Source organism: Dasypus novemcinctus, chromosome 15, assembly GCF_030445035.2.
Source record: "Dasypus novemcinctus isolate mDasNov1 chromosome 15, mDasNov1.1.hap2, whole genome shotgun sequence".
Classification (NCBI taxonomy): Eukaryota; Metazoa; Chordata; class Mammalia; order Cingulata; family Dasypodidae; genus Dasypus; species Dasypus novemcinctus.
Window position 1 is genome coordinate 6705758 of NC_080687.1, and position 1153433 is coordinate 7859190.

Genomic DNA, 1153433 nt, shown 5'->3' on the forward strand with positions numbered 1-1153433 from the left:
GACCCAAGCATAAACTGCTTGTACAACACATACATTAAACATTTAAACACAAATAGGTTGAAAGTAAAATGACAGAAAAGGTTTTATCATGCAAACAACAGACAAAATAAAGCTGGTGTGGTTATACTAATATCAAACTATTACTACACAGAACAATTATAAAAGTGTTACTTTATCATGAACACATAACAACTCTAAGTTTTATGCATCAAAAAACACAGTTTCAAAATATAAGAAATAACTTCTCATCCAGATCATTTCTACTCTCTATCCCCGTTTATTCACTTCACTTTTCCCAATCTGTGTATTATATATGTAATTATTGTTTACTCATTCCTTTCATTCCCAACAGAATATAAACTTCACAGGGTCAGAGACTTACTCATGTTTATACTTTATCCTCAATATATAGTGGGCACACAGTAAAGGATTCCTGAATGAAGTTTTAAAAAGTCACTAACAACCTATTCTCTTACTTATTTTTTTTAAAAAGTTACTACTACATTTATTTTCTTCAGTTATACAATTCTTTGCATGAGAAATTTAAACCAAAAAGAGAGAGAAAATAAAGAAAAATGTTATTAGGAAATTTATTTCCTCTTCATGTAAGAGGCTTGAAAATTTTAAACCATCAAAATGTGCTTCTCTACATTTAGTAAACATATTTAAATATATACTGATTCACATAAATAAAATAATACAAATTATATTAACTTTCATCTTTATTCATCGTCACAGAAAATCCAAAAATGTGTCTGAAAATTGATTTTCTATCTAAATACCAATTGTTCATTACGGTGACATAATACTATGTGGCAAAGGAGATATGCTTAAGTTAAACAAAATCCTAAATCTTCAAGTGGGCAAAAGGAAACCCTAAAAATCAAACTTGCAAGTTGTAAGAAGATAAAGAAAGTAATTTAACCGTTAATACCTGGAACAAGTTTTACAGCCACATTTGTAATTTACATATACAGTGGAGATCACTGAAAAAGCTTCCTGTTGCACTGCAGCAAGAAATTTTATTATAATGTGGACTAAACAGATTTGCTACTGAGTGCAGCAAGATAACCTCACTGAGGAATCATAAGATTTCATAATGGAACTTGTTACAGTGAGTTAAATATTTCCTTCATGTTATACAGTACAGATTTTAAATGAACATTATTACTGAAGAGTTCGCTAACCAGTATTAGCAATGAATGTTTTGTACATACTTGTTTCTTCTAGCTAAAGTATGTGGCTCTCTAAATGTTAGTACATAAACTGTTTAAACATAATAATAAGATGATCTCCTAAGATGAAGACATAGGACATCTGAATTTTGATCATCATTGTACCTATTTTTCTACAGAATGAAACATTTACATCACAGTCCTCCGAGAAAGTAAGCAGATAAGTTGTAAAATCACAGACTCATTGGCACTATAATATAAACAAAATCTACAATGAACATTTTCAGTGAACTAATGTATAGCATTAGGGTGTAATGAAATTTGGTTAACTATGGTCATGCAAATAGAAATCCTCCATAACCTGTTTCAGGAACATTTTATCGTATGTTTTATAAAATGATTGTAAAGATATATTTCCATAAACATTTCCAGTGCAACTGAGTCAACAACAAAAGTATAAGCTATCCCTTGTTCTTTATTTTTTGGACTTAAAAGCATGCCTTTGTATTGCAGAAATAGAAAGAGCATATTTGGGAGAAGAGAGCTAATGAAACATTTAAAAACCAGTGCACCTCAGTCCAACATTAGCTGCCTAGAAATACAGCAGCTTCCCATAATCACTGATGTCAGGATTGTTGTGAATGAAGAATAGCTGAATATTGAGAGATTAAGATACAATTTTTTAAAAATTAAAAGGCTGTTTCATAAACATGAAGAAAAAAGTCACATCACTTGCAATACACTGGAAAATAGTAAAATGCTATTTTCCAAAATAGTAGCTTCTTTATTATATCCTCCATCTATTATAACCAACCTTGGAAATATACCTTAAGCATAATGGTGTATTGTATGAAAATACTCCATTATTCAATGAGATAAATTTAATAAAGTATGAATTTTTTGCCAATGTCAAAACCACAAAAGCAAAACAAACAATACAAAGAACAGCACCTGAAATACCAAAATGAATTTAGTTAAGCATTAAGCAGTAATCTATGTGTTTTGGTTCAAAATACAGTTTATACAACTGTATAAAGCATACTGCTTTAAGAAGAAATTTGTTTCTATATTTTGTAGATTACAATGAAGATTAAAAAAAAAAAAAGGATCTGCTCTAAATCCAAATAAATTTCCACTTCTCCCAATCTGGACCGAGTGGAATTTCACTCAAAGTTCATAAGATTATAATACCTACAGTAGCTGATAGAGTTGGACATATCACTCTCACCCTGCCCCTCCCAGAAAACAATTTTTGGCTCCAAAATAAAGTACAATAATAAACTCTTGATGAAAAACTATGTTATGAGGCAATCTATCATATACTATGGCTAAATACGAATTTACAGAAAAGAGCACATAGCATTTTCAGCACTTTTTTCATAAACATGCAACTCACTATAAAATACAAAACACTTGGCTTTCAAGAACAGCTTTATAAAGACACACTGCATCAATAAAATTTTTTTTTCTCTGATTAACTTTATACTCTATGGAGAACTGGAACTTTTCAAACATGTATATATCAGATTTTATATTATAGTGTAATTTGCATTTTCTGAACATAATGTTCAAGAGGAAATATCTATACACAATAACATTCTAGACTATTAAAAACTCATTCAAATTACAGAATTTTATTGATACAGTAAGTTAATAAAAACTGAAAAGGGATGATAAAATGGGATAAAGAATTCAGTACATTATTTTATAACACTCTTTAAAATTAAAATATTTTAAATCTCTCTTTTCTTAAAATTTTCTATGCCATGAAAGGCCAGAAAATTCTGGAACCAATACTGAGGTGTAAAATAATTCAAACAACGTAAGGACTATTTCACAATTTGCACGGTGTCCTCCAATCAGGGACATCACTCTGCTGTAATGGCAGACAGGTGAGCACCTCTGCAGTTCAGGGGTGCCCAGGAGCACACGCTAGGTAGGATACATGAACGGGGAAGAGACCATTTCATTCTCCAACAAATAGTGACATGAAGAAAATGACCCCATTTGTCGAAAAAAAATTTTTCACAGTAAAATTGCAGAAAATACAAATACAAATGCTGACAGATTACTGCTTAAGAGCCATCCTGACAAACTCTTATCGAATCAATAGTTCCAATAAACAGTTAGGTACTGCCAGTTTAAAGCCGCAGATAAAAGCTATACAAGCACTTTAGAAGTCAGAAAAATTAAAAAAAAAAAAAAAGGGAGGGGTGGTGGTGGTGGCGGTGGTATTTACAAGCTTTTTCTTTAGTTTATGTCGACACAGCCATCGCACGTTACACTTTCACGAGACCCAGAGTCAATGTTATCACCGTGTGCATGGCTAAAGCGTGTGACCACAAATACGTGAGGTCGTAACAGTAAGGGCCAACTGTCCCGTCTTCAGCAGTCCCGTGGTGTGCGTCAAAAAGCTTTATTCAGGCTCAAGCTTGACAAAAAAAAAAAAAAAAAAGACTTTTTTCAAAGCTTTCACAGAGAAAGTTACTAATTACATCTGTTCATCGCCTTTCCCTTTTAGAGCTTCTCCGCCGTACCTTGAAAGACCGAAAAAAAAAAAGAGACTTCATTAAACCTTAAATAAAACTTTTATTAGACATAGCAGTAATTAGTTTTCTTTTTTAAAACCATCTTTATTTTCACTTGTTCTGGATCCTGAAAGCTTTCTCCTTTTAGCTTTCTGCCTTGGCATCACATATTTAGACATATATAATATTTGAACCCTTAAATAGTGACTTTTTTCCAGAATAGCTAAAGGGAAAACTATTCTGTTTTTCTCTTTAATAATTCTAAAGAGATATGAAAAGAAGTCAATATCCAGAGCAAGAAAATACAATGGGCAATTGGATTAATCTTTCTATTTACATTTTTGCAGTGAAAGAAAACATTGATACTTATAAACTTACAATTGAATCACAGCTATCTTTCTGGGAAGACAGTTACTGAGTTTGGCTCCTAGTAGCTATCAAATATATATAAATAATCTGAACTTGAACTTTAAAAAGATCATTATTAACAACAAAAATATAACTAGGACATGGTTTTAGTTAATTAATTCATTTACTCAGTAGTTTTTCTTTGATGAAGGTATCAGCTCACGCTCATGTAGAGGCTTCGGTCGCACTTCTGTATCCCCCCACAAGGCTTGAAGAAACAAGCACGTCTAGTTTGAGACTATAATTCAGCATATTCTCTCTGGTTTCGCCCCATTCTCATAAGTACCTCCCAGGGCAGAAAGGAAGGCCAAGTCCATTAAATAGGACAGAACCGCACAGACCAACTCGGAACTGACTGCAGAGCTCCAGGTCTCTCAGACATGGTTGGCTGAGCTAACCCAAACATTCAACATTAGTGTATCAAGAGAACAAGTCTTACTGAATTGTCTCAATTACATGTTTTCCTAAGAGAACTATCTGAGGACAACGTGATGACTGGCAAAAACAAAAGTGTCTCTTGGGAAGTACCACATCTCTACTTTTACAAAATAAGTGTCTAATACCAATCTTATGAATTCTCATTCAGCTTGCGCTTCAATTCCAAAGGTTAATTTTAGTTAAAGACATGATTTTAGTCTGTGTGCTTGATGAGTTTCTATTTTCTGTTGTGAAATTCAAATAGAAATATGAAACAGAAAGTAATGAAATGGAAAGGACAGCATACTTAATGGTTACCAGGGCCCTAAAATCAAGACACAACTTAAATGCTTTGTGTGTCAAGCATTTAGTCTAAAGTTGACGGTTAACAATGGCATTGTTTTCCTCTACATTTAGTTTTAAATTTTACTTTATACTTTCACTAGGCTACATCTATTGTTCTCATTCAGTTTCAGGTTTCCATAAAAGATGCTTTGGCAGTTACTCAGTCAGTAGATAAAGTGACACTACAAACTAATAAAGAAAAAACATGTACATACTTAGAACTGTAAAAAGTAGAATGTGCTAAAGGATCTGACCAAATACTTAGCAACTATATTTCTATATCCCATACTACCTACATGGCACTTTAATAAACACCTACATTTACTGTAGAAACCTCCTCTTCCTCTGTTTCTTCCTGTGGCACGTCATCATCGACAGGAGAGCTACTCTGAAACATATCTACTTCTTCACTTGAATCATTTTCTTTAGTAGCTGCTTGCTTGGAACGTCCGACACGGCTAAAGTAAAGCACACAAAAATTTGAATGATTCTTCTCTTCTCTAGGTGATTACTGAACCTTGTCAAAAGGAAATGTTTTAAATATTCCATGAATTCTCATTTATTAGCATTTTTAACCTAAATTACTTTACAAGCTACGAGACATTCTTCTTTGTTCTGACTCACAAACCAGTGTTTAATCCTAGAATTCTAGATATAATGATCTACCAAGGAATAAAAGCATGACTGAGACCGTACCATAAAGGATTTCAAAACATAATTCCAGGAGTGGTTGAGCACCCACCTCACATATACAAGTATGAGGTCCCAGGTTCAATCACCAGTACCTCCTAAAAAAAAAAAAAACAAAAAAAAAAAACAAAGCCTTGGGGAACGGGTGTAACTCAGTGGTTGAGCACCTGCTCCTCATTACGAGGTTTTGGGTTCAATCCCCTGTACCTCCTTAAAACAAAACAAATACCCCACATGTCCTCTTCCTTATATCTTTCCCAACATAGTAAAAGGCACCTATGTTCATCGAGCTGTTCCAAGCAGCACACTTGGGGTCTTTCTTAGTAGTTCACCCCTCTTCACCTGGTCCTGCAGAATCACTGATAGGAAGATCTCAGATACATTCTCCTCTAACTTTACTGCTACCGCCTAACTCCAAACCATACCCATTCTCCTGACCTTTCCACTAAAAATGTAAAAACAGCTGATGTCACATTGCTTTGTAAAGACCCACAATATAGTGCAGACAAGGGACTACTGGTGATCCTTGTTTTCTGATAAATGTTCATTTTTTTAAGAACAAGTAGGAACATAAGCTTATTGCTTCTATAAACAATTCAACATGTATGCTGTTTAATTCAAACTAAGTAATTTTTCACTTGGTTCAGTTTTTCAGGACTAGTTATATGGGAAAAAAATGGTGAAGTGTTTTTCAGTTGCACTGTGGTTACAATAATAAAAACAGACAAATCATAACCTATGTTATTATACCAGCTCTAAGAAAGTTTCCCAGTGAGGGTAAATCCTATGCCAAGACAGGTGACAGAGTCCCTTTCTGTACATATTTTTAAACAAAAATACTTGTTTGATTTAGAACATTCCTGTGAGAACCTGTGTAATTTCAGGAGATGATAAATGCAATCATTTAAGTCCTTACTTTTATGATGCCCAAATATAAACAAAGTAAAATCCTGAGCTTGAAAAATATAATGTTTCCTTGTTATTATTTCCTGGTTATAAAATTAATCACAGGACCTTAATATGCATTAGGAAACCTTTGTGTAGTAACAATGATTTTCCTTGGTTGAATCCAAAATATTTACATCCAAACACAACAACGTACTTACCTTTACTTCCACCTGCGGGAAAGGTTAAATGACAGAGGCCTGGACGAGACGCCTCTCACTGTGGACACCCGGGAACAGGAAAGACGCCAGACACCTGAGTGCTGAGCCAGGGGGGTGTGGGGACACTGCAGAAGTCAAACTTCTGCTGTAATTATGTCACAGGGCCACTTCTGATCAATATGATGAAGATACACTATTTTATTTTCACTTAAATGACTAAGGAAAAAAAAATACTGCCAAATCCACAAATGACAGCACTGGTGGTACTCCTGCCACATTCACTATTCAGGGTAAAACACTGTTTCTCTCTCATAGACATGTGTTTGTGTGGAAATCCTCAACTACTTATCTACCTCCTAGATAGAGTTTGATATGTTAATTACATTAGAAACCGAAACTGAGGCATTGAAATCTTGAAATCAAAGGTGATAATTAATTTCTATGGATCTAATTTAAGAAGAATGATGCCTGTTACTTTCCTACTTACAAAGTTTATAGGAGTAAAAGGAGAAGTGTAAAAGCAATTTCAATTTCTTTTTAAGGAAAAGTTGCTGGGAGGGAGACATGGAAAAAACCTTGTAGCGTGCAGTAAAAAGGCAAACAGGTCAAAGTGCTGTGATTAAAAATACCTTACCATCTCTTTACCATAAAGTCTGCATCTGAAATAGTAAACTATTTAGTATTCACTTGTAAAGATGCATTAAACCTGTGGTCGGGTACGAATGTCCCCAGTGAGTGAGTGGGATATCAGTCACCTAGGTAAGTTCATAAAAATTACATCTTACCTAGGGAAAGGGGCAGGATATATGGCGATTAACTACAGACCTAGCGTTTTCTAGATTTAGGAACTCTTACAAAATAATCTGACACTGTTTGAAATTTAACATTGCTCACGACTTACACATTTTGGGGGGGCTGTGGTGGTGAAGGCGTTTTGGAAGGTCCTCCGCGTCCTTTCTGTGGTGTGGGCTGTGTGGAGTCAACTGCACTAGTTTCGGGAGACTCTGCTCTCCTTGGGGGAAGACCCAAATGTGCACAGCGTCAGGTCAGGCCTTGGCAGGCAGTAACCACACGCATGCAAGGCAGGCGCCCTCCTCACCTCTGCTGCGCTCTCCTCGACGTGCGGTGCTGCTTGCCCTTGGCCTTCGGCCCCGGGTCGCTACCCGGCCTTTCTTCCTCCTCCTCCTCCTCGGCTGCTGGGGGCCCACCTTTTTTTTTGCTTCCTTTTTTAGAAGTTTTTACTGTTGGCTCTTCTTTTGGGGTGCCTCCACCAGGAGGTTTTGGGGGCCGGCCCCGCTTACCCTTTTTCGGGGGGCTATTCTGCTCGTCCTCGTTCTCGGCCATGTCTTCTCTGAGCCTCTTCTCTTCAGGCCACTGCTGCTCGTCCGACTCGGACGCCGGCTGGCCTCTCTTGCGCCCACGCTGGCCACCTTTGGGTTTCTGCTCTTGCACCAGTTTGGTCAGGTCATCCATTCCTAATTTCTCCTCTGAGTCTGTAACAGGTATTTTTTTCCGGCTTCTAGGCTTCTCTAATTCAGACTAGGAATAAAAATTAACCATAATACTAAATTATATTAAACAATTAAAATTATGAGTACATTTTGAAAAATTAAACAAAAAAATCTGTTACCTCCTTGCATCATAAAAATGTACCTAAAATACCATTCTCAAACATAATAGAATCATAATTACTTGCTTTTATTAACACTTTCTGAATTTAAAAAAATTTCTCAGGTAAGTTTTTATTCTTAAAGCTAGAGAGCCTTAAACAGAAGCCTCTCAAGATCAGCGTTTTATTAAATTATAAGTTTTAAGTGAAGAGCTATTTCATGAGAAAGAAAATTCTGATGGTAGTGCTTGGTCCTAATGGGGAACTATTACCAGAGTATAATGGCTCTGTTTTCATGGTCAATTTAAGTAATTTTAATTTTACCACATAATGCATAAGATATATAAAATAAGAACTAGGTATATATAAATATATCATTAATTCTTCATATCACAAGAGCTATTTTAATTTTATAAATGGATATAAATTTTATAAATGGGTTTTATAAATGAATATGAAATTTAAACATTCAACATTTATTAAAAACTCTGAAATCACTTCTGAGTCAGATATACTACTTCTTCCCAATTACAACTAACTGGCAACAAAAACAATTAAAAATCAGTTGAGTTGAAATTTAAAATAAAATCCTAGTCTACATTCAGAGAATTTATGGGTTGGCCAGCATATGGAGACTGAGGAAATTCCCTCCAGTGTCCCCTAGACACTGTTAAAATACTCTATAATTCTAGGGCTCTAAAGCAACCAGTTATATTTTGGCACATCCAATTTTTGATAAACATCTCGGCCTACACATTCTTGGTCTTTAGTTCTGATAGTTTCCTTACAATTAGTTGCAGAAATGGAATTACCTGTGCCTACGTGAATACTTATAATGTTATCCATACACACAAGTGCGCACATACATATCTTACTAAGTTAATTTTCAGAAAGTTTGTGCCAATTTACAACATTAAAAATCCATGAAAACAAAACAGCAAAAACCATTTGACTACCTTGTAACTTTTATGTGTGTAATCATTCATCTGCCTTTCCTGTCTGTGTACTTACTGCCCCTGTACTATCCCTGGTATTAGGTGATTTTTCCACTTGTCTACTGAACTCTGTGTTTTCATCTATGTTCCACCTTCGTGTATGCTGCAGTTTTATTCCCGACTGTATCATGTTTTAGAATAGGATGTGAGATAAACTGTTTTCCCCACCCCACCCTTAAACAGGCATTCTATCTCTCAAGAAGCATTCATTTGCAATGCACTTCCTTTATTTGCATCACATTTTAAAATAAAGAACATTTCTTGGCTATCACTATAAAAGTACTGCAATAGTGCACTTATGAAAACTAAACTGTGTGTGTGTGTGCGCGCCTGATTGGGCTGATCCTGTCCTCATCGCTGCTTTTTCTTACATCTATTTATTCTTCCCTATGCACTTTAAAAACAAAATCACATTGGGATTTTACAATTATATATTCATTTAGAAAGCACTGTTGTCTTCCTAAATCTAAAATGTCACCTCCAATGTTAAAGTGCTACAGTTCTTTTTATTTTTAATTTTTTTAATTAGAGAAGTTGTGGGTTTACAGACCTATAATGTATAAAACACAGGATTCCCATCCAGCCCACCTCCACCACCTTGCACTGGTGTGGAACATGTGTTATAATTGATGATAGCACTGTTTGTAATTGCACTAATTTTTTTTTAACAGTAGTTACTTTTGCAACAATTGATGGAAAGTTATTAAAATAGTACAATTAGCTATTGTCTACAGCTTACATTAGGTGTATTTTTCCCATATATCTATTATTCACACTTCGTATTAGTGTTGCACATTTGTTATAATTCATGAAAGAACATTCTTACACTTGTAATATTAACTATTGTCCATTGTCTTCAATAGGGTTCACTATGTTGTAGTTTTAGGTTTTATCTTTTAAATTTTCCCTTTTAGCCACAATCACCTATATAAATCTATAAATCAGTGCTGTTAATTATACTTAAAATGTTAAAATGCTACAATCTTTTTGATGTCTAAAGAGGTGAGAATTGGCTGAAATCCTTTATGTTGTGGAAAAGGTTGGCAGTAAATAGGAAATGCAAATTCTGCTATCTTGAGAAGAATATCTTAAGATAACGCAATTTCTTAAAACACTACATTCTCTACATCTTTTTTTTTTCCCTTTACACTGCCTTGCTATAAAAACAGAGGTAGTAGAGAACTGAGGGTTAAAGGGCAGGAAACAGGAAAAATAACATTCTTTGTAAAACTAAGTATTTGAATATAAATGTATATGGAGAATAATTTCTTTGCAGTGAAATTTCAATGTGAAGATGGTACGTAATAAGACATGACTTTTTTACTGTAATCGACTGGTCTTTAAATAGAACTTGTATTTCAGAGTGCTCACCTCTTTGAGGGCATTTCAGTGGAAACTACCTTAGAGGACCTGAAAGTACCTTTAGGTAGTTCAGATAATGAATCCAATGCTATGTTCTAATCATGCCACAAGAGAGAGCAAGGGGCCTCTGTTACAATTACAAAGCTCAAGAGCTCAGAAAATTTAAGACTGCTTCCAGAAAGACAGAGGCGTCTTCGTCCTGCTGTGCTCCAAAATCTAAACTTAATGGAATTTATAGGGCAACAAAATATGAACAAGAAATAATCAAAACCATGTTTTCTCATCTTTATCTGGCAAAATGAATCATTTGAGAAATCTAAAACAAAATGAAAATAATTTTAAACTTCCTGGGATCTGTAATTTTGGGCCAGTGGAAGACAAAAAGGGCAGCTATGTTTCAGAGAATGTAAAAGCAATTTATTTTATGATTAGTCCTACCTTTGCCTCCATCCCCATTAACTGGGTAGATTCACACATTAAGTTTTATTTTCATTTTAAAAACAATTTACTGAAGTATACAATTCACACATGAACTTAAATAAATAAGTGTATAGTAAAAACCGTGAACTTACAAAACAGACATGTGTAACATCATACAGGCTCCCATATATCACCCCACCACCACCATCATACTTGCGTTGCTGTGAGACATTTGTAACAGATTATGAAAGCGCATCATCATAGTGTTACTACTAACTATAATACACGTTTCTTACATTTGGTGTATTTTTTCCCCAACCCACCTTATTTTTTTTGTTCATAAACCACACAATTTGTCTAAAATCTAAAATCAATGGCATTCAGTATAATCACCAAGTTGTGTATTCCTCACTTCATCAATATTAGAGCATTTTTATTATTCAAAAAAGAGAAAAAATAAACCATCATACCAATATATTAACATTACTAATTACAAATTCTATATGATGTGCTTTCACCATTTCTATTCATTTCCAAATATTTAAAAGCAACTTTTTACAAATTCTGCACAGATTAAACCTCAGCTTTCCATACTTTAACTACATTCTATTCTCTGGTGACTTACATTCTAATATTAACTCCATTATATTTAGTTCGTAATACCTAAGTCATATAATATTTGTCCTTTGTGCCTATTTGCTTCTTTCAACATAATGTACTCTAGATTCATCCACGTTGTCATATGCTTCACAACTTCATTTCTTCTTACAACTAAATAATATTCCATCATGTGTATATACCACACTTTGTTTATCCATTCATCAATTGGTGGACAACTGTTTCTATCTTTTGACAACTAAATAACGTCGCTATGAACACAGGTATGCAGATATCTGTACTTGTCACTGCTCTTAGTTCTTCTGGGTATATATATACCTACCTAGTAGCAGTACTGACGGGTCACATGGCAAGTCTACATATTTCTTAGGAACCACCTAACAGACTTCCACAGTGGTTGTACAATTCTACATTCCCACCAAAAGTAACTGTTTCTTTCTCTCCACATCCTCTCTAACACTGAAGTTCTCTGTTTTGTTAATAGTGGCCATTCTAGTAGGTGTGAAGTGATATCTCATTGTAGCTTTGATTTGCATTTCCCTAATAGCCAATGATATTGAATATTTTCTCATGTGTTTTTTTTGCCATTTCTATTTCTTCTTTAGAAAAATATCTCTCCAGGTCTTTTACCCATTTTTCAATCAGGACATTTGCCTTTTTTTTTTTTTTTTTTGAGTTGTAGGATCTCTTTATGTATCATGGATATTAGACTCTTGTCAGATGTGTGATTTCCAAACATTTTTCTCCCATAGAGCTCACTGTCTCTCTACCCTCTTCAAAAAGTCCTTTAAGTGCAGACATGTTTAGTTTTTAGAAGGTCCCATTTATCTATTATTTCTTTTGTTGCTCGAGCTTTGGGTGTAAGGTTTAAGATACCCCTACCCACTACAAGGTCTTATAGATGTTTCCCTACTTTATCTTCAAGGACTTCTTTGGCCCTGGCTTTTATGTTTAGGTCTTTGATCCATTTTCATTTGATTCTTGAATAGGGGGAGAGATAGTGGTCCTCTTTCATTTTTTTGGTTATGGATATACAGTTCATTCAGCACCATCTGTTTAAGGGACTGTTCTGTCCCAAAAAAGTGGACTTGGTAGGCTTATCAAAAATCAGTTGACCATAAGAGGTGAGAGACTATTTTTGAACTCTCAATTCAATTCCATTGATCAAGTATCTTTGTCTATGCCAACACCATGCTGGGTGTTTTTTGTTTTTTTTTAAGGAGATACTGGAGACTGAACATGATGGAACCTTGAACATGCAAAGCAGACGCTCAACCACTGAGCTACACCCATGACCCCATGCTGTTTTGAACAATGTGGCTTTATACTACACTTCAAGGTCAGAAAGTGGGAGTCCTCTGACTTTGCTCTTCTTTTCTAAGATGTTTGGGCTACTTGGGGCCCATTTTCCTTCCAAATAAACCTGTTAATTAAATTTTCTATTTAATTAACAGTAGGCTGTTGGAATTTTGATTAGTACTACCCTGAATCTATAAATCAATTTGGGTAGAATTACCACCTTCACAATGTTTAGTCTTCCAATCCATGAACAAGGAATGTCCTTCCATTTGTTTAGGTCTTCTCTGATTTCTTTTGGCAGTGTTTTGTAGGTTTCTGAACACAGATCTTTTACATACCTGGTTAAATTAAGTCCTAGATATATGAGTCTTTTTGTTGCTATTGTAAATGGGAATTTTTTTTTCTTGATTTCCTTCTCAGCTTGCCCATTACTAATGTATAAAAACACTAATTTTTGTGTGTTGATCTTGAATCCTGCCACTTTGCTAAACTCACTTATTGGCTCTAATTGCTTTGTTGTAGATATTTTGGGATTTTCAAAATAGAGGTTCACAACACAAATAGTGAAAGTTTTTACTTCCTCTTTTCCAATTTGGATGCCTTTTTTTGTAGTTCTCTAATTACTCTATCTAGAACTTCTAGCACAATGTTAAATAACAGTGGTGACAGTGGGCATCATTGTCTTGTTCCTGATCTCAGTGTGAAAGCTTTCAACCATCATTGAGCATGATGTTGACTGTGGTTTTTCTTACATGCCCTTTATTATGTTGAGGAACTCCTTCTATACTTATCTTCTGATGTGCTTTTATCAAAAAAGTACGCTGGATTTTGTCAAATGCCTTTTCTGCATTGATCGAGATGATCGTATGTTTTTTTTTTCCCCTTCAATTTGTTAATGTGATGTGTGTTACATTAATTAATTTTCTTATGTTGAACCACCCTATTATACAAGGAATAAAACCTCCTTGATCTTGACATGTGATTGTTTCTATGTGCTGCTAGATTCAATTTGCAAGTGTTGAGAATTTTTGCATCTGTGTTCATTAGAGATTACTTTGTAATTTTCTTATAGTATCTGGCTTTGGTAGTTGGGTGATGTTGGCTTCATAAAATAGTTTTGGGTAATTTTCCCTCCTTTTCAATTCTTTCAAAGAGTTTAAACAGGTCTGGAATGAATTCTTCTCAAAATGTTTTGTAGAATTTACCTGTGAAGCTTCTGATCCTGGACTTTTTGTAGGAAGATTTTTGATGACTGATTCAACCTTTTTACTTGTGATTAGTTTCTTGAGTAACTATATTTCTTGTAAAGTCAATGTAGGTAGTTTGTGCACTTCTAGGTATTTGTCCACTTCATCTAGGTTGTCTAATTTGTTGGCAAACAGATTCTCATAATATCCTTTTTTTAAAGAAAAAAGATTTATTTATTTCTCTCCTCTTCCCCCACGCCAGTTGTCTGCTCTCTGTGTCCATTTGCTGTGTGTTCTTCTGTGTCCACTTACATTCTTGTCAGTGGCACTGGGAATCTGTGTCTCTTTTTGTTGCGTCATCTTGCTGCGTCAGCTCTCCCTGTGTGCAGCACCACTCCTGGGCAGGTTGCACTTTTTTCATGCAGAGCGACTCTCCTTATGGGGTGCACTCCTTGCACATGGGGCTCCCTACACGGGGGACACCCTTAAATGCAGGGCACTCCTTGCATGCATCAGCACTGAATGTGGGCCAGCAGGCCCTGGGTTTGAACCCTGGACCTCCCGTGTGGTAGGCGGATGCTCTATCAGTTGAGCCAAATCTGCTTCCCCATAATATTCTCTTATGAGCCTTTTTATTTCTGTGGAGTCAGTCGTAACGTCCCCCCATTCAAACCTGATTTTAATTATTTGCACCTTCTTTTTTCTTTGCTAGTCTTTTTTTTTTTTTTTTTTTTTGCTAGTCTTTATTTGCACCTTCTCTCTTTTTCCTTTGGTAGTCTTGCTAAGGGTTTGTTGATTTTATTGATTTTCTCAAAGAATCAGCTTTTGAGTTCTGTAGATTTTCTCTTATTAAATTTTTTGTTCTCAATTTCATTTATTTCTGCTCTAATATTCTTTTTTAAGATTTATTCTGCCTCCCCTTGTGTTTGCATTCGTTGTCTGCTCTCTGTGTCCATTCACTGTGTGCTCTTTGTGTCTGCTCATCTTCTCTTTAGGAGGTACCAGGAACCGAACCTAGGGCTTCCCATGTGGAAGAGAGGGGTTCAATCATTTGCACTACTTCTGCTCCCTGTTTTGCTGTCTCTCTCATTGTGTTTCCTCTTTGTGTCTCCTTGTTGCATCATCTCACTGTGCCAGTCCATTGTGTCAGCTTGCTGTCTTGCTAGTCTTCTCAAGGAGGCACTGGGAACCAAACTCGGGACCTCCCATGTGGTGGCGGGCACTCAACTGCTTCAGCCACTTCCCTGTTATTTCTTTCTTTCCACTTGCTTTTCGATTGGTTTGCTGCTCTTTTTCTAGCTTCTCCAGTTGTTCAATGAAATCTTTGATTTTAGCTCTTTATTTAAAAAAAATTTTTATTCAATTTTATTGATACATATTAATAAAACATACAACTCACCACAATTAATGGTATTTGGTAATAATCACATAGTTGTGCATTCATGACTTCAATCACTATTAGAGCATTTTCATTATTTCAATAATATTAATAACAACAACAAACAAAAAACAGACAAACAAGAAAATCCTTCATCTCTCAATCTCTCTTTGCTTCTCCTGTTGTACATGGCTATTTCTGGCTATTCTTGCACATTTATTTATTTATAAGTAGTTATTATTGAGATATACTATATACCACATGATCTATCCAAAGTGTATAATCAATGGCTTTTAGTATGATCTGTGTTTTGCATTCATCACCACAAAAAATCTTAAAACAATTTCATTTCTCCAAAAAGAAAAAACCCTTAACAGTCACCTCTCAATCACACTATCCTTCCCCAGCCCTACATAACCACTAATCTAATTTCATCTTTATAAACTGATTAATATTTACATATTTTATAAATGGAATCATACAATATATAGCACTTTGTCTAGTTTCATTCATTTAGTACAATGTTTGTCTCATATTAATATGTTGTAGCATTAATACACATTTGTTTATTTGTTCAGTTTCAAAGAAAAATGGTCTTATATATGCAATTTTACCCATATTTATATTTCACATGCGGTTTTACTATGCTAAACAGGCCCATGTTACATTTTTTAGCTTTCCTTTTAGTAGCATGAATGACAGTTTTTCCCTTTAAACCACAATCATACCCATATTTATTTTTTTTACTATAAGCATTTAGGGTAATAAATTTCCCTCCCAGTACTGCCTTTGCAGTATACTGTAAGTTTTGATAAGGTTGTTTTCACTCATCTTGAGATATCTACTAATTTCTCTTGCAATTTCTTCTTTAACCCACTGATTATTTAGGTGTGTATTGTTTAGCTTCCATCTATGTGCAAATTTTCCCCTTTCTTGCCTATTATTGATTTCCAGCTTCATTCCATTATGATCAGAGAAGGTACTTGGTATAATTTCAAAATTAAATTTACTGAGAGCTGTGTTGTGGCCCCACATGTGGTCTAACCTGGAGAAAGAACCATGACCACTTGAAAAGAATATGTAATCTGCTGATCTGGGGTGTAATGTTTTGCATATGTCTGTCAGGTCCAGCTCATTTATCATATGGTTCAAGTTCTCTCTTCCCTTGTTGATCTCCTTAGCTGTTCTATCTATTGATCTGAATGGTGTATGGAAGACCCCAACTATTATAAAGAAACGTCTATTTCTCCTTTTGGTTTTGCCAGAGTTTGCCTTATGTATTTTGGGGCACCCTGGTCAAGGGCATAGATATTTATGGCTGTTACTCCTTCCTGGTGAACTGTCCCTGTTATTAACATGTAATGGCCTTCTGTATCTCTCATCACATTTTGCACTTAAAGTCTGTGTTTTCTGGGAGATCAGTATAGCTACCTCTCCTATCTTTTTGTTATTATTTGCATGAAATATCTTTTTCCAACCTTTCACTTTCAGTCTATTTGCATCCTTGGGTCTAAGGTGAATCTCCTGCAGACAGCAAATGCATGGCTCACGTTTTCTTATCCATTCTGTCAGCCTATGTATTTTTCTTTTTTAATGGAAACAAGTCTTTATTAGGTAACTTTTAATAACAGAAAAATAAAACTCTTTTAATTCTTTTTATACCAAATATATAATATCAGTGCTTTGGCCGTCTTAAGTTAAAGGCCCTTTATCATAAAATATATGGTTTTTAAATTTCACTCTAACTGAATTTATAATCCTTACGACTTCCCTACATATACCTAACAAATGACTGTAGCAAATTGGCAAATACTAAACTATATCGATAATTTATCATTCTTTGTGGTTTTCGGGAAGTCTTCTTAATGTTTTTCACTTCTTTAGCCATGTTGTTCTTCAACTCCATGATTTGATTTAGGAGATTTGTATGAACCTCACTGATTAGCTGTTTCAAGTTCCACGTCTCATCTGGAGCTTTGATTTGTTACTATGTCTCAGTCATCTCTTCCTTTATCTTTGCATGGCCTATAATTTTTTGCTGAGTTTATTCCGCTGTTCAGTTTCTCTCTCTTGCCTGGGGATTTACTGTTAAGTAGCTTTGTGCTACCACTGTTATTCGATTCTTGGTTCAACTTGTTCTATATCAGGGGTTCTTAACCTTTTTGTTCCATGGACCCCTTGGCCAGTCAGGTGAAATGAATACTACTGTAATTTATTTATTGCATATATTCGTAAGTGAAGGATATGCTAGATTTCAGTTAAATATCAGAGAAAATAAAGATGACAAGTTGATTTTTTTTCAATTCAAGCTCACAGACCCCCTGAAATTTTTCTGTGGACCCCTGGTTAAGAACTCCTGTTCTAGATAGTTAAGAATACCTGTTTAACTGCTCAAACCAGGGCTAAGGACCCAGTAATGGGGTGCAGGCCAGTTTCCAAGGGCCTTGGAGAGGGTGGCAGTAAAGGCACCTGCTTGCCTCTTTTATTCATTTGCTATTATTTTTCCTGTTTCGTGCACTTTTCTGATCTGGCCAGAGGGCGCTCTTTGGCAGACCTCTGAGCTCAGACCAAGGTGCGTGGTGGAATGCACTCAGTGTAACTTCTCAGGCCAGCGGGCAGTACAGAAGCAGCGTCCCCAGGGCGGCCCAAGCCTCACAAACATTCTCAGAGGCCGTTCTCCACCCTTGGCTGCCACCTCCTCCCCCTCCTGCCTCCTCAGCAACCAGCCTGTGCAAGAGGCAAATTATCTCTAGTTCCCAGCAGGCTCTCAGTGCAAACCATGTGATGGCCCCACCCAGCCTGGAAGTGTGGGACCCCTCCAACGCAGCAGACCAAGTTCATTGGCCGAAGTCTGAATTCGCTGAACCCTTCCCTGAGGAAAAGGAACCCTGCTACCCCCTCAGTCCACAGCCTCTACAGTCCACAGCTGCATTTTTCCTGTGGGTGGGGGAGTGGGCACCAGTTGCTGTGTCTGCAGCTCTGCCCAGAGGACTTTACCAGCCAGCTGAGCCTCCTTTCCTTTGTGCCTCTGTCTTCTGGGTGGGGTCTTGCCATTCCCTAGTCCTGAGCCCCCGAGGAGCCCTCCATACAGTCTCTAGTTATTTTTTCTGGGAGAGAAGTGATCCTCAGCCTCTCTAATCCTCCATCTTCCCAGAAGTCCTCCACATGTTACTCTTTATTTTAAGGAGGCATCGGTGATTGTACCCAAGGCCTCCTACATGGGAAGCAGGTGCTCAACCATGGAGCTACACCTGCTCCCCAATGAGGAGTTAGTTTTTTCATTTGTTTGCTTTTAGGAGGTACCAGGGATCAAACCTGGGACCTTGGACATGGGAAACAGGAGCTCAGCCAACCACTGAGCTACATTGGCTTCCCCACATATAAATTTTTATTATGGTAGCCTTTAATCATGACTATAAAAAATTTTAACAACAAAACAGCAGCAACAATTATTCGTTTGGGCTAATTCGCTGATTCTGATAAATCTTACCAGTTAAGTGACCACATTGTAAAGAAAAGGAAACTGTTTCAAAGAGTTTAATGTTAAGTCATGTTAAGAGTGGAACTGGAGCATCAGGAAGAGTCTAATTTTTTAAGCCATCAGGTTGGGCTGGAATACATAACTGTACTCTATATCTATGCTAAAACTTTCCCAAACTTGTCTTCAAATAACATTTACAAATTGTGTCTATCACACACATAAGTTATCATTGTTATTAACATTTAAAACCTGAACAAAGGACTTTATGAAATCTGTAGCACTTCCCACCTTTACTAGAAGTTTGCTGGGTAAGTAAAAGCTCAAGAAATCTAGAAAATAGAGGAACCTTCAAGGACCTGTACCCCATCTCCCTTTTAAGGCTAATTCCAAAACTTGTGTTAAAAAACACAAGAGCCATTCTGAATATTAAATTGGAATGTCTGATTCCAAAGACCTAAAGAATAAAGATTACTTAGAAATACAGAGATTCAATAAACTTAAATTATATATGGTAGGGAATAATTATGAAATCAAAATTTATGACTAAAACCACTAAAAAAATCTCAAATGTCAAATCTGATAGTAACATTAACTTGTTTCAGTGTGAAAATTATTTATACAGTAAAATTATTATGACTATTAAAATTATCCAAATAAACTCTCACCCTTACAAGATCAGAGTCGTCTCTCTTGTCACTTTTTTTTCCTGGCAAAGGTGAAGACATTGTGTAATCTTCATTTTCACTGTGATCCATTTCAGAACTATCAAGCCTTTTAACAAAGACATTTTAATTATTACAATCAAAGAATCTTAAAACCCCTTTCTGTTCCCTAGTGTAGCTTTATAGCTTTAAGGGGGAAACTTTTATTCTTAAAAAAATATCAGTTTATTCTATCATATTTAGCACCACAGCAACAAAGCAATAAAAGCACATTTATTTTAACATAATAGGGAAACCAAAAGGCACAAGGTTTTATTTCCAAGTCTTTACAAAATCTAAATTCTCTTTTTTGGGGGAACATAAAGCAAATAAAAACATTTTTTAATGCAGTTGGACTGACCCATACGGCAACCCACCCCGGCCACTGCCACTCCTTGTCCCCACTCCCCCTTCTTCTCTCTGGAGTAATTATGCACCGAGTACCTACACCTGCCAGAAAGGAAACATGGACCTTTCATCACTTTTCATGCCCACTTGGACCACAGCCTGGCACAGTACTTGTTAGATGAATGCACAGACATGCTCTCATGCACTGGTATAAAGTCTCGCTCTTCTGTCCTTGGGTGATCTAATCTTCACCTAGTTTTGAAGATCATTTATACACTGGTGACCCTAAATCTCTATCTCGGGCCCAGAAGCTAAGCTGAGCTCTACTCACATATCCAAATACCAACTCAACACCTCACCTGAATTTTTAATAAGCAGCTCTACTTTAACATGGCCAAAACAGCACAGTTGTACGAAATTCTTCTCTTCCTCCCCTCCCCAACACACACATGCAAATATACACACACCTATTCTGTCTCATATGCTTCTACCTCTCAGGAACAGGTACCACAATCTATCCAGTTACACAGGAGAAATCTCAGAACACGTTCTTAAATATTCTTGCTTTTCCTAACTGTTCACAGCAATTGAAATTGATCCAATTGAAATACCTTGAATCCAAAATTCAACTATTTACCATCTTCAGAGTCCTCACCCGCCCTCCCCAAAATTACTAAAGCTGCCTCCTGGCTGGTTTCTCTGCTCCACTCCAGCTCTTCAACAGCCCATTCTCCACACATCAGGGCAACCTTTCAGAGCACAGACTACATCACCAGACCCCACACGGTTTCCCCAGTGCACTTAAAATCCAATCCACCTTCTTCCCACAGCCCTCAAAGGCCAGACACCATCTGGCTACTTCTCATAGGCACCTCTTGCCACTCTTCCCTCATTCCTAATCTTGAAGCAAATTGGTCCCTCAAACACAACTATCTCATTCCTGGGGAAAGAAATGGAATTTGGAGGAACAAACAGCAACATGATTGGTTAAAGGCTGAAAGTATTTTTTTGGTGGTATACTAGGGAAACTAGCAAAGATAGATTATTTTGAATAACATGGAAGATCAGGGCAAAACTATAATTGTCCTGAAAGTGAGACTTTCAAGTTAAGACTCCTTTTTGTGGGCAAAGGGAGCCAATAAAGATTTCTGGCAATGCAGTAAGATGACAACTGTGGCATTTACAAAAGATTATCTAGTAGTGATACAGAGGGAGGAATAAAAAAAGGGAAAACAGACCAAAACCCTAACTAAAGAAAGAGCATGAACTAAATGAGACCTTAGAAAAGTATAAAACTGTCACTGACAAAACTTAGCAACTGAACAAATACAGACAGTGGGAAGAGTCAAAGATGATTTTTTTTTTTTTCTTTCCTTTCTTTCAAAGATGATTCTAAGACTAAGCCTGGAGGACTGGCTAAATTGGATCATCTCTGGTTACAACTGGGAATTCAAGAAGGAAAACCAACAAGTTGATGGAAATGCTTTTGGTTATGTTAAGTATGGGGCCATCCACTAGAAAATACCCAACTGAGGATTATATTACAGCTGAAGGGTCACTTAGCCAATACCAGGCACTAATCCAGGAAACTATGGAACAGACAAGAGCCACAGATATAATTGTTTTCTATGTCTATTCTATTTATCATTAAACAATTTATTCACTATAAAGAAATTGATAATATATTGGGAATGTCTCCTTCATGATTTACTGACTGATTATGGACAATGCCAAAGACAGCAGAGTCTTTCCTAATAAATTAGCAAAACCAATAAAAATAAGTTGTGGCTTAGTTTTATACAATACTCTCTTGCTAACAAATTGATGGTAAAACCAGTGAAAGTGTGAATTTTTTTTCTTTCTTAAAAAAGAAGAATCTAGACAGCATGAGTTTGAAAGTTTTAAAACTATTTTATTTTAAACAAGTTTATATATGTAGACAGTAAGAAATTCAACCTGTACATAAGAGTATAAAATTATTTCCCTCCTACACTAGGTTACCATAAACACTGTAAAGATTTTGTGCAGTCTTCAAACTTTTCTATGCATCAAAAGCCAATGTGAATACAAATCCTTTTTAAAAGAGACAGATACATAACTCTGCTCCATACTTTGCCATTTCCACTCAGTACTGTATCATGAGAACTCTTCCACAGCAGCTCAGACCTCATCCTTCCACATGACTGCTGTCCACCAGTGCATCACAAGTAGGCTGTAATTTAACAGATTGCTGGGCACTTAGGCGGGACCCTACAGTATGTCTTCTAACACCGATTACCACCGCAAACTAGAATATGAAAGGCTAAGACTAAGCACCTACCTAAAATGAACAACCAACTAAATAAGAACTTGTAAAGACTACCACCCTTAAGTGGAAATCTTAAGATATGCATCATTTATTTCCATTCACTTCCATTAAATGTTTTATGCTATGATATAATTTTTTAATGTCATAGCCTTATATACTTACCTCCCTTTTATTCTTCCAGGAGAGCTGGGATTTGAGCTGCTGCTTGCATTGCTTACAGTTTCCATTCGTGAAGATTTTGTCTGAGATTGTTTGCCTGCTGATGAAAGTGGCTTATTAACAGCTCCTAGAACATTGGTTGTTTTAGGCTGAAATGAGAAACACATGTCTCTTTCTATATGATTAAAGACAAAAGAAACTTACATATAAAAGACCATAAATAACATCTCTGTCAAAGTATATATATACAAATGATGAAAAAGGTGCCTATCCTTAAGCAAAACAAAGGATTAAAATTATGTACCAATTGATATAATTAAAATACATATGAAGTTTTATAAATTTGAACTTCTTAGTTATCTGGAGGAAAAGGCTTACATAGAAAATAAGAACAAATAAAATACATAATCAACAATGAAAACAGGTAACTAGACTCTCACTATGGAAGGACATAAGAAGATGCCCTTTTATTTTAAGATTTTGATCTTTATATTAGGATAAGACATCTAAGGATCAAGCGCTCCTGGGCTTTACTGCACGCTAAAAAGTTAGTTCATGCATCTCAGCTTCTCTCTCTACAGTAAATACAATTATTTCTTATTAGAAAATTAGGATATCTAATAATTATTTTTTCTACCTTGAGATACACAAATTTTAAAAGAAATACAGAACAGCATTATTATGGCAGTGATAATACTAACAAAAAATTACCACATAAAAATAAAAATAAAAACATACTTTGCCAGGAGTGAAAAATGATTTCATTTCTGGAGGCAGATAATTTTTGGTGTTACTAAAGTTCTACAAGAAAAGAAAAATAAGTTGTCAATGAATATCAAAAAACTACATCTACAAGGCAGTTCAAAAGCTAACAAGGCATACAGCAACTTTTTTATTTCAAAGCACATAAGAAGTTAAAAAGTACATATTTATTTAAACTAATCAGTTGAAACAGTTTCAGCAACTGATTTTAAGTAATGTAATAAGCTTAAACTAACCTTGTACCAACTCCAATATTAACAAAATGTCAGCTATAACGTAGTATCAGAGCTCTAAAAGCTCATCAGTAAACACACAGTTCTGTAATAACACTCTCCTGGGAACAGATCAGACATACTATGGTTATCTTGTTCACACCAAGTGAATACTTAAAAGCAGTCTCCTCTGGCTACAGCCTACAAGGCTGTTTCAAATCTCTATAATCACTGGTATTTCATAAAGTACATTAGTGCCCTTTAAGATCTTAATTGGTATTTTGCTAAGAGAAAAAAATAAGAGGGTTAGTTGGTAGTGGTATTTTTATAGTAGCCCCAGGGTCGGGTTTCCTCCTACCCCCGTTATAAATCCCAATCAATGGCTTATAACTTCAGATAGTATCTCTATCAGCATCCTCTTTTCCATTTTGGATCAACAGCCCTGGACCCACAAAATCGTAGGCTTTGATCCCATTATTGTCTATGCGATTACACTGGCTTAAAATTTTGAATACAAACCTACACCACCCTAACTAATCTTTGAGCCTTTTTGGGGTCCTTCAGTCTGGGCCATATTCTGGTCTTCAACCACATTTTCAAGACTCACGGCAATGATTCCATTCACTAGTAGTGGACGAGCTCTCGATAGTAGTCTTTCCAGGTCTTCCCACAACCTGCTGCTGAAAACATGCTTAATTTAGCTTACACAAACAAATTATAAAATAACGACCTTGTCAGGCTGGGTGAAAAAGCGTGCTGGTAGGACTGGGTCTTTAGGAGATTCCAAACTGTACGTTGTGCTCTTTGACATGATGATATTCATGGCCACATCACACACAGTGTACAATTTCTGCAACGGCATTAAAAAAAAAAAGTGTGCTCAAGTTGGCATCTTAAATTCTGTGAGGAATACTTCTAGAACATGCATCTGGTATAACTAGTAAACTAGTGAAAACAAGAGTTGATGTAAGTGTCTTATGGATAGAAAAGACTGATTGATATTGTCTATTAATATCACAGAAGTATCATATCCTACAACCAAATGCTTAAATTAACATGGAACCATAATTATTTATAAAGAATTACATACTTCATTCATTTTTGCATCATCTGGTCCTTGGGCATCTTTTGTTTGTTTAATATTTTCTACCATCTTTCTGATAAATGCATGACTGTTATTTTCATTCTTAGCCATTAATATTTCCAAAACAAACCAAAGACATCTAAAAAAAAAAGAAGAAAGGAAATATAGAAGAAAACATATCTTAGTTAAATACAAAGAGAATAATTATAAATATCATTAGGATGAACCCTGATTGTAACTCCAGGGACGGGGTAAAAATTAAACAGAAAGAAACAGCTATAAACCAGCAGGGGAAAAAGATGTGTCACACATACACATGCAACAGGACAACCACAGAGAAGTGAGTTCATAAGAACCCTTTTCAAAGGCACTAATTTTCCCAGATAGGTACATTAAAAAGGAACATAAATGGTGGAAAGCATGAAGTGATTTTGGCCCACAATTATGACATGATGGGAGACTATGAAAGGAAATCACCAGGCCACGTAAAACGTCTGAGACCTCAGATACTCAGGACTGACTGTAGCTCTGACTGGAAGTCTTCCAGAGAACACAGCGACCTTAACTGAATAATCGTCATTGACAAATTAGGGAGTACAAGGTCATGGTTGATAACCACATATAATGTCTCTGCGTCAATAAGGAAAAATCAAAAGAATGTTTCAGTAGCTCAGTTATTACATAAAATTTGATTCAATAAAGTGTTCTGTCTCTCTATTATATAGACAGAAAGGGCCAGAGTTAGAGTTGATACGCAGAGGAGAAAAGAAATGGGGAAAAGAGAGAAATGCAAAGCAAGGTATGACTCTAGTGGGGAAACATAAGCTTTGAAATCTCAGGTCTTTTGGAGTGGCTCTCTGTAGAATGGAAATTACTCATGGCTGTACTGGGATGTTTAGAAACACAGCCAAAAATGTTCAGTATGTTTCAAAGAATATTTTATCTATTTCAAAAATCAATGCTCTCTGATAAGGAGAGGCGGGTAGAATTTCTCAGTAGTTATAATCACTTTTTAGAACTAATTGCTTATTTTAAAAAATTGGAAACTGTTGCAAAAGAGGGTAAAATAAGAGCTTTTTCCTATAACATGAGAAGTTATCAGTAATTTGATTTTATTCTTTCTAAGCAATCTCAACTATTAGTCCACAAAAATATATCTGTAAATTAACAAACCAAGAGTTATTTACCTTTAATAGGAAGCTAATGGAATAAAAAATTAATTTATTCCAAACCACAAAGTTGGTTCTTCATTATAACACAAAAAGGGCCAGGATCTCAAATTTACTTTAAGACCTGTGCTCACCTAATGACAACTTCTCTAAATATCACTGTATCTTCCTATACCACACTCTGGCATACTTTCAGTCTCTCAAAAATAATCTTAAAAGAATTACAACTGTCACAAACTCTTATTAGAGAAGCACCAGTGAGGTGGTGGTAAATAGTTCCCCAGCCTTCCTAGTCATCACCTTGGCCCACTCTCTGTGAAGGAAGAGAGTGACTTCAAAGTACACTGGGCTTCCTCTGTGAGTGAAGGAGAGGACTAACACACCTCCCACAAACACAAAAATCTACACTAAGTCTTAGATGCAGGTGGGAAAAGAAAGGAAGTAGCACAGAAACTTGTAATGGATTTCTTCAATAGAAAAGAAATGCCAGACTGGTAAGGAAATAGAAATAAAGTACAGTAACTGTGCCTGCTAAACTAAGTTTAGAGAAATTACATAAGAAATGCAATGTGAAAAGATGGTATGAAAAAGGAAAAAACAAATAAGAGTGCAAATAGGGGAAAGAACCTTAACTTCTAAGAAATGAATAAATTTAATAAACTAATTATAATTGAAGTGCCACTATCAGCAGAAAGGGGGAAAAACTTTCAGAAAGTATGAAAATGGGATGGAAAAAGTCTTACTCTTTAACATCTTTAAGTTGTTCAATATCCTGTACTTTGACATAATCTGGGTCATGTGCCAAAAGGTGAATTGTATATGGAACAACATACTCTGGTAGAAGAGACAATAATTTTTCTGAAAAAGAAAAAAAAAAATCTGGGTTAGAAAACCAATTCTTGCATGCGCTCTCTCTCTTGCTTTCTCTTTGATACAGCATTTCCTGATTCACAATAGCATACCACAACATGGCCAGAAGAAAACCATGCTGAAGTACATCATAAATGAAACAGCTTATTCATCCATCCATCTACCATGTCCAGTATTGAAATGCTTACTAAATATACCGTGTGCCGAGGCTGCAATGACAAATATTTTAGTTTTCAAATGTACCTGGAAAAAGTGACCCAAACAAGCAATATTCAAGATTGAGTGACAGAGAAGGATTTATTTTTCCTGTTTTATGAGTGACCCCATGTTTAGCCCTCTCTTGTAAGCTGTTAAGCAAAATGAAAAACTGCTAGGAAATCTTTTAGTGTCACTATGGCACAAAAACAGGACGTAAAGGTTGGTACTATTTATAGCAGAAGAACAGAGCTGGATGACTAATTACGGACGTAAAGAGGAGTTTATAGGAGGTTATAAATAACAAAGAAATAGCTTTTTAGCCTAAAAATAAGTACTTTCCCCTCAGACTTGTTCCCCCAAGAGCAGCACAGCCCTTCAGCAAGGTCAGATTGGCCATTCTAACTAACTAGGATAAGGGCTTTCAAAAAGACCAGGACTACTATTCTGAACAATTCCTTTTCTTGTTTCCTATTTTCAAAATGAAGTCTTAAAACAAATGTTCAACCTGAAATATACCCTACGTATCAATAAGGCACTGAGCTTCTTTGTTTCTATCACTGAACTGGAAGATAATAAATAGCTTACAGACCAATACCATTCACTTCACGGCAGGCAGAGATGAGAAAAGGAATGAGGTTCAAATTAAATCCTACCAAATATTTATTGAGTGCTTACTCAGAAACAAACCATGGAAAAGAATAAGACGAGGTAGAGATTCGCACGCCAGCACAAGCAGAGGCAGATGCTGTACTTCAATGGGAAAAGCATGCTAAGGTATGAATAGCTAACACTGCTCAGCTCTTTTTTGGGTCATGAATTACACCAGGTGCTGTATATACGTTATTTTTCTTCAGACCTCACAACAACCATAAGAAATGAGTATAATTATACCCATTTTACAAATAAGGAAACAAAGGCACAGCTTGATTAGGTAACCTGCCCAAACACAGCCAGTCAATGGCTCAAGAGCCCTCCGTTTTCAAAAGTGAGGAAGCAAGAGAAAGGGTCCGGGCAGTGCGAGCACATCAAAATGGTGCTGAGGGACTCCAAAGGCGCACACCACGTGCCTTGGTATTGCTTGCTTGTTTCTTGTGGATGGGGAAATGGGAGAAGCAGCGATTTCCAGATACAGATGACAGCAGAGCAAAAAGATGGCTGCACAAATTTCAAGAAATCCAGAGTACACAGCGCACGGAGCTTACAGTAGGGAGAGGCAAGAGGGAAAGCTTGAAATTCAGGCCAACAGCAAACTAGAAAGGGCCATGCTCAGGAGTTTCAACTTTGTGAGCTGATAAATCAACACAGATTTTAAGCAAAGAAGTGATATGACCCGTTTCCGAGGGATATTTGTGAGAGCAGTTTGGTACAGCTGGGAACGGATCAGAGGCAGGGGTACATTTATGATAGGGAGGCAGCCAGGAGCAAGTGTAATACAATAATTGTAGTGAAATCCACCAGGGTAGGAGAGTAAAGGATAGATGTTCAAAGCATCTGGAGAAAGAATTAACAGCACTTGGGGAATGCAGAGAGGAGAACAAGATATGCAAATGCCTTGACTCCTGACTTGGTGAACTGATGGGTTTTAATGCTGTTAAACAAGTCGCACAAGTCAGAGGCACACTAACAGGGACAGGGAAGTGGGCAGACGAAATGCAGGCACGCAAGCACGGCATTAATGTCAGCCTCAGTGACAGCAATCTACAAAGGTCGAAGACTTGGACTGTATTTTCAACTAAAAGTGCTTAGACAATCTACATAAATACACAAATTTTATTGTTTTTGTTAAAATACTTCTGATATCACTGTTTATTTTCATTGGTCATTTATTCATTTACATAAAGAGATTTGTATTTTTAAAATGACATCTTAAAATAAAAATCTGTTACTGAAAAATGGCAACAACTTCTTATTTAATCAAAATCAATTAGAAAATAGCAAATAAAGGAACCTCACTTTGTATTCTATAAAACTGAAACTGGGAGGCTAGAAAAGCGTACTTTTCATTTTCCTATCCACTTACCACTAACAGCTGCATGCTGCTTCAGATATTCACGTCTTACATTTATATTTTTTACCAGACACTGCCTGGCATGAGCTCTTCTCTCTTTCACGGGATCTTTGGCACAGAGGGCACAGATTGCCATATACTCAAGAGGAAGCCGTAGTCGTGAAAGGCCTTTGTGAAGTTTCTGTGCAAACACTTGTCTCACTTGATAGCATTCATCCTGCAAAGACAAAATTATTCCAGATATTATCCACACAGTGGCAAAGAGTAAAAGTAAGGGACAATTTTCAATAGGAAATCTGCTATGGCAAGTAAACAGAAGGGCAAAGAGCAGAAAGTTTGTGAACAACTAGTGCTTCTGCTCACAAGACTGAGATGATAAGAGGAGTTGATATCAAGGTTGGAAATGTTTGCCTGAACCCTAAAAACTACCAGTTTTGTGTTAGGAACTATTGAATATAACTTGATAGCAGATAAAACTAGCAAATATAAATCTATCTTCATTTAAAAACAAACAAGACATAAAAAAGAAAAAGCTTGAACACCAATTGTTTCAATATAGATTTTTCAGCTTTTTTCATTTATTGAACAAGATAAAACCGTCCCATTTATATATTTTGTTCTATCATTTATAAAGCTTCAGATTAAAACACATAACTACTCTAAAGATAAATTACTAATCAATTTACTTTTAGTTCTAGAAATAAACCATGCTGTTCATGCACTCCTCATCTATTTCCTATCTGAGCCACATCCCTCATCTCCAGGCCAACTCCTGAGGTTCTTGGCAGCAGCTCCACCATCTTCCAGAAGCAGCCCAGACCTGCACCGCACACCTCCGCAGCACACTGAGAACTCCGCTTTAGGGCAGGCCGCGCCTCCACGTCCCACTCCTCTGTGCTGCCGTTACTCACCTTTGTGTCTTAAACTCCTGGCTTAACAACCAAGCTACAGGGGAAAGCCCCAGCTCCTCTATCTGACCTTCAAAACTTCCCGACTACAGCTTGGCCTCCACCAGCGAACACACACTGCAGCATGAGTCCATGCTGATTCATCTACCTGGAATGATCATCTGATTGTTTCAAGACCTAGATTATGCCATCTTGCCCTTCTCTTTCAATCCTTACTTCATTTACTTTAAACATCAGTTTATTAAAATACCAAAAGGTTACTTTTAAAAATGTAGTCTAGGTTTCACAGAAATACTGTTCATTATCTACCCCCACACTCAACAAAACAGTTAAAGTGATTTCATTCCTTCTTAGTATTAACTCCCATGGGAGAGTAGGTCCTTCACTATACACATATTTATCATGAAAACACTCCATTACAAACTGCGTAAGAAAGTAAGAGTCAGATATCACAAATGTATTAACAAAGGAACAGGTCATTTATTAAAATATTAATTCCTATCCAAGACAATTTTTTTTTATCTGTGTCTTATTAATGGCTGAGAATCCAACAATACAAAGTAAATTAATTACAAAGTCAATCTGTGAATCAGGGCTTTAAAAAGTCATTTGAGGTTGGAAAACTGCGAAATCATAGGCAAGGAAACTGACACAATCAAGTAACAACTGAGGAAGAGAAAACTGACAAGAATGAAGACTGGCTAGGTACTACAAGAGAGAAATATTTGAAAACAATAACACACGAAAGAGAACTCTTTTAAAAAAAGAATTAAAAGAGGTGCTACTAATGGAAACTAAGGAAGTCATATGTTCTTGCAAACATGATTATATTTTTGACTTATAAAAGTTAAAAGACACAGTAATACAATTTTATCAGAAAAATTACACTCTCAAAAAAGCAAACACTTGATTCCTTCACAGTTGTACTTATAACCAATAATTAGTTAAATATAAGAGGGAAAAAGATGGTATCTAATACTACAAAGTTTTCTCCCTCAAAGACAAAGTTCCAATCAAAGCATTTCTTCAACTGACTAAAAATTAATTTTGGTGTGCATCTTAAGAAAATTAACTTTTAGTGGCCTTTTCTGGTTCAAACCATCCACAGAACTACTTCCAGCAGTGGGTATCAAACTATATTATTAAGACTTTTCCACATAGCAGTCTATAGTGAATGTTCACTGAACTGAATTCTAATTTTGAAATAACTAAGCAATTACTACATTGTGTGAAGATCCATATCATTGAGTTTCTATTCCTCCAAATTTACTTTGAACTCAAGTACGCGACAAGAGCCTCTGATACATGCTGCTGCTTTTGGAACTTAAACTCAACTAAGAGAAATAAAGCATGTAAACACAAATAACTAAAGCACAAGATGAGGTTTAGTACATACAAGAGAGCTTTAGATAAAAGCTTTAGGGGAATGAAAAGAGAAAGAGATACTTCTAGCTATAAGAATCAGAGAAAGTTTTGTAGAGAGGGTTATGTCTGAGCCTTGATTTGCAAAAATGGTAGGATCTGGATGTGTGGAAATGAAGGGTGAAAAGAAATCAAATACAGCAAAATACAAGGCCCATAAAGAAAAATTGTTCAGCTTGACTGGAATAAGGGTAGGTAAAGGGCAACATGTTAAATAAGATTTTTAAATGTATATTTAGGTCCAAATATTACAGGGGCTTGAATGTCAAGTTAAAAAGGTATGAGCTCCTAAATATTTTTGAACTGGGAAATAAAATTATCAAAGTGGCAATTTAATATGACCCAGCAATTCCACTGCTGAGTATGTACCCAGTAGAACTGAAAACAAGGACATAAACCGATGTATGCACACCAATGTTCATAGCAGCATTGTTCACTATTGCCAAATGTTGGAATCAACCCAAATGCCCATCAATAGATGAATGGATAAATAAAATGTGGTATACACATAAAATGGAATACCACTCAGCTATAAGAAGGAATACAGTACAAACACATGTGATAACATGGATGAATCTTGAGAACTTTATGTTGACTGAAGCAACCCAGGCATTGAAGGACAAATACTACATGACCTCTCTGATAAGAAGTAAACCAAGCTGTCTCAGAGAGCTAGAGACTGGATGATAGGCTTAAAGGAAGTTGAAGGGGAGAGGAAGGTTGTGAGCTGACACCTACATGGGTGAAATCTATGATAAGCTGGAGGTAAGTATTTGTACAGGGAAGGGATAAATGGGGGCAATAGGGATACCTTTGGTGGGGCTTTGCGGGCTTCAGGGGGACTAGGGATGGGCAGATGAGTCAGATGGTCCAAGAAATTGGGGAAGATGGGGGAAACATTTAAACAAAGAAGATTGTCAGGTACGTGGTTGAAACTATAATACTGAGAAAACTCTTTAGAAAATATAATAAAGAAGGTTACCTGTTTAAGAAGCTTAAGGGGGGGGGCATCTGACACAGGGCAGGCTTCTAGGGACTGTGAATGCTCATTTTGTCATAGTGGTTTATATCGTTGGGTGGAGACCCATACAATAAGAGTGAAGGTATACCCACATCCTGGGGAGGACTGATGTTCTCAAACAGGGAATTGTATCTCTCGAGAGAATTGGTGGCTCCCAATGGGTTAGGGCAAGTTGAGTACATCAAGCCCTCAACATTGTTCCTAGTATCTCTGAATATGGTCCTTCAAGTAATGAAGATTCACTGTCACTGTGGGCCCTGAGGGGAGGGGGAAGGGAGGTATTGAATAGATGGAATCAGTGTAACTGTGGGGTAATGGAAGTGTTCCACAAGATCATGCAATGATGGACACAGGACATGTTAAATTACACCAAAAATGTATAAAAATCTGTACGCCAAAATGTAAACTATAATGTAAAACATAAGATAACTCAAAATTTAGAAAATTGTGTAGTCTAAAACATAAACCATAATGTACACCCAAATGAAACCATGTCTGAAAGCTATTGTTTCAATATCTGTACATCAGCTGCAGCAAATATAATATGAACATGTGAAAAGATCATTGCTGGGGAAGGGACAAAGTGTTTGACAATGGATATGTGGGAGTACATACATATATTGTATATGTGAATTACTGTTATCCAAATATAATATGAACATGTGAAAAGATCATTGCTGGGGAAGGGACAAAGTGTTTGACACTGGATATGAGGGAGTACATATATATATTGTATATGTGAATTACTATTATCTAAAATTTCTGTGAAGACAAACTTAATAATTAGAAAAATAAAAAAAGAAAGGATGTAGACATTGAGGAAGAAATGGAAGAAAATTCCTTGCCACTGTACATACAGGGCAACACCTACAGCAGTGATGAAAAGCAAAACATCAAAAACAAATCTTTTTCATTTTTTCATTTTTTGATACCCCAATTTTTTTTTTATTAAATTTTTCTAAATTAGTATGTATTATGTATCTAACCTTTAAACCCATCACTATATTCCATTATACTATTAATGGATCTTGGCAATATATAAGGCTTCATTTTTTAAGAAGTTTTGGACTACAGAGAGGTTCAGCTATGGCAGGGGAGAAACACTGGTGTGGGGTGTTATTGATGAGGGGCACATCGTTGGGAGGGAGTTCTCCAGGGCATGTATACAAGGTACATAAAAATGTTTGGATATTTTCACAGTGGTTACAGTTATAAATGACAACTGAGGGACTGCTGAGTTCCTAGCCAGGGGAGCTTTATCACATTCCCCAATGGAACAGCAACAATCCTCCAAATGCAATGGCAAAGACCAATAAAGAAGGTTGGTCCAACTATGAGCCCTTGATACTGATGACTATGCTTATGACCCTGTGTGTCTAAAATATGAACTAGGCCTAGAGCTGCAGGGTGCCTAAGAGTTACCTCCTGAGAGTCTCCATGTTGCTCAAATTTGGCCACTCTCTAAGCCAAACTCAGCATGTAAATACATTACCTTCCCCCCAGCATGGGACATGACTCCCAGGGATGAGCCTCCCTGGCGCCAAGGGATTACTGTCAAGCACCAGCTGACGATGTAACTAGAAAAAGACCTTGAATAAAAGGGTCAGTTCAGACGAGCAGAATATCTCAGCCTACATGTAATATCAGGTGTTAAAAACTGCTTTTCGACCTTGAAAAAAAGGGGGAAAATGGGAAGGACAAATGAGTTTATATGGCTATGAGTCTACAAAAGAGTTGGGAGGTCATGAGAGGGGTTGCGCTTACACAACCAAAGTAGTTGGACAAAGTAGTAGAGACAGCCAAAGTAGTTACAAGTCCAGGTACTGGTTCTCCTGAGGGCTACAGAGACCCACAGGTTCTATGGTCAAGGCAGATGGTTCTGGAGTTCAGTGCCATGTCAGTTGCACTACTTTGGAGTTTATGTTTCTGAGTATGATGGAGTTGGACTCAGATGTGGCTTTTCTACACATGCCTCTTCTGTTACTTTACCGGACCTGTGGTTGACGCTGGGGTTGGTGTATACTCAGGAGACCTAAATCTCTGGACTGTCCATGTGACAACCAGGCCCTGAGCCTCAGCAGACTTGCAACACCTACCCTCTGTTTATTGGACTTACCCCAGCCAGCTCACAGAGAGGTGAAGAAGGTCAGTCAGCACACCAGGGAGGTAAGAGGGCCTACAACTCCAAGCAGGAAAATTGCATCCATCATCCATGTGGAATCTAAGCCCCCTCTTGATATAGAGGTGGAGTGGACATAATCATCCCAGGGTCCATAGGATGGAGGAATAGAGTATGGATTAGAGTGCACTTACTGATATTCTACCATGGAACTACTGTGATTAGTAATGGAAGAAATTGTAGCATTGATGTGGAGAAAGTGACCACAGTAGCTGCTAAGGGTAGGGAGAGGGAAGAAGAGATATGATGTGGGGGCATTTTCAGGACTCGGAGTAGTCCTGGGTGGTACTGCAGAGACAGATGCTGGACATTGTATGTCCTGCCATGGCCCACTGGGTGGACTGGGGGAGAGTGTAAACGACAATGCAAACCATTATCCATGTGGTGCAGCAGTGCTCCAAAATGTATTCACCAATGCAGTGAATGTCCCACAATGATGAAAGAGGTTGTTGATGTGGGAGGAGTGGGGTGGGGGGTATATGGGGACTTCATTTTTTTTTGTCTTTTATTTTTTTAATATTACATTAAAAAAATATGAGGTCCCCATATACTCCCCACCCCCCTCACCCCACTCCTCCCCACCTAACAACAATCTCCTCCATCACCATGAGACATTCATTGCATTTGGTGAATACATCTCTGAGCATCGCTGCACCTCATGGTCAATGGTCCACATCACAGCCCACACTCTCCCACATTCCACCCAGTGGGCCATCGGAGGACATAAAATGTCCGGTAACTGTCCCTGCAGCACCACCCAGGACAACTCCAAGTCCTGAAAACGCCCCCACAACTCATCTCTTCCTCCCATTCCCCACATTTAAAAAAAAAAAAGAGAGGAAAAAAAAATTTTTTTAAAAAGGTGGCAATTTACCTGGCAATAGAAAAAGCCTTCCAATAGTCTACTAAGAACGACTTAGAGGATATGAAAAGATCTGTATGAGGGGTAATAGGGCAGAGCTATCTGGACTTCTGCAATGATGTGCAAAGACAAGCAAAGAGTCAAATATGAATCATGACTTTAGGGCTAAGAAATTCCATTCATTTATTTAACATTTATTGAGGCTCTAAATGCCACGAAAGAATATATTGGGGAAAGCTGATGAATTTAGTCACGGAGCTTCTGAAAAATCTGAAATTTGTATTTAGCATGTGAAGATGCACCACAGCCCTGAAAATGAGACCATGTTGTGAGCATGGAGACCCTATGGACAAGACGGTCAGAGAGAATGTAGGCCAGGAGCCGTGGTCAAGGACAAAGCCTCAGAGAACACACACATCTCATGGGAAAGAAGAGGAGTCAGGAAATGAAGTCAGACACAAAATCAGGAGAGAGAAGCCAATGAACAGAGTTTCAAGAGTAAAGGAACAATGAGCTGTGTCAGATGATTCAGAAGAGACATGGACAACAAAAAGGTCATCAGACTTTAATAAGGCAGTTTGAGAAAATAGTAAGACCCAAGGCCAAAATATGAGTATTGAGGGTAGGAAAAATGGCGATACTGATTACTCTTTTATTATTATTATTATTATATATTTTAAGGAGGTACCATATATGGGCAAAGCAAGTGCTCAACCACTGAGTTACACCCGTTCTGCCTGATTACTCTTTCTTAAGGTCTGAGGGTTTAAAAAGAAGAGATAGACATGTGGGTGAAAGAAATAGCAGAATTAGGGAAATTTTTATTTAGAATGGGATAAACTGATAAGTTTTTAAGTTGTTGATAGAGGCTTATAATTAAATTAATACATGTTCCACAGTCTCCATAATTCCAAAGCAATCTTAAGACTTAGGCAGTCTGAACTTTCATCTTGGGAATCTGGTGGCTGAAAGAGTATTGTATTCCAAATATTGTTCTAGAAAGCAAAATCCCTAGAAGGCAATACATGTGGTTCTTTTTCACATATGGTACATATTTAAATAATAGCTGGCATATATTACCTATTATACAGTCAGATAATTTTCAAAAAAGCTTACCTTTTAAAATATATTTATATTTCTGTACCTGGTTTATTAAGAATTCTACTTCAAAAATGGTAGCACAAAACACTGACAGTGCAAGACTACAGTACTGCCAATTCATGAAAAAAAAAAAACAAAAAAAAACGAACTATAGAGACCGTTCTTCTTTTAAAGAATTTGACATATACTTTTAAAGCTATTTCATTTTCTTACAAATAGGATTATCCCCAAAATTAAATGGGGAAACTAAACCATAAAGTTACGGGTTCCACAAAATCTCATTTTGAAATGGTTCTGGTCTAATAACTGAACAACAACAACAAAACAAAAACAATTTATAAAAAAGATTTGGAATAGCCGTTTTAAAAACTCAATTTCCAGAAATTGACAAAAATAGATGACTCTGTGCCTAGAGGTTATACCTAAGCAGCAATTTTTCAAATATGCAACAGAAGGAAGAGAAAGACAGAGGGAGGAAAAAAAGAGAGAAGTTACCATAATCCTTGAAAATTCACGTAACTGCCCAAGTCTTACACATAAGACATTTTGGAAAAGACAGAAAGTATAAAATAGCAAAATTATGAATGAAAAACTCATACTGGAGTATCATATTTACACTATATGGACAACCTTTTTAATTTTCTGGTAATGCTAAAAATTCTAAAGCAATGAAGATGAAATGTAATGGTACTCTAACATGAAATCAGTAGATTGGAATATGAGTCACAGTATCGTTAATAATTTGAAAATTTAACAGATTGAGTGATAAAGAATGTTTCTGACCTGAAATCAGTATATACCATGTCATTGTAAAAATGTAAATTTCTTTGTTTTTCATTTTTGAACTAAATACTATGTTTAGCAACACAAAACTCAAGACAGTTTAAGAACTCTGTTTCTTCTGCATAAATTTTTCAATAAGAGACTTAAACCTTTAAGATTTTCATCTATCATAGTGGAGAATGAACCGGGGACCACATATATAGGAAGTTGGCACTCAACCACTGAGCCATATCAGCTCTCCTGAGTTGGTTTTCACTTTCATTTTTGCTCATTGTTTCTTTCCATTTTCCTTAGGAGGCCCCAAGAACTGAGCCTGGGACCTCCCATTTGGGAGCAGATGCTCAACCACTGGAGCCACATCCACTCCCCACAGTGGATTTCTTAAATTCCTAGAAGTGAAAGACAGTATAAAGTCTTTTTCCTTACGTTGATAGCTAATGCGCAGAGCTGATACTGTTCTAATGTGATGATCTCGTGGTAGCAGGGTTCCTGGGCCAGTTTCACAATAGCACTACCAGCAGCAAGTCTCAGACGTGACATATCTGGTTTACTGAAAAGAAAGAATGTGGATTAGATTTTCAAATGTCTGCACAAAAACATTCCTGGGACTACAGAGAGCAGTGATATTCTGACAGTGTTCTTTCATTAATTGTAGCAAATGTGTCACAACAAAGTAAGGTATTGGTGGTAGGGGCAATATACAGGAATCCTGTATGGGATGCATGATTGTTTTGTAAACTCACAACTTCTCAAATATAAACAAATAAATGTAACTGGAGGGAGGGTGGGGGGAATTCCTGCTTTGTGTACACCTAATTTGGTAACATTTCTGCAAAAAAAAGTAGAAAGGAATTTAGTGATACTCAGTCACAAGTTATGCTTACTGTAAGCCATATATTATAATTAGACTAAGTAGACTAAGATGGTATCTAATATTACAAAATTCTTCTCCTAAATATGAGTTTATCCTAGTGTCTTTAAAGTCTTTAACACTCTCACTCTACAAAAAAAGAGCTGTTAGCAAGCCCAGAACAAATCTATTTGTATGTTAGTTGCTAGGTCTTAAGTGTTCCACTATGGAAGGTTTTTAAATATTTGTTTACTTATAGATTAGGCCTAAAAATGCCATAACTTACTCATCAATCACAATTACTACACTAAGCACAAAAGTAGAGTGAAAGGAGGTGTACTTGATAAAACATTACTATTCTAAACTAGAATTCAACATTTCAAATATTAACAAAAGGTTCCTTCTTAAGTTTAAGGAAAGAAAACTTCTGCTGTACGGGATACACTTCAGAGTTCCTGACAGTAAATTCATTTCATCCTACTTAATATTATATGAGCCACAGGGACTTTGGACTAACATAAGGAAGGAAAAGTAATAGCTCCTTAATCAGAAGCCCCTTTGTAAAAGATTATTATTCAGTGTTCATACAACAGATGCATGTCTATCACACATATATACAGCACATATACAGCACTGAGGGGGATTTAAAAGGAAAGACACAGTTCTTAGCCCAAGACCTACTGATCTAGTTGGTTTAAGACCCTTTATCTTTTTAAGGACAATTCAAGAATACTGACTGAACGCATGCCAACCTTGGCTAGGTTCTGCAGTTGCAGGGCACGCCCTAACAGCACGCTTCTGTTCATCAACAGCAGTATCCTAAGGAGCTACCAACAGGTAAATCACAGAACTTGGTTCAGAGTTCAAGCCAGCAGGTGGATGTCTGTACCACAGGTAGGAATAACAGATGCTTCCTATTTATTTGTTTAGTAGTTTCTATCTTGTCAAGTAGGCTTTTGGGTTTCTGTTTAAGCAGAGGAAACTTTCCTTCAAATAAAATTTTACAGGGAAGTTTCAGATATAAACACGTAAAAGCAATCTTCCTATTGAAGCAAGGGACAAAATGCTCCATCTGTTCTACCACAAACCCTTTTAATCCTAACGCCAGAAAAGCCCTAAATGGACCTCAATGTCATAAGGGTTCTATAACACAATTTGAAAATATACCAATGCAAACATTGCCCCAATTAAGCTGGCTACATTGGAGAATAGAATTTTGGAGCCTCCAAAAGTTAATTCCAAATCTTTTCAATAAACTTATTCATTACACACTTTGGTATTTGTCCTCATTTTTTTTTTAAAAGGAGGTACCAGGGATTGAACGCAGGACAAAAGGGGAAGGAGGTGCTCACTTGAGGTACATCTGCTCCTCAAACAGTTGGTTTTTTCACTTTTGTTTTTTTTTTACTCTATTTTGTACATTTAATAATTGGAAATAAAACAATAATTTAAAAAGAAAAAGAAAACAGCTGAATAAAAACATATTTCTCATTTAAATGTACTAGATACATATACATTTTTTTTTTTGAGTCAAACAATATGTTAGACAAAATATTTGTTTCACAGGAATGCAATCATGCAGTACTTGTCCTTTTGCGTCTGGCTTGGTTTACTCAACATAATATCCTCCATGTTCATCCATGTTGCCATATGCAGTTTTTTCAGTGTTTGCTTGTTTTGTTTTTAAGAGGCACCAGAGATTGAACGCAGGACCTCGTAAATGGGAAGCAGGCTCTCAGTCACTTGAGCCACATCCATTCCCCTGTCCTCATTTTTAATCCATCTTTCTTATCTTCTCAATTATACTCAGCCATATAAACTTCTATTAAAGAGGCAATATAGTTTAGAGGTTAAGCGTGTGGAGGCAGAGTGGGGGTAGCTCAGAGGTTGAGTGCCTGCTTCCTGCATCCAAAATCTTGGGTTGAATCCCTGGTACCTCCTCAAAAAAAAAAAAAAAAAAAAAAAAAAGGATATGGACGTAGTTTGATGGTACACTGCCTCGGTTCAAATTCACGTTCCATTATTTATCAGCTGCTTTTTATTTTTTAACCTTTTATTGCAGTATACATGAATGTAACAATAAATATATAGTATAAGTTGTGAACTTACAGAACAAACATGCATGTCATCATACAGGGCTCCCGTACATCACCCCACCACCAGTACCTTGCAAAGTTGATTTATCAGCTACTTTTATTTATCAGCTTGTTATTCGTGACTTCTAGGCATCTAAAATTTCTAATCTGTAAAATGGGGATAACCACAGTACTTTTTACAGGGTTTGGTTAATGAAAGGATTACACTTACTAAAATATGTAAATTAATTGGAACGATCCCTAGCATCTGGTGTCAGGGAAATGTTTATCATCTTTCTGATAAAAATTTGTGCTGAGGACTGAGAGTCCATAAGGAGCTCTATTTGTCTCCCAGAGCCAAGGCCTTGATGCCATAGCTTGAAAGTCTAGGTCCTTTCAGTCCATTCTGACAAACACTTTAGGGTCTCTCTTCTACCACCCTTTCAAAAAGCTCAATCTTATCAATTTCGAGTGCTCTGATCCAATGAAACAAAATATATTTTTAGAAGTCCTCAGAAATAGTTTACAGAAACAAACATTAGAAAGAGGGGCAGCTAACATACTCCTAAAAAGTAGCCAATTATTAAGTGCTTCTCCTAGTTTTCTATCAAAACCTGCTTTAAATTAAGATTCTAAATTTCTAAAATCCAATAAAACTGTGAGTGGTGAAGAGTTGTTTTCTTTTTTAAAGATTTTTTATTTCTTTCTTTCCTGCGCCCTCCACCCAGTTGTCTGCTCTCTGTGCCCATTCACCATGTGTTTTTCTGTGACCACTTCTGTCCTTATCAGCAGCACCAGGTATCTGTGTTTCTTTTTGTTGCGTCATCTTGCTGTGTCAGCTCTCCGTGTGTGCGATGCCATTCTTGGGCAGGCTGCACTTTCTTTCATGCTGGGCGGCTCTCCTTACAGGGCACGCTCCTTGCACGTGGGGCTCCCCGACATGGGGGACACCCCTGGGTGGCACGGCACTCCTTGTGCACATCAGCACTGCACATGGGCCAGCTCCAAACGGGACAAGGAGGCCCTGGGTTTCTCATGTGGTAGGTGGACGCCCTATCCATTGGGCCAAGGCAGCTTCCCAAGAGTTGTTTTTTATGTGTGAAAATGGGAGCAGAGGACTCATTAACTTCAAAGTTCAATTATTTGGGATACTTTTTTTTTAAGGAAGGTCATTTCTCACTCCTGAACATTTTTGCCATGTAACTCCAATACTTTTGATATGGTCTTTTTATGCTGTTGTTCCTAAAGAGTTTCCATCACTTATAGTAAAAAAAATGGACATTACTCTATAACCCAAATAACTTAATATTCCCTATATAAGTGAATAACACATGGTTTAGCAGTTTCACAGTTTGGTTCACATGACAATAGTCTATAAAAGCAAGGAAATATCCTCAGCCACTACTAAAGAAAAGTTTACTTTTCTTTTAAGTCTTATTCTGAATAAAAAGATATAAATAATTATAATCAAATTCTTTACAACTATGTTTTTTCAAGACCAAGTTTGTGTATAAAGCCTTGTTTTAAAATGCAGAACCCACAGAAATTCACATACATTTGCACAATTCAGGTACACATAACTTTATTTTGTTAGAGAATACCATGAATAAAAATAGGCACAATGAAAGATTGTACATAAAATAAAATAATTAATTAATTTAAGAGACAAAATGCACAATGAGGGGAAAAAAACCTTTTCTCTACCAGGTAGAGCTGATCAATACAAAACTGTCTCAAATTCAGTATATAAATGTTAAATCAAAACACACTTATTTGTTGTGTAAACCCTGAACACTGGCAAGTATGAATTATGGAAGTAGTGAAGAAAACGGATTAGCCTAAAAGAAGACAAAGGAAGGTAGACAGAAGAGTTGTACTTGGTGGAATGAACAGTTCACTGAGTTTTCATTTTCACTTGTTTTGAGGAGCACGTGCTAGTGTTAATATTCTAAGCAAAGAAAATGCCATGAGCCAAAACATGTGAATAACAGAAATTAGGACAGAGAGGCAGAAAGCACCTGGCAGACACCTTTTTATATCTTGTCACTGAAGTCTATAAACTAAATATATAAAAAAGGAAAATATTACTCTCACATTTTATAAAACCAATAAGGGGCACTAAAAAAAAATAAACTAAGGGGCACTAAACTTGTGTTTACAATATACAATGCTATAACTTTAAACTTAAGCTAACAACTGCCACAACCCAATTCTTCTAAAGTGAATATTGTGTCCTAGGCACAGCTTCAAATGTCTTAAATACATTAACTTATTTAATTGAAAAAATAGCTAGATGAGGTAGGTATGACTGCTACCTCTATTTCATAGGTGAAGAAATGAGGTACAGCATGGTAAAGGTAACTTGCCCAGAGTCCATATTTCCAATCACTGTATCATACTACAGCTTTCAAACAAAACAAAACAACAAATATGCAAGCAAAGAAGTATATGTGTTTTAAATAATTTATATCAAGTACATTTTAAAAATTTGCAAACACTTATACTTCTGTACACATATTCAAGAGATACCTTCCGCCCAGCCTATTCTTTTGCCATTAGACATTAACAAGAATACCACCAGTTCCTGATTAGTACACTAATACTCTCATATTAGATATTCAAAAGATAAACATCTATTACTTAAAATACATATCATGTATAGCAATAGCCTGCACCAGGTATGTGACTGTTATTTTGAAATAACCACCATAACAAAAGTGTATTATAGAAAAACAATAGGCATACCCACAAAGCCACACTAATTACTTCATTTAAAGAGGAACTGCACCATTCGACAATTATACAAGTAGAGACATAACGTAATCCAAGAACTTTAAATAGTAATTACATACCTAATTTTCCCCTGTTCTGTCAAGTCACCATCACTATGCAATATCGTTGTTAGCAACCTTAAAGTAGAAGTTCCTGATTTACTGTGGTTATTTTTCATTCCAAGTAGCCACCGAACCATCATTTTAATAGCCTGGATCTATATTAAAAAAAAGTTGACAAACACATTGCTACATTTTTTTAAGTTCCTTATCAACCTTAAAAAAAAATCAAGAAAGGTTTTTAATAGATGGTTTTATAAGGAAAAAAGGAATTATTCTTTTCTATATATAATTTTCTTATTTAATGTTTCATCCCTAGGAGTGCAAATGAATGAACTGATGAAAGACTACTTTATTTTTCTGTTTTGCTTCTCACTCTTACCCCCTTTTCCTTTCTACTTTCTTAAATGTTATCCCAACACACACTCTACCCTTTAGAACTTAAGAGTAAAATCAAGCTCATTTCCCTAATAAGAAAAGTTAAGTTCCCAAGCACAAACAATATTCAGGCACAAACCTTTGCGACACTGCCTCACAGGTATACAACCATTCTTATTATGAAGCACCTAGTGCTTTTACGTTCAAAACTACCTTTGATACTCACAACAACCCTTTTCCAAGGGTACATGCTGCATCTTTTCGTGCAGTTGATGCTGTGAGGTGTGGAGCAGAAGCTGGCATGGGGCAGGCACCCTACGACCCCTTTCCCTGGGGCCACTGAGGAAGCAAGGGCTTAGGTGCAGGAAGCCTGCCTGGAGTCCAGTCCTGCTCTCCCTGACACTGAACTGCCTCGAGACCAATGTCGATACACAGGTCTACACTGGAACCCAGAGTACCACAGTATCACTCAACTGGATTACAGAACAGCTGCTCTACGGGTCTGTACAAACAGCAAGTAGTTCAAGATATGAAATATAAACCAATACATATACACCACACACACAAATTGAAAGGATTAAAAGAAATTACAATGAGGAGGAAAACAACACTTGATACATATATGTGTTCCTGGCCTTCACATCACAGGCGGTGGTGATCTCTAGAAAGCAGAGATTATAGATTTCTTTAGTAATTCACTACTCTCCACACTAGCCTTTTAAGTATAACTCCTAACTCAAGGAAAATAAGACATTTACAGGCCATATTAAAATACAATAATAAGAAAAAGTAAAAATTCTATTACATCCCAAGGAAAAGACGAGCGGTCTTAAAACTTGGATAATCTTCTGTACTGGATAAAATAATGTTCATTAGAAAATCACTCTGACTTTTCACCCTGAAAGAGAGATACCTAAGAAAACATGGAGGCTGTTTTCAAAACTTTGTTCTCCAATAAGATGGTGTGCAGCCACCCACAGGCCTCCAGTGGCTCCCTGCTGTCTTGTTACCTCACAGGTCATGGGACAGTGTCAGAAAATAAATATAAATATATGAGTGATTTCAATAGCCACATCATTACGACAGGAATAGAAATCATAATACCTAAAGGAAAACGGTACTAAATTTATTACAGTCAACAGATCTATGCATATTACTCACTTTGACCATTGTCTCAGGAGAAACTTCTTCATCTGGAACCCAAAGTTTAGTAGTCTTTTTTCCTGGAAGCTAAACAAAAAGTAAGGACTTTAAAACAATCAAATTCTCATGCTTGATGACTATTTGGTGAAAGAATGAAATCTTTATTGTCTGACCTGACCATCATTCGCTAGGACTAAGACCTCGCCTGGCCTTTCTTACTGAAGCAGGCTGAAGCGCACAGGCTCTCTAGCATCCAAACAGCATTACAGTGCCCATCAACCCAGCGCCAGCTAGCTCTTTCGAGGTGTGTAGCATGACTGACCTGAGCCACTTACATACACTCCTTTACTGCTTTAAACAGTTATGTGAGGCAGCTGGCAAGGACTAGGGTGCATGACGCAAGAAGAGAAGTTCTTAAGAGGAAAAATATATATGAAAAATCTTGGGCAGGGGAAAAATTAGAAAGGTTTTCAGTTGAAGACAGGTAATAGAACATGTGCATTAATATTTCCCTAACTAAATCCCTCCAAACCAGATTCACACACACATCACGTAGCAGGGCAGGAAAACCAAGAGGGCCCAAACCAAGACCATAACATTCGGACATTTTTGAAGAACATAAAAGATACAAGAAAAAAAAATGAACAGAACTGAAGAGCTTACATTTCCATAAAAGCACAGAAAGAAATACCCTCTGAGAAAGTTAAGTTTTTTTTTTTTCCAGGACAACCACAGAATAACCCTGAGATGAGAAGTTGCAGATACTGGGAGCTGTGGATTTGGAACTACAGCTAGGAGATGAAAGTAAGGAGGCAAAAAAGCTGAACCCAATCTTAAATTGACCAGCAGTGCCCCAGAAAACAGAAACTGGGTAGCACCTGAGGTAATGCCCTGCCAACAGTACAGACATCCAGAAGGCAAACTCCACAAACACCAAAACTAGAGAATCGCCCACAGCCAGGCTCAATTCTTCAGAGGAAAAGTGCCTTCAAAGTATGGAGCAGGAAAAATAAAACTTAAGTCAGAGTAGGCACATCGTGATGAAATTTATTAACTATAAGGATATTGGAAAAGATTCCAAAAGCATCCAAGGGGGAGCCACCAAAAAAAGGAACAAGAATCAAATCAACTTCAGAATTCTCAGCTGCAAGATGCCAAAACACAATTCTCTCCATATTCTGAAGCCAAAGTGGTTTGAAGATAGAACTCCATAGCTGGGTAAATGACTCTAAAAAATGAGGGGGCGGGGAGTCAGGGGACGGAGCCCATGAACTCTAGGAATTTGCAGGTCTATTGCTACAACTACAATGTTGGGAATGTTCTTTAGACAAACATGGCAGGGGAGGGTTAATGGTGTAGGCTTTTGGGTACAGTAAAGGGCACACCTGGGGGGCAGGCTTCTATGAAACATCTAAGTGTTCCTATTATCATAGCATGCTGTATCAGTGGGTGGAGACCAACACAATAAACAAGAAAATTTTAAACTACCATCCTGGAGAGTCTGCTATGTTCTCAATTACAGGGACAAGATTCTCTCTCAAGAACACAGGTAGTGTCTAATAAAGGAAAACAGACCAATATGTCAAGCTCTCAATATTACTGCAAGTAACTATGAATCTTACTCTTAAAAAACTGAAAGACAGAGGTTACCATAGGTTCCAAAAGGAGGGGGAAGGAAGAATAGAATAGATGGAGCATACGGCATTTCTAGGGCATTAGAATTGTTCTGCATGATCTTGCAATAAGAGATACAGACCGTTTTAAAGTACGATAAAACCTATAAATGTGTATGGCCGAAAGTATAAACCATAATGTAAACCACTGACCATGGTTAGTACCAATGTGTCAATATTTGTACATCAATTATAGCAAATGTACCATCAACATGTAAAATTTATAAATAGGGGAGAAGGGAAAAAGAGGAGGGCATTAGGTTATGGGAATTCCCTATATTCTCTATGTGACTTGTCTGTAACTTAAAGCTTCTTTGAAGATAAAATGAAAGGAAAAAACAGACATTGGGGGAATATATGGGAGAAAATGTCACTGTACATACAAGACAACAGATCTTACAGTGATGACACAATGTCTAAAAAACTTTTTATTATCTCAAATTTAAAAAAATTTTTTGTACTGTTATTTATAAAACTATTATTTTATTATTAAATTTATTTGGTTATTTTATTGGCTTCATTTTTGGAGCAGTTTTGGATCACAGAAGGGTCACAACTGTGGCAGGGGAGGATCACTGGAGCAGGGTGTCAGTGATGAGGGGATGCACGGGGAAGGGTTCACCTGGGGCATGCCTCTGCGGCATAGGAGTATGCTCAAGTGCCATGGAGCATTGCCTCAGTGGGTGGAAGTACACACAATAAATGAAAGAATACTGAACTCCCATCCTGGGAAGTTCTGCTACATTTCCTAGTAGGGCAGCAAGAATCCTCGAGTACAAGGGCAGTGCCTAGTTAAGGAAGACAGACCATCACACCAGGCCCTTGATATTGATGATTGTACTTATGAACCTTTACTTTTGAAATTGAAACTTAGCCTAGTATTATATATTGCCTAAGAGTTACTTCCTAAAAGCCTCCTTGTTGCTCTAATGTGGACTTTCTCTAAGTTAAATTCAGCATATAAACATATTACCTTCCCCTCCGGCATGAGACATGACTCCTGGGGATGAGCCTACCTGGCACTGAGGGATTACTACCAAGCACCAATTAGCAATGCATCTGGAAAAAAGACCTTGACCAATAGGGGAAAATGGTAAATACAAATGAGTTTTTACAGATAAGAGACTTCAAAGTGAGTCAGGAAGTCATTTCAGAGGTTACGCCTATGTACATCTCAGCAGGATCTCATAGAATGACACAGTAAACAGTGCCTAAAATAGCAGGTTTCTGAGGGCTCTAGAGACATCTGGACACTATAAGCAAGGCAGACAAGCTCAGGAATTCGGCATTCTGTAAGTGGGCCTTACTTTGGAATTTATGCTCCCTAGTTTAACAGAGTTAGACTCATTTATAGTTTCCCCATACACGGCTCTTCTGCCCCTAAATCCGAACCTATAATTAGCATTATACTTGTTAAATATATGTCCCAGAGACTTAAATCTTTGGTCCATCATGTACCAGGTGAACCCTGAATCTCAGCAGAGTTGCAACATCCAGTTCATTATACTCAGCACAACTAGCAAGGAGATGATGATGGACAATGCCCATCCCAAATGCATGCAAGACAGTTCCATCCATCTTGCCCATGGGATCTAAGACTCCTCTCAATCAGAAACAGACTGGGCATCACCATCTCAAAATCCTCAAGACTGGGGGATGAACATGGACTAATGTAGACTTATTATGATTCTATTATAGACTTACTAGCATTCTAGCAATGGAAGAACTTTTACCATTAATACAAAGGCAGTGGCCACCAGTGGTTCTGAAGGGAAGGAGAGGGAAGAATAGGTAAAATATGGGGGCATTTTCAGGACACTGGAGTTGTTCTCTGCATGACTCTGCAATGACAGATACAGGCCATAAGATATTTTGTCATAACCTACAAAATTGTGCAGGGCAGAGTGTAAACTATAATGTAAACTACAGCTCACAGGTAGTAGCCATTTTTCAATGTGTGTTCATCAATGTAGCAAAAGTACCACACTGATGAAGGATGTTGTTGATGTGGGAAGGTGTGGAAGGGGTAAGGGGTGGGGCATATGGGACTCCCCTACATTTTTTATGTAACATTTATGTAATCTAAAGCTTCTTTAAAATAAAATTCAAAAATTAAAAAAAATTAAGGGGAAAATATTTTCAGAAATTCAAGACAGAGAGAAAACTTTCAAATTACAAGCACCTTTAAGAAGAATTACTCAAAAATATACTTCACTAAAATATTTAATTCACAAGAAAAAATTAAACAGCTGAAATCACAATTAAAAAAACTTAACAAAAAAGTTATCATAAGTAAGACCAACAGAGATTTTTAGATGGATTAAATAAAACCACAACAGAAATAACAAAAACCAAATGAAAAAATCTAAAAATGAGAAGAAGGTGAAAAGTATACTAATAATATGAAAAACAATAAATGGGAGACAGGTATAAATGGGATACTGATGTAAACAGGATACTGATGCACATATTATCTTATACCAGCAATAAGAAATAAAACTCATGAACATGTGTACACCTAACAGCATAATATAAAAAGAAAGATTAAAAAGTATATGAAGGGGGAAAAAAATAATACAAGGAAGGACTGAAAACTCCATCTCCACAACAGGAGACTTGATTCTCTCTCTTAAAGATGGGTAGGTCAAGTTGAAGTGAAAAAGGGAATACATCAGAAATATATGTAGAAATGTAAGGAAATATATAGAAATAAAAGATGCAAGGATTAGAAAATAATCGAAACTGCCACTCTTCATAAATATTATTACAAATGCACAGAAATGTACTGGTATTAAGAGTGTTTATCAAGAAAGAGGGATACAAGATCAAAACTACAAAATAATTCCCCAAATCAACTATAAATGGAAAACTTAATTTTAAAAATTGAGGTACCCAACATAAGATATACAAAAAGATGTTTAAAAAAAGAAAAGAATCCTTACATCATAGCATACAAAAAAGCAAACAAATCAATTCTAGGCGGGTTAATATTTCTGCATGGAAGAAAATCTTAAAAATTTTAAAGGAAAATATGAGAGCCCACTGTTATGGCACTGGAGTAGAGAGGAATTTTCTAAAACCAGATGTCAAAAACATTAAACACAAAAGAAAGGAATGATAAATTTTAGCTACATTAAAATTAATAACTTTTGTTCAAAGACACCATTAAAGGGAATGAAAAGACAAGTCACAAGTGGGGTTTTAAGCATCACATGAAGAAACTGCAACATGCACCTAACAAAGGATTAATGTCTGTGATGAGTCTCTGCAGACAAAAGACATCAAGAGTAATTCCAGAGAGGGCACAACATGACGGGGTCTGGACATACAAACTTCCTTAGTAACCAGGGAAGTACAAATTAAGACTAAAATGAGACGCTGTTTTATATCTATTAAATGAGAAAAATTAAAGAAATCTGACAATAATGAAGGTTACACACTGTTGGAACATAAGTTTTAACAACCATTTCCGAAAAATAATTTGGCAATAAAATGGAAAGCTAAAGGCAAAAATGCGCTGACACCTGTCAAATTTAACTCCTAGAAAAAATCATGCTCCTCCACAGGCAGGAGAAGGACTCTGTAAGAACATTCCTAGCAGCACTGCTCAAAAGGGCAAAGAAAGACATACTGCAGAAGTCTACTAGAGAATATATGATGAGCTATTTCCCACAAAGAAATAGTACAATGAATGAATGAGCCCAGTTAGATTTACCTAACAGGATAACAAACGTGGAGTGATAAAAAGCAAATCACACAAGACTAGATAAGGTATGAAATAATTTCTATAAAGTTCAAGAACAAGCAAAACTAAACAAGTATATTGTTTAAAGATCTATCTGTTGTGACTTTTCCTCCTGAGGGAATAAAAAGCCCAAAATTCAAGAGTGGCAGCACAGAGCAGGAAGAGAACAGGGAGAAAGGACAGGGGAATAATAAAAGCAGTACTGTCAAGAGTTCGTGGCTGTTTATTGTAATACTGTAAACAATATATATATATTCCTTTCTACATATCAAATAAACATGAAACAAAACAAATTAATGGGTTGAAAGAGATATAAGGGAGTTCTGTTTCTGATAGAGTTGACTGTTTTGAACCAATCTTCCCACTGAACAATGGGAAAGGCTGAACAAAATATTTTTTAAATAATCAATTTGAAAGGCAACAGAGCTTTCAAAGCAGTGAGATTTTGCAAGGGAAAGTTTCAAAAGAAGAAGGGAGTCAAGAGATTTGAGTGGCACTGGGGATGCTTTCCTCAAAGAGATGACTGTCAATTCTGAAAGTGAATGAACAGGCTGAGAAGTTTAGCAAAATTTTCATCAGTGTCACAGATGGAAGGACAAAAACTTGGAATTCTGGGCCCAGTAAAGAGGAAAGGCCCTGTTAAACATCCTAGACTTTTGGGCAGATCCCAAACAAATACATCCTAGGCATAAAGGTGACCAGGAAAAAACCTGGCCTGCTCAAAACTAAGCCCAGCCTCCAAGCACTGCTTTCTTCACTGGATGGAGGTGATCTTACAATAGGTCAACTGTCTGCAAGAAGCAAAAGTAAATAAATTTCCTCTAGAAGGATATAAAATCATCTAGGCCCTCAAATTATCTCTACAGTTTTTCATATGCAAAATCTACCACTCAATCAAAATAACATGCATATGAGAAAACACTTCAAGAAAAATTGAGACTATTGAGAGAATAATGGAGATCAAAGAGAGAGAATTCTAGCAGGGAAATAAAAGCTATCTTTAAAAATGGTAAGAACATGGAATGAACAATCTACCTTAGGTGCTATGTGCTGACAACACAGGAGCCCTGACCGCCGCCGCCTGGGCTTGCCAGGCCTCGCGGCCCTCCTCCACTAAGCTCTCTGCTCTTAAAGCGGGGCTGATATTCAGATACAAGCTTGCCACTGTCGCTGGCTTCAGATATTGTCAGTGAAGAGAAATATGGCTTACAACAGAAGCTTCTTTTTTTCTTCTTCTTTATTTTCTTTTAAATGTTACATTCAAAAAATATGAGGTCCCCATATACCCCCCACACCCCTCACCCCACTCTTCCCACATCAACAACCTCTACCATCATCGTGGCACATTGCCTGCACCTGGTGAACACATCTTGGAGCACTGCTGCACCACATGGATAGTGGTCTACATTGTAGTCTACACTCCCTCAGTTCACCCAGTAGGCCACAGCAGGACACACAACATCCAATATCTGTCCCTGCAGCACCACCCAGGACAACTCCAAATCCTGAAAATGCCCCCATATCATATCTCTTCTTCACTCTCCCTACCATCAGCAGCTACCGTGGCTGCTTTCTCCACATCAATGCTACAATTTCTTCCATTATTAATCACAATAGTTCCACAGCAGAACATCAGTAAGTCCACTCTAATCCATACTCTATTCCTCCATCCTGTGGACCCTGGGATGGTTATGTCCAGTCCCCCTCTAGAGGGGGCTTAGATTCCACATGGATGATGGATGCAATTCACCTGCTTGCAGTTGTAGGCATTCTTGGCTCCCTGTTGTGGCGGCTGACCTTCTTCAGAAGCTTCTAATCCCTCCTCTGGCCCCCCCCAAAGGAACTGACTTCATTTGCAACAGAGTTTAGAGAAAGTTCAAGTCTAACGACACTCCCAAGAACAGTGGAGTTCAGTCACAAACTCTTCCAAAAAAATAAAAGATTGGGGAAACTTCAAACTCATTTTATGAGCAAGTTAATTTCTCTGATACCATCCTGTCTTCCAACCCATGAACACAGGATGTTTTCCTACTTATTTAGCTCATTTTTTATTTCTTTCAACAATGCTTTCAGAGTATAAGGTTTGCACTTCTTTTATTAAATTTATTCCTAAATATTTTATTCTTTTTGATGCTTTTGTGAATTTCCTTGCAAGGGGATGGGAATTCAGTTGAGTTTGTTTATTGATCTTAAGTCTTGTAACCTTGCTGAACTTACTAGTTCTAATTGCTTTTTAAGTGGATTTTTTAGGATTTTCTATATACAAGAGCATGTCATCTGTGAACAGAGACAAAAGAATACTAAAACAATCCTGAAAAAGAAGAAATTAGGAGGACTCACAATTCCCGATCTCAAAAGTTACTACAAAGCAACAGTAATTAAAACAGTGTAGTATTGGCCAAGGACAGATATATAGATCAATGGAATAGACAATGCAAAAGTAAAGCTATACATCGATAAAGATGCCAAGATTACAAGGGTAAAAATTACTCTATTCAACAAATAGTGCTGATACAAACTAGATAGGCCAAGAAAAAGATGCATCATTACCTAACATCATACACAGAAACTAACCAAAATGATTCAAAGACCTAAAGGTACAAGTTAAACCAATAAATATCTTAGAAGGAAACATAGGGGTAAATTGCCATTTGGATTTGGTAAAGGATTTTTAGGTCACCAAAGGATGGGCAACAAAAGGAAAAATAACTGAACTTCACTTAAATTAAAACCTGTGCTTCAAAGGACACCATTAAGAAATTGAAAAGATAACCTAAAGAATGGGAGAAAATATTTGCAAATCATATATCTACTAAAGGATTTATATAGAAAATACATAAAGAACTCTCACAACTCAACAACAAAAAGACTTAATACTTTACAGCCATTTCTCCAAAGAAAATACACAAATGGTCAATAACCACATGAAAACATGATCAATATCATAATCATTAGGAAAATGGAAATCAAATCATGAGATAGGACATCACACCCACTAGGATTATTATATTCTAAAAATGAAAAATAACAAATGATGGCAAGGAGATGGAAAAACTGGAACTTGGGTGAATTCCTGTGGGATGTTAAATGATACAGGTGATATATGATGGATCTTCAAAAAGTCATAAAAAAGAATTACCATATGACCCACCACATCTACTCCTGGGTATATATTTAAAATAACTGAAAACAAGTACTTCAAAAAATTACTAATACACAAACATTCATAGCAGCATTATTCACAATAGACAAAAGGTGGAAACCACTCAAATGTCCATCAAAGTCTAAGTGGATAAATTTGTGAAGTATAGATACTATGAACCATTATTCAGCCATAAAAAGGAGTGAAGTTCTAATACATGCTACCTCATGGATGAACCTTGAAGGCATCAAGCTAAGTCAAAGAAGTCAGACACAAAGAAGTCATTTATTAGATGAGTTCATTTCCATGAAATCTCAAGAAAAGGTAAATCCAGAGAGACTACACAGCATGTTTGTGGGTGCCAGTGGCTGGGGACAAGGGAGAACGGGGAATGAGGCTTAGTGGGCACAACGTTTCCTTTTGGAGTGATGAAAATGTTTTGGAACTGGACAGCGGTGGTGGATGCACAACACTGTAAATGTACTAACTGCCACTGAATTCTTGATTTTAAAATGATTTAATTCTGTGTGAATTTCACATTGACTTTAAAAAGCTGTGGATAAAATATATCTATTCAATAAATGGTACTGAATTAAATGAAAATAAAATTGAATAACATCTACTTTATATCATATAAAACATAAATTCCAAATATATTGCAGAACAAATAGCAGAAAAAGTTAAAAACAATAATAAGTGCATGACAGTTGTGTGCAGAGAATCTTCTTGTGGAGGTAGAAGCATTCTACACCTATGAGGACAATACTCAGCCACTAGTCACATGTGGCTACAGAGCACATGAATATGTAGATGAGGAAGTAGATTCTTGATTACATTTCATTTAATTTAAATAGCCACAAGTGGTTAGTATATTAGCATAATATGCTAATTAGCAAAATTAGGACTATGCTCATAAACTTGTGGTAGACAAAAATGAATTAACCATGGTAACTAGTAAACATAAAAAAAAGCTTGATAACTTGGGCTTCGTTAAAATGAAGACCTTCTGTTAATAAAAATACATTAATAACGGGAAGTGGGGGCATATGGGGACCTCATATTTTTTTTAATGTAACATGAAAAAAAATAAAGACAAAAAAAAAGTGATGAAGAAGCAACAGTAAATAAAATTACCATAGCCAAAAAAAAAAAAATAAGACAGTAAAAAGGAACCTTACATAATAGGAAAACAAATTTGTCATATTATCAACAGAATATACAAAGAAACCTTACAAGTCAATAAAAGACTGACAATTTTTTTAAAAATGTACAAGATATTTTTAGTGGGCACATCACAAAAGGGAATATTCAAAATGTCAACATGTATATGAACAAGTGCTCAAGAGCAAACAAAAATTGCTAAAATGAAAAATATTGACACAACTACCATAGATGAGGATATGGCACCACTAGAATTCTCACTTGACACAGGCAGTAATGCTAATTGGAAAAATTATTGGTAAATCATTATCAGCAACTTGGCAAAATTTACTAAAACTGAACGTACATATACCCTAAACACAGCAATTACACGCCAACAGACATGCATATGTTAATCCACAAAAAAAGATAAATAAAAGCAGTAGTGATTATAAACACATGAAACAACCTAAATGTTTATGAACTGTCAGAGATAAAATTGTGGTATGTGCAACCAATGGAATACTACACAGCAGAGAAAATAAACCCAATTACTGCTTTTTGCAACAACAGAGATGAATTTCACCAACATAATACTGAGTGAAGGAAGTAAAATATAAAACTTACTCTGAATGAAACTGCTCTAAAATTTTCTGTGGTCATGAATGCTAACACTGATTACACTAAAAGCCACTGTTTGTACACTTTGGATGGATTGTATGGTATGTGAATAAAACTGCTTTAAAAGAAAAAAAAAGAAGGGGGAAAATATACCTAATGTATGCTATGGCCCATAGCTAGTGGTAATAGTCTGATTATATTCTTTCATAATCTGTTGCAAATGCTTCACAACAATACAAGGTGTCAGTAGAGAGGTGTTGTATGGGATGTAACTTATGGACAATAGTTAACAGAAATATTATATGTATAGCAAGGGCAAAGAGGATATTATATCAATTCTATGAAACAACTCTAGGGGCTATAAGGGGGTATGGGATTTTTTCTTTTGGAGTAATGAAAACACTCTAAAATTAACTAAGGTGATGACAGTACAACTCTGATGAAAATTAGAGCCACTGGATGTGCACTTTGAATGGATTGTGCAAAGCATGGTTCTGTATAAGACAGGGAATCCAGTGGTGGAAGATGACCTGTGATTAAAAGGACAAATATGAGAATGCTTGCTCATGAACTATAACAAATGTATAAGGCTAATACAAGGTATTAATAATCAGGTGGATTGGAGGGGAAAGTACACCAAATATAAGATATGGGTTACATGTAGCAGTAATATTTTGATCCCCAGTACCTCGTTAGAAACAACAACATGACTCAACTATACTGAGTTGAGTATAGAAATTCATCTTAAATTCAAAGACATAAGTGGGTTGAAAGTGAAAGGATGGAAAAAATGCACCATACAACCAGTAACCAAAAAGAAAGCTTGGGGTAGCTATACTAAAATTAAATAAAATGACGTTAACTCAAAATTTGTTATGGGGACGACAAAAAAGTCATTATATACTTATAAGTCAATGCAATAATAAGAACACAATTATAAATATATATGCATTAACAGCAGGGGCCCAAAATATATGAAGCAAATATTGACAGATTTGACTTCAATACACCACTTTCAACGATAGAACATCTACACAGAAGATCAATAAATAAATAAAAGAGTTCAATGATTTTTTTAAAAATTGAGCTAAATGACATACACTGACTACTTTACCCAAGAGCAGTAGAACACATTTTCTTCTCTAGTGTAAACAGGTCATCCTCCAAAAGAGACAATAAGTTAGGTCACAAAACGAATCTCAGTAAATTTAAAAATACTGAAATCATATATATAATGGATCTTTTCTAATCACATTGAGATGAAGGTAAAAAATCAATACAGAGGGAGAAATTCAAAATTCACAAATATGTGGAAATTAATGTACTCTTAACCAGTAAGTTAAAGAAATCACAAGGCAAATAGGCACAATCTTGAAGCAAATGAAGAAGAAAACACTCATACCAAAATTTATGGGATACAGCAAAGGCAGTGCCAAGAGGGAAATACATAGCTATAAATACTTACTTATAGCTATAAGAAAAAAGATCTCAAATAAGAGGCCTAACCACACAACTGGAAGATCTACAAAAAGAATAACAAACTAGACCCAAAGAAGCAGAAGGAAGGAAATTACAAAGATTAGCATGGAGATAAATGGAATAGAGGGAAAAAATTCAATGATCAAAACCAAAGGTTGGTTCTATAAAAAGATCAATAAAATCAACATGCCTTTCTCTACAATGACAAAGAAAAGAGAGAGGATGCAAATAATTAAAATTAGAAATGCAAAGGTGAATATTACCACAGAAAATTTTTTACAAAGGTTTTAAAAGGACATTGTGAAAAACTGTACACCAAGAAATTAGATAACATAGTTAAATTGGACAAATTCCTAGACAGACACAAGCTACCTACGCTGCTGAAGAGTAAAAATATCTCAACAGACCAAAAACCAGTACAGACAGTGATCAGTAATCAAAAACCTCCCAACTTAGACAGTGCCAGGACCAGAAGGCTTCCCTGGAGAAGGTTAACAAACATTCCAAGATGGATAACATCAATCCATAGCAAGCTCTTACAGAAAACTAAAGAGAAGGGAAAAGTCCGTAACTCATCCTATGAAGACAACATCACCATAATAGCAAAGTCGGATACAGACACCACAAGAAAAGGAAACTACAAACCAATATCTATCTCTTATGAATGACATTAAAAAATCCTCAACAAAATACTAGCAAATAAAATCAAACTGCACATTGAAATAATTATACACCATGGCACTGGCACAAGGACAGATACTGAGAGCAATGACAACAAATTGAGAGTTCAGAAATCATCTCTCATATTTAAGGCAAACTGATTTTTTTTTTTTTTTTTTTTTTTTTAGGTACAGCATCAGAGACTGAACTCAGGATCTTAAATGTGGAAAGCCGGCACTCAACCGCTGGGGCAAACTGGCTCCCCTGAGTTGGATTTTTCATTTGCTTATTGTTTGTTTGTTTTTTAAAGAGGCACCAGCAGCCGAACCTGGGACCTCCCATGTGGGAAGCAGGCGCTCAATCGCTTGAGCCACATCCCCAGGCCAACTGATTTTTGACAAGGTGGCAAAGACCTCTCAACTGGGAAAGTCTCAACAAATGGTGCTGGGAAAATTGGAGGTCCATTTACCAAAAAAGGGAGGAGGGGTGGAGAACCCCCTACCTCACACCATATACAAAAATCACCTCAAAATGAATCAACAACCTAAATATATGAACTAGAATCATCAAACTCATAGAAGAAAACATAGGGATGCACCTTTAGGACCATAAATTAGGTAATGGTTTCTCAGACATTACACAGAAAGTGCAAGCAACAAGAGAAAATAAAATAAAGGGGACCTCATCAGAACGAAAACCTTTTGCTCCTCGAAGAACTTTACCATTAAAGTAAAATGACAAACTACACAATGGGAGAAAATATTTGGAAACCACATATCAGATAAAGGTTTAATATCTAGAATATACAAAGAAACCATTCAACTTAACAACAAAAAGACAAACAACCCAATTTTAAAAATGGGTAAAAGATTTCAATAGGCATCTTTCCCAAGAAGAAAAGCAAATGGCCAGAAAGGACATGAAAAGATGTTCAATATCATTAACCATCAGGGAAATGCAAATCAAAACAACAAGGGAGGGAAGTGGATTTGGCCTAACATATAGGGTGTCTGCCTACCACATGGGAGGTCCAAGGTTCAAACCCAGGGCCTCCTGATCCATGTGATGAGCTGGACCATGTGCAGTGCTGATGCGTTCAAGGACTGCCATGCCACGCCCAAGGGTGTCCTCCGCATAGGGGAGCCCCATGTGCAAGGAGTGTGCCCCATAAGGAGAGCTGCCCAGTATGAAAAAAAAAGTGCAGCCTGCCCAGGAACGGTGCCACACACAAGGAGAGCTGACACAGTAAGACGACACAACAAAAAGAGAAAGATTCCAGTGCCACTGACAAGAAAACAGGCAGACTCAGAACACACCACAGAGAATAGACTCAGAGAGCAGACAACTGGGGGGGGTGGGGAGGGTGGGGGGAAAGGGAAGAGAAATAAATTTAAAAACATAAAATAAAATCTTTAAAAAACAAAAACAAGGGAGCGGATGTGACTCAACCAGTTGGGGGCCTGACTACCACAAAGGACGTCCTGGTGCCTCCTAAAGAAAGATGTGCAGGTGCTCGCATGCGCTGCAACAAGCTAGATGCCATACCCACTGAAACAAGCTAGACACCACCCCCGCTACAACAAGCAGATGCCACAGCCCGCAGGGAGTGGATGTGGCTCAGGCCACTGGGCACTTGCCTCCCATGTGGGAGGTCCCAGGTTCCTCGTGCCTCCTGGAGAAGGCAAGCAAACAACGAGCAGATAGATTAGAGAACCATCGGGGGAGGGAGGATAAATGAAAATAAATAAATTTTTTTTAAAAACCACTATGAAATACCATTTCACACCAACTAGAATGGCTATTTAAAAAACAACAACAAAAACAGAAAATAGCAAGTGTTGGAGAAGATCTGGAGAAATAGGAATCCTCATTCATGGCTGGTAGCCATATAAAATGGTACAGCCACTGTGGAAGACAGTTTAGCAGTTCCTCAGAAAGCTAAGTATAAAATTACCATATGACTAGGCAATCCCTCTACTAGGTATATATCCAAAAGAATTGAAAGGGAGTCTTATTGGCACACTGATGTTCACAGTGGTATTATTCACAATTGCCAAAAGATGGACACAACCCAGGTGTCCATCAAATTATGAGTAGATAAACAAAACATAGTATATATGTACAATGGAATATCAGTCAGTTGTAAAAAAAGGAATGAAGTCCTGCATGCAACAACATGGATGAACCTTGAAGACATCATGTTGAGTGAAATAAGCCAGACACAAAAGGACAAATATTATATTATTCTACTGATTCGAAGCAATTAGACTAAGTGACTCACAGAGTCAGAATCTAGGTTTACAGGTTTATCAGCGGAAAGGGTTAGGATAGGGAATGGTAAGTTAAGGCTTAAAATGTACAGGGTTTGGGGAGTAGATGTGGTTCAAGCAGTTAAGTGCCTGTTCTCCACATGGGAGGTACTGGGTTTGACACCTAAAAAACAAACAACAAGCAAACAAATGAAAAAACCAATTCAGGGGGGTTAATGTGACTCAGTGGCTGAGCACCAGCTTCCCACACACGAGATCCCAGGTGTAATCCCCGGTCCCAGCACATTTTAAAAAAAAGTACAGAGTTTCTATTTGGAATAATGGAAATGTTTTGGTAATGGATGCTGGCCTTGGTAGTACAACACTGCGAATGGAATTTAAAATACTGAAATATATATCTGAATATAATTAAAAGGAGAAATATTAGATTGTATGTATGGTAGCAGGATAGAAATTAAAATTTAAAAGTCCATGGAACTGCGAAGTGGCTGTGGCTATCAGTTGGGCTCCTGTCTACCATATGGGAGGCCCTGAGTTCACATCCCGGGGGCCTCCTTCGCCCTGCCCGCAGATGCCATGGCGCACCACCCGGCCCACAAGTGCTGCAGAGAGCTGACTCAGCAAGGTGACGCAACAAAAAAAGGGGGGGGAGACAAGCAAAAACACAGAAGAGCGCACAGTGAATGGACGCAGAGAGCAAGCAAGCTGCAACGGAGGGAGGGCGAATTAAATAAATAAATACAGACACAGAAGAATGCACAGCAAACGGACAGAGAGAGGAGATAGCATGCAAAGAGCCACGAAGTGGGGAGGGGGATAAATTTTTAAAAATCCATGGAATTACACCCAAATAGTGAGCCCTAAATTAAACCATGACTTTAGTTAATTGTACAGTTATACAAATGTGCTATCATCAATTATGACAAATGTTCCACACCAATGTAAGGAAGAGGTGGTGGGGTGATGTCTGGACATCCTGTATTTCATGCATTGTGACTTTTTATGCATTTATGATTTTCTGTAAATCCACAACTTCTCGAAGGAAGAAAAAAAAAGTTGTATATGCACACAACAGAATATATTCAGCCAAAAAATATAATGAAATTCTGATACATGTGACATGGATAAATTTTACAGAAAGCATGGAGAGTGAAATAAGCAGACAGAAAATGACATATACTGTATGATCATACTGATAACAAGTAATTACAATAAGGAACTCAACTGAGTTAGAAATTAGAATATAGGTTATGACGGGTTGCAGTGAGGTTAAGAAATAGGGAGTTAATGCTTGGTTGGTACAGAGTTTCTGCCACAGTGATAAAATGTTTTGGTAACAGCTGGCAGATGGCACCACAACACTGTGATTGTAATTAATACCAATGAATTATATATTTGAATGTAAATTTTAGGTTGTCTATATACCTATATATATAACACAAGAATAAAAATTTTATACAACTATAGGACTATACAACACAGTGTATGCTAATGGAAACTATGGACTATAGTAAATAGTACAATTATAATAACATTCTTTCATCACTGGTAACAAAAGTTACCATATGAATGGAAAGTGTTAATAATACAGATAATAATAATGCATGTATGAGGGGGGTATATGGAAACTATATTTTCTGAAGGATTTTTCTATAAATGTACAACTTCTCTAATAAAAAATAAATTAAGAAATAAAAACAAAAGTCAAAAGTCAGAATAATGGTTTCCTTTAGGCAGTAGGGTGGTGGTAACAACAGGAAAGGAAGGGACACACAGGGCTTTTGGAGGACTGATACCCTATTTCTTGACTTGGGTAGCTTATTAGTTGAAAATACTAACTCTTGGTAATTAAAATACTGTACCCCTATAAAGCTGTGTGCTCTACACTTTTCTGGTATGTTTTCCATCACTGAAATTTTCAGTTAAAAAGAAAAGAGGACATAGAAAATCTGAAAAACATGATTAGCTAACTTTAACCTATATATACAGAGTAGTGTTAACGTAGGGGAAGGAAAAGTAAGAAACATTAATGAAGAAAACAAACAAAAGAACTGGTAGAGAATGGAAATTAACCTGGGCCCTTGGTCTCCGAATCACAGGTCTCTGGTCAGGTAATATCAATAGCCAGAAACCATTAGGAACTTATATTTAAAATATACAATGTTCTTGACTAATAGACAAAATATTTTTCATTAAGCAATTAAAAGTTTTAAAATTTATTAATGGGAAAGAATAATGATGGATATGACACATGGTGATATAAGTAAACATCTTGAAGAATTTTAACTATATCATAAGAGCAGAAATTCTATCTCATATTTCTTTTAATTCTTCAGAGAACCCAGTACAGGACTGAGCATACAGTAGACAGAAAAAATCACTGGTGATATGTGTGCCTATGTGTGCATACAAAAACATGCACAGGCACGTACATAAACTCCATGTGATTCCAAGGGACCAATTCCACCAGACCCAGACAGCCTCCACTCCAATACACACATACTGGAGTCAAACAATGTTCACTAGGGGTCTTTTGATCCTCTACTATGTTGGAAAAGCACAACCATAGTCACAACAACCATCCTGCAAACTGGCATGAGTCTTAAACAAATGTTGTCACAAAAATTGAAAGTGGAAATATGCAGAACCAGGTGATAGTTTGTATTCACTAATCACCATATTTCAATATTATTTCACTTAGGAGATACTGCATATTAAAAAAATACATAGGAAAGCCTAATTCAAAAGTAACCACATGGAAACGTTACCTACATAACTTCAATTCTCTCTTTGTTATATAAAATTTTAGAAGATAACATTATGAAGAATGTAAGTCTAAAATATATAAATTACCCGATCATTCATTAGAAGGTCTTTCACAATGAAAGTAGCCACCAAAGATTTCAAAGGAGCAGCAAACTGATCAGGTGCCAGGAGAGCAATATGCCCAATAGTGACCAATGGTGTTATGAGATGCTCCAGGTTGCTTGGATCTAGGCTCTTATGCAGAGGCTGAAAATAAGGGGAGGAAAAGGTATTCAAATTCATACATATACAACAGTTCACATTTTTCAACTTTAAATTACAAAAACTACAAAAGTTTCAACACATGTACATGGTGAGAGTGGTAACTTAAGCTTTCACTTAGACTTTTATTGGTTACTTATAATATCTAGAAGGTATATTTTAGAGGTAGGAATAGGAGCATTTTGGCATGCAGAATCAGTAAAGAGCAGATATCTGATGACTATGTTAGAGACTGCCAGGTTGTACCAATATCCACTTCACTTCTCCCTGGGCATAAGGATGGATGGCTATGCCTGCTACTTCCTCTGCAGGAAGCTGAGGATGTCTGAATGAGTTCTATCAATGGAATATGAGCAGAAGTGACGCATGTCCCACCTGCATGAAGCAGGTCTGAGCAGTGCGTCTACCCCGCAAACCCTCTCTCTGTATCACTGGCTGGCCTAATGCCAAGAATTCAGAGGGGTTGTAGGGAGGAGAGAGAGGAAAGAAAAGAGTTTTGTGGTCTAAGTCACTAATACCCACCGATGTTTCACAAACAAGAAGGAAGTTTTTATTACATCCAGTCACTTGGATTCTGGAGTCTTTATTATAGCATCAAATATAAAATGCCATAAGACATGAAATCATTTGTATTACTCTGATAGGAAACCCAACCATTAACATGCATTTTGCCATGACAAAAGAATGAAGAAACTCTTCATATATTGATACAGAATAATATCAAAAAAGTATTGTTGAATTTTAAATATATAAAAACCACAGGAACAACTATAGTGTACTATCACTGAAATAAAGGGGCTGGGGAGGTAGGAGGGGATGGGAGGAAAGTATGTCTGTGTGAGATTGTGTTTTTATGTGTCCTTAATTATACATGAATAAAATCTCTCTAGAAAAATATATCAGAAACTGAAAACAATGGTTGCTTGTGGGAAAGAATGATTGGTGGCTGGGGATACAGAAGTGGGTGGGAGAAACTTTTCACTGTATAATGCTTTTGTATCTTGTGTTTTTGAAATAAGTGAATATATTACCTATTTTTCAAATTTTATGATGCAATTTAATGAAAAGTTTGTGCTCTATTTCCCATATTGAACACAAAATTCTAGGCCTAAAAAGCTAATATAATAAAACTGTTCTTTCCCAACATATTATGGCAATAAATATGAGGTTCCATTTATTTTAAAAAATAGTTAAATGTAAAATAGCAGATATTATGTCTAAGAAAAATAGATAAGTACCTTACAAATGCAAGCTATCATTAGTATTCTCATCTTCATCATTGAAAGGTAAAAGGAGATTTAACAAGAAAACCCAAAGCTTCCTATAATCAACATGAATTTGTTGAAGTATCTCATAATCAAAAACATTTCAGAAAATACCTCTATTCTTGTGCACAAAATTTTAAATCAATTATATGCTACCTACAGGATAGATGCTGTTTAGAAGATAAAGAAAAGTACTCTTTCCCTCCTCATTCAGATGATTAAAATAATATGAAAGGGAGGCAATTATACATGAAGATATGACAAAACTAGCATATTCCTTCCGAAAACAGAGATAACGAGTCCCAAAGTATTTATGGGAAGGTGCTTCAGCATAACTAAACTAAACTAATAAACTAATAAATTAAGATTTTACAGATTTTCTGCTTAGCTTTAATTTGCAATTTTAATAAATTACAATCAGATTGCAATTAAATTACAACATTTAGAAGGGTAAAGTTACTGAAAGTGTAGAGAAAATAATATAAACTACTTATTAAAATGATATACTTTATATGACACAAAATTAGGTCAGTCAAAAGGTAGAAACGTATTTACTTTATATTACAATTTAGTGTTGATTTACAACACTATATTATAGTATAATCTCATTAAAAATTCAATTTTTGAACACTATAAACTGACAGTGTTAACTATCAAAAATTATGATTTTTAGATTTAATTACTTGTTAAAAAACTCTCCAATTGCTAAATATATAAAGCAAAGCCAAACAGTATTATACAATTGTATGACTTCTGAATTTGAGCTAATCTGAAATCAACTGAAAACATCTGAATAAACAGACATTTTCATATTTTAACCACTTGTCAATGTTGATTATACACTCAAATTCTGAAAAAGCAATTCACAATGATGTATCACCAAATGTGAACATTCAGTAAAATACCAATATTCAATGCAACATATGAAACAATTGTTTTTATCTTTACCTCAAATATCTGTGCAAACTGGGTCTCTTTACTAGAAAATATTGCATGAATACAATGAATAGCATACTTGGCTTGGCGGGGAGGTCCTTTTTTAGATTTGTGATGTAAAACAGGAAGCAAGGCTCTAGAAAAGAAAGTAAAACAATAAATCAGGAAAATCCATGAGACTTTGGCTAGATACTCTGTAATTTTTAATTAATGAGATCTATTCAGACTCATTTTCAATGGTCTATAATTTTGTTTCATAAATCGCCTATATAAAACTACAATTCAAATGCAAGTATTTTATTTTTATTCCCTTTTCATCCAACAACTATAAATACAAGCAAGGCAGGTGCCCTTTTAGTGCATTCCCATTAGGTCTCTCTCTTACTTTCCACCTATCCCTACAGCCAAGCTCTGTCACCTCACACACTAACTCCTGTGACTAGACCTTATCTTCTCCCTCTCAAATCTCTGCCTCATTCAGTTTACTTTCTGCCAGAAGGTATAAAAGAGAAATCTGATTATTTAGCCAATACATATTGAATGATTACTATTCAAGCACTACAATTCAAGGCCCCAAATTCCTGCCTTCATGCTACCAGCATATTAAAGAATAAAGTAAATGATCACCTATAAATAAGCAAAAAGTGTGGTAACAGTTGTAGAGAGGAAAAGAAAGAAGGGCATGGACAGGGAGGAGGTATGTGCAAGTGGGTAGCACGTTTCAACAGGGTGGTTACATTTGAAGAGAGGTCTGAGGGGGCAGAGTGTGAGCCATGCAGCTACCTAAAATAGTCATGTATCTTATCATTCCACTACTCAAAAATTTTAAAATGTCTACTGAATAAAGCAGAAGTTCTTAGTCAATCATTGCCCATCACCAATGCGGCACTCCAGTCTAAGAATTTAGAGTTCTAACAATTCATTACCATAAGAAGGAAGCCTCACAAAAGATACCAACAGCAAACCACAGCAAAAAGACAAATGACAAATTGAGGAGGAAACATTACAGAGAAAGGATTAATATCCCTAAGATATAAAGACCTTAGAAAAAAAGAAAATGAAGACCATCAAAAGTTGGGATGGTCACAGCAAGGGAAAGAAAGTTCTTCAAAACAAGATCTATAAGTTACCCTGTCACACATAAAAAGATGTTCACATTGACTCAAAATAAAGGAAATAAAAACTAAAACTCAACTGTGAGGGCTTCTGTTTCTGATTACGACGGAATTCCGAGATTAGATTTCCCCTTCAGCCTTAAACAGCCAGAAAACAGGATAATGTTAAACAAAGGTTTCTGGGCAGTGGACAAGAGGCAGCACAGAACTGTGATCCCTAGGAGATGGGAGACAAACGTGTCCTGCCTGGAGGTAGCTTCCAGGCTGTGGTGAGAGAAGTAACCCGAATGGAGACTGAGGGTCTCTCCAGGTTGAGGGAACTTAGTTCCAGAGAAAGGAACTAAGGGAGCCCAAGGCGGCTCACATTTCTAGAGCAGAGGACAAGGGATGATGAAGTTACAGAGAGAAAGAGAGTGTGCCCTGGAGAGCCATAGAGCAGTTTCTGAATCTGGTGGAATAATCATCTGTGCCGTGAGGACAAGAAACTGCGCATGACTAGGAGAGGGTGCCTGGAAAGCAATATGACAAAAAAATCCCTGAGCACAGGAAGGGGAGGTAACAGTTCATGTTCTTACAGCCTGAGCTGAAAGGCCTTTAATATATAACCATGAGAAAAAATAATCAATAAGGACAAACCCAAAAATGACACAAATGAAGTCAGAAAGATTAAAGCAGACAAAAGCACGCTACATATATTCAAGAAGGTAGAGAAAAACATGAATATGATGAAGACAAAGTATATAAAATATGACCCAAATGGAACAAATAAACATGAAAAATATAGTATCTAAAATGAAAAACACACTAGATGAGATGGGGGGAAAAAAAGATTATGTATTGCAGAAGAAAAGATTAGTAAACTTGAAGATATAGCAATAGAAACAACACTAAATAAAATGAGGAAGAGGAAAAAAAAAGGACCAAGTATCAGTGCCCTGTAAGATAATATCAAGTAGAAAAAAATACATGTAATTGCAGTCTCTGGAAAGCAAGGAAACAGGGAGAAGAGAACAGAAAAGAATACTTAAAAGAAATAAATGGCTGAAAAATTTCTATATTTGATATAAATTATAAACCCACAAAGACAAGAAGCTCAATAAAGAAAAAGAGAGCAAGCAATACCAAAGGCATATCACTGTAAATTTGATTTTTTTTTTTTTTTTAAGTGATAAAGAGAAGATCTCAAAAGCAGTCAGAGGGAAGCAGATGTGGCTTGAGCAGCTGGGCACCCACCTACCACATGGGAGGTCCCAGGTTCAGTTTCCAGTGCCTCCAAAAAAACGACGAGCACAAAATGAAAGGACACAGAGTAGATAGCAAACACAAAACGATGGGGAGAGGGGGAATAAATAAATAAAGTAAATCCTTAAAAAGAGAAAAAAAGGAGCCAGAGAAGAAAAACAAATTACACAGAGAGGAACAAAAAAAAAAAAAAAAAAAAGAATACTTCTCATCAGAATCTATGTAATCCAGAAGATAATGGAGTAACATCTTTGAAGTACTAAAAGAACTGTCAACCTAGAATTCTATTCTGAGCAAAAATATCTATCAAGAATGAAAGAAATAAAACAAAGACTTTCAGACAAAGAAAAAATCTATTTTAAGCAGACGTACACTATAGAAAATTTAAAGGAAATTCATCAGGAAGAAGGAAAATGAAACCCTACAGAAATGTGGACATCCAAAAAATGAATGGTAAATATGCAGGTAACTCTAGAATAATCTGTCCATTATTAAGCTGCGATATAAACAGGCTAAAGCTAAGTTAATATTCTAGCATTTATAACATATAGAGACAAATAAAATATCTGACAACAAAAGCCTGGAGGAAGAGGACAAGGAAATATGTCGTTGTAAATTCTTATAATATACATTAAGTGATAGACACATGAGCAATTAGAAATATTCTGAACTAAACAAAAATGAAACATATCAAAAGGTGAATAGCGCATGTAAACCAGTTATTAAAGGAATATTTTAAGGTGAAATTTTTAAGGTTAAAATTTAATAACAGAATAGGTTTCAAATCAATGATTTAAGCATCACCTTAAGAAACCACAAAAAGAAGAACAAACTGAATCTCAGGTAAACACATGGAGGAAACAATGCAGTGTAGAAATCAATGAATTGGTTTAAACCAATGATTGGTTTAAAATCAATGAATTGGTTTATTATTTCATTAAAGATATAATGAAAACAAAATCCAGTTTATTGAACAGGTCAACAAGGTTGACCAACTTTGAGCCAGACCGGACAGGAAAAAAGACATAAATTATTAATATCAGCAGTGACAGCATAACTAGATCCTATAAACAATGGAAAAGGAAAGATCCCTCTCATAATAATATACACAACTGAATCCAGCAATATATAAAATATATAAAGCAATATATAAAATACATATATATGTAGCAACGTATTATATTAAAAGGATCGTACATCATAACCAAGTAGATTTTAACCCAGGAACAAAGGACTGGCTTAACATTCAAATGTCACTACAGTTCTGAAAGGGAGAACAATATGATTACACAATAGATGCTGAAAAACATTGGACCAAGTTCATTACCCATTCATCATAAAAACTCTCAGCAAACTAAGAACAGAAAGACACTTCCCCAAACTGATGACATCTACAAAAAAACCCAGAACTAAATGAGACTGAATGGTTTCCCTCTAAGATGGAAACCAGGCAATGATGTCCACTCATATGGAGTCTACGCAGCATTTTACTGGACGTTCTTAGCCACTGCAATGAAGTTTTTTTAAAAATTCATTTTAAAAAGGCATACAGGCTGGAAAGAAAGATTACTGCCTTTATTCACAAACAATATGATCATTTATGTAAGAAATTCTGAGATATCTACCCAAAAAACTGAATTAAACAAGATCACAAAACACAAGATAACACAAAAAAGGCAATTGTATTTCTATACTATAGCAATAAACAACTGAATATTGAAATTTTAAAATATATCACTTATAACAGCATCAAAAATACCAAATATTTAGAGGTATATTTAACAAAATAAATACAAGGCTATAATACTGAAACCTATAAAACACTGCAGAAAAGACCTGAAACTTACTAAAATGGGAGACATACCAAGTTAATGGATCACAGGACTCAGTTTTATAAATATCGCAATTCTCTCCAAATTAATCTGAGTCAACACAATCCCAATCAAACTCCTATCAGGCTTTTTGAAGACGTAAAGAAGCTGTTTACACAATTTCTGGAAATACAAAGGATCTAGTATGGCCAAAATAACTGCCAAAAAGTTCAAAGTTGGAACACTTATACTATCTGATTTTCAGAGTACTTAGACAAATGTGGGAACGATGTAAAGACAGACATATAAGTGAAAGGAATACAATACTAGAAACAGACCTATAATATATGCCAACTTAATTTCAACAAAGATGCCAAGTTCATTAAATGGGGAAAGGTAATCATTTCAACAAATGGTACAAGAACCACTGAAAAGCTATATGGAAGAAAAAATAAGCCTTGATAAACAATACACAAAAATAAACTAAACATGAATCACATTTAAGAGCTAAAATTATTAAAGAACAAACAAACAAACAAAAAATATATAAAAGAAAGTCTTTGTGATCTTTCATTAGAAAAGATTTGTAAGGATACAGATAGTACAATCCATAAAAGTAAAATATGATAAAATGGACATAAATAATATTAGAAAAAAAATTTTTTTGAGGTACCAGGGCCAGAGATTGAACCCAGGACCTTTTATGTGAGATGCCCGCACTCAACTACTGAGCTTCATCAGCTCCCCTGAGTGTTTTTTTTTTTTTTTCATTTGTTTGCTTGTTGTTTGTTTTTTTTGTTTGTAGGAGGTACTAGGAACCAAACTGGGACCTTGCATGCAGGAAGCAGGTGCTTGGCTCAACCACTTGAGCCACATCTGCTCCCCCAAAATTAAAACATTTTGCTCCTCAAAAGACTTAAGCACGTCCCAGCAGGCTCTCACTGACTGCCACAGTAACAGTGCCTCAAGCAGCAGGGCAGCAGAGGGTCCTGGAGATGTCCAGACACTATAAGCTGCCCAGACACTCTCAGGAATCTGGCATCTGTCAGTAGAACTTCCCTTGGAATTTATGCTCCCCAGTGTTAACAGTTAGACTCATTTATAGTTTCCCTACATGGTTCTTCTGCCCCTTTTATTTGAACCTATAATTAGCATTATACTTGCTAAATATTATATCCCAGAGACTTAAATCTTCAGTCCGTTCAAGGGCCGGTTGAGCCCTGAATCTCACCTACTCTCCAGTTCACTGGGCTCACCCAGGACAGCTAATGAGGGAATGTTGATGGACAATACCCATTCTCAAGGAACAGAAAGTGTCTGCAACTGCGAGCAAGAGAGTTCCATCCATCTGCCCCATGGCATCTAAGCCCCCTCTCAATTAGAAGCAGAGTGGGCATCACCACCCCCAAATCCTCAAGATTGGGGAATGAGCAACGGACTAAAATAGACTTATTACTATTCTATTATAGACTTATTACCCTAGCAATGGAAGAACTTGTACCACTGATATAAGTGGGCACCAGAGGTTCTGAAGAGGAAGGGAAGAATATGTGTAACATGGAGGCATTTTCAGGACACTGAAATTGTCTTGCATGGCATTGCAATGACAGATACAGGCCATTACACATTTTGTCAAAGCCTTTAAAATTTTGCAGAGCAAAGTGTAAACTATCACATAAACTATAGTCCATAGTAGCAGTGCTTCAATATGTGTTCATCAACTGTAACAAATGTACCACAGTAATGAAAGATGTTAATACGGGAATCCCCTATATTTTTTATGTAACATTTATATAATCTATAGCTTCTTTAAAAAAAAACAAAACAGAAAACAGAAAACAAAAAGGACTATTAAGACATAAAAAAGACAAGCCACACACTGGGAAAAAAATATTTGCAAATCACTTGTCTAAGAAAGGAGTGGATCCATAATATATAAAGAACTTTTACAGCTCAGCAAGGCAAACAATCCAAGTTAAAAATGGGCAAAAGACCTAAGTGGACACTTCACCAAAGAAGGTATTCCAATGGCCAATAAGCACATGAAAAGATGGTCACTTTCACAAGTAATTAGGTAAATGCAATGTAAGACCATAATGATATACTACTATTCATCACTACCCACCCATCAGGAAGGCTAAAATTGAGAAGACAATGCCAAGTGTTGGTAAGAATATGGAATGACATTGCTGGTGAGTGCAAAATAGTATTAAGTGCTTTAGAACATAGTCTGGCCATGTCTTTTGAACCTAGATATGTACTTAACATCCATTCCATATCTACGCGCTTATGCAAGAAAAATAATAATATAGATCTACAAAAAGACTTACATGCAAATGTTCATGGAAGCTTTATTCATAATAGCCAAAAACTACAAGCAATCTAAATGTCCATCAGCTGTGAATGGATAAACAGATTGTGCTAATTTTTACTATTCAGCATTTAAAAAACAGCAACAAGTGACACACAGTAATATGCTATGAGAAAGAAGCCTGACACAAAAGATTACATATTGTATAATTCCATTTATAGGAAATTCTAGAAAAGGTAAAAATAAATTGACAGAAAGCAGAATGGTGGTAGACAGGGACTGGGGAGTAGGAGAAGAAGTAAAGGCTGCAAAGGGGCATGAGGGAAACTTGTGCGATATAGATAGGTTCCATATCTTGATTGTGGTACCAGTTATGCAACTTTATATATTTACCAATTTCTTCAAATTGTAGACTTAAAATTGGTGAATTTTATTATCTGTAAATTATACCTTATTAAAGCTGATTTTAAAATGCCATTTCTGACCTGTCAGACAGACAAAAATTCAAAGGCTTAACAATACAGGCTGTTGCTAAGTCTTGGGCAATCAGGCACTGGTGGGGGAACCAAGTGGTGTAACTGTGGAGGGGGGTGCGGCAATATCTAGCAAAATTATACATGCATTGACTCTTCTGCTTCTAGGAATCTCAACCAAAGGTAACTGCCAAAACCCCACAAGGATGTGCAGACAAGGTTATTCCATATGGGACTACCTGTAAACTGGAAACAACCCAAATGTCCCCAACAATAAGGAATTGGTTAAATAAACTTTGATACTTCCACAAAATAAATGAAGGGGTCTCTATATTTAAAGTATGGAATAACTGCCAGTAGATGTAGTTATAGAGGAAAAACCAAGATGAAGAAAAGTATGTATAGATTACTCTATCATCCATCTATTGAAAGGGGTATATGGATACAAGCATAAACATATAGACAGACCATGGGTAGAAGGTCAATTTTTTTTAAGTGTTATCTATGGGGAAAGAGGGACTAGGAAAGAGGATTGAAGGACAGAAGCCAGACTTCTTGGAATATGCCTTGCTTTGTAGATTTATCTTTAAAAACCAATGAATATTTCACATAATTAAGAAATAAAATCAAATTTTAAAAGAGCCTCTAAAAATTAAAATAAAACAAATGAATGAAAGTGTGCATCCATTTGGAGGCATTAACTATGCAAAGAAGAATTATCCCAAGCAATTTTAAAACACTGGAATTTAACTATAAATCCCTAGTGGGGATACAAAAAAGGACTACTTAAAACAAACAAACAAAATGTTTTTAGGAATCATACTGGTGGTGCTACTGCTTTCTGAAACTATTATGGATGTATTGCGGGACAATAAAAATGAATTATTCTGTTATTTTATAGCTTTATCATCATCCTTTGCCACTGAATAGAATTCTTGGCATGGGGAAAAATATAAATGTGAAACAATATAAATTAGATATAAAAATAACGAACTCTGAATTTGAACAGGAAAATATCAGTATAAACACAGGATGCATTTTACTTTTTAAAAAAAAAGCAAAACCTCTAAGTTGTGTCCACTTAATCACCCTAGAAACATGACACATACTGTAGCAATTAACATCCACAGCACTCACATTCTGATTTCTTAATACCACTTCCCATTAAAAGGAACCAAGCTCCTCCTTGAGGAAAGGGCTGACTCCAGTTTTGGGTCAGATAGTACAAGACACGCCTGGGACAACTTATCATACCAGACAGTCAAAAAATCACCAAGGACTACTTGAGGCTGTTTTTCAAAAAAAACTCAGGGACCAATTTGAAAAGGCCCCCAAGATCACAGAAGGGATGCCTGGGATTCAAGAAGAGTAGACTGCAATAGACAGACACCCAGATATGTGTGAATCCATGAGTTGATAATCATTTTTTAAAAAAACAAATAACTCTTAATTACTCACTTTTCTAGGATGCTAGTAAACCCCTTATTATTTGGAAAACTGTTAAATAACATACAACAATCAATCATTTAACTGCCTTTCCTATTCAAGTGTAATATTGGGGAACCAAAGAGTAGATGAGAAATCCTCTTAAAGTATTTAGCTAATAAAAGTGTTTCAGCTAATAAGGTATGACAGTAAAAATATAACTACGAACTGCTGAGTATCAACAGCTGGCTACCATCATAAAGAAATAAGGTGGTGTGAGGCTGAATGGACCCCAGAAAAACATGCTCTTCAATCTAATCCATTCCTGTGGGTGTGAGCCCGTTTCCATGAGGCTACTTCAGTTAAGGTGTGACCTACCTCATTCAGAATGTGTCTTAACCCTTTTATTGGAGTCCTTTATAAATGGAATAAAGAGAGAGAAAGACAGAGACAGAGAGAGCGTGCCAGCCACAGAAGAAAAGAACCTGAAATCGACAAGACCAAGAAGAGAAGGGAGAGCCCAGCAGACACCAGCCATGTGCCTTGCCGTGTGGCAGAGGAGCCAAGAATCGCTGTCAGGAGTCTTCAGAAGAAAGCACTGCTTTGACTACTGTCTGGATTTGGACATTTTCTCGGCTTCAAGCCAGGAGCTTGTAAGCTCATCATACTGGCACTGTTTAAGCAAACCATTAATGGTATTTGCTGGAGCAGCCTAGGAGACTAGAAGGGCATCCACCGCCTTTAAGACAAAAAAGTTCAACCAGAATCCAATCAGACCTCTAGACTTGACCATTAACAAGGAATCTGTTAAATTATGACATAGGGTTAAAATCAAGTCTGTGGGAAATTCTACAAGAGAAACAATCTGGTTTCTTCAACAAACACTGCAAGAAAAGAACAAGCTGGAGAGGAAGCCCAGGTTAAAAGGACTTATGAGGCATATCAATCAATCACACTGGTGTGAACTTTATTTGGATCTTGATTCAAACAAAATGTTAGGGGGAAAAAGCGACTTAAGGAAAGCGGATTTGGCTCAACAGATAGAACATCTACCTACCACATGGGAGGCCCAAGGTTCAAACCCAGGGCCTCCTGGCCTGTGGGATGAGCTGTCCCATGCGCAGTGCTGATGTGCTCAAGGGTGCCATGCCACGCAGGGGTGTCCCCCGCGTAGGGAAGCCCCACGCACAAAGAGTGTGCTCCATAAGGAGAGCCACCCAGGGTGAAAAAAGTGCAGCCTGCCCAGGAGTGGTGCCATAAACACGGAGAGATGACACAGCAAGATGATGCAACAAAAAAAGAGACACAGATTCCCAGTGCCACTGACAAGTATACAAGCGGACACAGAAGAACACACAGCAAATGGACACAGACAGCAGACAACTGGGGCGGGGAAGAGGAGAGAAATAAATAAAAAATAAAAATAAATAAAAATAAATTTTTAAAAAGTGACTTTTTTTAAGAAAATTGACTGGATATTATTATTGTTAAATAACTACTGTTAACTGTGTTTGTAATAAAAGTAATGAAACTTTTTCAAGAGCCCTTATCTTTCAGACACTTACATATACAGATGATATAATACAGAGGCTGAGATTTTCTTTCAAATACAAGGGGAACACAGGAAATAGGTAGAAGTACAGGTGAAACAAAATTGATAAGTTATTCATTGTTAAAGCTGGTTGGTACATAAAAGGGAGTTTGGTATAGCAGTTTATCTACCTCTGTATGCATATGAAATTTTCAATAATAAACTTTTTTAAAAAATTAAGAGTCTCACTAAAATGCTAGCCTTATAGTCTATGGTTTGTGGCTTCTTTTTACTATTTTGTGGTTACCTCAGCAACTAAACTACCCAGATAGGACCTTCCTTATCATAAATCATACTGTACAATACAAACATTCATTATCTCTTAGGAATCAAGACAAAATTTATGGGTCACACACACAAGAAGCACCAATTCTCTTTGGCAGTGTTTAAAGACAGTAGCAAGGGACTTGACCCAGTGGTTAGGGCATCCGTCTACCACATGGGAAGACCGCAGTTCAAAACCCCGGGCCTCTTTGACCCGTGTGGAGCTGGCCCATGCACAGTGTTGATGTGCGCAAGGAGTGCCCTGCCACACAGAGGTGTCCCCCACTTAGGGGAGCCACACGTGCAAGGAGTGCACCCCGTAGGGAAAGCCGCCCGGCGCTAAAGAAAGTGCAGCCTGCCTAAGAATGGCGCCGCCCACACGGAGAGCTGACACAACAAGATGACGCAACAAAAAGAAACACAGATTCCTGTGCCACTGATAACAACAGAAGCAGAAAAAGAAGAAGATGCAGCAAACAGACACAGAGAACAGACATCTGGGGCAGGGGGGAGGGGGAGAGAAATAACTAAAAATAAATCTTTAAAAAAATAAAAATAAAGACAGTAGTAAGAAATTTTAAGCTCATTCTAGGTTTTGCTTATTTATTTTATTTATTTTTTTCTCTCCCCTTCCTCCAACCCCCTTTGTCTGCTCTCTGTGTCCATTCGCTGTATGTTCCTCTGTGACTGCTTCTATCCTTCTCAGCGGCACCGGGAATCTGTGTTTCTTTTTCTTGCATCATCTTACTGTGTCAGCTCTCCATGTGGGCGGTGTCATTCTTGGGCAGGCTGCACTTTCTTTCGCGCTGGGCAGCTCTCCTTACGGGGCACACTCCTTGCGCGTGGGGCTTCCCTATGCGGGGGACACCCCCGCGTGGCAGGGCACTCCTTGCGCACATCATAACTGTGCATGGGCCAGCTCCACACGGGTCAAGGAGGCCCAGGGTTTGAACCGCAGTCCTCCCACGTGGTAGGCAGATGCCCTATTCATTGGGCCAAGTCCGCTTCTTGCTTATTTATTTTAAAAAGTAATCACAGGGGAAGCAGATGTGGCTCAAGCAACTGGGCTCCTTTCTATCATATAGGAGGTCCCAGGTTCAGTTCCCAGGATCTCCTGGTAAAGGCAAGCTGACCTGTTCAGAGAGCTGGCCCACATGTGAGCTGACGTAACAAAAAAGAAACACAGGAAAAGACAATGAAAGATACAACCACCAGGGAGCTTAGGTGGTTCAAGCAATTGAGAGTTTCTCTTCCACATTGGAAGGTCCCAGGATTGGTTCCTGGTGTCTTCTAAAGAGATGATAAGAAGAGAAGACAGGCAGACATAGAAGAACACACAGCAAATGGACAGAGCAGACAGCGAGTGCAAGGGGCAAAGAGGGGGAAGGGGGATAAATAAAAAATAATCACAGAAAACAGAAACAAACTGAAACATAATAAACTTAGTTTGTCTTTTGTGGATCCCAGAAAATTATGTTCCTAAGCTAACCTATACCTGTGCCTATAAATGAAGTATAGATGGCCTTTTGATTAGATTCAGTTTAAGAAGCTTGATCAGATCACTTGATTAGATCACCTTAGAGCCTTTGATTGGAATATCAGTGAAGTGTGACCCAGGGAAGTTACCATTTTGAGCTTGCCAAGTGAGAGAGAGGACCTCAGGAATGGCAGAGATCGGCCACCATCTTGTCTTACCACGCAGCAGGACTCCAGGATCTGCCAGCAGCTGACCTTGCTGAGAAAGCATCTCTGATGGTGCCTTGACTTGGACATTTCATAGCATCAGAACTGTTTAAGCTTGTATCCCCGAAAATTCCCTTTATAAAAGTCAACCCATTTCTGGTATCTTTGTACTGGCACCCTTAACAGACTAAAACAAGGGAGGGGGCAGACTAAATTTCAAGAATTCTGAAGTACTAGATGGAGTCTTCCTGAACTGCCAAGGAAACAGCTCCCACTGTGGTTGCTTTTCATACTAAGAAGTTCCTATTAAAATGATGCTGTCATTCCCTCAGTAAATTGATTCCTTCTTTCAAATTGAAGTTTTTTTCCTTGATGATAATCAGGCACAGGTTGAAAATGCAAACAATACTTAAAAATATATTTAAAATATTAATGAAAAAACTCAAAATCCCACTAACCCGAAGTATTTACTGTTAATGTTTCGGGAATTCTTTTCTAAAGTTTATATACAGGTATATATATATATATATATATATATAATGTGTGTTATTATTAAACAAAAAGGATACATAATACCTACTCTGTTTGGAAACATAGTTTTTCATCCAGCAATATTAGGGAGAACCTATTTCAAATACTGCTAAACATTTTTTTAAATACTTGCACAGCTTTTTAGTATTATGACTATTCCACAACTAACCTGACCAATCTTTGTGATGAACATTTAGATTGTCTTGGTTTTATTCTTTTAACATTTACATTCACATTCTCGGTGCTCATTATTTACCTATTAATCTCTGCGCTTTAAGCCTATCCTTCAATAACCTGCTGAGAGTAAGCAAATCCAGAGATTACATTTTCTAGTATCCCTTGACAGCCAGTTTCTTGTTAGGTCCTTCCACTAAGAAACACTGGAGTTTCTTGAGGCACTGAGCTGTCCCCTTCCCTATCCAACAGCCCAACAGCCCGGCCAACTTCTACGCTGGCTGTCAGTTTGGGCATGTCGACCTCTTGCACCTACCGGGAAGTGCCCCTTATCACCACTTCTTCCCAGTTGTTCTACTAGTCCTAGGGATGGAATTTGCTTCCACTGCTTCATAAACTTTTTGTTCTTTGAGCCTTCAAGTACAGACATTGAATTGTTTTAAATCCGCCTAGGGTTTCTATTTCTATGCCTGGAACCTGACCCAGTTAATCGTTTATGTGGTCACCTTTTCTAATAAGTTCTAGGGTAAGTTCCTAGGGTAATATTTAACAGTATTAAATAGTTGTGTTTCCAACTTACTTAATGTGAGTTTTGCTTTTGTCTAAATACTTGTTCTTCCCCACAAAAATGAAAGGGCAGAGACTTAACTTGTCCTCATTACAACATCCTTATCACTTAAAAGAATACCTGATACACACTGGGAACTCCATAAATATTTTTTTTTAAAATAGACTTTTAAGAAATGAGAATTCCTGGCTTTTTGTAGATTCAAAATACCTTCCTCGAGATGGAACTTTCACTGGTGTTTTTAGTACAGGGTGATTTTCCCAATTTATTTTACAATTATAGTCTATCAGGTTTTTTTCTTTCATCTTCTTGAGCTGATTTTTAAAATTTATACCATACTAAAAAAAAAAAAAAACAACACCATCCAGGTTTTCAAATATATTTGTACAGATGCGTCTATAAAACTTGGATACTGAGAGTCCAATAACAGACAAAGACAAATTTGGTATATGTAAACAAAAATCTGCATCTAGGGGTATAAGCAAAAACTAAATTTGGAAAAGCATACTACTAGGTAGACAGGTGATTTCAACATTAAGGGGTGATTTCCTGAGTACTTATATAAACAAGTCCTTATTTAAACACAACTAATGGGCTAGGGAATTCTTTAGTTATATTTCTTTCATCCATTAAAACATTCTACCTGTTGAACCATTAATTTTGGAAATCTTGTATGACTGAAAAGAAGTCAGCCTCATTGTTTTTCCTTTGCATATGGCCTATTTCTTTTCTTGATGTTTGTAAAATCACTTCTATAACTCCACAAAATTCAGTAAATTCAACCAGGATATTTTCGTGACAAGCCTTCTTGATCTGCAGATTCACTATTTCATTCATTCTAAACAAGTTTACAATTTAAAAATTTATTTTCCTATGATTCTGATGTCTTTTCCAGAGAAGCCAATTGTAGCTTTTCACTGTCTGGCATTCTTTTTGTCTCACTGACTTCATTTCTTTGCCTATTTTCTCCACATTCTATGCACTTCGCACAAGCCCAACCACTAACTTACTGATTCCATTTTCGGTAGCTCGGTAGTTTATTCTGCTCGTTGGTGTTAGTAATAAATTATATTCTATAATGTAAATATGTTTCTGCTCTCTTTATCCTGAGCTCTGCCCCTTCCCATTTCATACATTATCTCATTTTCGTTCTCTTCTTTCGTATCATTTGCTATTTACCTTGCTTGGCAGTTCAGCACATCTGTCTGGAATTTTCTTTTTTCCTAGAAAAATTCAAATATTCCAAACAGTGCTTATCAACTATCTTTTAAATGCTACCATAAGTACACAGGTTTCATATTTGTTATTTTATTTGTATTCTGTTCATTAATTTTTAAACAAAAGAAATCTCTCTGGTTCTGCTGTTTAAACAAAAAAATAAGGTATTGTCTCCCTGATGATTAGACACTGAACTCTTTTAAAAAATGAATATCAAAGTCCTTCTCTTAGAGTAAGTTCACTACTATACACTTATTGTCTACGTATGAGTGCTGTCTGTACTTCAACAAGCTTTTTTTAAAAAGTCCCTAACTTAGGCTACATTTGCTCCATCAGCTGGCTGAACAGCATGGAGGAGGGAGTCATGACTAAAGGCTGTGATTCCTTTCTCTGTGTGTAATTTCTCCCCAAGTTTGCTGAAACCCTTACAAAGTTTAGAACCACTCCACTGGCCTATGGGAAGCTCCTATGCGTTAAAAGGACCCTCAGTGCTGGCACATTTGCCCACTTTGGGGTAAGTCAGACTCCTGACTGACAGGCTAAGTCATAATGAAACTCCATAAGTCACCCTCATTTTTGTTTCGTGGGTTGGTACTGCAGCTAGAGAGCTGGTAATGAGGCAATTGCTTCACAATTCTCTTAGCCTTATCTCACCTTAGCTTTGCTCTTCCTGTTAAGAAAAATAGGTCAGTCTAAAGAAAAATGGACAACCACATAAGCTTCCCTTTAGTCCTGTTTCAGCAGAGATAGGCTTTTCCTTCTTTCTCTCAAAACCTGCCTATACCTCAATCTCTCAGTCCACTAAATTAGCAAATGACAAGACACTTAGTATACACTGCCTTATACACCAGATTCAGGGATATGTGTTTGATGGCCAATGTTCTCAAATTCAATTCAGTCTAAATAGCATTATATCTGGTCCCAATTCTATCTAGTTTGGTAGCTTCCACTTGGATACATTTTTCTTTTGGTTCTTTAGGTAATTTTGGTAAATTCTAGGGAAGATAATTACTTCCACAATTTCTTCTCAAAACCAACTCTCCCAATTAAAAATTCTAAACATAAAATCTGAATTCATATTTTTAACTCCTAGAAGACATATTCTATGAGATACTTCATCTAGAACAGTGTGTGCATACAGTAGGCATTCATTATCAGCTAGGTCAACTTTCCCCAAGAGACATAGGAGATATTCAGCATATAAATCAAATAATTTTAAGTATTCCAGTTCCATATTAAAGCAGAATATGTTTTTAAATGCCCTAGAATGTTCTAAAACATCTATCTTTCTACCGTGTTCTCATAGTTCTCCTACAAATACATTAATGTTCCTTCAAAGAGGGTTCTAGGAAAGAGAGTCTAGAATGCAGATAATTAAAACCTCCAGTGAGTAAATCAAACTAAAACTTGTACAAAGTTCTAATTAAGAAGAGAACTGAACAATAATGGATAGCCAAAGACTAGAGCCAAGCATACCTGAATTCAAATCTTAGTTCCACCAACTGCTACGACTTAGAGCCATTTACCTCTGAACCACAGTTTCCTCATTTGGAAGACTAGGAAAATAAAAGCATGTAACTGTACCGCTATACAGTTTAAATGAGACAGTATCATAAGTGGGCCTTTAATAAACATGGATAGTTAGCAAACTTCCAGAGGTTCTGATACGAATAGTAGAGCCACAGCACCATTCCAAAGGGAAATGTATGCTCTGGACTCACATCGAAATTAAGAAGTTAGTTCTGAGCAATAAGGTTCTATACTCTTGTCAGAGAAAATACTGTTACAAAATTCTGGTGTAGTTCAATTACCATTTAAATAATGCCTCTGTCCTATTTATCAGTAGTTCCAAGAATTGATTAAGGTCACATGAACAGAAAGGGTTAACAAAAGTTGTACCTAATACACCACCAGCTAGCTTTAACCAGTCTCCTTCCAAGGAAAGGGGCCCCGGACGGTTCTTCTGCATGAAGAGGCGAGCTACTCCAGTCACAGCTGACTAGAGTAGCTCCCAACAGAAGCTGAGCCAGAAGCAGCAGGGTGGAGGGGAGATCCAACCATCCATGACTGTGGCCAGAACCCAAGCAGCTCTCAGGTCCTCTCTCCAGGAATAGGCAGGAGAGGTGGATAAAGAGAAGTAAGGGGGCCCACAGAGAATGAAAACTTCATCTCCTGAGCTCTTATAAAACTCCTGTACAGTGATTAAGAACTCTTAAGAGTTCACAGGATAACAGCACAATTTCCTATTCTTGGAAACACTGGAACAATCATACTGCTGACATGATGAGGATCATATGATCCCCACTTCCCTGTGTCAGGTAAAGCAGTCTGAGAAAATTTGCTGTTAATCACAGAGAAAAGTGGAGAATGCAATGGACAGTCCTGCTGAAATTCCTTTGGAATTCTCCCATTATAACTTAAATTAAAGTGAATTGTTTATTCTACGCCATAATATACCAGGGACTGTTTTACTATTAAAATTTGTTTTTGCCAAAATCTTGACATAGTACTGACACTTTAGGAAGATATGCCATGTTTATTTCACATTTTCATGAATCTTCTAAAATACCAAGGCTTTCTCCCAGGAAATGAGAACCAAACTGAACAGTACAAACCCACAATAATCTATTCATTTTTTCCCTCAAAACTTGAAAGATCAGAAGAACTATTATGTAAATCAAGAAACAAGAAATTATAATTCTATTTCCCAAGATAGTTATCAAAATAAATTCAACTCACGATCTGATGTGTGGGAAATCCTCTTCAATTTTGCTTCCTGTGTTTTTGAAAATTTGTAGTGCAGCTTCTGCTACTTTTTCATCATCCATTTTCAGACAAGCCAGGAGAGATTCAAATGTTTCAGCAGAATGAAATGATATGGGATGGGTAAATGAGAGTACCTATAAAATGAGTCATAAAAATTATTTTTAAACCCTTTCCACCTTTATAAATATTTAACTCTAAAATAACACAGATTAGAAATACACAAATCAAGAGTCAATTCAAAAGTATTTATGCTAACGAGAAAATGAGAACAATATAAATAAACTGTGAAACTTACTCAAATCTACTACCAAAAGACAGAAATAAATGTTCCTGTGTAGGAAGACTACATGATATAAAGAAGTTAATTCTTCCAAACTTAAATACATGTTAATACTAGGCAAAATAATTTCAATTTTGATTAACGTTCGTGGATTTCTGGGGAGGCAGGGGTGATGGGGGGGGAATAAGGGTAGGAGGAGGTACACGGAGAGAGAATTTAACAAAATGTCTCTCTTCTTCCAAATAAAGGTTGTTAGAGGAGACTAGCTAAGAACGCTTTTATTAAAAAGCCAGGAAAAGGGATCAAATATTTAACAGGCAGTGTAAAAAGTATTAAAAGGTTAAAATAATCAGTTAGACATGGTACATTAGAAGAATCATGTAATAGGGGAAAAAAAACAATTAATGAACCCTAGAAATAGAAGAATTTATATTATATAGGTTGTAATCGATTATTAAAAAATACAACAGAAAACATATTCTGTATAAAATATAAAATATGAAATTCAAAAACAAGCAAAGTTAGCATTATGTCATTTAGAAATATATACAGTCAGTAATGGTGCAATTATAAAGAAGAGCAAGAGAGTAGTAAATCCAAAATTCAGGATGATTATACCTGGGAGTTATGAGTGGGAAAAACCGCACAAAGAACTTTAATAGTACTGTAAATACATTATTTAGTTTAGGTTAATATTCTATTTAATTTGCACTGGTGTTCATTTTATCACTCTAGTTTATAACTTACATTATATTATTTTTATATCTTAATCTCTAATCAAAGATTCTATGTCATATTTTTACATATTAAATATGTCCTATAACAAAGCAAATGAAAATATGGAAGATTCTGACTACTTAAAATTGCAACTTTTATATACCAAAAGAAACTCAAAAATCAGTGTCGCCCCCGCAAAAAAAAAAAAACAGCAAATCAATAAAAGCAAAACAAATTGTACAAGAGTTAATATCTTTAATGTATAAAAAGTTCAGTTAAAAAAAAGCAAAAGATTGAGATGCTAGTAGATATATGGACAAGGATAAAAAACAATGAATTCATCACAAGGAAAATACAAATGACTGAATTATGGAAGTGGACCTCACTTACAACGGTTATGCAAATTAAAATATTTTGGCTTATAAAATTAGCAAACCTTTAAAAAATTTACAATATTTAATGTCTGTGAAGGTAAGGAAACAGGCACCTTCACACATTATCGATGGGACTGTATGTAGGGGCCACTGCTCAGTAAAGGAATCTGTCAATATACATCCCAAAATTTTGAAAACAGTCCTTCTCAGTAACACCCTTTTCTAGGATTCCAAAGGGAAAAAGACACTGAAAAGAGATCTTACACGGGGATACTATCCTAGCACTGTTTAGAAAAGAAATACTTTTGGAAAAATCTAAATAAGCAACAATACGAAGACAGTTTTAAACACTATATGACTTACCCAAAAAGTGGACTAATCACCGTTCCAAAAAACAATGCTGATTATTATTTTTACTATGGGCTAGGCACTATACTAAGAAATTCATGTTCACGATTTAATTTAATTCTTTGAGGTAAATACTTTTAGTATCTCCATTACAGATGAGCAACCAGAGGAAATTAACTTGCCCAAAAGCACATAGCTAGTAAATGAAGGCCAAAAAGCAGTTCTGTTTCTCTGACACTCTCAAAAACACTGCCTTAAAAAAATTCTGAGAAAAACGTTTACAATTTTATAAGGGAAAATAATTAGAATATAAAATTATATATTCAGTCTGCTCAAGTCCATAAAAATGACATTTTTATACTATTAGAAGGAAGCAAATTTCTTCGTTTTTATGTACGGTATTATTCCAAATGATTTCTTTATGATTTTATATTTTCTAAACTGTTAACAACAAACATACTTTTATTATCAGTAACAAAATAGAAATAAAGAGGACTTTTAGGAAGAATTTGGTTAATTCTATGGTAGGTTACCATATTCTTCCTAATGCTACATTTTAATTACACTACTCCACTATTTTAATATTACTAATATTGAGTTAGATAATACAATTTTAAACCTGAAATTATTCCACTTACATATTAGAACAAACATGCAACTTACTAAATTATGCAAAAACAATTAAGACAATTTAACTTTAGGCTATATAAACTCCAGAAACTAACCTCAAGAATAAAAATATAAATGAGATCTAGAGGTTACCTAATTAGGCACTTACTTTCCAACACATATTTACCTTAAGCAGCTCAAGACCCGCCCTGATGGCCTGGTCAGTAGGAACACCCTCATCTTCATCATCTGCCGTTCCATCTATTGATTTGTTCACTTGCTTAATAAGAGCACTAAAGTATAACAAAAATCAAGTTGTCATTTATGATGTTTAAGAAAAATAATACTAAATATTTTATACACAGACCACAGCCAACTTAATTTTTCTTTAGTAATGCTATTTATATTTTTACTAGTGCCTTTTCCATAGTCACTCTATGCCCAAATGGATAAATGATGGATTTTTTTAAATTACCCAAAATTCATTGCTAGTCCGCTAAGAACAACAATGTATGCAGAAATAAAGGAGAAAGGGCAACACAAAACACTTTCCAACCATTTACCACATATGACCGCATGTCAGGCACTATGGTAAGAAACACAAAGGTACAAAAATATCTATGTAACAGACATATAGCAATCATCACTAGAATATTAGAAAAGGTACTACAAAAGACAAAAAAGGAAATTTTTGAAACTTTCTTCTGAAAAACACAGGCTTATTTTACTTCAATATAAACGTTTCCAAGTCATTGTCAAATACCTAAATACACTGGTATCTGTTCTTTTTACAAAAAAACAAATAGACACTAAGTTACATAAAGACATAATGCATATCAAAATACAAGAAAATTCTATTATTTAATGCTTCCTCAAATGTTTCCTAGATCTATGTTTCTATAAAAATATTAGGTACTCAAATTTGAGGATAAGCTAGGAATCAAATGTATCTGTTCGTTTTTACAGGATCCTCTTCAATTTATCATCCCCTTAAAATTATTACTTCTGAGGGCATTTCTTCTTTTTCTGCCAATTTTCCCTGATCTATTCTAATATCTTCCATTTTCACAAGTAAACATATCCAGCCTGAATCCTCTTCCCAAGATTTTTTACCTAAATGTATGTAGGAATAAAACTACCACATATCCAAAATCAAACTCATTGTTTTCTTTCTCCTCTAATATTTATCCCTGGTTACTGATGTCACCATTCATTCACTTTTTTTTCCATTAGAGACGATGTAGGTTTATAGAAAAAATATGCAGAAGCACAGAGTTCCCATTCATTCACTCTTCCTCAGAAAAGACATCCTCAGGACATGTGTCCCTCACTGCCCCCAGGGCCAGCAAGTTACAAAGTCACAGTCCGCTTTTCCCTGCCACCACTGCCCTGTTTCTAGGTCTCTTTTTTCTTTACACACCTGACCTACTGAAACATTTTTTAATAGTTGGCTACCTAAATTCTGACCCAGTCCTCTTCTATGTCTTCCACATTTTAACAAAGTGTTATTTCTTAAATAAAAAGTTGATCAGGTCAATCTCTTACTCCATAAGCAACATAAACTTGAAATCCCTTTTTAAAGCACTGAGGTTCAACATCTGCCCCAACCTACTTTTTTATCCTCAAGTGTAACAGCCACCACTCTTTCAACATGCTAAATAAAACTGTTCCTATGTGTTAAGGTACCCCTGAGATGCACAAGAAATGCTCACTCAATGGAAGGTTTCCATTCTGCAGGTAGGAGGCAGCATAGTAAGAGAACAGAGTATGAACTTTTAAAATAAAAGATACCTCCTTAACTCTTACTTTGTCCTTGACTCTTAGGCAAGGTTTGTAAACTTTATAAGTCTTACCATCCACGGCAGTTGAGATTATTTTATGAATCCCCAAAAGAGAAGGATTATGTTGCAAACTAATATATTCCTCTGAGTGTGATGCCCTTTGATTGCATTAGATTCAGCTGAGAGGGCTTTGATTAGATTACTTGATAAGAATGCTTTAGGGCTTTTGATGGTACTAAGGCAGTGAGGCGGACTCAGGCTGAGTTTCCGTCCCCTTACTGGGTCTCATATAAATGGGCTCACACTGACAAAGAGAGAGGAAAAAGGAAGCCAGCATATTTGATTCTGCAATGTGAGAGAGAAGACCGCTTAAGGATGAAGACTCCAAGAGGCTGGGACCACAGAGCAACTGAAGAGGATACATGCCAGGCTATATAGCCTGATAGATTAGAGCTGAACCCAGAAAGAGAGCAGAACAGCAGAGACTGATACAAGAGGTCTGGAAAGAGACAAGCCCTATGCCTGGTCGCTCAAAGTTGAGTTCTACGACACAGCAGATTCTGGAGGGGAAGGCAGAGATTGCCTGCCATCTTGCTTCAGTATGTGGCAGCTCACTTGGGTTAGAAAGCACCTCTCATGGCACCCTAAGTTGCACTTTTCACAGCCTTGGAACTGTAAGCTCTTACCCAAAATAAATATCCTTTATAAAAGCCAACACAGGGAAGTAGATGTGGCTTAAGTAATTGGGCTCCCACCTACCATATGGGAGACCCGGGTTCAATCCCTGGGGCCTCCTAGTAAAAAGCGTACCCGTGCGGCAAGCCAAGTGTGCCTGCACAGCGAGCTGAGCACCTGCACAAGCGCCCGCATGGCAAGCCAAGTGCCCATGCAGCAAGCCAGTGCCTGCACAAGTGAGTCACGTAGCAAGATGATGACACAACAAAAGAGAGACAAGGGGAGACTCAAGGCAAGGCGCAACATAAACCAGGAACTGAGGTGACACAAGTGACAGGGAACCTCTCTCCACATCAGAGGTGCCCAGGATCAAATCCTGTTGAATCCTAGAGGAAAAAAACGAGAAGAGAAGACAAAAAAAGAAACAGACACAGAAGATCACACAGCAAATGGACACAGACAGCAAAAAAAAGGGCGGGGGAAAGGGTAGGGGGAAAAAGCCAGCACATTTCTGGTACTCTATATGGGCAGCCCTTTGGCACACTAAAGCACCATCTCCACTGGTAGACAAGGATAACTGCATTACAGAGTTCTTGTATAGACTCAAGATAATACATATAAAACAGAGCAAAGATGCTAACACACTGCTTCAACTCAATATAGATTAGCTCTATAGTTACTATTATAATTCATTAACGTCCAAAGTAAACTCAGAATTCAAAAGTGAGAATGAAACATGGAACTATTACCCTAGTAAAGGCCAAAACTACCAAAATAAATAAATAAAAAGATAATCAGAGAATAAGGACGACAAAGCAGTTAAAGCTGGCCATTATAAGAGGTGAGGTTCTATTACAGTGACAGTAGTGTCAGAAGGCATTTCTGATGTGATTACAATTTAAGATGAAAAGCAGACAAGAGCCAGTCATATTAAAAAAAAAAAAAAAAAGTGGGAAAATCAGCCTAAGCAGAAAGAATACCAAATACAAATCATCTAAAGAAGGAATTTAGCACATGTGAAGAACAGGAATAAGTTCCGTTGGCTAGAAAGAAAGACCATGAGAAGGTAAAAGATGTTTCTGAAAACAGAAGCAAGCGTCAGATTACAAGCACATACTAGATTAAGTACAGAGCACGATTTTACTTTAGACCAATATTTGGAGAGCAGGCTAGCAGAGCAAAAGTAGAAGCAGTGGGACCTGATTTTAAAGCATACTACAAAGCTACAGTGGTCAAAATTGCATGATATTGGCACAAGGACAGACATATTATCTAACAGAAGAGAACTGACAGTTCTGATATAGACCCGCGCATATATGACCAACTGATATCAGACAAGACCACCAAGCCCACTCAACAGGGACAGAATAGCTTCTTCAACAAATGGTGCTTGAGAACTCTAGATATCCATACTCAAAAGAATGAGAGAGGATAAACATCTCACACCCTATGCAAAAATTAACTCAATAAGGATCAAGACCATAAAGCTCCTAAAAGATAATGTAGGGTAGCAGCTACGAAAATCTTGAAGTGGGAAATGGTTTCAAAAACCACTTTACATCCAAAGTGCAAGCATTGAAAGAAAAAACAGATAAATGGGAATTCCTCAAAATTTTTTTTTATTGACTTTGTAATAATATTACATCAAAAATATGTATGTGAGGTCCCATTCAACCCCGCTCCCCCACCCCCCCTCTCCCCCCCCAACAACACTCGTTCCCATCATCATGACACATCCATTGGATTTGGTAAGTACATCTTTGGGCACCTCTGCACCTCATAGTCAATGGAATTCCTCAAAATTAAAAACGTTTGTACTTCAAAGGACTTTGTCAAGAATGTGCAAAGGCAGCCTACTCAATGGGAGGAAATATTTGGGAACCACTTATCCAATAAGGATCTAATATCTGGCATATATAAAGAAATCCTACATCTCGAAAATAAAATGGGAAGAGATTTAAATAGACATATTTTCAAAGAGGAAATACAAATGGCTAAAAAAGTACATGAAAAGATCCTCAATATCACTAGCTATTAGGCAAATGCAGCTCAAACTACAATGGGATATCATCTTACATATATTAGACTGGCTGCTATTTCAAAAAAACAAACAAACAGAACTAAAAGTGTTGGAGAGGATGTGGAGGAATGGAAACATCATCCACTGCTGGTGGGAATACAGAACGGTGTAGCCATTGTGGAGGACAGTTTGGCAGTTCCTCAGGAAGCCAACCAAAGAATTGTCATATGATCCAGCAATTCCACTACTAGGTATATATCCAGAAGAATTGAAAGCAAGAACATGAACAGACATAGGCACATCAATGCTCATAGTGGCATTATTCACTATTGCCAAGAGTTGGAAGCAATCCAAGTGCCCATCAACAGATGAATGGATAAGTAAAATATGTTATATGCATAGAAAGGAATGTTACGCAACTGTAAGAAGGAATGAAACAGTGACATATGCAACAACATGGATGAATCTCAAAGACCTTATGTTGAGTGACGTAAGCCAGTCACTAAAGGCAAATACTGCATGATCTCACTGATATGCCCTAAGCCTACTGAGCAGACTTGCAGAGCTAGAATCTGGAAGATAAGTTACCAGGAGACAGAAAGGGAGTAGAGAGTAGTGAGCCTATGCTCAATCTGGGAAGAACCTCTGATAAGGTAGTCATTGGTGTAAGGTGTCAGTGGTGGGGAAATGTGTAGGAAAGGGTGCACCTGGGGCATGCTTCTACAGAATATGAATGTGTCCATCTTGTCATAGGGGGTTATCTCAGTGGGTGGAGACCCACACTATAAACAATAAAATACTAAACTCCCATCCTGGAGAATCCTGCTATGTTCTCAAGCAGAGGGGGAAGAATCTCTTGAGTACATTAACAGACCAATATGTCAAGCTCTCAATATTAATGCATGTAGCTATGAATCTTATTCTTGTAAAATTGAACTTAGCCTAATACTATTTATTGCCTGAGAGTTACCTCCTGAAAACTTCCTTGTTGCTCAAACGTGGCCTATCTCTAAACCAAACTCAGCAATAAATGCACTACCTTTTCCCCAGTGTTGAACATGACTCTCGGAGATAAGCCTCCCTGGCACCAAGGGATTAATACAAAGCACCAATCAAAGATGCATTTGGAAAAAAGACCTTAATCAAAAGGGTAAGCATCAGGGAAGCAGACTTGGCCCAGTGGATAGGGCGCCCGTCTACCACATGGGAGGTCTGCAGTTCAAACCCTGGGCCTCTTTGACCCATGTGGAGTTGGCCCATGCACAATGCTGATGTGCGCAAGGAGTGCCCTGCCACGCAGGGGTGTCCCCGCACAGGGGAGCCCCATGCACAAGGAGCGCGCCCCGTAAGGATAGCCGCCCAGCGCGAAAGAAAGTGCAGCCTGACCAGGAATGGCGCCGCACACACAGAGAGTTGACGCAGCAAGACGACACAACAAAAAGAGACACAGATTCCCATGCTGCTGACACCAACAGAATCGGACAAGAACACACAGCAAATGGACACAGATAGCACACAACTGGGGTGGGGGGAAGGGGAGAGAAAAAGTTTTAAATCTTAAAAAAAAAAAAAGGGTAAGCATCAAATACAAAAGTGTTTTATGGCTAAGAGATTTCAAAATGAGTTGGGGGGTCATTCCAGAGGCTACACTTTTAAGGCATGTCTCAGGCAGATCTCACTAACTGCCACTTTGAACAAAGCCTTAAAAAGGGGTGTATTTCAACCAGAGTCCTCCACCTCCCCAGAGTTCACCTGTCCTTCCTACATCCCTCCCCCCAGTTTCATGAATAACTCAACCCAACCCCAACCCTACTCACTCTCCTCTCACATTCTAGTACTGTCAATCCTTCTCACATCCCTGCATGATCATCACCCCCATCCACTTTTCTGTAATCTAAAACCTCTTTAAAACTTTTTTCCTATTCTTGTTATAGGTTTTCTTCTAGAATTACACTGAAAAATAGCAGTCCCAACCTACTCCTTCTCCCCAGAGTTACTTACCAACCATAGCCTCCCCCTCTTTTATGATTTTTGAGACTATTTTACAAGTCCTTTTTTTTAAAGTACTGGGGACCAGGGATTGAACCCACGATCATGTATCTGGGAAGGTGGCGCTCAACCACTGAGCCACATTGGCTTCCCTGAGATGGTTTATTCATTTGCTTTGCTTGTTGTCTGTTTTTGTTTTATCAGGAAGCACCAGGAACCAAACCCAGGAACCCATGTGGAAGGCAGGCACTCAACCACTTGAGTCACATCTGCTCCCAACTTCCAATTTAATACTGATAAAAATATCAGTTAATATTTATTATTAAGCAATCATCCAAAGCAATTTACATGCACTTTTATTTACTCCTCACAACCACTACAAAGAAGGTTAATTTTTCTCATTTTGCATATCAGGAAACTAAAGTTACCCTGCTAAAATGGTGGGTCCCTAAAGCACTGGCCCCGGAATCCCCATTCTTTATCTCTACACCACACTGCCAATGCAGAGTTCTTCAACACACAGTATAGGCAGGTGGCCCAATAATGAGCAAGTAAAATACTGCTTACACAGCTGCACCCAGGAATGTACTATGATTGGACTCTTGTTCTGCTTTGTTTTTTCTAGAAGAATCATTTTGCCTTTCTGTGTGTTAAGTTTTCTATGACTATCACAATTGTTCCCAAATTCTCCAGCACAAGAGTGAACCCCCTGAATACTAATTTTACAAGGTCAACATATCTTGAACAGAATCCTCCTATATATATATATCCTCAGAGCAAGAGGATGCAGAGCCATATATATATATATATATGCATCCTCTTGCTCTGAGAAACAGTTTGCTTTCTATATTTGCTGCTGTTAACTGTCATCCCAAGTCTGTCTTCCCTTCCTTCTGTTTTAGAGTCCATTTTCTGAGTCTTCTATCTTCTTCTTCATTGGTTCATTCCTTTGTTTTGTGGGAAGACAACCAGGAATTTTCCTGAGGAGGGTATAGGACCCTCCATCGCCACTCCTGTGCCTTCACACCTGAACCCTCGTTTGGCTGCAGATAGTTCCCCATTAAAGACCACTTTTCCTCAGACGTTCAAGGGCACTGCTCCACTGCCCTACTCATCCTATTGCTGCTGCTGAGAATTCCCAATCTTTTTGGTGTGACTAAGTTATAATTTTCCCCTCTGGAAGATTTTTAAAACTTCCCACTTCATCCCTGTATTCTCAATTTTCTTAGTGTACTATGTTGAGGAAAATATTTTTACATTCATTATGCTGGGGAATTGTAAGCCATTTTAACTTGGAGAGTCATGATCTTCAGTTCTGAGATTTATTTTCATTGAAAATGCCTTTCCCAATCCTTTTTCTGGCCTTTGTGGAAATCCTTTTACTTGAATGTTGACTTCCTGGATGGATTGCTTAGTTTTCATATATTCTCTCTCTTATTTGTCCATCACCATGTTTCTGTTCTACTTTCTGGAAGACTTCCTTAATTTTAACTTTTAATCTATCTAAAACATTTTTATTACTGTTATATTTTAAATTTAAAACATTTTCTTATTCTCTGAATCTCTGAATTTTATACCATTCCATTCTTAGCTTATTGAATATGATGTTTTATCTGTCTTTTTTTTTTCATTTTTAAGTTTTCTTCTGTTCCCTGTATTTCAATTTTCTCAAAGTTCACTTTTCACTAGCTTTACTTTCTGTCTTTCACATTGGAGGCTTTCCTCAAATATTTAGGGATCCCTGGATGCGTGATTATTAAGAGCAAGGTTTTTAGTAAAAGCAGGTATTTAGAAGCTCAGTGTGCACCAGGGAGGAGCTTGTCAGCCGGGACACTCTATTGTTGGATAATAAACTGAAGTCGCTGAGTTTCTCCAGAGAAGCCTCCAATCTCCTACTCAGGAAGCTGCGTGTCTGACTGCCAGCATTCCCTAACCTTGGGATTTTCACAATTCTGCACAATAACATGTTTTTAACTCCTGTTTCCAATTTTACCTGCTCCTGGTTGTCCTCTATGTAGCCTGATGTCTCTGACTCTAAAGTTGCTCTAATCCAATTTCTCCACAGAATAAAATTTTAGACTCTTACTATGGATGCAGAAGGGCATCTCTGTCCTTTCTGCGGACTTCAACCAATGCTCCCCCTTTCGGCCTCAGGACTGGCCTCAGACTTGCTCGCTTTAGTATCCAGCACCTCTAAATCCTCACCTTTCCAATGGCCTGAGATGTCAGCTGACCTCTCATTTTCCAGGGCATGGAATAGGGATTTAGTGATAACTGGCACAGACCTTCTGTTTGCAATGATGATAACGTCTTGGAAATGGGTGCTGGTGCTAGTGATGGTAACACAAGACTGTGAATGTAATTAACACCAAGGAATTTTATATACACACATACTCACAGAATATATATAAAAATATATATATTCTGTCAAGGCACGTCTATCTCATTCAACCCTAAAAACAAATTCAATTGTTTTTCTAATGTTCAGAAAAATACATAAATGAGCACAGACTGGTTAAATGACATGACCACGGTCTTCTTGTTAATGAAGAAAATAAAGAAATTCATATCTCATAAAACTAAACCCTATATCCCTTTTTATTAACCTTTAGCACTGATATAGTACTTTCTTTGCCTTTGCAACAAAAATATTAAAATATTACTATTAACTATAGTCTATAAATTATGATAGTTTCATTTTTCCATATTCTTAATACCTTTTGTAGAAGAATATTCTTGTATTTATATTATTAACCACAATCCTCATCTACCACCAAACTCACTACATTATACTGTTCCTGGATTATCCTCAAGTTGTCTTTCAATTAACATTAATCTCCCTAGACCACCCCTTTCAGCCACAATCACATTTATAAATCAGTAGGGTGTGTTATATAATTTTAAAGGTTATATACACTGAACTTCAAAGCCCAAATGAATAGAAGCACATTTTCTGTCTGCAAAAAACAAGTTATTTTTGCTTTGTTTGATAGTGTTCAATAAATATTTTTTTTCAGATGATTTTTATATTATTTTAGTTTTAACTATGCCATCATTCAGGGAACAGCTGCTCTGATTTTCTGTCAGAGATGTCAAGGGATGTTTTTAACATCTCATTTATGTGTGGAATTTAGAAAAAAATTAAGTTTTATTCATTTCTGACTGACTGATTTGAACAATGAAAAAAGGTATAAAAACTTCAGAAGACAAAGAAAACAAAAAAAAAATCTAAGGAGTATACTCAGATAAGAATTTATGCTATAATAAAAATTTTATCAGCAATTAGAAAGGAATACATTTTTCAATAAATGGAGTAGATCAACTAGCTCTTCCTTAAACCAAAATAAATTCCAGACCAATTAAAGATGTAAATCTAAAAAGAACCACCTAAAATGATACCAAAGACAGAAACAAAAACAAAAACAACTGAAAGATTTAGTTATACGATTTAATATTAATGAATGTTAAGCACAAATTTAAAAGGCAATCTAAGGAAGCAGACTTGACTCAACTGACAGAGCATCCGCCTACCACATGGGAGGTCCAGGGTTCAAAACCAGGGTCTCCTGGCCCGTGTGGTGAGTTGGTCCATGCTCAGTGCTGATGCACGCAAGGAGTGCCATGCCACGCAGGGGTGTCCCCTGCATAGGGGAGCCCCACGCACAAGGAGTGTGCCCCGTAAGGAAAGCCGCCCAGTGCAAAAGAAAGTTCATTCAGCCTCCTCAGTAGTGGTACCGCAAACACGGAGAGCTGATGCAGCAAAATAACACAACAAAAAGAGACACGGATTTCCCAGTGCCGCTGGCAAGAATAGAAGCAGACACAGAAGAACACACAGCAAATGGACACAGAGAGCAGACAAGTGGGGTGGGGGGGGGCGGGAAGGGGAGAGAAATAAATAAAAATAAGTCTTTAAAAAAAAAAAGGCAATCTATCTGGGTTGATAGCTTTATTTTAGAAAGCATTCTTATAATCAATAAGAGTAAGATAATTTCCCAAACCCCACATAGAAAAATAAAAAGCATTAATCAAAGAAATGCAATTAAACCAGGAAGGAAATGGGGGGGGGGGTCAAACTACTAATAAATATTCAACTTTACTAGTTATATGAATTGGGAAAAAAAAAAGATACTGTCATTCATCTATAAAATAGCACTGAAAATGTTAACAGCCACTACTGGAAACAGTAAAATAGGTACTTATCATTACTGGAGGGGACTACCAGGGGAATCTTTTCAGGAGATGAGGAGTAGGCAAGTGGGCTCTAAAGCCAGACCTCCTGGGCATAAATGCTCTTCTCCACTTACCAAGAACGGGACAGTTACTCAGCAGCTGTGTAACTCCTTGCTCCTCATCATTAGCTTTTAAACCCTCAACCTTCTGACTGCTCCTTCCTCTTTTTTTCCCCATGTTTAGTAAAATGACAGACTTTTTAGGCTGTTCTTTAAAAAACCTTCCTCAAATAAGTTCTTTCCACCCCACCACCATCATCCTTAGACAATCACAACAACACATTAGCAGTCTATCTTTTACCCATCATCTCAATCACCTCTCATTCACACAGATCAAAGAGTAAGGAGAAAGCTCCAAAGTTTGATCTTAAAAACCTTCCACAACCTGGTTCCAACTGACTTTTTTTTTTTTTTTTTTTTGCTATTCAGCAGTTTACTGGCAATCATAAGGTAAAATAAGAAAAAGAAATTAAAGACATAAGGATTGGAAAAGAAGAAACAAATCTGTCATTTTAAGATGATATGATTGTCTACACAGAAAACTCCAAAAATCTGAAAATTAACAAATATGCTAACTTAGAAAGGTAGCTGAATATAAGATCAATATATACAAGGAAGTATTTCCACAAGCCACTATGAAAGAATTAGCAAACATGAGTTTTTAAAATACCATTTTTCCACATTTCTACATTCTTAGGACTATTTCATAACACTTGCTACTTCCCCTATACATTAATTCGATAGAAGGCAATCTTTTTCTATATACATTTTGCTCTTTCCTATCCAATTACCTTGCCTTATAGTCATCTCAGTGTTTAGAATACTCTCTCTCCCATCACTGTAGAAGCAAAATTTAACCCATTCTTCTCTCCTAACTCAAATACCACCCCATAGAGAAATCATCTTTCAGTCCTCTAAACTCTAATGGTACTAATCTAAGGAATAAAAACTTTCCACTACTCAACAGAAGTTAGCTGGGAATCACCGAGTATGCTTTGCCAATATCTATATAGACCAATGTCTTGAATAGTGAAGACATGGGATTATTTATTGAATTAATTTCAGACTGATTCTGATTCTTCCTCTTAATAAACCCCCTTTTTTGGGGGGGTTGCAGATTTTGAGGGTAATTTTGGTTTTTTTATAACCAGTGTCTCTTCTTCAAATGAAATTCGAGGCAGAGGAATCCAAAGTAACAAACTAGTATCCAAAGTAGGATCTCCAGAATCAAAAGCTACACCTTATGCTCTAACAGGAGCATTACTAGGTACAGGATGAAAAACATTAATACTATTCCTTTAGATTCTAAAACACAACACCCCTCAACCAAAGCATAGTAGTTTACATATCACTGCTTAATTATATTTTGCGCTCTATATTTTATAAGTACATAATTTTTTTCAACAAGTTGAAAACAATTTAGGATAAATTTTTTTTAAAAAATCATCTCACATTTCACAAAAGAGAGTGCAGACAAAGAGAAATAATTTTCCTAGAGGCCAAAGTCAGGTAGTATCAAAGCTGAAACTTTAATTGAGGGTTGTTTTAAAAATAACACTTCTGAGAGGGGATGTGGCTCAAGCAGTTGGGGGCCTGCCTCCCAAACCCAGGTTTGGTTCCCAGTGCATCCTAAAGACAACGAGCAGATGGCGTAACAATGAGAAGATGAACAGACGCACTGAGCAGACGCCACAACTAGCAGACGCCACAATGAGCAGGGAGTGAATATGGCTCAAGTGGTTGGGTACTTGTCTCCCACATGGGAGGTCCCCGGGTTTGGTTCCAGGTGCTTCCTAAAGAAGACATAGCAGGCAGACAACGAGCAGAGGCAAGGGAGCCATCTCGGTGGGGTAGGGGTTGGGGGTGGGGAATTAAAAAAATGAATTTTTTAAATTTAAAAATAAAAAAATAACACTTCCAGTTCCAATATATGTGTGATAACATACCATGTCACTTTGCAACAGATTCACAGTTTTCTTTTCCTGAGTAAGTATAATTTGTTGGTATTGCTTAGCCTGTACATGCTGGTATATTGGTAAGAGAGAACGCCTAGGGTTCAATTTCTGGCACAACTGAAAGAACACTTATATAATTCACACAGATCACAGGAGAAATAAATAGACACAGACTGAGTATGTTCAGTAGCTAGTTTGGTGACCTGTATATTGCAGGTATTCAATAATGATTGGTTAAATGCATGAACGAATGAACATTAGTGAAAATTTAATGGTTTTATATAAATACCTGATAGATTCAGTATCAATGTGCACAGGTGCTATTCTCTCCAGGAGAAACTTGATCATTTCTAGGAAAGGATTTGTAGGCTGCTTAGGATTACCCAACTTCTTAGTTATTTCACGCTGTAAGGTAGATTTTTAAAATATTACAAAAGTACATTTAAGCAACTCATTAAATTTTAAGAACCTAAAATAATTAAAATATGTAATTCTGGTGCTGGAATAAACAAACCAATAGGAATTGGGACCCATAAAAAAAGATTAGCCTATGAATTTAGCATATGAGTAAGAGAACATTTCAAGTAAACAAAAAAAAAGTTAGATTTGATAAATTATATTGAAAAACATTAGACATTTGGAATAAAAACATACATCCTTATGTCATACTTTATACCAAAAAATGCTTCAAAACTATAAAAACAAATGAAAAACAATAAAACCAAGGAACAGTAAATGCACAGGCTTGAACAAACAAAATTTTAAGGGGAGCTTGTTGAACTACAGATTCCTGGAACTTCACCACAAAGATTTTGAATAAGTCAATCTTGGGCCCCAAATCATCTTTTTTTTTTAAAAAAAGCAGCACAAGGAAGCGGACTTGGCCTAATAGATAGGGCATCTGCCTACCACATGGAAGGTACATGGTTCAAACCCCAGACCTCCTTGACCCATGTGGAGCTGGCCCATGCGCAGTGCTGATGCGCACAAAGTGTGCCGTGCCACGCAGGGGTGTCCCCCACATAGGGGAGCCCCACGTGCAAGGAGTGCACCCCATAAGGAGAGCCGCCCAGCGCGAGAGAAAGTGCAGCCTGCCCAGGAATGGCGCCGCACACGGAAAGCTGATACAACAAGATGACACAACGAAAAGAAACACAGATTCCCGGTGCCGCTGATAAGGATAGAGGCCGTCACAGAGAACATACAGCAAATGGTCACAGACAGCAGACAACGGCAGGGGGGGAAGGAGAGAGAGAAATAAATAAAAAATAAATCTTAAAAAAAAAAAGAGCAGCACAGATCCATGGGCAACAGTTTAAGAAGCATTGCTATTACTAAGTATTTTCATCGATTTACAAAAAAAAAAGAATTTCTAGGCATGGCACCAAAGACAAAACTCCAGAGAAGACAGATAAAAAAAAAAACTATGGTATTTCAAAAAAATCACAGGACAAACTACAGCTGACAAAGTTATATGCACCTTAATTGACAATGTCACATGACAAACTCTAACAAATGAATAAGATAAAGACAGGGCAGTGGACTTGGCCCAGTGGTTAGGGCGCCGTCTACCACGTGGGAGGTCTGCAGTTCAAACTCCAACCTCCTTGACCCGTGTGCGGCTGGCCCACGCGCAGTGCTGATGTGCGCAAGGAGTGCCCTGACACACAAGGGTGTCCCTGTGTAGGGGAGCCCCACACGCAAGGAGTGTGCCCAGTAAGGAGAGCTGCCCAGCGCAAAAGAAAGTGCAGCCTGCCCAGGAATGGCTCCGCACACACGGAGAGCTGACACGACAAGATGATGAAACAAAAAGAAACACAGATTCCCATGCTGCTGACAACAGAAGCGGACAAAGAAGAACACACAGCAAATAGACACAGAGAACAGACAACTGGTGGGGGGAGGGGGAGAGAAATAAATAAATAATTATCTAAAAAAAAAAAGATAAAGACAAATCCCATTTTATAAAAATAGGCAAAGATTATAAACACACAATTCATCAAAGAAATATGAATGGCTAATAAATCCTGGGAGAAAAAAACTGTCAGATAACTGCTAAACAAGCAATATAAATCTTACCAAAATAACTATGTTTTGATTTATTTAGTTGATTTTTGCTTGTTTCCAGCATATATGATGCTGGCCAATATTGTTATGTATGAGTAAATAGTCACTACTCTCATCACTGGTGAGGAGTTTAAAACTACTTGGAATTCCAGAGAGCAATTTGGTAATACTTTAAAGGCCTAAAACCGGGACTTTTAATACATGTAACTGTACCTCGATGAATTTATCCAAAAGAAATAATCAATACTATATACACATATTTAGCTATAACAATATTACAGCGTTCTTTACATTAACAAAAAACTAGAAAAATACCTACTTGTCTAACTCAAGTCAAGTATTCCGTAAATTATGGTATACATATTCAATGGTATGCTATATAGCTATTAAATGTAATACTGTAAAAGACTAAGGAAAATGAAGTAAAATATACAAAAGTAAAGGTACAATATAATCTCATTTTGGAAACACACACTCCATATATCAACAGTGGGAACACAGTTTATCTGTAATATTATTTTCATGATAGTTTCTAAATTTTTCATAATGAATATAAATTATTGATTTAAAAAAAGGATTTTTTAAAAAACATTAGCTCTTAATTTCTGTCCTTACCACACAACCTTCAGCCTGCTTGCAAGAGCATGTTGGACTAACAAGTACTTCTAACTGTTTTCTTATTTTCTCATCATCTTCTAAAACCTGCGTGAACTTCTTCATGAAATCCTGAGCCTTACCAGGATCTGGCAAATTTCCTTAAAATAAATTAAAATTCAATTATAATACAATTTCTAAAATTTCTCAAAATAATAAAAAATAAACATTCTCATTCTTCTACTCCTCTGATTAATAATCCTAACCTACAAATTCAGTTTAGTTTAATGAAACAATAAGTTGTGAAACATCCTCCATCGTCAATGTTTACATGTAAAAATCTGCTTTCTAAAAACCTAAAATGAGACCATTTGAAGGACGTCAATGTTGAAAAGACTGAATTAGCTGTTTCTAAATAACTCCCTATGAAATTTAAGATTACCACACATCAACCTGAACAATACCAATTTCATTACTGACTCCTTGAGCTTGTTATATACATTGTTCTCTTACATAATTTATTTCAAAAGATCAATGAATAAGTTTCACCTTGAAAAAACTCTTATCCTGAGTTGTGTTATTTATTGTTAAATCAACCCAGAGATAATTCATATATATATATTCATGCTATTCAAACACCTAATACTGACTCAAAGCGAGCAACCTGTTCCAGACCTTACTATGCAAGAAAGGATGAGCCTCATTAGAATTAAATGTGATTTTTATGCTACTTTCCTATTTATGTCTATGTATCAAAAAAAAAATCATGACAGCTAATAAAAAATAAAATTTTGATCCTAGTATCTTTGTTTTGGCTACTTAACTTCCATAGAGAACCAGACTAGGATACCTCTAAATAACAGAAATAGTAATACAGAACTTGGGACTATAAAAATAGTATAAATTAACTCTTAAAATATGAATACAGTAAATGCACTCTACGTTCACTACACAACTCTGGAATTCTGTTTTGTAGTATGGCTATAGCAATTGATCGATGAATGCAGCAAGAATCAATTAATCCTTCTAAATACATGACTGTATGACCTTTTCATGTTTCTAAAATATAAAAAGCCTATTGTAAAGAAAGAGGACTACATTGGCCAGGCGAGCATAATCACTTATAAAGGAAAAACTAAATGCTCACATACAAGTAAGCATGAGAATAAGGTAGAAAACTGCTAGTGCAGCACTTTCCAAACTGTTCCAAGGATCACTAGCAGTTTGCTACACCTTTATAGACTTCAAAAAAGGGTACTATTTTCAAGTAATTTTGGAAAACGTTACATTTTACAGGCCCTCTTTGAAATTCCAAAACAGACAGGCATCATTAAAAACTATAATAAGACCTACAGGTTAAGATACAAAAAGGAGAGAGAGAGAGAGGAGGGAGGGAGAGAAGGAAGAAACGCTTTAAGCACTATATAATCTTACAGGACCCTGGAGTCCTTTTTTCTCCCACCAACACTAATACCTACAGGACAGGAGCATCTCTCACAACAGAATATGCAAAACACTAAACTTGCTGGAAGAAAATGGATGGGGGGAAATAAGAGGAAGAGAATAGGAGATGGTCTTCTGCAGGGATAATATCCAGAGCCAAACTACTGCGTAGATAGACATAAAAATGCAATAGCACAAAAACACTAGTTTTAAGTTATTCTAGGGGACTGAAAACAAGTTTTACTTCCTAGGACTAAAAGATATATTTTTGCCTCAAAACCCCATCATGCTACAACTACTATTACTTGATTCAAAACCCAACATGTTAGGTTACTGCTTCTGTTTCGTATCTTAGCTGAACTTCTGCACACATCTTGGAATTTTGGTAACAACTCATAAGGTCTCTCCGTTACTTCCAAGAGGAAATTCAGAAGCAGTATTCCCCCAAGTATTCCCATCCAAAAGCCATCATGGTAACCTCCAAGAAGGGAAGAAAATAACCTGGAAGCAGCTACTTTCCCTACTCCTGCACCAAATAAAGGAAATTTGGCACACGACCCTTTTGTATGTACTATTAAATGTAAGTAAACACTATTTGAAATTGCGTGAAGAAAAAAAGGGTATTAATATTTTTTGAAGAAGCTCTTCTGTAGTTTTGAGGCATATCTTCCACTCTAAATGTTGGCTCAATGTAAAATAAGCTTCAAATAGGCTGACAACAGAAGAGGTGACACTAAAGTACAGATTCTGTTTTAAAAGTAAGCTTAGGTCATGATTTAAATTATTCTCAGAATCTACGTAATAACTCCTTTCTCAGGCTCTTCGTTATAGGAAACACTGAAGAATATTAAAAATTCTGTAAAGTATGCAATATGAATGGAAACTGGAAAACAAGGGAAGCTGAGGATCAGTTGTCTGTTGAAATTCAATAAAAAACACCTTAATCGTTTCCTATATTATCATAGCTTAAACTGGAACTACAGGAAACACTGATCAGAATAAATCCCTTTAATTAAATATCCATGGAATATTCAAAATAACTTACTTGTAATAACCATCACTTTTGAAAATATGGCCTTGACACTGGCATCTGTCTGTAAATCACAAAAAAAAAAAAAAAAAAAATCAAAATTTTAAAATTCCCAGACAAGAATCTAAGATTACACTTTTCAGAAAAGTAGATAAGCATAGCCTATTAATGCTCCAGAGTCTGTCCCCTTACCACTACTGTCCCCAACTTATTTAGTAGTTTTTAAACTCCGGGTGAATGGAACAGGAGGTGGAGAACACCTGTTTCACTGTCATCACTTATTTTTTTAGCACCAAAGGGAAAAAAAACAGATTCCTGCACTAACGTTTTGGGGCAGGCAGATATTTTGTTTTTCTTCAGCACTGAAAAAACAGGGCAACTAAGTTAAAAAACAGAACAAAACATCCAGGAAATGTTGGTTTTCAAGTTTTTTAGCTGTATCTCAAACACAAAGCTGTCGCTAAATGTGCAATCTGGTTGACTTGAGATGCTTCTGTCTTCTTAAATCCTGAGCATTATGAGGCGTAATCATGAAGCTTAGAGGGAGGACACTGGAGAAAGACAAAAAGATGACATCAAGCCACTCTGTGTGAAATGCTGAACTCGGGAAGCACGGGCGTGGAGGGAAACGAATGAGGAATGAACGAATGAATGTGATGTACCTCTGCAGGAGAAGCTTGCTGCAAGGAAGGGAGAGGTAGAGCATAGGAGTATAAGAATCTGGAATTTAAAGTACTTGAGCTCTGTCAGAAACATATAATTTCTGTTTTTTTGTTTTTGGAGAAAGAGGGTGGTGTTGAGCTCCCCAGAAGCTGACCAACATGAAAGAGTCTAAGAAGTAGCACCAAAAAGAGGAAAGCACTAGAAATTACAAAGTCGCCTTTGAGTGACACTGAGCAAATCAATTTAATAAAATGAAGCAGAAAGGCTATGCTTCTGAGCTAAGAATGAAAATTATTTTAATCAGCCAAATAATGAAGAAGATAAAAAAGTATACACTAATTTTTAAGTATCTAAGAGTCTCCCTGGTGAAACAGAAGGAAATATAAAACACAAAAGTTAAACCAAACTTTGTATTTTTTTCTCACTTCAACTCTACAATGTCTACTACAATTCTTGGTATAAAGTGAACGTTATATAATCAGAGAATCAAATAAATCAAATTAATTCTCCTCCAACTAGAATGTCAATTTTGAGTACTATCTTCCTCCACTGTTTTCAATCCCATCATACATGAACAAGAATTCCATTTACTGGGGATAACTTGGCAATTATTTTAAGCCAACCAAAGGAAAAACTCCACAGAGTAGAATGGAAATGAACGTTCTAATTTAATTAATACTCCATTTTGTGGTTTCACTTAAAACTGAGCAGGAAACTCATAAGTTCCTCCCAAGTTTTTATCAAGGCAATAAGCAGCAGCACTCATTAAATACTGAAAGGACAGTGAAAGTCAAAAACAAACTTATATTTGATTACATTGAACACATTATGTTTGATCAACAAAGCACTTATACAATTAATATAACTCCTGGCTGTTATGATGACTACATACAAAAGTGTCTAAAATCAGAAATAATATTATACACATACATATAAGAACATCTCATTTTTGATTAACACTTTTTTTTTTTTGAACCAGAAGAAGTAAATTAAAACATGGCTTCGGGGTGGCAGAGAGGCAACTTATCCAGAGCTTACTGATTGAAACTCATGCAGATAAAGGTTCCTAATCCTAACTGAAGTGGGACTTTCCGATCTCCTCCCTTGGCAGAGAAAGAAAATAGCAGAATCACTAAAATTATTTTAGTATCATTTATTATAAGGAAAATTTATCCTAGCAGGTTCAACATACTCAATAATCATAGAAAAAAAGTGTAGCTGTGTTCAATAAACCATAAGCAAAGAGGTTATTGTCTCCTCATAAAAGGACAGTACTACTCAGTTGTAAGCTTAAGTAAGCAAAAAAGTAGGATGGGATATTTTGTACTTGTCATTCAGATGCTTTAAAAAAACAGCAAGAGGGTCACTATAAATCAGGCGAATGGCCGGCATTGTACTGATTTGTAGGGCAAGCAGCCAGTGCTGCCTAGGGAAAGTCTAAGTCTTCTCTCCTTAGGTAAACATACTCCTCTGTCGACCTCCATCCAGGACGTGGGGTGCCTGTATCAGAGCAGGGTGGGGAACACTATGGACTGAAAAAGATGAGAAGGAGGATGCTACAGGGTTTCCCTGAAATGCGATTTAAAATGACCAAGCAGAGTTCTGGATCACAGAGTGTTTCAACAATGGCAATGGAGGGATACTGGTATGGGATACCAATGACAGGTGATATATGACTGACAGGGAGCTGTACAGATCATATGTCCAGGGTGCATGGTAATGTTTGGATATACTCATAGTGGCCACAATTAAAAACCACAGTAGGGGGGGGTACTGGGTTCCTGGCCAGTGGTGCTCTGTCGTGGTCCCTAGGGGAGCAGCGACAGTCTCCCAGGTACAGTGGTGGGGACCGGGAGGGAGTGAGGGTTCAACAGTGAGCCCCTGATACTAATGACTATGCTTGTGAGCTGATAAACCCAAAATAAGAACAAGGCCTAGAGCAACTTTGTGCCTGGGAATTTCCTTCTGTCAGCCTTCATGTTACTCAAATGTGGCCAGTCTCGAAGCCAAACTCAGCATGTAAATGCAATGCCTTCCCCCCAGCGTGGGACATGACACCCGGGGATGAGCCTCCCTGGCAACGAGGGACCACTATCAACTACCAACTGATGATGCAACTGGAAAATGACCTTATACGGAAGGTTCAATGCGGATCAGCAGAATATCCATGTCTACATAAAATACCATGACTTTAAAATGCTGTTTGACCTAAAGTAAGGGGGAAATGGAAAGGAGAAATGAGTTTATATGGCTACGAGTTTCTAAAAAAGAGTCTGGAGGCTGGCAGAAGGTTTGCCCTCATGCACAACTGAGCAGAGTCAGAGAGACAGATAAAGCAGATACAACCCCCAGATATTGGTTCCTTTGAGGGCTAAAGAGACCCATGGGAGTTATGGTCATGGCCGATGGGGTTAACTACCAGGGCAGATGGCCCCTCTTTGGAAATGGTGTTTATGTGTGATGAATCTGGACTCAGATGGGATCTCCCTTCATAAGACTTCCATGCTAATGTGCTGGAGGTGCAGTTAATGTTGGGGTTTAAGATATATTTAGGGGATTTGAATCTCTGGACTGACAATGTGATAGCCAGATCCTGAGCCTCAACAGACTCCAGCACCTACAATCTGATTTATTGGACTTACCACACTCAGCTAAGATGGAGGTGAAGAAGGACAACCACCACACCATGGAGCCTAGAGTGATTACAACTGAAAATGGGAGGATTGCATCCAGCATCCAGGTGGAATCTGAGCCTCCTCTTGACATAAAGGTGCAATGGACACAACCAATCCAGTGTCCACATAGAAGAGGTGGCATTGGATTGGGAAAAGGGGACATAATGGACAAAGGGTATGGGGAAAGGCAGGAAGAGATGAGAGGTGGAGGCGTCTTCGGGACATGGAGCTGCCCTGGATGGTGCTTCAGAGGTAATCACCGGACATTGTAAATCCTCACAGGGCCTACTTGATGGAATAGAGGAGAGTATGGGCCATGATGTGAACCAATGTATATGAGGTGCAGAGGTGCCCAAAGATGTACTTACCAAATCCAATGGATATGTCATGATGATGGGAACGAGTGTTGTTGGGGGGGGGAGAGGGGGGGGTGGGGGGGTGGGGTTGAATGGGACCTCACATATATATTTTTTTAATGTAATATTATTACAAAGTCAATAAAAAATAAAAAAATTAAAAAAAATAAAAAATAAAAAATAAAATCATAAACTCTAAAAAAAAATAAATAAATAAAATAAAATAAAATAAAATGACCAAGCATTCTGCTTTCTCATCAACTATACCTTTTAAAAATCCACAGAAGGCATTCTCAATGGAAAAAACAAAACAAACCTAGTCTCTTTCTAAATGGCCAAATGATGACTAGCACCAATAAATAAAAATTACGAGCAGTGTAATATTAATTTTAAGTTAAAACAAACAAAAAATAAGCTATAATTATATGATTATTCAAACTTTCTAAATCCACAAGACTATAAAGATGGTAGCATTTTGTTATGTGGCAAGATAAAGTTTAACTTTCTTCCCTGTAATTTCTCTGCTTTCAATAATGCTGTGTTACTGTTTGGTTTTTTTTTTCATTTTAAAGTTATTAAAAAAAACTTTAATTTTGAGTACAAGAAGAACATTTTCTTCCTGTTGATTGTCACCTTTTGTAGATATAGTAAACATCTAAGTTTTTCCTATGTAAAAAGAAACTAAACAGCAGGAAATAGTAAATAAATAATAGACATGTGTTTCACAAAACTTAATATCAAAGTAAAAATTTTCTTTAAAATTTAACTTACTTTGGGTTGCTTAATTAAGTCAAGCAAATCTTTAACTTGATGCCGGAGTAGATTTTGACATTTCCACATTTCATTTAATGCTCTGAAACAAATAAACAGATAAATTTAAATAACGAAGCAGGATGAAAATTCTTCCAGACATTCCAACCATATAATTTAAAGAGAAAGCGGGCTCTGTCGTGCAACAGATAGTGCATTGGACTTCTAAAGAGAGGAAAGCGATGTGGTTCAAGTGATAAGCCTTCTGCCTACTGTATAGGAGGACCCGGGTTCGATCTCTGGAGCCTCCTGGTGGAAAAGAAGAGAAAGCATGCCTGCGTGGCAAGCCAGTGCCCATGTGGTGAGCCAAGTGCCCATGCAAGTGCCCACGTGGTGAGCCAAGTACCTGCGCATCAAGTCAGTGCCCACACAGCCAGCCGAGAGCTGGCGGGGTGAGCCAGTGCCCCTGCAAGTGAGTCATGCAGCAAGATGATGACACAGTAAGAGAGAGGAGAGAAAAAGATGTGGCTCAACCAACTGGGCTCCATGGTTCAGTGTCCAGGGCTTCCTGGTGAGGGCAATGTAGCCCACACAGCAAGCTGGCCCATGTGGAATGCCAGCTCATGCGGGAATGTAATCCCACACAGGAGAGCCTCCCTGCGTGGGAATGCCACCTCACGTGGGAAAAGCTGCCCTGTGCAGAAGTGCTGGCCGACGCCAAGAGCTGGTGCAGCAAGATGACACAGCAAGATGACAAGATGACACAACAAGAGACACAGAGGAGAGAAAATAAGAATGCAGCAGAACAGAGGAGCTGAGGTAGCGCAAGAGAGCAATCGCTCTCTTCTACTCAGGAAGGTCCCAGTATCAGTTCCTGGAGCTGCCTGATGAGAATACAAGCAGACACAGAGGAATACACAAAGAGCAGACAACAGGGGGATCGGGGGAGAAATAAAAATAAATCTTTTAAATAAAAATAAAAAAATAAGAGAGAGACAAAGATGAAGCACAGCAGAGACTAGGAACTGAGGTGGCACAGCTGACAGGAAACCTCTCTCCACATCAGAGGTTCCCAGGATCAAATCCTGGCAAATCCAAGAGGAGAAAAAATGAGAGAAGACAAAAAGGAGAAATAGCTACAGAAGATCACACAGCAAATGGACACAAACAGCAAAAACAGCAGGGCGGGGGGGAAATAAATAAATCTTTAAAAAATAAATAAAACTAGCTCAAATTACAAAAAATTACAGAGATGAGGTGAAACTTACATGACTAAGTGACTGAGGAAGTGTGGAGGGAAAGAGAGGACTCAACTACAACAGATCATACCACTTGAAGACAGGGCAGGAAGCTGTTTTGTTTTGCACAAAAATGGGGAAGACCTGCCACCAACAGGAGCATGGGCATAGGCTACACAGCAGGAATTAACTGGAGAGAGTTACAAACTTGAGAAAGAAAGTAACTGATGGAGTATGGTCCAGTAGTAGGAGGATGAGAAGGAATCTAACACATGAGCAGAAGAAGAGTTAGCCACAAGGGAATGGGGGTGCTTTTCACTAAAGCATAAATTTTATTACATTTAAATGTTAAACTGTCTGGAATTATTTTTGCATGAATGAATGTTCTTTTTATATGACAAAAATCTCAATGGCCTTTTAAAATTGTACTGGTCTCTTGCAGAAATTTAAACATAAGAATTATACAGGTTCTTAAAAACATCTGTAAATCATAGAGAAAAGAGAGCAGTTAATTTTATTAAAATACTGATTTACAGAATATGAGAACCACAAATATTTTTAAGTTTATAAAGGAAATTTTGTAAAACCAAATATTTTTTATTATTTTCTGCAAAAATTAAGATGTCTCATAGTATTTAGGAAGATGTGGAAACTCATACACCACTGACAGGAATATAAACTAGTACAAGCAAGTTGAAGAATTGGGTGGATTCATAGCTGTTATTTTCTTATGCTTCATAGCCTCTGTATATGTAATATCTTTGTATTAAATATTACATAATAAAAATGTAAATGTCTCTGAAGAAAATGACCACAGATACATATAAAGTTAACGCGTAAGTAGTGAAATTTTGTTAAGTACTAGAATTATAATGAGTTAATTCCAAATAGTTAAAAATTATTGTTAAATGATCTATAGAGACAAAATGCAATAAATACATGATTCTAACCTGGATCTAATAATGGAGAAGAAAATGCCTCAAAGGACATTATTAGGTCATATGACAATACTGGAATATAGATCATAGCTTTTTATCAATGTTAAATTTCTTGAACTTGATAACTATGCATAAAGTGGTTACATGGTGAATATGCATGGAAGTATTAAGTGTTCAAAAGACCATAGTGTACACAACATACTCTCAAGTGTTAGAAAATAGACAGAGGGACAGATGGATAGATGGAATAATAGGACAAATTGGCTAAATTTTAAAAGTTGATGGATCTGGGTATCTCAGTGGGGGGTATGTTTAATTATTTTTCCAAATGTCCTATAAGTTAGAAAGTATTTTCAAACTAAAGTTTTTTTTAAAATGACTGGTATATACCTTAAATATTTTAACTTAAAAAAGATAAACATGGATTCTTTCACCAACCAATTTTGTAGAATCAAAGCCTTTTCTTTTGAGCACTGATCATCTATCTAATTTTTTTCACCTTTTTCTTGGCATTAGTTTTCAGTTATCTTTTGAGATGAGCACTTCGTTCTATTTTTTAATTCAATTATATTTGTCATTTATGTGTTGAGTGATATCTGGTGGAACAGTTTGATATTATTGATGAATTCCAAAAAGAAATATTGGATTATGTTTGTAAACTGGTCTTTTCCTCTGGGCATATTATATTATACTGGATTTGAAGATTTACTTGAATAAATAATGATTAAGGCTTTGATCGGGCCACGTCACTAGGACATTGTATCCCTGCCCCCTTGGTGGGCAGGGACTCATAGAGAAAATTACATGGTAGAAGAGAGTTGGAGTTTTTGTTGTTGTTGGAGTTTTGATGTTTGAGTTTTAATGCTGGAGTCTTGAGCTGGGGCCCTGGGAAGTAAACACACAGAGAAGCTTGGTTGTGAAGAAAGAGAAGCAAGCCCATGAAGAGAGGAACCCCTGAGCCCAGAAAGAAGCCAGCCCCAGGAAGAGAGGAACCCTGGAAGCCAACCCTGGCAGACTTAAGCAGCCATCTTGCTCCACCATGTGGCAAAAGACTTTGGTGAGGGGAAGTAACTTATGCTTCATGGCCTGGTAACTGTAATCTCCTACCCCAAGTAAATACCCTTTATAAAAACCAACAATTTCTGGTATTTTGCATCAGCATCCTTTGGCTGGCTAATATATCTGGTATTTGGGGTGGTGGTGGGGTTTTTTTTGGATTTTTTGTTGTTGTCATTTTGGAGTACTGGGGCCAGAGATTAAATCTGGGACCTCGTGTGTGGGAAGCCACTGTTCATTCACTGAGCCACATCAGCTCCCCTGAGTTGGTTTTTCCATTTCTTTGCTTCTTGTTTGTTTTTAGGAGGTACCAGGAATCAAACCCGGGACCTCCCATGTGGGAAGCAGGTACTTAACCACGTGAGCCACATCCCCTCCCCCATGATATTTGGTTTTATCACTACTATTTATATTTTTGTTTCTATTTCTTTTTCTTTTAGGTCTTTTCTGGATTAAAGATTCTCACTAGTTCTTTTTCTAATGGTTTGGAATTTATATATCCCCACCCTATTTTTTTTTAAGGGTGAGTATAATCTTTAACTTGCATACTTGGCATGTACACTCTAATTGACACCTCTGTTCCCACTCTTCAATGATATGTTCATGCTCATAATTTATATGCTATCTTACATGTTGCCATTCTGATAGGTTCCACCCAGAGGTGATTTTCAAAAATGTTTTAAAAAGGCATTGCAGGGAAGCGGACTTGGTCCAACGGATAGGGCATTCTCCTACCACATGGGAGGTCCACGGTTCAAACCCCGGGCCTCCTTGACCCATGTGGAGCTGACCCACACGCAGTGCCATGCAGGGGTGTCTCCCATGTAGGGGACTCCCACGTGTAAGGAGGGTGCCCCATAAGGAGAGCCACCCAGCACAAAAGAAAGTGCAGCCTGATGGGAAACGGACTTTGGCCCAGTGGTTAGGGCGTCCGTCTACCATATGGGAGGTCCGCGGTTCAAGCCCCGGGCCTCCTTGACCCGTGTGGAGCTGGCCCATGCGCAGTGCTGATGCGTGCAAGGAGTGCCTTGCCACGCAAGGGTGTCCCCCACGTGGGAAAGCCCCACGCTCAAGGAGTGCGCCCATGAGGAAAGCCGCCCAGCGTGAAAAGAGAGAGCAGCCTGCCCAGGAATGGCGCCGCCCACACTTCCCGTGCCGCTGACGACAACAGAAGCGGACAAAGAAACAAGACGCAGCAAATAGACACCAAGAACAGACAATCAGGGGAGGGGGGGAAATTAAATAAATAAATAAATCTTTAAAAAAAAAAAAAAAAAAAGAAAGTGCAGCCTGCCCAAGACTGGCGCTGCACACATGGAGAGCTGACACAACAAGCTGATGCAACAAAAAGAAACACAGATTCCTGGTGCTGCTGATAAGGACAGAAGCGGTCACAGAAGAACACATAGCAAATGGACACACAGAGCAGACAACTGGGGGGTGGAAGGGGAGAGAAATAAATAAAATTTTTTTAAAAATAAATAAATAAATAAAAAATAAACAGGCATTGCACCAAGTAATTAGAACAATCAGCAGCAGAACAAGGTCTTGGAGGGTCCTGCTGCACCCAGCATGGAAGCAGGGTCCCGGGGAAAGTCAGAGATCTCAGAGACCTTTGCAGTGGTGCTAAATATCCCCGTTGCTACCTAGTTTCTAATCCACACCCTTTTTTACAGCCCATGAATGTTTAGAATTTGTGTTGTTTCTTGCATCCTATTCCATCCTTCTGGATTCAATTTCCTTTTTTATTAAAAGCAATTATTCTTTTTAGCAATTTTTTCAACAAGGATCTAAGAGTTGTAAACTCTTTTTGCTTAAAGGTGTCTTTACTCTGTTTACTCTTGAATGCTAGTTGAGCTGAGATAGAGGTGCAGACTGACTATGATTTCAAGTAGTTTGCTGGAAACGGTATATAAACACACATGTGCATGTGCACACACACACATACACACACACACCCCGATCTATATACACAGCACCATTACTTCATGTACCATGAGAAAAAAAGCTGTCAATGAAACTATGGCAAACCAACAATTTCAGAATGCATTCCAATTCCAAAGATGTAAACACAAAATGAAATTGTTTTTTCATTAATTAAATATGCTAGTAATGCATTTTACTATACATACAGTGAGAAAAGAATGAGCTTTGAAACCAGGTAGAACTGGGTTCAAATCCTGGCTCTCTTACTTCTTATGCAACTCTGGGCAAGTTAACTTCTGTGGGATTCAGTTCATAATGTGTAAAACAAGAAAAATGCCACTTATGACAGAGGCTGGCCAACTTCTCTGTAAAGGGCCAGAGAGCACACAGTCCAAGCTTAGTGGGCTACATGGCCTCTGCTATAACTACTCAACTCTGCCATTGTAGCACAGACGCATCTAGAGACGATGTTTATTTCAATTCATGGAAAACAGCAGGCCTCAAGAAATGCACACTATTCCCCTCTCCAATCCTTTCCTCAATGTTTCTACTTCCAATCAAACTACATTTAAATCCCAACAGCTGTAAAAAAAATGTTTGCTGGAATATTAACAGTCTGCATTTCCTAAAACCTAGAGCAAATTAATCTCTATGCCTCAAATGCCAAACCTAAATGTGATTCAATTAAAGCAGCAATGTCACTTCCATGTCTAAAATGCCAATTCCCTACTCAGACACAAAATAGTATTTTTTGAAGGAAACATGACCTTTAAAATATATTTGTGGCCACCTGTAGCAGTTTGGTATTACTTATGAATTCCAAAATTAGATATTGGATTATGTTTGTAAATTGGTTTGTTCCTCTAGGTACAACAGATTGTACTGGATTCAGAGGTTTCACTCTTACTTGATTAGATTATGATTAAGGTTTTGATTGGGCCATGTGAGTAGGATGTTGAGGTCCCACCCCGTTGGTGGGCAGGGACTCAACAGAGAAAACTACAAGGCAGATTAAGTTAGTTGGAGTTTTGAGCTGGAACCCCAGGAAGTGAACACACAGGAGAAAACAAAGGAATAGAAAAGGCTCTGTAGATATAGCAGAGGCCATGGGAAGAAAGATGAGCCTAACAGCCTACAGCTGCAGCTGAGTCTGGAGAGAAACAAGCCCTGGCAAGATAGGTAAGCCTTATATCAGCCTACAGCTGAGATTGGAAGGAGCCTTAAGAAGAAGGAGGAGGCAGGCTGGACCCTTGCAGACATGGCTCTCCATCTTGCTCTAACATGTGGCCAATGACTTTGGGTGAGAAAGTACCTCTTATAGTACCCTGAGTTGAACTCTTTAGAGCCTTGTGACTGTAAGCTTCTAACCCAAATAAATACCCTTTATAAAAGCCAACAGATTTCTGGTATTTTGCATCAGCACCCCTTTGGCTGCCTAACACACCACCTATATGTCAAACAGTAATATTATGTTGAGGCTATGCAGTACCCTAATACAGGCCTATGCCACAATTCAAATCTGTACCAGATGAGACTAAGAAAGACCATTTAGGAGTAGCATTTTCACAATACGGACCTTTCCAATATCTTAAAGGAAACAAAACAAGAACAACAGGTATACAGGCAAAATCTCTTGAGGTACCCACAATATGAAAGCTAGGGAGGAAAAAATCAAATTCTAAAAGATTCCATGTCAATCAGCTTGCTCTATTTTTTTTAATTGCTTAAAAAAATATTGCTAATTTTATACTGATGGTAGTACTTTCTGAAAAAATAGCCAAGTAGATCATTTTGTAAACTCACAATTAATCTAATAAAATAAAATTTTAAAAAATAGCCAAGTACTTTTTGTCATCTGACCCTTTAAGCAATGTCTTACAACTAAAACAACAGTTACTTGTGGTTTGTTTTTCATAAAATTCAATACCCTGCAAAAGATGAAAAGAATAAAGAGCCTGACATTTGAAACATACTTCACAGCATTTAAATCCAGTGTGGCATACAAATAATATAAACATTTCATCCGTTCTGTAGTTTCCAAATTGTGGGGAACCATGTACTGAGCAAAGATGCGTTCAACAAGCAATCTACAAGAGAACACAGAGAAGTCACTATAAATGCATGTATTAAATTTGTATGTAAAGTTCCACAATGCATACAGAACACAGATTAAATAAGATCCAGCTTTCTTGAAGAGAAATGATATTTCCAAATCAAAGCCTTCTTTCTATACAAAGACGGACCAAGAAGGGATTTAAAGGAATGGACTGACAGCCCCACCCCAGTTAAGACAGCAACTACCTGTGCAAGGCCCTGGGGAAGTTGTACTGGGAAGGGCAAATTCCTTCTCTGTGTAATGGGAGGCGAAACAACTACACCAGACCTTCCAAGTGCCAAATTCTATATTTCTGCAAATTAAAAACTACAGAGAAATTTTAAGATTCTTTTGAGTTTTCACAGTGATCATCATGAAAAAAGACCTGGTCAAAAGTACTGAAAAAAAAAAAAAACTATCAAATTGTAATGCAAATCTCTGTGCACTGATGCCACACACTCAAAAAAATCTAGAAACTTCAATTTTATAAAAATAATACCTACAAACTTTCTTAGATATTAGCCTAATATAGTTTCCAGTTTCTGGAGCTCCTGAAATTGGAATGACCTATTGTTTCTTAATTTTCTCCCTCTGACTCACTATAGGCAAGATCGTCAGAATCCTACTAACGACTGGTCAAGTTAATTCAGGCTATAAGAATTTACAGCTCTATAAATTACTAAATAAATAAGATCCATAATGAGAAAGGCTAAAAAAAAAATGAGGACACTTACAGCAAAATTTTTGATGAAACAAAATAAAAATTATAGCCATACATATTCCTACTGCCAGATATCACTTTTCAAAAACTGATATGAAAATGAATATGGACACTATACCCATTATGCATTATACTTTATGACTTCAATTTATGGCTTTGATGAGAAAGAACTGATGAGGGTGCTTTATAAAGTTATTAAGAAAATAGTCTGCCCACAAACAAGAGACCAACAGTAATATACCACTCAATATCATCAAATACTTTAAGTGTACTAAACTTACCGATCATCAATACTATTTTGGTAATATATATGTAACAATTTGTCCTTGATCCATGAAATCTGTTTTGCAGCATCTTTTCCAGCTGCTGACTGTAAAGAGTATTTCTTATAAATTTGGGCAAGTCCCATCATGGCTTCTTTGCGTACTCTCCACTTAAAATAAACATAAAAATATTTTCTTATAATTTAAAAATGCTAGCATTATATATAAATTCAGGAAAGTCAAGTTTTCTAGTTTAATATTCCTCTCCTTTACACAATAAATATTCTTCAAGTCTCAGATACTATATATTATTTACAAATACAGTATATGTGAAAAAACACAACTAAAATGTTAATACATCAACCGCATGTATAAAGAATTTTAATGTTTTACCATCTTAAACCCATCAGCTACACTCCCACCAAAAAAAAAAAATCAATCACATTTTACATACTATCACTTAGAATTGAGGAGGAAAAAGCATGCTAGCAAATTCTTAAAGGCAAAGACAGAGTTAAATGGCTAAACTTCAGTCTATCCCTTATAATTTTTTCCAAACTATGGTCTATATTGAGCCAACCTATACCATATCAATGATAATAACAATAATTCAGGTGTATATAAAGTTATATATGATTTTGGCTTTATCAAATACTGACTAAAAGACATATCAGTGGTTTATTCTGTATATCTAGGAATCAAGTTAAGGCAAGGGTTCTTAAGTTTTGTTCCACAGACCCCTTTGCCAGTCAGGTGAAAACTATGGACCCCTTACTAAGTCCACACTATACTGTATATTATTTAATAAATATACCACACCCACACCAACACATCCCCACAACAATATTTTTTTGAATGTCTCTTCAAGCTCACGGACCCCTTGTAAAGAACCTATGAGTTAAGGTATAAGGGAAATGTATTCAGCTATTTTTATACAAATAAATTCATATTGTGTATGTATAATTTATTTATAATGAATTTATAATTCATTGTAATGAATTTATTCTTTAATTTTACCTAAACAACACTATAATCAGTAGGAACTTTGCCAATCTTCATAGATTATTCATTTTTCCTTTGCAGGGTCTCACTCAGAGTATTCCTCTCTTGGCTTTTGTTTGAATTAATTACAGTGTATTAATAATAATTCTTACCTCATTCATCCACCAAACATATATTGAAAGAAAAGATTCCTAATAGTCTTACTCATAAAGTAATGTTTGTAAAACCTTTCTTTAACTCCTGTTTTTATCTCTAATTCCTCAAAGTGCTGCTTTAAGAAGAATTTAAAAATATAGCATATTCTAATATGGAACACGTAGTATTTTTTTTATGGTACTCAATTTTTAATTGAATGCACCAAGCAACCCTATTACAAATATGACATGATGATCAAAAATATTCAAAAACTATTTTGGGGATTCATGATTCTAACAATATATAAAAACTTAGCTCAAATTTCAAGTCTAGTTAAGATGATTACTTGGCTACTTAGAAAGAAAGCCGTTATCCCATGCGTAATATAAATCTCCTTTTCCTTCTTTATGCCTTTTGAATATTTAACATCCCAGGAAGATGTCCAAGAAACATAAGTCTAAATTTACCAGTTAAATTAAATTGTTCCGGATCACTATAGATTTGGAGGGAAAACCATGCATTTCCTGCCTTTTCATCCCCTATCCACAACCAGCACTATCGAGGAGAGAATTAAAAGATGTAGATGGTACAAAGTGTTAAAACATTTACCTGATCAAAGTTATTCACAGCTACCTATAGGCCTCCCACTCTCCAAGTCAACTGACCACTAAATATGTCAAAGAGTCTCATCCTTCACCATAACTACTCCTAATTCCAAGTCAGCCAAACCCATGTCATGAAGGAAGGTGGAGGAAGAGGAGACATCCACGGAGACCTTGACGTGCCTTGCACATTCTGGGCACAAGAACACGAAGGTCAGGCGAGCTCCGCTCCTGGAAGCTCACTGGCTAACGGATGCAGCTAGCGGCAGCAGGTGCTCACTCAAGAAGGGAGCTTTGGGTCATAGAAGATAGGTCCCCAACATGCCGCTCTGTTGGGTTTGCTCTGACAAGCTGAAAACATCTTTTTTTTTCCTATTCTAAGGCAATTCTAATACAACTGACTACTAACGCAGACCCACATAGAACAGCCCTGAGAGTAAAGAGAGAGATCAGGCCAACAACTCAAGAGGTGCTGGGTCAGAAACCTTTACAAAAGTCACTTCTCATCCTAATTGGTGTACAATCAACATCTGACTCTTCTGCCATTAAGAGTCATCTTATTTTTCAGGATACAGACAAATAATCTTAAAAATTAAAAAAAAAAAACTAGGGGAGCAGATGTAGCTCAAGTGGTTGAGCACCTGCTTGCCACATGAGGTCCTGGGTTCAATTTCCAGTGCTTCCTAAAAATAAAACAGGGAAATGGATGTGGCTCAAGCTATTGGGCTCTCATCTACTACATGGGAGGCCCCAGGTTTGATTCCCAGGTGAAGGCAAGCTGACCCACGCTGCAGAGAGCTGGCGGCCTGCACTGTGGAGAGCTGGCACAGCAAGATGATGTAACAAAGGGAGACACAAAGGAGAGACAGTGAGAGACGCAGCAGCCAGGGAGATGAGGCGGCTCAAGCGACTGAGCACCTCTCCCACACCAGAGGTCCCAGGATTGGTGTCCAATGCTGCCTAAAGAGAAGACAAGCAGACACAGAAGAACAAATGGACACAGAGAGTAGACAGTGAGCATAAACAACAAGGGGAGGATTAAATAAATACATAAAAATAAAATAAAAACCATCCTTAAAAAATTTTATTTTAAATTAAAAAAAAAATGAAAAAATGAAAAAATCAACTCAGGGAAGCCAATGTAGCTCAGTGGTTGAGCGCCAGCTTCCCACATACTTAAAGTAACAGAGCAAACTGTGACACAGCTGACACCGTCTTCACCACCAGAGTGTAGATCTGTCATGTGAGCTCTCCCTCCTGTGCAAAATGGCCACTTCAAAGGAAAAACTGATTGCACTGGCTGCAGAAGAGGCAACAGTCCCAAACAATAAGACCACTGTAGTGGGTGTTGGACAAGTTGGTACAGCATATGCCATCGGCATTCTTGGAAAGTTTCTGGCTGATGAACTTGCCCTTGTGGATGTTCTGGAATATAAACTCATGAGAGAAATGACGGACCTACAGCATAGAAGCTTACTTCTTAGGACACCTAAAATTGTGGCAGATAAAGATTACTGCTAATCCTAAGGTTGTGGTAGTACTTGCAGGAGTCCATCAGCAAGAGGGGGAGAATTGCCTCCATCTGGTTCAGAGGAATAGAACAAAGAGTCTGGGTTTTTCACTTTCAACAATGGTGAAGGGATGTATGGCACTGACAACAAAGTTTTTTTGAACCTTCTGTGTAATCTGAAGGCTCAGCGATTAACCAATGTTATCAACCAGAAGCTGAAGGATGTGAAGTTGCTCAGCCCAAGAGGGCGGGGAAGCAGATGCAGCTCTAGCGATTTGGTTCCTGTCTACCATATAGGAGTTTGATTTCCAGGGCCTCCTGGTGAAGGCGAGCTGGCCTGGATGGCAAGCTGGCCCGAGCAGAGAGCTGACCCATGCAGAATGCTCGCACAGAGAACAGGCACAGCAAGATGACACAACAAAAAGAAACACACAGGAAAGACAATAAGAGACATAGCAGACCAGAGGAGCTGAGATAGCACAAGTGACTAAGTGCCTCTCTCCCACTCCGAAAGGTCCCAGGACCGGTTCCTGGTGCCGCCTCAAGAGAAGACAAGCAGATGCAGAAGAACACACAGCAAATGGACACAGAAAGCAGACAGTGAGCACAAAACAACAAGGAGGGGATGGGGAGAAATAAATAAATCTTAAAAAAAAAAAAAAAAGAGGGCAGATACCCTCTGGGACATACAGAAGGATCTAAATGACCTGTGACATCTGAGTTCTATGCTGTAGAAAATTTTAAAACTACGATGCAATTAATCTTGAGCCCTTGGTTATCATCCATGTACATGGATTGCAGTTTGCTGTTATCTTCCTAAATATGTGAATTTGGGCCCACAAAATCCAAGCAAATGCCTGGAGTAATGCTTGCAACATGAGCCCCTGAACAAATAAAATGAACTATTATACTGTGAAATAATTAATTAATTAAAAAGTAAATCCTTGTCAAAAATGTTATTTTCAACAGTAAAATATCTCCCCAAGAAAGTGCTAGTTACATGTAAATCTCAATAGTTTCAAACGAAATACTAAGACTTAAATATTTAAAATGAAAACCTACTATTAATTGTTTATTCCTGCTTACTTACCCGTTTATCTAATGTTCTCTCTCTCACAAAATTAAGTAAGTGGTCATTGACCAGAAGAATATCCTTTTTAGCAGCTGTAACTATCGATACAATGACATCATGTCTAATAGCTTCCTCAGGGTCATGTGATCGTACCTTGAGATACTCTGAAAGATAAGATTTTGATTAAAAAGGAAACATCAATAATTAAAATGTTTAAAAAGACTGTATAAGACCTCTGAAAAAAATCATGATAAAACAAAACCAAAGTAGAAGGTTCCATGTTTCAAGAAAATAAAAAGGAGCCAAGTTCAGGAGGAGGAAAGTTAGAACACAGGAGTTTACATGCAACAGAGTAGAAAACACTCCCTCCCCATTTGGGGGACAGAGTGGTTGATAGAGGAGCTCCTAGCTATATTAATTAAACAAACCTAAGTGGACCAAGAGGTGTATCAATGTTAATTTTTTTTAAAGACTGCTAAAATGCTTAAGTCATACTGGGAGGATTCAAGTTTCTAACCCTTAACTAGGGAAAAATCCTAAGTAAAGTTGTTTGAAGAAATGAAACTGAGATATTAGCCACCATGAAATGGGATTAAAAGGAAGACCATAGGGCAATTCTGCTTAACTGAACTAAGAAAAGCCAAAGGGAAGATTGGAAGGAATGGAACAGATTTAACCGTGAGTGAGAAGGCTCTTAAACTCAAGAACATGGAACTTAGCGCCGAGCAAGGAGGGAGGTGAAAGAGAAGACAATCGAAATCAACTAACTTCAGAAAGGGAATCAGATAAGCAGATTATGAAACATTCATACAATGGAAAACTACGCAATAACCAAAACGAATAAACTAAAACATGTTAAAAGAGAGCAGCCAGACTTTAACCCCCAAACACTGATTATCCACTCTATGATTCAAACACATATGAAGTCCAAAGGTAGGCCAAACAAAATAGTAACACAATCTACAGTAACACAAGTAAACAGGAAGATCCATTGTAAAGGGCACGAGGGTACCTTGGGGGCCATGGAAACCTGTTCTGTCTTACTAAACATAGCAAACTGAACATTTAAGATCTATGCATTTTATTGTAAATTAATTATACCTCAATTGTTTTTAAGTTACATAAAAAAAGTGTGTGTGGGGGGGGGAACACGAGTGAAGAATAGAACAAAGAGTCTGGGTTTTTCACCAAAATACAGACTAATGTGAGTTTAAGGCTTTTAGTAGTCATCCAAATGACCTACCAACTAGCATCTACGGAGCAGTCCATATCCACAGGAGAAAAACCAAGCATTTCAGCTATCTGTGGAGGCATGTTTGTTGTCACTATGTAGTCACATCCAAACATTTACATAGTAAATGTACACTTTTTAATTATAAACTATTTCCCTTTTAATTCTCCTACATATTTCAGTTACAGAGTAATAATGATTTTTAAATTGTATTCAGTGGATTACTCCTATGAAATTCATTTAAGGATGTTTGAGGGAACATTACAAATTATTTGTTCAAAAAGGGAGGCACTGGGTCTCAGGGAGTGGAGAGCCATTTCCACAGAAGGTTCACACGCAGAACAGAGATGACCTAGGACAGAAGAAAGCCCTTTTGGCAGGAACAGGCCCATAGAATTTAAAACGGGACAGAGTATTCTGGGTTCAAAGAAAATCACAAAACTAAAGATCTGAGAGGAAGTGATAAAAATCAAAGCCTGGGGGGTGAGGGGTATATGGGAACCTCTTGTATTTTTTGAATGTAACATTAAAAAATAAATAAATAAAGAGATCCTGGGGGAAAAAAAGAAATCAAAGCCTAACTCTTCCAACAACAGCAGGGATTACTTTATATGCTTCATGTGATTTTTATTTATTTATTTTTCATAATAAATTGGTTTTTTTAAAGATACATTAATCACAAAAAAAGTTACATTAAAAAACGTAACAGGTTCCCACATACCCCACTCCACAACCCCCAACTCCTTCCAAATCAACAACCTCTTCCTTCATGTAGTTTCATCCTTTTCTGCAACAAGGAAAATTTTAGAAGGTCTGCCACCATATTTCAGGTAGGGGAGAAAGAAAACAAATTCTTCAGAGAATGAAATAAACAGGAAGGAAGGAGCTGTCATCTGCAGTAACAGGGAGCGCACTTAAGAACCAAGAACAGGTCCTTTAAAGCCCCTGGGAAGGAGGGAAAAGCAGGTCTACAGAAGGGCTACTCCATAGGAGAGTACCATACTGCCTCTCTCTCCTGCTTTGTGTAAATCCTTTTGACCTGTGTGACCCAAAAGGAAGCAAGTTCAAGAAAGAGCAGCTCTATTCAACCATGTACAAATTAACCTGCACATTACATGTTTTAAAAAAAAAAAAAAGTACTTACTTAGGTCTAGTTTTATTTAAGCAAAAGTAATTATGTAAATAATTCAGTAAGAAAACTCAAAATCCAAAACAGAAGTATAAAATTACAATGAAGTAGATATTAGGGAGCAAGATGGCGGCAGAGTAAGGAGCTCCTAGAATCAGCTCCTGCTACTGGGCAGTTAGCAAACACCCAGAGCTCTCTGGAGCTAGCTGAAGCACCTATTGGGGGGCTTCAGAAAACTAGAAGATCATCTGTAACATACTTGAAGAATTGAAAGGAGGAGACTGCCCATCTGCAGAGAAGACTCGTCAGTGGAAGCTCCACACCCCAGAGGCCAGTGCCATCCTCCACTGGAGGCACGGGCCGTCTCGGGAGCTGTTCCGCGGCTGGAATCAAAAGTTCCATTTCCCCAAAACGGGGGAGGAGACGGTTGGGCGCCAACTTCAGCTACTGATGTGGAAATTCAGCAGCTGCAGGATGATCCTGAGAACAGCTAAGGTTTGAGCCTGTCCAGGTCAGAGAGAGGCCGGGAGCCGCCATCTGAACTCCAGGCCTGGCACGAGGGGAAGTGGGGCGGACTGAGGATCCCAGTGCTGGTGGGGACTGGCTTCTTCCCATCCAGATCAGAGCAGGTCTAGCCTAGGCCCCAGCGCCACCCCCAGCAGGGAGGAAGCTGCGGGGACCCGCGCCAGCCTCTCCCGGAAATTACCAGCCAAGCCATGGAGGCCAGTGATGGCTCTGGCGGCACGAGCCACCCCAGGAGCTGCTCTGTGATGGGAAGTGGAAGCTCATTTCCCAGAAACAGGGGAGAAGGAGACCGTTGGCTGCTGATTTTGGCACAGATTGGGAGACTTGGCTAAGAGATAACCCTAGGAATGGTTGGGGTGAGTACCAGCCCAAGTCAGAAAGAGGCCAGGAGCCGCCATTCTGACTCAGCCCCCAGCCTGAGGGGAAGCCGGGGTGACTGAAACTCTCAGTGTTGGCAGGAACTCTCAGTATCGACAAGAACTCTCAGTATCGGCAGGAACCAGTTTCTTTCACCTGCAGCCCTAGCCTAGGCTTCAGTCCCACCTCTGGCAGGGAGGAGGCCGAGGAGCCCTGCAACAGCCTATCCAGGTAACTGCAGAGAACTTTGGCTGGCATTGACTGAAAATCAGAAGTCTACCAGGGCAACTGCGGTCATCTTGGACCCACACTGCATAGATGGCTGCCCACACCTGCAGCTCCATCCCGACCCCAGGCAGGGGAGAAAGGGATGTGAAGCTTCATCAGTCTCTGGGCAACTACAGTGTAGGCCTGCACATGGATTATTCCACACAGCTGTGGCTCTGTCCCTACCCCTGGCAAAGGAGAAAGTTGGAAGAAACTTCATTGGTCCCTGATGCAATGAGGGCAGCTTGAGCCTCCACAGCTTATAGCACCAACTACATGCTTGGCTCCTACTGCACAACCAGCAAGGGAGAAAGGATAGGAAGCCCTAAACTAAAGAGAAAAACTGCACCCAGAATAAATACTCTAATAAGCCAGATGCAAAAACACCAACGAAAAATTACAATCCACACCAAGAAACAGGAAGCTATGGCCCAGTTAAAGAGACAAGAAAAGCCTCCAGATGACACAAAGGGTTGAGACAACCAATCACAGATGTTCAAACAAATCTCCTCAATAAATTCAATGAGATGGCTAAAAAGATTAAGGATACTAAAAAGACACTGGATGAGCGCAATGAAAAACTGGAAAGCATACATAGGAAAAATAGTAGATCTTATGGGAATGAAAGGTACAATCAATGAAATTTAAAAAACATTGGAATCATATAATAGCAGATTTGAGGAGGCAGAAGAAAGATTGATGAGCTTGAAGAAATGGCCTCTGAAAGTGAACATACAAAAGAACAGATGAAAAAAAGAATGGAAAAAAAATTGAAAAAGGTCTCAGGGAAGTAAATGACAGCAAAAGGCATGCAAACATATGTGTCATGGGTGTCCCAGAAGGAGAAGAGAAGGGAAAAGGGGTAGAAGAAATATCTGAAGAAATAATGGTAGAAAATTTCCCAACCCTATTGAAGGACATAGATATCCCTGTCCAAGAAGCACAACGTACTCCCATCCAAAAATATTCAAATAGACAAACTCCAAGACACATACTCAGAATGTCAAATGCAAAGACAAAGAGAGAATTCTGAGAGCAGCAAGAGAAAAGCAATGCATAACATATAAGGGATATCCAATAAGATTAAGTGCTGATTTCTCACCAGATACCATGGAGGGAAGAAGAGTGGTCTGATATATTTAAGATACTACAAGAGAAAAACTTCTAGCCAAGAATCTTATCCAGCAAAATTGTCTTTCAAAAATGAGGGCAAAATTAGAATATTCACAGACAAACAGAAACAGAGAATTTCTAAGGAAGAGAGTAGATTTTTCAGGAAATACTAAAGGGTATGCTAGAGCCTAAAAAGAAAAGACAGGAGAGAGGGGCCTGGAAGAGAGTCTAGAAAGAAGATTATATCAATAAAAGTAACTGAAAGTGTCAACAGAGTAGTGAAAATAAAATATGACACATAAAACTCAAATAGTCAGGAATAAACTTAACCAATGATGTAAAGCACTTGTATTCAGAAAACTGCAACTCAATGTTAAAAAAAATCAAAAAAGCCCTAAATAAGTGGAAGAACATTCCATGCTTACGGATTAGAAGACTAAATATCATTAAAATGTCAATTCCACTTAAATTGATATACAGATTTAATGCAATCCCAATAAAAATTCCACCAGTATTAGAGAAAAAATTGAAAACATGATCTTTAAATTTATTTGGAAGGGTAAGGAGTCCTGAACAGCCAGAAACATCAAAAAAAGGAAAAGTAAACCCCCATCTCCAGACTTTAAATCATAATACCTACCTATAGTGGTAAAAACAGCATGGTACTAGCCTAAAGATAGACAAAGACCAATGGAACCAAATTTATGGTTCAGAAACAGACCCTCACATATATGATCAAGTGATTTTTGACTAGCCTGTCAAACTCACATAGCTCAGGCAGAACAATCCATTCAACAAATGGTGCTGTAAGAATTGGATATCCATGGCTGAAAGAAGGAAAGAGGACCCCTATCTCATACCTTATCCAAAAATTAACTCAAAATGGATCAAAAAACTAAAAATAAAATCAAGAACCATAAAGCTTCTAGAAGAAATTACAGGAAAATAGCTTCAAGACCTGATGGTAGGTGAAGGATTCTTAAAGGAGATAGGAGGACTAAGATGGACTACTGATGTTTATGTGTGAAGCAGTTTTAATTAGCTTTACTGTAAATGTGTGGAAATATATAGAGTGGACGGAAATACATAGTGAGTAACAGCTAGTTTATAAATGGGGATGTCGATGAAAATGGTGGTCTAGTTATGTAAATGCCAACTGAAAGAATGCTAGAGAATAATCTAGGAATTGGATAGCACAGTAAACAAAGAGATGGATGAGAACTGTGGGTGATGGTACAGATGTAAGAGTGTCCTTTGTTAGCTAGAGCAAATGTATATCACTACTGCAGGGTGTTGAGAATTTGGAGAAACATGGGAAAAATACAGCTGGAGTGACCTATGGACTGTGGTTAGTAATAATAGAATATTCTTGCAACTATGCGAAAGATGTACTGTGTTGATACTGAGGCAGTATGGAAAACATGAGCCAAATGTACACTATGGACATGGTAACAATCAGATGATATTATTTTATCTACAGCAAATGACACACCACATTGTGGTGTACTGATGAAGGGGTGTTGTTTGGGAATTCTGCACATGTATATGATAGTTTTATAAGTTTACAATTTCTGTCATAAAAAATATATTTAAAAAATAATAGGGTGGGTTGGGGCAAAAACACACCAAATGTAAAATAAGGACTATGATTAGTAGTAAGATTTTGACAATATTCTGTCATCATTTGTAACAAATGTCTCATGACAATGCAAGGTGTTGGTGGAGGGTTGCTGTATGGGACCCCTGTATGATGTTATGCATGTTTGCTTTGTAAGTTCACAACTTTTACTATACACTTGTTTATGTATATTCATATATAAATGATATAAAGATAATAATAATAGGATTGGTTGGGGGAAAAATACTTTGTTTAGTAGTAATATTTTGACAGTGCTCTTTAATCATTAGTTAAAAAGGTTTAACAACAACGCAAGTTATTGCTGGAAGGGTGAGTTATCAGAGTTCTGTATGATGTTATGTATGTTTGTTTTGTAACTTCACAGCTATTATTATACTCTTATTGTTTATGTATGTTTATGTATGAGTGATATACTTCAATGAATTAAAATATAATAATAATAATATTAGGGTGGTTTGGGGGGAAAATACACCAAATGTAAGAAAAGGACTATAATTAGTAGTAAGATTTTCACAATACTCTTTCATAATCTGTAACAAATATCTCATGACAGTGCAAGGTGTTGGTGGAGGGTTGCTGTATGGGACCCCTGTATGATGTTATGCATGTTTGGTTTGTAAGTCCACAATTTTTACTATACACTTATTGCTTATGTATGTTCCTATATAAATCATTTAAAGATAGTAATATAATATGATAGGTTGGGGGAAAATACTTAGTTTAGTAATATTTTGACAATGGTCTTTAATCATTAGTTTAAAATGTTCAACAACAATGCAAGGTATTGATGGTAGGGTGAGTTATGAGAGTCCTATATAATGCTACGTATGTTTGTTTTGTAAGTTCACAACTATTACTAAACACTTATTGTTTATGTATGTTTACGTGTGAGTCATATACTTCAATAAATTTTTTAAATGAAAAAAAAATTACAATGAAGTATATGAAATAAGGTAGTATAAATATTATCCTTTAGATCATATTGCTAAAAACATTTTCTATTAAAAAATGACAAAAATTTAAGAGCAATGTGAACAATTGTTCCATGGTGAATTATTTCGAACTGTTCAAGCTTTAAAGATAAGTAATTGCAACTAAAATTATTTTAGGGATACACCATACTTAAATACCTTCAAGAAAAAAACCATAAAAATGGCGTGAATAGGTGAGAGACAACACGGGAACAAACGTGCATTCTGAAAAGCAGGAGTCCCAAGAAAGCAAAATCCTAAACCAGTAGAGGGGAAACAAGCAAACCACCCAGATATATACTACGTATTCTTCAAAGGACACAGGAATTGGCAACAAGTACTTCTGGACCACAAGGCAAGGGAGAGGAGAGAAGCAACCCTGGTGACTGGAGGAGCAGCTCGGAGGCAACAACCCAACCCACACACTCAAGGGCTTTCTAAAGAGCATTTTATTTTGTCCTTGGCTCTTTCATCATGAGCCAACAGTCATGGTTTGTTAAGCATTTAAGGAAAGTCCTAACAGAGAAAATAAAGACAAAAGCTAATAGATGGGAAAAATAGAGTGGGAACAGACATTTTGTAGGAAAAAGAGAACATGCCCTAAAAATAACCATCAAGACTCTCATGGAAAATACTGCAGCTATAACCAAGAAAAGGATGCTACAGAAAAAGAGACACTGGGGGAGGGGGGGGGCGGGTCAGAAGGAGGGAGGGTAGCCCCACGATCAGTGTTACATACTACAGAGGCTCAGGAGCAAGATGTCCAGATACAAGCAGGAAGCACCTCAAAAAAGGATGAAATGGGTAAAATAACCTGCTTTTTAACCCTTACTGACAGGAATCCAACAAAACCGGAAAGCATTACTATGACAAACTATTGTTTAAAATATCACAAAAGGGTATATGTGAGATTTTCTCAGAAGAAACTCAGAAAGTAGTAAGATTTAAGAAACAACAGTGAGCAAAAAAAAAAAAGACTAAATGTCATTAAAAACATACTAAAAGTTGAGAAAGGTTTTAAAAAAGAGTAAATAACTCAACAATAACTAAAACAAGCAGGTGAAAAGATGGGAGAGCAGGGACATTTATTACTCAGAAAGAAGCTAGAGTTCTGATTAATGGTGGACTTGATTAATCATTTAGGCAGTGAAAGTACAAAAAGAGAATGCTAATTTCCAAGTCCATGAAAAAAGGAGAAATGAGAAGAAAGAAAATTAATCTAACAAAAAAGAAAACAGTAAAGGAAAAAAAAAAAGGAGCATGGTAAGCAGAAAACACAAAACACAGCAGTAAACAGAAATTCAACCACACCAGTACAATGCAAATGACATCATTTGAATACAATTTTAAACAATTCATGAACAGATACATATGTGGTATATCTATATAAACACAAACAGGAAGCAGACCAAATTCAGCACAGTGGTTAGCCTCTGTGAGAGTAGGAAAAAAAATAGTAGTGAGGGGCATTTCAACTGGATCTACAATTCTTTATATTTTTTTAATCTCTGAAGCAAATAAGGCAAAATGTTAATATTTATGGGGAAGACACAATGGCTGTTACATTAGACTGTATTTTCCAAATGATTTCATATTTGGAATTATTTTTCAAAATATTTCATAATTTAAAAAAGCTTTACCAGAAGAATAACAGTCAGATACATGATATTCTTGTTACTACAGAACTACAAAGTTCTGAGCTACCTTATACTTACACAGACTTTGGAAAAGTTACTTCCATTTAGCACGGTTAGATTAGTTTGTAAATCATTGGCTCTCACCTAAATTTTTTAAATATTCAAGAATGTTGAAGTCTTATAATCTATTCAAAGTAAAGACCTGTTCAAAATCAAATACCTGAGATATTTTTAGAACTGTCCATAAACTAAGAACTAGTATTGTTCCTGAAAACACTGACTTTCTGTAGATGCCTCCAGCCTCCTAAGTAAATGCAAGGCTGTAAAAATTCTAGCGCCAGAGAATAACCACGAACACTTCATCTGTCACAATTTTTTCCCCCTATAAAACCAATTTTTCCATAAAGACCATCTAGGAATATTGGTTGTTATGTATCCAGAATACCTGTTAAGTCCTTTGCTAAATCAGGGTGGTTCATGAGACAATGGCTAGCAAACTTCACACACTCCAGGCGGATTGGTACATGGATATCATTAAATCTGGTAAGATATAAAAGAACAAAGTGATGTTTAAAGTAAGAGAACCAGATGCGTTTACTCTGCATTTGATTTGCCCTTATTTCACTAATTAAAAAACGATTTATGAGGGAAAACTGAAAGTAGAGAACACCATGACAGCTTTTGATACACCATCTATGGATGGACGCTCTGGAACCTCGCCCTTAAACCAGGGCAATCTCCCAGGAACGCCACGTCACCTTAAGGAGTCTTTAAAAACATGTTCAAACAAAACACATTGGGCTCAAATATGAGAATCAGCATGGCAAAAATGTTTCTATAAATACTATACTACCAATTTCACGTGTATATGGAATGTGAGGGTGTATATCTAGACCTTATACTGTTAGTTTATGTTATACAACTCAAACTGTATCCAATGTATAAATTACTCCTATCCAATTAACTATCACAATCATTGCACTTCCATTAGTATCAAAGCCAATCTTCATATTTCATCTGTAATTAGTTTAATACATATCTCTAAGAACAAAGCATTACTTTTTAAAAATTTAAATTCCTTAACATCAAATATCCAGTCTCAAATGTCAATTTTGTTTAGTGTTTTCTTTTTCAATCACTTTCCAAATAAGAGGAGAACACTGCTATTGGTTGGTAGGTCTGTTCAGTCTCTTTTAACCAACAGGTTTCCCCTCCATCTCCTTTTTTTCCCCCTTGTAATTTCTTTGTTGGAGAACTGCTGTCGTGTGTGCGCGTGCGTGTGTGCGCGTGTGTGCGCGCACATGTGCGTGCGTGTGTGTGGCTGGCTGGGGGGGAGTACCAACTGCATCACTCTGATCTCAATTGGCATGGTCTTCTCTGTCCTACAGCCTGCAACCTGGTAGACTGAAAACCTTGATCAAATTTAGGTTCAATTTTTTTTAGCAAAACTGCTTCATACAAGGCACTGAGTTTGTCTACCAGCAAGCACATGATGTCCAACTGTATCTCAACCACTGATGTTCAAAAGCCTAGACTCAAGTTCACTATTGAATGTAGCATATTGGGTTTTTTTTTTAATCTTTTTAACTGTCAGTAACAACAATAAAGTGAAGCTAGGACTTTCCACTCAACATTTTCATAAGTCTTAATTTTATGAAATTAAAAGGCTCCTTAGCCTTATAGCATTACGAGGAAAAAAGAAAAAAAAAAAGGTCTTCAAAATCAGCACCAAGTTACTCATAGAAGTTTATGATTAGAAAAAACAACTTTGCTCTATGAAGTAGATCCTGCCTCCCTAAAAAAGTTATACTACCTAGCCTATAGTGCCATAGAAAACTTCCTAAATGTTCAGAATTCAGGGACTCAATCTCTGTATATGTTACCATTTCTCACCTAAACATGCACCATATGACAGATAAATATAATGAAAGATGAAAAAAGTATTTTAAAATACTCTCCTTAAAATTGTGATATTGCGTAAGTTTTATGTCATTACTGTTAAAATGAAAAATTATAATGTAATTAAAAGGTGACCTATACATTTAAATTTGGATTTACCCCCTAAAAACCTGAAAGATAAAGTCTGGCTAATCCAAATCCTAATTTAAAAATATATTACTTGGCTATACATCAAAAACGTTTTTGTTTCAACACATTAATTCAAATGAAATTTAAATTTAATTAAACTTATAAAATATTTTGCCCCCTGCCCAAAAACTTTCCATTGTATTTAAGAGAAAAAGTCTACAAATCAAACACAAGATGACAATGAACTATTATTTATTAGCTTAAAGTGCCTCATTAAATATTATTATTGAACAAAGTATCAGCCAGAAAATCATTCAGAATTTAATCACTTGTAATGGCTTACATCTTCATTTAACAAATTAGAGAATGAAACCCAAAGATATTTAAAGACTCATAATCATTAACAGTCTGTAACTAAAATGGAAAGAAAAGTGGTGATACAATATAACTATTTCAAAACAAAGAAAATAGAAAAAGAGTCTACAAATTCTATTTGGCGTGTGCTTGTTTATGATTTAATTGCAATATTTACTATAAAGATAATTTAAGCAAGAAAAAAATCCTTTTACCCTCAGAGTCAAGGTGGGTTCCAACCAGGGCATCTGTAGTATACTTTTATATGTTCAAGGTCAGGGAACCCTTCAGAAATCTGAAGGCCTCTCTTAAACAAAAGTGACATATGCAAATATACTCAAAATAATGCAACCAATTTCCGGAGATTTTTCAATCACTAAAACCACACGAGGAACCCAGGTTATCATCCTTGTAATACTGAGAAATAGAAAAAGAGACAAGGAGGAGGGATATCATTTACCCACCCTCTGAATATCCCTATCCTTTCCATATCCCCAAATAATCCAGCTAAATATTACTACTCATATAGGAGGTTAAGCTCAATAATGTATTTTCAGCTGGAAGTAATCACTGGTTTGCAATAATACATTTAATTTCATGGTTATAATATTACCTGTGATTTTATTTTAAATCATCTCTTAAAAATTGAGGACAAAATAAGATGAAAAGAAAAAGAGAAATTGTAAATATGGTCGATCACTAACAGCATTCAAAAATTTAAATAAATAAAACCCTTCATTTTTATTATTTCAGAGAACATGGCAGAACAAAACTCTCTTACTTGAATGTAGATAATGTTTTTTAAAAATAATATAAGGAGATATATAAGCATGTATTACTTTTAAACAGAAATCAAAAAACATATACCTGCCCAAGTAGCATTGCCAAAGTGGTTTGTTTTGAGATGCCAATTCTGAATCCTTTGCCCCAAACATTTTCGCCAGTAGTTTAACAACTTGCAGGCGTTCCTCATTGTCATTGCTCTAAAACAAAATGCAACCATAGCTTAAAACCACGAGGTAGGTATATTCAGAATTAAGTCTCCAATTCTATAGAAAACCTTTCAGAAACACCAGAAAAATTATACATAAAAAATGTTCTATATACTTTTCACAAAATTAAGTGTTATCTTAAATGCGCTAATCATCTCAAACTATACTAAAACAGTACCTCCTACATGAAAATACATCCCAAAAGTTTGGTTCAATGTTAGAACACACCACCACCTCCCCAGCCACCCCACCTCCAACAACAGAGGCTTATTTTCACTTAGTTGAATTTTTAAACTAGCTCTTATAAAACCTACTAGGACTCTTGGAAAAAATATTCATGGTTTTAAAGAAGAAACACTGACAGAAGCCAGCCCTGCAATAAAGAGGGCTCTGTATGATGGCTATACTTTTAAAACTCTTTGTAGAAATAAATATGGGCTAAAGTCTCCCAGCAGGAGAGTAAGTTCATCTGCACACATTGGATTTATAACAGGAACTCCAAAGCATAACAATGGAGGCTTGCACATTTGAAACCTAAATTTCTGCTTTATATATGCGTATATACTTTGGGCACCTGAGAACAAGGACTCAATTTTATAACTGACACTGGTATCGCCACACAAATGACACAATGGTTAAATGAATGGGCCAGTCACAAACCTAGGCATGAACAAGGAGGAAGGCAAACTGGAATATCAAAAGGCACTGGTGGTCAAGGTGCCATGTACAGCACCATACACATTTTTAGAGTTTTCAACAAATGCTTTGGCCTGGCATTAGAGAGAACTTATAATGTGACCTAAATCAGTTCTATTATTTCTCTCAGTCTTCCTCTAAATAAATATTTCTCAACTATGGCTGCATATTAGAATGCTTCTAATGCTTAAAAAAAAAAAACAAAAAAAAACTGACAACTGAACTCTACTTCCAGAAATTCTAATTCAATTGGTCTGGTTTAAAGCCAATGCTTCTGTTTATTTAAACTCCCAAAGCGAAAATTCTAATGTGCAACCACGGGTGATTTCAACTTGCTTTATGTTACCTTCCAACTATAATTCTTGGTGTTCCACAAATTCACCTGGAACCTTCCTATCTGTATAAGCTCCTTCATGCTGTTTCCTTTGCTTTGATTTCCCCAAATGAAGCAAAAATATGTTGTTTTTGCATTTTTGTCATATCTCTTTTATGACATAATACCTGGCCTCTTATCGAATCTAGATTTATTTTTTGCTTTCCTCTTCCTTCTATACTAAATGTTAAGTTTGCTAAGAAAGCAAGGATGATAATTTCCTTATTTCTGTATTTCTTGTAGTGTGTATGCAAATGCATATAGCAAGCATTTACTCAATATTTTTACTAGGAAAATCAAAAAAACCAACAAGTAATTAAAGGCGTAGCTGCCTCCTGCCTCACCAATCGCATAACACACATTTTAAAAATCTTTTTAAAGAAGCTAGTTTAAAATTTTTGAACGAGGTAAAGCATATGTTCTAGAAAAAAGAAATACAACATGGAACTCATTTAAGAACTTTTCTGGGTATCACATTGGGGGCCCATCAAAGATTAATAATTTTAACCAGCTTTATTTAATCTTCCTGTAATGATTTGGTAAAAGCAATAGAGACATAATACCAAAAAAATTCCACAGGATTATGTGAAAAGTAAATGAACACTCCACATAAGTAAGTATAAAAGACTATGCAAGGAAACGGATATGGCTCAACCAACTGGGCTTCCATCTACCATATAGAAGGTCCAGGGTTCAATGCCCAGGGCCTCCTGGTGATGGCAAGGTGGCCCATGCAGAATGCCAGCCCACTTGGGAATACAGGCCCACGGAGGAGTGCCGCCCTGTGTGAGAATGTCACCCAGCGTGGGAAGGTTGCCCCGCAAGGGAAAGCACCCCAAGCAGCAGTGCCAGCCGATGTGGAGAGCTGGCGCAGTAAGATGATGCAATAAGAGACACAGAGGAGAGAAAATAAGACAACGTAGCAAAACAGGGGAGCTGAGGTGGCACAAGAGAGTAATCGCCTCTCTCCCACTCCAGAAGGTCCCAGGATCGGTTCCTGGAGTCGCCTAATGAGAAGACAAATAGACGCAGAACACACAGCTAATGGACACAGAAAGCAGGCAACAGGGGGAACAAGGTGGGGGAGAAATAAATAAATCTTAAAAAAAAAAAAAAAAAAACTATGCAAAAGGGGAAATTTTCACACTATGTGCATTATGAATCCTAAATTAATTTTATGGCCCAAGAGTACAGAGAACTCCTATGAAACTGTTCCTTGACCATATAAGCTCAAGGTACAGCTATACCTAAATCCCAGAACTTATCTAGCAAATATTTGGAGGAAGATACCCTATGTTCAAGGAAGTGCTGTATATCATTCACTGCTAAAATGCGTGGTAGAACAGCTCAATAATCAAGACTGTATAGTCTTCCAAATAGGAAAATAAAAGCTGAGGAGGAAGATAACCAGAATCCAAAAAGAGAAAAAAACAATTGAGAGTATGTTTAATGGAAATAGATACTACCTCATTCAACTTGGAATGCTGTAACTTTAGGATAAAAATTTTTTTAAAAAATAATGAAACAGGGAAGCAGATGTGGCTCAACCTATTGGGCTCCTGTCTACTATATGGGAGGCCCTGGGTTCGCTTCCCAGGGCCTCCTTGTGAAGGCAGGCTGGCCCATGGTCACGGAGAGCTGACGGCCCACACCCCGCAGAGAACTGGTGCAGCAAGATGATCCAACAAAGTGAGACAAGAAGACACAGAAGAATGCACAGTGAATGGACACAGAGAGCATGCAGCAAGCAAGCAGCAAGGAGCAGATAAATAAAATAAATCTTTTAAAATAATAATAAGACACAGTATAGAGACAAGAAATTTCTGAAACATGCACCCTTAAAGCAAAATATATTATCAAAATGCAAGACCTAAGAAATCTAAATTCATAAATAATCAACCCAAAGATAGGTACTAGAACTATAAGCAGCTATTGTCTGCTAGGCAACATGCCAGCCATGGAACATACAAAGATAGGTAAGGCACAAACATGTAAATGAACAGCAGTAATAAACTACCTCGTGTGTTATATCCGGTTAAAACAACTATAAGAATACATCACAAATAATGTTCTTTGCTAGGCTGACAGAATCATATTATGTATTTATATATATATATATATATTTTTTTTTAAACATTACCTTTAATTTAAATTCAAGCTGGGGTAAAACAGAGAGCAACAAATGACTATCAATATTGTAGAGTTCCAAAATTAAGTCAAAGACATGCTCTGACAAATCGCTGATAGATGTTTTTCCAAGCATCAGAACCTGATTAAAAAACTTTTAAGAAGAAAAAAAAATTATTAATAGAAATACCTAAGATAAACTGGATTTTTTAAAATCTTTATTATTGAATCAAATTGTTATTTTATATGAAGTTAAACCAGGTATATCAAAGCATTTTCTAACAGTAGGTGAAAAAATCACTACTGGTTACAGGAAAAGATAAAACATGAACTTTATCCGTGTACACAACAAAACAGGTAATTTGTATTGACTCAACAATTAGCATAGCAATAAACACCTTACTCTCTAGCTTGTTCCCAGTTAAGGTGCTTACCATATTCTATCCTGTATAAAAGTTATTTGTGTTCATTCCTTAATCTCCTTACTACATCAGCTCCTTAAGGGCAAGAGGTCACAACTGTTCACCTTTGCATAGGGGGGAGACTAGAGCACCTAAGCCAAAATCTCACACACTCATAGTAGGAAACACATGTTTTTAAAATGCACTAATTTTATTTTTTTTAAAACCCACCTCTCTAATCCTTTTGTCTTTTTTCTGATAAACAATGTGTACAAGGTTTACAAAACTAATTAAAATCTAATTAAAAGCACACACAAACACAAGGGAAATCCAAATTTAAACTGTTCGTTTTCTATAAGGCAGCCCACTCTGACTAGTTTCCACATTCAGAGCATTCATTATATTACTAGAGAAACCGGTGAAGATACATAGCATAAAGGCCAGTTCCTTTCTGTTAAACACCTTCCAAATATGTAAAAAAAAACAAAAAACCCAGAGCAGGCAGCACACATTCTCCGCAGCATCCTTTGTTTTCTTGAAGGAGTTATCTTGCACTGATCTCTTCTTTCTGTGACAGTTAACATACAGCTTGGCTTAATTAGGTTTTTGCTCTCTGTATTGAAAAGAAAAAGTCAAGGATTTCACATTTCCCTATCTCTTCAGCTTATTTTTTAATTCTTGGGTTATGTTTAAATGAAGTCCTTTAGGTCTATGAACCTGTACAGAGAACCTATTCATAAATTCTATAAAGAGTTTATAATGAAGGGGAGAAAAGAACAAATTGTATTTTACTATTCTTTCTTTAGTAGTTTAAAAAATAACTTTCAAGGAACAGATGTAGCTCAGTGGTTGAACACCTGCTTCCCATGCACAAGGTCCTGGGTTCGATCCCCAGTGCCTCCTAAAAAACTTAAAAAACCACACACATACAAAACTTGCTTGTCCTCCCTTTATCAATTTTGCAGAGAAAGACTCTCATGATATTGAAGATTAAATTCTCATTCAGGTAGAAAAGAAATGGCTTTTTCTGTTTGTTTCCATTCAATGTTTATTTCCATTCAATGTTTCCACTGAAACACTGTTTCAATCCAACAAATTTTCTCCTGTTTAGAAAATTGTAAAATAAGAACCCTGGGGCTACCCCTCCTGAACGAAAAACAAGAACCCTTTCCAGTCTGGTCACCTTGGTGGTCAAGCCATCACCTTCTCTCCTATCAGTCTGGGAGTGTACTCATTTGAAACTGAAAAACATTTACTCCCTGGTTTAACTTCCCACAAATTCCTTCAAAAGCATTTATTAAACACTTAGCATCTCCATAAAGGCAAGGACCAACGGGGTGCACTCCACGGCATAACAAGCTCCCAGCACAGAGCGGAATGCAGAGCACACACCCGGTACATATTTGGTGAATGACTGAAGAATACGCAGCAAGCACCACCAAACAAGTATGAGTAAAACAAGCCCCGCCTCCATGAGAGCTTACACCTCAGTGGAGGAGGCAGACATGGAATTGATTAAAATACTTTCTTCCAAAAGATACTGGCCTTTCATTTACAAATAGGTAACTATAATTTTCACTCTATAAATTGAATTATTTGATAACAATTGCCTCCTAATGAAAGATGAGTAAGTCACATATCTGTAAAAAATTCTACCTTACATTTACACAATCAATTTTAGTTACAAAAGTACTTTCCCATAAACAACGTATTCTTCTCTACCACTAACCCAAGCATTAACAGCATTTTACAGATTCAAAAACTACAGTTCTGAGAGATTAAGCAAGTAATCAAATTTAGCCTATTTCAAAAAGGATCTGAAATATTTTTTCCATCAGACAAAATGATTTTGTGACATGTCCTGAAAGAAAGTTGCAAATGAAAGATCTGGTGAACAAAAATAATTAACATCACCAAGAAGTGACTGACAAAGGAAATTTTCTGAATTGTTACTATGTACTTTTTTTCTTTTTATTACCTTGTTTTACCTTTTTAAAACTGGGAGTTTCTCTTTTAGGAGTAATGAAATGGTTCTAAAATTTTTTTGTGATAACAAAGGTGTAACACTATGATTATACTAAAAGTCACTGATTATATACTTTAGATAGATGGTATTGTATGTGAATATATCTCAATAAACTTCTTAAAATAAGTAAAGAAATAATTATGCATGAATAGCCAGAAATAACAGCTATATACAGCAGGGAAACAAAGAGAGATTGAGAGATAAAGAATTTTCTTGTATGTTTGTCTGGTTTTTTTTATTACTGAAATTAAAAAAATGCTCTAATAATGATTCAAACGATAAATGCATAACTATGCCATTATAACAAACACCACTGATTGTACACTTTGGATGAATGGTGTGCTTCATTAATATATATGAATAAAATTGGATTGTTAAAAAATGTTTATTTTTTAGTTTCCTGGTTAAGTAATAACAAATTCTATTTTAAAACACCAGCATGGTTATTTCTAAAGTCCCTATATAAATGTAAGAATCACTATCTATAATAAACAAACTTTAATGTATCTCTATGTGTGACAGAGAAAAAGATACAAGTAAAAAAGAGATAGAAGTAGGTTATTATTATCTCATTACCTTACCTATATTTTTGTATTTTTACTTGCTAATTCTCTAGCAGGAAGATAAGTAGATAATGACTATTTCATCTCTAACTTCAAAAAGCTGAGAATGATTTCTAATACTGTACTCATTTTATCCTACTAAAAAACAAGTTCACTATTAAGTACTTGACATGTAATTGTATAGGTCTGAAGTGGAAAAATAAAATGACTTATAAGGGAATTGAAAGGGGAGGACAGTAATTCTTAGTGACTTCTTAGCTAACCCTGAAGACATGGGACAAGGAAATAGGGAAAAATAAGAAAACTATGGAAAAATAACTGGGAATTGAAAATGTGCTCCAATTACTACTATTACCTTGCCCCAATCCTCCCTCCACCTACTCCCCAGCTTCTGATGAAGATAAAACAAAACAACAAAGGGTGGGAAGTGTTTCTACTTCTGTAGGGGAGAATTAACAGTAAGAAATTAACATAATGGATAAGTGATAACGAAATGTTTTTAGCTTGATTTATGGAGGACTGCTAAAAGCATTTCCTTGAGCCTTTTTTCTCTCTTTTAACTTTTATTACAAATATTTTCAAATACACACAAAAGTTGAAAGAATATTATAATAAACCTGGTTATTAGATTCCAACAAATATCATCATTTTATCTTTAGCCTTTTTATTAAATCATCCCAAATAAATATGTATTTTCTCAAATCCCAGAAGAGGTATTAACATGGTATAGTGTTTTCTTCTTATGCCAGAAAAAGACATTAAAAAAAAAAAAAGTATTCCCCCAAAAAACCACCGGCTTGGTAATATCAATTTAATCAATGACCACCAGGAGGAGCTCACCTAGTGGACAGCCACCCTGAGGCCCTTGGAGCAAGGAAAAAGGGAAGAGCTAACAAATGGCAGAAGGTTTAAGTCTACACTCCAAATGGGAGCCAGTCAGTAATGAAAACACTCGATCTAACAAATCTCCAACCAATACCCAAAACTCACACAACAGGAGAAACCAATATTTGGAGTTCCCTGCTAGCTTTGGAGCTAGTAAGACTGATTACAGAATGCTTATCCAACTTTTGAAAGGTCATTTTCCAAAACAATTTCCTTACATATCAAATTTGTCTTTCCAAATAATCATGTGCTTAGAATTTCTTAAGGCCATAAGTCAAAAACATAAAAGTTGGGATTTACCAAAGTACTATTTTATAAAATCGGTTCTTTTTCAAAGTACAGATTTTCATAATGTATTTAATATATGGACTTTATATTTTTGTATATTACAAGAAAAATACTTCTTCAGTAAATAAAATTCAGGATTATTAAGTACATACTACATATAAGAGGCTTTCTTTCTCACTTTTCCCATTAGACATTATTACAGACTTTACATGTTTGGAGGCGAGCTGTAGTGAAAAGTAAGAAAGGACACTGTTAATACTGTGTTCTAGATCTGCTTTCCAAGGGGCCCCATTCACACAGACTACAATGTGAAGGGGCCACCTAGAGTCGTGCAGCTTAGCAGAACTGTGGGCAAAAATAAAGCTTACAATAAGTTTCTATCAGTGAACCTAGCCATCAAAGAGATTTCTCTGCAAAATAAATATAAGATGATCAATAGTAAATAAGTAGATTTGGGATGATATTGAAAGGGTTCATTTCATTGGAAGTTTTCCCCATTTCTCAGAAAAGGTAGATTTACATGGAATCTATCCTAGGGAAAGCAATATGTAAGCAACTTTCACCAAATCACTACTGCCATTCATACTTGCCTTCAATTTCTAGGTCTTGATAATAGTTCAAATCTTCTTCTTGTACAAATCAATTTAATCTCCAAAAAGCTGTAAGCAACTTCTCTGAATAATGAAAAGTTCCATATGTTTTATCTAATTACATTTAACTCTATTTCTAATATTAGAAATAAACAGTTTATCTTGCTAATTAAAATAAAAAGCTCCAGTCCTAGGCAATCTGAAAGCAGCAAATGTAAGAACAAACACAATGAGAGCTAACCTTTCAGAAAATAAAAACCAAGAACAACTTTAAGGAGAAAGAAAATACATTACTTACTGACTAAAGCAACACAAAACTTAAAAAGTGCATACTACTTGCTGAAATTTTGCTTCTAGTGAGTGGTCCTTAAACCTTTGGCTTAATCCTTCTGACAAAACAACTACAAAAGACTTACATTGGTAATATACGGTTCAATTGCTTGAGCTGTCCTCTTCAGTAAAGCCTTTGCTAAATCATATGCTTGCTTGTTTAAATTCTGAAAAACATAAACAAAATTTATATTATATACCTCTAATTATGAAAAGCTTAGTATTATAATGTAGTCAAATAGCAACTCGAGTAAATGGATAGAAAATTTTCTAAGGCTCACTTAGAATAAAAGAGAAGGGCAAAGCCACCTTTCTTCTCTAAGAACTGGCCTAGTAAATCAAAACACCCCTTCTAAGCAGGGACAATTACATTCTCCTCAAATCTCAATTCACAGGATAATGTCAACCACACAAAAATGCTCAATACATGTTGCGGCAGTTTGATATTATTCATGAATTCCGAAAAGAGATATAGATTATGTTTGTAAACTGGTCTGTTCCTCTGGGGCTGATACCCTTTGATTCAGCTGAGACATGTGACAAACTTAGGTTAAGTGTAGGGCTTTGGTTCAACCACATTAGAGTGTGATTCACAGGGTCTCAGCCCCCTTCGTGGGCTGATAAAACAGACTCTCACACAGAGAAGATAGAGGATCTGGGGGGCGGGGAAGAGAGGTGGGCCTGAGCAGCTGAGAAGCCCTGAGAGACAAGCCCTGTGCCAGCCTACAACTGAGATGGAAGAAGCTGGACCCATGGAGCCTGAAGAGGAAGAGGAAGGCTGAACCCTCACAGACGTCACCTGCCATCTTGCATCAACATGTGGCAACAGACTTTGGGTGAGAAAGTACCTCTTATGGTACACCTTGAGTTGGACTCTTTAAGGCCTTGTGACTGTTTTAAGCTTTTACCCCAAATAAATACCCTTTATAAAAGAGAACAGATTTCTGCTACTTTGCATCAGCATCCCTTTGGCTGACTAAGACATGTTTCTTAGGTAGACGGAGAGATAACTGGTCATTCTAAATCCAATCCCAAGGTCAAAAATTTGTTCAGTACAAATCCAGACTGTCTCATTCCAGGCCCATAAAAATCAAACCATCAGAAGAGGACAAGCTGGTTATAATGGGAGAAGGAGTGGGAGACTACAAGAGAGGGAAGGACAACGGATTGGGGGCGCTGTGGGAAAGGTGATTTACGGCAGCGCATCTCAAAGCATGCCTAATCACCTAATCCAAAGATACCACTAGAAGCACAACAAAGCATGAAAAGAAAAAGAGGACACATCTCAAGAAAAAGTTTCTAAGAAATTACGATAATAATAACAGAAGGAATCAAGACCAATCATCTAAACTGGAGTCACTCCTTCAGTTAAAGCTTATGACAGAGAACAGAATTCTGTACATATCCTGAAACTCACATTCTTTACCTCAACACATCTCTATATTTACCTGCATTGATGGCTTAAAATTAAATCATTTTATTCATTTTTAACTGCTGTTTGGTATTTTATTATATAATATACCAAAGCTCATTATCTTTTACTCATTCTCCTCGTCTATTTAAATAGGCATTAAATTCTATTTGTCTTGTGTGCATTTCTTTATACACATGAGAAACAATTTTTCTGTAAATTCTATGTAAATTTTAAATTGTACTGTTCCTTTTTTTCCATATTTACTGTAGGGTTTCTCTACAAATTCTAAATATTAAACATTTGTCAGTGGCATGCACAGCATATCTTAATGTATACTTGTCTTTTCACAATGTTTAAAGTGTCTTAGAATATACAGAAGTTTTTAATGTTAATATAACCAAACATATCAATCCTTTTCTATATGGCTTGTGTTATTCATATCTTAAGAAATTCTTTCTATGATAAGGTTATAAAGATGCTTTATATTTTCAAGTAAAATTTTAAGGATTTGCTTTTCAGTTTTAGGTCTTATTCCACCTATGATTTATTTTTATGTATGGTATGAAGTACAAATCTAACTTTATTATTTCTCAGATATTTAATTGTCCTAAAGTCATTTAACAGTCCATTAATTCCTCCAATACCCACACTCTCAAGTTTCTATATAACCATAAATTCACTTCTAAGTTCTTTTATTTCCATAGTTCTCTTTGTCCATTACAGACTAAGAAAGAGGGACATATGGAAATAATGGTTAACATCAAGTAGAATAATCCCTTACTTTCTTATTCTTCTATAAACTGTTTGACTATTATTGGCTCTTCACTCTTCTATTTGAATTTCTGAATCAGCTTTTCAAATTACATATAAACAGTTTCTATTTTTATTGGATTAACAATTAGTATACAGGAAATTTACATTACTAAGTCTCACATTCCAGAAAGATAACAAATCTTTCACCATACTTAAATCTATTGTTTTTCAGCCAAGAATAATAGTTGATATAAAGATCATGAAAATTTTTGTTAAATATTTAAGCAGCTCAAATCTTTGTTAAAGTTGCAAGTAAATCGTTTCTGAAATTATGCTTTCTAGCAGATTTTTATATATTTTATATATTGATCTTTTTTTTTTTTAAAGATTTCTCTCTCCCCTTACCGGCCCCAAGTCCACTCTCTGTGTGCATTTGCTGTGTGTTCTTCTGTGACCACGTCTATCCTTATCAGTGGCACCAGGAATCTGTGTTTCTTTTTGTTGCGTCATCTTGTTGTGTCAGCTGTGTGTGTGCAGCGCCAGTCTTGAGCAGGCTGCACTTTTTTTCGTGCTGGGCGGCTCTCCTTACAGGGAGCACTCCTTGTGCACATCAGCACTACGCATGGGCCAGCTCCACACAGGTCAAGGAGGCCCAGGGTTTGAACTGCGGACCTCCCATGTGGTAGGCAGACGCCCTATCCACTGGACCAAGTCGGCTTCCCCACATTGATCTTAATATCTAACGACCCTGTGGAATTTTATTTGTCCTCATAACTAATCTGTACATTGTCTCCTGTTTCCACACATATAATCATATAATTTGCACATAATTTCAGATATTTCTTCTTTGTAATCCTGGTATCCTATATGTGTTTCTTTTGTTTTATTGCACTGAAAAAGACCTCCAGCAGTTGATTAGAAACAGCATATTTACCTTTTTCAGTAGAAGCGACACCTTTACAATGTACCTGACCTTCGAGATAATGCTTTAACATTTCAACATTAAGTACAGTATCATACATATCCTGATCAGTTTAAGGAACTAAACCTTTTATCATCATATGAAGTCCTTCTTTATACAATAAAAACTACTTGTATAATATGAATATAAGCAATCACAGTTCTGTTTAAGTTAGTATTTGCCTAGCAAGTCTTCTTCCCATCCTTTTATTTTCAACCTTTCTGTGACAGTATTCTGGTTGGATCTCCTATTAACAATGACCAACTGGATTATTTTTACTCCAGCCTGACAATATGACTTAAGTGGTAAAGTTAGGACATTTACATTTATTGCAATGTCCCTTTTATTAAAATTAATTTATTAAAATTTACATGAATTCCTCACTTAAAGTTCAAAGAATCACGACCTCTATATCCCTGACAATTAGCTCATAGCACTCAACAATTTCATTAAATTAATATATTATTTATATCTAGTGGTTGAGAATCATTTTTTTAAAATGTCGCTGTAATCAGTCATAATGATTATTGCTACTACTGTTGTTCCACATATCCATTGTTTTGGTTTTTTTTTTAAGATTAATTTTTTTACATGCACACCCCTCATTGTTTGCATCCCGTCTGCTCTGGGTCTGTTCATTGTGTGCTCATCTTCTTTTTAGGAGGCACCACGACCTGGTCCCAGGATCTCCCATGTGGGAGGGGAGGCACCCAATGGCTCGAGCCACCTCCATGCTCCACATATTAGTTCTTAAATAGGCATTTCTTTGTTCACCACCATTTCTCACCCCTTCTATATTCCACTCCCTTCATTAAGAATATCACATAGTTCTTACAGGAAGGATCTGTTGACAAGTGAATACTTTTGTCAAACTGGATATGCAATTCTAGGCTGGCAGTTATTTTATCTCAGCACCTTGGAAATATAATGCGATCATCTTCTGGCATCTATCCAAGCTATTGAGAAGTCAGGCACCAGTTTAATATTCATACCTTTGTAAGGTCTATCTATACCTTTTCCCTGAGTGTTTTATAGACTGTATTTTATAGACTGTTTTATAGACTGTACTCAGGGTATTCTGTGATTTCTCCAGGATGTGCCTGGATGGGGATTTCATTTTTACTCTGCTCATTACTCCATACTTAATCCATAAATGCAAGCATTTCATTAATTCCAGAACATTCTAAACTAATTTCTACTTGAGTATCATCTCTTCTCCACTATTCACTGTTCTAGAAATCACTGTTAAACATATTGAAACTTCTCTTTCTTTCATGTCTTATGTCTGTCTTCCATGGTTTCCTTACCTTTATCTCATTGCGCCTGTGTAATTTTCCTCAGATCCATCATTCAATTCTCAAAATACCTTTTATATTTAAGTCTCTCAAGATTTCATTTCAATAACCATTTTTCATTTTCAGTTAGTTTTTTGTTTTTTTTATTGAATTGTATCATTCATATATGAACATACGTAAACAATAAGTACATACTAAAATTTGCTGGGAAGCAGACTTGGCCCAGTGGTTAGGGCATCCATCTACCAGGTAGATGGGAGGTCCGCAGTTCAAACCCCGGGCCTCCTTGACCCGTGTGGAGCTGGTCCATGCACAGTGCTGATGTGCGCAGGAGTGCCGTGCCACGCAGGGGTGTCCCCTGCATAGGGGAGCCCCACACACATGGAGTACACCCCGTAGGGAGAGCCACCCAGTGCGAAAGAACGTGCAGCCTGCCCAGGAATGGCACCGCACACAAGGAAAGTTGATGCAGCAAGATGACGCAACAAAAAGAAACACAGATTCCTGTGCCGCTGACAACAGAAGTGGACAAGGAAGACGCAGCAAACTGACACAGAGAACATACAACTGGGATGGGGGGGATAAATAAATAAATCTTTAAAAATAAATAAATAAATAAATAAAATACAATTTGTGAACTAACAAACATGCAAAGCATCATACACAGGTCCCATACATCACCCCTCCACCAATACCTTGCATTTTGTGATATATTTGTTACAAATTATGCAAGAACACTGTCAAAATATTACTATTAACTATAGCCCATATCTTACATTTGATGTATTTTCCCCCAATCCACAGTTTTTTTAAACAGATCAATTTTATTGATACATATTAATAAAGCATACAATTTATCCAAAGTGTACAATCAATGGTATTTGGTATAATCACATAGTTGTACATTCATCACTTCAATCATTATTAAAGATTTTAATTATTTCAATAATAATAACAAACAAAAAACAGACAAACAAGGAAATTCCTCCCCTCTCAATCTCTGTTTCCCCTATTGTTCATGGCTGCTATTTCTAGCTATTCTTGCACAATTATTCATTTGTTTATTAAGCAGTTTTATTGCAATCTATTCACATACCATATGATCTTTCCAAAGTGTATAATCAATGGCTTTTTTTAGCTGTTAAAAAGACCTTTATTGTAAAATTGTAAAATAAATAGAAAAATAGATTGAAAGAAATTACAAATTTTAAAAGAGAGTGCAAGGCCAGTTTAGATTCAATATAATCAATTACAAGAAATACAGTATAGCAACAAACATTTAAAATGTAATTAATAATTCAAACATAATAGAAATTAATTATAACAATTCTAATTTTTATATTACAACTCTAAATATAATAATCTCTAGGAATGAAATAAATTATTGAGTTATTTATTTAATTTCTACTTAGGGCATAATTCTTTCTGGATAATCACATTCCTATTTGGAAATTCTTCACATCTTACTGGAACGAATTGCTGCAGATAACAATATGCCAACTCATAATTTTATGCAGCAGAAAAACTCAATCTTTTTCAACAGTAATCATGCTAAATCGTTATTGATCTAAGTGGATTATTTTTCTTTTTTAAGATTTTATTTATCTCCTCCCCCCTTGACTGTCTGCACTTGCTGCCTGCAGATGGGTTATTTTAATTAACAAGTATGCATAAGGAAAGGTTAAAGAAAAATCAAGTGTCCAAAAAAATATCTCTTCTCCAATCTTCCTCAATTAAAAGCAAGTGTTTATTTTGTATGCAGAAACTTACAGAATACTGATCACAGGAAAAACTTGCTAGTTGCACTGAGTAATTATTGTTCATACTATAATATTGTTATTTTATATTTATCTGATCTACTCCAGCTCTTTTTTTGGTTACTATTTGCATGGAAAACCTTTTTCTAACCTTTCACTTTTAACCTGGTTGTGTCCTTAGGTCTGAGGTGGGTCTCTTGTAGACAACATATAGACGGCTCATATTTTTTTATCCATTTTATCAGTCTATGTCTTTTGATTGGGGAGTTCAATCCATCTAATTGACTTTTTTTCCTAATCTTTTCCTTCATAGTACCTAGCTATTTTGTTAAATATTATTTTTGTCTTTAATCCCTTTAATTATACTTTGTCTTTAATCCTTTTAAGGGTATTTTATGATTTCTATCTAATAAATACATTATTTACAATCTTGAGGTTTAATTTTGCTATCTGTAGTGCCTGCTGACTTTCATCATTGCTGGACTATTTCAAGAATTTTAAATTTTGAATGATGAGATCATTTTCATTGAGGCAATGTTGTACAGCTGGAGAGTGAGATTTTATCTTGCCAGAAACGTCTTAAATTTGTGCAGGTTTTTATACTAGTGATTCCTCTCTTTATACCCAGGACTATTCTGATCACATCACAGAGCCATTACTTCCAAATGTCGACTGGAAAGCCAGTCATTGTCAAAAAAACAAAACATGCATACAGAAAACAAACAAAAGACTACAAACATACATCTTGATTAGTATTACCCAGGTAGAAAACACGATCATCAATTTCTCCGTTGTCTCAAATTAGTGGAGACTTCCCTTTCAATTTCATCACCAACTCTTTATCTAGAGTTAATGTCTTTTGGTGAAGGCCCAAATTAGTGACAGTGACTTCCCAACAGGTCTCTAAAATCTCCAGCCTCTATTCAATCCAATCCATCTCCCGATTGTGACTAAAATTATCTTTATACAGTACAAATAGGATGGTTTCCTTTCTTGAACTATCTCCGTTTCCTAACAGATAAAACCCAACTGATAAGGGCCTTCATTATCAGTTATATCTTCTGCATCTTTAGTTTTCATTCTCTGTTTAACAGCTGAAGTAACTGCTCATAACTCTTTGAACATGCAATATTTTTTTTTGTAATTCCTTATCTTTGCACATGCTATTCTCTCAACTAGAGTGATCATCCTCTGGTTCCTTTCCTCCATACCACCTGTCTGCCTGGTGCTTTTCTACCCAGCGTTCAGGATTAGATTCAAAAGTTACCATCTCTTTAAAATATTCCCTGACACACTTAGCTTTCGAGTATTTTCATATTTTTTGTTTCTTTTTTCTTTTCTAAATTCAGCTCACATGCAGGTTTTTTAGGGGGCTGGCAGAGTAAGGGATTATTCATGTCTTTATTTCTCATCTCATCTCTCTCTCTTCCCCTTTTTTTGGTTAATTTTTATTTTCTTATACACATACTTTTACATAAATTAATTTGCCTATATATTTCTTTAAATACAGTCTTTTATCTCCCTTATTTAAAATTTTATGTTTGCACTTATTTAAGTATTATTTTACACAAAATAATTTAAGTCAATCCTGGTGGAACCACAAGACATTTTTTGTTTTGTTTTTAAGACAGATCTATGGGTTGTTGTTGTTTTGTTTTTACCATTTTTTATTCTGGTTCCATATATACAACCTAAAGTTTCCTATTTTAACCACTTTGAGATACACGTTTCAGTGGTCTCAATTACAGTCACAATGCTGTGTTACTATCACCAACATTCATTGCCAAAATGTGCCCACTGTCCCAAACAGAACCTCAGAATATGAATGAGCATTAACTCCTCATTCCTTTCTTCTACTCCTGCCCTGGTAACCTGTAGTCTAGTTTCCGATTCTAAGAATTTGCATATAAGACTAATTTCATATAAGTGAATCATACAATATTTGTCTTTTTGGGTCTAGCTTATTTCACCCAACATGTCATCCTCAAGCTTCATCCACATTGTACATGTATCAAAAGGTCTTGCCTTTTTACGGCTGAATAATATTTCATTGTATGCTTGGTGATCTGGAGCTGTATGTATCCCAGAAAAAATTAATCCAATTTAATGGTGTGAACCCATTTTAAGCAGGATGTTTTGATGAGATTACTTCAGTTAACCCATGGTTCATTATTTCAATTGGCATTCCTTACTAGCATCCTGCCCTAGGGAATCTGGACTGTGCCCATCCCCACAGCCATGTGAATCAATTCCTATAAAAAAATCTCACAATATTTACATATCATATATATCCTTTTGGTTTTGCTTCCCTAGAAAACCATGACTAAAATAAATATTTTTGCCACATTTTGTTTATCCATTAATCTGCTGATTGGCACTTAGGTTGCTTCCATTTTCTGGCAGTTGTAAACACAGTATGCAGTTTTGTGTTTTTTTAATCCTTCATAAAGTCCAAAGGCTAGGTAGCAGCATCTAAATAGCTATGAACTCACTCCCTGAAATACAATTATGATACTGATAAAATACAGATATTTCATTACATATAGTAAATCCATTATTTCTTCTTTTCCTTTAATTAGTAACTAAATACATGTTTTGTGTTTTACTAAACATTAAACACAATAAATATTCATTAATTAGTCAATAAAACAAATTCTCCAAAACTAAGGTATAAGGAGGACAAACTGTATTTAGAACCTAAGTATAAATTCCAGACCTTAATGTTGGTGGGCAGTAGATACATTTAGGTATATATTGTTACATACCTTATGTGCAGGCACCAGATTTACCAAAACTGTATCCAAAAGCTCCTGAGATACTGTATCACCTTCACAAATAATAGAGCTCATAAGGTCTACCATGTGCATATGAACTTTCTGGTTGTGACCATTGCTGGAATTCAAACAAGCATTTATTTAAAGTATAATATAACTGATGTCTACAAGGTTCAGTCATAAGATGTACTGATATATATTACACTTTATAAAAAATGAAACCAAAATATTAATTAAATAAAATTCTATATAGTCACTTAAAGCACCTCTTTCCCAAATCTTACAATAGTATCCAAAATATACATTTACTACACTTCCTTGACTACTCTTCCTTAATTTTAACCAGTCTCATAAACAGGTGATTAAATCAAATGCAACTTTTTTATCTTAAATTCAGAAAAGCCAAATGGCTTTGCCAAAGTTAATTATAGTAAGTAATTTTAAACAATATCAATAATGCTCAAAAATTCACATGAATTAAGGAGTCAATGATATGTAAATTAAATAATAGCTAAAATTAACCATGTAATCCAAAAAATATTTTACATTGGCTACAGTGTTTTATGCCACTATTTTGACCAATTATTCCTTACAATACAAAGTTCTACCCTCTTTTTAGGAGGCACTTAGGATCGAACCCAGTATTTTATACATGGTAAGCAGGCACTCAACCACTTTAGCTATATCCACTCCCCTCTATTCACTTTTAGACAACTATAAAAATAATCTTAAATGGCTTAGGTTTACAACTTTTAGCCTCCTAATATTCATCATCACAAAGTTGGCACAGATTCACTTATAAATTCTTTATCTTCATATGTAAATAATATTATATACTTATTAAAATAAACTTACTTTATAACTGAAAATAATGTTCTGTATAGCTGGGTAAAAATTTCATTGCTATCTTCTAACTCAAAGCATATGTTATACGACTTGACCCAAGCAATGTTCTAAAATTAGGAAGTAAAAAACATGAAAGGAAACATTTTAATTAGATAAAATATCTAAGTACAAGAATCAGTTTAAAATGTTATCTCCCCAAAATATAATATACTGCTTACCTCAAGCAAATAAAAATACCTATTGAACTGTGGGCTCTTTGTATCCTCTAGCCCCTTCAACTGCCTTGTTATAAACATAAATATATCCTGACGGAAAGGAAAAAGCAAAGTATTGTTTAGGAAGACTAAGCGAAAATATACACTAAACTCCTAATTTAGCACTTACTTGTATATATCATGATAAACTATAAAGACCAATTTTTTTAAACATTGTATTTGGCTGTATAAGTTTTTAAAAGCACACATTCATATGAAGTACATTAAATATCTTACTATCATTCATAGTAAAACAGTAAATCATTTACTGTGATCTCAAAGTACAGCAAGAAAGACTTCATCTTACAAACAAGTTAAAGAAAGAGTCCTTGGGAAGCAGACTTGGCCCAGGGTTAGGGGGTCCGCCTACCACATGGGAGGTCTGCGGTCCAAACCCCAGGCCTCCTTGACCCGTGTGGAGCTGGCCCATGCACAGTGCTGATGCACGCAAGGAGTGCCGTGCCACGCAGGGGTGTCCCCCGCGTAGGGGAGCCCCATGCACAAGGAGTGCGCCCCGTAAGGAGAGCCACCCAGCGCGAAACAAAGTTCAGCCTGCCCAGGAATGGCACTGCACGCATGGAGAGCTGACACAACAAGATGGCGCAACAAAAAGAAACACAGATTCCCGTGCCACTGACAACAACAGAAGCAGACAAAGAAGAACACACAGCAAAATATGCACACAGAACAGACAACTGGGGCAGGGGGGGAAGGGGAAAGAAATAAATAAAAATAAATAAATCTAATTTTAAAAAAAAGAAGAAATAGTCCTAAAAAGCAAGTCGACTAAAATTTAGGTTATGGAAATAAAAAACACTGAAATGACAGATCTGATGAGATCTGAGCAAACAAGCAGGTTCCTCACTCCATTCAAGAAGCAACTCCTGGAATCAATGAACTATGTCTCTTTAATTCACCACTTTAAATCCAATTCCTGATGCATACCTAACAGTGACATTTGTTAACTAAAAGAAACTAATTTTCTGCCTTTTTTCACTCTGTAGAGTAATAACTTTATTATGGACTCATTTCCTAACCCATAGTTTCCATAATGATGTTTTTTGTTATCTGTTTTTCAATTTCCTTTCTAACCTGCCTTGTAATCACTCATTATCTTTCTGCACAGCTCTAATAATTTCATGCTTTTTATGGCATTTTTTTCCAAATTGATTAATCACACTAGTTCCCTTTTCTCACATTTCAAAGATTTCCTGTCCATATGGCTTTACTTACAACCAGCATGACCAAATACTACATGGTTTCTCTTACCTTTCCATAAAATTTTGTTCATTGTTTATTTCCTCAATAATTCACATCACACCTTCCAGTAAATGAATTAGGATTTATATACTGCAAATTCAGGTTTATACTAGAGTGCTATCTGTTAATGAATGAACACAGTCTTCGATATGGATTTTCAAGAGGGAAAAGGAATTGCCTTTCAAGTAACAGTGAAGGAATCAAAGCTAAAAAAACTATACAAGCTAAAAAGTATAGAATACACATATCCTTAGGATCAGAAATCATTTTTCAAAAGTTCTGAAGAAGCAGTAAACAATGATTGCTGCAGCCACTGACAAAGAATCCAAACAAATTACCTAAATACTTTAACCTGCATTTTAGTTAAAAAGATAAATGAAAGTACCAGTCAATTTTAGCAGTTTTTTTAAACAGTACTTGCCTTTAGTTTATCAGGAGATGTGTAAGGTGCTTCAGGAGCATAAATCCTGAATATATCAGCAAGGCAGCAAGCTACTAATAAGCGAACATCTTTATCAGGATGCTTGAGGAAAAAATCTGAAGCAAGATGTAAAGCTAGATTGAGATAAAGCTCCTTTTCTTCTTCAGAGTCCTGGTCCATATCCATGAATGTTTTTACAACCATCTATAAAAAACAAAATCTCAATCAAATAATGAAATGTTCTATGTAAAAACAGATTCATTTGCAATAAAGGCCATATTAATTGCAAACATTAGCTCTCAATATATATACTCTCATTTCCCCCTGAATGTGCTATTTAAGAGAACAAGTAATTGTAAAAGCCTAGCGTAAACAACTTTTCTTTAAATAACTAAGTAAAACATTTTTGATTAACACATTATCTCTGCTAACTCAATGTTAGAAGTTTAAAATTAGCCTCATACATTGGCCATTTAACCAGAATTCTAACGTTTCTTGATACTTCTCATCTCACTGGTCTAAGTAGACAAAAATGAGAATGCCCTTATTTAAAAAGTAATATCCCTTTTCATAATATTTCTAGTCCTTTCATTAGAAGAAAATGTATACTCTAAAGAAAAATCTAGGGTGGCAATTTAGTTTTCTACCTGAGCCATAAATTTCATCAGCTAAAACAAAATATACATACAGATTTGAGAAGTAAACCCAAGACCCAGCCCTAAACATTAAAAAGCTACCATGAAGTGACTAGCATAACATCCAACCAAGTATTTCTTGTGCCACAGTGAAAGAGAAGATGGTACGGACAGTTCCTTGGTGGGACTCAATAGGATGTATGAGGTAAGGAGAAGTCACAGGAAATAGTTCTCTCTTCAAAAACACTGACATAAAATAGGAGGGATGGAAACAAGAATGGTGAGGAATGGCACACCATGACTTCTGAGTAGCTTCCTCTAATTTCATCACAGTAGTCACAATGGTGACCACTGGACGACAGTAACTGGGTACTACACTCAAACCAAATCGTCAACTCCAATGAAAGGGCAACCACCTAGCATCCACTAGGTGGTGCTGCAACTGGTAGCAACAAGTAGGGCCGGCCACCAGCATCAAGGCCTGCAGTGAGCTAGACATCTGAGTAACCAATAGTCCAATTTCCCACTTAGTTCTCTGAGTAGCCTGGAAAACATTGCTCCTCACAGAGAAGCACCTCAGTTTTATTATGCCAGATGCCAGAACCAAGACTAATCTCTATTATACCAATCTGGCACTTTAACAGTTAATTTAAGGGCACATTGTTCAGGGCAATTCTTCTTAACTTTTAAATTTTATCACTTTTGAGATATGTGCTATGATGGCACTGGTGTATGATATAAGGGGACAGAAAAACAGAGCTTAGGTGTAGGCAACTATTGCTTTCTCTAGAATCTCTTCATCAAACAGTGAGATTATTAAGCATATTCTGAATAAAATGTTACAGGAAAAAACTTAAATATCACCTTATATATTTAAAACTGCTGTAATTTATAAAACTTACACATATATTTGTGCATATCAAAATCCCACATATTATCCTTTTTATATTCTCTAAGAAGGATGGTTAAAAAAAAAAAACAGTGGGAAGTATAAATTATGAAAATAAATTAAGAAGTATATTAAACAGATTATGGCGGCGGACTTGGCCCAGTGGTTAGGGTGTCCATCTACTACCACATGGGAGGTCCGCGGTTCAAATCCAGGGCCTCCTTGACCCGTGTGCAGCTGGCCCACGCGCAGTGCTGATGAGCGCAAGGAGTGCCGTGCCACACAGGGGTGTCCCTGCGTAGGGGAGCCCCACGCACAAGGAGTGCGCCCCATAAGGAGAGCCGCCCAGCGCGAAAGAAAGTGCAGCCTGCCCAGGAATGGCGCCACACACATGGAGAGCTGACACAGCAAGATGACGCAACAAAAAGAAACACAGATTCCCATGCAGCTGACAACAGAGGCAGACAAAGACAACGCAACAAATAGACACAGAGAACAGACAACCGGGATGGGGGGGAGGGGAGAAAATAAATAAATCTTAAAATAAATAAATAAATAAATAAACAGATTACTGCCAGGCATAAATGTCTACAAAGCAGCAAAAGACCACTACAAGCACTGAAGATAAACACGGCAGGGAGCATTCCACCAAGGCAAACAAGAAAGATATTGAAGGCCTGATAATAATACTGAATTTCACAGTCTTCAACTCAAATACTTCTCTAAAACCTCATTGATAACTCATATATGAGTCTCTACATTAAAGATCTGGAGAAAATAACATCTGTAAATGACACTAAATGCTAATCAGCTAATAACAGTGGCTTCTGTCTGCTTTCCAGATTAGTGTCTCAGCAAACAGCAGGGATGTTTACCCATCACTGCTGAAATACAATCAATCTGAGGAAATAAATGTACTAGTTTCTCTAAAAATTCAATAGATCAAGAGAATGTAAAAACATAGAAAACAGAAAATGTCATACATATAAAGAATGGGTTAGTAGCTTGACTATTTTTAATAAAATATAACACAAGTTCCCAACTAGATAAAATATCCCCCTATTGGCAAATTTAATCTGTTCAGAGACAACTTTTACTTTGAATAACAAATATTTGCTATCTGACATTCTAATACTTTATGTACAATACTAAGACTTTAGGTGAAATTTATAATACTGAATTAGGGTCCTTTTCTTCTTATAACAATATACCATATAGCAGTGGCTATAAAATAATACTTTGTTTTAAAGCTCTTGGGCCTTCAGTGATAAATTAAGGAAAGTATTCCAGTCTTGAAATCCAGGTAAATAAGAATATATTATCAACGAACATATATGTCTAGGTAGGTACAAGCTAGAAGGAAAAAAAATGCTCAAAAATAAAGACCAGGGAAACAGACTTGGCCCAGTGGTTAGGGCGTCCGTCTACCACATGGGAGGTCCGCAGTTCAAACCCCGGGACTCCTTGACCTGTGTGGAGCTGGCCCATGTGCAGTGCTGATGAACGCAAGGAATGCTGTGCCACGCAGGGGTGTCCCCACGTAGGGGAGCCCCACGCGCAAGGAGTGTGCCCCATAAGGAGAGCTGCCCAGCGCGAAAGAAAGTGCAGCCTGCCCAGGAATGGCGCTGCACACACAAAAAGCTGACACAAGATGATGCAACAAAAAGAGACACAGATTCCCGTGCTGCTGACAACAACAGAAGCGGACAAAGAAACAAGACGCAGCAAATAGACACAGAGAACAGACAACCAGGGTAGGGGTGGGGGGGAGAGAAATAAATAAATAAATAGATCTTTTAAAAAATAATAATAATGAAAAAATAAAAATAAAGACCATCCAAATCGCTGATAAATCAACTTAACATTCTCTTTGGCCAATATACTCTGTTCATTTCAACAACCAAAGATCATTAGAGCCCTGAAGGAAAAGGTAAAACATTATAAAAAATAGATAAAGAGGGAAACGGACTTTGGCCCAGTGGTTAGGGCGTCCGTCTACCATATGGGAGGTCCGCGGTTCAAACCCCAGGCCTCCTCGACCCGTGTGGAGCTGGCCATGCGCAGTGCTGATGCGCGCAAGGAGTGCCGTGCCACGCAAGGGTGTCCCCCGCGTGGGGGAGCCCCCACGCGCAAGGAGTGCGCCCGTGAGGAGAGCCGCCCAGCGTGAAAGAAAGTGCAGCCTGCCCAGGAATGGCGCCGCCCACACTTCCCGTGCCGCTGACGACAACAGAAGCGGACAAAGAAACAAAAGCAGACAAAGAAACAAGACGCAACAAATAGACACCAAGAACAGACAACCAGGGGAGGGGGGGAAATTAAATAAATAAATAAATCTTTAAAAAAAAAAAAAAAATAGATAAAGAGACTGCAGCCACACAGTGACGGCGTCATCTACGGGAGCTGTCCACCAATCAGAGCCAGGGGGAGAAACTCAAAGTAAACTCTTTCACCTACTTTGAAAATAACTTACTCGAAGTAAAATACAGCCTGAGTACTCAGGACAAAGACTTAAAACTTCCCTTCTCCGAATATAATGGTTCCTCTTAATAAAATAATTGAGATATAGAAGGAGACAACTTTCTACAGACATAAGAGAACAAGAGTACTGTGGATTTGCTATTCGTTATACCATGCAGAGAAGGCTCTAGAAAACCTAACCTTCACACTTTTTTCTTGCTTTCCCATTAACCTAGTCTGTTCCTTATCTACTCTAGTTCCTTCTCTATACTTCCTACCCTAAGTTACTCTAACAACATACTGCACTAAGTGATTTCTACAGGGTATCCTCACTCTGAACAGGTGTCAAAACAATGTAATCCAGTTTTACATACCTTTAACCGTCTCACCATCTCCTCTTTAGATATTTTATCTGAGATTTCCTTGACACCAGGAGGATAAGTAATTTTTCCATCATTGGTCCTGGTCTTCGAATGAGCCATGATGGAATATTTTTACCCCTAAAACAAGAAAACTATTAGATGCATATCAGAAAATACATAAAAAACTACATTGGTAATAAACATAAAAGTAACTTGTTCCCCCCAAAAAATAATTTAAATTACTAATTTAATTTATAGTAATTCACTTATTTAATTAATAAAAAGTCACTTTATGGACCATTACCAAATAAAGGTCTATTTTATTTTCCATTAGTGGCAAACAAGTACTGAAGCATCGTATGCACCCACGTCCCAAGGGCAGCATGGGGCATCATCCATGCCTATGTCCCAAGGACACACGCCAATCATGACATAGCTAGTGGTAGTCTTGGTGGTTTTATAGGGCAAACGGGAGACAAAAAAATCCAAACCTGCCAAGGTAGAAAGCCAAATAAGAGGCCCTCCCAACCTTAATAAGGAACAGTTCCCCCTCCAAAAAAAAAAAAAAAAAGACACCCATGCAAAAGAAATGGTAAATCAGAGATCAGCACATGCCCACCACCCACCACAGGAACAGCAGAGGAGGAGGCCTTGCACTCAGCAGAGAAAGACAGTAAAGGAGACGTGGGAGGAGCAACTGATCAGGGTCTGCAAGTTTGCTAAGGCTCACATGACCTAAGTGTTCTGGAGAAACTCAAGGCACAAATTTCACAACTCCTGGCTAGAGGTGCCCCCAAATGTCTAATGAAGTAAAGGCAAGCCCTGGCTAGAATATTTATAATTTTACAGAAATAAAAGGCACACGTGAAAACACCAGCAAGGGAAAAAACATTATCAAGCGTAAATAAAGAACTGAAATTAAAAACTCAATGGAGGGAAGCGGATTTGACCCAATGGATTGGGCGTCCGCCTACCACATGGGAGGTCCAGGGTTCCTCCTGACCCGTGTGATGAGCTGGCCCACGTGCAGTGCTGATGTGCGCAAGGAGTGCCCTGCCACGCAGGGGTGACCCCGTGTAGGGGAGCCCCACATGCAAGGAATGTGCCCTGTAAGGAGAGTAACCTGGTGTGAAAAAAGTGCAGCCTGCCCAGGAATGGCGCCACACATACGAAGAACTGACGCAGTAAGATGATGCAACAAAATAAGACACAGATTCCAGGTGCCACTGACAAGAATACAAGCAGACACAGAAGAACACACAGTGAATGGACACAGACAGCAGACAACTGGCGGGGCAGGGGCAGGAGGAGGAGAAAAAAAAAAACTCAATGGAGGGAAGCGGCTGTGGCTCTATCAGTTGGGCTCCCGTCTACCATATGGGAGGCCCTGGGTTCGCATCCTGGGGCCTCCTTGTGAAGACAGGCTGGCCCATGCGCCGCAGAGAGCTGACAGCCCATGTGCTACAGAGAGCTGACGGCCTGTGCACCGCAAAGAGCTGATGCAGCAAGATGACCCAACAAAGGGAGATAAGCAGATACAGAAAAAATATGCAGCAACTGGACACAGAAAACAGCAAAAAGAGGTGGGGGGGGGGGGGAGGTACAGTAAATAAATAAACTCAATGGAGACAGTGGATTAGAAAGATATGGAACTTTCTTTTCTTCATAGATATACTATGTAAATATTATGAGTTTTTAAAATAGCAACTGGCTCACATGACTGTGGGGATGGGCAGGTCCAAATTCCCTAGGGCAGGCTGCAAGTTGGGAATGCCGACCAAATAATGGACTCCAGTATGGAATTAAGACTCATATTGTGGGGGAATGCATGGGAGGGAGTTCATTTGGGGCATGCCTCTAAAGCACACGAATGTGTTCAAGTGTTCATGGGGCATTTCATGGACCTGCGCATCCCCACAGTCATGTGAGCCAGTTGCCTTTAGAGTTACCTCTTGAGGGCCTCTTTGTTGCTCTAATGTGGCCTCTCATTAAGCCAAAAGCATATAAATAAACTATATTCCTCTTGGTGTGGGACAAGACTCCCAGGGATGAGCCTCCCTGGCACAGAGGGAGTATTACCAAGTATCAACTAGCAATGTACCTGGGAAAACACCTTGACCATAAAGGGGAAATGGCAAATACAAATGAGTTTTATGGCTAAGAGATTTCAGAGTGAGTCGAGGAGATCATTCCAGAGGTTATGCTTATGCATGTCTCAGCAGGATCTCACTGACTGCCACAGTAAATACTGCCTCAAACAGCGTGGCTTCTGAAGGCTCTGGAGACATCCAGACTCTGTAGGAAGGGCAGACAGCTCAGGAGTTTGGCACCCTGACAGTGGGTCTTACCTTGGAATTTCTGCTCCCCAGTGAGTTGGACTCATTTGTGGTTTCCCTACAAATGAAACCATTTTTCTGCCCCATCTATCTGAACCTATACTTAGTACTATACTTAATAGGTGTACATCCAAGAGATCTAAATCTTCGGTTTGTTTAAGTGCCAGTTGGGTACTGACCTTAATCTCAGCAGAGTTCATTGAACCCAACCAGTACAACACCCATCCCAACAAACAGAGAGAATCTCCAGCTGCAAGCAAGATAGCTCCATCCATCTGCCACGGGATCTAAGCTCCCTTTCAATTAGAGGCAGAGTGGGCGTCACCATCCCAAAATCCTCAGGTTTGGTGGAAAAACAATGGACTAAAGTAAACTTATTATTATTCTACTATAAACTTATTGTTATTCTAGCAATGGAAGAATCTGTATCATTGATATAAAGGCAGTGGCCACCAGAGGCTCTGAGGGGAGGGAGAACGAAAAAGATGTAATATGGGGGCATTTGAGGACATTGGAATTGTCCTATATGACACTGCAATGATATATATAGGCCATTATATATTTTGTCATAACTTACAAAATTGTACAGGACAGAGGATAAACTATAATGTAAACTAAAATTCACAGTTAGTGGCAATGTTTCCATACATCACTGAAACAAATGCACCACACTAATGAAGGATGTTGTTAATGTGGGAAAGGGTGGGAGGGAGAAGGAGTGGGGCATTGGAGATCCCCTATATGTTATTAACATTTATGTAATCTAAAGTTTCTTTAAAATAAATAAATTAAATAAATAAATGACTCATACTGATTAAGGTGGGCCACGGGTTAACTGAAGTAATCTCATCAAAAGATTCTGCTTAAAATGGGTTCATACCTATAAAACTGGATTAAGTTTAAGAAAACGTTTTTCTGGGATACATACAGCTCCCGATCACCAAGCATACAATGAAATATTATTCAGCCATAAAAAGGCAAGACCTCTGACACATGCTACAACGTGGATGACCCTTGAGGACGACATGTTGGGTAAAATAAGCCAGACACAAAAAGAGAAATATTGTATGATTCGCTTATATGAAATAAGTCTAATATGCAAATTCATAGAATCAGAAACTAGACTACAGGTTACCAGAGCTGGGGTGGAGGTAAGGAATGGGGAATTAATGCTCAATTCATATACTGAGGTTCAGTTTGGGACAATGGGCAAATTTTGGTAATAGATGGTGGTGGTGGTAACACAACATTGAATCTAATTGACACCACTGAAACATGTATCTGAAAGTGGTTAAAATAGGAAACTTCAGGTTGTATATATGCAACCAGAATAAAAAATGTTTAAAAAAAAAGCAAACCCATAGAACTGTTTTAAAAACAAAGTCTTGGGTTCCCCCAGGATTGACTTATATTATTTTCCTTAAAATATTACTTAAATAAGTATGAACATAAAATTCCACAAAATTATACTCAAAGCATAAACAACCAAAAAAAAAAATAGATAAACGAACCTCCTCAAAGTTAAACCACTTTGTACCTCACAGAACTTTGTCAAAAGGGTGAAAAGGCAGCCAACTCAGTGGGAGAAAATATTTGGAATTCACATACCTGTTAAGAGTTTAATATACATGATATATAAAAAGATGCTACAACTCAACAATAAAAAGACAAACAACCTGATTAAAAAATTAGCAAAAGACTTTAATAGACATTTGTCCAAAGAAGAAATACAAATGGCAAACAAACAAATGAAAAAATATTGATCACTAGTGATTAGGAAAATGCAAATCTATTAGAAAGGCCACTATTGAAAAGACAGAGGGAAGTGGACTTGGCCCAATGGATAAGGCGTCAGCCTACCACATGGGAGGTCCGCGGTTCAAACCCCGGGCCTCCTTGACCCGTGTGGAGCTGGCCCATGCACAGTGTGCACAAGGAGTGCCCTGCCACGCTGGAGTGTCCCCTGCATAGGGGAGCCCCATGCGCAAGGAGTGCGCCCTGTAAGGAGATCCACCCAGCGTGAAAGAAAGTGCAGCCTGCCCAGGAATGGCACCGCACACACGGAAAGCTGACACAACAAGATTCAACAAAAAGAAACACAGATTCCCGGTGCCACTGATAAGTATAGAAACGGTCACAGAAGAACACACAGCAAATGGACACAAAGAGCAGACAACTGGGGAGGGGAGAAGGGAGGGGAGAGAAATAAATTTAAAAAAAAAAAAAAAAACTAAAAAAGACAAACTACAAGTATTGGAGAGGATGTGGAGAGATAAGAATGTTTGTTTTCTGTTGGTGGGAAGGTAGAATGATACAGCCACTGTGGAGGACTCTTTGACAGTTCCTAAAGAAGTTGAATATAGATTTACCATGTGACCCAGCAATAACACTACTAGGTATATACCCAGAAGAATTAAAAGCAGTGACATGAACAGACATCCGTACACCAACGTTCATAGCGGCATTATTCACAATTGCCCAAAAAAGGAAGTAACCAAGGTATCTATTAACCAAAGAATGCCTAAACAAACTGTGATGTATACACACGATGGAATAGTATGCAGCTATAAGAAGAAATGAAATTGTGAAGAATATGACAACATGGATGAATCTGAAAGATATTATGTTGAGTGAAGCAAGCCAGACACAAAAGGGCAAATACTGCGTGACTGCTCTATTATTAACTATATATATTGTGTAAACTCACAGAGTAAATAACTTAAATATGGGTCACCAAAAAATAGAATGAGGTTAAAGAGTGGAAAGCTGAGGGTTAACTTATGCAGAATTGATAAAAAGGGTTGTTAATCTTTGGAAATAAAAAGGTGAAATCACAAAATAGTGTTTGTAACTAGCAATCTCATATATGTGTACGTCAGTCGTTAAAAGGGAAATTATAAGGTAATGTATATTACTAGAGGGAAAGCTAATAAAATGTAACATGGGACTATATAGCATAGTAAAGCCTCATATGAAATATGAATATGGGTAATATTACATATATAAGACTTTTTCTTTGAAACTGAACAAATATATACTAATACTACAAGATTTTAATATCGGGCAGAAAAATTATGCTAAGTGAAAGAAACCTGACAAAGTACTACATATTGTATGATTCCAAGTATATAAAATATAAATATAAATCAATTTATAAAGATGAAATTAGATTAGTGGCTGGAGAAAGATAGAGGGATTGAGAGGTGACTGCTACGGGATGTGGAGGTTTCCTTTTTGGAGTAATGAAATTGTTCTAAAATTTTTTGTGGTGATCAATACACAACACTGTGATCACAGTAAAAGCCACTGACTGTACACTTTGGATAGACTGTATGGTATGTGAATATATCTCAATAAAACTGCTTTTAAAAAAACTCAGTGGATGGGTTTATTAGCAGATTAGAAAAAGTTGGGCGAATAAGTGAACTGAAAAATGAGTTAGATGAAATTATGCAGACCAAAAACTGAAGAAAAGGTAGAATTAGAGTATTAGGAAGGTTACATGTTCTAAGGCAGAGACTTTTATTTGAAGATTATCATAAAATACCAAACCACAAATTCAAGAAGCCAAACAGAATTAAACTTATTAACATTATCATTCTTATTGTTATTCCAGAAAACAAATAAAACCTTAGAGCAAATGTCCTGCTTTGAAAGGAACAGCATTTAAGGTAAGAGCTGAATTCTCAACAATGTAAGTCAGAAGACAGCCTAATGTCATGTTCAATGCCGGGAAAGAATATCATTGCAATCCTGAAGTTTATATCCAAGGAGTATAATTTTCAAGAATAGGTTGTGATAAGGACACTTTAGCCAAAGATTGAGAAGTACAATAGTTTATAAAGCACTTAGAACATTGTTTGGCATATACTAAGTGCTATAAGTGTATGCGATATATATGATCATACATGTATGATTATACATGTATGAACATAAATGAGCAGGTTAAAAGATCAATATCTTTAAAATGCAATTTTAGAGCCCACAAAAGACATATGAAAACATACAGATAAATGTTGAAAGTAAAAGAATGTAAAAATATAAAATGCAAACCTAAACAAAAGAAAGCATGTAAGTTAAACCAATAATAAAAAGAAAAGTAGACCAAAGGACCCACCACTCCTTGGTATTTACTCAACAGAAACACACTCATGTGTTTGCCAAAAGATATACATGTAAAGATATTCAAAGGAATACTACTCATAGCAACTGTGGTAGATGGAACCATGTACCATGTTCTTTAGACATGTTCTGAATCTTTTCTTGTTACCTTAATGGAAGATTGTTAATATTTCAGTATTGTCCATAGTCTGCTTGGTTATATTTTTGCCTGATATTAACATTTTGTATCATTTATGTATATTTCCTCTGTTTCAAAGAAAAATACTCATATACACAATATTACCCATACTATATTTCACATGAGGTTTCACTATGCTGAGTGGCATGTTACATTTTTTAGCTTTTCCAGTAACATAGACATGTTCCTAATCTTAATTTATATTCCCAAGGGCATGGATCATTGTAAATAGGATCTCTTGAAGACGTAATTTCAAATTAAGGTGTGGTCCAACTGAATGAGGTTGGGAATCTTAACCCAGATTACTGGAGGCCTTGTAAAGATAAAAAAAACAGAAACCAGAGTCAGAAGCAGCCATGAGGAAGATCCAGAGGGCAAAGCCAATGGAACCAGAAAAGCAAGGAAAGGAATCATCACGTTTCATGAGACAAAGAGGCAAGGCCAAGGACCCCAAGGATGCAGGCATGCTGGCACCAGAATGCTACAGACTTAGAGGAAAAAGCTTAACGCCTCAATTTGGGATTTCTCCTAGCCTCAAAACCTTGAACCAATACATTTCCATTGTTTAGGCCAACCTAAAAAATGGTATTCATCATAGCAGCCTGGGAAGCTAGGAGAGTGGCTAAAACCAGAAAACAACACAAATGCCCATCAAAAGTAGGGCAAGTAGTAGCACAACAACAGAATCCAATACAGCCATCCACTGCCACACACAGCAATAATGAATAACATTACAAATAGAGTTGAATGTAAGAAGCTGGGCACAAAACATTACATTTATATACAAATTTGGAAACAGGGAGGGAAGGAGACATGGCTCAAGTGATTGGGCTTCTGTCTACCATATGGGAGGACCCATGTTCGATCCCCAGGGCCTCCTGGTAAAGGTGTGCCCATGCGGCGAGCCAAGTACCCGCACGAAGAGCCACGTGGCAAGATGACAACGCGACAAAAAAGGAGAGACAAACGGGAGAGTCAAGGTGAGGCACAAGAGAAACCAGGAACTGAAGTGGCACAAGTGATAGGGAACCTCTCTCCACATCGGAGGTCTCCAGGATCGAACTCCAGTTAATCCTAGAGGAGAATACGCGACAAGAAGACAAAAAGAAACAGACACAGAAGATGACACAGCGAATGGACACAGACAGCAAAACAGCAGGGCAGGGGTAAAATATAAATTTTTTTTTAAATTTTTTAAAAAACAAAAACAACTCATTACCAAAAAACCAACAAACAGGGAAACCTTTTCTATAATGTTAGAAGACCAGATAGTAAATACCTTAATGAGGAGAAGGTAACTGAAAGGAGTGAGAGGAAGCTTCTCGGGTACAGGCAATGTAGTTCTTAATCTGGGTGCTGGTTACACAAGTATTCTCTCTTGGGGTAGAGTCATAGAGCTGGTCAATTATAATCAGTACACTTTCCTGCATATCTGTTATACTTCAAGATAACAAGAAAATCTCCAAATATTTAAAAATGTAAATGCTCATCTTAATAATAATGATAAATCAAAAGAAAAAAGTACAGGATCAATGAAGTAAAAAATTACAGGCTAATACTAAGTAGTTTATGCCATAATTTTTGAAAATTTAGATATTAAAAATATATACCTTACCAAAACTGACTCAAGAAGTTGAGTTCTATATGTATCACTATACAAGTATTAGAACATGGAAATAAAAAACAATAGTGATAACACCAAATACACCAAAGGAAGCAAAGACACTGGATCTTTCTATACACTGCTGATGGGCATGTAAATGGTACAGCCGCAGTAGAAAATAGATGGCAGTTTCTCATAAAACTTAACATGTACTTACCATACAACCCAGCAATTACACTCTTGGCCATTTATCCCACAGAAATGAAAGCTTATGTACACACAAAAACCTTTACAAGAATGTTTGTTACAGCTTTATTTGTGATATCCCAAAGCTGGAAGCAATCCCAATATCCTTCAACTAGTGAATGGTTAGGTTCTTGACACATCCATACAATGGAACACAACTTAGCAGTGAAAAGGCACGATTACGGATATATGCAATAACTTAGGGCCTCAATGTTTAGAGTCCATAAAATTCCAATCAATTGCAGGTGTTTTTTGTTGTTTGTTTTCTTTTTTAAGAAACTTTTTGATTGTATTTTTAAAATTATATTGGAGGGAGTTGAATATAGCTCAGTGGCTGAGTGCTGGGTTCCCACATACAAGGCCCCAGGTTCAATTCCTGGCACCTCAAAAATATATATATAAAAAAGAAACACAGATTCCCGTGCCACTGACAACAACAGAAGCGGACAAAGAAGATGCAGAAAATAGACACAGAGAACAGACAACCGGGGTGGGGGGGGGAGGGGAGAGAAATAAATAAATCTTTAAAAAAAACATATATATATATATGAAATACAAATAGCCAAGACACTTAAGGAAGATAAAACCCATGAGAGGGGAAACGGACTTTGGCCCAGCGGTTAGGGAGTCCGTCTACCACATGGGAGGTCCGCGGTTCAAGCCCCGGGCCTCCTTGACCCGTGTGGAGCTGGCCCATGCGCAGTGCTGATGCGCGCAAGGAGTGCCGTGCCACGCAGGGGTGTCCCCCGCGTAGGGGAGCCCCACGCGCAAGGAGTGCACCCATAAGGAGAGCCGCCCAGCGCGAAGGAGGGAGCAGCCTGCCGAGGAATGGCGCCGCCCACACTTCCCGTGCCGCTGACGACAACAGAAGCGGACAAAGAAACAAGACGCAGCAAAAAGACACAGAAAACAGACAACCGGGGGAGGGGAGGGGAATTAAATAAATAAAAATAAAATCTAAAAAAAAAAACCCATGAGAGGACTTGTTCGACCAGATAGTAAAACCTGTTATAAAGCTAAAGTAATTCAGACAGTATGGTACTGGCACAGGAAAAAGACAGAACAATGAGACCTAAAAGATGGCCTGGAGAGAGACCCAAACAAACATGAAACTTAATATATGAAAAGAGTGGCAGGGCAGATCAGTAAGGAAAGGAGAGACAACACAATAAATAGTTCTGAGGCATGTGCATATTTGTATGGAAAAGAAAATGACATTGTACTCACACATCACACCATATACATAATGAATTCCAGGTAGATTAATGATCTAAATAAAGAGGGAGAACGTAAAAGCTTTTAGAATATGATACAGGAGGATAACTTCCTAACCTCAGGTTAGGTTAAGATGGATTACACAGGACACCTGCAGCACTAATTAGCTAACAAGAACCAAACTCACAGCTGTGTTCCTTCAACCAGAGAGGAGGCCAGTCCGCAGTGGCCAGTGGCCTAGAACACTTCCAGGGGAAGGCAGCTAAATGGGGCAGGACCCCCAGTGAAGTCTCTTTGCCTTACCTCAACAGAGACAAGAAAAGCCGCTCATCATCCCTAACAGCAGAAACACAATGGTGGCCACAGACTGCAGCTAAAGAATGTTGACAGGGAGCCCTTACGGAATATCCACATCACATCCCTGTCGTCAGAAATTTACTCAGAGACTATAACTTGCAAAACACTTCAGCAGTGACAAGAGGGCCAAATGAGTGAGATGGATCTCAAAACCGACCAAGGGAAACTATTATTCAAAGGGGTGCTGATGCAAAATACCAGAAATTGGTTGGTATTTATTTGGGATAGGAGCTTACAGATACCAGGCCATAAAGCGTAAGTTACTTCCCTCACCAAAGTCTATTTTCACATGTTGCAGCAAGCCGGCTGCTGACGACTGCGATGTTTCAGGCTTCCTGGGTTCCTCTGGGCTCAGGTCCTAGTTTCTCCACAAGGTCAGCTGTAGACTATCAGGCAAATGGCTCTGTCTCTCTCCCTGGGGCTGCAGCTTAAGACCAGCATCAAACTCCAATATCAAAACTCCAACATTAAGAACGCTCCTACTCTGTCCTTCGCCACGCCTTTTATCTGGAAGTCCCCACCCACCAAGGGGCAGGACTCAACGCCCTACTGACACAAGTAATCAGAGTAAACCTCTGAATCCAATATAATCTCATATGCCCAGAAAAAAAGACCCGTTTACAAACATAATCCAATATTTCTTTTTGGAATTTATCAGTAATATTAAACTGCTACAGAAACCAACACCCCCCCTAAATAATTAAACCACAGCAGACTCTGAAATTATCCTAAAGAAAGAAACCACCACCTTGGAAAAAATAAGATTGACAGAAGGCCTGGGCTGGAAGTGGTAGCAATATGCAGAGCAAAAGGACTGAAGACCAATTTGGGTAACTCTCGGAGAAGAGAGTTCAGAATTTGTTAACTGGTCTGAATAAAGTGTGACTGAAGAAAAAAGTGGAAGGAAGAATGCTAAGAGTCAAGAAAGAGGCAGGTTTCTCGGTTTGCACTTTAGTTTTGTAGGCAGTGTTACTGAAGCAGAGGTCTGAAATACCTCTGTGAAAATTCACAGCCTGTTTCCTCGGAGTAAAATATCCTGGCCCTTTCTACTTAGCAAACTCTGTGGACCTTACAGTCTCAACTCAAGTCTACACACTGTGAACCTACCACAATTAAAATTTACCATGTTGTACTGTACTTCTCATTCTATGGCTGGCTCTTCCACTTGACTGTAAGCTCTTTAAGATGAAGATGATAAACCACTTTATGCCAGCAACTATTACAGCCTAGCACATAGTAGGTGCTCAGGAAATACTTCCTGAATGAATAGCCAGAACTACCCTAAGAAACTGTGGCTACAACAGGCACTCTGGACTAGATAGAGAAGAAGTCTGATGAAGTAAAACCAGTTAGGACCTGCAATAGATTCTAAGTATGCCAGGCGATGAGGAGCTGACTGCAAGGAAAGCAAGAGAACGGACTCAAAGATTTATGAATGAGCATGAAAGAGAAGTTGAAGATGATTACAAAGATTCAAAACCTTGCTTCTGGAGCGCGTCAGTTCTTTATAATTATTTACTGTGAATTTACTTGGTATAAAAAACTGTGCTAGGCACTAGCACAAGGCGCTGTGCAATACTGAACAGAATGTAGAAAATCCCTACCCTCATCCTAATAAGAGATGGGGTAAAACCAGAGGGAGATCGAGTCTGAAGAAAAATTAACTTTGGTCTAGAAGACTGGAGATATCAGTTTAGGGTTCTAGAGAAAAGTCAGGGCCAGAAAATACTTTAGAACTGTCTATAGCTTAAGCTTTCTGAGCATACAAGATCAGGAAAAGAAATGTGTATGATGAGCTGAGGTGTCTGTATGGAACCTGGAGGAAATACCTATGTAGATGTGGGGAAATAATCAGAAAGGAGATGCGGGGAAAGTCATGAAAGGTAGAAAAAGAGAAGAACTAAGTGTAGCAAAAATGTTTGAAGATAGAGGGGTAGCTCATAGTGAGAGTTACTTTAGTGAAAACATAAAAACTGACCTCAGCAAATACTTTCCTGGACTTGGAGAACAAGGGAGAGGAAGAAGGGGAATAGTGAGGGAGCAGGGGCAAGAACAAAGGAGGGGTAAAGGAAAGAAGCAGGATCTTCCATTTTTATCATAAATCAATAGGTATTGATACATGGCTGCTCCTCTGAAGCCATCAACAGTTGCATCAATGATGACACAATTCCTTTCATCTTTGGGGAATCTTAATTATTCACACTAGGGTAGGGCAGAGGAACCTAAAATGAGAAAATAATAACTGTACTTAAAAAATAATTTATATAAAACTGACCTGCATGAGAATCCATTTTCCATACTGTTTATACTACATAGCTAAATACTGATTAATCAATTCCTTCCTCCATTTAAGTAAACCACAATAATCCAGAGTTACCCCATGATAATCCAATTTCCCTATTTTTAAAGGGTAATTTGAAAACAAAGTAGTTTCAGAAAGGAAATAACTCCAACAATCATAATATCTATGTTGTTATGTATTTACATTTTCATATCCAGTATGAATAAGGAAAACACAAGAAAATATTCTAATACTGAACTGTAACAACCTTTGAATAAACTGAAATAAAATGGTTGTTTATTAAATGAGACATGTACCAGTAATTTTTTCTAACCATACTCTCAGTCCTAAGAAGAAAAATCAATGAAATCAATCTTCTTTCCTCTGCTAGTGTCAGAGTTCTTAAGAGGAAACTAAATAAGAGATGGCAATAAAAATATTTAAGATCCTTTTAATGAATGGATACAAAAAATAAATAACTGGATTTAAAAGACAGCAATGGCAAAAACAACCATTTTTTTCATTGATCTGGGAAGAAATAAGGTAACTGCCATTTTGGTGATGGTTTATCTTAAAACTCTGCAATGTAAAAATAAGTTTATATTCATAGAACTCAAATCAAATGCTTAGCCTCCCTAGTTGGCCACAGTTTTCAGATCTGCTTTTCCTCCTGGAATTCACCCGGTCTAGGGGTGGAAGAAGGAAAAGCCTCCCACAACTGGTACTCTTCAGAACCAGCAGATGGTGCCCTCCATAAAGACAACCCTCCTGGCAGACAGCAACCAAACCCTCCAAGCTGGGCTTATTTTTGGCAAGGGACAACTAAAGATCTAATGGGTGTTTTTACCTAAGAAAAATAAATAAATTATGCTATTCTCCTCAAAGTACATAACCTTAAGGCCCAGGCTTACATGTTTTCCAACTACTCAAGCCAAAACTTGCTTTTTTCCACATCCAATGTTACCACGAGCACCATTCAGGTTGAACTCATCTTTATTCGGTGTGTTTAATACTTTATTTAGGTGCTCAAAAGTCATCCCAGATGTGTTCTGGTAATATGGAGCATTTTTTAATGCTTTAGGACATTCTCTTAGAAAGTGAACCCATTCTGTGAGTTCCTACTTTTGTTAGCGTTTAGTCATCAATGCCTATGGCCACTCTCTTGCCTTCGTTTTGACGACAGCCAAGGCTACCACTGAGGGGAGGCAGGGGCATGCAACAGGCCCAGAAAGAGTCCCAGGACCTGGAATACCTTTATTGGAACCAGTTTCTAACTAACAGGACACAAGTAAGCTAGTAAAAGTAATAATTTTAGGTTAATCATGGTAAAATCTCATTGAATGAAAGCATGGCATTTCTCTAAGCAGGAGTGGGCTCAGTGAACAATCCCTTCCCACCCGCCCCTTCCCACACTCTCAGCAGACTCCTGGTGCAGAGAAGAGAAGCTCAGCCACACAGAACTTGCTCGGCCCCCAGCACCAAATCCACATGCCCACCTACCTTGACACCCCTTTTCTCCACCTTCCTCCTAGGTCCTCCCCACCCCAAAAACCAGTCCCCTGCACAGGTGCACAAACCCCGTTGATTCCACTAGTTAGCTCCTCTTTCCTCTACATCATCTACTAGACTACTAGATCCTTTTTCTCAGCCTTCAAATATACTCTGTTCTTGGGTAGAAGGAAGACGTGGAGGCAGGAAAGAAAATACAACCCTCCTGTTTACAAGTACTCCTCCAGCTACTGTCTTCTCTCAAGTTACCATCATAGTCAGGTTCTCAAAGTATAACCTATGCTTTCCACCTTCACTTCTTTACTTCCCACTCACTTTTCACTCAAGTCCAATCTGGTTTCCAACCCCACCATCGACAATAATGTTTTTTGATATGGTCTTTGCAGTAGATTGCAAACAATGGCAGAAAATTTTCCCTTCCCTGTATCTGCACCCTTGCAATAGCTTTATACTGCTCTGCCCATCAAGAGGCAGAGTTTTTTCTTCTTCTAACCCTTGAACCTGATCTGGTTTATGGCTTGTTTTGGCCAATGGGACACTGTCAAGATTGCCTATGCTGTTGGGTTTGCAGACTCGCAGCTCTTATGCATGCTGCTCCTGATGTGAGCAAGCCCAGTTGAGGCCGTGGGAGGGTCAAGAAGTACACACAGGGAGATCTCACTTATCCCAGCCAAGGGAATCACAGACCTGCCAGCCCCAGCCAAAGAGGCAGGTAACACAGACACACACCTGCACGTACATGAGTGAGTCTAAATGACATCAGTTCACCCTGACCAAATCAGTGGGACCTCCCAGGTAAGCCAAATTCAAACTGCCAACCTGCTAAATTGGGCGTTAATTAAATAGTCATTATTCTAAGCCATTAAGTTTTAGGATGATTTGTTATGTAGTAAAAGCTCACTAAAAGTCATCATGGACCACTTATGTTGCCAAATCCAACCAACACTTTCTAACCTCTACTTTTGTGACCACAGAAGTAGCCCACAGCCTCCTTGAAATACTCTCCTCCTGTGATTTCTACCACAGTTCACACATTCTTGATTCTTCTCCCACTTCCCTGGTCATTGCTGTCTCCTTTGGTTTCCTCTTCTTTATCCAAATATTGTCAACTCATCAGAAATCAATTCTGGCACCTTTACTCTCTTTATACTCTATATACTTTTCTCCGAAGGTTTTTTCCTCTAAGCTTTCTGTATCAGAGTTCTTCTCTAGAGAAACTTAACCAATAGGGAATCATGTCCCCACTAAGACATGCTCAACCCCTGGGAAGTCATTTGTAAAAGAGATTCTATTAAGATGAGGCCAAACCAGAACAGGGTACACCTTAAACCACTGTGAAGCAAAGGAGAGGTGAATGCGGAAATGGAGCCACAGGAAGAAAGAGCTGATTGCCATGAGATGGCAGCAGAGAATGAGTGCCAAAAGAACTCAATCTGATGACCCAACCCTCATCTCCACCCCCATCCCACCTTAGATCTCTTCCAGGTCTAAAATTCTACAATTCTATTGTTCGGTTTTATCATCCAGTTACCTGTAATTCTTATTCAGCTCTCAAAAGATACTCATTAAAGATGATCAGTAAAGAACAAATCCACTAATGCAATTACTCAATTACTGCCCATTACTCATTTGCAAATTAACTGGATCTCTTTTTCGACATTTTCCTAGGAAAACAAAGTAGGAATGGAAAGAACTTCAATACAGAAAATGATTTTGCTACCTTTCACTATGAAAGAAGGTCCCTTTAAAAGGGACTGGAACTATAATCAAAGAAAATACCAACAGGAAGCAAACTTTAAAATACAGATTGCTTCTGAGATGCAAATAAATAAAAGACTGCTTCACAGAACAGCTTTGTACAAATACCTACAGGCTATTCTATAACGATGGCTCCTTGTTCTCTATGAAACGCAGAGAACATCGACCTGCGTAATCACTGTATCAACTATAAAGCACCACACCTGGGCAGTCAGGCATCTCAGAACACCCTGGCATCACAGCAAATTCCCAAGGTTTTGTGGGATATTTTAGATTTTCAAGGAAAGAAGGGATTCTCAAGATCCTCTGACAAGAGGCAAACTAATAGCTCGAGGCAGCTGACAGTTTCAGCACGAGATCATTCTACATTTCTTTTGAGGTCACTGCATCTTTCAGGACTGGGTTCGGGGCAGTGGTATGACAAAAAGCAAGTAATGCACAGAAATCAATGTGGAATAGGGAATGACGGTGGCAGTGTGTCCAATCTGATTCCAAGAGCTAAGAACCTGTACATGCCCAGCAGACATACACATCCCACTTAGTAAGTAACTTTCACTGTTTAAGAACAAAAAAAATGTTTTGTCATTACCCTTTCTTTACTGGTGGCAGGGCAAAGAATATAAAAAACTGTGAAAACTGAAAACATGCCAATGATGTGTGGGATGATGACAGGCTGCTCACCATCATATTTCATGCTAGAAAAGCAGAAGGTAAAGCTAAAGATTGAGCACAATAATTAAGGAAGAAAAAAACACCAAAATGTTGCCTGTATTATGTTAGTTTCCTTAAGACAAGGGCTAATTCAGTCCCCAAGCCTTGGTTATCTAGCAATGGTTTCCAAACATTTTTTATAGCAGCTGAGTCCGCTTTTCAAAACAATATCTTGGGAAGCGGACTTGGCCCAACGGATAGGGCGCCCGCCTACCACTTGGGAGGTCCGCGGTTCAAACCCCGAGCCTCCTGACCGTGTGGAGCTGGCCCACGCGCAGTGCTGATGCGTGCAAGGAGTGCCCTGCCACGCAGGGGTGTCCCCCGCGTAGGGGAGCTCCACGCGCAAGGAGTGCGCCCCATAAGGAGAGTCGCCCAGCGCGAAAGAAAGTCCAGCCTGCCCAGGAATGGCACCACACACACGGAGAGCTGACACAACAAGATGACGCAACGAAAAGAAACACAGATTCCCGGTGCCGCTGATAAGGATAGAAGTGGTCACAGAAGAACACACAGTGAAAGGACACAGAAAGCAGACAACTGGGCGGGGGGGGGGGGGGGGGAATAAATGAAAAATAAGTAAATCTTAAAAAAAAAAAAAAAATCTTACACCAACCAAATTCTACATTACAAAAATACATGAACTGCTTAGCAGAGGTGCTCTATCTGCAGGTGACAGCTAAGACTGGAGGTCTGGCCCATCTCCTCCAGGCCTGGAGGTTCAGCCCTTCCACAGGCAGCTCCGGGGTTCCCTGCGGAGGGGACAGGGATGCCCCAGACAGTCAATTAGAGCAGCTCAGCCTCACAGCAGGGAGATAAGGGATCCCTCAGGGATCCCTCAGGGAGATAAGGGATTTTACAACCCACAGCCAAAGGCTAGGACAAGAGCTTTCAAACATTTTTTTACCACAACACAACCCAGTGCTTGTGTGTATAATGAAACAAAAGTCTCATCAAGTGATAACCTTATTGTATATAATTCTCAGATTTTCTTTTTTTTTTTTTTTTAAAGATTTTATTTATTTCTCTCCCCTTCCCCTCACCCCCCACTGTCTGCTCTCTGTGTCCATTCGCAGTGTCTTCTGTGTCCACTTGTATTCTTGTCAGCGGCACCCGGAATCTGTGTCTCTTTTTGTTGGGTCATCTTGCTGCAACAGCTCTCAGTGTTTGCGGTGCCACTCTGGGTGGGCTGCGCTTTGTGCACAGGGGGGGCTCTCCTTGTGAGAAGCACGCCTTGCAAGTGGGGCACCCCTATGCGGGGAACACTCCTGCATGGCATGGCACTCCTTGAGCGTGGCAGCACTGCACGTGGGCTAGCTCACCACATGGGTCAGGAGGCCCTGGGTTCGAACCCTGGACCTCCTATATGGTAGGTGGGTGCTCTATTAGTTGAGCCACATCCACTTCCCATAAGATTTTCTACGTTAATTAAAACCCAATTTATAAAGCTCTGGCCTAAGCAATTATCTCAATGACCTCTCAACCTTGTAAAAATAATTTTAAAAGGGAAAAAGGAGGGGAAAAGAAAGAACAAAATTATTTTTTGGAAATAATAAGCAAAAAAAGCAGTAAGATTTCCACCTCAGTGCACACCAAAAATAGAACAAAAACAAAAAGTTGGGGAGTGTAGGGGGTGAAGGTAGGAAGGAGTCTATCTGCATGAATTTAAAAAATAAAATCATCAAAATCTTATCTTTAGTTAAGAAAGTACTTTTCAACCTGAAAATAAGAGAATGAACTTCAAATGAGTCTGTTGTAACTTCTGATTTTAAGATGGTAAACTGCATCAGAGCATTTCTCTCTCCTTCCCCATACCCAAATGGACAAAGAAATGCAAAACTAACGGGAAAATGATGCCAGTGTTAGAAGTGAGAAGATCACCACCCCAATGCAGAAGAACCCCAGGAGAGAAGCAGGGAGTGAGCCCGATGGGAGGACCAAGAACCAGTCAGAAGCAAGAGGAGGCCAAGTGAAGGAGTCAACGGGAAAGTTGTTCTAGTGTTCTAGCAGAGCTGCAACTTGCAATCTCCCACCACCCTCAAGCTCTGCTGCAGGGACCATTTGCGAAGCAGAGGTGATGCTTTGCTTTAAACATCAGGCATGCAGGCTCAGGCAAAGAGCAAAAGAGGAGACTAAAAAAGGAGTTTTTCTCAGTTCTGGGCCACTGCCCCTAACAAACAAGCAAAAACCTTCCAATCCACACTCTTTCTCCAGAGCAGTGTCTTTATTCTAACTCCTGTGGATAACCTGAGCTCAGGAGGCAGCACCCCTGCAAGAGGGTGACTAGAGCAACCAGCAGGCACAAATAGGTTCTGGGAAAGTCCCTCGGAAACTAGAAGAGAACGATGACGGCCAAGGGGTTTGCGCCTGAGCTTTCTTCACTTAGCACAGCCAACAGGCTAAGCCAAAGAGGGTCCCCCAGCCATCGCCGCCTTGTTCACGGGAGGAAACACAAGCCCTGCCAGATGCTTCCAGTCCACGCACCCTGAGAGTAATCCTTTTAAGCCTGTCTCAGCCCATTTAAGATAGCAACACACAAAGAGAACTAGAGCTACCCATTTCCCATCTGCAGGACATGATCCCAACCCACAGGACTGCTAAAGAAGCCAACACCTGCCACCAATGACAAATCTAGAATCCCACTTATAAATAGAACTGCATAAAGAAAAGTCAAGAAGCTTATCAGGAGACTCAGTCTGAAAGAGATTCAGAGGAACCAGGTCAAATAGTTAATGCAGAAAGACACAAAAGAAAATTAATTATAATTAGTATCTTCAATGAAATATGGAGAAGTATTGTACTAAAGTATAAAACTAAAGTAGGCTACTAGTACAGTAGCAGTAATAAGAGAGAATTCTAGGGACTCAAAAGCATAATAGTCCAAATTGGGAGGGAGTAGAAGAGAGGTAACTAAATATCAACAGAAGCAGTGAAGAACACAACAAACACAGTTTTTAAAAAAGCTGAACATCCACGTCCAGAAATATGTATGCAGCCTATGTTACAAAGGGCCCAATAGATGCTGCAGAAAACTGTTACCACAACTGCTGAGCTCATGGGAAATAAGGGAAATCTTAAAGGACCTTCCCACATTCCATCTCCACTCCCACACTCCCTACCTCTCCATCCTCACAACAATCAGGTAAAGTGAAACCTGAATTGAGTAAGCAGTATGCACAATGAGATGCGGGAGGGCAAATGCCCAAATGCCCACATCCTCACTGTGCCCTCGACAAAGGGAGGCTGAACCTGGCATTCATCCTTTAAGGGTCGACCCTAGAAAGGCCTCAAGAAGATAAACACTAGCTCTCAGTAAAAGCAAATGCAGAGCCGACATGCAATAGAAGAAAAACCTCCTTTTAGGCCCTGGGTTTCCCACAGATTAAGCTCAACAAACGAGGTCCTATTCAAGGATCACCAAAAACTTCTAAGGAACCAATTGCCAATAATAAGTGAGACTCATATCCGAATAAATTCAGGCATTGAACTTTCATGGCCAAAATATAAACTACAAATGAAATGTTTAAAGAAATTAAAAACTGTCATCACAAAATATGCCAGAAGAGTTTGTCAAAAATAACCAGAAAGACTGAAAGGAATAAAAAAACTTTTATGAAAGGTAACTGTTGATTTCAAAAACTCAATGCACAGTTTAAACATTAAGCATGGCTAGAAAGTAAGTCATAAAGAGAAAGAAACTATAGGACCAATTAATAATTCCATAATTAATTATGGGAATTAAGAGATAATCGAAGGATAGAGAGAGTACTTTGAAATTCTAGTAAGGTACAAGAAAAAGAAAAAGTTGTAACCATGAAAGCAGAATACGAACACTGTACGTAACAAGTCTAATTTGGAGGATAAAAAGGAAAAAGAACTAAAATGCTGGACAACAGCAACATGGAAATTGGAAGAGGGTGCTGATCAGAGTATAAAGGCATTTCTGTCAATTTTGAAAAGGCTTTGTAACCTATGTACACTACTGAAAAGCAAGGGAGGAAGGAGTAAAGATACAGAAGACTTAAGACAAATAGCAAATGAATAGCTGCTCACTCATAGACCCCTACACTCTTCTCAGGTACATGTATAGCATTTAGAAAAATTTACGACAATCTGGTATACAACAGTGTCAACAACTTCAAAAGAATCCAAATCTCAGCCACCACCATTTCTGACTAAAATAGTTAACTTAGTAAATCATGAAAAGATAAACATTTCCATATGTTAAGAAATATAAAGCACACAAATAATAAAACAATTAGAACCAAACGAGTTACATAATACATATAAAACTAGTGGGAATCAGTGCAAGTTGTGTAATAAGGAAAACTTTGAGCCTTAAATGTTCATACTGAAAAGAAAGGTTTTAAATCAAAAACATCAAACCTGGAAAGAAAATGAGAATAAATCAAGAATGAACCCAAAGAACGGAGAAAGAAGATAAAGACAACAGCAGAAGTTAATTAAATAGGAGAATAGATCTAAATAGCCAAAACTTAGCAAATCTCGGATGAGGTTGATCAAGAATAGAGAAAAAATTAACATTTGGAATAAGTAAGAGAAAAAAGAGATTAAAAGAGACATTAAACGGTGATAGAATACCTGATGCCAAGGATTAGCAAACTCTTTCTTAAGGCCTGCCAAAGAGTGAATGTTTTTGGCTTGTGGCCTTCCCTGTCACAACCATTCAACACCACCTGGTAGCACTAAGGCAACTACAGACAGAAAGGACAGCTGTCTTGCAATAAAATTGGCTTTCAAAATGAGTCAGGTAGCCTGCCGGTCATAGTCTGCTTACTCCTTTATGCCAATAAATTTGAAAACTCAGATGATACACATTACTAGAAAAAAATAAGTAACCAAAACTCATCCAAGAGGAAACAGAAAATCTAAATGGACAAGTAATCATCAAAGAAATTGACTAAGTCAAAAATCTTTCCACAAAGAAACATCATGCTAGATGAGCTTTTCCAAATTTTCAAAGAACAGATATTTTCATCTTATAAAAACTCTTCCAGAGAACAGAAATGAGAATTCCTCCCATTCCTTCTATGAAACTTATGTAACTTTGACATGAAAGTTAGAAAAAAATTACAAAGAGGTTCTACGAGCAAACATATACATATGGATTAGCCAAAAGACTCCAGCAACATATTAAAAAAAGAAGACAGGGAAGCGGATGTGGCTCGGGCAGTTGGGCGCCTGCCTACCACAAGAGGTCCTGGGTTCGGTTTCCAGTGCCTCCTAAAGAAGACAATAAGCTGACATGAGAGGCTGGCAATGGTGCACTGATACAAGATGATGCAACAAGGATACACAATAAGGAGTACAACAAGCAGCAAGTGGATGTGGCTCAAGTGATTGGGCACCTCCCTCCTACATGGGAGATCCCAGGTTCAGTTCCTGGTGCCTCCTAAAAAAGAAGAGAAGCAGACACAGAGAGCACACAACGAACAGTCATAGAGGGCAGACAGCAAGTGCAAACAACATGGGGGGGGCAAATAAATAAAAATAAATAAATTTTTTAAAAAAGAAGACAGATGTATCAGCACAGCACTGTCCAACAGAATTCTCCATGATATTAGAAATGTTCTAAATGTTCTATTAATTTGTGCTGTCCAGTATGAAAGCCACCAGCCATCCAAATCAGCACTTGAAATGAAGCTGGTATGACTGAAGAGTGTGTTTTTTATTTTAATTTTAATTAATTTAAATTTAAATGCCACGTGTGGCTAGTGATTATTATCCTGGACAGTGTAGCTATTATGACTATATTGGGTAATCCTAATAATACAACAATAGTTTTATTACCAGAAAATCTGTCAATATCATTTACCATACCAATAGGCTGGAGGAAGAAAAATATGAAAATAGATGCAGAAAAACATTTGATTACAATACCAGAAAAAAATAGAAAATATGCTCACCTGATAATGGTTATCTACCAAAACCAAAGGCAAACAATTTTTAGTAGAGAAACATATCAAGCATTCCCCCTAAAACCATGAATAATCACAGTCCCTCTATCACTACCACCTTTTAACATTTACCAGAAAATCCTAGCCAGTTCGTTATATCAATCCAATGGTATAAGAATTGGAAAGAAACCTTTAGCTTCATTTGCAGCAGGTGCTATTACTATTTATACAGACAGCCCAAAGAGCAAAGAATTTGGAACCACAACCCTAACACAGAAGACCCCCTGGAGGGAGGCAGGGAGTGAGCCCAATGGGAAGACCCAGAACCAGTCAGAAGCAAGAGGTTAAGTGAAGGAAACAAGGAGACTAATGGAAGACAGTCAAGTCCAGAAACAGACCCCACCAACATGGAAGTGTGATGACAGAGCAGGTTTTGCAGATCAGTGCAGAGCCGCCATCACTAATAAATGAGGGTGAGAAAACTGATTATACGTATGGGTAAAATGGATTTTGATCCTACGCCACCACTGAAAAATAAAAAAAAGCACTCCCAGTGTGCTGAAGAAATGAAAAACAATGCTTTAAAACAAAAGAAACTATTTTTATTACCAAATCTGGAGGGAAGAGTTCTTAAGTCAAACTAAATACGAACATGTATATTTACATATATAAATAAACACATAAACCACAAAAGAAATGATTGATAAACTTCACTACATTAAAACTAGAACGTCTTGGGAAGCGGAATTGGCCCAGTGGTTAGGGCATCCGTCTACCACATGGAGGTCCGTGGTTCAAACCCCGGGTCTCCTTGACCCGTGTGGAGCTGGCCCACGCACTTTGATGATACGCGCAAGGAGTGCCCTGCCATGCAGGGGTGTCCCCCGCATAGGGGAGCCCCCCGCACAAGGAGTGCACCCCATAAGGAGAGCCGCGCAGTGTGAAAGAAAGTGCAGCCTGCCCAGAAATGGAGCCACACACACGGAGAGCTGACACAACAAGATGATGCAACAAAAAAAGAAACACAGATTCCTGTGCCACTGACAACAACAGAAGCGGACAAAGAAGAACACGCAGCAGATAGACACAGAGAACAGACAACTGGGGTGGGGGGGAAAGGAAGAGAAATAAATAAATCTTAAAAAAAAAAAAAAAACTAGAACATCTGGTTTTTACAGGACACCGAAAAAAGGGAAAAAACAAACTTAAATGAGAAAAGGTATTTGCAACTCACAAAACTGATTTTTAAAAAAAGTTAGGCAGAACAGGTATAGCTCAGCAGTTGACTGCCTGCTTCACACGTAAGAGGTCCTAGGTTCAATCTCCAGTACCTCTAAAACAATAAAAACAAAACATAAGCTGGTTTATCTTTTTTAAAACATATATATATATTTTTTAAAGTTAACCACCTAGGAGATAGAAAGTGGATTGAGAAGGGGTAGCTGATGCTTAATGCATGTAGAATAAGGTTAATTGTAAACATGTGGAAATAGAATTGATGGCAACACATTTATAGTGAGTATAACTAACACTGCTGATTTATAAATATAATTGTGGCTGAAAGCAGTTGTCTAGGGACGTAAATGTCAATTGAAAGGAAGTTAGAGGATAATCTAGGGACTGAATAACAGTGATTTCAATGGTGCATGAGTACTGGGGTTAATAGTACAAATACAAAAATGTTCCTCTATTACAAGGTATTAAGAATATGGCAGGAAGAGGACTTGGCCCAATGGACAGGGCGTCCGCCTACCACACAGGAGGTCCACAGTTTAAACCCCAGGCCTCCGTGACCCGTGTGGAGCTGGCCCATGCGCAGTGCTGATGCGCGCAAGGAGTGCCCTGCCACGCAGGGGTGTCCCCGCATAAGAGAGCCCCACGTGCAAGGAGTGCACCCCGTAAGGAGAGCCGCCCAGCGCGAAAGAAAGTGCAGCCTGCCCAAGAATGGTGCTGCACACACAGAAAGCTGACACAGCAAGACGATGCAACAAAAAGAAACACAGATTCCCGTGCCGCTGATAAGGATAGAAGCGGTCACAGAAGAACACACGGTGAATGGACACAGAGAGCAGACAACTGGGGGTTGGGGGGGAGGGGAAATAAAAATTAAAAATAAGAATATGGTGATAGATGGGAAAAGTACAACTAATGTAACTTACAGACTACAGTTCACAGTAATACTATAATATTTTTGCAGCAATGGCAAAGGTACTCTATCGGTGCGAAGGGTCAACAATAGGTGGGTAAGGGAGTATGGGATTTTTCTTTTTGTTGTAACGAAAACATTCTAAAATTGACAGAGGTGATGACAGCACAACTGTGATGAAACAGAGCCACTGAATGTACACTTTGGATGGATCGTACAAAGCGTGGGACTGTGTAATAGAGGGAATCCTGTGGTGGAAGGAGGACTACAGTTACCAGGACAAACATGAGAATGTTCTCTCCTAAACTATAACAAATATACACTACTAATACATGGTGTTGATAATAGGATGGTTTGTGGGGAAAATACACCAAACTTACCATATGGACTACAGTTAGCAGTAATATTTTAATACTATTGTTTCATTATTTGTAACAAATGTTTCACAACAATGCAAGGTGTTGTTGGTGAGATGATGGGAATCCTATATGGTAAGCTTAATTGTTTGGTAAACTAACAACTTCTCTAATAAAAAAAAGAAATAGTAGCCAGAATATATAAACAGTAGCTATATTTAAGGAAAAAGAGAAAGAATCCAATAGGAAAAAAGAACAGCACTACCAGGTTCATCACACAAAAAGAAACATAGTCGATAAACCTTTATTATGTTGACTCTCTTTCCTAATCAGGAAAATACAAACTAAGACCACAATCAGAAAGAATTTTACACTTACTGGACTGGCAAAAATCAAAACAGGTAATAATATCATTTTTAAACCAGTTGTCAGGAAGGGAAATGGAATTGCCGTGGTTGGTTCAGACCAGCCTTATTCAACTCAGGGTTCAGAAGAGACCAGCCTCCTCTGAAGCACACGGTTCCTGAATACATGGAACGAATCTGAGTTCTCTTTGCAAAAGCTGTGAATAAGCAGCCAACAACAATGCCACATTTGGCCTCCTCCTTTTCAATACTTACATGTCTTATTTATTTATCTCAAATTCTTATGTTGCCAAGACATAAAACAACATGACTCTGGCATGTGGCTGCCTTCCCACCGCCGTTACACTCCTCTCTAGGAATGTAGTTAAGGAGGTACTAAGGCCTAGGTCCACCAGCAGGAACTAACTGGTCAAAATGGCCAGGATAATTCCATCCCCGTTCCAGTAAATAATGACTGAGGATAAAACAGATTGGTATACAGCAATTTCCCTAGCCAGAAGTGCTGATTCAGAGATCATCCAACCACAGCCCAGGAACCTGTTTCAGATGAGACAAGTAATATGCACATGATTTCAGTCTTGCTAGTGTGCACACACACTCTTGAACACAGTTCTCTCTGCAAAGACTGTCAGCACCCGGAAATCTATGAATGAATGAATTCTATTATTAGGTAAAAGAAGAAAAAGCATAGGATCACCAAAATTAAATTTAACTGCTTACAATACCTGACATCTAAATTTCTTAGAGAAAATCAGAAAGTAAAGAAAAACTCTAATTAAACAGTACTTTTCAGAAGTAAATAATAAATAGGCAAATATTAAGCATATTTACAAAACACTAAAGCATTTCCACTTAGACAGGTACAAGATAAAGGTGCCCATGATATCCATTACGGTCTCTAAGTATTAATGAACAAAAATTCCCAATCCAACTACCTGCAACAATTAAAAAAAAAAAAAGTTTAATTGCCTAGGGTAACTAAATAATCCCAAAGCAAAGAAAGCTTCAGCATGGTTCCATCAAGGCTTTGAATCCATTTTCTCTAATTCCTTCTCCATATGAGACCAATGGAGAACTGGGCTACGTTTTTTGTATTTGCATGCAGAGATGTTTGTAGTTGCAAAATATTGGAAATTACCTAAAAAAGAAAAGTATTTTTTAGTTTAAGTATATAAAACTAAAGTTGATGAGGCAATTTATATGTGCTGACCCAGATCAAAGTCCAAAAAATATCATTAAATCGAAAAAGCAAAACCATACGTAGAGTCCCACGTGTGTTTCTAAAGCACAAAAAAAAATTCAAAAATTGAGGAAAGGATAGGAAAAATAATTACCACTTCTAGCTAAGTATCTTGACATATTTCTAGAAGCCAAAATATAACTATTTTTCACATTATCAAGGAAATCTTTAGCTTTAAGCAAGTACATTATAAAAATACATTAGTACTTTGAAACATAAGCCTATCTATAGATTGGTAAATTATTTTATCTACCAAAATTAATGAAAACGTAAAACTAATACTCATGCTACCCAACTCTCGAGCAAACCTGGGATACAAGGTGATGTTCGTACTTACAGGTTAAAAGAAGCAACATGTTCTTCTTTTAAAGTCATGACCCTTGTAAAGAGATAAAGGCCATGCTCTCCTTCATTACACCATGATGAACAGAAAAGTTCAATAAATGTCTCTACAGCATATGGGCTGTAAAATGCCATAAAGAACCAAAATTTCCAGGAAAAGCACAATGTAATGAAGGACACTGAGTCCCAGGAGCAGGTAGCGCCTCATAATTATTCACTACACAGGCATTACATAATAAATTAGGGTATACCTCTGTATACCAGGCATCAACCCTACTCACCCTATCAAAATTCTCACCCCCACAAATCTCAGTCCAGTTTTGAACAACATAATTATGTGTTTAATTCAGAGGTGGATTGGGGGAAAAATACACCAAATGAAAGATATGGGCTATGGTTAGTAGTAATACTTTGACTATGCTCTTCATAGTTTGTAACAAATGTTTCACAACAATGCAAGGTGGTGGTGGTAGGAGATGTACGGGACCTTTGCATGATGTTATACATGTTTGTTTTGTAAGTTTACAACTTTTACTATACATTTATTGTTTATATATGTCCATGTATGAATAATATACTGAATAAAATTTTATTTTAAAAAATCACCTGAATTAATAAATGAAAATAACATACAGTAATTTAATAATAAAAGTACCAGGAGCACCTCTGCTTATTCTACTACATGCAAAACTATGGCTGAATCACAAAAACCAAAAACCAAAATGAGTGAAACACAAAACAACTACATAAAGCATAAGCCTATTGACATAAAGTCCAAAAATAGGCAAAACTAACAAAATTCTATTAAAAGTCAGGATAATGGTTGCCATTTGGGGCTGCAGTAACTGGACAGGGCACAAGGAAGGTTTCTGGGGTGTTAATAATGTGTGTTTTTATCTGGAAGCTCAGTACATGGGTGTGTTTAGTTTGTGAAAACTCATATACATACAACAATGACAAGTTAATGAAAGAGAAGAAACTCATTAAACCAACTCAATCTCTACTGGAGAACTTAATGATAATAATAATCACAAAGAAACACAAGACCTCTAACAGGATTCATAGGGGGAGTGACGAGTCACAAGAGCAGCTATAACAGGTAGAACCTATTTGGAGCCAAAAGTAAAAACATTTTAACTTCAGCCACTTATTGTGACCTTAGACAACTCCCTTAGCTATTTTCAATCTTTTCACTCCTGTAAAATAAATTTGGTAATACATAACATCTACTTTGTCCACTGCACTGGACTAATCAATCATTAAATAAGTATTTGAGAGGCAGATAAGTATTAAAATCTACTATGAGGGAAGTGGCTGTGGCTCAATCGATTGGGCCCCCATCTACTATATGGGAGGTCCTGGGTATGCGTCCCGGGCCTCCTTGTGAAGGCAGGCTTGCCCACGCCGCAGAGAGCTGGTGCAGCAAGACGACACAACAAAGGGAGACAAGCAGACACAAAAGAATGAGCAATGAATGGACACAGAAAGCAGACAGCAAGCAAGTGGCAAGGTGGGGGAGATAAATAAAAAATAGGGGGAAGCAGACTTGGCCCAGTGGATAGGGCGTCGCCTACCACATGGGAGGTTCACAGTTCAAACCCAGGGCCTCCTTGACCCGTGTGGAGCTGACCCATGCACAGAGCTGACGCGTGCAAGGAGTGCGGTGCCATGCTGGGGTGTCCCCCACGCAGGGGAGCCCCATGCACAAGGAGTGTGCCCCATAAGGAGAGCTGCCCAGCGCAAAAGAAAGTGCAGCCTGCTCAGGAATGGCGCCGCACACACAGAATGCTGACACAATGGGATGACGCAACAAAAAGAAACACAGATTCCCATGCCACCTGACAACAAGAGAAGCGGACAAAGAAGACGCAGCAAACAGACACAGAGAACAGACAACCGGGGTGGGGGGGAAGGGGAGAGAAATAAATAAATAAATCTTTAAAATAAAAAGAAGTGGTCACAGAAGAACACACAGCAAATGGACACAGAGAGCAGACAACTGGGAGGGGAGGGGAGAGAAACAAATAAAAAATAAGTCTTAAAAAAAAAAAAGAATGGTCTTATCAGCAAATGGTGCTAGAACAGGTTACCTACATGCTAAAAAATAAATCCAGGGAAGCGGAGTTGGCCCAACGGATAGGGCGTCCACCTACCACATGGGAGGTCCAAGGTTCAAACCCAGGGCCTCCTGACCCATGTGATGAGCTGGCCCACGCGCAGTGTTGGGTGAGCGCAAGGAGTTCCGTGCCACACAGGGGTGTCCCCCACATAGGGGAGCCCCACGTGCAAGGAGTGCACCCCATAAGGAGAACCACCCAGAGCGAAAAAAGTGCAGCCTGCCCAGGAATGGCGCCACACACACACAGAGAGCTGACACAGCAAGATGACGCAACAAAAACAAGACACAGATTCCCAGTGCCGCTGACAAGAATACAAGTGGACACAGAAGAACACACAGCAAATGGACACAGAGAGCAGACGACTAGGGGGGGAGGAAGTGGGGAAGGGGAGAGAAATAAATAAAAAATAAATCATAAAAAAAAAAAAAAAGAATCTGCATCACTGTCTCACACCATAAACAAAAATAAACTCAAAATGGTTCAAAACCTAAATATAAGAGTTAAAATTAGAAGACAAAAACATAAACCTTCCTGATCTTAAATTAAGCAATGGTTTCTTAGATATGGCACCAAAAGCATAAATGACAAAAGAAATAAAGTGAATATCAAAATTTAAAACTTTTACGCTTCAAATAACACTATCAAGAAAGTTGAATAGGTAACCCACAAAATGGGAGAAAATATTTGCAAGTCATATATCTAATAAGGGACTGATAACCAGAATAAAGAACTATTACAACAATAGTAAAAAAAAGATAAATAACCCAATTTTTAAAGGGGCAAAGGATTTCATAGGCAGTTTTCCAAAGAAAATATACAAATAGCCAATAAGCACATGAAGAGATGTTTGACATCACTGGCCCTGAGAAAAATACAAATCAAAGCCACAGTGAAATACCACTTCCCACCCACTAGTGTGGGTGTAATCAAAAAGACAGCTGGCTGTAATCAAAAAGACAGATAACAAGGATTGAGGATGTGGAGAAACTGCAATCCTCATACACTGCTGATGGGAACGTAAACCAGTACAGCCGCTCTGAAAACTGTCTGGCAGTTCTTCAAAGATTAAACATAAAGTTACCATATGAAAACAAAGTTAGGAGTAAGTCCACTCCTACCAATATTCATAAGAACACGTAAAATATATGTCCACGCAAAAACTTGTACACGGATGTTTACAGCAGCATTATTCATAAGAGCCAACTGGTGGAAACAACCCAAACGCCCATCAATGACAAAAAGGATAAACAAAATGTGGTATATCCTACAATGGGATATTATTCAGCAATAAAAGGTAATCAAGTATTGATCCATGCTGTACCTTGAAAACATTACGATAGTAAAACATGCTAGTCACAAAAAACCACATATTGTACGATTACATTAATATGAAATGTCCAAAAGAGGCAAATCTATAGAGAAAGAAAGATTAGTGGCTTCTTAGGGATGGGGTAACAGGGAAGGAGTTTGGGAGGTGATGCTTAAGTGTTGCAGGGTTTCTTTTTGGGGTAGTGAAATGTTCTAAAACTGATAGTGGTGATAGATGTAAATATACTAAAAGCCATTGCCCTGTATACTTTAATGGATGAATTGTACGATTTTGTGAATTATTTCTCAATAAAGCTGTTTTAAAGGGGGGGAGGAGGGAGGAATGTGAAAAGCTCTACAATAAAAGAACATACCAGAAGCAGGCAAAGATTCCACAAGTCCGAAAGTAAGTATAATGGGGTGTGATGGTTAGGCTCATGTGTTAACTTGACCAGGTAACAGTGACCAGTTGTTTGGTTAAGCAAACACTGGTCAAATTGTACTATGAAGACATTTTGTGGACTTAAATCATCAGAGAGTTGACTCTATCTATGGCTGGTTATATGCACAGTCAACTAAGAAGAGTACCTCAGCAATGCGAGCCACCTCATCCAATCACTGGACGGCCTTGAGAGAAGTGATTTCAGCAGTCAGAAGAGAGAAGTCCCATCTCTACTGCAGCCAGGCAGCTCCTCCTGGGGAGCTCACTGAGGACCTTCATTAGAGTTCCTGGCTTGCAGCCTGCCCTAGGGAATTTGAACCTGTGCATCCCCACACTCGCATGAGACAATTTTATAAAATCTCCTAATATTTACAGGTATCTTCTGTTTCCCTACAGAACTCTGACTAATACATGAGGTAAGGAAAACTTCCCTGAGAAATTACAATTGAAATCTTTAAAAAGATGCATGGTCTGAAAGTCTGCCAAAAACAAAAAATAAAAGTTAGGACAGAGAATTTTCAATGAAATTAAAAACATGCAAATGCATAGAAGTCCAAGAGTGTATGAGTCTTAAATAATTTCATAAAGCCAGAACTCAAATTCTGCTACAAAGTAACTAAACATTCTGCTGGAGAGAGAAATAGAGGCAGATTCATTACATATCTTAAATAGTGGAACTTATTTTTTCTTACAGGCAAAGGGATTTTTTTTTTTTTTTAAGTTTTAACCAAGGGAGTAAAATGGTCAAATGCCTTGCTTCAACAGTCCCTGGAGGACGGATTTGAAAAAGGTACGACTGGAGTCAGGAGTCCAGTCAGTAGACTACTCAATTAACTTAAGAAAAAAAAATGATAAGGACTTGGACTAAACCAAAAAACATGAAGCTTAAAGGAGAGGAGAATAGATTGAGAGGTATCAGAGAAAGTAAATTCAATGACTAATTGGAGAGAGAAGAAGGAAAAACTCAATGAATGAATGAAAATTAGAAGTAAACTCAAACTCCAAGGGAGGGTAGCCAACAGAGTAGAAGTCATTGGAAATGAATAACATTACGCAGAAAAAGCTTAAAAAGGAAATGAACAAAACACAGACAAAACACTGTACAACAGTTTTTCTCCAAACTGAAATGCCCACATACAGTCAATTCACAAGTAAAATACATAATTGTTATACTATGGAATTAACCATAAAGTTTAATACTGCTTAATTTAAAAAGCTGATATGCCTAAAAAGGAAAAGGTAAAGTTCCAGCCTAATTTAAAGTTTTCAATAAAGAAAGGTTTTTAAAATCTTTGGGTTAAAGGCAGCATGGCATAAAAATAACAGAGGAATAACAACATATTGAGGACTACCCTGTGCTCACTATACTAAATAAGCTTGTAATGTGTACTAACTCGTTTAATTCTCACAAGTCTGTGTGGTAAGCAATCTTCTTTCACAGAAACTGAGGCACAGAAAGTCCACTAATTTGCCCGAGTCTGCATGCTAGAAGGGGGCTGGCAGGGGTGATTCAGTCAGTTTCATTCCAGAGCCCACATTTTTAGCTACTGCACTGGCTAGCTTTTCAAAGGAAAAAAACCTTGGTTCAAATGTTGGGTCTACCACCCATCATGGCACTTTGGTAACCTGAGAGCAAGGCAGCCTTTTTCCTCAGCTATGAGAGAAAATGACAGGACCACAGGTTCATTATAAGGATTTGGTCATAATAACAGCTGACATTTACTGAGCACTCAGTGGCATACTCAGACTAACTACCATAAGCACTTTACATAGGTTATTTTATCTAATCCTCAAAGTCATCTTTCACAAGTTTCATTATTCTCATCATTTTTACAGATTAGGAAACAGATTCAGAGAGATGAAGAAACCTCTGCAAGGCCACACTGTGTGGCAGAATGATTATAAAAATGTCCCTAATAGTCCATCCCTCTCTATATTCATACCCCTTGCCATGTGACACTACATCTCCTCCCATTAAGAGGCAGAGCTAAGCTCCCCGATCTCGAATCCTAACTGTTCTCATGATTTACCTTGGCCAAAAGAATGTGGGGGAAGGGGCCCTGTGTAGCCCAGAATGAGTCCGTGGCCCTATTCTGATAACTTATGTTGGCACTATAAAGACAGAATAAGTTGGACCAAAAATCAAAGAACCAAGCAATGAAACAAAACCACTAGGCAAGAAATAAAAACTAACCATCAGAATAAATTCACCAACATATTCAGATGCCTAGAAATGTGTAAATAATTACAAACCATACTAAGAAAAAGGAATATATGGCCCAGCCAAAGGAACAAATCAAAAATCCTGACAAAACACAGGATTTAAGACAACTAATCAATGATAATCACACAAATCTCCTAAATGAATTCAAGAAGTTGAAAGAAAATATAACTAAAGAGAGAAAGGATATTAAGAAGACACTGGGTGAACATAAAGAACAATTTGAAAGACTGCAAACAGAAGAAACAAAGCTTATGGGAATAAAAGACACCATGGATGAGAAGAAAATACATTAGATGCATACAATAACAGATGTGAATTGATGGAGGACAGAATTAGTGAAATGAGGACAGAATATCTAAATTTGAAAAAAAAAAGAACAGAAAAGAAAAGAAAAGAAAAAATGGAACAGAGTCTCAAGGAATTGAATGACAACATAAAACATACAGACATACATGTTATCAGTGTCCCAGGAGGGGAAGAAAATGCAAAAGGGGAAGAAAGAATATTTGAGGAAATAATGACCAAAAATTTCCTAACCCTTCTGAAAGACATAATTATCAATATCCAAGAAGGATAATGCACCCCAAGCAGAATAAATCCAAACAGACCTATTCCGAGGCACCTACTAGTGAAAATGACAAATAGAGATAAAGAGAGGATTCTGAAAACAGTCAGAGAAAAGCAAACAAGGGAACCTCAATAAGATTAAATGCTGACCTCGAATCAGAAACCATGGAGGGCAAGAAGAAAAGTGGCAAGATTTAAGGTACTGAAAGAGAAAAGTTGCCAGTCAAGAATTCTATATCCATCAAAACTGTCCTTCAAAAATGAGGGTGACGGAAAAGATTGGCTCAGTGACTGAGCACCTGCTTCCCATGTGCAAGGTCCTGGGTTCAATCCCCAGTACCTAACAAAAAAAAATGAAGGTGAGTTTAAAGTCTTCACATATACAAACTGAGACAGTATGTTATCAAAAGACTAGCATCAAGGGAGGGAGTGCTTCAGCCTGAAAGGAAAAAACAAGGGCAAGAGACTTGGGGAAGAGCATAGAAATGAAAGATTATTAAGAAGGACAACTTATAGAGAAAAAAAACAGACAAGAGTAAGATATGACTATGGAAAATAAAAGGATAAAACAAAGTAATGTCTTAACAGTAATAACACTAAACATTAATGGATTGAATTTCTCAATCAAAAGACAAAGACAGGATGGATTAAAAAATATGAGCCATCCAAGAGACTCACCTCAGACACAGGGACACAACTAGGTTAAAAGTGAAAGAGTGAAAAAAGATATTCCACACAAGTAGTAATCAAAAAAAGATCTGGAGGGGAAGCATATGTGGCTCAACAGATAGAGCACCTGCCTAACATATAGGAGGTCCAAGCGTTCAATACCACAGGCCTCCTGACTCGTGTGGTGAGCTGGCCCACGCACAGTGCTGCTGCGCGCAAAGAGTGCTGGCCTATACAGGGATGCCCCCGCATAAGGGTGCCCCCTGCACAAGGAGTGGCCCCCGCGCAGGGAGAGCCGTCCTGCACGAAACCACAGCCCACCCAGGAGTGGTGCCACACACACAGAGAAGCTGACGCAGCAAGACAACACCACAAAAAGAGGCACAGATCCCCAGGGCCGCCTGATGAGAATACATGCGGACACAGAAGAACACACAGCAAAGGGATACAGAGAGCAGAAAACGGGGGTAGGGGAGAGAAATAAATAAATAAGGCTGAGCTGGACTATTAAAAAAAAAAAAAGATCTGGAGTAGCAACAGTAATATCAGACAAAATAGATTTTAAATGCAAAACTGTTTTTTTAAAAAAGGCCATTATATATTAATAAAAGAGGCAATTCACCAAATACAAATAACTATAATATAAATATTTATGCACATAATCTGGGTGCCCCAAAATACATGAGGCACACACTGACAAAGCTGAAGGGAGAAATAGATGTCTCTACGATACGAGCTGGAGACTTCAATACTCCACTCTCGGCACTGGAGAGAACATCTGGACTGAGGATAAATAAGGAAACAGAGAGTTTGAATAATATAATAAATGAACTAGATGAAACAGACATTTACAGGGAATCACAGCCCACAACAGCAGGATATACCTTCTTTCCAAGTATTCATGGATCTTCTTCCAGGATAGACTATATGTGAGGTCACAAGAAAGGTCTCAATGAATTTTAGAAGACTGAAATTATATAAAACACTTTCTCTGATCATAATGGAATGAAGCTGGAAATCAGTAACAGACAGAAAAAGGGAAATTCACAAATAAATGGAGAGTAAACAACATCTTCAAATAATCAGGGAGTCAAAGAAGAAATTGCAAGAGAAATCAGTAAATATTTCAAGATGAATGAAAATGAGAGCACAAAATACAGTAAAGTCAGTGCTAAGAGAGAAATTTATAGCCCTCAATACTTACACTATAAAGGAGCTAAAATTGAAGTCTTAACTATACACCCAGAGAAGCAAGAAAAAGAACAGCAAACCAATCCCAAACCAAGCCAAAGGAAAAAAATAATAAAGATCACAGCAGAAATAAATAAAATTGAGAACAAAAAACAATAGTGAGAATCAACAAATCCACATTTTAGTTCTTAAGGAAGATGAACAATATCAACAAACCCTTAGCAGGAAAAAAAGAGAGAAGATGCAAATAGAATCAGAAATGAAAGGGGAGACATTACCACTGACCCCAGAGAAATGAGACAAGAGGATAATATGGACAACTATATGCCAACAAACTAGACAACACAAACTGGACAAATTCCCAGAAACACACAAACAAGTTACACTGACCCTAAAAGAAACAGAAGACCTCAACAAACCAATCACAATAAAGAGATTGAAAAGTCATCAAAAACCTTCCAAAGATTAAAAGCCCAGTACCAGAGGGCTTCAAAGGAGAATTCTACCAATTATTCAAAGACAACCTAATACCAATCTGACTCAAGCTCTTCAAAAAAACTGAAGAGAAAGGAACACTACCAAACTCATTCTATGAGCTAACATCACCCTAATACCAAACCTAAAGATATCAGGAAGAAAGAATATTACAGAACAATTACTCTAATGAATATAGATCCAAAAATCCTCAACAAAATACTTGCAAACTGAATCCAAAAGCAAATTAAAATAATTATACACCGTGATCAAGTAGGTTTTATCCCAAGTATGCAAGGGTGGTTCAATACAAGAAAATCAATCAATGCAACAAACCATATTAATAAAATTGAAGAAGAGAAATTACATGATCCTCTCAATTAATGCAGAAAAGGCATTTGACAAAATATGGCATGCTTGCTGTTTTTCTTTTTTTTTTTTAAGAGGTTCCGGGGATTGAACCCAGGGCCTCATCATACATGAGAAGCAAGCACTCAACCACTGAGTTACATCCACTCCCCAATGAAAGTTGGTTTTTTCCTTCATTTTTTTTAGGAGGTACTGAGGAGCAAACCTGGGACCTTGTACATGGGAAGCAGGCACTCAACCATTTGAACTACATCCACTCCCAGCTTTCTTGAGAAACTACTCCCAAAGAGGAAGAGAAGGAATTTTTCTCACTATTATTCAATAATGTACTGGAAGTTCTAGCTATAGTAATTAGGCAAGAAAAAGAAATAAAAGGCACCTAAATGGGAAAGGAAAAAATAAAACGGTTGCTATATGCTAATGATATGATTCTATTTAATGTATCTAGGAAATCCTGAAAAACCCATAACAAAGCACTAGAACTGATAAGTTCAGCAAAGTGGCAGGATACAAGATTAATATGCAAAAGTCAGTAGTGTTTCTATACCTACTGATAAACAATCTAAGCAGGTCATCGGGAAAAAAAAATTTCTACTAGTGACACAAAGTAATCAAATAATTAGGAATACACATAACCAAGGACATAAAGGACCTGTATCCAGAAAACTACAAGTTATTGATAAAATAAAGGAGACCTAAATAAATGGAAGGACATTCCATGTTCACAGATTGGAAGAATAAATACTGTTAAGACGTCAATTCTGGGAAACGGATTTGGCTCAACTGATAGAGCATCCGCCTATCACATGGGAGCTCCAGGGTTCGGTACCCAGGGCCTCCTGGCCTGTGTGGTGAACTGGGCCATGCACAGTGCTGATGTGTGTGAGGAGTGTCATGCCACACAAAATGCCCCCCATATAGGGATGCCCCATGTGTGAGGAGTGCGTCCCTCAAGGAGAGCAGCCCCAGAGTGGTGCCGCACAAACGGAGAGCTGACGCAGCAAGATGATGCAACAAAAAGAAACACAGGCTCCCAATGCCACTGACAAGAATGCAAGTGGACAGAGACTAACACACAGTGGGGCAGCGGACTTGGCCCAGTGGTTAGGGCATCTGTCTACCACATGGGAGGTCCGCGGTTCAAATCCCGGGCGGGCCTCCTTGACCCGTGTGGAGCTGGCCCATGCGCAGTGCTGATGCGCGCAAGGAGTGCCGTGCCATGAAGGGGTGTCCCCCACGTAGGGGAGCCCCATGCACAAGGAGTGCACCCCATAAGGAGAGCCGCCCAGCGCGAAAGAAAGTGCAGCCTGCCCAGGAATGGTGCCGCACACAGAGAGAGCTGACACAACAAGATGACGCAACAAAAAGAAACACAGATTCCCGAGCCGCTGACAACAGAAGCGGACAAAGACACAGCAAATAGACACAGAGAACAGACAACCGGGGTGGGGTGGGGGGAAGAGAGAGAAAATAAATAAATCTTTAAAGAATAACACACAGTGAGTGGACACAGAACAGACAACGGGGTGGGGGAAGGGGAAAGAAATAAATAAAATTAATTAACTAAATAAAAATCTCTAAAAAAAAGTCAATTCTACCAAACTGATTTACAAATTCAATATAATCCCAATAAAAATCCCAACAGTCTTTTTTGCAGAAATGGAAAAGCCAATTATCAAATTTATTTGGAAGGGTAAGGGGTCCCAAATAGCCAAAAATGTCTTTCAAAAGAATAAAACTGGAGGATTCTCACTTCCTAACTTTAAAGCATATTACTTAGCTACAGTGGTTAAAATTTAAAAAAAAAAAAACTACCACCAAAAAACCCAGCATGGTACTGGCATAAAGACAGACAGATTGACCAATGGAACCCAATCGAGAACTCAGAAATAAATCCTCGCATCTACAGTAAAGTGATTTTTGACAAGGCTCTTAAGTCCCACCCTGCTGGGCCAGAACAGTCTATTCAATAAATGGTGCTGGGAGAACTGGATATCCATATCCAAAAGAGGATCCCTATCTCATACCTTATACAAAAACTAATTCAAATTGGATCAAGGACCTAAACATAAAAGCTACAGCCATAAAACTTCTAGAATAAAATACAGGAAAACATCTTCAAGATCTTATGGTAAGTGGTAGTTTCTTAAACTTTACAACCAAAGCATGAATAACAAAAGAAAAAATAGATAAATGAGACAGCCTCAAAATAAACACTTAGGAACAGAAGGAATTTTTCTCACTAAAAAGTAGTATGTAAAAAGGCAGCTTGGGAGCAGATGTGGCGCAAGTGGTTGAGTGCCTGCTTCCCACACGGGAGGTTTTGGGTGCAGGTCCAGATGCCTCCTAAAAAAGCAAACAAGCAAACAAAGAAAAAAACCAAGTCGGGGGGGCTGATGTGGCTCAGTGATTGAGTGCCCACTTCCCACATATGAGATCCGGGTTTCAATCCCTGGCCCCAGAACCTAAAAAAAAAACTCCCAACAAAGAAAAGTCCAGGACCAGATGGCTTCACAGGTGAATTCTACAAGCATTTCACAAAGAATTAATACTAATCCTGTTTAAACTTTTCCAAAAAAATTGAAGAGGAGGGAAAATTACCTAACACATTTTATGAAGCCAAGATCATCCTAATACCAAAGCCAGATAAAGACACTACAAGAAAAGAAAATTAAATATCAATCTCTCTAGTGAACATATACAAAAATGCTCAACAAAATAGTTGCAAATTGAATCCAAAAGCATATCAAAAGACTTGTATACAACAATCAAGTGAGATTTATACCTGCTATGCAAGGCTGGTTCAACATAAGAAAATCAATGAACATAATACACCACATTAACAAACTGAAGGGGAAAAAATCACATGATCATCTCAATCGATACAGAAAAGGAATTCAACAAAATTCAGCATCCTTTCTTGATAAAAACACTTTGAAAGATAGGAATAGAAAAAAAATTCTTCAATATAATAAAAGGCATTTATGAAAAACCCACAGCCAACATTGTACTCAATGGGAAAAGATTGAAAGCTTTCCCTCTAAGATCAGGAACAAGACAAGAATGCCACTGTTATTCAACATTGTACTAGAAGTTCTAGCTAGAGCAATTAGACAAGAAAAAAAAATTAAAGGCATCCAAATAGGAAAAGAGGAAGTAAAGCTCTATTTGCAGATGACATGATCCTTTATTTAGAATATTCTGAAATGTCTACAGCAAAGCTATTAGAGCTGATACATGAGTTCAGCAAAGTGGCAGGATACAAGATCAGCATGCAAAAATCAGCGATGTTTTTGTACACTAGTATTGAACAATATGAGGAGGATATCAGAGGAAAAATTCCATTTACAACAGCAACCAAAAGACTCAAATACCTAGGAACCAATTTAACCAAAGAAGTACAGGACCTATATGCAAAAAACTACAAAACAATGTTAAAAGAAATCAATGAAGACCTAATCAAATGGAAAGACATTCTGTGTTCATGGACTGGAAGACTAAATATCGTAAAGATGTCATCCTACCCAAACTGATTTACAGATTCAACACAATACCAATCAAAATCCCAACAGCCTATTTAACAGAAATAGAAAAGGTAATTACCAAATTCATTTGGAAGGGAATGTGCACCCAAATAGTCAAAAGCATTCTAAAAAAGAGGAGCAACATGGGAGGAACTTCACTGCCTGACCTTGAAACATATTATAAAGCTACAGTGGTCAAAACAGCATGGCATGAAGATAGACACATCAATCACTGAAACAGAATTTAGAATCCAGAAATAAACTCTCACCGCCTATGGCCAACTGGTTTTCGACAAACCTATCAAAGCCTATGTTAACAAGATAAAAGCCTCTTCAACAAACAGTGCTGGGAAAACCAGATATCCATAACCAAAAGAATGAAAGAAGACCCCTATCTCACTCCCTGTGTAAGAATCAACTCAAAATGGATCAAAGACCTAAATGTAAAAGTCAGGATCACAGAAATACTAGAAGAAAATATAGGGAAACATCTTAAAGACCTGTGGTAGGTGGTGGTTTCTTGGACCTTACACCCAAAGCATAAGCAACAAAAGAAAAAATAGAAGCTCCTCATAATTAAACACTTTTCTACCTCACAGGACTTTGTCAAAAGGGTGAAAAGGCAGCCAAGTCAATGGGAGAAAATATCTGAAAATCACATATCTGAAAAGGGTTTAATATCCAGGATACATAAAGAGATGCTACAACTCAACAATAAAAAGGCAAACAACCCAATTAAAAACTGGACAAAAGACTTGAATAGACATTTGTCCAAAGAAGAAATACAAATGGCAAAAAACACATGAAAAAATGTTCAACATCATAAGCAATTAGGGAAATGCAAATAAAAACTACAATGAATTATCATTTCACACCTATTAGAATGGCGAGTATTTAAAAAACAAAACTATAAGTGTTGGAGAAGATGTGGAGGATAGGAACACTTATTCACTGTTGGTGGGAATGTAGAATGATACAGCTGCTGTGGAGGACCGTCTGGCAGTTCCTAAAGAAGGTGTAAATAGATGTGCCACGTGACCTAGCAATACCACTACTGGGTATATACTCAGAAGAACTGAGAGCAGTGACACGAACAGACATCTGCACACCAAGGTTCATACAACTGTTACATATCATTGCTGAAAGTTGGAAACAACCCAGGTTTCATCAACTGATCAATGGATAAACTGTGGGACATTCACATGATGGAATATTAAGCAGTTAAGAAAAAATTAAGTCATAAAGCATATGACAACATGGATGAACTTGGACATTACGTTGAGTGAAGGAAGCCAGACACAAATAGAAAAATACTGTATGACTGCACTACCATGAACTAAATATATTGTGTAACTGGAGTTAATAACTTGAATATGAGTCACCAGAAAACAGAATGAGGTTAGAGAATGGAAAGCTGAGGGTGAACTCATGCAGAATTGGCAAAAAGGATGTGTTTTATCTTTGGAAATGAATAGAAAATGTGAAAGCCCAACATAATATTTGTAACTAGCAATACTATTATGTGGGTATTAAAGGGGCTTAAAGGGGCCTAAGATCATGTACATTACTAAAAGGAAAGCTAAAAAATGCAACATGTAACATAGTAAAACGGCAAGTGAAATATGAATACGGGTAAAATTGCATATATAACTGTTTTTCTTTGAAATTGAACAAATGTATGTTAACACTACAAAATGGTATTATCGGACACACCAAAAAAAAAATTATGCTAAGTGAAAGAAACCAAAGTACTACACATTGTATGATTCCATTTATATAAAAGTAAATATAAATCAATTTATAAGGATGAAGTTAGATTGGTTATGTAGGGCTGGAGAAGGACTGCTAAGAGGTATAGAGTTTTTCCTTTTGGAGCAATGAAATTGTTAAAAAAAACTGTAGGAGAACAGATGTGGCTCAAGCAGTAGGGCACCCACCTCCCTCCACCTGGGAGGTCCCAGGTTCGGTTCCTGATGCCTCCTAAAGAAGGCAAGCCGGCACAATGAGCAGACATAATAAGCAGGGAGCAGATGTGGCTCAAGAGTCTGGGCACCCACCTTCCACTTGGGAGGTCCCGGGTTCAGTTCCCAATGCCTCCCTAAGTAAATGAGCAGACACTATGAGTAGACGCAGAGAAACAAGCAGACAGATGAGGGAGCCATCTCAGGGATGGGGGAAAAAATGTAAGAGTGTCTATCTCTGGGGAAAAAAAGAACATATTGAGAATTTCCACAAATCAATAATAAAAAGAGAAACAACCTAACTTTCAAAATGGGAAAAGAACTTGAGTCATTTCACAAAAGAGAACAACAAATGAAAAGGTGCTCAACCTCATTAGTTATCAAGAATATCCAAAATAAAAACACAATTGAAACCATTTCACACCTATCCGAATGGCAAAAATTAAACAGGCATTGGTGAGAATATAGAGCAATTAGAACTCATATTGACAACCGGAGCAGAAAAGGGAAACCACTTTGAAAAATTATATGGCCGTTCTTTATGAAGTTAAACAGACTACCTATAAATCAGCAATTCCATTCCTAAGAATTTTTACCTAAGAGAAATGAAAACATATGTTTAGAAAAGGACCTATATAGCATGTTTATAATAGCATTATTCATAACAGTCAAAAACTGGAAACCCAAATGTCCAATAACAGCAGAAAAGATAAACTGTGAAATATTCATCCAATGAAATACTACTCAGCAATAACAAGAAAACTACTGCTATGTCCAACCCCATAAATGAATCACAAAAATATAGGCTAAGCAAAAGAAGCCAGAAACAAAAGAACACAGATTGTATGAAAACAGAAAAGAACCAACCTGCACTGTTAGATATCAGAGTACTTGGGGGCAAAGGAGATAGAACTCAAAGGGGACACGGAAACTCTCTGGGGTGATGGAAATGCTCTAGATCTTCTTTGGGTTAGGAGTTACATGGGTTAATTGTCACCTCCTCAGAGTGAATATCTAAGATCTGTGCATCTCGTATTTGCCTATACCTAGATAAAATATCTATAAATAAAATAAAAATAAACTGCAAAAATGAATTTGGGAACTTATTACTGCATAAGTTTTCCTCTTTTTTTCCTTTGGTCTTGGGTTGCCACAGGTATACCTGCATGTGTGTGTATAGTTATATGTTCAGTAAATACTTATCACCTACTATGTACCCATATTATGCTAGGCTCCAAAATAATAATAAAGAGTTAGGAGTAGTTCAGTGATTTGGTGGGTTTAAAGAATCTATGAAGATGTCAAAGGAAATGCTAGCAAAGTAGATAAGAACCATGTAAGGTATTCAGATTATTAACCAAGGCAAAAGTTAGAAGGATGCCAGCGGGCAGGGGAAGAAGAGCTGCATTTCTGATGCACTGACTTGGAGGTGCCTGAAATGACATGCAGGTGGAAGTGCCCAATAGAAAAAGAGGGACAATTCAGGAAAGAAGTCAGAGGATATGCCTACCAGAAGAAGCTTTGCAGAAGGAAACAAGGGGGAAATGTGTCAATGGGCCTCACTTGCCCAGGTATTACTTATTCTAAAACCCAATTAACAGGGATGAAACCAAGAGCCAGAGAAAAAACCAAAAGGGCAACTAACTCAAAGTAACAGCGTTAAACCACCTACTAAAACGCATACCCTTTTGACAGAAACATCAGGTTCTCATTGAAACCTTACTTAATACATTTAGTTAGGAATCTAAAATTTTTTATTCCCTGATTTCCAGGTTTGCAACAAGCTAGAAATATCAAAAAAAGGTGTTAGTATAGCTCCCAGAAGGACTCAAATGTCAGCAGCCTGAGGCAAGACCTCGGAGGCCAGCATTCACGCCTGTTCAATCAGGAGTCACAAGGCCCCTAGTTCCACCAGCTAAGGTGGCCAGCATGGCCCCTCCTAGCCAAATATCATCAATCCCCTTGTACCCAAATTCCCAGTTTCAAATATTTTGTTTATGCCTTCCTAAAAGCACTATATTCTGCCTTGTTTTATAATTATTTTTACACCAGTCTTTTTCCTCCTACGTGAATATCCATCTTCTGCTTGAAGGAATATCTTTCATCTTTTATCTACAGCCATCATGAAACACAACTTCCTGGTACAAAAGAGCAGCAAATATCAATATGATGAACATCCTGGCTTTCTCTAAAGCGACGAGAATAGAGTTTGCCACAAAAAGTTTCTCCCTGCCTTAAATTATACTAGTTCTTAGTGAATACTTATATACCTGGCACCAGGTTAAGCATCTGGCCTGTTATCGCGAACACCAATGAGATGGGGGGGCGGGAAGTGAAAGTCATTGGGTCTGAGGTTTCTTTTACCTGGGACACACCTATTCTAAAATTAGATTGTGGTGGTGGCTGTACAAACCTGTGAATATACTAAAAATCAATAAATTATACACTTTAACTGGGTGAAATGTACAGTATACAAATTATATCTCAATAAAGCTGTTTTAGGGAAGCGAACTTGGCTCAACAGATAAAGCATCCACCTACCACATGGGAGGTTCAGGGTTCAAACCCAGGGTCCTCCTGACCTGTGTGGTGAGCTGGCCCACGTGCAGTGCTGATGCGCGCAAGGAGTGCCGTGCCATGCAGGGGTGTCCCCTGTGTAGGGGAGCCCCACACGCAAAGAGTGCGCCCAGTAAGGAGAGCCGCCCCGTGTGATAAAAGTGCAGCCTGCCCAGGAATGGTGCCATACCCAGTGGAGAGCTGACACAAGATGATGCAACAACAACAAAAAGACAGATTCCCGGTGTTACTGACAAAAATACAGTGGACACAGAAGAACACACAGCAAATGGACACAGAGCAGACAACCTGGGGGGTGGGGTGGAGAGAAATAAACAATAAATCTTTAATAAAGCTGTTTTAAATAAGATATCTACTATTTTCCCCACTTTACAGATAAGGAAACTTAGACTGAACAAAATTAGGTAATTCACCCATGGAACCACAGCTAGCTTATGATGGAGACAGAACAAACACCTGAACACCCAAGCACTCTGCACTCTGAGTTCATGCTCTTAACCACGCTTTTCTGCCTTCCTTAGAAAGGGACTTCACTCATCAAGCCTCATATCAAAAGCCTAAAAATATGCTCCCATCGCTTAAATGTTACTGACCTTCCAACCCTCACTGGGACATCAAAGTCTTGACCTAATTATATTACACCATATGTGCAGGAGAGAAGACAAAGTTATAAAAAAAAGAAAACTGAGAAGAAAGCTATCAAAGTGACAGTGGGAAAAACAAAAAAGAGCTCAAGAACTCAATTTGCAGCTTGCCATTTTTAGCATCCGGCTACAGGAAGCACACTACTGCTTGCTTGTCTCACTGCAGTGGGTGGGCAGGCCCGATTCAGCCGAGCTGGGGGTAACTACACCCGGTCCTCACCCAAACATACCTGACCGCTGTCCAGTTCAGCATGCACAGCCCCCAGCGCTTCGGCAGAGGCAGGCTCCAAGGCCCTACTACGCGCTAAACTGTGAAACAGCCCCTAAGGCGGCCAGGCGGAGAGCAGCCCCCTGTGGCGGGCCTGGAGGAAGACCACTCTCCCTTAGAAAATGAGGAGGCCCTCGCCTCTGAAGGGACTGAACCACAGCGCAGGCACCCCCCTGGCCAGGGAAGAGGAGCAGAGCAGATGAGTAGGAGTAGAAAGTAAATGTCAGCTGGGTGGGGCAGCTGGGTGGGGGTGAGAAGGCGCTACCAGACAGTAGGGGTGGAGCTGACCCCTCAGGGCTCTCTTCCTGCGTGCCAGACACTTCTGCCTCTCCCAGTCCAGGGCCGCCACCACCTCGTGCTGACCTGTCTGCTCTAAGCCCAGCACTTGGCCTCTCCATTCAGAGGGCACCACAGGCTCCAAAACTGCATTAGTTAAGGAAAGGGAGGCAGGGAAGGAAGGAAGGAAATCAAGCTGCTCAGACTCAAGTATGTACTGCAAGGAACCTGCCCCCATGAAACCTAGAGGAAAAAATGTTTACTTCATAATCAAAGAAATGAAAATCCAAAACAAGACATAAATTTCACATCTCAAATTGGCAAAAATATTAAAGTTTAATAAACCCCAATGTTGGTGAATCTGTGACAGGCACACCTATACAGTGCTGGCTAGTGTAAATTGGTAAAACCTAAATATCACTCAACAGGAGTCAGATAAAATAAATTATGGTACATCCAGATAAGGAAATACTCTAATCATTTTGTTTGTTTTTTGGGAGGTAGCAGGGATTGAACCTAGGACCTCGTACATGGGAAGCAGGTGCTCAACCACTGAGCTGCATCCACTCCCCAGAGAGACATGTTTTTTTTGTTTTTAGGAGGTACAGGGGGAGCAAACCCGGGGCAGGACCTCTTACATGGGCAGCAAGCGCTCAGCCACTTGATCTGCATCCACTCTGCTCTAGTCATTTTTTTTTTAAAGACTTATTTTTCTCCCCTTCCCCGCCAACCGCCCCCCCACAGTTGTCTGCTCTCTCTGTCCATTCGCTGTGCATTCTTCTGTGTCCACCTGTACTCTTGTCAGCAACACTGGGAATCTGTGCCGCTGACATTTTGTTTTTGTTGCGTCATCTTGCTGTGTCAGCTCTCGATGTGCGCGCCACCCTGGGCAGGCTGCACTTTTTTCACCCTGGGCGGTTCTCCTTTTGGGGCGCACTCCTTGTGTGTGGGTCTCCCTCGGCGGGGGACACCCCTGCGTGGCACAGCACTCCTTGCGTGCATCAGCACTGCGCGTGGGCCAGCTCATCACGTGGGTCAGGAGGCCTGGGGTTTGAACCTTGGACCTCCCTTGTGTTAGGCCTATCCATTGGGCCAAATCCGCTTCCCTCTAGTCATTTTTAATTATGTTGATTTATATGTGCCAATATGAAAATATCTGTCATATTAGGGGAAAATGTATAATGCAGCCAAAAAAGCAAACAAGCGGAACAATATCTGAATGTTCTAAATAAAAGTAAAAATGTATACATTTGGATATATGCATAATAAACTTCCCAGAAACTGTAACTACCAACTGTTAACAATGGGTTACCTTACGAGAGAAGAAAAGTAACTTTATTTTTACTTTCCTGTACTGCTAGAATTATAATTTTTACATATACGTGTGTAACTTTTAACTTAAAATACACAGTTCTTTTTAAGTACTCTACCGGCCCCATCCTTAGCCACCACCCTGACTGCCAACTCTCCACTCCCAACTGCTCTAGTACCTGAAGGCTAACCGCGAGGGTCTACGGAATTCCAGTTAGTAAGGGATATATTTGGGGATATGGGGCTTTTCTTTAAAATCTCATTTCCCCAAAACCACCTCTGAGATCAAGGAAGAGAAAACTCCCTACACTGCCCAGGAAACCACAAGCTCTCCTTTCCTTCCAGGCCCCTCGCCATTCTCTCTGACAGCCAGCCAAGGCTCGTGGTGATATTACCCCTCGTGCCACGAGGCACAGACTGCCTTGGCTAATCTCACATCACACAGACAAGAGCAGCTCCACCTGTCAGTGAGGAAGGACAGTGGACAGCAGGGAGTCTGGCCAGCTGGATTCTCCCAGGGCTCATCAGTCACCCTGGGGTGGGCAGACAACCCCCAGACGCAGAACTTCTCCAGGGCAGGGTTTCAGTCCTGTTTTTTCATCATCCCGTGTACTGTATATATACGGAAGCATAATTACTACTTGTTCATTTTAATTGAACTAGGTCAGAGCATCCAGTCAGAGAAGAGCGAGGCAGGTAAATGGGGTGCTTCCAGGTCACGGCCCTTGACGGATGCCTGGAAACAGCTTCCCGCTTTAACAGCCTCCCTCCGCTCCCCTTCACTGACTTCTAAGTGCTACAGAGCTAAACCAAGTGTTTCCAACTGCTGCCTACTATTAATGTCTAATGTTTAATTAGAACACACATATTATGGATACTTTTAAATATCTCAGATTAATGGTTTTAAGATTAACAACTGAATTTTACTCATCTGAACTTAATCTCCGTGGTTGTCTCACTGTGCATGATCACACACATCCTCTACCCTGCCAACTTAAAAAATTTGTCTCAAGGCAGCAAACATTAATTAACAACAAATTTGTGAGAAAGGGTTATAAAACCTTTTTCAATGATGGGGGAAAATTAGTCTATTCTCCCAGTTCTTAACAGAATAGTGTGAAGAAAGAGCTGATCTCCATGGAGTCCACATTGCAAACCATTAGGCAGCCTCTTCAGCTTAAATAAAAAGTAAATACATTCTCAGAGAAATTACTGGGTTTTTATTTTTAACTCAGTGCTTCTGAATTTTTAATATTCCCAAACAGGAATATGCAAGCCAAATAAAATTTTCTCCAAATAGCTATTGTCATTGGAAGTGATAAATGACTTGTGCAGCAAACGGAGTTTAAAAGGGAAAAATTACACACCACACACACTTACTCACACATACATATATCTAATCACAAAATAAACTTTCATTTTAACTTCTCCAAATTACTCTGACTTAAGCGTTTCTCAAAGAAGAAATAAATGCTATGTCAAATAATATTACACCATGAAAGACAAGCACCTTCTGAGATAGGCACATGCAAAAAGTTATCTTCTGAAACAACCACAGCGGACAGAATCCTGGCTAAAAACTACTGAATCAGACTCTGAAACAGGGGGTTGAAATTTTCTCAGTTGAATGAATGGGAAAAAAGGGAGGGGAAGCAGAATGGGAAACAATATGCTATCTCACAATGATTTTAAATATTGCTTAAGTTCTGAATAAATAATAGGCCATGCAGAAACTTCTAAACTTCCAGAAAATCTAAGGGTTGCCCTAATTCCACATCAATATGATTGTGACCCTGGATAAATCAATTAAATTACAATCTGAACTTACTCTCTCATGTATAAGTGAGCTGGAGATCATTCCTAAGATTTCTCCCAGCCAACACTAACAAAGAAAACACATATTTATTCTTTTTTAATATAAAGTATATACAGTACTTGTCCTCCAAGAACCCAGAAGCCAAATCAGAGTGAGCAGTCCTGTTAAGTTCTAGGCAAAGAGGATCCAAAAAAGTAGCCCTGAGGAAGCCAAAGGACAGCCTCAAATTCTCCAAGAGGGAGAAAGAGAAAGAACACAACTCCCCAAAATAATCTTTTCCTCATGGTTTTGGGTATTTTCTACCATTTCACGCTTCACCAGGGAAAAAACTCTAATACTCACTTTATTTTAAGCACTACTGATAACGCCTAGTTCTCAAAATGTTACTTTTTGTGACTGTTAAAAGTATGTAATAATTTTTAAATAAATTTAAAACTAAAACTGCTTTTATCTTACAGCCAACTTATTACAATTACAAAGTCAAACAAGTTTGGTATAAAACATCTCCTGTCACCCAGAATCACATCATCACCACATAGTTCCTCTAATTCTTGGGAAAAGCAAGGGGGGGGTGGGGAGACATAACCAGAGAGGAATAAAATGGAGAGAAAGAGTTGTGAAAGCTGCCATAAAAGCAAGGTTAGCATAAGAGAAAATCAACCTCAACAGCAAAGGAAAAAATAACAAAGGGCCTGAAAATTCTTGAAAAAAAAGATGACAAATGCAACTTGAAGTAAAACCCAGGTGAATATTTTTTAAATCACCAGAATAAAACCAACAAAAAAGTCAGTACTTCAGGAGTAAAAGCATGTATAAAGTGCACCTTTTCTAGGCGTATTTGTGGACTTACATTATGCACAAATCTTATGTCAACAAAATAATGTTCTGCCTTAGGATGTGTTTTTTCACCAGTTTCTGAGAATTAATTTAGAGAGTCCCAGGTTGAGGCACTCGCCTACACATTGACTACTGAGCTTTAATGAGGTGTGCTGCCATCACATGGGCTCTCAGATTTTGTCCCACAAGCTGGCCTGCACACCCCACAGGGACGTGCATCTCCGCGCCCCTACCGAAGTCAACCACCCCTGACACACGCACCGCATATGGAAGCAGCATCTTCTCAGAGGCAACATACTCGTTTTGAACTATTTACTATCACACGAGTTAAAGATAAGGAAAAGGCTCTATTTTGGAACTACATTGAAATGTATTGAGAACAATGATTCTATTGCCATGCAAATGTTATTAACTATGTATTTACAGTTCACTTCCTATGAGCAAACACACTTGAATTTTTATCAGGCAGACAGGAGTAGATAGATTCCCAACTCTTAAGACTGCAGACTCGCCTAGGAAACTGAAGGCTATGGCCAAAGTTTCTGAAAGCAGTTAACAACAGGCGCGCCACCCCGGACACCACTCCCCGGACACTCCCCAGCCGGCGCGTCCCTGCAGCTCCTCCGTGAGCCCTGGGCAGGGTGGCTTAGGGGGGGTCCAGGCGGCGCAGCGTGGACGGGAGACTGTCCTCTCAAGGGCCAGGGAAGGTATGCGGTTCTCCAGAGCCAGGGCTGAGTTTTGGGATTCATCCTCTAAAGCAACTAGGGCGCTGCTTCGAGGGGCTGAACCCTAGACACCCAAAAGCAACAACAAGCAAGGCTTGTCCCCTGACCAAACCCTTCTCAAGTGTCACGAAGGTGGCCGAGCGCAGCAGGGCTGCCTCCTTGCCGCAAATGCATGGCCCTGCTCAGGGTGGGAGGACCGCGGAGCTTGCTCCGGGAAAGCCCAGCTGCGGGGCAGGAGGCGGGCGCCGGGCCAGCGCGGGCTCTGCTGAGCGGAGCCTCGGGGTCCCCCGTCCAGCCCCAGGAGGCGCGGTCAGGGCGCCGCACCGCCCGCGACTGCCAAGAACAGGAGGAACCTGTCAGCGGAGGAAACCCGTTTCCCTCGCCCGGGGCGAAGGCTGGGCGGCCGCGCAGCGAGGGAGAGCCCGCGGGCCGCGGGAGGGGACGCGCGGAGGGCGGCCGGGGGAGGGGCCCCGGGGGAGGGGGGGCTCTGCCAGGGGGACGCTAAGGAGGGCCCTGGGAGGAGGGGGTCCCGGGTGTGGGGACCCTGGAGGAGGGGACCCCGGAGGAGGGGCCAGGGCGAAGGGCGCCCCGGAGGAGGGGACCCTGGAGGAGGGGACCCCGGAGGAGGGGCCAGGGCGAAGGGCGCCCCGGAGGAGGGGACCCTGGAGGAGGGGACCGGGTGAAGGGGACCCCGAAGGAGGGGACAGGACGAAGGGGACCCTGAAGAAGGAAACTGAAGGAAGAGGACACTGGAGATGGGGACCCCGAAGGAAGGGCCCCGGAGGAGGGGGCCCCGGAGGAGGGGACTGGGCGAAGAGGACACTGAAGGTGGGGACCCCAAAGGAGGGACCCCCGAGGAGGGATCCCGAAGGAGGGGACCCCAGAGGAGGGGACCGGGCGAAGGGGGCCCCGGAGGAGGAACCCCGAAGGAGGGGACCCCGGAGGAGGGGACCGGGCGAAGGGGGCCCCGGAGGAGGGACCCCGGAGGAGGGGACCGGGCGAAGGGCGCCCCGGAGGAGGGACCCCGGAGGAGGGGGCCCCGGAGGGGGCGCGCGCCCAGGCCCGCACGCCGCCCGGGCCGCGCGCAGAGCCGCTCCCCGCCCCTCGCCCGGAAAGGGGAAAGCCCGCCCGCGGGAGGATTCAACAGGAGCCCCGCGCCGCCGCCTGCCGCCCGCGAAGCCGCCGCGGCCCGGGCCAGGGCGACCGGCCGAGTTTCCGGCGGCGGCGCCCGGCGTGCGGAGCAGCGCCCCGGCCCCGGCCCCCGCGCGGCCCGGCCCGCGCCCCCCGCCGCGCCGCCGCGGCCGCAGCCCCGAGCCGGGAGGCGAGCCCCGGCGGGGAGCGGGCGGCGCTCCAGCCCGCAGAGCCCGCGGCGGCGGCCGCTGGGGAACGGAGCGCGCGCCGGGGCCGCGGGCGCCTCTCCCCGCCGAGGCTCGGGCCCTACCTCCGCGCGGCCGCCGCGCTGCTCCCCGCACTCCGCTGCTCGCCGGGCGCCGCCGCCGCCGCATCCACTCGCCTCCTCCCCCTCCCCTCCCGCAGCCAGCCCGGCCGTTCCTCCTCCTCTCCGCTTCAAAATGGCGCCAAGCGCTCCTCGGCGGCTGCTCCAATCGAACCGCCGCGGCCCGCACCCGCGGCAGGCAGGGCGCGGCGTGGGGGCGCAGCGCCCCCTGCCGGCCGCACGGCCCCGCGCGCGCCCGCCGGCCCGCCTCCGCCCCGCCCCGCCCGCCCGCGCCCCGGCCCCACCTCCCTCAGGCCCCGCCCTGCGCGCGCGCCCGCCTCCCAGACGCCACGCCCGCGCGCGCCCGGCCTCCTCCCTCCGCCCAGCGGGGCCCCTGCGCATGCTCCCGCCAGTTCCCCACCGCCCCTCCCGCTCCTGCTCCCGCCTCGCTCAAGCCCCGCCCCGTTCGCGCGCGCCCGCCTCTCTCCGCCCAACCTGGTCCGCGCGCATGCTCCGCCCGGCCCCGTCCCGCGCGCGGCCGCTCCACCCAGCCGGCTTGCGCGCGCTCCGCCGCTCGCACTCGCCGCTGCTCTCGCCGCTGCTCTCGCCGCTGTAGTGGCGGGACGCGCAGCTGTCTGGCCGTTCTGTGCCCCTGCTTTCGTCTTTAACTGCAGCTGAAAACGACTCAGGTTGTTATAGATCTCTAACTTTGGGGGTAAAAGCTGGGAGTTTTTGAAAGCAAATGGAGTACTGATGTGCTAAGTAAATAAAATTGGTAATATTAACTATTTTGCTGCTTGATAACGCTGACGTAGTCATCTCAAAATGGCATAAAGTAGGGGAGTGGATGTAGCTCGCTGGCTGAGCGCCTGCTTCCCATGTACTAGGTTCAATCCCCAGTACCTCCTAAAAAAACAAGTCATGGAATAGTTTTTTCTGTGCTGTGTTGCATCATTCCTAAGTCCCATAGTTTTCCCACTGTGTAAACTTGTTTCGGTGGCAGGAGTGGGGAGGGACACCGTATTTTTTTTTTAATGGGTCATAAAATTTCATCAGGTCAGAACCCCTGTAGGTATTGAAACCTATTCCTTTTCAGTAGTGTTCCCTGGGCAATTCTCCAGTGCCTGCTAGACATGTGTCACTATTCCATTGTCCAGGATTGTCATTGAAAACTGCAGAAGTCTACTCACTTTATACCTTCTTTAAATCTATAATGAGTTCTTTTTTAAATTGTGTCCTTTGAAAATTACCTCATTTATTTTTTAATTATTTCCTTTTTGTTGTTGTTTATTTTGCCTCTTAAAATCTCAATCCTCCAAAGACCGGGGGCAAGAAAGTTTCAAAGGATCAGGACCGGGAAGGAGTGCGGCTCAGTGGCACCTGCAAACAGTAAAATATGGGTGAGAATTCTTGTCTAAACTGTTCACTGCTCCGGTCCCCATCACTTGGCATAGTAGCTGCTCAGTAAATATTTTTGTTGAATGTTAGAATCGTTTAAGAATGTTCTGCTATTTATATGTGGCAGCGAGCCTTGCAATGGTTGAAGGTGTCATGGTGAAAAAACAATTTAACTAGAATTGCCCGTTAACCCCTGCTGGGAAATGACTCATGTCCACACGATGTGTTCAAGTCCTGCCCACTGGTTCGGTGGGTGTGGGCTTGTTTGTAAGTGGGATCTTCAAGGGCCAAACTGAAGCAGGGTGGGCCTTAGTCCATTATGAACCTGATAAGCAGAGGAAATTTGGGCATGGGAGGAGAAGCCACAGAAAGAGACAGATGGCCATGTGACAGAGGCAGAAATTTATTTCCTGCAAGCGACCTCTAGAATACTGCAGACTTTGGAGAAGTTGTGGCCTGCCAGTTCCTTGACTTTGACTTGTCAAACTGTGAGGCATTAAATTCCTGTTGTTTAAGCCAACTGGTATGTGGTATTTGTTACAGCAGACCTGGCAAACTAAGGCACCCCTCTCTATTATAAATCGGCAAGTCATGAGTTCCAATAAGGAAGCCCAGCACACATGTTTTCCACCTTATGCTAATACCACCACAGACCGAACCCAAAAGAAGGGGCAACAATGAGCTATATGGGAAGGGTCAAGGTGGCAATTATCTAGGACAGAGGGAAAATCTTTAATGCCTCAATGGACTATAATTTCCAATGAAAGAGTATGCTTTTTTACACCACCAAATGGATTTACAGAAATTAGTAATTTAAACCTTTATTTAAAGCAGCATTGTTTAGGAAAGCTGCAATTTGAAATTGGTATTAAATCCAAAAATATTTCTATGTTTGGGACTTTTAGAAAGAGCCATATTGTAATTTATCATGAGCAATGTAATTAGATGTGGCGTGACTTAAGACAGTTAAAAATATAAAGCCATTAAAACAGTCGTGGATGCTATCTACCCTGAGAAAAAGAACTTAAGCGTGAATGATATAAAAATGCTGATTTTGGGAAGCCGGCATGGCTCAACTGATAGTGCATTTGCCTACCATATGGAAGGTCCAGGGTTCAAACCCAGGGCATCCTGGCCCATGTGGTGAGCTGGCCCATGTGCGGCAGTACCCCACGCAAGGAGTGCTGTGCCACTCAGGGGTGAAATAAATAAAATAAATCTTGAAAAAAAAATTTTTTTAAATGCTCATTTTACAGGGAAGCGGGCTTGGCCCAATGGCCTACCACATGGGAGGTCCACGGTTCAAACCCGGGGCCTCCTTGACCCATGTGGAGCTGGCCCATGCGCAGTGCTGATGCGTGCAAGGAGTGCCGTGCCATGCAGGGGTGTCCCGTGCATAGGGGAGCCCCACGCGCAAGGACTGCGCCCGGTAAGGAGAGCCGCCCAGTGCGAAAGAAAGTGCAGCCTGCCCAGGAATGGCGCCGCACACACGGAGAACTGGCACAGCAAAATGACACAACGAAAAGAGACACAGATTCCCAGTGCCGCTGGTAAGGATAGAAGCAGTCACAGAAGAACACAGCGAATGGGCACACAGAGCAGATAACTGGGGGGTGGAAGGGGAGAGAAATAAATTTTTTAAAAATTTTAAAAAGCTCACCGGATTAAAAATAAATAAATAAATGCTGATTTTACAGGAATGGTTGGACTTGTCATTGATTATGAAAAACCACAAATCCCGTCCCCACCTGTATTGGTTTCCTATTGCTGCTGTAATGAATTAGTAGAAACAAATTCTAGAAAATTAGCTTTTTATTGCTGATATGCCATTATGAACTTGGTGGCTTAAAACAACACAGACTGGTTATCTCACAACACTGTGGTTCACAAGTCCAACATAAGCCTTAGTGGGCTCAAATGGAGTGTGATCACAGCTGCATTCTTTCCAGCAGCCTTTTCCATCTTCTCCAGGAGGCCAAGTTCCTCCACCCTGGTCCATCCTCCACCTTCCACACCAGGCACACAGCCTGCGCCACGGTCACACCTCTTTCTCTGCGTCTCTTCTCTGACCTCCCTCCTCCACTGTTTTGTTTTTGTTTGTTTGTTTTTCAGTTTAATTGAACTATATTAACTCGAATTTCTGAATTGTCCCAGGCCCCCTCTCGGTTTTAAAAATCTTTCCAGCATGGTGAATGAACTAGGGTTCCATTGTTTGGGATGCAATCTTCTCATCGCACATCGATTTTCTAGTTGGTTTTCATTTCTTGCCTGTGGTCCCAGCACGGTGGGGTGGCCAGATGGGCACGGTCCAGCTCATAGGGCCCGCGCAGGCGCAGCTGCACGTGTCGGAGAACAGGTGCTTCAGGTCCAGGGTACCTGGAGCCTGGACCAGCAATTCGTGCAGGAAGGACGAGAGCGCCCCCTGGTGGTTACCTTGGACGCCGCCCAGATAATTCAGGGTGAACTCCCTGTTTTAAAGTCAACCAAATTGCAACCTTAATCCCCCCTTTGGCAAAATATCTGCCTTTTTTTGTTGTTGTTGTTGCTGGTAAACACGAGCCAAGACAGTTTCCTTCTAACTTCCGTTGTTTTTGAATATTATCTTTTAAGTCTCATCTTGAGTTCATTAATTTCCTTCAAGAGTTCTGCACCATCTTCCTACTTAGATCCAGTAACCAAGAACACATCTGATTTCCTGTGCAAATGCTATGCTGAAATTCTTAACCGTTTTCTCTGAAGAACTCTTTAGGATCTTTGGGGAAATGTGTGTATGTTGTCAAGGACCTTTGGGGAAATGTGCAGGAATCTTCTTAGTTTCCTTGGGGTTAATTAAGTAGCACAGGTCACCCTTGTGATTGAGGCTCTAACTTGCTGGCGGAATGTGCTGAGCAGCTACCACTCACTCCTTCCCAAGTCAGCACTTAAAAGTGTGTGCAATTCGTGATCCACCACTAGATTACTGGAAAGAAATTGCATTTATGCACACTGTAAAGCAGCACCATCCAACAAATATAAACCATGCATGCAATTTAATTTTTTCTAATTTTAAAAGGTAAAAAGAAGCCAGTGAAATTAATTTTAATAATCTTTTTATAGAACCCAAAATATCAAAATATTAACATTTCAACGTGCCATCAGTATAAAACATATTAATGTGATATTTCATATTATTTGCTTTGTACCTGAATTTTATACTTGCAACACATACCAGTCTGAACTAGCCATATCTCAAGCGCTCAGTAAGCACATGTACTACTGGTTCCCTATTGGAGGACACACAGCTATAGACTGGAATCCCTGACCAATATATTATTTTTTTAACAATTTGCAATAAATAATCAACATTGTTTCATCACGTATTCTTTGCAACTATTGAAGCTTGTTAAGAATTATGCTAATGCCAGTTGAAGTAAGTGCATTTAAATATACATGTGTACATAGTATGTATATGTATATAGTTCTCATGTTCGTGTTTTTATTTTGATTTGGAACAATGACTCTAAATTTCATATTTCTATAACTATATTATTGATTCAGATATGTAAGAAAGCAAATGAGAATTAATTTAAGGAATATTATGACTAGCCACTAGACCTAGCCACAGTTCTCAGCAAGCAAACAATAGAAGTATCCTTATTACAGTAATATGTGAGTAATATTTAAATACATTTTGTTTAAAATAAAATGTCTTCATATTTTGTTAGAAATGAGTAATCAGACAGTCTGGCCAGATGACTAAATGAAATAAAATGAGTACTATTTCCCAAACCACTATTTCTGTTTGAGTGTGATGGATTACCTGCCATCCAGAGGAACTTCTGCTACTGCTGAGTAGGTCGGAGGCTGTGTGGAGACTTGGCTCTACCCATTCAACCCGACACCTGGCTCTATTTACTTCTCATCACTCTCACCTTCTGCCCAGCTCCCCAAACTCAAGCTCCTTTGCCACATGACCTCCTTTCCCCATAAGTTAACCTTTCAACCTAACTTCTTTCCTTCTTCATAGTCATAATCATAATGCCTGATCAAGTTGCAACTGTAGAAATTTTTTCTTCACCTATTTAGAAAAGCACAAAACCAAAACTTTCCCCATTATTGTCCAGTATCTTCAGTCCTTCCCCAAATAGGGTGAGAGCTATATTAATTCTATATATGCATGCATGTTTAACAAGTCTATTATTTATGAATTCATTTCAATTCTACCCATTGTAGAGGGGAGGCTTCCTTTTTTTATAGGATCTAACTAGGTGTAATTTCTTACTAAGTCTATAAAATATACCCAACAGTCCTTTAGTTACTTGATAGTGACTTTTCAAAGCTATTATCAGTTTGCATATATGTAGCTTTAGATAGATACATACATACATTGATTGATTGATTGGTTGATTGATTTTTTTAAGAAGGTACCAGAGATTGAACGTAGGACTTTGTTGGGAACCACTGAGCTACATCCACTCCCCTGTAGATATTATTATTATTGTTTTAGAGATGATTGAGAAAGACTTTCAGAGAGATGCATTGAAAGACTTACAGAAATTTAGGGTTGATAGAGTCCAGAAAGGATCACCTCTTTCAATTCTCTCATATTACACAAAGAAAGTGAGACCCAAAAAGCTAAGTGATTTGTCTAAGGGCACACACAGGAAATTTTTTAGCAATACTAACCATCTTCCAATTAATCCTGATGGTAATTTTAAAATCCCATTCTATCTCACAAATATATTTGAATCTCTTTTTAAACTAAGCCCCATGTAAATCATGGTTGACTTGTGAGAAGACAAGAAAAATGGAACCTTAAGTGTAGAGTATGTTTCAGTGAAGCAGTGACTCCGCTGTGTCCCTCAATGCATTTATTTTATAATTATTTTATATAGAGAGAAACCTTATCTTTTAAAAGAGTATAAAAGTTAAATAACTAAGATTGCTACACAAAATATAACCTGTGTTACTATCTAAAGAGAGAATTATGTTTAGGAAATATTTTATCATCAACTCAACTTCAGGGAAAAATACAGAGGTATGAAACCAAGAGCAATTTCACTTGAAAAGTAATGAGAATAATACAGGAGTGTTTAGACTGCAGCTCTGAATATTTGTGCAAAGGCATATAAATTCCTCTAATATGATATATTTCATTTATATCCATATGCAATCACCAAATCAGTGTTTATTTTTGCACAATCAAAAAAAAAAAACCCAGCATTAAAGTGTAAGAAGGACAAAAAAATTCCAAACCAATTCTTCAGTCTAATGTTGCTGTTTTAGACAAGCATACCATTCTTGTGTATAGGGTAGGCGCCCACTCTCTATCAAACCAAGTTTATATTGATCTTCATTCCAGGAAAATTAGCTTGACTCTTGATACTTTCCACGTATCAAAATATATAAGACGCATCCTTTGTTTTAACACGGATTTTTATTTCTTCCTCTGGCTGTAGGGTTTAGTAAAAAGAAAACATGGTAATATTTGGAAATTAGCTTTATTCATCAGCCAGCAGATGGAGCTATTGAAAAATGTTGACATTACTTTAAAAAAAAATTTTTTTTTGTACTTTGCAGAAATAAACCAATTTAGAGCCTACTTTAATTTTTGCTCTCTAAACAATGTGTTTATTGTAGAGAAATATGGAAATATAGTTAAGATTAAAGAGGAAAAAAAATCAGTTCTGATCATGCCACTGGAAGATAATTACTTTTTTTTTTAAGATTTATTGTATTTACCCACCCCCGCCCCGCTCCCCCCGTTGTCTGCTCTCTGTGTCCATTCACTGTGTGCTCTTCTATGTCTGCTTTTCTTCTCATTAGGCGGCTCTGGGAACCGATCCTGGGATCTTCTGGGGTGGAGGAGAGGCAATTACTCTCTTGTGCCACCTCAACTCCCTGTTCTGCTACATCTACTTATTCTCTCTCCTCTGTGTCTCTTGTTGCGTCGTCTTGCTATGCCAGCTCTCCACATTGGCCGGCACTCCTGTGCAGGGTGGCTTTCCCGCACTGGGCAGCATTCCCACACAGGGCAGCCCTCCTGCGCAGAGCGGCATTCCAGCACGGGGCGGCACTCCATATGGGCCAGCTCGCTGTGTGGACCAGCGTGCCCTCACCAGGAGGCCCCGGGCATCGAACCCTGGACCTCCTATATGGTAGACGGGAGCCCAATTGGTTGAGCCACATCCATTTCCCGAGATAATTACTTTAATATTTTAGTTTATTAGTCTAGAATATAGTGTATTCATGTTTGCATTTACATTTTGTTTTACAAAAAGTTACACATATTGTTATATAATCTGCCTTCTACACTTCAAAATATACCTCGTATTCGTTCATATAAGCATAGAAATCTCCAGGGCTAATATTTTAAATACTTGCAGCTGCCCAGAACAGTCAGGACCAATCAGAATAGCTCCTGCCTGTGGCCTGAACACGATTCCACAAGCTCCTTGCAGCGCCAGGCATTAGCCCATTAGTTGCTGGATTGTCTGTGAGGTCTGGGGGGAGGCGGGCGGCAGGGGAAGGGTTGGGTACCCAGGGAATAAGGAGAGCACTCACGGGGCTCAGGGGAGCCAGTATGTACCAAGCTTAGAGAAACACTTCATTATTTTCATAACTGATATTGCCACATCAAGGCAGAGTAGCTGAACTATCAACTCTAGAACCCTGGAAGAATCTACAGGGATACACAAAAGTTGTGGACTCCTAGTAGGGATCTGGGTGGCTTGGGAACAATATTCACTATATTCCTTTTCGTACCATGAGCCTGTATTTAATATTCAAAATGACTTTTTAATAAAATATGAATAGTAAGAGGTGAATTCATGAAACTCTTAGAGGAAAACCTAAGGGGAAATCTTCAGGGCATTGCATTTGGCAGCGGATTCTTAGTTATGACACCGAAAGCCCAAGGAATAGCAGAAACAATAGATGAATTGGACTTCATCACAATTAAAAACTTGTGCGCACCGAAGGCGGTGTGGGTCGAACCATGTCTACCAAAAAGACATGTTCAAGTCCTAACCTGTGAATGCAAACCCATTTGTAAATAGGACCTTTGAAAGTGCTATTAGATAAAATGAGGCCAAACTAGATTAGGGTGGGTCCTAATCCATCACGACTGGTGTCTTTATAAGAAGAGAAGAAACAAACCACCCAGAGACACAGGGGATGGCCACGAGACGGAGGTAGAGGGCCACCGGTCACTGCCGAGCCACCACCAGGCCCTACGACATCAGAGGAAGTACGGCCCTGATGGCACCTTGATTTCAGATGCACAACTTCCAGGACTGTGAGGCAATGAATTCCTTTTGTTCAAGCCAACCAGTCTGTGGCACTGGGTTGCAGCAGTCCTGGCAAACTAAGAGTGAAGGACATTATCGAGAAAATGAAGAGACAACCTACAGAATGGGAGAAAATACTTGCAAAGCATATGACTGATAAGGGTTTAACATCCGGAATGTATGAAAAGCTCTTAAAACTCAACAACAAAAAGAAAAGCAACCTGGCTAGGTTGAATGATGTCCCCCACCAAACACGTGTTCTTACCTTAATCTGTGTCCTGTGGGTGTGAACCCATTGGAAACAGGAACTTTTGAAGACATTATTTTGATTTACATATATTTTTTTTAACCAAAAAAAATGATGTGGTTTATTGGAAAGAGTGGGAGATGAGAGTGAATTAGAGAAGTGTAGAAAACAAGCAAAACCATTATCCCTTGTAAGAAGCCCGTGAATATTATTCAAATTTAAGACAGCAAAAAAGAGCATAGAAATATTATATTCATAAAATCAAATATTAATAAACAGGGAAACGGACTTGGCCCAGTGGTTAGGGCGTCCGTCTACCACATGGGAGGTCCACGGTTCAAGCCCCCGGCCTCCTTGACCCGTGTGCAGCTGGCCCATGCGCAGTGCTGATGCGCGCAAGGAGTGCCGTGCCACGCAGGGGTGTCCCCCGCGTAGGGGAGCCCCACGCGCAAGAAGTGCGCTCTTAAGGAGAGCCGCCCAGCGTGAAAGAAAATGCAGCCTGCCCAGGAATGGCGCCGCCCACACTTCCCGTGCTGCTGACAACAGAAGCGGACAAAGAAACAAGACGCAGCAAATAGACACAGAGAACAGACAACTGCTCCTTTTGTTTTATAAAAAAAAAGGTGTGAGAGAGTAGAGGGATGGGCTGTGGAGGGTGAGAGAAAAAGAGGGCAGGATTGACTGGCGATGGGCAAATGACATATCATTTGGCCAGAATGTATGCATAGCCCTTAGGGTTGGTGCGTGCCGGTGCTAGACGAAATATCTAACATGATGTTGCGCACGCTTTTTTGGGGTGGATAGCGCTGTGGCTGGCTTAACCGCGAAGAATTCTCAGACGTATAGCAATAAAGGGGGGCGGAGGGTGCACCCAAGCCCTTTACGCCGAGGGAAGCGAACCCGTACCGACGGCTAAAGTCAGAGAGCTTCACAGCAAGCAGCTTCACAGGCGGGATGTACAGTGGGAAGGGGGGTGAGGACGTGGTCGAGATTGAGGAATGGAATCAGAGGTAGCAAGACGTTGGTAATGGATTTGAACAAATGAGGAAAATACACTGTCAGCATGATCTTTGGCAAGACGGATGATTCGTCGAATGGCCCAAGGACCAACGGTGAGACCTAGGATGATGAGCAGAACTGGGGTTAGTAACGGGAGGAGATATGGGAGGAGGGGCTGCAGAAAGCTCCAGGAACTAGCAGTTTGGGCTCGTTCAAGTTGGCGTTGGTTGAGACCTTTTTCAAGTTCTTTTAAGCTGGAGTCTACTAAACTGGTATAGTTGGCATAGACACAGCATTCTTTTCCCAGAGCTGCACATAGGCCACCTTCTTTGAGGAGGAGGAGGTCAAGGCCTCGGCGGTTTTGCAGGACAACTTCTGAAAGGGAATTGAGGGAGTCTTTAAGATATTTGACTGCATCTCGGAGGTAGATGATATTAGAGTCTACTGCTTGTCTGAGGTTTTGGAGGGCGGAGGCTTGTGTGGCTAGGGCTGCAACACCAGTGGCAGCTCTAGCTGTAGCTAGGAGGGAAGTGACAGTGAGTACAGCAGTAATAGGTTCGCGTTTGTGGAGGTAAATAGCTTCTTGAGTGTGGTCAAAGGCTTCAAAGAAATGTAGAGGAGTGTGATAGATGACTCGAGGCGTGAGGAGGATGAGAGCACACGTTTCTTTGGTCTTGTTAAGTGTGGCAACAGATAAGCATGGGGTAAGTCCAGTGGAAGAGCAGAGCCATTGGGTGGTGTTTAGGGGAACTAAGTATTTGGCAGAGATGTTTGGGGAGGTATAGTTGGTACAGGCAGTAAGGCTAGGAGTGTGGGAAGAACGGGGGTGAATGCATAAACCTTTGGAAGAGATGTGCGTAAAAGTGAGTGGGACATGAGTAGATTGATTCCAATTGCAGGAAGAGGGGGAATCGTCGGTGGAGGAAGTAAAGAGTGGTGAAGGGATAGCAAGTGGATCATAGAGGGGGAGGCTGCGGGAAAGACACAACCAGCAAGAGCAAGTGAGGTTGGGGTGGGAGGCGTTGAGAGAGGAATAGGAGGCGTTTAGGAGTTTGAAGTAGGGACTAGAGGGGATGAGAGGATGTGGTTGTATACCTGAAGCGGGGGGGGGGAAGTGGGGCTTGTAGAAGGGACGACGGCGGCCGAGGTGGAAGAGATTTTGAGGGGAGTAGATGAGGACGGAAGAAGGTGAACAGTGGGTGAGGGAGGAGGGTTAAGGATGTGGTTGGGACCAATAGCAGAGGGTGGGGTGGAGACAACACGCTTTTGGATTTCAAACAAAGCGCCACGATCATAGTTGCTCATATACAACCGGAGTCCATAGGGGCGAGCGGCCAGCCATGTATCGTCGTTTGGGTTTTTTACTGTCAGCGAAATGAAGTCCCAACGGGAATTGTTGGCTACTTGGAGAGAGAGATACGGGTCTCTGTTGGGGGCGCCGGACCATCCATGGGCCATGGTCACACATCCCCAAGAGGGACAGTAGAAGTGTGATGGGTCATGACAACCTCGAGCACTAGCAGGACAGATGTAAAAACCAGACACAGGGTTAAATTGAGGGCCAAGGAGACGATTGTTTCGAGAAAGCAGGCATGCTGTATTCCCACCTCGACAGGATGAGGAATGGTGGAAGCCTACTTTTGCTTTTTTGATGTTACTCACTTGGCATTCGGGATGGAAGGAAATTCCAGCAAGAGGGCAGATGTGCGTGAAAAAGGAGGGAGTGACACTAGTAACATTATAAGCGAGAACACGTTTTTCTGGAAATGTCTGCAGGGTCCAGTTGAATGGCTGATGGGAGGAGGAGCTTTGGGCAGAGGAGGCTAGAGACAACATGAGAATGAGGAGATGGATGAGGTAGGGGAGGGTAGGGGAACAGGAGGCGGGGGTGTGAACAGAGCGGGCTCGTCGGAGGAGTTGGAGAACTTGGCGTTCGATGGGGTCATCATCTTCAAGGGAAAGACGGCTTAGGCAGCGGGCAAAGAAACGTTGTCGACGTCGTTCGCGGCGAGAAAGAGCTGGTGTGGTTCCCATGGACGACGGTGTCGGAGAGGTAGACTCGGGTGAATTTACCTGGGGGCGTATAGTGGTCATGGGAGAAGGACGAAGAGAGAGGTGAAAGTGCCAATTAAAAGTAGAAAGGCAACAGCGAGGAGGAGGCGTTGACGGAGGTTCCAATCTGTTGGGGCTGTAGCTGCGAGGCAAACAGCTGAGAAGATTGTTAAGAAAATGAAAATTACAAGAAAGAAGCAGAGTAAGAGTGGGTGCGAGGGGAGCTTGAGGAGCATCTGCACTGAGAGTTCTTTTCTGATGAACTATAAAGCACGTTTTGGTGAAGGTCAGGCACTTGTCAACGGCGGCGGGTTGCGGAGGTAGCAAAGGCTTTTCTTGTGGAGTATGCAGAGTTGGGTCCTTTGAGAGATCTGTAATGACAAAAGAAGGAGAAGAGAGCCCTCATAGAGGAGGGGCAATCAGCAGAAAGAAACTCGGAGAGAGCACTTATTTAAATATAAGCATTTCAGGGAGGGGCTGGTTGGTGCTGAATTTGAGCGAATGGGGCGACATCTGGGCCTCCGCTGTCAATGTTGTCTCTCACGGAGGGCATAGGGTACTTATCATTAAGGGGAACCTTGGGGTCGGTGGCAGGCCTGATATAGCGCCCAGGGACCCAGAGTGGTTGTGGCTCAGAGTCTGGGAAGATACAAGCAAAACCTCTCCCCTGTGCTAGCAAGGGAGCCGGGTCTTGCCAAAGATTTGTGGCAGGGTCTTTCCAGTGAACAAGAGGGACTTGCGAGGGTTGCCACATGGGTCCCCAATGTTTGTGGGTTGGGGAAAGTCCCTTGTCATCGAAGGTCAGGAGATTGTGATGAATAAGGCAGGCAGTGATGACGTCAGCAGGGGCTTTATGGGGGGAGGAAGCTCTTTTTTTTTGAATGAGTAGCTTGAGCTGTTGGTGAGTGCGCTCAACAATTCCTTGCCCTTGTGGATTGTAGGGGATGCCAAAATGGTGTGTGATGTGGTACATTTGTACGAAGCTGGCAAAGGTGGCACTGCGATAGGCTGGTCCATTGTCGGTTTTGAGATCTCAGGGAATTCCCATGAATAGAATGGCTTGTCGGAGTGCTTTGATGCAATGTTTAGCGCTCTCTCCTGTGAGGGGCACGGCGTAGCACAGGTGCGAGAAAGTATCAACTGCAACATGAAGATACTTAAGGCGTCTAAAGGCGCTAACGTGTGTGACGTCAAGTTGCCAGCGGGAGTTAGGCCGTAGGCCGCGGGGATTAGCTCCGCGAGGCTGCAAGGGTCCAAGAGGCAGCAAAGGTGCACATGTTTGGCAGGAGCGCACAAGATGTTTGCATGTTTCAATGGGGAGGTCTGGGAAGAGCTTTTGAATGGATCGCGCTGAGAAGTGGAATTGAGAGTGTAGGAGCTTAGCTTGGTTGACAAAGTCTCTCAGTCTTGTTTTGTCAGTGAGGTTTTCTTGAATGGCAACTGGGCATACATGGCGGCCGGATGCTAAAGCGTCGGCGAGGGCATTTCCTTGAGCTAGCGGTCCTGGCAGGCCAGAGTGACTTCTGATATGAGCAATGAACCAGGGTTGTTGCCTTTCTTCAAGCAGTCGCTGTACAAAAGCGAGTGCTTGGTCAATAGTTAAGTCACTGGGTAGGAAAGTAGCAAGCGGGAGGCTGCGACACACTTGTAAACTGTATAAGCTGTCTGTGAAGATGTTAAGAGGCTGGTCCGGGTAGAGATTGAGGACTGCGGCGACAGCTAAAAGTTTACCTGTTTGGACAGAAAAGTCATTAGCAAACACCAATTGTCGTGGCTTAGGTTTTCTTGGCGTATATATGACAGCAGCGAATGCCTTTTTTGAAGCATCGGTGAAAGCAGTGATGGCAAAAGGAATTGGCTTTCTTGCGGGCAGCGGATGGAACGGGTTGGGAAATGCTAATTGAGATACCCCTTGTAGTAGTGGATGATGCGGATAGTGATTGTCAAAAGAGCCACGAAAGAATTCTATTAGGCCTTGCATTTGGGCATTATTCATGATGAGAGAGGTAACTTCTTTTGCATCAAAGGGCCAAACGATGGTGTGTGGCGGGACGCCGTACGTTTGTATGGAGAGAAGTACTAAGTCAGTGGCTAATGTGATCCAAGCCCTTGTAAATGGGCAGATTTTTGGGAGTTTACTTTTTGACGTGTGTAGAAAAAGAAGAGGACCATCTTGCCATAGGAGACCCGTTGGGGTGACTGGTGTTGGCAAAACTAAGGCAAGGATTGGGAGATCGGGAGAGAATCGCTCTAGGCGGCATTGCTGGAGTGCAGCATTTACTTGTTGGATGGCTTCTTTGGCAGCTGGGGTGATGGTGATGGGGCGAACGACTGCAGCGGATGGACTGCACTTAGTCTGCAGGAGCTCGAAAAGGGGTTGCATTTGCGCTGTTGTGATGGGGAGTGCTGATCGAAGCCAATTGATTTGTCCGCAAAGCCGTTGGAGCTCAGTCAGTGTCATGTGATCAGAAACATGGATTTGCGGGCTGGTGGGCCGAATATATTGATGAAAATGAAAGCCTAAGAACTGGAAAGGTGGCTGGGGGTTGACTTTGTCAGGTTGCACTATTAATCCAAGACTTGAGAGGTTTGTCGTAACTGCAGAGAGTAGATCATTGAGAAGTGTTTTAGAACTTGCTGCTAAAAGAAGGTCATCCATATAGTGGATGATGTATGTGTGCTCTGGATGGAACTTAGAGCGTAGCGGCTCAATGGCATGATTGACATAGAGCTGACATATAGTTGGACTGTTCCGCATGCCTTGTGGTAGTACTCGCCATTGGAATCGAAGCGCTGCGCCCTGATTGTTGGTGCGTGGGACTGTAAACGCAAATCGTGGACAGTCTTGCGGGTGAAGAGGGATAGAGAAAAAGCAGTCTTTGATATCGATGGTGGCTGCATGAAAATGCTGAGGGACTGCAGTGGGATGCGGGCAACCAGGCTGAGGTGATCTCATTGGCTTAATATGTTTGTTAATTTCTCGAAGGTCATGAAGGAGGCGGAACTTGCTCGTGTTCTTTTTATTGATGACGAAGACTGGTGAATTGTAGGGACTGGTAGACGGCTCAATATGCCCTGCTTGTAGCTGTTCTTCGACGAGGGCAGAGAGAGCTTGCAGTTTATGAGTTGGCAAGGGCCACTGCTCGACCCAGATGGGCTCCTCTGTGTCCCATTCCAGAGGGATAGGGTCAGGTCTTGAGATGGGAGCAGTGGCCCCTATAAGGGGGGGGGCGGCGCAGCTATGAAGGCTTCTGTGGTGATTCGAGCTTTTAGCTGGCTGAGTACATCTCTTCCCCACAGGATGGTTTGGACTGAAGAAAGGACGAGTGGACGAATCTGGCCTTCGTGACCTTCTCGGTCGCTCCAATGCAGAGGCTGGGAGGTTTTCCAGGAGGTAGCAGCTCCCGTGGCGCCGATGACTTGAGGGCCGGTTTCGAGGGGCCAATGATTGAAGGCGGCGATTTCAAAGGGAATACAAGAGATTTCAGCACCAGAGTCTAAGAGCCCTTCAAGCCATTGTCTGTTTATTTTAAGCTCTAAGGAAGGTTTTTGGTGACGTTTGATAGGCATTGTCCACATTAAGGTTTTGGAGCTCTCTGGAGGGCCTCTTGGGGGAGGGGCTGAGGCCTGCCCCGCTGGAAGTTTAAAGGCTGGGAGATACGTTGCGATGAGCGGCAATCGCGGGCCCAGTGATACCCCTTGCCACAGCGCGGGCATGGTGTGGGGGGGCCTCTTGGTCTGTGCAGTGCTACGGCAGGGCGGGGAGCTGCTTGTTGAGGGCACTCGCGGACAAAATGACCGGGCTGACCGCATCGAAAGCAGGCAGAAGTGGAGGCAGATGACACAGCCATGGCGGAAGCGAAGGCAGCAGTAAGTGCTTTAGTCTGTGGGTCAATATCTCGACAAGCCAATACCCATTCATGTATTGGCTTATCACGGATAGGAAGAATAACGGCCCGGAAGGGTGCAAGGCACCCATCGAGAATGAGTTCTTTTGCTAACACAAACTGAGCATCTTTGTTAGTAATTTTCCGCTGGCATGCTTCTAAAACGCGTGCGACAAATGCTGGAAAGGTTTCTTGCGAGTCTTGAAGCATTTGCGTAAATTTGGTGGACTGCTTGGTAGAAACTAAAGAGAACGATCGCTGGACAAGAGCTTTTACTCGGTGCCAAAACCCTGGATCTATGTTTATATAAGAACGAGGGTCAGCATAGTTGTTAATTCCTGTGTAGGCGTCAGCTGGATCTTGGATACCCGCCTGGACATTTTCTACCACTTGCTTATCAACAGCTACTTGATAGTAAGCACGCCATTCAAGGAACTGGCTTGGCGGAAGGATGGAACGGGCTAGAGAAATCCAGTCATAAGGAAGAGCAAGTTGAACTCCTAACTCTTTTATTAATTGTTGGACATATGGGCTACCTATGCCGTCTTCTTTAACAGCTTTGCGAAGAGTTTTAACTTCTTCGGCTGTGAAGGGAAGCCAAGTCTGAGGGCGTTGCTGCGTGGGCAGCGGGTTGAGCGGGTATAGCTGGGGGGCGGGAGAATGTGCTTCGCTAGAAGCAGGTGGGGAGCTGCTGCCATACGGTGGTGGCGAGGGATGAATGGTAGCGGGAAACAGATGAGAGAATGATGGCTTAGCAGCGTCAAGGCGGCAACAAACTGGCGGCGGGATATTTTTGGGCGCTGGACAAGATGGCGGAGCGGCGACGTCACTTTTAGGCGCCTGCCAAGATGGCGATGTAGTTACGTCATTTTTGGGCGCCGGCCAAGATGGCGGCGAAGTCACGTCATTTCCGGGGGCCGGCCAAGATGGCGGCGACATTATGTCCGGGGCAGGGCCGGAAGATGACGAGACAGGGAGGGGCGGGTAAAGGTGAGAGGAGGCGCCTTTGTTCCCGCCGGCGGGCTCGGACATAGGTGAAGAAGAAGCCGGAAGTGCGCCATTTTGGGCAGAGGTGGAAGAAAAAGGAGAAAGTCCGCTATTTTGAGGAGCTACTGAAGCGGTTTCTGCGGGCCGTGGGGAGCGCGGGCGGGGAGGTTCGCGCTCGAGAGCGGCGGCGAGCTGGTCAGACAGAGAATTTGGGTCGCCAGGATCATCGGGCTCATAGTCATTGGGTTGCTTAACTGATTTGTCTCGGATGGCTTCTGACGGTGCACCAAGGAGACAGGCGCGTATGGCTACTAGAGCAGGCAGCAGGCCGTGCGGAAAAGACCACTTTTCATGCTCTATGGCGGAGGTGACTCGATCTATGAGTCGAGAGTATGTGTCTGGGCTCCAGAGCTGGCAAGTGGCGAGCCACGGATTAAGAGGGAGTAGCAGGTCCCAATATTTTTGGAGCTGTTTTAGGGAAACGCGGACTCCATTGGTATCAAGCAGGGCGGCTAAAAGCCGAACCTGAGGGGTATGGTGTGAGGAGAGAGAGGTGCCCATAGTGGGAGAAGAAAAGACGGCGATGGGGTCCCTACCTGGAGAGCTGAAATGGTCGCCAGTAGACAGCAGCAGCAGCAGCAGAGAGGGGCCGGAGGGCGGTGGAAGGAAAGGATCCCGGACGAGCCCCCTGCTGAGTGTTGCTATTCCAAGTTAGCAACCCCTGCTGTGGGCTGCTACTCTAAGTTAGCAACCTACGAGGACCGGGCGGGCTTCCACGGCTCGGCGGTGAGCCCCTAGGCCAACGCGTAGGCCTAGGTTCTCCAGGCGTGGGGGACGCGCGGTAAAAACCACGGAGACAGCCTGTGAGAATGAGCTAGTCTAATTTTATTGCGGAAATACACTTGATTATATAAGGTTGGGTCAAGGGAGGGGTAGGAATTGGGGCGGGTAAACTACAGGGCGGTAGTGGATAGGCGGAACTGTGCAGGCAGCTATGAAGTAGGCGGTGATTAAGAAAGGGGGCAGATTATGAGTTGGCTAAGTGGACGGGACTGGCGGGAAGGATAGCAACGGCTGGAAAAGGGAGATAACAAAGGCTAGGAGGAGGGGTGAAGGGAGGCAGCAACAGACAACCGGGGGGGGGGCAATTAAATAAACAAAAATAAAATAAATCTTTAAAAATATATATATATCTATATATATATATATAAATAAATAGGCTCCCCCCATATTTTTTTTCCCACTGTAATCCATATTTTATTTCTCCATCCTGAGAACCCTGGGATGGTGATGTCCACTCCACCTCTAAATCAGGAGGGGGCTTAGATCCCACATGGCTGATGGATGGAATTCTGCTTGCAGCTGTAGACTCTCTTGGTTCCCTGGTGTGGTGGTTGACCATCCTCACCTCCTTGTTAGCTGACCTGGGTAAGTCCAACGAACTGGAGAGTAGGTGTTGCAACTCTGCTGAGGCTCAGGGCCCAGCTGGCCCAGCGCCAAGCGCAGGTTCAGTAAAAGTGACAGAAGAAGCATGCATAGAGAGGTCACATCTGAGTCCAACTCCATCACACTCAGGAGCACAACTTCCAAAGTAGGCCCACAGGCAAGGCACTGAACTCCAGAGCCATCTGCCATGACTGCAGGACCTGGGTGTCTGTGTAGCCCTCAGGAGGAGAATATTATATTTGAAGTGAGACCAAATGAAGCAGGGTGGTCCCTACGGATTACTGGAGGCTTATGAAGAGAACCTGGAAATTACAGAAGCAGGAAGGGAGAGGACATTGCCATGTGACAGGCAGTGAAAAATATGTCAGTCAGCCCAGTTCCAGTGGCAGGCAGTACGAGGACACCAGACGCCCAGGAGAAAGCAGAGCCTCACTTATGCCTTGATTTTGAACGTCAAGCTTCTGAAACCAAGAGCCAAGAAATTCCCCTTGCAAGTCAACTAAGGCACAACTCAGTTAAAAAATGGGCAAGAAAGAGAAAAAATTTAAACCAAAAATAAAGTAAAATAAATGTGCAAGGACTTGAATTGACATTTCTCCAAAGAAGATATACAGGGAAGCGGACTTGGCCCAGTGGTTAGGGCGTCCGTCTACCACATGGGAGGTCCGTGGTTCAAACCCCGGGCCTCCCTGACCTGTGTGGAGCTGGCCCTTGCGCAGTGCTGATGCGCGCAAGGAGTGCCCTGCCACACAGGGGTGTCCCCCGCGTAGGGGAGCCCCACGCGTAAGGAGTGCGCCCCATAAGGAGAGTTGCCCAGTGTGAAAGAAAGTGCAGCCTGCCCAGGAGTGGTGCCACACACATGGAGAGCTGATACAACAAGATGATGCAACAACAACAAAAAGGAAACACAGATTCCTGGTGCCACCGATAAGGATAGAAGCGGTCACAGAAGAACACACAGTGAATGGACAGAGAGCGGACAACTGGGGGGGGTGGAGGAGGAGAGAAATAAATAAAAAATAAATCTTTAAAAAAAAAAAAGAAGATATATAGGTGGCCAACAAACCCAAGGAAAGATACTCAACTTAGTCATTAGAGAAATGCAAAATCAAAACCACCAATGAGGGTTGTGGACGTGGCTCAACTGATAGCGCACCCATCTATCATATGGAGGGTCCAGGGTTCCATCCCCAGGACCTCCTGACCCGTGTGGTGAGCTGGCCCGTGCAGTGCTGCCACGTGCAAGGAGTGCCGTGCCACATGGGTGCCTTCGCTTAGGGGTGCCCCACGTGCAGGGAGTGTGCTCCACAAGGAGAGCCACCCCGTGTGAAAAGAGCACAGCCTGCCCAGGAGTGGCACTGCACGCACAGAGAGCTGACACAGCAAGATGATGCAACAACAACAAAAAAGAGACAGCAGTTTCTCAGTGCCACCGGATAATGCAAGCAGACGCAGAAGAACACACAGCGAATGGACACAGACAGCAGACAACAGGGCAGGGTGGGGGGGGAGAGAAATAAATAAATCTTAAAAAAAAAAACCCACAATGAGATACCACATCATATCCACTAGGGTGACTATTATTTTAAAAAACAGAAAATAGCAAGCATTAGCAAGGATGTGGAGAAAGTAGAACCCTTGTCCATTACTGATGGGAATGTAAAATGGTATAACCTGTTGTGGAAAAGAGTGTGGTGGTTCATCAAAATGTTAAACTTAGAATTACCATATGACCCGGCAATTCCACTTGGGTGTATACCCCAAAAAACTGAAGGCAGGGACTCAAACAGGTATTTGTATACCAGTGTTCCAGCAGCATTATTCACAACAGCCAAAAGGAGGAAACAAGCCAAGTGTCTATCAACAGATGAATGGCTAAACAAAATCTGATACATGCGTACAATGGGATAAGTTATTCACCACTAAAAGGAATTAAGTTCTGATATATACTACATCGTGGATGGGCCTGGAAGACATCATGTTGAAGGAAATACAAAAGGACAGATAGTGTATGACTGCATTTTTATAACTGGAATTTACAAATGATTGCATTTATGTGATTTAACTAGAATATACAAACCTACAGGCACAGAAAGTAGAGTACAGGTTCCAGGGGCAAGAGGGGAGGGGAATGGGGAGTTAATGTATAATGGGTGCAGGATTTCTGTTTCAGGTGGTGAAATTTTTGGTAAGGGAGTGTGGTGAGGGTAGCACAACCTTAAGAGGGTGGTTCATCGCTCTATTGTATGCTTGGATGTAGCTGAGATTAGAAAGTTATGTTGTATATGTGTTTCCACTATTTTAAAAAAGAGAGATACTTAGGAGACAATGACAAATACAATACATGATCCCGGACTGGATTTAGGAATGGAAGAGAAAATACCCAAAAGAACGTTATGGGGACAATTGGGATGGGGGGAATAATCTAGACTGTAAGCTTTCTGTCCATGTTCAATTTCTTGAGCTTGATAACTGTACATACTGACGTTACCTAAGGGAATATCCTTGTTTTAGGAAATATACATTGAAGTATTAAGTGTTCAAGGAGGATGATGTATGTACCCCACTCTCAAAAGTTTAGGAAATTAGACAGCTAGTTAGGATAGATAGATGATAGGTGGATAGGCAGATGAAGAAGAATGATATAACTAATGCAGCAAAATGTGCAAAGTTGGTAAATCTAGTAGCTGAGTAGGGATATGTTGGAATTCCCTATATAGGTTTTGTGTTATTTCTGAAATTATTTCAAAATTGATAGGTTTTTTAAACTAAAAATAAAAACATTTAGACACTGTTGGAGGTTATAATGACCCAACTCCTAATTTTGAAACTTGCAAATAAAGGGAAAGAAGCAATCATTTCCCTGCCTGATCGCTACAGACTGTAAAACAAAATAGCCTGAGGACAGAAGTAAGCCAGCTAATAAATGAAGAAAGGTATAATTGGAATACCACCCTTCTGAAAGCCCTAATGCAAATAACAGATCCTGAATCAATATGAACCGGCTGCTAACTGCACCCGGAGGACCCACCAGCAGGACCCACCAGCCCCTGGATGCTCCCTGAGGGAAGAACCCAGCCACACCTGGGCAGAAGTCCTGCCTTAAAAATCTAACCTACATCTGGCCACACCTATAGCGTCAGGTACTAGTTGACAAGAAATAAAGATAAATAAATTCGGGGGGGGGGGGAGGCGGAATTAGAGGCTGAGGGGGAACCAAAGCATTAAAGGAGATGAAGCAATCTATCACTGCCATGTGTGGGCAACTGGGATAGTGAGTCAAGAAAATAAATTGTAAAAGATAATTGTGATATTTATGAGACATTTGGAAATATGAACACTGGATCTTAATGATATCAAAGAAGTATTGTTGAGCACATTTGGCTCAACTGATAGAGCATCCACCTACCACATGGGAGGTCAGGGTTCAAACCTGTGTGATGAGCTGGCCCACGCGCAGTGCTGATGCGCACAAGGAGTACTGTACCACACAGGGGTGTCCCCCACGTAGGGGAGCCCCATGCGCAAGGAGTGTGCCCTGTAAGGAGAGCCGCCCAGCGCGAATAAAGCGTAGCCTGCCTAGGAGTGGCACCACACACACGGAGAGCTGTCACAGCAAGATGATGCCACAAAAAGAAACACAGATTCCTGGTGCCACTGACAAGAATACAAACAGACACAGAAGAACACACAGCAAATGAACACAGAGAGCAGACAACTGGGCGGGGGGGAGGGACAAAGGGGAGAGAAATAAAAAAAATAAATCTTTGAAAAAAAAGTATTGTTAACGTTTAGGTATAATAATGATATGTATAATGGTTATGTTTAAAAATTTCATGGAGACAAAGCATTTTCTTTTTGTTTTTGTAAGATTTATTTTTATTTATTTCATACCTTCCCTCATTGTTTGCGCTCACTGTCTGCTTTCTGTGTCTGTTTGTTGTGTGCTCTGTGTCTGTTTATCTTCTATTAGGAGGCACCAGGAACCAAACCCAGGACCTCCCATGTGGGAGGGAGGCGCCCAATTGCTTGAGCCACATCCACTCCCTGCATGTTGTGTCTCTTCGTTGTGTCAGCTTGTTGCATCAGTTTGCTGCACCAGCCCATTGCATCAGCTCATTGTTTTGCTCATCTTTATTTTTTTTTAAAGATTTATTTTTTATTTATTTTTCTCTCTCTCCGCCCCCCACCCCAGTTGTCTGCTCGCTCTGTCCCTTTGCTGTGTGTTCTTCTGTGATCGCTTCTATCCTTATCAGCGGCACCGGGAATCCGTGTTTCTTTTTTTTGTTGAGTCATCTTGCTGTGTCAGCTCTCCATGCGTGCGGCGCCATTCCTGGGCAGGCTGCACTTTCTTTCACACTGGGCGGCTCTCCTTAGGGGTGCACTCCTTGCACGTGGGGCTCCCTATGCAGGGGACACCCCTGCATGGCATAGCACTGCTTGCGCGCATCAGCACTGCACATGGGCCAGCTCCACACGGGTCAAGGAGGCCCGGGGTTTGAACCTTGGACCTCCCATGTGGTAGACGGACGCCCTATCCATTGGGCCAAGTCCACTTCCCATTGCTCATCTTCTTTAAGAGGCACCAGGAAAAATACAAATAACAGAAACAAGGAAAATATTTTTAAAATAAAAAAAAAAAGTTAAATTAGAACGAGAGAGAGAGAGAGAGGAAAGAAATCGAGAGAAAGAGAGAGAGAGGAAGGGAGGGAGGGAGGAAAGAAGGAAGGAAGGAAACCTGGAACCTCCCACGTGGGAGGCAGGCACCCAACTACTTGAGCTACATCTGCTCCTCAGTATTTGTTTCTTGATCTGTGCACTAGTAACACCTTGTGTTCAGCTTGTGAAAATTGTGAGCAGCACAATTTTATATGTGTGTCGTGTGGCTCAATGTAAATTAAAAAATATAAATGCAATGACATATATAAAAGAAAAAGTGGTTTAGGCTGAGTTGATAATTGTTGCATTAGGGTGATGGAAATATTATTATTATTCTTCTGTCTACTTCTGTATATATTTGGAACATTCGAGAATAACAAGTTGTTTTAAGTGTGTGGCCTTTAAAGTTTTGTTCCATGTCGCCAAACTGCCCACCAGAAAAATTGGCCCAATATTCACATTACCAGCCATGTTAATAAGCCCCCATGTATAACCAAGATTAACATAATTTTATAGAAGCATAATTTAAGATAATGAGTTCAGTGGGTATTTTGTTATAAACCAATTAATTTGAGTTTTGCGAGGTGCAATGTTATAAAGTAAAATTTAAGTGATTAGAAATTATTATACATTCCTTCATTAAAGAATGATTAGTGAATTAAGCCTATTAACTAGAGACGATCTGAAGTAAATTACGAAGAAGCCTAATTAAAAATATGAGTCCGTCCATCTCGTTGAGCAGACCTGCCTTAAAGCACATGACACGTACACACACATCTGGGTATATTAGGAGTGGCTTTTTCACATCCTATGAACCAAGTTAACTTCCCGTTCCTAACGTCATGACCCTTAGGCCAGCAACGCAGCCTTCCAAATGCTCAGTCTAAAGATCTGTAGAATCTAAGCAATACTATTAGCCATATTTCAGAGATGTGGTACTAATTCAAAATATTGTATGAGAAGCCCCAAATTCACTTCTTGGTACATTGTAGTCACTTAATAAATGGGAATTAATATGAAATTCTATAGGTGAATACTTTTAGCTTCTACCAGGTGTCTCTTAATAAACTAAGACTGGCATATTGTTATCATTATTTACCATATTTTGTAAACATGGCAAAGAAGAACTGGTAAACTTTCAAAGATGGCTAGGCGGGGAAGTTGCAGTTCTTTTTTTTTTTTAAGATTTATTTCTCTCCCCTTTCCCCCACCCCCATTGTCTGCTCTCCTTATGGGGTGCACTCCTTGTGCGAGGGACACCCCTGCGGGGCAGGGCACTCCTTGTGCGCATCAGCACCGCACGTGGGCCAGCTCCACACGGGCCAGGAGGCCCTGGGTTTGAACCCTGGACCTCCCCTGTAACAGGCAGATGCTCTATCAGTTGCACCAAATCTGCCTCCCCTGCATTTCTTTTGAATAAAGTGGGGGTAGTCGAGTGGGCCATCCCCAGCCACTGGAGGCACTGTTAGCACTGCAAAGGCATCCCCTTTAAAAAGGCGGAGTATGCAGTAACGGGGATTTGGGGATTCAGAGGCAGAGCCTGCCTTTCACTGGGGGACTTAGTCAACGCATTGCCTGCGTCCGTACATGCCTGTGTCTCCTGCTGGTCCACGCGCTTTTTGAAGATGCGACCCGTAACTCGCTTATCTCTGGATTGACGTCTAGGGCTTGAGAAATACGGCACAAACGGACGCGTGCCAGGGGCATGTTAGAGACACTGCAGCGAAGTCTGTGTCCCCGAGAGCACCAGGCAGCATGCCTCGGTGGCCCACAGAGCGGCACTGGAGATCTGGCTCCAGGCTTAGGAGCAGGCCGCCTTGGGAAACCGCGCCTTTGAGAGCCTGGCATCAGCTTCTGTAAGATGTTCCATGGTCCTCCACCAGGACTTCCAGCACTTCCCTCGCTACACTGAGTGACTGAAACGAAAACCTGGCCGTGGGGCTTCCTGGCTTCCAGCGGCAGCCGGTGGCCCCAGGACAAGCTCCCACCTGGAGTCATGGGGAGAGCCCAAGGGGTCTGGCCCTCTGACCAGGTTGGTCTCGTGCTTTATTTGACTCCCTTTCGCACGGCAGTCCTTCCCCCTAAGCCCCGAAGGGGCCCTGGGGCCTTTGAAAGGCCAGAGCACAGCGAGCCAGCTTGGGGGAGCTCCAGGCCACGCACCGCGTGGGACTTGGCCGCCCGCGCTGGGCGCCCTCGGTGCTTCCCTACCACGCAGCCCGAAGGCCGGTGCCTGGCCCGCCACAGGACACCTCCCCCTACCTTTCCGCTGCCTGCGTGCTGGCCCGAGCCCACCCCTGGGCTGCTCTCCGCTGAGAACAGAGTCCAAGTCTGTTTTACAAAGTTATGCTCAGTCCTCTGGGCCGTACCCGGAGCATTGCGGTCACCTGGTAAATGTATATTGAATCAGTCCACAGCCAGACTTCCTGTTTACAAAACCTTGTCACCTGGAGGAAAACAGGCTATTGAGGGAAAGGACGATCATTTGGTGAGGGGCTCTTCTAGTCATCCAGGAAAGAGGTGGGAAAGGCCCGTGGCCATGGCAACAGAGAGAGGGAACAGAATCAAGAACTATTAAGGGAAGCAGATTTGGCTCAACAGATAGAGCATCCGCCTACCACACGGGAGGTCCAGGGTCCCAGGGCCTCCTAACCCATGTGGAGCTGGCCCATGTGCAAGGAGTGCCGTGCCACACAGGGGTGTCCCCAGTGTAGGGGAGCCCCACATGCAAGGAGTGCGCCCTGTAAGGAGAGCTGCCCAGTGCAAAAAAAGTGTGGCCTGCCCAGGAGTGGCGCCGCACACACGGAGAGCTGACGCCGCAAGACGACACAACAGAAAAAGAGACACAGATTCCGGGTGCCACTGACAAGAATACAAGTGAACACAGAAGAACACACAGTAAATTGACACAGAGCAAACAACTGGGGGTGGGGGGGAGGGAGAAAAATTGAAAAAACAAAAAACACAGATGTTGATTAAAAAAACTATTTAGAAGGCAACAGATTAGATATAGACAGTGAGTAAGCGTTACAGGAAATTATTAGGTGGATGGTGCTATCATTCATTGGAACAGAAAAACTAGCAAGAGGAATGGGCTTGGGCTGGGACAAGTAATGGTGAACTCAGTTTTGCATATGATGCGTTTGGTTTGCCTGGAAAGCCTCAGGGGATCCTGTTGAATAGGCGCATTGGCTGGATTCAGGAGAGGGCCAGAGAGGAAGGGAAGGGCTCGGGCATGTTCAGTGTGGGAGAACTACTTGAGGTCTTGAGCTTGGATGAGCTCACTCAAGGGGAGTAGAAAGACCACAAGAAGAAGGCTGGGGGAAGCGGATTTGGCTCAACTGATAGAGCGTCCGCCTACCACATGGGAGGTCCAGGGTTCAAACCCAGGGCCTCCTGACCCATGCGGGGAGCTGGTCCACGTACAGTGCTGATGTGCGCAAGGAGTGCCCTGCCATGCAGGGGTGTCCCCCACGTAGGGGAGCCCCACGCACAAGGAGCGTGCCTCGTAAAGAGAGCCACCCAGAGCAAAAGAAAGCGCAGCCTGCCCAGGAGTGGCGCTGCACACACGGAGAGCTGACACAGCAAGATGACGCAACAAAAAGAGACACCAATTCCCAGTGCCACTGAGAATGCAAGCGGACACAGAAGAACACACAGCAAATGGACACAGAGAGCAGACAACGGGGGGGGGGGGGGGGGGGTAGAGCAGTCAATAAAAAAAATCTTTAAAAAATAAAAAAAAAAAAAGGCTGGGTGGATCCTCCAGGTCGCTGATCTTGAAGGAAGGGAGAAGGAAGAACCACCTGCAAAAAAAGGAACAATCAGAAAGGGAGGAGGAGAAGGTGCCCAAAAGGAGGCCACCATCAATGGTGTCAAATATCGCAGGGAGAGGACAGAGAGGAGCCAGTCGGGGACCTTCCCGAAAGCAGTTTCGTGGCACAGTGGGGATGGAGGCCAGCTGGCAGCAGGGTGTAACGTGAGTAAGAAGTAAGGATATATTTCCTTTTCTCCTGGCTACGAGACTCTTACGATGCCCGTGATTTATTTAAAATGTTTTGCGTCCGCCATGGGATACAGGGTGTGTCTAAGCTCTCCTCTGGGCCAAGCTGGCCTTCTGGGCAGCCATTCCCTGGGAGGGCAGGTGGGCAGCGGTCAACTGGCCTTCTGTCTGGCCTTTCATGGGAAAGGCTGCGGTGGAGGCAGCTGTCACCTCCCCTTGTGCTAGTCCTAGCTCCATCGACACTACTCTAAGTCGTGTTTTAAATGAGTTTTCACAAGTAGTGGCTTCAAGATCGTGGGGTGAACACTGGAAATGGGTTCTCACTGGTGAAATGAAAGTATTTGAGGTAAAATATTTTAGACACTCCCCCAATTAGGGGGACAAGCAGCAGGAACAGAGGCCTGCGGCCCGCACGCTTGCGCCCTTCAGGACGGTGCTCGGCCCTGGCCAGGAGGGTTCCTGATGGCCTAATGCCACCTCTGAAGTGCCACAGAATTCTGCCTCTAAAATACTAGTGCATCTGTCTCAAAAAGGCTTTTCATGCAAGGTCAGAGCACTAAAAGGACAAAGAACTGGTCATTGGGAAGCAGATTTGGCCCAGTGGTTAGGGCGTCCGTCTACCACATGGGAGGTCCACGGTTCAAACCCCGGGCCTCCTTGACCCGTGTGGAGCTGGCCCATGCACAGTGCTGATGCACACAAGGAGTGCCGAACCACGCAGGGGTGTCCCCCGTGTAGGGGAGCCCCACGCGCAAGGAGTGTGTCCCGTAAGGAGAGCCGCCCAGCGCGAAAGAAAGCACAGCCTGCCCAGGAGTGGAGCCGCCCACACGGAGAGCTGACGCAGCAAGATGACACAACAAAAAGAGACACAGATTCCCAATGCCGCTGACAAGAATACAAGCAGACACAGAAGAACACACAGCAGATGGACACAGAGAGCAGACTGCTGGGGGGGTGGGCAGGAAAAGGAGAGAAATAAATAAAAAAGAAATAAATCTTTTAAAAAAAAAAGAACTGGTCATCAAGCTTACAGAATGCAAGCTTACAAAACTCTTTTGTACCTGCTTGCTAAACAAAAAGATTTGTTTAATATCCATCTGTCTAGGAGGCAGAGCCTTGCTTTCAGGGTTACCCTTACTGACTCTAACCACGGAAGACCACTGTTACCTGTTTAAAAAGAACCTGAGTTGGGTATTATTAAATTTGTTTGGGTCGGTTCACAAACCAAAAAAAAAAAAAAAAGGGGGAAACAGGGTGCCCTAGCAGGAGGGATTTGGGGGCTTTGAGAAGGCTTGCTTTCTCTATGGTACAAACTGCTTGGCCTCATCTCAACTGTCATGTTTCCTAGTCAGCTTAAGCAAATAACGTGAAATGGGTCAGCTTAAATGATGGGAATTCATTCCCTCACAGTTTCAAGGCCAGGAAAAATGTCCAAATCAAAACATAATCAAAGCAATGCTTTCTTCCCCAAGGCCGGCTGCTGGCGATCCGTGGCTCCTCTGCCACGTGGCAAAGCACGTGGCGGCACCTGCTGGCCTCCCCCTTCTCTTCCTGGTTTCCTTGATTTCAGCTTCCTGCTTCCGTGGCTCATCACGAGACCCTACTTACAATGGGTCCACACCACAGGAATGGATTAGCTTGAAGAAGTTTTCCTGGGGTACAGACAGTTCCAAACCACCACATTACCATTCTTAAAGGCATAACTCTTTCAAAGGTCCACAGGAGAAAGATGGTCGAAGGTGTCACTGCTCTGGCAGCGGACTTCATCAAAGTCTGTGACTTAGTCCCCAGGGAAGACATCCCAAGATTTAAAGAGTGATAGCAACAGGGGGACATCTAGTGATAAAACACAATGGATAGGAAGTTCTTTGAAAGAAATTAAATGGAAAAAAAGGAGAGGGTGAGAGTAAACTTTAAAACCGTTTCATCCAAAAGCATCAGAAAACCTGCTTCTCTGAATGAAAGAACCAAGGAGGCTGCCCGGTCTGAGAAGTCCTGGGATTCTGCTGGGTTTGAGGCAGTGACACCATGTGTCTCAGGATGTGCTGCTGAGCCTGGTGGGTCACATAGCCCCCCTACATCCCCTTGCAGTAAAGAAAACATAATGTTTTTAGAGGAGACTTTACCTTGACACACGTGTCAAAAATTACTCCTAAGGATCGAATTTCCACCTTTTCCTTAAAAGTCATATGAATGAGAATTTAAACAGCAAGAAAGTCTCGTCCATCTTTGGTAAAAACGAACGGTACGGTATTATTTGACCAAAAGGCAAGCTAATGAAAGTTCCCTTCTACGTGCCACTGGAGACCCCCAAGCAAGGGGGCTTCATGGACCTGTCCCCTGGGCAGCCACACGGGGCCCTCGCTTGGAAGGGTCTCTCTCTTGGTTTAATGCTTTGCTGTCACCACCTTGAAATTCTTAATACTTTCTTAACATGGAGCCCGGCATCTTCACTTTGCCCTGGGCCCTGCCCACGAGCCTTCTGCATTTAGCCCCCCGACCACTTTGCTGTCCCCTGGCTGCTCCCTGGCTCTCTGGGGACCTGCCTGTGACTGGAGAGCCAGCCAGCGCCAACCAGTCTCATCCATCACTTGGCATCAGATGGGAGATTCTCTAGCCACCCCTTCCTCCCAGGGCAAATACTCAAGTGCCTTTTTACAGATTTTCCTGGTAGGAATTATAGGGGCAACAAGATGTATCAAAGGGACAATGCCCGAGACCCCACAGCTCCGTGAGTCACAGTGGTGGCCCTTGTCATGTTGGTCGGGGTGGCCCTTCTGTGACGGCCACACAATTATCTCAGCCCTGCCAGATTCCCACTCGCAGCCCCAGTGGCCCTTCTCTGCCACGCACGCATCAGGAGAGCAAATCTCCACTGAGCTACAATGCACAAGGCCAGGTGTGTTTCCAGGTATTGAAGGAAGGACAGGGAAAGAGGAAGCTGCAAGAGCATGTGGATGGGGTGATGCCATTTCATGGAAAGAAGGAAGAGAAAGAAGAAACAGGAAGGAAACCCCACGTCTGTGTATTTATTTGTATAAACACAGAGAATAATTTTGAAGGTCACATTCCATGGTGTGAACACTGCCTGAGAGGGATTGGGTAGGTTGAAGGCTTGCGGGGGAAAGAGGGGCGATTAGCTTTTCCTTTATTACAGCTCTGTATTTTTCACCTGTTATAGTGAGTATATCCTCTGTACGTTTTAAAAAGTTCAATAGCATTTTATAGTGATCCAACTTAAAAATTATTATAATTATTTTAACCTGAGCTCATGTAAATCCTCATAAAGTTAAATCGATTCATATATTCTCCACAAGACACACTTCTGCTCTAAGTTTAGTCATAGAGTCATGCTCAAGTGAAGCATGGACGCGAAAGGCAGATTGCCCATCTGCAAACTCCGGCTCTGCCTCTTACTAGCTATATGACTTTGGAGAAGCTACAAAACCCTTCTGAGCCTCAGTTTCCTGGTTTGTAATGTAGGGATGATAATAGCATCTACTTCAGAGCACTGTTGAGGGATGGGATGCGGTCAGGCTAGGGTCTGGAGTCCAGGAAGCACTATGTGTTAGGCACTCTTCAGCTCTCTGGGTTGAGAAAGCATCATTTACTTTAGCAGCTGAGGCCTTTGAAAGAATGCATATTTTTATTGCTACAGTGCTAAAAACTTCGGTAGTAATCTGTCTGTGCAGAGTGCACATAAAACTGTTATGCACTATGAATTTTAAGTAATACATTATCTGTAACAATTATACTAAAAGCTTGAATAATTTTAGGGTGTTTAAATGATAATAGAAGGTTCTCAGGTTATAGCACAGAGATGATAAATAAATAGGGAGTAAAGCAGGCAGCAAGTACATTTTTACCTGAAAATGAAGTTCACCGTGAGGAAACACCAAGAGGTGCTTGAGGACTGTGAAATGCCCGCACGCTCCTGGCCTCCGCAGGAGGCGCCTGGGGGGGCGGAGCTGTGACGTGTGGGTGTGACGAGGGCGGTGGTCCTGGCCGTGCTGCCTTCCTAAGCACGCCACTTCTTCTCCACAACCTCAAGCGCAGAAGCCGAGGTCCCGGGCACCACCAAGTGAAAGACCGCGCTTGTAGACTTTCCTTTCCTCCGCGCAGTTAACATAGTAGTTTTTCTCTTTGCCCTTCCCTTTTTTTTTAAGATTTATTTTTATTTATTTCTCTTCCCTTTCCCCGTGCTCCCCGTTGTCCGCTCTCTGTGTCCATTCACTGTGTGTTCTTCTCTGTCCGCTTGCGCACTCGGCAGCACCGGGAATCTGTGTCTCTTTCTGTTGCGTCATCTTGCTGCGTCAGCTCTCTGTGTGCACAGCGCCCCTCCTGGGCAGGCTGCGCGTTTTTCATGCGGGGCAGTTCTCCGTGCTCATGGGGCTCCCCTACGCGGGGGACACCCCTGTGTGGCAGGGCACTCATTGTGCATATCAGCGCTGCACATGGGCCAGCTCACTGCACGAGTCAGGAGAACCTGGGTTTGAGCCCTGGATCTCCCATGTGGTAGGCGGATGCTCTATCAGTTGAGCCACAGCCGCTTCCCTGCCCCTCCCCTTTTGACAGTGGCCTTTCCTCCCCCTTCCCATGCTCTTGGGTCTGCATCTTCCTTCGCAGTGGGCAGCTGCCCCGGCCCCTGCCTCACGCTCCCTCCTGAGGCTCTCCCCACACTTAACCCCTCTTCCTCGACCCTCCTTGGAGCTACTGCCTCCCCTCACATCTGAAGCATTCACAAGCTTAATCTTTTTTTTTTTATATATGTTTAACTTTTAATTATATACACTCACATTCATATCATTTAAAATTCAAAAGGTACAAAAGGTGAAAATTTCTTCCTTCTCACCCCTAACCCTTCCCTAAAGCAACCAGTGTATTTATATGTGTCCTTCCAAGACATTTTATATATATAGGTGTGTCTATATATTAGATATGTATGTAAATACTTAGAGATGTACATATACAATATGCACGTGTTTCCCCTTTTTTAGCATATAGTAATCTTAAGCATCTTATTTTTCTCAAATAATGTAACTGAAAAATCATCCTGTATCTATACAGAGCAAGCCTCGTTCTTTTTTCCTGATATATAGTATTCTACAGTGAGAATGTATCCTAATTTCTTAGTAAGTCTTCCATTGCTGGGCATTTAAATTGTCTAACAAATAATGTAAAGACTTAGTTCTAGGGAAGCAGATGTGGCTCAATAGATAGAGTGTCTGCCTACCATATAGGACGTCCAAGGGTTCGATACCCAGGGCCTCCTGGCTCATGTGGTGAGCTGACCCATGCGTAGTGCTGCTGCGCACAAGGAGTGCTGGCCCACATGGGGATGCCCCCACGTAAGGGTGCCCCTTGTGCAAGGAGTGGCCCCCATGCAAGGAGAGCCGTCCTGCATGAAACTGCAGCCCACCCAGGAGTGGTGTCACACACACGGAGAAGCTGACGCAGCAAGATGATGCAACAAAAAGAGACACAAATCCCAGTGCCACCTGATGAGAATACAAGCGGACACAGAAGAACACACAGCAAATGGACACAGAGAGCAGACATGGGGTGGGGGTGGAGGGCTGGGGAGAAATAAATAAATAAATCTTTTTTAAAAAAGTCTTAGTTCTAAGCGTCTCCTTTTCCTCAGTCTGTATTTTTCCCTGGTTTGTCTCGTTCAGTATAACTTTACGGTCACTAGGCCGCTGGCGGCCAAGTTATCTCCTGCTCTGCTCTCTGTCCAAAGCTGAAGTTTCCACATTCCCAGCTACTTACCAGGAATTTCCTCTAGAAGAATCCACTCCTTTAAACTAAGCATATATGAAATTAAAAAATACTGCCTCCCCCAGTACTGCTGGTGTTTTTTCACCTGGGATGCATAGCACGTATTGAGAGCCCCTCCCACTTATTCATACACGCACCCCTGCTGCCATGTCGGTGGAGTTCCAAGATGATGTCTTCTTACTTTCAGGTCTTTTAAATTTCTCTCAGCAAGATTCTATAGTCTTTAGGCAGCCAGATCTTACTCATCTTTTGCAAGATTTATCCCAAAGTGATGTGATTTTAAATGGTTTTGTTTATCTCAACCTCTGATTTTGTTGCTAATAGATAGAAATACATTTGATCTTTGTACATCTATTTTTATCCTGTAACTTCATTAAACTAACTTATTAGTTCTACTAGCTTTCTAAAAAAAATTTTATTTCTCCCCTCCCCCCACCTCATTGTGGGGTTTTTTGGTGCTCTGTGTCCCATTCACTGTGTGTTCTTCTGTGTCTGCTTGTCTTCTCTTTAGGCAGCACCAGAAACTGATCCTGGGACCTTCCAGAGTGAGAGAGAGGCTCTCAATCTCTTGTGCTACCTCAGCTTCCCTGGTCTGCTGCATCTCTTATTGTCTTTCCTCTGTCTTTTTTTTTGTTGCATCATCTTGCTGTGCCAGCTCTCCATACGGGCCAGGACTCCTGCGTGAACCAGCATGCTGCATGTGTCAGCACTCTGCATGGACCAGCACTCTGTGTGGTCCAGCTCTTAGCTTGGGCCAGCTCGCTGCACAGGCCAGCTTGCCTTCAACAGAGGCCCCAGGAATTGAACCCTGGAGCTCCTATATGGTAGCTGGGAGCCCACTAGCTTAAGCTACATCCACTTCCCTCTAGTAGCTTTTTGTTTTAGATTCCATAGTACTCTGTACATAGAAAATCACATTGTCTATGAATAAAGATAATTTTAATTCTTTCCTTCCAACTGGATACCTTTTGTTTCTTTCTCTTGCTTCTACAGCACTGGCTAGGACTTCTGGAGAGTCTCTTGCTTAAAGTTATTCAATTTTATTTACTCACAGAGAAATAGCTTTTTCTTTCATTAACTTGCTCTATTGTTTTTCTGTTTCCTTGATGTCTGCTCTAATCTTTATTATTTCATTCTTCTGCATACTTTAAGTTTTATTTGCTCTTCTTTTTCTAGTTTCTTATGTAGAGGCTTTTTTCTTTTCTTAGACTTTAATGCTATAAATTTTCCTCTACTGCATTAGATACGTTCCATGAGTTTTGACATGTTTTAGTCACTTTCTTTCAGTTCAAAATAATTCCTAACTTCCATTTTGATACCTCCTTTTCTAGTGAGTTATTTAAAATGGTGATATTTAATTGTCATACACTTTTCTTCCATGTTATAAAACGCACAATACAGTTATTATTGTTGCTCAGCCCATTATCTTTTAAAGAGATTCAAGTAATAGTGCAAAATGTCTTTTTATTCACTCACAGAGCATTTCCTGTGTGCTCCGTGTCTTTGTGCACATCCAGACTTCCAGCTGGTACCATTCTCTGCCTGAAGGGCTTCCTTTAACATTTCTTGCAGCATGAGTCTGCTGGTGATAAATTTGTTCAGCGTTTGTATGTCTGAAAAAGTTTTTACTTCACCTCTGTTTTGGAAATATATTCTCACATATATGTAGAATTTCAAGTATAGCATCCTCGGTTGAGAATTTTTTCCAGCACTTTAAAGATGCTGTTGCACCACGCCAGGTTTTTATCTTATGTATTTATAAATAGTTCCCTTCTTCCTGACCAGCATGGGGGACCTCAGAGTGAAAGATGCTGTGAGCCACGACCAGAGCAGGGCAGCCCTTCTGTAAACACCTGTGGCCTTGACTCGCACCTCGGGACACCATGACAGAATAACAAAGAAGCACGCCATGAATCAGAAGGTCAGGCAAGGTCTCAGCAGAGAGAGAGAGTGAATGGTGATGGATTATTGTGTGTTTAGACACATGGGAGAGGGCGAGGAATCTGGAAGGTTGTGCTCCAGTCTGGGTCACGATATCTGGAATCTGGTCAGGATCGGTTACATAATTTGCAGTATCCAGCTCAACCCAATATTGCAGGGCCCCTTATTCAAAAAGCAGAAAAAATGGGCTATTAAAGACACAAGAGGAAGCAGATTTGGCTCAATGGATAGAGCATCCGCCTATCACATGGGAGGTCCAGGGTTCAAACCCAGGGCCTCCTGACCCATGTGGAGCTGGCCCTCACACAGTGCTGATGCACACAAGGAGCGCCGTGCCACGCAGGGGTGTCCCCTGTGTAGGGGAGCCCCATGCACAAGGAGTGCACCCTGCAAGGAGAGCTGCCCCTTGCAGAAAAAGCGCAGCCTGCCCAGGAGTGGTGCTGCACACATGGAGAGCTGACGCAGCAAGATGATGCAACGAAAGGAAACACAGATTCCCAGTGCCGCTGACAAGAATACAAGCAGACACATATGAATACACAGTGAATGGACACAGAGAGCAGACAACTGGGGGGCAGAGAAGGGGAGAGAAATAAATATCAAAAAATTATTTAAAAAAAAGACAGAAGGGAAACGGACTTTGGCCCAGTGGTTAGGGCGTCCGTCTACCATATGGGAGGTCCGCGGTTCAAACCCCGGGCCTCCTTGACCCGTGTGGAACTGGCCATGTGCAGTGCTGATGCACGCAAGGAGTGCAGTGCCACGCAAGGGTGTCCCCCGCGTGGGGGAGCCCCACGCGCAAGGAGTGCACCCGTGAGGAAAAGCCGCCCAGCGTGAAATGAAAGAGCAGCCTGCCGAGGAATGGCGCCGCCCACACTTCCCGTGCCGCTGACAACAGAAGCGGACAAAGAAACAAGACGCAGCAAATAGACACCAAGAACAGACAACCAGGGGAGGGGGAGAAATTAAATAAATAAATAAATCTTTAAAAAAATAATAATAAAAAATAAAAAATAAAAAAAAGACAGAAGATATTAAACTTTTTCCTTTCTTGGCATTTTTTATTTGCTATTTGGTATTATGTTCTCTCTGGCACAGAGGTACTTGCAGGCCGAGAGCAGGCACAGGCACCCCAGGTCCTGCTTTCTGATGGCGTGTGGGGTGCTGAGTTCCAGGTTCCCCTCCTGCCACCCGTCGACCAAGCACAGGCCCCAGCTCTGTGTCTGGAGGTCAGTCTCCCTTCCCGAGGGCCCACTGCCCCAAGACTTCCACCCTCAGGGGCGATGAGAGGCTGTCCTGGCTGAGTTACCCACCACATGCGCCCTGGAGCTGCAAGCCCCAGGTGGGCTGCCTGCCACAGTGCCCCACCCCCAGGTGCCCCCGCGAGTGCCCGCTCGACCCTGGCACTCCTATGTCTGTGCCCGGGACCCCCAGAGTCAGGGGGTCGATGGAATGGGAGACTGCCCTCCAGAGGGTGCCGGGCAGAGCAAAGCAGATTCTCAGGGAGTGGGGCGGGGAGGCCAGAAGGTCCCGGGAGGCCAGGGGACAGCCAGGGCACAGCCAGCGGGCAGCCGAGACCACGACGTGGGAGGTGGGACCAGATGCGAGCCAAGCTCCAAGCTTCTGGAGCCGGTCCCACTGTCACATTGGACCTATTATTATGCAAATCATATACAATTACTAAGGATTTCAAGACACCAATCGCAGAGCGCTAACCTCCAGCGCGGGCTCCTGCTAATTGCAGGCCCCGGAGACGGCTCTGCTGGAAACTGGCCTTGAATCTGATTCACCAGTGTCTTAGGTAGCCAGGCTGCTGGAACAAAGGGCTACAGACCAGTTGCCTTGAACAACAGAAATTAATCATCTCACCATTCTGGAGGCTGGAGGTCGAAAATCAAGGTGCGTGCTGGGCAGTGGTTCCCCTGACCGGCAGGTCCTGGCCGGCCTCCTGGCCACCCTGACGTAACTCACCTCTGCCTCTGTCGCAGCCGTCCCTGCTTCTGTGTGGGCTGTTGGCATTTGTCACACTTCCTCCTCTCATAAGGACGCTGGTCATTTGGCCACATCTTAACTATCACTTCTTCAAAGATCCTACTTACACATGAGTTCACATTCACAGAATTTGGGGCTAGGACTCGCTCCTGTCTTTTTGGGACATGCAGTTCCATCCATAGCAGTCGATCGGTGGTAGGACTGAAAGATTTGGTCTGTGACTCCTGTGTTATAATAGGATTCTTTCTCCCTTGGAAACAGTCTAAATTCCCAACATTAGGGAAAAGCTTATGTGTACTATTTCATGTATGTTATGGTTAGTACTATGACTATGAACAGTTTAACCAGATGGAAAATAAATGCTCATTCTACGTGGGTGATTTAAACAAGTAGGATTTTTAAAAATCATATACTGGTTCCATGATCTAAGCTATGTGGAGAAAAGTACATAGAAAAAACCCGAGAGGAAAGATAGCTAAACGTTCAGTTTTCTCTGAAGTTTTCTCTTTAACTTCAAGTTGACACTTTTGTCATCTTTCTAGGAAAATCTTTGGGGGAGGAGTCTGCCCAGTAGCTAATGGTGGGCCCATCTCCTGGGTGGAGAACGCCTGCTGAGGGCCGTCTTGCGTAGTGCTGCAGTGAAAGCAGAGGCACCATTCCCTCTCTGGATTAGTCCGTGTGAGTCAGGTGACCCAGGCTTGCATGATCAGACACTTTCTCCTGGAATTGTGAAACTGGATCTATGGCTATGGGAATGGTCAAGATATACTCCAAGCAAGCAGTGTTCCCCGAGCTGCGATCAGACTTCTGCTGCTATGCGCCTGGCAGCCAGCCAGTCCAGAGCCATCGCGCACAGCGCCTCCTTGCCACTGTGGCCCCTCTCGCGGGTTCTGTATATCCCCGGGTATCCTTCCATCAATTCCTTTCTGCTTCATCTGGTCAGAGTCAGTGTCTGTGGCCGACTCTCAGTAATATAACTTCTCTATCCTTTCTGTAGTTCCACGTTTTCCTTGACAACAACTTTTGGGGATTGAATCATGTCCCCTCAAAAAGACATGTCCAAATCTTAATCTGCTTTCCTGTAGGAATTTAGAGTTCACTGCTTGTGTTGTGCAGTTCCATGAGCTTTAAAAAATTTTTATTCTAGTACCATATATGAAGCTATATATGTGTATTTTTTAAGATTTATTTATCCCCCCTGTCCCCATTGTTTGCACTCGCTGTCTGCTCTCTGTGTCTGTTTATTGTGTGCTTGTTTTCTTTTTAGGAGGCACCAGGAACCAAACCTGGGACCTCCCATGTGGGAGGTGGGCAACCAGATGCTTGAGCCACATCTATTTGCCTGAATATATATATATATATTTTAAAGATTTTTAAAAATTTATTTCTCCCCACCCCTCAATCCCTGTATATTGTCTTCAAGGTATAATTTCAGATGACCTTAGCACTAAAGAGCCAAGAAAGATTAGAAGCAATAAAATGGCTTCATTTATATTAATTTTAAAATGTGGAAACAAATTACATTATTTCAAATAAAACTATAAGATATTTTATCACAGAAGTTAAATCTCTCACCTTCCTCACTTCACCCCGCAACTTCTAGCTTCAGTCCAGAAATTACCAAAGGCAGGCATTCTTTATTAATAAGATAAACATTTATAAGGCTTTGTTAGTATTTTAGTCAGGGTTCTTGACAGAAGCAAAACAGGATATATGAATATTTAGAGATTTATTATAAGGAATTGTGGGGGCTGGCAAGTGGCAGGCGGCAGGCTGGAAATTTCCCTAAAAGTGCTGCTGAAGTTTCGAGTCCAAATTTTTTTTTTTAAGATTTATTTTTTATTTATTTCTCTCCCCTTCTGTATAAAGCAGCTCCAGAATTTGTAAGCTAGTGGCCTACAGGCCATATGGCCAGCGAATTGTTTTATTTGTGACACCCCCACCTCCACACACATACACAGTGTGTTAAAACAATTTGAATGCACTGGCAATACTTAAAAATTGGGAAATTTCACATACATGTATAATTTTTGCCTTCTTTGGACAGTGAAAGCTCTGGCCGCAGTTGGATGCAATCGAGCCGTGGCTGTCTCCTCTACCTGGGCCATGTTTTCCACAGTGCCTGACATGGTCTGCCACGTCACAGCAGGTCTGCTTTGCTCATTTGTGTCCCCTCCCTGCCCTGTGCATACCTCTGAGTATGCATTCCCTGGTCCAGGGTATTCTGAAAACAGCAAGCACGCAATACAGCTAATGCCTAATGTGGGAAGCAAGCCAACTGACCGAAAGCCAGTTCACTGAAACTCAGTGCACCAAATGGCTGGTTCCACTAGTGACCCACTGGCTTACTGATTGTCAGGCAGTCACACAAAACAGGCAAGTCAGAGGCCAGTGTCTGGCTGATTTGACCAGTAAAAGCTCCATAAGGCACTCTTGGATTCAGACAGTTCATGCCTTACACAGATAGTGTAAAGGAAGAATGGGCAACGGGGCCAGTTCCCAGAGGTCCTTGTTCCACAGCCAAAGACAACACCAACACAAAAGGGCTGGACTGGAAACGGACTTTGGCCCAGTGGTTAGGGCGTCCGTCTACCATATGGGAGGTCCGCGGTTCAAACCCCGGGCCTCCTTGACCCGTGTGGAGCTGGCCATGCGCAGTGCTGATGCGCGCAAGGAGTGCCGTGCCACGCAAGGGTGTCCCCCGCGTGGGGGAGCCCCACGCGCAAGGAGTGCGCCCGTGAGGAAAGCCGCCCAGCGTGAAAAGAAAGAGCAGCCTGCCCAGGAATGGCGCCGCCCACACTTCCCGTGCCGCTGAAGACAACAGAAGCGGGTGCCGCTGACGACAACAGAAGCGGACAAAGAAACAAGACGCAGCAAACAGACACCAAGAACAGACAACCAGGGGAGGGGGGGAAATTAAATAAAAAAAAAAAAAAAAAAAAAAAAAAAAGGGCTGGATGACCTGTTGCTGAGGAGACAATTTGAGGCTGAAGCTAAGAGGTTTTACCAGCTGCAGGTGTATTCCCAGGTGGCCTCCATGGCTATGTGCAAGGTTACCAGAACAGGAGAAATGGTGGCTCTTTAAATGATAACTGAAAAAAAAAGAAGAAAAAAAAAAGATAATTGACTGTTCAAGAAAAAGAACAGTGTAGGGTGGAGTAGGTAATACATGGAAAAGTGAAATATGTGAAGCAATAGTACAAAAGGCTGGGAGGAGAGAAATGGAAGTATATTGGAGCCATTCCCCTACTCTTACCATAGAATTTATTAAATACACCATTTGTGCTTTTAGCAACTTAAATGTTTAATAGGTTCAACAGAAATCTTCTAATAGGAAGGTTAAATTATGTTTATTGAAAAGCTATCCTCTTATTAATTAAAGAAAGATGAATATGCTATAGAGAAATTTGTGAGGGAATTCTAAAACTGCCAAAACTTTGGTTAAATAGGAAACATAATTTGAGGTATTTCCATGTAAAATGCTATGTTTCCAATGAAAAATAATCAGCACATTTTAAATTTTGGCTACTTTTCATATATTTCAGACGTTTTGGGAGTAAAATTAATATTATATAAATATAATAAAATAATTCTCTTTTTTCAAATGTGAGGCATTTTTATTATTATTTAATCCAGTGGCCTTTTGGCCTCCATTTCATATTTCTCATACTTAGAAATTTAAATTAAAATATTTAAAATTAAATTAAAATCAATTAAAAATTAAATTAAACTTTATTTTAAATTGGCATTGTACATTTAAATTTCAATACATCTCAAAGCAAAATTAGCCAAAATAATTCAGTCATAAATGAAATGCTGACCTTAGGTTTCTATCAAAAGACAAGTGTTAGGTACTATCTAACAAGTGTCACATTATTGAATTGTGAGCGGTTTACAAAAACATTAGATACTGAAAGATAAAATCACTCAAAGCAACAAAAAGAGAGGCCCAAAAGGAATTATTAAAATGGATCATATGTTTAATATCTAAAACGTGATATGCATTAACCCTAAACATTAAATTGTGCACGAAGATAAATTAGTTAAAACTGCTAAAAGTGCTAAAGATGAATGCTAAAAAGCTGTAAAGTATATTTTTTTTATTAATAACCAATTTTGAACATTCTGATTACAGCAGCTAAATGTTTCTGTTAAAAGTCAACATTTGGGGAGCATATGTGGCTGAAGCAGGCACTGGCTTCCCACATAGGTCCCCAGTGCCTCTTAAAAACAACAACAAGCAAACAAAGGAAGAAACCAACTCAGGAGAGCTGACGTGGCTCAGTGGGTATATGCCAGCTTCCTACATATGAAGTCCTGGGTTCAATCTCTGGCCCTGGTACCTCAAAAAAAAAAAGAAGTCAACATTTTAATATTAAATTTTGTTAATTTGGCAAATTATTTTCATCAAACACCCTAGAAACCATTTCTTTCAAATGAGGAGAGAGGGCTGTGGTGAGAGAGAAAATTAGAAAATCAGTTTTCCTTCCTCTCTGCCTCCCCCCCACCAACTAGGGTGCACATCAGACTCAAGCAGTGGGTAACTTTTTCTAAATACACCACACACTCCTTCTCAGATCGACTTACTCAGCATACCTAAAAAGTGGGACCCAGAGCAGACGTAATTTTCAAAAACTCCCCAGGTAAATCTAATGTATACCTCTGGTTATTGCTGCAGTAGGTGGTGGATATAGCCTTATTTTCCAGGTTAAATTAGTATGAATCTCCCCCCTGAGAACAAGCTGGTAAAAATATGAGTTGTATTGGACACATGTGATTAAGATCAGTAATTAATTAAAGTATCAATGTCTATATGAGGGAGAATTTCTCTTTTTTCTTTTTTTAAGGCTCTGGGGGCCATGGCTGGAGCCTGGGACCTTGAATGTGGGAACACAGTGGTGCTCAACGACTGAGTCACATCTGCTCCCCTGAGTTGGTTTTTTCATTTGTTTTGCTTGCTTGTTTGTTTGTTTTAGGAAGCACCAGGAACTGAACTGGGACCTCCTACGTGGGAATCACGCACTCAACTACTTCAGTCACAGCCGCTCCCGGGGGCCCTATTCTTGATTCTTCCTCAACCTTCTTTCAATAACTTAGATGAAGATATAGAACATATAGATGTATAGAAAATAGAAACGTAACAATATTGGGAGCAATAGCAAACTTTAGATGGCAGAGTCCTTGGGTATCTTAAAAGAATATAAACATTAAGGATCTTATGGTCCTAGCAATTGCTCAAGTTCTGAATGGGGAGGACATGGCTAGCAGCATTCATGAAAACAGTAAAACTGAGGACTGGGTGGAACAATGATGATCTATGGCAATCTAAAACAAGTTTGATGATACAGGAACTTAAAGAGAAAAAAAAAAGAAACACCCAAAAAGCAGGAGACTTTATTACACCACTCTCAGTACAGCAAGGTTCAAGAGGATTAAAATAACGATATATAGAAGATTTAAACAACACAAGAAGGTATATTTTATGAAAATGTGTTTATGAATATATCATTTATATTTATAAATTAAAGGGTTATGGCAATGAAGAGGAGGATACATATCCACAGGAAGATGTTTCTAAATATGACATTTAGCGGTTTCTCTTCCAAGGACAGAAAAGAATTTTGGGGTCGGGGCAGGTTTGGCTTTGAGAAGGTGGGGAGTGACATTAAAGAGACCTGAGCTGAGAATAGGATTGTCAGCCATTCGGCTTGTATTTATTTTTAACTTGACGCTTACATACCACTTATTTGTGACCAGGTGCTCTTCCAATTGCTTTTCTCAAGTTGACTCTTTTAATGGGAAAGCTCAGTGCCTAGTCCTTACTTCCAAAAAATCACAGATATGACACTAAAAGATTTACTCATGAATATTTTTATCTATTATTGAGGCTAGTAAGATCCTTTGAGGTAGCGAATGTCGTTTTCGATAGAACATGATCCTAAAATGCTAGGTAGTTTTTCGCAGAAATGAAAGAAATCCTACTTGGACATACCAAATGCGAGTGTCCTTTCAAAAAAGCCTGCTGATTCCTTCTCCCAGAAAGCCTTAAGCACGTACCAAGAGCAGCTTGCGCATCGATCTGGCGCGCAGACACTCAATGTCTCTCTTGGAAGCGTCAACAGTACAGCAGGTGCCGGCTCTTTCGTCAAAGTTGGTATTTCGAAACCGCTTCCCCGCTCCAGACCCAGGAAGTAGTTCCGGCCCTGGAGGGAGCCAAACGAACGCGTGCGTCACGCAGTGAATTCTGGGAGTCCGAGTCTGCGTACCGTGGAGGTTTACAAGGCATTCACGAACGCGGGACTCCAATTCCCACAATGCCTGACGAGAGCCGGAATCCCTTCTTGGGCCGGCGAGAGGTGGCCGCCATCTTGCGCACGGAGGTGCAGCTAGTCGGGAACCCGAGGGCTGGGTTGCGGGTTCCTTGTGCTCTCGGCTTTGGGGCCGTGTTTCCACGTTTATCTTTCTCTTTCGCAGAGGTTCGTGTCTTCTTTGTAGAAGAAGGTTTTATTGGGAGGTAGAGGTCAATGCAGAACTGTAGAGTAAGGTGAGTGGACACCCCGTTCTAAGTGAGGATGAGGGACGTGGTTTTGGATTTCTCCCTCCTGCCGTTCGCGTCCAGGGTGCTCACTGGCTTGGCAGGGCCCTTTCGGGTAGCGCAAAGGTGGAAGACTCGAGTGAACCATTGAACCTCGAGATCTCCAGAATTCCTAGAGAGAAGCCGGGTGACCGCACTCTTGCTTAGGTCGCGTCTGGAGCTTACCGCAGTCTCCTTGGCTTCTTTGGGATTTTTAGAATTTCGACGGAAGGCGTAGAGGCCGAGAGGTGACTGGGGAGGAGGCTGCGTGCAAGACGGTGGCCTTTAGAGCTGTGGTTCCCTTCGGTCCCTCTGGCCCACCCCCAAGATTCTGTAAATCTAGAGATGAGCTAGAGTCTAGGTCGTCCTTTTGCCTTTGCCTTCTCTCGTGTTGAGCAGGGGCGACGTCAGAATGAAGAGTATTGAGTAAAACAGGCTGTCGGATTGTACTCTATGAAGGGAAGCACAATTTTATCTTCGACAGACAGAAGACGTGTAAAAGATGAGCGCTTTCATTTGGGGGAATTGCCAGATTTTTTTTTCTTTAACGTAATATATTTGCGTCATTCTCAGTGCAACTGAAGCTCTAATCTTTGTTCTTGTTACTAAAGCAGTTCACCCATTTGGAAACCACTTTTACACTCTTCACGGGAGAAGGACCCGTAAGACCGGCATTTCAGTTAACCTAACGTTTGGGTTTTAGGAGATGTGGGTGTCTGAGGTTTGGGAGCTGGACCCTTTCACTCCTAAGGTTGTACTGGTTTTAAACCTGCGTTTATGACCCAGTTTACCACAGCCTGTGTGGATATAAATATCAACGTTGTTGACAGTTTCCCTTCCTAGGGCACCACTGTGTATCTGTGTCATCAAAATATATATTGTTGGTTCAGCTTTCCAGACTTCCTTAAATTAAGTTCTCTAAATTTAGAAATGGATCCTCTAGATTAATGATGGGCTGTTATCCCCCCCCCCTTTTTTTTTTAAGGCTGTCTACCTTTAATCATTTACTTCAATCAATTTGTTATGACAGTGCTTAAATTGTGGTTATAAAAATGACACTTTGACTCTAGTATTTTGGGAAGATTTGAGCCTTATATGCTTATATCACAGATTTAGCCTTTTTCTAATGGCATGTTTCTGAAAAAGTTTTTGTTTTGACTTTTAAACTATTAGCTCTTCATTACCTGATTTATTTGTTCCTCAGATGCCTTATGGTGAAATTGACACTAAGTCTTTGGGACATGGAAAAGAATTAACAAGTGAACCATGCTTTAAAAAACTGAAATCAACCAAAGAAGCTTATGTTTTCTCCCATCACAGAATCCAAGAGAAAACTGGAAATGATAGAGCCCCTGTGACTGTCTTTGATGTCAAAGGAAATGGTCATCCTCAAAAAGACAAAACTAAAACTGTGTTGTTGAAACCTTTGTGTGATGTGATGCCTGGTAATAGACCAGCTGTTGTTGAATCCATTGATTCCCAAATTTCACTGGGTTCAAACTCTATGGTAGTATCCTCAGATGATGGGATATATAGTACTAGTAAAGCATTCATAGGACCTATTTACAAGCCTCCTGAGAAGAAAAAATATAATGAAAGAAGGAATCAGACAGACACTATCAGTGGTATAAATGACAAAGGGGGACTAGAAGAGAAACCGAAATTTAACTCCAAAAAATCAGAGATTGACAATGAATTATTCCAGTTTTACAAAGAAATTGAAGAGCTTGAAAATGAGAAAGATGATGTGGAAGGCACTTGTGAGGAACCTGAACCCTCTCAGGAACAACTTACTCCATATTCTCAAGGCCATCATAATGATTTGGTAAAATCTGGTGAAGAAAAGAAAGATCTTAGTAATGCTCTTCAGTCACATTGTGGTTATCAGCAGTACTTGGGGACTGAGCCAGACAAATATCCCTATAAGGGACAGGTAATACCTACATTTTGTGACGTTTCATTTACTTCCTTCAGGCCTGAGTGGCAATCAGTGCGTTCGTTTATAGTTCCCCATGGTCCTCCTGCCCTTCCCAGTTTTAGCTATCATTCAAATATTCAAAGATTTCATGCTCCTCTAAGTCCACCACCAAATATTTTTCATGCCCAGGGTGACTGTCAGGTGCCAAATGGAAATTCTGTAGATAGATGTCACTTTAACTGGAATTGTTTGACTTCTGCTCAGAACAATAAATATATTGACTGCAGTCGGAATGGCAATAGTGTTCAGCCCTCTAGAAATAGCTACAGTGTGCAAGATGGATATGTGAGTAATGGTTTCTGTGAAACCGGAGAAGAATACTGGGAAGATCCCTTTGTGGACAAGCTTATTGGAACAGACAGATTTATGAACCAACATTGTCAAGAGGAAAAACTGAATAAATTGCAGAAGTTACTTATCCTTTTAAGAGGCCTGCCTGGTTCTGGGAAAACAACGTTGTCTCGGTAAGTAAAGAGTATCATTATGAATACTTAGTAATTCGTTGCTTACAAATCATAAATATTAGTAATCAGTGGCAAATGCTGCCATTTTCTAGTAAAATAAAATGTTATACTTGAGAATGGCCTCTGCAAATGTTTAAAAAGATGTTTTATGATAGTGGGAGAATTGCCATATATTTTAATTCGCTAAGAGCTTTAAAAATAGATGCACCATGTGTAATTATGACAATGATGAAAGCAAATGTTTCTTGAAACTGCTGGCCTTTAAAGTTCGCTATTTGAGAAGAGTTGAACACAGGTTTAGATTTTTTTTCATTTTGTGACCTTGGGTATGTTTTACTATCTATTAATGGAATGAATGATACATGTCTTGCTGGAATTATTATGAGAAGTAAATGAGATAACGCAAGGAAAGAAATATTGAATGGGATAAACACTGTTCTGTGTTCATACTGTTGATTGGTAGAGGTAGCACTTTTTTGGTTTCTTAATATTTAAGGAATTTGAAGTAAGCAAAATCTTAATTGAGTTAGGTGATGTTTTATTCTACAATTTTTTTCAAATTCCTATTTTTGTTTGCACTTTAAAACTAATATTGGTGCACTTTAATACATTTGTGTAATCATGAAAAACAGTGCAAAGAAAAACCATACAGATAACTTGCAGTTTATGTAGGAGGATTCAAGATTTGTGCAAGATAAGGAGAAAAAGAAAATTTATTTGATACCCTTGAGTGGGGATAAAAAAGTCTAATACTTAACCTGGCAGGGACGATACCATGATTACGAAGGCTTTCCCAGGGTAAGGCTTATCCTTTGTGCTCTGGATGTGCTGACCACTGCAATTTCCCCAAATGTGGGAAACTCGACTGCATAATATGTGGTAGTGGGATACTGTGTTTGCGCTCTCCCCCCGAGGAAAAAAGTCCAAGGAACCATTTTGCAAATGTTTTATATTTACTTGCAAGACTGTTCTATATTTCACTTGTTTCTGATTTCTAAACAATCTAAACAAAAGATACTTAAGAAATGAGAAATTAGAGGAAAACTAAATTTGCAAGATGGGCATTTCATGCTATATTATAAACAGTAATCTTTGTGAATAAATTGAAATTTTGGTTTGCATTTGGTTCCTCTTAATTTAGTGAGGATTTTGTAGAGAAGATGAAATTTCAACTCTTTAGAGAAGATAGAAGTTATAGAGTAAGGTTGTCTCATAGTCTACCAGATTTAGGATACAATGTCAGAGAAAATAGTTGAGATTTGAAAATTGGATGAAGGGATCTGCCATCCAGGGCTGCCTGATTAAGAGTGGGTACAGGAAGACATAAGAAAGAAGGGTTAGGTTTGGGACAGAATTTCAAGGAGGCATGATTGTGGTTGGGGATGATAGAGATGACTGTATGTAATATGTCTTTAGCTTTACTTGAGATATAGGTTTATGAGATAAGAATGGAAGTTACATTGGCAACAATTAACATTTGTATCATGATTTTACAGTTTCCTAAGTACTTTGGATACAACAATTTTGTGAAATAAATTGTATTCTTTTCGTTACATTGAAGGAGCAGAGGTTAAAGAGAAGTTCAGGTTCAGTGACTTGGAGGAGATTACAAAGGCTGATGAGACATCAGACTAGGGTTATAAATGATACTAAATGCATTTCTTCCATACTAGTTCTTTTAGGTTGTATTGTATACATAGCCCGGTACCTGACGCCAGACTTCAGGGAGCTTCGTTAAGGAGGCAAGAATAGTTTAGGTCAACTTTTTTTTTTCCCATACCTCCCTCACCTTTTTTTAATGGAGAGTGGTGTTGGTTATTTGGGATTGGGTATAATGTCAGGTACTCTCTAGTATTGCATGACTTCATAAAGGAGTTAGCTTGCAAAATGAGCTTTGAAAACAGGAGTAAATATGTGGTAGATCAGAGTTGAGCTGATTTGGGGCACTAAAAGGACAGCACTGGGTAGTGTTGCTATGTGGTGATGGATTTGGGGGGGTTTGGTAATTTATTCAGGTTCTTTTGGGTAGTGTTCAGGTTTCCCCTTCTCCTTAATAATCCTCACCACCTCTGTCTTCACATCCTTCTACACTTGGGCTTGCATCTGTCTTCTCCAGGAGACCTAGTGGCTTGTCCTTCGTTGTTCTCTAGACTGTGTGCTTATGCAAAGCTTTTCTTAAATGCCTCTACTTTTTGAAACTTAGCTCAGCCATCTAGCCCTTAGTAATCCTCCTTCTAACTCATGCAGTAGTTGCCTTTATCACTCTTTTTGCATTTAGCGTAAGCTATACAAGATTGCTTTATCTTTTTGTTCATTAATAACTGACCTAAGCCAATTTGGACAGGTAACTGCACTTAGGTTTGTTTTTGGCAGATATTAATAGCTACTTTTGGTTATAAGTGGGGGAAAATTAGTTGTTTCTCTACAACTTCACTACCAAGTTTTAATGAAAGCAAGTCTTAGACTAAATGCTAACCCAAATATAGACTTTAAATATTTATGAATAAGCTCATGCAAAACAGCTCATACAACTTTTGTAGGTATGATAAAGTGCTAGATTTTTTATTTTTAGGCAACTTGAGAACATTTTGACGAGTTCATTTGAGACCGAATTCCATAGTATTCTATTCTATTCTATTCTATTCTATTCTATTCTATTCTATTCATTTTTAGGAGGTACCAGGGATCAAACCCTGGACCTTGTACATGGCAAGCAGGTGCTCAACCACTGAGCCACACCTGCTCCCCTCAGTAGTATTGTGGAGGTTCATTGTAGTCAGCCTCAGGCAAACAGAATTCTCTGACCCAGTGGTTGGATACAGGACCATTTAGGGATCAAGTCTTGGGTGTGATTCCCAGATGTGTTGGCTGTAGATTTTGCTAGATTCTTAAACCCTGTTCATGCAAGGATGGGGAATCTAAAACATTTTATCTAGTAAATATTTGTTGTATACTACTGATTTTACCAATGAGAGTTTATTTTTGACACCCTTTAGACTAATAACCAAGCCATTAATTTCATAAATAAGAACCCACTCCTAAGATTTATTATGCTAATTAGAAAAATGTCAGCAGTTGGTCAGAGATAGAGTTGAAATACTTGTAATAGCCTCTCGTAGCCACCTCTGGGGAGTAGCCTTTCTACTTAGCACAACCATGCCGGGATGGGATTTCATGATTAGGGTAACTGAGTTTTTTAAGATAAAGTTTAAATCATATACCACAGATCTCACACTGTCCGTGTGAAAGTTTATATTAGTCAGCCAAAGTGGTGCTGATGCAAAATACCAGAAATCTGTTGGCTTTTATAAAGGATTTTTATTTGGGGTAGAAGCTTACAATGACCAGACCATAAAGTATAAGTTACTTCCCGCAAATAGAAGCTTACAGTTTTCAGGCCATAAAGTGTAAGTTACTTCCCTCACCAGTCTACTGCCATGTGTTGAAGCAAAATGACTGCCAACACCTACCTGTAAGGGCTCAGGCTTCCGGGTTCCTCTCTTCCCAGGGCTAGCCTCTCTCTGGGCTCAGCTGCTCTTTTATCTCCACAAGGCCAGCTGTAGATTATTAGATGACTGGCTTGTTTCTCTTCCCGGACCCTTCTCTCTTTCCTCCTTCCCCCTGACCGAGCTCCTCTGCGCTTACTTCCTGGGGCTCCAGCTTAAGAACTCCCAACTTCCCTTCTCTGCGTTGTAGTTTCTTTGTGAGTCCCCACCCACCAAAGAGCTCAACGTCCTACTGATATGGCCCAATCAAAGCTTTAATAATTATTTAATCAAGTAAAAGTAAAACCTCTGAATTCAGTACATTCTAATATGCCCAGAGGAAGAAGACCAGTTTACAAACATAATTTAATATTTCTTTTTGGAATTCATCAATAATATCAGACTGCTCCAGTATTTCAAGGTAAATTTACAGTCATTATTATATTGAATATACTTCAAGTCTACTCATCTGGGTTATAAATAGACACAACTTTGGCAACTTTATAATTCCTAGTAGCTTGCCCAGTGTCCCTCTTATAATAATAATATCTAAGTTGTTGAGTGCTTATAGTGTAGAGGCACTATCTTCAAGACAGGTAGGTGTTATTATCCCATAGTAAAGATGAGGACATAAAATGGTTCGGTAAATTAATCTCAGGTTACATATTTTGTAAGTGCTAGAACTAGAATTTGAATGCAAAGCCCTCCCCCTATTGTTTCCAATATGGTAAGTGCCCAAGAAATCCTTGATAATGTCGAGAAAGGCAATGACCATAGCATGTTTACAGATGGGAAGACTCAGTAAAGATGTCATATCTCTTCCTAATTAATTTATAAATCCAATGAAACTTTAAATAAAATCCCAAGAAGGGGATTTTTGTATGAATTTTGATAGGGCAATTCTAAAGTTCTTTTGGCATACAAATGTGTGAGAATAACTAGGACAATTTGAAAAATAAAAATATTAAGAGGAGACTTACCATCCCACCAGATATCACATATATTTAAAAGAGCAGATGTGGCTCAAGCAGTTGGGTGCCCACCTCCCACATGGGAGGTCCTGCATTAGGTTTCTGGTGCCTCCTAAAAAAGAAACAGACAATGAGCAAAAACAGCATGCAGACAGTGAGCAAAAAAAAAGAAAAAAGAAAAAACAATGAGCAAACAGGCGAGGGAGCCAAGGGGGGAGAGTGTGTGTTTATATTTGTCAGTCTACCTATCTGTGCACACACATATATTTAAATATGTATGTTTAAAGACTACTAGAATTAAAACTTTGCAGTAATTGGCAAAAAACAAACAGGATTAGAAAATCCAGAATCACATCTTCATTTAAGAGAATTTAGTATATGATGAATTGGCATTTTATGTCTATAGGGGAAAAATACTTCAATAAATGATATTAGGATATTGGGTATAAGTCTGGAATCCAGGAAATAAAAAGTAAAACTGAGAGAAGAGCTTGAGAGAGCAGGGCTTTTAAAGTTGTCTTTTTAATTATTGTGGATATTTTCTGTGGCAGGCTGAATAATGTCTCCCCAAAGATGTCTTCCGTGATAATAGAGACTTTGCAGATGTGATTAAGTTTTAAAGACTTTGAGGTGAAAGAATCCTGGATTATGCAGGTGGACCCAGTGTAATCACAAGGATCCTTTTAATAAGGGAGGGTCCAAAAGGGGACAGGGAGATCAAAGTCAGAAGATTTGAGGGTGGAGCAGAGGCAGGCAGGAGAGAAGATGGAGGGAGGGGCCAGAAGCTAGGTTTAGAGAGAGATTTTTCCTCCTCATTTTTATTTTTAAATGGATTAAACAGAATTTAGTTCTTAGATGTTTTAAATATAAGCCATGAAAATTATTCTCCCATAGTGGGCCCTTTTGGGTTATATGTCAGAGTTCACCTGTTCCTTAAGTGGCAAGTTATAAGCACAGAGTGCATTAGTTATCCATGACTGTGTATGAAGTACTCTACAATGTAGTGGATTAAAACAGCAGTTACTGTCTCACAGTTTCTGTAGGTCTGAAATCTGGTTGAGAGTTTTTAAAACCTCCGAGCTGAAGATTTAAATGGAGAAGAGAGGATCCACTTCAAAGCTCTCTCCTGAGCTTTAAAGGATGCAGTTCCACGTGGGCTGTTCGACTGGGCATCATTGGAGGCCATTGGTTTTGGGGTCAGAGAGACCCTGAATCTTGGCTCTCCCACCCTACCACTGTCAGACTCCAGTGGCTTGACTTCTGTGTTTATTTTCTTTTTTTGGGTTAATATCTATTCAGGATTGTTGTGAGGATTAAATGAGGTTATAGATGTATATAAAATATTTGGTACAGAGTAGGTTCTCAGAAACCTATTAGGTTGTATATAAGCTACCAGAATAAAAAAATTAAAAACAAACATGGAACTGTAGAATGTAGTGAACCCTGATCTAAAGAGTGGACTACAGTTACTAGTATAATAATTACAATATTATTATTACATCAGTTGTAACTGAAGTACCACACCTTGCATTAATTACTTAATGCAAAGTGTTACTACTTGGTAAAACTGTGTGTATGTTGGTGAGGAGAGTAATAGAGGAACTGTACTTTCTGCATAATTTTCCTGTAAACCTACAACTCCTCTAATAAAAATAAATAGGCACACAAGGTAGCTGTTTTGAAAACATACAAATTGAGTGACCACTACACTCAGATCTGATTTTTTAATTACATATTTGACTTATTCAAAGTTCTAAATTTGGACATTCTGAGTATCCATTTTAGTACTGACTTAACTTGAGGGAGGTCTGATAGCATCTGGCTATAAGAATTTTGGGGTGGCAGACTTGGCCCAGTGGTTCGGGCGTCCGTCTACCACATGGGAGGTCCATGGTTCAAACCCCGGGCCTCCTTGACCCATGTGGAGCTGGCCCATGTGCAGTGCTGATGCGCACAAGGCGTGCCATGCCACGCAGGGGTGTCCCCACATAGGGGTGCCCCACGCACAAGGAGTGCACCCCGTAAGGAGAGCCGCCCAGCATGAAAGAAAGTGCAGCCTGCCCAGGAATGGTGCCGCACACACAGAGAGCTGACACAGCAAGATGGCGCAACAAAAAGAAGCACAGATTCCTATGCCAATGACAAGAGAAGCGGACAGAGAAGGAGATGCAGCAAATAGACACAGAGAACAGACAACTGGGGTGGGGGGGAAGGGGAGAGAAATAAATCTTTAAAAAAAGAAATCCAAGTTACTACGTAGCATTTAAAAAAAAAAAGAAAGAAATTTGGAAATGCTCATGTTCCTAAATAATTTATTTTTGAAATAAATGCTTGCTATAACTTCAGATATCTTTAGATTCATTGTTTGTTTGTTTTTTTAAGTACTAGTCACCAAAACAAAGCTTCATAGTTTGAGGTTATTCAGGGAATTTTAAAAAGATACTTGAGCAGCCTGCTCTGTCTGGGAGGAAAAAAAATTCTCTCTAAGCTAAAATTATTTACTATAATTATGCTTTATATATTTTAAGGAGGTGTTCTTTATAGAGGTTTGTTCATGCTTGATGTTGACCTGGCTTAATGACATAAGTTGATTTACTGTTCCCTGCCCCTTTAAATTTTGGAGGGGTTAAACATTTGATACAAAAGTCTCAGAGTATATTATTAGTAACAGCTGAAAAATCATGTGCTTATCTATCAGAACAGAAAAAAAATGACACATAGGGCTTCTTGGAAAGATGGGTATCTTGATACCTAGTCCTGTTGGGTATAATAAGGTAGTACATGTTTGAGTGTGGTCAAAATTGCTTTATATGTGATTGGACATTAGTTTAGAATGCTAGGGAAACGGACTTTGGCCCAGTGGTTAGGGTGTCCGTCTACCATATGGGAGGTCCGCGGTTCAAACCCCGGACCTCCTTGACCCGTGTGGAGCTGGCCATGCGCAGCGCTGATGCACGCAAGGAGTGCCCTGCCAGGCAGGGGTGTCCCCCGCGTGAGGGAGCCCCACGTGCAAGGAGTGCGCCCGTGAGGAAAGCCGCCCAGCGTGAAAAAGAAAGAGCAGCCTGCCCAGGAAAGGCGCCACCCACACTTCCCCGTGCCGCTGACGACAACAGAAGCGGACAAAGAAACAAGACGTAGCAAATAGACACCAAGAACAGACAACCAGGGGAGGGGGGGAAATTAAATAAATAAATAAATAAATCTTTTAAAAAAAAAAAAAAAAAAAAAATAGAATGCTAATATTTTGGCATTTTATTGTCTGTGTTGTCTGTATAAGCAAATGAAATGTCAAATATGTTGGATAGATGTATTTTGGAAAAATTAAATTTGCTTTTTAAAAAAATTCACTTCCACCCCTCCCCTCACAGCAAACAAAAAAACCAATCCGTTAATTTTCATATGGTTTGTTTGAAAGTAATTTCACCTATAATTCTTTAAAGGGAAATTTGTAATTATTTTAATTTTAATATAAACAATTTTATTTTTATTGTAAAATATATAAGATTTTATTGTAAGCTGAGGGAAGGAGAGATGTTTGTCATCTTAATAGTTTAAATCTTTCCTGCTACTTTTTAGTAGGAAGTAAATATTCTTGAATCATCCCAGCATTGTATTCTTTTTTTACTCGCAATCCACTTCCCCCACCCATTCTACTGTCAAATTTTTTTTTTGTTAAAAGATACTCATCTGCCTAATGGTTTGAAGGAAGGAAAGAAACCAAAAAAACATAGTGTTTGTGTGTGTGTGTGTTTTGTCCAAATTATTGGTGCTTTTCCGCCTTCCTCAGCATACCTCTTGAGTGTCTTTCATTAGGCATCAGTTATGAAAATTCTCTGGCACTGAATGAACATTTACTAATCTTTCTGTGCTTGAAGTTATGACATTTTCAAAACAAACCTTCATTATCATTATTTTGATCTGAGAGTTTATTCTTATTTAGTGTTTAATATTAATTTTAGTTAGTAACTTAATCTCTTAAAAATTTTAAAGTTTAATTATACTTTGGTGATTCACAACCTTTAACCTATTTCTCACTTCCACTTGAGAGTCAGATGTGTCTTTGTGCCTTGGAAATGAGTTTATGTAAGCTGTCTTGGTCAGGAGATGGCTCTCCCTAGATGAACTGCTTGCTTAGGCTTACTTTCTTTCTGAATTACCTGTTGCACTAAATTTAGCCTGTTTTAGACACCAAATACAAATTCTATAAAGTTTGAACATGGATAATAGTTGACATAATTTTGGGATTGGGTAAAGAGCATTTTAAAAAGTTGTAATACAGACTGTAGTTGTGTAGATTTAAGTGTAAAGTAGCATTTGAAATCTGAACACTTTTCAGAATTGTTTATCTGTTTGCTGTTCTGTTTGCTGTAAACTCACAGGTAAGAACCAGAAATTCCTTTGCTGTGTGGGTTATTACTGGGGGTAGTGGATTTTCTAAATGGTACCCTTATGATTTCTTCTGTTAACAGTGTTCTGCTTGCTCAGAGTCGTGATGGCATTGTGTTCAGCACTGATGACTATTTTCACCATCAAGACGGGTACAGTTATAATGTTACTCAACTTGGTGATGCCCATGACTGGAACCAGAACAGAGGTTTGTTTGGGGTCAAATCTCCCGCCATTGAATATTTGACTGAAGATCAGAAACCTGAGTTTTTTTCCTTGAATTAGGCTTTTATCAGCTGAATGACTTTGGTAGGCCATTTTACAGCTTGGAGATCCAATATCTCCATCTCTTAGAAGTGATCATTTTGATTGTCCTCTCTCAGAAGGGTTTCTGAAAATCAAATAAGATTTTAGGTTAAGTATTTTGTGAACTGTAAAGTAGCGTACCAAAATGAGCTGGTAAACTAATAGAGGTGTGGGATATTTTGATAGGTTTTATTACATCCCTCATGAATAACTTTTAGCTAACCCTGGTATCATTACTTATTCCCAAAAGCTATTTCTCTGAGAGTAATGTTAATGTATCCTAAGCCTTAAATACCTATGAATACTAAAGGCTTTTCTCATTGATGTTGCTCAATAAGTAGTCTATTTACTGCATTTTTTAGAAGCACGTGGGTCAATTCATCTGAAATAGTGTTTCTTAACTGTGGCTGGACTATTTGAATCACTTGGGGACCTTTTAGAAAAAAATTATGCCTATATGTCAGCCCCGAGAGATTCTGATTTAATTGGTCTGGAGGGGGCCTACGCATTAGTATTTCTTTTAAAGTTCTCCAGATGATTCTAATACACAGGATTGAAAACTATTCCTTTAGAATAATGTTAATTTTTTTTTTTAAATGATGAATGCATTGATGATTAAACAAATTTTTTCTATGGAAAGTTTCGAACCTAGAGAGAGATTACAATGAACCCACATGCACCCATCACGTAGAATTTTCTGTTATCAAGATTTTACAATATTGGCTTTATGTTTTTTGTTTCCATCTTGTTCCCCTTTTAAAAAAATTTATTGAAGTATTTTAAAGCAAATTTTAGACATCATTTTTATGCATTTCATGTTAGCCTTTTTTGTGCTTAACCACATCTTTTTTCTTTAGGAGGTACCAGGGATTGAACCTGGGACCTTGAGGTATACATGCAAAGTAGGTGGTCAGCCACTAAGCTATACCTGCTCCCCAGTTAACCACATCTTATTAACTGCTTTGATCACACCTAAAAGAAAAGAACAATTCTTTGGTATCATGTAGTATCTGGTTCATAATTGAATTTACCCTTTTATCTCTGATATCTTTCAACAATTGTTTTGTTTGAATTAGGATCCAATCAGGGTTCCTTCTCACAGTATGTTTGGTAATTGTGTTATTTTAAAGTATGTTAATCCAGAGCAGTTTCCTCTTTTTTATCCCTCATACCATTAACTTGTTGCAGAAACTAGATCGTTTGTTCTATAGAATGTTCCACGTTCTGTATTTGTCTCTGCCTTCTGGTGGTAATCATTTAATTTGTTCTTCTATCTCTTATTTTTCCCATAAATGAAAGTTAGCTCTAGAGTGGAGGAGAGGCTTGATTAGCTGTAGAGCTGTAACTTCAAAAAAATTTTTTTGGCAAGCAAATGTCTGTTGTCTCGCTTTTAGTGATACTAAGATCGGTAGCTTCAAAGGGACAGCCTCCTCCTTCAATTACCAAGTTCCCTATCAACCTGTGTTTTCTGAATCAGTTATTTAATTAAGGGTTACAAGACAGTGGTTTTCTGCATCTAACCTTTCCTTCCATAGCTGGTAGTGGGAATTAACCTGTAATGAGTCTCTTCTCCGTAGCTAGAGCTACCAACTGGGGTCACCGTAAAGTATAGTATGTATAGGAAAGGTGGGTAAATGTTTTCTAATAATTTCTTAGTAAGAAATTTCACTAAGGAAATTTCTTCTCTTTTTTTAGGAGGTACTGGGGGATGAACCCAGGACCTCGTGTGTAGGAAGCAGGTGCTCAACCACTGAGCTACATCCACTCCTCAGTGAGAGTTGGGTTTTTCGTTTGTTTTGCGGACTTACCAGGATCGAACCTAGGACCTCGAACATAGGAAGCAGGTTCTCAACCACTTGAGCTACATCCACTCCCCTTTTTTTACTTTTAAGTTTCTGTTGACTGTTTATTACCAGTGAAGTTGAATGAGGCTTCAGTGATACTGAAGATATTTTTGAGTAAAAGTTTTAGCTTTTTTATAGTTCATGGTTTCACAGGAAGAGTAAATGTCAAGATTATTTGCAAGAAAATTGTGAGTTTATATCCTGTATTGGTTTTTTGGCACTGTAGGATTTCTATAAAAATATTAGTGGAATAAAGATTTCTATTTTTTTTTCATTTGGTTCTTTTTTTTTTTTTTTTTTTCCAATACTGTTAGCCAAATCATGATCACATTTGCAGTTCCAAAAAAGCTTGGAGTTCAGGAAGCAGGAGTAGGTGGCATGTGGAATGAGTGAACAAGGGCTGTAGAAGAGCCAGTATACGTTTTGGCGAACTGGGGCGTTTGTTCATCTGAGACATCTTTTCTCTGCAGTACTAATCTAGAATATGTAATTAAAGGGCTCATGCTATGCAAATTATACTTGGTGATCTGACTTACGGTATCTGGATAAACTACTGGTTTTGTCACCAGTGTAATAAATAACAGATTTTTTCAAGGTAATTTTTTAAAATCCACACCTATTATTGGTTATTAGACATTTTGAGAATTATAGACATGTCTTATTTTCTTGAGAAAATATTCTTTTCAGCAATTATTTTTTGAGTACCTTTAAAGCCAGGCATCGTTCTAGGCATATCTATCTGCCCTCTCTTACTGCATGTTTCTTATTAGGAGGCTCTAAATTCATTTTAGAATGCTTGTAAATTCAGAACACCTCGGAAGTTGTCTTGCTTCTCCTTTTTGGTTAATTTGTCTAAGAAATAGATTCTTTTTTGGGGGGGTGGGTAAAGTTATTTAAATCTAGTAGGAGCTTGTTTACATAGGACTTCTGTTCCTGTGCAGTGCTCTGGAATGTGATGTTGAATAATTATTATTTATGGACAGAAAATAATCTCCCCAGCCCCACAGATCAGAGGTTTATTTGGTTAATAAGCTTCTCTGTCAGACCTCAACTCCTTGAAGGTATAAGCCTACCTATCAGGCATGAAGGAAAAAGATTTATGTATGTATGTACATACGTACCAGGACTGGGGCTTGAACCTGGGACCTCATATGCAGGAGACAGGTGCTCAGCCACTGAGCTGGGCTCCCGAGTTGGCTCCCTCATCTCTTTGCTCATTGTTTGCTCGATGTTTGTTTTGTTTGTTTTTTGTTTTCTTTAGGAAGCACTGGGAACCAACTCCTGGACTTCCCATGTGGGAGGTGGGCACTCAGCTGCTTGAGCCACATCCACTCCCAGGAAATTATTTTGATTAAAATTTTTAAATGGGGAAACGGACTTTGGCCCAGTGGTTAGGGCGTCCGTCTACCATATGGGAGGTCCGCGGTTCAAACCCCGGGCCTCCTTGACCCGTGTGGAGCTGGCCATGCGCAGCGCTGATGCGCGCAAGGAGTGCCGTGCCACGCAAGGGTGTCCCCCGCGTGGGGGGAGCCCCACGTGCAAGGAGTGCGCCCGTGAGGAAAGCCGCCCAGCGTGAAAAGAAAGAGCAGCCTGCCCAGGAATGGCGCCGCCCACACTTCCCGTACCGCTGACGACAACAGAAGCGGACAAAGAAACAAGACGCAGCAAATAGACACCAAGAACAGACAACCAGGGGAAGGGGGGAAATTAAAATAAATAAATAAATCTTTAAAAAAAAAAAAAAAAAAAAATTTTTAAATGGAAGATTTGATTACTATTTATGATTGGGGATGCAGCAGTGGGAGGTGATTGCTTCTTGGTATCCTAATTATGGCCTGAATTCTAAACTTCTTTGGTGCTTAGAGACATCTTCCCCCCAAATGTGCATCCCACCATAGTCGTTACTGCTTAACCGAACTTTAGAATTCTGTCTGATCTCTAGACATCTCTATAAATGTTTCTGTTATGTAGAACTTAGTGGCTTGAAGTCTCTGTCTCAGAAAAACTTCCATATGACTGTATTTTGCCTTGGCCTTTTTATTTTCAGCAGGCATTCCTAATTATTTTTCTTCTGTGGTACACACACTCGCATCATGAACAGTGGCTCACTGTGACAGTGATTATTCCTCGTGGGAGAAGAGAGAGCACTGGCTTAGGGAGATAGTTTAGAAAGGTCCCTTCCTCCCTCAGCTCCCAATGTGAGGATTATAATCCTAAGAAATATGCATAAAGCCACAGGAACCTTGGTATTTAACCACTCGTTATATCAAGTTTTCTGGTAAGGAATGATAAATGCATAAGATTCTTTAATTTTTTAAAATAGCCTTTCTTATTTGTACATTGTAGAAAATACAGATAAGCATAAGATAGATATTCCTACCACCTACAGGTAAATACATTTAATTAATCTTCCCAGATCTATATATTTTTGCCTAAATGAGATCATACATACCATTTTTTAACTTGCCATTTTCAGTTACTAATCCCTTTCTGTGTTGGTAAGTTTTCATCTCCATCAGTACTCAGCCCATATTCAGATTTTCCTTGTTCCTCTATCTCCTATATTTCCTATAAAATGGAAGTTAACACTAGCTTGGATGCATGATTAGCTGCGGATTTAACTAAATGTTGTCTTCAAGATATCCTATATAGGTAGTTTGTCAAAACCAACACCCATAGAGCAGTTGAGCATGTCAAGCCCTCAACACTGTTGCAAGTATCTCTGAACATGGCTCTTCAAGCAATGAAAATTGACTGTTGGCGGCGGACTTGGCCCAGTGGTTAGGGCGCCCGTCTACCACATGGGAGGGCGTCCGCCTACCACATGGGAGGCCTGCGGTTCAAACCCCGGGCCTCCTTGACCCGTGAGGAGCTGGCCCATGTGCAGTGCTGATGCACACAAGGAATGCCCTGCCACACGGGTGTCCCCCGCCTAGGAGAGCCCCACGCACAAGGAGTGCGCCCCATAAGGAGAGCCGCCCAGTGCGAAAAAAAGCGCAGCCTGCCCAGGAATGGCGCCGCACACACGGAGAGCTGACACAAAAAGATGACGCAACAAAAAGAAACACTGATTCCCGTGCTGCTGACAACAACAGAAGCGGACCAAGAAGATGCAGCAAATAGACACAGAGAACAGACAACCAGGGTGGGAGGGGGAAGGGGAGAGAAATAAATGAATAAATAAATCTTAAAAAAAAAAAAAAGAAAATTGACTGTTACTGTTGGCCCTAAGGGGAGGGGTTAAGAGGTATTGAATAGATGGAACCAATGTAACTGTGTGTGCAATAGAAGTGTTCCACAAGAATATGCAAAAATAGATATAAGACATGTAATATTACACCAAAAATATATAGGGGCTGATAGGCTAAAATGTAAATCATAATGTAAAACATAAGATAACTAAAAATTTAGAAAATTATATAGTCTAAAATATAAACCACAATGTAAACAGAAATGTTACCTTGTTTGAAAGCTGTTGTCTCAATATCTGTACATCAGTTTCAGTAAATATAGTATGAATATGTAAAAAAAAAAACCAACACCCAATTCAGAGAACAAACATTGCCTGTGATTGTGTCTTTAAATTCTCTTTTAATATAGTGGAGTCCTTTTTTCCATGGCACTGATTCAAGAGATTGCAGTTTGGTTTATGTATAGTGAGTAGAAAATTTCTCAACAAACGTTTAGGTTTTATTCTATATATCTGTTTAACCTAATTCTCTATTTTTTTTTTAATTTCAGCAAAACAAGCTATCGCTCAGGGGATATCTCCAGTTATAATAGACAACACTAATACACAAGCTTGGGAAATGAAACCATACGTGGAAATGGTAAATATGAGAGATGAGAGAGTTACTATATTTTATTCTCATCAGTTTTCATAATCTGAATTTTTTTATTACTTAAAAAAAATTTTTTTAATGCTTTTGATTATATAAATGTTACATAAAAAATATAGTGAATTCCCATAGGCCCCACTCCCTCTCCCTCATACTTTCCCACATTAACAGCATCCTTTATTGGTGTGGTACATTTGTTACAATTGATGAACACATATTGGAGCATTGCCACTAAGTGTGGACTGTAGTTTACATTATAGTTTACACTCTCTCCCACACAGTTTTTAAAGTTATGACAAACTATATAATGCCTGTATTCAACATTGCATCATCATTCAAGACAATTGCCATGTCTCAAAAATGTCCCCATATTATACCTTTTTTCCCTGTCCCTCCCCTCAGGACCTTTAGTGGCCACTGCCTCCACATCATTGATAAAAGTTCTTCCATTGCTAGAATACAATAAGCCTAATTTTGATTACTTTGGTCTTTAGTAAACATTTGTTCTTGTTTCTAAAGAGATTTGTTGGTTTGCTTAGGATTTTTTTGTTTTTTATTGGCAGTGGTACTTATTAAGGAATGTGGACACATCCTGTTAGTTTTGACTAGACTTACGAATAGTAATTGAAATCTGTCCAATTAATTGGTCTGAAAATGTATACAAACTATTATTTTATAAAGTAAACTTTCTTGGTTGAGCAACAGAAGTACTGTCTAAATGAAATTTATATGTCTGCCTTCTTTGTACTTTTAAGAAGTATTCTCTGGGTGTTTTTTTTTTCTTCCTTCCTTTTGTATAGGCCATAGGAAAAGGATACAGGGTAGAGTTTCATGAACCTGAAACTTGGTGGAAATTTGATCCTGAAGAATTAGAAAAGTAAGGCATTTGCATTTTTATCTAACCCTTACCTTTTTCTTCCTTTTCACCTCTACGCGGTTGATTTCTTTACTAGCTTTAGCTTGTCCTGTCACTGCTACTTGTGCATAGGACTCCTACAACTACTTACTTTCTGTTTAGAGGAACATGGACTATGAAAGGTGTTTGAGGAGCCTTGTCTCATTAAATTTTAGAAAATTTTCCTTGTTAAATATGTGTTACTTTTTCTTATGTGAATTCCTACATTGTTTCAGTTTCTTGAATGCTAGTGGAGTTCCAGAAAACTTTGAGGGGAATGATAGGACTTTTCCCTCTGGTTTTTAGCTAGGCCAACTCCGCACCATCCTTCCAATTTCATCCCCTTCCCTTTTAAGCCCCATTGCCTTTTTTTTCTGTTAAGTTACCTGGTCACGTCACCTTGATCCGTCTTTTCTTTCCTTCCCTAGTACAGGTCCGTAATCCTATAACCAAGACCCTTGGAATCAATGTGTTTTGGAAGTAGTGTGTTTTAGAATTCAGATTATTTTGGATTTAGGGGAGCATGGGAAACATTTTTGCAGCAAATCACAAGTCATGTTAGGTTAGATAATAAAGGTTCTAAATAATGTCAGTATGGGGTAAGGTTATGCTGCCAAATTATACAGGTCTGGTTAGACTTTGCTGCCACATGAGTCAGCAGACAAAGTCTGTTCTCAGAGTGTTTTAGATTACAGAATTTGTGGTGCAGTTATGGACTTGTGTTTCCCTTCTTCCCCCTCACCTCACTACTTTGCTAGACTCTGGCTCTCTCTTCTTCACATTCACCACCACTTCTTTGGATAACAGCTGTAATTCATATGCCATACGGTTCACCCATTTGAAGTGCAATAGTTTTTATAATTTATATCGTTTTCAATATATTTATATACTTGTACAACCATCCCACACAACCCTTTTTTTAAAACCAGTTTTTTCTCCCAACTCAGTTGGCCCTCTTCCAACTTCAGGCTGTTCTATGTATGAGCTCCACCTAATTTTAGTTCTTTCCTTTTTGCTTTTCATTCTTTCCCTTTCTGATTTGCATGCTGTGTGACTCATATCTGGCATGGATTTGACTGATTTTTTAAAAGAATTCCTGCCTCATCAATCAGTTTTGCTATCTTGAGTATTCAGTCATATCTTGCCAGTGTTTCACCTCAGTTTTTTTTTTTTTTTTTTTTTTTTTTGGTCTTCCATCTTCTTTCTTTTTTTTTCTTCTCATCTGATAGTTTTGAAAATTAAGCTTTTCTCTTATGGCCATTTTCTAGGAAAAAGAATTAGTGTAGAAGTCTAGAATTATGGTATTAAATGTAAAATATATTATTTTGCCCTGTCCAAGTCAGTTTACAAAAAACTATTCGAGTAAGATAAATTTAAAAAATATCTTGGAATATCAAGAATAATTTTAAGCCCCTTTTATCTATCATGTGTGTATACAAACACACATTAAGAAAAGTGCATTAAATATAAATATATAGCTCAATATTTTCTTTTAAAAAAATTCATTTGACCATGGCCCATGTCCTGTACGCCTTACCAGCACCTCAGACGCTCTTCATGCCCCTCTTCCCAGTCACAGCTCTTTGATCCCCAGAAGAAACCACGGTTCTGACTTGGTAGTCACTTTTCTTCATAACATCGCTGTACTGTCTTTTTGTCTTAAACCCCTTTTTAATTTTGTGTTTTTCAAACTTTGTATAAATAGAACCTTATGTTGTATATTTTGTGTCTAATTTCTTTTATTCAACACTTGAAAAATCTTGGGATTTTTTTGTAATTCTGAAATGTCTCTTAATCTTTGATTTTGTTATAAAAAGGGGCAAAATATTCAACAGTTCAGTGAGTAGGTGGTTCTACATGAACGAGATGTAATCAGTTAACATTTTGCTGTGATTTGTGGTATTCTTAAGCCTTTAAAAAAATGATTAAATGTTTTAAGAGCGCCAATATGGATATTTTCCTACAAAATGTAGGTAAATGAAATTTATCTTCTAGATACTTTAGAATCTGTGTTCCATTACTCTAAAATGGTTTAACCTCTAATCCTATACATTCTAAGTAAAGATGTAAAATCCTTTTTTTTTTGATAGGAGGAATAAACATGGTGTGTCTCGAAAGAAGATTGCTCAGATGTTGGATCGTTACGAATATCAAATGTCCATCTCTATTGTAATGAATTCAGTGGAACCACCAAACAAAGGCACACAAAGACCTCCTCCTCCACAGTGGAGACAGAGGTGGGGAGGCTCTCTAGGCTCACTTGATCAAGTCGATGTCACAAGTAGTCACTAAGTTGGCCGTTTTCAGCTAACATATTGGTTGCTTGCCCTTGAAAAATATTGGTGAGCCTGTCTTGCCATATAAATAAAACGACTACATTGCCTCGCAAGGATGTTCCCAGCACGTTGTTTAAATTTTAAAGTGTAAATAAAAATGATATAAAATTGTATTTTAAATGTTTTTATAATTTTTCCTTATAATACCTTCTGTTTTTATGAAAATACCTGAGTGCAGTGGGTAGGAACTAGAATGCTTTTCTACAATTGAATTTTAAACTAATTTTATCTATATGTAGGTAACATTAAGCAGTTTTTTATAATTCATACCTTAATCTACTTTTCAAAAAGCTGTAGTATTTTTCCTTGATTACCTTAAATATGCAAGAAATATTAACATTGTTGATTCCCCTATTTATCATTTTACAGGTTAAATTATGTTTCAGCATTTTCATCTGTGTGACAAAATACTTTTAAGCTATAGTCGACATATATTATCCAGCAAATGCTCTATAGTAAGTGTATCAGTCACCAGGGGAGTTTTTCCATAATGTATGTAAAATCATATAACATAAAACATATCCACATTATTTACATTATTTGTCTCCCTTCTCTGCTCCCCCACCCCCAACACACACAAGGGATGAAGAGGGAAGTAGTTTCACTAAGCACCTCAGCCTTTTTAAGTTATCACTTCTTTCTATTCAATTTAATGCAGTATAATTCTAATATAAAAAATATGTTCTGACACCTGCTTAGCTTTAGTTATAAGATTTGACCTATAGTCTTTTTCCTGTCTTTAATTTTTTCTATAGAGCCAGCTATATTTCATCGGATAGTTTTCTTTTAAATATTTTGTTCCTTCAGTTAAAATTATATGACTGGCGTAATTCACATCAGAGTCTTTGTAATCCATCCCCATTCCTTCAGACAAGGCTTTACCTAGATTTCAGATAATTTTCTCTTTACACAGTGAGGAAAAGAAGCTCTAACCCCTCCTCTTTTATTACCTTTATGCCCAGTTTTACAGGAAATATTTCTTTAATCTTTGCTTTGATTTATTCTTTTATAGGAAAACCCAGCTAATTAAATGCTAGTTAAAAAATTGTGATCCTTCATATCTTACATGATATATTCATGTTCTTTTAAACTTTCTCCTAAATTAGCCCATCGTGAGCTCATAATCTTTCTTTATGTATTGTTTTAAAACCTTTTGCTGTTCTTTTCAACTGTACTTTAAATCTTCTCCCAAATCTTTATATTACTTTTTAAGTTGCACTCAAAACCAACTACACTGCTCTCGAGAAAGTCTTTATTACCTTGCACTTAGGAGATAAGAGTATGGTATTTATTTATTTGTACAATTCAGGGCTGTTTCCATTTGAAAGCGGCATTACCTTGATTTGTCTTGTTGAACATATATGTATGTTTGCATGTTTGTTCATGTTAACTAAGGATGATGTAGGAAGAGGAATATGCTAATTCATGTATTTTATATATATATGTTTATATATACATACACATCTCCTTCATCCACAATTTTCATATATTTTGTTTCAGAGTAATATTTCTTGCTATTTGGGCTTGTGTTTTCCCATTATTTAATTATGTAAATTAGAACATTTTGAAAATACTGCAAAAGGACTTAATCTTGGGACACATGAAACAGCCATTAGATATAATGTATGTCCCTTTCCCTCTGACTATAAAATTTCATTTAGGAATAATAGTACTGTAAGCCCATAGTATTTTGAAAAAGACTCTTAATTCAGCAGAAAGAGAAGATTGCCTTTGGGAAATATAGGACAAACTATGATTAAACACATTCCTGTTAGATATTAAATGTAAAATGTCCAGATTTTATTACAAATTCAACTTCATCTAATATTTCTGTGGTACAGAATAATAAATCATTCAGAAATCATTGATCATTTATAATTTTTTAAGATTGTAAGTTCTTATCAAGGCCGTTCCTTAACATTTTGAAAGACTTTAATATTTTTTGTTTTATTTTAAAGGCAAAAAATTAATAGTTTCTCCAAGCATTTTGCCTATTTTATTTTTTGGAGCAGTAATAGAATGGAGAAATTAATATGCAATGAAAAGATAGTAAAATCACTATTATAAAGTTAACTTAGTGTTAAAAGTCTATAAAAATATGAAATTTATCAACTAAAGATTTTTCATCAAAATTCTTCCTTCTACTGAGCGATATTCTTAATGGAATAGATTCACCTCTATCCCCTATTCTGAGTTGGTCTCGATCACAAAGAATAAGGTAGATATTAGTCATCGTATTTAACTAAGAAAGAATATATCATAGGTAGAGACTACAGTTAGCTTGGTCCTGTAAAATTAAGTTACATTTAGTTGTTTTTCATAGGGTTGATGTATAAATTACTTTCCCTTTTTGATACTCATATGTAGTTCTCTATATGCCATAATCCTGTTAGTAATAATACTTGTGTGATAGTTAAGTTGAAATTTGGTACTGGTTTGTAAATCTTTATTTTCAGTATTTATCTTTCTAAAAGAAAATGTCAGCTTTTTAATATTTTACTTCTGTCTTAAAAGACAGTCGTTTATAAAAGATTGGTTTCTATTTTCTTGTTGGATGATAGAAGTGAATTTAAGTATTTGAGATTTGCTTAGCTCTTGTCTAATTAATATAAACTCTGGGATTTTATAATTTTACATATAGATAAGTTTTGAAAAAGTTTCTCCAAGATATGAAATGTTTGTCTTGACTTCATTTTTTTTTGTTTTTTCGACTGATTTTATGAGACTGGTTTTCTGAGTATTTATAAAGAAAATAATTGTGTTGTGCTCTCTGGAAAATACTGAAGAAATATAGTTGTTAATGTATCAGTGCCTTGACCAGGTAGGTCTGCCAGCCTTTATTGAAGCTTTATGTAGTATTCTGAGTTTTGTGAATGCAATAACTGGCAGTTCATTTATTAGGACTGAAGTTTTCTATATCTGCAACACTCATAATAAAGTAATACTACTGTGCCTAGAATCTTAAAATATTACTTAGTGTTATTACAGTGGTGGGAGGAGAAGGAATAGATTGAGTTGGTGATTTCTTAGAGTATTAGGTTAAAATTTATAAATAAATTTTTTTCCATTAAAAATTTTAGTCTTACTCATGGATATATAATACACCAGAAAGGAGATATTGTATTAAGGGATTCTGTATCCTGTGTGACAGTTTTATTTCTCTTTACAAATTGAATAAGATTGGCATACTAATTATTTAATGTAGCACTAAAACAATTAGTTTTCATGAATATACATATCCATACCAAATTTTCTCCTTAAAATATCTCTAGAATGGTAAGGAGTAATATTAAGTTTGATTCTGAAAGAGGAGGAATTAGTGATTATTTCCAAGTTTTTTTATCCCTTTTTTTATCTTTGCAATGCAGTATTTAAATTGATTCAATTCATTTGATTCAAATTGCCAGATAGTCTAAGAAATTTTCACTTTTCCTGGTTTATAAATTTTAACTGAAACCTTTGAAAAATTTCTAATTATAATTTTCTGCAACTCATTTCAGAAAATCTGTAATTGGATGGTTTACAATTTATATCCAGTCCATACTTAGAATGCAACAAATGGCATAATTTAGTATTAGAATATATATGTGTGTAAGCAGTAATTTTGAGTAAGTTACAGAAATTCTTAATACATTGTCACTGTCAAATTATGCACAGGAACAAGGGGAAGGAACACAAATAGCTTTTTGACTAAAGAGCCACAAGAATAAATACAGAATTACTCTCAATTCCAGAAGTGACGACTGTGTCTGTCGGAAGGTGTAGTTGCCCTTTTTCTTGATACATTTAATGCAAGTTTATTTTAGTCATTTAAATTAGAAATCTTCTACTTTTCCCTTCTAACAAATTTTGGTCTTTGAATGATAACTATATCATATTCCTGGTGTAATAATTGTAACAATTACATACTATAACATTTCTCTGTATAGATTCCATTAACTTCAATAAGCTGTTTAAATTTAACTCTGAATAAAATAGATTATTTTACTGAGCCATAGTCTGATCCTTAATCTTAGATCTAGACAGCTTCACTTTAACCAGTCTTTATACCTACTTTGGTCAGTAACTGAAGCCTTCATCTAGGAATGCTGTTGCAGTTGTTAATATTGCCTCATTTTGGTTTTTTAAAACATTGAAACTTGTAAATCAGTGAGCATAATGAGGTATTTTGAGAGGAGTTACTGGGCTTTTTGCTATTCAGTTTCATTAGTTACTAAAGAAAATAAGACTCTATTCATTCATGGTTAAAATGGCATTCAAGTTTAGTAGAATCCATTGAAATACATTTTTCAAATTGAATTATTAGCTGATTTTGCAGTTTTAAATTTCAGGTGGGAATTATAAAATTAAGGTTTTATTCTTGGGATTAATTGTACAGCTCGTAATAATTATGATAGTCATATAAATTTGTTACTTTGTTTTCATTTGTAATTCTGAACTCTTTGGTTCATCTGAAATTTTTTTAGTGTAAGAAAATTTCATTTGGGAAGGGATTTTGTGTTCTTCCTCTTTTTTCTTTTTCCTTCTTTTTTTCTGTCTTAGTTGTCTTAGAAATCATGTTTCTTGTTTCTCTCTGAGTCTTCCTGTACATCTTTTCTTTCATCTTCTATTCATTTTCTGCACAGCTATCCTCCTAAAAATTTTAATGAAGATGATGGAATGGCAAGGGACTGACAAAACTGGAGGTAATCTCTCTTTCCCTCCTGTGTTCCACTGAACTCCTTGTTACTTATGAACTGTGTGTAATCCAATTAAGTTTAGAGACCAGGGTTGTGGATGTAGCTCCCTAGGTTCAATCTCTGGTATCTCCTTTAAGGAAAAAAAGAAAACTTTTAGAGACCACAACTCTGTAATTTCCTGATCCTGGTTTTTGTTTTGTTTTTTTTTTTGTGAAGGGGGGCAATACTTTGAAGTTGCTTGGAAAGATTTATAAAATTCTGTCAATGTATAACACTTACTGGTTAGGAATTCCATGAACATGGCATAGTACTTGGGTGTGTGGATTTGAGAAAAAACATTTTCTTACCCTGCTTTTAAAGGTTTTAAATTATTGTAACACTCTTGTTTAATACTTAAGTATCATGCTGGTAGATATTAGTTGAAAAGTAGTGATTGGACACTTATCCTTTTTAGAATGCACTGTTACTGATTTCATGGGTAGAGGGCTGCCCTTTTAAAAAGAACAAAGATTTTGAAGGAAAGCTGGTATCTATTTCGAATTAAATTTTTACAGGTGCTTCTTTGTATTCCTCAGTATTACTCGATGTTAATGGCAACATGCATTAAAGAGCTGTCATTTACTTAATGCCTGTTATATGCCAGTCCCTATTAGAAATATTATCATTAGAGTCTAAATTCTCATAACAGTCCTACAAGGATTTTATACAGAGGAAGCAGAAACTTTGAGCAGTTAAACTTAACCAACATAATTTCTCTAGAAGGGATGGAACTGTGATTCAGTTGTAGAATGGACTCTGTCCCATATTTTCTTTTAATTAGTTGTGTATGATACTTGCTGGAGGCGAAGGTCTCCAGACCAGCAAGGAGGAAGGCTCACCCACTTACGGGTGGTGAATCTAATGCCATATGAGAGCCTTTTGCCCTGGATTTTGAACCTCACCAGTAGTCTTTAGATTTGTGAGTTATCATCAAGAAGTTAAATCATAGAATTCATATAAGCAGGGCATTCTTGAATCTTTTGATCATCCATTACTTTTGTCATTTAGCGATTATCTTTCTGGGGTTTTTTTTTTGCCTTAGGACTTTGCAGAATTCCACACAATCTGAGAAAAATACTCTAGGTATTTATCCTACTCTTAAAGTGGTGCAACAAAAATTTCATGTGTTTTTTAGAATGCTTCTTGCAAAAAGTTGTGATTCTTAATGTAGGGGTTTTTGGTTTTTTGAACATTTATATATATATATTTGAAATTAAATGCTTGTATCTTTACAATGTGAGAACATCATTATTGAGCGATGAGAAATAGCTGGTACTAGTGCATATCTTCATGTAATTATTTGCAAATAGAATATATTGAGTTGTTATTTGCCTTCTTGAAGCTGAGTAATCTCAGTTACTTTAACTGTTCTTTCATTATTTTACTGTCCTGCTTAGGGTGTTTTTCAGAATGTTCATAGTATGATTTGAGTGGAAGGAACACTTATTTTAGCCTTGAAAGGCTGTGGTTTTGTTTGCATTTTGATGGTTTCACTTCTTTTTGTTGCTTTCACCTCTTCTACTTTTAATATGCAGTAGGGATGAACAAAGTGAAGGAAACCAACAGACCAGTTGGCTTTTTATACTAGTTAGAAGTTCTGTGAGAGGTCTAGAGGATGAAACTTGATTATCCAGTTATTAAATGTATCAGAGATATTCATATTCTTCATTAGCATGGTTAGTCTGGATTTAACCTGTGGAATAGCTCAAAACAAATTGTGATGATGCATGTGTCTGTCATGAATGCTGGCTCTGGTTTTCAGCTGTTAGACAGTCGGTATGGTCGGATCAAATTGATATTCTTGTGTTGACTGACACGTGGTGGGGTTAGTTCACAGAGCGGTGTATTAGCCCACATGAACCTGTTTCTTTAAATTTAAAAAAAAGGCTGTCTTTTTGTTTTAATGTTAAGCATAATGAAAGTAGTGAGCCTTTTTTCCTTTTTTATTATTTTTTAATTGAAGTTTATAGTGTATAGTATAGAAATAAATTTATGGTAAAATTTGTGAATTTACAAATCAAACATGCATATCATCATACAAAGCTCCCATACATTTTCCCATGACCAATACTTTGCATTGTTGTGAAACATTTGTTACAAACTATGAAAGTGAATCATCAGAATATTACCACTGGAGAGCAGATGCTGCTCAAGCGGTTGAGTGCCTGCTTCCCACATGGGAGGTCCTGAGTTTGGTTCCCAGTGCCTCCTAAAAACAAAAAAACAACAAACAAATGAAAAAGGCATCTCAGGGGAGCCAATGCCACTCAGTGGTTGAACACTGGCTTCCCACATATGAGGTCCTGGGTTCAATTCCTGGTTCCCAGTACCTCAAAAAAAAAAATTACTGCTAACTATAATCCATACCCCTCTCTTGTTAGGGCTTAGGCAAGAATAGAAGATTGGAGTCCGTGTAGGTCAAGGATCGTGTAAAGTGCGTGATTGTAAATTGAAATTGATGCTTAGTGGATTGCCTGAGTAGGCCCAGGAAGAAGTCTGATATTTGGCAGTCAAGAGAAAATGGGAGGTATGAATTAAAACCAAGGCTTCCTCTTTGAATTTTCTTGTGTAGTGGATATCAGAATGCAAAGCCTTTTCTAAGTATATCATGATTATAATCTCAGTAGCCGTGTAGAATTGCTCAGTACAGTAGAGAAGCAATAGGTGGAAGCCAGAGTTAATAGGAATGGCTTGGTGTTTGCTGGTGGGAGGAATGTGGTGGATAAAAATGAACCACTGCTCAGAGAGCTAGTAAAATTGTGTTGTCTATATTAATGGGTAGCAGTGGAGTTACTTTTTGGCTGTTCAAACTAATGTGTTGGTCAGTGAATGGAAGCGGAAGACTGGGTTGAGAGAAGACTTCCTGGAGAACGTGATGCCTAAGCCTAGTGGCTTACCAAGCGGGGAAGAATATGGCAATGCCAACCGAATGATCAGAAGCTCAGGCAGCAAACAGTATTCTATTATTGCATATGTTTTTCCACTCAACAGTATTTATTTAGTGCCTCGTATGCCCCAGGCATTGTTCTAGGTGATAGAGATAAAGCAGTGAACAAAACTGCCAAAGCCTCTGCTCTCTTGGAGTCATCAGTGTCCAGAAGTGCATACTAACCCAGTAAACAAGTATACAGTAGGTCAGATGGTGGTCCGTGCTACTGAGTCAAATAAAGCATTATAAGGGAGATAGGGAGGGGGTTGAGGGAATGGGTGCCATCTTACCTGGGATGATTAGCAATTCTGACTGATAAGGTGACATTTGAGCAGAGAGACTTGAAGAAAGTGAAAGTGGATTAGCAAAGAGGAGTGTTAAAGTTTGAGGGTCCTGCCAGGAAAGGCCGTGATGAAGTGGGACAATGCTTGGTGCCACCACAGAATAGCAAGGAGGTCGGTTTAGCTGGGTCAGCTGAGCAAGGGGCAAAGTGGTAGGAGTGGAGATAACAGAGGAATAGGAAACTAGATAGTAATGTAGGACTTTGGCACTTATTGAACGTGGGAGGCCATTGGAGAGTTTTGAGCAAGGAATGGTAGACTGCCTTGAGAATCTTTTAGAGAGCTGAGGGTGGAAGCTGGGCCTAGTTAGGTGGCTGGTGCAGTAATCCACATGAAAGATGATGGTGACTGCAAGCAGGGGTGGGAGTGGAAGTGATGGGAAGTGACTGAAGCCTGAGCCATCAGAATGGATCCAATAATGGGTATGAGAGAAAGGTGCTCCATCCCAGAAAGGTGGAGTTGAAATTTACTTGACTGCAGGAGGAACCTTTTTGGGAGAGAATATAAGGTGTTAAGTTTTGGACATGCCACATTTTAGATGCTTTCTAGACATCTAAATGGAAGTGTTCAGTATGTAGTTGTGTTTAGACTTCAGGGAGAGATCTGGGCTAGAAATAGAGATTTGGCTAAGTGAAGGAAAGGCAAGCAAGCATTTCATCATTGCTGGATCATGAAATTCGACATGTGATATAGTGGGAGATCACTCTAGGCATCGCATCACTACTTCTTGGCCTTTTTCTCATGCAGACGATAAAATCGAGGACCCTGGAGCAGATGGGCCAGGCTACTCTTTCCAAGGTGGCACCGATGAAGTCTTTGCAATGCACACTGGAAAACTCTGCTCTGAATACAGGGGCCAGAGTGAGGAGAGCCTGCAATTGCCATATTAAGGAACGTATATTGTTAGGTATTAGGGAACCACTGAAGAGATGTCAGCAGAAAGCTGGCAGTCACAGTTGTTTTAGGTATGTGCTTCTGAAACTATTTGTGATGAATGACAAGCTTTTTTTAAAATTTCCAATTCATCATAGTCTGATACTTTGGTAAAGTACAATAAAAAAGTGAATTACTAGAAGAAAAATGTAAAAGCCAAGGCAAATATTAAATTCAACAGACGTGTAAAAGTTACTCTCTCAAATTGCTATAAAAGTTTGAAAAACTTAACTCTGAATTTCTGGACTTCTCTTGTTGCAGGCCAGTAGCAAACAGGTGACAGACTGGCATTAGTTTATAACCCATCCTGAGAGTACTCCTGCTCTAGGGCACACTTGACAGGGAGAGGAGCAATAGAAGGAAACATCTGAGGACATTTTATCAAATGGGAGGCCCCAAACTTTTGGAAGTGTTTGCAAACTCCTTTGTGTGGAGGCAGCTATCATGCAGTGGTTGGGAAAGGCATACAATTTGGGGGAAAGGCATACAATTTTGGAGGGGGCTTAGGAAAATATTTGCCAAATGGTACAGAAGAATTTCAGCATTTTAACAGTCCACGTGGTCCCAAGATTTACTGGCTGAATGTTAGCCCTTTTGAGATCTGAGAGTCATGGACTTTTGAGTATCCATGGCAGTTTGTACATGCATAGGCAGTTGTGCTGTTTCTCCAGGATTCTAGTTTTTTTCTGGGGCAGGTAGAGTCCCAGGGAAACTGAGACAAGAGACAAGAACCTAACATTAGGTGAGTAGCACCTCCCTCACCTCAGCTATTGGCCAGGACCAATTGCTCTCTTCTGGAGGTTAAAATTTACACACTCAATCCCATCTTTCCTGGGTTCAAGAAGTAGAATGCAGTCTCTCACATTTCTAGTTAACGGTAGTGTGTTAACAAATGTCTGCTGGGTTTAGGGACAAGTCTAATAACTTGTGCAGAAGAGGTGGTAGCAGAAGGACCTGGTTGAGGCTTAGTGATAGAGCTTAGGTCTTGGAGACCACAACTAAGGCAGTGCTATGGATCGAATTGTGTCCCCCCAAAACAGATTTGAAGTCCTAACCCCACTACCTGTGCCACTACCTATGAACGGCACCTTATTTGGAGGTATAGTCATTGCAGATGTACTCAACTTCAGGTGATTTAAGGTGGGTCCTAGTCCGATATGACAACTGTCCTTGTAGGAAGAGAAGAGACAGAGAACACTGTGTGAAGATGGAGAAGACGGAGAGAGAGTCTGGAATTACACTGCCCTGAGCCAAGTACACTATGGATTGCCGGTACCAGCAGACACTAGAAAGAGGCCTTCAGAGAAGACATACACTGCCGACACCTTGGTTTTTTATTTCTAGTTTCCAGAACTGTGTGACGGTAAATTTCTGCTGTATGGTACTTTATTACAGCAGCCCTAGAAAACGAAGACAGGCAGGATATTCTGTACAAAGAAGCCAATAGTGGAAAGATGCAGAAGGGACATTGAAGCCAGAATCTTACAGAGTGTGGAAAAAGAAGTTCTTTCACTGAAGTCAGGACCAGGAGCTTGGGAGACCTAGAAGGGAGTGGGAAAGATGGTCAGAGGAAGGTCCACAGCCACCGCAGCAAATAGCACCAAGAAGCCTGGTGTCTTTCAGCCACTGGATGCTTGGTGTATTAGATTAGCTTAAAGGTCCAAGTTCCATGCAGACATTGGTGAATGTAGAGGTGGTGGTAGCAGAGTTTTTTTTGCTGTGTTTGAAATTTATATAGAAAACTAATATGGAGAAAATGGGACAAAGAAACCATACCTGGAACCCTAAGATGTATCCTTAGGAAACAGATAAGAATCATTGATAATTATTCTGATGTAGAACTGAAGGGTAAAGAACATGATGCAGACTTCAAGCATTAAGAAATTGAATAGTGAAAGTTTGCATTAGGGAGCAAAATGGCTTATTGGTGGTGAGAAGGGTTAAAGTGCATTGCTTTTTTTTTTTTTTTTTTTTTTTTTTTTTTTTTAAGATTCAGTTTTTAAATTTATTTCTATTCCCTTCCCCGCCCCCCTAGTTGTCTGCTCTCTGTCCATTCGCTGCGTGTTCTTCTGTGTCTGCTTGTATTCTTGTCAGTGGCACTTGGAATCTGTGTCTCTTTTTGTTGCGCCATCTTGCTGCATCAGCTCTCCATGTGTGTGGCGCCACTCCTGGGCAGACTGCACTGTGCGCTGGGCGGTTCTCCTTACAGGGCGTACTCCTAGCGCGTGGGGCTCCCCTACGCGGCGACACCCCTGTGTGGCACGGCATGCCTTGCGCGCATCAGTACTGCGCGTGCGCCAGCTCATCACATGGGTCAGGAGGCCCTGGGTTTGAACCTTGGACCTCCCATGTGGTAGGTAGATGCCATATCCGTTGGGCCAAATCCACTTCCCCACATTGCTTTCTAAGTTTAAATAATGGCAACAAAGATAGTATAGTGAATAGAATATTGTAGCCACAATCAGGAAATTAGAATCATTGTTCTCATTGCAGTTTTGCGGCCTTTTGCAAATTGCTGTACCAGTTTAACTCAAATACAATTATGATGACTTTTTGTTTTCTCATATGAATACTGGGAATATTAAGGAGATATTTATGTTAGACTAGATTCTGTAAAAAATACTAAACACAGGTTTGTATTTGTTATAAAGTATTTAACATGCTAAAAAAAAAAGAGTGATGGGACTGAAAGGGATTTACAGGTACTCTAGTTCAAATTTCATGTTTTATATATGATGAAATTGAGGTCCAAAGAGGAGAACTAACCACATAGAGCCAGATGAAGGACTAGAACCAGGCTCCGGGACTCCTGCCTTTCAGTCACGTTCCTATCGCAGAAGTCTTCCCAGTAAGTATTATGGTAACATTGACTTGTAGTGTTTTACTAGTCCATCAGTAAGTCTGAATTATTGGTGGTTGCCAAGTTGACTACCCAGAAAAATTCATGGAGATTCTAAGGCAGTTACATGAAGGTGGATTTCCTTCTTCATGTACACGTTAAAACAGTATGAAGCTTGATTAATATAGGCTCTCACTCTTGTTACTTGTTTTTATACCTACATTTAAGATTTTATTAAGAAACCTTAACGAGAGACTGCTGTAATGTGGGGGTGAAAAGGTTAGTCCAACTCAGCAAAACGACATCCTTAGTTTTTCAAGATAGTCATAAAGAAATTAGAAATTATATAATATTGTTGAATAGTTTTGGTTATAAATGACACTACTTGATAAAAGAAGACTGGGGGAAAAAAAGACTCTGAAGTCATGTACCAGTTTAAAATGCAAATATACTGTACATAGTTATATACTTTCATCACTTGCACAACTGAAAGTTGACAATTCTATGTATGTAGCACAGTGATGCTCAGATAGAGGAATGAGAACAAAATCAGTAAAGTCAAGTGGTCTGCTGCCTGGAAGATGGCCAGAAAATGTGGTGTGAAGCATCTCTTTTAAGAAAAAAAATAGAGGCCTAAGGTCAATAGAGGAATGGCATTTTCTGGCCTCCAGGGCCATGGACTTGAACCTACCAGGAACTCCACATTTTAGACAGTGTTACCATTGGAACCTATTATTAGAGAAAACATAGCAGCTGCTGGGGAGGTCCAGGAATGGAGCCAACCTGCACAGAGGTATAGTTCCTGGATCACAACTCCACAGGCAATACATGTGAGTATGCTGCGAACCAGAAAGTGAACAACTGGAAGCAGGAAAGAGAAAACCCTGTAGGTGTGCTCTGAAGCATGACTTGAAACCAGACTGCTTGACTGGTTAGCATGTGGTGCAGCTTTCAAAAGTGGAAGCTGCTCCATCTGAGCATTTCTTGTGGCAAGAAGACAAAGTCAGTTGAGCAACCCTGCCAGGCATGCAGTGATGATGATTCCCCCATTCTCAGTGTGGAAATGGTCTGCTGCTCTTTCCTTGTGTCTTTTGGACACATACAAACCTGGGTGTAAATCACACAAAGAATGTAAACATGAAAATTAATATGGAAGGCTAAGCAAACCCGAAAGCTCTTTCCACTCATGATCTTCACATTCTACTTTGTAGAGGTTAGCCGCTAAGTGTGCACACTCCAGAGTGGGAACATGTACAAGCGTGTAATTGAAGACCTACTAACACGAATACAGGAACAGCTCGGGCATTCAGTAGTTACTTCCTTAGGAACTTTGCAACTTGATTAAAATCTCAAGTGAAAAGGAGGTTTCTGACTTGCTGAAACAGATGACCACCTGCTCTGCACACCCAAGTCCCTCTGCATACCTTTCGAAGCTCTTTTTCTCCCAGACAATTTACATTTCTGTACAAAATTCCACTAAGTTTAGTTTAATGGTGGCAAGTAGCAGTGAAAGATTTCTCTGAGGCAGTTCCAGAGAAGGAGAAATAAATTGAAGCTGAAAGGCTAAAAACATCTGAGGATACAAAAACACTATAAAATGCAGATAAGAGAGCTCAAAAAGTTTGAATATGTGGAGCTATTTGAAATAGAACCAATAAGTAGCTCCCACACAGAAAAATTTTAAATTTGTTACTTTAAAAGCCATCTAGTTTTGAAAAATTTATATTCTTTTAGAGCATGGTATTTTCTTCTTAATCACTTTTTTTTTTTAAGTTTAGAAATGTGGTTGCTAAGTTTATTTTAAAACAACTGTGATTGAAATGTGTCAAACATTCTGAGAACTTGAAAAGTTTTGGTAAATCAGGGCTCATTTAATAGTGCCTGCTATTAGTGGGATTTAGCAAGCAGGTGTAAATTTGCGATATGAAGGGGTATTAATATCTTTTCCAAGCATAGTATACTAATGAACTTTCACTTTAATCATTAATTTCTGGTAAGAAGATATGCTGGGTCTAAAGTTACTTGCTATGTAGGAAAAATGATTGTCTTGAACTTGAGATGTTTAAATCTACATCTTTTGAAAGTGCTAAATCTAAGACAGAAGGGGTGATGGTACAGATGAGATCATGCATGGATATCACATTTCAGGCATAGGACAAGAAAAAAATAAGCTATATTATATACAGTGCTTTTCTTACAGTTGTCAGAAAGTCATTTAGTCCTTGTATTCTGCTTTTCATGTTGTCAGAGATCTTTTGGCGTATGTGAAAAGGTTTTTTTTTTTTTTTACAACTTTTTATAAATATATGCAAAATTCTTAATAAATTACCATTTTAGTTAGGAAGAACTTCTGGTGCAAAATAACACTTTTTGCAGTTTTTTAATTGTTGACTTCAGAACTTTTGAAAATCTTTTTCCTTTTTGATTATTACTTAACTACTGTGCAAATGGAAGATTCTTTGGTATGAATAGTCCATCAAAAGAAATCGTTAATAATTTCAAATTACTAGAGCCTGTTCTGTATCCATGGAGTTTTTTTCCCCTTTTTGTATTTGGTCTCAGCCTAACGGGAGCAGGGTAATGTGGTGATGTTTGGAATCTGTGAACCCTAATAATCCATCCTGCAGGGCCATGATGACTGGGAGACAGTATTGCATAGAGTTTAAGAATGCTAACTCGAGGGAAGCGGACTTGGCCCAGTGGATAGGGCATTCGCCTACCACATGGGAGGTCCACGGTTCAAACCCTGGGCCTCCTTGACCTATGTGGAGCTGGCCCATGCACAGTGCTGATGTGCACAAGGAGTGCCCTGCTGTGCAGGGGTGTCCCCCGCGTAGGGGAACCCCATGCACAAGGAGTGCGCCCCGTAAGGAGAGCCGCCCAGCACAAAAGGAAGTGCAGCCTGCACAAGAATGGCGCCGCCCACACGGAGAGCTGACACAACAAGATGATGCAACAGAAAGAAACAGATTTCCAGGTGCCGCTGATAAGGACAGAAGCGGTCACAGAAGAACACACAGTGGAAGGACACAGAGAGCAGGAAGGACACAGAGGGCAGGGAAGGAGAGAAATAAATGGAAAATAAATCTTAAAAAAGAAAAGAATGCTAACTCCAAACCACATGGACCTCTCCCACCTACCAGGTGTTTGGACAGTTACTGACTCTCCTCAAGTCATCTATGAAGTGGAGTTGATAACAATACCTACCTCAGGGTGGTTGTGAAGATTAATGGAGACGGTATGTGTAAATGTGCACAGCAAGCATGATGAAGAGGACATTGAGATGACTAATGACCGAGGAGGAAGGGTTGTTTGAGACCCAGAGAACAGGGAAAAGGAAGAGAAGCACCGACGCTTTCCACTGAAATCGCCAGCTATGTTCATTTCCTCTGCCTGGGGATGTTCTGTTTTGCTTTTGTTCAAGTTCTGAGTCACTGTCCTAGGGGTGTAAACATCTGATCAAACTTGGGGGCATCAGTAGGTCTCAGTTGAAGTTACTGGAGAAAGTATTTTCCTGCTTTAAGCAGGGTAAAAAGTGAGAACATATTCTAATTAAACTAAGCACTGACCCTTAGCGTTGATAAAGTACCTTTTTTGACATTGGTGCAAAAATGTTATAATCTTGCTGTTAACTATAGTCCATAAAGAACATTAATTGTATTTTTTCCATGCATCACTATATTTTTACCACCTTGTAATAGTGATGGACATTTTTTCTAGTTCATAGAAGAACATTCTTGTGTTTGTATTACTAACTAAAATCTTCATCCACCTCTGGGTTCACTGTTTTTCAGTCTCAGTGAACATGGTGGAAGATGGACTGTGGCTAACAGTACAAATATGAGAGTGATCATGAACTGTAACAAATGTATATTTCTGATGCATAGTGTTAATAATTGGGGTGTATGGAAAAATATACCAAAGTGTACGCTGTGGACCAGAGTTAGTGGTAATAGTCTGATCGTGTTTTTGGTTTTTTTTTTTATGATTTATTTATTTATTTAATTACGCCCCTCCCCTGGTTGTCTGTTCTCTGTGTCTATTTGCTCCGTCTTGTTTCCTTGTCCGCTTCTGTTGTCGTGAGCGGCACGGGAAGTGTGGGGGGGCGCCATTCCTGGGCAGGCTGCTCCCTCCTTCACGCTGGGCGGCTCTCCTTACGGGTGCACTCCTTGTGCGTGGGGCTCCCCTACAAGGGGGACACCCCTGCGTGGCACGGCACTCCTTGTGCGCATCAGCACTGCGCATGGGCCAGCTCCACACGGGTCAAGGAGGCCCGGGGTTTGAACCGCGGACCTCCCATGTGGTAGACGGACGCCCTAACCACTGGGCCAAGTCCGTTTCCCTGATCGTGTTCTTTCATAATTGAACAGATGTTCCACAAAAACATAAGGTGTTGATGGAGGGGTGATGTGTGGGAGTTCTGGACATTACACATGATTGTTTTGTAAGCTCACAACTTCTCTAGTTTTTTAAAAGGCAAAAAAGTAAAACACTAAAGATTGCATTTCTCACCAATTATATGGCACAATAAAATAAGCTCAGATTAAAGCAACAGCTTCCACTGTTAACTAGTAGTAAAGTGGTCATTCCAGGTAACCAGTATATCACAGGTACTGTTCTAGATACTGGCCCAGGTAATGGTTGGTGGGTGGTTGCAATTTTAAGCAAGGGGATTAGAGTGGACCTTACCTGAGAAGGTGATATTTGACCACTTCAGTTGTCCTAATTCTGGATTGAACAGTTATAAAGAATATTTTTGAACAGCAAATTCTAAACCTAAGGTTTTTAGTGTTTATTATATTGCAACATAAAATTAATTTCATTTAGCTGTATATAATTCTAAGTGAGCAGTGGGTATCTGTGAAGCAGTATTGTCAATGTGTACTGTATTATTTCTTAGCAATGAAAATGAGTTGTTGTTTTTTTTAAATAATCAGGGAGAGAGTTAACCAAATGTTGGCAATTAAACTAGATTTATAATTGAATTGGGAAAATGTTGGCTGGAACCAGAGTTACTATGTTAGAATATTGAACTCATGCATCTTGTAAGTTGTGGATTATATGCAAGTAGCAGTGTGATCTTATCAGGAAAAATAAGTCTTTTCTGTATTTGAAGCAGAGAATTTGCTTTAGAAAGTATTAGTAGATTTGGAGATTAATTAGTTCCTTGGGGAATTTAAATTTCAGAAAAATTATTTTTTAAGAATAGATGTTAACTTTGAGGACTTGTTATTACTGCCAATAATAAGCCTTAAAGTAGTAGTATTTAAAAGCGAAATCTAGAGAGCTCACAAAAGAAAAAAACAGGAAAATTAATTCAATATTCCATATTACAGCTCAAATAGAAATAATTCCTCTATAACTGATGAAATTCAGTGAAGTCCCCATAAATAACAAAGGGTTTCTCAGAAGATGGGGACTAGTGATAACCAATGAGTCTTAGTAGCTTGAACTGTATTTGCACACAGGCTGTTTTTGTTGCAGGATATGTCTGTTTATTAATTGATTCACTGTGGATTCTGTAGTAGAGCTTAAATATTGAGAAAACTTCATACATATTTGTATTTTGTTTATTTACTGAAGAAAGTCTTAGGAGTTTATCTATTATAAAAGTATTGAATGCTCAATGTAAAAAATTGTTGATATACAGAAAATCACAAAGAAATCAACCCCCATAATTCAATACCATTAGCATTTTGCATAAAATGCATAAATATGCGTATATGTGTTTAAATATGTAAAAATAGAAATATATAATAAACCTGTATTATAATTGTGGGGCTTATAATTTTGACAGACTGTATAGCATAATGGTTAAGGTCATAAGCTCTGGAGTTAGTCTTGGGTTTAAGTACAGCTGAATAATTTATTAATTATGTGGACTAGGCAAATTTCTGAGCCTCAGTTTCTTTATCTGCTTCATAGGCTGTTGTGAGGATTAAATGAAATTGCAAGTATTTAGAAAGGATTAGCTTTATTGCTGTTTTACATCTTAGTTTGTTTTGTTTTGTTTTAAGCTTCCTTGGGCTGACATTTTCTCCTGATGGCTAATGTAGTGACTGACTCAATATCAGCAATGCTTTTTTCTTTCTTAAAGGGTTTTGTGTGCATACTATATCCTCCTTTTCTCCCTTTTCATAGCTCACATTTTTGTACCTTAAACATTGCCTTTCTCACATGAATCTGAACACTTTTTTTTTTTTAATTTATATTATTTCTTTATCCCCTCCTTCATTTGTGCTTGCTGTCTGCTCTCTGTGTCTGCTCTTCTTCTCCTTAGGAGGCATCAGGAACCGAACCTGAGACACTTCCCATGCGGGAGAGAGGTGCTCAATCACTTGAGCCACCTCAGCTCCCTGGTTTGTTGTGTCTCTCATTGTCTTTCCTCTTTATGTCTCTTTGTTGCATCATCTTGTTGCATCAGCTCGCCACACCGGCCTGTCATGCCAGCTTGCTGTCTTGCTCATCTTCTCCAGGAGGCATCAGGAACCGAACCCTGGACCTCCTGTGTGGTAGGCAGGAGCTCAATCATTTGAGCCACATCCGCTTCCCTGAACACTTTTTTTCAACAGCTTTATTCAGATATAATTCATATGCCATACAATTTAATAGTACAATTCAGTGGTTTTTACTATTTTCAAAAAGTTGTGTAACCATCACCAATAATTCCAAAACATTTTTATTTCCCCCAAAAGAACTTTTATCCTTTAGTAGAAACTCACCATTTTCTCCCCAGCCCACCGCACCTCCACCACTAGTCCCTGGCAACCATGGATCTTCTTTGTGACTACAGATTTTCCTAGTTTGGACATATCATATAAATGTGTGGCCTTCTGTGTCTGACTTCTTTCATTAGCATTTTTTCAAGGTGCATCTGAGTTTCCATATGGATTTTAGAAACAGCTTGCCAATCTCTGCAAAAAAGCAGCTAGGATTTTCTTAGAGATTATGTTGAATAGGTAGATTAATTTAGGAAATATTACTGTCTTAATAGCATTTCTTCTGATTGATGAATATGGAGTGTTTTTCCATTTTAGATCTTTCTTTCAACAATGTTTTGAAGTTTTTAGAGTACAAGTCTTACACTTCGTTAAATTTATTCCTAAGTATTTTATTCTTTTTGATAACGTAAATGGGATTGTGTTCTTAATTTCATTTTAAGATTGTTCATTGCTAGTCTGTAGAGATACAGTTGAGTTTTGTAAGTTGATCTCATATCTTGTACCTTAGCTGAACTAGTTTATTAGATTTAATAGTTTTATTACCTACCTTGGGATTTTGTGTATATAATATATCAACTGCAAATAGAGGTAGTTTTACTTCTCCATTTCCAATCTGGATGCCTTTTATTTATTTTTCTTGCCTAATTGCTCTGGATAGGACCTTCTGTTGAATAGGAATGGTGACATCCTTGTCTTGTTTCTGATCTTAGATGGAAAGCATTCAGCTTTTCACCATGTTAACTGTGGTGTGTTGTAGGATGTTCCTTTCTTCCAGGGACGGAACCCATGACCTCATACATGGGAAGCAGGTGCTCAACCACTGAGCTACACTTGCTTCCCAGGATGTTCCCTTCTGTTCCTAGTTTGTTGAGTGTTTTTATCATAAAGAGTGTTGGATTTTGTCCAAAGCTTTTTCTGCATTTATTGAGATGATCGTATGGGGTTTGGCCTTCAATCTATTGTATGATGTATTACATTAATTGATTTTTAGATGTTAAACCAACCTTGCATTCCTGGGATAAATTCCACTTGTTCTTGGTGGATAGTCATTTTTATATGTTGCTGGATTGGTTTGTTAGTATTTTGTTGAGGATTTTTGCATCTGTTTATAAGAGATTGTGGTGTATAGTTCTCTTGTGCTATCTTTGTCTGGTCTGTGTATCAGGGTAATACTAGCCTTATTGTATGAGTTGGGGAAATGTTCCCTCCTCTTCTAGTTTTTGCAAGAGTGTGAAGAATTGTTATTAATTCCCCTTTGAATGTTTGGTAGAATTCACCAAAAGCCTGGGCTTTTCTTTGTAGGAAGTTCTGAACATCTTTTTTTTTTTTTTTTAAGTACCCGGGCTAGGGACTGAACCAAGGACTGCATATGTGGGAAGCTGACGCTCAACCACTGAGCCACATCTGTTCCCCTGAGTTGTTTTTTTTTTTTTAAAGTTTGTTTGCCTGTTTTTGTTTTTTGTTTTTAGGAGGCACTGAGAACCAAACCCAGGAGCTCCATTTGGGAATCAGGCACTCAACCACTTGAGCCATATCTGCTCCCTGAACATCTTTTTAAAACCTAGTTTACTTTTCTTTTCCAGATGTTGTTCATTATTTACTTCAGGAATACGTTCTCTCTTCTTTTTTTAATTAGTTTTTATTTCACTTTCTCTTGTATATTTTTTTTAAGAGACAAAACTCATCATATTTGACATTAATAGTTATGTCACTTTCAAAATCAAAACAAAAACTAAAAAACCCCAACAACAACAAAAGGAAAGAATGAAGGAGGGAAATCAGGAAGAGAAAGGAAGACAAGCCACATATTTTCAATGAAGTATTTTTGTAGTTAGTCTGTGAATATAATCTTATTTTGTAGCATTGTATCAATAGATCAACTTGCTTTAAAGTCAAAGCTCTCATAGCCATTTTGAAAACAATAATTTTCCAAGTTGAAAATTCCCTGAATCTTAGGTAATCTTTATAATCATTACACATTCTGTTTATTGTTCTTTTAAGTTTATAATGACTGTTCATATTTAGGCAATAGTTTAATTATGAAGTCTAAGTAGAAATCCAACATATTCTACTAATGTTTTATGTATTTAAGAATAAGTTAATTTTAGATTTTCTAATTATTTAAAAATAATTACTACCCATTTTAAAGAAGAAAATGCACTTTATAAAGGATGACAGACCTTCTACCATGAGCAAGTGGAATTTATCCCAGGAATGCAAGTTGGTTTGGGTTGGATGGTAGAGAGAATTTCTTGTTCGCTCTTAGACCAACGGTTAAATCTCTTTAGGGTTCCAAGTTTATAAGGAGATGGAATCCTTATTGGCCTGTTACCTGTGCCTCATAAAGCCCTATGTCTAGGAAAAAAAAAAATTGACGTTCAAGATCATCAGGTTTATCAAATGCCCTCAGGGAAAAGCTAATACAGAGATTAGCTGACCTTTTGGAATTTCTGCCTTTGCTTAGTTCTTTTGCCTGGAAAATCCTTACTTTCTAGAACTCATCATTGTATTTAAGAAGATTTTTTTATTTTTTTTTTAAGTTTAATCTAGGATTTTTAGTTGTTTGACCCTGGTTCCTATGTGCTGTATTCCTGGAAATGTAATTCTCCTCAATACCATCTTAAGGTATCCAGAAGTCCAGAATGGGACATAATATTCTATCTATATCAAGGTGTTTCATTCATTTTGTGTTAGAAATCACATTCCTTCATTCTACCTTTCCTGCTTTATTTTTCTTTTGCCTATTTTTCTCACCTATTTCTAATTTGTTTTATTTTATAGTGTATGTGCCTTTGTAAGCCAGCATAAATCATTTCTTGATTAAGCCAGTGTGCAGATAAAAAATTTTTTAAATCCCCTTTCAGTGTGACCTTGCAAGAACTGAGTGAGGGCATTTACTACTATTTTTGAAGGTGCAGTTGGTTCACAACAGTTTTGAGTATGAGAATCCTTTTTTTTTTTTAGGAGGTACTGGGGATTGGACTCAGGACCTCACACATGGGAAGCAGGATGAGCTACATCCACTCCTTTTTTTTTTTTTAAGATTTATTTATTCACCCCCACCTTGTTGTTTGTACTCACTGTCTGCTCTGTTCTGTTCGTTGTGCGCTTGTCTTCTTTTTAAGAGGCACCAGGAACTGAACCTGGAACCTCCCACTTCCCTGAGAATCCTTTTTAATGACAAAATTTGAGCATTCCTCTATGGTGACAATGTAATTCTGGTATCCACTGATGAAAATAAATACAAAGTAACAAAGTTCCTATGAAGTTTATGACATTTTTAAATGTGTTGATGTTTTATTAACTACAGCATCATCTCTATAGATTAAAAAAAAATATTAGGACATGTATATGTGACAGATATATATTCAGTCTGCAGATATTTTTGGCATACATTTGGGTCACATACAGTAATTCTCTTGTTGGTGCCCCACAGGGGGAAAATAACTCTTCCATGTATTCTACTTCTCTTAATGCTATTTACATTTGGTAGCTATATGGTTTTTACTTTTCCTTAATGAAGTAATACCCTAGATCTCTTAACACATGTGGCTAAAGCACATTTCTATCATTATGGATTTGTATAGTTGGACCTGATTTTTGTGGGTATATTTGGATTTTTCTTAATTTTTATTATGAAAATTTTCAAGTGTACAGAAAAAATTGAAATAAACACTATCCTCAACCTACATTCAAAATTGTTAACATTTTGCAATATTTGATTTTATAGATATATGTATACATCTGTGTATGTGTGTAAATACACACATGCATATTTATTTACTAGCAGAACTATTTGAAAGTAAGTTGCAGATGTTACAACCCTTAAACCCTAATTACTTTACAGGTATCTCCTAAGAGTCAAGGCTCTTTCTTTCATGACCATAATACCATTGTCATACCTAAGCAAGTTAACAAAAATTTCATTATTCAGAATTCCACCACTGTCACTAAAACTATCTGTGGTAGGTAGAACAATGGCTCCCCAAAGTAGTCCATGTCCTTATCTCTGGAATCAGGTGGCCTTAAAATGGGTTGATTATCCTGGATTATTTGGGTGAGCTGAGTGAAAAACAAGGGCCATTAAAAGTGGAAGAGAGAGACATACAGAGAGTCAGAGGGAGATGTGACTATGGAAGAAAGACACAAAGGGATGCAGCACCGTTGGACTTAAAGGTAGAGGAAGGGAGACACAAGCCAAGAAATGTCCATGGTCTCTAAAAGCTGGAAGTGACCAGGAAATGGATTCTCCCCCAGAGCCTCAGAAACACTGCCCTGCCATCTCCTTTAATTTAGACCCATGTTGGACTGTTGACCTACAGAACTGTAAGATAATAGATTTGTCTGTTTGTAAGCCACCAAAACTGGTAGTTTGTTGCAGCAGCAGAACACTAATATACTATCTTTTAAAAAAACAGTTTTATTGATGTATAATTGACATACAATGAATTGCATATGTTAAAAATGTATAATTTGATGAGGCTTGACATATGTATACATCCATGAAACGGTCATCACAATCAACAAAATATTTCCTTCCCCTGCAAAAGTCTCCTTGTAATCTTACCCTCTCGAACCACTCCCTAGGCAACCACTGAGATGCTCTCTGCCACTATAGATTCATTTTCATTTTCTAGAACTTTACATAATGGGATCATACAGTATGTACTCTTATTCCTGGCTTGGTTTGCTCAGCAGCATCATTTTGGGATTTATCCATGTTTTAGTGTGTTTCAGTAGTACCTTTCTTTACTTTTGTCATTCAGGTTATGGATGAAAATGTTCACTTAGAGGATAAATGAATGAGATCAATGCTATTGTTACCTTACGTGGTCTCAGACACAGTAGGCACTCAGTGCATATTTGTTAAAATAATTTTCCACTCCCAGCTTCTTAGTTTGCCAGACAGGATTTTGTTGGTACGTGCTTTCAGAGGCCAAAAGTAGTCTAATGGTATCAGCAAGGCTGTGCTTCCAAAGCCTGGGGTGTTCTGGGCCTGGCCTGCCACAGCCCTTGGGGTTCCCTGACTCACATCTCTGTCTCCCGTCACATGGGGATCTCTTTCTGCTGTCTTCTCTTCTGGTGTCCTCTCCCTTCTGACTTCTTCCTGTGGCTTTCTCTGGCTGGCTGCATCTGAATTTCCTCTCTTTAGGCCTCCAGAATTATGGACTAAGACCCACCCTGACTGAATTTGGCCACACCTTTACTAAGGACAGCATCTTCAAAGGGTCCTATTGCAAAGGTTTACACCCACAGGAACACAGATTAAGATCATCATTTGTTGAGGACATGATTCAATCTAACACGATTTACCTTTCTCTAGAAATTACATTTTCCCTCAGCTTCTAAAATATTCTTCTTTTCATGTTCACTTCTTATCTTCATTTCTCTTTTTTCCCTTTGTCTCTTTTCTGTACCATTAACCTCTTGTTTTAGGCCAAAATTCAGATACCATAAAATGGGTTGGCATTGAACAATGGGAATTTATTAGCTTACAGACTTAACAGTTCCAAGGCTGAGAAAAACATCCAGATCAAGACATCATCAGGCAATGCTTTCTCCCTGAAGACCAGCTGCCAGCGATCCTGGACTTCTCTTGTATGGCAAGGCATATGGCGGCATCTGTTGGTCTCTCCCTTTTCTGGGTTTTGTTGTTGTTTCAGCTTCTTGCTTCCATGGCTCTCTCTACTCTCTGAATTACATTCTCTTATAAAGAATTCTAGTAAGAGGATTAAGATCCACCCTGGGCCATGCCTTAACTGAAGTAATCTAATATAAAGCCCCTTAACTGAAGTAAACAATAGGCTTACACCCACAAGAATGGATTAGCTTGAAGAACACAATTCTATGCATATGGAAAAAATGTATGTTTTGGGGGACCAGCAGGTGGAGAGTGATGGTTTCAAGCTATTTGGATGGCAGGAAGTCGTGTACCAAGTTAATCACCCTACAACCAGAAGAATATAAGATGATGTGTCTATGATGCCTTAAATGTCTTCTTGGCTGTGAACATTATTTCTGAGAAGAAGAAAGATTGGTCTGCATACTGACCCAGCTCAGGAATGTCAGAATTTAAAGGTAGAGAGACAGAGAAAACTTGAAAGAATAAAACAGTCAATAAAATGGCCTCCTAGAATTTGGTTCAGAGAAAGAGTCAAGTGGAGCAGCAAGAGCCAACCAGCCACCTCCCTCTACCTCCGTTACCCATCTCCTATCCGTCGTGCACACCAGCAAGAAGTCAGGGCTGACGGCAGTTATTTCTAGTGAGAGTTTTTGAGTGTTTAATTCCCGCCCCCCCGCCAATGACTTCCTTATCTGCTTGTTTTTACTTCTTTGTGCTTGTCTGCTCTTTTTTTTTCTTTAGGAGGTACATCCACTCCCCAGTGTCTGCTTAATTTTGACAACCTATTTGAAATCTATGATGATAAAGTATTAAAATGAATTGGGAATGGCTTGTGGACCAGAATCAGGAAGCTGGTACCTAAAGCTCTAGAATGTTATGTGGCAGAAATGGTTCAAGGCTCAATCAGTGGGGTATTTTCTCATCATCAGGCTCAACTTCAAATGGCACAAGGCCTTCTGTCAGCGACTTGAGCAGCAGTGCAGATGGAATGCTGGCCACGAGTTCCAGTGGCTCCAGGAGGAGATGCCTGTGTCTTTTGTTGGGAAGATGATGACAGTAACAATGATGACTTTAATGAAAATGACAATGACTGGTTTAAAGGAAGGATATGTTTAGTAGTGCAGTTTTCTGTTTCTTTTTGGCTTACCCCCAAGAAGATACTGGTAAACTATTGAATTTAGATATGCATCTCCAATAAGCAGGCGAATATGTTCTTCATAGATTTTTAAAAATGTGGTGTGGATGTGTGTTTTGATACTAGTGCAGTGCTGATCAGAATCTTTATGTCTTAGTTTTTGTTTTCACTTTTTTTTAAAAGGCAGAGTTCATTTCTGACCCTTAACAATTCTTACTGAGTTTGCTGAAGAAATAGTATTTCATCCACCTCAATGAAAATGAAACCCTATGATTTTGTGGAAACTGGTACACATTCTGTGGCCATTTATTTGCAGTGTGATTTGTATGGTACCACTAGCCAATGGATAGCAAGATTACATAAGGAGTTATTTTGTTATATCATGCAGTGTCCAAAAAACCAAGCAAAATAGCAAAGCTCTACTTTTTTAAACATTAAGTGCCATACATTTTATTATGCCTTTATTTCCTCTTAAATTATATTTACTATTGAGAGTCCATAACATTTATACACTTTTTTTTTTTTTCTCTATTTTGCAGCAAATTACACAAGTTTTGCTTATTTGATAAGAGTTTACTGCCGTGCTGATACAGCTATGTAAATCCCTTTGATGGTTTGGAATGGTTTATTGCTTATGGTAAAACACATCTGATTTCTCAAAGGCAACATTTGGAAACTTTTTATTATGTTGTCATTTATATACTTAGAAGTCTATCATTTAAAGATATGTACTGAAACAAATGTTTTGTTTTATAGCTTACTGCAATCTATTATTAAATTGAGATTAAATATAGAGAACATACCAACAGTTTTTTAACTCAAAATTTGTCAATCATTTTTAATATAATAGTTGTGTTTTTTAAATAAAAAAGAGAATTTCAGGACAGGCAGTAGTCTCTTAAAATTTATTCACAAAACATTTAAAGTACACAGTTGCTGTTAGCCGCCTGTTCTAAAACAATAGGCTTTTTATTGAAACACAAACAAACTTTTCTGTAACATTTCATGGAAGATAAAGAGACTTTAATGGTTTGACTTGTTTAACTTGGCACTGTTAGTTTTTACTAATAAAATGTGCATGGGTATTGTAAGCAAACAAAAAATGTTTGGATGTTGTTTTTTTAAGTTATGATTGGGAAGTGAAAAAAAAACCATTTCTCTGCATCTTACAAAATACTTTTATATGTTTTCTCCTTTAACCTATTAATGTGGTGAATCATGAATTGATATTCTAGTATTAAATCAATCTTGCAAAACCTGAGATAAACCCAGCTATGTCATAATATATCATCTCTTTTATACATTGATGGAGGTGTTTTGCTAATACTTGTTGAGTATGCTTGTGTTTATTTTCAGACTAAGCCTGGCCTAAAGGTTTCCGGTTTTGTGTGCTTTCTGGCTCTCTCAAGCCATGTCAGCCTCGTGAAGAGTTGGCAATTTTCTCTTCCCTGGAAAAGTTTGCATCAGATTGCAGTTATCAGTTCTTGAATATTTGGTAGAAATTTTCTGAAAAACCATCTGAAACTGGAGCTTTCTTGGTGGAAAATTTTTAAATATTTCCAAATACCCAGCTTCTGGCTTTGTTGACACTGCCTATAGTGTGTTTATTTTCTGTTTCCTTAGTTTCTTCTCCAATATTTTAGTTCCTTCCTTCTACTTGGTTGGGGCTTTCTCTGCTTCTTTTTCTCACTTCTTCAATTATGTGTCTAATGCATTAATTTTGTGTCTTTCCTTGTACTGTAAACATGTATGGCAAATATTTTTTGATTACCACTTTATATGTAATCTTTTAGTCATGCAGTTTTATTTCCATTATAATTTCTTCTTCTACTTAAGAGTTCTAGATGTTTTAACAATTTTCAAAAAATGTGGATTTTTTTCCGAATTACTTTTTAGTCACTAATTTCAAAGGTCATTGCATTGTGGTCAGAGAATGTGGCCCATGTCTTAGCAGTTCTCTGAACTCTGGGGAGGCTAGCCTGATGAGCCGTTTAGCTTCCATCAACACCCCTAGCACATGGCAGGTATTTCATAAATGGCAGCCCTTATTATTACTATACATTAACAACAACCAAAGCAATCGCATACATTGCACTAAAACCCCAGGATGCAATTCAAGATGACAACATAACAATGACTAGTCATGATTTGTTCAAAAGGAACAGTGAAGTTAGAAGAACTAGAAAATTCTCGAAAGTGTGATTTATTTAATATAACTGCAAATGACTGTAAGTAGAGAAACGTTTAAATAAAAAAACAACTACCTATATTCTTTTTAGGAGGTACTAGAATGAGATCACTTCTCACTCCTCTATCCCATGATGAATAAATTAACTCCAGAAGACCCAGTTGTGCATGTCTGCCAGTCTTAAGTCATGGGTCACCAGGTTTCATCTCCCCATGGCCCATGTGGGGCCTTGAAATGAGGGCGCAGTAGAGGGAGGGACTCCTGCCCATTCTACCAGCTCTCACCCTGTTTGTTGTTGTTTGACCCAAGGAGAGAGGGGAGAAAAGTCTCAAGACAATATTAGGTTAGTGGCCATAGGAGGCACAGCCCAAGGGTTGCTTTCATGAAAGGACTCATCCTGGCCCACAAGGATCTCTACCTATGCACAGGTGAGAGTCTGAAGATGAGAGGAAGAAGGGAGGAGAGGGCAGAGAGGTTTTTGTTTTGTTTTGTGTTTTCATTCTCTTTAAAAAATGAGAGGCAATTTTTCCTAATGTGTAGGCTCCAGTGCCAGGCATCCTGCTCTGCCACCCGCCCCTGGGCACGGTGACAGCTCCGTGTTTCGGTTGCCTTTCTGAGATGAGGATAAAGCTAGTATTTGTCCTTACCACATATGGTTGTGAAGATTAGGTGAGTTAGTAAATGAAAGCAGTTAAACAGTCGTAAGTGTTCAGTAAATGTTGGTTGGTTTTCAAAAGGCCAGTTTTCAAAAAGGGATTGGAGAACTTAATCTTCCTGACGGGTATAGGGAATTTTGAACAATTTTGTGATGAACCATATTGTTGTTACCCCATTTTTCCTGGATTGGGGCTCTCTTTCCTTGTACAGTTCAGAGGGACGGTGGCTACGCAAGTCATTCCATTCAGTTCCACAGAATCACAGGTCCTTAGTAGATTACCATTTAATCTTCTATGGGAAGCAACAACAAACTCTAGCTGCTCTTTTCCTCCTTGCCCTACAGTAGGATAGTTGTTCCAAGTTGGGTGAGGAAGTGGAATTTGTTTTGAGAACAACTTCCTAGCCTACAATTTAAATTTCACAACTGCTATTACAGCTTAGATTTCAACTAGAGCTTTCACTGGAATCAGAACTGGCCACGAAGGATAGTTATTACCAAAGATGGCATTCTTTACCCAATGTACATTTTATAGGAGCCCCATCACAACTGCTGCTTTTTAAAAAAAATTTATTTATCTTCCCCCCCCCCCCCCCCCCCGGCAGTTGGCCACTCTTTACGCCCATTCGCTGCGTTCTTCTGTGACCGCTTCTATCCTTATCAGCGGCACTGGGAACCTGTGTTTCCTTTTGTTGCTTCATTTTGTTGTGTCAGCTCTCCGTGTGGGCAGCGCCATTCTTGGGCAGGCTGCACTTTCTTTCGCGCTGGGCGGCTCTCCTTATGGGGCACACTCCTTGCACATGGGGCTCCCCTATGCAGGGGACACCTCTGAATGACACGGCACTCCTTGCACGTAGCAGCACTGCACATGGGCCAGCTCCACATGGGTCAAGGAGGCCCGGGGTTTGAACCATGGACCTTCCATGTGGTAGGTGGATGCCCTATCCAATGGGCCAAGTCCACTTCCCACAGCTGCTTCTAAGTAACTTAGTGTTCCTTAGTGTTTTTCCTAAACTCACATCCAGGAGTGTATCAACAAGGGTAAGCAATGAGGTGAAAAAGAACAAGGTCTTCATATCTTCTGCCTGTTGAGAATTGCCCAACAGCATGGAATGGAATAAAACAGAGTCCAGGGGTAGGTTTAAAGTTCATTTGTCCAATGCCCAGTCAATAGATTGACTGTTCTTCTTTCCTGATTATCTTTCTTCTGTTTGCTTGCTTGTCTGATTTTTTTTCCTGTTCCTCTATCCTGAATTTTTTCCTCCTATCTCTTTCCCCTCCTCCACTGCATTTTATTATGTCTCCATCTCTATCTTGCCCCTGACTCTGATTATCCAGGGTAGAAGAGAAGATAACCAGACTTAAATTCTGAATCATAAGGAAGGAATTTCTCAAGTCTTCCTTTTTCCGCTTAGGCTCAAGGCTGCCTTCAATCAAGGGAAGCTGTAAAGTTTTCCTGTGCTAAGTGAGCGGGCCACTGCCCATTAGGGTGGGACAGGTTTTCAGCAGCGGGTGCCAGTCATCAAGACAACAAAAATGCCTACACAGGTTTCCAGGCACCCCAAGAACTTGCCTATCACCCAAATACTGGATTCTGCTACTCATCAACCATAGCTTATAATTCGATGGAACCACTCAATAGCAAATTTCTTTATGCCTAAAAAACCTAGCTATTAAAGCCACTAAAGTTTTGCCATTCTGAGACTAGACTAGCCTCTTTTCACTTTGTAAAATCAAAGATTTGCAAAATACAAGATTTTAATTGGTAGGTTAAAATATATAATTAATAGAATGTAATATAATACAAAACAATATAGTATAAGACAATCATCTTTTAAGGAAAATATTAGATTTTCATAAAGTCATTGGTTTATGAAATGAATACATGAAAACAGATTCTAATGCCCTTGAAGTATATTCATTTCTAATTTACAGGACTGAGAGTCCTCTTTTTAAAAGTGATTTAACAGTATAATACAAAGTACACACTATAGAATCTCTTATACTAATGATTTTTAAATCTGTACCTTAGGATTATGATGTTAAAGTTGGATAATGTTTCACAGGTAAGTTATAAATTTTCTTATTTCTTTTATATTCTAGAGAGAGAGATTTGAAGAAAACGGGACATGGGCTCAGCAAAATCAAACAACAGAGGAACAGAAAAAGAAACAAAAAGCAGACTGGTCTTCATGGAATCATGGAGAAAAACTCACTTGGTACCTTAAGTTGTCTTCCTCCAGGAGCCCAGCATCCATCTCCACGTGAAGACAAGGGTTTGGAAGGGACCAAAAGAGAGTCAAAGCAGTCCCTCCCTGGTGGTCTGGAATATAAATTAAGAGATTTTGTGAATGGCTATAAAGAAGAAAGATGGAAAAACATCAATCATGAAGAAGGTTTCCCAAATATGGTGTCTATAGTTGAGTTGTACAACACGCCAAAGAATTACCTCCTTAAGGGAGGTGATAGCTTGTTTGTAAATTTATCATCGATTCCAAATGAAAGGTCTGCTCCTTGTCAAACAGTGACTCAAAATCTTCTCTGTGCAACAGGTGATGATTGCTCTGCCATAGACAGAGAAAAGCATGTTGAAAATAGGCGTGCCATGGCATTGGACTGCCAGGACAGGTTTGCTGAGGCCCCTTGCTCTTTAATGCAGGGGAGAGAAATGGAGAATGAAAGTGTCCCAAGTGAAACAAAGCTGTGCCATCAGCATGGATCCAAAACATCAGATAAAGTTTCAAGAGAGGAGCAAGGAGCAAATACCACTGAAACCAATTCTTGGGCTTTTTTCTCAATCAATTTATCTGATGAGGAATTACAGCTGGGCTCTGATAGACAACACTATTTTGGTGGCTGGTCTGAGAGACCTCATCAGATTATATGTGAACAGAGACCAAAAAGAGACAGATGGCATAGGCTGACCAGTCCGGGCAAGAGGGGAGGATTGCTTAAATTGATCTCCACATCTGAAGGAGCATCAGTATCAGAAAGCCCAGAAATATTGATAGAGGAGAAGCGATTGATAGAAGATAAAAATTTGTTGTTTCCAACTGAGAATATAGATTCACTCATAGAAATAGAAACAAATATCTTCAGCAACTGCTCACCTCAACTGGATATCCCAAAGAATGCCTTGGTATCCACAGGAAATAGGAAAAGGAGGCAGAGAAGGATTTTTAATCTAGCACCAAACTTCGACTTACCCAGACATACTAATATCAGTGTAAAAGGAAGGGAGGAAGGTGTCCTGTTAATGAAAAGTCATACACTGGAAACTGTTTTGGGAGAAGAAAAAGATAGAATTTCAGTGATAAATAAAGAGGAAGAAAATAAGCAAAAACTTATGGTCTTCGGTTGTCATCCATCATGGTTTTGTCTTGATAGTATCCAAGATCCTCCTCTAAATATTGGTGGACAGTTTAATTCTCATTGCCTGTCATTTAACAAGCTAAGGTGCTCTATGTATTTTTACAACAGTCTTATTCCTTCTCTTGTGCTACAGCATTCACCCAGCTTTTGGAAGGTACCTTTTGCAAGCAAGAAACTGTCTGTGACTTACCAATCTCAGACAAAAGTAGATAATGAACTAAATGACATAGGATTGATTTCTTCAGAAATTTTTAGTAGCCAACCTGATACTTTGTACTCTTTTAAAGTTACTTCTGATCTTCACTTGTTAAATGAAAGGTCTGGTGAAAAACTGAAGAGACGGGAAGAACCTAAGCCATTGCAGTGCTTACAAACTGAAGAGAACCAGGATCCAACAAGTACTAACTTTAATTCCCTTGGACTTCCACTATCAAAAGCGTTTGCCTTTCAACTGGTAAAGCTTTTTGGATCTCCTGGAGTTCCCCTGGGTAATTTGTTTTCGTTTGCTAAACATAAAAGTTCCAGTTTAACATATGTAAGTAATATTTTGAGGCGTTCCTGCCTGATGTTAGTGATTCCGTGTGTCCATTGAGTTCACGGTGCTTTTCAAGAGGGAAGTGCAAGATCCATTGCAAATAGCGCTGCCCCTTCCCTACTGCCTCCTTTTTTGTTTTTTTTTTTTTAAGATTTTTTATTTATTTCTCTCCCCGACCCCCAGTTTTCTGCTCTCTGTGTCCATTCACTGTGTGTTCTTCTGTGTCCACTTGTATTCTTGTCAGTGGCACCCAGAATCTGTGTCTCTTTTTTGTTGCGTCATCTTGCGTCAGTTCTCCGTGTGTGCGGGGCCACTCCTGGGCAGGCTGCACTTTTTTTGCGCTGGGTGGCTCTCCTTACAGGGTGCGCTGCTTATGCATGGGGGTCCCCTATGTGGGGGACACCCCTGCGTGGCACAGCACTCCTTGTGCGCATCAGCACTGTGCGTGGGCCAGCTCATCACATGGGTCAGGAGGCCCTGGGCTTGAACCCTGGACCTCCCGTGTGGTAGGTGGATGCCCTATCTGTTGGACCGAATCTGTTTCCCTGCCATCTTTTTAAATGAATGTCTCTGAGGACGTAGAATATGTGGAATCTCAACACAGGCACTGGGACGAATGAAGTCTGAGGCAGGTAATGGTGCTAATGTAACAAATAGACCTGGCTGCTTGGTTTTGTTTGTTTGTTTTATTTTGCTTTGTTTAATCTTTTTTTCTTCTACATTTCCCCTGTTTGGCATGTGGCCCTTTCCTTTCTCACCATGCTATGGCTCACAGGTATAAGTATGGTAAATTAGTAAAGAGGGGACAGCAAAGATTAAATGATGAGAAAAGTCATTTTTAAGGTTCAACTAGATTACAAAAGGCTATCTGAGAAGGCTACTGAGAAGAAGATTGGGAGGCAGTCTGACTAGTTGACTTGAAAGCTGCTTCAATTTTTCTATTCTCTAAATGCCCCAAAGGCACAAATGAAGTTTTAAAAATTGAAGTCCACTTGCTTTAGGGAATTTTAAAGGATAAATGAAGACATTTTAGGTCAGAGATCTTAGTCCAAAGTCAATATTCTGAAATGGTGTGCAAAAAAAAAAATTTTGTGTCATATTGTGCCATACTTTCTGAGAGGTACATAGATTTTACCAGCTTCTTGGAAGGTCCATGACTAGAAGAGATTAACAATCACTGCCTTAGACAGGCACCAGAACGCCTGTGCTTGAGAAGACATTGAACCTCCTTCCCCCTTGAATGCACAGTGTTGTCACCATCAGTAATGATCAAGCATCTGCTAGTTGAACCTCGAGACAGACCTCATTCAGCAAACAGCTTGCCTACCAAATGAGGGACAAGACTAGCACAGAGCAAAATTACTCCACATAGGAGGTACAAGCAATGCGCGATGCCACCCGTACTAAAGGGATTATTGAAGAAAATGTGGGATTACGTTCACCTGGGATGACTTCCACCTGGAAGTGGCTTATAAGCAGTGTTTATACAAGAGGGAAAAGTGGTTTGAAAGAAAGGCAGTGGGAAGGAACGTCGCAGTTCCAAATGGTGTGTGCTTAAAAAAGGAAAGGAGAAAACTATGTGCAGACTGTGGACCAATTTATTTGACTAGGTTGCACAAGCCACGCTCTGGCATCTGCCTGAGGTCAGTGGTTGGTAAATCAGGCAGTGAACTCAAAGGCTCCTTGTTATCAGGAGCCCTGCGAATATGGTATTTGCTTGCTGAGGCCACGTCCAGCCCCTCAGAATCCAACTACCAGTGTTGCTAGGGATATGTGGGCATAGAAGAAAATGTGTATGTTAATGTTTTGACCAGCTTATGAGGATTTACTTTTACTAGATAATCTTTTTTTTTTTAATTACCAGGGCCAGGGATTGAACCCAGGACCCCGTATGTGGGAAGCCGGTGCTCAACCACTGAGCCACATCATCTCCCAGCTCTTTTCTCGTTTGTTTGTTTTTTGTTTTCTTTTTAGGCAGTAATGGAGATCAAACCTGGGACCTTGTACATGGGAAGCAAGTGCTCAACCATTGAGCTATATCTGCTCCCCACCAGATAATCTTAATTGTCAAATATCCTTATGAGAGTTTTTCTTACCATATAATCATATGTAAAGGAGTGATATCCAAGGAGACTAAACTCCTTTTTATATGTCACAGGAAAGCATAACCACTTAAATTGTCCAATATCAGTTCCACCTGAAGCTATTAGATATGTATATATGTGGAGACATACATATACTGGCATGAGAATATGAACTGTGACACGTTTACACATGTGCATGATAAGCATTTTCATGGAGTCTGGATAGTGTTTATTAATACAAGTGAATTCCTGCTCTAGGCATCACTGAAATATCTTCAAAACCAGGCTTCAGCATCATAGAGGTAAAACGGTGTGGCATTAGAGATGATGTTGTCCCCTCTTCTTTTCAGAGTCTTTGTTGCCTGATGACTATGTGGTTCCCCTTGACTGGAAGACACTAAAGATGATTTATTTGCAGTGGAAGTCGTCGGTACAGGTACTGCTTTATGGCTTTCAAACAGGGCCTTCTGTAACTGCTTTCTTTGAAAAAAACCGCAAATTGGATAGGAGAAAATCTACTCATCAAATTCAACAGCGAAAAAATATTCTACTTGTATTAGTCAGCCAAAGGGGTACTGATACAAAATACCAGAAATTGGTTGGTTTTTATAAAGGGTATTTATTTGGGGTAGGAGCTTACAGATACCAGGCCATGAAGCGTAAGTTAATTCCCTCAACAAAAGTATTTCTACGTGTTGGAGCAAGTATGGCTGCTGACATCTGTGAGGGTTCAGGCTTCCTGGGTTCCTCTGGGCTCAGCTCCTGTTTTCTCCACAAGGTCAGCTGTAGACTATGAGGCTTTCTAAGCTTTGCCTTTCTCTACAAGGTCAGCTGTAGACTGTCAGGTGAACGGCTTTCTCTTTCCCCGGGGGCTCCAGCTTAAGACTTTGGCATCAAACTCCAGCATCAAAACTCCAACATTAAGAACCCTCAACTCTGTCCTTTGCCATGCCTTTTATCTGTGAGTCCCCACCCCTTGATTAGCCCCCACGCCCTAATCATAACTCAATCATGCTCAGGTACAGATCAGATTACAAACATAATCCAATGTTTATTTTTGGAATTCATCAATTATAACAAACTGCTACATTACTGAATACATACTCATTTAGAAAAAGAAGGTACATGGGTGGGTGGACAATACTTGCGTGTTTACTTCCATGTGGGCCCCAAAAGAAGGTTGCATTCATCTCCTGAAATCTGGCTACGGGGAGCCAGGCCCACTGAGGGTGGGGGCGTCCTGTCGAGGGGTCCTTCCCACTTCACTCCCTCTTTTCCCCCACCCAGCCCTCACCCTAGCCAGACAGAAGAACAAGTTCAGGTCACGTTCGCCTGGCTCCGAAGCCCCTCGTTATTGGCGTGGGTCTGGATGCGCAGGCAGCCGCAGCTCCCTGTGACCTTGCCAGCCAGGCAAAGACGGGCTGAGAGTGTTAGGAAGAAAAGATAGGAACTCTCAAAAAGCCGGCCCTCTAGAAATCCACCACCAAGAGGTGACGGGATTCGGTTCACATTAGCCGACTGGTGGTGAATTGTGATTTCTGTGTGCCCAGAGGCAATGCTAGGCATTCATTTGGAAATAAACAGTAAAATTCAGGTTTTGTGAAAAATATAAAATAGTTCAGGACAGTAGTGTTTCTTAACTGTTCATATAAGCAGAGCTGTGGGGAAAGTAAGATTAGTTTGTCCAGTTAGTAAAATAGAATACATTTTTCCAAATAACATATTTCTTTTTGTTCCCCATGGAGACCTTATTATTGTTTTTAAAAAAATAAGTATTTTAAATGTTTTAGTTGACATCTTGGTGATTATGTTCTTTTGTCATTTTGGGAGTATCCCTATATGAGTTAAATGACAGTGCAAACTTAACCCCACTGCCAAATATTAATCTTCATTATATGTATTTTAATTATAATTTCCAGAAAAGACAGAAGAAGATTGGTTAGAGAAATGAGAATTCCTTGAATTGTGAGTACAACTTATTCCAGAGACCTCTATCTACATGATCAGAAGGAAGTAGATGTTGACATTATTTGGCCATAGTGGCCCAAATGTGCAATAACTGAAGATTGAAATATAAAAAATGTAGTTTGTTACCATAGCAACCTTGTCCACTGTTGCACGTGGTGTTTTTATTTTCTAAATTAAAGTGTAGATCTTTTTGTGAAATACAACAAAGCTTAGACATTACTCCCAAATTTATTTTCCAACTTTATTGGTGAGAACACATTTTTGAGAATTCTGCCAGCAGTTTGCAAGGGATTTCCCCCCTGGATTGGCATGTGATGAAGGCTGAGAATTAGGGATGTAGGCTACATTTAAATATTAAAAGAGTCTCCAGGCAAAGAGGTAAATGTGTAGACAAATTCATACTATATTTTAAACTTGACATCAAGCTGACATTAAAATAAACACATTGCACTCTTTTTTCCAAATAACTAAATTCTGAAATAAACACAGCTGCCACTATTTTGGTGTGTGTGTATCTGCATTTGATAAGAATTGAATGCACTGGGCATTTGCCATGTTTTCTCTCTCCATTTGAACTCTTAATTCTAAGCGTATTGTGTTTCCATTTCTCAACTAGAAAAACATGTACACCCAGTCACAACATTTTTGTTTTAAACCTGGTTCTGTTGAAAGAAGGAGAAAAGAGATTAGAGGTCCAGAGGGACCACTGGAAATGTGGGATAATTACAGTATGAAAGGATTAAGACATGTAAGGAATTTCAGAGAAAGGAAGTGAAGACATTCATTTATTCCACAGATATTTGCCGAGTTTCCCCACGTTAGACACTGCTCCACACGCTGCGGCTGCGGCTGTGAAAACGCTCCCGCCCTCGTGGACCGGGCGTTACAGGGACTGATGTGAAGGCGTTTCTCTCCAGGGGACCCAGTGCAGGCAGTGGGCAGCAAGCATGACATATTGGACTGTGGCCAATTCAGGGGTCTTTTCTGTCTGCTAAATTTGGACGTTGTATGTCAAGGCCCCTTTCTCTGACCACACTTCTGACTTTTCCATTGCTCTTCCATGTATATACTCTATGTTCCTGGTCTTACTTGTCACGGTGTACCCGTAATTATCCATCTCTACTGATCGGGGAATTTTATGAACATCGAACTTTGCGCATGTTTTACCAGTATGATGAGAAATGGGCTCCCGCTTTGTATTTGGCTCAAGGTACAGATCAGTGGGCTTCGAGGGGTGAACAGGAATTGAGAATGGGTGCCACCAGCTCTGCCTCTTGGAAAGCTCGCCCTTCTGCTGCCTTGGTGGTAGCTACTGAGTCCCTCACCGTGGAGGCAGGTGGCATGGGAACAGGCTGCACTTCTGCCTCTGCTGGAAGCTGATGGCACGGGAAGGGGCTAGTGGCATGGGAAGGGGCTGGTGGAGGTAGCTGCCAGCTGGCTGTGTGGCCCCGAGCAGATTGCCACCCCCATGCCCCCAGAGCCTCAGGCTCTTCACCAGCTTGTCATGGGGACATTAAATGAGGGTGAAAGGAAATAGCGTGCAAAGTCTTTACTCTTGTGCCTGAAAAATAGTAGGCCCTTAATAAGTGCTCCTTCCCTTCCCCAAATACCTCTTTGGGTGAAAGCATTAACTTTGAAATGCCCTCTGGGAGAATAAAAACTTTGTTATCTACAGGGAACAGATGGCCCTGGCCCAGTCAACCTGTTAAAACATTTAACTTGCTGAAATGTAAATAGCTGGTTCCTGAGGAAGTGGGATATAAAACAGTTTGATTTAGGGGCAGGAGGTTGGGAAAGATCGGGGGTGGGGTGGAGGAGCCAGGCCGGAGGCGCCTGGGGGCACAGTGTGACAGGACTCCATGCCAGGGGAGTGGCAGCAGTAGGGACCCTCAGTGGGCACCTGAAAGTGAACCCCCTTGATGGCCAGATCCTGTCCGGGCTTGTGTTTGTTTGTAGCTGGTGGCCCCCGTCTGGTGGAGCTGTCGAGGCCCCTGGCTGTCCAGAAAAGTCGGAGTGCTTGAAGATGCCTGCAGAAGCCCGGTGCGTAGTGCAGCGGCGCCCCACAGGACTAGTTCCAGGGGGGGACCCACTGGTAACAAGACTGACTCGGGTAACGCGTCCAGCCGTTCTCGATAAGCTATCTGAATAAAAAAAAACCTCAATGGAAAAGGTAACGATTTGATCATTTTATTATCTCACTTTAAAAATGGTTGTCATAACTTTAATTTGTTTTATAGAGGAAATAAGACACAGAAAACGTGATAGCTTATTTTTAAAATTACCCCAGAATTAGAAGTGTAGGTGCTAAATCCAAGTAGAAGCCCCTGATCCCATTTCTAGAATTCTGAAATTCCAAAAGCTCTCAAAATAAGAAAAAAATTAATTTGGTAGCAAACCTGACTCAAAACTAACAGAAAGTTCATTTCACTCCTTGTTTATCACTTAGTGTGACCATGCAGACATTTCACTGCGGAAATAAGCATTGCTTCAGCGTGGGCCCTGCCCAGATCCCAGCTGGAACGGAAGTCCTGTACTGCTGTGTCACCACATGGCGGCAAATGTGCACACATGTTCTCAACCCTGACACATATCAGGCCTCAATCCTTTTGGTAAAGGATTACGGACCTGTACTATCCTACAGGCAATTATTATTGTTAAGTTTTTAGTTTAGTTGTACCAAACCTTAACATGTGAACACTCCTATGGAAAAATGTAAATCACGGGTGATTATTCCCTCACTGTATCTGGCACGTACGCGTTTGCTTCATCCTGTTCTCTGGAGGCCCTGCTGGGGCGGGCACTGCTGCCACGGCCCTGCCACCCTTGCCCCTTAGCTTTGCTCTTCTTACTTCTAGGAAGTCCCAAGCCTAGCTCCTCCGCTGAGGAAGTGGTTCAGCTCAGCACCTCAGTAGTGAGCGCCTTCTGCATGCTCAGGTGAGCCTGGGGTGACAAAAGCATGTCAGCTGCTGTGCCTGCCCTCAAACTCCCCGTCCAGGGGGAGGAGGCAGAGTCCAGGGGGAGGAGGCAGACGGCGTCCAAACCATGCGGGTTGGAGGAATAAATGAGGGCAGCCGCCAGCGCTTGTTGACTCAAAAGTGTGGGGGGTGGGGCAAAGGACAGTGGCGTCCAGGTTGGCTGACCATTTCCCCTCCTTGGAACCTCGCCCCCTTGTGCCATGCCTGCCAGCTGGCCACTCTCTCTGACCTGCTCTGACAGCAGGGCTGGCATCCCAGGCCTGCTCTCCAGAGCCTGCCCCGCCCCCTAGGGCGAGGACTGCCAGCCGCGCTCTCCAGCACAGACCTCTTTCCCAACATCTCCTGGCTCCACAGGCCACAGGTACCTCTGCCTCCCCCAGAGCAGCTTCCTGGCGCCCTCTCCCACCTGCCTGGGACCTCTCCTGTAGGAGGACATGGACTCCTGCAGCAATGGCCAGTAGAAACAATGGGAGCACAGAGCTCAGGAAGATTTTTCTAAAAGCCACTGTTTAAAAAAAAAAAAGAGAGAGAAACAGGTGGAATTAATTTTAATTACAGTGACGCAAAATATTATCACTGTAATACTGTAACAATGTAAGACTTAGTGGTGATCTACTTTACATTCTTTTATTCATACTGAGTCTCTTAAGTCCAGCGTATACCTTTGATCTCGGTTCTGACCAGCCACGTCTCAGGTGCCCGGGAGCCACCAGGGCTGGTGGCTCTGGGTTTGGACAGGACAGCCCTAGAAAGAAAAAGAAGTGGTATCCCAGGCAGGGCCAGCGCCCCTTTCTGTAAGAGTGAGAGTGCACGGAGCTCCAAGCTTTCGGACCGCGGGTAAGTCTGTGTCTTGGGTGATCACCCTAATAGGGGAGCCTTCTGAAACTCCAGTGTTTCTCAGAATCAAGAAAGTACCTTTCCATCCGCCCTTCTTAGGGGACAGGGATTTTCAAGGAGAGCAGCTCTCCCCCCAAGTGCATGCAGAGGGGCGTCCCAAGAGGAAGGTGAATTCTCAGCACAGCCTCCCTGCTTGGAAAGCCCCTTCCTAAAGCTTATTGTGAAACCTCTCGGTTTTGTTCGAAGGAAGGTGCCTTTGGTAATTTTCATTCCCAGCTGCCGGCAACAAAATCTGCTTGCTTCACAAGACGATTTACAGCCAAAGCCGCCATTCAGCTTGGATTTCCAGGAAGGTGTGGATTTCGAATATTCCCTCTTCCAACCCACACATTTGAGTCTTGGTTCAGAAAACGGGATCGCTCGATCACACTTGAGTGTGAAACGAGTCACTGTGGGCGGCCACCAGTTCCTGGAACTTAGAGCTCAGTTCTGGGCACTTCTCTAGAAATGGGCCCCGCGGCCCCTCCGCGGGCTGCTCCCGGGGGGCAGCTGCGGGGTCCGCGGCCGAGACCGCGCCGGCGCCCCTTGGGGACCGCGGCCTGAGTGTTCAAGGGGTGCTTTTCAGAGGAAGAAGAGATTGAAGTTAGGAGCGGGCAAGTTAGTTTTCTAAGAATGTTTCTGGCAGCACATTAAAGAAGGGTCCAAAAAGAAAAGACCCGCATCCTGGGACGCAGGGTCAGGCCTTGGGGCACCAGCCAGGTACTGGCGCTCGCAAACGGGGGGCTGGGGGCCCCAGGCCTTTCCCGTCGCCATTCGAACGCCTCTCACGGCCTTGCGGCGTCAACTGCAATCACTTTACTTCCACGGTCTGGGCCAGGCGACTGCAATGGGGGCGGCCGGGGGGCCCGGGGGCGGCCCAGGAGCTTCCCGGCGCCGTGGGGCGGGGGCGCGGGCCTGCGGGCGGGCGGGGAGGGGCTGGGCCGCAGCGCCCGCCCCTCGCCCATCACATGGCCGCGGAGCCACAAAAACAAGCGCTCCGGCCGGGCCCCAGGCTTGGGCCCAGGCGCCCGGGCCCGCGCGGGCCGCCCCTTCCCCATGGAGAGGCTCCTCGACTCCTTCGGGAGGCTCAGCCTCCAGCCGCCGCCGCCGCCCCCCGCGCCCGGGCCCCCCGCGCGCCGCCACGGCCCCCGGAAGCGCCTGTACCTCCTGCGGGGCCTCCCGGGCTCGGGGAAAACCACGCTGGCCAGGTAATGACCGCGGCCGTGCCCGCCCCAGCCGCCTGCGCGCGCGGCCCGGGGCGCGGGCACCTCCGGCCCGGGGGCTCCGGCCGCGCTGCCCCCGGCGGACGGGCCTCGCGCCGCGCCAGGCCCCGCCGCCCCAGCCGGGGTCGACCGAGCCGGCAGGGTCATCCGCCGCCAAGGCCCGCGGCGACGCAGCACCCTTCTCGGCGCCTGCACAGGCGCTTCCCCCCCCCCCCCCCCCCCCCGAGCGGGGATAGGGGTGGCGCGGGGGCCGGGGCGTGCGGCAGCCTGGAGAGGCGGGGGGTGTCGGGCGCCTCGGGCGCACCCCGGCTGCGGAGGCGCGGGGCGGGGGAGCGGGCCGGCAGCGGCCCCGCAGGGCGCGGGCACAGAGCCCCGCGTGGGCGGCCCCCGGAGCAGGGGAGCGAGGTCCGCGCGCCTCCTCCCGCCTCCCGCCGCTGCCTGCCGCGCGCTTGGCGCTCCAGCTGCGTGGGACGGTGCGGGTCTCCTCGCTCTCGTGGCGCCGCCCCGCCTCCCTCGGCCCGACCGTGCCACCAGCCCCACCAACGGCGTCCGCGCCGCCGGGTCCGCGATCACCTTTGGGACCGCACTTGGCCCGGCACCTGGTTTTGTTGCTCTTCCTGCAAGTTTCTGGAAGGTCGGGCCGTCCGCTGCCCCGCCAGGCACCGGCTGGCACGTGGAGGTTCCCCGCGCACGCCGAGCCCCTGCGCTCCCGCAGCCGCGGACCCGCGCCCCTGCCCGCGCGTCGGCGCAGCCGCACGTGCGCAGCTGGCGCGCAGCCAAACCGGCGCGGAGGCCTCGAGGGTCCGGCAGGCGTGGGGGGGGCGGCCCCCGCAGGGCTTTGGCATTTTGTGATGGGTCGTGACGGAGACGCCCGTTACCAAGCAAGCATCTTCTGGCGTCACTTCGCGGAGCTGACCGCCGCACACGGACAGCAGCGCAGGTGGACGTGCGCGGCGGGGTCGGGGCCTGGCTGCAGGGGCGTGCAAGGTCAAGGCCCAGCGCCCCCCAGCTGCGGGCGAGCGGCTCGGGCTGGCGGTCCTCAGCGCCCCTTCGGCGCCCGCCTCCTCGCGCTCGGGACTTCGGTCCCTGGTCCACGTCTGGCCAAGCAGAGGCCGGTGAGGCCCGCGTCCCAAAGAGCCTCTCCGGGGGCGCCGGCCGGGCGCGGCCTGAGGACGGGGCCTTCTCCAAGCTCCTCGGGCCTTGATTTTCTCTCCGGTGAACAGGGCTAGGCCGGACCCGGTCTTAAAACCTGGAGCTGTTCGTTTCAGTCACCAGGCTGCACAGTGCTTGCCCACCACGGCGAGGTCAAGCGCCGCGACCTCAGAGCCGGCTCCGGCTTCCCACCCAAGCCGCCACTCACCAGCTCTGATCGTCACGCACCCCTGGTGCCTCAGTTTCCCCCTCTTGAGAAATGGGGATACCTGTTCTACCTCACAGGGTTCTGGTGAAGATGAAATGTGTGTGAAAGAACTTTTTAGACTTTAAAGTGCTGCCTCCATTTTAAGAGGTAAAGTTATAAGTTTAGGATGTTGATGGACTGAGGTAAATCCTCCGTGTCACTGGGGAGAAGCCTGGGCTGGAAATTTCTTTCTCAGGTCCGCCTTGAGGCCGGGCATGGGCAGTTCTGGGGAAGAGGAGACGTCAGGGTGCTGGGGTGGGTCGTGCGTTTATGTAAACCTGGGAAGGACTCAAGGAAGCAAGGAGGGAGGCCCACAGTAAAATGAAGTAGTCCCCTGTTGCTGAAGCCACAGGCTGTCGACCATTTTTTGGGGGGAGGGAGGGGGGAGAAGGGAAATGGCAAATCGTTAGGGGAAAAAAAAAAAAAAAATATATATATATATATATATATATATGCTGGTATAGACAATAGTAAACTACAAGGTTACCTCATGTGTCAGAGTCTGGAAAGCTTGTGTTTTCTTTATTTTCTATGTATTTTCTACATTTTCTATAATGGGCATGTATTTATTGAATCAAAAAAATAAAAACTTTCTTTAAAAATTGGAGGCAGTTTGTTTTTATAGTAAGGGTTCATCTCGTTTCTGCTTAACCTTTATTTTTAAATGAATAAAAACATTTTTTTGGGAAATAGGATATCTCTTGTCTTCCAAATCACTGTTAGATTTCTGATTTTCACCTTAATATTTTCATAGTTTGAAGTGACTAGACTGGGGAAAATGTCAATATTTTTGGATTTATTTTTAAAAAAAACAGTTGAAGTTTTATTCTCTCTGGTAAAAAAAAAATTGTGCTAAAAAATAGAATATCCCTTAAATCTGTTTTATCCCCAGGATTTAATAAGTATTTACCATTTGACCTGTAAGTTCTATTTCCAGGAATTCTAAGGGAATAAATAATTGAGTGAGTACATGAAGATAGAGGAATGTTCATCAGAGTTTTTTTATATGATAGAAAAAGCATGAAACAACTTAAATATACAAAATAGAGGATTTTTTAAAAAGATTTATTTCCCCTTCTTTCCCCCCCTCCCCCGCCCCGGTTGTCTGCTCTCTGTGTCTATTTGCTGCGTCTTCTTTGTCCGCTTCTGTTGTTCTCAGCGGCACAGGAATCTGTGTTTCTTTTTGTTGCATCATCTTGCTGTGTCAGCTCTCCGTGTGTGTGGCGCCATTCCTGGGCAGGCTGCACTTTCTTTTGCACTGGGCGGCTCTCCCTACGGGGCGCACTCCTTGCGTGTGGGGCTCCCCTACGCGGGGGACACCCCTGCGTGGCAGGGCACTCCTTGTGCGCATCAGCACTGTGCGTGGGCCAGCTCCACACGGGTCAGGAGGCCCTGGGTTTGAACCCTGGACCTCCCATGTGGTAGGCGGAAGCCCTATCCATTGGGCCACATCCGCTTCCCTCTTTTTTTATATATATAACAAATGTATATTACTTGCTAACTTTTTAAAAGTGAAAATAGACTATTAAGTAAATAGTTTTAATAAGTGACTTGCCTAGACTCAGGTGTGTGACAAAACATTTATTACATAACAAAATGCATGTCATTTTCTATATAAAAAGACTTTCCTAGGTTTATTCTCAGGTGGACATTTGCATGAATCCCTTTTAAAAAATTAAAATTTTACTTATTTTAAATTAGCATATGATCAGCATAACTTAATTCTTCCACACCTCAGTTTCTTTTTTGTTAAAATGGAGCTACTACCCTATTATTAAATCTACTGTGAGATTCAGGATACTGCACTGACTCTGAGAATGCCTGAGTGGGCCGTGGGAAGTGCTGCACACACAGCAGCTGTTAGTTATTACTCACCAACAACGCGTGGTGCTTAGGAGACTGCGAGCGCTCCCTGAGGGCGATACCGGAAAGGCTGAGAAAGGCGCCCACTCAGTCAGTGCCCTCCTGTAGGTAAGTAAGGGCCGCGGTGCCCAGCATCGTGGAGGCCGCTGGTGCGCAGGGCCAGGGCGACGGAGGGCGCTGAGGCGGTCGGGGAGGGCAGGCTCCGCCCTGTGGCGTCCGCTCCTGAGCTGGCCTGGAAGCGGGGAGGATGTGGCTGGACAGAGGAAGGGAAGAGCGGCGTGGAGAGGGAGGTGGAGGCAGGGAGGAGCTGGGGTCCTGGAACGGTGGGCAGAAAGGCTTGACTCGCGTGCAAGGTTCACGGAGGCGTCGGCAGGGAACCCAGGGCCAGATTTTGGGAAACGTCAGAGCTATGGGAAGCTAGACAAAGGCGTGGAGATTTGTTGTCAGAAGCAATGATTCCAAACCCAAGACCCTTGCACTCAGCAGATGATCTAGAAAACTGCATTTCCACAACTGAACTGACAACCACCTGGATCTGCACCTGTCCTTCCCACCTACCTGTGGACGATGTCTGCCTGTGTGCCTGTGATACAGCGTCCTTTTTAAGTGAAATGAAATGGCCGTAGTAGAAGGTAGTCCCTCTTTCCTTCTTTCTTTCATGGCCTTATTTGAAAAATTGGAAGTTTCTACTTTCTGTCAGTCTCTGGAATTCTTCTGGATCTTTACGTATCAGTAAAAGCAAAGTCTGAAAGCCACACTCGAGTACATGGTGCATCCTTCGTAATGTGTTCGTCCCTTTTGGCCCTGTCACAGATGGTTTCTAATGGGGATTCATTAGGTGCAAAGGAGGCTTGCTGACAGCTGTCTTCTCATTTGCATCTCTGGATCATGTGAAATTTTCCATCAAGAGGAAGACTTTTTCATTATTTCTTGGCATCAGAACTTATCGAGGAAGTGAAAGGATGCTGACCTGATGTGATGCAATTTTAAGACAGAGGACAAGGGTATGATTTTCAGCCAAAAGGTCACCAGGCCCTGAGAATAGGCTGGCTGGCGAGGGAGTCACTCAGTGCCAAGGCTCGTGCGCTCACATCCAGCTGGCCCGGGCCACGTGCTTGCGCTGGTGGAGCCTGGGCTCTCAGACAGAAAGGCAACGTCAAAACAGAGTTTGCAATTCTGTGCATATCAGCATGGGATAGAGGCAGGTGACCTCTCAGGTGGTGGGTTAGCTTGGAGAACCACTGGCAGCTTCTTAGATTTTTTTTTTTAAGATTTATTTATTTATTCCCCCCCTCACACATTTGTCTGCTCTGTGTCCATTCCCTGTGTGTTCTTCTGTGACCGCTTCTATCCTTATCAGCGGCACTAGGATTCTGTGTTTCTTTTTGTTGCGTCATCTTGTGTCAGCTCTCTGTGTGGGCGGTGCCATTCCTGGGCAGGCTGCTCCCTCCTTCGCACTGGGCTGCTCTCCTTACGGGGCGCACTCCTTACGCGTGGGGCTCCCCTACGCGGGGGACACCCCTGCGTGGCAGGGCCCTCCTTGCGCGCATCAGCACTGCGCGTGGGCCAGCTCCACATGGGGCAAGGAGGCCCGGGGTTTACACCGTGGACCTCCCGTGGGGTAGGCGGACGCGCTATCTGTTGGGCCAAGTCCGCTTCCCACTTCTTAGATTTTTAATGACTCATCTGTGGCTGCTAAGTCTCCTGTCCCCACCACTGAGAGTCCTTGGAGGCTGGGTGAGGACTGAATGACGTGGTGTGTTTTAACCAAGAGGAGGCAGTCCCAGGGCAGGAGTGTTTGGGGCCCTCCCACGGTCAGGAAAGGTGCCCACCCACGTGGAGAGAGAGCGGGTCCCTGGCGCTCTTGGAATCATGGAAGGGGGCCTCGCTGACCTGGGCACCACTGACCGCGCACATGTGGATGAGGGTCTAGGAAGACGCAGACGTGGATGGAGAGAGGGGAAGAACGTTTTCACAGGCGGAGCTCAGGGGCGAGGCAGGAAGGTCCTTCACGGTCCATCCCGTCCACCCCCAAGGAACTGAGCTCAGAAGTCAGACGTCCCGCTCAGGGTCGCAGGCCCGCATCCTGACTTCTCCTCCAGGGCTTTCTCCAACACCGAAGGCAAGGGGGGTGGCCTGGAGCAAGCTGAGGCGGCCCGGGTCTCTCCTGCGCAGTGGCCAAGGCCTGCGGCCCGGGGCGCCCAGGCTGGCGCAGGGGAGGGACCGGCGCGGTGCTGCTCGGCAGGGCCACCTCCCCAGGGAGTCCGCGCTGAATGCGCACGTGGCCACGAGGCCGCTGAAGGGGACGAGATTTCCTCGATGCTGGCGTGTTCCGGTCACCCTGGTGTTGAGGGGCTGGAGGGGTGGTCAGCAGCAGCTCCCAGTGACCCTCCCGGGCCGCCCATTCCCACTCCACTCGGGCCCAATAAGGAAGTGTTTCTTCCGGCCTCTTGTCTAATAAGACACCCAGGCTCAGCGGGCCTGGGGAGACGGCGTGCTCCGCCGAGCTGGCCCGGCTCCGCGTCCTTCGCGGGGCTCTCCGGGGCCTCCCGCGTTGGGGGGCCTCCGCTGCTCGAGGCAGGAGCCCGGGGAAGCAGGGGGAGCCCAAGGCCACGAGCCCCGTCCCGGCCGCCCCTCGTGGCCCGGCCCTGCGGGCTCCCCGGCTCCTGGCGGTAGCGGCGGCGGCGCCACGGGAGCGGGACGCGAGACGCGCACGGCCGCGCGCCCCTCGTGGCTGCGGGCGGGGCGCGTCCGAGGCGGCCCCCACGCCCGGGCCGGGCTCCCGCCTGCTCGCCTGGGCACGGGGCAGCCGGGCTCGGGGCTGAGCCGCTGCGTCCTGCGCCCGCGGCCTCGGGAGCCGCCTCGGGGGGCCCCGGCCGCGGCCCTGCTGGCGGGGAGGCGCCGCCCGCGCTGCGGGGAGCAGGTGCCCGTCGGCCCGGCCCGGCGGTGGGGAGCGAGCCTGGGCAGGGTCCCCGGCACTGCCCCGGGGGCGTGCGGGCGCGCAGGGAGGCCCCTCGGCTCGGGGAGTCCCCTAAAGGGGCTCAAGGCCTCGGGCGCGGAGGCGCCCCACTTCCGCGGCGGGAGAGGGGGCCAGCGCCGCGCTTCCCTCTGCCCCGCGGCAGCTGCGCACGCGGTTCCCGGCGGCCTGACCTGCCCCGCACGCGCCGCGGGCCTCGGCGAGCCCGGCTGCGCCCCCCGCCCCGCCTCCCTCCCCTCCCCCCGCGGGCTCCCCTCCCCCCGCGGGCTCCCCTCCCCCCGCGGGCTCCCCTCTGCAGCGGCGCACTTGCCGCGTAAAGCTCCCGAGAGTTCTACCAGCACCCCTTCCCAACCCCCTTGGGCGGTAAGCCTGAGATCTGGCCAAAGTTCTCACTGAACGAGGAGGAGAAAAGAGGAACTCCCACACAGCTGGGGCCCCACGAAAAGAGTGTGCAAACTAAGCAAAGCGGCACCTCCGGGGGCGCCTCAGCCCGCCGCCCGGCAGTGATCCGTCATTCCCCAGTCCCGGGTGTTCGCCTAGACGCTTACCGCAGAGCAGCCGACAGGAGGGACGAAAGCCCCTGCCTTCCGGGTATTATCGAAAGGCTGCCCTGGGGCCTGCCCCTGAGCACCCGGAGACAGCAGGTGGTGATGGATGAAACTGATTCATGGTAAGGAAAAGTGCAAACAACCTAACAGGGAAAAGGATAAATAGGTGTGATTTGTACCTTTTACAGCCTAGAGTATAGAGGTTTGGTGTGTGGCCAGCTGTCCCACTCCCTGGCCTCAATTTCCTCATCTGTAAAATGGGGTTGAATAAGTACCTACCTCACAGGTTTATCTGAGCATTCTAGCACAAGTGTCAAACCACCAAAGTCCTGCTTGGCACACAGTAAGCATTCAATAAACGCTAGCTCTTTTTATTATGCTGATGATGCAATACACAGAGGTTAGAGGAATGAATTGAGTCGTATATCAACATGAGAGCTCAAAAATAGAAAGTTCCTTCATGTGTTCATTCAACAAATATTCAAGGGCCTACCTCGTTTCAGGCAGTGTCTATGCACTTGGGATTTATCAGTGAACAAAGCAGAGTAAGACCCTGCCCTCAAGGACCTTAGACGCCAGAGGTGGGGAGACAGGTATACAATATATGTGTGCTTCTATCACATGTAGATTACATGTGACCTTAGGGGGCAAAAAGTACTGCGGAAAAGGGGAGGGAAGAGTAGCACAGGCGCCTTGGAGTGCAGGTTAGCCTTGGAGCTGGTCTGAGAACGTGGCAACAATTATCAGCTTCAGGTGGTGGGAAAGCAGCAGGTGTTTGTTATAGGATTCCTTTTGCCTTTCTATATTTAAAATTTATTTTCTCAAAAACTTCCCTCTGTGATAGGAGAGATGATGAGGTGTCTGAAATATAAAGGGAATTGGCTAAGCAGCGGAAAAATATTAGGAAGGAGTTAGGCAAGAGGTACATTTAAAAGCATGTATTTTGATGGGGAGGGATAGATTTAAGACGACTCTAAACTTAAACTGTGATCTCTTATTTTCCATTTTCATGAACACTTTATCTTTTTTATAGAGCAAAGAAAGATCACATTTTATAAGGCCTTTAGTTAAGTGAGATTCTTACCTTCGTTTTATGCTGTTAGATTATCCTGTAAAGCAACTTGCTCATTACTATTTGAAATTCGATCTCTGCTCAGAGTCCTCTAAATGATGACTGCTCTTTGCACCGTACTCTGTTCTCACCCGTGTCCTCGTTTGGATTGTATTGTTTCTACCTTAAAGGTTGTCACACTCACATGGAGAGGTTTGTTGCCCGGCTCCACGCAGAGGCCACGCGGGTGTGCGGCTCTGAAGGGCTCCTGCGTCTGGAGCTGGGCCCCTGTCACACCCCCGCCCTGCTGGTGGCTGTGCCTGTCCTTGGAGTCGCAGGTTCTCAGCAGAGTTGCAGCGGCATCTCCCACCCTCAGCAGCCCGGGCGGGGGGTTTGCTCCTGGGCAGCCCTGGTGCCAGTCGGAGCCAGGAGGGCGCGGGGCCTCGCTTTGTGCCCCCCCCCCCGGGCCTCTGGCTGTGACAAGGCTTCCCACGTGAAAGTCCCTCACGTTGTCCCCGTCGTGTGCTGTGGCTCCTGTTCTCCCTCTGCAGATCCTGTTGTGTGTTGGCTGAAATGCACGGCTGTGCAGGAGGATGGCGGGGTCGGTTCTTAGAACTTTCTGTTTCGGATTGTTTTATTGAGGTCCAGTATCCAGATTTTTTTTTTTTCATGGTAAAAGATATTTTTACTTTCCAGGCTTTTGATTTAATAAACAATCCCTATAAAAATAGAGAATACTTTTCAAGAACTTTACCTTGAAAACAAAGCTTACCGTTTTTTGTTTCAAGTATGTTTTAAAACTTAGCACATAATATGCAGAATTAATGAATCAATCACAATAAATACGTTTACTCACTAATAAATTAGTTAAGAGATTATACAAGTAAAAAAATCCAAGAATGGAAGGTGAAAGTAATATCTAATGGGTAGATCAGAGCATTGACCTTAAATGTTTGTATCAATAATGAATTTTTTTCCAATTAAAATTATGGGAGAGAAGCCCCAGGTGCTCAAAAAAAAAAAAAGCATCTAACATCTAAAGTAAAGGTTGGAACTTTAAAGTCCATCAGAGATACTGATGAGTAATATCAGAAAAAATCAAATAGTATTAGAAGACAAAAGTGAGAATAAATATAACCAAATATAACCACAGTAAATAACCCAAAGCAACAATTACAGATATAATAAAACATTTCTGAGTTTAAGACCTGAGTATATAAAAGGAAAGATAGTAAGCAAAAGTGATAAAAATAAATAAATAAACCCAGTACCCAGATGTGTTGGTCAGGCTGTTGAAGGAGCGCGCCTGCTGTGACGGGTGTGCCCTGTACCCAGCTCTCCAGCCGTGTTTTCCAGGCCCTTTGCCGGCAGTGCAGCTGCCCCAGCGGGACGCAACGCGGATTGAAGGCTGGAGCTGCAGTGGCGCGCTGCGTCCACTAGGGGCGTGCCACGTGCTAAGATGGTAGAGTCCTGGGTCCCCACTGGGGCTGTAGTTGCAGGAGAAGCCCTCGTTGATGCTTCAGTTACTTGGATAAATACAGACACTCATTTTATTTAAAGCACTGTTATTTGGGTTTTCTGCTAAATGAAGATCCCACTTCTAACTGAAACCAATTTGAACTATAAACGTCTGTGGGAAAAGGTAATCCAGTCGTTCTCGTCCCCAGGCTGCTGCTGTGTGCCGGCAGCGGTGGGGCTTCCTCGGGGCAGAAGCGCGAAATCCCCGTGCCCTGAATCAGCCCAGCAGCGCGATGCTGCAACAGCACAGCCAAGCTGTGTGGACCTGGGCTAGTTGGCTATCCTCGAAGCCCTAGTTTCTTTATAAGTAGGAGAAAATTATTATTTACCCCATACAATTGTTGCAAAGGTTAAGGGGAGATAATGTATGCCAAATGCTTGGCACAGAGCTCAGCTTTCTCAATAAATAAAAAAAGGTAGTTTATTGGAACCACCACTTTAGCCATCGTGAGCATACGCAAAGACAACAGGAAGGGGATATCTTTTTGTTTTACATTTTTAAAAGTGTCTAGTCAACAAAATGAGATAAGAAAAGATATTAAAAGTATAAAGTTTATAAAGAAAATATTCTCAATTATTGTATATAATCAAGAAAATATTAAAAAGAAAGATAATGCAGATCTTATTTAGTAGAACAAAGTAGAAAGCCCAGGAACAGGCCTAATTATTTATTTTTTTAAAGATTTATTTATTTTTATTTATTTCTCCCCCCCCTTCCCCCCCTGCGCCGGTTGTCTGTTCTCTGTGTTGATTTGCTGCGTCTTCTTTGTCTGCTTTTGTTGTTATCAACGGCATGGGAATCTGTGTATCTTTTTGTTGCGTCATCTTGCTGCGTCAGCTCTCCATGTGTGCGGCTCCATTCCTGGGCAGGCTGCACTTTCTTTCGCGCTGGGCGGCTTTCCTTCCAGAGTGCACTCCTTGCGCGTGGGGCTCCCCTATGCGGGGGACACCCCTGCATGGCATGGCACTCCTTGCACGCATCAGCACTGCACATGGGCCAGCTCCACACGGGGCAAGGAGGCCGGACGTTTGAACTGCGGACCTCCCATGTGGTAGACGGACGCCCTAGCCACTGGGCCAAGTCTGCTTCCCAGGCCTAATTATTTATAATCATTTAGTATATAATAAAAGGAATTTAAAAACCATGGAAATGGGTGAATTGATCAATCAGTGGTTTGGGGATAACCCAGATACCTTGTGGGAAAACAAGAGAAATCTTTAACCACATACAAAAATTAAATTTAAGATGGACTGAAGACTAAAATAGAATATAGATGAGTATTTACATAACCTTGGGGTGGGAAAGCCTGTTCTAAATGTATCATCAAGACTGAAAATAGGGAGCCGGTGTGGCTCAGAGATTCGAGTGCCGGCTTGCCACATATGAGGTCCCAGGTTCAATCCCTGGCCCTGGAACTTCCAAAAAAAGACAAAAGCTAAAAGATGGATATGTGTGACTAGACAACATTTTTAAAAATTTATACTTTTATATGTTAAGGATTATTATATGCAAAATTAAAAAGCAGTTGGTGTACTCAATAAATAATTGACATACTCAATATAAAGGAGATAAACCTGCCAAAAGGAGGTTTTATTGCCAGTCAGACGAAGGACATGAACACGTAGTTCATAAAAGAACACTTAAAAGTGGCTAGCACATGCAAGAAGGAAGATTAATCTCGGTGGTTGGTAATCGGAGAAGCGGGACAAACTAAAGCTCACTACAGAGCACTGGTTAAGTACGTCACGGCACACCCCTGTTAATGCACACCTTGTAATCACTAGAAATCCTGTGGCAGTATTTCATGAGGTAGGAAAAAATCTGCGATGAAAAAGTTTGACAAAAACTCAGAATGTGGTACACTGTATTCTTGTTTTTATGTAACAAAACAACAGAGGAAACCAGAAGAAATGGTATATAGGCATAGAAAAAGCTGAGACGGCTAAAGACCAAACGTTAATAATTATTTTTAGATGGGGGAATACAGGAACTTCTCCTTTTTTCAAAATGTTCTGTAGTGAATATGTATTTCTTTGTTAATTAGAAAGGAAAAACAACAATTACAAGGATGATATAAAGGGCTAGAGGAAGAAAGCTCTTCTTCACAAGATACTGCTACCGAGTAAATGTAGAAGAAATTACAGAATTAGAAAGTCGATATAAGAGTAAGTCTACGTAGTGTTTGATTCAGGCGGTTTTTAGCAATGAATGCCAAGGCGATAGAGGGGAAGGGGGTTGGGGGTCAGGGTGATTATTTGGACTCAGTTTCGCCCCATACCTGACTTCATAGCACCAGGAAAGAATGTGCCACTACGACAGAGGTGGCTGACACCAGCTGCTAGCCAGGGACCAAACCTACCCTGATGGGACAAGCTGTCATGTGCAGTCAGAAGTACCCAAGCATCACCTCTGTACTTTTCTCCCCAAAATGTTTAGCTTGGGTCTAATCATGAGGAGACAATCAGACAAACCCACTGAGGCGGACACTTCAGAAAAGGGAAATAGAACAAAGGGTTTGGGGACAGTTGTAGATTAAGAGACTAAAGAGGCATAATAACCAAATGCAATACATGACCCTATAAAAGACACTTTGGGCACCATTAGGGAAATAAAAAATTTAAATTTAAAAATCTATTCCTAGATAATCTGAATTAATATTAATTTTTAAAGGTATGATATGATGGTTATATAGGAGAATATTCTTATTCCTAGGAGATGCTTGACAGAGGATCTAGGATTAAAGTATCATGGTGTCTTCAATTTATTTTGAAATATTTCATCAAAAATATGTGTGTGAGGGGAATGGATGTGGCTCAAGCAGTTGAGCGCCTGCCTCCCACATGGGTGGTACCAGGTTCAGTCCCCTGTGCCTCCTAAAAACAAAACCAAACAACAAGCAAACAAATGAAAAACCAACTCAGGGGAGCCGATGTGGCTCAATGGTTGAGTGCCGGCTTCCCATATATGAGGTCCCGGGTTCAAACCCTGACCCCAGTATCTCAAATATGTGTGTGTGTGTGTGTGTGCGCGCGTGTGCGTGTGACCACAATGCAAGGTATTAGTGATGGGGTGATGTATGGGACCCCTGCATGATGTTATGCATTTTATTTTGTAAGTTAACAACTTTTATTATACTCTTATTTATGTATGTTCATGTATGAATGATATACTTCAATAAAAATATGTATGTGTAAGGGGAGTGGATGTAGCTCAAATGGTTGAGCTTCCCACATATGAGGTCCGGGTTCATTCACCGGCCCTGGTACCAAAAATATGTGTGTGTGTGTGGGGGGGGATAAAATAAATGAGGCAAAATATTCATAGTGACCGTAGAGGAAGGGTTGGCAGTGTTCACTGTACTTTCTTCAAGCCGTTCCCGTGGGGTCGGCTGCTTACGGGCTCTCCTGGACGTGTCTGCTGTGCCGCAGCCCAGCCTGCACCTGCGGCTTCCCAGAATGCCATGGATGAGAGGTCATTTCCAGCAGGTCAGCACACACACCGACACCGCCCTGGGAACTGGACAGGGCCAAACCAGACAAGCAGGGCCTGTGGAAGTTACGGGCGGTTGTGGCTTCTCCCACTCTCAGCCCCTTGCCCTTCGCTCTTGAGATGCTGTAGACGGCACGCCACTGCCCCCTCCTCTAGCCAAGTGGGGACCCCCTTGGGACCAACTGTCTGTCGTGGAAAGGGATTCATGATAGGACATTGATTTGCTCCAGCTGAGTGATGGATGGGCAGTCACCATTCCCATGTCAGCCCCCAGCATGTTTCCTTGCTTTCACTCCCCCTCTCAGACCAGGTCTCTAATATATAGTCCCTTCTTCCTCAGAGAAGCCAAGAATTTGGTGTCCTTGTCTCTGGTACTTCATTGCTGGGGGCAGTCAAGGCCTTGTGCCCACCCATTTAGAAAGAAAGTGCAGAACAAGAGCTTAGCTTAAGTTTTCTTAATTTCCATTATTCTATAAATTGATTCAGATCCAGGGTTTTACCAGAGAGCTCTGTGTAGGCCCAGATGGGAAGAATCTGCTCACAATTGCCCACGGAACTGGGGCTGGGCCAGACGAGAAGCGCAGCTCCCGCGCAGGCGCACCTGCCGTGCCCTGCCGTGCCCTGGTCATTCATGCATTCAGCCGCCCTTCAGGGGTTCCTGGGAGGAGCGCCCGGGGCAGGGCTGCGGAGGGCAAGGGCGTGAAGCAGCCTTGTATGATGCAGCTCCTGCTTTTTGTTAGATGAGCCACAAGTGGGGAAAAAAAGGTTGTGGAAAAGCTCAGGCGGAAATTAAAAGGAGTGGGAAAGTTACAGAATAAATGAGACTTAGGGGATCTAACAACCAAGCGCCACGTGTGGCCCTTGCCTGGCTCCTGATTCAAATAAAGCAGTTGTAGAAGAACGTTTATGACAGTCCAGGAGATTTGAACACTGACTGCTATCTGATGAAGTATGAAATAGGTGAAACAACATTGGCCAGGCACTGCTAACTGTTGACGCTGGGTCATGGGCACATGAGAATCGATTATGTTATTCTGTCTACTTTTGGATATGTTTGAAGTTTTCTATAATAAATTGAGAGCACTTCAAAAATTATATAATAATGTTGGGTTTTCTCAGTGAGTGACTTAATGCGGGTATCTAAATACACATCCATAGTTCTCTATTATTAAAAAAAGCAGTACACAGAAGAATGATAAGTTGTGAAATGAAGGTATGTACCTGAGTTTCTCTCAAAGTAATGATTTTATATGAATTTTGATGGGAATGGAGAAGGTAAAGTTATGGAAGTATTTTTCATTCCATTTTTTTCCCTTTAATTTTCATTCTCTCAATTTCCCTTATGCATGTGGCTCTTGACCACCATAAAGAAAGATAATGCTGGGGCAGTGCAGCTGATGGAGTGGTATTTATTCTTCCACTTAAGATGGAAAGTCTCAAAATTGTCTCTTTAACCAGTACTTTATTTAGCTGGTAGAGCTTTAATTGTTCTGCATATTCAGAGATCACTATGGCTGCCAGTGCTAATTTAATATTCATGTGAAGATGAAATAAGTTTTTAAGAGAAGGTCATTCAGGAAGTTGGTACAGATTTTTAAAAATAATCTGTTAGAGGCTGTATTAGTCATCCAAAGGGGTGCTGATGCAAAATACCAGAAATTGGTTGGTTTTTATAAAGAGTATTTATGTGGGGTAGGAGCCTACAGATACCAGGCCATAAAGCAGACGTTACTTCCCTCACCAAAGTCTATTTTCATGTGCTGGGGCAAGATGGCTGCCGACATCTGCGAGGGGTCAGGCTTCCTGGGCTCCTCCCTTCCAGGGTCTTGCCTCTCCCTGGCAGGGCTCCTCTCTTCCCAGGGCTTGCTTCTTCCTGGGCTCAGCGTTCCTCTCTTCCTGGGGCTTGCTTCTCTTTCCTCTGTGAGCTTACTTCCTGGGGCTCCAGCTTAAGGCTTCAGCATCAAACTCCAGCATCAAAAACCCTCCACTCTGTCCTCTGCCGTGCCTTTTATCTGTGAGTCCCCATCCACATGATGTGGCCCAATCAAAGCCCCACTCATAACTTTGTCACGCCCAGGTACAGACCAGGTGACCAACATAACCCAATATCTATTTTTGGAATTCATAACCATATCAAACTGCTATAGAGGAATAAAGAAAAAGCACTCATGATTTTGCCTGCCTTTGGCCCACAGTCATTTAGGAAAAAACGAGAAGGCGATTTAGTGCCATAGTGGTCCTGAAAAAGTTAACTTTTACTCTAAGGTAAACCTTTAGTAAGAAGGGCAGTGGTGTTCTGTTTTGGTTTGGTTTGGACTTTGCTTGCTTCGGTTTCCCAGAAGGGACCAGGATTCAAATAAAACAAAATGTAAATTGGACACTCATGTCTCAGAGCCTTTTCAAAGGAAACACTGGGAATAGATCACATAAACTGTAAGAGGAAAACAAGAGGGGAGCAGTTGTGGCTCAAGTGGTCAAGTGCCTACTTCCCATATACGAGGTCCTGCGTTCAATCCCTAGTACCTCCTAAAAACAAAGAAACCAACTCTCATTGGGGAGCAGATGTAGCTCAGTGGTTGAGCACCTGCTTCCCATGGATAACGTCTTGGGTTCGGTCCCCGGTATCTCCTAAAACAAAAAATAAGGAAAACAAGAGTAGAGAATGGTATTTATATGAAAAGAAAAACTCAACTCTGAAAATGTTAAAAAACACAATGAAACTAAATCTAAAAGTGGCAGACTTAATAGGAAAACAAATGACACCAGATTTAGAAGGATAATAAGAGAAAACAAAGCAAAACAAGGATTGACTACAAATTGTCAAAGCCCAAAAATATTTATATCTAAATAAAGAAATAAACCTCTCATAAGTAAATAGAAAAACTAGATTCCACTCAGATATCAAGTCTGGAGGCAAAAAGAAAAAAAAATTGGAACCAGTTTTCGTAGTTTCTTAACTTAGTAAACAAAAGATAGGGGAAATAAATGTATTATTAACCCCTGAATATAACTCCTTATGTAGGCAAGATACTATTGATGAAAATAATTTCCAAACTGTAAAAACTTCAAAAAATATAAAATATGCATCCCTGCAAATGCATCTACTGCTGCCCTTAAAGTTTTTAAAAAATATGTTATTTATCTCCCCCTCCCCTTGCCACTTGCTCGCTGTCTGCTCTCGGTCCACTTGCTGCATGTTCTGTGTCTGCTTGTCTCCCCTTGTTGCATCACCTTGCTGCACCAGCTCTCCACGGGCGCCGGCTGCCAGCTCCCAGCTCCCGGGGCGCAGGTGAGCCTGCCTTCCAAGGAGGCCCCGGGACAAGAAGCCAGGGCTCCCACAGGGCAGGCGGGAGCCCAATCCGTTGAGCCACAGCCGCTTCCCAGCGGCCCTTGAATTTTTCTGATGTCTGTAATAATCGATTGCATTGGAGGTCACAGTTTGGACTCCTGATAAGGACTTTTCAGTCTGAGTATCCTCAGATTATTAAAGTCAATGCATAGACATTTGTGTGGAAGCCATGAGAATGTTTCATCGCATCCTTGCGCGTCCCTCCTCCTTCCCGTCACGTGTGTCTGTGGTGGGTTTACAACGGCCTCCCCTCGGGGCAGAGCCATTCCCAGCCTGCTCTGCGGGCGCCCCCGGCCCGGTAGGCCCAGCCCGTCGCCTGCGCCCTCGTCCCCTGCGCCCTCGTCCCCTGCGCCCTCGTCCCCTGCGCCCTTGTCCCTGCGGGACGCCGCCCGGGCCGGCCTCCTGGACAGCCAGCGCGCCCCGGCGGGTGGCGAGGCCCGCGCGACCCCGGCGCGCAGGGCAGGGCGCTGCCCGCGGTGGTCGGCCCCCCTCCGCGCGTGGGGCCTCGCTGGGACTCCGCGACCCCTTCCCGGCCCCGCAGCCCTGTGTCCCGGCCCCCTGCCTCCCACTCCTGGGCCCCGACCCCCTGCACCCCGGCCCCCTGCTCCCCGCCCCTGGGCCCCCGGCCCCCTGCCCCCCCCCGCCCCTGTGCCCCGGTTCCCTGCCCCCCCCGCCCCTGTGCCCCGGCCCCCTGCCCCCCGCCCCTGTGCCCCCGGCCCCCTGCCCCCCGCCCCTGGGCCCCCGGCCCCCTGCCCCCCGCCCCTGGGCCCCCGACCCCCTGCCCCCCCCGCCCCTGTGCCCCGACCCCCTGTCCCCCGCCCCTGGGCCCCCGGCCCCCTGCCCCCCGCCCCTGGGCCCCCGGCCCCCTGCACCCCGGCCCCCTGCCCCCCGCCCCTGGGCCCCCGACCCCCTGCCCCCCGCCCCTGGGCCCCGGTCCCCTGCCCCCCCCGCCCCTGGGCCCCCGGTCCCCTGCCCCCCGCCCCTGGGCCCCCGGCCCCCTGCACCCCGGCCCCCTGCCCCCCGCCCCTGGGCCCCGGCCCCCTGCACCCCGCCCCTGGGCCCCCGGTCCCCTGCCCCCCGCCCCCTGAACCCCGCCCCTGGGCCCCGGTCCCCTGCCCCTATGGCCCGACCCCCTGCTCCCCGCACCCCTGTGCCCCGGCCCCCTGCTCCCCCCCGCCCCTGTGCCCTGCCCCCTGCTCCCCTGCCGGTCCCCGCGGGGCGGCCTTCGCGCCTCGCCCCCTCCCTGGCCTTCCTGGGGCGCCGCACCCCTCTGAGCCGCGGGGCTGGGGGCACCGAGAGCGGTGCCTGCGGGCGCCCCTGCCCTCCCCGCCGCCGTCCCTGCGCCCTCGCCCCCGGGCAGCCGCGTCTCCTCCGCTGCGCTCCGCCTTCCCCGGCAGGAAAAACGGTTTACTAACGGCGGCCCAAACCCGAGCCCCAAAAAGACTTTCAAGTTCCTTCTATGCAGGGTGGGGAGTCAAATGGTGCTTTTATCAAAGAAAACGACTTTCTTTGGTAGTTAAGTCTTTGCCTGAGCGCCAGGTAAGTTTTGAATTAACATATCGCCCACACCTCAGGTGAGCTTGAATTAGCACCTTGCCACATTCTGTCTGGATGCAACCTTGAATCCACATTCAGTCTTCCGTCCTTTCTGAACATTCAAAGCCCATATCACTTAGCTGGATTTCTAGAGACCAGGCACACTTGGATACAGGATTAGATGGTTTTGAATTTATGCACAGGCTATATGACACTTCCCATTCGCGGCCAAGTCCAAGTTCCCGTAAGTTCCAGCATCAGCACATCAGAGCTCCCCTGGACTGACTGGTATGGATATAGAGTTTTTGCTAAATGGCCTCCCGGGCCTGGAGTCGTTGCCGTGGTCACCAGGGGCAGGACTGCAGCCTCTTACCATTCCACACCCACAAGTCAGGACGGACAGCTTAGGTCATCTCCAAAGAGACAAGGAGCTCCCACCCGGGAGCTCCCACCCGGAGCTCCCACCCGGAGCCCCCGGCGCCTTCTCCCGCCCCCGCCCTCCCTCTGCGCCTCCCTGCCCCGAGCAGGCCTCGCGCGCCAGTGCCGGCGGCTGGATTTGCTCTGCAGTCGGGGTTGCGCTGGTGCGCGCCGGGGCAGAGTGCAGGCCGCGCGGGGCGCCCCGGGCGCTGGTGGGTCCCCCTCGCAGGGCGGGCGAGGCGGCGGCTCGGAGACGCGCTCGTGCCCACAGGGGCCCGCGAGGCCTCTCAGGAGCGTCGGCTCTGAAGTTCCGCGCAGCGGCTGCTCCTCCTCGTCCTTTCCTGGGAAGGGCCCTCCCTGCGGCTTCTCCTAAGGCGGCTCCTCGCTCCGGGCAGGGGTGGGGTGGGGGAGGCCCGGGGCGCCCGCCCTCCAGCCGGGCCCCTCCCGCCTGGCTTGGGTCACTGCCGCCCCCGGGGGCCGCACGCACGCCCCTGGCACCCGGCGGGACCCAGCTCCTCCGAGGGGTCCTCCCAGAGCGCGCCGAGGCGACGGCGCAGGGCAGGTGAGAGGGGGCGCCGAGGGCTCGCCTCCCCCGGCGGGGGCCCGGGGGCGCCGGGAGCTCTGCCCGGGTCGCCGCGCCTGAGCGCGGGGGCGGCCCCTGCCAGGGCGGGAAGGCCCCACCGCCGCCCCCCACCCTCTCCTGCCTCCCCCCTCCTCTTGGAGATAATGAGCCTCTCTCTTTAAACAGAATTTCAACAACTGGAAACCCGGTGGCCTCAGAATTCTAAGCTGCTAAACGTTAGAGATGGGAGGAACTCATTTCTATCATGACCATGCAAACAATGAAGTAATTTCCCCCTTATTTCCCCATTTTCCAGACAATTGCAACATGACTTTCCCAAGGCTCTGATTTTCAGCACCGACGATTTTTTCTTCCGGGAAGATGGTGCCTATGAGTTCAATCCTGACCTCCTCGAGGAAGCGCACGAGTGGAATCAGAAAAGAGGTGATGAATCCCTTTCCAAACTCCTGCGCAGCCTCGTGCATCTATAGCTTGGTTGCTGCGGCCTCGTTGTGCATCTTTAGCTTGTAGTTGCTGCGGCCTCGTTGTACATCTATAGCTTGTAGCTGCTGCAGAAGAAATACGTTCCATGGAAGGAACTTAACCGAAGCCCCTCCATTCTTTTTTTGAAGATTTATTTATTTATTTAAATCTCCCCTCCCCCACCCCGGTTGTCTGTTCTCTGTGTCTGTTTGCTGCGTCTTGTTTCTTTGTCCGCTTCTGTTGTTATCAGCGGCAGGGGAAGTGTGGCGCCATTCCTGGGCAGGCTGCACTTTCTTTCACGCTGGGTGGCTCTCTTTATGGGGCGCACTCCTTGCACATGGGGCTCCCCTACGCGGGGGACACCCCTGCATGGCAGGGCACTCCTGGCACGCATCAGCACTGTGCATGGGCCAGCTGCACACGGGTCAAGGAGGCCCGGGGTTTGAACCGCAGACCTCCCATGTGGTAGACAGACGCCCTAACCACTGGGCCAAAGTCCGCTTCCCCCCTCCATTCTTTTCCCTAGGCAGAATGCCAGAGCATAATAACCTCCTTCGATTCCAGGAAAAAGAAAAGTGGCGATGACGGGTTCTGGGGTGGGTGGCATGGCAGTTGCGTGATGAGGCCGTCGTGTGACACATGGGCATCCGCGCCCTGGCCTCACGGCCGTGCACCCCTCTGCAGCCCGCAGGGCCATGAGCGCCGGCGCCAGCCCCGTCATCATCGACAACACCAACCTGCACGCCTGGGAGATGCAGCCCTACGCCGCCATGGTAGGGGGAAGCCTCTTCTCGCCTCGGGTCCTGGGGGTGTGCAGTGGAAACGTTCTTCCTCCCCTCCTCATCCTCCACGGTCTCGTATGTGTTAAGTCGTTCTCCCGGGGAGCAGGTAAAGACGTTTTATTTTAGCGTTTCTCCGCTCTTGAAGGCTGAAAGTGGCTGACTCACCTCAGGGAGCAGTTTTTAAAGGGTCCTTGGTAAATCGTCCTTGGTCTGAAATCTTGAGAGCTTTCCTGTCTTGGTTATTTGCCCAAGTGGAGGCAGGCGAAGTAGCCACTGAACCTCGTGGAGAGAGACCGGGCGCGCAGGCTGCGGGTTGTTTTAACAGGATCCCTCTGCCCCTGGCGAGCTGAGGGTTGCAGTTCCACGTGCTGTCACTGCTTGGGAGTTCCAAAGCAATGGGTTTTTTTAGTTTAAAACAAATTTAGGATTAACACCATGATCTTAAGGTACTATAATACAAACACAAATACACATATAAACATAGCTCAGCTCCCCATTTTCAGAAGTAACGGAGAACAGTAATTTTTTCTTTAATTTTGAAATATGTCTGATCTTTTTATCAGACGTACTTCATCTTTTATGCTAATAAATTGTCATTCACCATTGGACAGAGGGAGGAGAAGAGATCCAGAAGCATGCGTGGGGGCAGGAGTGGAGGGGTGGAGAGGAGAGCAGAAGGGTCTACATTTGTCACACTTAATCCCCAGTTGGTTAATTGTGAAGTGAGTATCTCCAAAACTGGGCTCATGGCAGTCTGTTTCAGTTTTTTTGTTTTGTTTTGTTTTGTTTTTACATTTTGGGCAAAAGAGCACAACTACAGGTGTGCTTTCCTCTAGCTACACTTTCATGTTTTACATGGACCCAGACTGTGGGTCTGTGATGAAAGTAAGAAAGAATGAGGGTCAACTTTGTTATTATTCAGTTTATGGATCGAGAGTCCAAGTTAAAGAGAAAGGAACAGGGACATGAATTGTCCAGTAACTTAAGGCACAGCCCATAACCAGCTGAGACCAGCTTAAGGGAAATCCTTTCACTTTTTATTTTCTGGATATGTACGATCTTTTTCAGCCATACTTAGCTATTAGTTAGCACCCAAAAATTAGGTATTTCCTATGTGTGATATTAGAATCCTTCCCAAAGAAGTGTCTAAGGAATGAAGAAGAAATATTTTTTACTTCATTCTTTTCATTCTGTATTTTATAACACAATAAACAAGAGTGATAACAGAGAGCTCAATTTGAAATGAAAAAGTAGTAGCCAGTTTATGGATGTAATGGATATTTGGGTGTTTATATGACTGTTGTAATAGTTTTCTATACTCACGGGAATGGACTACAGAGCATTGGGCCCAACTGTATTGCCTATGAGGAAGAGGTGCTTTTGGAGGGAAGAGCGCGTAGATGAAGTAGGTGGGAATTACTTTTATCTCGTAAGCTATGTCCCTGCAGCACACTCACTTTCTAACCCAAGCATGAGGAACAGGAGAAGTCACCTCGCAGAAGAAGTAAATCCATGGTAACCACGTAAGGGACTTTGAGAAGCCACTGAGATCCCATTTCTATGGATAGAACATTTAAACAAATTTAGCCATTTATTTAAAAAAAAACAAAGAGCCTTTACAATTTTCCTACATACTAGATAAAACTGACCAAAATTTATCATTGGGAACCATAATGTACACTTAGCTACTCTTTGTGTGGACATGAACCAATTCTATTTAATACATTAAGGCACTGGATTACTGGTGAAAGGAAAGGACTTTTAGGAAAGATTTGTAGTGAATGTTAAATGGCAGCATAGACATTCCCAAACCTACATACCATGTCTTCAATGTTTTATGTGCTTTTGAAAAATCAGGCACTTGAAAATAACTATGAAGTTATATTCCGAGAACCTGACACTCGCTGGAAATTCAACGTTCAAGAGTTAGCAAGGTACTTCTTTGTTTTTCTAGTTGCTCATTATGTATCCTGCTATTTTCAGGTATTTCAGACCGAACAAAAGAATCTTTTCAGGCTGGAAACGGACATGGTAGTTTTCAGGCCAGAAATGGTAATTCTTGGAAATTGATAACTTTGGAATTATTAATGTGAAGACTTTAGTTTTGGGTCAGTTTTCTAATATGCTAAATGCTAAATCTTAAGTCTTGGCTTGACTTGTTCCCTTAAAAGGACACATTTAATATCCAGCTAAATGCTTCTTCTTCATTACTGAACATTGGAAAGCACTTTCCTCTGCATGGGATTGTGCATGTCCGCAGCATTTTGCATTGAGGCTGAATAAATGGAGGTCATCAGATGGTGAACACAGTGTGCGGTGCATTTGTGGCCAAATGCTGCTTCTAATAGAAATGCAGTGAATGTCCCCGCAGCACTAACTTGTTAATTGAAAGCATGGGTGCTGCTAGTCACTGTGCATTTTGATAATGCCAATGATGTAGAGGAACCAGTGAGACAAGAATTTGCTTTTTAGGAATGAGGCTTCTGCATTCTTTTGGTCACAAGCAGACGGTTGCTAAAAGAGGGTCTGTGAACTGTCATCATCAGGACCGCCTTGGGGTGGTTGGTAACATCCTAGTTTGGTGGACCCCATTGCACTGTTGGAATCTCTGGTATTACATTTTTAACCAAAACCCCCCTTGAGTCTTATGCCTACTAGACTTTAAGAAGACTGTTTTAATAAGTATCTAGAAGTATCCAAGACTGATAGAGACTGATGATAGATACATGAATGTTATTAGGCAAAAGTGAGATAAAAAGATCACGTGATGATTTTTTGGCTCTAGACACAGGGAATTGAGATTTCCGGAAATCTTCAGCAACTTGCTTGCCTCAGGGCGGCTGCGGGTGTGCAGGCCAGCAGGGAGACTCGCCGAGCTGGGAAGAGAGCAAGCTCGGCCTCTCCAGGGGTGGGCGGCGAGTAGGGGCGGCAGTGTGTTTGTACTAAGACAGGACCTGCAAGATACGGGCCTGCCATGACTAAGTCTTCGCGTTTTCTCCCATGTAGAAGAAACATTCATGGAGTCCCAAGAGAAAAAATCCTCCGGATGAAAGAGCACTATGAACACGACGTCACCTTCCACAGCGTGCTTCACGCCGAGAAACCCGGCAGGAGGAGCAGAGCCCAGGACAGGGGCCGCCCCGCGCCCGCCCCGGCGCCGGGGCCCTGGAACTCCTACCCCGAGTCGCCACACCCGAGGGGGCCCGGGGGCTTCACACGCCGGAGCCCCTTCCCCAGGCGGGGCCGGTGCCACCATGGCTATTAGGCTTACCTTGCAGTCCTTTGCAGTTTTCCTAAGTCAGTTTTTATGTTCATTTTTGGTATTTATTCTTTGTTCGGTTTTAGTCGGGGCTCTAATTGCAGTGTAAATAATTGAACCCTAAAGTTTTTGAGCAGAAGTCATTCTATTCATTGTTTCCAACAAGCATTTGTTGAAGTGCTCCTTTATGCATGGTCTGATGATGGGAATTCTGCAGATTTGATGAAACAAAGTCCCTTTCTCTAGGGAAGAAATGAATTTGAAATGGAAACCTGAGAATACACCCAGGAACATAATCAATTAGTCACATAGGCTCATAAATGAAAAAAGTGTTTACAGCACATATAAACTTCAGGACCACTTTCTCTGAAGTCACCTATTCCTCTCCTGCCCCCCGCCCCAAGGAAACCCACCCCATCAGGAAAGTTAGAAAGGCAAGGAGGAGTGGTGGAGAAGGAAAAGTTTTAGGGCCATTGCTACTTCAATATCTATGAATCCAGAAATGTGAGATGTGTGACTCTAATGATGAAATTTTCTTTTAAAACCATTATGTCAGAAAGTATACATCTAAGTGAATAGTGTCCTTCAAAGTAGACTCTGGGAAGTTGTTCTTTTATTTTAATGATGTATCATTGTTAAAAATGTCTAACCCTTCATAATAGCTGTAGAAGCTACTGAGGAAAATCAATCTCACTATCTGAAGTCACACCTTCTTTTATTTGGAGGTACCGTGGCCGGGGATTGAACCTGGAACCTCATGTGTGGGAGGCCAGTGCTCAACCACTGAGCCACATTGGCTCCCTACATACACCTGTGCTTTAATTACCGTGTTAGTCATTAGGCTGTTGCTCAAATAGTGTAAATATAACAAGCCTGCTTTCATAAGCACTATTTTTTTAAAAGAAATAATGGATTTTAAAAATGTCTATCAATGTAATTAATTGGCAGCCCAACTGTTTGGGAGTGTGAGGCTTTGAGGATGTCTAGATCAGAGAGGGGACATGGAAGAGCCATGTTTCCTCCAGGATGAGCAGTCATAATGTGGTATTATTTGACAAGAAAGTTCTACCACAATTCTGGAACGCCCCTCTAATACTGCTACTGCATTTATGAATCCAAGTTAGATTCCAGCAGGTTGGAATCAGATTAACTTGGTGTGGCTGTGACAGACAAGACCATGTAGGATGTGTGCTTTATTTCCTGTTGGCCAACACCTTCTTTCTAATGTTCTGTGAAGTGTCATTTTAACTCCCATATAATGGTGCTTTAACGTTATTAAAAAATTGTATATGGTATTGAGTTTATATGGATTTGTTATTGAATCTAAGCTTTTAAAAATTTCAACAATATTAAAGATTTACCTAAATCCCAAAGAATTCTATCTTATTAAAGTTTTTCTATAACAAATTTTACCATCTACTTTAATAAATAGGAGGCTCAAAGGCAAACAGATGAAAGCAGCCATATATTTTACTTGCTAATATAAACTTGACCTGTGCATTTTTTTTCACCCCCCGCCCCACTGTTTTTGCTATGTTCTTCTGCATCTATTTCTCTTTTTGTCTTCTCTTGTCTTTCTCCTCTAGGATTCATCGGGATTCAATCCTGGGGGCCTCTCGTGTGGAGAGGGTTCCTGTCAGTTGCACCACCTCAGTTCCTGGTCTCTGCTGCGCTTCACTGTGACTCTCCCCTTTGTCTCTTTTGCATCATCATCTTGCTGCGTGACTCACTTGTGCGGACACTGGCTCACCACATGGGCACTCACGCGGGCACTCAGCTAGCTGCGCATGCACTTCCTCTTCTTTTTCACCAGGAGACGCCAGGGATCAAACCCGGGTCCTCCCACATGGTAGGCGGAGGCCTTATCACTTGAGCCACATCTGCTTCCCCCTGTGCACCTTTGAGACTTTTACTTGACATTCCATTATCTATAATTTTGGAATCTACCCCAAATCTTAGTGACTACCAGCAATGCAGTTGTAATTTGTTCCTTCATCAACACTACGTAAGTTGGTATCTGAGTAACAAAGCTTGGCTGAGAAAACAAAAAAACCAGTAAACGTGATGCAGTCTAAGGTGTTCTAGTGTTCCCTACACTCTGCACACCCAAGCCCAGCATCTAATCCTTGACCTGGTACTCCTGGGTCTCCTGGCTAGGACGGTGCCACAGAACCAGCTCCCTGAGGATGGGGTGCCCAGTCGAGGTGAGCAGAGGGGAGTGTGGGAGAGCCTCGTCTGGGAAATGCGCTTCCTTTGCCTGCAGAGGAGCCCCAAGGGTCAGCTAGCACCCTCCGATTCACAGCTGGCTCGTGTCCGCCTTGGGCGCCCTGTGCTGAGTGCCCAATCCTGGAGAAGTGGCCCTGGGTCACAGATCCAGAACCTCTACAGAGCTCTGAAGAAAAGTTTCCCGGCCTATTTGCTTTTTCTTTTCCTAGAAGACTGATTTGGAAGCATAAAAACAAATTAATTAAATTAAATGCTGTTGACTTTATTCCAGGTAGAAGTGATCTATTTTTCCTCTCAACTCCTACGGCACGTACAAGTTTTGAACACCCAACATTGACTGATAAATACATTCATGGATTAATGTTTGCATCATTCATAGAGCTGGCACAGTGTTTTATGTATTCAACAGGTTCTCATTAAGTGATTAACTAGATGACACAAATTTTGCATATACTATTTATCCCTTATGTGGTAAACATTGTTGACTTTATAGCCAGTCACTTTTTTGGGGGATTATACCCACATATACTTAAGCTTCATACTTTGTTCACATAGCTTGGATGTATTATTCACAGTTTACAAAATGGAATAAGTGAACTGAATGGTAATGAAGAATGGAGGAGGTCATAGTTTTTCCAGTATTAAAAAAAATTGAAATCCCTATACATATAGTTATTTTTCTTCACCTCACACTCAACTTTATTTTCTATTCTAGACTGGATCAGTGGGACAGTGATTAGGATGTTAGGATCACATTATTTTGTGAACAATCCTTAAATCATAGGACTAACAGAATACATAAGTTAAAAAGGAACAGCGGTGGGAGCAGGATGTGGTTCAAACGGTTATGCACCTGCCCCTGACATGGGAGGCCCTGGGTTTGGTTCCTGGTGCCTCCTAAATAAGATAAACAATGAGCAGACAACAAGCAAAAACAACCAGCAGACAGTGGGCAAAAACAATGAGTAAAACAACGAGCAGACAATGAGCAAAACCAAAATAAGCAGGTAACAGAGTGGCTCAAGCAGCTGGGCGTCCACCTCCCACGTGTTGGGTTTGGCCCCCAGTCACTGCTGAAGAAAAAAGACAGGGAAGCAGATGTGATTCAAGCAATTGGACTCTCATCTCCCATATAGGAAGTCCAGGGTTCGAAGCCCAGGACCTCCTGGTGAAGACACGCTGGCCCATATGGCGAGCTGGGCCACGCAGAGGGCTGGCCCGTGTGGAGTGCTGCTCAGTGCAGGAGTGCTGGCCCAGGTGGAGAGCTGGCACAGCAAGATGACGCAACAAAGAGACACAGAGGAGAGATAACAAGAGATGTAGCAGATCAGGGAGCTGAGATGGTTCAAGAGAATGATCGCCTCTCCACCTCTCCGGATGGTCCCAGGATCAGTTCCCAGTGCTGCCTAATGAGAATACAACAGACACACAAGAACACACAGAGAATGGACACAGAGTGCAGACAATGGAGGGAGGGGGAAGGAAAAAATATCTTAAACAAAACAATGAACAAAAAAACCCCCAAAACCCCACGACAGACAATGAGGGCAAACAACAAGCACAAATGAGCAAAGAGATGAGCGAGCCATCTGGGGAAGGGGGGAAGAGCAGCAGAATAGATGATTATGGTAATAACTTTTAGAAGAGAGAAAAATAAAATCCTAGTTAATCATTTATGAAGGAAACTTATTTTTTTTTCTTTTTTTAAAATTAATTTATTTTTAATATTACCAAATGGATTTTTAAAAGGATCTATTCTTGGCTTTGAACTGTGTTTAGAATTATTTGAAAACCAGATATTATATATAAATTTTAAGACATGTTAAAAAGACCCAAAATAGGAGATTCTCCTTGCTTTTAGCACCTAGTTAGAACCACTTGCTCTCTTCTACTACTAAATACAAAGAAAACACTGAGAATATCATTTTAAACTGAACTATCTTTTCCTTGGTGGTTAGAAAAAACTAGGCTTAAAAGGGAGTGCTTTCTGGGTCCTGCGACACTGTGACAAGAAAACAGACAAAGCCGGGAGAGTAAACACCAACGAGAGCAAGACATTTTTCTGAAGTTGCAGTCCAGATCGCCATTTTGTAAAAACCACCAAAACACACTGCAAAATCTGCTTCTGGCAAAGCATTTGCATTTTTAACTAATTTGATTTCAGAGATCACCTTGAAATCATAAAAAATTACGCTGAGGGTTTTATTTTTCTTGTAGTCATGCTGACTTAAGGATGAAGAGATGGTCAAGAGTGAAGACCACTGTAATATCTTATCTGGCCTGACTTTTGGACGGAGGGGACCACAGCAGAATCAACATATGCATTAAGGAGAGCTGGTTCACAGTGAGTTACTTCTAGAAACATTACCTCCAACAGGAACCAACACTAAAAGGAACTATGTGAGGCAAAATAACCATACTCGGAAACTGAGCTCCATTTAACCAAAATCAACAAGCAAAAGATGTGTTTACTTCATTTGCAAAGTAATACTTGTAGTGATTAAATCCAACCATATAAATTTAAGGGAGTTAAATTCTTCTACTAGTTAACAAATATACAAGCACTTTATTTTTAAAGCCAGAACATTTACTGCATGGCTCATCAGTGACACTCTTAAGAAGAGCTGGCTGCTGCAGCAGCTGCCCACTTGGGGGTTTAGTGTGGCTCCTTCATGGAATCCATGCCTGAATCTGCAGGATACAATTTTTAGGTGCCAGTAAGACCCGGACTGGTGGTATTTTGTATTTTAGCCTTGGCACTCCAGTTAAACTTTCTCTTGTGCTTGGTAAGGTAGCCACATTTGACACAGGTTGACTTCTGAAGGTGGTAGGCCTCAGAGCCACAGTGAAGGCACAAAGTGTGTGTCTCATTGTGATACTTTCTAAATGAGGACATTCCCTTCCTCATCTTGTTTCTGCGGCTGAAACCAAAAAGCCCAGAAGAGGAGGCACTTCTGCTACAGCATGCTCAGAAGCTTCCAACCAGAGCTCAAGCTATACAACTGAAATAAAAGTACAATACAGAAGCAGGCCAGGCGCATCCCTGTACTACAGAAACATTTAGGTAAATCTGAAACGATTTCATTTATTTTCTCATTATGCAAATATTGATGTGCAGTTTGAAATTCTATGTTTTATAGCTGGAAAGGTTAACAGTCAATAACTCATTCAGCCTCATTTTCGTTTCTGTTGCCTTTGCAATCTCTTAGATCTATTTTTTGTTGTATGTATGTCCTGCAGAGAAGTCTCACATTCTTCCGTACTGGTTTGGGGATTCTCTTGTTCCTTGGTCATAGATGTAGCACAATGCCTTTTTTGTCCTAGGTAATCTTTTGAACTAGTGGGTGGAGTCCTAGTGGATCCACTGATAGAAATAAGTTGATTTTCTCTTGCTGAACCAGATAAAAGGATTTGGGTATTTATTAATGCAAGCTCTTCATCAGCTATTGAATCCTTTTCCAAAAGAGAGAGCTCATTAAATTTTTTAGGTGGAGTCATCTGAGGAAAATTCAAGTCTTTTTTCTTTATAGGTGTTTCATATTTGGTGCCACAACTCCGTGGTGGCTGAAATGCTTTCTGCGCAGCTGGAGAAACAAATGTACAAATTGGACTAACAGGTGGAGGTAAAGGGAGTCTACTTAAGAAATCTAAGGCTCTTCTCCTTTTGCAGTTTTTTGGGTCACTGATTTCTTTCTCCTCTTTAGAACAAGACTTTGAAGTCATCTGGGCTGATACAGGTGTAGGAACAGACTTTGCTTTTGGCTTACAAAGTGGTAAAGGACTTTGGTAATTTATCTCATTAATAGGAGAAGACATCTAATAAAAAAACAAATGAAAATGTAGACGATTATACTTAGGTACTATTATATAAAACAAAGTCAAATTAACTTTTCATTAAAAATATTTAAACATACAAATACCACACACATTCTCACTCCCCTCCCTAATGGCCAATAGGTCAGATGACTTCAAAAGACATTAATTTACTACTCCTATTCCAGCAACAAAGAGCTGTTCACAAGAGGATATAGAAATGGTAAACAAAAGAAAAAAGGATGATAAAGACTAATCATAGTAACAGATAAAAAGAAAGTGGCAGGGGACAGAACTTACTCCAATCTTTCATTATTACTAGGTAAAACAAAGACATCTTTAAAACCATTTTAAGAACACAGACTGCCTTGGTATATATAGCTACTCTTCTAGCTTTGTAACTTTCGGCAAACTGCTTAACCTCTCTATGACATGGTTTCCTCATCTGTAAATGGGGATAATAATAGTTCTTACCTCATAGGGTTATGAAGATTAAATGAGTTAATAAGATGAAACACTTAGCAAATGTTAGCTATGTAAGAATGAGTCATTAGCCTATATAACAAAATATAGCTTTATTTTTAATAGATGGAGATATCTATTACGGTTAAAGAGGTAAATCAAGCTGGGCTTAGAGACAACTCTAACTTTATGAAATAATCCTCTTGGCAAAAAAGAAACCAGAAAAAATAAAAGACTTTTTATCCACATGCACTTGGAATGCTAAAAATGAAAGCACCTGTTTGTAAAACCTGACCACCCCCCCAAGTGTTATACTCTTGCTTCAATAAACAAGATGTAATTTCCAGATATCCTATACCTATAGGAGCCAGATATCAATCACACTAATTAAACTGAATTACATTTTGCCAAGTTTATTAGGTATACCTCAGAGTACATTGTTACCTTCATATATAGACTATTCTGTAAATTTACATTAACTTACCAGAAACACATTTCCTGTACCAAGGACTGCTTGAGCAGTGTGTGGCCCTGAAGTATAGTCCTTAGTTGGGGTAGACCACTTGGGATCATTTGCATTAAGTATAAGCATAAGCTTCTTTTCTGCATCATGGCAAAATATATCAATGTTCTAAGAAAACAAATTGGGAAAGCTGTTTTGTAAATTGCAAACCCACACATTTCTTTTAAGAAAATATTTTAAAAATTCAGACCAGAACAAAAGAATGAGACACCCTAAATTTGATATCAATTGTTAAATAATATACCAATACAAAAATGCAAACCAAAATCATACAGGGGAGTTCCCCTATATCAGTTATTGGGGACAAAGAAGAGGGGGCATAAAGGAAAGGGAGTATGGGGGAGAAATAGCGAGAATAAGAATGAATGTGGGATGTGTGGATGTGGGTGAGGAAAGGAAAGAGCTGTAAGTGATCTTCTCAAGCATCTAGTTTACTCAGCAAGGTATCATATGAGACTACACTTGGAGTCGGAAGAGTGGAGCTCAAGTTCTAGCTGTAAATCATCTAATATCAACAGAGTACTCTTTAGGTTAGTACAATAAGATAATTGCCTCAGCTCACTTCACTACAAGAATTAAATATAGACATTAAACCACATGAAACTGTTTCTGAAATCACAATAGGTCAATTAACAGCAAATTTATATGGTTTTACCTCATTCATAAGAGTATTCTGTAAAACTTTAAAGTGCCATGCAAAAAGCAGTTATTCTCTCTTAAACGTGATTAGTGAGAGTTGAATGTAAATGTGAAATAAACCTTCCTTGAGCACTTTCAGAGAAAACCTGGGTTGTAAACTGTTGACCCTGATGTGAGCCAAATAATGCAACATCACACCTGCTCACCAATTTAGAAACTAGATAAAACAGGCTATTTACTATGCAGATTAAGTCCTTAGGTAAAATATTAACACACACTCCCTTCACACAGTTACCCTAATACTTTTTCTTAAAAGAGGTACTGGGGATTAAATCCAGGACCCAGTTTATGGGAAGCAGGTGCTCAACCACTTGAGCTACATCCACTCCTCTACCTAATACTTTTGAAATATAATTATATTTGCATAAAGGTTGACTAATATCCATTTCACTAATGTCCATTTCAGACATTACATTACACAATTAAGAGGCTTATCTTTTGTGGATTCTCCACTAGTTACCAATTTGTGAAATCAACATGGTTCCACCAATGGCTGTGTGACATAGGTCAAATCCCTTAACCTCTTTGTTTCTCACTGAGAAATGGAAAAACAGTTCCCTACCTCATGGGGTTGTTGGGAGAATTAAATGAGACAGGCTTAGAATGTTGCCTGGCACACAGTAAGTACTCAATAAATGTTAGCTCACATTACTATATAATGTATATATAGATTTAAGATATATGATCCAGAGAAAATTATTTAAAATGTTCTCATATTTGGGATTATTTCCAATCAAAGACAAGTACAAGCTACATAAGATACTGGATGTAGAGTTTAAATGTAAACTTGTAGTTTACATATGAATTAGGATTTTAAGGAATTATGACACCAACTGCCAGGAGCTGCAGGTAACTCACATAATCTGTGTTACTAGTTTCCAGTTTGCCTAGTAGGTCTGAACAGTTGTCTCCCACTTCCTCCTAACTCAATTTCCTTTGATTCATTCTTTTTTCCCTGGTAGCTGTCATTATCCATCACCCCACCCCAATCTCTTCAGTTTCATGGTCAGTTAACATATGATGAACCCTCATATGATGTCTTATTTCAACTACTCGATTTTCATAAAAGCTACTTCCTTGATATTTGACTATTGAAATAGGAAAACAGCATTAATGTGTGGTAATAATGAAAAGTAATTTTACCTCAATAGTATTTTTCATTTTGTTGAATGTCTCTTGAAAATGGCCTTCCTTTGGATTGGCAGAAAATATGGAAAAATCTCCAGCAAATAAAGTAGGAATTTCTGATTTGGACTGTGGACGCCACTGGAGGTTACTTGCAGCAATTAACATATAAGGTTTAATAATGTCTTCATTAAGATCTACCCAAAACTTTATTGCTAATAAATTATAGCACTCATCCGACAAATAAACTAAAGGAGCAAGACCTAGAATGAAAACAAAATATTAAAAAGAATGTCCTCATTATACATGTCAGATGTAAAAATGCAAGAAACCCCTGATATGCCATTTTGGTACATGCTAATGTTAAAAACAAATCAAAGTAACCATATTTAGAGAAATTTCAGGATTCCTAAAATGACCTGTTCCTTATGGTGCCACAATTCCAATGCCTATATGACAATACATCTGTTATTGATCGATGGGGGAAGCATATGGGAAGGTATGCTGGTATGTCGGGGGTGGGAATACAAATTGTACAAGCCTTCTGGTGAAACACTTGACAATACCTAACAAAACAACATATGCAATTGCTTTTCCACCCAGCAATTCCACTTCTAGTACTGTACACTCCTCTGGTTAACTTCTAATAATATTAAAATACATATTAATGAGATTCAGGAAAATATCCATGAGTAAGATTATCCAATGAAGCAATATTTGTAACTGCAAAATATTAGCAGTAACCTAAATCGTCCCATACACAGGAGGGTAGCTGGATCCACTATGGCACAGCCATACAGTGGTACATTACACAGCTATAAGGAAAGAATGAGGACCACCTCTCTGGACTTCCATATGGATTTCCAGGACACAGTATTAAGTAAAACAAGAAAAGCACAAAAGAATGGCTAAAGTATGTTACCCTTCATATAAGAAAGAGGGGGATTTCAGAAAATACCTATGTATCTGCTCATTTGTTCAAAGGAAATACAGGAGAGATAAGCCAGAAACTAAAGGCGGACAAGGTATGAGTGAGAAAAAGGGGAGGAACAGGACTGCAGCAGGAGGGTGAGGAAGTGACACTTCTCTGATTGGACCTTTTCATGTAGCTCTGATTCTTAGAACCATAATGTTCCACATGCTCTTCACATACCTCCAGAACAAACCAAGAACCAGATAGGAGAGAAGTGAAAATGGAATACAAACTAGGAGAGGAGTTAATTAATTATGGCACATGCATACACTGTCATATGATGCAGCTGTAAAAAAAGACGGAGGACCATTTCTATGAACTTAACTGGATTACAAATGAATAATACAACCACACTGAAGGGAGTGGGAAGAATAAGTAATTTTGGGAAACAATATAATGACTGAATATTGTAAGGCTAAAGACAACAAGAATTGCACATAAATGTTAGAATCTACAAAATGTGTTTCTTCCAGGGAATATGACTTAGCAATTATTCAACTACTTTATATAAACACCAGAAGTGAACAAATAAATAAATTGTAGATAATGAGAACTGTTGGAAAATGAAGAGAATAAGGAAAGAGGGAGGAAGTAAGGCTAAAATGAACCTTGTGGTGTGAGCTGAACCAGTAGTATCAATTAATACTGATACTCATGATATATAACTCATTACAGATAAATACAGAAATAGAGACATGAGTATATGTGTAGACTGTCAACATATATATCTTTCCTAGCTCTGACTGCTGAGGGGACCTAAAAGCAATGACGGCTCCACAGTAATGAGAGCATTTAGCAACTGGATCTTGGTTTCTAAACACTATTTTCCACCAGAAAAGAAATCAAGGTTCTTTGAGGTTAGGCCTGGGGCAAAGATCATAGAAGATGAACCTGGCATGTCCTGTGATGCCAAAAAATAAGAAAGTGCTCAAAGATGGATGGAGGCTTGTTGAACACAAGAGTCAACCTGAAAAACCTCCTAATGGCCAAAGCTGCAACAATCTGAGCAACAAAATAATGAAAGCACTGAATTTTAGCCCATAGAACATAAAATAAATTATTTCCAAGTCCATATTGACATAAATAATAAAATAAATAAATTGGTATAAAAGGCATAGCTTTTCCTTACATTATAATTTTCACTTAATTGATGTTTAAGGAAAGAGGAAAACGGAAAATCACTACCAGGCAAATATTACAGTAATAATTGTAGCAATCTTAATTTCCTGATTCTAATAATTGTACTATGGTCACGCAATATGTTAACATTAGGGGAAGCTGGGTGAAAGGTATTTGGAAACTCTCTTTTTGCCATGTTTCTAAAGTTCTGAAATCAAAAGTTAAATTCTGATGCTGTAGCAGTTTGATATGGTTAAGAATTCCAAAAATAGATATTGGATTATATTTGTAATCTGGTCTATTACTGGGCATGAATGAGTTATGATTAGGGCGTTGAGCCTCCACCCCTTGGTGGGTGGGGACTCACAGATAAAAGGCATGGTGAAGGACAGAGTTGGGGCTTTTGATGCAAGGGGTTTTTTTGGACAGTAAAAAGAATTTATTGGCAAATGGCTGAAAAGAACAGAGCTTGCTGAGAAATGGGACAGAAGGATAGAAATACACATTGAGATTTGGCACAGACTCCTCTGGACAGAGAACCTGGTTCATTTTTAAAATGGGTTGTTTTGATTTTTATTTTCAAGATGCAGGATTTCTTTATATATATGCTGGATATTACGTCTCTATTGGATAAATGGTTACCAAACATTATCGCCCACTGAATATGCTGCCTACATAGTTTCTCTTTTTAATTTTTCCTTTAATTTTCTTTGAAATGTTACATTAAAAAAATGAGGTCCCCATAAACCCCCAACCCTCCTCACCCCACTCCTCCCACATCAACAACTTCATCCATCATCATGGCAGAAATAAAATCTGCTTAGCCCCAAAGATTCGTCACCAAGATGTTTATTACTTCACAGTGGAGAAACCTGGAGACACCACCCTCACCAACTGGTCAAGGTCAACATTGCCAGGAATAAAATAAGCGTCAAAGGCTCCTTGACATGATGGTTCAAGGAGGACACATCACCATTCCTGTGGTGTGAGTACACTTTGGAGCACTGCTGCACCACATGGACAGTGGTCTACATTGTAGTCTACACTCTCCCCCAGTCCACCCAGTGGGCCATGGCAGGACACACAACGTCCAGCATCTGTCCCTGCAGCACCACCCAGGACAACTCCAAATCCTGAAAATGCCCCCATATCATATCTCTTCTTCCCTCTCCCTACCATCAATAGCTACTGTGGCCACTTTCTCCACATCAAGATGTAAGGGTTTTTGATGTTGGAGTTTGATGCAAGGGTTTTTGATATTGGAGTTTGATGCAAGGGTTTTTGATGTTGGAGTTTGATGCAAGGGTTTTTGATGTTGGAGTTTGATGCTGAAGCTGGAGCCCCAGGGAGAGTGAGTGAGCTGTTTGCCTGATAGTTTACAGCTGACCTTGTGGAGAAAACAGAGCTGAGCCCAAAGGAACCCAGGAAGCCTGAACACTCACAGATGTCAGCAGCCATCTTGCTCCAACATGTGGAAATAGACTTTGGTGAGGGAAGTAACTTATGTTTTATGGCCTGGTATCTATAAGATCCTACCCCAAATAAATACGTTTTATGAAAACCAACCAATTTCTGGTATTTTGCATCAGCATCCCTTTGGCTGACTAATACAGTATCCCACCTCCTCCTCATTAAAAAGTAATACTGCTTATTGAAAAACACTGAGAATATGTAAAAAATAAAAATAACCTTACAGTGCCGTTTTCTCATTTCATTTTTTCATTAAGTAGAGGTTTCCTATCTAGAACAAATTATATGCTCAAAAAGAAACCAAAGCCTTATTTATTTCTCTAATTACTGTACATTTTTTACAAATGGTAATAATTGGAAGAATTTTACATATCTTTTGGAAACTTGGCACTAAATAAATACTCAAGAAAATAAAAGGATATGAAGAAAATTATTTTGTAGCTGGGCCTAATCTGCGCCAAATCTGAATTTATATAGATGTATTTGTACCTTTTTAACTCATTTAAGAAAGTTTCACCAAAATGACAAAGCTGGGAAGTGGATTTGGCCCAATGGATAGGGCATCTGCCTACCACAAGGGAGGTCCAGGGTCAAACCCCGGGCCTCCTGACCCATGTGATGAGCTGGCCCACGCGCAGTGCTGATGCACGCAAGGAGTGCCCTGTCATACAGGGGTGTCCCCCAAATAGGGGAGCCCCATGTGCAAGGAGTGCGCCCTGAAAGGAGAGCCACACACATGGAGAGCTGATGCAGCAAGATGACGCAACAAGAAGAGACACAGATTCTGGGTGCCGCTGACAAGAATACAAGTGGACACAGAAGAACACACAGCGAATGGACACAGACAGCAAACAACGGGGGGGGGGGGCGGTTGGGAGGCAGAGAAATAAAAATAATAAAATAAAATAAACCTTAAAAAAAAATTCAAATGACAAAGCACTGGCAGTTTATGAAACCACTTCTACATATTCTATCTATAGTGGACAGAAGATGCAGATGTAGGTGTCCTGGCTTCCTCAGCAGAAGGGGGCTGTCTCCCCTAAGGTTATGCCCCCCTCCCTGGAGAAAGCAAGCATCCATCGACTAGTCATCGTGGGTGCAAAGGCCTGGGCACTTGCCTAAGTGGGCTCTAAAGGGCTATCCCAGCTGCAGAGTCCCTGTGGACTGGCAGAACTTTGCTGCAAATGCACTGCAGTTGGACCTTTCTCTCTGTCCAGTGCTGCTTCTTTCATTCCCGCATGGGCCTGTTCTCCAGAGTACTTTCCAAGAGATCTCAGCATGAAAATCTGTCTGAGGCTGTTTTCCAGGGAACCCAACCTAAGAAAACATTTAATTTAATTCATTCATTCTCTGTTACCATGTTTCTGGAATACAGTAACAAGACATTAGAATGAAAATATAAAAGTTCCCATTTTAAGCCCAAGTCTCAAAAGTTGAACATGTCAGCATGAAGTGTACAAAAGAACACAAGAGCTTTAGAACCTGAGTGTATGGCTTCAAATCCCTTTATGTAAGTGTGACCTTGGTCAAGTAATCTAACCTCCCTGAGCTCCAGCTTGCTAATCTGTGAAATAGGAATATTATCAACTGAACAGTGTTATTTTGAGGACTATTAAGAGATGCTCCATATCTGAGGTTTTCAATTATTACCCTTTCCTCCCTCATATCAGAAGTGGGATAAGAAAGAAACCAACAGAGAACACCCCTGGTCCTTGAAGCAATCACGGTATTATTAAGGGTTGGGGGAGGAGATTCAGAAATGTAGAGAAAGGACCATGACCACGTGATGAATGCTGCAACGCCAAACACACACGACGCTGCAGAGCTGGGGGAAGGAGGACCTAGCCCAGACTGTGAGCACCTAGGTGGCTAGGTTTGAAATAACAAGCAAGCTGAATGAGGAGTGGGAAGAACTCATGGAGAGGGGCAGGACAAACGGGCATTCAAGCAAAGTCAGGAGCACAGCTAAAGAAGGAAGCACAGTGTGTTCAGGAACATGGAAGTGTACAGGTTAGTTGAGGCAGCTGAGCTGGGGTGGTGGTATAAGACAAGAAGGTAAAGAGTTTTTTAGCTGTAATGCTATAGAGGTTGGGTTTCATTTTCTAAGGGACAGAGAGCCAAGAAGAATTAAACCAGGAAGTTCCATGATTAGATTTGGTTCTTACAAAGATAATAGGACTTCCACGATATTAGGAATATCCTGCTAAAAAATTTAAAAATTGGTTAGTAAAGAAATAGGAGATTGTGAATCAGGCGCAAAAACAAAGGAAGGCTCAACTTCTCCAAGCCAAGCTGGTGAAATGAGAAAATGTTGAGAATTCTACTATCCCTAAATCCACATGAGAAAAACACAGAATGGGTATCCTTATCTTTTTTCCTCTTCTGATCAGGAATAATGGAAAAATGGTTGCAAGAGAAAAACAAGTGACCAAGATTGATTAGAAGAATTCAGTTCCAGGGTTACTGACTGAAATAGGGAAAATGATGCAGAACCGAGTTGCATAAGAACTGTATAAACAATGCTCATACTAAGACACAAGCCTGGTCAAGCAACTGGACTTTAAAGATAAAAAATAAATTTTTTAGGCATCCAGATAGAAAAAGATAATCTAAATGGGAGAAAATCAGGCCAGTCCTCGATTGTTCAATGCCAAAAGAGCAATGTCTACAATGTTCTGAGGGAAGAGAAAAAAGAGTGACCCAGTAACATTATACATAGCCTAGATAGTTTCCATATTAAGGCAACAGGCACACATTTCAAACATACGAGGAACCCATGGAATGTGGCATGTACAAAGCCTTCTTGAAAAAAAGAATTGACAGCAAACCTTAGCCAAAGAAGTGAGGAAGGGAGAAACCATAATAGGGCAGCTGGTAAAAAAGGAATCCATTTATTTACCAAATATTTGGAACCCTATTCTGTTCAGGCACTGTTCTCAGAGTGGGGGATACAGCAATAACAAAGTCCCTGCCCTTACAGAGCTTAAAATTTTGGAGGATAGAGACAAAAGAGATAAATATTTAATGTTAGGTATTGATAAGTGTTATGGAGAAAAATAAAGCAGGGTACAGAGGAGAAAGTGTACTGGGTTGGGAGTGGTGGTAGGGGCTGCTATTCTTACAAAGGGCCGTCAGGGAAGGGTCTCGTGAAGTTCCATTTCCAGAGACTTGAAGGAGTCCAGGGAGCCAGCCTTGCAGGTTTCTGGGAGAGGAAGAAGGGAGGGCAATGGCTTGGAGATGAAAGTGAGCTTGGTGGTCTCAAGAATAAGGAAGGTGCCAATATGGCTGAAATGGAGTGGAGGAAAGAGTGCTGGCAGATGAGACTGAGTGCCTGGCACACAATAATAATCCATAAATGAAAGGTTTTCTGCTGAAGTAGGGGTCTAAGTGGAGCCTTGCATCTGTGCATATTTAAGATAGGGAAAAGAGCATGGATTTCCAAAAAAATGTATGCAATAAGATATGGAAATAGGGAATGTACAAAGCCATATTAAGAAATAAAACATAGGGAAGTGGACTTGGCCCAGTGGTTAGGACGTCCGTCTACCACATAGGATGTCCACAGTTCAAACCCCGGGCCTCCTTGACCCGTGTGGAGCTGGCCCATGCGCAGTGCTGATGCGTGCAAGGAGTGCCCTGCCATGCAGGGGTGTCCCCCGCGTAGGGAAGGAGGAAGGAGTGCACCCCGTAAGGAGAGCCGCCCAGCGCGAAAGAAAGTGCAGCCTGCCTAAGAATGGCGCCGCCCACAAGGATAGCTGACACAACAAGATGACGCAACAACAACCAAAAAGAAACAGAGATTCCTATGCCAACGACAACAACAGAAGCGGACAAAGAAGACAGACGCAGCATATAGACACGGAGAACAGACAACCGGGGCGGGAGGGGTGGGGTGGGGAGGAAGGGGAGAAAAATAAACAAATAAATCTTTAAAAAAAAAAAGAAATAAAATATAAATGCATTTGGCTAAGATGTTGCAGGGAGAAGGGAAGGTCTGAATACTCAGCTAAGAGGCGGATCATGACTGTCTAGTAATCACTAATATGCTAAGAACATTCTGCCTAGAATGTCTTTAAATTAAGTAGCACAGAATGGGAAGGAAGTTTTGTTACATCGAAATAATGTGAAATTGCTTTCATTAAGAATCAAAGGTTAAAACAGGCCTACTTTCAAATCTCTAATTACCAAATTTGCCAACTGGTAGCTCCAACTAATTGAAAGGAAGGCAGGTTTTAAAAGATAATGTTTTTCAAAACTATAATTAAATATATTGTGCATTACCTATTTTTTTCACAACAGAAACTACGAATCCTATTAGGTCCACCTCAGAACAAGCTGGCTGGAAGTCTGGGTCTAATAACTTGGTGAAGTGAAGGGGCTCCCTTGGTTGGTAAACCTGGAATAGGATTTCATCTGAAGTCTGGAGAAAAAAAAATATAACATTTAGTATACGTGTATTATATAAACTAATACGTACTTATCAAAATAAAAAAATTGTAATGGAAAGTTTGTACCGGTAATTGTTGATACTGAGTTTTCTTCGTTGCTGTTAACTGTATGTTAACTCTTTCAGATTTACTTTTAGATTTTGATGTTGCAAGATGATAGATTCTGTATCTCTTTCCCTCTCTTAACAGGGAATATAAATCTGATGATGGACGCCAGATACTTAATATAACTGTTCCAAAAAGATGAAAAAGACACAATGAAGAACTGACCATCACTAAAGTTCTTGTTTCAAACCAGGGATTTTGTATATTTGAGGCAGGAGCTCTTCGACTGAGCTAATATCCTTCTTTGAAATTCTTGTTTCAAAAATAATTAGTGGGAAATGGATGTGGCTCAACCAATTGGGCTCCAATCTACCGTACAGGAGGTCCAGGGTTCGATGCCCAGGGCCTCCTGGTGAGGGCAAGCTGGCCCATGTGGCGAGCTAGCCCATGCAGGAATGTCACCCCATGCAGGAGTGCTGCCCTGCGTGGGAATGCCGCCCTGGGCAGGAGTGCCAGCTGACGTGAAATGCTGGCGTCACAAGATGACGCAACAAGAGACACAGGAGAGAAAAATAAGAAGGCATAGCAGAACAGGGAGGTAAGGTGGTACAAGAGAGTAATTGCCTCTCTCCCACTCTGGAAGCTCCCAGGATTGGTCCCCGGAGCTACCTAATGAGAATTCAAGCAGATACTGAAGAACACACAGTGAATGGACACAGAGAGCAGCCAATGGGGGTGAGGGGAGGAGAAATAAATAAAATAAATATTTAAAAAAGGAAAAAAAAAGAAAATAGTATTTTAAAAAACAATAATTAGTGATTATAACAACAAAGATATAAGGATGATGTTGTCACTTCGTAGGTACTAGTAGCCCATTAGCTCCTCTGATACATACCAACTTTTAAAATTTACGTAGAATTTATAAATCACTTTACTAATAAGAAAGTTAATACTTTTTAAATTTAAAATCAGTAAAAACATTTACATACTGACCTGAATTTTTTTCTTCTGTCTCATAGCTTATAATACGCAACTTCCATACAGTTGTCACATCCCTTGATAAACCTTGTACCCTTTGTTCAGCCGATTCTATGGCCTTCCTAAATTCCAAATGCATCTGTGCTTGCTTCTTATCATTCAATATTTGTCTGTGATTATTCAAGGCTCTTAACTGCTCTTCACTAAAATAACCCTGCAAACATTGAAAATATTAAGGAAGTCAAAATCAGGATAAAAAGCAAACAAAACAAAAGTCACATCTAGATCACTTTAAACAGGGATAAAATATAACAGAATTGAGTTCACTTCAAGGGTGTGACAATAAAAAAATTGAGATTAATGTAGTTTACCACATAATAAATATTCTTATGTGCCTTAAATTGTTAGAAAAATTTCTCTGAGGCAATGTAAACACTTGTCCAGCTGGAGTGGAAGGCCCAGGTCTAGAACTTAGCCCTCCAGCTCTCATTCTGCCTCATTTCCTCCTCGTATTATAATATTGGTAATTCTATAAAAGGAAACCAGACTAATAAACATTTTGTTAAATTTTGTGGATAAAAGAAAAACTACCTTCATTATGATCTTTAGAAAGAATAAGCTTCAACAAATGCAATCAGGTAAGAGATAGAGGCAAACAATTTTCCAGGAAAGTACAATAATGCCTTATCTCACAGACTTGCAGAAATATATGCGAAAAGTTTAACACTGGGATTTACGTCTCACAGACAGAACCCGAGCTGTAACATTTGGGTACAGGAGAGGATTCTATTCAGAACAGCACTGCTCACACTCCTAATGGACTGTTGTTTATTTTGTAGTCCTACTGTATGAGAAACTTAAGAGTAAAATGATAAGAGTAAGTCATCAAGTGAATAAGGTTAACCAATAATGAACCAATAGTTTTCCTAAAATACTCACACTTACCTCCCAATCTAGCAAACTAATTCTAGAATTTGCATTAATTATTTTATTTTAGATACCGAGGTGTCTAAAAATTTAGTTTAGGTGGTAGCTTATCCTAATATATGAAATGTTCTTAAAAATGTAACATTTATATGGAACTGTATAGGTGACATTATACTTTAATATACATTATCTCATTTGATACAAAATAACATATTTTACGCCCATTTTATAATTATTTTATTTGTACAATTTGCTAAGTTAACAGATAATACAGCTGTGATTCTAAAGCCTGTGCTATTTTCTAACACAATTTAGTCTTTCTGAATCTTTTTCATCTAAGCACTCTTAAGGTAGAGGATAACGTAATAATCCTAGTTAGCACCTGAGACAGAGCCAAGACCATGGAAACTAAGACATGCTTTGAGGATACTTGTTTCAGCTTAAGAATATAAAATTTAGACTTTAAACTATTTAATACATAAATAATATTTAATCCTCCCATCCTCCACTTGGTTTAGAATTGAAAATGTACCACATTTGTTTGACAAATCACTGAGGACCTCAGAATAAAACGTTATGTGTCACTGGTTAAGAAACACATTATTTCGACATACATACAGTTCCCATAAGGGCCAGAAGAGTTAACACAGCTAAGAGATGGAGGTCCATAATATGCTCTCTTATACACTCACCTCAAGGTAACCTGGGTCTGGTGCGTTCTTAACGGCTTCATAAAGCTCTGCACCATCCTGCAAAGCTCGGACTTGCTGTCTTGTTAGTACGTGTGATGGTGCACATTGTTTTGTTGCATTTTCTAAAGAAAAAAAAATCACCAATTAGGTAAAAACCACAAAATTAAAAACATGGAGAACTAGAGAACAAGCAAAAAATATCCAAAAGATTAAAAAATAAAAGCTCATTTAATGTTAAAGGTTTTCTAGGAAAACTTTGAACTAGTGTTCACAGTTAAGAAGAGTTTACTGGGCGGCGGACTTGGCCCAGTGGATAGGGAGTCCGTCTACCACATGGGAGGACCACGGTTCAAACCCCGGGCCTCCTTGACCCGTGTGCAGCTGGCCCATGCGCAGCGCTGATGCGTGCAAGGAGTGCTGCCACACAGGGGTGTCCCCTAGTAGGGGATCCCCATGCGCAAGGAGTGCGCCCCGTAAGAAGAGCCGCCCAGTGCAAAAGAAAGTGCAGCCTGCCCAGGAATCGCGCCACACACACAGAGAGCTGACACAACAAAAGAAACACAGATTCCCATGCCGCTGACAACAACAGAAGTGGACAAAGACAACACAGCAAATAGACACAGAGAACTGACAACTGGGGTGGGAGGGTGGGGGGCAGGAAGGGGAGAGAAATAAATAAATAAATAAATAAATCTTAAAAAAAAAAAAAAAAAGCTTACTAGAGTTAAAGGTATGAAAACAGCAGGAGTTAATGATAATTTGAAGCAAATAGCCAGAGTTCAATTTTTCTGTAAACTTGTATCAGTATGAAAATTAGGAGGAAATATAGGAAAAAATAAAATCAGGCAATAAAAAAAGGTGGATTAGAAAAAGTAAATTTCATGTTCTTTCATCATAAAAACACTATGATTTCTATTAAAATTGACGCCACAGGGAAAACAAGTTCTAGCTCCAGGTATAATAACAAATGAAAACCACCACTATTAACAACAACAAAAAATGCAAAGGTTATATAATCTAGATGAGGACATGAGGGAAGAGAGTGACATAATGGCTTAGGGGAAAACTATTTGATGGTTCTCTCTCGTTACTATTTTTTAATAATACTGAAAAGGACAAGGATAGTACAAATACATTAGTACTGAAGCTTAAGAAGAAGTTTTCTTAAGACATCTGAAAAGTGCTATGGATGTGTAATGTCTTCTTACATAAGGCAATCACAAATACTGAAAAGCTTAGTGTGTTGAATAAAAGTGTATTTTGAGCCAGTTCAATGCTTGTCTATATCTAATGTGATTTTTTAAATGTCAGAAAAAATTCATATTCAGAATTAGAAAATAAACTGATTACTCAAAATAACAATTTACCCAATCACAAATATTAAATTAGAAGCCTTGAAAACTTTGTTCTCTTGTAAAAAGTTATAATATTCAAGTCATTTTACCCTCCTGCTCTTCAAATTCCACTTGAATTTTAGTGAATAGGGCTTCTAGTTTCTTTTGTTGGGCCTCTGCATATTTTGCTGCTTCCTTTTCTTCTGCTCTTTCATTGCGAAATATGTATAATCCACATGATGTCTTCTCCATCCACTGTAATGATGATTTTTAAACAAAAATATATGATAGGGAAGAAACACTCAAATTACTTTTCTCAAAAGAAAGAAGTCCACAGTAAGTTTCAGGAATACATCATACCTGTGTCGGGTAGGCTCTTTGAATAACTACATCAACACAAGCAACATTTCCCCCATCACTGAAAAGTGATGACAAGCGTAGAGGAAAAGGTCTAGGATCAGGAAAGAATCCAAGTTTGGCATACCAACAAGCAGGCCGAGTACTGTTAGCAGAAATCTAGATAAGTTGGTAAATAAATCAATTTAGAAGCTAAATATATATTCAATTCAATTACAGATTTCATAACATTTTTCATTCTTCTAGGGCTACATTCAAAATATTCACTTTTAAAAGTCTCATAAAAATAAGTATAAGAGTGATAAGTAGGAAACTTGTACAAAAGTGAAAATATTTTTCAGGAAGTGGATCTGGCTCAACTGATAGAGCGTCTGAATACCACATGGGAGGTCCAGGGTTCAAACCCAGGGTCTCCTGACCTGTGTGGGAGCTGGCCCATGTGCAGTGCTGATGCGCACAAGGAGTGCCGTGCCATGCAGGGTGTCCCCCGTATAGGGGAGCCCCACGCACAAGTAGTGTGCCCCTCAAGGAGAGCCACCCCCCACAAAAAAAGCACAGCCTGCCCAGGAGTGGCACCACACACACGGAGAGCTAATGCAGCAAGATGATACAACAAAAAAGAGATGCAGATTCCTGGTGCCGCTGACAAGAATCCAAGAGGACACAGAAGAACACACAGTGAATGGACAGAGAGAGAAAAAAAACCTTAAAAAAAAAAGTGAAAATATTTTCAAAATATAATATTTCTCAAAAAATAATTTTTATACTGCCATAAAGCTTTAATGTTACTTAATTCTTTTAGAAAATGGATGAGAGACTTCAATTTAAATATGACAGATTAAAATACATTTTATTTATCTAGGCTTTTTCAAAAAAACCTCTAAGGACAGATTTTCTCTGGAGAGAGGACAATAGATATTCAAATTTTGGAAGTTAAAGATTTACTAGACAAATGGTAAACAACTGACAAAGTAATTTGGAGAATGACACTTAATAAAAATAGCAAACATTCATAGCGTGCTTACTTTGTACCTGGCACAGTGCTAAATACTTTACATACATTTAATTTACCTCATGTGTGGGAAGCTGGTGCTCAATCACTGAGCCACACTGACTGCCCTGGTTTGGCTTTGTTTCCTTGTTGTCTGTTCTTTTGTTTCTAAGAGGCACTTGGAATCAAACCTGGGACCTCCCAAGTGAGAAACAGGCACTCAACCACTTGAGCCACATCCGTTCCTCCATATATTAACATTTAATCTTCACAACAACCCTATGCCTTATCACCCCCATTTTATAGATGATAAAACTATTACACAATGTCTCCAAGAATACTTGGCCAGCAAACTTGTAGGAAGCCAACACAGAGCAAAATAATTCAAGGAAAACACTCAGGAATTGCAGTCAACAGTATCTTTTAAGGCAGGAACATGAAGTGCAGCTGAGAATAGGAGAATGGTTAAAATTTTGTGTGAAGATCGCTAGACTCCAGATCTCCTCTTCTATTCCACGTAGGCAGGTGGTTGGCTATCCCTTACTCTAAAAAGAACCCAGGAGACTTTATTTTCTGGAGTGCCACATATCTCCTGGATTCTGGGATACCAGGCAGCTAAAGCTGGGAGTGAGATGCTGTATTAAAAACAAAATGAGGGCAGCAGACTTGGCCCAGTGGTTAGGGCGTCCGTCTACCACATGGGAGGTCTGCGGTTCAAACCCTGGGCCTCCTTGACCCGTGTGGAGCTGGCCCATGTGCAGTGCTGATGCATGCAAGGAGTGCCCTGCCACGCAGGGGTGTCCCCCGTGTAGGGGAGCCCCACGCGCAAGGAGTGCACCCCGTAAGGAGAGCCGCCCAGCGTGAAAGAAAGTGCAGGTTGCCTAGGAATGGTGCCGCACACATGGAGAGCTGACACAACAAGATGACGCAACAAAAAGAAACACAGATTCCCGTGGCTGACGACAACTGAAGCAGACAAAGAAAAAGCAGCAGCAAACAGACACAGAGAACAGACAACCGGGGTGGGGGGAAGGGGAGAGAAATAAATAAATAAAAACACACACACACACACACAAAACAAAATGAGATTAAAGTTGGGGATATCATCAAGATGGCAGCATGAGACATCCTGAGCAAAGTTTCCCTATATAGACAACTAAACAAAAGGGTACATTCCACATATCTGGAAATCTGGAGGATGAAAAAGCCTGGAAAAATTCCACAAATACCAAATCATGAAAAAAAAATTACCAAAAAGATAGGAGATCTGCCACTCAGACCTGTCAGTCCGACCCCTCCCAATACTGGTCTCCACACAATTTGTCACACAGTGGCAACATTCTGGGTGGGGGCCTTCTGCCGTGGTCACAGACCACAGAGTCACTCAGTACAGCCACTTAGAGCCCTTCACACATCCAGGTACAAGGACCCAAAGCCACACAGACCTAGGAAGGGGCCTTAGCAGTCAACGGGTATGCACATTCAAAGCAGCCTCCAGGAAACAGGAAGCAAGAGCAACCAAGGGCAGAAGCACTGGCAAGTGGCACACACCCAATCCAGCCTATCACTGCTGGTGCACCGAACCAGAAAAACTGGTGTATCTGAACGCTGATGGTATCTGGATCCCGGGGGTGGGATACCCTAACACTAAGGCTACTGGAGGCAGAAATCCACATGGGAAAAAAGGGAAAACTGAATGGCTGTAGGGAAGAGCAGAGGACTGAAAGTTGTAGTGAAAAGGCAGCTCTGAGTGTGGGATAATAGTTGAGCATATCATAGCTACTGGAGGGGAAATATTGCAGAAAAACAAACAGAACAGCTCAGGAATCCCAGAAAATGAACAGATGAAAGGAAATCTCCTGGAGGTTAAACAGTCACCCATTAATAGGGTAATCTGAAAAGTTGCAGTGCATGCTCAGAGCAAGAGACAGATGCAGAGGCCATAAGAAAATCTAAACTGCTAGATATGGGCTACTCTAAAGGTTCAGTAGAAGATGAACCAAGAGTTGAAGAGGAGCCTTAACACAGCCAATCCACAATAAAAACCTGGGCAAGATGGAGAAACTGACTTTTAGAGTTAGTACACCAAAATAACCAAAATCCCAAACATCAACGAAAAATCACAAGGCATACAAAGAACAAGAATATAGGGCTCATTCAAGGGAATAAATTAAAATTTCAGAGGAAACACAGACACTGGAACAAACTAATCAAAGAAGTTCAAACAAATCTCCTAAATCAATTCAAGAAGCTGAAGGAAAACATATAGAAAGAAACTAAAGATGGACACAGAGCTAAAGAATATTAAGACAATGAGTGAACAAAAAGAATTAGAAAGTTTAATAGAGTCTATGGGGACAATATACACAATAAGGGAGACTAGAAATGCACTAGAGGCATACAACAGCAGATTAGAACAGGAAGAAGAAAGAAACTAGAAGACAGGACAACTGAAATTTGTCAGAAGAACAGAGAGAGAGAAAAAAAAAGACAAGACAGTAGAGCTTAAGGGACCTGTATAACAGCATGATGCAAACCAAAATATGCACTATGTAGGAGTCCCAAAAGGAGAAGAGCAGGGAAAAGGTGTGGAAAGAATATTTGAGGAAATAATGGCTGAAAATTTCCCAACTCTTATGAAAGACATAAATATACATGTCTAAGAAGTACAATGTATTCCAACAGAACAAATCCTAATAGACTACTCCAAGGCATACACTAATCAAAATGTCAAATACCAAAGATAAAGAGAACATTCTGAAAGCACCAAGAGAAAAATGATTTGTCACATATAGAGGATCCTCAATAAGACTAAGTGCCAATTTCTCATTAGAAACCATAGTGGCGAGAAGGCAGTGGTTTGACATATTTAAGGTATTGAAAGAGAAAAACTGTCAACTGAAAATTCTTTATCTAGCAAAACTGTCCTTCAAGAATGAAGAAGAGTTTAAGACATACATGGATAAACAAAAACGGAGAGAGTTCATCATCAAAAGACCTGCCTTACAAGAATACTAAAGGGAGTTTCTCAGGTTGAATGGAAAAGATAGAAAAGTAGCTTGGAGCAGTGCAAAGAAATGAAGATCTCCAGTAAAGGTAATTATATAGGTAAACGCAAAACTCAATAATACAGTATCCTCAGTATTTAATTCAAAACAAAGATGGGAAATAGATGGATGTGGGAGCAGGGACTGTGTATGTTATTGAAGTTCAGCTGGTATCTTTTTCAAACTACTAAGTTACAGTCTTGGGTTGTTTAATACAAAACCTAGTGTACTCACAAAGAAATTATTTAAAATATATGCGGAAACAGACATGAGAAACAGATTGATTACGTACAAAAGATCAACTATACACAAAAAGAAGAATGAGGAAAGAGCTAAAAAAGATATAAGATGTATAAAAAACAAAGGACAAAATGGCTGAAGTAAGTCCCGCCTTATCAGTAGTCACATTGAATGTAAGTGGATTAAACTCTCTAATCAAAAGCAGATTGGCGGAATGTATTTAAAAAACATGACCCAACTATATGTTGTTTACAAGAGACTCAGACCCAAAGACACAAACAGGCTGAAAGTGAAAGAAAAGAAAAAAATATTCCATGCAAATAGACATCAAAAGAGAGCTGGGGGTAGCACTAATAATTGGCAAAACAGACATTAGATAAAAACTGTTTCAAGAGACAAGGACACTGTATATTAATAAAAGGATCAATACACCAAGAGGAATTCATAATGATAAACATTTATGCACCTAACTGCAATGCCCCAAAATACATGAGGCAAACACTGACAGAAGTGAAGGGAGAAATAGACATCTTTACGTTAATAGCTGGAGACTTTGATAGACCATTTTCATCAATGGATAGAACATCTAGATAGAAGAGCAATAAGGAAACAGAAAACTTGAACAATATAATGAATTAGACCTAACAGACATATGCAAAACATTGCACCCCCATTCCGGGACAAACATTCTTCTCAAGTACACAAAGATCATTCTCCCTGACAGACCACACCCTAGGTCACAAAACCAGTCTTGGTAAATTTAGAAAGACTGAAATTGTACAGAGCATCTTCTCTGGTCACAGTGGAATGAAACTAGAGATCATTAACATTTGGAAAATCCACAAATATTGATGCAAAAACTCCCAACAAAATACTAGCAAAGGGAATCTAACAGCACATTAAAAGAAACACAGGGAAGCAGACTTGGCCCAATGGATAGTGCGTCTGCCTACCACATGGGAGGTCCAGGGTTCAAACCCAGGGCCTCCTTAACCCATGTGGAACTGGCCCATGTGCAGTGCTGATGTGTCCAAGGAGTGCCGTGCCATGCAGGGGTGTCCCCCGCGTAGGGGAGCCCCACATGCAAGAAGTGCGCCCCATAAAGAGAGCCACCCAGCGCGAAAGGAAGTGCAGGCTGCCCAGGAATGGCGCTGCACACACGGAGCGCTGACACAACAAGATGACGAAACAAAGATTCCCATGCCGGTGATAACAACAGAAGTGGACAAAGAAAAACAGGCAGCAAATAGACCCAGAGAACAGACAACTGCGGGGGTGGGACGGCGGGCGGAGAGAAATTAAAAAAAAAAAAAACGAAACCCACAATGAGATACCATTTTATATCTACTAGAATGGCTAATATTAAAAAAAAAAAAAGAAAAAAAGTTAAACAACAAGTGCTGGAGAAGATGTGGAAATATAGGATCACTCATACATAGTTGGCAGGAATGTAAAACGCTGTAGCTGCCATGGAAAACAATAGGGCAATTCCTCAGAAAGTTAAGTACAGAATTACAATATGGCCCAGAATTCCACTTCTGGGTATATACCCAAAAGACCTGAAAGCAGGAATTGAACAGACACTTGCACACTGATGTTCATAGGGGTGTTACTCACAATTGCCAAAGGTGGAAGTAACCCAAGTGTCCATCAACAGATGAATGGATAAACAAAATGTGGTATATAATACAATTGAATATTATTTGGTTGTAAAGAGGAATGAAGTTCTGAAGCATGCTATAACATAGATGAACCTTGAAGACAGCATGTTGAATGAAATACGCCAGACACAAAGGGACAGATACTATACAGGTTCACTTATATGAAATAAACAAAAAAAGTGTATTCATGTAGTCAGAAACTAGAATACAGGTTACCAGAGGCCAAGAGGGGTAGGAAAATGGGGAGTTAATGCTTAAATGGTATGGAGCTTCTGTTTGGGGTGATGGAAAAATTTTGGCGAATGGACAATGGGGATAGAGACACAACTTTGGGTATGTAATTAACACCACAGAATTATACATTCATAAAGGGGAAAAAAGGCAAATTTTTGATAAGTTACCACACACACATCCACATATCCCCACTCACAGAACTGTAAAACATAATATAAAACAGCAGGCTAAAGTTAATAGCTTAATTATAATAATATTGTTTCATGAATTGTAGCAAAGGTACCACACTAATGCAAAATGTTAACAGGGAAAACTGTGTGTTAGAGGGTGGATGGGAACTTTGTACTTCCTACATGATGCATCTGTATATCTACAACTATTCTAATAAAAAATAAATGAAAATCTTCATGCTTAAAATGAGTCTCCCTATTATTTTCCTTATTCTTCTTAGCTCCTAGAACAGCCAATGGTATTTGAAGTTTTCCTCTTGAACAAGTCAAATACCTGCCTTACCATCATGTCAGTTGACAAGCCCTACCTCACAGAGCTTCTAGTCAGCTTAAGAGTGTCCCACATTTGAAGAGGGAAGAACAGCCAAGGATCAGCAGTTGAAGAAAAGACTCCAAGGTAAGAAACCAAAACTAACAGAAGTACTCATGGGGGTGGGGTGGGGGGAAAGGCACAGGGAGCAGAAGAAGACTAAAATAAAACAATCACCTCCTCAGAAAGGGAGCAGATATTGTATCTATGAAACAAGAACTGGGTAAATTAAAAGAAACAATTAAAGAATAATAAAGACTCTTGAAAATTAAAAATTATTCTAGTAGTCTAAAAATATATGTTAAAAAGTCTAAGATAAAGCTAAGAAATATTCCAGAAAATAGGGTGGGAAAAAACAAAAACAAATTGAAAATAAGAGAAAAGGTGAGAAAATTAGAGAAGCAATTGAGGAAATCTATTGTTCAATTATCAGGAGTTCCAGAAAAAGAGAAAAAAAATGGAAGGCAAGAAATTATCAAAGAATCACTTCAAGAACATTTCCCAGAACTCAATGAAGGACATGAGTTTCTAGATTGATTGTCACTGAGACCCAGGACAATGAACAAGAACTGCACTAAATTTAGTAGGAACTATACTGGAAGTTAAGGAGGGAATGATTTTCAACTTAGAATTCAGCAAATCTTACAGTAAGGTTTCAAAAAGCTGCATGCTCCCTTTCTCAAGAAACTGCTGGGAGTTGTGTCCCTTCAAAATTAGGGAGTAAGTCTAGGAAGAAGACATGGACTATAGGTAATAGGGCTTCTAACTTAGGAAAGAGGTGAAAGGATTTTTCAGGATGATAGCTGTACATTACACACAGCAAATCACTCCAGAATAGAGTAGGAGTATGGTGTGATCCAGGATGTCTCCAAGAAAAAGAAATGAAACTGACAGAGGTCTTACAGCATATTGAGAGGACTTTTTCAGCTCCTGTGTGGAAATGAGTTAGTGATAAGGATTCAGAAAATTAAGAAAATAAAAAAGCAGGATAGTTAATGACTCCAGACAAAGCAATAATAAAGGAAATGTAAAGGCATTTTTGGTGCTCCATTGCAAATAATATTTTTCATAGCATTATAATGTAAACATTAATAAACTTTACCAATTATCATTTACCATTACTGGAAAGATGGGAGGAGAGAAAAGACAGCTAAATCCCTATCTTCCACAGTAGCAAGTTAATAGTTTGCACATTATGCAAACTGAAGACAAAAAGAGAGCAGTAAAAACACAAGAAACAGCCAATAGGACTAGAAGGGGCTGGCTGAAGGGAGAATAAATGGGAGGTGGGGAGGGTGCACCAGTGACTATTTTTTCCTTTTTATCTTAAGACTTACAATATTTGAATTCTGAAAATATGTACGTGTTTAAACTAAAACAGAATATGAAAGCCATTAGAACTTGGATATTCTAAGCAACATAAAAGAAAAGCCTATTTCAGCTTGACTGAATCCTTTAAGTAAAAATCAACCAAATGTAGATTTAATGGCAAAATCTCTTTTTACATAAAAAATGTTTGATTTATAAAATGCTTTCCTGAATTAGACTGATTCAGAATGCAAGAGAAGTAAATTCTCTACAAAGACACTGCGTAAGTAAATCTGAAGGTGCAACATTATTAGTAATTACTGGTAGCAATATTGCAGACTATTCAACAAGACAACGTCCTGTTATGTAGGTTAAAATTTACAGAAATGAAAGCAGTATTTTATTACTACATATTCACAAAGTCATGGGATCTAATTCTTTCATCACATTGGAATAGTGATCCTACTGAATAATCTGATCAACTGCATTTTAGTTTAAGAAATATCTTTAACTCTTTCAAAACAGTACAAAAAAACTTAATTACCTAAGGAATTTGTCTCTTTTACTAAGATTACCAGTATGGTTTCAAGAAATGCAGCAGCCTTAACTGCATAAGTGCACTTAACACTTTAGATGTAAAAGCACTCTAGAATTTAACTGAATCAGTGACTGATTTTTCTAAAAGTGTACAATGCTGTAATTTACCTTTAACATAAGAGATTCTGGGGCTTCAAGAGGTGAACAGGCTTCAGGAGAGCCCACCAATTCTGCTCCATGCATGATTATCTTCTGGCCCACGGCCAGCCTACCATTCTTTAACAGTGCTAAAAGGGGAAGGTCTAACTGTGCCTTAAGAGCATACCACCCATCTGTAAGCTCAATATTGGCCACTGTTTTGGGATCCACACTAGCAGCTTTACTGCTAGAAGTTTCAGATATATTTGTGCTCAATGAAATTATTTCAGAAATACAGAGAACAAGTGTTTTTGCAGCTGTGTCATCCCTTTCCATTATCTTTTTTATAGCTGATCTTCTGCTTCTATCAATTTCCATGTCATATCTAAAAATAAACAGAAAAAAATGCATATTTAGGAACTGTGAATCTAGAATTCATTGTGAAAAAAATTCACCAGATAATTGGGAAAAATGAAAATACCCTAATAATAAGGTGATATATGGGAATCCTGCATTTTATGCATGGTTTTTCTGTAAACCCACCACTTCTCGAACAAAAAAAAAGATTAAATATCTTTATCAAATAAATACTAAGAAGGAAATCTAAAATTTAATAGCTAGCAATATATTAAGTCCTATATTGTTAAAATATGAATTAAATAGAAAAACAAGAAAACAGCGAAAATGCTTTACCAGCAACACCCAAATAGTGGACCAATTTGGTAATACATATTCTTCTCATATGCCAAAAGCCTAAGGAAAGCGTGGTCAAAAGGTGTAGAAATGTGTGTCTTCTCTGAAGTGGGGCCTGGGAGGTGACGAGAGAACAGCTATAAAATATAAATAGCTGCACAGGATGGCCACTGTCACTGCCATCTGGCTTGTGGCCATGTGACATGGATAGCACAGGCTGCACGTATATGATCACATAATGTAAAGCTTTAAGCTTACCTGTATTTCAGCTGAAGCAGCACCCTTTCTGGGTTGAGGCATCTACTAGCAAATTCCATAGGAAAGGCAAATTCCATAGCTGCCAGTTTCCATATGATCCATCTGTAGTGATTATAGACCCAAGATCTAGAAATGAGTTTTGGATCCACACCAGGGGTGTCACACAGAGCCCTGAACAAATAAAGGTAGATTAATATAATGAAAAGCACTTAAGATTATATTGACTTCAACTGTAACCAGTCCCTGTACAAAAACCCGTAATATACAAGATTATTCAATAATAAGTTTTTATGACAACATATATCTATAAATAATTTTAGAAAATGATTTAACACTTATCAAAATAGCCTGCTAATAAACTTTAACTTAATATGTTAGTCTATACAAATATTAATATTTCAACTCATACATATTTGTTACTGGAAAATGAAATCCTTCGTTTAAAATATTTTGGATTTTTAAATAAAGATTGTTTCTAGAAATCACTGCTAATAGCTCCCTTCCCTACCTAGCCCTGGTGCTCTCCTTGATATCTTGCCGTCTCCTCTCAAATCTCTCTCTTCTTCCTTTTTCATTCTTACTCTTAGCATTAAGAAAAGAGTGGTAATCAAGGGGACTTCTACAAGCTTCCACCCTCACATCTCCCTACCCACCCAGCATCCTTACACTCTGGCTTTTCTCCTGTTATTAGGGATGAACCCTTCCACTTGCACGCTAGCTCCCTTCCTGACTTCTCAAAAACATCCATCTAGGAATTGCCTCTCCCCTCTCCTGCATCAACTTTACCCTCTCTCTGCTGGATGATTTCCATCAGCACACACAAAAAGTTTTCCTAACTTTTTGTTTGCTCTTTCTTAGTCGCCTTTTCATGTCCTTAAATTCCATTTATATGCTGACGACACTCAAATTAATTTCTTTGGCTTATGCTTTACCTGCAAACTCTAGTCCTGCATATGTAACTGCTTACTCAATATTCCCACCTTTATGTCTAATAATATCTCAAACTTCAAATGTCCAAAACGGACTTCCCTTCCATCTTTGGTTTTGTCAGTTCTCATGCTATCCTTCCAAGTGCTAAAGCTAAAACCTTTGAAGTCTTTCTTCCTCTCCTCTTTACACTCCTAATCCTCAAGCAAATCCTCCTGGTGCCACCTCCAAAACATACCCAGAATCCAAATGCTTTTCACCACCTCCACTGCCACCTCCTTGGTCCAAGCAACCGTTCTCACCTAATACTGCAATAGCATCCTTAGTGGTCTTTCTGCTTATACCCTTGGCCTTTCCTATAGACTAACCTCAACAAGTAGCCAGTAAGGCTTTTACAAATAAAGTCAGATCATACCACACCCCTAATGGTTTCCAACTCAACTGGAGTAAAAGCCAAGATCCTTACAAAGGTCTGTAAGGCCCTCTCTTGCTACTTCATCTCCCACTATATTCTTCCTTGCTATTCCTCAAATACTTCAAGCACGCTCCCACTCTAGTGGGTGACATGCTCTCCCCAAGTCCTAGGCTCACTCCTTCCTCCTCCTTCAGGTCATTGATCAAATGCCACCTACTACTGAAGACTTACTTAATTTAAAAAAACTGCACCTCTCCTCACCCAACTCTTCCTATCCCTCTCCAGCTTTATCTTCACAGTACTTATCACACACTCAAATATGCTATACATTTTATTTATTTTCTGCCCCCCCCCACCTGAATGTATGATTTACTAGGGCAGGGATTATTTTGTTATTGCTCAAGAAAAAATTGTTGAATAAACCAAGAACTAGTAAGAACTTAGTAGTTTCAACATCCAGACCTTACAAAACATGCCCACACAGTTACGGGGTAATTACTTTTTTTTTTGGGGTGGGGGGTGGGGGGTACTGGGGCTGGGGAATGAACCCAGGACTTCATATGTGGGAAGTTGGCACTCAACCACTGAGCTACATTGGCTCCCCTGAGTTGGTTTTTTCATTTGCTTGTTGGTTGTTTTGGGTATTCACTCTTGACCTCTATAATAGGAATCTGCCTAAGTGAAAGAAAATAATACAACTGTTTATTTTTTCTACTAGAATCAATAGCAAATACTTGTTATGTGAAATATCTGCAAGATATAAAAGACATCTAATCTAAGAAAAAAGAGGTCTATCACTTTCCCAAACCTATAAATTTTGGAAAGATATACAGATATTTTTAAAAATGAAGACATTATAAAAAAAGGTTTACCATCTCTTGCCATTGGCATGAGGTAATACATCCCTGATAGCAAATATTTTAAACTACGTTTGTGTAGACCTTTGTGATAGACTGATTTATGTACCCCAGTTTAGACATGTTCTTAAGCTACCATTCTGTAAGTGTGAACCCACTTTAAACAGGACCTCCTGAAAATGTTATTTTTAGTTAAGAGTAATCCAAACTGAATGAGGATGGGTCTTAATCTGGATCACTGGAGACCTTAGAAAGAGAAGGCCCCAAAGAGAAGCCAGAAGTCAAAGGAACCCAGAAGTGAAAGGAGGGGACGATGCCAGGTGATAATGGGAAAGAGAGATACAAGCCAAGGAATGCTAAGGATTGCTGGCAGCCTGCACCAGAATGCCACAGACTTTGGGAAGAAAGCACTGCCTTGCTGACACCTCAAATTTGGACTTCTCCGAGCCTCAAAACTGTGAAACCATAAATTCCCATTGTTTAAGGAACCTATTGTGTGGCATTTGTCTTAGTAGTCGGGGAAATTAAGGAGAATCAGAGTCAGAAGAAGTTACATAGTTGATGATTTACGGCACTGAAAATTTCTAGCTATTTGGTGTGAATGATATTTAAATATTTCAGTTTAACTTACAGCATTTATATTCTTAAAATATACAATGAAAAAAACAATTATGACTAAGTTGAGGGGGAGTCTACCATAAGACTGATTCAAATTCAATGTTTCTTATCAGCTTTATTTTATAAATGCCTAAGAAAAATGGTCCAATTTAAGAAAACATTAATTCAATCCCAGGACAAACCATAATTCACTTTTCACTAGATTTTACCAGAATGCCTCCTGAACCACAACATGTTTAAAATGATACAGTGCATAAAAATTTGGAAAGAGAAGAAAGAGAAACTTGTGGGGAACAGAGGGATGGTGGAATATAACTAGTTACACGAAATCTCTTTTTGCATATAGTACCTGTAAAATTCTTCTTTTCCAGCCTTGCCATCATTGGAGGGTATGAGCCATCCACCATCGGCCAACTGAATTCCCTGTCCAGCCCATAAACCTTCCTTACCAAAATAATCCTGAGCGTGAAACTGAAAAGACTCTGCATTTTTGCTGTTAATTTTTATGCAGTGCTTAGAAACACCATACATATATAGCTGTACAAAATAAAGGAAAGACGTTTGATAATGAATGAAAAGCAACATAACACAAAACGAACATCTCACAGAAGGAAAACGATATAAAAATCAGAAGCTTAACAAAAATTTTCATTTAAATATTAAAATATTCACTACAAAAGTAGTTAATTTATTAGAAGCTAAAAATTTTAATATAAATGATTCCTAAAGAGTCTGTTGTGCCTTTGTCATTTCCCTTTATTGTAAAATGCTTTCTGTCATTTCTGCCATAGGAAGTCATTGTGAGAATTAAAAAAAAACTAATGTTTAAAGAAATCTCTTAAGTTCAAACTGTTAGTAAGGAAAGAACAGTGACAAGTCTAAGTATCTTAGGGAACGTGACCTCTGGCCTGGCCCACTTTCAAGGGGATGACTGTCATTCCAGCCTGCTTAACTCCTCTGCCCAGAGCTTGACTCTGGGGTCAGACTCCTCGCTTTGGAATCCTGGCTCTTCCCCTTACTGGTACCTCGGGGAAGTGACTGAACCCTCTCTGTGCTTCAGTCCTCTCATCTCTACTATAACATAGGAGGTAAGGGTGCTTTCCTTTGGGCGGAGTTAAGGATTAAGTGAGACACACCCAATGGATATAAAGGACTTAGAAGACTGCTGAGCACATAGAAAATACTCAAAAAATGTTATTAATATTATCAATATTATTTTTACCTCTCCATTGCCTAAAACTGGACCTACATAGTACTAGTTAACAAGAATCTTCTTTTAAAACTGTAAGTAGCTCTACAGAAGGTTCAGGGCTATGAGTTACTAGCATACTTTAAATCCAATCTAACTACTTTCCTTTAACACCTAGATGACGGCACTTGCAGCAATAAAGTAAGATTTGATGGTGGAAAAGAAATAATAATTTTGAAGCAGAGATCACTTGAGTAGGTTAAGGAGATGGAGGCTGCCCCTAGAAGCTGATTAGGAAGAACAATTCATCCATCCATTCCTGTATTAAGTTGTTCCTTCTTCAAACAAAACATGGAGACACTAGTTAATGAAATAAAATTACACTTTGCTTTATATAAAAGCCCTGAGCACTGTAGACAAAAGCATACCTGTTTATGAGAATACACAGAGGGAATGTGGCCTCCTACTGCCGCTTTCAGAGAGATTTTAGGCATAGTGGATGTTTTTGCAAGATACAGACTGCCTGGCTGTGGACAAATACGTTGCCTTTGTTTCTTTTTAATTCGCACATCCTGTGTATTTCTGGCATTCTGAAGATTTGTAATAAAATCTATTAAAGAATAAACAATTAGCAAAAAATTATTATAAAATTTAAAAAGCACAACTCCTGTGATAAAAAATTGTTTATGTCGACTTGTTTTAATTTTAAATGCACAGAAAAAGTAGCCCTCTTCTTTTAAATCTTCAGGGATGAAAAAGTTTTAACCTGTAAAGTTTTACGAAGAATAGAAATATATCTCTACTTGTATCTTAAATTTGGAAAAAAATTAGTAATCTGATAAAAATAATCCAGTAGAGAAATACTAAATTTTATGTTTCACAATAGTTATTTTTGAAAAGAAAACAGTAGAACGATATTTGGAATTAGAAAACTCTAAAGTATTAAAAAAAGGTTTTAAAATCATTAATCATCACAGAAAAGGAAAAACCCTCTAACCCAAAGGCAAAAACGTGTCATACAAATTGTCATATACCTAAAGGTTCTTTTCCACATTTTGTGAAAAGTATAGTTGCTGCTTTATTGGAGTTATTTTTGTTAAACAGATGAATTTCACTGTCACTAATACTATTTTCACCATCACCAGAGCCAAGTTCATCAATATTTTTTTGTGTCTGTTTGGTTTCCTCCAAATTTATATTCCTGCTAGCACACCGTTCATCTCTTTCAAAATGTGATTTAGTTTTAAAAGGTGGGACAAAGACTTTGGTTGGTTTGCTTGTAGTAATCGAGTCACTTATTTTTGCATTTCCTGTGGCAGGAACTTTGTAAAATGGCTGCCCTGAAACAGATAACTTGCTTGAAGATTTTTCCAAAGTCGGGGGTATAAAAGGATGAGATTTAGACAGAAGTTCTTGATCAGGTGAGGTAAAAGTTGGATTCTGTATTTCTTGCCATTCTTTAGTTGTGCTACAATGAAAAAAAATTATTTAGGTGTGATTATTCACTAGTAAATGTATGTTTTGGAATACTAATTTTTTGCAGATCCTCAACTGCTACATGGCAATCCTGGTTAACACTGCAAACTATTATCACACTTTTTAAGCCTTTATATTCTCACGGGTTTGATGGTACCACTCACTTTACAGAATAGAACAGTCTTGTCAAATGTGGCCTCTCAGTGTCTGTCCAGTCCAGTTCTATTCCAGGAATCCTTGGCTCTTTTGCCAAAGAAAGAGCAACCCATTTCTAAGCCCAAGCTTTCACCTGTACACTTGACCTAACAATTCAGTCTCCCAGGAACCCCACCTCTCTTCTTTCTCTTTATACTTTTATTTTTATTTATTAATGGTCCTTTCATTTAGCCTGAAAGCCTTGATTTGATATCTTATTGAAATCCCCATTCTTTCTTTTACCAAAGCTTGAATCATGGAACTTAAAGTCAGCCTGGAATTCATTAGTCATCCATTCACCTATCCATAAAATTTACTGAATTCCTACTGTGTGTCAGGTCCGGTTTTGGCTGGGGAATTTAGAGATGAGCAAAACAAAATCATTGAATTTTATCCCCATTCGAGTGGAGAGAAATAGATAAATATGCCATTTGGTATTAAACGCTATGGAGAAAATGAATGGAGGGCAAGGGAGATAGGAACTACCCAGCAGAATTAAGGGGAATGCTATCACAAAGGGTGGTAAGGAAGACATTATTGATAGGTGATATCTGTAGAGAGACCTAAAGGAAGTGAGGGAGAAAGCCACGGGGTACTTGAGGGAAGAATGTTGCATGAAGAGTGAACCTGAGGCCTGGAGCAATGTGAGTCAAGGGGATGTACTGGGTAACTGGAAAGGAGGAAAGGCCATGGAGAAGCTCTATACCAGTTAGGACACTTGGCCTCTACTCTGAGATGGGAAGCCACAGAGTTTTGAGTAAAGAAATGCCTTATGTTTAAAGTTCCATGTGGCATCTTTTTTGAGAAATCACTGTGTAAGGGACAGGAGGATCAAGTCAGGAGCAGGGAGACCAGTTCAACTGAAGTAATCCATGCAAGAGATTATGGTGGCTTGAACCAGGATGTTAGGGGTGGAAGTGGTAAGAAGTGACAGGATTTTTCTTTTTCTCTCCACCCTCCAGTTGTCTGCTGTGTCCATTCCCTGTGTGTTCTTCTGTGACCACTTCTATCCTTATCAGCGGCACTGAGAATCTGTGTTTCTTCTTTTTGTTGCGTCATCTTGTTGTGTCAGCTCTCCATGTATGCGGCGCCATTCCTGGGCAGGCTGCACTTTCTTTCACACTGGGTGGCTCTCCTTACAGGGCGCACTCTTTGCGTGTAGGGCTCCCCTACACGGGGGACACCCCTGTGTAGCATGGCACTCCTTGCACTCATCAGCACTGTGCATGGGCCAGCTCCACACGGGTCACGGAGGCCCAGGGTTTGAACCGTGGACCTCCCATGTGGTAGGTGGACGCCCTACCCATTGGGCCAAGTCTGCTTCCTGTGACTGGATTTTTGATATATTTTGAAAGCAGAGTTGATAAACTTTTATTAAGATGGGGAAGACTAGAGGAAGAACATATTGGGATAAGAGACATCAGCCTTGGAGATACCGAGTTTGAGATGCCTATTAGTCACTAAAATAAAAATGTCAACTAATGTAGCTTAATGAAAAAATACACTGTTCTGGGAAAAGATCTGGACTAAAGATTGGAGTTATCATCAAATAAATGGTATAAAGCTATGAGATGGATGAAATCACTGGAAGGAAGGGTAAGAAGAGAAGATATTTGGAGCTGAATCCTGGAGGAATCTAACACTTAGTGGTAGGAGAAGAACCAGCAAAGGACAAAGAAAGAATAGTCAGTGGAGGAGAAATGAAACAAATGTCCCAGAAAACAGAGTGAAAAAAGTGATAAGAAAGCAGGAGTGACCAGATCAGCTGTGTCAATGCTACTGAATGGTTAGGATGAAGGTCAAGAGCTGACAAGATTTAGCATGCAAAGGTAATTGGCATTCTTGATTAGCATAGTGGTAGGGATAAAAAACTATCTGAAGATGTTTCAGGAATAAATGGGCAAAGATAAAGTAGGGACAGTGTGTAGAGATAATTTGTGTGAGCTGTGCTGTAATGGGTAGCAAAGAAATGGGCTGGTGGGGTTGGAGAGGTCAAAAGACGCTTTTCTTTTTAAGATGGGAGATTTACAGCAACTACTTACACTGATGGGAATAAGCCAACAGGGAGGAAAAAATAATAATGCAGGAGAGGGGACAAATGCCAGACTGATTTCCTTGACCAAGCAAGAGAAGATGAGATCTAAATGTACAAGGACATTACTTTGTGTTTCAGAACTTCTTTTAATTGATCTTTTTTTCACCCTTGCTTTTTAAATATTAAGAATATTATGAAAACAGGAGTTTGCTTTGCAGGTTATGCTCAAAATGTCTATTTGAATCTAAGAGCAGATAAATTGCCACTCTCGATTAATCATGATCTGGCCAAATCTAGTTGAACTTATCTTCCATTCATTCCCTTCTCTGGACTCTACTAGCTCTGCTGGGTTGAGACCTTTACTTCCTTACCAAGCTCTATGCAACAGCTTCTCTCCATTCTTGTCTATTTGTAAGACACAAATCTGGTTACGTTGCTCCCCTCAGAAACTTACAAAGACAACCTAACACACATTCAGGTTCCAACTTGTCAGAAATGACCTACAGGAAGCTTCAAACTTTGTTTCCTCTCAGTCCCAGCCTCCCCACCCCAATCCTTCCATGAAAGTCACACAACTTCTCAGTGTTGCTAGAATCGGGAATGCCCTTTTCAGCAAGCATTCTTTGTATCTTGTCTCAAACGTGTTTCCTGTGAAATTTTTACATAATTAGCTGCCAATTTTACTACACTCGGAAATCAGTATGTTATATCTATTTTAGCATTTATAGTATATTTCTTGTTTTCATTCCTGGCTCCCTGACTAGCAATCTGAGTTAGCCTTATATCCATCAGTACAGTGCATAGTAGATATTTAGAGAAGGTACTGAATAAATGTCTCCTAATGCATAAAACTATTTTCCCATTTTATATGTAAATGTGAACAACATACAGTAAATAAGCACTTCCTTTTTAATATTACAACCTGTTTCTGATAAAAAGAAATGAAAAACAAAAATACCACCTGGCTTTCTATATCCAAAGCAGGTATATTTGTATATTTGCTGAAAAATATGTCTCAGAAATAAAATTCAATAACTTTTAAAATCAATGCCTACCATGTAAACTATAATCCATGCTTAGTGCAATGCTCTAAAACGTGTTTATCAAGCAATGAATGTACCACACTGATGAAAGATGTTGCTAATGTGGCAAAATGTGGGAGGTGTGGAGATATAGGAATCCCCTACATATTCTCTTTATCATTATGTAATTGAAGTACCTTTTAAAAAATAAAAAAGTGGAAAAAAAAAGTAATTATTTTGAAAAGGTAACATTAAAACAATTTAAACAAAATGTTTGGGCTTAAAAATTTACCAGCTAGAAAAGGTTTTGCAATCATTTTCAAAATTTTAGGTGTTACCGTTGATATTTACTTCCAGTATCTCTAAGTAACTTCCTAGTAACAACTTCTTGCCTTTTTCTACTGAAGGATCACCATAGAAAATGATTCAGGTCAATGTCAACAGCATCCCAACTCACTAAACACACATATACACACACTCTCTATCACTCCCATCTCCCCAAGTATTTGATTTGACCAATATTCAGCATTTACATTCTGACTAAACAAATGCCATTTATAGCTGAATATGTACACTTCGTATAAAGTGGAGGTAGTACTAACATATGGCATAAAGAATGACTGCATTTCGTACCTTTACAACTTTTGCTTTCCTTTGAGGTAATAATTATTTTTCAAATTTGTTTTGTTTTCTATGTACCTTTTGTTTACACACAAACACACATATATACATATATATGTCTCTTTTCATTCCATTTATGAATTACAGTGCTTTTAAAAAATTTTTTTTTGGTTACTTTATTTTTGTTTTTCTCATGTCTAGAAATCTTTGGGTACTGTTCATATTTAGTAGGGGACCAAAATGCTGCATGGAAGCATCTTAGTACATAGGTAGAACTTGCCGATCATCTGTTACATTGGAAACTGGGAAGTACCAATAGTGAAAACCTAGCTGTCAGCATTCTAGGAAAGAGGGCTTTCAGGTGAGGGGTTCCCAACATTCATTATATATACATTAATGTATTCTCCTTGCTTTCAGTAATTATTCTTGCCTTCAACTGTGCTAGCATGTTTTATAAAGAAACTTTCTACTATATCCTCTCTGGAAAATAAACCTCTACTCTTCTCGTACGCTCTAGTTGCCCAGCTTCATGAAGAGATGGAGGGGTTTGATCATTTCCTAAACATTTGTTTTATATTTATATTTAAGAAACATAACCTATCTCAACCTATCTTTCTTATTTTGGCTCCCTCCCTCTTCACTACCCAATTCTGCAGATACCAGACACTGCCAATTCCTAAGCTTTTTGAGGCCTATTAATCATAAAATGGTTGGTTGTCATCTCTCTCCACTACCAGTTTCAACTGTTTGCAACTATATGCTTTCAAAAACTTATTTGCTGTGTTTTTTTCTCCCATTCTCCCTGCTCTTGGAGGAGGGTGTATATGGTGTGTGGTGTGGTATATGCATGTATGTGTAATATATGCATTAATAACAAAAGGTAACCATTATTTTTAGAATATTTTTTTAAAAACACACTATATCATGATAATGAAAAATGAATTTAAGCATGTCTTACCAAGAGGGTCCACAGGTAATTGGTTTTAAAGAAATGTGATGCATAAACAATCTTCTATCTTTTACTGTGCCTAGGAAAATTATTTTATATTATGCATTAATGAAAATCTAATGGGGATTTCATTTCCTATGTCCATTAATCATAACTTATTGCAAAATATCTACATGAAAAAGAAACTGAGACAATGATTTTTAAAATCTCAATGTCCATAATGTAGGCTCAGTAAATGACAATAAAACCTTCAATTAGTCCATTAATAGAGAATTCGTTGAATAAATTATGATACATTAATATAGCCACATGATGATGTACTAATGCAATCATAAAAAGTTTTGAGGGAAATCTCTATATACTTACTCATAGGAGCGATCTCCAAATATATTAAGTAAAAACAATAACAAACAAGGTGCAAAATGGTATATATAAACTTTTTGAGTAAGAAAGAGGGATAACGAGAATATATACACACATATTTTGCTTATTTTCACAAAAAGAAACCCTAAAAGAATAAACTGAAAATATTCAAAATGGTTACCTACAGCAAGCAAAAGGTAGGGAATAGTATGGAGTATGGAGGGATAAGGATGGAACCAAAACTTCTTCAAGTTTATCTTTCTAAGCTTTGAGGAATGAACTACGTAAAAGTTTACATAATCAAAAAATAGCATTAAATTAGAAAAAGCAAATCCTAAAATGGAAAATAAATAGAAACAAATGAATCCAAACTAATTATCAAATTGGTAATCACATACAGAAGTTTTTCCTTTTTCTTTTTCTTTTTAAAGGTGGTACTTGGGAGTGAACCCAGGACCTTGTATGTGAGAAGGAAGCACTCAACCTCTGAGCTCCATCTGCTCCCCCAGACATATTTTAAGTGACATTTAAATAAAGTACTTTGTATATCCTTAACGATATATCTTCTAAGGAAAAAACTGCAGAGAATTTTTTAACTAAACTTCTCTTAATAGTTTTATTGTTAGCAGTAACACTGATATTGTAAATTTGAAACTATGACATATATACTGTAAGAAAGTTATTCCCAAAGGGTGATCATGAACTTGTGGCAGGTATCTAAGACTTTTCTAATGGATCCAGGCTGCCCAAGCTCTTTAATATAATACCAAGTTGTTACGTATGTCTCTTCCACCATGTTGACATTTGCACTGCTGGTATACAAATCACTTCTGCTGCATATGTTAGTGTGATGGTTTTCTAAAGGAAATGCACTCATACAACTAAGTTGTGAGCTACAGTAGTTGCATTTTTCAAAGATACCATTATTAATTGAAAGAATAACCAACAATTACAGTTTTCAGACTTCGGTATCTGCATTCATTTCTCAAAAAGGAATAAAATGTCCTTATCACTGCAAGGAAACAAGTGACAGTAATTGTTGGCTATGGTAAAATTCAAGCTTTGAATAAAAAATTAGAATTTTGGAAAGTTTGTATCTGGCTCTGTAAGCTAGAAAGCTTAAAGAATTTCTCATGAGAGCTGCGGTGAAATTAACAATAGCGGCTGTTTGATATTATATAATGAAATGTGTCAACACTTGGAAGATTTGTATAACTCGATGAACTAATATTTTCTAACTAGCCAATACATACATACACACACAAACTAGTATACAATGTCACAAACACTATAAAATTTTCTCAGTTTCAATTATTAATATGATAAGTATCAAAAAATATAATCCACATAAATAAATGCACTTTTACTGGGATCATCAATAATTTTCAGGGGTATAAAGAGGCCAAAAATTCCAAAGGGGGTTCAACTACAGATTTGAGTAGGCAGAAGAAATAATCAGCAAACTTGAAGATAAGACAACTGAAATTTTCCAGTCTGAGATGAAAAACAATGAAGAAAAATAACTGGGACCTGAGAGATCAGTGTAACACCATCAAAGGTACCAACATTGTATCCTGGAAGTCCCAGGAGGAAAAGAGAGAGAGAAAAGGGGGAAAAAAAAATACTTGAAGAAACAATGACTGAAAATTTCACAGATCTGATGAAAGAAATAAATCTACATATCTAACAAGCTCAATAAACTCCAAAGAGGATAAACTCAAAAGTTATCCATGCTAAGACACATTATGATTAAACAGTCAAAAGAGAGATATGAAAAGAGAATCTTGAAAGTGGCAAGAGAATTGACATGCCACATGCAAGGATCTTCAATAAGATTAATAGCTGATTTTTCATCAGAAACCATGAAAGTCAGAAGGCAGTGGGATAGAATATTTAAAGTGCTGAAGGAAAAAAGTCAACCAAAGATTCTATACCCAAAAAAACTATCCCTCAAAAATAGAGGGAAAACTTATTTTAAGACATTTCTAGATAAATAAAAGCTTAGAGTATCTGTTATTAATAGACCTTCTAAGACAAGGGACTCCTTCAGGCTGAAATAAACTCGAAACCATATGAAGAAATAACATACTAGGTAGGCAAATATAAAAAGTCACTATTTTTGCACTCTTGGTTTCTAATTCCTCCTTTTTACTATATGACTTAAAAGCTAAATGATTAACACAATAATCATATATCCATGTTAATAGACACACAATGTACAAAGATATAATCTGTGCCAATACCAACATAAAGGTAGAGGGACAAAAACGTATAGAGCAGGGTTTTTTTAATCACATTGAAACTAATTTGGTATCATTCCAACTAAGTTATAACTTTAAGATGTTAATTATAACACCCAAAGTAACCACTAATAAAATAACTAAAGACTATACAGGAAAGGAAAGAAGGAAATCAAAATGATATACTACAAAAAAATGAACCAAAAAGATGAAAGGGCTATAGTGGAGGGATTCGGGCACAAAAAAACCCACATAAGATATAAAGAAAAGAGATCACTAAACAGTAGAAGTTAAGACCTTCCCTAAATAAATTAAAACGCAGAGATTGGTATAACAGATAAAAAACTAATATGTATTTATATGCAGTCTACAAAAGAATCATTTTAGATACGAAGATGAAAAAGATGAAAGATAAAGGATGAAAAAGATATTCCATTCATAAAGTAACCAAAGTAGAGGTGGGGTGGCTAACAATTAGATGAAATAGATTCCTCCCGACCCTCCCATTTTGCTGTCTGTGTCCATTTGCTGTGTGATCCTCTGTCTTTTTCTTTTTTTGTCTTCTCTTCTTGTTTTCTCCTCTAGGTTTCACCAGGATTCGATTCCAGGGACCCTGTCACTTGCACCACTTCAGTTCCTGGTTTCTCTTGCGTCTCACCTTGATTCTCCCGTGTCTCTCTTTTGTTGCATCATCATCTTGCTGCACTGTTCGCCATGCACAGGCCTGGCTCACCACACAGGCCTGGCATGCCTTTACCAAGAGGCCCTGGGAATTGAACCTGGATGCTCCCACATGGTAGACAGAAGCCCAATCGCTTGAGCCACATCCGCTTCCCCAAAATAGATTTTAAGTAGGAAAAAAAAAAAAGATATGAGAAAGAGGGACATTACATATTGATAAAAGATTCAATCTATCAAGAAGCTATAAAAATGATAACCATATATACACCAAAAAATAGAGCCCCAATATATATGAAGCAAAAGCTGACAGAATTTCAGGGAGAAATAGACACTTCCTACAATAAAAGCTGAAGACTTTGACACCCCACACTCGCTAATGGGTAGAAGAGAGCATTAATATATAGAGGAATATGTGGAAATTAAATAATACACTCTTAACCAATGGTTCCAAGAGAAAAATCACAAGAGAAATTAGAAAATACATTGAAATGGATGAAAATGAAAGTACAACATAACCAAATTTAAGGCATATAGCAAAAGTAGTGCTCAGAGGGAAATTGCGGTAAATGCCTGCATTAAAAATGAAGAAAGATGTCAAATCAATACCCTATCTATAGCCCTTAAGAAACTGGAAAAAGAAGCTCAAACTAAACCCAAAGCTAACAGAAGAATAATAACATAAAGAGAGAAGATAATTGAAGTGGAAAATAGAAAAATAATACTGAGAATAAAATCCAAAACTTGTTCTTTAAAAAAGATCAACAAAAATGGCAAAACTTTAGCTAGATTGGTTAAAAAAATGGGAGAAGCCTTAAATTACTAAGATCAGAAATGAATGAGCTGACATTATTGATTTCACAGAAATAAAAAGTGTTAAAAGAAAATGCTATGAACTGTATGCAAACAAATTAGATAACCTACAAGAAATGGACAAATTTCCAGAAACACAAAAACTATCAAAATTGATTCAAGAAAAACTAGAAAATCTGAATAAACCTAAAACAAGTTAGGAAATTGAATCAATCCTCCCAACAAAGAAAAATCCAGGACTGAATGGTGTTACTCATGAATTTTATGAAACATTTTATTAAAGAGAAATAATCACCAATATTCTCAAAGTCTACCAAAAAACTGAGGAGGAGAGAACACTTTGTATTTCATTCTATGAGGCCACCATTACCCTGATACCAAAACCTGACAAAGACACTGCAAGAAAACTATATATCAATATCTCTTATAAATATAGATGCAAAGATCCTCAACAAATACTAGAAAACCAAATTCTGCAGCATATTAAAATGATTATACACCATGAACAACTGGGATTTATATCAGGAATGCAAAGCTGGTTTAACATGCAAAAATCAATGCAATATACCACATTAACAGGACAAAGGAAAAAAACTCCAAATGGTTATTTTAACTGATGAAGCAAAGCATTTGACAAACTCCAACACACTTTCATGAAAACACCAATAACCTGGGAAAAGAAGGGAACTTTCTCAATTTGATAAAGGACATACATGAAAAACCCAAAGCTAACATCATATGCAAGAGTGAAAGCTCTTCCATTAAGATCAGAAACAACACGTATGCCTCCTATCACCACTTCAATCGAACAATTACTGAAAGTTCTTTATGGGGCAATTAGGCAAGAGAAAGAAACAAAAGGTATTCATGTTAAAAAGGAAGAAGTAAAACTATACTTGCAGATTACCTGACCTTATATATATATATAAAACCCTAAAGAATCCACAACAAAATTGTTAAATGTAATAAACAATTTCAGGAAACATGCACAATACAAAATCAATATGCAAAAATCAGTTTTAGTATTATACACCAGTGTATGCATCAGCCAAAGGGGTGCTGATGCAAAATACCAGAAATTGGTTGGTTTTTATAAAGGGTTTTTATTTGGGGTACAGACACCAGACCATAAGGCACAAGTTACTTCCCTCACCAAAGTCTATCTGCACGTGTTGGAGCAAGATGGCTGCTGACGGCTGCGAGAGTTCACGCTTCCTGAGTTCCTCCCTTCCTGGAGCTGGCTTCTCTTTCCTCTGTGAGTTTACTTCCTGGGGCTCCAGCTTAAGGTTTCAGCATCAAACTCCAACATCAAAAACCCTCAAACTGTGTCCTTTGACATGCCTTTTATCTGTGAGTCCCTACCCTCCAAGGGGCCCAATCAAAGCTCTAATCATAACTTAATCATGCCCAGGTTCAGACCAGTTTACAAACATAATCCAATATCTATTTTTGGAATTCATAACTATGTCAAACTGCTACAACCAGCAATGAACAATCTGAAAAGGAAATTACTTAGGAATAAATTTAACGAAGAAAGCATAAGACTTATACAATGAAAACTACAAAACATTGCTGAAAGAAATTAAAGATGACCTAAATAAATGGAAAGACACCCATGCTCATGGATCAGAAGCACTAATATGTTAAGATGACAATAATGACCAAAATAATATACAGATGTAATGCAATTCCTATCAAAATCCCAATGACATTTTTTACAAAAATGGAAAATCATATCCTAAAATTTATATGCAATTTCAACAGACCCCAAATAGTCAACAATAACAACAAACACCACACATCTGGAAAAGAACAACAAAGTCGGAAGACTCACACTTTCTGATTTAAAAACTTGTTACAAAGCTACAGTACTGGCATAAGGATAGACATAAAAAGACTATGGAATAGAGCCCAGAAATAAACCCTCACATCTATGGTCAACTGATTTTTGAAAAGGTGCCAACATGATTCAGTGGGGAAAAAGACAGTCTCTTTAACAAATGGTATTGGGAAAACTGGATATACACGTGCAAAAGAATGAAGCTGGATGTCTACCTCATACCATATATAAAAAATTAACTCAAAATGGATCAAAGATCTAAATGTAATAGTTAAAATTACAACATAGCATGAGTGTCCATCATTAGATGGAGAAACAAAATGTGGTATACTGAGACAACCAGCAAGATGGCAGTGGAGTAAAATGCTGCTAGAGACAGTTCCTACTACAGGGCAGTTGGGAAATACTCAAGAGTTATCTGAGGCACCTGTTTGGGGGCTCCAGGAGACCAGAAGAGCATCATGAAACATCCCTGAAGGAATGGAAGGAGACTGCCCATCTGCAGAGAAGATTCGTGAGTAGAGTGCAACACACCACGGAGGCCAGTGCCCATCCTCCACTAGAAGTATAAGCTGCCTCAGGAGGTATTCTGAGGCTAGAATTGGAAGTTCCGCTTCCCAAAAACGGGGGAGGAAGAGACAATTGGGCACCAACTTCAGCTACTGATTAGTAAATTCGGTGGGTGAAAGTATTATCCTAAGAAAAGCTAAAGTTTGGACCTGTCCAAGTCAGAAAGAGGCCAGTAGCAGTCATTTTAACTATGCAACTGGCACAAGGGGAAGCAGGGTAACTGAAAATCACAGAGCTGGTAGGAACCAACTTCTTTTCATCCAGGTCAGACTGCAGCTGTAGCAGAAGCCCCAGCCCGAATTCCAGCAGGAAGGAAGCTGGGAGGGATCTGAGCGCCAGCCTCTCCAGGAAATTACAGGTCATGCCATGGAAGCTGGTGATTATCCTACTTTGGCAGCACAAGCCAACCCAGGGGCTATTCTGTGGCTGGAATTTGAAGATCCATTTACCAAAAATGGGAGGAAGAGATGGTTGGCCACTGATTTCAGTTATTGATTAGTATATTTGGCTGGCTAAAATATAACCCGAAGAACAATTAAAGTTTGAACCTGTCCAAGTTGGAAAGAGGCTGGTAGCTGCCATTTTGATTCTGCCCCCAGCATAAGGGGAAGCTGGGCTGACCAAAAATCACAGTTACAGTAGGGATTGGTTTCTTTCACCCAGATCAGCCTGTAGCCCTAGCATAGGCTTCAGTCCCTCCTCTGGCAGGGAGGAAGCTGGCGGGCCCTGTACCAGCCTACCCAAGTAACTGCAAGTACATTTGGCTGGCACACACTGAAGAAATAGAAGTCTACCAGGGTAATTGTGGACATCTTGGACCCGCACTACATAGACTGCTGCCCACACCTGCACCTCCATCTCTGCCCCAGGCAAGGGAAAAAGGGACATGAAGCTTTATCAATTGCGGTCACCCCTTGGGCTGAAGTGTGGTTTGCTGGCCTGGCAGGGGAGCGGCCGCGGTAGGCCTAATTCCGCTGCCCCCATAATAGGGTGGTTGGTCGGGCCCACCGCCACCCCTGAAGGAAGCTCGGCATGGGCGCAGAGTGCCCTCGGGTCTCCCCTTCTCGGCAGCCATGCTTCCGCGGCCACCCCTCCTCCCAGATGGCGCCACCCGATGCCTTGTGGGGCGGCACCCTTCTTCTTCCTTCTCCCTGCGCAGGCGCAGGGCAGAAAATTCCAGTCTGCCCTTTTCCCCTCCCCCGACAGCAGCAACAGCCAGGTGTGGGCGGAAAAATCCAGCCCGCCCTTTTCCCCTCCCCCGACAGCAGCAACAGCCAGGTGTGGGCGGAAAAATCCAGCCCGCCCTTTTCCCCTCCCCCGACAGCAGCAACAGCCAGGCATGGGCGGAAAAATCCAGTCTGCCCTCCACCCCAGCAACAGCAGCCACCAATCCCTAAACCCTGCCCCTTCCCCCAGCAACAGTGACAGCCAATCCCTAACCACCACCCCTCCCCCGTCCGGTACCGCCCACTGACCTTTCGCTGGCAACCAATCAGAACGGGGCGTGGCTTCGACCAATCAGCCTTCCCCAGCCCCTATAAAACTGTTGCCTCTCCCTCAATAAAGTGGACTTGCGTGTTTACCTTGTCTCCGCGGTAGTTCTTCTGCCGTGCGCCCTCCAGTCCTGAGAGCCCCCGACAAGGGCCTGGCCTCCCTTGTCCCCAGTTCGTCGCCGGCTTCTCCGGGCGACCCCTTCGTCGCCGGCTTCTCCGGGCGACCCCTTCGTCGCCGGCTTCGCCGGGCGACCCCGTCAGCCGAACCGCGCAACCCCTTGTGAGACCGATCCCTCGTCTGCTGCCGGACCGACCCCTCGTCCCAAGCGGGACCGACCCCTCGTCCAGAGCTGGACCGACCCCTCGTCCGCAGCCAGACCCCACCTCTACCGACTGTGCAAGCCGCCGCAATCAATCTCTCTGGGCAACTAGAGTCTAGGCCTGCATGACCTGGATTATTCCACACAGCTGTGAATCTGTCTCTACCCAGGCAAAGGAGAAAGTTGGGAGAAGCTTCATCCGTCCCTGGGGCAATGAGGACAGCTTAAGCTTCCACGGTGACAGCACTAAGTACATCCTTGGCTTTTAAGGCACAACCAGCAAGGCAGAAAGGGCAGGAAGCCCTAAACTAAAGGAAAAAACCGCACCCAAAATAAATACTCTATATTAAGCCAGGTGCCAAGACAACAACAAAAAATTACAATCCACACCAAGAAACAGGAAGACGTGGCCCAGTTAAAGGAACAAGATAAGCCTCCAGATGACATAAAGGAGTTGAGACAACTAATCATAGATGTTCAAACAAATCTCCTTAATAAATTCAATGAGATGGCTAAAGAGATTAAGGATATTAAAAAGACATTGGATGAGCACAAAGAATTTGAAAGCATACACAGAAAAATAGCAGATATTATGGGAATGAAAGGCACAATAAATGAAATAAAAAATACACTGGTTTTAGTGTAACATTTTGTGTGATTTACATATTTTTAAAAGATTAAAAAAACACACTGGAATCATAAAACAGCAGATTTGAGGAGGCAGAAGAAGGTATTGATGAGCTTGAAGAAATGGCCTCTGAAAGTGAACATACAAAAGAATAGATGAGGAAAAGATTGGAAAGAACTGAACAAGGCCTCAGGGAACTAAATGACAGCAAAAGATGTGCAAACGTACGTGTCATGGGTATCCCAGAAAAGAAGGGAAAAAAATAATGGTAGAAAAATTTCTGACCCTACTGAAGGACATAGATGTCCATGTCCGAGAAGTACAATATACTCCCACCCGAAAAATCCAAACAGACCAACTCAGAGACATACTAATCAGAATGTTAAATGCCAAAGACAGAGAGAATTCTGAGAACAGCCAAGAGAAAAGCAATGCATAACATATACCAGATACCCAATAAGATTAAGTGCTGATTTCTCATCAGAAACCATGGAGGCAAGAAGACAGTGTTATGATATATTTAAGATACTACAAGAGAAAAACTTCTAGCCAAGAATCTTATATCTGGCAAAAATGAGGGCGAGTTTATAATATTCACAGATAAAGAGAAACTGAGAGAATTTTTAACCAAACGATCAGATTTTCAGGAAATACTAAAGGGTGTGCTAGAGCCTAAAAAGAAGACAGGAAAGAGAGGCCTGGACTAGAGTCTAGAAATGGTGATTATATCAATAAAGGTAACTAAAAGTGTCAAAAGAGTATTGAAAATAAAATATGACAGACAAAACCCAAATTGTCAGGAATCAACTTAACCAATGATGTAAAGCACTTGTATTCAGGAAACTGTAACTCAATGTTAAAAGAAATCATAAAAGGCCTAAATTGGAAGAACATTCTATGCTCATGGACTGGAAGACTAAATATCATTAAGATGTCGATTCTATTCAAATTGATACACACATTCAATGCAATCCTGATAAAAATTCAACAGCATTTTTCTAAAAAATTGAAAACATGATTATCAAATTTATTTGGAAGGGTAAGGAGTCCTGAATAGCCAGAAACATCTTAAAAAGGAAAACCAAACTCTCCTCTCCAGACTTTAAATTATATTACCTAGCTACAATGGTAAAAACAGCATGGTACTGGCATTAAGAGAGATACATAGACCAATGGAACCAAACTGATGGTTCCGAAACAGACCCTCACATGTATGGTCAAGTGATTTTTGACTAGCCTGTCAAACCCACACAGCTCAGGCAGAATAGTCCATTCAACAAATTGTGCTGAAAGAACTCAATATCCATAGCCTTAAAAAGAAAAGAGGACCCTATCTCACACCTTATCCAAAAATGAACTCAAAATGGATAAAAAACCTAAAAATAAAAGCAATAACCACAAAGCTTCTAGAAGAAACTGTAGGAAAATAGCTTCAAGACCTGGTGGTAGGTGGTGGATACTTAAAGGAAAGGAGGTGAGATGGACTACTGATGTTAAATGTATGTCTGTTTTAATTAGCTTTACTGTAAAAGTGTGGAAATGTATAGAGTGGATGGTAACACATAGTGACAGAATGCTAGAGAATAATCTAGGAACCGAATAGCACAGTAAACCCAGAGGTGCATAAGAATTGTGGTTGATGTTACAGATTCAAGAATGTCCTTTGTTAGCTAGAATAAACGTACATTACTATTGCAAAGTGGTGGGAATGTGGAGAAGCATAGGAAATATACAAATGGAATGACCTATGGACTGCGGTTAGCAGTAATAATGTAATATTCTTGCATGTATGCCGAAGATATACTGTGTTGATAATGGGGCAGCATGGAAAATGTGTGCCAAATGTACACTATGGACATGGTAACAACAGGGTGATATTGTCTTATAATCTGTAACAAATGTTCCACCACAGCATGGTGTGTTGATAGAGGGGTGTTGTTTGGGAATTCTGCACATGTGCATGATTGTTTTATAATTTTAGAACTTCTGTCATAAAAATATATTTAAAAAATAATAATAGGGTGGGTTGGGGAAAATACACAAAATGTAAAATAAGGACTATAATTAGTAGTAAGATTTTGACAATATTCTTTTATAATTTGTAACAAATGTCTCATGACAATACAAAGTGTTGGCGGAGGGTTGATGTATGGGACCCCTGTATGATGTTATATATGTTTGCTTTGTAAGTTCATAATTACTAAACACTTATTGTTTATGTATGTTCATATATAAATAATATAAAGATAATAATAATATGGTGGGTTGGGGAAAAAATAAGTTGGTTAGTAGTAATACTTTGACAATACTCTTTAACCATTAGTTAAAATTGTTTAACAACAATGCAAGGTGTGAAAAAGTTCACAACTATTACTATACGCTTACTGTTTATGTATATTTATGCATAAGCGATACACTTCAATAAATTCTTAAAAATGGGAAAAAATGTATATTCATACAATGGGATTTATTCAGTCATAAAAGGGAAAAAAGGGCTGCTAAGACATACTGCAATATGGATGAACCTTATAAACATGCTAGGTAAAATGAGTCAGACATTAAAAAACAATATTGTATGATTTTACTGATATGAAATATCTAGAAAAGGCAAATTCATGGAGAAAGATTACAGGTAATGAGGGGCTGGGGGGAATGGGGTATGGGAAGTTATTGTTTAATGGGTATAGAGTTTCTGTTCGGGGTGATGGAAAAGTTTTGGACACAGAAAGTGGTGATGGTTGTACAACATTGTATGTAATTAATGCCACTGAACTACAGCCTTAAACATGGCTAAAATGGCAAATTCTATGTCATGTATATTTTAACAAAATAAAATTTAATGTGAAAAAATCCAAATATGTCATTTTTTAATAATCATTTTATGCTTCATATTAAGGTTGAGTCTCACAATTATAGAAGGCATTCAAAAAGCTGAATAAGAAACACGGAAAGATGTTAGGTTTAACAGCTAAACCACACTGTAAAATCTTTTCCAAACACATATATACTCAAGAGAACTGAGAAAGATTAACCAAAAATATTATGTACAGTACCTATTCAGGGAGAAGAGATATGGAAAAGCAACATTTACCATCTGGAGTGGTTTTTGAAGCCTTTAAGGTTTTTTCTTGATTTTCTATTATCTTGTCAAATTCATTTAATAAGTTTCTTTTGATTGGGGGTTCTCCTAAAACGAAATTTCCACACATGCTTTTAAAGCAAGTAATAACAATTTTATTTTTCAAAGGTCTGTAGTCCATTTTTTAAAAGCATTGACTCTTACAATATGTTTAGTAAAAAAATACATAATTATAAATAGCAACCATTCTATTTCAAAAAAGAAAATTCATTTTTCAATATGAATTTAATTTCTATTATTTTTGACCATTTAAAATACCACTAATCAACAGGGTCTAGGAATAAACAGATGTTACTAAGTACCACAAATAAATTACTTTTTAATAAATTGGCACTGAATATAACTCAAGGTTTACCAGCAAGAAGGAAAAACAAAATTTCTCTAAAGAAACCTTTTTTTGACATTAACTCAGGGAAGAATTTACTACATAGATTCTTTTTTTCTTTTTAAAGATTTATTAATTTATTTATTTCTCTCCCCTTCCCCCACCCCGCCCCAGTTGTCTGTTCTCTGTGTGTCTATTTGCTGAGTCTTCTTTGTCCGCTTCTGTTGTTGTCAGCGGCACAGAAATCTGTGTTTCTTTCTGTTGCGTCATCTTGTTGTGTCAGCTCTCCGTGTGTGCGGCACCATTCCTGGGCAGGCTGCACTTTCTTTCGCACTGGGTGGCTCTCCTTACGGGGCGCACTCCTTGCGTGTGGGGCTCCCCTATGCAGGGACACCCCTGTGTGGCACGGCACTCCTTGCACACATCAGCACTGCGCATGGGCCAGCTCCACACGGGTCAAGGAGGCCCGGGGTTTGAACTGTGGACATCCTATGATGTAGACGGATGCCCTAACCACTGGGCCAAGTCTGCTGCCCTATATAGATTCTTGAACAGAATAGATTTAATGATCAAATTACATAAAAATATTAGTAAAACTAATATATTTTATTAAAAATTCTATAAAGGCTGAATTACAGTAAGCGATAGCTCAAGTTATGCATTTATGTCATAATGAAGTAATGTGTGATAACAGATACTTTATCATGGGGAATGAGTTTTGAATTTGTAAGATTTAATAAGTAAAAATGTCCATACAAGCCCTTATAAAGTATTATAATATTACAAAGTGATGTAATTATTTTACAAGCATCTATAATGTTCAAATAACCAGAAGCTGATTAAATGATATACTTTTATATAACAGAATTAAGAGAAGTTAAATAGTGATGCTGTTGAGACTATTCTACATTTGGTTGTTTTTTACTAGCAGAAAGTCAGCCCTCATTGGTATAGATTGAAGGGCATGGGTTCCTATAAATAAAACCATTATTTCCCATAAAAGATCTGTGAATATCTTTAAGTATCTGTATTTCTAATAACCCAAACACTCTATGAGTCTACAACTTTTTAGAAAGAGCTAGGTATTTAAGATTCACTTAAAAGTTAGAGATTAATTTTGGCATTTATTTCAATTGTAAATCAACAGACTCAATTATTTCAGGTTATTCCTAGTCAGATACACTAACAGAAAAAATCACTATCTAATTAACCTAAAGGTTGTGCAAAGTTAAGTTGTTAAATACACATTTAAAAGAGAAGTTAGAGAACAGCCCTACTGTTATTAAGACCAGGATACTATTTGCTAAGGATAAGTGACTTCAGAACACTGCCTAGGTGAGAAAAAGAGAAGCAAACAAAAACCTACTGGCTCTTAGTATACTAGTGTCAGGTTCAGTGCTGAGTGCTTTAGATAATGGTAATTATTTTGTCAAAGGTATTATCTGCATTTCATAGATAAGAAAACTACAGCTCAGAGAAACTAAGTAACTTACACCAACCAGTAAGAGATCCAATTGGAAACCAACTTTTAAATTTTCCAAAAGCTAAAGTCTGAACTTGAGTTACATTTAAGAAAATAGGGGAGGCGGATTTGGCTCAATGGACAGAGCGTCCGCCTACCACATGGGAGGTCCAGGATTCAAACCCAGGGCCTCTTGACCCGTGTGGTGAGGTGGCCCACACGCAGTGCTGATGCGTGCAAGCAGTGCCGTGCCACGCAGGGGTACCCCCCACGTAGGGGAACCGCATGCCCAGTGCAAAAAAAAGAGCAGCCTGCCCAGGAGTGGGGCCCCACACACGGAGAGCTGACGCAGCAAGATGACAGCAAGATGACGCAACAAAAAGAGATACAGATTCCCAGTGCCGCTGACAAGAATACAAGCAGACACAGAAACAAACACACAGTGAATGGACACAGAGAGCAGACACGGGGCGGGGGGGGGGATTAAATCTTAAAAAAACAAAAACAGCTAATAAATTGGTATCATGCAGGCTTTGTTAAAATATGAGGGCAAAATTTCAACTTTTTTAAAGAAACTCAAATTTTAACAGCTATTTCTCAATTACAACTCTATAATAATTTATATATATGTAAAATTTATATATCTCCAAAAATACATTAAGAGATCCTCAAAACATGACTTCTTGGTACACAGACAAACATCAAGAGTCAAATCACATTTCCCCAAACTACAGATAAAACTCTGAGAGAATAGAGTTAATTTTTAACACTCTCATCGCTATAATTATAAGCTAGTATACCATGACTATTAAGGACCTCACGGTTTTAAAATACTGATTTGTAAACTAAAAGGGAGAAACAAAAAAAGACACTTACCAACTGAGACAAGTGTATTTCCTCTTTTTTTTCCACTTCTTGGATTTAACAAAACTTTTCCCTCATTTCCTTGGCATGTAAAAAGAGAATGTTTGGCATGACGTGGCCGTTCAGAATCTGTCAGCTCACCATCTTCCATAAAAGCTCTGGCAATCTCTATTGCTTCTGTTTCAAAATAGTTTTCTGCATCTTTTGAGTAAGTAGAACAAACCTCTATATTTGCTTCCACAGGAAGATTAGAAAAAGTTTCAGGTTTACCAATGTCCACTTTTCCATTTATAGGTAAAGTTTCTTCTTTTCCCAAAGGATGAATGGTGTCAAAAAGTGATACTTTGGTTCCTAATATTGACTGTTCTTTGTCTTGCTTATACAGACAGAGAGATGGAGAAGCTTTAACAGGGAAGTTATTTTCTGAAGAACCATTTTCAATATTATAGTTATGTAATAATTTAAATCCTTTATTGTAGGCTATTTTTAGTTTAGAGTTTTCAGAGTGTTTGGGGGTTCTTTTATCAACACAAGTTAGAGGAAGTATTTCTGATACTTCTTGTCTAGATGTAGGTGAGTGCTGAATATTATATTCAGTTCTAATTAAATCAAATTCCTCCAGCATTCCCTTAACTTTGTGTAAGGCACTTTTAGAAATTAACACCTGCTTTCCACTTGCTGTACTAAATTCAGAGTAAGCAGATGATGTTACCACATTACATGAAAAGCCTTTTTGAGATGATGGTAAACTGTTGCTAAGTGTCATATTATTTTCTTCTTTTGTAAATTGGTCTGAATGTTCATTACTTCTAAAGGATACTTTGGAAAAGAACTGCTTGGCACTAATTTCTGTCTCAGAAAATATCTGTCTTGCCTTTTGTAATGAAGTGTCTGATACTTGTACAGATTTTCCACTTGCTGTGCTAAAAATCCCACAAGCATTTGCAGAAGAGAATGACTTGGGAAGCTTCCCTATATTAAACTGACATGTATCAGAAGTTTTCAAATTAGTCCGACATGGTATTTTGGCAATTTTCTCCAATCCAGGTGTACTTTGGTTATGTTGTAAAATTCCTTCACTCTTTATGTCAGCAAAATTCTCATGTGAACGTATACTATGTTCTTTGCAATCTAGAGAGCCAGGAAAAATAACATCCTTCGAGTCCTCCAATGTCTCATAGCAACCTGCCACAATTTTTGTTTGGCAAGTGTCAGATTTACTCTCAGTGTTTTGCTTAATGATCTTACTGTGATTGTCTGTAAAGATCTCTCTCACATTTTTTATTGTTTCATGTGAAACACAGACAATTTTACCACTTGCTGTACTAAATGCAGGGGGCCCTACATCAAAATTATGTGAATCAGATAAGTCTAATTCAAAGGCTGCATTTTTATTTTTGCACGATGAAGAGTTAGAAAAAAGTTTTTTAATACAACTATTTTCATTTACAGTTTGTGGGTGTGTGTTAACTTCTTTTACAGATGGTTCTTCAGAAAAACTCATACTTCTTCTGTCTTTGACATTCTCCACTACTGGGTCAACATTATCAATCTTATTTTTTGAAAGATATTCTGATTTATTATATACCTCATCAGAATGACAAAAATGATATGAACAGGTGTTAGACATGTTACTGTTGCTTGAAAGAATTGAGTCTGCCTTTTCAAAGAAATGGTTTTTATCATCTTCAGTTATGATACTGTTTGAACTATTTCCAAATGAGGGATTTCCTACACAATCCTCATGGTATTCATTTAAACGTATAATCCTGACAGGTTGATCTTCCAATTCTCCTTTTCTAAGCCATTTTTTTGCTTCAAATAGTGAAGTCTGATTTACAGAAATTTTTCTACCATGTCCTGTGTAAAATGCTAAATTTGAATTTTCAATGGCTGAACAAATGGACTGATCTGCGTAACAAGTTGCAGGACTCTTTGTTTCTTTTTCTGTATTTTCATGTGCTTTAACTTTTAAAGAAATACTGTTTGACGCCTCCAAAATTTCAGTTTGCCCACATAAATTATCACTTAAGTGCCTAGGTAGCACTGTAGTCTCAGTAAAAACAAGGTTTTGCTTATTGTCATCTAGAGAATTCTGCATTTCTTCATACTCTGGGAGTGTATTTACCTCAAAGGTCTCACATGCTAATTCAAGCCCTTCTTTACATTCCTCTCTCTCCATCAGAGTCTTTGTCCCTAGATGACCACAGTTGGCAATTTCAGTAATATTATCTTGCATTTGTTCATCAAAAAGATTTCTCACTTTGTCCAAAGATTCCTTTGTAATGTTTACTTTTTTCCCACTAGCTGTGTGAAAACCCAACATGGTAGGTTCTTTGATCTTTTCAAGTTCACATTCAGGTTGTATCTGGAGAGCTGGTAACTGATTTTCAGTTCCAACTGGGATACTTCCTTTATGTATTTTTTTAGCCAAGTTTGATTCCTCATGACTTGAAATGTCCTTTTTGTTATTTATGCCAGAAAGTAATTCAGAATTAAGAGAATCTGAAGATGTTTTCAGTTCTTCTGTACAGTTTTTATCAAAGAAATTTACAACGTTATTTAATGACTCTTTGGACACACTGATATTTTTCCCACTTTCAGTCTGTAAAGGTAAATTGAAAATATCAGAATCTTTCCCATTTTGCCCCATTTTATTAGACGTTAACTGTTCTTCATTTGAAGTATTAACAGTAAATGTTTCTTCAGCTTTCACAACTTCCAAACAAGTTAAATCAGATAAACCTTCTTTAATTTCAGTGTTTCCCTCCTTTATATACTCACTAGATATTTTTACATATAGGTTATGCTGACTTATACATGGCAAGCCATTTTCATCTTTATGAATATAAACTGTATCATTTTCACTTGAATTACCTCCATCAGAGTCTCTTAAGTTATAAGTACTTCTATTGGTATCAGCATATTTGCTTTCTTCATTTTCTGAGTTTCTCTTGTAACTTCCAGTATTTTCTTCAACAAAAATGCCAGGAGTCATTTCAATATCATGTTGAAATGTGAGCTGGCATTTATCATTTCTCTCATTCAAATGTTTATCACTATTAGAATTTTCTTTCTTAAACATTGAAACAACAGAATCATGACATTTACGTGAAGAAAAACTTCCTAGGTCTTCTTCTCCAGAAGTTTCCTTACTAATAGTCTCAATATCACGGAACAGTTTCACAGCAGTTTGCAGAGAATCACTAGAAACACTGATTTTTGTGCCAAGAGCAGAATAAAAGCCTCCAAACTCCACTTCATTTTTATCTGTTAAATGACTAGAAGCACTTCTGTTACAGTTATTTTTCAATGAACATGCAGTCTTCTGTTTATTTCCAACTGTACTTTCCAATTCCTTGCTGCTGTCTACTTGACTGATAGATGGATGATTAATTGTGAGATCAGGATCAGCATCTTTCCATTTCTCAGAAGTGTTACTCACGACAGTCATTTGGTTTTCAGCTACTTCAAATGTATTATTTAGTATGTTATTTGGTTTTCTAAACTGCGTAAATTCAAACTGACTTCCTGATTCTTCTAAAATAGTAGAAAGTTCTGTTATTTCTGCCTTTTGGCTAGGTGTTAAGTTATAGTTTGAATTTAAACCTCGCTTTAAAGATAAATTTTGAGGACTGGTGTTAATATTTTCACTTTTAGAAACAAAACTCTGCACATCTCCAGATACTGTATTAACTGTCTGTGAGTCAAGCGTACGAGGTTTGTTTTGTTTCTTTTGATTATCTAATGGCAAGGTATTTACAATTTCAATCCATGCTAAACTGTCAGGAGACTGCTCTTCAATGTCTTTGAAAAGCATTTTGCTTTTCTTAATGTTGTGCTCAGAGAGTTTTATCTCTTTATTGGAAGCTGTTCTGAAGCCACATCCAAAATTATCATTTGAAATTGGAGTTAAGAGTCCTGCCCATGTGTTTAAATCATCTTTATTTCTATTTGTTTTCATATCTCTTTCCAAGGATATATATGTTTTAAAATCTTGATCTAGAGTTATGTTTAGATGTTGCTTTACATTATTACTGTCCTCTGTAAAATGAGGGACTACATTTAGTGAGTCAAAATCTTTTGTAATCAATGCTTGGGCTGCTTGTCCATTTCCTCTGTCTGCATATACTACTGTGGCAGAGTTCTTGAGAATGGGTTCTTTTACACATCTTAAGTTTGCCTCATGAAGTTCCTTAGTATTTCCTAAAACAGTAATATCCCTTTCATTAGTTATTTGACTGGCAGAATCATTCTCATTCTCTGGGAAAAGTTCTCCAGAGTTTACATTGATAGTTATTTTTGAAATCAGGTCAGTTTCTTCTCCGTCTTTTTGGATTACTGTGAGATTTGTTTTTTGGTTGAATTGTATCTTCATAGAAGGTGATGCTACTTTTACAAATTTTTCAGGTAACAATGACTCAGGTTCTTTAGAGTTTTCATTTAAAACATGTATTTCTTGCTTCTCTTCTGTGGGAATATTTTTAGTTAATTCAAAACTGGCTTCACAATTCTTATCATTTAGTTTCTCTGACATTTTATATGATTCTTTTTCTCTAGAAATCACAACTGGGTTTGATGGAGGATCCTTGGAGCTAGAAGTTAAAATAAGAGTGCAGGCATTACCATGGTCATATAAAAAGCTTTTCTGAGAATTAATGTTAATGTTACTACATTCTTCTGAATGCTGTATTTCAGGGTGACATGCTATAGCCAAGACATTTTCTTTTACATCTGAAACTCTTTGGCTTTTTGGATCTTCACAATGTCCTTCCTGTAGGATTGACTGATGATCAGTTTTTGTGGTTATAAATGATTGGAGTTCTTCCTTACTTATTTTTCCTTCTTTAAAATCAAGATCCTGAGCTACTATTTTATTATGAGAAAAAATGTTTGCACTATTGGAACAGTTTCTCAGAATCCTTCTGGAAGAGCTGGTTAAGGACCAAGTTGGCTTTTCATGATCATTCTGTAAACAGTTTCTTTTGACAGAAGAATGCAATAAACCTAAGGATAAAGAAACAAAGTGACAAAATAAATTTAAGTACCCTCAATCACATTCTGAAAACATTTTTCAGTTAGTTAAAAAGGTAATGAGTAAAATGAGGTTTACATGGAAAGAAGCGAATGTCACTGATTTAAACAGAAAGAACTTAAAATATTCTCTATTTTGAAGGTATTACATTATCCAGCTGAAGATACTAGGACCTAATAGTTTTTGCAAAGTGTATTATCTTAAAGTTAATAGGCAATAGTGTAATAGGAGACAGAAGAATGAGGCAGAAGAAAGGGATCAGAAAAGCATTAATTTCCTTTAGTTAATTCTTTCATGAATATTGGAAAAAATACACAAAATTTTAAAGTTTCTATTTATGAAGTGCCTGAAAGATGACAACATCATTTATAAAGCCAAACAAGTTAAAACATACTATTTAATTTTCTTGACCCACCAAGTTTCCTATGAACAAGTAAAAAATTCTCAGTTTATTTAACCAGTGACTACTACCATGTACCAGCTATTTCATTGGCTTTAATACAATATAACCTCATACATCTTCATTTTTCTCAGATAATTAATGCAAACTTAAAATAGCTCTTCTACACTCCAGTCCCACCAACCATATTATTTATTGTAACACCCATAAAATCTAGTAAGAGGATAAAAATCACTCTTTTTTAACATATAATTTAGCTACTGATAAGTGAATAGTTAAAAAAACAAAAAATAAGTTTCACTGTGTACATTCTGGACACAAAGCCATAGCAGTAACTTTAATCTTTAAATACTTAAAAAGGGACTCGGACTTGGCCAGGTGGTTAGGGCGTCCGTCTACCACATGGGAGGTCCGCGATTCAAATCCCGGGCCTCCTTGACCCGTGTGGAGCTGGCCCATGTGCAGTGCTGATGCACACAAAGAGTGCCCTGCCACACAGGGGTGTCCCCGCATAGGGGAGCCCCACGCGCAAGGAGTGCGCCCCATAAGGGGAGCCGCCCAGAGCGAAAGAAAGTGCAGCCTGCTTAAGAATGGCACCGCCCACATGGAGAGCTGACACAAGATGACGCAACAAAAAGAAACACAGATTCCCGTGCCACTGACAACAACAGAAGCAGACAAAGAAGATGACGCAGCAAACACACAGAGAACAGACAACCGGGGTGGGAGGATAGAGAAATAAATAAATAAATCTTAAAAAAAAAAAAACAAAAAAACTTAAGAAAACTATATAACAAAAAAACCTGCTCCGTTATTTTAAGACTGACTTACATTAAATGTAAGTCTTTTGTTTTTTCACATGCAACAGGGAAAATACATAGTAAACAACACAACATATTTATATTTGCCCAGTTTTCTACCATATATTAATGAACAGTTTTAAAATTAAAGCAAGAATTCAGTAGCCAAGCTTTTGATGTTTGTGAATCACATGTTCTGTCTTAAGAGTGATGGTTATAACTAGGCAAAGTGATCCAACAAGTTTGAATTAACTGATTTTAGACACTGGTAATCAAAGGCCTAAACAACAGTGTTTCCAGACACTGCCTGAGATTGACTACAAAATATATAGATTAAAAAATGAAAACAAAAAAAATTCAGAGAGAAAGCTGACAGGATGTCTTAAAGATCAAAGATTTAAAAGATTTAAAAGTTATATACTAAAAATAGAAAACTTGTCACCATCACTAAACTGATAAACCCAATTTGCAATAAAAAGTGGTACCTGCATCAGCTTTTGTAAACGTAAGTGGTACTTCAAAAGCATTTCCGTCAAGTTGGGCTGAAGAGTTAATAAGTTCTGATTCTTGATCTTTCTGTATTTCTTCTCCTTGATAAGATGTTTTGTCATTTATAGCATAAACAAATTTTTTTGTTTTCTTTTTCAAAGTGGATATTAAACCTGTATGCTTCAAAGTTACAGAAGTTTGTTTGACAGAAGCTGGACTGCTCTCATTATCAACTGAATTTGGACATAAGGAACTCTCTTTCTGGGAGCAAACAGCATATATTTCCAATCTATTTGCAGAGGCTTCAAGTTCTTTTTTAGAGTTTGAATCATTCATATTACCTGAGAAAACTGTACTACTGAAAGGCTCTTCAGGTGATTCTCTTATCCTGAATATAGATTTTTTGATACCCTGCAATGGAGAAGCAATTAGAGAAAATCCAGATATTGTTTGTTCTACTGAAAGACTAGATTCCTTATGAGATTCAAGACACTGCTCTTCGCCTCTTTTATTTACCATTATTTCCTCAGTTGATATCTTCTCTGTTTTTGGTAGACTTAAAATATGTGGTAAAGAATCTTCTGAAGTAACAAAGATGGCACATTCTTTCTCTGTACCTATTAGGTCTTTTCCCAAATTATTGTGGTCACAAGTAGAAATACGGATTAGCGGTATTCTCTCCATCAGGGTTCTATTTAGATTCGAGCTTAGCTGAGACCAGTCAGAGCCTGAGGATGGTAAAACCTCCTCGGAAATTTTGTCACTACTTTTCCCAACGGGCTTCTGATTTGTCATATTTGACTCTAATGGATTGTCATTTGGTTCCACTTCAGGTGCAAATGAATGCCTATTTTCACTCATTTCTTTTTTAGCTTCTTCAAGTGTATCAGTTATTGTTCTACTGAATTTTTGATCCCTAGCCTTGCCAGTTTTAATTTTTTGTATATTTTCTATTTTATACTTGGTAACACATAAAGAAAAACTATCTTCTTCAGAAATATCTACAACTGGTTCACGTACTTCATCTTCTAGGGCATGTGGCACTGAGTTTTCAAAATGGTCTTCACAGATACTCTCTTCCTCAAATGAATTCTCGAAAATTTTCCCCAATTCTGTTAAAATTTTAAAAAAGTATTTTAAGAAAATAACATTTTTAATACAATATGATTAATAGTATTCTCAAACCTTCCTCAAAGAAACAGTGTAAACTAAGTAGCACATAATTTAAAATTTAATATCTAAACGGTTATCTGATACGGGCAATTATAAATCTTGTTAAAATCTACAGAACTGTGTGGGAGAGAGCATACACTACAATTTAAACTTTAATCCATGCTTAGTGGCAATGCTCCAAAATGTGTTCACTAATTGTCATCAAAGTACCTCACTAATGAAGGATTTTGTTAATGTGGGAAAATGTGGGAGGTATGGGGAGTGGGGCATATGGGAATCCCCTATATTTTTTATATGACATTTGTATAATCTAAGTATCTTTTTAAGAATAAAGTAAAATTAACAACAAAAAAGTTAAAAATAAAAAGAAATAAAAAATAAACCTGAGTGCTAGTCATCTTTTTGGTAACTGTTCTCTTATTCTTCTGGTAAAGACTCATTAAGTGTACCTGAAGTCCTTAAATCATATTCCAATAGTTATTAACCCTTTTTTACCAGCTCTACATGGTTAAAATTTATCTCACCTTAATATATACACATTTTTAATAATCTAAGACCTACCAAACTAGATGTTCCAAATCAATTTTGTGGCCCTGTAACAAGTGAGAGTAAAATCTAATATATGTACATACATATGTGTATTTATATGTATACACATATACATACATTAGCACAAAGAGAGCTCTAATCCTATACATATATACAGACATACACACATGCTAAGAAAAATATTCCAATGACCTGACTAGGTCAGAATTTTGTTATATCTACACTCATATTTACTTCCTAATTACAAAATGAAGCATTTGCATTTTGTTAATTATAAGTTTTATTCTTCATCCTGAAGGTTTTGACGAATGACTTGTTTCCCGTCACAAAGGAGTCTTGAATTATTGTTTTAGCATCATGTTTAACCATTTTCATCTAAATCAAGTGAGTTTCTACTTTCAATACCTTAAGATAAAACCACTTGGTAATCAAGAAAGGAGAAGCAATGTGTTTTCTCTTTAAGAAAAGAGAAGCAATACTTCAATGACGTCTATTAAAAACATAAGTTTGGCCTTTCTGGCCCACCCTGATTAAGAAGACAGTAAAGAAATTCCAGGGCTGTCTCCCCACAGAAGCTCTGAACAACCAGCAAAACTGGCTGAAACCTCTGTCTCAAAGCTCCAGAAAATACTTAAAGGACTGCAGTAACAGGGTGTGTGCCAAGTCAAGAAAAAGCCTACTTAAAAGTAGCACCCATGTTGGCCAACTCTTCCACCTCTCCCCAGCTCAGTGTGGAACCCACCTGTGTTCCCAGTGTGGATCCCTGATCCCAGTTCCATATGGAATAACCCTCATGTACATACTGGGAGCATGTATGCCTGTCCTGCCTAGTGGTGGCTTGAGGGTACTCGCTGCCCAGAACTTGCCCTGGGTGAAGGCGGCCATTCACAAAGCTGTCCCACAGAATACTGCTAGAGAGCAGTCAAGTCATGTTGCCTGAAGTAAGAGACTGCTGGCTATAGGACATACAGTCTAGTGTGGAAACTGTTTCCTAGGGATGAGGTGACATTTGGAGTCAAGCAACAAGGGTAATTCCTAGGGCCACATGTACATGCCTGAGATAAGATGTACGTGCAGAAAGGACCAGGGAGGCCCCTATACTTTGGCCTGCATCTAAACTCATTGTATAGATAACTTTACTTTTACTTCCTACAAGATCTAAAAGGCAAATGCATAAAATATAGTGATAAATCAGAGGTTTGTGGTAAGAACTCCATAAAGGTGGGGGGCAGAGGAACATAGTTTGTATACACTATTAAAGTTGGGTTGGTATCAAAACAAAGGAGACTGCTACAGACTTCAAAGGTTAAATTTTAACCTTGTGGTAACTACAAAGAAAATACTGGATATTCAGGAAGCTTAGAGACTGAAATTAAGAGTACAGGTTGCAAAAGCCCGAAGGTCAGGGGAATGGGTAGTTAATGCATAATGAATGTAAGGTTTCTGCTGGGGAGATGGAAAAGTTTCAGAAATGGCAGGTGGTGAGGGCCCGACAATACTTTGACTACCACTGAATGGTATGCTTAGGAGTGGTTGAGATGGGAATGTTTCAGTTGTATATATATTCCCAAAATTTCAGTGGGATGGGATGGGGAAGGGAGGGGGGAAAAAGAAAAAGAAAGCTAAAGAGACAATGGCAATTAAATGCAATATATGATTCTAGATGGGATCTAACAAGGGAGGAGAAAAGACTCAAAGGGACATTAATGGGACATGAAAAATTTGGAATACTGTCAGTTTATTCAATGTTAAATTTCTTGATCTCGATCACTGTACTTAAGGTAGCTACATAAGTGAATATCCTTGTTCTTAGGAAGTGTATCAGTACATGGCAGTAATTAAGTATTCAAGGAACATGGTATGTATAACCTACACTTGAATGTTCAGAAAATGGATTGATAAACAGAATGATATGGGGAAGCAGACTTGGTCCCATGGATAGGGTGTCCACCTACCACACGGGAGGTCCGTGGTTCAAACCCTGGGCCTCCTTAACACATGTGGAGCTGGCCCATGCACAGCGCTGATGCGTGTAAGGAGTGCTGTGCCACGCAGAGGTGTCCCCATGTAGGGGAGCCCCACGCGCAAGGAGTGTGCCCCGTAAGGAGAGCCGCCCAGTGTGAAAGAAAGTGCAGCCTGCCCAGGAATGGTGCCGCACACACGGAGAGCTGACACAAGATGATGCAACAAAAAGAAACACAGATTTCCAGTGCTGCTGATAAGGATAGAAGCGGTCACAGAAGAACACACAGAGCAGACAACTGGGGGTGGGGGAAGAGAAATAAAAAAATAAATCTTAAAAAAAATATGATATGGCAGATGTGGCAAAGTGGATGGATCTGGCTATTGAGGTGGTAGGCAGGGGAATGTTAGAGTTCTCTGTATGGGGTTTGTATTATTTTTGCAACCGTTTTGTAAATTTAAAAGCATTTCAAAATAAAAAGTGAAAAATAAAACAAAAAGCAGAAATTAAACTAAACACAGAGACTTACCAGGACTTAGAGCTTCTCCTTGATTTTTGTTTTTATTGCCTGGCACTGAAGGGATAGGCTTATTTTTATGCAGAATTTCATCTTGGTTAGAAAGATAGCTTTTCAAAATCTGAAAAAGTTTTATTTTAAAATCACTAGTTTAAAACCACAAAGTATTGCAATTAAAAATACATACAGGAAAAATATATTTGTAAAAAAAAATATTTGCAAACTACAAGGTAAAGAAAATGAACATTTCATGGAGTTTGTATTTTGCATATTCAAGGTGAGAATTCAGTTTTAAATAAACTTACATTTCATCTGAAAAAGTATATATATACAAGGTATCAAGGTGCATATTTAAGCAACTTATTCTTAAACAGCGAGACAGCAAAGATTTATGGGAAGTCAGTAAAATCACATATAGGAGCAGATTATAAGATTTTCACAAAGGTTTAATAAATCATAAATTAGAGACTGAAAAATGCAAGATGAATAATTTATCAAGGCATTCTAAAAGTAAAAGTAAATTCAATAGCATAATCAATTTGTCATATTTACTTACAGCAGTAGTATTCTTAGGAGATACAGTTTCAGAAGCTTCTTCATCTCTGACTGTAAAAAAAACATTCAATTTGCTGGTACTGTATTATATATATTATATTTTATAGACAAAAGTTAAGGCAAAAACTTTTACAAAATGGTTAAAATAACTGCATTTTTTTTGGCTCAGACTCAGACGGTAACATTATCCATCATGACTTGAAAATTCAGATGAAGGTGTATGGTTAAAACATAAATGCTAAAGCTTGGAGACTAGCATTTATTTAGACAGTCATGCAGTCTAAAGGCATATCATGTCAAACACTCCTTACTTTTAAAACGCTTTTACCTATAGAATTTCATCTGAACAATTACAACAAAAAGTTAAATTACACTTAGTAAAAGAAGAATAGGAATATATTTTTGCTAGAGTAAACAAAATACTACTACTAAAAAAAATCCTGATTTGAGTAACAATTTAAACTCAAGACTTTAAGTACAACCCACAGTAATACATATATTTTACTTACTATACTTACATACGTACACATATTAAGTAAAACAAAAGTTTCACAAATGTAGGGTTGTCAGATAAAATAAAGGATGCCCAGTTAAGTCTGAATTTCAGATTAAAAATGAATATTTTCAAGTATAAATATGTCCCAAGAAATAATGTACTAGGAGAATTTTCATCATTTAACCGAAATTCAAAAAAGTAACTGGAAGTCCTTTATTTTTATTCACTAACTCTGGCAACCCTAAGTATGTTTAATGAACTTTTATTTTTTCATTCTAATAATTTAATTTTTTGGAAAAAAGTTGCATGACTCACAAAACAAATTTTACATATATTATTGGGCCACAATTCACACTTTGAAAAACAATGATCATGCCCAATAGCTTCTAAAAAAAGAACAATGTTGTTGGTGAATATTTACTTTTTTCTCCATTATCGTTTCCAAATTTTTCGCAGCTCACTTATAAATTATGAAATTTCTCTGGATGAAATTCCAAATACTTAACATTGTATTTAATCATTTTATTTATAGCCATTTTTTAAACTTACATGTTTGTTGAAATCTTGTAAAATTATGAAAGGGTAATGGGAAGCAGATGTGGCTCAAGTGATAGAGCCTACCATATGGGAGGACCTGGATTTGTTCCCTGGGGCCTCCTGGTGAAAAAGAAGAGAAAGTGTGCCCGTGTGGTGAGCCTGTGCCTCTGTGAGTGCCTGCATGGCGAGCCAGTGCCTGTGCAAGTGAGTCATGCAGCAAGATGATGATGCCTCAAAAGAGAGACAAGGGGAGAGTCAAGGTAAATTGCAACAGAGACCAGGAAATGAGGTAGCGCAATCGACAGGGAGCCTCTCCCCACATCAAGGGTCTCCAGGATCAAATCCTAGTGAATTCTAGAGGAGAGAAAATGAGAAGATAACACAGACAGCAAAAACAGGAGGGCGGGAGGAGGGGAAGGGGAAAAATAAATCTTAAAAAAAGAAGGGTGATAGCCTCCTCAAATGCTGTCATGATTTGCTAAATTGCAACTCCTCAAAGATTATTTTTTATAAGGAGGTACCAGGGATTGAACCCAGGACCTCATACATGCAAGGAGGCGTTCAGCGTGTTCAACCACTGAGCTACATCCGCTTCCCATTGAGAGTTGGTGTCTTTTTGTTTTTAGGACATACTGGGGATTGAACCTGGGACCTCGAAAGTAGGAAGCAGGCATTCAACCAGTTGCGCTACATCGACACCCCTCAAGTTGTTTTACATTAGGAAAAATTTTCAGATCTTAGTAAGTTAATGAAATTATTAATTTATTCACTGACCCATTTATCAAACATTCTAAACGTCTAAAATGTTACAGTCTAATATATAACATACACTCATTTGCTTAAAGATTTGTTGAATACAACTATGGGTCCAGAAATCATGGTGAGCCTGCCAGTCTTATGGATGGGACTGATAAACACTTCAGATATTTACGTTGATTATAAATACAATTGTGAAATATAAAACTTCAATTCAGTGCCACTGACAATGTAAACTTATAGAACAGATTCAAGTAGAGGGAAAAATTTTATTTAATGCTAGTCCCCAAAGCATCAAAATGATTTGCAAATATGTCACAATTTCACACCAACTATTGGCTCTTACGTGCTTACACGTATAGGCAAATGAGTATTTGTAAGCACACCATAGACTACTGATGCAATCTAAAACAGAATGCTTGACCCCTACAGTATACCACTTAATGTATTGCGACGTACCCCAGACCTCACTGAACAGAAAAAAATTTTTCTGAAATACACATTTATAAAAAATAGTATCATCTAACATTTCATTTTCAAATTTTACTTTTCTCATATAATATACCTTATCTACCTTTTCTCATATAATATACATTTGCAGTATTACCTATTAGCACAGTAGAACTAAGGGTTGGTGGTGTGGCTAAAGAACTTGACCAAGACATGTCAGGGTCCACCTCAGCTCCTAGACTTTCAGAAATACGTTTTGGTGTTTGGCCCTAGAAATAAAATATTTTATTAAACATATATACGTCTAACATGTTCCCATCAAAGGATTCTAAGTCTGGTGCTTTGTGTCTGTTCTGCTTCCAAATTATCATCTAACTCTCTAAGTCACATACTTTTAAAGCTTTAGTTTTCTTACCTTTAAAATGGACTATATTAGTATCCAATATTTATTTCGTAGAAATGCATAAAATGCACTAATTAAGAATTTTTTTCACTAACTCATGTTTTTAATTTATTGGCTACTGAATACCTAGTTAAGCAATATGCTAGGTACATATCTGTAATTCTCAGAGCATAAGTATGATACTGATGTCAAATTCTCCATTACTCCACCATAAAAATAAACCGGACAACGAACAAGATGGTGGCGAAGTAAGGAGCTCCTAGAATCAGCAACTGCTACAGGGCAGTGAGTAAACACCCAGAGCTCTCTGGAACTAGCTGAAGCACCTGTTGGGGACTCCAGGAAACCAGAAAAGAATCCTTCAACATACTTGAAGGAATGGAAAGAGAAGACTGCCCGTCTGCAGAGAAGACTCGTGAGTAGAGCGCTCCATGCCATGGAGGCCAGTGCTCATTCTCCACTGGAGGCACAAGCTGCCTTGGGAGCTGTTCCGTGGCTGGAATTGAAAGCTCCACTCCCCAAAATGGGGAAGAAAGAGAAGGTTGGACACCAACTTCAGCTACTGATGAGTAATTCAGTGGGCTAAAGTATAATCCTAAGAATAGCCAAACTTTTAACCTGTCCAAGTCATAAAAAGGTCACAGCCACCATCTTAACTCCGCACCTGGCATGAGGCAAAGCTGGGCAGACTGAAAATCACAGTACTGGCAGGGACTGGCTTCTTTCCACCCAGATCAGATTGCAGTTCTAGTATAAGCCCCAGCCCCATCTCCAGCAGGGAGGAAGCTGGGGGGACCTGCGCCAGACTCTCTGGGAAAGTACCAGGCAAGACACAGAGACCAGTGAACATCCTACTTTGTCAGCACAAGCTGCCCTAGGAGCTATTCTGTGGCTGGAATTTGAAGCTCCATTTCCCAAAAATAGGGGATGAGGAGAAGGGTGGCCACCGATTTCAGCTACTGATTGGTGGATTTGGCTGGCTGGAGTATAATCCTAAGAACAGCTAAAGTTTGAACTTGTCCAGGTGGGAAAGAGGATGGTAGCTGCCATTTTGATTCTGCCCCCAGCATGAGGGGAAGCTGGGCTGACCAAAAATCACAGTGACGGTAGGAACCAGTTTCTTTCACCCAGATCAGCCTAGAGTCCCAGCGTAGGCATCAGCCCCACTTCTGGCAGAGGTGGCTGGTGGGCCTTGCACCAGCCTATCCAGGTAACTGCAGGTATCTTTGGCTGGCACAGACTGAGTAATTGGAAGTCTACTGGGGCAACCCCAGTCATACTGGACCTGTACTGTATAGACTGCTGCCCACACCTGCAGCTCCATCCCTGTCCCAGGCAGGGGAGAAAGGGGTGTGACGCTTCATCAGTCTCTCTGGACAACTAGAATCTAGGCCTGCATGACTTGGATTATTCCATACAGTTTTAAATCCGTCCCTACCCCTGGCAAAGGAGAAAGTTGGGAGAAGCTTCACCCATCCCTGGGGTAATGAGGGCAGCTTGAGTGTCTACAGCTTATAGCACCAATTACAACCTTGGTTCCTACTGCACAACCAGTAAGGGAGAAAGGGTAAAAAGCCCTAAACTAAATAGAAAAACTGCACCCAGAATAAATACTGTAGTAAGCCAGGTGCCAAGACACCAACAAAAAATTACAATCCACACCAAGAAACAGGAAGATATGGCCTAGTTAAAGGAACAAGATAAGCCTCCAGATGACATAATAGAGTTGAGACAACTAATCATAGATGTTCAAACAAATCTCCTTAGTAAACTCAACGAGATGGCTACAGAGATTAAGGATATTAAGGAGACACTGGATGAACACAAAGAAGAATTGGAAAGCATACATAGAAAAATAGATCTTACGGGAATGAAAGGCACAATAAATGAAATTTTAAAAACATTGGAATCATATAATAGCAGATCTGAAGAGGCAGAAAAAAGGATTGGTGAGCTTGAAGAAATGGCCTCTGAAAGTGAACATAAAAAAGAAAAGATGAAGAATGGAAAAAATTGAACAAGGTCTCGGGGAACTAAATGACAGCAAAAGATGTGCAAACATACGTGTCATGGGTGTCCCAGAAGGAGAGAGAAGATAAAGGAAAAGGGCAGAAGGAATACTTGAAGAAATGATAGAAAATTTCCCAACCCCACTGAAGGACATAGAGATCCATGTCCAAGAAGCACAACGTACGCCCATCTGAAAAAATCCTAATAGACCAACTCCGAGACACATACCCATCAGAATGTCAAATGCCAAAGACAAAAAGAGAATTTTGAGAACAGCAAGAGAAAAGCAATTCATAATATATAAGGGATACCCAGTAAGATTAAGTGCGGATTTCTCACCAGCAACAATGAATGCAAGAAGACACTGGTGTGATATATTTAAGATAGCACAAGAGAAAAACTTCCAGCCAAGAATCTTATATCCAGCAAGGTTGTCTTTCAAAAATGAGGGTGAGTTTAGAATATTCACACATAAACAGAAACTGAGAGAATTTCTAACCAAGAGACCAGATTTTCAGGAAATTCTTAAGGGTGTGCTACAGCCTGAGAAGAAATGAAAGGAGAGGCCTAAAAGACAGTCTAGAAATGAAGATTATATCAATAAAAGTAACTAAAATGTCAAAAGAGTGGTGTAAATAGTATATGACAGCTAAAACTCAAATAATCAGGAGTAAACTTAACCAAGGATGTAAAGCACTTGTATTCAGAAAACTGCAACTCAATGTTAAAAGATATTAAAAAAGACCTAAACTGGAAGAACATTCCATGCTCACAGATTGGAGGACTAAATATCATTAAGATGTCAATTCTACTCATATTGATAGACAGATTCAATACAATCCCAATAAAAAGTCCAAGAGCATTTTTTAAAAATTGAGAACATGATTATCAAATTTATTTGGAAGGGTAAGGAGTCCTGAATAGCCAGAAACATCTTAAAAAGGAAAACCAAACTCTCCTCTCTAGACTTTAAATCATATTACCTAGCAACAGTGGTAAAAACAATATAGTACTGGCATAAAGACAGACACACAGACAAATGGAACCAAACTGATGGTTCAGAAACAGACCCTCATATGTACGGTCAAGTGATTTTTGACTACTGTCAAACCTACACAGCTCGAGCAAAACTGTCCATTCATCAAATGGTGCTGAAAGAACTGGATATCCACAGCCAAAAGAAGGAAATAGGACCCCTGTCTCACACCTTATCCAAAAATGAACTCAAAATGGATAAAAAACCTAAAAATAAAAGCAATAACCACAAAGCTTCTAGAAGAAATTGTAGGAAAATAGCTTCAAGACTGGGTGGTATGGGAAGTGGACTTGGCCCAGTGGATAGGGCGTCTGTCCACCACATGGGAGGTCCGCAGTTCAAACCCCAGGCCTCCTTGACCCGTGTGGAGCTGGCCCACGTGCAATGCTGATGCGCGCAAGGAGTGCCCTGCCACGCAGGGGTGTCACCTGTGTAGGGGAGCCCCACGCGCAAGAAGTGCGCCCCATAAGGACAGCTGCCCAGCGTGAAAGAAAGTGCAGCCTGCCCAAGAATGGCACCACACACTCAGAGAGCTGACACAACAAGATGTGCAACAAAAAGAAAACACAGATTCCTGGTGCCACTGATAAGGATAGAAGTGGTCACAGAAGAACACACAGCGAATGGACACAGAAAGCAGACAACTGGGGAAGTGGGGGAAAGGGGAGAGAATTAAAAAAAAAAAAGAAAAAAAGACCTGGTGGTAGATGGTGGATTGTTAAAGTAGATAAGAGGAGGACTGAGACGGACTACTGATGTTTTACGTATGTAGCAATTTTAATTAGTTTTACCGCAAAAGTGTGGAAATGTATAGAGTGGATGGTAACACATAGTAACAGCTAGTTTATAAATGGGCATGTGGCTGAAAATGGTAGTCTAGGGATGTAATTGCCAATTGACAGAATGCTAGAGAATATTCTAGGAACAGAATAGCACCGTAAACCAAGAGGTGGATGAGAACTGTGGCTGATGGTACGGATGCAAGAGTGTCCTTTGTTAGCTGGAGAAAATGCACAGGGTGGCGGGAATGTGGAGAAGCATGGGGAAGATACAACTGGAGTAACCTACGGACTGTGGTTAGCAATAATAACATAATTTTCTTGCATCTATGGCAAAGATGTACTATGTTGATAATGGGGCAGTATGGAAATGTGTGCCAAGTGTACACGATGGATGTGGTAACAATCAGATGATATTATTTTATTTGTAATAAATGTTCCCCCACAGTGTGGTGTGTTGATAGAGGGGTGTTGCTTTGGGAATTCCGCACATATGCATGATTGTTTTATAAGTTTACAACTTCTGTCATAAAAAATATACTTAGGGAAATGGACTTGGCCCAGTGGTTAGGGCGTCCATCTACCACATGGGAGGTCTGCGGTTCAAACACCAGACCTCCTTGACCTGTGTAGAGCTGGCCCATGCAAAGTGCTCATGCGCGCCAAGAGTGCCGTGCCACGCAGGGGTGTCCCCCACGTAGGGGAGCCCCACGGTGCAAGGAGTGCACCCCGTAAGGAGAGCCGCCCAGCGTGAAAGAAATTTCAGCCTGCTCAGGAATGGCACTGCACACACAGAGAGCTGACAGAGCAAGATGACGTAACAAAAAGAGACACAGATTCCCGTGCCACTGACAACAACAGAAGCAGACAAAAAGAAGAATACACAGCAAATGGACACAGAGAACAGACCACGGCGGGGGGGGGGGGGGGAGGAGAGGAAGGGGAGGGAGAAATAAATAAATCTTAAAAAAATACACATATATAAGTATTTAAAAAATAATAATAGGGTGGGTTGGGGGGAAATACACCAAAGATAATGTCTATAAATAGTAGTAAGATTTTGACAATATTCTTTCATCATTTGTAACAAGCATCGCACGACAATGTAAGGTATTGGCGGAGCTTTGACGTATAGGATCCCTGTATGATGATATACATGTTTGCTTTATAAGTTCACAAATTTCACTACACACTTGTTCATTTATGTATATATTTATATATGCATGTTCATATATAACTGATATAAAGATAATAATAGTAATGGGGGGTTGGGGGAAAATACTTTGGCTAACAGTAATATTTTGACAATGGTCTTTAATCATTAGTTAAAAAGGTTTAACATCAATTGTAAGGTATTAGTGGTAGGGTGACGTGTGAGAGTCCTGTATTATGTGTTTGTTTTGTAAGTTCACAACTATTACTGTACACTTATTGTTTATGTATATTTATGTATGAGTGATATCCTTCAATAAATTAAAAAAATAATAAAAAGAAAAAAAATAAACCAGGCAGAATGTTTACCTTCATAAACTTTGGTGTATGAAATAAACTTCCACATACCACTGGTGGGAAAAAAGAAAAAAATTATTAAACTTTATATGTAAAACGCACATATGTATTAAAATTCTAGTATATTAAGAATAAAAAGCCGTCTTTTTAATCATACCCGACTTTTCTCTTTGTGGTGTTTCAAGTGTAAATCGAAGACCAGGACTAAAACAAAACAAAACAAATCCCTCAAATTATTCAAAATATAATAGAAATGGCAAAAAGTGACAAAGCACTAGTTAATCTTATTTTAAAAAGGACTCAACCATATCAATTTTTACATTTATACTTTTAAATATTTTTATATTAATTTTAAATTATTTTTAAAAGTAAATATCTCTTGCAGAATTAAGTAACCACTAAGTGATGTTCAAACTGATATTTCAAGGACTTAATGCTTTCCATCAATATTTTTGTTACTAAAAAATTCACAAGAAATAATATACAGAAAACCAGCCAATTTAACACTGAGAAAAACCAAGTAAATGTTTCTAATACAAAAAATTATTTGTTTGAAGGGCTCAACCTAAAAGATTATTTAAGATAAGACCCTCTATTGGGCTCTCAATCAGTGTCTTAACATGAAAGCTAGATGCATTTTTATAAAACAAATATTATAGATGAAAAATGATGCATTAAAATATTTTAATATACTAGCTTCATCATACCTTTCATTAAGGCAAGAATTTAGAGGTGGACTGGTAACATCGTTTGCTTGAAACACGTTAGTCCTCCTTGTGCGATGACTTCTTTGTTTACGGTTGGCAATATCCTTTCCTGAAATACAGTACAAAAACTCATGAGGATGTAAATGCTTTGGATTGTGAATTTTCACTCGTTGTAAGTACTTGAAAAACAAAAGCCTCATCTATATTGGAACAGAGAATGTATAGGAAGTTCAGTCAGTAGGTTTTCAGTTTGCTGATTTCCTCCACAAAAGGGCTGCGTCAAGGCATGTCCCTCCATTCAGTGACTACATTCAACAGATGCCTAAAACCCTTTAGGTGATGCAATTCAAGTTGCAACTTCAACCTTGAGGGGTTCACGATATAGTACAATTCCAGATTTTCAGCCTTGACCACTTGCTATCCTGAAAGAATGTTGTTTCACCTGTAGGCCTTTGTACAAAGTATGTTTGTGTTTCTCTTGGTCTGGAATATCCTCCTCCCTCTTCACTTGGTTCTCTTGGTCCTTAGTTTTCTTTCAGGTTTCCATTTAGACACTATTTTTTCTGAACAACCTTTAGTGGTCCCTCGGGTGAGATTAAGTGTCTGCCTCTCCTATGGGTTTCCCACAGAGTTTATCACATACTGCCTTGTTTCCCCTACTAGACTGCCTCCTTGAGACAGGGGTCTTGCCTTATTTATCACTGTATCCCTATCAACTATGATATGCCTGATATGTAACCCTCACTCCACAAATACTAGCATAATGAATTAGTAAAAATTAGCGAAAGTGGTTATAGATGACAACACATAATACTTCTCTGTTCTCAATAAATATATTTACCTTCTAAGAAAACGTATTTCTACCAAATCTAATTTACAGTTTTCAACATGTCCATTTTCAATATTACAGTATATTTGACTGTCCAGGACATGGAATATTTATGTAGTTCTACTGGCTGATGATGACTACGAATTTGGCACTCAAGGCACTTAATTTGTTATTATTCTTTTTAAAAAAGCTTCTAAAAATAATTTAACTGATCTAGTCCAATAATTCCGAACTTAGAGACGCTTTAGGAAAAATAACCTCTATCAGTATTTTTTTAAAAAAATGAAGACTAACTTAAAACTATTTATACAAGGACATGCAAAATGCCTCATTATATTTTCATTTCTCAAGTAACAAGGAGTAGAAATAATCACTAATAAAACAAATGTACATGCCCTTTTAACTATCTGAGCAGCACCATGGCGGTTGGCAAGAACAAGCACCTTATGAAAGGAGGCAAAAAGGAAGCAAAAAAGAAAGTGGCTAATCCATTTTCTAAGAAAGATTGGTATGATGTGAAAGCATCAGCAATGTTCAAAATAAGAAATATTGGGAAAACACTAGTTACAATCTCAAGGAACCAAAATTGCACCTGATGGTCTTAGGGGTTGTGTTTTTGAAGTGAACCTTGATCATCTGAAGAACAAAGAAATTGCATTTAGAAAATTCAAACTAATTACTGAGGATGTGCAGGGCAAAAACTGCCCAATCTACTTCCATGGCATGGCTCTTATCCATGACAAAATGAGCTCCATGGTCACAAAATGGCAAACCACGATTGAAGTACATGTTGATGTCAAAACTACCGATGATTATTTGCTTTGTCTGTTTTGAGCTGGTTTTACTAAAAACGCAACACTCAGATTCGGAAGACTCATGCCCAGCACCCACAGGTTCACCAAATCTGGAAGACGATGATGGAAATCATGACCTTAGAGGTACAGACAAACGACTTGAAAGAAGAAGTCAATAAATTGATTCCAGTTGGCATTGATAAAAACACAGAAAAGGCTTGCCAATTTATCTATCTTCTCCATGATGTGTTCATTAGAGAAGTAAAAATACTGAAGAAGCCCAACTTTGAACTGGGGAAAACTCGTGGAGCTTCATGGTGAAGGTAACAGTTTTGAAAAAGCAACTGGAGATGAGACAGGTGCTAAAGTCAAACAAGTTAACGGATATGAGCCACCAGTCCAAGAATTTGTTTTAAAATTCTGCCTTTTAAAAAGTGACAAATGTCTGATTTGTGAAAATAACAAAAAAGTACATGTATCTTAAAAACCCCACTTCAACAGAATATTCACCCTCCTCTAATGAGACACTTAGATGATATGAGAAGGCAGTTAAACCAATTTTTTTAAATCTCAACTTTTTCCTGTTCACTTTAATAAATAACCTAATCAAGAGCGTAGTTAAAAAATAAAGCAGGCAAAAAACAAGTTCATTCCCAAATACATGTTTTCCAAATAACTTGAGAATCTCATATATAAACTAAAGAAGGCAGGATGAACTCTTATGATTTCATGTAATAAGGACTATTAAGAAGCAGAAATAGTACTACTGTCTCTAAAGTTTACTCAAGTAACTTGAGGGATATTTCTTCCCAAGAACTAAAAAAAGTAGGCTAAAAACACAGTTCAAGTATATTACTCTTACATTTCAATACTAAATTTAAAGTGAACTTAAAAGCAAAAGGAGGTCTCAAGAGACCTCAAACAAAATTTCCTATGCATTGTACCCAGAAAAAAGTTAACTGTGCTGCAGCATGTCCAGAGTGCACTTTATTCATTAGTTCCTTTTCTTCCCTGGTCCTATAGATAAACCCATTCCAGCAGGCTATAATTAGAGAATAAATCCCTGACTCTAGGTATGTCCTTTACAATTTAGTAGATTCAGTATAACCTGCTTTACAAAGCGGTTTCTGAGCACACTAAAACAGATGACTGCTCTCTTTACTATGATTCCGACACAGCAGTTTGTACACGCTATTATATGTACCACATTAACATATTTATATATTTGTCCTATGTAAGACTGAGTTCCTAGAGGTCAAAGGCCATCTACCTTATTGTTTGTATCCTTACTGTGCCAAGCACAAGGTAAAGTTGCCAGGCACAAAGCAAGCATTAAATATTTGTTAAAAGGAAGGTTTCCTTTGCCAAGTTCATGTCTTCATCTGCTAAATATTTAAGACTCTATGTAACCTAAGCTTCACTGTAATCCATTTTCTCATATGGGATGACTTTTACTGTCCAAACAGATAACCAATTACAACAACTTTTTCTTCCCTGCCTGAACTTTTTCTAATTTCTGCCTCATATTCCCTAAAGCCTGCAGGATATCCAATTGCTCTCTCAAACTGCAGTCCAAAACTCAACTTAATTTTTTCATTCTTTCAACCTTTTCCTCCCGTGCTTTCAATTTCTGTGAATGCCATCACTATGTTTTAACTTCGTCATGCTCTAAACTTGTGATTTGATCTTTTCTTTGAATCCCCCATATCTAGGCTATTGTACAGTCCTAGAATTTCTACCTTCTATATATTTACTTTCACTGCCATTACTTGCCCCTATCACCTGGACCATTGTACATCTCCTAATAGGTCTCTCTACCTCTAGTCTTCCTTTTCCATAGAATATCCCAGAATTACAGTTTACAGTGTAGATTAATGCACTCTATTTTCAGAGATTCTAATTCAATAGATTCAGTATGGGGCCTGGAATCTGCCCTTTTAATCAGCACTCCAGGGCATTCTGATGGTCCAGACATCTCATTTTGAAAAATACATCCACAAAGACTGCTGCTAGATTATTAAGACTTTCTAAAGCAAAATTAATATTCATTTATTCTATAAATACTTACAGAATACTCTCCATGTGTGCCGCTCAGTATCCAGTAACATAGAGGAGTCTCTTTGCCCTTACCTTTATCACTTTGTATAGGCACTTTCTAGTACCATGAATTTCTTCTTTTATAGCATGTATCACATAATAAAATAATTGCTTATGTCTCCCTCAATAAAAGTTCAATGAGAGCAGATAGGGAATATTTCCTAGAAACAGAGCTAGGTAAGTCAAGTGCTGAAAGATAAGTGTAACAAAACAGAGGAAAGTAAGTTCTGAGCAGAGGTAACAATACATGTAAAGAGCTAGAGAGCATGGTGTTATCAATAATCTAAAAGAAATTCAGTATTAGTAAATGACAGACTGGGGTTAGGGAAGGCTGGGGGTGGGCAGGGGAGTATGGCCTATGAGGCAAGAGAGCTAATGAGGGATCAGTTTCCAAAGGCCCTTGTAAGCCATATTAAGGAGTTTGGATTTTGTCAAGAGTGCAAAGGGAAATGATTAAAAGCTTGAAGCAGATAGTAGCACACATACATTTACATGCGACTTTACTGTTCCACAACCTATCAAATAAATTCAATTTCTTTAGTCCGGCATTCAGTACCTGCTTTTAATCTCCTTTCTCAGCCTCAGGTTTTCTATTGGTCCCTTTCAGACTTAAAACATTCCAAACCAATTTCAATGACTTGCTACTATTCCCAGAACAAACCACTTATTCTTCAAGTTGTTCCCTCTGCCTGTATCACCATCACTCCCCTGAATCCTCAAATTTCTTAATCTCATCCATCCTTCCAGGTTCAATTAAAATGAAATCATTCCTTAGCTCCATGTAATACTATTTTCTCTTCTCAACTCTCATTGGTTTTTTGTTTTTTTTTAAGGTACCGGGGCCAGGGATTGAACCAGGACCTTGTATTTGGGAAGTCAGTGCTCAACCACTAAGACACATTGGCTTCCCTGAGTTGGTTTTCTTGTTTGTTCTGCTTGTTTTGCTTTTTAAAGATCTGAACCAAGGGTATTGCATACGGTAGATGGGAGCCCAATTACTTGAGCCACATCTGCTTCCCTCTACTTGTTTTTGTTTGTTTGCTTGCTTTTTCAGGATGCTCTGGGAAACAAACCTGGGACCTCTCATGTGGAAGGTAGACACTCAACTGCTTGAGTCACATCTGCTTCCCTCGCTGCACTTTTTTTTTTTAAAGACTTATTTTTATATTTATTTCTCTCCCTTTCCTGCCCCCCCCACCAAGTTGTCTGCTCTCTGTGTCCATTTGCTGTGTGTTCTTCTGTGACCGCTTCTATCCTTATCAGCTGCACCGGGAATCTGTGTTTCTTTTTGTTGCATCATCTTGTTGTGTCAGCTCTCCGTATGTGTGGTGCCATTCTTGGGCAGGCTACACTTTCTTTCACGCTGGGCGGCTCTCCTTACGGGGTGCACTCTTGTGCGTGGGGCAACCCCTAAGCAGGGGACAGCCCTGCATGGCAGGGCACTCCTTGCGCGCATCAGCGCTGCGCATGGGCCAGCTCCACACGGGTCAAGGAGGCCCAGGGTTTGAACCCTGGACCTCCCATGTGGTAGGCGGATGCCCTATCCATTGAGCCAAGTCTGCTTCCCATCACTGCACTTTTATTACCTTTAGGCACATACCATATTCAATTGTACACTATACTTCACTCATGTACCATTTATTCCTCTTATTAGAGCATAATACTTCAAGGAACGGTAGAGTATGTTACTTACAAGTAGATAACAGATATTTGAACGGAATACTCTTATAACATACCTGCTTAGAAACACCTGGCACCTGCATCAGGGAAAATAATACCAAAAGATACTTATAACAAAGTGATAAAAATAATTTTATCCATCTTTTAGGATAGTCTGCAGAAGTACAATTTAGTTTAATTAACAACAAAACAACTCCTTAGTTTTTTCTGTATAGGAAGACATACTCCAGCAAATCTCAGTAGAAAGGATGTATTAGTCAAAGGAGGGATGAAAAGGAAATTTCTTAAGTATCTACATTATTTCATTTAATCCAAACCTATCAGACATTATCATCATCTCTATTTTTCAGATGGTCACACTGAAGCCAGAGAGGTTGATTTGCCCAACCTGACACAATTAGTTAAAGATAAGAGCTGGGACTTTAAAGCCAGTTTGCCTGAATTCCGACTTCATGCTTTTCCAAGTCTACTACATCGATCGCATCACTTACCTATATCTTGTATGTATTTTTCTGATTCTTTTAAAGGAGACTGGTGTAGTGGCAGAGTTAGATCTTGCTCTTTGAATATTACTGGAGTTGAAGCCAAATGATTATAGAAAGGTTTCCTTTGTGGTGTTTTAAATAGGTTTGGTTCATAACTGCTGATTTTACATCCTGATTCTTCTGCAGGTTCAGAAATATAGGGTGGAGCTTCTGAAGAAAGTTCTTCAAACCAATTAAGGCTTATTGGTCCTAAATCTGTTAATAAAAATAAAAGTCTCATTTTGGTTTTAATCAGTGGCACAGAAATGTTCATGAGCCAGTAACTAAAAAGCATAACAAAGGAAACATTGCTTGAAATGTTAACTGTGGATTATTTTTGTTGAGGCATACTAACTAAAGAAGACCATTAATCCATTCTCTTATGAATCTGCAGTAAGATATACCAAAAGTTCACAAAAGTTACAAAGAAATAACTCCTAGCTATATTAGTCTTTCTACAGTTTATTACAGTTTTCTACAGACAAATGATATTATTTCTACTTGGGTAATCTGGCAGGCATTTACTTGTAAATGAATGAAGTGAACCTGTCAACACAAGGAAAATAAGATGAGTTGTTGTCAATGATAAAATGTGATCTTTCAAAAGGAAACTGAAAGCTTTTTTAAACTTTTTCTGCCCGTGTGAGCTTGACAATTTCCTAATACTAAAAAGACTTTTCTAATGAGCTTAATGGTAAGAATAATGAATGTGTTCTTTTTATACTGTATAATGTGTCAAACATTTGGAACATCTGTGTAATTCAGAACATCAATATTTCCAAATAACCAACAGGATGGTGTTATAAAACCACATGTGGGCAAAAGATTCACTCAAAATGCAAAAAAAAAAAAAAAAAGAATGGATTTTAATGTAATGAATATTAAAAATTCATTCCTATAGTTTTAGATTCCACATTTGCAACAAATCTTTAAGAAATTATTGTAATATCAGAGAAAAATACTGACAATTAAGTGAAGACTGTTAAAATACTCCTTTTTCTGACTATATAGCTATGCGAGTCTGGATTTTCTTCATATACTTCAACAAAAGCAGCATATCACAACAGATGAAAAGCAGACAGAAATCCAACTATCATCTATTCAGCCAGACATTAAAGAGAATTGCAAAACTGTAAAGCAATGCCATTCTATTTTTATTTGAAAATATTTTTTTATAAAAATGTGCTGTTAATAGGTAATGGGGTTATTTTTAAGTGAATTAATCAACATTTTTAAACGTTTTTAGTTTTAATTTTTTATACAAGCTACACAAACAAAGCTCTTTGGGGTCCTCAATCATTTCTAAACTTGTAGAGAGGTACTGAGACCAAAAAGTTTGACAACCTCTGTCATAAAGTAACATTACCAATGCTTCCGATTTAACAGTACTGTTTAAAAACAATTCTTCATACTGCTAATCAAGGGGCCAATCTCCCCTTTAGCCAACAGGTTGGGGTGCTATAGTTGTCATTTGGTTAACTGTAAACAATCATGTTCTTAATTGGATTTTTGATCCCATAAGCAATAAATGAAAGTGTAAACAAAAATGTCAAGTATTTTCATTTCAGCAAGCATGCATTGCTTCCTATTTTTCTGAAAACATTTCTGTGTAATTTATCAAGTTATATAAGACCTGTCAATACCTGCTTTGCTGCACCGCATCTCAAAAATTTCAAAAAAAGTTGGCCTCTTTTTGGATCCAATGGGCATTTTTACCTACAAATATTACTCCAACGCTTGGTAAATACGTCTGCAAAAGAGAACACCAAAATACATTTCGCAGGAATACATAACTTTCTAAGTGACTCAGGTAAATCTGAAGTGCTAGTAAACTTGTCTAAGTTTGTTTACTTCGGTCCTACCTTCTAGCTCAATAACCGAACTTAATGCGATGATGGAAATATTCTTTATTTGTGCTGTCCAGCACGGCAGGCCACAGGAAGCCCAGTGGCTAGCGCGACTCAAGAACAGCATTTTTAACGTTAATTTTAACTAATCCAACCAGTCACAGGTGGTTGTGCTGAAGTTAGTTACAGGGGGATCTTGTTAGAAATAAATACTATCTAACACCTGGAAATCGGTCAGCCTTCGGGATCTGGCCACTCGCCGGGGGTAAGCAAGGCAGAGAGCGGCCAAAAGCTGCAAATCATTTTCTAAAGTAAAAATATTCTGCTAAAAAGCATGCTCGCGGTCCCAGGAAAGGGGCTCCCAGGTCGGGTCTGTGGGGCCCCGAGGTGGGACTCGCGGATCCCTCTCCCCGCCCGCTAGGGGGGTGGCAGCGACGGCCGGAGGCCCCGGGGCTGCGGCGCCGACCCCGGGCTGGGGCGCCGCTGCCGCCTGGGAACCGAGGCCGCGGGGCGCCCCGCTCCCGCCCCGGGCGTCACTAACCGGCTCCGGGGGGCAGCTCCTCGGCGCCGCAAGAGGCCGGCTCACCGCGCGCGGGCGCCCACACCCGACCCCTCAGACTCTTCCCACTGCGAGGCCCGCACCCAAACCCGGCAGCTCCGCCTCCGCCCGCCGCGATTCAGACGCTCGCGCCCAAAGCGCGCCCGCGGCACGTGACGAGTGACGCATGGCGCATGGCGCGTGACGCGATACGCAGCGAGCGCGCCTCCGGAAGTCAGGCTGCCGCTGTCATGGTTCAGGGCCGCCGGGCTGGTTCCTGCTAAGGCGTTTTTGGCGCCAAGTGCCCGTGATCTTCTCCCTGAGCGGTCAGAGACCCAGGCAGCCCAGGAGGGAGCGACCCAGCCCTCGGCTCCTGGTCTTCCCCACCACCCACTTCCGCCTTGGGGCCATGTCGGGGAGCTGCAGTTAAAGACGAAACCTCGCACCAGCCCAGAAAAACTCCTCAAAGACAGGAGAAAAAACAATTACCAGGAAATGGTCCACGTCACAGGCAAGCCGCCAAAGAGATGGCGAAGACACCCAGCCGTTCCGTACGTGTGCTCCAGACAGGGCGACTCGTGAGAGGACTCCATGGCACTGTTTGTCCCCCCTAATTCACCCTAAATTCACCTGATAATTGGGGCAGTCACCTGTGTGCGAATTGCTTTTATCCAAAGGAAGAATAAATTTCCCATATCTTTATGGTAGCAGATATTTTTACTCCTGGTAGCCATGCGCCTGAGGAAGGAAAACTTGTACCCTCCCACAGTAACTGAGAGATGAAGGTAATTCCCTTGATTATGTTTCAAAGAGATGGCTCTCCGGTCCTTAAGAAAAAGTTTCCTGGGTTATAAAGTTGGCAGATGCTCGTCTAGCTTAAAAACAAAAGATTTACTTACATTTCAAGGGAGCAGAAAAATAATTTACAGTAAGTTTTCTAAATAAAAGTGCTCTGAGAAAAAGTAGGGAGTCTCTGCACTAGGGAGAATTCAAAAAAAAATTTTTAAAGACATTGTATTTACAGTTAAGATGCCCTCCTCTCTGAGACAGTGAAATATTAACACTTTAATTTTGTAATTATCCCCATCTCCGTTTCTACCTTTCTCTGCTCAAGTTGCAGCCATCTAAATATCCTGCAAGTCCATAATAAAATACAAAGCAATGATCAGAATTACTATATAGGCGGCGCGGGTGTGGTTGAGGGCCTGCTTGGCCAAGTAGAGGTCCGTTGTTCCTAAAAAAAAAAAAAAAAAAATTACAGTAGCATGAATTTAAAAATTCAGTACAATATTAGCCTTGGGGGAATGCTTTGAAATACATTATACCAATGTGGAATGCTAAACTAGATTTTTTTTTCTTTTTTTTTTCCCCTGTGTTTTTCTTTCTTTATTTTGTTCTTTTTAGCTTTTTTTTTCTTTTGTTTTTCTTTTCTAGGTTGCTTAAAACTAGATTCTGATTTTTTTTTTAAGATTTATTTATTTCTCCCCAACCCTTGTTGTTTGCACTTGCTGTGTCTGTCATCTTTGCTTTTTCTTTGAGGCACCAGGAGCTGAACCCAGAACCTCGATATGGGAGGGAGGCACCTGATTGCTTGAGCAATCCATTCCCTGCTTTTTTGTGTCTCTCATTATGTTTTTCTTCTTGTATGTCTCGTTGCGTCATCCTGTGTCAGCTTGCTGCACCTGCCCATTGCACCAGCCCTGTCTTCTTTAGGAGGCATTGGGAACCCAACCTTGGACCTCCCATGTGGTAGGTAGGAGCCCAATCACTTGAGCCACAGCTGCTTCCCTAAAACTAAATTCTTAATTAGCAATGTGTAAACATTTCCCTTATTCATAGGTTAATTTTATAAATTATTTCTTTATTGCTTGCACTTTTAAATGATTAACTATTTGAATATTATTTTATAGTGTCTTAGGAAGTTTTATCAAACCCAAGCCTGAAGGGTAGATTAATGCTTGAGCCTGATCGTTTAAATTTTTAAATACAAGATTTTTTTGCAAGGCCTAATAAATTTCTCCTGAGTTAGTAACATCACATTTACATGACACTTTAGGCCCTTCAGTAATTGTTCCATCTTCCCAAATAATTTTCCCCATGCGAAGACACTCATGGCCATTATTTAGTCTCAAAGTCAAGGATACAGATTGATCTCCCAGTGCTAATGTACGTGGCTCTTAATTGTTTTAAGTCTTGAGGACAAAATTGTGGCATTTTTGGGGGGCATTTGACCAATTTAATAGTTATTGTTATAGCAATCAGTTAAATCTGTGAACAATAGGCATCCACCTTTCTATACTGGAAATGGAGAGAACTTGTATCCCCAAATTAATTGAGTGACATTAACCTTGTCTTCTACATTTTCTGTCCACAAACACTAGATTGGTGTCTGTTGAGCAGATGCTTTTCTTTTCCATACAAGTCTTCTATCACTTTTGGTGTAGTCATGGTCCCCAGTGCCTAGTTGTTCCTATAAATCTGAACATTCCTGTAATTCTGAACTAATGATGATATCTTGGAATTGTTTCATAGCTAATGGCTGCTGGCCTATACAAATGAGTGTCTCTGCGAGCTTTTGTTATTGTGGTTCCAGCATTAAATCAAGCAGTCTGATTCAAAATTTTAACAAATAACATATTTTCTAGTAATGTGATTTTTTAAATTGAAGTAAGCACTACGTGTGAATAGGACAAGAAGACAATCCATGAGAATAATACTATGTTTGCTAGAATACCTCCTTTCAGTTGAGTTCAGTGCCAATAGCAGTTACTCTGGAAAACTTAAGTTTCAAGTCCTGTGTGGAAACCACATTCTCGTCCTCCTGAGTGCTGGCTTCACATGGGAAGCATGAAGCCAGCTTGGTTTCTCTTTCACTTGGATAGCCGTGTGACTGATAGCAGTCCTTGAACGGGTCCCTCCTAGCAGAATGACACACCTGGTGGGTCCTTCCAGGTCCTTAGGTCTTTGTCTCAGGATTTCTAGGAAGAGAGACTCCCTTGTAAGTATTAAACATGATGATGAGAGAATTCAGTTAAATAGGGCAGGAGACATGCTCACAGATCCAAATTTATTGGCCTGCTAAATTCAAGTTCAAAGGGAGAGATTCTGTGCTTGCTTGCAGGGGCCATTTTTACCTTTAACAAGACTAGTGGTTAAGCCCTAGGCCCTCTTAACTCCCTAGAGTGTAGGAGCTTAGCCAATGAGTTTTTTCAAGTTTGGTTTATCTGCTCTATTAGTCTAGATGGCTGAAACTTGTATGAATTTGAAAATATTTGCATAATTCCTGGATGACAGCAGAAATAAAATGACATGTCTGATTTAAAATGCTCTGGCATTTTCTTTAAAAAGAAAAGTATATTTAAAGAAACATTTATGTAAACTAAGTTTCTTTAAGAAGTTTTTTTAAGTTCATTAAAAAAATAAAATAAAATAAAATGCTCTGGTATCCCAAGAGTGTGAATTATGTGTATGAAGAAAGACTTTATTTCTACCTGAGTATTGGTTGGTGAAGAAGGAAAGGCCATGCAGACATACACACCATAAATAGACAAATTCTCTTAACTTCCACAAGGATTAAGCCTATGAAATCTAATATCTGGTAAAGTTGTTTGGGAAAACTTTCTGCACTTATTTGGGAAGAGTCCTGTAAAGAATTCTGACGACTAGTATGTGTCTTTAATATGTGTTGAATAGTTTCATCTTTCCGATGGCTTAGTAAGAGTCTAGTGCCCTTAAGATCCTTCTTTTACCCAGATGACACAATTCTAACCAAGCAAAAAGGGACTGTGATAGAGGAATTATTTTTTGGGTGAAATTCATAGCTAATCTCTTTAAAGTTCATCTGTTTATTTCCTTTTGTTCAGCATATTTCTGGAAATGAACAAAAACTTCTTGTATCAAAAATGGGGCTTCCCTACAACTCAACAACAAAAAGACAATCCAATTTTTAAAAAATAAGCAGAGGATTGAATAGACAGGTCTCCAAAGAAGACATACAAATGATCAATAAGCACGTGAAAAGATGCTCTGCATCATTAGCCATTAGGGGAATGCAAATCGAAACCACAGTGAGAAGCCATTTCATCCCTACAAGAAAGGCTATTGTTTTAAAGATGTAAAATAACACATAGTAGGGACAAATAGGAACTCCCATTTATTGTTGGTGGGAATATAGATTGGTGCAACTGCTGTGGAAAACAATTTGGCTGTTCCTCAAAAAAGTAAACGTAGAATTATCATGTGATCTGGCATATACCCCCCTCCTCCAAAGAATTAAAAGCAGGGACTCAAACACATACTTGTACACCAATTCACAATAGCCAAAGGTGGAAGCAAGCCAAGTGTCCATCAACAGATGAATGGATAAACAAAATGTGATACATACATACAATGTGATATTAGCTGTAAAAAGAATGAAGTTCTGATACATGTTACAACATGGATGAACCTTGAAGATATCATGTTGAATGAAATAAACCAGATACAAAAAGGCAGCCATTGTATGATTTTACTTACCGAGAATAAGTAGAATATGCACATTCTTAGAAACAAAGTAGATTACAGGTTGGGGGTGGTAGTGGTAGGAGAGTGGGCAGTTAATGCATAATGGCTACAGGGTTTTTGTTTCGATGATGGGAAAGTTTTAGTAACAGGAGGTGGTGATGTTAGCACAACATTGTGAAAGTAAGATGACTGAATTACATACTTGAAAGTGGTAAAAATGAGAAAGTTTGTTTTATGTATGCTACCTACACGCAGAAAGAGGAGATTTCAAGTTTGGATTCTATCACTGTTTAACAGCGGCCTTTGTAGCTCCGTCAGCAAAATCATTGCCTTTAGGAATTTTGTCATTCTGCCCAGTATGAACTCTGCAATTGTTGTGGAATTTAAGAGAAGTTCAATTATTTTAGTATAGAGAGGCCAGGACTCAGTAATGATTTTGAGAAGGAAAAATGGTTTATTGACGGCCGGCCGGACTCGGGAGCTTTCAGTTTGAATCCCGAGCCCGGAACAAGATTTTCAAACGTCTTTTATACAGAGAGGAAAGGCCAAATCGTCCCTTTGTTTCAGTTCTCAATAGGCTTCAATTAGCATATATCTCTTCCACATCTTAGGTAAGCTTTTAGCAAGGACTCCAGACATTTTAGATAAGCCTTGGTTTTTGCATTTCCCCTAAATACTTAAAGTTTATAGCCCTTGCTTTGTTAAACATTTCCTGGGACTGGAGCCTGCTGTCACCGTCCCTAAGGGCAGGACTGCAGCCTCTTACCGTTCCACACCCACAAGTCAAACAACTTAGTTATTTCTGAAGAGACACAAGTCAAACAGCTTAGTTATTTCTGAAGAGACAAAGAGCCTTCCACCCATAGCCCACATCACAATGAATTACTGATATTTGAGCAGGAATTGTAAAGCCTCTAACAAATCAGCTATCACTTTTCCATGAGATATTTTAGCTTCCACCCAAGTGAAGAATCACCTATTTTCCTACATTTGCCCTGTTGCATGAGAGACACAAACACATTTATAATTAATATATTCACTTTAAATTCAGAACCAAGAAATGCGGCTCTAGTAACTACTATTAACTCGGGCTACTTGTCCTGACTTAATTCCAGATAAGACATAAGCTTCCCAAGTTTGATAAGAAGTCACCACCGCCCAGGAAGCCTTAGGACACTTTGGTCCTGAGCACACGACCCACCAGGAAACGTGATCAAAGAGGTGTTAGGAACAGGATAGGCTGTTTTCATTGGCAAATGGTCTGACTCCCAGAATGAAACACTTTGTGGTTTTCAGCTGACAACAGACCTCCTAAATGTACCTCGGTTTGGAATGTAACGGTCTGTGTAGTGAGGCCTTGTGCCCTGTGAAACTAGGAATTGAAATAAAGCTGAGGTATTACCTCTGCATTGCTTTTTGGTTTCTGGGGCTGCCTGCAAATAATCTATGTATTGAAAATTATAGATTCCTCAGGTGGGACAAATTTCTCTAAGATTACCTATAAATGGCTAGAGAAAATAGAAGAGTCCAGAAAGCCTGGAGAAATCCTTTGCCATAAATATGGCCTCACGCTCAAATGCAGACAACAATTTAGACTCATCTGCCAGAGGAACAGAAAGAATGAAAATTAAAAGAGCAGAACATAGATCAACTTCAGAGAAACATGTTGCAGACAACAGCACGGGAGTCGGAATAGTTGTAGAGTTAAGAACTACAGGGTTAATGAAACAGCAAATTTAATTTATTTCTCTAGGACCTTGTACAAATCTATACGGTGGCCGACCGGCTTTATCGAATTTGCCTTCCTTTTTTACTGGAAGCATGGTAATATTACAGGGCGAGTCTTCTCATTATCCCTTGATTTTCTTGTTCTTTGGCTTAATTCTTTTAATTGAGCTATCAGCAAAAGATACCGTTTTGCACTTGGCCAGGGCTTACCCTTTGGGTAAGCTATTTTTATTGGTTCTTTATCTCGAATTAAACGTGGCTTGTCACGCCTGAGGGCCCAGTTCAGCGTGGCTTTCTCTCAGCTCCCGCTGCTTTTCCAGCGCAGTGACACGGCCACCCTCTGCCACTCCGCCTCGGCTCAGCGTGGTGAAAGAGGCCTCCTTTCCGGCTCCACGCGGCCGCGCTTGTCCTCTTCTCCCCCAGGTGCCCTGCCTGAGGGGCCCGCTCTGCTGCCCACTCCCTGTCCCTGTCCACTCCCTGTCCCCATCCACCTGCTCAGTCTCGCCCTGGGGACGTGGCCCTGGACTTGCGGAAGGCCGCAGTTCTCTCTGTCAGGCCTGTCAGGCCTGCCCCCCAAAGCGAGCGGACCTCAGAGACCCCCGGGGCGGCCGGCGGTCCTGGCCGACCCCCTCCGCCGTCCCGAGGTTCTGGAGAGTGGAGGGGCCGAGCGCGCAGGTGGGGGGCGTGCGCTCTGGCCCCGCGCTCCTGGGCAGCGGGTATTAAAGACCCTCTCCGAGCTCGTTTCTGGGTTCGAGCAACTGCAAAGCTCACCTTAACCCGGCCCCGCACATCGGAAGCGCCTCCCCACAGGCCACCAAGTACCAGCTGCGCGCTGGGGCGCCCCTGCGTCCTGCCTGCGCCCCCCAACTGCCCACGAGGTAGGCAGCTTGCCTCGGCTCTGCGCCGTGCCGAGCGCGGCCCTTGGCCTTCCCCGGCATCCAGGGGCGAGTGCCGCCAAGGGGCCCGCCTGCTTCCAGAAGCCTCCCGAGCTGTGGGCGGCAAGCCACCCTGGCCCCAGGAGCTCCTCCGGGTCCTCTGCTGCCCTTAGCTGCAGCAGGAGCCTGTGAGGAGGGAGCAGCTCGCCTCCTGAGGTCCAGATGTCCAGATCGGGTCCCTGCTCTTCCCACCCCCCCAGAACATTCTCTCCCCCAACGATGAGCAGTCCTCAGAAGGCCACTCCCTGCCCTGAGGACAGCAAGCATGGCACTTTGCCACCCGAGGCCTTGGCGCCCCTCTCCAACCACGCCCGGCTCCGCCAGTTCAAAGGGAACTCTCGCCTGGGGGACCCGCCAGGCCGCCACCCTACACGCCTGCCTGGGTCTCGGTCGGCCTCCGCCTCTCTGCTCTGGGATCCTTCTCGGGAGGGCGCTTCCCGAGGGCCTGACGCTGAAGGCCTGGAGAGTGGGCGCTAGGCCTCAACCAGCAGGGCACCTCCCCGCGAGCAGGCACGGGGGCAGGCAGCCTGCTTTGTGCTTCGCAAGCAGTGTCACGCTGAACCTCACGACAACCCTCTAAGCTGGGCCTGGGATACTGAATCAAGTGAAGTCACTGGCCGGACAACAGGCCCGGTCTGAATGTGAGCCCGATTTCCCAGACCCCATGCATGTAACTGTTGTAGAATTTGAGAGAGGTTCAGTTATTTGCGTATAGAGAGGCCAGGACTCAGGAATGATTTTGAGAGGAAAAATGGTTTATTGACAGCCAGCCAGACTCGGGAACTTTCTGTTTCAATCCCGAGCCCCCAACAAGAATTTCAAATTTCTTTTATACAGAGAGGAAAGGCCAAATGGTCCCTTTGTTTCAGTTCTCAATAGGCTTCAATTAGCATATATATCGTCCACATCTTAGGTAAGCTTTTAGCATGGACTCCAGACAGTCTAGATAAGCTTTTAGCATATTTGGTTTGCATTTCCCCTAAATACTTAAAGTTTATAGCCCTTGCTTTGCTAAACTGTTTCCTGGGACTGGAGTCGTTGCCATCGTCCCTAAGGGCAGGACTGCAGCCTCTTACCGTTCCACACCCACAAGTCAGACAGCTCAGGTTATCTCTGAAGAGACAAAGAGCCCCCCACCCATAGCCCACATCATAACCACCCTGCCATTAAATCTGCATTTACGCTCAAAATCAGAACATGTGACTTTTCCTCCTTTTTTGGGGGTGGGGTGGGGTGGGTCTCACCAGGAGGGGCCGGATGCGAGCTGTTGGGGTGCCCCAGGACCCCGGAGCGGGCCCTCTCGCTAGGCACACTGCCCTCTCACTCGATGCCCCTGGCCCCGCGCTCCCGGAACTTTCCATTCCTCGCTCTGCCCCGCAGCCTTCTTTCTCCTACTTGAACTCGGGTGACCACACGCTGCAGCAAGGAGGGTCTCAGGCCGCGGGTCACCGTGGTAGCGTGGAGGGGCTGACGACAGCGTGTGCGCGGCGGGGCAGTCAGAGGGGACAGCCGGGGAGAAGGCCGGGCGCTGAGCCCCAGGGCGGGGAGGCAATCAGGATCCCGCGGCAATTAGCGCCCGCAGCCCCCGCCGCCCGCAATCAGGGTAATGGGCCGCAGCTCCCTCTGAACCGGGAATAAATGGGGAGGCGGGCCGAGCCGGAACCGAATGGGCCGCGAGCCAGGTGGATGCGGGCGGAGGGCACGGCGGGCGCGGCGCAGGGCCCCCAGGGCCCCCAGGGCCGCGGCATGGAGCGCCTGGTGCGCCTGCCCTGCGCCTTCTACCCGGGCTGCCAGCCGGCGCCCCCCGAGGCCCCCCGGCCCGCCTGGAGGCAGAGCCCCGCGCCGCCCGCCTTCCTGGCCCGGCCCGGGCTGCTGCTGCCCGCGCCCGGCCCCGGCCCCGGCCTGGACGGCCAGCGCAGGGCCCAGCTCAAGGCCGTGCTCGCGCACATGAACCCCGGGCTGGGCCTGCGCCCCTGGCGGGTGCCCACGCGGGACGCGGCCGTGCAGGTGAGCCCGCGCCACGACCGGGCGGTGCAGTGCTCGCTGGGGCCGCGCACGCTGCGCAGCCGCTCGCCCCGGGGCCGCGGGGAGCGCCCCGCCGAGCCCGCGCCGCCCCGGCCCGCGCCGCCCCGGCCCCCGCCGCCCGGGGCGGAGCGCGCGGCCCCGGAGCCGCTGCGGGCCCCCGACGCCGCGGGCGGCCCGGCCGGGACCAGCGCGCACCTGCGCCCGACGACCCGCTTCCAGGTGACCTTCCCGCCCTCCGCGCCGCCTTCCCCGGGCAGGGCAGGGCGCGGCCGCCTCTCCCCCTCCCCTGTCGCCCAGGACGCGGCCGCGTGTGCCTTCCGGGCCCAGGAACCCCAACCTGTGCCAACCAGGCCGGGAGCCGTCGCTTCCGGGAAGGGAAGGGTTGAGGCCCATGGGATGGGGGACCGGGCCTCGGGGAGGCTGTGCCGCGGCGCGTGGGGAACCAGTGGGAACGTGAGGACCAGCGGGACACCCAGCGCCCTGCAGGGCGCGGGCAGCCGCAGGGCGGTGGCCCCGGGGACGGCCCGAGCGGGCCCAGGGGGCTGCTGCTTGCCCCTGCCGAGCCATCCCCTCCAATGGCTCGGGGTTTGTTTTTGAGCTGGGGAAAGACCTTCCCCCCTTACTCGCAGTGCTTGGACCCGAAATATGGCTACTTCCACTGCAAAGATTGTAAGACCCGCTGGGAGAGTGCCTACGTGTGGTGCATTTCGGGGACTAACAAGGTAAGCTGGGGTGACCCGGACTTGGGAGCAGGATGGGGCAGGCGCGGAAGTAAGTGGAGGAACGGTCCTTTGTTTCCTGAAGGCCTCGGGGTCCCAGCTGCTCAGTGACCGCTTGAGTGGAGCAGGGTGGGGCCTGGCCACGACCGCTGACCTTACCACGTTGGTAAGCATGGACGGTGATGAGAGTTGGTGGAATGGTCTCAATGAAGACTAGTCAGCAAACTGACATTAAAAATTAATCTGTAAGGCTTTTTTTTTTTAAAAAAAAACCTTTCTAGGGTAGTATGCCTAATATTTCATATCATATCTAGTGTCTTCTATAATGTTCTTTAGCAAATGCACGGTGCATTCACATTTTGTTTCGGGGAGCTAGCTTCGGGAGCACCTTGTGTGTGAACCCTGCTGATCAGTTTTGACAAAGACAGGAACTAACAAGTTGTATGCTCCTAATTGTTCTTCCCCACTGCAAGTATTGCCTCTCAGGCATGAGAAATTCCTACCGGCCAGTCCCGAGGCTCCCAAACCATAGCCTGGAGCGTTGGACAAAATGCCAGGTTGTTTGGATGAACACCTGGTCTTGTCTACTTTGGGACTTTCAAGAGTTTTAAATTTGCTACTTTTTTGAACAGGTATGGGCCTTAGGTCTAGGGAATCTCCTCTCTTTGTCCACAAGAGGGGGCAATAAGAGAAATAATTTATTGCAAAGGTCAATTTTAGCTGATCAGTTTCCTTTATTCCTAATTTGAGTTAGTTGCCAACATATTGAGACTGAGGAAGATTTTTACATTAAATTCTACATTCCTGGAATTTTCTGGAAAACAAACAAACAAAACCATAGGCTCTGGCCATCGTGGACCCTCATTCCAGTATGAGAACTGTTGGCTGGTGCTGAGTGGCTGCTGTGCCCTTTACTGGCATATGCCCTTCATTTTCCAGTTTGCATTTGGCCCGTTTCACCAGCTTCTGCGAACATTTGAATTTGAGTTCCCTGTGCTATTGCATATTTAGATATTTTTCCTGATAAATGACTGTAAAGGGAGAAGGTAAGAAGCAAATGGATATCTGAATGAAGCACTTGACTTTTCAGACTAGTCATTTACTAGACCCTGGAGGCAGATATATTTTTAAACTGAACTTGCCTTCTCTGGCCAGAAGAAAACACAGTGGGTTTAATGCAAACATTCCAAAGCACTAAGATAAAAAGAAGGAGGCATAGAACTCATCCTCGAGACATTCCATCTGATAGGAGTGACCCAGACAAAACACAGCTTGGTGACAGATACAATGGCACCATGCTCCAGAGGTGGCAGTGGTACAGAAATAACACAGGAGGAGGTGATTAACCCTCCTGCGGGACGGCGTTGTGATGGCCAAGCAGGATTTTAAAGGAGGAAGAACATGCCATGCAAACTGCCCAGAAAATGTGCTTGTGAAAATGCACAGAGCTTTCAAGCCAGGTGGTATTGGTGGGCAGCGGGAAGCAATTTAAAGTTCAAGTGGGGAAATATTGAAAAATTCAACAGAATAGTAGCCTGGGACCAAAGGAGAAGAAGGTCAAGGGCTTGGCACGTGATGTGTAAAATTTTAATAGCAGCTACTTCCCATTGCGTATGTACTATGGTACTTGAGGTAAATTGCTGGGGAGTTGTCAGAATTCTAGAAAAAGTACATGATAGTATCCTGATTTTGCTGGTAAAGAAATGAGGTTCAAAGAATAAGGAAAAGTGATAGTGCTAGTAGAGCCCGTAGGGCCAGCAAGGTCCCAGGGGAGGGAACGGGTTACTGAAGAACTGGGAGTCTAGGATACATGTATCTTAATAAGACAAATTTCTCTCCAGGTTTATTTCAAACAACTCTGTCGCAAATGTCAAAAGAGCTTTAACCCTTACAGAGTAGAAGCAATCCAGTGCCAGGTAAGCAGAGAGAAGCCTTCCATTTATCTGTAATGTGCCCTTTTCAACACGAAGCCTCTGGCAAAATGCTAGACTCTGATAGAACTGGATATTGGTATAGGAGTGTTAGCTTTTCTATGTGTTTGGAATTTCACAATAAATATTTAAGAAAAACAGGCATAAATTCCAGTTTGCCTTTTTTTAGGGTGACTGGGCGGGGAGGGGGGGCGGAAATTCACCATTTTAAATTGCTTTATGTGTGTGTGTGAGCATTTATGTGGCATTTGAGAGTTTTTCTCCAAAACACCCTGTGTATAATCAGGATGTATAATAGTTAACCTGTAGTTTTTTTCTATGAGCTGAACCTTGGGCTAAGTGCATCACATATCTTCTCTCCTGTAATCCAACCTATTTAAATTTTTATTTACCCACCCCCCCTCATTGTTTGAGGTCACTGTCTGCTCTCTGTGTCTGCTCATCTTCTCTTTAGGAGGCACTGGGAACTGAACCTGGGACCTCCCGTGTGGAAGAAAGGTGCTCAATCACTTGAGCCACCTCAGCTCACTGGTTTGTTGTGGTTCTCATTGTCTTTCCTCTTTGTGTCTCTTTTGCTGTGTCACCTTGTTGCGTCAGCTCACCGCACCTGCCCACCATGCCAGCTTGCCTTCTCCAGGAGGCACTGGGAACCGAACCTGGGAACTTCCATGTGGTGGTGGAAGCCCAATTGCTTGAGCCACATCTGCTTCCCTGTAATTCAACCTTTGAGGTAGGACTTACTCCCAGTTTACAGATCAGAAAGCTGAATTCAATAAGGTTCAGTAAGTATTAAATATTAGAGCTATGATTGGATTCCACAGTGACTCCAAAGTCCAGAAAACACAGTTCCTGTTAGATCTACCTCTTGAGTTTGGGTGAAAGCCCATTAAAATACTTGGAAGAAAACCTCTGCAAGTTTTTCAGGAAAGTGGGACAGCTCATTATCATAGAAAAGAGATTTTTATAAACCCAGATCCCTCACCTTAGTTGTAAACATTTATTTGTATACTTAGAAATAAATGTTTTAAAAACTTGTCTAATAGTTCATAAATGATTTATCCTCAGATTTTCCAGCCCAACATTCTTGTTTAGTCTGTTTGTTTAAATTGGGTTTAAATATATTTTCTTACTTGTTTTCTATACTTCTTTCTTTTCCTGCCTTCATTTGATTTTTTTTCTTTTCCATGCTCCCCCTCCTTTATTAGCTTTTACTCTCTAACATTCTTCCTATGGTTACCCTAGAGATTGCAACCTGACTTCTTTTTTTTTTTTCAAGATTTCTTTCTTTTCTCCCCTCCCTCCATTGTCTGCTCTCTGTGTCATTTGTTATGTGTTCTTCTGTGTCTGCTTGTATTCTCGTTAGGAAGCCCTGGGAACTGATCCTGGGACCTTCCGGAGTGGGAGAGAGAGGATCATTCTCTTGTGTCTCCTCAGCTCCCAGGTCTGCTGCGTCTCTTATTGTCTTTCTTGTCTCTTTTTGTTGTGTCATCTTGCTGCATCAGCTCTCTGCATTGGTCAGCACTCCTGTGTGGGCCGGCACTCTGCGTGGGCCAGCTCACTGTGCGGGCCAGCTTGCCTTCACCAGGTGGCCCTGAGTATTGAACCCTGGACCTCCTATATAGTAGATGGGAGCCCAATTGCTTGAGCCATGTCCGCTTCCTGCAACCTGATTTCTTGACTTATGGAAGTCTAATATACATTGTTAATTTCACCTCTCCCTGACAGTGACCTTAGCACAAGGCTAACTCCACACAACTTTACCCTATTGTAAATGCTGCTGCTGTTGAATTTTAATTCTACACAGGTTTTAAACTCCACAAGGCGTTAGCATTTTATAAGTCAGTGTTCATTTAGATTTGGCAACTATTTGTCCTTTCTGTTGATCTTCAGTCTTTCTTTGAGCCTCCATCTGGGGTCACTTTTCTTTGACCTAAAGAACATCCTTTTAAATTTCTGACAGTGCAGAAGTGAAAATGGGAATCCCTGGTTTTGTCTGAAAGCCTTTTTAAAGGCTATTTTTGCTGGATATAGAATTTTTAGGTTGGCAGCAACATTTCTTCTGCCCTTGTAGGCTCTGACTTTCATTGCTTCTCCTCTAGTTGGTTGTTAGTCCCATTGCTCTCTCTCTTTTTTTTTAGGAGGTACTGGGGATCAAACCTGGGGCCTTTTGGAAAATTCTCAGTCAATATCTTTTCAACCATTCTCTCTCTTGTCCAATTACTCCGATTAGTCCTTTCTACCATACCCCTTATGTCTGTTATGCTCTTTTTCTTTATTTTTCATGCTTTTCTCTCTCCTTTCTCCAGTCTGGGTATTTCTTATTAAAATAACTTCCTTCTAATTCTCCTCTCAGCTCATTCCAATCTGCTATTAACCTCATCCATTGTGTTATTGATTTCAGTTACTGCATTTTTTTCAGTTCTAGAACTTGTATACTTGGACTTTTTCATACCTTCTAGTTTTCTGCTGAAGATATCAGTCTTATTTCTTAGAATATATCTAGTATACTTCTTTTTAGATCTCTTGCAGATAACTCCCTTAAGATAATTCTGTGAGCATATGTCGCTGTTGTCTTGGTTTTCAAGTTTGCTGCTTTTCATATGGGCTATGGGTGCGGGCTGTGCGTCTCTTCTTGAATTACCTGGGCTGCGTGTGCCAAACAATAAAAACTGCAGCCCCACCTTTCGTAACCATGCCAACCACTCCAGTCCCAGAAAGCCAATTAAGCGATATAGGCTATATAAACTTTCAACATTCAGGGAGGATGCAAACTAAATATGTTAATTCAAGCTTACCTGGAATGTGGGAAATTTGTGTTAACTCAAGCTTATCTAGCACTCAAATAAAGCACCATTTAACTCTTCCCTCCTATATCCTTGGTATAAAAAGAACCCAAAAATCTTATTCGGAGCTCGGGTTTTTGAACAAAGAAGTTCCCGAGCCTGGCCAGTGGTAAGTGGTAAATAAATTTTTCTTTCCCCAAATTATTACTGAGTCCTGGCCTTCCATACATGATTATTGAATCTCTCTGCTTCCACACTTTGGCTCACATCTATTTTTTATTTTATTTATTTTTATTGAATGCTTGGCATTATATATCAAAAATCATGGTGAGAATTTGAGGCTCAGGATAATATCCTCTTCCAGAGGGGGTTTGTTTGCTTCTGGCAGGCGGAGAGGGACAGGGGCAATTTCACATCAGTTTTCCATTAGGGTCGAGCTGTTTTGCCCCTGGGCTGCAGCACCTGTGAAGGCCGGCCTGCTTTTGGCTCATCCTTGCTCTTCGGGTGTTTCTCAGGGTCTGAACACAAAGTCTGAGCTGGCATATTTAAGATCACCCCTTGCGTCATCAACTTGTTAAAATCTTTTTCAGCTTCCTGCTGTCTCTCGCCTCTTCCAGAATTGGCAGATGCTTTTTGGGAGGAAATAACCCCAAATGTCAGGCTCCCCTCTCTTTCTGCGTTTCCTTTTCTAATGCTTCAAACAGATTTGTTTTTTGCCTCTTATTTAGTTATTTAAAGGTCAGCTTTTCTAGATGTCCCAAGCAGGGGGCTTGGTTGAATGTCTTGGTCCATCATCGCCAGAACAAGACAGCTGCCTTTAGAGTCAATTCTTTTTGGGGGGGCCTTTTTCTTCCTTAAAGGGATGTTGTGAGAGAATTAAGTTAATTTATATAAAGTGTTTAGATTGTTTCTAAGCATACAGTAAACACCACGTGTGTATTAGCTATTAGAATTTTCCTATAAAGAGGCATACTCATTGCGGGGAGAATGGAGAATGTGGATGTCATAAAAGGTTTGATGAGCATATTTAAGACTATCTCGTTGAAAAGTAAAAATGCCCATTTTCACAATATAAAACTAAAAACCTTTACTAATTCTGCTTAGCTATGAGAGAGATGCAGAAACTCTTGAAGTCAGTGGTTTAGCCACTGCGGTGGTTGGCAATGTTGGGAGGGTAGACCGGTCCCCGCATGTCACTTTTTTTTTTTTTAATTGTGGCAAAGAATGGGATAATGCTTGAAAAACACTGTTTTAAATTCTAGTAAAGATTGTGTATATCTGGAAAGAAAAGAATGTTTAGCTTCTTCTGAGACATCCCTCATTTCTAGTTGTTACAATCCAAAATATTTCCAGGCATTGCCCAATGTCCACTCGGGAGAAAATCCCTGAATGAGAACCACTTTTTTAGGGCTTTTAAATGTTCCAGTCTAGATAATCAAACCCCTTACCACGAGCCCAGTGTCTCTTAACCCCACCCGGCCACACGTGGAAACCTAGATAGTGAAGATGTGCTACAAAACTCTTTCTCTGAAAACTTTTCTTCTTGATTGGCTCAGCAATATTCTCATCTTCTCCGGTCATACATCTTGAAAAATGTGTGGCATTTAAAGGGATGAGTGATTTTGTACAACTTGGTCTTGGGTTTCCTGTAGGGCTGGAAGGAGAATGAAGATACTGGGGAGAAGTATTTTGCTTTGGGGATTAGATAGGAAACACCAACTTGATGATTTCAACTCTTCCTTGCTTTCTACAGACCTGTTCAAAATCTCATTGTTCCTGCCCTCAAAAGAAAAGGCATGTTGATCTCCGGAGGCCTCACCGCCAGGAGCTATGTGGCCGCTGCAAAGACAAGAGATTCTCCTGTGGCAGCACAGTTTCCAGCTTTAGCTATATCATGTGATGGGGGCATCACTTGCACAGGACACCCAAGCTCCTCCTGTAATTAACTGTGCCATGTGTTTACCTGTTTTGCAACCTGGCTCTGAATTGGTATGGAAAATGAATTAGGCTTTTGTACTTTTTGTAGGTTGTATAATATTGTACAATGTAAATAGGATAAAATAAATGCATGTAAAATAGACGATGAAGGAATATTACTTGGTGATTGTGGGGTAATATCATCAGTATGACAAGGGAAGTGGTAGATATTGTCACTTACATGAATGGAATACCTACCTTTCCAAGCTGGGTATTCTGCCTTCTCAAGCAGTCATAATAATTGCAGTAGACACTCACATGGTACCAGCCATTGCTTGACTCATCAGAGCAGCCATATAAAGTAGGAAATAGTACATCTTTGTTTATAGTTGATGGAGGAAAGAGAGCTCCTATGGAGAGCCAAGACTTAAACCCAGGCTAACTAGGACTAGCTCCATGCTTTAACAACTACATGCATGTACTTTCTCAAATTTAGATGAAGTGCTGTGAAGGAAACAGGCGCAATGGTTGAATAACCCTTGTCCATAGGGTGGTTAGGAAGGGGTCATATGGAAGTGAGACCTGCAGGATGAGGAAGAGGTGGAAGAAGGTGGTTTGGGTCCCAGAGGAGAGGCCTTTTGGGGTGGAGGGGTACACCTGGCTGGCATGGTCCAGGAGGTGTCTAAGTTTGCTAGGCTACTAGGACACAGAACACAAAATTTATTGGCTTCAGGTTTCAGAGGCGCAGCATCAAGGTCTTGGCAAGGCTCGCTTTCTCCCCGAAGCCTCTGGTGCCCTGGGGCTGGCCGGGGATCCCTGGGGTTCCTTGGCCTTCCTGTCCCACTGTGATGGCCTCTCCTTTCTTTTCTGGGTTCGCACTGACTCTGCTTCGGGCTCCTCCCCATGGCTTTCTCCTACTATGTTTGAGCTGCTTCTGCTTATAAACTACCCCAGGAATCCAGATGGAGGCCCAGCCTCCTTCAGTTGGTTGGCATCTTAGCTTAAGTAGCTTCTTTAAGAAAGCTGATTTACAGAGGGCTCCCACCCACAGGACTGAAGATTAAGAATCTGTCTACACTGGGGTACGTAGTCCAGTCTACGCAGTAGGACTTGGTAAAGCAAAGAAGCTCCCAGGGGCTTTCAATGCTTCTGGTCCCTGGACCACACTTTGAGTAGCAAGAATTTAGAGGAAAGAAGAGGTCAAAATGGATAGGAAGAAAAACCAGGACGAATGGTGTGACAGCTTCAAGTTCTTTTATGACTCCCCAAAAGAAAAAGATTGTTTTTGAACTAATCCATTCCTGTGGGTGTGAGATGCTTTTAATTGGACTGTGTCAGAGAAGCGGGAGCCAGCTTGGGTCTCCGCCCTCTGGCTGGGGCTGATAGAAACACACAGAGAGCCACAGGAAAAGCGAGCTCTGCCAGTTTTGACCCTGCAGTGTGAAAGGAGGACCTGAGGATCACTAGCCGCCAAAGCTTAAGTATAAAGCCACCAAGAGGCTGGGCCCACGGAGCAGCTCAAGGCTGAGGAGATGAGCCCTGCCATAGGCCTGATCATCCACACCTGAACCTGGGAAGAAAGCGGAGCAGCTGAGACAGAGAGGAAGCCCCATGAGCAGCTGAGACAGAGAGGAAGCCCCATGAGCAGCTGAGACAGAGAGGAAGCCCCATGAGCAGCTGAGACAGAGAGGAAGCCCCATGAGCAGCTGAGACAGAGAGGAAGCCCCATGAGCAGCTGAGACAGAGAGGAAGCCCCATGAGCAGCTGAGACAGAGAGGAAGCCCCATGAGCAGCTGAGACAGAGAGGAAGCCCCATGCCTGGTTGCCCACGGCTAGCTCCAGGAGACAGTAGCTTCTGGAGGGGAAGGCTGGGACCTCGGCAGAGATGGGTGGCCATCTTGCTTTGACATGTGGCAGGGCCTCTGAGAAAGCATCTCTACAGATGCCTTGATTCACATGTTCTGGGGTCTCAGAACTGCAAGCTTTTACTCTAAATAAAATTCCCATCATCAAAGGCAACCCATATCTGGCACTTTGCAGTGGCAGCCCTATTGCAAACTAAGACAGATGGTATCGCAAAATGCAAGATAGGGCAGTATTTTGAGGAGGAGGGAGTGGCCAGCTGAGTCAAATCCTGTGCAGAGGTTGAAAAAGTGGACACAGACTTGTCCATTGGATTGGGCAATATGGAGGTCATTGGTGATCTTTTTTGTTTTAAAGGTTTATTTTTTTAATTTCTCTGCCTTCCCCCCCATTGTCTGCTCTGTGTGTCCATTCACTGTGTGTTCTTCTGCATCCGCTTGCATTATCAGGCGGCACTGGGAATCTGCGTCTTTTTGTTGCGTCATCTTGCTCCATCAGCTCTCCGTGTGTGAGGCGCCACTCCTGGTCGGGCTGCGCTTTTTACATGTGGGGTGGCTCTCCTTGCAAGGTACACACCTTGCATGTGGGGCACCCCCATGCGGGCAAGGCACTCTTTGCGTGCAGCAGCACTGCACATGGGCCAGCTTATCACATGGGTCAGGAGGCCCTGGGATCGAACCCTGGACCCTCCATATGGTAGATGGATGCTCTATCAGTTGAGCCACGTCTGCTTCCCCATTGGTGATGTTGAAAGAGAAATTTCCATGGAACAGTGGAGATGGAAGCCAGAGGCTTATGGGAGGTAAAGTCAAGACAGTGAATACAGGTAATACGTTATAGAAGTTTTGCTGTTAGAAAGCATAGGAATCTGGTGATAGCTAGAAGGATATTTGGGGAAAGGGAGGTACTGAATATGTTTGTATGTTGATGGGAACCCTTCAGTAGAGTAAAATTGGTGGTACAGCAAGAGAGGGGATGCCCGCAGGAGCCAACCCCTGGAAAGGGGAAATGAGGTTCCAAGCACAGGTGGAGCAAGTAGTCCTCACCAGGAGCAGTCTAGTTCTTTCATGGTAAAATAACAGGTCACCAAGGACATGGTTAGATAAAGGCAGATTTGTCGATTTGGTAGTGAAGGTGAGACTGTCTGACTTGTTTTGTTTACTCAATGAATTTGAAGTAAAGGTATCAGCTGAGGTAGGAAGGGAAATGTCTAGAATACTTATCTCAGGTTGTGGAAATATAAATTAGCCGGGAGGCAAGATTGTATTATAGGATCGTCAGACAGTGTGGAGAGCTCATTTGAGATTTGGGACCATTTGAAATTTGCTGGTGCTACCAGTTGCCTTCTAGTCATGTCACACTCCAGCAGTTCTGGTGTAGGTGTGGAAAAGGTCATAGATCTAACCAAGCTTGGGATGTAGCCAGGTGAGTACACCAGAGGGATAAGATATATGCAAATGTCAGCAAGGGAGTGATCATAATGATCCATGGAATTCCAGCTTGTTCAGCAGTGAGGCAGGGAAAGAGTCTTGCTGTCCCAGGCTGTTGATGGTGGGATGAAGAACTGTCATTGTAAGTTGGGGGAGGGAGTAGAGTAAAAGGCAACTGGAGGAATTCCTCAGAGGGGTACTTGAAGTGAGATTTTGGAAATGGTACACTTACGCTGTGGACAAGGTTTTTTGGAAATAGCCATGACATTTAGGTGGCTAAGGGGTCACAGAACAAAGAGCACTGGAGGTAAGAGTGTAAAACTGGGAGGAAAAAGATTTTCTGTGGGTTTTCCATGAGGGTGCTGACGTCAGTGAGAAAGCAGTCAGAAGCAAGTGTGGAAAGGAAGGCAGCGAGAGGAGTTAAGTTCTCCTCGGAGGATTCGGGGGAGTGGGCAGGAAGGCTTTAGGGCAATGCTTCGCAGCCAGGACTGATCCCAGGGCCTTTACAGATTCCCCTGGCAGGGCCCCACCCTCATTTAACTTAAGGGATAGGTGGTGGGGTCTGGGCCTCAGGATTTTTAAAAGTGCCCGTGGAGCTGCAGCCAATGGGGTTTACAACCACTGCTGCGGAGGAGGCCGTTGGGGTCGAGGGAGGGTGGCCTGTGTAGCTGAGGACGTGAGCTTCAGTCAACGCCCTTTCTGAAAAAGAAAGAGGAGGGCTCCCCACTCCTGCTGGCCCAGGACTTCCTGGAAGTGTGTGGCAGGTGGCCCAAGTTCTTGGGCCCAGAAGTTAGCATGCCATATTAGAGTATGAGTTTGCTGCTAAAAGTAGGGTAGAGGTGAGAGGAGAGGGAGACACAATGGGAAACATCTGCCAGGAAACCGAGCTGTAAGTGGCCTGCCCCTCACTTCCTGTGACATCAGCTACAAAACAAACAGTTACCGTCAGCTCTGGAGTACAATCACTGCCCCGTCTGCGTGGACAGATGATGGAGAGTATGCTGTATAACAGAGAGGAGCGTGCTTCTAGCTCAGGGCCTCTCCACCGGCAGTGACTATTAAAGCGCCAATGTGGGGACCCCACCCCAGGGAATCTGCAGCCTTGAGTTGCTCCTAGGTCTGGAACAACTCAAGCAGTGCCGACCTTGGCAGTGGATTGGAATCACTCAGGGATCTTGAAAAAGTTCTGGCATCTGCTGCTTCAGAGCATTAAAGTGATCCCTGGGCGGGCCTGGGGGCATGTAGATGCAGTGCATTCCCCCCAGCGTGGGACATGACACCCGGGGATGAGCCTCCCTGGCACCGAGGGATCACTACCACATACCAGCTGAAGATGCAACTAGAAAATGACCTTGAATTAAAGGTTCAATACGGATCAGCAGAATATCCCTGTCTACATATAATAACATGACTTCAAAATGCTGTTTGACCTAATGGAAGGGGGAAATGGAAAGGAGAAATGAGATTATAAGGCTATGAGTCTCTAAAAAAGAGTCTGGAGGTTGTCAGAAGGAATGCCCTTATGCACAACTGAGCAGAGTCTAAGAGACAGATAAAGTAGATACAACCCCAGGTATTGGTTCTTTTGAGGGATAAAGAGACCCACGGGTTCTATGGTCATGGCACATGGGGTTCACTGCCATGGCAGATGGCCCTTCTTTGGAGCTGGTGTTTCTGCGTGATGGAATTGGACTCAGAGGGGATCTCTTTTCACAAGACTTGCATGCTACTTTATTGGAATTGTAGTTGGTGCTGGGGTTTAAGATATATTTAGGGGATTTGAATCTCTGGACTGATAATATGACACCCAGGCCCAGAGCCTCAACAGACTTCAGCTCCTACACTTTGATTTATTGGACTTACCCCACTCAGCTAACATGGAGTTGAAGAAGGTCAACCACCACACCATGGAGCCTAGAGTGTCTACAACTGAAAGCAGGAGGAGTGCATCCAGTATCCATGTGGAATCTAAGCCCCCACTTGATATAGATGTGCAATGGACACAACCAATCCAATGTCCACAGAGGAAATGTGGAATGGATGTGGGAAGGGTAGCCATGGTGGCTGCTGGGTTTGGGGAATGGGAGGAAGAGATGAGATGGGGAGGCGTTTTCGGGACGTGGAGTTGTCCTGGGTGTTGCTTCACGGACAATTACAGGACATTGTAGATCCCCCCCCAGGGCCCACTGGATGGAACGTGGGATAGTGTGGGCTATGATGGGGACCATTGACTATGGGGTGCAGTGATGCTCAGAGATGTACTTACCAGGTGCAATGGATGTGTCATGATGATGGGAGAGAGTGTTGCTGTGGGGGGAGTAGGGGGTGGGGGCGGTGGGGTTGAATGGGACCTCATATTTTTTGAATGTAATTTTTAAAAATAAATAAATAATTAAAAAAAAAAAAAAGTCTGCTGAGAGCAGCTCGGGCCTCAAATCCACCCACTGTACTCTGTACTCGCAACAGGCGAGTTCTCCGCCCCGGGGGCTTTAAGTAAAATCCCTGTCTTCAGGTCACACCTCCACCCTCAGCACCACTGGCTCACCCTCTTGCCCAGGGCGTCTGACAGGCATCCCAAAGATGACACGTCTGAAAACAAAGCCCCGAGCATGCGCATCCTCGCCGGCCGGCAGCTCCGGTTGCCCTCTGGGCTGCTGCCGCCCCCCTTCAGCCTCCTCTCTGCCTCTCTGCCCACCTGTCTAGCTCCTCTCCTCTCCCCTCATCTCACTCCAGCCCGGACTTCCGGCTGTGCCTTCAACAAAGGAATCAGGCTCTTGCCTGTCGGTGAGGGCACCTGTCCACGAGGTCCCTTTGCTGGAATGTCTTTTCTCCCAGGTCGCCACGTCGGTCCTTACTTCTCTCTGCGCAGATATCACCTTATTAGAGAGCACTTCTCTGACACCCTCTCTAAAGAAGCACCACTGACTGGTCACTCTCCAATCAGCTTCTGTCTGCCCCTGGGGCTCCTTCTTCTGTGTCCCATTTCCTTTGCTGATAGGGCCTTGAGCCATGTGGGACGAAGGCCCCTGGCCCCTCCGGGTGGATGCACCTTAACGACGACATCTCGGGGGGCTCCTTACAAATGGGCTCACGCCCGCAGGACCCCAGTTGGGACCTGAACATGCCTTTGGTGGGACCTGCCTCAACCCCTAACACCCCCCACTAAAATGTAAGCCTCACGGAGCAGGATCTTCTGTGACAGCGGCAGGACCCCCTAAAGCTCTGCCCAGCCCAGAGTGGATTTAGTATTTGCTGAGGGAGGAATCTCAGCACACGGTAAGTATTCAAATCATAATTGTACCTATGTAAATGCTCACTTTTCTGCATTCTTTCTTCCTTCTGCTCCTTGGACTGGATGATCTCATGTCTTATCTTCAACTGCTCTGATTTTTTCAAGTGCCAATTCCAGTCTGCCTTTGGAACACTTTAGGGAATTTTAGTTTTTCTCTTATGGTAGTCTTCAGTTCTGTTTGGCTCCTTTGTATAATTTCCATCTCTCTGTTGATATTCTCTTTGTGTTCATCTATTGTTTTCCTGATTTCCTTTAGTTCTTTGTCCATGTTTTTCCTTTCCAAGATGAAAATCTCCATTAATCAGAAATCAAATCCTTGGTCAATGTATATTTTTTCTTTTTTCTTTTTTTAGTCTAAAGGAAGTTCTGAACAGAATATCAATCAGGGTTACATCACAAAAACTTTAAATGTATTTACAGAGTGAATAAGTTACAGAGATAGACTTTGAATATGTCTCTGATGTGCAGCAGGTTCACATGCACACATTTAACACTCGGCAGCCTCAGGGTGAAGGAGAGAACTTAAGAGTGGCCTTTTACAAATATATTACAAATCAGATACGACAGTTCTTAAGTGACAAAGGGAGAACTTATATATTATCTTCATGATTCTACTTTCAGCTACCCAAATGGGTATTAAAATACGCATGCGTGACTGGTCAAAGACTTGGGATTCATAATGTGAATGACTTTTTCGCCTACAAAATGGCAAAGTTAATTAAATTTAACATTCATCCTTCTGTAGTATAAATATGCTCATAAAAGCAACCTTCTAGTAAAAAGCAGCCAAGATCCTTAAAAAAAAGTCTATCTAGACCATTTCTGGTATTAGGGTCCTAAACAGACCCCTTGCCAAGAGACCCAGGGGCTCCAGAAACAGTAGCCAAGCAACAGAAGGAAGTACCTCATAGCAGCTCCTTTTAGATACAGTAATGGCATTCAAATTACAGTGTACATTGAATCGTAATCCATTTATACCTCCTTTTGCAAGGATGTAGGCTGTCAGCTTTTGACCACCTTACAGTTTTCAGTGGCCAGCTTCATTCTGCCTGCCCCTTTCTCAGCTCACCAAAATATGGGGTAAAAAAAAAAAAAAAAAAGGAAAAAAGGAAAAAAAAGGGAAAGAATGTACAAGTTTTAGGATATAAAATATTCTTTCAGTGAAGAAAACATTGCACTTTTGCCAATCCAAACTTGTTTCTAGAAAGGAAGGTATTGTCCAGTACGTCGGCTTTGGTATGCAATGGAAGTCACTTCTTCAGTAGCGAGTTGCGTTTGCTCAGTAAAGCGGGAACCTGTGTGTGTCCCACGGCACACCGGGGGAGACTGCCCCAGCGCCTTCCCGGCTGCCTCGTTGTTCTGGGTGGCCTTGGTTGTGGTGGTACTGCTGCATGTTGGGCGTTCTGCCCCACCCCAGAAAAAGTCCTACAGGTCACGAGAGGGAGAACGGCCAAACCTTCGGAAGACAGAGAAGACACTGAGTGACGTCAGCGCAGCATGGCAGCACCCCTGGCACGGAAACCACTTGGGTCGGGCAGCTCCTGTCAGAGGCTGGTGCCCGAGACGCTGGAGTCCGGGAGGAAAGCAGTGAGAACCCGGTAACTCTGCGCCCTGCGGATCATGTCCCGGATCTCCATGTTTAGCTCCATCAGCCGGCTGCAGATTTCCGTCAGGCTCTGGTTGGAGCCCACCAGGGCGTAGGTACCTGTCTGCCCCAGGGTTTGGTGACGGAAATAAATATTAAGCAGTGTCTGGACCTCATCATCAGAGCTGCTTCCAAAGATGTCATTGGGCCACAGGCTTCTGTAGTCAAAAAAGAACAGCGTAGCTTAGAGGCATTACTGGTCACCAAGCTGGGAGGTTATGAGTCTTTGCTGCCATGAGAATATCATTTCATGTTTTTAAAATGGCTTTATGAAGCTGTAATTCACATGCCATACAAGCTGCCTATTTAAAGTACATAGTTCAAGGGTCTTAGTGTATTTACAGAGTTGTGCAAACATAACCATGATCCATTTCAGAACACGGAGTAACAGTGCTTTTGATAAGAATATAAAAAACATAAAGTTATCAGAATGGAATCTGATAATCTAAGACCATTTCTCTTACTTGCTATAGTATCCTGCTTTCACTGAGTATCAATACAGCATCAAAGTGCATGGAAGAAAAGACACAGGAGAAGGATAGTCGGATGGCTTGCAAGTTCTGTGGCTGCACTTTGGGGCATTTCACTATTTGACGGATGACCAGAACTACCATCAATACTTCACACATCTAAAGTCTGGAATCCGAGTGCTTCCAGCAAGGCAACAGTGGATACCGAGAAGGAGACACCAAACATCTAGCTGCTCCTTTGGGAGTGGCTTACTCTCCACCGTAGCAAAGTAGCTGCTAGCCCGCCTCTCTTGACCCCCCCACGAGAGCGAGCAGGTACCTGCACTCCCTGATTTGCTGCAGAGCTTTGCCCAGTTCGTTGTTCTTCAGGCACTCCAGCATGGACTGGATGGCGGCCTCCGTGGAGGTGAAGGTCGGCCCGGCCCAGGTGCCCTCGAGGTAGAGAGGATCAGCTGCGATGGCCGCAGTGGCCTCCTTCAGGTTTTTCTTTAAGTCACTCAGCTCCCTGGACATATTCAGCAGCTGTTAAAATGAAAAAAACAAAAACAAATACGTATTTAGTTGCAGGCTGGATTTTCCACCCCACAAGGAAAGAGAGTTGATCCTCTGGGTCTGGTTAAGCACAGGCTTAAATCTCGGTAAGCCAAACAGGACAGGTGAGGCCGCCCCGTGTGTGGAGGCGGCTCCAGGCACAGGTAAGCTATGGACGACCAGAAGGGATGCTCTGCTTGCTTGAAAACTCTAGCTCTGCTTAACCTGAAGGGCAGAGAGGCCGAGGACAAATGCTCAGGGAGCAGGCTTTGTGGCTTTGCAGGTGGGTAGCTCTGGGTCCAAACCCCACTGCGATGGATGATGAGGCAAGTGAACAGGCTTCCCTGAGCCTCAGCTGTCTCATCTGCAGCCTGAAGGGCCCGCCCGCCTCTTCAGGCTATCTTAAAGACTCGAGATCACGGGTACCAAATGCTTAGTGCAGCCTGGCATCCACGAATGCCACAGTGAACACGGCTCTGCCGTAATGCTAGCCTCCTTTCTCACTGTTTGTTCTAGAAAAGAGTGAAAACGTAATCTTAAAGAGGCACAGGGAAAGTCTCAAAGCAACGTTGGTGTCAATGTTACAGAAGTAAAAGGTATTTTCCTGGAAAATGAGGAACCAAAAGGTCCAAAGTGTTAAAAAGTCTTAAGAAGGGACTTCTGTCACTTTTTAGTGCCCTCCAAAACGTACTATGGAAGACAACTGTTTTGCAATTAGATTTCAAGAGCATTAGAGAAGAAGTCTGACATGAAATCGGAGCACTTTTTTCTCCTTTGTAATGCAAGCTGATGAAGCCCGTTTCCTCTGGAAAGTTGATTTAACCAGTGCCTTTTTCTTTCTTCTTCCTGCCCTGCTTACTCACTGGACGTACTTTAGGACTGCAGGTTAGAAGGTCTGTTTTCTTCACATAAATCCTAGTGATCCTACGTACTCCAGACCTAGGTTCAAAATTTACTGAGGAAATGCTTTTGAATAAGATATTGGAGTATCTTGATTTTCAGTTTGAAAATGCATTTTTCCTGAATTATTTTCAGTCTAGGTAAGTTTTAAACATGGTACCAAAATATGTAAATGCACAGCAGGTCAGACATCATCTACTAAAGTGAAATTTGAATAGCTTTTTCATATGGAAAGCATGCCCTCTATCTCTTGAACAAAGATGCACTCTGAGGATCCTGTTAGTAACAGCCAGAAAAGTATGAAAAATCTTGACAAGGTAGCAAGTAACTATCAGCTGTCTTCTCATTTACTGGATAATCAGTGATTCTAGGGAGGAAAACTGGTCTGTGGCAGAGCTCCTCACAGGCAGAAGTCTGACTCACGCCTCCCTTGAAAGTAGCATTGCAAAAATACACTTCAACGTTCCACAGTACTTTTCCTTTTTCGAAAGTGAGCCATCAGTATCGTAAGTCATTCATTCTCTGTCTCCTGTGGCTCTTCCTGGACTGTCCACCTGTTGGATGAGGGCGCTTCCCAGGGTCTCATTCTGACAACTGCGGGTGTCTTAACCAAGAACCCGTGGTGGGTGGCGACCCCTGCAGCGTCCTCAGCCTGGCTCCCCTGACCACACACCTCCACGTGGCCTGTGCCCAGGACGCCGTGGCCTGTGGCCGATCCCCACCCTTTCTCCTCCCAGCACCATGCCTGTGTCCACGCTGCTCCCTCTTATCGGAACGCTCCTCCTCGCCTCAGCCTGCGTGTCCTCTCCCTACCCCAGCCCAGCCCAGGACCTGCTCGGGCGTGACCTCCAGAAAACTTTCTGAGTTCACCACGCCTGGCCTGGGGTGAAGCAGGGGCTCCTCGGCGCCTCCTCGGTGCCCAGTGTCACCACCGTTTCACACACCACGCTGCAGTCTTAGGACTTCCTCACTGCTAGGAAAAGTGTGGCTCACTCAGGAAGTAGGCTCTTTAAATTATTTTACCTTTTTTTACAGGCTAAGAGCCTTCAAAAAAGAGCCAGGAGGTCATCTCGAGGGGTCATGCTTACACATTCCTCAGGAGGACCCCAGAAAGAGCCTAAGTGGATGCAACCCCAGGTACTGGTTCTCCTGAGGGCTACAGAGACCCACAGGGATATGGTCATGGCAGATGGCTCTGGAGCTCAGTACTGTCAGTGGGCCCTACTTTGGAATTTGTGTCCCTGAGTGGACTCAGATGTGACCTTTCTACACATACCTCTTTTGTCACTTTTATTGAAACTTTGGTTGGTGCTAGCGTTGGTGTATACTCAGGAGACTTGAATCTCTGGACTGTCCATGTGCCAGCTGGGCCCTGAGCCTCAGCAGAGTTGCAACTCCTACTCTCTGGTTCGTTGGACTTAACGCAGGTCAGCTAACAGGGAGGTGAGGATGGTCACTCACCACACCAGGGAACTGAGAGTGCCTATAACTGCAAGCAGGAGAATTGCATCCATCACCCATGTGGAATCTAAGCCCCCTCTCAATATAGAGGTGGAGTGGACATCACCATCCCAGCATCCTCAGGATGGAGGAATAAAATATGGATTAGAGTGGACTTAATGATATTCTACTATAGAACTTCCATGACTACTAATAGAAGAAATTGTACCACTGATGGGGAGGAAGTGGCCACAGTAGTTGCTGAAGGCAGGAAGTGGGAAGAGATGTGATGAGGGGGCATTTTGGGGACTTTGGAGTTGTCCTAAATGATACTACAGGGTCAGATGCTGGACATTATATATCCTGCCATAACCCACTGAATGTACTGGGGGAGAGTGTGAACTACAGAGTAAACTACTATCCACGTGGTGCAGCAGTGCTCCAAAATGTGTTCACCGAGTGCGATGAGTGTGCCACAATGATGGGGGAGGTTGTTGGTGTGGGAGGAGTGGGGTAGGGGGATGGGGAGAATACGGGAATCTCTTATGTTTTCTATAATGTAACCTTTTTGTGATGTATTTATCTTCAAGAAATACAATTTACAAAAATGATGGGGGTGTGGGAGTGGGATGTGGATTATATAGGACCCTCTTATGTTTTTTTAATGTAATGTTCTATGTGATCTATTAACTTTAATTTTAAGTTTTATTAAAAAACAAAACAAAACAAAAAACATTAAATGCCCTGATGCTGGGCAGGGCAGGGAAACTGAAGAGGATCAAAGGTATCGCATATACACTTCCTTCTCATCACAATGTGAGGGCAAGTACAAGAAGCTAAAAGTAGAGAAGGAACAGCACAATGCAAGGGATTTTTTTCCAATCAGGATATCCAGACACAGGGCCAGGACATGGGTGGGGCCAACAGGCTTCCAGGGCCCAGCATCTGAGGTGCCTTCCCCTCGGTGTTTGCCTTGCCCTAGCCCTGGGCATGCACCAGAGAAAATTTTAAAAAATGGGATCAGAAATACACGTAAGGCGTTCATTTAAGGCTTGTGCCTGAGGACAACAATTCTGTGGGAAGGAAATTAACTTTGAACAGCCCAAAAGAATCTAAAGAACAAAAGAAAAGTGGTGATTCTCAAAAGAACAAAAGAAAAGCAGTGGTTCTCAGGCAGCCATGAGGACTTACCTCGGGCATGGAGCTCACTTCATGTACCTGGCCGATGAGTTTACAATAGGACTGAAAAAGCAGCAGCAGCTGGAAGTGCAGTTTATATAATCTCTGACACAGTTCCAATTGCTACAGAGAGAAGTGACATGGGAAGAAATGGTTATTACGCAATCGGCACTACTGGGCTCCTTGTACAACAAGGGGAATCTCAGTGGCGACAGATACATTTTAAAATGAAGAGCAGAAAACAAAACCCAGTCCAACAACAATAAGAAATTCACAGCAGAATACAGAAGAAAATAGCTCCTGGAAGATGACTAATTAGAGAGGACTGATGGTTTTAATGGAACTGAACAAGCTGCCAAATTTCTACTATCCTTGCCAATAAAAGGCCTGCAAATTATAGTTGAGTAGCTGTCTTAATTTTTATAAGGTACGAAGTGTTTTAAAAACAAAGTTTCTTTTTATTAAGAGTGTATCTGGAAGGCAAAACATGAAGCAGCTCTGGCTGTTAAATTTATAAATTCAGCAGAAGCTTGGGCTTGGGTGATGGCGCAGCAACAGTCCCTGCTGTGGTCCGCGGAGCAGACGCTTGTCCTACTGTGTGGGGAGACACAGCCAAGTAATCCTTGGAGTTTGACTCACGGGGCTTCTGCTCAGTGCTCACAAATACTTGTTGGATTAAAGAGATATGAAGAGGTGGCCAAAAATACTTTTAAAAGGAGAAATTATGAAAACAGTCAACATTTTCTGTGGAAAGAGCATTAAAAAGCAGTAAGAGAAACTGGCCCTGGAGCCCCATAGAAACTCTGGAATTTAAAGATTTGTTTGTCATTGTCCAGCTTATGCGCACAATGAGGAAAAAAGCAGCACAGGCAGCCCAGCCCTGAGCCTGGACAGCTCCCTGAGCTGGACCTGGGTGTGTTGTGGCCTCTGAACTTCGCCTGTGCTATTCCCCAAATGGGTCAGCTTCCAGCTGGTGAGTGGGATTCTCGGAAAGGAGAAGAGCTATCCCTAGACAGAATTTCATGGCTCAGCAGTCACCAGAGAAACTGGTGTAAAGTAAACACTTCACTGTTCAGTCTTCAAATGGGGTTAAGGAGGGCTCAACAAGGCCCTTTTCTTTCACTAATGGGTTGGGCGATAAAGACCTTGGCTCATAATCCGGGGGTTCTGCTCTGACTGAAAATTATTCCCCAAACCCATCAAAGGGAGAAATAAGAAGAATCTAAATTTGGGCTTTAGAAAGGATGTTCTATTAATATTATGAACAGGCTTTTAATGCTGATTTTAAAATGTTAACTAAAATGCATGCTAATACTATGCTAAATTAAAATGTTTTTCCTCCTCCCTTGCTTGCCCTGATCCTCAGGGGAAAAGTTTCTACTTAAATGTATTTGAGGGTAAATGTATTTAGTTACTGGCCTAACTAAAAAAAAAAAAAAAAAAAAAGTTTTTGACCTCTCTGTTCTGGTAACTATCCTTGGTTTAAAGAAATAGTTACAGTCACTAATTAACCCAGCCTGGATCTTTGGTTATTTTAGCAAACCATTTTATTTAATGATCATTTGACATACTTTTACTATGCAAACCTTTTAACAAGGATAACTGCCAGAGACATATAGATAAAAAAAAAATATTGCTCAAAAACATAATGGTACCTTCACAATTTATCGTGAAGCCTAGCTATGAATATTCCGACTTATGTAAGTGCCAAATAATGGTAGTTATTATTCAAAATATTCCACTGATAATATCAGAATACATAGCAACATAGGTTTCTACTTTGGGACAAAAGCAGCCCAGAGTGCTACCAATAAACTGCACGTCTTGGTCTACCAAATGAAATCAAATGAAACAAAAGGGAGGACACGCTAAGAGATATAACTGTAACAGTAAAAATAAGGTTTATTTGGGGTCCATGTTTAAATGGACAGAGAGTATGAAAGAACTTTAACTTACTGCAAGAGATTCCATTTGCTACACAGCAAGCATGGCGCAGGAAACAGAGGAAAGGAAAGAAAGTACAGGGTCAGTGGAATGCATGCAACGGAAAGCACAGCCCTCTTCCAAGAGCAGAACCGTCAGCAGTATTAGCATCGCTTGCCCAAACTTGGTCGATGGGGGCAGAAGTTGTACCCATCCACATGCGCAGCGTTCCAGTGAAAAACAAGCGCTCATGGGAAATGTGCCATTGAAAAATAGAGTTTTTAATCTTTTAGGTGCTCTGATTAGTTGGTTTAGATTTTGTCAGTCTTGGAGACCAGAAGTCATGAATGTTTATTGCTTGAAGATTTTCTAGTGTATAATATGAATAAGAGGTGAACATAGTGCAATTGTGAGACCAACAGAGTAATGTAAGACATTTCAAGTAGTACAGCCCCAAATAAATTGTCACATTGCTTGACCTTAGTGACGTCAGTGCCTTGAATATGTTCTGCCTCATAGTTTCATAAACTATGAAGAATAATACCCATATGGTTAACCATCTAAGTGGCGTTTTCTTTACAGAGTCAGATTATGAATATTTTGAGAATATTTTGTAGGATTGCTAGATTTTGTAATTTCAAAGGACTGAACATTGTGAGTCTCAAACATGAGGTAAGTAATTTTCTTGCATTTTATTTCTTGTAATTTTGAAAAATAGACACTTTCTAAAAGTCAGCTAGACCTGTTGACTGGTCTAAAATAACTGACATGTTCCATGTTCAGCGACAGCAGCAAGAGGATCTTCCCCCCACCCCCATGTCATAACCTTAGAATTGGTTTGAGGGAAGTTTGGGTAGGTAGAAAGAGGTGATAACATCTTAGCTCAGAATATTTTTTAAAAAATTGATTTGCTCAGGCCTACTTATGGGCCAATATATCTGAGTTCTGAATTTTCAAAATGTTTAGAGACTTACCTCACTCAGTTTCTAATCCTTAACAACAAAAGCCCATATTTTAAAGCTATTTCAAAAAATTTTCTGGGTTTAACATGTTGTACTTTAACATGAGGCACAGTGTATAAGAACAAATAATTACTTATAGTACTTACAAAACTAAAGGATTATCCCTCATCCCTGCCACTGTCTTCCGACTCCAAGAGCCTCTTCCTCTCTCACCTGCTGCTATTACCACCTGGTTCGGGCACACTGATGACTACTGTGTTATGTTGATTGAGTTAAGACTGGACATGGATTACACAGCTTGAGGTACGTATTATTTTCAAGACAACTTTAAAGCAAGTATGTATAGAGGTTTTATAACCAAACCTTATCCACTGAAATCCAATGTCGCACCAGAAAGGAGTACAGGACAAAGTCTTACGTCTTTGTCTGCAGAATGGAATTCCATTGTGAAGAATTTGAGGAAAGCTTCAAATTTGATCAAAATGTTTACTATGCATGTTAGCAAGGAACTGCTTCTACCATGGAATTTATTTTTCAGAAGTGTTGAATGAAGCAAGTACCGAGTAAATTACATGGTCTTGTGTGAAGAAAACGGCTGTCTTTTCAGTTTTTTCACCATTTTCCGAAAGTGGGTTGTAATCCAAGAAGCTCACCAAATAAGCTAAAGTACAATCTCTGTTCAATTGAGGTAAATGAAACTTTTCAACTCTGGCTCGGCACTAAGGAATTTCCTTGCCAAGGAGTTCCTCCTACTCAGCTCTTAGGGCACTCTGCATTTCTGGGGAGATGGCCAACTCTGATGAACACCAGCTCTCAGAGTGTCCTTCCTGAACTCTCCTTTTTAGGTAGGCTAGTCCCAGCTGCCTTGATGTTTATTATCTCAGAATCCTTTCCTAGTCCACAGGCTGGAGCTGGTTTGCATTTAGAGATCTGAATAAAGAGAGTAAAAAATGCCTTTCCAGGGCACCATTTTATGAAGACTGTTAAAACATTTTCCCCCATGCTAATGTTTTAAAAAAAACCATCCTGCACCCTGGTTTAAAAAAACCATCTTCTTAGAAGCCTTTCTAAACTTTGGTATGTTTTGGTGACTTAAAGTTCTTTTAAAAAACACAGTGGGAAAGCCATTGCTTTATTTGACCTGTTCCTGTGCTCCTGGTCTAGATCAAGAAATCTGATTTAGAGGGATGTTTTCTCAAAGTGAGAAAAAACAAAATCAAGAAGCCAAGGTGCTGACCATGGGCAAGCAGAGCTTAAAAAGCCCAGAACAGTCTAATTCTTGCAGCTGAACACTAGTACAGCTGTTGCTCTATTTTTATATCTACTATATTATTTTGTTTCTTGATTTTCTGCTCTCTGATTGGTCCTATGTTTTTCCATAACTAGTCAGTTAATACCTAAGAAATTTTCAACACGACAGAAGATGAGGCACAGTATTAGCAGTCACTCTTATCACATTTAATCTCTTTAAGTCCCTGGTTTACACGACATGGGTTAAACTGAGATCATCTGGCTTAATGATGAAGCTTCTCTGTTCCATGATACATTTGTGCATTGGCTCTCCTAGGCTGTGAGAACACTGTGTTCTTCAGCAGGCATTTCCTGAGGACGTTTAGGACATAGAAGGAGGACTGAGGGACTCTACTTGAAGGCTGATATGCAATGCATTCCCATGGAGCTAGAGAAAAACCTTGTCTTGTCCAACATTTTTTATCAACTCATATGAGGCAGGCTTCTCATTCACGGGCTATGCAGGGAGAGCAAATACTTAACTGAGTGTTAGGGATCAAAAAGATCTTAATAGTCAGAATAATGGTTTGAATATAGTAAGTTGAAATGTACTATGGCTAAATGTCAATTATTGCACTTGAGTCCAAAAAACGTTAAGTATTCAAGTAGGTGCTAGAAATCTCTTGAATTATAAACGTGTCGACTAAAATCTCTTTTAACAAATGAAGTGGAACCTTCTTCATCTCTCCAAGGTCCAGCTCTGCAGAACAGGGGTGATGAACTGTGTTGACTAGTTCTAGGGCCAAGACTGAAGCCACTGCCTGGAAAACTTGGAGCTGAGCTGTCTAGAGACTTCGCTTGCAGATCTACATTTATGTGAATTTAAACCACCTAGTTGAAGTCACTCCAGAATGGATTCCATGAGAGATAGAGAGAGGACAGTAGAACCCCAAAATCTTAGTTAGCAGTGATGTTTCTAAGCTCTGATGACATTTTCTCTCCTGTGTGGGCAGAGGAACCACCTGTAAAACAGTGTCTACAAATGGACGAGACACAGGCAAGTCATACTCCTTGTTTTATGTCCTATGTCCTCTGCTGTGTCTTATCCTAGGAGAATTGCTGTCATAATCACTAAGCAGCCTAAAGCATTTACCAGTCATCTCTGTCTTTTTTTAAAAAAGCCATTCTCTTCCCAAGTACTGAAACCGCTTCTCTTAGAAACACTGGTTTGTTGTTTCATACAGGCAATGAGAAACACTCCTCCAACATATTCCTCTATCAACAAGCAAAGCAGACAGGTGCTTGCATATCATACACATAGAAAAGTTGCTCACATCTGTAAAGAAAAATACTCCCTTCCACTTGTCTTGAAACATGTGACCCTCTTTCATAGCTTTCATTTCTCATCTTGGAATCTTAGGGCAGAGGCATGTTTTCCTACTCTAAGAAGAACCCAGGCCATCCACCCAAGAGCTGGTACCCAACTCTTGCCTCAAGTGCAGGAAATCAACAGGCAGCAGGGGCCCTGCTGAACGGTTCAAATGCAGCAGCCGGAATTCAGCTCCAGCTAATTGTAGCCACTTAGGAAGGCAGGCCCAATGGTGCTAGATCTTCTCCATCAGAGATGCCAGAAATCCAGTTTTGAGTGTATGTGTGTGTGGGAGAAATTTTAATTTTTAGATGTAGGGTCAATTAAAGAAAAAAAAAACATTGTGCAAGCTTAATAAAAAAACTACCGCACGAGCTTAATAAAAGATGTCCATGAATCGGTCACAGCTTAAAGGCACCGCTATGTAACCTTTTTTCATTATACTGATGTCTACAGCTTCAGGTTGAGGGAGAAGGGAAACTGGAAAATAAATATTCAATACCCAGAAAGGAGTTTGTTCAATGCTCTTCCACAATCAATTCCACAGCAACGCTCACTAGGTCACTTGCTAAGGACATCTGGAAATCGCCATTGGTAAAGGCCAGCGCAATCTGTGCAGGGCTTGGAGGTGGGAAGACTTGCTGTGCCTGCTTGTACCTCTAACTGTTCGAGAGCTTAACTGGCTAGAGTCAGTAAGGTAAGTACAAACCCTTTTAGAAAGAACACACATCTTTCTGAAATAGATACTTCACAATTTACATCCAGACGTAGATTCTGCAAGTTATCAGTTCACTTCCTAGCCCTACTCCACAGATCCCCATGCAAGGGGTGCTCAGAATAACTGGCAACATCAGATTATTCTAGAAGACAGAGGACCTGACTTTAAAAGGTGAGTTGGAGAGGATCACTGGAAGGTGGGCAGTGCTCCAAGGTCAAAGATTAGTTAGGTTTGGCTTTGAGAAAGAGATGGAATGGTAGCTCTAATCAACAGAATAATATCTCCACCAACTCTGGGCAGGAGACTGAGAGCTGATGATTGAGCGACGCCATCATTTCTCCTCCAGGACCACCTCATTATGTAGACTTCCTTTCCAGTTTGCTCTCATAGCCCGTTTTCTGCGTTGGACGAGTATTACCCATTATGGGAAACACACAGTCCTCATTTTCTGCTCTCCACTGGGCCAGACCATGCCTCACGTGAAGCAGAGCTCAGTCAAGCCTGAGAGAATTAGAGGAGTGGAACTGCATGACCAGCAGCCACAGAACTTTCATTTTACCAAATCAGAAGAGAGACTTTAAGCAAGTATACCAATGATTTAAACAGTGGAGTCAACCTTCTCCTTAGAAGGTACACAATTTGCCTTCCAGACGGGCCTGAGAGCCCAGAACTGTCATGTAGGAATGCAAACATCTTCCTCAGGACAGCTATTCTTTGCTTGCATTTCCTGGTCACCAGTGAGTATCAGCTGCTCAGGAAAGTTCTGATACACTGAGCTAATACCAACAATGGGGCCAAAGCCTGGCTGGTTTTGCACCACCACCAGAAATGCCAGGCTGAGAATGTGTCCTTCCATCAATCCTTCCCTAACAAATCCCATCATCGCTCATTATTCCCAAGGGTTTTAGGCAGATTCCTAAAGGCATATTAGTCATTTAGACACGCGCTAGAAGTCATTCTCTAGCTTTTTCCTATGTGCATGTTTTGCCTCCAAAACTAGATTAGAGAAAGTACGGGCATGTCGAAAGAATATGGCCTGTAAGTTTTCTTATGTGCTAAACTGGAGAAGCCCTTATTTCGAAGGATTATTGTAAAGGATCAAATGAGAGTATATATGAACAGTGCTTGAGAAACATTAGTTTTGTCTTTCCACTTCTGTAGTTTCAAGTTTATTATAATGCTAACAAAGTTGTCATGTATAAATAAATAAATGCATGAATAAATGAACTCTATTTTCTTAATCCAAAAGAGATAAGGAAGAACAAGTATTACAAAACAGAAGTAAGGAAAGATAGAAAGAAGAGGATGAGGTGGAAATGAGAAAGAGTAAATAAGTAGGAAGTTAAGAAGTATAGGCAAACAGAAAGCTTGGCTCAGGGAAGATGGAGAAGGATGGGATGGAGAGGGGGAGGAAGCAATAAACAAAGAAAAATAACTCAATAGAAATATACCAAAAGCACAATAGAATCACCCATTTTAAAACTGGAATGTTTGGGAAATAGGCACTTTAACTGGAATTTCTGGTTACCTCAGTTAACCAGGAAGCTATAAACAAATAGATTTGGTTTCAATCCTTATTCCTGAAAATCTGTAATGCACTTTCATTTTTGAATTTTTATTATAGAGCATATAATAGAATTTGATGATTTATGGTGAATATTTAGCTAGATAATTATTTTTCTGTATCACCACACAAATTCAGCATGAACTGGACCAATTTTTCCTAATTTTAAGTCATAACCTGGTAACTGTCTTCTGGACAAAATTTCTGTTGTGAAACTGAACTTCTATAATTTTCCCAAATCTCCTAGAAAGCTAGCAGAGAAAATTAATGAGGAATAGTTGAGCATTTGGTTGAGTAATTAATGACCTGGCTGCAGAATATAGTAGAAAGAGGGATGGGCCTGGAATTGGGAGGGCTGCAGGGGGACCATGAAACCTGAAACAGATGATACTTTACTTTTTAAAATATATTGACCCCCCCTGATTACTTCTTCTGGGGTATGCTAATTGCACAGGTTATTCATTGAAAATCAGATTTTCAAATGATCTGAGGCCCACACAGATGAGGCATATATACAGAGCCTGATGGAAATGTTGGAGATCATTGCAATTTTGAGCTGCACAAGGAACTAAACGCTGTTTAAGAGATAGCAGAGAGTTTCATGTAATGTCATTAAACTATATATAAAATATAATATAAATTATAAATAAGGCAATAAGCCATTTTTTATGGATTTTTGTCTATGTTTCCAGACTTCATGTCAAGCTCTCATTCTCCTTGTCACTTAGCAGCCATGTAGCCTTGGCTAAATTAAGCTTTGTTTTCCTCATCTACAGAATGGGGCTAATATTACCTGCTCTGTCTCCCTCCCGGGAAGGACTAAGTGACATAGAGGACATGAAAGCTCCCTGGAAACCAGAAAGTGAAACATAAATGTGTGTCCTCAAGAAAGGTAATGGTGAGGAAGTGCAAAACTCACTTTAATACCCTAACCTAGATGTTTCTCAGCCTTGCAGTTTGCTTGTTCAGTCTCTGCTCTCTTTACTAAAACTTACTCAGGGGTTCACTGCGTGACTCAACCATAACATGTATAGTTACCCTCAAGACTGCAAACTTCTTCCATGACAGTGACCACACGGGAATTGAACACCACTGTCATTCAGTTGAAAATTTTTACCCCAGACTTAATTTGGTTCTTTCCACGACCTTAAAGCCCTGTCTCTAACCCAGGAAGATGGCTACTGGTCCTCCTGAGGGTGCGCCATCTGAAATGTTTTTCCAGTAGAGATGAAGAAATTCTAAGCAAGCCCACCTCCCACTTCCACTCTGCAGCAGCCTCCTAACCGTCTCTCTTCCCACAGCCACTCCTGCCCACTTCGACCTGCTGCCACAGTAGAGCTGGAGAACACCGACCTAATCACACAGCCTGGGAAAACCTTTCCATTGGTTACCTTCGCTGCTACGTTGAACACTCAAGCCCCGCGTGATCTGGCTTTTGCCAACTTCTTCAGACCCTGCACAAATGTCCTCCATGTTGCTTTCTGCACTTTTTTGAAGAGCACACTCCTCCCTGATAAGATCGTCAGCAACCTCGTCTACTGTTCACTATCGTATCCATCACGTGTCCACTCAGCATGTAACTGTTGAATGAATGATTTTAATCCATTCACACTCTTTGCCCAAATTTCCTTTACAAGTATGGCATACTTTGACAAGTTAGTTACCCCAAGGTGTGTACTTAAAGCAACTTTAAATGAGGAAATCTGCTTTAGAGGGATTGCTGAAAGATCATCAAAGAGTTCCTTCATTGAAGGAAGTAAGTGGTTCAGTGAAGAATTAATGAAATTTGTTTGGTATTCTGAATCAAGAGTATATTTATTAGGAAGTAATTAGTATAGTTAGACAGTGTCCAGCAAATGAAAAGGTTATTTTCATACCTCTACTTTTCCCAAAAGAAGGAAAAAAAGACCCCAAGTTCCATCAATGCACAGGCATGCTTGTCTGGAGTGCCATTCTGTCTTACTGAGCATGGACAGGATGACTCTCTCTGCCACTTGCTTTTTCAAGGTCCAGGCTTCTTGGGTGGGTCAAAATCAACACACAATGTCAGAGCACAGAGGAGATAAATTCTAATAGGCTTTTATTACCTTCTCTTCAGAGTCCCCCGGTTGACAGGTAATTACTCCATCTCTGGATCCTCCTGCAAATGTTGCCTTACAGTTTGCAAGCCACTGTTATCAGAAAGAGAGACACACACATAGGTAAATCCAGTGATGTTCTGAGAACATTTTTAATGACAATTCTGTCACGGAAAATTTTATTAAGCCTTTATTTAAGTAAAATAAAATTTTCCTGTAGTGACAAGAAATTGTTTGGAAGAGGTTTTTTTTTGGTTAAAGATGAACTGTTTGAAATGAAAACATCTGTTTATGTAGGTGCAATGATAGTCATTAAAAAAATATAATTTCAGGGAAACAGATTTGGCTCAACTGATAGAGCGTCTGTCTACCACATGGGAGGTCCAGGGTTTAAACCCAGGGCCTCCTGACCTAAGTGGTAAGCTTGCCCATGTGCAGTGCTGATGCGCGCAAGGAGTGCCGTGCCACTCAGGGGTGTCCCCTGTGTAAGGGAAACCCATGCGCAAGGAGTGTGCTCCACAAGGAGAACTGCCCCGCATGAAAAAAGTGCAGCCTGCCCAGAAGTGGCACCGCACACATGGAGAGCTGATGCAGCAAAATGATGCAACAAAAAGAGACACAGATTCCCGGTGCCGCTGACAAGAATAGAAGTGGACACAGAAGAACACACAGTGAATGGACACAGAGAGCAGACAACTGGGGGGGGGGCGGTATTAAAGGAGAGAAATAAATAAAAAATAAATCTTAAAAAAATATATATATAATTTCAACATTGTAACATACCCTCTGGGGATGGGTTTCTCCAGATCATTCAAAATTTATGTACAAATTAAAAGAAATTCACAAAACACTGCTAAAAAAAATCAAAGTAGACCTAAACAATTGGAAAAAGATTCTGTGTTCATATATTGGAAGACAAAAAACATCATGAAGATGTCAATTCTACCCAAACTGATTTTTAGATTCAAAGCAAACTCAATGAAAATTCCAATAGGTTACTTTACAGAAATAGAAAAGTCAATTAGAAAATAGAAAAGTCAAATAGAAAAGTTTATTTGGAAGGAAAGGGGTCCCAAATAGCCACAAACATCCTAAAAAAGCAGAGTGAAGTCAGAGGACTCATCAAGTGTATTATAAAGCTACAGTGGTCAAAACAGCATGGTATTGGCAAAAATACAGACACATTGATCAATGGACTTGAATTGAAGTTCAGAAATAGACTTGCATCTCTGTGGTCAAGCGATTTTTGATAAGCCTACCAAGTTCAGTTTCCTGGGACAGAACAGTCTCTTCAACAAACAATGCTGAGAGAATTGGATATTCATAGCCAAAAGAATGAAAGAGTACCTCTATCTTACTCCCTATATAAGAATCACTCAAAATGGATCAAAGACCTAAACAGGAAGTTTCTCGAAGATAATGTAGGGAAACATCATCAAGATCTTGTAGTAGAGGGGGTCTCTTAAACCTTATACCCAAAGCATGAGCAATGAAAGAAGAAATTGATAAATGGGACCTCCTCAGAATTAAACACTTTTGCCCTTCAATGGACTTTGTGAAGAGGCTAAAAAAACAGCTGACTCAATGGGAGAAATATTTGGTAATCTAATATTTGATAAGGGTTTAATATCCATGTTATTTAAAGAGATGCTACAACACAACAATAAAAAGACAAATTGCCCAATTAAAAAATGGGCAAAAGACCTAATAGACCATTTTTCTAAAGAAATAATACGCATATGAAAAAAACACATGAAAAAACATTCAATATCATTGGATATTAGGGAAATGCAAATCAAAGTTACAGTGAGATATCACTGAATGGCCTACTAGAATGGCCACTATTAAAAAAACAGGAAACTACAAGTGATGGAGAGGATGTGGAGAGATGGGAATGCTTATTCACTGTTGGTGGGAATGTGGAATGGTACAGTCACTGTGGAAGTCTGTTTGGCAGTTCCTATAGAAGTTAGATATAAATTGGCCACATGACCCGGCAATACCACTACTAGGTATATACCCAGAAGAACTGAAAGCAGGGACATGAATAGGCACCTGCACACTGATGTTCATAGGGGCATTATTCACGATTGGCAAAAGATGGAAACAACTCAGGTTTTCGTGACATGAAAAGACTGGCTTGTTTGTCAACTAGAATGAAAGGATTATTTTACTAGCTGAAGCCTGGGTAGCAGGAACACAGTGACAGGTAAAGAACTACAAAAACAGAAGACAAATGTGTCTTATGGTAGAATGGCCCTGAGAAGACCAATAATGACAGTTGTTAATAAAAATGCCACTGAATTTACAGTGAAAATCTAGTGTTCTATTTTCAAAGCAACATTGTGTTGTGGCTCAGAGTATGACTTTCTTTTTCCTTTCTATTTTTTTATTATTTGAAAAACATATACTTAGATTATATAAATGTCACATAAAAAATATAGGGGATTCACATATGCCCTGCTCCTTACATCTCTCACGTTTTCCCACGTTAACAACGTCCTTCATTAGTGAGGTACATTCACTGCTCTTGATGAACACATTTTGAACTAAGCGTGGATTGCTTTGACTCTCACAGGCCTGGGTTTCACTCCCTCTCCCCCACCTCCTAGCTGGAGAGGATAATAACAGTGAGTCACAGGGTAGTGGTAGGCATGAAGTGGGGTGATGTACATAAAACTCTTAGTGGGTTGAGGGACAGAGAGAACTCAGCAAACCTCAGTGGCTGTGACCCTTATATAACTGTTATATCTCTACAACAATGCTGCAAATTAATTATTATTACCACCACCTTCAGATGGTGAATCTGAGAAGGGAAGTCACTTACCCAAAGTCCTTGACCCCTAAATAACTGGGTTCTAACATGAACCCAAGTCTGCCTGACTTCAAAACCCATGCTCGCTCTAGAGTGTCTGGCATATTACAGGAAATGCTAAAAATATTGCACACAATCACTCCTCTTAGGGAACTGTATGAGCTCTCTGGGTCTCAAACTGTGCTTTGCTGGAAAATGGGGATTTGAATGGAGGCTTCTAGAGCCATTCTGTCTCTAACATTTTATGATTTAGCAAAGAGCAGGAGCCAAGGTCAACCGAGGCCACCAGGACAGGCAGAAACCTGGGTGGTTAAGAGGAGGAGGGAGGTGAGACCCACAATTAGCTTTTGTTGTGGCTAATACTGGAAGGAAGTAATCAACAGTTTCAAACCTCTAAGAAAATAAAAGTGAAAACATTGACAAAGCGACCTGTCCAGCAGATGCCCACTTTTTCTAATATCTTGATTTCTTTTTTTATAGATATCACTTGAATAATCGCTACTCTGAGAGTTCTACCACCATTTGGTTGGAATTTCAATCCCTAACAGAGGAAAAAATGAAGTCTGTCTTCTCCCCAAAGGGCCTGCATGAGGTTGGTCTAAGTACCTCCCAAGACCTCATGGTGGTTGGGTTCATTCAACTTAAACTGAAAGCACAGGAACAGAAACACAAAAGCTTACTGAGAGAGTGGCCTCTTTTCTGTTGTTGTAGGTATCCAAATATTCTTGCAATTCCAAAACACTGAACTTGAGTTTGTCCAGAAGTCCACAAGAAAGGAGCTAAAGACAGGAAAATAATTTGCATTGAAACAAATGTGCACGGGGGATTGAAGAAAGGTAACCCACAGCCCTGCTCTCAAAGTACTAGCTGGATTTGCTCATGAAGTCATGATTGAACAGTAAGCAAAAGGCTATTTTAATCATTCTTTAACACTCATCTTGTTTAGGCTAGACAAATCCAGAGGGCAAAAGGCAATTCTCTTTGGGACTTGGAGATGTGGAAAGGGGACATGTTGCCTCTGGAGACCCAACCGGGTCATAGCCATCAGAGTCGAAGACAAAGTCATCAGGCAAAGTTGCCAAGGACATGGAGGGGGCACAGAGGTGGGCTTTTCCCTTCCATTTCTCTGAGATGCCTTTGCCTTGATCTGGGCTGGCAATGTGCAGAAATTACCCTGCTGGCTCAGGACCCTTCAGGAATCCATCACAACACAGCACTGCTCACGAACACAGAAGATGTGTTCAAAACAAAATGCTGTCAGAGGAGGCCTGGGGATGCTCACCGTTTCAGCATCCACAAAAAGTGTAGGGCATTCCGAGCAGGAGGTGAGCATCTGGGAAGAGCGGACAAACTTGGACCCGATTCCCCGGAGGTTATCTCCAAGGTAGCTGGCTGCATCACAGGTTAGGAAGCAGAACCTTTTCTGAATATTCTGCAAGGCAAAATAATGATCATTCGTAAGGGCCAAGTTTTACCTTACATATTATAAAAAACATGTTCTAATCCCAACTATCCAATGAGCCTGGGGCCTTGGAGGAAGGGGGTGGGGCAGAGTAAGTGAGTGCCCTCAATCAACCCAAGAGTCATCCAGCCTGCACAAGGTTTTTTCTTGAAATGTCTCTTCTCAACTTGTGTGGAGTCTCGCCATTGTTTTAATGAAGGCGATGTATTTTTGCTGATGGTCAGGACTGGTCAGCAGCTTGAGTCATCCTTGGTTGTTCATTAACTGTTGCCTGGGACATCTATAATATCTCTCTTCAGAGCATGTCTGATCAGGGGCTGCTAATGTGCCAAACTCTCCTACAGCTTTACATATATCCACCCATCACTCCTCACAGCAAGATGAAGAAGCAGAGGTTCAGAGAGGTTAAACAGCTTTCGTCAGGTCATCAGCTATAAGCAATAGAGTAAGGACCAGTCTGATGCCAACGTGCACATTCCTTTTCATATCTATAATCTTCCTAAAAGCTTCTGCTCCTCCCTCTCTGTCTGAGATGCAAATTATAATTAGGAAGATTCTGACTCATGGTGACTGTGTTATTGAGAAAATTTTTATCTCAATGAAAATGTTGTCATTGAGAAAGTTTTTAAACTCCCAGTACAACTATCTTTAACAAAAAGAACAAAATAGTTAAACAAAAAATTCCACTTCTAGGCACAGCTTTGTAGAACCTTTGTAGAACATGGCATTAATAAAACTGAATTCATGCGAAATACTACCTACTCTGCTCTGGGAAACGAATATGCCCCTGAAACAACTACAGGTTCCTTTTAAGTTATGTTAGGAAAAAGCCAACCATGTTGCATATGATTTGCTTTTATTTAACAGATTTGAGCATCTTGGTGGAATGAACAACATATACACATCTCTATGGTGCTCAGTTAGTTTTACATGCAATAACTGAAATGCCAAAAAGTGACAGAACGTTGGTGCAGAAAGGAAGCTGACGGGTAGAATGCGGGGTCTGGTTTCCCAAGGCCAAGGGGAGCAGAGCTGGGATGAGGATTCCAGTCTCCCAGTGAGGTGGGGTTTTCACTTCTTACTGAAGATATAGTGAGATATGAGTTTGCTATATGTTGAACCGAGACAGCTAGATCTGCTGTCTGCTTCAGAGCAGGGGATATTTGGGAATATCAGTTCAGTTTTGTTCTCACCAGACTTTCACAGAAACGTGCTTATATAATTCAGTGACATTGTGTGATACAGAGAAGATCTAAGACAAGAGCAGCAGAGCAGCAGGGAAAAGAGAGTGACAGAGACACAAGGAGAGATGTCCATTCAGGACCAATAGAAACACTTTCCTTGTTTTTAAAAACAAATTATTTTGGCAATTATCTCCTCCCTACCCCCCAAAATCCAACCAAACACAAGGAAACATGATGATTATACTTACAAGAAAATGCTGGAAAACAGTACACAGACGTAGTGAGGAAATGACAAAGATTAATAGCAGGTAACCTGCGTGTGTGAAACGTATTTCGTTTCTAGCACATTTTATTAATACCTGTTTTGCTTCCAGTCTTGCTCTCAATTGCACAGCATTTGATGGGGGTTGAGAAAGGTCTTAAAACTAACTGTAGTATTAAAAATCGAAACAGGAGGCACAAAACAGTAGACTAAATGAAATAAACCAGACTCTAAAGGACAAATATTGCATGATTCCGCTGAGATGAAACACCTAGAATAGGCAAATTCATAGAGACAGAAAGGCCAGAGGTTACCGGGCAGGGTTGGCGGTAGGGAGGGAGTACACGGAGTTTTTGCTTAATGGGTGCAGTGTTTCTGTTCAGGTTCATAAAAAAGTTTCGGCAGTGGGTGGTGGTGATAGTATTACAATATTGTGAATGATATTAATGCCACTGAATTGTACACTTAAAATGGTTATATACATGTTACCACCACAACAATTTTAAAACACAAGAAATAAATGTTTATATTGTTGCTGTTGTTATTGCAGATTAGCTCCATAGGAGACTGATCTAATAATGCACCCACCGGGAAAAAATCCAAATCCAAATGCATCCGGCGGCCCCAGGGTCATGCCCGGCCCCACCTCCCAGCTGCATTTTAATTTAATTTAATTCACACTGCTTTCTTCTCGTGTCCACATGCTCTGCTGCCTGGATGCTGTGAGCACTGAACACATTTTCTTGCCCGGGTGGTGAAAACAGCATCCTTGGGAGTGAACTATTGCCTGCCAAACGTCCCATTGGTCCCTCTTGGGGAAAGATGCCATTGGCCCTCAAGACACGGGATGCGATTTCTGAAGTCCTTTCACTCCCTTAAGCAGTGGCACCTTCACTTCCTCTCCTGCATTCTGAGTGCTCCTCCCAGAAATGGTCGAGAGCCCTGAGGCCAGGGGCCAGGCTGCCCAACCATCAGGGGAGCGTGACCCCTTGGCTGTCACCAGAGGAACCTGATGAGGGGTCAGGGCAGTGGGGATGGCCAGTGACCGCGAGGAGGAGGAAGCGAGTCTAACTGGCAGCAGCCTGCACGTGCTGACCACCTGCTAGATGCCTTCTTCTCCATGTGAACTGTCATACTTGGTCCTTAAAAAATTAGAACCCAGAGATATTATTTTTATTCTACTTTTGCAAAGGAGGAAACTTTGTTAAAAAAAAAAAAAACTTTACAAAGGAGAACTTCAGCACTATTCTCAAGTTCACCAGGCCAGAAAGCAGCCAGAACTGGGGTTTGAACCCAAGTAGGGTTAAGTCCAAACATTGCCCAGGTTTCCACCCAGAGACCCCCATCCAATACATCCCTTCTGTGTGGTCAGGGCCCCAGGGAAGACGCACAGGTGGGGCTCGTGCTGCCCTCTTCATACTGGCCGCACGCTTGGGTGAGGTGCTGGGAGTCAGACCGCGTGCTGGCTTTGGCCGCGGACCCCGGCTGGCCAGTCAGTGATAATGGCCTGTTGGTCTACTGGCCTCAAGTTGGAAGTGGTACATCAAGATTTCCATCCATTCTCCCCACATTTACTGAGTACCCAGTCTGTTAGCCAACTGGGCTAGGTGTCAGGGCACCAAGCCATGGAAGACACCGGCACCTGCCCTCTTCAGGGGAAATATACACCTAGACGATGACTTAATACAGTGTGACAAGTGTAACAGATGCAAGAACAATGTGCCATGGGATTCTAGGTGAGAGGGGAAGAAGGAAGGAAAGGCTTCCTTCGCTGATGTGACGTCCAGCCAGGGCTTTGCCTTGGATGGGTGTCAGGAATACTGAGTTGAACCTGAAGAGCCGGAAAGTGCTCAACCGAAATGTGTTATTGCTGAGCTCTGTCTGTATTATGTAGTTTTAATTATGGCTTAAAAATAATTTTTAGAGCTAACGAACCAACTAAATTGCTTTGCTCATGACTCCTCAACATTAAATTTCCCTCAAATAGCAGCCTTCTGGTGGCTGTCTTTTAAATTTCATCTGGGCTTAATGTTAAAGTGTTTCTGCAAGTCTTACCTTTCAGCAGTCAATTATTTCATGTCTTCCTAATGGTCTCCTCACCCTCAGCTCCCAGTTAATTATAGAAATGACCTTAGCTTGCCTGTTTGACATACTAAGAGCTTTCACTAAAAGTCAAGTGAAAAGTTGAGAGACAGTAGCACAAAGAAGACTCCAAGTGAGAAACATAGCTAACTGGATAACTGGCATATAATTCTCCAAAAATGGGTTATAAGAAGGGCCTCCCGGTTGAAGGACTGGGTTTAACTTCATAAGGAATTAAGTCTGTATTCCTGAATTTGAAATTACTTCTGACAGATGATCCCAGGTTTGTCTCTTCCTCTACTTTGTTCTGATAGAGAAGTAAACAAGCTTTGAGATGCAGTCGTTAGACTGTCTGGTTCTTAAGGGCTATTTACTGGGAGGCATTTCCCATATCATGAAAAGAAGTCGACAACGCACAGGAGGCCTGCCCCCCACTGCGCAGGGCAGACTAGAGCTCAGTCCAGGGCCTCTAGCTGTGGAAACGGTGGGCAATCTCTCAAGGTGGTTCTCCCCATGGCATCCTAGTCCCCAGGACCTCTAACCGTCCTGTTTGACAAGGATAGACATTTTTCAATTTTTAGAGAATTCCTTTGTTCTTACCTTTCTCTTCTGCCATTTTGCCCCTCTGGTGATTAGAGGGCCCCTTCCCACAAGTCCCCAAATTATTGTCCCTTCCTCATGATATATTCAAGGGCGCTCAACCACTAAATAAGTGTAACTAGGATTTCAACTTGTCCGTCTGTCCATCCTTCAAGTCTGCTCATTTTTGTCCTTGAGTTGTTAGTGGTATTCTATTTAGTGAGTTGTTAAATATAAGGTTTAGAAAAATACTGAAAGAAAAGCATTTTAACTTTAGGGAAATAGAAACTTGAAAAAAAGCAAGAAGAAAATAAGACACACCCAAAATCTGATTACCCTGGGAAAATTAGGATGGAACTCTGATGTATCATCTTCAATGCATTTACAAAGGGAACTCTACGCGATATATGTTTCTCTAAACCAGTTTTCAGGTAAACTCTAGTGTAACCTTGTTTCCATGTCCATACATCTCCGCCTGACTTTACCTTTGTGCTGAGTGCTTCCAGCTTTGCCACTTCCACAGTCACTACCTGCTTCCGACTCCACACCCAGATCTACTTAACTCCGCAGATGCGTGGAGACCTCTGGGTTCCTCCATGGCAAGGAACACTTCTCTCTTCTCTTGCCACCTCCCAACCTGCCGATCGCTGATGGAATTTGGAGAGTAAAAGTCCAGCACAAGAGGCATAGAGGAACCCACAGGAATTAGCCCGTCCAACAGACAGGCATAGAGTAGAGGATGAGCTCTCCCACCTCACCTATTTCATTCAGAGGTCACCAATCATGTGTTTTAGGGGGGCAACAGGTGAAGGTGAAAGGTGTCCACACAGGAGGCAGCCACAGGGGTTGTGGGCGCAAAATGCCAAGGGTGCCTGCCCTCTGCTGGCCAGGTGAGGTAGCACGCCCTCTGGAGGGAGGGCCACTTGTTTCTGGGATGTGCAGAGGGGCTGTCCCGGGCGCTGTCCACTCAAGAGAAGCAAAGAATGACCTTTACCAGTTTTCTACGCAGAAACAACTAAGGAGAGTAAGCAAGTGTTCACAGGTACTGCTGCAATGTTTAAATAATTCACTGGGGGGTGGGGGGGAGACAGCAGGAGAAGCCAAGAAAATGAAGAGAAGACAGAGTCTGAGGAATGGTCTCAGAGGAAAGATGAGATGGGGATGGACAGGCTTGACAGAAGACCCTGCATTATAAAGGTCCTGAGGTCAAGCTGCCGGGGTTCATGACATCCATGAAAGCAGGTGAGGCACGTCATGGCAGCCTCACTCATTTGAGAGCAGAGTCTTGTCAATGCCACTCTGAGAAAGCTGGGTAAAAGAGAGGAGAGAGTCCGAGGAACTAGGGCATCTGGAGGACAGAGCAACACGCCTCTGACATTAGAAGCTCCCTGACCCCTAAGAGATGAGCTCCTCCGGGCTTAGTGGCACTGCACTGTAAACAAGCTCCTCCAGGCTTAGTGGCACTGCACCTTAAACAAGCTCCTCCAGGCTTAGTGGCACTGCACCTTAAACAAGCTCCTCCGGGCTTAGTGGCACTGCACCTTAAACAAGCTCTTTGGGGCTTAGTGGCACTGCACCTTAAACAAGCTCCTCCGGGCTTAGTGGCACTGCACCTTAAACAAGCTCCTCCGGGCTTAGTGGCACTGCACCTTAAACAAGCTCCTCCGGGCTTAGTGGCACTGCACTTTAAATAAGCTCCTCCGGGCTTAGTGGCACTGCACCTTAAACAAGCTCCTCCGGGCTTAGTGGCACTGCACCTTAAGCAAGTTCCTTTGGGGCTTAGTGGCACTGCACCTTAAACAAGCTCCTTTCGGCTTAGTGGCACCGCACCTTAAGCAAGTTCCTTTGCGCTTAGTGGCACCGCACCTTAAGCAAGTTCCTTTGCGCTTAGTGGCACCGCACCTTAAGCAAGTTCTTTCGGGCTTAGTGGCACTGCACCTTAAGCAAGTTCTTTGGGGCTTAGTGGCACTGCACCTTAAACAAGCTCCTTTCGGCTTAGTGGCACCGCACCTTAAGCAAGTTCCTTTGCGCTTAGTGGCACCGCACCTTAAGCAAGTCCTTTGCGCTTAGTGGCACCGCACCTTAAGCAAGTCCTTTGCGCTTAGTGGCACCGCACCTTAAGCAAGTTCCGTTGGGCTTAGTGGCACCGCACCTTAAACAGGGAGGAGAACACATGGAACGTGTACACAGCACAGGAGCCGTCCGAGTCGCACATGAGCTGGTTGATGTGGCTGCGCCAGGCTTCCTCAGCGTCGTCGCAGGCTGCGGGCTGAAATGCTGCGAGGATGGCTGAGAAGAAGGGTGAAGGTGGCGGTGACACCCCCCTGTCACCTTCTCCAAAGCTGGGGAAAATGAAAGCGACTCTGTCAGGAAATGATGTCCTTCTTTTGAGCCTCCCCCCAGTCCTATTAATTCTAACCCTGGGCAGCATGAGGAGGCATTCTGCCTGCTCTCCCCTTGAGCTTGTTTGGGGTCTTGGCTTTTACTCAGAGGGTTCTGACATTCCCTTTTAAAGAACCTCTTATTTATTTATTAGGAGGTACTGGGGACTGAACCCAGGACCTCGTACATGGGAAGCAGGTGCTCAACCACTGAGCTATATCCACTCCTCTCTGAGATTCTTTTTTGATTCTGGGAGATGGCATTTTCACCTTTAGAATTCTGGCACTTCCTCCATTTCTGACTTCCTTTACACATATGCACAACAGCCTTCAGCAACTGTCTTTCAATTTCCCAGGTGGGCCATTCCCCAAAGTAAACATTAGCTCCTAGACTTTGGCACTTTCTTTCCTTGCCATTTTCATTATGAAAAACTATAATAAAATTTATGAATCTTTAATTTTAATTCTATAGAGGGAGAGTATTAATGAATGCATATGCACGAGTGCCCCAAAGAAAAAAGCAGAGGGAGGAAAGAAGGGAATAAAAAAAGAGAAATGCAGGGTTTGAGAGGCAGAAAGGAAGGAAGGAGAGAGAATGAATAAAAAGGTACAAGTTAAATGTTTTTCTAGGTATTACCTTAATCACCCTTTTCTTTGATGGTCAGATACTGCTCTCCATAACAGAAGGCCTTTGTTTAGCCATATCAGAAGCTTTTACTTAGTTCTTACCTTAAACTTTCAGAACAGTGACTGTGAGGATCTCAACTTTCTTTTCTTCAAGTAAATATGTAGCATTATAATTTGTGATTTCTTCTAGATGTTGCATTAGTTTAGCCAATGGTGTTTTAAATCTATTCTCTCCATGCTTTGTTTTTTTTCCTTTCTATTTATATTCTCTGACTGTGTCTCACTAGTCTCAGAAACAGCGGACTTTCGGCTGGAAGTCACCTCATAAAAGAGGCTTGCCCAATGTTGCTTATCTCCAAGCTTACGAGGTCTGGGCCAGCCCCCACGCCCTTCTTGGGCTTTTTTCTGTTGCACTACGCCTTCCCGAGGTTCTACGTGAGTATCCTTCCCTGGTTCCAGGTAAGGCCCTACACTGGGGGTGGATGATTCCAACCCAACTCTGGACCGCCCAAGGTACAGGGCAATTTGGAATCTTTCAATACGAAGTCCCAGCACTGCAAGCGTGCCATTTAACTCGAGTTAGAATGGCCGCAATGCAATGACACCACCCGTTTCCACCAACCGCTTCCATACCTTGCAAGAGTAAACTGGTCCAGTGCTCGATCGGCCTTGTCTTCTGCGTCAGTCATGTCCAGGCTAAAGCTGTCACTGCATTCAAACGTGGCTGGGAGCTCATTGATAGAACTGGAAAGATCATCCTCATGCACGGTGGCATCCTCCTGCTCGTGTCCAGCTCCAGCCTGGAGGAAGAAAAGAAAATAAATCCCCCCAATAGAGAAGAATCCAGACCGAGAAGTCTGTTCACCTAAAGGCAAAGGCAGACACTGAAATCCTGAGAGTGACAGAAACTAGGGCATTAGTTTTCTAGCATACAATATGATCCGTTTCTATAACTGGAACCAGGAAGACTCCGAAGCACTGTTTATTCTTTATCTTCTTTTTAGTCTTCTCCACAATAGTTTCCAAAGGGGCTCTTGGTAGATTGTGATATTTGGCCCATGCTTAAAGGGTTTAAACTTGGAAAGGACCATAGAGATTCCCCGGCCCAACCTCCTTATTTTATAGATGAGGAAACAGATGCTCCATACAGGAAAGGGGTTCAGCTAATATCAGGCAGATGATGAGTCAGAGCTGGGACTAGAGACCCCACCTTCAGATTCAGAACACTTTCCATTGTGCAACCCAGCCTTGTCTAGCTGGCCTATCCTGAGTTAACTCTCCAATATACCCTTACCAGTGGAAATGAGGCTTTAGAATCATCAGTGTCTGGAATATATAACTGGAATATATATATATTTATATATACATATATATATAAATGACTTTGCCCCTTGATAACAGATGAGTGGCTATACAATTGCTATGGAACGTGGAATGAGCAGCAAAATGAAAGGAATCTAGGGCAGGCAGAACTGGGATCAGTGAGGGACAGGAAGGAGACATAGCAAACAAAATGGAAAAAGAGGCTGGGCTTGAACCTGGGCCAGAGGGAAATCAGCTAGAGAACTGATTGTTCTTTATGAGAGGAAGGAAGGCAACTGGAGTACAGATCAGGAGAGGAGAGGAAGAACATATCCGCACATGTTTCAGCAAGTCATTTTCCTAAACAAAAACCAAATCAGGACAAAAGAGAAATATACATGTTCATGAATTAGAAGATTTTCCTGGGTTAACATCTTGGCACCCATTTTAGCATTTAGCATTTTGAATCTAGGATTCATGGGACAACTAGCAGGAATAAAGGTATGTTAGGGAGATAGGATTTCTGATGTCATTGAAGGACTTGCTTATAAATACTGAGTTTCAGAGGCTTATCCATATCTGCTTCTTCTGCATTTTAAAGGAGGCTGGCCACTGGTGATGGGCAGAGGCTATTGGTGTACACAGATTCCATCTCTTAGGCAAGGGCTGAGCTCTCATGAAAAACGTCCTTTAGTTTCTATTCCTAGCATTACAGAGACATCAAACATTGCAGCTCATGTGAAAAACAGGGATAGCATTTCAGAAATGAAACTCAATCTTTCCTTGATAGAATCAGATAATTCTTGTGTGAGTCCATAAAGTATTATTTCTTTGGGGGTGCTTTCTATGAGAAATCAACATATCTTAGGATTCAAAAGAGAAAAATCGTGAAAATGACCATACCAAGATTGAGAAGCATAAAATACTAATCACTCTATAGTTATTTTATGATGTCTTTTCCATAAAATGTAATTTCTCAATCCCAGGATTCTGGCATTATGACCTCAGACAAGTTCTCTTTCTGGCCTTTATTTGACTAGAAAGAGTGTTCCGCTAACTCCAGGAATTCTGATCACAGTCCCTTAGCAATGGGCCAATAGGTCATTGAAATTTGGTTGCCCTTGCTTTAAAGTAGTACAAAGAGTTTCCAAGATGTTGGATCTGTTCTTAGAGTATTGCAAGAGCACACAGAGTAGTCGGTATCATATTTTTCTCCTTTCAAAGTATAGAAAGAAAATACTTTTCTAAAAATTTTTTTCTATTTTCTCTTTCAGACTTACACAAGTAGAAGCAAACTCATGACAAAGAAAACTTTGCTATCCTACCTACAACAGCTTAATTTGATAGGTCTAAAATAAGAAAATCAAATATAAGGAAAAAGAAAATCTATTGGGAATATATATGAGCATAGCATGGGAGTCTGGACGGTTTTATGGACTGGAGATTTGGATAAAACTAAATTTAAAATAAAATATACCCAGCTAAGGTTTTTTAAAGCCAACATTTTAAAATAAGAAAATTATAGCCATTAGGTGATTTTTCCCCTCAGAATGTGACTAGGACAGTCTTGTGCAGACCTAAGTATAATAATGTGATTGACACTGAAAATTCTAAAAGTGTGCCAAAAAGCAAAAACTGAATCAATGAACAAATTGTGTCATTGGTTCCTACATAGGGAAAACTTTCCCCGGCCCATGAATACACCCACACTTTGCTTAGCACATTGTTTCATGAAAGTCATGACAAAGAGCAGCACTGTCCCAGGCCCACCGTTCCCAGATATTTACCAGTTAGTTTTGCCGTCAATCAAGAGTGTCCACACTCGATAATAAGTGCAAAATGTTTCATCTTAAAAAGATGTTTTCAAATGTCTTGTAAAAAAAATAAAATCTCTTTCAACCAAGAAGAAGATGGCTACTCAAGTATGTGAAGTGTGTGACGGCAAATCAACCTCAAAACAGCTGTACAAACGTCCCCTATTTCAGCGAGTCAGAAAGAGAAAAAAAAGACAGTCCCTCCACTTTTAACTCCCTAAGAAGTTGTGGAAAATCAAGAAACTACAATCAGAATTGCCAAAATCTCTTCACCTTAGAGCCCTCAGAAACCTGCAGATTATTCAGCTCAGGCAGAGAAGCGTCGAAGCTGGTGATTCTTGCACTGAAGGCCTGGGGGTCTGCGCGAGTCAGGTCACAGGCCGCGGGGAGTGACTCCATGTGGTTGCTGTGGTCGGAGGGGGAGAGCGCCATCATCTGTTTAAAAAGCAAAAGAAACAAGACGCAGATGAGCGCCCTTCTTTAAAAGTGCCAGTTGTTCTTTCCATGTGACTACAGACCATTGTCGACTTGCTGTGGGTTGGCACAACTCACCGTGATTGGACCTCAGACACGGGGCTGGCAGCCTCGTCATCTGGTGCAGCTCTCGAGAAAACGAACACCTCGATTTTCACATAACCACATCAAGGTGTCTGTCATATTTCCTAAGTCTTTGGATGTCTGTCTGAGGAATTTACTAAAAGAGTCCAGCCGAATAAAAGTTATTTGGGGAAATCTCTGCCTTCACAGATTTGATAGCTTTCAGAGTTTACAGCAAATGTCCCAGCATTGGTTTACATTTGCAATCTACAGAGAATCGGTGGGTGACCTTTCCGGTTTTAGCTAAGCAGCTGGGGGAGTTTCTTTAGTCAAAACTGGAAACGACATGACTGCCTTCATGAAACAAGGCTGTCTTCCGATTCCTGCGGTGGGCAAGTTACTACTTACAAGGTCCGAGTGCTCCAGGAGCTGGCTGACGGTGAGGTCCTCCTCCTCGGATGACTCATCGGAGTCCTCGCGGTTCATTTTATTTAGGCTGGGGGTGCTTCCTGAGAGCTGGTGCTCCTCCAGCAGCTGCAGGTCACACTTGTCCAGGCTGTCCAGGGAACGTCTGCGCACTCCCCAGTTGAAATTGTCCATACTCTCACCCTGAAACCACACACCCCGTCAGCTGGTCAGACGCGGAAGGCGCCCTGCAGTCACACCTTCACACATTTATTAGGTCATGGCTTAGAAAGAAGTGCTGCTGCCGTGAACTTGCAAGCCCTCATCTACCATGGGACCCAAAACTTGTGCAGAAAAATAAGAAAAGCATGCTATTTTCATGTATGCACACTGAATCCTAGGTAGAAGTGATTACACATTTTTCTTGTATGGTGGGTAATATTATACTAGAGTTTTTAAAGGTTGATTTGGTGAACTCTGTATACAATTTGTTCTGAAAATCTGTAGGGAAGAAACTAGTATTAAAACAATTTCAGAAGATTCTTCCCCCTACCCCCATGAAGCACTATGCTAGCAGCACATTCCATATGCTTTTGGTATTAAGTAGAAGAGCATTAAGTAAACATTCCAGCCTGTTTTTGCCACAGCGGTTTCACAGATAAAATGCAGAGCTTCAGAGTAACAGAGAGCAGCTGGACAATGTCCGATGATGCACGATGCAAAGGCCAAAGCAGCAGGGCTTAGCTTTTGCTTTCTGCTCATCTTTAAATAACTGTTGCAAAATGGACAATAGCTACCCTCTTGGACATGAAGTGACTCGCTTGGCACCAATGCTATTGCTGACTCGTATGTGCTGGTTTACGTAGAACTGGGTAAATGGCAACAAAAGTGTTAAAGCAAGCTTTTAGCTGTACCTCAGACTTTCTCTATAGACCATCAGGTAGTAAACACATCTAGTTACTGACATAAATATTTTTTTCTAGGAATGAATTTGGATTTCATTTTTATCTTTGTTAAGACAGGTAGAAAGGAAGATAAATATATATTATCCAGCCCACCGACAAGCACATTTTAACCTAGACAAATAGACAATCTGAATAAAATCTAACACATAGTACTTTTGTGTTTTGGTAATCTGAAGCACTGTCTGATAGTTCACAATTAAAACATCTTTGATGGTCAAGGCTTTGGTAGTCAAAAAAAAAAAAAAAAGAGTGAGCAATTCCTTTGGAATCTACTGAAATGTCAGATGGGTTGCTGAGAGGCAGTACAGTAGATGCAGCTTAGCTGACCTTGCAGCAATATCTACATAGACAGAGAAAAGAAAAAGAACTTCTTTCTGATGAGAGCTCAATCAATAGCAAAATAATACAAGAGCAGCAAATGAGAGGTAAGATTAGTGAGTAAAAAATTTATTAATTTGCCTCTGGTTTCAGGGTCTACCTGCTCTGGCTCCTAATGAGACAAAGTAGGCAGTTCTCTGCACAGATTTCACATGTAAAAGATACTTAGCCTTTCCACTTGAGCTAACTATGGTAGAAGGCAATAGGTAGGGGCCCTAAATACATTCTGGATATGAGACAGAAATTATCTTTATTTACCCCATTTATTATATTTATGATGGCTTTTAGGGCTGTTTGATGATAAAGGGAAAGCAGGTTCAGAAGATAATTTCCATGAGCTGTATCTGCAGCTGCTGGTCTCTCTTTATCTGTACCTTTTCTCTATATCTGCTGTGATAAATTACCATGAAATAACTTTTTTTCCCCCTGGGGGAAATGGCCAAGTGTTCTGCTGGGATTTTAAAGTAACTGTTGGAGTGGAAAAAATTGAGAGGCAAGAGTACTGGAACAGGAAAATGCAATGTTAAAGAAATAAAAGCGATGAAGAAAAATAAGATTACCATACAGAATAAAAAGAGAAGAATGTGAAAATAACTGGGAGAAATATACAACATAAGTCCACAAGACTGATTCTCTTGTACCCAATCAACGAATGGGTGAACTAACTTGAGCCACAATTCTGGAAGCATCCCACACTGAGTCCGAGAAGGAACCCCGAGTGTGCAGGGCCACCCAGGCGTCTGGGGTGGGAGAAGGCTCCGCGCTGGCACAGCCTGCTGCTGCTGCCGACTGGAGGGCCAGGAGCCTGTTCTTGCAGGAATAAGAGCCTGCTGTTTGGAGAGGATGCAGCGGCGTCACTGGAGTGTGAGGAGCTGAGCTCAAACGCTCCTGCTGGGAGTGGAGGCGCTGGGCGGGAGGGCGCTCTGGCCTGGAGCCTGCGTGATAACCAGCTCCTGGGGCTTTCTCAGCGTGGACCAGGGACACCCCTCCCTGGGGAGCCGCTCTACACGGCCCCCAGAAAGAATGCCAGGTTTGCTCTTTGACCTCAAGACACTCTTTGCGTTTTATGTCCCACGCAAGGTTAAAGGTCAAAATAATGTTTTATTGACAACGACAGATATTCTGTGTGAAGAAAATTTAGGTGATGGCGAGCTGTTCCCAAGGGAAGTTTGTTAGCCCTTGATTTGTTTATCAAACTGGAATAAACCACTCAGGATTTATGCTGAGGTGAGACTATTAGTGATTGAATGTCTTAGAAATGTTAGAAATACTATTCTATGAAATAATATTTTTCACATACAAATATAAATATTTGAACTCCACCAAACTAGTGCTGTTAAGGTAACTTGGGTGCACCATGCTGGAAGCCTGCTCCGTGCTCCATGAGCGCTTGGGCTAAGGCTGAGATGGGACAGACGGTGAGCGCAGGTCCCAGATTGCCCAGCATGCGCCGGCGCAGGCCTGTTGTCTGGGAGAGATTATTATTTGCACCTGCTCTTACTTGCAAATGGGTCCTGATTTGGATGAAATTATAAGTCACCATAGAGAGATGGCTTCTAATTCCTGGAAAGTAACAGGGTTCCATTGGAAGTGTGTATGGCCTATCCTTTCATTGATTTCATTTTTAAGAAAAGAATTTAGCGACAAAAGCAATCCAGGGAAGTGGATGTGGCTCTAGATATGAGGTGCTGGGTTTGATTCCAGGGCCTCCTGGTGAAGGCAAGTGGGCCCACGTGGCAAGCTGGTGTTACCAAGATGATGCAACAACAACAAAAAAGACACAGAGGAAAGACTATAAGGGACACAACAAACCAGGGAGCTGAGGTGGCTCAAGCGATTGAGTGCCTCTCTCCCACGTTGGAAGGTCCTGGGATCAGTTCCCAGTGCCTCTTAACAAGAAAACAAGAAGAAAAGAGAAGCAGACAAGAAGAGCATGCAGCAAATGGACACAGAGAGAAGACAGCAAGCACAAGGGGCTAGGAGGGAGGGAATAAATAAAATAAATCTTAAAAAAAAAAAGCAATCCAGTTGTACAATTGCCTAATCAGAAATTATAGGTTTCCTAAGGATCATGTCTAAAAATCGACTTTCTCTCCAGAGATATAGTCATGCAACTTCTAGAACTAGGCATAAAAATGTTTTTAAAAAATCTTGTATTTAGATGTTAGAAAATATTTCCATTCTAGAGCAGCCAAGAAAAACGCCCTTAAAAATCACACACACCTACATGTGAAAATGCAGGCAAATAGGCATATATATGCTAGAAAGGAGGAAAAAAGCAATTATGTTGTTATAAATCTGCAATAACACCAAACATCTACTAGCGTGTCTGAATTAAAAATAGCATCATCTTACCTGAAGTTCCTGGGGAGCAGATTGAATGGACAGAAAAACAAATAAAAGGTCTATTTAAAATGATTATATTAAAGTTACTCAAGTGCATTTGTCTTAATTTTAACATGACAGCAACTAATGGTATTAATATATACTTCAGTAGAAGTAACTTAAAAAGAAGGAAAAGATACACAAACCCTAAGGAGAAAAATCAGTATCAGATATCAGAAACGCAAAACCTCTTTGTGGTAGATGATGTAGTTGAGGTAACAATAAATGCAATTTCTGAAATAGCTTTCCACTTTACTGACAACTTCAGTGTCCTGAACACCATTTTTTTTGGAATGCCTAAATGTCTATTTGTGGAAAAACTGTTAAATGCCATGAGAAAACAAACAAGGGTCATCAAATGGGAAAAAAAAAAGTGTCATCATCTGATGGTGCTCACAAAGCTAAAAGCATTTGTGACCATGATCTGTTTACTGCTGATGTACAATTAATAGCCCAGATATAGCACCTTTTAAAGATTCTGAGACGTTCAAGGGCAAACAAACCCTGACAGATTTTATTAGACAAACCCCAAGACTACTTAGTGAAAAAGAATAGAAATGACAAAAACAAATAAACTTGTTTTTCTTTTTTGACAACCATGATTTGGTCTGTAAGTCTAAGATGCTTTATTTCCTCTAGATAAGGATATATTAAAATTATCCACCAATGGCAGGAGTACAAGGGAACTAATATTTGGAATGCCGACTCTGCCTGACACTGTTGCTAGAAGCTTTATATAGGTTATCTTATTTAATCCTTACATCAACTCCGTAGGTAGGTACTATTATACCTATTTAATAGATAAGGAAGCAGAAACCAAAAGAAATTGCCTCTATGCTTAAGATCGCCTACTTAGGTAGGCAACAGAGTTGAGATTCAAACTTAGACCTGCCCGACTCAAAGGCCAAACCATTTTCCCTCTACCACTCTGTGAGCTGATCAAAAGACCTCATGATAATCTTATCGAAGAGTGCCAGAACATTCTCAAATGGTTGATCTTATCTGGGTAAAATGTACACTCATTCCTTCAAGTTTCTTATAAAATCTTTATAATATGAGATTAAAAAAAATAGTCACTGACTTTTGTTGTTGTTTTGGGTAGGACAGTAGAAAGAAGACCAAAAGCGAGGTGTAATTATATTTATTATATTTTCCCTGGAACACATTAGCATCATATTTATTTTTAAGTCATGGGTGTAACAGATTTTTCTACCTTTATTTTGCTAGAAATGAAATGTCCTAGTTGCTCTGAAATTGCATCTGATCACTCCACTTTACATCATTCTGCCTGGTCACTTCAAGTATTTATCTTCAGGTGAGACAGGAAAATGAGGCTCCTGTTGCCCCATGGGTTTTTTCTTCCCTAGTTTCAAGTGAGTGCCCATGCTTGAATTCCTGCCCAGGAGCCAAGACTAGGGCAGCGTCAGGGAGTAATATTTGAAATTCCATACAATTCTGGCTCAGAGATATTTTGAAAATGTTCACAAGAGTTTTATTTTGCTTTAGGCTTTTTAAACATTCCTCACCACATTTAGTGTATGCTTTTTCTAGCACCAGTTATGGTTACTGGCCCGCAGACTCTGCAATGCATTTTCTTGGCCGTGGACAACTCAAGATGAGCACTGAGCTGACATTTAATTTAAGGGTACCTTCCAGGTAGTGCCTGTATACTCTTTAAGGAGTGTGTCTGCTAAACTTGTTTTCCAGGGAAAGAACTGGAGAAGAAAACAGTCTTTGTGCGGAGGGCACAAGTCTCCCGTGCTGGCGCAAACACCAGGGGAGGACAGGGGAGAGACTGTGAAGGTTGATGGCACCTTGGCCTCACCTTGACATAAGTGGATTGGTCAGAAACCACATCCTTGGAGGGGAGGCAAATGGCCACTCAAAGCATCATTTCCCACAAGCTTGTAGTTCAGCTAGAAGGGGCCTACCAGCACAGCTATCATAAACTTGAACTGTGGCCACCGTTTTAACTGTGGGACTAGCAGAGTCTGGGTAATACAGTGTGCTTGGTGAAATGGGAGCAGGCCCGCAAGCCAGGCACAGACCAGGCATTTTCATGAATGTTACTTCCACTGAGGCGAATTGCATTTTCATGCCACGAGGCAGAAGGCAACATGCCCATAAGCCACTGAAAAGATGACGGGCGAGACTCCCCTGGCCAATCTCAGTTTTGAAAAACGTGATTCATAACTGAAAGCATCTCATGACACCGATTGCCGTTCAAAACGAGCGAGCCTGCACTGGCCGGGTGAGACCTGCCTTCAGCTGCACTGCGTGTCTGGGATGCCAGCTACTGAGCTGAGCAGAGGAAGCCACCATGTGTTACGTTTCATTTCAAGCACTAAAGATTTCATCCATCAGCACAAAAATGCTGGCGCCCACAGGCTCTGCCCTCCCGTGGCGGCCAGCAAGCTGTGAAGTAACCGAATGAGAGCCATTCCACGGTGAGAACCACAGGCCTGGACTTTTTTCTTCAGGAACTTAAGAGCAGGCTCAGAACAGGGACGTTTAGGTCCTTGCAGTTCTCCTTCGCCCCCCGCCCCCGGCTGCGTGGGGCCCTGCGAACGAGGGTCTCTGCCCCCGAGCAGCGCCCGGGCAGGAAGGGTGTGGCGCCTGCGCGGGAGCAGGGCTGTGCCCTGAACCAGGGGAGTCAAAAGAAACTTTACAGCTGTTACAGCAGCTCCCAAGGCAGCGGGAGAAAGGAGCTGCTTGTCGGGAGGAGGCTCGAGCGGCCTTTTTTTTTACCGTACCTCTCCATCCTCCAGCTCCACGTCGAGGAAATCAAAGTCTCGGAAGACTCGGAACTGCTGCTCGCTGTTGGAGTCTTCCATGTTCTCCTGCTCCCGGGCGCCGTCCTCAGAAGACACCAGGCTCGTCTGGTGCTCAAGCAGGTCCAAGTCCCCGCATGACGAGAAAATCACCTGGGGACCAAAAGAGTCCTCTCCTGAGAAGCCCCTCTCCCTGGAGCTGCTTGTGCTCCGAAAAACTGCAATTGGCTCTTCATAGCACTGCATTTCCAGGACACACCTAATTCCTTAAGTGGGTATTTTTAGAACGTACTTTTATTATTTATGTTGGACAGTTGCCTTCAGATTAAACTTGCTGCAAAGACGTGAGTTCACGCACTAGGAAAACATTCAAGAGTCAAATTGCTGCCTCCTAGTGAAGGCTGGACCACACGTGCACGCGCGTGTGTGAGGGTGAGAGTGTGTGTGAGTGTGTGTGCGTGTGAAACAACAGAACAGGTGCTCACAAGCAAACTGGAGCAGCCAACAACATTTTCCATTGTTTCTGAACTGACTGGGGTTAAAAATTAGAGACGTTCACACACATATACACTTCACATCCATTTAAATAATGTTTTAAGGGATACTGATACTAAGATTCCAGTATCTGAACTGTGAGAGCAAAGAATTTAACCCTTTCAGAGATAAACCAGGAATTGGCCAAGGAATTAGAAAAAGAAGCAGATAAGTACAGTGCTTGTTTGTATGAATTGTGGGAGAGTAGCTGAGCAAACATGCACCTAATTTATACTTGAATTCCTGTCCTGTTGATTGAAACAAAAATATTTACCATTTTTATGTTAAAATCTTTAGTATGCTAATATTTAAAATTTACTTGTGTCAAGTGTTCTTTCCATTGGACCATTTTAACAGAACTTTGTAGAAATAACACACTGCACATGAACCTAAATGTCTTGCAACCCAGCCTTTACTGAACATAGATTGATACTAAATAAGAGTAATGGTACTTTTTATTTATCTAGCCATTTGAAGTCTTGGCATTCCTTGAAAAGTAGGTAATCATTTATAAGATTTTAAATATAACAAACGTCTCTCAAAAGTGAAAAAGGGGAGTGGATTTGAAATGTACTTCTCCAGTGCTAAAGTACAGCCATAGGATGTGCATTATATTCTCATAAAACTGTACATGACACAGTTTCACACAGAGGCTGCAAAGGGGTATATAAGATAAAGAGCACCGAGGGTCAGTCAGCCAGCCGGTGAGAGATGCGAGACTAGAATTCTATTTCCTCAGTGGCAGGTGCCTTTTCTAGGGAGGGTGGCATCTCTCAGCTATGGAGCACTCCTGGGGAGCTTTTCTAGCTGGAGGGGCCACAGTACAGAGGCAGACAGGGTGGGTCTAAAGGAAAAAGGGGCAGCCTCGAGGGCCCTGGCTGCCAGCAGCTGCACGGCAGAGGCAGAGGGCTCTTACTTCTCATCATGGGCCTGGGGGCTCTGTCTGCCCAGGCCTCTGTCACTTGTCCCCTCTGCTATAAATAATGCCACCAGCACAGCAACAAATCCTGGTCAATAATGCTAAAAAGGTCACTTAAATGTAGACAAAGCTTGGCTGATGGCTGGTTGAGGTGCTTCTTTCAAGGCTAAGAAATATCAATTTACACTTCAGTAAGTATATAGGAAACTTTAATATTTCTCCTATTCATGAATGACATTAACGGATACATTTTGGGATTTTAAAAATAGCTCTGCAGAGAACCTTGTTGGATAATTCTTTATTTGGGGTATTATTCAGCTTGCCAGTTCTTATATGGTGAACTCAAGACTCTGAGATTGTTATTGCTTTTTGCTACAATATACTCAAACACACATGTGCAGCTTGAATTTTTTAAATGTTATAAAAGGTTCAGAAGCTTCTAATACTTCAATCTTTCATTCACTCAAAAGGCTAACTGCAGGGAGCAGATATAGCTCAGTGGTTGAGTGCTTGCTTCCCATGTACAAGGTCCTGGGTTCGATCTCTAGTACTTCCTAAAAAAAACCTAACTTCATTAAAAAAAATACAGCATCAGTGGAAGTTTATATGAGAAAAATACATACGATGCTATCTTATCATTTTCATCTTTTTTGTATGTGAGCACACAGTGACATCACAGTAAGGGGTACATGGACAGAGAGCAAAATCACATCCAAAAGGAATGTTTGTCATACACGGCAGTATGGTAGATAGCAACACTTACATTTTAAGGAAGTCTGGGCATATGTATAAAAAACACAATAAGTTTAAAAAATGACAATAGCCGAGTATTACCAGACAAACTGGAGCAAACAGCCAACAATATCTTTCTTTGCTTCTGAACTGAAATTAAAAATCATGGAATGGGGAAAAGTAATCCATGGTTTACATCTGAATGATGGTTCTACTCCCAACACTTAAAATTCATATTTGGATCCTCTAAACTCTATCAGCAAAGGCAAGAAGAGACCAAAGGGGAACAAGACATGATACCCAAATCAACAGGAGAACACACATTTAACTTACCGATGGGTTTTTGCTTAGTCCTACTTCTTGGCCACACAGAGAAAGGACATGCACCAATTTCTCTTTTGTCCTCTTCTGGAAAAGAAACACACAGGCAGGTTTAAATCATGGAATCTTGTGATCTAAATCTGCTCTGTTTAATGCCGTAGCCACTAGCCTACACAAGGGTATGGACACTTGAAATGTGGCCAGTGAGAACTGAGATGCGAAATAAACTCCATACTTTAAAGACTTGATTGGAAGAAAGACTATCAAATATCTCATTAATAATTTTAAAATACTGATCACATGTTGAAATGATAATATTTTGGATAGATTAGGTTACAGAAAATGTTTTTAAAATTAATTTCACCTTTTTCTTTTTCTTTTTTTAAAGGTGACTATTAGAAATTTTTTTTTAAATAGCTTTTTTTTAATTGACTTTGTAATAATATTACATTAAAAATATATATATATGTGAGGTCCCATTCAACCCCACTAGAAAATTTAAAAATGAGGCATACACTATATTTCTATTGGACAGTGCTGATCTAAGTTATTTTAGGATGGTGAAAATCAGAGCTTCTTCAGAGAATATTCTATTACTCTCCTTGATAATCTTTTATTATGTGTTACAACCTTCAGTGTTGGCAAGGCTTTCCTTATACCCAAATTAAATCTATTACGTTACAGTACAAGCCTATTTTCCTCAAATGGGAGAAAAACTTCTCTGCAGAATGAAAACTTCAATTGTTTGAAAGCCATGTTAAATTTTTCTTAATTTATTCTTGCTGAAGTTAAACAGATTCAATTCCTTTTCTTCGTAAACTTTGTTTTCCAGCCCCTTAAGCATGGAGATTCTTCTATAAACCATCACGTTATCCACTGACATAGATAAATAATGTCTCCAAAGGGCTGGTGAACTGAGAATGAAAAGAAAGAGTAAGCAGAGCCTAAAAAATGTTAATGTACTTCAGAACTGTTCTTCAAGCAATCTTCCTAATCTCTTTAGAATGCTGCCTCTCCCTCCTTCAGGACAAGACTGCTAGAGGTCAAGACCATTTGTGGATTTTCCTTCTTACTGCAACTCAGTTCACTGTATTCTTTTTTCCAAATTGTAGAAGGGACACTCTATATGGTATCTTTTTAAGACCAGAGGGCAAGAGGACCTTGATGTTGAGAGGATGGCAGAAGATTAGCTAAATTACTTCAGTTAAGTCTTAGTGGTTGTAGCAGTTTGATATGGTTATGAATTTCAAAAATAGATACTGGATTATGTTTGTAGTCTGGTCTGTACCTGGGCATGACTAAGTTATGACTAGGGCTTTGACATTGGGCCATGTGATTAGATTAAAGACATGGTAAAGAACAGAGCTGAGGGTTTTCTGATGTTGGAGTTTTGATGTTGGAGTTTGATGCTGAAGTCTTATGCTGGAGTCCCAGGAAGTCAGCATGCAGAGGAAAGAGAAGCAAGCCCTAGAGAGGACCTGAGCCAGGAGAACACCACAGAGGAATAGAGATAGCTCCTTAGACATGGCAGAAGCCCTGGGGAGAGAGACAGATAGTCTCATCTGATAGTCTATAGCTGACCTTGTGCAGAAAACAGAGGAGCTGAGTCCAGAGAAACACAGGAAGCCTGAACCCTCACAGACGTCAGCAGCCATCTTGCTCCAACATGTGGAAATAGATTTTGGTGAGGGAAGTAACTTATGCTTTATGGCCTGGTATCTGTAAGCTCCTACCCCAAATAAATACCCTTTATAAAAATCAACCAATATCTGGTATTTTGCATCAACACCACTTTGGCTGACTAATACAGTGGTCATTTTGCAATTCTGGGAAGGAATTAATATAGAGAAACATGGAACTGGACTACAGATTTTCTTCTCTTTTCCAAATCCAGCAAAGTATGGGAGGCTCCCTTACTCAACAACTCAACCCTACACTCACATTATGAGAATCTGCTGTGTACCAGTAGGCACAACTCTATGCATTTTATTCCCCTAAACTTTGGGAGTGAGGGGACACCATCAGGCCAGCAAACAGAGGACTTTTCCTTGCCCAGCACCCTCTAACCTCCTCTGGTCACACAGTCCCTCTTTCTGTGATGGTTAACAGCTCCTTGACGGAGACTTAACTCCTTCACATACTCTTCTAGAGTCCTCTTCATAGGATTGCTACACGTCAGGGGAAGGAAGGTTTCTGTCCTTTTGAGATTATCAGAGCCAAAGCCCAGGTAAATCTGGACATGCCAGAGGTTGTTGGTACCTTGCATGAGGAAAGCCTGCTTGAGAATGAGGTTGACAGCAGGATGCTGTCACAGAAGGAGAGAAGAGAGTCTTAGGGTGTGATAATAGAAGTGCAGGGGAACCTGCAGCCCGCTCTGCTGTCAGGAATACCAGGATTTAAATGCATGTTCGACAGAAGCCAGAGTGGGAACTGATATGAAGCCATGTGCAAATAGTTGAGAAAACCAAGGTTGTATAATCTGGAGAAAAGAAGACCCATTTAACTGAGCAGCAAAGGGTCAAGGTTTTGTTAAATATTTGAAGGGCTGCTGTGCAGGAGAGTTTTTTTTTTTTAAAGATTTTTATTTTATTTATTTCTCCCCCAACCCCCCACCATTGTCTGCTCTCTCTGTCCATTCACTGTGTGTTCTTCTGTGTCTGCTTGCATTATCCGGTGGCACTGGGAAACTGTCTCTTTTTTTTATTGCATCATCTTGCTGCATCAGTTCTGTGTGTATGTGGTGCTACTCCTGGGAGGGCTGCACTTTTTTCACACAGCCCACTCCTTGTGTGTGGGGCACCCCTATGTGGGGGCACCCCTGCATAGCACAGTACTCCTTGCGCACAGCAGCACTGCATGTGGGCCAGCTCATCACACGGGTCAGGAGACCTTGGGCATTGAGCCCTGGACCCTTCGTATGGTAGACAGATGCTCTATCAGTTGAGCCAGAGCCGCTTCCCTGTGCGGAAGAGTTTTAATCTTTAAGACTAGGACTAATGGATAAAGCCATAAGGAGTCAGACTTCAACTCATTAGGACAAGCTGTTTAAAAGATAAAATGGGTTTTCTTGGAAGGCCGTGACTGTCTCATTGTCAGTGACAAAGCCTAGATGGGCAACGTTGGATGATGAGGCGAGGAATCCTGTAACGCACTGGCAAATGGACTCAAGAAGCCCTAAAATCCCTTCCAAAGAGCTTCCTGAGAGGCGAAGATTCTATACCTGAGAATACTGCGGCCTCTTCCAGCTCACGGGAACAAGGACATTGGAGTTGGAACCTGAAGAGGTCGAGGATGCACTTCGGGTCATGGCCATGGCCCTGGGCTTCCCTGTACGCCCTGAAGAATTCTGCAGCTCGTCATACCGCCTCCCGATGATGGGCGTCTTAAGGGAAAGAAAGAGGACAAAAGCACAAGTTCCTGTGCTCATAGTGGGATAGTGTATGGGGCTGCTCTACTAAGAGGCATTCAAGACCTGTGTAATTGATTGAAAATTAGGTTAGAGGAGTTCAGTGTTACAAATAGGCCCATTTTCCTGATGTTTAAAGCTACTTTCTGAATAATTTTGCATCTTCATCATTTTCCCATCCTCTTTAGCAGCTAAATGCAAATCAAACTGTTTAAGAAAACAGGCTTTAGTCTTGAACCCAAACTCAGCATGTAAATGCATTGCCTTTCCCCAAGCATGGGGCATGACTCCCGGGGATGAGCCTCCCTGGCGCCAAGGGATTACTACCAAGTACCGGCTGACGATGTAACTAGAAAATGACCTTGAATAAAAGGGTCAACTCGGACCAGCAGAATATCTCAGTCTACATATAATACCAGGAGTTAAAAACGCTTTTTGACCTGAATCAAGGGGGAAATGGAAAGGACAAATGAGTTTATATGGCTATGAGTCTCAAAAAAAGAGCTGGGAGGTTATCAGAGGGATTGCCCTTATGCACACCTCAGCAGAGTCCCAGAGACAGATAAAGTAGATACAACCCCGGGTATTGGTTCTTCTGAGGGCTACAGAGACCCACAGGTCCTATGGTCATGGCAGATGGAGTTCAGTGCCATGTCAGTTGGCCCTTCTTTGGAGTTTGTGTTTCTGTGTGATGGAGCTGGACTCAGATGTGATCATTTTTCACAAGCCTCTCCTGTTACTTTTACCAGAACTGTAGTTGGTGCTGGGGTTTAATTTATACCCAGGGGATCTGAATTTCTGGACTGACCATATGTTAGCCAGGCTCTGAGCCTCAACAGACTTCCGCTCCTACACTCTGGTTTATCGGACTTACCCCACTCAGCTCACATGGAGTTGAAGAAGGTCAGCCACCACACCATGGAGCCAAAAGTGCCTACAACTGAAAGCAGGATTGCATCCAGCATCCATGTGGAATCTAAGCCCCCTTTTGATATAGATGTGGAGTGGACACAACCATTCCAAGGTCCAGAGGATGGAGGAATAGCATATGGATTAGAGTGGACTTACTGATATTCTATTCATGAACTATTGTGCTTAGTAATTGAAGAAAATGTGGCATTGGTGTGGATAAAGTGGCCAAGGTGGCTGCTGGGTGTGGGGAATGGGAGGAAGAGATGAGATGTGGAGGCATTTTTGGGACTTGGAGTTGTCCAAGGTGATGCTGCAGGGACAGTTACCGGACATTGTATGTCCTCCCATGGCCCACTGGATGGAACGTGGGAGAGTGTGGGCTATAATGTGGACCACTGACCATGAGGTGCAGCAGTGCTCAGAGATGTATTCACCAAATGCAATGAATGTCTCATGATGACGGAGGAGATTGTTGCTATGGGGGGAAGAGAGGGATGACGGGGGTATATAGGGACCTCATCTTTTTAAATGTAATATTAAAAAAAGAAATAAAGACAAAAAAAAAAAAGAAAACAGGCTTTGAAATCACTAATAAAGATTAGAAGCAAAACATTCAAGAAAGCAAATAGAGTTTTCAGAGGTTTAAGCTTAGAAAAAATCTGTTCTAATTATAAGAAGGGACCAAAATTCCTTCCCCTCCTCTCAGTCTTTATTTATTTTTTTAAAGATTTATTTATTTATTTAATTCCCCCCCTCCCCCGGTTGTCTGTTCTCTGTGTCTATTTGCTGCGTCTTGTTTCTTTGTTCACTTCTGTTGTCTTCAGCGGCACGGGAAGTGTGGGCGGCGCCATTCCTCGGCAGGCTGCACTTTCCTTCACGCTGGGCGGCTCTCCATACGGGGTGCACTCCTTGTGCGTGGGGCTCCCCTATGCGGGGGACAACCCTGTGTGGCAGGGCACTCCTTGTGCACATCAGCGCTGCGCATGGGTCAGCTCCACACGGGTCAAGGAGGCCTGGGGTTTGAACCGCAGACCTCCCATGTGGTAGACGGATGCCCTAACCACTGGGCCAAGTCCGTTTTCCTCCTCTCAGTCTTTAATAACCCATCTTCATTTGCTCTCAATTATTTAACCAAGTATGTAAATTATTTATGTACTTTCAATTATCTAAATTAACAAGGTCAGGGCCAGGTGCTTGGGGAGCACTTTAGAAATTTCACTTCTGAGAGTCCTGGAGTTTGGTGAGCGGGTAGGTGGCTCCTCCCAGACCTCAGCCCCAGGGCGGGCCTCGGAGGGGCGGGAACGGGCACGTCTGCACCTGGCTCCCCGGGCCCGGCATTAGGCACCTGTGTGGGTCTCTGGGGCACCCCCTGATGGAAGGCATGCTTTCTTTCCTTCTTGGAACAGAATAAACTCAAGCCAAAGAGCAAACATAACCTTTTTCCCTCTAGCATGTAAAAATGTTAAAAGTCAAAAAGGATTGAATTGATAACTTTACATCAAACATATGCTAAACACAGACACAGGGATCACAATGGCAGCAAAAAATTATCTTGTCCTGAATTCTGAATTGATAAAGGCCAATGAGTACTGTCCAAAGACCGAGCTTGGACAGAACCTATTTCACAGTACAAATAAGCCCCGTAGAGTGGATCGGGCTGGTTCCTTGGTGGGTTTATTCATTCAGTAATGTCTGAAAAACATTTATGAAGACTGCCCATGTGCCAGACACTGTACCTGCTCAGGTTACAAGATGCAGAGTGTGGTTTCTGTTTCAGGGGCCGGGGTCACAGGTAAGAGCCATGAAAGCAAAGACGCTTTACACTGTAGAACAAAATTGTTAAGGGCAGGGCTTCCTAATGTTCACTCACCGACCAGCAGGTACATCTGACCACTTCTTGCCCTCTCTTTTCTTCTCCTACTCCCTCTTCTCGGCTCTCCTCTCCCTCCTGGCAGGTAACTCATGGCTGTACTCATTCAAAATGCAGCGTGGCCTGGGAAACCACTGCAAAGGTGGCCTTGGTATTGGCCTGGTTCCAGGCAGGGGGCAGGGTGTAGGTATAGAGATACGCCCCGACAGTTGCACATACAAAATGAGTGAAGGTCATGCGTTAAAATACTTAAGATCATTTGAGTTTTAAGAATTTTTTTTCCCCCAATTTGTTTTCCTATAACTGAGGTTAGTTTCTATTTTTAAAAGCTACCAATTCAGGGCTCCAGGGAGTGTTATAATCAAAGTATTTTTTAATATGCAGAACCTAAATGGGCCTTAGAAGTCTTCATTTAAATAAAAGGAAAAGGATAAAATCTGACTTCCCAGGCAACCGCTTTGGACCTTTGCTACTAGAAACTCATGTTGAAGTTCATGGAAACAGTTAACATAACTAAGTACCTCTGAAATATCAAAGTGAAAGTCCAGAGTTTTCCCAGGTAATTCCTTGGAGGCACTAGTCCATACTCGATGTATTTCTATTTTTGAAAGATCACTGTGTTGGTAGGAGGGCAAGACGAGGCTGGCTGACCGAGAAACTACCAGCTTCAAGATATTCAAAGCTTCTCTCCAGTGAACACTCTGCAGGGAAGAAAATATTCAAAGGTTAAAACTAATTTCATTTTTTAAAGCTAAAGTACGACTGTCGAAACATCTTACTACCAGCCAGAAGTCACTGATTTAAAACAGGAAATTCCCTAATAAGACAAATAACATGAAAAGACAACTTATATAAGATGAGCTATCTTTCAGGAACAATCCATTCCTGCTCCAGTGCTCAGCCTTCCTCGGTCCTTTCCCAGATCTCTGCCCCCATCTGCTGTTTCTTTCCTGGGCTGTCGGCCCTCTGCTCTTGGCTCGTTTCTCTCCTTGCTCTCTGTCTTCCTCATGGTCTAACCCAGGACCCTGGAGCCATGCTTGACTTTCCTTTCTCTCTCCTTCCTGCTGGCACTGGCTATTTCCCTGGTCTCCCTGTATCCAGGCACTCAGTAAATCCATCATACCCCTTCCAGCTAGTGTGGTCTTTCTAAAACTCCCCACCCAAACTCCTTTGGGGGTTCCCCATTCCAGCCAAGATAGAGCCCACAGACTTTGAGCTTGGCCCATGTGGTAACCTCCCCCGGGCTCCCACTTTGAGTTCCCCTGTCCAGGAGAGGTCTCCCACCCTCTGAGCCTTAGCTCATGGGTGCCCCTCATCCTCTTCTTATCAGCTGATCAAACTCCAACTCTTCCTTTAAGACAGTTTTTTCACCATCTTTGTTTCCTGACACCCCTAGGCAGACTGAGCTCCCACAAAAATAGCAGACACAGATGAAATAACTTGATTGAAGTTATTTATTTATTATCCAGGCTTTGGAGTCAAAGTACTCCAAAGAAAATACATTTCCTTGGCTGTTGAATTCTGCTCAAGGGAGGTCATGGTTTGCCACTGTTAAAGCTAAGAGATGGAGTCCCAGGGGTGGCCCAGAGGTCTAAGACAGAATGGGAAGCCTAATGACACACTGAAGTGATGCCCATGGCGAGTAGCGAGGTGAACGCCGCCCCATCTCCGGGGAGTGCCTGGACACCTGAATGCCCACCATGAGGCACAGCTGTTATTTGAGTAAGGCCACCTGAATAAAACAATGCTTGGAAATCACTTGGGCATTAAATAATTTCTGCAAGTAATCCGATTGAAGATAGAAATGTCTAAAATTTAGGTAGTATGGTACTGTCGATGAGTGTAACCAGAGAAATCCTAGCACCTGCCCTTGACCCCTGCATCTCATCAAGTACACTGCTGAGAAGAAACAGAGGCCCAAACAAGATGCAGGGAAAAGGATGCCTACTTCCTGAGCTTGGTCTTCCTGGCACAACCCAGCAGTGGGCCTGCACTGCTTCCCCAGGTCCTTGGCCTCCTTCCTTCAGCCTTCTTTCACATTGACTTTCAGGCTCCAGAAACTTGTTCTGGTCTGTTTGCACTCTTAAAACTTATTTATTTTTATTTCCTTCTGTTTATTCTTTTCAGGTACTCTCTGGCTTTAAAGGTGTTTACTGATGTTCACCAAGTGGCTGGCTAGGAAAGTTGCCTGGTTACAGTGAAATAAATGCAATCACTTTGGAGCCAGCTCCACCATTTATTAACCAAGACATTGGGGCCAGTTTCTTTTTCCTTTCTCTCTCTCTCTGACCATTTTATTATGAAAACATTCAAATATACACAGAAACAGAGAGATGAATATAATGAAGCCCCAGGTACTCTGCACTTATTCACATTTTGTCATCTTGCTTTATTGATCTCCCCCCCACACTCTTTGTTGGTTGGTTGGACATCTGTGCAAGTTTCTTTTTTCTTTTTTTTTTTAGATTTTATTTATTTCTCTCCCCTTCTCCCTCATTGTCTGCTCTCTGTGTACATTCACTGTGTGTTCTTCCGTGTCCGCTTGCCTTCTTGTCATGCTGCACTGGGAAACTGTTGTTGCTTTTTTTGTTGTTGTTGCGTCATCTTGCTGTGTCAGCTCTCCATGTGTACCACGCCACTCCTGGGTGGGCTGTACTTTTGTCACACAGGGTGGCTCTCCTTGCAGAGCACACTCCTTGCATGTGGGGCACCCCTAGACAAGGGACACTGCTGTGTGGCATGGTACTCCTTGCGTGCGGCAACACTGCGCATGGCCAGCTCACCACACGGGTCAGGAGGCCCTGGGTTTGAACCCTGGATCCTCCATATCGTAGGTGGATGCTTTATCAGTTGAGCCACAGCTGCTTCCCTGTATAAGTTTCTTGAACTTAGTTCCTTCAATTCAATCTCAGAGTGGGGATTTTTTTTTTTTAAGATTTTATTTATTTATTTCTCTCTCCCCCCACCGTTGTCTGCTCTCTGTGTCCATTCACTGTGCGCTCTTCTGTGTCCACTTGCATTCTTGGCAGCACCGGGAATCTGTGTCTCTTTTTGTTGCATCATCTTGCTGCATCAGTTCTTCGTGTGTGTGGCACTACTCCTGGGAGGCTGTACTTTTTTAGTGTGTGGGATGGCTCAATGTGGGGCATACTCCTTGTGTGTGGGGTTCCCCTACATGGGGGATACCCCTGCATGGCACGGCACCCCTTGCATGCAGCAGCACTGCGTGTGGGCCAGTTTACCACATGGGCCAGGAGGCCCTGTGTTCAAACCCTGGTCCTTCCATGTGGTAGACGGACACTATCAGCTGAGCCACGTCCACTCCCCTCAGAGTGGTGATTTTAATCTTCCAATAGCCCTTCGTGTGAGAAACACCTGGCTGAGTGCCTAGAACAGGCAATTTCCTTCTCCTGCCTCTCTTTCTTTGAAATGGGATAATAAATAGAAGACCTTGCTCCAGCCCTCCCAGCAAGGTACGTTCTTTCAGCACTGAGCCTGTGAGCCCAAAAAGGCAAATGTGGCCCTCTGAAGGCTCAGAAGGCCTGGGCTTTGTCTCTTCCTTCCCTTCAGCATCCCATCTATGGTGTGGTCAACGCCCAGGCTGTTGGGGTGGTGAGAGCTTGGCATGGTTGCTGTACCGCTGTGCAGATGTGGAGCCAAGTACAAACGACAAGCAAAGCCTCTCTCTGTGGAATGACCCCTGGAAACATCCTGGCTCATAAGGGAAGGTACTCATATACTCACTTGCACATATTTTTCAATGGTCTTCAGAACTTCCATGTTAAACTGCTTTACAGGAACAACCGAAAGGTCCATGTAGCTGAGCAGGCTGTGGATTTCCTGGAGGAGGCACTGCTGCATACTGGGGAGGCCCTTCTCCAGTAACTACAAGACAGGAAGGTGAGACAGAGGGTGAGTCAGTGCTACCCCGGGTCGTCACAGAGAAGGACCAGCGTTGCTCAGTATCTTATGACTGCACATTTCCATAGGAGGGAAAACAAATTCCTAAGTCCTGAAGAAATGAAGACAGCATCACAGGCAATGTAGGTAGGTCTGAATATATAAGCCAAAAATTCACACCATGAAATACAACAAAATTCATCTCAAAAAGAATCATCAGATGCTGTTAATAATAAAAAATGCAACCTAAAGCAAATGATACAAATTGACAGTTATCATATTGGTGAAGAATGGAAATCTTTTTTAGTACTGGTGAAGAAACGGGTATTCTTACACATTGATGAAAGTGCAAATTAAGCAATTTGGCAGTGGAGATAAAAGTACTAAAAAGGTTCACATCTTATGAAATAATTACACTTTTAGGAACTTTTCCCCAAACCAGTGATAAACACTAAGATTTATGTATGAGATTTCACCATGGCATTATTTATTATGGTAAAAAAAAACACAAAAAAATTCTCTGTGAGGGTGGGGAGAGGGAAGAAGAGATATGATGTAGGGGCATTTTCAGGACTTGGAGTTGTCCTGGGTGGTAATACAGGGACAGATGCTGGACATTGTATGTCCTGCCATGGCCCACTGGGTGGACTGGGGGAGAGTGTAAACTACAAAGTAAACCATTATCCATGTGGTGCAGCAGTGCTTCAAAGTGTGTTTATCAAATGCAATGAATGTGCCACGACGATGAAAGAGGTTGTTGATGTGGGAGGAGTGGGGTGAGGGGGGTAGGGGGTATTTGGGGACCTCATATTTTTTGAATATAACATTTAAAAAAAATAAAGGGAGGAAAAAAAAACCTCTGTGAGTACTTAGGGAAATGTATGATGAGATATTATGTAGTAATAGAAAATGACATTTTTAAAGTTAGTAAAGAGTATCAGATAATATTAAGCTAAAAAGGAAGGGTACACAACTGTCTATATAACAAATGATGCCTGTATGAATGTGAATGGGTGTGTGTTATATAAAAATAAAATTGAAAGGAAATCTAACAAAATGTTACTAGTGTTTCCCTCTGGATAATATAATTTTAAGTGACTTTTCTTTTTCTTTTCTGTAACTTTCAAATTTTCTGTTATGAACATATACTGCTTTTATAATCAGGAAAAATATCAACAATGTTTTTAAAAGGAAAGCAAAACAATGAGAAAATATATGTGACAGACATCACTGATAAAACTTTCCAGTTCAAACTAAAGATGGACAGAAATAATGCAAGTGAATGGCCAAATGCCAAATGGCAAAGGAAACAACTGAATAGTACACACGAGGAAATAAACAATTGCACAAATCTATTGTGTCGAAAAATGAACATCTTCACTAGAAAGGAAATACATACAAAAAATAATTTTAAAGTACCAATCTAAAGTATTAAACTAAAAAAAAAAAAAAAGGAATGATAAAATTCAGTGGGGATGTGAGAAAACAGGACTGTATATACATCGTTTGTAGCATTGTAAATTGGGATGGCCTCTGAGGAGATCATTTCCCAACATGTGGAAGAACTGAATGGCATATCCATGCCCTCTAATGGATAATTCTGCTGTGGGAACTGTGACCAGAAGAAATGATTCATATATAATTTGATTAAAGGTCTGCAAAATACCATCATTTGTAATAGAAAAAACTATGAACATAACAACAAAAGTGGGACAGTTAAGGAAATTGTATTATATCAACATTATAGAATTCTAGTTATTAAAAATGACAATATGTGAGCTCTGCCCATACATGGAAACACATATACACAAAGTTAGCATTAAGTGAACAGAGAAGGTCCAATGGAAATCTTGCTACAGCTCTGTGAAATTGTAAGTATGTGCCTGGGCAAGTCTGTAAGAGAATCTGAGTAATAGAAGTAGGAGCTCAATACATATGACAAACGGTTCTTTTGAGGAAAGAGGAAGTCTTGCATGTGCAAGGAGTGCCATGCCACGCAGGGGTGTCCCCCGTGTAGGGGTGCCCCACATGCAAGGAGTGCATCCCACAAGGAGAGCCATCCCATGTGAGAAAAAAAAAGCACAGGACGCTCAGGAGTGGTGCCGCACACATGGAGAGCTGATGCAGCAAGATGACACAACAAAAAGAGACACAGATTCCTGGTGCTGCCTGACAAGAATGCAAGGCGGACACAGAAGAACATACAGTGAATGGACACAGACAGCAGACAATGGGGGGGGGGGAAGGGAAAGGGAGAGAAATAAATAAAAATAAATCTTAAAAAAATAATCCATTGTGTGGAAACAGGGATATAACATCTTTAAAAAAAGTAAAAGATACATAGATCACACAAAATGTTACATTAAATCTGCCTTCTTTTAAAACAGGTATCCTGTCCCTCTGAAAGCAGGCTGCTTGCCTTGGCTGTCCCGGCACTTCCTGCGTGAAGGTACGTGTGTGCTTGCTCCACAACTCCTGTGGGAACAGGCGTGAGCAAGCGGACTGGCAAGAGCGTCAGAGCGGCACTTGTAAGAAGTTCTTCAAATGCCAGGGGTGGGGTGTGGAAAGAGAAAGCGGGTCCTGGACTGATGACCACCTGAACACCGCCCACACTACAAATCAAAATCCTACTACTCGGAGTGCTGGGGGTGGGTGTCTACCAGCACAGGGGAGACTTTTTCAGAAAGCAGTGGCTTCTGTGGTCTAGCTGGTCCCTGGATTGTGGACTGGTGACATAACTAAAAGAAAAAAATTAGGATGGGCTGTCCTTGTGTCTTCTGGAAAGGCCCTAGTGAGAGGTACAAATGGATATCCCAAAGGAAAAGTAACACTGAAAATGCTGAAACAAGGTATCTCTCTCGAATCAGTCATTTGCCTCATAGATTTTACGACCCTGTATACTGTATTAGACTTGCTGGGGACTGGAGTTGCCAAAGGGAAGAGGTTTCATCATTTGCCCAACATGCTGGGCATTTCGAACACCAATATACACAGAGTGCAGGGTAGGGGTTTGCAAGGGATATGTGAGAGACACATTTGTTTGAGGATAAAAATCCAATTCCAGTTTTAAAAACAAATACAAAAGGCAAAGGTAAATGTTTATTTCAAAATACGTGCTTTGTTAATTAGGGCAGAGCAAACAACCACTAAACATATCAAGCCACATAACTCCTTAAATAATATTTGGACACCAAAGTAATGAGAATAGAATACATTTGCTGACAGAGAGCAGGATTTTAAGCTTTGGAGTCCGCTCTGCCTAGGTTTAATACTTAGGCTGGCTCTGCCTCCTTAAACTTGTGGCAAATAACTACCTGGCTGGGCCTCAGATTCTTTATTAAAATAGTACCAACATCAACAGGTGGTCGTGAGGATTTAAAACGATGCTGCCGTGCAGCATCTATTACAATAGATAATAGGTCCTCACGAAATGGAAGCTAAGGGTCCTATTATCAGTTCCACGAAAACATTTTACCCATGGGAGCTAGAATAAACTGTAGCCGGCATTTAGCAGCTTACCTCTGCCAGGTAGGTAACCATGATCAAGGTGATGTCAGTGTATGCTTCATGAAGGTAGCGGCAGACCACGTTGACCCAGGTGGCACAGTCCCTGGTGTAGCTGTGTGTTTTGTAAAGGGTCATGACATGTGCAAGATTTGAGAGTTTGGGGTTTTTCTCTTCCAAACACACCTTGTAAGATAAGAAAGTCAGTTAGGTATAAAACAATAGCCTGATGAATAGAAGAAATGGTAGCAACTATGCTTTAAGTCTCAGCAGTCAGGAAAGCAGATTTATACTTTTTTTTTTGTAAACTGCAAAAATTATATTATAGCTAATATAATTTTCACAGATTCTTTCCACCTTTTTTTTTCAATAATGAAACCAAAAAGGACAATCTACATCAGATACCCAGAGATGTATATTACCATTGATATCAATATTATTTTCAGGCTTTGTGAAAATCATTGTCCTCTCTGGGCCTGGAAATTTTGTCTGACATCACCCTTCTTGAAGTCCCATCAAGATCTGCCTGAGTACGAAACTGTAACCCATACCTGAGCAATCCTTTCGGCTATCTCCTTACAGAACTGATTGGGATTTTCAAAGTGCTGAATCAGCTGGGGCAGCAGACACAAGACATTCAGTGGAAATCCTAGATTAGAGAAGACAATGGAGATAGCTGCAGACAAGGTGCATTTTAACTGCTAACAGTGGGAAGGGATGCAAAAGGAATCTTTGTGAAGCAGCTTTAACATGGTATAATATAAATTCAGGAAAAATTTATAACCACAATGGCAGCAGCTAAAAAGGAGGCACTGAAGATATTTGTAATTTTAAGACACATGGGAAGCGGATGTGACTCAACAGATAGAGTGCCCACCTACCATATAGGAGGTCCAAGGGTTGGATACCCAGGGCCTCCTGGCTCATGTGGTGAGCTGGCCCACACGCAGTGCTGCTGCGCAAGGAGTGCCGGCCCATGCAGGGATGCCCTGCATTAAGAGTGCCCCCGCGTGAGGAGTGGCCCCTATGCAAGGAGAGCTGCCCCTCGTGAAACCACAGCTTGCCCAGGAGTGGTGCCACACACATGCAGAGCTGACACAGCAAATGACACAACAAAAAGAGACATAGATCCTCAGTGCTGTCTGATGAGAATACAAGTGATACAGGAGAACACACAGCGAGTGGACACAGAGAACAGACAACAGGGCGGGAAATAAATAAATCTTTAAGAAAGAAAAAAAAAGGATACAGTGAGTATCTTGTTAACGACTGTTTGTGAATTAGGGAGAGTGGCACAGAATTTTAAAAGCACTGAAATGAACTGAAGCCCTGGTTTGAATTTTTTTTATCAAATACACATTTTAAGAAAAGTTGGTACGAGAGGAAGTAGGTCAACCAAATTTAGATCTCACCTATGTAATTGAAAAAATTTTCAAATTGTGATGAATGCCTTACCATCACTGTGTTAAATTCTAACTTCATGAAAAGAATTCTGGGACACATGTCATGGTATTAAAAATCCGGTTTGTTGATTTGGCTTAATTCAACACAATAGGGAACTAAGAATTTTTAAGGAGGGAAGGAAGGCAAAAAGAACAGAATTAAGAAATCAGGGGGAAATGCTTATACAAGAGCAATGGATTGAACTGACCATAGCTGCCATTTGCTCTTGAAAGCATGAAGAAATGACTAATATACAAATGACCTCTCCCACATTTATGCTATTGACTTAAAAACATCTTCTATGCTACAAATAGTTGATTGAAACAATACAGAATTTTAAAAGGAATAAAAACTATTCTCAAGGAATCATTTCTAAGCAGAATTGTTAATTACAGTAAGTCCACATTATCTTATTACACTAAACGTGAATGCAACAACCACCGAAACTTGTAAGAGAGCAAGCAATGCTGGCTTTACCAATGGCCTGGGATGAATCCACCATGGATACTTTGGACACTGGTGTCAGCATACTGAAAAGGTGCAGGGTAAGGTCTGTTGTGGTGAGGGATGTGAATCCTTTCAGCAGCAGCTGCTGCAACCCTGAGAAGTCAGCCCACTTGAGCTGTGCCTGGAGTTTTTCAAGTTTTTCTCGGTTCTCAGCTTTGTCAAGTGGCATGTGAGCCAGTAGCCTGTTCAGTAGCCTTAAGGCCATTAGATACTCAAACTCAAAATCAGACTCCATCAAGGCCACAGTGACCCAGAAGATGGTGGCCAGCAGGTTGGTTGGATGGTTTATGTGGGATGGGTCAGTGAGGCTCTCCTTCAAGGATGATGAGCTTCTGGTTTTGGGGGAGAGGCCTTGTTGGGTACAAGCCTGGATTCTGTCCAGCGTAGCACTTCGAGGTGGGTCTGAAGATTGATCGACAACTCCAAACTTCTTGGGTACAGAGAAACTTCTCTGATGCCGGCTACGTTCTGCAGTAGTTATATTGCCACCAGCAGTTCCAGGGTTCACATTCAGTTGTCCTGTGCTCTTTCTGCTTGCTGTTAGTTTTGTGCTAGAGCTTAAATCTGGTGATGATGAGCTGGGTATAAAAATAAATACGTTCTAATTAGAATATTATCATCAGTTATAACAAAGGTACCACACTAAAACAAGGTGTTAATAATAGGGGAGGTATATGGGAAACCTGTATTTTCTGCAAGATTTTTCGTAAACTTACAACTTCTCTAACAAAAAAAATACATATTTTAAAAAAACAAATCACCAAGCTACTGTCAATCAATAAGAAAATAAATAAAGTTCATTAAATGTCAATATGCTCTGGTGGAAAGCTAGTCCTTTCAAGTGTACTGAAAAACAATAAAGGGAGGGAAAGCATTCTTAGGGAATACTGCTTTCTATTAATTTCTTTCTCACCAACAAAAAGCAAAAACAAAACCCAAAACTGACTCCAGTATTTGAAAGTCTGAAGATATCAGCAGTTGGCCTTAAAGTTTGTTGAATTTACATTTACTTTTCGTTTGATTTTTGATAAGGGCAATTAAAATTGGAGCAAGGCCCAATACGGTATAAGAGAACAATTCTAACTCAATTTCAAGCAAGACGAACTCAATTACACAAACAGAATATGGAGTCATGAAATGGGTTATTAAACATTGGGAGGAACAACAAAAAAAGACAGAAAGATCACAGGTAAGTTCTTAAAGTCGACATTTTTTTCAACTTTTTCTAGTGGTGGTGCAAATGAGTTTTATTTTATTTTATTTTTAAATAACAGAAGAGTTTTATACTTGTTCAATGAAAAAACTTTAGTTTGTTTACCGATGTAAAAATGAGATTATTGTATAAAATATGAAAAAATATTTAAGGCTATAAAGGAGGAAATTAAAAATCACTGATACTTATTTAAAGGTAACATTTTGGCATCCATCTTCCTGGTGTTTTAAAATATACATATTATGTGTGTATTTGTACTTTCCCTTTTTTTTACTTGAGAAAATATCAAATATTTTTCATGTCAGGTATAGTCTGCAGAAATTGTTGTCCTTTGGATTTTGCCCAAAGTCCAGGCATTTCCCAAGTATTCAGTAGTGTATACTTGCTTTCAAAATGTCATTAAGCTGATTCTCACCGAGATAAAACAGTTAAGAGATCACTGTTCTTTAAGCAGTCTGACAAGTTATCCACGGCTGCTTCCAAGGTAAGGAGGGCTTCCATTACATAACCCTGCCAAACACACAAAACCAACAGTTTTTTTTACTTCTTAATGTCTGTTAACTTCTTGATGGAGATAAATTTAATTAAAGCAAACTTTACTCAAATATTAGCGCCACTGAAAGCTAGACAGTCATTACTACTTTAATTTACTAAGTCTAAAAAATAATTTGTAAAGGCCATTTAGGAAATTCAAATGGCTTAGGAGTTAGCAGCTACACATAAAGAACCAGCATTTCCCTATGTTCAAGGGAAATACTCAACAGAGCAATCATATTTGAAATACCACAGGGAGAGGGCAAGGTTGAGGGTGGCAAGAATGGCTTCTGCTGAGGGGAATGATGGGCATTTGAAAAAGAGAGCTGAATGCCTAAAAGTCAGAGATTCAGAAATGAAGTATGGGCAGGGCTGTGCCTCAGTGGCTTTTCAATCAGCACCTCCCATAGTCAGAAGGAGGACAAGAAGCTAAGGGTAACAAATGTGCAGGCTTCCTGATACACACAAACATTTTTGATAGAAGAGAAGGGCTGGGTCCAAGCCACAAAGCTTGTAACGCCCTTGACTTTCAACCTACCCAGTTCCCAATCCCTGAATTCTACCTGCAGGGTCTTTCTCGTGCAGTTACTCTCTTTGTTACTTCTTCATCTCTTCTTAGTCTTCTGAAGGCTAACCATAGAGAGAGTGGTAGTGCTTTGCACAGATATGATGGAGATCCCTGTTCTGGGTAGGGGGATTGTACAACTGCATCCTAGATTGGTGGCAAAAATCCCAACCAATACAAAACAGCCACCCTACCCCAAAAAACAAACCCAAACCCCAAAGCCAACAACAAAAATTACAAAGAAGCCACCAAAGAATTTTCAGTTGTTGGCTTGAGTAAAACAGAGTATCGGGTCAATTTCTAGAACAATGCTCCTCGGAGTGATTTTTGTAAATATAAAAGTCAACCTCTTAGAACATTTTATAAATTGTACATATACAAATGGATAGAATAATTGGGATGGGAAAGGAGATTCAAAGAAAACTGTTAGCTCATATCTGAAATGGAGAGAAGGATGCGTTCCTTTGTTTTTCTTCCCATACCTGAATCTCATCTCCATGTTCTCCAATCACCTCTACCAGTCTCGAGAGAAGGTCAGATAGCGCGTGGGCTGACAGAGGTTGCTTGAGGGCTCTAAATATCTGGAAAGACCGCCCAGCATAGTGCCGCGAAGAGCTCGCCAGGGCAGTCTGCAAGGCAACTTCACTCAAGTGTTGCTCTAGATGGAAACCTAGGACAAGAAGAGCCCAGAGAACAGGTCGGCCTCTGAACTATATCAAGCCTGGGGCATCAAAGTTACCTGTGAGTGTAAAACAGACCAACTGGACACAACTGCCTCTGGTGGTACTTATTTAAAAATGAGTCCTTTAAAAATAAAGGAAGAAATTATTTGAATGTGTGCTAGGGAGGCATGGTATAGTATAACGAGCACAAGCTTTGGAGCAAGATGGCCTTGGTTTTGAATTGGGGGTTTTGTAGCTCTGGGAAAGAAATTTATTCTCTTCATGAGTTTGTTTCCTTATCTTCTTCTTTTTTACACTTTGATTTTGAAATAATTTCAAACTGACAAAATGACAAATGTAATTAAAAAATAATGCAGAGAAATACAATATATCCTCTACACAGATACCTGAATTCACCAACATTTAACATTTTGCCACATTTGCTATAGCATTCTATCCATCTCTATCTATCTGCCCCCTCATCTATTTTTTCTAATTTTTGAGAGTAGGTTGCATATATCATGCTCCTTTGCCTTTCAATGCTTCCATGGCTACTTCCTAAGAACAAAGATATACACTCATGTAACCACCTGAAGGACAATGATCAAGTTTAAGAAATTTAACTTTGATAAAAAGCATTATAGGGCGGCAGACCTGTCCCAGTGGTTAGGGCGTCCGTCTACCACTGGGAGGTCCGCGGTTCAAACCCCCGGCCTCCTTGACCCGTGTGGAGCTGGCCCATGCGCAGTGCTGATGTGCGCAAGGAGTGCCGTGCCACGCAGTGGTGTCCCCGCGTAGGGGAGTCCCACGTGCAAGGAGTGCGCCCTGTGAGGAGAGCCGCCCAGCGCGAAAGAAAGTGCAGCCTGCCGAGGAATGGTGCTGCACACACGGGGAGCTGACACAGCAAGACGACGCAACAAAAAGAAACACAGATTCCTATGCCACTGACAACAACTGAAGCAGACAAAGAAGAAGACGCAGCAAATAGACACAGAGAACAGACAACTGGGGTGGGGGAGGAAGGGGAGAGAAATAAATAAATAAATAAGTCTTTTAAAAAAATCATTATAGTCTACATTCCAAATTTTCAATTGTCCCAATAAAATTCTTTTGAACATCTTCTCTTCCATTATTACATCCTAGGCCAGGATCAAGTACTGCCTTTAATTATCATTGTCTATTTAGTTTCTTGCTCCCTCTTTTTAAATTGTGGTAATACATACAACTACTACCAAGCATATAGTTCAGCCGCAGTAATCACATTCACCATGTTCTTTACTCATCTTTAACTTGTAAATAATAGTATCTCTCACACAGAATTGTAAAATTAAACTTCTGACAAATAACGTGCTCAAAATGCATTATTTATTTATACCCAGCTATTTTTCTCTATTATTCTTTGCATAGCTTTTTATATAGAATACGTTGACCACAGTTTGTTAGAAACACATTTTCAGAGTACTTGTGCATGTTGGGGAAAGACACAGGTGGATTTAGTCCACTCCAAACACAACCAAGGCTGTGCCGAGGTCTTTGTCCTTCAGGACAGTCTATAAATATGCAGATAGAGAAATGTAGGTAATGCAGAGAAGGCAACTGGGATTTACAGTTTCTCCTGAATATTTAGTTCTTCCAGTAGCATGAAGGTAAACCTCAGCCATGAGAAAACCATTTGATCAGATAGAAATGAAAATGTACGATAAAGCCCAGGTTGAATTCTGGGTCATTAAGTTGGGCACTTTCTGTGCCTCTCTGCAGGCAGAAAACCAGGCTTTGACAGTCAGGGGGCCTGGTGAGAACAGTGGTTGGTTGGCGCTGGGACATGTCCTTGTCACTTGCAAGTGGGCCAGGTTGGATAATTAGTGTCATTGTTCTTAGAGGCACCTTGCTCTTGGGCCCTAGGCATAAGTGGACTGTACAAGAAAAGTTCCTGCAGAGCAAATAGAGGGTACTGGAAAATGGATTTAGATATTTTCTGAGTGGTAAATATAGGATTAAATCCATAGAGGTAGTTTACAACTTATGAACGGATCATGTTCCTAATCAGTTTTTTACATCTTTCTATTGTTTATCAAAACAGTTTCCTACTTATACTCTTTTTTTTTTTTTTAAAGATTTATTTATTTATTTAATTCCCCCCCTCCCCTGGTTGTCTGTTCTCTGTGTCTATTTGCTGCGTCTTGTTTCTTTGTCCACTTCTGTTGTCGTCAGCGGCACGGGAAGTGTGGGCGGCGCCATTACTGGGCAGGCTGCTCTTTCTTTTCACGCTGGGTGGCTCTCCTCACGGGCGCACTCCTTGCGCGTGGGGCTTCCCCACGCGGGGGACACCCTTGCGTGGCACGGCACCCCTTGCGCGCATCAGCACTGCGCATGGGCCAGCTCCACACAGGTCAAGGAGGCCCGGGGTTTGAACCGCGGACCTCCCATATGGTAGACGGACGCCCTAACCACTGGGCCAAAGTCCGTTTCCCTTTATACTCTTTTAATGTAACAAAATCTTAAGTCACAATGAACCTGAAGTGTAGATGTATACTAAAAAACTCAGAACCTTCCCGCCACTCTGACGAGGATCTTGGGAGTAGCTGTTTGTGAGTCTCCATCACCCAGGCTTCCTTAGGCAGGACACTCCTGAGCTCGGCTCTGGAGAGGAAGTGCTGGATGTCGTTTCCCAGCTGGGCCTGTAAATCCTCCACTCTCTCTCTTTCTCCCTGCCGGCTGGAGGGAGGCCTGTGAGCTCAGGGGACGCAGGGTCCCGAAGCAGGACAGAGGAGGCAGCCTGCCAAACATCATGCTGAACTGCTGCATGAGCCAGAAAAAGCCTTCTACTGGGTTAAGCCTTACAGCAGCTGTGCTTTCCAGACTCATGCAAGTGTTTCTAGGAACACATTTTAATAGAATCAGGCCCCAAACAGTGAATTATAATGGGTAAAAATAGCTTGGTAAGGTATGAAAAGACGTAGGCTCTAAGCTTTCTGAAGTACTCTGAGAACACAGTGCATAAGTTATTCATGTATTTTCCAAGTTTAAAATTATCGTCATACAATCAAGGTTTAAGATGCATTGTTTGCATACATATAGTGAATTTTCCCCTTTGACCTGTGTTCAATTCTCAGGTGATTTTCAAGTGGAGGAAATATCACTATAAGAGGTCTTAATATTTCAAGAAAGTCCAAAGGAGAAACTCAAAATCATGAATGTAATTCTTATGTTTTTTTTTGTTTTTGTTTTTTCTAGTAAATATTCTATAATAGTGAAGAGACATGGCTAATCTGAAATGTTTCAAACTGTGAAATGCGTTAATTATCTGAGTACATGGGAAAGCAGGTGAGTAAGATTTAATATCTCTAGGTCGGTATATAAAAAAAAGTAGAGAGAGCTTTTCCATCATGCTAAGGAACCGAATTTAAAGTTCACACATCAATCAGCCCAGGCTATACTGGATCTAAGAGGAATTCAGGGGAGGGCAAATGCTTAAAAATAACGACACTACTAAATTTAAATAGGAATCAGAATGTGTGCAGAACACTGAATGGCCACTTGCATGCACCTACAGTACAGGCCCTGGAAAGGAGTGGTTAGCAAACACTTTCAAAGCCAAAAGCACAAGTCTTTTTATTTTCCTTTTTTCTTTTTTCAGCCAGTGCATAAGGCTATTTCTCACACTGATGACAGTCCATTAATAAGATTTATTTCTCATGGCCTTCTTTGAATAAAATGAATCTTATGAGCACAATTTAATTCTAGTAAGGTAAATGAAGCAAGGAGAACAAGTGGCCCTGGGGAAATTGTATGGTAGAGCATAAAGTAAAAATACATGGCATTAACTATTACTCAGTTAGGCAGCATATGCAATAAGCTTCAAAAATTCCCCTAATAATATGCTTATGCTGTCACTGCAGAGGGTCAGGACCATTTATACAAGGTGTGTAGTCAGATAGGGAAAGCGAGTTACACTGTGGAAAAATGCTGAAAGTGGGATTTGGGAAATAAGATGAAGTACCTGATTTAGAATCTTTAAATACGGAGACAACATGACGTAGGAAATTAGTGAGCTGTTCAGCACTCTTTGAATTTTGATTTTTGGGTGTGATGTCTTCATGGCACCAAAGTGGACCAAATGCCCTAAAACAAAACACACAAAATGTCAGAAATAAGACTATCATTTTACCTTTTTAAAACTATATAGGCAGCTCTAACTCCAGAAATGTGATGTATTTTAAAACATTTTACTATTGATTTGGGGGTAAATTTAGGTCTTATATGGCTTACCAGCATACTAGTTGACTTACAGAGGCATACTTTACCTTATGTTTCAAAAGGAATTTATTTTTAAATTCAAAAATTTAAATAGTACTTAGCATATAATAGGTGCTTCTGTGTTTGTTTCAATAAAATGATCTTTTTCAATAAAAAATATAGATTTAGCCAGGGACTCAATTTTCACACTTTAGCATTTACAGAGATAATGCTTTTATAAGGGTCTTGTCATGAACTTGTAAATCCTGGGACCAAAGTGAAGAAAGAGCCTCTGCTGTCTACTTGGTTTTCAAGGGTAGGAATGGGCTGGGGCCAGCTTGAGACTTTCGAGCACCACCTTCCTGACACAGGCTGTAGTATCAACAGATGGTGAGTGGTGACAACCTGCCCACTAGTTATTCAGGCCTCTGAAGTGCCCTCTGTGTGTGCAAGGGGAGGTACCACCAGCCCCTGCTTCCTTCTCATTAATTCCCTGATTGAGCCAAGAGCTGTCCAGAGTACCCTGAACCATTAATGGACGAAAGAAAGTGCTCTTGGGGGTAAAAAAGAAATCATGTGAGATACTAGGTAACACATATACAGATAGACTTCTAGGGCTTGACTCACTGAGGGAGGAGAACATGCACCCAGGTCACAGAAAAGCATGACTTTACACGAACACTGGCCATCGAGGTGCTAGAAACAAGCTTTTCAACCCAAACAATTAGAAAAGCCAGACGACCTGCAAAACCAGGATCACTCACAGTTGCTCTTGATTTTGATTTATTATTAGTTTGATTCAATTCCTATGGCACTCCCTATTGTTTCTGGTTTCTGGCTTCTATTTTTATGTGAGTCTTTGGACTTGATGAGCAGACAATGGTCCCTTCAGCAGCAGCTCCTGGGCTGACCATGGATAACATCCTTGGTTTCCAGGGGGATGCTCCTTGCCAGGTCTCACAACTCCCAGGGCCTGGCAGCTCTAATGGATGATGAAAGTCATGCTCACCACAGGGTACTGCCATCTCCTGCCTCCATTTGATGCACTGTGGTAACACACAAAATAACCCTGCCTATCAGCTGTGACATCAGTGGGATCTTGGAGGAATTCCACCAGTGTCTGCCTTTTACGCAGACTCCAGCAGATGCAATTTAGAAGAGAGAAATAGGACTTTGGTCAGACTCTGGGGTCACTCTTCCATCTGTGTGGTTTAAAGCATCGGTGCTTTTCCAGGAGACTGATCTGGAACCAGCAACCTGATTCCTGGCCCCTCGTTACCTGGTCGTCAGAAACTCAATGAGCTTGTTTGCCTTCTCATCCATTTCGGCAGCTGCATCCACGTCGTCTACCTCCTGGGTCATCTGTGGGAGATTCCCACTGCTGCCCCCCAGACTGATGCTGGAGGAGGTGGAACTGGAGCTCAGTCCTGAGTCTGGCACTGGGGAGGACTGGTCCTCTCGCAGGAAGTCAAAACCACCTGGCGGGAGAAGAAGGTCAACGTGGGCACGCCAGGGAGGGTGCTGGTGAGTGAGCTTAATGGGGCCGGGAGTCCAGCCCATGAAGCATGCTGCCCTTGAATTTTTTTTCTGGTAAAAACATTCGATTTTGGCTATGGCCATGGTTAAATGAGACTGCTATCCTTTCCTCATCTCTGGAATAAATTTCCCTGCCATGTAAGCCAGCCTGTATTCTACTCTTCCCTACTCTGCTGTTTTCTATTCTGGTGTTTTAGTTGATGCTTTCCGCAAAAGAAGTGGTGTGTGTGCACGTGTGTGTGTGTGTATGTGTGTATGTGTGAAGGCTTGTGTGCAAATGTGTGCACATGCATGCATGTGTGTGCATTTGACTAAATATTTGTACCTACCCAAGCTGTTTGTAAATTTTTTCTGAGTATTAGACTACTTAAATATGTGAGATGATAATGTCTTTGAGGATATTAGTCACAATGGCCTATCAGTACATTATATATAATTTTTTTGAGTAAACATGCTCAGAAACTTGAATATTATCTCTGTACATCTTATGGTATTCAAGGAAATCTGGTATGGGAAAATACTATGTTTTTTCTTTTGCTATACATTTGGTTGACTCTGGGTATGTCATCAGTTTGAAAATTTATGTACTCAGTATAGAGTTGCAGTGAGTCTGACAGATATATTGAATTAGGAAAGCGGAGTTGTGATTTTGATTATCTTCTCTGCCATCCTACTATGTGACATCAGAGAATTTATATAACTCCAATTTTCTATTATGTAAGATAATTCCTATCAAGCAGATTTTTAGTGTAGAGGTGAATGCAACTATAGTTGAAACGAGGTGCTAAAAATATTTATAGAAGGGAAATTAACACTTCTAATATCCTTTGAACAATTATTCAATGTATGCCATAAATCCAATCATTTTAGCTATTTGTTGTTTGTTTTGCCTATGGAGATAAGTGTGTGTATGTGTGTGTGTGTGTATAAGTCTAAATTACTTATACTACATTGGCAGTATAGTAAATTCAATACTGTTATACTCAGAGATACACAAATTAATGGCCATTATGATTTTCTCAGTCTAAGACCACATACTTAATGGTGCTTATTCTTGGCAGTTGGACCAGCTCTGTTAAACTTTTCAGATTCTTTTAATTAAGCATCTATAGTAATGTGAGAGCCTCTGTGAGAGGCCACTGAAGGGTTATTTTCAATTAAGAGTAGTTTGTTTCAAAACAAAGAGTTTAAACTGAGGTCAGTGGTCCTTAATTCTCAGAGTTGATGACTTCATATTTGCTTTCCAAAGAGACATGTTTGTCAAAAGACAGAACAGTGCTGAGTATAAGTGATGAAGAAAAGGTACCTCCTTTTCAAAGTAATGAAGAAAGTACGTAGTGACCTATGAAATGTCATGTCATATCCAATGCCAAAGGTAATGGATAAAATAAGTAAAAAAGTAGCCCGTGAACTCTGTTAACTAGCAAACTTTATCATCATTTTAAAGTATTTTAAGTATTCTGATTCTAAATGAAAACCACTGGTCAGCCCTTTTAGGAAAGTTCCTATGAATAGCTTGACACTGAAAAGTAATTTCTCTGAATTGGCTAATGCCCTTTGTTCTCATTTCTGAAAAGGAATGTTTGGTTTCAAAACAGCAGTGGCTTTTATTTAGCCCCTTCCCCCCCAACTCCCAATGGTGCCTGCTAGAAAAAAGTCAGTCATTCAAAAAAGTCAAACTTCCTTCATGGAACTAGGATGTACACAAGAGATAAATATGGCACCTTGGCAATGACCTGCTGTCAAGGCAGTGGAGATGCTCATTGCTACTGCATTCTCATCCTTCACTGTTCTAGCTGATACTCTTGGACAACAGGCATTTTAATTTGGGATGCTTTGATATTCAATGGGAACAGAGATTACAATAATAAGGAAAATACATTTTAAAATATTCAATAATGAAGAAGAATTTTGAGAGGCAAGTTGACATTAAACAAAATGGTACATAATTTATTATGCTGTTATTTTATCACTTGGAATGTTGGAAGTAATAGCATTGGCCAAGTTCACATGGGCTCCACTGATATCTTCTGTTTCACTTTTGTGACTCTATCTCAAGTTCTCTGCCACCTTTCCCCCATTACCTGTATAGAGATATTCAGGTTGATAAGCGGGCTGCACTGTTAGAGTCTTAGCATCGCTCATCTCTCGAGTCTGCAGCAGTACGGAGGCAATGGCATGGAAGTTGCTGTTGCAAGACAGGGCAATCAAGAGGTGAAGGAGCAATTTTTTGCTGTGTTCAAAGACTTCAGGCCGGTAATGGTCCAAACCTGGAATGAAAGAGAGGAATCTCTTAGTATAAACATATTTTACATTAGTTTAGATTCCAGGGAAAGTAAAGATTCCAAAACATCCAAGAGGAACATGCTATAAAAATGCTTAGTTTTCTTTATTTTTTGTGTTACCAACATAAAGAAGTTGGGCTTAAGATAAAGAAAATGTTTTATTCCTTAAATCAAAGGTTCTCATGAATTTCTGGTAGATGGGCTTTTCTTGAACTCCCTGCAGCATTTGACATGGCTAGCATTCCTTCTTCAGATGCTTGCTTCCCTGGATTGCCCTGAGACCGAAAGATTCTCATTTTATTCATCCCCCTCTAACTGAACCTTTGAGTCTCTTTGGCTAGATTGTCTTCCCTTATTTTTTCCCTTTTGGTCTACAACTTGGGTATTTTTAAAAACTCAGTCCTTGGCCTTCTATATTCTCTATTTTTTCTTTCCAAGCCCTGACCATGTCCAATGGCTTTAAGTTTATCACCTTTAGCACAAGACCCTTAAAATGGCCCAGCTCATTTAGGGTATCATTACAGATGTATCATCACTGAGGTTCCACTATATTTACACCCTAATAACAGGACAATTTCAAACAACGATGGATCAGCTGAGGTGATGTTACAAAAAGGCAATGAAAAACGGAAAAGGTCAAGTCTTTCAGAAATGAGAAAAGCAAGATGTCAATGTAAAAGGAAATCTCTACGGATTACCTCTGTATGTTTGTGACCCTCCTGGCTAGAATTCCTCTTAGGTCCAGTCTTACCTAAGAAGACAGCATGAAGCAATAATGGTAGATGAAGAGCCCAGTCCTCTCGTACACTGTGATCCACCACCATCTCAGTCATAAAAATTACGGCAATATTGCACCTAATCAAGGAAATGATGAGATCAATGCAATTTCTGCAGAGGATGGAAATACATTGATAGCTCATTAAGTCATCATTAAATACAACTCTTAAACCTTGCTGGAGAATTAGGAAGAATTTTGTAAGGCCCATGTCCAGGGAAATGTAGTTTAACTGCTGATGTCTCTACAAGCATCAGCAGCATTGGCTGAAGCACGCTGAGCATCTACTCGCCACTAGGTAATCCAAGCTGGGGGAGGAAATAGAGATGGAAGATGGGACCCTCTCTGCAAGGTGCTTACACTCTAAACAGCATCACAGCATCAATATCCATCTCAAGACCACATCAAGGAAAGATTCAGGCGGCCACAAGGCAGCTTTGCATCTCGGTTAATTTTCTGCCACACTTGGCCAATATGTGTGGAGCTGGCAGTCAGCCATGGTCGTAACAGCGGATGGGACTTGGAGCAGGTTTCTCTCTTCTCATGGGAAAAGCTAAGGGGTTCTTTCCTCTGTCCATACATGCCGCTCACCTGTGCAGGGGCCCCCGGGGAGCGATGGTTTCCGGGAGGTAGTCGACCAGCGGAGCCCAGCACCCTCCAGTACAGGGCATTGGGAGAGGCTGTGGTTGTTTGGTCTCTGTAATGGTCAACAACCAGCCCATGTAGGGAGAAGGTGGATCATCTGCGGGGTGGGAAAGAAGAGTGTGCTTTATTTTTAGGGAGAGATTTTTACTTCCTCTATTTGGTGTTTTTTAGAAAGCATCTTACAAATTTTTGTTTGTCAAAATAATTTTTTGACCATTCAATTTGGTGACTATAAATTATATGATCAAAGAGGTTTGAATGACTTCGTTAGGTTTTCTTGGCCCCTTACTTTTTTGATAACTAATTTGTGGCCATTGATTCAAGAGCAATTGGAAAATACAGATGAGCCAAAAGAAAAACTTTCAATCAAGTGAATGCCCATCACTATGAAAACTTGTTCTTTCTCCAAATTTCCCTCATTCGGCAAAATGCAACCCCAGCTTGTTCAGGACAAAAGCCCTAGAGTTCACCCCTGTCTTTTCTCTCACACCTTATACCCACCCAGGAACCATGATGATGATTTCAGTAATAATAATAAAAATAATAACATTGAAACTAATACACACAGTGCTTATTGAATGCCAGTCATTGTTCTGAGCATCTCTTGTATCAATTGTCTGATCCTCAGTAACAGTTATCATTCTTATTTTACAGATGGGGAAACTGAGGTTAAGTAACCTGCCATCATCAACATATTCAATGAGCTTCATCTTCAAAAGAAATCTAGAATAGGACCACTTCTCACCATCTTCATCACCATGAGCCTAGTCTAAGTTGAATTGTACCTCCCAAAAGACATGTTCAAGGCCTAGCCCCCAGTCCCATGAAAGTGCCATGATTTAGACATAGGGCTGTGGGTGGAATTAGTTACGATGAGGTCACACTGGAGTAGGGTGGGCCCTAATCCAATGCGGCTGGTGTTCTTTAGAAGAGAAAATTTGGACACAGACATTCAGAGGAGAGAAGGCCATGTGACGACAGAGGCAGAGACTGGAGGGACGCATCTGCCAGTGCAGGAAGGCCGAGGGTGCTGGCCACCACCAGCAGTTGGAAGAGGCCAGGAAGGACTGTCCTGACAGATTTCAGAGGGAGCGTGGCCCTGCTGCCACCTTGGGCATGGCCTTCTGACCTCCAGAACTGCGAGAGAAAACTGTCTGTGGGTTTAAGCACCCAGTCTGTGGTCCTTCGTTACAGAAGCCCTGGAAACTGGGTTATTGCAATACCTACTGACCATCTCCATACTTCTCTCCTTGCTCTTCTCTACCCCATTTTCCACAGAGCAGCCAAAAGCAATCCTTTCAAAACAGAAGTTAGATCGTGCCTCTCCCTCTCTGCTCAACACTGTCCCCTAGATCCCCTTTATGCTCAAAATGAAATCCAAGGCCACATCACGGCCTTCCAGATCTTCCTGCTACTCTCTTGGCTCACCTCCTGCTCACCGCCCCTTGTTCATTCCACTCCAGCTGTCCTGGCTTCCTTGGTGTTCTTGGAAGGCACTGGGCATGGCACAGGCTCGGGGCTGTATGCTGACTGCCCCTCCTGCAGGCAGCCGCAGGAACTGCTCTCTGGCTTCACCCCGGCCTCTGCCAGAGCAGCCCCTTGGCACAAGGGTTTCCTTGACCACTCCATGTAAAATGTCTGCCTCACCCCCCATCACTCTCTATCCCCTCATCTGCTTTAGTTTTCTTCCCTGGCTCTGATCACTAACTCACCAGCACCATCTGCCCCCCTCTCCCAATATAAGCCCCATGAAGGCAGGGGCTTTATTTTATTCAGTTATTTCTCTAGTACCTAGAACAGTGTGTGGCACATAGTGTAGAATTCATTAAGAGTTGCTGAATGAATGAATGAGTGAATGAATTCACTTCATGAATAATATCTTTAAAGTAAGCACAACTTTTATGGAGTTATTTCTTATAACGCCTTCAATATAAGACAATGGCATTCCAGACAAGCAATTCCCTTAGAGGCATATGATACAATGCAGGTACACAGCTTCAGACCTGCTGACTAAATCCTGGGATAGGTTTTAGTGTGTCAAGAGGAAAGCTATAGACCCCATCACCTTTAAGTGATTTTGCACAGATGTACATAGTTTCTCTTGGTTGAGCTTTTGAAAGATAGTGAGAGGGAGTTGGCTCTAAGTACTTTCCCAACATAGAAACAACAACTTTGACAGTTTGCAGAGCATGGAAAGGAGGTGACTTCCTATGGTGAAAAGTTAGGCTCTGGACAAGCTCTGGACAAGGACAGGCACCTGAACGAAGATACCCCACCCCTCCTGGGATGTGAGCTATGGGAGTTTTGGCAGGTCGGATCAGATTCTTCTGAGAAAGCAATTGCTGGTTCTTTCTAACACAGGGACAAAAGTCTGTAATTCTATGTCTTGAAACTTGGCCAGAACAACTTTTAGCCTTGAAAAACTTTAAAGCAGGTGTACTAGTCATTTATCTCAGTCTGTACTATCAGTAAAGTACGTACAGGATGTCTCATTTTCAGAAACTTAAAATTCTTGGATGACTGTCCAGGATAAGCTGGTTGCAAAATGCAGTTTTAAGTAATGAGCTACTTCAATGAAACTTGTAAGAGGAGCAAGAAAGGGAGACTTTTGAAGAATTAAAAAATTCATACTTGTAAGATTTCTGTTAGGAAAGCACATACCATTCTTTGTTTCAGTGATGTTCTCAGAAATGTATCCAATCAGTGAAACTGCTGAGAAGTAGTAAAGTGGCTGAAAACTGGTTTTCTACAGTTAAGCCTAAACCACTATAATTCAGCTGCTATCCAGACTAACTCGTTATTACCATATCATGGGGTCAGATACATTAACATTTGGCCTTTGAAAATAATCCAGATATTTTAAGTAGTTCTGAAAAAAGTTTACATAATAGTAGCACAACGCTACTTCATAGATATAGGTCTAAACCCATTCATGGGTTATTTTTTGGAGGTCGTACTGATTTTAAAAAATGTAATACGTTTAAGAACTGCACACAACTCTCCATAATAGAACAACCCAGACAAGAAGCACTGAGGCATCTGGCTTCTCCTAAAGGACCTAAACCCTAAACACTTCCTCTCCTCCTACTCTGCTGTCCCCCAGGGATACAGGGAGGAGTCATCATCCCATAACACAGAAGGGACCACTGGCTGCAAGTCTCCAGAACTGCACCCGTTACCCTTTGCTCTTCTCATGCTATATTCTATATCCAGAATTGTGTAGCTTGAACTGAAAATAAAGTAGGGAGGCCCAGTTTCCATGGTCTGAGGACATCTGAACATGTTAGATAGGCTGCTTCTTTCAAGACAACCAGAGTCAAGTCCTATTACTTGAACATCCTGGAAAAGGATTTTAGTATATATCTTACGGACATTTGTGAAGAGCATCTGTTTGGGTAGCCTGATTTCATTTTCTTAATAATGAACACATTAAAATACAAGCTCTCAGTGTCAAAGTGCATGCTATGAACTCTGACTTCTCTGGTCAATATAATGGTCAATAATATCAAGGAAAGGATGGCTTGGACACAAGACTCAATGGTGAATGAACTCAAATTCTGTGCCCAAAGCTTCCTCTTCAAATGCTGTTTGTAGCACAGATTTATAAATATATCTAGATAAAAGAGAAGCCATTTGATAACATGAAACTTCTTCTTATGCCTTACCCAAATTCATAATAACCTTTTCTCCCCTTCACAAATATGTCTATTGTCCTATTTTTCTTTTTGTCCCTAATATCAGTGATCTGAGTTTTTATGACATAATTACCTCATTTATTTATAATTATCTCTGAAATTCTTTGTTTCAATGAATGTAAGGGAGGTGAGATTTTAATAGCAGAGGGCTCTAAAGATTTATTTTCTTTCTTTTTTTTAAAGATGTATTTTCAAAATGAGTGTTATTTTATTTATTATACTGTTTCTGCCAAATTCTATGTTTTGTAACCAGAATAAAGAGATACACTTAAAAGGAATCAAGTGGTCAGTCTTCTTAATGTGACATCCATGAAGTGCTATGTTTTATTCTATGATGCAGATCACATTCTGGGGCAGTCAGGATCAGGATGCTTAACCCCTTTGTGACTCAATTTCTCAGTTTTCAGATTTTGGGGTACCAAATCTGATGTTTCTTGAACCAACAACTTTCCATTTCCCAGACACTACTCTCCTCATCCTAGTTAGAAGGAATGTTCTGTGGTCCTGAGATTCAACTGTTCAGTGTTTGGACCATATAATCCCTTGATGGGGCACAGAAAGGTGGGAAAATATATACAGCTTTATTTTACCTCATGGTAACAGTCATACTATGAAGTCTTGCATAGAAGAAGCTAAAACTTAACCTAAGTTAGAGTCTGACAGCTATATATTAAATTTAGACAATCCTGACATTTTGAATGGCAGAGAATTGTCGATCTATACATTAAGAAGTAGGATAAGGGCAGCTGAAATGTGCTGTCATTAGAATGGCTTAGCTCTACCCTACTCGGCACATTTCTCATAAAAACAAAATAATTCAAGACAACAATAATTACAAAGGCCCTATGCAATGATTTGAAAAATGAACTTAACTTCTAAAATATCACCACCTTCATAATTTCCAACAAAATACCACAAGATGGTTTACTGAGTTCTTTAGCATACCTAGATGTCACTGGGAGTGTTCTTTGTTCCAGATTTTCTGCAATTCATAACCAAGACATCCTCAATATCTGCTCAGACTACAATCCAGGGCTCAAACAAAACCAATGAATGCACTGACTTTTTTTAGTTAGAACAAATCTCCAAGGTATGAACAACTTCTTGAAACAAGGCTATCTCCAAGTTCAATGAGGTTTTCACTTGGCTACTAAGGCTGGGTCATTGAGAGAAATGCCAAGAATATGAAAAATGGGAATGGGTAGATAGTTAGTTTTTATAATTTCAATTTGTCCATGGCTTGAATTAAAAGAAAAAATAATTCTGACTCTATGCTCATCTGCATTGTTGGATTAAACAGTTACATAATATTTTTGGGCCCCTTTGGTGTAATTAGAACAAGAATAGTTAAAATATTTATTCTCCATTCTCCAACCATTCACAATTCACCACAGTCTGTTGGTACTTACTTTTATCCTCATCATAGGATCCTCCAGAGCTATTGCTGTATCTTGACTCTAGGCGAGTGTGGGCTCGGATGACATTACTAAACCTTCAAATACAAGAACAGCTGCCATGAAATATTGATATGTGTGGTGTATGTGCTGCTACTCATAAACACTTAATATTATTTAGGATTTATTTTCAGCAGCTAGTTACAGTGGTGCTTTTTCTAATAGGAATGATGTACAAGGTGTGCCCTAAATATTTCTTTGTTCCCTGCTTATAAACACAAGTTCAAACCTTGAAAAGATAATTTTAAGGCTAATATTGTGATCAAATTAGAAAATTTTAACATTTGCTTTGGAGAGAAAATGAACATGCTGTTGAATAATATGAATCCCTTATTCACACAGCCAGGCACATAGTAGATGGTCAATAAATATTTGTTGAATGATTGAATAAATGAAAGAAGATAGAATTAGGAATATAAATTAACAGTTTAACAAAAAATTTTGGGCTTCACCGACCTTAAAGCATCTCTTAAAATGATCTGAGGGTTTTCAAGAGAACGTATTAGTTGTGATATAATATAACTTGCTGTCTGGTCTCTCCTGTGGGTTGTTAAGAAGGAATCCAAAAAGAGAAGCTGATGTATTATAACTTCATATACATTATCTCACTTAACATTGACCACACATCTTTGAGATGAGCATATTTTCTTTATCTTACAAATGTGGAAACTGAGGCTAAGCAAGGCTAAATAACTGTCCCATGTCATAGTAGGTGACATGCAGGTAGGTGGCAATGCAGGGATTTTCAAGGGCCATGCTGCCTCCACATAGTGACCTTAAGTCTGAGCTCTCAGTAGCTCTGTGACCTTGGCCAAGCCATTTAACTCCTTGAGGACGTTTCTTCACCTGCCAAAAGGAAAACTAATATTTGCCAATTATTTCATTTGGGTTGTTGTGGGGATCAAAAGAAGTGATGTGAGAGCATTTTCAAAACTGTGAGGCACCATACAACAATAAAGCATTAGTTATCATACATCTCTTGGATTTCTAGAACACTTTTGTCTCTTCAGAGCACCAAAGGTTTTCATATCAATAGCTCATTTATCATTCAAAGACCTCTAAGATAGGGCAAGAGGATGGCTGAGGGGAAGTGTGAGTGCGATAGTGTGTCTACTGTTATTTCATATAAAATGATACACAAGCTTTTTCTACTGCATATATTTGCAACTGAAGGAGGGGACTAAGGCTATCTAGAAGAACCTAGAAAACTCAATTCAGACTAAGTGTGGCCCCTACATTACTGGGGTGGATTGAATTATATACCTTGATTTAGCATGTTCTTGGTCTTGATTCATATTGTAAATAGGGGTCTTTTGAAGATGTTATGTTCAGGTAAGGTATAGCTCAACTGAATGAGGCTGGATCTTAATCTAGATTATTGGAGGCTTTATGAGCAGAGTGAGAGTCAGAGAGACAGAAGCCACTGGAGCAGCTAGATGCTGGAAGTCAGTGGAACCCAAAAGAGGAAGGAGAAGATGCCGCCATGGGCATTGCCATGTGATGAAAAAGCCAAGGTACCCCAAAGATTTGCTGGCCAGTCAGAATCTACCGAGCCCTGGAGGAAGCCAGCTTCCCAGCCTCTCAATCAGTGAGCCAATAAATTCTTGTTGTTTAAGCCAAAACCAAGTTGTGGTATTTATGAATGGCAAAACTAAGGAAATTACTTACTGGGTATTCTGACCTAATTGGCAACAGAATCAATACTCTATTTCCATCAGGAACACTAGAAGATGCAGGGATATGGCTGTCCTTTGCCAATGTATGGATGAAGAGTAATGTTTCAGGAAAAGTACTGGATGTGCCATGAAGATGCCTGTGTTGTCCCAGGTGCATAACATCAAAACTTTGCATTAGTGATTTGAATTTGTTAAATTATAGAACAGTGACAGAATGTAATGATTGTTTTTATTCCCTTCTTTTGTAGCAGCTTTTTTTTCTCTTGACAATGCCATATTTTCTTCAGTAACTTTGTACTTTAGATACTCTTCTTTGTCATATCTTTTGGACTATATGTTGTGAACTCAGCAAACAAAAAATATCTAGGACATCTGCTTAGTCCTACCAATCAGACCATATAATAGTCTAAATCAGACAGTACTTAGGGCATTAGGAAAGTGACAAATCTATTACGTTCTGAAGAAGTTCTTTAATCATATTTATGCTGATAAGTGCAAACCTATAAATAGCATTTCCTGAGCCCAGACATCATTCAGCAAGGAACAAAAGCTGGGTGATGAAAGAATTCCACATCTGGAGGTTTACATGGGACAGGGTATGGCACAGCTCTACCAGCTACTGATGAACTGTGATATATATCAGGTTTTCAACTGTGCTCCGGGGGGCCTGGGCAGGAAAGAACTACAGAATGGAAGGCAATTCTTCTCTTTTCCTTTCTGAGATAGGTTGAAGGGGTGTGAGTTATGGTATATGAGGCCGGGAAAAGGGGAGGAGCAAACCCTTTCCAGACTGCTCTTCTGGTTCTGAAGAAGAAGGAAGAGAGTGCAGTGAGTGTACACTTGGCAAGGAAAAGTAAAACATGGCTCCCAGGAGTAAAATCTGTCATGTTCCCCATGCTTTCATGTGTTGAAAGAAATCGTGAAAATAGTTCTGATAAGGGAAAACCCAGAAGGGTGCAATGTTTCCCTTCAGGTTTTTCTTGCTGATTTAGCACAGATTAATACTTAGGCAACCGTCTGTAGATTCTCTAGTCTCTATTCCTGTACCAATGCAGATCACTGGAAACTTATACAGCTGAAGTTTATCACTTTAGAGCCCCGTGAAACATCTTCTCGTGGAAATGAAAATGTATAAAATAAGCTTTTATCAAGGTTGCAGTATTAAAAATACTTAGAAATTTTTACTGCATATTTTAGAAAACTGTAAACTATCATTTTTATAAACATATGTTCATTTTGTGGTTTAATTTAAAAAAGTGACATGGTAAATCTTTTTGAGGATTTAGGGCTACTTTCTGTTAGTAGCTTCCAGTGAGTAGTTTAAAAACATTTTTTTAAAACACCTAAAGTTATAAAGTTCATTATATTTCTCTTTTCACTTTGGCTGTTGGGGAACTCAAAGGAAGGTTTGATGTTAGTTTGTAGTAGTTTCCCCTTAGGACTTGGGACACAGCTATCTTACCTCCTCTTAGCTTGACTCTTTTACCCTTGTTTTAATGTCGTTTTTTTTTTTTTTTTTTTTTTTTTTACTATAAGCCCTCAGATTTTGTTTTGGTCAGTATTTTGGTATGGTATTCTTAATTACTGGATTATACCAGCAACTACTAGTATAGTTGAGAAGAATGTGGGGTCAGGGCTGCTGTGTTGTGCAACTCCACAGTGCCCCCTGGAGTCCAATAGCATATTCTGGAGAATGGAATCCCCAGGAATTGGGCAATGCCGCAGACTGGGCAGTGCTCCTGAACAATTTTCTCTCTGTAGACTTTTTGTTACCAGAGTAAATACCTATCTTCTGTAATGGATTAGTGAGAGGGAGGGAGAAACATGAAGCGTATGGCGTTTAGATGGCTTATCCAACTTGTATTCACTTATTTAATAAACATTTCAAAAATGCTGACTACGCACAGTACAGCAGGTGAATCACTGAGGATGGAGAGATGTGGGAGTGGACTCTGTTCAGCAACAGTTAAAATCTAGTGGCTGACACACATCCCATAAACTAATATAAGAGGGACTGCAAGAATGGGGGGGTGATACACAGATTAAAGAGGAAAAAGTTACCGTAGGCTGAGGGCACAGCCTACTTTTGTAGAAATGAGACAATACATTTAGAAAAATAGTGTAGCTGGAGTATAGAATCAGTGGAATCAGTGGAATCCTTTGGGATAGAATAATCATAAGTATTTGTGTGCAAGTATATATAGATGAGCATTATTAATCAATCTCTCTATAGTAGATAGCGTCAGTATAAAAGGAACTGATATGTATGCACGTGTACAAAAAGTGTGGGGAGATGATCGCATCAGGCTTTCCAATGGCCAAGAAAGAAATGGTAGGAGAGGAGAAGAGCAAGGGCTAAATAAGATAGCTTCCTTTAAAGATGTTCTTGTCATTTTGATGCTATAGGGCTAAGTGGCTTCTGGATTTCAAAGGCCACCAGTAAAAACTTAGACAGGATACTCAGAACTCTGGTCCTAAAGAGGCCTTTGTAATGACATGTTGACATAAAGAAATATATTACTTTTCAACCTCAGATAATATTAGGATGGGGAATGCAGACCAGACACAAATGAGCAAGAATGTTACACACCAGTTAGATAGTAGAAATATCTTTAGAGAACTAATATGATTTTACCATGAGGTAGTATTCCAAAGAAGGTACTAGAAAACATGGATTTTAAAAAATAACTTGCTGGGAAGTGGATTTGGGTCAACGAACAGAGCGTCTGCCTACCACATGGGAGGTCCAGAGTTCAAACCCAGGGTTTGACCCATGTGGTGAGCCGGCCCACGCGCAGTGCTGATACGCGCAAGGTGTGCTGTGCCACGCAGGGGTGTCCCCCGCGTAGGGAAGCCCCACGTTCAAGGAGTGTGCCCCATAAGGAGACCCACCCCATAGGAAAAAAGCGCAGCCTGTTCAGGAGTGGTGCCGCACACATGGACAGCTGACGCAGTAAGATGATGCAACAAAATTAGACACAGATTCCGGTTGCTGCTGACAAGAATGCAAGCGGACACAGAAGAACACATAGCAAATGGACACAGAAAGCAGACAACTGGGGGGAGGCAGGGAAGGGGAGAGAAATCAATCAATAAATCAATAATTAAACCTTTAAAACAAAACATGCTAATTAATAATTTTGTACTCTCACTGATGTATGGATTATGAAGATCTTTATCAATTTCTGAGAAAGGAAGAGAGGTCTTTATTAGAGAACCATAAGGATAAGGCTTATAATTTCTGACCCATGGGATTTGGGCTTTGAAGGAAAGCCACAGCAATGGAGACCATCTGCCTCCAGGTGCTGTAGCCACCCCATAATGCATCAAGGACTTTTGAAAATGCCTGCATGAGGGGAGGGATCTCCAAACTCCAGAGGCATCAGCCCTCTGCCAGATAGCCTCCTGGGAGCCCTGCTGCATTCTAGTGCATGTGCGGAAATCCTCAGGCCTGGTGGTGGGATCCTGGGCATTTGGGGCTTAGTGACTTATTTTCATTATTTGATCCATTAAATTTTCTGCACTATGAATTTGTGAGCGTCTCTTCCTTGTTACTAATTTCTTAGTGTAAGGGCTCCTCTTAGTTTTCACTAAAAAATGCTCAACCTAAGGACTTTTCACCACCATGAGGTGCATCCTAAATTTTTATTTTTTAATTTGAGTTGTGTTTATCATTCCTGGTTTGTCTCCCTGCTCCTCAGAATTAAGTCCAGAAAGGGTCATCCAGAGTCTTCTGAGAAGTTCATAAGCAATGAGAAGGCAGCGATATATCACTAAAAGAATTAGTCTGAAGGGAATGGAGACTTCTTTTAGCAGGAACATGGTGTCCTTGATTAACTGAGGAGTGAAAGTCAGAGAAAATTAAGAATTCTGATGTTTCATAAGACTCACCTACAGACAACTACTCTACTGGTAAGAAATTATTTAACAGTCAGATATGAAAATTTCCCAAGGAAATCCCCCCGATTCCAGATGGTTGTGCCAGCAGGAAAACAGCTCATGGATTTATTAAGCTCAGGGGTAAGTGGAGCTCAGCCTCCAGAATAGAGGCCCCTGGGCTTTCTCTTCTCTGCTTTGCTTAGGAAGAAATCATTATCTTTAGGGATACACAGAGCGGAGTCAGAAAGTCAGTTTGTGTTTCTGAAAAAAAAGGATTTTAGTATGTGTGTGAAATTTATGAAACCCCACAAATTTTTACTGATGCCTCTGTACAGCACGTTTCACTGAATGTTAAGCCAAATCTGTGCACCGACCTCTCATCAGATTCCTTCAATATCTTGCTCTCCTCGGGTTCGGGGAAACTGTCCTGCCCGGCAACCACGGTTTCACTGCTGGAGGTGGTCCCTGCGTTGGGAGAAGACAGACCCTTAGAAAAATGCAGGCCAAGGGGTCCAGCTCGGGTCTCGAGTCATTCAGGAGAGGGGTTCCTATAAATCCCCATGTTGGAGAGATGCCTTACCACTGCTGCAAAGTAGCAGACTTTCTAAACAAACCCTTAAGCCCATACTACCAAAGTGGGAGAATCTCAGACATGTTATGGTCAAACCACATTCTTCGGCCATCTCGTAAAGTGAGGCTACAACATTCTCGAGACCCTTTCTTCCTGGTCAAGCAGGCTATGAGCTTATTTGCTGTGACTAGCCCAGCTGTAAGCCGGAGGCTTTCTAGGTGTCTGAGTCACTCCACTGATGTTAGTTAAATGAGTCCAAGTACCCAGAATTTCTGATTTTTAGGCTAATGCTTCTCTCCAAGAATACTCCTCTGGCAGCTGTGTGTAGACAAAAGAGGAGGTAAGAGACTAGAGGTGGAGAGAAAGTTGGAAGCTGTTATAATACTCAACCAGCAGGAAGCCGTCTTCAAAGAATTTGAGGCAGATGGTCTATATTTTGTGAACTCATGCTCACAGGACAATTTACTGAAAATGTTAATAACACTGGGCAGTATCTTAGTCAACTCTGGGAGAGGATTAGCCAAGGGAATCTCATAGATGCAAGAAAAAGGATCCAGAACGTGATTCCTAACTAACTGCAGTGTACTTCCTGGGATCAGCTGGAGGTTAAAAAGTCCTGTGGCACTTCTCTCTCACCTGCCAGAGATTTCTGGGCACCTCTAGACATTCAGGAGGCTCTGAAGCTCAGTTCAATGGAGCCAGGAAGCAGGACAGGGTCCCATGTTCCTGATACTATGCGGCTTCATAATATCAAATGATGAGCCAGGGGGTGGAGGTGATGGGCTTGGGGGCAACTGTAAGACACCAGAATGGGTGCCAGTGATTGTCGTTGTGTCGCATCCACTTTCAGCCATGGTGACACATGCCCAGGGTCAGCCAGGCCAGGGACCACTGGCACAGAGGGGAGGTGGGGTCCTATCCCTGCCACTTCCCAGCTCTGACCTTGAGCTTGTCTTCCAGTTCCTGTAACCTTCAGCTTCTCCCTGCTGAAGTCCTGTGGCACAGGAGGATGGGGTCCTTGACTCTGTCATCCTTACAAAATTATATTGTTAATCTGCCAATGTCCTAAGTCTCAGTTAGCTATTCTTAAGCCAGACTGCCACTAATCATCTCTCTCTCTCTCTCTCGAGATAATAAATGTTTATTGCTGTTTTAGGTAACTAAGTTTTTAAAAAATAACTAAAATTTAATTTTAATCTTTTTACAATTCAATGGTTTTTAGTATAATAGCTTCACAGAGTTGTCATACCATCACCACAATCAGTTTTAGAACATTTTCCTCACCTCAAAAAGAAATCCTGCACCTCTTAGCAGTCACCACCTCAACCCATCCTATCCCCTGCCCAGTCCTCGGCAACCACTAATGTACTTTCTGTCTCTATTAGCTACCCATTCCAAACATTTCATGAAAACAGAATCACATAATACATAGTTTTCTGTGACTGGTTTCTTTCGCCTGCATCATGCCTCAAAGTTCATCCATTTTGTAGCATGGATTAGAACTTCATTCCTTTTTATGGCTTTTTTATTCCTTTTTATATTTCAACTTATGAAAGTACCACATTCTGTTTATGTCTTCATCAGTTGATAGATATTTGGGTTGTTTCCACTGTCTAATCATCTCTTAAATTAATATGCACACAGGAAGAAGAAAACGTAACCAGTGCATTTTCACATACTTTCATTGCTCTTAAGGGAAATCCAGAGGTATGTGCCAAGGAGTCCACTCAACTTCTGTTCTTACCAGAGGCTGCTGCTGAGGCCTTGCTGCTGGCCGTGAAGCGGTAGAAGGGGGGGTTGTCACAGTGCTGGACAACCGGGTTCACTGGCTCGGTCTGCTGGAGCTCAAAGAGAAGCTCCTCCATGGTTTGAATGGTGTTGTTACGGCACAAGTAGATTGCTACCTTTTTAATCTGAGAATAAAAGGAAACAAGGGATGTTTTACAGAGCCCAGTCAACAGGAAGTCCAGGATACCCATGGCCAAGACGGCAAACCACGCATTGGATGAGTCTGTCGTCATGCAAGAGCCGGATTTGGTGGAACTGGCAGAAAAAGTCCCATTCGGGCTTTGTATTCCTGACAGCTAAGCTTCGTGTTCTCCTGGGCTAAGCGAACTGCTTCAGTGACAACTGCTTACTTTCACACGCACGCCAGGCATTTTCCAATGGCCAAGTTAAGTGGGGCCCACTAAGTCTATCTAAATGGAAACCTTGGCATCTAGCGTCTTACCTAAAGAAAGAATTTTATTTATACAAACCATGGGAAGAAATTGCTAGCTGTGTTTGTTAAAAAAGGAATCCAGTCTCCTGCTATTCTTTTCTCCCTTAGAAACAAATGAGTTTTAGCTATTTTTATGGTTTCAAATTTTAAAAATAGCTCTGGAGTAAAGTCCTACATTATTGTAGGCCTCATAGTCAAAAGCAAAGCACATAATGTGCAACTGAGCTGACGTGGCTCCAAGCAGCAGGAAACAAAAAATCTCAAAAAGACACCAACACAGAAGTGCAATCCTTAAACCCAAACACCAAATTTCTCTGACATCTATGGAAGGTTACTTTCTGCTTATTTCTTCTAACACCTCACTCTGAAGAGAAAAATGTAGCTACTCTGTATTTTTTTTATTGTTTCAAGAGCATTGAGATATAAACGTGAACCATTTTTTATTATAATGCAATGTTCTATGCAATTTTCAATGTTTCTCTTATATAATAGGGCTAATGTTTACAGAAGTTGCCATTTGGCATTTGCTAAAAGATATCCCTCCCTTAATTAATACGTTTCTGTGTACAAAGGCTTAGAGACAGGTTGATGGAGACCTCACCAGTGCACCAGAGGTGGACTCTCAGCAGGTTATGTAATAGTTCCTCACGGGAGATGCATGATGGGCACAATTTGACCTCTCTCTTTCAGTTAGAGCAAAGAGCACCTCCTGCCTTGCAAATTGCAAATAGAACCACCAAGAAGAAGAGGAGCTCTTGCAAGTCTGAGAGACACTTACATAGGGCAACAGAACGGTGTCACTGCTAACCCCACACAGGCTGATGAGAAACTGCAAGGTTATTCTCAGGTTGTTACTCCATTTCTCATTGTTGGCTAAAGCGTTCCAAGCATTCTCCATTTCTGGTCCAGGCACTTCATCTCCATACTGTAATAAAACGAAATAAAAACAGGCACAGGAGAAGGGTGTGAAAAATATAAGGAAGCAGACTGTTGGATTCAGAGTCGTTTTAAGGGCCATCGCCACTTCAAAGCCATAAGAAGGAAACGGCCGTTCATCACAAAGACACTGCTTTTCAGTGGAGAAGAATTTCTAATGCCCAGATAGGGGAAGGACGAGCTACTCGCGCAGTTTCTGGAGCCACGGCCGTTTCCCCTGGTCTACAGCACGGGGTGCGGGGGCCTGGGGTTCTCGCGGCCATGGAGCCGCGCTCTGAGGGCGCGTTCCACTCTCTGCTGTACCTTGGCCGTCACGTACATGAGGTTGTTCAGCACCAGGGACGTCGCTTCAGGAGAGCCCCAGCCGTGCCCCTTCAGCCCGGGGCAGGCGGTCGCCTCTTCCCGGTCCTTGCCTTCGTCCTCGGGGCTGCTGGGGCTGGAGCCTGGGAGGAGGAGCCTGCTGTCCACCAGCTCGATGTTGTGCAGCCAGGGCAGCAGGTAGGCGAGCATGACCTGCCGCCCGTTGGGATGGGTCGTGGGGAATCGCTGGCTGACCTCTAAAGAGAACCGCAGCGGCAGACAGCACCAGGTTACTTTGTCAGAATCAACAGAAATGTCCACACCACTTAGAGAATGACAGCGCCTCCGGTTACAAACGTTTCCATGGACAGCCTCTCGGCAAGGCCACAGAACCACCACACCGAGGCTGGTCTGAGGAAGTGGTTCAGCACAGAGGGGAACACATGGCGCTGGGCAAGTGGGCGAGTCGGAAGGCTGGCAAATTTAAATCCAGCGCTAGAGGAAGAGGCGTCTTAGAGTGGAAGAAGCAAAGGGCCTGGAGTCAGCAGAGCATGTACTCCAATCCCAGTCCCATGCTGGCTGCGTGGGAGCCCAGATCTTATCTGACCTTGCCATACCTCAGTTTCCTCATCTGTAAAATGGGCTGATAGAGCCCCACACTGGGCGCTTGTGAGGATTAAGAGATAAAAATCACAATGGGTATCATCCCCTTACTAAACAGTGAGTAGGATTATTATGGCAGCGATTGTCTTTTCACTGAACCAGAGCTTTACAAAGTGTCTTCCATGAAACACTAGCTGTTAAAAAGAAAGACATGAATGCCTAAGAGGCATAAATGTAGTACACATCATGCAAGACTTGTGTTTGTGGAAGGGAGGGGTCCAAGTGCTGGGCTTCATTTTGTGAAATAATAGGATAAAAAGGGTAAAGCCATATATCCAACCCATTCATTTCACTGTTACTTTCTCTGACAGTGTTTTTCATTATTTCAATGCATGAAGCATTTAATTTTTAAGATCAGATTAAGTTTTCTGTAGGTATAAAAGACTAGCTTTAGGTATATACTGTAGGCCTAAAGTAATCTCCTGGTTGTAATATCTAGAGAAGAAACTGTTTATCCCAAGGGAAATTAGAAACTTGTTCCAATGCCCTTATTATCCAGCATAGCACGCAGCATCATTTGGAGAGCTCAGGGCTGCTGAACAATGGAACGAAACAGATGCCAGGAATTGCACCGAGATAAACTACTGGATCCCTGGAACAGCAGCTCTAATTGATTTTAGCCTTTTGCCTAAAGCTAAAATTACAAATTTTTTATTTTGAAGAATAGGAACATATTTAATACTGTACACAATAAACAGGCAGCATTAAGAGGTTATGTTTCCCATAGGTCAAACTTCAGAACTTTACTTCTAAACTTTATGGCTGTTATGAGTAATCACAGACGTTATAAAATTGGAGCAGGCATTTAGTCCAGCACAGGGAGCCTTTTCTAGGCACAAGGCACTGCCAGGTGCCACGAAACAGCAAAGCCTTACTAAGGATGCCTCTCCTGCCCAGAGGAGAGGACACGAGACCCGTTACACCCCCAGGTAACTCTGGGATGAGATGGGAAGTGACAAGTGGCACAGAAAGGCATAATGGGAGTGCTCTGGGGGTTTGGTGGAGGAAAATAGCCCCAAACTACAAAGACTGGAGTAATTCTTATGGAGGAAGAATTGTTTAAACTCCTCTAGATGGGATCTGGACTTTGGAGGGAAAAGGCCATTCCAAACAGAGGGAGAGCAGCTGTTATAAATACCTACCTTTCAGCAACAGTACGAAAACCTATATGCTTTTTAAAATAGCAACCATCACCTTCCAACATGCTACACAATTACTGATTTATTATGTTTATTGCGCCTTGTCTGCCAGGACATAAACGCTCCTGAGGGCAGGGCTTCTGTCTGAGGGATTCTGGGCATCTAGACCAGGCTGGATGGTAAAGAGTTCTTGAAGGGAAGAGAGGAAAGCTAGTGCTGCAGGCATGCCAGCAGCCCCTGCCAGCCCCTGTGGACCCAAATGAAATAAAACGTGCGACAACGTCAGCGGGATGCAGCTACGTTTCATGCCTCCTTTGGGTGGGACCTGAACAAGTCTGGCTGCTTCCAAGCAATTTGTTCCTCTGAAATTGCAGGCAATGAAACTTCTACTGCAGGGTTTATGAGAGGAACAGGAGTTAGGAACCTATTAAAAACACCTCACTTTTCCATGTTATAAAAAAAGTTAGTCTTCATAAATCAGAAGGGCCTTTAAAAGGTATTCTTGAAGAAAATTTACATTGACTCTCTTCACGACACATGTGAGCTGCTTGTCTTATTAGTTGTCCTGGAGAGTCCAATGAACTGGAGAGTAGGTGTTGGCTGCAACTCTGCTGAGATTCAGGGCTCAAAGCTTCTCTTGTTAAATTTGCTCTAATATATCTCCTCTCTTGGAACTGCCAGCCTCTCCCTGCAGTCCTGCTGCCCCTCAGCTAACAAGCATGCCCTAATTGCTCTCTTTTTTTACAAGATTTATTTCTCTTGCCCTCCCCAACCCCAGTTGTCTGCTCTCTGTGTCCATTCGCTGTGTGTTCTTCTGTGTCTGCTTGTATTCTTACGAGTAGCACCAGGAATCTGTGTCTCTTTTTGTTGCATCATCTTGCTGCGTCAGCTCTCCGTGTGTGCGGCGCCATTCCTGGGCAGGCTGCACTTTCTTTCACGCTGGGTGGCTCTCCTTAAGGGGCGGACTCCTTGCGAGTGGGGCTCCCCTATGCAGGGGACACCCCTGCGTGGCACAGCACTCCTTGCGCTCATCAGCACTGCGCATGGGCCAGCTCCACAATGGTCAAGGAGGCCTGGGGTTTGAACCCTGGACCTCCAATGTGGTAGGCGGACGCCCTATCCATTGGGCCAAGTCCACTTCCCTCCGATCTCTCTCATCCTCAGACACACCTCCCTGCACTCTGCAGTTCACTGTAGCTCCAGCCAATATTTCCCCTTCTTTCTCAGCCAAGCCTGTGGACTCTGCTTCTGCTGCTCCCTCTCCAAACGATCAACACTTACAAATCAATTGCAAAATCCAGAGGGTAATTTTTGGAGCTTATCTCCTGGAGTCTCCCTACTCCATTCAAGACTGTGGACCACTCCCTCCCACCTTCCAAATCCTCTTTTCTCTTTAAGTTTCCATGACACCTGCCACCTGCAGCCTCCATGCCTCTCTGCGCCTTGGTTCTTCCTCAGTCCAGGCCACAAAAGCTTGGTGTTGAGGGTGTCTGTTCTGCACCTTCTTTCCAGTCTGTGCTCTCTCCAGGCACATACAGCTGTTCCCTTGGCTCTAACCCATTGAGCCTTCGGGGGTTGTTCAAGCCGATCTTCTTCGAGTGCAGGGCTGCATGTGCACGGGGATGTCCGACATGCCTGGCACAGTCTCCCACGCTGAGCTCATGGTCTCTGCCTCTCCCTCAAAGGCCTCCTCTCCCTGCATGGGCTGTCTTGATGGGATTATCACACCTACTTTCCAGATACTGCACCCGGCACTCTCTCTGTGGACTCTGCTCCAAGTATCTCTTGACTCTGTTCTCTCCTGGGCTGCTGTAAGGTCGGCCCTCATAATTTCCTCCTTGGACTACTGTCATTGTTTTTCAGCTGGTCTCCTTTCTTTAGACTTGATGTTCTCTAATCCATCCTCTGTACTGCAATGATCTTTCTAAACTGTATTCTTTTTTTTTTTCCTCTCCCCTTCCCCCCCCCACCCCCCCCGCCCCAGTTGTCTGTCCTCTGTGTCCATTTACTGTGTGTTATTCTTTTTGTCCGCTTCTGTTGTTGTCAGTGGCACAGGAATCTGTGTTTCTTTTTGTTGTGTCAGCTCTCTGTGTGTGCAGCACCATTCCTGGGCAGGCTGCACTTTCTTTCGTGCTGGGCAGCTCTTGCGCGTGGACTTCCCCTACACGGGGGACACCCCTGCGTGGCACGGCACTCCTTGCGTGCATCAGTACTGCGCATGGGCCAGCTGCACACGGGTCAAGGAGGCCCGGGGCTTGAACCGCGGACCTCCCATGTGGTAGACGGACGCCCTAACCACTGGGCCAAAGTCCGTTTCCCTCCCTCTTCTTTTTAAAAATTCGAGTGGTTTCCAAAATCCCAGCAGCTGTGATGACTTCCCAACTCCCAGGGCTCTGAGGGGTTTCAAGAAGCATATGGAAAAAATGCCTGGCCTACAAACTCCTTTGCCTGTTACACAACGTCTTCTAAGAGCTGACTTCTGCCTCTCTGTCCATGACCATCTCTAACGCCCCCTTTCTTGCATGGTAAGTTAGCCTAACTGACTCTAGATCATCTTCCAAATGCATCATGCTATTTATACCCCCAAGCCAATGCCCACACTCTTGCATTGACCTGCAATGCCCAGAACTACTTGTCTGTTCTGATAAATTCTATTCTTCATTCAAACTGCGGCTCAGACATCAGCTACTCTGGGAAATCTTTCCAGATACTCCTGGACCAATATTGATTACTCCCTCATCTTCTGTCTCATACGTTGAATATACATTTTTTATTGCACTTGTCACCTTGATTCATGATTACATGGTTGCACATCTATCTTTATTACTAGACTATGGGCTATCTGATGGGAGGGATTGCTTTTTTATTTCTGTATCTCTAGGAACAAAGCACAGTGTCTGGCTTACAGGTAGCATTCAAATCTTGGTTGAAGTGAATAAAAAATTTCAGTTTTCCAGGAAGATAATTAATTTGTTAAAAAGGCTTTTCTTGGGTCTCTCCAAAGTTTCAGGCACTGTTTAAGGGTATGACTAACCCCAAAGATAGATGGGGAGGTTTTCACAGCATAAGTGGATTTTATACTTGGATATTAAAAAGGGAAGGGGCAGAAGGGCCATTCCCAGCAGAAAGAAAAGCATGCACCAAAGCAAGGGCTTGCAAAAAGGGCTGGCATGTCAGTCGAAGTTTGGGGTAGAGGGTTCTTGAATGAAGAGGTAAAAGTAAGTTTGGGAAGGGGAATTTTTATAAGTTAACAAGTTCCAATTTAACAACACTGGTTTTGGAGGAAAACAGATATACATTTAATTCTGGCTAGGTCCCTGACTAGCCATACAGTCCTGGACAAATTATTAAACATCTCTAAGCTTTGGTGTCTCATCAGTAAAAGAAGATTGATGATGACAATGCTGATAATTGTGTCCAGGATTGGGACAAGTGCTTGATTTTCATTAGGCCATTTTAACCTTCACAACCTATGAGGTAGCCACTATTACTGCAGAGGAGGAAACAAAGTTTAGAGGTTCTGTGATTTGCCCAAGGCTAAATAAATACTGCATGGCAGAGCCAGAACTTGAACCCAAGCAGAATGACTCCAAAGCCTCATTTCTAACTGCTATAGAACACTGCTGCTTTGGAAGCTACCTGATGGTTTGTAAAGATTAGGTGAAAAATGAAATGCATATACAGTGCCTAAGATAGAAGATGGCACATATTAAGCACTCAATAAATGGAAGCTGGAATTAATTAATTTTTAGGACAACTGGGCAGAGAAGTTTGAACTGAGAAGTACCATCTTGTATTTGGTTTGGTATCCTGAGTGGACTGCAGCCTGGAGGACGGATGGCAAGCAGGGGATGGCAGAGGCAGGGGAGGACTGCCAAGATCTGGGCTAAGGCAGAGGTGATATGCATGGAAAAAGACTGTGGATTCAAGAGGCCAAAGTCTGCCTCTGAGCAAGTTGCTATGTGAACTTTGGCGAGAAGTAAATTGAAAAATGCAACTCTTAAAAAATGGATTCTCATGAGTTATTCATGAAGAATACTTGTAAAGATATGCCAAAAAGGCAAAGCTTTGAGAAATTATATATGTAGCAATGTATAAGCTACAAAACAATGACAACAAAAAAGTGAAACTTATATTGCCCATATTGTAAGTTCTTGGAGAAATCTGACATATAGAAATATGGAGATTTATTAATATTAACCTAATTTATTTATACTTACACTTTTTTTAGAGATATGCATCTTCACAATTTAAAGATATCCTAAAACTTACTTCTATATTTAACTGGATTTAGTTCATAGCAATTCCGATCTACAAAGTTAGCATCACTAATTTTGACTCTAAAATTACACTAGAATTTTAAAAAGCAAATTACATTTACAGGGGAAGAAATGATTGTGTATGTCTTCATTAACTGTTGCATGGTACCTGAGAAGAGGGGAAGGGTAAGCTCAGGGTACATCCTCGCCAGTTCACATGACAAGAGGGCCAATGATACACTGTAGAGGGGGGGTAATGGGCCATGTGTTCCATAGAGAATACTGCCCGGTCTTTGTTCAGCTACTTTCTTCGAGTACACAAAAAGTTTTGCTTCAAGGATCTACAAAGAGGTAGGAAAGAAGAAACGGTATGAAAAAAAATTAGCTGGCTATCTCAAGAGTATTTACATTTAACAAAGTTTAGTAGCAACAAGACCAATTAATGCATATTCTAATGAAGTATTAAAGTCTAAGTATCAGTTAATTCCTACATTTACAAATTATGCAGTTATTTTCACACTGTTCATATCCACTGATGATACACAGAAATAAACATATGCATATGAATTAACAGCAAATCAGTGATCAACTATCATTTCTATTTTCCATGTCCACAGGAAGAAGTTTTCTAAGTAAATGATACATGCCTGCATGAGCTGCATAGAAATTTCATAAATCTCTCTGTTGGTGTCAGAAGCCTTGAATAGCACAAGGTTTAACAATGTCACTATGTCGAAGGGATAGTTCCTGGAAAAAACAAACAAACAAACAAAAACAAAACAGCATAATTTATAAAACAACCTGGTTATTAATCTTGATAAATCATCACCTCTCAAAATTCTAGATGGTCCACTGACCTCATTCACACTTACTAATGACGTTCTCTGCTATTGGCCATTTTTTTGGCCTCCTTCTTTTGGTATTTATTAGCAGATAAAAGGGAAATGACTCTGTTTTGTTTAAATTGGATATCGTCACATGGAATATATGAACACAAAGATCAATCTGATGAAAACAGATGTTAATAAAAGAAATTTTAATGAAAACCAAATACAAGTAAAAAAACAAAAAAAGAGTACAGCATACTAAATTTCTCAATAGCTCACTGGCTTAATATTTTCATTTAATCCATCTAAATTTATTAAGCATCAAACACCTATCAGGAATGATGTGTGAAGTGTGATGAAGTTGGTGCCTGTCCTTCAGGAGCTTAGAGATTAGTGGGAGGGACAAACTACAAAGTCCAGACATGCTGAGTGGTGATCTAAGCCATGGGACAGGAGCCCAGAGGAAGCACACTTAACTCAGCCTTGGGGGAAACAAATAAATGGGGCCTTAAGGCACCAGAAGACTTTAGCCAGTCTGTGGAAGGTGGCAGGAGCAGAGAGAGTTCCAGGCAGGCAGAATGGCATTTGGAAAGATTACAGGAGTGAAATAGCAAGGTGCCTTCTGCAAAAGGAAAGACTCTTTATAGATGAGTGAAAGAAATAAGCAGAGGAGCAGGAGGAGATGGGGCTGGGACAGGAGGTGGGTTCAGACTCTGACCAGCCTATGGCTGTCATCTGAAGAAAAAGGACTTGAAGTAGGGGAGTGAGGCAATGGCATCAGTTTTTGGAAAAATCTCTCTGGCTGCTGTGTGAACCAATTTCAGGGGCAAGGGCAGAAGCTGAGGCAATAGCCCACGGAGAAGTGAGGAGGGCTTGAGTTAGGGCACAGGACACACAGAAAGGAGGGGAGAGCGCTGAAATCACAGAGCAAGTGCCATCATGGGCAGAACTGGGTAACTGTCTGTACCCTGCTGTGGGAGCCAGGGGAGAAGAGGAACACAGAGAAGAGATGATGTGGCCATTGGCAGGATGAACAAATGCAACGTGGAGATGCAAACCGTTTTCTCTTGCTACACAATACTATTTAAAGATGGCGACTGTTCACTGTAGGGATTTTCTTAGTCTATAGTGGAAAAGAAGTCATGAATAGAAAACTGGGTGAAATAAGCAATTAGTGAATGGTGTACATATAGAAGGTGGGTTACTGATAATTATTTGGAGGCAACCTTCAGAAAGCAGAAGATAGGATGGAGGTGAAAAATAGAGAAGTTCTGCTTTAGAGCAATCACCCTTCTGAAAGGAACCATCCTCCTATGAATACATTCCCATTTAACAGAAAGTTCAGTGGAATCTTATAATGAAAGTTAAAAGTGAATGCTTTTCACTTTTAATTGTAATAATATCTGAAAAGTATCAAAAATGCTTTTCACTTTTTCTTTTTGATACTTTTCAGATATTATTACAATTTATTACACTAGTAATACATGAACACATTCACCTTTTAAAAGAGTCAAGCAACACATTTAAAATTTTGGCAGCTACTGCCATATTGTCCTCCAAAATAGTTTTACTAATTTACACTCCAAAATGATTACTTTTCTAGAACTTTTATTTATAAATCCATAAAGTAGAAGGTTGATGTGCCTGATGGGCAATTGGCGAAAGCCCCCAGGTGAAAGAAGAACAATGGAAAATAATGCTGGGTCACCACGGCCTCAAAGGTGGGAATGCGGTAGACAAGGCATCCCTCTTATGGAGACCACTCGCTGGAACGTGTAGTGAGGGCATTCTATTTGTTGTTTAATTCTATACTGAGTTTTGGACCTCATTGAAAGAAACCCAGAGCAGGAAAAAAGTAGAGAGATCTCAAAGAGCAAAAGCCCACAGATAAAAGATCTGTACTTAAATGTTTACAGTTGGCTTAGACACTGAGTCTTATTCATTATTCAATTATTCAAAATAGGCAATAAAAGGGTAAAAGATAAAGAAATAGACAGGTGTGATGATATAGAGTAGAAGTCAAATGAAAAAATAAATACAAGAGGTAGATACAACTTAGAAAGTAAACAAGAGGGAAAGCTGTTTTTTTTTCAATCCTGAAGAGAGATTTTTTGAAGAATGTGGGACACACCCACTTGCTCTTGCTTTCCTAAAACCAAATGACAGAGCCCACGGTAATTTTGCCATGTTTTGAAGAACACACACAGAGCTAAATAGTTATAAATCTTCCTGGCATGTGAGCTGTTTTTTGTGTGCACGTACATAAGCTAAATTATAGTTCTGAGCTGCATTTAATAGCTTTTTTATCAAATTTATAAACACATTTTATGAAAAATTCCTCGAAGTTACTAACGCCAGTTGTACCACCACTTTCTACTTTCATCCCCCTTTTCCTGGTCCTACTCTAGTTGCCTCTGACTTCTCTCTCTCAATACCACAAGAGCCATATCACAGTGATAGCGATAGTCTTGAGCCTAAATCAACAAGTTCTCTCTCACTCTCTCACACACACAACAAAAATCCGGAAGATTTAAAGTTTCATCTTAATAAGCTATGAATAGCTTTTTAAAGTTTTATTTTTTGCAAATGGCATGAATTTATATATACAAATCCCTAAAGAATCACGCACACACAATCTTTAGAGCTAATAAACAAGTTAAAGTTGCAGGATAAAAAGATCAATATATAAAAAATCAGTTGTATCTCTATACAATGGTAATGAACAATCCAAAAATAAAATTAAGTAAACATTTTCATTTACCATAGCATAAAAAAAGTACTTATGGATAAATTTAACTAAAGAAGTAAAGATTTGTACAATAAAAATTGCAAAGCACTGTTCAAAGAAATAAAACTCATATTAAAGTTAATTTTTTTCTCAACACTTGGGCCCTTGCTAATTTACAAGTTTTGAACAATAAGAATTCCAAGTGCACAGTAACTTTGGAGAGGAGTAAAATGAAAACTAGATAATTATTTAATAGCCATTTCAAATTAATATAGATTTTCAAATTCTATTTATCAGGAAGAATCTCTACCATAATGATGTTTTATATGGCTCCATACAATAAATTTTTCAGTAGGTTATCTTGGGGAATGAATATCCAGGGATACTAAGTCCCACTACCTTTCACAGAAAGAAAAGGAGCTGAAAAGAAGAATGTGGAGCTGTTTTTTTTTTCCTTTCCATTACAACAGCTAATGACTATAGGGATTACTATAATAACTTCAAAAAATTGTTTATTTCCTCTTCTATAACTAGAGAAAGAGAATTTAAACAGATAACATTTAAAAAAAACGGTCCATCCTATGGTATTTTGTGGTCAATTATAAATGGTTTTTTAATAAAGGAATTTGCTTTATTACTGCCATATTCCACTGGAAATAAACCCAGTACATGAGAAGTCCTAGGTGAAAACTAGGCAGTAATTGTTTGCTTTGCAAGGATGATTTGTTGTATGAGTGACTGAACAGATAACTTCTTTGAGACATTTAAAATATGATTTAGCTTATTTATGACTTTTCGGGAACATATTATTTCATAAGATAAGGTATTTAGCTGCTTTTAAGAAGCAAACCTTATAGAAAGCAAATGAGGAAAAAGTAAAAACACCAGAATTCCTTTTGGACAAAATGTACTGGGAAAAAAAGTGCAAAGTTTGCTTCAGCAAATGCAGAGACCCTTTAGGCTACACATGCTGAGAATTTCTGGAGAATGGGAGCAAACTGAGAAACAGCTGAAACTTTACATTCTGAGTATGATATGTGGTGAAAAAATGGCAGAAGTGGTGTCTACAGCCTCTGGTAGAGAGTCCACAGTCGTGATATTCCCAGGTTATTTCCCTTCCTTAAGAACAGATGTGTCCCGAATATAAATGAATATGCATTTGTCTAAGAACCAAAATACTTTTGGGTGATACCTAAAAGTCTAGTATAAACACAGAGAGTTGTATGACCTCATGTTTTTGTGTCTGGAGATATTTTTATTGAAATTGAGACTATGCTTCAAATAAATTGAAGCATTTATTTGCTTTTTCTGAAGAAAAATATCTACATTTATTCAGAGGAATGCAGGGTGGATGTTTTATGGGGTGGCCAAGCAATGGAGTAAATTTGATGAGGATGGTTCCAAATAAGTTCAATAGGAGAAGGGCAACAAAGAGGGGAAACTTTTTACTCTTGTTTTTGTCAGAGAAAGAGATACAAATTCATAGATTCTAAATACATTTTTTAAAATCAAAGGGTTGTGGGAACAAAACTTTACTTTAGAATATCATAATATCTGAAAATTTTTAAAAAACAAGAGAAAGAAGATTTTTGCAAAAATGTTATTTTGCTAATGTCCTATAGGTATTAACATTCTTTAGTAATGTTTATATCAAGAGATAAAACTTTATGAAAAACCAGTTTACGTTATATTCATGTGCTATAACTTTTATGTAGATTAAAGGGTATAAGAAAAATTCTACTGCTAAGATTGTGAAAAATGAAAACTTTAGACATGAAATGTTATCTACTATCTTTATAACAGAAAGATAAAAAATTTTTAATTAATTTATTGAAATATATCACCCATACACAAACATATATAAACAATAAGTGTATAGTAATAGTTGTGAACTTACAAACAAACATGTATAACATCATACAGGATTCTTAGAACTCACCCTACCACCAACACCTTATATTGTTGTTAAACCTTTTTAACTAATGATTAATGAGCATTGTCAAAATATTACTACTAAACAAAGTATTTTCCTCCAACCCTCCCTATTATTATCTTCATGTCATTTATATATGAGCATACATAAACAATTAAGTGTACGGTAAAAGTTGTGAACTTACAAATCAAACATGCATAACATCATATAGGGGTCCCATACATCAACCCTCCACCAATACTTTGCATTGTCGTGAGATGTTTGTTACAAATTATGAAAGGATATTGTCAAAATCTTACTACTAATTACAGTCCTTATCTTACATTTGGTGTGTTTTTCCCCCAAAACACCTTATTTTTTTTTAAATATATTTTTTATGACAGAAGTTGTAAACTTATAAAACAATCATGCATATGTGCAGAATTCCCAAAGCAACACCCCTCTATCAACACACCATACTGTGGTGGAACATTTGTTACAGATAAGATAATATCATCTGATTGTTACCATGTCCATAGTATACATTTGGCTCACATTTTCTATACTGCCCCATTATCAACACAGTATATCTTTGGCATATTATTACTGCTAACCACCGTCCATAGGTCATTCCAGTTGTATTTTTCCCATGTGTTCCCAACACTCTGCAGTAGTGATGTACATTTGCTCTAGCACACAAAGGACATTCTTGCATCTGTACCATCAACCACAATCTCATCCACCTCTTGGTTTACTGTGCTATTCAGTTCATAGATTATTCTCTAGCATTCTGTCAATTGGCATTTACATCCCTAGACCACCATTTTCAGCCACATCCCTATCTATAAACTAGCTATTACTATTTTTACCATCCATTCTATACATTTCCACACTTTTACAGTGAAGCTAATTAAAACTTCTATATGCATTAAACATCAGTAGTCCATCTCGGTCCTTTTCTTATCTCCATTAAGAACTCACCACCTACTGCCAGTTCTTGAAGCTATTTTCCTATAATTTCTTCTAGAAGCTTTATGGTTCTTGCTTTTATTTTTAGGTTTTTGATCCATTTAGTGTTAATTTTTGGATAAGGCGTGAGATAGGGGTCCTCTTTCCTTCTTTTGGCTATAGATATCCAATTCTTTTAGCACCATTTTGCTGAATGGACTGTTCTGCCTGACCTGTGTGGGTTTGACAGGCCAGTCAAAAATCACTTGACAGGAAGAGGACTTGGCCCAGTGGTTAGGGCGTCCATCTACCACATGGGAGGTCTGCGGTTCAAACATCAGGCTTCTTTGACCTGTGTGGAACTGGCCCACGTGTAGTGCTGATGCATGCAAGGAGTGCCGTGCCACACAGGGGTGTCCCCGCATAGGGGAGCCCCATGCACAAGGAGTGTGCCCTGTAAGGAGAGCTGCCCAGTGCGAAAGAAAGTTCAGCCTGCCCAGGTTTGGCACCACACACACGGAGAACTGACACAACAAGATGATGCAACAAAAAGTAACACAGATTTCCGTGCTGCTGACAACAACATAAGTGGACAAAGAAGAACATGCAGCAAATAGACACAGAGACACGGCGGGGAAAGGGAGAGAAATAAAAAAAAAAAAAGAAAAACAGAATGAATGAACAATATGAGAATCTCAAAAAATAAAGATTAAAAAAAAAATCACTTGACCACACATGTGAGGGTCTGTTTCTTAGCCATCAATTTGGTTCCATTGGTCTATGTATCTGTCTTTATGCCAGTACCATGCTGTTTTTACCCACTATAGCTAGGTAGTATGATTTAAAGTCCGGAGATGAGGGTTCACTTTTCCTTTTATGATGCTTCTGGCTATTCAGGACACCTTACCCTTCCAAATAAATTTGCTAATTGTGTTTTCAATTTTTTTTTTTTTTAATGCTGGTGGAATTTTTATCAGGGTTGCATTGAATCTGTATAATCAATTTGAGTAGAATTGATATCTTAATGATATTTAGTATTCCAATCCATGAGCATGGAATGTTCTTCCAGTTATTTAGGGCTTTTTTGATTTCTTTTAACATTGGGTTGCAGTTTTCTGAATACAGGTGCTTTACATCGTTGGTTAAGTTTATTCCTGACAACTTGAGTTTTATCTGTCATATTTGATTTTCACCACTCTTTTGATACTTTCAGTTACTGTTACTGATACAATCTTCATTTCTAGACTGACTTCCAGGCCTCTCTCCTGTCTTCTTTTCAGGTTCTAACACACCCTTTACTATTTCCTGAAAGTCTGGTCTCTTGCTTAGAAATTCTCTCAGTTTGTTTATCTGTGAATATTCTAATCTTGTCCTCATTTTTGAAAGACATTCTTGCCGGATATAAGATTCTTGGCCAGAAGTTTTTCTCTCTTAGTATCTTAAATATATCAGATCACTGTCTTCTTGTCTCCATGGTTTCTGGTGAGAAATCAGCACTCAATCTTATTGGGTATCCCTTATATGTTATGCATTGCTTTTCTCTTTCTGTTCTCAGAATTCTCTCTGTCTTTGGCATTTGACATTCTGATTAGTATGTGTCTCGGAGTTGGTCTATTCAGATTTATTTTTGGATGGGAGTACGTTGTACTTCTTGGACATGGATATCTATGTCCTTCAATAGGGTTGTGAAATTTTCTACCATTATTTCTTTAAATATTCCTTCTACCCCTTTTCCCTTCTCTTCTCCTTCTGGGACACCCATGACACTTATATTTGCACATCTCTGGCTGTTGTTCAGTTCCCTGAGACATTGTTCAATTTTTTCCATCCTTTTCTTCATCTGTTCTTTTGTATGTTCACTTTCAGAGGCCATTTTTTCAACTGCATCAATCCTTTCTTCTGCCTCCTCAAATCTGCTATTGTATGATTCCAATGTTTTTTAAATTTCATTTATTGTGCCTTTCATTCCCATAAGATCTGCTATTTTCCTATGCATGCTTTCAAATTCTTCTTTGTGCTTATCCAGTATCTGCTTAATATTCTTAATCTCTTTAGCCACCTCATTGAATTTATTAAGGAGATTTGTTTGAACATCTATGATTAGTTGTCTCAACTCCTTTTTGTCATCTGGAGGCTTATCTTGTTCCTTTAACTGGGCCATAGCTTCCTGTTTCTTGGTGTGGTTTTAATTTTTGGTTGGTGTCTTGGCATCTGGATTACTAGAGCATTTATTCTGGGTGAGTTTTTCTCTTTAGTTTAGGGCTTCCTGCCCTTTCTCTCTTGCTGGTTGTACAGTGGGAGCCAAGGATGTAATTGGTGCTGCAAATTGTGGAGGCTCAAGCTGCCCTTATTGCTCCAGGAATGGATGAAGCTTCTTCCAACCTTCTCCTTTTAAGGGGTAGGGACAGAGTCAGAGTTGTGTGGAATAATCCAAATCATGCAGGCCTAGACTTAGTTGCCCAGAGAGACTGATAGAGCTTCATGCCCCTTTCTCCCCTGCCTGAGGCATGGATGGAGCTGCAGGTGTGGGCAGCAATCTATGCAGTGCAGGTCCAAGATGACCGCAGTTGCCCCAGTAGACTTTTAATTATTCAGTTTGTGCCAGCCAAAGGTATCCTCAGTTACCTGGACAGACTGGTGCTGAGCTAGTCAGCCTCCTCCCTGCCAGAGGTGGGACTGAAGCCTAAGCTAGGGCTGCAGGCTGATCTGGATGACAGAAACTGGTTCTTACCGTCACTGTAATATTTGGTCAGGTTGGCTTCCCCTCAGGCTGGAGGTGGAGTCAAAATGGCAGCCACTGGCCTCTTTCTGACTTGGACAAATTTACACACAGCAGTTTCCAGGGTTACTCCTTAGCCATCCAAGTCTACCAATCAGTAGCTGAAATCGGCAGCCATCAATCTCCTTCTCCCATTTTTGGGAAATGGAGCTTCCAGTTCCCGTCACAGAGCAGCTCTGGGGCGGCTCGTGCCACCAGAGTAGGACAATCACCAGCCACCACAGCTTGGCTGGTAATTTCCTGGAGAGGCTGGCGCTTGTCTCTTTAAATAGCTGGCATGTTCCTTTTAGATTTATCAAAATTAGATGTATTCTAATTCTGTTCTCATTAACTTAGAACCTGAACAAGCTGGAATTAAAAATGAATTCATTTTTTAAACTTTATAATTTTATTTACTTATTATTTTTTGTTAGAGAAGTTATAGGTTTACACAAATATCATGCATAAAACACAGAGCTCCCATATACCAACCCATTATTAACACCTTGAATTAGTGAGTTCCATTTGCAAAATTCTTTTGTTTCTTTTCTCCTGTTGTTCAAGATAGCTATTTAAAACACATTTAATTTAAAAGGTAAATTGACAGTCTAGTCTACATCTTTTCAAAAATAAACTTGAGCTGCACTCTCTCAATTCTTCCAGTTCATAAGTTCTTTCTTGGGAATAACTTATGCAATTTGGGGAATCTTCATTAACAATATTAAATAAATTATTTCACCCAGTAAAAAATGATGCTGAAACTATACAACAGGACAGTGGTTATAAAAGTGTGATCTAGATTTTAGATCGCTTCTTGGGTTTTAGATTGGTCTAAAGATGTATCTACCACAAATATTTTTAGAATTTCCCTCAATGTATCTTAATCATTTTAGACCCTCCTCTAATACTGAACAAATTTATATTGTGAATTTCCAAGCAATTCAAAAGTAGGGTGCTATCACAACAAACCACTCTCTTTGTCGCAAGAAAAAAATCAACACAGCTGCAAACTTAAAGGGAGTAGTAATTGATCTGCTGAGAAAATTTAGATGATTTTGTATTCTCATAGCTTTTACTCTGCTCAGATAATGGCAAAGCAGTCAGCTTTCAACTGGTCCTGTCATGAAGAGCCACCTTGACTGTACTTGCCACTGCCCACTACATTTCATTTGCAAAATTCATACCTGCTTCCGCACACAGTTGCGATGGCTTTGAAACAGCCAGAGGCAAGTTGGTAGGAACCAGTGTAACATCTGTCAATTGCCCAATTAAAAAGATTTATTTGGTCAGGATTAAGTTCCAGGAGCAAGACGACAACTTCACAGCCAAGTTGATGAACCTGAATTCATGGAGAAAATCAATGATTCATACTTAATTCAAGAGTATTCTAGGGAAAGAAACAAAATCAAGGTTAGCCAGTATAAATTTAGTAACAAAGTGGAGACCAAGTATTTATTTTGATTAATTTTTATGCCATGTATTCCTGTATAAGAGGGTGTGATGTTCCAACTGCAATGGACAAACTAAATTTGACTCTATGTAAATCTGTTATACAGGGTCACTCATTCTTGAATTTTAACTCTGAAAAGGCAGAGAAGACATTATTGGCAATGTTTTAGTTTTGTATTTCATACATTTTCGAAAAATACATCTAATTGATTAAAAAAATCAAATATACAAAAGGATATCCTTTATGAATGCAAAGTCTTTTAAGGAAAAAAATCAGAAAGACTATGTTTATGAAGCTTGATGACTAAATATACCATATAAAACTTAGCTGGCAATCTTTTAAAAAGAAATACAGTATTAATAGACTGTTTCTTCTTATTCAGAGTCTTTCATATGAAAAAAGTCATAAGGCTAAATAGGATTTATAGGATAATTAATTGATGATTCCTGAAGTCACTGTCAAACCTGGCATGGCCAGTGAATATAAATGTTTGCCCATTTGTCCAGGAGAAGTCTTGGGCCTGGAGGCTGTATTCCCATCAGGAAGTAAATTTCCCACCTCCTCCGAAGCTGCAATCAGGCAGAGAGGAATAGATTTTGGGTCCTTTTTTTTTTTTTTTCTTGTAGTATCTGGGCCCAGATGTGAGTGGTATTCTAACTGGAAGTCAATAATTAGCAGCAGATAAAAGACCTTGCAAGAGACTCAAAAAAATAACATTCATTAAAATGTTTGCTTGACTTAAAAAGAAAAAAGCAAGTTTTTAATGTGCTGTGGAAACTTTATATTGGTCCTTTGCATTTCCACATATATTTTATTTATTTATTTTTAAAAAATATTTATTTTATTTATTTCTCTCCTCTTCCCCCCCCCCACCCCAGTTGTCCATTCTCTGTGTCCATTTGCTGCATGTTCTTCTTTTTGTCTGCTTATGTTGTTGTCAGTGGCACAGGAATCTGTGTTTCTTTTTGTTGTGTCATCTTGTGTCAGCTCTCAGTGTGTGCAGTGCCATTCCTGGGCAGGCTGCACTTTCTTTCGTGCTGGGAGGCTCTCCTTACTGGGCGTACTTCTTGCGCGTGGGGCTCCCCTAAGCGGGGGACACCCCTGCGTGGCATGGCACTCCTTGCACGCATCAGCACTGCGCGTGGGCCAGTTCCACATGGGTCAAGGAGGCCCAGGGTTTGAACCGTGGACCTCCTATGTGGAAGACGGATGCTCTATCCACTGGGCCAAGTCCGCTTCCCTCCACATATATTTTAAAAGAAACTTGTCAACTGCCACAAATGTTTTGTTAGGATTTTGATTGGGGTTGTCTTGTCTCTACAAATCATTTTGTTGGAGAACTGACATCTTTATAACATTGAATCTTCCAATTTTCAAACATGATATAGTCTTCCTTTTATCCAGGTCTTTAATTTTGCTGGTTACTTATTCATATATTTTATGTATAAGTCATTGTGAGCATTTTTAGTTAGATTTATTCCTAGGTATTTATTTAATGCTAATTCTGAATTTTTTAATGTTACTGTACAATGCATAATTTTATTTTCTCTCTATTGCTGCTATATTGAAATATGATTTTTTTTGAGGTACCCTCATATGTGGGAAGTTGGTGCTCAATCACATCAGCAGTCCATGATTCATTTTTTATTTTGACTTTTTATTCAGCAACCTTGCTAAATTCACTTGTTAATTCTAATATTATACTATAGATTAGTTTGGATTTTCACATACACAATTGTGTGATCTGTGGATGGTGAGTTTTATTTCTTGCTTTTCATTCCTTTCATTGTATGCTATATTTTCTTTCCTAATGCACTGGCTAAGATTGTCAGTATAATGTAGCAGAGAAGTGGTGAAAGTGGGCACTCTTGCTCTTTCTAATCTCAGAGGGAACACTTTCCATAGCCCCTATTATGATATTTACTGTAAGGTATTTTTCCTTCAAGATACCCTTTATGAAATCAAGGAAGTTCTTTTTTATTACTAGTTTGGCTAATTTTTTCTTTTTAAATCAGGAATGGATTTAGAATTTTATTCAAGGTTTTTTACGAATCTATCAAGAATGATCACATGACATTTTCTCTTTATTACTATAGCTAATATGCTAATAAATTGATAATATTTGCATATTAAATCAAGCTTGCAGTTATTGAATGGATTTAACTTGGTCATGATTAATCATCTTTTTTTATGTATCACTAAATTCAACTTTCTCATATTTTGTTTAGGATTTTTGCATTTATGTTGATAAATGAGATTGCCTTTTAGTTTTCCTTCCTGTTATATCCTTGTCAGGTTTTCGTATCAAGGCTATGCTGGTCTTGTAAAATACATTGGGAAGTATTTCTCTTGATATATTCTCTGTAAGAATTCATCTGAGAAAAATGAATTTACTCCTTAAATGTTTGGTAGAATTCATCAATAAAGTCATCTGACCCTCAAGTTTTCATTGTGGGAATATTCTTAATTACAGAATTATTTATTACTTATACAACAGTTCAGATTTCATTTTCTTTCTTGTGTTATGCTTTTTTAGGCATTGGTCTATTTCATCAAAATCTTCAAGATTATTGTCACACATGCATTCACATGCTCTCTTTTGTTTTTAGTGTCTGTATGATCTGTAGTAATGGCCCTCTTTACATTTCTGGTATTGTTTACATGTGTCTTTTCTCACTGTCTATTTTATTTATTGATCACCTTTGCCATGGACTTATCAATTTTATTAGTCATTATAAAATCAACTTTTAGTTTTGGTGACCTTTCCAGTATTTATTTTATTCTTTCCTTATTATCTCTATCATTATTTCCTTCATTCTACTTTCTTTGCATGTGGTATGCTATTCTCTCTCTTTTTGAGAAGGAGGCTTAGGTCATTGATTATCATATACATGTAATATATGCACTTAAGGAAATGCATTTCATTCTAAGCATGCATTTATTTATAGCCCATAAATTTAGTATGTAGTATTTCATTCTTCTTCAGATAAAAATATTTTCTACTTTTCATCGTTATCTCTTCTTTGACTCATTGGTTATCTGGAAGTGTATTTCTTAATCTGCTTTTTGTTATTGACCACTAGCTTCCTTCCACTGTGATTACAGAATATACTCTGTATTGTTTCAATCCATTGGACTTTGTTGAGACTTGCTTTATGATCCAGTGTATGGTCCATTTTTGTATACGGTCTTGCGTTTTGGATCCTGACACATTATAATAAATACATGAGCAACACATAAACTCACACTTGCATGCTGATACATGAAGCGATGGTGGTTGTGAACCATGTTTCCTTGTCTCAGTAACTCAAACAATGCAGAACACCAAAGACATTTAAAAACAATGTATTTTTACTTACTCGTAAATCTTGACAAGCCAGAATGTTGTCAAGCCACTTATACAGGTAGCCATCTGGAGAAAGGCCCACATTGTCAAAGACGGGGCCACAGCACAATACTGCTGACATTGCCTGATAATAAAAGCACAATAAAATATTGAAGGGAACCTGAGGAATCTAACGGTATTTAACGGACTTCATAAAACATGACTGTCAGGTTTATAAATGCTAGGGGTCCTTTGAAATAAGTTATTTTCCACAAGCTTTTAAAACATTCCTTAGTAGATTCAACAAAAAAAAAATATCAGAATCTAAATTTTGTCTCATTTTTATAGTAGTTAAAAACTCATAAACTCAGCTTTGTGCACATGTAATTTTAGGATTACAACAAATAATATGATGAAAGAGTAAGTGACTTAAACTGATATCACCATTTCATAGTGATTGTAAACTTTTCTCCTATGACTTGAAGTGACTGAATTCTACTTATACGATAAATAATAAAACTTCAAAATTTGCTTTGAAAATGAATATTTGACTTATATACAGAACTGACAAAATATAACAAATTTGGAAATAATTATATTTAATCAAAGGTAAAGGAAATGAAGAATATAAGAGTTTCACTACTTTAAGGGAGTGAGAGAGAGAGGGGTCAGAAGAAGAAAGTAAGGGAAGGTGACAGAAGGGTGATCCTGACCAACTCTGAACTTAATGGGTCCAGCAGAATATCATGGCCATAGTTTTCATTAGCTCCATCGAGCTACAAGTCAACCTGAGAGTCTGACACTTATGGCACATACAAAGCACTGATGCACGGCTGAATTTCTGAAGGAGATGAGACTGTAAAGGATCATGTTCTGGAAAATTCTGAACAGCCCTAGTAGAGTGGAAATGTATTTCTGGCAGTCTTCTAAGTTAAGGGAAGACTTAAAAGGGTCTGTGGTTCTTGGTAGGTGGAGAACTTGAGTTTTCTTTTAGGCTAGAGGTTAATTGAAAATGCAGTTACCTCAGGGATGAAAAAGCCAAATCACATGGTTCTCATATAGGAGAAACACTGGACAAAAGTGGGAGCTTAGAAATTCTTGCATTTTGAAATTGTGGGCTCAACTGATGTATTTCCTTCCTTCCTCCCTCCCTCCCTCTGTCCCTCCCTCCCTCCCTCCCTATCATTATCATTGTTTATGCAGATGTACAGTGTGTATTTTGGAACTTTTAAAGTCACTTAATATATTTCTATATGTATGTGTGATTCTTTCTGCTATTTTGCATGTACTTGTATATATATTAACCATATCATATATTGTATCAAATAAAAGCATATCATATGATATATTTTAATGTTTTTTACGGCATGATTGTCAGAGTTTAAGAAAAGTGACAACTGTGACAAAAGTCACTGGGTATGGAAAACACGCCCTACCTTCAAAGCACAATACTGGTATCTTGTGATCTGGTGATTCCTGTCGCTGTAACGGTCCAGGGGAGTGAACATAATGCTGAAGGGCCCTGCCCACTGGCTGAATAAGATGAAAAGATGGTGCCTCAGACTTTGCTGGGGGAAGAGAAATCTTCTGTGGTGAACTAGGGAGTAAAACAAAGAGTTAGGAGTCTCCTAGGTTGAAAAATATAGCAAATAGTCTATACTACTATTATACAGGATGTTTAAGTTTTGGGGAAAGGAACAATATAATTTCCTAACTTAAGTTTTCTTTAGGCACTGCTTCCTAATCAATGCCTAGAAAAATCACAACACTTTCCACTCAGCTCAGCTGCTGCCTCCATAAAATGCTTTCTTGACTACTGCTGCCTGTCTTTAAGAAGAACTGTGAAATATAATGTACAGACCACCTATTTTACACAAATACACTTTAACTGAGGAAACCAAGTCAAATCTTAAGTTAAGGCCCTCAAAGATGAGGAAGATTGGTAAGGAAAGGTCATAAACCATCAAAATAATGAAAAAATAGAAACAGTTGAGTTGCTGTTTTTTGCAAATATATAAAAAATTTTAAATCAAATTTAATTAATCCCTTCTATTCATTTGAAGTATTATTTTAATTAATTAAATAACCAAACTGACCAGCTATTTTATTCTTTTTTTTGTCTTTATTTTTTTTTAATGTTATATTCAGCTATTTTATTCTTTATGCTTCAATTAGATTAGTAATATTTCAAACCCATTTGCTCTGTGGAAGATAATTGTCTCTCCATAATGCAATATTTAATCAAACTTAAACTTTATTAACCAATAGAGAATTCTACTTGATATGTTGTTTCTAGTGAGTCAGAGTACTGGAGCTTTGCTGAGATTACAGGCTCATGGACTAGCACGAGACAGAACAAATGAATTTCTGCGAATGCTCCATCTGAATCACTTCCTTCCTATGGAAATCACATAGGTTCATCTTCAGATGGGAACCAAAACAAAATACATAAATAACGACAAGTACAAAGTCAAACTGAATGCTTATTGTTTGCTTTCTAATTCTGGGCTGAATTACCACAAGCTGTTTTCACATGAGACACTTATTCCACAAGTGTCTCAAAATAAATAAATGATTCCATTCCAGACCTGTACATAGGCCAGTAGGATGAAAGAGGAAAGCCCAGGAATGAAGAACACGAGTGGTTTTTCAGGCATGAGAGGTGATTTGCAGCAAAGGATCACAGTACCTGGAACACACTGGATCAAGTTGGCAACCATTGCGCTAAAATGTGCCCGGATATCTTTAAGAATTTCAACTTCTTTATCGTTTTCAGCTTCTAGGAGCATGCGAGTCAAGTCAACGTATTCTAAAAACAGAGCTCCAAGGGCTAAAGTGTCCCGTTCTAAGGCCCCGTTAGTGCTGTAATAAAGTAAGCACAAGCACTTAGATGATTTGTCCTTCTGTCAAAGTAATGGATGTTTACTGAAAAAAAGATTCATGTTCAGAATTAACACATGAAATTTGTTCCTGACCTATATGCAGTGTAAGCAGAATATGGAAAAAAAGAAGTTAAACATTTTTAGACTTTTCTGAGCAACAGTCAAAAGTAATATATTAAGAGAGAGAATGTGTCAACACTGCTTTCCTGCTTACAGCTGAGTAATATTCCATTTTATGTATATACCACTGGGAATCTGCAGGTCTGTGGTTAAAACTATATTGTTGGGAATGTTTTTTTTAAAAGATTTATTTACTTATTTCTCCCCCCTCCCTCCATTGTCTACTCTCTGTGTCCATTTGTTGTGTTCCTCTATGTCTGCTTGTATTCTCATTAGGTGGCTTTGGGATCTGATCCTGGTACCTTTCAGAGTGGGAGAGAGGAGATCATTCTCTTGCGCCATCTCAGCTCCCCAGTCTGTTTTGTTTCTTATTGTCTCCCCTCTGTGTCTCTTTTTGTTGCATCAGCTTGCTGTGTCAGCTCTCTGAATGGGCCAGCACTTGTGCATGGAGCAGCCCTCCTGCATGAGGCAGCATTCCTGCACGGGGCAGCACTTCTTGCGCAGAGCAGCACTTCTTGAATGGGGCAGCAATCCTTGTGGGCCAGCTTGCCTTCACCAGGAGGCCTTGGGTATTGAACCCTGAACCTCCTATACAGTGGACAGGAGCCCAATTGCTTGAGTTACATCCACTTCCCTGTTGGGATTTTTGTTTTATCCCGCCCCTCTCGTGGCTTTTGTGCATGCTGTCTGCTCTCTGTATCCATTCACTGTTCATTCTTCTGTGTCTGTATTTTTATTTATTTTTATTTCCCCTCACCCCTTGTAGCTTGCTTGCTGACTGCTCTCTGTGTCCATTTGCTGCATGCTCTTCTGTGTCTTTGCTTGTCTCCTTTTTTTGTTGTGTCACCTTGCTGAGTTGGCTGTCGTGGCGCTTATGGGTCAGGCAGCTCTCCGCAATGTGTGGGTGAGCCTGCCTTCACAAGGAGTCCCCAAGACGCATACACAGGGCCTCCCATAGGGTAGATGGGAGCCCAACTGATTGAGCCACAGCCACTTCCTGGGAATGTTCTTTTGACAAACATGGCAGGGGAGGGATACTAGTGCAGGGCATCATGTGTGTGGGGATATATGGGATAGGGTGCACCTGGGGTAAGCTTCTGTGGAATATGGAAGTGTTCATCTTGTCAGAGTGTGGTATCTCAGTGAGTAGACACCCTTACAAGAAACAAGAGAACATTAAACTCCTATCCTGGGGAGTCTGCTATGTTATAGAGGGGGAAGAATCCCTCGAGAACATAGGCAGTACCTAATAAAAGAAAACATACCAATATGGCAAGCCCTCAATATTATTGTAAGTAACTATGAATCTTGTTCTTAAAAAATTGAAACTTAGTGGTTACCATAGGTTCTGAGGGGAGTGGGAGGGAAGAATAGAATAGATGGAACATAGGGCATTTTTAGGGCATTAGTATTGTTCAGCATGATCTTGCAGTAATGGATAGAGGCCATTTTAAATTTCATCAAAACCTGTGAAAGTGTATGGTCCAAAATGTAAATCATAATGTAAACCATTGATGACAGTCAGTAGCAATGCTTCAATATTTGTATATCAATTGTAACAAAGGTACCAGCCACATGTAAAATGTTACTAATAGGGTAGAGTGGAGAAGGGGGAGGGCATGGGATATATGGGAATCCCCTATATTTTCTATGTGGCTTTTCTGTACCCTAAAGCTTCTTTGAAGAAAAAATGGAAAAAATAAGACACAGAAGAAATTGTCACTATACATACAAGAGAACAGATCTTACAATGATGAAAGACACAATGTCTAAAAAAATGTTTATTTCAATTAAAATAGTTTTAGTATTTTGTTATTTTAAAAACTATTATTTAATTTTCTTATTAATTTTATTTGGTTATTTTGTTAGCTTTGTTCTTGGAGAGATATTGGATCGCAGAAGGGTTACCATGGTAGCAGGGGAGGAGCACTGGTGTAGAGTGTCAGTGATGGGGGGATGTGTGGGGAAGGGTACACCTGGGCATGCCTCTAAGGCTTATGAATAGGTTCAAGTGTTCAAGGGGTGCTATTTTGGGGGGTGGAGACCCATGCAATAATGGAAGGAGTATTGAATTTCCATCCTGAGGAGCCCTGCTACATTCTCTAATAGAACAGCAAGAATCCCCTGAGTACAAGGATAGTGCCTAGTGAAGGAAGACCATCACACCAGGTCATTGATATTGATGATTGTACTTATGAACCTTTCCTTGTGAAATTGAAACTTAGGCTAGTATTATATATTGCCTAAAAGTTACCTCCTGAAAGCCTTCTTGTTGCTCAAATGTGGCCTCTCTCTAAGTCAAAATTCAGTTTATAAAGATACTACCCACCCCTCCCATCATGGGACATGACTCCTGGGGATGAGCCTCCCTGGCACTGAGGGATTATTACCAAGCACCAACTAGCAATGCATTTGGAAAAAGATCTTGACCAAAATGGGGAAATAGTAAATACAAATGAGTTTTTATGGCTAAGAGATTTCAAAGTGAGTCAGGAGGTCATGCGAGAGGTTACACTGAGTAGGATCTTATTGACAGCCACAGTAAACAGTGCCTCAAACACTGGGGCTCCTGAGGGCTCTAGAGACAACCAGACACTATAAGCAGGGCAGACAAGCTCAGGAATTCAGCATTCTGTAAATGGGCCTTACTTTGGAATTTATGTTCCCCGTTGTAACAGAGTTAGACCCATTTATAGTTTCCCTACACATGGCTCTTCTGCCCCTTTTATTTGAACCTATTATTAGCTCTATACTTGTTAAATATATGTCCCAGAGACTTAAGTCTTTGGTCTGTTCATATGCCAGTTAAGCCCTGAATATCAGGAGATTTACAATACCGAGTCTCCAGTTCATTGGACTCACCCAGGACAACTAACAAGGAGATGATGATGGACAATGCCCATCCCAAGGAACAAAGAATGTCTGTGACTGCAAGGAAGACAGTTCCATCCATCTGCCCCATGCGACCTAAGCCCCCTCTCAATTAGAAACAGAGTGGGTGTCACCATCCCAAAATCCTCGAGACTGGGGAATGAACAATGGACTAAAGTAGACTTATTCTATCACAGACTTATTATTATTCTAACAATGGAAGAACTCTTATCATTGATATAAAGGCAGTGGCCACCAGAGGTTCTGAGGGGAATGAGAGGGAAAAATAGGTGTAATATGGGGGATCTTCAGGACATTGGAATTGTCCTGCTTGAAACTGCAATGCCTGATACAGGTTATTATATATTTTGTCATAACCTACAAAGCTGTACAGGACAGAGAGTAACCTATAATGTAAACTATAGTCCATGATTAGTAGCAATGCTTCAATATGAGTTCATCAATTGTAACAAATGTACCACAATAATGAAGGATGTTGTTAATGTGGGAAAGTGTGTTTCGGGGGAAAGGGTGGGGCATATGGGAATCCCCTATATTCTTTATGTAATCTAAAGCTTCTTTAAAAATAAAAATAAAAAGAGGGAAGCAGAGTTGGCTTAATGGATAGGGTGTCTGCCTACCACATGGGAGGTCCAAGGTTCAAACCCAGGGTCTCCTGACCCATGTGATGAGCTGGACCATGCGCAGTGCTGATGCGCCCAAGGAATGACATCCCATGCAGGGGTGTCCCCCGCGTAGGGGAACCCAAGGGCAAGGAGTGTGCCCTGTAAGGAGAGCCGCCCGGTGCGAAAAAAGTGCAGCCTTCCCAGGAATGGCGCTGCACACACAGAGAGCTGATGCAGCAAGATGACGCAACAAAAACGCAACACAGATTCCGGGTGCTGCTGACAAGAATACAAGTGAACACAGAAGAATACACAGCGAATGGACACGGAGAGCAGACAACTGGGGTAGGGAGGGTGAGGAAGGGGAGAGAAACAAATAAAAAATGAATTTAAAAAATAAATAAATAAAAAATAAGAAGAGAGAGAGAGAATGAAACTAAAAGAGCACTTTGGTGAGAAGAGATCAGTGCAGAAGAATTTTGACCCTACCTGTCACTTATTACACCAGCATCAGCCAGAAGTTCAAAAATTCTTAGCAGCTGTAGCCTTAACAAATCTCGCCGTTCTCTGCGTTTCTTGTTCTGTGTAGAAAGAGGTAATATCTCTTTTAGACATGGGCAAAACAATATTAAGTTTGCTTTAGAAAAATGTATTCCAGAAAGGCAGAAGGTAGTCATGTTCAATTTTCTAAGTATAAAGACAATGTATTTTTCTTTCTTCCTCATCCTTAGAGGAAATGCCTGTTGTTACAGAGTATAAGAGAAATAAATATTGATAAGATGGAAATGTTGAGAACTAACAAGCCTCATTTCCCAGATGTTCCCACTGTCCAAGGAAAGACTTGAAGTATCTGAAACTATTAGAGAGAGAAGGGACACAAATAATCTGCCCAGATCTGGTCATGGAGGTAACACTGCTTATTTTCATTTAAACTGCAAAATTTCTGGGATTTCTTGTATCATATCTATTATACAAGAAGCTTCTTTTTCAGTCTTATTCTTTTATTTTTTTCATCCTAGCACATTATAAGCTTATCCTTTCCAGAATTCACTTCATGGAAGTTAATGTTGAGAGAAAAGTTTCATGCTCCAGGTGAGACAAATAATATTCTTTGCCATCTAATTCCTCGTAAAAGATAAGCAAACAAACTGAAAACCAAAATTCAATCTCAATTTGTATCCCCCTGTAAAAGAATATAATAAATTATCATGTATGTGACTATTTAAGTTGTTTTGCTCTTTTTAGGGCATAAAATCCTTTAAAATAGGAACCATTATTACACTAAATATACACTAAATACTGGATAATAATTAAACTAACCCCCCAAAATTAAGATTCAGTGTTAAAAGCATGTTAGGATGTCTGTATTCCCTAGGGGAACCACCAGGTTCGGTTTAAATTCACACCATTGTCTAAATAAACCAAGGTGTTAATTAAATTCGAAACCTTACCTCTGGTCTTCGTTCTAGAGCTTCTTTCATCAGAGGATGGAGTTCTTCTACCAGTTCTCTACAGAAAGAAAAAGGTCAGCATTTGAAATGCATTGTTACTTGTACCAAAGTTGCCACCAAACAATCCAGCAACTCCTAACTCCCCTGACTTTTTCACTCTGCTTCTGACTTGGAGCTCTCCCCTGGCTTCCCCTTTTCCCAGTGTCTCAGTGAACCACAGGTCAGGTACTGGCCTATACTTGGTGTGTCAATCTCAGGGCACATATATAAGTCATATCTGTTCAATAAGTATTTGTTGGCTTGCTTTTGATTTAAAGTTCTGGAGACCTCTAATGCTAAAAACAGCTCTCTGAATGATTAAACAAACTGTTTACCATGTGCTTACTAAATTCAAAACACTTTACCACAAGCTGTGGAATTGAAGATAAATAAAATGGGATCTCTACACATGAGAAAATTTCAGTCCAATTACAGGAAAAGAGACAGGTGCAATTATTATGACACTATCTTTGGGACCTGTGCTTGGGAAACTACAGTTGATTTTAAAATGAAGTCTTATTTGAGCTATATGTTACATAAAAATTATGGCAAGTATTGTAGCTACAAGGTTCTCATTGAAATCTTTTCTCTTGGGTAGTAAAATAATGCAATTAATATATATCTTATATTACATATACATGCTTCACCTGTCCCCATTATCTCCGATTTTTAGCTGTGTACTTGCTAATCCAATAAGCCATCTCTGTTAGTTTGGGCTGCTATGTCTAATCAGACAAAATTATGAGATCTAGCTAGTCATTGGACTAGTGTGTAGGTATGTGAAAATCTTTTATTTTCTGATAAAATGTTTCAAGCTCTTAGACACCGCCCTCCAGGAAAATCCAAGGACAGAAAGGTAAACTCCATGGCATTCTGCACTGAGACAGAGGGCCTGGGTTCTACTCCTCATTTCTAATATAAATCAGGTGCTGGCATGTCTTCTTCATTGAAGGGGAATAATAGTAATGGTCTCCTCTACCCACAAGAACCATTACTGAATACTCCCTATGAGCATTTTCACAGTGGGTCCTCACAACAAATTTGTGAGCTAGATTTAAATATTATAGCAATTTTGTCTCTTTTTATTTACTAGACCAATTTTACAGGTGAGGAAACCCCAGGAGATTATGTTTCCCAGAACTATACAGGGAGTCAGGTCCATAATCTTACTACCTCTAAGAATACTGAGAAAGTAGGATATGCGAAAGAGCCTTAGGTTCTTTGGGAAAGAAAGTTAAGGAATTCCAGGGAATTGGTATTGCTATCTTCCGGAGGTATTTCTACATGATTCTTTGTCTTAGCTCGTTAACTCATAACTAATAAAACACTGGTTAACGACACTCAAGTAGACAGAACCCAAAATTATTTTTCAAGGATGAAACCTGACTCCATACATGAATAATGTAACAGCTCCTTTCCAGTTGCCTCTAAAACATCTAATGGCTCATTACTTTTGAAATACTTAGGGTTTCTCACAAAGTCCTGGAACTTTCCCTTTCCTACCTACATGAAAGACTTAAAGATTTTCCTTGTCCTTCTAGGCTTTCGTTGCTTAATTGAAGTCATCAGAGGCAGTTTGAACTAACACTTTCAAAAGGCTCTGACACTGCCTCAGATGGCCTGGTTATTTGATTGAAGATTTGAAATGAATAGGAATGAAGAAAGCCAGATACACCGGGTCTGTTAAGACGGGTAAAGTGCCTCTTAGAAAGATCAGACAACATAACTGAACACATCTGAAAGAAGAGTTCTAGTAATTCTCAATCCTTGAAGCTATCAATAAGCAGGTACTGCTATTATTTTGATTGTTACGGCCCCCAAACAGTCTGGCTAACTGGGAACTGACACTGAGTTCTCTCCGTTTATACTTATTGAAAACAAAGCCTGTAAGTGAGATAAAACCTGAATGGTTTTCATCAGTTGCAATGACTAAAAGTTAAACGTGAAGCGGTTGTAAGGAATGCTGGTTACAAGCCTCCCAAGCAAGGACTACATAAGGGAAATTGTGCAAAGCCTATGTGGCAGGCAGCAGCAGCAGGCATGAACTTAGAACAACTCAATAAGACCACTGTACCTGAACACAAGAGAATTTGTTCTTCCAAATCCTAAAACTAAGGACTCTGTGATCTCAATGCTCTCAAGTCTCATCAAAGGCACCAGCTGCTTTAGCAGAACTCCCACCGACGGAGTACCAATGGCCTGAAACGAGTTGATAAAAAGTGAACAAGAGTAACATGGTAACTGGTGGTTCCTTTAACCAAACAATGATTCCATTACAACTGGTTCAAAGTACTGAACCACATCCCAAAGCACTGCCATCATTTCAGGAAAAACAAATAAAGAAAACAAACAAAACCCCCCAAGAAACCCACCAGTTTAATACAGCACAATGAATTCAGTTCCAACCTGGGACAAATGCTAAAGAACATTTTTATTTTAACATTCTTCTTTTTCTTTAAACCATTTAAATCTACATCTTTAGCAAGGTAATTTAATCAAAGAATGGCTTAAAGGTGACAGCTAAGCAAGAAAGGTGAGAAATGTGGTATGTAGGACACAAACCAAACCTCAGGGCACTAATAAATACAAGCCATTCTACAGTCTTAGGCAAACCGCTCAACTTCCTCTTTATCCTTCAGTTTCCCACTTGTCAGCAAGGAATAATAAATTATTCACATTGACTCTCAGTGGACCTTAGAAATGTACAGGATGAAAATCTGATCCCACACAGTCCAGATGGCAGGCACAGTGCAGTTTGTACTGTGAACTCTAGACAAACAAGCTAAAAAAAACCTTACAGAATAATTCTTCTGAAGCATGTCATGTCACCTTGTTATCGTAGCTCACTGTACCATCAGGTGTGGTCGCCATTATTTCGGGTGTGGAAGCTCGTAAATGTCCTGGGCTCATAATACTGGGCTTTGCAACTCCAAAACAAAGAATAAGATAATTTCTCCATAAAGTAACATAGTTGTCTCCACTGCTGGCTGTGCTGGTTTTCTTGGCATTGATTGGGCTGCTAGAAACACAGAGTTAAACACAAGATTGAAACTAAGTTCCTGATTTATCAGGTTACTGGGAAGAGCCCAAATAAAGTTGAAGAGCTGTCTGTCCAGGACATTGTACAGGGCAATTCTGCACTGGATGGGAAGCAGAACAGAAGAACCTTAAGGTTCCTTTCACCAGTAAGGGTTTGAGATTCTGAATACAGATTGCTATAAGGATAATTAAGAAAAAAATGTTAACTAGCTCTGGACAAGGGCTTTCAATCTGTTTTTACTCAAGGTGAAGAATTCTACATTAGGAAGTTCAGAAATGAGAGAGGATCATAATAACCCAAACTCTTAAACACAGTTACAAAGAGGACAAATGGTAAAACAAGCAATGCAGAAGACAAAACCACGGGGCCCTTACTTTGGATCTACCAGAGGCATGATAGACTGCAGCCGAGTGAAGGCGTAGGGCCAGGCGTAGCCGAGGGCCGTGGCGCAGAGCTTGGGCAAGTTCTCCTGCCGCAGGAAGCTGAAGAGGCAGAGGACCCAAGGGTCTTTGACAGACTGTGCGAATATCCACACGTGGGATGGGCTCTTCACATCATAGTGGCTGTTGACCAGGACAGCATTCCATTCCACCAGCCACTGCAGGTCCACGTTGTGTGTCAGCGGTAGCGTTGCCTGCAGCAGGTGCAGGACACAGCAGCCAGTCAGAGCCCGAATGTCAAGCACCTCCGCAGCGGGTGGGCTTTGAAACTGAACCACCTGAGCTGCACACTCCCTGCGGCCTTGGTCTGCCCACAGCAGGGCCTCCTATGCTAGACCGTAAGCAGCCTTGGGGCAAAGCTTAAGGTCAGGGCTCATATTTGGTACTGTTTTAGATGTCACACAGCCCTGTGCACCAGAGCACAGAAGGTGTTCCCTAAATATTTGTTGAATAAACATATGGCCTTAATTAATTTAAACTCAACCATGAATTTACCATTCTAAAATTCTGAAAAGTTAGTGATCTACAAGAATCACCAAAGTGTTTTTATTCCTGTAAATAATATAGTTTAGCTGTGATCTTCTTTATCTTTACTTAGACTGAAATATTTTCTTTCACTTAGGAGATGCTAAAAGTGCAATTCCTTTTATGCAGAGTGTTCTGCTGATGCTTTTGAGGCGGCACCTTATTAATAATATATGCCCAACTCTCTTGAAAGATAAAAAGTGTGTGTGTATGTGTATATACACACACATATATATATATCAAATAAGTTCTTTTTTTCATTATCTTTTAGGTCCAGAATTTCAAAGTTTAAGGGAGACCAATTTTCAAATAATCCAATTTGTGTGCGAGGAGAGGAAATCTCCTTTACATTTGTTGGGCATTTATTTTATTTTATTTTTTTTAAAAGATTTATTTATTTATTTAATTCCCCCCCTTCCCCTGGTTGTCTGTTCTCTGTGTCTATTTGCTGCGTCTTGTTTCTTTGTCCGCTTCTGTTGTCATCAGCGGCACGGGAAGTGTAGGCGGCGCCATTCCTGGGCAGGTGCACTTTTTTTCGCGCTGGGTGGCTCTCCTTAGGGGGCGCACTCCTTGCGCGTGGGGCTCCCCTACGCGGGGGACACCCCTGCGTGGCAGGGCACTCCTTCTGCCCATCAGCACTGCGCATGGGCCAGCTCCACACGGGTTAGGGAGGCCCGGGGTTTGAACTGTGGACCTCCCATGTGGTAGACAGACGCCCTAAACACTGGGCCAAGTCCGTTTCCCACATTTGTTGGGCATTTAAAGCAAGCCATTTTATCTGTTGGTTTTGTGAGTCCTCATGGGTAAGACTGCTACAGTTAGTCGCCTCAATAGTTAACAGACTTTACTGGGCAGAGCTTGAGTTTCTTAGCCAAAGTATTTGATTCTAAAACAGGAGCAGCTCAAAACTGTTGGCAAAACTTGGAAAATTACTGAACATCTCAGAGTCTCTGCCTCCTTAATTAATGACTTGGGAATTATAATGCAGATCTCACCTAAGATTTAAGTAAAAGGATATGAAAATGCCTAGCACAGAGCAGGTCCTCTTCTCCCATTTTTGTGCATCTTCCTAAGAGCAGTATCTGAGATTTAGTTACCCCTGGCTCACTATTTTGATCCTGATAAACCCCAAACAAAATGACATGTACAAATCAGAATGGCACTATCTGGAAGTGTGCGAGACATGGACTTAAAATTGACCACTCCATGTACAAACGATTTGAATTTTTAAAAGGATATCTTCAATATCAAGGTCTGCAGTGCCTGGCTGGTAGTTTTAGAAATTATTATTACTACGATAAGGAAAAATGGGGCTGCTAAAAACAGGGATCTGTGTACAATCCCAATTAGAGAAGGCCAACAGAGCTCAGGGCTTTGTGTTCACTGACAGCTATTTGACAAGGCTCTGTATGGGGCGTGAGCAACATCTGCAAACACTCCCCAATCTCCCCTGCCTCTCCAACCACTTGGCTGAAATTAATCCAGCTTCCTTTACTGTACTTTAGTTTATGAAAAATCAGATTCTTAAAATCAGTTCCAATTTCCCTGCTGCTTATTCAGGATGAAAGCTGCCAATAAGTTCTTTAAAAGGAAGAATGCATTTGTACAGCAGATAAAGCTCTTCTAGATTCAGATCCCAACAGGTTCAAGTCCAGACTTGGATGCTTTCTTACATTAAGATGGTAGCCCTGCCACTCAACAATTTTTGAGTTTCAACAACGGCAAGGGTCAAATGAGATAATAAACCTGAAGGCACTGTTTAAACTGTAAAACGCCACATAAATATGCTGCACACGGAGTAAGTACAATCAATAAAGTGAATTAATTTCCTTGAAGAATCCTGAGCAATTCCTTTTGAAATTGCATTCTTAAGATACTATCAATAATCCTAAGGTTCAACTTTTGTTTGGAATTTATCTGAGTATCTTCTGGGTAGCACTTGAAAAGCTAGCTTTGTTTTCCTAGTACCTTTGTGTCAGGTGATTAATATTACATAAGACTCAAGAATTCTTCTACCTCATTTCTGTTTCTCTTTTAAAGATAGGTCCAGAGCATGTATTTAAGAATTATTAGCAATCAGGATCAAAGGTGTACTTACTAAGAAAAAAAAAAAGTGTACTTACTGAATCCGAAACTGCTACATGAATGAAACTTTCGAGGATGGAAGGACTTAGCTGATCCATGACATCAATCATTGGCCTGTCATCGTCCTGCACAAACGACTGCAATTATTCACCATGGGCAAATGAATGCTTCCCCCACGCCCACCGCCAGTCCAATTCATGAAGCAGAACAGCTTGCAAGAGTGATAAGGTTTTTCTCACAGAAAAGAGAGTGCCGAGATGGGTGAAAGGCAGTGGGTAAAACTCCCTGTGATTCTGTGCTTAGCCTTTCAAGTTTCAGGGGAAGATAAACATAGCTCCAATTTCACACTGCACTGAAAAGACATGACTTGAATTTCAATGACTTGCATGTGTACAAGAGAATCTAAATAACAATACTGTACATTATTCGCTGAAGTGTTCAAGTTGTCATTAATTTTAAGGAACAGAACTCCTATAAGAAAGTGCTCTATCAGGCTATGAAAATTGTTGACTGGAAGTGAATTTTAGTACCAAATAACATTACACTGGAAATTGTGGTAGCTATGTTGTATACAGCTATTTGATAAAACAAACACATTATAAAAGGTCACAAGATAGGGTATCACAGGAAATTCTTCTACATGAATAGTGCATATGGATATGAATATTATATGCTTGCCATCCTTTATTACAGCAAAAGAAGGAAATGCAAAGTTGTTTACTTGGAAGTCTTATAGGAGTGGAAATGCCTTGGGATATGCATATTCATGGATAAATGAGAAAGTTTTTTTTTTTTTTTAAAAAAAGCTATGGCTGGTCAAAGAAGACAACATACAAGAAATATCCTTGACACAATCTGGTGGAATAGCAGTAAAGAATATGGGGTTTTCGAGGCATACAGATCTGGGGTTTGAATTCTAGCTCTGTCAAACATCCGCTAGATGTTGATTTTAAACCAGGCACTGAATGGCTCCAAAACTCAATCTCAGTATCTTTACACTGGGAAAAATCACAATACTCATTTCTGTGTGATTGTGAGGATCAAATGAGAGAATATGTGTAAAGCACTCAGCTCAGGGCCTCACACGTCTATGTTAATTGCTATTATTGTTATTCTCCAAATTAGAGACCTATTGGAAGTTTATCCCAAACCAGCATGTCTTAGACATCTAGTAATGGATGCCAGGGATGTGGTCCTGGAATGTTATCAGAAGGCAGGTGAACAGGAAAGACTGTGATAAGCCTGAAAATATTTTGTCAAGACGAGAACTATGAATCCAAGACCAGTTAATTAATACAAGAAAATGGAAGTAGCATTTTCCTAAGGAAGGAGGTGACAGGGAGAAATGATCCTTCTGTCATCCAACCATGCACAGGATTCGACCTTCTGTGGCTGCAGGTAAAGAGCTAAATACCTGAATGAGGCGCACAACCCCTGACAGTACCTGAGGTCAGCAGGGGTCGAAGGTGCTTAATAACTGGCTGCTTATCCCATCTCAAGGGGACCTGTTTCTTTATGATGCCATTTTACTATCATCATTGAGATTAAACAACTTTCCCTAGTCAGGATGTTTGCTGCCTTGATCATTTTAAATGAGATGCATTGTCTTTTCAAGTTTATCTTCTAATATAAATGTAATCATATCTTAATTAGATGTATGTGGAACACCATGAAGAAAAATTACTGATAGCCTGAATTAAACTTCTTCACTTCTTCAACAGAGCATCATCTCTTAGGGAACCAGGAAATGTTTCTTTACTGGTCTCAGGATATATGACTTAGCTCTAGTACATTAGGAGTGGTACTACATAATTTAAAAACACAACTGTGAATAAAAATTATTTGTTGACACTGTGTGTGATGTAAAAGTATACAGAAAATAGAAATGCACAATTGGTAGTTTTCATTTAAACTTCAAAATTGCTGAAAGAAGAGATGAATCAGAAAATTCTGAAGGAAGATTCATACCTCAGGCTGACCCAGGGCAAGAAATAAAGCTCGAATTTCCTTGAGTATTAAGACAGACAGCTTGCGAGTGGCAACCTGAAAACTGCAGAGCAGGACGAGAGCGAAGCCTTCTACTGCGTGCAGCACGCTGCAGTGAGGCCCACGCTCCGACGGCGCTCGGGGGCTGGGTCCATTAGCAATGAGCTGCCATGGAAGCAGAAAATGGTATTTCAGAACCATCACAATGGACAGAGAAGAAAATACTCTTCTACGTTGTGTCTTTCAATATAATTGACCAGTTTGACCATTGGATATATTAAAGTCAGGCACAGTGGCTTAAGATTCATGATTATGCATGAAATGCCGCAGATCCCTTTTTCTTTCTCAGATCAATTGTTGCTTTGGGTTGCCATTAACCATCTGTTAACTCTGAAAGAAATAACTTCTTAAAGGCTATTAATATCAAAGATAATAAAGAGGAAACTACTTCTACCCCATAACATTTGAGGTTACACTGTATGTACCAAGTGGCCTACTTTGTTTTTCCTTAGATTACCTAGAGATTTTTTGATATTATTAAGTCAAATTTTCAAACATTCCTTTTCTATTCTGATTTAATTGTGTGTTAGATGCTAATCTAGGTTTTGAACATTTATAAGATGGATTCTAAAAGTGCAAACAAGTATGTCTAAAACTAAACAGAAGGCAGACAATAAAGCAGCTTCCTCCTTAATTTCAGTTTTCCCTTCGAAAGCATATTTATTATTGCTTCTCTACCTGTCCCAATTTGGTATACATAGGATGCCAAGAAAGAAGAGGGACTTTAATGTCATCTCTGAACTTAGCCCTTCCAGGATGCTCACTGTTTCCCAAACACTGGTCTGCTGCCTGGCCCTCCACGTCCCTCAACCCTGAGTTACACCCTTCTCTGGCCAGATCTCTTTCTCTATCTGTTCATTGCCAATGTTGAGTCATCACTGCTCTGGATTCTCCTCAGACAACACTCTGCCCACAACCTGTCCTCCAAAAGGTTATCCAGAAGCATCATTCATTTCTATATTCAAGACTAAGATATGAAAGTACAAAGAAGCAAAGCTGCATTTCCTCCACTGTCCTTACTAGGCAAAGCAACAGATATATTGCTGACTAGGGAAAAACTAGTGGGCAGCTAACTTCCATATATCCATATCCATCTCTAGCTCCATCTTCACAGCCTAGAGTCATTTACTCTTATGAACAGATACATAAACATAATTCTCTGGAAGAAAAGTCTGCTCCCTAAAGGGCCTTGTAAATGTAAACAAACCTAATCTGCATTTCTTGGCCATTACTGATGCAGTTGGAAGAAGTAAGGCTACCAGCAGCTACAAACCTCCTAGATGGCCATAAGTCAGACCCAAAAGTTCTCCAGGCTGCAAGTCATTTACATGCAGTCTACACAAAAGGGCTTAACTTGGTGGGGAAAGAGTGAAAAGCACCTCTGCATTTCTGATTTTGTGGGCTTGCTCGAAGCCTTTTCCTTGAGTTTGGGTGACCAGTTTCCACTGGGTGAGCAGCTGGAGCAGCAGCTTCAGGGACGAATCCAGGAGCGTGTGATGCATGTCATTCACTTCTCGGAGCAGGAAGTTGGTGAAGCCAAACAGCACATCTTCCCTCCAGTCTGAAAAGTCAACAAGTAATCCCTGAAGAGAATTTTGTGCAATATGTCGCAGCTCATCATCCATATGAATGGACAGCCTGTGAAAAGACCGAAACAAAATAATAGCATTTATTTTATTAGTTTTTAATCCAGCCCACAGTTTTTTAACTCAAATGGGACCAAGAAAGAAAATATTTAGATCTGTTTTTACTTGTTTCTGAAAAATGGGTCTCCCTTTTCCTGCTCAGTAAATGTTTATATGAGTACTTGAAAAAAGCTTTTAGTATTAGATTTACTGTATTACTGCAAAGGTAGTGCTGGGAATTACTGTATCCCCTTGACCCAACTTCCTCTAATGGTAACACCTTACATAACTGTGGTATGTCAAAACCAAGGAATTAACGCAGGTCCAACACTAGTAACTCAACTACAGACTTTATTCAGATTTTGCCAGTGTTCCCCTAAAGAATGTCCTTTATCCTGTTTCGGAATGCAATCCAGGATACCATGCTGCATTTAGCTATATATGAATACTTTCTAATACATGATTCACTACAGAAGAAATTAGTATCAAACCTTACTATTTTAAGAATGAAAAACCTGAATAGTGGGGAAGCTACAGGATTCATTCAGAAGTTCTGCAGAAATGAGCAATGAGAGGCAGCCTGGTGGTCCTCAACTGGTTTTCCTCTACCCCTTCCTCTCCATCTCCCCGCCCCACGCCAAGGATATTTGGCAAAGTCTGGAGACATTTTGGTTGTCACAACGTGGGTGGGCTACTGGCATCTAGCAGGTAGAGAGCAAGCCTTCTGTTAAACATCCTAAAATGCACAGGATGGCTCCCCACAACAAAGAACTATCTGGCCCCAAATGTTGACAGTGCCATGGCTGAGAAACCCTGAATTTCATTTCTTTGGGGTTAAGCCTAGAATGTCAAAATCATATTAAATCTCAACATTGGTATGGCGCATTCAAGGAAACAACATGCTTTCGTGTTGATTCTTTGATTCATTTAGTGAATATTTTATGTGATCCTCCTAAGATTCAGGCCTTGTCACCTTCTGTATCCAGTACTTAGGATACGGAGTTCACTGTGGCTGGAGGGTCTGCTGGGTAGGGTGCTTGTAAGAGCAAAATGTCAGACAGTGCCAGAGAGGAAGGAAGGGCAGCTGCAAGGCTCGTGGACACCCAGGGAAGCATGAAAGCAGTGAAGACCATGTGCTCCCCGGGTCTAGTCCATGTCTAGTCTCTGTCATTTATCACCTACATGACCTCAGACAAGTTACTGAATCTAAGCCCAGACCCCTTACTTGAAATGAAAACTGCATCTCAGAGACCTGATGTGAGGTTCATTAAGATGTGCCGCACTTCGTTTAGCACCACGGCGTGTATGGAGAAAGCACTCAGCAAATGAACTTTATCCTGAAAGTGATAGGGAAGAAATGAATTTATAGTTACACCTGGGAAAGACTGGGAAAGACTCAGGCAGGAGTCTGGAGAATGCCTCAGAGAGACCAGCTAGGAGGTCACTGCAGTAACTTAGGCATCCAGTGGAGGGCCTGTCCACAGCAGAGGTGTAGGAAGGGAAGGAAGAGATGGCTGCAAGGTCTTGAGAAGATAGAATTACCAGGACTCATGGCCTGGAGGGACCCGGGGACAGAGAAGAACGTGACTGAGTCCCACAAACTGGGCAGATATAATTCCTAACAAGAGGCAATTATGGCCCAAAGCCACACAGTCTGTCAGGGGGAGAGCCAGGGCTTCAATGCAGGACTTCTAATTCTTAATCCAAAGTTTTCTCCATAGAGCAAGTCTGGTACAAGTTGCCCAATTATACATTATTGAACTGATAGTATTTCAAAAGGTCAATAAGCAAGTGCCTTTCCCCCCCCTCTAAACCATAATGCACACTAATTGGTCCAAGCCTGACAATATGAACTAGGCAAAAAGCACTTTAATAAGCAGATTTTACACCAAGTCAGGGAAGATATATCTCCTGTCTTAAAAGGAAGTAAAATTCTACAAAGATGCTGAAAAGGAAGATCTGAGCAATTCTTCAGGGAACACTTACCCAATTAAGTTTATAATGCTTAAAAAGATCAGAGTTGTTGAAAGAAAACCTAGAGGCCTTTAAACTCAGCTTCCAATTAAGGATTGTTGAAGGCAGGAGCTTTCACACTTTCTTTTTATTTCTATTAGCAGCAGATCCAGGTTTTTTTTCCTCAAAAAAATCCAAGGTATAATACGTAAGATCTGCGCTACCCTGGTAGAAGCTGGGGTAAAGGGCCTGAAGCCCATTCATTTGCAGAGGAAACAACCTTGTACTCCACAAGGAGCCTTGAGTTATCTCTGCAGTCCATCGTGTGAAAACACTAGTGTATGCAAGGCACTTGAATTATTTTTCCATCTTAGGTTTGTTATACCTGTTTATTACATTTAGACTGTCTATGGTCTTGAATGTTTTAGAAAATAAGTTCATAGGTATCACACCACCTTTTTAGGACAGGTAGAAATATAATAAACAGGAACCACAGGCACACATAAAGGTTAACAGATGATAATATTGGTCATGAAACTAGGCAAGCATCTATGTTTAGAGGCAAGAATAAAAGCCATACCATGGTCTATTTAGATGAAGCTTTTAAGTAAGGGCCAAGACTTTCAGCTTTCCAAATGACATTAATTCTACTCTTCATCTAACTTTGCTCTCAGGCACAATTTGCAAACTAGAATCTGTTTTTGTTTTTTTTTTAATACTTAAAAAAATTAAAAAAAAACTTTAGATTACATAAATGTTACATGGAAATATAGGGGATTCCCATATGTCCCACTCCTACCCCTCCCACATTTTCCCACATTAATAACATCCTTCATTAGTGTGCTACATTTGTTACAATTGAACACATACTGGAGCATTGTCACTAAGCGTGGATTATAGTTCACACTCTGCCCTGCAGTTTTGCAGGTTATGACAAAATACATAACAGCCTGTATTCACAACTGCAACACCATTCAGGACAATTCCAATGTCCCCCAAATGCTCCCATATTACATCTGTTTTTCTTTCTCCCTCCCCTCAGAACCTCCGGTGGCCACTGCCTCCACATCAATGATAAAAGTTCTTCCATTGTTAGAATAACAATAAGTCTATAGTAGAATAACAGTAAGTCTACTCTAGTCCATCATTCATTCCCCAATCCTGAGGATTCTGGGATGGTGATGCCCACTCTGCCTCTAATTGAGAGGGGGCTTAGATACCATGGGGCAGGGGACTGGAGTTGCGGACTCTCTTTTTTTCCTTAGGATGGTAGTTATCCATCTTCAACCCCTCGTTAGCTGTCCTGGGTGAGTGCAATGAACTGGAGAATAGGTGCTGCAACTCTGTTGAGATTCAGGGCCCAACTGGCACACGGAAAGACCAAAGATTTAAGTCTCTTGGACATACATCTATCAAGTCTAGTACTAACTACAGGTTCAAATAGAAAGTGCAGAAGAGCGATTTGTAGGCAAAACCACAAATGAGTTCAACTCTGTCACACCAGGGAGCATAAATTCCAAAGTAGGGCCCATTGCCAGGGCACCAAACTCCTGAGCTATTTGCCCTGCCTATAGTGTCTGGATGTCTCTAGAACCCTCAGAAGCAGTATTTGAGGCAATATTTACTGTGGTAGTCAATGAGATCCTGCAAGATATGTTTAAAGCATAACCTCGGTAATGAACCCCTGACTCACTTTGAAATCTGTTAGCTATAAAAACTCATTTGTGTTTACCCTTTCCCCCTTTGGGTCAAGGTCTTTTTCCAGGTGCACAGTTGGCACTTGGTAATAATCCCTCAGTGTCAGAGAGGCTCATCCCTGGGAGTCATGTCCCATGCTGGGGGGTGGGGGTGGGAAGGGAAAGGTAACGAGATTGAATCAGTCATCAAAATAGAATGTTTTTTTCCCCTCTCCCTGCCCCCCCCAATTGTCTGCTCTCTCTGTCCATTCGCCGTGTGTGTTCTTCTGTGTCCACTTGGATTCTTGTCAGTGGCATTGGGAATATGTATCTCTTTTTGTTGTGTCACCTTGCTGCGCCAGCTCTCCATGTGTGTGGCGCCACGGCCGGGCATAACAATCCTGAATATTGTGCTTTTTTTTGTGCGGGGCAGCTCTCCTTATGGAGTGCACTCCTTGCATGTGGGGCTCCCCTACATGGGGGACACCCCTGCATGGCACGGAACTAACTCCTTGCATGCATCAGCACTGTGCATGGGCCAGCTTACCACATGGGTCAGGAGGCCCTGGGTTTGAACCCTGGACCTCCCATGTGGAAGGTGGACGCTCTATCAGTTGAGCCAAATCTGCTTCCCAGAATAAAATGTTTTAACTTTAAGCCTACCACACAGGACCATCTCAAGGACTATGGTAGCCCCAGGACAGCCCCAGCCCCTGTATTCTGGGCAGCTACTCCCCTTTAAGTGACAGTGTTCACATGCTTGAGCAGTGGAAAGGCTCAAAAGTATTCCTGGTACCTGAAGAGACTTACAGGATCAGGAAGAGGAAGGAGCTTCAGGAACAGAAGCCCCAGCTGGTAAACTGGAATGTTTGCAGAGAAAAAGAGGCCCGAAGCACAATGGAACTGAGACCCATCAAGGCACGTCTGCATGGCAGCAGATGAGGGGGAAAAAGGAGGAAGCTGTGAGAAGGGAAAGAGTCCCTCCCTGTGTGTGTTTATTAGAATAGGACTAGAAAGATGCCTATTAAATGTATTTGCCAATTTTTTCACCCAAACTTCATCATTTTTAGTCTTCTTAAATCTTAACTAGATGATCACAGATCATCTTGTGAAACACGAGATTTAATATTAATATTTTAGGAAACAGGAAAATAACAGGTAAATAGAACAGAAGAGAAGACTCAGAATTAAATGAGCAAGATGTAGGGTCTTTCTGAGCGTTGAGGACTGCAGGAAGGCAGAGCAGTGTTGGCAGCATATTTGTAAGTCCTCCGCTGTCTCCTTGTCTAGCAAGCCACGGACTGAGGTTGAAGACAAGGCAATTCCCCAACATTCTCCACACCTCCAAATCAGAAAATGAGAGGATGGGCTCTCTTGAATGACAAATAAACAGATGAAATTACAATGTAAAAATCTGCTGCAAGAGAGGAGTTTGGTGGCAGCAAATGAAAGAGAACTGAGTCTTTAAGAGAAAGCAACTCATAAAGTAAAGTAGCCTGACTACAGGGGACCCAGGCAAAAAAACACTTCTAAGAAGTTGATCTGGTTCTCAGGAGCCTGAAGCAGGCTCACAGGATACATGGTTATGCATGAATGATCTTCATCGAGGGGGCTTAAAAAGCCTCCACAGTGACAAGGCATTACAACATACCCAAAGAAAACAATATGCCCCTTCCAGGCAGCTGGCACGGGGAGCACTGAGTAAGCCTGTGTGGTTATAATCGCTCACTCAGCAAGCAAACACGCTGCTGTGTTCTGCCAGGCACCAGGTACTGGTGGAAACAGCTGTGGAAGCCCTGTGTGGGATGATGTGAAATGACCACATGGGGAGGTCACAGGGCATAAGTGGCTTGTACAAGTTCGTTACCGAATAAGTAAGGACATATTACAAAATGGGGAAAAAATAGAACTTGAACAAAGCCACCTTACTGGTTGGTCCATGTGGACAAAGGACACTTAATGGGAAACACTTTGGTAAAACTGAGTGTCAGAATCAGCTTAACTCAGCAGAATAGATTTTAATATTTTTTTTTGTAAAGAGGAGCATGAATGAAAAGGGTGATTTCAAATTCACAAGCCATATCTAAACAAAAAGATCAATGAGGAGAAACAGCCTCTTCTAAAGATGGTATGATAGCAAAAAGTTATTAGGAAGAGTTGTGGAACCTCTGCCCCTTGACTTCAGCGTAGGAAGAAACTGCTCAAGGGAAGCCCAGGAGACAAGGGTTTCCAAAAGGATGAACCTGCTGACAAGTTAGACTCTTGACAACTGGCATAATTCACCACAAGTGGTGATAATTTCTTCTCAGAAGGCATTAAAGAATGAGCTTCCACATATCTGCAGTGCTTTAAGCAAACATCAGTTGAAAATAAAGAAATAAGATTAAATGGGTTATTAAGCAATGCATGCAATTGAGACCATGGATCTCACTAGACTACTCAAAACAATTAACTGCCTATCACTATGCAGGTGAATACCAAAAGGGGAATACAGGACAAACATTAAATATTTTCCAGATATCACGGACATTCATGGAATAGTATTTGTGTTACCTCAGGAATTTCCACAAATTATAAGGGAACAGTGCCTAAAATGTGCTAACTATTGTTTTGCACAAAATCAATGACATTTATCATTTCCATTTGGCTTCAGTAAAATTCTATAAATTTGGGCAACTGACTTTATCCTTCTGAAGTTTTATCTCTTTGTCTGAAAAATAGGGACGAATATATGCCCAGATTACCTAACATAATGTATATGAAAATATTTTGTATAAGATGGTACATTTTTTCAAATGCAAACATACCTAAAACAAACCACTGATATTTGCGAAGAGCACACTGTGTGCTGGGTACCATACCCAGTAACTGCTGGATTTAATTTATTTATTAAAAGTAAACTCTAGTTCAACTAAAAAAAAATAAAATAACAGACAAAAGGCAGCTTAACAAAAGATGGAAGCATTACTCTAAAAATTCTGCTCAGGCACATTTATCTCATTTAATCCTAAAAACATACTCAATTGTTTCTCCAGTACTCAAAAGATACATAAATGAGCACAGATTGGTTAAATGACATGACCAAGGTCTTCTTGTTAATGAAGAAAATGAAGGGAAAAATGCTTAATCATGTTCACATCTTATAACACTTTGACCTTTGGCATTGATATAGTACCTTCTTTACCTTTGCTACAAAAATATTATAATATTACTATTAACTACAGTCTATAAGTTACATTAGTTGTTTTTTTCCCATATTGTTAGCACCTTGTAGTAGAAGAATATCCTTGTATTTACATTATTACCCACAACCCTCATCTACCACCAAACTCACTATATTATACCATCCCTAGATTACCCGCTAGCTGTCTTTCAATTAACATAGACTACCCCTTTCAGCCACAATCACATTTATAAATCAGCAGTTTGTTGTCCTCCTCATTATGTGCTACCCTCAACTCCATCCACTACCACATATTTACAACTGACCTTATTAAACATTCTACATACATTCAGCATCAGTTCCCCTTCTCAAGCCACATTCTCTCTCCTACTCAATTCTGTAAGTTTACTCATGGTATTTAGTTCTTATCATTGAGACCATACAATAGTTGCCCTTTTGGGTCTGCCCTATTTCACTCAACATAATGTCCTCAAGGTTCATTCCTTTTGTCATATGCATCCCAAGTTCATTTCTTCTTACAGATGAATAATATACCATAGTAAGTGCATACTATATTTTGTTTATTCATTGATCAGTTGAAGGGCACTTAGGTTGTCTCCATGTTTTAGCAGCTGTTAATAATGCCTCTATGAACACTGGTGTGCAAATAACTGTTCATGTCCTTGCTTTCAGTTCTTCTTAATATATTCCTATTAGAAGGATTGCTGGATCATATGGCAGTTCTGTATTTAGCTTCCTGAGGCACTGCCAAACCATCTTCCACAAACCAACAGTGAAGGCAGTGAAGGAGTGTTCCTATTTCTCCATAGCTTCTCCAGCAGTTGTAGTTTTCTGTTTTTTAATAATGGCTATTCTGTAAGGCATGAAATGATATCCCATTGTAGTTTTGAGCAGTATTTCCCTAATAGCTAGTGAGGTTGAGCATCTTTTCATATGCTTTTTGGCCATTTGTATTTCCTCTTTGGAGAAATGTCTATTTTGCCATTTTAAACTGGGTTGCTTGCCTTTTTATCGTTGAGTTGTATGATCTCTTTTTATAACACAGATATCAAACCCTTATCAGACATGCAGTCTCCAAATATTTCCTCCCATTGATTGAGTAGGCTGCCTTTTCACTTTTTTGACAAAGTCTTTGGAGGAACAAAAGTGTTTAATTATGAAGCTGTCCCATTTATCTATTTTTTCCTTTGTTGCTCATACTTTGGGTGTAAGTTTTAAGAAACTACCGCCTACCACAAGATCTTGAAGGCATCTTCCTACATTTTCTTCTAGGAGGTTTATGGTTGTAGTTTTTATATTTAGGTCCTTGATGCATTTTGAGTTAATTTTTGTATAGGGTATGAGATAGGGGTCCTCTTTCTTTCTTTTAGATATGGATACCCAGTTTTCCCAGCACCATTTGTTGAATGCTATTTCACTCACCTGTGTGAAATGAAATGTCAGCCAGTCGGGTGGGCTTGACACTTTTTCAAAAATTGCTTGACCATAGATATGAGGGTTATTGCCAAACTCCTGATTTGATTCTACTGGTCAATCTGTATATCTTTATGCCAGTACTATGCTGTGTTTTGTTTTCTTTTGTTTTTAACACTGTAGCTAAATGATATGCTCTGAAGTTGGGAAGAAAGAGTCCTCCAACTTTGTTCTTTTTAAATTCAGTTCTCATACCCTATGAGGTAGGTATTATAGGAGCCAAGTTTTTGAAAGGTGAGGCTATATATGGTGCTGCGGGAAGTGACAGAGGGCAGGAGCCTGCAGCCGTTGTGGGGAAGAAGCTGTTCTTTGGTTTAGGGATAGAGTAGAGAGCACCTACGGGCAGTGAAAGAAAAAAGACGGCAGTGGCCAAGGGAAGAAAGAAGCTCCCCTGTGTACACGGGAGCCCTGGGGGATCCAGACAGTGGGGAAAGGCAGACTCTGGGTAGGGCAGGCAAGAAGCGCTCCCAGGGGCCTTACTAAGACTTGAGGAAGGCCTGTGCAGCCTGCACAGCCTACGTGATAGATTCCTCCCACTCAGCCTTTATGGCTAGCTGACCAACACAGATACACTCAGAAATCTAGTAGCTTGGAGGAAGGGTTTTGCCACCTGCATTCCACACACCATTGCCAATCTAAACATACTAGCATAAGTCTATATTGTCTGTAGTATTTATACATTACTGGAAATCCTGGGAAGGGGGCACAGGGGCAGTTTTGAGGGACACTTCTGCCCAACTCCTTACTCTGGAACTGAGCTGGGAGGGATGGGAAGCCTGCATGAACATTCCTTATTTTGACAGTTAGGAAGAAAACCAAGTTTTTCTCCAGTAAAAAAGTACCATGGGGTGACTGTGAAATGTCTGAAATAAAAAGTCTGACAAGATCATATACTGTTTCAAGAGGCAGCTTAAAGCAAAAGCAGTTGGACCGTGGGGACATAAGGTGACCACAGACCTCTTGTGTGGCACTTGAAAACCACATTCGTTGCTATTGAATTACTTCACTTTTGTCGCCTGCCCCCCACAAGGAGATCTGAAGGAGCTCATTTTCTCATAGTTAATAGTACCCAGTGCGCGGGTCGTGAACTCCAGTTATCTTTCCCCTGAGGAGAACTGCCTCTGGGTTCCTTTGAAGCACATGAAAAGGCCTCTTCATAGGCTTCCCAAACAATTCCAGTCATCTTCTTAATTTCTTCCCTAAGACTTGAACTCTCAAGATTTATTTGTTCTTTCCCCTAATAAAAACAGCACACAGTGCTTTCAGCTCTGTAAGAATGTACATGATAATAAACACTGCCCACTGTAAACAGCATCCACATTCCAGCCACGTCTGACAGAATTCCTTCCTGATGCGCCTGGCATCATGGTCCGAAGAAGCAGGCATCACTGGATTAGGCTGTTAAGGTGGTCCCAGAGGAGAGCCTCCACCCGGAATTACAGCAAAATAGCATTAGAGATTTTACCAGAATTTACACAAAACGTAAAATCTTAGTATATCAAAGGCCTTAGTATATTTAATCACCAAGTGGAACTTTATTGAGAAGAGTAAAGTTTCCCACACTTCATTGTGATAACTCTCTTTTCTTTGCTGTCACATTTTCCCTCTGATAACCACAGAGTGCAAATCCCTTATCCCATTTAGTCTTCCCCAAAGTCCTCTGAGGTAGGCAGAAATATTCCAATTTTACCAAGGAAAAAAGATAGGCTGGGGATGGGTGAGTGTGTTTAAATATTTTGTCTAGATCACATAGCAGTAAAATGGCAAAGAAGGGATGCAGTGTTCAGGATTTCCAGATGATTCCAAAGCCAGTTTCCTATTATTCTGCTTCTTCAAAACTCTCACATGGTGGCTGCTCATTTTCCTGTATTCAAAGGACACTCAGTATTTGTGTGCCTGATACTTACAGTGTCTGAGTTGCTTTATTCCTCAGCTTCCCCAACCCCCCAAGTCATTATATTCATTGTTTTTTGGAAATCCTACTCTTTGGTCCTCCTTGGATCTTCTCCTCACTCAGAACTGTACCTACCACAGAGATCTCTAGAAAATCATCCCTGCTTTTTATTATAGTAACATATGTATAAAATATAGATTTTCCCATTTTAACTACTTTCAAGTGTACAATTCAGTGGCAGGAATTACATTTATAATGCTGTGCTACCATCACTACCTCCCATCACTAAAACTTTTTTCATCATCCTAAACAGAAACTCTGTACCCATTAAACAATACCTTCCCATCTCCTCCTTCTCTGGTCCCTGGTAACCGTGAACCTATTTTCTGTCTCTATGAATTTGCTTATTCTAGATATTTCATATAAACGGAATCATACAAAATTTGTCTTTTTTGTGTCTGGCTTATTTCACAAGCATGACATCATCAGAGTTCATTTCTCTTGTAGTACCTGTCAGAACTTCTTTCCTTTTTAAGGCTGAATAATATTCCATTGCATGTACATACCACAATTGGTTTAACCATTTATCTGTTGATATATACTTGGGTTATTTCTACCTTTTGGGTATTGTGAATGATGCTGCTATAAAAATTGGTGTACAGATATCTGTTTGAGTCCCTGCTTTCAATTTTTTTGGGTGTATACCTAGGAGTAGAAGAGCCAGGTCATATGATAATTCAAAGCTTAACTTTTTGAGGAACTGCTAAACTGTGGAAATCCCTTTTGGGTCCAAGTTTATTTTACCCTCTTCCTACTGCTTCCCTTCTTCCAATGATCATGCTCTTTGTTTTCCTTCTGACTGGTAGCTGCTTAAACTCTACTTCCCTCAGCAAAGTCCTAGACTGCAATTTTTAAAGCTCATTTTCTTCTTAAAGTACATCCTAAACATGGTATAGAAGACAGAAGAAGGATCAATAGCCTAGAGGTTGCTGATAGTAGTGACGATAGGTAGAAAAAGCCAGTAGGAGGGCCGAAGGCTTTGCTCAGAGAGAATGATGCTGGAGGAATAAGTGATTTCAGAAGCCTCAGACCTTCGGTAAACTTCAAATTCTAGCATCATCCCTGTGCTGGGGAAGAAATGGAATGTCTGTCCATACTTGGAGTAAAAAGGAATGAGATATAAAAGCTATTATTTGAGAGTAAGATGTAACAAACAGAGAAGTCCAATTTGGTTGTCCAGGGCAAGAAAGAACCATGATGACCCGGAGAACATAAGGACTCCATGGGACACTCAGAGGCCTTGGGAAGGCCACTTGGTGACCTGTAGTTATGTGGGATGGAAGGCTGAGTTATTTTATTTGGGTATTGATGGGAAGGGTGCTCTCAGAAGGCTAGAGAATGTGGGGAACTAGGTTATTCCCATACTTGTCACCCTCCTATAAGCTTTCCTCTAGTCCACCATTGTAGGATTAGCCATCTTAACATGACATTTTAATCATGTTATTTCTTTGCTTAAAAACTTCATGAGTCCACATGCCTCAGCTAACAATTAAGATTAGCTGAAAATCTACCTCTCCAGTCTTCATTCTATTTTCAGTCATCACTAGGTTTCCAAGAACTTTTGTCTTTGTTTTTTTCTAACTAAGGACGCCTTGTTCTACCTCATTCCATTCCCTTCGTTGCATCCCATGTTTCCAATGATTTTGCCATCCAAAGTGCAGTTAGGTAATAATTCACTTTTCATTTCTGAAATAAAGACATGTATAACTGTCAACTAGATCTTCAGATTAACATGAGATAACTAAGTTTATTAAATTACAATATAATCCATTCAAGGCAAATGGACTTTAGTCAGTAGAGGTGGCCTGTGCATGGGGGGGGGGGGGTGATAAATGTGCCGTTTCTGGCAGGCTTTCTTCAGAACTAAAATCAGCCTAAGGTCCCCAGCAGCAGGCATCATGGGTCTGTGGGAGTCTGTGGGCATCTGTGGATCTTGGGAGTCTGTGGGCATCTGTGGATCTGGGCTTGGGAATCAGACTCTGAATGAACTCTTCTGCTAAGCTCATCTCATTTGCTGGTACCACCTCTGAGCTCTGCCAGGCTTCCAAGTTGATCAAGCGGGCCTGGATTAGAAACTGTAATTGGCACACGGTTTCCTTTTCCTACTGCAGTTTCTGCTCAGGGCTCTCCCTTTACTTTCTGAAATTTACCATTTTTTTTCCAGGGCAGTTCAAGTTCCACTGTCTCCCAACAGTTTTCTGTGGATTTCCCCAGTCCACAGTCATCCCTCTACCTGCTGAACTCAAGCATCACTCTTTTTAGGCCATTAATTTGCATGATTCTGGGCCTTTGGTTGTTAGTTACCTCTTTATATGCTTGTGTATTAGCTGCAAAATTGGATTTTTTAACCCCTTGTGAAACATGTGAAAAATTTAAAAAATATATATATATTTCTTCCTCCCTACCCATACATAGTACCTAGCTAATGGCTCACTCAGTAAAGACTGGTCTATTTGTTAGGAATCATGACAAAGGATTAAAATCAAGTTTGCTCAAATAATGCCCACTACTATTCTCACCTACCTAGCCAGCAAGTCAATAAGCTCAAGTTTCGACATCCCATCTGGAAGCAGCCGAGGAATAGCAGCAACACAGGTCCTGAAAAGGTCTATTTTTGGCTTTCTCTCACCCCTAGAATTTAAAAACAAAGTTTAAACATGGGTCAAAAGGTTGTAGAAATTCAAATATATACATACATATACACATCTCAATAAAATAAGTGAACAAAGACTAGAATCCAGGCCTACTGAAGCATAGTCTGTTGTTAGCCCCAAATCATTTTCAAATGTTTATGTTCTTTTTTAGTATGGCCATTTCTAAGAGTACTTTTAAAAATGGAAATGTAAGACAGAGGTATAAATCTGAAAGGAAAAAATGCAGGCATCAAAAGCACTCTATCGTATGCCTTGACATTCAGTTGAATCCCATGGGGTTTGGTCCTTGTGGGCTGCATTTAAAACACCAGATTTATAAGAATGCTTAAATTCATCAACATGTAGGAAATAAATTGCAGTAGTTCCCACAATCAGTACTTTTGAAATGGGATTTTGACATATAGACTGAATGATGCCTTTAATGGGCATGGCATCTGGAAACTTCTCTCCCTGATGATTTATGCCCCCATTTGCCAAATTAAAAAAAAGACAAAGCTCTTCCAAAATAAATCTTTCATAATGACAAGTAAAATCTTGTAATGTGTACAGTTGTGCATTCATTTTTAATTTTTAAAATTACACTGACAGGCCTGATCTCTAAGGAGAATGCATTCCGTTTTAAAATACAATCCTGAGAATATGAATGCTTAACAGTAATCATTGCCTTCTATGTTCTGTTCAAAAATCTGAAGAAAAATGGAAATTTTACAATAATTTCAAGTTTTAGTTGTTTAAATAGGTAACAGTTTGATTCTTAATCAGTAATTTATCAATAACCTTTATGGAACAACTAACCTATCTATTAAACCTTTCAAATAACCTAACTGACAAAATAAAAAACATATTTAAATTTTGATGATTTATTTTTCTAACAGTAAATATAAAGTTGGCACCAAATCAACACACTCTTATGACACAAAGACAACAAGGAAAATGCAAAGTAGCATAGATGTACTTCACTCTTGGAACAAAAACTGAGCAGAACAGAAAAGCAATAAGCAGATCTCGTTCTCTGTCATCTCAGGATCATAATCACACAGCAGCTGTGTTCTGTGGCAAGGTTTTCAGTGTGCTTTTGTAAGTTTGTCACATATGAATTACAACATATGTGAAAAATACAGCACATATGTGGTGACTTCTAAAATTACTCTGCTTTTGTGGAAAATGGCAAGATTACTTTCTGTTCTTTTCCATACTCCTTGCATATGAGATCCATGAGGACTCGGAAGTGGGAGCATAGCTCAATGGTCTTCAATCAGCTCCAGGGAAGGGAAGTCTTCAAATGATGTCCTGAACAGATGGGGGGCGGGCAGGGCCTCGTGATCCCTCCTAATTGTGCATTTGAAGCACAGAGAGTAGACTACGCAGTGCTCTTTACTTGCTCACCAGATGTTTCACACAGCTGTAGTTATTTTCATATCTGCTGGAAAACAGATGACCTTGCCTGGCCTGATGTGTGAAGTGAACTCTGCCAGACTTGCAAGTTGATAAAGCAAGCCTGGATTAGAAACTGTAATGGTTTCTTTTTACTACTGCAGTTGTTGCTTTCTGGGTTTTTATGGGAAGCATATGAAACACTAAAATAACATAATTAAGAGAAATTTATTAACAAATGTCAAAATCGTTATTTTTATTTGCATATTTTGCTAGCATGAACCACAAAAGGGTTGAGGAATGGAAAATGTAGCAACACAGAATATTCAGTGTTCAAATTCATGCCCTAAGTAGGGCCTGGGAAAGTGGTCGACCAATCTCAAATATCGGCTTAAAAGGCTGTTTCTGTTGGCTTGATGTGGGCCTCCACCCTGTTCTTCTAAATGCTTATAAGATTCCCTAATGTTTCTCCTTTTTTTTTCCATTAAAGAAATGTAGCAATTAGTTATTTTCCACTCAGAGATCTGCCTTACAGCCTATCTGAAAAATATTCCTAGCCTTATTTGGGTTTTTAAGATGACTGAACAGGAAAAGTCAAGAAGAATCTTAGAAAAAGTTTCAGGCACTGGTAAATATACAAATAAAATATTTACAGTTATAGTTAAACCTGTACTACTACTAGTAAATATTATTTTGGTCCTGACCCCATTTTATAAAGTCTTTGATTATGGTTCATCTTTAAAGGTCTTTACTTTCTTTAATATTTTTAGAGGAAACATTATGTAGAAGATTTATAGACATTTTATCTATATTCCACATTTAAATTGTAATTTTTTTTAATATATTCAAGGAGTAAAGAGTAAGGAGGTTAAAGGTTTATTGACAATCTGGCAATTTGTGAGGTAAGAACCAGATTTGTAAATATATATTTACTATTAGCCTTGACCAATCTCAATTCTGCTATCATTTTGGAAGAAAAATCTAAAGTATCATGATCTTTGTTTTGTTTAAATCAAATGATTGGCAAGCTGAAGGAAAATATGCAGTGTATAATCCCATTTTTATTAAAAAAGTGTGTGTTTATATAGATGTATATATTTACATAGGAAAACATTTGGAAGGAATTACACTGAGTCAAAGAATAGCTATAGACTTCAAGTATGAAGAGGAGGCTTTCATATTAACTTTATATACCGGTAAACATGTATTTAAAATGCTCCTGTATTCTTGAATTTTAAAAAATTATGAGCACTTTTCCACTATAATAAAAATGGAAACCCACATTATGAAATTCTCTCTATAAGTAACAACTTCCAGATTAATTCTGATATTTGGGAATGTATATTCTGGGTGACAAAGAAAATTTTCCTAATTATTTTTTGATAATTTATGCCACAGCTCCCAAATGTAACACAACCCACCAACAAAGTCTAAACTTTCTTAAAATGTAAAAATTATAACCTAATACTAGTTCCTGCCACAATTAATAAAAAATAACAAATACAAGTTGTACAAGTTTCCTCTGTAGAACTCTAGTTACAAATTTAGAGCTTCCAATTTTGGCTAAGGACATTTGATTTCTACATTCAAAGCTACAAATGCTTTCTTAAAATACATTACTCTGGCACAATTGTGTGGAGAGGATTAAGCAGGCTTAACTCAGAGTTCAGAAACTGTCACTGGAAACAAGAAAACTTGAGGTTCATAAAGATGGAATGCCAGGAAAAAACGTGATGTCACTCTATCACAAAAGTTGTGATAGAGCTTGGGAACAAATCATCACTTCTGCAAAAATGTGGGCCAGTAAACGATTCTTTGGGCCCCATTTTCTACCTTACTGGTCAAATGATATTTGAGAAATATCCAAAGTAGATCAGTCTTAGATTCGAACCCATTTTTAGTTAGTCAAATATTGTCAAAGTATTTCTACCATCTTTAACATTTCTTAGAATACTGACTCTAAGAAGATGCAAACAAAATACAGAAGTGGGAAGAGTAAGTGAGAAGAATCTGTACTGGAGTCTTTTGATTAAACCCTTTTGCAAACCAAGTCTTCATCTTTTTATTAACAGATATCAAAATTATTTTTTATTTGCATATTTTGCAAGCATGAACCACATGTACCAGAGGCTTGATTACTCCCTTTTGCAAACCTAGTCCTTGTTGATACTCACGTGATCATGTCTTCAGGCTCTTTGTTTAACATCTGGACATTGGTTAGCATCATACACCTTCCTACTTCTTTATCAAGGTGTCTCAAAATGTTGTCCACAGCTTTTCGTACTTGAGAATAATATAATGACATGCCTGAAAAACATGAATTATAATTATACCTTCGACTAAATCTATCGAAGCATGATACTCCACTTCTAAAAACATTTTTAGTAACATATATACAACTCAAAATTTCCCATTTTAACCACTTTAAGTGAATTCAGCAGTGTTAATTATATTGAAAACATGGGCACGTCACCAACATCCATCACACTGATTGTTTCATCACCTCAAACAGAAACTCTGTCCTCATTAAGCAATAACTCTCCCTTCTCTCACCCCCTGACCCCTGGTAACCTGTAAACTATTATCTACATGAATTTTCTTATTCCAGTTATGTAACATAAGCAAGATCAGCAATATTTGCCTTTTTGTGTCTGGCTTATTTCTCTCAACCTGATGTCCTCAAGGTTAATCCATGTTGTAGCATAGATTGGACCCTCCTTCCTTTTTATGGCTGGATGTTTTTATTTATGCTTGGTAACATTTTCTACTGAAGATTTTCTGTGAGTTAATGACTTCCTTGAGCAGAGACGCTGAGTCCAACTCAACTTCTTCCTTTGCAGATCTTGGCATTGTGCCCTGCATTTTGTATGTTTTCAATAAATAATCACTTCAACTCAATTAGTCAGAATTCAAATATTCAAAGGAAAAAATTTCCAGAATAAAGTAACAAGGAAGTAGCAAGTTTTACTTTTGAATATTTATGTTCCTAGATAACATAAGAAACTTCACCATTATTGGTGAATATGTGAGTAAAGGATAATTTTCAATTTGTGTTAGGATTTTAATAATGTTATATTATTCTCTGAAATGTGTGGAATTTTTTTAGTGAAATAAACAAAAATGACTTTACACCATAACTTCTCAAATGAGGCAAAAATGTATTTTAACTCTCTTATTTTTACTGCTCTCATAGTATCAATGTCCTACAGTGCAAGAAAATATGAATAGCATGCATATTTTATATATGTATATGTATTTCATAGATACACTACAGAAATGAAAAATAAACAGCTTTTTATTTAAAATTTGTACTTTAAAAATAATTACTGATAGTTATTTCTTGAACAACCAGCAAGATGGCAGCGGAGTAAGAAGGTCCAAGAGTCAGCTCCTGCTACAGGGCAGTTATTAAACACCCAAAGCTATCTGGAGTTAGCTGAAGCACCTGCTTGGCCTCCAGGAGGCCAGAAGAGCATCCGTAACATACTTGAAGGAATGGAAAGAGGAGACTGCCCATGTGCAGAGAAGACTCATAGTAGAGTGCTCCATGCCCCGGAGGCCAGTGCCCATTCTCAACCAGAGGCACAAGCTATTCCATGGCTGAATCGAAAGCTCCACTTCCCAAAAATGGGGGAGGAAGAGAAGGTTGTGCACCAATTTCAGCTACTGATGAATAAATTCAGCGAGCTAAAGTATAATCCTAAGAACAGATGAAGTTTAAAACTGTCCAAGCCAGAAAAAGGCTGGGAATCACCACCTTAACTCCATGGCTGGCATGAGGGGAAGCAGGACGGACTGAAAATCCCAGTGCTGGTGGGGGCTGGCATCTTTCTATCCAGATAAGATTGCAGCTCTAGCCTAGGCCCCACCCTCACCTCTGGCAGGGAGAAAGCTGCAGGGACCTGCCCCAGCCTCTCCAGGAAATTACTGGCCAAGTTAAGGAGGCCAGTGATCATCCTACTTTGACAGCACTAGCCAGGAGCTATTCTGTGGCTGGAATTTGAAGATCCATTTCCCAAAAACAGGGGAGAAGGAGACAATTGGCCACTGAGTTCAGCTACTGATTGGTGGATTTGGTTGGCTAGAGTATAATCCTAAGAACAGCTAAAGTTTGAACTTGTCCAGGTGGGAAAGAAGCTGGTAGCCACCAATTTGACAATGCTACCAGCCTGAGGGGAAGGTGGTCTTACTGAAAATCAAAGATGGTAGGAACCAGTTTCTTTTACCCAGTTAAGCATGCAGCCCCAGCCTAAATGTCAGCTCCAGTTCTGGCAGGGAGGAGGCTGGCAGGCACTGTACCAGCCTATCCAGGTAACTGCAGGTATCTCTGACTGGCACAGACAGAATAATCAGAAGTCTATAAGGACAATGGTGGTCATCTTAGACCTGCACTGCATAGATTGCTGCCCATACCTGTAGCTCCATCCCCGCCCCAGGCAGGGGAGAAAGGGACAAGGAATGTGAAGCTTCATCAGTCTCTCTGGGCAACTGTAGTCTAGGCATGCATGACTTGGATTATTCCACACAGCTGTGAATCTGTCCCTACCCCTGGCAAAGGAGAAAGTTGGGAGAAGCTTCATTGGTCCCTGGGGTAATGAGGGCAGCTTGAGCCTCCACAGCTTGCCAATTACATTCTTGGTTCCTACTGCACAAACAGCAAGGGAGAAAGGATAGGAAGCCCTAAACTAAAGAGAAAAACTGCACACAGAATAAATACTCTAGTAAGCCAGGTGCCAAGACACCAATAAAAAATTACAGTCCACACCAAGAAACTGGAAGATATGGACCAGTTAAACAAGATAAACCTCCAGGTGGCATAAAGGAGTTGAGATAACTAACCATAGATGTTCAAACAAATCTCCTTAATAAATTCATTGAGATGGCTAAAGAGATTAAGCATATAAGGAGACATTGGATGAGCACAAAGAAGAATTTGAAAGCATCCATAGTAAAACAGCAGTTCTTATGGGCATGAAAGTTGCAATAAATGAAATTTAAAAATCACTGGAATCATATGATAGCAGATCTGAAGAGGCAGAAGAAAGGATTGGTGAGCTTGAAGAAATGGCCTCTGAAAGTGAACATACAAAAGAACAGATGAAGAAAAGAATGGAAAAAATTGAACAAGGTTTCAGGGAACTAAACGACAGCAAAAGATGTGCAAACATACATGTCATGGGTGTCCCAGAAGAAGAAAAGGGAAAAGGGACAGAAGGAATACTTGAAGAAATAATGGTAGAAAATTTCCCACCCCTATTGAAGGACATAAATATCCATGTCCAAGAAGCACAACGTACTCCCATCCGAAAAAATCTGAATAGACCAACTCCGAGACACATACTAATCAGAATGTCAAATGCCGAAGACAAAGAGAGAATTCTGAGAACAGCATTGGATACCCAATAAGATTAAGTGCTGATTTCTCACCAGTAACCATGGAAGCAAGAAGACAGTGGTCTGATATGTTTAAGATACTACAAGAGAAAAACTTCCGGCCAAGAATCTTATATCCAGCAAGAATGTCTTTCAAAAATCAGAGTGAATTAGAATATTCACAGATAAACAGAAACTGCAAGAATTTTTAACCAAGAGACCATATTTTCAGGAAATTCTAACGGGTGTGCTAGAGCCTGAAACGAAAAGACAGGAGAGAGGGACCTAGAAGAGAATCTAGAAATGGAGAGTATGTCAATAAAAATAACTGAAAGTATCAAAAGAGTGGTGAAAATAAAATATGATAGATAAAACTCAAACAATCAGGAATAAACTTAACCAATGATGTAAAGCACTTGTATTCAGAACACTGTAACTCAGTGTTAAAAGAAATTTTAAAAAGGCCTAAATAACTGGAAGAGCATTCCATGCTCATGAATTGGAAGACTAAATATCATTAAGATGTCAGTTTTAGGGAAGTGGACTTGGCCCAGTGGTTAGGGCATGGGAGGTCCGCGTTTCAAACCCCATGTGCAGCTGGCCCACGCACAGTGCTGATGCGCACAAGGAGTGCCATGCTATGCAGGGGTGTCCCCATGTAGGGGAGCCCCATGTGCAAGGAGTGTGCCCTGTAAGGAGAGCCGCCCAGTACGAAAGAAAGTGCAGCCTGCCCAGGAATGGTGTCGCACATGCAGAGAGCTGACACAAGATGACGCAAAAAAAAAGAAACACAGATTCCCGTGCCGCTGACAACAACAGAAGCAGACAAAGAAGAACACTCAGCAAATAGACACAGAGAACAGACAACTGGGGCAGGGCGGAGGGGAAGGGGAGAGAAATAAAAATAATAAATAAATCTTTAAAAAAAAAGATGTCAATTCTACTCATATTGATATACAGATTCAATGCAATCCCAATAAAAAGTCCAACAGCATTTAAAAAAAAAATTGAGAACACAATTATTTAATTTATTTGGAAGGGTAAGTGGTCCTGAATAATTAGAAACATCTTAAAAAGGAAAAGCAAACTCTCCTCTCTAGACTTTAAATTATATTACCTAGCTATAGTGGTAAAAACAGCAACGGTACTGGCTTAAAGACAAACACATAGATCAATGGAAGCAAACTGATGGTTCAGAAACAGACCCTCACATGTATGGTCAAGAAATTTTTGACTAGCCTGTCAAACCCACACAGCTCGGGCAGAACAGCCCATTCAACAAATGGTGCTGAAAGAACTGGATATCCATAGCCAAAAGAAGGAAAGAGAACCCCTATCTCACACCTTATCCAAAAATTAACTCAAAATGGATCAAAAACCTGAAAACAAAAGCAAGAACCATAAAGCTTCTAGAAGCAATTATAGGAAAATAGCTTCAAGAACTGGTGGTAGGTGGTGGATTCTTAAAGGAGATTAGAGGATGACTGAGATGGACTACTGATGTTTAATGTATGTAGAAGTTTTAATTAGCTTTACTGTAAAAGTGTGAAAATGTATACAGTGGATGGTAACACATAGTAACAGCTAGTTTATAAATGGGGATGTGGCTGAAAATGGTAGTCTAGGGAGGTAAATGCCAATTAACAGAATGCTAGAGAATATTCTAGGAACATAATAGCACCATAAACCAAGAGATGGATGAGAATTGTGGTTGATGGTACAGATGCAAGAGTGTTCTTTGTGAGCTAGAGCAATGTACATCACTATTGCAGGGTGGTGGGAATGTGGAAAAGCATAGGAAAGATCCAACTGCAGTGACCTATGGATTGTGGTTAGCAGTAATAATATAATATTCTTGCATCTATGCCAAAGATGTACTGTGTTAATAATGGGGCAGTATGGAAAATGTGTGCCAAATGTATGCTATGGACCTGGTAACAATCAAATGATATTATATTATTTGTAACCAATGTTCCACCACAGTGTAGTGTGTTGATAGAGGGGTGGTTCTTTGGGAATTCTGCACATGTGCATGATTGTTTTATAAGTTTACAACTTCTGTCATAAAAAATATATTTAAAAATAATAATAGGGTGGGTTGGGGGAAAAAATACACCAAATATAAGATAAGGACTATAATTAGTAGTAAGATTTTGATAACATTCATTCATAATTTGTAACAAACATCTCACAACAATGTAAGGTGTTGGTGCAGGGTTGATGTATAGGTCCCCTATATGATGTTATGCATGTTTGCTTTATAACTTCACAACTTTAACTATACACTTACTATTTATGTATGTTCATATATAAATGATATAAAGATAATAATATAATAGTGCAGGTTGGGGGAAAATAGTTTGGTTAGTAGTAATATTTTGACAATGCTCTTTAATCATTAGTTAAAAAGGTTTTTCAACTGTGCAAAGTATAGTGGTAGGGTGAGGTGTGAGAGTCCTGTATGATGTTATATATGTTTGTTTTGTAAGTTCACAAATATTACTGTACACTTATGGTTTATGTATGTTTATATATGAGTGATATACTTCAATAAATTAAAAAATATAAAAAAAATTACTAATAGTTATTTCTCATGCATTAAATCTTTTTCAAAGCATCCTAGGTTTGCATAACTAAAAACATATATTTAAAAGTGAAAAGTTTCCTCACGTATTTCTTTCATGACTTTGGAACCCAGGAACTATCTTAACAAAGTTTTTATTTGATTTCTAAATTCTAGTACTCATTAGACATAAATAAATGCAAAAAAAAATCTCTTTAGATTACTAGAGATAGATTTAAAAAATCTCGTGTAGTCTAAATTCAAATATATATGAATTATATATATAATTCATAATTATATATATTGTATATAATTTGGCTTGCTAGGGTTTTGGGAGATTTAAAACATGGACTAGACTAATTTTACTAAAGAGGAAGAAGGAAATGAATACTAAAAATGAGTGGATGAATGAATGAATCAATGAAAGAATACATGTTATTATACACACACAGGTTTGTTTTATAAACAGTATTATCTACCAAACCACACAGATGTCTGAAAAATTTACTGCAAAATGTAGATAATCAATAGTAGAGAATAGAAAATACCACAAATAAAAATCTAACATTCAATGGCAAAATATTTACCAGGAAGTTCCAAAAAGTTTAAAGGGCTATAAAACAAAACAACACAAATCAATCAAAAGTGTTCATGTTGGAATATTCCATCAGCTACTTTTATAAAAGTAGTTCTAAAAGTGCATCTCGTTAAGGATAACCACCTTCTAGTCATTGTAAAGGCGTCATAACACATCTGTGAAACCCACCTATCATTTTGGCTTCCTCTTCAGTTAAAGTCTTACTCAGATATGTTTTCTTTACTCGCAATGTGTTTCCCGAGGGGAGCACAGCTCCTGTCACTGGCATGGGGGGCTCGCCATCCTTTTGCTGCAAGCTGTCTGCTATCACCAAGAATGCCCTTAGACCAATGTTCATTCTCTGTTCACAATAAATGGAAAGACTCAATTATTTTAGAGGGAGTAAGACATCAGTCTTTTAAAGAAGTGAAGCTTGGCTCACCATCTAGACTAGAACGGGGAGAGGAGTACAAAATCACAAGAGGACTGGGAAAAATCTATGAAAATAAAATTCAGTGTCTGTCATTGCTTACTGAAGCATCACAAGAAAGCAACTGGGATGGTTTCACCAAATTTGGGGGTTTGTTTGAGATAGCCATTTATTCCTTTCTGTTCAGAGGATCCTGGGTGCACCTCAAAGGGACAGGCACTCATCCTCTGGAACAGCTGAAATGAGGCAATCTGAGAGAAAGAAAGGTTCTTAAGGAGACTTCCAGAAGAAGACAGATGTCACATGTATTAGTTCACGAAGACTGAAAACAAACAGGGGTTCCAGAAGTGAAATACAAAGTGAAAATCACCTGCTCTGAACTGCAGGTGTTGACTTTTCATCTACAAAGTCCAGCATGTTTGGAAACAAATTTTAAAAATTCAGGGCTACAGAAGTTGATATTGATGAAACCAAGGGAGGGCTATAAGAAAACATGCCATTTTGGGCCAGATAGTTCTCTTCTTCTGGCTCATGAAAGCATGCCATTGGCTCTGAAGATGACTCAGCAAGACAGTTGTGCTCCAGAGCGCTAATCTTAAAAGGTGAGCAGGTACCAAAACATCTGTAACAGCCACATGGAAAACATTTACAATCATTTATATTTTCAAACCTTGTGATGTAATACACTTTCAAAGTAGACTATTACCTATAGCAGAAAACAGTAATTACCAGCACTAATAACGATAATTCCATTTACTACCCCTAAAATGTACCCAGAAATGTTCATGAACTGTAATCCTTTTACACAGCTGTGTAAGGAAGATGTGATTATTCCCATTTATGGGGATGGAATTGTGTGCCCCAGTTTGGACATGATCTTGGTCTTCATCTGCTTTCTGGTGGGTGCAGACCCATTGCAAATAAATAAGATCTCTTCAAGATGTTACTGCAGTTAAGGTGTGGTCTGGCCAACTAAATCAGGTTGGGCTTTGATCTGGATAGCTGGAGCTCTTTATGAGCAGCAAGAAACTGGAAGTCAAGGGAATCTGCTGGAAAAAGGAGAAGAGGTTGCTATGCGTCTTGTCAGGAGATGGAAAAGCAAAGGATCAAGGATCGTCAGAAGTCATCGACAGAACACCATAGTCTTCCGGGAGAAAACATGGCCTTGCTGAAGCCTTGATTTTGGACTTCTCCTGGTTTCAAAACTGTGAGCCAATAAAGTCCTGTTGTTCAAGCCATCCTATTGTATGGTATTTGATTTAGCAGCCAGGAAACTAAAAACACCATTTTTCTGGTGAGGAAAATAAGGTCAAGTAACTACAAAGTGGGAAGTGATGCATGTGTGCCCCGTCACCTACACGATGAAACATTATCATATTTTATAATGTAAAGTAATACTGGCTTCTGTTAATTTTAAACCTATTCAGTCTTTACCCAACCCAAGGAGTACTTTATGATTAGATTACGTTCAATAATATTCTCTCCCTGTCCCTTCTCTAGAATGAAAGAGTACTAACGTTAAAAAAATTATCTGTATATCAAAGTGTCAGTTATTTTAGTAGTTCTTTCATGAAATGCTTTCTAGGACTTGTGTATCTTTCCTAAGACACAGCAATGTTTTGGATGAAGAATATGACATTCAACTCAGGAGATGCAGCACCAGTACAATGACCATGCGCTGACATATATGGTCAAGCATAATTATCCAAATTATGAATTAGCCTTAACAGTTCTCTAACTTTTACTTTCTTTCTGGATAATACTAAGGGAAGAAGTAAGATGGCACACTGGGCTGCGAGAAGTGGGGCACATATTTTAAATTTAATTAAAAAATAATTTCTCTTTTTTTGCATTATATATAGTTCTGCCTCATAACTCTTTATTATCACCTGGACTTGGAAAGTTATTTAACTTTTCCAAATACCACTTTCCATCTGTAAAATGAGGGTGTTATGAGGATTAAAGGTGAGGCATGAGGAGTTCATCTGGTAAATATATATGGCAAGTCAGAGTCTTGTTGCAGTCTCCACATTATTATTACTTAAGTCAGGTTTCTTGAGAAATCATTTCAGTGCAGTAAAATTCATTCCCTTTAGTTGTACAGTTTTATGAATTTTGACAAACATATATAGTCATACAACCACCATCACAATCAAGATACAAAAATAGTGCTGTCATCCCCAAAAGTTCTCACAGTGCCTCTTTACAGTTAGCCTTCCCCTACCATCACAGCCTCTGGCAATCATTGTCTAATTTTTGTCCTTATAGTTTTTCCTTTTCCAAATGTCATGTAAATGGATTAATAAAGTACATAACCTTTTGTGTCTTTCTTCTTTCACTTAGCATGGTGCTTTTGAGATGTTATTGCTTGCATCAGTAGTTTATTCCCTTTGATTGCTGAATAATATTCCATTGTATCAATGAATCATGATTTGTTTATCCAAAGTAGCAGTGCCTTTTGGCATTCTTACCAACAGAGTATGGAGTTCCATTTGCCCTGAATCCTCTCCAGCACTCTTTGTGGTTTTAATTAGCATTTCCCAAATGACAAATGATGCTGGACATTTTTTTATATACTTATTGGGAATTTGTATCTCTTCTTTGGTGAAGAGGTTGTTCATTTAGTACATTTTAAAAATTGGGTTATTTTCTTATTGAGTTATGACAGTTCTTTATGTATTCAGGATAGAAATATGTTATAAGTTTTGCAAATATTTTCTCCCAGTCTATGGCTCTTTAATTTCTTAACAATGTGTTTCAAAGAGCAGACATTTTAAATTTTGATGTCCATCTCACCAATTTTTTTCTTTTTCTTGACTTATGTTTTTTGGGTCCTATTTAAGAACTTTTTGCCCACTTTGAGGTCATAAATATTTTCTCTTGCATGTAGATGTCCAGTTGTTCAGCACCATTTATTGGAAAGATCATCCTTTACACATTGAATTAACTTGGCACTGCTGCTGAAAATGAATTAACCGTAAATGGGTGGGTCTACTTCTGGATTCTCTATTCTAGTCAAATGGTTTTTAGGTTCATCCCTCTGTCAATACTACATTGTCTTGAATACTGTAGCTATACAGCAAATCTTGGAATCACGTAGGTACTACTCCTTCAACTTTGTTTTTCTTTTTCAGAATTGTGTTAGCTGTTTGAGTTCCTTGGATTTTCAATATCAATTTTAGAATCAGCTTGCTGATTATTACAGAAAAGCCTACAGAGATTTTGATTGGGATTATGTTTGATCTATATAGACCAACTTTGGGAGACCTGACCTCTTAACAATATTGAGTCTTCCAATCTACAAACTTATTATTTCTTGCTATTTATTTGAGCCTTCCTTGATTTCTGTCATAAATGTTTTACAGTTTTCAGCATACAAATCTCATAAATATTAGACTTATCATTATGTATTTCATGATTTTCATTGCTATTGTAAATGGTATTTTTTAAAATTTCAATTTTCAATTGTTTACCAGCAGATTATAGAAATACATTGATTTTATATATTTATCTTGCATCCTTCAAACTTCCTAAAATAATTTGTTAGTTCTTATAGGTTTTCTATTGATTCTTTGGAGTTTTCTACATGGATAATCATGTTGTCTGCAAACAAAGCAGTTTATTTCTTCCTTTCCAATCTGCATGTCTCTTATTTCTTTATTTTGCCTTGTTGAATTGGCTAGGACCTCAAGTTTCATGCTATTTTAGATCAAGGCAAACAGTCTGAGAAATAGATGACCAAGAAACTCTTCTTACGGAATGGCAAGCTCTTATGATGATGAGGGTATATGCAAGAAGTCATCTCGTTTCTACCTAAAGCAAGATGATTACCTGGAAGTCACCTAAGTATTGAGTGGTAGCACAATGCAGACTTTGTAGATAACTCTTTAGATCTCTCAGCCTTGTCCACATGTTCATTCCATTCTTTCACACCTAATCTGGATTTGCTTCCTGAGAAGATGCACTCACATCTGATCTGCACCCACATCTGATCTTCACTGGTCAAATGTATGACATCTGCTCATAGATTGTTCTCATCCTTGGCCTGGTATGTCTCTGGGCATATAATCACAAACTACCAGTAAATAAACTCTTTCATAGACCTACAAGATCAATAGAAATGGAAGAAAATACCTAGGTATCTCTTTCTATTTTTTCTGTCCAAAATACCCAAATATCTCCTTCAATTTTTGGTAGTTTTTGAAAACACAGTTTCAACTGCTCGGCACAGAAAGGTTAACTAATGAATCACTGACTGAATGAGGAATTTGGGGGAAGAACTAAGGATAATTTTTTAGATAGTGATGATGGTAGTAGCTGTCAACACATTCTTTTCAGACAAATGTCCTGGTAATTCTGAGACTCACGTGTGAAGGACAGTACAGCCATGAAAAGTGAGAAGTGTAAAATACTGGGAAGCCCTCTGCAGGATGGGAAGACTTTATACAGTTGGTCCCTGGTAATCTGCACTGGCTTTGCCTCCTCCTTTTGACTCATTGACACTGGCTGCAGCCATTTCAGAAGCCTCTGAGGTCAGGAGACCCCAGACTGTCACAGTGAAAAGTCGAGAAGGCAGGGTATGGTGGGAAGAAGCCCTGGACTTCTGTTACTAATAAGTTGCCTATTTTGAGTCTCTGGTCTCTGGGCTTCCTTACCCCCTGACAGAATGAAGAAGCCAGATAATATGACAGTGATGAAAGGGATGAACTTTTTATTTTTTAAATTTTCATGGTGGGGAATTTATTCCATTTTATTTGCTTAAGAGTTTGTAATGTCCTCTTCCTAATATCACAATTATTCTGTTTGATAAGTTAGGCAAAAATTTTGTGCATTTTACTGGTGAAAAAGCTGAAGTTCATATGGCTAGATAAAGAGGCAGGGCCTGTGGCAACTGGCAAGTCCAGCTCTGCTGACTACTGATCCAGTGCTCTTTATCCAATCCCAAGGGGAAAGTCTGCAGAGAGGCAGGCGTGTTTTTGTTGGCTGGTGGTGCTTTTTAAAAATTTAAAATTGAACGTGCTTTTCCTTTGCATAATGCCCCCCGCCCCCCAACACCACGTCGCATATACTGCCTGTTACATTCATCATCTACTCATTTCCATGAGCTGCCTGGCCTTTGACTTGGGATCCTGCCACAGAAACCAATGTGCATACAAACTTTATTCAATTTCCCTGTTTGAGTAGTTTTGTTATTACAGAATAACAAATTTTTTTTTTTCTGTTTCTTCACTTCTCAATACAAAACTTGTTAATCTGCATCAAAACAGTTATAATTAAAAGTGCTGAGGTTTCTAAAAACAAGCTGACTGGTAGTGACAGATTATCTTTTTGGACAAGAATTACTCTATCTTAAAGGGATGGAAAGGTAGCATATTCACCTTTTGTCATTCTAAGTCTACTCATCCAAAATCTTACTTCTGAAATTGTATCATCTATACTATTTAATCAAGTAAATTGGACAGAAACAAACAGAAGAAAAACCAGAGAAGAGGTCTTGCAACCCAAGGTCTGAAATCAAAGGTTCTATAAATATCTGCTCTGTGAGGACATAAAAGCACAATGCATACCTCTGGATTGAGACTGAAAGCTTTTGCTGGTTTCCCGACACAAAGAAAATCAAAAATGATTTCTTTCATTGCAAAATCTAAACGTTCCTGTAGTGAAAACAAGAAAACAAAACAAAAGCATTAAAATACAAATTCAACATGATGTGGCTATTTTGGCCATAGGCACAAACAGGGTGGTGCTAAAGGAAGAGGGGCACTGATAAGTTTTACAGGTCACCGAGAATTCCTGAGGGAAGACCACGCCCTCTGAGCCCTTCTGGAGCTCGGTCTGCTTTCTTGTGGCTTGCAGACAGGCCTTTGTCATATAAGGAAGTATTTAGCCCCTAAAGCAATGAGTGAATAAAGAAAACAAAAACCAAAAAATACCTGGAGGGCCTTGCTTATATACAGTCTAAACTCTGCCAATATGTACTGGAAATGCTGGTAACTTCCTGAAACTCCGTGTAAAATGTATTTTTAAAATACACCATCCCCAAATCCTCACGACTGAGGAATGAACAAACATAAGGGGGCAATGTAACTATGGACTAAAGTAGACATTATTATCCTAGCCATGGAAGGACTTGCAACCTTGATGTAAAGGCAGTGGTCACCAGAGGTTCTGAGAAGAGGGAGAAGGAAGAATAGGTGTAACATGGGGCATTTTGTGGACACTGGAATTGTTCTACATGACTTTGCAATGACAGATATAGACCACTGTACATTTTGTCAAAACCTTTAAAATTGCGTGGTGCACAGTGTAAACCATAATGTAAATTGTAGACCACGGCTAGTAGCAATGCTTTAATATTTGTTCTTCAAACAAGATGTTGTTAATGGCAGAAAGTGTGGGAGGAGGAAGGGGATCGTTTATATTTTCAGTGTAACATTTTTGTAATCTAAAGCTTCTTTGAAAATAAATTTTAAAAACTTAGAGCTAAAAAGATACTACTATAAAAAGACCATTTTCCTCTATTTACTAACATATCCATTTATTCATGACAAACAATTCTGCTAATGAGATGAAAAATCAACAAGAAAGACATTAAGGTTTTTTAAAGTAGAATGTTCAAGTAAGAGTCTAGTAATTTGAAACAGTGGCTCTAAGATAGGACAGGTTAATTTTATGTAACGTAATCCGGAATAATCAAAGGACACTCACAGCCACCTGGTAACTACATGTACAAAAGTAACATTTATTCATCTGCTGAAGTAGTCTGTTACACAGTAATGGAAACTGACATTTTAAAATCACTTGTACTTCAACAGTATTTTCATGCATATTATTTCACTTTAGCCCCACAACAATCTGAGGCATGCTTGGCAAGCATTTTCATCCCCATTTTACAAATAAAGAAACTGGGAAAAGATGTTTTCTGACTTGCTTAAAGTTACAGAGGTGGCTTGTGGCTAAGGCTGGACTGGAATAATTGTCTCTTCAAGCTCCACTGAAAATCACAAATTGGGGTAAACCATTTACTTATAAATATAAAGGATACACTAAACTACATTTAAGAATATTAGACCAGTTTTTAAGTAAATTAATATAGGTAAAGTGGTTAGAACAGTACTTGGCAAGGAGTAAGTCCTTGATAAATATATTTTTTTAAAGATTTATTTTTTTATTTATTTATCTCCCCTCCCCCCCAGTGGTCTGCTCTCTGTGTCCATTCACTGTGTGTTCTTCTGTGACCTCTTCTATCCTTATCAGGAGGCACTGGGAATCTGTGTTGCGTTATCTTGTTGTGTCAGCTCTCTGTGTGTGCGGTGCCATTCTTGGGCAGGCTGCACTTTCTTTCGCGCTGGGCGGCTCTCCTTACAGGGCGCACTCCTTGTGCGTGGGGCTCCCCTACGCAGGGACACCCCTGTGTGGCACGGCACCCCTTGTGTGCATCAGCACTGTGCATGGGCAAGCTCCACATGGGTCAAGGAGGCCTGGGGTTTGAACCGCGGACCTCCCATATGGTATGCGAACACCCTATCCATTGGGCCAAGTCCGCTTCCCCTTGATAAATATTAATACTCATTAATATTATTCTTTTTTGCAGATGAAAGTTAGAGCATTATTATCCTCCTGATCGCCTGACTGTATTCTCCTGACCTCATTCAAACCCTAGACACTTTACTTCCTCCTTACTTGTGGAATCTAGAGCAGAGAATTAGGAAAAAGAGGCAGTAAGAGTCAATAGACACTTTTTCTAATAGGCTTTGTCACCTCAGATAAATCACAAACTTTGTTTCTCAGTTTCTTCATTTGTCAAATGTGGAAAACATGTGACTTACCCATGTCACAATTTGTTTTGAAGCAAAAAAATAGAATATGTGTGAAAATACTTTCAAAGCCTTTCTGCAAAAGCCTATATATGTGAGATATTATTTTCATCCCTTAGTATTTCATAAGATGGAGACCAGCTACCAAACAGCAATTAGAAGACTCTCATTGCCAGAAGTTTCTCCATTACCTGGGCAATGAACTGGATGATTTTCACAAAGATGTTCAGAGGCATATCCCTTGGTACCACACCACGGGACCCTTTGGGGAAAAGTGTTGTGATGATGGTTATAAGTCGGCTGAAAGATAAGGGGAACAAAAAGAGAAAACAAGCAAGATTGGCTGAGCTACAGTTCTTTAAGGGAAAATGGCAGATGTTTCATCTTATCTAAGTATCAGGGAGGACTAGAAAAGAAAAAACAAACCACCTCACCCTTTTTCCTTTAGCATAATTACTCTATGAAAAGTTTTCTGGAAAACTGAGGGCAGATGATGGCATTTCCTCTGGTAAAGAGGTGAACGCAGCCTTCATTTTGGCCCTTGCAGGTCCTGACAGAAGCTGTTGTGCTTGTAAAGACTGTTCAGGCAATGCCTCAGGACAGCCTGAACGTGTTCTCAGGATTTAGGTCTTTGGGAAACTGTCAGTGGTGAACAGCTTCTCAGAGGGGTAGCATAGGTAGCAACAAAATGAAAATACTCTCCACAGTGGAAGGCTTACCATTGACCCAAGCCAACTCCTTACCTCTGAGTAGCTGTGTTGCTTTCACATTTAATTCGAATCATATAAACCCAAAGTAGTCTGTACAGAGATTCCAGTGCAACTCGAGCCATCTTGGGGTCTTTATTCTGCAACAGAAACCAAGGTGTAAGCTGGTCAGTTAAGTGGTAATGGATGGAGATTATTCTGTGAAAGCCTGGAAATGGAGGGCCAAGGTGGGGGCGGTGTGCATCATCTGGGACTTGAAGGGGTATCTGCACCCCAGTGCCCTTGGCTAAAGTCTATGAGGTTGGATCCAGATGGCCATGAGGGTGGGAAGCCCCACCATTTTCTCCTTTGCCTGGTGGTCAAGAGATGCCTCTCCTCACCAGCTCTGGGGAATCCTTGGCCCCCAATCCCCTACTGCCAATAGGACACTCAACCTTTTCTTTCTACTGTTGTTTATGTCCTTTTAAACATTCCTGTTACTTTGACTAACCATCTAATCACCCTTATTCCTTTATGGAGTACTTAATGTGTATGAGGCACTGTACAGAATCTGGGATACATGGAAAAGATGATCCTTTCCATTAAGATGTTCATAGTTTATGGGGGTTGGGAGACAAATGATCAACAATCAACTTGAAGACAATGTGACAAACTGGTAGGAAACCTATGGAAAACTTGGGGAACGGGGCCTGGAAGGTTTCCAGGTGCAGATGACAAAGAAGATGCATTTGCAGTTCATTCATTTATTCAACAAATATTTGAAGGCCTACTTTGTGTGAGGCACTGTTTGGCTCTAGGTACTTTGAAAGGCGTAGAGAAAAAAAGTAGAGGGATAATTCCTCAAGCAGAGACAGTTATACGTGCCCAGGGAAGAATGCTGGAAAGGGGACCATGCCAGTTTCCATGCCTGGGAACAGCTGGCAGGTTGGTGCAAAGGGCTGGGGAGAGAAGCTGAGAAAAGGCTCATGAGGATGGCAGGGGCCATTCAAGGGGCTTTCCATGGCTTCCTGTCTAGTGACAGCAACAGGGAGCCACTGAGACAGAAGCCGTACAAGAAGCTGTCTTTCTGCAGGGGCGGGGTGTGGGGGGGATGGCGCTGAGGCAGGGGGACCAGCTGGGATGCAGCTGTGGCATCCAGGAAATACTAATAATGCCAGAGAGGAGGGAGTGGGTTACATCTTCGGATGTACATGACCTTCCATCCTTCACTTCTGACTCTCACTCCACCCTTTCAACCTGTTTTTCAGATTTCATCTATGTCTCGAATTTGACATCGCCTCTCTTCCCCCTTCCTCTGCAACAGCTCGGGCTTTCCTCCTTGGTTGCTGCTGTAAACTCATCAGTCTCCTTAATGGAATTCCCTCCCTACTGTTTTATCTTACACCAATTGCAATCCTTCCTATGTAAAAAGCACTCACTGGATGGTTTCCTTGACGCCTCTGGGATCAAGTTAAAATTTCTTGATAGAACTAGCCATTCATAATCTGGCTCTAACCCTACCTTTTCTGCTTTCCATCCTGTTATTCTCCTACAAGTTCCATAAACTCTAATTCATTCCATTTCCTTGTCAGGACCCTCACTCCCCTTTCCTAACAGGTGAAACCTACTCATTTTTCTAAGTCTACGTGAGTGTCCCCTCCTTTGTGCATCTTTCCTCCCTCCCTCCCTGAGGTCCTGAATCCCTTCCTATTAACACAGTTCCGTTCTGTGTCCCCTGATCCTCATCCATGCTGCCATGGTGGCCCTTCAACATTTTCGTGTGGTTTCTTGTTTAGAGAGTGGCTCCCACATGAACTGTGGGTTCTCAGAAAGGAAGGAGAAAGACTTACTCATTCCTGGCCTTTGTTATAGTCCCTGGCACTCTGCAGGGGATCACTAAAAGTTTACTACATGACAGTCTTGACCTTCTTACAGCTCTTTTGCCTTTAAATTACATCTATTCCCCTATTCATTTATTTATCTTGACACAACTGTTTTCGCTGTTTTCTTCTTAGGGTAGATAATTAGGGTACTGATTTCTGTAGTATTCACAACTGTTACAAAATAATCTGGGATGAAGTTTACTATTAAAGTATTTACTGAAAAAAAGATGAACCAAGTGAATGGATTCTATGGAAAAGACTACACAGAGTTAGTTTTTAGATTTAAGAAAGATTTCTTATGTCTATGTTGTTTTAAAACAGCTTTTTAGAAGCATACATTTATATATAAAGGATTGTGGGGGTTTTTTGGGGGCCTATTCATAAAGCAGGTATGATAAAACATAATTTGTCAAAAATTCTGGTTACTAAAAGGGACTTGAAACAAGTAAAGTTGCATATAAACCATTCCATCATTAAAAATGTCCTCCAGTCACTTCAAATCAGCAAATATCTATGACATGCATGCATGGTGATTAAAAGCAGGCTCTGGATGCAGACACATTGGGGTTGGGTCTCGCTCTGTAATTTATTAGCTGTGTGGCCAACCTTGGGCAAGCGCCCTTCATATCTCTGGGCCTCATCTTGCCCATCAGAATTGCAGATGACAACTGTACCTACCTGATAGGAAAGTTATGAGAATTAAATGAGAGAATGTATAGGAGGCATTTAGCACTGTTCCTGGCATGGAGAACTATTGCCTTGTACAAGGACCCAGGTATCCAGCTACCTGATATAGACTGATAAACAAGTAATTTTAGTTACCTTTTCATCTTTTTATACTCAAATACCTTCTGGTTTTCTCTTCCTTTTTAGCTAAAGGCATTTAAGGAAATCTATTTCTTTAAATTATATTTCTTTGTATATCATAGTCAACACTTTCCTTCTTTTTGGTATTTCTTTTTGAATCACAAATCAATTTACATTAATCGTAATTCATACTTTTTGATGACTGCATATTATACAAATGACATGCATACAGGTTAGGATAATCTCTAAAATTACTGTGGCAACAATCTAGGAAGACTATTTTTCTATTCAATGGCTGGATAAGACATTGATGGAAAATAATGTGTTGTCATCTGATCACTAATTCTTAGAACCAGTTTTGTGTACTATTAGAAATCATAGATTGTACTTTGAAATGTACCTTCATTTTGACAAATCTGAAAACATAGATAAGAGATAGTCTCAAGGCTAGAAATAAAGATAATATTAAAGCAGAAACTTAATATTTAAAGCAGCTAAAACAGAACCATTTTAATTTGATACTTACAAAGAGAATAGTAGTTATTTAAAAATAAATGACACCACATATTTCACTGCGTTCAGGCTACAATTGTGGAATCCTTAATATATTACTCAATGTCTCCAATTACAAAATAAAGATATCACCAATTCCCATACTATTACTATAGTAAAAAAGCTAAGAAAAAGCAACCCATAAATTTCATTGTGATTATTACACCCAAATGTATATTAAGCGTTGAAGACAAATTTCATCAAATATATCCAAGGTAACCTCAGTTTTCTTGAGATTTGTATTGGAAAGCAAAGGCCTTGCTTGTAACCTTCCTAGCAGAAGTTATCCTATTTTAATTTTCTTGATAGCACTATCACTATCTGAACTTTTTTGCATATGTATTTATTTGTTGCTTTGTTTATTGTCTGTCTTCTCCACTGAATTTCAAGGTCCAAGAGAAGAGGGAGTGTTACTGTTTTTCATCACTATTGCTAGCATCTAGGATAGCATCTGGCATAGTACCTCTAAAAGCTTGTTGACCAGATGGACTGATGGAATCAGTGAATGAATTCCACTGCTACCTCAAGCAGTACCGAGACAAAAGGAGAATCACTTTTAATTCTGTACTTCAGTTCTCTGACTGCGAAACTAGGCTCACTAATGTCTAACTTTTCAAATGAAGTATTGCTTCCTGAGAGAAAGTTTTAGAAAAAACAAATTATGCCCATGAAAGCACAGGGAGATGCAGCCTGTGGCATTGTCATGATGATCCATGACTATGTCCATGAAGCTCCTACCACCTGCCTGGCATAGAAAAGATCTACAATTAAGAAGAGCTCTTGCTGGTGTTAATCATACAGGAAACACGTTTCATACTGTTGAGCTTTCTTTGTTGGTTTTGTTCTCTTTCATAATTTGGACCTCACTGTTATGTTACATTCTTTACTGTAAAAAAAAAAAAAGAAAGAAATTTAAACTTTCTCCTAATTACATCTATTTGGAAGGACCAGAAACTAGTATGTGTTTTTTATGAACACTTAATATATATTAAATTTCAAAGGACTAGTAAAATAAAGATTTTAGAGCCTATTTCCTTTTCCAGAATTAGGTTATATGGCAGATGTAAAGGGAAAATATGATTTTTATAGCTCAATATGTTCAGATTATGACATAAAATACACAGAAGAAAATATATTGGTCACCAAAGACCAAGAGCTCCGGAAACATGTGAATGTCTCGGTAAGAAGGCACCATAAATTTCTCATTACCTTACAATGGTATATTGCTAAAATACAGCTGATTAAGATAAGTACGAATATTAAAGAAGTCAAGTTTACTCTGAAACCTGACTGCTTCAGACTGACTGGTGCAGAGAATAAGTCAGGGCATTGGCATGAAATGAGTTGCCTCTGAGAGACTGTTTACTTTGAAAGCAGAAGAACTTCACTTCTCACACATGCTTTTTTCTGCTCCACGTCAAGCTGCCACCTTGATGACTTGTCTCTGCAGAATAGAGCAAAGATGGCCACCAAAGTGAATCATTCGGGATTCAAACACTGTTTATGATCCTAATGCATGTGTTTGTGGGAGATGAGTAAAGAGGGTAAAGGCACTGGAAAGAATGCGGGGGATGGATTGCCTATAGAACAGTAAAGGCAGGGTGGTGTGGTTTGATGGTCCCTTATGAAATGATATGGCTGATTCTAAATCCTGTAAAATGCTGATGCTCTTTAAGGTAAGTGTCCTACTGAAGCCATGTTAGCTTTTCCTCAGGCATTTCTTCCTTATTGTGGACTCCAGGGGAAGTTTGGAAGTTTTTCTGTATACTTATGAGTTTTTAAAAATAATTTATTTTTAATTGTTGGTAAAATATATACAACATAAAAATCATAATAAACATTATAAGTGGAAAATATTTTGACATTCAGTCTACTGACAATACCATGTAACTTTCACCACTATATATTTCCAAATGGTTTTCATCATCCCAAATCAAAACTCATACTCATTGAGCCATAACTTCCCATACCTTCCCTCTCACCACTTCTGGTAACCACTCTTCTGCTTTCTGTCTCTATGAATTTGCTTGTTCTAAGTATTTCATATAAGAGAAATTATATAACATGTGGCCTTTTGTGTTTGGCTTCTTTCACTTAACAAGATGTCTTCAAGGTTCATCCATGTTGCAGCATGTACCAGCATGTATCTTTTACAGCTGAATAATATCCCATTGTCTGGATGTATCACATCGAGTCTTTGCATTCTGGACATGGGTTGCTTCCACCTTTTGGCTGTGAATAATGCTGCTATGAACATTGGTATAGAAATATCTTTCAGATTCTCTTTCAGTTCTTTTTGGTATGTATCTAGGAGTGGAATTATTGGGTTATATGGCAATTCTATGTTTCACTTTCTAAGCAACTCCAAACTGTTTTCCACAGAGGCGTCAGCATTCTACATTCCCATGAATAATGTACAAAGGTTCCTATTTCTATGCATCCATGCCAACATCTGTTACTTTCAGTTTTTAAAATAATAGCCAGCCTAGTGGGTTGTGATGTGGTATCTCACTGTAATTTACCTTGCATTTCTTTAATGGCTATTGATATTGAGCATCTTTTCAAATATGATTTGGCTACTTGAATATTCTCTTTGGATAAATGTCTATTCAAAAACTTGGGCTTATTTTTTAATTGGGTTGCCTTTTTGTTGTTGATTTGTAGGAATTCTTTATATATCCTGAATATATATCAGATAGATAGTTCCAAATATTTTCTTCCATTCTGTAGGCTGTTTTTTTACTTTCTTGATAATGCTGTTTGATGCACAAACATTTTTAATTTTGATGAAGTCCATTTTATCTATTTTTTTCTTTTGTTGTTTGTGCTTTTGGTATAAAATCTAAAAATCCATTGCAATTACTCCATTACTGCCATTTTTTGATACTAGTTGCTTTTTTGTGTGTGTACCATTTTGATTCCCCTTTATTACCTTTTCTCTATATTTTTTAGTTATTCTATCAGTGTTACTTTTATGATTACAATTATATCTTAAACTCATAATAGCCTAGTTTGACTAGCACCAACCTAATTTCAGTAGTATACGAATATCCTACTCTTATATATCTCCTTCCCTCCCCCTTATGTGGTTATTGTCTCAAATTACATCTTCTTTTTAGATTTATTATTTTTTATTTATTTCTCTCCCCTTCCCTGCCATTGTCTGCTCTGTATCCTTTCACTGGGTGTTCTTCTGTGTCCACTTGCATTCTTGTCAGCAGTACCAGGAATCTGTGTCTCTCTTTGCTGTGTCATCTTGCTGTGTCAGCTCTCGTGTGTGTGGTGCCACTCCTGGGCAGGCTGCGCTTTTATCGTGCTGGGCGGCTTTCCTTGCAGGGTACACTCTTTGTGCATGGGGCTCCCCTATACAGGGGACACCCAAGTGGCACGGCACTCCTTGCCCATGTCAGCATTGCATGTGGGCCAGCTCACCACATGGGTCAGGAGGCCCTGGGTTTGAACCCTGGATCTCCCATATGGTAGGTGGACGCTCTATCAGTTGAGCCAAAGCCACTTCCCTCAGATTACATCTTTATACATTGTATACTCATTAAAATAGATTTAAAATGTCACTTTACACATTTGCTTGTTAAGTCATATGGTGAGGGGAGCAGTTACAAACCAAAAGTACAATAATACATTTATTATTATAAATAAATCATATATTTACTTGTGTAATTAGCTTTACCAATGTTCCTTCTTTCTGCTTAAGACTTTGAGTCACTGTCTTGTATCCTTTTATTTTAGCTTGAAGAAATGATTCCCTTTACCATTTCTTGTAGGGTAGGTCTTCTGGTAATGAACTCCTGCAGTTTTGTCTAGCTGTAAATGTCTTAATTTCTCCTTCGCTCTTGAAAGAAAATTTTGCCAGATACAGAATTCTTGGTTGACAGTTTTGTTTTTGTCTTGAAGTACTTTAAAGTCTTCTGGCTTCCATGGTTTCTGATAAGAAATCTGCTGTTATTCTTATTGGTGAAAAGTTGCTTTTCTCTCCTGCTTCTTTCAAAATACTGTCTGGATTATGACACTTTCACAATAATGTGCCCTGGTGTAGTTCTCTTAAGAGTCTCTCCTGCTTGGAGTTTGTTGAGTTTCCTAGATATGTATATTCATGTCTTTCATCAGAATTGGGGAGTTTTTGGCTATTATTTCTTCAAGTACTTTTCCTGCTCTTTTCCTCTCTCTTATCCTCTGGGACTCTAACGATGCATACGTTGGTATGCTTGATAGTGTCCCACAGGTCCCTCAGGCTCTTCATTATTTTTTCTTTCTGTTCCTCATACTGAATGATTTCAAATGTCTTGTCTTCAAGTTTGCTGGTGCTCTCTTCCACCTGTTCAAATTTGCTGTTGAAGACATCTGAGTTTTTTTTTGTTGTTTCATTTCAATTATTGAACTCTGCAACTCAAAAATTTGTTTGGTTCCTTTTTATAATGTCCAACTGTATTTTGTTTAGATATTGTTTTCCTAATTTCCTCTAGTTCTTTGTACATGGGTTCCTTTAGCTCACTGAACATATTTTATACAGTTAATTTAATGTCTTTGACTTCTAGTTATGATGTATGAACTTCCTCAGGGATGGTTTCTGGTAAATTCTTTTTTTTCCCTGTGAATGGGCCATGGGCCACACCTTACTCTTTTTTGTGTATTTTGTAATCTTTTTGTTGAGACCTGGATATTCTGAGTATTATGTTGTTAGAACTCTGGAAGTCTAGCTCTCATACTCCTTTTTTTTCTTTTGGAGAGGGCTGGAGCCATCAATTTGTGACTTTTCCTAACTATTTTTGCTCCCAATCAGGGACTGCAGTAGAAAAGAGATAAAAAGGGGACTGCCTTTTAAAGACTCCTCTTCCACTTTTGTCTGAGGGGGTTTAGAACAATGAGCATCCTCAGAGTCAGCCCCCTCCAGCAATCTGAAGTAGCTAGTCAAAAGCATATATCAGTGATCAGACCACACATCCCTGGATTTTGGAGGACTAGGTCCCTAGAGCCCACCCTGGTACCAGCAAGTTGCATCAGGATCCTGGACTGCAGTCTCCACTGCTGCGTGCCATGTGGCTGGGGGAAAAAGGTTGGTAGCTGGTGGCATGGAAGGTGAAATGGACTAATCTTTAATACAAAAACACAATCTACTAGCTTATTCCTTTAGCTCTTCCCTGGATGCTTCACCATGTCCAAATATATCCCAGAGTTCCAAAATTGTTGATGCAGACAGTTTCGGCAGTTAAATAGTAGTTTTGGTGGAGGGACAGATTCCTGGGGCTTCTTATTCCACTGTCTTCCCCAAATCCTCCCATTTTGAAATGATCCAATTCTAATTCTCCCAGCTTCAGTTCCAAATACATGTGATATTCGATTTTACTATTCATCAAGGATCTTTTCATATCTTTGAGCCTTAGAGTACTGAATTCCAACAGTTCACTACCCATTAAATAAAGAGCATTGTCTTGACTTTGCCTAATTGCTACCTCCTTCATGCTTCATGGGATATCAGCTCTCTCCAAATCATACAGGGCTTTCCCTTCCCCATTTTGATATCATTGTCTGTATCACACATTTTGAAATTTCATTATATATTCTCCAATGAAATGCCAAGTTTCTCAAGGACAGAAACTATCTTGCATTTGTTATTTTCATATAATTGCCTTCCCCTAAACTTTCCACTTCCAGCACCTTCCCTAAAACCTCACATACACAGTAGGCATGTAATAAATGCTTGGTGAGTTGACCTGAATTCTAAAATGTGGTTCAGTCTTTCCCTACTCTCCACTCTATATCCTCTTTACGATCTTATTACCTCCCTTTTTAAGGAATTCTAATGCTTGGATTCTATTTGCATAGGGAAACACCTTCAGCATCCTGGTCTTCTTCCTTCACTGACCTATTATAACTCTCCCATGTGCTTTGACCACAGCTCCAAGCAATATTTTAACATCGAAGTAATTAAGTTCCAAAGTATGATTATGCTGCTATGTTTCAAGAACAAGTTTGGATTCAAACTTTTGGCCTTTTTAGCCACAGACATAATTGCTATGCAAAATATTTTAATTCTTAACAAAAATTCATTACACATTTAGCCTAATAAATGCAGAAACTGCACTGTGAATATTCTTAATCATTTCCTCTTTTTCTGAACAAAATGACCATCTTCTATTTGTATGAAAGGTAAAGAAAAAACACATTAAATGGAAGTAAGAGATAATTGGATAACTTAAAAGTAGACTAAATGACACAAATGACATTACCCTGTACTTTAGAGTGATGGCAGATAGATATTTCCACAAAGTAATATCTGAAAGTGGCCATTATATAATAGTTGATGATCCTGAAAAACATTTCACATTTCATAAACTTAGAAGCTTAATTCTTTATCCACTGCTATTAGATTTCACTGTATGTTTGAAAAAAATGAATGATTCTAATCTTAGATTTCACAATTAGTTTTTTAAAGCCTGTATACAGTTAGTACTTAAAAACAAGCTTAATGCAGTAATTATGGTATATGCCCAAGTAATATAATTAATCTTAACAACTTCATCAAAATTAAAGTGTCTTAGAAAAAACAAGACAACATGTATAAGCACAATCAGGATTTTATATGTAAGTGGATTTCAAAAATCCTAAGGCATCAAATATCAAACCTGGAAAAGAAACAACACTAAAACTGTGACCAACTGTGAAAAATCCATCCTATCTGCATGCACACTAGGAATGTTTTTCACGCAGTTGTCTTTTATAGTTAGGTCATGAAACCTTGAAAGCATATTTACCACTTCAAAGTTTTAATGCCAATCTTAAAGCTTGTCCTTACAGTTGGTTTAACTATAGGGTCCTCAATCAGCCACCACGATTTCATTCCTCACATCCCCCAGCACCTGTGCTACCTACCTGGTGAACAGGCATTCACTGAATACTCAGGGCTAATGAACTGTCATGTGACTTGAGTAAAGCACCCTCAAATAATTACATATAACAGTAAAGGAAATCAGTGTTCTCTGTTACTAGGTCAATGTTCCTGCAGAATGGAAATTTTTTCCCTCCAAAATATTTTCCTACACTGGAAAGGGGTAGAGAAAGGATGGGAGAAGACATAGGTGCGTTTCTGAAAATTCATATGCTTCTGTCAGCTAAGTGTGACCCTTATTTATTTATTTTTAACTCATTTAGAAAAGATGTGAAAATAGGTGAATAAAAAGGAGTATTTAATTCTACCTTTAGAAGTGATCCTTATCAGAACACTTTTTTTCCCCCAAGTCTGCAGTAATTTCTCTTATTCCTACTAAATTTCTTTAATTTATAATGTTTAATAAGGAGAAGACTGACTAAATTTTTTCATGATTTCAATAGCACAAGATAATACTCCTCCCCTTCCAAACATTAGGAATCATTCTTAGAAACAATATCAGTCTGGGAATCATATTGTACTTTTTCACAAAAGATTTTTCAAGATGACAATACTAACCTTAAGGTTGGATAGGCAGTTGTTGAGGAAAATGTGCCACCTGTTCAGGAAAAGCTGCTTCTGACTGACACAGAGCAGACATGTCACCAGGGGGTATAAGGCCTGAGGAGAAAGGAGATGAGCTCATGAGATGGTTTGTATTTCAACAAGCCAGGTAACATATTCTCTGGAACGACCCTCTCACCCTCTCTCTTTGTGGGAAGAATCAACCAGAACAGGCGGGACGCTTCCTAACAGTACAAGGGCCACTGGCAGGTCTTTTGCAACTGCGCTTTGACGACAATGGTTATGGAATATTCTAGAGTTATGTATGACGTCTAAGAAGTTTTATGTATAATAATGTGGAAATCAAATTCACTGATTTAACCCCAATTATGAATTTTAAAAACAAGATCACCATCTTAATTCACTCTTTCAGTCCCTCCATAAGCAGAAGAACATACTAATTTTGAAAATGTTCTTGGCTCTTTTTTGACTGAAAACATCTATTAGTATTAGTTTTCTCTGTCTTAGAGGTAGGCGTATATATTTTCACTTGCATGCAACCTTCCTGTAATTAAGGAAGACTCCTAAAAGAAATGTTATTGCATCGGTAAACTCATTGGTAAACTCTACTGAGACAAATTTAACCACAGGAGGAATTTGCTTATGACCAAATAAACATGCACTACAGTGCTTTTCCTGCCAGTTGGACTGGTCTCCCACAGCAACTGCAGAAGTCAGAAAAGCTAATGGGTGGCCATCCCAAAAAATATGCAGGCAGAACCACTTACCATTTTGCTAATTCAGATAACACACATCTTTATCTATGGTCCCAATCAATTAAGGTCAATGAAGAGTTCAACAAAAATGTAATTGGCTCATACACTAACTTGAATTAGCAAGAAACAATGCCACAATGAGATTCAATGTTTTACAATTATTAACTTAGTTTTAAACTGCAACTCTAATTCCAGTCAGTAATCTAAAAAGTAATGCATGCAATTAGTCACAATGGACACGCGATCAGAGAACGAAGATAAATGAGCAAACTGATTACCACTGCCAGCAAAGCAACTCTGAGGACGTGTTCAAGTAATGGTGGCAACCTTCATACTTTGAAGACTAGCATGAACCGTCCTGGAAATTGGCTTCCAAAGTACCTGCCTCCCCAGAATATTGCAATTACAGCTGGTCTATCTTAGGCCAATTAAAAAACCAGATTTGGATTTGCCACAACGGATACAAGGGTGTGGCAATTTAAAAGAGCTTTCAATACAAAGGCCTTCCCAAGAATTGTTTTCCAGCCTTCAGAGACAGAATCATTTTTTTCTCTTTCCCAACTCCCTTTCTGGCCTGGTTCCATTTTTATTCTGATGGCCAGGATAGGAATTATTCAGTGGACACTCATGGAGCTTGAGAAGAAAAAATGCTTTATAGTTAGTCTTCAGACTGGAAACAAATTCTCAGAAATTAAAGCAAAAATGAGCAACAGAATCCTTAGAATGAGAAGGACCATCTGAGGCGATGTGGTCCCAGCCTTTTTTTTTTAGGAGGTATCAAAGCTCGAACCCAGGACCTTGTACATGGGAAGTAGGCGCTCAACCACTGAGCTACACCTGCTCCCCTGGTCTCATCCTTTCATATTAGAGATTCGGTCATGATCAATACTAAGTGCAAGCTCCAAATGTTGAAATGCTACCTATTTTCAGGGGGCTGTAGGCAATACTCTCATCCATGGAACCCTTATGGCTCTCAAAGAGATTTCTGCCTAGAAATTTTAGTTTGCATAGATTTTTTTCTTTTGGATTTGCTCTAGTTACTAACCAAGGAATGCTTCTTTCGAGAAGAAAGTTCCAGCGTGGTGTCATAGAGGCTTTCAACAAAGTTTCTAAGGCAGGGAACATTCACTTCATTTTTAACAGCCTGAAATAGAGATGCACGTTAATATAATATGAAATAAACTGTTGCTTCTCTAATCCAACTTGAAGAAGTTCTTAAAATAAAAATGTAACTCACGGCAGCAACCGGGACAAGAATTTCAACAAAAAGCCCAGCCAAAGCATGTTTGATATCTTTGTCTTTGACCTCGAGGAAATAATGTGCACATTCCTAGGAAGAAGAAAACAAGAGTAAAGGGAGGGAGAGGAGATAGAATCACTCATTCATTCACTCATTCATTGTCAACAACTTTCTGTTGACTCCCTATGTGTGTGGGGCCCTGGGCTCTTAAGCCCACAAACACAGAGAAGGTAAACACGGCAAGAGAGGCAGAAGACATCAGATGTATTAATTTAGGCCCGGTGCCTGACAGCCCTGGGCACAGAGCTGTTTACTTGTTCTCCCTGACATTTTAGGTACATTTATTATTCAGATAGTTTCATAAGCAAGCCTGAACACTTCCCCTCCCTACATCTGAGGAGGAAACCTTTGGAACTCCTCAAGCAAGGCTGTCTTTGCCTGTGGGATACCATCAACAAAAGGGCATTTTCAGTTGCCCAGGAATGCTTTCTCTAGGGAGGTCGGTCTGTTCAGAATTCTGCCAGCCCCTTTCTCCTTTCTGGCCTTATTTTGTAGTAACTTATTGCAGTCTATAGGGGGTATTGTTTTCATGGGAAAGAGTCCAATGCCACATGCATTTGATAACATGCTAATACCCAAATTCACTACTACCATTTATTTCCAGCAAATATTGGGAACATTGACAAAAATGGTTTCTAAAGTCCTCAGTCTATCAATTTCATACTCAAACCCAAAATAGGAATTATCAGCATGGAAAATTATTGAGAACTTTTTCCCAGTACAGCATAGAACTTTCCGGTTCCCAGACGGATTGTGGGAATGTTATTTTGCATGTGCATGAAAATACCCTCAAGTAGTCATCCAAATACATTGGTATGTGAATTATGAATATGCGAGGGATAATAAGACTACTGTTAACTACAGTTATCGTGTGCTTACCATGTGCCAAACTTTACACGGATTATCTCACTGAACTAACAAAACCCTTCTCTTAGGCTAAAGTTATTATCACCACTTTTCAGAAAAGATAGAGGAGGCTGAAGTGTGTTAAATGTGGTTTACTAAAGTCACAGAGCTGGTAAGAGCTGGAACTTGAATTCAAACTCAAGAAGTTTTGTACATAGCTTATATTCTCTTAAAAATTTTAATAGTTTTATAGGAATATACTTCACATACCATACAATTTGTCTATTTAAAATGTACAATTCAATGGCTTTCAATATATTCAGTATATTTTGGTGCACCCACAACAAATTCTAGAACATTTTCATCACCCCAAAAAGAAACACCAGACCTCTTGGAAGTGTCCTTCCACTTTCCCCATCTATGCTAGATCTAGACAACCAATAATCTACTTTCTGTCTCTATAGATGTGACTCTTCCAGATACTTCATAGAAATAGAATCACACAAAGGGTTGTGACTGGTTTCTTTCATTTAGCATAATGTTTACAAGGTTCACCCATGTTGGAGCACATATCAGTACTCCTTTCTTTTTATTTCTGAATAATATTCTATTTTATGGATATACCACATATTGTTTAACCATTTGTAAGTTGACGGACATTTGTGTTCCTGCTTTTTTGGCAACTGTGCATACAGCTGCAGTGACTACTCATGCACAAGTTTTTCTGTGGACATGTTTTTGTTTCCTGGAGTACATGACTAGGAGTGGAATTTTTGGGTCATATAGTAATTCTAGGTTTAGTCCTTTGAGGACTTGCTAGACTGTTTGCTGAAGAAGCTGCACCATTTTGCATTCCCACCAGCAGTGTCTGAGGGTTCTGGTTTCTCCACATCCTCACCAATACTTGTTATGGTCTGTCTTTTTTATTCTAGTATCCTAGTGGGTGTGAAGTGGTACAGCCTATATTCTTAGCTCCTATAACTAAGCTGTCCATTAAGACCCTCACCTAAATCTAATTCACAGTAGCATTAGAAAATTCCTTTCGGATACTATAGGTGTGCAAATCTAACAGAGCTGTACATCTGCTAAATCCCCAGTAGGAAGAATTCTTTTGTTAGTACACAGTGATGAACACTGTGCAATTAACATGTAAACCTATACAGTCTGGTTGATTTTTAGCTAAGAGTCCTTTATACAGTATCAATGAAAGAGGCTTCTTTCTTTATCCAATTAAAGTTCTCACACCTACGCATGTCAATTTGGCCAACCCCATTCTATTGATTCTAAAGAGTAACTAATCAGTTCAATCTCATTCACAGAATATGTAGTTCTTTTATGAAAAAGGGGAAAAAAGTTGACAAGACTTTCCAATGTACATTCTACTTCAAAAATGATAATATGTTAAGTTTTAAAATGAAATTATGTGCCTGCAACTCTGCGTGTTTTCCTTTGGTTACAAAGCACTTTACTTCATGGATTATTGGGGAGAAAGCAGTATTTTTTTCCATACTGACAAGTTAAAGGTTTTTTACATCCCAGGTCAGTCATTTTGAGGCAAAGGATTGTTCAAGTTGACATCCTTTGGCTCTCCTGCACAAGGTATTACCTGCATAAACTGGAGAGAAGCCTCAAAGTCTTCTACTGGGTACATCTTAATTCGAAAGAATTTCATTCCCATTATCAAGCTGATGATGCTTTGAACCACATATGGACTCTGCTCCTTATGCCGCAATTCCTTCAGCTCTGCCATAAATTTCTTCTTCACAGCAGGGAATCTGAGAGAACATAAGTTATTTATCAAATAATGGGTAGGAAAGTCACTATACTAGAGCCTCAAGCATCTAAGAGTGACAGAGAATAAGAGATGTGATCCTTTGAATCAGCTGAAGTGTAATGGCCATCATTGTGTCAGATGCGATGTTTGTCATTCGGTCAAGAGTCCAATTGTCTCTTTCCTCTCTTAGTCCATAAGATGCGCAACATCTCCTTCAGGCCAGGGAGCAGATACAGTTATTTAGATGTACTCCAAAAGGTCAGGCTCTTAAATTGGGCATGATGAAAAGCTCCATTTCCTCAGGGTCTACAATTTCCAACATACTTCCAGACCCCAAGGGCTTGAAAACAAATTGTGAGCATCTGAGAAATAAAATACCAGATCTGCTATTTCTAACAGTGACAGCAAATGATTTTGGATTTGTATTCCAAGTAACACCAAGCAATATACCTATATTCCTTTCCAATGTTTTTCTGTGTGGTGTTTTGTGTTTTGTTGTTGTTGTTATTGTTATTCTGAACACTTTATATTTATGTACATTTTTTATTAGCCTCCTTTCATAGATAAGAAAATTGTGCACAGAGAAGTGAAATAATTTACCTAAGGCACTCAGCAAGGCCATGGCAGAGCCAAAACTGAAACCCAGGCACCTGACTCCAGAGTCTGCTCTCAATCCACTCTGCTCTCTTCACAGCAGCAGCTCCGGGCCTCAGGCAGCAGCCTCATTTTATGATGAAGTTACGAGGCAGAGGGGTCAAGTATCTGTGTAAGGTCCCAAGCTGGGACTGCCTTGGGTTTCAGCCCAGGCTCCAGGTCTTTTAGGCTCCAAGAATAAGGCTCAGCACTTTCTAGTCTACTGCTATGGTCGTTTGTTTTATAATTTAAGGCTAATGATTATTGAGTAATGTATTTTTTAGGGTAAAGGAGAATCTAGTAGTGGGAAATTTCAATATCTAAAAGATGAATAGGCTCCCTGCAACATACATGGGACTTTACAATTTGGTCTGGTGGGTTTCGAAAAAAGAAAAAGTAAAAAAGCTAGTTCCTACCCCCAAGAACTTTAAGTATTTGTACTGTTTGAAAGTAAAATAATACTAGTTACAATGACAATAGCACATCATTCAGATTTTTTTTAAAAAAAAGAATAGATTTTAAAGCTAAAAGTAGCAGCAGTACTACTAAAAAAGTAGCAGATCTTCAAAGTACCTACAGGTAGAGGAATATACACATTAAAATGATCTAAATTACTTTCAAGATGGCTGTTTTGACTTAGTTAAAAACAAAGAAACAAGAAAAACGTTCTGAGGTTCGTTGCATTTTGTTTCCTGGGACCCGCAGCCTGATGTTCCACTTTAGTAAAAAAGGGTCCGTTAGGAGTGAGGCATGACCAGGAAGGGCACTTTATGTTTATTAAAGTTAAGGGAGAACTAAAAGAATCCCAGAAGTTTGCAACAACTCTTGGCACCTCAAAATAGACATTTTAGGACAAATCAAGTAGGTAGCAAACAAGCAGATACTGCTTCACCAAAAAGGCAGTAGAAGAGGCTTATGACTGGCAGGTGGGGTGTGAGGGGCTTCTCGGGTGCTGACAGGGTTGTCACTCTTGACTTGGGGTGGGGGTGGGGTTACAAGGGTTCATTTTCTCTCAGTTTGTTAAATTTTATATTTATGTCTTAGGGACTTTTCTGTATTTGCTACATGTAGTTTGCAGAAAATGGCTTTAAGAAGGCAACAGAGTTCAAAATATAAAGAGCTTCAAGAAAGTCTTTATAAATGAGACATTCCCTATGGGCTGTCAAGAGAGGTGAGGGAATTTCAGGGCATATTCCTCACCGGGGGTGACACTGTGGCTTTCCACAAAATACCCGCTTTCAAGACAGAATCCTCAGCTGGCTCATTATGAGATTCCTAAAATACTATGAAAATGTGACTGAAAATACTAGCTGTATTTAATTTAGAGGTAAAATATCATGGAGATTAGCTGCAAAATTATGTATTAATTATTCAGATTAGGGAATCAGCAAAAATTAAAATACAAATTTTATTCATTAAATTTGTAATATTCTCTTACTTGTCAGGTAACATCTATTGGAGACTTTTAAAACTACACAATTGAACGTTTTGTAATATAAATTCTAAAGCCCAATGTTATCATTTATTTCTTAAAGGAAAAAAATGGTTGATGACGATGATGATAGCAGCAAGTAGACAGGCAGCACTTCCTATATGCCAGGGGTGGTTCAGTGCACTTTACAAATAGTAACTCACTTAATCCTCACAACAAGGCTGTGAACAGGGTACTATTATGACACTCTTTTGACAGAGGAGGAAACTGAGGCAGAGATTTAGTAACTTTTAAGCCACATAGCTGATAAATGGTGGATCTGGGATTTGAATCCAGATGCATCCAGATGTCTGACTGCAGAGTCCCTGCTCTTAATCTCTGAGACATGCGTATTATGTCCAGAGCAGTGGTTCTCAAACTGGGTCTCCAGACTAGCAGCAGCTGCCTCTCCTGGGAAATTTCCAGAAACACACATCCTCCTGCTCTACCCCAGGCCTACGAAATCAGAAATTCTCAGGGGAGGGCCCAGCCTTCTGTGTCACAGCAAGTCTTCCAGGTGATTCTGACACACTGAAGTCTGAGACATACGATGCGTTACATTTTATACACATGATAGCATTTTACATTTTTATCCTCACAATAATCCAATGACACAGGCAGTGAGTGCATTTCCATTTCACGAATGAATAGACATATCTGGAAGATCACAAATGAAGAGGCTCAAACTCTGGTCTTCTGATGCAAATTCCAGGAATTTCTACCATGCCTCAGTTGCTGCACAGTCATAGGCTACGAAATGGAGTCCCTGCTGTGGTGAGGATGGTTTAGAGTGACTTGGGAAGATAAAGCAAGGCGGCATTGACCAGAGCCCTGTGAATAACAATAATATCATTTGCCCTCTCCTGAGGGCCTACTGTATGCTGCCATGTCCCTGGATCTTTGCCTGAACCTCTCTGGTCCTCTCTGACCCTTCAGGGAGGTCAGACGCCCCAGGTTCCACCACTTTCTCCTAATTCAAGCTGCCTTTTATGTGAAAATTATATTTAAAAGGCTACAGGGTATTGGAGACCGAAGGGACTCCTTTCAGTTGGATAATCAAAGAAGAACTCTGGAAAGGACTTGAGTTGGGTTGAAGGGGGAGCAGATATCTTTAGACAGAGATGGATAAAGGGCATGAAGCAGAAATAGCAAGGCAAAGCAATGGAAGCAGCATTTTCAAAAGATTATAAAAATGTAGCAACTCCAAATTGGATTTAAAAAAATATATATATATATTTTAAGTAAAATTATTTCCAAATGCTTAAAAATTATGTGTAGTCTTAATTTTGAGTTGTGAGAGTTTAAAGGGAAAAAGTAATGTTATGGATCAGAATTATATAGTTTTAAAGACTACATGATACTTATGAAAGTCTATTTTCCATTTCTAATATATGACTAAAACAAGGAGTGGTAAGGGGAAGTAGGTTATTTGTTAACTATTTCAATATTCTCACGAGTTAGAGGCTAAAAGTCTATTTAATTTTATTTTAAAATAAATATGGCTAACTTTTACTTTAAAAAGTTCCATATGACATAAACAGGTTATTTTAGCTTAAAAGTAATTCAACAATCTATTTTCAGTTCAACTCTATTTTCCCTTAAAATAATTTTAGAGAATTTTTTTCAGTGACCATGCCAATAAACTTTAGTGATACAGTAACTAAATGACTATTTAGTTTTCAATATTCTATAAAATTAACATATAAATATCTGCTTTAAAATGTATAGTGTATATTATATAAGTGAAAGTATAAGAATATACATTAAAATTAAAACACCCAGACAAAATTTTAATATATATGAATCTTAGAAGCAATTATCACTATGAGAAGTGGACATGGCCCAATGGATAGGGCATCTGCCTACCACATGCAAGGTCCATGGTTCAAACACGGGCCTCCTTGATCCGTGTGGAGCTGGCCCACTCGTAGGGCTTATGCGCGCAAAGAGTGCCGTGCCACACAGGGGTGTTCCCTGTGTAGGGGAGCCCCACGTGCAAGGAGTGTGCCCCATAAGGAAAGCCGCCCAGCACAAAAGAAAGTGCAGCCTGCCCAAGAATGGCACCACACACATGGAGAGCTGACACAACAAGATGACGCAACAAAAAGAAACACAGATTCCCGGTGCTGCTGATAAGGATAGAAGTGGTCACAGAAGAACACATAGTGAATGGACACAGAGAGCAGACAACTGGGGGAGGGGGCGCCAGGGAAGGGAAGAGAAATAAATAAAAAAATAAAATCTAAAATTAGAAGTGACATTAATTCTTTAACTTTATTTTTTTTTTAAAATAACCCTTATGTGCCAGATAAACATTTTTATTTAATTTTTTCTTCCTGAGAACAAAGGAAGCTGTACTTAATGAAGGTAATGACAAAGGAATGATCTTGGAGTGCTCAGGAGAAGGAAGCAATGTGTTGGTTCGTGGTATAACACTGCTTTAAGATTGTACCATCTATCAATGAAGCTTAACTACACATTGACTGGTTGACAATGCATCGTAGGCTCTTTGAGTGTGCGATCACTTCAAGAGAAGACCAACCAAAGCTTCTTTAGGGATTGGAAATTATTAGCACATTGTCCAAACTGAGACATTTTTAAATTCACCCTACTAGTGCAGAACGGGGACCAAAGTTGACATTGGGAAAATTTTAAAAGTTACTACTGGCAAGAAAACACTGACTTGGTAGACCAAAAATCTGATCAAATGTGGAAATTCCTACACCTTAGAATGCTGCTTAGTTATGACATTGTTTCTCAATTCATCATAACCAACTCTGAATCAATGTGGCCAAGGAAGGTCTTCTATGGTAACCAATATCATTATACATAATCCATCGAAACTAAGAAAAACACAAAAAGCCATTTCTGGTTTATTAAACTTTCTAAAATGATAGCATAAAAGAATTATGGTAGGACTAACTGCCAAGAAGTATGTTGAGATTTTTCAGGGTTTAGCAAATGGGCAAATATACATAGTAAAACCTCATTTTTCTCTTCTTTTGTGGGAATAAGGTAGAAACCCATGAATTAATTTGTCAGATAACTGCAGATTATCTCTTCAAAATGTTAACACTTTTGTTATTCAATTGAAATGGAAATCTCTCCAGAATGCATTATACCTTTTTTCTTCAATGACTAATGAACTGCAATTATTATAATATGGAGTAATGAAAGTACAATGTAGTCTCATGCAAAATGGTCCAGATAACTCTACTGATAAGTTTCTATGCATGCTTTGGCCAGTTTTTCTTTCTTCTTTGTTATTGTTGGCCCTTGAGCTGATATTTTTCATTGGCATCAGTGTATTCCCCAGTTACAGTAATTCCCTCTCCTATTAAAAAATAATAGTAGCAGAGCTCCCTAGATAAACTGGATTAGATGAAATAAATCATGGCGAGGAGTTTTTTTTGGCTCTACTTCCTGTATTCTTGTCTATGTATTACTAGGTAAGTTGCTGAGTATTTTTTTTTTTTTTTTTAGTGTTTTATAAATTATATATTTCCTCACTGCTAAATTAGGAAATTCCATCTCCTGAAGATAAAAATCTGTCTCTGAGAGTTGCATTTCACCAGGCTCTGGGCATCACTGTTGCTTTAAGCCTGCCTCCTGGCTTGAACTCCTGTTCGTTCTCTGGCTCTTTCTGCCTGGCTCTAGGCACCTGCTTCTTTTGCTTCCAGGTTGGATAAGATGAAGAAGGATGAGTCAGGTGTGACATCATTTTTGGAAGAAATACATTATTGCTAAAAGTCTAATGCTGCTTTGTTCTAGCCTGCCAAGTAGCTTATGAGGCCAGATAAATTAAATACATTTAGCCATGAGAATCCTGCCTCTTCCCCCCCCCCCCCCACCCCCCGGCCACTTGTTTCCATGACAGAGTCTGGGACATTTTTAGCCCAGCTGAATTGTTAAGTCTGTAGTAAAGGAACATGCCAGAATGGAATTTTCCTACTCATGGATGATATGTTGTCACTACCGACTCATGGAATACAGAAAACAAAACTTTAAAACTGATAAGCTTTGCAACATTTGGGCAGAGAGACAAGTAATTTGGTTAGACCGCAGATTTCTTTGATGAGGTTGTTTGAAACCCATAGTCTCTGAGTGGAATCTGGTCTAATTGACAAGTGAAAAAGAAAACAGTGGAAACAAACTAGAAAAAGATGTGGTTCCTGCCTGGAGGAGCTTCCAGTCTAATTTCAGAGACAGGGCACACTTAGGAAAAAGCAGCTCGGCTCCCTGTAATCTGACAGTTTGGGGGTGGTGAGCTAGAAGAGGCAGGGCTGTTCTTAGGTAATGGTTCTGAAGTTCACGTACTTAGCTTGTGCCAGCACTCCGATGACTTCTGCATACAGGTCTGCCACGATATGCATATTGCCAGTGTTAGGACCAAGGTACCTAAGTGAAGTTAATTAGACAATTAGGGACACCTGGTCATCTGCCAAGAGCAAACAGTCCATTTAGTTTTAAGCACCCAGTCTCCTCCAAATTCTCAGGTGAAAAATAACCTTACCCTTCTTTGTATTTAAAGTGCTTGAAAGCCAAATTAATAACGTCATGTACTAAACTGTCTATTACAGGATGAAGTGGAATCTGAAAAAAATGAAAATGAAAGATGTAAGAAAATATTAGAGATCAAATTAGTAACAGAACTTACAATAACTCTATTTGGCCTTTAACAATCAGTAAATGTAATTCATATTACCGAATATCTGGAATTCATGAATATGATAAATTGAAAGCTAAAAATTCAGTTTTTAGATTATACATCTTATCTAAAAGTAACATTAGATTAATTACCTACCTGTTTCAAAACTTCTATTAATACTAAAGAGAAAATAAAATCAATGGCGAGGTCCCGTCTTTCCATTAAATAATCTCGCTGCTGTTCATCACTGTAAAATTTAAAATATTCAAATTAAAAAGCACCAAAGATACTCTCAGAGTGATAGAATTCATCAAAATCTAGGACTCATCCCCAGTGGATTGCAAACCAATTTTATTATTACCACAAGATTGCACTGCTAGGCACATGTAAAAGCTATTCCTAGTACCCGTATGGTATAGAGGACAAACACTGGATTTGAAGTCAGAATATTTGACTTCAAATTTTACATTTTTAGCTACGTCAACTTGCATAGCTATTTGTAAATCTCTATTCTAATCTATGAACTTTTCTAAAGGGGCTTTCCTTTCAACCCAGGAATTTTATCACTTCTATAAAATGTGATGCAAACACGAGACAGGGCTCCTTAGCAGAGGCGTATATTAACACCAGAAGAGGTGATGCTTGGGAAAGTCTTCATGAAGAGCTAACGACTATAAGGAGTTGTCCTGGGTGGTGCTGCAGGGACAGTTACCAGACATTGTATGTCCTCCCATGGCCCACTGGGTGGTCTGTGGGAGAGTGTGGGCTCTGGTGTGGACCATTGACCATGAGGTGCAGCAGTGCTCAGAGATGTATTCACCAAATGCAATGAATGTCTCACGATGATGGAGGAGGCTGTTGTTATGGGTGGAGGAGTGGGGTGAGGGGGGTGGGGAGTATATGGGGACCTCATATTTTTTGAATGTAACACTAAAAATAAATAAATAAAGACCAAAAGACTATAAGGAAACAATGTTATTTCCAAATGGAGCAGGATTAGAGATGGGGAAGAAAGGATCAGAATTGTTCTTTTTTTAACCTGTCCCTTTCCTCTTATCCTAAGGCCACTTGAGATTTAGTGAAAGGAAAGTGGAAGAGAAGGGATGGTAGAGGGGAGAAAGAAAGCAGGTGGAAGAAGAGGTAGGAGAGGAAAAGTAGAGTTACTTTGCATTTATTCAAACAGCCCAAAATGGAAATTTAAGAAAACAATTCCACTTAAAATAGCATCTAAAAGAAGAAAGTATTGCATCTAAAAGAAGAAAGTATCTAGGAATAAATTTATACAAGGAATCTTGTATTGAAACTTGTATATTGAAAACTATAAAATACTGCTGAAAGACTTGTACATTGAAAACTATAAAATACTGCTGAAAGAACTCAGAGAAACCCTAAATAAATGGCAAGCCTTTCTGTGTTCACGCATTGGAAGACAATATTGTTAAGAAGTCAATTCTATCCAAAGTGATGATCTATAGATTCAATGCAATTCCTATCAAAATTCCTGTAGACTTTTTGCAGAAATGGAAAAGCCTATCCTCAAATTCACATGAAATACCAAGGGGCCCTGAATAGACAAAACAATCTTGAAAAAGAACAAAGTTGGAGGTCTTACTCTTTTTTATTTCAAAGCTACAGTAATCAAAACAGTGTGATACTGGCATATGGACAGAAATATATGAAGTAGAATTCAAAGTCCAGAAATAAACCCAAACATTTATAGCCAGTTAATTTTCAACAACGTGCCACATACAGACAATGGGGAAGGAATAGTCTCTTCAATAAATGGTGCTGGGAAACCTGGGTTTCCACATGGAAAAGAATGAAGTTAGACCTGTACTTCATACCATATACAAAAATTAACTAAAAATGATCAAGGACCTAAATATAAGAGCTAAACCCACAAAACATAGGGATAAATCTTCATGATCTTAGATTAGGCATTGGATTTTTAGATTTGACATCAAAAGCACAGGTGACAAAAGAAAAAAATTGATAAAATGGACATCATCTAAATAAAAAAAAGTTTGCATATTAAAGGACATTATCAAGAGAGTAATACAGCCTACAGAATGGAAGAAAATATTTGGAAATCATATCTGATAAAGGTTTAATATCCAGAATATATAAAAGACTCCTATAACTCAAGAACAAAAAGATAAACAAGGCAATTGAAAAATGGGTAAAAGACTAGAATAGACATTTCTTTGAAGAAAATATTTGAAGTGTCACACATGAAAAGATGGTAAACATGATTAGTCATTAGGGACATGCAAATTAAACCTACAATTAGATACCAGAATGGCTATTGGAATAAAAACAACGATAACAACAAAACAAGACATAAGTTATAGAGAGGATGTGGAGAAGTTGGGTCCTTTGTACATTATTAGTGGGACTGTAAAATGGTGCCACTGCTATGGAAAACAGTTTGGTAGTTTCTCAACAAGTTAAACAATGAGTATTGAGTTACCACATGATCTTGCACTTCTAGTTCTTAGTATATACTCAAAAAGATTTGAAAGAGATGCTTGTACACCAATGTTCATAGCAGAGTTATTCACAATAGCCAAAGGGTGGAAACAACCCAAGTGTCCATCCACTGATGAATGGATAAACAACATGGTATATCCACACAATGGAATAGTCTTCAGGCATAAAAAGGAATGTCGTTCTGAGCATGCCACAACAGGGAAGGACCTTGAAGAGATCACGATGAGTGGAATAAGCCAGACACAAAGGGACAGATATTGTTTTATTCCACTTAAATGAAATATCTAGAACAAGAAATTTTATAGAGACAGAAAATCGAGTAGAGGTTACTAGGGTCAGGGAGACAGGGATGGGGAGTTATTGCTTAATGGGTGTAGAGTTTCTGTTTAGGGTGACGAATAGTTTGGTAATGGTTGGTGGCAATGGTGGCACACAGCATTGTGCATGTAATTAATACCACTTGATATATATGTGTGTGTGTATGTGTGTGTGTGTTACCACAGTATTTTCTTAAAAGGGGAACAGAATTAGCACTGTCCAGACAGATGTGTTCATACCCTCTTACCCCTGCTCCCCCCATTTTTCATTTTCTGCTTAACTACCACACCAACTTAAGGCTAATTTGAGTTAACCAGAAAAAGACAATAAAGTGATTGCTGAGTTTATTTGTGCATAAGAGTGGTAAGGGCATTCACTTGCTTTGATGTGGAACAGTCCTGGATAAAATTGTTGTTTTTTCTTACCAGCAATTTCTGCATTGAAAAAAATGGGTGCAATAATTGTATTTATATATAGGTTTGCTTGAGTATTAAAAAAGATAAAGCATGTAAAGTATCACATTCTTTCCTCTTCAAAGTGGAGTGAGAAGAAAGGAGCTGATATTTAAGATACAAAGAAGAACTTCTAGAGGAGCTCTGTTACCTTGACCAAGTCATATTAAGGCTGATGATTGACAGAATGAGTTATCAAGGAGAAATTTACTGAGAAGGAAGGAACTCATTCCTTCAGGAACATTCAGGACAGTCCTGACAGGAGGAACAACAGTGGATGAAAATACCTATCTAAGTCCTTCGAAACCCTCTAGAACCAGAAAATGCTCTTGCCCACCAGAGGGAGAGGAAAATGGAGTGGGGCTGCATTTAAAAGGAGAGCATTCAAAGTATGACCTAGAGATTATACCATGGAATAGGGAGACAGGAAATAAAAGGAAAGAGAACTCTGAAAGATGGCTAGCAGTGGTAAAGAGAACATTGCATAAGATCGCTGACGGGGTCCTCAGAATGTCCCCAGGAAAGTAGAAGTTTTTTGTAGAAAAGAAAAATGTTTTGAAAAACACAGATTCTATTCTATTTAATAAGCCAATTTATGTTTTAAAATAAAATGCAAAATGTATACTTTTCCAATAATGAATTCAACTTTATTACTGGTTCCAGGTCTAACTGCCAGGAGCCAGAGGTATTTGACAAATGTTGATAGCATACTAATCTTAGAAATCATAACCCAAACACACATCTGTCATATTTGGCTATTTTCAGCTGTTTATGCTCCTCCCTAAAGTTCCTATTTCCTTTTTTTAGGAACGGAAACCCACATTATTAGCTACATCAAGCTCTAGAGACCTTCATTCTTTTGGCTTTCCCTAAACATTCTCTCTCTCATTTTAAATGTTCAAATGAGTCTAATTTGAACTGATTTTGTATTTGATCTCAGCAGTTACTCTGATCTCCTGAAAATCATCAGTACCATGAGTAAAAAATCTATCACTATCAATCCATAAAGAAATAAGTTCATGAAAATTCTAGCTTCTGAAACCAAATTCTGATAGAAGGGAAGAGCAAAACTAAAACTCACTTCATTCAACTTATTAAGACCACCCCAGTTCCCCATTACCAGTTAAAATTATGGGAAAAAGTGGCAATATTATCTCATTAATTTACTAATTGGAACCAATTAGCCTGAACCATTTTCAGTCACAAAATTGAAATTCTACCTTGTAAAGTGGTAAACTTATGAAGTATTCATAGGGAGAGACTGCTAATGGGTGTGGGATTTCTTTTCAGATGATAGAAATGTACTGGAATTAGATAGTGGTGATGGTTGCACAAATTTGTTAATATACCACAAACTACTGAATTGTACACTTTGTAACAGTTGGATTTTATGGTATGTGAATAGATATCAATCGTAAAAGGCATTCATTTTTTAATTAAAAAAAGCTATTCAATGTCAGAAAGTTATTAATCTTTCCCCAGAACAAAATAGTAAATAAACGATTGAATATTGCATAAACTCAAGCATACTATAAAACTAAATTACAAGTTCAGATGGAAAATAGTTTGGTAAAATTACAGGCCCTCAATTACAAGAGAAGTCTCCATTAAAAAAAAAAAGGATTAGGACTTTGTCAGAAAAATGACAGGGAGGAAGGACTCATAAGAAGTAGCTAATGCATCATTTTCTGAGTGATTAATTTCAGTTTATTCTCTTAAAAGGTATCAAACTATATAACTTTTTCATGTGGAAAAATCTGCTTTAAATTTTTAATTTCTCTCTTTTTTTAAAGGTAGGTAGGTGTGTTAAACTTCCTTATATTCACCACCTTATTCAAATACTTGAAATCATTTATATTTACCTAAAACTTGGGAGGAGAACATTAATTAATTTGGCTGCATGAGAATCTTAAATTTTATGGCTGCTGAAGTGTTTGGGTAGTGAGTAAGTTCCATGTTTCAAATCCACATAAGGGGACCACAGAAGAAGCAAGCACAAGTCTCAGCTGGAAGAGAAGCTAGAGATGGTGTGATCTAACCTTCCAGTTCTGTTCTCCAAGAGATGGAGGGAAAGAGTCACTCTGCTTGTTAGTGGACCTGGTCTAGCATCCTTTCCACCAGTTGGCTGAGTGCCCAGGTTTACTTGAAGGAGGATTTAGACACCTTGGAGGTGCCAGGGTGCAGAAAATCTTTTGTTTTGGGGGAGGAGAACCAGCACAGGAAAGAGGCAGGCAAGAGAGTTGCCTAAGGCCATTCCCACATGGAAAAAAGGAAGGGAATGGATTTTCAACCTGCACCAGTGGCCAAGTCCCCACATGGTGCTACTTGCGACCAGCCACACAGGAAGACCTGGGGGCTGCATGACTCTCACCGTGATTTGCGTTTCTTAACAGAAAAGGAGAGAGAGAGAAAGGAAAGATCCTTACACAGAAATAAATGTACCTTTTTGACTTATTGCTTGTTCTTGGTTTGTATTCATGCGATTCATCCTCAATGCCATTTTGCCTTTTATACCAGTCAAATAATGTCCGGAGAATGGAAGGCAGGCAGTACTCAGAAAGGGAGCTCATTGAGTTGATGACCTATGGAGTAAAATAGTCCATTAAAAGGCTTTGGTGGTACCACCAATGGCCAAGAATCTTTATTTTACAAGTAACTTTCAAGCTAGTCACTATCTGATTTTCTTATTTATCAGTCTTTAATATTTTTTTTACTACAGTCTAAAGAATCTGAGTCTCCTAGAGTTGACAAATGTTCCTCCTAATAATAACTATGTGGTTCAAGCAAGTTAATGACTTTGATTCCTTTCACTCTAAAAATCAAATGTTAATTGCACAGAGGTTATTGATGGACCTGCAAAAAATGATTTTCCCTCGCATCTGTAGAGTACCTTGTATTTCCTAGGTTCTCAAAAATACTTGTTGTATCAATAAATATATTAATTCACACAATTACATTAATTGTTTTGGTGAAATAAGTGAATCTTTCCCAAACAAATAGCCCAAGTCATAATATGGTTTTCTGTCAGTATCATTTATCCATTAATTTGAAGTAGGCCCCAAATTAGACTCAAGATGAATCAGTATCAAGAATTTACCCTTAATTACATTAAATTTTGTATATAACTACAAAAAGCAAACTTCTCTCCTCTCTTTAAGCAAAAAACATATCTTTGATAGACTTGTTATTCTAATTTTCTTATTTGGAAAGATACCTGATCTTTTACTGATGACCTCAAAAAAGTGAACTTCATCCCATATTTCATACCTAAATAAGAAACCAAACTCTATACAATTTCTGAAAAAAACAAAAACAAACAAACAAAACAACAGAGGAGAAAATCTTTGTGACTTTGAGTTAAGGCAAAGATTTCATAGATGTGACACCAAAAGCAAAGTCCATGAAAAAAAGTTGCTACATGGCAATCGTCAAAATTAAAAGCTTTTGCTCTTAATGTTGTTAAATACTGTTAAAAAAAAAAGGATGATGAAGAAGACTAGCCTCAGATGGGGAGAAAAATTTTGTAAAACAAGTAACTGATAAAAGTCTTACATCTAGAGCAGGAGATCTTAACACTGATTGTTCCATGGACCCTTTTGACAGTCAGGTGAAAACCACGGGCCCCTTACTAAGTCCACAATATACTGTATATTATTTGATAAATATATCACACCTACACCAACACATCCCCACAAGAATAGTGCTTTTTTGAATTTTCAGTTCAAGCTCATGGACCCCCTGAAATCTTTCCACAGACCCCTTATGTCTATGGACTTCTGGTTAAGAACCCCTGATGTAGAGTATACAAAACAACAATTAGATAGGTTTTAATCATATAGTTAACAAACAGCAAAAGCAAATTATAATATTCAGTGCCGATGATAAAATGTCTATGTTCCTACACTGCTCATAGAAGAAAAGATTAGCATATCTGGAAGGTAATTTGGAAATAAACATAAAGGATCCAATAAAACTATTCTCAATATGCCCACTGTTAGGAATTTATCTCAAGTACATAATTAGAGATAAGCAACAAGGTCGAGGACAGAATTACTTATAAGAACAATTAAATGGAAATGACCTGAATATCCAACTATATATAAATGCCTTAATAAGTTGTAGCACATCCATTTGATGAAGACTACAAAAATATTAAACTTTACACTTCAACATATTCATGATATGCTAAGGAGAAAAATGAATGAAGAAGCAGTTAATGGGCATGATCCCAATTTGATATAGGTACTATATACATATACATGTACATATACCTATACCTATCCATAAAATAAGATTGGGACGAAATACACCAAAAGATTAACAGTGGTACATGATGAGATTATGGGTATTTCACTCCTTTTACTACATTTTTGGTTTTATTTTAACCATGAACTATATTATTGTCTTAATCCAAGAAATTCTGGTGAACAAAAATGAACATTGTCATAGTAGAAGTTACAATGTTGGACCATAAACAAAGAGAGGGAATTGACTTTAGGGGAATGAATTCACGAGTGTGGGCTTCACTAGCATCATGGTTTAGTAGATTAAGTAAATCCACTGGAGTGCTCGGCAAATAGTAGGTGCTCAATTAATGACTTCTTGCATTATAATCAGGCATCATCACAGATGACAAAGGAAAAGAAATACAAATAGCACACCAGAACCTGCCATCAGGGAACTGAACTCTTAGTTGGGAAGGTGACAGAGACATGTGGAAAGGAGCTGCTGACACCCCCCTGTGCATGATCAAGGCTCCATGGGGTATCTAAACATGCCAAAAGTGGTAGAAATACACCCTGAAACTAGGAGCACTTGGGAGAAGCAGCTCATTAGAAGGAGAGGGTAGGTGGAGAGTTTAGGAGAAATGAAAGCAGGATTTTATCTGGGCTGTTTTAGACAGGGTAGAAATTTGAGGTAAGGGTCAAGAAAGAAAGAGTAAGCAATGGCTCAAGTTAGGAGAGCTGATGACAATGAAGATGCAAAATAACTGTTTGTTGATAATGAGATAATGATTAATGTGGTGAAGGCTTTGAGAGAATTGAAAGAAGAAATATCTGGCTGGTGTGGGGGATTCCGTATACCAGTATAGAGGGAAATAATGTTGAAAATTTAAGTTCGAACTAAATCCAGAAGGCATTCAATGCCAGCCTAAAAATCTTGCATTTTCTTTTCTAGAAAATGGGAAGTTCCTGAAGAAGTCTGAATCGAGAAATCAGCTCCTGAAAATGGGGTTTGGCGACGTTTAATCTGGCAGGGATGTGTAGGCTGGATGAGGATTTCTTGGGGAGGTGCCTGCACACACGCATGTGTGAATGGAATGAGGTTACTGCAGCAGTTCTAGCCATGTGGTGACCCTAGCCTGATGTGGGAGGAGACAGTAGAAATGGAACTCTTTGGTAAGTTAAAATATTTCTGTAGTTAAGCAGGCTCGGTTTGATTTCTTTTTATAAAGCAGGAAACTAGAGCAAAGAGAGTAAAAGTGCTTTGTGACAAAAGGACTTTCTCAGACACCTTTAAAAGCCCTAAGATTTTTTTTTTTAATTGCTCTTTTGCTCAGATTCTATTTCTTGACAGCCCAATTCATGCTCTCTGTCCTATAATGATGGTTATCCATACATATGCAAAATTGTACATTATCTTTAGTTCTAGGTTAATAATATGAATTAAGTAGATAGGTTTTTATAGGTTGTCCCATGAAACCTAGTCACCATAAGTTTTTTTTTAATTGAAAAAATCTAATTACTTATAAAAACCACCTCTTTACCTCCCACACTGTAAAATTCACAGCTGTGACACATTTTCCTGCTGTGGTATGGATATAACAGCAGTAAACCTTGGAAGAAAGAGATTCATGGTATGGGATGGGAGTACTTTACTCTTTCTCTCTAAAGTTACCCAGCACAAGAGAGGTTATTTTCTCAAGTCACCACCATCTCAAATGATTTCACCTGGGGAAAGAAAGGGGTTCTTCCCACAGAGTGAACAGAGATCAGGAAGCACAGTCCCTGGTCAATTGTCTTAATTATTACAGATGTATTAAAATCCCAAAGCATCTATTATCACATTTCAATAACTTAAAAATACTTGTGCAAGCCAGAAGAGCCTAAGGACATGATTACTAAATGTCAAGTGGGACCATGGCACAGAAAAAAGGTATTAGGGAAAAACTAATGACACTCAAAGAGCGTATGGAGTTTAGTTGATATTCATGTCCTGATGTTGGTTTCTCAATTGTGATAAATAAATACAATGGTAAAATAAGGGGTTACCAGTAGGAGAAACTCTATGTGTAACCTAAAAAAAAAAAAAAAAATAGGGGAAACAGTGCAGTGTACTGTGAACTCTCTGTACTATCTTTGCAACTTTTCCATAAATCTAAAGCTAGTCTAAAAGTAAGTAGATTAAGAATACTCGTCTAGGATATTTATAAGTTCCATGATTCACTGCAGACCCATAAAGGAGATACAAAGTCATGTTTAACTCCTTCATACCTCTGGGTAGCAAGGTTCAGCTACTAGGTGAGAGTCACATTCTCTCAAGAGAAGTCAATTGTATTCTTCCAACCTCAGGTATAATAATTTATCTACCCATTAAAAAGTCACCCTGAAGCCATTTTGGTATTATATGCACTGGGCACACTTTCCATGGCCAACTGAGCAAGACCATATTAGAAGGACTGAAGGCCAGCATGGAGTGGATGTGTGTGTTTTTCCATCTTTCTGTTAGTGCCCTTTTGAGCCCAGGCTTCCAGGAAGGAAGGGTGGACTCGCAAAGACCTGGCCCTTCACGCTCAGGAAGGGAGGAAGGTCTAGCTGGCTTCTCGGTTACTCAGCTCCTTCGTTTACGGGAAGCAGAGCCAATGGTGAGATGAATTGTCGCGCTGTGCTGCCGCTGGAAGGAGGCAAGCACAGTCACAAAGATGTTCTTGTTGCATTTAAATGATCCTATTCTTCCCCCATAGATGAGCCAGGGGTTGGACAGCATGAGGAGAAGGAGTGTTCGCAATCACAGAACTAGTTCATACTGGTGTTTTCTTTTAGGGGGGCCTGGAGGGGAAGAGTATATGTACTTTGTAAAGGTTTCCTTAATGTTTGTTTTGGCATCTTCCGTATAAATAAGCTAAAAAAGACTGTCCTTTATACTGTAGCTAAGACATTAATTTTTCATAAGCATTTTATTTTACTTGCTAAATGCAAAGAAGGAAACTTCATACATAAATATTTGAATAATTACTCAGAGGAGTCAGTCTACATTTTACATTACTGAGGCTGATGTCAAGAGTGGTACATTTAATGAATAATTTTAAAGTAACACCACTGATTCTTTAACTTCTCCAAGTAATTCAGGTGGTCAAGCAACTGTGGGTCAGGGTACTCTCTGTAATATCACAAAATACTGACCACATTAAAGTAAATTAAACACATTTTTACCTACTAAATCCTGTCTCATCCTATTGCTAGATTATAGGATTCAATAACTAATAAAAACATCAAAGTTTCTGAAAACTTAAAAAACTGCAAAAATTCCACACATTAAATATAATTTCTCTGCAAATTAGGAAAAGATCATCATTATTGGATCTTGGTCCATTTTATGGAACAAACTGTTTCGCTGAAGAATAATTAAAGAACCACTAAATCATGTACCACATTCCCCAAGGACAATGTGATCAGAGAAGACAGTGCTGTGATGAGGCCTCACCAGCAGGCCAGAAACCAGCCATCCCTGCCACAACAAAGAGCAAGCCCAGAGGCAGCCAGCCTTGGGAGGCTGGGTGGAGGGCCACCCTGCGACAGCATCCTCAGAGAGCAGTTCAGAAGAGAGAAAAAGGAGGATTCCAACTCTATAGTCAGTGCTTACATTTCTGGATCATATAACTCTGGGCTTTAACAGTCAGAGAGATTTCCTCTTGTTTCCACACTGAAGGCAATTTCAAAGCTCTGCGGATATTATACTCTGTGTGTGCTTTGTAAGACATTAAAAAATGCCATATTAAATTAGGCCATGGCATCTAGTAGTGTTTTGTCTATGACAGTGGCATCAAGCAAGGTTTTTGAGGAAGAACATGCTCTCCTTTTTGACTTCCGATGTTTAAGGAAATACAGCAAATATGTCTCCAGTTTCCTTTGATGTCCTGTCAGGCATCATTCTTGAACTCACTGAATCTGCTTACTCGGGCCCTATCAGGTCCTGATTTCATCCCTTAACTACATGCTGTTTAGCACTGGATGTCCCTTTTCCAGTCCTGACCTATTTTCAAAGGGCTTTCTTTGTATTCATTCTGTCTTCCATTGTTCTGGTCATTGTGACAGTCTGAAGCTGGGCGGACCTTGATCATGTCCTTAGAGCTTATTCCTTCCCGTGAGTGTAAACTTATTGTAGGTAGGACCTTTTGATTAAATTACTTCAGTTGAGGGTCTTTGATTAGCTTGCTTGACCCAGGGTGGGTCTTGATCCTCATACTGGAGAACTTTACAAAGGAAGGGATAGAAAGTTACAGACACAGAAACAAGCTGCAGAGACAAAGAGGAACCCAGAAGCTGAGCAAAAAGGCCCAGGAGCCCAGGAAACCACTTGAGTCAGAAGTGCAAGCAATGCAGCCTGGGGGAGAGGGGAGAGATGAGTGCCACCATGGGCCTAAGAGCCCACAGCTGCAGCTCAGGGAGACCATGAGCCTGGAGGAGAAGGTACAGACCAGCAGATGTGGCCATTGTGCCCTGCCATGAGCCTGATCATGGCAGCTTGGAGAGAAAATAACTCTGATGATGCCTTGATTTGGACACTTCCATGACCTCAGAATCATAAGCTTTAATCTAATAAATCCTATTGTAAAGCCAACTCCTTTCTGGTATATTGCTTACAGCAGCTTTTAGCTACAAAAGCTAAAAAAAACCCCAAAATATTCATGTATTATTTTCTCTATTAGCATCAAAGTTACTATATTGTTTTATAATTATTGTTTAGACAGTTTCCCTCTCATAGGACTATGAATTCTTGAAGGGCTAGAACTTGTCCTAGATTTTGTATCACCATTGCCTACCACTGGGGCAAGCAAATAAGAGGTATTTTTTTTTAATGCTAGATGCAAACATGATTAAGCTCTAGTGAAGAAACCTAATGACCACCCAGTACTCTTTATTCAGTAGAATCTCAATAAATATTTTGAATGGAATTTCTTTTAAATTACCTTTAATCAGCTTCTTTAATTCTGACTTACAAAGATTTAGGAAGTAAATCAATTGAGGGCTTCTTATTATATTATTCCAACACTTTCCAGTTCTTACCAGTTCAAATTAATAGACATTTACTGGATGCTTACTATAAGTCCAAACTGTAGATATGCAGGAATAGAGATAAATTAGACAGAGTTCCTAAGCTCATATACCTGAATCCTCTTTAAGGAAATTCATGAATATACCAACAGTCAGCATCCAGACCTTGTCTTTTGTGCATTCTGAAATAAATAAAAATCAGGACATAACATATAAAACCTATCACCTACTTGATCAAATTGGGGGTCTTCTCCACGTTGTAGGGATTTTGTCAGTGGCTTTTCCTAGAAAGAAAAAGAATATACATGTATATATAAGAATGATTATTACAGACTCTTACATACTATCAAAGAAATGCCATTACTGTTACTGTTTTTCTCATTCGTTTTCTATTCACCCCCTTTATGGGATAGAGGTGTCAGCTTTTAAATGAGTGAGAAACCCCCCTTAGCTCTTCTGACTTTAACATGCAATGCTTGGTCATCAGTGCCACTCTTCTTTCTCATCACCTAAACCTATACCTCTTTGACCAAAAATTAAAAACTTGTTGCTACAATGATCCAGTGTTATCAGTGGAAACCACAAAATAAAAACTTGGAATGCATTAGAAAATATTTTAATATCTATCTTAGGACGTGACAGATAATAAAAAGCTCAAAGTGTATATACTCAAAGTCCCTGGACTTAGAAATAAAATAAGGTCTATTTATTATACTGGTGTTGGGGGACAAACTACCTATTATACATTTACGAGATATAACTGGGATATTTTGGGCATGTAATTTGGCTTGAATGACTTCCAAAGCTCTGTGCGAATAACCTAGGTAGTGACAAGGGCCTAAGAAATATTTTTTCCTAATCATTATATCATCTTTATTTACATTAGGAAGCCTTAGTTGACATTCCATCTGGGCATTTTATAATTACTTTCTCTCTCTGTCTCTCTCTCTCATCTATCTATCTGTATAGAAGTTAACACTGATCCAAAATTTGATTTAGGACTAGAAACCATGCAAAAGTTTTATATCAGAAAAAGAATACTTTTAGCCAGTGTAGATGCCCTAGAAAGAATACATTTCCCTTTAGTTGATCAAAAGACCCTCTCCCTGCTTCATTTCTCCAACCTCCTCTTCCACCCACAAGTATGATTCATACCTAACTCAAATGCAAGACCCCATGCCCACCCCAACAGCCTTTGCTCTTGAAAAAATGTACATGGTGGTCTCAGATTGGGGATCTGAAGCTTTTATCAAGAGCCATATGAATGCAGTGTTCTGTCTCATTTGCAATTTACACTTCAGCTAAAATAAAGCAACCACTGTTTTAAGGGCTAATAAACATTTTTTTTTCAGTCTTAAAAAAATTTATTGAAGTATATCACACATGCATAAACATACATGAACAGTAAGTGTATAGTAATAGTTGTGAACTTACAAAACAAACATATATAACATCATACAGGGATATCATAACTCACTCTACCAACAATACCTTGCATTGTTGTGAAACATTTTTAACTAATGATTAAAAAGCATCCTCAGGGGAAACGGACTTTGGCCCAGTGGTTAGGGCGTCCGTCTACCATATGGGAGGTCCGCGGTTCAAGCCCCGGGCCTCCTTGACCCGTGTGGAGCTGGCCAGGCGCAGTGCTGATGCGCGCAGGGAGTGCCGTGCCACGCAAGGGTGTCCCCCGCGTGGGGGAGCCCCACGCGCAAGGAGTGCGCCCGTGAGGAAACCCGCCTGGCGTGAAAAGAAAGAGCAGCCTGCCCAGAAATGGCGCCGCCCACACTTCCCGTGCCGCTGACGACAACGGAAGCGGACGAGGAAACAGGACGCAGCAAATGGACACCGGGAGCAGATAACCAGGGGAGGGGGGGGGAAATTAAATAAATAAATAAATCTTTTAAAAAAAAAAAAAGCATCCTCAAAATATTACTTACCAACCAAAGTATCTTACATTGGGTATATTTTCCCCCCAACCCACCCTATTATTATTATTATTATTTTCATATCACTAATATATGAACATACATAAACAATAAGTGTATAGTAAAAGTTGTGAACTTACAAAACAAAAATGCATAATATCATACAGGGGTCCCATATATCAACCTTCCTCCAACACCTTGCATTGTTGTAAGACATTTGTTACAAATGAAAGAATATTGTCAAAATCTCACTACCAACTACAGTCCTTTTCTTACATTTGGTTTATTTTCCCCTAACCCACCTGATTATTATGTTTAAAATATATGACAGAAGTTGTAAACTTACAAAACAATCATGCACATGTAGGATTCCCATATAACAGCCCCATATCAACACACCACACCATGGTGGAACATTTGTTACAGATTATGAGGTAATATCATTAGACTATTACCAGGTCCATAGTGTGCATTTGGCACACTTTTTCCATTCTCTGCCCTTATCAACACAGTACCTCTTTGGCTTAGATACATGAATATTACATTGTTACTATAACCACAGTCTATAGGTCACTCCAGTTGTATTTTTCCCATGTTTCTCCACATTCCCACCACCCTGCAATAGTGATGTACATCTGCTCTAGCTCACTTGCATCTGTACCATCAACCACAATTTTCATCCACCTGAGTTTACTGTTATTCAGTCCCTATACTATTTTCTAGCTTTCTTTCCATTGGCATTTATATCCCTAGACTACCCTTTTCAGCCACATTCCCATTTATAAACCAGCTGTTACTATACTGTATTACCATCAACTCTGTACATTTTCACACTTTTACAGTAATGTTAACTAAAACTTCTACATACATTAAACATCAGTAGTCCATCTCAGCCCTCCTCTTATCTCCTTTAAGAATCCACCACCTACCACTAGATCTTGAAAGTATTTCCCTACATTTTCTTCTAGAAGCTTTATGGTTTGTATTTTTATATTTAGGTTTTTTTAATCTATTTTGAGTTAATTTTTGTATAAGGTATGAGACAGTGGTCCTTTTTCCTTCTTTTGGCTATGGATTTCAAGTTCTCCCAGTACCATTTGTTGAATGGACTGTTCTGTCCGAGGTGGGAGGGTTTGACAGTCTTGTCAAATATCACCTGACCATAGATATGAGGGTCTGCTTCTTAACCATGAATTCAGTTCCACTGGTCTATGTGTCTATCTGTACCATGCTGTTCTTAGCACTACAGTGAGGTAATATGATTAAAAGTATGGAAGCGAGAGTCCTCCAACTTCATTTTTCCTTACATAAGATGTTTCCGGCTATTCAGGACCTCTTACCATTCCAAATAAATTTGATAATCATGTTTTCCATTTATTTTTAAATGTTGGTGGAATTTTTATTGGGATAGCATTGAATCTATATATCAGTTTGGGTAGAATTGACAATTTAATGATATTTAGTCTTCCAATCCATGAGCATGAAATGTTCTCCCAATTATTTAGGTCTTTTTTGATTTAACAATGAGTGGTAGTTTTCTGAATACAAGTGCTTTACATCATTGGTTAAGTTTATTCCTAAATATTTGATTCTTTTAGTCACTATTGTAAATGGAATTTTTTTCCTGACTTCCCCCTCAGATTGCACATTATTAGTGTCTTTTAAAGTCTATTTCATATAATATAAGTATAGGTATCTGTTTTTGTTGTTGTTATCGTTACTGATTGTGTGGAATATCTTTTTACAGTTTTTCACTTTAAATTTATTGGTATCCTTGGGTCTAAGGTGAGTCTCTTGCAGACAGCATACAGGTGGCTCATATTTCTTATTCATTCTGCCAGTCTGTGTCTTTTGATTGGGGAGTTTAATCCATTAACATACAATGTTATTACTTTAAAGGCAGTTCTTATTTCACTCATTTTCACCTTTGGGTTTTATCTGTCATTATTTTATTTTCACCACTCTTTTGAGACTTTGTTACTTTTACTGATACAATCTTCATTTCTAGACTCTTTTCCAAGCCTCTCTCTCCTGTCTTTTCTTTTCAGACTGTAGCACACACTTTAGTATTTCCTACAGAGCCATTCTCTTCAAACTCTCTCAGTTTCTGTTTTTCTGTGAAGACTCTAAATTTGCCCTCATTTTTCAAAGACATTCTTGCCAGATATAAGATTCTTGGCTAGAAGTTTTTCTCTTGTAGTATCTTAAATATATCATACTACTGTCTTCTTGCCTCCATGATTTCTGATGAGAAATCAGCACTTAATCTTATTGGTATCCCTGCATTGCTTCTCTCTTGCTGCTCTCAGAATTCTCTCTTTATCTTTGGCATTTGACATTCTGATTAGTATGTGTCCCGAAGTTGGTCTATTAGGATTTATTTGAGTGGGAATATGTTGTGCTTCTTGGACATGGATATCATGTCCTTCAATAGGGTTGGGAAAATTTTGACCATTATTTCTTCAAATATTCCTTCTGCCATCCCCCCCCACCTTTGTTTTAAAGATTTATTTATTTACTTTCCCCCTTTCCCTCCTCTTTTTGCTGCCTGTGTTTTCTTCTCTCCTCATTTTCTCTCCTCTAGGATTGACTGGGATTCCATCCTGGAGACCTCTGATGGGCAGAGAGTTCCCTGTCAATTGCGCCACCTCAGTTCCTGCTTTCTGTTGTGCTTCACCTTGACTCTCCCCTTATCTCTCTTTTGATGTGTCATCACCTTGCTGTGTGACTCACTCACACGGGGCCCTGGCTTACCACGCGGGCACTCGCATAGGCACTGGCTTGCTGCACGGGCATGCTTTTCCTTTTTCTTTTTCAACAGGAGGTCCCAGGGATCAAATCCAGGTCCTCCCATATGATAAGTGGAAGACCTATCACTTGAGCCACATCTGCTTTCCCCTTCTGCCCCTTTTCCCTTCTCTTCTCCTTCTGGGAAACCCATGACACGTAGGTTTGCATGTCTCTCACTGTTGTTTAGTTCCCTGAGAACTTGAACAGTTCTTTCCATTCTTTTCTTCATCAGTTCTTTTATATGTTTGTTTTTGGAGGCCTTTTCTTCAAGCTTACCAATCCTTTCTTCTGCCTCCTCAAATATGCTATTATATGATTCTAGTGTATTTTTAATTTCATTTATTGTATCTTTCATTCCTACAAGATCTGCTCTTTTTCTATATATGTTTTCAAAGTCTTCTTTGTGCTCATCCAATGTCTTTTTTTAAAATAATATTTTCCCCCGCCCCTGCCCCACTGTTTTTCTGCCATCTGTGTCCATTCGCTGTGTGATCTTCTCTTATCTATTTCTCTTTTTTTGTCTTCTCTTCTCATCTTTCTCCTTTAGGATTTCCCAGGATTTGATCCTGGGGACCTCTGATATGGAGAGACGTTCCCTGTCAATAGTGTCACCTCAGTTCCTGGTCTCTGCTGTGCTTCACCTTTACTCTCCCCTTCATCTCTCTTTTGTTCCACCATCATCTATCTTGTTGCATGACTCACTTGTGTGGGCACTGGCTCACTGCATAGGCACTGGCTCACTGCATGGGCACTCACATGGACAGTTGGCTCACCATGCAGGCACTCTCATGGGCACTCAGCTCATTGCGTGGGCATTGGCTCACTGCACAGGCATGCTTTCTCTTCTTCTTTTTCATCAGGAGGTTCCAGGGATCGAACCTGGGCCCTTCCATATGGTAGGAGGTGCCCTTACCACTCGAGCCACATCTGCTTGTCTTCTTAATATCCTTAATCTCTTTAGCCATCTCATTGAATTTATTAAGGAGATTTGTTTGAACATCTATGATTAGTTGTTTCAACTCCTTTATGTCATCTGGAGACTTATCTTATCCCTTTAACTGGGCCATATCTTCCTGTTTCTTGGTGTGGATTGTAATTTTTTGTTGGCATCTTGCCATCTGCCTTACTAGATGTATTTATTCTTTAGGCTTTCTTGCCCTTTCTCCTTTGCTGGTTGTGTAGTAGGAGCCAAGGATGTAGTTGGTACAGTAGCTGCCTGCATTGCCCAAGGGACAGATGAAGCTTCTTCCAACTTTCTCCTCTGCCAGGTGTAGGGACAGAACTACAGGTGTGTGTAATAATCCAAGCTGTGCAGGCCTAAACTCTAGTTTAGACAGATGAAAGACAGATGAAGCTTCATGACCCTTCCTCCCCTCCCTGGGGTGGGAATGGAGCTGTAGGTGTGGGCAGCAGTCTATGTCAGTTGGGTTCAAAATGACCACAATTACCCTGGTAGACTTCCCACTATTCAGTGGGTACCAACCGAATGTACCTGCAGTTACTGAGAGAGGCTGGTACAGGGCCTGCCAGCCTCCTCCCTGCTAGAGGAGTGGCTGAAGCCTAGGCTAGGGCCGCAGGCTGATGTGGGTGAAAGAAGCCAATCAATCCCTACCTTCACTGTGATTTTCAGTCAGTCTGGTTTCCCCTCATGCCAGGGGCAGAGTCAAAATGGTGGCTACTGACCACTGGACTGGTTCAAACTTTAGCTGTTTTTAGGGTTATACTTCAGTCAGCTGAATTTACTAATAAGTAGCTAAAGTCTAGCCAACCGTCTCTTCCACCCTTGTTTTTGGGAAATGGAGCTTCCAACTCCAGCCATGGAACAGCTCCCAAGGTGACTTATGCTGCCAGAGTAAGATGATAATCAGCCTCTGTGGCATGGCCTGTATTTTCGCAGAGAGGCTTGTGCAGGTTCCCCCAGGTTCCTTCCTGCTGGAGGTGGATCTGGGGCCCAGGCTAGGGCTGCAATCTGATCTGGATGGAAAGAAGCCGGTCCCTACCAGCACTTTGATTTTCAGTCTGCTCTGCTTCCCCTTGTGCTAGGCAGAAAAGATGGCGGCTACCAGCCTCCTTCTGACTTGGACAGGTTCAAACTTTAGCTGTTCTTAGGATTATACTTTAGTCAGCTGAGTTTACTAATGAGTTGCTGAAGTTGGTGCCCAACCATTTGTTCCTCTTCTGTTTTGGGGGAGTGGAGCTTCCAATCCCGGCTGCAGAAGAGCTCCTGAGGCGGCTTGTGCCTCCAGCGGAGGATGAGCACTGACCTCCGTGGTGTGGAGTGCTCTACTTACAATTCTTCTCTGTAGATGGGCAGGCTCCTGCTTCCATTCGTTCAAGGATGTTGCAGGATGCTCTTCTGGTCTCCTGAAGCCCCCAAATAGGTGCTTTAGGTAGCTCTGGGTGATTCCTCACTGCCCTGTAGCTCAAGCTGCTCTAGGAGCACTTTACTCTGCTGCCATTTTGCTCATTGTCTGGCTAGTAAACATTTTCTCTACAAAGTATACTGCCTATAACATACTCATAGGGCAGTGGATGAATAATGTAGGTGAGAACAAAAAAAGAACAATAAAGGAAGCAACACATTTAGTTGCTTGAACAAAAAGACAAATTCAGCTATTAAATTTGAAAGTATTTCATGTATATGTGAAAGTCAAAAAATGATCTAAAGTTCTTTTTAAAATCAATTAAATTCCAAATACAGGAATTAAGGAAGTGCCAGGACCCACAAACATCCTTGGGAAAAAGCCCAGTGTAAGCAAGCCTACTCAATGTTTTATTTGTTCATCCCTCAAGAGTAGCTGAGGGCAGACAGTGTGTCAGATGTGACCCGCTGGCTGAATGCTGAAGAACACACCCGTGATTCACACCCTTGGGGGGAAGACCTGGAGAGGCGGTCAGGGAGCCCTGATCTCTGTGAGCCATACTTATTCATTATTCAAATTTCAGCTCAACTCTCCCCTCCTCAGGGAAGCCTTTTCTAAGCCCTTCCCAACACCAAGTCCAACCCCTGTTACATGCCCATGAAGCTACATACCAGTGCAGCACTTACTATAGTACAATCACACAGTCGGATTTCACATTGGTGAGTGATGGATGGAGTGCCTTCCGCATTAGCCTGCAAGCTCCAGAAGTGCAGGATGCTCTATTTCCCTCAACACTGATGGCCACAGGGCGCTGGCAGAAGGTTTGCCAAAGCAACAAAAGCTATAGGCCAATGGTACCCAGTTTCTTCAAATATGAGGACACCCCCCTTTTTTAATTTGAAAAATGTTACTGTTGAAACAAAGAAAAAAAAATATATACATATGTATACAGAAATGTAAAATTTGCAATTTTAACCATTTCTAAACATACAGTTCAGGGGCATTAATTACATTCACAATTGTTGTGCAATCATCACTATCATCCATTACCGAAACTTTTTCATCAACTAAAATAGAAAAAACTCTGTATTAAGCAGTATCTTTCTCACCCTACCCTGTCCCATAGTCTTTGGTAACCTTGAATCCACTTTCTGTCTCTATGTATCTGCCCATTCTAAATATTTCATATAAGTGGGATCATACAATATATATCCTTTTATATCTCGTTTATTTTGCTAAGCACGTTTCCAAGGTTTGTCCACCTTGTAGTACGTGTCAAAACTTACAAAGAACTCTTTTAATGTATAAATTTTAAAGAATCCCCCTCTCCCAAACATACACTCACAAACCCAAACATATAGGATAGAAATTCTATTTTAGAATCTGTTGTTTAAGAACACACATAATGACAAAGAGCTAATACTATGGTTTCAATAATACTTTTAAATGGCTTTGTACAATCTACACTCTGCCAAAGGTAATGTTGGCAGGCAAGCAGCTCTTCAGACCTCTCGCGGTAACTCAGGAGTCCGGACCTCGGCAACCAGCATCTACCTTTTACCATTGCCTGAAAGATGCTGCCACTGGCTAACAGTTCCAGCCAAAGTAGGCAGGAAGGTGACCATGGCCACCACCGCCACCCAGCTCCCTATCCCTCAAGGCATTTTTTATGCACTACCAATTGTGTGGGAATGCAAATAGCATGGTATTTTATGCATACACATTTTCACACATATATGAAGGAAGCAACATGTTACAACCCTAACTTTCTATAGTAGGTGAAGTTGATGTAAGTTGTTGATATACACAAAAGTCAGTCATTAGGCAAGAACTTGGGTTCGGTGTCTCAATAAAACAGCATACCTTTATATTACCTATTTTTACACGAATACATTCACTTAAATCATTTTCTCTGAACACTTAGTTGAAATGGCACTTCTAAGATTAAGTCTTTTCCCCGTTTTCCCTGGCAGAGCCACCTGTTAGTTGGTACTTCGATCTCTTCCTGTCAGCATGTCCACCATGCCATAATCTTTCTTTCTCTCTGCATCCCAAGTATGTAGATGGAACTGAGCAGGGTTTATTAAAGGACAATATATCCCTGTGAACTAGGAAAGATAGCACTGAGCATGGAGAATCAAGTTCACATTTGAATGTCACCAAGATTATCTTTGTATCAATACAGATTTTATCAGCGTCAAGGGGTTTAAGAGTAGACCTGGGGAAAAGAATATCATGCTAGCAAAAATAAATGAAAGGAAGTGAGGGAGAAAAGAAAAGGGAGGGGAGGGGAGGGGAGGGAAGGAAGGAGAGAGAACAGAAGAGAAGGGAGGCAAACTTGCTCCAGCTTAGAAGAGGCCACATGACTACAGGCAAAGATCAGTGGTGCACAGGCCCACTTGAGTAAAGAGAACCCCAGAGGTGTGACTCTGCCAGAGGTCCTCTTGGAGAGGACCAGCTACATGAACCCAAGGTCTGCGAGCATCCAAGGTCTACACACTCAAGAGATTCTGTTTCTCAAAGAACATTAAATAAGATTCAAAAATAATGCAGAATACACAATGGTTATTTAAAGAACAAGTGGAAACAGATTATGGCAGAGCAGGCTCAAAATAATGGTATCATTTATCAAATGAAAACGGTGTACTTATACTTTTCTATCTTTCTTTGTTCTATATTTTGCTATAATCTTATTTATTTCTGAAGGTTCATTAATTTAATTGAATATGTTTGTTTTCTTTTTTTAATCATAACTTGAAATTTCTTAGTTGTCCAAAGCTGGGAGACCTAAGTCCATAATTCTGTCATATCCAAAAGCTCCAACTCACTGAATGAGAGTGAACAAGAGATAATCTAGGGAATCTCAAAAAATTGGGAGATGTAGGCACTGAGCATCAGGGGCTGCTAAGAGAACAAAAAAGAGAGACAATTAGACACCAAGTCCCTTCTGATGAAAAACACACACCCTTATACACACACGATGAAACAGTCTTTACAAAAAAAATCAAACCTGAATTTGATCAAGGCTTTAGATCTGATTACCAGTTTTTAGGAGAGAATACATTCACTAGCCACAGAGCTGCAATCAGCAAAATCTAAACTGCAGGAAGGTACAGGAAAAAAAGTTTCTTCAATAAATAGGTTGCAAGGAAAAAAAAAAGAAATAGAGAGGGATCCTATTGATTATTTAAAGGACTAATGCAATGTGTGGATCTTAATCTGGATACTGACTCAAATAATCTGCTAAAAGAAAGTATGATATTCATGAGATAATTGGAATTTGGACACTTCATGGATATTTGAGAATGTTAAGGGATTATTGTTAATTTTTTTAGGTGGTCACGGTATTGCAGCTTGTCTCAAGAAGAATCCTGATCTTTTAGAGATATACACTGAAATACTTAAAGATGAAATGATATGATTCCTGGTCTTTTCTTCAAATGATACTGGGGTGGGGGTGTAAGAAGTATGCAACAAATTGGCCATAAGCTGATAATTGTTGAAGATGAGATAGACATGGGGTTCATTATGCAGTTTTATGTACTTCAGAATATGTTCAAAATTCTCCAATATAAAAAGACATTAAAAAAATGCAGGACACGATACATTATTTCTGAAATTGTTGTAAAAAAAATCTTACAACGGCTCACTTTTCAAGAAGGTGTGAGCCACTTCTTAAAACTTATTTTGCTGGCATTTATCTGACTTTTTCTCTTCTTCTGATAAAGTTACAGGAGGGACCCATTTACAGATAGGATTTGGGTGAAACATATCTTGCTTGCTGTGTGAGCAGTGAGATTCACTTCTGGGCTTTTCTTTGGATTCTCTTCCCCCTGAATCAAAGAGCACTGCTGTTTGGACCCACCCAAGGGGGATTTTTTCCTGTCATGGACAGTCCTGTAGGTGTTTCAGTGTTTCCACAGAACAAAGTCCCTGTTTGTGTTTCTCACACCTTGGTGGGTTCAAAATCTCCCCCATCCTTGCCTTAAGAAAATACAAACTATAAAAGCTCTTTTTGTCCCTACATACCTAAAAAGGGCAGAGGAGAGCCTGTGCTTATATATACTGAAGAAACTATATTTCCTTTTCATTCCATTCAATTATTAAAATGAATTTCCTTAAACAAAATATTACCATGCCAGTTTTCACTCAAAATACTAGGGGAAAAAACATTTTATCAAAAGAATGAAATAGAGAGCCTCTCAAGTCAGTTAAAAGTACTAGCAAGTTGGGAAGTGGAATTGGCTCAACAGATGGAGCATCCGCCTACCACATGGGAGGTCCAGGGTTCAAACCCAGGGCCTCCTGACCCGTGTGGTGAACTGGCCCATGTGCAGTGCTGATGCGCGCAAGGAGTTCTGTGCCACGCAGGGGTGTCCCCTGCATAGGGGAGCCCTATGTGCAAGGAGTGTGCCCTGTAAGGAGAGCTGCCCTACATGAAAAAATGCAACCTGCCCAGGAGTGGTGCTGCACACATGGAGAGCTGATGCAGCAAATGACACAAGAAGAAAAGACACAGATTCCCGGTGCCACTGACAAGAATACAAGCGGGCACAGAAGAACACACAACAAGTGGACACAGAGAGCAGACAACAGAGAGGAAGGGGAGAGAAATTAAAAAAAAAAAAAAGTACTAGCAAGTAAGATGCTGTTCATTGCCCTCTGATAGAAAATGTGAAGGTTGAGGTAAATCTAGAAGAACATTTTAGCACTTGTTTCACCAGGAAAATCATGTTCTGATTTGTCTTCTGGCACTACTGACATGCATACAAACATACATATACACACAACCCACTCTTCTCAGACTTAACCAAACCACCTCTCATCGAAAAAGCCTACTTGTCTTTCACCTTCATTTCCATCAAACATTGTCCCTGATCACTCCTATCGGAAGTGATTACCCAGCCTGACTCTTCAATAGCTCTTGTGGTGTTCTCTAGTCCTTGGGTTCTTACACCAAGTTATCTCAGTGCTTCTTGCATGTCATTTCCCAAGTAGACTGGAGTTTGGGCTTTGGAGTCAGTCAGACCTGGATTTGAACTGGGACATTACCCGAATTAACCAAGTCACCTCGGTAAGTTAACTTTAAATCTCTAAAGTTAACTTCCTTGGCCACAAATTAAGGATAACAGAGAGGCCATGAGTGTAGTGACTAGGAGTAAGGACCCTGAGAAAGGTGGTTGGCACCGAAGGCCAGTTCCTCCACTTACTAGCTGTGAGACCTTGGACAAGTCACTTCACCTCCTGAAGTTGCAGTGTCCTTCTCTGTAAAATGGAGTAGTAATACCTCATCACACTGATGTGGGACTAAGTGAGCTGACATTAGCGAGCATTGCGAGCAGAACCTGGCACTTAGCATGCACTAAGTTCTTATTATTAGCTACCTTCAAGGGTCAGTGGAAGATTAGAGCACCTGAAACATGGTGGTTATTATTCTGAAGGCCTGTCTTATTCCCCTTTTTATCATGCACAGCCTTAGTACAGTCACTGGTACATAATATGAACCAAAAACTCCTTGTTGACCCCGAATGCCCACTGAATGATGAGTGAATAAAACAAATGGTGTTATAGCTGTTAAATAAATTATTACTCATCAATAAAAATGAAGTACTGATAATCAACAACAAAAATGGATGCACCTCAAAAACATGCAGAGTGAAAGACACAAGACGCCAAAGAGTTCATACTGAATGGCTTCCATTTCTTTGAGGGTCTTGAAGCCAGCTAGTAAGATAAAGAATCAATAGACGGATCTGGAACCTGACAAGAAGTCCATGTGGACATCATAACCCCAAGATGGCTGTGGGAAGATCACCCCACCCCCCGCCCCCACCAAGACTCTGCCATTCAGAACAAAATGTCCTCCGGAAGCCAAGAGAAGCCCAGGATATTCTCCCAAGGACTTTTATCATTGGGCCTTCCTAGGGGATTGATGGGTAGGGCAATCAATCAAAACAGCAAACAGCTGGAATTAGCAAAGGGGTGGAGTAATAAACAGTTCAAAAAGCAGGCGCAAGGCTTGAGCTCCCTCTCACCTTTGGATCCTCACTCTTTCCTTCGCCATGTCCTGGTGTCAGTCTTGGTGCTGGTCCATGTGCCTGTTCCTGCCCTCTCTGCCCTGTTCTCGCCATTTTCCCTCACCATGATGGCCATGCAAGTAAAACCTGGACACTTATAATCTATAATGGGGAATTATAGTCTATGAATCAGCCCGCTTTATCACTTTTTAGCCCCTTTCTCTCTATCTGGGACCCATGCTCTGTTATTTTCTCCCATTTCTCATCCCTCCATGCTGAATAAATTACCGGCCTAACTCACCCAATGTGCTCTTGAAATTCATTTTGCAGCACAGTCAAGAACTTAGACAAAATCTGGTGACAGTCTGGAAACTAGGCAGACTAGTATGCAGTGGCAGAAAATGCAGGCGGGGACTGCCTGCACAGGGCACTCTCAGGGGGCACAGAAATATTCTGTATCTTGATCATGAAGGCAACAACATGGGTGTCTGCATCTGTCAGAATTAATTGAACTGTATATTTAAAACAGGTACAGTTTACCCTGGGTGTAAATTACACTTCAATAATGTCGACTGAAAATACAAGTGGTCATTGAATGAATGAGAACAGGAGGTCCTAATATGCTTGAGGGCATTTTCCTCGCCTGAAAGATGGTGCGATAGCACTGAGGACCACTGCTCGTGGCTGCCCAGCCTGCCAGGGCCCTTCTTGCCTTTGTGAAGCTGAAGAGCTCGCAGTACCTGAGGCTGTGGTTGAGGCCACCGTCGTGATATTTATGAGATTTATGGGGCAAGACGCTGCTCCCAATCCACTGGCTGGGAATCTCCAGAATTAGAACATCTGGCTGACCAAATCTGGCCTGCACAAGGCATTATTTAGATGGGAAGGAATGAACGATATGCACTTTCTACGAGCCTTTCTGGCCGAGGGCCTCTGAGGGGGTAACAAGAGGCAGGAAGCTAGCGCTGGGAAGTAAAGAGCCCCTTGCTGCGTGTGCAGGGGCATCTCCACAAGGATGGGCTGCACCATGGGAACCAGCAGCCGGGGCCTTGAGGGAGGGGGTGCTGCTAGTCCTGACAGGAAAGTTCCTGGATAGGGATGGGGTTAGCACATGGCGAATTTTCTTCTTCTCCAAGTTCTACAGTCTTCAAGTACTTTGAATTTTTGTTTTCTATATGAGTCGAAAGAGGCCATATCACAGCAACATCTTCTTCATGATTATCTTTATGTAATAAATACCCAAGTGCCTGCAGCAAATGAAATTTCTCAGTTAAAACTTAAATAATCTACTTATTTTAACTGAAAAAAAAAAAAACCCAAAAACATTTGGTTTTCTGGAAAAATAAAGGAAAAATTCCAGTGGATACAGAATAGAAAAATGAGTGAATCAGAATCTATTTATCTGCAAGTGAAAATCAGACTTAACCTTTTAAAGTACTATTAAAATGCAATATATAGTGTTCTGGAATTACATGGAGGTGATGGTTGAGCAACTTTGTGAATGTACTTAAAAACCACTAAGTTGCACATTGGGTGAATTTTATGGTATGTGAATTATAGCCAAATGAAAAAATGCAATGTATATACTTAAGGTCTACCAAGGGTATTTAAAAATTATAGAACTTGACTTTTTAATTGGTGTCTTTGATTCCTGGGCACAGCTACTAAATAATCTTGTGGCACCTTCTAGAACACCCGAGCCCTGCCTTCCCTTAACCTATATGATTACAACTTGTGAAATTCCCAAAGACATCAAAAATATCATCAAATAGGATAACATATTTTAAGAAATATTTTAACTTTGTAAAATACTATGTGCGTGTCTATGTAAGTTACTATAAAATATTATAAAATAAAACATGTTATTATTTTTGTTAGCATGACCTATGGAAATCAAGACTTACACTGGTTAAAATGACTATAATTCTAGAGTGAAGACTGCTCCTTCCTAAAATTGTATTAATGACTTTCAGGAATATCAAAATGCAAAATGCAGTATGGGAACATAGCAACAGTATATCATAGTGACCTAAAGAACAGGCCTTCAGTCCTCAGTACTGTCATAAAATTGAACTTATTTTTATTGGCATTTTCTTTTACTCTAAAAACACAATGATATATTTTCAAATGATCTCATTTTATTTGTATTAAAAATTATGTCTCCACATATAGTAAAAAGAAAAACATACCAGAAAGAACTAGACTGAACTATCCGAGGAAAAACTTTAGCTTGGTTTTGTATTCTCAAAGAAGAGACAGTTTGATAATCTTCTTACAAAGTCACTGGCCATAAAAATTATGGCCTAAGCCATGGATGAATTGAATTGGGTATTACTAAATTGAAGTAAAAAGCCCACTGATATATTTTATTACTTCATGATACTTTTCATATGGTTATTTGATATAAGGTTCAATCAAATGTTTATTATTATGGTACATTAAATTTCATTTCACAGCTGAAAAAGCCTGATTTAGGAGCCACAAAAGAAATGCTTTTCATGTGTCCAAACATCTCTATAATAAAGAAAACAAACTTCAAGTTAAACAGTACACAGGAAAAAGTGCGTTTGTGGGCTCGTTGTTTGACAGTACATCCTCATTTTGTAGCTAAATGAAACCTTTCAATCATTATCTCTGGTTTTAGCTACTAACAATGTTCTGTTTCTGAGTTAGGGTGCATTTGCAAGTTTCTGGGGATATATCTGTAGATTAACTAAGAAGCAGACTGATACGCTCTACTAAGAAATGGCTATTTTAAAAGAACATTGTCTATCTACCTACCTGCCTAAACTACCTACCTATAAATAACTTGGAAAATAAGCCTGTATTTTGTGAAGTATAATATACATTCCCCATCTGACCAAAACTGTTTCATAGTCTCTTTGCAGGATGAATTGCTTTGATTCCATCACTATACTTAGGGAGCTAAATTTGGAAATTATTTTTATTCCCTTTATGTTTCCCTTATTAGGTTTGTTGAAGCCATCAGAGCCTCTATTTAAAGAGGATTTTGGCCAAAAAGACTAGCCATGTGTCCTGGGAAGTCGACTTGAATCCACAGAGCAGAGAGTCAGTAAGGCTGGTGCTCCTACTGTTTACAGCTTCCTAGCCAAACAGGCATGTGACATTTGCTCTATAGGAAGACTGGAGCATCTGACTAAAGCAGAAAAGCCACCAGCTTGCACATTTGGGCATGATGAAATACTCTCATGAAATATCACATGGTTGAGGTTACTGAATGGCTATAAGGCTACTGACATTATTCATTATAATAGGCTATATGAAGATCCACCATAATTAGAGGCAGTTGTTCTATACTTCAGTGAGAGCAGCAGGATTTCCTAATCCACAAATTCTTTAAATATTAAAAAGGGTTCCAGATTAGAGGATCTTTTCTGGTACCTGATACTTGCTGATATCTAGAAGTCTGCAGGCAACGGAGTTATCTCGACAGGTAAAACGCAAGATTATGGCTGAATGTTGAATTTCTATATGGACCAAAGGGAAAACAGCTATTTTATAGCTACAAATAAACCATATCCTAACCTTGATCTATTATCTCCAATCAGATAAGGTATAAACAGGGGCTCTTAACTAGGCGTTTATGGACTTCCAAGGGGTCCTGGAAAGATTTCAGGGGGTCCATGAGCTTGAACTGAATATTCAAAAAAGCATTATTCTTGTAGGGATGTATTGGTACAGATGTGGCATATTTACTAAATAATACACAGTACAGTGTGGACTTAGTAAGGGATCCATGGTTTTCACCTGACTGGCAAAGGGCTTTGTGGAACAAAAAGGTTAAGAACATGTTCTAAAATAACAAAAAGCAGCTGGTTGTGAGTATTTCATATGCCAAAGTTCTTACTTACTTAGAGTCATAATCAGATTTCACTGAAATGACCAGCACTCAACAAATATGGTGGTTTCTGGTCATTATGACAATGCAGTGTCTTCTGGGTTAACTGGAAAGTTGTCCTGGTGCCAGCCCTGTAACATGAGCACCAGAAGGGACTAGAGGCCTGAGGTGTAGGACCAGGAACAAAGGCATGTCAACAGATGTTACTCCGTGAACTTAAAACAACATTAGGTGCCATAATGCTGTCTGCTGTCATGAGCTAACTGCTTGGCCTTCCCATGCTTGTGCCAGCTGGCCATGACCAAGGTACGTACAAGCCTGGTCTTAAGACATGACATATTTCATTACAGATTCATGTGGTGTTGTGCAATAGTTTAGTGTCCTGGATTCCTCAAAGAATTTGTACCCTGCCCTCAAATATTTTGTTACTTCTAGTTTACGTTTTTAAATTATTTATTTATTTATTTATTTAAATGTTACATTAAAAAAATATGAGGTTCCCATATAGTCCCCACCCCCCTCACCCCAATCCTCCCACATAAACAACCTCTTTCATCAATGTGGCACATTCATTGCATTTAGTGAATACACTTTGGAGCACTACTGCTACTTTTAATCTCATTTTAAAATAGCAATCCACTTAATTGTTTCTTAATTGTTAAGCAAACCAGCTAGATCATGTTCTGTTTTTCTGAACCTCCACTCCAGTATGACACAGCCCCTGCATGAATGAACAGCATCGATCGCCCCACACCTGTGTTCCACACTCAACACAAGAGTGATATCTGAAACATCCTGCCTACATCTTGTACATTGACTATTTTGTGAGCAAGGGCTACCAAGGCTCAAGCAATCCCAATGATAAAAATGTTTTTCAATTCCAGGGTATTAAAGGACAACGGCACTATTCTCTCAGTCTGTTGCAGTCTCTGCTAAAGGCCAAGATGAAAACTAGAATGTGTTTTTTCTTCTTTTGAAGTCATGCAGATTTTTCCCTTTTTCCAGGTTTCAATCGAAGTCGAAACAGAATAAATTACTAGTTTCCTGAGTAACTCTTCATCAAGCTAGTTAAAATTTCTTCTCCTTGTTGACATTTTATGCTGCTCAATTATAGACAAAGATGAAATCTCTGGACCAATCCCCAAGTAAGCCTCCACTGAAACTCCTCACAGGAATAATGGAAGATTAGACCCATGCAGATTCATAAGGATTTATAAGCCCAGAGATGCATAGAGTTAATGCTTAATTGTTATATATACATTAGACTAAAACTGAGCCTGACTCTTATTTTATAGGAGAGAAAACCATGATGGATCACAGTTAAGTGACTTTGCCAGAAGCACAGGCTAGTGGCAGGACTATGATTAGAAACCAAGTTCTTGTGTATTAGCCAAGTTACAGGAAGGAGGGTGGACAACTGTGGCAGCCTGAGAGATGTGGATGAAAATTCTTGAGTTTTGTGAGCTTGCTGAAATTATTTGAACAACCAGGCCTATCACACTTTGGTCCACCTGGGTTCCCAGAGTGACCTGGCACTATACTGTTCCTAATGTCTCCAGGATTCCTCTCTGAAGAACATGTGAAACTTCCTTTTCAAACACACTTGGAAACCATTTATGTAGACTGAGGTCAAATCCCTGATTTCAGTGCCTAAGTCCTAATGATTTCTATATCTGGGTGCACCTCTGGTACTTTGCTGGATACACAGTGAGTTTGTGGGGATGCTGTCTTCTCTTAGGTGCTTTCATTTGTTTGCTTCTGTCACCTCTTGGGGTTCAGCCAGGTCTGGTTAAACTAGTGTTGGCTCTGCCTCTCTAAGCATGGTGGCAGAGCTGAGGACAACCATCTGACAGTAAAGATGAGTGGCAACGCCCTGCTCAAGCCTCCACTCCCTGTGAGTGAACCAGAGTGGAAGCTCCAGTCTGACTTCTGAAGGACTATACCAGATGTTTTGGTTGGTTGGTCCAGCTTCCCGATGATGATGATGATGATGATGATGATGATGATGATGATGATGATGATGATGATGACTGAGCACCTAGTATATGCAAAGGAAGAATCAGGTGCTCTACACTCATTACCTCTAATCCTCTCAACCACCCAGTGAGCTATGTAACGGTGCTCCCATTTTGCAAATGAGAAAAAGGGGAGGTTGACTGGCTGGCTGGCTTGAGGTCACACAACACTAAAGAGGTAGAATAAGGATACAAATCTCCCATCTGTCCAAATGAAAAGTATTTTTATTTTTTAATGCATCTCTTCATGTCCCTTAAATCTAAAAAGCCAGGATTGTGGGAGTTCCTGCATTTTGAAAAGCTGGAGAGTTTGGTGTTTGGAAAAGAGTTTCTTTGAAAAGGTAATTGCCTGTGACTACAGTGACAGATACTGTATGAACAGAGAGGTACAAAGATAATGAGAATTATATTCTGAGACTCCATGTCCAACTATTAAGAGTCAACTTGACTCTCTGCTTCACATATTGCTGTGGAGGGGGATGAGGGGGAACAGGGGAAGGGCGGTAAGCAGGTGAGCATCAATGATTAATGAGGTATCCTTAGATGCCCCAAGGCAGGAGGCTGAGAATCAATGGCTCTTGTTCAGCCCTTTGTGGGGCATTCATTTGCTGAGTACAAAGAAGAGGACAAAAGCTTTTTATTTTATTTTTTTATCAGTTTAGAGGTTGGCAAGATGACCCTTGGAAACATAGGAGACTTTCTTACAAGGACATTCCTCTCAAGCTACTATGTTAATGTTTTATTCATTCATTCATATACTCATTCTTCAAGAAATATTTACCGTCTCCTTTGTGTAATGCACTGTCCCAGAATAAGGGATGGTGACAAGGTGAATCAAACACAGATCTTACCTCCAAGGAGCTTATGGGTTAGTAGAGTGTTTCCCTAACTAAAAAAAAAAATCAAAATCTGTAGCCTCCTGAAACCTATAATGTATCCTGATATTTTCTATACTAGTCTATTTTTTTTTTCATTAAAAAATTTCTAAATGTTGGTCATTATTCACTAAATGGGTCACAAATTACACTGTGAAAAACATTGGCCTAGTAGAAGAGGTAATACAATTATATAAATACTGTATACCCAGGAAGATAGCATAATTTGCTCGAGGGAATGATGCAATGGATCAGAAAAAGGGGAGACAGACATGTATGTAGGTGTATATGTCCACCTTCATGTAATTTTGAGGAGCTGGCAGGGAAGAAATTCAGGATATCTTTTCAGAAGATGCATTATTTGATCTGGGCTTGAGAGAGTAGCAGGATGAGAGTTGAGACAGGCCTTTCGGGAAGAGGGTACATACAGCACAGTGCAAGGGCCTACCCTGGCTCTGTCTTCCTGGGAAGCAGACCAAGAATTCTGCAATGGACTTTGTCAGGATGATGGACTAAGATAACCACAAACATCACATGCTACAAACACTTGGACATGCAGAATGATATAATATATATATATTTTTAAGTACAGAAAGGACTTCACAAGAAAGGAAAAGGAGAAATGAAAGTTAGGATGAAGTGAGTTGACATAGTGGTTGCTCAGGGAGAGGGCATTATTCTGGATGCTTTGTTTTATAGCTCATATGGGGGCAGAAAGCAAAGCTGTAGACCTTGAGAGGTGGGACACTGGAACTCAGATACCCACATAAAGTCTGGACCTGTGAAATGATGGACTAGGGAAAAATCTGTCCACTGGAAGGTGATAGGATACTCTATTTGTCTCTGCCTGGGTTCTAGGTAATAACAAAAATTCAGCCCCAAGAATTTGAAACCGCATGTCCAAGTCTTACATTGGTTTGGGGTTTACATTTATATCATCTGCTTGGTGCAGAAACTTTGAAGCCAAATGAGTAATGTGTAATCTTTGCCCCAGACTGTGATAACCATAAGGTAACATAAAGAAGCAAAAGCAAAACCATGCTGGAGAAACACTCCCACAAGCATAGCTTCAAGGAAGACTCACTGAAAAATAAACCCTACTGAAAAACTCATAAGGAAAAATTTCAAAATTCAAAAAGAAATTCACAATAGTTAAGAGTTGGCAGGCATAACAAGCAGAAGTATAGGCTCCCAAACAGTGATATAATAGAGAAAGAATCTAAAAGAGGATATAAAATGTTAAGAGTAAACCTAAAAAAGGAATGAAATACAATAAGAAAAAAAACTTAAATAGATTTTAAAAGAGAACCAAATTGCACTTCTGAAATGTAAAATACAGTTCAAATTTAAAATTCTCAATGGACAGGATAAACAACAGATCAGACATAAACTAAGGGAATATCAATAAATTAGAAGATAGACCCAAGAGGATTACTCAGTATGTAGCGGAGAGAGGTGAAGAGGTAGAAATAAGGAGAGAAGAGGAGAAAGATACGCAGTATAGCATGAGAAGGTCCAATGAACATCTAATTGGAGTGCCAGAAAAAGAGAAGAGGAAAGTGTAGAAATGACAATATTCAAATAATTAATGGCTAAAAATTTTCTAGAATTGATGAAAGACATAAATCCTTAATTTAAGACTCATGAATGTCTTAAATAGGGAAATAAAAATAAATCCACACTCAGACATAATGTCATGAAACTGTAGAACATCAAAGACAAAGAGAAAATGCACAAAAGCAAATAGGGAGAAAAGAAAGTAACTTACAAAGAAATGACAGGCCAACCAAAGACTTCAACAGCCATGATAGAGACAACACAGTGAAATAGTAGCTTTAAAAGTCTAGAGGGAAAATGAATGTCAAATTATTATTCCACTCCCAGCTATATCAACAATGACAAGTGAGAAGGAAATAAAGACATTTCAGATAAACAAGACTGATAGATTTACCACCCACTGACTCTAAATTAAAGAACTACAAAAATATATACTTTCAGAAGAAGACAATGTAAACCAGAGGGAAGGTTGATGCAAGAGGGAAAGGCATCCACTATATTATTTTCTTTACTTTATGTGTTTCCAAATAAATATATATAAACAGGATGCAGATGACCCCATTTAGTTTGTTTAGAACACTCTCCTTGGGGAAGGTGAAATAATGGTGAGACTGGACAAGAGCAAATACTATGAAATATCCCCATGAAGTAAGAGAACTAATAAAATTATGGACTTACCCATCAATATTAATGAATATGACCTATGTATATTTTGGGTACAAAGAACCATACTGCTGAATCAGTGAAAGATGTTTACAAAGATAATAAAGAAAAACAGTTTAAGATTTAATTTGGAGGAACATTCGTTTCTTGTCCTTTTTTCCCCTTAAAGTTATCTATTTAGATATTGGAAAATCATAAATGAAACTTTAAAATTTTAATTTAATGTTTCTATAATCTATCCACACAGTCTAACTAGTATGGAATGCTGAAGGATTTGGTATTTTAAAAACAAAACTGAAAAATGCAGATATATGAGTATCCCCATAAGCAATAAATCTATACTTAGAAATAGAAATTTTTGAATAATACTTTTGCCACTCCTATAAAAATGCTACATTAAAGATAATAGAAATACAATTTTGTGATTTAATACAAACCCACATAAATTCATGGTTTTGAAGGGTTCAATGCCTTCCTAAATGAAACTAACTTAACAAGAGAAATAGTAGGGAACATTTATTAGAATCCACTTTAAATATACTATACATACATCAAAAATAGCGCCTTTTGTTAACAAGTACATAACAAAATGCCAAAGGCACATTTACATTTTTATTATAGAATGGAAGAGCAGGCCACAGAATCCACTCAGAATCATTGTCCTATAAGTAAGCAAATATATGGACAAAACATTACCAAAAACTTATTCAACAGACAAGAAACGGATATGGCACAAAAGCTTACATCTCTGCCAAAAAAAATGCAAGAGAAATAAATAGTCTCCTTTTATAAAAAGCAACAATACCAAAAATTGATTGAATACATTTCTTCAACTAAAAACACAATGTACATCTACTTGGCCACTGGCATCTAGCAGAGTCTCTTCCACTAGGCACACAATAAAGATTTGCTGAGAAGAGAACTTATACTTTTGCCTTTCAATTTTTATTGTTTGGAGAAATTTAAGTCACTTCATAGAAAGGGACAAAAATTTATACCTCTAGCTAAAGAATGTTATGGCATAGGTTTGTTTTACAGATAGAATGCTGACTCCAGAAGAAAAATGCCTTGCAAACAAATTTAAAATTGAATAAAGAGTCTGAAATTATTTTGCTTTATGAATTATTAAATAACAGTATTCAAACTATTATTTTGGAAACATAGATGGCTCAAAAGTTGTCAGGACCTAGCCTCCTCAACATTTCTTTCAACTTTTTGTACAACATCCCAGTTCTTCAAGAAAATTCAATCATTATATGCAATTGCAGATAGTCCTGACCTGCCATTTTTGTACTTTTTTACTGTTAAGGAGTGAAATGAATCACTGTTGTTGTGCCAAATCAACCTCCAACCATCCGCTGGAGCCAAGTCACCCTGCCTTCCTCTTCCAGGAGGAAGGAGTCCCAGCTGCCTCATAGCAGCATAGAGAGCTCCAAGCATCAGCATTGTCTTGGGCAATGGGAAAATGGGTCATGAATTGGCCGACTCAAGTTACAGAAGAGCCCTGTGTTTCTCTGTTTTAAGAAGTTAAAGGAGATATCTTCCCATCTGTAAAGCAGTAATATAAAGGGTACCTATCTAAGGTCATTGTGTAGGTTCGAGGAAACAGTAAGCTAAGCACACTGCCTTGATACACAGTAAGTCCTTATTATGGATGAAACCATGGCGTCCACTAAACCTTATCCAAGTCCTAACCCCAGTCCTTGGATGTGAAACTATTTGGAAATTGGATCTTCGAAGCTATGAGTTCAGGTGTGGTCAAACTGAATCAGGGAGGGCCTTAATACAATATGACTGGAATCTTTATAAAGCAGAGGAAATTTGGACACAGTGTGAGAGAAGAAGACAGATGGCCATGTGATGGAGGCAGAGATTGAAGTACAGATTGCCAACAAGCTACCACCAGTAGGTTACAGGTTCTGCAGAAAGCATGGCCTGTTGACACTTTGATTCTGGACTTTTGGGCTCCAAAACTGTGCGACAATAAATTTCTGGTGTTTAAGACAACCAGTCTGTGGTATTAGTTACAGAAGCCCTGGCAACTAAGAGAGTCCTCAATAAATAAATAAATATTAGCCATTATTAGTAGTAAAAGTAGTAGAAATATTGAAAAACAAAATAAAACAATGCGAGTGAATGGAAAAAAGGTATGGTACCAAGTTTTAATTAAATGATTTAAACTGCAAACATAAACATTTTTCAGTATAAGAAATTAGAATTTTAAAAGATAACCTCCATTGGTCTAATAAAAACTCTAAAACACCAAGTCTGTAACTTTGAAGTAAACATATAGTTCACAAATTTTCTTGAATGTTGATCCCCAAATTCTAAGTTGTGATTCTTGCAAAGGTCATTTTTAGAGACCTGCACTGTAGAATCAATGACAGCAGATTTAATTAGTTTATGCTGTGATTCTGTAAAGCACAACTCACATTATTTTGTCCTTAGTCCTGTATTCCTCACAGGAGGCACAAAGTCGAGTTTCAGAGAGAAAGAGCTGTGTCACTCTGAATTCCTTTCCTTTTCTCTTCCTGTGTGTTGCCCCACCAAGGTCAGAAAACAAATAATCTGAATCTACCAACTGGCCTTTCTTCCTTCCTGAATGTCCTTTAGAGATTCAGCACTATCGTTAGAGTCCTGTTACAACCATTACCATGAGGCTGGACATGCCTTCTTTTCTAGCACTAACATCTGCAAAGAAAGATGCTGATGTCCAAGGACTCAATGGGCAGAAGAGTGTTCAGAGTGCCTTACAGTAGCAGAAAAACCTTTGGAAATTAGGAGGGAAGCAGTTAAAAGCAGTTAAGCCTACTCTATTCAGAGAAAGACGAAGAGAAAAGGAGGCAGGTTTCATGGTGCATACTAACCAGGGGCTCGGCCATGATGATGTGAATCTTGCGCTCAGCCTGCGTGGTGAAGTTGACGAATAGACTCTTGAGGACATATTCTCCTGGCTTGCTGTCTGGGTCCACACTGATGGGTAACATGGTTGGTGGTCCTTTCTCCCTCTGTGTGCCAGAAACAGCTGGAACAGGAGGCTTGATATAACCGTTGCCAACTGGAGAAGCTGAAAAATAGAATGGATATTCTCACCGACTGAAAATAATGTCATAAGTACTCAGATTGGATGGATTAAATCATAAATATAAAGGGAAAGTCATATTTAACCTTAGAACCTGGCCATATACGTTAGCAACGGTGTCAGAACTCAACTGTTTGATTCCATTATGTTTGTGTTACACAATATCTGGTAAGTTCAGAACACCTCTGCTTACCACATTGTTTCATGTAAAGTATTTTGCAAGTCCCTAATACAGCTGATAAATCCTACAAGGTTTAAGATGTTTTTGGCTTTTTTGGTGTGTGTGTTCCGGGGAAATGGACTAAGAAAATTTATATGGAAAAAAATGTGATTTCTTGCTCTTATTTCCCTAATGACTGGGAACCCTCTGTCTTCTACATTTCATTCTAATAATGAAAAAGACTTTAGGATCAATACCTTCTAGAAGTCTCTAAGAACTAATTTTCAGAAACCCAGCTGATTCTTGCTCCTGAAAGAGATGTACTTTGTGAAAGATAAATGAGGCAGGCAGTGCTGCCTCAGTGTAGATTTAATTTTCCCATCTTCCAACCTTTCTTTGGTTCACTTTGATGCCCATCTCTAGCTTCTGTATAGAGGGTAGATTCCCTACTTGGATTAGATCCTGAACAGTGGCCCCAGTGAGAGACCCCCTTTCAGAATGCAAGAGTCAGACAACTTTTTAAATTAGTTACTAAAAAATATTTTTTGTTGTTGTCCATAACTCCAAATTTCATGTCCCTCCACTTTTTTCTTCCCTTCCCCCCGACCCCCTTGCTGTTTTTGCTGTGTCCATTCACTGTGTGATCCTCTGTATCTATTTCTTTTCTTTTTGTCTTTTTTTCTCATCTCTTTCCTCTAGGATTCACCAGGATTCGATCCTGGGGAACTCTAAAGCGGAAAGAGGTTCCCTGTGAGTTGCGCGACCTCAGTTCCTGGTCTCTGTTGCGCTTCACCTTGACTCTCTCCTTTGCCTCTCTTTTGTTGTGTCATCATCTTACTGCGTGACTCACTTGTGCAGGCACTTGGCTTGCTGCGTTGGCACTTGGCTGGCCGTGCAGGCACTGGATTGCCATGCAGGCACTACTCGCCATGCCAGCACTCACGTGGGCACTCGGCTCGCCACGTGGGCACTTGGCTCACCACGCAGGCACTCAGTTCGCAGCGTGGGCACTCTGCTCACCATGTGGGCACCCATGTGGGCACCGGCTTCCTGCGAAGGCAAGCTTTCTCTTCTTCTTTTTCACCAGGAGAACCCAGGGATCAAACCCAGGTCCTCCCATATGGTAGGCAGAGGATCTATCACCTGAGCCACATCCACTTCCCTGCACTTTTTACTGTACTCTGATTCAAACATGCACCATCCCCCTTCACCCAAGTACTGTAAAATGGTCAATTATCAATATGCAGTGAAAGAAAGAAAAGTGGAAGAGGGCTTAGGCTAAAGACTTTAGAAATGATACAAGAGACGTCTAAAAGGGAGGACTATACAGTTGTGGGTGACCGCATTCAGAGGATTAAGGAAAAGAGTAAAGAAAGAAGTGACTTTCCAGTTTTGTCACTGGTACGGATAGCAAGAGAATGGTGGTGTCACTGGTAATAAGGAATTAAGTTCTCCATGAAAGGTGAAAACTCTTCTAAATCTACAAATAAATTTAAGGCTTCATTTATCTTCTTTCTAACCCAAGTCAAATTCCAAGGAAGCCATACAGAAGTTTTGTTTATATTACTAAATTACAAATATATCCTCAATGTCATATTTGACATTTGGCCCTCATTTGACCGGACCCTTCCCAACCCCCTTCCTCACTAACTCACACACAATTGAAGGGTCCTTTACATCTGGAAGATCTTTCCAGATCTGAACTACCACCAAGCCTTAAGAACAGAGCCTCTCAAATTATAAAAATAAAATAAAGTGTATATTACTTCACGTTCTCTCTACTCCCATTAGCTCTAGCTCTATTCTAGTCTAGGCCCTTGATGATCATAGTAGCCTCTTTGCTGATGCTGTCTCATCATTTTACACACCGAAAAAGTCTTTCTGCAGCATGGTTTTCATCATAACACTCTTCTGCTCAAAATTATCAATGGCTCTCAATTACCATCACGTCAAGCCATGAACACAACAGGCACTGGTTTAGAGGTCCTTCCATAGTCTGCCTCCATTGGTCCCAGCCCCGCTGATTTCCTGTCTCATGAACACACCACTCTCATTTATGCCCTCATTTTCTCTCTCTCCTGCTGCTCCTTTCCATTCTTCTCTACCATTCTAAACCTCCCTTTTGTTCAAAGCCACCTCTAGTCTTATCGCCACAAAACCTGCCTGCAAACCTCCTAATAAGTTCATCTTACAAGGTTCAGACATTTAACCCAGGCTGTTTGGCGCTGGGCTCTGTCTTTTATGTCCTGCACTACCTAAGACAGATTCATTAGCTATCTGTCAATTAAGTTCATTGTCAATCGGGTTTTGGCTAGGATTGACCCTGCAATTGAACCATATACTCTATCTTCTAAAACAAAAATGCAGCCTCCCAGATGTAATACCGGGCTCTTCACCCAGATAATGCTTAATAAATCTCTTTAAACAGCTAGTTACAAATGACATCTTACTTTATTTCTGTTAGTCTTGAACTAATCAGTGGGGAGGGAACTAATTGAGGAGAATAAGTGCATTGGAGTCTTTAAAGGACAAGGGCATAGTGTTTGCAAGAGAAGAGTCATTTAAATAAATGGCCCTCCAGCGCTTACTAAAAGGTACTATTTAGTTTAAAGGGGCACCTTCAAAATCAGGTGATGCAAATGAAGTCCTGATGATGCTTAGCTCTACCTCCTGCTCTCTGCATGCAGGTAACTTATATGAGCCTTCTGAAAGTAGGAAGGCTCTCCTACTCCAACTTATCTCTGCAAGATAGCTTCCTGATATATCTTAGCACATGAATGGATGCCCAAATACAAACCTTCTTATAAAGTCTGTCTGCAGGACAACTTACTTGGTCATATTTGGTTTTCCACAGGATTTAATCCACTTCTAGATAACAATTAATGGGGCTATCTGAATGATCAGCCCAATAATTACAAGCTTCTGGGACCTAAAAGTCCTAAACAGAACGAGGGCATTTTCATGAGCGTGCCCTCAGTCAGTTTTCCCGCAAAGCTGCAGTTGGAACCCGGTAGGAGAAAGCCAGATACCTGCATATCTCCTGGACAAATCTTACAAGGCCAAAGTACCAATTTATTGCTATCCTAAAATACATTACCCATCTTTACTCAAAGGCAGGCATATAGGTAAGTATAAAAGTCTGTGTGAACAGCCTCTGTGAGCCAGGACTGTCCCAGCCCAGCAGAGCCCTGTGCCAGAGGAGAAAATGATTCCAGAAAGTGTGGCCATCAATCTGAGTTCCACACACAGATCGGCCTGTGCAGCTGGAGAAGCCATCCAAGTTAGTGGGGTATATGTCCTTGAACTAGATCCAGTCCTGTTCATCCTAATGTAATTAATCCATAACAAATCCTAGCCTTCTGTGAGGGTCATTTTCAAAACTAAACATTTCCACATGGCATCTTTTAGCTATTTTGTGACATTACGTATCGCAGAATACAGTTGAGAACCAAGAAATAAATGTTCCCTGGTAGTCAAAACTGAGTCAAAAAGTCCATACTAATCCAAATATTAGAATATTAGCATGAGAAAAATCATCAAATCCTCCCTCAGGACCCCTGCTTACTCATAATTTATACATAATTAAGATCAACTGTCTTAGTTTCTAGTTCACAAGAGTCTGGAAACAGAAAATTATAAGGAGAATTATAATTATAAGGGAGGTGTGATACACTATTGGCAGAAACATTAACAGGAAAAGAAGAAAAAATGTGGCAAGAACTTAAAAGTGCAGTTGTTTGCAGTCATTTAGTGTAAAGTCACAGAATCTAGCACATCTCATGGTCCTGAAAGTATCAGTCCCTCCATGCAGCTCGCTGTCACACTTAATGTTCATAATAAGGACCATGAGTCTCACTGAAAGATTAGAGTAAGTTTTCTATGTATTTCAGAAGGTAGAGAAAAGAGTGATATAAATTTCTAGGAGATTTCCATTCAAAATGAAAAAACTAAAAAAAGTTTTGGTGTATAAAAGGGTAAATGCTTATGGTTCCAAAGTATTTAACGCTTAAGAATTAAACCTATTTTCCATGTCTGATTTTTAAGTGAAATTTATTTTTGATTGGAAAAAAAAAAGCTTCACTTCAATAACAGCCACACTTAGGCTCCATTTTCTAGCTTGCACATGCAGGCAGTTACTGTTTGAATCTACTCTTCTCCACTTGCATCCTACCCAGCCATACAAGCATTTTTGTCCCATCCTTCAAAGTACAGGACAATATCACCTCCTCCACTTTGCTGATTCTGGGCCTTGCTCTCCCAGCTTCCATGGTGATGGCAAGCCCTCAGCTGGGCCCTGATGGCACCATCCAGCTGTTTCCTGAGGCTCAGCTTTCTCTTCATGCTAGGTCTCTAAGATGTACGGATACTATGTGGTGAAAGGGTCCTGATAAGCCATCTCTAGCTCATCTTCCCCATCTATTTGTTGATGGAACAATTTTTAATTTGCTGTATTAAAATTGTCTCCTTTTAAGATTTCTTGCTTGTGATGAATTTTTTAGCTTCAAATTCATCTGTCTTTATACTCTCTCCTTTTCTTTCTCATCCCCTCTTTCTATTTTCACACAACAGCTCAATTGCCCTAGGAAGTCATTCAAACCAAGAGCTATGATGTTGCCTTCTGGAGGTGGGGGCTTAGCTAAGTTGAGAATTCTGAAGGACAGTACCTTCATATTGGTTTCTAATTATTCAGTCCTTTTGAAATTTGCTTTCTCTTTATATATTTGGGTTTACCTTTTAATCTTGGATGAAACACAATCTCATTTTTCTCCAAGCCTTCTTTTGTATTAAATGGGTTTTGTTGGCATTATTTTATTATTTTTGTTCCAAATTCTGTTTCTATTTGGCTTCCTGCATGGTTTTAGGTGGTATTTTCCCTCTTTCATTGGGTTTCTGTCTTTTATATCAAGCAAGGTCTAGTCCTCAGTTTATAAGAAGTCTAATTCAGGCTTTTGGGGTGCACTCATTTCCTCTTTCCTAGATCTATTTCTGACAGCAAATGACAATCTTTTGACTGTGGTTTTATTTTTTTTCCTTGACTAATAGCTCATATTTTAGGCTGTTTGCTCTTAGTGGGCTAAGGTCATCAGTACAATTTCCCTAAATTACCAGGAACATCCAGGAATTACTAACCTTCTGACTGGAGCACCAACACAAACACTACAACTCATTGTTAAGGGACGTTTAATTTTTTTTTTTTTTTTTTTAATTTAATTCCCCTCCCCTCCCCCGGTTGTCTGTTTTCTGTGTCTTTTTGCTGCGTCTTGTTTCTTTGTCCGCTTCTGTTGTCGTCAGCGGCACGGGAAATGTGGGCGGGCGCCATTCCTGGGCAGGCTGCTCCCTCCTTCGCGCTGGGCAGCTCTCCTTATGGGTGCACTCCTTGCGCGTGGGGCTCCCCTACGCGGGGGACACCCCTGTGTGGCACGGCACTCCTTGCGCGCATCAGCACTGCACATGGGCCAGCTGCACACGGGTCAAGGAGGCCCGGGATTTGAACCGCAGACCTCCCATGTGGTAGACGGACGCCCTAACCACTGGGCCAAAGTCCGTTTCCCTAGGGACGTTTAATTTTAAGGGACAGTTTTCTCATGTAAAAGTCCTAAAGGATAACATGGCTATGTATGTTACAGTAGAACAGTGTTTGTTTGTATGTTTTCTCAGATTTTCAGAGGCTACCCATTACAGGCTATCATTCATTCATTCACACATTCATTTCAACAAATACTTATTTACTTTGTGCCTAGTTTTTAGGCACTGTTCTTGGCAGTGGAGGGATAGCAGTGAACAGAGAGGATGGTTCCTGCCTAAAGGAGCTTACATTCTGCTGAGATAGGAGAAAATAATAGGCAATTTCATATGTATGTACACACACACACACAGGTTCTCACATATACTCTCACACAGTCTCACACATACACTCTCTTGCACACACACAGTCACATACACTCTCCCTCACATATACACAGTCCCTCTCCCACACAATGATACACTCTCTTTCCACACAATGATACACTCTTTCTTTCTTGCACACTGTTAGACTGCAATAAGTTCTAAAAGAAAAATTAAACAGAGTAGATAAAGGAAACTGATCTCTATCTGCTCAAGGGTATTCAGGCAGAATAATTTGGAACTGCTGTAGAGAGGGAAAAAAGCAGCTCGCATTTCTGGTGCTCAAGAAAATCCAGACACACCGCCTTGGGTGGGATTTGCTCCTGAGCTCCATCCCTGTGGCCTGCCTGATCCCTGTGTGTCAGTTCTGGGAGAATGAGGATTTTAACCAGCCTGGGGAGGGCATGAATCAAAATACCCAGTGGATGCACGGCTTCTCCACCTCCCTATACAAAGTCCACGATTCAGAAAAGAGGGACCAATTTACTTGCCTTTTCATCAGCTTCCAAAGACAGATGTGAACAGAGCCGGTTTTTTCAAATCCCCCAGGGCTTTTTCTGATGCTTCTCTTACTGAACTCTGACTTTGAACATTTGAAATAAAAAATGGGTTCCTTTTTAAAAGTGTCCCTAATACTCTAAGTGATAACCTTTCAAAGTAGAACACCTCAGAGAACTCATGGCAGAAATGTGACGGTCCCATGCATTCTACCTTAAACAACTTTACTTTCTAGAGATCAGTGTAACCTTACCTTTAAAACAGGAGTCAATTTATTGGATTTCTTTGTTCACATTTGGACATAAGTTATTCTTTCTGCCAGATTTCAGCACCTCATTCATTTTGCAGGTTCTGAGGGCAAGCCCCTTTAGTAAACAAAAGCTGAGCTCCCTAGCTAGGGACATGCTTTCCCTCTACAAATCCCTGTTTTCCCGTAAGATTTAGTTGTTTATTGGCATTACAGGAGCATTTCATAAAACGTAATAGACCAGGGATGACGCAGCTACTATGAGAACTTGTCACATTGTGTACAGAGCAATAATAAATTGCCCACTAATGCACTTATGAGGGTGCTTAAGAAATGGCATTTTAAAAGGTACAACAAATACTAAAATGACCAGAAACTCTGAAAGTCATGCAAAGTAAATTAGGATGGAAAAAAACAACAACACCAAACCACCAAACATGATAGAAATAATTATTTTCTTTTGAAGAATATTATTAAGAAATGGAAGATGTTGGGATAAGAAGAAATAATTAGTTTGAGCTACAGAAAAGATTTTTTAAAATCAAAGAGATGGATGATTCTTAATTTTTATATGCTTTAAAGTTCATCAAAAAAAGAATTTCAGGTAAGAAATACCCAGAAACAACTTTTGCCTTGTATGAAAAATAAATTCAATGACACTTTAACTTCTGCTTAATTAATTTCTGCTTAATTCTGATGATTTGAAAATGCTCCTCCATTTCTTGTTGGTTAAGTACATTCTTCTTTTCTCTTGCACTATTTAGTTCTTCTCATCTTATAGTTCTTAAATTCTGTTCCTTCAAGTTCCAGGGTCCACAAGGCATCTCTAGGAATGGGTTAGGTATGATGCTAGGCACTTGGTAATTAATTGCTTTAATTCTCAAATGAATCCTAGAGAGCCCGATAATCTCCCTTTTATAGATTAAGAACATGCAGATTCAGAGAGGTTAAGTCATTTGCCCAAGGTCACGAAACGATGGACACAGAATCTGAACCCATGTCTGCTTGGCCACATATCTTTTGTGTCCCAGATCACACTTTTAAAACAAACCAGGAAAGTGGACTTGGCCCAATGGATAGGGCATCTGCCTACCACATGGGAGGTCTGCAGTTCAAACCCTGGGCCTCCTTGATCCATCTGTGTGGAGATGGCCCATGCGCAGTGCTGATGCACACAAGGAGTGCCCTGCCACGCAGGGGTGTCCCCCGCGTAGGGGAGCCCCACATGCAAGTAGTATGCCCTGTAAGGAGAGCTGCCCAGCGTGAAAGAAAGTGCAGCCTGCGCAAGAATGGTGCCGCACACACGGAGAGCTGACACAACACAAAGAAACACAGATTCCCGGTGCTGCTAAGGATAGAAGTGGTCACAGAAGAACACACAGCAAATGGACACAGAGAGCAGACAACTGGGGGGGGGGGGTGGAGAGGGAAGAGAAATATATAAAAAATAAAATCTTAAAAAATAAATAAAAATAAAACAAACCAGTTGCTTATGATGACAATGAAATTAAAATTAGGTCCCTCACCCCAGAGTTTGCCCTAGCCCAAGCTAGTTTGGGGGCATTATGGGATTGCCAAATTAAAAATATATATGTCATAATTTGGACAATGAGGTTTCATGTAGATTAGTACAGCTGGTTGTCTTCTGGAAGGACCAGTCTAATCTTAGACCAGGGAAGTCCCTCCTGTCAGATTGTTTGCGCTCTTGAATTAAATGCATATTTTAGCCATTAGAGCAACTTTGGAAAAGGACAAGAGTCCAAAAAAGAGTCAAGAATTGAGGACTCATAAAAATATATGAAACCTGATTAATGATACACCTTAGAAAGTCTAGACACTATTCTCTCCTGGATATACTGATGATATTATCTTTAACTGGCTGATGGCCTAACAAGCAGCAAACATATTTGAAGGTTCACGTTCTCTCTGCTGACTTCAAACACTGGCCCCACAGAACCACTTTTATCTTTGGTCTCTCAAAGATTGAATACTCTGGAGAGAGTGAAGCAGTTCAGTAAAGAGAAAGTTAGCACAAAGTCACTGCCCTATTTTCTTTTTCTCTTCCTCTGCCTTTCCAGTATTTTGTCTTAGAGAAATGACAGTAACACTTGAGTGATTTCCTTTATAAATGTCTGTCATCTTCTAAGATGCAATTACATGGACTTTCCCCCAACTTCCAAAGTAGGTACTGTCCTCAGAGCCTGAAAGAACGTCTGCCAAGATCTGTGAGCAAAGGAAGATGAGGTTACATTGACATTTCAAGGTCCTTTCTCACCAAAGGAGATCGAATAGCTTGCTAGAGGCAGGATAATCCTGAATTTCAACTTCTTCTTTCTCCCGGACAGAAATGACAAACAGCCCTCAGTCACCTGTCCCTGGCTGGCCCCACTCCCTTCTTTTGCCTTTCTTTTTTTCTCTGCATACTCATTTTATGTAGCAAAATCTCATTAATTTTATCCCCGTTAATTAAAAATATATGCTAATTTGGTCAAGGTCTTTGTATTTTTATTTTTTTGGCGTTGTTGTTGTTAACTTTAAAAAAGATTTGCTGACCTACAGTGAAAATCAGTGATTCTCAGGCGGGGCGCCATCTGACTCAGCTGGTCCTGGGGTGGGGCTCTGTAATTTGCATTTCTAACAAGTACCCAGGTGATGTGGATGCTACTGGCCCAGGGACCGCACTCTAACACCATTGACGTAAATAAATAGGAAAGCAAAGGGGACAAATTAGTCCAGTTAACAAAACTGATTTTGATCCCATTTGCCTGTAACAAAAAGAATAAGCATTGTTAACTCCAACTAGGTTAACACTTTGTAGGCAAAAATATAGTGGAGAGAACACTGGCCCTGGAGTCAAAGGTGTGGCTCTGTGTGACCTTAGGGGAGGTACTTACACACACCTAGAGCAGTTTCCTTATCTACCATTCTTGAAGAGGCTAGGCTAGGCTTTTTTGCCTTCCCTCCCTTCCTTCCCTCCCTCTCTCTCTTTCCTTCTTCCTTTTGTTTTATCAGAGAAATTGCAGGTTTACAGAAAAACCATGCAGAAAATAGAGTTCCCATATACCCCCTATTATTAAAACCTTGAATTAGTGGGGTACATTTGTTAAAATTGGTGAAAGACTATCACTATAATTGTACTATTAGCTATAATTCATTGTTTACATTAGGGTTCACTGTGTTCTACTGTCATTATATGTGTTTTTAAAAAAATTTTATTCTAGTAACATATTTATAACCTAAAATTGCCCCTTTTAACCACATTCAAATATATCATTCAGTGGTGCTAATTACATTCGCAATGTTGTGCTACCTTCATCACCATCAGATATCAAAATATTTCCATCACCCCAAATAGAAACTCTGTACAATTTAAGCATTTTAACTTCCCTCTCACCCCTGCCCAGCCCCTGGTAACCTACATTCTAGTTTCTGACTTTACAAATTTGCTTATTCTAATTATTTCATGGATGAACCTTGAGAACATCTTGTTGAATGAAATAAGCCAGACAAAAAATGGACAAATATTCTATGATCTCACTCTACGAAATAATCAGACTTTCCTTTCTAGCTACAGGTATCTATACCTAGACAAAAACATGTACTGAAAATGCAAGAAAACATCAGCTATTTAAAACTTCCACAATTCAAGCCCTCCATAATTAACACTTAGTTTCCCTTGAATCTATATGAATTAGTGAAATTCCATCACCCCCACCCCCTCCCCTTTATAGATCCTGACCTTTTATACCTCCATGCCTCTGGTCCCTCTCACCTTTCTGAGACCGCAGGCAGCCACCTGAGGAAGCCTGTCTTTATTCCTGCTTGTAAACTCAAGACTCACTGGAACAGTTTGTGAAAATCCTTACCATGCTACCATGCTAGGCCTCATCAAGGAGTGGGGCACCACCTTGGTTCTGAGTCATGGAGTGGGTGGACATTGTGAGATAGGTGGCATTGGACCCAGGTCTTCAAGGACAGGGAGGAGGAATTTGATAGTGAAGATGAGAAAGGGGCTGCCTAGGCAGAGGGAGCAGCATGTACAGCAACACGGGACCTGGGCTCATTGCCTCTCCTCCCCATTCCCCACCACCTTGTCCAGATCCTGACCTTAGCTTATATTTTCAAACTTAATCTTCTCCAAGGACCTGTTATGTCCTCAAAAACAAGAACCATGCTTTGTCTTTATCCTAAGCACAGGGTCCAGCACATTAATTGATGAATTGTGCTGAATTAATATATGCTGAGTTGAACCCATATAGTTTTACAATACAGTCTTTGGGAGGATGAAATAATTTAAAAAGAATGCATAGGAAAAACCTAACAAACTCCTAAGCCCTCTAAAATAAAGGTTTTACATTCTTCTTATTAGAATTAAGGTCTTGAATGGCAAGCCAATGAATTTGGACGTCATTTGGAGGGCAGTTGAAGCTAGCAGTTTCTGGGAAGGAGATGATAGCATCAAAACCTAGAAGGTAGATCTGATGTTGTATAGGATGGGCTAAAACGGGCCATTTTAAAGAACAACACAAATTAAAAGTTGACTGTGTCTATCAGGAGAAAAGCAATGAACAGAAAGGAAGATCCTACATCTCACACAAATATACTGAAATCCTGGCATGTCACCCTCTCCCAATAAAAGAACATTCAAGGATATGCTTCCTGGTGAAGTGTTATAATGATAAGAGTGTTTAAGAAGTGTTTAGACGCTTTCCCCAAACTCTCTGCCTTTGGCGGGACATTCGTGAGAGATTTGTACCCAAGCACTAAACACTGTAGGCTACATAGTCCTGGCAACAGTGGTGTGGCTTTCAGTCAGAAAGGTCCTTGCAGTGCGGCAGACAGGGACTTATATCTTGCCCTTGAGCCATGTTCGTCAAGCTTTTTAAACATCAGAACCAATTTCCATTTACAGGAATCAATGGAACAAGTTAAATGTCACCACAAGGAAGCAAAAGAAATAATCCACAATTAGGTTCATTTTATGAGAAAACAAACCGAGTTCTACCAAGGTAGGGATAAAAATGGGGAGGATGATGGATGGAGATTTATGAGACAAAGCAACCAAATGGAATGTCTGGACCTTATTGGAATCATGATTCGAGCAAATCAACTATTAAAAGACAATTTTATGACAATCAAGGAAATTTGCATGTGGGCTGGATATTGGGTGATAACAAAGACTAAAGGTCGATTTCGTTAGATATGGTAATAGCATTGTGGGTAGGTATTTTTTTTAGGATGCATACTGATTACATGGGGGACAATGACGTTACACCAGTATTTGATCTGAAATACTCTTTAAAGAGAAAAAAGTTAAAAATGAAGCAAATGTGACTAAATCTTGATAAATGTTGAATCCAGGTGATGGGAATATGCTGTAACATTGTCCTATTATTTCTCCTTTTGTGTTTGAAAAATTTCATAATAAAGCATTTTTAAAAACTTAAATGCTTTTATAAAAAGTGGTCTACCTCTCATTATGGCAACAATGAAGAAGTGCTGTCTTTGAATCACAATTCAAAATAACAAATTCTTAAATTTTTATTTTAAAAAGTCTACACCATCTGTAATCTGGGATTCCATTCCATGGGTTTGGGTGGCCAAAAGTATTCACTAAGATTTCAAGTCGAGCTACACCCTTGTGCATAACTGAATGTGTTGGACTGAATGGTGTGGACCTGGGGCACCCACATTTACAACACACAGCAAAGATGAAGCAGGTGGGGTCATTTACACAGGTATCTTTTATCATACCTGCATAACAATACAGTTTGGGTCCTTTAAAAAATAATTCTTGTCTCCAAAGACTATGAGTATCTTAAATGAATCAATTCATTAACAAATATTCAGTGAGATCCAAACGTGCATAAGGCACTCTGCAAAATTTAGTGGGGACTAGTAAGGTAAATTAAAAAATGAAATAATTCGTAAGATGCTTAAAAAATCTAATACACTCAGCCCCAGGATGCCATGAGGCAGTGTAGGTTGAACAGTCAATGGAAGAGCACAGGACTGTGAACGTAGATTACTCATTCACCCATCTGCTCATTTATTCAGTCATCTAATACTTACTGAAGGCCCTCCCACTTTACTCCAAGCACCGCGCCAGCTGCTGGAGGACAAAACAGGCCTGACTCCTGCCCACCCAAGGCTGGTAGCCGAAAGGGGAGATGGCATTATAACAAACACACAGAAATACAACTGCACATGGGAAAGTAGATATGAAGGCAGCTGTGCAGGTTCAGGGCAGCGCTCCCTGGGAGGTGACATGGAAGTGGAGACCTAGAGATAACTAATGATAGACACAGTTGGGGAAGGCTTCAAGGCAGAAGGCAAGCTGAGGCACAAGGAATATAGGAATTGCCAAAGTGGGGAAAAGAGGGAAGTGCATCATGTTTGGCTCCTTCCTCCTTTCCCCCTCCGCTTCTTTCCTGCTTTCCCACTTAGCCTCTCCTTGGCACTTTCCTCTGCCGACATTCCCATCACTTTACCCGGTTTTCCTTTCATCCATATAATGTATTTGTTTTCTATCCGTCTCCCCCACCATACTTGGCACAACAAAGGCAAGGAGTTTGTTTTATCACCTTTGTAGCCTCACCTGCCGGCACAGTGCAAGGCACCTACTGGGCACTCAGTAAAAACACATTGTATTAAGGACTAAGGAAGCATTAAGTTGTACAAGGTCATGAATTGTCTCCAGCCTGGAAATGTACATGCAACCAACGCAGATTCACATCAGGAGAGAGAACTATTTCTGCAACCAAACAGTACTCTGACAAATAATGCACAGACATGCCAAGGAGGAGAAAATTATATCGAGGATGACAGTGTGTCATTTCATGTGAGAACCTGATTAAAGGCGTACTGGGAATGTCTGGCAGTTTGTCAAACTGCAGGTTATGACCCATTACTGGACAATGAAGCCAGTTCAGTGGGTGATGACTAGAATGATTTGATGAAAGAGAAATCGAAAATAGCAGAAGAGAAGCCAGCAGGGTGATGGTATCCTACGCGGTTAGGGTAAGTATTGTTTCATGAAATCTGTTCTCCATCTCTGTCTGTGTCTGCCGATATGTGTGTGCACAGATCTGGGTTTCTTACTGTGGGTCATGGTAAAAAATTTAGGATCCATTCCTCTCTAGGCTGAGGGAGTAGCAGCCACTTGTAAGCGGTTATCTGGGTCACAAAAACCCAGATTCTTGAGCTATTTGATAGAAGCATATTAAGCCCAACATAAAGGGCAACAGAAAAATGGTGGTGTTGAGTCTGCAGCTGAGTTAGTGGGCAGATCACATAGGGACCCAACATGAAAGGGCAATGCCGACACTGCAGACGGGTGTGTGGGCACCCAGCGCCAGAGGGCAGGGCCAGCAGCTGCCGTATCCTGGCGAAAACAGGTCACAAATCAAAGTTTAAGCTACCTCCCATTACAGCATCCCCTTTGGAATCACTGACGGGGAACTGATTAGGATGAGAGTCCAACCCTTCATATGCCTTAGTTAATACAGTGTATATATAAGATTATATAAATGCACACAGATGCAAAGTATCTTATAATATACATACTATTATAAACCAATATACCTATGTATACAATATACATATATACAATGTACATGTTATGCATTACATAATACAATACATGTGATAATATAAATTTCCAACATCTATGGTGAAGGAAGGACTTCCAGTGCAGGGTATATAATAGAAACTCAGTGAACATTTGTTAAATGAATAATTGAAATCCTTTATAGCCTGGCTGGCTTTTCATCTTATGGACTTCAATATATTTATTAAATTTCTGGTGCATACATGCATAGTGCTTTTTAAAAAGATGTTAAGTTTTATTAAAATCTTAGTTATTATAATGTACAATATTACATTCAATATGTTTGATATATGTCCACCAAGAGTTCATAATCCAAGATGGTAATCAATCTACCAGTTCAAGGAAACAAATTAGTAGTTACTGATCTCTTATTATGGCAAAGTTTATATTTTATGAGCAAGAAGAGCCACTTGTGAAAAAGTGTTAAGATGGTTTCCTGTCCACGGGGTGGTCTATTCAGCTGAAACACAGTCAGGGCCAGTGAAATTTCCAAGGGATATCAAATGACAGAAATATCAAGCATTTCATCGAAGTCCTACTATGATGCAGCATTTTTCCAAATACACGAAACCATATGTCATCATTTAATTTGTTGTACATTAAAAAATATTCTCTTGGAGGGCAGCGGACTTGGCCCAGTGGTTAGGGCGTCTGTCTACCACATGGGAGGTCCACGGTTCAAACCCCGGGCCTCCTTGACTGGTGTGGAGCTGGCCCATGCGCAGTGCTGATGCGCGCAAGGAGTGCCGTGCCACGCAGGGGTGTCCCCCGCGTAGGGGAGCCCCACACGCAAGGAGTGCGCCCTGTAAGGAGAGCTGCCCAGAAATGGCGCCGCACACACGGAGAGCTGATGCAGCAAGATGACGCAACAAAAAGAAACACAGATTCCTGTGCTGCTGACAACAACAGAAGCAGACAAAGAAGACGCAGTAAATAGACACAGAGAACAAACAACTGGGGTGGGTGGGGGAAGGGGAGAGAAATAAATTAATAAATGAATCTTTAAAAAAAAAATTCTCTTAAGATAGAAAAAATTTCCCTGACATATATTCTATAAACCACAAAAGGGGTAAATTAATGACTAATAGGGATTTTATCCCCAGAAACCTAATGCTATCATATATAAATGTCCAATATTTCATTAGAGTACAGTAGAATAATTAACAAATAATTAAATCTCCCAAATCTTTAATACACAAAATGTTTCTCTTCTATTAGAGCAATATGTTGTGTATTAACCACTTATGAATTAACGTTTCCTACCTTTGCTAAATAAAAAGTTAAATACTCAATATCCAAGGTGTATGCAACTGTAATTAGCAATCAAAACATAACCGTGTTATTACTTTGATAAAGGAAAAGTTACGGTATGTAATTTGGACCCATTGAATGTTGATTAAGACATGATGTTCTGCTTTTTCATTCATAAACAAAAAAAGAAAAACATTTTACATTTTAAATGTTAGAGAGAATGAAGCCGAAAGGGAAGGAAAAGCTGCTTTGGGCCTATTTCCATGTTTAAAAACCAAACAAGTAAGGGTGTTTACATTAATATTTAGAAGAAATCAAGCATAACTCCCACCTTTGCCATAATATTAAATGTGACGATATTAACTATATTCCCAACACATAATAGTTATTTTTACAGATGAGCAACTTTACAGCACAGACAGTAATATCAAATCTCTTAGTGAAAGTTCAGTGCATGGAAAACCTCCATTACGTCAGAGCCTGTGGTTACACATACTCATACAAAAAGACCCCAATCTCACTCCTGAAGTACGACCATCACAACAGAAAATCTAACAGGCGTTTTCCTGTCTGTGAGCCTTGGCATTATAAGGAAATCTCTGCGTGTATATCCAACTGCCCCCCATGCCCTGACACCTTTAGGAGAACCCCGAGACCCTCACCACTGGATGCCGCCCCCCCCACCCCCCACGTACAGCCTCGCCTACCTACCAAGCCCTTTTATGAAGCTGATCACACAGGATCGTCTCCAACAAGCTGTTGTAATCTCCATGGGCCCGAGCAGGAACCCCGACGCGCGGCCTGGAAGGCTACGGCAGACCAGGTTCCACAGCAAAGCAGCCCGCGTCGGGCTCCATGGCCCCGGCCCACCACCGCCGGGCCTTCAGCCACAGGGGAGGGCTCTTTTATTTTTGGCCCAAGGTGTATTTTTAGTCAGGTGCTAAAGACCTACAGTAGAAGACGAACTAAAACAGGCCTCTTCCGTCCGGGGCAGGCTCTTCATACCAACACGACAATTTTTAGCTGCACAGTACGACAGTGGCCTACAACTCACAGAGGGCCCGGGTGTCTATATTTATCCCCAAGAACATACTATGCTGACAGATTAGCAAAGCTGCTCTGAGCACTCCAGGAACACGAGCCTGGCCTGCACAGGCGGCCACCATCGTCCACGCGCTCCAAGGACGTGCCCGGCCCGGCACGGCCAAGTGCCCCGCGCCGCCGACCCCGTGACGGGAGAAATGTAAGAGCAAAGCTAACAGGACGCAGGCGGTGACCCCTCGCTCATGGAGCGCGGGGCTTCAGCCACAAGTACAAACAGCTTTAGGCAGCTCAGATTCTTATAGTCAAGACTGACGGCAGAAAATCCCTATGTGATGCCCAGAGTCAGCCAGAAACCAAACACCCTTCAGGAAAATGAAACACCGAACATCTGTTGAGTCATAAAGAGAGGTGACTGGGTTTAAATATATAATTTTATTATTCTAAAAGATGCAGCATAGACAGACTTGTTGCAAACTTAATTTATAAGACCAAGAGGGAGCCAATATTGGCAAACGTTAAGCTCTCTAACCGTCAAAAGAAAGCAGGTTTAGGCTAATGAGGAGATCGAGAAGACAGATGCCACTTGAAAAAAAAATAAAAGTATAATTAATTGATTTCTGACGGAAGAGTTTTTTTAGGGTCCATGAAAATCTATTTCTTCACTTAGCACAGCGGGGCAAAGTATGAAATGCAAGTCATTTTCTAATCTTGATCTACTCAGGGCAATTAAAGGTTTTCTTTAGCAACATAGGTTGGAATTACGAAACAGCATGTTATGAAGCACTGACTGCAACGAACTGAAACGTTTAACAGGAAGGAAAAAATATCCAACTCACCAAAATGAATACTTAAAGTGATTCTGGCAAGCTGAGGCCAATGAAGATGCCCCAGGATTCCACTGCATTGTACACATTTGGAGATTACTGTGCCATTTTAAGAGCTGAAGAGGTGGCATCTGGTTTACACTCTTGCTAAAAGGGATCAACATGATTATAATACAACAGTGTGCTTATGGAGATATCTGTAAATAAGGTAAAATAAACAGGGTGAAATAAGGATTCTTCTTCATTCTCCCCTTTCTGGATCTCTATTAGAGTCGGACTCAACTGAAAACTTGCATTTTGTCAGCTTCAAGCCTCTAGTGCTATTATTAGATCAGCCTTTCAAATGATGTAACTGTAATTCAGTTTAAAAAAACATGATTTAAAACAGCTTCTTAGAAGTATGAAAAACTATTTTTTATCATTTTATTTTTTTCACCTTCCTTATAGATAACAATTATCAAACAACATTTTAGGAAAGTGCAGGGAAGTAAAGTAGAAGTGAGAACTAGAATTTATGGTGAACAGTAGTTGATTCAGGTACTTGGCACATATTATTTCATTCCATCCTCATAGGGATCTTATAAGGTGGACATTGCTACCTCCCTTGTAGAGTAATGAAAAGGCATAAAGACAAGGTAGAGTAATTTGCTCAAGGTCATTTAAATACAGTTATGTCAGACTACAGGATCATTACCTTTGTTGATTTTTATTACAGCACTTTTCCTAAGATGAATCGGGTATATATAATAATAACCGCAAAATATTCAAGTTGTCCCAAAATAATATACTTTTTTTTTAACCTGAAATTTCACACCTCCCCCACCCCACTGAATTCCAGAGTGCAGTCCCACAGATGCCCACCTTGTTCCAAGAAATCTCTGTGTTAGCTTGTCCCTGGCTGATTTTAGGAGCGCCCTCAGAGCCGGAACCACATCAGCTCATCTTTGGATTCCCAGGGCCTAGTAAAAGCTGAATCAACAAGTAATAAAAGGTCTCTCTCTCTTTTCTTTTTTTAGGTACCAGGGCTGGGGATTGAACCCGGACTTCTTATGTGGAAGCCAGAACTCAACCACTGAGCCACATGGGCTCCCCTGAATTGGTTTTCTTGTTTGTTTGCTTATTGTTATGTTTTCTGTTTTTGGGAGGCACCAAGGACTGAACCCGGGACTTCCCATGTGGGAAGCAGGTGCCTAATTGCTTGACCCATATCTGCTCCCCAATAAAAGGTCTCTTAATGGTCAAAACAGATGCCACAAAGTCCATCTCAAACTATTAAAGCTCAGACTTTTCATCACAAGAGGCTCCCACCCCATTTCAACCATCTCCTCAGAGCCTATTTTCTCCTACATGAGACATATTTTTAACAACCTTGGTTTTTTCTAACCCCAAATTTATGCTAGATTAAAGGCAACAAATCATGGATGGGTGAAGGCTCCTTAAGATAGGCAGGTATGTTGACAGTTGACAACTGATATTGATAGAAAATATCAGAAAACAACATGGACAATAACAATAGAGAGCAAACAAAGAAATTACAAATCATAGCAGCCAAAGGATATTATAGTACAGAAACAGACAGCTCTCTAAACCACAATGAGATATCACTCCATACCCATCAGGGGGGCTATTAAAAACAAAAACGAAAACAAGGAAAACCAGTGTTGGCGAGGATGTGGAGAAACTGGAGCACTCATCCATTGCTGGTGGGATTATAAAATGGTGTGGCCACTGTGGAAAACATTTTGGTGGTTCCTCAAAAAGGTAAACAAAGAATCACCATATGACTTGGCAATTCTACGCCTACATATATAGCCAAAAGAATTGAAAACAGGGACTCAGAGAGTTGTACCCCAAAGTTCCTAGCAGCATTATTCATAATAGCTAAAAGGTGGAAACGGCATAAGTGTCCATCAACAGATGAATGGATAAACGAAATGTGGTCTATACATACAATGGAATACTATTCAGCCAGGAAAAAAGGAATGAAGTTCTCATACATGGATGAACCTAGGAAACATTATGCTGAACAAAACAAGCCAAACACAAAAGGCCAAATATTGTATGATTCTGCTTAGATGAAATATCTAGAATAAGCAAATTCAGAGGCAGAAAGTAGATCACAGGTTACTGGGGCAGGGGAAAGAAACAGGGAGTTATTGCCTAATGGGTACAGAGTTTCTGTTTGGGGTGATGATAAAGTTTTGATGCTAGATAGTGGTGATGGTGAGCAACACTATAAATGTAATAAATTCCACTGAACTGTACACTTAAAATGGCAAATTTGACAATATACATATACTTAAAATGCTACCACATGAAAATTAAAAACTAAAGAAAACAGCACTTCACATTTCAAGGAGCCTAATGATATCATATATTACAGAATCATGAATAACTGGTATATTTAAGGTTCAATTATGAGAGAAACCTAGATCACACAGAGAACAGTAAGATTCAGTTAGAAAGAATTCTATTCAAAATTCTTAAATTGAAAATGTTTTCACAGCTTAGCTTAAGGGCTAAGCATTTTGAACGGGAGAAATTTACTCATAGATCACTGATAGTTCCATAATAATCCCCAAATATTAATTAAATGTCCTTGAAACTGTTGCTTTTCTTTAACGGTTAGTTCTAATATTCACAAATATTTCCTTTTTGCACTTGCATGACATGGTGGCATGATTGCAAATATTATGAAAGAGGAATGAAAGTCCAAAGTCAACCTGCTGGTAGGTCAAAGCAGACTGATATCGGTATGAAAGTTATAAGATCATAGAGACACAGCCATTGGTTCTAACCTATTGAATTCTATTCACCACCTTAATGTACAGCCAATAGGCTCTATTACGTTATGGGAAGCAAGAAATATCCTTTAGATGTCAACATAATCACTTTTTTAAAAAAATTGTGAAGAGCTTGAAAGAAAATTCGACATTTAAAATAGCTATACTGGTGGCGGACTTGGCCCAGTGGTTAGGGCGTCCATCTACCATATGGGAGGTCCACAGTTCAAACCCCCGGCCTCCTTGACCCGTGTGGAGCTGGCCCGTGTGCAGTGCTGATGCACGCAAGGAGTGCCGTGCCACGCAGGGGTGTCCCTGTGCAGGGTAGCCCCATGTGCAAGGAGTGCGCCCCATAAGGAGAGCTGCCCAGCAGGAAAGAAAGTGCAGCCTGCCCAGGAATGGTGCCGCACACTCAGAGAACTGATACAACAAGATGACGCAACAAAAAAAGAAACACAGATTCCCCTGCCGCTGACAACAACAGAAGCCGACAAAGAAGATGCAGCAATAGACACAGAGAACAGACAACCATGGTGGAGGGTGGGGAAGGGGAGATAAATAAATAAATAAATCTTTAAAAAATAAAATAAAATAAAATAGCTATACTGTGACAGTACCTATACCATTAAAAAACCTAAAGGTATAAACTGAAAGCTGAAAATTCTTATTTTTTTCCTCATTGTTCTTATAAAACCAACATTTCTCACTGAGGTTGTTGAACAAGTTTGTGATATACTTAATGTAATATTTCAATAATAAAATGGTTATATTTTATTTTATAACCACATATATATTAGTCTTCCTAGAAATTTAGTAAATGCAATTATTGTAATAGCATCACAGGGATTATGGCAATTAATGAATGAGTCTAGTGCCAAAACGATGGTAATTTTTCACTATTTTTCCAGGACATGACATAGTACAGAATACATGCACTCACTTGTATGAACAAATATTTTAGCAACAAGGAACCTCTGGGACCTTCTTCAGATGGGAAAGAAATTAAGTACAACATAAGCAAACATCACCTGCAGCCCTGCCTCTTCCTTGTGGAAGAGTAACAAGGGCAAAGAAGCCACAAAAGACAATGAGTCATTGTGCTTGGAAGTATTGGGCTATCAAATAGGCTTCTAGTTGTCCTTAGCAATTGCCAAGCATGTCATTGCCTAAAGACATGTAGCAAACAAATGCAACCTGCAGATGTTGACTGGGAGGGCCTATAGGAAAAGACTGGTTTATTTTGGCACAGGGTGCCCCTGGAACCCAGCCACTGGTAGGCAGTGTACTATCGACCAGGTGCACGATGCTTATAGGTACATGAACTTTCAGAGAGGCTCACCGTAAACCTCTGGGTAACAGCCATTGTCTTGTAAACGACCAGGTGCCTTAAACCCAAACCTAGAAAGAAAAATCAGGAGGAATTCTACGTTCATCAGGAGTGAAAGAGCCTCAACGTGTGCTAAAAATACTCGACTCTTCAAGAGGTTTTCTCTGAGGATATGCATGAATCAGCTTACAATCATCCCCCAATTCCACTACTCTAAGCGACATCTAGCTTGATATTTCCCTTGCATGGAGGCTTTTAATTATTCTACTAGGAGGCCTAGTCTACTGACTCTATTTCTTGAATCTAAATCATTTATTATTTGGAGAGATGCCTGACAAATGTTTGCCCAAAGCTGGGAGTTCTATAAAGTGTACAGTTTCCAGGGTCTCAATGATACCGACAGAATCTAAACCTCTGATGACGCTAGAATCCATATATTTTAAAGGTTTCATAAGTGCAGCCAGATTTGGCATCTATGGAAGGCCCCTGGGAATATTAACTAAATAAATGATGCCTGAGTATCCAGTAAACTGTCTTCCAAGATAGGGGAATGCCTAGGAGGGTTTAAAATGGTTACCATCAAGAACAGAGCTATCTAGCTGGTAACCTCACACCTACAACTCAAAACACAATGAAGACTCAGGAAGTAAACTACACAAATCAAAACAAAACAAACTCCAAAACTGGTATTTTCTACACTGTCTTAATTTGCTTCTTAATTTAAATCAGTCCCAGAGGTGGCTTTTCTCTCTAATAGGTGTCACAAAATCCATATACTTTATACATAGACTAATGCAAGTTCTCACTCAAAGCCTCTTACTGACATACAATTCAAGCAAGCTTATTTGTCTAGTTTTTAAACCACCAGCAAATTGGATGAGGAAAATCAAAACGCGAGATGTAACAAGGGATCACTTAATAGATGCAGAGATTATAGAAAGCATTCACATAGCCACCACCGCCACCACCAGAGGCAGGGCAAGCCATTTAGTTAGCAGTAAACCTCCTGTCCCCTCCAATAGTCCCTAAGGATATGTCTGAATAGCTGCCAGAGCAAAAAAGGGTTGTGTTCACAAAGGGTGTAAATTTTGGAAGGATTTTCATCCAAAATATCCAAATACTTAAAAAATAAACCTGACAATGAAATTTCAGTTCTGAATGACTCTTTCACTTGGGTTCAGGTAGGCTCCATTAAAATGAAAGTAAACAACTATTTGCATCTAAGATAATGCCATGGGTTCAGGAAATAAGAAAGCATATAGGACACAACTGGGTTTAAGAACTGGGTTATAGGGAAGCAGATTTGGCTAAACTGATAGAGCGTCCGCCTACCACACAGGAGGTCCAGGGTTCAATACCCAGGGCTTCCTGACCTGTGTGGTGAGCTGGCCCACAAGCAGTGCTGATGAGCACAAGGAGTGCTGTGCCAAGCGGGGGTGTCCCCCGTGTAGGGGAGCCCCACGCGCAAGGAGTGCACCCCTCAAGGAGGGCTGCCCCGTGCAAAAAAGCGCAGCCTGCCCAGGTGTGGCGCTGCACACATGGAGAGCTGATGCAGCAAGATGACGCAACAAAAAGAGACACAGATTTCTGGTGCTGCTGACAAAGAATGCAAGCAGACAAAGAACGCACAGCGAATGGACACAAAGAGCAGATAATGGGGGGGAAATAAAAATTAAATTAAATTAAAAAAAGAACAGGGTTATATCCAACTTTAGGGAACCATTCTGCTAAATATCACAGATCTATTGCAACACAATTCTTACAAATCATCATTGCCAGTTTATTTAGAAGCAAATCCAAAAGAGGAATTTAAACATAGAAATGTACACAGTAAGAGGAGCATTGTTTTTAAGGCTATAATGGTGGTTTTTCCATCGAGTTAAATTTTTGCATTTAAATATGGTAATAAAGTAGCCAGAAGACCACAGAGACATACAGCTTTTAAATACTAAGGAAATATCTTTCCCCACTACCTTCACCCCCACAATCCTGCTCTGACCAAGAAGGATTTGGGAAACTTAGCCTACATGATGTTATTTCCAAACTCCACCTTGTTTTTTGGGTTGGTGATATTTCTGAGAATCAAAAATTACGACCTGAGAAAGGATCATCCTTAGGCTCTAAGTGTCCAAAGCTGGGCATGAGGGACGCCCCCTGGCACCTCAGTGAGGCAGAATACAGATGCCATGACAACATGGATCCTTAAGTCCATGTCCAAGGGCCATTTCTTCCAATGGACCAGCTGGGCATCTTGGGCAAGTCATGCAGCCGGAGACACGGACTGCTCATCTGTAAAAGATTAGGAATTCAATGCATACTATAAAAAAATATCGATCGTTCTGCTGCACTGTAAAGAAGTAAACATTCCTCAGGCTAGTCTAGAGAGCTTCATTCAAAGGACAGTCCAGGGAAGCAGATATGGCCAAATGGATAGGGCCTCCGCCTACCACATGGGAGGTCCATGGTTCAAACCCAGGACCTCCTGCCCGTGTGGTGAGCTGGCCCATGCACAGTGCTGCCGTGTGCCACGCAGGGGTGTCCCCCACATAGGGGAGACCCACACGCAAGGACTGCGCCCCATTAGGAGAGCTGCCCAGGAATGGCGCTGCACACATGGAGAGCTGATACAACAAGATGACGCAACAAAAAGAGACACAGATTCCGGGTGCTGCTGACAAGAATACAAGCGGACACAGAAGAACACACAGTAAATGAACACAGAGAACAGACAACTGGGGCGGGGGGGGGGGGGGGGGAGGGAGGGGGATAGAAAAAATAAATAAAAAATAAATCTTTAAAAACAAAACAGGAAAACAGACTTGGCCCAGTGGTTAGGGTGTCCGTCTACCACATGGGAGGTCCGCGGTTCAAACCCCGGGCCTCCTTGACCCTTGTGGAGCTGGCCCATGTGCAGTGCTGATGCGCGCAAGGAGTGCCGTGCCACGCAGGGGTGTCCCCCACGTAGGGGAGCCCCACGCGCAAGGAGTGCGCCCCGTAAGGAGAGCCGCCCAGCGCGAAGGAAAGTGCAGCCTGCCCAGGAATGGTGCCGCCCACACTTCCCGTGCCACTGATGACAAGAGAAGCGGACAAAGAAACAAGACGCAGCAAATAGACACAGAGAACAGACAACCGGGGGAGGGGGGGAATTAAATAAATAAATAACTCTTTAAAAAAAAAAGAGGGACATGTTACTGATATAGTTCTTTAAAAAAAAAAAACAAAAAAGAAAAAGGACATTCCATCAATCTAGTGACTCAGAATGACAAGCTGAGTGTCAGATGTTCCTATGAAACAAAGTCAGTATAAGACAACTCCCAAAATGAGACGCAGGTTCAGAGCATCGTCATTTTATATTATGAAATTATTCTACTGACTGAATGTCTAGGGAGCTACTGAAAAGCAATCTAAGATCATTTTCTCCCTACTCTGTCTAATACATAGCTACTAGTCACATATAGCTGTCAACTGCTTGAAATGTGGCTAGCCCAACTAAGGGATTTTAATTCTAATTAACTTCAAATTTAAAACTGATTCAGTTATTAGAAATATTTTAAGCAAGTATGCTTGGAACAATTTGCGAAGGTTGAAACCACTATTTTCACCTGGGAGTTTTATAAAATCAAAATACAGATTAAGTATTTTTGAAGAAAATGTGGTATTCAAGTTTAGATGTGCTGAGGTGTAAAACACACCCTGGATTTTGAAGAGTTAGTCCAAAAAATTAAAGAATGTAAATATGTCATCAATAGTTTTTACAATTATTACAGCTTGAAATGATAATATTTTAGGTATATCGAATTAGGTAAAATACATTTTAAAAATTAATTTCCAATATTTTAAAACTGTTTAATAGGGCTACTAGAAAACTTAAAATTTCATATATGTCTTAGGTTATATTTTAGTTGGACATACATATTGTTCTATAGACCATTTACTGCTTTACAGGTTTAGAAACACAAGGGAAATACATATATATATTTTACAGCTAAACATGCAAAACCACTCAGGAGAACAAGAGTGTGGCATATTAATGCATTAATAAATATATGTATTCAAACATAAATGATGAAAATACTGATTCAATAAGCAAACATTTCCTCAATAAGTGTCCCTCTGGGCATGACTGAGAGATGATGACCTTCCTCCCCCCACTACAGCTGAGAAAATGAAATGAACTTGTCCATGATTGCATATCCAGTGAATGCCAGAGGAAAAAAAGGATGCAAACACAGCTTTTCTGCCTCCAGAGACAATACTCTTCCCACCAGACTACTTCCTAGGAGTTGAGGAGCAAAAGCACAATAAAAGATTATTTCTGATATTAAATGCTTCCATATGATGCCCAAATGCATATAAAACCAAAAATACAAAAGTTACCTGGGAACAGACTTTTAAAGATCTCAGTACTCCTTCAGCACTGCTTAACTCGGCACATCGCTTACAAGTGACCACACGTTGCTTTGCGATCATTCTATACCACCATCTTCCTTCTTGCTAAGCATCTCACTAAATTTCTGCCTTGCTCACCTCTTTCTGGTAAACATCCCACACTTCTTAGCAATTTGCCGTGGTTCCCACCATCGTGTTTTGCACAGAGTGGTCATCCATGAATATATGTTGATTTGTTTAAAAAAAATTTAAGCCACATTCATGTGGGAAGAAAAGGCAGTAAAAGTGTATTAAAAAAGATGTGAATTCCTAATACAGACTTCCATTAGCAAAACAGGCACAGGGGGAAGAAGTGAGGTGCTATAATATTAGGCCTTTCACTTTTAGGACAGTGTAAGCATTTATACTGGGCACAGCTCAGGGTTCTCACAGAGTTAATACCTATCCCAAAACTCAGGAGTCATTCAAACACTGGGAAAAATGTGCTCAGTGTTTGAGCAGAAAGCTAAACTAGCAAATGTGCTACGATTTTTTGTTGGGCTTCTTTTTCATTCGGAGGGTAGTTCTTTAATTACCTTCCATCTACTCTGCCAGCTACCTCACCACTCCCTTCCTCTGCTTCTTCCACTCCCAACTACACTTTTTGCTTGACATGCCTTTTCCTCCAATCTTGCCAATCCATCTTTTCCTTCAAAGACCTTTTAAAAATCCCACTGGTTCCACAAAACCTCCCATAACCAAGTAAAAGGGAAACGGTTATTTTCCTCACCCAACTACGCCCTGAGATGAGAGAATTTTGAACTTCCCAATCTGAAAGGGATGGAAATATTAAACATATATCTATAAGTGGAGTCTTATTCATAATCTCTAGGCTGAATTTACTACCTCTGTTTTCAACTCTACAACCATAGGTTCATCTACTCAAATACTCAATAGTAAGTCATTTTTTCAGTTGTTTGATATTTCTTCCCAAAACACTGTATGTAGTGGGTGTATAGTTAAAATTAATTTTAAGTTCTTTTATTTTGCAATATTCACTCAGAGAACTGAAAGAGCACCAGAGAGCATGGGTGTAAAGTTGGCAACCTTCTATTTTGTTCCAACAACACGGGGCTTCTCTGCCTTCCTTCCTACTTGTTGATGAACCAACTGCCATCACTTGCTAATTGTCACCAGGGCATCCTGTGGCATTCTGAAGTAGTTCCTGTCATGCCCTGGCAGCCCATAATGGTTAATACAACTTCCCAAAGTGTCCTTAGCCAAGGGCAGGGAGGACACATGTGGACCATTGGATTCAGTCTAATGGGGTCGGGTTTGAATTGGTATAAAAGCCCAGGAAATATGACTTCATATGTCCACCTGGGACTAGGAGAAATTTTCTGTTCTTCCTCACAACTGTTTTGGAGTAGATGTCTTAAGACCAGGGAACATGGTCCCCTGTGCCCACAGGGGAAAAAGGCACGCAACTGAAAATATCTGTCTGTCAAAGTAGGACCAAACCTTGTATGGCTACTCACGCAATAAAAAACAGCCAAGGAAGATGATCTTGAGCCTGGTTTCTCAAGAGGCGCAATCGTGACCTCTGCACTGCATTGCTTTCCTCGGAGCACTACAGTACATTTTCCTGGGAGGCTTACATACATAAAATGTGGTTCAACAACCTGATGAATTGATGCCCCAAAACTATCCCGAAGGAATCCAGCAGGCTACATGGTATCCGATAGGTGCTTATTTGTACATTTAAAAGATTCAAGGTCATTTGGTTATCTAGATTTTATAGTTCTTTGAAAATCAAAACCAAACAAAACATCTGCCCAGCTTTAACATGGGAATAACCATGAAACAAAATAGGGGCTCTCGACAGCAGCTACAAACTGCTGCTCTGTGTTATTTTGGCGCGTTGAATCAATTGAGTATTGTCAAGAGATAACGCTACACTTGCCCCTTAACCTCAATACAAATATCCTATTTAAAGAGGATAGTTTCTATTCAAAGTGTAATTTTCAAAACATTGTTCCTCAGGTAATTGCCTATCTCTCTATTTTTTGAAAATAAGTTTGTGTGAGTTACATAAACATACATGTTTTTATCATTTAATGAAAAACATTTAAATGAAAAACAGATGGGGTCCAGGGAAGATACCAAACCTGGTACTTCTATCTCAGAGAAGTCGATGGAATCTGTTCCCTCCTCTCCAGTGCCTCTGCTGCAGCTTTAAGTCCTTATCTATTTCCTGGGTTATTCTGCCAATTATTCTGCCTACTTCATTCTCAGCTCAAACTCCAAGAATCAGCAATTAAAACTACAGCTCTGCCCATTTCACTCCTGATTAAAAATCTCAGTTGCCTTTATAGGCCACACGCTCAATCACCTGTCAATGCTCCTTTTGATCTGACCCAACTTGCCTCTGCATGGTGTCAGCTGTCCCGCTCCCTCCCATACTCTGGCCTCCAGGTGCTGCTCCCTCAGCTTGCAGGTGCTCTCCCCTCCCCCTCCCTCATTTGCTCAGGCTCTCTCCCCTGCTCCTTCCCCTCTACTCCAGAGCACTCTTCAAGCTCAAATGTCACAGCCTTGGTGAAACTATCCCCAGCCACCTAAAACAAGGATTCACTTCCTCCTAAGGATGGGCATTTATGTCAGTACCCCAATGTCCAAGCTCAGGTAGTACATTTATATAACCAGCATTTCTGTTCTCTCTGCAACTTCTACAGGGCTCCTCTTTCATTGAGGTAGGCTATCTTGGATTGTAAAGCCCAAGGAACACAGGATCTGGGCCTGCTGAATCACTATGAGCTCTATCTACTACAGGGTCAAACATGTGGGCATTTAATAATTGATAAGAAGGGAGAGGCAAGACTGTTGATTCATTCTCAGCTACTTCCTGAAGCTTATTCAGGCATGTCCACTTTGGGCTGATGCCTTGAAACATGCATCTACATCATCTTGATAAAATCTGTGGTTTCATAATTATTTTTTCTAGTAAGGTAATAGGTTCTCCAAATAAATATGAAATAGCAGCATTTCCTACACAGATAAAAAACTTGATCAATAAAGAACAAAACAAGCTCAGCAGATTTCCCAGAAGGGGTTAAATTTCAGTTTTGGCAAAAGTGGTTGGATGGTTTAAAGAGTAACCTTAAATTTAAACCATATAATTGAAATGACATTTAGGCAAGTATAAGAATAAGTTAATATTTTTGCAGAGAGTATTCTTTGACAGGTTTGACTGCTTTAAGACTACATAGCTCAGAAATATTCTCTCAAGTTTGAGTGATATTCTATAAATACAAAAAGGTTTCATACTAACTTCATTATAAATCTTGTAAACATGACTATCCAGTGTTCTGTCCGCATGAGGGTGGGATTTAGCTTGTTGAATGCATGCAAAGAAAACATGTGAGGGTCACAGAAGGGAAACGACTGCATTGCCAAGGTGAGATGCTGAGTTACTGCTTGGAGTAAAGGACAGAAAGACCGCAAAGGGAAAACATTTGTTATTGGTCTCTGGCTGCTGACCCACTGATGTGGCAAGTGCTAGTTAAACCTCCTTCATGCACCCAAGTGGTTTCATTCGCTCATTCAGCATATAACAGACTATCAGCAAGAGCCCATGTGCCCAGGAATATGCTGAGGAACATAAAATAAAAGATAGCTGAGGACAGCCAGCAAGATGGCGGCAGAGTAAGGAGCTCCTAGAGTCAGCTCCTGCTACAGAGCAGTTAGTAAACACCCAGAGCTCTCTGGAGCTAGCTGAAGCACCTGTTTGGGGGCTCCAGGAGGCCAAAAGAGCATCCTGCCACATCCTGGAAGGAATGGAAGGAGGAGACTGCCCCTCTGCAGAGAAGACTCATAAGTAGAGCACTCCACGCCCTGGAGGCACCCTCCACTGGAGTCACTAGGTGCCTCGAGAGCTGTTCCACGGCTGGAACTGAAAGCTTCACTTCCCAAAACAGGGGAAGGAGGAGTCAGTTGGGCACCAATTTCAGCTACTGATGAGTAAATTCAGTGCGCTAAAGTATAATCCTGAGAATAGCTAAAATTTGAGCCTGTCCAAGCCAGAAAGGGGCTGGTAGCCACCATCCTAACTTCGCACCTGGCACAGGGGAAGTGGGGCGGACTGAAAATCACAGTGTTGGTGGGGACCAGCTTCTTTCCATCCAGGTCAGATTGCAGCGCTAGCCTAAACCCCAGCCCCACCTCAGGCAGGGAGGAAGTTGTGGAGACCTGTGCCAGCCTCTCCAGAAATTACTGGCCAAGCTGTGGAGGCCGGTGATTATCCTACTCTGGCGGCACAAGCTGCCCCAGGAGCTGTTCTGTGGCTGGAACTGGAAGCTCCATTTCCCAAAAACAGGGGAGGAGGAGATGGTTGGCTGCTGATTTCGGCTACTGATTGGTAGACATGGCTGGCTAAGATATAACCCTGGGAATAGCTGGGGTATGAATCTGCCCAAGTCAGAAAGAGACTATTGGCTGCCATTTTGACTCTGCCCCCAACCTGAGGGAAAGCCAGGCTTACCGAAAATCACAACAATGGTAGGAGCCAGTTTGTTTCACCCAGATTGGCCTTCAACCCTAGCCTAGGCTTCAGCCCTGCCTCTGGCAGAGAGAAGGCTGGCAGGCCCTGCAACAGCCTATCTGGGTAACTGCAGGTACCATGTCTGGCACTGACTGAATAATTAAAAGTCTACGGGGCAACTGTGGTCACCTTGGACATGCACTGATAGATTGCTGCCCACACCTGCAGCTCCATTCCTGCCATAGGCAGGGGAGAAAGGGGTATGAAGCTTCATCTGTCTCTCTGGGCAACTAGTTTAGGCCTGCACGACTTGGATTTTTCCATACAGCTGTGGCTCTGTCCCTACCCCTGGCAAAGAACAAAGTTTGAAGAAGCTTCATTGGTCCCTGGCACAATGAGGGCAGCATGGGCCTTCACAGCCTAGAGCACCAATTAAAACCTTGGTTCCTACTGCACAACCAGCAAGGGAGAAACGGCAGGAAGTCCTAAACTAAAGTGAAAAACTGCACCCAGAATAAATACTCTAGTAAGCCAGGTGCCAAGACACCAACAAAAAATTACAATCCGCACCAAAAAACAGGAAGATATGGCCCAGTTAAAGGAACAAGATAACCCTCCAGATGACATAAAGGAGTTGAGACAACTAATCATAGATGTTCAAACAAAGCTTCTTAATAAATTCAGGAGATGGCTGAAGAGATTAAGGATATTAAGAAGACATTGGATGAGCAAAAAGAAGAATTTGAAAGCATACACAGAAAAATAGCAGATATTATGGGAATGAAAGGCACAATAAATGAAATTTTAAAAAAAACATTGGAATCATGTAACAGCTGATTTGAGGAGAAAGGATTGGTGAGCTTGAAGAAATGGCCTCTGAAAGTGACCATACAAAAGAAAGATGAAGAAAAGAATGGAAAAAATTGAACAAGGTCTCAGGGAACTAAATGACAGCAAAAAGCATGTAAACATACATGTCATGGGTGTCCCAGAAGGAGAAGAGAGGGGAAAGGGGGCAAAAGGAATAACTGAAAAAATAATGGTAGAAAATTTCCCAACCCTATTGAAGGACATAGATATCCTTGTTCAAAGAGCACAATGTACTCAAAAAAATCCAAATAGACCAACTCCAAGTCATATACTAATCCAAATGTCAAATGCCAAAGACAAAGAGAGAATTCTGAGAACAGCAAGAGAAAAGCAATGAATAACATATAAGGGATACCCAATAAGATTAAGTGCTGATTTCTTACCACAAACCATGGGGACAAAAAGACAGTGGTCTGATATATTTAAGATACTATATGAGAAAAACTTCCACCCAAGAATCTTATATCCAGCAAGACTGTCTTTCAAAAATGAGGGTGAGATTAGGATATTCACAGATAAACAGAAACTGAGAGAATTTCTAAGCAAGAGACCACATTTTCAGGAAATACTAACGGGTGTGTTAGAGCTGAAAAGAAAAGACAGGAGAGAAAGGCCTGGAAGAGAGTATAGAAATAAAGATTATATCAATAAAAATAACTAAAAGTATAAAAGAGTGATGAAAATAAAATATGACAGATAAAACTCAAATAGTCAGAAGTAAACTTAACCAAAGATATAAAGCACTTATATTCAGAAAACTATAACACAATGTTAAAAGAAATTTTAAAAAGGCCTAAATAACTTGAAGAACATTCCATGCTCATGAATTGGAGGAGTAAATATCATTAAGATATCAATTCTACTCAAATTGATATACAGTCAATGCAATCCTGATAAAAATTCCACCAGCATTAAAAAAAACAAAACAAAAAACCAACTGAAAACACGATTATCAAATTTATTTGAAAGGGTAAGAGGTCTGGAATAGCCAGAAACATCATAAAGAGGAAAAGTGAACCCTCATCTCCAGCCTTTAAATCATACTATCTAGCTATAGTGGTACAAACAGCATGGTACTGGCCTAAAGACAGACATATAGACCAATGAAACCAAACTGATGGTTCAGAAACAGACCCTCACATGTATGGTCAAGTGATGTTTGACTAGCCTGTCAAACCCACACAGCTCAGGCAGAGCAGTTCATTCAACAGATGGTGCTGAAAGAACTGGATATCCATACCTAAAAGAAGGAAAGAGGACCCCTATTTCACATCTTATTAAAAAATTGACTCAAAATGGATCAAAACCCTAAAAATAAAAGCAAGAACCATAAAACTTCTAGAAGAAATTGTAGGAAAATATCTTCACGACCTCATGGTCGGTGGTGGATTCTTAAAGGAGATAAGAGGAGGACTGAGATGGACTACTGATGTTTAATATATGCAGAAGTTTTAATTAGCATTACTCTAAGAGTGTGGACATGTATAGAGTGGATGGTAACACATAGTGAGTAACAGCTAGTTTATAAATGGGGATGTGGCTGAAAATGGTAGTCTAGGTACGTAAGTGCCAATTGATAGAAAGCTAGAGAATAATCTAGGAAGAGAATAGCACAGTAAATAAGGGGTCGATGACAATTGTGGTTGATGGTACAGATGCAAGAGTGTCCTTTTTGAGCTATAGCAAATGCACATCACTACTGTAGGGTGTTGGGAATGTGGAGAAGCATGGGAAAAATACAGCTGGAGTGACCTATAGACTGTGGTTAGCAGTAATAATATAATATTCTTGCATCTATGTGAAAGATGCACTGTGTTGATAATCAGACAGTATGGAAAATGCAAGCCAAATGTTTACTATGGACATCGTAACAACCAGATGATATTATCTGTAGCAAATGTTCCACCACAATGTGGTGTGTTGATGGAAGGGATGGAAGGGTATTGTTTAAGAATTCTGCACATGTGTAGGACTGTTTTATAAGTTTACAACTTCTGTCATAAAAAATATATTTAATAAATAATAGGAATTGGGAGAAAAACACACCAAATGTAAGATAAGGACTATGATTAGTAGTAAGATTTTGACAATATTGTCTCATGACAATGCAAGGTGTTGGTGGAGGGTTGATGAATGGGACCCCTGTATGATGTTATCCATGTTTGCTTTGTAAGTTCACAACTTTAACTATACACTTCATTGTTTATGTATGTTCATATATAAATGATATAAAGATAATAATAGGGTTGACTTGGGGAAAATACTTTGGTTAGTAGTAATATTTTGATAATGCTCTTTAATCACTAGTTAAAAAGGTTTAACAACAATGTAAGTTATTGGTGGTAGGGTGAGTTACAAGAGTCCCGTATGATGTTACATATGTTTGTTTTGTAAGTTCGTAACTATTATTATAACTTATTGTTTATGTATGTATGTATGAGTAATATACTTTGATAAATTAATTTTTTAAAAATTTAGCTGATTCTCTACTGAGGAGGGCCTTAGCCAGGCATGGCACAGTTAGACAAGGACACCACCCCAGCCATGATGGAAGGATGCAGAAAGGCTGGGTGTATTAGTCTGTCAAAAGGGTGCTGAAATCTGTTGGCTTTTATAAAGGGTATTCATTTGGGGTAAAAGCTTACAGTTACAAAGTCCTAAAGAGTCCAACTCAATGCTGCTTTCTCACCAAAGTCAATTATCATGTTTTGAAGCAAGATTGTGGGCAATCTCTGCCTGGTCTCTCAGGGTTTCCTATATCAGTCTCTGGAATAGGGCTCATTTCTTTCAGGGCTTTTTCAGCTGCTCTATTCTCTTCAGCTGCAAACTATCAAGCAAATGGCTCATCTCTCCCCAGGGACCCAGGATCAAACATGACAGAGCTCTCTCCTCTTCCCATGTCTTCTTGGGGGAATGTCCATTTATATCAGCCCACCAATGGGGCAGGGACTCAACCTGAGTCACGCCTTACAGACATAGTGGAATCAAAGCTCTAATCTTAACAGGTAATTTAACCATGGGCCCCTCAAGTAATCTAATATAATCAAAGGGTATCACACCCAGAATAGATTAGTTTACAAACATAATATTTCTCTTTTCGGGATTCATAAATAATCTCAAACTGCCACACTGGGGGAAGTGGGTCAGCCAGAGAAGCCTCTGCTCCAAGGAGCACTGGAAAGCCCTACTTAGGGGAGGAGTTTGGCTTAGGTCCAAAAGCCACATGCTTAAGGTTGAATTTCCATGGGCTCACAGAGAATGCTGCCACTAATCCAGATGCTAATGCTGGTCACTGTACATGACTCTGAATTTGGAAGGCAGGCATTCCACTGGGACACGTGCAGATGGTCTGTTTCCTGACATTCCGGACATACACATCTGCCCAAATAGCCCCCTAGGGAGTAGTAGCAGTCAAATCTCCAAGCCAAGAAGGGAAGGGGTGCCAGGGCTCCTCAGTTCCTGGTCATATTGCCTGGCAATGAGCAGCTAATTCATTATTAGTATTTAAATTACTAGTAATAGTGGTGGCTATTAATATGGTAGCACCTAATATAGAGTGAGGCTATATTCTAAATATTTCATAAACATTTACATATTTAATTGTTATGGCTCTACAGATAGGTATTTATATATCATTAACTTATACATATAATTGTATATGTTACATAAAATTAACACATGGTAAGTTAACTTCTAATTATTACTTTATATATAACTAATGTAACCAATGATAACAATATATTTAATATAATTAATTAAATTAGGTTGTATTTTATATCAATACAATAGATCAGTCATAATTGTAACACTTAAGTCTTATAATAATAGATTATTAATTTAATATATCCACATATTATTTATTTATAAGAACTAATTGATCACATGTAGCCCCTTTATAGTATATAACTACATTTGCACAGAATCAGAAGGTTTAAGTAATGTATCCAAAGTCACATAGTCAGTAAGTGATAGAGATGAAACACATGTACCTCAAATCAATAGAAAAACTCTTGTTTGGAAAAAAGTCAATATCCACCTCAAACCAACTCTTTCCACATTTTGTATGGCATCCAAAATTAATGAATCCAAAGGTCAAAAAGGCAGAAGACTAAAAAAAGGCAAAATATATATAAACGTGAAACATCACAGCTCCTCCCTAAGAGGAGGACCCCTGTTTTAGAACCTACAATTTGGTGTTGCTTCCCAGTCTGGGTCTTGAACCCTTCCTTCCAGGGGAGTACAATGAAGAACTAGGCTTGCACAAGAGGCCTTTATTCTTTGTGCCACATGACCAGTGTTGCGTCATTTCCCTTGGCAGCAGTACTCAGTGAAGAGTGTGACTCACTTCTGTTTTCAGCAAGAAAAAATAAAAGCTAATAGCCCAAACGGGCTGATCCTCCTGGCTGCCTCTTCCGTACCTTGTTCACCCTCCACTTCCAGTGGAGGGCATGCCGCCAGCCCTAGCACTGTCAGGCATGGGGAGAGCTTGGTGCATTAATTCAACACTGTCTGTAAGGACTGTTCTAACCTTTTCTCTAATGCACGAGTCAATGGCAGAAACCTCATGAAAACACAGAGTCTAACAAATTGGCTGAGAAGCCATCTTTCAGTATCAGGCACAGCCCAGGCACGGGTACAATGAAATGGGGAGGAATGCCCTAGAAGCAGAATTGACCAGTTATCTATATTTTCCCCGAGTTGAAGAGCATTTTCATCCTCCTGGTCCAAGAAGTGACAGCCTCTTACTCATTCCCTAAAACAGAGACCTTGTCTGGCAAAACAATATGCTATTTAAGCAGCTCATTGGGCCAGTTTGATGGCTGTTGTTCTGCATATGAGGGACACTTGAGAATTGTTGAGTGGGGCTTCTATCCCTGGAGAGCGTACATTTCGTGAGTAGTGATATCTGCCTGAGAGCCTTTAAGAGATTATAACCCAATAATTAAACTTGGCTTTTGGTCTCTTTCTTAAATGCAGATAAGCTTTTCCTTTCAATTTCTGCATTGTATCCTTTCAAAGCCAGTCTCTTTAAAAATCTCATCTGCATAAAAAATATGCAGAGTAGAACATGTCATTGCTATAACCCTAATGTGCATTTCTAGCATGACAATGCTTCCACCCCACCCTGGGCCCAGGACCCCAAATAAAACTCTGAGGATATCACTGGTATTTAGATTATAGGGTCAGGGATTGAGCCCATTTCTGCTTTCCACAGAACCCTGAAACCTATCCATACATATATGGTAAGGATATATATGGTCAAAAAATTAATTCAGATAATGATTTTTAGTTGACAATGATATTTTAATTATTCAATGTGTCTGCAGTCATCAACATCAAAAGCATTTGCCCTGCAATATGTGTCCATGCAAACATAACCTTTAGTGACGATGTGGAATTACAGGGTTCAAGGTGAAAATAAATGCTTTGCACTATATGAAGGATGAGTGGGCTGGAAAGACAGTGGCAGCAGAGGGCCGGTGAGGACTTTTGCATGCTCCAGATGGGAAGTGATTAAGACCTGGAACCAGGACTCGGCAGAGCTGTCTGTGACGGAGATCCAGATGTGGAGATGTCATTTGGGGAGGAGAACATGACAAGCCTTAGCAATGTTTTGAAATAACAACAACGAAGGGCTGCAAAGGACTGACCTATAGGGAAAAGCAGCACTTAGGATGAAGGAGCTGAGTGCAGTGAGGGACATGGAGGAGAGAGATGAAGTCCTAGCTTCACCAGGCTGGAGAGAAAAGACTGTTTTGGAGAGGAATATCAGCAACGAGCCAGGATGGGGGAAATCTGGCTGTAGGGGCCAATGAGTGATATTTCTGTATAAATCATTCCCACTCACATACACACACTGAATCTTTCATAGTGTTGATTACAAGCCATATTTTATTGTAGTTATTCATTTATCTAGGTCTCTTTCCTAAGGTCAGCTACTTGGCTCATATCCAGCTGAAAATCCTCTCAGATTTAAAATATTTTCTTTTTCTCCTAGAAGCCTACACCAACTGGGTCCATAGGCTGGAGGCAATAGGCTGGTCAGGGTGGCAAAAGATGTATTTCTCCCATTTTAAGGAAGAAAATTTTAAAAAACCTCTCCAGAAGTCTTTTAGGCGCTGAATCACAGTTGCAAGCTTGCAAGGAGGGCCAAGAAAGCAAGCATCTCGCTCTTTCAGATCTTCTGGTGGGAAGTGGGAGAAGAGGGCTGGGAATGGCTACTGGAGCCAGAGGCAGGCTTGAATCCAGGTGCTGACACTCACTGATGTATAACCTTTGGGTTATTTATTAGCTTTAGTGTTTTTTTTTGCCTATGAAATGGTTGTCTGAATAGGACTCGATGGCGTTTAGATGCGACGGTGCTTAGCACGATGACTGACTGGTCCTTCCTAAGTGTGGCTCTCGTAGGCCTGGACCATCAGGAGCCCTAGCTTCGAGAGTCAGTGCACAGGAAAGTGAGTCCACAGTAAAGCTTTTGGAAATGAAGCACTAAATCTGAATAGTAAGACTAAAGTCTAAACCTTGCTGGAAAATACTGGTATTTCCACATGAAATGGAAATATCTGAATACAGGGAAACATTCTGTCACTTTGGGTATCGAAGGGAAATATTAAGGACGATTCATCTATTACTGTTGAATGCCATGCACATGAAAAAGACTGTGTACATTAATAGTAACCTAACAACATATATCAATAAACCTAAGATAGTCTTTGTTTTTTCTCTCCCAACTGAGAGCTTAAACTGGGTACAGTCTTAAAGGGCTTAAGTTATTGAGCTAGTAATAGTCTCCCAATTAGCATTCTTTAAACAGTAAAAAAAGATATAAAATTTCTTAAGTGGGTATAAGAAAGAAAGCATCAGAAAATGTTCTCCCCCCCACCCCAAAACTGAAGGCAAAGAGACAGAACTTTTATTTAAAATCTTTTCAAAAGTTTTTGCCACTGCTTTTTTAAAAGATTTTTATTTATTATTTATTTATTTCTCCCCCCTTCCCGCCCCCAGTTGTCTGCTCTTTGTGTCCATTCATTGTGTGTTCTTCTGTGTTCACTTATATTCTTGTCAGCGGCACCAGAAATCTGTGTCTCTTTTTGTTGCGTCATCTTGCTGGGTCAGCTCTCCGTGTGTGGGCACCACTCCCAGGCAGGCTGCATTTTTTTCGCACTGGGCAGCTCTCCTTATGGGGCGCACTCCTTGTGTGTGGGGCTCCCCTATGCAGGGGACACCCCTGCGTGGCATGGCACTCCTTGTGTGCATCAGCACTGCGCATGGGCCAGCTCCACACGGGTCAAGGAGGCCCTGGGTTTGAACCCTGGACCTCCATGTGGTAGGTGGATGTTCCATCCGTTGAGCCAAATCCACTTCTCTGCCACTGCTTTTTGACATGTATTGTTCTAGTAACTTACTAGTGAGTATACTTCCATATATTTCCACTCCTACCTGAGTCTCACCAATCTCATGGATAATAAACGAGTGTCTTTATTTTAATAGCTTCTTGGACCCTTATGACCTAGATTTCAAAATGGCTCAACTGAAATGTGGTATCTACCAAAAAAACCTAGGAGAGAATCCTTTGGCTGTATGATCATATGTTATAAAACCTTTGGTATGCTGGCAATTTCCACAAATGCCATCCCTCTCTGCAGAAAAAAATGCCAGTTTACAGATTAAGAACACTGGCATCTCAGATTGGAGACAACCCTGACCAAATTCATTGAGTTAGATACATAGTCATTCACTGTAAAAATAAACAAACAAAAAATGTACCTAGCAGGCTGTCTAGTATGATATCTTTGTCTTATTCAAAATACTCAGAATCAAATAAGTCTAAGCAATTGACCAAGCATAAAAAGTCAAGCTTGAAATCCAGCATCTATTTATCAGACAAGTTCAGTAATGTATAACTCAGCCTCCTTCAGTCCTGGCATTACTGGTATAGGAGAAGTAGCAAATGCCATGGTGTTTACATAAAGCTCATTTTTCAGTAAAAGTGTTCAAAACCCTTTACACAATCAGCTAGAGAAAAGGGATCATGCTTGTTCCTTTTAAGTAAGGGAAAGAGATGATCAAGGTCACAGACAAATAAGAGAAAAACAGGAATGAAAACTAAATTGTGTATTTGCACAATTAATGCAGTTTACTGATTTGAAATGGCAATAAGCCATTTTATTGATTTGATGTATTCTTTCTGTATAACCATAACATTCAAATGGAATTTTATCAAAGCATTGTCCTAATTAACCAAATACCCTATTCCTTTCACGGCTGCCAAAATATGTATTTACTGTTTAAAGCTAAAGTCAAAAGGAGTCAGCCTAGTGTTTCTTAAGCTTAGGAAAAAATGTCTAATGGAAACTTAATTGTATATTTCCACAAATGTTGTGTTTTTATAGCATTAACTGAGAAATCCTGGAAATTTCAGAGCTGGTTTCCGCTGCTCAGCTACTTTGCTCTTTGCAATTGATTAAGAACAGCAGAGGCTGTCAGCGTTGTATATCAAATTAGGGTTGATAAAAGCACTTGATATAGATTTAAATGCCTTTTCAGAAAAAATTTCAATTCCCTTAAACAGACATGACAACAAATTCTTACAGCAGCATAAAAAGTATTAGCTGAAATGTTATGGCTTTGGCTTAAATTTCCATCTCCAGCTCATCAAATGACTACACAGTAGAAAGGAATTAAACCAAATCAGATTCATTACAGAGTCTGATATGCTGGCAGAATATAAACTTTCACTGCTTAGCATCTGGAGTTTTGGGTGACTAATGTTTCATGCTGTGTTTATATGCTCTACAAAAAAGAAGAAAAGTGTTTGTAAGAATATGTGAGATATTTGCTCATTAAATTCTCTATTTCTCCTCTTCTCTCACACACACCTCCCTTCTCTTTAATCCGCCAAATATTCTGAAGAGTGAAAGGATCAATAAAAATGAAGGGTCACTTACTTTAAATTTGTCCTCTGTGCAAAATTCCGATAAACACAGCAACCATTCTTCACTTTTCTAAATAAAGAAGCCTATCTGAAATGGTTGCTGCCCCATATCCTGAAATCTGGTTAGGTGCCCTAGGACAAATTGTTTAAATTTTCCTCTTTTCTTTTAGCTATCCTCTAGAAAGAAGATTGGAAAATGAACATGCCAAACTTTTCCTGCCAACATTAGGCTTCCAGCAGCTCTCTGATGCAGTGAAAGTACAAATTCATAAAGTCAGTAGAAGCGATTAGACACACCATCCCAAGTAAAATATCTTCGATGTGCATTGTCTCTGAATCACCATCTGTTACTTCTCCCCAGGGTTCTTAAAGTACTGGGAACTTTGTCATTAAAATTTCTTAATTCTGAGTCCAGCGAAGAAGGAAGGGTGCCTCTGAGGTCTTCGATGTTGAGATCCATTTCTGACTTACCTATGAATTTCCCAAAGCAAAGTGTGTCTTGTACACAGTAGATGTTCAATAAACAGTGATCAGAGAGTGTTTGTCTTGCTTCTCTGACAGTTTAAGAGGAAGATATTTTAAACAACAATCAAAAAGAGCTGATGCTAAGGTAGGTAGGTTTCTGTGTATAACACAGCACTGAGAAGTAAGTAAAGATATTCTGATGGAAAAGGCTATTTCCATTGTTCTGCCATGTCTAGCAAATACCTTTCAATTCAAAGAAAGCAAAAGCGTTCTCTTATTCATGTAGCCAACAGTTCTACAATAGAGCAATACTTAAATTACAATATGAATGGGATGTACCAAATGAAAGATATTAGTAAGGGGAAAATGAGGCTAAGTCATGTACTATTTTCTTCTACAAATGCCATTCATGTTTCCAGAAAGTAGATGCCTGCCGATACATTTACATTGGGGTAATATGCAAATAGCGGGTGATTGCCAGAAGGCACCCCATTGTGGGAAAGTAGAAACACTTAAGTATTTAAGGAAGAGAGCTCAAAGAAGTGCTAGGGTACTAATAAACCCAGAAAATCTTAATACATGTGCTTTTTGGATGGACTCACCTTGGTATACCTTAAGTGATAAATATCCAGCTACACTGCATAAAAAGTCCTACTCAAAGGTAAAGACCATGGACTAAGATCATTATTTGTTCATTTGCATCTGATCTGAAACCTCACAAAATATACCAATACAATGACATAATGGGTATCTTGTAATATGGATACTGAACTTAGGGAGAAAACCAGGAACATTTACAAAGAAGCTAATTTACTCATATCAATGCATCTCATTCATCAAATGAGGTAATGTGTTTGAAGGTGCTGAGCAAACTACAAGGTACTAAATAAAATTTAAGGCTTAGTACAGCCTATTCAGAAAGCTTATAAAGGGGATGTCAACCTACAGAACAGCCCCAACACAGGAAAATGTCATTTCTCATTGCCCCAAACTCCCCTCTGAGCTAAGCGCAATCTGAATATCACACAGGAATCAAAGATCTTGGTATTACTAGTGTGATGATCAGGACACATCTAACCTAATCAATTCCTTGGAACTTTTCCCCAAAATGAACTAATAAGCCATGGGTATTAAAATACTTTGAAACTGCTGTTTTTTAAATAAAGAGAATATTTGCAAGCTATATCAGTCGAAACATCTAAATACTGGCAATGTTCTCAGTTTTGTGAAATTACCATCCAGGTCACCTTTCCTTCTTTCCTACTGCTGTTTCCCTTTCTGACAATTTCCATTCTTGTTGGCAACTTCACTGTGCAACATGCAAAAGTAAGCAAAGACGTTGAAATTCAATTATTTTGTGCTGCCAATCCCATAGTCGGTTTTATGGTGGAGGAGAGTGGATCTATCAGGTAAAATGAGAAACCTGGATTATAGCTAGATTTCCATTATCCCTGTAAATATTCCCCCCTATTCTCACTGCTAAAGATATTTAGGAGTTTACTACTATGTCCTAAAAAGAAATATAACACATCAGAGAAACATCAGCTGCTCAGGAAGGGTGGCAAACCACCTTTGTAAAAGACATAAAGATCAAAAATACATTTGTCTTTACTGGGGCCATTTAAATTATTTCTTTACATATACTTTTTAAAAATAGGGAAAATCAACATGAAACACACTGAACAAAAGAAATGGCCCAATTATGTGTGTGTGTGTTTTAATCACTGAAACACAGAACTGCCTATGTGTTAATTGCAATTATGACTGAGAAGACTAGTGAATACTGGTGAACCTAGTCTCACCAGGCTGGTAAGATAGGGAATCAATGGGTGGATCTGGAATCTGGCAAGAAGTCCACGTAGACACCAATAACCCCAAGATGGCTGCTGGAAACCAACCCCCGTCCCCAAGATTCTGCCACTCAGAACAAAATACCCTCCAGAAGCCAGGAGAAGCCCTGTATATTCCTCAAGGACTTTATCATTGGGTCCTTCTAGGGATTGATGGGTGGGGTAATCAATCAAAACAGCAAACAGCTGGAACTCCGCCCCTGCCATTAGTAAAGGGGTATATTAATTAATGGTTCAAAAAGCAGGCATAAGGCCTGAACTTGCTCTCTCCCCTTTGGACCCCGATTCTGGCTACCTTATCTCCTGCATGGATCAACACGCAAGTAAAACCTGGGCATTTATACTCTGTAATGGGGATTGTAGTCTGTAAATCAACCCTCTTTATCACTTTTCAACCCTTTCCTCTCTACCTGGGACCCATGATCTGTTATTTACTCCCATTTCTCTTCTCTCCCTACCTGAATAAATTACTGGTCTAGCTCACCCGATGTGCTCTTGAAATTCATTTCTGCACATTAGTCAAGAACCTAGACAAAATCCGATAATACTTGGGGTTTTAAGGCAGGCCTCTGCTAAGGGTATGGTGTTCTCTAGCACTGGTGTTTTGGGGAGGGGTGAGTGTGGTAAGATTGATTCAGAGGCACCGGGAGAGAGGGAGAATGAAGTGAACTGGCAGCAGAATCAGCCAACAAGAATGGAAGTACCTATAAAATATCCAGAAGTTTCCTTGATCCTTTGGATGATTGAAAAAACAATGGGATGAACACCTGGCCTGACGGAGGAGATTCTGGTATTCACCCTGGCACTTACTAGCTTCCTGACTTTGAGCAAATCACTTTTTCAAGTTTCCATCTGTTAAATGTGGACAATACTAACCTGGCAGTGTTACCAGAAAGAGTGAAGACAATAAATAGAGTGGTCATATGGTTGTCGTGGCCCAGGGCAGACCCAGTTTACATCCAGGGTCCCCGTGTAATGATTAACTTTCACTCTGAGAAATGTCCCCGTTTGGGCAAATAATTATATGGCTGCCCTATATATAAAACACCTAGCATGACATCTGACAGAGAGTGAGTCCCAAGTAAATGTGGCTGTTAGGTATTCTAGGACTGATCATGCACTGATCAAAGCACCTCTAGTCTGTCTCCACTTTTCTACTTACTCTGAGCAGAGGTTGACCGTCCAAACGCTATAGGAAGGGTGCAAACCACTCTCAGAGGTCAAGGTGGTCTGTTAAATGATGCTGAATGCACCTTCATTCATTGGGCCCCCTGTTCAAAGGTATCATAGGGTGGAGAGAAACACAAAAGAATCCAGGCAGAGCTTTTAAACTGGTGGGAGAAGTCCAGCACCAGCTCCGTGTATCAATACCAAGCAAGCCCTCCTTTCCCAAGCAACAGTTTGGAACTACTGATTATCCATTCAGGGATGATCTGCTTGAAACTTCTTCTGTAGGAAACCTGAATGCCCAAGGTGACTTTCTAGTCCTGAGAAAATTCCCAGGCTACCTCCCAAGCTTCAGGACAGCATGCAATTAGGAAAAGCAGGAATATTCTATGTCTCTGAGGTAGAAAAGGAGGTTAAAGCAAAAAAAGTTTATCTAGAGAAAAGGCCCCAAGCCAGCAACTTTCAGCACATATTCCTGAAGCTCCTTTCTGTGGGAGTGTAGCCTGGGCTGACTCCTCTTAGAATAATCCACTGAGGATGTAAATGCTCAAGGAAGGAATGACCTAAATCTGCTTTTAAATGGGTTTGGAAGAGACGGTAACGTCAGAATACATCAATATTATATCAAACTTTATTGAGCAATTAATACTTTATTTCTTACTATGGGTACCATTCTTCTGCCTCCATTTTACAGATGATGAAACTGAAGCCCAGAGTAAGTGATTAGCTGTCCTAGGCCACAAAGGGGCATGAGTTAGGGTTCTGAACCACACCTGCTTGGTCCTGCAGTTGCTGCACACCAGCTTGGGTGCTGATTTGACATGGGCAAGCATCAGGGAGCAAGAGGAGGTGAGTGGCCAAAGCTTGGCTGGAGCAGAAAAGTGGCACAGGAGAGAGGGGATGAGAAGCAGCTCAGAGAGGGTCCTGAAGTGTGCTAGCTGCAGGGCAACGACATTAAAATGTTGGCAGAAGGCTCTGCAGGGGGGACTCCTTGTCAGGGGTTTGGGTACAGAGAACATGGGAAGCAAGGTGGCCATTAGAGTCCCACTGGGCATACCGGGTTAGACTGAGGAGGTCTCCTGCAGCCTCCTGAACTTCAAGAGGCAGCTGCATGAGAATCACTGAATGCCTTGGGGTGGCCTGGACGAGAGGGGAGCTTAGGCAGCCAGGGGGGAGAAGGAAAGCCTTCGCAGGGAGGCCTCCACAGGATATTTCAGGTCCAGGAATCAAGGCCATGGTAATTCCCGACTACAATAGCTTGAAAGGGCAGCCCGACAGCGTGGGTGTGCCAGTGAAGAAGAGAATACCAAATGAACACGGAATAAAGAGCCAGTGCATCTCACCAGGCAGTGACTGATTTCACGGGCTTGTGAATGCTTCAGAGGAGACAACTCTACATAAGGCTACACTTCCCCCACCGAGTGTTGTTTTAAAGGGAAACCTTGAAGCAGAAGTGCTTATGGGATCCTCTTTCCTGCCATGACTACCACCCTGCAAAGCAGTCAGCCCAGGCACACATGTGGTTTGGTTGCTTTTGATGGTTGCATGTTTGTAAATAAGTATCGCAATATAATTAGGAGGCCCACCTCTGTCCAGGTATGTGGGTGGCATTCTCGTCTCTCAGACTGAGACCAGGTAGCCTGTACGGGGCAGTTAGCTAGTGCCCCGGGTGCACTGCTGGGACAGGCTACACTGAGCAGGTAGAAGCCTGGAGGCTGTTCTTTTCTACAAATTCCTTTCTTTCGTTGCTACTGAAAATACATGAAATTTAGTAATGAGAGTCATGCTAGCTTGTAAGCAGGTTAGTGTTGCAAGAATTTAAGGAAGACTGAGCAACAAGTATATTTCCCCTTCCTCTTTTAAGTAAGGGCTGCAAAACCTTCTGCCCCCCATCCCTGCCGGAAAAACAAAAGAAAACAAGACAAAAAACACTGGAGAATCCCCAAATTCACTGTTCTGAAATATAAAAATTAAGATAGAGGGCAGGGACTGTGTCTTAATCACCTTTGTAGCCCCATAGCCTGGCACAAAGTAGGTGTGTAATAAATATTTGCTGAATGAATTGAAAGGATACAAAATTGTCACAGATACTCTCAAAGTACACATGAACAAGTTATTTTGAACCATTTCCTGATGTATGGTGGTGGGGGAGGGGTTATATGAGTTTAGGAAGAGCTGGGAGAATATACACGTTGTCTAGAGTCATCTGAAAATAGACAAGAGATACTTCAAAAGAAACCCACTGGCTCCAGTATTGTCAGGACACAATTTTCTATCTAATAAGACAATGACAAAAAGGATAGAAAAGTAATCTGGCCTTGGAATACACAAAATGAAGGTTAGGAGCTCCATACTCATGTCAAAGTCACAAGTGAGTTTTTCAGTTATGGATAATGGCTTTCTAAAGAGCGCTGTGCGTCATATTCTTTTCATTAATCAAAGGGAGGGGAGAGGAAGGTTCATCCTTGAGTGTGCAGTATCACACAAACATCGAGTCTACGTTAGGTGATTTATGACCATAGCAAATAAGGGATTGCAGTCTGGGCAACAGTTTTACTCCCAAATGGCTTCACTCTTGTAGAGAACAGCTTCAGACAAGCCCTGCAGTGTATACAGTGGTATAAAATGACCAGAGAAAAAGGGTTTCTATGGATACCATTTAGAGATGCAGAGATCCCTGAGTACCTTTAGGGTGGAGGCACTTTGGCTCTTGCCTCAAAGCAAGCTGTCCTGCCCAGGTTTTGTTTACATAAGAACAATCCTGGCCACAGGTCATTTGTGCAGGAGATAATTAATTGCCAGTTTTAGGAACACAGGTAGATTAATTAGCATGCATGAAATACAGAATCAGAATTTTCTTGGAATTTTCTTTTCAATTTCAAACAATGAAGGATCTGTATTAGTTGCCGGTCTTTTATCCAAAGCTAGCACAAAGGCTGTTGGTGAAATACTGAAGACTTTGTTTTTAAACTGTTCAGAAAATCCAAGGGATCACTAATCACCTGAAGGCCTAATTTTAATTCAATTCCAGTTCCAGGTTGTCTTTTTGAAATATCACACGGCCAAAATCTTTAAGTAGGTCAGAAATGGAACTTCAGAAGCCATAATATTCTGATTTTCTAGTAAATGATTAGGGTCACAGCCTTACTTGTTTATATTTCAGAAAAAGCATGTTATTAAGATTATACAAACATCAGGATTTTTAAAAATTCGGATATTAAATAGCATTCCAGACATCATCCACCTAGACAAGGAAGCTATCAAACACATCTGCAAACACCTCTGAGTACAAAAGATGTGCCTCAGGTTTTGGACTAAGTACTTTTTTCTCTTAGACCATACCCTAATAAAACAATTACAAAGTATTCTGAAACCCTGCCACACCCCTTTGATTAAATGGCACTTCACAAAATATTTAGATAAAACCTGGACAAATCAAATAAACACGGAGGCAGGAAATGCATGCTGGAAGCTGGAGACTGGGCTCCACGAGCATCTGGAAGGCAGACTAACTTGAGCGTTTAATCAAACAAAATCAACTGTCATTCCACGGCAGCCTCTGCACTTAACGAAAGCTAGTCCAATCTCTGACATTTTGATTTTCACAGCAGATGGAAGCACAAAACTTCCTCAGTCACACACGTAGGTAGGGTTGAGCTTTTCGTTTTAGAATCTTACACAACATTCGGGAAACACACACACACACAAAGGTTATTTTCTATTACTCACTATTACTCCAGGATTTCAGTAAATATTTGATGCTGATTTCAAAGAAGCCTGAATCCTGCTGGCTGGCCATGTCTGCCGCCTACAAAGAGGCTCCCAGGACTCTTCCTGGAGGGGCCGGAGGAGCAGGTAGGCTGCGGTGATGTGGCTGTCACAGGTTGGTGCTGCCAGCCCGAGGGCAGGGGCGGAGAGGAAGGGTCTGCGGATCCACCCCTGCCTGGGCAGGGAGTCCTCATTTAAAGGGCGCCGGAGAGCAGGAGAGATGCTCGACCGCTCCTCCTCCGGCTCCGGGGCTGGCTTCTCATTTGCTGGGTGCCATCTCCCCGCAGTGCTCAGAGGCGGCGGCCGCCGCGGCTCTCCTCCCTGGGCTGCGGTAAGCGGAGGTGCCGGCCGCCGGCCTCCGCGGGCTCTGCTCCAGCCAGGTGCGGGTCCCGGGAGGGGGCGGCGGGGAGCCTCCTGGCGCAGCCCGCCCGCCTCCCGCACGCCCTGCTCTGGGCGGCCGCGGGGCCGAGGGATGGGCCGGGAGCGCCGCCCCTCCCCTGCCCAGGCCTCCGCCCGAGCCCCCTCGCAGCCGGGTTCCCGCCCGGGGCCTCGCAGGGCTCCGTGGGCCTCCGCTAAGGCTCCCGGGCACGGCCTCCGCGCGCCCCGGCCGCTGCGGCCCGGCGTCTGCCGGGAGACGGCCCCGGCGCGGCGCTGGTGGGCAGGGCCGGCGGGGGGCGAGCCTGGGCGCTGCGCGGAGCCCGCCGCCTCCGGGGCCGCCGGCGCCTGCCCGCCCCGCGCTCGCGGCGCAGAATCTGCACTCGGGCTTCTCCCTCCTAGAGCCGCAGTCATTTGGGGAAGGCCCCAGATGCGTCGGAAGAGGATGGCACGAATTGCTTGGTGGGCTTGTCCACAGAACGTCCCGGACCCCGCCTGGGATCCGGGTCCCTAGCCGCTCATTTCGGGTGGTCACCGGCCCAAGAGGCACGTTTTACTCACATTGGAAGGATAAGAGGCATCAGACTCCTGGCTGTGCACTGGCTCTTTCCTTCATGAATCCTAGCTATCAGGTTCCTTGATTTCGCTTAGCTTTGTTTTCATATTATCATTTAGCTTGACAAGCCGATTAAATAAGGGTATTGCCCTTTAATAAGGTCAGGCTACCTTTGTGTAGGTAGTGGGATTTAGCCAACCTCATCCTAAACCATGGCATTCTCCTTCTGCCCCACCACTACTTTTATTAATTAATGTTTTCTGAAAGAAGTAATAAACTATGTTGATGATTATTTAACATAACAAATTCTGGGCAAACCCCCCTCCCCCCCATCAACATATAAATGGGACTTCCTAGATTAGCAATTCATTTAAGCAATGGAAAGAAAGAGTACAATATGCCTTTTTTTTTTAAGTCTCATAAATTAAAGCCTTCAATACAAAAGAGAACTTTGTAAGGCTATGTCCTGAAATGCCCTTTGACACTTTACCAGTATAACCAGCTCTTCAAACTCCTTAAGTTCACACAGAAGGCAAGAAAACTCAACCAATAAGATTCTCAATTCCGGACGCCACTGATAGCACTCAATTCTCATGAAAGCACTGATCAGATTGACTTCTGTTTCCTTCACACACATACTAGAGTTGATGAACAGATATTGCTTTATCACCTGTTCTTTGCATGTATGGCTTCTAGGTGAAATAGGATCCAAAGGTTTTACCTTGAAGCAGGTACCACCTGCCCACTGTCGATGGTAGATGAACGTTCGGTGAATGAACCAGAGGCCCCACAGTGCCTTGGAGTTAATGGGGAATGAGCACACAGGCTTTCTTTTTTTATATATATAGTTTACATTTGTTATTACCTTTTTTTAAGGACACATAAATCACACAAAGTGTTACAATAAAAATATAAGAGGTTCCCATATACCCCACTCCCCACACACTCCCCCCCCACTCTCACATTTCTTTCATTTGTGTGGTACATTCATTTCATTTGATGAGGACATTTTGGAGCATTGCTCCACAGCATGGATTATAGCTTATGTTGTAGTTTACACTCTCTCTCAGTACATTCAGTGAGTTAGGGAATTCCACTGCTGGGTATATACCCAGAAGAACTGAAAACAAGGACACGAACTGGCATATGCACAGCAATATTCATAGCGGCATTATTAATTATTGCCAAAAGTTGGAATCAACCCAAATGCCCATCAACAGATGAATGGATAAACAAAATGTGGTATATACACACAATGGAATACCACTCAGCTGTAAGAAGGAATACAGTACTTAACACATGGGATAACATGGATGAATCTTGAGGACCTTATGCTGAGTAAAGCAAGCCAGGCATTGAAGGACAAATACTACATGACCTCTCTGATATGAATGCAGCAATTCAAGCTCTCTCAGAGAGCTAGAGACTGAAAGATAGGCTTACAGGAAATAGTGGGGGAGAGGAAGGATGTGAGCCAACACCCAGGCGGGTGAAGTCTATGATAAAGTAGAGGTAAGTAATTGTGCAGTGAAGGGATAAGATGTGGGCATAGGGATACTGCTGGGTTGGGCTTAACTAGCACATAGGCTTTCATTGTGGACTCCGCTGGCTTCTAAACTCTTTGGAGCTAAGAACCTCAGGCAAGTTACCAACCTTGCTAAGCTTTAGTTTTCACATCTGTAAAAGGGAATTACAGTGGTCCTACTTCATAGAGCTGTTGGAAAGATGAAATGCCATTTTTTGAATGAAAAGTGCTCAGCAGTGTGTCTTGCACAGAGTAAACTTACCCCAGTAAATTTTAGCTATTTTTATTTCTATCATTATGAGCTTCTAGGGATTCCAGAAAGAACCATTTTTCAAAGTTAAGTAGATTTTTGTACCATTTATGTGACTTAGAGGGTATATTACTTTTGAATACCAATGCTTACTGAAGATACTTTTAAAAACAACTATAATAAGCAAAGATGCTATTATATATTGTTACTCAAACATCTAGAGCTTCCCTCTAATGACTTTATAAAATGAGATCTTAACTGGTTTTAAAAAGTTTTCAACCCTACTATAAAAATACTAATTTGCTGAGAATGCCACTGCTTATACATATTTCAAGAGGAAATTATCATAAAATTTTAAATGCTATTTAGAAAAGAATGTTTTTAATGGCATCTAGTTTTCCCTGTGAAGAGTGAATCATAAGATCCCAGTTTCTGTCCATTAAAACCTGAAATCTTGTCCAGTGTATGTTTTTTTCTCATTCTACTATCTTTAAAAACAACATATATTGTAAAAGAACAGAAAAGGCCTTTTGTTTTGTTGAAAGTCCTGCAAATCCAATAGTGTGACACCTGCTGAAAGCTCTGATAAAATAAATACTCATTCTTTTGTTTCTCTCTGTCCTTTTCTCTGTGTGTGTGTGTCTTTTGGGGGGGTTTATTAATTTAAAAATGTGGTCAGAACAGTCAGCTGGACAGAGGTAATTAAAATACAGTAAAATCTGACTTTTCCCCTGGCTTACTCTGTGACTTCAGTTCAGTCATTTATGGTAACCTGAAACTAGCTTAGCTCCCATCCCTGTAAAGACCAAGGACCCTTCTTTAGAACTCTTCAGAAAACAGACAATGAATTTCTAAGCAAGGAATTAGGCATAGATGGGTGTTGTGGGTAGGGTAGGGGTTGAGAGGTTAACAGTAACACAGGCGAAGTGGGGGACTGCAGAAAACAGTATCAAATGGTGGAAAGAAGAGAGAAAGTGACCTGAAATAATCAGTAACAACTAATGATGACATCTACACTTATTGGGTATTAATATTGTGTTAAAAATACAAATTTCATTTGTGATGTGATCTATAATAGATTAATAGTTTATGGATTTTATATAATTTATTTAAATATAAACAAGTGTTTTTATATATTTATATAAAATAAAAATAAGTCATATATTTATTTAAAATATACCTATAATCATTTAATTATACATAAATTTAATTTACATACTATTAATAGCCCCATTTTACAGATGAGAAAACTGAGGCTTAAAGAGGCATAAAATGAGAGCAAAGTCACATAGCAGTAAAATGTAGTTCAACACATAAACAGGAATTCCTAGATTGGCTGTCTATCAAATTCCAAAACCTGATAAGATTCATGGTTACCATCTTCTTTAGAGAGAGTCAGGAAGAAATGCTAAGACCCTCTTTATGATTAGTGGGGCTGCTTCTGGCCCACCGGCTCTCCCCTATTCACTGCTTTCTGCCCAGCCTTAGCCTGGGTGGGGGGAATTGTTCCACGGGGGCTGTAGCTCCATCCCTAAGGAACCTAGAGATTTATTTTTCACATTAGTTGACTGACTCATTGCTTCAGCAAATGTTTATTCTGTGCCTACTTGCAAAAGCATGGTGTGCTGGAGATTGGGATAAAATGGTCATCAAGACAAGCATGCTTCTGCCTTTGAAGAGTATATAACCCAGAGGGTGAGAGAGTGGTATGTGCTGTTAGAACATAGTCAAGTACAGTTGGACAGAATTAACAAGTCGGTGTGGGGGTGGAGGGACCACCCTGACCTAGGATGCTCAGAGCCTCTTTGAGAAGGTGAAATATAAAAGGAGACTGAAAAACTGAGGCGTCAGCCTAAGGCCAGAATGGCTGAAGTGTCATCACAGGAGGGAAAGCAGGAGCTCAACAGGATGGGAAGGAACCAGGAGCCAGTGGATACTGGGCTCAGAGGATATGACAAGGAGAGTAGATGTTAGTCTAACCCAAGGGTCAGCAAGCTACAGCTTGCAGGTCAAATCTGATCTTCTACCACCTGATTTTGTATGACCTTTGAGCTAAGAATGGTTTTTACATTTTTAAATGGATGGAAAAAAGAACAAAGATGAGTAATGTTTTATGACATTGTGAAAATTATATGAAATTCCAAATTTCAGTGTTTATGAGTAAAGTTTCATTGGAACACAGTCATGCTCATTCATTTATGCATTGTCTGTGGTTGCTTTCACACTGCAATGGCAGAGTTGAGTAGTTGGAACAGAAGCTGTATGGCTCACAAAGCCTAAAATATTTACCATATGACCCTTTTAAAGAAAAAAATAATCTGCTGATCCCTGGTCTCATACAATGAGGAGCCCTTGAAAGATTGAAGTGGGAGACAATAGAAGAGACTGAGATAAAGAGAGCAGTGAGGTGGGAGGAAAAGATGAAGGGCATTATCATGGCCACAACACAGTTGTGCAGTTTGCATGCTGTACAAGGACATCTGATGTGGGGTAGGTGTGGGTGGGTGAGGAGGGACATCAAGCCTGAACTCTACTCTCCATGGTTGTCAAAGGGGTGGTAATGAGCTGGTAAGGGGCCACATCTACCCAATACTCAATACAGAGGAAGGGATGTCTAGTTGTAATCACACAAAGATACCTCATAGGTTAGTGGTAATCTGGCATGGTGCACTAGAAGCCAAGAGATAAGAGCAGTTCAAGAAGGAACTGGCCAACTGGTCAACTATGCTACAGGCTGCAGAGTGGCAGGGTAGTACCTACAGTCTACTGCATTTACCTGTGCCCTGCCTTGATTCCTATTATAGCTGTCTGGTCTCATATCTCCCTCCAGAAGAACTGTATCTTATTCAATTTTGTGTCTTCACAGCTCTTAGCACACAGTAAGTCCACATAAAATGAAATGAGATTGAGTGAGGAAGTGTATGCATTGCTTTGCCATGCTGGCCTAGCCATTTCCTATGGGGAATATCCTCTAAAGAACTAAACTCAGATCAACAGAGGTGTGTTGGCTTGCATTTTAATTCATATTTAATCTTTCCTATCATTTTTGACAATTTTTTGAGACGGAGATGTGTGGTATTCAAATAAAATGTGAAAACGAAGCTAGGCAAACATTCTGGATGCTTGCCAACATCAAAAGCCATGGCCTAATGACTTTAAAGTATCTGACTGGTTAGACTGAGTTAGGATTGGGATATGCCCCTTTTCCCCATGGATGGGTCACATGGGAACACATGTGTAATTACTTTAACAGAGTGACATATGCATTCACAGAATGTGAGGCAGAGGAGAAAATTGTACTAGCATCCCGAGGAAACAAAGGAAAATCACTTAATGTAAGAAAAAAATGCTTTCTCAATTTTTGATGGGCAGTTTCAAATTCCAAAAAGGCATTAAATGTATTATATTCTTGCTATTGTACCTTGTTTCATAAAAAGAACTGTTCCAAATCAACTTAGCATCACCTGGATTGAGTCAGAAAGATAACAGCTAAGATGAACAGAGAAAGGGTTTTGTTTTTTTAAAGCAGTAGAATAAGGGGCCTTTTAGAGACAACCTAAAGAATAAAATGTCAAGGTAAATTATGAACTTCTCCTTGTATCAACTTGGCTAGGTGACAGTGTCCATTTGTTTGGGCAAGCAAGTACTGGTCTGATTTTGACTATGAGGGCTTTTTGTAGATGGGTTTAAATCATCAGCTGGCTGATTACAGCTATAGCTGACTGCATCTACAACCAACAAAGGAGAATGCCCTCAGCATTGTGGAGAGTATTTTCATGCAGTCAGTTATTGTTCTTAAAAGACAGAACAGAGTATTTCAGAAATCAGAAAGAAGAATTTTATCCTCAACTTCAATCAGCCAGCTTCCCCTGGGGAATACAGGCTTGTCAGACTACAGAATCACCTTTACTGGAGTTTCCAGCTTAACCTGCCCTATGGAATTCGGATTTAGTAGTCCCCACAGTCGCGTGAGCCAATTCCTCATAATAAATCAATCTCTCTCATATCTATCTATCTATCTATCTATCTATCTATCTATCTATCTATCTATCTATCTATCTATCTATCTATTTATCTATCTATCTATCTATCTATCTATTTATCTATCTATCTATCTATCTATCTGTCTGTCTGTCTGTTTGTCTACTTACCTATCTACCTACCTCTCTATCGGTTCTGTTTCTCTGGAGAACTCTGACTAACACAGCCAGAAAGAGTCAGTGTTCAAAGGATATTGTTAGAAGCAGAGCAATATTTATTGTTCACCAGGCTCGAGTCTATTCTATCACATAGGAGCTTTAACCATTGGCAAAGATGTTGAGCATCTCATAGCCTCAGTTTCCTCATCTGTAAAATGGTGCTCTTCACACAGGTCTGTAACAAGGATTCAGTGAGCACGTAGCAGTTAACACCCATTAAAGTACAGCTCTACAGCTAGCAACACACCAAGAGAAAGCAACACAAAATGCCCCCTAACTCCACAGTCAGGTTAGGAAAAATGGGGAGAGAGGGTCCATCTCAGCCACCTCTGCTGACTGCCAGGGTAAGGCAGTTTGGGAAAGGTAAAGAAAACTTTGTTGAAAAGTTTGTACATACAAAATGTATTATTTAATTTTAAATTTATAAATTATATACATTTTAAATTTAAATATTTAATTTTATATAAAATCTCTTTTGAGCAGAGGTTCTGGTTAGCTTAGCGCCATTACAATATCTATCTAATTTAATCTTTCCACCAACTTTGCAAGGTGGGCGCTGTCTATTTGAATATTATTGCCCTAGAGTCCAAACCAGGAGATTGATTATGTTGTGGTTTATATATTTTGCACTTATAAAGATTCTACCTTAACTTCTGCAGAATAAGGCAAGGCATGCCTGGTATTCAATAGTTTATAGATGTGCATGCAAAGAGAAAAAAGGCAACTACCTCCAGCCCCCCTGCCCTTACTGTGAGAGTGCAGTAGTACTGAATACATCACTATTCCTATTTGCAAATACCATCTGCAACCTAAGCAATCATTTACACAGAGATATAAATAGGACCAATAGAGCTAGCTGCAAGAGTGGCCAACAATTCATGATTAAACTTTAAAGAAGAAAAAAATGAGACTTGCTTTGTACTTTAATAGTTATCATTAAGGTAAAAGTAGATAACCCTTAACAGGATAAAAAACAATTACATGTACATCAATCATCCTCACTCTTCCCAAAGCACTATTTGCTGCATAAAAAACTAAGAAAACACTGGTTCTTCCACACATACATGATAATTTAACTAAACTAAAATTTGGCAGGCTAACAGTTGCATTAAATTATTGGCCAGAGTAAGATATTTCTACCATTTAATGATAAGAAATTAAGTATCTTCTAGAGTTAGAGCTAATATTCCCACTAATGTTCCTGATTTCATATACAAAGATAAATATTAGCATAAGGGGCAGATCATCTTCTCCTCCATCAAACCACTTAATTTACATAGTCATTAAAATCTAAAATTTTAAAACCAATGAAATTGAGAAAAATTATAAATTCTGATTATTTACACGCTAGTTATTTAGGTTTTATGTGTACTAGAACCTCTTTCTTCTAGGTAGGATTCCTTGTTTATAGTTATCTACCAACAAAGGCTGAAGGACCGGTAGCCAGGAAACTTTATTTTCTATTTAATCTGATCCTCATGGTATGACCTTATATAAGTTATTTCTCCACTAAATGAAGAATGCTGCTTCTTAGCACCAAACTGCCTCATCTCTTGGGGCAGACTAACCTTTGATTAGCCATACTATTGTGAAGAACCCCGGCATGATAAAAGCAAAATACTGGGTGATGAATTATTTTATGTAAGTCTTTGGCATACATTTTTGAAAAATTTGGCAGTAAATTTACCTTCTCAGTTATGTTTTAATAAAACCACTATCAGAAGCTACTGAAGGGAAGAAGCTGACACAGGACCAAAAAATACTGAGGAATTAGAAAGAAAGAAATTAAATCAAAATGATCCATCTTACTACTGTGAAATGACTGAGGCAATGTGAATGTGCTTTGTTTGTCTTTGAGGAAAACTGATAGAAACTATACAAAAAGATAAGTCCTTAATTATGTACACCAGGGATAAACAAGAGTCGAAAGTCAGGCTATTACCACTGACTAAGAAAGTTGAACTAAAGAATTAAAGGTATATGCAGCATCACTTCATTTGGCACGCGTGCTTTACAAAGACGTGCCCACCTCCCCTAGCATTACTGCTTTCACCTTCAAAATCTTCCAAGTGACCATCTGTTCATGGTGCTGTGTCATAAGCAATACAGACCAGACCCTCTGATCCCTGCCTTCTAGAAGCTTGGTCTAAGCCTGGCAACAGTGCAGCTGAGAAATTCATACTTCACTTACTCGACCCATGGGCATGACTGAAACATATGAGAAGACATAACTTCATTTATGTTATTACATGTGAAGGGCATATACGTTTTGGAGGATGCAGAAAGTCTTGCAAGGCATGTTTTTAGAAAGGGCGGTGATTTCCTACTTTGTCAGGACAGACAGGTCTTTGTGAAGGAGGGCGGAGCGGCTGGAATGTTTGAATGATGGGAGGGAGCAGCTTCCGAGGCAGCCGGGGAGCATTCCAAACACAGCTCAGCTCTGGAGTCAGGAGGTGGAGACTAATGTTCTTTGCAGACTCTCAGGGTGGGTGGGGTCAAGCTGAGCAGCCCGGGGAAACCGAGCTGAAGAGTCTTGATTCTGACCCCAACAGTGTTAGACTGGGAGAAACCCAAGGTCACGACCAGCCCCTCCTCCACCTGGTACTGGCTGCAGCAGCTACTCATTTGTTTGAGGCTTCCCTTCTCATTCATAAGGTTCACGTGATGCTGTACCATCTGTGCTCTACACGAAGTTGTCTCGTTATCTCCAGGGAGATTATGGAGGTGGAAGGGCTTTGTATTAGGATGCTCAGAGCGCCTTCAGTGTAAGGGTGGACAAAGAAAAGCCGGGGAGGGGCCTCTCAAGCCTTGACCCTTAAAGAAGCACTCCATCACCTGCCCTGGCACTGTACGCAGCCTGCTGGGCATTCAGCTATTGCTTAGGGACACAGCAGGGCTGTCCTGTTCTTTGAAGTGGCCATTCCCTAACTCCAGAAATGTGCTGCTGGTTTGCCTGAGTCGTGTCCAAATGCTGGCCCAGCCTCTCTGGATAAATACAGGATGGGTGGCAACTAGAGCCATCTGCTCCACCCCACTGCAAATCTCATTTTTCATCTATTTTGCTCCCCAAGGGAATTTTACCTTTTTCATCATAGCCTTTAAAATTCTTTTTAAAAATTGACTTTGTCTATAAATTTTTACTTCCTTACCTTTGCACATCACTTTCAAAGATATAATTTAAATTTTGTGTTCACTGAAACAATGGATAGAAGAATGATAGGAAAAAGGGCCATGGATGTGGGCCTTTTTTTGGACTTTTGGTTACAAGATCAGATGGTAGAGTCCTCTTGACAGTGAGAGAGGCATTAGTAAAAAGGCTGAATCCGGAATAAACCCAGTAATGCTCTCTTCTTTGGCTTTATATCTATTGTTACAGGTGAGGAAACTGAAATTTATGGAGATCCCGCAACTAGGACAGGGCAGAGTCGTGATAATAACAATAATGATGATAATTACTGGTTGTGGGATAGAACCAAGCTTGCCACTCAGGTCTGATGCTAGGCCGTGATGTCCAAGAGAAATGTAATGTGAGCCATATAGGCAATTTCGGATTTTCTAGTGGCAACATTTAAAGAACTAAAAATAAATGGGCAAAATTTATTTTAATACTGTATTTTATTTAACCCACCAGATCCAAAATATTATTGTTTCAACATGCAATCGATGTAAAAGTTATTGAGATATTTAACATCCTTCCTTTTGTGCACTAAGTATTCCAAATCTGGTATGTATTTTATACTTACAGCACATCTAAATTTGGACTAGCCACCTTTAAAGAGCTCAATAGTTCCGTGGCCAGTGGCTCCCTGCTGGGACAGGATAGCTCTGGAGGGTTCTTAACTACTTTCGTGCCATGAACTCCTTTGGCAGTGTGGTGAAGCCCACGAACGCCTTCTCAGAATAATGTATTTAAACGAATAAAATAAAATACATAGGATGACAAAGGAAAAAAGTGATTCTGAAATATAGTTACCAAATCATCTGATAAACCACAAAATTGTGGTATTATATAACAAGCTTCTTTAACAACTGCCTTAAATATCCTATCCAGAGGCAGATCTAATAATTATAGTAATTTAAAATATAATGATGAGATAAAAATGAGCATAGACAATATTTCAATATATCTGCAACAACTGTAAAGTGATGAAAATATCTGTGATTTCAACTGATAGAAAAGGCACAGGTACTGCTAATACTATGGAAGTTTGTTGCCTATATTCATGATTAAAGAAAACGTTAAGTTTCAGTTAGAGATCAGTGAAAAGAAGAATGTAATTCTTTCCCATGCAAGTACATGGATCCGCCCACAGCCTGATCCATGAACCTGCTCTAGCGCATGTGCTCTAACCATTGCTCTCCACTGACTCCCAATGCTTCCCCCTTCTGGGAGCGCTCACTATCTTAGGTGATTCTTGAAAATTCTCAAAAATAATTGCCACACACTTGAGGAGCTTCCCATGCTTTTCGCCTAACTTTAGACTCTACTTCTTTCTTTCTCTTCTATTAGTCTCTTTTTATCATCCCCATCACTCCCTTCAGATTCTTATTCTCATATGAAATGCTCGAGTGATATTTGAAAAATTGAGCCATCCAATAAATAACAAAAATGTATCACACTTCCCCAAAACTACTGGCCCAATATTTGCCAGAAAAACTGTTGCTTGACTATATACCACTAGCTAATGATAACCCTCATACTATATTAGCCACATGCAATATAACTCATATTTGTATCTAACCTAAATTGTCCATGTCTGAGAATATAATATATATACAAAACCACCCTCAAATAAGCACCTCTAAAGAAATTACATGTATTGATATAAGTTCCAGTGGGATTAAAGAACTCCTAAATTCTTTGACTATCCAAATGTAAAGAAGATATATTATGTTATTATATACACATAGAATAATACTTTGACCTTAACAGTGAATTCATTTTTAAGATTCCATTTTGCTTTGAGTTGTGAAATGAATTTGGTAGGTTGCAATCAGCATATTTTTCTAGTTAAAAAGAACATGTAGGAATACACCAGTGTGCCTCATGTGCAGGAAGCGTGAGTTCAGTTTCACGAAACTTCTATCTCAGTTACATATATTTATAAGATTGCTGGGCGGCCATGCAACATGTATTTCTTATTGTGGGTCATACCCCAAAGAACTGAAACTGGGGACTAAACATTATTTGTACACTGATGTTCACAGCAGTATTATTGACAATTGCTAAAAGGCGGAAACAACCCGAAGTGTCCATCAACAGATGAATGGATCAACAAAGTTTGGCATATACATACAATGGGATATTATTTGGCTCTAAAAAGGAATGAAATGCTGATACTTCTGATAACATGGATGAATCTTGAGGTCATTATGCTGAGTGAAATAAGCCAAGAACAAAGGGACAAAAAGAAATATCCAGAATAGGTAAACCCATAAAGAAAGAACACAGATTGGTGGTCGCCAGGAGCTGTGGGCAGAAGGGAATGGGGGATGACTGCTTAATTTGTCAGAGGTTCTACTCAGGAGTGACAGAATGTTTTGGTATAGATAGAACTGCACAACACTTGGAATATACTGTGGTCAATTTTATGTTATGTGAACTTCAACTCAATAAATTATTCTTTTTTAAGTATGGAAGGCCTTGCTCTAGAGGATCGTCACCAGGTCCCCGTTTACACTTGCATTGTGTCCACTAGAGATGTTGCTCCATCTCCACCTAGTGGTGAAGGTGCCTTCCGTCTGCATTCAAGGACTGAAACTGCCTGACTCCTGGGAAAGCAGCTTTCACATCAAGTAGCTCAGCATCCGCATCAGAATCGGCAGTCAGGCCTTCACTTGGAAGTCTATTTCATGAGTGTCTGGATGATCCATAGGGATGACTGTCAGCCCCCCTGTGCTTTAGACAGGAACAAAGAATGGCTTCTAGTCCTGGCCCTGAAATATTTCTCAAGAAGTCACTGAATCTGTCTGGGGACAACACTGCCTGCTACAGTGTCTATAATGTTAACTATAAGGATTAACATTAGATAATGTAAAGAACACACCCAATGCAGGTGGATGCTCACAAAATGTTAGGTTCCTTCCTCCTGCTTCCTTACTGCTAAAAATACTTGCTATAGACTTAGGAACCCCAAACAAAAAGACTCATTTCTCTAGGAGGGAAGCATTGCTCCATCCACACAGTTACTAGAAAAAAGGTGAAGGTTGTGAGTGGTGTTAAACAGCAGGGATCTGGAGGGATTATGAAAAGGTGAAGAGAGAGCACAAGCAGAGAATACAGTGAAGAAACTAAATATAATCCAAAGTCAAGGGATGGAAAGCTGCAGAACCTGGTGAGTACCAGGTCTACAAGAGGAGAACAGAAAAGGAGAAGAAAGCTCAGACATTCTAGCTCTTGCTACAAATGTTTGCCTGAAGGTTCCTGATCACATATACAAGGAGAAGAAACGCCAAAAAACACATAAGGCAAAGTGTTTGGATATTTTTGCAAGTGGGCTTGGATGCAAGATTCCAGCTTCCTAATGTGTTCTATAAATGTGGGAAGGAAGGAAGCCTGAACTATGAGATGTAGTTGCAAAAAACAACCAGAAAAGGCAGACATAAAATAATGTACTTTTCAAATTATGAGTCCAAATTGTACAATCAACTCTTGAAAAGCAAGAACACTGAAGCAAAGATCATGAAATTCATTTGGTGTAAAAGAGGGTGAAAAATGACCAGAGCAAAAAGCCTGTTCTGTCAGAATATTCAGGATTCATAGGAAATTACATGAAGTGTTGTGATTAGGTATTAGAAAACCCAGGAAACAAAATCACAACATGATTCTTGTATCCTCCAAGAAATGCTCAGATGGGAAGCGGACTTGGCCCAGTGGTTAGAGCGTCCATCTACCACATGGGAGGTCCGCGGTTCAAACCCCAGGCCTCCTTGACCCATGTGGAGTTGGCCCACGCGCAGTGCTGATGTGCACAAGGAGTGCTGTGCCACGCAGGAGCGTCTCCGCGTAGGGGAGCCCCACGCGCAAGAAGTGTGCCTAGTAAGGAGAGCCGCCCAGCATGAAAGGAAGTGCAGCCTGCCCGGGAATGGCACTGCATACACGGAGAGCTGACACAGCAAGATGATGCAACAAAAAGAGACACAGATTCCTGTGCCGCTGACAACAACAGAAGTGAACAAAGAACACGCAGCAAATGGACACAGAGAAAAGACAACCAGGGCGGGGAAGGGGAGAGAAATAAATAAAATAAATCTTTAAAAAAAAAAAAAGAAATGCTCAGAGGAACAATGGGTAGGTGGTGAGTAGAGAAGAAAATCATGCAAATAGGTATAAAGAACAATGACTCCATTCCAAATGTCCCTAGAGCAAGCTTACACTTCCTTACACTGTAGAAATCATTGCATGCCTTTTCCTCTCCGCAGCCTTCCTGCTGCCCTCCACTCATCTTGCTCTCCAAGGATGACCTTGCCTCATGGATGGTGCCAGATGGGAACTGTGGTGGTTTGAAGTTGTATGGACCCCAGAAAAGTATGTTCTTAAAGTTAATCCTTTCCTGGGGGTGTGGTTCCATTGTGGATCTTTTGGTGACCAGGATCTTAAGATACGGCCCGCTTCATTCAGAGTAGGTCTTTTTTTTTTAAACAATTTTTTTTTTAAGATTTATTTATTTATTTAATTCCCCCTCCCTCCTCCCTCCTCCCTCCTCCCTGTTGTCTGTTCTCTGTGTCTATTTGTTGCGTCTTGTTTCTTTGTCCGCTTCTGTTGTCGTCAGCGGCACGGGAAGTGTGGGCGGTGCCATTCCTGGGCAGGCTGCACTCTTACACGCTGGGCGGCTCTCCTTATGGGTGCACTCCTTGCGCGTGGGGCTCCCCTATGCGGGGGACACCTCTGCATGGCACAGCACTCCTTGAGCGCATCAGCACTGCACGTGGGCCAGCTTCACACGGGTCAAGGAGGCCCGGGGTTTGAACCGCGGACCTCCCATGTGGTAGACGGACACCCTAACCACTGGGCCAAGTACGTTTCCCCAGAGTAGGTCTTAATCCTCTTACTGGAGTCCTTTGTAAGAGAATGAAACTCAGATGAAGAGAGAAAGTCATGGAAGCAAGAAGCTGAAAGCAACGAAACTCAGAAGAGAAGGGAGAGACCAGCAGATGCTGCCATGTGCCTTGCCATGTGGCAGAGGAGCCAAGGATTGCTGGCAGCTGGTCTGTGGGGAGAAAACATCATCTTGATGATGTCTTGATTTGTAAATTTTTCTCAGCCTCAAAACTAAGTCTGTAAGCTAGTAAGTGCTCACTGTTAAAAGCCAACTCATTTATGACATCTGCTTTGAGCAGCTTTAGTAAACTAGAACAGGAACCCTCCCATTTTTCTGCCACAAAACCAGCATCACTGGCTTCCCACCCTTTCTTGGTAGATATCTCCTGATCCTGCCACCACCTCCTTCCCAGAGACTTCACTGCTATCAACTTCCCTCTTCTTTGAGGTCTTTCCCTCTTCATTAAAACATTGCTTTTGTAAAACAAACAACAGACAAAACAAAATCCTTCCCTTTAACCCACGTTTCCTTCCATCCTTACCTTAACTTCTTGACCTCCCAACCATAGCAAACCTCTCAACACCACTCTCCCGACACGCTGCCTTTAACCCCCCTCCATTTACCCTTCAGGCCACTCCCTCTGACTTCTGTGGCCACAATCCTGCTAAGGTGATCAATAGCCACCGTTTAGCCAATGGGCACACCTTGGTGCTGATCTTAGGTGGCCTCTCGGCAACATCTGATACTGCTGAACAGCACCTTTTTGTTGATACTCTCCTTCGCTTTCCTGACATCGCATTTTCCTGGTTTTCCAGGTCTTACCTGGTTTGACCTGTGTGTACCTTTTCAGTCTCATCTCTGCTTCCCTCCCCACCTCCCAATTCTCTAGCCACCCAGTGTTCCTCCACCTGGGCTGTTCCATCTGCCCAGAGGATTTTCTGTCTTCTTTTCACTTGGCTAAATCCTACCTGTCCTTCCATCAGCCTAAGTCTTACTTCCCCAGAGAAGCTTTCCCTCAACTCCCTGGTCTAACTAAATTCAGTCCCACTGTTAAAATGTCTCATTGCTATTCTTACTTTTCCTTAATGATACTCATCACAACTTATAGTTAGATCTTAATTGGGTAATTATTTTTCAATACACTTTTCTTCCTCTTATGGCTATCAATCCCACTACAGCAGAGTCCATGTTTACCTGGCTCACCATTTTGCTCATTGCATCCTAGGACACTAGGCAAACACAATAAATATAGCGCATAGTAGGCATTCAATAAGGACTTAGTGAATGAACGAGCACAGAGTCTAATCAAGGACAGGCAGTGTTGGTTACTTTACCTGGCTTACTTTGGGCCTTTAACTCTTCTCCACACAGAAGCTGCTCATATGCTTTCAGGCTCTCAAATATCTGAACAAACTCCCATTTTGGCTAAGGAAAGCCTCGATAGAGAATAAACTGGCAGGGAAGGAAAGTGAGAAGCCAAAGGAACAGTAAGTGGAACAAACTGGCCCTGATTTTCTCAGTGTTTGATTTCTCACTTCCCTGACACAATCTCTGACCATGTATAGTTAGCAGTGACAGTTATAGATGGGGCTCTTTTACCTAGCAGTGGATTGTAGGCCTGGAGACTGTGGAAGCTATGTGTGGAGGAGAGGCAAAGCAGGGGAGGCTTGGGAAAAGGGAAATGAAAAGAAACTATAAAGATAGAATCAAAGTCCAGTAGGCCTGGAAAGGGTGGGTCTTTTAACTCGCTGAGTCAAATCCATTTGTGATACAGATGAAAAGCTCAAGCCTGAGATGCAAGGGGCTTACCCAAGGAGCCACTGGTGGGAGAACTGGATGGGACTAAAACCCTGCCAAGTGCCCCTTTTCACAGCACCAAATGGCCAGGTCGTCATTCCTGTTACCTCTTGCATGATAGGGGAGTGGTTTATCATTTGAACTATCTCACATCAGGACTATTCAAAGCAGGATTTTACTGTTTGTACTGAGACCATAACATCTCTATTAAGATTCTGAAACTTGGGAAGCGGACTTGGCCCAGTGGTTAGGGCACCCGCCTACCACATGGGAGGTCCACGGTTCAAACCCTGGACCTCCTCGATCAGTGTGGAGCCGGCCCATGCACAGTGCTGATGCACGCAAGGAGTGCCCTGCCACACAGGGGTGTCCCCTGCGTAGGGGAGCCCCACGCACAAGGAATGCGCCCCATAAGGAGAGCCGCCCAGCGCGAAAGTGCAGCCTGCCCAGGAATGGCCCCTCACACACGGAGAGCTGACTCAACAAGATGACGCAACAAAAAGAAACATAGATTCCCGTGCCGCTGACAACAACAGAAGTGGACAAAGAACACACAGCAAATAGACACAGAGGACAATTGGGAAGGGAGAGAATAAATAAATAAATAAATCTTAAAAAAAAAAGATCCTGAAACTCTTTCTACTTAGTAATACCTGAGGGTGTTAGACTCTCCCAGGGCAGCTGTCTGACTTTAATGTAAAAATGTTGACCTTTATCCTTTAAACCAAGCTTTAAGAGCTTGTTGACTTGAATGAGAGGGTAGGGGCATTGGCTGCTCTTGGGTAGTGTGCTGGGAGTCACCAGTGTTACACACTCCACATCAGCTTATGAGACGATAAACAACTCTGCCTTGTCCCGTTGAGTTATTTAATGTTTTCTCCTCAACCTTTTTAAAGACCACCCTCTCCATCTCCCTTTCCTATCCCCTGCCACCCATTCCTTTTCAACTTCACGCTATTTGAGCGCACTGGAAATGAATGTGCCGTGACCACTGCTGTCCCCCTAGGAACACTCTTCCCTTCTCGTCTTCCTTCATCTCATGCAGCATTTGGCACTGTTGGTCAGTTCTCTTTTTTTGGCACTTCTGCTTCTCTTGGCTTCCATGACATGAGTCTTCTCTGTTATCCTCCTACTTCTATAACTGTGTGGTCTCATCTCCTTCAGGCTCCACTGTCAGTCCCTTTTCATCTCATATCTAAATATTGCCCAGGAGCCTTCATCTAAGCCCATCCCTTCACCCCCTGCCTGATGTTTCTCGATCATTTTTCACTCAGACCTCACTGCTGGAGGCCCACATCCCGATGGACATCTGTACCTTTTACTGTCCATCTTCACCTGGATCCCCTCAGGTGCTAAATGTGAGCTAAATCTGAGTCCACTACTTTCCTTATCAGATTTTCATCTTCTCCCTTCTTACCTCGAAATTACACTGCCTTTTACTAAATTGCTCGAATTAGAAATCCATGACTTGCCTTTCTCACCCTCCACAGTGAAAGGCACATCAAGCCCTGTTGATTCTACCTCTTCAATATTTCTTTTATCAATCTTCTCAACTGCATTCTCACCATCACTGTTTTAAGTCAAGTACTTGCAATTCCTTACTCGGCTCAATGCAAGAGTCTTCTCATTGTTCTTTCAGTCCTCTAGACTGCTGCCAGGTGGTTCAGAGATCCTGTATCACTTTCGGGATAAAGTCCAACCTTTGGTTACCATGGACGAGCCCTGTCTACCTTTCTCACCTCACAGCTTCTTCATGCCACCCTGGGCTCCAGCCCAAGGGAGCTGTCTGTACATCCTCAAAACCATCATGCTTCTCTAGCTAATATCTGAGCAACAGCCCAGCCCAGGGGCCAGTTCACTCTTCCCCATCAGCTGTTCTCATCCACATGGCAATGATGGTCTCAGGGGCTGAAACACCACCTCCCTAAACCCCCCAAGATTCTATATGTAGTTCCTGAATGCCACCTGCATCTCCAGGCCTGGATCACTTGTGGAAACATATTCTGACCTAATGAGGGTGACACTACTTTGGAGGTATCCTTGAATTCACTAAATATCTTTTAAAATATAAATCTTTTTGGATTGGCATGGGGGTAAAAAGCATGACCTCATACTAAGAAGATCTAGTATCGAATCCTAGCTCTACTGCAAAGTAGGGCAAATTCATTCAAGTTACTGAACTTCTTTGAGCAGTGTTTTCCTTATCCATAGCTGGGTTAATAAAACTGTACCTCTCTGCATCACTGTACAGATTAAATGTAACTGCATATGAAGGGATAGCTCCTGGCACATAGTTGGGTGCTGAATAAATGGTAGGGTTTAAAACAAAACAAAACATCATGCTGACCAACACTGTTATGGCCTACACATTCTGACTTTCCCAGCTCTCACCTGCATTCATTTTTCTTGGAGTGCTGACAGACCTCCCCCAGGCCAAGGAAAACGCCCTTCCTGCGGCTTCTGGAAGCCCCCGTTACACGGTTTTTAGTTACCGGTTTACTTCTCTGTCTCCTGACTAGACCGAGTTACTTGAAGGAAGTGTAAGGCTGTGCCCCTCACCTCTGAATTTCCAGCATCTAGCATATTGCCTAGCATAGGACAGATTCTAAAGAAGGCTAGCTGAATAAGCAAATTTAAATTTTAGCCTGAAGTTTATTTTTTCAGAAACAATAGGAAAGATCCATATCTCTCAATCCATTAAGCACATGAAATACTTTCTTTTGCTGTGGATCTGTGATTTTCTGAAGGAATTGACAGAAACAATAGAAAGGAAAGCAAATTAACTGTCTCATACAAACCATGGGCTAAAAATCATAGAATAGTATGAAATATCTTGCTTTGATTAAACTATCCAATTGGAGAGATGTAAATTCTGGAGGTTAATTTTTGAAATATTCTGCTAGTATTGCAAAATGTTCTTAAATGCTGTTTTGTTCAACCCCTAAAAAACAACAAGGCCAAATGCTGGCTGTGACCCATGAAATCTTACAGTGTTCTCCAACAACTTGTCAGTGATGAGGCTTAATTTTATTGGAATACACTTTCCTAACTGGTCAGTCACACATCAGCAGCTCCAACCCAGAATGACCACTTGGTCTCATCATAATGCTTTCTTTTCCAAGGAGGAGCTAATTAAATAAATAACATCTTCACATCATGTTAAAGTCCATTTCGGGTTGGCTTTTTATCATGGGAATTTTATTTAGGGTAAAAGCTTACAGTTCTGAGGTCATGAAATGTCCACTTCAAGGCACCATCAGAGACACTTTCTCACCAAAGTCAGCTACTAGTGATCCCGGTGTCCCGCCAATTAGCAAAGCAAGATGGTGGCCAATCTCTGCCAAGGTCCCTGCCTTCCCCTCCAGAATTTACCATCTCCCAAGGCTCAGCGGTGGACAACCAGGCATAGGCTTATCTCTTTCGTGGGCACCGCTCTCAGTCTTGGCTGTTCTGCTTTCTTCCTGAGTTTAGCTGTGGACTAACAAACATATGGCTTGTCTCTTCAGCCTTGAGCTGCTCCGTGAGCCCAGCCTCTTGAGGGCTTCGTGATTCAGCTTTGGCTGCTAGTGACTCTAGTCCTCTCTCACATGGCAGGATAAAAAAAATGTCAGCTTCCTTTCTCTGTGTCTCTCTCTATAGAAATCTCCAGTAAGGGAGTAGAGACCCAAACTGAGTTACGTCTCACTGATGTAGTACAATCAAAAGGGCCCCACACCCACAGAAATGGATTTGTTCAAGAACATAACCTTTTTCTGGGATTTTACCAAATTCAAATTGTCAGAGTTCACCATGTCTCTGAATTTCACATATGGTAAAATGGAGGCATTTACACAAGATGGTTATGGCTGAAGAATGAATTCAAAGGTTGTTCTTGCTTTTGCAAACGTTCCTCTTAAAACAAACTGAAATTATATTGGTGACATTTCAGAAAGTCCAACTATGAACCAGTTGTACTCTTACTCATTTGCTCGTCTTGAACTTTAAATGCTACAGTATCCTTGGTGATAACTGGTATGTTGACAGACAGCCATGGCCTCGACGGGATGTTGGAACCACGTGGGCTGGACAAGCTGAGCCATGCTCTCTGTGCACACATACCCTGGGTCTGACACAGGTCATCTCTTAGGCTGTGACACATGTAAACCCTTGGAAGCATGAAAAGTGTTTGCTCTGTAACTGAAAAAATTCCCCACATTTCTCAGGATGCAGAGTGCACAGAGCTGGACAAACAGTAGCTCATGGCAAGTCAACTATGTGTGAAAACGAGATTGGTTTCAGGAAGCAAACTTATACCAGTTTTTGCTTATTAAATTACCTGCCATGAATGGGTGGATCCTGTAGTAGTTAAACATAGGGAAACCTGTAAAGAATTAGAGTTCTTATTCAAATTTCAACTACCCAACTCCTGTGCTTTGTTTGGATATTGGATGAAAACAAGAGTACTTGTAAGACTGCTGATAACAGAGTGCATAAGAGGCTACAAAGGGGTTTTATATCTATTAAGACTAGCAAATCACAAGGTCAAGCATAATATTATATGTCTCAACTTCTCTCCTTATTGCATTAAACATGTATATGTAACATGTGTGTAGGTATCTGTATTAGTCAGCCAAAAGGGTGTTGAGGCAAAATAACAGAAATCTGTTGACTTTTATAAAGGGTATTTATTTGGGGTTGAAGCTTACAGTTACCAGGCCATAAAGCATAAGTTACTTCCCTCATCAAAGTCTGTTGCCACATGTTGGGGCACGATGGCTGGTGACATCTGCAAAGGGTTCAGACTTCCTTAGTTCCTTTTTCCCAGGGCTGTTTCTCTCTGGGCTCAGCTGCTCTGCTCTCTCCACAAGGCCAGCTGTACACTATCAGGAGAACAGCTCTGTCTCTCTCCCTGGGGCTTCTGCTGTGTCTAAGGAGTGGTCTCTATTCCTCTATGTTCTTCTCATGCATGCTCACTTCCCAGGCTCTAGCTCAAAACTCCCACTCTCTCCTCAGCCATGTAGTTTTCTCTGTGAGTCCCTCTTACCAAGGGCACAGACTCAAGGTCCTACTGATGTGGCCCAATCAAAGCCCTACTCATAATCTAATCACGCCTAGGTATAGACCAGTTTACAAACATAATCCCGTATCTATTTTTGGAATTCATAAACAATGCCAAACTGCTACAGTATCCCATAGACATATACCTGGGGATTAACTCCTTATCCAATTAAGAGCAAATAATTAGTAAGACAAAATACTTTGCATAAGACTTTCATGCTACTTTACTGGAATTGTAGTTGGTGTTGGGGTTTAAGATATATTTAGGGGATTTGAATCTCTGGACTGACAATATGATAGCCAGGCCCTGAGCCCCAACAGACTTCAGCTCCTACAATCTGATTTATCGGACTCACTTCACTCAGCTAAGATGGAGTTGAAGAAGGACAACCACCACACCATGGAGTCTAGAGGGCCTACAACTGAAAGCAAGAGGATTGCATCCAGTATCCATGTGGAATCTGAGCCTCCTCTTGACATAGAGGTGCAATGGACACAACCAATCCAAGGTCCACAGAGAAAAGGTGGCATTGGAGTGGGAAGGGTGGACATGGTGGCTGATGGGTGTGGGGGATGGCAGGAGGAGATGAGAGGTCGAGGCGCCTTTGGGACTTGGAGTTTCCCTGGATGGTGCTTCAGGGGCAATCACCGGACATTGTAGATCCTCCCGGGGCCCACTGGATGGAATGTGGGAGAGTGTGGGCCATGATGTGGACCATTGACCGTGAGGTGCAGAGATGCCCAGAGATGTGCTTGCCAGGTGCAATGGATGTGTCATGATTATGGGAGTGAGGGTTACTGGGGGGGGAGTAGTGGGGTGGGGGTGGTGGGGTTGAGTGGGACCTCATGTTTTTTTACAAAATCAATAAAAAAAAAAAAAAAAGACAAAATACTCTTTTCTCACGGACCTGTAGTAAACAATAACAGCAATAGCAGCAGCAACAAAACAGGGAATGGCTAGTGAAGCATCAATAAACTCTTGGTTATACTTTCTGCAATACCAGCAAGGAAGAACAAGCACTGCTCCACTTCAGCCAGAGTAGCCTCCTTGCTAGTCCTTGCACAGGTATCTTGGCTTGCCAGACTGCTATGGCAGGCACCATGCAATGAGTTGGCTTAAACACTGGGTATTTATTTCTCCTGGCTTTGGAGGTTAGCAGGCTGGCTTCCTTCGGGGTCAGTAGTGGTCCGGTTCTGGTTTGCAGTAATCCTTGATGTTTCCTGGCTTGAAGCCCTGCCACACAACAGATGAATGGAAATGTCCTCTTCTTTCTTTTGTGCTTTTGGTTGCTCTAATGACTTCCAGCTTCTCCCCATGACCTTTTCTACTCTGGCTTCTGGCTCTCTTTATAAAGCCTCCAATATTCCAGATTAAGAGCCACCCTCGTTTAGTTGGCCACACCTTAACTAGAAATAGTCAACTAAAAATAACAGCTTCAAGATGTTCCCACCCACAGGGACGAGGATTAAGATTAAGATTAAGAGTGGCTGTACAGTGCTATCTGATCTGATGCACCCTGGCAGGTCAGCATGGGCCTTTCGCCCTCGCCCTTCCTCCTGCCTGGAGCTCCCCCAGATCTGCACAATGTTTGCTCCTTCTCTCCCTTCAGGTCTCTGCTTGGTCACCCCTGACTTCATTCCCCTGTCACTCTATACTCCTTCTCCTGCTTTATTTAATTCAAGGCATGTTTTACTCTCTGAATAATATATATTTACATGCCTGTCTCCCATCTGTACTGGAATATAAGGCCTGTGAGGGCAAGGGCTTTGTCTGTTCTATTCCCTGTTGTTATTTTAGGACCCCAAAAATGCTTCCAAAATAATCACAGTTGGGAACTCAGAACAACAGGTACTCAAGGAATACTGAATGAATGAAAAAAATGAATGAATTTATTTAGTTTACTGTCTATTGTGTAATATAAAGTGCCAAATCAGTATGTAAAGCAATGTCAAATCATATCTGCACTAACAAATGCTTAAAACAGAATCTCTCTGCTCCTGATCCTGGGCAAGCTCTGCTTCATGCTAAATTGAAGGTCAGATTTGATACTCAGAAATCATTTTCTCCACTACTCTTTGTCTCCTGCTATGGATGTGAGGGTGGTATAGCCTTTTTGTTAGGAACCCTGTGATGGCCATGGTTGTTTTGCCTGTTGGATGATTTGCTGGATCCCCAGTTCTCTGAGTTTGAGTGGCTAGAAAAAGAATCAGTTGAATAGACTGGCCTTTGTAAGATCTGGGGTGCCTTTAGCCTCAAACATTGAGTATGGTAGCAAAAGACAAGTGTGGGGATGGTGGAAGATGAGGCTGGACAGAACCAGCCATTATAACCCAAGATGAGGGAAGCAGATGTGTCTCAACACACAGAGCATCCGCCTACCATATAGGAGGTCCAAGGGTTTGATACCTAGGGCCTCCTGGCTTGAGTGGTGAGCTGACCCACATCCAGTGCTGCTACGTGCAAGGAGTGCTGGCCCACGCAGGGATGCCCCTACATAAGGGTGCCCCCATGGAAGGAGTAGCTCCTGTGCAAGGAGAGCCACCCTGCGTGGAACCGCAGCCCACCCAGGTGTGGTGCCAAGCACCTGGAGAGCTGATGCAGCAAGATGATGCAACAAAAAAAGACACAGATCCCCAGTGCTGCCTGATGAGAATGCAAGTGGACACAGAAGAACACACAGTGAATGGACAGAGAGAGCAAATAACCGGCGGTGGGGGGCGAAGGTAGATTAAATAAAATAACTAAATCTTAAAAAAAAAAAAAAAAAGAAACCAAGGTAAAAAGCGAGGGCATCATGGAGAAGGCCTAGGTAAATTCTGGATGGGGACCTTTGCTGCCACAGGCTTCCAGAGTGGACATGACCTTTGAGCCTTAGTACTGGCAAAGGTAGTCATTCTGTTTTCTTGGTGTTGTTCTTTCTGATTTGGTTAAAAACAACTTTCATTTCCCCACATTACATATGAAGACACATCATTAAGAATCATCAGGCAGATGACTTGTAAGGCTTTTTGTGAAAACTTGGGCACCACCAGAGGAACATTGAAGACTCAGATTAGTGACAAGGAAACTTGGCAGTGATCAGCTGTACTCTTGCTGATGTTTCCAATTAGAGAATTAATTTCTATATGGAGGCTAGACATTGAGCTATTTGTAGCTAATGGAGAGTGTTGTTAGTTCTATGACAACAGTGATACAATTTGACCTGTTTGACACTTTCATTGATGATATGGCATGAAGCCAGAGATGTCGTTGCTCATCGTATTTGTGAATAAAGGGAAGATGGGAGGGACACAATTTTAATAAAAGACAGTCAGGATCTTTCCTGTAAATGATGGTGGCAGGATGGAATAACAGGCCAACACTAAAAAAAATATTTTATTTAAGAATAAATACAAAATCTTGTATTTTGACAATTGGGAAAAAAACTCTCAAAAGTAGAGTGCTTATTACTCTTATTACGCTTATTACTGTTAGAGGTTTCTCCCTTACAAGGTTTATAATGATTAACCGATCACAATGTGTACAAGGGTTCGCAGTGACTTGCATTCCCGTGACACAGAGCAGCCCCTTTCCAGAGCCTACGTGTTCAAAACAGCTCATTTCCTCACAAGAATAGACATGTTCAGAGATGTACTTACGGATGTACTTATGGATGTGTCACGATGATGGGAGAGAGTGTTGCTGTGGGGGAAGTGGGGGGTGGGGGTGGTGGGGTTGATTGGGACCTCACATTTTTTGAATGTAATTTTTAAAAATAAAAAATAAAAAAAAAAAAAGAATAGACAAAGGAGCCACATGGCACCACCAACCCCTCCCGCTTCCCTAGAGTTCACTACCCCTAGCCCACCCCTCCCTAGCCATACAAGGGAAAAATTTGCCTCTTCAGTTTCCCTATTGGCCCTTGGGTTTTACCCAAGCCCCAACCCCCTCCCACTGACTAAGCATTTTCCCACCTATAGATGTATTGTATAAATTCATAACTGCCTCTGCGGGGGGTGGGGAGCCTGAAGTCTCTCTTCAGACCCCCACTATGCTGGTGGGGGCAGGGCTGAAGTCTATTCTTCAGACCCTCTCCATTGGGAGAGCTTCCCAATAAGCCTTCTGCCTGCAATCGTCAGTGTCCTTGTCCCAGTGAGTGCTGTTTTTCTCTAATAATTACCGATATGTTCATCACATCACAGCACACATCAGTTTGTGATTATGTATTTGTTCGCTGGTTTATCTCCAGTCTTCACTGATATATTCTAAGCCCCAAAGGGGCAGGGGTGATGGGAGCCTGCATACATCAAGTACTCAGGACACATTTACCGAATGAATCACTGAATGAATCTATAAACTATGCAGAGGATGGGGAAAGATGTGAATCAAACACAAATCACTTAAAGACTTGGGGGTTTCTTGTTGACTGCAAAGTCACTATCAGGCCACAATGCTGGGGCCACCAAGGGTAATCTAGATGTCTCGAGCATGGGGTAGGACCATGCTGCCCGATGCTTCAGTGGAGTATCATGTCTGCTTCTGTGTGCCCTCCTCTAAGAGCAATATGGGCCACTGCTTAACGTTTGAAAATGAGATGACTTAAGATGATGATGAACATTTTCTCCAAATACCTAAACAATCATTATAGTGAAGAAAATGTTAGGAACAACTCTGTGACAAATTGAGACTCTCAATACAGAATGAATTAGCACTGTAATCTATATAAAATTTACTTATTTACTGATTGATTATTTATTGTCTGACTCCTCTGGCTAGATGAAACCTCTGTGAGAGCAGGCACATAGTGGGTACTCAATAAATATTTGCTGAGTGCATGAGCTTCCCTGGGAGGTAATGAGTTTTCTTTTGCTGTAGGTATTTAAGCAGAGGCTGAATGCATCCTTTATGAGCATGTTACAGAGAAGATTCTTGCTGAGAGCACAGGGTTAGGTTACTTTGAGATCTTCCCAAAAGTTGAAATTTTATTAATCTGATTTTACTTCTACTGATAAATTATAGGCACTTCTAGAAAAAGGTCTACATTTAAATCTCTGTCCTCATATAAGGAACCTAGCCAAAGTATCTGGGGTGTACACTTAAACTTTGCATTTCTTAGTCTTTAATGCATTATTCATCCATTGAACCTCTTAACACAAGAGAAAATAGTAAAATTTCAAATAAAGCTTACTATAATTATTTTCTTGAAGCTGGTTCTTTTCCATTTATTTATTTTCAGGAGCTAGACATTTTCTTTTGGTTCCATTTCTATTTCTTTTGTCTTTAATTTAGAACTTGAGCTCCAACAGCAGAAGGCTGTGGATTCTTTAATAATGAATAATCAATAATATTAAAAATTATCATCTTCTTCTACTCCCAAGAGCAGGGGCAGATGGTGAATTCTGGCTGTTCCTAATTCTGGCTGTGCCTGTGGCTGCGCATAGATCTTTCAAGAACACAGCATTCAAAGAACAGAGCGAAAGTCATGAGTGTCATGAATTTTGTTGCTGTTCCTAAGGCTCTTTTGGCACAGACTCTGCTCCAGTAGAGGAGTCTGTATACTTTCTCAAAGTGATTCAGCTTTAAAAAAACTACTGGGAACCTTACATAGAGAAGAAATATATATACGTGTCCTTGAGTACAAAAGACGTGGGAGAGGACACTATTTTAATTCCATTCTGTTGAAGAATTCAAGTTCCAATGTCAAGTTTGTTTTGTCTTTTCATAAAGCTCAGAACTATTACCCTGCAATGTTCAGGTAATTGAAAAGCACAAACATTTTCAGTAAATACAATTTTAATTTTATAATTCACTTTGGCAGATGTTCAACATTTGTCTGCTCTCTTAAACTTCATTTGCAGGTTTAAAATTCTGCCAAGTGCCAAGAGCAATATTACATATGGATCCAAGATGGTAACTCCTGAAACCCAACATACGTCTAGGCTGTTGGGGGACCTCTGCTTTCACATTTGCTCATTATTCTAGCTGTATGTCTGAAATATTTATTTTTGGAGGGAAAATTATCACTTAAATGGAGCCAAAGAAATTATTCATTAACATTGATTGGCAAACAGAATTAAAAACTTTGCTATAGATGGTGATAAATCAAACATATTTAGAATCCTAGTTGGCAAAATGTAAATGATGCTGAATAAATCCTAACAGTGAAATTTCCAACTCAGCTCCTATGGTCTACAATGTGAGCATGCAAGCACTTGAGGAAATGCGTTGCTGATGCAGATGAGATGCTATCTATAAAAGTTATCTGTTTCAAGGCTCTGGGGTCTCAAGCAATGCTGATTATACAGCCCCGTGGTTTCCAAACTGTTCTTTGGATCATTTTAAGGGGGACTTGAAGGAATAGGTTATTCTTGCACATTACAAAGGCTTGAGGCAGAACTGGCATGGTGGAAACTGCACCAGATTTGGGATCAGGGAATCTGTGTTCAGGTTCAACTCCCCACTAGCCAAGTGGTGATCTAAAGGCACTCAACTTCCCTACATGACAGTTCCTGCCCATATAAAAATAGGAACATTAATAATACATACCACTTAGATAGTGAGAGAGTATATGTGCATTGTATGTAGACATCATCATCATAATAATGGCACAATTATAGTAATGACCATGTTTACTGAGAGACTGCTATGTGTCAACCACCATGCTAAGCACTTTACATGCATCTATAAGCTTGGTATAGTAACCCTGCTTTAAAGCTGAAGACAGGTTTTGCTTGACTGATGACATGAGTAATTGTCATGAGCTTTATTTTTTTTTTTAAAGATTTATCTATTTATTTCTCTCCCCTTCTCCCCATTGCCCCAGTTGTCTGTTCTCTGTGTCTATTTGCTATGTGTTCTTCTTTTATCCGCTTCTGTTGTTGTCAGCGGCACGAGAATCTGTGTCTCTTTTTATTGCATCATCTTGCTGCGTCAGCTCTCCTTGTGTGTGGTGCCATTCCTGGGCAGGCTAAACTCTGTTTCGCGCTGGGTGGCTCTCCTTACGGGGCGCACTCCTTGCGTGTGGGGCTCCCCTACGCGGGGGCACCCCTGCGTGGCATGGCACTCCTTGCGTGCATCAGTGCTGCACATGGACCAGCTGCACACGGTCAAGGAGGCCCGGGGTTTGAACCGTGGACCTCCCATGTCGTAGATGGAGGCCCTAACCACTGAGCCAAATCCACTTGCCAATTGTCATGAGCTTTAATACTTCCCATGACCGAACACAAACAGGACCTAACCTTAAAGGGGTAAGTTCCTTTTTTTCATCCAATAAAACCTAAAATTCGTTAAGTGCCTTCTAGGTGCCAGGTAATAGATTAACGATTAATATTTGAATCTGTTACTGCATTTGAGACACAGAATGGTATGTGTGTTTATGAATGCAGGCATTAGCCCATTTTAAAGATGGGAAAACTGAGGATTCTCAGGGCTGCTGTCACCTACAGTAACAGAGCTGTAAGTGGTTTGATTCTTAAACCCAGGGGCAGCTCAGCACACACTGCCTTCTTTTAACTCTGTGTTCTCATCTGGTCTGATATAGTTAACTGACAGTTGACCCTTCATAACCATATTTTATCTGCCCCAAATATTAACCAAAAAAAAAAAAAAACCCATCAATTTTCAAAATTTACTTTTTATTTGTCATGGCAGCTGAAACTATCAACTATGTCCATCCACCTATTTAACAAACATTTATTGAATGCTTCCCATGTGCCAGGTACTGCAGAAGGTGTGGGGGAAAAGCAGCAGATAAACAGACACAGCCCTGACAGTTCCAGGGAGAAAGAGCTCGAATAACTTGACAGATGTATACTACCACGTCAGGAAGGGATATGTGCTAATGGAAAATAATAAAAAAGCAGAGTAAAGAGAGAGTGATGGGAAATGCTACTTTAGATGGAGAAAAAGGAAATTATCAATAAGGAGATGATGGCAGCACACAGAACTGAATGGATTAAGGGAGAGAACCATGTTACCATGGGAGTGTGGGTGTGTATAGAGAAGGGTGTTGCAGACTGAGGGAGAAAGTGCAAAGTGCAAAGGCCCTGAGGCAGGAATGTGCTTGGTGTGTTTAAGAATCAGCAAGCAGGTCAGTGGGGCTACAGTAGAGTGGTGAAAAGGGATGATGGGGTGGAGCAAAGAGGGGAATCAAGGAAACTAGTTAAGAGGCTAAGTGTTAGTACAGACAAGATGATGTGATTTGGATTAGGGTATAGCAACAGAAATAGTGAGATGTTGTGGGAGGAGGGGCACCCGGCTTGCCTCAGTGGCAAACAGTGCGGCAAGAGGTGACACCGCCTCTGCCCACTGGGCCTAGACAAGGTGACCACGCCTGACTAGGCCTTTGCTGCTAACTGCTAGCCGGCACCGCCCTCCCCCTTCCTATCTCCCGCCTAGCCCAGCTCTCACTTCCCCTCCCCCCTCCCTTAAACCTAATCTCTTAGTACGCTGTTTGCCCAGCAACAGCTTCAGCCTATCAAGAGTTAGCACATACTCTACTGGCCAATCACTAGCCCAATGCCAGAAGATTGCCTTATATGGAAACAGCATTTGCCCTAGCCAATCAGAACCCGCCATACCACTCCCCAATCCTATAAATCTGCATCTCCCTCCGCAATAGACCAGACTTGTGCCATCAGCCTGTCTCTGCAACTTCTTCCTGGGTCGTGCGCCCTCCACGCCTTCGGAGCCCCCGAAGGAAGCCTCAGCGGCCGTACGAGGCTTTCTTCCCCACGCCAGGGACCCCTCTTGTCCCACAACGGGACCCCACTCGTCCTTAACAGGGACCCCGCTCGTCCCACAACGGGACCCCACTCGTCCCACAACAGGGACCCCGCTCGTCCCTTAGCAGGGACCCCGTTTCGTCCCTCAAGATGTGATCAGATTCTAGAGATATTTTAAAGGAGAGCTGGGAAATTTTCTGATGGGTTGAATGTTAGGTGAGAGAGAAAGAAAAGAAAAGGATGATTTTGAGGTTTGGGGCATTAGCTTCTGGATGAATTTAAAGGAATGGGAAGACTGGAAGCACACTTTGCGGGGGATGTCCAAGTGGAGAAGAGGAGCAGACATGTAGATTTGTGAGTCTGGAGTCCAGGGGAAAGGTTGGAGCTGGGGATAAAATTTTGAGAATCATCTACATGGAGATGGAATGTATTAATAAAGCCATGAGGGAAACAGATGTGGCTCAAACAACTGGGCTCCCATCTATCATATAGGAGGTCTAGGGTTTGATGCCCAGGGCCTCCTGGTGAGGGCAAGTTGGCCCACGTGGCACGGTGGCCCACATGGAGTGCTGGCCCACGTGGGAATGCCGCCCCACACGGGAGTGTCACCCTGTGTGGGAATGCCACCCTGCACAGGAGTGTTGGACGACATGGAGAGCTTGCACAGCAAGATGACACAACAAGAGACACAGAGGAGAGAAAATAAGGAGACATACCAGAACAGGGAGCTGAGGTGGCGCAAGAGAGTGATCGCCTCTCTCCCACTCCAGAAGGTCCCAGGATCAGTTCCCGGAGCCACCTAATGAGAATACAAGCAGACATAGAAGAACACACAGCCAATGAACAGAGAGAGCAGATAATGGGGGGGAGGAGGGGAAATTAAAAAATAAATAAATAAATAAAGCCATGAGCCTGGATTGGATTACAGTGGGGGTAAGAGAAGTGGTCAAGGGTCTTAGCTGATATTCATGGGTTGGAGGATCAAGGCAGAGCTCTGAGGAGGCTGGGGAAACCAGGGGGCTGCAGTATTTCAGGAGCCAACTGAACAAAGTGTTAAGTTATGCTGTTATGACAAGTAAGCTGAGAATAGGTCACTGGATTTGGAAAGTGGTCATTGGTGACATTGCCAAGAGCAATTTCAGGGTATTGGCCAAAACCAAGTTGCAAGAAACCACTCTTGACTTGAGTGGTTCAAGAAAGAATATATGGTGGGGCAGTAGAGCTAGTGAGTCAAACCCGAAAAGGTGGGAGGCAGGCTGCAATGCTGAACACACATTCCTTTTGAAATACAGTTTGGAAGGAAAGAGGCAGAATTTAAAAACGGATTCAGAATCATTCAGTCCCTACATGTTTAAAGGGTCAACCACAAGCCTTGACATTTCTAGCTTGAGAGACAATGTGGCGTGTTTCCTAGAGTGGGCACCGGCACCAGACTGCCTGAGCTCAGACATGGCTCCACTGTGAACCTTGGGCAGGTTCCTGAACTCTGTGTGCCCCTTCTCTACTCTAGAAGGGAGGTAATGATGGTGCTGCCTTGGAATTGCTGCAAGAATTAAAAACATCAAATATACAAAAGAGCATAGAATAAAACCTGGTATGTAGCAAGCACTTTAAAAAGGGCGATTGTTATTTCTCCTTTGCTGCCTGATTTGGGTATAGAGTACATAGAGTTTTCCCACTGCCACCCTCACCTTCCAGAATGGCTGCAACAGAAGCAAGCCCTGAGAGGTCATCTTTGCTCCCTCATGGTCCCTATACTCCCTCCTCTGCTGGCACTGGCACTTCTTGTGGAAAGATTACTTTAGAATGGAGGAAACTAGGGAGAGGAAGAAACCCACAAAAATGAGATGAGCATGTGTATCAGGGTTCTCTGGAGAAACAGAACTGACAAGGGATTTTATATATGCAACCATTAAGAGATATATTATGGGAACTGCGTCATGCAGTCAGGGGGATTGGCACGTCTGAATTCCACAGAGCAGGCTGCAGGTTGGAAACTCCAGTGAAGGTCTCTATCAATTCCCCAAAAGCTGTCTCTCTGAAGTAGAGATAGAAATTCTTCTTTCTGACTCCTGAAAAGCCCCAGTTCTTCCTTTAAGGTTTTAACTGACTGGAATGGAAGACTCTTCTCATTGCTGAAGACAATCTCCTTTGTTGATTGTAGGTGCAATCATCCAGAGACACAGTCAACTGACTAATGCTTTAAATCCATCTAGGAAATACCCTCACAGTAGCAATCAGGCCAGTGCTTGCTTGACCATACAAATGGACACCACAGCCTAGCCAAGTTAACACATGAAATCAACCATTACAGAGTGCTTCGGTGTATGAACCTAAAATTATGGGTCAAAAATACAGACACCTTTGAAAAGAAAAGAGACAAACATTTGATATAACAGTTTTTAAAATATTTTTGATTCTGGTAAGGGAAAAGAGAGGATCTTGCTGTTGCCTTAATTTACATTTCCCTAATGACAATTGAGTTTAAGCATCTTGTCATATAATGATTAACCTCTTCTGCTTTCTCTTATGTATATTCCCAGCTCATTTTCTTTGTCCATTTTTATTGGTTTCTTGGTCTTTTTTCATATTTTGATTTGTAGGAACAAATTTATTAAACTCTGTGTTAAGGATATTAACCCTTGTATATTACATAAATTACAAATATTTTTTTCTTAATTGGTCATCTGTTAATTTTACTTATTATATCTTTTGCCAATCAGAATATCCTAAATTTTTGTAGTCAGATTGTCATTGTCAGTCTTTGCCCCTATATATTTTGGGTTTCATATCCTCCTATGGAAAGGTTTGGGAAAAAGGTATTTTATGTTGTACAGAATAACATTTACAGCTCTTTTTATCCAGATGACTCTACTGAGACCCTGGCTAGCCCTACTTCAAGGCTATTCCAAGACCATTAAAGAGGGCCAGTTCATGCTAGAACTCTGGTGCCTGGTGCTTGTGTGGAGCACAGAAAAGGAGAGCAAAACCTCTAGCATCTGTTCTCACTACTGAATCAAGCGATTGTCCTTAACATCATTTTCTCTGCTTTCTTGCTGACAGTCATAGTATCATACCATATAACTTCTACATCCCCAGAATAAAGTGGTGCTCTCAGAATAAAGGTGTATAATGTGAGGTCCCCATTGAGAAAATTCAGCCTTCAAGCAGAGAGGTGCCTTGGCCTTAGAGATGAGACCCGCTTTCAGGTCGTTCTGAGCACGTCTAACCAAGTGCACAGCCCAAGAAGGAGCATGGGGACAGGGCAGGCTGGGACAAGACTGTGCGGAAGAACCACCCAAGGGGGTGCGCTCTAAAACCAGAGTGTTCGACCAAGATGGAACTTCGCTAAGAGTGCTTATCCACCTTACGAGACTCTTATAAAAACAAAGCCATGTGGCAGAAAAAACCTGACCAACTGCTAAGCATGACTGGAGAACTGATTTCCAGAACATCTGAAAGGCAGCTACTATCCTTTTCGCTACCCAAATTCAACATGTACAGAATGTTGTATGGAGAAAAAGTTTGGATTAATGACAGCAATGGTAGTAATAATATAATAAAATGAAAAAAATAACAAAAGCTAGCATTTTCTCTTATCTAATTCTTCCTTTTGGCTTGCTTAACATGACTACCAAGCATTCGACTGACAATCTGAACATAAACATTTTCACTGAGGCAAATACCTAAAATGGAAAACAAAGAAACTCTGAAGAGAATATTAAAAAATAAAAAAGTAGCAGTTAACCCAATCTCTTTTAAAGTAATTCTGGATCAAGTCTAAATAATCTTCCAAATCTGGTCCCTACCCTGCCAACTGGCTTCCTTACCATTCTTTCCCAAAAGCAAATTCTGTTTTGTCTAGGCTTAATCCTGCCCACCACACTACCACCAGTCACCTCTCCCCACCATCACCTCACCCATTGAGGCCTCCCTCCCACATCTATGATGCTAATTCCCACCTCTGAGTCTTTGTTGCAACCTTCTCTCTTTGTCCAGGATGTGGACCTCTGCATTAGTTATTATTTTATCCATCACTTAAGAAAGTTTTCATGTCCTACCATCCCTCAACTTTCTGACTATCCTCATTGCTCATGATAATCTCTTCCCTTGCCTCTCACTGATTTAATATCACCACTCCATATGGTACTTGGCTACTACCCCGAATGGCTCTAGATGTGTAGCCCACCTTTCCAAAGAGATAATAATGTCCTTTACTATTTTTTTTTGCCCTACTGTACCTAAGAAGCTCTCAATAACAATGGGAGAGAATTTTTTTTAACAAAAGAAAAAAAAAACCCAACAAGGTCTGACATGTTGCTAACATCTCTTGTCTTACATATTTTCAAATGCTATTAATAAAACAATTCAACACACAGAGAAAGATAACCTGCTCCACAGGCACAGATCATTGGCTATTTTCTGTTATCTTATCAATGGAGTTTCAAAAAATTGGCATGTATTATTAAGGAAAGTGATATCAGTTCCTTTGAAAATAGGATAGACAACCATGAGTCTTTATCCATTCAACAGATGGCTACCAAGTGCAATTAATTGTCTTACACTGTGTTGGACCTTGGATGCAGTAAGATATGGTCCTGGCCATATAGTCTAGTAGTGAGACAAACAGTGACCTTTCAGCATGATGGCAGTCATGTGTAGATTCCTAAAATAAGTACACTCCTTAAAAGAGAGTTTGATTTACTACCAGGGAAGGTCCATGTTCTCTAAGAGTGGTTCTCCATGAAGGTGATCCTGCCCTTCAGGGGGCTTTTTTGAAAGCTGTGGGGGTGTTTTTGGTCATCCTAGTGATGGGGGAAGGGGTATGGGCATTCCGTGGGCAGAGGGTAGAATGGCTAGCTGTCCTGCCATGTGTGGAGCTACCCACACAATGGAGAACCATCCTGGGTCTGACCTCCTTTAACAAACTGGTAAATGAAAAACCCATTTACAAGTATCTAAGGCTGAAATCTAACAGACCTCTAAACAAAGTATTTTTTTGCAAAAGTTTAATATGTTTTAAGAGTTTCAAGAAATGCAACCACTATGCAAGTTGAAGGAAGGCTGTTTTTTTTTTGTTTGGAGCCTTAACAAGAATCAGTCATCAATTTGGAAAATTGTGACACATCTCACCCATGTTTGGGCCACACCAGGCCCACATCAGGGTCAGTCTGCCAGGGGCTGTGCATTCACTGTGGCTCTAGCGGGGTTAGTTCTGCATGTCTTTCCATGTAACAGTGCTAGAGTACCGCTGATATTCAGCAGAGGCTATCCAGGATTGCTTTCCTGACCCTTCCCTTTAATATTACGGATAGTTATTTAAACATAGATTTTTTTTTAGAGTTAGATGTGTAGGTGAGTTGAGTGTGTTTGAATTTCATCTCAGGATAGTAACGGAGGTGTGACAAAATATTTATTATAAAAGGAAGAATTAGTTCTAATCAGTCTGAGAACTGCTTGCTAGGCTCTTTAAAGAGATTTAAAGACAGTGCTCCTGCCCTTAAGAGGTCAAATTTCTTTGAGTTTTTCCCTTTTTATCTTTGAATGCCATGAAAGGGCCTCCAACATTCAGTTATGCTTCTACATTATGGCATTTTTAGTAGACCCCATTTGATGCCTGAGTTTTTCCTGCAACAGGTGATATTGGTGGGAAAAGAGAAGATAGACATATATGAAGCTATTACCAACTGCCTGAGAGGAACTAAAAGTTCATTACAAAGAGTCAAGAAGTAAGATATACTAATTCATACCATCAAGACATAGCTATTAAACAATGGGAACCCAGAGAGGTATAAAATATACCATTACCTTCAAGAGCTTGCAACATACCTGACTGGGAAAGATGATACACAGTTTCTTGTGAACTAGGATTAGCCTGAAAAAAAATACACTGAATTTGGTAGAGAAGTTTCATCCAGTCCCCAGGGTATGTCTGCTGATGGCCACCCGGCAGAGGAAGCACAAGGCAGTCCACATCTGAGGGAATCATTGAGGGGGAAAGTTGATATGGGAGAGAGTCATCTGATGATCATGCATTGATTGATTTTATACCAATATCAAAATCAAAATCATATTTCTGTATACTTAGTAAATAATTACAATAAAGATTCATTTTCCTTTGGGTAGTCACACAGTTCTGCTTTTTAAACAATTTTACAGTAAGTACAGATGAGGTTCCAAGCATTTTAGAGAGGAAACTTTTTTCCCCAGTAAATGATTTGCATGTTGATTCCTTTGAGCTACATGGGTTTGAATTACAGGATTCATATATGATGTTTGTATACTGGATATTATAGGGAAATTTAAGCAGGAATTGGATCACATGGAACTTCACAGCCCTTTAAGAAGGCTAAATAAAATCACATTGGTGAAGCTATAAAATCTGTCAAATGAATAATTTGAGCAAAAGTTACAGCTCAAAAAGTATTCTATTGGGAAAAAAAAGGAAAACATTCACCCATGAAAATGGCCTTGATGAATCACCTGCAAAATAACCATATAAACTTAACCCTGATTATTTTTGGAATACAAGATGATGTCTCTGTTCATTTCATCTTTTTTAAAAGGTTTGACTGAGTTTAAGAAAGGCGATCCATCCTAATTAGTCGCCATTTCATATCTTTTCTTTGCACAGGTTTGAGCTGTGTCTAAGAACAAAAGCAGCCTGGCCCATAGCCCATTTCTGAAACGATGCTTGATGCTTCCTTTTGCTGACATGTGGAGTCACTTGGCAAACTCAATCTAGGCAACTAGGCCACGCTGTCCTGAACCTGCCGCAGCCCTCACTGACCTGCAGGTGCTGGGATTTGATTTGCTGTGTCAAAGTGTTCTTGTAATTCAAGCACGTAACCCATATTCTAGAATGTTCTGGGAGAAAACAGCAGCCTACAAGGGAGACCTTTCATCATACACAAATAAGATAATCATTAAGGCCAGGAAGCATATTCTTCCCCAGCCTCTGTTCTGAAAATAATTTATTCTACATGATTACGAAATTATCTCAAAATGTCCTTACGCACTAGGCTGAATGAGCATGTCAGCACAGCTCTGGGAGTGGAGTTTCTCAATTAAATGCTATCTTAGGGACAAGCAAGAAAGCTCCCTAGGACTGTTTCTAATGGTGTGCTCTCCCACTCCCTCCCCAGCAGAAACAATACAGTCAAGAAGCAAAATACAATCTAGGGATTAAAAAAGATTCTAAATTCCTTATCAGGAAATTTCATGGAAAATTACAATTTAGACCTCACCTCTTTATTAAAGCTGAATTCCAAGAGATAATTACAATAACATTAACACCTGGTATTAGACAATGCCTTATAGCTTAATAAGCAGGTGAGTAAACAGTATTCATAATTCATATCATGAATGCAATTCATAATCTGGCACAAATTTTACAAATTAGGAAACCGAGACTTTGAAAAACCAGTTTCACCTTTGAAACGGGTAGTAGAAAGAATACACAGAGGTGAAAATGGTACAGTTGAAGGGTCAGGGACTTCCCTTTAGGATGTCTCCAAAGGCAGGCCAGGAGCACAGGGTGTGGCATCCCACAGCCTGGAGCCTCATCCAGCCTCTGCCTATTGTAGCCACCTGACTTGGCCAAGGAAGGTGACTCACCTCCTAACCCTCCCAGTGCCTCAGATTCCTATAAGGCACGAAGTACCAACCAGAGCATCTCTCTCAGGGCCATTGGGAGCATTCTATTAATGCACAGTACAAGCTCGAATATACCTCACCATCATTACTTTCGCAAGTACCACTCAAAAGCTCACTCATGACTCAACACTTGTAATGGAAAAAATAAACAGGCTCGGACCCACCATGGCAGAGCCTAAATAAGGCTCCTTGGAGACAGGATCTGATTATAAAAGGTGTTAAAGGCAGGGGGAGGCAGATGTGCAGATGATGGGTGGGGTTTTACACTACTCTGTGCATTTTTGTGACGGGGAGAGACATGACAAGACTCACCAGCAAAGAGAAATAGGTCCTCTCCCAAGAAACAGTCTTCCCCAGAGCCCAAGTCAGCCAAAGCAAGGGTGGGGACCTACAGGGTTCACGGCCCCTGGCCTCACTGGAGATCGTTTGTACCTGCTTGCAACCCACGGGACATCTTTTGTAGTCCAACTAATTGATTTACTTGTTGCATAAGCTGCTTGGGGAGATTAAAAAAAAACTAATTTTTTTTCCTCTTATTTCCTCATATTTTAATGCCCTTTTGAAAATGGCATAAGAAATTGAAGACCCAACTTCTGGGAATAACTGGCAAGAATAACATTTTCTCATAATACCTGGTAAGGAAAAAAAAAGTCATTTTACTCAATTCTCTTTTTATATTTTTCTACTTTTTAAATACTGAAACATTCCATGTAACATCAAATTGTTGAAACATCCGTGATCTCTTTTAAGAGATTATGTGAATTAATAAAATACATTTTAACTTATGAAGTCTATATTTTCCTTGGTTTTGTAAAGATACATGCAATTACTTCTAGGTAAGTTTGATAATCAGGGTCTAGTGCTAAAAAGGTACATATGCCTATTGATTCCTTCACGCTGTAGCACACATAACCACTGATTACGATAAGCATAAATGTACAGATGTGATCTCTTTCTAAGTATGTGTCCAGCATCATGCAGGCAGAGAGCCTTAAGTGGTAAGTTTTCTTTTCGGTCTGTCATTTCCGTCCTGTTAACTGACTGCAGTAGGCCGGGACTCGAGTCTCCTGACGTGGTTCTGCCCCCTTGTGCCAGATTCCTGATCTGGAGAAAACTGAGCGATCGGGGCCTGTGTATAAGTCCATTTGTCTGATTCACAAAAGAACAATCAAGGATGTGGCCCAGGCCCTGAGAGCCAAGTTTCACAAGGTCCTTTGCAACAGAGAATCACAGCACGATACGCTGCACCAGCATTTTCAATTTCGCTTTGGTTCATACCACCCAGCTCCTGTCGCAATGGTGCCAAAACACACTGCTGAGACTGGAAGGGCAAGAGGACACGCCATGGTCCATGGGGTCTTAGTGGTATGGTGCAAAGCATGACTCCAGATGGCACTGCTCATAAGCCCCTTCCCAAGGCAAACGAGTGGCTCACACCTGTGGAAGAAGTGGAGTCCTCATGATCACTCCAGGCCTCTGAGTCCCCGCAGATTCCGGAGCTGCACACTCTGGAATCCACAACAGTGGAGATGCACAGGTCTCAGGTCAAGCCCACTCCCAGAGCGTCTTCCCCTCAGCTGTGTCAGTGACACCTAGTGGCAGCAGCGAATAAAACCCACACGAGGGGAGAGACATTTAAGATCACCTTTTGAGTGATGGGGTTGGATCACAAACTCCAAATCTGTGAACGTTAAAAGAGGGAGATTATCCAGATGCAATGATGAACCACATGAGCTCTTAAAAAAATTGGAACAAAGGGTTGGGCTGATAAAAATATGGGGAGGGGACTCTTCTAGTAATATAGGTACCAGGTACATGAATTGACCCTTCTACTGCAAACAAGTTAAAAGTTTTGGATAAATATATGAAACCTCTTAGTTCCACTGATGAGTTGGTAAGGCAATAAGTAATTTTTAGACTTAAAACCTAAAAGAACTAAGCTAACACTGCAGCTGACTTTCTTTCTGGGGGCACTTGCTAAACTGGATGAAATTTGGCTTTGATTTTCATGACCTCAGAGGGTACAGTAAAAAAGCCCAGAGATTGCCCCAGCTGGGGAATAATCTAGCAAGAGTTCCCCCCCCCAATATAAAATTGAGGCTCCAAAGTGTCTCATTCCCAGTGTAAGGGAATGGAAAATGACACCCCACTTTGAATTGCACAGGGGAAAAATAGTATGCTCTCAAACCTAAGCACTGAGCAGAGAGTAAAAGAATCACTGCTGAGAATTTGGGACCACAAACTTGTCCCAATGTAGCTAAAATCTAATCTACCTAGGTCATCCAAAGAATCTCAGGTCAAAAATTTGATTTTGAGTGATCCTGGACTCGTAGTCTCCTGGTAGAAATAAATGCAAAACCTCTGACAGAATGCATCTTTTTTCTAGGTCTAAAGAATTCCCAAAAATAAAATTCCATGGAAAATAAGTAGCTCACAGTTAAAAACTAACTAACTTGCTAAATTTATGAGAGAACAAGGCATCATGAGCGATAATTTGGACAAGCAACAGATAGCAGAATCAGATTCCCTAGGATTTCAGATGATGGAATCACTAAATAGATTCTAAATTAACTTTATGTACTATTCATAAATAGAGTTTGAAAATATGTGCAAGAAAACCAGAAACATTAAAGGATATCCAAGTAAATTAGAACAAGAAAATCCAGAAATAAAATATACAATTGACATAAGAAACTAAATGTACACATTTAACAACAAACAGCTGGAAGAATTAGTGAACTGGAAGATATATCTGAAGAAATTTTAATAAAGCGCAGAGAGATGAAGAGACAGAAAGTGTAAAAGAGTTATTAAGACACAAAGCAGATAGAATGAGAAGTTCTAACACATAGCTCCAGAATCAACATTTTGACTTAATATTTGAGAATTTACCCTACTGTGCCTCTCAATTAAATTGAATTATAGGCAGGGGAAATTCACACTGTGAAAGAAATGAAAAAAAAAAAAGAACTGACCTTCAGTGTGGTATAAATGGATACAAATTAATGCTAGGTGTGCTAAGAGGTCCACACAGAAATAATAGCACTTGTTAGAAGCATTTTTGGCTAAGAAGGCTAGAGGTGGAAATAACAGGAAAAGAAGTTGAAGAGCTAGGCCAGACAAATATTGCTAGATTTGAGGGTTTAAAAAATGGAAATTAGTCATATCAACACTTAAAATGTCTCCTAAAGAATTGTTAGGAGAGTAATAATAAAAATAACCACCATTTATGGCATGGGTACTGCATGCTTGAGCTTTACAGATCATGATCTCATTTAATCTGTTCAACATCCCTAAGAGCAGGTCAATCATCAGCCAGACTTTACAGTCTCAAGACAGTGAGGATTTGGGAAGTCAAGCACCTTGTCCAAGGCAACGGATCTAGTCACTGGTAGAGATGGGATTCAAACCCAGGTCTCCTGTTGCCAGAGCTGTACTGCCACAAAGAAACAGAAATAAGAACAACTTTTAAGGGAAAAGATAGAATCAGTACTGGATTTGGAGTCAAAAGAATTTGGCTTGAACCCAGCTCTGGTATTTTTAAGTGTGTGTCTTAGTAAAATACAGAACTAAATGAGATAATGCCTAAGCATGTGTAGTGTGCTAGACAGCTAAATGATGTTATTCTTACTATTATTGTCTGTAACTTTTGTATGTACCAAGATAGTATTAGACTTACAGATTATAACCAAAAGAAATCTTACACGGCTCCAAAATTAATGGCTGAGGGAAGTGGACTTGGCTCAACGGATAGGGTGTCCACCTACCACATGGGAGGGCCGCGGGTCAAACCCCGGGCCTCCTTGACCCGTGTGGAGCTGGCTCATGCGCATTGCTGATGTGCGCATGGAGTGCTGTGCCACGCAGGGGTGTCCCCCGTGTAGGGGTGACCGCCGCGCATGCTCAAGGAGTGCACTCCATAATGAGAGCTGCCCAGCACGAAAGAAAGTGCAGCCTGCCCAAGAATGGCACTGCACACATGGAGAGCTGACACAAGATGACGCAACTAAAAGAAACACAGATTCCTGGTGCCGCTGATAAGGATAGAAGCGGTCACAGAATAACACACAGCGAATGGACACAGAGAGCAGACAACTGGGGGTGGTAAGGGGAGAGAAATAAATAAATAAATCGTTAAAAACAAAACAAAACAAACAAAACACAAAATTAATGGCTGAACCACTAGTACATAAAACATAACCCAAATACAAAAATTCAAGGTAAAAATATTTGGCCAACTAATAGATTAGATGGGAAAAAATAGTGTTTTTTCCCATAAACTCTAGGGGTTGGGAAAATCAGTATAAATAGATGATAGTTAAGTCACAAACACAATGCCATGGAGAAAGGGTAATTTGCATTCCAGAATGTACTTTATTGTGTGAGCTAAGTTTCCATGTCATCTATTTACTATTGTCCAGATAATGAACCTAAAACAAATCATTTCCCTTTCATGACAAGCATATTAAACATCACTATAGAAAAGAACAAAACCAGTGGGAAATGAATTGAAATCACATCATAGAAATCAGAACATAAATTAAAGACACACTTTTATGCCCCTAGTTTTCAGAATAAATTAGAATATTAATATACCCTAGCCAAAAGAAGAATCCTGGTAGATGAGTAGAGATATTAATTTGAGAGGAGCTCAGATTATCTCCAGGGTCTGTTTCTGCCCCTTCGAGAGCACCATCATCTCTACCCACCAAGGGTTTATCTCTTTGGAAAATCAGAGTCATTGTCTTTGTTTTCTCATATAGTTTTTATCCTAATTGGATTCAGTCTGATTTATTATTCTTCCCCTTCTTTGCACATAGGTTGGAAGAGAAAAAAAAATAACATGCTCACATGCCAAAAACCCAGATTTTCTCAAGTTAAAATCACAAATGCTATTTGAAGTCCTATTTTGGCGAAACTTCTCTCCTATGATATGCTTTTACAGATACTGCATGCTTCATAATTAGAGGTGTAATGGACTGGAAGAAGAGACTTAGAATGATCCTGCTTCAAGATTATGTGGCCTTTTAGCCGCATAATTTACTTAAAAGATATAAGGCACCACAACGCATGATGAGGAATTATTTCTCATTATTCAATATTTAAGGCAAACAAATACTGTGCCAGTGAGGTGAACATAAATAGGTCTTCAGACCATCTTTAGGCCACTTATACTCCCTAACCCTTCAATATAGACATAAACAAGCATCCCAAGACTTAAAACATCTTTAACTTTCATAATGGAAGGTAAGCCTTTCTTCTTGGGGAAGTGGTTCTTACTTTCTTTCACCGGATTGCAGGATTTTTTGGGTCCATCACCCATTTATCTTTGAATTCCTAGGACCAAGCACAATGGCTGGTACATCCGTTAACTGTTTATTGAGTAAACGAATGAATATATCAGGCCAAGAAATGACAAAGCAATTGTTGGATAACATGCAAAATGAGATTTTTTTCACTGAGATATCAATATTTACATGGGACAGGAAGGGCACTAGGTTGGAGGCAGCAGGTGGGGGAGAAATGTAAGGTGAGAAGGAAAGAGATGGACAATAGATCTGCTGTTCAAAAGCTCTTTCTCACACATCAAACCTATTAGAAATTTCAAACTGCCTCATTTTCCATTGCCACCACAGGAACAAGGCAGAGAGCTATCGAAGCAGAAATCACATAAGGAATGGCAATGAAACCAGGGTAGTTGAAGTAAGGCAGGGAATGAGACTCAAAAGGGAGATTTGGAACTTCACGTAGACAGTCTTGAATACCAGTTTAATAGTTTCAGACTTTTTATTTCTGAAGGCCATGGAGAGTATTACAGATACGAATTGCTCTTCAACACGAGGTATAAGCGACATCATACTCCTTTATTTTCTTCCATTAGAACACAGCCCCTACCAGCTCTTGCTTCCACTGTTCCTCAGTCTCTGATGTTTCCTCCCCTTCCCTTGGGTCATCTGAGAACTCCTAGGGGCTTCAAAAGTCCTTACAAACATTTGCCATACTTTCAGGTCCTGAGCAGGGTAGAGTCCTCACCACTAAGTCTTCTGACACCATCGCTGCTCCCATAGAGCCTATGCTGGGTACAGAGCCACTCTGCAGTCTGACATTGCTCCTCCACATGGAAGTCCTTGTGGAAGTTAAGTCTCATTTGCTCACTGTAATGGTTAAGTTCATGCGTCAACTTGGTTAGGTTATGATATTCAGTTATTTGATCAAACAAGCACTGCCTTGATTGTCACTGTGAGGGTATTTCCTAGATGGAGTTCCATCATTAGTCAGCTGATTGCTGTTAAGGCTGACTGCATCCACAATAAAAAAGTAGATTGCCTTTAGCAATGAGATGAATGTTCTCACCCAATCAACTGGAGGTCTTAAAGGGAGAACTGAAGATTTCTGCAGTCAGAAAGAAGAATTTCTCTCTCCACTTAAGATAGCCAGCTTCTCCTGGGGAATTCATTGTTCTCTTCATTGGAGTTCCCAGCTTGCAGCTTTTCCTGGGGAATTCAACATCACTTCAGCTCAGTTTCCAACTTGTGGCCTGTCCTTCGGAATTCGGACTTGCCAATCGCCAAGGTCATATGAGTCAATTCCTATAATAAATCTCTTAATACTTAGTTATATAAATATATACCCTGTCAGTTCTGCTTCTCTGGAACTAATGCACCCGACTATATGATAATTGCTCTTCCATGTGGAAGTCAAGTCTCACTTCCCCACCTTTCTGCCCAGAATGGTGGTGTAATTTTGAAGTAGAGTTCTCCACAGTAACTCTACTCCCTGTGCCTGAAGTTGGTCTCAGATTCCACTTGCTAAGACTCACAAGGGCATGAAGTTACAGGGTATGTCTTTCAGGGATCCCCAAACCCCAAAGTCCTCCCTCAGAGGCCCAGTCTAGGTACACTTGGTCATCCACCTCTCCTAAAACCTCTCCCCTTCAAGGTCAAAGAAATAGGCGATGAAGTCCCCTGCTTTGCATTTACCTTCATCCCACCCTCCACCCAATCCAAAAAATTACTTCTATTTTTTCACACAGTAAGACCTGGAAACTTATTAGGAAGAGGGGCTATATTTAGAATCACCTCCCTCATCAAAAAACCACTTTTTTTTCATTTCTTAGTAAACGTGTTTTTGTTATTGTTGTTTTAGGAGGTACCAGGGATTGAACCTGGCACCTTATATATGCAAAGTGGGTGCTCAACCATTGAGCTACACTCTCTACCTTTTCTAGTTCTTAGAACAAACAGCTGATTGTCACTGAGAACTCAAAATCCTCCCTCCTGAGTCAAGTCCTCTCCTCAGTCCATGAAAAGGATGGACAAGTATATTCCTTGGCATATTAGAAATAAACTCATGCATACACACACACACGGAATTCCCCACTGGTCAATCTACTAGCCAAGCCTTTGATGAAATATTTTTGTGCTACTAGTTTCATGTAAAAATTTCAGATGATATTTTTGAGAGCATTTTGATAGGGATAGAATACTGAGGACATGGGTATTGGAGTGGGATGATGAAGCTTCATCAGAGGAAAGAGCACACAGTGGGGAAGATGGTAACCTCAGAGCCTGCCACGCAGGAGGTATGGGGTGTGAGCAATTGGCAGAGCTGTGGACATCAAAACCTGATGCTCTGTTAAATGCCTGAGATAAAAAATAGTGGAGACTGCAGCACTCAGCATGCTGTCTGTATTTCCTAATTATGAAATGAGATCATATGGAAAGTCAAAGGAGCTGCAGCAGTTTATTTCAGAATGCTTTGCCAAGCACCTCTCTTTTACATTTCTAATTAGAAGGCTAAGAGAAAACTGAGAATTTACATAAGGGAATTCAACTTCTTATTCCACAGATGGCATATCACAGCACGTCTTCCAAATCACCTTGAATTTGCATTCCCCCACAGAGGCCACCAGCCTGAATCTAGAGACTGCCACCAATTTCTTAGTTGTAGGTACACGGAGATGGTTATGAAGTATCCCCCTACCTGGGACCACTAGCACAGTTTCTGGGAATAGTGGATTCATTTCCCTTTCATACATTACTTGTTTAATATGATTAGTCAAAACTTAGCACTGTGCCAATTAAGGATGTTGAGAGAAAAAAAAAAATCAGACTTGGAGCCTCAAGACGCATTTCACAATCATGGAGAAAATGTTCCCTCCAGAGGAGGTTAGGTTGGTAGGCGCCTGGCAGGGCCAACTTCCTGGTCTGCCTTGGGAACGAAGCCCAGAACAGAACCCATAGGCATCCTCTCTACTCAATACCTGTTTGTTCAGGTGCCTTCCTTTCCTGTGTACATCCTACCTGGCCTGGATGATCTTTTCTAGTAACTGAAAGAACAACAAACCAGCCCTTTGTCTTCACTCAAAAACTGCTGAATCCTACTCTTCCTCTCTAGCATTCTCCTTTGTTTTTTATCTGATGACATTTTTTCAGTGTTAAAACAGTTTCAATGAGGTCAAAGGTGGAGAAAGAATCCACATGTTGAAGAACCTCTTGCATGGATGGGAAAAATAGCTAGAATATAATTACTGTGCTCTATTATACTTAAATTTGATTTTTAAAAAATAATGATCTTTGCCCTTTACTCTGCAGCACATCTTCTACCCAAACACTACATGATTAGGTCACAACTTCATTTTACTGCCTTGCTTAGCCATATTTCTTGTTTGTCTCTTATGTATTTATATTCCAAATATAATCTACACATAATGATGTATATTACATACAAAATTCTTTTTATTTTCATGAGAAGCAGGTTAAAGTGTCAAGGGTTTTCCTGTATACGTTGAAGAGCACAAGCAGATTTTATGGTATCTACCAGCCTGTGGACTAAATTTTGATGAGTCAATGAGCACTGTTAAAAAAATCCAGAATGTGCCCTTTCTCCTTGAAAAAAAAAAGCCTACCTTTGGGTATACTGAACCAGCCTAGACCTGTGCAATTCAATATGGGAGCCACTGGCCACATGCGGGACTGAGCAAGAAGATGATCTGTATAAAATGCCCACCAGATTTCAAAAACTTCACATGAAAGATAATGTCAGGTATGTCAATATTTTTATATTGATTACATGTTAAAATGATAGCATACTGGACATGTTAAATGGAATATATTATAATTGATTCACTGTTTTGCCTTTTTATTGTGGCTATTAGAAAGTTTTAAATTCCATATGTGGCTTGCACTATATTTCTAGTCTAGGAATGAAATGATAATATGATAAGTGGGGGAGGTAGCCACAGGGTACATGGGAACAGATGGAGCAGTTCCTTTCAGCCCATGTGGGGAAGGATGGGGGCACAGGTGAGCTGGAGTTAACACACTTCCTGGAGGAGTGACACATGAGCTTAGTTTGGAAGAAGGGCTAGGAGCTATTTGGGTGCAGGGAATGAGGGCAACAAAGACACCAGCCAGGGTTAGAGATTCATACCCAGGTACAGTGCTTGGCATTTTCAATAAATGAAAGCTTTTCCAGATGCTGAGAGGAGACATGGTATTGAGAATGAAGGAAATTTAAAACAATTGGTGTTGCTAGAATAAAAATTAGGGGGCAAGAATTCTCTAAGAGGAGGTGGTAGAACTGGAGGAACCAGGCCATAAGCAGCCCTTTGTTAACAGTTAAAGAGTTTAGGTTTAATCCTGTAGGTGATAGATATATATGAAGATATACATGAAGATTCAAGAAGGGGAGGATGATTTTCAGATGAGGGAATTCAGCCTGGTGGATGATGGATTAAGGAGGGCAAGAATGGAAGCAGGGAGATGAGTTGAGAGATTCTTGCAAAAGATCAGGTGAGAAATATGAGGACCTAGAGGAGGTTAGTGCTTCTGGGGTTTAAAAAAAAGCAGAGTCAATAAGTAATTAGGAGGTAATTGAAAGGCATGGATTAGATTTGGAGAGTGAGGGAAAGAGATGAGTCAAGGACTACTCCCTACTTATGAGTTTAAGTGATTGGATGAATAGTGATATCGCCAACTAAGAGAGTGCCAGGTGCTACCAGTTCAAATGGGAAGTTGAGTTCACTTTTGAGCATGTTGAGTTTCAGATGAAAGGACAGAGGAATATCCACATGGAGATGTCTAGGAGTTGATTAGATAACAGGATTGAAGTATGAAGACATCTAGAACTCTAGACTGGAGATTCACTGGTGACAAGGAATAGAACAGGAATCAGATATGAATTGCTTATTCCTTACAAGAGAAGAGTAAGAATTCACATATATTATTTTGCATCATAAAAAAATTCTCTACAATCTTTCTGAATCAGATGACTTCACAGCAGAAGGCCCCTCAAGGTCTGGTGCATGGGAGCACACTCACGGGCATGGGGGAAGGAATAGAAAGAGAAATGCAGACGAGTCAGAAAAGGAAGGGGATGATTAAGGAGCAAAGTCCTGACAGATTTGGGGGAATGAAGTTGAGGTCTAGAACATGAGAAGGAGCACCTTAAACTCCAAGATTAGAAAAAATGAGGTGAGCAATGGTGTATTCCTCATAAGAGACATGAAGAAATGTCATAGCTGTAGGCACCAGAGAAAATTTTAAAATCTTTTAGTTCTAAAATGTGTTTGTGTTAGTCAGTCAAAAAGGTACTGATACAAAGTACCAGAAGTCTGTTGGCTTCTATAAAGGGTAGTTATTTGGGGTAGAAGCTTACAGCCACAAGGCCCTAAAGAGTTCAACTCAAGGTACCATAAGAGATTCCTTCTCACCCAAAGTCTGTTCCCATGTATTGAAGCAAGATGGCAGGCGATGTCTGCGAGGGTTCAGCCTTCTTCCTTCTTCTTAAGGCTCCCTGGTCCAGTTTCTTCTGATCTCAGCTATAGGCTGGCAAAGGGCTCATTCTCCAAGCCACCCCATTTCTTTCTGGGTTCAGCTGCTCTGGTTTCTTCACAAGGTCAGCTGGAGACTATCTATCAGCCTCATCTCTCTTCCCGGGCTGCAAGAGCCTCTGTATATCTTCTCTGTGTGTCTACTTCCATGGCAGAGCCTGTTTTATTAGCCCACCAAGGGGGTGGGGACTCAACCCTGAGTCTAACTCTAATGACATGGTTGAAGCAAAGTCCTAATCTTAACACAATTTAATCAGATGTCTCAGCTGAATCTAATACAATCAAAGGGTTATCACACCCAAAGGAGGAGACCAGTTTACAAACATAATCTATATCTCTTTTTCAGAATTCATAAATAATATCAAACTGCCACAGTGTTGATAATAAGCTCTAATAATAAACTAAACTGGACAATAGGTTCTGTTGGTGAGGTTATAGGAAAGGTACATTTTTGGTGGGAGTGTAAATTGGTACAGACTGAACTGGAGATCATTATGGAAATTTCTATTAAAATTATAAATACAGGGAAGCGGATTTGGCTCAACAGATAGAGCATCTGCCTACCACATGGGAGGTCCGGAGTTCAAACCCAGGGCCTCCTGACCCATGTGATGAGCTGGCCCATGTGCAGTGCTGATGTGCTCAAGGAGTTCTGTGCTACTCAGGGGTGTCCTCGCGTAGGGGAGCCCCATGCGCAAGGAGTGTGCCCCATAAGGAGAGCCACCCCGCACAAAAAAGTACAGCCTGCCCAGGACTGGTGCCACATACACGGAGAGTGGATGCAGCAAGATGATGCAACAAAAAGAGACAGATTCCTGGTGCCGCTGACAAGAATACAAGTGGATACAGAACACACAGCGAATGGACACAGAGAGCAGACAACTGAGGGGGGGGGGGCGGGGAAGGGGAGAGAAATAAAACATAAATCTTAAAAAAAAAAATTATAAGTACATGTAGTTCACTTTTGTAAACGGGCTGTTCTGGAAATTACATATACACCAGGTTAAATTGTTGGGAGCCACCTAAAAGTTCATCAACAAGCTAGAAGGTAATAAGTAAATACTAGTGAGTCTGTCAATGGACTGCAAATACCTATAAGAAAGAACAAAGTTATTTTCTATGTACTGATATAGACAAACCTCTAAGGCATATTAAGTGAAAAAAAAGCAATATGTAAAACCTTTTTTATAATATGCTACCTCTAGTGTAAAAAAGAGTATAATAATCTGTGTTTACATTTACTTGTATGTGCATAAAGAAACCTGAGGGAGATTGGGGAGGTGGGAACTGGTATACAAGGATGGGAAGGAAGCTTTCCACTGTATAGTTCTTACACTTTTTTGTTTTATATCAGGTGAATATATTTTATATTAAAAAATGTATATCTAAAATATAAATTAAACACTAAGGGGGAAAATCAAGTATATTTAAGATAGAGAGCTTCCCACATAGGGGCTACTCACAACTCCTGATCATGTGTATACTAAGTGCTTCTCCTAAACCATTGACTCTTCTTTCCCACACCCTTGTAATTCTCTCCCCCACCAACTTGCCTGGAGTTGCATTACATTCTTTTCTCATCCTTCACTACTATTTCAAAGAAAAGACAAGCATCATTTTATTACCAGAGAACCTAAAGGGAATATAACTTAAAGAAAACTTTAAAATACAAAATTCTCAACCCACATCCCAAGTTGTCTTGAAAAATGATGAAAAATGAAAGCAGGGATTTAGACAATGATTGCAAAACGAACTCCCCTGGGGCAAGGATCTCAGAAGCAGATATATAAAAACTAAGAGCCAAGTACATAAGTGGAACAAAACAAAAAAGGGGCCCGAATCTGTGCATCCTATGTCAGAAAGGCAAGAAGCCCAGAATGAATGAAAGTTAAAGGCATAAAGGATTAATTTGTTTATTAAACTAAAAATGCTTGGTTTAAGGTATGATCAAAGCCCCCCATCTGGAGCAGAGCTCATAGTCATCAGTGTCTGCTGAGCAAAGAAAGGATGGCTGCAGGACTGTGGTCAGAGGACTGAGTTCCTCACAAATAATTTGTGTCCATCTTCTCTATCAGTGAACCTTAATTTTAGGTTAGAACAACCACGAGTTAGAGGGAGTGGCCTTGAGATAGTAAGGGAGCATCGGCCACTCCAAACGAGTTCAAGTCTTCACACCCAAATGAACCATAGTATTCTGAAAAAAACCACACACATGCTATTTTTCTTGGAGAAATTACAAAAACATGAAGTGGTAAGCTCCATTGGAAGGAGAAAGGCATATTCTAGAAACTGCAAAATAATAACACTGACTTTTATCTATGTCCAAATTCCAGAACAACTTATAAATTAAATCATCTTTAAGAACTTCTAAAAGAAATTGGGTAATTGTTGGCAACCAAAAGTGATTCACTACAGTAACTTCCTCTAATATTTTGGTAGAAAAACCAGATTAAAAGATCAAGGAAATGTAGCAAGGCAGTTCACAAAAACCTTTCATTATACTTTGTTAAATAACCTAGAAAAATATAGACTGGATACCATACTTAGGGACATTCATAATTATACAAATGAGTGACTTTTGTGTGCCTCAAATATAGAAAGTTCTTGGTAAATACTTTTTTATTGAATGGATGCACAGATGATTAGTCTTTACCAATTTCCCCAGGCAGTTCATTCCCTCCCCTTTGTTCTTAGAGCACTGAGTTCCTTACATGTATCATACATCATATTGTAATTAATTTTTATGTGCCTGACACTCCCACTAGAACATCATGAAATTCTCCAGCCAGAGTCTTATTCATTTTTTGTCTTCAGGGCTCAACACTATGCCTGAAATAGCACAATGCACAATTAGTGTTTGCGAATTAAATTAAAAAAAGAATATCCAAGGTTCAGAAAGGTTGGGACTAAAAGTACTAAGCTCTTTTCATAAATAATAATGTGACAGGGAATGCTATCTTGGGCTGGATGTGCATACTAAAAAGACCATTTTGGCGATGCCCTGCCCACATCTAGAGTTGTCAGCACCATATTTTAAAAAGGACTTTGCCAAATTGAAAAGTAGGGCAACAAGCTTCTATGGAGAATAATTGAAAATTGGGGCTATTTAGGTTGAGAAGAGAAACTCAGTGGGAGCATGATCAGTTCCTTCAAATATTTACAAACAGCACAGCTGTTGCAGTGAAGAAAAAATGGACCTACTCCAGGTGGCTTCCAAGCACAGAACTAGGTGGGTGAATTGAGGTCCAATGTGAGGGAAAGGTTCTAAGAATTAGGGGTACTCACTAACAGAATGGACTGCTTCATGAAGAAGGGAGCTTCTTGTCTCTCAAAATTTCTAGAAGATGACCATTTAACACTCCAACAGCAGATGGTGGTGTTATGGTGGTCATTCTTGGATTGGAAGAAGGACAGCGGAGACCACTAGCAAGCTTCCTTCTAATATATGGCTTTAATTGCATTATTCCTTCTAATACATTATTCGATTGTTGTCTTCAGTTTATATACTTCACATTTCTGTTTAATTTCCATTATAAGCACGCGTTCTCCATCTTAAATTCTTTCTCACTTTTACTGTATTATTCTGAGATTTTTAAAATCCTTATATTTTCTATAGTTGCAGATTTTGATTGAATATGAACATTTGTAACATTTGTGGAAAACTTTGGCTAAGCTCTTTGACTCTAATTCTATGTCGTGTTTAATTATCAACAAACATGTTAACCTTCAATTACCCTCTTTTGCCAATAGATGCTGGTCGGAACAAATGTGCCACCCATTTTTAAAGTTTAAACTACTTAGGTGAGGAGCTTGTCTTCTTTTCAGTAACATAGGGTATTAAATTGCCATCATTCACCACATCTCCATCCAGATTTCTTTTTTTTTTCCTTAAAGATTTATTTATTTATTTCTCTCCCCCCTCCCCCACCCCGGTTGTCTGTTCTCTATTTGCTGTTTCTTCTTCATCCGCTTCTGTTGTTGTCAGCGGCATGGGAATCTGTGTTTCTTTTTGTTGCGTCATCTTGTTGTATCAGCTCTCCCTGTGTGCGGCACCATTCCTGGGCAGGCTGCACTTTCTTTTGCACTGGGCAGCTCTCCTTACGGGGCGCACTCCTTGCGCATGGGTCTCCCCTATGCGGGGGACACCCCTATGTGGCACGGCACTCCTTGCGCGCGTCAGCACTGCGCATGGGCCAGCTCCACGCAGGTCAAGGAGGCCCGGGGTTTGAACCGCAGACCTACCACATGGTAGATGGACACCCTAACCACTGCGCCAAGTCTGCTTCCCAATTCTTTAACTCTTAACATCTGTTTTATTTTGATGGTAGGTGCATAGGTGTCTGTTGGAGAATTTTTATCTTTTCTTTTTGAAATGCTTCATAATTATTTTTTTAATTTACAGAAAAAACAAAAGTTACACAAATCACAAATAAAACAAGGGAAATGTATGTTATGAGTTCAAAGGGATAGGTATAGCCATTGTTGGAGAAGTTGATACCCCGATCTGATGATGAAAGGTCTGAAGTCTAGGGACACTGTCAGCTATTTTTCTAATCAATGTTCAGGCTATGAAATTGTAGGTCCTGTTGAGATGATGTGTTCAGAAGAGTGCTCAGAAAAGCAGAAAGAAATATTCTTTGGAGTCTCAGAGTCATTAGCTATCCTTGAGTATGAAATGACTGGAGAGTAAGAAGACGCCTTTCAGTAGGTCAGCACAGGGAATGCTGAGAGGGTTTTTTGTTGTTCAGTTTTAGTCTTTTTTTTTTCAGAGTCCTCATCCAGTGTTAGCAATATGTAATAGTATTCTGTAGAAGTCTACAGAAAATTTTTAAAAGTCTAAATGTAGTACACTATCCTCAATCAAGGAACAAGTTAGGATTATAGGTTTCTACCAAATTATAATTTCTACTTTATGCCAAATGAATCTTCTAAAAATTTCTAGGAGGTGCTTTGGAGGCCAAATTAGAGTTTCAAAATAATTTTCACATGTTTTTTAAAATGGCAGGATCTACTAAAAGATAATATTTCAAAGTCCCTATAGTTTAAAATCTGTTTCTCATTTATGTGAGTTATAATTACAAGCAATGTAGGGGAGAGGAAAAGAATCCATATGAAAAAATGAAAGACAACTCAAAGGAAAGACTGAAATATCAACAAGTGGGAAATAACAAATGAACTTTGTAAGGAATCAAGGGAACAATGGAAAATTCTGGCTTTTTTACTTCATCTTGCATTTCAGATGAGCTTTTCCCAAACCTTATTCCTGTTTTTCCTGCAGCTTTCCTACTTTTGGGTAAAGCCATGCTCCTGATACACTTCTTCCCCCTCTTCCCACGCATTTCACTTCTTACCTAACGCACTCACTGCCACAGGCCATCATTGCATACTCCGCATGCGACTACCACTTATCGATCGCTGCACACCTGAGCAAGGTGAGGAACCACCAAGTAAGACAAATCATATCTTCTTCATTTCACATGAGTAAACTGAAGCTCTGAGAGATTAAGTAACTTTCCCAAGGCCAATTAATTGATGAATACAAGTTTCAACCCCAATTCTAAAGCATCTGCTTCCTACCCTACCTAGGCCTTCACTGAACAAATATTTAGCCAGTTCCTCCAAAGTGCTGGGTGCTATACACTCAGTGACAGACAAAAACTACCAAGAGTGAAGTGAGCCCTGCCCTGGCAGAGGTAACCATCGCCACTTTGAAACCTTTCAAGACATCTCCATTTAAGATGGCTCTACAGCTGCCTATGCTGGGAGGCAGACATCAGTGTTTTCGTTAGCTGGTGTTTTCGTTTTTTTTTTTTAAGCCAGAGATTGTCAACCTAAAACCCTGGACCATGCAAACAATGCAGGTTACTCTTTCTTTTCCATGTAAATCTTTCACAATGTACTCTGCCCCTTTTGGACAAATGCTCCCTCACCTTCCTCCTTGGTGGCTGCCACTGACGCCAATTTTAACCAGATTTCATTCTGTATTACAGTGTGGTATGGACTATGGACTCTTTCTCAGATTGTACTCTGCCTATGTTGTTGGATCCAGGGTATTTCCCAACAGGGCAGATTATCCAATTAATGAGGCACCACCTTAGGACCAAGGACCCCCAACTGGGTCCTTTCTCCCATAAACTTCAGGAAGAGAACAGTATGTCTGGGCCCAGACTCTTCTGCTGTTAAATAATTAGTGTAGTTTTCAGTCTGGAATTCCTTTCAAAAAGTTAAGAAAAAGCCATAAAAAATCCCTATATGCATATATATTTTCATATCATTATTGTTAGAGAGTAACAATGTAAATATCCAAATGACAATTGGCTAAGTATGTCAAATCACAATGGATATTATGATACCATTAGCTATGATGGTAATAAAGACAAAGTAATGACAAAAATATGAATGTGATATAGTGAGTGGTAAGTGAAAAGAAAAATTTTGAAATTATACATACAGAGGAGCAAAATTTTTAATACAAAGAAAAAAAATTGAACAAAATTAACCAAAATATTTAAAGAGCTGTGTCACATTAAGAGTCATTGACTTTTTTCTTTTCTCCACTCATACAAATAGTAGAAGCTAGATTTATAGCTATTCTTTCAACATTGGAAATATTGACACATTTTGATGATTAGCAGTTATATAACTTCAAGGACAGCCTGGGTACGTAGAGTCCAACAAATTGAAGATTGCAAATGACCTTGGTCATTTTAACTCTTTCTCATTCATAGAACAAGAGTGTATTAGTCATGGGAAGCAGATTTAGCTCAACTGATAGAGTGTCCGCCTACCATATGGGAGGTCCAGGGTTCAAACCCAGGGCCTCCTGACCCATGTGGTAAGCTGGCCCATGTGCAGTGCTGATGCATGCAAGGAGTGCCATACCACGCAGGTGTGTCCCCCATGTAGGGGAGCCCCACATGCAAGGAATGTACCCCACAAGGAGAGCTGCCCCATGCAGAAAAAGCACAGTCTGCCCAGGAATGGCGCTGCAAACAGAAAGCTGACACAGCGAGATGACACAAGAAAGGGAGACACAGATTCCCAGTATCTCTGACAAGAATGCAAGCGGACACAGAAGAACACACAGCAAATGGTCACAGAGAGCAGACAATGGGAGGTGGGGGGAGGGCTGGAAGGGGAGAGAAACAAATAAAAAATAAATCTTAAAAAAAAAAAGAGTGTATTAGTCATGATTCTCTATGGAAACAGAATCAATAGGAGATATTTGTAACTAGTGAAAGATTTTATAAAATTGACTTATGTGATCATGGGGATGTAAAAGTCAAAATTCCATAGGGCATGCTGAAAGCCAGGGACTCTGATGAAGGTCTTTGAAGGTTTGCAGGAGACGCTGGTTATCTGAAATAGAGATGGGAATTCTCTCTTCTGACTGCTGAAATCACTTCTCCTTTTAAGGCCTTCAACTGATTGGTTGAGACATCTCTCACTGCTGATGGCCATTTTCCCGGTTGGTTGTACATATAATCAGCCATCTATGCAATCAACTCATTGATGATTAAAGTCCATGAAATGTCCTTGTATTACAACTAGCCTAGTGCTTGCTTGACCAAACACTATTACTTGGCTGAGCTGACACATTAGCATAACCATCACAAGGAGAAACAATGGTGCCCACGTCACAGGGCCAGGGAGAGGACAGAAGAGGGAATGCATCTGAAAAGGCGGAGCAGTGCTGGGCACATGGAAGGAACTTGGATAGAGTTAGCTACTGTTCTGAGTATTCATTCAACACATGTTTATTGAGTCCTGCCTGGTGTCAGGAAGTATTCTAGGTATTTTTAGTAAGAAGGCAAATCTGACAGTTTTCACCCTCAAGTTGCTCAGAGCCTGATGGGGGCCTCAGAGATGGGCAAGCAACTAGAATATTTTAACCAAGGTTTGTGAAGGGTTCCAGGGAGAGCTTGGAGAAGGACCCAACCAGCTTTGGGGTCAGAAGGGCTCAGAGCTAAGTCAAATGCTGAAGGAGCCTGGGGTGAGTTATGACAAGGAAGGCGTTGGTGGGACAGGGAGCAGGGAAGCTATGCCAGCCAGAGGCAACAGCACTGAAGCGAGGGTGGGGTGATGACCCATCACGTAGGCAGTGTAGATGACAGCAAAGGTGGAATGCCAGCATGGGCAAGTGCTTAGAGTTCAGAATGTCTGGAGTGCAGAGTCTTGGAACTGAGCAGTCACTGAGATGGTACCTGTCTCATCTTTGGCAGTTCTTCATGAAGCAACCCTTATCACCTGAGGCAGATAGGCTTTGCTCAGTAAAACTATTACCCGTGTCTGTGCATGTCCATGTGTCATCTCTTTAGAATGCAGCCATAGAGCTGCCCTTGAGTCAAATCTCTAAGTAATACAGTATCACATGTTAAACAGACTCAGACATCACCCAGCCAGAGGTTGAGTCTTCCTAGTTATCAGGGTTTTTCTAAACAAAAATACCTCTATGTGCATATGAAAGAAGAACTGTAATAAGAATTCCACCACTGTTTCATCATTTTTAGTACAAAAAAAAATTGTGTCTATTGCTTTCTCTTTGTGTGCATGTGTGTGTGTGTGTGTGTGCATGCTTGACATTTTGCTGACATATCTGGCACTTTACTGGCTAAGAAATTAGATGTAGGCAATGTACCATAGCCACAGGATCAGAAGAAAAAAACTAATGCTACTACTTGATATTTTTATCACTGCTTTTTCTAGAAAATCATTCAAAGCATATAATGTGATAAATCAAATGCAGGACTGTTTAAAATGCCATTTCTTGATGGTGTGGGAGGGTGAGCTCTGACTTGAAAAAAGCCTGAGTTTAGCTTCACTAACTGCTCACATCTCTTCCCAGGGCAGAAGCCTGCATCACTCCATTCTCTGGGCTTTCACATTTTACAAGCCAATAGATTTTTTTTTCTCATATCAGAATGGAATATCTGGATATCTAATTATCATCTTTTAAAATTTGATGCATATTATAAGTGCAGTTCTATTGATCAAGGGTTTATACATTATCCTGATTATTCTGAAGATAATATTCCAAGAATAGATTTTTAAATTGTTTCCTTGTCCTTTAAAAGCTGCTACATTGTGATTCATAAAGCTAGATATTATATATATTTCACTTAAAATATCACTTCTATTAAAATCTGCATTCTCTAGTATTCATAATAAGTTGAATGTTACTTATAGGAACATGATTTTTTCATACAATAAACTTAATTTTTAAAGAACTTTCTTTTTTTTAAAAAGAACTTTTGATTATAGAAGTTACATCAAAAGTACAGGGGATTCCCATATATGCACGCTTCTCCCCTCCCACATTTCCCCCTATTAATACCATCTTACCTAAGTGTGGTACATTTGTTATAAATGATGAACAAATATTGAAGCACTGCTACTAACCAAAGTCTATAGTTTACATTATGGTTTACACTTTGCACCAGACAATTTTATAGGTTTTGACAAAATGTATAATGGCTTGCAATATGCAAAGCAATTCCAATGCCCTAAAAATGCCCTATGTTCCACCTATTCTTCCCTCCCTCTCCCCAAAGAACCTCTGGTAACCACTATCTTTATATCAGTGTTACAAGTTCTTCCGTTACTACAATAATAATAAGTCTACTTTGGTCCATACTTACATTACCTCCTTATGTTTGTTCATTTCTTAATCTTGAGCATTTGAGGATGGTGATGGCTGCTCTGCTTCAGACTGAGAGGGGGCTTAAACATTATGGGGTAAATGGAAGGAACTGCTCTACTTGCAGTTGTAGATACTGTTTGTTTTTGGGGGTGGGATTGTCCATCATCATCATTTTGTTAGTTCTCCTTGGTGAATCCGATGGACTGGAGAGAAGGTGTTGGTCGCAACTCTGCTGAGATTCAGGGCTCAATGGGCATATGAACAGACTGAAGATTTAAATCTTTGGGACATGTATTTAATGGGTATAGTGCTAATCATATTTTTAAATAAAAGGGGTAGAAGAATCATGTGTAGGGAAATTATAAACGAGTCTAACTCTGTTACACTGGGGAGACAGATTATCATATATTCCAAGGTAGAACCACTGATGGGGTGCTGATTCCATGGGGTTGTGTGCCCTGCCTATAGTGTCCAGATGTCTCTAGAGCTCTCAGGAGCACCCCTGTTTGAGGCACTGTTTACTGTGGCAGTTAGGGAGATCTGTCTGAGACGTGCATAAGCATAACCTCTAAAATTACCTCCCGATTCTTTTTGAAATCTCTGCCATAAAAACTCTTTTGTGTTTAATGTTTCTCCCTTTTGGACAAGGTCTTTTTCCAAATGCATCACTGGTTGGCGCTTAGTACAATAATAATCCCTCGGTGCGAAGGAGCCTCATCCCTGGGAGTCATGTTCCACGCCGGGGAGAAGTTAGTGAGTTTAATTCCTGAGTTTGGCTTAGGGAGAGGCCACATTTGAGTAACAAGAAGGTTTTCAAGAGGTAAGTCTTAGGCAATAGTTATTAGGCTGTCTCAATTTTTACAGGAATAAGGCTCATAAGTAGAAGCATTAATATCAGAGGCTTGGCATATTGGTCTGTTTTATTTTATTAGGCACTGTCTCTGTACTCTAGAGATTCTTGCCCTCTATTTGAGAATGTAGCAGGACTCCCCAGGATGGGAATTTAATATATTTTTAGTTATACTGAGGGTTTCCACCCACTGAGATAACACCCTATGACCACATGAACACGTTCATGTTCCACAGAGGCAGGCCCCAGGTGCATCCTTCACCATGCAGCTCCCTACCACTGACACCCTGCACCAGTGATTTTCCCCTGCCCGTTGCCAAAAGAACATTCCCATAGTTGTATTCTTAACCACAGTCTGCTACCTGCCCAGAGTTCACCTGTTCTTCCTCCAGCCTCCCCCCAGCTCTATGGATGGGTCAACCCCCTCCAATCCTGTATACATTCACACTCCAGCACTGTCAACCCCACTCACTGCTAAACCACCCTCACCCACCTTATCATAGATTCTGCCCAGATTGAGCATTGGCAGACTTTATAAAATCTGATTTTATGGGAAAACGGACTTGGCCCAGTGGTTAGGGCGTCCGTCTACCACATGGGAGGTCCGCGGTTCAAACCCCGGGCCTCCTTGACCCGTGTGGAGCTGGCCCATGTGCAGTGCTGGTGGGCACAAGGAGTGCCCTGCCACACAGGGGTGTCCCCCGCGTAGGGGAGCCCCACGCGCAAGGAGTGCGCCCCGTAAGGAGAGCCGCCCAGTGTGAAAGAAAGTGCAGCCTGCCCAGGAATGGCGCCACCCACACTTCCCATGCCGCTGACGACAACAGAAGCGTACAAAGAAACAAGACGCAGCAAATAGACACAGAGAACAGACAACCGGGGGAGGGGGGGAATTAAATAAATAAATAAATCTTTAAAAAAAAAAATCTGATTTTATAAAAAAGGTCAGTGCCCTAAGGGAAAAAGGGGTTAGCTGAAATTCCTTTTTCTATTTTTCTCTGATAATCTCTAAATATAACATTTAAGCTGTCATCAAGAACGCACACACATTCACATGGCTGCAAATCTGTCAAATTAGGACTACTTGGAGAATATTTTTAAAAGCCCTCAATGTTGAGAACAAAGTATTGGCTCAAAATCCAGGAGACTGGACTTATTTTTTAAATCACTTTACTCCAAATTTACTGAATAACCTGGAACCACCCAGTGTTCTAAAAGTGATCTTGCTTCCTGCCCAATTTAAAGGGAATATTCTGGGAATCAGATGATAATTTTGGACACTTAGGACAGTGTGTTTGAGAAAGATAAACATAAATGCAAAAAAAAAAAAAAAATTCCTTACATAGAGTCTGCCTGAATTACAGAACAACAGAAATGTTAAAAACCAAGATAGTTCAGAGATCAGCCTGCACTTTTCCTAGTCTCCATTTCATTTTAGAAGCACTGCCATCCACTTAGTTGCATGATCTAGGAACCTTGGTCAGGGGCAGGTAAAGGAGTGAAAAAAGAGATAAATTAACATTTATTAGTTGCCTACTATATACTAGGCATTTATATGTTATTATCTCATTTAAACCTCACAACAATCCTATTTTATAGAAGAGGAAACTGGAGTTCAGAAAGGTTAAGAAACTTGACTAAAATCACAGAGTTATTGGGAAAAAAGAACCTATTTGTCTATTTCTTGATACCAGTGTCGCCAACATCTTCACATTCCTGGCTCCTGCTTTCTTGAGGCTCCAGAACTTAGAATTCTACTTCCTAACCACCTCTGGAAGGTAGGTCTCTATCTTAGCTCACACTTAATCATCTCTCACCTAGTCCAACATGCAAACCTCTAGTGGTTACCCTGCCCTGAAGTTTATTTTTTCTTGTACAGAGATATAATCTTAGGAGGTATTTTTTCCAAAACATGAAGTTGTTTATGTCATTCTTTTTGTGTATCTCTCTTCCTCCCTGAATTATGAGTTACTTATGAGCAAGTTCTAGTCCAGGGCCTGGCATGTAATAGGTATTCAATAAGTGTTTGCAGAAAGAATGGATAAATGAACTGGGGTATGATTCTTCCGCAAATCACAGGTGGGGGAAAAAACTATGTGGATGAGGATCATAATAATAAACATTACAAGCATCACTAACACAGCAATGAAAATTGGAATAGGCAAGATGACCTTAGGCAATGATGTAAAGGTCAAAGGTAGTACTGGGGGACTCTTGGGCAGAAGTGTACGTAAGATGCTAGAAGAGGTAAAATAGGACACACTGCCCTTAAAAACAGTGTCTGTGGCTTATAGACACGCACTTATATTTAAGATGAACAATTTCAAAATTAAGAGTGATTTAGGCATAAATAATTGTAAAGGGAAGCAAAGTACTTGCTACCAGGTCTTGAAGGTTAACTAACTCTGTGGACTTAGTGGAATTAGATTCCCTCAGTACACCTGCAGAAAAATCTAACTGGGGTTCACTTCCTTGGAAGACTGTTTAACTTCACAAAAGTAGAAGTGGCTACATGTAGAAATGATCCTGATGTCGGCCGGGATTTTCCAGTTCACCTGAGTCACCCTTGGAAACCTCAGCATGCCCAAACAGATCTTCTGCAGACTGAGAATTCCCAGATAGGAAAAGAAGTAAGGGGCGTACAACCAAAAGGATTTGTACAACCACTTTCATGGAGCCTTAACTACCTCGTTTTTTGGCAGCTAAGCCTGGCCTTTGGAAATAGCTGTAGTTGAAAACAAATAACAGATTAAATCCTTAAGTGGGCTGGTTAGTTGTTGCTGGGACAACAACAACAAATATCGTTTTGCATGAGCAATGATAGCAGTTCGAAGGTGGCCAAGCAAAAGGAAATTGCTTCAAAAGTTAAGGGAGTGGTTGGGAGAGAAAGTGTGAGCAGATGGAGATGAAGGCATTCCAACTACTGAAAATACTTGATGCACCCAACTGGAGCAGCATTCTTCTATGTAAAAAATTCCAATTTATAACTGCAGCTAAACTTTATGTCTTTAGCTCATTCTTGTTCTCTGGTAAATAGAAAAATAAGATTCCCATTTTACTGATAAAGAAACCAAGGGACAGAGTTCACAGAATTTGTAGTCTTTGTCTCTCAGATCCAAGAGATTTTGTTGTTTCTGATTTTTTTTTTAATTCATATAATTAAAGAGCCAGGTTATTCTATGCATCGGTACTTTGTAATTCCAAACTGTTGTCTCAAGAATCTTTTCTTCTATATAATAAATACTGGGTGAATTACTTTAAAGAAAAAAAAAAACTATACATCAGATTAAATAAGTAGCATGGCAGGTAGAATTACATGCTGCAACAAACACATGTTCTCAATATTAGGTCATGTATGTGTGGGCATGAGCCCACCGTAAATAGGGTTTTGTGAAGGTATTATTTGCCGTTCAGTGGGGTGATCTGAACCAGGGCAGGCCTTAATCTAGATTACTGGAGGCCTTATAAAAGAGAACCTGGAAGTCACTGAAGCAGGAAAGGAGAGGATATCGCCATGGGATGGGAGGCGAGATGCAAGCCAAGGAACCCCAATGACTGGGATGGGCTGGTGTCAGAAAGCTAGCATTTGGGGGAGAAAGCATGGTCTTGCCAGCATGTTGGTTTTGGACTTCCCCTAGCCTCAAAACTGTGAGCCAATAAATTCCTGTTGTTTAAACCAACCCATTGTGTGGTATTTGTCATAGCAGCCTGGAAAACAAGACAAGTAGTAACTCTTCTTTGTATTTCCCAGAAAGACAAATAGTAAAATGAACAAATTTATTTCTTCTAAGTACATACATACAAATATTACATCTAGAATTGGGTGGTACACTAGAACTCTGGGGCTGGAAACAACAGTTGTGATTGACCCAGGAAGATCTTTTTACAGATGAGCAAACCGACCTCTAGAGAGCCACTGTGGGCTATCTGAGATCACAGGTTATTTGTGAAGCTGGGGCAAGAAAGTACAGATCCTAGTGCAGTTTCAAAAAGTGACTGCTTTACTTTCAGGAAAAAATATAGCTCATTCCGTCAGTCACCCATCTCTAAAATGAAGAGATGTAAAGAGAAAGAAAAAGTAAAGTACTATTTGATAGCCACAGCTAATTATGTATATCCCAGACGCGTATTACATACCCAGGCCTCAAAGAGATGGCGCCATCCCAGAGAAACCAGCCCAAAACTAGTGCCACACCTCCAATGATTAATGCAGAAATCCATATTTGATTATGGACTTGACAAATCAGGGAAGACTAGACCAGCTAGGAGTAGTGTGGGAGGAACTGCCATTAAATATTTATACAGTACTGTGTACAATAAGAAGAATTGTGCCAAACATATAAAGTCCTTGCCTGAAGGAGTTTGCTGTCAGCTGTAAAGCTGGTTATTCCTGAGTTATTTGGTATGTTGCTTCATCAGGTAAACAATCCATCCCATACATCAAAGAATCAGGGTTCTAATATGCTTTCTTAGGAGAAAGACTTTACCTCTGATTATTTAATGCAAAAGTTGTATATACCTGTCAGCATATCAATAATTTTTAGACAATTGACTTTTTTTTCTTCTTTATTTTCTTTTAAATGTTACATTAAAAAAAATATGAGGCCCCCATATACCCCCTACTCCCCCTACTCTACTCCTCCCACATCAACAACCTCTTCCATCATTGTGGCTCATTCACTGCACCTGGTGAGTACATTTTGGAGCACCGCTGCACCACATGGACAGTGAGGACAATTCCTCTGACAAGGAATTTTTTTATTCTCTGACAAGTTTATAGTTCTCTTTCCTTGTCGAGTCCCTGTCCATTCTTTCTACTTTACTCTCCTATACTATTGTATAAAAATGCAATTGCTTGCTTGCAGCAAACATGACTCAAGCAAAAAAAAGAAGTGCATTGGAGTTTTGATTTTGTAAATCTGTTAGCCAAAAAGAAACTGTTAAATAATTGTACCCAATCAAGTGTAAAGAAGAAAAATAAATTTGGAAAGGATACTGTTTCAAGAAACATTACCTAGCTTGACTGACACATGACAAACTAACATCAGCTTTATTCTGGTTACAGTAAGTGGGGAAAGGGAAGTGGAAAAAGTGATGATGCCCTTGATGGGAAAAAGATTTTATTTAGTTCAGATGATGCTTAGAGGCACTGTATTATATTGAGCATTTACTTAAGTCTTCAAAGGATTTAAGGTATCCTATAAGACAAAAGTATTATAGAACTGGGATATATTAAGGAAGAGTAGAATAACAGGAGTCCAAGTGATAAAATAATTTGGAGAGAAGAAGGAAAAGTGATTTTATCAGAAAACTCATACTAAGGAAAACTGCTGCTTAGAAAATAATTTAACTCCGTGCACGTTACTGCTGGTTAAGACAGAGCAAGGTAAGTTAATGCAGACAGGCAAAGCATTCACTCATTCATTCATTCATTCATTCATTCATTCATTATTCAGGGAATACACAGTTTCTGCCTTGACAGGACTCAGAGCCTGGGGATGAGGAGATAGTGATACAAAAATAAACATCCATAATTAAATATTATAATAGCACCAAGTTTGTTTAGTATTTTATAAAAATTCTTTAAAATGCATTACATAAGGGAATGTATTCATTCATAGTATGGCTGATGATCTAGGTACATTATAACGAACCTCTGCTCAGTTTTTCATTTCATAAATAAATCATCTCTTAAAAGGAACACACCTATACAGTAAACCAAGTTGAAAACAAAACTACCCTCATTGAGTAATGCTGCCCATTTTAATGTGGACTTTTCACAAACTACTCAGGTATTAAAAATAGAAACTCACATGGTATTCTGCCAACTCAAGATGGTCTTACTCACTGAACTTTTAAGACTGTTTTCTGTTACACACCACTGAGAGATCATAAGCAAAATTCCCTAGCATGTCCCAGAGCAAGCTTTGTCCTCCATGTGACTTAGCTACATGGGTCACTGGGCCTGTTCAAGTGAACACAAACATGTTTCTGGCAAGAGAAATTCTCTCAAGTCAGGAGAAATAGGAGTCTTATCCCCTACTAATGAGTCTGCCAAAGTTTTAACTGACAGAGCTCTAAGCAGAATATGATCTTTGGTTTATACCATAAGACAGTCTGAGCACCAGGATGATGGGGAGCCGTCTCAGGCCTGTGATACGGGGGTCAGTGCTGTGTTTAGAGTAAGGTATACCTTAGAGAAAAGAAAGAAATAAAACAACTGCTGTCTAAACTCCAACAGAGTCCTGATGGAGGATGACTCTTGTCAGACTAGCAGTGCTTCTCAAAGGCAGATAAAATCTATTAACACATGTTTATTGCCCTTATCCAAAGGAGAAATAAAACTTCTAGTATCTTTACAATAAGCAGAAAGTTACAGCTTGGAGCCAGGCATCTCAGTTAAATCACAAGACTGAGAGACAGGACACCAGAGAAACAGACATTTTATTAACGACATTAATGGGGCCTAAAACCAGTTGAGATTCTGGGGCTATGCAGTCAAGAGGGCTCTCAATAATTGTGACAGACTCATGCTTTTCAAACTTCCAGTTCCCACCCAGGCACCACTTCGACTGCCTCTCTGGGGCAGAGGCAGACATGAGGCTGTTTAATGAACACAGGCTGCTGCATTGATGGTGCGTCTCCGGGCCCCACAAGGAAGAAAGTGGCATTTTCTCCTCACTTTCCAGAGTTAATACATTATAGTGAGGATAAACAGTACAGGTGGTTTATAAATGGGATTGTGGCTGAAAGCAGTAGTTTAGGGATGCAAATGTCAACTGAAAGAAGCTAGAGAATAATCTAGGGACTGAATAACCTAGTGAACCTGGAGGTGGATGAGGATTGTGGTTAACATATAAAAACAAGAATGTTCTATAAACTAGAACAAATGTACGCCACTGTTACAAGCTGGTAAGAATATGGTGATGCATGGGGAAATACAATTAATGTAACTTATGGACGATAGTTAACAGCAGTATTGCAATATTCTTGCATCAATGTCAAAGAAGGTATTATATCAGTGCTAAGGGTCAATAATAGCAGGTATGGGATATTTTTTCTTTTGGACTAAGGAAAATGTTCAAAGGCTTACTGGGGAAGTAGCAGCACAACTAGGTGATGAAGGTGAGAGCCACTGAGTGTGCACTCTGGATAGAATGTACAAGACATGGGACTGTTTAACACAGTGAACCATATGACGGAAGACGGACTATGATTAACAGTACAAATATGAAAGCATTCTCCCATGAACTATAACAAATGTACAGTACTAATACACAGTGTTAATAATAGGGGATGTATGGAAAAAATATACCAAGTGTATGCTATGGACCATAGTTTGTGGTAATAGTATGAACATGTTCTCTCATAATCTGTAACAAATGTTCCATAGCAATGTAAGGTGTCGGTGGAGGGGTGATGTATGGGACTTCTACATATTACGCATGTTTATTTTGTAAGCTCACAACTTCTCTAATAAAAAATAAAAATAAATAAATTTTTTAATAAAAGTAAAAGATGACCCAGAGGTTCTTAAACTAGGTTTCTGTGGTGATGACATGATGGTTGATGTCATGGGGCATGAGGCTGGGAATCAGGAGAGCCTGGATATGAGCTATCTGTGGCTTTGTGTTCTCTGTGTATAAAGTGAGTGCAATGTATCAAATGTACTCTAAGATTGCTGTCAGAGCCACAATTCAGTGAGTCTGGGATTCTCCATTGTCTTGCTGTGCTGAGAGCAATTTTCTTGTCTATGTATTTCAGGCCACAACTTTCAGCCACTTTCTATACTTGAACCATGAAAAACTAGGAAATACTCAGGCAGAGCTCTAAGAAAAATGAGGAGGGAAAATAAGAATTAAACTTTTGAATAAATGTCACAGATTTTCCAAGATGTCATATCACTGAAACATAAACAAAGACAAACTGTAACAGCTCATTGATGTACAAAGTTGGTAAGATCCAAGCTTGAAGAATCCCTATGACCCAATATTAAGAAAGGGTGCAGGGAAACGGACTTTGGCCCAGTGGTTAGGGTGTCCGTCTACCATATGGGAGGTCCGCGGTTCAAACCCCGGGCCTCCTTGACCCGTGTGGAGCTGGCCATGTGCAGTGCTAATGCGCGCAAGGAGTGCCGTGCCACGCAAGGGTGTCCCCCGCGTGGGGGAGCCCCACGCGCAAGGAGTGCGCCCGTGAGGAAAGCCGCCCAGCGTGGAAAAGAGAGAGCAGCCTGCCCAGGAATGGCGCCGCCCACACTTCCCGTGCCGCTGACGACAACAGAAGCGGACAAAGAAACAAGACGCAGCAAATAGACACAGAGAACAGACAACCAGGGGAGGGGGGAAAATTAAATAAATAAATCTTTTTTTAAAAAAAAGAAAAAAAAAAAGAAAGGGTACAATTCTTCCTAATTCACCCAATAATTAAACTAAAAAATTTTTTTTTGAAAATGGAGTATACTTCTTGCCTAATCATAGCCCTTAAGAGTTGATGGAAGAAAATGGCTGCTTTGGATGACATTCATGGCATTTCAAATTTTATGACTTTTACTTCAAATCCTAAACTATGCTGTGGCAGTCTGAGATTATTTTTGTGAATGCCAAAAAAGAGGATTATGTTTATAAACTGGTCTGTTCCTCTGGATGTGATGCCCTTTGATTGTATTAGATTCAGTGAGGGACCTCTCATTAAGTTTACTTGAAAAAATCAATTTAGCGCTTCTGATTGGGCTACGTCAGTAAGAGGTAGCTTGGGTTGAGTCCCTACCCCCCTGGTGGCTTCCATATAAAGAGACACTCTCACAGAAGAAGAGGGAACTTTGTCAGTTTTAATCCTGGAGCCCCAGGGAGAAATGAGCCATTTGCCTGATAAATTTGCAGCTGAAGAGAACAGAGCAGCTGAACAGCTGAGAAGGCCCAGAAAGAAACAAGCCCTATGCCAGACTGATATAGGAAGCCCCGAGAGACCAGCCCAATGCCAGCCTACAGCTGAGATTGGAAGAAGCTGGGCCCACGAGCCTCCAGGGGAAGAAGGAAGGAGAGACCAGACAGAGACCACCCGCCATCTTGCTTCAATGCAAGCTGACTTTGGTGAGAAAGCAACCTTGAGGTGGACTCTTCAGGACCTTGTAACTTTAAACTTTTATCCCCCAAAAATATCCTTTATAAAAGCCAACAGATTTCCAATACTTTGCATCAGCACCCCTTTGGCTGACAAATACATATGCCATGGTTCTACTGCATAGTATCCAAACCAAATGCTATGCACCACTCCATTCGGCAACAAGTAATGTGTAACAATGTAGTCCGCTGAGATTATAATTGTAGAGGACAGGAGATTAGAGGTTTGTAAACATGCCAATCCAGGGTAGAGGCAAAGGTCTAGTCAGCGGATTAATTTTCATTTTGTTCACAACTTTTACACATTAATCTATTTTATACTGTTTGTTTAATCCCAAACTTCTACTTTTAAAAGAAGAAGTAAAAGTATAAATGTACTACTTTCCTACAGCTCCCAAAAGTGATGTGGAATTTGGGGTAACATTTTCATATCCTCTACACTACACATTGCATTCTGAAACACAATGAAAGCAATATACAATGCTGGGCTTCTGTCTGACATCAAAATTTCACATTTGGCCATTTCTATCTCTGCTGCCCCGAAACAATACAGTTAGATTCTAATTATCTTAAAGCCATAAGGGACAGACAACTAGGGAAGCCTTTCAAGAAGAAGTAGAACCTAAGAAGAAGCTAATCAATTCTTACAGCTTCAATCTACCTCAGTTGAGATATAGAATCTGTTTTTATTCTAGTTCTTCTTTGGGGTGGTAGAGATGAAATAGAAACTTTCTATTTTTCTTATCTCACTTGATGCAGTCTTGTGTTAAGTCATCATCATTTTCAGTGTCTGGAAACTTTAAGAGAAACATTTGAAGGCACTTGTGCTGTCCTCCATTTAGGTGACTTTTAAGGAGCTTCTCTTCCCACAGGCAAGCACCAAACCCAGTTTCAGACCTGCAGGCCATCTTGCCCAGCATGTTATCAATAAAACTTTCAAAATAAAAACTACCCGAGGGCAGATGTGGCTCAAGTGGTTGAGCACCTGCTTCCCACATGGGAGGTCCCAGGTTGATTCCCTGGCCCTGGTACCTTAAAATAAATAAAAAAATACAGACAGACAGACAGACAGACATACCACCTCACATATTCCCTGCTGGGGAAGGTGAGGCTGCCACATTAGTTTCTTTCGGCTCATAATTTTTTTCTGTTTCCTCTGCTGAGCTGAACATATTAGAAAAATTTCTTCTGTGTTTTTCTCATACCTCTCTTCTCCACCCCCAGACCACTGGTGCAGATTTTGCATTTTCATTTCAGGCTGTCTCTGAAAGAAATCAGCCTGGACCACCCCTTCTCTCCTGCCTGCCCATGTGTGTATATGTGGGGATGTTTGGTGTGAAAACTTTCAAAATACAGTTGATTTATTGCCAATAAAATTATTGTAAATACTAACTGGGGTTAAGCATACAGTTTTCTTTTACATCCTTTTTGTTGAAGATGGACTGTACTGCGTGGGTATATTTGAAACAGCAAAGTTTGTTCTAATTTAGCAGAAATTAAGACAAAGTGCAAGGCCATAACTTTGGAATGTTTATACTCATCCCAAACCGTATTTAGAATATTACATAGTGATCTGTCCAAACTCATTAAAAGCAGTTACATTTTGGTAATATTTCCTTTTAGAAGTTGCACAAACTGCTCTTTGTTTTGGATGAATGTGATTCAGTAACAAAAGAAAACATGCTGTTATAGCTGACCCTATTTTTGAATAATGCACGTTCTTCACAGCTCTCAATGTCATGTTTGTTATTCATTAACTTTTCCTCATTGAGCATTTCTATATTTTATGTTACCTGTACTGTTTGAGAGCTTTTATTTTTAGACTTAAAAAGTTTCTTATCCATGCAATGTATTCTAATTGGTTGCCTGTAACAGGCATTGAAAAAACAATTTTAAAACAGGCATTTTAAAAACTGGTTAGGAGGGGACAGACAGAGCCCTATGGCACATGGTATGAGCAGAGTTGGGACAAAGACTTTGAGATGGGCAGCCTTGACCTTTGTCTCTGCTATTCTTTTAGAATGAGGAGTGGGGGGCCAGGAGGGAGCTTGTACATGATATAGCTCAAATCAGGGCAGTGATAGGAAAGAAAACACAGGTTCTCCTTCCCGGAGGGGACTCACTAGCCTAGAGGGTGGCAGCGCTGGGATGTGTGTGGTGGTGGTTGGGGAGGATGCGGATGGCATGGGTATACCTAATGGGGCCTTCCATTAATAGCTGCTTCCTGCTTCCTACATGTGAAACATGGAATAAAGAATAGCTTTGAACTCTGAATATCCTTCCCATTTCCCTTAAGTTTATAGGTCTTGACTAGGGAATGGGACAAACATCCGAAGCACCTTGAAGCCTGGCCTCAGCCTAGGCTTACTAAATCAAATCTCCAGGGCCAGTGCCTCTGGCTTCTGAAAAAACTCCTTCAATAATGCAGATCGGTACACTTTTGGAAACCACTGTCCTGAGGTTAACATCCCCTTCATTAAGCAGAAGTTTAAAGATCTAAAAGACTGAAAATATCATCAATTGTAATAAACGTACCACACTAATGAAGGATGCTGTTAACGTGGGAAAATGTGGGAGGGGTTGGGAGTAGGGCATATGGGAATCTCCTGTATTTTTTATATAACATTTATGTAATCTAAGTATCTTTTTTTTTAAAATTAAAAAGTGTATTAAAAAATAAAAGACTGGAAATACTTCCTGAGTGGGGCCTTGGGGAGGAACATGATCCTTTATCACTTGGCTGCTTTCAGAGGGCAAGAAGAGGCACAATTTACAAAAAGGAAAAAAAACAACAACAAAGAAAACCTGATGCAGAGGACAATTAATGCCTCTGAGACTTTCTGTAGGGAACTGTTTCATTGTCAAGCAGGGCTTCTGGGTCAGAGGACGTGCCCTCTATCTTAACCATCCAGTTGACATTTAGGGAGCTGGGTCTTAGTCGGTGCAACAGGAGTCTTAAGTGTTGTTCCTGAGAAGCACGAACACCGAAATCAATGCACCTGTCTCTCCTAGTGAAAAGCAATAGGAAAAACAGATTGCTGGGCATCAATATCTTAACTAGCATTGGGTCCTTCCTGGCACAGCGTTTTGCACCCAGTAGACATCCAACAAGATATTTTAGATTTTTGTCGATTCAATGTTAGTCTTTCTCATGTATATCTTCCATTTACCCTTGGGCATCTATTTCAACACTCAAAATCTAAAATGAGCATTTCTTTAAATTGCATCTTTCTTGCCCAGAAAAATCAATTACTCTCAAACTCCATCCAGTGTTGATTACTAAGATGCTTTTGTTTCCTTTAAGTATCAGGGTGGGAGAAGACTACATTATTTGACAATGGAGGGAGCACCATCAGTAAATCTGATCTAAAGATAAAAGTACAAACTTTGCCTTTCCACCATCCATGTGTTTTGAACTCCCAGGATGATCAAAGGTATACCTGGCAATCAGTTGATCAGCACGAAAGGATTAAGTCATGCCACATTTAGGAATGGAAGGATTTAAAACTGTGACTGACAAGTACTCTGACCACCCTGTAATTAGAGTCTTTACATGCTTGTCACCTAAAAAATAAGTATCCATTTAAAATCATTTTTAAGCCCCTACTTCCAGTCTATAATTTTTTCTAGATTATAAAGAAAAAATGGAGTTATTCTAATTCTATTTTGAAGGCCAAAGATTCTTTAGGTAGCTATTTTCCCAAAGTATTTGAAGCAAAAGAACATTGGGGCATAACCATTTCTTATGCAATAGAATAATTGGATGGTCAAGTGTCCCCCAAAACAATTTTTTAAAGTACGTTATTTATGCAAACAATTCTGAGTGCTTAAAAAGCACCACTGAAGTATATTGAGAAAATATAAAATTATATGGATATAAAAATGCATAATATTTTTGCAGTCTAGATGTGTATGCACATTTAGTACATTAAAATGGTAAGGAAATATGTGTGTGTTGGGGGTGGGAGCTGTTCAGTCTGCAAAGCTAAATATTTTCTATAGATCAAGAAATGGAAAAAAACTCCCTCTAGGCTGCCAGAAAGGTTTAATCCACTTAGCAATATACTTGTATGGTAGGTCCTGAATTCAGAATCCTGTATTATTATTACCATTATTATTATTTATTAACAACTTTTTTGTTATTAACAAGAAAAGAAAAGAAAAAGGAAGCTCAACAAGTTATGGAAATATTACTCCTAAAAAGTTCTTTTTCAGGCATTTTTATCTCATCTAATTCCAATTGCTAACTCAGTTGTTCCTCTAGTATTCAGAAAGATGCACAGATGAACACAGATTAAATGACATAGTCAAGTTCTCCATATTAAAGAAAAAAAATGAGAAAAAAATGCTTAATAGTATTCCTATCTCACAAAACCAAACCCCATACCCCATATTCTTGTTTTTAACCTTCCACATTAATATAGTGCTTTTGCTACAAAACATTACAATGCTGTTGTTAACTGTGGTCCATAAATTACATGTGTTATATTTTTCCCATGTATCACCACATTCTTCACATTCTGTAGTAGAACATTCCTATATTTATATCATTAAGCACAATCCTCGTCTACATCCAAAATCATTCTTGTACCTTCCCAATATTTATCCTCCAGCTCTCCTCCAACAAACATTAATCTTCCTAGACTACTCATTTCAGCCACAATCACACCCACTCCACAAAGATCTCTTGCTTACAAATCATGTACCCCATTTTAGTGAGAGTTATATTTCCTATAAATATTATAGGATTAGGATTTTTGTTTTCCTTCTTAATAGCTAGGCTGCTACTGATTGCCTTACTAAATTTTTTGTTTTGTTTTGTTTTATGAAAACAAAACAAAATAAAACCCACAACTCCATCCCCCTTAATAAATTTGTTCCATAAATACATATGATTATTTAAATAAACAGGCTACCTGCTGCATCAGTATTTTGGAGTGCAGAATGCCATAAATATCTAATTTTAAATAAAAAAATGTAAATTTTGACATTCAAAAAGTTTTTGAAGTCCAAACACTTCCAATGTTTAGATTTATTTCAAGTGGTGAATTCATTTACAATATTATATACAAGCTATTTTTTTTAAATCACAAGGACAAACCAATTATCTTCCTTCCAAGTTTTAGTTAAAAAAAGACTAAGAGATGAGCTTCCAAAAGCAAGGCTTTAAATGGACAAAATTAGGCAGAAGTATTAAACACAGCAAGGCTACAAGTAATTTTATTAAACACTATCACTGGTGTTTTTCATATTGACCAATTTTCAGAGGACTTGCCCAGTAATATCTTCATGTTTAATGGTTCATTTGAGAAATTAAACAGATCTTTATATCGTGAAGAAGAGTTTCCATGCCATTCCTTTTTGTGAGAAAATTAAAATTGAGTCTTTTAGTAGTGTCACATTATATTGAATTTATATTAGCAGAAGGCCTGATTGGTAACTTTGGATAACTTTCCAACCGTAGATTTGCAAAAGTTTTACAATCCCCCCTCCTATCCCATTTTAAGAAAAAGTACTGTTTATATTAAAAAATATAATCAGCTCCAGTGTATGTCATTTCATAGTATAGTTATGCATTATGCCACTTGAGTGTAACACAACCCCAGAAATCAGTGTTTTCATTTCCGTTTCACAGATGAAGACACAGGTTCAGAGAGTGAGTGATGTGTCCTAGGTTACATGTTTAGTAAATGGGAGATCAGAACTTGAACTCAGTGGTGAGTAGATACCGACTTTCTAAAATTCTTGGGCTGAAATCCTTTCATGAGAGGGAAGATTTGAACTCTTTGCCTTTGAGGCTCCCTCTGCTTAGGCCCCTGTGCATCACCTGCTGTTTCAGGAAGTCACAGCTGCCCATTAAGGAAGCTCTGGGACCAGATGCGCAGGGGTGTGGCCATACAGGTGTCTGACCCATGTCTTCTGGCTGGCTCCTCTTCCACTTTGCCTGACTCTCAACACTTCCAGGCACATACCAACACTATGGGACATGTTCCTGTCTTCACCAAGTGCAACCACTGCACTGATGCAACTGGTGCAACTGAAAGCCATCCCAGGAAGCACACTTTTGAAAGCTCTGGTTTTTGGAGGCCCTGACCAAGTTCTCCATGCCCCTTGAAGGTACGGCTAAATGTCATCAAGTGCATTAGCTTTCAGGGTTCCAGAATGACAGATCTAACAGGGAACAGAATAAATGAGGAGGCACAACAACTGCAGAGTGTGTCTCACTGTGTGTGTGACAGGAAGCCCCAGCCTCACAGTCACTTGGACGGAGGCCATTCCCCCTAAGAGAGACCAGAGGCGTTTACCCGCCATCGTTTTTATGACTGCACTGTGTCTCCAATAAAGACCTACATGCAATGAGGAGGAGAATAAAGCAGTCTTACTTTAGACTGGTTCAAAATCTGTTTCAGTTATAAAAATGTGGTTTTAGATAACTATCTTTTTAGATTGTGGGTTAAAAAAAAAACAACTTGCCTTTGGAACAGAATTTTGAGTTAAAAATGAGCCACAGCATTAGCCTCCCTTCTGGCAGCTGAGCCGGGAGAGTCTGGACTAGGGCTCCCTGCTCCCATGGAGCTCGTCCTCTGACTAAGCGACGAGGAAGTATGCGGAACTGCCTGCTTCCTCCAAGCAGATGACTCCTTGCAAGCAGATGACTCCTTGCTTTTCACAACAGAAGACTGTAAAATCAGCACGGTATTTTAAGAACTAGCTGATTAAACACACCAACTTGTTTGCTTAAGAGTGTTGAATGAACAACCCATTCTACCTGGCGTGCATGAGCCGCACTTGCTTCCAGGTCTGGATAAGATGCTCATTTTAATCCCACAGCCGAGAGGGTGTAGCACGCCCAGGACCACTCCTCTCTCCTCTCTTTGCTTTCTTTCAATGCTGCTGGAGCTCTTGCAGGAAGAGGGAGAAATCAGGCCGCTTTCTACTGAGCTAGATGCGATGCCTGCTCTGGTGGGACTGGAACCTGTGACCCTCAGACAAGTAACTCACTCCAGCATTCTATTGTTAAGTGCTGTGAAAAGGAAAAGTCCAGGTGTTTCGGGAAGCACATGGAATGCACCCAACCCAGATGTGAGGCTCAGGGAAAACTTCCTGGAAGAAGGGCTATCAAGCTGACGTGTGAAACCAGGGTAGGAACTGGGTGAAGCTGAGCGTATTGTCGTACAGCAGTGAGATGGGCATGTGTGAAGGGTGGGGGGAGAGTCTGAATTGGCTGATTTTGTTGGAATGCAAAGGGATGATGTCGTAAGAGATGAGGCTGGGGGCTGAAACAGTGGACAAATTATGCAGTTCCTAGTACTTCAGATTAAGGAGTTTAGACTTTATCCTCACAGCAGTAGTAACTGAGGAAGAATTTTAAGCAAGGGAATGAAACTAACAAATTTGCCTTTTAAATAGATGAACTATCTGAAGTTTGAGATGGAGATAGAGGAGAAATAGGCTTAAGAACAGAAGGGTCAGGACCTGGCTATCACATGGTCAGTCCAGAGATTCAGATCCCCTGGGTATATCTTAAACCCCAGCACCAACTACAAAGTAGTTGATAAAGTAATAGGAAAGGCTTGTGAAAAGAGATCACATCTGAGTCCAGCTCCATCACACAGAAACACAAACTCCAAAGAAGGGCCAACTGACATGGCACTGAACTTAATCTGCCATGACCATAAAACCTGTGGGTCTCTGTAGCCCTCAGAAGAACCAATACCTGGGGTTGTATCTACTTTATCTGTCTCTGGGACTCTGCTCAGGTGTGCATAAGGGCAACACCTCTGATAACCTCCCGGCTCTTTTTTAGATCCTCAACCGAGTTCAGCTCCTACACTCTGGTTTATTGGACTTACCCCACTCAGCTAACATGGAGTTGAAGAAGGTTAGCCACCACACCATAGAGCCAAGAGTGCCTACAACTGAAAGCAGGAGGATTGCATCCAGGATCCATGTGGAATCTAAGCCCCCTCTTGACATAGATGTGGAATGGACACAACCAATCCAAGGTCCACAGGATGGAGGAATAGAGTATGGATTAGAGTGGACTTACTGATATTCTGTTCATGAACTACTGTGATTAGTAATCAAAGAAAATGTGGTATCGGTGTGGAGAAAGTGGCCTTGGTGGCTGCTGGGTGTGGGGAATGGGAGGAAGAGATGAGATGTGGAGGCGTTTTCAGGACTTGGAGTTGTCCTGGGTGGTGCTGTAGGGACAATTACCAGACATTGTAGGTCCTTCCATGGCCCACTGGATGGAACATGGGAGAGTGTGGGCTATGATGTGGACCATTACCATGAGGTGCAGCAATGCTCAGAGATGTATTCACCAAATGCAATGAATGTCTCATGATGATGGAGGAGAATGTTGCTAGGGGGGGGAGTAGTGGGGTGAGGGGGGTGGGGGGTATATGGGGACATCATATTTTTTGAATGTAATATTAAAAAAATGAATAAAGACAAAAAAAAAAGCAAAAAAAAAAAAAAAAAAGAAAAGAACAGAAGAGTAACCTGGAGCTAGATTTGTGTGTCCTAAACACAGCACAAGAACTATATGAATATTTCATGAATGAATGAATGAATGAATGAATGAATCAATAAATCAATCAGAGCAGGACTGAAAATATGAGACTTAGAGGTAGAGGATATGAGAAAATAAAACTGTGTGCACATATGTGTGTATGTGTGTGTGTGTGTGTGTGTAAGGGTCAGAGTGAAAACTGATTGAAACACTGATGTGTCCTCAAGTATTGTATCTCATTAGACAAATGAAATGTACAACAGTATACAATATAGTCCAACGTAACGGAGTGGAAACACCTTCAATGATGGAGTCAGAGACCCAGGATGGAGCCCTAATTTTGCCATTTATTAATTTTGAGATGTCTTTTCATTTCTCTGACTCTCAGACCCCATATTAATTAGATCTGTTCTTATGTACAACTCTACAGCAGTATAAAACGTGAACAATGACTGCAGTCTTTGTATGCTTCCGTTTTTGGGTGTTCTTTGGGAACTGTGGCAGGATTTGCAGCTCACTGGCATTTCTAAGTCACCCACAGTAAAAAGAAGTGGAGTTACAGTTTACTTTAAAGGAACTTTAGAAATCAAGTCACCAATTTTTCAAATTTTATGCAGGTAACTCTTTAACATCTCCACTGAAGACCTTATAGTAAAAGAGCAGAGAAGATGGGGAAGGGATGGGAAAAGTCCATCTCCTGCTGCTGTCTCCAAGAAGAGAATGAATGGGGACTGAGATAGGCAGAAACAAATGATGTACTTGAAGTCCACAAGGTCAATGAGGTAGTGTGGAGAACATACATAGCCATTTGGGGACATGGTCTAGACACAACTCAGCTCTCCTAAGTTCACTACTCTTTCCACAACTCTGTCTATTAAATTAATTATGACTACTCAAGATCTTAGAAAGGATAACTTGTGTGAGATCCCAGCTACCAGGCATTGTCCCAATTTTGTAGCTGCAGCTAACAGCCCAGAGCTAGATAGCCTTACAGAAAGAAAGGGCAAAATGGGATTGGCTGTATGTGGGGAAGTGTGCTCCTGGGATTTGGTTGTTCAGAAAGAAGGAGAAGTCCTCCTGAAATATGGGAGTAGCTTGGTTTGGTTGTGGTAGCAAAAAGCAGGGTGAATTATAATGTACATGAGTCCAGGCATGTTAAGCCAAAGGATAAAGGAAGAGAGAAAATAGCAGAAAGTGAAGAGCAGGCCTGGAAGAAGGTACTGGAAGAAGCGCCAGTGATCCAACTCAACAGAAAGTGTTTCATGCTATGCAATTTCAGAAAAACAAGGCAGGCCTCAACTTCTTGGTTCCTCAGGAGATCAAGGTGGGCAGGTAGAAAGCTAATGATCTCTTTAGATACTTTAGACACTTAAATTGTCCTCCTTCCAGCATTTTCCATGTCCCTATCCCCTTCCTCCCAACATGCTCACAAACTTATACTCTCTGACCCACTGTAGGGTGGGGTTTGTTTTCCTCTACAGAGAGTTTTCACAACAGGGCCGCATCACTGAACCAAGAAATCGCTAAGACAACAACTTCCTTAAGAAATGTATCTCTAAATCATCTCCTAGCTATTTTCTAAAGCAGTCTAAAGAGTCAGTTGCTAGAGGAGTCAATATAATTTTTAGTAAAACTTGACTGAATTGCTTTTCGTTTTATAACATCATAGATTTAGACCTCAGCAGTTAGTTCTAACCTATCCTATAATGAAGACTCCAATCAATTAATCACAAGACAAAAAGGCCCCTTGCAGTTTTTCCTGGAAATTCCAATGCAAACAGTCTTGAAATGAAATTGACTCAATAATGTACATTCTCCCAAGATCACTTAGGTCTGTCCTTCAGGGTTCACGGGCACAGGTATCTGACACGATGCACATGCCTGCAATGTCCGACCACAAATGTCTAAGGCAGACACCAGAGGCCCTTTATCAAGGTGGAAATCCAAGTGTCTCCTGTGCTTGAATACATTTCACCATACATTCACACATGTCACATTGTTTAATTGCGTCCTTTACTACAAATGGTTTTAGGCTCTGATGTAAGACAGGAATTTGAAGCATGCATCTGAGTATTTAATGGTGTGAATTTCTGGTGCACACAAACATCAGCTTCACTCAACAATCCAATCATCTCGCAAAATAAAGAAAATAAGCCAGAGGAAGAAGTGCAGCATGGAATCCTCAGGACTGTAACCGCAAAGCAGTTCCCAGGTCTTGCTGATCCTGACAGTAAACAACATAGCGTCTATTTACAGAGCACTAAAGATTACAATAAATAAAGGAAATAAAAGGAAGAAAATCAGATGCTTTCAAGTTGAAAGATTATTTTAATTTTCTCCACTCAAACATGCTTATTTGGCTACTGAAAGCTATCAAACATGTCCCAAGTTAATTTTAAGGCAACACATCTGATCATAACAAATGAAATACAGACTTTACTTTTTCAACTGACAGGCATAAAGTTAAATAAAATTCCTACCTGGAAATATGGATGGTCTCTTTTTCGGACGCCTCAGGTGAATTGGTTCCAAGTTCTTAATATTTCTTTGCAGTCTTCCTCTAATGTCATTTCCTATGAGCAGTTCAGGTGGTAAGCTACTCCGTCTTGATGATTTATAATCATTTGGAGACGAATTCAGTTTGTTCTTCGTTCTGGAATATAAATTGCTGTCATCAACTGCCATTATAGGAGATACATCTGAGACTCTTCTCCAAAACCTGAGAAGTCAAGCCCAGCTGCAGCCAGAGTCACAGCCGCCACCGCCCCAGCCTCAGAGGTTCTCATGCTTTAGTCTGCACTTGTTTGGGAAGCTTAGCAAGTTGGTAGGCGTGGACTTGCACAGGTGTAGAATTACTAAGTAACCCCTCCTTTCATCAGTTAATAACACAGGGGAGGAGCGATTAAAAAAAAAAAGAACAACAAAAAAATCATTAGGTGCCAAAGACTGGGGAATTCGAACAGATGTGGCAGTAATACAAGTGGTGCAAGGGTTGCTGTGTGAAGTTTTGTGAAGTTTCTCCACTTTATTGGGGCAATGTCATAGAGCAAACCCAACTGACTATTTAAGAACAAATGTCGGTACAACTTGTAAGTCTAATTTTTCTAATTTCCCACACTCCTAGAGATTTTAAATGATTCTCAGGAAATGTTTCTACATTCCCTCATACCTTGGAGTTTTAAACTCCATACCCAGAACAAACATCCTTCTTTATTCCGTCTCTTACTTGGCGGGCAGCCAGCTGGAAGCTGGATGGAAGGAGATGAGAGGTGGCTGGCCATGGTGCGGAAGGAACCCGCTGCTGTGTGTGCCGGGAACCCGGCACCACTCCCCACCCCTCCCCTCCCATCCTGTGCCCCACCAAAAAGAGTTCAGGCTGTCTGGCCGGGAAGTCAGAGGTCCAGCAAACGAGACTTATCCATAGAAGTGATGACAGCCTCCACAAAACAACAAAAAAGCAAACACTGCTGTCCTTGCAGGGACTCTACCTTGCTTTCAACTAAAATGTTCAAGTGGTTAGGTGGTCTGAGGGAAAAAAACACCGCATTTCCTCAGTAAAGATTTCTGCTTGACCTGTCACATATTTTCTTTCTTTTCCGGACTTTGCATTTTTGTGTCAACTATTCCCTTCCCCCTTGCTCTATTTATGTGGAAATGTTTTGTGCTCTCTTCTGCAACAGACTGTAGAAGTCAGAAAGCTATACTTAATCATCTCTAGCCATGCCCAGGGCTATGGCCTTCAGCTCTCTTTCTTACACACACACACACATGCACACGCACATGCACACACACATATACACAGCCTTCTTGTGCTCTATCTGGTAGCAGTGTGGGTCAGGAGATAGATCTGCCTTTCCCCTTCCCAGTGCCAGGAATTAGCAGATACATAGAATTACAGAGGATTTGGGAGTCATTTCCGAAATCACTGTCTACTCTGGTCTCCTGGATGCCAAGTAGGTTTTATTATTTGTTAAAGTTACGAGTTGTGTCTCTTTACCTATATGAAAATATACTTCCACGCTAATAGAATTATTCTCTCTTCTCCTTGTTACCTTTCAGCCAACATTTTCAAACTATAACAGGTTTTCTGGGCAGGAAATCATTTTTTCATAAAGTAGGGTTGCCAGATAAAATACAGGACACCAATTAAATCTGAATTTCAGATAAAAAAAAGAATAACTTTTAGTATAAATATACCCCATGCAATATTGATTCTTCTTACATTTTTATTTGCTAAACCTGGTAACCTTGGTCCAGATGCTTTTTTTCTTTCTTAAGAGGCATTTTAATGTAGCAGTCTTATTCACATATTAAATTATAAAGTTATTTCACCAATTCTGAGAGCCACCTACACCATTTCCCTCCCAGGTTTTAGAACTACCTTGTCAATCTGGGGCTTACACAAGAACTTTACAACAATGAGTGGTTTGTACAAAACTACTTTTTAAAGCTCATAAGACTGCTTGAATCTTATTTAGCTTAACGAACATACATTTTTTTCTAAGTAAAGAAATAAAAAGAATTGCATTTTAAAAGTCTGAGGTGATTAAATAGCAGGAAAAAAAAAGATTCCTCAAGACCCTCAAAAACCTTAAGAACAGTGTTTAATTTTCAAATACATAGTAGGGTAGAGTCTCAGGGTTCAACAGATCAAATGTTTGCAGGGAGAAATTGGCCAGGGCTGAGCAGAAGCTTGAGCTCCTCGGTGACTGTCTTCTAGACATACTCAAGGAAGTCCATTTAAAAGAAACTCTATCTCCTAACATCCTGCATTTCAGTCAAAAGAGTTCCAAGTGAATCTTCACATTCAAGGGAGGGCAAAGGAAGGAAGCCCTCCAGGAAAAGCCCTTTGGGATTTGAATCCCAACTTTACCAGCCTGTAAAACCCTCAGTGTTTCATGCTTCACGTTCCTAAATTGTGAAACAGAAATGATAATAACTGTTTCTTTCCCAATTCATGGTACCATCATGGGGCTAAATAGGAGAGTACATGGGGCAAAATGGGAGCCTCTGAGGAAAGGTGCTATCACCACATACAGTGTGCAACAGGTAGATCCCCATGGTGTGTGCATTTTACTGTGCCTTTGTCTTTAGGAGGCTGGCTGGAAGCAGAGCCTGGTACATGTGCATCTGGAGTGCATGATGATCGCGCATTATTTATTGCATGCTTACCTGCTGGGTTCTACACTGAGCCTTTGACTCGCTTTGTCTTATGGATTCCTCCTACTCATCCTGCTTCCTGGAAATACACCCCCAAGCCCTGGGTCACACATTCTCAGCAGAGAAGGCTTTCCTCTCTGAGGATGATAGGGGGCTAGTTCACAAGGGGCGGGGGTGGGTAGGCGGGGAGGGAACTGTGCAAAGGTGCTGAGTGCCAGATCACCAACTGACCCAGGAAGAGCATGGATAGCCATCCTGTGCCTACAGTGGGGTACTGTATCATATAAAAGTGCAGAAATTAGCAGACAAGCTTGGCAGGAGGTAAGGAGGAAGGAGGAGTTATTGCTTAGTGGGTGCAAAATTTCTGTATGCAGTGAAGAAAGAGTCGGGTAATGGCAGTACAATATTGTGAAAGTACCTAATATCACAGGCTTGTATACTTGAAAATGGTTAAAATGAGAAATTCTGAGTTGTATATATATTACTACAGTAAAAAGTTTTAAAAAAAGTTGGGATAATTTATTACAGAATACGATACCGAAGGAATAGCAATAAGATGGCATTATATGTTTTAAAACAATACAGTAAAGTAGATATCTGGAATGTACCTACTTAAAAAAACAAAAACAACAAGCAGTCTATATTTAAAAACTGGCTTCAACTCACTAAAAACTGTTGATAATGCCTAACAAAATGTAAAAGGACATTTAAAAAATCTGGCTCCAGTAAGTAACTCTTCTCCTGAATCATCTTTATATATTCTAGAAACTGTGACACAGGGGTTTGCAGAAGCAGACTCTCGAACAAGCTTTTTTTTTTTTTTTAAGATTATATCATTCTGGAATTTATTGGGTTTTTAAAAACTCTTAGCAGGATGTCACAAATATGGTGGTACATACAGATGTTCCTCTATTAAGCTTACTAATTCAATCTTTTTTTAAAAAGTTATTATTTTTTTAAAGATAAAGATCACACAAAATGTTACATTAAAAGATATAAGAGGTTCCCATATACCACATTCCCCACCCCCCCACTCCTCCCACATCAACAACTTCTTTCATTAGTATGGTACATTCATTGCATTTGATGAGTACATTTTGGAGCACTGCTACACAGCATGGATTATAGTTTACATTGTAGTTTACACTCTCCCAGTTCATTCAGTGGGTTATGGCAGGATATAATGTCCTGCATCTGTCCCTGCAATATCATTCAGGACAGCTCCAAGTCCAAGCATGCCCCCAATATCACACCTCTTTTTCCCTCTCCCTGCCTTTAGCAACTCCCGCGGCCACTGTCTCCACATCAATGATACAATTTCTTCCATTGCTAGAGTCACAATAATTCTATAGTAGAATACCAATAAATCCACTCTAATCCATATTTTACTCCTCCATCCTGGGGATCCTGGAATGGTGATGCCCACTCCACCTCTAAATTGACAGAGGGCTTAGATCCCCCATGTCTGATGGATGGGATTCTCCTGCTTGTAGATGTAGACTCTCTCAGTTCTTGGTGAGGTGGTCGACCATCCTCACCTCCTTGTTAGCTGACCTGAGTAAGCCCAACGAACTGGGGAGTCGGTGTTGCAATTCTGCTGAGGCTCAGGGTCCAGCTGACATATCGACAGTCCAGAGATTCAAGTCTCCTGGGCATATACCAACCCCAGCACTAACCACAGGTTTAGTAAAAGTGACAGAAGAGGCATGTGTAGAGAAGTCACACTTGAGTCTAACTCCATCACACTCAGGAGCACAAATCCAAAAGTAGGGCTCACTGGCAAGGCACTGAACTCCAGAGCTATCTGCCATAACCATAGGACCTGGGTGTCTCTGAAGCCTTCAGTAGCACCACTATCTGAGACATGTGTAAGTGCAACCCCTCTGAAGACCTCCCGACTCATTTTGAAGTCTCTTAGCCATGTAACTCATTTGTCTTTACCATTTCCCCCTTTTATTCAAGGTCTTTTTCTAGTTGCATCACCAGTGGGTGCTTGGTTGTAATCCCAAGGCACCAGGGAGCTTCCCCCAGTGTGGGACATGACTCAAATAAGCTTTTAATGTCATACAGACTGCACCTTTTTTTAAAAGCTTTAGAACCAGTTCTTTCTGGCTAGAAATCCAGCTTCATTTGCACTTGCATTCTTCCTCATGTAATTTGCAAGTCTCAGCAAAATGCCACCGTAACTGCCTGGCTTTTTCTCAAATTTAGGTCGTGCTTAAGGGCACATTTTTCTGGGTTTGGTTGTGGATCTCTCTGGTGAGAGGATACAACATAAACAAATCTCCCTATCTATATTGCCTACCCACATGACCTAATGAGGAAGAAGTGATAGTTTATGTCTTATTCTTGTTTAAAGGATTGAACTGAAACTTACATGCATTAAAAAAGACAAGCTTTTAGAATATTTTGCCCAAAAATTTAGAGTATGGCAGCTCAGAGATATGGCTGGCAAAACCAGGTTGGCAAGCAACTTCCGTGGCTGAGAATGGACAATGGCCAGGGAACTAGCAGCATTTGTCAGGCATTCCCACCTATGATTTGACTATCATAGGAAGTACAAGTCCAAGTTCCATCCCAAACATGTCCATAGCATTGTAGGTCTGTATATTCAAATGCAAACTGAACATTTCCTGTTGTAATGTCAGTATATCTCCAAAACTGGACTCTCCAAACCTGCAGATCCTGAATGTCTGAATTTCTTTTCTTACTAAAATGGCATCACCATTTACCTGATGACTCCAGCCTTAAATGTTGCAATGATTCTCTCCAGATTGTGTCATTTTTCCTTACCCCTTACACATCCTCTGAGTTATGTCCTAGTCTATACTCCTGCTGTGACTGCCAGTTGTAATCCTCTTTCTCTTACCTGGGCTATTGCTTTAGACTCCCAACTGGTCTAGTCACTGCTATCTTACTTCCTTACACATTCTACCTTTGACTTGCCATTTGGTCCTTCAAATCTTAGCAGACTTCCCTTGGTTAGCCCATTTCCCTCTTAAAAATGCCACTCAGGATTGGGCAGAATATATCTGATGTGCTGATCAATCCAGGGAGTCATGAAGCTACTTCACTCCTTGGTATGGAAACTATGCGTCTATGAATGCAACACAAGATTCCTTTAGCTTTTAGTGTAGTCATATCTCCCTATTATCTTTCTTATGGGTTCACCTACGAAAACTCCCAATATGAGAAGGCCTTGTTCTTCCTGGGCCTGGGCTACAGGCTTTTTGACATGCATCAGGGTCTTTTATGTTGTCTCAATCTTATTTCACTTTGTTGGTTTTGGTTTTATTAGTTCCAGCATTTGATTTCTTTTACACGTTTTGGATTTGATTTGGGGGGTGGCAGAAAGAGTGGTATTCATAAGCTTTTTTTTTTAAAGATTTATTTTTTATTTATTTCTCTCCCCTCCCCCCCCCCCCCAAGTTGTCTGCTCTCTGCGTCCATTCGCTGTGTGTTCCTCCATGACCCACTTCTATCCTTATCAGCGGCACTGGGAGTCTGTGTTTCTTTTTGTTGTGTCAGCTCTCCATGTGTGCAGTGTCATTCCTGGGTAGGCTGCACTTTCTTTTGCACTGAGTGGCTCTCCCTAAGGAGTGCATTCCCTGCGCGTGGGGCTCCCCAACGTGGGGGACACCCCTGCGTGGCATGGCATTCCTAGCGCACATCAGCGCTGCACATGCGCCAGCTCGACACGGGTCAAGGAGGCCCAGGGTCTGAACCACGGACCTCCCATGTGGTAGGCGGATGCCCTATCCATTGGGCCAACTCCACCTCCCCATAAGCTTTTAATTTTTTTTTATTCACAAAGGGTTCCCTGACTGTGGCAGTTTGAGATTATTTATGAACTCCAAGAAGAGAAAGATTATGTTTGTAAATTAATCTATTCCTCTGGGTGTGATACCCTTTGAATGTATTAGATTCAGCTGACATGTTTTGATTAAATTACCTGTTAAGATTAGGGCTTCGATTCCACTATGTCCATAAGGTGTGACTCAGATTGAGTCCCTACCCCCTTGGTGGGCCGACATAAATGCACACTCACTCAAGAAGACACATGGCAAGAGGAGAAAGTTCTGTTATGTTTGATCCTGGGGATCCTGGAGAGAGCTAAGCCATTCTCCTGATAGTTTGCAGCTGAAGAGAACAGAGCAGCTGAGCAGCTGAGAAGGCCTGGAAAGAAATGAGCCCTATGCCAGAGACTGATACAGGAATCCCTGAGAGACCAGGCAGAGATGGCCCTCCATCTTGCTTCAACACATGGCAACTGACTTTGTTGAAAAAGCAGCTTTAAGTTCGATCCTTTAGGGCCTTGTAACTGTAAGCTTTTACCCCAAATAAATACTCTTTATAAAAGCCAACAGACTTCTGGTACTTTGCATCAGCACCCCTTTGCCTGACTAATACACTGAGCTAAAAAATCCAACTTATATAATTTGGACTTATATAATTTGGACTTAGAAATAAATCATGGTTCACTAAATCCAACCTATTTGATTTCCTAGTGTTTTGATTTGCCAATCTCTCAAAAGGAAGTAAATTTTGCTTCTTTCCTCAATGTCTTGTGTGAATTAACTAAGTAATGGCTGATACCCTTAGATACAAGGTTTTACTCATTATTGAGTCCTAGCTAGCTTCAAGGACACTTTGCCAAAAGTTGGGACTATCTTAACCTATAAAATGTGCCTTAATTTTCCACTTCAATTGCCCCAGGCTCCCTATCATCTCAGATGTATCTATCCATCCATCCACCCATTTTTTTTTATCAGTTTCTAGGTTTTAAAAAGTTCATCTGTTTTATATCATTTATAGAAGCTAGGAACAGTTCAAATATTAGAAACCAAACTTCCCATAAGCCAAACCAACATCTTTCTACCCCTATTGTGTCATTTGAGGTTCATTTGTGAATTCCAGAAAAAATGTTTTTTAACCAATCCATTCCTGTGGGTGTGAGACTCTTTGATTGTATCAGGTTCAGTTAAGTGACCTTGATCAGATCACTTGATTATATGGATTCTGATTGGACTATGTCAATGAGGCATGACTCAGGTTGAGTCTGTGCCCTCTTACTGGAGCCTGATATAAACTGAGAACATACAGGAAAACGTAGAGAAAGAAGCTACCATTTTTATCTTTCCATGTGAGAGATGACTTAAGGATTGCTAGCAGCTGAAGCTGATGGATGAAAGCCCCAAGAAGCTGGGCCCATGGAGCAGCTCAAGGCTGAAGAGACAAGCCATAGGCTTGATTGCCCACTGCTGAGCTCAAGGAGATGGTAGATTCCGGAGGGGAAGGCAAGGACTTTGACAGATATTAGGTACCATCTTGCTTTGTCACACAGCAGGACACCATGATCATCAGTAGTTGACAGTAGTTGGACATGTCTTGGCTTTGGAACTGTAAGATTTTCCCCTAATAAAATTCCCACTATAAAAGCCAACTGATTTCTGGTATTTTTGCATTGGCAGCCTTTGGCAAACTAATATACCTATAAAAGATAACTATAGGGAAATGGACTTGGCCCAGTGGTTAGGGCGTCCGTCTACCACATGGGAGGTCCACGGTTCAAACCCCGGGCCTCCTTGACCCGTGTGGAGCTGGCCCATGCACAGAGCTGATGCACGCAAGGAGTGCCCTGCCATGCAGGGGTTTCCCCGGCACAGGGCAGCCCCACGCGTAAGGAGTGCGCCCCATAAGGAGAGCCACCCAGCGCGAAAGAAAGTGCAGCCTGCCCAAGAATGGTGCCACGCACACGGAGAGCTGACACAAGATGATGCAGCAAAAAGAAACACAGAATCCCGTGCCACTGACGACAACAGAAGCGGACAAAGAAGACGCAGCAAATAGACACACAGAACAGACAACCAGGGTCGGGGGGAGGGCGGAGGGAAGAGAAATAAATAAAATAAATAATTCTTAAAAAAAAAAAAGTCTAGGAAGTTCTGCAAACCATTATCTCTTCATACCAAGCAAGGGAGCATGTTTAAGGTTCTTGAGATCGCAGCAAAGGACCCTGCATAACTTTTATTTAAGCTGGCGTTTTCCAAACATCTTTGAATATAGAGTTTTCTCTCTTTCTTTTCTATATAATAACTATTGATATCCTTCAGCTCTGATGTTCTGTAAAACAAAGCTTGGAAAGTGTTGCTCTTGCACAAAGCTGATGACCATGCAGGGTGTTGTGACAGGCCATGGTAGGAAATGACTGAAAGAAGCTTTGTGATGTTACTTAAATTCCTGCACATTGTTTGCCAGGTGCCCCTCTCCTACAAGTAGGATAGGCCTTCATGCTTTGTAACCGATGTGCTCAATTAACTACTTTCACCTGTGCTAAAGCAGGTGCACCAGAGAAAAATTCAAATAATTTCTATGAGCCTCAGGAGTTCAATACAAGCCAAATGCTGTCCTTATAATTGTAATTTATACAGCAAATAAAGATATGAATTTGTGCTCTTCTAGCACACACCCAGGGATGGAAGGGGTGCAGGTGAAGTCAAAATAAAATTTATATTTTTCTACAAATTGTTCTCAGAGTAGGCAGAAAATAGCTGAAAATCAGCAATGTTCTTGCTACATGAGTAATTGCTCTGATATACAAAAACCTGTATTTTTCTTGTTGTTGAACAAGTTTCTCCACAAAGGATCAGTTATCACACCACCTTTATGAAATGTTAGACTATTAAGGAGGTCAGTTGTTTTCCATCTGTGATTGTGTGTGGATTTATTTCAGTCTTTACAGAGATGTAGAAATTTGACTAGTAATTAACAAAAACTACTTTGAGGTTTTCCACCTTTGCACAATAATTCTTCTAAAATCCTCAAGAGGTGAACCCTTTATCTCAGCTTGAGCATAATATATCTATTTTTGTCAGGCCTTCTAGTTACTACTTATTATTTCTCTTCAAGGCCAGTAATTTAATTGGTTTTTCTAAACTCCTTTTTTTAAGTTGAGAGAAAATTCTTAAGAAGTTTATGGTAATCAGACATTTAAGAATTTCGGAAAATCCAGTCTGGAATCCTCAAATGTAATTCCAATTTGAAAATAAAATTTAATATTTATTTTCCTTTCTTCCATTCCAGGAGACGAACCACAAGAAATAAAGTCCTTTAAAACACCAAATAGAAGAGTTCCCTCTATTATTTGAATTGCCATTTTGGAAGGTAATATATATCATACTATACAGATATGGTTATCATCTTTTCCCTAGAAAATGCCTAAAATTTAACTTCCACGTTGAAACACAGAAATGACTTCAGTACATGCCCAAATCTAAAAAGAGTATTTTCTACTAACTTTCCTACTTACTATGAAGTTAAACAAACAAAAAAGACCAAGTAAACACATATTGTTAAGTTGCAGGATGGGATGTATTAATGGTGACATTATTAATTACTAGAAGATACAAGGGGTTCTGACCCCTTGTGAACATTCTCTCGTCTTTCCCCAAATCAAACAAGGGAGTCACTGAATCTCCTTTCTACATCTCACTCTTCCTTGACATGGATTCAAAGCTGTAATCTTCTACACACACCACTCTTTTTTGGGAGAAGGTGTGTGGTTTTGGTTTATGTTGTTCAGTCTACATTCTTTGCAAACTCTTCTCATAGGATGCTTCAAAAATTTATTATTTTACTAATCCTTCAGGGAGGAAAACAGTAGGCATACATACATACATGTATGTGAATGTAAATACTTAAACATCTTTATATCTGTCTGTATTTATGTCTGCATTTAGATATATATGTGTGGTCAAGTGGCTTTTGATTTTTTGAACAAGTCTTAACTGATGGATAAAATTTAATCAACTCCTGTGTTCTTGTTCTCAAATACTGTGTTTTCAAAAATATATACATATATCTCAGATTTGTGCTCAGATATGCAACTATATTATGTATATTTCTGTCTGAACACTCAGAGTTACCCCAAACTCAACACTCTAAATTGCTACTCCCACCTTTTCCTGGCCACCTGTTTCTAACTCCAGAATCATTCTCAACACCTCCTCTCACCACTGCCACACACCACTGCTTGCAGGTGCTGATTCACCCTCCTCAGTTTCATCCTTCCCTCTCCCCCATCATCCATTTGCTCTTGCCTAGATTCTGCAGTCACCTTCTCTTTACTTCAGTGCTCTGCCTTCACACATATCCTCCATGTCGATGCTAAAAGGGCCTGTATAAAGGCAAACAGCCTTGCCCTGTGTTTCAATGGCTCCCTATGGCCTACAGACTGGAAATCCAAAGTTAGCTCCATTTTGAAACCTTGACCTGGCCAAGAACTTTCTCAGGACCTGGCTCAGTTGACTTCATCCCACTTGATCTCTTGCCATCACCTGTGTTGCCCGCACCTCTTCTGCCTGTGGTTGGTTCCCTGCCTAGCCCCTGTCCCCCACAGGCTAAGTCACTTGGTGCCTTGTTCATTTTGCTCCCTCTTCCTGGAGTCCTTTTCACCCCCTGCTCACTCCTTGGTATTGGTGTCACCTCCCCAAGAAACCATTTCTGGCTCTCTCCAGCTCACTGGCTCTCTCGAGCTCGCTACCCCTCTGTGCTCCTACTCACTCTACCCTGCTCTCTATCCTTGCATGTGGATGCCATTTTATAGGAGCACTATGTCTTCTGACCTCTTGCAAATTCTAAAAAGAGTTGCAGCTGTTGGAGATAAATTTTTACACACTTAGACACAAATACCTAGTTGATCAGCAGAAGAAAGGAAGTTAGAAAACTAATAAGAATTCAAGACAAAGTGAAATATTTAGGTAACAGGCTGCTATGGAGGAATAAGAGCTGAACATTTGACTCTAAGAAAATTGATTTTCTTGATTCACAAATAGCTCAAGTATGACTCCCAACAATTGATTTGGTTGTGTTTTGAAATGAGTGCAAGAAATAATGAATAAATTAACTTCTTTTAGTAACACAAAAAAGGGAGAAGAAGAGAAGTGGATTTTAGTGCTATCCCACTCAGATGACATTTCCAGACTCTAAATGATACATAATAGGTTTAATCATTGGCAGCCTCATTCCAAGGGAAGAGGTAGTAGCAAAGAAAGAGAAGTCTTCAGTTATAGCAAGAGGAAAGGGGCAGGTGGGTAGGATTGCAGAGGCCACAGCTTCACCATTTGCCACAGAGTACTGTGTTTCCCTGCGAGCCCATTTCCCATCTACCAAATCTCGCCTTCTGAACACTCAGGGGTGGGCTGTGAGAGGGTATGGGGAAGTACAAACAGGACATCCGCCAAGGATATTAGAGGGCAGACAGTTGCTAGAATTCTACCCCATTCCATGCAACAGACATTTTTTTGAACTCTTTTATGTATCAGATATATAAGTTCAGGACTAGGACGTGGGGTTAAAGAACTGGGTGGAGTTCTGGAGCTCAAGGAATTTACAATTCAAAGAGCCAAGGACAATAAATAAAACTATATGATCTGATTAACTGTCCCGCTACCTTATACAGCAGCCAGGAAATACCTTCAAAGAGAAAAGGAGGGAAAAAAGGAGAAGAGATGAAGTTTTCATCAGATGTATTTAATGAACAATCCAAATAGAGAAATGAATATATGCAAAAATTAGTAAACATTTTGTGCAACAAATGATTCAGTATTTGCACTGAATTTCACAAATGCAGCAGATCATGTTGCATGCTCACAAGTTCAAAGGGTCATCTGTGGGCAAGGAAAAAAGGCAGTATTTTGGAGGCCAAATTAAGAATGCTTACGTAAAGTGATCTAATACTTCTGACTATGTATCTTCTGAAACACTACAAAAATTAAAATCAAGCTGTAAGATCTACATCAGTTTTCAGGAGAAAGAGAGTGGGATGACTATTTAGATTTCATAAAAAAATTAAACACTGGGTGAAGTGCTTTCAATTCATGTTTGCCATCTTAGTGATTAATCAATTCATGACCAGAGGGATTTTTAAATGGCATGTATCTTGTTAGTATTCTTGCCACTTTATAGTAAGTGCATTCTCATAGCAATGGAGGCCAGCCTGATGAGGTAGAAGTAGCAAAGGGACTGGAGTCCCATGATAAGCTAGTTGATGCCTCAGAATTATCTTGAGGATTAAGTAAGATACTCTGTGGAAAATGCAGCACACACTGACTAGAACATAGTAGTTGTTAAGTAAAAGCAACTGCTTCTTCCCTACCTGTTCACATTATAAATCAAATTTCATGGAATAATTCTGGTACCAAAAACTTACTAGTTAGGGTAGCTGATTTTTAAAGGTCTTATACTGTTGTTACTGACTTCTCAAAGACTGCTTATGTAATACTTTAATAAAAATAAAAGATAATAAACTATAAAAATTGCTGACAACATACCACATGTGATGATTAATTTAATGTGTCAACTTGACTAGGTGATAGCGTTCAGTTGTTTGGTCAAACACTGGCCTGATTGTGGCTGTGAGGGTATTTCAAAAGATGGATTTAAATCATGAGTCAACAGATTGTATCTAAGGCTGATTGCATCTACAATCAACAGAGGAGATTGTTTGTCTTTAGCAATGAGAGATGTCTCATCCAATCATTTGAAGGCCTTAAAGGGAGAACTAAGGATTTCAGGAGTCAGAAAGAATTTCTATGTCTACAAATGTGTCAGCTTGGCCCAGTCATGCTGCCCAGGTGTTTGGTGGAGGAAACATTAGGCTACCTGAAATACAAGGGCATTTCATGGACTATAATGATTAGTGAATTGATTGCATAGATGGCTGATATAAGGAGGCTGTTCTCAGCCATGACTGATAGCTAATCATTTGAAGGCCTTGAAAGGAGAAGCGATTTCAGCATTCAAGGAGAGAATCTCCATCTCCACTTCAGACAGCCAGCATCTCCTGGGGAACTCATCTAGGACAATCATTGGAATCCCTGGCTTGCAGTCTGCCCTACAAAATTTGGACCTGTGCATCCCCACAGTCGTGTGAGACAGTTTCATAGAATCTTACACTATTTAGAGATCTCTCCTGTTGGTTCTGTTTCCCTAGAGAACCTTGACGGACACACTACTTCAGTCAGCCAGCGTCTCCTGGGGAATTCATTACAACTTTTATTGGTGTTCCCGGCTTGTAGCTTGCCCTCTGGTATTTGGACTTGCCAATCCCCATGGTCATGTGAGCCAATTCCTATAATAAATTATTAAATATTTACACATACACATATCTTGTTTCTCTGGAGAATCCTAATATACCATATGAAGGTAAACAAGGCATTATCCTGGACCGTAAGGAATTTACCACCTAGTATAAAATTGCTCTGGTCTTGGAGGCAGATGAAAGAATATTGAATTGAGTCCAGATTCTGGTATTTATTAGTTATGTGATCTAGAGTAAGTCAGTTAACTTCTCTGAGCACCTTTGACTTTACCTATAAAGAATGATGACATCATCTGTGCAGGAAGTGGTTATGTGGGGAGCAAACAAGACAATTCTGGTGAAAGTCCTTGGCACTATGCTTGGCACAGACTTGGCCCTTAATAAATATTGGTACGCTCTGAATCTTTGTGAGTCACATTGAATGTTACAGGTAACTCCAGGTGACAAAAGGAAAGCTCCCCTTATTTTTATGCAGTGCAAGAAACAGATATAAAAGCTAGATGATAGATAAATAGATTAGATAGGTGGATGGATGGAAGAATAGATGATACAGTAATTGTGACAAAATGCAAAAATTGGTAGAACTGAGTGTCAGAGAGGAGGGTGATGGTAGATTTCTCTGTATAGGTTTTGTATTATTTTTGCAAATGTAAGTTTGAAATTTTTTCAAAATTAAAAATTTAAGAAAAAAGAAACGAATTAAAAATATGCATTAAACATTATTTTATATAATGTTCAATTCAAACCAGTAGAAAACAGCTACTTAAAGATGAGGTAAAATTATCCCCATTATGAAAACATTCTTCCTTTTCCATGAAGATGCTCCACCACAAGTCCTGCTGGGGCTTCAAACTCCTCCACTGTGTGCATGGGTGTGTGTGTGTGGGCATAAAACATATGTGTATGATTACATATATATGAACACACAGATGTGTATGCACACATCCATCTTTTTACTCTTTCACTCTTTTAAGAGATCATCAATATCTTTAAAGGAAAGACTATGTAACAATAACAATCCTTAGTCAAAAGGAAGAAAAACTCATTTTTGGATCAGTTTCTACACTCTTCCTTTGTTTTTGCCCCACCCCACTCCACATGTGCACTAATACAAGTTGGGGCAAGAGAGGAAACATGGAGGCAGCTGGCTGTACTGTTTACTAATTAAGCAGCTCTTACTCTATTTGTTTTCCTTTCCCTGCTCCTACTGTAAAGCTTATTGGCCCTTTTCCAATAACTATAATTAAAGGAGATGGCAATCTTTCTCCAGTTTGGATCTGGTATTAAAATTCAGTTAGGTCATTTTGGAGCAACAGTACAAGGAATGGAGGAAGCATGGTTTTAGACTGGAACACTGAGTGAGAAGAGGGTTCTAGATTCAAGAAGGTCTGGTTTAGAGCTGGGCAGTTGAAGGAATGTGCTGCTCCTTTAGGGCAGGTTGGCTCCAGGGGTTTGAAATCCTAGTTCCAAGACCACCTTCTATAGCTCTGTACCCTACCTGAAAAAAAACAGAAGGTTTATTTACTCAGCTTATGTCAACACAAACTAACCTCTGTCCCAGAGAAAGGAAAAATGAGTCCATTCTTAAAGTGCTTAGCTAGCTACTCTCAGTCCTGAAACTCAGAGGATTTTCTCATCTGTATGGCAGACAGGTGACATTCCCACTAGAAATGTTACTTAAGTTTCCCCAAGAAAGAAGCTACTTTTAATTTGTTTTTACATCTTTTTTGATTAAGAAATCAGGCAGAGTGGTGCAGCGGGAAAAAAAAAATCAGGAAAACTGTTTGATTCTTACTTTGGTTCTACAACTAGCTTTTTCTACAACATGCCTTTTAACCTATTTGGCTTGCTTTCCCAATCTGGAAAATGAAATGTTTGAATTATATGGTTTTACAATGCTCTCTAATTCCAAAACATTTATAATTCTAGAAGAGATGATGTAAAATTTTGAAACTAAGATTCCTGTTATTAAATTAGGACACAGGGAAACGGACTTGGCCAGTGGTTAGGGCATCCGTCTACCACATGGGAGGTCCGAGGTTCAAACCCCGGGCCTCCTTGACCCATGTGGAGCTGGCCATGCGCAGTGCTGATGCGCGCAAGGAGTGCCATGCCACGCAGGGGTGTCCCCCGTGTAGGGGAGCCCCACGCGCAAGGAGTGCGCCCCGTAAGGAGAGCCACCCAGCGCGCGAAAGAAAGAGCAGCCTGCCCAGGAATGGCGCCGCCCACACTTCTCGTGCCGCTGATGACAACAGAAGCGGACAAAGAAACAAGACGCAGCAAATAGACACAGAGAACAGACAACGGGGGTGGGGGGGGAGTTAAATAAATAAATCTTTAAATAAAAATAAATAAATAAATAAATTAGGACACATTAAAATAAACAAAGTATATGACTTAAGGTGACAGAGCAAAAACAACAAAAAAATCTAAAGAAAAAGGGGAGAGAAAGATTTAAAAGACATCTAACCAGAAACTAATGCGTTAGAAAACAGAACAGATGAAACTAAAAGCTGGTTCTTTAAAAAGACAATAAAAGAGCAAAACTTCTTCCAAAAGTAAAGATTACATTTGAAAGAATGCACAAATACACTAATTTGGGAATGAAAGAGGAGATGTGACCACTGATATAGACAAAGAAGAATACTTGCACTCTCTGTTAGCAAATTTGTAAGGAGGAGGCAATTAATTGTATAGGAAGTTGTTACCAAAGTATGTAAAAAAAACTGTCCTGTCCCTGTGGCCTCAACGTAACTATCCCCTCTCTCTTCTCAGCAGACTGTGGAACCTTTGTTAGTGAGTTTGCTTTTTTGAAAAACCTTCTGTCATATAACAAGTGGCTTAAATATCTTATGCTTTAATGACAGTCTTCTCTAAATTTATTTCAATTTTTTGCAGAACTCACCCAAATAATATGCAAGTCATGGATTTGATATTAAAGGAAGACTTTAGGCTGCCTCAGTAATTTAGATTTTTTTAAAAATTGGTTTATATAGGAGTTTGTGCTGACCCTATTAAATCATCTGCATTATGGCCATGAATTTTTTTATGATAAATGTTCTAGATTTTATTTTGAAATAATTTCACACTTATAGGACAGTTGAAAAAATAATACAAACCCTGTATGTACTCCCCCCACCCCCAGATACACAGATCCACCAATTCTAACATTTTGCCACCTTTGCCATATCATTCTATAGCTATCTATCTACCTACCTACCTACCTAACTACATATCTACCTACTTGCCTATCATCTATTTATCTATTTACTGAGCATTTGAGAGCAGGTTACACACATCATACTTCCATGTACACTTCCTATGAACAAGGATATTCACTAATATAATCAGTCACCTTTAGTGCAGTTATCAAGTTCAAGATATTTTACATTGATATAAAACTTACATTCTATATTCCAATGTTTTCTTATGTCCCAATAATGTCGTTTTGAGCCTGTCTCCTCCATTCTCAGAACCCATCCAGGATCATGTATTGCATTTAATTGCCATTATTTCTTTAGTTTCTCTTTCTTTTTTAAAATTGTGGACACATATATACAATATAAATCTTCCCATCCTAACCTCTTCCAAGCATGCCATTCACTGGGATTAATCACATTCAAAATGCTGCAGTACCCTTACCATTATCCATTTCTAGAACTTTCCCTTTGCACAAACAGAAACCCTATATTCATTTTGAATCAACTCCCTATTGCCTGTGCACCCCCCAGCCCTAGTAACCTGTACTCTACTTTCTGTCTCTATGAGTTTGCATAATCTCCAACAGTTTCTTTATAGTTACTGTGGGGCTTAAATTTAACATCCAAAATTTTTAACAATCTCATTTACTTTGCTACCAGTTCAACTTTGACAGTATACACACACTATGTTCCTATACCCCACATCCTGCCACTTTTATATAGTTTATATAGTTTTTATAGCTTATAAACTTTTATATAATTTATATAGTTACAAATTACATGTTTACACATTATGAATCCCAAACTGCTGGTTTATGATTACATTACATTATAGGCATTTGCTGTTTAGATCCTGTAGGAAGTAAAAAGTAGAATTACAAACCAAAAATATATTTGCACTGGTATTTATATTACCTATGTCATTATCTTTACTGGGAGATCTATATTTCTTCAAGTGGCTTCAATCTGTTGTCTACTGCCCTTTCCTTTCAACTTGCAAAACTCTCTTTAGCATCCCCTATAGGGTCGATCTTAGTGGTGACTAACTCCCTCAGCTTTTGTTTATCTGGGAATGTCTTAAAAAATCTCTTATTTTTGAAAGACAGTTTTGCCAAATATAGAATTCTTGGTTGGCAAATTTTTGCTTTCACCATTTTAAATAGGTCATCACACTGCCTTCTTGCCTCCATGGCTTCTGATGAGAAATTGACACTTAATTCTATTGAGGGTCCCTTGTTCATGACACATTACTTCTCTCTTTCAGCTTCCAGAATTCTCTCTTTGGCATTTGAAAGTTTGACTATAATATGGTTCAGTGTGCGTTTATCCTGGTTGGAGGCCATTAAGCATCTTGGATGTGTATATTCATTTCTTTCATTAAATTTGGAAGGTGTTCAGCCATTGCTTCTTTTCTTCTTTAACATTTTTTTAATTGTATTTTTTTGAAGATACATAGATCACAAAAAAATGTTACATTAAAAATATAAGGGACGCGGATGTGGCTCAACTGACAGAGCGTCCATCTACCACATGGAGGGTCCAGGGTTCAATCCCCAGGGCCTCCTGACCCTATGCGCAGTGCTGCCGCACGCAAGGAGTGTTGTGCCACGCAGGGACACCCCCATGTAGGGATGCCCCACGTGTAATGCCCCCACACCACATTTCTTCTTCCCTTTCCCTGGCCTCAGCAACTCCCGTGGCCACTGTCTCCACATCAATGCTATAGTCTCTTCAATTACTAGTCACAATAGTTCTATAGTAGAATACCAGTAACTCCATTCTAATGCATATTTTATTCCTCCATCCTGTGGACCCTGGGATGGTGATGTCCACCCCACCTCTATATCGAGAAGGGACTTAGATCCCACATGGTTGATGGATGCAGTTCTCCTGCTTGGAGTTGTACGCACTCTTGGTTCCCTGTCTCTGCTGGGCATATATACCCAGAAGAACTGAAAACAAGGACACAAATTGATACATGCACACCAATGTTCATAGCAGCATTATTCACTCTTGCCAAAAGTTGGAATCAACCCAAATGCCCATCAACAGATGAGTGGATAAACAAAATGTGGTATATACATACAGTGGAATACTACTCAGCTATAAGAAGGTATACAGTACAAACACATGGGATAACATGGATGAATCTTGAGGACCTTATGTTGAGTGAAGCAAGCCAGGCATTGAAGGACAAATACTACCTGACCTCTCTGATATGAAATAAACAAACAAGCTGTCTCAGAGAGCTAGAGACTGGATGCTAGGCTTACAGGAAATTGGGGGGGGGAGGGAGGTTGTGAGCTGACACCTACATGGGTGAAACCTATGTATGATAAAGAGGAGGTAAGTATTTGTACAGGGAAGGGATAAGATGTGGGCATAGGGATACTATTGGGTGGAGTTTTGGAGACTTGAGCAGGGCTAGGGTTGGGAGGGTGGGTCAGATGGACCAAGGAATTGAGGGGAGGGTTGGGGGAACAGTTGAACATTGTTTCTTTAAATATTCTGCTTCTTTCTCTCTTTCTGGGATTCCCACAATGAATTTTTTTTTTTTTTTTTTGACATGCCTGATGGTGTCCTACAGGCCTCGGGCTTGTTTTACTTTCCTTCATTCTTTCTTCTTTCTGCTCCTCAGATGGAGTGCTTTTCAATTCTTCAAGTACATTGATTTCTTTCATCTGCCAGCTCCAGTATGCTGCTGAACTCCTGTAGGGAATTTTTCATTCCTGTTACCATGGTCTTTAGCTCTGTTTGTTTCCTTTTCATAATTTCTATCTCTCTATTGATATTCTCTTTGCGTCCATCTACCTTTTTTCCTATTTCCTACAGTTCTTTGTCCATGTTTTCCTTTAGTTCCTTGAGCATATTTAGGACTATTTTTTAAAAAGGATTTTTCTGGAAGGCACCAGATGGTTTCTAATACTCATTGGTGGTTTCTCATGCTTCCTCATTGATGGTTTCTAATGTTTTAATCTCCTCCTTTGCCTGGACCATTGCTTCCTATTTCTTTGTATGTCTTGCAATATCTCATTGAAACCTGGACATTTTGATATTTTAATGTGTTGTTGCTGGGATTTAGACTCTGAAGCATCTGTTACTTAAGTTTGTATCCAGCTAGTGTTAAGACAGAGCTTTCCTTGACCACCAGGAACCAAAACAAAATAAAAGAAGGAAAAAAAAAACCAACTTCCCCAGTCTTTGCAGATTGACCTATGGAAGTCTACAGAATATTTCCAGGCCAAAGTGTAGGGGCATCCTGATCCTTCTGTGCATGTGTCTTATCTTGGGTACATGCACTTGGTCCTAGGAATCCCCCCCATATACACGGTTCTGAATGACCCCTCTTCCCTAGGAAACAGTTTTCTCATTGACTTCTGCACTGCACTTATGTCCTATACCCAGCAATCTCTTGCCCCTGTCAGTACAACTTGACTGCTCTCCCACAGTGGTCTGTAGAAGAGCTCTGTGAACTGCCTTCTAAGTTCGGGGACAGTGAGTTCCTCAGGTCACTACCAGACAGATTGGGTCAAATATACACGATTCTACTGTGTATACAAGGATTAATGTGTTCCCTCCAGGGCACCATGAGATCCTACTGTTTTCAAACAGTCTTTTTCTAGATTTCATGCTTGCCCTGTTAACTACAGTCCTTTAATTGTTTTCTGGAGACGTGATGAAGATGCTCTGCCAGTTCTTACTTGTATTTCAGAGCTTCTCTAGGGAAACAACCCTGAAGCTTCCCACTCCACCATCTTGATCTGGTGGCTGGCCATTAATTTTTCAACTGATATGAAGGTCATAGTGAACATCTTGCAAAAGTTACCAAGATTAATCTTTTCACCTTCCTCCTGGAATTTATATGTGGATAAACACAACTACAATTTGAAGAACCAAACAGAGAAATGAAAAAAAGAACAAATTCATTCTGAGAATGAATGTATGAAGAAGACTGATTTGGGAGCAATGGGATTCTTCTTGAACCCTTGCCATTTTCTCCAAGTTCATTCTCTATTTTGAGGTATGCCTGAGTTTGGGATGTAGGGTCAACCAGATTTCTGAAAATTTGAGTATGGATGCACTTGTTCAACAGTTCAAATTCATAAATATGCTGGTTACAATTTACTATGGTTTAGATGAATGGGATATATTTTTAGAATATGAAAGTTCACAGTTAATGTGAAAATTCTGGAAAAGTCACAGAATAGAAGGAGCCAGTATGCTTTCCAAAATAAGCTTTTATTGTTTAGAATTCTTTCTTTGGTTTTTGTCTTCCAAAAATTCAAATTTGTAGTCAATTTCAGCTCATCGACCACTTAGAAGTGTGGCAATTCAGCTAGTAGCAAAATTCCAAATGGCCCAACGTAACATAAATTGATGTGCTAAGCTATTAAAAATACAGTGAACAATCGGCCAGCCCATTTTCCTTTCATTAATATAAAGGAGAGATCTTTGGAAAGAGGAAAAAGAATAGTAAGAATGTGTATCTTTTGGGGAAAAAAGAGAACATGGAGAAAGTAACCTTTTCTCTTAGCTCTAGCATAATCTCTCAATTATTTCTTAGTACTTACTAGTCTGCTCTCCTTGGGTAAACTGCATAATTAGGCATAAAATGATTAAACATTTAATGAAGAGATCTGTACCATTTCTTAAGGAACTGTGTTGCTTTCAGTAATGAAAAGTATTGTCATAGAAAAAAATTCTCTATATACTTTTTGCATTCTCTTTCATTTTGTGACAATGCTGTTTAGACTTGGGTTATAATCTTTCAAATATTTGGTGGTAACGTTATACATGTGAAACAATACTAAAAATAAATGGCATTCAATTTAAATTCCAAATTCTTTTTTTGCTTGTTTTCTAATGGTGGAGGCTGCTAATCTTGCTATTCAAACAGTAATTCAGTTCCTATCATCTCACAAACTCAAAGCCTTCTACTTAGCAGCCTGAGAAATGTCTGCGCCAAGCTCAGTATGATTCAGCTACAACCCTTAAAATATTAGATAAAGTTTTACTCCAAAATATAAATGTCTGTGTAAAGTCAGCCCCCAAATTTATGAATTATAAACTAGGTCCATGATCTTTCAAAAGAAAAATTGTTTTATCTATAGAACAAGCACATACCAAAATCAACAAGTATTTACTGAATGACTCTTTTGTACCAGGCAATGTATTAAGAAAAGTACATTAAGATACATATGACATAATTCCTGTCCTTAAGGAATCTAAACTCTATACTAGAAGATATGACATTAAAGTGTGAGAATGTACATAACAATCCAAGACTTAAGTGACAGTTCATGGCAAGTATGAAAGAGCTGCCATAAATTGGTGGATGATTCATTTCAAAATAAACCACAGAAACGGTACCTTTTATGGAAGTTAAAAGTAAAACCTGATTCCTTCATTTTGGGATGGGTAGGAATGTATTTATAATTTGGCTCAAGATCTGAACTCCACATTTCCCTGATGGTTGAACTTCTAAGCTTTGGCAAAGTTTACAGAGTTGGGCATCAACTTGGCATCTTGCTCCAAATCACAGTTATCCTATAAACTCCTAAAGCTCTCTGGGTCTTAGACCTAACAAAAATATCACAGGTTTTTGAGCAATTGCATCAGTATTGGTAAAGTTTATATATTACATTCTTTAAAATTAGAGAGAATGACCTTCTTTTCATACCAAATTAAAATTCTTCATGAATTTTCTTTGCCCAATTTTTATGTTAGATTATACTTTTGTACTTTATTCATTCATAGTATTAAGATTTATTCTTAGGAAGGGCACAATAAATATTTAGTTAATATGAATAAATAAACAAATCCACAAGCATCATCCACTACGTGTAAACAAGCATTGTGTAATGTTATGCTAATAGATTAGAAAATAGTCACCTAGCAGTTTCTAGGTATTTAGATATAGTCTATTAGACAAATGTGGCCCATCTTTGCAAAATATTTTTAACCTAATTACCTAGATTCCATAAACTGCAGTCCAAATGTAGCCTCACCATCTGTCCTTCAGATCATTGTGAAACTCACTGTCACCTAGTACCACACAGGTAAGCAGGGAATCAGTTAGTAATTATAATTGAAACTGAACGTAATTAATTACTTAATTTTAACCTACTCAAGTTTATTTCTACTGACATGACATCATGAAACTGGGGATGTATGAAAAATTATTGAAAGGAGGAAAATAGATATGAAAAAACATGAGCAGACTTTTTCCCTAAAGCAGCCCAGAACTTGCAGAATCGGACCAATTATATCAACACATATTAGGATGAAATAACATAGGTTGGGCAGACTTGTTTGATTTTAACTTAATCAGGGGTATTAAGAAAGAATATTTCAAAAGACAGCAAAAGGATTCAGAAAGGCAAAACTGGCCAATGTGCCTAGCATAAACCAGAGAAGAAGCACTAAATCTGGGGACTTGAGGCTCTTGTGGCCCAAGACTGGAAAAAAAAAAAAGTGTTTGGGAACCATAATCCCTGTTTTCCTTGCAATTTCTCCCTATGGGACTGGGAAAGTTTATCCTATGCCTGTCCTTCCTTTGCATATTGGAAGTAGATAACTTGTTCTCTAGGTTTCACAGCTCCACAGCTAGAGAGGAATCCTATAATCACTTCTTTTGAGACTTTGTACTTAGTATTGTTACTGAAATGACTTAAGGCTTTTGGAATATTGATGGAATGAATGTTTTTTACATATAGAAAGACACGTCTTTTTGGGGTTCAGAGGGTACAGTGTGGTGGTTTGGAAAGGTATATACTCACAGAAAATCATGTTCTTAAAACTAATCATTCCTGAGGGTGTGAACCCATTGTAAGTAGGATCTTTTGATGAGGCTACTTCAGTTAAAGTGCGACCTACCTCATTCAGGATGAGTCCTAATCATATTACTGGAATACTTTATAAATGGAGCAAGAATGGAAAGGAACAAAACACAGAAGAGAATATAGAGAACAGAAGATGCTTCCATGTGCCTTGCCATGTGGCGGATGAACCAAGGATTCCCAGCAACCAGCATTGGGAAGAAAGCATCACCTTATTGATACTTTGATTTGGACATTTTCACAGCCTCAAACTGTAAACTAATAAATTCCTATTGTTCAAAGCCAACCCATTTCATGGTTTTAGCTTTTAGCAACCTAGGAAAATATGGATAAAGAATTAAAGGATATTAAAGACAATGTGTGAGCATAAAGAAGAATTTGAAAGTTTTAAAAGAAACAAAACAAATTATGGGGATGTAAGAAGCAATAATGGAGATTAAAAATAACATGGCCCTTCAAGCAATGAAGATTGACTGTCACTGTGGGCCCTAAGGGGAGGGGGAAAGAGATATTGAATAGATGGAACTAATGTAACTGTGTGGGCAACAGAAGTGTTTCACAAGAGTACGCAAGGATGGATATAAGACATGTAAAATTACACCAAAAATATATAGGGGCTGATCGGCTAAAATGTAAATCATAATGTAAAACATAAGGTAACTAAAAATTTAGAAAATTGTATAGTCTAAAATATAAACCGCAATGTAAACACAAATGTTACCTTATTTGAAAGCTATTGTCTCAATATCTATACATCAGTTTCAGTAAATATGGTATGAATATGTTAAAAGATTATTGCTGTGGAAGGGAAATGGTTTTATGTTGGATATGTGGGAGTACTGTATATTGTAAAATGAATTACTGTGATCTAAAACTCTTGTGAAGATAAGCTTAATAATTAGAAAAAAGAAAAGAAAAAGATAGGACGTAGACAATTTTTTGATACCCCAATTTACTTTTACCAAAATTTTTCCAAATTAATACGTATTCTTTATCTAACCTTTAAACTCATCGCTATATTCCATTTTACTATTAAGGGAATCTGGCAATATATTGGGCTTCACTTTTCAGGAAGTTTTGGACCACAGAGAGGTTCAACAATGGCAGGGGAGGAATACTGGTGTGGGATGTTAATGACAGGGGATACATGGTTGGCAAGGAGTTCTACAGGGCATATATCCAGGGTACATAAAAATGTTTGGATATTTTCATAGTGGATACAAGTAAAAACAACAACTGAAGGAGTGCTGAGTTCTTAGCCAGGGAAGCTCTATCACAGTCCCTAAAGGAACTGCAACAATCCCCCAAGTGCAACGGCAAAGACCAAAAAAGAATGAAGGTCCAACAATGAGCCCTTGATACTAATGACTATGCTTGTGAGCCTGTGTACCTGAAAAAAGAACAAGGCCTAGAGCTGCAGGGTGCCTGGGAGTTACCTCCTGAGGGCCTCCGTGTTCCTCAAATGTGGCCAGTCTCGAAGCCAAATTCAGCATGTAAATGCATTGCCTCCCCCCACCCCAGTGTGGGACATGACTCCCAGGGATGAGCCTCCCTGGCACCAAGGGATTACTACCAAGTACCAGCTGATGATGTAACTAGAAAATGACCTTGAATAAAAGGGTCAAATCAGACCAGCAGAATATCTCAGTCTACATATAATACCAGGAGTTTACAACATTTCTGATTTGAATCAAGGGGGAAATGGAAAGGACAAATGAGTTTATATGGTTATGAGTCTCCAAAAAAGAGCTGGGAGGTTATCAGAGGGGTTGCCCTTATGCACATCCGGGCAGAGTCCCAGAGACAGATAAAGTAGATACAACCCCAGCTATTGGTTCTTCTGAGGGCTACAGAGACACACAGGTTCTATGGTCATGGCAGATGGAGTTCAGTGCCATGTCAGTTGGCCCTTTTTTGGAGTTTGTGTTTCTGTGTGATGGAGCTGGACTCAGATGTGATCTTTTTTCACAAGCTTCTCCTGTTACTTATACCAGAACTGTAATTGGTGCTGGGGTTTAATATGTACCCAGGAGATCTGAATCTCTGGACTGGCCATATGATAGCCAGGCCCTGAGCCTCAACATACTTCAGCTCCTACTCTCTGGTTTATTGGACTTACCCCACTCAGCTAACATGGAGTTGAAGAAGGTCAACCACCACACCATGGAGCCAAGAGTGCCTACAACTGAAAGCAGGAGAATTACATCCAGCATCCATGTGGAATCTAAGCCCCCTCTTGATATAGATGTGGAGTGGACACAACCATTCCAAGGTCCACGGGATGGAGGAATAGCATATGATTAGAATGGACTTACTGATATTCTATTCATGAACTATTGTGATTAGTAATCGAAGAAAATGTGGCATTGGTGTGGACAAAGTGGCCATGGTGGCTGCTGGGTGTGGGGAATGGGAGGAAGAGATGAGATGTGGAGGTGTTTTCAGGAGTTGGAGTTGTCCTGGGTGATGCTGCAGGGACAGTTACCAGACATTGTATGTCCTCCCATGGCTCACTGGATGGAACGTGGGAGAGTGTGGGCTATAATGTGGACCACTGACCATGAGATGCAGTGGTGCTCAGAGATGTATTCGCCAAATGCAATGAATGTCTAATGATGATGGAGGAGATTGTTGCTATGGGGGGAGGAGGGGGTGAGGGGGTAGAAGGTATATGGGGACCTCATATTTTTTTAATGTAATATTAAAAAAATAAATAAAGACAAAAAAAATACACCAGAGGGAAGTAGATGTGGCTCAAGCAGTTGGGCACCCACCTACCACATGGGAGGTCCTTGGTTTGGTTCCCAGTGCCTCCTAAAGAAGATGAGCATGACAGCAAGTTGACATGATGGGTCAGTGTGATGAGCTGATGCAACAAGATGATGCAATGAGATGATGCAACAAGGAGACACAATGAGGAAACACAATGAGAAACACAACAAGCAGGGAGCAGATGTGGTTCAAGTGACTGGACACCTTCCTCCCACATGGGAGGTCCTGGGTTTAGTTCCTGGTGCCTCCTAAAAAGAAAATGAGCAGACACAGAAAGCAGACAATGAACAGACACAGAGAGCAGACAATAAGCACAAACAATGAAGAGGGGGCAAGAAATGAATAAATAAAAGAAGTCTTTGAAAAAAATGCACTAGGGGCATACAACAGATGATTTGAATAGGCAGAAGAAAGAATTAGTGAACAAGGAGACAGAACAATGGAAATCATACAGTCAGAAGAACAGATAGAGAAAATTAACCAGTGTCTTAGGAATTTGAATGACAGCATGGAGCATAAAACATAAGCATCATGGGTGTCCAAGAAGGAGAAGAGAGGGGAAAAGGGGCAGAAAGATTTTTTGATGAAATAATTACAAAAAATTTCCTAACTCTTATGAAAGACACAAATATACATGTTCAAGAAGCTCAAAGTACTCCAAACAGATAAAGTTCAACAGACCTATGCCAAAACACACACTAATAAGAATTTCAAATGCCAAAGATAAAGAGAGAATTCTGAAAGCAGCAAGATAAAAGCAATTTGTCACATAAAAGAATCCCCAATAAGACAAAGGGCCTTTTTGTCATCAGAAAACATGGAGGCTGAAAGAGAAAAACTGCCAGCCAAAAATTCTTCATCTGGTAAAACTGACCTTGAAAAATGAATGGGAATTTAAAATATTCACAATAAACAGAAACAGAGAGTTAGTCAACAGAAGACCTGTCCTATAAGAATTACTAAAGGGAGTTCTGCAGGTTGGAAGGAAAAGGGTGACATGGAGTAGTGTAAAGAATTGAAGATATTCAGTAAGGGTAACTAAACTAAAAGGGTAAATGCAAAACCCAATACTACTGTGTCCTTGATATATAGCTCTGCTCTTTAATTCCCTTAAGAGCCAGAATACAATTGAACAAATAAAAGGTATATTTCTTGATAATGGACATGCAAAAAATGAAGAGGTAATGTGGGACAAAAACAACTTAAAGAGGGGGAATCAGAGGGATATGGGAGCAAAGAACATGTATGCTATTGAAGTTGGTATCCTTTCAAATTAATAGGTTATAGATGTAAGTTGTGTAATACTAACCCAAGTTAAGCACAAAGAAAGTGTTTTAAAAATATTCCAAAGCAGAAATGAGAAAAGGATCAGTTAAATATATTACAGAAGATGAACTATACAGAAAAGGAAATTGCAATAAAGGAAAAGAGACACACGTACACAAAAAAAGATATGACATATAAAAACCAAAGGACTAAATGGCTGAAGTAAGTACTGCCTTTACAGTAATAACATTGAATGTTAATGTATTAAACTCCCTAATCAAAAGACACAGATTAGCAGAATGGTTAAAAAAAAAAGCATGATCAATTATATGCTGTTTATAAGAGACTCACCTTAGACCCAAAGACATAAACAAGTTGAAACAGAAATGACAGTAAAGATATTGCATGCAAATAGTAACAGAAAAAGGAGATAGGGTAGCTATAATAACTAACTATATTAGTATCAGACAAAACAGACTTTAAGTCAAAAGCTGTTATAAAAGACAAAGAGGGACACAATATATTAATAAAAAGGATAATTTACCAAGAAAAAAAATAACAATCATAAATATTTATATACCTAACTATGGTGCCAAAACATATGAGGCAAACACTGGTAAAATTGAAGAGAGAAATAAACAGCTCTACAATAATAGCTGGAGACATTAATACACCAATACACCACTCTCATCAACAGATAGAACATCTAAACACAAAATCAGAAAGGAAACAGGAACTTGAATAATATGATAAATGAACTAGATCTATCAGACAATATAGATAGAACACTGCACCCCAAACATCAGGCTATACATTCTTCTCAAGGGAACATGGAGCATTCTCTAGCATAGACTACATGTTTTGGCTCACAAAATAAGTCTTAATAAATTTAAAAAGACTGAAATTATACAAAGCATCTTCTCTGAAACACATATACAACCTACACTGTCTCTAGAAGAAATAGAAGACCTCAACAGATCAACTACAAGTAAAGAGATTAAATCAGTAATCAAAACCTCCCAACAAAGAAAAGTGCAGCACCAGATGGCTTCACAGGTGAATTCTACCAATCATTCCAAGAAGAGTTAATATTAATCTTGTTCAAAAGTATTTGACTTCCTCAACATGATAAAGGCATAAAAAATCCACAGCTAATTTCATACTCAATGGTGAAAGATCCTATACCTAGAAAGTTCTGAACATTTGACAACAAAGCTACTAGAGCTAATAAATAAATTCAGTAAAGTAGCAAAGTAGAAGATCAAGTCACAAAAAACATTAGTGTTTCCATACACTAGTAAAGAGAAATCTGAGGAGGAAATCAAGGGAAAAAATGCACTTAAAATAGCAACTAAAAGAATCAAATATCTAGGAATAAATTACTTTATTTACTAGGGAGCAAAGGACTTATACATGGAAAATTACTAAACTTTGCTAAAAGAAATCAAAGAAGATCTAAATAAATGGAAGGACATTCCATGTTCATAGATTGGAAGACTAAATAGTGTTAAGATTAAGATGTCAATTCTATCCAAAATAATTTACAGATTCAACACAATCCCTATTAAAACTCCAACAGTCTACTTTGCAAGAATGGAAAAGCCAATTATCAAATTTATTTGGAAGGTATGGGCCCCCAATAGCCAAAAACATCTTGAAAAAGAAGAATGAAATTGGAGTACTCACATTTCCTGGCTTTAAAGCCTATTGCAAAACTAAAGAGGTCAAAATAGTATGGTACTGGCATAGATATATAGAACAATAGAATCAAAGTGAGAGTTCAGAAACAGATCCTCACATCTAGGGCCAACTGATTTTTTACAAGTCTGCCAAGTTCACACAATTGGTAAAGAACAGTTTCTTCAATAAATGGTGCTGGGAGAACTAGATATCCATATGTAAAAGAATGAATGAGGACCCCTATCTCACACCATATACAAAAATTAATTCAAAATGGATCAGCAACCTAAATATAAGAACCAGGACTATGAAACTCCTAGAAGAAAAGGTAGGAAAGCATCTTCAAGATTTTGTGTTAAGCAATGGTTTCTGAGACTTTACACCTAAAGTACAAGCAACAAATGAAAAAATAGATGGTACTTCATCAAAATTAAAAACTTTTACGCATCAAAGGACTTTATCATCAAAGCGAAAAGACAACCTACTCAATGGGAGAAAATATTTGGAAACCACATATCCAAAAAGGGTTTTATAGCCAGAACAAATAAAAGAAATCCTACAACTCAACAATAAAAAGATAACCCAACAAATAGGAAAAAGACATTTTTCCAAAGAGAATATACAAATGGCTAAAAAGCACACGAAAAGATGCCCAATATCATTACCTTTTGGGGAAATTCAAACCAAAATCACAATGAAATACAATTTCATACCCCCTAGAACAGTTACTATTTTAAAAAATAACAGAAACTTAACAAGTGTTGGAGAGCAAGTGGAGAAATAGGAACACCCATTCATTGCTGGTGGGAATGTAAAATTGTAGAGCTGCTGTAGAAGACAGTTTGGTAGTTTCTCAGGAATATGACCTGGCAATTCCTCTATAAGGTATATACCGAGAAGAACTGAAAGCAGGGATTCAGACAGATATTTGCATATCAATGTTCAGAGCAGCATTATTCACAATTGCCAAAAGACGGAAGCAACCCACATGCCCATCAACTGATGAATGGATAAATAAAATGTGATATACATATACAATGCAATATTATTCAGCTGTAAAAAGGAATGAATTTATGGTTTATGCGACAACATGGATGAACCTTGAAGATATATGTGAGGGAAATAAGCCTGATACAAAAAGGCAAATATTATATGAAATCACTGATATGAAATAATTAGAATAAGCAAACTCAAAGAGTTAGAATTTAGAATGTAGGTTACCAGAGCTGGGTTGGGGATAGGGAACAGGGAGTTAATGCTTAAAATGTGCAGAATTTACATTTGGATTAATTGTATAGTTTTATAAAAGGATAGTGGTGAAGGTAGCACAACATCGTGAGTATAAATAAAGAGCACTGAATTATATATGTACATGTGGTTAAGAATGGAAATTTTAGGCCATATATGTTTCTAGAATAAAAATTTACAAATAAACATAGGACTGTACAACACAGTGAACCCTATTGTAAAGGGTGGTTTAGAGTTAATAGTATAATTGTAAAAATGTTCTTTCATGAATTATAATGACTGTACCATACAAGTACAAGGTATTAATAATAGAGTGGTATATGGGGAAAAATATACCCTAATGTAAACTACGGACTATAGTCAATAGCACAATTATAATATTCTTTCATCAACTGTAACAAAGGTATCACACAAGGCAAAGTGTTAATAATGGGGAGATGGATATAAGAGGGAGCTTTATTTTTTACTTGATTTTTCTGTAGACCTACAACTTCTCTACTTAAAAAAAATCTAGATAGATGGCAGATTAATACAGATACTCATAGAAAAAAGTTTGGAAGTTTAGGCACTAAGCTATTAATAGTAACTGGTGGGAATATGCCATTTCTCAAAAACTCTTTTTGCTTATATACATACACATTTTCTACAATGCTTTATACTGCTATTGTAATAATATTTGTAATAAAAAAGAAATACATATTGAGTTCTTAGTGCACATGATGCATTAAGAATACAAAGGTGTAATCAGGCCGGATTCAGTCCCAAAGGGGAGTCACGTCTACCAGCACATTAGGACACAGCTGGGGAGGGATTTTTATCTATATAGATGAGCGCTGTGGGAACAGGGAGGAGTTGAGCATGCTCACATCTGCTTGGACCAGAGCTGTGAAAAGTCAGAAGTACTGGTAATATTAGGGATGGGGAATGATTTCCCATCTTAAAGATGTCAGGATTTTTTTCCTAGTCAAACAGCTCTACAATAAATGAAGAAACAACAAACCAAAAAGATGAAAACCAAACAAACTAAAACTCCAAACTAAAGCAAACCACAACATTAAAAACAAGCAGTAGGGAAGAAGATGTAGCTCAAGCGATTGGGCTCCCATCTACCATATGGGAGGTCCAGGGTTCAATTCCTGGGATTTCCCAGTGAAGGCAAGTGGCCCACATGGTGAGCTGGCCTGAACGGAGTGCTAGACCAAGTGGAGTGCTGGCCCATGCAGGAGTGCTGGCCCATGTGGCAAGCTGGCCCACACGAAGAGCTGGCGCAGCAAGATGACGCAACAAAGACACAGAGGAGAGACAATAAGAGATGCAGCAGACCAGGGAGCTGAGGTGGCACAAGAGATTGAGCACCTGTCTCCCACTCCAGAAGGTCCTAAGATTGGTTCCCAGTGCTGCCTAAAGAGAAGATAAGCAGACACAGAAGAATGCACAGCTGAGTGGATACAGAACAGACGAGGGGAGTATAAATAAATAAATCTTTAAACAACAACAACAACAACAAAACATAAAAACATTTAAGATTTTGGATCATAGCTTGCTTATGGAAAGATGAAGGGAAGATATTTGTATATTGCTGTACATGCATTTTTGCCTGCTCTTATTGCCTGTTCTGTCTAATCAAATCCTGCCCATCTTTCAAGCACAACCAGTTCATTCCATTCCACAAACTCTCCCATGACTCCCCAGCCTCATAGTATCTCCATTTAAACACCAAGTACTTTGTCTGATACCAAATGTAAAACCTCGAGTATTTGGTACATTTGGTTGCTTAGCTCTTAAATAAGTTGTTGTGTGAATCTTCTGTCTCTTCAGGGACATCCCAAGGTCATTGGGAGAAGGATGGCTTGTCAAACAACTCTAAGAACATATTAGGCACTAAACACACATTTTATCAATAAATTATGCCCAACAAAAAGACTATTCAGATTTTTAAAATAGCGCAAGAGTGAAAAATGAAATCTTCTAGTTAAGCAAAACTGATTATTTATGAATAAGGGCAGTGTAATTTTTTAACTACCTATACTTTTATCTTTTCAGCACTGCTATTTAATCTTGATGCACTCATGTTTTATTTTAAACTTAGCAGTAGGCATATACTGATCAAATGATCAAATTCTAAGTTTCTAAAAGCAAGTTTGGAAAGAATACATTTCTTCAATATCTAACAGATTAGAAACACGAAATATTTTAACAGATATGATTGCCTTTTGTGGTAGGGACAGTGAAAAGTCCACAATCTTGGAAAAATAAGATGTTTTCTTTAAAAAAACTTTTCTTTAAGAAGAGACTCCTTGAAGATGCAACTAGAAAAGGACCTTGAATTAAAGGTTCAACACGGATCAGCAGAATATCCCTGTCTACATATAATAACATGACTTCAAAATGCTGTTTGACCTAATGTAAGGGGGAAATGGAAAGGAGAAATGAGATTATAAGGCTATGAGTCTCTAAAAAAGAGTCTGGAGGTTGTCAGAAGGAATGCCCTTATGCACAAATGAGCAGAGTCTGAGGGACAGATAAAGTAGATACAACACCAGGTATTGGTTCTTTTGAGGAATAAAGAGACCCACGGGTTCTATGGTCATGGCAGATGGGGTTCACTGCCATGGCAGATGGCCCTTCTTTGGAGCTGGTGTTTCTGCATGATGGAATTGGACTCAGAGGGGATCTCTTTTCACAAGACTTGCATGCTACTTTAATGGAATTGTAGTTGGTGCTGGGGTTTTAGATATATTTAGGGGATTTGAATCTCTGGACTGATAATATGACACCCAGGCCCAGAGCCTCAACAGACTTCAGCTCCTACACTTTGATTTATTGGACTTACCCCACTCAGCTAACATGGAGTTGAAGAAGGTCAACCACCACACCATGGAGCCTAGAGTGTCTACAACTGAAAGCAGGAGGAGTGCATCCAGTATCCATGTGGAATCTAAGCCCCCACTTGACATAGATGTGCAATGTACACAACCAATCCAAAATCCACAGAGAAAATGTGGAATGGGTGTGGGAAGGGTAGCCATGGTGGCTGCTGGGTTTGGGGAATGGGAGGAAGAGATGAGATGTGGAGGCGTTTTTGGGACGAGGAGGTGTCCTGGGTGGTGCTTCATGGACAATTACGGGACATTGTAGATCCCCCCAGGGCCCACTGGATGGAACGTGGGAGAGTGTGGGCTATGATGTGGACCATTGACTAGGGGTGCAGTGATACTCAGAGATGTACTTACCAGGTGCAATGGATGTGTCACGATGATGGGAGAGAGTGTTGCTGTGGGGGGAGTGGGGGGTGGGGGTGGTGGGGTTGAATGGGACCTCATATTTTTTTAATGTAATTTTTAAAAATAAATAAATAATTAAAAAAAAAAGAAGAGACTTTTGTTATAAAATGTTTTAAAAATCAGCTTGGGAAAAAAGACTTGCTTTTGAGAAGACACTAATTAGAATAATACATAAATGTTTTACTCCCATCATAGTTATGCTTATCAAGTGAAATAAATGAGTTCAAGACTAGACAGTGCATTACAAAAGGCTTTCTGTTGTTGCTTTGAAAATTTTTCCTATTTTTTTAAATTTGAGAAGTTTAGGTTTACAGAACAATTATGCATAAAATGTAGGATTCCCCGATCGATCCACCCTCTTACTAACACCTTGTGCTGGTACCTTTGAGAGCCAGGGGAAGCAGAGGCACCTTTATAGCATGACACTAGCACCCTCTGGTGTCCCATTGGCAGCACGCCTCTGAGTTCACTACTCAGTGTTTCTACAGCTTTTTTCAAAGGAGCTCTTTGAAAACTACTAATGTGTCTGGAGGGGAATGGTTCATGGAAGAAAACCAAGCACCTGGATGTCACAGCCTGATGATGTGCTAATTACGCTCACATGCAGTGTCCAATGCAATGCTGGACCAGGCATTAGACTTATTCCGTTACACAGGTGAGCAGAGGCCAGAAGCCTGAGGAAGGCTTCTGAAAAGGAAATCACTGTAATCCTAGTCAATGCTTGTTTTGTGGCATTTCCAAGAGGAGCCATGGGTGATCAGATGGGAGCTGAGGTTTAGTAGGGACCTGTCATGATTAAATCTGTTATAGTAAAAAAAAAAGTTGAATAAATGAGATGAGTGAAAAATTCTCACCAAAAGTGACATTTGCTGTTTTTGATTGCTAGAGATGCAAATGTGCCCCCTTAAAATATCCAGATTTAGAACTGATTTCATAGTTACAATTCAACCTAGTTGAAATATTAAAATAAATAACTGCTACTCAATAAATATTCTAAAAACAGAGGATAAAATGTAATGTATGTAAATTACAACTAGACATCAATCAATCCACCCTAATATAAAAGTACAAATCTCAGAAGGAAATATACCTAAATGCTAATAGAGTTTTTATTAAAGTAGAGGAGTTATGTGCTTTTTTCTTTTATAATTTCCTTTTTCTCTCTTCAATAATGTCTTTTTTCTTATTTTTAACATTTTTGTCATGGTAGGAATAACTTTTGTAATGGAGGCAAAACCAACTTCAATAAATATTCTGAAAGGAGAGCCGTTTGCTCAGGTCTTGCTGAAAACACATGGAAGGACATTAGGACAAGGGGAAGGATATTTTATCCTGTTTCTAAATCCTCCCAGTTGCTAACTTTATAAAATCAACTTTTTACTTACAATTTCAGCTATTGCCTGTTGACTCGCTCTGCTTCATCTAAACCTAAATCCAAAGTGCTAGAAGTAGCTGTCCTCATTTGGCTACTGCTGTCCTGTCCTTCACACCATGGCAGCTGAGTAATTGGCAATATACACAACCCAGTTCATTTGCTTAGCAACAAGAAGGGTGGGGATCAAAACAGAGGAAAACTAAACCAGTAGCATTCTGTAACTGTGAAATGAGAAAGGAATAATGGAGACCTGGCTAGAAGCCATATAAATTAGCTCGGAAGAGGGAGAGGGCAGAGGGGAGAGCGGAGAGAGTAGAGGGGAGAGGGGGGGGAGCCCGCACGGTGAGCTAAATGCCCGCAGGAGTGCCCGTGTGGCAAGCTGAGTGCCCCCTTGAGTGCCTAGGTGGTGAGCCAATGCCCATGCAAGTAATCATGCAGCAAGATGATGGTGCAACAAAAGAGAGACAAAGGGGAGAGTCAAGGTGAAGCGCAGCAGAGATCAGGAACTGAGATGGCACAATTGACATGGAATCCCTCTCCATATCAGAGGTCCCCAGGATTGAATTCTGGTGGATCTTAGAGAAAGACGAGAAGACAAAAAGAGAAATAGATACAGAAGATCACACAGCGAATGGACACAGCAAAAACGGCAGGGGAGGGGGAAAATATATATATATATATTTAAAGAAAAATTGTGACTCTAGCAATGGAAGAAATTGTATCATTGATGTGGAGACAGTGGCCATGGGAGTTGCTGAAGGCAGGGAGAGGGAAAAAGAGGTGTGATACTGGAGCATTTTCAAGACTTGGAGTTGTCCTGAATGATATTGCTGGGACAGACGCAAGACATTACATATCCTGCCATAACCCACTGAAATGGACTGGGAGAAAGGATAAACTACAACATAAACTATAATCCATGCTGTGTAGCAATGCTCCAAAATGTACTCATCAAATGCAATGAATGTACCACACTAATGAAAAAAGTTGTCAATGTGGAGCAGTGGGGGTGTGGGGAGTGGGGAATTTGGGAACCTATGTTTTTTTAATATATATTTTTTAAATTTATTGAAGTATATTATTCATACATAAACATACATAAACAATAAGTGTACAGTAATAGTTATGAACTTACAATATAAACATATATAACATCATACAGTATTCTCACACCTCACCCTACCACTAATACCTTACTTTGTTAAGCCTTTTTAATTAATGATTAAAGAGCATTGTTTAAATATTACTACTAACCAAAGTATTTTTCCCAACCTCCCTATTATTATTGTGTTTATATCATCCATATATTAACAAAGACAAACAATAAGTATATAGTAAAAGTTGTGAACTTACAAAGCAAACATGTATAACATCATATAGGGGGTCCCATACATCAACCCTCCACGAAGACCTTGCATTGTTGTGAGATGTTTGTTACAAATTTTGTAAGAATATTGTCAAAATCTTACTACTAATTATAGTCTTTATCTTTTATTTGGTGTATTTTCCCCCAACCCACCCTATTATTGTTTTTAAATATATTTTTTATGACAGATGTTGTAAACTTATAAAACAATCATGCACATGTGCAGAATTCCCAAACAACACCCCTCTATCAACACACCACACTGTGGTAAAACATTGGTTACAAATAATACAATATCATCTGATTGTTACCACATCCATAGTGTACATATGGCACACATTTTCCATACTGCTCCATTATCAACACAGTACATCTTTGACACAGATGCAAGAATATTATATTATTACTGCTAGCCACAGTCCATAGGACACCCCAGTTGTATCTTTTCCATGCTTCTCCACATTCACAACACCCTGAAGTAATGAGGTACATTTGCTCTAGCTCGCAAAGAACACTCTTGCACGTGTACCATCAACCACAATTCTCATCCACCTCTAGGGTTACTGTGCTATTCAGTTCCTGGAATATTCTCTAGCATTCTGTTAACTGGCATTCACATACCTAGACTACCATTTTTCAGCAACATGACCATTTATAAACTAGCTATTACAATGTGCTACTATCTACTCTATACATTTCCACACTTTCATAGTAAAGCTAATTAAAACTGTTACGTACATGAAACATCAGTAGTCCATCTCAGTTCTCCTCTTATCTACTTTAAGAATCCATCACCTACCACCAGGTCTTGAAGGTATTTTCCTACAATTTCTTCTAGAAGCTTTATGGTTATTGCGATTAATTTTAAGTTTTTGATCCATTTTTTAGTTAATTTTTGGATAAGGTATGAGATAGGGGTCCTCTTTCCTTCTTTTGGCTATGGATATCGAGCTCTTTCAGCACCATTTGTTGAATGGACTGTTCTGCCTGAGCTGTATGGGTTTGACAGGCTAGTCAAAAATCACTTGATCATACATGTGAGGGTTTGTTTCTGAACCATCAATTTGGTTCCATTGGTTTATGTGTCTGTCTTTATGCCAGTACAATGCTATTTTTACCACTATAGATAGGTAATATAAAGTCTAGAGAGGAGAGTTTGCTTTTCCTTTTTAAGATGTTTCTGGCTATTCAGGACCACTTACCCTTCCAAATAAAATTGATAATCATATTTTCAATTTAAAAAAATTCTTGTGCATTTTGTATTGGGATTGCATTCAATTTGTATATCAATTTGAGTAAAGTTGACGTCTTAATATTTTTTTCATATACTATATACTTAATTGATTTTATTTTTTTATTTTTTTAAAAATTAAAGTTAATGGATCACAAAGAATGTTACATTAAAAAACATAAAAGATTCCCATATAATCCACTCCCCACCCCCACACATCATTTTTGTAAATTGTATTTTTTGAAGATATATACATCACAAAAAAAATGTTACACTAAAAAACATAAGAGGTTCCTGTATACCCTCCACCCCTCCACCCCACTCCTCCCACACCAACAACCTCCCTCATCATTGTGGCACCCTCATTGCTCTTGGTGAACACATTTTGGGGCACTGCTGCTACAAGATAATAATTTACCCTGGAGTTCGCACTCTCCCCCAGTACATTCAGTGGGTTATGGTAGGATATATAAAGTTCAGCATCTGACCATGCAATATCATCAAGGACAACTCAAAATCCCAAAAATGCCCCCACGTCACATCTCTTCTACCCTCTCCCTGCCCTCAGCAACTACTGTGGCCACTTTCTCTACCTCGATGCTAAAATTTCTTTTATTACTCATCACAATAGTTTTATAGTAGAATATCAGTAAGTCCACTCTAGTCCATATTTTATTCCTCCATCTGTGGACCCAGAGATGGTGATGTCCTCTCCACCTTTAGATCAAGAGGGGGCTTAGATTCCACATGAATGATGGATGCAATTCCTCTGCTTATGGTTGTAGGCACTCTTGATTCCCCGGTGTGGTAGTTGACCATCTTCACCTCCCTGTTAGCTGACCTGGGTACAACCAACGAACCAGAGAGTAGGAGTCGCCACTCTGCTGAGGCTCAGGGCCCAGCTGGCACATGGGCAGTCCAGAGATTCAAGTTCCCTGAGTATGGACCATCCCTAGCTCCAACCACGGGTTCAGTAAAAGTGACAGAAGAGGCATGTGTAGAAAAGTCACATCTGAGTCCAGCTCCTTCACACTCAGGAGCACAAATTCCAAAGTAGGGCCCTCTGACATGGCACAGAGCTCCAAATCTATCTACCATGACTATATACCCTGTGGATCTCTGTAGCCTTCAGGAGAACCAGTACCTAGGGTTGTCTTCCAATCTATGAGCATCGAATGTTTTTCCAGTTATTTAGGTCTTTTTTGCTTTCTTTTAACATTGAGTTGCAGTTTTCTGAATACAAGTGCTTTATATCATTGGTTAAGTTTATTCCTGACTATTTGAGTTTTATCTGTTATATTTTATTTTCACCATTCTGTTGACACTTTTAGTTATTTTTATTGATATAATCTTCATTTCTAGACTGTCTTCTAGGCCTCTCTCTCTCCTTTCTTTACTTTTCAGGCTCTAGCATGCCCTTTAGAATTTCCTGAAAATCTGGTCTCCTGGCTAGAAATTCTCTCAGTTTCTGTTTATCTGTGAATATTCTAAACTCACCCTCATTTTTGAAAGACAATCTTGCTGGATATAAGATTCTTGCCTGGAAGTTTTTCTCTTGTATCTTAAATATATCACAACACTGTCTTCTTGCATTCATGGTTTCTAGTAAGAAATCAGAACTTAATCTCATTGGGTATCCCTTATATGTTATGCATTGCTTTTCTCTTGCTGTTCTCAGAATTCTCTCTTTGTCTTTGGCATTTGATATTCTCATTAGTATGTGTCTCGGAGTTGATCTATTCGGATTTTTTCGGATGGGAGTACATTGTGATTCTTGGATATCTATGTCCTTCAACAGGGCTGGAAAATTTTCTACCATTATTTCTTCAAATATTCCTTCTGCCCCTTTTCTCTTCTATTCTCCTTCTGGGATACCCATGACATGTATGTTTGCATGTCTTTTGCTGTCATTTAGTTCCCTGAGACCTTGTTCGATTTTTTTCCATTCTTTTCTTCATCTTGTCTTTTGTATGTTCACTTTCAGAGGCCATTTCTTCAAGCTCACCAATCCTTTCTTCTGCTATTAATATGCTATTAATATGCTATTATATAATTCCAGTGTTTTTTAAAAATTTCATTTGTGTCTTTCATTCCCATAAGATCTGCTATTTTTCTATGTATGCTTTCAAATTCTTCTTTGTGCTCATCCAATGTCTTCTTAATAACCTTAATCTCTTTAGCCATCTCACTGAATTTATTGAGAAGCTTTGTTTGAACATCTATGATTAGTTGTCTCAACTCCTTTATGTCATCTGGAGGCTTATCTTGTTCTTATATCTGGGCCATAGCTTCCTGTTTCTTGGTATGGATTGTAATTTTTTGTTGGTGTCTTGGCACCTGGCTTACTAGAGTATTATTCTGGGTGCAGTTTTTCTCTTTAGTTTAGGGTCTCCTGCCATTTCTCCCTTGCTGGTTGTGCAGCAGGAACCAAGGTTGTTGTTGGTGCTATAAGCTGTGGAGGCTCCAGCTGCCCTCGTTACCCCAGGGACCTATGAAGCCTCTCCTAACTTTCTTCTTTGCCAGGGGTAGGGACAAAGTCACAGCTGTGTGGAATAATCCAAGTCATGCAGGCCTAGACTGTAGTTGCCCAGAGAGACTGATGAAGCTTCATGCCCCTTTCTCCCCTGCTTGGGGCAGGGATGGAGCTGTAAGTGTGGGCAGCAATCTATGCAGTGCAGGTCCAAGATGACCACGGTTGCCCAAACAGACTTCTAATTATTCAGTCTGTGCTAGCCAAATGTACCTGCAGTTACCTGGATAGATTGGTGCAGGGCCTGCCAGCCTCCTCCTGCCAGAAGTAGGGCTGATGCCTACAGCCTCTTTCGGGCTTGGACAGGCTCAAACTTTAGCTGTTCTCAGGATTATACTTTAGCCCTTCAATAGCTGGAGTTGGTGTCCAACCATCTCTTCCTCCCCCATTTTTGGGAAGTGGAGTTCCCAATTCCAGTCATGGAACAGCTCTCGAGGCGGCTCGTGCCTTCAGTGGAGGATGGGCACTGGCCTCCATTGCGTGGAATGCTCTACTTATGAATCTTCTCTGTAGATGGGCAGTCTCCTCCTTCCATTCCTTCAAGTATGTTGCAGGATGCTCTTCTGGTCTCCTGGAGGCCCCAAACATGTGCTTTAGCTAGCTCCAGATAGCTCTGAGTATTTACCAACTGCCCTACAGTAGAAGCTGACTTTAGGAGCTCCTTACTATGCCGCTATCTTGCTGGTTGTCCCTCCTCTTATATTTTTTAATGTAACATTTTGTGTGATTCATGTATCTTTTTTTTAAAAAAAGATAATTAAAAAAATTAAATTCTTAAAAAAATCAAGAAATGTTCTATATTCTTCTCAATCAAAACTCCATAATTACAGTCTTGAGAATCCCATGTAATTAGAATGCCATAAATAGTGCTTTAATTACAAATAAAAAGTTCCTTACCCTTGATCTTTAAATGGGTCAATGTGCTTTGCCTCAGAAATCTTCTTATAGAAAGGGTGTAGCTTAGCTGAGAGTCAGAAAAACTTATGTTCAGATAGGAGATCTAGTCACACAGGTGAGAACCCCTGATAAGGTGACCTGTGACCAAGTTCAGAACCCAGTACTGTGCCTGTCCTACTTTTCGTCTTGCCTCAGTAGAGAGGAAGGAAAAATGGGGAAAACATCAGGGCATCCGTAGAGTCATTCTTAGTAGTACTACAAGCTTCCATTTCTGCCAGAACTTACTTGGAGTCTATGGCTAAATTGCATCAGATGAATTGAGGGTCCAACGGTAAAAAGTTGCTGTGTTTTCATTCATGCACCTAATCAAGAGATTTACCAGAATTACAGTGAAACATTACTTCTTTATGGCAGCCATGATCACAAAGACAGAAAAAAGAAGTCTCAATCTGAATTGGCGGAACAATATAAGGTCCACGGTATTTTCTGTTTAGTCCTAAGGAATTTAGCTAGGTCAGGAGAGACCTCACTATGAAATCAAACAGAAAATGTCATCAATTTCCCACTTAGCAGATATTCCTGCTGTCTAAATTCATTAATTGACTGGTTCAAAATATGTTTTTTGAGTGCCTACCATATGCCAGGCACATTTCCAGACATTGAGGTTACTGCAGATAGAGTTCTGTATATGTACACAGCTGGGCACACACAGACTAAAGAGTAAAAATTAATACGTAGATCAACACAAAAAATGTCAGAAACAAATCCTCTGCAGAGAATTGCAGCAGGGTGGCATGACAGAGAGTGGTTGTCTTGATGTTGACTGGGTGTCACTGAGGCCACTCTGAGGAGGTGACCTAGGCTGAGATAAACACTAAGAGGGATCCAGCCATGCAGAGAGGAGGATAAGAGCTTCCAGCCCTAGGACCAGCTCATGCAAAGATACTGTGGTGAGTCAGAGAAATAAAAAGTAAACCAACATGGCTGGGTGTAAAAAGGGAGGAGGGATACAAAATGATCTTGGAGAAGTAGGTAGGTCTCTGCAAACCAGGGCAGAGTCTGGATTTCATTGGGAGTGTGATGGGATGCCATTGGGGTTTTATAAATGGGAGAGGAAGATTATTTATGTTTTTATTTTATTTATTTTAAAAGATTATTTCTTTCTCTCCCCGTTTCCCCCCCCCACCCACCCACCCAGTTGTCTGCTCTTGTGTCCATTCACTTTGTGTTCTTCTGTGACCGCTTCTATCCTTATCAGGAGGCACCGGGAATCTGTGTTTCTTTTTGTTGCATCATCTTGTTGTGTTAGCTCTCCGTGTGTGTGGCGCCACTCCTGGGCAGGTTGGACTTTATTTCACACTGGGCAGCTCTCCTTACGGGGTGCACTCCTTGCACGTGGGGCTCCCCTACATAGGGCACACCCCTGCGTGGCAGGGCACTCCTTGCGCGCATCAGCACTGCGCATGGGCCAGCTCCACATGGGTCAAGGAGGCCTAGGGTTTGAAATGCAGACCTCCCATGTGGTAGGTGGATGCCCTATCCATTGGGCCAAGTCTGCTTCCTGTTTATGTTTTTAAAAGCGCACCATGGATGCTTTGTGGAGAAGTAACTGTAGGGAGGCAAGAATAGTAGCAGGGGAGCAATTAGGAAGCTGTTGCAGCAGCTGAGGTCAAAACTGGGAACAGAGTAGTTGAAAATGGAAATGGAAAAGAGTGGGTGGGCTGGGAACTGTTTAGGAGGCAGGGTTCATAGAATTTACTAGTGAACTGAATGTGGAGGGTAAAGGTTAGAAAAGAATCAAGAATAACCCCTAGAATTTTTTGGCTAATGCTGGATGATGGTCTAGCTATGAAAAAGAGTTCTATAGTAGAAAATCAGTTTTTAGTTGGCCATGTCAAGCCTGAGATACCTCCAAGACCTCCTGGATGAGGCATTCAGAAGATGAGTTGAATATTTTGGGCAGATGCCAGCGCCAGAGACATATCATCTGCATATGGGATTATAGGAGGTGACCCTGGGAGAGTATGTAGATGATGAAGGAGAAGGGGGCTTGGGACCCAGTATCTTGGAGAACTCAGCATTTAGTGGTTGGACGAGGGAGGAGGAGCCTGCAAAGGAGATAGAACAGCCAGTAAAGGATGAGGAAAACAGGAGAATATGGTGTCCAGAGAACACATGAAGAAAGGAGGGAGGGCAACATAGTTAATCACCAGTAGGTGTCTCAGTAAGATATGAAGAGAAAGGCGATCAGCAAGTTTGACAACATTGCCAGATTGAATGGGGCAAGAGTCTGTACACACACAAAAAGTTTAAATAAAGTCTTTTCAGAACAACTGAAATTATAGTCAAACAACTATAAATACTCCACAGTACCTTATATACCTAAGCTCTCTTTTCTAAGTTATACGAAATATTTTTTTGTTACTTAAAGCATGTCTTTTTAAATTTCCATAACCACCTGAGCTGGGTGGAACAGTGTTCCACAAAATTGGTGTCTACCTGGAACTTCAGAATGTGATCTTCTTTGGAAATAGGGTCTTTGTAGATCTAATTAGTAACTTAAGAAGAAGTCATAATAGATTAGGGTGGATCCTAAATCCAATATGACTGGTGTCCTTGTAAGAAAAGAGAAATGTGAACGCAGAGACACAGACACAGAGGGAAGATGGCCATGTGAAGATGGAGGAAAATGTTGGAGTTCTGCTGCCACAAATCAATAGATGCCTGGGGCTACTAGAAGCTGGAAGAGACAAGGGAAGTTCTTCCCATAGAGGCTTTGGAGGGAGTGTGGCCCTGCCAACATCTTGGTTTGGGACTTCTCACCTTCAGAATCGTAAAAGAATACACGTCTATTGTTTTAAGTCATGCTGTTTGTGGTAATTTGTCATGGCAGCCTAGGAATCGACTGCCCCATCTAAACATGTACTTACATATTTCCAACCTTATAAACAAATGTAAGACATACAGTGAGAAATGACGATCTTTGCCTTTCCCCTTTCTTACTTGCAATTAGTGTATTCAAAATCAAGGGCAGTCAATGCAGAAAAACAGGTAAAATTCAAATCAACCAACTCCTCACATTTAGTAGAAAACATTTTTTTCCTGAAAAGGAATTTGAAAATGTTGGCTAAAATAAAGTTTGGTGATTCTCTCTGGGTTTCAGTAATTCAAACTTACATTAGCCCTTTTCACTACAGGAAAAGCAGAATCAGCTTCGGGTAGTCTAGCGATTGTCACACGGCATATATTGGAAAAGGGACTTGTGTGTTCTGCCCAATAATTCTTATGCTGTCCCTCTTATTTGGACAATTGTCTTTATTTATTTTTTAAAAAGATTTATTTATTTATTCCCCCCCCCCCCCCCCCCCCCGGTGTCTGTTCTCTGTGTCTATTGCTGCGTCTTGTTTCTTTGCCCGCTTCTGTTGTCGTTAGCAGCACGGGAAGTGTGGGCAGTGCCATTCCTGAGCAGGCTGCACTTTCTTTTGCGCTGGGCGGCTCTCTTTATGGGGCGCACTCCTTGCGCGTGGGGCTCCCCTACGCACTGCGTGACAGGGCACTCCTTGAGCACATCAGCACTGCGCACGGGTTTTTGAACCATGGACCTCCCATGTGGTAGACGGACGCCCTAACCACTGCGCCAAGTCTGTTTCCCTGGACAATTGTCTTTAAATTTGGCTCAATCTCCACCTTCAAAGCCAAAGGGATTTCCAGTTTCATGAAGGCACTGAGACAAGTTGCTCGTGGTAGCACTGCTGAGTGATCCCTCTCTGTTCTCTGAACACTCGAAGAAATGCTGGCTGCCCCATATTTTCCCTCTGAGGGAGCCGGGTCACAAGTTGCTGCAGTTGTTGTTACAATTTAAATCGCCCCCACCCCCCAACTGCTACATTGCCAAGCACTTACCATAGCACTTTCCAAACAGCAGTTAATGTACAACGCCACCACCTGTCAGTGGTGAGAGAGGGGGGCTTCACATTTTTGCCTTTACTGATATTCATTAAAGCTGCCCAATTTGAGCAGGAACACAACAGAGAGATGAAAAGTAGTTGGTGGTGGAAAAATAAGTTAATAGACCTTTTTTTTTAGAGGAAATAATAAAAATTTTGATACCTGGTTAAGAAACTAATCAAAACATTTTCCAGTGTCTTCCTAACTTGCTCAGGCTGGAAAGCCTTTTATTTTTTATTTTTTTGAAAATATATCACACTTCTCTTGAAAGCTTACTCTAAAAGCAGCCTTTACTTTTCATGTATTTTCAAATCCCATCACTCAATACTTACATACAGAAGAAAACCATGTGTATTCTCATTTCTTCAGCTGGAACGCTCTAATGTCAGAAATTCTTCATAATTGATGTTCATAGTGAAGGCCTTGAGGTAAAACAAAATCCCAACACCACCATGACCTCACATTTACAGGGTACTTTCTCATTTACAAAGAATATTCACACAGTTTCATTTGCCACTCAAAACCCCTTGTAAGGCTGTGGTCACTTCTGTTCTACAGAAGAGGAAATTGGGTGTTGAAGACATAAATGATTTGCCTGAGGTCACACAATTATTAAGAGAGCTTGCCTCAACTGAAAACCACACTTTCTTGAGTCCGCTTTTTTTCCCCCTCAGCATGCCATATCTCAGTAACATCAAGAAGATAAAGTAATACAAAGAGAGTTAGGTTGATTTTATTTTTTCCTAGTCATTTGAAAAAGTGATGATCAGGGGCTTGCAGATTGGAGAGAGAGCACTCTCCAGTTACTAAGCACATGATCTTGGGAAGGTCCCTTCTCTTTGTACTTCAGTTTCCTCATCTGCAAAATGAAGATTGAATTAAAGTCTCCCAAAATTCTGAAATTGTATTAACCATAACACATGACTAGTCAAAAGATTCTACTCACCTACTGTGCTTGTACTACAAATTACGTTTCTCCATGTTTTGGTGACACAAGCAATTTCAGTCACACCAAATGATCCAATATAGTTTAGCTCTAAAAGTAAAAGCCTATTAAATGATTGATTTTACTGCTTTTTGGGAAATTATGGACATCTTTGAATTTATTCTGGGTTTTCCACTAGATTATCAGTTTTCAAAAGACATTATTTTATTGGTAGTTCCCTATTCAATTATCAAGATCAATTCGGAATTTAGACATAATTCTAGAAACACAATTAAACATAGTACATGAAAAGTTCATAAAAAATAAGATATAAAACACCAACCAGACTGAAGCAACTAAAAGCAACCAGACTGAAAAGTTGAATTGGGTGGAACAGATTGAAAGGGAAAGGATTATGTAAGGCACTTAATTAAAGTGCAAATTAATGAGCAAATATTTGCTTTACTCATGCATGCTTAGTGGTGTAATATGAAAAACAGAAAATAAAAAAGGGACCTCCCATGGCTGCTGCTTCTTCAGTTTTCCTGGTTATGAGTTTGAGAATTTGTAATTTTCTAATCACTTGCATATTAGTTCCTATAAAATATAGGTAATTTCTTAGGGCAAGGGTCATTTTTTTAATGAGTAATAAGCTGAAAGCAAGGGATGTGACTTTTCTATCCATCTTATGGAAACTCATTCTCCTTTGTAGGAGAAATAAAAGCGCCCACCAGCACCCTGTGCACAGCCGACAAGGCACAGCTCATCAGCTGCAGACACGCTGTCTCTAAGGCAACCACACAGCTAAACAAATGGCCACTGACCACGAGGTCAGACAGAATGGCAACCAGGCCCTGTCCAGCTACACTACGTCTTCTTCTTCCTCTCCGAGCCCCTCTCCCTTTGTTTGATCCCCACCAATCAGGCAGTATGGCGTGAAAAAGCTCAGCCTACGTGATCAACCTAACTGTCCCCCCTAGCTTACCCCTCTCCTTGTTTGGACATATATTCACCCCTGCCAATCTAATACCGCCTAGCCCCCCTTCCCTATTGCCCTGAACTATAAATTGCTGTTCCTACGTAATAAAGTTAGACTTGGTCCAGAACCCTGTCTCTGGAGTGTGCATAGTCTCCATATTCGTCCTCACTCCCCCGGGGCCAACTAGTTTGAGCCCGCCGGCCTGGGGGACGCCTCACTCCAGTGCCATAGCAGTGTCAAATTGCGACACTCCTTAATTTAGAGTAAAAAGTAAGGGGGAGTGAAATCTCTTTTTGAGAGCACTGAGAAACAGCATTTTTGAGTGCAGAAGGGAAGGTGCTTTAGGGAAAAGGAGACGGAAGATGCTGGTGATGGAGGGGCAATTGCTGGAGTGAGATTCAAGGAAAGATGCATTCATTTAATGTGCTGTCTCTCTTTATTTGACGTTCCAATCAAACAAACATCTCCGGAGGACAAGTGTAGCCAAATCCTGGGGTGGGAATGGGGTGAGGGTGACAGTCTCAGAATGCTGAACAGGTTCTAAATGATGGTTGTGATTTTATTTGCACTATATGTTACCAAAGTCTTCTAATGGGCCACTCAATAACACCTAGTTTAGGAAACAGATTTTTTCTATTTACTCCACCTCAAGAAACAAACTTTCCCACTATGTAATCATCAGTAAATATTTTATAGCACAATTACTTCATATGACGTGCTTATAAGCAGTGCCTTTGAAAGCCACTTAGTCTGGAGACTGAGGCCTCCTTGAACAAGTAGAAAAAAAGTCAATAGAAGTATAATGATGTCATTAAGTGATACAGATCTATACAGAAATCAAACTTATTAAAAAACCGACATAATAGCAGTTACTATCTTTGAACTGTTTTGAGTCTGTATCTCATTTAAGGTTAAAAGGGGGATTAGAGGGAAACGGACTTTGGCCCAGTGGTTGGGGCGTCCGTCTACCATATGGGAGGTCCGCGGTTCAAACCCCGGCCTCCTTGACCCGTGTGGAGCTGGCCACGCGCAGCGCTGATGCGCGCAAGGAGTGCCGTGCCACGCAAGGGTGTCCCCCGTGTGGGGGAGCCCCACGCGCAAGGAGTGCGCCCGTGAGGAGAGCCGCCCAGCGTGAAAAGAAAGAGCAGCCTGCCCAGGAATGGCGCCGCCCACACTTCCCGTGCCGCTGACGACAACAGAAGCGGACAAAGAAACAAGACGCAGCAAATAGACACCAAGAACAGACAACCAGGGGAGGGGGGGAAATTAAATAAATAAATAAATCTAAAAAAAAAAAAAAAAAAAAAAAGGGGGATTAGAAATTCAAAGAAGAATTAACTCCAATCCTTAAACTTTTCCCCACAAAAGAGTGTATGGGCGGGAGTAGGGGATGGAGCCCAATAACTCAAAGGAAAAGGTGACTCAACACCCAGGCTTTGGAAGGAAAAGGACCAGGTCTACTCCAGGGGCCTCAATAACTGGAATTAGACACTCAAGGGCTGCATTCTGACTTCATTTTCTCTACGCTGGACAGGCTCTGTCACATGGAGGAGTACCAGCAGCTCTCTGGGACCACATGCTAACAGAGGATCAACTCTCCTCCCCCAGCTTCATTTCCCAATGTTCCCTGGGGAAAGCTTATCAACACTGTGGCTCAGGAAGGAGACAAAAGGATTGGCTGAGCTTGGGACATCCCTCCCTCTCTCCCACTAGAGCCACATGGCCTGAAGAAGACTTTTCTGGAAGAAAAGTGCCAGGCTGAGCAGATAAAACAAGAAATATCCACTATGGCTATCACTTATGGAGGTATAGTATCTAGGGGCTTTACATGTTTTATTCTGATTATTCTAACAACCAGGTAATGTGGCATTATTATGTCATTTCATAGATAAATAAAATTACAGAAAAGCTAACTAGCTTTCCCAGTGTCATACTACCAGATAAAGACACAGTTAGGACTTGAACATAGATTGATTGGATTTCAGAGACCATACGCTTTCCACTAAGTGAGATACTGCCTTTTTCTTTAAAAAAAAAAAAAAAGGCTGTTACACAATCAAGATTTAGTAAAGACAGAAGATAGTTGCATATATATATTTCTACTCCCAAATTCTGCACCCACGTAGACATTATTAATTGATCATAGACTCAGGATTCTCAGTACAGTGCTTCAATCATGTCTGATTTGGCACAGATGTTGAAATATGCCTCTAGCAAGCACAGCTCAAATGGTCTGTACCAGGTCTCTGCTGTTCTGAGTACACTTGCCTTCTTTAACTATCAACCCATACCCTGCCATCTTCATGTGACTTTTGAGCATTAGATCACTTGACAATTGAGACAGAAACAAGGGACTATTAATGCTGCTTACCACAGGCAACAGCAATACTTCATCTTGAACAGCATGCACCTCTGAGCCTTTTGATATTACTTGCTGACATTTAGAATTTAACTAATTCACCTGCTTAACGAGCAATATTGGACTTTTCAAAGAGCTTTGGTACATCAATAAGGTCAATAGTTTACTTCAAGGGTGACGTTTCATGCTTGGCCTCTCTATCCATTGAGCCAAAAGGCACTTTTCCTTAGAGGAAGTATGAGACTAATATATGGCAAAGGCAGAAGGACAAGACTGGAATAAAGGAGGAATAGGGAGAGAAGGAATACTGTCCTATAGGGAAAGACACCTCTCAAACTTTGAGACCAAGAAACGTGAAAGATGAAAAAGAACTAGAAATTATATTTGAGTTCAAAGCCTAAAAAAAAAAAAAAAAGAACCAGCCTAAAGCTACTAAACCAATCCAGAATATTAAGATTTAAAAATAACACTCAAATCAAGATTAACATTAATTTCCTTTTATGGACCGAGGCCCAATGGCTATATTTATTTAAACATAAATATAAATTCTGGCCCCATGTGACCAGGGTTTAAAATAAATCAGGGCACACTGAGGAAATGGACAAAAATACGTGTAATAAAATCTGTCTATCTCTTTTCCTTTTTTCCATTTTGCTTGATTTTTATGGAAACTTTTTTCTCCTATTAAAAAATGTAACCCCCAAAGTCAGGGTTGCAGATAATCTTTGGTGTATGAAATTAATTTTCTCACTTCTGAAGTTAATAATTATTTCTCACTCCCTTTGTTAAAGGCCTCTAAAGAACTTACTATTATTATCTGTCACAAATTCACTTTACACTCTCGCCCCTCCGCCCCTCTGGTCTGTGGGCCTCCCTGGCTGTCCGCATTGCCATTCGAGGATCCCTGAGCCTGGGGCCTCTTTGAAGCCTCCAGCTCATTCACAGTTCAAGCCAGCCCCCTCATCTTCAACAACGCTTCCTTAGACTGGGATTTTCTACAGGAAGCTGTTCCACTAGGCACATGGAATGCCAAGGTGCAATCCTGCGGGGGTAAGCCCAGGCCCTGCAATGTGCTTGGCATCAGCCTGTCTCTTGAGAAGGCATGTCTTAGAGGAGCAGAATCTCCCTTTCTTCCTGTCATGGTGTCTTCTGTCCTCCAAAAGGCATTTGAGCCCATCATTGGCTGCATCCTCGCCATTGTTCTCCCAGTGCAAACGCCAGGAAAACAGGGGCTTTATCTTTTTGGATTCATTTCCAGATTGCACCAATCACAATGCCTTCTCCCAGCAAGTCCCAGCATTTTAGACTCTAAATTAGGCATTGTCTTTGTATCTCAGTGGCAGCATATTTTCTTTCTAGAGCCCACAGGCTGCCTGCCTGGGTTCAAATCTCCATTCCACTTTATAGCTGTGTGACCTTGGCAAGCATCTTAAACCTTCCACCCTTTCATTTCCCACCTATAACCAGGGGATTGTCATAGGATCTCCCTTGGGGTTTTTCTGAGGATTAAATGCATTAAAGATGTAACACCGTCAGAGATGTTTGCATCATCATTGGAGTTTTCTTAATGATCTACACATTAGAACACCCAGCGCCTCATTCTAGGAGGGGGGCAGTGTAGGGCCGGGCGTGGGTTTCAGCATCAGACTGCCTGAGTGTAGTGGCAACTTCACCATACACTACCTGTGTGGCCTTGGGCAAGTTACTTAACCACTCTGGGCCCATTTTATATAAAATACTAGGAACACATTCAATATACAGTCCTGAGAATTAAATAACATAATTCATGTTAAGAGCTAACAGTGTCTGGCACTATTAAATACTCAATAGAGACAAGTTCTAATTAGGCATCAACTCATCTCAGACATTGGGGAACACCCAAACACGAGTGGTTTCCTTGCCATCCCTGAGAGAGGAGGCCACAGGCATTGTGGCTCCTCCTCTGCTCACAAGGTTATGGGAGGGCAGCGTTGGCATCCCTGGCCTGGCACAAGCACTTCCTGTTTGGAGAAGGTCTGACCCCCAGTGGCGTCTTAGCAGCCATGGGTGGGATCTGTGCTGAGCCTCCATTGCCAACCTTCCAGCTTCCACATGCGGCAGGCGCCCTGGAGCTCTGGCCTTCACATCCCAGGATGGGAAGCCTCACGGTGAGCTCCTCCACTGGTTTCACTGCAGGAACTCTGCCTCAGCCACTGAATTCCAGTCCCCTCTCCATGCAGGGCTCCCGTAGGCATGGTCTGTCCGTGGGTATTGTCACTTACCAAACCCCCAGGGACCTGTCTCCACAGCAGGGTAACATCTGCTAACTTGGCCCCTGGTTCTAGGGCAGCTATCTACTGTGAACTTTCTTCTTGTTGTTCTCCACACCATCACAGTGCCATGAACCACAAGAGGAATCCAGGAAAAAAATGAAAGAACTTGAAAGGATGCACTGTGCTAAACAGCAAGTTAATGTTACTGTTCTGTGGAGAGGTGACAACCAATTTGCAAGCGAAATATAAAGAAAGGCACACTCCACACTAAAAGGAAATGAGCTGACTTGATTTTCTGGAGGATTATGGCAGCACCTAGTATGGAGGGAGCCTTCAGTGAGCCTGGATAATGGATCAAATGCTGCAGAACAGATGACAGAGAGGCTCTGACCACATATAAAATATTCAGAGACTGTTAAGGTAGCAGCTCCCTCTTTCTGAATGATACATTTTCATCTGTCGCAGATGTAAAATGTATTAAACTGCAGAAATCTGTACAGGGTCAAAGTGACTTTGCATAGCCTTCCACTTTCAATACTTGGCCCTTTTCTCCACGGATTGAGCTCAGTCTGGGTTCATGGTCTAACACTTGCCAGGGCCCCTCAAAAGAGGGATGGCCCCCCAGAGGAGGCCGCCTCCCAGCCCCAAACCTTGTGACTATCTGACATGGCATAAATGACTTTGCAGACATGCTTAACTTAAGGACTCTGAGATGGGGAGATGGGCCTGGGCTCTCTGGGTGGGTCCAATGTAAGCACAAAGGTCCTCAGAAGAGGGAGGCTGGAGGGTCAGAGGCAGAGGAGACGTGATGACAGAAGCAGAGGCTAGAGGGAGTGCTCTGAAGAAAGAGGAGTGCAGGCAGCTGCTAGAAGCTGGAAAAGGCAAGGAAAGGATTTGCCCCTAGAACCTCCAGAAGGACTGGAGCTCCGCTGACCCCTTTTAGACATCTGCTCTCCAGGACATAAGAGGATAGACTGGTGTCGTGTTAAGCCTCTCAGCGTGTGGTAGCTGTTACAGCAGCCACCGGAGGCTTGAATAAGCAGGTAGGACCATAGGTGTGGGGAGGTGCCTCTTGAGGCAAAGCGCTGCATACGCCTGTGCTAAGCAAAATGCAGAGGAACAGCAGACGTCAGAACAACACAATAGTAAGCAGCTCCCAAACAAAATAGAAGTAACGGCAGTTAGGAGAAGGTTCAACTGGTGTTTATGTTATAGGGGATTTTAAAAACTGTATTGGGTTTGGTGGATATGGAGTGCTTGTAAATAAAATTATTTTTAAAAAATTATATTTGCTCTTAGGATCCAGCAGTTTAAATTTATAAATGATTGCTAAACCCTACCATTGTTCTGCTTGTTATCTGTTTCTCCCACTTAATTTTCTTCTATTGACATCATTCTCCTTATTTTCATGAGGTCAGAGTTTGTGGTCTAAGATAATCTATTTTTCTTTTCTTAGAGCTGGCCTAGTCCTGAGAAAGGTCTGCTGTGGTTTTCAGCTCCCAGAAGTCTGCTGGGACTACTTAGTGAGGCAGTTAAGAAGGCAGCTTTATTCTGAGGGTGGAGTTCCTGTTTTGAGGGTGGGAAACACAGTTCTAACTCCCAGGGCGATTCCAGGAGCCACCAGACGCCCTGCTGCTTCCTCTGCCACAGGCACTGTCTAGCCCAGACCTGCCAGAGTGGCTGAGAGGAGACTCCTTTGAGGGCTCAGACCCCCAGCCACAGGGAGGGTCCGAGGCTGCAGGCCTCCCTCTGGTTAACAGCGTCACTTCAGGTGTGTGCCATCTGAACAAAGAGACTTTCCAAACCCAAAGGTCCTGGACTCTCTGCACGACAAGCCTGTCCACTGGATTCCTTCCATGTAAGTCCAAGAGATTCTTAACCTTCTGATCTTCTGCCAGCTACAAGTACCTTAAAGCACCTTTTTCTTGACATTTAGCACTGAAACCCATCCAACCTTTACTCAAGCGAGCACAAAACAATCTACCTAACTGAAATAGCCCTTCCTCCTGCCTCTTCTTCATGGATCAAAGCTTTGAGGATTTTTCCTGATTGCTCTGGCTCCAAGAGGGATCTCCCACTCCTGGACTGTTCTAACACTGGTTTTCCCAGCTTTTTTATTGACTTAAAGTCAAGTTTCAACTTCAAGCTACACTCTAAAATTCTCTAGGTAAAGCATGTGTTTCAAACTCGGAACACATTCTTCCAGAGAACAGATAATAAAAGCAAGAACCATGCCAACCAGCCAGGGCTACTGCAGAAAGCTATGTAGGTGGTGCACTGTACAACTCCAAGGGGCTTGCTCTACGCTAGTCTTGTAATCAACATTTACTAAGTGCATACTACATGCACTTTGCTATGCATAGCATACAGCTTAATTCGTTCCTTTATTCTCCCACAAAAATCTGATTATTTTCATTTTACAGAAAAGAACTGTGGGATTTTAGGTGGTTAGGTAAATTGTGCAAAGTCACACAGTTAGTAAGCTGGAATCTAAACTCAAACCCAGGTCTGGTTAATGTAAACCCAGGTCTGGTTAATGTAGTTAATACACTATATATTTGCAACAAAACCAACAAAGCATAGGAAGTAATGCTGTTGCAAATAAGCTATAAATAATAAAATTGGAATATGAAATTATCCATTGGTTTCATGCATATTATTGGAGTTCAAGGTAAAACAGCTGCTATTGATGAGATGCCCCTATAGAAAAGATGTGTCCTCATACACCATATTGAAGGAGAAAGAATTGAGCTCTAATCTATATACCTAATTCAGAACAATTCAAAATGAGAAAGAGGGCAAAAGGACAAAAAACAAAAAATAACCAAAACATATATGACAGTTTGCAGTTCTTTTATGAATCCCCAAAAGAAAAAGATTATGGTTTTGAACTAATCCACCCCTGTGGGTGTGAGACCATTTTGATTGGACTATGTCAGTGAGGCCTGACTCTGGCTGAGTCTCCACCCTCTTGCTGGGTCTGATATAAACGGAGATATAAACAGCAAAAGCGAGCTCTGCCAGTTTTGACCCTGCAATGTGAAAGGAGGACTCGAGGATCGCTAGAAGCGAAAGCTTAAGCATGACGTCTCCAAGAGGCTGGGCCCATGGAGCAACTCAAGGCTGAGGAGATGAGTCCTATGCCTGGTCATCCACAGCCGAACTTGTGAAGAAAGTAGAAGTAGCTGAGACTGAGATACAAGGCCTAGAAAGAGACAAGCCCCAGCCAAGCTGAGCTCCAGGAGACTGCATATTCTGGAGGGGAAGGCAGGACCTCCATCGGCCACCATCTTCGCCATGTGGCTGGACACCAGGATCATTGACTGGTGAGAAAACATTTCTGAGATGCCTTGGTTAGGACATTTAACCACCTCAGAACTGTAAGCTTTAACCCCAAATAAAACTCCCATTATAAAAGTCAGCACATTTCTGGTACTTTGCATCAGCAGCCCTATGGCAAACTAAGACAACACACCATATGAATTTCTCAAACAAGCCATCAAGAAACCCTGAAGTGGGAAATGGATTTGGCCCAATGGATAGGGTGTCTGCCTACCATATAGGAGGTCCAGGGTTCAAACCCAGGACCTCCTGACCCGTGTGATGAGCTGTCCCACACACAGTGCTAATGCACACAAGGAGTGCTATGCCATGCAGGGGTGTCCCCCGCATAGGGGAGCTCCACGCCAAGGAGTGCGCCCCGTAAGGAGAGCCACCCTGCATGAAAAAAGTGCAGCCTGTCCAGGAGTGGTGCCATCTACCTGTGTCATTTTGACATCTCTGTATGAGCATTACCTTCCTCATAAGAAATCATTCACTGTTTAATTTCCATGACAACAGACTGGAAGTCATTCAGCAGCACTGACAAGGGCACTCAAAGCCAATGTGCATATGCTTATTAAGACTATTCGCATTATAACTGTAGTCCCTGGGTTTCCTTCTAAGCTCCCTACTGTCTCCAGGAGTCATCAGATCTTTTATGTAAGGCCCTCAGAAGATAATTATTTACCCTGTCAAAGAGCCAATTAATGACATTTTGTGGTCCCTGCCTCAAAGTGGTTTTGTTTCCTTTACATTCATGGTACAAAAGGAAAAAAATCATAAATATGATTAATTTGTTTATGTCCATATTACTTTTCTGACAATAATGGATTTAACATTATAAATTGTGCTTCATATATGAAAACATCAGAAAGCTGATTTTTTAAAAAAATTTCTCTCCACTTCCACCCCGGTTGTCTAGTCTCTGTGTCTATTTGCTGCGTCTTCTTTGTCCACTTCTGTTGTCAGCGGCACAGGAATCTGTGTTTCTTTTTTGCTGCGTCATCTTGTGTCATTTCTCCGTGTGGGTGGTGCCATTCTTAGGCAGGCTGCACTTTCTTTCGTGCTGGGTGGCTCTCCTTATGGGGCGCACTCCTTGCGCGTGGGGCTCCCCTACGCGGGGGACACCCCTGCATGGCACGGCACTCCTTGCGCGCATCAGCACTGCGCATGGGCCAGCTCCACACAGGTCAAGGAGGCCCAGGGTTTGAATCGCGAACCTCCCATGTGGTAGATGGATCCCCTACCCACTGGGCCAAGTCCGCTTCCCAGAAAGCTGATATTGTAGACTATTTTTCTCTTAAGGCAATGAAAATAATAACTTGAATATATGTAATTTTGAATTACATTTATTTGGAAAGAGGAGTAAATTCAATTCCCTTTCACTCAACACTGCAAATACCATGATGTTTAAAACAGAATAAATTTACACAGAATTCTTACTTATATATTCTCTTTTTATCAAAAGTGTGATGATGGATATATCAGAAATATGATCTCATAAGTGAAGCTGAAAAGTAGAAAATAATACCAACTGTTAGTTTCTTAACCTTCATATAAAGTTTCACCTAAGTGAGGGGGGGTTGGTGAGCTGGAGGGAAAGAAAAAAAAACTTTCAGAATCAACTGGCTTTAAAATAATCTAGGAAAATATCCAACATTTTTATGTACCCTGTATACATGCCCTAGAGAACTCCATCCCAACCATGTGCCCCCTATCAATAATATCCCACACCAGTGTTCCTCCCTACCATAGTTGAACCTCTCTGTAGTCCAAAACTTCTTTAAAAAAGGAAGCCTAATACATTGCCAAGTTCCATTAAGAGTAAAATGGAATACAGTGATGGTTTTAAAGGTTAGATATAGAATACATAGTAATTTAGAAAAATTAAATTGCAGAAAAATAAATTGGGTTATCAAAAAATGAAAAAATGAAAAAGCTTTCTTTCTGACATTTTGCCTTTCATAACTGCTACAGGTGTTGCCCTGTATGTACAGTGGCAAGGCAATTTCTTTCATTTCTTCCTCAGTGTCTACATCCTTTCTTTTTTTTCTAATTATTAAGTTTTTCTTCACATAAGTTTTAGATCACAGTAATTCACATATACAATATATGGCACTACCATATATCCAACATCAAACACTTTGTCCCTTCCCCAGCAATGATCTTTTTAATGTTCATATTATATTTGCTGCAGCTGATGTACAGATATTGAAACAACAGCTTTCAAACATTGTTCCATTTGAGTTTACATTATGGTTTATATTTTCAACTATACAATTTTCTAAATTTTTAGCTATCTTATGTTTTACATTATGGTTTGCATTTTAGCCTCTAGACTTTGGGTATTTTCATATGGTTTCAGTTAAAAACGACAACTGAGAGAGTGCTGAGTTCTTAACCAGGGGAGCTCTATCACATTCCCCAATGGAACAGCAACCATCCCCTAAGAGCAATGGCAAAGACCAACAAAGATGGATGGTCCAACAATGGGCCATTGATACTGATGGCTGATTATGAGCCTGTGTACCTGAAATATGAACTAGGCCTAGAGCTGCAGGGTGCCCAAGAATTACCTCCTGAGAGCCTCCATGTTGTTCAAATGTGGCCACTCTCTAAGCCAAACTCAGCATATAAATGCATTACCTTCCCCCCAGTGTGGGTCATGAGTCCTGGGGATGAGCCTCCCTGGTGCTGAGAGAGTACTACCAAGCACCAGCTGACGATGTAACTAGAAAAAGACCTTAAATAAAAGGATCAACTCAGACCAGCAGAATATCTCAGCCTACATATAATATCAGGTGTTAAAAACTGCTTTTTGACTTTGGATAAAAGGGGAAAATGGAAAGGGCAAATGAGTTTATATGGCTATGAGTCTCCAAAAAAGAGTCAGGAGGTCATCAGAAGGGTAATGCTTATGCATGCCTCAGCAGGGTACCAGAGACAGCCAAAGTAGATAGAAACCCAAGTACTGGTTCTCCTGAGGGTTATGGAGACCCACAGGTTCTGTGGTTATGGCAGATGGCTCTGGAGTTCAGGGCCATGTCAGTTGGCCCTACTTTGGTATTTGTGTTCCTAAGTGTGATGGAGTTGGACTCAGATATTTACCGGACCTGTGGTTGGTGTTTGGGTTGGTGTATATTCAGGAGACCTGAATCTCTAGATTGTCCATGTGAGAGCTAGGCCCTGAGCCTCAGCAGACTTGCAACTTCTACCCTCTGGTTTATTGGACTTACCCTGGCCAGCTAACAGGGAGGTGAAGAAGATCAGCCACCACACCAGGGAGCCAAGAGTGCCTACAACTGCAAGCAGGAGAATTGCATCCATCATCCATGTGGAATCTAAGCCCCCTCTTGATGTACAGGGGGACTCGACTTAAACAACCCAGGGTCCACAGGATGGAGGAATAGAGTATAGATTAGAGTGCACTTACTGGTGTTCTGCTGGGGAAGTACTGTGATTAGTAAGGGAAGAAATTGTAATATTGATGTGGAGAAAGTGGCCATGCTGATGGTAGGGAGAAGAAAGAAGAGATACGATGTGGGGGCATTTTTAGGATTTGGAGTTGTCCTGGGTGGTGCTGCAGGGACAGATGCTGGACATTGTATGTCCTGCCATGGCCCACTGGGTGGAATGGGGGAGAGTGTAGACTACAATGAAGATCACTGTCCATGTGGTGCAGCAGTGCTCCAAAATGTATTTACCAGGTGCAGTGAATGTACCACAATGATGGAAGAGGTTGTTAATGTGGGAGAAGTGGGGTGGGGGGGGGGTGGGGGAGTATATGGGGACCTCATATTTTTTGAATTTAACATTTAAAAGAAAATAAAGAAAAATTAAAAAAAGAAAGATAAGTATTGAAAACAAAAAATAAAATAATCTAGGGTCACAAAAACCTAATATTAATGTATCCATTTCAGATTAAGATTTATAAACCAAGCATCATAAATTCACTTGCCATGGTGAGGTCTATAAGATTACATACAAGAGGAACCAGGCTGATACATAATTGATATGTGTCTAAGATTAGAAAGCTCATTTACAGGCTGTTTCTATGTGACATGCACCACAAAGTCTCAAATGAGCAAGCGAAGAACTGACATGACGTAATGTGGTTTACAGAGTTCTGTGCTATTAATCCCAGAGAACAGTGTTACAGAGAGAAGAAAAGCAGAACTGCTTTACCTTGTCAATTATGCGGGTTATATGATACTGTTAACTAGACATTTAAAAAGCAATGGAACGAGCTCTGGATTCAGATAATTTCTGTGTGTCCCTCTCACTATATGCTCAACACACAGGGCTGGCATTTTTATAACCACTTTAAACATCAGGACATTGTGTCTCAGAGGGATGAGTAATGACCCAAGGCACACAACAGAGACCCCAAGACCCCATGTCTTACATTCTCCCTGGAAAATAACCCCATGATATTAATTTATTATACTTTGGGATGTTTTCATGTCAACCCTTAATTTTAGATCAACATAAGTACTTCTGATGCCTTCAAAATGCAAAGCCTGCACATCCCCCCCATCCCCAGCTAAATATAGTTCTGTTAATTCCATAAGCAAAGGTCTGGAATCCAGGTCATAAGATTTGTCTTCACATGCTTCTACCTATTGGACAGTCCTGCTTTGTAACACCATCATCAGGTGACATAGACAACCAAATGGAGAATACCCAACCCGATGTTCTGTTAGAATGATGGGAGATGACCATCCTCCAAAAGCTAAATAACTTGTGCCAAGTATCTATTAATATTTAAGCACAAATGAAAAGGTTAGAAACCTGGCACTCTTGGGTTCCTTTTCATTTAACCTCCTTTCAACTCAAGTTCTTCTCAAGGAAATGAACTGCCATATCTGATAGTGATATTTTCCAAAAGCCTCCAGTCCTGAGATGAGGGCTGGCATCTAAGAGGGCCTCTGTAGGTTTCATTTGTGTAAGCCACCAGCAGCTTACCATGGGAATCAGGTACTTGAGTGGCTGGCATTTGTAGGAGCTGAGCAGTTTGTTCAGTTCATAAACATTCACTGTTTGGTTCACGGGTGCCCCTAAACTGCTGTAGTCCACTGAACCCCAAAAGGGAAATTCAGCAGTGAAAATGACCATTCTATAACATCCCTAAGCAGTTTCGAGGCCCCTCTGTTTTGACCTGCCTCAATTAATTCTAGGCAGGGGGAACCTGGCTTACGCAGGCAGGGCCTATATACCAAAGCATTAGCAAGCATTGTGAGCATGTGTGCATTCTGAACAGCAGAAACACCATGTTAAAGTGAACCACTTTTCAGAACAGCAATAGGGATTCTTTAAATATGATATTCAAGTGGGGACAATGAAATGTCATTTATCTAGTTTCTGCTAATTTTTCAACCCCATGAGCTGAGACTTTCTGCCTTTGCTTGACCACAGTCCATGAAGACACATTTGCTTTACACAGTAATCCAAGGCACACAGAAAGGTGACTTATGTACATGCACACAGAATTATATATACATGTGGTTGAAACAAAAATCACATGGAACAATCATTAACCTCGCTAGGTATAAGGCACTCTGACTTTCTATTCTGTTCTGTTCTATTCTGTTCTATTATGTCATTAAAAATGTTGATCATGACACACCAGTGGGTCACATTCCACTGTGTAGAAAACAGTGCTCAGTGGCTTCTAAATTTCTATTTGCTTAACCCTGGGTTAGTTATGTTATTGTTCACTCTTCAGAAAAAGGTTTTATATCTTAAAGCCTTTTTTAATATAGAAAATTTCTTTTAAAAATTTCTGCTAATATTTACTTATGAACTATTTATATCAATAGTATTTTTCTAAACTAAAAGAGATGAATGTATATAAGCTTACTGTTTATGTATATTCATGTATGAATGATATACTTCAATAAATTTTTTTAAAATGAAAAAACATGTAAATAAACCTAACCTATTTGGAAGAAACTTCTGGGACTCTGTTACTATAAGACACTTTTTTATATGCCTGCCAAGTGGAGCCCAGTGGGGAATTAGCCCATATATCTAGTTGCACTCACTAGATTACTTGAAGCAGAGAGGATTTTTTGGAGTAGCACAATCTGGACCCCAGCTCTCCCTTTCAAGTCAAAGTTAAACTTACCTAATGACAGTACCTGACCAAGGTTAGATGGAGAAAGGACAAAGAGTTTCCTGATAGAAGAATCCTCCAAAAGGCAGGGGGAGATGGGAGCAGTGCCTCTGCACCAAGGTCTGGGCATTGAAGGGGACACTGGGCCAGGTCCAAGGAGTGGCCTATTACAGAAGCTGTTCTATGGCAGGTGTAAGGCGCCAGGATGATACACTCAGCCTTGTGAATGAAACATACCATTGGACTCATGATGGACTGCAACCCTGAGGGGAGATACATCTGCTCTTGCCACTTGAGGAGCAAGTGCAGCCAGGTGAGCAGCAGGACCTGCAATGGTGGTAGTGCCAGTGTGCTGTTATTGTGACTCAGGCTTGACCCTATTGAGCCACCTTTCTGTAGTTCTCCTGTATGTCATCAAGCAGCAAGATCACACCTCTGTCTTCAGCCATGGCAATGAATAGAGCCTAGGACCAGCAGGGTTGAGTGGCTCCACCAGAACGGCATCCCTACGGGGGGAGAAGGTGGGGTGGGGGTGGTAGGTACTCACTTCCCTTAGGATATGAGGACAAGAGCTGTATCAATACAAGGGGTCCAAGCAGCCTTGCTTTAGGTAATTCCTTTGTCTCTTGCCTATTCAAGCAAGTCTAGCACAGAGGGAACCATATTCCTTTGTTTTAGGGAGCGCAGTATGTGGCCCTCTGTATCAAGATACAAGGACAACATTAGGGATTTGCTAGAATCCTTGCTATGTTGCTAGAGGGAAGCAGAGGTGGTGGCAGCAACATCGGGGCCAGCTCTGGATTTTGTCCCATAGAGATTAAAGAGAAGCAACCTGGCAGAGAGAATGGGTGACAGAGAGATGAGAGGGCATTCTTGGCACAATAAAGAGCTGCAGTGGGTATTTTGCAGAATGTTTTGCAATTCAGGCAGTGTATAAATTAATGTAATACAAGAGCTTCAAAATAAAGTTAATGACAACTGGATCCTTTGAAGAATGAATTGGAAGCCGCGTTTGGTCTAAGACTGAGGCATCTCCACAATGTGCCCCAAAGGGTATGAGAAAGCTGCTAACTTGCCTCAAACAAATGAGACCTGCAAAACAGAATCTGCAAATCAGAACCTTAAATGAGGAGAGGTTCTGAGCATGCTGGGTCACTAATGGTTTTTGCTCGGCATAGGGCATGAGAGGTACTAAAGGAGAGAGACTGCACTCCCCACTCCCTCTGCCACCTCTTGATTCCTTTTCAAATCTCTGCTGGCATGCTAGCTTCTGCCTCTTTGCCCCCCCCTCCCGTCCTCTCAGGGACTGCTGCTGCTGCCGCCTTCATCCACAGCAGTGGGTTCTTGTCCCTCAGATGAACTATGGTATATGATTTGCAAAGTTTTATTAGGAAAACCAAGATTATCTAGTGTGGATTGAGTCTTTCAGCTAAACCTTTATTTCTCTTGAGGAAAACTGAGCTGAAGAACTCCTTCAGCTATTTTTATGATTCAAAAATTCCTACCAAGGTGCAGGCACTCATAATGGGCAGATCTGATAGAGGCACTCTTACCTGTGTCTGAGTGTGCCGCGCCTTAACACTGCATGCTGAGGAAAATTCACCAGGAGTAAAACATGGACTCGGCCTTCATGCCCCCATTTAATAGGAAAAACGAACACTTTATATGAACAACTATACCATGATGATAAAGTTGTTAAGCCCCGTAAAAGAAACACAGAGAAAAGCACTGTGAGAATTTGGAAGGATAAATGATTTCTGGCTGGAGGTGGAAATGGGGATAATGTGGAGGCCAGAAGTTACATGGCCACCATAGTGTGGCACAAAGGCTGAAAGCGTGGGTTTTGGAGTGACAGCCTGGAGCTGACTTTGGCTCCTCCACTTACTGGCTGTGTGACTTCAGGCACTTCCCTAAACTACTCTGAACCTGATTTCTGCAATGAGTAAGCACAGATGGGAGCAATGGCTGGCTTAAGGGTTGCATGTGCTGATGCCCAAACAGAATACAGAACGTTGCACCTGCTAAATGTCCTCAATGAAGGTCAGTTGCTAGGATTTTCTTACAGAAGAGGCCTTTGTTGAGTCTGGCCTCAAGGCGAAGGATGATCTGGATTTGGGGAAGGACAAGGTTTGGGAGTGGGAGTGTGCGATGCCGCTCTTCCCTCTCTCCTCTGCACCCTCCCACCCCCATTAAAGCAAACGCAGACGCTGGGGTTGGAATGAGAAACGCGGAGTGTCCTCATGCGACCTCTCAGCAACATGCTCCTTCCGCATGCATGAGTAAGGGTGAGGGGGTGAGGGTGAGGGGAACAGGCTTAACATAGTCCACTTTTTTTTGTGCACACAGGCATGCAAGTCATTAGCAGCATGCCTTATCCGTCAACCAAGTCCCACAGTGCCAAATTTAAGACACTTACTGCCTTATCTTTGGGTTCCAACAGGAAGCAAGTGTGTGTTTGTATAGCACCCCTTTTAAACTTACACATTATGACTCCCTTATGTTGGAATTTGACTAGACAGGGCTTACCCTCACCCACCAAAAAGATATAGGCTTAGAATGAGTGAGTTTATAAAGCTAGAGTTTGCCACATTTCAAAGTCATGTTTTCCTATTTGTAGAACCCTTCAGTCAAGCCTTCACAGTTTTGAACCAGTGGGAAGTTCAACAAGGCAATGGCTATGGTCCCTCCCAAATGGAAGCGACTCCAATTCTGTGAGGCAGGGACCAAATTTAGCCAATATAGAAATGTTATCTGTTTTTGAAAAACAAGCAATGCTGAATTCAGATGGTGGAAATTACAGTGCCCTTTTTTTTCTTCACTGTTTCCCTCAGATCATAGGTTTGGATAATTATCAAAGCAAGTAGGAGTTTATCATGGAGTCCTTGAAAAAGCTGTCGGTTCAATTCAATTCAATTAAACTCGATTCATATTTACTGGGTGTCCATTATATGCTTGTTGGGCAGTGAACAGAGTTCTGCTAGGGATACAAAAATATCTCTGACAGTCTCTAACCTTACATGGTTTATAATCAATTTGCAGAGATAAGACAACTAAGCATATAAAATAAATTATTAAAGCACAGTAGCTAAGAGCTCAGTTTTTGTAGTCAGTTATGGCACCGTGCAAGTCATTTAATATTCCTGTGCCTGTTTCTTCATTTATAAAAAGATAAAGTTGTTTTACCCCATAAACTTGTAGTGATAATTAACCAAGTTATTAAATGCAAAGCACTTAGAAAAGAGAGTGGCGCAGATCATTAGCTATTGATTACTTTTATTTCAGTTACAAAGAGACTAAGTTTTAACATCTTGGCATGGCATAAATAGCCATTCTGCAGCCTCATCTCCTGTTCCTTCCCCAACATATATCCAGGTTCCAGCCATAGCAGACAACTGCACTTGTGTTTTCTTAAAGTAGCTTTGCTTTTATCCTTCCTTCCTGCTTTAGAGGTAGGCAGACCTGGGTTCAAATCTCAGTTCCATCACTGGATAACATTTAACTTAACTAGGGCAAACCATAGAAATTATAACCATCTATTTGTCTGTCTCCACAAGTTGACAGAGGAGCTGTGAGGCAGAGGCTTGTTCTCATTCATGGTTGTGTGCTTGGTACATGAAGAAGCCTAAATGTCAGTTGATTAAATGGAAAAATGAACAAAGGCCATTGCTAGTAGCAGGACCATCATAGATAGTGGAATGGTCTGGTGGATGTGTGTAGGGGAGTCTGAGGACTAATACTGGAGAGCTAGCATCAAGGCATATTATTGAGAACGGTGGAGTTGGGCCTAGGAATCAGGATTTAGCGCAGAGGGCAATGGAGAGTCAGAGGCCTTCCAACAGGCAAACTAACAAAACAAACCAGACGGTGGTGTTGATTATAGGAAGGCAAAGGAAGGAACAAATCTGAGAAACACTGAAGAAGAAGAATTTATAGAACTTGTCAATATGGGGACACTGGAGGACAAATGGAGTCACCATCGATGAAGGAGATAAAGGTGCCAGGAGAGAGCTTATGGAGAAAGACCAAGAATTTTTTTTATAATAAATCTGCTGCTAGCAACTTGGATTATTAGAAACTACTTTTTCAGTTTTTAAAATATTTTTTGGGGAGTGGGTGTAGCTGGGTGGTTGAGTGCCTGCTTCCCATGCATGAGGTCTCAGGTTAAATCCCCAGCACCTCCTAAATAAATAAATAAATAAATAATTGCAGAAAATCTGGGAAAGGAATAAAAGCATCAAGAAAATTATTAGAAAAACCATGAAGAATATCAAGGTAACTGTTTCTAACATATTGTTGATTTCACCTCACCTTTTTCCAGTGCTGACATGATTGGATACTCTTAAAGAGTACACATTTACACAATTATACATTGCACAATTATACACAATTTACATTATGCACATTTTCTTCCATTTTAATAAAAATTCTTTGAACATGTGGATTTTAATGTATGCATATAAGTCCATCACTGACAAACTATAACTTATATCAATACTTCCCTGTTGTTCCTTTGACTTATCTACAGTCTTGCACTACTACCAATAATGCTTCAGTGAATATCTTCATGTACAAATGTTTGCTGGCATTTCTAATTATTTCTTTAGAACAGTAAGTGTAATTACTGAGTCCATACGTATGAACAATTTTAAAGCTCTTTGGCCTATTGCTAAATAATTTTCCAGAAAGGCTCTATCGACTTATACCCTACCAGTAGTAAGTTAACAGCTCCCTGTAATGCAGTCAGTATTGAGGATTATCGTATAAACAGAAACTGTTTTCACTTTATTTTAGTTTACATTTCTCAAACTAAAAATTCTGGTTTACTAGAGACATTGACTTTTGTCTATATTAGTCACTTACATTTTTTCTTCATCCATTATTTTATTGGGGTGGTAAGGTTTCTTGTCTAAATGATTTGAAATAATTATTTATATAGCAACCCTTTGTCTATAATATTTGTTGCAAATATTTTCCTAATTTGCTGTTTTACATTTAAATTTTATCATGTTTTGCAATTTTTTCACTGATTTTATGCTTTAGGAGATTTTCCCCAAACTAAGATTTGCTTTTCATTTATATTTTCTTCTAAATTTTCATGATTTTGTTCTTCCATTAAAACTCTTAACCAATCTCAAATTTATTTTAGGATATGATATGACCTACGGCCTTAAGAACAATGGGAGGGATATGTAACTAGCAACTTGCAAGGCCTTTAGCTGTGTTCATTTTTTAAAACATGAGGGTGATTAAACTGGGCCATCTTTGATTTTTAACTGTATATATTCTTTTTCGCTTTCTCACATTCAAGCTAGTGTCCTCTTCGACAATAAGACTTGAAACAGCATGTGATAGAGAAGTGAGAGCCTTGCTTTTTTAAGAAAGCAAATCTCTAGAGAAGGTAAATGTTGAAATGCCTGCACCTTCTTGAATAATCTGGTTATTCTGAACAATTCACACAGCTACAGAGCCAATGAAGGTGCCTTGAAGATGTTCAGCTTGGGGAGGGGAGGTGGGTGATGGTACATCTCTAGACTAGATATCCTATTGCACGGTGGATTCTCTCCCCACCTCACCTTACCTGAGGAGAAGGGAGGAAGAATTTGACTCCAAGGGCATTTCAGCACACTTGGAAGACTTCTCTGAAATAAAATCATCATCATAAAGATAACAACAAAGTAAAAGAAATACACTCAGCCACTAAAGTAAATTTTTATGTTCAGTTTAATTAAACTGAGGAATCATAATGCTGTGGCATCAGTCTGCAGGTCTCTTACAACTTCACTGTTATCAGAAAGTTTCTAGCTAGGTAATATATTAGTCCCCTAGAGTATAATGAACAAAGCCCAGATTAAGAATGCTTAATCTAGTAAACATAATTTTAGTATGCATATTTCCTTTTACCATCTTAACTTTCCTAGGTTTCAGAGAGATACGACTGGGATTGGACTTGTGTGGGAATTGAGATACAAAGGCATCAAGTGACTTTCCAAGGGCTTGGGCCACTGCTCCCCCAGCTTTCTGTTCCTCCAGTACTATCATACTACCCCCAAAATACTAATAATAATCCAGGCTAGTTTTAAAAGCTCTGGAGTAGAAAAATAGTGACCTTGGCTAAGTAATTTAACCTTATTAAGCTTTCAATTGTTCGTTAATTTCCTTGCTCATTCATTCAGTAAATACTGGCTGAAAGCCCACCATAGACTGGTGCTGGGGATACATATTCTGCCTCTCCTTGTGAAGCCTGCCATTCCACATGAAATAGAAACACTGGGCATACTTCAAGGGTGGGGTGAATGTAAAAAAAAAAGGGGGGGGAGTGCAGTCTGCTAGAACAACATTCTTTATCAAAGGCCCTTTCCTGCCTAGTTTCTATGAACATACAAAAGTTTCTTTCCTGAAGGCACTAACTTCGTGAGGCAAGGGAATCATGGACAGATTCTAATGCCGGACACATTCCATACATTTTAAAATATGCGAAAACACATTTCCATTTATGATAAAAGGTGAGCCTTTAAGTATCCTTAACCAAACCCAAAATAGCAGTTTAGATGAGGCAGAGAAACTTTACATGGATTAAAATAAGAAATGCTGGAACAGAGGCCATTAACCAGCAACCTCAGGGCAGGACCTTTAAGAGTGTTTTAAAAGTTTTGAATTAGTTGCTGAAACTTAAAAATCAAGAAGTTTTCCATAAATTCCTGGATTTCTGGCTTCCCTGGAAAAGCGGGAAAATGTGGCAGTAGTAGGTGATGGCAGGAGCTGCTGGCTGGGCTGAGGAGCTTCCCTGCCCATTTGGGAAAGTTGCAGCTGGCCACAGGCCCCAGCTGGCCTCTTTGTGCATTGCCTTACCTACGTGGCCCTTGCAAGCCTTTGTTCTAGCCCTTAGCTGTCCAACACAGTAGCCATGGGCCATATGTGGCCACTGAGCACAGGAACTGCAGCTAGTCTGAACTGAAATGTGCTGTATGCTTAAAATACACACCAATTTAAAAGATGTAGGGAAAAAAAGAAAAATATCCAATTAGTGATTTTTTATATTGTTTACATGTTGAGATGATGATATTTTTAATGTATTGGGTTAAATAAAGTGCATTATTAAAATTAATTTGCCTGTTTCTTTTAACTTGTTTTAAGGTGTCTATTGGAAAATATAAAATTATATATATGGCTCACATCGTATTTCTATTGGACAGTGCTGTTCTGGGACCTCTTCCAGCACAGAGTATCTACAACTATCTCCCCTTAAGGAATTGCAATGAGAATTGTGTTACAGTAATTTCTTCCTATAATTCATAACCATATTTTCCATTTATTAAGAAAACAATTCCCAAAAGGAAATTTATCATTTATAGAAGTTGAAGCTCACATTAAAAAAAAAAATCTGACATCACAGGCCTTATATCACTTTATAACACTTATTTTTCTCAAGTGGATATTCTTCTCAAGCGGATATACTAAAATTATGTCTCTAATAATAGTAATAATAATAGTAATAACCATATTACTATGCCTATATTTAACTTCTACTTCAGCTAATGAGCAACCCAAGTTACTTGGCGAGTTACAAGATAAGCTTTTCATATTTTCTGTTCATGTCACCAAATGCACTTTAAAATGAAATCTATTATAGTCCATCATTAAAAATAGGGCAGTAGATGGGAAAAAATATACCTAATATAAAAAATGGGTGATAAAACTATTTTAATAATCTCAACTGTAAAAAAGATATATACTGTTTAAAAAATACTACAATTATAAAATGAAGTCTATTAATAATAGGATGTTTGGGAAAAATATACCAAATATCAAGTGTAGACTACAATTAGTGGTAATAGTCTGATGGTATTATTTCATAATTTGAAAGAGATTCTTCAAAACAATGTATGGAAATTCCACACATGTGCATGATTGTTTTGTAAGTTCACAACTTCTCCAATAAAAATGTATTTAAAAAGATGAAATCTAATCCATTCTTGTAAACTCTTTTCACAATTTCCCTAAAAGTTTAAAGCCTGTGAGCATACTTAGCATTTCAAAGGTGCCACTAGTCTATGATTTTATTTAAAAAGTTAGTTTTTAAAAGTCTTCAAATTTGCTCAAATAAGTGACTGACAGTTAAAATTAATAACCAACAGTGTAGACAATGCGCTAAGCCAAGAACAAGGGAATTATTCTAATTGGTCAATTGTTTTTCTTGCAAAGACAATTTTCTAAATTACTATTATTTTCTTAGTAAATAAGGTGTGTTAAAATTCAGTCTGAACTAATTTCAGATGTGTAGAGTACATAGCTGTGTAAGCTGAAGCAGAAGCTTCCAGATGACACTCATTTGATAGGCACACAAAGGAAAATGAAGGGCTGAGGCAATGATGTGATCAATTCAGGTGTGACTAAAAAAGAAAAAAAAAACCACTTTTCTAAAGCAAAACCATATTTTAGAGACACCTTACAGTTTTTCTGTAAAAACTGATGTAATTCATCTGACAACTGATATAATTCATCTGATAACTCTACTTTTCTTTACCAATATTATTGGTAAAGAATCTTGGGGGGTAGCATCCAACCTCACTTATGCACTATAGAAGTCTGTCTCTTTTTTTGTTCTCCCTTCTTCCTCTTACTTTAACCACTCTAAAATCTCTAAATATCTTCCAATTTTTACCTCCTATTATATGAATATTTCAAGTATGATGTAGACAGCCTGATGCCACAGGTTGTAGGTCCATCAACTATTTCTACAGGCTTAACTTTCAAACAAGTAGATGAGAAAAGAGTAGACCCCTGTGTGCATACCAATGCCTTATTCCTCCATGAGGGAAGCTCTCACTGGAGTTGTTTCCATTTGGTCTAGGGTATAAAGGACATGCTTTTCCAGACAGATGAAGTTGTGGCAGAGAGTAGACAAGGCCTAGTACTGTTAGAAGTGAGAGAAAAAATAGAAGCCATTTACTTCTTCAAGGCTTAGGGAAGTCTTTATTACTGTAAAACCTCATCATCTTTCCAGGATAAAAGTGTGGGATAAAAATAGTATGGTAGGGCACAAAATTGCTAGCAAATCCCTAAACACCTTTAAAAATACTACAACTTTTCCATCTCTTGAGCTATTTTTTTTCCTAAAACAATAGGATAAAGTCTAGCTATGCCAATGTAGCTTGTCTCTGCTTAACCCTCCGCTTATTTCTACTCACTGACTTTTTGTAAGGGTACTTAGAATCCAGGGTATCTCATTGATTAAAGAAAGACTTTAAATAAATCATGATTTACATAACAGTGGTAATGAAAATGTCAAGACCGCTTTGTTGAGTACTGATGTACAAGGCAGGAAGTATGCTGGGCCTTTCTGTGCATTTAAATAAGAACAATGTTTATGTCACTAAATAGAAATATTTTAGACACCTCTAAGAACCTGAAAGCCTCTGAAGTCTCAGCTGAGAAGGAAGCATTACATTCCTTTATGATATGAACAATCAAGAGTCAAACTATTCTCTCAAACACGAAGCTGACAACACATGAGGAAACCTTTTTTAAGATAACACATATTCACAGCTGCTTCCTCCTACCTGACAGAGAAGAGTAAGGATTTCTACCTTGAAGTTGTGTCTGGTGTTGATTTGTACCAAAATAAGTTCAAATTCTGGGAACATCTGCAGGGTTTAGTTTCAGTAGAAGCCTCTGCAGACAACAGGATCAGGAAGTGGCAACTTCTAAGTCTTGACTTTAATCCTGCCCTACAGCAAATATTGACTCCAACAGAGTAACAAGTTCCATGAACACACCAAATAAGAGGAGTGAGATAGGACTGATTGGACTGGTAGGGAATATTGTGATTCTAGTATAAATTACCATGATAGGAATATGTTACATGTATGAGCAGAGTCTCTGCCAATCGAGGAAAGGGCTAGCACATGCAAGGCCTTGAAGGAAGTACTTGAGGGCCTAGACCAGAAGGATTTGTAAAGAAGATAATGAGCATTACTGCTTAGATGAAAGAGTGAAAATGTCTAAGAATTTAGAAAGAGGTGTGGTACTCAAGAAAAGCACAGAACCTGAGTTCAAATTTTCAGTACATTTCTTAGCTGCATGGCCTTGATTAGGCACATAAACTGTAAGCCTCAGAATTCTGATTGATAAAATATACAAAATATCATCCACCTCCCAAGCTTCTTGTGAATATTAAGTTAGGTAACATATCTGGGGGGCTTAGGTCTTCAAGACACTCATGACCTAGCTCCTTTTAAGCAAGTCTATCTTTTCCACACTATTTATTTCTTCTTTAATTATAAATATAGAAATTGGAAACTTATGCCAAGGTCTCACTGAAATAATCAGCTGCAAATTGTGCTTAAAAGTATGACATTTCACTGCATTAATAATAAAATAACCCAAAGTCTAATTAATTACATTATCTCATTTATTTTCTTCTTTTAATATATTTTAAGGCAATATTTAGAAATAGCTTACTTCATCCAGACTATGTAACTTTACTACCACCATATATGTAATCTTTAATTTGAAAGCACATCTCTAGACTTTCTTGCTGAACAGGTTCAAATTTCAGAAAGAGCCATTAAAATGTCAAAGATAAGCCCTGATACAGACCAATATTGGAGTCCCTGAACTTATGCTCCCACTAGGCAGACGGCTTTTCTCATCAAAATACATTTCACTTCCATGATGTCTTGAAAATTCCAGATTTAGTTCAGAACACCTTAAATTTGAACCATGGATCTTACAGAAAATTCCATTTCAAAATGAGACCTAATCTCAGGATAGCAGCTTGGCCCTGGGGTTCTATGATGTCTCCCCCTAAGGTTCTTAAGCCTGAGGTCATCAATTAATTTCATATGCCAAAAAAAAAAAAAAAAAAAAATCACTAGAAAAGCTTCCTGCTACCTTTATATATTTATTAAGAAAATCTGTTAAAGACAGGTTTTAATAAATCATCTCAGGAAATATGTACACAGAAATGGCTTTCATCAGCATGCTCAATAATGCTAGGGGCATTTCCAATTATTTACAATTTCCATCTTGCCCAAGAAAGTATTTGAAAAGTAGGGAAACAATTTGAAAATGATATCCAGCCATCTGAGACATTTATGTAAATATAAATACAATAAGTGAATATATACATCCATCCATAGAACATGCTTTCTCTCTGCATATATGTATATCATAGATAGTCCTTTAAAACACATATATTTAAATATTTTGCATAAACATGATTAGGTCTCTTCATAGCCCAAAGGAATTATGTTTCAGGGTTAGCTATCAGGACATCAGGACCCCAGAGTCCTCCTCCCCTCTGGTTGCACACTCAAGGATAATGATAGTGCTCTTTATCTGAGTTAGCTTCAAGTTTCCACTGCATCTCAGTTCTATTTGTTATTCAATCTGCAGTCAATTAAACTACACTTAAGCTAAAGGTTCGGATATATTTACAAATATATCCAGCTAACAATCATGGTCATGATTTGAGACATTATACTTTGAAGACTGTGTTTTAGCCATACCCAGACTTTCTTTAGTATAGAGTCCTCAATGTAAACAATAATCAAACTGCATTTGGATACCTCTTTACAGTGTCTTAAATAAATCAAGCAACTGTTAAAATGTATTTCAGACAATGTTTACCAAAAAAGCCTCAGAAGAACAGCTAGGCTCACATAACTGTATCACAGATGGACCAGTGTTAATTAACCACTTGACGTGGCCTTTTCAACATGGGGCGTATATGGCATTTTTGACCTTTTACTTGAAGCCCAGAATTCTGTTTAATCTTTTGAGCAGTGGATCAAGAGCAATGCCTTAGATTAAGTAATGACCAAAAACTATTTAAAAATAGAGTTGATTCTTAAAATAGGATTTTTTCCATCTGACCAGTAACAAATGGTCCCTGAAGACTTTCCCATACTGACAAGGGGGAAATGATCTACTTCAGAGTTAAAATTTCAACTGTGCTCTACCTCTGCCAACATCTTGAATTTTCAAGTATGTCATAAAACAGACAATTTTTCAACTTCTCATATCACAATTTACTTCTGTAAAATGGGAAAATAGACATATCCTCATTTGAATTTCAAGGATTACAATATAATCAGCTGGTTACCATTTAATATGTCTTTAATTCTATAAATGAGAAACAACCCAGGCCAAGAATCTCAGAACTGAAATAGAAATTTCAGACACACATCCTTGCTATATTACGTAATGCACATGAATATGCATGCCCATCTACAGTATTTAACTTGGACAGATAACTAATGTTGCAAAATCATTAACATCCTGACATCTCAGAGAATGCAGAGTAATTAAATATAAAAGATAAGAAAGTGCAGGAAATATTTTATGACCTTTCACGTCATCAATTATTAATGCCACTTTTTCAAACCAATTTTCATAAAAGCCTCTTTTGACCCAAATGGCCATTACTGCTAAAGCTCATATTTTTCCTTCCCTTTAAAAGAAGCCTGTGATATACTCTGTGATAATCAGCATTTTCCTCTCTGCTATATTACTGAATTTAATAAAATATTTTTTCTTTAACCTACCTTTATTTTCTTAAATAAAGTCAGTATTTGCTTCTTACAAACAATACTACCTGTCTCTATTGTATTTTTGTCCTCATTAAACTAGCTGAGACTTTCCTCACCCTTGATTCTGTCTCCTGGAATAATTTCAGTGACACTAATCTTCTCAGGATTTCCCACTAGTCTTTCCAACTCTTTTCCAGTAAGGTCATTTATAAACTTAAATTCACTAGAAGGCATATATTTCAGATCCCAGTGGAACCCCAACTGTCTAACAATCACAACGGAGTACAGAATTCTCTCTGGTGGATTATCCAATAAGGGAACTGAAATATAAAGTAAACAGCCCCCACCACAAAATATCCTACCTGGAATGGAGACGGAGCATCCGTTTCAAAAACTTCTTTGGGAACTCCAGGTTGTAAGACTGCAGTAAGCACCAAAAAATGTTCTGGACCCTTCGGCTTCACTTGCAAGTTTAATTTAGACATAGCCTTAGAGACTACTTTTTTTTTTTTGGCTTGTGTATGTGTGTGTATGTGTGTGTGTGTCCGTGCGTGTTTTAAATAGATTCCACCGTTGGTCTACTACCTGTTTTTGTTTTTCTTTTTTAATTGATTGCCTGTACTCAAATTCTACCATCCACTCTGTGTTTGTAGGTCCCAAATCTCACTGTTCACCACAGATCTCTTCATCCTGTGGAATCCTGAGTCGCTGTTATCTCTGCACCATCTCCTACCAGGCAGTTCATCAGCAATTCAAATGTAACTTGACCAAGATTGTTGTCTGCAACTTACCAGGACTTTCCCCTCTGCTGTTCAGTCTTGTTATCTGACTCTTGCCTTTTGTGCATCTTTCCCTAACTCCATTCTCATTGATTTGCCCTTCTGGTCACAGAGCCTCTCTTTCAATCTTATCAAAAGTTTTTTTTAATGGAAGACTGGACCATATTCTAAAATAACTTGCTATTCTTTTGAAACCTATAAAAAAGAGAGGGGTCCCACTTTTCTGATTCCTCAGAATCCCCGTAGCTCCTAAAGGATACAAAGTCAGTACAATTTCATGTTTAATTGGCAGGCTAACATGATTTTTCTATCCTTTGGCTTATTATGCATGTTATTGACTAACTGCATTCCACAGGAGAGAGACCACTTGCTCTTGCAGTAGAAACAAGGTAATTTGTGCCTCACATGTTACATTTGATAATTTATAAATATAACTGATGTTATCCATTGATATTCCACAGCACAATGCAACCTTAAACAGATACTATTTAAATTCCCTGACGAGTATATTCCAAAAAGGGCAGCACCCACAGAGCAGAGCAACTAAGGGCTCCCATATTTTCAGCAAACGTTTCAGCAGGAGCAGAACAGGTGGAAATGTACAAACTTCAAACATGATTGGCCTTACAGATTCAAAATGTGCTTCTAATTGTTTAAACTGGGAGAGAAGTGTGGTGAAGACAATAGGCTTTTCAGAAAAGTTTTGAGGAAGAAATAGAACAGATTTTTGTGAATTTAGATCAGGAGTGGGTTGGCAATCCAAAAAAGAAGAAAAATAAGTATATGACTAACTGATAGAAACCTGATTCTTACTTCCTGAGTGGTGAATTCACTTTGAACTTAAGAACTGGATTCACTTTATATTCTTCTATCCTTTATATTCTCATAGGATAAGTGTTTTAGGATCTTGAAATTCATTTAATCCAATCCCCTTGTTTTACAAGCATGGAAATGGAAACACTTCAGGCAACTCCCTCCCAAGGCCACAAAGCTAGGAAGGCACAGAAAGGAGACTCTAATGCAGGGATCCTGCCTCACAGGTCCAGTTCTTATTCCATGGCCAAACCCCTGTCCACATTCTAGTAACCATCTCCTTACCTCAGTTATGACATTTCTTCCCCCTCTTTCTAGTCTAGGTTTGAATCAGCCAAGCTCCTGTCTTGAATCTTTAGTTTTTGGTTGTTTTTGCCTGTTTGCTGTTTGGGGCTTTGTTTTGTTTTTAGATCTAGCACCTTTGGGAAGTGGATGTATGTGGCTCAAGCAACTGGGCTCCCGTCTACCATATAGGAGGTCCAGGGTTCAATGCCCAGAGCCTACTGGTAAAGACACATTGGCCCGTGTGGCAAGCTGGCCCATGCAGAGTGCTGGCCTGCGCAGAGTACTGCCCCGCACAGGCGTGCTGCCGTGCGCAGGAGCGCTGTCCCATGCAGGAGTGCTGGTCCATGTGGAGAGCTGGTGCAGCAAAATGATGCAACAAAAGAAGACACAGAGCAGAGATCATGACAGACACAGCAGACCAGGATGCTGAGGTGGCGCAAGAGAATGATCGTCTCTTTCTCACCCTGGAAGGTCCTAGGATCGGTTCTTGGAGCCACCTAATGAGAATACAAGCAGACACAAAGGAACACACAACAAATGGACACAGAGAGCAGACACTGGAGGGAGGGGGGAAGAAAGAAAGAAATACATCTTTAAAAAAAAGATCTAGCACCTTTACTTGGCTCAAGCTACACACATTCCTGGTATAGCTTGGAAAGAGGAAATCTAGTGCCTTTGAATTCTTAAATCTTGCTTATGTGCAGAAGTCTGAAGGTTTTGTTGTTGTTGTCATTGCTTGTTCTATTTTGTTTATTGCCATCTTTCTGAACTCGTTAAAACCAGCCATTTTGTATCATCTGCATGTATCCCTGCCATCCCATCTTCAGTCTTCCCTTTCTCAGTTTGAGAAGATACTCTTCATATTTGAGAAGATACACTTCAATCAATTTACTCACTTTTGTTTCTTTACCCCAACATGGAAACTTTTATGAATAGTTAAACCCCTTATTTTTTCTGCAGAAGCTCTTCCTTTTCTCCTGCTGGGCAGAGGCAGGTCATTTAGAACAGGTAAACTTCTTTTTTACCCAAATGGAACTACTGCGTTTCTAGATGTATCTCTACCATCTAATAAATCAGTTTCCATTTCATTTAGTCACCTGAATCCTTTATCAGAGTGCTTCCTCTTTTGCATAAATTATCTCATTTTTAGTTTTAAGGCTTAGCATTTATTTCTCATTTATGAATCATGTTTTATTTGACTCATGCTCCTCCCCAAAGCTTCTCTCCCTATTTCTTTCCAATGTTAACATTCTGTGGTTATATTTGGATCAAGTTTCAGTTTTGCTGATGATGTTTGTCATCTGGATAAGGATTTACCTTTTCAATTGCTTATTTCAGCACCTTCTGCACATTTCATATAAGATAAAAAATATTCTCAGCCCCAGTAAACAGGAATATAACTTCTAACCCAACCTGTAGGAACAGAAATGGTGTGAAGACAGGTGTGCAGATAGTTGGAACATGATAGGGCCATATGTATACAAGCCTGAGCTAGATGTGTCTAAGGGGCAGCTTCCTGGTCCACCTCCCACTGCCCCACCTTAGGGTATGACCCAGGCTCTAGCCACTGTGTCCTGTGTGATGTGGGTCCTCGGTTATATGTGCTGCTGCTCAGCACAATAAGATCCAATAAAGGGTTTCTAACAGTACCTCCCAACCCTAAGCATAACTGAGCCCAGCTTCCTCGAGCTACCACTGAAAATATGCTTGTGAGTCCATTCATGTGCTCCTAACAATTATGACCACATCTGTTTGCCCTGCCAAACAATGTGCTCCTAGAATGTCTGATTCATATTTGGATCCCCCACTACTGGGGCTTAGCAAGTGGTTAACAAATAAGACTCTGACATCCCTGAAAGGGCTTCTTTACTCACAACCCAGAGACTCAATGCACAATTTCCATTCGGTAATATTGACTTTCTTAGTAAAGAAACACTGTGACAGAATAGTACAGGGCTTACATTTTCATAAGTGAAAGGCACTTTAGAGGATTTGTGCCACATATCCATTATGATTAGAGACTGTCACGGTTCACAAGTGTAGTAGCTGACTTGGAGAGTGAGGGGGTGCTAAGGAGGTCTGTAAATTAAAGCAGTAATTCCTCTTTTCCATCTCTGACAGGTCAATCAAGAGCAAGCATAAGGATCAGCACTGAAAAAACCACACCTACCATCTGGAGTCCTGTGTGACAGTTATATCTCCACTATAACTCCAACCCTTTAAAGGTCTACTAGGGTGAACTCAGAGAAAAGGCAGACTAGGGAAGTGGCAACAAAGAAACATATATAGGCTGCTAAAGAGGAAAAAGGCTGCTGGGCTGAGGGAAAAATCCAAAATAAAAGTCAGCATTTAGACTTTGTTTCAACTGATCATATAGTGCTTATTTAAGAAAAGCTAGTTTTCACCTCCAAAGCCCATTGCAGCACCCCTCCCAGCCCTCAACAAAATGACACTTAACTTTTTTTACTTCACTGTCTTCTATTTACCTGCTTAGGAATTTGATTTGCCCACTGTACCCCTGTGATACTGGAGGTCACTCTTTTCTCCTTAGCCCAGGGCCTGTTCATCCAGATGTTCAGAGAATGCTTATTGAATGACTGAAGGTTGACTAAGTGCCATAACCACAGCAAACACTTAGAGAGCACTGCTTGTGTGCCAGACTATAAATATAAGTTAAATAACCCTCATCAAGGTAGGCACTGCCATTGCTCACATTTTACAGATGAGAAAACTGAGGCACAGAGAGGTTAAATGACAAGCCTCAGGTTACATAATTCAAGCAGTCTGGCTCTGGAATGTGTGTTCCTAAGTACCACACCATTTTGTTTCTCTGTTTTGTATATTTTAAGTAAATCTTTAAAACAAAACGCCCATCCCACACCCCCAAAAAGGGAAACAAATATGTCATTGTGGAGAGTGAAGAAAACTGCCCAAGTAAAAGTAGCAGGAGTTTATAGAATTTCTATGACAAGGTAAGGAAGAAACTATTAGTAGTAGCCTTGAAATAGCCCAATTGTATTTTCTTTTTCTTTTCTTTTTTTTTTATCTGTGGAAAAATAGAAAACCTTTTTTTGTTTTTTGTTTTTTTAATTGATTTTGTAAAAATATTACATTAAAAAAAAATATGAGGACCCATTCAACCCCACCACCCCCACCCCACCACTCCCCCCCCCAGCAACACTCATTCCCATCATCATGACACATCCATTGCATTTGGTAAGTACATCTCTGGGCACCTCTGCACCTCATGGTCAATGGTCCACATCATGGCCCATACTCTCCCCCATTCCATCCATTGGGCCCTGTGAGGATTTACAATGTCCGGTGATTGCCCCTGAAGCACCATCCAGGGCAGCTCCAAGTCCCAAAGACGCCTCCACATCTCGTCTCTTCCTGCCATTCCCCATACCCATTAGCCACCATGTCCCCTTTTCCCACTCCAATGCCACCTTTTCTCTGTGGACATTGGATTGGTTGTGTCCATTGCACCTCTATGTCAAGAGGAGGCTCAGATTCCACATGGATACTGGATGCAGTCCTCCCGCTTTCAGTTGTAGGCACTCTAGGCTCCATGGTGTAGTGGTTGTCCTTCTTCAACTCCATCTTAGCTGAGTGAGGTGAGTCCAATAAATCAGATTGTAGGGCTGGAGTCTGTTGAGGTTCAGGGCCTGGCTATCACATTGTCAGTCCAGAGATTCAGATATATATCTTATATATCTAAATATATCTTAAACCCCAACACCAACTACAACTCCAGCACAGTAGCATGAAAGTCTTATGAAGAGAGATCCCATCTGAGTCCAGATTCATCACGCAGAAACACCAGCTCCAAAGAAGGGCCATCTGACATGGCAGTTAACCCCATCTGCCTTGACCATAGCACCCATGGGTCTCTTTAGCCTTCAAAGGAACCAATACCTGGTGGTTGTATCTACTTTATCTGTCTCTTAGACTCTGCTCAGTTGTGCATAGGGGCAATCTTTCTGACAGCCTCCAGACTCTTTTTTAGAGACTCGTAGCCATATAAACTCATTTCTCCTTTCCATTTCCCCCTTACATTAGGTCAAACAGCATTTTAAAGTCATGTTATTTTATGTAGACAGGGATATTCTGCTGATAACACGTTGAACCTTCAATTCAAGGTCATTTTCCAGTTGCATCATCAGTTGGTAGTTGATAGTGATCCCTCGGTGCCAGGGAGGCACATCCCCGGGTGTCATATCCCGCACTGGGGGGAAGGCATTGCATTTACATGCTGAGTTTGGCTTTAAGACTGGCCACATATGAGTGACATGAAGGCTGTCAGGAGGAAATTCCCAGGCACAATGCTGCTCTAGGCCTTGTTCTTATTTCAGGGATATCAGCTCACAAGCATAGTCATTAGCGTCAGGGGCTCACTGTTGGACCCTCATTCCTTCCTGGTCCTTGCCGCTGAACCTGGGAGACTGTTGCTGCTCCCCTAGGGACCACGACAGAGCACCACCGGCCAGGAACCCAGTACCCCCCAGCTGTAGTTTTTAATTGTTGCCACTATGAGTATATCCAAACATTACCATGCACCCTGGACATATGTCCTGTATAGCTCCCTGTCAGCCATATATCACCTGTCAATAGTATCCTATACCAGTCCAATTGTATTTTCTACTGCTTGAAAGAAATTGTTGACTTGCTCTGTTTGTACCTTTTTAACAGATTTTATTTTTTCTTTCTGGTGTCAGGAGTCTAAATTTTGAAATGCTATTTAAAAGGTTTAAATATTTAACTCATTTGTACAACCATAATGGATTTTGTATATACCTTAATGGTGTCTACAAAAATCTAGTTTTAAATATAGCTTTGAAATCCTTCAGGATACTTGAATTAACAGTGAAAGATATCAGGCACTTTGTGCCTAATGTCATAGCTTTTGGAAGAAGGATTATAGCAAATACATTTATTTATTTTGTCTGAATACAGCAACTTTAAGTCAAATTCATTATTTATCCAGAGGTGTTATCCCCTCCTAAGCGTAAGAATAAACTATCTCCTATGTCACTATCTAAATTTAAAATGTAATTTGAGAAATACTTTCATTTCTATGTTTCAAAAAATATTAATGACTTTTAGACTTTTTTGACCACAGTAAAAAATACATATTATATGTCAATCCAGCACCTTCATAGGTATACTCATACTTACATGTAACTGAAAAAAATTGCAAAATATTTAATTGTAAAACCCACGATACACCCAGATATTTCTAGTCTATTTTATTTGTTTTAAAAGAGCTGGTCATGACTCACTAAATTGATTTCTGATCTCCTGATTGGCCATTAATGATTTATAATATAAATCATAGTTATAAATTAAAATTTATAATGATTTCCAACCCTGTAGAAGTGAATTGAGGAGTTTACAACTTTCTTTCTCTCTCATCCAGGTAAACGTCAGGTAACTCAGAGAAGTTCACTGATTACAAAGTGGGCAGGTCCACAGTAAACTGTGGCCTCAGGCAGCTAAGAGAGGCACTAAGTCAGTGAGGGGTACATTTACCGGATTTTCTAGTGACAGTGGCCTTCTGATTAATTAGTTTACAAATAACTCATTAAAACTTGGCTTCGCAATGTTAGTCTTTGGTCCAGGTATTGCTGCCAGGTTTCCTGTTTACATGGAACCCAGTGTCTTAGGTTATTGTCCCCAACGAAAAATACTTTAGACAAAGAACAAGGTGAATCAAAACAAGGAACCAGACCTCTAGCACCACTTCTTGGTGCACTCTAGCAGAGAATTCATGAACACTAAAAGATTGCAGGTGAGGTCTGGGAGCCGGCGGACACTGAAGTGGCCAAAATAATTTTATATCAAATAGTCAAAAAGATGACTACAGTGTGATGAACTCACACTACTTTTTTCCTGGTAGTCAGTGACGGCACAGCCAACCGGTCTTGAAATCTGTCAGAGAGGTTTCAGGATGAATGCTTTATATATTCCAAAGTAAGAGGCAGGCTTTACCCTAAGGAATATTTTTCTCACATAACCATACTTTTTTCCCCAAATCATGTGAATATAGAGGCAAATTTATTTTCTTGATTTTAAGTTAGGAAAAGCTGCAATCAGCAAAATATTTTTCTTAGAGGAATGACATGCAAATGAAGTAGTTTAATTCTCTCTCTTTCCCTCTCCTTCTCCTTCTCCTCTTAGAAAGTAGTTGTCTGCAATGCTATAATACAAAGTCCAAGCACTGGGCCACAGCATGCATGTGGGAACGTGCCTAATAAATATTTTTGGAAGAGATTAGGCTATGAGCCTTTTTAAAATTTATTTCTAGTAAACAATACATTATTTTGTACCAGTTCATTTTTAATTACCCTTGATTTGATGTTGGTATGAAGACAAAACCAACTTTCAAGCTCTAGGAAGGCCCTGTAATCCTCAAGTCAGTGTTTTGAGAAACATTTTCGTGCATAGGAAAAACATTCAGACGAAATATTTACTCGCCATATGAATTCAAAGTAAAACACATTTCTGTTAAAAAGTTCCTATATAAACACTGCAGGAAAGCTCTTCCTGTGCCTTATGTCTCAAAACACAATTACCTAATATAAAATCTAGAAAATATCCCAAATGGCCACTTTTGTGAATATTTTAGTTTTATTTTTTGACACTCAAATAAATTTTCTTCACTGAGCAAGAGACTATAAACAGAATAAATATAGCACATATGGGGGGGTGCGATAAATGAGTCTGGCATTTTTCCTTGGGCCTGGATTTGAATATTGTATTTCTAATTATGGAGGCAGGGGAAAAGTTGTTATAAGCTGGAATGCAAAATTAGTGAGAAGAGATCATTTCCTAAAGTAAAGTATCATTAATCTTTCTCTTTTCCTATCAGACATAAAATATGGATGCCTTTTAGTCTGATGATACAAGTTTCCAGGTAATACAATTAGAAATGCAGAAACATAATTCAAGGCCTGATGTTGATAAGTCATCTCAATCTAGCTGATTACAGGGGCTTCCTTGTAAAATTTTCAGAACCATTAGGATGCTACTTAAATACACACACACACACTCCCCAAAATCATTCTTTGAGATTCATTCCCCACCCCCACTGCCAAGCTTATTGAGGCATTATAATCAAAAGCCACAAGTGATGAGGTCATACTTCCCCATCGGTCAAGCAGATAAGGTGGGGTGGCTAAGTGCCCTTCTCTGACTAATAGTAATGATGCTGGAGGACCCCCATAAATCATGTTCTTGCTCTGCCCTACTGAGCTTTCAATTCATCTAAATAGTTTGCCTATATGACCAAGGCACCCGGCCAGCTAAGAGGAATGGTGATGAGGCTCTAATTTGCAAACCTAGGGCCTAGTGGTTTTACACTGAGCACCCCATGGAAGAAGAGGCCTACAGTGGGTCTGTGAGGTCACCCAGCTTCTCTCACATGTTAGAGAGATGATTCAATAACCTTCTCTTGGTATGGGAGCAGTATGCAGAAGAAGGAATTTTCTATCAGGCCTACTTGCAATGGATCAAACTCCTTTATCGTTGGAATCTATATTGTTGCTTTGAACTTATTCTGTATGACCCAAGACATTTGAAAGTATTCATGATGGCTTAAAGACAACTTAAAACTATTAAAGCCAGGGCCTCTACTATCTATCACCATCCCAGTCCCAGAGACCAAATGACCACAGTTAAAATACAGCTAAATTAGTTATGAGCCTCTGATTTTAGTTCTATAACAAGAGCATGCCATGTGTTGGGCACAGCCCTGGGTCTTTGACATGCTCTTACACACTCTCTCATTTACTCCTCACAGCAAACCTGTGATGCAGGCACCATAGTCTCCACTTTATGGATGAGAAACTGAATCATCGACTATGTGCCAGGTCCTCGTCAAGGTGCTGGCGTTCAGGGTATGTTGCACAACTAAATGCAAGGGCCTCAAGCTGAAGCAGAAGGAGTCTGCTCAGCAGCATGATGTCCTTCCTCTTCATTGCGGTTCGCCATGTGTCAGAAACCTGATGATGGACTCCAGAGAAAAGCTTACCATGAGGAACAAATCTGTATTTGTTTTTAGTGCTATACATACTACTGCTCAACTGCCTACAAAGTTTGGCCCCAAATCAAATGCTTGAGCTGGTGACCACTGTCTGGAGATTCTGCTCTCCTTGCCCACTACAAAGAGATGGTCCAGCTGATTTTACACAGTGAACCCCAGGCAGGTTCACTGTGAAATGAGGGAGGCAAGTAGAAGTATCATTTTGGTAAATAGCAGGGAAACTGAAAATAAAGATGATTGCATTATCATACATTTTCCTCTTGGAATCAAATGGACTGATAGTCTAACAGCAAAATAAAACAAAAAAGTGTTTTCTATAAACAAACCCAAAATGTAAAGGGATGATTTATAATTATCTTATGAACTTGAAATAATAGAAAAAAGCAATAAATATTTCTGGTCCAGAATGGTTTGGGAACCCAAACTATATGATTAAAAGCTGGAGAGTGACCAGTTTTGTTAACAACTGCCATATCTCTAGGTGACTCACATTATGAGGGAAAATATTATGAACAACTCTTGTCTGGAGGTGAAAAAGAAAACAAAAATGCTACTCTAGGAGAAGAGTAGCTGCTGGTGAGGTAACCAGACTTTTCTATATAATTGAAATATGCTTTCGCTAATGAAAGAACATCTAATTATGCTATGGACAATCACTGCCACCACCACGACATAAGTTTTGAGCAAGCAAACGAGGTGTTTAATGTCTTACAGGCTAAAATGTATCTGCTGTAATGCTGAAAATAGCTTTATGAAATAAACTAACATTATAGAGGTATAATAAAATATGGAGGTATTATCTCTAGTCCACCAAAAAAAGTTAATTAATTGAAAATAAATAAAATTACTTGTTTATATTGTTAAGTATGTGTCAGAAAATACTATTTCTGTAGGAAAATATATACCCCCCTCAATATATTTGATGCATGGCCAGTACTTTGTATCTAGGAGATTGAAGCATGGCCAGTACTTTGTATCTAGGAGATATACAACTCTAAACATTTTGAAATCTCTTCCTATTTATTGAAATGTTATATTTTTAGGCATAATAATATGAACACTTCAAACCTCATTTTATTTTCTCTCCAGGCCCTTATTATTTGCAATATTTGGTATTTCATGCTATTTACAATAGACAATATACAACATAAATTCAAATGAGGCTTTTGAACAATGAATACTTAGTAGACTGACTTCAGATATAACTGGTTAAGACCCTTTGCACTTAAAGTTTTTAAAGGGTTCAAAACTTAAAAACTGTAACATGTATCTTAAAATTTTACCAATTTCATTATAATGAACCAGAAGTTATACTTTTACTTAAGCCCAATTCAAACTGGGTTTGTGAGAATAACTAAAACCACTAAGCTTCACTGCCCTGAAATAAGTGTTGTCTATCCTGACTCTAACTATAATGGTAGCATTTTGAAAGTGCTCTTTACAGCATAAGAGAGATGTGGCACATCCCAGGTAACTGTAGGAAATAGTTGTCTACTAACTCTAACAGATAAGAAAAATAACCATGCCCAACTATGGAGGAAAAAGGTCTGTAAAAACCAGGGAAAACAGGTACGAAGGTACAGATGTGGGGTAACAGTTGAACGGAAAAATGGTCCTATGTGCATTTGACCATGTTCCCAACGATGGCCCCACATCCAGAAGAGGGAAAGTGAATGTCAGTACTCTCTCTTTCAGAAGACAGGAATGAAGGGAGTGTCTTCAAGATTCCCAACAAAGCAGAAGCGTAAACCATCTGAAAAACAAACATATTTGGAACACCCATCTCCCCATGACGGTGGATAAGTGAGGCTTGTTTTGGGATGTGGTATGTGACAGATTTGATACTTTGTCTTAAAAAAGGAAAGAAAGTTGAAGCCCTCCAAACAGTACACTAAGCTACTGCTGAAGCCTAATAAAGTGCTTTATTTGTAAACAGAGGGATCTATTTGGCCCATGTGGTAATGTCTTAGGATCAGCCACAGAGTAATTAGATGAACACTAGTCATTCATCACTTTCTTCTGCTTTGTTGGTTAATTCTTAATAAAGATCTTCTCCTTTCAGCAAAGCATATGCTCTTTTAACCATGTGTTCAGGAAAAATAGACAGCTTCATACAGTTTCACTGGCCATATTTTCAAATAAATAAATCCATCCACAAAAATTGAGAAAGTTCATTCCAGTTCACAGACAAAACACATGAACAGGCCTGATAATTCAAAAGTTTAGCAAAAGGGGATTTAACCAATCAAGCAGTTCAAAAATAAAACGTCACTCAGAATCTCCCTTTTAAAAAAAAGGTAGCACTTTCTCTACAATGCTGATATTAATAATTCCCAAAACTAAAAAATTTTTTATTCCTGTTTCCTCTTTGTACATTTGATTACTTTATCACAGACAGTGTAAGATACAATAAAGTACAATCCTCAAACTCTCAAAACCCAATTGTATATTGACTAGATGTCATTTTGATTGATATAAGTTCAGAGTTGTCAGTTTTTAAAAAGTCTTTTAATTTATTTATGAAATTCAAGCACCCACTCTTTCTACAGGTCAATATCAGTATTCTTGAGGAACAAATATCCTAAATGGAAAAAAAAATATATATATATATATATAAAATTAATTCACACAGCACTTATGAGCCAAAAGAATGTGTATAGATATATATTTAATTAATTTATTGAAGTATATCACTCATACATAAGCATACATAATAAGTTTATAATAGTTGTGAACTTACAAAATAAACATATATAACATCATACAGTACTCTCAAACTCACCCTACCACCAATAACTTGTATTGTTGTTAATCTTTTTTAACTAATGATTGAACAGCATTGTCAAAATCTTACTACTAACCAAAGTATTTTTCTCCCAACCAACCCTATTATTATTGTCTTTATATCATTTATATATGAACATACATACACAATTAAGTGTATAGTAAAACTTGTGAACTTACAAAGCAAACATGCATAACATCATACAGGGGTCCCCTACATCAACCCTCCAAAAATACCTTGCATTGCCGTGAGATGTTTGTTACAAATTTTGTAAGAATATTGTCAAAATCTTACTACTAATCATAGTCCTTATCTTACATTTGGTGTTTTTCCCCCAAACCACCCTATTATTATTTTTTAAATATATTTTTTATGACTGAAGTTGTAAACTTATAAATAATCATGCACATGTGCAGAATTTCCAAACAACACCCCTCCATCAACACACCACACCACACCATGGTGGAACATTTGCTACAGATAAGATAATATCATCTGATTGCTACCATGTCCATAGTGTACATTTAGCTCACATTTTCCATACTGCTTCGTTATCAACACAGTACATCTTTCACATAGGTGCAAGAATATTATTACTACTAACCACAGTTCATAGGTTACTCCAGCTGTATTTTTCCCATGCTTCTTCACATTCCCAACACCCTGCAGTAGTGATGTACATTTGCTCTAGCTCACAAAGGACACTCTTGCATCTGTACCATCAACCACAATTGTCATCCACTCCTTGGTTTACTGTGCTATTCTCTTCCTGGATTATTCTCTAGCATTCTGTCAATTGGCACTTACATACCTAGACTACTATTTTCAGCACACCCCCATTTATAAACTAGCTGTTACTCACTATGTGTTACCATTCACTCTATACATTTTCACACTTTTACAGTAAAGCTAATTTTACAGTAAAGTACATGAAACATTCAGTAGTCCATCTTAGTCCTCCTCTTATCTACTTTAAGAATCCATCACTACCACCAGGTCTTGAAGGTATTTTCCTACAATTTCTTCTAGAAGCTTTATGGTTATTGCTATTATTTTTAGGTCTTTGATTCATTTTGAGTTAATTTTTGGATAAGGTATGAGATAGGGGTTCTCTTTCTTTCTTTTGGCTATGGATATCCAATTAAAAGAATATATATATTTTTAAATTACTATGTTTGTAGGTTGCATTTTAGAATTTAGAATTCTACAGGTATATGTTTTAGTTTGTTAGGGCTGCTGGGAACAACATACCAAAAATGGGCTGGTTTTTATAATGGGCATTTATTAAGTTAAAAGTTTACAGTTCTGGGAAGCAGATGGGGCTCAAGTGATCAGGCTGCCATCTACCATATGGGAGGACCCAGGTTTGATCCCTAGGGCCTCCTGGTGAAAAAGAAGAAAAGAAAGCATGCCTGCGAGGTGAGCCAGTGTCTGTGTGGCAAGCTGAGTGCCCATGCAGTGAGCCAAGCACCCATGCAGTGAGCCAAGTCCATGCACAGCGAGCTGAGTGCCCATGTGGGTGCCCGCACAGTGAGCCAAGTACACATATGAGTGCACGTGTGGCAAGCCAAGTGCCCATGTGGCAAGCCAAGTGCCTGCGCAGTGAGCTGAGTGCCCTGTGAGTGCCCAGGTGGTGAGCCAGTGCCTGCAGAGTGAATGAGTGACCAAGTGGCAAGCCGAGTGCCCATGTGGTGAGCCAAATGCCTGTGTGAGTGCCCGTATGGTGAGCCAGTGCCAGAGCGGCAAGCCAGTGCCCGTGTGGTGAGCCGAGTGCCGGCACAGCAAGCCAAGTGCCCACGCAGTGAGCCAATGGCTGCACAAGTGAGTCATGCAGCATGATGATGCTGCAACAGAAGAGAGATGAAGGGGAGAGTCAAGGTGAAGCACAGCAGAGACCAGGAACTGAGGTGGCACACTTGACAGGGAACCTCTCTCCATATAAGAGGTGCCCAGGATTGAATCTTGCTGAGTCCTAGAGGGAAGAGAGGAGAAGGCAAAAAAGAGAAACAGGTACAGAACATCACACAGCGAATGGACACAGACAGCAACAACAGCGGGGTGGGGGCGAGGGAGGGAATGAAAAAATTTTTTTAAAAAGCTTACAGTTCTGAAGCTATGAAAATGTTCAAATCAAGGCATCATCAGAGATGCTGTCTCACTGAAGGTCAGATGTTGGGGATCAGGCACCTGGCTGCATCATCTAAAGATGCTTTCTCTCTGAGCTCAGCTGCAGGCAATCAGGCACATGGCAGGGCATGACAGCGGCTCTGCTCAAATCAAGGCATCAAGCGACACTTCTCACTGCAAGCTCAGCCAGGGTGATCAGCATATGGCTCGTCCCTCCCTTCTCCTCCAGGCCTCTCTCTCAGCCTCTCAGGGGCTTCTTTCCATGCCTCTGAGTTCCGCTGATTCCAACCTCCAGGACCTCTCTGTCAGCTTTTCTAGGTTTCTCTGTCTCTGCTGCTTTTTGTGTGTGTCTCTGCTTTCAGTCCTCAATTTACAAAGGACTCTGCAAGAGGATCAAGGCCCACCCGGAGTCACGCTTCACTGTAGTAATCCAATGAAAGGCTCGCCAACTGAATCCAATCCAAGGCCCCACACCTGCTGGAATGGATTAGCTTCAAGAACACGATCTTTTCTGGGGTCCACAAAATGCTTCAAACCGCCACACTGTATTTGGACCTATAGTTGTATAGGGCTATACAAAGTTGTGGGAATTTATGCCCAATTGACCCAAAATAATAAGGCTGGTTCTCAGAGGCTGGAATGTAGCCCAGTTTGCCCACTCTGTCACAGAGCTCAGCAGCTGGGAGTGGACGGCATCACCTTCCACACTGCTCGGCCTCAGAAAAGCTTCTCTCCAAGTCGGCATTTCTTAGACTCACTGGGTGCCGAGGAAGGTAAGGGTTTTGGTCTAAAATCTCTTTTTGTTTTCTTCCTGGTTGCTAAACTTGGGGGCTTAGGAGGTCACCTCAAACTTCCTTCCTTCCAGGAACCTGAATAAAATTTGCACATAGTCATCAAACAAGATGCCTTTTTAAACTAGGGAAAAAACTAAAATTGTGATTCTTAAACGTTTTTTAGCCATGGATTCCTTTAAGAACCTGATGAAAGCTACAGGGAATCTTCCCTTAAAAAAAAACAAAAGAAAGAAAAAGAAAAGAAAAGAAAAAAACGCATGCATTTATGTGCTAACACAGATTTCAAGGGAAAAATCACTGCCACCCTGAATCCCAAACTCAGATGCAATCAACCATGCTGGGACCATGTTAGCCAAGGCCCTTTATGTGTGGGCCCTGGGCACAGATCCTGGTCTCCTCCCCTCTCTGCCTCCTAATCAGCAGTCCCAGGACTCAGTACTGCCTGAAAGCATAGAAGGTTGGGCCAACTCTTTCTGTCTTCTACTAAATCAGGATAATTCATGCATAATTTTGTTTCAACACTTTCAGTATTCCTTTGTGATGCTAAGGACCTGATCTAAGAACAGATAAAGATTTAAAGTTTCAGTAAAAGTACATGCTATAACATCCTTGTGTTTAATTGACATTTCTGACAAATACAAACACTGATGAGAAATTGAAAATACCAAAATGGCACTCATCCGATTTGCACTAGCCTGTTAGCGCTGGCAGATGTCGGTATCTGGGAAAGCTTTTAATTTTACTGACAGCTTATTCAAATAGGATGGGAAGATTTCACCGGACCTGAACCACTGTTACCTGTAAGGAATAAGCGACTTATAAAGCAAAGACGTAGAGAATATGATCAGAAGTGAGTGCTTTGCAACGCCTACATCAAAAGGCCCTTCTTAGGATATGTGATGTAAGCACAGAGGGCAGTAACCCTCTCACAGTTACAGTCAGCTAGGTGCATGGTGCCCTGAAAGCCAAACTGCCCAATGACTTCCTTTAAGAAAAAGAAATCTATAGAATAGGTAGCTCTGTTTCAGGAGACTGCATTAGCTATAATGGTCACAATAAAGTACCATGATCTTAAGGTTTGTTGTTTCAGATATATCCTATGCTCTTGCTGAGAGGACAAAAAAGTCAAGGGAATCAAAATAGGCATTGTACGAAAATAAAGAAAGGCAGAAAAGAAATGGAAATGCGGAGAGAAGAGTGGGTTTGCAAAGGGAGACAAAGTTGGGAAAGGAAAGGGCAGAGAGAGCTAAAAAGGTGAAGCAGCTGCCTCATGTTGGCAGGGAGGAAAGGATGTTGGCATGCTCACGGGCATACTTGGCAGCTGGGGGTTTCAGGTCCCACAGGAGCCACATGCAGAAAGTAAAAGTAGGAAAATACTTGAGGCTAGAGAATGACAACTTTGATTTATTTTAAAATTGTGTGTGTTTTATATACGTGTATATAAATAAACATATATACACACATCATATGTTTTTACTCCACAAGGATGGGGTAAAATGGAAGAAGACTGAGGAAAGGGAAGGTCAGAGGGCTGTGTAAAAAAGAAACAAGACATTAATTGGAACATGCTTGCAGAGCTTTGATGGGCTTTTGGAGAATTTAGATAGTAAAATGTCACATATATGCTCTTGGGTAAAGTATGTGGATAAAGAAACAAGAATGACAAGTAAGTGTCTGATGCTACTGATACAAAGCACCTTGCTCTTCAGAGCGCAGACAGTTGAGGGTACAGAGACTGAGATAATCAAACTGCTGGATTATAAAGACACACTGGGTCTCCTTGTTTCTGTGGCAACCAAATTGTGGCCCTCTCATTGCTCATTAGGCTCTGAATCCAGGGCTAATCAGCAGACATAAAGGAGGAGAAATTCAAATTGGCCCATTTGTGGACAGCTCCTGTTGAAAGATTGATGGGGGTGGGGCAGGTTAAACTATCTTGAAGTTTGGTTATTATCTGTGGGTTTCAATTATCATTGGCTTCTTGGCTCCCAGGAGAAGTGGTAATTGAGAGGCAGCTGCAAAAAATGGAAATTGTGAGATGGGGAGGGTGTCAGTCTTCTGAATGGCAGCTTTTCACTGGCAGATGGGCTTGGTTTTAAGAGGCCAGTTGGCAGGGTTGGGTATCCTGACATTCATCTATCAGAAGATGCAAGGCGGAGTAAGGTTGTTTATGTTTCCAGGGCAGAACCACAGGGATGGCTGGAGTTCTGCAGCTCATAAAAACAGTGGGAGGTTCATGATGACCAGAACTCTGGACACCCCAGTATGAACCCCACCCACAGGGCGGGAGCATGCACGAGGCTCAACTCACAAGTGAAGCCAAACCCAGGCTACACGAACACTCCAGGAGGCAGGGAGTATTCATCTTCCGTAGAGATGGACCAAGTCCATGGCATCAGGGGCAGAAGGAAAGCTTCTTCTAGAGCAGGGCTTCTTAACCTTTTGTGTTAGGTGAAAACCACGGAACCCTTACTAAGTCCACACTATACTGTGTATTATTTAATAAATATATCAATACATCCCCACAAAAATGTTATGAATTTCAATTCAAGCTCACAGACCCCCTTGTTAAGACCCTCCATTCTAGTGTCTCAAAACACAAGCACTAAAGTCTCATAACTTCCAATTTGTCTTAAAAAATCTATCTAATGATTGACTGTCATGGCAAGGTATTCATGCACTATGTGAAAACATGTAAATGTGGAAAAATCTGGGAGGATATACAGTATACAAAATTGCAAATCGTGATTATATTTAGGAGGTGGAATTATGGAAGGTTTTTATTTTCTTCTATTTGCTGACCTAAATCTTTAAATTTTTCTACATTGAACATATATTAAGTTTGCATAATAAAAATATTTTTCAGCATATTAAATATTAGGAATCACATCCCAAGATGCTGGACATGTGAGAAAAATGTTATAGGTGTGTTCTAAAAACTCTTAAGTGTATACTCCGGGTCCCCTTAAGGAAAGGTCAGGGAATACCATGTAGGCTTCAATGGCTACAATACATTTGCAAGAATGTTTAAAATCTACTAATGCTTAAGATCTTACGGAACTTGTAATTAAATGCACTCTTACTGTTCCGTAGTGCTTCAGGAGTAAGCTAGAGGGCGTCTATTGTTTTTTTCTTATTTAAAAAGATAATGTACCCAGGACAGCAGAAGAAGATGAAAATTCCCTAATTCCTGGAAACTTTCCTTGTGTTCTGCTTTTGGAGGGTTGAATTCCACTCTACTGCTGAGTGGACACAGACTCCTGCAAAGAATAACAGGGCTCTGATACCGCCCCCCCCCCCCCCCCGCCTTTTACATGCATCCTTTTCTTCTTTCTCCTGCTTTGCCCTCAACTAGTCACTCTGTGTAAAGCAGAAAAGATAGGTCTAGGTGGAGAAGAGAGGGCTTTAGACTGGATTTTTAAAAGGGGGTACTTGGGATTGGACCCAGGACTTCATACATGTAAAGTTGGCGCTCAACCACTGACCTATAGCCGCTTGCCTGTGACCTACAGCCGCTCCCCTCTAAGGAGCTCCTGCAGATGTGTGAGGATGAACGGTTAAGATAGGACGGCTGCCATAGTAATGGACATGGCTGGGCAAAACCTGAGATACAAAATTACTTATGACTAAAGGGTATTTTTGAGTTGTATGTATGTTATCACATAAAAAATTTTTTAAAAATCCCTACAATTTCTCTAGACCATTAAACTAGTCATTTCTAAAAGCAACAATAAGAGGCAACTACTCTGTGCCCGCCCATTAGTACATTAGTTTTTTGTTTTTTACATATTATCTTGCAAACTCACAAGAAACTGCTAGATAAGCTAAACACATAGTATAAACTCACAGCAAGCCTGCTGAGTAGAAATGAATAGACCCACTTTGCAGAAAGTCACAGCAGGCTGGGAGATATTAAACAGTCTGCCATGCTATTGCAGTGTTGTCCTTAAAAGCATAATTCCATGGGAGAGCCCTCTAGATTGTTCTCATAGCTTCTTTACCAACTAGCAGGGTGACTTTGGGCAAAATACCTAATCTTCATTCTTCAATTTCCTAATCTGTAAGACAGAGAATACAGGGTCTACTCTGCAGGGGGCTGTTGTGGGTACTAACTGAGATAAGGAGATCATGTGAAGCCCCTGGCTTGGTGCTTGCCACACAGTTAGCCTTCAACAGGATGATGGCTCCCTTTTCATTCAGTGGAGGAGAGGGATGGCAAGTCCAGGTCAGTCTTTCTATTCCAAAAACAAATCCCAATATGATGTTACTTGTGCCACTGCCCAAGATCTCCCAACCCTTCTTCTCATCCTTTTGACAGTCAGAAAAGTCATTCTCGACTTACATGCACTAGTCACAGAGAGTTTCCACCTCCATTTCCCACAGAAGAAAAACAATGTTGAAGTGAACAATGTACAGATATTAGGGCCAAATTTCAAAACCTTACCTAGTGTTTGGGATCTGTGTGTTGTTGAGAGACACTGTCTAATGTGCTGTTAGTGTGTATATCTAAACTGAGTTTGTTTCATTTGTATGCAAAAACACCTAAATAAAAGAAAATGCTGATACATATTTGTCTCAAGTAGTTTCTTTTAAAAAATCACTTTCTTTAATGATGGGTAAAGAATTATTACTGTTACTTCTGTTTTGTTAGTTCAATGAATAAAGAAGTAAGGGGTCATAAAATTCCAATCATATATATTGCTTTGGGTTTTTTTCAGAACATAAACTACACATTTAAGAGGTGGCAATTGATACATATGTTTTATACACTGGACCTATCATGTGGCTAGTTAAACATTTGCATTTCAATGTCCAATATGTCTGCTTATCTCCCTCCATCACCTTGGACTGGTATTTGAGTACTTATGCCACATATTCCATGTTTATATCAATTTTTTACATATTAGATACATTTTTATCAGCCATGGTGTAGCAGTTTGATGTGGTTATGAATTCCAAAAATTGATACTGGATTATGTTTGTAATCTGGTCTGGACCTGGGAGTGATTAAGTTATGATTAGGGCTTTCATTGGGCCACGTCATTAGGGCATTGAGTCCCAGATAAAAGACATGGCAAAGGGCAGAGTGGAAGGTTTTTGGTGTTGGAGTTTTGATGTTGGAGTTTGATGCTGAAGCCTTAAGCTGGAGGAAAGAGAAGCAAACCCCAGGAAGAGAAGAACCCTGAGCCCAGGAAGAAGCAAGCCCTGGGAACAGAGGAACTCTGAACCCAGAGAGAAGCAAGACTCTGGAAGGGAGGAACCCAGGAAGCCTGAACCCTTGCAGATACTGGCAGCCATCTTGCTCCAACATGTGAAAATAGACTTTGGTGAGGGAAGTAACTTATGCTTTATGGCCTGGTATCTGTAAACTCCTACCCCAAATACTCTTTGTAAAAACCAACTAATTTCTAGTATTTTGCATTGGCACCCCTTTGGCTGACTATACAGAATTTGGTACCAAGGAATGGGGAAGTGCTTTTGTAATTACCAAAATGCTGGCACGGTTTTACAAATGGGTAAGGGATATTTTTTGGAGGAATTGTGAGATGCTTGGAAGAAAGACCTATGGTGTTTTGAAGAGACTGTTGATAGCAATATGGATGTTAAAAACACTTTTTAAGATGCCTTAGAAGTAAATGATGAAACTATTATTGGAAACTGGAGGAAAGGCGATTCATGTTTTAAAGTTGCAGAGAACTTAGCTAGATTAACTCCCAGTGTTTTATGGAAGGCAGAATTTGAAAACGGCAAGCCTGGGCATTTAGCTGAAGAAATTTCCAAAGTAAACCCGGAGAATGCGGCTTGGCTTCTGCTTGCAGCTTATAGCAAAATGCTAGATGAGAGATATACTGAGGACTGAACTGTCAGGCACAAAGAAAGCAAACTAATTCTGGAAATTCCAAGCCTCTGGAAATCAAGCTCCCAGATGAAAGTGCCCCATCAGAGGACTTAACTAAACTCAGAACTTGTAAATCAGGATTGAAGATGCAGTTATCTTGGAAGGACTTGTGGAAAGTCTTACTGTCTGATGGCTTGGACCCCTGCTTCTTGCATGCTAAACCAACAAGCTTTTTGAGAGAACTCTATGAACAAAACCACTGACAGCTTGGACTAAAAGGGACATGGAAAGGAGAGATTGAAGGAGATACAGCTTTAAGAGGAAAACTATGGAAGCTGAGATCTGGAATTAAGACATCACCTTGGGCCAAGAGAGGAACCCCACCCATGTGTACAGAGAGGGTGAATTTGCACCAGCAGTTGAAGAGGGTGGATGTTCCCACCTGATGTTACGGGAGAGTTTTGCCACCCCAGGGTACAGACAGGATGGACCACATTCCCCAAGAATTAGAGTGGTTAAGGTCATCACCCCACAGGTCTGAGAAGGGTGCACCTGTCCCCCATGGATTAGGGAAGGCCAGATGGTCAACTTGTTGCTCTGAGAGGGTTGAGCCTGTATGCCAAAGGTTAGGAGGAATGTTGTCTTCATGTCACTGTACTAGGGTGGTTAAGACTCTAACCCAAAGATTGAGTAAGGTGTGGGAATCACCCCAACACTCTTGGAGGGAGAGGTCTGGAGCTTGGTTGACATCCAGATGCTTGATGAGGGTGGAACCAAGAAAATGGCCATTGGGCAAGCATGTGGAAAGGGTGTGTTCCCATAAAGCACCAAGTAGAAGAAACCATCATCTTAAGACTGACTCTCAGACTGAAATCTAATGGAGGATGCCGCGCAGATTTACTGAACTGTAGAGGACCCGTGACTCATGTTTCCCTCCCAGTTTCTCCTTATTATAATGAAAATGTTTATCCTTTGTTCATTTGTGTATTAGAAGCAGATAAATTGTTTTGTATGTTTCAGAGGTCTATAGTAGATGCAACTTTGCTCCCAGACACACTGTATTTCTTTAAATTGATTGTGATATGATTTACTACTTGCATTGTTACTGATTTAAGTTTTTTCAAATATTGTAATGTCTTTTTGGAATTCAGAGGGTGGAGTGTAGCAGTTTGATATGGTTATGAATTCCAAAAATAGATATTGGATTATGTTTGTAATCTGATTTGTACCTGGGCGTGATTGAGTTTTGATTAGGGTTTTGATTGGGTCACATCATTAGGGAGTTGAGTACTTGCCCCTTGGTGGGTGAGGACTCACAGATAAAAGATATGGCAAAGGACAGAGTTGAGGGTTTTTGATGCTGGAGTTTTGATGTTGGAATTTGATGCTGAAGCCTTAAGCTGGAGCTCCGGGAAGTAAGCTCTCAGAGGAAACAGAAGCAAGCCGCAGGAAGAGAGAAATGCTGAGTCCAGGAAAAAAGAAGCCTGAGAAAGAGAAGAACCGAGGAAGTCTGAACCCTGGCAGCCATCTTGCTCCAACACATGGAAATAGACTTTGGTGAGGGAAGTAACTTATGCTTTATGTCCTGGTATCTATAAGCTCCTTTCCCAAATAAACACCCTTTATAAAAACCAACCAATTTCTGGTATTTTACATCAGCACCCCTTTGGCTGACTAATACACATAGTTGTTCTGTTACTTTGCCTTTCAGAACTATTTTATTTATATGTTTTCCAGTTTTTTATATTTCAATATATCTGTCACTTGAATGAGGACATGAAAATTCAGAAAAATCTTAATTTGTCCTCATAGCTGGAATAAATATGTAACTTTTCCTTCCTTCCTTCCTTCCTTTCTTCCTTCCCTCCCTCCCTTTTCTATCTCATCCCCCTTCTCTTTCTCTTTATTCTTCCCTCAATACTTAACATTCTTACCCATCTGGAATTTATTACAATATTTGGTTATAACCAAAATCTAAGTGATCTTTTTCTTACTGTTATGATGTCCTCAACTATTCATTAGCACTTATCTACCAATATATTACTCATACACATATTTACTATGTGTCAAGAACTTTCTTACATGGTTGGCATATAGTAGAGAATAAGGCTGAAAATGTCTCTGCCCTCCTGGGGCTTGGCACTAGCAACAACAAAAACAATGTATAGGTGGGTAGGGGGATAGTGGAAGGAAGGGTGGATGAAGGAAGGAATTGTAAGCAAAGGACAACCTAGGAGTTTTCAGTATAAATGAATTACTCTCTTTAAATTAGTTTGACCTCCTGTTTATGTTTTCATTATTTCCTAACATGCATGGTCAAGTTCCTAAGGAAAAAATCTGAAGACTTTAAGGACATTGTTCTCTTTGAAATTAAAACTTAATCTAGTATTATAGGGGCCTAAGAGTTACCTCCTGAGAGCCTCCTTGTTGCTCAAATATGGCCTTTCTCCAGGCTGAATATAAATATAAATGCATTACCTTCCCCTCAGTGTGGGATATGACTCCTGGGGATGAGCCTCCCTGGTACCACCTAGCAATCAACTGGAAAAAGACGTTGACCAAAAGGGGGAAAAGATAAAGACAAATGAGTTTACATGGCTAAGAGACTTCAAAGTGAGTTGGGAGATCATTCCAGAGGTTACTCTTATGCACATCTCAACAGCATCTCATTGGCTGCCAAAGTACATATTGCCTCAAATAGTGGAGACATCCAGACACTATAGGCAGGACAGACAGCTCAGGAGTTTGGTGCCCTGCCAGTGGGCCTTACTTGGGAACTTATGTTCCCCAGTGTGACAGAGTTGGAATCTGGTGTGGTTTTCCTACACGTGACTCTTCTGCCCCTTCTATTTGAACCTATAGTTAGTGCTAGAGTTCACTGGTGTATGGCCAAGAGACTTAAATCTTTGGGCTTTCTGTGTGCCAGCTGGGCACTGAATCTCAATAGAGTTGCAACACCTACTCTCCAGTTCATTGGATTGACCCAGGACAACTAATAGGAGATGATGATGGACAATGACCATCCCAAGTTGAAGAGAGAGTCTGCAAGTGCAAGCAAGATAGTCTCATCCATCTGCCCCATGGGATCTAAGTACCTCTCAATTAGAGGTGGAGTGGGCTTCAGCATCCCAGAATCCAAAGGATTGGGGAATGAACGAGGGACTAGAGTAGATTTACTGGTATTCTAGTGTTGAGTTTAGCAATGGAAAACTTTTATCATTGATGTGGAGGCAGTGGCCAATGGAGGTTCTGAGGGGAGGGAGAGGGGAAAAAAGGGGTAATATGGGGACATTTTTTGGGCCTTGGGAATTGTCCTAAATGACAATTCTGCAATGACAGATACAAGCCATTATATATCTTATTATAACTTACAAAATTGTGCGGGAGAGAATGCAAACTACAATGTAAACTATAATCTATGCTTAGCAGCAATGCTCCAAAATGTGTTCACCAATTATAACAAATGTACCACACAAATGAAGGATGTTGGTAATGTGGGGAAATGTGGGAGGGGTTGGAGAGGGGCATATGGGAATCCCTTACATTTTTCATGTAATATTTATGTAATCCATGTCTCTTTTTTAAAAAATTAAAAACTATATAAAAATTAATTAATTTTTAAAAATGTTGTACTCATTAACTAACCCCATAAAGAAAAGTTGTGAGGTTGACTATAACAGGGCATTTGTTTACCTTGCAGTGAGCCCCAGCACTCCCATCTCCATGCACTCCTCCACTCATAATTATAAGTAATGCTTGTGTTAACCCCACATACATCTTACTCATCTCCACCATCTTCAGAGTCCTCAGAGTAGACACGTGTTAATACAGGTGCATTTGAAACATCCTGTGCCTAGGCTTGTCACCAACACAGAGCCCGTTAATTGCCATCACATAACTCTCTCCAGCACCATTACTTTATGTACATACATATAATTTGACCTATACTGACATGTAGTCGAAAAGTATGTTTTCATGCTGTTTTGAGTAATTCACACTTAGAAGCATGTGCCTGAGCACATTTGCAACACACATAATTCACTTTGCAAACTTCAAGTTTACTCTGCGAAACCTGTTTTTTTTTTTTTTAAGTTGCAATTAACTTTCATGGATCCTGACTTTTATTCACATTCAAAATCCACAGTGAAGGAGGAGGTACCCAAAAGATAATAATTTCCTTATCGATTTTAAGACCTTACAGCCAAAGATGAATTTGCTTAAGGGTTCGTTTATGTTTAAAAGATAAGTGTTTTGCCTTCTTTTTATGCTGGTGGTTCCTCCTTCCTTTGGGAATCTTTTTCGTAGTATGTGGTTTCTTGGTTTTCCTTTTTCTCAAGATGAACACTGCATACCTGACGACAGTATCCATCAACGACTATTCGCAAAGTTGAACCATCTGGGCACCAAGACAGATCTAACTAATGTTTAGCGAGTTCCATGTATCAGACGCCAAGTGAGGCATTACCACATGTTATCCTATTTGGCTGAATACTCATTTATCCATGGGCCTGATACATCAGCTGACCATTAAAAAAATTCCACCTAATCACAGAATTAGCAGCAACAATTATACCGTTTTTCTTTCATCCCACCCTCTGTGCTCAGTAAAATCAAGTGGTAAACATTTTTGTCATTTGTGCTACCTTGACTGGCCCTTGTTAACAGTTCTCAATAAAGCAAATTATAGGTATGTCCTTTTAGTATAGAACCAAAACGACTTAATAATTATTTTCTACTATGTGTAAAGCCATGTTAAGGCTGATCTGCTCTAAAAGGGCACAGATTACCAGATTTCACTGATGATGAGATTCATTTCTTTTTCATACTTTAATATCTCTGAAATCAGGATGAATTTTAATATTGATGGTATCTTCAAATCGCTGACAGCTTGGCAGCAGTCACAACACATTCTCCATTCCCTGCACATGCATAAACTTGGTCCTAGCTCAGCACTTTATCACTTTTACTGAGACCATGTTATGGCATTGTTGAGACTGCACACGCTCCATTTGGTTGTTATTTAAATGGTTTTCAGAAAGATTACACTCTTATTTGGCACTGAATGGAGGCATTACTCTATGCATGAGTGCACAAAGATGGCAGTGGGGCATAAATGTTATATTACTGAAGGAGACAGTTGTCTTTAGAGAAATACAGCATTCCCATATTACCTTGAAAAACAACATCTAACTGCTCTACAGAAAGACACAAGTAGATGAAACTGTATTACAGTTTGTTCCTGAGATATATGCGAATGGATTGCCCACCATACGCCAAGCAACACTCCTAAAGGCACCAGCAGGAAAAAGCACCAAAACCCGTGGAAGAGATGAAGGAACTTTGAAAGCAAGGTGTAACCAATTCATGCTATGTCATAGAAACAACGGTTGTTAAAACGGTAGCATTTATTCTTCTTGGTATACAAAAGTAATGTTATATCTTATAATTGATAGAATCTTAAATCTGATGAATTGTGGAAATAAAAATGTATCCCTAGTTAATAAGATTTGTGTATAGAATAGAATGCAGAGTGGAAGTTAGTTAATTCTGAGCAGTCTTTTGTTAATGAAATATTTGTATGTACCTGTCGTTAGGCAAAATGTGTGATTTTAATAATTTTGAATAATTTTGTAGATCACCAGTCACATAAGTCTACTTTATTTTTGATCCCTGACACTTTTTTGGTACACCTTGCATTCTGGTCTAAGTGTTTGACAACAAGCAAACACTGTTTCCTACTTTCTCACTTTGGTGCTGCTCAAGTTTTCGTCAGCTTAGAAGTATTAGAGAGGAGATTCCAGGGCTCTGTTCTAAGCTCAAACATTACTATTAGAGAGAATGGAATGAAATAAGACAAAAGAGTCCATCTGAAATCCCAAAGCTAGGATATGGGGCTTTGAAATTCTTAGCACTAGAGTAACATGAGTAAATGAGTAAAATGCCACATGGAGGAATATGTTTCCAGGCAGCACATGGTCACAGCTCTAAATCGCATTTCTTTCTTTTTAAGTTTAGTGTTGCAAATTAGTTTGGAGTCAGAGATGGGTGAAACTTTTACCAAGGGAGAAATCACACACATACACCTGTAGGGAAGAAAAATTATAAAACAAAGACTGTGGATTATAATAGAAATTTTTAGGCATGGCTTCAAAAATTATTGTGACATACCATAACACCAATTTTTTTTGTTTGTTTGGTTTTTTTGAGTTACTGGGAGCAGGGATCAAACCCAGGACCTCTCATGTGGGAAGCTAGCACTCAACCACGGAGCTGCACTGGCTTCCCTGAGTTGGTTTTTTAGTCTGCTTTGCTAGTTGTTTGTTTTTGTTTTTTTCAGGAGGCACCACGAACGGAACCTGGGACCTCCCAAGTGGGAGGCGGGTCCTCAATCACTTGAGCCACATCCACTCCCTGTGACACTAATTTTTTATACTGTTCAGCTAAACAACACCTGTGTAAGTTTAAAATTGAAAATCAAATCAGGAATAGTTGTGAGATCACAGCCACCACCAGAGCGGGTGCCTCAATGGTGAACATATGATATCAATTGCATTTACAACAGCCTATCCTACATTTACGCTTCACCCTACGCAGAAGGCCGGCTTCCTGTTCTTAAGGCCCAATGTTAGTTTCCGATTCCCTGGACTAAGAACACCTTCCCCAATAACTTCATTCCAGTCTCTCCTTCTAAGTAGGTCGGCCAGTGTCAGGAATTCTCTGACAGTTGGTACAGGAGGATGAGTATGCCAGAGGGAACACTGCAGGGGGACATGTTGCTGCCAACTTGCAGGGTGTAGATTTGGATGACTGAGAGGGCAGAGACTGCCCTTTGGTGTCAGTGCAGAGAACACCTGGTCACCTGTTTTCTGGTACTCAGCTTATCAGAACAGGCAAGGAGAGTTTGTGTGCCTGGAGATTTCCATCTGATTTAAATGCTGCCGATGGTGAGGGCCTCAAGGATCCTCTGGTGTTGCCCTTTGGTGAAGGGTGTAGCTGCCGTGCATTTTTTTTTTTCCCAATGGAAAATTAAGCTTATTTCTGGATATAGCACATTCAAATAAAGGTCATATTTATTCAGAATATCATAATCAATACAAAAATAGAACTAGTTTCTTCCCTGTAAAAGTAAGTATATTACTGTAGGCTAGATACATGATATTTCAGTTGGGTCTTGTATCTGGTTCCCAAAACCAAAGAGGGTGCAAAGGGGGCTGGTGCTCCAAGCCAGTGGGGACAGGACAGGGTGCCACCAGTGGATTTCCTGCTATATTATAACAAGTGAAAATTTCTCTCAAGAGAGGGTGAGGAACAGCATAGGATAGTGATAAGGTGCATGGATTGGAAGTGAAACGCATTCATGTTCAAATCCCACCTCTATCACTTATTTGTCTTCTTTCCTTGGGAAAGTTACAAAAGCTCGTAATGGGGAAAATAATACCTCATTATGGATGACAGTGAGAATAAAAGAGAGAATGTATGTAAAACTCTTCATTATGTGTGTGTCTGGCACATAGTATATGTTCAATGTATGAGCACTATTACGTTACCATTAAGGAAGTTTCCTTCCCTTTGTGATGTAAATATTCTTACAGCTTCGATGTTACCTGGGGTAGGGGTAAATCGTATGGACCAGAACATGCTGTCGATGTCATAGGCCAAGGAGGTTTCAAGCGCACAAAAGTTGGTATTATGAAATCGTCTTATGGTGTGAATGCATCTTGGTAAGAAATGAACAGCGTGAATGTGAGAATCCACATGTGTGATGAGAAAGGTACCAGACGGATTACAGTTAAGTAATTCAGCATCTAGTTGCTAAGATCTGCTAACTGCAAGCTTTTTATGTGCCATCTCCACGTCCCCACTTCTACCTGAACTATTTAGGAGGGATGTATTCCTAAGAATTGTGCAACTCAGTTCTCAGTAACTCGAATTACTTTGCATTAAAGGAAATTTTGTAAAGCAAATATTCCCCACCTAGTCTAACTTGTTTTGAGAGGATGCAACTCTCTCACATGCCCGGGGGGGACTCATCTCTCGTAATCTCTCGCCCCAACTCCTGCTCCCACTGCTGTGCTTCCCCAGCACTCAGGGACAACAAGAACACACGAAAGGTCCAACAGAAGTAATCGCTGCACGTCAGTGTCGGGGGTCTTTAATTTTTAAGAAGCTCTTGGAGAGGCGGCCTTGGAGGCGCCCCCGGGGGCCGGGGGCACTGACGCCCGCACGGGGCTGCAGGCGCCCGGGCGGCCCCGCCCCAGGCCAGCCCTCCCCACGGGCCGGCCACGGAGGACTCCCCGGGGAGGGCTGGGGCCGGAGGGCGGGACGCCGCGGGGCCCCGCGTGCCCGGGCTCCCTGCGGGTCCGGGGGAAAGCCGCCACAGCCGGCCGCCCGGCGCCCGCGCCAAACTTTCTCCCGTCAGACCCGACCGCGCCGCGCCGCGGGGGGCAGCGGAGGGTGCGGGCGGGCACGCGGCCGCCGGCTCCGCCCAGGCCCGCTTCCTCAGCCGCCGCCCTCTCCCTCACAGCGAGGCGGCCCCGCCGCGCGCCCCGCGCCCTCCCGGCCGCCGCCCGCGCACCAGCCCTGCCGAGGCCGAGGGTACCTTCAGGAGGAGGCCGGGGCGCCGGCGCCGGAGGGCCCACAGCATCGCCAGACGCCGCCGCCGCCGCCGCGGGAGGGGCCTCGGCCGCGCCCAGAGCCGCGCCGCGGGGACCCGGCGCCGCCGCCGCCGCTCGCGCTCCCTGCGCTCCCTGCGCTGCGCTCGGCTCCGCGGCGCCCGCGCTCGTGCGGCGCCCGCGCTCGTGCGGCGCCCGCCGCTGTCAGGCGGAGCCCCGCCCCGCGCGCGCGCCGCCCGCCCGCCCGCGGGCCTCGCCGCCGCCGCGATTGGCTGGGCGCGCCGGCCCCGCCCCGCCCCGCCCCGCCCAGCCCCGCCCCGCCCACCCCGCCGGCCCCGCCCCGCCGCCGGCCCCGCCCACCCCGCCGGCCCCGCCCCGCCGCCGGCCCCGCCCACTCCCGCCGGCCCCGCCCCGCCGGGCCAGGGGCGCCTCCGGAGGGCGCGGGTGGCAGGGGCGCGTCCTTCGCTGGCAGAGAGATCAAAAGCCCACGTAAAAGAAAACATCAGAAAAAAGAAGCCTTCTCACGGGAGGGGCGTGGCCGCAGCTGCTCTGGTGCGAAATCGTATTTAGGTGATGACTTTCATTAAGAGCATCCCCAGGGCAGAGTGCTAGAATTAGAGCCGGAGGGATGTTTGCTTTTGTTGGTTGGCTCGTTTTTTAACCTGAAGGTGCCCTCACACCGTCTACACTTCATTTTATGAAGAAACCAAATCCAGCTAAGCAACTTGTCCAAGGTCATTGAGCGAGTTGGAGATTGGTTCTGTATGTCTATACCAAATCAAAGCTGCCTCAGATTTTATTTCTCTTTAGTCATGCGAAGCGATGAATTCTAATACTCGATGCCATATACACTGTGTAACAAATTAATTGAATCCATGCAGACAGAAAGTAGACTAGTGGTTGTCCAGGGCTGGGGGTAGGGGAAATGGTGAGTGACTGCTACTTTTGGGGAAATTTTGACAGTGGGGATGGATGCACAACTCTAAATATACTATGATTATGCATTTTAAATGGGTGAACTCCGTGGTATGTAAAGCACCTCTCAAAAAAGCTGCAATAACAAGTATATTAAGCTACACTCACTAGGATGACCATTATTTAAGGAAAAAGGAAATAAGTGTTGGGGAGGACGTGGGGAAACTGAAGCTCTCATACATTGCTGACCCACTCTGATCTAGTTCTCCACACCTAAGCTGAAATAAGATCTTCAGAAGGTCCAAATTACAGTGGGTTCACACCCACAGGAATGGGATAAGATTAGAACATGTCCCCACCGCCCCCACCCCCGGGGTACCTAACTCAATCTACCGGAAGTGCTAAGACTGAAGAGCCTTTGCCCAGTGACGGAGGGTTGTCTTAGCAGTGACAGAGCTGGCACCAGTGTGAGAGGTGTGGGAGGAAGGGGCAGGAGGTGAAGCTGGGCAGGAGGTGCAGCTGGACCGTTATTCACAGGAGGAGGTACAGCTGAGTTCAGAAGGGGCAGCCTAATCAGAAGGTGGAAATTTGGATTCCTTCTAGGGTCTTTCCTATTCCTGCTGGAGAGTGTGGGTTTGGTGAATGGTCTACATTTATACCCAGGTCCATCACCAACTGATGGTTGGTTCTACCTTGAAACATTCAAACCGCTTTCTTGCCTCCTCTCTGGTGAAGCTCAGAGAGGCCAGGGAATGTAATCAAGGTCCCGTGGCTTCCAGGCAGGGCGCTGGGACTGGACCTCTGCTGATGTGGATCCCGGGCTCTCAACATTATCAGCCTCTCAACTGTAAAGATATAGGTGGTGCAAAGAACGCTTGAGAGGAAAGGCTCTTTGAGCAGCTGCCAGTGCAACCTGTTTATTTTGTTTTCTGGTGATATTTAAAATTTTTTATTATTTTTTAATTATCTTTTTTTTAGAGTTAATAGATCATACAAAACGTTACAGCAAAAATCATAAGAGGTTCTCATATACCCCACTTCCCACCCCCCACCCCCATCAATTTTTTAATTGTATTTTTTTGAAGATACATAGATCACAAAATATGTTACATTCAAAAAAATATAAGCGGTTCCCATATACTCGCCCCCCCCCACTCCTCCCACATCAACAACCTTTTTCATCATTGTGGCACTCTCCCCCAGTCCATTCAGTGAGTTATGGCAGGATACATAATGTCCAGCATCTGTCCCTGCAATATCACCCAGGACACTCCAAGTCCCGAAAATGCCCCCACATCACATCTCTTCTTCCCTCTCCCTGTTTTTGTCCCTGCAGTATACAGACTTTCCCGTTGGGAGGTAAGAATATTACAGGCCCAAAGAAGGGAGCCTCGCTACTGATGCTCTTTAGCATCTCATTGGATTCTGGGGGGCATTTAACAAAATGTGACTGTAGTTTGATAGCTGGAGACTACCTATTTCTATTGTCTGGATACAGTTGTTAGCACAGCGACAGCACTTTCCTTTTCCTTCTGTTGCCGTCCCTCATTTGTGTGATTTCTATACAGGTCTGTTCTCCTCACAGGATTGTAAACACCTTAACTTCTTTACTGCCCTCACTGTGTCCCCATCCCCAACCTACCCCTGTCCCCGTCCTCTTTCCATCCTCTGAGCCTGGGACCCAGTAGGCCCTCAGTGAACGTTTGGTGAATGTTCACTATCATTTTATCATCGGAAGGGGAATCATTTTTTCCCCAATACTAATTGTCTATAGTGCTGACATGCATTATGATATTTGGATATTAATTGGCCCACATAGCCTGTGTGCTCTGGAGCTTTGGGACATAGCTGCGAAAACATCTGAGAATTACATAAACACTTTCCACACTTTAATAAGCTGAGAACTGAACCATAAATCCAAAAGCCTGGAATTTAAAATTCAGTCTCACTCGAGGAAAGCTCAACATTAATATTTTAACAATAAATAAATTTAATATTTGGAAGCCAAAAGAATTCATGTTTAAGAATTTTTAATCCCTAAGGAGATTATGTACATGTAATTTTTAAAGTCTTTAAAATCTATTCTAAATCTTCCTTATTTCTCTTCTTTTCCTTTTTCAGTAACTCTTAGGCTCATTTTTTTTCTTTCATAGGATTCTCATATCTATTAATAATTAACACCTCCACATTACAATGATCTTTTCCATAAATTTTTGTGCAGAAATCTAGGGAATTCAAAAGAATGGGGAAAGTGCTAATCTCTCTGGAGTCTAAAGCCTGGATTAAACCAGCCCAAAGGTTTAGCTATTTCTCTTGTGGGGGCAGATGTTGTCCCTCCCAAAGGAGTTATTATGGATAGGAAGAAATGAGATAATGAAAATAAACAAGCTACTTTGTGAATGTCACCAAATATCATTAGCACCAGCCGGTTAGATATATAAACAAGTTTTCTTTACTGATAAAAGTGAAAGCAGACACGCATTATAGCTCTCTAAATATATTCAGAAAAAAAATAATTTGAGCTAAAAGATCGACCTAATTGGGCCACACATGCTAGGGTGTGGGAGAGAGTACTCAGAAATGGAAAGTGTAGTACTGGGTGGACTCAGCTGGTTGTCAGCTGGCAATTCTGCCCCACAGCCGTGGCTTTCCAGCATTTCCAAGCAGGCTTTCTCCTTCCCAGGTCACCAAGGCATGAGTTATAAAGATGGTGATCTACTGTCCCTTAGGGTACTTATAGGACCTGCCTCCTTGGGTAAAAAGCTAACCAAGATAATGGGGAGTGGGAGAACTGCAACATTGACCTGCTGAGCTGTCTCTGAACCCCAAACTTTAAAATCAGCTAGGCTGAGGTTCCCTGCTATTCTAGGAAAATCAACTTACCTGATGGCTCATCAGTCTACATTTCAGGCACAGAAATGTACCAACAGATAGTGACTACAAAAGGAGAGAGGCTGTTGAAAAAGAACAATTTTCTAAGCAGTGTAAATTTGATAACTATGAAGGTTTTTAAAATAACAATAATACTACATTTGCATACTCTTTAAAAAATGAATGCTGGAGGGCTCCTCCTGATTTGAGTCAAGAACATTTGCTTTTGTCTAGGGTGATCAAGGGACACATCACGATGGAGGTGGTTTTTGAGCCGACAATGAAGAATGAATGAGGGAGGATTCAGTGGTCAAAAACGAGAGGGGAGGAGGTGACATTCTGTGAATGTCACCTCATGGGCAATACACACAGGCTTCAGGAAAAGGGAGGCAGATGAAGTGTGGAGGGGATGTAGAGAGAGGAAGCTGGAAGAAGACGTTTCTGTTGGAGGCAGGGAAGGCAGGAGGAGGCAGAGCGTTCAGGAGTGGACTCCCCCACCCCCACCCCCAGCGGTTCCCACTCCCAGGAATACGGAACCAGTAAAAAGCTATCCTTTCTGATCCCTCTCTTGCTTACAGCAGACCAGTGAGAACGTTGGGCCTTCCAGGTCCTCATTTCCACGGAGAGGGTTGAAGGGGTAGCCCAGACTTAATAAAACAGCACCGCCAGTCCCAGCAGGCACCCCTGTGCAGCTCGTTCAGCAGCCCACACTCCTGTCTTTTATCTTTCACTTCACATGAAATTCTCCTGCCATGGATGCTATATGGCTAGTCCTTGAATTTTTTTCTCATGACTCCTTCTGGAACCCTCATACCCTAGTTTGAGGTCTTTCTCCCAGACCTCCCAGGGCCTCTCTGACATCACGTTGACCTAAACTGCTTCTACTATCTTGCCTTTGTGTATTTGCAGACTCCCCCCTCTGCAGGCAAATAGATACGTACTTAAGAGAGAAAAGAAGAAGAGTTGAAGTAACTTAGCAGTTACCATGGAGAATAAGAAAATAGAAAATTTTCATATTATGTGAAAAGAAAGTCAAGCACGATATGTAATTATTCAGAATAAACCACTAAAAAGGCCCTTCAGTAGAATAAAGAATAGTTATCCCAAAGGCAGCTACTGTTTTGACATTTAGCTGGGAAGACAACCAAAAATTTAGACTAGGATTCTAGTTGCCTTTCTTTTGAAAGACTTTGTAGCGATGATTCAGAGAAGATGATGTTTGCAATTTCAGTTCCCTTGAAATGATTATATAAAAAACCCTAATGTATGCATGTGTATAAAGGAAATTGTCATTGAACACTTTATCCATCTTTCAAATCAATGACTTAAAGCATTTTCTTGATGTAGCTAAACTTCCCTCAAGAATGATTTTTAATTATCTTTTTTATTTCTTAATTTGCTCACTCTGCTTACCTACTAGATTATTTGGGATGGTTAAATGGTCCATTTCTTTCCTCTCATTTGTCTTTTTCTGTCTTTTGCCTGTAAGCATTGTATTTCATGGCACTGAATATGGCCAGCAAGGTGTTGAACTCTGAAGAATCCTAAGACAGAAAGAGCTCCAAGAAAATGAGAAAAGATAACCCAATTTTCCAAAACAAAAAGAGCTTTTGCAAAGTCAGACTGATGAGACTGACCATGAGTCTGAAATGAGGACTAGACCAGATTGTTGAAAGCCTGCATGTGGATCCCAGAATCCAGCCAGAATTACTGAAGAAATCGTGTTTATTAACCTGCTGGGTTCCCACAGGTTACACAGATAGGTCAGAAATGTAGTAAACTAGAGTTTATGTGGCAGAGACTATTAATTGCTTCCCAATATCCATTCTCCCTTGGGAAGTGGACTTGGCTCTACGGATAGAGCTTCTGCCTACCGTATGGGAGGTCCAGGGTTCAAACTCGTGTGGTGAGCTGGCTCACGCGCAGTGCTGATGTGCACAAGGAGTGCCGTGCCACGCAGGGGTGTCCCCCGCGTAGGGGAGCCCCACGCGCAAGGAGTGCACCCCGTGAGAGCTGCCCAGCGTGAAAGAAAGTGCAGCCTGCCCAGGAATGGTGCCGCACACACGGAGAGCTGATGCAGCAAGATGATGCAACAAAGAGAGACACTGATTCCTGTGCCGCTGACAAGAATAGAAGCGGACCCAGAAGAACACACAGCAAATGGACCCAGAAAGCAGACAATGAGGGGGGGAAGGGGAGAGAAAGAAATAAAAAAATAAATCTTAAAAAAAAAAAATCCATTCTCCCCATCTCCTTTTTTATTAAAAGACCCCCTAAGTCTTTACTGGGGGCATGGCAGCCTAGAAAGAGACTTGATTTCTCAGACTCCAGAGGGGCTGGGTGTGGTCATGTGACTAGGCTCTGGCCAATGGGATGTGAGCAGGAGTGGTCTCATTTCTGTAGCATCTTTATAGAGAGACTGACCCCCTCCCACATCCTCTTCCCTTTCCTGCCCACTGGGAGTAGTGAAGAAGCTTTAACTGAGCTGGAGAGACCAACATGCAAGGGAGGGGGAGGGAGCGCTCTGGGTACCGTGGAGGCATTTGAGTTAATAACCATAGGAGTAGGAATTAGGGTAATAGACTAAGCTCTTGTTACAAAGACATCCAACAGTACTATGGCTTTACAAAGAAAGAAGTTAGTTTGTTCCCACCTTTTGGTTATTGTGAATAGTGCTTGCTATGAACATTTGTATACAAATATTTGTTTACAGCCCTTATTGAGGAACAGCCAAACTGTTTTCCACAGCAGCTGAACCATTTTACATTCCCACCAGCAGTGTACACGGATTTGTATTTCTCCATGTGCTCATTATTTTTTGTTTGTTATTATTATTATCTTAGTGGGTATGAAGCAGTACCCCATGTAGTTTTGGTTTGTATTTCCCTAATGACTATTAAGGTTGAGCATCTTTTCATGTTCTTGTCAGCCATTTGCATATTTTCTTTGGAGAAATGTCTATTCAAGTCCATTGCCATTTTTAATTGGTTTGTTTGTCTTTTTGTTGTTGAGTTGAAGGTGTTCTACATATATTCTGAGTAGTAGATGCTTATCATATATATGATTTGCAATTATTTTTCCCATTTTGTAGATTATTTTTTAACTTTCTTGATAATGTCCTTTGATGCATAAAAGTTTTAAGTTTGATGAAGTCCAATTTATCTATTTTTTTTCTTTTGTTGCTTGTGCTTTTGATGTCTTATCTAAGAATGCATTGCCAAATGCAAGGTTGTGAAGATTACCTCTATGTTTTCCTGTTAAGATTTTAATGTTTTTAGCTCTACGTTTAGGCACTTGATCCATTTTGAGTTATTTTTGTATGTGGTGTGTGGTAAGGATCCAGCTTCATTCTTTGGCATGTGGCTATCCTCTGTCCCTCCACCATTTGTTGAAGAGACTTTTCTATTCCCATTGAATAGTCTTTTTTTTTTAATATATATTTTTTATTTATTTCATTTTTTAAAAAAATATTACATTAAAAAACATGAGGTCCCATTCAACCCCACCGCCCCCACCCCCCACTCCCCCCACAGCAACACTCTCTCCCATCATCATGACACATCCATTGCACCTGGTAAGTGCCCATTGAATAGTCTTGACACCCTTGTCCAAATTCAGTTGGCTATAGACGTATGGTTTTATTTCTGGACTCTCTTTTTTTTTTCCTCTCTCTTTATTTTTTTTAAATGTTACATTAAAAAATATATAAGAGGTCCCCATATACCTCCCACCCCCTTCACCCTACTCCTACCACATCAACAACCTCTTTCATCATCGTGGGACATTCATTACATTTGGTGAATACATTTTGGAGCACTGCTGCACCACATGGATAATGATTTACATTGTAGTTTACACTCTCCCCCAACCCACCCAGTGGGCCATGGCAGGACATACAATGTCTAGCATCTGTTCCTGCAGTACCACCCAGGACAACTCCAAGTCCTAAAAATACCCCTGCATCATTTCTCTTCTTCCCTCTCCCTACCCTCAGCAGCTACCGTGGCCACTTTCTCCACATCAATGCTACAATTTCTTCCATTACTAATCACAATAGTTCCATAGTAGAATATCAGTAAGTCCGCTCTAATCCATACTCTATTCCTCCATCCTGTGGACCTTGGGAGGGTGATGTCCACTCCACCTCTATATCGAGAGGGGGCTTAGAGTCCACATGGATGATGGATGCAATTCTCCTACTTGCAGTTGTATGCATTCTTGGCTCCCTGGTATGGTGGTTGTGGACTCTTATTTTTATTCCACTGATCTGTATGTCTGTTCTTCTGCTAGTACTACACTGTTTTGATTACAGTAGCTTTGTAGTAAGGTTTAACATTGGGAACTGTGAGTCCTCCAACTTTGTTCTTTTTCAAGATTGTTTTGGCCATTCAGGGTCTTTGGAATTCTATATGATTTTGAGGGTTGGCATTTCATTTTCTGCAAGATATCTGCTGCAATTTTAACAGGGATTGCATTGAATCTGTAAATTACTTTGGGTTGTATTGATAGTTTAACAATATTAAGTCTTCTAGTTCATCAACAGGGATAGCTTTCCATTTATTTAGATCTTGAATTTCTTTCAGTAATAATCTGTAGTTTTCAGTGTATACAAGTCTTCCACTTTCTTGATAGATTTATTCCTAGGCATTTTATTCTTTTGGATGCTATTATAAATAGAATTTTTCCTTATTTGCTTTTTGGATTGTTCATTGCTACTATAAAGAAACATAGCTGATTTTTGTTTGTTGATCTTGTAGCTTGAAATTTGCTGAATTCATTTATTAGCTCCAGTAGGTTTTAAATGTGTGTGTATAGATTCTTGCAGCTTTTCTCCTTATAGGATCATGTCATATGTGAATTTCAGAGAGTTTTAGGTTTTCTTTTCCAATTTAGATGACTTTTTCATTGCCTGATTCCTCTGGCTAGCATGTTCAGAACAATGTTGAATAGTGGATCTGAAAGTAGGCATCCTTGTTTTGTTTCTGATTTTAGAGAAAAGCTTTCCATTTTTTATACTACAAAATGATGTTAACTGTTATTTTTTCATTATTGTACTTTATCATAAAATTGTGTTGGATTTTGTAAAATGCTTTTTCTGTGTCAATTGACATGATAGGGTGTGTGTGTTTCTCACTTCGTTGTATCCGGCGTCCTTTTGACAAGACGCTAAGCAGTCTTCCATAGGTTTCTTGCTATTTTATATGACAAGATGCTCCAGGCTCACCTAGTTTCTTGTAGTTGGAAAAAGTTTTTCAAGATATAGATTCTATGCTAGGAATGCTTGTTGCTACTGGGGTCAGTCATTGTTTCTAAGTCTTTTCTGTGGACAGAAATAGAATGATATATAGGATAATGTATTGAATGTTACATATTCTACATATTATATATAGAATAATAAATACTTATTAAAGGTAAATAGCATATTAATGTCATACTGATACTTACAATTCAAAATACAGTACTATAGGGCCTTTTAAAAAACCTCTTCCATATTATATCTGCATCTCCTTTATTACCCATGGAGAATCTGGTTCTCAAGAACCAACACAGAGGATATTAGAATTAGAACATTCCCTAGTTATTAATTTGTTTTAATCTAGAAATACACAGAGAACAGAATAATAATACTAATAACAATACCCGAATTGATTACTGAAAATGGTTTTAAATATTTTAAAGCTAATTTCTGAAACTTTTCTCAAATAATAGTTTTTAGAGTTTGTTTTGTTCTTTTGTGTCCTCCTGCTACTCTACAACCCACCACTCATCCCCTAAATCCTATTCTATGTTGGTCCTTCTTTGCCTGTCTTCAAAGTTTCTGACTGTTTCTTTGTCCCTTTCTTTATTTCTTTCTGATTTAAAACTTTTGCCCTTTCACTTTTACTTCTTTTAAGGCATTATCTGCACTGTTTATTTGTTCTTAGTTCCTTCTAGTTTAGTTTTGGTTTCAGAAATTACTTTTGAAAAATTTCTAATTTCTTCCTCAATTTTTTGACCTTGTTTCTGATTTTTTTCTAACTTTCATTAATGTTCTTGCATCATTTTCTTGATAGTTTTAGATCATTTTGCGATAGTAGGTTATAGTTTTGCTTTGCTTTGTGGGTATGTCAGATCGTCTATATCAATGTCTATAACAATGTTATTTGCTTCTTATTCTTTTATTTTAATAAATACATGTGGAATTCGACCTCCGTAATTCTCTGGTGCTCATTTTTATGTGGAAGTCATTTTCCTGAATTGTCTAAAGGAGGTACAGTTCAAGATCCTTCTCTAACTTTACAGAGCTCCCTCCGTTATTGTTTCTTATAGTGTTGCAAAATATAACAATTTTGCTTTCTGATATTTCCTGGCTCTGTTCCTCTCTTCCACTTCTCTGGACTGTCTCTCCTCTTCATTTCTCTTGTCTCTCTGCTCCTCTAATTCTCCTCTCTGCAGTTTCTCTTCAGGTGATCTAGCTGGTCAGTTTTGAGACTGTTTCAGTCCCTCCAGACTTTCTCTGTGTACCTCTTGCACTCAGGCTATTGGAATGGACAGAACCTCTCTCAGCTTCAGCAGCTATCCTCAAATTGCCCACTTTCCTGTGAATACCAGTTGACTGTATTGGGGGTTTCCCTTCTTGGGTCTGTCCAGATGTCCCTTCACTTCCCTGTGCTTCTTGCTGCACAGATGCTAACACTATGGAGAGCTTGTTGCTTTGGGTAGTTTTTTCCTATCTAGGTTTGTTCTAAATGTTGACCATGGGGCTTTAGTTCTGCTAACCAGTTACGCAGTCTATTTTTACAAGGAGTTTCAGGGAGATTTAAACATATAGCAAGCGAATAAGGGAATGAATAATGTTTCTCCTTTGTAGAAGATACAAGAACAAGAAGAGTGAGTTGAAAGGTTATGAACTTGCTCTCCATTTTCTAATATTGTTTCATTTGATATTCGTGGGCATTTGAGTTTGCAGAGCAACTATGAATGTATGTTCCAGGCAAATACAGGACCAGCTATAGTGAATATGAGAACTGATGGCAGTGGGAGCGTTGAAAATAACATACAATATGTAGGTGGTGGGCAAATGGAACTCTTGTAGACAAGCTAAAGACTAGAATTTCTGCAATCATTTTGTCTTAAAGAATTGCTATTGGCAGGTTGTCTTGTACTGCTTAAAATGATTGCATTCCTTTACTCCTTTCAGAGGATGTCATTTTAGTGAAGAAATGAAACTAGAGGATCTCCAACATTAAAGAAGAATGCAGTAAATGCAATGCTGTCCAGGACTGGTCTGGTATCAGGCGAAATATTTCAGGAGCATTTGAATTAACTTGGGTAGCTTTGTAAATTCAGTCCTCATGACCAGCTAGCACCGTTCCGCTTTCATCAGGTTAAAAGACATCTAAACTGCTGGAAGAACTATGTATATATTGTACTCTACGAAGCAACTGCAGCATTTTCAGCTGCAGGTAGGTTCTTGAGGTAGGTTCTTGTGTTCTGTGCCTACAGCCCTCGTCATGATTCAGAACTCAGATGTGCTGAATTACTATGGCTGTCAGAAATGAATCCTCAGGAATGCTGCAAATAGAGCAAACTGGAGCTCTGCTCCACTTGTTGGCTAGGCAGCCCGGGAGGGCTCATAGGATTGGCTAGCAGCAAAGGGCTGAAGAGGTAAAGATTGGGGCAGGGCTGTCTCTTCATATGCACGAGCAGTATGTAAAGATCCCCCTTAACAATTCTATTGAAGTGAAATCAGGTTAACAACCACCTTGAAGTTGAAGCGTAAAGTACAGCTTGAGAGGTGTAGAGAGACCAGGGGAGGGAGAATTCCCCTCCTCGGCAGGCTTTCCGGGTGGAAGGTTTGTAGGTATGCAAGTCCAGGATTTGTTTAGCACCATCTTGCAAAATTGTTCCTGGCTCCTCCCTTGCACACACCCTCCTTTGCTCCCCAGCGGGCTAGGAGTGCTCTGGCGGGGGCTTCACACTGCCCTGCACGTTACTCTACAGAGGTAGCTGCCTGAGCATGAGGTTTGCCCACAGAGAGAAACCTTGTTCATCGCTTGTGATGTATTTATACAGTTCATTTCCCCCCTTCTGAAATATGCATTTCTAAGTGATGTATTTTTGTAATTGTCTTTTCAGACCAACAGCTCTCAACTTCTGTAGTCAGAGACTCTAAGTACTTTACAATTAAAGCATCCGATTTGAAGTCACAATGAAGTGCCTACTAAAACCACAAGCAAACTGGAAACGTGATTTTCAGGCATGTACTGAAAATATACACAGATTACAGGTTTTGAGGTGCGAAAGAATTAACAAAATAAGTGATTCTGATGAATCTCAAATTGTTGATCATAAATAAGTAAAACTGTCATTCTTACTACTTCTTTGCTCAGTGAACAAAATAAAATTTTAGATTCAACTGTAGACTAAAGGTGAAAATGCAGTAAATAGTAAACCAACTGTGGTCTGATTTATTATGAACCAGATTAATTAATTTAATTACACTCTATTTATATATCAAAGAAGGAATTTAAAACCTTAGAGCAGTTGTAATTATAGAATATTTTTTTTCCAAAAAATGAGTCTTAATTTCCCTAAAAATGAGCAAGGAAGGAAAAATTGAAGATGTCATTTAAAGGCAAAATATGTGTTTATCTCTTTGTCCCATCTTTCAGTATTCTAAAACTCCTAGTGACTTTACAACCAAAAGAAATTGTAATTGTTGTTATAAATGTTGCTCTATGTCAATTTAATTTCTACATTATCAAGTCATCTTGTTTCTCCAAACTTAACTTAGAAAAATGAAGTAAATAATCAGAGGATAACAAAACTGAGCTTGTGTATAATAAAAATCACTTGCCGTTATTTTTTCAGAAAAATTAAGATAAAAGAAGCTTAAAATTAATTTTTAGTTTTTTCATTTCTTTTTGAGTCAATACTTCTAGTATTTCCCTTTTAGTAAGAGACAGAGTTCTAGCTCTAGAAAATCTGTGGCAAGCTACTCAATTTTAATAATCTTTCATCTTTTAGTTCAACACTTAAATTTGTTAATCCAAAATATTATTCCTGCACAATCAAATCGTGCATACAGAACTGAAAATTGAGTTTTTATTTTCAAGGAGTATGCTTTTGATTTTTCTAGAAAATGAGAACTGCATTCCTTTAGGATGAAAAATGGCCAAGCCTGCATTTAGAATACTTTTAGATATTGATTTTTAAAATACATTTCAGAAACCATTATAGCGTGCTTATAAATATGATAATAAGCATCTCTGTCATACTCAATAATAGCTGCTGGGTCAAAGATACAATGTACTTCATTTTAAAAGCAATTTAACATCAGATACATGTGCATGTTATACATTTGGAGTTAAGACATTTGATTAATAGACAAATATATAGACATATTCCTACTTTACATCCTATGTCATTAAAACACTACATAATTTTGGCCCATCCATTCATAGTCTATTCTTTCTTTCTTTCTTTCTCTTTCTTTCTTTCTTTCTTTCTTTCTTTCTTTCTTTCTTTCTTTCTTTCTTTCTTTCTTTCTTTCTTTCTTTCTTTCTTTCTTTCTTTCTTTCTTTCTTCTTCCTTTCTTTCTTCCTTCCTTCCTTCCTTCCTTCCTTCCTTCCTTCCTTCCTTCCTTCCTTCCTTCCTTCCTTCCTTTCTTCTTTTTTCATTCTTGTTTCGATTTGGGGCAAGTTATTAGAAAAAAGATGCCAAACCAGTAATCTGGCTTTGTTTCATAAAACCCAGTAGGTGCATTGACACAGTTGAATTTTTTGTTGAAAATGTTGTTTCTTAAGTGGAAAGGAACAGATCCTAAAGAAAAACATTATTAAAATCCATACAACTTATGCACTACCTTGGAAAACTTGAATCTTTACTCAAGGTTTTAAAAAACATGAATTATTTCTTTCTTGCGGTGGATGATTATTCGTTTTGGCAATCTGATATCAAGCAAAGGTGACTAGCACTCTGCTGGCAAAAACTCAAGTTGTTTTTCTAAGTAGATTTTATATAAAATGTTGTAATAATGTTTTAATGTTTGTGTGTTACATCCAGTTGGGAAGCAGACCCATGGATCATTCTGGAATATGTGGAGATTAGTGAAATCTGTCTTTCCAGCCCTCTCGCTTCCGTTTTCTGCTTCCCTCACTTTACTGAATGAATGGATGAATGAGTGTTTCTTTTAGTCATTTTGGATACTAGGACATTTTGGGAACACCAGCAGGTTATAGGCCTTATTTTTGCCATTCATAAGAACACAAACAAAAGTGGGAGGGCAGGTGGCCTCTTTGCCCTGCTGGCTCCGCTCCAGGAGCGCTGGGATCAGTTTACACGCGCTGGAAGACAGGAAAGCTGAGTAGGTGGTGTGTGCAGTGGGCAGTGGCGTTGTAGAACTCCTGGCTGGTGCTTTCCCATCGATGGTTTATGGCTGCTCCGTCTGTCCCTCCTCAGTTCCCAGAGCCAGAGTCTCCTCCTTCGGGTCCTCTTTGCTCCATCTCTTCCGTTCCCTATCTCCTCTAAACGGGGCTGTGGCGCGTTCCTAGAAGACAGCTGGTTGGCATCAGTGCTGTGCAGTTCCCCGGCTGTCCCCTGGCAATATCCTCTTTTCACACAGCTTCTACCCATGCAAGGCAGATCAAATATACTTGATAAACTGGGGGGATGTATAATAAAAGCTTCATGACTTTTTGAAAATATGAATGTGAAAATACGGTAAGTATATTTGGGTCCTTATGCTTACAACCTCTCTTTTGAGTGGTACTTAGTACACAGTTGTTCTCCTGGGTAGAGCACCACTTTAATTTTCTCATTTTGGCAGGTTTATCCTTCAGAACTGCTAGATCAGAGGAGACCATCATCAACAGATGCCCAAGTCTTCTCTGTTCTAAAACCGATATGACTAGATGAGATGGGCTGAAACTCTAACCATATGGCCCCCACCCCATAAAACAATTACATTAGGAGTTCCTGTTCATTAACAAGACTTGGGCTCACATATCCCCCCCGCCCTTTTTTTTAAAAAGATTTATTTATTTTATTTATTTCTCTCCCTTTCCCCCCTCCCACCCCAGTTGTCTGTTCTCTGTGTCCATTTGCTGCGTGTTCTTCTTTGTCCGCTTCTGTCGTTGTCAGCAGAATGGGAATCTGTGTTTCTTTTTGTTGTGTCATCTTGCTGTGTCAGCTCTCCGTGTGTACAGCACCATTCCTGAGCAGGCTGAACTTTTTTTCGCACTGGGCGGCTCTCCTTACGGGGTGCACTCCTTGTGCGTGGAGCTCCCCTATGCGGGGGACACCCCCTGCGTGGCACGGCACTCCTTGAGCACATCAGCACTGTGCATGGGCCAGCTGCACATGGGTCAAGGAGGCCCAGGGTTTGAACCACGGACCTCCCATGTGGTAGACGGACGCCCTAACCACTGGGCCAAGCCCGCTTCCCTCACATATCCCTTTTATACCCATTTCCATTTCCTAAGTGCCTACCTTGAACTCTTTTGGAACCCTGAGATCAATTATTTTATTGGAAACGTTTGTTACGAATTTTGCAGAGTACTTTGAAATTCACTCTGAGTTCTTGAATTTCTATATACTTTATGAGCTACAACCAGATTTACCCAGATTTGAGCCTAGCGCAGAGTGGTGTTTTTCTAGAGAGATATGAATGGTTTAATGCTAAGAATAGAGTTAAGCAATAAGCAATATATTACCTAATATTTTGCACTTTGTAGAGTACTTTCCCCAGACACATATTACTGCATTATTAAGTCCTCATGATAACAACCCTGTGGAAGAATTACTCTCGCTTTATAGATATCCGGGGTTTAAAGATAGCGCAAGACTTGCTCAAGATCACGCTGCCTCTCTGTGGCTGATATGCAGCTCAGACAAGGTGTTCTGATGCGCAGCCTGAGCTTTATGTTCAATTCCCTGCAAAAGCCTGGCTGCCTCATGGTTCCCTTGGGGTATGTGTAGTGGTTGAATAGTGACCCCCAAAAGAATGGCAAAGTCCTATCTTCTGACATGCGTGGCCTTACTTGGAAAAGTCTTTGCAGGTGCAATTAGGTTAAGTATCTTGAGAGCATCCTGGTTCAAGGTGGATTGTAAGTCCAATGGCCAAGTCCTTATAAGGGAAAAGAAGGGGCAATGACCAGCCAGAGAGGAAAAGGCCATATGAAGACAGAGGCAGGGATTGGAGTGACGTGTCCACCAGCCCAGGGACACCAAGGCTTGCCGACAGCCAACGGAAGCCAGGTGAGAGGCAGGGAAGAAATCTCCTCAAGAGGTCCCCGAAGGAACCATCCCTGCCCACATCTCATTTTCAGGCTTTTGACCTCCAGAGCTATGAAACAACACATTTCTGTTGAATTAAGCCACCAGTTTGTGGTAATTTTTTTACAGCAGTCCTAGGAAACTAAGACAGTAGGTTTCAGATCCACGTTTCTAGAGAGCAGACCCTGGAAACAGAAATTAGTGTTCAGGGTGTTTATTCAGGAGTGCCCATGGGGTCAGCACCTGTGGAAGAGAAAGGAAGAAAGCCAATGAGACAGAAGGAGAGGAGGACCTGGGACGCAGGACCAGCAGCTCAGCCTCAGCCTTGGGGAGCTCTGGTTTGGAGATGCCCCTGAGGTTGGGCTGCTTTGGGCCAGAACGGCCAAACCTTTACACCCCCACCTCCATCAGTTATTGGATGCTAGCTGCCCTTAAGAGGCATGAGTGTGGGGAAAGCGGCTCCATGCTGGTGAGGCAAGATCTAAGGGGCTGAGAGCTGAAGGCAGCCGGCTGCCCTCACAGCAACCACCGGGCAAGTCCTTCCTGGACAGGTCACAGCTCCATAGCCACCAAGAGAATGAATAAGTTCTAGGGTAGTGGCTCACTCTGCTTACTTCCAAAACAAAATAGAGTCCATGGCACCCTTCGCCTCAATTAGCAGCCTTGGGGAATGGCCATATAATAATAGAAAACTCTAGTCCACATTCTGCAAATCTCACCATCATAGTCTCAGCTTTTCCCAAAGAAAAGGGACTAGAAAAAGTCTTGACAGATGTAAAAGGAGAGTCAGAAGAGAAGGCTTTATGCTCAACTTAATTCCGTTGTCAAGAGCACGATCCCTGCTTCCATCTCTAGTGTGCCCTAGAGCAGTGCTTTTCACACTTAAGACCTTACCAGTCATCTGGGATCTTGTGAAAATGCAGGTTCTGCCTCAGTGGGTCTGGGCTGGGGCCTGAGCTCCTTCATTTGTATCAAGCTCTCAGGTGATGCTGATCTGGTCCTCTGACCACACTTTGAGTAGCCAGGCCCTAGGGCCCTGATCCAAATGGAAATTTCAAGTCTGACTTCAAGGTCAAAGGAAGGTCTGATTTATATGCGCTTCAAGGAGGTGATTTGACTGCAAACCTTCAATTAGCACCTGCCATGCTTACTAACTGCTATCTGTTTTGTGTCAAATTGTGTCCCCCTGCAAAGATATGTTCAAGTCTTAAGCCCTGTCTTATAAATGTGCTGTCCTCGGAAATAGCATTTTTGAAGATGTGGTTAGTTCACATGAGACCAAACTCGATGAAGGTGGGTCTTGATCCAATATAATTGGTGATCTTACTGGGAAGAGAGAGGAGACTTAGACGAACACTGGGGAGAAAACCACACGAAGATGGAGGAGGTAGAGATTGGAGTGATGCACCTCCAAGACAAGGAATAAAAAGGATTTCTGGAAACCACCACAAGCCAAAAGAGACTGGAGTGATGCACCTCCAAGCCAAGGAACACCAAGGACTTCTGGAAGCCACCAGAAGCTAGAAGAGGCAAGGAGGGAATTTTGCCTAGAACCTCTGGGAGGAATTTGCCAGTGACACCTTGTTTTCAGACTTCTGGCTGCCACGTCTGTGAGAGAATAAATTCCTGTTGTTTTAAGCCACCTAGAGTGGTACTTTGCTATGGCAGCCCTGGGAACTAGCTGTCAGAGGTTTTCCCTGTTTTAATGCTCCACGTGTGATGGCACAGGGTGAGGAGTATCATGGCAAAGAGCTTATCCATTTGGCTAACCAAGTGCTTGTGCTCACATTCTGTGACCTGGACACTGTTTTAGAAATTATTGGGACTATTTTTATTTTAGTTTATATTAAAGTGAATCTTTCAGGGACAGTTATGTTGACAACCAATGTCTATGTCATTATTCTTTAATTTTCTTAAGGCATAAATTTTACCCTATCCAGAGTTTGAGGATCTTTTCCAAAATGTATATTAGTTAATAACCTGAATTAACATAGTATCTTTCTTCCTTCCTACTCAACACACTTCTGTTATAAGAATAAGCTTACAACAATTTTGAATATCATCCAGTTCAACACCCGAATTCTCAGAAAAGGTGCAAGGAGTCATACAACTATTTAAAGGGATAGCAAGAACTGAAAAGTTGATTTCCTGCCTCTAAAATAATGCTACTGTGTCATACCCCTCTTATATTTCTACAGAACTCTTATGGTAGATATTTGCCATCCTCATTGGCAGGTGGAAAAGTTGAGATTTGTTTTACAATATATTTGTGGCAGAGTCAAAAAGTAAACCAAAGTATTCATTCTTCTTATACAGTCATTTTCTCATCTTGACCCACCTCTTGGGCCAAACCAAACCACATAAAACAAACACTCTTTCTAGAAAATGAACTCCTAGGCAGTCTTCACTAGTGAATGAAATAATAGCAACTAATATTTATTGAGAGCGCTAGAATGTATTAATTCATTCAATCTTCAAAACAACACTTGGGTGAGGAAACCTAGCCCCAGCAAGATTCAAGGGACTTGGCAGAGCTTGAAAGACTAGGAACGGTGGAGACCAGATTTAAATTGGTGTCTATTGGTAGGGCCTTCATCTAAAGGTTGTCTTGCAAAGGGCATTGTCTTGCAAAGATGAATTTGGAAGGGGCTGCAGAGGCTCCCCTCCTAGAGGTGCGTGCACACACTTTTTAAAAACACTATGTTTAGCTTGGTTTCATTCTTCATCTCCCAAAGCCTATTTCATGCTGGAACTCCCTTTTCTCGTAGCACCTCTTTATTATATCCCTTCCAAAGCATTTTGGGAAATGCTAACTAAGACTCCTAAAAATGCCCACACATTTGACCTCTGCCCCTTCACCTCCATGTGTTTTGGGCACCCTTGAGCTGTCTAGTCTTTTTCACCATGAGCTTCTCAAGAACAGGGACTATTTCTTATTTATCTTTATATCCCTAATGCTTAGGACAGTGTTAGGACATAAAAAGCATAAGATCCGTATTTTCTGAATGAATGGACAAAGTTGGAAGGGACCAAAATATTTTACAATAGGAAACGGCTAAGTCCCATTAGGCCAATGGCACATCCTTGGATGGGCTGTGAGGAAAACTATTGGAGACAGAAGAGGACAGTACCTTCTGGCTCCCATTTCTCTTCTCTCTCCTACGGACAAAGTTTATTCCAGGATAAATGCATGGTCCTGCACTCTCCAGATGCATCACCTGGCCCCTTCAGGAGCTGCTGGGGAAGCCAGATTCCACTCAGCCCCTCCATCTCACCTCTGTTGGCCCATGTTTTTCCTGAATGGGAATTGACAGGAAGAGCCAGAGACTTCCGGTGTTTGGCTTGTCAATGTCAGACCGTAAAACTTCAGTGGACTTTATGGAGTTGTTTGCGGCCGTAGCGACTAAGTATGAGCAAGAAGCTGATGGTCCAGGAGGCTATAGGGAGGCATGTATGTGTCCAATATGACATGCATATCATGCACACTTTCAACTTTACTAGACAGGAAATTTTTTTGTTTTGTTTTTTTAAGGAGGTCCTGGGGATTGAACCTGAGACCTCCCACGTGGGAAGCAGACACTCAAACTACTGAGCTAATCCCACTCCCCTAGATAGTAAATTGTTCTCAAAATTGTGACAATCTGCACTTTCACTGGCAACATAAAATATTTTCTGTTTCGCCACATCTTTGCAAAACTTGTTGTATTCAGACGTTTATTTTTACTAATCTATTGGTGTGAACCAGTGTAGCATTGTTGTGCTAATTTGCATTATCTAGTTAATAATGTGATAAGCATCATTTTATATTTCTGGGTCACTTGGATTTCTTCTGTGAACTGTTGGCTCGTGTCCTTTGTCCATTTTTTTAAACTAGTATGTTTATGTTTTCCCTTTTGATTTGTAGGTGTTCCTCATATTTCTGCATGTGACATATTTTAATTTGCATCTGTCTATAAATTGTTTTTCCCTCTACATATGGTGGGTTTTTTTTTTTGTCATGTGGAAGTTTTAATTTTAACATAGACAAGTATTCATATATTTATTTATGGCACATGTCTTTATGTTGTAAGATATCCCTTCATACCATGATATGCAAGACCTTATGGTAGAAATTGAAACTCTATTGAAAATCATAACAGAAGTGTCAGTCAAGTGGAATGATCCATCATATCCATGGGTGCAAAGTTTCAGCATTGTGGAAATGACATTCTTCCATAAGGGCTTGCATATCATGATGGAATTTATTCCCAGTTACCTTATAGATTTGCTGCTACTGCAAATATACATTTTATAAATCACATTTTCTGTTTCTTGGGTTTAAATATAAAATTTTATTTTGAATATTAACCTTGTGCACAGCAAACATGCTGAATTCTCTTATTAATACTAACAGTTTATAGATCTCGCATTTCCTGTGGAGACAAATGACATCGTCAATCAATAGCAGCACTCTTGTCCCTTCCTTTTACTTGCTTTTAAAACTTTATGCATTTTATTTTATTTTATTTTATTATTTTATTTTATCTGCTTAGGACATCCAGCATACCTTTGACTAGAAGTGATGATAGCAGCCCTCCTTGACTTGTTCCCGATTTTAGAGGAGATGACTGTAATATTTAATCATGTGTTATAATGTTTGTTTAGACTGTCTTTAAAAAACCCTTTATCATGTAAAGGATGTTTGCTACCATGTGTGAATGTATGTTAAATTCTATCAACTGCTTTTTCTGCAATTATTAGATGATCATATGATTGTATTCTTTTAATCTCTTGATGTGGTAGAATACATTGATTCATTTGATAAAGAAAAACAATTTTTGTTTTGTTTTGTTTTGGGGGTAGGTCCTTCTTGGCTATACTATTTTAAAAATACCAGGGCAAACCAGATTTTAGTTTGTTGATATTTTGTTTAGGATTTTTGCATCCACATTCATAAACAAGATTGACTTATAATTTTTCTTTCTTATCTTTGTTTCATTTTGCTGAAAAGGTTATACTTGTAAAATATATAAACTAATAAAATTGCTTATATGGTTTTATATTTTTTATAGCTTCTAAAACAGTGTATTTAAAATTGGAATTAGCTGATAATTGAAGGCTGGTGGAAGTTACCTGAAAAAGTATTTGAGGATTTGAGGATAATAGGTTTCTGTTTGTTTTTGATATGTAGGTTCATTGGTAGATTTTAAAATATTGTTTCAATTTTAATGATAACTATTCCCTTAACAATAACTATAAATTTAGCTATTTCCTGCACAGGGTATTTTAGAAAATTATATTTTCCATATACTGTTCATTGTCATTGAGGGAAAAGTATTTCCTTATTTTCACTATGATTTTATCTTTGACTCATATATTATTCATCCCTGTTTTAAAATTTCCAAATGTATTAGGTGTTCATTTGTTAAATGCTACCAAAGCAATGTACCACCTATGAGTTGGCTTTTACAATGGATTTACTAGGTTAAAAGCTTACAGTTCTGAGGCTGTGATGAAAGTGAAGGCATCGTCAGTGAAGCTTTCTCACTGAGCTGCAGCTGTGTGTGATCAGACACGTGGCAGGGCACAATGTCAGTCTGCTCCTCTCTTCCTTCTCCTCCAGACCGTGTTACCTCCAGGTTTAGGCTGCTCCATCTGTGGCTTTTCTCTATCCCTGTTAGTCAACTTCTGGAGGCTTCTTTCTATCTCTGTGTCTTTTTATTCCTCCATTTATAAAGTACTCCAGTAAGAGGATTAAGACCCACCCTGGGTCATGCCCTACTAAAAGGATCTATCAAAAGGAATGCCCCTTACCTAAATCTAAGCAAAAGACCCCATCCTCAATGGGTTTACAAGCATAGGAATAGGATTTTCTGGGTTCCACAAAACTTCAAGCTGCCACAATTAGGATTTTTGAGTTCATTTTTATCATTGATTTTTATGTTTTATTATATATATGATATTGATGCTTTTTGTCTTAAATATTTGTTTATTGACTTACCCCCTCCCATTGTCTGTTCTCTGTCCATTTGCTATGTGTTCTTCTGTGTCTGCTTGTATTCCCATTAGGCAGCTCCAGGAACCAATCCTGGGACCTTCCAGAATGGCAGAAAGGTGATCATTCTCTTGCACCATCTCAGTCCCCTGATCTGCTGCATCTCTTATTATCTCTTCTCTGTGTCTCTTTTTGTTGCATCATCTTGCTGCGCCAGCTCTCCAAGTGGGCCAGCACTCCTGCACGGAGTACTCTGCACAGGCCAGTGCTCCGCATGGGCCAGCACTCTATGTGGGCCAGCTCACCACATGGGCCAGCTTGCCTTCACCAGGAGGCCCTGGGCACCAAATCCTGGACCTCCTATATGGTAGATGGGAGCCCAATTGCTTGAGCCACATCCACTTCCTGATATTGATTCTTTTGTATTTATTGAATCTTGCTGATTGCTTGTCAAATTCACTACAGTGTATTTGGCTATGAATTTACTTTTGTTTTTCTTGTGCAGGACCCATGATTTTTAGATTTGAATATTCACGCCATTCATCAATTCTGGAAAATCCAGAACCATTATTTTTTGGATATTCTCTTTCATTCTTATTTTTCAACTGGTATTCCTTTTCAATGTACATTTGGCCTTCTTGTTCTATCCCCTTGACAATTAAATCTCTATTATATTTTATGTTTCTTCATCTCTTTGTCTCCATTCAGTGTGATTTCTTCAGTTTTAACTTCTAGCTTAATATTTTCTCTTTAGCTCCATATAATCTGATCTTTAAACTCTCATTGAGTTTTTAATTTAATGTATACATGTTTCATATGAGAAATTCTGCTTTTAAAGATATTTTTCATATTGGCTTGTCCTTTTTATGTTTTCAGTTTTCTTTTTTGATTATTTTTAAACAAAAGTGTTTTATAGATTCTATTAGATGCTTCTGTTATCTGAAGTTTTGTGTTTGTATTTTGTTTTTGTCCTAATCCTCGTGTGTGCCTTCTGACTCTCATTTCTGGTGGATTATTTCCTCATGGTTTATTAATTTTGGGTTTGAGCTCATTCCTTTTATGACTTTGCCTGTGGAAATTCTGTGAAGACTGATATGAGGATATGACATCATGGAGATATTTGGGAGGACAGAATTGGGGACATATGTTCCAGTTATCTCAGGGGTATCACTATTTTAAGATTAATTTTTATATACATTTCTTGGTTTCGAAGTTCATAGACCATATGAAATTTAAATTTGTGGTGCAAACCCACATGAGACACAGGTCAATGGCCATAAATTCTCAGGAGTGACTTTTCCTTTAAACCAAAATCCCAACAGAGATATATGTTTCTTTCCCTGTGCTGGCAAAAGAATGTTTTACTTGTACCTTAAATGGTGAGTAATTTGAGGATTCCAGCTTTATGGGAAGGTCTAGTTTTCAATTTTCTGCATTATAGACCCAAGCTATATGGACCCAAGCTATAGCATTATATGTGGATACTGTAATTCATGCCCTTATGTTTCCAAGCTTTACATTCATAGCTTCAATTCTTCTGCTTACCATTGGTTTTGTTGTTGTTTTTAAGATTTGTTTTATTTATTTCTCCCCGCCCCCGCCCCCCGTCCCCTGTTTTCTCCTCTCTGTGTCCATTTGCTGTGTGTTCTTCTGTGTCTGCTTGTCTTCTCATTAGGCAGCTCTGGGAACCAAACCTGGGACCTTCCAGAATGGGAGAGAGGTTATTACTCTCTTGTACCACCTCAGCTCCCCTGTTCTGCTACGTCTTCTTATTTTCTCTCCTCTGTGTCTCTTGTTGTGTCATCTTGCTGCGCCGGCTCTTCAGATAGGCTGGCACTCCTGCATGGGGCAGCTTCCCTGTGCTGGGTGGCGTTCCCACGCAGGGCGGCTCTCTTGTATGGGGCCACATTCTGCATGGGCCAGCACTCTGAGTGGGACAGCTTGCTGCTTGGGCCAGCTTGCCCTTACGAGGAGGCCCTGGGCATCGAACCCTGGACCTCCTATATGGTTGACGGGAGCCCTATTGGTTGAGCGACATCCGTGTCCCCCATGGTTGTTTTTCAGTTTTGTCTATTTCCGATACTGCAGGTTTTCCCTTTTCCTTTCTTGCTAAGCTCAGCTTTGCAATTTGAAGAATGCAAGCAATATTTTATCTAAAATTTCTAAAGGTTTTGGTGGAACCATTTTTAGATGATCTTTTAAGCCATATTACAGAAATCACGAGTCCAATTGTGTTACTTTATAAAGTCCTTTATATATATATACTATCTTTCTTCACTAGCTCTCAGACTGTCATTTGCCACTACATACTGCTAGCAATTCACCTGCATGAGAAATCTTTTTCCTCCTTTTATATGTGTGTATGAGCGTGTGTATATATATCCCCACTCACACACTATATACATGCATTTTCATATATGTACTTACACACTATACATATAATATACATGTATATATTTATTGGTACATTTATATATATTTCTTTACAATCTGCTCTAAGTTTAGAAATAAAGAAATAAATTGTTAAAATTTTTTACGAATGTAAGAAAATGGGCTTTGAATGTCTGTGGTAAGTGATATTTAAGAGATTATGATCTAGCTACCATTTGTTGAGTAGTTAAGTGTGTTCAGGCTATGTGCTGAAATATATATATATATATTTGCATTTTTTTTTAGGAGATACCAGAGATTGAACCCAGGACCTCGTAGATGGGAAGCAGGTATTCATTCACTGAGCTACATCCCCTCCCCATGAAATGCATATATAATTATCCACTTAAAACTGTCAGTAATTCTGTGAGATGGTCATTATTATTTTGTCCTTTTTTTTTTTTTTAAAAGATTTATTTATTTATTTAATTTCCCCCCCTCCCCCGGTTGTCTGTTCTTGGTGTCTATTTGCTGCGTCTTGTTTCTTTGTCCGCTTCTGTTGTCGTCAGCGGCGCGGGAAGTGTGGGTGGCGCCATTCCTGGGCAGGCTGCTCTTTCTTTTCATGCTGGGCGACTTTCCTCACGGGTGCACTCCTTGCGCGTGGGGCTCCCCTACGCGGGGGACACCCTTGCGTGGCGCGGCACTCCTTGCGCGCATCAGCACTGCGCATGGCCAGCTGCACACGGGTCAAGGAGGCCCGGGGTTTGAACCGCCGACCTCCCATATGGTAGACGGACGCCCTAACCACTGGGCCAAAGTCCGTTTCCTTATTTTGTCCATTTTAAAGATAAGTAAACTGAGGGAGAATGGTGGAGTCAAATGTTACTGTTTAGTGAGGATGTCCATGGCTGGTTTCCACTCTCCTGAAATTAACTTTCCCACTTCCCTGATTTATTTATTTTTTTCTGATGAACTTCTCATCCTCTAGTAGTCTATACATTTTGCTTGTTTTTCCTGATGATTGTATGTTACTCTTTCTGTCCCCACCCTGACAATGCAAGCTCCATTTAGACGGGGATTTGATGTTGTATTTGCTGCCGCATTCCCACCACCTAGAGAGTGCCTGGCAGAGTGGGCCCTCGGTAAATATTTGTGAATGAATGAATGTGCTTTTTCCTATACACTTCGCTACTTCTGAACTTTAATTTGTGAGTCTGTGACAACTATTTTGCCTTTAGTTTTTTAGAGAACTGAAAAGTTTATGGATTTATTCCTTTAACTTAGTCATGCTCCAAGTAAGCAAGGTGCCACATAAATTAATTCCAACTTAGTGAGGTGTTTCTGTGTATGTATGTGTCTTTAAATGCATGCACTCATAAATAAACAAAGCTCGACCTCCAGGAGATTAAGGACTATATGAAAGCATTTGGCAATCTGTACAGTGCCATAGGATGTAGTGGGTTTCTTTTTGTTTTTTTATTCTTTTTTGTTTTTATTTTATTTTATTTTATTTGTATTTAGTGTGTTTCTATTATTATTCTGTTGCTGCATGTTGGTCATCAGCCAATATGACCCACATTATCAACTTGTGATGTAGCAGCCAAGAGCATAAAAATGAACTTAATCAATTGTCTGCTTCTTGATATGCTCAACACAAGTGTCCTTCTGGCTGGGACCTCGGTCTGGCTTCATGACCCTTCCCCAAAGACTACCTAGACATGGAGAGGGATAGGACAGAGACTAAGAGGCAAAGAGACCTATTTAGAAAGAGATACAGAGTGTATGTTTGTGTGTGTTCATGTGTGTATGTACAGTGAGAGGCAGAAAAAGGGAAGAAATGTCAGAAAAATTTTGAGAGAGGAAGGAGGAAGGAAAATAGAGAGAAAATGATACTTTACTAAGGAGGAATATGCTGTGAATAAAAGTTACAAGCCTTTTGGAGGCAACTCTAAAGAAGTTCCACCATTGCCATTTAGTGGCTGTTTCATTGCTAGGTGAATTTACCTGCTCTGTTAGCTGGCCAAATGGGTGCTGATGCAAAGTACCAGAAATCTGTTGGCTTTTATGAAGGGTATTTATTTGGGATAAAAGCTTACAGTTACAAGGTCCTTAAGAGTCCAGCTCAAGGTTATTTCCTTATCAGACTATGTTGTCATCTGTTGAAGGAAGATGGCAGGCAATTTCCGCAAGGCTTCAGCCTTCCTCTTCACGACTAAGGCTCCGTGAATCCAGCTTTTTCCAATCTCAGCTGTAGGCTGGCACAGGGCTTGTCTCTCTTCCCAGGGCTTATTTCTTTCCCAGCTTAGCTGCTCTGGTCTCTCCACAAGGCCAGCTGTAAACTATCAGGTGAATGGCTCATCTCTCTTCCTGGGACCTCTGCCATGTCTGTGGAGCTGTCTCTCTTCCTCTGTGTATCTACTTCTGTGTATCTCTTTTTGTGTGTCTCCTTGATTGAGTGTTCCTTTATATAGCCCACAAAGGGGGCGGGTACTGTTACACTCTACTGACATAGTTAAATCAAGGCCCTAATCGTAACATAATTTAATCAAAGACATCTCAGCTGAATCTAATACAATCAAAGGGGATCATGCCCAGAGGAACAGATATAATAAATATCTCTTTTTGGAATTCATAAATAATATCAAACTGCCACACCTGCCTTTGGGGATGACCTTGTCAGGCAGCTCCAAGCGGCTCTGCAATGCTTGTTTGCTGAGTGAATGAATGAACCTAAATGTAGATGTCTGATTTCTGGCGCAATTAACTTTCTTGAAAATCTTCTTACTTTATTGTTGCACACTATGAGTAACTGTGTCTTAAAGGCTGGTAGAGAGCCAGGCAGGGCTCTTGATGACAACAGTCCAGGGTTGCAGGGCAAAGGGCAGGCCTTAGGGCTGAGGTGGTAAGATGTGATTTATAAATCAAGATAAGACTCAGTGCAGAGTGAATTTAGGTTTAGTCTAAATTCAGGACAAAACCTTGAACCTTGCGTTAAAGGTTTTGAATAACAATCATAATATAACAGAGGTAGAAATGAAAAATTCAGAGCAAGCAAGGAAGAATGTAAGCCTCAGAAGAAGGAAGATTTACACAGAACAATGCAAACTTGATCTCTAAGGTTATTGGCTGCTACATTAAACCAGGAGAGGCAAACTTAATTAGTATTCCTTGTCTATCTCTGCCTCTAGACACACTGTAATGTGATTGGAGACTAACACCCTGCCTGTCTTAGTTTGATAGGATGCTATGACAAATACCATGCAATGGGTTGGCTTAAACAATGGGAATTTATGGCTAGGTCCAAAATTGAAGGGTCAGCAAGGTGATGCTTTCTCCCAAAAAATCTGTAACCTTCTGGTGCTGGCTGCTGATGATCTTTGGGGTTCCTTGGTTTGTATCCCCACCTTGCATCACATGGAAATGTCATCTCCTTTCTCTCCTGGTTCCATTGACTTCCAGCTTCTGGCTCCTCCCCACAATTTTCTCTTAAGTATACCTTCTGGTTTCTTTCTCCTTATAAGCCTTTCAGGAAACTGGATTAAGAGGAACTGCATTCAGTTGGACTACACCTTAAAAAAAACCACAATATCTTCAAGGAATTACAATGGTTCATACCCACAAGAATGTCCATTAAGATGAACATGTCTAAATTGGGGTACATAATCCAATCTACCACTCTACCTCATCCAGTTGCTCTTCAGTTACGTCTGTGAAACTTTTCTTTGATTCCCCTCTGGGGCTCTTACTTCCAGTGGAGAGGTCTGCACATTTTGAGTTGGCCCAGTAAAAATAAAGGAGGTTATATATACTGAGGTCTTGGGCTGACAACAGAGGTATTGAGAGGAAATGTGTATGTCAAATAACCAGAATGCTCATTTCGAATCCAGCCTGGCAATTTTATTTAAATTAAGCTTATGGAATTCTCTATCTTGATGAGAAATCTCCCAAATAGTTTTGGTGGGTTTGAACCCATGTTTAAACATATAAAATTGTTGTCATTGATGAGTTTGCAAGAATAACTTGTTGAAATTTCTATCAGGGAAGACAGAAATTTCAACAAAAATGATTAGTGGGTGAGATTAAAAAAAATATATGAGTATCAAGATTTAGTAACAACAGCCAAAACAACCTTCTTCCCTTTAGATTTATGTGTTTTTTTTTTAATGAGAGTTTAAGATATTAATAGGTTTAGCTATGACAGCTACTGAGAGAGTGAAGCCAGAAAAGGGTATAGAGAGGGCAAAGGACAGAGAGCCAAGAATAAAGCCCCAGAATCAAGTATATAATCTCAGGAATGACAGGACAAAGAGGAAGCTCATGAAGGTACTGGAAGGAAGATTCAGAGAGGTAGTGTAATTCAGGAAAAGATGGTGTCCTGGGTTCCAAGAGGGGAGTTTAAGAAGGAGGGCAAATTCTTGAGAGGTGAAGTTAGCTAGACAGGAAAATGTCCATTGGTTTGGAATAATGGTAACTTTACCTAGGGGGAGGGTGGAAGCCAGCATCTTTTGGTTGTGAGATCAAGGCAAGGTGAGATGTCAGTGATAACGAGTTTAACATCCTTTTGAAATGTTTAGCCATCAAGAGAAGGTGAGACTAAAACAGAAGCTAAAGGAAGGTATAGTATGATAGGGCTATCTTTTTAGTTGTGAGAAAGGTAAGCATTGGGGGCTGAGGAGAAAGGGCCAGTACAAGGACAGGGAGGGGATGGCTAATGACATAAGTGTCAATCCTGGGTCAGGAACTATATGTCCATCTGGTTCTGTGGGAAAGTTATATTTGTCTTTGTCCTTTTATCTCACAGCATATTTCCCAGGAACACTCAATCATCAGGCTGCACATGCCTGTGCAGTTGTGTCTCTTTTAGAGTTTAACAGAAGATATTTAGACCCCTGATGTTAGGAGACCAGGGTTTGATTTATAGTTAAATGGGTTGGTGGTTTATCACTCTGCTCTCTGCATTCCTAACTTTTGCTAGCAGTGGGTCACCTAATCTTCATGTTGTGCATCCCGTTGTACTGCTGAAAGCTACCATTTCTTCAAATTGCTTCCTTGTCTGAGGCTTTGCTTCAGTCCTTTTTCCAGAGCCGTATAATGGGGCCCTATAATCCTCAGTGTAACAAGTATGTTTCTGAAAACTAGTGCCTTGCACATGGATGCTTCATCAAAAGTATGTGATATCCCAGGGAAACTGAGAATTGCCTGCTCCTTGCATTTTAGGTGGAATTCTGGATTTTTCAACCACTTGTAGTGGTTTGGCATGTGATGTTATTCACATAACTGCTCTTACCAGAAAGGGGAGCCGACAGCTGTTTATGTGATATGATCTTAAGGAAATTCAGTTACAGGAAGGGAAGAGATTTAAAGATATTGGTCTCGGGTCGCGGGAGGTCGTGCACGATGGCTGAACTGGAACTACAGCAGCAGCCTTCTGACTCTTGATTCTGTTTTTCTTTGCCCTAAATGGGTGTTCCTTGTAGCAGGACAAGATCCAGCTTCCATTACAAAGCCAATACTGAGTTTAAAATTCTAGCACCATGACTTCAGAGAATTTTGTTAAACAGGTGAGAGTTTTTTTCATTCTTAGATGGTCCAGAAATGAATTCTTCTTGAATCTAGACTAGTTAAGAATTTAGACCTTTAATAGTTCTAAATTTGCTCAGGGCTCAAAGGTAAGGGGATTCCCTGGGCTGGAGCCAGGCTGGTGGTCAGGCTAGAGCAGGTGCCTGCTCCTGGCTCTGCAATGGTCTAAATGCTGCCTTGTTGTTCCCTATTTCTTCATTTGTAGTTTATTTCTCCCGTGTGTGCCATGTGGGGAAATACCTGAAGGTTCTTCTAATGAAACGTATTGAGTAATAGGCCTCAATATACTTACAGGCCTTAGGAAGTGTTTCTCAAGGAATTTGAGATCTTCTACCGAAAGCTATTTAAGAGGAGAACAGTCTTGTTTTGTCTCATTTTCCTTATTCAGAAATGAACATGATCTTTATTTAAGATTCATCTTTCATATACAAGATGTCAGACAACTAAACAGATCAAAGTAAGGAGAGATGTTTCAAATTATTTTCCCTCTTTTATTCACCAAGGCAAGGAAATAAGAAAATATAAATACCCTCAATACTTCATTTCTTGAGTAAAGCGACTCAAGTTTATTTATTAAATACAACCATATGTCCATTTATGCTACACTACAAAAAACTGAAAAGGACCATGTCTCACATATATTCCTGGTTAATTTTGGACGATAGGTTTCCTTCAGACCCCCATGGTAGGCATTTGCTTAAGGAGAGGACAGAAGTAATCGATGCCATTCTCCCTCTCTCGCTTCTCCCATGCAGCATCAGGATTTCAGCCTGCTTCCTAAACTGGAGGATGGGTGATCAGTAAAGCAGGGTGAAGACTCACCTTGGGTAAGATAAATTTTTGCAACTGTACTGTGTTTGGGACCAGATCTGGCACCAGAGACCTCCTTATGAGGCACATGTTGGGGCAACGCTCTGCTTTTTAGCAGCTCTTGATGCTCTGGAGACAGGTGCACCAAGCTGCACAGTTGGGGTGCAAGGAGAGGGTGGGGAAGGTGATACTGCAACCTATGTATGAAAACTCAAATATGTCTAATTTCATTTACAGCTCCTCACCATCAAGAAGCTATTTTCACCAACTGCAATGGGCATAAACTATTTTGGTAGGAAAAAAAATATATGCCTTAAGAATGAAACAAAATGGTGCCAATAAGCTATGACCAACACAGAAGAACCACAGACTCTCTTTCTGTACAGTCGTCTGAGGCTCTTTATTGACTTGCTAGGGTAGCTTTACTTTGTCCTTCCCAGACAAGAAGTCAGGCAGACACAAACACATAATGTGGTTGTGGAGCAGGTGATTTGCCATTACCATCTCAGAAATGGTGTAGTCTGTGGCCTCTCAAATTCTGGGGTCATGGGGAATTAATGTTTATATTGTCATGCAAAATGGTTCATGAGCACATGTGGTGTTTTCATACTTACACAGAAATACTGGGTTTAGAAAATAAATCGGACTTAACACAAAAAGACTTCAATGAATTTGCTTGCAAGACTATTATTTGCTAAAATCAAATATCTATTTCTGATTATTTTCTATTTATATGGTAGTATGAAATGAAATTGTATATCTCTAGGTTTATGCTGAGTGTTAGCATTATGCTGGCCAATGTGTACATTTTACCGTGAGATATGCTGCCAACTCCTTTGAAGCATCAGACCTGGTGCTTCTCCTCATGCCCATTCCCCAAAATAAGGGCGTGGATACCTACAAGCCACAGTTCCCAGGTGCTTGGTCCATCAGCCCTAGATGATGTTTTTCAAGAGCTGGAAACACCCATTTATGCTAAGATTGAAATACCCTATGGTCAGGGTATATCCCTTATTTAGGCTGGGAAATGTATTAGAAAGTAAATCACCTGATGATCAGAGATGAAGAAAGAACATTAAAAAAAAATGCCAGTGACTACAGAAAACAAGGTGGGAAGCAACTAATCATGCTGAAGAGACAAGATGGAGTGAACTTTGAAAGTGTAAGGGAAAAGGTCAGGCTGGTCAATGGATAGGAACATTATTTCTAGAATCCTAATGGAAGGATTTCACTGATGCAAGAAATATTTCACTTGATAAAATGAAGGAACTCACATTATGGTTTTAGTCAATATTACATAATAAGTAAATTACCGGAAGAACTGTGACACATAAACCTTGGGTTTCTTTCTTTCCTAGATGCTGTTGTATAAAAGGGCATCCCATTTAATGAGCAGTAGGAAGTGTTTTGGTGTCCTCAGTCAGACACTTGCATTTTATCTCATTAAAGGGACTTAGAATGAAGCGAGTGGTGAAGACATTGTCACTGCCTCTTATTTCAGCAAAAGTAGAAGAGAAAGAATATAAGGTAGGCCCTGCTAACTCAAGTACTGTGTTTCCTAGCTATAGTCCTCATCAGGAGAAATGTGTAACAGTCAGTTAATCCTATCCAAGAGCATTGTTAAACTTAATACATGGACAAGTGCAAAATAAAATTTTATTTACCCAATTCTGTTTTTACACATACAAACTTATAAAAATAGGTCCAGACCTTCATGCATATTTTTCATTTCCAAAAAACAAATCCAAACATACTGGCCTTTTTGTTAAAAACAATGGGAATTTATCAGAGCAAGCAAATGGTTCCAAATCAAATCACAGTTGTTGCATCCCCTTTAACACTTCTTATCTGAGAGTTTAATTATGGCTAATTATAGGGATACTGCCATAAAGAAATATGTATTTAAAAAATATGAAAGTGTAGTTTTTGGCAGTTGGGATACCCAATTTTAATTTGTGCCCTGGGTAACCTTAAGGACAATATCTTGTTTAAGATCCCGGCTCTTCTGACATTCAATAAAAGCCAAGAAGGGAAGTGTTTCTGCCAGTATGTATCTCTGATCATGCTTCACACATGGAAAACCTTGTGTGACATTCCACTTCCCACGTCGCTGCTCCATAGGCCTCCTTGGGTAGAACTTGGGGTGGCTGAGGATCTTGAAAATCTTTGGCTATCAGTTTTGCAGGATCTGATGGCTTTATTTGATATTGAAGAAGCAACGAAACAGATGTTAGACTTATGTTCCTATGGCCACACTGGGACTAGATGTAGTGAATTTGTTTATTCTGTGGACAGTGCAACTAGATTTAAAAGCAGGCCATGTGTGCGCCAGAATGTGGGCATTCACTGGTAGTTGGTTGCGTTGACTAGCTGAGGTCAACTGCACATCAGCCTACTGTATGGGGTTCGCTCTTGTGATCCAGGCTTGGAGGGTGAGGAGAAGCCCACTTCAGGACTGTCCTCAGCACAGCCGGTCAGTAGCACAGCTGCCTTTGGAATGCCATGAATGCCATGCGTGGCTCCCTTGTGCTCTCAGTGCAGATAGGTTTGCCACTGGGAAAGATGAAAAATGTGGATATCATCTTCCAAAAGCTATAGCTTGTTTCAGGTAGTCCATTGACAGTCCAGTGAGCTAAAACCAGCTAAACTGGTTCCATTATATTGTCCCCAGAGTTATTTTGTTCAAAACCCCAAGTTTAAGTGAGGAGTCATCTGTGCACACGATGGATGTAGATAAACTTTTTTTTTTAGTTCTGAAAATGGATTTCCTCCGGTGTTTGTGCAGCAGCTGTTTCAACTTGTCCTTAAAAACGCTGGTCGTGAGGGTGTAGAGGATTGGGTTCAAGGCACTGTTTACTGGAAGGAAAAAAATTACGATCCAAGAAGTGATTGTGCCTAGGGAAGAAAATGAAGTGTGGGAAAAAAAAGAAGTTGAGGTTTGAAATAGACACAAAATACACATAACATTTTGCAGACCATGCCCTCTTTGAGAGGGCGACCTAATTCACATAAATTTTCTCCTTCCTTATTGTAACTCTCTGCATGAGTAGAGCAAAAGAATTATGAATTCAAAGCCCTGACATTTAACTTCTTTGGATTTCACGGGTTGTGAGTTCAAGTGGAAGGAAATATGTGAAAGCATTTTTTTGTAAATTATAAATTGCTATATAATGTATTTTTCTTGTTTTATTGCCTTCCTTTATAGAAAAGTAAGAAAATAACTCTTAGTTGATAGACTTGGGTTTAATTAACTTCTTATCCAAGAGTCAGCTTTGACCTTGGTCCTCACTAGAGCCATGTCTGGGCCATATTGTCTGAGCCCCAAGGTTGCTCCAACTACCCTATTCAGAGCAGGGTCCTAAGATTTGAAGAACAAAGAAGAAAACACCTTCCCACAACCTAATGGATTCCTTTGGTATGAACCTTTACAGATACTAATAGAATATTTTGGGAGAGATGCCATGCAAAGTTCTTTGGGAGGAGAAATGTGGGAAGATGGCATCCTTTCTGGGTATATCATTTGCTCGGTTAGAATGAAATGCATTTTCTGTGGGAATCATACCCTGCCTCTAAAAATCATACACTTCTTAGCTATGTGACGATGGGCAAATCCCTTAACTTCCCTGGACCTCACCTGCCTATCTGATAACTTACCTGACTGAAGTCAGAGTGTTCTGCTGACCTCCCTTTGCAGCACTGTCTGCCATTCTCAAATCAGTGCACCAACATTTAAAGAACTTCCATTTCAAGTGAAGAGAGGATATAAAGGCCAGAGACACTTTCTCACTATTCTTTGTTGCTGCCTCCTATAATTTTCTTATCCTTTAAATGCTATCATTTATTTTTCTCTTACCACTGTTCTGTTCTTTAGTCTTTCTTCCTCTCTGTTCTCTTTCCTCTCCTTTGCTGTTTTTCTTTTCTATTTCTTCTCTGACTGCTGCTTTGATCTCTTCCCCATCTCTGTCCTCTTTTCTTTTTTTAAAATTTGCCTTCCTCTTTTCCCATCCCATCTTCTCTTTCTTTTCCTTATCTTTTTTTTTATTAGAAAGAATATGGGAAGAAAATTTTCTATATTTTAGTATATCTTATATTTATTAAATAAAATTTTGTTACTTGACCTTAATTTTAAAAAGATCTGGAACAGCAAACTAAATCCAAACCAAGCTGAAAGAAAGAAATAGTAAAGATCAGAGTAGAAATAAATGAAATTGAGAACAACAACAACAAAACAATAAAATTAACCAAACCAAAAGTTGGTTCTTTGAGATCAACAACATCAACAAACCTTTAGCTAGACTGACAATGAAAATAAGAGAGAAGACACAAATGAATAAAAGCAGAACTGAGAGGAGGGACTCTATCACTGACCCCGCAGAAATAAAAGAGATCATAAGAGGATACTATGAACAATTGTATGCCAAAAAGCTAGACAACATAGAGGAAATGGACAAATTCCTAGAAACACACAAACCAACTACACTGACCCTAGAAGAAATAGAAGACCTCAACAAACCAATCACAAGTGAAGAGATTGAAACAGTCATCAAAAACCTCCCAAAGATGAAAAGCTCAGGACCAGATGACTTCACAGGCGAATTCTACCAGTCTTTCAAGGGTGATCTAATACCAATCTTGCTCAAACTCTTCCAAAAAATTAAATAGGAAGGAATGCTACCAAACTCATTCTATGAAGCCAACATCACCCTAATACCAAAACCAGATCAAGATACAGCGAAAAAAGGAAATTATAGATCAATATCTCTAATGAATACGGATACAAAAATCCTCAACGAAATACTTGCAAAACTAATCCAGAGGCACATTAAAAGAATTGTATACCATAATCAGGTGGGTTTTATCCCAGGTATGCAAGGACTTTTCAACACAAGAAAATCAATTAGTGTAAAAGATCACATTGATAAATTGAAGAATTAAAGTCACATGATCCTCTCGATTGATACAGAAAAGGCATTTGAAAAAATACAGCACCCTTTCTTGATAAAAACATGCCAAAAGATAGGAATTGAAGGGAGTTTTCACAGTATGGTAAAGTGCATATATGAAAAACCTACTGCTAGCATTGTACTCAATGGTGAAAGACTGAAAGCTTTCCTGCTGAGATCAGAAACAAGACAAGGATGTTCACTGCCACCATTGTTATTCAACATTGCGCTAGAAAGTCTAGCTAGAGCAATTAGACTGAAGAAGTAAAAGACACCCAGATAGGAAAGGAAGAAGTAAAACTTTCACTTTTTGCTGATATGATCCTATAATCAGAAAATCTTGAAAAAGTCACAAAAACGTTACTTCAATTAACAGATGAGTTCAGCAAAGTGGCAGGATACAAGATTAATATGCAAAAAAATCAGTAGTGTTGCTATACACTACTGATGTGCAATCTGAGGAGGAAATTAGAAAAAAAAAATCCATTTATAATAGCAACTAAAAGAATCAAATATTTAGGAATAAACTTAACCAAGGACATAAAGGACCAGTATTAGGAAAACTACAAAATGTTGCTAAAAGAAACCAAAGAAGACTTAAATAAATGGAAGGACATTCCATGCTCATGAATTGGAAGACTAAATATCATTAAGATGTTAATTCTACCCCAACTGATTTACAGATTCAATGCAATCCCAATAAAAATCCCAGCAGCTTTTTTTTTACAGAAATGGAAAAGCCAATAATAGGATTTATTTGGAAGGGTAAGGGACCCCAAAGAGCTAAAAAAAAATCTTAAAAAGGAAAAATGAAGTCAGAGGACTCTCACTTCCTGAGTTTAAAGCATATTACTTAGCTACAGTGGTAAAAACAGCATGGTATTGGCATAAAGACAGACAGATTGACCAATGGAACCGAATTGAAGAACTCAGAAATAGAGCATTACATCTATAGCCAGTTGAGCCAGAACAGTCTATTCAACAAATGTTGCTGGAACAGCCAGAACAGTCTATTCAACAAATGTTGCTGGAAGAACTAGATAGCCATATCCAAAAGAAAGAATGAGGATGCTTATCTCACATCTTAGACAAAAATGAACTCAAAATGGACCAAGGAACTAAATATAAAGGTGACAAACATAAAACTCCTGGAAGAAAACATAGGAAAACATCTTCAGGATCTTGCAATAGTTTCTTAAACCTTACACCCAAAGCATGAGCAACAAAAGAAAAAATAGACACATGGGACCTTCTCAAAATGAAACTTTTGTACCTCAAAGGACTTTGTCAAAAGGGTGAAAAGGCAGCCAATTCAATGGGAGAAAATATTTGGCAATCACATATCCTGTGAGGGTTTAATATTCATGATATATGAAGAGATCATACAGCTCAACAATAAAACAAAGTACCTCATTTACACAATGGGCAAAAGTCCAAGAAGACAATTGCCCAAAGAAGAAATATAAAAGGTGAAGAAACACATGAAAAAAAAAATTCAACATCACTAGCAATTAGGGAAATGCAAATAAAAACTACATTGAGATACTATTTCAAACCTTATTAGCCACTATTAAACTAGCCACTATTAAAAAATCATGATAGCCAGGCCCTGAGCCTCAACAGACTTCAGCTCCTACACTCTAATTTATTGGACTTACCCCATTCAGCTAACATGGAGTTGAAGAATGTCAACCACCACACCATGGAGCCTAGAGTGCCTGCAACTGAAAGCAGGAGGATTGCATCCGGTATCCATGTGGAATCTAAGCCCCCTCTTGACATTGATGTGGAATGAACACAACCAAGCCAAGGTCCACAGGAAGGAGCAATACAATAAGGATTAGAGTGGACTTAATGATATTCTATTCATGAACTATTGTGGTTAATAATTGAGAAAATGGGACATTGGTGTGGAAAAAGTGGCCATGGTGGCTGCTGGGTGCGGGGAATGGGAGGAAGAGATGAGATGTGGAGGCATTTTCGGGACTTGGAGTTGTCCTGGGTGGTGCTGCAGGGACAATTGCCGGACATTGTATGTCCTCCCATGGCCCACTGGATGGAACGTGGGAGAGTGTGGACTATGGTGTGGACCATTGGCCATGGGGTGCAGCGATGCCCAGAGATGTACTCACCAGATGCAATGGATGTGTCATGATGATGGGGGAGAGTGTTACTGTGCGGGGAGTGGTGGGGTGGGGGCGGTGTGGGTGAATGGGGACCTCATATTTTTTGAATGTAATATTTTTTAAAAAAATGAATAAATAAAAAAAAAAGAATGAAAAAAAAAGCAGAAAACTATAAATGTCGGAGAGGATGTGGAGAGACAGGAATGCTTATTCACTGTTGGTGGGAATGTAGAATGGTACAGCCACTGTGGAAGACTGCCTGGCAGTTCCTAAGGAAGTTGAATATAGACTTGCCATGGGACCCAACAATACCATTACTAGGTATATACCCAGAAGAACTGAGAGCAGTGACACGAATAGACATCTGCACACTGATGTTCACAACAGTATTATTCACAATAGCCAAAAGCTGGAAACAACCTAGGTGTCCATCAACTGATGAATGGATGAACAAATTGTGTTGTATACACAAGATGGACTATTATGCAGCTATAAGAAGAAATGAAGTCATGAAGCATATGACAACAACGATGAACCTGGAGGTTATTATGTTGAGTGACACAGCAGACACAAAAGGACAAATATTGTATAATTGCACTATTATGAACTAACCATATTATGTAAACTCATGGAATTAATAATTAGAATATAGGTCACCAGAAAATAGAATGAGGGTAGAGAATGGAAAGCTGGGTAAATAGGTGCAGATTGTTTAAAAGGTTGTTTGTAAATCTTTGGAAAGGAATGGAAATGTTGAGAGTGCCTCATACTGCTTATGACTAGCAGAGCTGTTATATGGGTATAACAGTGGTTGAAAGGGAAAGCCTAAGGACATTTATATTATTAGAAGGAAAGCTAGAAAATTTAACATGGGACTGTATAACACAGTGAAACTTCATGTAAATGACAAATGTCAGTGATATTGCATATATGACTGTTTTTGCACTATATCAATACAAATAAACTATAGAGAAGGAAACAGAATAACAACACATATGGTATGGGAAGCATAGAGAGATCGAGAGGTGATGAGTTTTGTTTAGTTGGTTGGATTTTGTTTTTTTTTAGTATTATTATTACTGGAATAATGAAAATGCTCAAAAATGATTGAAGTGATGAAAGTACAACTACGTGGTTATACCAAATATCATTGATTGTACAAGACAAACTCAAAGTACTGAACATTGGCCCAATAGTGTTGTCAGAAGATTTCCCCCATTTCTATTCCCACAGTTGAGGGTATTTGTTAGGCTTCTCATACCCTGAAATGTCTTAGGTCCTCTAAGGACTCTGATTACCCCTGCTGCTCCCAGAGCCTGTTGATCCCAAGACATCTCCTTAGATCTAAATCAGAGAGGAAAAGCCTCCCAGCATCACCAGAATCATAGGTCAGTAAAACCGAAGGAACTGAGGGGCTGTCTGGAATGGTCTCTAGGCAGCATGACTTCCCAAAATTCCCTTGACTGTTGGGTGGCGGGCTCAGAAAGGAGGCCAAGATTCCTGCCTCCCCCACGTCCCAGAGACACAAAGCACCTGTGGACGGGGAAGGACACAGAAGAGTGTGGAGAGACAGACCGCACCACGTCATTGCTCTTGAAAAGACATTTATTAAATAACCACTGTATGAAAAGCCCTGTGGAAAATGCAAATATGAACAAAACATGCTCCTGCAGGGAGCAATGGATGCAATAAAAAAATAGCACTGAGTTGAGACAGTTAAAATGAGGCCATTAAGTAAGGCTCAAACAAAATAGGATGGACATTTAAGCCACTGGGTTGGATGGGTGGGGAAGAGATCTGGAATGGCACCATGGAGGAGGTGGTATTTGGGTTGAGCTTTGAAGGCTGAGAAGGGGGCTTCTAGTAGCCTAGAGATCATTGCCTAATAATTTCAGTGAACCTGGATCACACACTACACGAGGGCAGGATGGGAGGTAAGAAATATTTTTATGCTAATCCAAGCACTTGGATTTTTTTCCATGAGCAATGGGAGCCAATGGGCATTTTAGTCTTGTTGACTTTGATGTAATTGGGATGTTAAACATGAGATGTCCAGGAACTCTTACCACCCAGCAAAAACTCCCAAGTATTTAGCCCTGATCTCTCTTCTGATTCTCACTCCCACTTCTGCAGTGGCTTAAGGCACATTTGCCTTGTTGTGAAGACTTAGTTGACAGGTTAAGGGCCTGCAGTAGATGTTGAGTGTTGCTTTGCAGCAAGCATTCAATGAGGTACCCCATGGCAATAGGCTGAAACAGTGAGTGGGATATGATCCCAAACTCTTTCACTTAGAGTTGGGCTAAGCCCTAGATGGCCCCGAAGTGCTGTGATCTCTACATCCCAGAAAGAGCATTGGTCAAATGCTCAGTAAGGAACAGTGTCTGCTGTGGTTGTAGCTGGGGTGTGTCACTTCCCTGCAACATCTTGTCCTCCACAGAGGCCAGTGTGAAAACCACTGAGCTAAGTCAAGGAAACCAGCGAGTGGCTCTAAATCAGAGGCGTGTGCCCCAGAGTCAGGCCATACACAGACCCGAGCCCCTGGACGTCTACTTGCAGAAGTCCAGGGTAGAACCTGGGTGTGCAGATTTGGACTCTTTATTGACTCCTGGTCTAGCTCTGGTAGGCGCAAGACACTCAGATGCAGTTTCTCTCTCTAGCTCCTGGTTTTTATTATCCCTAGCTGGATCGCACCAGTTTCTATGTCAGAGTGCCAACAAGAAAACACGGGAGGAGAGACTCTCTTTTCGTGTTGCCACCGTAGGCAGGTGTGGAGACTTTCCTACGAGCAAGACATGGCCCGAGGGTCTGTGCAATAGCTACTCGTCCTCATGCCGGCCTAACACACAAAGGGCATAAGAAGGCACAATACTTGTGAATAAAAGCAGGGACTGACCTGGTATTTCCACCTGGAAGAGGGAAAGAATTTTAACTACAAACACAGGAATCCAGCAGATGGCATCAGAGAACACTATAAAGAAGAAACGATTTGCCACAGCCACCTCTCTTCCAATGTGATTGCTTACTTCCGAGGTCTGCAAGGCCGTTTTTTGAATGGAACAGAACATAGTAATATAGGAAAACACAATGATGAGAAAAGCCAGCAAGTTCACACCTGTTGGGAAAAGCACACTTCTTAACCTTTCATTTGTATTGGTCAACAGTAGAAATAGTGTGGTACTTAGATGGTATGTGTGGTGCCCATTATAAAGGCATTGCCAAGAAGCATTTTTTTGGTAAGCCCAGCGGTATTCAGCTAAACCCGGAGTTCAAGGCTATAAGCCGGAACAAGCTAAAGGACTTGGGTTTGCTATATCAAAAAAGAGATGTCAAATATTTAAGTCCTTTATGAAGAATTGCAGACCTCTGGAATTCAGCTCTAGAGATCTCATGAGGTAAGCTTCAGCTTTTTTACAGTATGAAAAAGCTGTTCATCTTTTTAGTTCTGTGCAATTTCAAACCTTAAGGGATTACTGTAAGCAAATGCACATCTCAGAAAATAAACACGATTTCATTCACTTATCTGGAATTGAGCATGAATGGAATTGCCTCAGAAAACATTATTTGTCATGTTTTTTTCTTCAACAAAACAATACATAGATCAAAAATGCCTTTTTATTTTTCTTCAATTTGCTTAGAGTAATTTAAGCTAGTATTAAATCATCTTAGAATCATTTGAGAGAAAGAAAACATTTTTCAACTATAGGAATCATTCTTTTAGGGCAAATGTGCCCAGAAGATTCTCACTTAACACCACTATCTGTGGAAACCCTGACTCCTTAGGCACTGAGTATGCTTTTATCTCAGAGTGAACATAAAATTTGCATATTTTTAAAAAGTTACTTAAAAACTGTTCATCAGAACCTAGACTGTAGGTCAAACAAATGAAATCTATGGGAAAGAACTTTAAATCCAAGGTGTTTGGTTATTTTGATCAAAAGCATTTCGTACTCCATGGAGTCTCACTAGAAAGCCATACAATAGAAGTTTATAAAATTGGTTTGTCTTTAGCTTCTCATCAGAAATGTTAATTAAGGATAAAATAAAATGACTCTCGTAGAAGATGTTCTTCTGGCCCAAATTCTGAAAACAGACTTGTAGGTCCAAGTGTTTATTCTGAACGCACTCGGTAATGTAAGGAGGACAGCGGCAGCCCACAGCCCTAGGAGCAAGGAGGACAGCGGCAGCCCACAGCCCTAGGAGCAAGGAGGATAGCGGCAGCCTACAGCCCCTAGGAGCAAGGAGGACAGCGGCAGCCCACAGCCCTAGGAGCAAGGAGGACAGCGGCAGCCCACAGCTCCTAGGAGCAAGGAGGACAGCGGCAGCCTACAGCCCCTAGGAGCAAGGAGGACAGCGGCAGCCTACAGCTCCTGGAGCAATCGGTGAGGAGGAACCTTGGGGCCCCGGGCGCCTGTGGTGGCCTTAAGGGACTGGTCATCAGGGTGACCAAAGGTTTCCAGGCAGGGGCGTCCGGGTCCTTGGGAGATGATGTGGGGGAAGTGAACAGATAAACTGGAGGGGCCAGAAGGCCAGAGCGCCTGGCGCAATGATTCAGGGCTGAGGGAGAAAGGTTTCAAAGGAAGGTGACGGGGGCAGGGCGAGATGGGAAGAAACAGAAGACAGAAGGCGTATTTTGATTTAGGAAAAAAGGACAATGGAATTTGTTGGATGAGGGGACACTGGGAGAAAGGGGAGTCAAATGACAGCATAGCCCTAGTTAAAATAGGACATGGGAATGGTTTTAATTTTAAGCAGGAGAGAAATGTATTAGACGATAGGGAAAAGGGTTGTTGTTATTTTTGGTGTAAAGAGATAAACTTCTTATACATTTTTAATAAAGAATGTAACCTTCCTTTCTAAAAATTAGAGAGAATTAAGAAAACTGGAAGGGATTTTATGAAGTTTCCTTTCACTGCTGACTTCAGGACTGCGATTAACAAAGGCAATAAACCTTCCTGGTATTTCCATTTGATAATGTCCTACAAGAAGGTTTCCAGAATTTTATTATTATTTATTTAACTCATAACTAGATTGTAAAACAAATAGGAGTTCAAGCACCTCGATAGGTCACAGGATAAGGCACTAAACTAGCCTCCCTCCAGCTCAGTCACTGTGGATGGGTGTGAAATTGAAGGGTCTTACAGAAAATAAAAAGATCTTCCAGGGATCCTGAGAGTATGCCTTTGTTTTCCACACTAAATCTCTGTAACCAAAAGTCTAATACAAACTTCTCTAAATATGTAGCAAGCGTTTTCCTTTAAAAAGGACACCATCTTGACTGTGTTAGTTTACTTTCTGGAATCGACAAATTCACCTCTGCTGAAATTTATGGCATTTCTATGAAAAGTACATTTGTCCAGGAAATCAAAAACAGAATTTACCTAGGAAAATCCCAAGCGAATACCCTTTGCTTCCAGTATCTTCTGTTTGGTCATAATAAAGTGGGAAGCATACTCCATTTTTTCCATAAAAGTTTCCAAAATACTCCTCGTTCCAAAATGGAATTCCAGCGATTAAAAATCCCGCGACCCAGATGCAAATGAGGATGATCGCTGCCTGCCGTTTCCCAGGACGAATGTTCCTGAACGGGAAGACAATGGCCAGGAATTTCTCCAAAGTCAAGTACGTGAGCAGCAGGATGGAGACCTCGGAGGACAGCATGGCCAGGGAGCCCATGAGCCGGCACTGCAAGCTCTCCATCCACAGCAAGGCGTACTTCTGATACTGTCCTCGGTAATTGATATCAGAAAAGCCAACGAAGAACAAATACACACCCATCAGGCAGTCGGCACCTGGTAAAGGGATCCACAGTGCGTTGGTATTTCCCAGCACGCCCACTGAGCAACCAACACTTTAGCTTTCTGATGAGCCCTAGTGCCGTCACCTTCTATTAAATGAATTCATGTGCATAAAGCACCTCCTAAGGTATACCTAGAAGCCACCCGAACACAAAATCTGTACTATTTCTAAAGTACCATGTGACTTTGTTTATAGTTTAAAAATGTGAATGGGGGAGTGTTGTTTGTTTTTTTTTTTTTGCTAGGTTTTAAACAGTAAACATAGAATAACTGCGTATTTATAAAGGGAATCATTTTCTGGCTCATAGAAGAATGATGCTATGGTTTTCGGGGTTTAAACCCCACAAAACGTCCTCCCTGATTCATCCATTGACTCATCAGCTCCCCATTTCCAAGACAAGTTACCCAAGGGGCAGTCACTAGATTACCGCAAGCTCATGCAATCGCAAGCTCATGAAATCTACAACAGGGCAGCCGAGAAGAGCAGCATACTCATAAGGAGAAATAAAATTGCCTGGCCTGTATAATTCCCAGGACATGCTGCTTATTGAAGGCCAACTTGTATCTAGCACAGAGCTGACAGAAGAGATCCTAAATCTATGTAGATAGGAAACATACTTACAACAAAGGATTTTGATGGACATAGCGTGAGTCGTATTTTCGGCTTTAATGAAAGATCTCATGCCAATCACAAAAAGATTTCCAAAGCAGGTAATGAAAGCTATAACCCATACAAATATTCTGAGGATATCGTTAGCCAAGAGGTCCTCAGATGAAGAAATGCCGTCAGTCAAGGGCATACATATTCGAACATGGGGAGCATAGGAGCAGTATCGAAAGTTTTTGAAATAACTAAAGTCAAAGGGAAAAAAAGTATCACTATTGAGCAATGATACAGAAAAGCCTGCTGCAATCCTACCAGGGCTGCAAATTCCCTCGACTTGTCTCTTTTTGCTTGTTCAGTAGAGGTTATGTGCTTCTAGAGTTCTCCATTAAGCATTATGTCTTGGTGTCTCGTTCTTTGAAAGATAAGGGACCTAATGGACGAGATTCCCCGGCTTGCCTGATGTGAGTTGGGAAGACAGGAGAATGTGGAGTCTCAGGGGCTCTACATTTTTTTTCCAGCCGCCTTGCATTATCTGCTAGAGTATTTTAAAATGCTCACTCTCAACGTTAAGTTGATTTGGGGATGTAGAGAAAGTGCTGTAGCTAAAACTAGAAACAGCCCCATCTTGTGCTCAGCTGTCAACACTGAGGCGTGCTCACTCCAAATAGCCTCTTTTCCCTGGTCCTGGAAGGAAGGGTGGGTCCCCGAGACTGAAAAAGTCGGGCTCACTGGGGCTAGGAGGAGCAGCCGCCACTTGAACGAAGATTTCCTCCCAAGGCCTGAACGGAATTTCTAGAGGAAGATGGAGGTTTGGTTTTGGTCAATGCCTTTATTATCTGGGCTCAAACCCGTGTGTTTGGGAGTTTCTCACATTAAGCTGATTCTGTTTGTATTCTCTGCTCTTACCTCTCAGCCTAGTCTGTTTTTTTTTTTTTTTTTTTTTTTTTTGACATCTCTCAATTCAGTTTCTAGAGCAGCAAGTTCAGCAGCGTAGCCCGACTTAGCCAGGGCTCAGGGGCCCTTGTGACCGGGCCCTCCTGCGCCACCCGCCCTGCCTCCTGTCCCAGCCATATCAGCCTTCCTTCTAATCCAAAAACGGCCACCGCATTTCCTTCTTAGGGACTGTCCCCTGGGCTGGATACTGGTCCCGGGATACTGGCAGGCTGCTTCCTCCCCTCAGGCAGGTCTGCTCAAGTGTCACAGCTCCCTGACTTCTGTCTAACACTCCCTCAACCCCTTGTCCTTGCTTGACTTTTCTTCCTAGCACCTAACTACGGATTTGTTTATATGCTTAATCTCTGCCCCCCAAAGCTGATTGGAAGCCCCATGGGGGCAGGCACTCCTTTTTCTTGTTCATCACTGCGTTCTCAGCCTAGAACGTGCCTGGTGCACAGTCTATACCCAACGAATTTTTTTTTAGCTCAGCAACTGAAGGATGGATCATTCAAGTGCTGTGTGTCAGGTCAGGTGGAGAAACGGGAGGCGATTTCGCCCTCGGGGAGGTCTCAGTGCTGCTACCCAATGAGAGGAACTTGCCCTGCCGGCCTCTGGCTTGCCTTCTCTTGCCTGGCATCCCTGGGGCATCATTTGCCTTGACCGCCTGCTTCCCCGAGGAGTCCATCATGTCCAGGGCTTCAGATACAGTCAGCTAGAGTGCCTTGACCTCTCCCACTGCTTGGCAGGTGGACGGGGTGGGTGGGGACATGGGAGGGACTGTGCATGGAGTTCCATACGGATGGTCAGGAAAGATGAAAGGAGAATTATTAGGTGGCCTAGTGGAGAAATAACTAAGCCAACTCCCTGGCTCATTGTTGGGTTCCTCCTGACCTTGACCTGAGGTCCATATTTAAAGTGGCAGCTTCTCCATGAGATTCTACAAAGGTTAGATGTCTCTGTTGTAAGAAGACTTCGCATTCTGCCTACACCACGGACACGACTGCCTCCCTCTTTATCTAATGGTGTCCCAGTGAGAGAAATTATGAAAACCATGCAGCTATGTGACAGACTTGATCTTTCAGTCTCTCCTGAAGGAGCCCCTTCCCCGACCCTGTCATGCACCTGCTGTACCCTTCGAATCCTCCCTGTGTTTGTGGATAACAATGGTTAATTTTTGAAATCATGAACACAAAGATTGCACAGTTGATAAGAAACGACCATGTCATAAACACATATATTAACACAACTTACAGAGTGCACTTTAGCCAAATATATTAAAGTGACTTAGCAAAAACTACTATAAAGATGAATTACCTCCATTTTGCAGTGCACTTAGTAACAGTAACAACACCTGGAATTTAGATAGCACCTTTCTTCCTAAGGGCTCAAATCTGAGAGCAGCCGACTGCTCACTCATGTGAGGTGAATTAATGTTTCCAGGTCTCCTGGGTACCATTTAGCCAGTGACTTCGCCTTGTGTAAAATGTGGCGTTCTGGTACCCTGATCTCTTATTGGGCCTCAATTGGATAAACAGCGTGTTTCCAGAGAGAAGGGTCATTCATGTCGGCACATCATAATATTGAACTCTATTTGAACAGGGACCAAAGGTGACAAAATTAAAACGTTCTCAATAAAAAGACTTTTCTTGCATAAAAACACATTGCAGCGATACATTAGACAGTTTACAAGAGAACATTTGAAACACTTTGCCATACTTTCTCCTCTGTTCTTCCATACATACATACATGTGAGACAGGTTCGTCATGGTCTGGAACATCCGCGTGTTTATTTTTGGAATCTCTATCCTTTCCAGGGCTCTGGAAAAGACACATAAGAGACTGACTATTTTCAATGTTCTCACTCTCCAATGATCGCCTTCTTTGTCACATCCTAAAGAAAATGCTTCCAAGTCTTATGTTAAAATCCAAGGAGGGCGGACATTTTACAGAAAACGATCTTAGAAAATTGCCACTTCTATTTATGCCCCCTAAACCTTAGAGCTGATTTCGTCACTTCACATGCAAATTACGTTCTAATCGAGCACTTTCGTTCATTTCTTTGATTTAAAAATAACAGTGGTGATTTGTAAGGTTATGAAATTGGCTCTGAGGTTTGATTTTATGAGTCATGACATAAAATTAGTTAGAGGCTTTCGTGAAGCCCGGACACTTCCAACCTGAGGACATGGCTCAGTGACGCTTGAGAGAATCTAGGTGTATATGCAGATCTTTCTGCTGGGCTGATGTGCCTTTCCCCTAAGCAGGACGAGGGACTTCCATTCAGGGCAACAGTTTCCCGAGGCAACAGTGGGGAAGATAATTCCTTTAAAATTCCTCGAGGTCCTACAAGATATCACTAGCTCGGAAGGCTGTAATGATAATCCTGAAAGTCCTCATTTATCCTGATATTCTTCAAATATGGATTCTTTGAAAAGCTCTCTTAGGATAGTGTGCATTAAGGACATCTGCCACATTCTCAGGAAACATAGATGGAGAAAGGACAATTGTAAATGACAGAACTGCCTTTTGTTTTTAGCATTTATTTTGAAAGATGCTGATTCTCACTTGGTTTCTTTTTGGCTAATCGGAGTAAGAGTTTCTCCACCCAGTTCTGCGTTTTCTTTTGCTGAATGAGTGTTCTGTAGAAGACTCACTTGGCTCAGGCCACCAGAAAGGAAACCTGGGGTTGCTGTTCTACTACTGAATCACCTCAGTGCCCCTCCTCCCAGAGATTTTGAGTCTTTATTCAAGGTTTTTCCCTTCTTTCCTTTGCTCTCCAGCTTTCTCCCGGACTTAACACAGTTTTAGCCTTACACAAATTGTGTGATTATTTGAATAATGGCCTGTGTTTCTAAAAAGGCAGAACCATTATATTTTGAGTGTCCAATACAAGGCCATGTGTAAGCTGTTGGTCAATAAATGTTTGTAAAATGAATGTGTAAATGAATCTTAGTAAAAATGAAATGAGACAATAGAGGGAGGAAAGAAAGTATGGGGAAATAATCACTGCTTTGACTCCCAGACTGGCATCACGTGGTGACATGAGATTTTGGCCTTCGGGAACACGTGTTTGGTGTGTAAAGGAAAGAGTCGGTGGCCAACCTCCTGAGGTCTGTTCTTATATATTTAAAAACAACAGGTCATTTATTTTTGAGGATTGAATCATGGCCCCCACAAAGTCATGTTCAAGTCCTGACTCTGGTCCTGTGAGTGTGAACTCGTTTGTAAATAGGATCTTTGGAAGTGGTGTAAATAGGATCTTTGGAAGTGTTATTCCTTAAGATGAGGCCAGACTTGAGGTGGTGGGCCCTCATCCAGCATATCTTGTCCTTAGCAGAAGGAGACAGATGGCCGGGTGATGGAGGGGTGTTGGCAAGCCCCCCAGAACACTGCAGGCTTCTGCAAGTTCTGCTTGCAGACTTGATTTTGGACTTCCAGCCTCTAAAGCCATGAGACAATAATTCCAATTACTAAGCCAACCAGTCTTTGGTATTTATTATAGCAATCCTGGCAAGTGAAAACTTTTTTAGGGGTGGGGTGGGAGGGAGTGTTCCTAGGCTGACCTTCTTGAGAGCAAGACTAAGTCCTTTTCATAAAAAATTGTTTACTAATATTTGTTGGAGGAAAGCGTAAATCTTTCATTAATTTCCAATAGAACTCTTTAGCAAACACACAAAAAAGTGATATTAAGGATTGGTCTTTGGAATTAAACGAAGAAGTGCTTTAGTCTGAGATCAGATAATATCATATGCACTCTGTTTAAAAACAAGCTTTAGCCAATAGTGGCAGAATTCTTGAAACCCAACGTGACTGAAATTTTAAAATGCTAAGCAACATTAATTGTCTGAATGTTCCTGTTGGTGGGATAATTTTTTCTTACACTGCTTGAGAAGGATAAAGCATGCACCATCAACTGATAGCAACTACTTCTACGGCTTCCTAGTAACAGGGAAAGAGAAAAGACAGGCAGGCCTTAGAGAATGTGTTTGACCAAAGTTTTAGTAAAAGCACCACTGGGAATTTCATCCTGGTGAAAACTGTAGGAGGAGATCTTCCCATACGATCCCAGCTTTTAGGAAGGGGCAGTAGGGAGTTTCAAACACAGAAATGTTCCTTACATGTGTTGAATGGTAAGAAAAAGTGAAGCTTTGTTTTTTTATTTCATAAACACTTGACAACAATGGTATTCCTGACTGCAGGCAGAGGCATGCTCAAATCAAAGATCCTCCTGTATGTGACATACCCATTCAAAAATAGCATCCACCTAAATTATCATCAACATGCTGATATGTTTGACTTACAGAGACTGAAGTTGTTTAAGACTTCCAAACTGGCTCTTGTGGAGATACAAAAGTGGATTGGATGATAAATTCCTTTAGTACCATTAGAAGGAAGGGGGAAAGAAATATCAGGATGTTAATATTTTGGAAGCTCAAGATGTTACCACTTAAATCTGATTATGGTGAGAGGAAGAGCTTACAATTTTTGTAGAAGCCTCAGGTCTTTAAATATGTGGGGTGGTAGCTCCATTATGAGGTTGTTCGATAGATCCCTGTGGATGACAGTGGAAAACCAAAGCAATTAAATTGGAAATAAATGACATTGTTACTGCTCCTCTCAATTATCATCATCCCATGTGATATAACAGAAAGTATGAATCCAAACTCGTTATGCAACAAGGCCATGTGAGCCAGCCAAATGGATATGTTTTCAATCCCTTTCAGACGTGGCATTGTGCTCATCCAGTTCCCGTCAGGAATTTCCTTTCACCCCCACCCCTCACCCCCCATCCAGCACATTCCCAACTTGGCTTTAAGCTTTACTTTGATTCATTTTCTCCTTGTACACTTATACCATGCATTATTTCTGTGATTCCTTCTTAATTCATGAGTAATGTTTTGTTTATCCAACTATATTACAAGCTTTTTGAGGTCAGGACCTGTGTCTTCTCTTTATTTCACTTTCCCACTAAGAGAGTGCATGGACCACACAGTATCTGCCCAGTTGATCATTTAATGTAATTGTTAAAGCTCACAAGTTCTTAATATATTCTCATAGGTGACTATTTCTATAGAAGATATTGAGAATGTAGAATTAAATATAATGGGACTGTCCAATCCATAACAAATAGTAGGGAAGTGACTCTGCAGATGTGGAAAAGAGATCTGTTAGCATTAGAAGAAGTCAGGAATCTTTGGGTCCAAAATATCTTCCTGAGCCAAAGAAGATGATAAGAGAAAACAGATTGAAACTTGCCTAATTAAGAGTCAAACAGAGGATTTCATCAGTTTTTGAAGTTTTAGAGATGTTGATGGATATGTGGACATTACAAAGAACTAAGATTTGTTCTTTCTCTAAAGAGACAAGTTTAGAGTAAACATCTAGACTATAAAACAAAGAAAGAATGAGGCATGTGCTATGACAGAAGTACAAACAAAACCCAGAGGGAGGAGTTGTTAATCTTGGCTTGGGAAATTAAATGTTTGAATGAAGCTTGACGGTTTTCATAGGTAGAATAAAAGAAGGCCAGCTTTTCAGGTGAGGGTAAAGAAATCAGAAAACAGATGCTTGAAATCCAATGATGTGTTCAGGAGACCACAAGTGCTCTGGCGTGGGTGAGGACAGACAGACAACGTGGAGAGACGGGGAGAGACGGGGAAACGTGCATGGAGCCTATTGGGAGGGCCTCGGATACATTCCAATGCAGTATTTTCTAGAATCTAGCCCAAGAATCAGAATCACTGAGAATGCTTATTGAAAGGACACATTCAGCTTCCCACCCCAGAACAACAGCATCAGAATCTCTGGGAGGCAGGCCTGGTAACATGCATTTTTAACCAACGTCCCCTACAATTCTTCTACATGTTGGAGTTTGAGCATGGTATCAGGGGCTTTCCCAATCTGCAGGAAATGAGGAAGCAGGAAGCAAGACGGTGGCTTGCTGAGCCTTGGATCATGGGATGATGGCTCCGTCAGAAGCAAAAGGGTAGACTGAAAAGCCATGGGCCAGGTGGGAGCCGATGAGGGCTCCAGCAGGGCTCTGGCTGCACTTGGTACCTGAAAGGCCTTGAGGTGATAAGAGAGAGGGAGAGGGAACAGGAGGTTTTTCAGGCTTGGCTGCAAGGAAGGATACTGATACCACTAGGAGAGCAGGTCCAGGTGAAGATGCTGGCAGAGGGGAAAGGGTCAACAGCAAATGTGGCTGTTGATGGATTGCTTTTGAGGTGCCGTGCTTGTGTGGAGGTCCTGCTAGCTGGGAACTGGTGCTGCAGATGGGAGAAGTGCACCTGGGATCACAGGACAGAAGCCAAGCCAGCGTGAGCAGGGGTCCCAGACAGAATGACAACAGGCCAGAGGTGCTGGTGACCTTGTACCTCCATAAAATGTCTCCCAAAGGGCTATGGAGAAAGAGAAAGTGCACTTTTTATTTTGGAGAAGGGACTTCAGCAGCCTCCTTGGGTCTAATTCTCATCAAGAGGGCTTTGTTAATTACCTAACACTTCCGTAACCTCAATTAGCACATATGCCTTGTTCAAGTCCCTTCTATTAACTTTGGAATTACTTTTAGCTTTCTGATGTGAAGCCAGGGAGAATGGTTCATGGGCGGTCTTTACAAAGCAAACTAGGGTCTCTTAACTGGGTGTAAGTTGGGGTGGTCCTCCTAAGCATGATGAGAGGAGGAGGAAAAGTTCTCAAAATATGGCCGCCCTACTAGTTTGCTTAAGTCTGTACATCCAACATGCCCCGCCTGTCCTGGGCTGCCCCTCCAGGGCACCTCTGCTGTCAGATCCTCCTCCTGCACAGCCCCTGACCCAGAGGGCCCCAGGATGCATCTCTTTTCCACGAGCTACCTCTAATTTCTGCCATAAACTGGTAACAGTTTTAGTTAGAATGTAGTGCCTTATACTATACTATTAATAAATATTTATGAATTTGATTAATGACTATCATTAATTAGATTGAATGATCTCAATTACTGGTGAATTATTTTTCAAATTATTCTTCTTGTATTATTTTCCCGAATCCATTTAAGGTTTCAAAACAAGGTATAAAGGATGGGGCGGGGGGGAGGTGAATTAAGAAATTAATTTCCATTTGAAGGCCCCAGATGGGGAGGAAGAGTTCTCTACCCTGATTGCAGCCATGTGTCATATAACACAAATTCCGCCAATACACAGTTATGTGGGGCTCAATGTACAAATGGCAGCAGAGATGGTTTTTAAAAAGACTTTGTAGGTCTAACTACAAAAAGTATATTTGGACAGTAAAGTTTTCTTGAGCTCTGTATTTTTCAACAAGCCCAATTCTCACTCTAGTCCTTCATATTGCTTTATCTGTTCTAGATGTTGTCAGTTCTCAAGGGATAATAAACATCTTTGTTTCTTAGTTCAGTTCTGTTGAATTGTTATTATTCCAGTTAGTCAGTTATTCACTCAACAAGCCTTTACTGGGCACTGAGTATCCTCCAACTGTTGGAGACACATGATCCCAGAGATTAAGGAGCCCAGGAACTCTCCCTATTACTCCCAAACACGCGTTTACATGAACCCCCGCTGGGACCACAGGTATTGAAACTAGCATAGGCTAAATCTCCGCGAAGCCCACTGTCTGATTTTAAAGTACGTTTGGCTTTAGAGTAATGTTAATCTTCTTAACTGAATTTTCATACTTAGTAGTCTACAGGATTTTGATTGCTACTAGTGGAAAAGCAGTCTCACTAGTCATTTCAATTTATCACCTTGGAGGAAGCAATCATATTTTCCTAGCAGACAATACTACTTACAGTTCTCCTAAATTTTTTAATGAAGAAAATGTCTTCTCTGGAACAAAATCAATTTGATTTCTAGGCAGAAACCTGTAAGACATGTTGAGAGTCAGGACGGTTGGTTTTGCTCTGCTTCAGTAATCATTTCCTGTTGGAAGGTGCCACTGACGCAGGTGTAAATTTACTAAGCCTCCTTTGGAGCCTGAGGGGGTGGCTTCTTCCAGGGCAGAAGCTAAGTCAGGCGTTTCTCCCGGAAGGCTGTTTGCCATGTGTTCCTCCACCGTTAGCAGTTTGAGGTGTTGAATGTGGTCTATAGCACTGCACATTGCTTGGATTCTGATTATTTTTGAAATTGTCTCTTTCCAACATGCATTCACATAATGTAAATTTTGACCCTGTTAATGAGAGGACCCCACGGAAGGCACTTTCCTCGAAGAGAAGGAGGCAGGAAAGAGCAGAGCTGAACTGACCTCATTGTGGTTTCTGGGACCACAAACTAATTCAGCCTTGGTGAGGGGACAGTGGTCTTATGTCCCCTTTATAAAAACTGGAAACTTCTAAGAAAAGTGGCATAATGAAGGGGTCAAGAGCTAGCTGCTTTACAGAGGTGTAAAATGAGGTAATGAGTGTGAAAGATATCCAGAGCTAGGAGGAGCTTGACAAATAGAAGCCATTTATAAAACTTGTTTTGTTTTCCAGTCTTCTGCCTCATCACCGTGAGAAAAAGAATAGACTTTTTGCATCATGTAAGTGGGATAGCCCCTTTAAATATGCTAATAATATGCAATCTGACAGGAAGCCTTATCTCTTGGTTTGTTGGTTTGTTAGAATATTACAAATGGATATTTTCTGCTTTTTCTTTTCCATTCTTTTCTTCCAACTATCCATCCATCTATGGATGTGTACTATGACTCGAAACCTATGGTTAACTATGATTAAAACAAAAACACTTGTGTTTTTAAACTAACAGTACAGAGGTACCACCAATCAATCCACCTGCCTCCCACCCTCATAAAAAAATCCTAATTACCAATCTGAATCCTCGCCCAATCCAAATAGATGAGATGATTTTGCCCTTTAGAATGAAATTATTATTTCTTTCTTTCAGGAAAGAGACATCAAGTGACAAGAGTTTTTAGCAGTAACAACTTGTCATTGAGAAGCTAACCACTTTCACATACACTACCTCATTTCATGGGGGACCGTGGGTTTAGGAGCTGGACGTTTTAGGGGACATTCAGCTGAGAGCATGTGTGAACTGACACTCTGTGAGACATGGTGGGCAACGCAAGGCTCAGCCCAGGAGTCCAAATCAATAAACCAATGTGTGCATTCTCCTGCACTGAAGTTTCAGACCAAGGCTGTAGGCAAAATATTACTCAACATATTTTTGATCAATGTTTTCTTTTCATTTCCAGATCTGTTGGCTTTCCCTTAATTTACTGAAATCCATTACGTACTTACAGCACTGTGAGTGAATTGCACGACAGAAAGGTGGAATTTGTAAGATACTTTATTCGATTGCCTTCTAAATCCCTGAAAGGCAAGGAGGAAAACCATTTTAAGTCTTTTTTGCACAAATCACAACTAGATGTGCTGGGATGAAGTACTTTTGTCGATGAAACAGTCCTCAATTTTAGTTTTACTTTGTTCCAATATTCACTATGGATTCTTTCTAATTATTGTAGGGTAACTATATAAATATTATGCTTCTTTCACCCTTTCATTTAATGTCAGCAAACCTGACCCTTGATAACCTCTAATCAACTTTTTGTCTGTATAAATTTGCCTATTGTAGGAATTTCACGTAAGTGAAATCATATAATATTGTCTTCTATGTCGGTCTTATCTCATCTAGCATATTTTCACAGTTTGTCCATGTTGTCTCTATTTTAACCCTATTTTAAAACCATCTTGAGGTTCTCGTAGGAACTCTTGATATTTTTGACCGTAAAAATACCATAGTTAAAAATAATGAGCACTACTCTCTTGTAAGTCCGATATTGTTCAACAGAATGGAAGATTGTCTTTTCCTTTCTTACAAGCATAATCCTTTGGAGTTTTAAGAACCACCTTACTTTTCTGACTTGCGGGATTTGTGTCCACCAGGTCCATCTCCCAGGGCCTGCCTGGGCTGCCTGGCTGGTGGCAGTCGTGAGGGCTGACCTGTCTCGGGTCCTCTGGCCAGTTCTTAGGGGATGGACACCACCTGGCAGTCGGGAGGTGGGGTGCTGAGGCCCAGCTCCAGGAATCGTGGAGTGACCAACAAGGAAGGTTACTGTCTTTTCTCTTTGAGGGTCTGGGTATCTGAGTGGTGGCCAGCAAAGGTCCAAGATCCGCTCTGTGCGTAAGCCAAGCTGGAGCGGTGGCTAGTGGCCGGCGAGGGAGGGCAGAGGGAAAGCTGAGGGACACCTGAGCGGGGCAGCGGGAACACCGCCCTTAAGCCCTGAAGCTGCAGCAAGTCAGGCCTGACTGCTTAGCTCTTTATCCTTTGAGTTTCAAGGCCATTTCTCATTTCCAGTCAGCTCATCTTGCTAGCTGTGTATTTTAGTTGGGTATCTATTTTGTTTTCAAGTGGTTTCAGGACCCCAGAGCGGAAGTGAGTACCCCAGGGCTCTGATGACAGGTTCCCAAGGTCCCCCGTTGCCCATGCCTGCTGTGGGGTGGGAGGGAGGGCTGGGGCCCTGCGTTTTTCTGTGCCTTTACTCTTTCTGGTTTATTTACCATTGTAATGTATGCATTTGTTTAGTTTCTATATAATTTTTTCACCCATTCTTAATGCGTTTTTCAGATGATCTTCAGTTGTCAGATGATTATTTTCATTTTTAATGGTGGCACAATTATATGAGAACTCTAGACTTTCAAGCCTTTTGATACATGCATAAACATAGCAGGCAGTGAATAAACATAAGACCCCTGCTAGCACTGTAACAAAGCTTCGAGTGCAGTTCAGAGAGGATCAAAAGCTGAGAAGAGCTCTGGGGGTGTCACTTAGCATCTTCCCAGGTGGGAGGTGGGAGAGGAGGGGTAGTGGGAGGTGGTGGTGGGTGGTGGGAGGTGGGAGTGGGTGGTGGGAGGTGGGAGAGGAGGGGTGGTGGGAGGTGGTGGTGGGTGGTGGGAGGTGGGAGAGGAGGGGTGGTGGGAGGTAGTGGTGGGGGGTAGAGGGTGGGAGGTGGTGGTGGGTGGTGGGAGGTAGGGGAGGAGGGGTGGTGAGAGGTGGCGGTGGGTGGTGGGGTTGGTGGGAGGCAGCAGAGGTTGTGGGGGGTGATGGGTATAGGGGTGAGGGGCTGACAGGTTGGTGAGGATCCCAGGAAGTCACTTAAATGGACGCTTAGTTTCCCACATCTGGGCAAGTAACACATGAGATCCTAACTGCATACTCACATCCAATTGAGTTGAGGCATTTGGGCACACATCTGCTTGGGAAGGGCTTCTAAATAGTTATTAACCATAGACCTTTACACAAAGAAAATATTAATTAGAAACAAAGTGATATGTCACTTTAAAAATTTTTTTTTACCTTTTCCTCCATTTGGAAATTTGCGTGCTAAAACCCATGTATTGGGGAAAGAATATATATATAACTACCCCTTCAAAATGGCCTTTAAATATGTGTCTAGCCAGGACAAGGCAGCAGGTATCAGAAAAAAAAAAACTATGAATAAAAAGGATGACATATAACCTAGGAATATATATTGTACAGTCTAATATAAGAGGAAACGAAAGTATATATTGGGTAATAATTTTGAAGTTCATGGTAATTTTCCTTGTAAAAGTCCAATCTGCAATCATATCCAGTGCTTTATAATATTAAAGGGCCACATTGGAAACAGCATTAAATCTAAGAAGTAACAGTAGGGAAGCAGACTTGGCCCACTGGTTAGGGCATCCGTCTACCTCATGGGAGGTCCGCGGTTCAAACCCCGGGCCTCCTTGACCCGTGTGGAGCTGGCCCATGCGCAGTGCTGATGCGCACAAGGAGTGCCATGCCACGCAGGGGTGTCCCCGCATAGGGGAGCCCCATGCGCAAGGAGTGTGACCTGTAATGAGAGCCGCCCAGTACAAAAGAAATTTCAGCCTGCCCAGGAATGGCGCCGCACACATGGAGAGCTTACACAACAAGATGATGCAACAAAAAGAAACACAGATTCCCATGCCACTGACAACAACAGAAGTGGACAAAGAAGAACACGCAGCAAAATAGACACAGAGAACAGACAACTGGGGTGGGGGAGGGGGGGAAAGGGGAGAGAAATAAATCTTTTAAAAAAAAGAAGTAACAGTAGGGGGAGGTTGGGAAAAGAAATAAACTCGTAAGTATGTTAAGGTACATAATTAATTTATGATATTGTGGTCCCTTTTGACAAATGGAAAAATAGTTATGTTATACGATCAGCTATAAAGGAGTATCATAATCCCCTGCTGGTAAATCTTCCAGTGTATTAATAAACAGTGAAAATATAATTTTAAGAAGAGGAATATTGGTAAGACAAAGATTTTGGAATCTACAGTGACTCTTGCCAGGCAAAGGCACATTTCCCTAAGAAATGTGATTGGAGCTGAACTCTTGGAAGATTCTAACAGATTTAAACCTCAGGTAAAAGATAAAAACATGAATACTATGTTTGGGCAACCACCACAAATAAAAATGTGCCTTAGGACTCAAGGAAATTAAGGGGATAAAAAAATCAGTTTGTTTGAAATATATTTTATCTTCTGATTGGCTGGCTGTCCCCTTTGAGCCAAGGCCAGGAAGTAGCAAGAGTTACTGTGGTTGGAAATTCAGGAAACGTTGTGAGTGATAAAAATTCAGGAGGGCTTGATTTTTTCAAAAGCTCTTTTGGTAAGCCACTGTTAAATGCATGGCAATTTATGGACAAATGTCTGGAAAGGTAGAAGAATACTTACAGGAAGAACAAAGAATTTAATCCAGTAAACAACTGCTGTGAAATTCTGGTTATTGGATTGTCATCTAGAATTCTGACAAAACATATCACAAACATTCCACTGTTAGGGACACTTGTGAGATAAAACCAGGAAACAATAGAAGGCCCACAGTGCGCCCCCATCCCCACGTCCCACGTCCCTGTCCTGCTCCATCCCGGCCTCTGAGTACTGGCTCAGGAGCCCACCCTGAGGGGTCTTCGCCCACCCCCTTGGTGGGAGCAGCTCTTTCCTCCCCATTCCTCCAACCCCACGCAGGCACCGCTCCCGTCCTGTCCTGACTGTTTGCCTTCTCTGCCCGCATCCACCTCCCACCGAGCTCGAAGGACGGCTCCCTCGTCCCTGGAGAACCTGCGTCCAGCATGAGTAGCACTTGACCTAGAACGTGCCCCGGGAATGCTCTGACCTACTGATTGACTGAATGAAGAATGAAGGAACAACAACATTCTCAGGAACCACGATTGGTTCTGGGGGCTTAAGTGGCATATTCCATAAACTGTCTACAAACAGATAGGGAACCCTTGGGAAGGTGTTTTGAGGGTGAAGAAGTAGAAATTTTTATATGTTCAAATTCGTGTTTTTAATGAGACATAGTATTTTTCTTAGAGGACATTAGAGTAAGGGGACATACGCTTCCTTTTCTCTGTCACCTTGGAAGCCAGGTCACAGTTCTTATTTCCGGGGACCCGCGAGCGCAGGGAAGTGGGTGGGCCTTAGCGTTGAGCACCCACTCGAGGCCACGCGCCCTGCATGTGGAACTTGGCTGTGTTTTAGATGCAAGTCTCATAAAATCTCTCTTAAAAGTAGCTCTGAGTAGTTTACAGATGAGGAGAGAGGCCTAGAGAGGAAAAGGAAGTTGTCTAAGCTTAAGCACCGGGACTGGGGCTAGACAGGGTCTGTGTGAAGCCGAGGCTGCAGCTTTCTCCCCAAGATCGGGCCAGCCTCTGGAAAACGGGCACGCCTGTGGAGGGCCTTTCCGCTGCCCCTTCGCCCCTGCGCCGTGGGAAGCACAGACGTCTGCGGCGAGGCTCCTTGGGGTGGGGCTGGTGGTCCAGATGGGAGATGCCACCTGCCAACCTGTTTTCTGACTTCTCTCAGAACACCCTGGAAGTCAGTAGAAGCCCTGAACGGGCTCGCTTTCTAAGTCAGTGGTTCTCATCCGAGGGCGATTTTGCCCCCGAGAGACAGCTGGCAATGTCTAGAAACATCTGTGTTGTCAGGCTGAGGGGAAGGGGGCTACTGGCTTCTAGTGGTAGAGTCCAGGGACATTGCTAAACACCCTACAACTCAAGGACGGGCCCTCAGCAAATAATCATCCAGCCTCAAATGTCCAGGTGCTGAGGGACACCGGCTGGATGGTCTCAGAAGGCCACCTGAGAAAGCATGGCATGGTTTCTTTTTATAAAATTGCCACTTGGCAAACCAGTATCTGGCTGGCTTTGGAAAAGTGATGACGTGATCATCAGAAAAAGCAGTGCAATCAACAAGAGACGTAAATGGATGGAAGGCATTTGAGCGCTGGGGTTTATCGTGAAGACTCTGATCATCCACGGGGGCAACAAAGCTAGAATACTCACAGCCACGTTAGCCGATGTAAGTCTCGGAAAACTCCAGGTCTGAGAGTGGAAATGCAGTTGTGACTGAGATATCTACAAATAGCACAGGGGAGGTATTAGGCAAGTTCAACACTCCATTTCAGTCACATGTAATTAGAGAATGAGCCAGTGAGGATGATTCTGAAGTATATGGTCATCTGTTTCTGAAGTACTCGGCTGGATGACACGGAGGGGGAAAACACAAGGAACAGACAAGAGAAACCGATAGCCGCAGTCCAGTGTGTGCCACACCGGTGGCAGGGCTGGGAAAGTGACCAAAACAATGTGTTGGGATATTAAAGTGTATTATATTACAGCATCAGAGAGTAATAACTCAATATATACAGTGAGTTTGTTTTCACCCTTTTGGGCTCCAACCTTATTAGATTAGTATTTTAAGAAAATATCTAAGTGAGTTAACAAGCATTAGAAAGACCCAAAATACTAAAATTGTGTGGAGGTGACCAAAGCTGGAGAAGATAAGGTTAAGGAGGCCCTTTCTATCTGGTAAAAGTAGGAACTGCTGAATAATTCTTTTGGTTTAATAATTCATCTAAGTATTTTGGGGTAACCTGTTCCTTCCATTTTTAAAAAGTACCAGTCGACTCTTTCAATCCACACATAAAATCATACCCATAATATAATGATAAAGAAGTTACTCACAATATTTGTAGTTTATATAATCCCCAAAACGCTCTCCTGGAGATGTGTTTAATGCAATTATGCTGAAGAAATCTGGTAGGAATAAGAAGAGTCCAGTGGTTATGGTTTACGTACTTTATCAGGTTGTTTAATGTTCTCGCCACTGTCTTTGCCTGAAAATGATTGTGAAATTGGCTCACAAAGTACAGAATCCTGTTCTCGCGGTGGGGTGCAGCGACCTAGTCAGTCCATCCCCAGGCAGTGAGCTTCTGGCATCTCGGGTCTGGGTCCCTGCCCCGGGGGTGCTGTGTTTGAGGCAGGAGCCAGTCTTGTGTCTGCACACTGGAACTCCGGTGGCTTCTCGAGCTGCTCTGCAGGAGGATGCCCACGCGTGAGCGCTAGCCACCCTTTCACTGCCAAGCTCTCCCTTTCAGCACGATGTGCGCCTTTAACAGCTCATCTCTCTTCATTCTCTTCCCATGAATAAAGGGGTCCCACGTCCTGTCCTCATTAAACAAGGGAAGTTAGCCCTGCCCTCATATCTCTAAAGGCTGCTGAGGGCAGGAAATACCCACACTAATAATCGTCACTCGTCACTGCGGAGTCTTTTTGAATGGCTTCCATGTCTCTTGTCTAGATTAAAATATTATATGACACCTTCTAAACTGTTTTGCTACTTTACTGCAAAACTATGGGTAGAATATGTGCTCATCAGGCATCTAGCTGTACCCTGGATTTCACTGTACCGTGATTATTCTCCAGCAGCGCTTCCAGCCTTTGGGTCACGAATGGGTTTACAGGTTTTTGTACCTGAATTTCCATGCTCAGGCCTCAAGGTGTGCAGGGAAAGCCTAGACTGACTTCCAGTTTTCACCAAATCCACTCCTCTACCCCACTTGCTGCATAACTGCCTTCATTTCTGCCTGTACCCCATGTGGAAAAGGTTGCTGCTGCAGAGGATGTGCAGTCCACCTTGTCATGATACACAGTGCATCAATTTCATCCCACAAAAGTGAGCTTGAACCCCAGGTGACCATCCTCCCCCCCTTTCCCCCCATTAAGATGTTCTCATAGCAGCCTTGATTCTGCTCCTGGTTTAAAGTGCTGAGTGAAGAGGATGAACCCACCCAGACCAATATGTGTTAGCATTTTCAGAGCCCTTGGAGTGATGAAATGAAAATTAATATGATGAATCATGTTACCATAGCAAATGGAAATAGTAGACATATGCAATGATATTATATATAAGTATATTGAAGTGCCTCCTAAATATAAAATTCACTACCTAACTAGTGGTATTTGCATTTTACTCAAGATAATTCATTAAAAGGAGAATGCACATGATGTCACATCTTGAAGTCATGGGTTGTGAATCTGACCTTGACTTTGGTCATATAAATCAAAGGAAAGAGTAAGAAAACACCTGCAGGGCTGGCCTGATGCATTCACCATCCTGTCTTCATGGACAGCAAGTAGGACTCAAGCTCCTTAAGTCATGGTCTCCAGTCTCCTAGTTAGTTGGCTTGCTGCCACCTCAGAGAGAATGCCAGAGTCCCAAGTCCCCTGTCTCGAACTTAGGCTGCTAAATTTTAACTCTATCCTCTACTATCTGCTTTCTTTTTTGCAGAATAGTGGCTTGGTGAATGTGAGGGAAAATTTGGAAACATGACAATTGGGCAAGTTGAGTCCTCTTTTCATTCAGAGCTGACATATGAGCCCATTTAATACGCTTTACATTGACTGGCCTCTCTAAGAATAACTTACTGGTTCATGAATTCCTGCTGTTTCAGCTGTCAGGGTTTTTCAAGCAGAAACACCAGGAATTTATGTACCTGAAACTAAAGCAAATAAATGCTTTAAGGACATGCATGTTTATCGGCTATTTTTAATGCAACATTTTGTATTCAAGAGCTACACAGACTGTTTGAATTACATTCTGTTGCTAGTGGTCCCATTTAGCAGGAACCCAGTTTAAGAAGGCATTCCTAATTTACAGAACGTCTACCTTACAATGCACAGGAGCACAGCTGTCGGTTGCCATGGGAGCAGTGATTAAGCATTATCGTCAATCCCATAAATTGTATTTTATTTCTCTGAAAGGTCATCTGAAAGTACCTCCCTACCCCAACTTTAGAAAGCCCTGACATTTTCAAAGATTATTAAAATGAATAAACTGATCAGTAGTAAAAACATTCCCATGAGATGAGCAACCTTTATTCATCTGGCAATTAAAATTCCATTTTGCTTTAGGAATTTATTTTACCAGATGCTTAAAGGACCTCAGCTCCACCGTGAAGATTTAAAGTATTCCAGACCAGAGTCCCACTTGAGGTTAGAGCTCTGCTCTTTTAAAGCTACATCCTAATGTAACTTTAAAATGCAGATTAATTTTATTAGCTCAATCTGGTCTAAAAGACATATTTGTGCATGCCACTTTTCCTGTCTGCGTTTGATTTTTTTCAGATATGCTAATATCCCTGATCGAGCTGAATCCTGCTTTTGCTCCCGTTAAACTGAGAGACAGGCCAGATCCTGAGAAATGTTCTATAATCTGGTTTCTTCCTGTCTATGCTAGCATTCTTCTGGCTTAAAAGGTGGAGTTCCCAGCACTCAATCTGCAATTTTCAGATAATCTTGAGTAAAATATGGCACTATATATTTAAAAAAAAAAGGAACGTTTGAGCTTAACTCCAACTTAACTCTAAAAAATGTTTAAACAAAATCAGTTCAGCTACTTTAAATTATGAAATGAAAGAGTATACTTTTAAGATGTCTACTCTTAAGTACATTTAGAAAATAAATTTAATGATGAAATAAATAATACATAAATAAAATAAAAATAAACTTTCTATTTTATTTTACTTGTACATTAAAAACATTTTGAAGAAATAATTTATTCACTAATAATAGCTACTTACATCTTTTTAAGTTCTGAATATTTGACGAAAACTTTATCTGGAAGACTGTGGATTTTGTTTTTCTTAAGAGACCTAAAATAATATGTAAAGAACTCATTATGGATCTTATGACCCACCAAACACTTCCTAGAAGCTGCATTCTTGAAGAGAACATTTGAGGCTGCTCTGTGCTATTTGACAGACATTAAAGAAATACTTTGGAAAATAACGGTTGGACCCAAAAATCTTCCCAAGGGAGAATGAAAAGTTCAAAAAGCCCAATTAAAGAAGTTTGCCAATATTTGGCAATTTTAGCCTGCTGGTGTAATTGATGGGAGGTCCACGGTGATCATTTAAATTTTCCTTTACTCTGGATAATTTAACCGAATACAACAAGCTAAATAAAAACAACCAAAAAACAACCAAAACTCCTGGCCCATCCACACATCCCTGAATTATGACAGGACTGCAAAATTCCCACGATGCTCCAAAAAACGTAAACAAGTTACGGAAAAATGTGCACAACGTGACACAGCAGGCTTCAGGGGCCTTTTCTGCCTTCCCATCTTGGAAAAATTACCTCCCCTAAAAATAATATATGAGGACGAGTGAGTATTTTTTTTCTTTCTTAAAGTTTGGACAGGCTTATCGGTAATAAATCAGACATCAGAAAGTAATGGAGAATGAGAACGCTGGACCACAAAACTTTGTGAACTAAATGTCAACCTAGGTAATTAAAAATATAGTGGTTAAAAACGTTTTCCCCTGGAGAGGAAACGTGCTTCCTTCTCTAATCGTTGTTGGATTTAGGGGAGTTTTTGTTATTTTGCGAATATGTAAGAGGCTTGAAGGAAAACAGAGAGATTAGAATTCTCCTTGGCGTTCGTTCATGTGACCTTATCAAGTGTCGCCAAGAGCTCTACTCACAGCAGGGTCACGTTGCGGGAAACCACTGGCACAGATGTCAGGTCGGCGTTTACGCATTCCAGTTCCATTTCTTTGCAGTCACAGCGTTGTGGATACTGGTTTAGAACTAAGGGGTGAAAAGGGGAAGATTTCACCAGGAAACCAAGACATTTGTTTAAGTATGATTTGATCTATAATAGTTGACATTGTTCTCTTTTCATTGAATGTAGAAAATATACATCTGTTAAATCGACTTATTCAGGCCCATTATAAAAGCAAACAAGAATTCTCTCCTAACCAACTTTAATTTCATGTAGTGTTCATCTCAGCTTTAGCTTCCAGGAGTTATTTCAGACACATTCAATATGTGATTTGAGAGGAAAAAAAAAAAAGACACAGAAAAGTTTAAATAGCATAAAAGCATACAATGAAGCAAGATTAAATTCCCCTCACTGGAAAACATTAAAATGATTGAGTAAATCTTTGACTATGGTTGAGTCAATTCAAGTCAATTGCACAAAGGAGTTGCTGTTGATTAAAATAAATGCTGTTGATTAAAATTAAATTCAAAGATTCCTTCCCAGTAAACTTCTCCTAGAACCGTTGAGAAGAGGTTGCGGCAGGTTCTGCCGCAGCCATCACTGCAACTTTTTGAAAGCTATCAAGTCAGATATTCTTTTCAGTTGTTTCTTTGGTTTTCACTGCAAAGAATTTGAAAGTGAATGGTAAAAGTCGTAGAGAAGCTACAAAGCTGAGAAAACCAAAGAGCCATCTAACTGAAGCATTGAAAAGAAAAAAAAAACCCTTCAAAATGTACTCTGAGGGATTGATCTCACATAATTAAGATAATGGTATATAAAGGAGGGAACAATCTCTGGAGACTCCAGGTCAAGCTGATCCAAGGGACAATCACTCTGTGTGTGTATGTATGACAGAGAGAGAGAGAGAGGAGGAGGAAAGAGAGATCATAAGGAGAGAGAGAATATTATTTGTAGAGCCATTGATTATAAGTGAGAGTTATTTGCAAATTTGTATTTTCCTTATTATTTATTTAAATCTGATTATAAGCTGTTTCCACTTGCCCTGCTTTTAGACCACTTTTATCCAAACTTTATTTTTTAAATGCATTTCATTGAAGTTTAGTAAATTAACATTTATTGAGTACCTACTGAATGCAAAAGGTGCTTTCTAGTATATAAAGTTTTAGAAACTATACTGTAATCTATAGTTTATGCTAATTAACTCAACTCACTAAAAATAACTTTGGTAAGTTTTCTAAAATGTGTATGCCATTAAGAAGAGCAGTTAGGTTATTAGACTGAAAATCTGTGTTTGACCCTCTTATTTGCCAATAAAAGAGCTCCATTTGTGGAGTCAGTTGCCTCAACCAGAGATATGGGGTAACCCTCAAGCCCCCTTCACCTGCAAGCTGGCCACTCCCCAAGCACTGTGGACACTTCTGAAATGCCTCTGGCCTCCCTCACCACCTCACTCTTCCTTGGCTTAGGCCCTGGCCACTTGTCTGGAGCATCGTGATAAACACAGTCATCAGCCTCTCCCCTCCACCCTCAGCCCTGGGCACGCTGGGGGGGCGGGTTCTTGTAGGGGGTTGACCCGAGCATGGTGGGATGGCGAGCATGCGCCCAGGCCTCTGCCCACTTGAAGCCAGTAGGAGCCCCATTCTTGTGACAGCCAAAATGTCTCCAGACATTGCCGAATATCCCCTGGGGTCCCATTGAGAGGCCCTGCTCTCCTGCATCATCTGCACTTCTGACGGAAGAATCCTTCTAATACACTTTTCTGTCATGGGCTTCTTCTCTTCATTAGCAAACAAACACCAGAACCCAAACCCAAACCAACATCAAAATACAACACCCCAATCCCACACCCGCAGTGTTGCTCTTTGTGTGGAGCAGTGAGCTCCAGATGGAATGGGTGCAAGTCCACCCACCGTGTTTCAGGAAGAAAACAGGAGGACTTTCAGTTATTCTTACTATTAATCTTATTCTTTTTAATTTCTACTTTTTATGCATAGTATACTTATTATAATAAAGTATAATAAAGTGTTTAATATGCTGATGATTGGTATTATAAACTGCACAATATACTGCTAGTATAAGTATGCAATATACATACATTACATGCAGACATTAATATATATACACTTATCATTTGTAATATATGCATAGTAATGCATGCATATGTTTGTATGCATAATTCTATGTATACAGGTGTTATCTATATAATACTTGTCTCTACGTCTGCATAACTCTATTTCCAGAACCCTTTATGGACTGGCCCTGCCCCTTGTGCACTCAGAATTGTTGGGAAAAGTTTTCCTGGAGCATGTGCTGCACCTTCCTGCCAGTGTTTGGCCAATCTTGCTCCCCTGCTCATCCTCTTCCCTCTTACCCTTCCAAGGACTACAGAGTCCATCTCACGTGCCATCTTCTCTGTGCCTCTTTCCTACCATTTCTTCCAATGGGCTCCCACAGCCCCTGTGCCCTTGTAACTCCTTCACTTTAACACTGCTAGTCTATCCTCACTGCTTATCTAAGGATCTGTCTTTCCTGTTAGAAAGGTAAGTATTTGTGGGTTGGGACTACAGTTTAGTCACCATGGTATTCCTAGTGCCTTAAAAGGAAGCTGATCTTCACCATTTGTTGCAATTAGTCGATACCTATGTATTCTTGCAATCACAGACTGATACATAAACTTTATATAGATGATAGATAGATAGATAGATAGATAGATAGATAGATAGATAGCTAAATAGATAAATGGAAGAATGGATGAATGGATGGATGGATGGATAGGGCCAGTTGTGTTCTTCCTATCTTTCCATGGGCAGACAACAGACCAGCTGGGTCACTGACACATGCTGAACTGGAATGGAAATCCCACACTCATGCAGCACCAATCATGCTGTTTGCAAAGTTGATACCGAATCTTTGAACCACTGCCACTTACAGCACTCCTGGGTTAATGCCACAATATTAGCATTTCCATGGACTGTGCCAAATATGGTCGCCCATCCACTTATGTCTCCTGTGAAATGGTGATGAATATGTGTCAGTTATTCTAGAAAGCAAATATCATATTACAAAGCAAAAGTATAAAAATCTGATAGTGAAATTCATTTTAAAATTAGTTTAAGTACTAGAATGATAGCTTTGGAAATATACGGATAGGAAGGGAGAAAAAAACCAGACAACTATCTGGGGCTTCACCCTTTGATAGGATTACAAATGTTTTAAATGGATGTATTATAAAATAAATAACGTGGAGATATAATTATTATTCATAAATACATATATCTTGAAAAATACCATCTATGTCTAATACTGATGTTTTAAATGTTCTCCTTTCAATTTTGAGGACATAAAAGAAAACACGGCCTGACTTTTTTAATAGATGTAATAAGTTCTAATAAATCTGTCATCTGACCTTTTAAAATAAATTAGAAAACCAAGTTGTTGTTGTTGTTATTGTTTTAAATAAAGGCTTTCTAGACCAGCTAAGAGAAATAATGTTTCCTCAGTTTATCAGAGGATGTGATCTGCTTATTTACGCAGTTTCCTTCTGGGTTTTGTTTTGGTGATAAAATAATAGTTTAAAAAAAACCAGAATTTGAAGTATTATTACTTTAGCATATGCTATTAAAATGATAAGATATGAATTATAACGTGTGATATCAAAGTTCATACGAATAGAAAAGTAAATTTAAATAATTACCCACAGGCCCCTCGGATTCCTGCACTTTTTAGTTCATTTCTACTCTAATTGATAGCCTCACTGATTTCTTTAATGCTCCAGAATGTCTCATGGCATGACCTCTGATTTCTACAAAGAAAAGAAGAGCGGCCAAAAATTGGAATATCTTGCCCACTGACTTCCAGAAAGCTGCCCTGCCATTAAGCACTGATTGAGCACCTACTATGTACTTAACTATTCTAGATTTTGGTGGCATCAAAACAAATAAGACACAAGCCTCTTCCAAGGCATCCATGCCATATGCGAGGCGCAACCAAAAGACAGTGAGACAGATGCCCAGGTGCTCTGGCAGCAGAGAGGGCACTGTCCTGTACTGGTGGTCAGGCTGCAGGGTGGGGAATGGTGGCCACGGAAGAGAGACCCCTACACAGTGTTCCCAGGGATGAGGGGGAGTGACCCATGGGCAGTGCGGGCAGATCTTGCCCCCATCAGAGGAAAGCAGGGGTGAGTACCCATGGCGCAGGAGAGCAGATTCTAGAGCCGGCCACCTGCTTTTCTGGACTTTGCTGCCAGAATCCGAATGATAGGTTGGCAGTGCCGAGGAGAGTGGGCTCTATGTGCAGAAAACACACGGGATTCTCTCAGGTTCAGGAGATCTGGGCTCTAGTGTCTACTCTGTGGCTAACAAGTCCCTGTACACATCAGCCTCTCTTGGTGTCAGTTTCCTGATATACAGACCGAAAAGGCCTGTAAGACCCTGCTCCCCTCTTCAGCCTCTATTTGGAGACTTGTTCATTTTGCTCAAGCTGCGCTGGCTTTCCTGGCCCTCAAACACACCATCTTATTTTAGGTGGCCTTGGGACCTTTGCACGTGTGTCCTTTGCCTGGAACCCTGTGCCTCCAGAACAGTTTTCTTTCTTTCATTTAGTTCTCGATTCAAATGCTATGATCTCAGAGAGGTTTTCTCTGGTTATGGTTTTACAGCAGCCCCTCTCACTTTCTATCCTGTTTTATTTTCTTCATGGCACTTAACGTTCTCTGAAATGATTCACTTTATGTACGGACTTGTCCTTCTTGCGCACACTGTTCACGTGAGCCCTGTGTGGACAAGCCCCAGTGTCTCCTCGAGCTGCTGTGTCCCAATGACCTGGCACATGGCGGACACTCAATATGTGTCTTTTCAATGACTTAATTCTCAAGGTGAGCCCATTTGCACTTGATGGATTTTCTGTGGTTAAAACAAATTACCAGCCACGAGGAGCTTGTCCTAGGAAGCCATTTAAAGTGAAAAGAAATTAGAAAGAAATCCAGAGACACTTTAGAATGGGGTTAGTCGAATAGATCTTAAAATGTCATTTCAAATTTTCTAAAGTTCTTTTACAATACTGTCCTGCTTTACGCAGCTTCTGTATATGAAAATGCAGGTAATTATCATAATAAATTGTGGAGCAATTACTCATGTTAAGGAAGCATTCCTTAGAGAAGAGCTGCCCTGTGGCTTTCCTTTCACTACAGCGATTCCTTGATCCCGCACAGGTTTGGAGGAGCTGGCTGGGTGAGGGATCGGGAGAGACTCACGGCAGTTCTCTTCGTCAGCACCGTTCCCGCAGTCGTCGACGCCATCGCAGTGAAAAGCACGGGGCAAGCATTTGCTAAGATTCCCACAGGGAAAATATCCTTTTGGGCACAAGGAAGTAATTGTACTGCCTTCAGCCAGTGCAAAATCTATGTAAAAGAGGGGACAAAAGTCTTATGTAATAGAAATCAGAAAGGGTTGATATTGCTAAACTCTTTTCTTGGTATCCCATTTAATTTTCACTAAATCCCTACGAGTTGAGTTTGGGATTATTCCTAGTGCATATTTTCTTTGAATGATTTGCAACATTTTAAATACCCACTCTCATCCCAAATACCACCTATGCCCTGAATGGAATCAAGGGATTCACTTCCAGAAGGTAATAGGTAATAGTAAACAAAACCACCAACAGCACCCCTGTTTCAAATGAAATCAAAGAGTTGTCCACCCCTGGAAACAGAAAGAAAGGTAAAGCCATGAGTTTATGGGATCCAATAGACAAATAACCTGCTTACTCCTTATTTACAAGAAAGAGTTGAGGTGATTTACAATAAAAACATATAGGCAAAAGCAGAGTTTATAATTAAGTCTGAATTAGAAAGAAATCCAGAAACACATTAGAATGGGGAATGCAATACGAAGTGACATTTTCTAACACTCGTTGAGTTCGCAGGGCACCTGGCATTTTGCACAATCCTTCAACACCCCATGGCAGGGGCGATGTGATCCTGTGTCTCAGGGTCAGGGAAGTCAAGTGTTGCCTGCAGTCATTTGTCTGGAAGGTGACACAGAACAGATTCCCCTCTCTGATCCCAGGCCCCGCTTTTACCCAAATGCTCTGAGAATCTTGACTGAGTCATGAATCTGCATTTCAAGGAGCACTTCTGTGGCACATTGACTCACGATGCAACAAAAGACGTGTTCTTCTAAAAATTTTTTTTAATGTACTGAGGCTGGAGATTGAACCTGGGGCCTTGTATATAGGAAGCCGGGGCTCAACCACTGAACCACACCGGCTCCTCTAAGTGGTTTTGTTTCCTTTTTTCCACTTGTTTGCTTGCTGTTTGTTTTTGTTTTTAGGGGCACCAGGGACTGAACCCGATCTCCCATGAGGAATGTGGTGCTTGAGCCACACCCACTGCCCAAAAGACATAATCTTACTCTTATTCCACAGTCCTGTGGGAGTGAACCCAGGGCAAGCAGGGCTCTCTGAAGATGTGGGGACTCGTTTGTGGAGAGGGGCTTCTAAGGGGTGAATCAGGGTGGCTCCTAAGCCGTACCATTGGATTTCTTAGAAAGAAAGGCAAAGTCAGAAGTTAGAGAAGGCCACACAGGAGGAGATTAGGGACATGGCTGTGTGGCGGGGACTGCTGCCTCCAGAAAGCTCCTGGAGAAAGCATGGCCTGTGTGGTCCTGGTGTGGACTTCTGGCCTCTGAAATCAGGAGCCAACAAATTCATGCTGTTTAAGCCAACCTATTGGGTGGCGCTGGTCATAGCAGACTGGCAAACCAAGCACCTTCTCCCCGCAGGAGGAAATGTGGTAGATCAGTGAGAACTGAACGAGTGGCTGCTGAAAGGAAACACAATTAACATGCACAGATGACCACACCTGTGGAGAGGATGACCACACCTTGGTTCAAAACAGAAGTTTAGATGGAAGACATACACTTTCAATTTTGTGAGAGTGCTTTCCAGAAAATAGAGGCATGTTCTTATTAACTGGCTAGGAAAATTGTGGAAGTCATGCGTTTTTTAAAGTAAGGAGTGCAAGTAAACCTCACATACATCGATCTGATCATCGCTTGAACAGAAGCCTGGTTATAGCATAATGGCTAACTCGAGGGGTGAGGGGTGTCGGCAAAACCTTCCTAGGTGCGTTAGTCAGCCAAAGGGGTGCGGATGTAAAACACCAGAAATACGCTGGGCGTTGCAAAGGGTGTTTATTTGGGGTAGGAGCTTACAAATGCCAGGCCATAAAGCATAAGTTACTTCCCTCACCAAAGTCTATTTGGAGCAAGATGGATGCGATATCTACGAGGGTTCAGGCTTCCTGGGCTCCTCTGGGCTCAGCTCCTCTGGTTCCTCCACAAGCTCAGCTGTAGACCATGAGGCTCTCTAGGCTTTGCCTCTCTCCACAAGGTCAGCTGTAGACTATGAGCCTCTCTAGGCTTTGCCTCTGTCCACAAGGTCAGCTGTAGACTATCAGGTGAACAGCTCTTTCTCATTCCCCGGGGCTCCAGCTTAAGACTTCGGCATCAAACTCCAACATCAGAAACCCTCAACTCTGCCCTTTGCCATGCCTTGTCTCTGTGAATCCCCACCCGCTAAGGGGCTTGGACTCAGTGCCCTAATGATGTGGCCCAATTAAAACCCAAATCATAACTCAGTCAGGCCCAGGTACAGACCAGATTATGAACATAATCCAGTATCTATTTTTGGAATTCATAACCACATCAAACTGCTACACTAGGCATGCCTCTGACAGTCTGCATTGGGGCCAGGAATTTCCTCAGCTTGGTGGTGCGATGCTTTTTAGGGTAGTGGCAGGATAGGGAGCTGGTGTTTGTGGACTTGGTGGGTGCTGGATACCTCCTGTTTACTTCATGCCGTAGTACCAGCAGCCCTGGGTGTTTGATACGGATATCTCCACTTAAAATGAGAGATCATTTATCCTCTGGTTTTTGGGAAAATGCCCTTGTGAGGTCTGGACCCTCCAAGCAGACCCTACCTTGGTGTGAGGTGCTTTCCCACCGACTGACCAGACTGTCCCTGAAAGGAAGGGAAGTCTGTTGGCCTGCAGTTCTGATGCCATTTGTTAGAGGGCAGTGGCTGAGGTTAGCACATCGGTCTTCCAGTCATGGCATGAAAGGAGCGAGTGGATTTTGTGTGCTTTGGTCATTCGCTTGTGTCCTCCCCGGCTACCCGGCCAGCTCTTAGAGGCAGAGCTTCCCACTCTCTTGAGGGGCAGCAGAATGCGGGTGCACAGCGCCCACTCTAGGCTGCTCTGTTGTGGCTGGACCTTCCCCGACCTGGGGAGAAGGACGAGGGTGGCCTCGGGTGCCCTCCGCCCATCCGTATGTTGTCTTTATGAAAACAAAAAATGTTTTCCCTGCTTTTGCTGCAGTGGTGGCTGTATGATGTGTTATCAGCAAGTAGGCCCGAAACTAGTCAAGCCTGACTAGTTCAGGAGCACTTGATGCGCGCAAGGAGTGCCGTGCCACGCAAGGGTGTCCCCCGCGTGGGGGAGCCCCACGCGCAAGGAGTGCGCCCGTGAGGAGAGCCGCCCAGCGTGAAAAGAAAAAGCAGCCTGCCCAGGGATGGCGCCGCCCACACTTCCCGTGCCGCTGACGACAACAGAAGCGGACAAAGAAACAAGACGCAGCAAATAGACACCAAGAACAGACAACCAGGGGAGGGGGGGGGGGGAATTAAATAAATAAATAAATCTTTAAAAAAAAAAAAAGGAGCACTTTATCTCTTCTGCCTGACTTGGAGGTTGCCCTGTGAAGCCTCCTCATGCAGGGAGAGGCATGCGTCAGAGGGCTGAGCATTTCTTCTTGCATGCAAGGGGCTCTAGAGAGGGCATGTTTAATAAACTAGTAGTCCTTCTCAGTTTGGAACAGGGATGCGTTTGAGTCAATGTATCTTATCTTAGAGTAGTGGCTTTGAAAGATTTTTAAACGGTCACTCACAGGTAGATTTTGTATCCTAAGCTATCACACACACACACACTCAGACGTCCCACAATGAAAAAAATTCTTGGAATCAAACTTCTTTTACACGTGGGATGAATAACAATTGGAAGATAATAAATGGGTGGTAATTGCTATTCTATCTTATTCCCTTGAAAGGGATCACATGGATTTCATGACCCGCTAATGGGACGTGACACGGTTTGAAAATACTCATTAGCGGTGACTACTCTGGAGAGCCCAGCCCGGAGCTAGAGAATTCTCTCGGCCGCTCCCGCACTGGATGGCCTCGGCAAGCCACTTAACCTCTTTAAGCTTCAGCGTTCTCATATTTAACACAAGGTTACTAGCAGGGCCCCCTCTGGGTGTGTTTGGAGGTGTCCTGGCCCACCGCTGGCCCCGCGCTACTGTTGTTCCAAAGCAATTTCAAAACAAGGTCAGAAAACAGGACTTTGAGAAGGACGCTCTAGCAGAACGGGGGCTTGCCCTGCCTCAGCAATGTGTCAGACGCATAGGTGAAGGAAGAGGAGAATTTACTGACAGTATTTCCCCGTAATTCCTCATTCCCATCTCAGAGCAGCATTTTCTTGAAGATGTTTCAAGGTGTCAATTTTACATGGAAGAAAAATAAAATAAATGGAAACATTTCCCCTTACTTCCCTTTATTCTGATGACAAAATATTGCTTTGTCTTCTATGCACTTCATTTATCATTCTGTTCTGTTATTACATATAAAAAAAAAGTTAAAAATCCCTGCTGTGTTTGGCAATACTGAAAAAATCGAGAGCGGTCTGTGGAAGGCATGTTCTGCTGTCTACTCTTTCTGCCAACTGGAGAAGTGGAAGGAGGCTGTTTTATGGAAACTTGGGGGTTATAACATTGGGGGATGCCCACGTGGAAGCAGTGCTGATGGTTTCTGCAGGGATTTCCATGGGCTCCCTGCCAACCACGCAGCTGAGGGGAGTTGGAACCTGTGAAAGAAAATGGCTCAGTAGTAGTCCTTCCGCTCCCTTCTGGTCAATATTCTGGACATATTTGTACAGAGGGATTTAAAAATCACTCCTTGTCATCTTTGCAGCCAACTGGGCTGTTGCCAAAAGACATGTTTTTGCTGCCCACCAACACTTTCCTTGGGTTATTGGAACCAGTGGGTGTGAGATCCTATCCATATCAATGAAGAGTTGATGGAGAGCTTCTCTGCCAGTGCTAGTCCTGCCCCGAAGAAGGCCGTACCCCTCAGCCCAGTGTTCTTGTCCAGACTCTCCCTGCGTGGGCACCAGAGGTGGCAGTTCCCTGGCCCCCGGGGAGCACAGGGGGTACTGGCCAGGGAGGGAATTTCCCCGAGTAATGACTCCTAGGGGCGTTTAACCCATTGTCACCACGGAAGCAAGGGGGCTGCAGAAATGACGATAGAAGTAGCAGTTGAAGCTACTGCCACTTACCCGGAGAGTGAACGACTGCAGCACCAGAGGAAGCATTGGCTCGATGTTCCAAAACTGTTAACTGAGTGTCCGCTGGGCCAGGCTCTGTGACCAGTCCACAAGACAGATGTCTTTGCCCACATGGAGGGCATGTGCTCGGGTCTCAGGGGGCAACACCAGAAAGGGCTCCTTAGATAAGCCCCCCTGTAGAGAATCCTCGACTCCTGGGAAGACTCTGAGCTTCATTGAAAGTCTACCTTTGCAAGGTAGAAGCTTAATTTTTTGTCGGAAGAAAGTGCATGAAGTCTTTCGAAGAGGGCTTCTAGGTTGGGGTGGGTGGAGAGGCATTGGCCTCTTGGTTGTTGCTTTTTTTTTTAACTTAGAAATCTTATGGTTTCATGCTCCTGTTTGGTCTTCCCTGCCCAGACAGTTTTGCTTGGCACATCAGTCAGGAGAGCAGGACACACTTCCAGAGCCATTCGTACATCTACCCCATGTCCTTCCCTTTTCAAAGATTCCTGCCTCAGCCCTCAATCCTCTCAGCCTCTATTGTTGCCTTGGTCTTCTGGATGAACTAACCATCTCATGCTGCTGAATATCCCTCAGCACCTACTCACAGATTTCCTTCAGGTTTGAACAGACAGATCTGGAGAAATGATGCTCAACCTTGTGGCACAGTATAAACTCCTTATGTGTTTGTTGAAATTGGGGGAAAAATGATGCTTTCATTTTTCAGCCTCAGCAGGGATGGATTTCAGCCCCATGTCCTTCTTGACTGACTGAGTCATAAACTATCTGAATGCCACAGCCCTGGCTGGGATATTAGGATATTCTCACGGTGTTCTGCTGAGTTCTAAAGACCACCTTCTGTCTAAAACCTACCCGAGAACAGCAGACCCAGGGAACGAACTCTCCATGGGTGAAGAAGAACCTGGAAAGGGGAGTTGTGAAGGGGACAGTAGAGACCTGATGGGAACTTGGAGTGGGGAAGGTGGAGAGAAGAGGCACTTTCTTCCCTGGGCCTCACCTCTTCTACCTCCTCTCTGATTCCTTGGCCACTCAGTCTCAAGGAACTCTTACTAGCTAACTTTATGCTTATTGATAGGGGAAAAAAGTGGTAGAGAAAGACAGACATTAAAAACATAGGAGAGAAAGGAGGTAATTGAAGGAGAGAGATTCTGAGAAGATGGCTTGAAATGGGATCTGGAAAACAGGTGGAAGACTTAGCTTGGGCATGCAGTGAGACCTCACCTGTGAGATCCTGATGGACTCAACCAAGGCACCACCTAGACCGTGAGGCCTCACCATGCTCAACACAAGCCATCCCTGTGAACAGTACCCAGAGCACAAGCTGCCCAGCCCTACTCAGCATCGTGATGCAGGTAAATGAGGAAGCTGATGGGGGAACAACTGGGGAGAACTACCACCAAGAGGGGGAATAGCTACTAAGGGTCAATTCTAGGTGGATTATAGATCTAAATGTGAAAGATAAAGCAATAAAATTTCTGAACAATAATATAGGAGAACACCTTTATGGCTTAGGGGCAGCAATCTTCATAAGGGGGACACACACACATGAAATAATAAAGCCACTAACCAAGAAAGAAAAGATTGCTAAATTATACTATATTAAAATTAAGAACTTTCATTAAAATTCAAGTCACCATTATGAGAGTGTAAAGGCAAGCCTCTGAGTAGAAATTATTTGCAAAGGTCTCGTAACTAGAATATAGAAAGAGATCTTCTATAAATCAATAAGGAAAAGATGAACAGTGAATAGAAAAATGGGCAAGAGACTGGAAGATATACTATACACAAGAGGCTATCCAATGTCTAACAAACCTCTGAAAGGGTACTAAATCTAATTAGTATCAGGGAAATGAAAATTAAAACCACAATAGGATACCACTATAGACTACCAGAATGGCTAACATTAAAAACAACAACAAACAACAGCTGATAAGCTATTTGGCAAGGAAGTGAGCCCTCATCCCCTGTTGGGAGTGTTAATTGGCACAACCGCTTTAGAAAACAGCTTGTAGTTATCAATTCAACTGGAAGCTATGCAAACCCTATGAGTCAGCAATTTCACTTGTAGGTATTTGCCCTCAGAGATGCATGCCAGACAGGAAGAGACTCATACAAGACTATTCATAGAAGAGTTATTCACGGTCACCCCCAAACTAGAAACAATCCAAATGTCTTTGAAAATTAAAATGGATAAAATATTGTGGCATATTCATCAACGGCATTTGTACTAGTAAGCCAAAGGGGTGCTGATGCAAAGTACCAGAATTCTGTTGGCTTTTATAAAGGGTATTTATTTGCGGTAGAAGCTTACAGTTACAAGGCCCTAGAGTCCAACTCAAGGTACCACAAGAGGTACTTTCTCACCCAAAGTCGTTTGCCACCTATTGAAGAAAGGTGGCGGGTGATGTGTGAGAGGGTTCAGCCTTCCTCTTCCTCTTAAGGCTGCATGGGTCCAGCTTCTTCTGATCTCAGCTATAGGCTGGAGGGCTCATCTCTTTCCCGGGCTCGGCTGCTCAGGGTTCTGGTCTCTGCAGCTGCAAACTACCAGGCAAATGGCTCTGCTCTCTACCCAGGACTCCGGGGCCCAAAAACTCCGTTCTCTTTGCCATGTCCTTTTCCTGTCTGAGTGTCCACACATCAAGGGGGAAGGAAGTCAAAGTCCTCTGAATCTAATATAATCTAATACGCCCAGAAGACCTCTGAATCTAATATAATCTAATACGCCCAGAGGAACAAACCAGTTTACAAACATAATCCAATTTCTATTTTTGTAATTCATAAATAATATAAAACTGCCACAGCATTCTATGCAATATTGAAAAGAACTATTTGAAGATTCTTAAGTGATTTCAGAATAAGCAGAGCCAAGAAAAAGTTCAACTTTACTTTTTCACAATTATTGTGCCTTCAGTCAGGAACACATTCCTGGGACCCTGACTTTTATGGTAGGAAGATATGGAGATTTTACATGTCCTCTTCTCTTGATTGGAATGCCATTTCTCTCCTCATCCACCTCCTCATTCTTTTATCTTCATCTCAGAAGTCATTTTTACTGACCCTCCTGAGATAATTTAAGACTTCAAACTTTCTCTTTTTTTCTTCCCAACGTATTTTGCACATGACTCTATTATAGAATGTACAGCATTCATCAAATATAGATATTTTATGTCTCTTTTCCACAGTCCACTCTGCTCCCCAATGGAAGTTTATTTTACTAATTTTCTTTCTCAATGGCTTGAAAAGTTCTCACTTCTCAGCACTTAGCATATGCCTCAAAAATTACTGACTAAATTTGACATTTCTGGGGAGAGCAGTGTTGTTTCCAAACTGGTCCAATTGTACTGAAATCCCCAAATGTGGGAGTGGGGGAGTGCCTGGGTGCTTCAATGGTAATTCATATCAAAGAATGGGCCACGCTGGGGGCACACATGTTGGATATGACATCAGTATGGATTGGGTGTGCGTAGAAGCTTTAAGCTTATTTTCCTTTTCTAATTTGCCTTACATAAATGCTTCAATTTTTTTTGCATTGAAGTTTTAGCTTGAAGCCATCTGCCATGGAGGAGGAGCTAATCAGGTGGACTCTACGTAGGTGGGGCAAGTGGTCCCCACTGGCTCTTTTACCAGCTTTTAAAAATTCACACATACAATAGACAAAAATAACAGCATACGCAAAAACTTATTCCAAGCAGCCAATTTTAGCTTTAGCATTACAGTAAGAACTGCATTTTAAGTGGGAAACAGGAAACCACCATAAAGGAAATGGCTTCCGAATAAGGGAACTGAGTTTTCCAGCAGTACTCAGCAGGGATTATCAACATTTTCCTGCCTGTAAGTAAGTTTACATGGAGACTCTCCTATCTCACCCTCAGACAGAATTTGAGGTATTGGAGGGAATATTTTTTGCAGTAGCTGGAATATTTCTGCAGTGGCTCACAGAGGCAGAATAGACTCATGTAAAGGGAAATCAGGAATGGAAATACACATAGCAACAGGTATACTATCTTAGCCTACGTGGTTGAGACAGAAAGTCTCTGCATTTTAAAGGCAGAGTGTGAATAAATTAATGAGATAAAGGGAGAGAAAGAATTCTGCAATTTATACTCCTGCCCTCCTACAGGCAAATGACCAGTCCAGTGTCCACTAGGAAACAAGAACAGAACAAAATGCAGAAAATAGAAACCAGGTGATGAATAAGAAAGAGGATCCAGCCCCAAATGAGAAGAGACTTTTCATTAGCTACTTCTGTCTCTGGGTTTATTAATTTCCTCTAGAGAAGGCAGTGGTAATTAACACCAAGGGTACTCTAGAACTAAACTTGCATATTAATTATAATTTGTTGAATTATATTATTCATTAAGAAGTTACATGTTGATTTGTAGACAACGGAGGTCCAACTATTCACTCCCCCAATATCCAATTTCTCTTTACAATTCTCAAATTTCAAAAACTCTTTTCAAGCAGAATTAATGAGCATTAATAATAAATCCACCTGGATTCGATGAACAGTCCTAGCATACACATACTATATAACAAGGTAGAAGGCCCACTTATAGGAAAAAAAAGGGTACTTATATTTTGATGTGCCAGCAGCAATTCCAGTGTTTGTAGAGGCATGAGCCATGGGATGACATCATCAGAATCACTTGGATTGCTTCTAAAATGAACAGAATTCCACTCCCCTCTCTAGATCTCTTGAATCTTGGGGTTGGAGTCCTAGGAGCTGTCTACTTAATGCCATTACAGATGGTTTTCCAGAACTATGTAATTATACCAATCATACAGATGAGGTGAGGCAGAGATTATTTGGTGTGTGAAGGCCAAGTGCTAGTGAGGGTCAGGGCTGCAACTGACCCCAAAACTAGCTTCCTTGCCACTCTTGCCATTTCTTCTATCATAATTTTTTCTATTTGTAGAGCACTTTACTGCAGGGCTCCGGATACCTGGTGTGTGTGCTCACCTGTGTCTAGTCCCCTTTGAAGCAAAATCTGGAGAATAAAAACCTCATTTTTCCTCTGAATTTCTTCATCATGATGGTCCAGATGGGCAAAACCTGAATATGCTCCCCACAACATACTCTGTTCCATAAACACAGAAAAGGTAGATATTTGGTTTTTCATTAAGGCATTTGGCACTTTTTAAAGAGAAAGCTCTCCAAAGAATGTGAGTAGAGAAAAGCCATTGTTGTGTGTGGTCGCTAACTCCCTAGGCCTGCTGGGAGCTGGGCTGCATTAGCCAAGTGAGCTGGGTTTGAATGTCTGTCTGGGAAAGGGGCTGAAAGCTTCCCAGTCAGCTGAGGCTGGAACATACATGAAGCCAAGTGCAGTGGAGCTCAGCTGCTGGCCAAGAGAGGGGTGAAATTGCTCTGCTTGACCACCCAATATTAGGATTTGAATAGTGCAACTGCCCTTGGGCAGCAGGGGAAGCAGTGGAACCTCTGGAGATTGGGGGTGAGATTGGGAACAGGATCACCCACAAGGCAAAATCTCTGAGACTCTAATATTAACTAGGATTCAGATCCCAAACACTCCAAAGGGCTATGTTGGGGCAATAATGCCACTACTGGGGCAGGAAAAACTTCCTTCAATTTCCTGAGAGCACCCAGGCCCTCCTCAAAACGGAATTCACATGGGAGTTAGGAGATGAAAAGATATTAAAAAGTACTTTAAAATCTGTATGATTATGTAAAAAGCACAGAAAACTCTATAACAAATTTTCTAAAGCTGATAAATGAGTTCAGTAAAGTAGCAGGATATAAGATCAACATGCAAAAATCAGTAGCACCAATGCCCACCAATGTTCATAACATTATTTACTATTGCCAAAAGTTGGAAACAGCCCAAGTGTCCAAAAACAGATGAATATATAAGTAAAATGTATATACATACAATGGAATATTACTCAGCTGTAAGAAGGAATGAAATATTGACGCTTACGCAACGTGGATGAATCTTGTAGACCTTACGTTGAGTGAAGTAAGTCAGTCTCAAAAGGACAAATATTGCATGATCTCACTGATATAACCTTAAGCATATTGAGCAGACTCACAGAGATAAAGTCTGGAAGATAGGTCATCAAGAGTCAGAAAGGGAGTAGGAGGACAGACTGATGCTTCTACTTATGAATCTTGTTCTTGTGAAATTGAAACTTAGCCTTGTAATATATTTTGCCTAAGAGTTACCTCCTTAGGACCTTCTCATTGCTCACATGTGGCCTCTCTCTAAGCCAAACTCAGCATATATATTCACTGCCTTCCTCCCCACATGGGACATGACTCCAGGGATGAGCCTCCCTGGCACCAAAGGATTAATACCAAGCACAAACTAATGATGCATTTGGAAAAAGATCTAGATCAAAAGGGGGAAATATTAAATGCAAACGAGTTTTTTATGGCTAAGAGGTTTCAACGTGAGTTGGGAGGTCATTCCAGAGGTTACACTTATGCATGTCCAGAGATTACACTTGTGCCCTGCACAAGTGAGTCATGCAAAAAGATGATAATGCATCAAAAGAGAGACAGGATCTCATTGACTGCCACAGTAAATAGTGCTTCAAGTAGGGGTGCTCCTGGGAGCTCTAGAGACATCTAGACACTGTAGGCAGGGCAGCCAGCTCCAGGAAATCAGCACCCCATCAGTGGGCTTTACCTTGGAATATACGATAACCCATCTCCTCCAATGTATCAGAGTTAGACACATTCATAATTGTCCTACACATGGTTCTTCTGTCCCATTTATTTGAAGCTATAATTAGCACCATACCCACTAAATGTATGTCTCAGAGATTTAAATCTTCTGGCTGTTCATATGCTGTGTGAGCCCTGAATCTCAATAGAGTTGCAGCCAATACCTACTTTCCAGTACATCGGACTTACCCAGGATAACTAACAAAAGGATGATGGTGGACAATACCCATCCCAGGAAGCAGAGAGTATCTCCAACTGTAAGCAAGACAGTTCCACCAATCTGCCTCATGAGCTCTAAGTCCTCTCTCAATTAGAAGTAGAGTAGGCATTGCCATCCCCAAATCCTCAAAATAGAAGAACAAACAAACATAATGGGGGAATGCAAATATGGACTAAAGTAGACTTATTATTATTCTAGTAATGGAAGAACTTGTAACATTGATATAAAGGCAGTGGCTACCAGAGGTTCTGAGGGGAGGAAAAGGGAAGAATAGATGTAATATGAGGCATTTTTGAGACATTGGAATCATTCTGTATGATATTGCAATGATGGATACAAGCCATTATATATTTTGTCAAAATCTGTAAAATTGTGCAGTACAAAGTATAAACCATAATGTAAACTATAGATCATGCTTAGTAGTAATGCTAATACATAATTATTGATTATAACAAATGTACCACACTAATGAAAGATGTCATTAATGGGGGAAAGCAGGGGAGAGGAAGGAGGTGGAGTATATGGGAATCCCCTATATTTTTGATGTTTCATTTATGTAATCTAAAGCTCCTTTTAGAAAAAGTTTTATAAAGTGAAAGCAAAAAATATCTCTAGTTAAAATTCTCCAAGAAATTGTAGAAGGAAGAGTGTCACAAAAGAAGAACTGAAGTTTATAAAACAAGAACAGAGAACAGACTACTTCAGAGCAGCTGGATTTGTTGGAATGAAAATATAGTTATTGAAATTATAAAAATCTTAATAAACTGAATAAAAAACAAAATGAATCAGAGAATGGGAGAATTAGTTAAGATTATCTTTTTTTTTGGTCATCAAAGACTTATCTCTACGCTGAACTTCTTTGGGCAAAGAAGTTTATATCACTGGGTAGAACAATGTTGCACAGGGTATTTGGTAATCTGAACAGATGTTAACCTACTCCAGGTCTATAGCATCTTATCAGAGACACTGTGGATAAATGCATTTCAGAATTTACAAATTTTTGGCATTCAGAAAATCATAAATTACATAACTTTCCCTGCTAGGTCCAGGGTAATGCCTCATAATCAAACACATCAATCTTTTTCTACAACACAATGGATGGCTATTTCCAATAAGATGTAAAAATACTCTAAATATCTTGTTGACTCCAGTCAGTTGTTGTAGGTAAAGGTATACAAACTTTCCATTTTCCCACTTTTCTGGATTTCAGAATTGTAGATAAATCACCAGAGATCTAAAGAGAGCAAACTGGTGTTCAAGTGATAACTGGGTATGGTGCTCATTTGGTTCTGCGTGACCATGTGTTCCTGCAGCCTGAGCAAGATAAATGGTGACTGGTTCCTAGGCCAGGAGATACTGGGGCTAGAGTCAAATAACAAAAAGGATGCAAAGGCCGGGAAAGGGCAGGCAGGAAATATACTGGGAGACCCTGGCTGGAAGGAAAGCAGGAGGTGATCAGAGGTGAGGAGTATGTAGGAAGAGGGAGGAAATTGAGGGATGGATGTATTCCAACATGGGAATTAACAGACAGATACTGGATCTGTCTGTCTGGAGCAAATGTGGGAATTAGAGGGAGAAAGGACAGAGCAGGAGCTGGAGAAGATAAGCACTCATAAAACAGGAGAGGAAGACAAGAGAGGAAGATGCCAGCATTGAGGAAGCCAAGATGATAGCAAAAAATAGGGTAAGATGTAGAGATGGTGGGAAGAGAGGCCACAGGGCATTGGCAATGGACGTGGGCAGGGCTGAGGAGCAGAGAAGCATGAACCTGGAGGGCAGCCACGGCACAAAGAGGACAGTACGGGGACAGGGGCATAAATCGGAGCAGAGGTGAGGGCCTGAAGTCAGAAGAGGAGCGAGGTAAGGAAAGAGGTCTCGGAGTTGACCAATTGAGTCAAAAATATTTTTAAAGCTTTTTACTTAGTAATCATGTTAATTTCTTCTGTTGCAATTTCTTTCTAATCTTAAAGCATTCTAAAAGCCTGCTTACCACGTGAAGGCTAAATTAGTCATTTTATTTTGGTCTTGGAGCACTTTTTCTGAGCTATTGGACAATGTTGACCTTTACTGCAAACTTCATATTTCCTGTAAAAAGACATACTCAACACCTGGAATTGTAGTGGTGAGAAATTGATACCATGTGGCTAAAGCATAGAAGAGAGGTTTAGATCTCAATCACAGGTCATTCTACCTCTGATTTACTATTATTTCTTGTGTAAATCAAGCACATTCATTTTGCCTGGTAAATTTCAAGTTATGTACATGCAAAACTAGTAAGCCATTCCATCTGGGGTCTTCATATCCATATATACTCCTAAAAACTCTGTGCTTTCACTCTTATATGACTATATACCCAAGACTGCTCTTAGTAAGCCTAAATTCTATTTGGGCCATTATTTTTCCAGGATACCAATGTGTTTCATTTCTAAGCAACATCCCAATTTTGTCTCTAAAAGTCAGGTGGTAGGCAATTTTGTTACTTCAAGTGATAGTCCTTCAAACCCTTGTAATACATCTGGTCATATTTATTCACAGTAAGATGAACAAATGAACAAACATCTGTTGTGAGATGTATTTAGCTAGCGCCTTTAAAGATGATACTTCTCAAATGGTTTCAACTTCTGGATTTCCAGCCTTTCCCCCTCTCCCTCCCAGTGGGCTCAATTCAGAGCTCCAGTAGGAAAGTTTATTTTTCATTAGCAGTGTTGCTTCATCCCCTTGGTCTGAGAGGCCTGCAGCATAATTGATTTTCACAGCTCTCAGCAGCATGGATGTGATTGTGTGAAATTAAAATTTATTCGGAGAACCTTTTCTCAAGTCACAGCGACCCAGTTGTGCTGACGCCACTGGGAAGGACCGTCCAAGCTGAGCCTTGTCCATGTCCATTAGGGGGCAGTCAAGCACTGCTCACTTAGACATGAGGTCCTGTCCTGCTTTTGAGGACCAAGGGCATGTTTGGAGGTGAGCAAGTTCTTTGAATAGCAGCAATCGGTAGCTGCCAAATAGCATTCTCAATGCTACATGCTTTTAAATTTTTCCATTTAAGCGCATGCTTTTGGTTTGTGATATTGCTCCCAACCAATGCATAAAAGGTTTATCTGTTTTGTTTTGTTTGTTTGTTTTACCTTGAATGAGGCTGTTAACAAGGATACTCATTGAATATATTGATGATACAATATTTCTAGAGCATAATAACAAATAAAAATGTTATTTTTAGTTATCAGTTGTTGTCAGTAGTTTAAGATAGTTAATATATATTCATTCCTTAGGTACTCCAAGATGACCATGGCCAGAAGAGAAATGACAATCCCATAATTTCTAACTTTTTGTTTTGTTTATATCTGGCCTAAGACTCTGGCATAAATATTTTTTTAAATCTAAAAAGCAAAATTTACATAATTCCTAAATGGTTTTCCTTTGGTTATTCACAAAGAACCTTATTACTTTGTGTCTACAATTTTATTGCAAAAAGAAAAAAGTTACTAATTACATAGCAATGTTTATTATTTTTCTAAGTGTTAAAATATTAGAACATTAATTACTATGCCTTATATAAATGTAATGTTTTAAATCAGTAATCAAAAGTAATGTAAAATTAGAAAACAAAAATTTCCAAAGTATTATAATTAATCTATAAATATTTACCAGATTGATTCTATGAATCTCAAGTATGACATTTACTGAAAAACGAAATTTAAAATCCAACAAACCTCTGTTCAAAATTTCTTTTTTCCAGTGTAAAGAACATCATTACTGTATGCTAAATCATAAAATGTTATTTTAGTAATATATTTTTTTATCTCATAAAACCCTTAAGCAAAAATCAATTGAAAGTATTATTGCAAGGAAGGGCAATACTATAGGAAAATTGGTTAACTATAGCTACATTCCCGTGCATCAGAGAATGTTTAAAGGCACAGATTACCCGTGACATCTCTTGAATCCAAGAATCTACTTTTTAATCTATTCTTAAAAATTGTATAGGATTGGAATATTACAAACATGGATAAGACATGAACTTCTGAAGTAAGGCTTTGTATAAAAGATACAGACTGCTTTCTACAATGATATTTCATGCTAAATGAGTTCATATATTGTTTCTTTTTAGCTAATACTCAGGTTTTCATGTAAGAGAGATTAAAATACACCTAGAAATTCTACTATGTGTATTGGAATAATATTTTTAAACAAGTTGAAACATAATGGCTTAATATTTCAAATTAAAAATAAAGTATTTTTAAAATCCTTTATTTGTTACGGGTTCTTAAATAATTTCTCATAAATATTACATTTTATTTCAAGACTAAAAATATTCAGTTGGAATTCATGCAGTAAAATTGAATATTTTTAAAACCTAAAACAAATTTCTCATAAAATAGGAATAGTTTTACATTCTAATTTTTATTCTCAGTTTATCAAGTCTTTAAGAAAAACTATGAACTGAAATAAATTTATTGTTAATAATGATAATAAATCCCAGCATGCTTTGTGTATTATGTATAGATTATTTATTTACAAGCATACAAATTTAGAGAAAAACAAAGTCATTTCTTCCTTTAAAACTGAAGACTAAAGTTTTATGTTTTTATCCCCCAGCTTTATAATAAAAATGTTACTAATTTTAAAATTAGCAGTTTGACTGACATACAAATTTCTAAAAGTTAAAAACTAAAAGAAAATAATCTAATTATATTTCACTTTTGCAAGTCTTTGATGATTTTTATTTTAGACAAATTTACTCTTAGATATTTTTTAAGGTTTATCAGTGGCTTTGCGGTTGCCAGTTTAAGTACATTAACAATGAAACATAGTAACTAAGTTACACAAATTATATGGGCATATTTCAACAGGTTGAAATTTCATAAAACCAATGTTGAACTTTTAATTTGTCATATATTTTTACAAACACTAAAAATTTTTTTCAATTACAACTTACATGGTCAAGATTTCTAAAAGATATTTTATCTCCAGTTTCCAGTAAGTTTCCAAGAAAAATTTGTTGCATATAGAGATTGCTAGAATATGTGGGACTACAAGCAGTCATTGATAATAACATGCAAACTTGCTGTCACTTTATCAAGCACTATAATAAGCGTATCATAAGTATGATAGAAGAAAACAGAAATATGATGCTCTTTCGACGCTCATTTAAAGTGAGAAAGCAGCAGGCTTACCTTGGGCATCTATCAAAACGATGAAATGAAGTAGAAGGAACATTGCAATCAATCTGAGATAGAAGCTATGTTTAATAACAGGAAAATAACAACATGCATGGAGCTATTGAGTTAGTCGACGTAGCCTCCTTAGACCCCCGAAGGAGTTCTGATATAGTACCTCAGGAGCCTCCCGTGCTCTGAGCATGCTCATAACTCCAACTTCACTGGCACACGCTGAGACCCCTCCTGTCATTACGCGGCTTATCTCTTTTGGTTCTTTCTTTTTTGGTCTCATATTATTTTAAATCTATGGTTGTGTTCATGATCGTTACTTCATTATGGTGTGTAGAGAAAGATATAAAGAAGCCTTTGGCGTTATTAGATAAGAGACATTCATTTTTCAAAATAACTTCATACGATCCCAAAGTTTTCCTCGAAGCATATAATACAATTTACTTTTACTTAAATCCAAACACTTTAGATCTTCTTAAATATGAAGGGATATAGATTTACACTGAATCGGCAATGGAACTCTTTACAAGCATATTTTTCATGCATTAAGCAAGGGACAAAAAGCTACTTACTGGTAAATTCACAAAGAATACCTACTTCTATTCAAATGCACCTAAATATGTTCAAATGGTACACAGAAAGATCATAATAATTAAAATATATGGTCTTGCTCTTAGTAGTTGCTCACTGTAAAAACTTCTACACAATATTTCAAATTGCATTTACTTCCTCCATAAAATTTTTCCTTTAAAAAAGTAGATGATTTATTTTTGCTTTCAATTCTGTGTTCCACACCTATCAGAAACCATTAATTATAATTTAGTTCTTACATCTTGAAAGTAGCTTCTTAAACAGCATGGTAAGAACAAGTTCGAGTACAGAAAGGAATGTTTGGTTGTAGAATTTCACTGATCCTAGCATATGCATAAAGACTCTCCAAAAAGACCTTGTAGAATTCCCTTATCTGAGTCTATATTTTATTAACTAGGCAATATCTATGTAGACATATAAAACAGTTTGTAGTCCTGGTTTGGACAGAGGCGTTTGTGCCTGAATGATAGAGAGTCTTTTCTATGTTGTTATTAAGCATGTCAAAACCGCAGTTTAAAAAACAGTCTTGTGGAGATTGTCCATTGTCCTCATACTTCATGAGAGATGGGGTTTTTCATTGCTCTTTCTTCCACCTCAGCCTCTGATAGAATAAGAATTCAAATAGAATTTGAAGTGGAAAATATTTTATTCATCACATAATGTGGTTCTTTTCTCTTTTAAGAAGTAAGCTAAATTCTCCAAGACACCCTCCAGATATATTTAGATGTGTTCTCATCCGATTCTTCAAACCAAAAGAGCAACAGAGAGATGAAAGCAAGAGATAAAAAGAAACATTTAAAATCCTTTCTTACATTTCCAACACCTTTTTCCTTCACTAACCTTGGGGTCATTGTAGTTAAAAATTGTATTACTCCACTTAAAAAAAAAGAAACAGGGTTTATTAGTTTTATCTTATATTTTGTATACTGTTGCCAGGATGGTGAAACTGGTTTCTAGTAATGAAACTTTGAGCATGAGTTTTTAAGTGCCATTAAATACCATGAATTGCCTATCACAAGACTATTTAAAGTTTAAATGTCTTTTCCATGTAAATGTTACTTTTTGGAGAAAGAAAAAATGTCAAGATTTCAAAGAAGTTTGCTTAGACTTCCTTGTGAATATTGAACCATAGAAACATTTAAATGGCTAAACCATTGTGTTATTTTCCATTTCTGTTAAGACACCTCAGGGTCAATCTTTGAAATATTAGCACACAAAAACTAAGAACCCAATCATTTTAATAATAGTTAAGAATATCTTTGGCTCATTGTTGGTTTCTAAAGGCAGAAACATGTTTCATTTCATACATTGAAACCTTGGCTTATCTAGTGTGAATATTCTTTTGAACTGATACTGAAATGGTGCATGGGGTAGAACACATTTGTTTCAAGGCAGGGAATGAATTTACTTCCTCTTTACAGACACGTTGTATAAAGAGGCTCCACAGAGCCCAAAGCTGAGATGACAGAGATACAAACAGTTTTGCCACTGGACAGTGACTTCAAATTTGCACAAGTGTGTTTTTTGATCCTTGCCTGCATCATTTCAGCCTCTGGGGGTAGCACCCATGCTTTTTGCAATCATAGCATAAAAAGCTCATGCAGATGTTCTATTTGCTATATAGCACGATTCAGGACAATTCTGGCTAATCCAAGGGAGTTTATTTACTGAAAGTTCACATTACCTAGTTCATGGCAGGACATTTCCTTAAGTTTATCCAGATCCTGGCAGTACAATGCTATTGCATTTAAAAACAGAATCTTAAGGCACACAAAGCTAAGGAATGAAAGGGGGTAAACAGTAACCGTGAAAACGTTGAAACGCGAGTGCACACTTGTGCAAATCCACGTCCCGGGAGAGGTGACCTTGTCGGAGCAGCGACCCCGGGGGGTGCCAGGGACCCCGAAGGCGCCCGCGCCTAGAGCAACAGCAAGGGCCGGCTCGCACTGTCTTCCGTTTAGCAAAAAGCGAGCGGGTGGGCTGCGGGCGGGAACGGGGGCGCCTGGGGGACCCCACCTCGGAGCTCTGGGCAGTGGACGCAGTCCTCCAGGGCGCAGCCACCGCGCGGGCCGCTCAGTGGCCTTACGGCCATGCCCGCGCCCCCAGGTGAGAGGAAGTTTCACTTGGGCCCCTTTCGAACCCCTTTTCTTCTTTCCCCACAGAAGGTATTTTTATGGCTGAAGTTAGAGGTGGAGTGGACATCGCCATCCAGGGCCCTCAGAATGGCAGAATATAATACAGACCAGAGTGGACTTGCTGGTATTCTACGATAGAACTATTGCGACTCTAGCAGTGGAAGAAACTGCATCACTGATGTGCAGACAGTGGCCATGAGAAGTTGCTGAGAGCAAGGAGAGGGAAGAAGAGGTGTGATGAGGGGGCATTTTCAGGACTTGGAGTTGTCCTGAATGATACTGCAGGGACAGATGCTGGACCTTATATATCCTGCCATAACCCACTGAATGGACTGGGGGAGAGTGTGAACTACAGGGTAAACTATAAGCCTTGCTGTGTAGTAGTGCTCCACAATGTATTCATCAAATGCAATGAATGTGCATGTTTCACAGTGAAAGAGCTTTGTGATGTGGGAGGGGTGGGGGGGTAATATGAGTATATGAGATCCTCTCGTTTTTGTTTTTTTTTTTAAGATTTATTTATTTCTCTCCCCTTCCCTCCCTGGGTTGTCTGTTCTCTGAGTCTGTTTGCTGAGTCCTCTTCTTTGACCGCTTCTGTTGTCGTCAGCAGCACGGGAATCTGTTTCTTTTTGTTGCGTCATCTTGTTGTGTCAGCTCTCCATGTGTGCGGCACCACTCCTGGGCAGGCTGCACTTTCTTTTGTGCTGGGCGGCTCTCCTTATGGGGCGCACTACTTGCGCATGGGGCTCCCCTACACCGGGGACACCCCTGCGTGGCAGGGCTCTCCTTGCGCACATCAGCACTGCGCGTGGGCCAGCTGCACACGGGTCAAGGAGGCCTGGGGTTTGAACTGCAGACCTCCTGTGTGGTAGGCAGATGCCCTAACCACTGGGCCAAGTCTGCCACCCTGTTGTTCAGTTTTTACCTAAATTTTGTTCTGAGGTTTTTTTCATACTCAAATCTGGAACTTTTGAGATGATTATATTATGTTTGGTATTATAATCATGATAGCTATTGTCAAATGTAGGCAATATGTGACAATATATGAAACCCCTAGGCTACAGCTGCTGCACATAGAAAACTGAAACATCATAATATGCAGTTCTGTGTCTCTTACAGAATTTGGATTTCCCAGGACAGACTTCTGAAGCCTAGATGAGGTCATGCTTTGACCTGAGTATTTGTAAAATACTGTGTGTCAAAGAAAAAAAGACTATTATCACATTCCTTTAATATTCTCAATGTGAACAAAGATGTGCTGTGCACAAGTGTGGTTCTCTACCTGCAGATATATGTACTCTACCAGGGGGATTCTTGTTTCTGCTCTTTAGGGGTTGCATTCAGTTCTCCATCAAATATGATGAAGATTGTTTGTAGATGCCCTTTATCATGTGGAGGGAGTTCCCTTCTATACCTAGTTTACTAAGAGTTTTATTAGAAATAGATACTGGCTTTCACTTCTAGGATAATCCCCACTTGGTCATAATGTATTATTCTTTTACCATTTTGTTGGATTTGAGTTGCTGAAATTTTGATTAGAATTCTTATAACTATACTCATGAGGGGTTTCTTTCTAGTTTTGTTTTCTTGCAATGTTGTTGTCTGATTTTGGTATACAGGTAATGCTGATCCCATAGTTGAGAAGTATTACCTCCTCTTCAATTTTCTGGAAAGTCTGTGTAGAATTCATATTAATTCCTCTTTAAATATTTGGAAGAATTCGACAATGATGCCCTCTGTGCAGTTGTTTCCTTTGTGGGAAGACTTATAATTAACTTTAAAAAGATAGGGCTATTCAGGTTATCTGTTTCTTTTTAAGTGAACTTTGGTTGTTCGTATTTGTCCATTTCAACAAATTTGTCTAATCTCTTGGCATGAAGTTGTTCATAATATTCTCTTATAATCTTTTTTAATATTTATAGACTCTGTAGTTATTTAACCTTTGTCATTCCTGATATTGGTCATTTTTTTTTCTCTCTTTTTTACTTGATCACCCTAACAAGAGGTTTGTCAATACTGTTGATCTTGTTCAAAGAACCAGCTTTTGATTTCATTGATTTTCTGTGCTCTATGTAGGGTCAGCAGCCTTTTTCTTAATGGTGAAGATGGTAAATATTTTAGGCTTGAGGACTCTATGCTCTCTGTTGCAACTACTCAACCCTGCCTTTGTAATAGGAAGGAAGCCATAGACACTAAGTAAATGAATGGGCATGAATGTGTTCCAATAAAACTTTAATTGCTAAAACAGAAGGCCAGCTGTAGTTTACAACCATTGTAGGGTTGTAGTTTACCAACCATTGCTCTATTTCATTGATTTATGCTGTGTTTTTTATTATTTCCTTGCAGATATGGACTGTTATTTCCGGTTTCCAGTGCTGTGGTAACTTTGCCCCTCATTCTTGTTTTCATGAGTATTTTAGAGAGAAGTTTGCAGGATGCATATTAGGGGTCAATGGCCGGGTCCTGCTTTATTAAAGAGATCTTCCATTATGCAATTTCAGTGGCGATCGTCTTTTCCAAAATTATTTCCAAAACTCAAAATTCTCATTGTAAAACAGAATCTTGAAATAGTTGCATTCCTGACAAGTATGTCTATAAAATGAATTTCTTTCCATTGAATCTTATTTGCTCACTGATTTTCTTTATAAATAAAAAATGCTTTTCTCTGGAAAACATTTTGATCTTAAGATATAAGAAAAACCATGTCTCCTGATGCAGCAAAACCTTTAAAATAATTTATGTGAAGAAAGATTTTGATGTTCTAGTTAAATTATTCCACAATGTGAATAGGATCTAAGAAATTCTGAAGAAATCTACAATTAAAATGTTTATATTTTAGTGTAATGTCTAAATAATAAATAATAAGTTTATAGACACAATTAGAGAATTTCAGCTTTGAAAACAATTCTAAATCAGGTATATTTCATTTTTCTTTGCTTTGCTTTCTCAGACATGTCTTTTGGACATTTCTGGAAACCACTGCTATCAGAAAACTAGAAAGAGAGCTGGAGAGAGAATCTAATGAGCTGGGTTTGAAGGGAAACTGAGAGAGCACTACAGAAGCTACAAATAATGTACTTGCTGTTGAATAAATTAGAAAACCTCACTTGATAAAACAACTCCTTACTGAATCTGAAAGTTTGAAAAGTATATCTCTGTTAGCATATATTGAACTAGTCCTTTAATTTAAAAACTATTTAACTACCATGTTTATTAAGTTGAGTCTTTGCAGAAATTAACAGACCCCAACTGCATATTTTGCCTATATCTAATTTTCATTAATAAATCTTTAGGAATATGAGTAGGTTGGCAATCCCTCAGAAAGTAAGCCTTGATTATATTCATTTTTTCATTACACAAAACTGTGAACTCAGGTGATGACTCATACTACAGAATATTGGTTGGAAAAAGAGTGGATTACTTTGGACTTGGCAAATCTCCAACCCATGAGCCAAATTTGGCCCTCAGCTCTATTTCGTCTTACTCTTGGCAAATGCACCCAGTGTGAGTGTGAGCCTGGCTGGGGCTTTAGCAGTCCCCAGTGGGGTTTTGCTGCTGGGATTATTCCATTTGGGGAGGAGCCTGTGAAGGTTTAGTGATGTGCTGTGGAGAACTGTGAACTGCAGAGCTTTAGCGCAACAAAGTGTAGAAGGGTGATGGTTTCCAGATATTAAATCTCCAGTGGATGCTACAGCCTTCGTGACTAGCAGTTACCCTCTGATTTCCTGTTCAGAAATGAGATTCCCCTTCTTTCTCCCCTCCCTTCCTCTTTTTTTAGCACTGTGACAGGATAGAGGAGATTCTCACTAAGTATTTATTGATTGAGTGAACGATCTTTTAAATCAGTCTTTCTCTTTACTCTGTATGTTTCTTTCCATCACACATTGCCTTTTTTTTTCTTTTGTTTTTTTCCTCCTTCCATGTTCTTCCCATTTAAATTAACGTAATGTGGAACTCAAATAGCTTTAGACAAATAATTTTAGTTTAATCAAATAATTAAAAAATTCTTTGCTGGAAGGAAACTTGAGATTCATGAGGTCCGTGAGTAAATTGATGACTTTAATGATTTATACGTCTCTGAAAAGAAAAAGTAAAAGCTACTTTTTAACCTTGGTAAAAACCTTGATTGGTTTCTCCCTTTAATAGTACAAGCCCTTGATAGAAAAAAAATGTCCTTTTTTTCCTTATGAACTAAATATCACTAGTAAAAAAAGTTTCAAAAAGGATTTTAAGATAGAGGCATTGAAGCAAACGAAAGTCTTGCTTTGTTTCTTTTCCCAGTAGTACTTGCCCCTGAAAGATCTACTCTAAATATCAAAGACATTCAGTCATTTTTATTTTTAACTTCTGAAGAGAGAGACACCCTAAGAAAATAACATCTTCACTCTAAGCATAACCATATTACATAAATCAAGAACAGATATGCCCTAACTAAAAGATACTTAACTATGGTTAGAAAAACTGCTTTGCCACAAATGTCTTCTTAGAATGTTGTTCCTTTTTGGTGACTTCACAGAAGGTGATATCTTAAATGGAGATGACGTACTTGTGCCCTGCGGTGGGGTGGATTCCCTGGGGATGGCTTTGCAAAAAGCGTGAGAGCACTGACTGGGCCTGAGCTGTGCTAGGGAATGGATGGTTCCTGAAGCTGATTACGATGTAGGAAAAGCAGAGCTGGGAGGATTTGGAGCCAGTTTTTGAGTTATCAAATTCCTGTGTAGCTCACAAGGAGATGGGCATAAAACGGTTCAACAGCCACACCTGCGTGGGAGTTCCCTGGGAGCGTGGGTGGGCGGGGCCTGTCAGGGCCCATCACATAACCAAAGACCCTGTGACTTCCAGGGAGCCGGGAGGGCCCCCTTAGGCACCCTGGAAGCGAGTCTCTCTCACCACATGCCAGAGGAACAGAGGAGCAGCGACGGGCACAGGGGAGGCATTTCTGAAGAAGCAGGAGCCTGTCCTGGGCAGAATTTGCAATGGAGAAGGTTACATTTCAATATTCACGTCGACTCAGGTGGTTCTGGCTTCCCCTGGACGTTATTTCGAATGGCTCCAGATGGGCTTTCTTCCCTGAGCGGCCCACACGGGTTCCAGAAGAAACACACATCCTTGCTCTTTTTCCCTCTGGCTCCCGTGTTTCTGACTCCTATTTCCCGGCAAGCCACCTGGGACCTCACCGGAGCCCAGCAGAAGGAGCCTTGGGAGAACGCCAGGGTGCCAAGGATGCGGCCTCTTCTGAAGCTCTGATGCCAGCAGTCACCAGCGAGCCCGCGCCAGGCGGGGCTCCACACAGAGGCTGGGGGGTAGAAGTCCTCACGACGGTGTGCCCTGTCTCAGAGCAACTGTCCTATGTCCAGAGCCTCCTACCGTCTCCTGAGGAAACGACACAATCAGCTTCTGGCTCCCCATCACCGCAGACCTCACGACATGGCTCATGCAAATGGTTCTACCAGCCTCTGAATCTCTTCTGCCGATTACAGAGGCTCAAGGTTGGTTTGTGGGGCTGCACAGGAAGACACCTTACCACCCCTTCCCCTGCCCATCTTCTCCCTCCCCTCAGTCCGTACTCAGGTTAAACTTCTCCCTGGTCTCTGGTATAAAAACAAAACCACAAGTATAAATAAATGTTAAGTGGTGAGGGGTATTGTCTGTCTCCTTCCCAAAGAGAAAAATGTTTTGTTATAATCGACAATGTATTAACCCCCGCAATGTGGTATTCTTCCTATTCTTATCTAATGTTTTTTAAAATTTATTTCTTTCCTCCCCTCTGCCCCCATTGTCTGCTCTCCGTGTCTATTTGCTGCGTGTTCTTCTTTGTCTGCTTTCATTCTTGTCAGTGGCACTGGGAATCTGTGTCTCTTTTTGTTGTGTCATCTTGTTGTGTCAGCTCTTCGTGTGTGCGGTGCCACTCCTGGGCAGGCTGTGCTCTTTTTGCATGGGGCAGCTCTCCTTGTGGGGCACACTCCTTGCGCGTGGGGCTCCCCTACGCGGGGGACAGCCCTGTGTGGCATAGCACTCCTTGGGCACATCAGCACTGTGCATGGGCCAGCTCACCACACAGGTCAGGAGGCCCTAGGTTTGAACCCTGGACCTCCCATATGGTAGGCAGATGCTCTATTAGTTGAGCCAAATCCACTTCCAAATCTAATGTTTTTGAGCTCTTCCTATATTAAAAAGATGCTGTTCTAACTACTTTTTACATATATCATTAATCCTCACCACAATTCCATGAGGTAAGTACTATTGTGAAGCTGTGGAAGGAATATTATGTAACTATTAAAATCATGTTAGAAAGGATATTTAAGGGTATGGAAAATGCTCACAGTGCATGTAAAATGAAAAAGCAAGTTAAATATATATACACAGTATGATCCCATTTTATAAAAGTACATAAAAGAAATAGCTGAAATTTTAATTCTGTTGGGTAGTAGAATTATAAATTACTTTCATTTTCTTCTATTGTTTGCTTTTCTGTATTTTTTATTTTTTACAATGAGCGTGCATTACCTTTATAATTGCAAAAGTGTTATTAAAGAAAGACGTCTGGCAGCGGTGTGGACAATGGATTGGCGGGGAATGATAACAATAATGAAAATCAGCATTCACATAGCTCTTCTTATGGGCCAGCCATGGTTTCCACATTTATATTAATTAAAGTAGCCCTCACCACAATTCTACAAGGGGTTGCTATCGGTTTTTTCATCTTCCACTTTGTAGATGAGGAAACTGAGGCATGGAGAGGGTTGGTAGCTTGAGGTAGGCAGGGCCAGCATTCGTTCTCAGGCCTGGGGTCTGTGCCCATCATTTCCACTTGCCTGGCTCTCTGCGAGTGATGACATGGGCTGCCTAATGCACCAATCCAGAAGGAGGGTCAAAGACCTGCCATCCCCTGGAAGTGAAGGAATCTTTGCTCATTTCCCGCACAGTCCTCAGATGGTCTGCCTGGAAATGGCGCTTTCTGTTCAGAAGAAGAAATCCCATTTCGAGAGCAAATTGCTAAGACGAGGCTAAAGGGTGTGTGACTAGACCTAATTTCAGAGAGGGGGGCTAAAACTCAGAGCCAATGCAGGTGGCCTGGGAGCTGGGCACCAGTACACAAATGGGAACCTACCCGTTCTGCCTCAGGCTTTCCAGAGGCTGTTCCCACTACTTGGAAAGCTCCTTCCCCAGACAGATGGTGCTCAAGCTCGTTTCACTCAGGTGCGTGCTCAGAGAGGACTGCCTGACCAGGCTGCCCCAAAATAGCCTCCTCCAGCCATCTTCGTCCCCTCCGGCTCCTCTGTTTCCCTCCCCATTCCTCATCTCCACCTGCAGTCATGTTCTATCTTGATTCAAGTATCTGTCCCTCACTAGAATGGCAGCCCCACAAGGCCAGGGTGTGCGACTGTTTATCTCAATCTCAATTTTATCCCCAGTGTATAGAATGCATTGGTCTATAATAGGTGCTCATAAGATATTTGTGAAGGGACTGAGTGACTGATTTCATTCAGTGACGCCAGCAGGGGGTATGATGCCCACTAGAAACCCCAGGATGCTCCATGGTGAGACCGTACTGTCTGAAGAACCCTCAGGACCTGCCAAGGTGACCTCACCTGTAGCTTTGTAGAAAAGATTCTGGAAGTAAAAATAAGCCCAGAAAAAGAGGCCATGGTAGACATAGTTGCCCCAGAGGGATTTTGTAACTTCAGCATATCTCTTTTCTGGTTAAGATATGCTCCAGTTACTTTGCAGAGGTGGATCCATGATTTTTTTTGTTTGAAATGTAAACCATTATGATTATTTATGTAGCAAACATTACTATGTTTAATCCTAAGTATGTAAAACCATCTGGATTATTTGGCAGTATGGAGACCTGGCCAACGATAAAACCTAGGCACCATAATTTGTACAGCCTGAGGTGTGCTTCATCACATTACCACTCCTTTGGGATAGAGCTGAATCTGCTTGCCAATGGGGGAGTCTAAAAACACAGAGTCCAGGTGTAGGTTTTCCTAGATTGGACCAGCCATTATCTCAGAGCTAACTTACCATTTAGAGCTTTGTCTTCTCCCATCACTAACTTATTAAATGGAAGACAGATTCAATGATTTGGAACCCTGAGTGCTAGGGGACTATTGATTGATATGAGGTTGGGAAAACAGAAGACAGTTCCCTGCTCCTCCAGGCTCTAATAAAAGTTCCTTTGTAGTCATGGAGCAAGGCTCATGACTGTTTATAATACAACAGAAAAATGGGAAGAAAAGATCCCCCCAGAGTCAACTTCATTTTATTTTTGTAAACATAGTTAAAGTGTAACATACAAAAGAGCATGCACATCTTAAGTGTACGATTGAGTACATTTTCAAATAGTGACTATAGTCCTGTGACCTGAACAGATGAAACCGAAGCCTACAGACCCCCAACAACTCCCCCTGCTCTTCCCTTATCATTGCCAACACCCTCCAGGGCAACCACACTTCTGACTTCCAACACTATAGATTACTTTTGTGTGTTCTTGTGTTCCACACAGATGGAGTCACACACACGGTTCCCTGAGCACAGACTCCCTCATTCAATACCACATCTGCAAAGTTCACCCATGCCAAGGCATGCAGCTCAGCCTCAGGACTTCCTGCTGCTTTCCATTGTACGACTAGATCATGGTCCACCCACCACTCATCACAGATGAACATCTGGGCTGCTCCAGTCTGGGGACTCCAAGAACAGTGGACTCTGCCAATGTGACTTCTGGCAAACATATGTGTGCACTTTAGTTGGGTGTCACCTAGGAGTGAAATTGCTGGGCCACAGAGTTAGTGCATATCCAACTCTAGTAGATACTCAAAACAGTTCCCCACAACACAAATACCAATCCACACTCCTACATTTGCACAGCCACATGGTGACATTTACCTGATTTGATTTTAGCTATTCCAGGGACTGGGCAGTCTTAGGGTCTGGTGACTCCTTCAATCTGTACCTGCTCGATAGACTGTTCACATATTTATTAACTCTTTGGATATCCTTCCCTAAAGCTCTCTGCCGATCTCTTGCCAATCTCTCCTTTGGCAGGAATAATGACCCCCAAGGGTGTCCACGTCCTAATCCTAGATCCTGTGGATTTGCTACCTTACGTGGTAAAGGGATTTGATTAAGTTAAGGACCTTGAGATGAGGTGGTGATCCAGATGGGCCCAATGTCATCACAAGGGTCCTTATAGGGGAGGCAGCAGGGTCAAGTTAGAAAGAGAAGAAGGAAGGATGGACGCAAAGGTCTTAAGGGGAGAAGATGCTCACTGCTGACTTTGTTGATGGAGGACGGGGTCAGGAGCCAACGAATGCAGGAGACCTTCAGAAACTGGAGAAACCAGAAACTGGAATTCTCCCCTAGAAGCTCCAGAAGGAACGCGGAGGGCCTGTCAACACCTTGACTTAACCCAGTGGAACTGATTTCAAACTTCTGGTCTTCAGAAATGTAAGATGAATAAATTCATATTGTCTTAAGTCATTAAGTTGTGGATAGGATACTAACACACCTCTTTTCATCATCTATAGGAATTCTTCGTATCCACAGAACAAGATTTCCTTTCTAGCTCCAACCACTATAATTATCCTCTACTGCTCTGTGGCCTATCCACCCCCACCTCTATGATGTCTGTTGATGAATAGGAATTCTTCATTTCAAGGTAGTATAATTGATGTATTTTCTTTTATGGCTACACTTTTTGTGTACAATTTAAGAAATCTTTGCCTTCCACAAGGTCATAAAGACATTCCCTTGTGTTTTCTTAAAACCTTTTACATTTTCATGAGTAATGCATCTGAAATTGATTTTTGAGTGTGATGTGAGGTTAAGATTCATTTATTACCCTGTATGAAATTCATTTGAACAAGCACCAAATTTTGGAATGGCTACTCTTCTCCACTGCCCTGCCGTGTCACTGTTGTCTTGTCTGCGTGGAGGCCTGACTCAGCAAACATTTCCTCCATCTTTCCCTCCCTTGAGTGGGATTTTGCTTTCACCAAGGATAGTCCCACGGTTTTGGGAAGCACTGGGGAGAAGCTGCCCTTGGCTGGGAATGTGGTCAGGATAGACTTGACCTTCCCATCTCCAGGACATCTGCTGACCTCTGGAACACTGGAATGGTCCATGGTCTGAGTTGACCTTGTAGTTTCCATTCCCTGAGAATTGTGGCAGGTCTTGGATGGCAACACTAATCAGCAGAGCAAAGGGCATCCAGGATGGGTCTCTGAGGCTCTAAAGGACATGGAAGAAGGCCCTCCCTCCAGATGCAGTGCTGATGTGGGTGTTCAGTTGGAAAGGGTATAAAGCAGGCAGCCAGTCCATGAATAGGAATGTCAGCCCCTAGAAATTGAGCCTCGGTTTGCTGGGCAGAGGGGCTCCTGCTCCCTACCTTGGATAACATATCTTGATGTTTGATGCTTGGCTTTCCTTGACTCTTTTAAGATCAGCTACAGATCCAGGTCAAAGGGTGTGAGGAGTTGGGGAAAGAACTAGTAGGAGTCAGGTTGTGGATTCCTTTTGCTAAGTAGTAGATGAGGTTTCTTCTGAATTATGCATAAGAAGCGTAAATGGACAGTAAGGGAAGATGCTTTCAGCCTTGGTCATTGACCTCACTTGGACCCACTCCAAAGGGTGATCTGAAGATTCTGCTGTACAGCACTGGGATCATCTATGAAAAGGCACCTGGGGACCACGGATAAGATGGGAAAAGGCAAGCTGGACTTGGTAGAGGATGGAAGGGAGACTGGCTGGGATCTTCCTTGTACCCCAACGGTTCCCTCTGTTAAGGGAGAAGGGCATCATTCAATCAATGCCTCTAGAGGCTATTCCTCTCTGCCCTTCCCACCATGTCTAGGCTGGTACCCCAGGCTGCTGCTGCATTGCTCTGTCCAGGCACAGGCTCAGGCCTGGCCCTAAATCCAAGAAGTCCAGCAAAGACCCAATGAGCATTTAATGGAAGTTTATTGAAGGTTTGTAGATAAATGCAACTTAAAATGGAAACAAGATGGACATTTTCTTAGCGCTTGACCTTCCACCTGGGCCCTCATGGTTGCACCTTTCCTCTGACCCTGGCGGGATGCTAAATCTTGGCGCTCTGAGGTATAACGGGCATATATGTGACAAACACTCCTCCTGCATGGCATTCAGCTGCCCATGTGAAGAAAATGACAAAGCTTTGCTGAGATTTTAGAGTTGAAGAAAAAGGAACGATCTGCTGGGCTCTCAGATGGAAAACAAAGTCTTAAAGATAATGATCCTATTATTTTAGAGGGTTAACAAAATTATTTTTAAAATTCAAATAGATTTTTGGAACATTACAAACTGCAACTTACTGGAAATTTTTAAAATAAGCAAAAATTAACCAGAGAAGATGGATGATGAAGTGAGCCACCAGACTTCAAAATGCATTTTAGAGGAAAAGCGAATCATAATCAATAGCAGCAACTAGCACTTACTGAGTACTCAGGACGTGCTGGGCACTGTGCTACCCACTTTAGTTATCATAAGATCTACTCTTCACAATCATGCTATGAAATAGGCACTAGCATTATCCGTATCTCACAGAAAACATGATCGAATGAAAGTGGTTAAAGAACTTGCTCAAGATCAAACAACTTAGAAACTGTGAAACCAGGTCTGTCCTCCTGACTGGCTTCTCTCTACCTCTCTGCCACTGTTCTCATAACAACCCCAAGTGCTGCCTGTGGAAGAGGAGGCAGCTGGAACCACAGAAGAGAGCAAAAGACTTAGTCATTTCTCAGTTAATAGAGAGAAAATTACACATAAGAAAACCATCTATAAAGTGACCCTCTAAAAATGTAAATCTATATTGTTAAACACACAAACATATTTACACATTCATCACACATACATATTGAGTCTAAAACATTAATATTCATAGAGGATGGGATGGAGAATTGTTGGGAGTCCTCCTTGAACATTAAACTTAAAAAGTAATATGCAGCAAATATAACAAGGTGTTGAGATTAGAAACATAGTCTGCAACCAGGGAAGGAAAATAAGTGCAAGCCGAGTGGAGTCAAGATGTGTGAAAGAAGGGTTCAAAACCACTTGAGTAAATGTCTACCAGCTGCCGTTTTGGTTTATCTTATGAGTCGGTAGCCCTGGCAGAAAGGACCAGGGGTAGAGCAGACAATGTGGAGAGGAAGCTCCTTAAAACAAGAGCAAGCCACTTGTTTTTACCTATAAATTAATTCCCCTTCCCAGGGGCCCACAGCCCAAGCCACTGTGGACGTGTGGCTCTAAGAGGTTGCAGCCTTCACGCGGGAATGCATTTGGGAGCTGTGGTGGGTGAGGGCCTCCTCCAAGTTGCCCACTGCACCTGATGGGGCACTGCCAGCCCAGGGCTGAACAGCCACTGCCCTGCCCACCCCTGGAAGTCACGGGCTCAGGTCTACCCTGGCGCTCCCCTCACTCCCATGGAGGGCCCTGCTGGGTGCAGAGGGAGCTGATGGAACACCGGCCTCCACGGCCAGGTTGCTGTCCAGGTGGAGGGTGGCAGTGGCCGTGGGTGAGGCCGTGTGGGGCCCAGGGCACCAGGGGGCAGAGAACAGATGGTAGAGACCCCATCACGGGAGGCAGGTGATGACAGCACGTTCGTTTTATATTTTTATGACAGCGAGGATTTACCTTTTTGAAAAAGTTATCCTGTAATCAATATTTTGAAGTATCCTTTCGAGGAAAATTGCCAAAGATGTAGAGCTCTTCTTTCATTCCACTTAGGTTGATGTGTGTTCGTCCAGTGTTGGGATTTGAAGAGGGTTTGGTTTGGTTTGTGGGATTGTATGTTAAACCTTTCAACTGTAGCTCAGAAACAAGAGGAAAATTGATGTTTTCTCAGGTTTTCTTTTACCACCGTGAGTTTCCTTGGCTGGGAGGTGTCAGGGTGGAGCCATCAAGAAGGCGAATAACCAAAGAGTATTCTCCAGATGGGGCGTTTGCTTCCAGCAGGCTGGCCTGTGCCGGGCACCACTGGGGCTGCGGTGTCCAGGGGCTGCTCAGGCCTTCAGCTCCTGGGCTGGGGCCGGCCCCCTCGGCTGTGCTTGGGGCTTGGAGAGGGCTGGGGAGAGGAGGGGGCCGGGAAGTCTGGAGAGGCTGCAGGGAGGCAGGACACCCCCTGCCCGGCCGTGGGGACGGCTTGCCGCTCTGCTCCCCCAGCGGCTGCAGCGGCCCAGGTGAGTTGGGGTCTACCTTCCCTTCCTCTAATTAGCACAGCCACCGTCATCAGGCGCCCACGTCTGACCCAGGGCACTTGAAGGTTGGGGTGCCCAGGGTTTTGTAAGGAAAATGGAAGCGTTCTGGGGGTTTCCCTCTCACCACTGCACCCCTAGACTTACTCCTGGCCTCGTGCCAGCCCCTCACTTGCCACCTCCGAGGTTTTCCAGGGCTCGCTCAGGGACCCCTGTAGGCGCTCCTGCCCCTTCAATTCCTAGGGGGTCCCCTCCTTGCCTCTTCTTAAAACGAGAGCAGTCTGTTTTGATTTGCAGTGTACCGTCTGGAAAGTATTCAGGATTAATTTTTCCCCTGTCTATAGTAACTTCCCCACGTTTTCAAAGCCGGGGCAGGAATTTTTTATCAGTAAATACTTCACTGGGATTTTTAGGAGAAAGGAAGGCAAATCAGTGAGATCAGAGTTCTCTTAAAATCTGTCATTTCCAGTATTTAACTTGTATAAACAATGATGATGCCGTTTTCATGTTTAGATTATTTTCTTAGCATCTGTTCTCATGGTGGGATCTCTGACTAACAGGTATTGGCATGTTTATGTCTAGTGATATATAATCGCCACATTGCTTTTCTAAAAGATCTGCCCAATTTCAGTAATTTAGGTACTCAATGGCCAGGACCTAATCTCCTCATTAGCATTTTTCCTCCTTAATTTGGTAGCTAAAATATTCCCTGCTGCTTATTTTAATTTTTAAGCTTGTTACCTTCATTTTAGCTGTGGGGGAGTCAGCAAGTTCTCCAGCAAGCTGGCCTTACCTGGCTTTCCAGTATATGTAAATTAAAGTGGCTTCAGTCCCCTTGGGTGGTGGAAACCCAGTGTCTTCTATGACTGCCTGGAGATCTGGGGATTGACTTTTCTCCTACTCAATTCTCATTCCAGTCGCTGGCAGCAGCAAAATGCTGAGTCTGTTTCCTGCCTCACATAGCTGCTTCCTCTTCCTTGATTTTCCTCAAACATGCTTCAACCAGGGATGGCAGAGGAAAGTAAAGAAAATTTCTTAGGATGCCAAACGACTTAAACATGAACTATTGGCATCTCTATTTGCCAGGGCGCACCTATCCTATCTGCTCCCAGCGGCACCTCTGTTTTCCAGTGGATGGCAGCCTCCTGCACCTGCTGGCCGTGCCCCCTCCCCTTGCCCCTTCCTCACTCCCCTGCAGTGCCTGGTTCTCCCTGCTCAGCCTATCACCACCCTCTCACTTCACCTCAGTCCTGCATGGGGCAATCTTTTCACAACCCAAAATGGCCCATCATTGTTCTGCTGAACAAAACGCAGCTTTCACCCTGAGTAATTCTGCCTGTAACTTTCAGTTCTTCCTTCTCAGTTCTCCAGCTATATTTCCTGTTTTTGTGTAGCTCTGTTCAGCTTCTTTACTCATTTATCCATTGACATCTTAGTGTTTCTTTTCTTGGTTAATGTTCCTCTTTTGCTCCCTTAAAGAATCCCAAATTAAGAAAAAAATAATCATGATTAACAGATGTTCCCGCCACAAAAATGTAAGGTATTATATGTTAGTTTCTGGGGAAAATTACTCTCTCCTAGAAGGACTGATAAATCTTGCAAAAGATTATTACCTATTTGGCTTCAAGCTATAAAACAGAAGCTTAAATCTCACTATATATACACTCAGAAGTAGTTTCCCATAATTGCATTTATTTACCTCTGGTTTACCTTGGTAATCAATATCATGTCTTAAACTATATAAAGTACCAAAGATAGTCAACATCTGCACTTCCTAGACTAAACAAACATCTTTGCATTAAATGGTCAATGTGCGTTGCTTCATTCAATTTTGAATTTTATTCTGAATAATCTGAGAATCATCTAGTTCTAGAAAGTTATTCTATCAAATTCAGATCCTCAGCTATGTATTTTAGGAAGTTACATTATCTTGCAGATTATTATGTCTTAGATGAAAAAAGGTAGATTTTATATTATGCAACTCAAGGTTATATAATTTATGATTTCTAAAAAATTTTGAGCAGACACAAGCTGATAAAAATCAATATCAACCATGTGGGATCTAAGGCCCCTCTTGATAAAGAGGTGGAGTGGACATCGCCATCCCAGGGTCCTCAGGATGGAGGAATAAAATATGAATTAGAGTGGACTTACTGATGTTCTACTATAGAACTATTGTGGCTAGTAATGGAAGAAAATAGCATTGATGTGGAGAATGTGGCCACGGTAGTTGCTGAGGGCAGGGAGAGGGAAAAAGAGATGTGATGTGGGGGCATTTTCAGGACTTGGAGTTGTCCTAAGTGATATTGCAGGGAGAGATGCTGGACATTATAAATCCTGTCATAACCCACTGAATGGACTGGGGGAGAGTGTGAACTACAATGTAAACTATTATCTATGTGACACAGTAGTGCTCCAAAATGTATTCGCCAAATGCAATGAATGTGCCACAATGATGAAAGAGGTTGTTGATTGGGGGAGGGGGAAGTGGGGGGATGTGGGAACCGCTTATATTTTTTAATGTAACATTTTTTGTGATATACCTATTTTCAGAAAGGCACAATGAAGAATGCTCATAAAAATAATAATAATAAATTCCCAGCTCTTTGCTTTGTATTTCTGCAAGCCTTCCCTGATCGCCACATAGCTGTGGCCATTTGAAGTAAAGGGACATGCTCTTTATAGAAAAAATGATTCAAGAATGAAGCAAAAAGCAGATTGTAAAGAATTGTGAGAGAATCAATATAGTTAAAATATGGATAAAGTAAATATAAATATTCAAATATATTTATAAATACAGATAAAAATAAATAAAAATAAATGGAATTCTATGCCACTAAATCTATGACTCGTAAGGTTTCAAAGGGCCCATGTGCATCTATGAGGAATAAGCAGGCTGCATATGCCCCTGAAAAATAAGGCTCTGCAGACATTAGGTCTGTGAGGCGCCCTAAGCCCCTCTCCAAATGGTGCCAATAAACTGCAGGGCAAGTGTGGAGAAGCAGCCTCCTGCAGCTGGAGTAGAGGCCCAAGGCAGGCCAGCTTTGTGCTTTCTGCGCTGCTATCCAGAAGACAGCCTGTCCACGATAGCAGACTTCCTCCTGATCAGAACTTCCAGCTCGGAGGGCTTTGGTCACCTGCTTTCTGAAGCCATATTAACCTGGGGGAAGAGAAACAGGATCAGCCTCCTCAGTTCTCAATGGCGAGGAATCTGCTCTTTGGTTCTGAGGCTAAAACAAAATGATTGTCATCCCAACAGCCCTATCCTTCACCAGGTACCTTAGCTCTTCCTCTCTTGGTGAGTATGCAGTGTGTGTGTGTGTGTATGTGTGTGGTGTGGTGTGTGTATGTGTGCACACACACGGCAGGGAACAGATCTGCTTCCTCTCTTTTTTCTTTTTTTTTTTTTAAAGATTTATTTATTTATTTCTCTCCCTTTCCCCCTCCCCTGCCCTGGTTGTCTGTTGTCTGTGTTTATTTGCTGCATCTTCTTCTTTGTCTGCTTCTGTTGTTGTTAGCGGCACGGGAATCTGTGTTTCTTTTGGTTGCGTCATCTTGTTGTGTCAGGTCTCCGTGTGTACGGCGCTATTCCTGGGCAGGCTGCACTTTCTTTCCCACTGGGCAGCTCTCCTTATGGGGCGCACTCCTTGCTTGTGGGGCTCCCCTACGCGGGGACAGCCCTGGGTGGCACGGCACTCCTTGCGCGCATCAGCACTGCGCATGGGCCAGCTCCACACGGTCAAGGAGGCCCTGGGTTTGAACCAGGGACCTCCCATGTGGTAGGCGGATGCCCTAACCACTGGGCCAAGTCTGCTTCCCTGCTTCCTCTCTTGCAGCCATTCGCACCTAGCCCAGCTCCTGGTGCATAAGTCTTGTGGATACGGGGAGGGTGAGTAAAGTGCTCAAGAGCGTTAGAGCCTTGAGGTGAAGAGCGGTGGTTCCCCAGGCAGGGGAGCTGCTGCAAATTCTCTTTCACTTGCTAATGGTATGAACTTGCAAATCACTTAACTTCTCTAAACCACAAATTCCTGACCTGGAAAATGAGGATAATAGTATCTTGCTTTAAAAAAATGTCGACTCTATATTGAAAATAAGATGAGTTCAAATTCCTACTTTTAGGAATTTCAGTTTCTTAATTTGGCCTCAAACTCCCGTGCAGGCTCTTACAACTTCCTGACGCACCTTGTTCTCCAGTCCCACCAGGCACCTCACCTTTTCACGGCAAGCCGGGTCCCTCACACCTGGAATCTTTTGCACGAATGGGGTACCTCTTTATTTGCTATGCCTTCCCTTCCTTCTGCCAGCTCATCCTTCAGCGTGGCTCTCCAAAGTTCTTGCCCTTCTCTGACTGCTCCACTTCTTGGGAAGAGTGCGGTCCGCTCCGCTGAGCTCACGCTGAGCTCGGAGGCTCCAGCCTGCAGGCAGATACCACTCTGCTCTGTAACCTTTTATGAAACTGCCCATCTTATTAGCTTGTAAACATTTTGAGGGCAAAGCGTATGTTTAGTTCATCTTTGTACGCTGTGTCTAGCACAGTAACTAGTACATAATAGCCTGTCAATAGATGTTGAGAAAATTAATCAGTCCAAGTTCTTCTTTTTGTGTTTGTTGCATATATTTTAAAAGCAGAGCCTAATTTGTCAATTGGCTAATAACCTTATATAAGAATTCATCCATGCTCGAACTGATAAATGGGCAAGGCAATGGATCTTTTCCTCATGTTCAATTTAGTTTCTTGAGACTGGTTGGTTCTAACTCAGCTCACAAAGAAGAAACACAAATAGCTAGCAACACATGAAAAAAATTTCAACTGAACTAATAAACAAAGGAGTTAAAATATAAAAACCATATATGCCCCAAAACGATATAAGCAAAAAAAAAGTAATAATAATTTTAAACGTTCTCTATTCTGGTGAGGAGGCTGTGAAAATTGAGCACTAATATTGCAGCTGAGGTATTGATTTAATATTTCTGGAAAGCAATTTGGTAATATAATATCAGAAATCTTTTAAAAATCTTGGCATCTTTTTTTAAAGGTCAACTTCCAAGAAGGTAGCATAAGGAAATATGCAGAAATGTAGACAAAGCTTTGGGCACATAGACGTGCAGTTCAGCATAATTTAGAATACAAAAAATGGGAACAAATTATTTAAAAATATTGGAAGTATTATGAAAATTATAGTGTATCCATAGAAGGAATATTTTGTGGCCAATGAAAAGGATGGGTGCCAAGAGTCTTCAGTACCATTGAAAACTCTACAGGATTAAAGCCAGTGTGAGGTCATGGGGGTAATGAAGGCTTATAGTGGTGACACTTTTCTTGGGGACAGGGACCAAGACTGTCTTTCATGTTCTTTCTGTTAAAATTTTCTGTAAGTTTTCTGGAAGGAATATATTTTATAAAAATTTAAGGCGTCATTTTAAAATTAAATTTGAGATTATCAAAGAGTTAAAACGATAACCTCAGGTGAGTTCTTTCCTGAACGGATGATTTAGTCATGTTCGCTCTTTTTTTTTTAATTAAAAAAATTTTTTTTCTTCTTTATTTTCTTAGAAATGATACATTAAAAAAATATGAGTCTATCTCTGGAAGTGGCTCCTTGGGAAACGGAGGTTGGCTGTCACTGTGGGCACCAAGGTGGAAGGGAAAATGGACGTTAAATGTGTGGAACCAAGGTAAATGGGGGGTAAGAGAGGAGTTTCGTGAGAGTACACAAGGATGGATATAAAACATGTAATATTATACCATAACATATAGGAGATGACAGACTGATAATGTAAACCATAATGTAAAACATAGGATAACTAAGAATGTAAAAAAATGTGTATCCTAAAGTATGCACCACAATGTAAGCACAGATGTCACCTTGTTAGAAAGCTATTGTCTTAGACGCTGTACATCACGTTAAGTAAATATGATGTGAATAGGGTGTAAGGGTATCGCTGTGGAAGGGAAAAGGTTTTGTGGTGGATGTGTGGGAGTGCTGTATATTGTATATATGCATTGCTGTGGTCTAGGACTCCTGTGAGGACAAGCTCAATAATTAGGGGGAAAAAAAAAAAAAAAAAAAGAAAAAGATAGGATGTAGAATTTTTTCCAAGTCAACACGTATTCTTTATCTAACCTTTAAACCCATCGCTATATGCCATTCCCTAGTAAGGGACCCTGACATTATATTGGGCTTCAAATTTTGGGGAGTTCTGGATCACAGAGTGTTTCAACAATGGCAATGGAGGGATACTGGTATAGGATACCATTGACAGGTGATATATGACTGACAGGGAGCTGTACAGAACATATGTCCAGGGTGCATGGTAATGTTTGGATATACTCATAGTGGCAACAATTAAAAACCACAGCAGGGGGGTACTGGGTTCCTGGCCAGTGGTGCTCTGTTGTGATCCCTAGGGGAGCAGCGACAGTCTCCCAGGTGCAGCGGCGGGGACCGGGAGGGAGTGAGGGTTCAACAGTGAGCCCCTGATGCTAATGACTATGCTTGTGAGCTGATAAGCCTAAAATAAGAACAAGGCCTAGAGCAGCATTGTGCCTGGGAATTTCCTCTTGTCAGCCTTCATGTTACTCAAATGTGGCCAGTCTCAAAGCCAAACTCAGCATGTAAATGCAATGCCTTCCCCCCAGCATGGGACATGACACCCGGGGATGAGCCTCCCTGGCACCGAGGGACCACTATCAACTACCAACTGATGATGCAACTGGAAAATGACCTTATACGGAAGGTTCAATGCGGATCAGCAGAATATCCCTGTCTACATAAAATAACATGACTTTAAAATGCTGTTTGACCTAATGTAAGGGGGAAATGGAAAGGAGAAATGAGTTTATATGGCTACGAGTCTCTAAAAAAGAGTCTGGAGGCTGGCAGAAGGATTGCCCTTATGCACAACTGAGCAGAGTCTGAGAGACAGATAAAGCAGATACAACCCCCAGATATTGGTTCCTTTGAGGGCTAAAGAGACCCATGGGAGTTATGGTCATGGCCGATGGGGTTAACTACCAGGTCAGATGGCCCCTCTTTGGAAATGGTGTTTATATGTGATGAATCTGGATTCAGATGGGATCTCTCTTCATAAGACTTTCATGCTAATGTGCTGGAGGTGCAGTTAGTGTTGGGGTTTAAGATATATTTAGGGGATTTGAATCTCTGGACTGACAATGTGATAGCCAGGTCCTGAGCCTCAACAGACTCCAGCACCTACAATCTGATTTATTGGACTTACCACACTCAGCTAAGATGGAGTTGAAGAAGGACAACCACCACACCATGGAGCCTAGAGTGATTACAACTGAGAGTGGGAGGATTGCATCCAGCATCCACGTGGAATCTGAGCCTCCTCTTGACATAGAGGTGCAATGGACACAACCAATCCAATATCCACATAGAAGAGGTGGCATTGGATTGGGAAAAGTGGACATGGTGGCTGATGGGTATGGGGAAAGGCAGGAAGAGATGAGAGGTGAAGGCGTCTTTGGGACATGGAGCTGCCCTGGATGGTGCTTCAGGGGCAATCACCGGACATTGTAAATCCTCACAGGGCCCACTGGATGGAATGGAGGAGAGTATGGGCCATGATGTGGACCATTGACCATGAGGTGCAGAGGTGCCCAAAGATGTACTTACCAAATGCAATGGATGTGTCATGATGATGGGAACGAGTGTTGCTGGGGTGGGGGGGAGAGGTGGGGTGGGGGTGGGGGGTTGAATGGGACCTCATATATATATTTTTAAGGTAATATTATTACAAAGTCTATAAAAAAAAAATATGAGGTCCCCATATACCCCCATGTCACCGACCCCACCCCTCCCACATCATCAACCTCTTCCATCGTCGCGGCACATCCACTGCACCTGACGACTACATCTGGAGCACTGCTGCAACACATGGGACTGTCCCTTGGCAAGGGCTCACCAACTCTTAAGCTGAACAATGAGGGATCAGAAGGAGTTAGGCAAGAAAGTGGAGAGGCATTGCAGGCGGAGCACGCAGGGCAGTGGGGCAGAGGACGGAATATCATGCTGTGCTCAGGAGCTGCAGGTGGGAGCGAGTGGGTGAGCCTGAAACAGATGGCAGAGCTCATGGAGAGCTCGGTCTGTTCTCTGGAGTTTGGGCTTGAACTTGCTGCTCCCGAGTCGCTCATGGGGGTTTTCAGCAGGCAAGTGACAAGACGGATTTCCTTCTGTAAACTCGCACTCTGGCCACTTTACTGATGGTTTCAGTTTGTGCCTGATACAAAGCAGGTGCTCAGTAAAGACCTTATCTGGATAAACAAGTGAATGTATGGAGAGAGCTGGAGACCGTCAGGCAAGGCAACGGCTGTTGCTGCAATCTGCAAAAGAGAGGATGGTGGCCCACTGGGCTGAGCTTAGAAGGAATTTGGAGAGGCAGAAGGAACTCGAGGAGGAGGTACTGGCTGCTTGGCTAAGGGGTGGAGTGGTGAGTGAGAGGGAGGATTTTATCATTATTTTCTCTCTGCCCAAGAGACTGGGTAGATTAACCAAGAGTGAGTCCAGGACAAGGAGTTGGTGAGGGAAGCCTGGGACATATGGATTTTAAGTCACCTCAAGATTTCAATGAGGAGCAGGGGAGAGAGTCTGGGGTGGAGCTATAGGTTTGGGTGCCATCAGCATCCTACAGGCAGATGGTTCAGTTAGGTCATCCAGGGACAATGCGTCGAGTAAAAAACAGGATAGAACCCTGAGAAGTAAGTACATTTGAGGATATACCATTAGGAATACATTTGACCACGGGACATGGAAAACCTGATTTATTGAGGCTTAAACAAATAGGGTTTTATTCTTCTTACATAATAAGAAGCTTGTGGATGGGTGTTTAGTGGGTGCAGAAATCTCTCTAGCTTACTTTTCCTTTAATTCCGGGTCATGAGTTTGCTGGGTCAACCCCAGCCACTGTGATGGCATTCTAGCAGGAACAGGGAGAAGGCCTCGCAGGACCTAGGGGCTGTGCCCGTATCAGGAGAGCCTGCTCTGCGCAGCTCCGTTGATGAGAACTCCTTGACATGGCGGTCCTGGCTGGAAGGGGCTTGGGAGAAGAAGGACGGAACGTGGGCTAGGGATCTACGGGAGAGTCTGAGAAACGAGGCAACGAGGCAGGAGAGAAGTTGCCCAGAACAAAGGAAGGAAAGTGTTTCAGGAGCCAGCAGGGCTAATCCCCTCAAGCGCCCTGGGGATCCCAGTGAAGCAGGCCTGGAAGTGGGGGGAAGAGCACTTCCAGGCGCGTGGTAGGGGAGGCGGCCAGACTCCAGTGAGTTCTGTGGGGTCTACTCTCTCTTCGCTTATTCAGTATTTGCTATTTGATATGTGACATGTGGAAGCCACGGCAGAGTGATGGAGGGACTCACCAACGTTGCTGCACCTACCCGGCCCCAGGACCACTCTTTCAAGAAGTCTGATTTTTAAAGACAGAAACGAGTGAGTGGTGCAGGCTAGGGGGCTCATGGAGACAAGAGAGGCATTTGTTGTTGTTGTTGTTGTTAAAGACAGGTTGGGAGGTTGTGAATTCCTCCGTGATAATTCCAAAAATCTGCATCCTTGCTGGGTTTACTTCTTTATCTGCTTCCCCACCCTGCCTTTGGTGTAATTGTTTTGTAATTAGTAATTTATAATTTTTCTTTGAAAGCCAAAATGTTGTATAAGATAAAAGGACCTAAGGTAAATAGGCCTCTAGTGTGAAAATTTATGTTAATCTGGTTAGGAGTTGGGCTTTGTTTAATTTGCAGTAGCTATAGGTGCCAGAGGCTTCAAATTATTCTCGTGTCCTTATTTTTGTCACCCCTGTTTTCTTTGGGCTTCCCTAAGTACTCCTTCTCAGAGACAGTCTGTGTCTTGCAGCTACTTGAGCTATACTTCACTCTCATTTACTGGAGCCTGGTTGGTGTAATGGTAAGGTGTAGGGAAGAGAGAGTATTCCATGATCTTGCAGTTACTCTCAGTCATTTAGATGGCATGTGTTTCTGGCCAGTGACCTGCACAAGTGTTTCTCCCTGTACAGCTTCCCTACCCCCTCCCTGCCTTAGGTGAGGTGAGAAGGCAAGGGCAAACAGAAGAGAGGAATGCCTTTCTCTCCTGGTTCTGGAATAAGGTTCTGGTGAAATCTTTCCCTGGACAATAAATCTTCTTTGGGAAAATGGCTCTGAGAGTATTTCACAGTAATTACTCTTCCCCCTGTGTTAGTCAGCCAAAGGGATGCTGATGCAAAATACCAGAAATTGTTTGATTCTTACAAAGGTTATCTATTTGGGGCAGAAGCCCACAACAACCAGGCCACAAAGCATAAGCCACCTCCCTCGCCAACATCTTCTGCCACGTGTTGGAGCAACATGGCTGCTGACATCTGCCAGGGTTCAGGCTCCTGGGTTCTCTCTCCCCAGGGCTTGCTTCTCTCTGTGTTCAGGGTTCCTTTTTTCCTGGGGCTTACTTCTCTTTGCTCACAACCAATCTCCTCTCTGTGCTTACTTCCCAGGGCTCCAGCTCAAAACTCCAACCTCCCTTCTCTGCAGTGCAATTTCTCTGTGAGTACCCGCCCATCAAGGGGGCAGGGACTGAACAACCTTCTGACATGGCCCAATCAAAGCCTTAATCACTATTTAATCAAGTAAAAGTAAAACCTCTGAATCCAATACACTCTAATATGCCTGGAGGAAGAGACGAGTTTACAAACCTAATTCAGTATTTCTTTTTGGAATTCATCAATAATATTAAACCTCTACACTCCACCTTTTGAATGCCAAAAAGACGTTACACTATTAAAAAACCCTTAAATCAGCAACAATACTAAGTACAAAATTATATCATAATTGGTTTAAAGAAATACAGTCTGTCTTGGGGCAAAGTCCTGTCTGCAGTAGACCTCTGAAACATACAAAACCATTTATCTGTTTCCAATACACAAACGGACAAAGAATAAACATTTTCATTACAATAAGGAGAAATTGGGAAAGAAACATGAGTTATGGGTCCAGAATGATTCAGTAAGCTAGCAGGGCATTCTCCATTTGATTTCAAAGTCTGAGAGTCATTCTTAAGATGATGGCTTCTTCTTCGAGGGCCTTATGGGAACCCACCCTTTTGACAGGCTTGCCCAATGGCCATTTTCTTGGTTCCACCCTCATCAAGCACCTGGGTGGCTACTTAGCACCAGATCTCACCCTCCAAGAGCATTGGGGTGATTGTCACACCTTACCCAATCTTTGGGTTAGAGACTTAATTAACCCCACTAGTACAGTGAGGTGAAGGCAACATCCTCCCTAACCTTTGGCATCAAGGCTCAACCCTCTCAGAGCAACAAGTTGACCACCTGGCCTTCCCTAATCTATGGGGGACAGGGCACACCCCTCTCAGACCTATGGGGTACTGACCTTAACTGCCCTAATCCTTGAGGAATGTGTTCCACCTTTTCTGTACCCTGGGGTGGAAAAACTCTCCCCAAACATCAGGTGGGAACATCCACCCTCTTCAACTACTGGGGAAAACTCACCCTCTCTGTACACATGCATGGGGTTCTCTCTTGGTCCAAGGTGATGTCTTAAATCCAGATCTTAACTTTCCTAGTTTTCCTCTTAAAGATGTTTCTCCTTCAATCTCTCCTTCTCATATTCCTTTTAGTTCAAGCTGACAGTGGTTTTGTTCATACATTTCTCTCAAAAATCTTGTTGGTTTAGCATGCAAGAAGCAGGGGTCCAAGCCAAGTAAGACTTTCCACAAGTCTTCCCTAGATAACTGCATCTTCAATCTTGATTTACAAGTTCCACATTTAGTTAAGTTCTCAAATGGGGCACTGCCTTCTAGGAGCTTGATTTCCAGAGGCTTGGAATTTCCAGAATCAGTTTCTGTTTTCTTTGTGCCCAACAGTTCAGTCCTCAGCTTATCTCTTTCATGTAGCATTTTGCTTAAGCTGCAAGAAGAAGCCAAGCCTCATTCTCTGGGTTTACTTTGGAAAATTCTTCATCTAAATGCCCAGACCCACTGTTTTTAAACACTTCCTTCCATAAAACATCAGGAGTTAATATGCTAAGTTCTGTGCAACTTTAAAACATGGACCACCTTTCCTCCAGTTTCTAATAATAGTTTCATCATTTACTTCTACAGCATCATAATAAGTCTCTTTAGTATCCCTATTCCTACCAACAGTTTCTGCAAAGAAATCTTGGCCTTTCCTATCAAGCATCTCACAATTCCTCCAAAAAATACCCTTTACTCATTTATAAAAGCATTTCAGCATTTTGGCAACTGCAAAAGCATGATCCCACTCCTGGTACCAAATACTGCATTAGTCAGCCAAAGGGGTGCTGATGCAAAATGCCAGAAATCAGTTGGTTCTTACAAAGTTTATCTGTTTGGGGTAGAAGCCCACAGCCACCAGGCCACAAAGCATAAGCCACCTCCCTCACCAATGTCTTCTGCCACGTGTTGGAGCAACATGCTGCATACATCTATCTGCCAGGGTTCAGGCTTCCTGGGTTCTTCTCTTCCTGGGGCTTGCTTCTCTCTGGGCTCAGGGATCCTCTCTCCCAAGGGCTTGCTTCTCTCCAGGCTCAGGGTTCCTCTCTTCCTGAGGCTTGCTTCTCTTTCCTCACAACCAAGCTCCTCTCTGTACTTACTTCCCAGGGCTCCAGCTCAAGACTCCAGCCTCCCTTCTCTGCAGTGCAATTTCTCTGTCCCCACCCACCAAGGGGGCAGGGACTGTCTATCCTTCTGACATGGCCCAATCAAAGCCTTAATCATTATTTATCAAATAAAAGTAAACCTCTGAATCCAATACACTCTAACATGCTTGGAGGAAAAGACCAGTTTACAAACATAATCCAATATTTCTTTGTGGAATTCATCAATAATATCAAACTGTCACACCCTCCTCCTGCCACGAGGAGATCTTCCTCAGGTCTTCACAGTGAGGCTCTAGTGGGTTTCCTGGAAATGAAGCCCATAGAAGTTTGGGGAACCCCTGAGACTGAGGCCCCAGGAGTTTCTCACTTTCACACTAGTCCAGATCCAGCCTTTGGCAATCATTAAAATTGCTATCTAAACCTTCCTACCAGCTTATGGCCACAGCAGCTTCTGCTCCAGGGAAACATATTTCATTTGTATCTCTCTCAAGTCACTTTCCTGTCCAGATTTGTGAGTCACAGTTCACCCTGAACACTGTTCTCTGATGAGTCCAAGAAAAGAAAAGTAATTGATTTTCAGTTCATCTACCTTCTTCTTGTTGTAAAGATGGGAGTGATGCCTTCCAGGTTCTTTACATGCCAGGGCTGAAGCCAAAAGTTTCCAGACCTATGATTTTTATTGAGAGTGTTAATAGGAACAAAGTCATTTTGGGGCGTTGAAATTTGAGGGGAACTATAAGGCAAATTGCCTCCACTTTGGGTCACAATTCAGAGTCACCATAATTTCACCCCAGAACCTGGCCTGACACAGACAGAAAAGACTTAGAGCAGGGGAACTGATGTGGCTCAATGGTTGAGCACCGGCTTCCCACATATGAGGCCCCGGTATCCTCAAACAAACAAACAAGCTTAGAGTGGAGAAATGGGAAGAAAGAGAGGAGACAGTAAGGGAAGAAAATACGCATATGTCTGGATGCTTGATGTTGTATGGATTGATCCTTTAGATGATGGGCTGGATAGATTTCCTGTGCTTCCCTCCCAACACACAGACCTAAGAGGGCACAAGACTTGGGCATTTTATTCCTTTGCTCAACAAGTGTGTCTTAATCCTTAATCGTGCATGTACAGAGCCCAGGGATGGCAGTTTTTTATGATCCAGGCCATGTCTATAGAAGGCCAACATATGCAGGCAAAAAGGGAGAAAAGAAATATTCAGTTCTTGGGATGCTTAAAAATCAGGAAAGATAGGGTAGGAAATGGCAACTTGCCAGTTGACTGTTGTTTTCACTTTTCATCAGGATTCGCACACGCTGACTAAGGACTTGCCCCAAGCCTTTCGTTATAGCCAACCCTTTTCTCCTTGGACCAAAGCTTCATGGTTTCCTGGTAGCTGGTTGGCTGAAAAAGTGTTTCTGAAACTTCCTGGCTGCCAGTTAATCAGAATTTCCAGTGAATCTGTTTGTTTAACAAACACCTGCTAAGTAACAATAAGAAACATTAACCAATTGGTTGATTGAAGTATCCCATGCTTACAGAACTAGAGATTACCCAGAAAACATAAAATATATCTTGGTGCAAACAGATTCTTGCATCCAGCAAACTTCTACGGCGCACTGTGTGTCAGGTCTCCGTAGAGGAGCCTGGGAAGAGCAAGGATGAGGCAAATCTGCATTTTACGTGGCTCCCCCACACCTGGTTGCAGATCTAGAACGCATATTTTAATCGCGTTGGTTGTCTGCTTCTGTATCTTTAAAATTGTGGTAGTGCAGAGCATTATATAAATGCACGGTATCCTAAGCAACTGGATGTGTCCACACACATTCCAGTAGCAAAGCTTAAGACACTGAAGGAAAGACCAGCGATACTAACGGGGTAAATATAGGAAGTCAGAGGAGTTCTTTTTCCTGAACTGAAGACTCTATCTGAGGAACCTGCTGCTTCCCAGAAGGAGCACGGCCGGTCAGCAAGGTAAGCGCAGGGCCGCTTCGCTGACCAGCTGCAGCGTCATTCACGGGCCTTTGAAGGCGGTGACTTCTTGTAACTGAAGAGGAGCCTTGAAGTTTTTAAAAATGTGAAAACAATAAACTAAAAAAAAAATAGATGCTAGCTACAAAAAATAATACAGAAGAAACAAGAGCGAAAAGACATGTGAAGCGGAACACCAGACCAATCTCTTCAAATCAAATGTACAACTCTCTTCCTGATTGAGAGACAAAAACCAGGCATAAAGGCCAGAAAGTCCCAGTTTTTGTCCTCAAATGATGACTAATGCAAGAAAGCTCTAAACATGACAAATGGTGACCATCTTAGAGTAAAATACTTACTGTTTAAAAAACGACACTAATTGTACATCTAACTCGCTCTCTACCCGAGGGTAACATTAGCTGGCTCGCCAAGCCTCAAGCCACTAGCTCTTGTGGGACTGGCTTCCAGCCTGGTTCGTGTGAGCCTTGGCTTTCCCAGCACAAGAAAGGAGGGGACTGCCCCGCTTCCCACTTTGTAGTAGACACTTGTCATTTTATCAGCTAGCTGAATTTTATTTTTTAATTTAATTTTTAAATTATCTTTTTTAAAAGTTAATAGATCACACAAAACGTTACATTAAAAAACATAAGAAGCTTCCATGTACCCCACTCCCCATCCCCCATGCCCATCAATTTTTTTAATTGCATTTTTTTGGAAGATGCATAGATCACAAAAAATGTTACATTCAAAAAATATAAGAGGTTCCCATATACCCCCTCATCCCCCTCACCCCACTCCTCCCACATCAACAACCTCTTTCGTCATTGTGGCTCATTCATTGCATTTGGGGAATACACTTTGGAGCACTGCTGCACCGCATGGATAGTGGTTTACATTGTAGTTTACACTCTCCCCCAGTCCACCCAGTGGGCCATGGCAGCACATACAATGTCCAGCATCTGGCCCTGCAATATCATTTAGGACAACTCCAAGTCCCGAAAATGCCCCCACGTCACATCTAGCTGAATTTTAAACCTTTTTGCATGTGTGAAAATCCCCGCCCTTAGGAGTCTCGTTGGGAGGAGAATCTGGCGTCCCCCCAGGGAAGCTGAAATTTCCAGCTAAACAGGTTTCTTTCCCGTGTAGCTTGGGCATGACCCGCGCGCAGTCACCCACTCACCAATCAGAAGCATCGCCAGCCTCAGACCTCGAGGGATGGCGCAAAGGGGCCCTAGAGAATCCTTTCTGGGGCAGGACACAGCAGCAGCCACACAACTCGGGGTCTCCAGTGGAGCCACTGGGGCACCTCTTATCCATCGCTGGCGGGCCCACGGTGGGCAGGGATGGTGTCCTCACGGAACAGCATTTTTTGGAGGGAAGAGAGGGGAGGGAGAAGGAGGGAGGTATTGAGTCCTCCCAGCCATCTCTGTTTCGGCCCGTTTCCAAGCCTGCCGACACATTGGTATGGCTTAATGAAGTATAACTCTGTGGCATCAGACTGCATGTCTACTGAGCCAAGCTATCTGCTAGCCAAGCTAGCAGTCAGCAGCAAGGATTTGCCATTGGTGTTATCACCACCACATGCGCTGGCGTGGATCCCGAATCCACCCGGCACAGTGTCAGTGCGGGCACCAGCATTCATCAGGGTCGTTAGGGCTGCGTGGCAAATACAAGTTATGAGGAGACAGTGAAAGGTGGAAGAGAGCCTGAGAAGTAGCGCACATGCTAGACGAGAGGGCTGTTTCAGCCAGGTTTCTCATAAGAGCTGCAGGAATGCATTCTGGCTGATCTTGGCAGAACAGGAATTTATGGAATGGGCATTGGGAGTTCACAGAATCACTGGAAAGGTAGAAGAACAAATTTAGAAAACGGGTAAGAAAAATGAAGGCGGGGAAGCAGATCTGGCCCAGTGGTTAGGGCGTCCGTCTACCACATGGGAGGTCCAAGTTTCAAACCCCGGGCCTCCTGACCCGTGCAGAGCTGGCCCACGCGCAGTGCTGATGCACGCAAGGAGTGCCGTGCCATGCAGGGGTGGCCCCCACGTAGGGGAGCCCCACGCGCAAGGAGTGCACCCCGTAAGGAGAGCCGTCCTGAGCAAAAAATAGTACAGCCTGCCCAGGAATGGCGCTGCACACACAGAGAGCTGACACAGCAAGATGACGCAACAAAAAGAGACACAGATTCCAGGTGCCGCTGACAAGAATACAAGCAGACACAGAAGAACACACATCGAATGGACACAGAGAGCAGACAACCAGGGGTGGGGGCGGGGGGGGCGGTGGGGAAGGGGAGAGAGAAAATAAATCTTAAAAAAAAAAAAGAAGGTGGACAAGCAGCTAGACCCAGCTCACCCCCTGCTATGAAATGAATCTGGTGAGGGCACTCCATCACTGGCACAAACATTGGCTTCCAGAGCTTTCCCCTCCCCTCGCCACTGTGACATCCCACCCCAGACGCTAGGTGGTGACAGCCCATTTCTCTAACTGCTGCGCTGCCCACTACCCTGGAGTGTTTTCTGTGGGTCCCCTATATTGGATCACAAAGTCCTAAATCACAGTCCAGGGAAATGTTTCTGCTTAGTGGTGCCTGGATCATGTGTGCTTTCCCCAGGGAAACAGAGTGCCTGGCTCTGCTCCACAGGAGCAGGGAATTCTGGGCATTTCCCAATGTAGGAAGGGAGTGCAGATGTTGGTGTGTGCTAAATATGCATATAGTGAGGTGACTACAGATTTGTGACCAATTATGTGTAATTTGGGTGTCACACTTGTTGAATAAGGTTTAACTTCTGGTCTTGTCTTTATTCAAGAAAGACTGGAATTTTTCATGGTACCTGATGCAACTTTGCCTGAAAAATAAGATGTAGGACAGGGTGTCTGGTAACCCATAAAGATGTATCGTAGAGCGAAAGAGTTAAAAGCCTAAAGGCCTGAGTTCCATCTCCATCCAGTTTGGGACACATGACTTCAACTCTCCAGGGCTTGCTTTCCTTATCTGTATGAGATTTTAAAAGTGCTGTTTAACTTCTGTATCTCTGAAACCTCTTCAAGTTCTAACCTCTTGAGTTCTTGCTTGCCGACTCAATGAAATGGGTACAATTGTCCTCCCTTCACAGTTGTGAGAACTGAATGAGATGATGTATGGACTTGGGTCCAACATGCAGACCGCGGATGACTCTCAGCAGGAGACAGCTAGTGCTATGATCCTTATTGTGGAGTTTCCAAACTATCTGAGATAGTTCGCTTCTCTTCAGTGGGTCCTTTCATTAACATGCACAATTTAAGGAAAAAGGCCAATGGCAAGAACCAGGACTGCCAGCACATCCAGAGCCCAGGTGGTTCCCACCTGAATTTAAGGGTCGCGGGTGGGTTTGGAACAGAATCAGATTCTCATTAGGAGTGCAGCTGTTTTTGGGTGTGTTCATTCCATTTCACACAATGACGATAAAATAACATGGAGTAAAATCACTAGATTTTTAACTCATATATATATTACCCTCCTCAGTTTAAAATGGAAGGGATGTATTCAATTCTTTTATATGATTGTTGCTCATTAACACATTTTAATTATTTGAGAGTCTCACCTTCATTTATTTAAACTCACCTAGAGTTACACAGTGGCCATTGGAATAATAGTCATCTGGCATATGACCTAAGTGTCTTCTTTCCTTCAGTAATTTCTTGCATTTTAAAAAGATAACACTTGGAAAACAAATGATTATGAAAAAATTCACACAATAAGTATGCTAATACATTCACACTGTGAAAAAATCAACTAATATATATATATAGAGAGAGTAAAACATGAAATTGTTCTTCCATTCTCCATATCATTCCTACTTATCCAGAAATAATTACAATTTCACACTGCTTTTGTGTGTTGACATCCTAAATACATGTATACTAATGTATGGGTTTCATTTTTATAATGGTTTGTGTAGGAGGCATCATATAGTATACATATATATATATTTTGCAACTTGCATTCTCACTTAATGATATGTCTTGGAACTCTTTTCAAGCAACTATGTAAACCTACCTTGTATTTTTATACTAATAAGTAATATTCCATAGTAAATCTATTCAATAATTTATTGAACAAGTTGATTGGTGGATATTTGTGTTTTCAGTGTTTCAGCTCTCACAAATTGCTTGAAGAGATTATATTTGTGCTTCCTTGGGAACATAAATATTTTTTAGACACCAGTAAATGAATGTGTCGGGTGAAGAGTTTGCTTACTGCGGAAGCTTTGGGAACTGTGGGCTAATGCTAAGAGTAGGTTTTAAAAATATCTCTGGAGCTAAGGGGCCAGACTCCCTTGTGGCTCCATCAGAGGACAATTCTGATGACAGAATGATCTCTCTGGTCCCTTCCAGCTGTGGTGTCCAAAGGCTAACCCAGCTCTGGCTCTTCTTGAACTCTTCCTGACACCACCCCTCCCCCACCAGAAACAGCTGTAGCATGATTGACTAGAATGCTCACTCTCCCAGTGTATTAGTCAGTCAAAGGGGTGCTGATGCAAAATACCAGCAATTGGTTGGTTTTTATAAAAGGTATTCATTTGGGGTGGAAGCTTACAGATACCAGGCCATAAACATAAGTCACTTCTCTCACCAAAATCTATTTCCATGCACTGGAACAGGATGGCTGCCGACATCTGCGAGGGTTCCTTGTTTTGTTCCTGGTCTCAGCAGAAAAATGTTCAGTCTTTCACTGTTGAGTATAATGCTAGCTGTATGTTTCATACATGCTCTTTAACAAGCTGAGAAAGCTTCCTTCTATTCCTATCTTTTGGTGTGTTATTGTCAAGAAAGGGTGCTGTGGTTTGTCAAATGCCTTTTCTGCATCTATCAAGAGGATCATGTGATTTTTCTTCTTCAATTAATCAATGTGGTTTATTACACATTGATTTTCTTTTGTTGAAAAACCCTTGCATACCTGGGATAAAACCCACCTGATTGTGGTGTGTAATTCTTTTAATGTGCTTTCGGATTCTGTTTGCAAGTATTTTGTTAAGGATTTTTGCATCCATATTCATTAGAGATATTAGTCTGTAATTTTCTTTTTTTTTTTTTAGCATCTTTATCTGATTTTGATATTAGGGGGATGTTGGCTTCATAGAATGAGATTGGTATCATTCTTTCCTGTTCAATATTTTGGAAGAGGCGGCGGACTTGGCCCAGTGGTTAGGGCGTCCGTCTACCACATGGGAGGTCCGCAGTTCAAACCCCGGGCCTCCTTGACCCGTGTGGAGCTGGCCCATGCGCAGTGCTGATGCGTGCAAGGAGTGCTGTGACACGCAGGGGTGTCCCTGCATAGGGGAGCCCCATGCACAAGTAGTGCGCCCCGTAAGGAGAGCCGCCTAGTGCGAAACAAAGTGCAGCCTGCCCAGGAATGGTGCCGCACATACGGAGAGCTGACGCAGCAAGATGACACAACAAAAAGAAACACAGATTCCTGTGCCGCTGACAACTACAGAAGTAGACAAAGAAGATGCAGCAAATAGACACAGAGAACAGATAACTGGGGTGGGGGGCGGAGGGGAGAGAAATAAATAAATAAATCTTTAAAAAAGATATTTTGGAAGAGCTTGAGCAAGATTGGAATTAAATCTTTGAATGCTTGATAGAATTCATCCATGAAACCTTTTGGTCCTGGGCTTTTCCTTTTGGGGAGTTGTTTGATGAATGCTTCAGTCGCTTTATTTGTGTTTGGTTTGTTGAGGTCTTGTATTTCTTCTAGGGTCAGTGTAAGTTGTTTGTACATTCCTAGGAATTTTTCCATTTCATCTAAATTGTCTAATTTGTTGTGTACAATTGTCCACAGTATCCTCTTATCATCTCTTTTATTTCTGTGGGGTCAGTAGTAAAGTCTCTGTTTCCATTTCTGATTTTATATGTGTCTTCTCTCTTTTTTCTTTTGTCAGTCTAAGGGTTTGTCAGTTTTGTTAATCTTCTCGAAGAATCAACTTTTGGTTTTGTTAATTGTATTTTTTTTTCTTCTCAATTTCATTTATTTCTGCTCTGATCTCTGTTATTTCATTCCTTCTACTTGCTTTGGGAGTAGTTTGCTGTTCTTTGTCTAGTTCCTCCAGCTGTGTAGTTAGGTCATTGATTTTAGCTCTTTCTTCTTTTTTAATGTAGGCATTGAGGGGTATAAATTTCCTTCTCAGCACTGCCTTTGCAGTGTCCTGTAGGTTTTGATATGTTGATAGGTTTTCATTCATCTCAAGATATTTACTGGGAAACGGACTTTGGCCCAGTGGTTAGGGCGTCCGTCTACCACATGGGAGGTCCGCGGTTCAAGCCCCGGGCCTCCTTGACCCGTGTGGAGCTGGCCCATGCGCAGTGCTGATGCGCGCAAGGAGTGCCCTGCCACACAGGGGTGTCCCCCGCGTAGGGGAGCCCCACGCGCAAGGAGTGCACCCATAAGGAGAGCCGCCCAGCGCGAAGGAGGGAGCAGCCTGCCCAGGAATGGCGCCGCCCACACTTCCCGTGCCGCTGACGACAACAGAAGCGGACAAAGAAACAAGATGCTGCAAAAAGACACAGAAAACAGACAACCGGGGGAGGGGAGGGGAATTAAAAAAAAAAAAATCTTAAAAAAAAAAAAGATATTTACTGAATTCTCTTGCAATTTCTTCTTTGACCCACTGATTATATAAGTGTGTTGTTTAATCTCCATATATATTTGAATTTTCCCTTCTTCCATCCATTATTGATTTCCAGCTTCATTCTTTTATGCTTAGAGAAAGTGTTTTTTATAATTTCCATCTTTTTAAGTTTATTGAGACCTGTCTTGTGATCCAACGTATAGTCTACACCAGAGAAGGACCCATGAGTGCTTGAAAAGAATATCTATTTCCTGTTTTGGGGTGTAATGCTCTATAAATGTCTGTTAGGTTTAGTTCATTTATCATATTATGCAAGCTCTCTCTTTCTTTCTTTATCCTCTGTCCAGATATTCTATCCAATGCTGAGAGTGGTATATTAAAGACCCCAACTATTATTGTAGAGACACCTAAATCTCCCTCCAGTTTTGCCTATGTGTGTCTCATATATCTTGGGGCACCCAGGTTAGGTGCATAAGTATCTATTATCATTATTTCTTCTTGGTGAATTGCCCCTTTTATTAATATATAATGGCTATCCTCTCCCTTATAACAGTTTTGCATTTAGAATCTCTTTTTCCGATATTAGTATCGCTACTGCAGATCTATCTTGGTTACTATTAAGTGGAATATCTTTTTCCAACCTTTCACTTTCATCCTGTTTTTGTCCTTATGTCTGAGGTTAGTCTCTTGTAGACAGTGTATAGATGGCTCATATATTTTTTTATCCATTCTATCAGTCTGTGTCTTTTGATTGGGGAGCTCAAGCCATTAACAGTCAATGTTATTACTGTAAAGGCACCACTTACTTCATCCATTTTATCCTTTGGCTACCTTTCCTAATAATCTTCATGTCTACATGTTTCTCCAAGTCTCTCACCCTTGTTTTTTCCTTTCAGGCTGAAGAACTCTCTATAGTATCTCTTGTAATTCTGATCTCTTGGTAACATACTTCGTTGTTGTTTGTCTGTGAAGACTTTAAACTCACTCAAATTTTTGAAGGTTAGTTTTACCAGAAACAGAATTCTTGGTTGGTAGTTTTTCTCTTTCAGTACCTTAAATACATCATACCACTTTTTTCTCATCTCCATAATTTCTGATAAGAGTTTGGCACTTAATCTTACCGTGTTTCCCTTTTATGTGATGCTTTGTTTTTCTCTTTCTGCTTTCAGAATCTTCTCTTTTTCTCTGAGAATAGTAGGTGTCTCAGAGTAGGTTTATTTGGATTCATTCTGGTTTTGGTGTGTTGTCCTTCTTGGATTGATATTTGTGTCGTTCATAAAGGTTGGGACATTTTTGGTCATTATTTCTTCAAGTATTCTTTCTGTCCCTTTTCCATTCTCTTCTCCTTCTGGGACACTGATAACACGTTTGCTTGTTTTGTGTTCTCATTTAATTCCCTGAGACCCTGTTCCATTTTTTCCATTCTTTTCTCTTTCTGTTCTCCTGTCTTTTCAAGTACAGATGTTCTGTCCTTGTTATCATTAATTCTGTGTTCAGTCGATTAAAATCTATTGTTATGTGCCTCTAATGAATTTTTAATCTCATCCATTGGGTCTTTCATTCCCATAAGCTCTGTTACTTTTCTTTGCAGGCTTTCAAATTGTTCTTTATGCTCACCCAGTGTCTTCTTAGTATCCTTTATCTCTTTATATTTTTCTTCAATTCTTTCAATTGATTTAGGAGATTTGTGTGATTATCACTGATTAGTTGTCTTAAATCCTGTGTCTTGTCAGGATATTTGGCTTACTCCTTTGGCTGGACCTTCTCTTCTTATTTCCTAATATGGTTTGTAATTTTTTTTTTTTATGTTTAGGCATCTAAATATTTTGGTGAATTTGCTTTGATGGTCAGTTTCTCTCTCTTGCCTAGTGTTTGTTTTTTTCTTTTTACAGCTCTCTTTCGAGTTTTAAAAAAATTTTTTTAGGAGATAACAGGAATTGAACCTGGAACCTCATACATATAAAGCACATGCTCAGCCCTGAGTTATACTTGCTCTACTTTTCTTTGATTTTTAGTTAAAATTATTCTGGATTCTTTAAAATTGCCCTGCTTAAGTTATCAAAATCAGGCCAGGGACTCACTAATGGGGTGCAGATTTCCTCCCAGGAGTTAGAGCTAAGAGAGCCCTAAAAGCAGTTTTTCTCCTTGCAGTTTCCCAGCTGGCCAACAAATTTTGCTTGTCGGTGAACTTTTCCATGGAGGTGTTTCTTTATCCTCTGTTTGCCCATGTTTCTGGTCTGGCCAGAGCTGAAATTCAAAGCAGGTTCTGCTGGCCAAATTCACAGAAGCAAAACCACTCTCTGCCCTCCTCCACGCCCTCCTCTTCCCAGGGAGGAAGACATCTGCTCCCCTCAGTCAGTTGCAGTGGGCCGGGTTTTATCCAGGCTTCACAACTTGAGGGTGGGGGGTGGGGAGGGGTGCCCTTCCCAGGTGCTGTGGGGTTTAGTAACTTATGGTTATCATTTCATGTTTTTTGTCTCTCTGTCCCTCATCCTCCTGGGGGTTGTGCAGGACTGTCCTGGACTGGTAACCCCCAAAGCAGGTCCTTTAGATAGCTTTTGCCTCTTTCTTCTTTATTTTTGTGAGAGTTGAGTACTTGCCTACTCTGTTGCCATCTTCCCAGACGCTATTCTCTCCCTCATTTTTGAAAGATGGCTTTGACAAATATAAAATCCTTGGTTGACAATTGTTTTCCTTCAGCACTTTAAAATATTTCATCCTACTGCCTTCTTTCCTCCATGGTTTCTGATGAGGAAACAATCTTATTGGGACTCCTTTTTACATATTGTGACTTTCAGAATTCTGTCCTTGCCCTTGGCATTTGAGAGTTTGACTACCCTGGGTTTAGCTATGGTTCTCTTTGAGTTTATCATGTTTGGGGTTGCTTAGCTTATTAAATTTGTATGTTCATGTCTTTCATTTAATTTGGGATATTTTCTGCCAATATGTTTGGGGTTGCTCAGCTTATTAAATTTGTATGTTCATGTCTTTCATTTAATTTGGGATATTTTCTGCCAATATTTCTTTCAATAGTTCTACTGTCCCTCCTTCCATCCCTCCCTCCTCTCTCTCTCTCTCTCTTTCTTTCTTTCTTTCTTTTCTGTTCCTTTGGGGACATCCGTGACACCTACATTGGTATGTTTGATGGTGTTCCACAGGTGTCTTATGTTCTGTTCACTTTTTTTCATTTTTCTTCTTAGCCTGACTCATTCTAATTGTCTTGTCTTTGTGTTCACTGGTTCTTTTTTCTGCCAGCCCCAATTTGCTTTTGAAACCATCTAGGAAAATTTTCCTTCAGGTATTATGGCCTTTAACTCCAGTATTTCCGCTTGTTTCCTTTTAAAAATTCCTCTTTATTGAGGTTCTCATATTGTTCACTCTTCATTTTTCTAATATCTTTTAGTTCTTTTTCCATGTTTTATTTTATCTCCTTTTGTATATTGAGAATGATTTCTAAAAGTCTTCATCTGGTATGTTCAAAGTGTGATGTTCTTCACTGATAGTTTCTGGGTTTATATCTTTTCGTTTTTATGGGCCATTATTTTCTGTTTTTTTTTTCTTTTCTTTGTGTCTGCTTCTATACACTGTTCATTTTAATATTTTAAAGTGTTAATTAACTCTGGGATTCAGCCCCTGACCTGCCTATTCTTTAAGTTTGATTCCAGCTAGCCATTGACAGAGATTTCCTTGAGTGTCAGGAACAAATCAAACTAACAAACCAAAGCAAAAAACACCTTCCACAGTCTTTGCAAATTGGCTCTACATTGGCTCATGCGTTCCTTCAGAGTTTTGCTGTCCTACCTAGAAGATCAGCCTGTGGTGAAAATGAAGTACAAGGTCCTCACTGCCTTTTTTTTTTTTTAATATAATAAACTTTATTTTTAAAGAGGTTTTAGATTACAGAAAAGTTACAGCAAAAGTATGAGGGCTTCCCACATACCCCACTCCCTCTCCCACGTCATCCCCTATTTTTAAAAAAACGTAGCAGTACATTTTATTATGATGTATCTATTAAAGCCACTCATTAAAAAATGCACATTTAAAAAATGACTCACTTGCCTCACTGCCTTTTCTGAGTCTTCAACTGGTCCTGGGCTTGTGCTTCTTTATGGCCTATTTATAGGGATCTGAATGCCCCCTCTACTCCATATGAAATAAATGTACCCTCCCCCTGGGTGCTCTTTTGTATTTCTAAAAGCAGGTAATCATGTGACCCAGGCTGCTTTGACTTAACTGTTTCTTACACTGCTTTAGCTGTCCACAGCTGCTTCTGCCTGTGGGTTAAGTTCTGAGAGGATGATTCAGCGAGAACTTTCCTGGTTCAGTCTTTCAGGATGCCACCAATTGATTGGCATCAACACATAGGCACCCCAGTATGTGCAGAGGGGTTACCTGCTCCCTCTGGATCAGGGCCAGGGACCCACAGTGGAAGTGCAGGCTGGCTCCACACTGTGCCAGAGCGGGGTGGTAGAGTGGCTAGCAAAGACACCATGGGCTTCCACAGTTTCTAAAGCTATGTCTTCTTGATTTGGCACTTGCCCAGTTACTGCAATCCTTTAACTGTTCTCAGGGTTCTGAGGAAGATGGTTCTGCCAGTTTTTGCTAGTTGTTCAAAGATTCTGTGGGGAGTGGTACCCTAGAGTATCTTATGCTGCCATCTTGGTCGACTGGTCTCCCTAGGTGTATTTTAAATATTTTTAAAAATATGTGTGAGAATTTAGCAGTATTTAATTAGATTCTTTTCTGTCAAACTGTTCCTTCCTGCAAATATGGTTGCATAATCCTCACCATTGATTCAGAAATTATTTTACCTGATGTACTGAAATAAATGAGTTCATTACTGACTCCTGGAAATTTATGCTGAAGCAGGAATTCTGGGATAAGGTAGGGAAATTTTCATCTTCTTTGGACCTGGGGTAAAAGTTAACTCTGGGGTGATGTTCCCACTCTCAGGACCAGGATCTGAAGTAGGACTTTGCAAAAGGCTAGAATAAATAATAAACAAAAGCAAAAACACAGCCCTGAGGATTCCCGAGAGTCATCCTGTTGAACTGTTACTTCACGTTCAAATTTACCAGAGATGTTTTCAAGGTGGATGACTTCAGTGTAACCCCAAGGTATTCACAGCTGCTGTCAACTCAGTGTCTGTCCCTTCAGTCTGCCCTCCCAGCCCTCCTCAGTTGTGTGGGGCAGGTGGGTCTGGTTCGCTGGCCGCTGAATGACGGAGTTGCTCCACCCAGAGTGCTCTGCTCCATCATCTGTGCAGAGTGCGAAGAGGAAAGTGCCTTCCCTCCCAGTGCAGAGAGCTGGGCACAGGAGCATGTCTCTAGGACTTAGGCAATTTCTCTCTTTGCCCTGGCCCCACTCTACTGCTCCATCCATACGCCACTTGGTTGGAGCACTAATTCTCTCACTCAGACCCTCTGTTACTCTGAGTGTGGGGGCCACAGAAGTCCTCTTTTTTGAGCTTATGATGTGAGAGTGGGGAGAAGGAGAGGACATGTTACCCTTCTATTCTAATCTCACACTGACACCATGACTGGAAAATGTGAGGGGTTTCTCCACTTCTTTTAAGTGGTGAAGAAAGCTGACTACAGAGAGAGGAGGAATAAAAGGATTATGTTTCCAACATAATGACAGATAAATAAATTATGGGACTAGTTTTCACCCTTAGTTTTAGCCAATGCAGCTATCTATTCAATACCATGAGCTGGCCGGAAGGGATACGGCATCAGAGGTTGAGTCAAATGTGACCCTCAGAGATGAAGACTTTGGCTTTGCCCCTCTGAACATGTGAACAAATCCACAACATGCACCCCAGCTGGGTTTGTGATTGTCAGCCCTTTGTGCTGCTGAGGGCTTCCTTCCTGATCAGTTGGTCTATTCTGTGTAGGGAAGGATTGTGGACCAGGTTTACAGTGGGGTGGTGGGGTGTGCGGTGAGCTATGGAGAGTGATGTTTCCAGGAATGATGTTAGCAGGTGCAGTCTGGAGACTCCATTCACTCCCCACCAGGCCCTGGGCATAAATGGTGATCCAATCAAGATGGGGCAGCCAGGTGTTTTGCACCTGTGTATTTTGATGGCCTCTACCACCCAGGTTTGAAGATCCATGAGTGCTGGGATATATGCCAACTGGAATATAAATCATCATTGGCATGATTTATTTATTTCTCATGTGAAGATATTTTCCTGGACCACAAATTCACATAAGGATTTAGCCAAGGGTTCTCACCAGCTACATTTCTAATCTGCCAAATACCAATTATTCTTTGTCACTTTTTGGATGATTAAGTTTTTCCTGGAGAAGGTAAATTGTACTAGGGACTGTAACTCTACTTTTTGAGTGACTGACAAATTGAGCTTTTCTCAAGTGAAAGCTTATATAAATCCCACTATATGAAACTAATAAAATTGGAGCTGTCCCTTTTGAAGCGAGTGAGGCAGATGCTGTTGCTATGAGGATGTGGTGCCCACCAAGGAACATCACAGAGCATTACCATTTTTGCTGAATCTCCTTTTCTCAGAGTAAGTCGCATTACCATTTTTGCTGAATCTCCTTTTCTCAGAGTAAGTCTGTCATCAAACCCTGTGATCACAAGATAAACTTACGTCAACAAAATGTCAAAATGAGAGTGGCTTGAGTCCCCAGGACCCCAATTTTTACCCAAGTAAGAAACACAAAGTCCCTGCTAAAGACATCATTTTTCCCCCAAATTCTACTCAATTTATTCATTTTTTAAAAGATATTACATTAAAAAAATATGAGGTCCCCATTCACCTCCACCGCTCCCACCCCACCACTCCCCCCACAGTAACACTCTCCCCCATCATCATGACACATCCATTGCATCTGGTGAGTACATCTCCGGGCATTGCTTTACCCCATGTCCCATGTTCCACACCATAGCCCACACTCTCCCACGTTCCATCCAGTGGGCCATGGGAGGACATACAACATCTGGCAATTGTCCCTGGAGCACCACCCAGGACAACTCCAAGTCCTGAGAATGCCTCCACATCTCATCTCTTCCTCCCATTCCCTGCACCCAGCAGCCACCATGGCCACTTTTTCCACACCAATGCCACATTTTCTCGATTATTAACCACAATAGTTCCTGAATAAGATATCATTAAGTCCACTCTGATCCTTACTGGATTCCTCCTTCCTGTGGACCTTGGCTTGGCTGTGTCCATTCCACATCTATGTCAAGAGGGGGCTTAGATTCCACATGGATGCTGGATGCAATCTCCTGCTTTCAGTTGTAGGCACTCTTGGCTCCATGGTGTGGTGGTTGACCTTCTTCAACTCCATGTTAGCTGAGTGGGGTAAGTCCAATAAATCGAGTGTAGGAGCTGAAGCCTGTTGAGGCTCAGGGCCTGGCTATCATATTGTCAGTCCAGAGATTCAAATACCCTAGATATATCTTAAGCCCCAGCACCAACTACAATTCCAGTAAAGTAGCATGAAAGGCTTGTGAAAAGAGACCCCATCTGAGTCCAGCTCCATCACGCAGAAACACCAGCTCCAAAGAAGGGCCAACTGGCATGGCAGTGAACCCCATCTGCCATGACCATAGAACCTGTGGGTCTCTTTAGTCCTCAAAAGGACCAATACCTGGGGTTGTATCTACTTTATCTGTCTCTGAGACTCTGCTCAGGTGTGCATAAGGGCAATCCTTCTGACAACCTCCAGACTCTTTTTTAGAGACTCATAGCCATATGAACTCATTTGTAAAGACGTCATTTATAGTTTCTCCCAAATCAACATACTCTTGTGGGTTCCAGTTCTCTCTTTGACCAATTTTAACATCTGGGCCTGGAAGCTCTGCTGGTTCCCAGAATCTCAGTGTGCACGACACGGTCCTCCATTAGCATCTGCCTTTCTTTGCCCATCCATTCCCTGAATTTCATGAAAGTTTTCTAGCCCTCACCCCTCCTCTCATAAGGATGCAGCCCCAGTTCAAGTAGCTGGTTTGGGGCAGACACCTGACCTTGCCTTCCAATGAAAACACCTCTGACTCCCTCTACTTACAAAAGCAAAGCTCCCATGTAGATGCAAACAAACCCTGATGCTTGTGGAGACAGTGGGGAGAGATGTGTGCCTAGAACCGCAGCCTTCAAATGAGCCTGCAAATTGCAGGGCTATGTAAAAGCACTCCGTGGGGGGATAGTTTAAGGAAATTGATAACAAGCTCTTCAACTTCCATACATGCCCTTCCTGAAAAGTATCTGCCCCAAAGCAATAAGAAGGAAAGCCCATCTTTCTCCACTTCTTTTCTTGATCGCCCTTCTCCAAATTTGCAAAAGAAACACATACCTTTCACTTGCCCAAATCTTAGTATTGCCCTGGGGTTTAAATATCTTAAAGATGCCAACAATATGATAGTTGAAAATATTGACTTTGTGTTGGGAAAATGAATGATTACAGTGACTAAGTAACATATCCTTTTGAAAGTCAGCAGGTTTTCAATTCTTGGCTTTCAACAATCTTGAAGGAGTACCTAATAAACTTATCAGCTGATAGAAAATAAAAATAATCTTAAAAACTTTTTAATTATGGAAACTTTCAAGCATACACAAAGGCAGTGAGAATTATATATTCAATCTCCATATTCTTATCAACTAAATTAAAAAATCGTCATTTTGCTGCCCTTGAAAAAATAATATTTGATAGTAGAGCACTATATGATTTTGACGTGTACTTAGAAGGAATTCAAAGAATTGTCATGACTTTAAAAAAAATAAGCAACAAAACAAACCTCCCTCCACCCCCATCTATTTATTTAGGTCGTAGAGCTCCTTGGCATTTACATCTATTAAAAAAAATGAAAATAAAGGGATAAAATTGTGGTGGAACTTTGTTTCATTCCAGGATTATATTAATCCATGGATACATGAATTACTTGAAAAGAAAGATTCAGCAATCTTTTAAAAGATGAATTTACAATAAAATTTTACTTTAAAGTTAATAATTTCTTGTCAAAATTAATAATATATTTATGTTGTTTTAATCAATTGTTTACTTCCATTTTTTTTGATAACCTCTCAATCCAGAAGAAAAAAAAAACATGGTCACAAGAAATTATTAATTTGTATACAGTTTTTAATTAATATTTCAGAGAAATTTGATAGAGTGATTAATAAAAATTTTTCAGTCATTAATTATATTACATTAGGATAAAAGTATGTGGGGAAGGTAAAATGGAAATGCTAGTTCAAAGAACAAAAGGAAAAAAACCAAATTTCTATGAAGAAAAAGTTGTTTATGCACTTTTAAAAATGGAAGTTGGTACTATTAAATGGCCATAGTAGTTACTTCCATGATGTACATGTAACAATGCTATAACAGTGATAAAATAGTATTATTTTTCAAATGTCAGTATTTAAAAGACGCTAGAAATTATATCTTTTGCAACTTTGGCAAAATTTTAGATAGCCTAAATATCTGTGAGGGTTTACATTATTTCACAAAGTTCTTCTAGTGTATGCAAATATGTTTGAAGAACATAATATTGTTTGGATACTAACTCAGTCAGTAAAAGACATTTTAACATAAGGAGAGACGATTGATATGTGTTGAGGAAAAGGGCAATCTCAATTTTCCAATATTAGTGTTTTGCACAGTGTGTATAATACAGGGGTTGTATCTGTGTTTGACTCCTAGAAAACTCATCAGGAAACAAGAAGCTCAGCTATGCAAGGTTCTTTTGCAAGAAGGACAAGCGCCACCTTGACTTTCTAGTGTGTCTTGGAAGGGTAAGTCAGGGCAGGATGACATACTAGCTTGGGACTGGTGAACACAGCAAGCAGAGAGTCTTGCTTTGCTCTCTATTGTTTGATAAGCAAGCTGCTTGCCCAAGACAAACTGGTTTGCCGAAATGTCTCATTTTTGTCTCTTTTTCTTCTCTTTCCTTCTCTTCTCTTTTTTTCTTTCTTTCCTTTTTTTATTTCAAAATTTTGAAGAACCATACAGGGACTCCCATATGTTGCCCCGCCACCAACACCTTACACTGTGGTGACACATTTGTTACAATTGATGAAAGAAATCATCATAATATTACTGCTATCTATAGTCCATATCTTATATTTGGTGTATTTTTCCCACAAACCATCCTATTATTAACACCATTTTGTAGTATTATATAGTTGCTATAGTTTATGGGAGAACTTTTCATATTTTTACTGTTTTTTTCCCCAAAGCCCCTTCTTTTAATTTTTTTTTTGATGGTTAAATCAATATATATATATATATATATATATATATATATATATATATATATATATATTTTATTAGTAGTCACAAAAGTTTTATAGTAGAATATCAGTAAATCCACTCTAATCTATATTTTATCCCTCCATTCTGTGGGCCCTGGGATGGTGATGTCCACTCCACCTCTATATTGAGAGGGGGCTTAGATTCCACATGGTTGATGGATGCAATTTTCCTACTTGCAGTTGTAGGCATTCTCGGTTCCCTGGTGTGGTGATTGATCATCTTCACCTCCCTGTTAGCTGACCTGTGTAAGTCCAATGAATAAGAGAGTAGGAGGTGTAACTCTGCTGAAGCTCAGGGCCCAGCTGGCACATGGACAGTCCAGAGATTCAAGTCTCCTGAGTATACACCAACACTAGTGGGTTGACCCTTTTATTCAAAGTCTTTTTCTATTTACATCACCAGTATTCCCTTGGCACCAGGGGGGATCATCTCTGGGAGTCATGTCCCACGCTGGAGGGAATGTAATGCATTTACATGCTGCTTTTGGCTTAGAGAGTGGGCACATTTGAGCAACATGGAGGTTCTCAGGAGGTAACTCTTAGGCACCCTGCAGCTCTAGGCCTAGTTCATATTTCAGGCACACAGACTCATAAGCATAGTCATCAGTATCATGGGCTCATTGTTGGAAAATCCTTCTTTGTTGGTCTGTGCTGTTGAGCTTGGGGGATGGTTGCTATTCCATTGGGGAATGTGATAGAGCTCCCCTAGCTAGGAACTCAGTACTCCCTCAGTTTTTGTTTATTATAACTGTTATCTAACCATTTTTATGTCCCCTATATACATGCCCAACCATGTGTCCCCCCAAAAACAACACCCCATACCAATGTTCCTCCTCTGCCATAGTTGAATCTCTCTGTGGTCCAAAAATTCTTCAACAATGAAGCTTAATATATTACCAAATTAGATTAATAGGAAAATGAAATATAGTGATGGGTTTAAAGATTAGAAGTATACATACTAATTTAGAAATACTAAGATAAAGTAAAAATACATTGGTGTATTAATAAAAATGAACAATATTATAAAGATTTGTTTTTAATGTTTTGCCTTTCATCACTATAATAGGTGTTGCCCTTATGTACAGTGGCAAGGCACTTTCATTTTTTCTCAGTATCTACATCCACTCCTTTAAAAAATTTTTTTTCTAATTTTTAATTTTGTCTTCAAAAATTTTAGAGCACAGTAATTCACATATACAATATAGGGGACTCCCATATATCCAACATCAAACCCTTTTCCACTTTCCCAGCAACATCTTTTCACATGTCGATGTTACATTTGCTGCAGCTCATATACAGATTTTGAAACATAGCTTTCAAACGTGGTTCCATTTTTGTTTACACTATGATTTATATTTTAGACTGTACAAATTTCTTAATTTTTAGTTTCCTGGTGTTTTACATTATGGTTTACATTTTAGCTTATAAACTTGTATACATTTTTGGTGTATGTTAACATATCCTATGTCCATCATTATATGATCTTGTGGAGCACTTCCGTTGCCCCCCAGTTGCCCTGCTTCCATCTATTCTTTACCTCTCTTTCCCTTCCCTCAGGGCCCACAGTGACAATCAATCTTCACTACTTGAGGGACCAGATTTACAGATACTTGCAACAATGCTGAGGGCTTGACATACTGGAGTACCCTAACCCATTGGGAGCCACTGATTCTCTCAAGGGACACAATTTTCTCCATTTGAGAACATCAGGTCTCCCCAGGACATGGGTACACCTTCACACTCATTGTATGGTCTCCACCCAATGATTTAACACACTATGATGAACTGAGCACTCACACACTCCCTAGCAGCCTGCCCCTGTGCCAGATGCCCCCCTCAAGCACCTTAAACATGTAATCCTTCCTTATTATATTTTCTAAAGAGTTTTCTCAACCTTATAGTTTCAACCATATACCTGAGATTCTCCCATATTCAACTGTTCCCCATGGCCCTTCCCCCAATTCCTTGGGCCATCTTACCCATCCTCCCAACCCTAGTCCCCTCAAACCCTCAAAACTCCACCCAATGGTATCTCTATGCCCCCATCTTATCTCTTCCCTGTGTAAATACTTACACCCAGCTTATCATAGACTTCACCCATGTAAGCACCAGCTCACAACCTTCCTCTCCCCCCATCCCCCAAATTCCTTTAAGCCTATTTTCCAGTCTCTAGTTCTCTGAGACAGCTTGGTTTTCTTGTTTCATATCAGAGAGGTCAAGTAGTATTTGTCCTTCAATGTCTGGCTTGCTTCACTCAACATAAGGTCCTCAAGATTCATCCATGTTATCACGTGTGTTTGTACTGTATTCCTTCTCAAAGCTGAGTAGTATTCCATTGCATGTATATACCACATTTTATTTATCCATTCATCTGTTGATGGGCATTTGGGTTGATTCCAACTTTGGCAATAGTGAATAATGCTGCTATGAACATTGGTGAGGACATATACGTTTGTGTCCTTATTTTCAGTTCCTCTGGGTATATACCCAGCAGTGGAATTGTACATCAGTTTTGGTAGGATAGACATCTTAATAATATTTAGTCTTCCTATCCATGAACAGGGAATATTCTTCCATTTATTTAGGTCTTCTTTGATTTCCTTGAACAGTGTTGTGTAGTTTTCTGTGTATAAGTTTTTTACATCTTTAGTTAAATTTATTCCTAGGTATTTGATTTTTTAAATTTACTATTGTAAATAGTATTTGTTTCATGATTTTCTCCTGAGATTGCTCATTATCAGTGTACAAAAATGCTACTGATTTTTGCGCATTGATCTTATACCCTGCGACTGTACTGAACTCATTTATGAGTTCTAGAAGCTGTCTTGTAGCCTTCTCAGGAATTTCTATGTATAGGATCATGTCATCTGCAAATAGTGAAATTTTGACTTTTTCCTTTCCTATTTGGATCCCTTTTATATCTGGTTCTTGCCTCAGTGCTTGAGCAAGTACTTCTAACACAATGTTAAATAGAAGGGGCAATAGTGGGCATCCTTGTCTTGTTCCTGATCTTAGAGGGAAAGATTTGAGGATTTCACCATTGTAAATGATTAGCTGTGGGTTTTTCATATATACCCTTTATCATGCTCAAAAAGTTTCCTTCTATTATCTTTTGTGGTGTTTTTACCTAGAAAGGGTGCTGTATTTTATCAAATGCTTTTTCTGGATCTACAGATATGATCATGTGTTTTTTCCCATCAATCTGTTTATGTGGTGTATTACATTAATTGATTTTCTTATGTTGAACCATCCTTGCATACCAGGAATGAAACCCACATGGTCATGGTGTATAATTCATTTAATGTGTTGTTGAATGCGATTAGCAAGTATTTTGTTGAGGATTTTCTCATCTAGGTTCGTTAGAGAGATTGGTCTGTAATTTTCCTTTCTTGCAGTGTCTTTGTTTGGCTTTGGTATTAGGGTAATGTTGGTATCATAGAATGAGTTAGGCAACATTCCTTCTATTTTGATTTTTTGGAAAAGTTTAAGCAAGATTGGTGTTAGTTCTTTCTGGAATGTTTGGTAGAATTCACCTGTGAAACCATCTGGCCCAGGGCTCTTCTTAGTTGGGAGGTTTTTAATGACTGATTCTATCTCTGTACTTGAGATTGGTTTGTTGAGATCATTGACTTCTTTTTTTTTTATCAATGAAGGCTGCTTATGTGTTTCTAGAAATTTGTCCATTTCCTCTAAATTTTCGTTCTTGTTGGAATATAGTTTTTCAAAGTATCCTCTTATGATAGTCTTTATTTCAGTGGGGTCAGTGGTGATATCCCCTTTCTCATTTCTTGTTTTGTGTGTTTGCATCAAATCTTTTTTTCTTTGTTAGTCTAGCTAAGGGTGTGTCAATTATATTGATCATCTCAAAGAACCAGCTCTTTTTTTGTTTATTTTTTTGAGTGCTTTCTTATTTTCTGCTTCATTTAGTTCTGCTCTGATCTTTGTTATTTCTTTCTTTCTTCTTTCTTTGGGGTTAGTTTGTTGTTTTTTTACTAATTTCTCCAATTGTGCAGTTTGTTCTTCAATTTTAGCTCTTTCTTCTTTTTTGAGGTATGAATTTATGCCTATGAATTTTCCTCACAGTACAGCTTTTGCTGCATCCCATAAGTTTTGATATGTTGTGTTATCATTTTCATTAGTTTCAAGGCAGTTATTGATTTCTGTTGAGATTTCTTCCTTGATCCACTGTTTTTCTAAGAGTGTGTTGTTTAACTTCCATTTCTTGTTGCTAAATCTGGGTATCTGGCCTTTGAAGATTTCCAGCTTCATTCTACTGTGGTCAGAGAAATTGTTTTATATGATTTCAATCTTTCTGAATTCATTCAGACTTTCTCTGTGGCCTAGCATGTGGTCTATCTTGGAGAATGATCCATGTGCACTTGAGAAGAGTGTATATCTTGCTTTATTTAGGTGTAATGTTCTGTCCCTACATCTATGATGTCCAGATCCTCTAACATATTGTTCAAAGACTTTGTTTCTTTATTGATTCTCTTTTGAGATGTTCTGTCCAATGATGATAATGGTGTGTTAAAGTCCTCCACTGTAATTGTGGAGGCATGTACTCCTTCCTTAGTTTCTCCAGTGTTTGCCTCACATATGTGGAGGCATCCTTGTTAGGGGCATAAATATTTATGATTGTTCTTTCTTCTTGAAAGATTATCCCTTTCACTTATATGTACTGCCCATTTTTGCCTCTCACAATTGTTTTGCATTTATAGTCTATTTTGTCTGATATTAATATAGCTACTCCTGCCCTTCTTTGGTTATTGTTTGCCTGTAAGATTGTTTTCCAGCCATTCACTTTCAGTCTTCTTGAATCCTTGGGTCTAAGATATGTTTCTTGTAGACAGTGTATAGATGGGTCATATTTCCTTATCCAATCTTCCAATCTGTGTGTCTTAACAGGTGAGTTTAATCCATTGACATTCACTGTTACTACTTTCAAGGAATTAATTGTATCAGCCACATTTTCTTTGGATTTGTGTTTGTCATATGTTGTTTGATTTTTAAAAAATCTCTTTTGGTTGTTTTAGTTGGTCTTATACTCTCTTCCAACTCTGTCTTTCCTGTATTTTTCTTTTCTTCCTGTAAAACCCCCTTTAGCATTTCTTGCAGGGTAGGTTTCTTGTTGGCATACTCTCTTAGTTTCTGTTTATCTGTGAATATTTTGAACTCTCCATGGTTTTTGAATGCCAGCTTTGCTGGATTGAGTATTCTTGGTTGGAAACTCTTTTCTTTTATACCTTGACTATGTCATACCATTGCCTTCTTGCCTCTATGGTTTCAGATGAGTAATCAACACTTAATCTTATGGAGCCTCCCTTGTATGTGATGGCTCTCTTTTCTCTTTCTGCTTTTAGTATTTTCTCTTTGTCTTGTGCATTGGATAATTTGACAAATTTATGTCTTGGGGTAGGCCTGTTGGGATTTATGCTATTTAGGGTGTGTTGTGCTTCCTGGACATGTACATGCATCTCCTTCAGTAGGTTTGGGAAGTTTTCAGCCATTATTTCTTCCAACACCCCTACTGTCCCCTTTGCCTTCTCTTCTCCTTCTGGGATGTCTGTAATGCATGTGTTTGCACATTTTGTGTTGTCATTCAGGTCCCTAAGTCCCTGCTGGATTCTTTTCTATGTTTTTATTGATCAATTCTACTATCTGTTTGATTTCAGATATACTGTCTTCCAATTCACTAATTCTTTCCTCTGCCTCTTCAAATCTGTTGTTATTTGCTGAGAGTGTATTTTTGATTTCTTGAATTGTGCTGTTCATCCCCATCATATCCATTATCTTTTTGTGCATGATTACAATATCTTCTGCATGTTCCCCAAGTGTTTTCTTAATATCCTTAATATTTTCCTTCATTTCATTAAACTGGTCCATGATACATCTTTTGAGAGCTTTAATTAGTTGTTCAGTGTTTTACTCCTCTTCCTGGGTTTTAGTTTGTTCATTGGACTGGGTCATGTTTTCCTGATTATTGGTATGGTTTGTAGTTTTTTGTTGCTGTCTGATCATCATTTTATCTTGATGGATTTATTCAGTTGATTAGTTTTTCATGTTGGAGTTCAATTAATTGCTGTTTTTGTGTGCGTGTTAAGTCTTCCCTTTGCCACATTTTTCTTCTAATTCTATTTCCTTGTTGTTGACTAATTTCCCTTGAAGAAAAATATTAGGGCCAGAGACAGCAAAAGGGGGGAGAAAACAAAAAAATAATAGCAGTATTGATAGTGGATGTTAATAGAAGAACAATGCAAGATATAAGACAATGGATATTGAACTCGTATAAGCTGTGTGGGGTTATAACAGTAAAAAAGTGGAGTACCTATAATGGGATAATAAACTGAATATGGGTAGGAATATAGTATGAATTAAAAGGCCAGGTAGCCTGGAGAGAGGTAAAGAGAAAAGAAAAGACAATAATGTAATGAGTGAATAAAAGATGGAAAATAGAATAGAGGTATTAGAGATAAAAAGTCAGAGATATTGGGGGTTAAATGAAAAGAGGTAGAATGCAAGAGAAACATAAATGATGGAGGAGAGAGAGGTGTAAAGGAAAGGGGATAGAGTTGGTAGTCAAAATCAGTACACACAGGAAGGAGGAAATTGAGGATGAGGAAGCACAGCAAATAAGAATTGTTGCCTGCAGCACCTAATATAAAAAAAAGAGAAAAGTAGGGGGAAAAAAGGGAAAAAGGAAAAGGGGAAAAAAAGCAAGCAAGAGAAAGAGAAAGAAAAAAAAAGAAATAAAAGGGCCTGGGGGGGATAAAGAGGAAGGAGAAACAAGAAAACAAGCCAACAAGAAAGACCAGACAAGTCCTCAAGGAAGGAATCCTCTTTGCAACTGAATAAACTGCTTAGGAGTCTGACCTTCCCCCTTTCTCCCTTCCTCACTTCCCTCTCTCCCAGGGCAGGAGGAAGGCTGTGTGAGGGCTCCCAGAGGAGATTCAAACGTGTCCCTGGTGAACCTACTCTCCTCAGAAAATAATATCTCTTAATTTCTTGAGAGAGAGCCCCCACTCCTTGTTAGGAAATCTAAATATGCTTTTTCAAGCCTGGAAAGCAGAACCTACTGTTCCTCTCCCTTAGGTGTGCTACAGAGGGGCTAGTTAGTTTTCTGACTCCACATTCTCCCCAACCAAGTTTCCTATCCCAGGGCGTTTAGGTAAATCAGGCTCTCTCAGCAGATTCACCACTCCTCTCTTCCTAGCCTCTCCCCAAGTCAGCCGGTATGCTCATCTAAACTCAGTAAAAGGACCAGAAAATTGAACCTGCACTCCTTGGGCCCCTCTGTACCTCCCACCTAAACTCTCCCACTCCTGAAGTTAGCCCATGGGCTAGGGCAGTGCCAGATTTCTGGGGGTACTGGGTTTGGGAAACAGAGGCCCGGGAGAATGGGGACTTGAGATACGTGGGTCTGTGGGATGTGGGTTGCGGGGGTTCAGGGAACACGGGCTTAGGGCTCACGTGTTTAGCCGAACACAGGGCCTGGGAACTCTGCCTTGTTTCCAGTAGTTCTCAGGGGAAGCTGCAGCCCTTTGCCCCAGGCAGAAGGGATTTACCTTCCCACAGCTTTCGAGTTCAGTGTTAGAAACCCGCAGTTTTACCTTGAGGAAGCACCAGTTTTGTCGCAGTCTCTCCAGATCGACATCCAGACACCTCCTGCTTTGTCGTTTCCTCAGACAGCTCCGGCAGGATCGCGTCACTCTCAGCCGGTCCTGGGGTCCGTGTGGGTCTTTCTTGGAGAGCTGTGCGGATGCTTTGTCATCTGTTGGCAGGACCTTGGTGGGCCCTGCATCCAGCTCGCCCTCGCGCTCCTGGCACTGCAGGGGGACTGCAGGGTGGGGTCCCTGCTCCTAGCAGCCTGGCTCACTGTCAATGGTCAAGTCCCCTCGCTGGCCCTGAGGACAGGCACTAAGCGCCACCAGTGGCTCCCGCTCTTGCACTCCCTCCGTATTTTTACTGTTAACCACAGCCCATCATTCACCACAGTTCACTGTTACATGGTCCCCTGCCTTGTGTTTCTTGAAACAAAGAGTCGTGTTAGTTGTTAGTTTGCAGCTTTATCTTCCTGGGCAAGAATTTCCTAGGAGAAGGAGTTAAATCCTTCTGACACAGGTGACCTCAATTCTTAGTTCTGCTGGTTAAGCTATGGGTACGCAAGAAATCTTGATTCCCAGCGGAATGTATACAGCTATGAATGACAAGTCAGGTACCTGGGTTTTTATAAAAAAGAAAACAGAGACGTTTGTCTGAGAGAGCTTGGTAAAATTACAGGGCTTCTAATTCTAGTAAGAGGAAAAAGATGGAGATGTCCCTTGTGAAAAGAATACAGTATTTGGTATAATGCAGAACACAAAAAGATACAACTAAGAGGGAAGCAGACTTGGCCCAGTGGTTAGGGCGTCCGTCTACCTCATGGGAGGTCCGTGGTTCAAACCCCGGGCCTCCTTGCCCCATGTGGAGCTGGCCCATGCGCAGTGCTGATGCGGGCAAGGAGTGCCGTGCCACGCAGGGGTGTCCCCGCGTAGGGGAGCCCCACGCGCAAGGAATGTGCCCCATAAGGAGAGCCGCCCAGCGTGAAAAAAGTGCAGCCTGCCCAGGAACGGCGCTGCCCACACGGAGAGCTGACACAACAAGACGACGCAACAAAGAGAAACACAGATTCCCATGCTGCTGACAATAACAGAAGTGGACCAAGAAGAAGACACAGCAAATAGACACAGAGAACAGACAACTGGGGTGGGGGGGGGAGGGGAGAGAAATAAATAAAGAAATCTTTTAAAAAAATACACAACTAAGAATGCTCTGCTCAAAAGCTTGAATGCTAACTTGCGTGGTATGAGTCTCACTGGCATCGGCTTTCAGTAAAAAGGAAAGAGCAGGCACCTTGGAGGCCGGGTTGGATGTAGAGGCAAAAGGGCAACCGAGGGCCTGGGTGGCTCGCACTCGGGGAGCAGAGGTGCCGGCTGTCCCTGAGGCGTCCCTGGCTGGGCTGGTTGTAAACCATCGGGGCAAGCCGGGGGTCGTTCCGGCTTTGCAAAGCTTCGCTGGTCATGCTACTGGTTTCCAGTTTACCACACGTTGTCTCATAAAGTGCTTCAACTATCAACACTGACAGACAATTTTAACTTGAAATGCAGGTTTTTTTGGTAGACTCCTTTCATCCTTTTCCCTGCAGGCAAGATCAACTGGTCGGTATGTGGGGAAATCTCGTTTAAAAGCTTAATCGCTGCAGAGGCAATATCGTTCCTTGAATAGTAAAATAGGCATGTGACTAGGACTCTAGATAAACCAGGAAAGGAACACGGGGAGTTTGGCCTTTTGGTGACGCCGTGGCTTCTTCCTCGGGGCCGGGGCCGGTGGTCCTCTGTGTGGCCCTCGGAGCAGTGGCGCCAGCACCACCTGGGAACTTGCTGGAAAAGCAAATTCTGGGGCCTCGACCCGCAGGCCTACTGGATCAGAAGCTGGTGGGGCTCGAGAATCTGTATCTTAAGGAGCCCTCCAGGAGATGCTGAGGCACGAGACGTGCAGGAGCCGCTGCCCTCTCGGGCCTTCCGGTCTGTCTGGGCACACTTGCCTTCCCCAGGCTAAGGCCTCCTCCAGCCCAGCTTGACTTCGGCAGACCACAAACAAGGCCGTCAGGGTAAACCGGGTGGGAAGAGAACCTTTGTTTGATTGTGTTGCAGTCAACACTTTGCATCTGGCTGAGTCCCGGCAGAAGGAGCAGCAGAGCCTGACGACTGGCGAGCTTTTCCAGTGCTTCTCTTGATTCCTGACTGTTCCTTTTATGAGTATAAAATCAGTCATCTGTCCCCAAGGCCAATTAACTCAGGGACCCTCCTTTACACAGGAACTTTCTAAGGGCCCGTACCTAATCTACCTACGTTTCCATTTGCCTGGACATTTCCTGAGGCTGACAATACTGTTTGCAAGTGTATTTCGTGGACTGCACCCAAAGAGAATTTATTAGAAACTGCAGTCAATTGTGAGACCTTGTTCAGGGATTCATTCAAGGAATATTCTTGAGTATCTAGTACTGGCTTGGCCTTGTAGGAGATGCAAAAGGCAAATAAGACAAAACTCTGCATTTGCAGGATTTATAGGCTTGATTTTAGACTGCAGAGGGCTGGGTTGGCTCTGATCAAAGCTTCATGCCAAGTGCTATGCCCAGACTGGGTCCATTTTCTGAAGCAGGCACTTTTAACTTCTCTACTTTAGAGCAGGATAAACCGAGGCTTTGTGGGTGAAGTAACTGAAAAAGGTGAGCTAGCTAAGAAACCGAAGAGTCAGGATTTGAACCCAGGCAGTGTGGCTCCCAGTGAATGCTCTGAACCACTAGGCCACACCGACCCCAAGGAGTTAGCAATGGATAAAAGTAGTAAAGATAACAGTGGGCACTAAAGCAAGGACAGATTATTAAATCAGGTGGGGTTGCCAGATTAACAAATAAAAATACAAGACTTGAATAAAAATACCAGAACTTGAATGATTTTCAATTGCCTATGTATATGCATGTTGAAAAAAAAAGAATATTGCATAGGACACACTGATACTAAAAAATTATTGGTTGTTTATCTAGAATAAACAAGTATCCAAAATATGTATCTCTTTAATTTTACTCCCTGACTTGGCTCTCCTTAACTGTTCTTTGCTTGCAGAATGTGCTTACGGAATTCCTTGCAGTTACAGTCTGTTCCACTTACATGGCAACACAGCTCCTGCGTGTCCATGTGCAACTCATTTCCATCTTCTGTCCACTGAATGTTCTTTACTAAGAAAGCACACTCAGCCTTAGCATTGTGAACTGGAATACTAAACTTTGCTGCATAAAATGAGCAACTCCGAAAACTGCTCTTCACACGTGACTTGTCAAGGCACGTACCACCAAGCATGACTTGCCTCTCCTCTCGTGGGGGATTGCACTGCATCTCCTGCTCAGTGGCAGTTTAAAATGTTGCCCACTGACAACAAAAAGGGTTACTATTAGTTTTTATTCCTTTCTTCTTTGACACTACACATGATGACACCTTTTAATCGCATGCTGGCAGGGTATTTAGTATAACACCTATGTAAAAAGTCAAAATTTTCAAGGGATGAAATCCGTTTCAAAAGTCAGTCATGGCAAGTGCTGTAATAATTACCTGCTTCAAATAGAAATTTCCTTTTCTCTTCAGCATTAATGTTTCCCCTTGATGAACAACGTTGACACTCAAAAAGATACATTTTCATTAATTCTTTAAGACATTCAACAATTTCCTTTAAGCAATAGAATCCTTAAGTAACAATGACCAGCTACTTTCAATTTGCACAATCCTATTATTAGAGGGATATTGAAAACTATGAGCAAGATACTTGGTGGGTTATTAAAAATGTCAGCAGGAATTTGGGGTTGATTTTCCACAGAATTTAAGTATGATTTCAGTGTTCAAATAACCTGAGAATTCTCAACTGTGTTTGCCAGAAAGCCAACAGATTTTTGAATGTGAGAGAATTGAAGAATATCAAATGGCAACAAAATTTAAAAAGTCCTTTAATTGCTCAGTTCAAATGCTATTTATGTGGAAGTGAAAACAATTTCCTGACTACTGCTTCTATTTTAGTAGAAAGGCTATCAGATGTTGTTTGAGCAGCATTATATAGGATATGGGCAGGACAGCCAACATCTTCTAGAAAGTATTCCATTTTAAATAAACATTGCCTGCACCTTCACACAAACATCTAACAAAACTTGCATTTATGGGAAGTAGATGTGGCTCAACTGATAGAGCTTCTACCTACCATATAGGAGGACCTGGATTTGATCCCTGGGACCCCCTGGTGAAAAAGAGGAAGAGAAAGCATGCCTGCATGGCAAGGCAGTGCCCACGCAAGTGCCTGCGTGGTGAGCCAGTGCCCGCACGAGTGGGCATGCAAATCCCTGTGTGGTGAGCCAGTGCCCCGTGCAAGTGAGCAAGATGATGACGTGTCAAAAGAGAGACAAGGGGAGAGTCAAGGTGAAGTGCCACAGAAACCAGGAACTGTGGTGGTGCAGTTGACAGGGAAACTCTCTCCCAATCAGAGGTCTCCAGGATCGAATCCCAGTGAATCCTAGAGGAGAGAAAATGAGAAGAGAAGACAACACAGACAGCAAAAACAGCAGGGGGGAAGAGGGGAAAATAAATAAAAATAAATCTTAAAAAAAAGAACACTTGTATTTATGTTATCTCTGCCAAAAGCAGTACAATTTTGCCCACTAAATCATAATTCAATGAGAGTCTCTGTAAGATTTTGCTCTTGTTTCTGAAATCATGTCTAGAAGCAAGCCTTTTTCATGAGAAAAATATTGCATAAGCCAGAAGAAAATTGTTCCCTGCATTGTGATTGTTTGCATCTGTGGCTATGCCACAAAGGGGTGAGGCTTTTAGATCTTTGACACTCTGGGTAGTAGGAAGTGGAGCTGTTACATCTGATATCACTGTACTAGAGTCAGCAGCATGTCTGCTTCTGAAAACCAGCCAGCCAGCAGCAGCCTCGCTCCTGTAAGGATGCTTCTGAAAGTTGGCAAATCAATGACAGCCACAAGCTTCTGCAAGCCATTCCATCGGTGATAAACCCCCAGTCCAGAAAATCTCTTTACTCCTCGAAAATAAGAGTGCAAACCAACCACAATAAAAAAAAATATTTTATTCCTAGGTCTTTGGTAATTTAATTTTTTTTTCATTTTTTATTGTGTTTTTTGAGGTTACATAGATCACAAAAGATGTTACATTAAAAAATATGAAGTTCCCATATAACCCCAGCCCCTACTCCTCCCACATCAACAACGCCCTTCATCATTGTGGCACCTGATCATGAACACTTTCTTCCAGCCCCCTTTGCTGTGTCCTCTGATCACATACACCCCGCCCGATTCCAGCCAGCTCCCAGCTTTGCGAGACCCACCTTAGAATCATGGGCGCCGAGCCCTGAAAGCCTATACGCAGCCTGCACGAGGTGCCCCTTCTGTGGCTCTCAGGCTATCGCCCCCAGCCCGTTCCCTCAGTCTTTTGGGGTGGCCATGGCTTCTCGCTAGCACTCCAGCATTCCTTGTTTGTTCCTTAGCTCAGCCTGCACCCCTCTAAGTAGTCCCTCCATTAATATCTCTTCCAATCGATGTGAATTCTCCTTTCTCAGGACTAATCTAGAAGTTGACTGTAGGGCATAACTTCTTAATCTGCTCTTCAGCTCACTCAGCCTCGGGGCAGCCATAGGGCATTTCAAACTACCTCCTTCATAGAATCTTTCTCTCGACTTGTTTGCTACTTGGATCCTTCTTTTCCCTACCTCCCCAACCAATCAACCATGAGGAAGTCCTTTTCATTTCAAGCTCATACTTAAGAGCAGTTTTTTTTTCTACTGGGCTTTCCATCCTCTCCTTGAGTTGTCTAGAGGCAGGGTTGGAGCACTCATTTTTGTTCTGTTAACACTTTGTGTGCTGGCTGGACCGATGAGGCCAAGTAATGTCCATTATCCTCAGGCCATCCGTGTGACATAGGAGTATTTTATTTAGGGACACAAAGGTGTTCACCCAAAGAGCTAAAGCCCCAGACACTTGAAAGCATCCCCGGTACTTGCCTCTGGGAAGTGGGACTGGCTGATAAGCCTCATTTAATTAGCATCGCCTCTGTGCTATTTGATTTTTAATCCATTAGCAAGTTTTTGCACTTTGATCACAACAAAATACTAAATTTTGAAATGTAAAAGAGCGTGGGAGAGGCCGACTAGCTGTTTCCTAAACTGGTTTCTGGACAAACAGCTGAACTGCCTTGTGCTGGCCCTTGCAATTCGGGAGTGACTGGGCTCTACGTGGCAGCTCACGTGGATGTGACAGAAGTGGCATGAACCACCTCTCGCTGGGCCTGTGACCTCTCCCTGGCCACCTCATGCTCTTTCCCCTTCAACACCTTGATGCAGACACCTGGGAAGCCGCGTGCTGAAGAGGGTCCTGGGGCCCTGAGCCGCTGCGTGGAGGAGAGCAGCTCTTCATTTTCAGGTTCATACATCACGCTCTAAGTAGCAAGGCATGAGCCTGTGTTAATCTAATGGTCATGCATCAACATCAAACTTTATTTTTTAGTTTCCTATCGCTTCTCTTGGTCACGTTTCTGTTTGCGGCCTGTCCATAAAATCTGAGAGAGGAAGAACTGCTTGCTCAGCCCCATATACATGTGGAGATATTTCTTGGCCCGAGCATTGCTCAGATATCTTGGAGAGCGAATATTGTGTTTACTCCCTAAACAGTTTTAGACATTATTAGGTATTTTAACATGTTCCTCTTTTTTCTGGCCACATCACTAGGAAATATATGGTTTCAATATATTTTGGCCTTTTTTTTTTTTTCCAATAAAGAAACACATGATTTCAATGGTTTTCCTTGAAGAAATACTCATTTTCCCTACAGTTTTTCTTCTTTGGGAAACCAGGAGAATAAATACCAAAACCGAGCTCATAGGATGGGGTGGTGAAAACCAAAATCTTTACAATCAAAGGCAGGCAAGGCATGCTAGACCCGTTCTACAGCCTCCCGAGGTTCAGCCGAGACAGAGTGGTGGTTTATGAATGCACGCCTTCATCTTCTTTCAGTGCCTTTAACTGGGCTTTTTAACTCTTTTTTTTAAAGATTTATTTTTTATTTATTTCTCTCCCCTCCCCCCTGCCAGTTGTCTGCTCTCGGTGTCCATTCACTGTGTGTTCTTCTGTGACCACTTCTATCCTTATCAGCAGCATCAGATATCTGTGTTTCTTTTCATTGCGTCATCTTGTTGTGTCAGCTCTCTGCGTGTGTGGTGCCATTCTTGGGTAGGCTGCACTTTCTTTCACTCTGGGTGGCTCTCCTTATGGGTCGCACTCCTTGTGCGTGGGGCTCCCCTACACGGGGCACAGCTGTGTGTGGCACGGCCCTCCTTGCACGGATCAGCACTGCACATGGGCCAGCTCCACACGGGTCAAGGAGGCCTGGGGTTTGAACTGCGGACCTCCCATGTGGTAGACGGACGCCCTAACCACTGGGCCAAGTCTGCTTCCCCTTTTTAACTTTAAAGATAACATTTATCTCAATCAATATTTCTGACTATGGTCGTTTCCTAAGAGATAACCTGTAGTTCATAGAATCAGTTTACTGTATATTTCTTGGACAAAGATGAGTGCTGTTAGCCTCATAAATTATATCCTGAGAAACTAGTTGAAGTAAGAATCAAGGACATATATTATAACAGGGTAAAAGGAAAAAGTTTTCTGAAATATCATTGGCCTGTCATGAAGAAAAAATGATTGCTAGAAAAAGAGATGCACAAAGATTGTGTTTTACCAAAAATTGTGATATATGCTCCAGATAATTTGCTGTTTTTGATAGTCATGCAGTGGATCAGAAAATTACATAGCATTGAAATTGCAAGGTTACCTGCCCCACCTTCTCCAGTCCAAGCCCAATGCAGAGTATTGGAAACCTGACTTACTACAATGACCTCTAATTTATCCCCTCCTGAATTTTCCCATCCAATTCATTTTCCACCATGTAACCAAAGGGAGAATTTGCTTCCCAATGTAAAGCCATTCAGTGGACTAACAGGCTTCCCGTTGTTTAAAGAATACATTTCAACAGCCTTCAGAGGTTTTAGACGGCCTGGCATCATCTGGCCTAGCTTGAGCAACTCTTACCTAGGAAATGTTTTAGAAGCCTATGGAGAAAATACAGCATGCTGGTGATTTTATAGACTACGAAGAAGAAAACTGTTATTATACTCTAAGAAGAGGATGTATGAAATGAAATTTGAAAGGAAAAAATTTTTGCTATAAAGAAAATGGACAGGGAAGCAGGTGTGGCTCAACTGATAGAGCGTCCACCTACCATATGGGAGGTCCAAGGTTCAAACCCAGGGCCTCCTGACCCAGGTGGTGAGCTGGCCCCTGCGCAGTGCTGCTATGCACAAGGAGTACCATGCCACGCAGGGGTGACTCCCACATAAGGGTGCCCCACGTGCGAGGAGTGTGCCCTACAAGGAGAGCTGCCCCACGTGAAAAAAGCATAGCCTGCTCAGGAGTGGTGCCACACACACACACAGAGCTGATGCAGCAAGATAACGCAACAAAAAGAGATGCAGATTCCTGGTGCTGCATGACAAGAATGCAGGTAGACACAGAAGAACACACAGCAAATGGACACAGAGAGCAGAAAACAGTGGGGGGGGGGGCGGGTAGAGGAGGGGGAGAAGGGGAGAGAAATAAATAAAAATAAATCTTAAAAAAAAAAAGAAAATGGACATGTGGCTTCTCAAAAACAAAACAAAACAAAACAAAAAAAAACCTAGCAGTACCACTATGTAAAGAAAGACAGGAGCTTTTCCAAAAGTTGAACTGAAACTCAGGTCTAGAAGTCTACATATGTTCCTGCTTCTGCGGCTGAGGTTCACATAAGACAACCTATTTCAATGAATAAAATTGCACATCTGTAAAATTAAAGGGGATTTTCACTCTATTTTTGAGAGCTTTCAGGATTTCCTCAACCAGCTGAAACCATTGAACATTTCAACATTCATTCGACCAACATTTGTTGAGTGACACTATGGGCCAGGTGCTGTTAAAGACCTTTGGATACATCAGTGAACAAGTTTCCTTCCTTTGGGGAACTGACATTATAATGGGGCTGGGGTGGGGGGAGAAAAGTAATGAACAATAAGAAATAAGGAAAACCTATGGGGCCACACACGGAGACAGCGCTGAGTGCACGGCGCACCTGTGGGGCGGCTCTCAGGCTCGGTGGCATGGGCCAGCGGAGCTGGAGGGAAAGGGCCCCAGGGATAACTTGAGCTTGAAGCAGCTGCAAGGCCTCAGCCCACTTTGTGCAGAGCGCTGAAGCCACCAGATGGGTGAGGGGCCCTGGCTTTTACCTGCCCCTTCTGCCCAGGTGTTGGATGCAGGGCACATCCTGGCTGGTGGCAGCAGCTGTCATCAGTGGATGCGATTCCCAGGGAGAGCTGACAGCGATGCCATCGCTGAGCGACACACCCCGCAGGCGGACTGGGCACGGCACGCTGCTCAGGGAATGCCACCTGCAGTTTGTCAGGAGGTGATAAGTACCACGGGAAAAGTGAAGGCTAAGTAGGGTAAAGAGGGTCCAGACTGCCAGCTGGAGGGGGGAGAAACTGCTGTTTTCTAGAGGGGGCGCCAATGAGATGGCGGTGCTGGAACAAAACGCGGAGATGAGACAGGTGGCCAGGGCACCGCTGGGGCAGAGAGCAGCCAACAGCAAGCCTGCGTTTAAGCACGTTGGCTGTGCACAGAAGAGCAAGGAGGTGAGTGCAGGTGGAGCGGAGGGCGGGAGGAGCCCCGGGAGGACGCGGCGGGCCAGGGCGCCGGGCCCATGGCATTCACACAGGCGTTGGCTTTCGCTCTGCGTCCAGGGGAGCCAGGGCATGGCTTCAAGCGGAAGACTGAAATGTCCTGATATGGGGGTTTGAAAGGTTAACTGGCTGCTACGGTGCGACGAGACTGGAAGAGATCAAAGGTAGAAACAAGCTAGGAATTATATTTGACATGAATCGCATAAAAGAGCTCAATTTAACCAATGAAAAATGGCCCCTTGTGAAGGGCACGCTCTAAACTGGAGGCATCGTCATAAAGGACAGGGCGGGCACTCACCGCCTGCCAGGTGCCCGCGTCCTGTCTTACAGAATTGTTCTTATCTACGCCCCGACTTTCCAGATTAGGAAATGGCAGCACCGAAGGTTAAATAGCTTTTCTAAAATCACACCAGGTGGGATAAGGAGCCACAGGTAGAGTCGAGATGGGGCCCAGTTCTGAAAAAGGAGCAAAGGGGCTCCTTTGTGATTCCACACGGGCACTGTTCTTGAGTCACGTGAGATGAGCTGTTACCTGACCAAAGTTACTTTGCTCACACTCATTAAGTCTCAGCCCGTCAGAGGATGGGCATTGCACTTCTACTGTTAAATTCATTCCTAAGTATTTTATATTTTTGATGCTCTTCTAAATGGGACTTTTTTTCTTAATTTCACTTTTGGAGTATTCCTTGCTAGTGTATAAAAGTACCATTGATTTTGATAATTTCAGTTGTATCCTTCAACATTCCTGAACTTGTCTATCAGTTCTAATATTTGCCCAGTGGATTCCATATGATTTTCTATATGTAAGATCTTGCCTTCTGCAAATAAAAACATGTTTACTTCTTCCTTTCCAATCTGGACATTTCTTATTTCATTTTCTTGGCTTATTATTCCCCTGGATGTGTCCTTTAGGGCAATGTTGAATAGAATGGCCAGAAGGGGCACCCTTGTTCTGTTCCTGACCTTTCACTGTTACCTTTGACGCTAGCTGTGGCTTTTTTCTATATGCCTTCCACAAGCTGAGAGAGTTCCCTCCCATTTGTAACTTGTAGCATATGATCATTAAGTGACTATTTTGTGGTGTAACATTTTAATTACTTTAATGATATTTCACTAAACTTTTGGAGTTATATACATCTTAATTTAACAGAACCTCTTTTAGAGATATGTTAATTACAGTGAGATGTGGAGACATTCCCCCTGTGTGGCTCTACTCCTTCTTCCCCCTTTTGCGCTATTACTGGTATACATATTATCTATATATGTCACACATTCATTCATACATTGCAATGATTACCAGGTTATATAATTTTATGTCATTTAAAGAAGCTGAGGGAAGAAAAAAGAGTAAGTATGTATGTATAGAGTTTGTTACATTAACTTTCCTATTCACCAGCTCTGGTTCTCTTCCATTTTTTCCTGTGGATTCAAGTTACCATCTGGCATCATTTCTTTACTTCAACACAGCTTTTCTCTCATCCATCTCCTTTGTGCTATTATTGTCAAATATATTATATTTCTATATGCTATAGTCTAACAATACAAATATAAACTTCTTGCTTTATAACATCACTTTTTAAATCAGTTAAAATAGAAAGAAGTGTACATTTATTCATTTATTTTTAAAAAGATTTATTTATTTATTTCTCTCCCCTCCCTCTCCCCCCTCCCCGCCCCCCCAGTTGTCTGCTCTCTGTGTTCATTCGCTGTGTGTTCTTCTGTGACCACTTCTATCCTTATCAGCGGCACTGGGAATCTGTGTTTCTTTTTGTTGCGTCATCTTGTTGTGTCAGCTCTCTGTGTGGGTGGCTCCATTTTTGGGCAGGCTGCACTTTCTTTCATGCTGGGTAGCTTTCCTTACCAGGCACACTCCTTGCGCATGGGGCTCCCCTACGTGGGGGACACCCTTGCGTGGCACGGCACTCCTTATGCACATTAGCACTGTACATGGGCCAGCTCCACATGGGTCGAGGACGCCTGGGGTTTGAACCATGGACCTCCCATGTGGTAGGCGGATGCCCTATCTATTGGGCCAAGTCCACTTCCCAGAAGTGTACATTTAAATGGTCTTTCATAAGTACACAATTCCATTACTGATGCTCTTTTATTTTTGCATGTGGATTTGTGGTACTGCCTGGGGTAAATTGATTTCAGTCTGCAAATGTTCTTTTAGTGTGTCTAACAAGGCAGAGGCTCTCCTAGCAACGAATTCTCTCTGTTTCATTTATTTGGCAATGATTTTTTTACCTTCATTTTTGAAAGACAGTTTTTCTGATTATAAGATTCTTTTTTTTTCCTTCTCTTTAAACACTTCAGCCTCTATTTTTATTTATGAGAAATTGGCTGCTAATCATTAGGATTCATTTGTTTTCCCCCCCCAAGATTTTGTCTTTAGCTTTTATTGAGCTTCTTGGATATGCAGACTAATGTGTTATTTGTTTGTTGGTTTAATAAAATTTGGGAAGTTTTCAGCCACTATTTCTCCAAGTTTTTTTTTCTGGTCCTCTTCTCTTCCCTCCTTCTGGCACTACTATTGTGTGTAAGTTGGTCTGTTTAAAGGAGTTCCACATTAATCTGAAGATCTGTTCCTTTTCTTCATTCTTTTTCTTTCTGTTCTTCAAATTACATAACTTCTATTGATCTATCTTCACGTTTGCTAGCTCTTTCTTCTGCCAGTTCAAACATACTGTTTAAATGTACACGAGCAAAGTTTTTCATTTCAGTTAACCTACTTTCAACACCTGAATTTCTGTTTTGGAAAAATAGTTTCAATCTCTTTACTGGTATTCTCTATTTGATGGGGCGTTGCCATCATGCCTTTCTTTACTTCTCCAGGCATGGCTTCCTTTGGTTCTTTTAATATCTTTGTAATGGCCACCTTGCAGTTTCCCCTGTGCCCTCTCTTAGACAGTTTCCATTGCCTTTTATCCCCCCGTGTGGGTCACATGGTCATGTTCCATTGCATTTTCATTATTTCTTATCAAAAACTGGACTTTTAAAATAATATACTCTAACAGCTCTGGCAACTGGTCCTCTCAGGGGCTCGTTGCTGTTGTTCACTTGTTTATTTGTTCAGGCACTTTCCTGGACTATTGTAGCGGAGTCTAGTTCCCCCATATATGAAGCCTCTGGTTGCACTGTCATGAGCACAGGCACAGCCGCTCTGCGTGGCCAATGGATGTGTCAGGGCTCCTTTACCGCCTCTTTTCGGAAGCTTTCCCAGGAAAGCCACAGGCCTGCCTCTGTTGGGGCCACCACCAGAAGTTAGGCTTCTCTGATGGCCAGCCGACAGCTCTATCATCATCAGTGCCCCACAACATAAATTGCCCCACTGTCTGGCCCAATTTAATTTAAGATCCCTTGCGAGGTAGCTTTTGAGTCCAGTCTTTAAGGTTTGTTCTGATCCCTGTAGCCTAGGGTTTTTGCTTGTAGCTCTAAGGGAACTAGATAAGCTCACCAATTCTCCATGGTCTTGGAAAGTCCTCTGAGGCTACATTTCCCCCACACCCTGTTGCAAATAAATACAGTTCATTTGTGGAAGGCTTTGAAGTTCTCTGTTCTAATAGCCTGCTTCTCCTCCTGGGTGAAATCTTTGAGCCGCAGCTGCAGAGTGGGGACAGGGGTGGCAGCTGCTTCTCTTGACATCTCTGCTTTAGGAGGAAGGTGCTGGACAGGGGCAATAGCCTCTGGTCTTCTTGGTTTGCCTCCCCCTGCTCCAAAACTCTGCCTATGAGGATGCTAGGGAAGGGCACGTGTCGCCCAGGTGTTCTCAGACGGCTGCCCCTGCAGAGGCATGACCACCATTCAAGTGGAGCTGCATGGAGGAAGGGAGCCCCGACCTCTCAGCTGCACCCACTTGACATTTAGTCTCTGCAACGTGAAAATGGGGGTGATAAGTCCTGCCCCACCTGGGAAGAGACCAGCCTTAACTGGGGGTTGGAGGGGGAAGGAACCCCATCTTCTTGGCCACACCTACCCAGGGTGGAGCTTCCACCACACTGAGCAGGGTTGGGGGAGGATGTGGGGTGTGGGCTGTGGCTCAAGGGCCACAGACTCACTGTCCTTACCAAGATTTATTAGATTTTCTTGCATGAATGTTTCATAATTTGCTTTATGCCCTTAGGGCACTACTTAGAGACTTTGAATGGTTGTTTTTTGTGTTTTTTGTTTTCACGATTTTCACAGTTGTGGTTGTTTCACAAGTGAATGGATCCACAGAGCACATCACGTGGCTGTGATCCAGGAGTCTTTTCCTTTGGAATGTGCAGAGTAGGATGGGATTTCCAAACAAGTGATTTTTAACATCATTACATTTTAAAGTCCCATTTTACTATTAGCTGTACTCCAGCACATTTCTTCAATTCTCTGGGTTCCAGATGCCTCAGCTTTTCTTGATCCACCTCCCATGAACCAAAATCACTTTATTTAAGTGGCTTGCATAGAGATAATTAGCTCCATATTTCATTTATTTCTTAATCAACACTTACTTCCTGGTATCTAGACTTGCTGTGGGGCACAAGAAAGAGGAAATCCAGCCCTGAGGGTTTTATCTGAGTTAAAGCAAAATAAAACAACTTGCATGTTACAGAAGAGGAGAATGGAATGGCTCCTGAGGGTATATTAGGCTAGTTTTTGGGACAAGCTCTGGATGCAAAGCAAATGATTTTGCAAAACAGAATCTGGGATGGGTAGAGAGAATAGTTATGAAAATATTTCGTAATGTAAGCAACATCCCACTCTTCCCTCTTATTTGATTGTTTTAAACCTAGATAAATCCAATAATTATGTGAGTTAAATAATTCCAGTTAAAGCAGATTTATAAATCCATATTAGTACAATATGCTATTTGGAGAATTATTTGCAAATGCTTCTAAAAATATCCCACATCAGTTGTGGCTATCTTGTCTAATATTTAAAACAGATTTTCTGTCTGGTTCATGAAGTTGTTTAGAGGCCAAATCAAATATGAACTCTAGCAGTTTTAAATAGCTTTGAAAGTATAGAGTATATCTGCGGTGTTTATTATTATCAAAGAGGTCTATAGAAGAACTGTCCTATGTGAAGACATGGTGGGAATTTTGTTAGACAATTCTTTGATCACCTCTAGTAGACTCCCAAACTTCCCCCACTATTCTCAGATTCCCAACTTCTCCTCCATTCACCCTCCTGAAAGCAGGCACATGGACCTTAAATTCTAATTAGAATATTGATGAGGCCAGCCCCCTTAATTTCCAGATCTGATTTGCTTTCCATCTGTTTAATTATGGGGCTTCCAGGGAGGACTTTATTTTGCCAATTATTCCAAGGCTAAAATAATCTTGGAAACCACTGTCCTAGAGCACTTAAAAGATGATCTTAACTGACCACATTTAAATTGCACATATATAGCACCATAATAAAAGATTTCAGCTAGAAAAAATAAATAAATTGTACATATATTTTCCTAAAATGGTAGCATGTAAGAAAAGTAAAATAATAAGGAAAACTTGTTTCTAGTAGGAAGATGGTAATAATACCGATAAGAACACTTCCCTTTATTGAACATTAATTTTTTCTGTTAATATCCCATTTGAGAAAACTTCTTTACTGTTCAATTCTTACAAAGTTACAAGACAGTTTCAAAAATAATACACCTCCTACAGAGAACTCCAAAATACCTCCATCACCTCAAGAAAAATTTCTGCCAATTTTCACATTTTGCCCTACTTTCTAACTGGCCATCAATTTATCAATCCGTCTACTCATGTCTCCACCATCTTTCTGTCTATGTATCAACCCATTTCTGAAGGCTTGAGTGGAGGATGCATATCGCTCCTTGAATGCTCAATACTCCCACGTACAATTACCCAGTTCAAGAAATTTAACAATGGTATAAAGCTTTCAGTCTGTATTCCAATTTTTTTCATGTCTGAATAATGTGCTGTCAAGCCTTTTCCCCTCCCTTGTTAGATCCCATCTCGGATCATGCACTTCTTTTAATGTCATGGTCTCATTCTTTTTTAAAAAATTGTAGGAGCATCTGTACAACTTCCACTTCCCCTTCTCGCCCCTTCCCAAGCACGCCGTTCTACGGCACTGATCACCTTCACCCCACTGTGGTCCCTCACCACCTTCCATGACTAAAACCCCCAAATCCCCAAACAGAGACCCTGCACCCATTTTGCATTGACTCCCCATTCCCGTTCCCTTTCCCCTGGTTACCTGTTCTCTAATTTCTGATATCTGTACTCCAATATTTGTTATTTGAAATACCAAAATTCTCTGATGTTTTCTGTGTAGTTAACGTGGGGCTTATATTTAACATCCTGTCTGTAACATTCAACCCACTGAGCCCCAGTGGTATTTATAAACAATGCTCCTGTACCCCGCTGCCCCCTGACCTTTATATAGTCCTGTCCTAATTGTAAATGTGGCTCAAAATTTGCCTATTTCTTCCTGGAGTGGGGAAGGAGGATGGTCTGGATCTAGGGCTTGGGGTTGGGGGACGATGACTAGGGTTTCTGGTGGGGATTGAGTCATGTACCTACAAAACACGTTCAAATCTTAATCCACATTCTTGTGTTGTGAACCCACTGGTAACTAGGACATTTTGAGGATGTTATGACTAGTTAAGTGTGGCCAATAAAATTAAGGGGATTCTTAATCTGTGGGACTGGAAACCTACAAAGAGAGGAAATTTGAACACGGTCAGTCAGAAGCAGCCAGAAGTCAGAGAGACAGAACTGCGCGATGGAGGACTCCATCACAAGAATGTCACCGACTCTGGGGAGAACGCATGGCCTTGCTCTCTCAAGACCGGCCTCTAGGCTTTCTTCTCAAAACCCTAGCGTTCCCAAAGTCAAGCCTGGCCTTGATGTTGGACTTCCAGGGCTTGAAACCATGATACAATAAATGCTTTGTATTTAGGCCAGCACCTTGTGTGGGATTCGTCATAGCAGCCCCAGCAAACTAAGACAGACTCAGATGTTTTCTTAGACATCGTCCTGCACAGCTGCCTTCACGTGGTTAGGGGAAGTTGCCTCAGGCCTCACTCTGGATGAGACTGATGCTGATGGTGTCTGCTGAGGTAATGATCTCCGGTGTGTGTGCTGTTCTTAGGACAACATTTACTTTCACCCTGACCACTTCAATTACCAAGGCCCTCCAACAGAGAGGGCTTTCCCTTTGGCCCCAGCATGGCCACTGCCCAACCACTCGTCCTATAGCCACCTGGCAATCGCGTAAAGCCTGCCCCTTTGCTGACCTCTATGCTCCTTCCCACAGAGCAAAGAACCACTGAAGACTTCATCTGAGGGCCATGGAGCTAAAGGTGTGGCAGGTAGGACGCATCTTCTGTGCAGGCTCAGTACACGTCTTGCTGGCATGATGTAGTCCAGTGGGCCACCACTTTCAGAAATCTTTGGTCCAGATGTAGGCATCTATCTTTAAGTACATCCCCAAGCTCAGGAAACACATGCTAAGCATCATCTTTGTCTCTCCTCTATTGGGGAAGGGAGATCGATGACACCATTTGCCATTCTCCGAGATCCCCCAAATCTTGCTCATCACTCTGTGCTCTGCTAGAGGCACTAGGTGGGGCCTTCCATACCTGTCTCACCTTTTTGCAGGCACTACCAAGGCAGTAAAGGAGGATTAATTCAACAGACCCTGTGGGCAGTGTGCTGGTTCCAGCTGCCAGCAGCTCTATTACGAGGAATCTGGGGAGGGAGTTTTTGTTCCCACAGTGGTTGACATCTCACCAGCCCAAATACTAAATCAAAGAAAAAATGGCCCTGAACATCCTGTTACACTGCCATGTACTGCAGGAGAAATATATCTCTCAGATACTGTAAATCATTTGGCTTGTGAACCAACAGGTACTTTTTCGAAATCACCTATAAATCACTAGGTTACCTAGAAGAGTCCTAGATGCATAAAATTTTAGAATAGAAAAAATCATAGTTATAAGATATTCCAGTTCTCTAACATTTTCTAGATGAACAAACAGACCTGGGGAAATAAGATTATTTTTGTTGGAGCTAGAACCACAAACAGAGCTTGGGGCATAATCCAGAGCAACTTCCACTGTACCCTGGTATGTCTGTACATAAGAGCAAAACACGGAGGGTTTGCTATTGGTCGCATGACTTAGTGCAAATGGCCTCAGTTATCTCAGAGGTGAAATGGGCATATGAACAGAACCTATCCAATGGCACTGTGTAGATTCAATAACGTAATGCACAGAAAGAGCTTAACCTACAGCTGGCACATAGTCAGGGCTTAATAAATGGTAGCTATTATGACTGATGATTGTTCCTAGCTCTTTTGTTCCAGGCTACTTATTTTATAGTGGTGAATTAGGTATTGATGCTGTGTAATAGTATGTGTAAGTGTTCCTTTCAGAAATTAAGGGAGGAATTTTGTGCTCTGGTTGCATGTTCTTATATCCTCCTTAGTCATTTCTATCTAACTGCAGGAGCCAGGGAAACTGAATGCAGACCTCGGCCGTGGGAGGGGAGTCGGCAGTCGAGAGAGGGCTCGCCTATGAGAGGCGCTCTTCCCGGCCATCTGGAGTCCATGCACCACTTCCCACCTGGGGCCAGCAGGGCGCCCTGCAGGCAGGCGCAGCCAGGACTGCTAAGCCGGGACCCCAGCAGCTGTCCATCAAGGCCCTCCTGCCTCCTCTCCAAGGATTATCTTTTGGCTCTCAATTGCTACTTAATTTTTATTTTTGTTTTGATGATTTTTTTTCTGGAGTCTTTTCAGATAATACTAAAATTTTCAGGATTTGGTAAAGGCACAAATAATTACATATAAATGTTAATACATAAGAAGCATGGAACCTTATTACAGGAAAGTACTTCCCCATCAGTTTCCAGAGGAAAGCCCTGGAACCTCTCCAGGGCTAGGGGCTCCCTCATCCCCACCATCTCTACTAGTGCTTTGCTCATGCTGTCCACGGGCCAGTACCAGGAGGTGACAGAGGGTCCACTGGCCTCTAGTGGGGTTAAGAACCTCTGCTTTAGAGTTTACCTCTGAGTTTAGTCATCGTATTTAGTTTTTATTAGTGAAATCATACTTGTCCTTTTTTGTCTGACTTATCTCACTCAACATAATATCCTCTAGGTTCATTCATGTTGTCATATGCACCCCAATTTCATTTCCTCTTCCAGGTGAATAGTATATCACTGTGTTTATACCATATTTGGTTATCCATTCATTGGTTAATGGACTCAAGTCTTTGCCCTTTTAAAAATTGGGTTACTTGTCTTTTTTATCGAGTTGTATGATCTCTTTATATAATATGGATATCAAAACCTTATCAGATACGTGATTTCCAAAATTTTCTCCCATTGAAAAGGTTGCCTTTTTACTTTCTTGATGAAGTCTTTTGAAGAAAAAAAGTTTAATTTTGAGGAGTTCCCATTTATCTATTTTTTTCCTTTGTGTTTATGCTTTGGATGTAAGTTTTAAGAAACTACCACCTATCATAAGAAGTTGAAGATGTTTTCCTATGTTTTCTTCCAGGAGTTTTTTGGTTGTAGCTTTTATATTTAGGTTCTTGATCCATTTTGAATTAATTTTTGTATAAGGTATGAGATAAGGGTCCTCTTTCTTTCATTTGGCTATGGATATCCAGTTTTCCCAGCACCATTTGATGAATGACTGTTCTGGCCCAGCTGGGTGGGCTTAACAGCTTTGTCAAAAATCACTTGACCGTAGGTGTGGGGGGTCTATTTTTGGGTTCACAATGCAATTCCATCTATCTGTCTTTCTGCCAGTACCTTCCTGTAGCTGAGTAATATGCTTTAAAGTCAGGAAGTGAGAGTCCTCCAATCTCATTCTTTTTAAAGACGTTTTTGGCTACTCGAGGTCTCTTACCCTTCCAAATAAATTTAATAATTGACTTTTCCATTTCTTCAAGAAAAGCTGTCAGGAGTTTTATTGGAATTGTGTTGACTCTGTAAATCGGTTTGAATCCCCCCATTTTTATCCTACTTTAAGTTAATTTTTATATGGGTAATAGTCACATGGTTAAAAATGAAAAAGGGAAAAATAAATGGTCGCCTGTTGGGGAAGCATCCACCCCATGATTTGCCACCTCTCCCCATACTTGCCCTAATCAAAGCCCCTGGGAACAGTAATCACTTGGTTTTTATATTTTCAAAACTATTTTTATAGAGTCTTTATATATATCCAGTATCTCTATTTTTTTATAATGTATCTATGTCTATAAACTATTCAGCTTAGCTGGCAATAACATTCTTGAGCCATACCTTTATTTCCCTTGAGGATCTTTTGAGTGGTTTTCTACTGCCTTCTGATGATAATACTGCAAAGGAGAAATCTGAGGTCATCTAAATTCCTCCACTTTATACCAGTTGCTTCTAAAGTCTGACAAATCTTTTTAGAATATGCCTCAATGGTGACCACTGGGGGCAAATTTTACAGCACATATTATGTTCTTTTAGTGTGTGTGTACATGTATGTGTGTATAGTTTCCTTCCATTTAAAGAAATTTTCTTGATATATACCTTTAATATTTGTTTACTGCTTCTTCAGAGACTCCCCTAATGTCTAAATTCAATTGCCTTTGTCTTCTTTAGCTGTCATTGTGTGCATATAACTTCTTTTATCTCTATTTCCATTTTATATTGTTCACTTTTCATATACCCTTTTTGTCACTTACAGTGCTTTTTTCAATATCTCTTCTCTCTTCTACCCATCATAATTTCATTTTTATTTCTGTGATAGTTTTTGTTTTCTTCCTATTTCTTTAGTGAGTTCTGTTACTTCAAGTTCATCTCTTGTTATCTTACACTTTTTTCTTTGACTTCCTATATGTCTGTGTTGTGGTCTTTCTTCATAGAAGTGACTACCACATTAAATTCTTGTTTTTAAATTCATAGCGAAATATATTTTTAAATTTTTATTTATATAACACTCTGTAGTGGGTATTCTTTGTCCTGTGTTTTCTGCTATTCCCCATATTTTAATTCTTATGCTATCTTTGCTTTGGTGCTTTGGCAGTGACCTTTTCTTTTAACCCATCCAAGTGCGGTTTTCTTAGCCTGGATTTTGCTGAAGTTTTGTGTGTGCTCGTCGTGTGTGTATGTGTAGGGGAGTCTAGCCTTCGTCTTCACAGCCTGAAAGCTTTCTCCTTCTTCAACACACAGGCAAACTGCTTGCTGCTGAAATGGCTTTTTCAAGTCATTTTTCATGAGGCCTTTTATCTTTTCCTTCTCTGAACCAAAATGCATTCTGAAGTTCCTTTAAGCATCCCTGCTCATCTCAGTTCTCTCTCTCCCTTTGATGCAAAAATCTATCAAGTTTTGTGCACCACGGTGAGATCTCTTGTCTACAGAAAGTATGGTTTTCCTTGGCACGGAGCCATCTAGTTCTTGCTACGCTTTTCTCTGAACGTGACGTAGCTTTGCCTAGTTTAAACCCTTTTGTGATCCTCACATACATTGTGAAGTGAGTGGCTAATAGCCGTATCCCAGGGTCTTAGTTTGCCTGAACTGCTACCACAGACCACACTGGTTTGGCTTAAATGATGGGAATTTCCTGGCTCCTGGTTTGGGCTGGAAGTTAGCCTGGAGACACTGGCAAGATGATGCTTTCTGCTGAGCCTGGTGGCATTCTGGTCCTGATCACACAAACCTGGGGCTTCCTTGGCTTTTTTCTTTGCCTCCTGTCACATGATGACATTCTTCCCTTTCTCTTCTGGCTCCCACCGACTTCAGTTCTCCAGCTCCTCCCCGTGGCTTCCTCTCCTAAGACTGCCACTGACCTGGACTGACTTGCCCTGCCTCAGGTGGCCACACCTTAACTAAGTACAACGTCTTCGTAAGGTCCTCTTTACAATGGGTTCACATCCACAGGGACACAGATTGAGATGAAGAAAACGTGCTTGCTGGGGCACATAATTCAATCGACCACACCTAGGTTTGCCGAAAATAAAGCTCGTGTCTTCCTTCTTTCTCCTTGTTGGCTTTCTCATGATTTCTAGGAGGAGAAGGGAGATGTTGACTTATTTGGCCATGTTCATACTGGAAGTCCCTCTTCTCATGTCTCTCTTTTTAAAAATTTAACTTTATTTCTTTTCTTTTTTTTTCTTCTTTGTTTTCTTTTAAATGTTACATTAAAAAAATATGAGGTCCCCATATACCCCCCACCCCCCCTACCCCACTCCTCCCACATCAGCAACCTCTTCCATCATCGTGGCACATTCACTGCACCTGGTGAATACATTTTGGAGCACCGCTGCACCACATGGACAGTGGTCTACATTGTAGTCTACACTCTCCCCCAGCCCACCCAGTGGGCCATGGCAGGACACACAACATCCAGCATCTGTCCCTGCAGCACCACCCAGGACAACTCCAAATCCTGAAAATGCGTCCATATTGTATCTCTTCTTCCCTCTCCCTACCATCAGTAGCTACTGTGGCCATTTTCTCCACATCAATATTACTATTTCTTCCCTTACTAATCACAGTAGTTCCCCAGCAGAACACCAGTAAGTCCACTGTAATCCATACTCTGTTTCTCTATCCTGTGGACCTGGGATGGTTCTGTCCAGTCCCCCTGTACATCAAGAGGGGGCTTAGATTCCACATGGATGATGGATGCAATTCTCCTGCTTGCAGTTGTTGGCACTCTTGGCTCCCTGGTGTGGTGGTTGATCTTCTTTACCTCCCTGTTAGCTGACCAGGGTAAGTCCAATAAACCAGATGATAGGAGTTGCAAGTTTGCTGAGCTTCAGGGCCTGGTCATCACATGGACAGTCCAGAGATTCAGGTCTCCTGAGTATACACCAACCCAAACACCAACCACAGGTCCAGTAAAAGTAACAGAAGAGGCATGTGTAGAAAGGTCATATCTGAGTCCAATTCCATCACACTTAGGAACACAAATTTCAAAGTAGGGCCCAGTGACATGGCCCTGAACTCCAGAGCCATCTGCCATGACCATAGAACCTGTGGGTCTCCATAGCTCTTAGGAGAACGAGTACCTGGGTTTCTGTCTACCTTGGCTGTCTCTGATACCCTGCTGAGGCATGTGTAAGCATCATGATTGTCTTAAATTATCTCTCTCTAAAACCTAAAGGAACCACCAAGTGTGAGGTAGTCGTTTCAGCACCAAGCCGAGTCATTCACCCAGCTTTTTAAATAGGCAGATCGATTCCTGAGATCCTCAGGTTCCAATGCTACAGCTCAGCCTCACTGAGATCCTGGACAATCCATCCTAACCCCACTTACTCAATCAGTCAATTTGGATACATGTGCCAAGCTCCATAGAAATGAGGTCGCTTCACTTGCTTTATGGTAATCCAGCTACCTGAGTCACAGTTCAATGAAGAGCCTGAACTTAATGAATTCTAATGAAGTACCAATGACTGAAATGAAAAATGAATTAAGGAACCCTGTCAAATGTTAAGTGTTTAGTGGAAAAAATGGGTAACCTATAATTTAGGCTTTAAAAAATGCTCCCATATACATTTAAAATTAAATATATAGTACCCATTCAGTTTGTTATATTTTCTCTACCTGACTTCCCTTAATAGACTATATTTTCAACTATGCTCTCAAGCTAGAGCAGAGAGAATTAAAATTTATGCCTGCTTATCTTTCTATGAATAAGTGGAACAAAAGTTCTTTTCGCCTTCACTATTTGTCTTTTTGTCATATTGACTTATTTAAGGGTCTGGTAGAAAAGGCCTTCTTTATTTTCTTTTAGCAATGATGGGAGGAGCGATCAGTTTAGATGGATTAAAAAAAATGAAAACATTGCTGTGCTGTTAGTCCCTGGATGCCTTATATTAGTTTTGATCATATATTTCTGCATGATTTGTGTGGAATTTTTGATAGTTTGAACTGGAGAGATTTGATATATATAAGGACCAAAAGCAACATGCCTGACTACAGAATCAACTTCGCCCCCTTGTCCCTTGACGTCCGGCCTGCCACCAGAGCACAGACCAGTCCTCCTCAGGCCATTCCTGTAAGCGTCTGTGCTTTGCAAACGCAGCTCCAAACCCAGGGCCACCACCCCGACCCCCGCAGGCCACCCAAGCCAGAAGCCTGACCCGCTTGCTCTCTAGGCCCCATGTGAAACTCCTGGGCTCCCTGTCTGATGGCACGCCGGAAACCCTTCTCATACTTAAGATTGCTAAGCGCCTCCTCCACCAGGGGCACCTCCTCGGGATGTCAGTCTCTCGGATGATGTGCTGGATTTCTTTTATTTTGCGGGTGTATTTCGTGTCTCATCAAAAGAGCAGCAGTCACAGCTGAACTATTCCCAGCCAGCTGAGAAGGTGCCACGTGCTGTTTCTACTGAAAGGTGTCTTCAGTGAAAGCCCCTCAGCTCTAGACTCTGAAATCTAAAGCAGAGTCAATGCTAAAAACAGGTGCTTTTTTTTTTTTAAAGATACATAGATCACAAAAAATGTTACATTAAAAAATATAGGGAAGCAGACGTGGCTCAACTGATAGCGCATCCATTTACCATGTGGAGGGTCCAGGGTTTGATCCCCAGGGCCTTTTGACCCATGTAGTAAGCTGGCCCATGCACAGTGCTGCCACGCAAGGAATGCTGTGCCACGCAGGGGCGCCCCTGTATAGGGGAGTGCACCCTGCAAGGAGTGCACCCTGCAAAGAGAGCCACCCTGCGTGAAAAAAGTGCAGCCTGCCCAGGAATGGCACTGCACACATGGAGAACCGATGCAGCAAGATGACGCAACAAAAAAGAGACACAGTGTTCCAGTGCTGCTGAGTAATGCAAGCTGACGCAGAAGAACACACAGCGAATGGACATAGACTCCTCCCACATCAAAATTCATTACATTTGGTGTATACATTTTGGAGAACTGCTATACTGCATCGATTATAGTTTACATTGTAGTTTACACTCTCCCCCAGTCCATTCAGTGGGTTATGGCAGGATATATAATGTCCTGCATCTGTCCCTACAATATCATTTAGGACAACTCCAAGTCCCCAAAATGCCCCCACAACACATCTCTTCTTCCCTCTCCCTGCCCTCAGCAACTCCTGTGGCCACTGTCTCCACATCAATGATACAGTCTCTTCCATTGCTAGAGTCACAATAGTTCTATTGTAGAATACCAGTAAATCCACTCTAATCCATGTTTTATTCCTCCATCCTGAGGACCCTGGGATGGCGATGTCTACTACACCTCTAAATCGAGAGGCGCCTTGATCTCAAATGAGCAATGGATGCAATTCTCCTGCTTGCAATTGTAGGCACTCTTGGTTCCCCATTTTTAAAGGGAGGTCGTATGTCCTAGGCACGTGAACAGCATTAAATGTACTCCTCAGCCTTCCAAAGCTACACAAAAATCACAAGCGAGTCATGCCTGCCGTGATTTTGAAAGCTGTTGAAGCTGCTGGCTTTGAAGTCTAAAGCCCTGCTGTACAGATGCTAAGGTAATTCAAAAGACATCGTGACACAAGTCAACTTGCATTTAACTTCTTCTGTTCAGTAATCAGGGTCTAGGCTTAACGAATTTAAAAATCTGTTATTGTTCCATGTTCTGTGGAGTCCAAGTTCCACAGAACCTTCAGATCAGTGTCTGGTCTCAGTCCTCCACGCAGCCACCTCCGTGATGGCTTAAAACGCGCCCTTACTTAAGGGGCAGGGGTTGTCCGACCAGCTGAATGATCGTGGGGCTGTAACTTGACTTCCCTGGGCCTCTGTTCCCCGACTTGTGGGAGTCCAGGGAGGCAAGTCACAGCAAAAACAATGCCTGGCACAAACTGATGTGGATTTACAGGAAGTTCTACCATACTTCAAGGACTCAGTCTCTCCAATTGTGCAGCAATTCTCCCTCATACTACATTTTATGAAGCTAGTATAAAGGCTTTACAAAATCCAGACAAGGAAAATGAAGGACAAATCTCACTGATGAATGGAAATGAAAATTAAAAAAAACTTAACTTGAACTAGCTAATCAAACTCAATCTAGCAGTATATATATATAGGTCATTCCAGGAATGCAGTGTTGGTTATCATTCAGGATATCAATACATTAATAGAGAAAAATCATACAGTCATCTCAACAGAGGCATAAAAATATGTAGCACGTTTATGACAAAGTCTTAATAAACTAACAATACCAAGAAATTTTCTAATCTGAAAACTGTATTTCCAAAAATTATCACTAACTTCACTCTTACTGCTGAAACTTTAGAAGCATTTCCATTTACAATTAGGAACAAGTCAAGGATCTTCAGTGTTCTCTTATGATATAAAATTGGTGTTCCAACCAGTGCAGTAAGATGAAAAAAAGAAATTAAAGTTATAAGGATTGGAAAGGATTGTCATTATTCAGAGAGGTAATGCTTATTGATATAGAAAATCCATAATAATGTACAAATAAATTTTTGGATTTAATAAAAATTTTTAGCAAATTTTCAATATTAAAAAAAAATACCTCAATTGCATTTCTCTACATCCAAAGAAGGCCAAGGATTGCCAGCAAATACAAGAAGGGAGAAGAGAGCATGGAGCCAACCCTGTCTGTACCATATTACTTAGCCTTCAAAACAGGGACAGAGTTTTGTAGTACTTTGTTATAAAAGCCCTAGGAAACTAATACAAATAGCAAAAAAATTAATTAGTTTTCATCACAGATTTCAGCAAATCCTCAATACAAAACAAATCCAAATGTCCTTAATACAAAACAAATAAACACAAAACAGTAGTGAAGATGTGTAACCTATATACAAGTGGATACATCTCAGTAACAAAGTTGAGGCAAAGAAAGGAATTCACAGAAAACTACTTGTGGCATGATAATGCTGATAAAATCTCAAGAGCATAAAATCTAAGCCATATATTGGTAAGAAAACATATAGCTACAATGAAATCATAATAATAAGAAATGGGATGATAACTATAAAAATAAAGACAGAGGCTACCCAGGCAGTAGAAGACCAGGATGGGTGCCAGAAGGCATCCATGGTATTCTTACTGTTTTTCTTTTTCATCAGGATCACTGCTGTTTAGATGGTTTCACAGGTAGTAAAGTACAAAAAGAGACACATCTTAGAATTCTTGAAAAATGTTGATGTGTAATAAAATTTTTAAAAGATTTAATGTTGGTATGTACATGTATACCCAATTTTCTCAGCCATTTCTCATATTTAAAAGATTTCTAAGAACTTCTTGCCCTTCTTTTTCAGTTTGTCACTATTTCTCTTAAAAAATCGATTGTGACCAGAACTTAACAACACAATCCTCATTTCCAGAGTAGATTCTATCTTAGACGTCCTCACAAAAGTGAAGAAAGACTTCCAAGGAGCGCTATGAAAGTTGTTCTGTTCTGCCCTGCTATTTTTAGAGCGGGGGCAGGCATAGATTTCTAGATGGTTGGTCTGTAGGTGGAGAAAGATGCTGAAGCAGGTCACAAAAGAGCATGCTGCTGAGGGGAGAGTGGGAAGAAGAATATACAGCACAGTTGCCAAGCAACCAGCTGGTCCCCCTCCTTGAAATGCTGGACCACAAGTGGTGCAGGAGCTTCACATCTCTTCCTGTGGCCATGACGTACCTCTCTCTGCCTTCTTTCAACTCTAGTCTCTTGCCTTTTCCACCCAGAACACAGGATCTTAATTTCTACTGCCATCTTTGAACCTATGTGCCCATGCTAACACAAGTTTTGACTCACCAGAGTAATAAAAACCTTCTGAAAAGATCTTTTAATGTATTTCTGTATTTTTACATATCTCTCTCTTTCCTCTCTCTCTCTCTGTGATTGTATATATTCTTTCAGGAAGTTATGAGGCACCTGGAAAGTGTCGTGTATTTCATTCCCAATTCATCAAACTGGAAACTGAATGAATTCCCTCTTCGATGATGTGTTCCAGCATTTAAGTGAGATTTTCATCACTCAAATAATGTTATGTAAAACCATGCTACTCTAGAGAGAACAGCTGCATGATAAAGATGGTTGACTTTGGGGGATAGGGGAAATGAGAATTATTTACTGGTGTATGCCTTCATAAATGTCAACGACTTTCACCACCTCCTGCTCCAGAAAAATCCTGCTACGTATAAGGTCAGTGTTTCTTAAGAGTGATCCTGACTGGGTTGGGTCAGAAAAGCTTGGGATGCTGGGTTAAATGTAGATTCCCCATTCATTTGTAAGCTCATTGGGTAAGGTCCTGGAATCTGCATTTTCAGCAAACTTTTCAGGTAGTTTCTGGGCCCCCTGAAGTTGGAGACCCGTCCCTTTAAGTGATTTTCAATACTGCTAATTAAAAAGGATCAGCGTTGCTACTGGTTCAGCAGTTTCCCTAATCAGAGCACTTAAAATGTAATTATCAGAGATAAACCTCAACAGGATTTACTGAAATATTTTCCCAAAGTCACCTAAAGCAATTATAGTAACCACACATCCTCCAGTTTCAAATACTTTGCCCTGTTGTTCCCACAATATGCTAGACGTAGAGCCACGATAGTTTTCTTCATTGTGCAATTGGTTCTATGACAGCAAATGAATTAGTCGGCCAAAGGGGTGCTGATGCAAATTACCAGCGATCTGATGGTTTTTATAAGGGGTATTTATTTTGGGTAAAAGCTTATAGTTACAAGGCCCTAAAGAGTGCAATTCAAGGTTACTCCCTTGTCTAACAGTCGCCATGTGTTGAAGCAGGACAGTGGGCGACGTTAGAGAGGGTTCAGGCTTCCTCTTTCTCTTAAGGCTCCGTGGGTCCAGCTTCTTCCAATCTCAGCTGTAGGCCGGCACAGGGCTCAGCTCTCTTCCCAGGGCTTGCCTCTTTCCTGACTCAACTGCTTTGGTCTCTTCACACGGTCAGCTGTAAAATATCAGGCAAATGTCTCACCTCTCTTCCCCGGGCCGCAGGATAAGAGCTGACAAGTTCTCCCTCTTCTGTGTCTCTGGAGCGCTCAATCTTTTCTCACAGAGCTGCTTCTGCTTTCTTGACTGAGTGTCCATTTATATAGCCCACAAAGGGGGCAGGGACTCAACCCTGCACATCCTAATCATCTAATCAAAGCCCGAATCTTGACGTACACAAGTAAATGTAAAGCCTTTGAATTTAAATCCATCAAAGTGTATCATGTCCAGAGGAACACACCAGTTTACAAACATAACCAATATCTTTTTGGAATTCGTAAATATCAAACTTCTACAGCAACTGATCCACACCTGCCCTTGAAGCCAAGCTATCCCCCCTACTTCTTACCCTTCTCAGGCTCCATAAAGGCGAAGACTAAACACCAGAATTGGCGATAAATGCTCAGTTCCACAATCTCTACCACAGTCCACATTGATTGTACTTTCCCTTGGCTTCATTGTCCTTATTCTTAATTCTTTGACTCTCCAGATCTGGGGCTCATCCCTCTCCTCTTGGCAGTCAGATCCAAAGTCTCTTTCATTACTCTGGCCAGTCTGGCCCCCTGGCATCTCCCATTGTCTCAGGTGAGAAAGCCTCGTTCCTACGTTAGGCCTCTGGCAGCCAACCCCCAAATGTCCAGGCATGGTGAGCCCTGGCCTGCTCCCTCTTCAACAAAAGAAGTTGGAAGTCCAGCTAGGAACCTGGTCATGCCTTCTTGCTGCTACATGGAGTCTCTTCTCACTGACTCAAGTTTGATCCAGTGCAGCTGACCCCAAGTAGCCAGTTTCCTGTCACACCAGTTGTACAGGCATAATGTGAGACAGGACAACTATGTCTGAACTATGACGTAGAAGTTTACTTTGTTTACTACTCCCTGCTGTGAGGGAAGTACCACCATCTATTACAAACTATGTATCCTGATGGGTGGTAGTAGAGCGGGAAACCAGCTAGCCCTGTATTGTATTCACACTGAACTCCAGTCCCCCAAACAAGGTGTATGTGCTTACTGATGACCTTATCCAACTATAATCCATCCTAACTAACAGAAATCAGAAATAAAACTGAAGAGTCAGCAAATTAACTAAAAAAAATTTATTAAGGGACTGCCATGTACCAAGCACTATTCAAAGCATCAGGAGTATACAAAGTCCCAGTTCATGTACAGATTATATTCTAGAGGAAGGAGACAAATAAGCAAACAAGTAGATGTCTAATACATTGGGGTGGTAAGTGCTAAGAAGAAAAATATAAGGACTCAGGTATTGTCTTAACTTGGTTGACCCTCAAATGAGCCTAAGACAAAGGCTCAAGTGAAGGTAGTTTGTCTTGGGAAGGGATGCCAAGGAACAGGACCGGGACAAGCTGGAAGAATGAAATAATGAAGAAGGAAAAGCCCACCTAGAGGTTTGTTACTACTGTGGGAAACTGGGACTCATCCCAATGGGGGGTCTTTTGAGGACCTTGACTGAATGTGTTTCAGAAATGATCATCCAGATCACAGAAGATGGGGGTATTTATCCACAGGAGGGTTCCCTCCTGTTTTCCCTGGTTTGACTGTATCAGAATGGCTAAGTGAGAACCCATCAGAAGGGGCAGGAGTGAAGCCATGGGGCAAAAAGCAGGAGGCACTTTGCTCAGGTAGAAAGATATTACCTGGCTACACTTGAGTGCAGCTGGTGACCACAGCAATGGCCAGAGAAGAAAGGTCGGCAGGAAGGACATAAAATGAGGCAGGATTAGGGGTGGGGGGCAAGTTTATGAAAGGTGGCCAGGGAGGACTCTGTACTGCATACCTACTGTCAGCTCCAAGGCTTTCTCCACTATTAGAAAAAAAACAGGGACAGAAGACTAGTCATGGAAACTTGATTCACATCTTAAGAACGTTCTAGAATAGTGGTTGTCTACTTCTCAGAGAACTAGACCTTCTGTGAAGCATCTTTGGGAGCTGCTGAAGTGGAGGGGTGGGAAGAGGAGGACTGGGAGGGGAAAGTGGAGAGGGGGAAGAGGAGGACTGGGAGGGGAAAGTGGAGGGGGGGAAGAGGTGGACTGGGAGGGGAAAGTGGAGGGGGGGAAGAGGTGGACTGGGAGGTCCTCATTTGCTTCTAATAGAACAGCTCTACTTCAGTCCACTCCACATATTGAGCTTCTTTCTAATAATCCGACAGCTAAAATGAATTTGGAAGCTTCTTAATAAGATCACATCAGAGAATTCCACTGGGAACTATCACAAACCATCCTTCCAAGGATGAATTTCCCTTGTCACCTCTGGCCATGAAGCTAAGCTGATTAACAAGGATGCTGAAAGGAAGTATTCAAGGCAAGACTGCTAGTAGTGTTCTAAAGCCTGTCTCTAACGAGGTCCTCACCTTGGATCTTGGCTTTTCTCCTTGAAATTTGGCTTAGCCTGATCTTCTGAGACCTGTTTGACATTATTCTGGAATCTAAGATGTGACCTTGGTTAAATCATTTTCCTCTGGGAAGATTCTTTCCCATCTGTCCTTGAGGTGGAATGAGGAAATCCAGCCACTGTGCCTCGTGCTAGATACAGAAATTAAATGTCGAGTCCATGTTCTCAAGTAGCCCAAAGTCTAAGGGAGACAACTGCAGTGCAGTAGGATAAACTCATGGGTGGAGGGAAGTGAGTGCCAATGGATTCTGCGATGGGCCATATGAGCCTGGTCCTGAAGGCTTTACAGGAGTCAGCACGATTAAGCAGAGGTGGGGAGGATGCTCAAGTGAGCCTGGCCTTCCGCAGAACGGGGCGCAGTTCACTGTGGTTGGAGTATAAAGTGTAAGGAAAGTAACAGGCTAAAATGGAGATGTAAGCAAGGTTCAGATTAAGATCATCTTCACGTTCCATATTACAGACTAGACTTCATCCTAAAGGCCATGGGACCCCATTGACGGTTTTTAGAAATATCCCTCTGGTTAGAGTCTGAAGTATACATAGGTGTTTCTTTCCATTATTGATGTAATCCAGAAGGGAATTGACAAGGGTCTGGACTGGTAGAGCACAGAGAGCTTGTGTTAGGTACCTAGTGATGAGTAACAGACCACCTCGAGCTGCAGTGGCTTCAGCTAACTGCACTTTATTTTTTCTTGTGATTCTGTTGGTTGACTGGTTGTTTCTTCTGCCCAGTGTGGGGATGGCTGGAAGATCCAAATGCCCTCATTCCCATGGCTGGCAGTTGGTACAGGGGGATGGCTGGAAGGTCCAAATGCCCTCACTCCCATGGCTGGGAGCTCAGCGGGGGCTTTCAACCAGGGGCCTCAGCGTTCCTCCACCCTTGTCTTTCTGCATCGTTTCTTGAACTTCCTCACAGCATGGTGCTTTGGTTTAGAGTAGGAATGTTCCAAGAGTACAAGCCTAAATGTGCAAGTGCTTATCAAATCTCCTGGTTCATCACATTTGCTAATGTCCTATTGCCCAAAACTAGTTATACACCAGAGAAGACTTTATAAGTGTGTGAGTATCAGGAAGCATGGTTCACTGCTGGGATGGAAGGAAGATGGATAGAAAGTGACACTGCTTCTAAGACCCACTAATGGCATGGCTGCCCAATGCTCCATCCTCAGAATTTGCATCGCTGACATCTGCCTGCCCCTTTCCTCTTATGGGAGCAGGAAGTGGATAAAGGAGGGGGTAGTGAGTTAACTGGATTAACATCTTGCTCAAGGAGCATGCACACCACTAATAAAATATGATTAAAGTGAGAATTCTCTCCCCCTCCCCTTCCCAAAGTAATTGGCTTGCCTTTTACTATTGAGCAATTTTATAAAAACAAATGTGACTATTTAGCAACTAGCAATATTTTTAAAGGATACACGTGGTTTAAAATTGAGAGTTATTATTCCATTTTATGCTTGAAATCCCCAGGGCACAATTAGTAAGTAATCTGAAATACCAAAGTGAGGTCAGCCTGGGAAAAGGAAAGCAGAAAAAGATATAGCCGTGAAGTGAGTTGTGCTGCTTCCACATATGCTTGAACATGGTTCTATTACCACAATGAAAATGATTTCTATGGCTGTGTTAATTGGCCTCTATGATTTCTTCAAAATGTGGTTCTCTTGGGTGGAGAAAATGCTTACTGGAGACATTAGTTTCTATATGTTATAAGCAGCAGTGCTCAAAAATGTATTCACCAAATGCAATGACTGTCCCATGATTGTTGATACGGAAGGAGTGGGGTGAGGGGGGTGGGGGGTATATGGGGACCTCATTTTTTTTAATGTAACATAAAAAAAATAAATAAACACAAAAAAAAGTCTAAAAAAAATCTCCTTTACATTCGAGGGTGATGTTCAAGTTTAATCCTTCTCTGCTTAGTTTCTTTTTTTCAGGTACCCGTGCAGGGGATTGAACCCAGGACCTTATGTGTGGGAAGCTGGCACTAAACCACTGAGCCATATCAGCTCCCCTCTGCCTACTTTCTGACCTATGCCCCAGTTTCCTCATTTGCAAAAGGGGGATAATAGTAGTAATCTTCTTGTAGGTTTTTGTGAAGATTAAATGAGGTAATTTGTGTAAAACTGCTTACATCTGTGCCTGGCACTCTTGCGTACTCAATAAGTGTGAGTGATGATTCTTCGATACCCTAGCAATATCATGCAGATGGAATGTGTTGTCCTTTCCCTTAAAAGTAGCCCCACCCTTCTGAGGGCCATGGTTAAACCAAAGGCAGTGTTGTTAAGCAGAATTGAGAGGGACTAAGGATTTGATCTCGCTGAGCTCGTGTGAATCCTCATGTACAAGGGGAGGAACGTGAGCCCGGGATTCTTTAGAACCCCTTGGCCAGAAGCCCATCAAGAGTCATGAGTAGCCCTTGACCCATCTGTTCCCCGTCTGTGACCTCTGACAAAGTTCCTTCCTATCTCTTCTTCTTTATGCTCTGCCTTGGGCCACTTCTTTGTGGGCGCCAGTCACCGTGAGGACAGAGCCTTCTTCCTGGTGAGGAGCCCAGGAGATGTGATGGACCAGACAGAGCCTTCACTCTCTTGAGCCTGTCGTATTCTTCTAGCACTGATTTCTCCTTGTTCTAGCAGTATTCCATCCTTGTTTTCCTCTTGGGTACTCCCCACTTCTAAGCAGACTGGACTGCCTTTCACAAGCTTGAGTAGGTGGTGTCTTTCCACCATCTCTAAGACACCGAGCTCCACAATGGACCAGCCTGCAGCCCTGCTGTGAGGGGTAGTGACTGCACAAATTCACGACCCGCAGGGGTGAGCTCCCAGAAGACTCCACGTAAAGGCTCCACTCAGGAAGGTGGCTCACCTCTCAGAGGCATCCAAGGATGCCTCTTTGCCCACGTGCTTTTCTGATGTTCAAAGACCTGTGATGCAGAAAGGCCTCCTGTCTAAAGGCAAATTACACTGAACCCCAAAGCTTTCTGTTGGCCCCGTTTCCAGGATCTGACTTGGAAACACGCAGGAGGAAAGAGAGGTGCATTTCTGAAAACTAAACAAGGGGTTGTGACTCCATGTAATAGAGACAAAATTTCTCTGATGTTCTGTGATTTTCAAGTCACCTTTTGTCACTGTGAGGGGCTGAAATCGAGCAGATGTCACAGGAGATGGGAGCTCGAGAGGTGGCACCTGCTTTCCTAGCAAGAAGTCTTGAACAGAGCTTGAGTAAGATTGTTATTTTTCCCTCTTTGGACTGAAAACCGAAGATTTTTGTTTCACTGCCTAAATGTCTCATTTTCTTTAGCCTATGATATGGAATTTAAAAAAGGGATTCATCAGCTAATGATAAAGAGTGCTTTTAACATGTATAAAAGAAGAAAAAATTTTGAGGAATGAAAAGTGCATCATGTTTCCAATTTTCTTCCCCCAAGGTATCCCACTATACACCTTTGGTAAAGTACTGAGTATAATCAGAACACCTGTTTCCTAGGATTACAAGGATGTCACCTGGCCACCCAACAATCCTAGGGCTGTTTTTATTGAAGACTCATGTCTGGGTCTCATTTTGTCAAAGCACGTAGTGCATGAACAACAGTTAAGAGCATTGTAAATCTTCCTCTCTGCTCGCGCATCAATCATCTTGCCCCGCTGCATTGTGAACGTGCCCTTGGACCATCTGAGAAGCTCCTCTGAGCTCCTCCCCCGGAGGGTGCTCTTACCTTCAGTTTCTTGTCACCATCTGTTTCTTTTCTGCAGAGCATTTTGCAGCTCCGCCTCTCGGAACAAAAGAATAACAAAGATGAAAATTATCGCCATCGATCACTTTTTGATAAAGTTGAATGTCTTCCAGCCACTCTGAATTGATTTTCTTTTTCCCCTTGAGAAAGTAAAAGACAGGAGTTAGAAATTATGCCGGGGACCAGATCGATAGCAAAGGGAGGAGGATTTCTTGGAGGTAATCGTGTGTGGAGAGGCAGGGGGCTGGCAGGACTGGTTGACAGAGACCCCTTGTTTACTCAGTTTTATTAGCAGCTGGCTAGGCAGCCATGAAACGGGGCTGTCCTGTCGTTTGTTGCATCTTTTCCGTGATTCAGATACAGGTCGGCCTCGCCCAGTGGCATGGCCTAGCGCCCTTTGTAGACACCGCATCATAATGTTATGCGTAATGACCTGAGAAGTCAGATGAGAGGATAATAATAGCACTGATAATAATAACGGTATTTATTTCCCCTGAGAGCTGAAGGTACTGCACACTTGCTCTCCTTTCCCACCCTCCCCTCCAAAGGCAACGTGGGGGACCATGGCCTGTTCAAAGGAACTTTACTCCCCCCCTCCCCTGCTGTTGCCTGAGGCTGCCCCTTTATGCTTTCTCATGAGAAGGACTTCAAACCACCTGGACTGCCGCTGCTTCGCTTACCTCTGCTCTTGTCCCGCTCCCTTACCGCGACCCACTCTCCACTCAGTGCTTAAAATGGTGTTTTTTTTGGGAAGCAGACTTGGCCCAATGGATAGGGTGTCTGCCTACCACATGGGAGGTCCGCGGTTCAAACCCTGGGCCTCCTTGACCCGTGTGGAGCTGGCCCGCGCGCAGTGCTGATGCGCGCAAAGAGTGCCCTGCCACGCAGGGGTGTCCCCCGCGTAGGGGAGCCCCACGTGCAAGGAGTGCACCCCGTAAGGAGAGCCACCCAGCGCGAAAGAAAGTGCAGCCTGCCCAGGAATGGCGCCGCACACACGGAGAGCTGACACAGCAAGATGAAGGAACAAAAAGAAACACAGATTCCCGGTGCCGCTGATAAGGATAGAAGCGGTCACAGAAGAACACAGCGAATGGACACAGAGAGCAGACAACTGGGCGGGTGGGTAGGGGAGAGAAATAAATAAAAAAATAAAATAAAATAAAATGGTGTTTTTATTTATTTGTTATTTTAAAGATTTTTACAATGTGTTTCTCTCCCCTTTCCCCCCATTGTCTTCACTCTGTGTCCATTTGCTGTGTGTTCTTCTGTGTCCGCTTGCATGATAAGGTGGTCCTGGGAATCCGTGTCTCTTTTTTGTTGTGTTATCTTGCTGCGTCAGCGCTCCATGTGTGCGCTGTCACTCCTGGGTGGGCCGTGCTTTTTTTCATGTGGGGCAGCTCTCCTTGCCGGGGCACCCTTATGCGAAGAAGCCCCTGCGTGGAGCGGCACTCCTGTGTGCTTCAGCACTGCGTGTGGGCCAGCTCCACACAGGTCAGGAGGCCCTAGGGATCGAACCCTGGACCCTCCATGTGGTAGATGGATGCTCTATCAGTTAAGCCATGTTCACTTCCCAAAATGGTGTTTTTAAAAGACAAACTTGATCATGCCACTCCCTGGTTGAACCCTTCAGTGTTTCCCACAGCAGTTGCAAGAGAATCAAAACTCCTTAGCATAATATTTAAGCTTTGTTATCTTCTGCCTTCTCTTATAAAACACTTTTCAACTCATAGCCAATGCTCCAGTCACTAAGCAAAAATTCTACTGGCCCTTCCAGACAGCACACCACATACTTGGATAGCTCTGTTCACTTGTGCATGTGACACTCTCTTCTGGCATTCCTGAATCCCTCCAGCTTTCAGCTGCCAACAGTCTACTTCCTGGACTTGGGGCAAGGTACCATGATGGGCATAGATGATTCGGGGACTATAACAAGGTGGAAAATTTGCTTAAAATATATTAGGCTGTTAAGGCAAAAACAAAAATAGGACAGTGAGAAACCAATTGATACATAAGATGATATGGCTATAATTCTCCAAAAAGAGCTGGAGGTTATCAGAGGGGTTGCCCTTATGCACACCTCAGTAGAGTCCCAGAGACAGATAAAGTAGATACAACCCCAGGTATTGGTTCTTCTGAGGGCTACAGAGATCCACAGGTTCTATGGTCATGGCAGATGGAGCTCAGTGCCATGTCAGTTGGTCCTTCTTTGGAGTTTGTGTTTCTGTGTGATGGAGCTGGACTCAGATGTGATCATTTTTCACAAGCCTCTCCTGTTACTTTTACCAGAACTGTAGTTGGTGCTGGGGTTTAATATATACCCAGGGGAACTGAATCTCTAGACTAACCATATGATAGCCAGGCTCTGAGCCTCAACAGACTTCAGCTCCTACACTCTGGGTTATTGGACTTACCCCACTCAGCTAACATGGAGTTGAAGAATGTCAACCACCACACCATGGAGCCAAGAGTGCCTACAACTGAAAGCAGGAGGATTGCATCCAGCATCCACGTGGAATCTAAGCCCCCTTTTGATATAGATGTGGAGTGGACACAACCATTCCAAGTTCCACAGGATGGAGGAATAGAATGCAGATTAGAGTGGACTTACTGATATTCTATTCATGAACTATAATGATTAGTAATCGAAGAAAATGTGGCATTGGTGTGGAGAAAGTGGCCAAGGTGGCTGCTGGGTGTGGGGAATGGGAGGAAGAGATGAGATGTGGAGGCGTTTTCGGGACTTGGAGTTGTCCTGGGTGGTGCTGCAGGGACAGTTACCGGACATTGTATGTCCTCCCATGGCCCACTGGATGGAACGTGGGAGAGTGAGGGCTATGATGTGGACTACTGACCACAAGGTGCAGTGCAGAGGTGCCCAAAGATGTACTTACCAAATCCAATGGATGTGTCATGATGATGGGAACGAGTGTTGTTGGGGGGGGGGGGGAGAGGGGGGGTGGGGGGGTGGGGTTGAATGGGACCTCACATATATATTTTTAATGTAATATTATTACAAAGTCAATAAAAAATAAAAAAATTAAAAAAAAAAAAAAAAAGAAAAACAATAAAACCAATTCCATTTGGCAGGATGTATTATGGTCGAATTTAGACAACTGATGAGAGCTCCAAGGGCATAGATTTGCACATAATATAATTTTTTAAACTGTTCAATTCTCACAGCCACAGCCTAGACATCCCAACAATGATTCACTTAAGAAATCTTTCAACTTTGTGTCCCCTTGTAGGAGTCATATTTAGGTTCAGATGGGAGTTAATAGTAATCCCCAAACCAACAGTCAATAAGTTCTCTGTCACCCTCTCTTCTTGACCACCATCTCTTCATGACCTCCCTCTCTACATGACCTCCCTCTCTTCATGACCTCCCTCTCTTCATGAGCTCCCTCTCTTCATGACCACTCTCTCTTCATGACCACCCTCTCTTCATGACCACCCTCTCTTCATGACCTCCCTCTCTTCATGACCACCCTCTCTTCATGACCTCCCTCTCTTCATGACCATCCTCTCTTCATGACCTCCCCCTCTTCATGACCTCCCTCTCTTCATGACCATCCTCTCTTCATGACCTCCCTCTCTTCATGACCACCTTCTCTTCATGACCTCCCTCTCTTCATGACCTCCCTCTCTTCATGACCACCCTCTCTTCATGACCTCCCTCTCTTCATGAACATCCTCTCTTCATGACCACCCTCTCTTCATGACCACCCCCTCTTCATGACCTCCCTCTCTTCATGACCATCCTCTCTTCATGACCTTCCTCTCTTCATGACCATCCTCTCTTCATGACCTCCCTCTCTTCATGACCACTCCCTCTTCATGACCTCCCTCTCTTCATGACCATCCTCTCTTCATGACCTCCCCCTCTTCATGACCTCCCTCTCTTCATGACTTCCCTGTCTTCATGACCTCCCTCTCTTCATGGCCATCCTCTCTTCATGACCACTCTCTGTCTTCCCACTTCTCGCTTTATTTCTCCCTGCATAGCTGCTCTCCCACCTTCCCAGAAACTGCAATTCCTTGCTCCCTCATTTTGCCCCTAACCCATGAGCCCTCCACATCCTCTCCTCTTTCTCCCACTGGACCTCTAGGCTCATCACCGGCCCTACTTCCTTTCTCATAAGCATCCTTGGTGCCCTCACCACTCTCCTTCACTCCACTCACTGGTCAAGCTCTAACCCTGGATCTAAAATCTGCCTTTGCTGCTCCCATATATGAACAGCCCCATGATCCAGGATGTTATTGCAAAACTACAGAAGTATGTGAAACAACAGCCCCTGGGACTCCCATGCCAGGCAGGCCCTTGGCTCTGTCCACCCTCCCGTAATTAGATCACAGTAGCCTCCTGTCCATGCCTTCTCTGGTTGACCTAAACCTTCCTCATTTCCCTCATGGGTAGGCCTCCTCACTCTCAACAAATGATCTGGTGTTCTAGTAATAGGTCCTCAGTAGGCATCATAGCTGACATTTACTGAAGGTTCATTAAGGCCAAATAGGACCCTACATGCTGTAAGTGGGTCAACTCCTCTAAACCTCACCATCCTATAAGGAGTTATTGTTATTGCCAAATGTTCCCAGTACAGACACCACTTGGCCAGGATGTGTTATCTTTTGAGAGTATTGATGGATTTGATTTGCCAACATTTGCTTGGAAGTTTTGCATCTATGTTCACAAGGGATATTGACAAATCAATATTGCTGGGAAAATGGTAAAATAGTCAATCATGCCTATTTTAATAGTTTCTTTTCTAAAGTTGAAATATGGCAATTTTGTGCCAGTAAAATTATTCCTAGGTCATTTGAAAGATTCATTTATTGGGTTCATGTCACAGCTTTCTGCAAAAAGTCTCCTGCCCTCATGGCTCCACCAGCGTTAAGGCTGAATGCCTGAAGCTAAATGATGCCTGGCACCCTTCCCTGCCAGGGCATTCACACTTGAGGACCTAGAATGGAGGTAGAGGATTGTCCAGGCAGAGTTCTTCTCCCAGAGAATCAATGTGCTCAGCAATTCACAGGTCCCTGCGCTGTGACCAGCTGCTTATTTCAGGTCTCTTTTTAGGCAGGAACTCCTACGCTTCAAAACTCAAATAATCAGCAATAAAGATATTTCTAACTTTTACTTCCAATCTTACTCTTAAATTGAAGACAAAGCTAGCCATCTGTTTATGAATGGGGAGAAAGGATCAAAACCATCTACCAATTTAAAGCAATTGAGAGTGTTTTTCAGTAAGTTTAATAATACCCTAATAGCATCAAGAAGGTCACTAAGACATAAATACATCTGTTCCTTCTTGGAGATCAAGCACACATGAAAAGCGAAACATACAGTACAGTCTTTCAGTTCAGAATACTAGAGATCAATGTAATCGGGCAAGGAAATAAATTAAATAGCTCTTTAAATCCCCCATTATGTCAAATTTCAGCATATAGAGTTTGAGCTGTTTGCATATTTAGTGAGTTGCTTGGCTTTGGAATTTAGTCCTAAGTACCTAGGAAGCTAAAGCAGACTGGCTGGGCTGTGGTAAGATTCATAGCTAGATGCCTGAGACGAGCGATGCAGAGCTCGTAAATACTGTATTGACTGGCCCTTCAGAAGGCTTAGACCAGGACCTCAAAACTGTACAATCTCAAACACAAAATCCTCCAGATACAAGTGTCAACAACACATATATAAAATGAAGGGTACAAGCTGTAACAGCAATCCATTTCAGAAAAAAAAGGTCCTGTGTTTTTTGCTTTGTTTTGTTCTACATTTTACTGAGAGTAACCTGAGTATTTCTCAAATGGGGGCAAAAACCTGAATCTTATAGGCAGTGTTCGTATCACGGAGGTGATAACCCTGGAGTCCACTCTGATCAGACAGGGGCCCATGGACAGCCGCTGTAGGAACCAGAGCAAGTCCAGGGAAGCCCCAAAATGGGGCAGGTGTTTCCATCTTTCCTCAAGGGCAGCAATGCTTCTAGGTGTTTTAACAAGAGGATTTCAATTCATTCCTCTGGGCAATGCCAATATATTGGTGAATGAGAGCACTTATTGATGGAAAATTCAGTTAGCAGCTTTATCATCATTTTGCTGTGTTCTAACATGTGCTTATTTTTTTGCCTGTGTTTCTGAAACAGAAAGGGCAAGAAGCAGAGAGGTAGGTAGAGGTGAGAGATGGCACCTAACACAACGGGTTTCCAGGCTGTAGTGAGAACTTGGGAAAGGCTTTCTGGAGGTTTTGTGATTCTGCTGTGATGACATATTTTCATACTTCAGAATGGAAACCACTAGCTGATTTAAGGAGAAAAGGGTTCATCCAACCAGTTAGATGCTCCCCAAACTTTGTAGAGGCTGGAGGAGTGGACTCTCAGGTGGGCCTCCGGGTATGACCTCCAGAAAGCTCCCTGCAAGGACTTGCCAGGGAAGCTGCTCTTCTAGAGCCATCAGGAAGGTGGGGAAGTGGTAGCCACCACGACCTCTGCTCACCTGGTAGCACACAGCTGAAACTGCGGTCCAGGCATCACTAAGCTGCTGCCCTGCAATGGCCTGGCTACATCCACCAAGCTGGTTCCTGGACAGTGGGATGCTGCTCCAGAAAAAAAAATCAAAACAAAACAAAAAATAACACTCTTTCACAAAGGTGCTTACCAGAATTAACGGAAGTAAAGGTGGAAGCAAGCTGGACTCTGCGTCATTTCTGCCTTCATCTAATCAGCAGAATCTAACATGTGTCCGGAGCATAACTGCAGGGAAGTTCTAACCCCTTTATGGAGGGGTAAGGAACCAATGCTGGTGGTGGGCCACAATATCAACCACAGATGGAAAGACTTGGAAATGTTTGAGCAGAGGAGTGATGCGATCTGACTTACCTTTCACAAAAATCACCGTGGCTGCTATGGGGAAAGGACCACAGGAGAGGGCAGGGAGGAGGCCAGGGAGCCCAATGAGAGGCTATCATACGAGAACAGAGGACAGGTGATGGGCTTGGAAGAGTGGGAGGATTTGGGGTGTTCTGAAGATGAAGTCAAACATCGCTGATGGAGAGGCTATGGGTGTTAAAGAAAGAGAAGAGATAGAATGAAGCCAAGGTTTTTCACCTGAATACTTGGAATCTACTTATTGAGATGGGGAAGACTGTGGGAGAATCAGGTTTGGTGGCAGAAAGAAGAGCTACAGGTGGCAATGTCATGTTGGTTGTCACAAGACCAGATGATATTAAAGGTTGCAAGGGCACTCGAATGTTTAGGTGGCAGGAAGTTGAAGAGGATAAGCAAAGGTGAGAGGCGTTGACCATTAGAAGAGGAGAATGGGTATGAAGAGGTGCTCTGGATGTCATGAAGGAAGAAGAGAAGGTTGAGGAGAAGGAAGTGACGGCCTGTGTTGCATGCTGCTCATTCGACGAGGAGCGAGAACTGGTCAGTGGATGTGACAGTGTGGAGGCCACTGATTTTGGTGGAACTGTGAGGGCAAAACTGAAATTGATTCAGAAGAGAAAGCTCATATATGCAGCTCTTCCAAGAAAATGTTCTAGGGGGCCAAAAACTGATTTAGGAGCTTGAGGTGGATGTTTGAGTCAAGGGATTTCTTTTTTTCAAGTTGGGAAATAATAGAGCAGGTGTATTTGCCCTTGAGAAGATTCCAGATGTAAGGTGAACCTTGTGATTAAGATTATACTGTGTTACAGGGAGTGGACGTGGCTCAAGCAGCTGATCCCACATGGGAGGTCCCGGGTTCAGTTCCCAGTGCCTCCTAAAAAACAAAAAACAAAACCCCAACCAACCAAACAAAAAACACACAGCAAGCAAACAAGCAAACAAACAAACAAAAAAACTGATGTGGCTCAGTGGTTGAGCACCAGCTTTCTACATACGAGGTCCTGGGTTCAATTCTTGACCCCTAGTATCTCAAAAAAATAAAAATTAAAAAAATAAAAATTAAAGATCATAACAGTGATCCTGTTTTGGAATCCTGTTTCTTCTGCTTAATATTATGAACATTTTTTTTTCCCATTTTAGTCATTTTAGTTTTTGTAGGTGGTTTTAATGGCTGCATTATATTCCATGGCTTGAATAGAATGATGTTAGAAGCCTTCACCTTATGTTAAACATTTGGGAGGCTTTACCCTACATGCTATTATAGATAATGCTAGAAGGAGCATTTCTCTATATACACATATACCTATTTTTATCTATATTTTCCATAGGTCATTTTTCATTTACCCAAGAGGTTTGACTATTTTGAAGGCTTATATACAGACAAATTTTCCTTCTAAATATCACATTCAAAGTTATCGATCTGGTACTTAAGTTTCTTTCAAAGAAAATATTGGACAGCTCCTCTGGACCCAGATTCTACCTTGGTGTCACGCTGATGTAGTGGCAGAATATCGGAGACTCAGAAGTAAGCCCCAAAACTCCCCATGTCACTTCAACAGGACTGCCCAGGTGCAGCTGCCAGAATTCTTTGCCGAGAGGTATACTTTTTTGCTATATATATATGTTATAAAGTTCTCCAGTGGAAGCTGAACTGCACTGAAAGACAAGTATTTTAAGTGAGGGATTTTATCTAGATCTTCGAGTTGTTATCTGTGAAACTGATTGATGTTTTTAACTTCCAAGATGGAACTTTTCTGTCAGTCATTTTTCCCCACTTCAAAATGGAGAAAGAGTTAGGAGATGGTTTCCAGTCATTTCAATATGGGAAGAGTTATGATTAGGTAGAAGATATATGTCTAGAGTCAGGGTAGGTAAAGGAAAGGAGTAAAATAAATTATAAACAGTAACAATGTATCACCTGGAATCTTGATATTCTGCAACTGAAAAACAATGCATAGGTGGAAAATTTATCATTGTCTGGAGCAGGGGTTGGTAAAGGAAAGGAGTAAAATAAATTTTAAATACTAACCATGTGTCACCCAGAATCTTTTACTATTCTGCAAGTCAACACTCTATTTGTTTCTTAATTTGTGGAGTAGGGTTAAAGAGAGGAAAAGATTTACTTCACGGTCCCCAACCACCCTCCCCCAAACACACACAATCACTCACACACAATTTCACAGTTTTTTTTACAGCGATTATTCCCTTCTGAATACTCAAAACCATAAAAGAACTACACAGATATTTTACTGATTTTGACATGCTGAAAATGGATGTAATTTGTAGTTTTTTCTAATATTCTATGCATTGTTATTTGTGGCCTTAAAGATGAGGGATTTTTTGTTTTTTGTTTTTGGTAATGAAAGTTAATTGCAGCATTTTAAGGTCATTTTGGATTCTGTGTAAAAACCCCTAAAGAAAAAAACATACAACAAAGGTATAAAGCTTCTGAGAAAGCAAAGCTCTTTTCAGTATAGATCCATATTCTCTTACCTACATTTCCAAGGTTTTAAAAAGCTCTGAAAATGGAAAATCTTTTCATAACTCACTTAGCTGCAATGAGTTGATCTGACTTGAGCTCATGTAGCCGTGAAGCTTGACCTTAGCTGACACGAGGCAATTGTTTGTCTTTTTTCAACCACCTTTATGTAAACACCACACAGTTCTACGCAGAAATATTAATGTATTTATTTACAGATGCTGCCTTAGGACCCCTCTGAAAAATTCTGGATCCTGAGGCACTTGTGGCTTTAAGAACCTGTATTACTTTTCACTTCTGTTCTAATAAATCACTCTCTAATAATTCTTTCTCTGAAAATAATCAGTGAGACATTCAGACCTCCTTGGTGCAAGTTCTGAAACAGCATCAAACTGTGTCATGTTCCTATTTTGGGGGAGAGGGGTCTATTGAAATTCATGGCTCACAACTAAAACAGTGACGGCGTCCTGAGGATTAGGGACTCGGTCTGGGTAAAGTATCGCATGCATTTGCTCTACTTCCTTTTCATTCCCAGGTCCCTCCCACCACACGTATATTTTGAAGCAAAAAAAAAAAAAAAGAATTATTGCTAAGAGGAAGTATATTCTTGAGATTAAATTGTTCCTCAGCCCAGTTACCTGTAACTCTGGAAATAGGGTCATTGCAGGGGAATTAGTTAAGGTCAAATGAGGTCACACTGGAGAAGGGCGGCCTTAGGCCAATCTGACCCGTGTCCTTGGAAGAGGCGATGTGGACACAGACAGCAGGCGCCGGAGGGGAAATGCGGAGTGAAGAGGCAACCTGAGGGGAGAAGATCGCAGAGGCAGATGCGACCACAAGCCAAGGAGCCCCGGCCCCCAGAAGCCCGGAGAGAGACGGACAGAGCCCTCCCTTCACACTTCAGAGGGAGCGGCCCCACCCACCCTGGGTGGCTCCAGCTTCCAAGCGGGGACACGCAGCCCGAGCTTGTGTCCTTGGTCAGGGCGGCCACGGGCGAAGAGGGTGGTGCTCGCGGCGTTTACTCCAAAAGGTGACGTGGGGGAGAAACCCTACATTTTTTCATCTCAAAATATATAAGGAGATGCCTCCGTAATTATGTAAATAGTTAATTGTTAATAATTCATGTAAAATGGAGAGGAGGCTGGAGAGCTGTCCAAAAAACAGATGAATCAAAAACAAACAAGCAAAACCCTCACAAAAACAGGCCCCCCTAACCACTGGTAGAACATTTTTTTTTTTTCTCTCTTTATTATTATTTTTTAAGTGTTACATTCAAAAAATATAAGAGGTCCCCATATACCCCCCACTCCCCTCACCTCACTCCTCCCACATCAACAATCTCTTTCACCATTGTGGCACATTCATTGCATTTGGTGAATACATTTCAGAGCACTGCTGCCCCACATGGATAGTGGTTTACATTGCAGTTTACACTCTCCCCCAGTCCACCCAGTGGGCCATGGCAGGACATACAATGCCTAGCATTTGTCCCTTCAGTACCACCCAGGACAACTCCAAGTCCTGAAAATGCCCACCCCCCAACGCCCCCCCCCCCCATCGTATCTCTTCTTCCCTCTCCCTACCCTCAGCAGCTACCGTGGCCACTTTCTCCACATCAATGCTACATTTTCTTCCATTACTAATCACAATGGTTCCATAGAAGAATATAAGTAAGTCCACTATAATCCATACTCTATTCCTCCATCCTGTGGACCTTGGGATGGTTATGTCCACTCCACCTCTATATCGAGAGGGGGCTTAGAATCCACATAGATGATGCATGCAATTCTCCTGCTTGCAGTTGTGGACACTCTCAGTTCCCTGGCATGGTGGTTGACCTTCTTCACTTCCCTGTTAGCTGGCTGGGGTCTGTGACTTGAATATTTGCCCTCAATCAGATCTTCTGATTCCATCTGATGCAGACTGGGTCAGAGCAATTACCATCCTGTTCCACTTTGTTATTCTCACTTGGTAGGGAGTTTGGATTAAGGGTTTGGTAATAGAGGTAGAGAAAGACGCCAATTTCTGCAAATAAAACTACAGCACCTCATGTGGAAAGAACTACCAGAGACCCAGATGCCTCAGAAAGAAATCTGGGAGGCATTCCAGTAGACAAAGAACGCAGACAAGTAGAGGTACTGGCCATGGGCCAGTGGAGAAAAGTAATAAAAACCAGTTATTGCCAACCACTGCTAAAATGAGGATGATGGCATGTACCCCTATTTTTTTCTTGTTGCTTCATGTAATTACTCTGTTTTTAAATTAATTAATTTTTGTCTTTTCCATTCCCCTAGTACTTTAGAAGGTGTGTCATGGTGGCAAGCTTGACAAATTTAGTCCATTGGCTTCAGGACACCAATATGGGATCCTAAGAAAACTTGGTGAGAAGAGGCCTGGGCTCAGAATTCCTGAATTTGAAGCTGCATGTTATAAGAGAAACCTTGGATTGTTTCCTTTTGGGGTAGGGGAGTGTGTTGCTTTTTTCTATTGCCTTACATTGAGAGGAAGTATTTGCTGCTGTTTGAGAGTTTAGGTGCATAAGAAGACTATAGGTCGAGCTTAGACAAGTGGACATTTGTCATTCCTGGCTGCCCATCATCTTTGTCCTGTCCCCTACTGTAAACTCAAAATCCCAGCCACCTGGCCACTAGAATGTGAACCCTTGACCCTGTTCTGCCCACAGGCTGCCTGTACAGGGATACATTTTAGAAGTCCAGCCCCATGACCAAAGAGGTCTGCTCAGAGTGCCCATTTTGCGAAGCAGGTGGCAATGGGGGTCACTGGTCTTGGGCAGGACAGCTTGAAGGTCTATGCAATGCCTGTCATCGTCTAAGGCTTCAGTGGGTGGTTGCTACTGATAGCAGCTGCAGCATATAACAGAGTTCCCTAACCCTGGGTGTTTTAGCATAGACTTGATGACTGACCACCTGAGAGGTCAGGGCATACCTGGACTAGGTGGCCCTAGTGGACATGCATTCCTTCTTTATCATCCCTTCACTGGCTTCATAGGGCAGCTGCCCCTTCCCTGTTCCATGTGGTTCTAGAGGCTGTCTGTTAAGGGGCCCCACTTGCCTTATGACAAGGTTGGTGGTGTAGCACTTGACCTTGGACTGCCCAATAGATGGCTCAGTCTCCAGGAACACAGTGATATCCCAGAGCTGGGCATCTGATCCAACAGGGCCAATCTGGTGGGGGCGGGGCAGTGTGAGTCAAAAATGGACTTCCCAGTGACGTGAGCCAACAAATTCCATTTTGATTCCCAAAACTTAGAGCAGGTGTTCTGGTTCCTTAAGATTGATTTTGGGGCGGTCATTAGAATTTTCAGGGGAACTGTAGAAAGATGCTGACCGCCCATCCCCAGGAATTCCACAGGTGGATCCCCAGGTGGATCGACAGCATTAGGGGATCTTCATATCCTTCTCAGCACTAATCAGGTAGGTCATGAGCTGCTAACTGGCAGGGGTAAATGCAGCTTCCTTAGGTGCCTCTGCAGTTGCGAAGGCAGCAGTCAGGCCCACCCTTCGGAGCTGATGGGAGCGCCCGCTATCAGCCCATCCTCACGCCCAAACATGTCCTCCAAACCCCAGAACTCTCGTGTCAGAGTCCTAAAGGAATGAGGAGATGGGATAAGGCTACTCCTTCTCTTCCAACCTGCTCCTGAACCCCCTGCCTCTGAACCACCAGCAGAACTTAATAAAAAGAAAATGCTGATTATTCCACATATATGAGAAGCCCAGAAACCCATTTAAACATCTGTATCTAACGCTGTTATTAAGAGATGAAACCTAAAAATGTGAAGAAAATTCCAAAGGAAAAGCCTGTATAAATACCTTGAAAATAATATCTAAAGTTAAACATATTAATAAATATCAGGAATTCAATATTTAAAATAAGAACTAGAGCTTCATATGCCAGTAGAAATGAATATTAAAATTTTTAGCATGCTATCATTCATAAAACAATACTCTGGAAAAACAAGGAAAATAGAAACCTCAGAATAGATTGTTGCCAAATGAAAAGTGTATGGTGTGCAGCTGTACAAAATTGGCAAACTAGTCCAAAGTAAATGCTTTTTTAAAAAAAGATTTTTTCCCCTTCTTCATCCCTGCCCTGCTGTTTTTGCTGTCTGTGTCCATTCAGTATGTGATCTCCTGTATCCATTTCTCTTTTTGTCTTTTCTCATCTTTCTCCTTTAGGATTCACTGGGATCTGATCCTGGGGACGTCTGATGGGGAGAGAGGTTCCCTGTCAATTGTGCCACTTCAGTTCCTGGTCTCTGCTGTGCTTCACCTTGACTCTCCCCTTTGTCTCTTTTGTTGTGTTATCTTGCTGCATGATTCACTTGTGTGGGCACTGGCTCACTGTGCAGGCACTGACTCACCACGCGGGCACTCATGGGGCACTCAGCTCACTGTGTGGGCACTGGCAGGGCACTCAGCTCACCGCGTGTGCACTGGCTCACCATGCAGTCACGCTTTCTCTTCTTTTTTCACCAGGAGGTCCCAGGGATCAAACCTGAGTCCTCCCATATGGTAGGCAGAGGCCTTATCCCTTGAGCCATATTTACTTCCCAGTGAATGCTTTTTAAATGCAATCATTCCATGCCACACCAAGCCACAATGGTTCCACAGTAAAAGAGCCTTTGAGCACATGGTCAAAGTTTTAAAAATTATGGTTTGGAGTAAAATTATTCTTTGTTTACAACCTTTTAAATGAACTGCATATTTTATGGTAGTTGCCTCCAACCACACTGCCAAGTTAAATTCGTTACCTTGCAGGATAAAACCTGTATGGCTAGGATAGTAGAGAAGTGAGGAGGGAATACTGAATTCCTGGGCTCCACCAAGGGTCTTCCTAACACTCTGAGTGTGTTGAGGCTGCTGTCGAAGGTACTAAGTGATTCTCTATTCTGGGAGGTGTTTAAGAAGTCCAGAACAGTTCACACTTGCCGAGATGCAGCTACAGACAGATCTCAGCTTGGGCTGCCATCATCCAAAGGCTTAACTGGGGTGGGAACCCCAGCTGGCTCACTCACATGGGGCCCCCAGCTGGCCCCCCACTCACATGGTGCTGCAATCAGCTCACAGTATGTTGGCTCAAAGGGAAGGCAAACACAGAACTTTATGAAATAAAGGGACAGAGAGAGAGACACAAGAGAAGAGATAAAGATGGGACCAGGGGTCTCACAGCTTCTGGAACTGAGAGCCTCGACCCTAGTTTCCATCTTGTATTTATTGGGAACTACCAAGCAGCTCTTAGGTATTAGAATTGCAACATCATCCACAATAATAGGCAACAACTGCAAAATCTACAATAGAACAAGTGTAACATTTACAATAAGGAACAGGTAAGCCAGTTTCCCACAACATTTCCCCCTTTTTGTTTTTGCAAAGTCTACGCAAATGATGTTTTACTGATTAACAAAGCTTCCTGCATGATACTTTCACTTTTAGGTTTGAACAATACTCATTAAATTTTTTTCTCAATACATTCAACAATGTACATTTATGTATCACTTATAGTTCATCAAATCACTTAAGTACACAATATGTTTCATTATTAACGTTCTGATTAGTATTCAAGCACTTTATACATAATCCGTAACTGCACCAACAAACAGTAAGACTTCCAACTAGCAGACATTTAATGAATAGACTTTCATTTCTCATGGGCTTAATATTCCCAACTGGCAAGGCTATATAGACCAGTACCTGATCAAAAATGATCTCATTTTCCCCAGTTTGTGTAGTGCTCTTAGCATCTTCACTGGACCTGGAGCGACACCCAAGTCACAGGCTAAGTCAATATCCACCTTCTCCCTCTTTTTTTATTTTTCAAAGCAGCCTGCTGGAGGTCCTCCTACTCCCATGAAGGGCCTTTCCTAATTAACACATCTTAGTGAGAAATTAAAGATTTTTAGTATTCCAACAATACTACCAATTCTACTAGTAAGAGAAAACATTGTACTTTATCAAATACAGTATGTGGTATAATTTTGTCTTACCCAACCAAACAACAATTAATAATTTGATAGAGCAGCAGGCACCTTACAGCTTGTCCCAACTGTTTGCCTATTCCAGGCCCTTACTTAGTAGGTCACTGCCACAGTTTCTTCTATGCAGCCAGATTGATTGCCGTCAGGCCAGGGCAGAAAGCCTTGAGGAACTGCGAAAGTCCATTGTTGACCTTTTCACACAGGTTTTGCAGTTTTTGGATTCGTTCAGATTTGTTTTACTTTTACAAAACACATTTCACCGAATGCTACAATACTTTTACAACTTGCCCTACGCATACTAGTTCTGTCCTGCATATCTCCATTTCTGATTTTATAAAACTCACCATTTTAAGACAAAATACATCTTATTAAATTTCAGTTAGCATTTCCGCAAACTTTTTACCTTTTTCAATATTTGCTTAAGTTTTACATCTTCGTTTTATCCTAAGAAAAATAAATTTTTCCTTTCAATTTAAGCAAGAACTATTTTTTATGAAGAAACATAGTAATTCTATTAATCAAGACTTATAACTATAGAAATCTCATTAACATTTTAAACTTAGGTAATAATATAAGCACTTATTTAACTTTTTGGCCATTTGAAGAGTCCTTTCAGAACCTTTTCTAAATTATGTCACCATCCAGAGGTATCAAAATATACAATGACAATTCTTTCTTTTCCTTTTTTCCTTCCTTTTTCTCTTTCTTTTTTCTTCCCTTTTCTTTCACTTTCTTTTTTCCTTCCTTTTCTTTCACTTTCTTTTTCCTTCCTTTTCTTTCACTTTCTTTTTCCTTCCTTTCTCTTTTTCTTTCTTTTTTCCCTTTCTCTTTTTTCCATCCTTTTTCTTTCTTTTTCCTTCCTTTTTCTCCTCTTTTTCTTTTTTCCTTTATCTCTTTTTCCTTCCTTTTATCTCTTCTCTTTTCCTTTCTTTATCTCTCTTTTTTCCTTCCTTTATCTCTTTTTTCTTCTTTTTTATCTCTTTTTTCTCTTTTTTCTTTTTCATTCTCACTGAAACAATTACAGCACACACTGACATTGAACAGACAAACACAAAAGCAGTTCCAAATCTATTAATTTAGAATTTCTTCATTGCTTCCTTTTATAATTCAACATTTCTTTTCCAGTTCTCCTCCTCTCAATTTCTTTCTGTCCCCAAGTCATACTTACCTTACAAATCCATGATTGAACAAGTTCTGTAGTTTAGATACTTTGATGTAAAGCCATTTTAGTCTTTGGAATGAGACCTAGCCATGCAGTTTCCAGTGTCCATCTCTCCATTTGTATGACCGGAGGTTCTGGGTTCCACAGGAACTTTTGTTGTCTCTTGGCGTCCACGGCATGGCTTCATCCATCAGGCTGGCATCCACACAGAATGGTCCCTGTCTCCTGGGGAAATGCAAGCAAACCCTTGAGGACTTCGAAGGCTTTCCAAACCACTCAGGGCTCTGCGCCATTACAACCACTTTAGTTTCGCTTGAAGCGATCCTTGTTCCCTTCAGGTCCCTGGTCAGGCACCAGTTGCTGTGAGCCTTCTCTCTTCGTGCCCCATGTTGGGTGCCAGTTGCTGCAATCAGCTCACAATAGGTTGGCTTGAAGGGAAGGCAACGCAGAACTTTATGAAATAAAGGGAAAGAGAGAGAGACACAACAGAGGAGATAAAGATGGGACCAGGGGGCTCACAGCTTCTGGAACTGACAGCCACAACCCTAGTTTCCACCTTGTATTTATTGGAAACTACCGAGCAGCTGTTTGCTATCAGAACTGTAACGTCATCTACAATAATAGGGAACAACTGCAACATCTAACAACTGCAACATCTACAATAGAACAGGTGTAACATTTACAGTAAGGAACAGGTAAGCCAGTTTCCCACAACATGGGGCACCCAACTGGCACATTCACACGGGGCACCCCATCTGACCCCCACTCACATGGGACACCCAACTGGCTCACTCACATGCGGTACCCAACTGGCTCACTCACACGGGAAACTCAGCAGGCTCACTCACTCGGGAAACCCACCTGGCCCCCCACTCACACAGGGAACCTAACTGACCCACTCACATGGGGCACCCAGCTGGCCCCCCACTCACACAGGGAACCTAACTGGCCCACTCACATGGGGCACCCAGCTGGCCCCTCACTCACACAGGGCACCCCAGCTCGCTTACATGGGGCACCGAACTGACCCCCCTCTCACATGGGGCACCCCAGCTGACCTACTCACATGGACCACCCCAGCTGGCTCACTCACATGGGGCACCCCAGCTGGCCCACTCACATGGGACACCATCATGGTTCGCTGCTCTGGGAGCTCACTTGGGGCTGTCTGGAGCACCCTCAGGTGTTCTACCCATGGTGGTTGAGCTTCAAGAGGAAGGTCCTCCAGGACAAATCCAAGTGCGCTGCTTCTTGTGAGCTAACCTCGGAAAGTGCACGGCATCATTTCTGCCATATTCTGTTGGTCAAAAGTAAGGGCACTGCATATAAACACTCTTAGTAACTCCAATGCAAGTGGCCAGAGATGAACAATGAGCAAAGAGCAATCTGGGAGGAATCAGGGAGAAGGTAAGTTACCATCAAACATGGCTGGGTGTGCGCTTTGTTTCTCCAGTTTTACCAGAGGTCTAAGCTGTGAGACGAGGAGAATTAACTGTCTATTCACTCTCAGCTCTGTGATACCTGGGATTGGGACTCTGAAAATTCCTTTCCCAAATCCCTCAAGAGCAGGCTTCCTGTTAGAGTCTGCCAACAATAGGCTCTTGAGGAAGACTGGCAAGCAGGAGGAGGGGAGGGGGAGGGGAGGCTTCCTTTCTGTTTGTCCAGTGTCTGTGGGCTTCACTCCAGGAGCAACGGACACTTGGATCCACCCTTCAGCTTCTCTGGGCACCAGCTCGGGGCACTCTCTCCTTGGACCAAGTGCCAGTCGTGTGAGCCTTGCCCAGAGGTCTGAGCAGTGCCTCAGGGCACCCTCTGGAACTCCTGGGCTCTGGTGCCTTCCTTTCAGCTCCCTCGGTCAGAGCATGTAGTCTTGCTTCTGCAGTTACTCATCTCAGGGTGACCTCAGTGTACTTTTTGTTGTCATTGTTGCTATTTTAACCCTCCAAAAACTTATTTAACCAATTCCTTGTAACAAACCACCTTTGTTTTATTTAGTATGATCTTTTTTTTTTTTTTCTCATTGGACCCTGATGAATCAGAGACTAAACCAGGATACTTGCCTTCTGGTGTCTCTTCCATTTTTTTCTAAGTTCAATTAGAGGAATTCTGTGGCTTGAACTGTGTCCCCCAGAATGATATGTTCAATCTTAATCCTAGGTCTGTGTATTAGCCAAAGGGGTGCTGATGCAAAATACCAGAAATTGGTTGGTTTTTATAAAGGGTATTTATTTGGGGTAGGAGCTTACAGATACCAGGCCATAAAGCATAAGTTATTTCCCTCACCAATGTCTATTTTCACATGTTGGAGCAAGATGGCTGCTGACGTCTGCGAGGGCTCAGGCTTCCTGGGTTCCTCCCTTCCAGGGTCTTGCTTCTTTCTGGGTTCAGGGTTCCTACCTTCCTGGGGCTGGCTTCTCTTTCCTCTGTGTGCTGACTTCCTGGGGCTTAAGACTTCAGCATCAAACTCCAACATCAAAACTCTAACATTAAGAAACCACAGTTCTGTCCTTTGCCATGTCTTTTATCCGTGAGTCCCCACCCACCAAGGGGCAGGGACCCAATGCCCTAATGACATGGCCCAATCAAAGCCCCAGTCATAACTCAATCATGCCCAGGTACAGACCAGATACAAACATAATTCAATATCTATTTTTGGGCTTCATAACCATATCACTATGCTACAGCCTGTGACTCTGACCCTATTTGAAAATACGATCTTTGAAGATGTTCTTAGTTAAGATGAGGCCAAACTGAGTGCACCCTAAGCCAATATGACTGGTGACCTTAAAAGAAGTGGGAACCAGATGCAGACAGCAAGACAGAGGGGGGGATGCCACATGGCAGTGGACGCAGAGAACACCATGGGTTCCTGATGGCCACGGCCAAAAGTGAGGAGAGAGGCCTGGTCCACGCTGAAGCGGGAGCACAGCTCTGCAGATGCCTTGATGCCAGACCTCCAGCCTCCATGACTAGGAGAACCAACGTTCTGTGTTTTAAGGCACTGGTCTCGGGTGCTTTGTTACAGCAGACCTGGGAACCTAAGATGGGGAGGTCGTGTCAGCCTGGGGGCTTGGGCTCACCTCTGCCGTGTTTAAGATTCCTCCTCTCTGCCCTGGGAAGTTTCAGCCCTTTTCATCCACCAGTGGGCACAGGCATTTGAGGAAACTGTCTTGATCTGAGGAGGTACATGCTGCAAGTCTACCACTAGCTTCCTATTTAAAAAGGATTCTTAAAACAAGCAGCCTCTGTCCTAACATCTATGCCCAAAAGCAAGTGGTCTGCATGGATTCCACCAGATGAAATACCCCCAAGATGCTCTTCTAGGTTCTTCTCCTGGGTTTCATATCCACAACTGGGGCCTCAGTTGCATACATTGGTGACAGCCAGGTATATGTAGGGAAACAGCCCACCTCATCTCATAGTGCTCCGTGACATTGAAGTTGAAGCAAGAAAGTTTATAGGTACCTTCTAACTTCATGCTCACATGCAGAAATTAGTATACTTCAGGGTTTGACAGAGAGCCCCTTGCTCAGTTGTTTACAGCATCCCAATTCAAAGAGTGACATTCCCTTTGCTGCTTGATCTCCCCCATGACTAGGTGCAGCCTCCCTCTCCCAGGCAGAAGTTCTATCAAGAAGTCTGCACAGCATCAAATGCTGTCCTATAATGTCTTCCTTGGAAACTCCTGAATAGAAATTGTATTAGTCAGCCAAAGGGGTGTCAATGCAAAATAAAGGGTATTTATTTGGGGTAGGAGTTTACAGATACCAGGCCATAAAGCATTAGTTGCTTCCCTCGCCAAAGTCTATTTTCAGGTGTTGGGGCAAGATGTCTGCCGATGTCTGTGAGGGCTCAGGTTGCCTGGGCTCCTCTGCACTCAGCACCTCTGTTTTCTCCACAAGGCCAGCTGTAGACTATCAGGTGAACTGTCCCGTCTCTTTCCCCGGGGCTCCAGCTTAAGACCAGCATTAAATTCCAACATCAAAACTCCGACATTAAGAACCCTCCTACTCTGTCCTTTGCCATGCCTTTTATCTGCGAGTTTCCACAAACCAAGGAGTGGGGACTCAATGTCCTACTGACACAAGAGATTTACTTGATTACTTAATCAAGTAAACCTCTGAATCCAATATAATCTAATATGCCCAGAGGAAAAGATCAGTTTACAAAGATAATCCAATATTTCTTTTTGGAATTCATCAATAATATCAAATTGCTACAGGAATCATTTCTGCTCCCCTTCCTATTCTTTATCAGAGGAGAATGATGGGGAGACAGGCTCCCAGCTGAGTTAGGTATGGACTCTGGAATGTACGTGCAGCCCTTAAACCTAATCTAAACTATCTCTTCCAGAGACCTACTTGTCTTGTAATGCTATGTCATGTTGGGATTGCAAGCCAGAGTTCACCATCTAGTCTCAGATTACACTCTGGTTGGGATCTTTCAGCTGATTGTGTATCTTTGCCTCAAGACCTCAGCTCTCAGTGGGTAAAATAGGATGATTCTCTGGAAACAGATTGTGGACCTTGAGATTTGAGTTCATGGGTTATTGGGGGGAATACTCTCAGGTGAAGAAACACAGGGAGGAGGATTAAACCCAGAAGAACTTGAACTTTATACAGTTGCAATAAAAACCTCAGTCAGTTAGAAATTAAGGCAAAAGGTTCTGGCATCTGTCCATGGGACTCCCCTCAGTCACTGAATGTAGGCTGTCCCTGGAAACAGGGAATAACCCTGGGTGAGGAAGTTACATCATCCTAGGGGAAATTCCAAAGAGTAATGCCGCACTATTTCCAGCCGCTATGTCTGAAGACCCAGGGGTCTGGGTGACACACAGAGCACCGAGTGTAGTCCACCCCTTGCCCTGCTTGAATCCACTTGCCTCATATAATAAATTCAATGCATTTAGGATTTTATTTCAACTCCTCATGGAGAAATTTTGAAGAGGAAATTTATTGGGTTGAACTGTAGCCCCCATTTGCTGCAACTTGTCTAAAGTCCATGTCTGATACTTGTCATCACCCTCCTCTATTTCCCATTCTAGATTCCTTTCTGTTGGCTGACACTTTGGCTGGTACAGGTAGCTTACCTGGTGGGGTGGCCCAGAACTTTTCTCCTGAGGTGTGTAAGCCCCGGGGCACCGTGCTCTTCTAAGGCCATGGCTATTGTCCCTCTTCATTTACCATCAACGTAGGCCAGGGATTAGAAAGAGCTAACCCAATGGATTGCCTGAGTGCCAAAGATGTTATCCTTGTAGCCTTGTGCAATGGCAGCTCTCTCTCCTCCTAATGATCACGTTAATTTCTCCTGCCCTAAGACAACTCCTCCTTCTTTGTCTGATGGTCTCTGCCACAAGAAGTCTAAGTGTCTATGCAGTAACCATCATTTAAATCTGAAGAGGACTTCTTCTGTGCCTCATGGTGGTAGCATCCTCCCTCTAGCAACCAGAACCTCTACACACCTGTACAGCTTACAGGTGTGTAATGGGAAGCACAAATTCCCCAGGTAGGCCACTGGTTGATGGTAACAGCATCTCTTCTACATCCATCCTTTGGTTCTCAGGCTCATGTATTCACCTACTGGGGACATGGCACTACATAACTGTCATTGGTTTAGGGTGTGTATTGCATCCTAGAGAATGGTATACCAGCCACAGAGAGTATTTTCTCCAAGCTAGAGCTTCAGCTGCACCTTCGAAAAGCCATTCTTTTACCTTGTCATCTTGGTAGCCTCTAGGTTGTATGTACATGTATGTGAATTCACTGCTCATAGGTGCACTGCTGCAACTCATTTGCTGAGAGGGGGAGCCCTTGGTCCATGTAAAGTTATGTGAGATTTTGTTGCAAATAAAACATTCAATAAATCCTCGGATAGTGGTATTGGCTGAGGCTTTGTGGGCAAGAAAAACAAACCCATACTCGGAATCTGTCAGTACAGTCAAAATGAATTGCTGCCCCTTCCAAGTTGTTAGGGATTTAATATAGTCAACTTGCCACCAAGTGGATGGTGGTACTGCTTGAAGGATGGTGACTCACTGGGGCTTATGGATCTCTGCTGTTGGAAGGTTAGATATTCAACAGTGGCAGTAGCTAGGATCAGCCTTGCTAAGTGGGGGCCCAAGCTGTTGGATCCCTGCACAGTCACTCAAGTAACTGAGTCATTTTGTCTACTTGGGTGTTCTTTGACTCTTCTGGGTGGATGCTCACTGCTGGGCATTAGCATGAAATGCAAGGATCTTTACATTCCATCTCCACTCCTGTAGGTCCATCCACTTGCCCCTTCTCCAAATCTTCTTAACCAATATCTTCCAGTATTTTCTCTTTAAAGTCCCTGACGAACCGGCCAAACCATTTGCCACTGTGTGAGTCTGTACTTACTCTTTCTTCAGGCTACCCTTTGCTCTTCATAAAGTAGATGACCACATGTGCTGTCTAAAGCTCTGCCCACAGGAAGAATTTCCTCTCATGCTGTCTGTTATTCAGGGCCACCCTGAGTGCAGCAGTAATCCATTTCTAGCTTGTACCCACAACCTGTGCCAACCCATCAACCAAACTTGGTCTTCTTGCTTCTCAGTCAGGTGCTTACAAGTATCCCCCCTCCCCAGCCCATGCAGCCAGAAGTGTGAGCTGGGGGAGAGGTGCCATTGTAACAGTGGTGGGGGACTTGCAGGTTTGAATCACCTGCTCATGTTGGTGATTCTGGCTCTGCCCATGCATCTCATTGCAATTTTACTGCATATTGCTCTTTCTCCCACTGAACCTTCTGACATGATGAGTATGACAGAATCCAACTCATGATGGAGGTTCTGACTGCATGGCTGCTTGAAGACACACCTCAGGACTCTCCTCTGTCAAAGCCCAAGCCTGCCAAGACCTGTGTTTCAATCGGTGCATAATTTTCTGGTCCAGATGTCTCTAAACTCTTAGGAGTCTACATTGCATCCTCCCATTGGGGCTTGCTGCAAATTCCATGACATCCCTTCCTCTACAGATTCCTCTGATACTATGGTGTCTGCCTGGTTGTATGGCCTAAGTGACAAGCTGATTTTGCAGCAGTCTGGACTTGCTGCAGAACTCGTCCATCCTCTAGGCCACACTTAAGAGATGGCAGCCTTCTGAGTCACTCATTAAATGGGTCAGAGCAGTGTTCCCAAGTATATCTGGCAAAGAAGCTGCAGTTAAGGCTAAAATGTCATTGAGTTTGCAGTAGCCCACAGTCATCCTCCAGGATCTGTCAGGCTTTAGTAGAGGCCTATCTGGTGAATTAAATATAAATGTAAAGGAAACCACACTCCTGTACCCTTTAGGTTTTTAAGAGTGACACTAAGTTCTGCCATTTCTCCTGATTTGTCTTTTTTTCTTTTTTCTTTTTGCCTGGGGGAAGGGCATTTCCAGAGATTTCCACTTGATCTTCTTAACTATTATAACTGTTATCCCACAAGCCAAGGAATAACCGTGCTGTAGCAGTTTAATATTATTGATGAATTCCAAAAAGAAATACTGGATTATGCTTGTAATCTGATCTGTTCTTGGGCATGATTGAGCTATGATTAGGGCATTGAGTCCCCACTCACCAAGGACTCACAGATAAAAGGCATGACAAAGGACAGAGTTGAGGGTTTTGATGTTGAAGTTTGATGCTGAAGACTTAAATGGGAGCCCCAGGAAGTAACCTCATAGAGAAAAGAGAAGCCAACCCCAGGAAGAAAGGAAACTTGAACCCAGAGAAAAGCAAGCCCCAGGAACATAGGAACCCAGGAAGCCTGAACACTTGCAGACATCGGCAGTCATCTTGCTCCAACACATGACAATAGACTTTGGTAAGGGAAGTAACTTATGCTTAATGGCCTGGAATCTGTAAGCTCCTACCCTAAATAAATATCCTTTATAAAAACCAACCAAATTCTGGTATTTTGCATCAGCACCCCTTGGCTGACTAATACACATGCCAACCATATGTATGTTCATTCCAACTGTATGCTGGGAGACTAGGGAAGTGACCATTGGGCTAGTGGTCCTACTGTGAACTGGACTCCATGTATGACCTGGTCTGCATATGCCTGCTGCTATGAGAGAGGCCTTGGCGACTTGGAGTCCTGGGTTCAAGATCAACTCAGAGCCTGGGTCCAACATTCCTCAATATGTCTAGACATTGCTTCATCCAGTATAATATTGCCCAAATAAATGTAGACAAACACTTTGGGGAAGGACTGGGACAATTATCACTTGCCGTGGTGTTGCAAAGTCCTGGAGATCTTGCTTCTTCAGTCAGTGTGTCTGAGGTCTGAAAATGGGCTCAGGTCTGGAACCTGGGAAGGGACGATGACATTTTATCTGGGCTTCCTTATTATCCATCCTTGATTTCTTTGATGGTATAGATTGAGAATTATGTTGTTGGCTGCCCCTGGGGTACCGTGTTGCATTAACTACTTGTAAAATTCTCTGACCTTCAAGCTCCCTGGTTTCCACTCTGCCCTTGCCACTCCTTCTGATGGTGAAGCATCACTTCTTTATCACTTTTATTTCCAGATCCTATCTGTGGACTGGCCATCACCTGGGAGCCTGTGCAAAAGGCAGAATCTCAGGCTGAAAACCAGTTCTACGAATGGCTTTTGAGGATATTTGATGATCAGGTAGCTTTCCTCTATGAGGACCTAAGAGCATGCCATGATCTACATTTTAATTGGTGCATGATTCTGTACAGCAGATATCTCTAGAATCTCAGGGGTCTGCATCATGGTTCTCCCATCTGCATTTTAATAAGGGCCTCAAGCAATCCGTATGTACTGTAAGTTTGAAAAGAACTGTTCTACCTCAAATCTTGATCTCCTAATTTTCAACCTGTCTTGTAAACCAACTATGATTGCTCCCCTAGTTTTATGCTATGATTTTAACTCTGGGCCCCCTCCTGTGTTGATTATCCCAGCCAATCTCCCTGATTGTCATTAGTAAAATAAGAGAATTCCATCAGGAAAATCAGGAATGATGTCTCCCCAACGAATCACACAAATTTATGTCAAACTCTTTGCCTTGATTATAGTCATTAGTACATGGAAACATTTTTATGTTTCCTCAAGTACGTTTCATTTTAAAATAATTTGCATTTTACCAGTGAGATCAAGAATGTAAGCAGACAACACATTATTTAGGCACTTGTTAAGGGAGGGACTCTGCTGTGATCACCAGTGCTAGTGGTTGTAACTCCAGCTGGCACAGACATACAATTTGCTGGAGCCATATGTACACATTGATGCTGAAGGAGAAAGCCAGGTGTGTGCAATAATGGGAATTGATGAAACTGACCAGGTTACAAGGCTGACCCCCATGGTTGAGTAAGAAGTCTTAAATGTATTGTCAGAGAGGCTGGCCACCCTTTGGACAACCATTTGGTCATAACTGTAAGAATTTGAAATGCATGTACCATTTGATCCAGGATTTCTATTTGTATCAGTCAGAATTGAATTTGGCTGCATGCAACTGAGACCTGATTACTGCAACTTAACCAAACAGAGCTTTATTTTTTGTCATAAGGAAGAAATCTGGAATAAGGCATCCATCTGTTCTTAGTGTGTGACTTTCACCCTCTTGGTTGTAAGAAGCATGATACCCACCAGGTATCATGCCTGCAAATTCTAGAGTAAAGGGTAAAGGGTAAAGGGCAAATGGAAAGGGCAAAAGGGTGGGTTCAGTTGAGCCTGATCCCTATAACAAACTCCCCTGGGAGGGGAGCTCTACTCTGCTACATCCATTTATATCTCATTGACCCTACTATGTCACAAGCTATCCTAAGTTCCAAGGTGTCCAGGAAGCTGAACCCTACAGGCAGCATACCTTGCCAACCTGGATAAAATTAGGATTTAGCGAGGAAGAAGGCAAGAATGAGCATTGGGCAGGCAGCGAGCTGTTGCTGTCACATCAGATTTACTTCCATAAGGATATATGCAAAGAACTTTTGCATGACAAAGACCTAGCAATAATCTTAGTGGTTATCAATTGAGGACTGGTTCAATAAATTACTAATTTATCCTTTGAAAAAATATGAAAAAGAATTAAGTATATATGTGGAAAGGTGTTCAAAATGCTATTAAATGAAAAAAGAAAGCTGAATAATGGTCTATCAAGAATGAATCCATTTGAGAAAAAGGATGAATAGATGACAGACAGACAGACAGATACATAGCATTTTAGTTTCCCAGCTGCTACAACAAATACTGTAAAATGGGTTGGCTTAACAACAGGAATTTATTGGCTCATGGTTTCAGAGGCTGGAAGACTTTCTCCTGGGGTCAATATCTTCTGGCTGGCCAGCAATCTTTGGGGTTCTTTGGCTTTTCTATCACATGGCTGAGCATATGGTAGCATCTTCTTTCTCTTCCAGGTTTTGAGGTCATCTGGCTTTTGGCTGCCCCCCTCTCTCTTCTGTGTTCAATTTCCTTGGGTCATACAGACTTCAGGCCTCTTGGATTAAGGCCCACCCTCCTTCAGTTTGGACACACCTTAACTAATGACATCTTCAAAGTTCCTGTTTAAAACTGGGTTCACACCCACAGGACAGGGGGTTGGGAGGAACATGCGTTTAGCGGGGGATACTATTCAATCCCCAACAGAGAGATGGATAAATAGAAGACAGATGATAGATTAGATAGATAGAGGGAGAGAGAGAGAGACAGATACAGACCAAGTTAGATGTACATTCCTATTGACAAGTAGATAAAAATTTCTAGAATAATATGCAAAGAATATCAACAGAATTTACCTCTGAGGTATGGAAATGGGGAGCCAGAATTAAGGGTGGGGATCATGTAGCAGTCTTTTACATCCTTTGGTACTGATTGAAATTTTATCATGAGCACATAATACTTCTGAAATAAATATATCAACAAAGTCATAAGTATCAGACTATGAAAACACAGGATACAAAAAAATTCCAATATTTTAATAAGTAAATGTATCACTCCCATAACTAGAGATGCAGGACAAGCTTAAGTCTGGCTCAATGTCCAGGTCTGGCTTCATTTTCCTGTGATAACATCATCTCTTTGTGATGGCTTCACTCAGGTGGCAAAATAGCTATAGGGGTTCCAGGTATTATACCAACCCATCGCTGCATCCAGAAAAAGAGGAAAGAATTGTCTGGTAGCTTTCTTGTAGGACCAGGGAAACATCTTTCCTAGACTTTGTTAGCATCTGTCCCCACACCATTCGTGGTTTAACATTAGAACCAATCCCTGGGACTGGGGAATATCATGCATTGATGGCTTAGACCTGGGTTCCTGCATCAATCATTGTTGCAAGGGGTTTGGATTTCCTCCAACAAGTGGTTCCCAGTCTTGAATGCAGTCTAGAAACTTCTCAGAAGCTTTAAGAAACTGTAATACTTGGCCCCACTCCAGCTGAGTTAAATCAGAATCTAATGAGCAAGATTGGTGGACAAACATTGCTTTAGTGGGTAAGTCTCCAGTGCGGGGGTGGGATGGGGGTGTGGGTGTGGCAGTGGTGGTGAAGGTCAGCTTCCCCTTAGCACATGGGCTGCATGGGAAAGAGAAGGCAACCTGAATGCAAAATGGGAAGCAATGCCGGGCAGGCAGAAAAACAATTTCCCACCACACCTGGCTGTGTTGGCAGGTATTTGATTGGTGCCACAGGCAGTCCCACTGTGGGCAACACTAAAAGGCAGCCCAGCAGCTCAGCCTGGTGTGTGTGTGTTCCAAACAGAACTCTTAGCAGAGAATGCATAGAATGTCAGGGACAGGAGGTAAGAGCCTTGGGTAAGAGGGTGGTAGGAGTTCATGGGCGAGCCCTGGATGACGTGGATGGAGCAAAGTGGGGATTGGGGAAGCACTGAGACGGTTTAGGCTTCACAGACACCCCAGGTCCATCTTTGACAATGTGTAACTCCAGATCTGTAGGCAGCATTATTTATTCCTGGGTGTGGGACTGAGGCCTCTGATATGCTCAGTTGCCTTGGGATTTCCCTTAGGCCAGCAGGGCCACCTTGACTCCACAGGTGGGTTCTGAGAAAGACCAGGTAGAAGATGGGAAACAGGTTGTGGGGCTTGGGTTTCAAGCATCTCACAACCTGTCCTTCTGATGAAGATCTCAGATTCCTGCCCACCCTTGGAGTTGAGCCTTGTAGCAAGCATGCAGCATTGGCCTTACGAAGGCAGAACAAAGGCACAGAATGAGGGGTGTGGTGTGAGTATTGGTAAGCAAGTAAGACTTTCTCCAAGGATGCAGGAATTCTGGCAATCAATTATGACCTAAATGAGAAAACAGAGCTTACTGTTGTTGGTGCAGTAAATCCATTCATGTCCCTAGCACTTTAAATAAAAAGCCAACCTCACCTCTTTCTGGTCTTTGCCCTGGACCACTGCCCCCCTGAATCAAAGTGCTCCTTTCAGAGAGGCATCAGAGTAAAACAATATAACTGACAAGGAAATTTAGTTGTTTCTGTGACACATAGCATTTTTCTCCTAAGAAAAACTAAAATTATGACACAGAAATCTAAAATATACTAGTTCAAACTATAATTTTGTATCTTTTCTGTAATTCTTATTCTGATACAAAGACATAAATGATTGAACATATGGGATTTCATTCCATTTCTTTTCTCTTTTACAATATAAATTTGATTTATAATATAAATTTATTATTTATAAATTAATAGTATTATATTTTAAAGATTTGTTTTCAGACCAATGTTCCCCAGTTCTTTATCTTGGGACCAGGCCTCATTATAATAATAATGATGATGATGATGATGGTGATGATGATGATGATGATGATGATGATGATGATAATCTGTTCCTTTTCATTGGCTCATAGCTGAATATTGACCAATTTTATAAAATATATCCTAAAGGACTGTAGTCACATATACTATTAACATAGTTATAATTTCTTACAAAGATATTCCAGCTTAGACTATGAGTAGTTCCACAGATAAATTCTTTTATATTTTCCTTAATTTGGGGACTCTAACCCATCAAAATATTTTCCCTGCTCCTAGAAGGAGACTCTAATTCCAAAGAACAGGACTTATCCAAAAGGGTGGGACTCTAACCCACAATCCTAACATAAACATTGGACAAAAGGATAAACATGCTTACGAACTTACCCAAATGACGTCTGTTGCCAGAACTATTTCTTCCCTCAATATCGAAAATAGCACCAAAGGGCCTAAAGTGCCAGCCTGGATAGAGGGGACTGTGGTCATTAAGATTTTAGACAAACTGGTCTAGGTGGCCCCTTAAGTTCAGCAAGGAGGGGTTGAGTGTGCAAGGCTGGGACTGCAATACCTCAGGCAGGCAATCCTGAGACTTGTGGTCCCATCTGGGCTGCCAAATTGTTACTGAGCAATGGGCTCACTGTCCAAAGTGCACAGAAGTCAATACCATGTCACCAGGATTTTGACAAAAGAGTTTACTGCGAGGTCAACTGGCAGGGAGACAGGAGGCAAGCTCAAATCTGTCTCTATGATCTGAAAGTTAAGGGAGATTTTATGAGAATGGGAGGTGAGAGGTAGGGATAGAAGTGAGGAGGTTTGACTTGGCATAGTCTATTTGGTTAATTACAGAGTTTTTCATATGTAGTGGAGTGGACTTTAGGCTGGATCTTCCTTATTGAAGGATCTCTCACATTGGATTTGTTCCAGTGTGTCCCTGTCCTCATAATCTTGGTTGTGAGGGAGGTGAACTTTGTTTCTGGTGTCTCAACAGTTGTCTAAAGGACAAGAGTCAGTGTTTTCTGTGCATGCTCAGGTTACATGACCTGCAGTTAAATAAGCTCAGAAGGAAAGGCTACAGGAACAGAAGATATCTCCAAACTAGTTTTGACCTGCTCATGGTTTCAGTAGTGGGAATCCCTGAATTTGTTGCCAGTTGGTTGGAAATGAGGGCACCCCTGGAACCCTGGAACGTGTGGCTGGTGTATGAAGAGACTGCAGGTTTGTGGGGGGACTGTGCCCTTATCCTGTGAAATGTGACCCCACTCTGGGTAGTTAGTGTCAGATGTCAATGCAAAAGCATAACAAGTTTTAAAAATCATCTAAACTCATTGCCCATTCCCTCTTGAAACCTCTTGAATCCACTTTGATCAGGTTATATCTTGGTCCTCAACTTATCTGATCTCCCAGACATACTTAACTCTTTCTTGTTCCACATGCACCTCACGGTTTTCCTCTTGCCATCACGGCTGCTCATTTTCAGTCTCGTTTTGCTGCTCCCTCTCATCTCCCCAGCCTCTTAATGTTTATTGTGCCCAAGTTTGGTCCTTACATCTTTTTTTTTTTCTAGTTACATCTAGTCCCAAGATAATTCCCTCTAGTCTCATGGATTTAAAAACCCATTAAATGCTAAAAACTCCCAATTCATATTACAGTCCAGACCTCCTACTGACCTTTAGGTACATATATCTAATTACTTGGCATCTCCATATTGATTTCTAATAAGCGTCTCAGACTTATCATATCCCAAATTTTTCTTTCCTCTTACTCCTCCTACAAAAATATATGCTCCTCCAGGAGCCTTCTCCATCTCAGGAAATGTTAACTCCATCTTCCAGTTGTTCAGGTGCTTGAAATCATCTTTGGATGCTCTGTTTCACAACTATCCCACATCCAATCCATCAGCATATCATACTGCTTAGCTGTCAAACCATATCTAGACTCTGATTGCTTCCTGTGAGATCCACTGCTGACATGTTGGTCAAAATCTTTGTAGTCTTTCACCTAGATTATTGCAATAACCTTCTGGCTCATCTGCCTATATGTCTCATTCCTTCTTCCTACAATTTATTCTTAACACAGAACCCAGAGTTAACCTGTTAGATCCTAAGTCAGCTCATGTCATTTTCTTGCTGAAAACCTCCAATGCTTTCCCATCTCATGCAAAATAAAAGTCCAAATTCTTACAAAGCCTTGAGGATTTGATACTCCTTCCTCTACAACTTTATCTCCTGCTACTCTCCTCTTCGCTAGCTTCCCTACAGCCACAAAGATCCTGTGGTTCTTTGAACATTCCAGGCAAGTATCCACTTCAGGACCTTGGCATGTGCTGTTTCTCTCATCTGGAATGCTCTTCTCTCCATTATCCACACCCCCAGCTTCCAAACCTCACTCAGGTCTTTGCTCAAATGTCTTCTCAGTGAGGTCTTCCCTGAAAGCCACATTCAAAATTCCAAAACATCCCCTCAAACAGCCTAAGTATTGCCTATACTCCTTTCTACTTTCTTTCCCAAAGCACTTTTTTTTTTTTTTTAACATCTGGCCTACAGTATTTTCTTATATTATATCCCAAGCACTAAAACTGTGTCAAGCAGATAATGGGTGTCTAACAAATATCTGTTGAATGAATTTCAGTGGATCATCTGAAAGAAGATTTTGGTGTCTGTTCCTGACAGTGGCACTGGGACAGTGCAAGGCAGATGGCAGGGAACTACCTTGAGAAGAAGGAACAATATTCTTCATGAGTAAATTTTCTCTGAATAGGCCCAAAGGACTAAAATCAAACATGACCTTAGAAGCAGTAATTATAAGATATAAGAGAAGTCAAATTATTAGGGAAAATTATACAATCAGTAAACAGCAAACTTAGGGTCTCCCAAACTGCAGATATTAGAGAAATCTGATAAAGAACATGAATAATTATGAGTTAAAGATTTAAAGAACAAAATTGTCATAAGAAAATACCAAGAAATAACAGGAAAACTTGAAAAAACATGAAATGAAACCTCTAGAAATTAAAATATAATTGTTGATGACAAAATACAATGGATGTGTTAGATAGCAGATAAAACACAGACAAGGAGAAGGTATATCTGAAGAACTTAACTAGAATTTACTTGAGAGGTAACAAGATGTAAAATATTAGAGAGAAGTTAAGAGGCAGGGAAGGTCAAGTAAAATGATTTCACATATGAATGATTGGTGTCTTAGAAAGAGGAAATAGAGAAAACTGAAGAGAGGAAATATTTTATACAATATGACTGAAAATTTAATGTGTGGCTTTACTAAATGTGGGTAGAGAAGTGGAAACTCTAATCACCACTAGCAGATGTATCGTTTTGGACACCAATTTAGAATACAATTTGGCATTGTATTAGTCAGGGTTCTCTAGGGAAACAGAACCAACAGGAGACACTGTAAATAGTATGAGATTTTATAAAATTGTCTCACATCACTGTGGAGATGCACTAGTCCAAATTCTGTAAGGCGGGCTGCAAACCAGGGGCTCCAATGAAGGTCCTTGATGAGTTCCCCATGAGACACTGGCTTTTGGAAGTAGAGATGGAAAATTTTTCTGAATGATGAAATCAATCCCCCTTTTAAAGGCCTTCAACTGATTAGATGAGATGGCATCACTTGTTGTGGACAGCAACCTCCTTAGTTGATTGCAGATGTAATCAGCCATCTATGCAATCAACTAACTGATGATTAAAGTTCATTAAATGCCCTTGTACTGCAATAAGCCCAGTGCCTGCTTGACCCAAAAATTGGGCACCATAACCTGGCTAAGTTGACACATTGGCCTAATCATCACAGTCCACCCCTTGTCAACTTGGCAGTCATACACATCACCTTAAACCCTAGTTAGTCTCTAAATAAAAGTACACACACACACACACACACACACACACACACATATATACACACACACACACAAGAAATGCACTAAAGTCCTCCAGAATAGGCTGCAAGTCTTTGGGTCATATTTACTTCTAAACTTGAGATCCTTAAATACTTAAAAATATGAAATTAATAGAACTTATGTCATATGCTTAAGGGGAAAGGTTAGGCAAGAAAATAAAGATAGAGGTTTTATGTACATACACAAACTCATAACAAAATAAAGAAATATGCATGACAATTACCGTCCTCATTTCTGTAACTGGTCACATGCATGAAGCTCATATTTATCACTACCTTCTTCCACTACCCATTCCATGTTCCCTTTCCCCTCAGCAAGCAACTTAGCGTGCTGTGGTTCTTTGCCAGGTGGGGTGACCCAAACTTTGATTCCTGAAGATTCTGGACCATTGTTGGTCCTGCTTGGATTGGATTGTTGCAATATTTCATTGACTTTAATCACAGGACATGGTACTACTAAGAGACACCCTACAGTATATCTTGTATTCCAGGCAAACTCTTCCTTGCCTCCATTGTGTAGGTGCAGTCTGATTTCCCCTTAATAGTCAGGATCAATCATTCCAGCCAGGACAGTAATTCCCTTCTTTGTCATTGATTCAGGGGTATGAGGAGCCCAAAGTGGCCAGGTGGCAGACTTAACTTCCAGTTCAATGGAATCATTGTGGTGTTCCCTGGTGGAAGCACTCCTCCTTTTGAAACTAAGTCTTGTTGACCAGCAGAGCTTGAGATTGCAGAAAACAATAAAAAAATTTCCTAGTGGATCACTGAGGGTAATAGTGAGTGGTGTGACTCCCATTTCCACCCCGTGATTTCTGGAAACATGAATCCTGGCTATGAGAGAAACAGCACCATAGAGTAGATAATGAGCATACACAGCATCCTGGAAAACATTGCCCAAGCCCTGCAAATTATTGCCACCTAGTTGGTACTGTAATTGAGTCTTCAAAAGGCCATTCACTGCTCTATCAATCTAGCTGCCTCAGGATGATGGGGAACATGGTAAAACTAGTGAATCCCATGAGCATGTACCCATTCCCACACATCACTTGCTGTGAAGTGACTTCCTTGACAGAAGCAATGCTGTGTGGAATGCCATCTTGGTAGATAAGACATTCGGTAAGTTCATGGATGATAGTTTTGGAAAAAGCTTTGCATGCAGGGAAGGCAAACCCTTATCCAAAGTGTGTGTCTATTCCACTTAAAACAAATCACTGACCCTTCCATGATGGAAGTGGTCCAACATCATCAACCTGCCACTGGGGTGCAGACTTATCAAGGAGGGAATGGGTGCCATATTGGGGACAGAGTGTCTGCTGCTGGTAGACTGGGCTTACAGCAGTGGCTATAGTCAAGTCAGGCTTGGTGAAGGGAAGTCCATATTGCTGAGCCCAGGCATAACCTCTATGCCTACCACAATGGCCACTTTGTTCCTGAGCCCATTGGGCAATAGCAGGAGTTGTTTGGGGAAAGAATATGAGTGCTAGCGACAGAGTAGTTCATCTTATCCACTTGATTATTAAAATATTTCCCTGCTGAAGCCACCCTCTGGTGAGCATTCATGTGGGACACAAATATTTTTATGTATTTTGCCCACTCAGAAAGGTCTAACCACATACCTCTTCCCCAAACCTCTTTGTCACCAATTTTCCAATCATGTTCCTTCCAAGTCCTTGACCATCCAGTCAAATCATTGGCAACAGTCCACGAATCAGTGTACAAACACACCTTTGGCCATTTCTTCTTCCAAGCAAAATGAACAACCAGGTGCACTACTTGAAGTTCTGCCCACTGGGAAGATTTGTGCTCACCACTGTCCTTCAGGAATATTCCAGAAATAGGCTGCATGCTGCAGCTGTCCACTTTAAGGTGGCATCTGCATGTCATGCAGAACCATCTGTAAACCAGGCCTGAGTTTTCCCTTCCTTAGTCAGCTGATTGTAAGGAACTCCCCAAGAAGTTATATATCTGGGCTGGGAAAGAGAAGGTAATGTGGCAGGAGTGGTGACCATGGGCATTTGGGCCACTTTCTCATGTAACTTACTTGTCCCTTCAGGACCTGCTCAAGCTCTGTCTCATATATACCACTTCTACTTTATGATGGAGTGCTGCTGTGCACACCCAACTTTATGGTTTGGTGGGTCAGACAATACCCAGCTCATGATAGGCAACTCAGGTCTCTTGGTAAAGTAGTAGCCCATGGTTAAGTGTTCAGTCTCTATTAAGGCTCAGTAGGAAGCCAAAAGCTATTTCTTAAAAGAAGAGTAGTTATCTGCAGAGGATGGCAAGGCTTTGCTCCAAAATCCTAAGAGTCTGTATTATGATTCTCCTACAGGAGCCTGCAAAGGCTCCAGATGGCATCTGTATTTGCCACTGCCACTTCTAGCACCATTGGATCTGCTGGATCATATGGCTCAAGTGGCAGTGCAGCTTGCATAGCAGCGTGGACCTGTCACAGAGCCTCCTCTTGTTCTGGTCCCCATGCAAAACTGGCAGTTTTTCTCATCACTTGGTAAATGGGCTAGTGTAGCTCACCCAGATGAGGAATATGTTGTCTCCAAAATCTAGAGAGATGAACTAAGCATGTGTAATCACAGGAAGGGCCAGATGAAACCAACTATCCTTCACTTTAGAAGGAATATCTTGACATGCCCCACACCACTGGAACACCTAGAAATTTCACTGAGAAGGAAAGTCCCTGTATTTTTATTGGCTTTATCTCCCATCCACTCTCACACAAATGTCTTACCAATAAGTCTAGAGTAGTTGCTATTTCTTGCTCACTAGGTCCAATTAACAAGATATCATTAATATAATGGGCCAGTGTGCTATATTGTGGGAGGGGTAAATGATCAAGGTCCCTATGGACAAGATTAAGATATAGGCCAGAGACACCTTGGACTCATTGTGAGACAGACCTGAGCTAAAACTCCATCAATTACCTGAGTTCCGTAAGCCTCTACTAAGGCTGGTGGACCACAGTGATGTTTCAGGTCTCCTAGAATTAATGTCACTTCTGAGCTAGTGTCTAATAATCTCTGAAATACCTGATCATTTCCTTTTCCCCAATGTACAATTATCCTGGTAAAAGGCCATAAGTGTCTTTGGGGAAAGCTGGGAGGAAGATTAATAGTCTAAATTTTTGGCATTTTAACAGGATCCTTCCACAAGGGGACCTGGCCTTCCCCTCATTAAGGGGCTCTGGGTCTGTAAACTGTCTCCAGTCTAGGAGCTGATTAAGAAGCCATGACTCTCTGTTTCTGTAATTAAAGTTAGAGTTTTGTTTGCTCGACCTAGAACTCTTCTGCTTATACAGACCAAGTAGGAATTTAGTAGACTACACATCTATTTCATTTCTAGGCACCCCAAGACCTATTAGTCAATGTCATAGGTCTATGCAACCCAGACCCTTGATTGCTGCTTTGAACCTGCTTTTCATTGTGGTGGCCATGCTTACCTTGTCTTTGGCGATTAAGTGCTGCTACTTGTCTTCTGCCAGCTTGGGATCCAATCATCCCCACAGTTTTAAGGATTCTTGTTCTATGACAGCAGTTCCCACAAAAATATCTGACCTACTGAGAAGAGCAATCACAGAGCTCTTCAGGAAAGATGGAGTTAGTCTTATAAACATTCCTCACAGTCCTGGTAGAGGTGTATCTTCTGGACATTCCTGGGGTGGGTGGGCAGGTCTTGAATGGCAAATCTATTCTAGCATTCCAATCTCTCTAAGCCTTTGGACCCCCTCTTCTATAGTACACCAGCGTAAATCAGACATCTCAACCATAGGCATTGTAGATCATCTTTTGATCCAAGTTTCAAGCCAGCCACCCGAACAAATTATTAGAGCCCTTTCCAATCCCTCAAGTTACAACACTGAAACCAGAATTTCTGCTTAGTGTGTCCATATCAACAAATTCAGCCTGATCCAACTTTATATTCCTTTCACCATTATCCCATGCCCTTAATATCCATTCCTACACACAGTCCCCTGATTCTGTCTATATAAATTGTAAAATTCATACAGGCCTTTTAGAATATAGCATACTTGCTCATGGGCCACACTTTGTGCATCACCTTTAGGAGCTTGTTGTGATTTTAGTCTAGTTATAGGTCTGGAAGAAAAGGGTGGTATTGGGAGTGTAAAAGGGGAAGCATTTAAAGCGTTTTTGCAAGCTAATCACCTCGGGGCATTCCCTTGCAGCTTCATCTGGTGAGACCTTATTAATCCCTTCAGGTGGGGGTTGGATGACAGTCTCCTCAGGGCAGGTTAGAGGTTGGAAGATGGTTTCTTCAGGGAAGGGAGGAGGTGGGGACTCCTTGGGGCAGGCTGGAGATTGGGCAGTGCAGGCTCCAGGTTGGGTGGTACCCACCTCAGTGCAGGGAAGAGGTCTGGACTCATTGGGGCAGGCTGGAGGTTAGGTGATACAAGCTTGACATTGGGTGGTTTCCTTAGGGCAGGCCATTAAAAGTCTATCTGGGAAAGTCTCAGCAGAATTTAGGGTTACAGTGTCCCCACCGATATCATCAACAAATATGTATCCATTCCAATCCTCAGGGTTCTACTCCTTTCCAGCCAATGTCCTCACTTTAACAGCATTGACCCTGTAGGGTTGAGATTTAGTTTCTGTTGCACCTCTGCCACTCATACAATGGGATTCTGTGTCTGGTTTTCAGAGATCTCAAGTCTGTGGCTGAACAAATCGAGATTCTCTTTCAGAACACACATACGAATTTTTACATCATTCACACAGCACTTAAGTTGCAAATTTGAAGTCTTGAGTTCATCCCTTTCTTTTGTAACTATATCCAGCGGATTTAGGAATAGCCAGTCAACATCATTGTAACTTTTAACTCCACAAAACTCTGTTAAGGTGTTGAAAACACTCTCACCCAGATCCTTGCCTCTTATAAAAATGGAAGTAGTCGCATCCAGTGGTATCTCTATTACCAACTCATGCCATGGACTGTCAGTGGCCTCTTCATTATTGGAAACAGAGTCATTAGTGCCCTTGAATCTAATTAGAGTAGAAAGCCAATTGCAAAAATCCCAGAACCAAATAAGAAATCCCAATTTTAAGAGTCTGTTTCTCAAGAACCACTCCTGGTACCAGGCTGTATTAGTCAGGGTTCTCTAGGGAAACAGAATCAACAGGAGTGAAGGCTGAAATCACTCCCCCCTTTAAGGCCTTCAACTGATTAGATATCATTTGTTGTGGATGGCAACCTCCTTAGTTGATTGTACATATAATCAGCCATCTATGCAATCAACTCACTGATGATTAGTCCATGAAATGTCCTTGAATCGCAGTTAGCCCAGTACTTGCTTGACCAAACAAGTGGGCACCATTACCTGGCCGAGTTGACACATTAGCCTAACCATCATAGGCATCACTGGGTAAAGTTATAACATGCATGCGTGTCATCTGACCCTGAAATTCCACTTCTAGTTACCCCAAGAGAAACTCTCACACCTGTGCAGAAGGAAACATGTTAAAGTTTATTTCTCTAGCAATTTTTTTTGCAACTGAAAACCCTTAAAAAAAAAACCTAAAAGTCCATCAATAGAGAAATATTTGAGAATAATCATACAACACAACAATGAAAATGAATAGATTTGAGCAATATGTATTAACACAGGTATTTGAAAACTAATACTGAGGGGAAAAAAAGCTATGTTCCAGAATGATCTGGACAGTATGGAACTATTTGTGTTAATTTTAAAAACAGAAAAGCAATACTATGTATTATATATGGATGTATAATGATGAATTAAAAAAATAAAAATTAAAATGTGATGGATACTGACCAACTTCATCATGGTTGTGACCTCTAGAGAAGGAAATATAGGTAATAAGAAGAAATAGGAGGAGAATGAAGGAGAAAAAAGAGTTACCTTTTTTGTGTGTGTTTACTCTTTGCTAGTGACTGTTCTAAATATGTTCAAGGTATTATCTCATTTAATTCCTGCTTAAAACAACTTTATGATATGGTCCTATTGCTATCACCCTCATTTCACAGATAAGGAAATTTTGCTTGTGGTTATATACTTATTTTTTGAAAATAAGATCTGAAATAAATATGAATATTTGGTTTTTTGTTATATCGGGGTGGCAACCAGCATAATGAGTATATTTTTTAGAGTTTTCTAGGTGACAACGAAACATGTGAGTAAGATGAATCAGATCTTCTGCCATATTCAAGGACCTCAGAATACCAAAATGGTGAATTAATCTCTCCTGAGACTCACTTTTCCAAAATGTTGATAAACCACTAAGGTCAGTTAATACCTTTTTCTGTTCAACATTGGTAATGACTTGGCATCAATGTGCTTTATTGTGTACCAGTATTCAGATAAGCAATTACCCACTTGATTATCAACTGAAAAGGACTAATTTACTAACCTAAACCATTGCTGAAGGCAATTTCTTTCTTTATAAATGAATTTATAAGCTACACTTTAGAATTTACATAGAATATGGTGTTTCAGATCAGGTCTGAATTAGTTTTCTAATTTATATACTTTTATATATGTTTCATTCATTTATTCAATCAGAATAAACTAGGTGAAATGTTGTCTTTTAAGTGAGTGATTTGAAGAATAAGAGAAAGTACTGGATACCATTCTTCAGGGTCTTTATGTGACTTATGTTTTTTTACCATTTCCTCGGACACTTTGGCCTAGGTTGGTACAGGCTCTAGACCAAGATTCTGACACTTTGGTGAAATGTTCTATGGTGGTTTGAAACTACATATACCCTGGAAAATCATGTTCTTAAAGCTAAACCATTCCTATGAGTATAAACCTATTTTAAGTAGGGCTTTTAATTAAGTTTCTTCGGTTAAGGTCTGGCCCAGGATGGGTCATAATCCTCTGAATGGAGTCCTTTATAAATGGGATGAATATATATAGAGAGGGAGACAAAGCCAGGGAAACAAGAAGCTGAAAGCAACAGAACCTGGAAGAGAAGGGAGAGACTAGTGGTCAGTGCCATGTGCCTTGCCATGTGACAGAGGAGCCAAGGATTGCTGGTAGCTAGTTTACCAGGGAGAAAGCATTACCTGATGCCTTGATTTGGACATTTTTCTCAGCCTCAAAACAGTAAGCTTGTAAGCTAGTAATTCCCACTGTTAAAAGCCAAGTATCTGCTTTTGGTAGCCAAGAAAACTAAAATATGTTCCACCACTGCATAGCAAGCATCACCTGCTTTCCAGTCTGTAAGGGTTAGGTCTTCACCATCATTGCTTGACCTTCTCTATTCAGTCATTCTCCACGTTATGGCTGGTAATTTGTAGGACCCTTGCTTCTAAGAATCATACACTATCAGCTATGAACCTATGTATCTGCGTGGAAAACAGTACCTTCCACGTAGGGTGTAGGCAAAGTCTGGGCATAGATGATTGCTGATGTCTGGCTATTGAGTGATGTCATCAGATACCCAGGCTCTTTCCATCAGTATCTCCATCACCCTTATTTTGCCTGCTTTTGTCCTCCGTCATGTTCCCTCATTGATATTGAATAGCTGCTGCAGCTCCAGCAAGATAGGAAAGGGGGTTATAGGAGAGAAGCAATGCCAGCAGGATCTCTTCTCTCTTAACAGAGAGGAAGTGCTTTCCCAGAAACTCCCAACAGACTTTTGAGCAATTTTCTCTGGTCAGAACTATGTCACATGGTCACCTCTGAATGCAAAGGAGGGTGGAGAAGTGGAAAATAGAATTGTCACTAGCCTTGGACCAATCATGATCCATCATCAAGTGATGATGGATTATCTCCCTGAACATAGAGAGTTATTTTGGCACAGAAGAACAGAGAATGGATATTAGGAAGGCATTTAAGTGATTTCCACAGTATTCAGTCATCATATCTTCTTTGGAGGTGGATCATATTCTTTAACTCAATATATATGGTAGATTGAGTTATGTACCCCCAAACACATGTTTTTAATCTTAACTCACACCCCTATGGGCATGAACCCATTGTAAATAGGATCTCTTGAAGAGTTCATTTTTAGTTCATGTGTGGCTCAGCTGAATGAGGGTGGCTCTTAATCTGGATTCCTGGAGGCCTTTTAAAGAGAAACACAAAAGAAAGCTACACAGAAAAGACTGGGAAATCACAGACACCAGAAAGGAAAGGGTATCACCATGTGACTGGAGGTAGAGATACAAACCAAAGAACCTCAAGGATTTCTGGCAGCCAGCACCAAAGAATGCTGCAGACTCTAGGAGGAAGCAAGCCTTTCTATCTTGATACTGGATTTTGTTTAGCCTCAAAATCACAAACCAGAGATTCCAACCATTGTGTGGTGTTTGTGAAATCAGCTCTGGCAGGTCAAGACAGCGTTCAGTGCCCTGCTTCTAATTTGGCTGCACTGGAGAATGGGAAGGGTTTTGGAGGAAGGAGGTTTGGGTGAGTTTGATATTATCTCCTCTTCTGATTCCATATCTGGAAACAAAGCCCATCAAGGGTGAGTACAGAGCTAGATTGGAAAGAAGGCTGTTCAGGCTGCTTATGGTATTTACAGGTGTTGTGGAAGCAGAAAATTAACAAGTACATTAATAAATAAGTAATTCCATGAGTGTTATAAGCTATGCTGGAAGTAAATCAGAAAAATAGCATGGAGACTATCTAGAAAGGAGGTGGGTAGCAGTTTCGATGCAGAATATTTTAGATATGAAGAAAAGCTTCTCAGGTGACAGATGCCTGGAGATGTGAGTCATGAGAAACCACCAGTCAGGCAAGAACTGGGATTTGAACCTTCCAGGCAGAGGTCAGATTGCAAAGACTGTACTTAAGATAGGGGTGAACTCGGTCTGGAGCCTGGTGAGCCCAGAGGGAAGTGGTGTGTTGGATGTGAGGGTTAAAGAAGGAGGGAAGACCAAAGCTAGGGTGGTCTCCTAGGCATGGTAAGGAATTTGAGGTTTTAGTGCCTGGAAAGCTACTGAGGGCTCTAAACCAGATGAAGATATAATCTGATATAGGTTTTACAACATATAAGGGACTCTAAATCGTTCTTGGAAGAACTCCAAAATATGGTGCCAGCTAACTAATTTCTCCTCTATAGCAGCAATTTCACAACGACTCAAGGGGAAACAGTCTCAAGAGGACAACAGTGAACTCTTCCTCATTGCTGCCCTCTAAAAAATACATTTGGAACAGATGTTTTTAAAATATTGCTTTAAAAAGCTTGCCAAGTTATTAACCAGTTTGAGATGTCTACTTGTCTTCCTGTAGTCCCAGCTTCAGGTGGCCACTAAAGAAGTGCTTTTGCAAAAACAGCTGGAAGTCACCTCTTTTAAGCATCTCCAACTTGTCAGCAGAAGTTTGTGGTTCTAGGTCTCATCCTTGTTCCATTCTCCTTAGTTTTAGACCATAAAACTCAGTGTATTGTCTCCACTTGCTTTTGCATATACATTTTATGGGTTCTATTATTTTCTTGTATTAGTTCTACTTACCATAGTATACACTATTTTTCAGACAATTGTATAGTGGTCATGGATCTCTTCTAATTAATATATCCTGCAAATGCGGACTTTGATAAGATAAATATGAACAGTCGTGGCTTAAAGCTTTGAATCTGTTAAATGCAAAGGCCAGAAGCTGTGAGTCCCTAAATTAATGAGAATATAAAATAATTTAAGCCTCTTCTTTGAAAAGAGAAGTGGTAAAATATGAATCTTACTTTAAGAAGAGAATCAGATTTTAATTTTTAAAAACTAGGGAGAAATCTCCTTTGATGGGAAAGTACTGTATTTTGTATTTTGGGGGGTGCTGTATTGTAAATCCATGTCTGTGCTGATTAGAGAACTGAGTTTATAACCTTGTAAACTAAGCAGAGAGCTCTGGTTACCTAAACAATCAATTGAAGGAATGTTCTCCAATGAATTTGAATGTGATAGGCTCTCTATCAGATGTGCCAGCTTTCTCTGCATTAAATGTAAAGAGATACTCTATTGTCAAAGAGTTTTATGAGAAGAACTTGCTGCAAATGTAAACCTTCATATTTGTGTGGACATCATTGTTTGGAAAAAAGTTTTAGAAAATTGAAAAAGATGTAAGAGACAGAGTTAGTTCATTAATTGTATTTACTGCTAAGCACTACAGACATAACTGATCTTAGGATGAACTTCCATGTTTTAAAATTATTTTATCTCCTTCACCCATGTCTTTTGTACTAAATGCATCATTTAAAAAAGTATCAGTGTGATTTCTAAGATTTGCAGTAGCAGCTTGTGGCAGTTTGATATTATTTATGAATTCCAAAAAGAGATATAGATTATGTTTGTAAACAGGTCTGTTCCTCTGGGGGTGATAACCCTTTGATTGTATTAGATTCCACTGAGACAGCTGATTAAATTATGTTAAGATTAGGGCTTTAATTTAACCACATCTTTGGAGTGCGACTCAGTGTTGTGTCCCAGCCCCCTTGGTGGGCTACATAAACAGACACTCACTCAAGGAGAACACAGAAATAGATACATGGAAGAACAAAGAGTAAGGGAGACAGCTCCATATTCACAGTAGAGGCCCTGGGAAGAGAGATAAGCCATTCACCTGATAATTTACAACTGGCCTTGTGAAGAGAACAGAGACGATGAACCAGGAAGAAATGAGACCTGAGAAAAGAGATGAGCTTTATGCCAGCCTACAGCTGAGACTGGAAGAAGCTGCATCTAGAGAGCCTTAAGAGGGAAGAGGAAGGATGAACTCTTGTAGGCATTGTCCGCCATCTTGTTTCAACACGTGGCAACAGAGTTTGGTAAGGAATTAACCTTGAGTTGTACTCTTTAGCTCTTACCCCCCAAAAATAGCCTTTTTAAAAGCCATCAGATTTCTGGTACTTTGCATCAGCATCCCTTTGGCTGACTAATACACAGCTTAACCTACTTTCTCCCTGATGCTGCTTATTATGATATGACTGAATGAATTGAAATTGATTCTGACAGTTTCAAAACATAAACATGTTCATTCTTTGACACTTCTACTAGCCATTGAATGGGCAGCATAAAAAGAGAATTGGAGTTTTGGGTAGTTATGGTGATATGGAGAGTTATGGAAGTACTAATGGGGAAAGGGTGTAAAAAGAAGAGCTGAGTCCTACATCCCATTATCTTCTTCCCTGCAAACTGTTCCCTATTTAAAAGTCCATATTTCTGCCACTAACACAATCAGTCTTGTCAGATGTGTGCAAACCTTTGGTGTCATCCTCAAGTCTTTTCTCCCTATTTGGCATTTGGTTTCCTCTTCTCTCTAATTCTCTAGAGATTCCAAAAAGACAATCTCTCAGACAACATGGAATCCATGTCCATTGAGCTGACGAGGATGCAAGGTTTGATCTGACTCTTAATGCACAAGGGCAGCAGATGGATTGGAATCCATCCTTGGGAATCGGGCAGGTTCAACTGAGGCCAAAGAAGATCTTTCCTATGAACAGAGTTACCTGGAGAGGACTTGAGCTGCCCATAATAAAAAGATGGAATAAAATAAAGAAAATGTGGAATAAAAAAGGTACATGATTCTATAAGAACAGTAAAATCTACTGGGTTGCAACACTGATACTACCTCATAACATATTTGATAGATACTCTATCCTCGACTTTTTTCATTTTCCACTTATCCTGGGTTGCCTCAGTTTGCCATACAGGACACTTAAAGATTTGCTTCTTTCCATGACTTCACATTGAGAGACTTAAATCAACTTAGAGCTCTACAACCTGGCAGAAGCTTATGTGCTACTTGAACCATGCCCCACTTTTGAGTGCCTCCTGGCATCTCTTACCTCAGTACCACTGCCTCTACTTCTGCTACCTTGCTTCTAAGTGGGCAATTCCCACTTCCAGGCAATAAATAAGTGATGTATCTTATACTCCTGATCAGATAGGAACTCAGAGACTAAAAAAACTTTAATTCTTTTGTCCATTCCTTTTTTTCCTCTCTTTCCATAATTCATCTTCTTCATTCTATTATAATTTCACTACTTTGTTCTGGCCTAACCATTCTTCCTATACTTTGAGCTTTCTCCCTCCAATCTGCCTTAAATAATACAGCTGGTTATCTTCCTGACCCATCATTTCCAAACACTCTCAGCCTCCTCCAGTCCCCTAGCAAATACCAGAGAAACCCCTCTGTGCATGGCACACAGGTCCTCTATAGCTTGGCTCATGTCTCCCTCTCTTCTCCTTATTTCCTCCATAGGTGGGAATGAACCTTATGTTCAATCAACTGGTCTGGTCATTTTAACCTTCAAGGGGAAAGGCCTTATCTCAGTTATTTCTAATCCATACACATGGACAGATTAAAGCAATACCAAGAATTGTGAGGGGTATGATATTTTGCCCTACTTGCAAGCTAGCAAGTTAGCCTGCTATCGTTTCATGGATGCTGGTAGAAGATGCAAGACTCCTGGGTCAGAGACAAAGGACTTTATTGTTCATAGAAATAACAGGAGCAAGAGTATAAACACTTTCTGTGCTGATTTCCCAAGCCCCAGTTCACACAGGACAACACATGGAGGGCCTGGCGACATCAGCACATACACAATGGGTTATGCTATAAAAGAGGGATCCTTAGCTTGGAGAAACATAATTTTCTACAATGGGCAGTAATCCACAATGCCAGCTCTATACTCCTGAGTGAGACCTACCCTGATCTTCCAGAGCTATTCCCTGTAAGAACATCCTTGAATAGACAGTACAGAGCAGATGCAGCCAGTGCCTCTGCCTGCAAGAAATGCAGAAGCACAGGAGACCCATGGTAATTGTCTCCCTATAACGAACACTCTTAACACCCAATCCTTGAAAAAGGAGAAGGGTTGATGTATTGGTGAAGTATTGGAAGAAGGTTGTAATGTGCTCTTGAATAAAGCATCACTAGTTCACTTACAGTGCTTGGCCCAGTGATGGCCAAACAGTCTGTTCCATTTATGTGAACCATTATTACAGTGGTGGTTGTTGTTAGGTAACAATAATAACCCACCATCTCCTAATCTCCTATCCTTGACCCCAGGACAGAAGATGCTCACAGTCAACATTTGTCTCAGGATAGACATGATTGGTGATGAATGAAGTATGAGTGACCTCTCTGAGCCCTGACTTTGACTGATTCTGGACCCTGGAACAAATAGGGAAAGTCAGCCTCAGGCATGGGATCAACATCATCTGAACAAACAATACTGTACATCTTGGTAGTCCCACCCTTGACCAGGGAGCCTTCTTTACACGGCGTCCATACCTATGTCTCCAAGCACCCACCACACTCAATGTTAGAATAGAGTCTGGGGGCTGACCTGAGAGTTTCAACCTCTCAGGGAGACAAGGTTTGGTGGCTCCAGAACTAAATCATCGTGGAAAGCAGGTCAACAATAGCAAGTACAGGGTTATCACCTGCAGTTTCTAAACAAGTTTGATATTCATTCTCCTCTCCTCTCCCAAGGCTAGATAATTAGAAATATGTAATTATAAAAGGTCCCTCTACAGTCACCAAGAGAGCTCTCACATCTTGTCATTTCTCCTACTTTTATTTTTTTTAATTTTTATTTTTTTTAAAGATTTATTTTTATTTATTTAATTCCCCTCCCCTCCCCCGGTTGTCTGTTTTCTGTGTCTTTTTGCTGCGTCTTGTTTCTTTGTCCGCTTCTGTTGTCGTCAGCGGCCCGGGAAGTGTGGGCGGCGCCATTCCTCGGCAGGCTGCTCCTTCCTTCGCGCTGGGTGGCTCTCCTTATGGGTGCACTCCTTGCGCGTGGGGCTCCCTACGCGGGGGACACCCCTGTGTGGCAGGGCACTCCTTGCGCGCATCAGCACTGCGCATGGGCCAGCTCCACACGGGTCAAGGAGGCCCGGGGCTTGAACCGCGGACCTCCCATGTGGTAGACGGACGCCCTATCCACTGGGCCAAAGTCCGTTTCCCTCTCCTACTTTTAATCACTTAGCCTGTCTAGTCCAGGTGCCCTTTTAATTCAAGCTCTCTTATCCAGGCTCTCCCTTCCTGCTAAAACCTTGCTTTAGTCCTTAGAGAATACTTTTCATCACTATTGTCTGAGCACTCATAAAAGGACACATTCTCCTGCAAATTATTTTATGGACATCTCTTCCCAGACAGTCTCAAATTTAGAGCAAATAGATTGCAGACTTCATTATATTGTTAGCACAGGTCCTGCCCAAAGCAGGTCCTTAATCAACAATGTTTGAGTCATGATGATGCCCCCAAGCAGTAAGGCTTCGTGGAAGAATTGGTATTTGAGCTGATCTTTGAGAGATGAGTGGGATTTCTATATGTGGAGGAGGAAGCATTACAGCTGGGGAAGAAGATTAGTAAAATTACAGGGCAATATTCCTGCTTCTCCAAGGCTCATGCTCTTTGTGCTTCCCTCCAAGTCCTCCTGTTGCTCCAACCCCACCCATTCACTGAGCACCTGGCTTGAAGTCCTTCTCTCCACCTCATGATTTGTCATTTTCTGGGTGCTTTTAACATCCAGGGGTTGATTCAAGCGACATCCTGTCGGCATTTTTTTTAATTATCTCTTGACACAGAAGAAAAATAAGTCCCAGAGCTTATTACTCAAACTTTAGAAAGTTGCTGAATTGGCAGGCAAGCCCACATTGTTCTGTTCCTTAAATACCACAATGGCATTTGTGTCTCCAAGGATTAACATAAACTCAGACTGAGTGAAGGCTTACTTAGTCATGGTGCCAGTGCAAGCTTTGAACCAGTAACCAATATACAGTGCTGTTTCTCCACCATATGTGGGTCTGGAACTAAGGGATGGGACCTGCCATGGCCAAGTTTACTATTACACAAGCTAAGGACCAGAACAATGATCCCATTACATTGGAAATGAGACTGTCACTTGGCTATTTGGGCTCCTTGCGCTCTGGTGAGTGGTCTCAGTTTCCCAGGCAGAATTGGATTACTGTTCCACAATAGCAGCAGGGGAAGCCAAGTCTGAAAGCTAGACGTTTCACTGCAGCATCACTTAGTACTCACCCATATGAAGATAAAAGTCAATGGGAGAAGACAGCAACCTAATAAAGGATTTAGGCAGCTCAGGAATGAAAGTTTGGGTCACTCCATCAGCTCACGTGCTGACTGATGGCAGGGAAAACAGGGACACTATATGAACTGAAAATTCTGGACTTGAGATGGATACTATATTAGCTTCTATGGGTCAGAAATTCTACAGTGGCTTAACTGGGTGGTCCTGGCTTAGAGTTTCTCTTGAAGTGAACGTCGAGATATTAGCCACAGCTGCAGTCATCTAAAGACTTGACTGGAACTAGAGGATCCTCTTCCAAAATGGCTCATTGTTGGCAGAAGGACTCAGTTCCTTGCTGAGTGTTGGATGGGATCTTAGGTCCTCATCAGGTGGGCCTCTCCAAAGAGCTGCTTGTGTGTCCTCATGAAATGACAACTGGCTTCCCGTAGAACAAATGACCAAAAGAGAGCAAGAGAGAAACCATAGAGTCCTGTATGACCAATCTCAGAAGGGCACATCTGCTTGTTAGAAGGAAGTCTAGCCCAGAGGCAGTGGGAGGGGATTAAGCGCCACCTCCTGAAGGGAGGAGGACCAAAGTAATTGTGCTTATATTTTAGAGGCCAGCGGGACTTTGTGTCTTCTTTTGTGTGGGAAAGTGTATCATTATTTCTGTTTGTACAATGGATAGTTGCCTCAGTGTTAGGCAGGAACACCTGTTTGTTGTATGAAAGCAAACATTGGTGGAAGTGTGAAGCTGGAGGCTGAGTGTCTGTGCCAGTCTTGGGTCTGTGGGATCTGACGTCCATTCCTCACCCATCCCCTGCTCCTGTCTGTACTACTGGGAGGCTGATTACTACAAGCTGTATGGGGTAATCTGGAGGGACTGTGTGGGAGTACGAGTAAGGCACAGCCAGAGCACTTCTCCCCCTCCTCTCTGTCTCACGTGTTGTCTCCAGTAGTGGCTACATCATTTTGTGGCTCTAGTTCTCACTGACAGACCTGCCATGGTTCCAGCTTCTCCTCTTTTTTTCCTCTATCCAAGGGGTGGTAGGGAACTTCTGCTGTTGCTAATCTGTGGGTGGTATCACTGTCCACTGCTCTGACATTTGAACTCTTCCGTTACCTATGCAACAAATTCCCCGCATTAAATTCTCTGTTTTAAATTCTCAATGTGGTTTCTATTTTCCTGACTTGACCTTCACTTATACAGTCTCTCTTCTCTTATTAAACTTTATATGATCTCTTTAGGAAATGTCAGCCTCTCTTATGAATACAATTACTATCTGAACACTGAAGATTTCTAAACCCATATCTTCAATCCTGATATCTGTTCTGAAAGTTGGTGTCCTATATATAAATGTCATTTAGATGTTGTAATAGTAAGTATAGTCTACGTTATACTGATGAAACACATGTCTCCAAATCATAGTGACGTACCATAATAAAAGGTTATTTCCTGCTCATACTGTACGTTCATCTCAGATAAGCTGTGGCTCTACATTTTCTTCCTCCTGGGGTCCACACTGCATGACAAACATCTCTGGCCCTTAAAGCTTATTCCTGAAAGGTCTATGTAGCAGTTTGATATTATTGATGAATTCCAAAAGGAAATATTGAATTATGTTTGTAAACTGATATTTTCTTCTGGGCATTTTAGATTATATTGAATTCAGAGGTTTACTTGATTAAGTAATCAGGTAAACCTCTTGTGCCAGTAGTGCATTGAGTCCCTACCCATTGGTGGGTGGGGACTCACAGATAAAAGACATGGCAAAGGACAGAGTTGAAGGGTTTCTAATGTTGGAGTTTTGATGTTGGAGTTTGAGGCTGAAGCCTTAAACTAGAGCCCTGGGAAGTAAACTCCCCGAGGAAAGAGAAGCCAGCCCCAGGAAGAGAGGAAACCTGAGCCCAGGAAGAAGCAAGCCCTGGGAAGAGAGGAACCCTGACTCTAGAAGAAGACACAAGACCTTGGAAGGGAGGAACCCAGGAAGCCTGAACCCTCACAGACATCTGCAGCCACCTTGCTCCAACACGTGAAAATAGACTTTGGTGAGGGAAGTAACTTATGCTTTATGGCCTGGTATCTGTAAGCTCCTACCCCAAATAAATTTCCTTTATGAAAACCAACCAGTTTCTGGTATTTTGCATCAACACCCCTTTGGCTGACTAGTACAGTCCACCGGGCCACTCCTGCATTCATCAAGTGGGAAAGGATTGCACAGGGAGGGAAAGTGGAATATTTGGCATGTGGTAATAATCTCTCAAATGCAGAATGTCTAGGATGGAACTCCATAATCTTACCTGGCTAACGTGCTCCTGCACCCATACTCCTATTCAGAGCACATGGCATCATCCTCCATTTAGCTGAGGCAGAAACCTAGGCACTATCTCTGGTCTCATGCTTCCTTCAGTCTCCTTATCCTATAAGTCATCAAGTCCCACTGAGTGCATCCGAAAAGTATTTCTTAAACCCATTCCTATTTCCACTATTCAAATTCAGATGACTGTATCTCTAAGTCCATGTCACTGCTCTCAATCTTGCCTGCCTTCAGTGTATCCTCTATAGAAAAGCCAATGTGGACTGAAACAGGATGCACTTGAAACTTTGACTGGTCTTGGTTGTGGAACCAACCATCACAACTGTATTCAACATGAAGTCTTGCAAAGAAAGAAGAAATAATCATGGGGAATAAGGACACAAAGGCTTCTTAATGCTGTGTTGAAATTGCTCCCTAGGAATGATAAGGAAGATAAAAGGTTATGGGATGTTGACATTCCTGTGAACATATGGAAGCAATAAGTAAAAGACACTGTTGGAAACAAGTCAAGCCAGGCCAATTTCTTACAATTATAAGTGTGCAGTGATTACTTCTGGTTATCACATTTATGGAGCATCTTCCTATGTTTACTTATGTTTAAGTAGATTAAAAAGAAGAACTTTCCAAGAGGTATAACTCTTTGAGTTCAAGGCCTGAATCTAATGACTTAAGCTATAAAATATAGCAGCTATAGGTTATATTTTTCCACTTAAGTATAAAAGAAAAAAACAGGAACTGACTCATCCTGTAATTTAATTTCAACCTATAAATGCTGAGTGAATTCTTTGTTAAACTAAAGCATTTTTGACTACCCACTCTATCTATACAAGGATGTCATAGTAGAGATAATATGGTTGATTTTGGCAACCAGCTCCAATCTAGGCAAAATATGAAGCTTCTTTTCTTCCACCTCATGGAGACATTTCTAAAATGTAAATGTGATCATGTCACCCTCATGCTTTAAATCTTTCAATAATTCTTCCTTGCTCTTAGAATAAAGTAAAAACATTTTAACCCAGCTTAGGAAATTTTATGTGTTCTGTATCTGCCTTAATTAGCAGTGGAATCTTATGTTGGCTAACTTAAATACCAAAATATAAATTATGTTTGGAAGGATGTGAAATAAGTCACAGAATCAATGGAAAAACTCAACACTCAGGCCATGGGATGGCTAGGAATCAGGGTAGTCTTGGGAATCTAGAGAGAATCTTCAAGGTGTTGCCCTCTGGAAGTTTCCAGTTTCCACTTGAAACCCCCCCAGAACTTCATGGAAGATGGGGGAGTAATTATATGGCAGAAACTTGGGGCACCTAAATCAGGGGGGAAGAAAGCCTAGATAAGAACATACTAACTGCAACAACCCTATAGATTATTCTAATTTTCAGATGAGAAAACTGATACCTTGAGAGGTTGATTAAATAACTTTTCCAGCTGGTAATTGGCAGAGTCAGGACATAAGTCAAGTCTATTTGTCTACAGAATTCATGCCTGCAACTAATATGTGATAATAACCTCTTATTCACCCTTGCATCCCAATGATTGCTACAGTGTTAGTACAAGGTCAGCACTACATAAATATTCCTTGGTGATGGAATGAAATAATGAATTAAAGAAATGGATATGTGGAGATTTGTGTGGGAACATGAGCGTGGAGGTAGGTGATAGCTCTTTCTGCTCATTCAACCTTATTTCCCCTAAGTAGGCTTTTCTACACCATGTTTTGCCACTACACTCCATAAATCTTGCCTTGATATATTTGTACATGTTCCATGGCCAATAATGCATCTCTTCTCTGCTTGGTTCATTTAACCTTCTTTCTGATGGAAGCCTTCCTGAATAGTTTCTATCCTCATACATCTTCCTCTTCAGTCAACCCAAAAGAAAGTTTAGTCTTTACCACATGAATTATATTGATGATATTGACTTGTCCAACTTGTTTCTTGCTAAGTGTCCAATACATACTCAACAATCCATCTCCCCAACCAGATTAGCATCAGTTATACGAGAAGAGCTAAAGGATATTCCTCCTCTGTCCCAAAGAGTGAAAAACAAATTGAAGGTGCTCCTTGAATAATTACTTCCTGATTAATTGTTGAGGTATGGGTTAACAAATCAATAGCCTGTATCTGGATAGGGTGAACTGAGCTCCCAGGTTGTTGATCAATCAGACAATGATTTAAAAGCTGTAAACACAGGATCAGGCTGGACACTTCTCCACACTGTGCTTGGCGTCTGCCTTGTGTTCTCTGGGCAGGATGACAGTGACAGAAGTCACACAAAGTACAGAGGACTCACAAAGCAAACACTTCAAAAGATATCTACAAGATCAGAACAAGCCACTATTTCCTAGGTGTGTTACCTAATTTACTAAAAATAAGGCTGCCTCTTGACCCAGTTGTCTCTTATATTCTAAGCTGTGTAGAAACCAAAAAATACCTTTAAAATTAAGCTTGGATTTGGTTCATCTTGAGCAGAGTCCAAAACCCTATTTATTTTTTCCATGTTTTCCTCATTTTCTTTCAAGGTATCATTTTTCTTAGTGTGAATAAGGCCCTGGTTTTTTTTTATCCCCCCTTTTATGAGGCTTTTTGTGTGCTGTCTGCTCTCTGTGTCCATTTGCTGTTCGTTCTTCTGTGTCTGTATTTATTTATTTTATTTCCCCTCCTTCCTTGTGGCTTGCTTGCTGTCTGCTCTCTGTGTCCATTCGCTGCAGCCTCTTCTGTGTTCTTCCTTGTCTCCCTTCTTTTTTTGTTGCATCACCTTGCTGAGTTGGCTCTCTGTGGCATCTGTGGGCCAGGCAGTGCTCCGCAGCGGGCAGGCGAGCCTACCTTCACAAGGAGGCCCGGGGATGCAAACTGAGGCCTCCCAATTGGTAGACGGGAGCTCATCTGATTGAACCACAGCTGTTTCCCAAGGCCCTGTTTTTTTAAGAAGGAATGAACCAACTTTATTTTCCTTCCACCACTTTTTCTTTTAGTGTGGTATATTTGTTACAATTGATGAACACATTTTGGAGCACTGCCACTAAGTATGGATTATAGTTTACATTGTAGTTTACACTCTCTCCCACACAATTTTGTGTAAGTTATGACAAGTTATATATTGACCTGTATCTGTCATTGCAATGTCATTCAGGACAATTCTCAAGTCCTGAAAATGCCTCCATATTACAACTATGTTTCCCTCTCACTGCCCTTAGAACCTCTGATGGCCATTGCCTCCACATTAATGATAAAATTTCTTCCATTGCTAAAATCACAATAAGTCTACAGTAGAATAACAATAAGTCTACTCTACCATCATTTATTCCCAGTCCTGAGGATTCTGGGATGGTGATGCCCACTCTGCCTCTAATTGAGACGGGGCTTAGAACCCATGGGGCAGAGGGATGGGACTATCTTTCTTGCTGTTGCAGACTCTCTCTGTTCCTTGGGATGGCCATTGTCCATTATCATCTCCTAGTTAGTTGTCCTGGGTGAGTCCAATGAACTGGAGAGTAGGTGTTGCAACTCTGCTGAGATTCAGGGCCCAACTGGCACATGGACAGCACAAAGATTTGTCTCTTGGATATATACTTGTCAAGTCTAGTACTAACTATAGGTTCAAACAGAAGGGGCAGAAGAGCCATGTGTAGGGAAACAACAACTGAGTCCAACTCTGTCATATTGGTGAGCATAAATTCCAAAGTAGGGCCCATTGGCAGGGCACCAAGCTCCTGAGCTGTCTGCCCTGCCTATAGTCTGCATGTCTCCAGAACCCTCAGGATCCCCAGTATTGGAGGCAACATTTACTTTGTCAGTCAATGAGATCCTGCTGAGATGTGCATGTTTTACTTTGAAGACACTGGAATGACCTCCTGACTCACTTTGAACTCTCTTAGCCATATAAACTCATTTGTCTTTACCCTTTCCCCCTTTTGGTCAAGGTCTTTTTCCAGATGCCTTGCTAGTTTACACTTGGTAGTAATCTCTCAATGCCAGGGAGGCTCATCCCTGGCAGTCATATCCCACACTGGGGGGAAGATAATGCATTTATATGCTGCATTTGGCTTAGAGAGAGGCCACATTTGAGAAACAAGGAGGCTCTCAGGAGGCAACTCTTAGGTACCCTATAATCCTAGGCTAAGTTTCAATTTCAAAAGTAAAGTTTCATAAGCACAGTCATCAATATCAAGAGTCTATCAATGGTATATCCTCCTTCATTAGTCACTGCCCTTATACTCAGGGAATTCTTGCAGTCCCATTATAGAATGTGACAGAGCTCTTCAGGATGGGAATTCAATATTCTTTCGGTTATTGTGTGAATCTCCACCCACCATGGCAACGCCCCACAAACACTTAAACAACATTCATGTAAGGCCTAAGATATTTTGTGTGTCAAATATTTTCTCTGGAAGTTTTGACATTCTTCCAAATGTGTTGCATGATGTATTCAGTACTTATTTAGAGGGAAAGAGGCACTAAAGAGTAAGAGTAAGGCAGCGAACACGGAGTCAAAATTCAGGTGCCTCAAATTTCCTTACTTAAGAGCAGATATCCCAGAATTGATTAAAATAAAATACAATTTTACAGAAGGAGTCAGGGAATATAGCCAAAAACACATATTTACCCAAACTCTCAATTAATTCGTCTGCTCCAAGACCAGTCTGCAGAACAGTGAGCAGGAAGAGGCTACTGAGTGTTCATTTCAAAGCAGTAATTAGAGATTATCATTTATTCCCTTTCTTTGCCTCGTCAGTGGTGTTTAGGTGATGTTGTCAACTGTTTTAGGCTTAGAATTCCCCAGAGTAGCAGACTAAATGACTTCAAGGTCTAAAACATGTTAGGTTGTAACTCCAGCTGAAATCACTGATGTGAAGAACCATATTGAACTTCATATCAGGCAAAATACAACTTGAGGAAGGCTGCTCATTACTGTAAAACATCAAACTGTCTGAAGTGTCAGAAGAAACTTTCTACATTAAGTCCCAGAGGTTAAAACTTTCAGAGCACAGGATTTCTCTCCTTAAAAGATCCCAGAGATGAAACTTTGAAGATTTCTGGTCCTTGCGAGTTTAACTGCCAAATTTGTGTGTTTTGGATTTCTTCTCTCTGTCTCCACTAAGTAAGAGCCCCTGCTGCTAGACGCCATGAAAAGCTGAAAGTTCCACTTTTGATCAGTTTCATGTTACTAAACCCAAATGCTTTTCAATTCCCTTTCTGTGTAGAGGGGAATGAAGGAGAAGACATTCTTGCCTTGGCACCTTGAGGATGGCAAGAGGGAACCAGAGGCAGATGAGATAGAAGAAAGCTCAGAAGCAATGGGGTGATGTCGAAAGACAAGGATGAAGGCTGAGGACCTCAAGAGAGAACATAAATGTTTTGTGTTTTCTTTAATGGCATCACCAAGCTTCTATTACAAAGATCAAAGACAAAGCAATTGTCTGAATTTAAGAATTTTATATCAATATGACATTGGATTTCTGAGGATGAAAATACATAGTAGATCGTACTACAGAATTATCAAACTATTTCCTCATTATGTAAATATATTGTCTTCAATGCCATTTGCTTTAATCTTGTAGTAGTCAGTGCCAAAAAACTACCTGAAATGTTTCAGATAATAAAGCTGAGAAGTTTAAAACTGTGGCACACAATTTTTCAGAGAGCAAGTGGATACATTTCTCAGAATCATTTTTGCACCCATTATCATAATTATCTCCAAGGAATCCTGGTGTTATTTAGGATGTTCAAAATAAAGGACAGGGTTATGCATGAGACTCTGGAGATGGTTTACAAATAAAGGTTTGTGGGCTGAGGGGAGCCCTGTAGATTCCATGCACTATCATGGCAGGAGAGGTCAGTGAGCCCCATCTGGACCATGATTCCCAGTAGGTTCTTCCTCTCCCCACCAAGGAGGAAGGGGTGTCATTGAGGCTTTGTTAGCCACTGTTGGGGATTGAATCATGCCCCCACAAGGACATGTTCAAGTCCTAGCCCCAGATCCCATGGGAGTTATTGTCAAAGATCCTATCAGATGAGGCCAAGCTGAGTGAGGGTGGGCCTTAATCCAACAGACTGGAGTCTCTCTATGAAATAAATACAGACAAAGAAGAACACATAGTGAATGGACACAGAAAGCAGACAGCAAGCAAAAAAAAATGAAAAAAAAAAAAAGCCACAAGGGGAGATAAAAAAATTTTAATAAGAAAATGGTCTAAAAATTAGAGGATAGTCATATTCAATCAAAAGTGCTAACAGAGATGCCTTAGGTAAAATAACCTCAGAAAGAGAAATATCTTGGTAATTGTAGTATATTAAGAAGCTTGTCTACCTAAATCTAGAACATACCACTGAAGTTCAGAACTAGAGAAAAAGACAGCCTTGCAGATAACTTTAACATCACACTTAACAACTAGTAAAGTATTAAACAAACAAATATCTATTATTTTTCTATTTGTATCATCCATTATGTATCTATTTGCATCATCTATTATATATCTATTAGCTCTGGTCATTTAAAATTTTTGAGAGGTATATATCAAGTTTTTTTTTTTTAATATACCCTCAACAGTTCTAGCACTAAACTGCTAGATAAGAACTAATAAGGTAACTCCATTTTTCACTTATTTTCCCTCACATGTATCAGAACTTCATTCCTTTTTTATGGCTAAATAATGTTCCATGTGTGTATATACCATGTTCTGTTTATCCAGTCATCAGCTAATGGATACTTGGGTGGCTTCAATCTTTTGGCAATTGTGAATAATGCCACTATTAACATCAGTGTGCAAATAACTTTTCGAGTCCCTTCTTTCTATTCTTTTGGGTATATATACTCAGAAGTAGGATTGCAGGCTCAAATGGAAATTCTATACTTAACTTTCTAAGGGATTACCAAAACATCTTCCAAAGCAACTGCACTATATTACCTTCTTTTTTTTTATTTTTTTTTTATTTTTATTTAATTTCCCCCCCTCCCCTGGTTGTCTGTTCTTGGTGTCTATTTGCTGCGTCTTGTTTCTTTGTCCGCTTCTGTTGTCGTCAGCGGCACGGAAGTGTGGGCGGCGCCATTTCTGGGCAGGCTGCTCTTTCTTTTCACGCTGGGCGGCTTTCCTCATGGGCGCACTCCTTGCGCGTGGGGCTCCCCCACGCAGGGGACACCCTTGCGTGGCACGGCACTCCTTGCGCGCATCAGCACTGCGCATGGCCAGCTCCACACGGGTCAAAGAGGCCCGGGGTTTGAACCGCGGACCTCCCATATGGTAGACGGACGCCCTAACCACTGGGCCAAAGTCCGTTTCCTATATTACCTTCTTACCAGCATTGAATGAATGTTCCTCTTTTGCCACATCCTTGCTAACACTTGTAATTTTCCATTAAAAAAAAATAGTAACCATTATAGTGGGTATGGAATGGCATCTCATTAATGTTTTTGTTTGTTTGTTTGTTTTAGGAGGTACCTGGAATTGAACCTAGGACCTTGTACGTGGGAAGCAGGCACTCAACCACTAAGCTACATCCACTCGCCAATGAGAGTTGGGTTTTTTTGGTTTATTTGTTTGTAGGAGTTTGAACCTGAGACTTTGTACATGGGAAGTGGGTGGTCAGCCATTTGAGCTACATCCACTCCCCTCATTATAGTTTTGTTTTCTTAAACATTTTTCTTCCCCTCCCCCTTCCCCCTCTCCCTACCTGCCCCCACCCCCGCCATGCTGTTTTTGCCGTCTATGTCCATTTACTGTGTGATCTTCTATATCTATTTCTCGTTTGTCTTCTCTTATCATTTTTCTCCTCTAGGAGTCACTGGGATTCGATCCTGGGGACCTCTGATGTAGAAAGAGGTTCCCTGTCACTTGCTCCACCTCAGTTCCTGGTTTCTATTGCGCCTCACCTTGACTCTCCCCTTTGTCTCTCTTTTGTTGCATCATCTTGCTGTGTGACTCACTTGAGTGGGCACTGGCTCACTATGCAGGCATGCTTTTATTTCCAGGAAGCCCCAGGGATCGAACCTGGGTTCTCCTATAAAGTAGGCAGAAGCCCAATCACTTGAGTCACATCCGCTTCCCTCATTATGGTTTTGATTTACATTTCCGTAGTGGCTAATGATGTTGAGGATCTTCTCATGTGCTCTTTGACCATATCTATATCTTCTATGGAGAAATGTCTATTCTGGTCTTCTGCCTATTTTGTAACTGGGTAGTTTGTCTTTTTGTTGTTCAGTTGTAGGATTTCTTTATATATCCTTGATATTAAACCTTAATTGGATATGTGGTTTCCAAATATTTTCTGCCCTTGTATAAGTTGCTGTTTTACATGATGTATTAGTCAGCCAAAGGGGTGCTAATGCAAAATACTAGAAATTGTTTGGTTTTTATAAAGGGTACTTGTTTGGGGTAGAAGCTTACAGATACCAGGCCATAAAGCATAAGTTACTTTCCTCACCAAATGGTGAGATGGCTGCCGACATCGGCGAGGGTTCCATTGGTCTATATGTCTATCCTTGGGCCAGTACCATGCTATTTTGATTACATGGCTTTATAATAAGTTTTAAGCTCAGGAAGTGTGCAAGTCCTCTAACTTTATTTTTCCTTTTTAAGATGGCTTTGGATATTTGGATATTTTTAGATGGTTTTGGATATTTGACACCTCTTACCCTTCCATTTAAATTTGATGATTGGCTTCTCCATTTCTGCAAATAAGGCTGTTGGAATTTTGATTTGGATTGCATTTGATTGGGATTGCATTGAATCTGTACATTGCTTTGAGTACAGACTTCCGATCCATGAACTCAGAATGCCTTTCTATTTATTTAGGTCTTCTTTGATTTTTTTTTTTTTTTTGAACAATGTGTAGTTTTCTGTGTACAAGCTCTTTACATTCTTGGTTAGACTTATTCCTAGATATTTGGTTCCTTTTGTTGCTGTTTGAATGGAATTTTTTTTCCATTTTTTCTTCTGATTGTTCATTACTAGTACATAGAATAGTGATTTTTTTGTGTTGATCTTGTACCCCATTTTTCTAAATTCAGTGTTTTTATATTCTATGCCATGTTGAACCACTGTCTAGTATCTTTCCCTTTCAGTCTGAAGGACTCCTTTTAGCATTGCTAGTAAGGCAGGTCTAGTGGTAATGAACTCCCTCAGCTTTTGCTCATCTGGGAATGTCTTAACCTTTCCTTCATTTTTGAAAAAAAAGTCTCACCAAATATAAAATTCTTTGTTGGAAATTGTTTTCTCTCAGCACTTTAAGTTTTTCAACCCACTGCCTTCTTGCCTCCATGGTTTCTGATGAGAAATTGGCATTTCTCTTTTTCATCTCCTTCTGGAACTCCCATATGCCTATATGGTATCTCACAGGTCTCTTAAGCTCTTTTTGCTTTTCCTAATTCTATTTTCTTTCTGCCTCTCAGTCAGGATCCTTTTAATTGTCTTGTCTACAAGTTCACTTATTTTTTTTCTGCCAGCTCCAATCTGCTGTTGAAACACTTTAGAGAATTTTTCATTTCAGTTATTGTGGTATTCAACTTCATTATTTCTGTTTGGTTCCTTTTTAAAATTCCTATTTCTGTATTGAGATGCTTATATTGATCATTCATTGTTTTCCTAATATCCTTTAGCGCTTTGTCTGCATTTTCCTCATCTCTTTGAGCATATTAAAGGTTAGTTTTTAAAAATCTTGATCTGGTATGTTCATAGTCCAGTCTTTGTTGATGTTTTCTGTATTTTTATCCTCTTTCTTTAGCTGGGCCATCAATTCCTTTTTCTTTGTCTTGTAATCTTTTTTTTGCATACTGTACATTTTAATATTTTAAATGTTAACTCCTTCTTGAGTTTGTATTCAGCTAGTGATATTGTTGTAGAATTTGAGAGAGGTTAAATTATTTGCGTATAGAAAGGCCAGGACTCAGGAATGATTTTGAGAAGGAAAAATGGTTTATTGATGGCCGGCCGGACTTGGGAGCTTTCTGTTTCAATCCCAAGCCCGGAACAAGATTTTTGAGTCCCTTTTATACAGAGAGGAAAGGCCAAATGGTCCTTTTGTTTCAGTTCTCAATAGGCTTGAATTAGCATATGTATCTTCCACATCTTAGGTAAGCTTTTAGCATGGAACTCAAGCATTCTAGATAAGCTTTTAGCATATTCCTGGGACTGGAGTCCTTGCCATGGTCACCAAGGGCAGGACTGCAGCCTTTTATCACCCCACACCCACAAGTCACAGATAGTTTAGGTTATCTCAGAAGAGACAAAGAGCCTCCCACCCATAGCCCACATCAATATGACAGAGATTTCCTTGAGTATCAGTAACTAACAAATCTTTGCAAACAAACCTAAGCAAAAAACCATCTTTTCAAATTGGCTTTGCATTGACTGAGACTCTCTGTCAAGAGTCCAGCCTTCCTATCAGGAACGTCAGCCCAAGGTGAGTGCAAGCTTCCTACTCTGCTATCCTCCCACAATTCTCTCAAAAAGATATTCTTGAAGTTAAATATATGGTCAGGAAAGTAAAAAACTCAAAGAATGGAGCACTAGATTAAGGAGAAGTGAGAAATAGTAAATTCAAAGATAAGTATAAGAATATAAACCAAAATGTTGCACAGAGGATAAAAAGAAAGTAAAGTTAAAAAACATGTAGGATAAAAATGAAAAGATTTAGCATATGCATGGTAAAAGTTTCAAATGAAGAAAATTCAGAAAATGAGGGGAAGCAATATTTGAAGAGATGATGGAAATTTTTTCTAGAACTGAAAAAGACAGGGCTCTTATAAAAGTAGCACAGTGAGCAGAATAAATAAAATCAGTATTTGAGAGTGAAATGATAAAACATGAAGGACAAAGACAAAATCTTCAATGCTACTACTACAAAGAAAAAGAAAGATCACCCTCCAAGGGATGATAATTAAGGTTTCTAACAGCAAATTTCCTAAATGCAGCAATAGTTACCAGAGCAATGGTATCATATTCTCATAACTTTGCAAAAAAAAAAAAAAAAAGAAAATGACCCACAACCTAAAATTCTATAAACCACTACATATCATCCAACAATAAAGATATTTTGGCACAATAACAGTTGAGAGGGTTTACTATTCCACTCAGTGAAAATACTACACAGGTAGGTGAAGATGAATATTGACCAAACAAAGGAGAAAGAAAGAAAAAATATTTAGCCAGAGAAAGTAAACTTTTTGATAATTCTATTGACTGTAAACATGAATAACTGCCACAGTAAAAACCAGTTTGGAGAGTTAAAAACTGGTGCCTCTAAAACCCCAGGCAACACTAACCTGGAAGATAACAAAGGAGAGATTGCAGTTAAAATAAGAGAGAGGTGCCGGTTATCTTTAGACATTTAAAAAAATATGTGTGCTAAAAATTTAGAGGTGAACACTAATATGATGGAAATAAAATTTACTATTTCCAAATCAGTGATGAATAAAAGGGGAAATAAAGATCAAATAAGCTCCAGAAATCCAGAAAGCAGGGGCCAGGCAAGGAAAACTATTGCAAATAGAAGACACAAAATAAAAATGTGTTTATTCAATAATATATTAGCCAACACATAAAAACCTTGAAAAAATAGTGAATGAAAAAAGGAAATTACATATTAATATGCAAAGTCTGATAATATTTGTTAGAGGTTTGCAATAATTAACAAGCTGTACCTCAGTTTCCCCTGATATGCATTGGGAAAAAGGTAAACCCCCTCCTCCAGGGGGCACTTCCCCACAGGTTAAACAAAGGAACCCCGTAGAGACAGGGGTAAAGGGAGATAAAGATCTTCACCATCTGCATATCAGAGGGAGATGGAGATCTTTACCATCTCTACCTGCATATCAGAGTGAGAGGGAGATGCAAAACTTCACTATTTACAAACCCTTTAAAAACTTACAGATGGAAAGAAACATTTGCTCCTGCAGCACTCCAAGAAGCCAGACTCCCTCAGCCCCCTTCCCTACCTCACTCACACCCTCAGCCCCCTCCCACTACCATTTCCCCGCCTAGGAAAGTTCTGTATAAATTCAAGTCCCCCCTTCCAGGGGGGGCTGAAGTCTCTCTTCACCAGCGTGATGGGAGGACTGAAGTCTGTTCTTCACACCCCCTCCAGTGGGAGAGCTTCTCAACAAATAAATTCTTTGCTTATGGTCAATCAGTCTCCGTGTCCCAGTAAGCGCTGCATTTTCTCCAACAATATTGATATACATTTAAAAAGCACTCAAAGCAACCATGCTTGAATGTATAGATGTATTCAACATGAAATGATATACTATATCCAGTTAGGTTTACATATGTACACACCCAAATGGACAGAAAGAATAAGCCCCAAGTCCACTAGGGTAGATGCCTCTCTGGAGAGAAGGGGAGAGGGACTGGCATAATGAACAATGGGGAACTATAGTGTCTGTTTCAGTTCAAAAAAACACAAAAACTTTGAATCAGAAGGAAGAGAGGAAGGCCTCTATTATTAAATTATTCAAAACAGGTCCTGAATCCGGAGGTCCCTCTCCAGATGTGGGGTGAGAAGAAGGGGCGACCCCCAAGACAGTAGATTCTGCAATGTTCTTCTGCACACAGATTAAGAATTATTGCTTTACTTAGAGAAGAGAAACTGGCTACTTATATGAGAACCTAAGGTGAGCTTCACGCAAGTCATGCAAGTGCAAGAAGTAAACTGCTTGTGTTAAAAAAAGAGACTGTTCTTAAACGTACTTTGAGCAAGTACATTAAAAAAACATTGACCTTTTTCCCCCTATAATAGTGAGGGCCCAAGCACAGGCCCAGAAAATCATAGATCAGAACAAGACTTTTGGCCAATTTTGATTTAATTTACCCCCAACAATTTAAAGAGAGGGGTTGGTATTAATACCTGAATGATCATATTTAGGGTCTTAAAGACAGCCCAGGCTGTTTTCTAAGTGATGTGCATAAAAGAGGACAGAGTGGTGGGAAACAACTTGCATGTTGAGTTCTTTCTCTTTTACTAGGGTTAATAAAGTTTTCTGGCAACTCAGCCCAGTTTGGCCCACAGGACCATTTAGCACTTGGCCTGTGAACTGAAGCTCCCAATGCAGGCGGCCAGCAGGTGGTGGGACAGGAGAGTGGAAGAGGTGACCCAGGTGCGTGCCACCTGTCTGCGGTCTCTGTTGGCTGTCCCCGCACTCACTCACCTGTCGTTCCAGGCCACCGAGCAGGCACGAAGAAGGAAGGTACTGAACTCTGGGGAGGCTAGTGCAGAGAGAGCGCCATCCTGTGACTTAGACTCTACGTATCTGCACAAGTGCAAAGATTGGGGGGATATGGCAGGAGATAGATAGGCAAGAGTTGAGGGAGGGGGAGAATGTGTCCCAAGGCCTTGGGAACTGTGTCCCCCTCATTGCATGGTCTGTGGGGGTTACCCCCTCCATGCTGAAAAGTCAGGGAGCAGTAGAGGGGCCAGTGACCATGATGTGGACAGTCACATTTGGAGCCCATTGTCTTTCCACGTTCTCTCTACTCACCACCAAAGGAGTAAGAGCTGAGAAACTGAGAGAGAAGGGTGGGAGAGAATACACACGTCCCAAGACACCCACTCCCAAGTCTACCCTGAACCAGGGGTGGGAGAAGAGCTTGAATGGAATATGCAAGAGTGGTGACATAAGGATGGGGCCCAGTGCAAAATGCAGACTAAGGCCTCCTGTTCAAAATCATTAAGAATTTCAATTCAGAATTCTGAATCAAGAGTTCGGAAATAGGCCTTCACATCTATGGTCAAATGATTTTTGACAAGACTGTCAAATCCACTCAGCTGGGTCAGAACTGCCTATTCAACAAATGGTGTTGGAAAACTCGATATCCATATCTAAAGGAAAGAAAGAGGACCCTTATCTCACACTGTATACAAAAATTAATTCAAAATGGACCAAAAACCTAAATATAAAAACTAGAACCATGAAACTCCTAGAAGAAACCATAGGGAAACATCTTCAACATCTTGTGGTTGGCGGTGGTATCTCGGACCTTACGCCCAAAGCATGAGCAACAAAAGAAGAAGTAGATAAATGGGACTGCTTCAAGATTAAACACTTTTCTATTTGAAACAATTTTTTAAAAGGGGAAAAAGACAGCTAACCCAATGGGAAAATATCTTCAGATACTATATATCTGATAAGCGCTTGATCTCCATGTTATGTAAAGAGATCACAGAACTTAAAGAAAAAACGGCAAGCAACCCAATTTTAAAATGGGCAAAAGAATTGGATAGACATTTTTCGAAAGTGGAAATACAAACGGCCAAAAGACACATGAAAAGATGTTGAATATCACTGGCTATTAGAGAAATGCAGATCAAAACTACAGTGAGTGGAGTGGAGCAGCTCCGTGGTTGAGCACGCGGTTCACATGTATGAGGTCCGGTCCCCGGTACCTTCTAAAAAAACACAGCAGAACAAAACTATAATGAGATATCATTTCACGCCTTACAAACAGACCTTATTAAAGAAACAGAAAACTACAAGTACTGGAGGGTATGTGGAGAAATAGGAACACTCCTTCATTGTTGGTGGGAGTGTAAAGTGGTGCAGCCTCTGTGGAAGACAACCTGATGGTTCCTCAGGAAGCTAAATATAGAATTGCCATATGACCCAGAAATCCCGTTACTAAGAATATACTCAGAAGAACTGACGGCAAAGATGTGAACAGATGTTTGCACACTGATGTTCAAAGTAGCATTATTCACAATTGCTAAAAGATGGAAACAACCAAAATGTCCATCAACAGATAAATGGATGACCGTGATATGGTATATTCATATGATGGAACATTATTCAGGTGTAAGAAGAAATAAATTGCAGAAGCACATGACAACATGGAGGAACCTGGACGATATTATGTGAATGAAATAAGCCTGACACAAAAGGACAAACATTGTCCTTTTATGGAGCTCAACTATGAAGTGTAGGTTGGTGGGAAAGGGAGATGGAATGTGGGATGAGAAGGGTAGATGATGCTGGATGTATGTAGGTCAAATGTAAATGTATAGTAATGGTTGGACATGATGGTAACACATTATAATGAATGTAGCAAACACTGCTGATTTTTAATTGGGATTGAAACGAGTAGTCTAGGGGGATTATAGTTGGAGGACAGCTGAAGAATAATATAGGGAACGTATAACAATAATTTTGACAGTAGATGAGGGTTGTAGTTAATATAAATATAGGAATGTTCTTTTACTACAAGGTGTTAAGAATGTAGTGATACACGGGAAAATATAACTAATGTAATTTATATACTATAGTTAATAACAACATTGTAATGTTTTTTGCAGCAAAAGCAAAGTTGGTACTACATTGATGCTAAATGTAAAAAAAAAAGAATATGGGGCTTTATTTTGTGAGATATGAATACAATTAAGCATTTTTTTCTCTTCATTTTTTCATTAATAAAGAGAACTTGAATGTGTTATTTAACTAATCTGTATCATTCTGAACACTGAAGGAACAATCGAGTTAGTAGTTGGAATTAGATGAGATAAAAGTGCCTGGACAGAACTTTTTAAGGGTAATGCTTCCATAATTTGATGAGCTGCCTTTTTCTGTTATTTTAATTTTTGATTTTGAAATAAAGATACTCAATAAATAAATATTTATTGGGAAACAAAAAGAATTTCAGGATGGTAACAGCAGAGCATTAAACCAAGTGTGGGGCCCTTCTGAGCAGGAGGTCCTGCGCAATGCGCCCATGATGCCGACCTGAGAATATGAAAATGAAACTTGAATAGAACACAGTTCTGGTCCCTGGAAAACTATCCATGTTTGATCCCAAGTTGACGCCGCTCGTGAAACTTAAATATTCTATGCTTTGGGGCAAGGCCTTTTAATAGACACTGAGACATAACCACCAGGGAGACAGGACTGACACACACAATTGTTAGGAGGAAACAGGCACACAAAACCAGGGTTTTCCATGATTCTATTTCATAAGAAATAGATATTGTCCCATTTTAGACATGCTTGGAGGCTGCATACAATTGAGAGATTTGCTCAAGTCTGCAGAGCTAGTAGGAGGAAGAGGCAGAATTGTGATACAGACCCACGGTGGTTTGAAGCCACTTGATTCCCAGAAAAGCATGTTCTTAAACTTACTCCATTCCTGTGGGTGTGAACCCATTGAAGTGTGGCCTTTAATGAGGCTACTTCAGTTAAGGTGTGGCCCAGTCCAATCAGGATGGGTCTTAATCCTGTTACTGGAATTCTTTATAAGCAGAACAAAACTCAGACAGAGGGAAAGCCACCAGAAGCAAGAAGCAGAAATACAACAGAACCTGCGAGAAAAGGAGAGGCCAGGGGAGGCCGCCATGTGCATTGCCATGTGACAGAGGAGTCCAGGACCAAGGATCACTGCAGCCAGCCCCAGAATGCCAGTCTCTGGGAAGAAAGCATTGGCTTGATAACTCCTTGATTTGAACTTTCTCTTAGCTTCCAAACCATGAGTCAATAAATCCCCATTTTTCAAGTTGACTCCACTGCATAGTATTTGCTTGAGTACCCAAGGAAACCAAAACAAGGTGCATCTGGCTCCTGTGCTGTCCCGCCACACCACATTGCTCTGGGACTCCACTTAATATCGTGTGCAATTTGGTGAATGTTGCCACACATCATTACATAGTTAATTGTATATTGTTCTCATCCTGCAGTGCAATGCCTGCCACCTCAGTTAATTCTTTGGTTATCTTCTTGAAGTCCTATGAAGATGTTACTCTCTCTTCACTTCTCCCCAACCCATCCCCATCCCACACATGCTTCTTATGGATAGGTATCTAGCCTGAGTTGATTCAACCTAATGACTACAGTTAAGATTCTGGGAGTGAGAGGAGGGAGAGCAGGTAAGTTCTACCCCTCCAAGAATGCTACTTTAGCTGGACTTATTATAAACGCATTTTATAAAGTAAGAGCCTTATGTAAATACAGCAAATACAATTGCCTCGCTTAGTGGAGACCTAGAGTGATGTTTTAATATACACAACCAGGTTTGGTAACTTGTTTTCTTATTGCATGCAAAGAGGAGTGTTTTCCATTCAGAGGGACAACTTTCCAGGATTTGCTTTTTTATTTGCTGAGACTAACTCCTTCCTCACTCTTGGATCATGATGTTGTGCAAGATGGATGAGATCTGCCCTGCTCTATGAACCCTATTTGTGGCATCACCCAATTTAGCAACTACACGGAAGAGGCAGTGCCAGTTCATAAAGAGAAGGCGTTCTCTGGAGGCCGTCAAACCTGGGTTTAGTTCCACTATACCTAACCCCTTACTAGTTGTATGCTCTTAGGCAAGCTGCTGTTTAAACTCTCCAAGACTCAGTTTCTTCATCTGTAAAATGGGGGATAAAATATATACTCCACTGGGCTGTTAAGATTAAATAAGAATCCCTTGTCCAGCAATGTAATGATCTGCTTAAAGACCTGCAATGCAAAATACCTGGAATTGCTGGATAAAACAGAGCAGATGTTAAAATGCAAAGTGAGAAAAATACCAGAGACAAAGACAGAGAGGGAAGTTGGAAGACAGAGGGGTAGACTGAGGCTGTCCTGAGGCAGGGACAGAGTCCCCTATGGTCAAGGAGCCCTAAGGCATGCAGAGGCGGGATGCAGCATTGAGAACACTGCCAGCCCCTAGCTGAAGGGCTGAATCCGCACCAGGTGGTAGACCAGATAAACATAAGCAAGGCGGGGAAACAGAAAGAAAGCATGGGCTCGGCCTGGGCGCTTCCGCTGGCATAGCCAGGCCTCCTCCCTGCTTCTCCACCCCCCGCCTCATTTCACTCTTCTTCATCAATATTTGTCAAGGTCTGTCAGTCTTTTCTTGAGGAGAACAGGGACTTTTTCTCCCGACCGCCAAATCTCTAGAACTGAAACAAAAATGGACTCATAATAAACATCTGCTCAGTGAATCAATAAACTCCGAGGTTACCCAGTGAAATGCAGTATTCAAATCTAGTTGTTAAGTAATGTTCTGCTCCCTAAGGCAGAAATTGCTGTATGAGGAGGATTTTAATATTTAGTGATCACATGTATTGGGAGCATTACAAACATTTCCCCCAAGACTGTTAAGCTCAATATTTACCCTAAGAAGGAAAAAGCAGCAGGTTTTCATGAGATGTGCTTCAAATAGCCACAAATGAGGCAGAGGGACAGATTGGCAGCCTGACCTTTTCTGGCTGTTAGTTCACTTCCCATGATAAAAGCCTGGGGCCGGGCTGCGTGTGAGGGGGAAGGCCAGGAAAAGCCCGTGTGAGCAGTCCCTGAAACTCCTCCAGCTGACAGGAGAATGGATGCTCTGGCGGGAATAGCTCAGTTCTGCAGGCGGTGGGGCCCGACAGCCTCCATGTGAGGGGCATTTGGCAAAAACATACCTAATTTTTAAATACCTACCTCATTTCCTGGAAACAGTGAAGAAGCATCGGTGCATGTCGTCCCCCGCATCCTTAGAGCCGTCCACCCACTTCCGCTGCAGCCCCCTGGTTGCTGTCCTGTGGGGGGTGGGCGGCCCTGCGGAAGGGGTCTGCTCCTGCCAGCTCCCCCTCGCCACCCCACCCCCACCCCCTGCACCCGCACACACCGTCTCCCTCTCATCCGGAAGTTGCAGGGTGGGGGTGATGGCACTGATACATGATGCAATTGGGCACTGAGATGTGGTGCTATCGGGTATTGATCCATGAGGCTACTGGGCATTGAGACATGGTACAACTGGGCATTGAGACGTGGTGTTATTGGACAATAATACGTGGTGCTCTCGGGTATTGAAACATGACTATTGGGCATTGATATGTGATGTTCTTGAGCAGTGAGACGTGGTGCTATTGGGTATTGATAATGACTATTGGTCTTTGATACGTGATGCTCTTGGGCATTGAGACATGGTGCTATTGGGTATTGATACGTGATGCAGTTGGGTGACTCCCAGAGCCCCTGCAGAGAGGCTGTGGGGTGGACCCAGGTGCTTAGCACCCCGGTTCCCAGTGTGGTTCCGGGAGCAGCACTGTCAGCATAACCAGGAATTTGTTAGAAATGCACATTCTCAGACCCGGCCCCAGACTCTCGGGCTCAGAATCTCAGGGGACGGGGCCAGCCACCCCAGGGGATTCTGATTCTGGCTGGGGCTTGGGAACCCATCTTTAGCACCGGCTACCCTCGATTCATTGGAAGCAAAAGTCAAACTTCTAACCCAGGGACGCAGAAACCAAAGTATGTGAGCTGCGCCCTTCCCTCAGCACCAGCGTGTGCTCTGCTAATTGACTCTGAACCCAAAAAATAATGAAAATCCTCCTCGAGAGTTCCCAGGCAAGCGCTATCAGTTGATGGGAGTGGGCCTGTGGGATGGCACTGACCAGCCCCATTAGTGGGTGCCGGCAGACCTCTGCTGATATCCCAGGCTAATGGGAGCTTGAAAGACAGGGAGGAAACTGAGCTTTGAGTGAATCCTGCTTCCCCTTGTCCTCTGTAGAAAATTAAAAACAAAAACAAAAACAAACACCAATTGCAATCAGTGAAATGAAAATTAACAAAAAGCTCCTCTAATGCTCAGAAGACCCTATAAAGAAATAAATTCTCTATCTTCCTTGCTCAGGAACGTCACTAATGGTCCCCTAATTTCTAACCCCAGTGGCTCATGCTCCACTCTGGCAATATCAGGGTTTCATCACAATCCTCCAAAGCCTGAATTTTGTTTTCCCCAGTTACTTTTACACAATCTCTTGTGAGTACCAAACCCTACTTTCAAATATTTCATTTGACCTACTTATTTCTCAGAGAACCTGATTACTATTTTAACACCTCCTGCCTAAGAGGAAAATGACTAGAATTCCTTAAATGCAAAAATTTAATTTGAAGAATGTAAGAGGGAGAAAGAAAGGATCCCGGAGACTCATCAACTCAAATGCAAGGAAATGAGCTCCACTGGATTACTATTCAATTTCTATACTTCACGTACTCTCATTTTCCCCTTTAGTAGTTACATAAATTTTAAAGAACAAAAAGGAAAGCAATTTTCCCTTTTCTAATCACAGATAAATGCCAGTGTGCTTTGAAATGAATCTCAAAGCCTGGAGTGAATTTTACCAATAGGTACTTCTGCATTTATAGAAAAGTTTCATTGGAAATTTTTAAAAATTCAGACAAAATTAAAGTGCTTTTGTTTTTTCAAGGTTCCAGGTGAATTAGTTCCTTTCTCTGCTGAGCTATCTAGAGAATGTTTCTGATAGATTTGTTTCAAGTCTGCCATTCTTGAGAGGAACCCAGGCTTAACAGAAAAGCTACACACCAGATATGCAGGAATAGACGTCTCTGGTGATGGCTGAGTGGGCAAAATACAAAGAAGCACTGCTAGGGAATTGTGCTGGGGGTTCAACAACTGAGATCCATCTGCTGGTTGGAGGTGATGAAGACTCTGTGTCTGCCCTGCCCTGCCCATGACTCCACAGGGCATGTGCCTTGGGCACAAAAATTCAGGATGCCTCCCCCACAAATGCTATTTTCAGGCTGCCTCTGTCAACATTGCCATCTGCCTCCATCAGCCAAAGCTGCATGGTGGCCCCTGATGGAACTCATTCGACTTTGTTATCCCATCACCTGATAGCACCTGGCCCACGGCAGATGAACAGCAAATGATGATTAACTGAAGGACTGAACGACTTGCACAGGAGCTCTGTTCCCTGAATGTCTCCTCACTTCTACCCTGGAAAAATTTCTATTCTGGGTCTCGTTTCCCCAGCCAGGGTCAGGGAATGATAAATTAATTCCAGCTAATAGCCTAGCTAATCTGTCACTCTTACCCAATGCCATAAGGTCTTAATTCAGGTAAAACTTCCCAGGCATATTTGCAGGACTGTGCAGAAAATGTTTTGGGTGGGAAGGGGTACTATTTGTGGTCCTTAAAACATGCCATGAACATAGTATCTCGGGGAAAAAGCTGCAGAGAACTTTCGTTCGCAGAGGAGACACAGAGATGCCTCACTTACTCTTGATGCAAATGCAGAAGGATATGCAGAAGGAAAACAATGTTCCATCTCATCCCAGTGGAAGTAAGAGAGCATCTCAGGAGTACAGGATAGGAGGGGGTCGGGGGGGTGGGGTGGGAGGGCAAACTCAGGGGAAGGGCAAAGGTCCCCTAAAGAAGGAAAACTCTCTTCTTTCTTCCTTTCCCCTCCCATTGCCTTTCCTGTCTTGCCTTTACCGTCCTTTACAAAACAGACATCTAACTGCATCACAATGCTTTCTGGATTCAGGTTCTAGAGTTGCCAACAGAGGGGGGCAACTCACTTTGATTTTGTAAAAATTTTAGAAAATGCACTAGACATGCAAATAATTCTAGAGGGTCTAACATGTTGGAAGCTGGCTGAACAAGGACAGAAAACCAGCCTGTTTTGTGTGTGTAACTAAATATCCAGAAGCTATTTTAGCAAAAGGAATCAAGAAGAATCAAAAGGAATCAGGACATGTAGCAAGTAATGTTAGTGCTGCAACTAAAACACACTCCTCGTGATGTCAATAAATTACATGCTGAGGGCAAAGTAACACACAGAAATTAAATTTCATGCCCTCTTGGAGGCTGAGGAGGAGAGATTTTATATGATGGTGTAGATGGTACAGGGCAGCTTTCTCACACCTTTTTAACTAAACAGTACTGACACAGATTCACTCAGACCAATTACCATTTTCCTCTGGCTCCTTGGTGGTAACTAAGTCAGAGATCAATCTAAGTTGACTCAGTCCCCTAACAAGAACAGGCTATCCTCTCATTTTCCTGCTAATAAGCCATGAGAGTTGGCACATGTTGCATTTTAATGGTAACACAGATTTGAACTACGTATGCCATTCTAAGTGACATTGATGTAGGTACACACAATGGAAAACGCAAATTCAACGGTGAAGAGGAAACATGTCCGGGGAAGAAGGAAAGGGATGAGAGATGCATTTTATCAAGATAAATTATTTTATTTTCCTATCTTTTTTCCCAAAATAAAAAACCCTGTATCAGAAGTAAATTCAAGCAATGACCTTGTCAGAGATCATCGTGGAACTCACTTTAAAAAACCCTACCCAATTTTAAAGATGCATAAGACAACAGGGAGACTAGTACATAGGAAATGGCTTATGTCTCCACCAAGAAAAAGCAATATTAGCAAATATGAAGGTCCTATGTACAGTTAGGATTTTAACATTATTTGTTAGCATAGGAAAGACCATATGCCTTTTGAGGAAAAGTATTGATTAAGCTTTCATCTTAAGTAAGTGGTGAAAAAAAAGTACAAAAACAAAATGGGGAAAAAATTAAAATTTTGAAGTTGAAAAAAAATGACAAAACTGAACATACTAAATACGTAGAACCCAAAACCGAATTTTAAAAATCCTGCTTTCCTTCCTTTCACAAATTTTAAGGCATTTCACCTTTTCATTGTAGGAAAAGGGGAAGACAGAGCCCGGCTCTGCTGTTGGAGGAGGGAGGGAAAGGGGTTTTGGCAACTTTGGCGCCAAGAATTTGAAAAGTGGCCCCTAAAAGGGGGAGGGGCAATGGTGAGAAGTGAGGGCAGGGCCAAAGCAAGAAGAGCCAATGGTGAGAAGTGAGGGCGGGGCTGAAGTGAGAAGGGCCAATGGTGAGAAGTGAGGGCGGGGCTGAAGTGAGATGGGCCAATGGTGAGAAGTGAGGGCGGGGCCAAGAGTGAAAGTGGGGCCGTCTGTGAAAAGCTCACCAGACGTGCAACTAGCACAGAGACTTCCGAGCTGCTCAGCCCGCTGGAGTGTAGAGAGCTCTGGAGCAGCAACTGAGAGCTGTACACATAACTTAAATAGACATCTCAGATAGGCCATAACCCCTGAAGTACCCAATTAATTGAGAATAGCAGAGAGACATGCATGTTAGGTTTAGGTTATTAAATACCACTGTGTTGTTTGGCACCAGCCATTTTATCCAGGTCGAGCCTGTTCTTGCAAAATCATTAATAAAATTCTCCTCCACAATCAGGTGAGCTTTTGTTCTCTTACAGGTGCACCTTTCTTTCTGACATTTAAATACTCCTGCTCCAAAGCCAATCATCTTAAACATCTTATTAAAATAATAAAATCCTAGCAAACTTAATCCATAACAAGAACAGAATATAAACACACAAAGCAAACCAAGGTAGAGATGAGAACAGAACGCAACTGACCCAAGGCTGATGAAGAATTTACAAATGACTATTTTGCAGCTAAATAATTCAAACCACGGGCAAGACTGGAGGTTCATATGAAAGAAAGGGAATGAAAACACACAGAGTCCCTGATACCAGGGCAGTGGGTGTCACTGACCGCGACCCAGGGCCACACCCTCCTGGGGGAGCACAGCTCGGAAGGTGGCAGGTCAACAAGCACTGCTCTGGCCACCCTGTAGCAGGCACAGCCTCGTAACTGATATCCTCTGATATTTCACTTTTCATAAAAGCTTTGCGTGTTTTTTGTCACTCGGTATTTAAAAAACAAGACCGTGGTAGGCGGGTCTTACTGTCATTGTTCTATTTTACGGTTATGGAGACTCAGGCCCAAAGGGAGGAGGTAAAAGCCGCGAGGCCACCAGCCTGGACTGGGCCTGCTCCCCACTCCCCCGTGGACACATGAGCTTCCCAGGCTCACTTCACCCTGCTCGGAGAAATTGGGGTAGCTCTCAGGCCCGAGGACCTAGCCAGGAGTGAGGAGAGTACGTTAGCAGTCTAAAATTTAAGATTATTTGAGCCTGAAAGAGGAGAAAAGACAAGATTTCCAGAGAGGAACCTTTCATTGTAGTTGACGGCAGCGGACGCTTCAAAATGGGTGGCACCCCCAAAGCACAGACCAAGCGGCCAGGGCCCAAAGCCTGAAGAAGATTCTTCAAGTCACGGCGAAGGCTTGATACCAAGTGTCAGCTTTAAAGTTCTTGCGGGGGAGCAGATGGAGCTCAAGCAGTTGAGTGCCTGCTTCCCACACGGGAGGTCCAGCCTTCAGTCCCGGGCCTCCTAAAAACAAACAAGCAAATAGATGAAAAATCCAGTTCAGGAACGCCGATGTGGCTCAGTGGTTGAGCCCCGGCTTCCCACATACAAGATCCCAGGTTCAATCCCCAGTGCCGATACCCAACCACCCCTCCAAAAAAAAGTTCTTGTGGGATGGTGGGGGGCTTTAGAAATTAACATTTACCGTGATGATCAGGAGAATCCTAAATTGTTGTCATATATATTTGCTATTCACTGTTTGGAATGACAAAAGTATCAGCAAGGGGGGGCTCTTAGAAAGCCACAGGGCACAGGGAAGGACGACTGGTACATTTCCCCTGCAGCTGTTGGCAAAGAGGAGGAGGATACGTCACTGACAAGTTTAGTGAAATAAGACGGTCTTCAAAGACCAGAACAACAATTACAAAAACTGATTTGCACGTGCTGGCAGAGCGGGCCTTAGAGAAGGACCCGTCCTCAGCTCCAGGGTCGCCAGTCCTGTGAAGCCAAAGGGGACGGTGAACGTCTCTCTCCCTTGGGGGAAGAGGTTGTTGCAGAAGACAGTTGGGAGGGCGCCGCAGGATTGAGGGAGGTTCTCCTAACGTGGATGGTGTGAAACCAAGCAGCTGAGCTGATGGCTTCCCGGGCTCCTGATTAATGACTGTGGTCCACTGTGTGGGGGAAACGTTTCCCCTTGATGGGATTTTCAGGACCTCATAACTGTGTCAGAAACCATCCTGAATGCAACTCTGAGTGTGAGCAAGCCAGAGCTCAGCCGGCTCAAGCCATTCAGAACGTGACTCACTCAAACCTCGCAGGTCAGGGGAAAACTTGGTATCTCGTCGACTGAGATGTCGTAAAAATAAGGCACCCAGTGGAAGCTGTGGCCAAGATGGAACTGTGAGGAGAATGCTGGCAGGGCAGGGGTGAGGCCCGTGCCAACCGCCCCTAAGGGAATACAACCCAATGCTTTCAGCCTTCCCCGTAATTGGGAACCTCACAGGGTCATTGAAGAGGCCACCATGTAACTATTAATAATTCCTCTTCAGAGGCCTGATGTTTCCATATAAGTTATTTCAACTGTATTTCTTTGGGGGAGTGGGAAGCAAGATTTTAGATCTTTCTTAATTAAGCTTCCCCAATTTCTTTGGATTCCACCCATCCAATTCCTTCTGACCCTTTCAGATGTTGGACATTTCTTCACTTGAGTAGAATAGCTAACTCATTCCCCAAGGCAAGTTCCTAGTACAGATAATTTATCAAGAAATAGGGAAACCTTTTCCATTTCTCCCTCTAAATGTTTAATTCTGCTAGCGAATTTAGTTTCTTCATATTCATTTCTTATTTCAGCCAGATTTTTAGAAACCATAAGAAAAATATTACCAAAAGCAAATATATAGGGTAATAGCCTGAGTGTTTTAATCAACATTTTCTGTAATATAATAATTCTTGGAAATTGATTCAAGTAGAAAATCTTTATAAACCACTAATTATGAAGTATTTGAGAAAGCTATCAAAGAATATGGAACTAAAGTCCCTGAGTTCTCATAATTTCATGGTCTGGTTCCATTAAGCTTTTCAGGGAGAGATAATTCTCTTTAAAGTATAACTAAGTGTAGAAAAAAACCTACCAGATTATTTTATAAAATTAGATAATCTTTATTTTAATAAAAAGAAAGTTTTAGTCCAATACCATTTAAAAATATAATATACACAAAGATCCAAATAAAATTAGAGAGTATATTAAAAGAATAATCTGCTTGATCAAGAAGACTTTATCGGGAAACGGACTTTGGCCCAGTGGTTAGGGCGTCCGTCTACCATATGGGAGGTCCGCGGTTCAAACCCCGGGCCTCCTCGACCCATGTGGAGCTGGCCATGCGCAGTGCTGATGCGCGCAAGGAGTGCCGTGCCACGCAAGGGTGTCCCCCGCATGGGGGAGCCCCACGCGCAAGGAGTGCGCCCGTGAGGAAAGCCGCCCAGCGTGAAAAGAAAGTGCAGCCTGCCCAGGAATGGCGCCGCCCACACTTCCTGTGCCGCTGATGACAACAGAAGCGGACAAAGAAACGAAAGCAGACAAAGAAACAAGACGCAACAAATAGACACCAAGAACAGACAACCAGGGGAGGGGGGGAAATTAAATAAATAAATAAATCTTTAAAAAAAAAAAAAAAAAAAAAAAAAAAAAGAAGACTTTATCCAAGAGCACAAGGATGGATTAATATCAGGGGCACTTGAAGGCTGGCTATGCCAGATGGTTTCTTATAAGACAATGCAAACAACATCGATCTTAAACCAGTAGGCAACATCATACTTAAAATGTAACTATTCAAGGCAGTTTCATTAAAATCAAAAACAAAACCAAGATGCCTGCCATCATCGTATTACTATATTCTAGAAGTTTTAGCTAATTCAAGATAAAACAGATTAAGAGGTAAATTTACTGAAAGAGAAAACATTCAATTATTTGCACACCATTTGGTTGTATAAATAGAGAATTCACTTATAGCAAAAATAACAGAATAGAAAAATGCCATTTACCAAAACAACAAAAACCAACCAGCAGCCAGAAATGTCCTAAACAAGAAGAAAACTGTGTTCTTACTGAGAGGTCTGAGAAACTAATAATTTCAGAGGAACGTGATGTTCTTAAACAGGCAGGTATAATAATGAAACATATTAATTACTTCCAAAATAATTTATGTTTCTTATGGTTTCAGTAAGCATCTCAGTGGGCTTTTTAAAATTGTTGAAGGAGGATTTTTAAAGTAATTATAGATTAACAAATAGGTAAAACAGCTAAGGTATTTTGGGAAAAGAAGAGGAAGACTAGGGAAGTCACCTTGCCAGATAGTAAACTTAGTTTAGATATACAGTAACCAAGCTTAATACTGATGTGAAAATAAAGACATACAAATGATACAAAATAGTCCAGGAATACCTCAACACATGTGAAATTAAAATAAGAATTTCAATCTCAAAAACAGCTTCACATTATAATAATTCAAAATTTCATCACAAACTGGAAAAGAAAACTTACTTTTAAAAATGACACTGGTTTAATTGGTTAGAAGTTTTGGGGGAAAAAATTGCGCTGAAATAGGGAACATTGCCTACTGTGCATGGAATACCTCCCTTCTCTTGGTTTGATGAGACCAAATTTCAAAAGATGCGGCATCTGCACTTTGAAATCTTCCCAGATTCTGACCTGTTCTTCCTACTGTATAGAAAGTGAATATTCCTGATGTCAGGTTTTCTCCACAATTCCCAAAGCTTCTCTTTATTAGGTAATTTACATTTTAACCAAGTTTTCAGGAAAACCCACTTTCCTTCTGGACTTAGCCTGATCTCAGAAATGGGACGATTTCTTTGCATCTCAGCAGTTTCACTTATAAAGATTTAGTCATCTAGTTCAGGCTTCCTCTGGGCATACAGTATTAATTTACTTTCCCACCCAGTTAAACCTTTTCCTTGATTAGTCTCTACCTTATCCTACCAAGGTGGTTTTGATGTGGGCTATGGGTGGGAGGCTCTTTGTCTCTTAAGAGATAACCTAAACTATCTGTGACTTGTGGGTGTGGGGTGATAAAAGGCTGCAGTCCTGCCCTTGGTGACCATGGCAAGGACTCTAGCCCCAGGAAACAGTTTAACAATGCAAGGTCTATAAACTTTAAGTATTCAGGGGAAATGCAAACAAAATATGCTAAAAGCTTATCTAGAATGCCTGAGGTCCATGCTAAAAGCTTACCTAAGATATGGAAGATATATATGCTAATTCAAGCCTATTGAGAATTGAAACAAAAGGTCCATTTAACCTTTACTCTCTGTATAAAAGAAACTTGAAAGTCTTGTTCGGGGTTTGGAATTGAAACAGAAAGCTCCCGAGTCCTGCCGGCTGTCAATAAACCATTTTTCCTTCTCAAAATCATTCCTGAGTCCTGGCCTCTCTATACGCAAATAATTGAACCTCTCTCAAATTCTACAACAGTTTAATAAATGGGAAGTGTGGAGGCTAGGAATGCACTAAATTTAGTAGTTTTATGGCTTATTTTAATATTTTGAAACATCTACTGCCAAAAGACTCAGAATGTGTGTGTGGACGTGAGTGTGTGAAGATTGTCCAACCATAAGAAAATTGGACTTCTCAGTAGTTTTGAAAGTAAAACTCACTGTGATGAAAAGACTTGCTGCCTGGGAGCACCTTCCTTCACAGGAACCATCACTCCCACCCTGGGCCAGAGCCAAGATCACAGCAGAACTGAAAATACACACGTCCTTCTTGGGAAACAGAAACCCCTGGGAACACGTTGACGGGTTGATCTGATTTCAATGTGTTGCTCTGGTTTGCGGTTTAGTCAGGAAGAGTGAGCTCACCATGGCTCCAGCGGCCCGAGCAACTTATCCAAATCCCACTCCCACCCCAGAACTCCACTCTTGGCCTACATCCATCTTCCCAGTCCCTGTTCCAGCTCTGTTTTGAATCTCAGTCACCTAGGATGCTTCTCAAAAGTAGAGGCCTGGGTCCCCAAATATGAGTCTAACATGCCCCACCAAGCGAGTCTAGTGTGCAACCGAGGTTGAAAATCTTTGCTCTAAGTGATGGTCTGTTCCAGCTTTCCCTGGAATTGGTTCCTCCAATTATATATGCTACCAATATTTCTGATTTTTGAATGCTGTTGATGTGGGCTATGGGTGGCAGGCTCTTTGTCTCTTCAGAGATAATCTAAACTATCTGTGACTTGTGGGTGTGGGATGATGAAAGACTGCAGTCCTGCCCTTGGGGAGCAGGAAACAGTTTAACAATGCAAGGTCTATAAACTTTTAAGTATTCAGGGGAAATGCAAACCAAATATGCTAAAGGCTTATCTAGAATGTCTGGAGTCCATGCTAAAAGCTTACCTAAGATGTGGAAGATATATATGCTAATTGAAGCCTATTGAGAACTGAAACAAAGCGACCATTTGGCCTTTCCTCGCCGTATAAAAGACATTTGAAAATCTTGTTCAGGGCTCAGGATTCAAACTGAAAGCTCCCGAGTCCGGCCGGCCGTCAATAAACCATTTTTCCTTCTCAAAATCATTCCTGAGTCCTGGCCTCTCTATAAACAAATAATTGAGCCTCTCTCAAATTCTACAACACTGTAATTCAATAATTATAGGTGTGTCAGTGTTTTTTCTTTTCCAGGTGTTATGTAATGTACTTCTCCTGTATCCTTTTCTAGCACATGTATGCTCACATTCATGAAATTGCTACAGTTCTTGATAAGTAGATTATTCTCCCCCACATCCACACTTATTGTAAAGACCCAGAGCTAATACTTAGGTACAACATATTACATGCCAGGTGCTGTGTAGGTACTTAAATATCATTTAGTATTTACAACATCATATGAATTAGGTAATATTATTATCCCCATTTTCAAATGAGCAACAGGTACCACAGAGAGGTTAAGTGACTTACCCAAGGTCACACAGCAGAACCATATTTGAACCTGGGTTTGCTGGCTCTTTCTTGCTATTATTCTGCCTCCCCTGTTCTGTATTTTGGATCTTTCTTGAAATTTTTCAAAGCACAAAATGCAGCAAAATAAATAGCTCGTTGATGAAGGTATTTAGAATCAAATGGTACCAGTGCTCTTGGTGTTGGAAACAAGTTCTAACTCAGTTTGTTTTTATTTTCCCCAAAGGAAGGCATATCAGTTAAGATGGAAATTACTCAGAGAGAGAAAGAATCTACTTGTGAATCCCTTGGGCTTTAGGCAAAGATTATAAAGCCCACACAACTTCTCACATCCTGCATTCTGCCAGAGATAGCTTCCGGGGGGACAGATTTACACCACAGACGATCTTACATGTCATTGTTTTCAACCAGTATTCTTTTTATAATATCAAATTACTGTGACTATGTCATTCAGAACTTCCTTGTATGCGTAGGAAACACAGAGACAGAAAACAAAGACCTAAACCAAATAGACGTGAAAACGTATGTTGACTTAACGACTAGCTCATTTGTCCAGCACTGGCTCTGCTGGACCTCGTGGGGGGCTTGTGTCCAGGAGTGCAATCAAGCCAGAACCACCGCTGACCTGCAAGGCTCTGAACTCCTGACCGATGTGAAGAGAAGATTCAAGGCTGGCAGAGGTTGTGTCCAAATCTTGCACCAACGTGTGCGTGAAGTGTGGACCCCCAAATCACGGGAGCACCGAGCCGCTTGATTTTTATTGTCAGGATGACACGCTGGAACGTCCTGCTGATGTGGGCTATGGGTGGGAGGCTCTTTGTCTCTTCGGAGGTACGCTTAACCTAAGCTGTCTGTCCTGGCTTGTGGGTGTGGGATGGTGAGAGGCTGCAGCCCTGCCCTTGGTAACCATGGCAACGACTCCAGTCCCAGGAAACAGCTTATCAATGCAAACTCTATAAACTTTAAATATTCAGGGAAAATGCAAACCAAATGTGCTAAAAGCTTATCTAGAATGTATGAAGTCCATGCTCAAAGCTTACCTAGGATGTGGAAGGTATATGCTAATTCAAGCCTATTGAGAACTGAAACAAAAGAACCATTTGGCCTTTCCTCTCTGTACAAAAGGAACTCAAAAATCTTGTTCGGGGCTCAGGTTTGAAACAGAAAGCTCCCGAGTCCGGCCGGCCGTCAATAAATCATTTTTCCTTCTCAAAATCATTCCTGAGTCCTGGCCTTTCTATATGCAAATAATTGAACCTCTCAAATTCTACAACACTGCAGCCGCAGGACTGAGGAAGGCTGATGACGAAGACATGCTGGAACCAAAGTGGGACGAAAGGGAATACACCACCTTTCCTTTAGGCAGAACCTAAAACTTCTCCCATGAACTTTTAAATTAAAGTTAGTCTAATAAGCCCTCCCACCGTAGGTTCTCCTCATTAGGAATGGGGCTGAAATCTTACCTGTAGTTACCGATAGTTTTTTTTGAAAGGAAAAAGGAAAACTTTTTATCTCAGATGATATTATCAGGTACATAGAAAATCATAAGCAGTCTACAAAAAAAGCTACTAAAACTAACTAGTGAACATTAGTTAGTGATAATTGCTTGTCTCACCTATGTTAGAATGAGTAAGTTTGTTAAACTATCTGCTTCAAACAGCTTCAGGCCCTTCCTCCGACACCAGCCTGCATGTGGCGGGCTCCATCGCTGGAGAGAAAAACCTAGCTCCACCTTGTAAATTTAAGATTGAAAAGGCTATTGCTTACATCTCCATGAGGCTTTTCTTTCACTCGTTTATTTGTTAAATATTTGTTCTATGAGTCTTGGGTGCTCTGGACACAAATTTCAATTTTTTTCCTTTTCTCTGTCTTTGCCTAAATACTATTTCCATTTATAAAATGATTTCAAATAAATGTAAGTAAAGCCTATTTTTCTTACAAATGCATGGCTTCCCAACCCTTCTTTAATTGAGGGTTTAAAACTATAGCTTGAATTATTAGATCATAAAATGAGAAGTCATAAATTGAGAAATAACCTTTTAGTAACTTAGTGTATTCAGAATAATGAGCAAATGTTTTCTACTTTTTATAAGTGACCCCAGGAACCCACTTAAATCAACTTGGAAAATGCTTCCCTTATTTCTGATTAAAGTAGCATTTATCTCTGGAGACAAAGATGCTGGTGATTAATAAAATAGACAGCAAAGTCATATTTTCTTAAAGTTCTGGCATCTTTGCATTTTCCAATGCTATAATTAATCTGAGGTTTAATGATGAAGAAAGCTCTTGAGGCATTTTTAGCTTGCACATTTTGCGGGATAGAATTTAAGAGAGGAACTAATCTCCAAAATGGTCAAAAGGAGTCAGAAACAGGGACATCATAAATTCACCGAAGCCCATGTCCTTAGTTTGCAGAATGGCTCACATCTGGGATTTCCTTGCCATCGGCCTGGATTTATTGGCTTATTGGGGTTTTGTGGTTGGAGCATAAATTATGTCACAATCACATCGACAATGTCTGCAATACATTTTGTATCCATTCATCAAATGCCAAATATCACTGTAAACCCACAATGGCTGTCACCAGCCCTGCCAGGCCAGATTCGATTTTGCATCCGAGTACCTGGTGTGACCTGCAGGTGACTTGCTCCTCCTCTTCGATGCTCTGCTGCCCCAGAAACCATGGAGACAAAAGAGCAGTGGGGGGAAGTGCCGTGGCTCAACTGATGATGCGTCTGTCTACAATATGGGCCGTCCAGGCTTCGAACAAAGGGCCTCCTGGCCCATGTGGTGAGCTGGCCCATGTGCGGCACTGCCACATGTAAGGAATGCCCTGCCATGCAGGGGTGTCCCCCGCACAGGGGAGCCCCATGTGCAAGGAGTGTGCCCCACGCGAAAAAGCGCAGCCCACCCTGGAGTGGTGCTGCTCACACAGAGAGCTGACGCGGCAAGATGACACAACAAAAAGGAGACACAGATTCCCGGTGCCACTGAAAATGCAAGAGGACACAGAAGAACACACAGCAAATGGACACAGAGAGCAGACAGCAGGGGGGTAGGGTGGGAGGGGGAGGGAAGGGGAGAGAAAAACAAAATAAATCTTAAAAAAAAAAAGAGCAATGGGCTCTAGCCTTCACCTTCCCTATCAGAAGCCTGAAAGGTATGAGTCCTCCAGGGAACAGGTTACCTGTCTCAAGCTGATAACAATGCATGAGAGCTACCAAAAGTGAGAAGCAGATTTCTTGAGGGGCTTCTATTATAACGTTGGACAAAGAATTCTCTCCAGTAGAGAAAGTGTGAAAGACGTGTTGTGGGTTGAAGTACAGTGAAGGCCAGATAGCCGTTGAATGGTGTACTTTAATCTGGGAACGGCTTTGCAAGGCATAATGGACCACAATGTGGAAAAGTCCCTTGAGGTCCTCCAGCCACTCTACAATTCCCAATCTTGGGCTGGTCATGCATCGCTCATGGCTGGATTTGGGCCACAGTTTCCTCCGGCCTGCAGCTTTCCCCTGACATGGCCGGCCGGCAGCCTGCTGTCAGATAAATATTTTAAAAGGCCACTTACTAAATTTTCTTCATGAGGTCTGGCAATATATAGTGGTTCCTCATTGTTTGTCATAACAAGTTTAGAGTCCCTGCTTGGTCTTTCAAAATTCTCTCTTGCCTGTCCTGCCCCACAAGCAAGAACACTACAGGACGCTCCCCAAGAAGAACCAGCACCTGGGGCCGAGCCATTCATTCTATGGCGTGTGGCGCTCCTCGCCATGTTGGACCTCGTTGTGCTGACCTCGCTGTGCTGGACCTCACCATGCTGGACCTCGCTACACTGGACTTTGCTGTGCTGGACCTCGCCATGCTGGACCTCACCACACTGGACCTCGCCACACTGGACCTTGCCATGCTGGACCTCACCATGCTGGACCTCTCCATGCTGGACCTCGCCATGCTGGACCTTGCCATGCTGGACCTCGCCATGCTGGACCTCACCATGCTGGACCTCTCCATGCTGGACCTCGCCATGCTGGACCTTGCCGTGCTGGACCTCACCATGCTGGACCTCGCTGTGCTGGACCTCGCCATGCTGGACCTCACTGTGCTGGACCTGGCCGTGCTGGACCTCGCCATGCTGGACCTTGCTGTGCTGGACCTCACCATGCTGGACCTCGCCCCTGTGCCTCTAACCACTCTGCCTCCTCAACCTGGAAGACCACACCTCCTCCCAGCTTCCTAGGAGGCATCGCCCTCCCTAGGGGTACAGCTCAACTTTTCCCAGTGTCTGGATCTCTTCAGAGTGTTCCTTTCCCAGCATTCCCACTGCTTTCCAGGCAAGCCTGCGCACCCAGTCCTGGTGTCACGTGATGGAGTCACTTGCCAGCGCCCGTGGAGCAGGAACTGTCTGACATGGTGGCTCTCTCACAGCACAGGGACCGTGCCGTCTTAGTTTGCCAGCGCTGCTACAACAACTACCATAGACTGGTCAGCATAAACAATAAGAATTGATTGCCTCGCAGTTTTGGACTTGACATCTAAGATCAATGTAACAGCAGATGACACTTTCTCTGAAATCTGTTGCGTTCTGGTGGCAGCTGCTGGCCACCTATCTCAAGCTCTGCCTCCATCACAGGGCCCTTCAGTTCTGTCTCCTCCTCCTGTGTCTAAATTTCCTCTGCTTCTAAGCGCTCCTGTCCTCTTGGATTAAGGCCCACCTGATTCAGTTTGGCCTCATCCTGACTAACTGCATCTTTAAAGGGTCCACACCCAGAGGAGGGGGTTAGAACTTGAGTGCTTCTTACAGAGAGGTGTGATCCGATCCATAACACATGCTGTAACACGTGTGGACTCATGTCTGCACCTGACTCATCATGTCCTTCAGTCTGTGAACCTATTAGCTTTCACCTTGGTATTCTTTAAAGAATGAAATCATTTTTAATCATATCTATATACTGTACTGGGTAAAAAAACCTTTCTATAAAATAAAGACAGGTTGAACTTGTAAAGAGGGCCCAAGTGCCTTCTTCTGGATGGCCCCAAATTCCCCATCTACAGAATCACTTTTCTTCCAAAACTGACTGTAAAGTGGCTCGGCACTCACCCCACAAATGGTAGGACCACCATCTTCTGATTGTCACTGATATTTCCAAGAATTCTAAAGCAGAGTATGTTTCTTGAAGTCATACCTTATCCTTACTTCTTACTTCCAGAGAATTTCCCATTTCATTTGTGTTTCTGCTCTTATGATTGATGTTTGCTTTCTATCTTATCTGACCTAAATAGGCATAGTCCTCCCTTATGGACTACCACAAATTCTACTTGCACAAAGTAGTGTTGTGTAGAGATCTAGGACTAAAACTTTCATAGAGGGAAGGCAAGAGACTAACATGATAAAGCATAGCAGATAATGTGAAATTGAATCTGGGTCTTAGATACCGCCACTCTTAAATTTCCCCCAGCCTCTCCCACCCCGGTCTTTTAGCTGGCTGGCTTTCCCCCCACCTGCCCACATCTCTTCCCCACAGGCTGCTCCTAGTACTTCAAACAGCGAGAGCAGCTCTTATCCCAGGTGGACCTTGCCCAAGAGAATTTCCCCTTCACAAAAGAGAAAGACACGGTGAGTCCCCAAAACACTGTTCTCTCATCAAAGTGAATTCCACCGTCAGCTTGAAAATATTGTTTTCATCTTAATACATAAATGCAATAATCCTCTATAGTCTTAAGGAGGAAATTTAAATTATACATTGTCATTTTGCCAGTTCATTCTTCTATGTTTTCTATTAATTTTGGGTCCCTGGAGTTGGTGGGCAATCAGTTATTTACAGAGTTTGATTAAATTTTTGAGCCCCAAAATCCTTGATATAAATAAGCAACATTTTCCCTTAAGCTTAACTCTTCCTGTAAATTAACATAGGGATTACCTCCAACTTTCAAATGCACTGAGTAATGAAAATTATAACTTTAAAGTATTCATTGCAAGGTGATATCTGTGACAGGTTCTGGGTAATCAGTTTATTTTCTCTGGATCCAAGTCATTAAAGAGGTGGCATGTTCTTCAGGTTATAACTTCAGATGTTGCTCTGACCAATGACAAAGCCAGGAAAAATCTCCTTTTGGTGGGTGGAGGAAGAGGACGGGAAAGCTATTGTCCAGTAGTAAGGCACATGGCAGAACCCTAGAGCGCGAGGGGCAGGGTGACACTCTCGGGCCCCAGATTCTCTTAGACGGGGTTGGGAGCTGTCAGCTGGTTAGTAGGGGGCTTGGGCGAGCAGCCAGGAATGACTTAATACCAGCCAGATGGGAAGCAGAAGCTACAGAACCAGAAGCCAGAATCTGGCTGGAACAGGCAACCGGGGTGCCCAGGCAGAAACAGGAGGCAGCGCCTCACTCACTTTTGCAGGGCTCAAGGCCAGGGCACGGACGCCTAAATATTTTAAAGCTGCAATAAATCAAGCTAACAAACTATTAAACGAAAGAAGTTTTAGCGTCCTATCTTGACAAACGTATTTGGCAGGCCAGATTTTAATTTAAATTCTCAAACCCCCAACGTGGCAGGGAGCAGACAGGGCCGAGCACTGACACACGTGCCTGGAGATCCCCCTTCCGCCCTACCCTCATGTCCAAAACCCACCCACACCCCCCGCAAGTGGCCGCCTGGTCTGTCTGGGCCTGGGGAGCATACCCTGGTACTAGCTGTCTGGGGAAGGCAGGCGCAGAGGAGACGTCCACGCAGACGCTGAAAGTGGGCACGGCCTCTTCCGACAGGGATTCTGAGGTCCCGGGACCTACCTGGAGCGTGTGTGGAAGGGGCCGTGCCTCCCTGACCCTGAGCGCGGCTTGCCCTGTGGAGTGGCCACTCTTGCCGAATTCCACGGCAGTCTCCACGAGAGAACACGGTAGCCCAGTCGAAGTGCTGAGCCTCAAGCCTCAAGGCCGAGGTCCCAGGAAAATGAGCTGGGAGCTACTTAGCCCGAAGCGGGACACTTCTAGGGCTTGCCTCAAACTGATTCCACTCAGCTACCCTCCCGTCACTTTTAGACTGGGTAACAGGTACCCCAGCTTTTGGAATCCATCACCCATTCCCTATCCCCAAACCTGCCATTTTCTTGCAAGGTCCCGATCAAGTCCCCACCAGGAGAATGCCTTCTGTTGGGAGTACACGTTGGTTCAGCCATTTTGGAAAGCAGTCTGGTATTATTTAACAGAGTGTCACACGCAGATTCCTTATAGCCCAGCAATCCCACCCCTAGAATGTAGCCAGCATTAAGGCGTGCACATATGTATGAAGAACCTGTAGGAGAATGCTCGTAACAGTAAACGCCTCAACAGGAAACAACCCAAATACTCAACAATAGATTGGGTAAGTAAATTGTGATGCAGTCACCAACAGATACTGTACGATAGTGAAAATGCTACACACCAAACAAGACTGAACCTCACAAACATGCCAGTGACAGAAAGAAGCCAGGCACAAAATAATACATACAGTTAGATTCAATTTGCTTAAAGTTAAGAGAAAAAAAAAAAAAGCAAAACTAAATAAATTGGTAGAGGACAGGAAAGTGATTGTCTTTGGGAACTGGGACAGCGCTGTCGATTGGGAGGGGCCACAAGGAGAACCACGCTGGGCTGCGCTCTAGTGTGCAGGTGTTTGCCATGTGAAAATTCATGGAACTGGAGGTTTATACCCTATGTGTTTTTTTGGATGTATATTATACTTCAATGAAGAGTTAAAAGTAATGTAGGAACACAAGCCCAAACAAAATCGCATTGTTGGATATATGTTCTCAGTTTTGATTCTGAATTTAGCCCATTTTTCCTCATTTCTCTTTTGTTGCACCAGAAAGGATGTGGCCCAAATGAGGAAAGAATGAATTTTAATTTTCCTTCCAAATGAAGCTCATATGTTAGAAATGGAAATGTGGAAAATAAACACAGCAATCTGTGGTGGCTTTTAGAAGTTAAAATCAAACAGAATCCGAAAATTTGATGCAACCGCATAGCAAAAGAAACTATCTACTTTCTTCTGGTTCTTTTCTTTTTAGGATTTTAATTTTTCCCTGGTAGATTCCATTTTACTGCTAAAGTTTATAACACATGAAACTGGATCTCTGGGAAAACAGAGAACAAACAGCAAAAATAAGAGGTCCGGTTGGCTTCCTCCCCTGCCTGCCTTTGCCTTCCAGTAACACATCACTTGCTAAAGGAAGGACTAACAAAGTCCACTGCTTTGTGTGAGTCCTGGAAGGCCCATCTGACATCAGGATGGATTTCCTCTTTTCTCTGTGTAGAGATGCACCAACAAGCAGCCTTGTCAGGCAGAAGGTTCCAAGAATGAAAAGTTGAAGGCTGCTGGCCCAGGTCGGCTGGAATTTGAAAGGCAGGAAAAGGAAACAACCATTCTGTGTGGTCCAATGAAACCTTCAGAGAATATCAGGAGAAAGGAAGCAACCGAGGTTCCAATTGCCCTAGGAGAGCCATCAAATCACGTCCCTTTCACATCTGAGCCTGGCCAGGTGGAAGTCCATTCCCTTGACATAGCTCAGGGATGGAAAGGTGAAGAGGAGGCAGTTCTATGACTTGGAGTCAGTGGTGGTCAGTGGTTGTGTGAGTTTGCTCTTAACTGGGCAATGCAGCAGAAAGCCCAGAGACCTCTGGAGTAAGATGTATATGAGTGTTAATCCTAACTCTAGTGTTTAGATGTGTTGCTTAGCATTTCTAAACTTAGGCTTCTTCACCTGTAAAATGGAGATAATATTCATACCTATCACCTAGGGTAATCATTATTTAAGAATTAAGTGACGTAAGGTGTGGAGGGCACTCAGTGCAGATGCTGGCACTGAGAAAATACCCAGTATATTCTGTTTGCTAGATCATGCAATATAGAGCAGATACCACTCATCTTAAAAGTAGAAACCATCCATTGTTGGAGTCATGGACCCGAAGGGTATCGGGAATGAAAGACAAAGAGAGATTGGGATCAGGGGATCTGAAAGCATTGAAGCCTCAAGCTCATCAGACAAGTTTATTAATCTCAGGGGCTTCTTTATATACCCCAAGCAGTGGTGAGAACCAGCAACTATCCTAGCTAACTATTCCCATTACCTCAACCTGTATAACACAATGGATCAAAATCTATGATTATAAATCAAGGTTCAAAATTTCAATGTTCTATTATATTGTTGAGAAAACATACCCATAAATCTTGTTGCCCAGGTTGTCCCATTCTACCTAGTCCTCGTTCCACCTGAGCATACACATCACCTTGCTAGATTTATGACCTGTACATATAGCTATGGAGACAGCATGACTCAGTGGTCAAGGAAGTAACTTGCTTCCATGGAAACAACATGCCTTTGTTTCCCACAATCTATGGCTACGTGTAAAGGGATAGCAACTGCTCAGGGTGATCTGTTTACAGTAGTCACCAAATAAAAGGGATGCAAGGAGTGCACCCCATAAGGAGAGCCGCCCAGAGCAAAAAAAGTGCAGCCTGCCCAGGAGTGGCGGCACACACATGGAGAGCTGATGCAGCAAGATGATGCAACAAAAAGAGACAGATTTTGGGTGCTGCTGACAAGAATACAAGCGGACACAAGAAGAACACACAGTGAATGGATACAGAGCAGACAACTGGGGGTGGGGTAGGAAAGGGGAGAGAAATAAAATATAAAAAAAAAAAAAAAGCACTCATTGAAGAAGCAGCCTTGAAATTTCCAGAGACAAAGGTTACAAAATACCAAACTTAGCTCAACAGATCTTTTTGGTGGTACTTATCTAGTTCTCAGAAAAGAAAGGCAAACTAAGAGGAGTGGGTGGTGAAGTGTCAGAGTGAGAGGTGGAATTAACAAGAGCATAGAGAAACTGGAAAAGTCTTCTTGCTGACTTGTCTGAAATAAATTACTGCAAAAGTAACAGTGGTCCCTTTGGAGATATTTGCAGAGAAGCATCAGGGTCCATGCTAATGGATACAGTGGATCCCTTTTTTTTTTTTTTTTTTTCAAATTCTACTCAATTTATTCATTTTTTTAGAAGATATTACATTAAAAAAATATTAGGTCCCCATTCGCCCCCACCGCCCCCACCCCAACACTCCCCCCCCAATAACACTCTCCCCCATCATCATGTCACATCCATTGCGTCTGGTGAGTGCATCTCCGGGCATCGCTGCACCCCATGTCCCGTGTTCCACACCATAGCCCACACTCTCCCACGTCAGTGGGTCCCTTTGTACCAGATCTCTACAACATGCTGCTACTTTAGGGGTGAACCAGGAATGAGACGGGGCAGAGGAGAATTGCAAGAACTTAAAAAGGGGCAAAGGGGACCACCACAGAGCATGTAAGGACAATTAGCTCGTCGTTATTCTGCCATTATTAAGTAACGTTTGAGAAGAGAATATATGAGCTGGATGGCAGCCAACCAGAAGTCGAAGGCGAACTGTGGTTGTTTCGGCCACGCTTGTGCCTCGTGGGGTTTCTGGGATGATGGTGATTGCACAGAGTCCTTCGCCAGTTAGAAGGTGAAGCACTCATCCGTGTTACACCTCACTTCCATCCCTGCAAAGAGACACAGACTGAAGGGCAGCCATGCTCAGAGTGTGGCCCCTGGGGCAGCTGCAGCAGCAACACAGGGAACGTGTAGGAAATGCCGATTCCCCAGCCCCACTGCACACCTACCGAGTCAGCAGTCTGTGCTTTCGCCAGCCTTCCAGGGGGTTCGCATGCACTCCCAAGTTGGAGAGCCATGACAGAGATGATACGTGAGCAAGAAAACACGGTTGCTAAGAATGTCAGCTCTTGAGCCTGAGTGAGCGGGTTCAACACTCCTCTCAGGTGCCATGTGTAAAGCTGGGCCAGGGACTCAAACTTATAAATCTCAGTTTCTTCATTTGTAAAATGGGTATTATCACCTCATAGGGTTGTTGTAAGGATTAAACAATGCATGTTAAATACAGCACTTGTCAGTAAGTAACTAACAATTGTTAGCTATTATTTCCTAATAATAGGAATACTAATATGGATAAAAAGAATGCAGACTTCCAATAATATGCATTTCTCACAGCCACACAGTATTCACTGAACCTTAGCTTAGTTTGGAGCTAAGAGGAGGGACATTACTGATGGAGACTGTCATCTGGAGCATTTAGTCCATTTATATTTAAAGTAATTATTGATATTTGGGGTTAAGTCCTCTGTCTTTGTGCATTCTACCTATTCACTATTTTTCTTTCTCTCTTTTTAAACTACATTTTGCCCGCTATTCATTTGGAAGTTTTTCATCTATTTCTGTTTGTTTGGTGGCTGCCCTATGGAGTAGAAGAGACATCTGACCAGATGTTGGAATTGTCAGTGGTCAGACAGTAATTATAGTCGTTAGCGAGGATGAGATTTCCCAGAAAGATTGTATAAAGTGATGTGCCTCTTGGGACACATTATTGCTGTCATTTATTTTTTGCTTTATTAATACCACAGGTCATTATTATTGTTTATATGGTCTGTATTCATTTATGG

The 1153433-nt window shown here is 40.7% G+C and overlaps 6 protein-coding genes, 1 long non-coding RNA gene, 1 other non-coding gene and 1 pseudogene across 26 annotated transcripts; 5 read left to right on the plus strand and 4 right to left on the minus strand.

Annotated features, from left to right (window-relative positions):
* Positions 1–576: 576 nt before the first annotated feature.
* PDS5B (PDS5 cohesin associated factor B) lies at positions 577–206825 on the minus strand. 4 transcript variants are annotated; one of them, XM_058276969.1, is made up of 35 exons: positions 206661–206825; positions 155249–155374; positions 150894–151097; positions 149177–149263; positions 148968–149065; positions 148104–148230; positions 139245–139325; positions 134089–134229; positions 130755–130870; positions 127951–128045; positions 118655–118800; positions 114334–114485; positions 113210–113323; positions 106100–106181; positions 101650–101698; positions 99183–99322; positions 96790–96905; positions 84036–84141; positions 81494–81654; positions 64361–64484; positions 61974–62132; positions 44409–44477; positions 42891–43027; positions 37540–37663; positions 28850–29054; positions 26505–26619; positions 24599–24731; positions 24239–24358; positions 23273–23335; positions 22538–22683; positions 19690–19789; positions 7769–8208; positions 7571–7681; positions 5193–5331; positions 577–3712 (listed from the first exon to the last, which is right to left on the minus strand). In XM_058276969.1, the coding sequence occupies exons 2-35, from the start codon at positions 155354–155356 to the stop codon at positions 3677–3679; spliced, it is 4344 nt and encodes a 1447-aa protein (XP_058132952.1). In that variant the 5' UTR covers positions 155357–155374; positions 206661–206825; the 3' UTR covers positions 577–3676. The 4 variants fall into 4 exon arrangements, with proteins under 4 accessions (XP_058132952.1, XP_058132951.1, XP_058132954.1 ...); XM_058276968.1 differs by having other exon boundaries at positions 19684–19789; XM_058276971.1 differs by lacking the exon at positions 7571–7681.
* A 321-nt stretch (positions 206826–207146) lies between these two features.
* On the plus strand, positions 207147–209752 carry LOC101441683 (uncharacterized). Its single transcript, XR_187947.5, has 3 exons — positions 207147–207343; positions 207976–208054; positions 209309–209752. It is a non-coding gene; the product is annotated as an uncharacterized lncRNA (long non-coding RNA).
* Positions 209753–249607: 39855 nt separating this feature from the next.
* On the plus strand, positions 249608–330657 carry N4BP2L2 (NEDD4 binding protein 2 like 2). Of its 10 annotated transcripts, none has more exons than XR_011645779.1 (11): positions 249608–249784; positions 251087–252324; positions 261250–261374; positions 267058–267146; positions 267956–268032; positions 270141–270287; positions 300573–302329; positions 304811–304896; positions 306380–306425; positions 308385–308468; positions 309284–309362. XR_011645779.1 is itself a non-coding variant. In XM_071208163.1 (11 exons), exons 1-10 carry the CDS (start codon positions 249623–249625, stop codon positions 309338–309340), a joined length of 3822 nt encoding a protein of 1273 aa, XP_071064264.1. In that variant the 5' UTR covers positions 249608–249622; the 3' UTR covers positions 309341–309362; positions 330529–330657. The 10 variants fall into 10 exon arrangements, 8 of the variants coding, with proteins under 8 accessions (XP_071064264.1, XP_058132960.1, XP_058132962.1 ...); XM_071208163.1 differs by lacking the exon at positions 306380–306425 and adding an exon at positions 330529–330657; XM_058276977.2 differs by lacking the exon at positions 306380–306425 and adding an exon at positions 310487–310505.
* On the plus strand, positions 253074–253235 carry LOC111762679 (U1 spliceosomal RNA). The gene has a single exon (XR_002795734.1). It is a non-coding gene; the product is annotated as a U1 spliceosomal RNA (small nuclear RNA).
* Positions 330658–337203: 6546 nt separating the features above from the next.
* On the minus strand, positions 337204–419271 carry BRCA2 (BRCA2 DNA repair associated). Of its 2 annotated transcripts, XM_058276973.1 has the most exons (27): positions 419090–419271; positions 418345–418451; positions 416669–416917; positions 410778–410886; positions 410228–410274; positions 410083–410123; positions 404491–404602; positions 402096–402145; positions 401552–401660; positions 397334–398449; positions 390626–395620; positions 387915–388010; positions 375888–375957; positions 370615–371048; positions 370009–370190; positions 368741–368928; positions 365575–365745; positions 364654–365008; positions 355931–356086; positions 355681–355825; positions 354237–354358; positions 352633–352831; positions 351661–351824; positions 351428–351566; positions 343603–343847; positions 341722–341868; positions 337204–340778 (listed from the first exon to the last, which is right to left on the minus strand). In XM_058276973.1, the coding sequence occupies exons 2-27, from the start codon at positions 418409–418411 to the stop codon at positions 340137–340139; spliced, it is 10350 nt and encodes a 3449-aa protein (XP_058132956.1). In that variant the 5' UTR covers positions 418412–418451; positions 419090–419271; the 3' UTR covers positions 337204–340136. The 2 variants fall into 2 exon arrangements, with proteins under 2 accessions (XP_058132956.1, XP_058132957.1); XM_058276974.2 differs by lacking the exon at positions 355931–356086.
* LOC139436543 (small ribosomal subunit protein eS1-like) lies at positions 412026–412884 on the plus strand (annotated as a pseudogene).
* Positions 419272–427890: 8619 nt separating the features above from the next.
* Positions 427891–435722, plus strand: ZAR1L (zygote arrest 1 like). The gene is made up of 4 exons (XM_071208350.1): positions 427891–428587; positions 428665–428999; positions 430838–430912; positions 435464–435722. The coding sequence occupies exons 1-4, from the start codon at positions 427891–427893 to the stop codon at positions 435608–435610; spliced, it is 1254 nt and encodes a 417-aa protein (XP_071064451.1). The 3' UTR covers positions 435611–435722.
* A 6818-nt stretch (positions 435723–442540) lies between these two features.
* On the minus strand, positions 442541–885952 carry FRY (FRY microtubule binding protein). 6 transcript variants are annotated; one of them, XM_071208166.1, is made up of 63 exons: positions 885829–885952; positions 781863–782035; positions 654481–654680; positions 629777–629830; positions 622714–622853; positions 617168–617258; positions 616877–616956; positions 616681–616761; positions 610092–610260; positions 607577–607669; positions 607385–607483; positions 605579–605680; positions 594932–595035; positions 594380–594488; positions 591939–592025; positions 586131–586302; positions 579603–579735; positions 575924–576031; positions 562915–563173; positions 561458–561640; positions 559528–559614; positions 556814–557073; positions 556229–556418; positions 555474–555598; positions 553361–553418; positions 552399–552490; positions 548100–548272; positions 546847–547007; positions 545445–545555; positions 541820–541974; positions 532110–532209; positions 531632–531803; positions 525405–525658; positions 524944–525090; positions 523689–523857; positions 521748–521838; positions 515774–515856; positions 510616–510766; positions 510001–510104; positions 509049–509234; positions 506708–506906; positions 505193–505314; positions 501013–501200; positions 499847–499941; positions 498189–498796; positions 496820–496917; positions 496284–496454; positions 492609–492749; positions 489386–489565; positions 485897–486058; positions 482689–482763; positions 480153–480323; positions 473675–473875; positions 473003–473164; positions 470247–470413; positions 468758–468947; positions 462319–462468; positions 461717–461815; positions 458231–458314; positions 450334–450351; positions 448390–448500; positions 444647–444849; positions 442541–444015 (listed from the first exon to the last, which is right to left on the minus strand). In XM_071208166.1, the coding sequence occupies exons 3-63, from the start codon at positions 654598–654600 to the stop codon at positions 443757–443759; spliced, it is 8907 nt and encodes a 2968-aa protein (XP_071064267.1). In that variant the 5' UTR covers positions 654601–654680; positions 781863–782035; positions 885829–885952; the 3' UTR covers positions 442541–443756. The 6 variants fall into 6 exon arrangements, with proteins under 6 accessions (XP_071064267.1, XP_012375263.2, XP_071064266.1 ...); XM_012519809.4 differs by lacking the exon at positions 885829–885952 and having other exon boundaries at positions 781863–782176; XM_071208165.1 differs by lacking the exons at positions 781863–782035; positions 885829–885952 and adding an exon at positions 702246–702730.
* A 32304-nt stretch (positions 885953–918256) lies between these two features.
* Positions 918257–972438, minus strand: RXFP2 (relaxin family peptide receptor 2). Its single transcript, XM_071208162.1, has 17 exons — positions 972289–972438; positions 955068–955214; positions 952746–952823; positions 949797–949902; positions 948891–948962; positions 945994–946065; positions 945313–945384; positions 943700–943771; positions 942176–942247; positions 940256–940327; positions 935507–935578; positions 935328–935399; positions 932773–932844; positions 930106–930335; positions 929067–929477; positions 926582–926800; positions 918257–919514 (listed from the first exon to the last, which is right to left on the minus strand). The coding sequence occupies exons 1-17, from the start codon at positions 972329–972331 to the stop codon at positions 919276–919278; spliced, it is 2121 nt and encodes a 706-aa protein (XP_071064263.1). The 5' UTR covers positions 972332–972438; the 3' UTR covers positions 918257–919275.
* Positions 972439–1153433: the final 180995 nt, after the last annotated feature.

What these genes read in the sequence shown, in the direction of transcription:
- PDS5B (XM_058276968.1), bottom strand. Translation starts at nt 155,356, where the DNA reads ATGGCTCATTCGAAGACCAGGACCAATGATGGAAAAATTACTTATCCT. An exon ending in ACTTAATTAAGCAACCCAAA is followed by an intron (nt 101,699 to 106,099) that starts GTAAGTTAAATT and finishes TGTGATTTACAG; the next exon opens with ACAGATGCCAGTGTCAAGGC. An exon ending in ATGATGCAAAAATGAATGAA is followed by an intron (nt 24,359 to 24,598) that starts GTATGTAATTCT and finishes ATGCCGTTGCAG; the next exon opens with AAATTGTACACTGTGTGTGA.
- FRY (XM_012519809.4), bottom strand. Translation starts at nt 782,067, where the DNA reads ATGGCAGTTGATGACAGCAATTTATATTCCAGAACGAAGAACAAACTG. An exon ending in ACAAATTCTCTTGTGTTCAG is followed by an intron (nt 553,419 to 555,473) that starts GTACAGTGGTCT and finishes TTCTTTCTGTAG; the next exon opens with AGAACTGGTAGAAGAACTCC. An exon ending in AGGTTTCTGAGGGCTCTAAG is followed by an intron (nt 470,414 to 473,002) that starts GTGAAGAGATTT and finishes TTCTTCCTCCAG; the next exon opens with GCTGGAGCTGGACACGAGCA.
- N4BP2L2 (XM_058276976.1), top strand. Translation starts at nt 249,623, where the DNA reads ATGCCTGACGAGAGCCGGAATCCCTTCTTGGGCCGGCGAGAGGTGGCC. An exon ending in GGGAAAACAACGTTGTCTCG is followed by an intron (nt 252,325 to 261,249) that starts GTAAGTAAAGAG and finishes TTCTGTTAACAG; the next exon opens with TGTTCTGCTTGCTCAGAGTC. An exon ending in ATCTCCTGGAGTTCCCCTGG is followed by an intron (nt 302,330 to 304,810) that starts GTAATTTGTTTT and finishes TCTTCTTTTCAG; the next exon opens with AGTCTTTGTTGCCTGATGAC.
- ZAR1L (XM_071208350.1), top strand. Translation starts at nt 427,891, where the DNA reads ATGGGGAGGCGGGCCGAGCCGGAACCGAATGGGCCGCGAGCCAGGTGG. An exon ending in CGCCCAGGACGCGGCCGCGT is followed by an intron (nt 428,588 to 428,664) that starts GTGCCTTCCGGG and finishes GGAAGGGTTGAG; the next exon opens with GCCCATGGGATGGGGGACCG. An exon ending in GCATTTCGGGGACTAACAAG is followed by an intron (nt 429,000 to 430,837) that starts GTAAGCTGGGGT and finishes ATTTCTCTCCAG; the next exon opens with GTTTATTTCAAACAACTCTG.
- RXFP2 (XM_071208162.1), bottom strand. Translation starts at nt 972,331, where the DNA reads ATGTTCCTTCTACTTCATTTCATCGTTTTGATAGATGCCCAAG. An exon ending in CGTTTTGATAGATGCCCAAG is followed by an intron (nt 955,215 to 972,288) that starts GTAAGCCTGCTG and finishes TCTTTTACATAG; the next exon opens with ATTTTGCACTGGCTGAAGGC. An exon ending in TTATATAAACTACAAATATT is followed by an intron (nt 945,385 to 945,993) that starts GTGAGTAACTTC and finishes TGCTATTTGTAG; the next exon opens with ATATCTCAGTCACAACTGCA.
- BRCA2 (XM_058276973.1), bottom strand. Translation starts at nt 418,411, where the DNA reads ATGCCCATTGGATCCAAAAAGAGGCCAACTTTTTTTGAAATTTTTGAG. An exon ending in ATGTGGAAAAGAACCTTTAG is followed by an intron (nt 370,191 to 370,614) that starts GTATATGACAAT and finishes ATTCTTTAATAG; the next exon opens with ATTTTATTACAAATCTTCAG. An exon ending in CTGTGTATTCTCATAAACAG is followed by an intron (nt 368,929 to 370,008) that starts GTATGCTTTTGT and finishes TATTTTGTACAG; the next exon opens with CTATATATGTATGGTGTTTC.